Here is a 1,034,238-nt window from a genome sequence, read left to right on the forward strand (position 1 = left end):
AGGGCTCGCAAAGTCCTCACCGCCCGCAAGAGGCTGGAAGGTGTGCGACGCGCGCGGCACGCTCGGCGCGTGTGAGGTGCTCGCCTGCTCTCGGGCCGAGCCCAGCTGAGGCGGCGTGGGCGGCGTGGGCGGCGAGGGCGCCCAGGGGCCGGGCCGCAGCGCCGCATCCCGCAGCCCGCGCCGGGCCGGGTCGGCCCTTCAGCTCCACCCCCTGCCTCCTCCTCCCGCCCGCTCTCTCGCCTCCTGAAAAGCTAGCCCGCCCGGGGCGGCGGCGCAGAGCCGGCCCGGCGCACGAGGCAGCCAGCGCGGCCATGACGACGGAGAAGGCGCTGCCTCTGGGTAACGGGAAGGCAGCTGAGGAGACGCGGGAGTCTGAGGCGCTGGGGGGCGGCGGGGGCGCGGTGACCGCGCGCGACCCGCGCGACAAGGCAGTCCACGAGCGCGGCCACTGGAACAACAAGGTGGAGTTCGTGCTGAGCGTGGCCGGGGAGATTATCGGGCTTGGTAACGTGTGGCGCTTCCCTTACCTGTGTTACAAGAACGGAGGAGGTGAGTCAGCCGGCCCGTGGCACTGGGGAGGACACAGGGAGGGGAAACCAGCCCGTTGGGGGCGGGGAAGCTAGAGGTGAGGGAGACACCCCTCCCGCGCCAGTGTGTAGCGGGACGCTCCAGAGAATTCCCGCTCCCGCCACCTGGCGCGCAAGCTTACCCGGGCAAGGCTCACTTTCCCATTGCGCATGCGCACGTGCTCTTCGCACCTAAACGTGCCGCCTGCTGGCACGTGAGGATTTGTCCAGCAGGTGCGTTGTGCTCTAGGTGGACCAGACCAGGACCCGTTTCAGTGTGACCTGCACTGCTTTCGGGGGGCAGGAGACAGCCCCCTTGAGCCTCAGCTTTCCTAACTGGAAACCTCCGTGAAGAAACGGGGCTCAATTTCGAGCACTTACTGAACTGCCAGGCTGCGTACAGCTTCCGGTTTCATTCCGAAGAGTCACCTCACCCATTGTGCAGAGGAGGAATCTAAGGGTCAGAGAAGCCACTCAATAGTGATAAGATGGCATTGTGACACCAAAGGCCTTGTTTTATATTGGGATTAGACCAACGACAGGGAGAACTTTTCATTTAGGCACTGCTGTTTGATTTTCTGCCCAGTCTTTCATTTGATCTTAAGGCCCTTTCCACGACCTCTTTTCTGGCCACTCTGGGGGAAGAATTGGCACCAAGCAGTTTCTTTTACTGATCTCAGTCACCCACGACAAATAGCAAGAACACTGATTAAACGTTTAGGAGACGCTTAGAGACTAAGGGTAGGGGCCATGGAAAGGAAGGTGATGAGATGATCCTTTGTAGTGACAAAATATCCAAATAAGTTTGGTGGAGGTGCAGCAGTGAATCCTCAAATTTTTTGGTTCAAGGAATGGGCTCCAGACCAAGGAATGGGCACCACCTGTCATCATGAGAACAAGCCAGCAGATCCAAGGCAGGGGACCTTGTAAAACCTTACTGGGTGGCATAGTTTCCCCAAGGAAAAGCCTGTATCTATGTATTCCTGTCTTGCCGTTTCTCTGCCCTTCCCCCACTCCCCAGCAGATCCCCAGACTTCAGTGAAGGTAGCTTAGAGTTGGCTGGCAGGGACCAGGCTGTGTGGAGCAGGACTTCCTGTGTGAGCAGCTGCAGGGAGAGCAAGAACGGTACTGCTTGGCCTGAACTTTCTTTGGAGACATTCATTCTGAAGGCACTGGCTGCTCCAAGCCTGCTTTACACTGGCAATGAAGTGGCCGCTGGTGGTGTTGGCTTGGCAACAGGCAGAGAGGGAGTGCACTCTGGGACCCTGAATGTACCCTGCACCCTCAGCTGTGAATCCCACCTCTCTTTGCAGATTTAGCTTTCATAAGCTGCCATGTCTGTTTAGACACCTGTGGAAACCCTTTCGGATAGTCTCAAACAAAAAGTGTTTTAGCATAGTTTTTTGTGCAGTAAATCTTTATGCCAAAACTAAAAGCATTCCTAAAAGCAGAAACAAGGTAAGTTGGGATCATTACAAAGTCTGCCACAGATTAAAAAATTTGTAGTGAGTAGTTTTGTTTTTTGGTTTTTTTTAAAGATTTTATTTTTTATTTCTTTAGAGGGGAAGGGAAGGAGAGAGGGAGAGAAACATCAATGTTTGGTTGCCTTTCGTGCGTCCCCTGCTGGGAACTGGCCTGCAGGGGACCGGCCTGCAACCCAGACATGTGCCCTGACTGGGAATCAAACCACGATCTTGTGGTTCGCAGGCCCGTACTCAATCCACTGAGCTACACCAGCCAGGGCCAGTAGTTAGTTTTAAAATGAGTTTTTTGGGGGTTTTTTGTTTGCTTTTTTACTTTAACTTGCCAAGAGTCTCCATTGGGTACACAGATATCCTGGTTTAATTGAACTAGTTACCTCAAGGAATTACTAGCTTTGTGGATACATAGACCAAAAGGCTTCCAAAAAGTGTCATTTGTTAGGTTCTAGCAGGGGTGTCCAACCTTTTGGTGTCTCTGGGCCACACTGAAAGAAGAAGAGCTGTCTTGGACCACAGACTAAATACATTGTGACACATAATCACAAAATAATCTCATAATGTTTTAAGTAAATTTACAATTTTGTGTTGGGCCACATTCATAGCTGGTTGGACACCCCCGTTAGAGGATTCACAAGTAAATTACAGCATATTAGGGAAGCTGCTGCAGCTTGTTTTAATCTCTTAGGTTAAATGCAAAAAACAGACCCTTTTATCCCCTTTCACATGCTTTTTGCCTTCTAATACAGTTGGGATATCTGCTTATCAACAGTTTACCTTTTAAAAAATATCCACACAGCTCTACTCATAGATCCCAATAGTAGTTTAAAGAATTTCTTTCCAAATGTGAAACTTTAAAAATAGTGTCTTGCCCAGAAAATCTAAGAGCCTTTCAAAACCTGGTAGATATGGGTCTACTATCAGGATTGATCAAAATTGTTGCTATTGATCCTGCAGTTAGAGACTTCATTTAGCAAAAAGCAATTTCAGTTAAAGCCTTCACTTGTGAAATCAGATCATGGGGAATGGCATGTGTTTTCATGCTGTGTTAGAGAGAGAGAATGAGGGATTTGGAAAAATTCCTTCTGGCTGTAATAGCACATGCTCACCTGAGTTATTTAATTTATCTCACCAAAAGGCATAGGCAGTGGGTATTGTGTTTCAGCTAGGAGTAATAAGGCTTATGGTGGTCTTTTCTTAGGTTGATCCAAAGCCAGCCTTTCTGAACAGATTCTCTCTGCAGACTCCTTATAACTCAACTTTATGCTTGGGCCTCAAGTATTGGGATCTGATATTGCTCATTGCATATCTCCTTAAGAATGCTTTTCTTTGTGGAAAAGATATTTTGCAGGTCACTCCAAAGTAAATAAGTAGGGGGCCCCTCACCTGGCCTATTGAAATTACTTTAGAATAAAAAAGAAGGATGCATCACTCAGGGAGGGAACGAACTTCACCTGTGCTGGAGGGTGAAATGTAGAAATAAAAGAATCAAGCAAGTGAAACATTTAATTTTATATTATCATCTTATCCACACAATCATTCTATGAGATAATCAGTGTAGATATTAGGTAAAGCCCCACACTACAGAGGAAGAAGTTGAGGCAGGGAGATGTGAGGTAGATCACTCATGGTAGTGGGTAGCAGAGGGCACAAACCCAGGGCCACATTTTCTGACTCTGGTCCTCATCCCGGCAACCTGATATAAAGCTTAGAGGATATTTTGTCTTGCTCGTAGTAAGTACTTAACAAAGATTTCTTGTGCTGAATATAAAATGGTGGGGGCAATTTTAACCTCATTTTCTTATTTTACATTCTTGCAGGGGCATTCCTGATTCCCTATGTGGTGTTTTTTATTTGTTGTGGAATTCCCGTCTTTTTCCTGGAAACAGCTCTGGGACAGTTCACAAGTGAAGGTGGCATTACATGTTGGAGAAAAGTTTGCCCTTTATTTGAAGGTAAGATTGAGTTAATAAGAAAATAAAATGATAACTGGGTGATGTCAGGGTGTGAAGAGCAGCTGAGGCTATTGATGTAAGGCGAGCAGAGAGTCCAGTCACTCACTTTGCTTGTTTTTTCAGGCATTGGCTATGCAACACAGGTGATCGAAGCCCATCTAAATGTGTACTACATCATCATCTTGGCATGGGCCATTTTCTACCTGAGCAACTGCTTCACCACTGAACTCCCCTGGGCCACCTGTGGGCATGAGTGGAATACAGGTATGGTCCCAAGGGAGGGTTTCTCTGGAATTGAGTGTGTGTCTTTGTCCTAGAGTCCAATCCTGGCCCCTGGCTTCTCTATGTGACCCAGATTTTACTGAAACTGGAGGTCAGTTTTGCACTAGGTCTGGGTCCATTCTGTGGATTGTAGCTGTGAAGACTAAGCTGAGCCCTGGTTGAGGAATTTACATGGGTAGGTGATGAGGATGCTTTTCCCTCGCTTTGCCAAATACAGAGACTGAGTCTTTTGGGGCAAGAGTTGAGGTATGAGGGGTTCAGGCTGTAATTTCAGCCTTGTCTCTAGGTATTGGATTTTCCTTCATAAACAAAGGTTAGATTGGCTCGAGGGATGCAAACAGGAGGCTAATTAGGCTTTAGGTCAGTGGCCAGCAAATATCAAAAATGTGTTTGGTTGGCCAAACTTCTGAAAAATCAGAAGTCTTCACATAAAATTCTAGATTTCCAGCTTTTCTTGGAAAACTGAAAAGATCTGTCAATACCAGACCCACATTCCCACATTCTTGCTTGGCAGCAATGGACGCAGCAGAGAAGCAGGTGTTGCCCTGGAATGAGGCCACGTAGTTCTCACCCAGTCTTTCTGCTCATTTACTTTATCTGTCTAGCCTAGGTAGATATTTGAATCCATCACTCCACTGTACCGCTTGAATGAATACATTTTTCGATTACTTTAGATACTAATATACTATTCAATTTTTAATTTGTCATCTTACCAGGACTAAGTTTAATCCAGAGAAGGCAAATATGTGCCAACTCCTATCTATAGTTGTGTTGTGCTTAGAGCAGACATCGCTAATTGATTATACAACTCTTTCATTTTGAATCTAGTCTTGGCCTCGGAGCCCTTCTCAGCAGTACTCCAGCACCCACTGCCTTTTGACTGAAACTGGCATACATGCTTTAAGCCACAGGTGGCAAACACAAGGTCCATGGGCTGAATCAGGCCCTCCACCTTGTTTTATCCAGCCCAGAACCAGACTCCTCTCAGGACTCTTGTGGGCCCCACAGATCACCTCCATTTAGAATATAATTAGCACTCACCAAGTGGAGTGGGAAGCAGGCAGACAACTGGGGGGACTTTTCCCCAGCGGACTGCAAACCTTTTCTTCCTCTGGTTTGCACTCTCCTTTTTCTAAAGGCACTCTCCTTGTTTCTACCCAGGTGCAGCGCCGAACTCTTGCTTAACTCTTTAGGAGTAGTTACGTTTATACAGTCCTAAAATTACATTTGGCTCTTTGAAGGCAACCCACAAGGCTGATGTGGCCCCCGGTAAAAATGAGTTTGACACCCCTGCTTTAAGCTATTCATCAACCATGTGGTTAGGTTGTCCCTAGAAATGGCCTGTCATCCTGAAGGCTGAAGTATCATAAGATTGGGTGGTATGTCAGTCATAAGAAGGAACAACAGGCATCAGGCTTAGAAAAGCCTATGAAGCAGTTTCTAGCCATGCATAGCTTTGCCCTGCTCTCTTGCCTGTTGCATTTTATGGAGGTTTCACTGTCTCTCTTTAGGGTACTGGTTCTTAACCTTTCTTTAGCCAGGAACCTCATACAGGTACTTATCAGACTAAAATTGAAGGACATATTCTTGGAGGCCCATGAGCCCTCCATGATAATTGTGTGCATTTATTCTGAGGATATTCTAAAAATATGCACATGTTCTGGAATTACCTTGTAACTGAGGACAGTCAGATTTTAGTGCCTGACTTTGTGTGTGTTTACTATTGAAGATGTATTCTTGGTAAATAGGATGATGGCAGCCAAGGGAAGAAGAACAGAGAGATTTAATTCATAAATTGTACATTAGACCTAAATGAAGTTCCAGTAGGAATAAAGGTTTTGCAAAAGTGTGAACAGAGAAAAATGGTGTTAGAGTTGCATCTCAAATAGCGCATTGAAGAATGGGCAAGTTGAACCCAATAGACTCTACCTCCTACCTGTCAGTCCATTTTTCTGTTGAAGTCCATTAATATTACAAAATGGCATTGTCTTACACCCCCACTTTATGCTATCAATTTGAATTGTATTGTGTAGTTTAGTTGGTATTTAATTGTACTCTGTAGTTTAGTTGGTATTGATAAATTTAATTCTCATTTATAGTTGTATGAATACTATAATTATGAAGACTTTGTAATATTTTTATCTGTACATGATTAATGAGCATCTTAATAAAAATACCTTGTCAAACTTGGGTGTCTGAGGAATTTTTTACTCCAGGAAAAAATACTTTGAGAAACATAATTTTAGAGAACCTAATAAAAGCCAAGGGCTTCTCTCTCCAGAAAAAGGCACAGGGCACATCTGTACCTTTTACCTATAATAGCAAGTTTCCAGACTCCTCTCAGGACTCTTGTGGGCCCCACAGATCACCTCCATTTAGAATATAATTAGCACTCACCAAGTGGAGTGGGAAGCAGGCAGACAACTGGGGGGACTTTTCCCCAGCGGACTGCAAACCTTTTCTTCCTCTGGTTTGCACTCTCCTTTTTCTAAAGGCATGTGAACACTGGAGTTGTAGGAAACAACACACATAGGCGGTGCTTTCTGCCCCTGGAGATTGCAGATATAGTTTGGAGGGTTCGTGTATGTGTAAGAGGTACCGTAGAGAAGCTGAATACTGGCTCCATGGTGGCCACTGTGCAGGGCACAGGGACTCTGGAGTGAGTGGATGAAGGAGGCCCTGTCGTTGGGGAGCTTAGTGTGCAGTGGCCAAGGTGGCTTTGTAAGCAGAGGGGGGTATTATAAAGAGGCACAGGTCTCATGGTGGCAGACAGAACTGGACAATGACCATGGAAAAGAAGATGGAACCTTGCCTGGGGATGATTCTGCTTTCTGCCTCTAACTGGCTGGTGACTTGTAGGGGAGGGAGAGGATGTGGGTGGAGTTCCCTTGAAAACTGTGATCTTTAGATTCCTCCTCTTCAGAATAAAGGGAATTGGAAAAAGTGGTACCTTGAAGGGCCTTTACATTCTTTCTTAGACTTCAGGTTAGGGAGATCAGGGAGGAGGAGTATACCAGTTAATTTGGGCCTTAAAGGATGAACACTTGGATATTTTCACTTAAGCTTCAAATCTCCCTCAAGTTTCCTGAAATGAGAAGAGACAGTCAGTAATTTCTTTCTTAGATTGATTGAGGGAGGGAATTATAGAAAAAAAACCAACTAGGGGTTCTTTGCACACACAGGCTGTCATTTCATCCAGCCATCACATATTTATGCCACCCACATTACTGCCAGGGCCACCAAGCAGGACAAGTAAATGTATGGGCAGGCTTTTGACAGGGAAGTGGAAAAAAGGAAAGAAGATTTGAGAACAAAGCAGGAAGAAAGAGTTTGATAGGGCACACTGAGTGAAAATGAGGTAGAAATGGTCCCCTGCCCCCAAAACTTTTTCTTCAGTTTGAATGAGACCAAGCCTCTCAAACTGTAAGTTATTGATTTTACTCCCATGTTCTTTGAGGCATGTTTACTTGGAACAGTGAAACAGTGAGGTGAAACTGCCTCGTTGCTCCATCAGCTTTAAATGTTGCCCAAGATCTAGGCAACAGAAGTTAATCTTGTATTTCTTGTCTTGTTTCCACTGTAGAGAAGTGTGTGGAGTTCCAGAAACTGAACGTGAGCAACCACAGCCATGTGTCTCTGCAGAACGCCACCTCTCCTGTCATGGAGTTCTGGGAGTAAGTGGAATATGGCTTATCTCCCTTGGCCTGTGGGGGCTCCATCCTGGTTCTGCTTAGTTAACATTGACCTTGCCCGTGGAAAAAGCATAACTCTTCTTCCAGTCTTGCATTTCCTGGCCTTTGTGGGCATTTGACAGCATTGGAAGCCAGAGGGGAGCTCTTTAGAGGTTTCCCAAAAGGACAGCTGAGAGAAATGCTTTCTTGTTCTTTGATGACGTGTCAGCATGCCTAACTGCTTATTAGGGCAAGAGGTGCATGGTAAAATGATGGACAGTTTTAAAAAATACACTTTTAACAAAAGAAAAGATGTTTGCAAAAAGCTAAGTCAAGAGCATATTTAGCCTGGAAAGCAGAAGTCTCTGGGGGGATGGGTTATTATTCTTTCAGTAGCTGACATAGATGAACTTTAATAGATAAGATGTTATTGAGAGGCAGGTTTTGGGTGTGGTAAAGTTAAGCATAGCCTCACAGCATTGTCTGTAAGTACTTCTGAAGGTTGTGAGCACTCATCTCCAGAAGTGTTGGCCAGTGTAAGGCTGCTGCTGATCATTGTTGGGGAGGTGTCTGAATCCATAGACATTAGAATCAGTAATTGTGTAGGTCACAGGTGGCAAACACAAAGCCCACAGGCTGAATCTGGCTTCCTACTTTGTTATATCTGGCCTGGCACCTTGTTTGAACCCAGCAGCAACACCAAGCTCCTTGCCCCTAATTTAGAAGTAGTTATATTTATACAGTCCTAAAATTACATTCGGCCCTTCAAAGGCAACCTGGAGGCTGATGTGGCCCCCAGTGAAAATGAGTTTGACACCCCTGGAGTTGGCTATTTTCCAGGAGATGGGCATTTTTCACCAGCATTGCAAAGGGGTGTATGACCTATGGATTACATGGCTGCTACATATTACTTGTTCACTGCACAACCCTAGTGGGATGTCATTAACACTGTGAAATGTGTGCTCTACAATTGTGCAGTGTCAATCTGCATAACTGTGCATGACCGACCTGACTTAAGAGTGTCTATAGTAGTGGTAGACAGATGCCTTTCCCAAGTACTAAAGAGGTTTTCTTTGTGAGTCCTAGGCTGGCTAAATGCCTTCTGAAGCTTTTTCATCTGAAAAAAGTCTGGTTTATTGAAGACCCTCCGTCCCCTAATGCTGATTAATGGTAGCATAGAGGGGCAGTGGTTTTATTAGTGATTTTTATTTTCCTTCACTTTCTAAACGTCATTATGATGAATTTATATTTATCATTCTCATGTGTATGCTATATGTGTAGATAAATCCCAAATAATACTGAGGTCTTTGTTGCATGTTTTCAAGTTTTATATTAATGGTACCCATTACTTACATTTTTTTACAATGTTGTTTCTTTGCTCAATATTGATTTGAAGTTGTATCTCTATCAATACATTTAGCTTTGGTTCCTTCATTTTTTCCTATTGTATAGTATTTTAGTGTATAAATAGACTACGTTGTATTCAGCCAGCTCCTCTGGATAAATATTTAGACTATGTCTCCTTTCCCACTATTACTAAGCACACTGAGTGAATGTCTCGTCTGTGCTTCTTTGTGTGCATGTGTAAATATTTCTAGGCCATATACCTAAGAGTGGAATATACCACCTGGGTGGTAGGGTGTATGCATTATCATTTTTTGCAGAAAATGTCAAATTGCTTTTCAAAAATACTACTCTTGATTTTTTTCTTTTCCAAACAAGAGTGTGTGAGAACTTCTGTTGCTCTGCATACTAGACAGCACTTGGTCTGGTCAGAGTTAAGTTTTGCAGTGTAATGGGTGTGAAATGATATCCCATTATTTATTAAATTTATTTATTTTAATTGTTTTTCAAATACAGTTTTGTCTTTTACTCCCATCCCAGCCCCCCCCCCCAGTGCTCCCTACCTTTCTCCCATTTCCACCCGCCTTAGTTTTTGTCCATGTGTCCTTTATACTTGTTCCTGTAAATCCTTCCCCTTTTCCCCTGAAATTCCCTCTTCTCTCCCCTCTTGGTCAGTGTCATCCTGTTCTCTATTTCAGTGTCTTTGGTTATATTTTGCTTGCTTGTTTGTTTGTTGTTTAGGTCCTGTTAAAGGTGAGATCATATGGTATTTGTCTTTCACCACCTGGCTTATTTCACTCAGCATAATGCTTTCCAGTTCCATCCATGCTGTTGCAAAGGGCAGGAGGTCCTTCCTTCTTTCTGCTGCATAGAATTCCATTGTGTAAATGTACCATAGTTTTTGGATCCATTCATTTACTGATGGGTACCTAGGTTGCATTATTTTAAATATGCATTCTTCTCTTTGCTTGGGAGGTCGAACATCTATTCACATTTTTTATTCTCGACTTGAGTGTCCTCATCTGTAAACTTCCTACTCATATACTTTTCTCTTTGGATAGCTTGTCTTTTCTTATAGCTACAAAATCTTGACTGGGTTGGCCAAAAAGTTCATTTGTTTTTTGTTTTTTTTTTTTGCATAAGATGGCTCTAGTACTGCTTAGTTGTCTTTCACTTCATTCAAAACAATTTTGTTAGGTTGCATTGTGATAGATGTCATATCAGCATGCATTTATTTTATTTTAATTGTTCTTATAATACAGTTTTCTGCCTTTTACCCCCATCCAAGCCCTCCCCACCTCCCTCCCATTTCCACCCCAGCTTGTTATTATCCATGTGTCCTTTATACTTGTTTCTGCAAACCCTTCCTCCTTTCTCCTGAAATTCCCTCTCCTCTCCCCCATTTAAAAAAATTATCAAAATTGGTGAATATTTATGTAGCCAGTTTAATATTGAAGATGGGAGAAAATATGTAACATTTTTGGCATATCATGCTTTATTATTTAAAAAATAAAAACTCAACAGAAACACAAAAAAATTGTGCAGTGTATGGAGAAAGTGCTGTGACTGATTGAACAGGTCAAAAATGGTTTGCAGAGTTTCCTGCTAGAGATTTCTTGCTGGACAGTACTCCATGGTCAGATGGATGAATTGAAGTTCATAACGCCAAATCAAGACATTAATTGAGAACAATCAATTTTATACCATGTGGGAGATAGCTGACATAGTCAAAATATCCAAATCAATAAAGTTTTATGGGTGAAAATAAAAAAATATGTTTTTTATTTTACAAAAAAAACCCCATATGGGCTTTTTGGTCAACACAGTACATTCTAGATATTGGTATCTATGCTGCAATTTCTTTTCATAGTGTATGGATTTTCTTATTTACTTATGGCATATAGGAGCTTCATTCTTATTGAAGTCAAATTTGTCAGTCTTTTTGGTTTGTAGAGTTGGTGTCATACTTAAGACCTGTGTCCTTACCCCAAAGTTGTAAAAAAAATTTCTGTATTTTCTTGTAACAGATTTATAGTTTTCTTTTTTTCACATTTGTGAATAATATGTACCTGGAATTTTATTTTTGCATATAACATGAGGTAGGAATCCAGTTTTTTAAATATAAACAACCAATTTCTCCAGCAGTATTTACTGAATTGTTCATCCTTTCTGTACTGATTGGTACTGCCATCTTTTATATATTGTTTTTCAGATCTGTGCTTCCCTAAGCACAGATCTGTTTTGGGGTTCTCTGTTCTGTTCCATTGATCTCTTTTGCTAATTGTGTGTTGGTATTATACCTATAGTTTTATTGTAAGCCTTGAGCTGGTAAGGCATGTCCCTCACTTTGTTCTTTTCCAAAATTGTTTTAATCTTCCAAATTTTAGAACCAGATTGTCAAGTTAAAAAAGAAAACAACAATAAAGAACAAAACAACTCTGGGAATTTCAGTTGGGAGTGTATTGAACTTACACGTTAATTTGAGGAAAACTGATATCTCTATGCTTGAGCTTCTGTGCATAGACATGGTATAGCTCTACACTTTTTTAGGTCTTTTAAAATGCCCAATGGAACAGTAATATTTAAATGTGGTCTGATAGTAGCAGCATTAGAATCACTTGGTTAGAAATGCAGATTCTCCACCCCTTCCCAGACTTAATGAGCAATAGTCTCAAATAGAGGATCCACACAATATTGTGATAGAGAAGAGACTGCTATGGGGAAGAGGGTGGGCCTGTGTGGCCTTTTTAAACCCCATCAGGCTATGGTTTCTCAGAAGACTATCACATAGACTTCTTTTGAACATGCATATTGAGGATCTATAAAACATGGTCCCTGTGTTCCCTTAGAAAACCCCTCCTGAAATCCCAAACTGGAAAGGGTATCTGTAATTTACTGCTGTTTTGCACCATTCATTTCCTTTGTAACATATATGAAAAATCTCAATCAAATCATTATTTATGCTTTGTGCTTGTTTATTGTCTGAGTTCCCCATAAGCAGTCATGAAGCAGCACCTTTTGTGGTTTCATTTACCACTGGTGGTCTATGGAAGACCCCCAGTGAATTGATTACAAAGTGGATAGATGCATGAGAGGATGGCATACAGGCAGGCAGGCAGGCACGCAGGCAATATTTTCTTGAAAATGCTATGTAAGAAGAGTCAAAGTGGGCTCTGGTAAGAACTCACCTTGTCACTCAGCTCTCCAGTGACAGCACAGATTAGTTCCAGGATTCCTTCACAATATCTATATTGTACCTTTTTGCCTGTGACTTTGATCATTCAAGATGAAAGTCCATGGGAGAATAAACCCATGGTTTGAGTTTTGTATTCATATTGTATCTATGTCATCTACCCAGTGTTGAATTCTACATCCAAAAAGTACTCCAATACTGGTTTGACACCCCTTCAAAAGATGCTTTCGTCTGACAGCTCTAATTCATCTTTTCCTCAGAGAAGAGTTTGGAATGTAGAGAATCTGGGAGATGTGCATAGCATCCCATGAAAAACTATTTGGGGCCACGTAAATTTGAGAAGGGTGAAAGCTATGCTTTTAGTAAGAACATCTGTTATCTTTGATTAATCCAAATTCCCATATGTATTTTCCAGTGAAATCATTTGGAATTTTTCCCCTCCTCTACCCTCACACCTGAATGCTGGCATTACACTAAACACGGTCTGACAAATACTTTGCTAGGAGGAAGTTCTTCCTTAAATTCAGGTGACAGTTGACTTCTGGAGCTTTGGGAAGGACAGGCCTTATTTCTTTCTTATGTGACAGCCCCTGAGGTATTGGATCAGGTTTCCTCAAAACATTTCTTCCGTTCTCTGTAGTGTTTCCCTGCATGGCTGGCTCACAGATACCCCACCTCTATTCACGTCTTTAGTGGGCTCCTTTTGTCTTTTCTTCACTTCCTCTAACTGTGGGACCTCGTTCAGGGCCACACTGCTTGGTCAGAGTAGACTGCATTGGCTGTCTGCATGTTCATTCATTTGGCAAATGTCTGGGCTCCTGGGGCACATAGGAGGGACATGGTACATTTTTGGAGGAGGCAGAAGTATAAGATGAGATTCTAGTCCTCTAGAAACAGAGGTAAAATAAGCCTGCACAGATTACCATAAAATCCTTTACAAGGTGCTGTTTTTCTGCCCATGGCCAGGCATGGCTTCACCTAGATCTTAAGCACCTGGCCCCTCCCATTCCCCATCTTAAAGGTCCATTTTCCTTTTCGGGGTATAATTAAAATTACTGGTTTAGCCAGTGAGTCAGTCCTGGATTGGGCAGGAGGCCTTTTGGAGTAGAGGTGGCCTGTCTTCCTAATTTCAGATTTCAAAATTAGGCCATCTTGATTTCCCTTATTATCTCATACATCTGGTATCCATACATTTATATAAATGTTTGCAGTTCTAAATTTTGAGCCTGTGTCCCCTGGTGGGATTGAGTATTATTATGTGTGTTACTAGCATTGTAACATCAGATGGGCTTTGTCTGTTTTCACTTCCCTTTCTCAGGCCCTTGAATCCCTTTAGTCAAGGGTTTTGTGAGTAAGTTTACATTCACTATGTATACAGTTGAAATCACTTTTGCATGGTGTTCATGCAACAAATTTTATTGAGCACATATTGTGTGCTTGGCCTGAATTAAGCTTGAAGGGGTATTCGGTTCCATATCTTTGTTCAAAATGTTTGTGCACACTTGAGGAGTTTCTGAAAATTTGTTTATTTCTAAATCACGTGGCCACTCGAATTAATTTTCTTTGGACATGAAACTGGGGAGGCAGAGGAGCAGGAGTGAGACCCTGCTGGTCCCTGTCTTTCTCTCAGACTCCCCTTCCCCCTGCCCACCTTCCTCTGCACTGGACTTCTTTCTGTCCTTTGTCCCTACTGGGCTTGTCCCAGCCTCAGTCTCAGGCTTTTGTTCCCTTTGTTTAGAAGATTCCTCACCAGCTCTTTGTGTGGCTGGCTCCTTATCATTGAACCTTAATTCATATGTCATTTGGGAATTCCTCCCTGATGTTCAGCTGAATCAGCACCCATCCCTTTGGACCCATATCACTGTGTTTTATTATCTTCATAGTATTTAGCTAAAATCCTCAGGTCTTCATTTACCTATTTTCTTTCTCCCCTGTTAGAGTATAAGCCTCAGGCCACCAAGGACTATTCTGTTTTATTCACTATGATCTTGCCAGCACATTCTAGGTGCTCAATAAATAGTAGCTGAAATGGATGAGTGGAAGAGTGAATAAATGAATGAATGTTTCTTAACCCTTTGGCATTTAAGTTTTTTCACTATAGATTGGAAATGGTGACAGCATCTACCTGTGAGGTTGAGATGAGGATTAAAGAAGTACTCGCTGGTACCAAGCCCAGCATAGCTTAAGCCTTTTGGGAAGGTTTAAAGGCAAAAAGAGAATGTTCATGATCGACCCTACCATTTGTGGGATGGGGATTAGCCTTGTTCCCTACCTTGCCAACCTCTTTGGATTGCTGTGAGGATGAAAGGAGAAAATGTGTATTAAGAATTTTAATGGGCTGTAAGTAGGGTACCCAAGTATGGAGGCTCAGTGCCTTGTTTAGCCCCTACGTCTGCCATGGCAGATTCATGGCTGAGTCTTATGCAGAGCTGGCCTGTGTGCTGACCACAGGGTCGGAAGTTGTCCCCCAGAACCTCTCCCTAAGCCAAGACCCAACACTGTGTGACACTGTCTACTTCTGCTAGTTTGGATTGCCCCACCCCCAATATGTGACCCCATTCATAACCACAGCATGACTTCAGCCAACAAGTTCCAGAGCTCAGTGTAAGTCATGCTTCCTCCACTCACCCAGTGCACAGCGGTGGGCAGCTTAGATAGCCTCCCTGAGCCTCTGTCTGGTCCTCTGAAAACGTGATGGTCATAGGACCTAACTCTCAGGGTTGCCAAGAGCATCAGATGAGGCCCATATGCCTTGCACGTGGTACATTTTTAGTATATGGTAATTTTACAAGGAAAACTTTATTCAGGTCTTTGAGAGTCTACATGAGTACTCAGCATTCTTAAGAAAGGCCCAGGCAGGTCTGTTTGCCTATGACGGTGAACCTAGAGAACTCTCTTAGTGTATTTTCTACCTTTGAATGTTCTTTCAACATTTTTTTGAGCACTTAGTGCATTCTGGGCCCCTTATCAGTAGCCAGAATGATGAGTGGTATGCTTTCTGTTCCTGAAGTAGCCCACAGCCTGGTGGGGAAAGCTGGATGTAAAAAAATGAAATAAATAAAATAGTTTTTGAAATATAAGGCAACTGTATTTGTATGATGCTTGCATGGAGTGAAGATGAGGAAGCCCAGATGTCTGGGTTGTGATGAAGGCTTCATGGAGTCGACAGTGTTTAGCTGGGATTTGCAGGATGAATAGAAGTTCGTGTGATCAATGATGGAGTGAATGAGAGGCATGCCAGGTAGAGAAAACAGCATAGGCCAGAGCTCAGAAGAACTAAAGTTGTTTGGAGAGGTTTACCTCCAGTGCTACTGCCTCTGGAGCCTGAGGAATGGTGGAGGACTGCTGAGGAGGGAGCTAGGAGCCAGAGTTTCTGGTCAGTCACAAATCTTTACTGAGCATCTACTATATGTCAAGCATCATTGTAGATTCTGAGATACAAGGTGAATAAAACATAGACTTGCCCTGGTGGCGCTGACAGCATAGACAAACCAAATAAGCAGAAAGCATTAGGTTGACTTGGGATTGGTCTCCTGAAGAAAAAGCAAAAATGGAGTAGAAAGTGTCAGAGGGTCAGGGAGGGTCTCTCTGAGGAGGTGGCATTTGAGGAAGGACCTGAGAGAAGTAAGAGATCCAGCCATGCAGATATCAGGGACAAGCTCTGAGGCTGAGCAAGCCTGAAGGGCAATGAACCTGAAGTGGGAGGATGTTTGGAGACTAGCAGGTGGCCAGTGAGCCCAGAGACAGGCATGAAGGACCTTGGTATTTTTTAAAGGGCTCGAAATGATCCTGTGGGATGCCTTCAGAGGTTGTAGCATCTGTGGAGTAATATAATTAGGTCTGGGCATAAGGCATCTCCAGGCTGTCAGAGGGGCAGGGGCAGGGTTAGTGGGGTACTTGCTTCATCCAGGTACCTGGAGCTGAGATGTCTGCTGGAAAGAAGGGAGGTTTTGTGGGGAGTAGTGCCCTTACCTATTGGAGAAGATGGGCAGAATCGATCTTGCAAGGACAATGGTAATTCTGCCTGGCCATGCTATGCACCGAAGTGAGAAAAGAACTGTCCCTCTGATCTCTTAATGCCTTTGCAGCTACCCATGTGCACTAAGATATCTCTATCTGCATACTTCCTCAGTGGGCTCTTCCTTAGAAGGGACGATGGGAGGCTCCCTCTGAACGTGCAGACTCTAGCTGCTTTTAGATAGCAGCAGACATCATCTTAGCAATAACCCCTAGTACTTGGGCTGCACATATGCTTCGTCCCCCAAAGTCCACTTCTGAAACTGTTCTGCAGGCATGACCACATTAGTTATGAACAGCTTGTTGGTGGTAGCACTGTTTGTGATCATTAAGAAAAAAAGACACGTGTAATATGTTCTTAAATATTCTGCTGATTAGATAAGTTATGGTATATTTCTTCAACAACTGCTAAAAAGGAATGAGGCAGAAAAGCTGTTGATATAGACAATATCTCTAAGATAAAATTGAGTAAAAAGGCAAGTATAGAATGTTGACTGTAATACCATGTATATAAAAATACATGTATATGCCTTATTCCCATAAAATGTTTCTGGAGGGATGCATAAGAAACTATTAACCTTGGTGATCACCTGAAAATGGGATGGGGAGAGTAGAAGGAGAGTTTTACTTTTAACTTTATACTTTTTTGTACTATTTGAATTTTAAAAAATTAAAAACCAGGAACATGATTATTTGATACTAACAAAAAATAGGAAGATGCTCAATATCATTAGCTATCAGAGAGATGCAAATTAAAACCACAATGATATACCACTTTACACCGGTCAGGATGGCTACCATAAACAAAGCAACAAACAACAAGTATTGGAGAGGGTGTGGAGAAAAGGGGTCCTTAGTTCACTATTGGTGGGATTGCAGACTGGTACAACCATTATGGAAAACAGTATGGAATTTTCTCAGAAAAATAAAAATCAATCTGCCTTTTGACTCAGCAATTCCACTGCTAGGATTATATCCTAAGAATCCTAAAACATCAATTTCAAAGAACCTATGCACCACAATGTTCATAGCAGCACAATTTACAATAGCCAGGACTTGGAAGCAACCTAGGTGCCTGACAGTAAATGAATGGATCAAAAAATTGTGGTATATATATACAATGGAATTCTATGCAGCAGAGAGAAAGAAGGAGCTACTACCCTTTGCAACAACGTGGATGGAACTGGAAAACATTATGCTGAGTGAAATAGGCCAGGTGCTGGAAGACAAATACCATATGATCTCACCTTTAACAGGAAGCTAAATAACAAAACAAACAAGCAAGCAGAAAAAAAAAAGAAAAACCAAAGACACTGAAATAGAGAACAAGGGGACAGTGACCAGAGGGGAGAGGGAAGGGAAGTTAAGGGGAAAAAGGGGGAGGGATTTGGAGGAACAAACAGGAAGGACACAGGGACGAGAACTAAGGGGGGTGGAAATGGGAGGGAGGTGGGGAGCAAGGGGTGGGGGAGGCTGGGATGGGAAAAATAGACAAAAAAACTATACTTGAAAAATAACTAAATAAAATTAATTTTAAAAAATAGGAACCATGGGGTCCCTGAATAAGTTGTCATTGATTATAATGACCCTCCTGTGTGAGTGACAAATACCATTTAGAGCTCTGGTTTCACCTTAGTAGTCATTTCTTATTTTACTAATTATTTTTGTTAATGTTAATTTATTTAGTTTTTTAATCAGCCTTTTGAGATAAAAGAGGAAAAAATTTCCAATTTCTCATTATGCGAATGTAATTTTGGAGAAGTGAGGGGTTGTACCCCATATGCTCAGAATGCAAAGCCAGCCTCCTTGGCTCCCACTGCACCTCAGGCAGCCACAGTTTCCCCAGAAGGCCCTGCTCTTTGGGGCTGCCTCTCCTTGCATGTGCTGCCCTGATGGACAGAGGAGCTTGAGAGAGAAGAAGCTTCTCTCTTGCTTACTCCTCCCCACCAAGGAAGCACCAGGCCCTGATTAAAAGAGAACAGAGAGGAGGTCCAGTTGAGGACAGAGATGGTTCTGCCACAACAGAGATTCATTGCGAGGGAATAGGCCTGGGCAGCCCTGTATAGTTCTTAGGACGTGCACCAGAGCAGACCCAAATGAGCACTTTGTTGCCCGAGCAGGGTGTTGTGTCATTTTTATTTTGTTTAGTATTTAACTGATTGCAAAAATTGTGAATGTTGTTGTAAGCAATGAAAATGCAACAGATATATAAATGTGATATGTTTGTGTTTCAGATTAGACAGTAGTCCCCCTTTATCTGCAGTTTTGCTTTCCATGGTTTCAGTTACCCCACAGTCAGTCATGGTCTGAAAATATTAAATGGAAAATTCCAGAAATGACAACTTATAAGTTTTAAATTGCATTCCATTCTGGGTAGCATAACGAAATCTTGAGTGATCCTGTTCTCTACTGCCCAGGAAATGAATCATCTCTTTGTCCAGTATATCCACATTGTAACACTCCCTGCCCACTAGTCACTTCATAGCTGTCTTGGTTGTCAGATTGATAGTCTCAGCATTGCAGTGCTTGTGTTCAAGTAACCCCTATAGTAGCCGAACAGTATGTCACGGTGCCTGCATCATTCACCTCATCTCATCATGTAGGCATTGCATCATCTCACATTGTCAAAATAAGGATGAGTATAGTACAATGAGATATTGAGAGAAATGTTTACGTAACTTCTTACAGTTACTGTTGTAATTATGTTTTATTATTAGTTATTGTTGTTAATCTCTTACCATGCCTGATTTATAAATTAATCTTTAACATAGATATGTATGTATAGCAAAAAACACAGTACAAATAGGATTTGGTACTATCCGTGATTTTAGGAAGCCATTGAGTGTCTTAGAATGAGAGTGTATTCTCTGTGAATAAGGAGGGGCTATTATATATCACTTATAAATGTGTCTTAATCCATTCAGGCTACTATAACAAAATACTATTGACAAGGTGCTTAAACAACAAACATTTATTTCTCATAATGTGTGGTTTGGGAAGTTCAAAATCAAGGTGCTGATAGGTTCAGTGTCTGATGAGGACTCATTTCCTGGTTCACAGAAGGCATTCTTCTCACTGTGTCCTCTGGTAACAGAAGGGACAAGGAAACTCTCTGGGGTTCTTTTTTTTAAAGGCACTAATCCCATTCGTGAGGGCTCCACCCTCATGACCTAAGCACCTCCCAAAGGCCTCATCTCCTAACACCATCACCTGAGGGTTAGGATTTCAACATATGAATTTTGGGAGGACATAAACATTCACTGTGTTGTAGTATGTTTCCCACTCCCTGCCCCACCTCCTAAGAGATGAACTCTATTAACAATTGATAGGACTTCTGGCCAAGATGGAGGCATAGGTGGAAACACAGTACCTCCTCCCACAACCAAGTTTATGAACAACAAATATTTAAAAACCAGAATGCAACCAAAACAGAGAGAAAATTAAACTGTACCAAAGTCCAACAACAGTGAACCATTCATCCAGACCAGTAAGAGGGGCGGAATCAGCACCTGCGCAGGAAAAAGCGGCCAGACCTGACCCAGGTGTACAAGCAGTGGTTGGCAGATCCCAGGTGCGAGGTGGCAACAGGCAGACTCAGTGAGGGCGCAAGGTGGCTGGAAATAAAGCCTAAAAGCACCAACTGGAAAAACTTTCGGGGGTCGAGGTACCGGGAGAGGCTTCCAGGCTCACAGAGAATTTGTTGGGGAGACCCACGGAGTTCTGGAGGGTGCACAAGCCCACACATCTGGGAGCTAGCACCAGAATGGCCCAATTTGCTGGTGGGAAGCAGCAGAGGAGACCAAAATTCGAGAGAGAGCAGAAAAAAACGCCATTGCCCCTCTCTGACCCTGCCCCCACATACAGCATCACAACCCAGTGACCTGGGTTGCCCCGCCCTGGTAAACACCTAAGGCTTCGCAACTCATATGTAACAAGCGCAAACAGACCAAAACATTATGGCTCAGGAAGAAGAACAGCTCAAAGCCCCAGAGCCAATACTTCTAAGCAACCAAGAGATAGCCGACCTATCAGATGCACAGTTCAAAGCACTGGTGATCAGGATGCTCACAGAACTGGTTGATTTTAGTCACAAATTAGATGAACAAATGAAGGCTTTACTAAGTGAAACGAAGCAAAATGCACAGAGAAACAATAGTGATGGGAAGGAAACTAGGATTCAAATCAGTGGAGAGGACGAGAAGGAAGAAAAAAAACGACTAAACAGAAAAATAAGAAACAAGAATTCAAAAAAATGAGGAGAGGCTTAGGAACCTCCAGGGCATCTTTAAATGTTCCAATATCTGAATTATAGGGGTACCAGAAGGGGAAGAGGGACAGCCACAAGTGGAAAACTTATTTGAACAAATAATAAAGGAGAATTTGCCCAATCTGGCAAAGGAAATAGACTTCCAGGAAGTCCAGGAAGCTCAGAGAGTCCCAAAGAAGTTGGACCCAAGGAAGAACACACCAAGGCACATCATAATTATATTAGCCAAGATTAAAATGGAGAGAATCCTAGAAGCAGCAAGAGATAAGGGGACAGTCATCTACAAAGGAGTTCCCATCAGACTGTCAGCTGATTTCTCAAAAGAGATCTTACAGGCAAGAAGTAGCTAGAAAGAAGCATGCCAAGTCATGAAAGGCAAGGACCTACATCCAAGATTGCTCTGTCCAGCAAAGCTTTCATTTAGAATTGAAGGACAGATAAAGTGCTTCTCAGATAAGGACAAGTTCAAGGAGTTCATCATCACCAAGCCCATATTATATGAAATGTTAAAGGGACTTATCTAAGAAAAAGAAGGTAAAAAATATGAACAGTGAAAGGACAGCAAACTCACAAGTTATTAACAGCCACACCTAAAACAAAAGCAAACTAAGCAGATAGCTAGATCAGGAGCAGGACCATAGAAATAGAGATCACATGGAGGGTTAGCAACAGGGGAGTGGGAGGAGGGGGGGAGAAGGTACAGAGACTAAGTATCATAGATGGTAGGTAGAAAATAGACAGGGGGCGGGCAAGAATAGTATGGGAAATATAGAATCTAAAGAACTTGAGACACATGGACATGAACTAAAGCGGGGGATGGGGCACTGGGTATGCAGGGTGGAGGGGAATGAAGGGAGGGAAATGGGACAATTGTAATGGCATAATCAATAAAACATATTTAAAAATTTAAAAAAATTGTTTTTTTCTGCCACTATTTTCCTGTATATTGAATATCATTCTTCTTTTTTTCCTATAGTGACATCATATCATTTATGCTCTGGGTGGGTGAATTAAATGAAGTAATGTTCTTACAGGACCATGCTCAGGGCCAGGGTATACAGTGGGTGCTTAGTAACAAAGTGTGACTTTGTTTTCATTACTACACCCGTCAGGACATAAAAAGAATCTCAAACAAAACTCTCTGGTTCAGTAAATCACTGCTTTGCACTGTTTAGTGTAAGACATCCATATTTGTTAGGGGGTAGTGATCAAAAATGAATAATAATAGATCATGGCTCTTCAGCACTTACTAATCCCAATTACTACTACTCCTGCTGTTCCCGTTTTGCAGACAAAGAAAGTGAGTCACAGAGAATTTTAAGTAACAAGCATGAGGCTAATCAGCGGAAGCAATGGATTCTGAGGCAGGGAGAGGTTAAGTGACTTGTTTGAAGTGCCTCTCTTGGTGAGTGAGAGCCAGACCTGGGCTGAGAACAGGCCTCTCTGATCCCTGCCTGCCTCCCTCTGCCCTTCCACACCCCTCCTGCTCTCTGAAATGCTCTCTCTCCACTGTCCAACACGCTGTCTCTGAAATGCTAACAGCTATCTGTCTCATCTTGGGCAGAATCTGACTGGCATGTCCCTCATCTCTGCATGGACCTAGGCTCTGGAAGGAAGAGTTTTTCAGCAGATGGGGAAGTATAATTGGTAGAGGGAGGGTGGGAAGGAAAATGGGGAATAACTGAAGGCAGGGTTCCAGTGCCTAACAAAAACAGAACAACTGTTGGGTTGTGTTTCCCCTGGGTTTCAAGGGGTTCCTTTAGGAAATGACTTGAACCATGCTTTTAAAAGAAGTCTGTGCCTTCCAGCTGAGCCAGGTGTTGAGTGTAAAACCTGCAGACTCTGATCTAGTGGGATGACAGATGTAAACTGAAGCTGGCCTCTGGAGTGTACAGCTGATGGCCCTGCAGCTGGTACCACAGGTGTTAATGAGTGAGGCTTTATTTCAGGCTTGGGCACAGAATAACTCAGAAGAGGCCATTACAAAATTCTAGTGCATTATCTCTATTTTAGATGATTTTTAACAAAACCATGAGAAAGTATGTAAAACTCCCCAGATTTTCTCTCTCTCACTTGTTCTCTTTCCCTTTCTCCTTCCCTCTCTCCTTCTCTCTCTCTCTCTCTCTCTCACACACACACACACACACACACTCACTCACACTCACACACATACACACTCACGTCTGCTTCATGCTTTCCCTGGAAGTCCAGGATGGGGAAGAAGTACCAGACCTGGGGCACAGACTGTCCCACTTACTAGTGGGGACCCTGCATATGATTCTGAGCTTTTTTATCCTTATGGATGAAATGTGTGTACCTCTCCCACCCTTCAAGTGCCATCAGTGTGAAGTGATGGTGACAGGTGGGAAGTAACTGGTCAACATTAGGTCCTTTCACTCCTACATCTTGCTCATCCTGAGCCCATCCACCCTCCCCACACCACAGCTGAGGTAGATATGGTAACATTCAGAGAGCAGAGGTCTCCTGGTGGGATGCATGGGAGCTGGCAGCAGAGCCCCGCTCCCCACTCTAGACTTCCTTTCCCTGGGCTTCTCCTGATGGCACATGTACCTTTCTTGCTCACTGTCCTTCTGTGGCAGGCAGTGGCTTTTTGCCAGCCTTAACACAGAACATCTCAGAGGGGCTGAGGGGAGTTTACAGTGGCACATGAGGCATGTCTACTGTACCATAGGAGCTTTTGAGGCTGGGAAGCCTTGGGCAGCACTTTTGGGCTGTGCTGATAGAGAGAAAGTGTCAGGCATCTGAGGGTCCTGGGACCCCAACCATAGGGCAGTAAGGCCCTATCCTCTGTAGGGACCTGTGTCCCACAAGTGCATATGGACTACCTGACAAACCCATGGTGGAGTCCCACAGGCTGTGGCAGCTTTTCTGTTTCTCAGCCTACCCCTCTCTCTGTACTTGCCTCCAGACCTACAGAACTTCTGTTCACATCTCCCTACAAGGCCCAAGTTTAGAGGCTTTCTTTCCCCCGTGTTCTGATGTTCTTACAGTCCCCACTTCTAGGCATACTCTCTTCTCACTGCCTCCTACTTTCCAGATCTCACCCTCCAGCCACAGGGGGCCAAAACAGACATTGAACTTAGGGTCAGGAGACTATGGTGCCAGGTCAGGCTCTGCAACTTACTAGTTTGTGATCTAAGGCAAAGTGCCTATTACTTGGAGCCTCAGTTTCCTCAGAACAATGGGAGTAAAACAAGATGACATACACAAGAGTGCCTGGTTCTCTCTTCCAAAGTGTGTGTTCTGTGCAATGTTAGAAAGTATTGCTTTGGAAAGGCAGATACTGGGTGAAGGGCACTTCCATCCTAACTAATTCTGAGGTGTAATTTACATACTATAAACTGCATCACTTTTTAGTGTACAGGTCAATGAGGCGGCCACTCATTCACTTCTCTGTAGATTTGCCTACTCTGGACATTGCGTATAATTGGAATCACGCAATGTGTGGTCCTTGTCACTGTCTTTTTTCACTTAGCGTAATGTTTTTAAGGTTCACCCATGTTATAGCATGTATCACTAATTCATTCTTTTATGTGACTAAGTAATATTCCTTTGTATCATGTACTACATTTTGTTTGTCTATTTATCCTTCATGTGATAGAAAGTTGACTAGTTTTCACTTTAGAGCTATTATGAATAAACTAGGAGTGAAATTGCTGTGTTTTATGAACAACTTTTAAGAAACTACCAAACTGTTTTCCCAACATGGCTAAACCATTTTATATTCCTACCCATAGTATATGAGAGTTCCATTCCTCCACATCCTTGAGGACATTTGTTATTGTCTGTCTTTTTTATTATAGTCATCTTAGTGGGTGTGAAGCAATATCTCATTGTAGTTTAATGGGGAATACTTCTAAGTAGATTTGGGAGATATTGGGTCACACAAAGCTTTAGAGGTGTTTTTATTTCAGGACTTTTCAGAGGCTTTAATATTCTAATGAGCATAGAGACTCTTTAAGGAGGGCCACAGTGCACAGCATTTTCTCAAATGAGGTCCCAGTGTGACCTGGGAACTCAGGGTGTCATGAAGGATTAGTGTTCTTTGGGAAGCATTTGACTAGAGCAGGGGTCAGGAGACAACCAGCCAAATCCCATCTGCTGCCTGTTTCTGTAAATAAAGATTTATTGGAAGACTGCCACATTCATTCATTCACTCATTCACAAATGGTCTATGAAGGCTTTCACAATGTAAGGATACAGTTGGATAGTTGGAACAGAGAGCACAGGCTTTGCAAAGGCTATGAAAAATATTTGTTTTCTTGCCCTTTACAGAAAAAAGTTTGCTGACCCCTGACCATGCTAGTGCCTGGTGCACAGCAGATGCTCACTTACCCTTTAGATGGGAGGAGGGACTTGTCCCAGGGGTATGAGTGGGGACTTAGGAAACATCTGTAAGGCTTTATATTATTTGAGCTGGTACTTGAAGGACAGATAGAGTTTTGAAAGCTTGGGGGAACTGAGAAGGACATTCCTGCCAGAGAGAGCAGTGGAAATGAATTCTGGAAAGTGAAGAAGTACAGGGTGTGTTTGGGGACTGATGGGAACTTTAATATGGGCAGTTGAAGAAACTGGAGCCTTAGCTGTATACCTCAGGCCAACTTAGGTCCTTAGTTATATCCCTTGAATGACGTGTTCCTGTTTCATCTTCCCTAAGCCAGGGCAGTGGGCCCAGGCTATGCCTGAGAAGTCGAACAGAAGTGGCTTCAGGTTCTGCCTCTGCATTTCTGAGTATATTACTTCCCTAAGGCACAGTTTTTCCATCTATAAAATGGAATAATAGTTGCACTCACACCAGGAGTAAGCATGAAGAAAATGTAAACTGTTACCATCCATGTTGTTGTTATCTTTATTCTCTCGGGTAGTAAACTCACTGAGGGTAGAACACACCTGCTTTACTCATCACTGTGGCTCTAGTCCTTAGCATGGAGTTAGCACCCTGGAATTATCTACTGAACGAATACATGTTGCAGGGGGCTCAATTTCTTGCCTAGGAGGGTCCTTGGCCTGAGTTCTGCACTGGTTTAGGGCCTCAGCTGTGGGCTTTGCAGGAGCTAGCCCCACACATGAGGATAGATGGGGGCCTGTACTTTCTTCCCAGGCAAGTGAGCAGAACTCTGAAGGCGGAAGGATTGTGGGGGGCAGAGGGGGTGTTTCGGGGGAGCGGTGCCGAGAAGGCACATTTGTTTCGGAGATGGGCCTTTTTTTGTTGTTTGTTTGTTTGTTGCTTTGGGAGACCAGAAAGGAAGACAGAGCAAGGCTATTTATAGCCCAGCTCCTCAGTGCCAGCTTTTAGGGCGGTCGGTCTCTGCGTCCCTGGCAGTACTTTCTCTGTGGCAGGTTAAAGAAAGGTGATGTGTTTGCCGGCTCCGTGCTGGACATTAAGATGAGGGCTCCCTCAGGACCAGCTGGAAGCTGTTCCCACAGGGCCTCTCCCAGGCTCTCTGCGATGGCAGCCGGTGGTGACAGCTTGGTAGGGGGAGGGTGCTGTACCATCTCTGCTTCTTCTGGGCAGACCACCCCTGGCTCTGGAAGCTGAAGTGTCTGGAAGTGAAGCTCCAAGTGTGAGGCTATTTCCTTCCCTCCAAATTCAGCCCCTTTGTGTGTGGGAGAGACAGGGAAGGGAAGGTGATACTCAAGGAATAAGAGAGGGCTTGAGCCCCTTGCATTCTATCACTGGGATCCAGTTCTGGTGAGGCAGTGGGTATTTGGGCATCAGAGGAACCTGGTTTCAAGCCCCAGTTGGACAAGTTGCTTCACCTATCTGGGCCTTAGTTTCCCCACCTATAAATGAGTATAATAATGCCTCATAATGAGAACTGAATGCCATGAGAAGTAAGGGCTCTCAGGTGGCACCTGCCACTGTTCCTTCCACTTCCAGCAACTTGTTTCTTCCTCTGAGTCTCTCGATATAGACATAGCTTGCTTTTAAACTCACTTCTTGGTTTCCCCAGCTCTTTGCCTCCAATTCCTATAGAAATGACATCTCTACCTGTGGATTCTTTTCCTTCTTTCATCTCTGGAACTTCTACCCCTTCTTCCTCTCTGATCCCCCATTCCCTCCTGTGATCAAAACATATCCCTTCCTCTCCTCTCTTTTCCATTTATTATTCCAGTCTCACCAACCTGAAAACAAAACAAATATAAGTAAGACAGCTCTTGTTGCCTGTGGCCCCTTTAGGTACCAAATCATCTCTGGCCCCTTAGAGCTCAACTTCCCAAGAGAACTGCCTTATCAGGCGCTCACCTCCCATCTTCTCTTCACGACATAAAAGTCTTTCCCCACCAGGGGAGCAGCTGTCCTTGCCTCACCCACTCCTCCTGCTCCCAAATCTCACAGCTATGCTCCCTCTCACCAGGCTGCTCCACAGCACTTGGCAGATGGGCTACTTCCCCGTCGGAATGCCCCCCCCCCTTCTCCCTCTGTGTTGGGGAATGCCACCATATCTGGTTGCTCCCTGCCTTTCTGCTCACCCTTTTCCACGTCCTTCAAGGCCTCCTTCCTTCCTCTCTCTGCTCTGTAGATGTCAGGGTTCCTGAGTCTCTGTGGTAGACCCTTCCCCTCCCCTTCTCCAGCACTCCCCAGGCAGCCTCCTGCTTTCCCAGGACACTGATCTCCTCCCTGCATTGCTTTTCTGAGTTTTGCATCTGGAGGCCCATTTGCCTTGGAGCATTGCAGCTCACCGGGTGTCCCACAAGCACTTCAAAATTATCTTATCTGAAAGATTGATTCTTCGCTTCTTCTTCAACCCCAGTGGACAGTTCACTTCTGCTCAGCTAATGACCTGCCATTCACTAAGTACAAACCTTGGTGTTAGCCTATACCTCTCTCTTCCTTGCTGTCTGCCAGCTTGTACCTCTGCTGCTCTCAAACCCATCAGTTCCCCTCCAGGGCCATTCCCCTACCTTAGTTCAGACCCTGCCTATTTCTTGTCCAAATTCAGGCAGAATTCTCTGTACTAGGCACTCTGCTTCATTCCACCCTAATCATACATTCTTGCCACTGCAACTAGATAGTGTTCTGAAACATACACCTGATGAGGTCTCACCCCTGTTAAAGATTCTTCCATCACCCTTAAGATGAAGCCCCACCTCCTCAGTTAGACTCATAGTTCAGCCCTTGCTTACCACTCCAGTCCTGTCCTCACCTCCATCACTTACCCTGGCTTCTGCACAGACCTGACACGGCCTGTCCTGCCCTGGCCTCACTGAGCTTTCATTTCAGCCTGCTTGTTGTTGCTCTCAGTGGCCTTTCTGCCCCCAAATGTCCTCTTTCTTCTTCAATAACTCTCCTTTGCTAACTACCCTTCAGGCAGGACCCTGATGTTGGCCAGATCCCCAGTAAGGGTCCCCTGCTTTTCTCTCATAACCCTCTTCACACCCTGCTCTGTTAATTCATCTGCCTTCCTCATTAAACCACAAGCTGTCAAAGGACCCTGGGCATAACACAGTAGCTGGGCAAAGCACTGGGCATAGCACTGAAGACACTTTAATAAGTATTTCTTGTATAAATTAATAAATGCTTAAAGGACACATACAGTAGACTTTTACCTAACACACAAGGACATGAAAGGTAGCTTAGGGGCATACATTTACCTTAGCTCTAATTTATGAAGAAGAGAGGAAGGTGGGGATTTTAGTGTTATAGGAGAATTTAGAAGTTCACATTGTGACTGAAAGTGTAGACTCTAGAGTCAGGATCCCCGGGTTCAATTTATGGCCTTACCTTGCTCCTGGCATGACGTTGGGCAAGTTATTAACCTCTCTGTACCTCAGTTTTTCCATCTTTGAAATGATGATGATAATGGTACTTCAAGGATTGTTGAGAAGGTTAGATGAGTTCATGCTTGGAAACCTGTAGAAGGGAGGTATCATCACTCCTATTCTACAGATGAGGAAGCTGAGGCTCAGAGATGTGATGTCCCCTACACAAAGTCACACAGCTGGGAAGTAGCAGCACTGGAATTTGAGCCCATCCCATGTCTGTATGTGCCAAGGGCTAGAGAAGTAGAGGTGTTATATCTCCAGCCTCTGAGATTTCCGCCTTTGGGCAGAAATCTTTAGAAATATTGTACTCTTATGGCCTGAAAAAGAATACTTTCGGAAGAATCTGCCTTTGTGCCTGGCTCACAGTACGTGCACAATATTACTTGAGTAAATGAATCCCTTCAAAGGGCCCCATCTAGTCTTCAACATTTCCCGCTCCCTGATCAGTATTGGGAGGTCTGGTCCTGTGTCTCTTTTTTTGCCAGGGTGTTGGCAACAAACTCTTCCTTATTCAGATCTTTCTTCTGTCCCAGCACTTTATGGGGGTGGGTCATTAAGAAAGCTCTTTCCCAGGAAGAGCTGTACCTTCTCCAAGTCCCCAGAGCTGAGTGCCCAGCCCCCATGCTCTCAAAGGCTGCCCTTGTGGGTTTGAAAACAACCCCAGAGCCCTGCAGGCTGAGAACCTGGCCCTCAAGCCCCCTTTCTTTAGAAACCCAAGGTCTGTGGCTGGTTAGAGTCAGCGCTGGTAAAACCTGAAGCAAATAGTTTGAGGATGTTTTCAAATAGTGTCTAGTGAAACAAAAGAGCAATTCATTCTGCATAGCTTTTAGTAATCTGCTTCCCATTCTGGGAATTAGATTGTTCAATTAAGCGAGAGGGAGCTGAAGCAGCCTGTGTGACTCAAAAGTTTGCAGCATCCAGAATGTGGAATAGAGGGGACCTGAGCCAGCCTACTCCTGGCTAGTCTGCCCCTTCCTTCTCCCTGTCTCTGTGTCTTTTCCAGCTTTCAGTTTTCCCACTTCAGAAAGCAACTACATCAACAAGAAGGCATGTGTATGCATGCATCCCTGCTAGCTGAGGACCTTGTGTAAATATTTCTTTAAGAAAAAATTCAGAGGCTGGAGTGGAGTAGGACAGAACACATCCAGGTCCTTTCCATCTGCAGTGGCACACTTTCCTGCTCTGGATTGTCCCTTCTCATAATGGGCTTTCAGGGCACTTTGGGGGGCAGTTTGTAGATGGTGGGTATGTGTTGTCTACAAGGCTCTTAATCTGGAGGCAAGGTGGTCAGTGAGCCCTCTGAAGTTCCTGCAGAATGTTGGGAGTGGGGAGGTGCATCAGGGTATTTCTCTGGGGAGAAAATAGCTTCTCAAGGTATTCCTGACTCCCTCTCCTAGCTCTCTCCCTACCCTACCTCTCCTAAAACGTAAAAGGTTGAAAACTATTTTGGTGGAGTTCCTAAGTTATTCCTTTCTTGCCAGGAATCTCCTCTTCTTGGTGCCCAAGCCTTACTGCGCTTGAGTAATTCTTGGGAAACGTGGCAAAATGCAGCTTCCCAGGGGCCATTCCGTCAAGATTAAGACTTCGTTGGTTCTGGGATGGGGCACAGGAATTTTTGTCTTTTGGCAAGCATCCCATGAGGATCATACTTGGGAGCCTGCTGCTCTTTTGTAATAATAGATACTCTTTGGGTTTAATTTAATAAGACCTGTAGTTTTTAAATGAAATAAAGTCAGAGGCTGCTAAGACATAAGAAGCAAATAAAATGATCATTGTTATAACGATGTGGCTATCTCCTTTCTTAAATAACTTGTACCTCTTTTGTTTCTAACTTATCTTAGTCAAGTGCAAGAGCCACACCATGCATATCTTCTTATCCTCAGTACCTCAGTATTAATGTAATGCCCAGCACAAATAGTTGCTCAATAAATGCATATTTATGTGGATGTTCCTACTTCTGGCTATAGGTCTGGGAGCTGGTTTCCCTTTGAGTAAATCCGTGGCTGCACAGAGCCCAATTTTGTTTGGGGACCTGCCTGATTTCTCCTGTGGCGGTTGGGGCTGGAAGGAGCTTGCAGACCAGTACTAATTGGTGTCATTGAGTAATTAATGCAGAATCAGGCCCCAGGCGGATTCCCAGGGAGACAGACACTGAGGGAGGCTTTCATGCTTGGTGGGATGGGAGCTGCTTTCTCAAAGGACGTTCCCAGAGTACTGAGGCAACTGGCGTGGTCTGGTAGGGGTGGTTTGGCAGCTGGGATGGAGTTTATGGAGCAAGTTTGGAAGGGGTTTGTGTTGGTGCCATGGTTCTGCACAATATGGAGCGTGGCGAGTTTGACTTTAAAGGAACACAAACTCCAGAAGTGGGCTCTGGGAGCCAGATCTGTGTCAACTCTGAAGAATGGGTGGATTCTGAGGGATGGCTATGGCTAGAGGCATTGCTTTAGTGCACCTAGGGGTCTTCTCTCTTCTGTAGCCTGGGGCTTCTGGGATACCCCCTACCCCTTGGCATGCTACTGAAGGCTCCTGATGATCTCTCTGTTTACTTTTTCTGCTTTTCCCTCTGATCCCTGTACTCCAGCATTCCCCAGGTGTTCCACGCTCATTTTTTGGCCTTTGCTCATGCTATTTTCTTGACCTAAAATAATCTTGCACCTCTCTCTCCTGGCAAAATTCCATCATCTTTCACAGTAGCCTCAAATATTACTTCTTCCAGGAAGCTTTCCCTGGCCCCCTGTAGCAGTCAAGATAGGTTGGTTTATGCTACAGTAACAAACACCCCCAAAGATCTCAGTAGCCTAAAGCAACAGAGTTCATTTCTTGTTCACCCAGCACTCTGGCACAAGGTGGCAAGAAGGTTCTAGTAATCACTCAGGAACTCAGGCTTCTAGAGGCTCATCTTAACATGTGCTTCTACTATGACAGCAACAGTAGTGAAAAGAAGACATGGTGAACCGCACCACCTGGCTCTGAAAGCCTCTGTCTGAAGTGACATAGGTGCCATTGGCCAGAGGAAGTCCAGTGGCCTCCCTCGAGTTCACCAGGCCAGGGTGTGTGATCTCTGCTGATGGAGGGACCTAAGTGTTTATGGACAGTCCTGTGGTCTCCTTGTACCATGAGGTAGGCTAGGGGTATCTTCGTTAAACCAAAGGCCCTGTGCTTTGCCCATCATATTCTTACTATGTTGCACCATAAACCACCTGCTAACTGGACTTCCATGAAGTCAGGGGTCTGGGTCTTGCTCCTCTATGAGGCTCCCACACACATCCCTGGATTTGGCTCAGAAGATGCTAGGTTAATGGTGGGTGGTGAGTAAAGGAACGAGCCAGCTGTCCCTGCCTCTCTGCAGCACTAGTTTTGCTCAGGGTTTGGTTGAAGTGGGCCAAATCCAGTCCCTGTGACTCATGGCCCTTTCTTCCACAGACGCCGGGTCCTGGCTATCTCAGATGGGATTGAGCACATTGGGAATCTACGCTGGGAACTGGCCTTGTGTCTTCTGGCAGCCTGGACCATCTGCTACTTCTGTATCTGGAAGGGGACCAAGTCCACAGGAAAGGTAAGAGGTGCATCTTCAAGCAACTAGTGTAGGCAGGGGAGAGCACGAGTTGTCTTATGCCAGCTCACAGGTGACCCAGAGAGTGCCAGGGAGTTCCCATTGCAAAGTTGGGAGGTAGGAGGAGCACTGAACCAGGTAGTCCACTCAGGAGTTCAGAGCTAGAATCCCACTTATTTGTCACACAGCTCAGGGCTATTCACTTCTACCTTCTGAGCCTAAGTTTGCTAATCTGTGAGATAACAAAGCCTTATCCTGTCTTCTTACTGAGTTGAGAGCCACACATAGAAGGGGGGGGGGGTGAAAGTGCTCTGAAAACTAGGAAGTGCTCAACTACTACCACACAGTTTTGTTTTTTTTTTTTGTAATCAAGATGTGTGCTATAGGTGTGTGCTAATACAGGTAATGCTGGTTGCTTTCATTGAAAGACCCCAAGTTGTCACCTGTCTGGGGTCTGTGGAGGGAAGAGCAGACACTCTCACCTTGTTATTTTGCTGTGCCATTTGCACCACATGGCCTCCAGGGTTGGTGGCTCTTCAGTGAAGAGAAGTGGGAGGAGGCAGTGGCTTTTAACTGCCCTGTCCTGAAAGTTACTGTGGCTCCTCCAGTTATTGCTTCTGGCCAGAACCTGAAGCATAAGCCTAACCTAAGGCAAGGAAGGCTGCGAAATGTAGTGGAAGGCAGGGACGTCCAGTGAGCACAGCCATCTGTGCTACAAGGATCAGTAGAGATTATAATGTGTGGCTCATAGCCATGTCCAGCCCACACATGTGCTTTATTTTTAATTTTAAAGGAAAAAAATTAGTTTCCAACATTCAGAAATTAGGAAAATTCATGTTGAAAAAAATCATAGGATTCTGACATTCCCATGGAAAATTGAAACATTTGGCAACACTGAGCTTACATACGTACATGGCAGAATGTGGCTGAGCTAGCAGCAGCTACCTCCTTCCAAGAGGAATCTCCACCATTCCCTACCTTTCCCTACCATTCCCTATTGCCCCGATCCTGTGGCTGAGCATCAATGCCATTAGTTTTCTCCTTTGTGCTACTTATTTTTTTCTTGAGGAAAATGAAATTTTTCCTATACTTGCATCACCCTGACCAACTGCATCACTCCTTATCTGCTTGCTTCTGGTAGGCAGTTGCTCATAAATTTGGATTGTAAGGTACTGTCTAGGTCACAGGCTGGAAACAAAACCTCTGAGAAGACAGGAACTTGTCAACTCTGGGCCCTTTTACAAAAGATGGTCCCTTGAGTTCCCCCAGTGGTAGGAGGAATCAAGATGAAAGTGCTAGAATTTTGGAGGTGCATGGCCTATGGGAAGGGAGTTAGGAGAACAGAGAAGAGATATCAACAAGCCCCATGCTATGGGCTATAAGGAAGCTGAGGCCTGAGTAGAACAGAGACTCATGTCTCCTCAGCCAAGATGATTTTGCTGATCTTGGCTTTCTCTGGTGTGTATCAGGAAGACAATAGGATTTTTCTGGTTTTTCAAATATAAAAATCATTGTATTCTTGATCTGTTTCTTCAGACTACTTATATGTTGCTCCTGTCCCCCTCCTTGCTGCCTCTTCTGGCTAAAGAGGAGGAGAATGATAGGAGGGATTAAAAACCAGGGTCTGGTATCAGGATGCACATCTCAGGCCCGTCACCCACTAGCTGTGACCTTGGGCACATCACTTAATGTCTTTTCTGCATAATAGGGATTGACAGTGGTGCGCTGTATGGGTGGTTGCCAGGAGTAAATGCAAGAATGCACATTCAGTGCATAGCGGAGTGTGTAACTAATAGTAAGTGCCAAGTAATGGTGATTTTTGAAAATTTTGTTATAAAGGTAAAATTTATTCATTCAAGAAATAGTTTCCAAGTATCTACTGTGTACCTAGCATTATTCAGTGGGTATCTAAAGATGAATAAAACACAGTCTCTGCCCTACTCAGCTAATAGTGAAGGTACACTGCAAACCATAAGGAGAAGAGAGAAGGTGTCATGGTTGGTATTATTATCGCTTCCTCTATGATTACAACATCCTTGGGAGTTAGTGCTGAGGCCAGCGGGGCTTGGCTAGGTGGCAGCATGCATGGTTGTGGGCAGGGAGTGGAAGGGAGGGTGTGAGGCTGCTTGGACAAGGTTTTGCATGTGCATTGAGTGTGTTGTCCATGTGCATTGTGGACTTGGGTCCTCAGGCCCAGGACATGGGTCATGGATCAATCAGGTTTCACTTGGACCTCAGGAAAAATCTCAGTCCCACAGTGGGGCCAGTTGGCTGGGTCATTAAGTCTATATATTAAGGATTTTTTTTCTCAGACAATTCTAGTGCAGGAACAGAGTTTCAAGGAAGGAACTTGAAGGCTACATTCTTGGAGATTTCAGAAGAAGCATCTGGGGAGGGAGGGACCATTTCTTCATGACCTTCTGTTTCGCTCCACACTCTGCCAGGGGCTTTTCGTGTACATTAGCAGATGAAATGCCATGAACTCAGGAGATAGTGCCTCTATTGTATAGGTGGGGACTCTGAGACTGAAAGGTTGAGTAGCCTGGCCAGAGTTACATGGCAACTTGGTACCTCAATACTGACCCACTTTGCCTGTCCATGGACTCAAAATTTAGAACATTGTGGTGTGTTGAATGATGTGCTTTCACCCACCCTCTCTGAGTCTACTTTTTCTCATCTCTAGTCTAAATGGTAATGATAGTAGTAGTAATAATATAATACTTACAAGTAACAATAGGTAGTAGTTATTGAGCACTTCACATGCCCATTGCATTCAAATCTTGAAACAACCTCAAGAGACAAGGGCTATCATCATCTCCATTTTACACATGAGAAAACTAAGGCTTGAAGGCTTTAAGCAACTTGCTCAGGGACCCTCAGGTAGGAATCTAAGGGCTGAGATTGACCCCAGGCCTTGATGATCACATAGCTCGTGCTCTGGATGCGTGTGGTAGGGCAGACACAGACAGATAGGCAGTTGCTATTTAGTGAATTTATATCAGTATGAAACAATAGAACAGTTAGAGAATGAGATCCTAGGAAGGTGAGGGTGCTAATGGTTGAAAACTAGCTCTGAAATTTTAGACTTACAGCATGCAGAGCTGGATGGCACTTTAGTTTTTAAGTCCAACTCCTGTTTTACAAATAAGGAAGTGGAAGTCCAGAGAGATTGCAAAGTTTGCCCAAGGCCACCCTGCCTGGAAGGAACAGAGCTGGGATTCAAACCTGGGTCTCTACGTTCCCTGAGGCTGGTCCTCATCTGTACTAACCTCCAGCAGGAGTTCCTGTACAGGTTCAATGTGAGCATGTTGATCGTAGTTCTCAGCACATAGTAGGTGGCTCAGAAAGCCACTTATAACCCTGCCCCAGTGCAGTGGCTTCATTTGTAGTTTGACACAATTCTTCTTCCTCTCCTTAGACACTGTTAGAAATTTCAGACATCTGGATTTTTAAAAAATGCATAAAAACTTTTCTTGATTGTATATTAAGTCATGAATAAATGGAAGATTCTGAAATACTTGCTTTCTTAAGAGGAAACATCCAAGCTATTTGTAACTTGTCATCTTCTGGATGATAAACAGTTTCATTCTGGATAATTGAAAAACTTACTAATTGAAATCAAGTAACTAGAGAGAGCATGAAGACATCTGTGATTTTTCTGTGTCCTTGAGTTACTTGTTTTTAAAGATTTTTAGAGCATATTTAGGTTTACAGCAAAATTGAACAGAAAGCACAGAGACTTCCCCTATGACTCCTTCCCTATTAGTTTGCACTATTATCAACATCCCTCACCAGAGTGGTACTTTCATTATAACTGATGGACCTACATTGACACATCATAAATACCCAGAGGCCATAGTTTACATTGGAGTTCACTCTTAGTGTAGTACAGTCTATGCGTTTGGACTAATGTATAATGGCATGTATCCATCACTGTAGTACCATACAGAATAGTTTCACTGCATAGAAATCCACTATGCTTTGCTTGTTCTTCTCCCCCTTAGCTGTCCTCTGGTAAATACTCATCTTTTTACTGTCTTTTATAGTTTTGCCTTTTCCAGAATGTTACATAGTTAGAATCATCCAGTATGTGGCCTTTTCAGATTAGTTTCCTTTACTTAGTAAAATGCACTTAAGGTTCTTCTATGTCTTTTCTTGTCTTCATAGCTTATTTCTTTTTGTCGTTGAATACTATTCCATTGTCTGGATATACCAGTTTATCCATTCACCTATTGATGGACGTCTTAAATACTTCCAAGTTTTAACAAACATTTGCACACAGGTTTTTATGTGGACATAAGTTTTCAAATTCTTTGAATAAATACCAAGGACCATGATTGTAAGAGTATGTTTTGTTTTGTCAGAAACTACCAAACTGTCTTCTGGAGTGTCTGTTCCATTTTTGCATTCACCCCAGCAGTGAATGAGAGTTTCTGTTGGTCTACATCCTTGCCAGTGTTTGGTGTTGTCAGTGTTTTTGAACTTTGGCCTTCCTAATAGGTGCCTTGTGGTATCGCACTGTTTCAATTTTCATTTCCCTGATGACATATGTTGTGGAGCATCTAGTACCTTTGGTGAGGTGTCTGTTAGCCCATTTTATAATTGGATTGTTTGTTTTCTTATTGTTGAGTTTTAAGAGTTCTTTGAGTATTTTAGAAAATAATCCTTTATCAGATATGTCCTTTGCAAATATTTCCTTCCAGTCTGTGGCTTGTCTTTTCACTCACTTGACATTGTCTTTTGCAGAGCAGAAGTTTTTAATTTTAATGAATCCATCCTATCAACTATTTCTTTCATGGGTTATGCCTTTGGTGTTATATCTAAAAAATCATCACCATACATAAAGTCACCTAGATTTTCTCCTATGTTATCTTCTAGGAGTTTTATAGTTATATGTTTTACTCTGCCCCATTTTTTAGTTAATTTTATGAAGGATTTAAGGTCTGTGGCTAGATTAATTTTTTTTTTATGTGTCTGAGCATTTGTTGAAAAGACTTCCTTGGCTCTGTCCTTGTTTTTTAATTCATCAAACAAATTAATCTTGCCCATTTCTGCCATCAGCTCCTCCCTGGTCTCATAAGCCTAAAGCCAAGTCATTATCAACAGCTTCCTCCTTCACAACTCATTCAATTATTGACCAAGTAAACCTACTTTTGTAATCATCTTGAAAAACATTCTGCCCTCTCCATTTATTTGTCTATCTAGCCACTCATCCATCCATCCACACATTTAACAAATATTGAGCCCTCAGTACCTCCAGAGTGAAAATTGCTCTTAGAATTTCCCATTTGTACAGATACATTCCTGACATGCAGAATGACACAAATGAAATGTTTTGTATTCTAACAAAATTACAAGTAAATTCAAGGTGTGTCCTTGTCTTTATTCTATTTTAGCACGTGACAGTGTGTAAAGCAGTGTTTCCATTTTGTGAAATTCCTAAAACTTGCCATGCCTATTTGTTGAAGACCAAAAAACCCAATCATTACTGTGTCCTTCTCTTTTAACTTTGCCAGGCCTTAGTCTAATCCAGGGACTGGCACACTTTGACCTGAGGGCCAAATACAGCCTCTGGCTTGTTTTGTAAGTAAAGTTCTATTGGACCAGAGCCACATCCATTCCCTTACACATCTTCTGTGACTGCCTTTGTGCTACTACAGCAGCAGAGTTGAGCAGCTGGGGCAGAGACTATGTGACTCACAATACCTAAAGTACTCACTGTCCGATAGTCACAGAAGTTTGCGGATCTTTCTCTACATTATCCTATCAAGAATTTATCTAGACTATTTGCCATTTAACAAGAAACTAACATATAAACTGCCATCAAAGTATAGACTGTTTGAAACACTGAAAAGCTATAGGTATGGTTTGCAATGCAGAGCTTTTTTGAAGGATACTTGAGATTTCACCCCAGCCTTTCAGCCTCCAAATGTGCTATTTTTTATACCCATAAGTTCACTTGCTATTTATGTTTCTTATGTAGTCATTTATTCTTTCACTTATCCAGTAAATGTTTATTGTATACCTACTATGTGCCAGTCTGGGGGCTCTTTTCAGTGGTAAGTGAGCCAGACCATACAGCTATGGACTGGTAGAGGAGATGGAGAATGAACAAGTCACAGAAATGCTGTGGATGGGAGAAGGGGTTCGATGAAAGAGAAAGAGGGCAGGGGAGCTCCTCAGAGGGGTCAGAGACGGCTTCCTTCAGATGGGTGCTCCATCTGTGATGGGAAGGATAGGAAAGGATCGGCCAGGTAAGCAGCATGCTTGAAGTTCTCAGATGGGAAAGACTTGGTAGATTTGAGAGGTGAAGCATGTTGGGACCCAGATGGACCTGATAGTGGCATGCAATGAGGCAGAGAAATCAGTAAGGGTCAGACTGTGGATTTTATTCCAAGTGCAATGGAGAGCCACTGAAAGTTTTTAAGCAGGGATAGCATGATCTGATTTTCATTCTTAAAAGCTGGCTCTCATTGCCTGTTGTGAATGAATGGGTAGGGATGGAGGGGCTATGGGAGCCCTCTTAGTGGGTGACTGGGGAGGAGGTGGAAGTGGAATGGAGAGAAGTGATCAGATCGGAGACACTTTCTGGTGTGGCATTGTTGTTGTGCAGGACCTGCTCCTATCCTTTGACTTCTGAAGGGGGATGGCTCATTGAGCCTCTGGCCTGGGTGCCGTACCCTCTGAAGACATCCATCCTTGTCCACCAGATAGTCAAAGTGTCCCCTCATGCTTCCCTCCCTTCCTGCCCAGCTGGGTCCTGTGCTTTGCTCTCTCTCTGCCTGGTTCCTTCTTCTGTCCTCCTCCTTGTGGTTGATTTATGGATTTTTCCCCCTAGTTTCCTGGTCTCTAGGAGCAGTGGTTGGGAGGGGAGGGTGCTGCAAAAACAATTCTGGTCCCTTCCCCGCCTCCTCCTATTGCCACTAAAGGAAGCTGCAGGATTAGCTGGGATTTTAAGAAGAATCATGCCTTTTCACTGCTTTATGGCTCTGTTTTTATTCCTTTCAGAACTCTAGGACACCAAGGCAGGAAAAAAGAAAACACACACACGGACACACTCATACAGAAATAGCTGCAAATAGCCTTGAATTGCTCTTTTTTCTTTCTCTTCCTTCATTCACCAATAAGTAGAGGGATTGGAGGGGGCACAAGGGCTCCTAAACAGCCATGTTGTCTTGCATGATGATAATAGTAAAAACAAATGTTGAGTGGCACTTACTTTGACCCAGGTCCTGTTCTAAAGCCCTTCTTACTCCATTAACCCACTATGTCTTCACAACAACCCTGTGAGAAGGGTATGATTATTATTCCCATTTCACAGGTGAAATGATTATTATCCCCTTCTTACAGGTGAGAAGATAAAGGTTTACAGGGCCTAAACTGCTTGACCTAAGATCGTGGGAGATCAGAGCCCGTTGGGGTCAGGGAGGGCCAGGGTGGAGCCCCTTGGCAGGTGAGGCCGTCTGCTGAGCCAGCCAGCCCTACTGCTACCAGATGGAGATGCAGCCTTGTAGGGGCCATGGAGGTTCCTCCCTCTAGAGTTTGTCTTTTTCTCCCTCCTCTCGCCACCACCAAGGCAGTTGGAGCCGCCAGCAGGGAAACCATCAGAAGCCCCACACAGAAAATTTATTCTTCAGGAGCACCCTGTAAAGTGGCTAATGGATTCAATGAGGCATAAAGCAGGAGTGAAGGGGGCAGGGAGAATAAAAGGGAAAGATATGTGAAAGGGAAGAGAACAGGCTCAGGAAAGGAACTGGGCAGTGCTGTCTTTCGGCCCTCAAGTAGTCTTTGTTGCAGCCCGAAGCAAGCAGGGAACGGCGTTGGTGGCGGAGGCTCCCCCCAGCCGGCTGATGTCTGCATTCAGAGAGGAAACTAGAGCGTTCATGAGATGCATGCAGAGAGCCCAGGAGGCCACAGAGAGATCTCTAGAACCCTAGGACACCCAAAACCACAGCCACCCAGAGGTCTTTGTGCTGAGTTGAGTGTGCTTCTCACACAACTGTAGTTCAAGGAGAGCTGTAGGTTGTCACATTAAGTCAGAAGAGTTTAGCATCTTGATTCAACTCTTTCTTTGGCCTTGAATGACAGCGCTTCACCTTTAGTGAGAACCCTGGCAGCGAGGAAGGTTGGAAAGGAGGGAAGCTTTGCTACTCAGTAATACTGTCTTTATTAAAGGACAAAGGCCCCCCAAAGTCTGAGTGGTTGCTGGATGGGAGGGGTACTGCAGGGCTGGCCACCTTCTGAGAAAGCCTGTAGGGGCACTGAGAGGGACCCTGGGGGGGAGGCCCTGTTAACTCTTAGGGAATACCTCAGGCACCTGGCACTGTGTGGAGCCCACCCACGTGCCTGGGTCTCCCTGGGACATGGGAACCCACCATCCTGTGTGGCAGGGATAGAAGAGTCAAAGTGGCTTTGCACTCAGTGCCAGACCTAGTACAGAGCTATTGGAAAACTAAGCCAGAAACCAGTGAGGCATTTATTCTGTGCCTACTGAGTAAGCACTATGCTGGACACTAGGGGACAAGGTTAGAAGACTTGTTAGCTGTGTATCCTGCCCTCAAGAACTGTGCCAAGAAGATGAAGACAGAGATAGCAATGAGGTAGAGTGGCATGAGCCAGTATTTGGCACGGAGTCCCGCCCCACCACTTTCTGGCTATGTGTGGTAAAGTGCCAGCCACCCTGACCTTCTTTCACTGTTCTCATATCACTTCATCTCTCTGGGCCTCAGCTTCCACTTCCGTCAAGGTTAGCGTGACGAGTGACAGGTTTGGGGAGCTGTGCTGGTGTCACTAGTAAGAGGATGATTCAGCCCGGGGTGGGTGCTAGTAGCAAGAGCACACTGGAGGGGGAGGAGGGCATGGGGTTAGCATATCCAGGACACTCTGGGCAGGGACTGATGTGACATATGGACCAGCTCTGACATATGTGATGGGAACTGTGAGGAGCAAAATCCTGAAGAGGCATTTGGAGAAGCAGTGAGGGATGACAGGGGCCTAGGCAGAATGTGGCCCAGACGGCCATACAGGGGGCTGGTATGTTAGGGAGGCACCTATTTGATGTCAGTGTGGAGGCAGTTGGCCAGCTCATGCCAATGTAGTAGGAATTGATGAGGAACCACTGTCTTCCTCCAGTGTGCCTGTTAGGTCCCCCCTTCCTCCCTACCCTGTTGCCACCTGTGTCACTTGGCATTCAGCGAGAGCAGCAGAACCAGCAGGTGATATATTGTATTTTGCCATGTATAATGCACACTTTTTTGCTCAAATTTTTGAGGGAAAAATAAGGGTGCACATTCTACATGGGCACAATGATTACATAACATGGGTATAATAATCCTATGTGTAATGTGCACAAAAATATGGGTGCGCATTATACACAGCAAAATATGGTATATTGAGAAACTCATTATGAGGAACTGGTGATTGTCTGGGCTGGCTGGACAAGTCTGAAGTCCATAGGACAGGATGGAACTCTGTGGCAGAAGCCAGCAGAGCTACCCAGAGGCATAAGTTCTTCACTGGGGAAACTTAGTTCAGCTCACAAGGCCTCACAAGTCCTTTCAATTGATTGAATAAGGCCCACTGAGATCATCTATGATGACCTCCCTTACTTAATTAAAGTCAGTTGATTGTGGACTTTAATCACATCTATAAAACTTCTTCATAGCAACACCTAGATTTGTGTTTGAATGACTGGGGACTGTAGCCTAGCTACTTTGCACATTACCGAGCCTTCCCATCACCTTCACCCAGGTGTGTCCCACCTCACACCTGGATGATGGCACAGTCGTTTACCTTGTCACGCTCCCTGCCCAGTCCTGCTGCTTGTCTTCTGCTGCTAGACTTGGTTTCCTTAATTGTGGCTTTCACTGCATGACTTCATCTCAGAACTCTCTTGTAGTTCCCTATCTCCTATAGCACCTACACCAATTTTTAAAAATTGCCCAACAATATTATAACAAGAGCTGTTTCAAAATAAAAGAATAGCCTCCCAAGTTATTCACATTTTGTTCTCTGATTCTTATACACATATAATTATAGTTTGTACCTCATTTGATCATCACATAATATAATTCAGTATTTTGCCTTTTTCATTTTATAGTCCCTCACACAGCATTTCAACCCATTTTGCCAAAAGATGATCTTTAAATTTCACCGAGTAAATATTCCGTGACATCATAAATTATTCTGTGATTTTTGGGCTCTTAGGATATTTAGTCTTTTCACATCATTGAGAATGTTAAAGGGAATATTTTATGTAAAGTGTTTTTCTGCTCCATAGAAGATTATTTTATTAGGAAGCTTACAAGGTATGAAACCTCTGCCAGAATTGCCTCCTTGTCTCCCAGAAAATCTTTGTGCATTACCTGCCTCCTCCAGCAAGACTGGGCCCCGACCGTCTCTCTTCTCCTGCCTGGATGCCTTCTCCCCTCTAACCTCCTGACATTCTGCTTATGGTTGAAGGCTCATCTCAAATCCTGTCTTGGCATTTAGGAAATGTTAGGATTGGATGGAGGAGATTTATGTCTCCCTCACTTATTCCAAACAATGGTTCCCTCAGACCAGCCCTTCTGCCTATCTCCCCCTCACCACCAGTTTTCCCTATGTTCACTGGCAGGTTCTGGCAACACATGGCCTTATTCCAGCTCTTGCTTACTCATCCACTGGGGTTTTTTTTTTTTCTTCATTCTGCTATCTTACTCTTTGAGGAAGCCTTCACTGGCCCCTCCCATCCTCATCCTCCTTGGCCTTCTCTTAACTACCCATGCCTCTTACAGTCAGCAGCATCCAGCAGACCTAAGTTTGTCTCTACTTATCTCATGACTGCTATGCTTGTGGATCCTGGGGAGATTTCTTACCCCGAGAGGCAAATATTTATTGAGCACATCCTGTATACCATGTCCAGTGCCCAGGACTGCAGATATCCACTCTAAACAAGTCTAGAGGCTAGAGTGTAGGCAGACAAGTAAACGGGCAGTTATAAAACATCCCTGTGCCTGAGAGAAACTTGGTCCAGAGAGGCAATGACATCAAGCTGGCCATGAGGTATAGATGGTTATTAATTACCCAAGTGCAGAGGAGAAAGGGGATTCCAGTGGAAAGGAACCATGTACACTGGCCAAAAGCTGTATCTTGTCTCCTCCCACATCTCTTCATTTTTCCTTCCCTTTTTCTTCCTCTTTATATGTGTTGAGTGAGCATCAGTTACATGTCAGAGGCCATTACACATTTCTTTGCTGCTAGGGTGAGCCACGTGGTTCTGGGATCAGGTCCTTTGTTGGTTAATTCAGTCAGTCAACAAGTGTGTGGTACCTATCACCTGCAAGGACCTGTTTGATTGATTGGGGTAAAAGTATCAAAGTACTTCCTAGCAGTTATACAACCAAGCCCTTCCCCCCCCCCCATGGCCAACATAATAGCAGACGAAAAACCTGTCTTATGGGAAAGAAGTGAAAAATGAGGCAGTCAGTAGGAATTATCTGTGACCTCATGTGCAGTTGTAGGTACAAGTTCCTTTTCAGGGGGATGCAGGGAGATGGAAAGGAGGCCAGCAAAGTTATGGAGTCACATTGACCCAGGCTCTCTTTCCCTATGAGCTAAGGAAACATTTACAGAGTGCCTACATTGTGCCCAACATTGGGCTCAGCATTCTACATTCATTATTTAATTCAGCCTTCACAGGAGACTATCAGGTGAGTGTTAGCAAATTCCTTTATAAATGAAGATACTGAGGCCCAGAGAGGTAAGCTCTGTGTACAGGGCCACACAGCTAGTGGATTTTGAATCTATATCTGCAAAGATGGATTCCCCAAACCAGTGTTTCTCCCACCTGAATGATGCTTGTTGTACAGTAAACATGCTAATCACCGTTGCTTTCATTTTATTGTTTGTCATTTATATAAACCCATTCTTCCACTTAAAAAATTTCTTGGGCCAGTGGATTCACTCACTTGAAAATAATTAACACAATTTGGTGGTATAGATTAACTGTCAAATAATAGCATAGTCCTTGCTGGTATGGAGTTTGGATAAGGAAGTTACTGTGTCCAAGAGTGGTCTGTAAAGGCCTCCTGGAGGATGTGGGATGTGAACTTCACTTTGAAGGACAGCTAAGAGGAGGGGCTGAGCTGAGCCTCCAGGGGAGGAGGGGTAAGAAAGGGGAATTGAAGGGTGGCTGTGGTGGAAGGGTAGCGATGGGCCACATTTCAAGTTAGGGGGAGCAGAAGTGCTAGACTGAGATCCTAGGCCCATTGAGGTGGGGAGCCATGGAGGGTTCTTGAGCAGGGATGTGTTTGGGGAAAGTAGAGGGGACATGGACAGACCTCACACTGTGTTCCATGCTGCGACAGCAGCTGTCTTCCTTCCTGTTTGGCAACTATCCATGTATAAAGGAGTAGAATCCCCAGTGAGAACACTAGAGCAAGATGATAAATCACTCTGCAGAGGCCAGGCACAATCTTTATCCTGAATCACAAGTATGTTGTGTCACAGTTAGGATAGACCCAGAATGCTCACCATAACAGCATCAACACCGAGAACCAAGTGCTCTCTCCATGTCAGTCCCAACACTGAATCCTTCACAAGCCCCCAGGGCTGCTTAAGCCCCTCATAGACCCAACAGCCCTGTTGATGATGAGGATTTGAACACTGCATTTACCACCCTGAAATGCAATTCAAAAATAATCTACTTGCACAGGTAAGTTTAAGAAAATTGATATAATACCCACCTATATTTTAAAGGAAAAGCAAAAAGGAAGCTCCTTATAATAAAACATGTGTTTTTCACTGTGTAAAAATGCTCAGGCATACCACAAATGCCATGGGGTAGCCAGGTGTTGGCCCATACCTGGAATGAATCACTTGGAAGTAAGAGAAGAAAGCCAAGGTTCCACTGAATTTTGTCAATACTTTTTCTCTATGTTTTATATCGAGAGAGAGAGCTAACCACGTACATTATCAAAGAATCACCACAAGTGCAAAGGCTGCAAGTGTGGACTGATAGAAGGCTGTTGCTTTGGCCACTCAGATTCCACTCAGTTTCCGTTGCTGTTAGTGACACAATTTTCTGAAATAATGAACACAGTTTGGTAAAGTACTGAATAAAAGAGAGTACAGCCTTTCCTCAATTTATGTGGTAATTCAATTTCTGGAAACTCAGTTTACATTAAGATGTGCTTTGAGGTTATACTCATATAGAAAACAGTTAGATTCTAGGCTTTGGATAATCAGCTCCCCGCCACATACACACATGAATATCTGGTGGATCTTTGGAAATCATGAAAAATAGGGCAGTTTTTGTTGTGTGGAAACTGTCCAGTGCTTTCATTGCAGGATCACCAGCTTTCCTAGCCCTTGGCCATTAATGCTGTACCTGTCTTTGTAATGAGCTGAAATGACCCCACATGTCTCCAGGTTGCCCTTTAGAAGACAGGACTATTTTTGTGGCATCCTCTAATTCACATTATATCTAACCTTCACAATAACTCTCTCAAATAGATACTTTCATTCTCACCTTATGGTCATATATATGAGGCTTAGAAAGGTGCCATGACCTGCCTGAGGTCTCAGAGCTAGGACTGGAACCCACTCTGCTTTTCTGCTTCACTGTAACATTTAATACTGCATTAGTGTTTTATGGAACCATGTGCTATAAGATTAATTTACCATGCATTTATTAAACATATCCTGGGTTCCAGGTACCCTAATAGGTTCTTGAGACACAGAGACAAATATCCAAGATGTGGTCCCTGTGCAGCACGTGGGGTGGTCCAGAAAGAGTGTGAGAGAGAGCATGTGGCTCAGAAAAGGCACAGAAAAAAATGTGGTGTGGCAAGCACAGGCAGTTCTTGAGAGGGAACAGAGAAACAGGCTAGATTGGTGGTCAGGGACTAACCTACAAAGGGTTTGTAGATCATCCTACTTATAAGTTGAGAGCAATGGAGAGTCACTAAAGGGCTTAAAGCAGAGAGGTGATAGGAGCAAGCTTTTCTTAGAGAAACGTCACTATGATTGTGGCATGGTAAATGGGTAGCTGGGAGCTAAGGCTGGATTCCATGTAGCTGTAGTTCAGTAGGCAGCTTTGAGATCAGGGAGAAGAGGACAGGCTTGAAAAAATAAGCAAGTGTGAATCAGCCCTCATGACTGAATGTAGATGGTGAAAGAGAGAAGTCCTAAATGAAAACCACATTCCTAGCTTGAGGGCTTGGTAGAGCTGCTGGACAGTGTTATGAGGTAGGAGGAGGAGATTTGGCTGGAGTTGAGGGAGATATGAGTCTCTCTGGGGACTCATTACATTTATGATGCTTGTAAGACTGCAAGTGGAGATATTTGAGTGACAGATGGGGATGTTTAGAGCTCAGGAAAAGGGAATATAGAGTGTAGTCTTGAGCATGTATGTTAGGATTTCTTTACCTGGGGCTCACAAATGCTTCAAGGGGCCTCTGAACCCCTTAGAATCATAAAAATTGTGTATCATGTGGATATGTACACTTTTCTATGGTGAGGGTTCATATTTGTCACCTGCTTTTTATAGGGGCCTGTGTCCCCCAAAAGATGAGAATCCTCTGATGTTCCATACTTCATCTAAGTTACACTGTTATCTTATATACCAGAAGGTACATAATGCTTCCATTAAGAAGGATCTTTACCAGGAGCAAAAATATTCTACCTAATCTGCTCTGCTTTTCTTAACCTTATTCTTATGTGACACATGAAGGAACCACACCAGAGTTTTGTTGCTTTGAATTTCTTTATCTCTTCCCAAGGCCTTTGCAGGTTCTTCTGTTTGCTAGTATATCATTTAAATTATAATAGCAGTACTGCAGTATTGCAGTAACAATAAAATACAGCTTCATCTACTCATGTGTATCTTCCTTTCTTAAATCCAAAAAGTACTTGGTTGTTTCTTTGCAAGAAAATGTGGAATCAAACTTCCAGTCAACATTGAGATGTAGTAAGACATGTTTTGCTGCCTCACACAACCACAGAAAGAATTACAACTAAACCTCAAAACAAATAATATTCAGACCTGTCAGAAAATCAGACTGTATGGAAGTCCAACAACCAAGGGTTTAAAGAAGCCACATTCATCCAGACTGGTAGGAGGGGCAGAGATGGAAATGGGCAGAGAAGCAAGGAGGTCCAGTGTGGCACAGAGAGATGGCGGCAGCACAAGCAGTCCCACATTCATGTGTGGTGGATAAAAATTGGGAAGGATACCTTGGGAGTGAGCAATCCCAGCCTCAGACTGCACAGCCCAGGGTTCCAGTTCCAGGCGGGTAAGTTCCCATAACTTCTGGCTGTAAAAACCAATGGGGGTTTGGGCAGCTGAAAAAATGGCCAGATTTTCAGGAAATTCCACTTAAAGGGCCCACATGGTTTTAGAACATACACAAACCCACCCACTCTGGGATTCAGCAGTAGGGCAACAGCTGGAAGGAAGGGTGCCAGTCGCATACAGGGAGTGGGTGAAGTGACTAGAAATGGGGCAATCGCTGGACAAACCTCCAGAAGCCAGGCAGCAGCACTGTCTCATCTCCAAGTGCTCCTTTCACACAGAGCCACAAAGTGGTGAAGTGGGTTGCTCTGCCCTAGCAATTACCTAAGACACCACCCAACACTATTTACAGGTGCCTTTTCTACAATAGGCCATGCTACTAAGACAGGGAATCAAAGCAGCTCTACCTAATACACAGAAAGAAACACAGTGGGACTGCCAAATTGATGGGACTAAGAAATATGGCCCAAATGAAAGAATAGAACAAAACCCCAGAAAAAGAACGAAATGAAATAGAGGTAACTAGCTTATCAGATGCAGAGTTCAAAACACTGGTGATCAGGATGCTGAAAGAATTCATTGAGTACGGCAACAACATAAAGGTTGAAGAAATGGTTACACTAAGTGAAATACAGAAAAATCTACAGGGGACCAACAGTGAAGGGGAGGAAGCCAGGATTTAAATATATGATCTGGAGCATAAGGAAAAATTAAGCATTCAGCTGGAACAGCAAGAAGAAACAAGAATTTAGAAAAAAACAAGGATAGTATAAGAAGCCTCTGGGACATCTTCAAACATACCAAAATCTGAATTGTAAGGATGCCAGAAGGAGAAGAGGAAGAACAAGAAATTGAAAACTTAATTGAAAAAATGATGAAAGAAAATCTTCCTAATTTGGTGAAGGAAATAGACATACAAGACCAGGAAACACAGAGAGTCTCAAACAAGTTGGACCCAGAGAGGGCAACACCAAGACACATCATAATTAAAATTCTAAAGGTTAAAGATAAAGAGAGAATCATGAAAGTTAGAGAGTTACCTACAAAGGAGTTCCCATAAGACTATCAGCTGATTTCTCAAAAGAAACTTTGCAGGCTAGAAGGGACTGGCAAAAAGTATTCAAAGTGATGAAAAGCAAGGACCTACAATCTAGATTACTCTATCCAGCAAAGCTATCATTTAGAATAGAAGGGCAGATAAAGTGCTTCCCAGACAAGGTAAAGCTAAAGGAGTCCATTATCACCAAGCCATTATTACATGAAATATTAAAGGGACTTATTTAAGAAAAAGATAAAAACTATGAACATTAAAATGGCAACAAATTCATAACTATCAACAACTGAACCTGAAAAAAACTAAAAAAAACTCAGCAAACAGCCAGAACAGGAAGAGCAAGAGGCAAGCATAGATAATTTTTCTTTCTAGAAGTAAAGCTTTTTTGGAAGCAGCATGTTGCAGCTAGCATGCGTGGCCTGAAGAGGGTCCATATTGCTCAGAATGCCTGAGGAAGGGCAAGAAGAGGTCTGAGTCTTTGGCCTGTGGAATGGAAGAAAGGCAGTCTGTCTTAGAGATTAGGCAATGTTTGCAGGATCCAGGCAGCTCCTGGCCCTTTCTGGTTGTAGACGCAGGCCCTGAGCATCAGCTGGCACTCTCCTTTTTACATCTCTGTTGCTACACCCAGTATGTTGAAGAATACAGGAGAGGACATGGAGTGGTACTTCTCACCTGACAGCCTCCCTGCACTGGTAAATCCCTGCCTGGGATTTAATGGTGTGTTCTAATGGTGCCCTTGGTCACCATAGCAACACCAGCCTTCTAGTCCAAGAGATGGATGGGAGTTAAGTCATTATTAGCCAAGGTACTGAGTGTGTTTTCCAGGCACTAAATAATAGCTTCTAAAGCTGGTGTATGCTTGGCTGGGCACTGTATGGAATATTTATGTTGCTTGTATTTCTTTGAGGATTTGTTTTCATTTTTGTAATCTTTGTGGTGGAGCTATGTAAAAATCAATAGCATTGATTCACCATGAAACAGGCTTAAATAGTAGACTCCCCTATCCAGTGATATTTAGATCTCCCATAGACAAGGATTTGAATTGGGCTCAACCATCTTAATGATCATGGTTGCTATTTATGTACCTTGTCACTTTGGGCCCAACTTCCCTGCCACCATGCAGCTTGCTTCTTTCATTGGAGGTTACCGTCCCAGGCTGAAGTGCCCTGCATGCTCCATGTCCTGACCCTTCTTGCTCTAAGGAATTTATTTGCACAATACATTATAGATCAGGACTCTTTGGAGCAAGATGGACAGCCTGTTCCCCTTCAAAGCTCAGCTCCAGGAGGACCTGTCTAGCCATACCTCATCACTTTGTGTCCTTGAGCTCCCACTGCTGCTGTCCACTATGGTCCATCACTTAGCTGTCTGTGTCTAGGGCTGGCTTGTACACCCAGCCTATTCATTAGCATGCTCTCCAAAACCAGCACAGGGCCTGGCCCACAGAGGGCTCAGTAAATAGCTGGTGAATGAGTTAAATAGAAAGTTCTTTAGTCTTAGATGGAGAGGCTCAAGTGAGAACAGGGGTAATTTACAGCAAAGGCCCATTGAAGACACATGAGATTATATCCTGTTTTGTTCCATTTGTTCTCACTGGATTACTGAGGTCTGAATGTGTTCATTTATCAACTATTTACAGTCTATGTAGGACTTTGGGAAATGCATTCAGAGCCTGCATAGATGAGTAAGGCCCTTACACTCCAATAGATCTCAACTGGGAGGAAGAGACAGGTATATGAAAAGGTGGAATAAAAGGAGGAAGGGGAGCTGGTTACTAAGGGCTGATGTGTCAAGTCATTAGACCTAGTGCTGTGTAAACATTGGCTCATTTAATTCTCACATTTACCATGAGAGGTGAGAACTGTTATCCACAGTTTATACATGTAAGAACCCAAGGCTCACAGGGATTGAGTTAATCTGCTATATTATTTCTATTATACAGAAGAAAATATCAAGATCTAAAAATATAACTTATCAAAAGTTAGTCACATACTATAGAAAATGCCAGGAGCTGGATTTGAAGTTGTTTTTTCTTAAGTCAAGGCCATTCTCTATATCCATATGCCATATTACTCAATGAGTTGTAGATTATAGAAGCAGTGTTTTATCTGGCCTGGATGACCTAGTGCTGAGTCCTGGAAGACGTGGTATTTGAACTGGTCTTGAAGGTTGGCAAGATTTGGTAAGTAGACAAAGGGCAAAGAACCTTGCAGGTGAAGGAAATGATAAAAGCAAAGGCTTGCATGCAGAGAAGTGCTAGATTTGTTTAGGAATCACAGGGAGATGTGTTATGAGATTAAGCCTGAATTCCCGATGGGGCTGTGTAGTGATTGAGTGCTGGTTTTGGAGTTGAATGGATCTGAGCTTGAATCCTGCCCTTCTTTGAGCTGTGCAACCATGGGCCAAATATGCAACTTCTGGGTGCCTCAGTTTCAGTTCTGTGAAATAGAAATGATAACAGTCTCCATCCTGTAGAACTGAATAACGTGGGAATAAAGCATCTAGACCCAACAATAAATATTAGTCCCATTCTTATCAGGTACATCTTGATCTTCCATTTCTGCTGAACTGAGCACTTTTCCTTCTTTGCCCTCTGCTTCCAACCAGGATATCCTTGATTACTAAATAATAAAGTTGTGGAATCTCAAGATTGGAACAAGCCATGGGTGTAAAATGATCTTTATGGCCCAACCATTTGCAGAAAGAAAGACTAATACCATTCGCCGGGCTCCCAAGATGTTTAGTTTCTTGCCCACAATGCCCCAGGTCCTAAAGATGCCTCATTAACCTAATCCTTCCCTTGTGGCCTACCATGGCTAGGAGTGGCATTTTGGGATAGGTATCTGATAATTCTCAGCAATTTTTCCGCTGTGGGCTGCATTCGAGCTCCCAGCAACTGCATACCCCTCAACAGTGATCCCCAAAACTCCTCCTTTGCTGGGTTCCTAGAGCTTCACAAAGGTTGGTGATGCTCACTGTCCTTGGCTTCTCCCAAAAGTCACCTCCCCTCTTACAGAGCAGGCTTTATTTCTGTCAAGTATGTGTCTATGATTCCCTCCATCCTTCCCTCCAACTCAAGTTTTGAAAATCCCTTTTACCTTTTTAGATTGGAATTTATTCTTGCCTGGTTTCATTCCACTATAATTTCTCCCACTTCATCTAAGTACTATCTGTACCCTGCCCCTTAGCTGCCACAGCTGTTGGATGGAGTTGGGAGTCTTGTTTGTAATTGCCACGTAGACTTACTCCTTTTGTTCTCTGGCCTTCATTCCAGAGCCTGGCTGCTGTAGCTCCTCTGGATGGCTGTGTACATGTCCCCTCTGTCCTGATGTTTTTCTTATCTTTGTGCTGTATTTACCCAGATTTTTCCCAGCCAATGAATTACAACCTCTTTATACCAGCCTTTGATTGCTGCCACATGGCCATCCACTCCCACTGTCAGTGAGAGGATCCCATAAGGAGTTTCAGGAGTCAGTCTTCTGCCCACCCTCACAGCTGAAGCAGTGCTTACTCCAGCCTCTCTGTTTGCATTCTTGAATCCCCAGATACGTTGTTCTCTGCTGACCATCTCACTCACCAGACTGAAGGAATACTGCTTACTGACCCAATGATGGGCAACAAAGGCAATCACAGTCCTTTCAATTATTGAGCAGTGTCTGTGTCAGGTGCTTTGCATGGTGATCTCTAATACTCACATCCACCTTTCAGATAGGCATTGTCCTCATTTCACATGGGAGGAATATGGAGACTCTGAAAGGTCTCAGAGGCCTTCTAACTCATGTACTTGATGATGGGATCCACAACAAATTGGCTGCCACCCTGTCAGGCTCATTTGCCACAGTATGACAGAGAAGTTTAACGCTATGGCTCACCAAGAAATGGAGATCTCTTTGGCTGGTCTGTTCTAACTGCTCTTTTAATTTTACTGGTTAGACCTTTCTGGAGATTTCATGACTCTGTTGCCATTCCTGGTTGACTTCAGGCGTAGAGGATGGTCATTCCCAAAGTCTTTGGATCACTTATAGCTCTGTGACCTGGAGCAAGCTACTTCAATCTGTAGCCCTCATTTCTTGTTTTGTCTGCAAAATGGTCACAGAATCTGCTCAATGATACAAAGGTCAGTTAGAGGAACTATATGACACATGTACTCATTAGGTGCTCAGTTAATAGCAGCATCTTCCAAGACTCTGGGTAGCTGGATTACTGAAGGCTCAGACTAAATCATGGTCAGCACCTCGGATAGCTCCGTGGAGGCCTGGGGGGGTTTTTTTTAAACAGCTTTATTGAGGTATAATTGACATACAAAAAAATGTACATATTTAGTGTATGCAGTGTGATGGGTTTGAACTTATGCATACACCCCTGAAACTATCACCACAATCAAGATAATAAATATCCATCACCTCTAGAAAGTTCCCTCATGTGCCTTCCAACAACTGTTTTTACAACAACACTTAACATTTATGTGATGTGCCTCTTAACAATTTTTTAAAATGTATTTTTTAAATTATAGTGGACATACATTATAGTGTTGGTTTCAGGTATACAACATAATGATTAGACACATATATACCTTACAAAGTGATCAGCACTATAGGTCTATTATCCATCTGATGCCATATATAGTTATTACGATATTATTGGCTGTATTCTCTGTGCTATACTTTACATCCTCATGACTTATCTTGTAACTGGCCATCAGCTATGGCAGCAACCTAGGTGTCTATCAGCAGATGAATAGATAAAGAAGATGTGAGGCACACACACTAGAATATTATTCAGACATAGAAAAGGTTGAAATCTTGCCGTTTACAACAACATGATGGCCCTAGAAAGTGTTACACTAAATGAAACAAGTCTGACAGAGAAACACAAATGCTACATGATTTCACTTACATGTGTAATCCAAAAAAAAACAAAACAAATGAACAGAAACAAAATTATAGAGACAGAGAACAAACTGATAGAAGGGGTTGGGTGGATGGTGAAAAAGATATGAAAAGGGTTAAGTAGTCCTGGTGTTTTGAAGAGGGTTGTGGTTGCCAATGGGGGTCCTTCTAGAAAACACGGTGGATGCTGGGAGGACCTCAGGGACCCATGTAGTCCCTCCCACAAATATGGGGAATGTTCTTTTTACTAATGTCCACAGGATTTTAGTGTACCCAAATTTAAAAACATTGAATCACATAATGAAACAATATTCCCTTTTTAATGTCTCTTAAGTGAAAATGTACACTGATGCTGGCTTACCATTTAATGCCTCTCTGACCCTTGCTACTTGTCCACGTAAGAAGCATTCAAACCTGTAGAGCATTTTTGTGAGTTTCCCTGAGTCAAACTGATGACAGTTGCCAATGAGTTGAGATAATGCTCCAGAGAAGGGCAGTTTTGCACCTTATTTTATACATTACAATCAAAAGAAGGTAGGCAACCTCTGGGACTGGATAAAAAGTAAAGTGATAGACACATCTCTTACACAGATGGGTACAGGATAGTAACAGTCAACAGTTAACATGATAACAATAACAACGAGGGGATTTGTGGTCTCCCCTTGGTGTGGTGCTCGTGCCTTGAAAGGCCTATCCAGAAAAAGGAAATTTGACATTCCAACAGTATATTATCATAGATGCCAAAAAACAATAGACAGGCTTAGTTAAGGTAAAGATTGACCTTTGTTAGCAAAGAATACTGACCTAGGACATGACTACCCACCATGACCTGCTTTTAGTTAGGAAGTTTTTCATTTCAGACTATCCTGTGTAGTTACTTTTTAGGTCTCTGAGTTTGTAAAGCCACTGCACAGGCCTCCCCTGAACTTGTCAGGTTTAGTATGTGGCTCCTTTTCTTCCACATAATCTTGCTGTTGAACAAAGAGCAAAGAGAGAGCAGACTCAGAGCCTTTGGTAAAATTTAATCATTTTATTTTTATTGCATTTATTTTTGTATTTTTCTTCTATTTAAGCTAAGAGAAAATGCTTTTCTGTTTATGGTGTTCACAGTTTTATTACATATGTTTATTTAATATAAAAGAGTATGTTAATTTACTTAGTAAATAATATAAAAGTGATTCCTGCAAGTCCCCTCCTCATCCCCCACCCGAAAAAAAAAAACAGTTGGGAAAATGGTGCAAGAGGGACTGGAGTTGGGATTAGCTTTTTCCTGCCTCTTTGTAGATGGTAAAGTGCCAGCCTAGAGAGGGTGTGGAACTTGCCAAACTGCAGCAAGTTGGAGCCTCTAACCCTGTGGCCCTGGTTCCTGCCCCCACACCACCCTGCTTTCCCGATGCCTTCTGAATAACACTGGGCTTTCCAGTTGACCCCATTGTTCTGGAAAACTGAGGGAGGGACAACCCTCCAGCAAATTTTGTGGCATTCCCAAGGACCAAACCCCCTGCTATGAAACAAACAGCTGTGTCCTGGAAGTAGGGGGAAAACACCCCACAATTCCAGTATTGGTATGCAAATGAGCAATTAGAGTCAATTAAAACAGGATACAGTGTAATTACCACCAATTGTGTTAACCTTTATATTCAGAAGGACTTGACCTGCTAAGAGGAAATTAAACAATAGTAAAAAACTCTCCTAACCAAGGGGTGTGCTTGGGACCGGAGTCTCATTTAAGGGGCCTGAGAGTTCTGACAGATTAAACCCTCCTTTCCCCACGCCCACCTGGGTGTGAGCCACCACTAGCAGCAGCCAGGAACAGCCAGACTTCAGGGTACCTTGTTAGTGACCTTATTGTGCCCATCACCAAACACTGCATAATTTAGCATAATGCTGAGCCCTGCTTGGCTCTTCCAGACAAATCTGGGGGCTCAGACATCTTGAAAGCAACGCTGAACTTTGCTGGGAAGCACCTTGTACCTGAACTTCTTGCCCTCTGTATCTGAACTGGTCTTTCAATTTAAACCAGATCTCTTTGTGATTTCCTTATAAACACATCACTTCAAATCTGATTCAGTTTTCCAAATCTTATTTTATGTGGATCCAGCATTTCATGTGGACAGAATTCAAAGTGGTATTCTGAAGGCCTGCCTTCTAAGAAACCTCAGAGTTCCAGGTCTTAGATTGCTTATTTCTTTATCCTTTTTTCAATTTTATTTTTTGTTGTTGTTCTATTACATTTGTCCCAATTTTCCCCTGTTGCTCTCCCCTGCCCCACCACATCCACCCACCCAGCTCCCACAGTCAATCCTCACCCTATTGTCCATGTCCATGGATCATTTATACCAGTACCTTGACTAGATCCTTTCCCTTCTTTCCCCTTTCCCCTCTCCTTTGCCCCTCTGGTCACTATCAGTGTGTTCCTTGTTTACAAAGACTTATGAAGCACATTTTATGTACCACTTACTGTCCTTATAGCTGCAAAGTAAAAGACAAAACCTCCCATTCCCTGTAGAACTTATATGTTAGAAATCTCAATCTTACCCAGCAATAAAACAGCTGACAGAAAACAGCTGTAGTGCCGGGAGGATGCTGAAATGACTGGGGGTAAATGCAGGATACTGGTCATGGAGGACGTGGCACTTTAGTCTCTCAACATCTGGGTACATGGCATGGTTTATATTGGCAGACTAAGATGATCAGACCGAGATACTGCAGACCGACTGCTCTGAGCCTCGGCTGCCTGACATGTAACATAGATAGGTCAGTGATATGACAAGTGGAAGACACAGTCCCTGGCTTTAAGGAATCCTCAGACTTGTGAGGATTGGGACACACCAGGACTAATGTCATGGGTGGGCCAGGAGCTTGTGAACATTCTGGACAAAGGTAGATATGAAAAGGCAAGGAAGCCTGAAGGAACCTAACATGCTCCCCAACTTAAGGAACCTGGCACAGTGGAGAACAGAGTGGGTGGGGAATGGTGGCAACTGTGAAGCCATACAGAGGGTTATGGCAGCATGCATGTGATTTATGTGCAGAGCCAGGATTGGAACGCAGGGTCATCTGACCCAAAGGCCAGTCTTTTGCACTCTATCTCACAACCTTGAGTGTGGGGCGGAGGGTGAGGGGAGGACTCAGAGGAGCAGGAATATGTGTGCCAGATTCATGTGTTTGAAACCTGAGACACATTATAGATAGTGTAGGGCTGTTGCATGATGGAGAAAAAAGGTGATGGAGGTCCCTGATGATAGGGATGAAGAGGGGGTGTAATTTCAGAATATAATTGGAGATCAGTTCGGCAGCACTTGGTACCACTGGTTGAATGTGGAAGAACCTGAGGAAGGAAAGGAGGCTGTCTCCAGCTTGAGCACCTAGAGGACAACCTGGAGGTTCTTAGACATCCCAGGGGGCAAGATTCTGTGCCCTTTTCCACATCCTTGGCTATTTCCACATCTTCCCTGCCTGACTTGGCCTCTCCCATTCTACTTAGTCTTAGAGACTCAGCTTCAACCTGCTGTTAGAAGGCTGAAACCTTCTTCAACATCGACCCTTCCAACCTGTCTATCTGGTCTCCTTTTCTGTTTTCATCATACATTTGTAGGTGTCATGCATCTCACACTCAGCAGTTCTTAGAGCACACACCTTGGTCTTACCATTATGAGGACAAGGACAAAGGACTTGGAGGAGACTGAATGCATATGTGAAAAATGGATGAGCTCAAGGGTAGCCAAAAGTGGGCTTCTTTTCAACTGATTATGGGGGCTGTGTGGAGTCCTGTGTGGAGGGTCTGAAGCTGCATCCAGGCTTAGCTGCAAAGTGTGTTGTGATCAATTAGTGATGTCTGCAACGAACCCAGGAGGGTTATGGCAGCATGCATGTGATTTATGTGCAATCTCTTGATGACAAGATCTATATTGTTTGGATAGCCTGTAACTGTTCTCAGGAAAAATCAAAGATGACACCCAAGTGTCTGGTGTGGCTGGGGGTAGAAACACATTAGAGGGTCTTTTAGGAGAGCTGAGACCAATAACAGATACAGACTGTCGTCAGCACTGCATTTTTAACTTTCATACCCCTCTCCACTTGTGTGCATTACATAATGATGCCCCTAAACCACCTTTTGTACCCTGACTTGAGACTCTCAAACCTCAGCTTACAAAGGAATTTTTCTAGCTAATGCCTGCCAGCCAGTGGTTTCATTTGGCAGGCTAACTTGTTGCCTGCACCGTGGTCTTTGGGAAATTCATCTGCATATTTTATTTCCCTTATGATTTTATAAAAGCCATATAAAAATTAAGGTATAGATACCAGTGGAGGAAGTTTAGCCCTCCAGATGTAACATAGAAGCAGAGAACCCAGTTAGAAGTCTAAGCAACAGAACTGCTTCAACATCGCCAGCAGTGATTTAATAAAACCATGCCAGTGTGGTTACAGAGGAACAATCTGCCATATATGTTACTGGTCAGGTTATAAGTGACCCTTTAATGACACCGCAGTGGCCCAGTCCACTCAAAATAGACTGGTCAGCCCTGACTAGTGTGGCTTAGTGACTTGGGCATCATCCCACAAATGGAAAGGCTGCCCCTTAGATTTTCAGGTCAGGGCACATGCCTGAATTGCGGGCCAGGTCACCAGTTGGGGGGGTGTGGCAGGCAACTGATCAATGTTCTTCTAGCACATCAGTGTTTCTCTCTATCTCTTTCTCCCTCCCTTCCCCTCTCTCTAAAAATTGAATAAACGAAATCTTTTAACAGACAGACTTGTCAGATAATAGTCAGCAAGTTTAGTCACATGAAGGTAATCCCATAGATCACAGGTGGCAAACACAAGGTCCCATTCCACCTTATTTTATCTGGCGTGGTACCTTGTTTCTACACAGTGTAGCACCAAGCTCCTTGCCCTTAGTTATGGAGTAGTTACATTTCTACAGTCCTAAGATTACATTTGGCTCTTTGAAGGCAACTGCAAGGCTGATGTGGCCCCCGGTGAAAATGAGTTTGACACCCCTGCCATAGACAAAAACCAAATTTCTATGATTTTCAGTTTTTCTTACATTCTACATGGTAACTAACATTCTTTTACTTAGGTTTATGAGCATTAGGGTTTCAGATAGCCAAGCTCCAGAAATGTCATTAATCAGGTCCTGGGCGGTCCAGATAATTAATCTTTTGCCATATAACAGACATGGAAGTGGAAATTATTCAGCAAAAGCAATATATTTTTAGTGTGACTTTTCATAGATGTAAGCTAGTTAACTGAGGGGATTCATTTTGAAGGAAGAGAATTAAGGATTTACATGAAATTCTGTAGATCTATGATAGACTGTGCCTATGACGGTAAAGGAAATGGAGATTTTATAGTATGTTAGTCCTCTGGGTAGAAACCAACAATCCTATTAACTGCTGGCCTCTAATTTTGATTGTTATTAATATCAACCATTGGTCTGTTATTATATATTTGACTTACAATCACCTTTTCTGGATTCCATTGTGTAGGACACCAGGAGATTGTTTGCACTGATTACATGACATGTCAGTTGATCTGATGATTTGGAAATGGGTGCTGCAGTCGGTGGGGTGGAGCCCTGGGCGGGCTGAGGATGGTGCCCTCCTTGTGGGTTAGGGACAGTGTCTGGATGAAATAATCTAGCCTACAACCCGTATCAGCTGGATCCAATGATACCACACCCTGATGGCTCTAATTTCCTATTTTGAGGCCTGGCTTCATGTCACTGTCTTGTCGCTTAGCAACCAAATGACCTATGTTTGTATTTTTATCAAGTATAGTATCTTACATTTCAGTTTGTAATTTAAGTGCAAAGATATAGGAGTAGGTTGTTTCATAGTCTTTTTGTCCCTTCAATCCCTTCAGTGTTATGTACAATACTATATTTAGTGTTTCTATTTCAATTTTTGTAGGATGTTAATTTACATAAAAATAAAATGAATGCTAAAAGAAACACATCCAAGAAGAAATACTGTATAAATGTAGCCATTTCTCCTGGCTGATGTAGCTCAGTGGATTGAGCACAGACAGGCCCGCGAACCAGAGGATCGCAGTTCGATTCCCAGTCAGGGCACATGCCTGGGTTGCAGCCAGTTCCCAGCAGGGGATGCACAAGAGGCAACTATATACGGATGTTTCTCTCCCCTTCTCCTTCCCCTCTAAAGATAAGTAAATAAAATTTATTTTAAAAATGCAGCCATTTCTATTGTTATACATTAAGCACTTGGAATGTAATAGGATTTTGTTCTCTTCCTCCTTCTGTCCCCATTGCCCATGTCCTGAACTCCTACTCAGCCTTTATGGGCCAACACTGAGGTCATCTCCTTGGAGAAGCCCTCCCTGACTGCCCCTATAGTTAGCTACTCCTTTCTCTGTGCTCCATCATCCTTTACACTCTCATGATTACATAATGCATTAATTATCTGCCTACCCGAATGTCTACCTATTCTTTCTATTGGTGGAGAAGCCTATTCTTTCTATTGAAGCAGAAACTTCCATCCTGTGACTCATTCTTATTTGTACATGCTAGGGTCTAGCTCAGTCTTTGGTACGTAAGAGTATTATTGCTGTGTGAATGAGTAGGTGGACGAGTGAGTAAATTAAAAAATGAATGAATGGCATGAAGAGCTGAACCACTGGTAAAAGAAAGCCTGGCTTGGAAAGGGGTGCGAGGTCGCACTATCACTGGAGGAATTAAGATGGCAGGCCTCAGAGCACAAGTTTTTTAACAGAATCAGAGTCTCTGCATTGTCCAAAAGCTTGTACACATATATGTGTCTGTGCACATTTGGTAGAAATGGGGAGAGGCTTCATAGCGGTCATCAGAGTCTCAGAAGTGTCTGTGGCTTCCAAATGAAGACAAATTGTTAATCTAAACAGATGAACAGGCAGGTCCCACCGAGAGGAAGGAATCAAGTGATTAGAGGAAAGAATGCAAAAAAGAGGGAAAAAAATCAGAACTGGAGGGAACACTGAGTCCTGTAGGGATATCAGGTAGGGGCCATGGCCCCAAGGACAGGAACTTTAATAGTTTGTGAAGGTACTGACCCATCCTTCTAAGCATCTCTTTGTGAGGAAGCTCAGGGAAGATTTTGTTTCTTTCACTGTCTTGATTCTTACACTGAATCCATGGACTGAGGGAGCCTGTCAGGTTCATTGATTGGCCTTAGTTACATGCCTCCAAGCAGACCAGGCTGAAATGATTCCAGGCAAACACGGAGAAGCAAACACTGCATCTCTCCTGCCCCAAACAGCTTCCCTCTCCCCGTTCTCTTTCCTGTCCTATCCCATCCCATCCTTGGCTATGAACACTTGCGTCTCATTAAGAACAGTGCTTTTTAGGAATGTGGACCTTGGCCTCTTGGTGAACTATAATGTGAATTTAGAGGGTCATAACCAGACTTTCTTTAAAAAATGAAATAGTGTGTAATAGCAAATACTGAGTGTATCACATGTTAGAGTGAGTATAGTTTTGTGGAACTTCCCTTTTCAGCTCAATGTGTACAGAGTTATCAGACGTGTATTTCTTTCTGTGGGTTGTGATAAAAAATGTTCGAAAAACAGTGATATCAAGCTTTACTGTAAGACCCAACCCTTAGGGGATGGTGGTAAGGAAGGAGGCAGGAGACCAGGTTGTGTTAGGGGTTCACTTCTTGTTGCTACGCAGGGAAGCCCTTTGCCCCACCAGAAGTTAGAGGCCTACCACATCCCCTCCTGCCGTCACCCCTTCTTGATTTTAGTCTCTCCTCTCTTGGGCAGGTTGTATATGTCACCGCGACCTTCCCCTATATTATGCTTCTGATCCTCCTGATCCGAGGGGTCACATTGCCTGGGGCCTCTGAAGGCATCAAGTTCTACCTGTACCCTGACCTTTCCCGGCTCTCCGACCCACAGGTAAGAGTCATTTGCTCAATGCACTGCTGCCCACTACCACTGGGAAGCTTTCTGCAGGCCTCTGATGCCAACCACAGAAGCGTAACAGCTGGCTGAACAGTTAGAAGCCTGTAGACCGGTTCCCAGAATTACAAATTTCAATGCATAGATTATGTATATAGGAAATTAAGTATAGTGAAATACAACCACCAAAGCATCAAAAAAGACAAATTTGTGGCATGGTGATAACATATGTGCTTCTTTATCAGTACATTAAATAGCGAGACCCAGCAAGAGGTCCAATCATTTTCATGATTTCAAGAGTAAATGATATTCAGAGGTATCTATATCATTAGAGGAAAACATCTAGGATTTCTAGTGCTAACAGCACTACAGTTTGTTGCCTGCAGTCACAATTGAGGGAGATGTTAAATTTCAGTTAGAGGTTAGTGAAAATAAAAACATACTTTCCCCCTATCAAGAGCACAGGTCTCAGAAGTTATGCATCTTAGTGAGAGAAACTGGGCCTTTGTTGGCAGTTGATTTGCTTTGTGGGGATGGCTGACAGAAAGAAATAATTGGTGAGAACTGGCTGGCCTGTCAGTTACCCTTAGGTAAGGTATTTATTGCCTATTCTGAAAAGTGAGTAGTAAATGTGTATGCCTAAGTTTCTGTAAGTGGGTGGGTACATGGTGCTGTGCCCATGGTATGTTAGACAAGAGATGAAAGCAGAGCATGGTATGGCCCTGGGGTTCTCAACCTCTGCTACTTGTTAGAGTCTCCTGGGAAGGAAAATCTTATTTTTTCAGAGCCCAACCCAGTCCAATTAAACTCTCTGGGGCCGAGTCTTAGGTGTCAGTATCTTTTAAAGGTCCCTAGGTAATTTCAGTGTGTGAACATACTCAAAGATATTTGAGTAGGTGAGCAGGCACCCACTTTTCTATTAAAACAAACACAGATCATGGCGTAAAATGCGGAATCTGCATTCACTAGAACATGAGGTTTGCAAAATATTTCAAGTCTATAATCTGTGGCTTCAGGACACCCCCTGTTAGGAGGACTTGGGTGGGAATGTTCGTGGGGTGCTAGTTAGTACAGCTCAGATGTACCTCATTACTGTGTGTTAAGGCCCACCATGGAGTGGTCCTGTGTGTTCACTTCTGTCTCAGTTTGCTGTGCTGTGAGGGGGCTACAGGTCCAGGGCAGCACCAGGCCCCTGATGGCAGTATCCTGAATTGCAGGCAGAATCCCTAGGAAGAAGGAAATTAGCTCCTGACTGTTGTTGACCTTGCCCATTTCAACTTCTGATGGCATGGGCTTAGTTGGAAAAGAGGTTTTGGAAAACATATTTCCAAAATCACTGGTCTATGTATTTTTGTTAGATCTACAAATTCTGCCTTTACCCATGACAGATTTTTCATTCTTTCCTCTCCATATAGGCTTCCTTATCCTAGTCCTCAAGGTCAGTCAAGATCCTGAGTATCACCCAGTTTCCACACCTCGTTGATCACTGGCATACCAGAAAATGTTAGAATGCAGATTCCAGTTCCCATCCCTGGAGATTCATTTTCAGGGCCCTGAGATGGTACCTGGGCTTCATTAATGATTACAAAGCTTCAGAGGAGATTCTAGTGATCAGAAAAGTTTGGGGAAACCCCATCAACACCTTTGACCTTAGAGCCCTATCAATATATACATGTGCACACACAAATGCATACCACCCACACTCAGAACAAAGGTGAGGCCAGGAGTTCACCATTCAGAATGTCTGCCTCAATCATCCCAGTTTCCTACCATCTCCTTTCTTCTGGATCTTAGCTCCCAGCCCAGCCCTTATCTGCAGGGCCCCTCTCCACACAGATACGGTCACTTGGTAACTCACTAGAAGAGCTCATAGGACTCAGAATTAGTTACAGTCTCAGCCATGGTTTATTTACTTTTACATCAGGCAGAGTCTGGAAGAATTCACACACAGGGTTCCCATGTTCTTCTGCAGGGAGGGGCTGCACAGAACTTGCTTACACTTCCAGCAGCAAAATGCAGCAGCATGTGGGCAGTGTTTCTGCCCAGAGGAGCCTGCTTCAGACTTGGAGTCCAGGTTTTTAATGGGGGTGTTTTATTAACTGCACAGGTACTTTCTGCCTGCACAATCCATCACAGTCCTTAGAAATTCAGACTCTCAGAAGGAAAGCAGCTGTTTGCTATAAATCACTTTGTTGTACCACCAGCCCAGGCAAGATGGTACATCAGAGTTCAGTGCCCCACACAGACAAAACCAAATCACTTAGTACCATAGGGAACATCTTAGCAAGTTCCCAGACACTAGTCGAGAGTAATCCTGAAAGGAGGCTCTGCTGGTGAGCAACATCAGGCGTGCTATGGTAATGCTCTCCTGCACACCTGCAGATCTAAAATATTTGTTGTTTGGCCTTTTCTAGAAATAGTTTGCTGAGGGTATAACTAATGGGCTCCGACCCCAACCTGACCCTCCACTCTGTCATTGTTGCTCTCCACCTCTGCTGCCACTAGCCTGGTCCAGGCCACCACCATCTCCCACTTGGCAAGTACAATAGCCTCTTAATTGGTTTTCCAGAAATGGCTCTTGACCACTCTAGGCCACTCCCCAACAAGCCTCAGACTGATTTTTTTGAAATATAAATCTGCCAAGCACCTCTTTGCTTAAGTGCCTTCTGGGATTCTCTGCGGTTTTTGGAATAAGATCCAAATGGGAGGCCTTCAAGGTCCCTCATGAGCTGCCTTCTTCTTATATCTCCTGTTACTATCTCCATCTTTCAGTTTATTCCAGATATTGACCTCCTTTCTGCCTCAGGACCTTTGCACCCATTATTTCTCTGCTGGGAACACTCCTTTCTTCCTCAGACTTTCCCTTTCCACCTTGTCTAACACCCATTTATATTTTAGGACTCAGTTTAAACATCACTTTTTCAAGCAAATCTTTCTGAATTGCCAGCCATGGATCCTCAGTATTCTGTACTTATTGTCCAAAGTACTTATGTTTGCAATGAAATATTTATATAATTTTGCATATATACATATTACATGTATGGCTTATTTGTTTAACGTCAATTTATTTATTATACAAATATTTCCCAAATATCTACCCTGTGTTAAAGATTAGTCTAGGTATTGGGCATGTAGCAATAGACAGTGATCCCTGCCCGATGGAGTTTTTATTCTAGTTGGGGAAGGGGGTAAACAAAATTAAACAGTAAAGCATGCAGTCCATTAGATGGTAACTGGGGCCATGGAGACAAAGTATAGCAGTGAAGAGAGAGTTCCGGGGGAAAGGACTACAATTTCCAACAGGACGGCCAAAGAGGCCTCTCTGAGAAGGCAACTTAGAAGCAGAGTCTGTATCTGCTTTGCCCACCACCGTGTCCCCAGTCCCTTGCTAGCTTAGTGCCTGGTAAACAGTAAGTGCTCAGTAAATGATTGCTGAATGAGTATAAGAACCAGAGCTATTTTGATTTTTGAAGAAAGGTTCTGTTGCTTTAGCAAAATGTCTAAAAACCTCCCAATTCCCTATATCTGTGAGCTGTACTAATTTTTGATTCTGTATCAGTGATGGCCAGGAAATGTGTATGTGTGTTTGTGTGTATGTGTGTCTCCAAAAGCAGCAGTAATAGCTGATTGTCTGGGACAGAGATAAGGATAGTGACCCCAAAGGCAAAGCAAAACAAGACTCCATGTAGCTGGTGTTTTATGGAAGCTGCAGTGTGTCTCAGGAAGGGCCCAGCATGGCTGGAAAGGAAGGTGCAAGGAGCCCTGAACCTGCTCACCATCTACTCGGGGGGCTGAAAGGCTGGGAGCAGGGTATTCAGTGAATACCTGAGAAGAACTGAATCTGAGAAGAGCTCTTGATGGCTCCTCCAACTCTGGAAGCTGGTGTGCCATGCAAGGTTTGTCTCAGTGTGCTGAGGGAAGGCAGCCTGTGAACAGGTCAATAGAATATCAGTACCCCACCTAGAATGTCTAGTTGACAGAAGGAGAGATCCAGGTCAGAGAGGCTGACCTACTTGCTTGTGGTCACACAGTAATTTAGTAACCCTATTACAACTTAGGGTTGCTGAATTCTGGGTGGGAGAATTCCTAAATAAAGGGAGATGAAGTCTTAAGGGGAAAGAAAAACAGATCCACACTGCCCAATTCCAATGCTGCATACCCCAGACCATGAGAAGCAGGAGGGCACAGGTTTCAATTCCTGCTCTCCCACCACTGGTGGTGTGGCCTCAAGCAAGGCACCTCACCTCTCTGGGGCCAAGTCCCCACTTCTGTAGAATGAAGGTCACAGGTTGTATTTGCTTGCCACATCAGATGGCTATGAAAGTCAAGTCTGATGACCCAGGTGGTGGAGGAACTTTTCTTTCAGTTTATAATTATATATTTATTTTAATGTGCATTAGGAAAAAATTATATCAAAACCATGACCTTGTAGCTCTTACTGTGTGCAATGCAGCCAGAGCTGAAAAAACATCCTGGGATAGTGTGAGGACTTCAGGTAGCCCCGTGGTCCCCCTGAGACACCTGAGGCAGAGTTCTCAAAGTTAGGGAAAGTCGACCTGTGGAGAGCTGTGGGCTGGAAATATTTTATCAGGGGGTCAGTAAAAGGCTTGATTTTGCGTATCTTGGTATTGTTCTTTTATCAAGTCTAGTTTTGTTTTGTTTTTTAATTTTCTGAGTGATCGTGTTGACTTAGTTTCCCATTTGCTCTTCAGATAGCACCAGGGAGGAAAGTTCCCAGAAAGTGTCACTAGGCCTGTGGTTTGGCTGGTCTGGAAGTGTGAAAACCCTAATGTCTTGGTTGGGTATGATCTGGAAGTTGCAGTGTTGAAGCCTCCCATGACTAGGAGGGACTAAAGGGTTAATTCTGGAGCCACGTTGGATGGAGAGATGGGAAGGAGATATCTGGGAAAGGTGAGCCCCCAGGAGGTCAGAGGGCTGGTCAGAGGATGCCTCCAGGACACATTCAGATCTCCTGCCTCTGAGCCCTGTCGGTCCCCTGGGCTGTTCCATCCAGTCTCTGAGGGTAGGGAGGTAGTCTCAGGTGGTGGGATGAGCACACGGTATATAGAATGAATAAGGCCTCCTTCTTCCCTAGGAGCCCACAGCTGGGTGAGATCAGTTTCTCACCCTTCCTTTTGGACTTTTGAGGGCAGATAGCTGATGTTGCAGGCATGAAACAGAACCTCCAAGTGGCCTGGTTTCGCCTGCAGCCTGAAGAACCAGCCCTGTCCCAGGGCTGCAGTAATATCTGTGCAGGTTAGCATCAGAGCATTACTTCTCTACAAAGGTGATTGGGTTTTATGAAGTCTGGGGTCTGGGGTAGGAGGACTGGTACCTTTGCCAATCAGCAAGGGGAGGAAAGGCAATGATCCACAGGAAGAAGACATCCCCCAGCGTGCCTTCTTGCCCCATAGGACCTTTTTCCCAAATCCCAGCCAGAGTGATAAGGAGCTCAATGCAGCTCTGTGGCCCCTCCCTGATCCAGGATCTCCATTCCAGTCCTGGCCCAGCTCCCCTTCCCTACAACTTATCAGGGGCTCAGACACACATGTTCGTCAGTCATTTATATTTCTAAAGGGACACTGGGTGTCTGACTGATGCAAAGCTCCTGGGGGCTTCAACAAGGGAAGATTCACTTTGAGGGTCCCTCCTGGCCTCTCTGGGTTTGTGTGGCAGGGATTCCACATGAAAGCTGATTAAATATTGGGCTAGAGGGTAGGTGAATTCCTAGTGATCCCTTCCTTCTGTCTCTGCAGCCAGTGAGGCCAGAGAACTCCAAAAAGCACGCAAAGAATGTGCTGCTGTGGGGGTCCTGGAAGTGAGGAGACTACCTTCCTCACAGTGTAACTGTGAGGTCAAGAGAGATAGCCATCAAAGTTGTGTTAAGGTGTAAAGGGTTGTGTGCAGTGAGGGCTTCCTGAGCAGTGTGTTTAAAGTTGCACCATCTTAATCCCAGCCATACATCCTGTCTACCTCATCCACTTTGGTTTTCTTGGAGACACTTGCTAACATCTCAGACACTTTTGTATCAGCACCTTTACTGGCTAGAATGTAAGCTTCATGAGGTCAGAGAATTGAACTGTTACATTCGCTGTTAGGTCTCCAGCCCCTGGAACTGTGCCTGCCAACAGTAAGAGCTCAGAAAATATTTTTTGAATGAATGAATGAATGAATGAATGAATGAACAACAATTTCTGGCAGAGTCTGTGTGACTTTACAGTGATGTAGCATATATTACGGTTGTCAGTTGGCCACCCAGAGAGAAGGGTTTTCGGTGCAGTGGAATCTGGTATTGAGGGAAGGAAATTCGAGTCACTCTGTTGTCATTGACCAGCTGGGTGGCTGTCAGCTTGTCCCTTTATCACTCTGGGTCTTGGGGCTCTCACCTGACCATTGGGGTAAGAGTGTCTACCACATGGGGTAGCCGTGAAGCAAGTGTACACATGAAAGCCAAAGCCCTCCTAGTCCTCATTTTTGGAGCCCAGCCCTGGGCCTGGCACACAGTAGGACTCCAGGAACACTGGCAATGGTCCTCGTTTTGCCTCCATGTCGCTGGTGTTGGGCAAGACAAGTCATAGCCCAGCAGTCCAAGGGTAAGGCTTTGAACTCGGAACCAAGTGCCTTTATTGTAGCTCTAAGTTTCTCGTCAAGAACTTGAAGCGACACAGCAGCTGGCCTTCTTTGTCCCCTGGAAATTTGCATTCTGTGGTCTGCTAAAAGTTTCTAAACATCTATTTGTCTTCACCGTCAGCCCTGTGTTCTCTCTGAAGTATGAAGTGCTTCCACTCAATTTTTTTCCCTGAAATTTTTATTTTCTGTCTTTTCAGTCTTTGGGGGAATGGAGGGGCTCTTGCAGGAAATCACATTTTCTCTGCCCTAGATTCCAGCCACCCTCACTCATCATTGTGTTTCAAGTGTGTGTTTTCAGAGCAAGAATAGAAAGGCCTGTCAGGGATCCAAATTGTGGGGTCTTCTTTCCCAGGGAATGCACACATTCCCCAAGTTGGCCTTCTCTGTGGGGACTGGAGCCTGTAACTAAGATGTCCAAATCCTGTGGGTGGGGTAAATGGTGCCCCAACAGTGAGAGTAGTATCTCAGAACAGCACATATCCCTGACCTCCCCATCCCACAGAACAACAAATCAGGAAAAACAGGACCTGGGTTTAAAACTCTACCTGTTGAACCTGGCAGATGTGGCTGAGGAATTGCTGCCACCTGGTGGCAGTGTACTGTGACTCCAGGCAAGGATCCAAAGAAAAATGGGCCTCTTGGCTATTGGACTGTCAAATTAAAATGTGCAAAATTGCCGTCTACTTAGAGACATTGGATGTGTCTTCGAAAAGACTGCAAACCTCACTGACATAGGGACCACACCCTGGAACCAAAAATCCTCCAAGGTTTTGTTTAGGCACATTCGATTCTGGGTTAGGGTCACTGCTCCACTCAATACTGGGCACGGGTGGTGCAGGATCAGATTACATGTGGTTCTTGTCTTCAAGGAGATGACCTTCTCTTGGGAGAGACATATTTAAGTCAGTGACAACAGTGGTGAAAGGTTGGAATTCATCTGACACAGGTGTGCTCCTTTAAGTTACCAGGTAAATTCCTCATAAGTTAGAGAGATGCATTCCTGATCTAACATCCTGTGCACTTAAAGAAGGGTAGTAAATGCTTCTTTTTTTCTTGACTGCTTGAAATTCCTTGTGAGTTGCCTGTCTGTGAAATCAGAATTCCTGTACATGCTACTGAGATTCTGCGCATCACTGGGGCACCTCATTAAATTCTTTCATCCACGGGTTTAGTCAAGGCGAAGTTTTGTGATTTTTATTCTCAGCAGATTTTTATTCTCCCTCTTAATCTTCAGTCTTAGTGGTTGAAGAGTGTTTGATTAAGTAGAGATACTAGTTATCGTTTCCTGATAGCTGACTCTATGTCAGGTCTTTTGCTTAATAAACTCATCACTTAATATATGACTTAATCAGCAAGTAATTGTCAATTGAAAACCACTATATTCTAGATCAAGGGGCTAAAGTGCTATAAAATTAAATTCTCGTGACCAATAAGATAAGTCTGTAAGGTCCTATCTCAGAGGTGCTAAGAGTTTTAAAACCTACGTCCTAAATGTTTTACAAATGGAGACTGAAGCTCCAAGAGGTTAAAGCACTTGCCTCATGATTGCTCAGGTAGCAGTTGAACCAGGTGAGTCTGACTTGGCCATGTAAAGGATGCATGCAGTACTGAGACTCTGTTGTCTCGCATGTTTCTGGGTTTTCTCTGGCTCTTCCCAGCCCTGGGTTGGCAATCTTGGCTGTGGAGTCTTTGAGCATTCCAGACCTTCATAAATGCTTTGGAAGAATCCCCATCCAGTGCAGGCATTGCCTCTGCAGTAACCTGATCAGCCGCTGATGGGCTCTCCTATGACAGGGGTTCCCTTCACCTCCACTTTGGGACAGTTCTTTACTCTCCTGGTTCCCAGTGTTGAGACATTCATTCATATTTTTCATCTGCTTATTTTTTTCCTTAATTTGTCTTCTGTAATTTGTCAGTTTCCCAGTTTGGGAATATCCACCAAGGGTGGACATACTAATTCAAATGGAGCCTAAACAGCTGAGGCACTGGGCAGCCTCCTCTGGGTTACTAGAATAGCCTCCAAGTTGGGCTCCATTCTCCAGGGTGTGCCTCTGACTCACCACTACTCCCTTTCTCACACAGAAGACTTAGGGAGGTTGGAAAAAGGAACCCCTGGTTGTGCAAATTCCTGCTGCTGCTCTTTGAATATATTTTCCTTTAATGCTTTGAATATATTTATAATAGCCACTTTAAAGACTTAGCTAAATCTAACATTTTCTTTACAGTATGGATTATATTTTCCTGGGTTTTTTTTTTGTTCATGTCTGGAGATTTTTGGTTGTATATTGTGGATTGTGACTGAATGTTGTAGATACTGTTTTGTAGATCTTCTGGATTCTGTTATCTTCCTCTGAAGAGTGTTGGATTTTATTTTAATAAGTAATTCAATTACTGGACGCCTTAAACTTATATGTATTCAACTGTGTGTTATTTAGTGCAAATCTGTGGAGATCCCAATCTGTTTTCCAAGCTTCTCTAACTTGGTAAGACACAATAGGACTTAATAGGATTCTAAGCTGTGTGGCCCTTGTAAATCTTGACAGAGCAAGCCTTTGGGCTTTATTATGGCAGTTCTTCTTTTTTTAATTTTTATTATTTTGTTTTCTCTTTCTTTTTTTATTGTTGTTCAAGGACAGTTTTCTGCCTTTCCCCCATCCCAGCCCAGCCCACAATCCCTCCCCAACTCCCTCCCATTTCCACCCTCCCTTCCCTGTTATTGTCCATGTGTCCTTTATAATTGTTTCCACAAACCCTTCACCCTTTTCCCCTGAAATTCCCTCCCCTCTTGCCTCTGGTCACTGCCAGCCTGTTCTCAATTTCAGTGTGTTTGGTTATATTTTGCTTGTTTGGTTTGTTGATTAGGTTCCTGTTAAAGGTGAGATCATACGGTATTTGTCTTTCACCACCTGGCTTATTTCACTTAGTATCATGCTTTCCAGTTTCATCCATGCTGTTGCAAAAGGTAGGAGCTCCTTTCTTTCTGCTGTGTAGAATTCCATTGTGTAAATGTGCCATAGTTTTGGTTTTTAAAAATAATTTATTTAATTGTTGTTCAGGTACAGTTTTCTGTCTTTTACTCCCTTCCCAGCCCACCCCCGCAGTGCTCCCCACCTCCCTCCCATTTCCACCCCCTTAGTTGTTGTCCATGTGTCCTTTATACTAGTAAAGGATTCCTGTAAATTTTTCCCCTTTTCCCCTGAAATTCCCTCCCCTCTCCCCTCTGGTCACTGTCAGCCTGTTCTCTATTTCAGTGTCTTTGGTTATATTTTGCTTGCTTGTTTGTTTTGTTGATTAGGTTCCTGTTAAAGGTGAGATCATAAGGTATTTGTCTTTCACCACCTGGCTTATTTCACTCAGCATAATGCTTTCCAGTTCCATCCATGCTGTTGCAAAGGGTAGTAGCTCCTTCTTTCTTTCTGCTGCATAGAATTCCATTGTGTAAATGTACCATAGTTTTTGAATTCATTCATTTACTGTTGGGCACTTGGGTTGCTTCCAACACTTGACTATTGTAAATTGTGCTGCTACGAACATTGGGGTGCATAGATTATTTTGGATTGGTGTTTCAGGGTTCTTAGGATATAATCCTAGCAGTGGAATTGCCAGGTCAAAAGGCAGATCCATTTTTAGTTTTCTGAGGAAATTCCATACTCTTTTCCATAGTGGTTGCCCCAGTCTGCAATCCTACCAACAGTGCACTAGGGTTCCCTTTTCTCCACAGCCTACCCAACACTTGTTGGTTGCTTTGTTCTAGAGTGATGGTTCTCAACCAGGAAAATATTGCCTCCCAGGAGACATTAGGTATTGTCTGGAAATAGTTTTGATTGTCACAACTTGGGGTAGAGGGCTACTGAGTAGAGGCTAGGAATGCTGCTAGATATTCTACAGTGCACAGGACAGCCCCCACAGCAAAGAATCATTCAGCCCAAAGTATGCATAATGCCATGGTAGAAAAACCCTACCCTAGCGCATGGTTCCTGCTCCTGAGGAGAGGTCCTTCTGTGTCTTAGCTGGGTGCCAAGGGTGAATATTTGGAGTTGACCAGATCTGTCTACTCTAGAGCAGGCTGGGAGCCCCAGCTCCCTGGTAGTGCTCTGTACTTGGTAGTGTCCAGCCTCTAGTGTTTCTGTTGTACACTCAGCCCCATGACAGCACTATCTGGAAAGCCTTGGCTGGTTTCACTCTGCATAGTTATAAACATAGCCATCAGCCAAATACGTATCTAGGGTCCCTGCTCTGCATAGCTCCCCGCTTCTGGTGCCCCACACTATAGATTTCAGCTGCCCTATAGCCTGGTCCTGCTTCCTCAGTTTGGTGAGACTGTGTTTTCTGCTGGGACTCCATCTCTAGTCCCTAGGAGAAGGGCTGGGCAAACCCCACTGAGGGGGCCCCATGTCTCAGGGATAGCAGTCTTGCCCTGAATGTTATCCACTGCCTGAAAACATTTGCCTCCTTCAACTGTTTTCAAAGTGTTTTAAGTGAACACTTTGTCTCCTTTGTTGGTTGCATATGGCAGGAAAGTCATTCCTTTACCAGCCACTCAGTCAGTCATAACCAGCATCAGAAGTCTGGCTCTGTTGCTTACAACAAACCCACCCCCCACCCAACCCCCCAATCCCTGGTAGCTTCCACTTGCACTAAGATTAAAATTCAGACTGTTCACCATGGCCAAGGTGAAGGAATCCTGCATGGCCTGGTCCCATCTCCCTCAGCCTTGGACAAGCCAGGCTCTTTCCTGCCAGAGGTCCTGTCTGCCTGGATCATTGTTCCCTTAGATATTCTCACAGCCAGCTCCCTCTCATCCTGCAGGGCTTGGCTCCAAAGTCAGGTCATCTCTGACCAGCTGAGCTTAAATATCCCCAATAAACCCCATGACTTTTACCAAGTTCCTATTTTATTTTATTTTATTCGTAGGGATGATGGCTGTCTGAAGAAATCTTGTGTTCATTTGTTGACATGCTCACTGTTAGTATCCCCTAGATAGAATGTCAGCTCCATATAAGCAAATAACTTGTTTGTCTTGTTCACTGTGGACTCCCTGGTACCTGGCGCAGAGCATGGCACATGTTAGGCTCCCAGTCAATATTAGATGTGTATCTGGGTAGATGGGCAGAAGGGTGGGTGGGTGGATGCCATATGCTATATAAAGGACTACAGTAAGAGGAGAACAAAATTATTTCCAATTGCCCATCCCAGAGAACACATTATGAAACAGGTAGCCTTTTATTTGGTCCTTGAAGGATGGGGAAGGGAAGGCTATTTGGAGATAAGTGAAGACCAGAGACTATATACATAAATGGTGTGGCTATAGGACAGGGATTTTGTGAGAGAGAATCATACATAAGATGGGTTGAGACAGCAGACTAGGGCCCCTTCACTGAGAAACTTGGGTGCCAAGCCCAAAGAGTTTAAGACTTCATTCAGTGGTCAGTAGGGGACTGTTGAATCTTCCTGGGCATGAGGTTGACTGGTATGAATAAAGCTGTGACTTCAGAAGATTATTCAGACAAGAAAGGTCCCACAGGGCTTGGCAACAGAGAGTTTTACAATCAGAGATGCATTTAATGCCTGCCTCTCCCTCACCCGCTGTGTGACTGTGAACAGGTGACCTGCCCTCTTTGAGCCTCAGTTTCTTCTCACAAACTTTTATTCATTTCCTGTTCTTTCTAGATGTGATAAGGTTAGATAAAATAGCATGTGTAAACTTCAGATGCATAAAGAACAAAAAAATAGAGTGAGTTTGGAAGAAATTGAGGAGGCTTACAATGTCATAGGGGATAGAGCAGCCCATAGGGTCATAGAGCATCCCTTGAGCTGCGATGACACAGGTTTACAGGCAAATATGATTGAGTTAGTGCCATTGTATGAGCTTGTCTAATGACTCCCAGAAGCCCAACTGGCACTACAGAGAAGAGACAAAGAGATGCCAGCAAACATTCAAGATGCACCTACTGTGTGCCAGGCCTGACTGTAAGGTGGGAGTATAAGGGATGAATCTGGTTGTATTTTTCCCTTGAGAAGTTTGCAGTCTTGTAGGGGAGAGAGATGTCACAGGGGTGGCCACAGCAGGGGCTGGTGAGAGCTACAGAGAGTGGTGACCCGGCTGCCCCAGCACAGAAGAGGAACAGTTGCAAGCCTGTCTTCAGGGATTCTTAGGTTCTTGTGTGTTGTTGTTGGGTGTGTGTGTGTGTGTGTGTGTGTGTGTGTTTGCATATTTCTATTTTGTTTTATTTTAAAATCTAACCTGATATTCATTCATCCAGGAAGTGCTATTGAGCATCTGCTGTATGCCAGGTGTTGTGTTAGGTCTTTGCCTTTTAAATAAATCAATAAAATGTACAAAGTATCCACTCTTACCAGATATTTTCTGGGCTCTGCAGGAGTGGCATACAGGGGGTGGATGAGTGATGTGTTCTAGGGCAAGTTCTTAATTGAGGGAGAGTCTTTGGCTCCCCATTTCTGAAGTTATATAGAAAATGTATGCATTAAGCATAAATATATTATAGTTTATGGTATTACAGTGGTCCCAATCATTCACCCTTTGCCTCCCTCTGCAAGGTACCCCCTATTCCCTTCAGCAATGCCCCCTTTTAGTTCATGTCCATGGGTCATGCATGTAAGTTCTTTGGCTTCTCCATTTCCCATACTATTCTTAACATCCCCTTCTCTATTTTGTACCCACCAATTATGTGTCCTAATCCCTGCACCTTTTCCTCCATTCTCCCCCTTTCCCCTCCCAGCTGATAATCCTCCAAATGATCTCCATATCTGTAATTATGCTTTTGCTTTGCTTGCTTGCTTTGTTTTTTAAAAATTCAGTTGTTGATAGTTGTGAATTTATTGCCATTTTAATGTTCATAGTTTTGGTCTTCTTTTTCTTAAATAAGTCCCTTTAATATTTCATGTAATAATGACTTGGTGATGATGGACTCCTTTAGTTTGACCTTGTCTGGGAAGCACTTTATCTGCCCTTCCATTCTAACTGATATCTTTGCTAGATAGAGTAATTTAGGTTGTACATCCTTGCTTTTCATCACTTTGAATATTTCTTGCCAGTCCCTTCTAGCCTGCAGTTTCTTTTGAGAAATCAGCTGACAGTCTGATGGGAACTCCTTTGTAGGTAACTCCCTGCTTTTCTCTTGCTGCTTTTAAGATTCTGTCTTTATCTTTAACCTTTGGCATTTTAATTGTGATGTGTCTTGATGTGGTCCTCTTTGACTCCATCTTGTTTGGGACTCTGTGCTTCCTGGACTTGTATGTCTTATTTGCTTCACCAAGTTAGGGAAGTTTTCTTTCATTATTTTTTCAAGTAAGTTTCAATTTCTTGGTCTTTCTATTCTCCTTCTAGCACTTACGATTTGAATATCGGTACGTTTGGAGCTGTCCCAGAGGCTCTTTAGCCTATCCTTGTTATTTTTTAATTCTTTTGTCTTGCTGTTCTGGTTGAATGTTTTCTTCTTCCTTATGTTCCAAATCATTTCCGAATTCTTGGCTTCATCCACTCCACTGTTGATTCCCTGTAATTTTTTCTTTATTTCACTTAGTGCAATCTTCATTTCTGCTTGGGTGCTTTTTATGCTATTGAAGTACCCAATGAGTTTCTTGAGAATCCTAATATCCAGTGTTTTGAACTCTGTATCTGATAGATTGTTTATCCCCATTTTGTTTAGTTCTTTGTCTGGAGTTTTGTTCTGTTCTTTCATTAGGACCATATTTCGTTGTCTCCTTATTTTTGCAGCCTCCTTGTATTTGTTGCTATGCATTAGGTAGAGCTGCTTTGACCCCCTATCTTAGTAGTGTGACCTGTTATAGAAAAGTACACCCATAAATTGGATGGGGCCTTAGGTAATCACCATAGCAGGGCAACCTTTGTGAACCAGATTGATGGAGTCTCAGATATAATGTCTCTGGTCTGTGGGGGAGGGCTCAGGAAAGAGACAGTGGCCACTCCCTGGCCTCTGGGGTTTTTTTTTCCAGGAGGAAGCTATCCCCTAGTACTTGCCCTAATGCCAGACACCTTGGTTTCTCCCCCATGTGCCACTGGTACCCTTGCTGCTGCCCCTGCGCTGAAACCCAGAGAGAGTATGTGTCTGTATAAGTCCTAAGTCCATTCTAGACCCTTTAAGAGGAGATGCCTGAGAATCCCAGTTTCTTCCTGCACCCCAGCTCCCTCTGGTTTTACAGCCAGAGGTTATAGGGGCTTATCTTCCTGGCACTGGAACCCTGAGCTGGATGGCCTGGTGTGGGGCTGGGATCCCTTACTCCCGAGGTATCCCTCCCAATTTTTATCCACCTAGTGTCTAGTGCATAGAAAATGCTCAATAAATGTTAGCTATTTTTTATTTAGGAGATGAATATTCCTTCTATATTACTTTCTTGGTACTCTGTGAGAACAGGATGGGTTAGATTAGTAAATGCTATATAGTGCTACAAAAATGTCTGAAATTTGAACCAAGAAAGTAATATAAAAGGAACATTCATCTCCTAAATAAAAAATAGGTAACATTTATTGAGCATTTTCTATGCATTAGACACAAGGAATGCACGCCATTTATGAGCACTATTTTATTTAATACTCACTACAACCCTTTTTACAGATAAGGACATCATGGCACAGAAAAGCTAAGTAATTTGTTTGAGGTTACACAGTAAGTGAGTGAGCCATGACTCAAGTCCAAGTGGTGGGGCCAAGTGGCCCCACATGGTATCTAAAGCTCTGGGTGAAAGCGCAACAGGTATCTCAATTTAGGTGGGTGAATGAACACTTTTTAAGAAAATCGTGCCAATAAAATACCTTCACACAGTTGTTTATAGCAGTTTTATTTACAATTGCCAAACATAGAAGTACCCAAGATGTCTATGAAGAGGTGAATGGGTAAACAAACTGTGGTACATCCAGACAATAAAAACAACAACACTGAAATAGAGAACAGGGGGACAGTGACCAGAGGGGAGAGGGGAGGGAATTTCAGGGGGAAAAGGGGAAGGATTTACAGGAACTAGTATAAAGGACACATGGACAACAACTAAGGGGGGTGGAAATGGGAGGGAGGTGGGGGGCATGGGGGGTGGGCTAGAATGGGAGTAAAATACAGAATACTGTAGTTGAAAAATAATTAAATTTAAAAAAAGAAAAAGTATTTTTAAAATAAAAATTTTTTTAAAAAGCCTAAAGAGAACAGATAGGGCAAAATAGAAGATACAGATTTGAATGTAAGCTATTATTCTAGCTGTCATTGTGCATATAGGCAAAGCTAACTGGCATTTCAAGAAAACTGTCAAAACTATACGACTCCAAGTGTGATCCCCAGACCAGGAGCAGCATCAGCTTTATTTAGGAGCTTGATAGAAATGTGGACTCCACAGCCCCATCCCAAACCTGCTCCATTAGAGTCTGCATTGTGGCAACATCCCCCTCTGGCTTATATAATATAGAAGTTGAGGACCACTGGTCTGAGAGCATACAGGGCTTGCTGAGACCTGTCAGACACACCAATAAGGGATGTGGTCAGAGGAGGCAGAGGTGCTGGGCTGAGTAATGTGAACAAGAAGGATTTGCTGACTGGTGGGGCCACCTACCTGTCTGCAGTCACACTCCAGGCCAGAGGGAAGGAGGGCTCACTCCAGGAATTTCTGCAAAGGAAATAACCTCTTACTCATGGGATTATTTGGGAGTGGGGTTGATTCTTTCAAGGATTCAAGGATACCTTCTAGAACTATAATGTCCAATGTGGAGTCCACAAGCCACATCTAACTCTTTAAATTTAAAGTAATTGAAACCAAATAGAAGTTAAAGCTCAGTTCCTCTTTCACTGGTTAGATTTCAGGTGCTCAGTAGCTGCAAGTGGCTAGGGGCTACCATACTGGCCAGAGCCAATATAGAACTTTTCCATCATTGCAAAAAATTCTATCAGACAGTAATGCTGTAAAAGGAGAAAAGCTCAAGGAGCAGGAGAGCCTGTGGAAACTGAAACGCAAATTGTACCTGATACTTGGAAATGGAGCAGTGACCCCTGGCTTTCTGAAGGCATGCTACTGTGTGTTTCCCTTCCTCTACCCCTCATGGGCCTCGTTATTTCCAGAAAAGTTCAAAAAATGCCTATTGAAGAGTCAGGACCAGAACCATGGCCACATATATCTTGGGCAGAAAGGGCTGCAACTGTAGGTCCCTCTGTGAAGTGCTGATAAGTGTGTGATAGCTGCACATGCAATGGACTCAGGCTGCCAAGAAAGAGTCTCCCTCCAAGGGCAGAGGACAGATGGATGTGGATGCTAAGTTAGATTGGCTGTTAACTGGCTTTGTTTTTCTGAACAAGAAAATAAGACATAAATTTTCTTCCAAATACTCCCTTATCATTATTATTATTGCCACTTTTTAATATTTATTTATTTAATATATTTTATTGATTATGCCATTTTACAGTTGTTCTATTTCCCCTCTTCATTCCCCTCCACCCTGCACTTTTTTCATACTGCCTTAATACTTTTTAGAGTGGATACTTACTTGGACTTAGAAAGTGTTTACCAATTTCTTTGCTCTCTATTTTCACTACTTTTTACTGGATTAAATTTCCTTTCTGTTGAAGTAAACCTTTTAGTAGTTCTTTCAGCAAGGCCTGTGGGAACTAAAGTCTCTTAGTCTTTATGTGTTGAAAGTATTTATTTCACTATCACTTTTTTTTTGTAATTTTTTTTATTTTTAGAAAGAGAGGAAGGTGAAAGAAAGAGAGGGAGATAAATAACAATGTGGGAAACGTCAATCAGTTGCCTCTCATATGCACCCTGACTGGGGAGCAAGGCTGCAACTGAAGCACATACTATGATAGGAATCAAACTGCCAACCTTTCCATTTGTGGGATGACACCCAGCCAACTGAGCCACACCCATCAGGACTCACTATCACCTTGAATGGTAGTTTAGCTGGGTATGGAATTCTAGGATAGTAATTTTAAAGTTACAGTTTAAACTCAGATGCCCATGTTGCAGGAGTAGTGTGATCACATTCCTACCTGGCACTTCCTTGAGTCCTGGGCTGAGGGGCAATTTTCTAACATCTCATTCACTATAGGACAATACTTTTCTGGCTCCTAGCTTTTTAAAAATATATATTTTATTGATTATTCCATTACAGTTCTATTTCCCCCTTCATTCCCCTCCCCCTACACACCCCCTCCCCCACCACCCCCCTTTTAGTTTATGACTACATGTCTCAAGTTCTTTAGATTCTATATTTCCCATACTAATCTTGCCCTCCCTTCTATCTATTTTCTACCTACTATCTATGCTACTTATTTTCTGTACCTTCTCCCCACTTCTCCTCCTCCCACTCCCCTGTTGCTAACCCTCCATGTGATCTTCATTTCTATGGTTCTGCTCCTGATCTAGCTGTCCTCTTAGTTTGTTTTTGTTTTAGGTGTGGTTCTTAATTGTGAGTTTGCTGTCCTTTCACTGTTCATCTTTTTTATCTTCTTTTTCTTAGGTAAGTCCCTTTAACATTTCATGTAATAAGGGCTTGGTGATGATGAACTCCTTGAATTTGATCTTATCTGAGAAGCACTTTATCTGCCCTTCCATTCTAAATGAAAGCTTTGCTGGATAGATCAATCTTGGATGTAGGTCTTTGGATTTCATGACTTGGAATACTTCTCTCCAGCCCCTTCTTGATTGTAAGGTCTCTTTTGAGAAATCCGCTGACAGTCTGATGGGCACTCCTTTGTAGGTGACTGTCCCCTTATCTCTTGCTGCTTCTAGGATTCTCTCCTTCATTTTAATCTTGGCTAATATAATGATGATGTGCCTTGGTGTGTTCTTTCTTGGGTCCAACTTCTTTGGGACTCTCTGAGCTTCCTGGACTTCCTGGAAGTCTATTTCCTTTGCCAGATTGGGGAAGTTCTCCTTTATTATTTGTTCAAATAAGTTTTCCACTCGTGGCTGTTCCTCTTCCCCTTCTGGTACCCCTATAATTCGGATGTTGGAACGTTTAAAGATGTCCTGGAGGTTCCTAAGTCTCTCCTCATTTTTTTGAATTCTTGTTTCTTCATCCTTTTCTGTTTGGTCATTTTTCTCCTCTTTCTGGTCCACTCCTTTGATCTGAGTCCCAGTTTCCTTTCCATCACTATTGGTTTCCTAGGCAATTCCCTTCATTTCAATTAGTTTAGCCTTCATATGTTCCTCTAATTTGTGACTAAAATCAACCAGTTCTGTGAGCATTCTGATAACCAGTGTTTTGAACTGTGCATCTGAAAGTTTGGCTATTTCTTCATTGCTTAGATTTATCAGCTCTGGGGCTCTGACTTGTTCTTGAGCCATGTTTTGATCTGTTCATACCTGTTATGTATGAGGAGCGGAGCCTTAGTTGTTCACCAGGGCAGGGGCCCTCCATGTCGCTGGTTTGTGAAGCTGTAGGTGGGGGTGTGGTCAGAGAGAGGCCACCCAGGTCGCTGGTTTGTGACGCTGTATGTGGGGACGGGGTCAGAGAGGGACAATGGAGGTCCCCTCTGCCACCTCCTGCCACTGGGGCCTGCACAGTTAGTCTTACTGCTTGCTCCTTCACTGGTTTATATGCACACAAATGTGTGACCATGGTCAGCCCTCAGTGGGTCCGCCTGCTTCTCCACACCTGGGATCTGCCCACAGCTGCCTGCGCACCTGGGTTGCACACCCCGGTGGGTCTGGTGGATCTTTCCTGCCCGACCCCGCTCTGTTGCTGGCTCTGCCCCTCTTACCGGTTTGGCTGAAGGGTTGATTGTTGTCAGACTTCTGTATAGTTCAATTTTCTGTGGTTTGGCTGCGTTTTTGTTGCTAAAACTTTGTTGTTTTTAAGCTTGGTTGTGGGAGGAGGTGCAGTGCTTCCACCTACGCCTCCGTCTTGGCGGAAGTCCGGCTCCTAGCTTTTTACAGTAAACCCACGCAGCTTTTTGTCGTGCCCAGAGGCTATAATCTTAGCTCTGTACTCTGGAAGGGGTTTAAATCTCAGCCTGTCAGGCTTCTGTCTGTGTGTAGATTACCATCGGTTGCTGAGACTATTCCTCCTCCTGATCGCTCAGATTTTACTTCTCTTATTTCTGGCATCTGGGGCAACTTTCTATCTTCCTTTCAAAGACTATGAATTTTAAATTATTATTATGTTTCACAATTATATTTTCTGTTAAAATGTTTAAACCTTGATATTTGCTTCTCTTCCTCTACTAGTCTTGAATATGACATACTGAATGTTCAAGCAGTACATTACTATTAAGGGAGATTGCCCTCAGTCATTCATGCTTAATTTAATGGCTCAATTTTATTCATAAAGTCATGTTTGTGGTGATCACTTCGTATTTCATACTATCTATAAATACATTTTCTGACAGTAAATTTGCTTTTAACACATTGAGTAAAATCATATGCATCAAAGTATTTGACAAAAAGCTCTATAGATCCCATTTATATTTGTTATTTTTAACAAGTTTGAGAGTCAATGTCTAGACCCATTTTCTTCTTTTGTGGATAATAAGCTGAGTCTTAGAAAGAGGACATGACTTACTCACAGCCACAGCTGGTGGAGAACTGGACTAAAATGCAGAACTTCCAGTTAAAACCTTTCCCACCTCTTTGAGCCTGTTCTCACATCTGGGAAGTCAAGAGTTTAAGTTAGACATGAAATCAGGTCCTGATGCACTAGCATGTGACCTTGGGCACATCACTTAACCTCTCTGGGCTTCCATGTTAATAAGCCCTATTCTCTAGACTTCAGGTGACTTTCAGGAATATCAAACAGGCTGACATGTACACTAGCACTCTAAGAAACACAAGGGCTGCAGAGAGGTGCATACAGTTCTGAATTTAGATACTGTGACTCTCTCCTGCTAGTGGCAGCTCCTCCTTGGTTAGGGAGAAGTGTGCTTTGCAAACACAGTGTGTTCTGATGATTTCTGACCAGCACACATTGGAGCAAGTATTTCTTCTGTCTGTGAGTAGCGAGATGATGGGGTTTGATGCATCTTAGTTTTCAGGGATTGTAACATTTGATGTTCTACTCTTTGAAAACTCACTGGTGTGTGAAGCTCATGTTCCATTTCCCTCACTTTTCATATGCCGGCCAAATGCTGGAAAGCCCTACAGGGCAAGCGCTGAGTTCTGCATAATGTTCACGAAGAGGTCAAACATAATTCTGTCTCCTTGATTAGAACCTTGGCGACATCCCAAATGTTAGAGGCAAGTGGACACAACTCAGCCCCCAATGAATAAATGCCCAGTCCTTGCACTTCCCACCCTCCCCTGCTCCCAGGAGGCAGTTTGCATAGTGGGAAACTCTCAGGTTCAGAATCAGGGGACCCATATTAAACAGAGATTGTGTCTCCTTATGCCAGTGTTCCTGCAGCCATAAAATTAGGGCCTCAAATATAGTCTCTAATTTTCAATCTTTTCACTATTAATAGTTACTTACTTTTCTTTCCTCCATTTTGATCCATGCCCATGCGCTAGTTCATGCTACCAGGAAGTTCCTATTAGCAGTTGTATAATTAATACATGATTAGTAATTAGCAGTGTGTCTGATTAATAAAAGGTGGCAGATCCCAGGAATCAATTCTTTAAAATGTCCTTTGTGGAAAATGAGGCCCAGAAAGAGGTGAGATGATTTATCTGTGGAAATATAAATGTTTTTATATTATAAATCATCTGAAAGGGAGGAAGTCACATATTTACAGGGTTATAAATGATAAACTATTAAGATTTCTCAAGGCCATGAGAGTAAGTAGAAGAAGGGGTCAGATGAATGTCATTCTAAGTAAATTTATGGCTAACATCATTAGGGGGATAATCTAAACTACACTTGATCATCACCCAAGACACAGATAACATCCTCTTCCAGCATACCACCCCCCTTGGTGTCTTGCATTGCCCAGCACATAGTAAGTGCTCACTAAATGCTTGTTTTAGAATGTGGTCCTCACAGCACTATGCTCCTGGCCAGGACAGTGGGTGCCATAGTGACTGTTTATACTTCCAAATAGGTGGCAGAGTGGAGAAGACACAAAGAGTGAAAGAAAGGGTTCTCTAAGAAAGACGGGTGAGGAAAATAACAGATATGGGCTTCTTAGTGAACACCCCAGAGATGGAATATAAAATATGTAATGTACGAGTCCATAAAATGGTACAAAGCATAACTGGGGAATGTGTACTTATACATTCTTGTACCTGGATCCTTCTACCTTGAACCCTAGATAGTTGTTCCACCTCATCTGGAAGGGAATTGTGACAGAATAAGGTTTAAGAACTGCTCAGACAAATCCGTGAATTGCACATGGATGATCTAAGGAATTCAGACCTGTTTTTAATCGTCAAGATGGTATCAAGGAGGGGACACCTGAGTCCCAGAAAACTCCCAGGTTTTATATTGAGGGATGAACACTGGTTTTGGCTGCTGTCACCTGCAGAGGGCAGGAACTTCCTTAGATTACCCCCACTGATGTGGCCACAAAACACACATCTTCTCACTGAGTGTCCTGGGAAGCATTTCCCTCCCCTCTCTGTGGTGTGACTCTCCTTCTCCTCCGTGAGCCCACCAGTTCCCAATGCGGGAATGGGAGCTTCCCCTCTGTGATGTCGGTGGTTCCGCCTGCACAGGGACACCTGTGGAGCACCACCCAGATTCCGCCATTGACAGTTCATTGTGTCTGCTTCATCACAGACGATTTCAAGCCTTCTATCCATCCATCCATTATTTTCTTAATGTTTTAAAGTAAGTAGTAGGCAGCAACACACGTCACTCCCTAAACACTTCAACATTCATGCCTTGATTTATTTTTAAAATTATCATTCTTAGTTTTGTTGCTCAATTCCATGCCCAGGGAAATGACTGAGGGAGGTATGAAGAATGAGGACAGCTTCCTTTTCCTGGTAGCTTTGCCCAGAGCTGCTGCCACAGTCCTGGAATGTCACTTGGGAGGGAGTGTTGTGGCAGCCTGTCACATGTCCTGTTAGTCCACCTGCGGGGTTAGCCATCCCTCCTGTCTCCTCCCCCTCCAAGACCTTGCTGTGGTCAGGAAGATGACTTCAGATGCTGCAGTGGGATGCCTGCCATGCTGTTAATGCTCAGCCACTCACCCAGTCTCCGAGACACACCCTGCCTGCTGCCCTGTGCCCTGGGTGCTCTGGGCTTGCTGCTTCATTAGTCAGAATCTCAAGGATCAGGTGTCATTTAAAGCTGTCATCTCTCTGTTCAGATGAGCAGAGGAGAGGTGATGTGGGTCAGGTGGCCATGTGAATGTGAGAGTTGACAAGGATGCCCACAGGTGGAAGGAGAACAGTATGTGAGAGGACTCAGGCAGGTCACCGAACATCAGGTGACAAATCCATTTGGACATTGGGCCTGTGAGGAGCAGATACACGTGGGCCAGTCTGGTCACCCTGGACATTCTCCTCTTGGCTGACATGGTGGCAGTCTCCTGGGAATATTGAAGGGAGGGCTGTAGGATTAGATCTGGGTTTGAGTCTTCCACTTGCTGGCTGGCTGATTGAAAGCCACTTCTATAGCCTCTTGGGCCTCAGCATCCTCATCTGTAAAGTGGAGATAATAGTACCTCACTCCAGGTGTTGTTGTGAGGATGAAATGAGATAAACAGTCAACCTCGTAAGCCCCTGGCAAAGAGAGTAAGGTCTGTCAGGATTGGAGGTCCAGGTTTTCTGCCACTGAGATGATACAAGAGAATCCACTGCTTTCTTTGTTTAAGGGCATCTTTGCACCTCGAGGTGGAGCTCACGTGGGCAGCTTGCACAGCTCCTCTAAGGCCCATGCAGAGGCAGTAGGTTTCCCCTCAATCTTCACACTTAATGCTACCCAGGGATGATGGTCCCAGGGAGACAGAGGCCCCAAATAAGACCTGCAGAGCTCACCTCTCTGGGGTTCATCTGCTGGGCCTCAGAGAGGAGGTGTGAGCTCAGGAGTGGGCCAGGCCTCCTGCCCCTCTTTGGAGCACTTATACACAGGTGGGGAAGAGTCTGGGGCTCTGGAACCAGTTTCAAATACTGACTTTTCTTATGCTTACTCTCCTGACACATGCCTACTCAGCCCCCAGACCCTTCAAAGGCGCTTACTCAAGCCCAAAATAATGACCCCTCTCTGGCTTCTCATCCCACTGGCTGCAGCACCTACTGTGCCAGGTGCCAGAGTGTTCTCTACATGCATCCTCTTACGATCTCCAGAACAATGCCAGCAGCTTGGAGGCTGCTGTTATCCCCACTGCACCCAGGAAGAAACTGAAGCTCAAAGAAGTGGCCTCCCCTAGGTTGCCAAGCACCAGCCAGATCTGTCTGATTTTGTGGTCTGGGAAGGTGCTTGTCTGACTTTGTTTTCCCTCCTCTATTTGCTACATTGCAAGCCTCAGAGCAGGGGACTGGGTCATGATTATCTTTATATTCTCCATGCCTGACAGACATAAGATGCTGAGAAAATGTTGCTGAGGGGAATTGACTCACTAACTGTTAAGTTTCTAGCAGCAGAAAAACCTTACAGTGCCCTAACTGTAACTGCAGTGCCCTAACTTCCAGTGCAATGCAGGAGTTTCCTCACTCCATCCCTGACTGCTTAATTACCTCTAGCAATAGGGAGCTCATCCCAGTGTCAGAGCTCTCAGCCAAAAAGGAAACTCTTCTACTGCTGACTGTGACTGTCCTTACTTCCTAGCCACTATGGATCCCCTCTGGGAGGCTCCCGAGGCTGGAATTTGAGTGCTTTTCCTTTCACTGTCAGAATTCTATTTCACATGGAGTTGAATAGCTTTTTCTTACATTCCCCCCTTTGGCTGTCACAGGCATTTCGCCATTCAAACTCTGAGCAACTTCAAGCTGAACATAAAGTGATGAACAAAATACCAGCTCTGTGAATCCATGGGTCCAGTAAGGTGTGTCCTAACCCCTCTCTCAGTTCTTTGCTTAGAAGCATTCCTTCCAGGCAACTTCACATAGACCTTTCTTTCCCCTACCTCTAGGCATATGTCGATACCATTTGCTCCACTAAAATATTCTTCTACTACTTCCTTCCAGCGCCAAAAATCCATTGAAAACATCCATCTCCATGAGGGTAGTGTTGTTCTCCTCTTCCTTTTATAAAGACACTGCCCCTTGCATTTGACTTGAAGTTTGTCCCTAGTGTGGGGCAGGAGTATGAGCTCCATGGTGTCATAGCCCCCCCCCCATGGGTTTTGAAGACTATAAAGGTGAAACTCACTAGGGAAAATGAGCCCCATCTGATCCTAAAACACATTCTTGCTGTAAAAACCTAGGATGCCAAGGCTAGAAGACCATTTCCCTCAGGTTTCAGTTCACTTACCAACTTTGACTGATGATAGACTTCTTCCACCATAAGTGGACTGAGGGCAAAAGAGTGCTGTGATTAATTAGTAAGTTTGGCCATCAGAAGAATGGGATTGATTAGCAATGTCTGCCACGAGCAGGAATAGGGGTAGGATGTGTGTGCCATATACTGTGTTTTGCTGTGTGTAATACGCTGCCATGTATAATGTGCACCCATGTTTTTGGCCTAAACTTTCAGGAAAAAAATCTTTCATTTAAATTATTTATTTATTTATATTTAGATACTTTTTTGTATTATAAAGGAATTTCAGCATTTATTTTCAAACCTACAGATATTATTAATTGCTTTCTAGAGCTACACTTTTAACACATAAGCATAAACAATTAAAAAACCTGTATATAGATGAGGAATTAGTACTACCCATGTATAATACACATCCTTATTTTTTCCCTCAAAAACTTAGGCAAAAATGTATGGATTGTACATGGTGAAATATGGTATTTGCCACCTCCATTGCAGCCCAGTTTCCTTACTTTACAGATTAGAAAACTGAGGTCAGGAGGAAAGAAAAAAACTGTGGGGAGAACACACAGAAACTTCCAGGGCAACCTGGTCTTGGAACCTGGTGTCTAAGACCCTCTCAGCCTAGCACATTATGTACTTAACCTGGTAGCTAGGACTCTGCATGAGTGTCAGTGCTCTGTGCCTATGTCCTGGCGACCATAAGTACCTGTGGGCCTTCAACAAATATTTCCGAGTGTTTGCCGTGTACCAGGCAGTGTGTGAAGTGCCAGGTGCATGCAGCAATGGAAAAACATGAAACTCCCTGCTCTCATGGAGTTTCTGTTCTACTTGAAGGAGCTAGACAATAAACAATGAATATAATAATGTGATTAAATGTATTTACTTCTCTATGGGCAGATGTAGAGGTGGCTGCCTTAACCGGTCATGGCTGTTTTCTTCCCAAGGAGTCATTCCTTCTGACTAGAGTGTTTGTGATAGCTTGGTGTGTCCTGGTGTGTCCTGTCTTTCCCTGGCTCTCTGCCTCAAACTAGTTCCCTGATTATTAAAAGACAGAAATGGTTATGGTGGGAGATGATGAGACTTCAAATTGGCAGCTTGCTCAGCTGACACAGGAGAACATGCCAGCTTGGGGCTTGGTTGGGAGCTAATGTCTGGATTGGCCCAGGAAGACCCTGGTCTTATGCTCCCCGGTTATGGGTTTTTGGTTCTGTAACCCCACTACTGATAACCCTTCCCCTGCCTCAGTTGTTCTCTACCAGGACTAAGTAGGACCACTGCCCAGAGGTCCCTTAGAAATATGTGGGGATTTCATTCTGGCTTCCACAATGACTGGATCTCTTCTAGCATCTAGAGTAGAAGCCAGGGATGCTAAACCTCCTACAATGAATAGGACATTCCTGCCCAATGAACTGTCCTGTCCAAATGCCAGTAGTGTTCCCCTAGAGGAACACTGTCAGGGGAAGACCTTGTCCCAACGTGTAGCCCCCTGAGGCTACATAGAGAGCCCTAAGAAAAGCTCAGAGCTAAGTGTGTGCCATTTTCAGGCCTCACCCATGCTTTCCATCACTCTGAATCTCCTCTAGTTAGTTCTTTGGTAAAAATGGGTTGCAGTTATTTCATGCAATGGATTAAGGGGTAGGTATGCATAGCTCCCAGGATTCTACCACATAAGTCATGGACGTCATTACCATTGGTGCAGTGAGAGCGACAGCACTGGCAGTGGGCAGTGTTCACTCCCTCTGTGCTCTGTGACAGGGACATGGCTATCTAGCCTCTGGGCAAAGGCCCAGCCACAGTGACCCTGCTCCCTGCTGCACACAGAGGCCACCAGGGTCAGCCTACATACCCAGACTCCCCCTGCAGAACAGAACAGCTCCTCACCACCTGCAGTGCAGCCCTGCAGCCCAATGACAATTTACTGGCAGGGCCTCTGGCAGGACCCAAGTCAGCCCCCAGGGCTGCCGGCCCAGGGAAGTGCTTGGCACTGGAACCAGAGGCTGCAGAACATATTTCCAGTGGGGCTTCCAGGCCAAGAGCTTCTGCCCCTTCCCACCACTGTTCCTGCTGGCCCTGTGGCCTGCCCAGCATATTAGCATTTAAATATATCCAGAGTCCTCTCCCCGCAAGCCTGCTCCCTGCATTGAGTCCACCAGGGAGGGAGCACTTGAATCCTCCTCCCTGCAACTCTCTTCCTTCATAATGGCCATACTGTATTCATCAGCTTCTGTATGTGGCATTAGCCAAAGAAGGAGTGAGGGCGCCTAGCAACCCAGAGGGGGCTGAGAAAGAGGTGGGAAGGAAGTGATTTTCATGTAATTATTCACTTCTACAAAAGCCGTTGTCAGGTACACACTGGAAACACAGCTGTTGTATTATTCTCCTAACCTACTTTTAATCTTTTAAGAATCTTTACAAATATAAAAGGCTAAAAGAAAGAGCTTAGTTCAGCCATTTTCTGCCAGGCCATATAAGTTATGTTTTTGCCTCAATCAAAGGCTCTGCTAACAAAAGTTGTGTTATGTGTGTTTTTGTGTATATGTGTGTAGCTATTTGTTTGAAAAGAAAATGTTAAAGGAAAAGGCTGTGGGGCATGAGCTCAAGGAGGGCCACTGAGCTGTGTCCTGGTTACTTGGATCCAGCTGCATGCATGTTGGGTCTGTAAGTTTTTACACATCTTAGCTGGGCACTGGGATGGCAAGGAGCCTGGGAGCAGTGAGATGTTGGTTCCCTCTGCCCCTCGCTGTTTACTGCCCTAAGGAAAGGCGAATCTACTCTAGTGATGGGCACTGCCATGTTAGATGCTGTTCATAAAAATGATAAGTTCGTTTGTGGAGAGGAGGCTGAGATGATGGAAAAGATGTAGGAGCTTGTTTCTGTAGTAGAGTTGAAAAGCATTAGCCACCCAAAGAAACAGATTAAGGGACTTGCACCAGGTACCTTATATTCACTGTATCTTACTTTCACGGACAAGGAATTGAGGCTCAAAGAGGTGAAGTAACTTGCCCAGGGTTACAGAGCAGGTAAGTGGAAAAGCCCTATCCATTAAGACCCAGCAGGGCTCCCAACCAGGCACCGGATAAAAAAGCCATCTCATTCCATTTAGTCCCCTCTGCATGGTGCTTCAGTGCCTTTCCCGAGGGTAGGCCAGGTTCTGGAGGGCAGTTCTGGAAGTTCAATTTGTCCCTTAGTCAAAGGGGCCTCCTAACACAGTGGCCAGCATGTACATCTTTCCAAAGCTAAATGGACAAGTAACTTCACCTCTCTGGGTATTGTTAGTTTTTTTCATCTATAAAAAGGGAAGAATAATAACACCCTTTGAATCAAATCCCTGTAAAGTGCTTAGAACAGCCCTGGTATGTCATAGGTGCTGACAGAGGTGAGCTAGTGCCACCATTATTAGCATCATCATCATCACACACCTCCTTTGCTGGTGCCTCTGTGGCAGGATGAGTTAACGCTGCACGTGTCAGAGACCTCAGAGTGTCAGTGCAGCAAACACCACCAACACCAGGGTGGAGTGGAACTCCCAGGTCCTCCTGCTGGGGACGGCTTTGATGACAAGCAGAGACACTGCTCTTCTGCTCTGACAGCTCTGCTTGTAGACCTCACGTCCAGGGAAGCTTCTTTTTGTAGCCCATGCTGCCTTAAACACTGTAGAAAATCACTCTTTAACCTTAATTCTCTTTCAGCTCCCCAGGTAGCACCTTCATGGGTTAAGTGAATCCTGGCCCCTACTGCCCTGTACCCTCATCTCTTACAGCCCCCTGCTCATTCTTCTCTACCAGATGTGCTACAGCTTAGCTGCCTTGTGCATGGTCTGTCTCTCCTGCTAGAATGGACGTTCCCTAAGAGCAGGAGCTCCTGGAACTATACCTGGCACATAGTGGATGCTCGGTGTATGTTTATTGTGGGGGGTGGCAAGGAAGAGTCTTTTTTTTTCCTTTTAGATGTTCGAAGACCAGCATATCCTGGGGAGGAATCTAGTGCTGTTCACTAGAGCGCATGGCTGGGTTTCTGAGCACTTCTTCAACACTCTCCAAGAGCTAGGCACTGGACTGAATCTTGGTTTCAAACACATAATCTTATTTAATCTTTTTGTGTATGAGAGAAAGCAAGGGAGGTGCTAATCACCAATGTACAATGACCTCACCTTGACTTCCCCAGTCAGATAAGTCACTTCTGTTGAGGTAAGAAAAAGACATGAAGGCTTCTCCCTCAAACTTCTAAGAGATTAGATGCTCTCCTTAATGGTCAAGGTTAAAATGTGGGGAGAAGGTGAGAGTGTTTCCTCCCATACACACAGAGGTCTCTAACCTGAGGATAATGATGCCCACTGCAGGGCAGTGTATGCTGAGTATCTATCATCACAAATACGTGTAAGTAGGGAAACAATTGTCCTTGCCCATCATTCTTCCTTACCTCTCCCAGTTAATACCATTGAGGACATACTCCATGTGGCTCTGTCCTGGGCCCTGAGAGTCTACTTATAAAGGTGGGTTGTATCCCTATGCATTGCTTTCTGCTCCTACTGTGCACCAGGGTTCATTGGAACCAGTTGTCCTGAAAGCGGTAAGGTTGCCTCAGAGCTGGAGGGCAGGACCACCCTTCTTCTGAAGGGGCTCCGCTCCCCTGTTCCCATGCAAATCTGTCCTCCAACCCTCTGAATGTGGACTGCCCACAGCCACACTGCCAGAACGCCCCCCATTCATTGCTGAAGAACATAGGGAGTGATCCGTTTCTCAGCTACTGACCCAGCTTCCTTAGGGTTTATTCTGTGGAGACTATTTTCCCTTCAAATTGTGTTGAGAAATAGGAAGCCCTTTCTCCGCTGAGCTGCGCCCTTTGTAACATCCTGGGACATGCTGGTCAATGGGGCTCAGTTGCCTGGTCTTCCTTTCATTGAGGTGGGGTTGCCTTTGTGCTGTTTGACTTGACAGCCACAGAGCTGTTTAGATCCCAGCTGAGACTCCAGGCCTGCTCGGCATACCAGGAGGCCTCAGTGCTTCTCTGTAAAACCTGGAGCCAGAATGCGTTGGATTCAAACCTCACTCTTTCCTTATTAGCTGTTTGACCTTTTTTGTGTCCATTTCTCTTGTATAAAAATAAAGGTGATAATACTTAATGACATGGTTCTATAAATTATGAGATTGTGTACATCTCATAAAGCCTCAGGTACACAGTAGGTTTTCAACAAGTATGTCTTAAGTTTTCTAGTCTTGAGGCACCAGCAAAGTGGTAGATGGGTTCATGAATGTTCTGTTAGCCTGTTTTAATTACCTTCTCATTTCTACTGTTGTCAAGACATTGCAATGGCTACCATGATCTTGCCTGATTTCTGGGTGTTTGTGGAATACCTAGTTGAAGGAGTAGCCTTAAATAAAATAGACTTAAAATAATGCCTGTAGCAGAGGTAATGCTATGTTTTCGCCACCCATCTATTGTTTCTCTTCCTAGTTAAATGGGAAGACTACATATCCCAAACTCCCTTCCATTCCATTTAGGTTGGGATCACATGACTTAGTTGTGGTCAGTGCTACGTGAGCAGAAATGATGTAAGAAACTCCCAGGCCTAAGCCTTAAAAACTCCCAAAGCAAACCTCCAACTCTCTGGTCCTCTGCCTCGAGGGCGTATTGACACGGATGTACCAGAAGATAGGAAGGTTGTGTCACTAAGTCACTGGGTAGAAGAGAACCCCTTCACAATCTGCATCTGGCTTTGTGTGGGCAAGAAATAAACTTCTGTTATGCTAAGCCATTGAGGTTTGGAGGGTTATTGTTTAATCCAGCATAATTTATCAGTAATTATCTTAACAAATACAGGAGCTTCCTGATGAATTAATTAATTCTTACCCAGACTGAGTGGGGAGGCTGACAATGGGGGCCCTGCTGCATTTTCTCAAGCACAGGCATATGTTTACGAACATAGATACACATTGGTCATGTCAGTCTTTTAAGGAGTCTAATAACACAGACTCCCTGTGAGGACATGTCATTCTTCTTTGTGAAACTTTTTCAGGGAAAATTAATCCTGAAAAGTTTTGGGCTCTGCATGCCCAGCGAGCTGAGCATACACCTCAGCAGAAAAGTTGCTATTGACATGGGTTTTCCAAACATGAAATATAAAAATCACCAGTGAAGAAAGTTTGGGATCTGGAGTCAGGGAGATGTTAAGTTATAATTAAAGTTCTGATGACTTCCAAACCTGTGTCTCTAGCCCAGACCTAGACATTCAGCCCTGGACTTTCCACCTGTCTCCCACACATCTTCCTGTATCTCAAACTTGCCCTGCCCAGAGCTACACTTGCCCACTTCCCCATTTTATGCCTCCCACCTCCATTTAAAAAACTGGCTCATCCTCTAGTTTTGTGCCCCCATCCACCCAATTGCTCAACTCTGGTTAATCTTCCACCTTCATCCAAGACCAATCTTATTTAAACTACCCTCTTAAGATTTCTTGAGAACCATGGAAACAAGAGGGCAGCAGGAAGAAAAAAGTTTTTAAAAATATTTCTCAGAATCTCTTCGCCCAGAGAAAGTAGGATAGTAAAACAAGCAAACAAAAACAATGGGCAGCATAACTAGGTGACTCCAGGGACTACAAAATGTGAAGAGATGGGGCCAAACACCAACAGCAATAATAGCTGCATGAAATCAACTCTGTGGGATAAGATGAAGACCAAGATGAAGGCAAAGGGAATTCAGACGAATGAGATCCAGGAGACCTCGAAATCTCTAATGTGCACTCACCCCTAGGAGGAGAGGACTCTGGGAGTAGAAGCTTGGTGGAGCTATCTGAGGATGCCAGCCAAAACTAGGAGGGATATATTCAGGCTCCAAGTCATAGGTGAGTGCTGGAGGACTGTGGGAAGTTTGGGCCAGGGTCTGGGCCCTGGGCCTCTAGGGACCGACCACCTAAGGCTCCATGGCCAGAGACACCCATACACTGCAGAGCAGGAGACACTAGAGGAAACAGAGAAATTTTGAGGAAGGGAAAGGAGAACAATAATTTCAGGAAGTACTGTCTACACCATCATATTTTTAAAGACTTTTTGGTAATAGCGAAGAGGTAACCCTGAATCTGTGAGGTTAAAAAAAAATCTACCCCGGATTACCCCTATTCCTTTATATAAAACACTTCTCTAAGAATACAGAAAAATACATCTCATTTACAGTTGAGCAACAGAAAAAGATTGTACGCAAATCTCTTAGAAAGCTATAAGAAGAATTATGAACACAATAGTGTCCCTTCAGATAATAAATGAATTTCACAAAGACAGACCCATAAAATATCTAAACTTATTTCTAAACACTGAACACTGAACCTTGTTTCAAAAACAGCTAAAAGAAATTAAACCAACAGATGCTTTGAAACAATAGCATAAGTGGAATTTTTAGACAAAAAGAAGATTTGAAAAGATGGCTTATGAAAGGAAAAGATATTTCAGGAGAAATAATTAAATAGAAGGAATAAAGCAGTGAACAGACATCATGGGTAATACAATATAAGATAAATAGATGATGGAAAGGAGAAACATAAAGTCAGAAATGAGGAAATATTTTTAATGCAAGAAAAAGTGATAGGTATAGAAGATAGACAAAGAAGATCCAACCTACAAACAAGTCCCTAATTAAGAAATCCAAAGCAATGGAAGAAAACAAATACTAAAAACAGATTTTTCCCCCTTGAAATATGAGAACAGATTTGAATTTGCACCTTGAATAAGTATATTACATGCCTGGGAAAATCAACCCAGAATAGTCAGCATTAAGACATGCTATAATAAAATTATTGGACTTTAAAGAAAAAAGAAAAATCCTACTGCTCACTCAGACAAAAAGAGTAACGGCTTCATAAGGGGAAACAAATTAGAGTGCCATGAGACTTCTCTACAACAGCACTCTGTGCCAGGAGACAACCAAGCAACATATTCAATATTCTCAAAAAAAAAAAAAAAAAAGAAAGAAAGAAAGAACCAAGAGTTTTATATACAGTCAAGTATGAAAGCCACAGATCAACTATTAAGAATGTGCAAGAACTATGGAAATGTTATTTCCCATGAGCCTTTCCAGAGGAGTTTACTGGAAAGCAAACTACAGGCAACCATATTGACTAGACAAGTATGAACATAAAGGCTAGGGGTGAGCATTAAATTTGTAGTCATCTGTAGAACTCACACTAATTAATGGCTATGAGGGAGATAATTTTAATAGATTTTATTTATTTTTAGAGGGGAAGGGAAGGAGACAGAAACATTGTTCTGTTAGAGAGAAAACTATTTGCCTCGTACATACCCTCAACTAGGCACCTGGCCTGCAACACAGGCACGTGCCCCGACTGGGAATCAAACCAGCTACCTTTCCGTTCGCAGGTTGGCACTCAATCCACTGAGCCACACCAGCCAGGACAGGAGATAATATTTAATGGTTGTATGTTCTGTTAATGCAGACACAGTACAAGTGTTAAAAATTAGGAGAGAATGGAGTGTGTATATGAAAAGTAAAATACATCTACGGCCATACCACCCTGAATGCGCCCGATCTCGTCTGAAAAGTAAAATACATTTACAGATTGCTTTTAAGTGTTAACTGGAAACAAATGGACTTTTTTTTTTAATTAGTTGTCAGAGGAAAGGGAAGGAAGAGAAATAGAGGCTACTGGCTAATTTCAATTTTCCTCATGGTAGGAAACCAACAGACATTGCCAAAAAGGGGGAAGACTAAGCATATTATATAAAGGCGTTGACTTAATGAAAACCATCAGAATAAAAATAACAGGCTTTTTCCTACAGAGGTAGGGGAGCAAGAGGGAAAAAATCATTTGAGAACACATTCCCCTCTCACATGGGCCTTAGGCCCAACATGTCTCCTCTCATTGCTTCTCCAGTCTTTAAAGGTATGTGTCCTCCACACAGCCTTTTCTGATTGTCATAGCACATGCTAATCTTTCCTTTCAACTGCCACTCCTAGGTAGCAGGCACCTTGTTCTCTGAATGTTTTATCTCACCTGCAGGCAGAGATGGAGTGCCATGTATAATGGTGCAGTGCCTTTTTCAGAGTCTGGCACAGGGTTCTGGACACAGAAGGCACTCACTAAATGGTTCATCAATAATTTAGGGTTGGTTGTAGGCTTTAGGCTGACAGCCTCTAGGCTTTTCTAAGAGTTTAATGTTATTATTTGTCAGAATTCTTTCAATTTGAAGTAACAGCAATACCATTGAAATTGACTTAAAAATAAGAGGCCTCTGAACTCCCAATGTTCTAGGGTAGGTCTTATTTCAGTTATGGCTGGACACAGTGATTCCAGGTGTATCAGTATTATCAGTCTTTCTTTGCTCTAGACTCTGCTTCTAGACTCTGTGTTGGCTTCATTCTCAGTCAGGCTCTTCTCTTCCCTCATGGTCAAGAATGTGTCCTATTTGCAGTGGTTCCACTAAAAGTCCCGGGGTTGAGTTCCATTGTCTTGGTTTGTGTTACATGCTCATTTCTGACCCAGTCATTGTGGCCAAGAGAAATGCTTTGACTGACCAGCCATGGTCAGGTGACCACTCCCCCAGTCTATCTCTGAGTGAGGAAGAGGTGATTTCCCACAGGAAAATTGGGGTGCTGTTACCTGAAAAGAGGAGATAGATGATGGTTGGGCAAAAACAGCAAACATCTGCTTTAGTGTTGACATGCTCGGTGAGTAAACCGCAAGAAAAATTCCTTGCCACAAGTGACAAATCATGGTTTGGGAGACTCATCCTTGAGACATATGGATGGAAAGTTCTCTTTGCTGTTTTCAAACGCAGAGAGTTTATTTACCACGTTGGTGGGCGACCACTCACCATGGGGCCAAGTTCTGATGGAGAAACCAGCTTTCCCACACGGCTGAGGGGTTCTCTTGCTGGCCTGGGAAGAAGACACTCATTTTTCAGAGGTATTAAAAACAAGCATGAGACTATGAGAGCACTGAGCATCCCTGCAGGCATTTCCTGTGATCTGGTTTTGTTTCCTGAGTCACCAGCTGTACTGTGTTTTTCTTCTCTGTGTGTTTTACTGGCCTCTGAGACTTGAAGAAAGCACCAGTGCCCTCTGCACCTTGGAACTCTCCCCTTTCCAGGCAAAATACATGTATTTTCTCTCTCTTTGGGATTTTACTATCCAACTCAGATAATTTGGGTAAAGGGAATCCACTGAGATAGAAAATGGGGAAACAGAACAGGAGAACTTAAAAACAGAATCCATTTCTCTCCTAAATCATCAACACATTTTCTTTTTCTGCACAGGACCCTTCCTGTCAACATTTAAGCATCTGCAAGTTTCTACCATTTAAAATAAATCCTCTTTCCCTGGCCAGTGTGGCTCAGTTAATCAGAGCATCATCCTGTATGTCAAAAAATTGAGGGTTTGATTCCCAGTCAGGTTACATACCTAGGTTGTGGGTTTGATCCCCGGTTGGGATGTGTACAGGAAGCAACCAATTGATGCTTCTCTCTCCCACTGGTGTCTCTCTCTCTCTCCGCCCTCTGCCCTCCACCTCACTCTCCTTCTCTTCCTTTCTCCTTCTTTCGCTCTGTAAAGCAAAAACAAAAAAAGTCCTCAGGTGAAGATTTAAAAAATAAATAAAATAGAATTTTCCTAAATTTTACTAACCTTTTCACTACCACCTTATCTTTTAAGTCCCCTTTCAGGCAGAATTTCTTGAAGTGTTTTCATATTCCCATTTTCTTTTTCCCTTCATATTTCAACCCACTCATGTGCTGGCACTCCCCCATCCCTCCAATGCGCACACTTTATGAAAGAGTTCTCCCTAAGCTCTTCATTTAGCTCCAAGACACTAAACTCAATGACCCTATGTTAAAGGGGGAAAAAGTATCATTTCTTAGGTTGACAGGCCACCTTCAATTTTAATAGCTATTTGTTGAATGATTTAAAAAACTCAAGCAAACCCCAGGAAGAATGACCTGTCTATGTAATCAAATCTCCAAAAAAAAAAGAGGAAATAGAAATAATTTGCCTGGAAAAGACAGAGTTTTAGGATCCAGGAGGCACTGGTGCTTTCTTCACATCTTTAAAGTTCTGCTACATGGAAGAGATGGATGTGGTCTGGGTGGCCCCAGGGCTAGGGAAACAGAAATGGCAATTTCCTCTCATTTTAAGAAGTGTCGTAATGGTCAGAATTCTTTAATGAAGAAAGGGGCTACATCATGAGATAGTGAGCTCCCTGTCAGTGGCAGTAATCAGGTAGAAACTGTTCCATCAGAAATACTCAGAAGAAAGTCCTGTGTTGGGTGGGGGGTTACACCTGAAGACCTCTGAAATTCCAGGATTGGTTAAGCATGCCTCTCCAGAGGTGAATCTCCATGAACCACATCTGTCACTGCCAGCTTGTGTGGTCTTGAGCAAGTTACTCAACCTCTGTTCTTCAGTTTTCTCCGTTGTAAAAGAGCGCTAATGAAAGCACCCACCACATAGGGTTGCTGTGAATATTCAAGTGGCTCAGCAGTAATGCATACAGGACTCAGCACCTGTGCCTGGCTCGCTGTGTTTAATAAGTATTTGCTAGTGTTTGTGTTTAGTGCAAAGCCCTGTTCTCTAGATGGCACTCAGTTCAGAGGCATCAGTCTCATCAGTTGTATTTGGCTTTTATTTGTGGGTTTTCCTTCATAACTCCTAGCTCAAAAAGAGCCTAGGAGAAAGTGTTAGGGGAAGCCACTGTAATTTCTGCTATGCACGTTATGCTGTCTACAGCAGTTTTTGTCAGAGGGGATCTTAGGCAATAAGAAAGTAGTTTCCATATGTACCACATAAGAAGCCTAAAATGCGTGTATTTTGAAGGGTGATAAACATTTGGTTGGCTTTCCATGCTACCTCTTATGTTCAGGTCAGCTACAACAGTGCTTCCCTGAACAGAATCCTATGACAGTTTTTTTAAATGTATTTTATTGATTATGCTATTACAGTTGTCCCATTTTCCCCTCTTCACTCCCCTCCACTCTGCACACCCCCTCCCACCCATATTTCCCCCCTTTAGTTCATGTCCATGTGTCATACATAAAAGTTCTTTGACTTCTACATTTCTCACACTATCCTTACCCTCCCCCTGTCTATTTTCTACGTACCATATTTGCTACTTCTCTCTGTACCTTTTCCTCCTCTCTCCCCCTCCTACTCCCATGTTGATAACCCTCCATGTGATCTCCATTTCTGTTGTTCTGTCCCTGTTCTAGTTGTTTGCTTAGTTTGTTTTTGTTTTAGGTGTGGTTGTTAATAATTGTGAGTTTGTTGTCATTTTACTGTACATGTTTTCTATTTTCTTAGATAAAGCCCTTTAACATTTCATATAATAAGGGCTTGGTGTTGATGAACTCCTTTAACTTGACCTTATCTGGGAAGCACTTTATCTGCCCTTCCATTCTAAATGAAAGCTTTGCTGGATAGAGCAATCTTGGATGTAGGTCCTTGCCTTTCATGACTTGGAATACTTCTTTCCAGCCCCTTCTTGATTGTAAGGTCTCTTCTGAGAAATCTGCTGACAGTCTGGTGGGAACTCTTTAGGTAACTGTCTCCTTTTCTCTTGCTGCTTCTAGGATTCTCTCCTTAATTTTAATCTTGGCTAATGTAATTATGATGTGCCTTGGTGTGTTCCTTCTTGGGTCCAACTTGTTTGGGACTGTCTGAGCTTCCTGGACTTCCTGGAATTCTATTTCCTTTGCCAGATTGGGGAAATTCTCCTTTATTATTAGTTTAGATAAGTTTACCACTTGTTGCTCTTCCTCTTCCCCTCCTGGTACCCCTATAATTCAGATGTTGCAATGTTTAAAGATGTCCTGGAGGTTCCTCAGCCTCTCCTCATTTTTTTGCATTCTTGTTTCTTCATTCTTTTCTGATTGGATGTTTCTTTCTTCCTTCTGGTCCACACCATTGATTTGAGTCCCAGTTTCCTCCCCATCACTATTGATTCCCTATACATTTTCCTTTATTTCACTTAGCATAGCCTTCATTTTTTTCATCTAATTTACAACCAAATTCAACCAATTTTGTGAGCATCCTGATTACCAGTGCTTCACTGTGCCTGTGATAGGTTGGCTATCTCTTCATCGCTTAGTTGTATTTTTTCTGGAGCTTTGATCTGTTCTTTCCTTCAGGCCATTTTTTTTTGTCTTGACCCACCTGATATGTAGTGAAGGGCAGAGTCTTAGGTGTTCACCAGAGCAGGGCAACCCATGTCGCTGCTTTGTGACACTGTATGTGGGGAAGAGGTCCGAGAGGGAACAATGACGCTTGCTCCGCTCTCTGCTGGATTTCAGTCACTTCCCCCGCTTCCCACAAGCAAATTGGGCCCTTCCGGTGCTGATTCCCATCTGGGTGGGTTTGTGTACATTCTAGGACCCTGTGAGTCTCCCCACAGGTGTTTTCAATCAGTGGTTTGAGGCTTTATTTCCCTGTGCTGGTACCCTAGGTTGTGTGGTTGATCCTGCTCCCCCTTTGTTTTGCCTGGTTTATCCGTGTGCAAATGTGAGACCGCCCAGTCCACCAGCTACAGCCTTGCGTGCCCCATTCCACAACATGCCATCTCACTGGGTCTGCCAGCCATCGCCTTGCTACAAGTCTTCTACACCCCAGCTGCCCTACTCCGCTCCTCCTACTGATCTGGATGAGTGTGTATTCTTTAACTCTGTGGTTGTCAGACTTCCATACAGTTTGATTTTCTGTCAGTTCTGGTTGTTTTTTGTTTTTAAATTGTTGTTGTCCTTCTTCTGGTTGTGTGAGGAGGCACAGTGTGTCTATCTACGCCACCGTCTTGGCCAGAATTCCTATGACAGTTTTTTCATGGTAGTCTTAGTCACAAAGAAGAAAAATGACTCATTTTGCTTCAAACATGACAATGAGCATGCTCCACATCTCAGGGGCCTACCTTCCGTATTACATAAATCCTCTCACCACTCCCGAAAGGGAAGTTCATTCCCACTTTGCAGATGAGGAGACAAAGCCTCAGAGAGGTTAAGTAACTTTTCCATGGTTACACAGCTGAGGCTGGCTCCTATACATCCTAGTTCTTAATAAGTGAACTGCTATCCATAACCTCTGAAAAATTCTGGAATTAATTAAGGAAACTAATATTTAATCAAATGGTTCCCAAGAATAGAACTCCTAAAAATCACATTTCTAAGAAGGTTAGGAAGTTTGGTTATCCCTTTGTCTAGCCTTATCAGAGGATGAATATGGATGGGGGATTTTAGGGGACAGGGCCATTGCACATCTGACTTCTCTCTGTGCCAACTTCTTTGTGCCTTTCTGCAGGTCTGGGTAGATGCTGGAACGCAGATCTTTTTCTCCTATGCCATCTGCCTAGGTTGTCTGACTGCTCTGGGAAGTTATAACAATTATAACAACAACTGCTACAGGTAAGCATTTTCCTGGGCCCTGCCAGCTTTCTATCAAGCCCTGAGAGCTCTTCACTCTGCCTAGCTAGCTTGTGTTTGTCTTCCAACCTTATAGGGCCAGACAGATGGCTGTTTCTCAGCCTCTCCCTGCCCCAGTGTCAAAGATAGGCCATGGAGGAGCTAGGAAAAAACCAAACGTGGTCAGAGTGCATTCCAGGCTGCAAGCGAATCCACTTTGGAATCTTACCCAGGTCTCCATCTCACCCTTTTTTCCAGGATAGATGAGTGGCTTGTCCAAGGTCATGCAGCTAATAAGTGGCAAAGTTGGGACTGGAACCTAGCTCTTCTGACACCAAGGGCCTTGTTTTTTCTGCCTTGTGTTCATAAACATGCTTCCTGCCCCTTCTCATTTGACAGTAGGGTCCTTTCTTGACCCACCTGGAATGGCCAGTGCTCTGCATGCCCTTCAGCCTGACAGGCCTCCGTCCCTGGTTTTCTGAAGCTGGCTACACCCAGCACCCAGTTGGGGCTCATGGGGAGGTGAGCCCAAGGCCGTCTGACCTTGGCTGCCTGACCCTCCAGGCCAGCAGTCTGAGTTCTGCCACAAGGCTGAGATTCACAGGGGTCCAGGGGCTTGCCCAGGGTCACCCAGCAGTGCATGGTACAGCAGAATTTAGCATCCTAATCTCTAAGTTAGGCTCATGGTCTGTTTACTGATGTCTCTGTACCCCTGAATTAGTGCCTGGTCACAGCAGGTGAATGTTCAGGGGTGACTGGACAGCATCTCCCTTCCTTAGAGTCCAAGAGCTCCTTATTCAGGTATAAACTAATGGAATGATGACAATGAAGCCGGCTCTGATCACAGATTAATTGATAAAGGGAGGGTTTTCAGCACATATTTGTGAGACAGGATAAGTATTTGGAGGAAAATAATCAAGGTAGATAATCATACTTATCCTCACATATGCACCATACTAAGTATCAGACTGATTAAAGACTTAAATATTTTTAAAAGGAAACCATTCTAAAACAAGGAATAAAATTCTAGTATGCGTGATTTTTTCCCCTCATACCAAGCAATTCTCAGACACCAGCTGGGTGTCTTCCAATTAAACTCAATTCTGATACTATCTACCCAGAGATAACACCAAATCCCACAAGTTAAGGGCTGTCCTACAAGACTGCCCCTCCCCACTTCACACATAATTTGCAAGTCCAAGTTGTCATCTGTGGGTCTGACAGGGTTTGATTAATTTGCTAGAACAGCTCACAGAATTAAAAAAAAAAAAACATTGTACTCACTAGATTACTGGTTTATGGTGAAAAGATATAACCCAGAAACAGCCAGATGGAAGATATGCATAGGGCAAGGTATGGGGAGAGGGGATGGGGCTGCCATGCACTGAGTGTACCACTATCCTCGAATCTCTGCATCTTCACCAACCTGGGAGCTCTCTGAATCCCTTCCTTTGGGGTTGTGTGTGTGTGCGAGGCTTCATTACATAGGCATGATTGGTTAAATCACTGGCCACTGGTGATAGAACTCAATGTCTAGCCTTCCTCCCCTCACTGGTGGTCAGGGGGTGGCATCCTCTCTGAAAGCTAGCTTCATGATCACTTTATTAACCCATTTGTTAAGTCAGCCATATGCACTGTGTCTTCCTGTGAGACGCTGGAATTGGTACCTTGGGAGATACAGCAGTGGCACAGCAGAAGTCTACAGTTCTTAAATTGGGGCAACCAAGGCACTGAAGAAGTGAAAGTGAAAGGTCCAACATGCTGAAAAGAAAAGCTGTTGTGGAATCCAATACACAGTCAGGCAGCAAGTTGTGTTGTTCCTGTGGGCCTTTGGGCAGAGGCGATTAGGCATGGCTGTGCAGAGGCATCCTGCAGAGGCCAAATGTCAGACCAGGTTGTCCAAAAGGTCCTTTCTACCTTCACAGTCTCCATGGGGCCGGGGGGGGGGGGGGGGGAGTCCAGGGAATGAGAGGTGAAGCACTCGGTCAGCCACAATACAAAATGGAAACCATGGACAGGAAGAGAAAGGCCATGGGACAGGGAGAGCAGCACAGCAGACCTCAAGTCCAGGTTGAGTGTGCCCCCCTTGGGACGTTGGAGAGGGATGCTGTCTGCATAGAGCTACAGCACACCAGCAGCCAGCGTTCAGTGTGGGCCCTCTGTGCTGGGCACTGCAGAAATCACTCAGTCACTGTCATTCGCCTCCAGCTAGGCTGTCAGCTCATGAGGACACAGGCTGGGTGTTCTTGTTTGCCACCGTCCCTTGAGTCTAGCATGGTGCTGGCTGACATGTAAGGAAGCGTGGAAGGGCCACACCATTATACAGATAAGGAAATAGGGTCCCAAGGGTAAATCACTTGCTCACGTTCACATTGCCAGTGATGGAATGTGGCTTGGAACCTGGGCCTTTCTGGTTCTTGCTCCCCTATTCCTCGTTCCCAGGGATGATCAGTTCTTTCCTCACTACAGCAGTTGGTGTGGATTCAGCCAAGACTGCCTTGCTGTCAGGCTGTGTCTCGTGGCGGTGGCAACTTTCTTCCCCACTGAGCATGTGGGTGAACATGCTGGTCACTGATGATCCCTTCCACTTTCCCATCCAACAAGCAGGTTCCTCCTCCCATCAGCAGAAGAAACTCCATCCCCTAGGTGACATTGGCAAATCCAAAGGCTCATTTTATTTCCTTTACCAAATGGTTCTGTGAGCAGTTCTTCCTAGGTCAGAGAGAGTAAATTAGTACCCTCTCATCTGACAGCATAATAGCTTCTGGAGGTCTTCAAAGCTGGCTCAGCTGCTGCCAACTTCACAGTGCTTGTTACATAAGCTTTTCACCTAGAAGGTGGTCTGTGGAGGAGGAATTAGAGGGATGTGGATAGAGGAAATCAGGCAGGGAAAATCCTCACTTCAGAACACAGGCAGCTGAGCTCCATGCCCTGAAGGTGTGGGTGCTCTGGGGTGGGGGTATGGGACACAGGGCTGGGAGCAACCTCAGGTCCTACAGGGCTTCCTGATGGTGTGAGGACATTTCTCAGGAGGCCTCTGGGCAAGATGGAGAGTATGCAGTAAGGGACATTTGTTTTTTCAGCAACAAAATGATGCCCAGAGATAATTGTCCACAAGTCAGGATTTGGAAGTCTTGATTCTAATGGAGCATCCTTTGTGTGTAAATGCTAGAGAAAGTGTGGGCTTTCATGTGTGAGATAAATGGATGCACATCTCAACTTTACCACCAGACAGCTGTGAGACCTGAGTATGTGCCACTCCTCCCTGAGCCTCCAGATTCTGTGACACAGTACTCAAAAAACCCTAGCACAAGGACTGGACACATTGCAGATCCAAATGATATGGAATTCCTGAATGCAGAGGACATGAAGAAAATGCTTTCCTCACCAGCACCACCTTGTTTCCCACTGTTGGGTGAGTCAGTGTCAGGAAACAGGCATGAGGAGCAATCCCAGGAATAAGTCTGCCCTTACCCTGGCCTGAGCTGAATTTCCTTCTGAGAGGAGGTACATCAGGCTTGCAGATAAAGTCCTCAGGTCTGCCAGCCCATCCTGCATCCACACTGCCAGAAGAGTTCTTTAAAGGAACCTGGATCAGTCACTCCCTGCCACAATAATGCTGTGTCATAAACAACCCCAGAACTCAGTGGCCTACCCCAACAAGGCTTTGGTTTTTATTTCTTCCAAGTCTGCCGGTCAGCTGGGGAAGCTCTTCTTTGGGAGGTGGATTGAGTGGAGTTGGCTCCAGGATGCAGGCCAGGTTCAAGTCTGGTCTGTGTGGGTACATTCTGGATTCAGGCTGCAGGGACAACAGTTCCCCGGCAGAGCCTTTTCTCGTGGCAAATCACAGAAGGGACAAAGGACAAATCAAATCACACAAGCATAGCTGAAGCCTCTGTTTGTGTCACATCTGCTAACATCCATTAGCCAAAGCAAGTCACATGACTAAGTCCAAAATCTGAGGGGCAGAGAGATGTGCTCCGCCCCAAGAAAGAAGTAGAGGCAACTACTTGCTGGAAAAGCATTTAATCTATCACAAGGCCCAGGAGTCAAGAGATTCAGTCTACCCAAGCATCTTGTCTTAGGGCTGCTTGGAGAGCAGGACCAGAGAAAAGATATTGCAGGGAGAATTGGAACCTGAGCCCCAGTCTAATGCTCTCTCCACTGTGCCCCTGACTCTCAGAGTCATAGTAAGACAGCAGGGTGTTACAGTCACTGACATTAGTGTTCCCTTTGGTTGTATTACAAAAAGTATGGTGTCAAGAGAAGAGGAGGTGAGAGTCTACTCTGTTCTTCAGTCTAGTGCTGCTATACGATAGGAAGAGAGGCTGAACAAACTGCAGTGTATTAGAAATCATGAGCAGGATGTGGAAATGGTAAGGGAACTGGGGCATTTAACCAAGAAAACAAAAATTCAAGGGGTTACAGAGCTACTACCTTTAGAAATTCCAAGCCTGAAGGAACTCCAGGTTATTTGGGAAGGTAGAACTAAAACTTATTAAAGAAGGCTGCTTTTGGTCAAACATGGCATGAAAAGTTACCCTGGAAGCAGCAGGAGCTTTCAAGCAAGGGTAAAGCACTCTGAGGAGGTGATGAGCTCCTGACAGGGGGAAGCAGAGGCAGCTGGCCACCCAAAATGACACTCCAGGCTAGTTGCACCTCCAGCAGGGGTCTGAACAGGCCGCTTGGGAGCTGCTCCCTTTAAAGTGGAGCATCACACATGTAAGACTAACTCCTGAGTACACAATCTGCAGTGGCTCAGCTCCTAAGAGGCTTATTATCTGTCTTGGCCTCATGAGGTTGGGGAACCTGGGGTATGAGGATCTGGGACTAGAGGAATCCATCTTCTTCATCTTGGTAAAGTCATTTGTAGTGTGATTTCTCCTAGGTCATGGCTTTTTGCTGGCACTTCTTTGCTCTTGAGCCTCATCCAAAGTCAGGTGACAGTCATTGCTCTGATAAATCTCTCTATGAGGGGCCCAGCCTGGAAGGGCTGCCTTCCAGCCACAACAGAGCAGGGACTGAGCAGTGAGGTCTGTGGGGTGCTGCTCTGGTGAAAAGCTTGGCCAGGAGGGACATCTTCTCCTGAGGCTATGGGGAGCTCGCCAGTGCTCCCTTGGCTGAGAAGCAGCTGTTTCTCAAAGGCTTCTTCTGCCCTCCTTTTTTTTTTTTTTTTCCATTATTTTTTTGCTCCTCTCCTACCAGGGATTTGGAAGAGCATTGATTTGTCTCCAAGTGTTTTCTTTCTAGTTTTGCACTTTCCCACTTGCCAGCCTTCCTCCCTTCCCACACCCTCTCTGTGCTTCTGGTCTGCGACCTGCCTCTCTTCTAGAGGTGCAGCAGAAGCCGTGTGACCATGGGCCAGCCACCTAACCTCTCTGAAGCACAAGGGCTTCACCAGGCAGATGGCTCTGTTCGTGCCCTCACTGCCTTGCTTGCCACACAAGACAGCTGTGATGCTCAGACAGAATGTTCCAGCCTGTGCAGCTCACCCTGACCTGAGCCCTTCTAACTGCTTCCCCTCAGGGACTGCATCATGCTCTGTTGCCTAAACAGTGGCACCAGCTTTGTGGCCGGCTTTGCTATCTTCTCGGTCCTGGGCTTCATGGCATATGAGCAGGGGGTGCCTATTGCCGAAGTGGCAGAGTCAGGTAAGTGCCAAAGGTGGGGAAGGCTTTGGGTGATGGTTACAATGAAAGCACTATTTTTTCTCCTCAGCTCATTCTCCTGGGTCAGGTCTCTGGCAGTGGCCTTCAAACCAGGATGCTGGGAATTACCTGGGAGGGAAACCTTGACACCTCCTCACCCCAGAATCTATAGCATCTCCAAGTTGTGTAACTTCTGCCTCCTGAGTGCTGCTTCATGTCATCCACTTTTCCCCAGCTCCACCGTCTCCCCACCAGCCCAGACCACTATCACCACTCACCTGAATGACCACAGGAATTTACTGTCAGAGAAATGCAAATGAAATCCGCAATAAGATGTCACCTCCCACCTGCCAGAATGACTATCATCAATACATCCACAAATGACAAATGGTGAGGATGTGGAGAAAAGGGAACCCTGGTGCACAGTTGGTGGGAATGCAGACTGGTGCAGCTACTGTGGAAAACAGTATGGAATTTCCTCACAAAATTGAAAGTGGATCTGCCTTATGACCCAGCAATTCCACTTCTGAGGATTTATTTGAATAAACCCAAAATACTAATTCAAAAGGACACATGTACCCTGTGTTCACTGCAGTGTTACTTACAATAGCCAAGATGAAAAGATGAAGCAGCCCAAGTGCCCATCAATAGACCAATGGATAAAAAAGGCTGTGGAATGAAAAAATATACACACACACATATACATATATGCATACATACACATGTATACATATTATATATATATATATATATATATACATGTATATATGATGGACTATTACTCAGCCATAAAAATGAATGAAATCTTCCCATTTGCGACGGCATGGACGGACCTCAAGAGTATTATGCTCAGTGAAATAAGTCAGAGGAAGACAAATACCATCTAATTTCACTTATATGTAGAATCTAAAGAGCAAAATTGAAACAGACTCATAGACACAGAGCAAGAACTTGTGGTTGCGAGTTGAAGGACTAGGTGAAAGAGCTGAAGGGATTAAGAAGTACAGATAAGTAGTTACAAAATAGTCACGGGGTGTAAGTACAGCATAAGGAATACAACCAATGATACTGTAATTGTGTGCGGCACCAGTTGGAGAACTGGAAATACTGAGGGAAACACTGTGTAAAGGATATGATGGGCTAACCGCTAAGCTGTACACCTGAAGCCAATACAAAATAAAATAAAGAAATAATATTCATATTATCAGCATCCCTAAAGAAGAAAAAAACAATAGAACAGGTAATATTTAAAATTATAATTCAAGAAAACTTTTCAGAAATAGAAAAAAGGTTAATGTATACATTGAAAGAACTCTGGTTACTAGGGAAGATTAACCCCGAATGGTCAACTCTTCCTTTTACATCCTTGTGAAGATATTACCTTTCAAAGATAAAGATAAAGATAAAATCCTCAAGGCTTCCAGGCAAAAAAAGATTAAATATCTTATAAAGGCAAAAGAATTAGTCTGCCATCATACTTTCTAAGACCAATATACAAAGCAAGGCAACTATGGAGCAGCATTTTAAAAAGCATATATATTTACAGAAAGAAGTGTGAATCAAGGATTTAATATCCAGCCATTTCTTCAAATGTGGAGGCTATAGAAAAAAAACATGTTTAGCATATAAGAACTTAGAGACTTCTACACTCATTAGTCTTTTGGAGGAATCTGCTTGCGGGTGAGTTTCATCCAACCCAACAATGACTGGGAAAACTTCAGAAAAAAAAAAACTGATAGTGAGCACCTGAAAATAAGTAAGTACATCTAAGACTAAGACCAAGGTGGGGAAGAGGATAGAGGACTAATATAGAAATGCTAGGTACTGTTATGAAGTAGAAATCATTCAAATAAAAAGTAGAAAGAAAAGGCAAGAGGAAAATAGAAAAAGCTCATTGTTGTGGGGGTGGGCAGTAGGCAGTGTTAAAGAATGGGGGTGGACATTGGGTGGGGACCAGGAGGGCCAGAGAGTAAAGGTTCAAGTAAGAAAACAAGGGCAAAAGGACATTTAAAAAGGTGTAAGTGTAAACACTAGAACAAAAACATAAACCTTCCTAAATACCAAAAATCACTTATAAATAAGAGTACACAAAATATAACAAATATAAAAATATACATAATTATAAAATGTTTTGTCACAGTCGAGACCAAACATATCAGTCATATTAATAAATGTGAATGTGTTTAACTCTTCTATTTAAAAATGTTCGACTTGGCTCACTAAATAAGACCTACATGCTGTATGTAAGAGACACACCTAAAACAATGATCACAAAAGGTAAAAATCAAGGGATAAACAATAGCAGTGCTGATATCAGACAAAGTAGAATTCAAGCCTAAAAGCATTAAGCATGACAAAGTATTTTTTAATGTTAAAAGCCACAATTCACAATGGCGATAGAGCACATTTGAAAATATATGCACCAATAACACGGCAATGATCTTTATGAAGCAAAAACTGTAGGAGACTCAAAGACTCAATGATAGAAATAGCAATAAGAGAAAACCATAATAAGCACTTTTATCAATTCAAATAAAAGAATGATAAAATTGAATTCACCATCCAAACAAACCCACAAGAATAACGACAGCAACTCAAAAGAAAGCACAAGGAAGGAAATAATAAAGATAAAAGCAGAATGAAGTAGGAAATAGAGAAAGAGTAGATCTAATTAATGAAATCCTGAGTTTTTAAAAATTAAAATTACCAGATGATCAAGAAAAAAGAGAACATACAAATAACAAGAACTGACAAATAGGAAATATTTGTTGAAGCAGAAAACATTTATAGAAATCATAATATTACTTCGCAATTGTCTGTGCACATAAATTTGAAACCCTAGATGAAATGGATATTTTCCCCAGGAAACACAGATTGCCAAAATTGACCCCATTTCATTTGGAAAGCTTAAACAGGCCACTTTCCATAGAAGGAATAGACAAAGTTATTGAGGAGCTACCCCACAGAAAACACCAGGCCCAGGTGGTTTCACAGAGGAATTCTACCAAACCTTCAAGATCCAGATGCTCCCGACACTCTAAAAGTTACTCCGGAACATTGAAAAGGAAGAAAAACTCCCCACCTCCTATTGAAGCATGTATAATATTAATACCTAAACCAGCTAAAGACAATACAAAGAAAGAAAACTACTGACCAGTGTCGCTCATCCATATTGATATAAAAACATGAAATAAAATATTAGCAAACAGAATGCAAACTCACATTAAGAAAGTAGTGCACCATGACCAAGTAAAGTTTAGTCCAGGAATAATAATGCAAGGTCGGTTTAATGCTAGGAAATTTATTAATGTCATATACCACATTAGTAGATCAATTAAAAAGTGAGAAGATTCCATAGATGATGAAAAGGCCTTTGAAAAAATTAATACCCATTCACAGTTTTTTAAATCAACAAAACAGAAATGTAGGGATGTCATTTTATTTTTCAGCTCTTTTGAGGTGTAATTAACAAATAACATTGTAAGATTTTTAAACTCTACATCACCTCACTGATTTGTCTCTGTGGGGAGGTGAGAACATTTTAAGTCTACTCTCTTAACAATTTTAATTATGAATGTAGTTTTACCAACTATACTTACCATGTTACACATTAAATACTCAGACCTTGCTCATAGGTGAGAATGTGTACCCTTTTACCATCCTCTGTCTATTTCCCCCACCCCTCCAGCCATTGGCAACCACTCTCCTACTCTCTCTTATGAATTGGACTTTTTCTTTAGATTCCACCTGTGAGTGATGGTACTATGAAATATGTCTCTGTCTGGCTTATCTCACTTAGCACAATGCCCATCTTTGTTGTAAATGGCAGGATTTCTGTCTTTCTCAGAGCTGAATAACATTCTATTACATATATATATATACTACATCTTCTTTATCCACTCATCTGTTCATGAACACTAACATTGTTTCCATATCTTGGCTATTATGAATATTTACTTTTTACTAACTACTGTGAATAGTTATTTAAGTTACAACTGTGTGTATATATAAAAGTTTAAAAAGCAAGTATGTATAGTATCCTGCCTATCATGTAATAAAGAAGGGGATATAAGAAACATATCTGCTCATTTATGCAAAATAAGTATAGAAAGATAAATTGGACTCTAAAGAGAATGGTTATCTATGGGCAGTGGATGGTTCAGGGGTGGGAAGAAGGTGGCAACTAGAAATGGAGTCGTGAGAGTAGAATGAGAGGGAAGCAGCAGTTCTGAGTGTATATTTTTTTCTCATTAGCTCCGACTCTTAGAACCACAGCACGTAACACCCAAAATAAATAAACAGTTACCTTTCGTGGTAGAACCCAAAGGGAATATAGACAGTAACAGATGAGTCTGACTGTATTACAAATGAATAATGTAATCACACCAAAAGGAATGGGGAAGAAAAGAACTAACCTAAGTAAATTTCAGGGAAACAGTATTTTGGCTAGATATTATAAGGCTAAAAACAAAAACAAGTGCACTGTATTCTTGTTATTAGTAAATTGGTATGGGTTAGCAATTCTGTACCTATTGTTTGTATATGTTAGGATTGAACAATCCAATCAATATTGATAATAGAGACAAATTTGTCACTGTTTGAGAAAGAACTTACATATAAGGAAAGTGGAGAAGCTAGAATGAACTGTATTAGAACTGGAGGTATCAGTATGGACTCATGGTTTTAATATACAGAAAGATGTAGAAATATACCTGTATATGTATGTGCAGGTAAATACAGATACATATATTTCCTGGTTTGTGTACTGAGAGGACCTATGAACAGTGATACACAGTAACAGCGGGCATACCTAGTGGCCAGAATTGGTTTCTAAACACCATTCTCCAATAAAAGGGACCAGAGCTCCTTGGAGAGACACTTAAATTTAAACACTGGGGCAGGACAAGATGAAGCTAGAATATTTTGTGGTGCCAGAACAGAAAGACATGTTTAGAAAAAGGATGGAGGCATGTCAAAAGGACACAGCAATCAACCTTAAGAAGCTCCCAATGGCCAAACCTAAAACAATCTGAAAAGCAAAATAAATGATAGTATTGGATTAAAGTGCACAGCACAAACTAAATACCCATGAGTTTATACTCAAATAAAGAAAAATTGAATAACTAACTAAGTAAGTGGGTGTGAAAGGACAACTCCTTCTTACAGAAAAAAATCTACTTAATAAATACAGAAGGGATGAAGAAAATGCAAACCCATTAGGCAAATACAACCAGAATAATCGATGCAGGCAAGATCTACTAATGGGTGCTAAAAATCAATGGGTAAAAGTTTGACTTGATATGGGATATTTTCATAATCTCAAAATATCCTCCTCAAGATAGTTATCAATTACAAAGGAAAAGGCAGTAAATTTACAATGGAGAAAACTGGCAGTCACCAACTTAACCAGGTGGTAAATGTCATCAGTACTAAGGTTCACTGACTTACTGAACCTCCTAATGTCATATACACCAAGAAGGACACAGCATCACTTTAATGGTATTCTTGTCCTTCAAAATTGCATAACCTCAGTTTAATCATGAGAAAACATCAGACAAACCCACACTGAGGAACATTCTGCAAGGTAATGGCCAGTAATTATAAAAAATGTCAAGACGACAAAAGACTGAGGACCCGTTGTGGACTGGAGGGTACTGAGGAGAGCTAACCGTGAAGTGCAACGTGGAGCACAGAATCGGATTCTGGAACAGAAAAAAGGATGTAAGGAGAAAAACTGGTAAAATATGAATAAGGTTTATAGCTTAATTCATAGTATTGTACCACTTTAATTTCCTGGCTATTAAATATTGAATGCTTTCCCCTAAAATCAGCTACGAAACAAGCATGTATGCTGTTTCCTCTTCTATTCCATATAGTACTGGAGATCCCAGAGAGTGCAATAAAAGTGGAAAAATAAATAAAAACATTAAAATTAGAAAGGAAGAATAAAAACTATCTCTACTGACAAACATAATTAGCCAAATAGAAAATTCCAAGATTAATGAAGCTTACCTGAAGACATGCAAGCCAAGCCTTCTGTTTGAAATAAAAAGAAGTGAATGTGGACCTAGGAAATGAAGGGAAGAACAACATTTGTCCAAGCCTGGACTCCTAACTATCTACAGGGAAATCATTGGGTGTCCAATACCTGCTTCTTGATACACTGACAAAATCAGAATCTCTGGGTTGGGCCTGAGAACCTGCATTTTAACAAGAACCCCTTTTGCCCAGGTGATAATAGTAGAGATGGGTTGCACAGAGGCAGGTGTGTGTGTCAGACCAACCTGGGTTTGAATCCTGACCCTTCCAGACAGACCCTGGCTTACCTCTCTGTGCCTCTGGTAGTTCACCTGCAAAATGAGCATCATAGTAGCACCAACCACACAGGATGCTGGAGAGACAAGATATTTGAGTGAGAATCAGGTACAACACCTGGCTCAGAGGAAGCACTCAATACATGATGGGTTAAAATAATAATTGAATGAGGACCCGAACTCCGCCCACCACCTTTCTCTCTCTCCTCCCTCTGCAGGCCCCGGCCTGGCCTTTATCGCCTACCCCAAGGCTGTCACCATGATGCCTCTCTCCCCACTGTGGGCCACCTTGTTCTTCATGATGCTCATCTTCCTGGGCCTGGACAGCCAGGTAAGGCAGTGAAGGAAGGGCGCAGTCGAGGGCAGGGAGGCTCTGGGGGCTAGCCAGCACCTCCTGGTCCTGGTCATCAGGGATCTGCCTGCAGCCCCCACCCTGCGTTCTGCCGGCGCACCTTCCCATCCCCTCGGTGGTCTCCACCATCACCCGCAACACAGCTGCTCAGGTCCCTCGAAGTTCCCAAACGCTGCTTTCCTTACTGAAATTCCCAACTCCCAACTCAGGTTTTTAAAACATTTATATCTGGGAAATACTTTTGCCCAACAGCACCACCTAGCAAAGCAGAAGAATTTCTCAGAAAATGGGCTATGGTTAGTGATATCTGAGGGCCTAACTAGCCTGTGTCCCTGTCCCAGCCAAGTCATGCATGACAGGGACATAGAAAAGCACCTTCTTCCTTCTTCCATGTCCATATTGGGGCCACCATGACATCACCCACAGAGCCACATGGGTCTTCAGTACCACCGCCAGCTCCCGATCCCCCCACATCTCACCTGCTTGCCTATGTTCCCAGTTCCCACAGGGCTCTCTCAGACCCACCTTCCACTTGGCAGCCTGCCCTCCTCAGTGAAGTGTGTATAGTTAGAACTAGCAATTACCCTTTATCTCACACAAATGCATGCACGTATATCCTCTCACTCTGTAAAACTCACCGGAGCCTGCCCTCCCAATCCTCTCCCTGGTTTTTCAGCCAGAATCCTGTCGCCTTTAGTCGCTCTTAACTCCCAGAAATCTGCCCTTCACCCTGCTGCTTCCTCACAGCTGATTTCCCTAAGAGACCCAGAGAATGTCCTCTGGCCAAAGCTGTGGCTCTGCTATTGGACTGGGGTCCAGTGGCAAGGTGCTTCCCATTACTTATGACCTTGTGCAAGTCACTTAGCATCCAAACCTTGTGTCTGGCTTGTCTGTCAACCCAGCCAAGTCCAATTTCTTCCCCTGGATGGTTTCTCAGAAACTGCTAAGCTAAACTGCTAAAGTGCCAGGTGTTTCTGCTGATAATCTTCACTTCATTGTCATTCATAATCTTCCCTTCCATTGTGTCTGATAATCTTCCCTTTCATTGTTGTAGTGAAGCCCTCAGGAGGGGTCACAGCTAGTGTGTGAGGTTGACAGGCCTGCCTGGACAGAGGGATTTGGGGGTTGGGGCCTGGGCTCTGTGAGTCCCTGGGCTGAGCTGGGCCAGCAATTGGGCTGAGGTACTGTGTTCTCCAGGGCGGTCAGTGGGTGTGGCATGGAGGGCAGGTGGCCGCTCTGCTCACCCCTGCGTATGCTGTGCTTGCTTTGTGCCTGGGCTGTGTCCTCAGCTCTTTGTCATAATAACCACTCAGGCTGGGGGCTCCTTTTGTTATCCTCGTTTTGCAGATGAAGAAACTGAGGCTCAGAGATGCCAAGTAACGTACAGGGACATGCACCCAGGTCTGTGTGCCTTTTAGTCCACGTGCTCTGATGTCTCTCTGGGTTTGATCCTTGGTGAGCACAGCCTGCCTTGCCACAGAGGCAGGGCAGCTGGGAGGGTAGGAGCCTGGGCTTTGGAGTCAGGGCTGGGTTTGAGTCCCAGCCCCACTACTCTTGCCAGCTGTGTAATTCTGGGCTAGTCACTTCCCTCTGTGCTGCAGTCCTTTTGCACAATGAGGATGCAAATACCTTTTCTGAGGAGGTAGAATGAATCATAAAGGATTTGGGACCAAGAAATGGCTCCAGGGATAAAGAGCACCCCACATGGTGACCAGCAAAAGAATCCTTTATAGCTCCTTCCCTCCCTCCGTCTCAGTAGTGCAGCACAGTGGTTAAAGCCCAGCCTCTGGAACAGTATTGCCTGGTTCAAATTCAGGCTCTATCATGTAATACCTCTGTGCCCTCGACAGGTTGCTTATACCCCTATGCTTCTGTGCTTTCACTTACAAAACAGGGATAATAGGAGTACTTACCACATACAGATTAATTAACTCAGTATCTGTTTACTGCTTCAAGCAGAGCCCAGCACACAGCACACACCATGTGCATGCCATTATTATTTTATTATTATTTATCAAACACTTTCTGAGGATCTTCTTTGTGCCACTCGAAATGAGTGTAAGGAGACAGATATAAGCAAGCATGGGCCCCCAAGAGGCATGGGGTGTGGCCTGGGCATAGAGGGCAAGGAGGATCAGGAAAGGGCACATGCAAGAGATCTGCCCACAGTGCTGGGAGAGCCTGGGGAGGGGTGATTGGTGTGTCGGGGTATTTGTTGGTGTGTTGGCGGGTGTGCCTGGCCCTGCCTCACCATGGTGGGACCCAGATGCTCAGTGGCTCGAGCTCTACTGTCTGAGCCTGCCCAGTCTGCCCGGGCCCAGAGACTCATGCAGTGGCAACACTGGGGCTGGGTGCTGGCTCAGCACTAGGTGCCTCCACCCAGCAGAGCACAGGGCACCAGAAGCAAAGGGTGGGGGACTATCAGTCCTGAAGAATGAGCAAATCAAGTCCTGCCCACTGAGACTGACCAGAGACTGGGCCTCATTTAAGTCATTGACCCCAGATCAGGGCCCTGTACAGAGGCCCTTGACAGGCAGCATGGGGGAGAAGGAGTACCAGCTTTAGAGTCAAGAGAGCCCAGTTCAGGTCCTGACCCAGCCTGCTTCCTTGCTGAGTGCTCTTGGGCAGGTTACTTCCCTTCTCTGAACCTCAGTGTCCTCATCTGTTACATGGGCGTGCTGGGGCCCTGTACGTGCTGGGACTGTGGCTGTTATTCCCAGGCTCTCCTTCCGTGTGAATGAGTATGGGAATGAAGGTAAGCCTGGAGCGGGGAAGCCCAGGGTTTAGGCCCCCTGTCCTCGCCACAGCCAGGGGCACTAAAATGCCCTTATTCTTAGGCCTCACACTGTTCTATCCACCTGTCCAGTTTGTGTGTGTAGAAAGCCTTGTGACCGCCGTGGTGGACATGTACCCCAAAGTCTTCCGGAGGGGCTATCGGCGGGAGCTGCTTATCCTGGCCCTGTCGGTCGTCTCCTATTTTCTGGGCCTCGTGATGTTAACAGAGGTGAGTGATATGGACAGAGTAAGCACAGGGGGATGTAGTGCCCGGGCTTTGAGTTAGGCAGGTCTGATATCAGACCCCAGTTTAAAAAGGACTGGCTCTGTGACCCTAGCCAGGTCTAGTACCTTCTGTGTTGACTCTTTCTTTTATCTGCTTAATGCGGTGTTGTCAGAATTGCCTGCAAGCTTTCATTAAGCCTCAGCAGGACATCTTTCATGTGTAAATGCTCAGCTAAAGGTCACTGCTGTCATTACCAGAGGGGCATAAAGCTCATGGAGGGAACTGCTGGGATTCTCTGGGATTCTGGATGCACGGGCCGACAATAACGTGGGGCGAAGGGAACAGTGTCAGCTGCAGACACCTCAGCTAGTTGCCATTATTGGACCAAAGATCAAGCAGGCTTTCCTGGAGCATCACAGACAACAAACACACTTTTGATGGTCTTTGGCACCTTCAGGCACTGTGCATTCTAGCTTCTGCCCTCCTGTGCACCGTCTTCTTCATGGGCCTGTGGGTGAGGAGGGGTTTATCATGACACCAGAATTAAGAGTGCTTCATAAAATCGTGTTTCTGTCGCCCTCCTGCAGCCATTCTAAGAGATACTTTCTCAAGTACCTTGGGAAGGTGACATTAAATATTTTCCTCCGCACACTCAAATTAATTTAAAAATCAAAATAAACAAAAACCTGTTGCCTAGAGACAAGAAGTTTATAAGAAACAGGGAAAGAAATGAGAGAACTCAGAATCAGTCACAGCAGCTGCCATGGTACTGAGGTCAGCTTGTTGAACCTCCTCATCATCTACTTCTCAACCAAATTCCACCACCTCCTGGAAGCCTCCTCTGCTTTCCTTCCCCACCGCATTTTGTTCCAAGCTCAGCCCAGCCTCCCTCCCACTGTTACAAAGATGCATCCGTTCACCTGTCTCCTCTCCCAGACCCTCAGGTCCACAGATAGACCTTGACTGGCTCTGTGCCCTCAGGGTAGGCACTTGCTGTGAGTAGCTGGCATTATTACTGTTCCTAGTCATTGTCACATTAATGGGAGCGATAATCAGCATTTAAGCAAATGAATGGTGTGGCACTTCTCATTTCCATCTAGCTTCTCCCCAGGCAGGAAAACTGGGGCTGCTGTGAGAGCAGGGGCCTCATTAAATGCTGATTAATTACGCAAAGTAGAGTCTTTTGTCACACACAAATTGGGGAGGGTAAAACTGATGTGTTAAAGAGGCTGATGAGGACAGGACTGCAAGAGTAGGCATTGACATGGAGCAGGCAGGTGGAAGGTCTTAGTCGTCCTCTGGCCCTGGGTACCACCGGCTTGCAGAGCCTTCATGCCCACCCTCCACCTGAGGCTCTGGGTCTGCCCAAGGGTGCCTTGCCACCCCCAGGACCCAGCAGGAAGCTGAGACTTGGCTGCCTGAGACCATGACTTCACATGCCAACCTTCTGTCTCCATGGAGGAATATCTGTGCACAATCACACAGGGGAAGTTCAAATTGCCAAATGGGCCATGCCAGTCTTGGCCTTCACAGTAATTGCTGGCAGGATCTTCTCCCTCATTTATAGACGTTTAAAGCTCAGCTCTAGGGGAAAAAATAGGTCACAAATTTCTTATGTTCTGCTGAGGCAGTAGTGAGTGGTTAGGGGCATAGCCACCTGGGTTCAATCCTCAGCCCCGTGACTGGCTAGCTTCAGCAAGTGTACTTACTGCTCTTTGCCTCAGTTTCCTCATATGAATATTGGGGATAACAATAGTGCCTGCCTTGTAATAGGCCAGCTGAGTGTGCACCTCCTGGGTCTCCCACTGAACTTAATCATCACAGATTTGTGTATTACAGAGCTGCCCACATCACTCCTGTGTCCTATACAGATTGATCGCACACCTGCTGTGTGCCAAGCCCTGGGCAAGAATGAGGACACTGCAGTAGACAAGCCTTTCAGGGTCCCTCCTTCATGGTCTCTCACTCTACACAATTCATTTTGCATTCGTAGGGAACCTACTGTGAGTCAGACTCTGTACAAGGGCCATAGAGAGGGCCCTCATATGTGGGCCTTCCCAGCTGGAGCTCAGCACCAACTGAGCAGCTGAACAGGGAATACTTTTTTTAAATTCTGAGTTCGTAAAAACATGCTGTGGAGGCCCAAGGGAATAATGAGGCTGTCAGGGAGGGCTTCTTGGATAGGTAGCATTTGAGCAGAGCTTTGAAGGAACTTACAAGTGAAAGGGAACAGCATGTGCAAAGGCACAGAGGTGAGACTGTCCCTCATTCAGTCCAGGAGAGAGCATGTTGCAGGTGGCTGGTGATAATGGGTAATGAGGCCATGTGAGGAGGGCAGTCCTGACTGGCAGGCTTAAGGAAGCCCAAAGGTAATGTTAAACTGCAGAGTGACGTGGTTGGGTTGGCATATTAGAAAGGTCCCTGTGAAAGCTGGTGTGCAGGTTTGGAGAGAGCAAGGCGGGGGGAGGCTGGGAGGCCAGTGGGAGGGGCTGTTAGGGCCATCAGGGAGAGGTGCTGAGGCTACCCACCCTTCAGGCTTTGTTTTTCTGTGTTGTTTCTGGCATTGGGGAGCAAAGATCATTATAATCCCAGCAATTCCCAGAGGATGGTGTCTTAGGGATGCTCGGGTGCAGAGGGTACAATGTTCTAGGGATTGGGGAGAAGCATTCTGCCTAGGAGGAAGTGACTCCTGGCTGACAGTAGGCATAGGGCAGAACAAGGCGTCCTTTCCAAGGCCAGCTGGCTGACCCTGCTCCCCCGTGTGTCTGTCCATCCCTCTGTCAATGTGTCTGTCTTCCCGCCCCACAGGGAGGCATGTACATCTTCCAGCTCTTTGACTCCTATGCCGCCAGTGGGATGTGCCTTCTCTTTGTGGCCATCTTTGAGTGTGTCTGCATCGGCTGGGTGTACGGTGAGTAGAGGCCAAACCCATCCACACTGCAGTGGCCCACATCGGTGCCCAGGACACAGACGCCAAGGGCAGGGGTGAACTCAGGTTCTCTGTGGCCTATCTCTGTCAATATCAACCTCATTGCTTCCCCTCAGGGACTCCTTGGCTCTTCCCACTTGAAATACCTTTCTGCTTTTATACTCCCACAGAACAGGGAGGAGTTTCAGGCTTAGGGACTGAGACCTTGGGCTAATCCTTTTGCCCCTGAGACTTAGTTTTTCCATCTGCAAAAAGGGGTCATCAGCACCATGTCTCCAATTGGAGATAGTGTAGGCAAAGCAGGCAGCACAGTGCCTGGCTCTCAGTCAGCACCTGCCTCCTGGTCCTCCTGGTCCTGGAGTAAATTGGGTTTGATGGTGCTGGACACTCCCACTGTGAACTTGGTTTAGAAATAGATGCCCCTGCAAGCCACTTTGCTCATTAGCAGCCCAGCCAGGCCCTGGCCTTCAGAGCTCTGACCCCCCACCTCCAGGCAAGTCAGCCACCTCCTCACCCTGCTTCTCCAGGGACCACTTTCCACCATTCTCCCACAGACTCCTCACTGTCTCCTGGGCCTCACTGCCCAAGGTCAGGAGGGGTCCTCCCAATATCAGACTAGAATCCCTCCTTCTGTAGTTCATCCAAAAACCTCACATAGGTATAACATCTCAGTTGTTTTAAGAAGTAATAAATAAGGTTCCTGCCACAATTTTTCTGTGTCTAGCTAGGGAAAGCAAACACTCCTAGCCTTCCCACTGAGTCTTGTACAGAATTCTCAGGTGTGTGCGCCTTCTGTTTTATTCTGGACAGGAAGCAACCGCTTCTATGATAACATCGAAGACATGATTGGCTACCGGCCATTGTCACTCATTAAATGGTGCTGGAAGGTCGTGACCCCCGGGATCTGTGCGGTAAGTGTCTACCCCTCACCGCCCCCCCTTTTCGACTCCAGAGTCCCAGACCTGGCAGAGCTGTAAACGAGGAGGTGACATTGCCAGGGCGACCCTCTGTGCACTCAGAAAGTCTGAGGCACCCTACACCTTCCTCAAGTGGAGTCAAGGCAGTCTCTGGGCTCAGCAAGGGAGGGGCCCCCCGGGATCCCAGCCGTGCTCTCTGTGACCATAAGCAAGTCACCTCCCTTCTCAGAGTCTCAGATTCTATACTTGCAAAATGGGCGGCTGTGACCCCCCTCCATGGGGGCCAAGGGTCACTTGAGAGATGTTTGGCTATGTTGTTAACTGAGGAAGCAGCATGACTGAGGGGCAAGTGGGGCTTACACTCTTCCCTCCAACCAGACCATGGGGTCAGAGGCCTTTGTGAGCTGACGTTTAATAAAAAAACAACCCATTGCTCTTCACCCATGTCTTGGCACTGGAAGTAGTATCTCAAAGTATCTTCACAAACCATTGTAGTTCTGAAAGGCAGCTTTGAAACCAATCCTCAGAAATAGCTAGGAAAAATGAAATTTTCTTACTGGGCTCTTGGGGGTTGGAGGGTAGAAGAGTCTTTGGGGGTCCATTTCCTCTGTGTCTGGTGGGATGGCCTCAGACTCGCTGTGAACCAGGGCAGATCCTTGCTTCTCCGAGGCTGTCACGTGGGGTAGTTCCTCTCTACTCCTGGCCTCCTGCACGCTGGCCCCAGGGACCTCTCCCCATCCGTCCACAGGGCATCTTCATCTTCTTTCTGGTCAAGTACAAGCCTCTCAAGTATAACAACGTCTACACCTACCCTGCCTGGGGCTATGGAATAGGCTGGCTCATGGCCCTGTCCTCCATGCTCTGCATCCCCCTCTGGATCTTCATCAAGGTGTGGAAGACAGAGGGGACACTGCCTGAGGTGAGATGGCGGAGGGGAGGGGTCAGCAAGGGCAGCCCCAAGAGGGGCAAGGTGCAGGGCAGGAATTGGCTCTGCCTCAGAACAGGCTGGTGAGCAGGGTTGAGTCCATGGGCATCTTTCTGGGTTTCAGTTTCCTCATCTGGACAATGGGTGTGGTGATAACACGCCCTGTGTGTGTCTCAGCAAAGCTCCTTGACGGGTGTTCATCATGACCACTGTTGCAGAGACGTCTCTGTGAGGCCTGAGGGTCCAGCCTGCTTCTCTGAGCTAAGCTTCAGTTTCCTCATCTGTAAAATGAGGGCAGCAGCAATCCCTAACTTACAGAGCTTTTCATGAGGACTCTCAGTGAGTTCATGTAAGGAAAGCACTTAGAGCAGCACCTGGAATAGGGAGTGACCAAGTGATAGCGCTTACTGTTGTGTTAATGCGTTAAGGACCCCACTCCCAGGGCAAAGGAAGATCTGACATTTGGGGACTGACATCCATCCCATGCCCTCACCCTACTAGGTTCTGTACAGGTTGTATATTCTTTAGTCCTCAGAGCAAACCAGGGTGCTGGCATCATTTTCTGCATTTAATAGGTGGAGAAAAAAGCTCAAAGAAGTTGCTATTCAAGCAAAAATTAGTGTCACAGGGCCCAAGATTAGCAAACCAAGTTTTTTTGTTGAACTGTAACTGCAATACATTGTGTTGGTTTCGGGGGCACAACATGGTGTCCCAGTGTCCGTGCACACTGTGAAATGGTCACCACAGTCTGTCTGGTTAACACCCATCACCTCACACAGTCACAGTTTTTCTTATGGTGAGACTTTTAAGATCTACTTTCTTATCAACTTTCAAATGTGCAGTACAATATTATTAACTGTAGTCAACATGCTGCACATTACATTTCTGCGACTTATTTATTTTATAAGTGAAAGTGCGTATCTCTTGACCCCATTCCCCAATTGCCCACCTGCTAATTTGCTCTCTATATTTGTGAATGCGGTTGTATTGTTTTCTTAGATGCCACTTGTAAGTGAAATCAGGTGGTATTTGTCTTTCCTGGTCTGCCTTACCTCGCTCCACACAATGCCCTCAGGGTCCACCCACGTTGTCCCAAATAGCCGAACTTCCTTTTTTCTGGCTGAATGATAATCTGGTGTGTGGGGCGGGGGTGTCACGTTTTCTTTGCCTGTTCATTCAGCTGTCAATGCACACCGAGGCTGCCAGCTCTTGTAAACAGTGCTCTGGTAAACATGGGGTGCATATATCTTTCCAAGCCAGTGTCTTCCTTGTCTTCAGATAAATATCCAGAAGTGGAATGGCTGCATCATACAGTAGTTCTAGTTTCAGTTTTTTGAGGAAACTTGATACTGTTTTCCATAGTGGAAACCAAAAAATTTAAAACAAATTGTATTGAAGTATGTTTAAATATGATAAAATTCACCCACTTGGGGTGTACAGTTCAATGCTTTTTAAGTAACTTTCAGCATAGGGCATTTATCACCATTATTAGTTTTACAACATTCTTACCACCCTAATAAGATCCCTCACATCCATTCAGTTAACCCTGTTTCCACCCCCAGACAGCCACCAGTCTCCCTTCATCTCCATGGATTCACCTGGTCTGGACACTTCCCCTCAGTGGAATGGCTCAGCGTGTGGTCTCTCAGTGGCAGATGAATTATACCCAGAGTGCTCGCTCTCTTATTTACTCTCCTTTCCCACCTGCTAGCAGATCAGATGGTTTGAGTCAGTTTCTTCCTCATTTAGCAAACTGTTTGCATTGTGCCAGACACTATTCTAAGTCGTTTACAAACACTGAGCCATTTAATCCTCACAGCAGTCCTGTGAGGTGGAGGCTCTCATTTGTCCCCATTTCACAGATGAGGAAGCTGAAGCACAGAGAAGTGGAGCAACTTGCCCAGAGGCGCACAGCCTCTGAGCAGTGAAGCGGTTACTCTGAAGTCTGTGCCCTCATCCTGTGAGCTTTATGGCCTCGTTCCTGTGCTGGACTGGCTGCACTCCATTGTGGAGCCCTGTCTCTGCCCCAGCACCACACCCCAGGGATATCAGGGGTTGACTTTGGTCTCCAAGACAAGGTCAGAGGGAGATGGGAGTGGGTGTGTGTGTGCAGGCACCCAAATGTGACTGCCTACTCAGAATTGGCTTCACTTTCGCCAGCCTGCTTACCAGGAGGCCTGGGCTCTGGAAAAAACTATGCATCCAGCCAGCAGGAGCAAGCCTGCTTGTGCTCCTAGAGCAAATCAGGCTCCTTGGCCCCTGCAGGAAATGTAGGTCAAGGGCAGTTGGTTAATCCTGATTTGGGACCAAACATGTCCAGAGGACAGTGGTCCTGCTCCCCTAACACTTCAACCACTCCAGCCCCTGCCCAAACTTCCAAGGGGCTTTTTGGTACTTAGAGATGCCAGTATCTCCTGGAGAGTCCTCCAGAGATTCTCTCAGGCCTGTGTGGACTGGAGGGAAGAAGGGAGGGCTGTCGACTTTGCTGAGTTCCCTCCATCTCCCTGAGCTCACATACCTGCCTGCACAGAGAGCAGGGTTTATCAAAGACAGCGAAGTCTTTGGAAGCAGTCAGACCTGGGAGAACTTGTGCTACTTAGTCCACCTCCCTCCATTTCCAGAAGTTCTGCCAACTGACATTGACAGGAAGGATCTGGAAGGAAAAATGGCATCAATGGTCCTTACCTCAGAGAATTGCTATGAGGATTGATATTCTGTGCTAATCTGTGGCTAAATCAACTAATCTGAGCCTCCAGACAATCTTAGATGGCAGGTACTATTGTTATCCCCCTATGACACATGAGAAAACTGAGCCACAGAGAGGTTAAGTTTCTTGCCCCAGTTAAGTGGTAGATCTGGGGTTCAAACCCAGGCACCTGGCTCCCAAGCTCATGCTCCTAACCCCTGTCCCATATCAAGAGCCTGGTGCCATGCCTGGCACACAGGAGGTGTTCAGCACAGATGAGTCTGCCTGTCAATCCCACTAGGACAATCTAGATTCAGCCTCCTGGGCATGGCAGGATCTGGAAGAGAAAACATACCCTTGATCATGAGAAATCAGTCACCCAAAAGTCTTCCCAGCCTTCTGGGGGAAAGAGTTTATGCCCAGAAAAGACATCTTAAACCCTGGCCCCATGTCTTCTCCTGAGAGAACCGGGGTGAGGAAGGAGACATATAGGAAGATGAGGGTGAGACCCCTGGTCAGGGCTGTGGCGGCAGAAGTGAGCGTCAGGAATGTACCCATGGCCACCACTTCATTAGTATAGTGAAGACGAAAGCCATTCCATCCCCTGGCCTGGTGCTGGCCACTTTACAGGGTGGTGCAAGGCTGTGAATCCTGGCGTTAGTGATAGTGTTTGCATCTTCGAGTTGCATCCCAAGGAGCACATGGCACATACCACTTGTTCCCCTGGGTGGTGGCAGCATGATGACATCCCCTCTGTGGGAAATGCTTCCATTTTTTCCAGCAAGCATTATATGAACAGCCCTGGAGGTGCCTTATTAGCTCACCCTCACAACAGCTCTGCCATCAGGTACCGTTATCCCATTTCGCAGATGAGAAGAAAACAACTCACAGAGGTTAAGTGACTTGCTCACCACAGCTAGAGGGTGGCCTCTCAGCAGTTCAGACCCCAGCTGCTCTGTTTCTACCAGAGGGAAGGGAAGGGGCAGTCGGCCCTGATTGCCGCACTCATCCTAGTCACCTGCAGTAGGCCAAGGACAGGCAGAGCTCTTCAACACCCCCTACTACTCACTAGAAGCTAGGAATGGGTGTTTCCATGGTACCCATTTTCCAGAAGTAGAAACTGAGACCCAGGAGCTCGATTCATCATCCAGGACAGATCCCTAAGCGGCAGAGCTGGGGCCTAGACCTCAGTCCGATGACTCCATGCTCCGCTGGCCCTCCTGCCTCATGTTCACCGTGAGGTCAGGAGAGGTGGGGGCAGGCCCCAGGACCCTGGCAGCCGCTCTCTGACAGCTCTTCTGCTCCTCTCCAACTACTAGAAACTCCGGAAGTTGACGATCCCTAGTGCTGATCTGAAAATGAGGGGCAAGCTTGGCACAGGCCCACGGACGGTGATGGTTAATGACTGTGACGCCAAACTCAAGGGCGATGGGACCATTGCAGCCATCACAGAGAAGGAGACGCACTTCTGAGTGTCCACCTGCCACCTCGACACCTCTGCTTCCTTTTCCTTCCCCATGTGTACAAATGAATACCTGAGAAACGTACTTCACCTAATGATAGAGGCTTGCTCGTTTTGCACAGGACTTATTAACAAGTTAATTTTAAGGTGGTTGTGTATACTTTGGTTTAAAGTCACATTCCCCTCCTCACCCCCAGTTATCATGTAAGTAACATTATGAAGAGTTAATACTGTACAGGGACTAGCAGAATCTTCTTGTGCTAGGACAGTTTTAACCAGTGTTTTTTAGGAGTTAAGAAGAAATGTATCATATGGTCAAACTTTTATACTTGGGCTGTGGGCAGGTGGGGTGGGAGTGATGCCTGACCTCCTGTCAGCCTTTTCCGTCAATCAGTCCACATCCATGTTTTCTCCTGACCATCGCTGCTGCCCCTCCTTCACACACCCAGGGAGGCTGGGGGCTTTTGCATTAAACCCTCCCTTCCCCATCCCCAACCTTTTTGCAGTGGGTTAGCAGACAGCAAGGCTATGTCAGAGAAGGAAAAGTCCCACCAGACTCAGGACTCCTGGGTTGCAGGCACCCATCTACCCTGACCCTACTAAGTGACCTTGGGCACACCTTTCCACTCGCTGGGCTCAGTTTTCGTGTCTCCTAAGTAGGAGGGTTGGATCAGGTGATCTTGAGGTCCTTCCGGCCTGGCAGCTTCTCTTGGGGATTTTCATTGCATGCCTCACTGGCTTGCAGATCTGCCCTTCATCTTGGATTTGTCTGAAGACTCTCGGGCAGTCATCCTTGTACCCACCTTCCACCAGCTCATTTTAAATCAAGTTCATCATGGAAACAACATAGTGGTGATGTGTGTTTTCCCAAAACTCTAGTTTGATTTCATCCATGAACACTTTCTTCTCTGGAGACCAGCCAGGTCCTGGCCCCCATCCAGGCTCCTCCTGCGCTGTCTGCTCTAACCCTCAGCTCTGCTTCTCCATCCTCGGTGGAGCTGGCTGTAGTTGGCTGGGCGCTGGCTTTCAGGCTTGGGAAGCAGCCTCTATTCTGTTTGTGGCCATTTGTCCTGCCCCCATCCCGGCCAGGATCTGCACTGTAGAACCTCCCACCAGCCTCCCAGGAGAAGGAGCTACAGGTAGGCCTAGCGCCTGGTGTCATCCTCTGGGCCCTCCTTCGTGCCCCTGCCACACCTTCTCCCTCCGGCTGTCACAGGCCCTCCTCTCTCCCCTGCCATCCTGCTACCTCTCCCTCTGCATCCTTTCTGTCGCCAGCAGAACCTTGGAACCTTCACAGAAGCTTCTTCATTACCCTTTTTTCAGAGCCATCCCACCTGCTTCTCTCCCAGCAAGTGCTGAGAAGCCCCAGCACTTACTGGAGTGGAGACTGCACTCCCTGCCCCTCCTCCCTGCAGGCCTGGGCTCTGTGAGGAGTCTGGCCAGCTCAGACCGCTCTGGCTGATCTCCGTCTTTTTTTCTTTAATTGGATTTGACATGAAGCCTCTGCCTTAGATTTTGAGTTATTTGGGGACAGGGAAGGTACATTCTTTATCCTTTTCCTTTATGTTCCCAATTTTATTTGGTGGAAATGCAAGCTTTGTTCAAACTGAGGCTTTACTTTCCTGTAATAAACCTGTGTTTGATTCACCCAAAGTCCCAAACTCACAGCTTGCCTGCTCTGGGCAGCCCCCCTCTGGCTCTGACTTTGCTGGAAGGGAAGCCCAGTGCTGTCCGGGCAGGCGGGACACTGGGTTCTGGTCCCCCTTTTGCACACGTGGCCCAGGCCTGGCCGGCCTCTCCCTGAGCTTGTTGATCTGGTGGACTCAGGAAATGGACTTCGGAAGCTCAGTGCTCAGCTGGGCCCCCTGTTCGTATCCATTGTTGTCTGCTGTTCCCCCAACAGGTCCTGGGGAGGCACCTCCCCGCTGCTGCTGCTGCTACTGGTTCTCTCCCGGCCCCCACAACAGCTCTCACAGATGCACAGCCCCGCGGCCTGCCTGGCACACACTGCACTGTACATACCTGCGGCACTTAACATTCCACTCACTGAACACTACTAATGGGGCAGGGCGGAGGGAGGGCCTGTGTTCTTTGTTTTTTGTAATTTCCTACTAGTATTTGGGTAACTTTGAGGGGTGGGGATGAAAATGTGGGGCCGGGCAAACATCATCGTGAAGACTTTTTTGATATTCATTAGAAATGATACATCCTTTCGCACATATTTACAGTATTATTAAAAATGAAAAAGGTTGTACTGTTTTGTATAATGAACGTTTTTATTGGGTATTCAAAGGGCACATGGTTGTCTGCTTACTCATTTTTAAAAATTAAAGGAATGAACAAACTATATGTCGCTGTTCCCAGCAAAGTGGTATTCATTGAGCTTTTCTTTCTGTTTTTTTTTTTATTACCTTCGTGATATTCCTGCAAAGGCATTTTGGTTCCATATCTGCAGGTTGCAGTCTCAATTCAGGATTACTAATTAGAAAAACTCAGGGGTGTTTCAGGAGCCCACACTTTCTTTCGTGTATTTACTATGCTTTGAATGTCTGCTGTGTGCTAAATGCTTTACACGTTACCTATTCAACCCTCACCACAACCCCATAAAGTAGGCACTTCCCCTACTTTATTCATGTATTACTTCCTCCACATTACAGCTATGGGAACTTGAGGCACAGAGAGGTCAAGCCACTTGCCCAGAGTCACACAGCTAGTAAACAGCATGACCGGAAAGAGAAAGTCAGGTCTGTCTGACCTCAAAACTCAGTCTCTCAGTCGCTGTGCCTGACTGTGTGTTGTGCTGCAAAGCCCCAAAGTAAGTGAAAGCCACTTCACAGGAGCAGCAACAGTAGCTGCCACAAAGCTCATGCCCCTGTCCTTTCAGGCAGCGCTGCATGTCTGAGGCGGGTGGCGGGCGGGGGATGAAGGAGATGAGGATTTGGAGCATGCAGCCCAGGCTTGGCTGTAGGATCTGCCCTGCCAGCCTGAGTTTTTCCATTTCTGAAGATCCTGTGAGCTCCAAGTATGAGTGATAAAACTGCTTTCACACTGGTTATTATCCTGAAGAAATTGTGCCTGAGCTCTGAAGGGTTGGTATTCTCAGATGGGACAAAATCTCTAGATTTGTGTCTGAGGTTTTCAGAGTGGCTAGAGAGCACAGTGTGCCTCGTCCTGTGCATTCACAGTACAGTGAGATCACCTACGACAGTGGCAGCTCATTCTCGTCTACTCGTCTCTCTTCAAATCCCTGATCTCAGGGTCCATCTGAACCTGCCTTGGCTTCTTACCCTCTCTGAGGTGGTAACAACTGCTCACAGGGGAAGCATTCCCACAAATTTCAGAATTCGGAAAATCTCTGTGGTTCTCAGAGCGTCCCCGAGTATTTCGTAACTCCACAGAGCCCCAGAGACGGGAGCAGTCGCCTGTTTCCTGACTCCAGTTCCCTCCTTGTGTGCGAAAGTGCACTGCGTTAAGCAGCTGTCAACAGCACTTGAAGAGGCTGGGTCATGGAAGTGTTGGTCTCTGTCGTTCCCACAATATCTGATCTGCAGACTCTGAAGCTTACAAAATTGGTGACACGAGGCATTAATTTACTCAGTAAACCATGCAGGCTGTGGTGTGTGCTAGCAACCCTGCTGGCCAAGCCTGACTCTGCAGCCTAGCTCTATTAGGCACTGCAAATAACCAGAGGATTCACCCAGCACAGCTCTAGAAGTGAAGTCACTTTCAGGCCTAAAAGATTTTTCTCTGTGATGGGAAGAGGATCATGCACCAAAGAGCTGGCACTTTCTTCTGAGGGCTGCAAATTTTGAAAATAGGGTTGTGTATTCAGTAGGTTTTTACTGAGCATCTACCAAGTTTCATGCCCGGACCTAGGATTGGGCATATCGAGACAAGTGGAAGAGTTCCTTTCCTGGAATGTTCCTGCTCTCCTTAGTCAAAAGGACAAATGTTCACACTCCTCTGGATGGGGGAAGAAGCTGCATGGGAAGAAGCTGTTCTGTGATCCTGTTCACAGTTTTCCAGTGTGAGCTCTGCAGTATGGCACTGTGCAAGTCTCCCCACTTCTCTGGGACTCAATTTAGCCAAAGGTAGAATGGTAAGAAAATGAGACCCAGTGAGGGAACATAGCTGGGTCCAGATTCCCCAGGAAGTCCTCTGCATCATCCCAGGCTGTTAAAACTCAAATAAGCCCTTGGTCTGAGCACCTCATTATCCACACAAGGAAGCAAAGGCAATCTTTGTTGCCAACTCCTGGCTATCTTTGCCTCTCTTGAAAAGGTCCACTTTGTGGGGCATACTTGGACAAGAAATGCATGCACTGATCTCAGAGCTTCCAGGCTAACTGAAGTGTAGAACAACCACCACAAGAAATTACAGGGCAAGATGTACCAGGAACCAAGAGCTCAGGGGATGCCAGGCATTCTTGAGCACCTGCTGTGTTCTAGGTATCATGCCTGAATCACCTCACAGAGCCTCACAACAAATCTAAGAGGTTTTTTAAATCTCATTTGTAATATGAAGGAACTAAGGTTTAGAGCCTAAATAAGTTTCCCAATGAGATATCAGATATACCTCCTGGAAGGTGAAGGAGCTGGGTAGAACCTGGTTTGCCAGGTCTGAATAGAGCTGGAGTACCCAACCGCCTAACCAAGGATGTGGGACACGAGCTGCACCTTGAGGGGTGGGGAGAGTCTGCCGGGCCGGGAAGGGCACTGGAGATGAGGGAGCAGCCTGAGCAAAGGTAGAGGCAGAAAAATATCTTTGGGGGAAAGAGGATAGAAATCAAAGTCCTCCTCATCCCTGGTCTACCTGTATATCCCTTGTGCAACTTTACCTGCTGAGGCTGGGGTGGTCCCTGCCCAATTTCTTGGATAGAGCAAGGGGGTCAGGTAACACCATGCTCATCAGGGTTGGCATCTGGTGCAAGTCTTAGCACACAGTAAGTGCCCCAGGGGGCTGCAGCTTCAATGAACAAGTGCCCAGTTTGCCCCAGAGTGGAGAGTCATGGGAAAGGGAGTAAGCATTGAAGACAATATTGGAAATCATACTGGGCCCTTACAGGTGTTACCTTGCCCTCCATCACCCTGTGGATTTACATGGTGTTCACATTCTATCAGTGAGGAAATGGGCTCAAAGAAGCAGAGTCTGCTGCCCAGGGTCCACAGCTGGATATCAGCTGAGCTGTGGTATCAGAGCCAGGGGTCTCTGTCTCCAAGGCCCATGCATTTTCTATAGATCACTTTTGGGAGCCACTGAGTGCCACACGGCCATCACCACTGCTGGATTGCTCGAAGCCATGGAGTAATAGGTGGTATTGGAGGCCATGTAAGGAAGATCTCAGGAGCCTTAAAATACCTTTGTTGACACTAGGGACCTCTGGAAGCCTCCACAGTTCCCTAGAAATGATATACACCACTGGGGTTTGCTGAGATGGACAAGGGGATGTTCGGGGCCAGTGAGCAGCACTGAGGCTGGAAGGGACCATTAAGACACCTAGAGTTTGGAGAGGAGGGGAGGTCCTAGGGATCTAGTAGAATCTGTGGAGCCTCAGTGGGTGATGGGGCCTTTACGAGTTGTGAGGGGATGAACTCACTGGAGGGTGGCATGAAGGTTATAGGGGACCAGTGGGAAAAATGAAAGGTCATTGGTGACCACTTCACAGTCAGAGGGCCACCAAGAGTTATACAAAGTATTAGGGCCCTTGGGCATTATTGGGGGCATTGGAGACATCCATCCAGAGTTCTAAGGGGCCCTTGAGGCCACCTTGTGGGAAGCATGTCTCTGAAAGGCACCCTGTAGAATGCAGCCTTGAGGAAAGAGAAGGAGCTGAGGAGGATGCTTGGCAATGCTTTTGGAGGTGGGGGTTTAGACCGTGGAGAGGACGTGAATGTGAATGAAGGGGGCAGTGCCCAGCCAGAATTGCAAACCACAATGCCTTGCCTTGCAGGCAGGCAAGTTGGCCCTGGGCCAAGTATTTCATGACCTTGACCTGTTGAAAGTGGAGCTGGCTTGGCTCTTCTGGAGAACCCCACCTGTGTGTGTCAGACAAATTCGAGCCAACACTTGGCTTTTCTTATTCCCACAGGAATTTCCTCTGCCTTTCTTTTGAGTCTCTTTCCAAATGTAGTGATTTCTGGAGTGAAAAGCCTCTTGCATCCTGATCTCAGCAGGATCTTGGGCCCCATTAGAGAAGAATGACTTAGGAGAAGCCCAGCAGAGAGTCTGGGCCTGATCTCTGGGCCTGGTCAGTTGGTGGACAGAGGAGCCAAAGGAAACAGTAGAACAAGAGCAAGTATCATATATTGATCAACTAACGTATCATTTGTTGAGTACCGACTATGCACCTGGAATAGGGTCTACCATTAGTCTCTGCAACTGTAATTTATTCCCATTTTACAGATGTGGAAACTGATCTGGAGAGATAGGTGCAGGAATTTGCCCGGCACACAGACTGAGCTGGAATTGAAAGCCAGGTCTATCGAACCCAGAGTCCTCGGGGTTTTTTTGTTTTCTTTTCTTTTTCCTCTCTACCTGGCCGATTCGCACCGGTCTCTAGCAGGGAAGAATGAATCCCAAGCCTCCCTTCCCTCAATCACTGTCCTCCTACCCAGAGTCAGACTTTGGTGGCAGCAAATCAGCCGCCAGGTGGCGCTGTTGCGAAACCCAAGCCCCCGCCCTTTGGTCCAGGCTCTGATCAGGGAGTAAGGTCAGAACTGGAGCTAAGATGGAAAGTAGAAACTGGAGGGTCCAGAGGCCTTGCTCTAGGCGCCCAGATGAGGGACAAAGAGGCTGCACTTAACAAAAGACACAGTTCACCCTTCTCACCCAGCCCTGTCCCTAGCTCCTGTTTGCAGCAATACCCCAATAGCCAGACACACCTACATTCAGTTCTCAACTCCCCCACTTTGGAGTTTTATATTCCAAAAAATAAAATCCATAAAGCTTTAAAAAAAATCCTCTCCTATCACTGAGAGGTTGGTTACTAGCTGTGTGGCCTCAGGCAAGTGACTCTACCTCTCTGACTTCAGTTTCTTCATCTGTGCAGACAGACAGAATAAGCCCCTTCTGGCAGGGACTTGAGAAGATTAAATGAGACAATGCTGTGCCCAGAGTGTCTGGTTCCTAGAATGTGGTTCTTGTTGCATGTCACTCTTCTCAGGACAAGCGGCATAAAGGCCCCAGCCACTGTCATGAGACCTGCATCCTAGTTGTGAACTGCTGTATGCCATGGCAAAATCACTTTGCCTAAAATGGGGCTAATCACAGGAACCCCCTCTTTAAGTTATCCTGAGGATTAAATGATATAATGGCTAGACAGCATTCATTTTATAGAGCTCCAAGTAAATATGAAAGTTAATTATTGAAAACATTCTTACTAAAGATTCCAGGTGGTGGAGGTGGATGAATGCGCAGATGGGAATAAGCTAAGAGAAGCACCAGCAGCCCCTCAGGCACTGACCAGGCGCATGGGATGGGCGTGGGTTTTGCTCTGACCCTGGACCAGCAATAACACCAGCCCCATCAGCCCGACCCTGCCTCGGTGCCTGTCCTGCCTCCCCCCAGTCCCTACCTTCCTCCATCTGCCTTGGCGTCCTGCCCCCAACCCATTTAGACACAAAAAATCTAGAAAAAAAGATGAGAAGGCCAAATGCTGCAATGTAGATGACGATTATCTCTGAGTGGTAGGGTTTGGGCTGATTTCTATTTTTTCCCTTTTTTCTATACTATCTAATTTTTCTTTCACAAAGAACATCTATTGCTTTTATATTCCAAAAATAAAAATAAAATCAATAAAGCTATTTTTAAAATCCTCTCTGTACCACTGAGGGATTGGTTACAAATGAAGGCTTGCAAGGAATGAAAAATGGTTCTCTCACGGTTGGAAGAAGTGGTGGGAGAAGGAAAGGAGGCATTGCCACTGCACACGTCCCTTCAGCACCCTGGCTCCAGCCTTCCCTGGGGACCTGGGCACCTCAAGAGCTAAGATCAGGATAAGGGAGAAGTAAATGGAGCAGGACCCCTCTTCTGGGCCCTGTAGTTCCCTACGGCATTTATAGGAGTTCCAGCAGCTTTGAGCTTGTCACAGAGAGCCTGTGGCAGGAGTTTGAGGAGAGAAGGAAGCAAACGTGCAAGGCAGGCCACCTTGTTGAGGGGTGGTTTTCTGCTGACCCCCTTTATCTCATCAAGCCCCCTCCCCACACACGCCCATTGGGGGAGGCAGGATTATTAGTAAAATTTACAGATGAGGAAAGTGTGTAGTTGCCTTCTAGATATCTTTTTTAGGGGTCTGTTGGGACATCTCAAACTCAATTTTGCCAACTCATCTCTACCTCCCACTCCCACCAGCCTGTTCCTCCTTATTTCAATAAATAATACCACTTCTTCATTCAGCAAATATTGATTGAGCACTCACTATGACCCTATCCTCATGGAGTTAGTATTCTGGTGGTGGACAAGACAATGAATATTTTAAAGTAAAAATATGTAGTATTACAGAAGATAATAAATAATCTAGCTAAAAGTAAAGTGGGGCAGAAGTATAGAGAAGGCCAGGGAGTATGAGGTAGGGTTGAAATTTTAAATGGGATGGTCAAGGGAGGCCTCACTGAGAAGACAAGGGAAGGAGCCTGTGACTGTCTGGGGAAGAGCATTCCAGGCAAAGAAAACAGCATGTGCAAAGGCCCTGGGGTGAAAGCTTATCTGCAGTGATTCAGAACAGCTAGGTGTCCGAGGGCACTGAAGCAAAGTGAGCAAGGGGAGAGTGTAGAAGATGAGGTGAAAGATGTGGTGGGCAGATCGTGAGGGGCCAGGGAGCCTGGTGTAAATGTGAGATGAGGAACCATAGAAGGGTTTGAGCAGAAGAGGAACATAACCCAATTTCTGTTTTAATTACACCCCTCTGTCCACTGTGGGAAGCTTGGGTGGAAGCAGGGAGACTGATGAGAAAGCTGCTATCATCCAGGCAAAAGATGATGGTGGCTGGAAGAGAAAGAAGGGGAGACAGGATCAGATCCTGGACATATTTGGAAAGTAGACCGACAGGATTTCCTGTCAGAGGAGAAGACGCAGAGGTGGGGTGTTAGGAGTGCCGAGGATGACTGAGGGGTGGGGCCAGCTGATCATGTGAGAAATTCTCCTCACTCCCCACATCCTATCAATCAGTGAGTCTCCTTGGTCCTTCCTCTAGCAAACTTCTCAAATCCACTCACTTTTCGTCCCAGCCACTGGCCTGGACCATCCACTGTCACCTGGACATCTACTGTGGTTCTGCCTGGGCTGTCTGTCCCCCTCTCCTCCAATGAGTTTCCCTCTCGTGATAAGGCATTTCACACTTGTTAGTGCTCCTAGATGGGTGGACCCAAACCAGAGAATGTCCCACCTCACTCACCCACTACTCTAAAGGAGCTTGGCTTCTGCCTGAGAGTTTCCACTCCAAAAGGAAATCAAGGGGCCATTAGTACCAACGGAAGAGGAAATGCTTCTGGGTCACTGAAAAACTCACAAAGGCGTACCGTCCTGCCATACCTGCCTGCTAGGTCCAGCTCCATGATCGCCAACCATCATTCATAGGGGAAGATGGCAGCCCCAGAGTTGTCAGGGAAGGCTTCCTGGAGGGAGTGGCAGAATGGCCTTGGAAGAAGCTCAGAGCTTAGTGATTTCAAGTGGGGGCTCTGGCATCTTATGGATGTGGATTTGAATGCTGCTCCACTACTTACACCATCTGGTGACCTTGAGCAAGTCCCTTCACCTCTCTGAGCCTCAATTTTCGTCATCTGCAGATTGAGACCAATAATCTTCAGCTCTGAGATGTTTGCAAGACCCAAGAGTTCAATTAATCTCGGATAATGTATTCTAAGTCCCAATAAAAGGAACAGGCACAAGCTTAGGAGTCAGACTACATTCCCATCAGAGTTCAGCCACTTACCAGGACAGTGACCTACATCAAAACACCCACTTCTCTGAGCCTCCATCCCCTCCCCTGTAAAGTGGAGCCTACCCCTCACAAAAGAAGCAGCTGGTAGTAGGTGTCCAGCCAAGGTGCTAAAGAATGTGGACTTCACCTGAAGGCACTGGGCCCACTGCCTGAATGGCCCCCTTCCTGGGCTGGGGCAGCTGCAGTCCCAATGGCGTGCTTTTATCTCTGAGCTGCAGTGGGCTCTGTGGAGCTTGCAGAGTCCCTGGCGAGGACAAAGAGCTGTTGTTCCCGTGGATCTAAAATTGCCTCCCTCTGATTGCCGCTATACAAACCCAGGCGGCTGCTCGCTTCCCCCATCCAGTGGGGTCTATTTCAAGAACAGGCTGATTAGCGCTGATTGCGCCTTGATTATGGCGAGCGCAGCACCCAGCCTCTTCCCCAGTCTCCACGGGAGTACATGTTCCCACTCCATCCACACCCACCCCTGGTACCCAGGGGCTACCAGATCCCACACCGGGGCTGGGGTCCTCATGCTGCCTCTACCACCAGTGGGATCTGGGCAGGCCACTTCCCATCTCTTCAGCCTCTATTTCCTCCAAAGTAAAATTCTTCCATGCTCAAGAAGGCACCCAGCAAAATAGCGCCCAGGGAAATGTGGCTCTAATGGTGGGCTTTAGACACTTGTGACAGGCCATGATAAGGAGGGACGTGGTTTGGGTCAGGGAAAGCAACCCTTCAAAACACCCCATCACACTACATGTCCATGTGCACATATGTACACACACACGTGTGTACACAGATACACACAAACTCATAGAGGTGGCTCCTGCCTCTGCCTGTACTTGAGGCTGACCTTGGTAGAGTAGAATTACACTTTATAATGAGAGCTTCCTAGTTGTCTTAGGCACATTATCGAGTGTGAACACCACAGCCATCTTTTAAGGCACAAATGTTGTGCCATGTGCAGGTGAGGAAATGATGTGACTTGCCCAGCACCAACCAACAGTCAACATCAACAGGTAGGTATCAGTCTGAGGAGGGGAATGGTTGCTTGGCAACTGCTGGGGTCCATGTGAGTGTCTGGCTGGCTGTGTGAGGTTTGGAGCCAGCAACCTTCTCTCCCCTCGACTTCCTTCTCTCCTATTCCCCGGACTCAGGCTCCACCCCCTAGCTCTGCTATGTGATGGCTGCCGGGAATGGTGAAATCGGGATTTGAACCTAGGTCACTTCAAGGGCAAAGCCTGTGCTTCCCACCATCCCACACCTCGCTCAGGGTTCTCCACCAGGTTGCGGGAAAATCACGAATGGGAACAGTGTGTCAGCCATCTAATGCTAGTTATTTCCACTATGCTCATCTGTTGATGCTGGGAGAGGTTTGTCCCACCCATGGCCCGTTTCGTCCTCTGTAAAACAGGGATTTGACTCAGGGCGCCTCCACAACTAGGCCGTTGCTCATGGTGGGTGGGCTGATTCTGGGAATAACCTGAAAGCATATTTTAAAAATAAAGGTCTGGGTTGCAACCTTAGAGATCTGAAATCAATGGGCCTGGACTAGGCCTAGGAATTAGTGTTTTGAGGTACTCTCCAGGTGAGGGTTTTGTCTGACATCAGTCAGTGCTGCCCCCAGACTCCCTCACAGCCCCCCCCCCCACAGGGCCCATCCATTCACAAGGCCTATTCATTCTCTCAAATGGGCCTCCAGTCCAGGCCATTCTCCGCACCCCCCCACCCCTGCCTCCAGCCCCTCCTCCCATCACTGTGTGCCCGGCCAGTGCTGACTTGCCTCCCTGGACCCTGCTGCCACTCTGGCCCCATTTGGTCTGTTTTGTTTTCTTTTCTTTTCTTTCTTTCCTGAGGATGGATGCATTTAATCAAGTTGTATCCAGCACTAATTCTTCACCTGTATGACTTTTTCACTCATCTCTCATTTTTTTCTTCCCAAAGACCCCCACCTTCAAATACCATCAAAGGGTCTACTTCTGTTTTGTTTATTCATTTATTTGGGGATTTTTTTTTAGAGGTCATACAGTATTTCTTTCTCTGACTTACTTCACTTAGCATAATACCTTTTAGGTCCATCAATATAGTCTCAAATGGCCAGATGTTATTCTTTTCTATGACTGAGTAATATTTCATTGTATATATGTACCACATCTTCTTCATACATTCATCTATCCATGAACATGTAGGTTGCTTCCATATCTTGGTTGTTGCTACTAATGCTGCAATGAACATAGGGTCCATATATCTTTTTGGATTAGTGTTCTTTATTTATTCAGATAAATACTCAGAAGTGGAATTGCTGAACTGTATGACAATTCATACAATTTTTCGAGGAACCTCTATACTGTTTTCCGGAGTAGCTGCACCAATTTACAATCTTACCAACTGCACGAGGGTTTCCTTTTTTCTATATTCTTCGTTGATTTATTGATGATAGCCATTCTGACAGGTGTGGAGTGGTATTTCATCCTAGTTTTGAGCCTTTCCCTGATGATTAGTGATGTTGAGCATCTTTTGGCCATCTATATATGTCCACTTGGAAAAAAAATACCTATTCTGGTCCTCTGCCCATTTTTAAATTAGATTGCTTGTGGGTTTTTTGTTGTTGTTGTTTGTTTCCTGTGTTAAGTTATATGGGTTCTTGATATATTTTGGGTATTTACCCCTTACTGGATGTATCATTTGCAAATATCTTCTCCCACTTGGTAGGATGTATTTTTATTTTGTTGCCTTTTTTCCTTTTTTTGCTGGTCCATTTTCTGCACAGCAGTTGAAGGATCTTAAAATGCAAATGTGATACCAGTGCTCCTCCCCCGCCAAACATCCTCCAGTTTAGACCACCAGCGGCCATCCATTGCTCCAGGGATAAAGACTAAACACTCTGTGGCCCATAAGACTCTCCAGGGACTGGCTCCTGCCTCATTTTCTATCACCAATCTCCCTTCCTGAAGCCCCCTGGTTGTCTGCCAGATATCGAATTTTGATCCACTCTGTGCCTGTCCACCAGAGGGCCTTTGCATTGATGTTCTGTTTTCTTAGACACCTTTCCCTTTTTCTTCCATTTAACTCCCGCCCATTCACTACATAGAGCTCAAACCTCACTTCCTGGAACTATCCTGGGAAGAATTGAGTTGTCCTGAGGGCAGTAAGTTCCCCATGCAAGGGGGATTGCACGAGGATTTTACATATCCACTTGAAAAGAGGTCAGGAAGATTCTTCTTCCTACTGAGGAGAGCGTGAAGCCTCTAGGACAGGGGTATCAAACTCATTTTTACTGGGGGCTACGTCAGCCTACTGGTTGCCTTCAAAGGGTGGAGTATAACTTTAGGACTGTATAAATGTAACTACTGCCTAACAGTTAAGCGAGGGCTTGGTGCTGCCACTACGGAGAAACAAGGTGCTGGGCCAGATAAAACAAGGTGGAGGGCCAGATTCAGCCCGCAGGCCTTGTGTTTGCCACCTGTGCTCTAGGACAAGGGAACCCTGCCATCCAGGGCTTGTGGGGGGGCAAAGGATCAGTGGAGACCAGGCCCTGGTCCCCAGAATCCCTGGCAGCCTAAGCAAAGCCCTGTTGGCAGCAGCAGGGGCTCCGGAGCTCTGGCAAAGAGAGCGGAATTCTCTTTGGATTTTCCACTTGGCCCCTGGGTCCTGGGCAGCAGTAGGGGGTGGAACAATCCACCTGGGCTCCTGGTTGGTGGGCAGTTGCAACCCTGAGGGATTTTGGAGGAGTGTGCCAATCAGTTCTCTCCTCTCCTGTGCTGCTCTGAAGCCCCTTCTCTCTCCAGCATCCCCCATCCTTTTCCCTGCCCCCTTCTTCTTCTCTTCAATGTCTTCACTCCTTCTTCCCTCCTCCCATCCCCATCTTCTTCTTTCTTCCTTTCTACCCTCACTCCATAGACTCTGTCTCCCCTGCACACTCCTCTTGCCTCCTCTTCCCTTCCTATCTTTTCACACCCCCTCCTGTCTGAATTCTGGTTCCTGTTTTATGTCTCTCTCTGCAGCACCAACCCCCTCCCCACTCCCATCTGCTTTCCAAACAGAACCTCTGTTCATCCAGTCCAAGGTCCCAGGAAGGGCTGCAGGGGCCAGGCCAGACCAGGATGTTTTGTCAAATGTCTGAGGTAATGACCTCCCTGTGGACAGGACAGGCAGGAAATTAGCCTGCAGCCCTGTGCTGTTCCCCACAGATTTCAAAGCCCCCTAGGGCACTCTTAGGGGCTGGGCTCCAATGTCACCATCCTGAGGAAGAGGAGGGAGCCATAAGCCCCCAGAAGTCCTCCCCAGAGGCTGAGTGGCCTCAGAGGCAGGGAGGGTACCTGGCTGTACAAGGAAGACGCAGAACAAATGGGGATCTGGAGGAGGCCTTATGAGATCAAAGTTCAAGGGCACAGGCTCTGGAGTCACACAAGCCCCAGGTTCAAATCCTGACTCTGCCCTTTCTGTTTGTGTGACCTTGGGTTAGTCACCTGACTGCTCTAGGCCTCAGTTTCCCATCTGTGAAGTGGAGATAAAGCTATTTCCTGCCTCCCAGGACCATTGTGAGGATTCCATGGGCTAATAACGTATGTAGAGTGCTAAGCACCATATTGGGTTCTCAGTATCTTTAATGGGTGGCTAGGGGCTGACCTTGGCCCCAAGCTTGACATCTGCACTGGGGTAAAGGGGGGTGAACATCTGAGCCAGTCTCTGAGTTTGTAGATGAGCCCTCAGAGGGAGGAGGGTCTCCAAGGTTAAGACCCCCCTTCAGACCCATCATCTTCATAATCCTTGCAATGTCTCAGGCAGGTAGGGATGATTTATCCCTGTTATACACAGAGAAAGGGATCTCAGGCAGGTGAGGCATGTGCCCCAAGTCTACAGAATGTCCATCAAGGCCTGGGCTTTCTCAGCTGTGTGGCTCGTCAACACCTTTCTCACCCTCCATTACCTGGTGCTGGGCCTCAGCTCTGGGGACCGTCATGGGGCTGGCTCTCCCACATCCCAGCCCATGCCTGGGATGTGGGAGAGAGGCAGAGGTATTGCCAGATTCTGGGATTTTGCATACCCCACCAGCAACCCCCACTGTTGCTAGGCAACATCTGCTCCTGGCTGAGGGTACAGGCAGAGGTTGAGCAGAGAGGTTGAGCAGCTGGCTCCGTCCTTCACAGAGTCTGGTGGAAGCTGTTCCCAGGCCAGACCCAGTGAGAATCTGAGCTTCAGAGATTTGTCCAAGGCCATTAGAGACAAGAGTTAACACAGCCTAGCACCAAAATGTCGGAGTTTTCATAACCCTTAGATATCAGCTCATAAAGAGCATATGGACCATAATTCTCAATTTCCGAGCCAGGGCAGACATTGCTAATCAATGACCGTACTCCTTCCCACAGAGCCCAGCCTTAGCCTTAGGGTTCTCAGCACAGGGGTCAAGCAGTTCCAACAACGGATCAGAGCTGACGTGAAACAGAAGCCTTCATTATCTCTTATCTGCTGCAATCCTCTTATTTTACGGGTAGGGAAACCGAGGCAGAATGAGAGGCAATGGAGCCTAGGAGCCAGGTCTTAGCTCTCTGCCATCTCACTGCGACTGTGGACAAGCCCTTTCCCCTCTCCAAACCTCAGATTCTATGTGTGTAGAGAGGGTTTGGTAACAGCAAGCCCTCCCTGTGGAAATTAAATGGGGCAAATGGAGGAGTGGGTGCAAGCACTCCCCAGGGTGCCAGGCACAAAGGTGGCACTCGAGGCACTTTTGATGCTTCCTTCCTTTCTTGTTTGTCTCCTCCAGAGTTTGGCAGTAGCCAGGCTGAAACCCAGACATCCCTGACCCCCAGGGCACACCTTCCTCAGTTCTGATTCTGCCAGCCACTCCATTGCTGGGGCAGATATTTGCACAATAATGGGTTTAAATGTGAGGGGAGGATGGGGGCAGAATTGGAGCCCACCAGGTCCTTGGTGTGGCTGGAAGACAAAGGAAAAGATGGTCACCATGGGCAGAAATTAAGCCCACAAGAGGGAAGGGTTGTGTGACAATAGCTGGGGTCCACCTGAGTGTGAGGTTTGGAGTCAGCAAACCTCTCTCCCTTCAACTTGCTTTTTATCTTTCCCCAACTTCTTTTTCTCCCATTCCCCAGACTAAGACCCGGCATCCTCACTCTGCCTCCTGATGTCTGCTGGAAAAGGATCTTCCAAGGGCTTCTTCTCTATACACCATACACACGTACACACAAACCACACACAGGTACTGATTTCCCCTACAGAACTATTTGTTTTCTCCCCTTGAAATGTTTCCATTGTCTTCTTGATCTTCTCAACTCAAACATGACCGTTCCTGACTGAGCCAAGGAACATAGCAGGCAGGTCCTGGTGTTGGCAGCAGCAGAAGGGCCCCCAAGAGTGGGCTGAGGCCTGGAGTTCTGTGTGTGCCAGGTGGTTGGGAGGAGGTAATCAGCCAGGGGACCAAGCATCAGGGGCCCCACTGATCAGCTCTGCTCAGGCCCAGGGCTTGATGGGCCTGTCCCACCTGCAGGGAGGAGCCCAAATCTTCACAGGGGGAGGAAGGGGCTCCTGACCCTGGCATAGTGGCCTTCTCTGCCCAGCCTGTCTGCCTGCACTGGTTCTCATTGCTCCTAATTTGGATGAAGGACTTTGTCTCAGCCCTTGTGTGTCTGTTTTGATGGGCTTGGGCACTCTTATCAGAACCACTCTTCCCAGGCTTTTTTTTTTTTTTTTTTTTTACATTTTGTTAAAGTTCTCTATTCACTCAGATTCAGTTCTCTATTCACTCAGATTCTATCAGTCCCTTTTGTCTTCCATTTGCAAAAAATCTAGAAGTGACAGTCAGCCAGAACCAAGAGTAAAGGCATCCAGTTGAAGCACAGGTTTGAGATTGTTTATTAATCATTCATTACCTCACGATCAAAATTTCATTGAGTATGTACTATGAACCAGCTACAAGTGCCATGCTGGATGCATGCTTCTTGCCACACAGAGTATGTATACTAATAAATTCATCCATAAAAAATTAAAATTATTAAAAAATAATAAAAAAATAAAAAATTAAAATTATAGTAATAATACGTGCTCAGAAGGAGTCAAGGACATGATGCTAAATCTTAAGGCTAAGGAGGGCTGCTCCTGACAGGTTGGTCAAGAAAGGCCCCTCTGAAAGGGACATTCAGGGGGAGAAAGAGCTAGTCAGGCACAGTGGAGAGAACATCATTGCAGGAAAAAGGAAATAGCCCATTGTAAACCCCAGGTGTGTGTGTGAAGGACAGGGAGGAGGCTGAGCCACTGCAGGATGATGAGTGAGGAGAGACAGCAGGACAGAGGTTAGACAAGTGTCAGGACCTGGTGATAGGTCTTGTGTGGCCTGCAGGGAGCAGGCTTGTGGGGGAGAAACAGAACCATGGATCAGTCGATTTCTGCCTTAGGCAAAGGGAAGCCACTGCTGTGATTTGTTGAGGGCCTACTATGTGGCAGACCCAGATGCCTCATCAAGCTGGTGTGGAGAGCCCATGGCTAACCCCCAACCTCAGCCCTGAGACCGAGTCTTCCAGCCAGATGGGGCTTCAGAAAGCATCTCAGGGCATCAATTACAAAAAAATCCCCTCCTTGCTGCTTTCACCTAACCTGCAGCCACCCTTGGTACATGGGCCCCAGGCAGAGATGTTAGTCTGAGGCCTGCCTGCTAGGTTCAAACCTGAAGAGCTTTCGGGAGGTCTGGCACTCAGAGAGCAAATTCCCTCATGGTCCATGGAATTATGCCGTTTTGTTCCCTGGTCTCCCATTCTGGGAGATTCGACCCAGGCAAGGACAGATAGACGCTGATTTCTGGTTATTAAGACCCTCAGCCAGCACTTACCTTCCACATTCAGATTGGGTCCCTCCTTAAAATGGGGCTGCCAACCCCATCAGAAACTTATACAAAATCCAGCTTCCCAGAACCCATTCCTGGCTTGCCAGTTCAGTCTCTCCAAGGAAGCTCTGGATTTTTAATAAGTTTCTTTGAGAACGGGACCCACTGCTCTGGAACAGTGACCTGGTGAGCCTCGGTGTAAGACACAAGGGGACACTAGGGCCCTGGAAGCAGAAAGCACAGGGTTAAATCCTAGTAGACTTACTGTGTCCCCTGGGCAAGTCGCTGAACCTCTCTGAACTTCCCTTTCCCTGTCCAGAATGGTGAGATCAAATATAACTCTAGTCCCTCCATCCACTGCAAGAATTATCTACAAGGAATGTCAGATTCCTGGCACGTAGTGGGTGCTTAACCATTGGCAGTTTTCACAATGTCTTTCAGTTATGTCCTTCTTTATGAATGTTTAGATAGAAACTGCCCCAGACTTTTAGTCAAGATGGCAGCATAGGTAAACATGGCTTACATCCTTGCACAACCACATCAATATTACAACTAAAATAAGGGACCATCACTCAAAACCATCAAAAATCAGGTTGAATGAAATCTGACAACTACAGAATTAAAGAAACCATATCCATCCAGACTGGTAGGAAGGGTGGAGACATGGAACAGGCTTATCCCACATCCACATGTGGTGGATAAGAATTCCGGAAGTATATCTTGGGAACAAGGAATCCCAGCCCCACACCAGGACCCATAACCCAGGGTTTCAGTGCCAGAAAGATAAGTCCCCATAACTTCTGGCCACAAAAACCAACAGGACTGAGTTGGTATAAGAGATTCTGGAGTCCCAAGAAGTTCACCTTAAAGAACCCACACATGGACTTACTCAGACTCCAGCACCAGGGAAGCAGCTTGAAAGGCACCAGTGGCACACAGGGAGGGTCTGAAGTGTCTGACATCAAGGCAGGAGCTGGTGGACAGCTTTCTCTCAGACAGAAAGGTGGGCAGAGGGCACTGTCCCTTTTCTGGACCCTCCCTGCACAGGGCCACAGAACTGGCAGGCAGATACCATACTGAGACTCCATCAACCTGGCTAATACTGTTAGCCCTACCATAGAGATTCCTTCAGGCTCTGTCCCACCCAAATTATGGGCTCACACAAGATATGAATAGAAGGCCTTGGCTCATGCTTCACAGCTTCCTAAATCCTCTCAAACAAGCAACAGCCAGCTTCAGTAAGCCCCCAACTTTTGGACCAAAGCCACCGTACCTCTCATTAAGTGGCTCCATGCATAGCACTAGCAGCAGCCAGTCTAGATTCACAGCTTAGCTTCACCTGGGTATCTCCAAGCCCAGCACAAGTAGAAGCCTTCTCAGATTGCTTTAAAGTTTATGCAGGGTGGCTCCAGGCAGAACACAGGTTGGGCCGACCTTGATCTGAACCACCTGGGAACCCCTAGAGCCTGCACACTCAGTAGACAGCTACAGACCACATCAGAGCACCAACACCCTGCCCCTGCACAGCTGATCCTCCATGGAGGGTGGGGGTTGGTGGTCAGTGGTCATAGCCAGTCCTTGCAGATAACTGGCCTGGGTAAATCCCTCTCATTAATTTGTCAACAGCAACCAAGGCTCAACTACAAGAGGAAGGTGTACTCAGCCCACACAAAGGGCACACCTTGAGTACCCAGCTTGGGTGATAGGGGAGGCTGTGCCACTGGACACCACAAGACGCTTACTACATTAGGCCATACTACCAAGACAGGGAGTCACAGCAGCTCAACATAATACACAGAAACAAACACAGGGAGGCAGTCAAAATGAGGAGACAAAGAAACATGGCTCAAATCATAGAAAAGATCAAACTTCCAGAAAAAGAACTAAACGAGATAAAGATAAGCAATCTATAGATGCAGAATTCAAATCATTGGTTATAAAAGGATGTTCAAGGAACTTAGTGGGGATCTCAACAGCATAAAAAAGACCCAGTCATAAATGAAGGATACACTAATTGAAATAAAAAACAATTTGTATGGAAACGAGTGTAGAGTAGATGAAGCCAAGAACCAAATCAATGATTAGGAACATAAGGAAGCAAAAAATAGCCAACCAGAACAACAAGAAGAAAAAAGAATACAGGGAAATGAGGATAGTGTAAGCAGCTTATGGGACAACTTCATGTGTTCCAATATTTTTATCATAGGGGTGCCAGAAGGAGAAGAGAAAGGGCAAGAAATTGAAAATCTATTTGAAAAAATAATGAAAGGAAACTTCCCTAATTTGGTGAAGGAAATAGACATGCAAGTCCAGGAAGCACAGAGAGTCCCAAACAAGACAGATGCAAAGAAGCCCTCTCCAAGATACATCATTTATAAAATGCCAAAGATTAAAGATAAAGAGAGAATCTCAAAAGTAGCAAGAGAAAAGAAGTTAGTTACCTACAGGGGAGTTTCCATAAGACTGCCAGATGATTTCTCAACAGAAACTTTGCAGGCTAGAAGGTTTGACAAAAGCAAGGACCTACAACCAAGATTGCTCTAAGCAGCAAATATATCATTTAGAATCAAAGGGAAAATAAAGAGTTTCCCAGACCAGAAAACACCTAAGAAGTTCATCATCACCAAACCACTATTATATCAAATGTTAAAGGGACTCTTTTAAAGATCAAAAAATAAAAAAAAATAAAATGGCAATACATACATATCTATCAACAATTTAACCTAAAGAGCAAACTAAGTAAACAAGAAGAACAGAGACAGAATTGTGGATATGGAGAGCATTTTGATGAATGCCAGATGGGAAGGGGCTGTGGGGAAATAAGGAACTCGGTGAGGGAATTAAGAAGTACAAATATGTAGTTACAGAATAGCCATGGGGATGTAAATTACAGTGGAGGAAATGGAGAAGCCACAGAACTTATGCATGACCCATAGACATGAACAAGTTGTGGAGATTTCCTGAGGAAGTGGGGGCATGCTGCATGGGGAGGGGGCAAAGAAGAAAAATTAGGACTACTGTAATAGCACAATCAATAAAATATAATTAAAAAATAAAAACGAAAAAAACTCCCCCACATGATTTCCCAGGGTCCACTGAGTTATCCCCTTGCTCCTGCTCAGGCGGACATGCTGAAATCTCTCAGGCAGGTCTCCGCGGTGCTAAGGCACCAAACACGTGCTTTCCTCAGCAGAAGCAAAGAGGGAAAGACTGTCCCAGGTTCCCTGAATCTCCTTTAGGAGGAGGAAAACCTACTTACCCAGTCCTGCTGGGCAGGAGAGGAGGGGCCTGAGGAAGGTTTAGAGAGAGGAAATGAACCCCAAAGTGGGTCAACACTGCCCTGGACACTAACCCATTTCCACTCCCTCCTGCTTACAGACCCGCCGGCCCTGGGACTGTCAGCTTGCATTTACTCTTCTCCTGCTGGCGACGTTGACCCCATTTTTTATCTCTTGCCAGCATAGGGAGAGGGAGGTTTGAACGACTTGAGCACAGAGCATGGATGGGGCTGCAGGGAAGGCCTTGTTTCATGCAAGGTGTTCTAACAGGGTTTGTCACCCATGTGTCAACTTTATTTGGAGTGGAGGTTCTGGGGTTTTGGGTGGGATGCTATCATAGTCAAAGTAACACCAGCTTTAGGGCAGCCAGATGTGGGTGCTAAAACCAGCTTCCCCACTTCTGGGTTGTGTGGTCTTTTGCAATTAGCTTCATTTATTCTGAGCCTGTTTCTTCACCCATAAAATGGGCTGTTGCAAAGGTTTATTGAGATGACACCTATAAAAATCCTTCCTTGGGGCTTGCGGAGAGGAATGCTCCACAAATGGTAACTGTGATTCTAGTGTGACAGAGACTATAAGGTCAGGCTTGGAGATTAGTCAGACCTAGGCTAGAAAGCTGGCTCTTCCCCTGGGAGTTGGGTGATTTAGGACAGTGGCCTAACCATTTTCGGCCTCTGTTTCTTCACCTGTAAAATGGAGACACTCACCTTCTGGGTCTGTGAGGATTAAATGCAATGATGTTTGTAACAGAGCCTCGCACAGAGTAAACTCAGCCAGTGATAGCTATTACTGATGATAATCAGGAATTATGTGTGAAGCTATTCACTACAGGTTTTCTGAGCACTTCCCTGCACACACAGCACTGGGGTCTAGTAGGGATGAAGACTCTGGGCCTCAGAGGTAGAGCTTGATGACAAGTATATGGACAGTCCCAGTGCAGGTTGTCTCCTCTCCATTCTCTATGATGTGGTGTGAGGAAACCTGGCTTAGCCCAATCCCTTTGCTCTCCAGAGGGGTCCAAGGGAGGGTGGTGGGCCCTAAGTCGCCCAGTTAGGGAGGGAAGCCAGGTGCCCCAGAATGCCACACGGCCTCCCTGATGGCATCTACCTCTCTCAGTGATCCTTGACTCCTACCCACCAGGCATGGGCTTTGGGTCTCCAGGGAACAGTGCATTCAGAAGCAAGGAGCAGACACTTGTGCTTGGCCAGCTTCCTGGCTATCAATGATCTAGCAACTCTCTTACCACAGCTACTAGAAATGAAGCTGCAGAGGTCACTTGATCTTGGCAGCTATTTCTTGGCAGCTCTTGTGCCCATACTTTGAGGATGTGAGATGAAGCTGTGCTGAGACCAGGCTCGCGTGAGCCAAAGGCAGAGTAAAGAACCTGGAGGGGCCTGCAGAGAGCACTCCCAGGGCAGGCCTGAGGGGGTGAAAAGAGACATCCCATGCTGTGAGGACCAGGATGGCCCCTTTTTTCCTGCACTCCAGTGCTGGTGATATGCTCTGCCCAAAAGCCCTTCTCAGAAAGTGACCTCAGCCAGTTGTTGGCCACATGCTGCTGAGGTAGAAATATTCCAGAATTCCTCCAGGAGGGTCAGGATTTGAGGTATCCAAGGAGAGTAATTAGAGACTTAGACTTGGGACCCGGGTATGTATCCATCCTTCACCACTTACTACTTGTGTCTCAGTTTTCTCTTCTGTACAATGGAAAAAACAGTAATAGTACTGACCTCACAGGGTGGTTGGAAAGCTTAAATGAGTTCATAATGTAAAGTGATAAGATCCAGGCTGGCACAAAGCAAAGGCTCAGTGTTATCTGGTGTTATTATCAGAGTGAGCAATCCTGTCAGGGGCAGGGAGCACAGGCATGTGAATCATCAAGGAATTACCTAAAGGAAACCTATGCAAATGGCAAGTGCATTTTGGTGCCTGAAATTCACTTGATGACTCTAACTCACATGCTCTTGACCACTATTATCTCATCATGGCTGTCTGTGCAGGCTCCTTCTCACTTTGCTCAAGCACATGCCAGAGCCTTTGCCTAAATGTGGGAGTACCCATGGAGTTTATTCAGACCTCATGCACATGCAGCTCAGAAGTACAGGGGAGTCAGAACCTTGTCCCAGGAAACCCTTGACAAACAAAGGACTAGAACTGATGGGCAATTGGGGGTGGTATTCTGCATACTTCTTGGAAGTTGCTGGCTTCTCCTCCTTCTGGATCTCACTCTGCTTGCTCCAAATTCTATACCTTGAATCTTCTTTCACATAAACAACCTCAAGCAAATCCTTGCCTCGGATTCAGGGCTCAAGGGAAGCTGATCCTGGCTCAGGTGCCTGAGTTCTTCCCTGACTCTGCCATCTGCTTATAATATGACCTTGTGCAGAGTGACGCCCTCTCTGCGTCTTGGTTTCTTTGTCTGATCCATGAGTGGGTTGTGCCTTTATGATAGTGAACTGTCCCAGTGAATGGTGCAGGTATTGGAGGGAATTCTGGGTGTTCTCTGGGTGACCACCCCCTTCACTGTTCCTCCGCTCCCTGCAAGCCTCTCCTCCTGACCCCCATCTATCTCCCTCTCTCACCCTCTATAGTCTTCTCCCGCCATTTGCTTTTGTCTCACCCCACATGGTGTGTGATGGCTCAGGCAGCCCAGGGGCAGGTGTCTGTCCACACATAGAACCACAGATGCATGTTCACACCTTGTGTACATGTGTTCAAGTCCTGAACCCACACAAACACCACCTGTGTAAGTGTACATGCAGGGATGTGCAAGCCTCTGGACTTGACCTAGGAATTCTCACACCATCCAGCCTTACCTATAATTAGGCAGAGGCATTCAAGGTACCCATAGCCTGAGAGGAAGGCCCACAGGTTACCTCTCTGTGCTGCAGACCTGGCCAGCCAGCCCCAGAGGGAGCAGTGGAGGGCACAAGGAGGCAGATATGTGCTGGCAGGGGTGGTGTGTAGAGGGTTAAGAAGGAGGAAGGAAGAAAGGAACTGTTACTGGTACCAAGGGTTTCACAGATGTCATCTCCTCTTGCCACAATAACCATGCAGTACAGAATATGAGCCCACTTTACAGATGGGGTGGTGGAGTGTGGCAGTAGAGGGGGACTAATATAGACTCTGAAGTTCAAATTCTGCACCCACTACTCACAAACTTTGGCAAAGGGCCTTGATGTCTCTGACTGTTGGTATGTTTTTCTGTAAAATGAAGCTAATGCTTCCTATTTCTCAAGATTCTAGTGAGTTTTGGGAGTGGGGGATGCATCCAAAGTGGTTTCAGCCTGGTACCTAGCAGAGGGGAAGGGATTGTAAATGACAGGGTGATTAAAACTAGGATGACACACATGGCAGACTATGGGTTCAGGCTCCACCCCTTTCTCCCTCTTTCCTGCACCTTGGGTGGAACTCATCAGTGCCTTGGCCTTGGCAACCTAAGGTGGAAGGCAGCACTTCTCGAGGCCTTCTCCTCCCCCTCCCCCAAGTGTGCTCACTGCTCAAAAGCAGAACTTTGGGGAAGGCAGCTAAGGTCACACAAGCCCCCTTCTGAGCCTCTCAGAGACAAAAATAAAATGTGTAGCTGTCAGAAGCATTATGGAACTGTCATAGGTATATGAAATCTCTCCCGTGAATTATTAATAAGTCACGGGCCTAACTATTCAGTGACAGTATAAAAATGACAAAAATGTTTATCAAGATATAAAGAATTTTTTAAAGAAAAAAATATGAGCTGCAGGAATAGTTGTGTGTGAGTTTCCAGAACCAAAAGCCAAAGTACATAGTGTTTCAGGACCATGGAAAGCGGTGTGGATAGAAGAAAAGGGGCTTCCTGTCACCAGGGTCCTCTGGTCTGGGGAACAGCAGCCTAGCTGTTTGGATCTCCACTTCAGTGACTCCACTCTTGCTCCAACTGCAATTGCCTTTGCCTAAACCATGGTCAGAGCTGACAAGCCCACCAGCTGCAGCCTCGTCTCCCTAGACTCCAGCTCACTGCGGAAATCACTGAGCACCGTGACCCTGTTACTACAGGTGAAGCTGGGGGTGCAACCTGCTGATAATTTTCTTTCTCTGACAAATTCAAAATAACTAGTCATCACTATGATTCTGGCAGCTGTGACTGCTAATGGAATTAGAAACTGTCAATCTGAAGGCACAATCAGGGCATAAATGGGCCAATACTCTGAACCCAGTGTGGAGGTGAATATGAATTGTGGTGGCTTCAGGATCTCTGGCAGAGATATCAACAGCAGCCAGGAGGTGGGGTCACCAGCTCAGGAGGAAATAAATAAATGAGCAGGAAATGTGTGTGTATTCAGGGTTATTACTGCGTGGGTATCCCCAAGAGATAGTACTTTATGCAAATTGCACCCCTGTTTTCAAGGCCACAGTGCTCATCCTGGCATTTTTCCCAATTCATCTTTTGATGGATATTTACTGAGCACCTGCTGGGAATGCAGCCAGAATTCATTCTCAGCCATAAATACATACATACATACATACATACATACATACATAAATTGAAGTTCACACAGTGTGCTTCCCACCCCTCATTCCTCAAACCCTCAACCTCTTCCCATTCTCAAAGAAGTTTCATCTTTGTGTTTCAGGGTAAGGTGAGGGCTCATTCTAAGTTAAATGTCTGGTAAGATTCCCTATGGGACTCTGAGAATTTAAAATAATCATCTCTCTCATTTCTCAAAGCCATCAATCAAACCACAGCAGGTGGTGGTTGCCTGAGCTGTGCGCCATGTGCGGGGTGTATACGGGGAAAGTGGGGATGTGCCTGAGATGATCCCAGGAACACAAAGAAATTCTTATATATCATTCCCCAAGTGCTTGGTGTTTACCAAGACTGTACATACATGCATTTAATCCTCCCCACAACACCCTGGGATAGTTACCGCTATCACCCCCACTTGTTAGAAAAAGAAACTGAGGCAAAAAAAAATGGTTAAATAATTCCCCAAAGCCACCCTGCTAGTGAGTTCCAGAGCCAAAATTTGAATGCAGATGGCCTAAATCCAGAGTTTATGTTCTTAAATCTCAGTTGAATAGAGGAGAGTTATTCTTGATGAAGTCAAACATTCATAACACAGGTAAGTCAGGGAACAGAAGGGAAGCAAATCTTACTCAGCACCTGATATGTGGAAGGCACTAAAAAGGGTACCAGGGCCATGAAGGGAACAAAGACTCAGTCCCTACCAGGAAGAAACTTTCAGGCTGAAGCCAAGAGGGATTAATACATGTAGCACTGGGCTCGAGAGCAGTCACTTCCTGTGCTCTGAGTTTTAATCCTTGTTCCTCCAATTACCAGATAGGTTCCCTTGGGTAAAGGTGTGAGTTTGAGTTCCCCCAGAAGCTGAACATGGAACAAAAATTTAGGTTTAACTAGTTTATTTGGGAGGTGAACCCAGGAAACGTTGATAGCAAAGTGAGAAAGTGTATTGATTATCTACTGCCACAACAAATTACCCCCAAATTTGGCAGTATACAATAACAAAGGTCTGTTACTTAATCGTTTCTGAGAGTCGGAAATCAGGAAGTCATTTAGCTGGTGGTTCTAGCTCAGGGTCTCTCATGAAGTTTCAGTCAAGCTGTCAGCCAAGGCTACAGTCATTTGGATTGGTTGAGGCTGAAGGATTCACACCAAAGACCATGGTTTTTGCTCTCATGGTTGTTGGCAGTCCTTGCTTTCTCACTGGCTGCTGGCTGGGCCCTTCAGCTCCTCACCACATGGGTCTCTCCACAGGGCTGTCCACAACATGGAAGCAGGCTCACCCAAAGAGAGTGATCAGAGAGAGAGAACAAGGAATATCAAGACAGAAGTCACAGTCTTTTATAATCTAATCTCATAAATACCAACATACCATTACTTTTGTCATATTTATTCCACACAGACAAATTCTGATACAGTGTGGGAGGGACTGCAGGGATATGATTACCAGAAAGTGGGGATCATGAAGTATCTTAGAGACTGGCTGTGACAGAAAGTAAGATAGGGAAGGCAAAGGAAGCCAATCAATGATCTGTTTCAAGGCAGACCTCAGTGTAGGCATTTAGCCACACTGGGGAACTCGGAGAGAATCTAGAACATGCCTCAGAGGTATCTCAACATACAGGTGAGGGTGATAGGGCATCTTTCCACTCAAAACTCACCCACTGTTGATGGGCAGGTGTTTCCATGGGCTTTAACTCCAGCACTTTCAGCTTGACCTGTGCACTAGGCAAGTTTTGTCAGGTGATACCCTGACAAAAATCTCCTGCAGGACTGTCTCTTGCTTTAAGATTCCTGGTTTGTAAGCACTTCCACAATAAAATAATTGTGCAGTGGCACACAAGTGTTTGACAAAGCATGTGATTTGGCTAAGGTAGTCATTCTGATGGATGATTGTGAGGATGAAATGAGATGCTATCAACCTCTCCCTCGTAAAATCTATTTTTCCTGGCTCCCATTCCTGTACTCTTTGCAGCTCAGCACACCATTTTCCACCTTCATGCAATAACATTCCAGGACTCACCGCTCTAATGCTTAGAGGATCCCAGAGACAGACCAGGAGTAATAATGGTTTATTTCAAACGTTGCTGCAAAACTCAACATCCAAGAGACTTGCAGGGCCCAGGGTGTCCAATGCAGCATCAGAACCTTGGACAGCTCCCAAATGTATGATCCTGGCATAAACCTGCTTGCCTGGTTTTATTCCGTCCTTGTCAGCAACGCCTACACATTAGTTAGCTGTCTTTTTAAATTTTTTATTTGTTTGTTTGTTTGTTTGCTTGATTATTTTAGAGAGAGGGGAAGGGAGGGAGAAAGAGAGGGAAAGAAATATCAATGTGGTTGCCTCTTACCTGGCCCCCACTGGGGACCTAGCCTGGAACCCAGGCATGCACCCTGACTGGGAATAAACTGGCAACCCTTTGGTTGGCAGCCCACATTAATCCACTGAGCTACACCAGCCAGGGCACATTAGCTAGATGTCTTAAGGCCCTTCTGTATGTCAGTAACATGGTTTGTCTGACACTTCATGGCTAGAAAGGGGCAGTCCAGGACTCAAAACCCAGGTATAACTGTCTTAGAGAGGTGGCTTAGCTCCCTGTGCCTCAGTTTATTCATTTGTAACAAGGGAGCAAGGCTGGCTTCACGGGTAAGTGATGTGGCTTAAATCACTTCTGTCACTTAAGGGGATGAGCATTTTTGTTTTGCCCTGAACCCTGAAATCTCATAACCAGTCCTGTGTGGGAATGATAATCACAGTACCTCCCTCCACAGGCCCTGTTCTGTTCCTTGTTCCAGATCCACTCTCCAGCCTTCTTCATCCTGCTCTGTGGCCCAGAGGTCTGGATTACACATTCTCAGGCTCCCTTGTTCTCTGGTGAAGAGTTGGGTTCAGTTAATGGGAGGACGTAGCAGGAGATGGGAGGGTTGGAGGAGGGTGGATGCTTAGGTCTAAGAGCATGCTACTCATCCCCCAGTGAGGAGCTTTTCCCCTGGTTCTCTCCCTGTTGAGTCACAGCATGTTGGCCACATTCCTCTGTGAAGTTACAGTTCCTGCCTGGCAGCCCTCTCCTGGAACTACGGCCCCTTTTACCATGTTCCAGTAATGTCTCCTTTTGGTCTGTGGGTTTGTATCACTAGCATCTGTGCAGAATTTTGCTACTTCTATGTCTTTATTGCAGTCTTCACCTGGCCCTGTGTGGCTGTGGAAACTGTCATCTGCATTTTATAGATGAGAAAACTGAGGCATTGAGATTACATACTTTCTCAAGATCTCACAGCTAGTCAGTGAACCAAATAAACAAAAATTCCTGCCCCAACATAGAGCTTTAAAAGACAATGAGTGCTATTGAGAAAAATAAAGGAGGGCAGGAAATTGAGAATACAAAATAGGGTGATCAGAGAAAAGTTCCCTGAGATAACATTTGAGCTAAGACTTGCAGAAGGTGAGGGCAGGTGGGATCCATGTGAGGAAACCAAGTTCTAGGTAGAGTGAATGGCACATACAAACCCCTGGGGCAAGAGTCTGCCAAAGCACAGAGAACAGAAACAGCCAAGAGGCCAGTGTGGCTGAGATGAGGGGGTAGACTCCCCAGCAGATGGGGATACAGGGCCAGATCATTCAAGGCCTTATAGGCCTTTGCAGGGACTTTGATTTCCACTCTGAGGGATATTACTTCTGGTTTACATTTAATAAAATCCTTCTGGCTACCAGGTTGAAAAGAGAGTGAAGTAATGTGTGAATGGGTGAGTGAGTGGATGAATGAATGAATAAATGAATGTACATCCTTGTACCTTTTAACAGATTCATCTCAACCACTTACTTTGTGGAGAGACAGAAAACAAGAGAGAGTAAGAAGTGGTGGAAACCCACACTGCATGCAGAGTCTGGAATTCAGGCCCAGCAGACAGCAGCTGGGCCTGGTGGGAAGCTGATGGTCTTCGCTGTGTTCCCAGCCATCCCTGCCTTTCTTGAGTTCCTGCTGCCAGCACAACCTTGGGGAGCTGGTGTGATCACACACATGAAAGTGAGCCCCATGCAGAGAAGATCATCACAAGACTTGTGACAACTGTTTTCCTTCAGAGTGTGCTTTCATGAGGCCCCAGGCCACCCCTTTTCATCCTTCTCCAACCCCTGGGCTGTCACCCCCAGGCAGCAGGCTGAGGCTGCAACACTCTTACCCACCCTACCCAATAGGAGAAATAGCACAACTGCTGAAATAATAACACTCCAATGCAGGCACCCCTGTTCTGAAGGGAGGAGGCCCACAGCTGCCTGTGAAGAATTCTTCAGGGGTGCTGGACGAAAATGTGGCTGACAGATGCCTGATCCCTCCAACAGAGCATTAGCTCCTTTGAATCAAACACTGTTCTCCCTCTCTCTCTCTCTCTCTCTACCCGCCCCCCCCCACTCTCAATTATAAATTAGGAAGTTTGAGAGAAAAAAAAGAAGAAATGAAGCTCAAAGACAAAGGAGAGCCCTGGCCAGTGTGGCTCATTTGGTTGGAACTTTGTGCCATAAATCTACATCTGCAGGTTTAATTCCTCGTCAGGGCACATGCCTTGGTTATGAGTTTGCATACAGTCCCTGGTTGGGGTGCATAAAAGAGGCAACCAGTCACTGTTTATCTCCCTCTCTCTTTCCTGTCTGCTCCCTCTAAAGCATGTCCTCAGGTAAGGATTTAAAAAAAGAAAGAGAAGGGAGGAACAGAAAAGAAGACAGCCCTATAAAGTATCATACCCCCTTTTTGCAGATGTGGAAAATGAGGCTCATAGAGGTTAAGTCACCTGCCCAAAGACACAGAGTGCAGAAGTGACAGAGCAGGGGCTTGTGTTCTAATGCTGATGCTGCCTACATACAGTGGTCTGATGTGGGGTACATTCTATGCCAGTTCCACCGCAGGGTCAAGATTCTGAGATCCCTGGAGCCTGGGCTCCAGGCCCAGTGATTAATGAAGCCTGATGGTGGCCAGGGGGAGGGGAGGATGCCAGGGGAAGGAGCTAGGGCTGTTCCTGTCTTTAGCCCACAGAGATTCCCTCTGATTCAGCCAGCAGGCCTCACTCAGCTCCAAGTGCCCTGCTTTCTCAGCTATCACCCATGGTCTGGGCCAGGATGGGGACCCTGAGAGCACTCAGACATCAGCCCTGCACTCATGGGGCTACCAGTCTAGGGAGCATACACCACCCAAACCCAGAGTAGAAGTTTTCAACTCCAGAGGACCTTATTCAATCTTCAATGGGATTTGACGAATTCTACCCATTCCCTACTGTTCCCTCAGTACCTCTCTATGACAGTATCTGTTCCTGACCCTGAGGCTACAGTGACAAATAAGACAAGGTCCCCACCATCAGGAGTTCTTGGACAGGCTACCAGAGAGGTAAATGTGTAAACAAATAGAACCAGGGCAGGATTATTAATGCCTCTGAGGTCATATTTTTAGAGTTAAGTAGAAATTCAGAAAGAACTGATTGGAAAAGTAGAGCAGGCTTTGGAGCATGATTGGGAGTTTTCTTAAAATAAAAGGCCTAGGTATTCCAGATACAAGGAACAGCTTGAGCAAAGGCCCAGGGATAGCAAAAGTCATGGTGTGGCCCAGGAATTTCCAGAAAGCCAAGAGCAGCCAGAGTGTGCCCTACATCTCTTCCTTTCTCTTTTCCCCACAGTCTCTAAAAAAATTCCCTCTGCTGATAGAGTAATTCTGCTCTGCCCTCAGTTTGCATTCCTCAAGTGATAATTAGTCTCACATTCCCATTGGAGATCTCACCCCCAATCTTCCAAAAACTATATGAGTATTTACCCAAATAAAATACCTTGCTTCCTAGGAAGAAAATAGAATTCTTAAAGCATATGATTTTCTTCATATTTTTACCAAACAGCTGGGAAGACACTGTTCATTCAGTTGAAGTATAAGAGTAGGGAAAGAGGCTACCACTCTACGTGGGGAGGCAAAATGATTAGGCTTGGATTAGGAAGTAGGGGACAGTAATTCATGAAAAGGATAGAGAGGCTGGATACAGATTAAGGAGGCCAGAAATCCAGGCTGAACTGCTGACACGAAGCTCAGGGCAGCTCCTTCAGCCTGGGCCCTGGGTGGCCACCCCAGACTTGCTTGAGGTGAGCAATGTTGGCATTCAGAGCTGTCAGTGATTAACTCAACAACATAGTACACTGGAAAATTAGCTCTGACTTAGTGGCTCATTAATACCCACAGTGATCAGCCCACAGATGTAGAAGTCCTTTAGCCCCTCTGAATAAATGGTAGCCTCCTGACAGCTCTGACATTAACCTTTCCATGACTCCTGCAGGGCATACTTGGTCTGGAGGAAGTGAGCATGGGGGCTGGGCTCTGGGCCACTGGCAGTCTTTCAGTGTGAAGACAGGCTCATACTCAGCAACTATCAAGGGCCAGAGCCCTGTGGCACTTCAGTTGATTAGGCCCAACCCCTGCCATTTTGCAGGTAGAAAAACTAAGGCTTAGGGAGATGGAGGAGCTTGTCCAAGGTCATTCAACAAGAAAGAGCCTGAACTTGACTCAGGCTTGAGCCCTTCCCACTCTGCTCCTCTGCCTTCTAGCTCCTGATCTACACCTATGTGCCCATCACCACCCCAGCCAGCTTGGAAGAGCAGAGTATGGTCACAACCCTTAGCCTTACTACAGGTAAATAGCAGTGACATTTCTAAGAATGCAACAATCTTGTGTTACCTAACTCAGCACCCCAGTCCAAGGTTGGGTACAGAGAAGTTGCTTAATAACCTTCAAAACAAATCCACATATGAGTAAACTCTAATTCATGCCAGAATGTGGACATGTCTTTTAAAATCAAGTACAAATTGTGAGTTTGAAAGAGGAAGACATCAGGAAGGTTTCCTGGAGAAAGGAGCATCAGAAATGGACCTTCAAGTAAAGAGGCCCAGACTGGCCCTGCCTGGGGCTTCCCTGAGTATCTTCTCACTTCAGCTTCACAACAACAATGGTTATAATAAAAGCAATGACTATATCCACTTTACAGATGAGGGAACTGAGGTCTGGTCAGGAGAAGTCCTTTACCCAAGGTTTCACAGCCAGCAAGAAAAGGAGTTGGATTGTTAAGCCAGGTCCCCATTCCCAAATCACACTTGCACCCTCCTGCTATGGGTTCCAGTCAGATGTGTCCATGGGGAAGAGTTATCATGACATCACCCCCGCCACACACACACACCCAGAATAGGGCTCTGCAGACTGGGAGCCTCTACAGATGTCTGCCAATGAGAATTTAACCCCATGAAACCTGGGATCTCAATACCACCCACCACAGAGGGCTGCTGTGAGGACTCTATGAGCAGACACACTCCAGAACATGCTCAGTGCTAGGCACACAGTAAGCCTTATAACAGGAGAAGGTTGCTGATGGGCTATTGATTGTTATTTGGACTTGACCAGCATTCCTTGCTGGATTCAAAGTAATTTGGATTCCCAGAGAAGGGCACAGCAGGGGTAGTCACATGGTCACATGAGTTTCAAAGCCATGTCCCAACTCCTGACTCCCCAGAAAGTTCTCCTTGACCCTCAGAAACCTGACCACTCAGCTTCCATTGAATTTTGCATCCTTTGACAACATAAAAGCTCCTTCTAACAGATAATTCAAATGGAACTCCATCACAGAATCATCCATATATCCCTATCTCATCCTTTCCCTGCCCAGCTTCCTGTTCCTAATCACAGGTTGGCTGCATCACACGCCAACTAGCCTGGAGTATGCTGGGGAAAGTGGTTGATCCCAGGGATGTGTGTGTGTGTGTGTGTGTGTGTGTGTGTGTGTGTGTGTGTGAGAGAGAGAGAGAGAGAAAGATAGAGGGAGGGAGAGTGTCTAGGGGAGTGTGTGTGTTTGTGATCCCCATAGGAGTGTGTGTGTGTGTGTATGTGTGTAGGTGTTGCTTCAGTCAGCCAAAGCTGCAATGCTGCAGTAACAAATGGCCCCCAGATATCAGTAACGCATGGCAGCATAGATTTATTTCTCAACATCTACCAGTTAATTCACAGGTCACCTGTGGCTCTGTATCCTGTCAACTGCACCCTAGGGCCCAGAGTGAATGGGCAGCCCCTACCTGTAACACTGCTGGTCACCATGGCAGAAGAACAAGAAAACAGGAATGTCTAGCTGCTCTTAAAAGTTCCTGCTCAGAAGTGACACACAGTAACTCCACTCCTATTTCATGGGATGGAACTGATCACACGAACTGGCCTGTCTTCAACAGGGTGGGAAGTAGACCCCTATCTCTGGGAGGCCAGGAAAACCTGTGAACAAAAAAGACACAAATGTGATTCAGGTGCGTGAGAAGCCAATTTAAAGGAGCTTTTGCATCTCAGTGTGTCATAAGTAAGAAAGTACAAGGTGCACAAATCTACCTGCTGGGGTGCCTTCCACCCTGGATGTGGACAGGTGTAAGCTGGTGTTTCTTGGTGTTAAAAAGTATGTAAGGAGTGTGTAAGAGGGCCTGTGGATGAATGGACAAATGCAAGTGTGCGTGTGATGGGAATAATGTCGGTCAAGGGGGTATAAGCACATAGGTGTGCATGTGTGTAAGAGTGTGTGAGCATGTGTGTGTATGTGTACATGCCCTAGCAGAGCACTGAGTCCATCTGAACTGGCACCAAATGCACCCCACACACACCGAAGCATATGCTCCCTTCCAGAGGGAAGTGGATCTTTCAGATGGGAGGTGAGATGCTCAATTTCCCAGCTGATGATTTAGCAGTTTTATTCACCCCTCATTTGTGGCCATCTGTCACATTCTGCACAGCGGCTGCCTCCACCTGGCCTGTGTGCAGTGGCTGTGAAGGAATGGTGGCAGGACTGAAAGGCAGGAATTCTGTCCTGAGCTACCAGCGTGAGTCTAGAGTCCACCTCCCAGTACTGGGACAGACCCTTTCAGAGGTTCTCTGGGAGACAGAAGCCCCATGGGGGACAGACCCAGCCCTGAGCTGTGCCCCAAAACAGAAGGGATTTGAAAGTCTCTAAAATGCCTTAGACTCCCTGAAACCTCCAGTAAACTTCCTCTTCTCCCATCTTGCCCCCTCATTCCCTATAGGCACCTCCAGCCAGAACAAGGCAGACCCTCATGCTTGCTGAGAGTCGCCGCTCCTCTGAGTGCTGGTCCTGAATCAGGCTCTGTGCTATGTGCTGTCTCTTATAATTCTCACAAAACCCAAAAAACAGGTGCTATTGTTCTCCCCATTAAACAGATGACAAACTGAGGCATGAAGAACTGCCCAAGCTCACATAGCCTAGCTGTAGCAAAATCAGGCATTGTGCTAGTCTCCCTGGTCAGCCTTTTAAAATAAGTGCAGGGCTGCATTAGATCACTTCTTCCAGGAAGTCGTCAGGACTAACAATGGAGCTGTGGTGGGACAGCAGCTCTGGGTGTGGAGGCTGGGGGTGAGGAGGAGGAGCATAAAGTGCAGGTAACCCCACGTTCTTCTCTGACAGACACCCCACCCCTTTCTGGGAAGAGAACCTCCCCTCAGACAGACCCCTTACCTGGCCCTGTCCTCTGAGTCTAGCACATTTTTGAAATGAGCCTTCCAAGCCCATAGCTGATGTTTCCATGTCCCTGCTCAACAGTTACCCTGATGCCCCATCACCCTTTGGATGAAGTTCAGCCTCCCTAACATGCTGTAGCAGGTCCTGACCTTGGGCCTTGCCCCCTGTCCAACCTCATCACTCTGCTCCCCTCCCCCCTTGTTCCGTCACCCACACTGCTTCACCTCTGATGCTCTGTACACACTGCTCCCTCTCCAGGAACACTTCCCTTCTCCTTCACACTTTCCAGGCTAACTCCTGACCACCCTGACTTCCTCAGGGAAGCCTTCTCAGTGTCCCAAGTCCTTGTCAGGACTCTGTCCAGGAGTCACCTTCTAGAATTCCCAACGGAATTCTAAGTTCCCGTGAGTCAGGTGCTGCAGTACTGTTACCTGCAGTATCTCGAATCAGTCACTTAAATTATCAATATCCCTCTACCTGAGGCCAGAGACTATTCTAGAGGCTAGTGATACAGGAAAACAAAAAAGATGGATTAGATGTAGCACGATTAGTGTTTGGGTGCAGCTTTCAGAAGGGTGATCAGAAAAGACTTCCCAGAGGTGGTGATGAGTATGCTGAGGATGAGAAGAAACCAGCCACACAAAACCCTGAAAGCAGGGGACTCCTGGCTGAGGAAGCAGCAAGCGCAAAGGCCCTGAGGTAGGAGTGGGTTTGGCATTTTTAGGTTATGACCCTGTAGGTGGGGTGTATAGAGCTGGGGAAGGGGGTGGTTCAGAGCAGTAGCAACCTGTTTCCTGAACATTTCTTCATTTTGGCTTTGCATGCTCCAGACCACCTCTTCTGGGGAGCCTTCTCTGGCTGCACATTCCTCCTGCCTCTAAGCTTTCCCTACCCTGATGACCCCAATCACCTTTCAGTTCCCTTAAGACACAGGAGTGTCCAAACCCCAGTCTTGTCCTATTCAGAGGATATAAAAAGCATTTTACAACTGGGCCTTCCTCTAGTCCCAGGACCTATGGCCAGGAGATTATCTGTCAGATTTGGAGAGGGTCCCAAACAGGACAGTTGTTCTCTTTGTCAGCTCCAGCTCCAGTTATCAGGTCCCTTGGCAAGGCAGGCTGGGCTGGCTGGGATGAGAGGCTGGGTTATTTATGGAATTCAATTTCCCTGGCTCCCTGCAACTCCCAGGAGCATCACAGGGCAGATGCAGAAAGAATTTTTTTCTGGGCCTAGGAGAGGGATTCAACTGTCAAATGAATCAAATGCCCCTGGAAGGGCCCATGACATTTCAGCGCAGTGGCCGAGGTACCAAGAGAGACAGAACAAAGAACTCAAGGTTGAGAGTCAGAAGACCTGAGTTTGAGTCCTGACTGTGCCCCAATTTTAAGCAAGCCATTCCCTTGGCTCCAGTTTCCATTTTAATAAGAGGTGAAAAAGATTGATCTAAGTCAGGGGTTGATGATTGTGTGTCTGTGTATGTGTGAAAGTCCACATAGTAAACGTTTTAGGCTTTGTGGGCCATAGGGTCTCTGTCACAATTATTTATTTAAAAAAAAACAGATGGCAAGCTTAACTTGACCTATGAATTATAGTTTGCTTATGCATTATCTAAGTGACCTTTCTAGTGTATCAGTCAGGAAACTTAAGGTTGCAAGCAACAGCATCCAATGGAAACTGGCTTAGTAAACATTGTCTAAGAGAGGAAGCCTCTTTGGGTCACATAAAAGAAAGGCCCCAGGGAAACTTCAGGTATGGCTGGATCCAGACTCAGATGATATCATTAGGATACATTGTGACTGAGTTTAACTCTACTATTCCTTGACTACATTTGCCTCTATTTTTGGCTTTGGTATTAGACAAGCACTCTTCTTGTGGGGACAACATAGCTATCAGCACCAAAAGTTCCAGGATTCAGGCCTGAAAGGTGTGGCTCAGTTGGTTGGGAGGCAAATGGTCACCAATTCAATTCCCTTCAACTCATTTGCTTGAGTTGCAGGTTTGGCTCCTGGTTTGGGTGCATGTGAGAGGCAACTGATCAACATTTCTCTCTCACATTGATATTCCTCATTCTCTTTTTCTCCTTCCCTTGCCCTCTCTCTCTAAAAATAAATAAATAACATCTTTTAAAAAACAGTGCCAGTCCCAATCATTCCAGTTGAGCCAGCATTGGTCCTGTGCACTTCCCTGAGCCAATCACTGTGGTGGGGTGATAAAATTACCCATTTTAGCCAGGCTTGGGTCATGTACCCATCTCTAGAGCTGGAGGTGAGTTTAGCCCCACCTAAACCACATGGCCTGGGAGGGGTGGAGAGATAGTTCAGAAGGAACTTAGGTCAATGGACAAGGATGCACTTGCCTAGAGGGAGTGGTCATGTGAACTAGAACAGTGCCCTCCTCTGGGTAAGCATAGCCATATACTTTGGCTTGGCAAGTAGGGCACAGATTGGATTTTAGACCTACTTGCCCCTTGGTCAAGCAGGGGCACTGGACACCATGAGACTTCCATGTGGCCCTCACAACGAACAGTTAAGTGTTCTTCACATAAGGCGTAGACTCAGATTTTCTCATCATAGTGTCATCATTTCTCCCTGGATAACTACAGCCACCTCCTGAATGCTTCTCAGCCCCCCACTCACTCTTTCTCCATCCAACCCACACCACACATGCCATCACTAGATTTATCTTCCCATAGCTTCCAAGTCACTTCCCTGCTCAAGAACCTTCATTGGCTCCCACATGCCATCAGAACAAGATCTTCATGCCTCAGTCTAATGCTTAATGCCTCCCAAAGTGTCAGCCTAGTTTTTTTTCAGCCTCATGTCTTCTACTCCTCTATGCTGGGCTAACAGTCCAAGACTTCAGTTGGCATCAATGTTCACTAGCTGTGTCCTTGAACAAATTATTTTCCCTCTAGGTCTTTAGCCTCCTCATCTGTAAATTGGGGATAACAATTACCATGTCTTGAGAAGCCTGAGTCATTTTTAACTATAAAATATTATACAGACACAAAGTGTTATTATTACATCCTGAGTAGTCCCAGGCCTCCTCAGCTTATAGGTTCAGATGGGGCCCTGGTAATAGTTATCATTTACATTTCATTGGCTTTACCACCAACATCATTTAATTAGCAGCTCTCCAAAGAAATACTTGGGTAAAAATGTAACAAAATATGTATAAAGTCTACATGAGGAATACTAGAAAACTCTGATGAATGAAATTAAAAAATTAAACAAATGGGACTTCCGCCAGGATGGAGGTAGGCAGAAACACTTTGCCTTCTTGCACAACCAAATCTAAAAACAACAAAGTTTTAGCAACAATAAACACAGCCAAACCACAGAAAATTGAACAATACGGAGTCCGACAACAACGAACCACTCAGCCATGCTGGTAAGAGGGGCAGAGCCAGCAGCAGAGTGGGGTCAGGCAGGAAAGATCCCCCAACCCAAGCAGCCAAGGGCGAATCCCAGGTGTCGGGTAGCGACAGGCCGACCCAGTGAAGGCGCAAGGCGGCTGGCTGACCACAGTCACACATTTGCACGCAGATAAACCAGCGAAGGAGCGAGCATTGAGACAGACCGGGCAGGCCCCAGTGTCGGGAAGAAGCAGAGGGGACTGCTATTGCTCCCTCTCTGACCCCACCCCCACATACAGCATCACAAACCAGTGACCTGGGTGGCCCCGCCCTGGTGAACAACTAAGGCACCTCCCCTCATACATAACAAGCGCAAACAGATCAAAACATGGCTCAAGAAGAACTAAGAGCCCCAGAGCCAATAAATCTAAGCAAACAAGAAATTGCCAACCTATCAGAGGCACAGTTCAAAACACTGGTGATCAGGATGCTCACAGAACTGGTTGATTTTAGCCACAAATTAGAGGAACATATGAAGGCTAAACTAATTGAAATGAAGGGAAATGCACAGGAAAGCAATAGTAATGGAAAGGAGATTGGGACTCAAATCAAGGGAGTGGACCAGAAGGAAGAAAAAAATGACCAAACAGAAAAATATGAAGAAACAAGAATTCAAAAAAATGAGGAGAGGCTAAGGAACCTCCAGGACATCTTTAAATGCTCCAACATCCAAATTATAGGGGTACCAGAAGGGGAAGAGGAACAGCCACAAGTGGAAAACTTATTTGAACAAATAATAAAGGAGAACTTCCCCAATCTGGCAAAGGAAATAGACTTCCAGGAAATCCAGGAAGCTCAGAGAGTCCCAAAGAAGTTGGACCCAAGAAGGAACACACCAAGGCACATCATAATTACATTAGCCAAGATTCAAATGAAGGAGAGAATCCTGGAAGCAGCAAGAGCTAAGGGGACAGTCACCTACAAAGGAGTTCCCATCAGACTGTCAGCTGATTTCTCAAAAGAGACCTTACAGGCAAGAAGGGGCTGGAAAGAAGCATTCCAAGTCATGAAAGGCGAGGACCTACATCCAAGATTGCTCTACCCAGCAAAGCTTTCATTTAGAATTGAAGGACAGATAAAGTGCTTCTCAGAAAAGGTCAAGTTCAAGGAGTCACCAAGCCATTATTATATGAAATGTTAAAGAGACTTATCTAAGAAAAAGAAGATAAAAAAGATGAACAGTGAAAGGACAGCAAACTCACAGTTACTAAGAACCACACCTAAAACAAAAGCAAACTAAGAGGACAGCTAGATCAGGAGCAGAACCATAGAAATGAAGATCACATGGAGGGTTAGCAACAGGGGAGTGGGAGAAGGAGAAAGGGGGAGGAGGTACAGAAAATAAGTAGCATAGATGGTAGATAGAAAATAGATAGGGGGAGGGTAAGAATAGTAGGGGAAATATAGAATCTAAAGAACTTGAGACACGTGGTCATAAACTAAAGGGGGGGAATGGTGCGGGAGGGGTGTGCAGGGTGGAGGGGAATGAAGGGGGGGAATAGAACGAGTGTAATGGCATAATCAGTAAAATATATTTAAAAAAACTAAACAAATGAAGAGATATTCCATGTTCATGGACAGGAAGACTCAATGTGGTCATGATATCACTTCTTCTTAACTTGCTCAGTCCACTCAGTGCGATCCCAATCAAAAGCCCAACAATTATTTTGTGGACATTGACTAACTGATTCTAAAGTGTGTAAGGAGAGGCAGAAGACCCCTAGCAGCCAACACAATATTGAAGGGGAAGAACAAAGCTGGAGGACTGACACTACGTGACTTCAAGATGTATTATAAAGCCACAGTAATCAAGACAGTGCCATGTTAGAATAAGAACAGACAAGGTAGGGGGGGACAGAATAGAGAGCCCAGGAAGAGACCCATATGGATTCAGGTAGCCAATCTCTGCCAAACAAGCAAAGGCAATGCAATGGAGGGAAGATAATCTTTTCAAAAAGTGGTCCCGGAACAACTGGACATCCATCCAACCAGACAAAGACCTTACACCCTTGACAAAAATTTACATAAAATGGGTCATAGACCTAAATGCATAACTCAAAATGGTAAAACTCCTAGAAGATAACATAGGAGAAAAATCTATGTGATTTTGGGTATGGTTTTTAGACAAAACCCTAAAGGCATGATCCAAAATGTCTTTTAGTAGAAATAAACTGTGTACATTCAGATGAAGGCATGTTATTCAGCACTAGAAAGAAACAAAGTACTAAACCATGAAAAGATACGGAGGAATCTTAAAGGAATATTACTCAGTGAAAGAAGCCAATGTAAAGATGGTGTATCCTGGATGATTCTGACTGTACAACATTCTGGAAAAGGCAAAATTACGGAGACGGTATAAAGATCAGTGGTTGCCAGGGACTTGGGGAGAAGGAAGGATGGACAGGTGATGAGTAGAGCATTTCCAGGGCAATGAAGCTATACTCTATAACATCGTAATGATGGATACATGCCATTATACATTTGTCCAAGCCCACAGAATGTACAGCCCCAAGAGTGAACAATAATGTAAACTGTGGACTTTGGGGGATGATGATGTGTCAATGCAGGTCCATCAGTTGTAACAAATGTCTCGCCCTGGTGGCAGGGTTGATGACTGGGGAGGTTGTGCCTGTGTGCGGGCAGGAGATAAACAGAAATCTCTGCTGCTTCCTCTTTTGCTCTGAACCAAAAACTTCTCTTAAATGGAAAGTCTTATAAAGATGTGGAACAATGATAACAAGAGTACGATACTATTTTTATAATACAAACACCACACACAAAAGCCAAAAACACAATTTAAGTTTTTTCTAGGTGTATATATGCAAATGGAAAAAGGTCTAGAAGGACATGGGACAGACTGTTCCTATTATGTCTGGGAGGCAAGGAGGAGTGAAGGGAGGATTCAGTGGGATGACCAAAAAGAACTTCTATCTTAAATAGCATAGTGGGTTTACAAGGAGTAAATACCAGAAATGCTTGTGCAATTAATAATGTTTTTAAAGAGGAAAATGAAAGAGCACAAAATAGGGAAAGAAAGGAGAGAGGATGGAGAAAAGAAAAGTAAGAGAAAGGGTCATAGGGAAAGTGAGGTGGGGAGAAGGGCAGGGGAAGCAGACTGTGCAGAAACCCCTTGTGGCCTCCTCTTCCCTCACCTGCCGGGATCTCCAGCCCACAGCACCCTGTGGCAGACAAGCTGAAATCCCTGGGCTCAGCAACGTTCCCTTCCACTGAGATGACAAGTCCGCTCGGGGTCCTGCCTGCTCCAGCCCTGGCCTCCGGCAGAGCACTTCATTCTCCTTATCAGTGAGAACCAGCAAGGACCACATTGCTGGCCCCACTGATTGCAAATTGTTTCTGAAGGAACATTTTGCAATGGGTTTTCCCTCTTCTGAGTCTATTCTAGGAATGTCAATAGCTTCCGTTTGGCACAAAAATGCTGAATCCATTTTTCTCATAAATAATTATATTGTGATCAGCTGCCATTCTGATAGCGGATAAAGAAAGTGGAGCACACATTTGCTGCTTCTGAATTTCCTAAGATAGAGATGCATGGGTGCCATGAATCCTGGTGGAGCATCCAGTCTGTGCCAAGCTTTGAGTCCATAAACTCCTTCTGCCTCTCAACACCCCTCCTGGAGAGCCATGGCTGTGTCTTTTTAACTGAGAGAGTAACAGTGACACAGTAATGTCACCCAGCTATGGACTCCTAGAATGAAACAAGGACTTCTGAATCCAAGATCAGGATTTGTGCCCCTGCACCCCAGCTGCCCCTAATTCTTGGAAGGCAAAAATTCAAGAAAATGAATAAGCCCCATCAGGCATCACCTGCCTTTGTAGTGCCCACCCCTGTCCTCCTGGAAGACACACAGTGTGTCACCCATAACCTTGGATCTAATGTTTCCCAGGGGCTCCGACTGACCTCTCACTCCAAACCCTGCATCTCTGTTCCTGCTCTGTCAAGTGCTCACTGGTCCAGAAGTTCCTGGAAATTAGCACCCTCAGAGCAGTCCTCAAGCAGTGGCTGGCATCGACTAGTGTATAAATACCCCAGCTCCCTCTCTCCAGGGGTGGAATAATTCTGAGGTCTGTGTGCTACACTGGTTCCTAGTTTCCCCACTGAAATTAAGCTTCAGTTGCCCACCTGGTAGCTGGCTGGCAGTGCGCCCTAAATGGGCCACCTTCCCTTCCCAATCTCACATCCCACTTCCCTACCAGGTCTGTTCCCAGGGAAATCAAAACAAAGAACCCCTCTGAAGCCAAGATCTAGGCATTCTAACAGAAGCTTTGGACACCAGTAGCAAATCTTCTAAAAAGAACTTCCAAGATCAGAGTTGGTTGCATCTTTCTCCAGAACCCCCTAGGTTAAATGCAAACCCCTTAAGGTGGTATTTGAACATTTAGAAGTTTTGCCTGTTCAGAAATCATTTTCTCTGACCTGTTACAGCCCTTTGGGGTGGAGGGATGATTAGTGCTCCCAATCTCAGTCCAAACAGGACATAGGATAGTATCCTGGTCAAGACTGTGGTTGAGTGTGTGGATTTGAGTCATGCCTGGGTGATGTGGGCAAGTACGTCACTTCACTGAGCCTCTGTTCTTTAAGTGAATTGAGACAAGGATAAGACATCCCACACAGGTCTTGTGAGGATTAGCTAAGTTCATGCATACAAAAGGCTGAGTACAGTGCCTGGCATGTGGTTTGGGTGGGGCGATTCCACCCCAGGGTCCATGGAGATGGGGTGCATGTGACTCGAGCTTGGCCCAAGAGAACATCAAATACTCCTGACCACAGAGACTAGCTCAGGAATAGATCTGTGGTTCAAGTTAATTCAATGAGAATTAACTGCGGGAGTTTCCTGGTTATCCTGGGAATAAGAGCATCTTTCCTGATGAGAGAATAGGATGTTTGTCTGGAGCTGCTGGTAGCCATATCATCAACACACGGGAGAGAGGCTGCCATTCTGAGGAAGGTAGAACTGAGAAACGCACACACACACACACACACACACACACACACATACACAGAAGACATGTGGATATACTGAACAGTTATACCCTTGGAATTTTGGTTGTTCAAGTCAATAAATTCCATTATTCCATTTGGTGTTTTGAGCTCAGATTCCATATCCTGCAACCAAAGGAATTTGGAATGAAGACTCACTCAGTAACTAAACTGAATGAGTTGAACATCCCTATGAGACCTTAATGTTAGTGACTTCTTCCTCTTATCTTTAGCCACCCCCAAATCATTTCAAATAAAATTGTAAGAAACACAGCTTATCAAAGTGGAACTGTCCTGGTTGAATCAGAGACTGGGATCCCTGAGCCCTTCCGCCACCACCACACGCACATCGCTGCCTCCCAGAGGCATCACTACAGGGAGATCCAGGGAGTGGTGGGGCCTCAAACCAGTGTCCTGCCTCAGCCCGTGACTGTCAGTGGAGGACACAGAGGGCCAGACAGGGGAAGTGACTTGCCCAAGGTCCCACATTCACACTGACAACTGAAATACAGGTGAGCCTCTACTCTACCTCCTGCCCCTGTTTCCTAAGTTTCAGCCATTCACAGGCTACGTTCGTCTTTTTTGTTTGTTTTCAATATTCATTCCCCACTTTAGGAATGTTGTCAGCCCTGTATAGTATTCAGATCTTTCTCTAAATCAACCCCTCTTTAAACTGCAATATATTTACTTAAAAAAGAAACATTTCAGCACTGCAAATGGAAAGCCAGTATCCCTTGCCAAAATAGAAACCAACTTCAAATAATTACAATGACAATAACCAACAAAGAACAATGTTATTACATTCCAGGTTGCAGGAGGGATGCTGAAGCCAGATCTTTTTTTGTTAAAGAGGAAGATTAACAAGTATCTGAGGGGCATAGAGGCAAGGCAGCAGCAAGCCAAGACTTTTGTTTTGATGTGAATAGAGGATTGGAGGTGAGTTGAAGAGGAAGTAACTTTCCAAGTTTGTGAGTCAATGTTGTTTCATGCCACGTCTGGGTACCACTTGGAATCCCCTCCGGGTCCCCCAGTGGTAGACATCTGACCCAAGGGAAACTCTGCCACAGTCCAGTGCTCATTAAACGTAATATGCACATGAGTTTCCTGGAGATTTTTGTTAAATACAGATTCTAATTAAGCATGTTGGGGGAAGATGGCTGAGATTCTGCATTAATAACAAATAAACTCCCAGGGAAGGCCAATGCTGCTGCTAGTCCCTGGAGGGCAGTCTAGACCAGGAGTCAAGAAATAGGAACCATTGGCCCAATCTGCCCCCTGCCTGTTTTTGTAAATAAAGTTTTATTAGAGCACTGCCATGCTCATTTGCATATATAATATCTTTACCACTAAAACAGCAGAGTTGAGCGTTTGCAACAGAGACCACATGCCCTGCAAAGACTAAAACATTTACTATCTGGCTCTTTATGGAGAAAGCTGGTAAGTTACTGGTCTAGAACATGACACTCTTGTGCTTGGCAGATGGTCCAGACCCTCCCAAATTCCTGACTGTCTGAGGTCTCAGAGTAAGGGCCCTGATGGCAGTCAAGCTAATGGAAGCCAAACAGATAAGCCCACCTGCCATCTTTGTCAATCCCTCCCCAGCTAGGCCTGGAAACGAAAACCTTGTGATTTAAAACAAACACACAAACAAATGAAGGCGATTGTACAGACTGCAGCCTCAACCAGAGTCACATGAAGTGGTTAACCATTTTGATGGGGCAAGGAGCAGGGCCGTCAGGTCAGGGAACTGAGCAGCCCTTGAATGCTCCCTTTTGTGCTTGTGAATTGTGGACCCAGAGCCCCGCACATATCATCTTCAGCCTCCCCTAGGCTGGCTGGGGAACTTAAATGAGAGCCCACTCCAAGGGCTCTTTTCCTATCAAAAGAGGATGGCATGGGTTCTTACTAACAAGGACCCAGAGCTCTTAGATGGGCTGTTGGCATGTCTACCAAAGAACAACATACTCCCAAGACCAGTAATCTCACTGGAGGGATCGGAAAAACAATTCTGTTAGTGAGACTTGGCTTAAAAATGCGTGGCATTTTACTAGCAAGTCTGTGTGAAAGAAATGTGTTCACATGTATACCAAAAGTCATGTACAAAAAACATTCTCAGAAGAGCTGTTTATAATAGCTTCAAATGGGAAAAACACAAATGTTCATTAACTGCCAAGTACATAAATTATAGCGTATCTATAGAGCATTGATATATGGTTAAGCTCTGGTTAAATAAGAAAGAGCTAAAAAGCACATCACCTCCATAGTAGCCTGGTGGACTACTGTGCAACCCTGAAAAAGAAGAACCATTGTTACACCCAACAGCATGGGTGAATCTCAAGACATGATGAAAGAAGCCAGACACACAAGAGTATGGCCCTATTTATGTGAAGTTCAAGAATAGGCAAAACCAGTTGGATACTTGAAACACCTTGGGGATCATTCTGTAAAGTACACAATTGTCTACCTCTATGCTATGTACCTGAAACTAATAAAGAATAACATTGAATGTGAACTTTAATTGAAAATAAAATTTAACAATACTCATGTATAGATACAAAAAAGAATAGGCAAAACCAATATACGAGGCTAGAAGTCAGAAGAGTAATTACCTCTTGGATGATGTACTGACTGGGAATCTCTAGAGAGCTAAAAATGCTCCCCATCTCGATCTGGGGGGTGGGTGCCTGGGTGTGTGTCCGTGCACAATTCAGTGAGCTATACACACAGGACCAGTGCTCTCTCTGCATTTTAACCTGTGTGTGTTAAACCTGGCTTTGAAAAATTGTATGCAGGCTGCTGGCTGGGCCAAAAGGTAAGGTGTGTGGGCTTCTATGGGTCACTACAGCACCAGGGACAGGCAGGGAAATGAGGCTTATAAAATCTGGCTGCTGGTAGCTTTGGTCACCAACTTGTGGGCAAAGGTGGGGTCAGAGAGGCACCTAAAGGTTTGGCAGCTAAGAACCTGTTTCCCCATTTCCTCCTTAGAAGGAGCCTGTCCCTCACACATGCTTATCTCAAAAGTAGCACTCAAGGCACCATCATTTTTAAAGCCACCAAAAGCCCTCTTCTAGGGTTGCTATTGCATGAACTGCCACCTTGGATGGGCACAGGGCACAGGGCACTTGGAACTCATCACCTTACAGGAAACAACCAAGCCAGCTCAAGAAGCAGACACAGCAATCGGAGCAGCTTGCCTGGGGTCACAGAGCTGATAAGGGGTGATGTGCTTTATAGCTCTTTCTTATTTAACCAGAGCTTAACCATATATCAATGCTCTATAGATAAGGCCCCCAAAATCCTTAGGAAGGTGTGACAGTTTATGAATATTAAGAAAATGGTTACAAGCCCCAGCTCAACTGCCTGGTTTCAAATCTCAGCTCCAGCATATCTAGGTGGGCTCTTGGACAAGCTACCTAACCTTTCTGTGCCTTAGTGTCTTCACCTGTAAAATGGGAATATTAATAGACTTCCCTCCCAGGCTTGTCAGAGGATTATTGTCAATAAAGCAACTAAACAGTCTCAAGCGAGTATGCTCTTGACCATGTTAGCTGTGTGTATGTTATTCAATAGCATTTACTGAGCCCTTTCCAAGGCTGCACACCCTTCCAGCCTATCTCACTCAGATGTCAACATGCCACTGGAAGCTTCTATCTCATTCCCATTTCACAGACCATGAAACTGAGGTTTAGAGAGATGAATGAATTTTATAAACTGAGGGCCCCCAGACAGTAAGTGGCACAGTCAGATTTTGAACCAGGTCTTACTAGTGTTCAAATTTTGCATGACTTTGGATAAGTTCTTTCATCCTCTGAGTCAGTTTAATCTGCAAAATGGAAATAATGACACCCATCTTATGGGATCTCTGGGAGGGTGTTGCACTGATTCATATAAAGAGTTCCAGCACCAAGTAGAAGCTCAGTAAATACTTAGGTAGTTACTTAGCATTTTAAAGGCATGACTTGCTAAAGTTGTGTAGCTCCTGGGTAACTCCCCGGGTGTAAGTCAGTATTTCCATCTTGAAACCCACGTTCTTTCCATGGCACCAACTGCCTCTTTCTGCCTTTCTTCCAGGCCTCTGGTTTCTTTCCAGTCTGGTCAGCTGGCTCCTCTCATGTCCTCCTGGGATTCTGGAGAAACCTCAGCGTCCTCAGTGACCTACGTGGGAATTAACCTCAGTTGGTTATTCATAGGTGACCAGTGAAATTCGGATCCATCCAGAGAGCAACTGTGATCCTCGCCAGCTGGGCAAGGCTTTCATTCCCAGGAGCCTGGAAGTACCCACAGGGGAAAAAGATAAGGGTTTTCAGAACTCAAAGCCTTTCTCTCACACTGTCTGTCTGGGGGCAGATGTGCAGACCCCTGACCCTGACACTTGAGAGGGGCATGAATACAAGGTTTTTTCACTTGTGCATTCCTCTGTTGAACAGATATTTAGTGGATGCTGCCTGTGTGCCAGGCACTGGGCTATTTACCCAATCTTGACCTCACACAGTCGAGGAGGAGAGACAGAGGATGAAGCCAAGGGTTAGCCCAGTGTGTACATTTCTGTGCAGAGTGAATGCAGCCAGGGAACTGAGCCAAGCCAGGAGAGCAAAAGGAGTCCTGCTGCCATGCAAGCTGAAACCTGCAGAGTAAAGAATAATTCACTAGAAGAGGATAAGGGAACAGTGTTTCTGGCAGAGGGAACAGCATATATGAAGATGCACAGGTGGGCACATTTTGAGGGGCAGTGAAGGTAACCTCACGTTGCTGAATGCAGACAGCACATGTGGAAGGAATCCAAGACTCCCAGGCTCTCTGCACTGGGAAGGAGTGAGAGGGTGAACAAGTATCGAGCACCCATTGTGTGCAGGGCTTTAAGGGACAACAGTCCCTGCCCCACCAAATGGAGAGCAGTAAATATTGAAAGGGAGGCAGGAACAAGATCTGTGTGGGAATATGAAGGAAGAAGGAATCATATACAATTGGGAGAAAACTGGGCAAGATTTTTGGAGGTGGTAACAACTGAGATTCCCTTCAGCTCTCACTTGACAACTGGAGACAGAGGGCAGGGCACCTCCTTGTGAAAAGCAGCAGGACAATAAAAGTATTGAGCATTTACCATGCACCAGAGTGAAATCTGACTTCGTCTAGCAACCTTGGCAGGTAGACGCTATTATTACTCTCATTTTCTAGATAAGGAAACTGAGGCCAAGGAAAGTGAGGTCACTTGTTCAAGATTTGTCTGGTTCCAAAGCCAGCACATTACCCACAAGGCCACATGCTGTGAAGAAATGTTTATTGGGACAGCTACTCAGGGACAGACTAATTCTCCACAGCTGCTCCTCACACATTTGGGGGGGGGGTGCATTTTTGGAAGCAGCAGACTGACCAAGTGATAAAGTATTGAACCCTGCATAGCATGACACACACAAATATTTGAACACTCAGCAATGAGGCCACTGCCAGGGACCTCCCCAGCATGACCTGGACAGGATAACAAAGTGATCTTATGTCCTATTATCTCCTGCCAGGTTTACTGTGGTTTTTCAAGTGGTTACAAACATTAATGCAGTGGTGCTTCTGCTAATGGGGAAGTTTCTGGCATGAAGGGAATGCGGTTAAAGTAATAATCCCCCTTCAGCAAACAAACATGAAGTCCTGTTTCCCCACAGGAGATGTTTTCTTAGGTGGAAGGGAGGCCTCTCAGTTTCACTATAGTTTCGGGGAAGCTGGAAGCTGGAGTTCTGTTTTCTGTGGAGACTGAGTCAGCTCCAAGCAGCTGAGGTGGGGAACAGATACAGGCTTGGCCTCCCCTGAGCCCTCACCCAACAGCCTGGTGACCTGGGATGGCAGCTAGGAAGTGCAATCTCTTTAATTTGCAGGGAGAAGTCTGGGGCTCTGAGAGAGGAAGAGACTTGCCTGAGGTCACACAAGAGGGTCAGTGACAGATCTTGGCATCCTGATCTCCCAGAGTCACCTGTGGCCTGATAGGAGGCTGTATGGGGTGGCAGGAAAGTCCCAGGGGCACTGGCTTTGGAGATGGCTGGGCCTGCGCTGGACCTCAGCTCTGCTTCTCTCTAACTGTGTGACTCCGGGCCAGCCACTCTCTGGGCCTCTGTTTCCCCACATATCAATAATGAGCACACAGCAAGTGTTCCAAAATGTAGCTAGTAGTCACCACCATCTGGGCTCCGTCACCAGTTAGCTAAGTTCCCTCAGGCAAGTCATTGTCTCTCTCTGGGCCTCAGTTTACCCATTTCTAAAGTCAAATAATTCAATTAGGTAATATCTAAGGGCCATGTCCAGTCTGACACCTTGTAAATCTATGACTCAATGAATTAGCCCAAGTCAAGAAAGACAGAGGACTATAACAATAATATTAACAATATTTTTTCAATTATTTCCTGAATTCCTACTGTGTGCTAGGAACTCTGCTTGTTGCCAGACTTCCTCATGTCACCCCTGCAATACAACAGTCCCTGCAGGTCTCCTGACTTCCAATGTTCTCCCCTTCAATCCACCTTGCATACCTGGCCAACCTCAGTTTTCTTAAACCTTACCCTTCACTCTTCTGCTCCAGCACATTCAGTGTCTTTCCAGTGCCCCCCAAGGTCAAGTCTAATTCTTTCATGTAGAGGTTAAGCCTTCCATGCTCAGGCCCTATTGTCTCTAATGGACTCTCCTATCAACTGTGTTATCTCTTTGTCTAGATTTCCCTGTGCCTCATGCTCAGAGGTGCTCAGTAAACATTTGCTGAGTGAATAAACACATGGGTGAAATGCTTCTGTAAATTAGGCTACTCAAACTTCAGTCATTTGCAAACCAGCCACAGGAGTTTTGCAAAAATCTGTGTAATGTGTCTATTTTTACTTACTTAAATATTTTCCTTTTTTAGATTAAATACATGTATCTCAAAAAGAAACTGTACATCATGCTATAACTAGAAGATCAGTATTACTTGCCAGAAATAGGTCTCCATTAAAATAAACACAAGGACAAATGAGCAATGCATTCAATTCTAACTAGAAATTATTGTCTACCAAGGCTGGAGTCCTGAGGCTCATCTCTCTTATTTAAAATGGGATTAGTACATGCTCTTAAGAGGTGTTGAAGACAAAGTAGCACTAACCTGAGACTTGCTCATGGACAGAAATCACAAGGATGTTATAGGCAGATGAGTACGAAAGAGCTTCTGCACGCCACGTTATTCTACTGCACTGAAAATTATCCTGGCTGCCACCAGTGGCTGTTGGCCCACATTTTGGGAATCCTGCTTAACAGAACCCACCACTCTAGCCCACGAGGAACATGTGAGTTCTCTGAAAGGCTTTAGCTTGGCTTTTGGGAAGGACACAGAGGCCCTGCATGCAGCTACCACAATTTCACAGCGTAGTGTCTCTTCTCTGAAGCCCCACTGCAGTTCTTAAAACTCAACTAATATGAGTTCGTTGTTTGAAACTATTTCCCTGGTAGAATAATGAGGTCCCCATCCCTGGAGATGTGAAGACAGATACTGGACAGTCATGGAGGCGTGGGGAGGTGGGCAGGGAGCCGGGAATGTTGAGGAGACAATCCAGCATCAGATGGTCACCCTACGAAACCGCCCTGACAGCCAGGCTTTGCTTCCATATGTAGGCAAAATACATTTAGAGCAATGAAAATGGAGGGAAATTAACTTCTGAGCAGAAATAAGAAAAACAAAAGAGATAAATTCTCTGTGAGGCTATCTGGGAGACCTAAAGAAAGGAAGGAGGATGGAAATGGATATTATTATTCCTTTATATAAGTAATGCTTTATATATCTTAACCCAGTACTAGATTCAGCAGGACTATTTTGGTTGTAAGCAACATAAAAAGAATTCAGACTTGCTTTAGTGGCAAAAGAAACTTAAGGAAATTTAAATAACTAAACAGCCTTCAGGCATGGCTGAACCCAGGGACTCAAATAATATTCACTGGGCATTAAGCTTCTGTTTGACAATAATTTTAGCAAAATTCCCAGGGAGAGTTCTTATTGACCCAGCATATGTCACATGTTCCCCCCATTACGGTCATGGTAATTAATGAGTTCCAGGTCACAGGCCCACCTCTGGAAGCAGGGAACCCCATCCAGCCACATGAATGTGAGTGGAAGAGGGGAAGTTCCCCATATTAAAACTGAGGTTCTATCCCTTAAAGAAGTTGAAATGAATATCAAGCAAGTGAAAAATAGCTTCCATCTTTGCTAACTTCATACCTTTGCTCAAAGCTGTGCCCACATCTCCATTCAGATGGCTCCTACTCATCCTTTGGACCACAAATGGTTCAAATGGTACTTCCTTGAAGAAACCTTTCCTGACCATCCCAAATTGGACTGGGAGCCCCTGAAATGTGTGGCCCTGGCAGATCTTGTCACCCGGGGCTTGTGTGGTTATTTGACAAAAGCCTGTCTCTCGCGCTGGTGCAGGACCACCCTGAGGTCTGCGGCCTTTCTGTCTTGCCCACTGCTGTGTCTCCAGAGCCTAGGGCAGTGCCTGGGAACTAGAAGGCGCTCAGTAAATATTCATGTGAAGTACGGGTAGAGGTCACAAAGACCTGGTGACCAGTGAGGGGGGAGGAATGGATGGGTCAAAAAAGAAATAAAGATTCCATGCTGTGGCCGAGAGTGTGGGGAAAGACACCAGAGAATACTGGGTGACCTTGGGGAGCACTGTGTGTTGTGGGACCCCAGGAATGATGATCAGAGTGTGGAGCTAGGTGGGGGGCGTGGGAAGTCAATTGGCAAATGCCACCCGTGGGGACAAAGAGAGGAGGTGAAGAGTAGGTCCAGACTGGAGAGAAGAAATCTTTTCTGTGAGTCCTTAGGGGATACAAAGAGAAAAGCAGTCATGGCCCCATTCCCAGGAGCATTTGTGAAAGGAAGATGTGGCCAGGACTTAGCAAGGGGAAGGGAGGGAGCCCTCAGACACTAGGCTGGGACTGGCTGGGAGAAGGGCTTCTTTGGGACAATTGTCAAACCTTAAGAACTGGAACAGAAGAGGGTGTCTCTGGTTCTGCTGTCATCCCTGGGTGTTTTTTCCAGGCTGTGTTTCCCTTTTCTGTTTATCCATCTGTCCATCCAAAACACACATAGCCATTTGTGTCTCTATGATCAACCCCTGGCAGCAGATGGGGAGTCCCTTCCAACTCACCCCTCCCTGCCACAGCACACACTCAGCCTGGTCCCAAGAGGCTGTTAGCTCCAGGCCGAAAGCTGTGTTCCCCTTGCAATTGACAGGGGAGGTTGCTGGGGAGGAGAAGGGGGGCAGAGAGGAGGCAGGAACCCACCCCACACCCACACTGAGGACCCTGTAACATACAGAGATGAGGGGGACAGAGAAAAAAAGAACAAAAAGACCAACAGAAGCAGACTTACGAGGTGGAAAGAGAAAAACCAAGAGAGAAATCCATGTTGAAAGGGAGTGGGAGACTGAGACCAAGACAGCCTGAGGACCCCAAAGCCAAGGTAAGGACGAGGGCAGACTGGAGGGTCAGGGAAGAGTGAGAGAGAGAAGGAAGGGAGCGTGGAGCCAGCCAGACAGAAGAGAGAGTTAAGAGAGGCAGTGGGGAAAGAAGAGAGAGAAGAAAGGAGAAAGGGGAGAAGCAAGGGAGACGTATTGGGGGACATGGGAGAAAGAGGGAAGATGGATAAGAGAAGGACGGCAGTAGGGATGAGGGAAAGGACGGAGGCTCCAGGCGTAGACGCTGCGAGGGAGCAGCTGGGAGCGCGGCCCCTGTGCCGGCGGCCGGGGGGCGGTGGGAGGTGGGCCCGCGCCGGGGCGCGAGGCGCGGGCAAGCGCCTCCCCAGGTGGGCGGGCTCCTGCGCGGCGGCCACGCCCCCGCCCGCGCCGCCCGCCCCTCCGTCCCGCGCTCCCCCGCCGCCCCCCTTCCCCGCGTCCCTCCGCCCGCCCTCGAAAGACCGAGCGAGCGGCGAGGTTGCGGGCAAGCTGCGCGGAGCGGAGGAACCGAGAAGCTGGGAGCGCAGCGCGGACCGTGCGGAGAGCGGCCCCGCGCCCGGAGCTCCGGGAGTGGCCGAGCTGCCCGCGCAGCGCCCGCCGTGCCGCGCAGCCCGGGCCGCAGGTAGGAACGGACGGCCGGCGTCGGGGCGCGGGGCGCAAAGCCCGGGACAGTCGGCGCGGGACAGCCAGGCGCCCCGAGCCGCCGCGGTGGGCCTGGCGGGGTGGTGGGCGGACACCCGGAGATTCTAACCCCGCACTTCGCCTCGCCTGGGGCCACGTGAAGGATCCAGAGCGCCGCTCCGCCCGTCGACCATGGTCCCGACCATTCCCTAGGGAGGCTCGGAGGGCAGGGGACTCGAGGGAGAGTCACCAGAATCGCATGTCCTTTCCTCGTCGCGGGGCGGCTTGGACCCCCGGGTTGGCCCCGGACTCTGCTGGAGCCGTCGAAGCGTCGCGTCCATTCCCCAGGGGGTAGTAGGGGACCCAGGAGTGAATGTTTGAGGGACCATGCGCCACTTTTCTCTCTCAGAGTCAGCTGCGTCGAGATAGAGCAGTGCCCATCATTTATTCTCCAAAGGCTGAGGAGGCCAGCGACTTGGGGGACGGGACCCCTCCTCCCTATCCCAGGGCAGCTCCAGCTCTCAAGAAATGTTGGCTGAGAAGCGCACCATGGCTTGGGCTGAGCGCACACAAGCTCTGGCTGCTCTCCCCTCTCCTTTCCCCTAAGGGATGTGAGGTGAAGGGGCTCCACCGGAGGTTTTAAGGACTGTGTCCCTTTGCCTCCAGGGCACCGCTCTCACCTTGTCTTGTGTTCTGGCATTTACTCCCCGGGGGATGGCGACTGTGCCTGCTATGGCTGCCCGGAGGCAAAGACCATCAGGTCGCCACATACCCCCACATCCCCACGGCTGGCAACCACAGATGCCCTGTCCTCGCTTGGCTTAGTCTTCAGACAAGGAGCTCAGACCTGGCAGCTCTCCCCCGTCCCCCAACTGAGTCTCTGAGCTAGTATCCTCCCAAAATAAACGTGACCCTAAGGAGAAAATTGGATTTTAAAAAGCCAAATGATAACACCCCATTTCTTCCTAATGTGAGGCTGGAGCTTTACCTTCCTGTCTCTGGAAAGCTCAGCCTCATCCACATGAACAACTGGCAGGGGGAGGGGGTGCTGAATAAAATGGCTCCTGAGCTTTGGTGACACCCCCAAATCAGAGACTGTCAGGCTATGCAAGTGGACTTTGGAACTGACCTTCATTTTTCTGTGACACCAGGTGGGTATTTGGTGAGAGAGCGGGTTGTCGGGTGCTAGGTATTGCCTAGCTTCTCTCTTTGGGAACTTTGGGGAAAATGTATTCATAATGGAGCCTGAAAAGGCTACCTCAATTCCCAAATTTTAGAACAAAGGAGGTCAGTGGGACTACAGGCTTCTCGCACCCTCTGTCTCTCTCTGGAGCAAGGAGTGGGAGGGACCTTTTCCCAGAGCAACCAGGGCAAAATGGCTGAGTCTCTCCTGAGCCTCAGATATAAATTGTGAGGCAGGCAGCAAACAAAGAAAGCACTCTCTCTCTCCAGCAAAGCACTGGCTCAGAGGGCCAGTCCTTGAAGGACAAACAGTGAGTTCAGCGGGACACACTGCCTGGCTTGTCTGGCATAGCATCTGCAGAGTGGGGCGATCCCTAAGAGCCACACAGGAGAGAGGCAGCTGCCTGGGAGAGAAAGCGGGAACCGTCTTTCCTAATGTGTGACTGTGCCAGCACTGGAAGCGTGGTAAGAAGTAGGTCCCCTAGGATCTCAAGGTGGGGCTGGGAGGTGCTTCTGAGGGCCAAGGAGTTAGGCAACTCAGAGGGTAATAACAAAGAAAAAGACCAAGTCCATCAAAGCTGAAAGAAGCACAACAGCTGTTGCCCCCCGAATTTTACATGCCTGGCAACCAGGAGCTCCAAAGCCATGAATTTGTTTACACATGGCCCAGCACACAGTGGGCACTCAGGAAGTGTCTTAGAATAAAGCCAGCATGGATGGAAGGTGGACCTACCTACAATATATACCGGTGCAATTGAGCCATCTGAGACCATGACCAGGAATGAGCCCTGGATGGGTTGGACTTGAGCTAGGGTACTGACATTTTCTGGCCAGGTGACCTTGGGGAGGTTCTTGTCCCCGCTGGAAGGAAGGAATGGAGTACTGAAAGCTTCCAATGTGCCCAGCTTCCTCAATAACCTTGTGCAGCAGGTACAATTCTAATCCTCCACTGCAGAGGTAAGGAAACTGAGGTTCAGAGAGGGGAAGTGACTTTCCCAAGGTCACACAGCAAGACGAGGTAGAGCAGGGATTTGAACCCGAACTTCTAATTTCCCAGCCAACACTTGCATCATTGCTGCTGAGTCTCTAGACGTAGGTCTTCACCTCCACAGAGTGATGTGGTGGGGTGATGGGACTTGATGACTGACAGTGAGGCCCCTCGGGTCTGCCAGCAGGCTGCTCCTCTACCTTGCTGGCACGTGGTAAGAGCAACGTGAAATAAAGAATGAAAGCCAAGCAGCTTCTCGCCGTCACAAAGAGACACTTCCTGTCAGTGGAGATAGAGGTGTCCCAAACCACTTGGAACTTGGGCACACCTTTTTCCTCTCTCTTGCTTGTGTGTGCATCACAGTCTGAGTGCCAGCCCCTATCTGTTAAGCCTTGCCTGCCGCCTCAGGTCCCCTTCTTCCCAAAATAAATCCCCTTTGTCCTTGGGAGCGGGTGGGATGCCCAAGCTCGTCCCTGTCACCTGGCCCGAGGTGTACTCAGCTTCAGGCCTGTCTTTGCCCATGTCAGAACTGCCCCTTCAGTTCAACCATGCAGTCACCCCAGCCTCTCTGTGCCCAGGGGATGGTGGGCAGAGCACAGCCCTTGGTGTGATGAAAACAGCCTTGAGTTGACTCCAGTGGCGAAGAGCAGCAAGGCCCCCTCTCAGGAAGGATTTCATCAGACACTTGTCCACTGCCCTGTGGCATTTCTCGGCTCCAGCTCCGCAAATGGGCCCAGCGTCAGGAGTCCCTTTTATCACCTTTCTCCCATTCTCTGAAGGTCACTAGGAGGTAGAGGGAAAGAAAGGCGCTAGAATGGGCGAAAGGGTAGGAGGCTAGATGTGGACTCCAAAATAGGGCTTTCCAGGAAATGTGCCCCAGTGAGCTTTATGAACTTCCAGCATGTTCTGTTGGAGCTCACCTGAAGCCTTCAGGAGCCAGGAGAAGGGGATGAGGGAGTAAGTGGGGAGCCAGCTAACAGCAGAGACAAGGGTTGCCTGGCACAGGCTGTAGGTGTGAACACAAGCTGTGATATTTCAGTGCAGGCTTGGATTCAGTCATGAACAGGGAAAAAAAGCCCACTCAGTATTTTTCCAATGATAATATCAACAATAATAATAACTAACCATTATCGGAAGTTGATGATTTGCTAGGGAATGTGGTGTGTGCTTTACTTAATGTTATTGCATTTAATTTTCACAAAACCCTACGAGGTATGTAGTGGAATTGCCCCTGTGCAGATGAAGAAACAGATAAGGCAAGAGGTTTGGGCGCTGGCTGCATGCAGGGTTGCTGGGCTTCTCGATGGCCCTGGAGCCCCAACTCAGTCACAATGGAAAAGTCCCTGGTGTTGTCACTTAGCAAGGACTGTGGCCCCCCCATTTAAGGAGCTGCACAGTTAGAGAGCACGTCCCATCCTTTTCTGTCCCTGGAGCTTTTCCAAAGCTCTGAAAGGCCCATAGCAGGACAGCCATTGTTTAATAACCGGGGAAGCTGAGGCCCAAAGAGATGAATTGTACCTAGTGTCCCTCAGCTGCTAAGTTGCAGAACTGGAGTTCGCACCCAGTTGCCCAGCCGGTTGCCATATATCTGTGACTTAGACTTTAAATTCATTTAAAACCTGTGTTGACGTTGTACACCCAGGTATCTTTCCCTCGTTCTTAGGCATCCCCACTTTGTCATCACCCTTTGGCTGTTCTGGAAGCCACTGAGAGTGGCCGACAAAGCCATCAGCTTCATTTATCGTGATCTGACATGACATGGAAGTGGCTTCCGATTTGATGCAAGCGGCCTGCAGCGAAAGGCCTTCTATTTTTACATTTCTCACAAATTGGAAATTACAAGGAGTCCAGGTCTTGCAAAGCAATTGGCTGTGGTGCTCTGAAAGTAGGGGGTGTGCAGCTAGGTGGAACTGGCCACATTAGGGGTTCAGGGGCCCTCTTGGGTCTGACTCTTGGCAAAAGGGGCCCCCAGCTTCCTGGGCCGGATGGGATCCTGGCACACAGGCCAGGTTGGAGGATGCTGCCTCGGACAGTGGCCTGCAGCTCTGCCCACCTGTCAGCTGCATAGTGTCTGCAAGATCAGTGTCACATGCCAGCTCTTGAGATAACTGAGCCCTGGCCAGAGAGACATTCAAGGTCAAAGATGCCCTGAAAGACATTGACAGCAGGTTGCTCTCATGGCCTTATTGTTTGGTGAGGAGGTTCTGTACAGGGGGAGGGCAGAAGCCACAAGGAAGTAAGCAATGACATTTGGTATCAGTGTTGCTGTTTGCTGGGATATAGGGCTTATAACAATATTCCTGGACATCAAAACGGTACTTTACAGTTTGCAGGAAAAAATATGCTCTTGCAGCTCTTCTTTGTTTTGATCCTGTATGAAGAATTCCAGGGAAAGAAAATACAGTCTTTTATATGCTGAAGAAGAATCTTTTTTCAAACAAAAAATAGACATTTTTAAAGCTAGTTTTCTCATAAAGCTAAGATCAGAATGACCTTGACTCAAATAAGCCTCTTTACACACACGTGAGTACATGCACACTTAACATTTATGTAGAATTTCATTAAGTGCTTTCTCAATTGAAGTGTGCAATAGCCCTGGTAGCTCCAAGTGAAATATGTTATTACCATTATCTCCATCTTTTGGATGGAGAAACTGAAGCTCAGGGAGCCCTGAATGCCCTTATCCCTGACCTCTGGTTTCCCAGCTGATAGGAATCACCTTTACTAGGTCCAAATATAAGTTTGCCAGGTAGCCCCTTGAGAAGGTGCCTGGACTAGCTGGGATCTGTAGGGAGCAGAGAGCCGAGTGCACAGGGATGGAGTCTGCAGGGGAGTGTGGGGAGGCACAGCCTGAGGTTTAGGAGAAAAGGGCCATGGCATCTTACCTGAGCTCTGGCCGGCGGCAAAGGTGTCTTTGCCGTGGTGGTGGTGTGTGGGTAGAAAGGAAGGGATGATTCTCTCAGACACACATGCAGGTTCACAAATGTGCTTATCTAGATGGATTTGGGTGAAAATGAACACTAAGGACCCTGCAAGATTGTCTAGAAGGATCTGAGGGCCTTGATAACCAGGAAGGTATAGGAAAGTGTTCAGACATGATCCTTAGAACACTGGGCCCCCTGGAGGAGGGGGCAGTGTGGTGCCGAGCTGTGTCCAGACAAGAGGGTGGAAGGGGAGGGGAGTGGAATGGAAACCACTCACCCCGACAATGACCTCACCTTCCCCCTGCCCTTGAACTGCTATCTGTGCTGAAGACTGAAATATCGCAAGTTTTAGGAACTGACTTCTGGGGTGCTGGGGGAAGCAGGGATACCTGAGGGTTTGATGTGTCCCTTGTCTGTGTGGCCAGCCTGGCCCTGACCACCAAGTATGGAGAGCCTGCTGGGCACCAGGCCTGGGCTTCCCGAGGCTTGTGAGAACAGTGCCAGGGGATGGGTGCCACTGTCCCCACGGGCAGGAGGACCACCCTGAGGCCAGGGGAGGTGGAGCTGCCAGCTCTGGGTTGCCCAGCACACTGAACAACTGGATCCCCATGCTGAGCTCCATCCTGCAATCCAGCCTCACTGCTGCCTGAACCTCTTTGCTCCCACATCAGATGTTTCCAGAGCTTGAGGTCAAGAACTCACCTATGATTAAAAAACAGAAGTGGGCTTGGGGGTAGGGAAGAAGTCTTACTGGAGAGTATCCTGTGACAATAGAATTTGAATGCATACATGTATTACATGTACACGTTTAATAAGTTGGTTTGGCAGGGTAACCCAAATAATCAGATGTGTACAAGCCCCAGTTTTGAGCTTGACTGTGACCCAGACACTGAGTGGGGCACTTTCCAAGCAGTGTCCCAGGATCCTCAATAAGGAAACTGAACTCGTGCAGTTGTCCACGGTGGCCCCTGGCTCTGCGGCAGAGCTGCAACTCAGACCCGGGTCTGCAGGGCCCCAAGGCCTGGGCTTGCAGACCCAAGAAAGAAGTGGGACAGCAGCCTCCAGTCCAAAAGCCTGAGCCTGCTGGGGGTGGTGGTCAGGGTCCTTCCCTTCTCTGAGCTTTGTGTTCTCAGTCCATAAAGCCAAGGGGTTTGGGCTGGACAGGACAATCAGCAGTTCCTGGCATGCAAACAGGGAAAGGGAGGCTGCATGCCCCACTTCCTCCTCCATTTCCCCCTTAATAGCCTCCTGAGACTAATGACTAGGGAAGATAAGAGCCCTTTCTCAAATGGCAGTGAATGCCACTAATGACAGTGCAGATGTGGCACTGTTAATTATGCCACGAGTATTAAATGAGAATGCCAACCCCAGAGGAGTTAAATAGAACCACTGGGCCACAGTGGCTATGCCTAGAAGTGGTGCCATCATCGCAGGCCAGGGCAGACCAACCCCCTCCCTCGGAGCCAGACAAGTCACAGAGGCTCGTTCATACCAGTCTCACCCCCGGCACTGGGTCTGCAGCAGTTTCTTGGAGCTGGGGACACCAGTTGCTACTCTGGGGAGATTGTCCGTCAGGAGCAAACGTGGACAAACAACTCTACAAAATAAAAATTTGAGCACCTACTGTGTTCCAGGCCCTTCTGTGGCTCATGAAGACAAAGCAGGCATTGTTTCTGCTTTGAAGAGCTGCTCACAGTGAAAACCATAAATTTCCTAAGAGCAGAAATGCTGTGTCTTCTGGGTCTCCAGCGCCCAGCATCATGGAGGACACATAGTAGGTACTTACCTCTTGCTTTTGATTGTGTGACTCCTTAAGTGAGAGCCAGAGGCCACATAGGTGGGAGCTGGAGCAAGGTCATCTGTAGGCTGAGTGGGGCAGAGGGACAGGGCAGCGGACTGGCTCTCTTCTCTGGGCACCACCGACTTGGCCTTTCTGGATGTCTGGACTTTTTACTTGCTGGGTAACCACAGACAACCCCTTTGCCCTTTCTGAGCCTCAGTTTGCACATCTGCATATTGGGCAGAGTGAGGGCTGTGATGGGTGCAAGAAAATCTGTCTCCTACCCAACCCAGCCCTGAACATGGAGGGTCACAGAGATTGTGTTCATGTCTGAAAAGTGACATTTTGCAGGCAAGTCAGCGGAAGGAGAGAGTGCAGTCACCAAAGGCAGCTTCTGGTTCTTCTTGTGGACTTGAAATGTCACTCAAACCTCGAAGCCCTCTTCAGTAGCTCTGTGTTCCTTTCCTCTCACTTCCTGGACCTCAAAGGCTATTTCTCAGGTTTTTCTAGGCCAGAGAAAGCCACAAAACCCACCCATTTCGGACACCTCTGCATTACAGATGGGTAAACCAAGGCCAAGAGAGCAGTCCCAGGCCCATGGGTACAATGACCTAGAGCTTCTAACCCCTAACCCAGTGCTTTTCCTCCTGCCCCAAGTCAGCCCAGATCCACTGTTGAAAAATTATTAAATAGAGTTGGTGGAAGGACTCTGGTTGCCATGGCAACGGAGCCTGTGTCCTCCGGAGATAATGGCGTTGTACAAGGCGGAGTGATGTGTGTTGAATGCTGATTCAGGAGCTGCTGGAGCAAGGGAGAGAGCGGAGGGGACTGTGTCTAGGGTTTGAGATTCCCCATAAAGGATGCTTGGGGCTGGTGGGGCTGGGAGTAGGTGTGAGGAAATGGCTTTGTCCAGTTTCGTCCTTCCTATGACCTTGGCAGAAAGGGATAATCACCTTCACTTTCTTCATGGAGGCACAAAGTGAAATGAAGAGAGGTAAAGTGACTTTTTCCCCAGATCATGCAAGCACGCCAGAAGTGAAGGTGGGATTTAAACCACAAACTACTGCTGAGGATTGGGGGTGGTGGGGAAGACTGGAAAGGGACACTGTGAGGGGGAGGGCGGATGGCGGCATCAGGACCCAGAAGGGAGCCAGCTCTGAGCACTGTAACCTCTCTAAAGACTGTTAAGGAGAGTTCTTACCGAGATCTGATGGGCCAGGAGGGACCATTCCAGCACAGGAGGGATGGGGAAGCAGTACAGCAGGGTAGCTCCAAACCTCAGCTTTGGTGCAAAGTCAAAGCCACTTCCTAGCTGTGTGACTCTGGGGAAGTCATTTCACCTCTTTGAGCCTCAGTGTGTTTATATGCAAAATAGAGGTAATAGACTACCTCTTAGGACTTTTGTGAGGTAAGGTAGGTAGACCATCAAGCCCCAACCGTGCATTGCTTCTAATTTGCGGGGTTGGAAGAGTGGAACGGCTAAACCAAGACATGCTCTGGCCGAGTGGCTTAGTTGGTTGGAGCATTGTTGTTTACACCAGAAGGTTGTTGGTTCACTTCCTGATGCTGGCACATACAGTACCTAGGTAACAGATTCAGTCTCCAGCTGGGACACATACAGAAGGCAACTGATCAATGTTTCTCACATCAATGTCTGTCTGTCTGTCTCTCTCTCTTTTTCCTCCTACATCTCTGACTGCCCCCTCTAAATCCAGTAAACATGTCCTTGGGTGAGAATTAAAAGAATGACAAACAACAGGCTCTTTATTCCAGGCTGGTGAATATCAGAATGAACAGCCCTCATCACCAAAAATATGCATAAATATTTTTTGCATTCGAAAAACGTGATTGATGTACCTCCCTGCAAATGAACTGTCCCTAAAAGTGTATGTGCATACCACACTAAGGGAAATTGTTTTTCAATCTGTGGTTATCCAAATGACTCCACACTGCAAACGCTTTTGGAAAATACTCTCACCCACACACCTTCATTTCTCGCTCCTGCACAGCTGGCACAGTAGATTTACTTCCCTGCTCGGGAATTGGAGAGCATGGGGTTAACACCCTGAGAAACCCCGGAGTTCATCATTTGCATGCTGGCAGAGATGTGATGAGAGCTGGCAGACAACCCCATTCCATTCTGGAAGCAGAAAGAGGGTGCTGGACTCAGGCCTTTGGCTGTTTCAGAAGCAATGGCGAGAGCTGGGGTCCTGACCACTTGGAGGCAAGCAGCCATTTTGTTTGTTTCCGCAAACCTGTCTGTGCCAACCCACCCCTGGAGATAGCAACCTGTTTCTGGATTCCAGGAGGGGACGGCCATTTGTCCACTGCCCGTCCCGGGGCTGGATGACAGGGTGGGAGGCTGTGAGCCTGAGACCATGCCACGAAGCCGGGAGAAGCGTCGGGACGAATGAAGGCAGTTGAGGTTTACCCAGGGTTTGAGTGAATGTGCTGCTCACAGGATAGGCACGCCACACGTCCACTTTGGGAATGGTGTTTAATAAACACTTTGCTCCCAGAATTTGATTTGGTCAGCCTTTCCCATTGACTCCCATCATTCCCTTATACTGATTGCCTGTAGCTTAAGGTAATTTTGGCATTCTACCCTGGACTTTCCCCTACAGCTATAAAAAAACAAAAACAAAAACAAAAACAAATAATGATAGACCTAATCTGGTTACTATCGCCAGGTAGCAAGTATTTACTGTGTTCCAGGTGGTGTACATTATAACCACTTTACGTATTCTCCCATTTAATCCTCACAGCAGCCCTAAGAGTAGATACTATCACCTTTGTCTGAGAGAGATTGGTGACTAACCTTCAGTCACACAGCACCTGAACTGAGACTCAAAACCAGATTTACTTACCCTGGCCAGGTCGCTCAGTTGGTGAAGCGTCATCCCCATACACCAAGGTTGCCGATTTAATCCCCAGTCAGGGCACATATGAGAAGCACTCAGTGAATGCATAAATAAGTAGAACAACGAACTGATGCTTCTCTTTCTCTCTCTCAAAATCAATTAAAAGCAACAACAACAGGTTTCATTTCCTCTAGGCCAGTGCCTGTAGCTACTGCCTTGCTCTGTCTGCCCCTATAATGGCTCGTGACAAATAGTCTGTGAATACCCCTGGAATTTGTCGATTGTGCATGGAACTTGAGAAAACTGCTCAGTAAAAATTTCACTTTCCCCAAATGGGTAGGTTATTCTTGCTACGTGGAGTGTTTCGCTTTATAAAGAAGGGAGGGTGCCTACTGCAAAGGTTCTTTTTGAAAGCTAAGTGGATGAATCAAGAACAGATGCATCAGGCGCATTGGCTGAAGTGAGCATTCATTCAGTCTTTTAAAAAGGAAATGAGCTTTCTCTGGTGGGAAATATTTGAGAACCTGGAATCTGACCCTTAACTGACTCTAAAAATATACTCCCTCATTCTTGCAAAGTGTCCTAAAGTGGTTCTCTGGACATTTTTTTTTCAATATAACTGAGCTGATATTAAGATAACAGTAGGATTTGTTGTTTCCCAAATATAAAATTATAATACTGAGTGAGCTTTTATAAACATAACTCCCCCCAAGATTTTTGCATATCCTCCTAAGGAAGGGGCAGTACTAACCTGTTCCTTCTACACGGCTTAGAGAAAGAGCTCTCTGGGTTGCATCGCGTATGTTAGGATTGCAAACTCAAAGGCCATGGAGGGCCAGGCAGGTTGAAGAACCAAGTAAAGTGGTTGGGAACAAGATGGCAGTCATGGTAGGGCTTGCAGTAAGTTGGAAAACGTGTGCCCGCAAAGCATACGAACACATGTTTTAAAATTCTAAGCTGATGCCACTCAACCAAACACAGGTAGGACCCGTTTGGCCACTAGTTTGAGATCCCTGGTAGCTCTGCTTGCGGCTTTGTGTGACCTTGGTCCAGACAGTTTACCCTCAGGGTGTCAGCGCACTTGTCTCTTGAATGGGACTGACAGTCTCCAGAGCTGTGGAGAGGAGGAAATAGAGTCCAGGTGTGGACACTTGGTCAGGAACCGTGGACACGCCAGGGCCACTGTAACTGAAGTGCCATTCTGTGACACGGAGGCCGCTTTCCACTTGGGTTGCGTGTCTGCGTGTGATTTATTACAGGTTGTCATTTAGTTCAGCCAGTCCCTGCAGTGTTAAGTTGTTGTTTTTTTCCCCCAAACCTGAGATCTTAAAGGGCCTTTATCCTAATGACCTTCAGAGCCTTGCAATTGTATCTTGAACAGGAGAGAAGTTATTTAACTTCCTGGTTTTCTTTCAAGTGTGTCTTAAAAGGCAGAAAGTGATTTCAGAGAATGCTAGGTGGTCATCAGGTCACTTTTATTTTCTGCTCTGAATTGATCCTTTCTGGCCTGCTGAGCCAGGGGCCTTGGTAGAGGCCTCCCCTGGACCGGAAATGCTTCAGAATTCCCCGCACCAGCCAGGAGAAGGTGGGAAGGAAGAAGCAACCTGTACCAGGACTGAGAGGTCCGGAGGCTGGAGACCTCGTCCTGTCCCACTGTGGGTTTCCCGTGCTCCCGGCTCAGGTTGTATTCTCAGTTAGTGCCTTGGGCCCTCCTTGGAAGGCTGAGACTGATGGGCTTACCCACCTAAAATCCCAGTAGAATGAATGGAAGGAAGTCAGTGAGGAGGCCCTTCCACCTGGGTTTCAATCTCAGCTCTTCAGCCACTTGTGAACTTAGGCTCCTCCAACCACAGATTTCTTATTACTACAGCGTGGGCTCCCTTCCTCCCTGGGTTCTCCCAGAGCTTCAGTGAGATCACAGAATATCTGTGTTCCTTCTGTGTCCTTTTCCCTGCCAGTCAGCTGCTCTCCCTGTCTTCCACTCTCCTTCTCTCGCCATTTTCTTCACTCTCCTTTTTCCTTCCTCCTTCCCACTTTCCTCAGTTCCCCCCTCCCCACTCCCAAGCATCCATGAAGGGGCCCTAAACTCCTCCCTCCAGCTGCACCCACAGGAGCTGCAGTGTCTGCTCTGGTGCCGGCCCAGGAGTTGCTATCTGGAGCTTTCCCTGCAGGAAGCAGTCGAGAGCCCACTCGCGTAGTGTGCTCATCTCTTCACAATCCCGTGACCTCATGGTGGTAGCCAGAACCGGCTGTGGTGGGAGCGTTCACACCACAGAAATCAGCAGCTGCCCCAAATCTGGCTTCTTGTTTGCTCTGGTGAGAGCTCCTTGTGCCAGCACGGCACTGCTTTGGACACCGCCTTCTCCAAAAGAGACATGTCTCCAGGACTGGTAACAACAACGACCCCGTCACAGACATAGGAACTCAGGAGAGCACGTTTGCGTCTAGCACTGTTTGAGCTGCTACAGGGAAGCAGCGGCAGTTGAAGACCCAGGTCCTGTTCATACAGAGTTGACAGTGTAGGTGGGTATATAGGATGAATTAGCCATTAGGAGAAAAGCCAAGTTGTGTAGAGGGACCAGGCCTTCCCATGGCTCCCACCATGGTACCAGCTCAGGCCCTCCCACCCCCTCCCACTCACCCACACAGCTGCCAAATCACTATTCGAAGAAATCTCCCTACCTGAAAGGCGCCGGTGGCCCCAGACTCCCCTGTCCCGATGCCCACAGTGGACAAGGGCCTTTAGAAGCATGGGCTTTGGAATCAAGCTGCTGCCTCCTGGACTGGGACCTTGGGAAAATTGCATTATGTCTTGAGCCTTATTTTCTGCATGTGTGCAATGGAGTTTTGTGAGAGTTAAATATGATCATCCATGAATGCATCAAACATAATAATCAGTCAATAAACGACCTGTATGATTACTATTCTATTACAGAGTACAACACCCCTCTGCTTGCTTACATTCAAAGCCTTTTATTTGCTACCGATCATCTCCCTGTGAGTGCTAAATCACCCCAGATTCTAGCCAACCAACCTAAGCACCTCACCATCTCAAAATGCATTGCGCATTTTGCCCTGTTCACTCTGCCTGGAATGGACCAGAAGTCAAGAATTTTAGTCCTGCTTCAGTAGCTGTGATTATAAAAGGAATGTCTCTACTTCTGTCCCGTTCCCATCAGCCCAGTGCCCTCCTCTCCTGGTTGCTTGCTGAAACCCAGACCCCCTGGGCAGGGTGCCATTTCTCCTCTGGGCTTCAGGAGAACTTATCATGCGGATGTTGGTTTCATCTCCCAGCTGTCCTGAGAGCTCAGTGGCAGCAAAACTCAGACTCCAGCTACATCTTTATCCCCTGCACCCAGCGTGGGACCTGGCTCCCTGGAGGTGCACCGGCAATGTGGGTTAGATTGGATTGGATTGAGTTGAAAATTGCCGTGACAAAGCGAGGTGCTCAGTAAGGCACTGCAGACAATTAGGAGCGAGAACAGATGTTGGCAAACCACTGATCGTGTGAGCGAGACAACCAGGATGAGATGAGAACAAAGATAGAAGTTAGAAGATGCCCTAGAAGTCAGAGTCCAATTCTCCTTGCACAAGGAAGGAAAAGGCACAGAGAGGGAAAGAGACTGGTTCCAGATCACACAGCTAGCCTGTGGACTCTGGAGTCAAGCTACCTGCCCTTCCTGCTCTCCTGTCAGTCTCTGGAAAAGCCCTCTCCCTGCAGACAGGTCCTAAGGCTGAGCCTTCTGGCTGCTGCTGCACATAGGCAATGTTTGCAGTTGGAACAGAACTGGGGCCACCCCTTGGGGCTGGCTGCCTCCCGGGAGACTCTAATTAGAGTCCTGGGCCCAGGGGCCTGGTGAGAGCTGCTGGACCTAGATCCCATGTGACCTCTCACTGGCTCTCGGGATGCCTACAGGGCTTGCCCAATAGGACCATGCCTGTTCAGAGAGAGGGTCTAGTGCCAGCAGCCTTTCTTGGGCTTCTTAAAAAGAGCAGCAGACCTTATCCCTGTCAGGGTTTGTTTTGAAGGGAGTTGCCTGCTAGAAATGGGCCACTCATACACTCCCTGGAGGTGGGCTTGGGGGTGCCCCAGGCACCCCATAGAAATAGCACACTAGAGTGGTTAAGAGCATGGGCACAGGAGCCCGGCTGCCTGGGTTCAATTCTAACCCTGCTAGATCTTAGCTGGAAGACCTTTGGCAAGTCAGTTTATTTTCTGTGCCTCAGTTTATCCTTAAGTAAAACAGAGGTGGGTGATAATAGCAAGTTAATATAATAAGACATTTAGAGGCCCTGGCACATTAGTAAGTGCCCAGCTCACTTCCTTTCTACACGCTGAGCTCTCTTTTACTTTCCTTCTTTGTTAATGAAAAGTTGTAGATTTTTTTTAATGCAACCACAGAAGAAAGGGAACCAAGACTCCCTGATTTCTGGAGTTCATTTCCTCTTTGGATGGCTTTGTTGAGCTTTCAGCAATTATCAAGCTGATCTTTTTCACTCTGGTTGTTGGGGTGGGATATCCTTTAGCCTTCTCCTACATTCTGGTTTTGGAGGCACCCAGTGCACCAGACTTCAGGTTCTCAGAGGCTACAAGCAGAAGGAAAGGGTGGGAGCCTCTGTTTTGTTGGCCGTCGTACGACTGTGAGGCCAGGTGGACTGGTCTCTGTGCAGTCCGATTTCGCCCCACCCAGAACCCAGCAGGCAGGCCCAGACGGGTCGTAAAGCCACATTTAAGGCTTCAGAGACTTTCACAGAGGCCAGTATGGGGGAGGCACCTGCTGGGTGAGCAGACACCACCAGACTGTAATTCAGAGGGCCTGGGTTAAATCCCATGGGGCCCTGGGCAGCTCATTTGGCCTCTCTGAGCATCAGTACCATCATCGGCAAAATGGGACTAATAATCATTTTAGCTTTGCTGTATTTAGCACTTGCTGGGCCAGGCACAGTGCTAGAAAACTCAAATGTAGGTCTTGCAGTGTGTGAAGTGGTTACCGTTGGCCCTACTTCCTAATGAGGAAACAAACGCTAGAGAAAATAAGGAACTTACTTGAAAGTTACACTGGGGTGTTGTGAAGAGTAGGTATTCAATTAATGCTATTAAAAATGGGTCTGCATATTACCTCTCAGGCATGTAGAGGCAGCTGAGGGGTTTGCTCCAAGATGTGGAGCTGCTTTTCTTAATCTCTCAAGTAGGAGTGTGCAGTGGGCCAAGAGTTGGGGTGCTGAAGGTCTGTAAGGGTCATACCACTTGTGTGCCATGTGCCCTTGGGCCAGCCATCAGCTGTCTCTGTAGACTGCTAGTGTAGACCAGGCGTACTGGTGTGGCATGACCAGGAAGGAGGCTGCATAGCGCCTGGCCCCAAGCCCTACTGGCTGAGGGTCCCAGGATGAGAGCCTACCATCTCAACCTGCAGTTGTGCGTTTTGCTTGCAACTTGAACCCTGGCAAAGATCGACTCCTTGCCCCCAAATTGGGCTAAAGCCTCTGAGGCCTAAGTCCTGAGGCCTTGGAAACCCTGTCCAGCTGCCCCTTCTCCATTAGAGCACCTTCTCCAGGGAGTTTTCCCTGACCTCGGGGGCAATGCGTGACAAGGGCTGCCCACAGTACCTGCCCTCCACCTGTACAGTTCCAGCCTCCCTCTAACCTTCTGCACCTGATCATCAGCCATTAATTTGTCCTCAGATTCATATGATGTTTTCTCAATTACAAAGCTCTCCCATGGCCATTCATCTCATTCGGTGACACTCTAAGCTGCTATTTATTGAATACTTGCTGTGTGCCAGGCCTTCTGCATTCCCCGGCCTCTTTCCATGCATTATCTCGCTTCAGTTTCACAACAGTCCTATGAAGTGTTACAGGGTCGTATTTATAGATGAGGAAACTGAGACTCAAGCAAGCTCAATACCTAGCCCCTGAATCAAGATCCATGAAACAATCAAGGTCATCCCTGCCCAACAGCTTCTGCAGCTGCCACAAGCACCTGAATCACAGGACCTGGTTAACACGCAGACCATGATGCCATGGTCTGAAGGGGGCCCGAGGTTCCGTATTTCTAACAGGCTCCTTGGTGGTGCCAATACTGCCCCGCAGGGAACCACACTTTGAATAGCAAGCAAAGTCCTAAATCACTAAGCGATTTGAGACTCCTTTGCAATAGAATAGCCCCAGGCTGGCAAACCTCAGTTTCCTTATCTGTCAGATGGGTGCATTTGCGTTTAGCTTACAGAAATGGAACGAGGAGTGGATGTTACAGCACCTGTGAAATGCCTGGCACACAACACATATTCAGTAAATGCTGGCTCTTCTCCCTTGATAGGAGCTGGCATGGGTCTGGGTGCACAACAGATGCTCAATAAAGCTTTTTCCAATTGATTGGGCCCAGCATTTTTCCCTAAAGCAGAGAATAAACTGCATTTTATTTCCTCTTGGAATTAAGCCAAACCCAATATTAATTTTTTTCCTAAACTGCAGTTTCAGAAAGAAAGAAAAGCGAGTAGAGTAATTGCAGTCTGAAGCAACCCTCTGTAATTTCTGTAATTACAGAACAGAACAGGAGTAAAACAAAGCAGGAATGCGCACAGCATTATGGGAGGGAGTGGGGGCCCTGCTCTCAGGCCCACTGCTCTCTCCTGCCTCTCCAGCTCTTCATGACACCCCACTAGCTCCAAGCGGGTTCTGGGCCCAGTCCTGGTCCTGGACAATAGGGGTCCTGAGACTCTGGCCTTGGCCTTTTGGCCTCTGCCTAAGTCCCCACCCCACGCAGACTTCTGTCCCTCTCATGCAATGGGACAGAGGCGAATTGTCCAAGTGGCTGCTCCATGCTTCCCTCCCCCGAGACTACCATCTGGCCCAGGGCGGGGCTGCTGACAGCCAATCCACCAGCAAGGCTTTCTGGCCCCACTTCCAAAATAGATCCTCAGTGCCACTCCCCACCACCTCCACCCTAGCTGCCACTGTTCAAGCCACCACCACGTCTTGCCTGGACTCTCAGCCTCTTAATGAACTTCTCTGCTTCTATCTTGCACCTCTTCTCGGCAGCCAGAGTGAGACTCACAAGCAAAAGTCAGATCACCCCCACTGCTTAAACCCTCCAGTTTTTCCCATCCCATTTGGAATAAAACCTGAACCCCTGGCAGTGGTCTCTGAGACCTTGCGTGGTCTGGCTCCTGCCCACCTCTGACCAGCTCTGTTCCCTGCTGCACTGAACTGCGGCCACCTGGGCCTCCATGCTGCCTCTCAGACAAGCCAAGCTCATTCCTGCCTTGGGGCCTTTGCGCTTGCTGTCCCTCTGTTTGAAATGCTCTATCCCACAGAGTCAAATTTCTGGCCCCTAATTCAAACTGAAAAAAATTTTGTTTGTTCAGGCCAAATAAAACCAGTCCTAGGGCCAGTTTTGACCCATATTGCCACTTCTCATCCAGAGCTTTCCAACTCCATGTTTTCTTTTTCTTACAAGGCTTCGCCTCACTCAGGGATTGGCAGGAGTATTCTTTCTGCTTGGTTTGACCCATTTTTATCAGTGGCTTTAGGACTTGGTCATAGCACATCAGAAAAGGATGGGGCATCATGGGAACATTTTTACCACCTACCTTCCTTGAGTCTCTTTCTTTAAACTTCTTCCCAGAGTCCCCCTTCTGCTATAATGCTAATCTGATCACATGATCGCTCCTGTCCCATCCCTGCAATTGGTCTCTAAGTTCCTTGGTCTGGCTTTCAAGGCCCTTCACAAACTGGCCTTCCAAGCTGCAAACCTCCCTACTTTTGTTCACGTATTTCCCTCCATTAAGGATGCCCTTCCCTATTTTTGAGCCTGACGAACACATCTTCAGACTTTAAAACCCAGCTCAAATGTTCCCTCATCTCTGATACCTTCTCTGGTTGAGTTAACTCATTCCTTCTAGGCCTAAAGTGTCTTATCATACACTCTTTCAGTACTTATGGTTATGATTAACTGTAGGCAGAGATATTTTTCCTTCTAGGCTGTGACCTTGTCAAGGTCATGGACCTTATTAATCCTTGCAACCTGAGTGTCCAGTTCAGCTCCATGTACACATTAGGCCTTCAGTAAGTATTTACAAAATTGAATCTTTCTGTTGGCCCTGTTAGTTCATTGATTCAAATTCTGGTCACCAGAGTCTCCAGAATTTGCTGGTCACCAGAGTCTGCTGGTCTGCTCTCTGCATAGTTCAGAGTATAAAATGCTTGAAACAGTTGTTCCATCCTCATTCCAGCACATAGTATGTGCTCAGTAAATACTTGTTGAGTGAATGAAGGCGTGAGTGAGTAGGTGAGTGACTACAGGGGACTTATCACTTGTAGTCTCATATTAACAGTACCCTTTTGAAAGTTGCTTTGGTGGAATTCAGTTAATGATGGTATATTAAGGACCTGGAAGACCGTGGAACTAGGTTTTTGTCCACCTGATGAGGAAGAACTGAAAGACTCTGGAAGGCAGCCTTGGAAGAATGCCCTGCGCTCTACATCATGAGCTAGTGAGAGGCATTCCTTCTACCTGCTGTACCAGCAGGCTCAGACTGGCGCTCAGGAGCAGGGCGCTGTGTGGTCTTACTGCAGGAGACCCACAGAGCCATCCTCCCACCCAGAGCAGCCCCTTCTCTGCAACGCACAGGAGGCTGTTTCAGGAAAGGGGAGACAACAATGATAAAAGGTTAGTTCGGCCTCAGAGAACATCAATTCTAGAAAGACAGCACGTGCTTGTGCTTTCCGTGTGCTCTTTTTCATGAGGGGAGCGACAGGTTAACCTGCTGGTGTCGGGAGTTACAATTCCCATGTAGTGATTCCCCCAGGGTGCGGGAGCGAGGCAGCTTCTGGACCTGCTTTACATAAGCATTGGGTCCCTGGCTTTTTCACTAACAGGGGTCCCTTTATCCTTTTCTGCCCATCTACTCAATATTTGGGTTTTTTCCTTTTTCTTACCGGACTTTATTACAGAATGATTCCTTTTTATTATTTTAACCACACGCACAAATGTTCCACTCCCAGCTTCTGACTGGCCCAAAGTGATCAGCCAGACCACTTTGAATTGGTATAAAGAGAGCTATCACAGAGCACTTGACATTTTTATTAGCTAGTATTCCCCATGGCAACTAAAAGGATGATTTTCAACTGGCTTTTGAAAATGCTGAAAGATGCCGAAGGGCCTGAATAATAAACCCTCAGTAGATGTTAGCTGTTATCATCATCCTCATCCTCCTCCTCATTATTATAGCCTCTGGAAAGCGGAGAATACCAGATTAAGAAGCATGATCCATAACACAGATGGTAACAGTCACACAGAGGAAATAGTAGAGATTCCTAAGCCCTCGAGCTGAGCCAGACATTCTTTCACGTGCTCTATATACACGATCTCATTTAATCTTCCCCACAAACCTATGAGAGAAGTGTTGTTATTACCCCCACACACACACTTTACAGATGAGGACCGAAATGGGGACATGACTGACCCAGCTTTAGTAAGTGTTAGAGGGAGCTGAGGTCTGATGAGCACTGAGGTAGTAGCATCAATTATATAAACTTGTGGCTTTATGTCTTTGATCTTCATCTATTGTACATGTTCTAAAAGGAAAACTCCACAGATGCCTATGTGGCTCTGCATAGGGCAGCTATAGACATTTGGCTAAATCTGAATACACTTTTCCATATTCTGGAGATCACACATTTGACTTCCTCATGGTGAGTTCTTCAGAGCAGCCACCATCTCTGACCCCTCCAGGCTTGGCCCGAGGAGGGGCTCAATCTACTTGTAGAGAAGAGAACAGTATAAACTTCCTGATGAACTGAACTCTTCCCCCTGACCTTTCAACCTCCCTTTGTGTTGATGTTGAATGGTTTCTTCAAAGGAAATACACACTAAGTTTCACCCTACTGAGCAGGTCCTGCTGTCTTGTCTGCCAGCAGGAAGTGAACCAGAGCTGCATCTGGCTGTCTCTGGCTCTCTTGTGTACTCTCGCTCTCCCTGTCCTTCTCCCTTTCCCTGAATGGTGTTGGGTGATTCTGAAGCCCAGGGCACAGCATCAGTTTTAAAAAACCCAGTAGATTTTGGAGTTTAGTTTTAGTCTTCATGATAATCAACAAGTAAATCCAGAGTAGAGGCAAGAAGTTGTTCCCACAGGCCACAGGCATTCTTGAGAACTTGGTCGAGTGGTGAGAGGTAGTGCCCAAAGAGTTGAGATTACAGCAGAAATCCCCTGAGTCCAGTGTAAGCAAATGGGGGCTTTATTTTATCACTGTGGATTGCTTTATAAACTCCATGAGCAGGAGCGTTAATAACCAGTCCCTGGAAATCCTGGAACCACAAAGTAAAATGCCTTCAAGAGTCTCCATCTTTTGATCTCCATTTTCTTTCCTTCTCAGCAGACCAAGTCTCTGCTACTGAGTATGAAGTGGTCAGAAGATGGCTGCCTCAGTGGTACCAAGTCGCTGGACAGACTGGCCTTCTTTCTCCATCCTAGGCTAAATTTCCAGGGAAGGAACTTTGATTGGCTAGCCAGAGTCAGGTGACCAGCCCTGGTCTGAGGTGATTGGATCATTTTAAACAAGCTTGGCAGTTGGAGTACATAAGGGTAGATCATGGGGACAATTGAGGGAATCATTGTTTTCACAGCGAATGGCTGATCCCCCACAGGGGATCCGTTTCAAAACCCACCCCCACTTTTGTGAGGCTGCTCCCTCCCCTGAATATCCCAAGTCTCTATGGTAGACTGCAGAATCGCCTGCCTCCTGCTATTCCTGACATGTACAGCAGTAACCCTACCTGAGTCTGACGGTGTCATGCTCAGGCCAGGAGCTAAACAAGCCTGTGGCTCATCCTTGAGAACAAGAACTGGGGTTGTTCGAAGGTAGTCTGGTTCTCCGTGAACTCTAGGAAGAAAGAATGGTGCTTGGCAATGGGGACTGCATGTGAAGGGCCGGAAGGCAAATGCACAGCAAGCCTGGGTCCCCTTGCAGGTCAGAGCCAAGGGGAGGAAGCCTCTTGGGGCAGGGGCCACACATTGCTTTGGCTCCTGCATCTGAGAGTCCACAGCCCAGTGCTTCACATGTTACTGTCTGCTCTGAGGGTTCCATAAGTTTATTCTCTGTGATTTTATTAATTTAAATTTTTTATAGAAATTTAGAAATTTATTTTATTTATAAATTTTTGTAGAAATTTAAAAATAATTGTAGAAATCCAGAAAAGTGCAAAAAAAAAAAGAAAAAAGAAAGAAAGAAGAAAGCAAAAGTCACTTATAAACTAATCACTAGGAACATATTAGGTAAAATCATTGTGGTATTTTTTTCTTTTTTATTGAACAGATTTAGGGGGAGGGGTAAAATAGGAGCATACTAAATAAACTGTTTTGAAACCTGCTTTTCTCATTTCCCAAGCAAGGGGCTCTCTCATGGTCTTGCATGATTTTTTACAACATTACGGCAAGGTTGGACAGAGGATGTAGAAAGTTATCAGCTGCATTCATTGGCTCCCAATGGAGCCCTGAGAAGCGGCAGCCCCTCTGCGATTTATCTTTCCTTTCTGATAAAATTATGGGACGTCTTCCTCACAGTGCCCTCATGCCCACTCTCACAGCTGTCCCAAAGGCATCAGGCCCCACTCCTGCATGTTTCCGGGACCTCATGGACCAGCCATGCTGCATGGACTCGCTGAGGTCACCCTGGCTGGGTGGCTCCAAGGGACTCACACAGCACAGAGGCTGGCAGGCTTCCTGCACCCCTGCTGCTCTCTGCCCAGGGCTGCCCGTCAGTGCCGCCTGCCAGTTCACCACCCTCCTCTCTTCCGCTTTGCAGGCTCTCACCCAGGAGTTGCAGAGAGAGCTGCTCTGAAGCTGACCCACCGCAGAAAAGCATCAGGTAACAACAACCAAAATGAACCATTTCCCAACCAGTCAGGTGAAAAGCACTATTAAAAGCCATGAAAACTCATTTTTGCCACAACTCTACAAGACAGATAGCCTTAGTCCCTTTATATAGAGGGAGAAACTAAGCCAAGAGCAGTTAGGAGTAGTACCTGGGGCCATTCAGCTGGTAAAAGGCAGAGTGGAGATTTGAACCCAGGACTGGACTGAGTCCAGTCTCCTCTCCTCACTTTCTCTGGAACTAGAGGTCAGAAGTGTGCAGTAGGTAGAACATCTGGGGATGTTTGAGGGTCAGAGAGGTCATCTAGGTCAGTGGTCCCCTTGCCCAGGGGCTGGGTTTGGCTCTCCTGGTATAAGAACCTTCTTCAGGGCATTTGTTAGAGGTATAGATTTGGGGCTCATCTCCTAGGCATTCTGCTGTGGCACATCTTGGGCGGGAGCTGGGAATATGTCTTCATAAAGAGCTTCCCAATACGGCCCTATTTCCAGACTTGGAAATATGGCCCATCCTGGGAACTGCTGATGAAATAGCAAAAAGTTCTCATTATTTCCCAGGCACAGTATGTCTGAATAAATAAGTGATGAACAACAACCCAATGAGGGATGTACTATATTATCCTCAGTTTAAAAGACAGGGAGAGTGGGGCCCAGAGAGGTTAAGTTTACTCAAAGTCACACAGCTTGAAAGTGGTAGAGAACTTTGATCACCATCAGTGTTGGTGCTCGTATACCACCTTCCCCCACCACCTGCAGCCAGGACACCTCCGTGTTCGACTCTGCCATTGCTTACGCTGCTATGGCTGTTACAGCATCAAAATGAAAATCTGCACTCAGGGAGGCAAAGACGAGGAGCACTTAATTTTTCTCTCTGGAAGTGTGATCACCTTCGGCTTCTCTGAGTGTGACACACAACAGAGCCCCACATGACACGGACAGCTGGAGTTGAAGTAGTCCAGGACACAGCCGACCACACCCTCACATGTTGTCTTTGGAAACAAGAGGCACCCCCCTTCCTCTGGGAGCAGAGCCTGGTGGGAGGCAGAGGGCTTGTAAAAGAGCATTCTTGGACTCCTAGGTTTTTTGTGAGTTATTTTTTGTTGTCATTTTGGGGCAGCTCCATAATCTTGCCTCTCTTCATTGCCTGTCACCCCAGGCCTCTGTTCTAGGGTGACCTTGAGTCACAAAACTGCTGTCCACGTGGACTGGAGCTGACATTGCACGTCCATCTGCCAGGACCCCTGCGTCCAGACTCCGAGACATGGCGACTAATGGAAGCAAGGTGGCTGATGGGCAGATCTCCACAGAGGTTAGCGAGGTCCCTGTGGCCAATGACAAGCCCAAAACCCTGGTGGTCAAAGTGCAGAAGAAGGCAGCGGACCTTCCGGACCGGGACACATGGAAGGGGCGTTTCGATTTCCTCATGTCCTGCGTGGGCTATGCCATTGGCCTGGGCAACGTCTGGAGATTCCCCTATCTCTGCGGAAAAAACGGCGGCGGTAGGTGCTGGCCCGGCCACTTTCCAGCTGGGCCTGGACCCCACAGAAAGTGTCCCTCTTAGATGTCTTCTGGGGCACCCTTAGGGTATTGGGTCCCCTAAAGACTCCAAAAGGAGTGTCAGGCCCCACTTCCTGTTTGTTGTCCTTTCATTAAAAGATTCCCGAAGGGCCTTCGTCCTCTGTCAATATCAGAAACTTCTCTTCATTTGCAAAGTGTGGGGCATATGTTTGGAGCAGAGAATATCCTTAGGCCTAATTTTGGCTGTGGGTGCTGCTTTTGGGGCACAATGTAAGGAAATCATGGCAGGGACCCCAGAATGTTCTGCTGTGATGCTCTCTGACTGGGGCTTCTCCAAAACAATGGGGCCACGCATGTCTCTCTTCTTGACCCCACAGGGGCCTTCCTGATCCCCTACTTCCTGACGCTGATCTTTGCGGGGGTCCCACTCTTCCTGCTGGAGTGCTCCCTAGGCCAGTACACATCCATCGGGGGCCTGGGGGTATGGAAGCTGGCCCCCATGTTCAAGGGTAAGTCTGCAGAGTGGGGATGTCTGTGGGTTGCAGTGGTGATTCTGCTCACAGGATGGTGGCAAAGCCAGAGCCTTCTCAACATGCGTGACCCCTCTGGACAGGGGAGACTGCTCAGCCATGGCTGAGCAGAGTGGCACCGTTACAAGGGGCCAGGTGACAGATGACCATGCTGGTAGAGGGGAGGACCCAATCCAGAGGCCCCCACACACACATCAGCCTGCCCTGTTCTGTGAACTCATTCCCCTGAGTTTCCCTGGCATGTGCTGGGGGCAGCTTTCTTAGCTTCCTTGCTCAGTGCTGACGGGCACTCAGGTGAACATGGGAGAAGCATGCTTGCTGGCAAGCCCAGACCTAGCCCCACTTTCAAGCAACTTGTAGGGGGCCCCAGATGCCAGGCTTGGCTCCCTCCCTTGCCAGATGCATGTGACCTTAGCCAAGTTTCTGCCTCTTTCCAAGGTCAAGTGAGATTGTAAACATTGTGCAAAATGGTAACAGCAACACGCACTGGGGAAATTGTTGTTATTAAATGAATATCATTATGGTGTGTTCACTCCCAGGTGTGGGCCTTGCTGCTGCTGTGCTGTCCTTCTGGCTGAACATCTACTACATTGTCATCATCTCCTGGGCTATCTACTACCTGTACAATTCCTTCACCACGGTGAGCGGCCCCTCCAGCTGCTCCTCAAGAAGGAGCCAGACCCAAAGCCACCCGCCATCCCTGGGACCACCATTCTGTGGACAGGGCCATTCCTCCAGTGGTGAGGGGGGGGGATGGCCTTCAGCAGCCCTTGCTCCCCACAGTTATAGCCCCATGATTGAGTCCCCGCTCCTGGCTGGGCACTGAGCCAGACACTCTGTGGGCTAACGTCTAATCTTCTTGATACCCCTCTAAGGCGGGCATTGTTAGCTCACTTTATTTGTGCCCAGGTTCAAACCCTGACCCTACTGTGTACCAGCTCTGGAACTTTGGCAATGAGGTCGAACCTCTCTGGGCCTCAGTGCCCTCATTTGTAAAGTGAAAATAAAAGGGAAACCTACCTCCCAGAGTTATGAGAATCAAGGAGTAAATATGTATAAAGTGCTTAGGTTTGTGCCTGGCAAAGAACAAGCACTGTAACTATTCATTGTTAACAACAGTGTACACAGGCTCCAATAAATGAGGCCTCTTGCCCAAAGTCACATAGCTGGGAAGTGGCCCCAGGATGGACACACAAAACCAATGGTGAAGCTTGGAAAGGACATTTTCGGAGTGAAAAGTTGCACGTTCAATGCTCAGCAATGGCACTTAGGAGCTGTGTGATCTCAAGCAAGTTGCCACCCCTCTCTGATTTCTAAAAAGGGGCTCACAGCATGGCATGCATTTGGGAGCTGTTGGGAAGGGAAGGTCTGGTAATAGCTAAGGAGGCTCGGAGGACCGTAAAAGTGGACAGCATGCTAGGACCACTGTTTCCAGCCCCTGGGGGTGTAACAGGATTTTTCTGTGCCACTGTTTCTTTGCAGACGCTGCCATGGAAACAGTGTGACAACCCCTGGAACACAGACCACTGCTTCTCCAACTACAGCATTGTGAACACCACCAACATGACCAGCGCTGTGGTGGAGTTCTGGGAGTGAGTGCAGGGGTTTCGTGGTGGGTGGTGTCTCAGTCAGGGCCAGCGGGCGCAGAGACACCCTCCAAAGGCTGGTGGAAAAATTGGGTGAAGATTCATGGAGATGTGGGCAGGGCTAAGGGAGATACAAGAAAGGGTGGAGCCCCTTCCTCCCCCAGAGAGAGCTGAACCTCGGAAGGACCCCTAGACATGTGCTAGACCTTTGATAGAGAAACCCAGCTGTAGACAAAGCAACTGCAGGAGGATAATCCGTACATCTCTTTCTTCCCACCCTCCAAACTCCTGCTACTGGTCAATCCCAGAAGAAGCCAGAGGGCAATTGAGCTGGCGGCATTGGGAAGGGTGGACAGTGGCCAGCAGAGGGCAATAACCATCATAGGCTGAGAAGAATCAACAGGGGAAGCTAATAGTCCCGATCTATCCTGAAAACCAGTCCAGAGTTACCTGGAGTAGAGACCACGTGTGTGCATGCATGCACATGCACACTCTGTCTGTGGAGAAGGCCATGCTGACTGTTTCATTACAGAAGGTGCATGCTGGGAACATTAATTTAAAAAAAAAAAGGTCCTAAGACCCAAATCTGTCTGGCACAAAGGGAGTATCTGTGCTCGGCAGCTTGAAAGGATCTCCCAGGAGCGACCTGGTAGGTTTCTCTGCACCTGGGAAAAGCTGCCAGGAGGAACCATTCTTAGGAGGTGCTGGGACACATGTCGCCAGTCTCTGTGCTGAAACGTCCTTGACTGGGCTGTCTCCTTACAAATAAAAATTACATTCTTCTCTGGCTGGTTTTGCTTTCAGGCATCTCCCACATCTGTCTCACACATGTTTAGGCTTTTCATTCAACTCTTTGTTCAATAAACATTTCTTGAGCACCTATTATGTGCCAGTCTGGTTAGAGACAGGGATAAGTAAACAGGCAGTGGCAGCACCAGGTAACCAATGCTAAGAGGAAGGACACACAGCAGGCTGTGAGGGCCCCAGAAGGCTCCTGGACCAGCCCAGTAAGGAGTAGCATCTAAGGATGAAAAACAAGGTCAGGAAGACAGGTGTTGGCAGAAGGAGGAGTGTGCATGAAGGCTTGGAGGCAGGAGAGAGCAACCCTGGCTGGAGTGAGGGGTGACAAGTCGTCCAGTGTTATGAGAGTTTGAGGGGCTGTGGTGAGAGCCAAGACTAGAGAGAAACAGGGGCCAGCTCACTGAGGCCTTTCAGGGTCCACCTAGAGAGTGGGCTTCATTCTGAGAACAATAGTGAGCTATTCATTGCAGAATTTTAAGTGTAAGAGTGACATGACCAGCTTGCAATTAGAAGGATCCCCAGGGCCTGGGGTGGGGACAGAGAGAAAGTGAAGGTGGGGGGTCCTTCTACGAGGCTACTGCAGCCAACCAGATGAGTGACAGGGGTGGCTGAATTAAGGCATTGTCGGGTCAGCACTTAATACCGAATTAGTATAATGGGCCCCAGAGTCCCCACCCAGCTCTTAGATCTTAGCGATCGCAGATGTCAGCACAATTATTGTGGAGGACATTGCCCATGTCCACGCACTGGTCTGCACTCCCTGGGTCACTCCAGCCTCATGTGACTTCCTCCTCCCTCGTCTGTTCCATCAGGCGCAACATGCATCAAATGACAGATGGGCTGGATAAGCCAGGTCAGATCCGCTGGCCTCTGGCCATCACCCTGGCCATCGCCTGGATCCTTGTGTATTTCTGTATCTGGAAGGGTGTCGGCTGGACTGGAAAGGTGAGTGATGTGCACAGTGGGAACTAGACGGGGCTGCGTCTACAAAGGGATCTCCGCCCTGGGCAAGCAGTCCCGTATCTTACAGTCTTAATGTAAGCAGGTCCTTTCATCTGTCTGTGCCTCGGGTTCCCTTCCTGTAAACGGGGAATCACATGACCTCTGCTGGGGAGGTGTGAGGATTAAAGGAAATGATGAAAGTCAGGTACCGAATAGTGCCAGGCTCACGTTAAGTTTCTTGAGATTGCCCTGGACCCGGCAGAACCACGACAAAACAGATGGCACGTGTTTCTCATGGAGCATTAAACAAATTGACCTTGAGCATCTACTGTGTTCCAAGCCTTGTCCTATGTGTGAGCAGGTCTAGAAGTGAATACTCTACATCCCAGACTTAGAGGAGCAACAGAGATGGATTGATTAGTAGTTGAATACTCAGGCCTTGTATTCAAATAGTAATGAATGCAGATCCCGACTGGGCTATTGACTTGGTTGTGTGACCTTGGGCCAGTCACTTCATCTCTCCGAAACTTAGTTTCAATGAGGAGAGAATTTGAACCTCATTTTGTAAGAAAATATCATATGTGCAAAGGGAAATCTCAAAAGAGGAATGGTAAAATGTTCACATCCATGCATTTATGTATTTGTCTGGTATTTATTGAGTGTCTACTATATACCATGGACTATTCTCTAAAAATAGGGTTAATACCTCTGCTTATCCGTTGGTTTGTTATGCAAATCACATGAGCCCACGTTTTATAAGGCACTCAGGAGCTAGCAAGGGGAGTTACTGTTTTTGTTTTTATTACTGGCAAGGGCAGAGCCAGGCCAAGTTGGGGTGTCCATCCTGGAGACATTGGGGGAGCTTGCCAATTAAACTACGGGGAGGAAGACTGGACCTCTACTTCTTTCCTCCTTTAAGCCCCACCCCATGAGTCCAGGGACAGAAGGTGGCCATGTCTCTCACTGGTCTTGGCCTGAAGGACTCAGGACAAGTGGTCTTAGAGCAAGTGAGGAAGAGAAAGGATTTGAACTGACTGAGGCTGGAGACAGGGAGGTTGAGACTACCTGAGAAGCTAAATGAGCAGAACAGAACCTTAAGGAATTCCATACTTGGGCATGGGCACAGCTGATGACAAACTGCCCTATTTCAGTCCACTGGGAACTTTGGACCCAACAGGTTCTCAGATTCAAGGCTGGTGTCAAAGCAGTTCCACTCTGTCCTTAGGCTACACAGGGAGGAGGAGGCACAGTTGTCTCCAGGCCCAGCTTTTGGAAGCAGAAGAATGGAGGGCCTAAGGAAGAGACAGCTGAGTTTGAATCTCAGCCCCTGGTTCCTAGCTGTGTGCTCTTGGGCAAGTCAGTTCACTTCTCTGAGCCTTAGTCTCTTCATCTGTGAAGTGGTCACAATAATAGTACCTTACAGTAGGGTCGTCACAAAGACTGAGGGGGATAATCTATGCAGAGTGGATAGCAGATGCCTAGCACATAGTAGGCACTTGATACATGACATCAATTATAATCATTTTGGGGTGTTATCTAGAGTTCCTGCCACATTACAAGACTGGCTAGTTCTTGAGGACAGAAAGTAGGGCCTCTCTCACTGCATCTTTTGAATGTCAACCTATCTATCAGTAAGCATTCACTGAGCACCTACTGTGTACCTAGCTCCATGCTGAACATGAAAGACATATTGAAGTGCAAGACTGAACAACAAATATTAAGTATGTTTTATGTCCTCAGGCAACCAACCTTTCTGAGTAGCGAGTTTGATTGTACCCATTTTCCAGGAAAAAAAAAAGGCTCAGGGAGGATAAGAAATTGACTCAACGTCGCGGAGCTTGTGGGTGACAGAGATGGTGCTGAATCCCCTGTTCCTAATTCTAAGTACAGTGGCTTTGCAATGGGATTGTGGCCACGTTTCCTAACCTTGCAGAATCTCAGTGTCAAGGCAGGGAGATGAAGCGAACCCAGAGAGCAATTCATGCTGAGCATGCCTCTGAGATACAAAGGCCATTGAACTTGAAAATTGCTCTTTCACACTAGGAGCAAAGCAATGTAATTTCCGACAATGATCTCAGTCTCCTGATAATCAATTTGGCAAAAAAAATTTTTTTTGAAGATGATTATGCCTGGTGCTGGCATCTTTGCAGGAAAGGTCTGTCTGTGGCGCTGGGCAAGGCTGGATTTCTAGGTGGGTGGATAGAGAGCCTCCGAGAGGCTTATTCCTTTTTCACAGTAATTCCACTTCTAGATATTTTTCCAAAGGCTAGTAAATTGTTTTAGTATAAGTTGTAGTAAATTTTTAGTATAATTTGTCTACTTATGTAGAAAAAGTTTTATGTAGTATTATTGAGATTCACATAAAATTGGAGGCAATCTCAGTGGATGGTGAAACCTATTAAGGGGCTACTTGGTGTAATTAAAACTCACATTGTTATGAGACAATAAAACAATGTTTAGTAAATAAAACAAGAAACAAAGCTGTGTGTACTGTGTTTTTTAATTTTAACACATTAAAGGAAAAGGTAAGTACATAATTTGAGCCTCATTTTATAAGAGAATGTGATCATATATGCAAAGGGAAATCTCAAAAGAGAAACAGTAAAATGTTCACATCCATACATTTATGTATTTATTGATCATCTACTATATACCATGGACTAGTCTAAGCACTGGAAAAACAGAGAAGTGCCCAAGACAAGCCCTGTCCTTCATGTAACTTATATTCTATAGGCTGCTGAGAAGAACTTTAATTGTGTGTTCACATGTGATTTTTAAATTGTTCCTGTCACCACATGTATTACTTTAATTTAAACAGAAATCAAAAAGTAGGATGGGTAGGGGAAGAAAAAATTTGATGCTGAGCTGGTTGGTTCAGACTCCAAGGAGGGGCTGCAGAAAAGTGGCAAGCAGAACAGGTTAGGAATCCAGGAAGGCTTCCTGGAGGAGGAGAACTGGAACCAAGCCCAGAGCCACAACAGGTACAGATGTAGGTGAAGTGGGGAAGGGGGAGGCATAGGTGTGCTGGAGGGGGCGTGACCATCACCCGCTTTTCTCCCAGGTGGTCTACTTCTCAGCTACATATCCTTACATCATGCTGATCATCCTGTTCTTCCGTGGAGTGACGCTGCCAGGGGCCAAGGAGGGCATCCTCTTTTACATCACACCTAACTTCCGGAAGCTGTCAGACTCTGAGGTGAGTGGTCCTCCTGGCCCTGGGTACCAGAGGGCACTGGCCAGATTAAATGCACCCCTGAGTTCTGCGCACAGTTTACCATCTTTAGCATAAGTTATTGTAGCTCTCTGACCCTCCTAGGTAAACTGGGATTGTTGCCAGGTAGAGCTGGCTAGCATGTGTAAGAGGCCCTGGGGCACCGGGCTTTATGATTACAGTTTTGACTGTTTTTTAATCATTCTGCCTGTAGGTGTGGCTGGATGCTGCTACTCAGATTTTCTTCTCCTATGGGCTGGGCCTAGGATCCTTGATTGCTCTTGGGAGCTACAATTCTTTCCACAACAATGTCTACAGGTGCACAGGAGCCCCTTCCTCGGGAGCCATGCTGCAGGCCTTTCTCCACTGTCAAGTCCATCTTTCTCAGAGCCAATCCCCTCAGCCACTTTCTGATTCTGCTCCTTCTCTGTGGGTGGAGGATGGACCCCCCTTGCCCTATAGCCCCACTCCTGGGCACCCTCCCTGGCCCTGCCTTTTGCTAACCAGTTGCTCACCTTGCCACCAGCCCCCCACTCCCTGACTATGTCCGACCCTCTCTGCAGGGACTCCATCATTGTCTGCTGCATCAATTCATGCACCAGCATGTTTGCAGGATTCGTCATCTTCTCCATCGTGGGCTTCATGGCCCACGTCACCAAGAGGTCCATTGCTGATGTGGCGGCCTCAGGTCAGCACCACACAGACCAGGGATCCTGGAGAGGGAGGGGCTAACCGCCACCTGGGCTCGTGGCACTGAGGTCACTGTGTGCCAGGCGGCCCACTGAGTGTTTATGTGGACTGTATCCCTGGATCTTTCTAACAGTAGCTCTTGTTATCCCCATTTCACAGACAAGGAATCGGAGATTCACTGAGGTCAGCTGCCTCAGGGAGCTAGAAAGGTGATAGAGCTTTGGCATTGAGCACAGACCTGGCTAATTGCAAAGCCTGGCCATGCTGGCTCTTCCAACACAATCCTGGACATCTGGGGGGAGAACAGACACTCTTGCCCCCAGGGATGTAAACAATTGGTCCACCTCAGACGTGTTCATCACCAGGACACAAAGAACCTAAGTCCGTGTGCTTTTCCAAGCTCCAGAAATACTCCCACCCCATGGGAATAGTTCCCACTCTGTTTTCCCCAGTCTGCCACAGGGTCCAAAGAAAACCCCAGGCCACGCCTCTCTTTCCTGCTCAGCCAGGAAAGCAGCACACACGAGCCGTGTGCACAGCAGAGGCCCAGAGCCTCCGGAAGGAAGCATGACTAGCCACTTCCCCACTGCGAAGAACCGGGCTGGCCATGCGGGAAGGACCGCTGTCCACTGAGGTCCTAATCGGCCCTGCTGGGGTAGCCACCTCATTTCTCTGCAACTTGCAGCCCCCAGCCCTCTTTCCAGAACCAGACCCCAGGGAGATTAGAGTGTCTTTCCTTTTCCTCCCAAGATTTTCCCTGATTGCTTGAATATCACCCCACCCAGATACTCAAATGCAACATGTCCCAAACTGACCTCCTCAAGCCTCCTCCTCTCCTGTGCTCCCCACTGCAGTGAAAGGTTCTGCCATCCAGTGTCCAGGCCGGAGCCTCAGCATCGCCCTGGACCCTTCTGTCACTTTCCCTTGCAGACCCCAACCAATGCCAGGACCTGCCCGTTCCACCTCCGACTATCTCTCCATCCGGTCACCTCTCTGCCCCTGCACTGTCCCCACTGCTGGCCAGCCTCTGCAGTTCCTCCTTTCACTGTGCTTGTCCCCTCATCTCTGGACCCAACCCTGCAGCCTCCCCTGCTGCACACACTTTTTTTTCTCATGTAGAAAGAGGGTCTGATGACACCCAAAAGCTTTCCCAGAAGATGAAATGAAGCTGAGAAAGTGGGTGGGCACTGAGTATGCTGTAGGTATTTGGTACATTTTATTATTTATTTTTTACCCTTTCCCCCGCAGGCCCTGGGCTGGCATTCCTGGCGTACCCGGAGGCAGTGACCCAGCTGCCCATCTCTCCCCTCTGGGCCATTCTCTTCTTCTCGATGCTACTGATGCTGGGCATTGACAGCCAGGTGAGGATGCTCTCCCTGGTACCTGGAGTAGCCCCTCCCCCAGCCTTTCCCATCTGGGAGAAAGCAGGGAGAGGAGGCCACTGCCCTAGGCCCCCTGAGAAGATGGCCAGGAATTTCAGACCTCTAGAATGTTCCACTGCACAAAACATCAGAGAACAGTTCAACCACATTCCCCATTTTTGAGATGGAGAAACTTGCCCAGAGGAAAGGAACTCTCCTGAGTTCACAAAGCCAGGCAGAGGCAGATCAGGACTGGATACCAGGGCTCAGCCAGCCCTGTTGTCCTGATGCTGCTGGGCTCTCCAGTCTTCCGCGCGAGTCAGGCTTTGGCTGGGTTGGGGTTGGGGCCTGCCGCACAGGTGGCTGACCTCCATTACCCCTAAAGTTCTGCACTGTGGAAGGCTTCATCACGGCCCTGGTGGATGAGTACCCCAGACTCCTCCGCAACCGCAGGGAGCTCTTCATTGCTGCTGTCTGCATCGTCTCCTACCTGATCGGCCTCTCTAACATCACCCAGGTAAGCTCGGTCAGCACTGGAACACCTCTGGTGCTGCCTGCCCCAGGGCCACTCCCAGCCTTGTCTTAGTCCACTTTCCACTTGCTCATTGAGCACATTTCCGTGCCAAGCACGCACTGCAAGGAGCAGGATGAGGTCCCTGCCCACAAGGAGACCCTGGGCTGGTGGGGGACACAGACACTGAGTCAGAAATGATGCACAGAGCTAGAGAATTCAGCCCCTAACCCTGCCTGGGGCACCAGGGACTGCTTCCTGGAGGAGGGAGTGCAGGGGCTGAGTTTCAAAGGACTCACAAAAATTGACTGGAGAGTCGAGGTGGAGTCAGTTGGGCCTTTGAAATTGACACTTCCCTTTCCTCTCATTCCTACTTTTCTTTTTCTGTGGATAGTAATGAACAAGGCTATCTGCCTTCAAGGCCCCCCAGTCTACTGAGAAGACAGAAGCATGACTGATGAACTGTGCAGTAAATATAAATGACCCTAAAGCCATGAGCTCAACTCTGCAGGTCTCATTTATGATCCACACAGCCACCCTTGAATCCAAATACAGTTCAGACCTAGAATTATTATCCATTCATTCCATCATAGTTAATGAACACCTACTATAGGTCTGGCATGATGCTGGAGATTCAGCAGTTAACGTGACAGACAGTATCTGCTCTCTTGGAGCTTCACTTTGGTGGACAAGACTGACATACACATTAGGTTATTAAATGCCGTGAAGAAAAGAAGATAGTGGAACAGGGAAGGAGCAGTGAGGACGAGAGGAGTGCTGCCTTGCCGGAGTGGTCAGGGGCGGTCCCTCTGAGGAAGTGGTAGTGGACCTGAGACTCAAATTCGAGGGAGAGCCAGTGAGTGGAAGATATAGTTAGGAGAAGAAAGCACAGCAGGTGCAAAGGCCCTGAGGTGGGAATAGGCTTAGTGAACTTGAGCAACAGAAAGAAGGCCAGTGTAGTGGGGGCAGAGGGAGTTGAGGATGAAGTGGGGGATGGAGAACTACAAATCATGCAGGACCTTCCAGGCCAATGTGTTTGGATTTTATTTTATATCTTTCTACTTATTTATGTATTATGTTATTGTCTTATTTAAGCCATGGAGGGTTTTAAGCAGGGGAGGGACCTGACTGATTAAACTGTGGACAGATGACTCCTCTTTCCACCACCCTCCAGTCTCATTACCAGAAATGGGACATTTCCCTTCACTCCCCACACTTCTTCCCAGTCCCCAGAGAATCAACACTCACATCCTGTCAGGGTCACCAGTGCTTCCTCAAATCTACCTGCAAGCCAGCTTGCTGCAGTTTAGCCTGACCCCAACCTCATCAGACTATCAAGTCTAAGTTGACTGTGAACTGAACATGCTGGTCCCTAGTAAAAGCGGCATTGCTCTCACCACTTTTCCTCCTGCAGGGGGGCATTTATGTCTTCAAGCTTTTTGATTACTACTCTGCCAGCGGCATGAGCCTGCTGTTCCTCGTGTTCTTTGAATGTGTCTCCATCTCCTGGTTTTACGGTGAGTATCAGTCCCCTACCCTCCTCCACTCGTTCATTCAGTTTTTTCCCTTCTTCAGTTATCATTCAGTCAGTACAACATGAGCACCAGGCCCTTTCCATACACTCACGTGTTAGTTCTCTCGCAGCAATTCAGTGATGTTAGCACTGGAGGTTCCATGTTTAGGAGACACCGTAAGGACAGTTAAATAAACTCAGGTAAGATAGAAACCAAAATTTCTTCACAAATTTTGGCATCAAATGGTTTGTTCGAAATTTTATCTAGAAAAGGGAAGCCAAAACTACAAAAAAAAATTCTGAAGTTAAAAGTATGCACTATGTTAGAACAAAGGGTGAAGGAAATAATGATTTAATTTATTTTGTGGCCTGTTTCCAGACCCAACTGCATGCTAGTCAAAGGATGTCCTTCCCCGCACTTTATCACAGCAAGGCGATGTTTGAGAAAAATGTTCTCTGAGGTCCCTCTCAGAACTTGGTAATCACTCTGTCTCCTTTGCCACTTCAACCTCATCATTTTTCTTTCCTCAGCTCTAACTGGTCTGGGGCTATCAGATCCTCCTGGTCAGTGCACTTGCTTGTAATTGGAGCAGTGCTCAACATGCTCTGTGAACCTCACTGCACCTGTGGATCTTTGCAGGATCCTCGGTTCTTCTGTGCAATCCATCACCAATTGCTGGCAGCACCAGATCACCAGGAAAACCTGTTCCTGCCCAGCAAAGTTTTGCAGGAATGGCTGGGAGAGATGTTGCCTGTGAGGGGCATTAACAGTGATGGGGACATGTTTTGTTAGTATATTTAGTTTTTGGTGGATACTTTCACATTAAGTCGATTTGCTTTGCCACACAACCCACTTGCTGTGGGGATTTATTTGGTTATTGAATACTTAGGTAACAAGAACCCTCAGAGCATTCGCTTCATGTTACAGATGAGGAAACTGAGACTCAGAGAGGTTAGGTGACCTACTTGTGGTCATACTGTGAGGAAGTGACAAATTGAGTTTAACCTTTTGTTCCTACAACTTATCCATCTTTCCTGTTTTCACTCCAAATGTCACAGGTGTCAACCGATTCTATGACAACATCCAGGAGATGGTTGGCTCCAGGCCCTGCATCTGGTGGAAGCTCTGCTGGTCCTTCTTCACCCCAATCATTGTGGCGGTAAGAACAAGGTGTGACCAGCTCTGTTAGGATGAGGACAGACCGGGTCCTGGGGCAGCTCGGATCCAGAGAGAAACTTCTGGAGACAGAGGTGGATGGAAGAGACCCCAGGCCCCTGTTCCCTAATAATACTTCTCCCTTCCAATTGCTGAGCATCTGCTCTGTGCTCTGCATGAAACCAGACATATTACTTCATTGTCACAAAGCGCAGAAAAATAGACAACAATGCATCACTTTACTGCTGAGGGAGCGCTTTACCAGCACTCCCCAGACAGCATCACCCAGTGTGTCAGTGCTGCATTCAAACTAAGTCGGCCCAGTTCTGAAGTCCAAACTGTCCACGCGGGGAGGTCTCTCATTTTCAGCATCTCTCATTTCCTGCTGCAAGGGGAAGCCGAGGCATGAGTAGGCCTGGGAGGGGGCTGCCCCAAATCCTGGGTGTGACTGCTGGGCCACTGCATGTGTGTCCTGCACGAGGACACCCAGCCAGTGGGGATGGGGACTGACATTCATCCTTGTCTTGTTTGCCAACCTGGTTAACTTGGAAGAGGGGATGCTTTTTTCTATTGGTCCTCTCAGAGGAACTACCTTTTTCTAGTGGTCCTCACAGAGAGGGTACCTTTTTCTATTGGTCCTTCCAGAGAGGATGTGTTTTTCATATTGGTTCTTCTAAGAAGGGTGCCCTTTCCTATTGGTTATCATAGAGAAGGCTTCTTTTGCTATTGTTCCTCCCAAGTGGGGTACCTTCTTCTATTATGTACAAAGGCGCCTTATGTACTGAAAGTGGCCTTGAGTGTAGGATTCCCAAGATGCTGGGTCCTTGTGAGGGCCAGCCCAGGGATGGGGGTGGAAGGCAGTGGACCTATCAGCTGTAGGATCTAAGGAGGGGGCTTGATTGTCCAGTAAGTGTGACTGACTGCCCCTCGCCCCCTCTCCTCCACCCATGCAGGGGGTGTTCATTTTCAGTGCTGTGCAGATGACTCCTCTCACCATGGGAAGCTATGTTTTCCCCAAGTGGGGCCAGGGCGTTGGCTGGCTCATGGCTCTGTCTTCTATGGTCCTCATCCCTGGGTACATGGCCTACATGTTCCTCACCTTAAAGGGCTCGCTGAAGCAGGTAAGCCCCTTCTCCACCCTCTGCATTGTTGGTCCCCTTCCCCCACTGTGTTGGGCCAGCCCCTACCCTTATGGAGCTCACAGTCTACCTGGGGAGGCAAACAGATCAACAGCCAATGACAATGGAGTGTTAGAGGTGCCATGACTGGGGTAAACCAGAGAGGTGGGTAAGCCCTGCCTGGGTTGGGGAGGGTTAGGAAAGGCTTCCTGAGGGTGGGGATAGCTACGTGTGAGCCAGAGTTTAAAAACAGAAGCAGAAAGAACGTTCCTCGAAGAGGGCGGGAAGCATGTGCCAGGGCCCGCAGGCATAAACTGATCAATGTGGCCGGAGGGTAGAGGGAAGAGGGGTGGGTGCAGGGGGCAATAAGAGATGAGGACGGGAATTTACTGAGGCCTGGCCAAATCAAGGTCTGCTTTGAAAGCAGAACAAGAAGTTTGGACTTTGTTCTGAGGATAGTGGGAAGAGTTTGAAGCAGATGAAGGGTAGAATCAGATGGGTTGAGGGCTTACTGAAGACCTCATTTGTAAGCTCGATAAAGAGAAAAGATGGTCTTACCCTCAATGAAAGACAAAGTGTGTGAGGCACGCTGCCCCCTGCAGGGCCCCACTAGCACCTACTAGGTCCATGCCAGCTCATTGTTAAATTATATCAAATTGTTGAGTGAAACAAGGCAGTGCCGGAGGTACCCAGGTGCTAGAGACGTTAATGGAGCAAGTGGAGGTGGAGAAGGTTTCACTGAGGAAGGGTGGAGAGTCAGGTTACGGAGGGCTGCAGCTGGGAACACCCCGATCAGTGACCCTCAACGTTATTTCCCACCAAGACTTACTTGCTAGACCCACCCAGAGCCAGGAGGGGCTCCCAGGTCTGCAGCAAAGGGAAGGCGTGTGCAGCCCCTGGAGTTGCTGGGCAGCTTCCTTTTATCCCTGAGAAACTGAGGCCAAGCAAGGACACCACTTACCCCTTCCTTACAGTAGGCTATCAGCTCAGCCCAGGCTTGCAGCCCTTTTTTTCCAGCTCCAGATTAAATGTTTTTATTTTCCACTACCCTCTGCTGAGCCTCAAAAGGCAGTCAGGTCTGCATTGTGCAAGAGAACACAGCCTGTGCAAAGGCACAGTGGTGGAAAGGGCACGGCATGTCTGAAGATGGCACATCATGTGATGAGGCAGGATTGCAGGGGGTGTGCGTGGAGAAGGTGGTGGGAGAGTTGTCCACCCAGCGAATATGTATCGAACACCTACTATATGCCAGACACTATGTTGGTACGGGAGACATAGCATTGAACAAAACAGGCAAAACCCCACTCTCTCGGAGCTTATATTCTAGCAGAGGAAGATCAACAAATAACAAAATAAAAGCTCCTTAGATGGGAAGGACTATGGAGAAACATAAAGTAGGAAAGGGTTTAGGGAGTGCTGAGCAAGGCCTCACAGAGGAGAAACACTGAGCCAAGACCTGAGGAAGTAATGATGGAGCTGTGAAACTATCTGAAAGAAAGGATATACCAGACAGAGAGTACAGCAAGTGCAAAGGCCCTGAGGCAGATGCATGCTTGGTGTGTGTGAGGAGCAGTAAGGAGGCCAGTGTGCCTGGAGTGAGGTAAGTGAGGGGGTGAGCGGAGGACAGGGAGGTCTGAGATGACAAGGGCCAGATCATATGGGGCCTTATAGGACTTTGGTGAAGTGGGAGCCATTGTTACACAACAAGAAGGGACACGATCCCTAGGATAAGCCTCCAACTGCTGTGTTGAGACTAGAATGAAGGGGATGATGGTCAAGAATGGATGTGGAGGGCCAGTAGGGATTTGCTATAACCCAAGTGACAGGAGGTGTGCATGAGGGCATCAGAGGGTTTAGAGACACTCTCTAAAGAGACATGGCCACGTCTGGGCACAGTTTGAAGTCAGAGCAGACAGAATAGACTTGAAAAGATGGTAGGGGAGCAGAGAGGCCAGTCTGCTTCCACCTCAGCCTGAATTCTCCCCGGTGCCTGCAGCGCATTCAGGTCATGATCCAGCCCAGCGAAGACATCGTTCGCCCAGAGAATGGTCCAGAGCAACCCCAGGCCAGCAGCTCAGCTAGCAAAGAGGCCTACATCTAAGGGTGCAGGGCGGCTCGCCAACCCAACACTCACCAACCCCTAACCCCGCCCCCAGCCTGGCTGAGCAGGACCACCACTTGATGTCTGAAGATACCATCTGTCTCAAGCTACCTCGAGTGGCGAGTCCAGACACCATCACCACGCAGAGAGGGGAGGTAGAGGACAGTCTCACCCCTGGTGGGTCCTGCCTTGGGCAAAGATACTTGATAGCTCCAGCACCCAAGGACCGGTGACCTTTTTAATCCAGGCCCGTGAGCATCAAGCAGTCTGCATTTGTGACTGCCGTGGTAGGTCGTTTTTTACCCTGCCAGTGAGTGTGACGCGGTGAGGCTGCACCCTCCTGGTTTTTAGTAGTTTTCTTGACTGTTCACTTACCACTGAAACCCATGACTGTTATCTCGGACTTTGCAGGAGTTCATCTCCCTCGGGACACTGCTCTGTACACATGAAAAGGGCATTTTGTATAACAGAGGTCTCTAGGGAGAGCTCACTCTTAAGTACCAGGGAGCCAGAGGGGCTCTTTCGTTTTTCGGCTTTCTCCTTCCCGAGGCAGCTTGACTTTAAAACAAGCCCTAAGGACCTCAGTCAGCGTTCCCAGACGCGCTTCCCAAGCAATCTGTGCTGTGTCCTTTTACCCTGCCACTGGCTGAGTGAGCACCTCTGCGGCTAAGCTTTCCTGCCCCCTCCTCAGCAAGCCATTCTGATTGCACCTGGCCCTGCTCCTTGGAAAACTGCCACAAGCACAATTAATTTTTTTATCGCCATTCTGGGGGAACTAAGATCCTGCTGGGGAAGTTCCTTAATCAAAGCCCCAGTTGCTCTTAGGATGCCTGGCTTTACGGAGCACAGAACAATTGCAAAGGAAATCAAGGTCAAGTCCTGTTCCTGAGTTAAAACGGATCCAGTTATCTTTTTTAAACTATCTCCCTCACTGCCACCCCATTCAAAGCTGCTGCCTTCTCACCTTTTCTGAAATTCCTCAGTGGGAATCCCCTCACTGCCACTAAAATCTACCCAGCCACTAACTGAGGGGCTAGTGTTGACCCAGGCCCCCACTCCTACCCCCAAAGTGCTTCCAAGAATAAAACTTGCTTCCCTGGGAAGTAGTTTTTGTTCTTTTCCAGAATGGGCCCTGCAGTGGCGGCAAATCGGGTGATGACAGTTCCTTGCAAGCCCCAGGAACTCAGTGTTTCGCACGTGCCAGGAAGATGGGTTCCCATGTAGCAAATCGTCTGTTGTGCCCTGTAGCTCCTTAGCTAGTTAGCTCACAAACTGTGTTTTACAAATAATCCTTAATAACTACGGTAAATAGCTGCAACTGTGGGTTTTTTAATCTTTTGTCGTTCTCATCCGAAAGTGACCCGTGACCAGCATACCAGTTCTTGCAATAAGGTATTACCCTCAGATTATTAAGCACATTATTGTAGAGAAAACAGAAAGCACTTGCACACATATAAATGCACACACAAGTACACTCATCCTCATGCGTGGTTTATAGGGTCTTGTTCGACATTGTGTAGGAAATCTAAAACCTTTTCCTGCAGTCATCTGTAACATAGTCTCATTCTAAGGCACCCTGGATGCCTGCTGGTGAGTTCAACTGCATACGCATTGCTAATGTATAGGGCTTAGACCGAACGGAACCCTTCACTGTGTCTCACCACCGCACCCCATCCTGTGTGAATTCCTTTAGAATAAGGGCAGAAGACTTCAGACTTTCTCTTTGTCCTTCAATGTGAAACTAAGACCAAGTCTCTTTAAGACAAATGCAGTGTATTTCATGTTTGTAAGCACATCTAAGTGCAGTGTTTGGCAAGAAATCCCCTAACTGATTTCCATCCAAACCTACTCACATAGCACAATAATGTGTGTCGTACAATTACTGTGAGAACTGTGAATATGTGCAACTTTTTTTAGTATTTGCCCTGGGGAGAAAAGATACTGTATTATCATATATGCTTTTTTTTTTTTTTGCAATAAGGATTTATTCTCTGAACACCAAGTAAATCTATCTCTATATAAAAATATATGTAATATAAACATATTCGAACTATATACAGAGCCTGTTTTAAAAAAATTACAGTATTATTTAGTAAAAGTATCTGTTCTATGGACCAAATGTAAAATATTTATAAATGAAGATGCATTTTAAATGTCTATAAATGGTGTCATAACTAGAGCACGGACATTATGTACATTCCTGAGAATTTAGAGGAAAAATAATAAAGGTTCTATGATACACGGCATGAGGTACTCAGTTCTTTGTGGTGGGGGCATGACAGCCTGTTTGTTCAGACTAATGCACACACACGATACTATCTTTCCCCCCAAATGAGAGAGAGGTGTGGGCTCAAAATTCAATGATACAGAGCTGGACTGCCAAAAGGTTTTGGAATATGTGGACAAGAAAGTGACTCTCTGCTACTGGAGGGAGGTATTTTTACTAGTCTAGAAAACTTGAGTGTGGTCAACTAAATAAAGGTCTAAAAGCAGAATAGTAGGAGCACATGTAGTTAACAAGGACACTCATTCATTTGCTCATTAATTCATTACTCAAAATGTTATTATTTTTCAATTGTTTTGATTTTATTTTGAAAATCGTATTCAGGAAAATTTGAATTCCACAGAGAAGTTGTAAGGATGGGTCAGTGGACACCTGGATTCACCAGTTATTGCTATGGTGACACTTTAACTCTCTCTGTCGGTCAAAATTCAATGTGGAAAGCAGAAGCACTGTGAGATTTAGGAATAAGGGATTTATTATGGGATCAAGAACTTATACAACTGAGGTCGAAGTTAGGAAGTAAGGGTCAGGAAGAGAGAGCTGGGGATCAGAGCTAAGGCACTAACCAGCTTGAGCAAGAGGTACGGGCCATACGCGTGTCCCCTAGGTCCTGCTGCTCCTTTCCTGTGTTGTATTCTCCATGCCCGGTGAGCCTAGACTTGCAGTGACCCACAGTGCATGGGAGTTGAGTGAGACTCAAAGCCAGTACAAGGTACGTGTCTGCGTCTACAACTAAGTAAGCGGGGCCTCTTAGAGCCCTGAGAGGTTACTCTCTATTGAAGTAGAACTTAGTTCTGAAGCAGAAAGAAGGCAATGGTATTCTAAGAAACACCCATCACCCTGAGGAACCCTCATCATACGCTTTCTTACTCAAGTTCCTTCCCTGTATTAGCCAAACACACTGAAAATGATGGCATAGAAGGAAAGGGAAAGATACAGTAACTCATACGATCTTTTCCTTATCAGTATGCTGGAGGTAGTGTTGGCAGAATGTGAGAAAATCAAAGAAATGGTATAAAAACAACACAATCTGTGCAGGTTTCTACTGTTCTGCTAATACCGACACGCATATGCATGTATAAGCTTCAAAATACGTACTGTGTAATTCACCTACGAATTAAATGCTCTTGCATATTCACACTATAAAGATGAACCATGAAATTTATGATAGTGAGATTTCAAGTTTTCCTTTGCTTAGAATGATATTAAATAGCAAATTAAAAAACACCATGACCAGTTAAGAGAAAGACCATGGAAGGAAGGAAAAGCTTATTTTAGTATCTTTAATAGCACTTCTTTCCTGTTTTTGAACAAGAGGTTCTATATTTGCCTTTTGAACTGTAACCTGCAAATAAAGTAGTCGCCATGGGGAAAGTCTGAGGAAGGCTGTAGCCTGTGCATAGCTCTCCGCCCTGGATGCCTGGCAGACACCTCGGGGCCACCAGTCAGCAGGGCACTGGGCAGGAGAAAGCAAGGACAAGCCAGACCCCTCCTGCACCTCTGGGAGACCTTGAAGACCTTCAGAGCGTAATGGCTCCTGCTTTATTTCTGCCTTCCAAATCTTGGGCAATGTTGCTTTTGGCCAATTCTAATACAGAGCCACCCAGACAGGGGGATTCTGGGAAATGTAGTTTTAGCTTAACCAAGTGGTTAGAACAATACAGGCCACTCCACACACATATACAGACACAATAATAATGAGTTTGCTAATCCATTTGAAAGTAAGTTGCTGATATTTGGACTCTGTTTCTCTTTAAAACATAAGCTTATTGCTGTAAGAAAAAGAACATTCTCCTACATAACCGTATTACATTTTTCAAATTCAGGAAATCTCACACTGTTACAGTACAATTATCTAATCTACACTCCATATCCAATTTCTCTAACTGGCCCAACAATGCCCTTTATGGCAATTTTTGTCTGATCCTGGATGAGACAGTGCATTGAGTTTTCATGTTTCCTGGCACACATTTCTGAGCACCTCTACTTGCCAAATAGAGATGACACAGTGAGACTCCCAAACTCACTGGAGTTTGATTTGGGGGTGGGAAAGCCCTCTCTGGTCTGTGCCGGGGGGGCCAGGGACAGGTGCTGCCTCTGGCTCTTCCTCTAGGGGGCCTGAAGCCTGGCTCCATCCCTTCGTTCAGGTTTCTGCTTGAATGGCATCTCCAGGCCTTCCCTGGGCACCCTACTTAAAATAACACCCTTCCCTCTCTCTGTCCCCTTACTCTGCTTTATTTTCCTTATTATCAGTACTCATATTTTTATCAATTTGTCTACCTCCCTCCAATGTAATGGAAGCTCTGAGAGGATAGAGACTTTTCTCTGGTTCGAGGCTGTCTCCTAAATCCCCAGAGTAGTGCCTAACACACAGGAGGAGCCCAATAAATGAATGAATGAATGAATGAATGAATGAATGAGTGAATGAATACAAGGAATGTCAGTGTAGCAGTCATCGAGGTCTCTGGCTTTGGGGTCAGACAGCCTGCATGTGAGTTTTGTCTCTGCCACGCACTCTCCTTGGTCAGACAGCCTGCATGTGAGTTTTGTCTCTGCCACGCACTCTCCATGCGTATCTGAACATGTTAGTTAAATCTCTTTATGTCTCAGTTTCCTCACAAAATTGTAGTTAAAGTGAAATGAGTCAAAACAAGGAGAGCACAAAGCACACTGCCTGGCCCAAAATGAGCACAAAAAAAAAATAGCAAGTGTGATTACAGCAATAGTGCCTGAGATCTTCCCTTAGAAGGAACTTTTTAATCAGGGCTCATCCCCCACCCAGAGCCTTGTGTTTTGAAGGATTTTGTCTACCAAACTGTCACTTAATAATTTCCCCCATTTTTATTAACCAGATATGGCTGCTAATTAGAGCTCCTGAGGTAACCTGGGTGACAGCGCTGAGCTGTTGTCATTTCAGACAAAAACAAAGCAGTGTGGCATTTTGGGAGCCCAGCTCGCCCTGCTGGTGGGTAATTCTGTGATTTCCTCTGGGCTCTGTGCATGTGAAAGATGAGGTTCCATTTGCCCTGTTGGTCTCTCCAGGGACCCTCACGGGTCTCAGGCCTCAGGTGGGGTCCGTATATGCTTCGGCTCAGGAAGTGCTTGGTAGCAGACTTTGCGTTTCTCCTCTTCAGAATCAAAGCCGTGCAGACTCCTCTGAGGAGCAAACTTCCTGCCAGGGTGGCCAGACCCTGCATCGAGTTCATAGAAAAGATAACAAAAATGCCTCACAGTGCTGAGGCTTAAACTGTGCACCCAAAGCTCTTTTCTTCAGATAAACTCACAGCGCTGGAACTGCTGAGGCAGTTTTGAGGCCTGTGCATTTTTAAGGGCACTCACACTGAGAGCTAAGTCGCCTTCCATTTTTATTCCCCGCAAAAGTACCAGTGGTGATAACTCCCCCACACTCTTTCCCAAACCAGGGCTTGTTATTTCCAAAACCATTTCTTTTTTTTTTTAAATTTTTTTTATTGATTATGCTGTTACAGTTGTTCTATTCCCCCCTTCATTCCCCTCCACCCTACCCCCATCCCCACCATTACCCCCCCTTTAGTTTATGACCATGTATCTCAATTCCTTTAGATTCTATATTTCCCATGCTATTCTTGCCCCCCCCATCTATTTTCTATCTACTGTCTATGCTACTTATTTTCTGTACCTTCTCCCCCCCTTCTCCTCCTCCCACTCCCCTGTTGCTAACCCTCCTTGAGATCTTCATTTCTATGTTTCCACTCCTGATCTAGCTATCCTTTTAGTTTGCTTTTGTTTTAGGTGTGGTTGTTAATAACTGTGAGTTTGTTGTCCTTTCACTGTTCATGCTTCTTTAACTTCTTTTTCTTAGATAAGTCCCTTTAACATTTCATATAATAAGGGCTTGGTGATGATGAACTCCTTGAATTTGATCTTATCTGAGAAGCACCTTATCTGTCCTTCCATTCTAAATGAAAGTTTTGCTGGATAGAGCAATCTTGGTTGTAGGTCTTTGGATTTCATGACTTGGAATACCTCTTTCCAGCCCCTTCTTGCCTGTAAGGTCTCTTTTGAGAAATCTGCTGACAGTCTGATGGGGACTCCTTTGTAGGTGACTGTCCCCTTAGCTCTTGCTGCTTCTAGGATTCTCTCCTTCATTTTAATTTTGGCTAATGTAATTATGATGTGCCTTGGTGTGTTCCTTCTTGGGTCCAACTTCTTTGGGACTCTCTGAGCTTCCTGGATTTCTTGGAAGTCTATTTCCTTTGCCAGATTGGGGAAATTCTCCTTTATTATTTGTTCAAATAAGTTTTCCACTGGTGGCTGTGCCTTTCCCCCTTCAGGTACCCCTATAATTCGGATGTTGGAGCGTTTAAAGATGTCCTGGAGGTTCCTAAGACTCTCCTCATTTCTTTGAATTCTTGCTTCTTGACTCTTTTCTGTTTGGGCATTATTTGCTTTCTTCTGGTCCACTCCATTGATTTGAGTCCCAGTTTCCTTTTCATTGCTATTGGTGTCCTGTGCAATTCCATTCATTTCAATTAGTTTCGCCTTCATATATTTGTCTAATTTGTCGGTATAATCAACCAGTTCTGTGAGGATCCTGATGACCAGTGTTTTAAACTGTGCGTCTGAGAGTTTTGCTATTTCTTCGTCGCTTAGATTTATCTCTGGGGCTTTGAGGTCTTCTTGCGACATTTTTGGTCTGTTCTGGCCCTTTAAGTGAGAGAAGCGGCGCCTTGGATTCCCAGGTCGCTGGGTTGTGATGCTGTATGTGGGGGCGTGGCCAGAGCAGGGAAATGGCGACCCCCTCTGCCGCTTCTCACAGCTGGGTGCGGAGGAGCAGTGCCTTAGGTGGTTCACCTGGGCCGGGCCACTCAGAGTCGCTGGGTTATGACGCTGTATGTGGAGGTGGGGTCAGAGCAGGTAAATGGCGGCGCCCTCCACTGCCGCTTGCCGTGGGGACCTGCCGGCCCGGTCCAACCGCCCACTCCCTCGCCTGTCCACCCTCGCACAAATGCGCGACCTCAGTCAACACGCAGCCCCAGGCCCGGCTGTCTCCCCCGCGGTCACTCGCCTGGTTGCTCGCTCAGTCGCTCACTAGGTCCAACCCTGCGCCTGGATTGCGCGCGTCTGGATTCCGCGCCGGAGTCTGGCTGACCGAGACCTCCTGTGCAGCCCCGCTTCACCAGCCGCTGGTTTCGCCCCTTACAGGTCAGGCTGAAGAATTTGTTATTAACGGACTTCCGAAAAGTTCAATTTTCCGTGTTCTGGCTGTGTTTTCTGTTGCTAATATTTAATTGTCTCTAAACTTGGTTGTGTGAGAAGGTACGGCACATCCACCTATGTCTCCATCTTGGCGGAAGTCTCCAAAACCATTTCTATTTTCACAGCCAAACATATCTTAATAACTGAGCTGATATGTCTTTGAATTTCACTGATGCTGGTCTCCCCCCCACCCCGTGCCCTTTCTGGCTGTTTGCATTCATTTTGTCCCTCCCCTCTCTGTCCTCACAAACCATCCCTTTCATGATCCTCTTGGAAACTTCTCTGGGTCACACCCCAGGCTCTCCATGCTGCTGTGGGGCCGTTAGAGCCACTGCCCGGCCGCGTGGGCAGTGGCGGCAGTGACAACGTTGACAATGGAATGAGCGTGTACTGAGGCTCCACTAGGTAGGAAGAAGGTGCCAGCCACCTCCCAGGTGTTTTCTCATGACTTCTCCTGGCAGCCCACAGCGTGTAGATGATCCTCAGGTTGGTGGCTCAGCCTCACCTCCTCCAGCCTTTCCGTTTTTGTTTTTTCGCACACTGGGCAGTGATGTGTCTTCCCTCTTGACATCTAGCACCACTCACCTGTGCCACAGACACAGAATTGTTTTTATAATGGAAAATACGTAGTGAACTATATACATTTTTTAAGCACAAAGCCACATGGGTTTGCCAATGTGGAGAAGGACAATTTACTGGCAGGATCTTCTCATTACGATGCTCACACAGTTGAGGACTGTCCATGTCTTGCTTTGGGAGGAAAGCCTCCTTGCACTGAAACGTGCTCATGAGGGTGTGTGGGGAGCCCACCAGGAAGGAAAACTCTAGCAGCTTCATCCAAGGAGAAGGCAGGGCTCCAGCACTGTGTGCACTGGGGGTTTTACCTAATGTTCTTAAGGGGATTTGTTGCTGTTTTCTTTGAGGTTCGGGTCAGTTCAGGTCTGAAAAGAAGCAGACACCAAAAGAGTATTAAAAGTGGGATAGATTTGCTTGGGTGAAAGCCTTTAAATGACACAGGAGATAAAGGGCAGGAGCAGGCAGAGAGATGCTCTGGCCCCTGTTACACCAGGCACCGGTGTGAGGAGAGGGGGGAGGGGGGAGGCTGGGGGGGAGAGCCTCAGGCCGCAGGCGGTGCTGGGACCCTGTCCGCCAGACCAGTGGGAGAGTTCAGTTTGTCCAAACACCGAGGTGGATCCCGAAGCGCTGCAGTGGGCCTTTCACTCCCACAGCGCCCTCCAAATCACAGGAATATGGCAACGAGAAAGGGACACCCTATGTCCTGCATGCCTTCTTCCCGCCCAGCACTTTCTTGTGGAATGTTGTTTACTCCCAGCACCAGTCTGCCCCTGGGTGGGGGTTAATATTGCCTTTTATAGATGAGTATCTTGAGCTCAGAGAGGGGATGCAACTCCCCCAAACCCACGCAGCTGTCAGTCACAGGAGTGGACACCATGGTGGCCTCCGTGGGCAGACACACACACACACACACACACACACACACACACACACACGGCACCAGGCGGAGTTCAGGCCAGAAGGAGACCAGGAAAATCCCAGGGTGTGGATGACGGGGGCTTCTGCCTCTTTTCTGGGGAGCATCAGGCATTGCCCCCACCTTTTCTGGGGACAATGTGGATGTAAGGGCCTACACTAACCCAGTGAGTCTGTGGGGAGAGTAGAAATGAAAGACAAGTTTACAAGGACCGTGCCAGGTAGCCCCAGCCCAGAGGCCCAGAGCACCTTCACTGCCTCTTCAGAAGACAGCTTTGACCCAGCGGTGTCCACAAGGGTCCGAGAGGGGGCCCAATAAAGAGCTGATCCCCGGGCTCCACCTTCGCCATTCCAGTACAGGAAGTCTGGGCTGGGGCCCAGGGTTTGCCTTCTAAAAAGCAGCCCAACCAAGAAACATTAAAACAGGAGCCAAACATAAATCCAGGAGCCAAAATATGAGGAACGTTTTACAAAACCACTGGCCTATGCTCTTGAAAAATGTCAAGGTCCTAAAAGGCAAAGACTGAAGAACGTTCAGATTAAGGTGATGTGACAACTGAATGCGCTAGATAATCAGAAATTAGATTCTGGGCCAGAAAAAATTCATTTTCTTTTGTTGTAAAGGGCATTAGTGGGACAACAGGTGAAATTTGAATAAGATGTATAGATTAGATAATAATTTTGTATCAGTGTTAATCTGCTGATTTTGGTCCCTGCACTGTGGTTGTGTAAGAGAATGTCTTTTCTTTAAGGAAATGCATGCTGAAGTATCCCGGGGTAAAGAGACATTATGTCTACAATTATTCTGAAATAATTGAGGAAAATAATAACACACACACGTGTGTGTGTGGGCAGAGTGAGAAAGATGAAGCACGTAAATGTGAAGAAGTAACACTTGAGAAATCCAGGTGGATGGTGTACAGACTATTTATATTAATTCTGCAATGTCTAAGTCTGAAATGATTTAAACACACAATCTGGGAAGAGCCTGGGTGTCACTGTCTGATGTCAGCCCTGTGGAGTGGTGGGCAGGGGTTCCTGCAGGGGCAAGGGAGGCGAGGGAGGCGGGGGGAACTGGGGCTTGGGTCTGGATCAGGACTGCACCTCACTCAGCCACTCCTGTCTCTGTGGTGGCCCCTCTACTGGAAAACTCCTTCAGGTCTCAGCTGAGAAGGTACCTCCGTGAAGCCTTTCAAAATTACCACGGTCCAGGCTGTGCCGGGTGTCCCCTGGGCTCCCAGGGCTCCCTGTCACAGAATTTGTCTCCCCCTCGGCGCTAGTGGGGGTTGTGGAAGGTATATAATTCGTCTTTGTGGCCCCAGTTCTGGCACGATGTTAGCCACATGCCAATATTCAAATGACATCTACTTTTGGTTTTCTGTTGCTGAGACCCAGCATTTTACAATATACACTAGTCAACCAAGCCCTGCCGAACCTCTGTTTCATTAGTTCCCATCAAACCCTGTGGTAGGTCTGACTACTCTCATCTTACAGATGAAAATAGGATACTTAGAGAGAAATGAATGACTGGCTTTAAAAAATCATTTACCGGATGAGTGCATGAATAAATGAATGCATAAGGCAAAAGATGCAGATTGTTCTTGAGCAAGGGGCCGAAGGTGTGTGTTTTGGGGGTGGGAGCAGGACTCCAGAAGCCAGGTCCCAGCTGAACCAAAGGAAACACATGCTCATAGTCATGATTGTCCAACAACAGAACAAACTGCCTTGGAAGTGTAGGAAGTGAGCTCCCCATCCCTAGAGGTGTGCAAGCAGAAGGCCCCACCTTGACAGAGATGAAAGGAAGATGAGAGGTGGCTGCACTCCTGGGAGGGACCGCTAGCCAACGTTTTCTGAGCTGGTCCAGTAGGAGAAGGGACTTGGCTGTCTGAAGTTAAGAATTTGCTCTCTTTTCCTCACTCTTGCCAACCCCCACCCCAAGAATAACACTTTTCTAATGACTGAGTCCTGGACCATTAAATCATTAATTTAAAAAAATGGACCTTGCACTTAGAGTACTTTTAAGCTGAAGCTTCGCAACAAAGCAATGGCCTCATCAGGCTTTATTTAAAGACAGGAAGCAACCTCCAGTGGTCACGTGGGGCCTGCAGCTGGTCCCATCTGGGCTTGAGAGCCAACTGGGATGTTCAAATCACATCTTCTCAGCCTCAGCCAGAACCTGGCTGCCAGCCTCCACCTCAGACCCCCCTTGATGTGGGGCCCTCACCTGAGGAGTTGCCCCTCCAAATATCATTCAACTCTGGCCTCTCCTTTCCCTCTCCCCAACCCAGGTCACCTCCGTGGTTTACCCAGTGGCTGCAGTGGCCTCTTAGCTGGTTGCTGGCTTTCACTCTTGACCTTCTAACCCATTCTCCACACGCAGCCGGAGAGCTCTTTCTAAAGCTGAAGTCAGGTCCTGAGACTCGCCTGCTGAAAACTCTCCCACAGACTCCTGCTGCGCTGAGAATCCAGCTCAGACTCCTCACTGTGCCCAGCAGAGTCCTGTCTGGCCTGGTCTCAGACCTTCAGCCACATCCAGCTGCCCCTTCTTCTCTGCTTATTCTCATCTCTGGCTTTGTCTGTGCCTGCCCTCTGCCAAGTGCTCCCTGTCCTCCCATCATCCCTGCTTTGTGAACTCCTGCTCATACTTCTTCAAGACCCCCCCGGAGTGTTCCCTCCCACCAGAACCATTTCCTGAGCCAGACCCCTCTCATGCTCAGGAGGCCTCTGAACCTGCTTGGCTGAGCACAGAACAACTGTATTATCAACTCTTCCTACTTTTGTTCCCCAGCCAGACTGTCAGTCCCAGGAGGACAGGGCTGTTCTGCTCAGCACCTTTTCCCCAGCATCAAACACACGTGTCAAGTTGTCAAGCCCTGATAACCAAGTGCGGATTGAAATGGGCGATGTATGAAACAGTAAGGACACCAAAAGACATATGAAACAGTTTTCCTGGCAGGAAGAAAGCAATAAACACAAACGAATAAATATAAACACAAATGATTAAATGGATGACTATACAAATGTAAATGAGTGACAGAACATTTCCTCCAAAACATTTAAAGCAATGGTTCTCAATCCTGGCTACATGTTGGAACTACCTGAGGAGCTTTTAAAATGTCCCTGCAGGCCCCATCTCCGACGACTAACTCAGAATCTTTAGTGGGGAGGCTGAGGCTTCAGACTTTTTAAAGCCCTGGTGATTCCAACATGCAGCTAGTTCTCAGCATGTGGTCCCTGGCCCAGAATCAGCAGCTTCGCCTGGAAGCATCAGTGTTTCTCAGACTGGGGCATGGTCACCACCTGACTCGGGAGTCAGGACTGGGTCCCAGTCATCTGGGTGTCTAACAGCCTCCCAGATGCTGCTGGGGCTGCTGGGTGCAGTGACCTTTGCAGGCCCAGGGCTCTTGAAGCGCTCTTTCCCTCTAGCCCTTCGCTGAGAGAAGAGAAGGATGGGAGGGTGACAGGTAACACTTGCTGGTCTGGGGCAGGAGTCTCCGCAAGGATAGAACAGAGATTGCTCTACCAATTTTTCTCCTTTTTCTTTACTTTCCCACTTCTATAGACAAGGAACCCGAGGCCCGAAGAGGATTAGTAATTTGCCCGAAGTCCAGAATCAAATCTTTTTGCCAGAAAAAGATAATTTTATTTACTTTTTCATAGCTAAACTTATATATCTCAAGCCCCCCCCCTTTTTCCCTGGAAGGTAGAACCTTACTCTTGTGAATAAATTCCAGGGTTTTTTTTTTTTTTCAGGCATTTTCAAGTTCATTTAATTCAGGATTTTCCCCACCTCATGCCTTACTCCTGTGAGGCATCTGTCTCCTTGAAGACGCACCCGGCGCCACAGCATTACTGATGAGGGAGCAACTAGCACTGCCTTGTCAGAGTGGGCTGCACTGTAACTCTTTCCATCTGATTCTCCTGCGCCTCAATGCAGGTCGCTCATCCGTTAGTGCGGGATCCACAAGACCTCCAGGCCTCATGGGACGCCTGTCCTCCTGTGCCTGGCCATCAGATCACCAGCAGGTCTTCCAGCCCTCTCCTAACCAACTTCTGTCTCCTGGAAACACAGATGCCCCCAGTGCTAAGGGAGAATCTTGAAGCTGTCTTAGGCTTACTCAGAGGAATTAACTCCCAAAGCAGCCATTTGTAATTCTACCACATGTGAACAGCCAACCCATTTGGTTTGTAGCCATCCCAGTGTCAGATGAAAACTAGACATGAATCAAACCTTTTTAAAAACTTATGTAATGGAATATTTGTTGAGCACTTGCTGTGCCAGGCACTGCTGTGAACTAGAGGGCAGGTGCCTTAACTCAGCTCGACTCTCTTCCAAGTCAACACCAGCTCCCCAAGGTTGGAACCTTAGGGATGGAAGGTCCCTGGTTGGGGCTCAGCTCCCACTCATCGGGTATTGGGGGAAGTCGAGGGCTGGGCCAGGCTTCCTGTTTCCCTCACATCTGGTTGGAAGAAGCAGATCTATCCTGCTTCCTGAGCTCCCAGGGCCTGCCAAGACCCAAGGGGAACATAACCAAGAGCAAATGAGACAAGGCAGCCAAGTGGAGACTCCTGGCTGGCAGCCCTCCAGGACGCTCCGTTCCTTGGTGGATGCTCAGGTTCTGCAAAGCCCATTTTCTGTCTGTCTAGGTGTTCTTTGGAGATGCTATGAAAGGCAAGTTGGCTCTTGAACCCATTTTTCTCTTCTTCTTCAGTATGAAGCCCTGATATTGTTAGATGTCAGGCAGCCTTGGGCTATACCCAGCTGGCTAACTCCCAACTTCTCCTTCAAGTCTTGGCTTTGGTGCCCGTGACCAGGAAAACTTCCTGGACTGCCAGCACCACAATTCGAGACCCATGAAGCAAGTAGAGAGGCAGTAAACCGGCACCCATGCCCGGCTCTCTGAGATGCAAGTCCTTGTTCAGTCCTCTCAGCAGTCTGAAGGCAGGTTGGACAGGCCTTCTCAACCCCACTTGACAGGTTAAGAAACTGAGGACCAGAGAGGACATGAGGTTCCACAAAGTCACACAGTGTTCTTTCTGTCTGATAACATGCCCCAGGTTATACTTGAGGAATTTGGCAGCAAGAGCAACAAAGATAATATTTGCTGAATTTTACTTGGCACTTATAAAAAAGGGCTCTAAAAGTTTTCTATATGTATTAACTCATATAATCTTCCCAACAACCCTATGAAATAAGTATTGTTATTATTCCCAATTTATAAGTAAGAGAACAGATGTGCAAAGAGATGATAAACCTGCTCTTTAAATGACTAAGTACGCACCACCAAATACCCAAATACGCATCTTTTCACCTAGTATCTAAAGCAACTAGAGAGATCTCCCTCATCCATTAAATACACAAGACTTTTAAAAATCATATATGGTATTATCAGCAAGGATGCAGTGAAATTAACACTTTCATAGAGGTAGGACACATGCCCAAATTGAAAATGGGATTCAAAATTACAAATACATAGTATCATTAATATTGTATTGCATAGTGTTGTATTGTATTGTGTTGTATTTTAGTGTGTTGTGTCTTTTCTATTGTATTATATTGTGTTCTGTTGTATTATATAGTTATATACCTGGAAGGAAATTACATATCTGGAAGGAAGTCTTCCCGAGAATTACTCTGTGTGCAGCAGTATTGGCTGCATTTGCTGATTGGGGCTAGGCCAGGCATCCACTGATCTCCCTCCTCCCCAGTGCAGCCCCTGGGATAGCCACCATTGAGTCATTCCCACTCAGATGGGATCACTGAGGCACAGGCAGTTAAGTTCCTAACCAAGGCTGGGACCATTCTACTCCACAGCCCATACCTAAGCCCACACCTTCTACACCCTGCTTCTCTATACAGTCTCTTGGTATAACATTATGGGTAGACAGTAAAAGTTTTTATGCTTTTAAAACTATTGTCCAAGCTTTTACCAATCAACATCTATCACCTACATAATTATGGGAGAAAGGCAATAAAATCAGTTGTTTATGCAAATTGTTCAGAAAGTTCCAAAAGGCTGTACACACCCAAGTGTTAGCAATGATTATCTCCAGCTGGCAGAAGCACTGGAGCATTCTGGATTCTTCATTTTACTCTATTTTGTCATTTTTCTCCATGGGACGCCAGCACATGAATGATTTAAAAATCGGGGAAGTTTGGCACCTGAGGTTTCCATGGGGTCCGCAGTGGCTGGAGGGTGGGGGTGGCACCTCCAGACCCCTGCCCACCTTCTGCCCACCAGTCTGGGGCATGGCTGCTCCCTCCCTCAGGAAAGCGCGAAGCCAACACCAGATTGTGTCTCTCCTGTCCCCTCCCAAGAAAGCCGTGTCCTTGCTCATCTGGAACTTTCAATTAATCAGGCACCAGGCTCCAGTTCAGAGGCTGAGCAAATGTTCCGAGAAGGAAAAAGAAAAACCAGCCTAACAACTCCGGGAGGACAATTCCTGTTAATTAAAGGGAGAATCAGGGCGGCTCTAAAACCCTCTCTGATGAAACGAAAGGCTGGCCAGGGAATCGTCCTTGAGACAGAAGAGCCAGGTAGGGCAAGGCAGGCAGGGGTAATGCCATAGGGGGCTGAGTAGGGGTGAGGAGGAGCCTCCTACTTGCCCTGGGGAAGGGCACTGACCTCAAATGACTCCAGTTATGAGACCCAGGGCCCCCTTAGAGGGCCCACCCCCAGAGGTGGGGTTATCCCTGGCACTATTAAGAACGTAGGAAAGGCAGGGAGAGTGTATGTGTAAACCTTGTTGAGAGCAAGGGCTCTGAGCTTAGCCCAGGGAGAGCTCTGAGTCTCTAGGTGTCCTTATTTCTCGCATTCCCTCCGGCTCCACTCAAGGATCCAGCCTGGCTTCTCTGGTTTTCTGCTCACCATTGTCACTTCTCTTGGGTAAACTTCTCAGAGACCTGGCTCCAGAGATGGATGAGGGTAGAAGACAGTGGGGCCAGGAATGTAGACTGCTACAATCATTGTCGCGATCACTTTCTGAATATAATTCTGACCCTGGGGTGCATAATATGAGCACAGAGTTTGGAACGTAGCCTCTCTGGGCCTCAGTTTCCTCATCTGTAAAACAGGGATAATACTGAGGCCTATCTCACAAGACAGTAGTGAGAATTATGTTAGTAAATATGTGTAAAGTGTAAGAACAGTTCCTGGTACACAGCCTACAGTCAATAAATGTTAGCCATTATTAAGACACTTTGCACTTATTTGCACAGGCAAACTCATTGATCCATGCCAGTGTCCCACGGGGTAGTCACTTTCATGATCCCTCCTGATGACCGATGCAGACGCAGAGGCACAGGTCACACTGCTCACCTAATAAGGAGAAGAGCAGGCACTATGGCTCCGCAGCCCATGTGCTTGGCCATCATTTTATTCTGTTTCTCAGTGTGGATGTGTAGATGTGAAAATGTAGGCTTGGATAGTATTTTGTAGCAACTTTAAAAAAAACCATATTTTATTAATTATGCTATTACAGTTGTCCCATTTCCCCCCTCATTCCCCTCCACCCTGCACACCCCCTCTCACCCACATTCCCCCCCTTTAGTTCATGTCCATGTGTCACAAGTTCTTTAGCTTCTACATTTCCCATACTACTCTTGCCCTCCCCCTGTCTATTTTCTCCCCACCGTCTATGGTACTTATTCTCTGTACCTTCTCCTCCTCTCTCCTCCTTCCACTCCCTTGTTGCTAACCCTCTATGTGATCTCCATTTCTGTGGTTCTGTTCCTATTCTAGTTGTTTGCTTGGTTTGCTTTTGTTTTAGGTGTGGTTGTTAATAACTGTGAGTTTGCTGTCTTTTTACTGTTCATATTGTTCATATTTTTATCTTCTTTTTCTTAGATAAGTCCCTTTAACATTTCATATAATGAGGGCTTGGTGATGATGAACTCCTTTAACTTGACCTTATCTGAGAAGCTCTTTAGCTGCCCTTCCATTCTAAATGAAAGCTTTGCTGGATAGCGCAATCTTGGATGTAGGTCCTTGCCTTTCATGACTTGGAATGCTTCTTTCCAGCCCCTTCTTGCCTGTAAGGTCTCTTTTGAGAAATCCGCTGACAGTCTGATGGGAACTCCTTTGTAGGTGACTGTCCCCTTATCTCTTGCTGCTTCTAGAATTCTCTCCTTCATTTTAATCTTGGCTAATGTAATTATGATGTGCCTTGGTGTGTTCCTTCTTGGGTCCAACTTCTTTGGGACTCTCTGAGCTTCCTGGATTTCCTGGAAGTCTATTGCCTTTGCCAGATTGGGGAAGTTCTCCCTTATTATTTGTTCAAATAAGTGTTCCACTTGTTGCTGTTCCTCTCCCCCTTCAGGTACACCTATAATTCGGATGTTGGAACATTCGAAGATGTCCTGGAGGTTTTTGTAAGCCTCTCCTCATTTTTTTTGAATTCTTGTTTTTTTATTCTTTTCTGTTTTGTTATTTCTTTCTTCTTTCTGGTCCACTCTATTGATTTGAGTCCCAGTTTTCTTTCCATCACTATTGGCTCCCTGTGCATTTTTCTTCATTTCACTCAGTGTAGCCTTCATTTGTTCATCTAATTTGTGACCAAAATCAACCAATTCTTAAGCATCCTGATCACCAGTGCTTTGAACTGTGCATCAGATAGGTTGGCTATTCCTTGGTCGCTTAAAAGTATTGGCTCTGGGGCTTTGATTTATTCTTGCATTTGAGCCTTTTTTGGGGGGGTCTGGTCGAGCCCATTATGTAGTGAGGGGTGGAGCCTTAGGTGTTCACCAGGGTGGGGCAACCCAGTCTCTGGGTTGTGATATTGTATGTTGGGGTGGGGTCAGAGAGGGAGCAATGGCCCTTGCTCTGCTCTCTCTTGGATTTCAGTCCCTTCTGCCACTTCCCACAAGCAAACTGGGCCCTTCTGGTGCTGCTTCCTGGGGTGATTGGTTTGTGTACATTCTAGGACCCTGAGGGTCTCTCCAATGAACTCTCCTGTGAGGCTGGGAGTCTCTTCCGGCACCTCAACCCCCACAAGTGTTTTCAATCAGTGCTTTTAGGCTTTATTTCCCTGTGCTGGGGCCCTGGGTTGTGCGATCTGTCTCACTGCCTGTTTTCATCCGGTTTATCTGCGTGTGAATGCGTGACTATGGTCAGCCAGCCGCCTTGTGGGCCTCACTGGGTCTGCTCATTGCCTCCCTACGTCCAGGGTCTGCCAACCACTGCTTTTTCCTGCCTCGACCCCTCTCCACTGGCCATGGACTCTGCCCCTCTTACTGGTCTGGATGAATGGTCGTCGGACTTCCGTACAGGTCAATTTTCTGTCTGTTGGTTGTTTCTTTGTTTCTAAATTTTTGTTGTCTTTAATTTTGGTTGTGTGAGGAGGCACAGTGTGTCCACCTACACCTCCATCTTGGCTGGAAGTCCCCTGTAGCAACTTTTTAAAAGATGATGTGTAGTAAAAAGTGCTTGTCAGAGTTGAAAGGACAGGGGGCTGTGGGGTCAGGCAGACTTTTGGTCAAGCCTCCGTGTGGCTGCTTCTAGGAGCATGCCTTTGGGCAAGCCATCTGGCTCCTCTGTGCCTTCACTACCTGCTCTGAAATGGGATCCCCACGCCTTCCCAGGTCTGCAATGGAATAAGAGGGCATTCATGACCATCCCTGCTAGGGGTTGTGAGATGGGGGCAGGGAGGGGAGGGGCACTGGGAGGAGGACCTGTTGACACCCTGTGGGTCCTGGACCCATGTCTCTGGAGGAGGCTTCTTCTCCCTCCTCCATCCCCTGCCCCTTACAGCAGCTCAGAGCCAACGGAGCAGCCAGAGGCAGACCCTCCGAACCACACAGCCACTGTTTAATAGGGAGTGATGAAGCATGAAGCCCTCATGGCATCAGACCCCAGCAGGGGCATAGCAGGTAAAGGAGCAGGAAGGGGGCCTTGCTGAGGCAGCTAGGGATGGGAAGGGGTGAGTGGGAACACCTATCACGTGGGGCCATCTCAGTTCTGTCACTTACTGGAGCCTGGACAACCACAATGGCTCCTGCCTGGTCCCCTCCTTCAGTCCTGCCACCTCCAATCCACCCTCCACCCTGCAGCAGAGGGATCCTGCTAAAATGCACACCTGATCGGATCTGTCATCATACACTAAAACCCTCCATGGCTCCAGTTGCTCTCTGCACAACATCTAAACTCTGTTGTGACCCTGAAGCCCCTATCCATCTGGTCCAGGACTGGGTCCCTCCCCCATCCTTTCTGGACACTGCCCTCCCCATCTTCAGTCCCTCAGCTCTGACCATGCTAAACATTTCTTCATGCCCTGTGCTTTCACCTCTGCATTTGACCACGCAGTTCCCGCTGCAAGGAGCCCCCTTCCTGCTCCCCTGCCCCCACCGAAACTGCTCCCCTGCCTACACCTCATCCATGGCTTCCTTGAAGAAAAGCTTCCCCAACCCTCCTCAGTCTCCAAACTGAGTTAGCTGTCCCTGCTGAGGGTTTCCACAACCTCCTAAGCTTTCTTTCTTTTTTTTTTGGCATTTATCATACTCTGACATAATTACTTAAAGGTGTGTCTCTTCTTTTGAATTTAGGGAATTCCTTGAGGATAGGAACCAAGTTAGAGTTGTTTCTTATTGAAATTCTGGTGCCTGGGACAGAGCAGATGCTAAATAGTCAGATAGACAGATGGATGGATGAAGGAAGGGATGGATGGATGGATGAAGACACAAGCAGGTGAGTGGAGAGAGGAAATAATGTATTGGTGAGCAAATAATAGGAAAATAGATGGAATAATGGCTAACTAGTCAGTGAATGGGTGAATAAATGGGTGAATACATGAATGGAAGGTTAGTGGACACACAGACAGACAGATGGAAGGATGCTGGTCCTTCCTCTAGCATTAGAGGGAGAAAAGCTCCAGTCTTGGGCTTCAAGGTTTGAAAGGCCCCTGTGCTTGCTCCCAGCCCTTGTCTCTAACAGTCACAACAACGGTAACATATTCTTAAATCAAAATTTTTTAAAAATTGAGATGAAATTCACATAACATAAAAGTAACAATTTTAAAGTAAATAATTTGGTGGCATTTAGTCCATTCACGATGTTACACAACTATCACCAATGTCTAATTCCAAAATAGTTCATCACCCCAAAACAAAACCCTGTTAAGCAGTTTTTCTCCATCTGCCCCTTCCCTAGCCACTGGCAATCACTAACCTACTTTCCATGCCCGAAATGTACCTTTTCAGGACATTTAATATAAATGAAATCATATAGTATGTGACTTTTCGTGTCTGGCTTCTTAAACTGGGCTTCTTGTGGGCAACAATAACTATTTCCTGAGGTCGGAGAGGAACCTGTGATGTGGGAACATAGCAGGTCCGCTTGGCAGCTCCTTGGAAGGCAGAAGAGCTCCTGGGAGCAGCTGGGACTGAGTAGCAGCCAGAGAAGGACGTGGAGATGCGCTAAGCCCTTGGGGTTTGCTAAGCTTGTGGCGCAGAGTCTGGCAGTAGTGAGAACTTAGTAAGCAGTAGTGAGAACATATTAAATAAGAACTGAATTGACCTTTACTGAATGGAGTGAGGAGGAATAAAGGTTCCCCTCACCACCTGGCTCTGTACCTCTCGCTTCTGTTAGTAATAAACACAGTAAATGCCAACAAACATGGAGTACTTGCTGTGTGCCAGAAGTTCCAGCACTCTTTTTACTTACTCTTCCCCACAGCCCTGCCAAGGGTTTACAAGAAGACCCATTTTATGGATGCTGAAGTAGAGGCTCAGAGAGGTGAAGAGACTCACCCAACGACACACAGCAGAAAAATGGCTGGGCTGAGCTTGAGCCCATGTGTGGCCCAGCGCCCTGAAGGACTGAGGCCCTGTATTCCTCCCACAGGAACTTTCTTCTTGATCACTTCCTGCTGCCCTTGGAACCTCAAACAGGCTCCGTCTTCCGGAGCATCTCTCTGCTCCCATGGGCAGGGGCTGGCCCTGGACTGCTGTCTCCGGCAAAGGCCACTCAATAGCACAAGGCTGCCACCTGGTATCTGCTAGGGGTATAGCAATTACCGAGGGAAATAGAAGTTTGAGAACTCCTGCTCAGGGTGGGAACAGCTCCTCACCTCACAGCTCTGCGAGGACTGTGCAGGGTACTGGGCCCATTTCATCTGGGCTCTTCCTCTGTGTGCAGCCCTGTGTTAGGTCCCTTACCTGCATTGATCTCATTCGATTCTCACTTTAGTGCTACAAAAACTACTCTCTATGCATGTAGTGGATGCTCAGGAAATACATGTGGCAAAAAGATAAATACTGTATGATTCCAATTATATGAGGTCCCTAAAGTAGTCACATCAAAGAGACAGAAAGTAGGGTGGTGGCCAGGGCCCAGACAAAGGGGGTGGATGGGAAATTACTGTTCAGTGGGTACAGAGTTTTATTTGGGAAGATGAAGGGTCTTGGAGCTGGATGGTGTGATGGTTGTACAACAACGTGGATACACTTAAAAATGGTAAAAATTGTAAATGTATGTTATGTATATTTTATCACAGTAAAAGAAGAAATACATGTGAGTGAATCAACTAAGAAATGAGCAAATGAATAAATGCATAAGTGAATAAATACATAATTATGATAATGGTCTTTGCATGCTCAGTATGTATCATCATTGTGCAAAGTGTGTTTGAACTCGAATGTTTACTAAGCCCTGTGATGTGCCCAGCACAGCAGAGGTTCTTGGGCATATAGAAAGAGCAAAGTCCCTGCAGCAATGGAGCTGACATTTTGTGGGAAAGACAGTAAAGAAAAGATGTTAAAGTGTCAGATGGTGACATATGCTATAAAGAAAAATTAAACAAACAAATAGAGTGGAGCATGGCTTGGAGGGAGGTGGGCAAGCTCTTTCAGACGGGCATCACTGGGGAAGGCCTCTCTGAGCAGGTGGTGTTTGCGTGGTCCTGGCTGGATCCTCACCATAGGCAGGTTCTAAGAGCATCTCCGTTTTACAGATGAAGCATCTGAGGCTCAGGGATGTTGCTCGGGATTGCACAGCTAGAAAGTAGTCCAGCCAGTAATGAAATCCAGGTCCGTTGGATCCAACCCCTGGAGCTCTTACTCGGCTTGTGAATAAGTGGAGGAACGATGGAGTCTCTTGGCTCATGCCCTGTAGGCACACACTTCAACTCTTGGAGGGCCTCAAGGCTCAGTCCCAGAGGGTGAGCCTTACAGGCAACGCCAAGAAACGCACAAGGATTTGTGTGTCCGGTAGGTGGCGCTGCTGCCCGCCCTACCTGCCCTGGCAGGGAAAGTCAGAGCCCTAGCTCCTACAGATCAGTCTATGCCAGGCTTCCAAGAGGGCCCTGAGCAGTAAGTAGGACCCGCCCGAAGTGCAACCAGCCCACCGGGCACTTCAGAAAAAGATGAAAAACCTCCACACTATTGCTATCGCTTTGCCTATGAGAAGGGCCAGCTTTAGGACACAAGCCCTGTGAGCCACTTACTACTATGTCACCTCAGGCCAGATGCCAAGTCTCAACTTTCTCCTCCGCTGATGGAGTTAACAGTCCTTTCTTCACTCTTCCCACTGTTGTAGGAAGATACGAGGAGTTCATGTATTTACTCATTCAGATGAATTTTCCAGGACCCTCCTATGTTCAGAATCCCTGGCCTGGGGACTCAGCACAAATCAAAACCTGCAAAAATCTGCCCTTGGAGAGACCCCATTCCCATGGGGAAATAGAAAGTAAACAAAATAAATTAGATATGTATTCAATCAGGCAAAGATAATAAGCAAAAAATAATAATACAGCAGAGAAAGCAGTTGGGGAGTCTGTCATCAGGGGGTTAAACATTTAGATAAACTTAGATGTCAAGGAACACCTTGCTGATAAACTTAGATGTCAAGAAACACCTTGCTGCAAAGGAGGTGAGATGGCAAACCGCAAGGAACAGTATTCTAGGTGGAAGGAATAGCAAGTGCAAAGGCCCTGCAGTGGGAGTGTGCTTGGTGTACTTAAGGAATAGCGGGAAGGCTGACGGGATGGCTGGGAGGAGAGTGGTAGGAGAGGAGGTCAGAGCAAGGGCCCCAGCCCATGCAGGGTTTTCCAGGTCACAGTGGAGGGGTGAGGTTTTTACTCTCAATGAGATGGGAAGCTAAGAAAGTTGTCAACAATGAGGTGCCATGATTCTTATATAGTAACATGGTCCTTCCAGCTATTCTTATAAGGAAGGATACTGGCACATAGTTGATGCTTAATAACTGGTGGCTTTTTATACCAGCTAGGATAGCCTAGGTTATGCTGGGTAACAAGAAACTCCACATCCCAGTGGCTTACAGCAACTAAGAATCATTTCTGGCTCATATTACATGTCCAACAAAGGACTGTGGTTCAGGTAAGGGAGGTGGGCTCTCCGCTTAGAGATCCAGCTAATTAAGGTACCACCAATTTATTTATTTTCTTGTTTAAAATATATTTTATCGATTATGCTGTTACAGTTGTCCCATTTCAATTTATTTTTTAAAAGATTTTGAGACAAGATAGTATGAAGGTAGGAAAATTCCGTGGCAAATGTCATAGGGAAAAATGAGATAGTCAAACACAATGGCCAAGCAATTTACAGCAGATACAAGAGGTTACCACCCTAGAGATAACATCCAGGCCTCAGTTATGTTTCAGCTCCAGGCCCAGAAAAGCAGCAAAACCAGATGGGCAAGGACAGAATAAACTGCAGTGACTAAAGACCCCCCCCCCCACCGCCCGCCCTGGTGCTGACCTATCAGAGGAGACCACGACCCTGAGAGGGCTCACCTGGAGCACCCTCCCCTGAGACCTCCCCTAAGATTCCTGCCTGCGAGAGAGAGAAAGGCCACAAGACGAAAGACCCAGTGGGCGCTCTCTTTCTCTCTGGGAGCAGCCAGCACCATTTGCCTTTTCCTCCTTCTTCCCCCACAGGCACGAGTCTCCTAAATTCTAAGGCAATGGGCAGCTGGCAGCTTGTCCCAGGCCAGTCACCTGAACCTGTCCCAAAGGCCCCTCTTCTCTGACTTCCCAGTGAGCCAAGGCAGCCCACAGGCTCTCCTGTTGCTTCTTCTATGGTAAGCCTTTCTTGGGATTCTCTGCAGGCCCGCTCTCTCCCTTGAAGACATATTAATAAAACTCTTACTCATCCACTTTCATCTCACTGATCTGTAATTATTTACTGTATCAGTGAGGAGAACCAAGCTTCCAGTAACAATTTTATTTATTTGTTTTTAGAGACAAGGGAAGGAAGGGAGAGAAACATCAACATGAGAAACATTGATCAGTTGCTTCTCACATGCACCCTGACTGAGAATCAAACCCACAACCCAGGCCTGTGCCCTAACTGGGAATCAACCAGTCCCCTTTTGCTTTGCGGGTGACTCCCAGCCAACTGAGCCACACCAGCCAGGACAAGTACCACCAATTTATGATGCTGATGCTTTAACATAGAGTTCAGGGTTCATCAAGCCTGGGGAAGAGAAGGGTGAAAAGTTGAGCAGCAGCAGGAGCCACTAGATGCTTCTGATTAGGAATGACGCAAGTCACTGCCTCTCACAGAATTAGTCACAGACTTATGCCCAGCTTCAAGGGCATATTTTTGAGTTGAGATTCTCCAGAGAAACAGAGCCAATAGGAGCTATATAGATAATTATATCTGTCTATCTAAACCTATACCTGTGTCTATGTCCCTCTATATAAAGAGACTTATTATAGAAATTGGCTCCTGCTATTATGGAGGCTGAGAAGTCCTACTACCTGCCGTCTGTAAGCTGGAGACTCGGGAGACCGGGTAGTGCAGCTGTGGTCTGGGTCTGAAGACCTGAGAACCAGGGGCTGGTGTGAGTTCCAGTCAAGCAGCAGAAAGAGAGAATTCTCTCTTCCTCTGTCTTTTTGTTCCATTCGAACCCCTAACAGATTAGATGATGCCCACCTGTACTGGGAAGGGCAATCTTCATCATTCAGTTCACAAATTCGAATGCTAATGTCTTCCAGAAACATCCTCACAGACACACCCAGAAATAATGTTTAGTCATGCCCTGGCTGGTGGAGCATAGTCCTGCAAAGCAAAAGGTCCCAGTTTGATTCCTGGCCCAGGCACAGGCCTGGGTTGCGGCTGGGTCCCCATCTGGGGTGTGGAAAAGGCAACCAATAGATGATTCCCTAACACACTGATGTTTCTCTCCTTCTTTCTTTCTCCCCTCCCCTCCCTCTAAAAAATAAATTAAATCTTTTAAAAAATAAAAATAAAATAGTGTTTAGTCAGACATTCAGGCACCCTGTGGTCTTGTCAAGTTTATGCATAAATTAGCCATCACAGAGGGGGCAGGGAAGTATGAGCCTCCAGATGCCCAGAATTGGGGAAATCGAATTAGCAATGGTACCACGTGGCTATTACTACGATTTCCACAATGAGCCTCTATTACTGGCTTAATTTTTATTTAATTGTTAAATTATAAAAACTGCCCCTTCCTTTTGGAGAACTAGGTAACTACCTCCACACCCAGAGCAAGAGGCAGTGCTGAAATCAGGTTGGGACCCTTACAAAGAGGCAAATCAAGAGTCCCTATTTTAGTACATAGCTTCTCCATCCACCCAGCTTCCCACATCAGGCTTAACAGTGAACTCTTCCCAATGTCCTCTCCCATGTCCATTCATTACTTCCTATTTCTTTTACCTCCTAAAACATTTCTCAAGTGTACCTTTCTCTCTCAACCCCAACCACAGACTACTACCTGGTTCCAATTACCACTATCACTCACCGCACAGTAGCCACAGTCTCCCGTTGGTCTCTTCCTCCCCTAGTTTTGCTGGTATGGTCTCTCTAAATGTTCACTCTAATCAGGTCACTTCCTGCTTTCTCTCCATTGACTCCAGACAGTGTCATAGTAAAATCCAAGCCCTTTCTCTGGCCTTCACGGTTCTCTGGGATCCAGCCTTCCCCTCCTCTGTGTTAGGGTGGTCGGTGGTGTGGGCTAAGAAAGAATTCACAAAGAGAAGAAAGTGCAGAGAGTAAAGGGTTTTTATTTTTACTTTCCCATGGAAAGGAAAGGGCTAGGTAAGGAGATATGTACCAGCACCGGCACCAGCACAGAGGGGTCAGGGCTTTGACTTTTTACTGGGTGATGGGGTGGTTGTAGAGCATGATGTTTCAGTTGGCCTGCAGCTTGTTTCAGTGTTATCTTTGGGTGCAGGGTCTGGTGGTCACTGTGGTCTGGTATGTCCTGTTCCGTATCCCAGAGCCTCTGAGCCTTCAGGGCGCTTTCAGTAATTTTCTAGTCCTGAGGATAAAGGCTCATGAAACAATTAGGGTCAGTCATGCTTCATAGGATCCAGCCAGCTCTGGGAAAGAGGGCCTGAGAGAGTGGCTTTTGTCCTGTTACTCTCCGATCTCCCCTCCCGCCTTTTCTAGCTGCACAGGCTCACTGGTCATCTGGCTCTTCTCTCTGCTTTTTCATGCCTGTATGATTTTGCACATGCGGTTCCCTCTCCCTGCGGTCCTTTATTCTTCAGTGGAGAAACTCCTGTTCTTGGTTCAAGACCTGGCTCCAATGTCACCTTCTGTGTAAAACTTCCCCAATGTCACCCAGGCAGAAGGATTGAGCTCTGTGGGCACCTCCAGCACATACCCAATCTAGCACAAGCACACAGCATTTACATTTTCTATGCCCCCCCCCAAAAAAAACCACTTTACATTGAAATCCAGTGTCCACACTCAAACACACACTAGATGCCCAAACACTGTTAGTTTCCCAAACACTGATTTACCCTGCTACCTGCTGTGCTATGCACACTAATATTTCCTACTATAGTCTGTTCTGTTTCATTTTCTGAAACATGCTAGTCAACACATTAAATCATTTTGCTGTTGTCTGAAATACACTGCCCTGGAACCTGCTGCAGGGCTGCAGGGATGGGTTCTTAATTATCTTGCCTCTCCCTGCACTTAAGACATTAATAAATGTATGTTTAAATAAATAAGCAAATAAATGAGGAAATGGTTGTTTAAGTATGAGTGAGTGAATGAATAATTGAATGAGCGAGCAACTGAACTGATAAGTGGTAAGTGAGTGAAGGAATGAGTAGATGAACAAGTTAAATGATGGGTATGTTGTGGGGACCAGCAGCATACAGCAGTGGGCTGCCCCAGGGCACAGGGTTCCTCCAGGTATGGTCTCTGGGGAACAAATTAAAAATGCAGGTGCCAGGGACCCACCTCAGACCTACTTGCTGGGGTGAAACACAGGAGTCTGCATTTCTGAAAGCTGCCAGGGTAATTTCGAGGTTGGCTAAGTCTGAAGATGCTGCTCCAGCACCCGGCTGAGCGGCTGCTGAAAGGGGGGGACACGACAAAAGGAGGAGAGCAAAGGCTATGAAGATAGAGAACAGCCTCCCTGGATCCTTCCCTGATGCACTTAGGAAGGGAAGGGACTTCCAGTGAGCCTGCTTCTCCACCCCACCCCCTTCTCCAGGCCTATCAGTGAGGGGGTGACAGAACCCCATTCAGCAGTGCTGACATTTGAGCAGGAGGCAGTGGTTGTTGCCATGGCAGCACATTAAGAGATGCAGAGCCACCTCCAATTTCAGCATCTGGAGAGGGTCAAGCCTTTGGAACATGGAGTGGGAAGGAAAATCACTCCCCTAGCATCTCTGGAACTAACAACACCCTTTCATGAGGATAACCTGCAAGAGAACCAGGAAGTGGTGTCCCCATTTTACAGATCAGAAAAGGACTGGAGTTATTTGCCAAGCCAGTCAGTGGCAGAGCTGGTGTCTGAATCAGCCTTCCTGATTTCAAAGCCTGTGCTCATGTTCTTCTAATAGTGGCATGTGTTGGGGACGTGACAGGCAAAGACACAGGCTCTAGAATCCAGCTGGCATTGGGGTTTGGTGGGTGGCACGTGTATTGATTTACACTATCCTCAGCCCACTACACTTGGCACCCATTTAGGAAAGCTCACATCACACAGACACACTAGCGGAGAATCTTCCAGAATGTACACATGTGTTCATAAATATAGCTCGTGTGAACACACTCAGAGAAAGTGTACACACACAGCAGTCTCACATGAACACACACCTATGCCTGAACACACTTACGTTACATGCAGATACACATACACCAGCAGACACATAAGCAGGCACACATCTGCATAGACATAGAAACAGACATAGAATTGACTGCCTTAGTGGTCCTGAGCCGTCCTCTCTCCATGTATCCGCTTCTTCTGAAATGAGACTTTGCAGTTCCTCTCTAGCGGGGCAGGGCTATTTTCCTACCCACTGAATCTGGGCTCAGCTGTGGCCTTGCTCTGGCCAGTGGAATGTTTAGCAGATGAGACAGAAGTAGAGTCTTGAAGAAGTGCCTGTGTGGTTCTCTGCTCTCTCCTGATCGTTGCCTTGCCTGTGAAAACATGCCTGCAATGTAAGGGGTTGCCTGCAATGTAAGTGGTGTAGGGCCAGGTCACCCCGTTGGTCCCAGCTGAAGCCACCCTAGATCAGACAACCCCTGGCGAACCATCCCAATGGGAGCCTTGCTAAAACCAGAAGAACTGTCACATTTCACCTATGAGCCAAATAAATATTTTTGGTTGTGTTCCACTGAAGTTTTTGGTTGTTTTTTACGTGGCATTACTGTGCCAATAGACAACTGGTACACATATACACCAGAGGGAATCTATCGTGGTATGCATTGGACTTTTAAAGGCACTGCGAGGAGATCCTGGCACTGTGTTCACCTGATCATAGGGTCTTATAAAATTTTTAAAAATAATATTCTTTTTAAAATAAGAGTTTGAGAAATAACTCGCATGGCACAAAACTCACTCAAAGTATATAATTCTGTGGATTTTTTTAGCATATTCACAGAGTTGTACAACCATTATGACTATATTATCCCAGAAAAAGAAACCCCGTAGCCATTAGCTGTCACTCCCATTCCACTCCCTCCATCCTCTGGCAAACACTAACCTACTTTCTCTGTGGATCTGCCTATTCTGGACATTTTGTATAAATGGAATCCTGTAATATGGGGCCTTTTGTGTGTCTGGCTCATTTCACTCAGCATAATGTGTTCAAGGTTCATCCGTGTTGTAGTATGTGTCAGTACTTCATTCTTTTTGTGACCTAATAACATCCTATTGCATGGACTTGCCACATTTTCTTTAACCATTCATCAGTTAATGGACATTAGTGGGAAAGTAATACATTATAACTACAATTGGTTAAGACTGTTAGCTCTGACTTCCCCTTCTTCACCCTTACCCTCACGACAGGTAGCATTTGGGGGGAGTTGAGTTGGGGCACACTTAGTTTGGGACTATTGAGGTTCATGCATGTGGTTCATTGTCTCTTCCATCGACAGTTTATTATTTGCCATGTTGGCATAGCAATGGCTTTCGGTCTAGTGCTGCTGCCTGGTGACAATGCTCCCTGCGTTACGACATGAACAAGGGAGACATGAGGTTGTGCTGACACGCCTCAGTGTGTGCTCTGGTGCCAGCATGCAAGAAATGTGTGGGTAATAGAAGAGAACAAGAAAAGAAATGCACAGAGCCAGAAATTAGTTTTGGATATGGAAAAGGTAAATTCTTCTAATCATCAGAGAGGTGGTACTAAAATTGGATTCATTTCTCCTGGCCATCTCGTCAGAACTGTTTTCCTATCCAGGCACACACTGCATCGAGCAGCATACACCACTGCAAATACAGGTACATGTAGTTTTCTTCTTTTGTGTTAGGAAACTTACAAAACAGAGTTGATCAGAGTTCCCGCGTCTACAGGGCCCGAACCCAAAGCTGTGTTCCGCAGCAGATATGTGCTTGAAGTCACATGTTTTATGTATCCTAACTCTTAATAAAAACAAATTTCAATCAGCCATTCCAAATAAAAGGCTAGCTTAGCTTATTTTTCTCTCTGTAGAAGTGTTATAAAAATCATGTGTGTATGAAGACACTATCAAAAAATATATAGCAAAAAAAGTAGGAAATGCATTTCAGTTGCTATCAGAGAGTTAATAAATATATATGTGATTTTTCTGGATTTTGTGAAGTTTTGGGTGTTTGTCAGTTTTTTTTTTATTTGTAATACTGTGATCTTTTTAAATTCTAAGTACATAGACACATGTGTACCTGAATTTGTACTGATCATTTTAAATTTTTTGTCTTAAAGAGGGTTTCCCCAAATTGTGCAAATTTAACCCCCCTCAAAAAAGTGATCCATTCTTGATACACGCCAGTGCACAGGACCCTGTGTATGTATGCACATGTGTGCACTCTGCATATCAACACGTCTGTATGCACCCAGAGGGGGAAGTGGGATCACAGTTCTGTCCTTGGGAGGCATGACCCCTTAGTCACAAATTTGATACCACACTTCGGAAACCCCAGGACCACTCAGAGACACTTCTCGGCACTGGCTCACCTTTGACAAACAGCACAATTACTTCTGCTGACAGTGTGGCTCTGCCTGCTCTGGCAATCAGCTAATTGGTGCAGTTCTAGCAAAGCACTCAGGCAGCTTCACACTTAATTCAACCTCTTTCTCAAATACCTCCAACCCGAGAGAAGCATTAAGATGGATGAGGACTGGGAAAACTCAGGGAGGGGCAGGGCGGGCATCCCTGGAGACAAGCTGAAGCCTGCAGGCACTCCTCTGCTCCACTCCTCCAAAGCCCCAGTGCCTTTCCTGTTTCCTGTGCTTGGTTCATGCCCTCATTCTATGTTTCCTGAGTGCCAACAGCATGCTAGGCACAGAGGGTACAGCTTATATTCTGGAGGGGGAGACAGAACTAACATAAGCACAGTTGTGGGCACATGGAAAACAGCCCCCCAAATTGTTAATAAACAAATGAATGATCAGTTGAATAAAAACAGTGTTTGAAGACAAAGCCTGGTTCCACCAGCAGCAAAAACGACATTTTTCTAAAGGCGAGCATGCTGGGAAAGAGGTCTCCAGACTGAGCAGCTACAGCCTCTCGGCAGAGGAAGGTCGAATTGGGGGGCAGGATTGCCTTTGCCAAAACAAAAGGCATTAACATCATTTAATTTAAAAGTGGGCAGAGGTGCTGAGCAGACATTTTTCCAAAGAAGACATATAGATGGCCAACAGGTACATGGAAATGTGCTCAGCGTCACTAATCATCAGGGAAATGAAAATCAAAACCATGATGAGATACCACCTCACACCTCTTAGAGTGGCTGTGATCAAAAAGACAGTAAGTTAAAAGTGTTGGCAAGGATGTAGAGAAAAAGGAGCCCTTGCGTATTGTTGGTGGGAATGTGAATTGGTGCCGCCACTGTGGAAAACTGCGGAGGTGCTTCAAACATTAAACATGGAATATCTTATGATCCAGCAATTTTGCTTCTGGGTACTTATCCTGAAAAAGAAAAACACTAGCTCGGAAAGATATCTGCACACCCATGTTCATATGGCATCATTTGTAATAGCCAAGATGTGGAGCTGCCTAAGTGTCCATTGGTGGATGAATGGATAAGAAAAAGTGATTTGCACACATATATAAGTATATTTACATATATATCTTAATGGGGTATTATTCAGCTGTAAAAATGAAGAAAATCTTGCCATTTGCAACAATATAGATGGACATCAATAGTATCATGCTAAGTGAAATAAGTAAGATGGGAAAAGACAAATACTGTATGATCTCACTTATATGTGGAATCTAAAAACAATGACAACAACAAAAATGACCTCACAGATACAGAGAACAACAGAATGTTGGTTGCCAGAGGTGGTGGGTGGAGGGTGGGAGAAATGAGTGAAGGGCATCAAAAGGTATAAGCTTCCAGTTATGAAACAAGTCCTGGGGATATAATGTACAGCATGGTGACTGTAATTCTTAATATTGTGTTGCATACTTGAAAGTTGCTGAGAAAATGTATCTTGAAAGCAAGCCCTCATTACAAGAAAAAAAATGTGTAGCTGTGTGAGGTGATGGATGTGAACTAAACTTGTGGTGATCATTTCATGATGCACACAACTATTGAAGCATTAGGTTGTACAACTGAAACTAACATAATGTTATATTAGGCTTGTCCAGAAAGTATCCAGCCATGCACTATGAAAAATAGAGACATTTATTAAAGACACAAGATACAAGAAACATTGTATGTAGGACAATGACAACTCAGTCTCCTTCAAAGTAGGCACCTTGGGACCTCACACAGTTCTCCCAGTGTTTCTTCCACTGTTCAATCCACTCTGCAAAATCCTTTGTTGAAATCACCATCAGCTGCCCCATGTGTTTTCATGAATCTCATCAACAATCTGAAATCTCTTCCCTTTCGAAGGTGATTTTACTTTTGAGAAAAGCCAGATGTCACAGGGTACCAAATCTGGTTCATTAGTAGTGGTTTGAATCAAGCTGTTAGCAACTGCAGAATAATGTTACTTCTGCTCTGGTAGCAGAAGCTGTGGAATGAATTCCGCCACGACATGTTTCATGCCAAGATCCTGTGTCAAAGTCTCGGACACAGTAGTTTCCGGAGTCCCCAGATTAGCTCCTGGTTCTCACACTGTCAGTAGCTCGTCTTTGTTGATTGCAGCCTGAACACATTTAACATTCTCAGGTGTTCTGCTTCTTGCAGGCCTTCCAGAATGTGGATCACTTTCAACAGATTATTGACCACCTTTGAAGTGTTTGTGTCACATTTTTATTTATGCTGCACTCATTGCCTCATCCCAGAAAGCCTTCTGAATCAAACGAATAGTTTTCATGGGGGACTGTTCATGCTTAACACAAAATCTGATGCAGATTCATTGCTCTACCTGGTCATTTTGAATGCGATGGCCACACAGTGCACATGCTCATTCAACGGTGTCTACCACCCCCCACTGACTAGTACAGTGAAGTTGTCATTGTTCACACATGTGCATTCCAGTCCACTGTCCTTGGTGCCAGGTTACATCAATGTCACACAAACTGTTCTCATTATATTAACAATGGCGGGATTTTTTCCAGACAAACCTCAAAAAAGGGTGGGGGGCATTGGCAAATATCAGCCTTGTCCACAGAGAGCCTGAAACAGCCTCGCCGAAAACGTTGCCTCCAGAGCAGGAACACATGCCAAGGACCTGAGGTACCAGTAGCTTTAGAGATGGGGACAGTGAGGCCGGGGGTGGGGGGGATGGGTGACTGTCAGAAGGTCACCACTGCTATGTCTGGAGTCAAGCCTGAAATACTTCAGGGGAGATAATGTGATGTGAATATACATTCTTGTTCAAGCTGCAGCTCCAGAGGAGTTATCAGTTACTTAATCTGGAATTCAGTCCGGAAGTGGCCAGCTGACACGCTCTCCAGGAAGGCTCCCGGGCTCCAGAAGCCACCAGGACCAGAGTTTCACTTATCCTTTGTGTTGTCAACACTAGAGGCTTTGCTGATTAGCATAATGACTTTTAAAAACAAACGGGTGTTCAGAGGTGAAATCAGTGGCTTGTTAGCCAGCTCAGTGATGCTCGAAACACGCACTTACTGACAAACTCGACGGCCTTCAGAATATATAGCTCGGCTAAGGCATTTTATAGACACTTCCTCCCTGGCATGAACGAGAGGAAAGAATCCAGTGAGCGCCCAGCATGGCCTTCAGGTTGGCCCAATGGACCTGCATCCAGCCATCCGTGTGGGTGATTCCGTTTGCCTGACATGGATTCTAATGGTCGCAGAATGTGGCGCTAGAACATTCTTATACCTGCCTCAGATTTCCTGAATTTAATAACATGTTGCGTTAACTGTTTGGGCCTTACTTGCTCATAATAATTGCTTTAAAAATGCATTGTGAGGGCAGATTTCTGCCCACAACTTGCTTTCATTATGATGTGATAGCAAGACTGTGGGAAAACAGCAAATCCTCGCTTGATCCTAATTGTTGGCTCCTGCCATCATTCACCAAAAATAACCTCAATTGTGCATTTTATATTGGCTTAGGTCTTTTTACAATGTCCCAAGGAGTCAGTGAGGCTGGAACTAGACGTTGTAACTCCCAGGCCATTGCTCTGCCCCTGCCAGTTGGGAGGGACCAGGATGCAGCTCTGCCACCTCCCCAAAGGCATTTTCCCTCCAGCCCCACATGGGCCCCTGGCCAGAAGCTATTTGCCTAATAAATGGAAGGGCTGAGGGAGAGCAGGTTAAGGGTGGAAAGTGCCTTGGGCTTCCTGAGCCTATTAGAGATAGCTGTGCAGAGATTCACCTCCTTCGGGTTCTGTGGATACCCAAGAGTTATCCATCCATGACCCAAATTCCAGGCACAGGCCACCCTCTGTCCTCCATCGCTTGTCTTGGAATTTCCTACTTTCCAAAGCTTTTGAGAGTTTGGGAGGCAGTAAGTCCAGAGAGGAAGAGAAGGAAACAAATGTACTTCTCACAACACACCCCATTCCCACCTGAGTCGAGAGCAGAAGCACTTAGTGGGGAAAGTGCTCTGGCTGGACACTCTGGTCTGAGAAATGCAGCTTTGGGTGGGACTCTGGAAGGCCCCAGGGCTTTGGAAAGACGTACTGCTTCAGAAAATACTTCTACTCCAGGACTCAGAGGGGCCAGCAGAAATGCTGGGGACCTGGGTCATGACAGATGAGCCACCCCTCTGACATGCTGGTGAATTTGGAGCTCTCCTGCTACCTGACATACTCTCCAAAGCCCCTTCAAACTGCATGGAAAATACTCCCTCCTCCCTTTGTGGGGGCACTGCCAGTTCCTCTGTCCTCTTCTTAGGTGGTCTCAGGTGGCCAAGCTGTCCACAGTAATGACCTTGAGAACACACCTTCACACTGGCTTTCCTCCCGCCACATCTCATCTCCCTTCTCCTGCCTTGCTGCTCCCCAGGGTCCCCTCTCAAACAAACTCCTCAGACTCTGCTCTTGGGGGACTCAAGCTGAGACCCTCCTCAGGCCTTCCCTCCCTGGGTCATCCCTATACACTCTGCCACCCCCTGCATGTCCCATTTACAGCATTTATCACCCTTGTGATTAAGAAACTGAAACTCTAGTATAGTTACCTACTCATGTCCCTCTCCCAGCTAGACTGACTATAAACTCTACAGGCCAATAGAAGTCTGTCCTGTTAACCACTTTATGCCCAGAGCACTAAGTAGGTGTTCAATAAATCTTCGTTGAAAGAATGATGATAGACAGGAAGTAGATGGAGTTGCCATCACATAACCAGTTCTGCCACTTGATAAACCTACCCAGAGTCTCCCTGCTGAGTTTCCTCCCCTACATGAGAATAAGGCCCCAGGGGGCTGTCCTGAGGGCTGAAGGAGACCTTGAGCCCTTTGAACATTGTAATGAACTGAGCAGAAGGAAATGATGGCTGTGATGTCCAAAGAAGTTCCAGGGCCTTCTAGTACCTGCCTGTGGGAGTTTGGAGGATCAGGAATTTACTGAGCATCTACTACATACCAAGCACTTGGTTGACATTGTCAAATGTACATGCATTAACCTGTGTCCTGCAGAGAGATGGGAAGGGGAAGGCCTGGCTCTGCTCACACTGGAGATTTCACTATTTGGACAGTAAACTACAGGCCAGGCCCATCTTTATCTTTAACAATAGTGGAAGATACTGCTAACTACAAGCCATACCACTGACTTTGTAAAAGCAAGGTCAGGACCATTGTTATCCCTGTTTCACAGATGGAGAAACCTGGGATCAGACCAATGATGTCACTTGCCCAAGGGGATGCAATTTAAATTGAATAAGACAGATTCAAGCCCAGACGCCTTGCCCTTCCCTGGAGCAGGCCTCTTTAGCCTTGTTTTGGATGGCCAGAGAAAGGTGAAGGAGCCAAGAATCCTGATTGTTTCCTGGAAGGTAGGGCTGTGCCTTCACTCGTGTCTGCTTGCAGAATGCACATGTAGATGCGGAAGAACAATAAACAATACCAGCATTCCATTAATGGCAGGTAGTCATCTTAATGTCCTTGAGCCAAAATTTTGTTTACCACTATGGTGACTCAGACATGAAGACAAGCCAGGAAACCCTGTTTGCAGGGTGCTGACCCTGGGCCAAAAGGTGGGCCAAGTGTTGGACCCAGAAGTGTCATCTCACCTTCAGGGGAACCTGGCAAGGTCGGTGTAATGGACCCCATTTCCAGAGGAGGAAAGTGAGGTTCAGAGAGGAGTGAGACTGCCTAGTTTCACACAGTGGTCTCAGGACTCGACACTCAGTCTCAACCCAGAGTATCCATTCTTTCCAATTACCACAGTGCCCCCTTCTAGAAAGAGAATAATTTTTAAAATAAAAGAGGCAGCATAGCAGTATAGAATTCAATTATATTGCTATAATTGATTAAAGCTCAATTATATTGCTGTGATTGTTAGGGAGGTTAAGGAATAGTGAACATTTACCCACTGTCATCTCACTCCAATGATGGCTGTGTCCTACCATTCAAGAGCCTTTGGTCAGCTTCAAAGAGTTTTTTTTCACAGTTGTACCTCACTGGTGCTAGTCAACCACCCTGTGAGGTGAGTTTTAGTCGTATCTCCATTTTACAAGTTTCCCAAGGTTACCCAGAAAGAAGATGTACAGAGATTCGAAGCCAGCCTGAATCCTGGGTTCTTTTACCCACTGCACTTAACTGGGCTCTGTGTTAAGAGCTTTACAATCATTACTTCACTTAATCCTCATGATAACCTCATAATATATGGGAAATTACTCAATCCCATTTTATTATTTTTTTAAAGATTTTTATTTGTTTGTTTATTTATTTATTTATTTATTTTCAGAGAGAGGGGAAGGGAGGGAGAAGGAAAGGAAAATGTCAATGTGTGGTTGCCTCTCACACACCCCCCACTGGGGACCTGGCCCACAACCCAGGCATGTGCCCCAACTGGGAATCGAACCAGTGACCCTTTGGTTTGCAGGCCAGCACTCAATCCACTGAGCCACACCAGCCAGGACTCAATCCTGTTTTACAGTTAAAGCAGAAGAAATTTGGAGCGAGGAAGATACTTGCTCAAGTCTCACTGCAAGCAGCACCTGAACCCAGCAAAGTCCCAGAGTCATCCCCTTGCTCCCTGTGAATAACAACAGCCATGTTCTTCCACCATAGGTGCTGGGCTGTCTTCTTGTCCCGAAGCTGGATGGATGTGATTTGTGCAGATGCCCATGGAAGCCTCCTGGCTGGTCCTGGATCTAGGAAGGGGGATGGGGAAAGTGGTCAGTAACTGAGCAGCATAATTATTTGGTGTGCCCTGGAGACTTTTCATCTGTCAACTAGAGAAAGAGCAAAGAAATTCAACTTGACCCACCCCCACACTTTTCTCCCGTTGTCATTCTCATTGGATCCTCATGACCTTCCCAATAGAAGTGACTTTCCCCACTTTACAGATGAAGGAAGTGAGGTCCAGAGAGGGAAAATGACTCACACAAGGCCACACAGCTAGATGAGCAGGGGTCCCAACCCAGGGTGTCCAGCAAACTGGGCTCCTCCCTCTGCTCCAGACATCCCAAATCTTGAGGTCTCATTCGTAAGGGGCCTGAAAAGTTAAAGAAACATCCGAGTTACCTACTTGGGACCTTTCTGCTTCATATTTCTTCCTGCCTGGCCCTCCCCAGGCTCAGCGCCAGGCTGAGACTCTACACCAAGGCTCTCTCTGCCCAGCCCTGTGCCCTCCAGACCACACAAGCCTTGCCCTTTTCTGGCCTCCTCTTCTAAGATAGCACCATAGAGGGGAGCAAAGCAAATAGACAAGGCCATGTGCCAGACTCTTGAAAGACTTACAGCTCTTGCCAAGGAAAATATCAAACTGTCCAGGGAGAAAATGGCCTTCTACATTCCAGACTATATTACCACTTCCCAGCCACTTACATGCCTAAAAGAATATATCCTTAGGAAGTAAAGAATTAATTTTCCACATTTGTTAAAGAGTTTATGATGAGATATGAAGAGGAATAAAAAAGAGCTTCAGCTGGCCAGAGAAGCAGAAGACCTGGTTTTGATCTCAGTTCCGCCATGACAAAGCTGTGGGACCTTAGGCTTATCACTTTACTTCTCTGGGCCTCATGCAAAAGAAGAAAGTTGAGACAGCTGATCTTGCAGATTCCCTCCATTCAGCACCGACATTCTGTTCATTTAAATAAATAAATACATAGTCATATAGTGGAATACTATCAGCAGTAAAGAATGGCTACAGATAAGTACAACATGGTTGTATCTCAAAAACATATCGAGTGAAAGAAACTGGACACGAAAGACTACAGGCTACATGAGTACGTTATATAGAATTCAAAAATAGGCAAAACTTCACTATGGGGATAAAAGTTAGATTGTGGCTGCTCTGGGGGTGGTTACTGACTACAGAGAAGCACAGGGTCTTTTTGGGGAAATACTTCTGGGTGGCGGTCATATCAATCTAAACAGAGGTAAGAGGCATCAAGTTGTACATCTTAAATTTATGCATTTTATTATACTTTAATTATAACTTAAGAAAATATTATTAATATATAATTATATAAATCCTAATACAAAAACATTTATATACCCCAAAAATCATGTGTGTGTTTTGCTTCTACAACTATACACAATAAAAACCACTAGAAGTGTTCAAATGCCAAGTTTCCACAAAACAATTGATGAAGTATGCCCCTGGGTGTGATTAAGTTCTAAAAGGAAGACATATGACCTGATCCTTCTTAACAAAAACAGTTTTTGGTGTGACCAAGTTTTGGAAAATGCCGCTTTGTCCAAGAGTTGAGAGAAAGCTTTGAGTTCAAGGAAGTCTGTTTAGGGCTCAGGGAGCCAAACCAGAGGCACGGGGTATAAAAACATGAGGGACTGTGGCTGGGGAGCTATTCTCCAGACACGGAAAGATCGCCACCAAGCCCTGCCCTTCTGGGCACAGCCAAAGCCATTAAGGTAAGCTGACAAGTCTGGTGTCAGGCCCTACCCAGCTCCAGGCCTTTGAGCACCTCCGGGGGCCATCTGCCTGTCAGCCCTAGACCAAGCCCCTTCCTGGGATCACTGTCAGTTCTCAACTGAGAAACCACAGCAGTATCTTAGCTGTCCCGTCTGTAAGTCTGCTCAGGTCACCACGTGAAGTGCCATGGACTGCTGAGCTGAAACAACAGGATATACTTTCCTTGCAGCTCTACAGATTAGAAGTCCAAGATCAAGTTGTCAGTGGGGTTAATTTCTTTTGAGGCTTTCCCCCTTGGCTTGTAGAGGGCCACCTTCTCCCTTTGTTTCTTCCTGTTACAGTTCCTCTGTTGTGTGTCTGTGTCCAATTTCCTCTTCTTATAAGGACACTACACATCTTGGATAAGGGCCCACTCACATGACCTTATTTTAACTTCATTACCTTAATTTTATTTTATTTTTCATTGCTTTTACAGAGAGAGGAAGGGAGAAAGAGAAACATCAATTGTTGGAAACATCCCACATGTGTCTAGATGAGGGATTGTATGCACCTAATGGAGGATTGAACCTGCAACTTAGATATGTGTCCTCATAGGAATCAAACCAACAACCATTCAGTTACAGGGCAATGCTCCAACAAACTGAGCTACAGCTGCCAGGGCAAACTTCCTTAACTTTTTAAAGGCTCTCTCATCAAATGCAGTCACATTCTGAGGTGCTGAGATTGACTTCAACATATAAATTTTGGGAAGATGTTATTTAGCCCATAACAGCTGTCAAGGATACTTTCTGCCCAGTTGCCAAAAGGAGCATTCCAAAACACAAGTATGATTGCATTGCTTCCTGTTCAAAAATATTCATGTCTCCCTATCACCCCACCCAAACATCCTCAGGTTGCGTTTCAAATTTCTTGCTCTGACTCAAGGTCCCACTCTGGTCTGGTCCCTGTCTACTGCCCCGAACTCATCTCACCACTGTCTCCTCATTCTCTATGCCCATCACTGCCTCTTTGCTGCTCATCTCCTGCCCCAGGGTCTTTGCACAAGTGGTCCCTCTATGTGCCTATGGCCTATATGCCTATGGCAAAGTGACTTACGGAGGAACTCATTTCTGACTCTCACTCCTGCAGATGACTAAGAAAAATGACAAGCATTTATCAATTCCTCCTCTTGCCCCCAAATCCCTTTATGAATCTAAATGGGCTTCTGATACCTCCAAGAGCTTTTGTATTTTGGAGCCCCAAACAGAACACTCCAGACCCATGGAAGACTTCAGATAGGGAAAAGGTTGCAAGAAGAGAGCCTGAGGTGGAGGCAGAGATCTGACTGGGGAGGAAGTGTGTGGTGGGTTTCTCAGGTTGTTATTTTTTCAAAGACAAGAAGAGAGGCAGAGTCCCTGTAGTTGCAAAGTTGTTGAGGACAGGGGAGAGACAGCCCTGAGACCTTCCGTGAAGCCATGAGGGTTCCCAGTGCCAGGCATGTGGCTGGCGGTGAGAAGAAACTTTTGGAGTCAGCGGGTCAGTGGAGCACAGAGAAGCAGGCCAAACAGCTGCCCTGGGGAGCAGAGGGAGAACTGGCCACCAGAGCTTCTGTGTGAGGTTATGGTGAGTGGACTGGTGAACAGGACCCACCCATTTTCCCAATTGTCCCAATTTCAGGAAAGCCCCCAACCCTTGATTCTTGTTTGTGCCTAAACAGGAGTAGCCCACAAAAACATGCCTGGGACTGAAACACCTGCCAGTCCGGTGAGAGTGGATAAACCGGACCTCCTTAAGTGACTGCCACAAATAAGACAATGTGACTTTTTGTATGCCCATATGTTATGGAGCAAATTGGTGGATTTTTTATGTCAACTTGGCTGGACTGCAGTTCCCAGATATTTGGTCAAACACTATTCTGGATGTTTCTGTGAAAGTGGGCTTTTTTTTTTTTTGGATGAGATCAACATTAAAGTGATGGACTTTGAGTACAGCTGATTGCTGTCTGTAATGGGGATGGGCCTGATGCATCCGATCAGTTGAAGACTTTAATAGAATAAAGACTGACTGCCCTGAGTAAGAAGAAATTCTCCCACAGACAGCCTTTGGACTCAAAGTAGGACTCTTCCTTGGGCCTCCAGCCTGCTTAACTACTGTGCAGATTTAAAATTTATCAATCCTCCATGATCATACGAGCCCATTCCTATATACATTGTCAGTTCCCTTTCCCTGGAGAACTCTGATTAATATATCATCATCCAATTTTTAGCTTGTCCCAGGCCACACTGCTCATATTCTAGTTAATTCTGTTCATCCTTTCAGGTTTCTGCTTAGATGGCACTTCTTACAGAAAGTCTTCCCTGACCACTATCACTCCTACCCCTAGCTGGATTAGGTGCCTCCTTTATGTTCTCATAGCGACCTTTAGGGCCTGCATTGTAATGCTCATCAAACTGAGCTCTAATTTCCCTATTACAGAGCTTTTCAAACTGAGTATTAATTACCTGCATCCTGGAGTAGATTTTGAGCAGAAACTAAGTATGTTTTACTAACAGGACCCAATACATAGTTGCTGAATGATGAAAGAATAGAATAGAACAGGTAAATTCTTGTATGAGTCTCTGTTAACTGCATTAACAAATTACCACAATTTCAGTGGCTAAAAACAACAGAAATTAATTGTCTTATATTCCTAGAGGTTAGGAGTCTGACACAGGTCTCCTTGGGCTAAAATCATGGTGTTGACAGGGCTGTGTTTCTCTCTGGAGGATCTAGGAGAATCCACTTCCTTATATGCTTTAGCTTCTAGAGACTGCCCACACCTGTAGTATTAGGCACCCTTCTTCAATCTTTGAAGCCAGCAACATTGTGACTCAGGTTCTTTTGAAAACTCCTGTGATTAGGTTGGACCCATCCAGGTAATCTAGGAGAATCTCTTCATTTCAAAATTCTTAATTCAGTTACACCTGCAAAAGTTCTTTTGCCATGTAATAGAACTTATTCATGACTTCCAGAATTTAGAATGTGGACATTTGGTGGGGGAGCAGAGGCAGGGATTGCTGGTCTTCTTACGACGACACTTTGCTGCTACTTTAACAGCACTGTCCAGCCTACCCTCCAGGGTCCTCCCCTCTACTGAGGTGACAGGACACAGGTTAATGCCCCCCGTCTAGCAGATGAGAAAACCGAGGCTCTGGGACACAGGGGCATTTATTGAGTGACTACTGTGTGCCAGGCCCTGTGCTAAGATCCTCATATGGTTTATCTCACTTGATTCTCCAAACAACCAGAAGGAGATGTTTTATTACGGTACATATAATTGAAGGGTTCTTCAACTGCAAGGGACAACAAGCCAACACAAACTGGCTTTAGCAAAAAACAGTGATTAAAAACCCTGAGGTAGCCCTGGCGGGGCAGTTCAGCTGACTGGAACATCGTCCTCTATACCCAAGAGTTACGGGTTCAATCCCCATTCAGGGCACATACAGGAGGCATCTGTTGTACGTTTTTCTCAATCTCCCTTCTTCTCTCTAAAAATCAATAAAAATTAGGTGAGGACTATAAAAATTTTTTTAACCCTGAGGTAGATTTTTAGGCCCGGCTGGTCCAGATGCTCAGAGGATGTTATCAGAAACCTTTCTCCCTGCACCTCACAGCTTTGTGCTGGCTTCTTTCTCAATCAAGTTCTCTCATCATGGAGGCAAAATGGCCATAAACAGCTCTGAAAACAAACTCTAATCTCTCTGAGACCCCATGGAAAAAGAGTTTGTTTCTCAACATTTCCAGCAGAAGTCTTGGAATCAAGTCTTATTGAGCCTTTAGGGGTCTCACATCCATACCAGATGGGAGGCCCTGAGGATGAAATATGCTTACAGGCCAGGGAGAAATACTCACCCAACTTGAAGGTCAACTTTTTCCAAACACAGGACCTGAATGTGCAGGGGCCATTTCTCAGGAAAAGCAGGTGTTGTTACTGGAAGTGATGGTTGTGAAGGAGAAAAAGAATATACTATTTGAAAAAAAATGGTCATTGTCATTATCATATTCATTTTACAGGAGTGGAAACTGAGGCACAAAATGGTCTATATGGTTTATATGGTTTGGATCACATGGTAGGTAAGGTGGCCATACCAAGACTCAAACCCAGTTCCCTTTCCCTTACACACCGCAGCCCTAGAATTCAGGGCAGGGCCCCTCCACGCTTGGATCTCTCTCTCTCTCTCTCTCTCACTTTCTCCGAGCCCCCAGACTCTATCTATGTTTTGTTAGCTCCTTCCTGGACCTCTAGGTCAGTCTGGGATCCTACCCTGACATTTATGACCAAGCAATCCCCCTTTGCCTGTAGAGAACTGCTAAAAAAAAAGGAGGAAACAGTTGCACAGGCACTGACCACCAGCCCATTTGAAGTCTTCGTCTATGGTGGCAGATTCCACATGGGACTCCTTACCATCTTACCAGGATTCCAAACAAAGACATAGTTTACTGGAAAGGGTCCACTTCAGCCAAACTGTCTTTCCAAGGAAAGGGCAGTAGCCGGATGAAGGGACAAAGGGTACTCCTAAAATGGATAAGCATTCTGCAAAAAGAAAAGAGGAGAGGAAATATTTGAGTCCTTGTCAGGCAGTTACTGGAATTGGGGCTAGACACTGACAGAACGACAGTCCCTTCCCAGAGGGTCAATTAGGGTAAATGAGCAGGATGAGCTGGGCCCTGCAGTGTGGGTGTTGATTCTAAAAACTGCTCCTCCAGGGAAGACAAGCAGAAATACATCGTTTCAGAAGAGAAAACAAAGAACAAACATTTCACAAGGGCCTACTATGTGCTGATCACATTATGTGATGATGCTCTTAATCCCAATCATCATTCTGAGCAGGCACATTAATTTATCCTTTTTTTTTTTTACAGAGGGGCACCTGAGGCTCAGAGGGGTAAGGCAATTTTCTCAAGAGCACACAGCCAACCAATGGCAAAAGCTGGATTCAAACCCAGGTCTGCCTGACTCCAAAGTTAGTGTTCTTTCTTCCCATGATGTACAGTAGGAGGACACGTGGACATCCCAGTACATTTCCAACTCACTCTTTCTGCAAAGTCCCATCAGAAGCAGAGCCCTGGGTTCAATGGACCTGGTGATGCCAAATGATCAATTGTCAAGTTGTCAGAAGCACATATAGTAGAGAAACATCAAGGGAAGGAATGTGCACAGGTGACTAGAGGCTCACCTGTCTCAGGTAGTTAGTTGTATATGAACATCTCCCGGGTTCATGGAAGGAATGGAAGGATGTGGCAAGTTGGTAAGACCAGGTGTTAGGTACACCCAAGTCCCTAAAGGGCCCCCTAACCACCGCCCCAGCCAGTTTCCTCAGTAAGCCAAAACTTTCCAACCATCCAGGGAGTCTCCAGGCTCCAGCTGCCCTGTCAGCTACTGTCTGGTAAGTATTTTTGATTCTGCTCTGGCTTAGATGCATAGACTTTAGATTCTCACCCTGCTTCAGTCTCTAAAAACGTTGAATCTGCAATAGGCAGGGCTCACATGTTCATGGTTGTAGGTATCCTTTCTTGTGCAGCTAAGAAACAGATTATTTTTTCACTGCCTATTGAGTGATGGGTATTGTACCCCCATCGCGGTGACTGTTGGGGTCCCAAGCAGGTCTCCATAACGAGGCCAGTGTGCTCACCCTCTAGGCGTGTGTTGTTTGCTAAGAGTTCTCAACATCCCCCTTCCACAGAGAATTGCCCTCTGGCACCTCACCCATTTGTTACCTCCCACCAAGAGCAGTGCACAGTCAATGCAAACGTGGGGTACAAAGGGCTGCCCCCCATCTCATCTGGGGCAGGTGCAGCTTTGTGGTGTGATCACTCCCTCAGAACCCCATGGATGAGGCCAAGGCTGGACCTTACCTGTAGTCTTTTCCATCCTTGGCTCCTCCCCCTCCCCCTTCCTAATCCCCTCACCCCTTACAGGTTCTTCCTAAGTGCACTCCCTCAATAAATCAATGTTCCCCAAACCCTAAGGCACCCCACCTCATTTTACAGCACAAAAACTGAGGCATAAGTGGGATGCCCCCCAGCTTGGTCTGTCCCCAGATTTCAAGCTCTTTCCATTTTTTCATTCTACCTGGACAGGATGGAAAGAAGACAGGTCAGGAACGGAAACCCCAGGTCCCCACAGGGGTGGGTAGCTTTTCCTTCCCCCGCTGCAGCCCTGGCCTCCTTGGGCAGAGTGAGGCTCCTGTCACTTCCTCCCCCGCACTGAGTCATCATCCATGCAGAGCAGTGAAAATCCTGGAGTGGAGCTGGGCTGGCAGCTGACACTTGAAATGAGATTTCTCAGAAGCCTCAGTACTGCTCTACTCAGGAAAGCAGTGGGGGTGGGGGAAGGCTCTTTCCTACTCCTGGACCCCCCAGGAGTAAAGATGGGGAGGTCCGGGGACTGCTGTGCCTCCAGCTAAGCCTCCCCTAGATAACAAACTCACCAAGGTGTTTCAGGAAGGGTGAGGCAGGTGCTAGGAACTAAGCTGACTCAGCCAATGAAGAAGCACAGCAGGTTAATGGAGACAGACACCTTCCGTGTCTCCAGGGCCCCAAGATATCAGAATTCAGCTCTTTAGCTTAAAATTCCTGCCTCCTAGGACTTGGCTGCAGACACCTTCCTTCCAGTCACCTCTTCTGCCTCTTATCTTTTTCATTTCTTTTAATTGAAGTAAAATTTACATACACAGAAACATACAGGTCTTGGAGGTACCAACAAAGGTATTTTGACTAATGTATACCTGTGTAATCAGCACAATTCTCGGCATATAGAACATTTCCAGCACCCCAGAAGGTTTTCTCATGTTTCCTTCCGATTAACCCCCGCAGGCCCTCCGCGTCCTGATTTCTATCACTGGGAATTAGATGTACCAGTTCTTCAACATCATACAAATGGAATCATACAGTATGTACTTTTGGGGGTCTGGCTTTTTTCACTCAACACCTCGTCTGTGAAACTTGTCCAGGTTGGGCAGGTAGCAATTGAGCATTCTCTTCTGTTACTGAGTGGTATTCCATTGTATAAATGTGCCACAATTTCTTTATCCATTCTCCTGTGGATGAATGTTTGAATGGTTTCCACTTTTTGGCTATTATAAAAATTCTATGAATATTCTTGAATATGTGTTTATGTGGACAAACGTTTTCATTTCTTGTGAGTTCATAATTACTAGGAGTGGAAACAGTGGGTCACTGGGTAAGTTATAAAAACTAACAAACTATTCTCGAAAATGGGCTGGGCGTACCTTTTTACACTCCCATTGGCAACGTTTGACATTTTGTGCTGCTTTGTATCTTCATAAGCATTTGGCTTTTCAGTCCTTTTTACTTCAGAAATGCCATTTCCCTGATGACTTCTAAAGCCTAGTACTTATTCATGTGTTCATTGGCCATTGATATATATTATTCTGTAACTGGAGTCTTTTGCTCATTTAAAAAATGTGTTTATTATTTATTTTTATTTTCATTAACTGTTTTTACATTTATAATTAGGAGAGAAATATTACACAAATCATCCTTTCTTAGAGAGAGTTTTCTTTCTTTCCAATCTGTAGGCTTTTTATTTCTTTTTCTTGACCAATTTGCCTGTTCAGAACCTACAGCCAGAACCTCTGTTCAGCTAGTACTGAATAGAAGAAATAAAAGTAGGCACCCTTGTCTTGCTCGTGGTCTTAGGGGGGAAGCATTCAGTTTTTCACCAGTAAACATGCTATTAGCTGTGCTTTTGTTACCAAACAAGAGGTCCGAGGGAGGGGCAATACAATATTCGGCCCACCTAGAGATGCCCAAAACTGCTATACAACAGCAGCCCCTCCCCAAAACAAAATACTAATATCTACTGGGATCTTCTGTCCGCCACCAATTGGAAAGACATCTCTCAATGCCAGAGATTTGTGAAAAGGAAACAAAATGTTTATTTAATGCTATTTAGGCTTAATGCCACTACTAAAATATTAAAATCCTTTAGGGTATACACCTACACCCACACAGCGCTCCCTTCTCCCACTGTCCCAACTCCGGGTACCGTAAATCAGGAAAAGAGCGCACGTCTGTGTTTCAGGCCGCTGGCACCGTCAGCTGTGTCACTGTGCAGGATCTCAAGTTAATCCAAAGTACTGTGGTACCCTCTCATGGTCCACTGGCAAGAGTCCTTTGTACCCAGTTCCAGTCAAAGTCTCTCTTGCTTTCCCAGGCCATGCGGCCAAAGGGGGCATCCCAAAGCCGCGTGGGCCTCTTCTACCAAAGCTGCAGGGGGTCGCACTCCACCAAAAGCATGTGGCTTTCTTCTTCACCTGGCTGCAGGGATCTCCATTCTGGAAAAGCTGCCTGGTTTTCCCTTTCACCTGGGCAGTTATTCCCTCATGTCCTGGAGCCCATCTTTTCCAAGCTCCCACACAGGATCTCTCACTCAGGAGCACAGCCTCTCGTTACATTCTGAGCCCAAGCCCTTCTCACTCAGGAGTGCAGCCCCTAGTTTCATCCTGGGTCCCAGCTACTCCCTTCTCCCTACCTCCAAACTTGGCCACTGCTATTTAACATATCTATGAAACCAGTTAAAGGTTATAGATATGTTAAATAATCATTCCAGAGGTTAGCTGCAAAACTATTGCTATGCAAAACAGCTCTCAATGGCCCTGCTCCATTCGTCCCTGGAGGGAGGGTGAGGGCATCTTACATGTCTCTCCAATATTCCTATACACTCTGAATTCTGGACACCATTCCAAATCCCTTTCTTGGGGGCCCCCCCTGGCTGCACCCTGTATCACTTTTCCATGAATGCCCTTTATCAGGGTGAAGGTGTTCATTTCTGTTTGCAGTATGTTGAGTATTTTTATCATGTAAAGATTTTTGGGATTTTGTCCAATGCCCTTTCTGCATCTCTTGAGATGATGATTTAATTGTTTTTTGTTCTATTGATAGGATTAATTGATTTTTAGATGTCAAATTAATTTTGAATTCCTAGGATAAATGGCAGTTTGTTGTTGTGTATAATCCTTTCTCTAGATCGCTGAGTTTGGTTTACTATATTGTTGAGAATTTGCACCCATACTCACAAGGGATATTGGTGTGTAGTTTTCTTTTCTTAAGATGCCATTTTCTGATTTTAGGTGTTGAGTAACACTTGTACTTTATAATAATTCTTACTTCTATCAGATCAGCAGTATGTCTCCTCTTTTGTTCCTGATTTTAGTAATCTGATTTCTTTCTTTTCTCCTGGTATCTAGCCAAAGGTCTGTCAATTTTGTTGATCTTTTCAAAGAAACAACTTTTGGTTGTATTAATTTTCTCTATTTTTTCTTGTTTTACCTTTTTATTTTTAAATTACAGTTGACATACAATATTATATTAGTTTCAGGTATATAACCACATCATTAGACATTTATATAACTTACAAAGTGATCACCCTGATAAATCTAGTACCCATCTGACATCATGTATAGTATTACAATATTATTGACTATATTCCCTATGCTGTAGTTTACACCCCTGTTACTATTCTCCAACTGCCAATCTGTACTTCTCAATTTCTTCATCTTTCTCACCCAGCCCACCACTCCTTCTCCCATCTGGCAACTGTCAAAATGTTCTCTGTATCTATGAGTCTTTCTGCTCTGCTTGTTTATTTATTTTGATTATTAGTTTCAAATACTTTTATGTATTTCATTGTAATTTATTTATTGTCTTCTTTGTATACTTCTTTGTATTAGTCTTTAGTGGGATTATAATATGCATCCTTAATTTATCATGGTCTACTTTACTTAGAATTAATATTTTATCATTTGTTTCTTTCTGGAGATTTGAGTTTTCATCTAGTATCATTTCCATTCAACCTAAAGAATTCCCTTTAGAAATTCTGATGGCAAATATCTGTTTGCAAAAAATTCAGTTTTTGTTTATCTGAAAATGTCTTTTGAGAAATATTTTTACTGCATGTATAAAAGGTTGACAAGGTTTTTTTTTCAGCACTTACAAATGTCATTTCTTTGTCTTCTCCATTGTTTTCAACAAAAATTGAGCCATAGTTTGTCTTATGGTATCAATGCCTTTATTTCCCTGGCTGCCTTTAAGACTTCCTCCTAATCTCTGGTTTTGGGCAGTCTGACTGTGATGAGCCTGGTCAGGGTGTTCTGTGTATTATCCTCTTTAGGGTTCACTGAGCTTCTTAAATTTATAAGTCAAATTTTTTCTAAATTATGTTAATTTTGGCTATTATTTCTTCAACTGTTTTTTCTGGCACATTCTTTCTTTTCCTGAATTTCAGTGACATGTATATTAAACTGGTCACTAAGCCTCTGTTCATTTTTTTCCCAATCTTTTCCTCCCTCCTTCAGATTGGATCATTTCTATTGATCTGTCTTCAAGTTTATTGAACCTTTCTTTTTGTTTTTTTCTTCCAAGGTGCATTTTCTTTTTTTTTAATTTATTTTTTATTGATTATGCTGTTACAGTTGTTTTATTCCCCCCTTTATTCCCTTCTACCCTACCCCCCCATCCCCACCATTACCCCCCTTTAGTTTATGACCATGTGTCTCAAGTTCTTTAGATTCTATATTTCCCATGCTATTCTTGCCCCCCCATCTATTTTCTATCTACTGTCTATGCTACTTATTTTCTGTACCTTCTCCCCCCTTCTCCTCCTCCCACTCCCGTTGCTAACCCTCCTTGAGATCTTCATTTCTATGTTTCCACTCCTGATCTAGCTGTCCTTTTAGTTTGCTTTTATTTTAGGTGTGGTTCTTAATAACTGTGAGTTTGTTGTCCTTTCACTGTTCATGTTTCTTTAACTTCTTTTTCTTCAATAAGTCCCTTTAACATTTCATATAATAAGGGCTTGGTGATGATGAACTCCTTGAATTTGATCTTATCTGAGAAGCACTTTATCTGCTCTTCCATTCTAAATGAAAGTTTTGCTGGATAGAGCAATCTTGGTTGTAGGTTTTTGGATTTCATGACTTGGAATACTTCTTTCCAGCCCCTTCTTGCCTGTAAGGTCTTTTTTGAGAAATCCACTGACAGTCTGATGGGGACTCCTCTGTAGGTGACTGTCCCCTTAGCTCTTGCTGCTTCTGGGATTCTCTCCTTCATTTTAATCTTGGCTAATGTAATTATGATGTGCCTTGGTGTGTTCCTTCTTGGGTCCAACTTCTTTGGGACTCTCTGAGCTTCCTGAATTTCCTGGAAGTCTATTTCCTTTGCCAGATTGGGGAAGTTCTCCTTTATTATTTGTTCAAATAAGTGTTCCACTGGTGGCTGTGCCTTTCCCTCTTCTGGGGGAAAGGAGATAATTCGGATGTTGGAGCGTTTAAAGATGTCCTGGAGGTTCCTAAGACTCTCCTCATTTTTTTAAATTCTTGCTTCTTCACTCTTTTCTGTTTGGCCATTATTTGCTTTCTTCTGGTCCACTCCATTGATTTGAGTTCCAGTTTCCTTTTCATTGCTATTGGTGTCCTGTGCAATTCCATTCATTTCAATTAGTTTCGCCTTCATGTTTGTCTAATTTGTGGCTATAATCAACCAGTTCTGTGAGGATCCTGATCACCAGTGTTTTAAACTGTGCACCTGAGAGTTTTGCTATTTCTTCATCGCTTAGATTTATAGGCTCTGGGGCTTTGAGATCTTCTTGAGCCATTTTTGGTCTGTTCGTGCCCTTTAAGTGTGAGGAGCGGGGGCCTTGGACTCCCAGGTCGCTGGGTTGTGACGCTATATGTGGGGGCGTGGTCAGAGCGGGGAAATGTCGACCCCCTCTGCTGTTTCTTGCCCGCCCCTGGGTGAGGAGCAGGGCTTTAGGTGGTTCACCAAGGCCGGGCCACACAGAGCCGCTGGGTTATGACGCTGTATATGGAGGCAGGGTCAGAGCAGGGAAATGGCGGCGCTCTCCCTGCCGCCTGCTGTGCGGACCCGCGGTGTTCTGGTCCAATCGCCCACTCCCTCGCTTGTCTATCCGCACACAAATGCGCGACCACAGTCAACCCGCAGCCCTGCTCCCTCGCTGTTTCCCCCGCAGTCGCTCGCTCGGTAGCCCGCTCGGTCGCTCACTAGGTCCAACCCAGTGCCTGGATTCCGCGCGCCTGAGTCTGTCTGACCGAGTTTTCCTGTGCAACCTCGCTTCACCAGCTACTGGTTTCACCCCTTACCGGTCAGGTTGAAGAATTTGTTGTTAACAGACTTCCAAAAAGCTCAATTTTCTGTGTTCTGGCTGTGTTTTCTATTGCTAATATTCAGTTGTCTCTAAACTTGGTTGTGTGAGAAGGCACAGCATATCCACCTATGCCTCCATCTTGGCGGAAGTCCTGGGTTTGGATTAAGTAATTTGTTTAAGTGAAATTTGTTGCTGAAGTTCTATGCTTCAGTTATGGTTCTTAGGATACAAGCAACAAAAATAAACTCAGACTCATGTATAAGTTAAAAGAAATTTTAGGGGATATATATCAAGGGCTCGGAACCTAGGAAGGCTAGAGTGTCTGTCTGGGACTGAGGCAGGAACTCAAGCAATGTCAGAGGGCTGGGATGACAGGACCTCCAGAGTGGGACTCTAGCAAAGGCAGTTTGGTGAGTATGCCACCATCCAATGAGGAAAATCCAACCATTTTCTTTTTGTCCCTCTGTTTGATTCTAAATCAAAAAGCTGTGATCAGTGGGCTAGTTGAGGGGTCAAGGGTCAATCCTTCCACTAAAAGGAGGGTCCCTGACTTGACTCCCATTTACTGTAGCCAAAGGCTGGTACTGCATCCTCAAAGGGAAAATGTCAGGGACTTAAGTTAAGCTCCTCTGTGCCTTGCTTTGTAGATTTGACTTGAAACATTAAAATATTTTATATGATTATGAAACAAAATTAAAGTTTTTTAAAATCACAAAAATAAAAGACAAAATTAAACAAATAAACCTCAGAAAAAGTTAGTAGTGTAACCACACAGTAAAGAATTATTTCTTAAAAACAGAGTACTTTGACAGTACATCCCTGATGGAATATAACCTAAGAACCCTAAAAACAAAAATAACTTACAAAATAAGGGAAAAATGATACTAAGGGCCTACCTAGTGTCTTATCTGTGTGAGATGTTACAAACACTGATGAAGCAGACAGACACTTCTGACTCATGGAATCTGTTGTTTTGTAGCCTCTACTACAATTTATTTCCTTTCCCTTTCCAATATTATCCCAATTTAATTAAAAAAAAGTTTTACTATAAAAATTTCAAATATATACAAAACTAGACAAAATGGTTTAAAACCCACATATGCATCACCCAGCATCACCCATTACCAAACTTGTTCCATTTTACCTCCACCCCCCAAGATTCTGCCGCTTCTGTGTTCCTCTGAGGAACACAGACTTTGTATTATTTCAATATGCCTTCATGAATATTTTAGTATGTCTCTCTAAAAGGTAATGACTCTTTAGAATTAAGTAAATAAGCATAATACCATTATCACACCTAGAACAAATAACTCTTTTTTACAGTTCCTTCTTTTTAAAAAAAAATTTATTTGATTTTATTGATTATGCCATTATCGTTGTTCTATTCCCCCCTTCATTCCCCTCCACCCTCTATCTCCCCACGCTGACCATTCCCCCCTTTAGTTTATGACCACGTGTCTCAAGTTCTTTAGATTCTATATTTCCCATACTATTCTTGCCCTCTCCCCTATGTATTTTCTACCTACCATCTATGCTACTTATTCTCTGTACCTTCTTCCCCCTTCTCCTCCCACTCCCCTGTTGCTAACCCTCCATGTGATCTTCATTTCTGTGGTTCTGCTCCTGATCTAGCTGTCCTCTTAATTTGCTTTTGTTTTAGGTGTGGTTCTTAGTAACTGTGAGTTTGCTGTCCTTTCACTGCTTGTCTTTTTTATCTTCTTTTTCTTAGGTAAGTCCCTTTAGCATTTCATATAATAAGGGCTTGGTGATGTTGAACTCCTTGAATTTGATCTTATCTGAGAAGCACTTTATCTGCCCTTCCATTCTAACTGAAAGCTTTGCTGGGTAGAGCAATCTTGGATATAGGTCTTTGAATTTCATGACTTGGAATACTTCTTTCCAGCCCCTTCTTGCCTGTAAGGTCTCTTTTGAGAAATCTGCTGACAGTCTGATGGGAACTCCTTTGTAGGTGACTGTCCCCTTATCTCTTGCTGCTTCTGGGATTCTCTCCTTCATTTTAATCTTGGCTAATGTAATGATGATGTGCCTTGGTGTGTTTCTTCTTGGGTCCAACTTCTTTGGGACTCTCTGAGCTTCCTGGATTTCCTGGAAGTCTATTTCCTTTGCCAGATTGGGGAAATTCTCCTTTATTATTTGTTCAAATAAGGTTTCCACTTGTGGCTATTCCTCTTTCCCTTCTGGTACCCCTATAATTCGGATGTTGGAGCATTTAAAGATGTCCTGGAGGTTCCTAAGTCTCTCCTTATTTTTTGAATTCTTGTTTCTTCATATTTTTCTGTTTGGTCATTTTTTTCTTCCTTCTGGTTCACTCCCTTGATCTGAGTCCCAGTTTCCTTTCCATCACTATTGGTTTCCTATGTAATTTCCTTCATTTCAATTAGTTTAGCCTTCATATGTTCCTCTAATTTGTGACTAAAATCAAGAAGTTTTGTGAGCATCCTGATCACCAGTGTTTTGAACTGTACATCTGAAAGTTTTGCTATTTCTTTGTCACTTAGAGTTATGGGCTCTGGGGCTTTGAGATCTTCTTGAGCCATTTTTGGTCTGTTCGCACCTGTTAAGTATGAGGAGCAAAGCCTTAGGTGTTCACCAGGGCAGGGCCACCTGGGTCACTGAGTGTGATGCTGTATTTGGGGGTGGGGTCAGAGTGGGGCAATGGCGGCCCCCTCTGCTGTTTCCTGCAGCTGGGGCCTGCTCAGTCAGTCTCACTGCTCACTCCTTCGAGGGTCTATCTGTGCACAAATGTGTGACTTCAGTCAGCCTGCTGCCCTGCGCCCTCGCTGGGTCCACCCGTCACTCACTGGGTCCACCCATTGCAACCCCACACCTCGGATCCTCATGCCTGAGTCCGTCTGACCGAGTTTTTCTGTGCAACCCCGCTCCCCCAGCTGCTAGCTTTGCCCCTCTTACCAGTCCAGCTGAAGAATTCGTTATCAGACTTCCGAAAAGTTCAATTTTCTGTGTTTTGGCTGGGTTTTCTGTTGCTAAAATTTTGTTGTCTCTAAACTTGGTTGTGTGAGAAGGTACAGCGTCTCCACCTATGCCTCCATCTTGGTAGAAGTCCTCACAAATAACTCTTTAATAGCCTCAAATACCTGGTGTTCAGATTTCTAACTTTCCCATTATTTCATAAACACTGTAAAATGTTTTATGGATGTTTGAACTGGAATCAAACACATTGTTACTGGATGTCTCTGAAAACTATTAATTTATGGGTTTCCTTTCCATTATTTCCCCCCTTACAATGTATTTCTTTCTTTTAAATTTATTTATTTATTTATTGAGAGAGCGAGGAGAAGGAAGGGAAAGAGAGAAACATCGATGTGAAAAAGAAATATTGGTTAGTGGCCTCCGGTCCACAGCCCAACCAGGGACTGAACCCACAGCAACCCAGCCATGTGTCCTGACCAAGAATCAAACTGGTGACCTTCCACTTTGTGGGATGATGTCTAGTCAACTGGTGTAGCTCTGAGCCACACCAGTCAGAGCTACACTATATTTCTGTCTTTCTTTCTTTTTTTTTAAAGCTGGGTTACTTTTTTTACAGAGTTTTCCAGAAAAATCAGTGTCTGGATTTTGCTGATGACATTCATGCAGTGTTGTTTCACAGGTTTTTTTCTGAATTTCCTGGAAACTGGCTGCTGATCTTGAGCTGTGCTGCCAGAGACAGTCGCCCCAGCCACACGGGGCTACTGAGCACTTGAAATGCGGCTCATCCCAAATGAGATGTACTGTACGTGTCAAATATACACCAGAGTTTAAAGACTAAGTGGAAAATATTTTATTGATCATTTTTATATTGATTACATATTGAAGTGATAATATTTTAGGTATACTGGGTTAAATAAAATACATCATTAAATTAATTTCACCTGGTTCTTTTAACTTTTTCCAACAAGCTTTGCAGAAAATTTAAAATTATGTATGTAACATGTGTGGTTTGCGTGTGTGTGCATTTATTGGAAAGTGCTGGGCAAGGGGTCTGATTGGATTTAAGCACCGTTTCTGGCCCTGTCAGGGTCATGTCACATTCTTCCATCAGGAGACTGGCCTGCCTTGTGGCGATGTTTGTAGCCACTGATACTCAAAGCCCGGGTTCACCAGCCTACTGGAGGTTGTAACATTATATGCTCATGCCATTTCTCCATTTTTATTTATTAGCTGCCATGCTATAAAGAAAAACTTCTTGTCATAGGGAAATTAAGTCATCTCCTCAGGGAGGTCTTCCCTGATGTGACTGAATAAGTTGACTCATGGTAGTCCCATTCATACTTGTCTCCGTTCTGGCCCTTTTCACCATTTGCCATTATCGATTTATTTGCTTGCTTGAGTATAGATTGGTGGTGGCCTTCTCTGCAGTATAAGCATCAGGAGGGGAGAAACTAGCTCCAGTAAATCACCCATGAATTCCCAGTGTCCCAGCCTGAGGAGGTGCTAGGGAAATATTTGTTGAATGAAGGAGGAATTCTGAAATGGACAAGGCCCCAAACCATAACACAGGAAACTTGAGTTCTAATCCTGGCTCTCCTGGATGCTGAGGGTCCAACCTCTGGGGGCCTCAGTGTCCTCAAATAGGGTGAGCAGGTGGGCAGCCTGGTCGCTGAAGCATGGTTGCAGCTGTGAGGGGCTCTACCTCTCCAGACCGGCCTCTCATCAGCTCATGCTTCCAGAGACCTCTCTCCCAACGAGGCTGAGCTGGGGCCAGGTGGTAGATGATTAAACAGACGCCCCACAGCTAAGAAATCTAAAAGCTAATTAACCCTGGCCCAGCAGACTCAAAAGAAGCCAATCTGGCCTCTATCCTGATGGTGGGTGGCATTAATACCTAATGACTCATTCTAATCATTGTCTTCTCCCAAGTCTTTCCTATTTCTCAAAACCCTCTCAATCAAGCAGAGTATCAATGGAGAGCCTCTGAGCCCTGTTCCCTGGGGGGAGAGGCCGTGAAACAGAAAGCCACTTACCAGGAGCTAACAAGTGAACTCGCCAGACAAGCTTTAATGTTCAGAGAGGACTGAATGGGGGGAGCAGGGCAGGGTGAGGGAGTACCCTGCATCTGCCTCTTAAAGTTGCCAAAAAAATTCAGGGCAGTAAGGGATGTGACAGTTCCTCACACTTTGCCTGAAGGGTTCTAAAGGATCCCAATGAGTGAACAAGATTAACTTGGTTGCCCTGGCCAGATGGCTCAGTTAGTTGATGTGCTGTCCCTTGCATCAAAAGTTTAGGGTTAGGGCACATACTTAGATGGCGGGTTTGATTCCCGATTGGGTGGCATATGGGAGATAACTAGTCAATGTTTCTCATGTTGATGTTTCTCTCTCAAATCAGTAAAAATATATCCTCATTGTGTAAATGAGGATTTTAAAAAAAGATGAACTCTGAACAGGATTACCCCCACCTGGCCTTTTGGGAAACTGAGGTTCTGGATCATGACTGACTTGGCCAACATTATACAACTAGTCAGGGCCAGAGCCAGAAAGCCACCCCATACTGCTTTATTCACTTACTAAAAAATATCTACAAGGCACCAGCTGTGTGTTGTATAGTATACATGATGTGGAGGGCACGCAGGTGTCTCAGGACAGGGTCCCAGGAAAAGGAGCTGGAGTTGGGATGCTCATGCACCTGATTCTCGTGGATTGGGAACTCAGTGAGGATGTGATCGCCAGGGGAGGCTGACTTCAGCCTGGCTCTGCAGGGGTGCACTGCTGAGTTGCTCCCGTCTTGAGGATGGGAGGATTCTTTTCCTCCAGGGGAGGAATCCTGCACAGGATTCTTTTCCCACGTCAGTTATTGTCCACAGGCTGCCCCAGGTGTGGAAGGCAGGAGCCCCCAAGCAAGGGGGCTCCCATTTGGCCAAGAGCAATTCTCAGTTAAACTGGGGGGAGGGGGCACAAAGAACACATACTACACTAGGTATTACTGTAGGTAAAGAGCATAAGATAGGCTTGGTTCCTACTTTCAGAGCCTTAGAGTCGCAGACTGCAGTATCAAGAGAAACTCTCAAAACTCACCAAAACCTCCTGACATCACCACAGGACAGTTTTACTTCTCATGGGAAGTAAAAGCGAGTAATAGTCACTACAGACAATCATGTGAGAATTATTATGTGCCAAGTCCGAGCAGAAGAAAGAAAAATGTCAGAGCGTATACTGCAATGGGAGGCAGGGCCACCCGGTCACACAACTCCAGGAGGTGACATTGCCCTGTCACATTGTACTGTTTGTAAATTGCAACTTCTGTAACAGCGAAGTGCACAGCTTGGGCAACAAGACATAACTGTCCCAGTGTGGGGGACAGATAGGAAACAACATAAGTACAGTGTGTACCATGTTAGATGTAAGGAATGCTGAGGAAGGTAAAGTGGAGACTACGGAAAGGGGGAGGGTGCAACTGTAGATTGGGAAGCCAAGAACAAGCTCACCAAGACCGCTTCTATCGGTCAACATTCCAGCAGGAAACTGCAGGCACGTCAAAGTGGGTCATTGGAGGAGAATAAGCAGAGGAAGATTAGGGGCAGGATGGAGGGAAGCTACAGGCATAGTGCAGGGGGGCTGCTATCACCCCAAAAACAGAAGGAGCAGATGTGACAGAGGACAATGTCACCTGGGGAGGGAACTGGGGAATAATTACCAGACCTCCCTTCTCTGTTACCTCAAGCAAGGTGCCCTCCACAGCCAAACTCAGTGGAAGCAGTCTGTTGATTTAGTCCCTACAGTAAGCACCTGGGGGTCAGAGTGGACACAGGTGTTGAGTGGATCCAGCACACAAATAGAAGATATACACTTGACATTTAAGCAGAGGCCTGAAGGAGAAAGGTCAGTCAACACCTGGAGAAGAGTGTTCTGGGCAGAGGGAAGAGCATGCGCAAAGACGCCATGCTGGGAGTGAGCCGGAAACGTTTATGCCACAGCTGCTGGTCTCCGTGGTGGCAGCAGGGTGAACCCATGTGGGTGAAATCAGAAGGTAACAGGAGTGCCTGGCTGATTGTCTAGGCTTTTGAATGAGATAAGAATCCCTGGGCAGGGGCTGACAGAGGAGGGGTGTGCTCCGGTTGTTTTGACAGGACCAATCTGGTTCAGTGCAGACACCAGGCCATGGAGGGCTGAGATGGAGATTGGGAGGGAAGGGAGATAGCCATGCAACACCCAGGTAAGAGATGTTACAGGCTGAGACAAGAGTGAGAGGAGCAAGGTGGTGACTAATGGTTGGATACCGATGCTATTTTGAAAGTAGGGAAATGGTTTTCTGATGGATTGGCTGTGGGATGTGGGAGCAAAAGAACTTGTGACTCTTGTCTATTATTTCCCAGCCACTCATTTAGGGCAAATACAGGTCCTTTCTAAGCAGTAACTTGCTTGTTGTTGGTGGGGAGGGGGGGCCTATGATATATACAAATTCCCTGTGCAGCCTCTTTGGAATTACCTTTGGCTGGGGGCAGGGGCTAGAGTGTAATGATAGTCTTACAGTTCTGCCAAAATGCAAGTTTATATACTTGCAGATGAAGTGGTAAGGCAGAGATTTACTGCATAATAATATGGGAGTTGCTGAGGCTATAGAGGAAATAAAATTAGCCATAAATTGCGAGTTGTTGAAGTTGGATAATGATACACAGGAGTTTATTCACTGTGCTCTCTATTTTTGTGTTACCTTAGTTTTTCCAAAATAAAGGTTTAAAAAATTCCCTATTGTGGATCCTTTTGATGGAACTGTTTTGTACAATATCTCAGCTGTGGTAGTGGTCCCATGAATCTACCCGTGGGATAAATTTGTAAAAAGACACACATGCACAAACGAGAACATGTAAAACTGGTGACATCTGAATAAGGTCCATGGATTGTGGTGATGTTAATATCCTGGTGGTGATATTGTGCTGCAGTTATGAAAGGTGTTAATGCTGATGAAAAGTGGGTGAAGAATATACGAGACCTCTCCTCAGTGTTTCTTGCAACTGCATGTGAATCCATAATGATCTCAAAATAAAAAATTTAAAGTCCCTATAAAAGATTAGAGGAAAAAAAATGTTGGCAAGGACATGGAGAAACTGGATCTCCTGTGCTTTGTTGGTGGGAATGTGAAGTGGCGCAGATACTTTGTTGAATGGTATGACCATTCCTCAAAAAATTAAACATAGAATTACTTGACCCAGAAGGTGGAAACAACCCCAATGTTTATTGGCAGATGAATGGATAAAAAGAATTTGCTAAATGCATACAATGGAATATTATTTAGCTGTAAAAAGGAAATTCTGATATATGCTATAACATGAACAAACCTTGAAGACATTATGCTTAGTGGAGTAAGCCAGTCACAAAAAGACAAGAACTGCATGAGTCCATTTACGTGAGGTCCCTAGAGCAGTCAGATTTATAGAGACTTCGAGTAGGACAGTGGTTGCTGGGGTGGGGTGGGGTGGGATGGGGAATGGGGTGTTAATATTTAATGGGCACAGAGTTTCAGTTTCAGAAGGCGAAAGGTTCTGGAGATGGGTGGTGGTGATGGTTGCACAAGTGAATGTGCTCAATGCCACTGAGCTGTGCATTTAAAAATGGTTAAAATATTCAATTTTGTGTTACATATATTTACAAAAATTGAAAAAAGATTTGGGGAAAGCAAGTCCATTGATGTCTCAAAAAAGGTTTTAAAAAAAAAGTAAGTTGTAAGCAGATGTCACCAGATTTCCTTGTTTTGTGTCCAGAATGACATAATAAAAGGCAGAAGGAAAGCGGTTGACAGACTCCGTCCAGGTTCCCTGGCTTTCCCTTTCAGTGCCATCGGGGAATCCCAGGCAGGGCTCTTTCAGACAACGGTGATATCTGCAACATGAGGGAACCTAAGACAGTGAGAAATCAACCACCAAATGACCAGCCAACACCTGTGGTGACAGCCTCTAGGAGGGGCTAATAACACATAACAGGGGCCAGAGCAACTGGTCAACTCCTACACGCTTCAGATCCTAGCTGCAACAGCCCTTTCTCAGGGACTTTCTTGATTACTTGGACTAGATCATGTTTTTCTATTTCAGGATAACTGTAAATCCTGGTTTATCCTGGACAGTCCCAGTTAATGCCACTTGTCCAGGCATTAATATTAATAGCAAACTTTCACACTCAAAAGAATCCAGGTTTAGAGATATGTGTCTATCTTGTTCAAGTACATTCACAATATCTAAAACTGTTAAATCCACAGCTTTATGTTTAATATGAGCTCAATAAACACTGGTTGAATGGATGGATATTTCCATTATTTGGTAAGTGTCTCTGGTGGCCATGGAGCTGTCCCTCTCAGATTCCCCCCTGGGTAGAGTGTAGTTGGCTGACAGCCTCAAGCTGCTGTCCCAGGCTGCTCTGAGACAAAGAGTGGGGAGCAGGGGGCAGAGCTGGGCCTTCCCTGACAATGTGGACTCCTCCAAAAGCCATTCTTGGCTCTGGGGTTCCCCATCAGCCTGGCCAAGGCTTTCCCAACACTGCACCACAGTCTGAGGCTCCTTCCACCCAAGCCTCTTCCTCCCCCTCTCCTTTCACAGATGTCAGACCTGCACTGAGATCTGAGGCTCTCCTGTCTACTTCTGCTTGCTCTCCCCTTCATTCCTCACAAGGTGCTCCCTAATAAACCCTTTGCACATCTATTGAACTGGTTCTCCTTCTCAGAGGACCTGAATAGCACTGTCATAATAAGACCGTGAGGTGAGAATCTGAGTCTGACTCTCTTATTCCTACCAAGACACCCCCTATCCCATAGAAGGCGGCGAGCCCCTGCCCAGCCTGTTCTTCCATTACTCAGTTGGCAGTTGGGGAATACAATCTCTGGCCAGTTCTCTTGTTCTTTCATAGATGAATCTTGCCCATTTAGCTCAGGAAACTATCTTTCAGTCCCTTTTCTTCCTCCCATGTATCTTTCCCTCTGGGTCTCACCCTTGAGATTTTCTTTCCAACTCTTACTTCCTTTAATGCCTTCCCCTCCAAAACTTAGCCTTATGGACATGAGTTTTGCTTGCAAAATAAAATAAATAAATAAAAACAAATAAGAGTCAGTAACAAGAAACATATAACTTGTGAAGCCTTTGAAAGTGTCCAGACATTGTCATCCACATCTTCACAAATGCCTCAATCATCTAATTAAATTTGCTTTTCTCTGGCTGAAATATTCAAGATCAATTAAAAAGATAAGGAGCATTGATTAAACTGCTATAGCCCCAGTGGTACACAAGCCTGGCTGCATATTAGAATCCCAGGGAAGCTTCTTTTTTTTTAATTTTTAATTTTAATTTTTCATTGTTGTTCACTTACAGTTGTCCCAATTCCCCCATCCCTTGCTCCATTTCTCTCCCCTGCACCATCCAACCTCACTTCCCCCAAAAATGCCCACCCCATTGTCCTTGTTCATGGGTCCTTTGTACATGTTCCTTGACTTGACTCTTCCCCTTCTTTCTCCAGTTATTCCCCTTCCACCTCCTCTCTGATCACTGTCAGTTTGTTCTTTATTTCCATGTCTCTGGGGTTTTTTGGTGCATTGGTTTGTCTTGTTGATTAGGTTCCACTTATAGCTGAGATCATGTGGTATTTGCCTTTCACTGCCTGGCTTCTTTCACTTAGCATAATGCTCTCCAGATCCAACCATGCTGTCGTAAAGGGTAGGAATTCCTTCTTTCTTGTTGCATAGTATTCCATTGTGTAAATGTTCCAGTTTTTTGATTCACTAATCTACTGATGGTCACTTAGGCTGTTTCCAGCACTTGGCTATTGTAAATAATGCTGCTATGAACATTGGGGTACATAGGTTTTTTTGAAGTGGTATCTCAGGAGAATCCCAGGGAAGCTTCTTAAAAACAACAATGCCTAGGCCCCACTACTGAACATTAAAATGCTGAGGCCCAGGCCATATAACAATAGATCCAGACTTAATTGTTTGGAGGGGAAGCCTAGGTGTCAGCTTCCCAGGGGATTAGAGTATGCAGCCAGAGTTAAGAACCACTGATACAACACATTTCCCACATGCTTTAGATAATTCTGTCAGGCGAATGCTACTGTCTAATTTTACAGATGAGGAAATGGAGGCTCAGGGGCCTGGAGGGAGGTAGAACCCGGAAGTCCACATTCTGGACCTGGTTCTGGGTAGTAGCAGCCTGAAGCCAGAGGAGGAAAGTGCTGAAAATAATTTCCCTCTATCCCTCCCCCAGCCCACCTCTGCTTCACCAACTCACCAGCTTTCACTTACAATTCTGTTCTCCACATTAAGACTCAAGGCCCTGTTTTGTGGGGGTTTTTTTTGGGGGGGGGTTTCTCCCTTATGCAAACATCCTGAAACCGTTATTCAATTATGACCACTTCAGGGGTCAGAGTCTTACTGGATGGATTTGACTATAGAGCCTAGCACAGTGTTTGTAGACACTTCAAAAGTGTTCATTGAAAAATTGTTCTGATATATTTGGATGGGAGGAAGGGATAGTTGAACAGACATGAATAGATGGCAATAAGCAGATAAATGGATATGGATGAATGGAAGGGCAGGTGATTGGATGAGTGGGTAGATGGATAGATGGATGGATGGATGGATGGATGGATGGATGGATGGATGGATGTTTGGGTGAATTAATGGGTGAACACAGAATAAATTTGTTTAGACATTGTCTTTTGCACAAAGGATTTGAGATACTTATAGTAAAATTAAAAAATAAAAATTTATTACCCTTTCTATACCTGGCTGTGCTCTAAACATTAGAATATATCCATGAACAAGAGACAAAGATTCTTCCCCCTTATGAACCTTTCATTTTAGCAGCATGACAGACAATAATCAATAAACATAATAAATGAGTAAATTACAGTGTATGTTAGAAGGTTAAGAACTATTGATAAGAGAGAAGAGCAGGGAAAGGGAGATTAGAAAAGTCAGAGAAGCAGGGGTGCAATTCTAAAGGGGGGGGAATCAGGGAAGGCCTTATGGAGAAGGTGTGCTCTGATTAAAGACTTGAAGGAGGTGAAGGAGGGAACCCTGCAGAGATTTAGGGGGAAAACATCCTAGGTGGGGGAAGGGGTCTGTGCAAAGACTTTGGGTGGGCATGTACCTGCTTTGTTTGAGGGATAATGTCAGAGGCCATGCAGCTGGAGCAGAGTGAGTAGAGGGGAGAGTAGGGGATGGTCAGAGGTCACAGGGTGGCCAGGTCACACAGGGCCTTGCAGATGATGGAGAAAACTATGGTTTCTATGCTGAGCGAAATGGGAGCCACGGGAGGGTTACAAGCAGAGAAGGGACATAATAAGGCTTAGATTTTAAAATGATCCCTCTGGCCTCTCTGTTGTAAATCAGTCTACCATAGGAGGTTAGGACAGAAGTAGGAATAGAAATGAGAAGTCATCCAGCTAAGAAGAGATGGCGGCTCAGACCAGGGTTGTGGCAATTGAAGCAATGAGAGGTGCTTGGGTCCGCACATATTCTGAAGGTAGATGGAATAGGACTTCATGGCAGTTTGCGTGTGGGCTATGAGAGAAAGAAAGGAAACAAGTTTGATGATGGGGTTTTGGGCCTGAGTAACTGCAAGGAGTTATGATCAACCTAAATAAGGAAAGCTAAGGTTATGTCAAGGTTTTGGGAGGGGAGAAATCAGAAATTTAGTTTTGGACACAGGAGGTTTGGATGTGTGTTGGATACCCAGGTGATAAATATCGAGTAGGTAGCCAATATTCGTCAAAATTCAGGAGAGGTCTAGGCTAGAGCTGTTAATGTGGAGTCACTTACATATAAATGATATTTAAATTGGTAAGAGTGCCCTGGCTGGTGTAGCTCAGTGGATTGAGCATAGGCCTGTGAACCAAATCATCGATGGTTTGATTCCTAGTTAGAGCACATGCTTGGGTTGCAAGCCATATCCCCAGTATGGGGTGTGCTAGAGGCAACCATACATTGCTGTTTCACTCCCTCTCTTTTTCCTCTCTTCCCCCTCTCTTCCCCATCTCTCTAAAAATAAATAAAATATTTTTAAAAATTAAAAAAGTAATAAATTGGTAAGAGTGGGTGAGACAGGTGAGGAAGAGAAGAGGATCAGGGACTGAGCCCCAGGTCACCTAACATTCAGAGATTAGAGAGAAAAAAAAGGACCAGTGAAGGGGAATGAGAAGGAGAGACTATGGGGTAGGGGAAAGACTAGGAAAACACCTGGGGTGTCCCAAAATCAAGTAAAGAAGGGAGCCATCAACTCTGTCAAGCCACATAAGAGACAGGGCCTGATAAGTGACCATGGATTTTGCCCCAGGGTTTTTGGCTTTGTTAAGCCATTTGGTGACCTTGACAAAGGGGCATCTATGGAGAAGTGGGAGTGAATGTCCACTTGGAATGGGTGGTGAACTCACAATAAAATATACAGATATGTATTATAGGATTGTACACCTGAAACCTATACAACTCATTAACCTATGTCACCCTAATAAATTCAATAAAAATGTTTTTTGAAAAAGGAGAAAGAAAGAAAATTGACAGGGGGAGTTGAAAAGATTGAAGATGGACAGTTTTTAGGAGTTTCACTATAAACAGAAGTATGAAAGTTCCTTGTTTGGTGGCCCCTAATGACCTTGTCTCTTAGTATCTAAGTCATCATGTAGTCCCTTCCCTTGGATCTAAGCTATTCCTGGAAACACCTTTAACTGAGAACGTGGCAGAAGCCACACTGTGCTAATTCCAGGCCTAAGCCATAAGAAGGCTCAGCCAGCTTTTGTACTTTGGAAACCCAGTTACCAGGCTGTAAGAAGCCCAGGCCACAAAGACAGGTTGCATGGAAGAAAGAATGGAGGCCCTCTGCTCAACAGCCCAACCAAGCTCCAGCCAACAGCCAGCACCAGCCACCGAGCCTGGGACATCCTAACCCAGTGGAATTCCCAGAAGGCTACAGCCCCAGCTGATACTGGGTGAAAGAGAAAAACTACCCTGCGGAGCCCTGTCAACCCACTAAATTGGAGAGATAATAAAATGATTGTATTCAAATGCCGGTAGGATTGGGAGTGGATTTTTACACAGCAACAACCATCCAAACCTAGGAGACATGAAGTAGAATCTATAGGGGGAGAGAGGTCAAGAAAATTATTGTTGTTGTTTAAAGATGGGGGAAGTCATAGCATGTTTGTATGCTGGTGAGAATGATCCAGAAAAGGTTAAAAATGATGTTTAAAAAAAGAGGGAGGATGGCTGGAGAGATGTCCTTGAGCAACTGAAGGAGGTGAAAGTCCAGTGCAACAATACAAATACACACAAGTGCATGTCAGCTCACCTGGCAACATGTAGGAATATGTGGGAGGAGATGTATGTGGAAGGGTCAGGGTGTGGTGGAAGAGAGAGTGAGGACCAGGGAAGGGGGAGTTAAGGGTTTAGGAGAGGAGGAATGAAATAACTGTTTAGTAGAGGTGGAGCATGAATAAATAGAAAGGTAGAACCTAATTGCCAAGTAGCACAGAGGGTTTCTTTACAATTCAAGATCATGAATTTTAAAGTTGAGCGGAGTTGGGCTGGTTATCAGCTTTTCTGCAGCCGCGTTCATCTGCAGCTGTGTGGGGGCGGAGGCAGAGTTGGCTGAGAGTAGTACGTGACCAAGATGTGGCTGTGCCAAGTGAGTATAGAAAACACAAAAACTGAGTGAAGAAATAAAGATTTGAGGAATGTGACTCAGATTAAAAGCTCAAAACCATGGGCAACATTGGAAAACAGACCATGGAAGGGGAGAGAGAGAAAGGAAAGAAAAAGAGGAAAGAGACAGAGAGACAGAGAAAAAAGAAAAGTAAAAAGAAAATATGATCATGTTTGAGATTGGTGTCATTAGGCAATCACAGTTAAGTGTAGATGAGTTTCAGATCCTGTACCAAGAACAAGTTTTGATGTGAAGGATGGGCAGAGAGCCAGGAGCCTGGGACAAATATGGAGGTGACAGGTGAAGCCCTTGCTGCCCCTTCTCTCATTTCCAAACCCACCTTGTATCACGACAAACTTGGGTCCTTTTTAATTTGGTTTCAGTTCACCCTAGGGTGGAGCTTCCTGTCCCTCCCTCCATCCTCCCTCACTTCCCTATGATTCAGACACCGGCCCTCAGTGTCCATGTCATTATGGATGAAATGAGACATTCACACGGACTACCGAGTCCAGAGGAGAAAAAGGGTCGGCATGGCTTTTCTCTCAAGGGAAGCAAAAGCCTAGGCCTTTGCTGTGACCTGCTTTTATTGGGTTTCTTGGCACATTACATGATGATCCTCATTTACTATGCACAGGTTGCTTAGGTGGTTACCTTTTACAGAAAACAAAGGAGCCAATGCTGCTAATCACATCACAGAAGAGGGATATTTGCAAGCGAAAAGGGCAAAAGTGCTTGAACTAGTTACACTGGTCCTAGGAAGGTTTAGCATGGTTTTTAGGAAGTTACTTTACAGTAAATGTTTGCCACAAATCCAGGTGAGGGAGTTTTTAGCAAAAAGCAAGACTCAAAGTGGCCTAGGTACATAGCAGGCCTGATCCCCCATGGGAGAACCTATCCATGGGTGTGGGTCCTGTGCATCTCCCAAGCTGGGCCCATGCCACTCAGTATGGTCTCCTACACCCCTAAACCTCTCCTTCCCAGGTTGTTAGAAAGCTCCTCAGAGGAACGTCGCTCTAGGAAATTTCTCTCCCAGAACATCCTTAACACCTAACTCCAGAGGTGAAAAGTATTCCAGCAGCTTGGTAGCAGGAAAGCCAGCTTCTGGCTTCTAGGCTGGGAAAGCAAGCAGGTGGTCACACACAGTGAGCTCTTGTCAGAGGCACACCTAAGGCTTCTGGGAAGAGAACCAGACCCTGTCCAGAGATGGGATCCCTTGGCTTTCCCTCACCTTTCTGGGTGTCAGCTGCTCTCCTGCTTTCCAAGAGAATCATCTATTAAAAAGTACAGATGAAAAGGCTCCTCCTACCCCAAGCTGGCAGTAGGACCTACAAGTCCTTGTTTTTAATTAATTCCTCTGGTGATCTTAAGACACAGTGAAGGTTAGAAACTACCAATTCATCTCTTTGGGCCTTGGTTTCCCCATCCATTAGAAAAGTTAACACAGGAGTCTACATGTGCTCCCCAAGCACGGATTTTCTTTGAGCCCACAACAGGCTAGCAGTGTTATTATTCCCATTTTTGAGGTGGGAAGAAGGAGGTATATAGAGGCAACGGGATGAAGTGGTGGGCCACAGGATCTCTAATGGTGTTTGCAGTGCTTGGATTTGAGAAATCTGAGAGGACTGCAGCGGGCCAGCAGAATCTGTCTCCCAGTGCTTGGGGCTGACTTAGGCTCTAATATGCCCAGGAGACTCTCAGGGGACTCGGATGAGTAATAGGCCAGCATGTGTGTCCAAACATGTCACTGCACATGTGTGAGTGAGGTTTCCTCCCCTCACCAGCATCCTTCCCCCTTCCCCACATAAGCCCCTAGTTCCTCCCTGATCAGTTGCTGTCCAACCTATAATCTATATGGAAATTTCTGCTGCCATTTCTGAGTAAATGATTTAAGCATAGTTTCAAGCGGGTGAGTTGGGAAATTGGGAGAAAGTTCCATTTGGCTGAGTCACTTCAAGAGGGAGGTGGTAGAGAGCAATCTGTAGTTAGGGGAGCCCCACGGGAAGGATCTGTTACTTAATAAAAGTTACTCTGCTTGTGTGCAGATGAAGGGGAGACTGCATTAGAAGTAAGCCATAGTTATGAAGCTATGGATAACCACAGCCTAGACTGGGGTGTAGGGAGGAGAGAATGGAGACATGATGGCTGTGGTGGCTGATTAGATGGTTGCATGAGGGGAGAAGGGCCAAGGCAGTGCCTGAGGTTTTCGCTTGAGAGTCTGGGTGATTGCAGATATTGTGCATGGACATGGGACAAGGGAGGAAAGGGACTGTGTTATCTTCAGATTTATGCTCCAAGTACCTGGTGCATAGTGGACCCACTGTGAAGGGACTGAGGTGCTATCATGTCTTCTTGGGTGAGACTTCTGAGAGATTTTTTGTTTCATGGTGGAAAATTATCCAGTGCCCTGGCATCAGAGTTGAAGTCCCTACTAATCTCAAAGGTGCCCTGGTATGGATTAGAAAAAGGCAACCCCCAGAGAATGGGAGGAACAATTTACAAATCACATATCTGATGTGGATCTGATATATCAAGTATATATTTTAAAAGTCTTACAAATCAACACTGAGAAGTAAACGACCCAACTAAAACTTTGGCAAAGGATCTGAATAGACATTTCTCCAAAGAAGTTAAACAAATGGCCAATGAGCATATTGAAAGATACTCAACATCATTCATCATTAGGCAAATGCAAATCAAAACCACAGTGAGATATCATTTTATACCTATGAAGATGACTGTATAAAAGAAAAAAGTAGAAGATGCATGTAGGCGAGGATGTGAAGACTTTGGAACACTCAAACATTGCTAATGAGAATGTAAAAAGGTGCAGCTGCCCTAGAAAGCAGTTTGATAGCTCCTCAAGAAGTCAAACGTAGAATTACCATGTGGTCCACAATTCCCAGGTGAGAATTCCCATGAGAATAAAAAGCACATGTTAACATGAAAACTTGTTCAAGAATGCTCAAAGCAGCATTATTCATAACAGCCCAAAAGAGCTAACAACCCAAGTGTTCACCATGAGTAACAACTCATGAATGAAGACACAAATGTGGAATATCCATATAATGAAATATTATACACAATAAAAAGGAAGGAAGTACTGATATAAATGCTACAACATAGATAAGTCTTGAAAACAGGCTAAGTGAAAGAAGACAGCCTTGTTGGACAACACATTATAGTGTTGGTTCCATTTACATGAAAGTGAAGAATAGGGACATCTATGGAGACAGAAAGATTGGTGGTTGCTGAACAATGGAGAAGGAGGAGAATTGGGAGATTCAGAACTGGTTTGGGGGTGATGGAAATGTTCTAGAAATGGATGGTGGTGAAGGCTGCACAAAATTTTGAATACACTAAAACCACCCAAGAAGGCAAATAAGCCCTTCTTCCAGCTTTAAACGTGATGGTTGACTTTGGCCCAGCTCCGAGATCTTTCAGTTAGCACACCCTCCAGCTGAGTATTCCATGGAATACTCAGATTCCTTAAGCCAAGCCTCTTCTACACACCCAAACATTCTCATTCTTTCCACTCCAGCCACACAACTTTTATATTCCACATATCTGCAGGAGCCTGCTGGGGACTCACCCTGCCTTCTCATGACCCAGCCTCTGCACCAAGAAACCTCCCCATTTCAAAACCCTGCTCTCTGCTTACCTCTTCCCAGAACCTCCTTTAGAGAAACTCCACTGACTTCCCACCAACCCTTGGCACTTGTAAAAACACCCAATTGCCTGGTTTTAACCTGGGCTTTGCCTCTTAAAGCCTGTGTGACTCTGTGAGAATCTTATAACTTCTCTGGGCCCAGTATCCCCATCTGTAACATGTACATTGCCACATGTCTCAGTCACTCAGGCTGCCACAAAATACCACAGGCTGGGTGGCTTAAACAATAGACATTTATGTTCTCACAGTTCTGGAGGCAGGAATCTGAGATCAGGGTGCTAACACAGTTGGGTTCTACTGAGAACTCTTCCTGGTTGGCAGACAGCAGCCTCTTCTCTCATCCCATCGTGATCCCCACCCTCATGACGTCATTTGATCCTAGTTAACTCCCAAAACCCCACTTCCAAATAGCATCATATTGAATTTGGGGCAGAGGGGAGGAAACAAACATTCAGTCCATAACACCATGCTTACTGCCAGATGCGATTCCACAAAATGATGGATGTATACATCTATGAAGGGGTATTATTTCTCATCATTACTGTATAGAATGATGAGAAATCATCATGTATAGACATGTTTCTCTGCAGGGAAATATGTCTATACATGTTCACAAGCATCTGACTATTCATAAGCATCTGACCTCCCCATGGCAGGTGATCAAGGGCAGGAGATGTGTCTGCTGCTTTTGAAGAGTTTTCTCAACCAATGGGGCCCAACTACCAGAAGCCAGAATCCAAAATCCAAAATCCAAAATCCAAAATGCCTCTCTCCCTTCTAAGATTCTAAAGCCATATTTTGTCCTGAGTCATGGATATTTGAGTGTCTGACTCTCAGTCTCGACCATAAAGTCTCTAAGTTTTGGGGCTCTGCAAGGAGAGACTTCACTGCTCTAAACCTTAGTTTTCTTGTATGTAAAATGGGGATAATAAGAGTACCTATCTCACAGCCTTATTGGGAGGATTAAATGCAAAAACCATATAGGAAGCTCTCAATAAATGCCAGTGATGAAGATGAAGCATTAGTTATCTATTGCTGCATAACAAATCACCCTGACGCTTCATGATTTAAACATCAATTATCATTTTTTCTTTCTCACAATGTTTGTAGGTAAAGAATTCAGTCAAATTCTTCTGGGACTCATGCAGTGCCTTTGCATGCTGTTCCCTGTGCCTGGAATGGCCTTAGCCTTCTTCTTTGCTTGATCTTCAGCTCATGTCCTTCAAAAAGCAGTTGAACTACCACTTTCCCCTGGAAGCCGTCCTTGGGGGCCCCTCCATCCCCACCCCCACCCCCACCCCATACACAAATGGGATTTTTTAAATTGAGCTATAATTTACATATAGAAAAATGCAAAAACATGAAAAGTTTAACCTATCTATACTCCCAAATTATTGTCCCAAAGACCAAAGCACAGAACATTTCCAGCACCCCTTCCAAAGTCCCTTCACAGTCCATAACAGTCCCCCTTTCTCTGCCCCAGAGATTAGTTCTGCTAGTTATTGAACTTCATATCAGTTGAATTATGCAGTATTTAATTTTTTATGTTTGGTTTCTTTTATTCAAAATAATGATTTTAACTTTCTTCTGTGTTGTTATGGGCAGCAATAGTAATAGTTCATCTACTTTTTTTACATCCTCATTCAAGGATATGTTCATTGATTTTAGAAAGGAAGGAGGGAGGGAGAGAGAGGGAGAGAAACACTGATGTGAGAAAGGAACATCGATCAGTTGCTTTCTGTATGTACCCCAACCAGGGATCAAACCCCATAACCAGGTATGTGCTCTGACCAGGAATCAAGCCCTCAACCTTCTGGTGTATGAGATGACTCTAACCAACTGAGCCACCCAGCCAGGGCTGGTTCATTTACTTCTATTGTTGCATAATATTCCATACTGGGAACTTACCACAATTTGTTTATTCAAACTCCTGTTAGTGGATATTCGATTTGCTTTCAGTTTGGACTATTATGAATAAAACTGTTGCAATTTATGTATAGTTTTTGTGTGTGTGTGTGTGGAAATGTGTTTTTACTTCTCTTAGAGCTAGCTATACCTAGGAATGGAATTTCTGGATCATAGGGTAGATCTATAACAAAGTTGCCGATCAATGCTCCAAAGAGCCTATACCATGCTGCGTTCCCACCAGGTGTGTATGAGAGTTCCAGTGGCTCCACATCCTGGCCAACACTTGATGCTATCAGTCTTCTTAACTTCAGCCATTCTGGTGCAGGCATGGAGGAAGCTCATTGGGTCATTTTTTATTCTTGCTATTTTCTGTCATTCAGAAGCCCCCCTCTTAAGCTATTGTCTCAAGCCTACTTTTGTGTATGTGTGTGTGTGTGTGTGGCCTTTCAGAAAAAGAGAAGCTAGAATCTTTTCCTAGCTTTTACATTTTTAAAGTCTAGAATCTCAGGGGCAACAAGAAACGATTCTCATGTATTGATGAGATGATTGATAAGGGAAAATGCAGGGGATTTAGAAAGAAGGCTCTACCACCCTGAAATTAGGCAAGAGTTTCCAGACAAGAGTGAGGGAGAGAGTTGGAGCAGCAGCAAGCAGGGAGAAGGACAGTACAAGTCCCTGAGCAAAGGAACACTTGAACACAACCCTTCTCTGGGCATGGCTCTGAGCTTGAATACAGACTCTAGAATCCCCAGATGAATTCAAGAAAATAATACTCAGAAAAGACCTGTGCTCCTCTCCTAGGTGGACTCCTAGGCAGACTCCTCCAGGCATTTCTCTCTGGAGGAGAAATGGCTATGTGTGTCTGGGCGGAAGAACCTCAAATGTCTAACACAGTTTTCTGTGTCCCAAGGGCCACTGGAGCTGAGCAATTGTGTGCTTGAGGGTGGGAGTCCTGGGAGCAGCTGAGAGACAGGATGAAATTTAGGAAGAAGGCACAATTTAGAATGTTATCTGTGTGGTTTGGTCACCCCTCCTCAGAGAGAAACAAAAATATCTTAGCAGATGCCAATGTGGATAAGTGATGTTGTGCCCCAGGTGCTCCCCATAAGATCCCTAGAACTAAGATACCACCCTCAGAGAAATAGGACAAACAAATTACTGAGATTAAAGTATCCCACCAGAAATGGAACTTCATAGCAGAGGCTGAGCTCATTTAACAATAAATCAAGTTACCTTTCTTGCTTTCCTGAGTTCATGGACTGAAACTGGACCACTGTTTCACTTTTCACACTGTATCTTGCTGGTCTCTTTATTTTCCTTTCCTCTCCTTGAGACTATAGGTGACTGGATGTCAGGAATAAGCTCTGATTTGTCTTGAAATCAGTGATCTCCAGGCCCAGAGCTCAGGGCTTGGCAGTGAAGAGGGGCTTGATGAGAGTCCACCATATAAAATTAGAAAGATATAGCTAAGTATTTAAAAACTGAAAATTTAACCACAGTTAGGTACTTTGTGTAGCTTTCCATCTTTTTCTGTTTCTTCTGCATAAATACACATACATGTTTTGCATGTAACTAAAACCCCACTGAACACACATTTTGTAGCCAATCATTTTTATTTAATGACATATGATGGGACTTCTGCTTCTGTCTATGACAAGCTAGCTTTTAGAGCTCAAACCCCTAAAAAAAAGAAACACAGGAAAACCTGGATAAAGTCATTAGAAAGAAAATAAAAATTTGTTAGAAGACATCAAAGAACTATCCAGGAAGCCAGGACTTGAAGGATCAAGATCCCAGAGTGAAAAGAAACACATAGAGGTGGACCCAGCATTCTGTGTGCTTTCCCCACAAATTCTTGGCTAGATGGAGCTAGATGGGGAGACTGAGAGGCTAAAAAGAAAGCACATACTAAGAGACATAGAAGCTAAGCAGGACTTTCAGCAGCCTGACAAAACTGGAGAGAGAAAAATACAGTACTTTGTGCTGAACACATTGCTGGGCCATTGCATGTTCTCCTGGAGCATGTATGTAAATACTGACTGAAGCTCAGGAACCTTTTCCATACATGGAGTTTTGGCCTTAGAAAGAACTCTAGAGACAATATAACCAGACAGTTCATTTTATGGATGTGGTAACTGATGCCCAGAGCTGCTGAGTGACTTGGGTAGGACCACACAGCAAATGCAGACAGCCTTCTGCTGCAACCCACCTGCACTACCCTGCTCTGCTGCTGTTGCTGCTGGTCCTAGCCTTAACCTCCCCATTCCTCTCCACACCTTCTAGCCAGAAAGAGGGAGTGAGAAGGAGAGAGAGAGAGAGATCAAATTCATCTCACTTCTTGTTGTGATCTTTTAATAAATAAAAGTGCTTTTCTGAAAGGAATCCAAACACGAATCCTTTTATAACAAGTATTGGACATCTTTCCTAATTATTAAAGTAATACAACTTTACTAAGGAAATGTTAGAAAATACAGATAAGTGAAAACCAAAAGCACCCATAAAGTTTCCTCTCCTTCCCACCTACCACTGATACAACTACTTTAGGCTTTTTTATACACAAATATACATACAAGTTCTGTCCAGAAAGTATCCAGCCACGTGCTGTGAATAATAAGACATTTTTGAAGAAGATACAAGATACAAGAAAGAGTGTACATAGGACAATGACACCTCAGTATCCTTCAAGGTAGGCATCTTGGGACCTCACACAGTTCTCCCAGTCACCATCAGCTGCCCTGTTGTATTTTCCTGAATCTCATCAGCAGTCTGAAATCTCTTCCCTTTCAAAGGTGATTTTAATTGTGGGAAAAGGCAGAAGTCCCAGGGTGCCAAATCTGGGTGGTACGGAGGCTGAATCACCTGGGCAATTTGATATTTCACCAAAAAACTCTGCACAAGATGCGATGCATGCATGGGCACATTGCTGTGATGATGTTGCCAATCACCAGTTGCCCATGGCTTCTGCTTTCTGATTCATCCCAACATTCTCTGCAGAGGAATGTTCAAGCTTAACACAAAATTTGATTCAGATTTGTTGCTCTACTTGTCCAGTCATTTTGAACATGAGGAACATATAGTAGACATGTTCACTCAACAGTGTCTTTACCCCCACTGACTAGTGCAGTGAAGTTGTCATTCTTCACACACTCACATTCCAATCCACTTTCCTTGGCTGCCAAGTTACATCAATGTTGCACAGACCATTCTCATTATATTAACAATAGCTGGACTTTTTCCAGACTGACTTTATATATTTTCATAAAATGAGTTTATGAAAACCTTGTATTTTGTGACTTGCCCTTTTAACTTATTCATATCATAACTAGTTTTCACATAATTCCATATTCTTTAGTATGGTCTTAACAGCTGCTATATCCATTCTATTGATGTACCACAATTTATTTAACTATTCCCCCATAGTTAGACATTTGGACCATTTTCAATCTTTTATTACTATACACAATCCTGTAATGAACATCTTTATGCATATCTTATTGGTGTGATTATTTTACCAAAAAAACTCTTAGAGTATGGAATAATACACTAAGTATTTTTTAAATTCTCAACATCTAGTTCCAAAATTGCTTTCCAGGAAGGCTGTATTGGTTTATGCCTCCCCCAGCAGTGTGCATACCAACCCTGTGTGCTTTACTTAAGGAAGGATGGAAGAAGTAGTTCTTGTCATTCCAGCTAGCTTTCCAGCATGCCAGATTAACTAAATTTAGAGTAGTCAGACTAGCTGCCCAAGGCCAGAAACTTTGGAACTGACTCAAAGCCAAGTTCAATTTCAATAACTGTAAATAACATGCTTGTTACTTGGCCAGCTTTGGCCCTGAAAGATATGTATCTGCTCTCACAAACTAAGCAGGAAATAAAACAAGGGAAGGGCCATCTTGCCTACTTTGGGCAACTATATGAAAAATGGCCGCAGGATCTTAGCACCCAGAAGGCACAGTCCCCAGAGGAAGTCGCTGAATTCATAATGTGATGGATGGGGAACTGGACTGGGCACTCCACCCTGATCTAGAAGTCCAGAGCTTGTTGTCAGTTTGGGAGTGCAACGTAAGTGCCATTTACTTCCTCTGGGTCTTAAGTGCTTTGTGATTTTCCAATTACCCCTGTGGAAATGCAAATAAAACTCCCATGGTCAGTGGAAAATCTAAAAAATTTCTCAGGTGAGATTGTAACTGGGATTTGTTTCAGGTCAGTTTCCATGGCTGATTAGCTGGATTCTGTGGCTGGTTAGCTGAATTGCTGTAGGCAAGTCCCTTCCCCTCTCTGAATCTTCTTAGTTTCCCCATGTGATCAAGGAAGGAGCTGGTCTGGATTTGGTAAGTCATGAATTTTGTTTCCCATGGGAAGGGGTCCCAGAGCTGAGCAGCTTACACATACAAGCGTATAGAATCCTAACAACTGCTACACAAGGAAGTGGTTATCTGTGCCTGTCCAGAACCAATGTTCCACTGTTCTGCTAACAGCACTCTGATGTTCTTCTAGGGAACCATCCCTCACCCACTCCTAGTCCCTGTGACTTAGGAGAGGCCAACTTTAAGCATAGGCATGTGACTCAGGCTTGGCCATTCAGAGCAACTGTGATACTTTCAGAGCTGAACATGTGACCCAAGCTAGGCCAATGGGAGTCAATCCTGAGATTTTTGCTGGAAGTATTGGGAAGCAAGTTATCTCTTTGTCTTGAGGTTGCTTAATTGACCATTTCCACCTTCCTGTAGAAAGACCCATCCTCCTAATAAAACTAACTCAAAGGAAAAGAGAGTCGAGAGACAAAAGGAGACAGATTCATGACAACTTCCTTTGAGCTTCTGTCATGGACTAAATCTGAATGCAAAACAACTTCCTAAAATGTTCAGTTCAGAACCTTTTTGGGCTAAAGCTGGTTACAACTTGGTTTATGTTACCTGCAACCAAAAGAATCATCACCAAAATCCTGCATATGACATAGGCATTATTGTTCTCATTTTACAGATAAAGAAATTGAGGCTCAGAGAAGCAGAGTAAGCATAGAGCTAACAAGTGGCAGAACAGATTTTTTAAAAATCTAATCTTTATTACATTTTTTCCATTACCATTTAGTACTCATACCTTCCTCCCCCTGGCAATCACCACACTGTTGTCCACGTCCATGAGTCCTTTTTCCTTTTTCCTCAATTCCTCCCACTACCTGTCATCCTGCTCTCTATCTATGAGTCTGTCCCCATTTTTATTGTTAGTTCAGTTTGTTCATTAGATTCCACATATAAGTGAAATCATATATTTGTCTTTCTCTGACTGCCTTATTTCATTTAGCATAATTTTCTCCAGGTTCATCCATACTGTTGCAAAGGTAAAACTTTCTTCTTTTTTACAGACAACTAGTATTCCACTCTGTAAATGTTCCATTGTTGTTTTATCCACACGTCTACTGATGGATGCTGGGACTGCTTTCATATCGTAAGGATTGTAAATAACATTGCTTGGACATAGGGGTGGTTAGGTTCTTTTTGAATTAGTATTTTGGGTTCCTTTGGATATATTCATAGAAGTGGGATAACTAGGTCAAAAGGCAGATGTATTTTTAATTCTTTGAGGAATCTCCATACTGTTTTCCACAGAAGCTGCACCAATCTGCATTCCCACCAATAGTGCAAAAATGTTCTTCTTTCTCCACAGCCTGGCCAACACTTTGTTTTTGATTTATTGATCATACCCATTCTGACAGGTGTGAGATGGTATCTCATTGTGGTTTTCATTTACATTTCTCTGATAATAAGTGACATTAAGCATCTTTCCATATGTGTATTGACCATCTGTATGTCCTCCTGGGAGAAATGTTTATTTAGGTTCTTTGCCTATTTTGTAATTGGGTTGTTTGTGGGGTTTTTTTTATGTTAAGTTTTGTAAGTTTTTTATAAATTTTGGAGGTTTACCCCTTATCAGAAGTATGTGTTCTTTCATTCTGTGCATTGTCATTTTATTTTAGTGCCATTTTATTGTTAGACTATAAGAACTTAAACATTTGTTGCAGTACTGGTTTGGTGTTAATAAACTTCTTTAGCTTTTTTCTTGTCTGGGAAGCTCCTTTTCCCCCCTCAATTTTAAATGACAGCCTTGCTGGGCAAAGTAGTCTTAGTTGTAGGTTCTTGCTTTTCATCACCTTGAGTATTTCATGCCACTCCCTTCTGGACTGAAATGTTTCTGGTGAGAAATCAGATGATAGTCTAATTGGTGCTTCCTTGTAGGTAACTACCTGCTTTTGTATTGTGGCTTTTAGAATTCTCTCCTTGTCTTTAAGTCTTATCATTTTAATTATGACGTGTCTCAGTGTAGGCCTGTTTGGATCCAAGTTGTTTGGGACTCTCTTTGCTTCCTGAACTTGTGTGCCTTTTTCCTTTAACAGGTTAGGGAAGTTTTCAGTCATTATTTCTTTAAATAAGTTCTCAATCCCTTGCTTGCTCTCTTCTCCTTCTGCTATTCCCATGATGTGTATGTTGTTATGCTCCACATTGTCCAAAATGTTTCTTAAGCTCTCCTCATTTTTTAAAATTCATTTTTCTTTCTGCTGCTCTGCCTGGGTATTTTTTTCTATCTTGTTTTCCAAATCACTTATTCAAACCTCTGCTTCATCTAACCTACCATTTATTCCTTCCAGTGTATTATTTATTTCAGATATTGCATTCTTTATTTCTGACTGGCCCTTTTTTAATCATTTCTATGTTTTTTCATGTTGTTGAGTATCCTTATAATCATTACTCTAAACACTCTAATAAATTGCTTGCCTCCATTTCATCTAGTTCTTCTCTGGAGAATTATCTTGTTCTTTCATTTGGGGTGTGTTTCTTTGTCTTTCCATTTTGGCTGTTTGTTTGTATTTTCTGCCTTAGCTGTTAAACTGATAAATGATATAACCTCAACCTTTAATCAGCAGCCTGGCTTAAGCACCTTGTGGGGCAGAGTAATTCCTGTGGATGGGGCTATTGCCTCCCCTTGGGCTGATGCCACTTGGAGAGAAGAGCTCTGCTGGAGAAAGATGGCTTCTGGAGTATGGGAAAGAACTCAGCACAAGGATCCTGGTGGCTGTTTATTCAGTTCTATCCCCAGAGCCACCAGCCCCAGACTCTCCTCAAATGTCTCTAGTCCACCCTGTCCTCCCTCTGCAGGGACCCAGGATAAGTAGCAGTCTTGTTGTGTTGAAGTGGTTTCTTCTGTCTGTTCTTGGTTATAAGGCTTCTCTCCAGATAGTGTTCAGTTGGTTATTCAGAGTGATTTCTCTACAATTTAGTTGTAATTCCAGATTTTGTAATCCCAGATTGGTCCTGGGAGTAGGTTAGTGTAGCTTCCACTTACTCCTCCACCATCTTGGATTCAGATTCTTTATATCTACCTGTTTTTAATCTGTATCTCTAATTTCTGCACAGGAGCTCAGGTGGTTCCCTTTTCTGGCGTTCTTCCACAAAGCACAGAAGAAAGAATAGGCTTGTGGAGCTAGACTGATTCAGGTTCCAGACCAGATTCAGCTGCTTCCTAACTGATTCTAGAATGACCTAACTATATACTCTGAACAAGTCTCTTCACCAACTTATGCCTCAGTTTTCTTATCTGAAAAATGGATGATAATACTATCTACTTCATGGAATTGTTGTGAGTGGGTATACTCCTTTATGTAACATTCTTAGGACAGAGCTGGGCACATGGTAAGTATAACATAAGCACTAGCTGTCATTTTTCATCTGCTGCCTGTATATTGTCAGTAAATTGGCTATCCCCTCTCCACCCCGGCAGAGCTCTCCTCTCCAAGTGGCATCAGCCTGAGGGGAGGCAATAGCCCCATCCACAGGATATGGCCTGAGTTATTTCATGTTACATCAGTTCCAAATGCCAAAACAAAACATACATACCCTCATCACCAGGGGCTTCAATAATGTCTAACATGCTGTTTCTAAAATGCTGACATTTCTAAAAATGCGGGTCACTGTGGGCTTAGAAGCCTAAAAACAGCCTAGGAAGTGAAACTTTTGAGAGAAATTCCAAATAATCAAGAATTTGCTGACTCACAGAAAGGAGGAGAGGAAATGGAAGTATACATGGCCATTTCCTAGCCTTTTAGACCCCCTTGATTCTGTCAGCCCCATAGCTTAGAAAGCAGAAATGCATCTCTCTTTGAGTTTACAACAGCTGCTACCCCAGAGTTAACTCAGTTCCAAAAACTGTATTAGTCTAGTAAAGTATAAAATACGGAGGTCCTGGAAAATCACCAGGGAATGGGAGGAGTCTTACTGTGGATTCAGAGTGAGTCCTAGTTTGGGGCTTATGCTAATATGAGCTGGTCATAAGAACAAATTGGTATGCCTTTATCACTCTGATTCATAAAGGTCAGAGTTGGTACCCATGACAGTGATATAGACTGTCAGCCATTTTGAATCCAAAGTCTCCTATCTCTGGGCATCACCATTAGCCCTATAATCCCCACCCTGCAGATAGGCTCAGTGGTCAGTGAGCTACCATTAACGGAGCCCTTGCTAAGTCCCTTACATAAATGATCTCATGGAACTTTCTAGGAGCCCCATTGCCATGAAGACCAGAGCACAATAATGATGACCCTGGACCTTGTAGCCAGACTGCACAGTGTGGATTCCCAGTTATCCTATGTTCTACTAGCTGTGTGTCCATATGCAAGTTACTTGACCTCTCTATACCTTATTTTCCTCCTCAGTCAAATGAGGATACTAATAGTTCCTTCTTATTCTGGCTGTAGTGAAGATTAAATGAGTAAGCATCTGTAGCACTGAGAAGAATGCATGACACAATGACAGCTGTTTTTATTAACCCTCATCTTATAGATGTGGACCCTGAGGCCAGAAAGAGGGATCACCCATGTGCCATACACAGTTTATGAAGCTGGGCCTTAAACTAGCTCTATGTGATCCACTGAGTGGAATTGCCCTCTGCTCAGAGGAGGCTAAAATACCCACAAGAAGCCCCAAACCCACACCCTAGCACACCCCCACCCCAGTTGTCTCCTTCTTAAACATCATCTTCTCCCTCTGAACCTGGGTGTGTCTTTTGAAGTGTTGAGACAAAATCTGAACAACTATTGGTGTCCAACTTTTGGTGTCTTTGGGCCACACTAGAAAAAGAAGAGTTGTTTTGGGCTACACATTAAATACATTGTGACATGTAATCACAAAAAAAAATCTCATAATGTTTTAAGTAAATTTTCAATTTTGTGTTGGGCTGCATTCATAGCCATCCTGGGACACATGTGACCTGTGGGCTGCAGGTTGGACACCCCTGGAACTTAAGAGATTCAAATGGAGTTTTCTTGGCACTGAGGAGAAAAAGAAAATTCTGCCTCTCTCCCCAGCTTGGGAAGTGGAGGCAGTGGGTATGAAACTCCCAAGCTCTTAGAGTCAGAGGGCAGAGACTGTGGGCTACAGAAGAACTACATCCCCTGATTCAGTGTAACTTCCAGATTCAACAAGGCTCAGCCAGTCTGGCTCCCTCTTGTTTCGTTAACTACTAGCTGCCATGCTAACATTCATGCCTAGGTTACTTTGTAACTTTAAGGAACCTAATACTGAAGTCAGATGCGGAATGACTGAAGATGTCTGAAGGAGGACTTCTGGCCAAGATGGAGGCATAGGTAGATACATTGTGCCTCCTCACACAACCAAAAGAAGGACAACAACAAATTTAAAAACAAAAAACAACCAGAACTGACAAAAATTGAACTGTATGGAAGTCCAACAACAAAGGATAAAGAAGAAACATTCATCCAGACTGGTAGGAGGGATGGAGATGGACAGCTGGGCAGAGAGGACTTGAGGCAAGGTGGCAGATTGTGGACTGGGCAGCCCCACATTTGCATGCAGATAAACCAGGAGGAACAACTGAGGAGTGACACAGACCTCGAAACCCAGAGCTCCAGTGCAGGGAAATAAAACCTCAAACCTCTGAAAACACCTGTGGAGGTTGAGGCAGTGGGAGAGAACTCCCAGCTTCACAGAAGTTTCATTGGAGAGACCCACAGGGTCCTGGAATGTACACAAACCCACCCACCTGGGAATAAGCACCAGAAGGGCCCAATTTGATTGTGGGTAACAGGGGAAGTGACTGAAAACTGGCAGAGAGTAGAGCAAGTGGCATTGCTCCCTCTTGGACCCCTCCCCCACATACAGCATCACAACACAGTGACAAGGGTTGCCCTGCCCTGGTGAACATTTAAGGCTCCTTCCCTTACTAAATAACAGGTGTGCTGAGAAAAAAAAATGGCCCAAATGAAAGAACAGATCAAAGCTCCAGAAAAAATACAACTAAGCAACTAAGAGATAGCCAGCCTATCAGAGGCACAGTTCAAAACACTGGTAATCAGGACGTTCACAGAATTCTTTAAATTTGGTTGTAAATTAGATGAAAAAATGAAGGCTATGCTAAGTGAAATAAAGGAAAATGTTCGGGGAACCAATAGCGACAGGAAGGAAACTGGGACTCAAATCAATGGTATGGACCAGAAAGCAGAAAGAAACATTCAATCAGAACAGAATGAAGAAACAAGAATTCAAAAAAATGAGGAGAGGCTTAGGAACCTCCAGGACATCTTTAAATATTCCAACATCCAAATCAAGGGGTACCAGAAGGAGAAGAGGAAGAGCAACAAATTGAAAATGTATTTGAACAAATAATGGAGAACTTGCCTAATCTGCCAAAGAAAATAGTCTTCCAGGAAATCCAGGAAGCTCAGAGAGTCCCAAAGAAGTTGGACCCAAGGGAAAATACACCAAGGCACATCATCATTACATTAACCAAGATTAAAGATGAGAGAATCTTAAAAGCAGCAAGAGAAGAGGAGACAGTTACCCACAAAAGAGTGCCCATAAGACTGTCAGCTGATTTCTCAAAAAAAAAAAAAAACCAAAAAACTTTTAGGCAAGAAGGTGCTAGAAGGAAGTATTCAAAGTCATGAAAGGCAAGGACCTCCATCCAAGATTACCCTATCCAGCACAGCTATCATTTAGAATGGAAGGGCAGGTAAAGTGCTTCCCAGATAAGGTCAAGTTAAAGGAATTCATCATCACCAAGCCCTTTTTTAAATATGAAATGTTAAAGGAACTTATCTAAGAAAAAGAAGATAAAAATATAAACAGTAAAATAGCAACAAACTTATAGTTAGTAACAACCAAACCTAAACCAAATCACAGAAATGGAGATCACCTAGAGGGTTATCAGTGTGTTTGTGCGTGTGTGTGTGTGGGGGGGGGGGTGGAGAGGGGAAAAAGGTACAGAGAATAAGTAGCATAAATGGTAGGTAGAAGATAGACAGGAGGGAGGTTAGGAATAATATAAGAAATGTAGAAGTCAAAGAACTTATATGTACGACCCACGAACATGAACTAAAGGCGGGGAATGCAGGTGGGAGGGGGTGCGCAGGGTGGAGGGGAACAAAGGGGGGTAGGACAACTGTAATAGCATAATCAATAAGATGTACTTTTTTAAAAAAGAACTACATCCCACCCTGACCTGTGCAACCCCCACCACCCCACTTTCTGCTGAGTCTGGCACAGGATGTTAAATGAAACTTGTCGTTTTAAAACTTCAGTTCATCTAGAGGGGCTAGGCAGAAACACATGAGGGGAGTGGCTTTCTAGACCCTGGGCTGGGGGTGGGGAGTATCAAGTTCCTCATGAAACCTCTAGGTAGGTCCTTATCTGCCAGTCTTATTTTCTCTATCTGCCTGGCTTTGGCTGTCCGCCTTTTTCTATTTTAGGCTTTCTGGTAGGGATAAAGGGAGATGGAGTGCTACTATATGTGTTTGTCTACCAGTCGGTCTGTGGTTGACTTTGCCCAACATCATCTCATTTCTGTCTCTGCTTCCTCATCTTGATTTACCTATTTCCATCTGCCTGACTGCCCTCAGTTCTCGCCAAGATGATAACCCTTCTGTCACCTCTCTGCAAACCCAAGGAGACGCCCCACTACTCAGAGGCCGAGGCCGGGGTACTCAGTAGAAGGAGCTCTGATCCTGGGGCGGGAGGTGCAATAAGGTGTCCGAGTCCGAGGTGCCCCCCCTGGCGCCCCCTGCCGGCATGGGGCGGCCCTAGGAGCACGGAGCAGCGGGCGGAGGCGTTGCAAGCCCGTCGGGCTCGGGTCTCCGCCTCGTTGCCTTCCTCCTTCACTAGGAGGCTGGCGCCCTCCTGCGCGGCTCCTCCCCCGGCTCTCCGCCTCTCCAGTCAGCTCCCTCAGCGCCCCTGCCGCTGTCCCCGGCACCGCCTAAGAGCACCAAGCTTTCAGGCCGCCGCTGCTGCTGCACTACTAAACTTTCCCTGGAGCCGTGACGGGTGAGTCGGAGTGGGGCACAGACAGGGCGCGGGCAGGGGCTGTAGCGGGGCGCCGAGGCGGGGCCAGGCTGTGTGCTGGCCAGGCTTGGGTCTAGGAGTCCCCGGGAGAGCCTGGCGGAGACCCCCGGAGCTGGCTGGCGTGGGGCGGGTGTACCTGGGGGACCTCCGTGCGTGGGAGGCTTTGGTGGAGTCCCATAGCTCGGCTCGCTCCATGGCACTCTCCTGGAGACTCAGTGTTGGCTCCAGTGCCCCAACGCGCAGGCACCTGTGGCTTCTCCTGAATTGGCCTGTGTGAGCGCCCAGCGCGGCTGCCTGCAGGCTGTGATGCAGACAAGGAGTCCAGCTCTCCCGAGCTGCCCTGGACTCTGCCGGGAGTTTGATGCTAACCATAGTCCCTGCCCATGGGCGCTGGGCATCCATGATCTCTTTCGGTTCTTCCTGTCATTTGATACCCATTTTACAGAGGAGGAAACTGAGGTTCAGTGAGGGAAAGTTGTACCCAGGAGCAGCAGCGAATAAAGGAGAGAGCAAGGGTTTTAAGCCCGAGCTGTCTGACCCAAACTACTTCACACGCAGGCGAGCCCCAGGCTCAGTGTCACCAGAAGTCAGTTGTGAGAAGCGTCAAGAACACCACCCATGGTCTCCTGCAGCCCAGCTGCATGCCCGGGCGCAGCAGAAGTACTGTGCAGAGGGCCCTTTGGTAAAATGGGAGGCCATCACTACTGCCTGGGAGGTGGAAGCGCATGGGGCTGCTCGTCCTTCAGCGCAAGGGTGGGAGGGCACTGAATTCTGGAGCCAGATGTAAGGACACAGCGCAGAGAGTTCGCTCTACATTTTTCTGAAAGGAGCCAAAGAAGTCGGGAATAGGAGCTGGAGTGCAGTGCTTCACGGGAGCCACTCTCCCTCTCTAGGTGATTAGTCTCTTTGTCCCACCACCCTGTCCCAAGAAGACAACCCCACCCGAATCCCTGAGACTCTGAGGTGTCCCCAGGGAGTTGATAGTGCGGAGATGTTCCAGGCAGGGCTGCTCTCTACTGGCAGGGGTCTTCCACCTCAGACCTGGAGTCGGACAAAAGGAGACAGTGCAGGGAGTACTGGGGAGCAATGTCCCCTGGAGGGAATGTGCTTGGGGAGCTCAGTCCGTGGTTGGGAATAAGCCCCTGTGACTGGAGCACAGATGAAGTGCATCTCCAGAGCATGAAGGAGGTCAGGGTCTCAGAGGGAGAGGCTGGAGGGTGAGTGGAATGTTCAGAGTATCATTAAATCCCATTTAGTTCCCACAGCAGCCTTGCAAGGTAGGCACTATTATTACTAGCCTCACTAGTCTATGGTAGTCTCCCAGGCTCAGAGAAGTTAAGTACTTGCATGAGGTTACCCAGTTGGTCCATGGCAGAGTCAGGATTTGAACACAGGTCTCACTTTACTCCTTTCAGATTATTAGTGACACTCAGGCTGCAGATGAGACCTTGGTCTCTCCTGCCTGTGGCTGTCAGAAGCAAAGGAGGAGACTGGAGAGATGCCGGGCAACAGGATCCCTGATGCCCCTACGTGGGCTCATCTTTCTCTCTGATAGGTCCTGCAGGAGGCCTACTGCTGAGTGGGTGATCACTCACAGGAATCCTTAACAACTCCACATAAATACCCTAATATCTCCAGGGCTTGCTGGACCTTCATACACAAGCTCAAGGCAGCCTGTCACTGCTGGCTGTCTCAGGACATATTTTCTTGGTGGAGGAAGAGTCCGTAGGGAAGCCTATGTCATTTTCAAGTGTGAAAGAGAATCCTTCCAAGGTGGGAGCGGCTCAGCACTGCTTGCTCAAGATTTCAGAGCTGGGTGGAGACTGGAGCTGCCTGCCAAGGTCCCAGTAGCCCAGAGGAGTCTGGGCAGTCCTGGGCCAGGAAAGGTTCCTCTTGGCCCTCAGCTTAATGTCTGAGGTAGAAAGAACTTCCTCTCCTTGGACTCTCTCAGAATTGTGTGTTTGTGTTTTCCTTTTTACAATCAAGGAATGCTTGATGGAAAATGGTGTGGCTTTCCATAACAAAGAGGAGACATAGCAAAGAGATCAAATTGTGGATTCTGGAGCTGGCTCGAATCCCAGTGCTGTCACTGAGGAGCTCTGCAGCACCGGGCAGGTTGCAATATTCTAGATTCTTCAGTTCTCCGTGAGCAGAATAGGAGTGTTCATAGCACCTTCCCCACTGGTTTGGTGAGAGAACTGTGTACATGTGCATAAAGCGCCTAAATGGTGCCCTGTCAATCAAAGAAGTGCTATTTAATTGTTAGTTCTCATTAGTGTTACTATGAAGGTCAAATGGGCTAGCTTTAATCCTGGCTCTGACACCTGCACACTGCCCTGCCTCTGCAAGCCTTGCTTTCTCACCCATAAAGTGGGAATAGGTCTAGATACAAATGCCGGTCCCAGAAGGTTTAGTGCAGTCTCAAGCTTTAAACAGCCTAAACCCAAAGTCTCAGTGCAGACTTTTTTAAACTTCTGGCACTCTACTAGGTACTCAGCAAATGCTGGGCATTGCCGCAATTATTATTATGGCCAACATCCCTCCTTTATGCTGTAGGTTGAACTTCATGCTCTGGCTTGGTTCTGAGCAGTATGGATTTGGGACAGTTTTCTGGCTTGTGTGGGCAGGAAAAATACTCTTCCTATCTTTCAGCCCCAATTCACTCTCAATGTTTATTTCTCAGGTCCCCAAGGGACAAACATGGGCCTCTTGGTGGTTGTGAGATGTCAGAGGGTAGGTTTGAAGTTCATTTCACAAGGTCTATCTACAGATGCCATGTATTCACCAAGGCAAAGTTTTCAGCAGAACACACCATCCCAGCTGCCTTTCAGATTATCCTAGTAACTTGGGATATTTTGTTTACCTTCCAGGTAAAGTAGATATATCCAGAGTTCTGAATTTTTATTTTCCCTTAAAGACAGAATGGTGGGGTAAAAAAAATCAGCTTAGGGTTAGATCCCCAGCCTTGGCCCTATAAGCTGAATGAACTTGAGTATCAGTTTCCTTATCTGCAAAATGGCTCTTAATCATATTTTCCAATGTTTGTTTCTCAGGATGGGAAAGCATAAAAAAGAAGGGAAAATGCAGGTAGTTTAAAAGGCAAAGAATTACATGCAATTGTAAGTAATTCTCATTAGCATTCAAGCTGGGCATTAGCAGTAATTGCTGCTGATCCAAGACATTTTATCTGAAAGATGTACCTGCAGAGGATCATTGGAGCCCTGGTCACTTGCTGCCCTCCCTTTCACAGTGATGCTGAACATTTCTGAATTGTGGAATATAATTATAATGAAGCTCCTGTATCTTCTTTGTAAGTGACTCACTTCTGCCGTTAATGGTAGCAGAGGACTCAGGAGCACACTCATTGGGAACAATGCCACTGATGCTGAGGGAAGAGAGGCCAGAATGTCTCTCCTCTTTTCTGCATTCATTTTCCTTGCTGTAATTCTCCAGTGATAATGCACGAGAATCACATGGACCAGGGTCGAAGCTGACAGCTCTCCATTTGTGCAGCAGCTGGGATAGCAAGGCCCATTGAAACTTGAGGCTGCCAGTAGAATGGATGTTAGAAATCACTACATCACATCAGAGAGGATGGAGCAGAGGAGCCTGAGGAAGGCCCCTGCGGGGAGTCATTAAAAGCATAAACTCTGGTGTCCAACAGACCTGAGCTTGAGTCTTGGCCCTGCCAGCTTGTTAGTTGTGGTATGATTTCTGACTACCTTCTTAACTAGACCCACTGCAGCCCTAATAGAGCAGGGACGATGTCCATCTTATTCACCAGGGTATTCACAGCTCCTAGCACCTAGAAAGAGCTCATGAATGCTGAACAAATGAATTAATATATTGATAACAAGCTCCTTGATTGAGCCTGAGCTTTGTCATGTTTAAAACAGAGCTAATATAGCACCTTCCTTGTAGGTTGTTATGAGGACTGAAGGAGGAAATGTGCACAGAATAAGCACTCAACGCTGCCCTTGGTGACAAATTGATGAGAGGAAACAAGGACACAAAGGGACTAATCTGGGAGAGAAAACTTTTTCCCCACCCTCAGACCAACAAGGGGCAATAATGTGAGTCATAGGAATCTCCTGCATTTATACAGCACTCTGCAAAGGGTGTTCATATCCTGACAACTCCTGACAACTAGAGAGAATGGTTATTCCTGTTTTATAGGTGAGGAAACTGAGGCTCAGGGGGGTTGGTGGAACTCTGGGAGTCACACATTTTAGAAGTAACAGGAGGTGGGATGTAAGCCCAGGTTGCTCTGCTCTGCTAGCTGTTATTGCTGAGTTCTCTGTTGTTCACAGAGGGTGCATGGTGTAGTGCTCAGTCTTCAGTGAACATGGTATCTCTCTTACTACTTAAGACATCTTTAACTCCTCATGGTACAGTTTCCTAATTTTCCCTTGGTGGTCTTGAACATTTCTTTTAGTTACGTTGCTATTTATTTGATATTTTGCATCCTATTATAAATAATATATCTATTTTTAAACTCAATGCTCTATTGATTACTTTTTGGAAAAATATGTCTTCATTTAGCACATCAATTTTCTATCCAGAAATCTTGCTAATCTCTCTTACTAATAAAAATGTATTTATAGATTCTTTTGGAAACACTATGTATATTATTATAGGAGGTGAAAATAACAGTTTCTTTTTTTTCTTTCCAATCTTTTTGTTCCTTTTGCTTCCCTTTATTTGTTTTCCCTTGCCTACTGTTCTGGCTATAAGACCTTAGTACAAGAATGAACAACAACCTGGGCATGCACCCTGACCAGGACTTGAACCAGCGATATTTTGGTCTGTGGGAGGATGCTCTACACACTGAGCCATGCCAGTCAGGGCTGCTGACCTTTTTGTTTAGAATTTTAACATCATGAGTTCATGAGTGAGTTCCATTGGCAATTTTCCTTTGTGGTGCTTACTTATCAGTCTTTGGTACCTAGGTTATGCTGGCCTCGGGAAATAAAATGGGCAGTATTTCTACTTCTTTGGTTCTCTGGAAAAGATTGTGCAATCTTGGTGTTATTCTTGCTGAGTGCATAGTGAAACTGACCAGTGTGGTCCCCAGTGAGTGGAAGCTGAAGTAGGGGGAGTGGGAAGGGCAGCCGGTTCAGCTGACTCTAAGGAGGAACTTTCCAACAGAGGGAAGCTAGGCTGCCTCAGGCAGGAGTGAATGGGGACTGGGACCCCCGCTGTCCTGAGTGCTGCAGGAGAAGCCGATCCTTGGGCACTGGGTAAGGTTCTTCCAACCAAGGACCACGGATGAAGGAAGCTCAGCCCAGGGTGAAAGTCTAATGCCTGTGAGTCCCATCTGAGTCTCCTTCTGCTTCTAAAATTGCTGCAGCTGCAGACAGTATTCTTGCCATGAATTATTATTCCCTGGTGCCTACATCGAGGGACCTGACTCCATGGACCATTCTTCTTCCAAGTAGGAGAGACTTTCCCTCTCCATCAGTTTGTCTGAATCGCCAGATTATAACCTGGGGCTACACTTTCCCTGCTGACTCCCCTTATCCACCCAGGGTTGCTAGATTTGGGGAAGAGTCCTCTTTTATTTAAAAGTACCAGGCACTGTGCTGATTTGTATCATCTCTCTTAATCCCCGTAACAATGCTATGAGGTAGTTACTCTTACCCCCATTATTTTGATTAGCAAAACAAGGTTTCTAATTGTCGTTGTTTTAATGGTTGCATATTTCACACTAAGTTATAACTCTCTAAACTGTTTGGGTATAAGATAAAGGTCTAAGTTAATTTTTTGTTCATATAATTAACCTATTGTCCCCATCCTGTTTACTGACTCATTCTTCCTTTTCTCATCTATGCCACCTGTATCAGACACTAACTTACTCCGTATTATCTGAGGCAGAGCTGTGGCATTGCACAGCTCCAGGGGGCACCATTCCTAGGCCTCAAGGTATGTGACCTAGAAACCCCGTCATTAGTAGCAGGTCTCTTTCCAGGCCATCTCTTCTGGTGTTGAACTTTATGCTGGTTCTAGTGGATGACCATTAGATAGGGTAATGGCAGGAAACAGAGGGCAAAGGCCAATGAGGCACAGCACAGGTGGAGGGGGAGGAGTGGGGATCTGTGCCATGCTGCTTTGATGATTGTCTGCCTAGAGTATGTTTCATAGCTAGTAAAGGCATCTGCTTTCCTCTTCTCTCAAACTTTCTAGACAATTTTCACTTGGTTTATTCTGTCAGGAGAGCTTCAGTTATTTACTAGCTGCTTTCCCTCTGTTCCTGGAAAGAATCATCATTTAATAAATCTACTTGCTGTCCCTCTGCCTGAGCCCATGTGAAACACCGTTCCATCTCCAGCCCACCATGATCTGGTGCGTCTGTTCAAGTGACTGTTGATCCTGAGCCCATAGTCAAAGCTCACTTTTTTCTCCTCTGCCCACCACCTCTAACTGGCTGTATGGCTGGGCCAGCCTGATGAGCCCATCATGGGCCTCTGATAGATCCCAGTTTCAGTCTCCTTGGAAAATGACCCTCTACCTCTTCAAAGCACCTCCCAAGGGCTCCCCAGAACAAATTCGAGGGAAACCATGAATTCTGCATTTAAATCAGACCAGCACAATCTCCTGAAAACAATCTCCTTGTACACAGCAGAAAGAGATAGAGACAAAATGTAATTATAGGTGTAAATTCAATTACATAAAGGATACCCACATATTCAGTTTGCAGTTATGGGCAAAGGTTCCAGACCCAGATGACGTAGATGCCAATCTGTTTCCCACACCTTCCAGACTGTGTCACAGGGAGTCATCCAGCCTACATTTGCTTTGATTGCTTTGACTGTAAAATGGGATCAGTGACTGCATCAACAGAAAGGCTTGTTTTGAGTGTTAAATGAGTCATGAAGTTCCAAAGAATTAATATTTGAGAAGCTCTTACGAGCAGAAACTGGCAACTTGTAACGGTTTATTAAATAAACCACCCATTTTCAACCAGTGTGCCGTGGCACTGGTGTGCCACAAGATTCTTTAAAACATACAATACTTGACTATTTAGTCAGTGGTACTCACATCTTTTCTCTTAAATTGTCTAATAAAAAATGACAACAGCCAACATAATGATAGCTGTCTGGTGTGAATAAATCAAAATTATCCCTATTTTTTGTCAGATTGGCAAAAATATTTTTGGTGGGTTGCGGAATTTTAGTAATTAGTTTATGTGTGCCATGAGATGAAAAAGGTTGAAAATTTCCGAAATAAACCAATTAAGAAACAAAGTCATTTTGTTATGTTCCAAAACAAACTCTATTGGCTTTTCAGAATTTGAAATTGCATCAGTTCTGCATATCAGTTTTTGACCTGCCTTGTGTAATTAGTGTTTTCTGTGTAAAGATGTTTTCTCTCAAATTAGACTGGAAGCTCCTTCAGGGCAGCTACATAGCACTTTCCTGGAGCTCTCCCAGGTAAAGTTCTTTTTTAAAAGTGCTAGAACCAAGAAGCAAGTGGGTTTGGTGGCATTAGTTGGGCTTTCAGAGGCTGAACCTGGACTCACATTTGATGCCATCAGTAGTTACCATTCTGACCTCAGAGGAAGCTTTTTAACCTCCCTGACCTCGGTTTACTCATCTGTTAAAGGGAAAGAATAATAATAACGATGATACTCATCTTACAGCATTACTGAGAGCCTCTTCCCACAGATCTTGCAATAATTAACACCTTCTCATGGCTGAGAACACAGATGGCCCTTCCTCTCCTGGCCATCCCATTTTTACCCACACACCAATGCAGTCACTCCCCATTGATTTTCCTTAGACACCCTCCCACCTCAGACTGTCAGGTCGAGGAGTATATGGACATTATCTGTCTAGTTTGCTGCTAAACCTGCAGTGCCTTCATCGGTTAGCACGTGGTACCTAGTGAGTTTGCAACAAAAATTAATTGAATGCAGGAAGTGAGATCCTTAAAGAGCATGACCAGATTGTGCAAATGGTGGTGAAGACCACCAAGATGGTGAATGTCCCAGGCACATTGTAGCATTCACACACCTGAAACTGCTATTAGGCATTTTGAAAATAGTAAGAAACACTGAGCAAAGATGAGCTCTTCTCACGATGGTATCAGGAGCTCAATACATTTTTGTCAGCCATTTAGCAATTGATTCTTACAGCATCCAGCACTGGGCTTGACTGAGGCCCTGAGAAGGTCCATGAATGAGTCGGGAACACAAGACAGGGTTTTCTCCCACTGCTCAGTCCTGTTGGGTGACAGGATGGGATAGAACTCCTTTGCCTAGTTTGAGTTCTGGATCACCTGAGAATTAAGACAAAAAGCAGGGCAACTGGAGAACAAATGTCATGGTGACTATACTGACATTGGGGCATGTGGCTGGCTAATGCTGAAAGCCAGAATCACCAGGTGTTTCTGCCTGGTGCAGTGCAGGCAGTGTTGGAGCTCTGCAGAGGGGCCCTTCTCCTTCCTGGTAGGTGGGGAATAGACCCAGATGTATGCTCCCTGCGAGCAGTCTGGCTCTGACAAGGAGCAGAGAAGAGCCTGAGTTTACTTACCTATTTCATCTCTCAGACTCACTCATAAATATGTGGCTCCAGGCATAGACCCAGGGGAGGGGCAAATGAGGAGGGGGAGAGAGGCAGTGGTGTGGAGGCAGTAAAACTCCCAGTACTTGAAAAGAAACATGAGGAAGAAAACAGGGTAAGAAGTCCTGTTGGGGTGAGCTCAAGAGAGGCAGGGAGATCTAGAGGCCTCTACTGCCTGATTATTATTTATACCAGTAGAGTATGAAAGAGAGTCCCTGACCTTCCTCATCCTTCCCATCCACCTGACAGAGTAAAGGAACTGTCACTTATTAAGAAAGCAGTCCTGGCCAAGGTTTCCATTCATTATGTTGTCTCGTCTTTTCTACATCCCTGTGAAATAAGTATTAGTGTGCCCATTTTATAGTTAAGAAAACTGAGGCTAGGAATGTTGACCAACTTATGCTAGACTGAAACTGGGGAGATCCAGAAGGAGGCTATTATAGTTGTCCGGATGAGAGAGGATAGTCGCTTGGACCAAGGGGTGGTGGCAATGGAGAGAAATGGACAGATTGAGATGGTTTTGGAGTAGACACATTAGGATTGACAGGTGGTTGAGTGAGGTGAGGTTGCGTGGGGCATTGCTGGAGGACTGTTAAAGCAGTGCTGTTGGGTAAGTGAGAGGTTTTTGTTTTGGTTTTTTTTGCTCTTTGGGTAGAATAGAGGTAGCCCTCCTAGGCAACAATTATTCAAAGAATTAAGAATTCCACAGGCATCACATCTGCACATCTCAGGGGAATTGAAACTGATGATCACTCTTTTTTTCCAAAAGACTATTTATTTTTAGAAAGAGGGGAAGGGAGGGAGAAAAAGAGAGAAACATCAATGTGTGAGAAAAACATTGGATCAGTAGCCTCTCGCACACCTCCAACCAGGGACCTGGTCTGCAACCAAGGCATGGGCCCTGACTGAGAATTGAACTAGTGACCTTTTGGTCTGTGGGACAACACCCAACCCACTGAGCCACACCAGTCGGGGCAAGAATTCCACAGGCACCACATCTGCACATCTCGGGGGGAACCGAAACTGATGATCACTCACTCTTAATTGGAAGTGCTAGCTGGAGCATACTTAGAATTTAAACATGCAGGGCTAAGGTAGGGGGGATGCTAAAGGGAAAAGATGCTTTAGATCTATAAGACTTGCAAGAAAGGGAATCTGGAGACACCCCTCCCTCATTTCCTTCTGCCCTCAGAGGTAGCAGTTGCTGCACCCCACTGTCCTGTCATGTTCCTGGTGCCCAGCCCTCTCTGCATCCCCCTATCCCGCTTGAGCTTAGGCTTTGCCCCCACTCCCTAGAATCCCTAACATAGCTTCCAGCCCCCAGGCAGCCACCTGCCATCCCCAGAGGGCTTTTTCCCAGGGATGAATCTGATCATGTCACTTCCCTCCTCAAAATCCAGTGACATCCTCTGTAGCCACTAAATTGAATGAAACCTGAGCAGCACCACCTGGAAAGATGTCCATGATAAATGTATTGTAAAGTGGAAAGAGGCAGTAGCAGACACGGACAGCATAAAGCAGCCAAGTGTCATGGTCAAAAGCATGAACTCTGGACTCACCCTGAATTTGAACTTCAGTTCTGCCACTTAGTAGTTGCATGACCAGGAGCAAGTTATTAACCTTTAATTTGGATAAGGACATCTGAACAACAGGAATGATAACAGTACTCACTCCCACAGGGTTGAGAGGGCTAAAAAGACATTAATACATCTGGAGTAGTTAGCCCAGTGAGTGGCTCCTAGAAGTACTCAATAAATGTCATCTATTTTTTAAAGATTTTATTTATTTATTTTTAGAGAGAGGGGAAGGGAAGGAGAAAGAGAGGGAGAGAAACATCTAAGTGTGGTTGCCTCTCATGTGCCCCCTACTGAGGACCTGGGTTGCAACCCAGACATGTGCCCTGAGTGGGAACCAAACTGGTGACCCTGTGGTTCACAGGCCCACACTCACTCCACTGAGCTACACTAGCCAGGGTAATGTCAGCTATTATTATGGCCATATCATATCATATATAATTATGTTCACATACATTTATATGCACCATTCTCCCTTTCACCTTATTCTTCAGGAATCAGATCGGAAGTCTCTTCCAGGAAGACTTCTCTGAACATACCTGACCAAGGATGGGTTAGGACATTTCTCTGGACTAACAGCACCCTCTGTACTTACATCTACCACACATGTGTTATGCCTTATTCTAACTATCTGTCTCCCCATGGCTATAAGCAGCTTGAGGACACGGGCTGTGACTCCCCCATTACATTCCTGGTGCCCATCACAGTGCTGGGCATATAGTAAACCTCAGGAAATACTTGGTGAATGAATGAATAGATGGATGAGTGTGAGCAGGGGTTTGAAACACAAGATTTCAATGGGTAGAGGTGTGGAGGAAGGATTTCAGGAGGGGGAACAGCATGGGCAAAGGCACAGAGATAAGAAGGCACATGCTCCAGGAAGAGCAAATGGCCTGGTCAGGTATCGTTTTGTGAAAAGTCAGAGTGTGGCAGATGACATGATAGTATATATAGAAAACCCTAAAGGCTTCACCAAAAAGCTATCAGAACTAACTAATTAATTCAGTAAAGTTACAGGATATAAAATTAATATACAAAAGCTGTTGTATTTCTATATACTAATAACAAACTATCGGAAGGAGAAATTAAGAAAACAATTCCATTTACAATTGCTTCAAAAAGAATAAAATACCTTGGAATAAAGTTAACCAAGGAGGTGAAAGACCTGTATTCTGAAAACTAAAAGACATTGAAGAAAGGAATTGAAAGGGAATAGTTTAACAATTAAATGGATGGATATATCTTGCTCATAGATTGGAAGGATTAATATTGTTAAAATATTCTTAATATCCAGGCCAGTCTGCAGAGTCAATGAAATCCCTGTTGAAATATCAATGGCATTCTTCTCAGGACTAGAACAACTAACCCTAAAATTTGTATGGAACCACAAAAGACTTTGAATAGCTAAGGCAATTTTGAGAAAGAAGAACAAAGAAGGAGGTATCATGCCTCTTGATTTCAAACTATAGTACAAAGGTATAATAATCAAAACAGTATGGTGCAAAAAACAGCTATGTAGATCAATGGAGCAGAATAGAGAGCCCAGAAATAAGCCCACACACACCTACATGGTCAAATAATCTATGTCAAGGGAGGCAAGAACATACAATTGGGTAAAGATAGTCTCTTCAGTAAGTGGTGTTGGGAAAACTGGACAGATGCAAAAAAAATGAAATTGGACTGCTTTCTTACACCATACACAAAAATAAATTTGAAACAGATTAAAGGCTTAAATATAAGACCTGAAACTTTAAAATTCCTAGGAGAAAACATAGGCAGTAAACTCTTTGACATCACTCTTATCAATATCTTTAGGATATATCTTCTGGAACAAAGACAACAAAAATAAACAAATGGTACTATATTAAATTAAAAAGCTTCTGCACTGTGAAGGAAAGCACAACAAGATTTAAAAAAAGCAACTTACCAAATGGGAGAAGATATTTACAAATTATATGTATATCCAATAAAGGGTTAATAGCCAAAATATAAATCCATACAACTCAACATCAAAAAAAAAACCTGATTAAAAATAGAGCCCCTGAATAAACATTTCTCCAAAGAAGACACATGAAAGGCCAAAAGGTACATTACTAATCATTAGTGAAATGCAAATTCAAATTACAATGAGATATCACCTGTTAGAATGGCCATCACCAAAAAGATATGTGATAACAAACCATAGCAAGGATGTGGAACCCTTGTACACTGTTCATGGGAGTGTAAATTAGTGTAACCACTATGGAGTACAGTATGGAGGTTCCTCAAAAAATTAAAAATACAACTATCATTTGATCCAGCAATCCTACTTCTGGGTATTTATGCAAAGAAAATCAGAGCACTAATTCAAAAAGATATATGCACCCCTATGTTCATTACAGCATTATGTATAATAGTCAAGATGTGGAAACAACCCAGGTATCCATTGATAGATAACTAAAGAAGATATACACACACACATATATATACATAATACTATATATAAGTACATAATATATAATATAATATTATATAAATATATAATGTGATATTACTCAGAAATAGAAAGGGATGAAATCTTGCCATTGGTGACAACATGGTTGGACCTAGAAGCCATGATGCTAAGTGAAAGAAGTCAGAGAAAGACAAATACCATATGATCTCACTTATATGTGGAATCTAAAAAGCAAAACAGATGAGCAAACAAAACAGAAACAGACTCATAGACACAAAGAAAGAACTGATGGTTACCAGAGAAGAGGGATGTAAGGGGATAGGTAGAAAAGGTGAAGGGAAATAGAGGTGGAAACTTCCAGTTATAAAATAAGTGAATAATAGGAGTGTTTTATATAGCAGAGGGAATCTAATCAATAATATTATAATATTGCATGGTGACAGATGATTACAGATGTAACATAGTGATTACATTGTAGGGATCAAATCACCACATTGTACACCTAAAACTAATATAATATTGTATGCCAACTACTCTTTTAAAAATTCACTGAGTGTGATCAGGGAGGGTAACAGTAATAAGGGCAGGCATGTTGGATAGGGGACACAAGCAATGTTCTGTGTGAAGGAAGTAGATGTAATTGGGGTGGGCATGGAGAGGCAGGTGATATACTGGGAGGCATCATCCCCTTCTTTCATTTGTAATGTGATCCCCAGACTGGCTTAGATGCTTCTGTGATTAGGTGCATAGTGTACCAATCATAATGTAAAATAAAAACCTGCTTTACCAGGTATTCTACCACCAGACTAAACTCCTTGAGAGATGGAAATTTATGTTGTTGTTTTTATATTTTTTCTAAGACTCTTCTTGCCCACAGAGATAAGCTATGCCCTCCCCCCAACACCTGCTTTCCTCCATCATGTATGGCTACAGATGCAGATTGGGTTGTGCATTTTGATGTCTTAGTAGATCTTAGTAGAAGTCACTCCAATTTTTGTAGGAGTCCAGGATTTCTAGCTTCTCCACTGAATTGAACCCATTCACTTGACTCTACTTCCTTTATGGAGTTCTGGAATCAAGCCAAAAACAGAAACAGCCTTGCAGTGCATTCCTGGCTCAGATGCTGACATCGGCCTTCTGACCTATGATCAGCAGGAAACAAAGTTCTCACTTAAATTCTTGGGGTTGAATGGAATTCTTGCTAAACCCAAATAGGCAGTGCCCAGGCTAGCAGCAGAGGCACAAGAAGGAAAAGCTGCAGTTGGAGTCTGTTTATGTTCAAGTTCATTCTGGGAGCAGAATGACAGGAGACAGACAGATACAGTCATGTGTTTATAGGGTGGTGGAGGAGTAGATGCTGGACAAGTAACAACTAAGCAGAATGTGATGTTCTCAGGTGGGAACCACAGTGCTAAGGGAGGCTCAGAGAGGCGAAGTGACTAGACCAAGGTCACACAACTAATTTAACCACGTTGGAGTTTGAACTGAGATACTCTGATCCTTTTCCTCTTGGCTGTGAAGCCCCAGAAGATATGATGCTAATTGCCTGAAACAATTGGAAATTGCTCAGCATCAGGTAAGTCTTTCAGTTCTTCTCTTGGTGCCTTAGATTTCATTTGTCCATTCATTCCCCTCTTCTCTAAATATAAAAAGCAGATGTATCTAGCTGCTGGATGCTGTGCCCTTTCTCCTGAGTTCCAGGCTAGGTAGTAGGTAAATCACAAAAGTAAGCATTGAGTTTTTGATGTTGAGTACTCACTGGTACGCAGAGATTGTGTTGTTTTCTCTCTGTTAGAAGCAGAAAAAACACACAGGCAAGGAATGAAGAAGACTCAGGTGAGCATTTGGCCCTGCAGATTGAAGAAAAAAGCTTGAGTGAGTTACAGGGATGTGGACACTCCAGGCTTGGAGCTGACATGGGGCGGCAGTGGAATCAATGAGGAATGAAACATACTTGTGTCTGAGGGAAAAGCATTCTGAGCTGAGGGAACAGTTAAGACCTTGGGCTGGAGGTGGTTTGGAATATTCTAGAAAGAGAGACAAGGCCTGAGTGACTGGAGTGGAGTTTAGGAGATGGGGTCATGGGGGTCATAGAAGTGTAGGGCCTCGTTGACCATTGTGAGAACCCGGCTTTTGTTCAGGAGACATTGAAGCCATTGAGGGTTTCAAGCTTCCAAATGACACAATCAAACATATGATGGAAAGCATGGCCTGGCTGCCAGGTGGACAATACACCAAACGAAGGAGAGGGTAGTGGCAGATCAATGCCATGAAGGGCTGATGCTGTCATTCAAACTGGGGGGTGGAGTGGGGTGGTGACCAGGTATGACATGGAGGTGATGAAAGTGATCAGTTTTCAGATTTATTTTGAAGGTAGAGCTGAGCATCATGGAGGTCTCTCTAACACTCTGTCTCTCAGATAGATATAAGCTTTGCCTTCCCTCTGCTTCAGAGGTGCCACGCTGGGTGCTACTGGTGGGTTTCCTGATCTATAACAAGAGAATAATAACCATGTCTCCCTCCCAATGTCATTGTGAGCATGCAGGACCTAGGAGGACTGCTGGCACAAAGTGGATGCCCATCAAATAAGAGCTATTATTAGGAACACTGGGCAGGGAGTGGGGGGACAGCATGCAAGAAATGGCACTGGTCAGACTTCTCCCAGGGGATTTGGGAAGCATTGGCTCTGCTTTATCCAGGGACCCTGGGATTGAAGTCTTTCCAGTGGGAAATAGAAGAGCAGACACCTTTACTGAACTCCAACTAGGAGCCTGGGGCTTTGCCAGGCTTATTGCAGTCCTCACAGCCCTCAGAGTGAAGGGACACACCAATCCCATTCTGCAGACTCAGAAGTGAAGGGATTCACCCAAAGGCCCATGGCAAGTGGCAGAACTTGGGTCTGAGCAGCTGAACCCTGGCCAAGAGGTAAAGTGGTATAGTGATTAAAGGCCTAGTCTCAGAAAACAAGTTTGCAGAAAACAAGTTTGAATGCTGGCTCTGCCACCGACTGGCTGTGTGACCTTGGGCATGTCCCTTCCCCTCTCTGTGCTGCAGTCTCCTGATCTCTAAAGTGGGTTCCTTGCCTGGTGGGGTGAGGAGTAAGGGAGATGATGGATGTGAAGTATCAGATAGGACCCACACAGAGCAAGCACGCAAAGATGGAAGAGCTCCCTTTCCTCACCCCCAGGCCTGAGTCTGTGTGGCTCCTGCCTGGCACCTCTGCCAGCATTTTGAAGTAGATGCCTCATTGCCAGGTGCTGTCATGGCAACCAAGAGATGGGGAACTAGGAGAGGCCCAGAGGAGGAATGGGGGAGGGGACATCATTCCCTTGCTCACCCTGTGGCCCACCTCAGCCAGCTCATAGCAGTGATGGCTCAGAGGAACAGAGTGCAGTGGTAAGCCAGGTGATGGTGGAGACAGGCTAGCTGGGCTCAGCTGGAGGCTTTGTTCCTGCTGGGAGTGTGGGACACAGGGCACTGCATGCAGGGCCGTTGACAGCTACCTCCCAAATCCTCCTTGAAGCCTGGGGAGGCTGGAGCCAGGATGTGACTCATTCTGGAATCCCTTGTCAATCTGCCATTTTTTCTGCACTCTTCAAGAAGCAATACATTGTCTTTCAACTTGAAACAACCTTCCATCCCTGAGTAGTCAAAGCTGATGACCCTTCTGGCTGTTTCTCTGAATCAATTTCAAAATGAGTTGCTCACCGTCTTGCAGGCAAGAACAGCTCCATTTGGGGACCTGGTCCCCTACCCAGGTATTCTTCAATAATTAGATCCCTTTGACTACTTGTTCCTAGAAAAGGGTCCCTTCCCCTTTCTGCACACCCAGCCCCTAGGACTCCACCCTACGACTCTTACTGCCTCCTTTTCCCCCAGTATGTCAACATTACTAGGCCTCCCCCTCCCCTACTTAGAATGTAGACTTCAAGCTTTGTAGCTTTTGGAAGGAACTCAGGAGAAGGACCCCTGGGCTTGGAGTCATACAAAGCTCTATTAGAGTTGGCTCTTGCTCAGCCACTTATACGTTGTGTCAGTGGTCAGTGGCTCTGTTAGTCTCTGTTTTCTTATCTGTTGAGGGCAGAGTGGCCTCACAGGATTCAATGAGTTAACCCAGGTAAAGCACCTGCAAACTGCATTACTGTTATCACTTCCCACCTTTCTTAAAATTCAGGAACAAAGGAGAGATGGAAAGAATCTGCTAAACTCTTTGTTTGGAGAAGGTGTTTCCAGCTTTGGATCAGTTTGCCAAACATTTACTATGCAAATACTATGTGCCAGGCTGTGTGCTAGGCACTGGGGAGACAGAGGAAGACAATGCATGATCCATGGGTTTGAACTTATAGCCTAGTGGGGAAGGCAGACCTAGACTTAGGAAGTCTCAACACAATAAAATACATGTTATGGTCTAGATGTTCACAGGGTCAAGTGTGCTCAAAAGCTGGGGTTAGGGCTGGGGTTAGGAAGGGGACAATTATCTCAGCCTGAGAGTGTGCCACCAAAGTTTTGAAAGATGAGTAAGACTTAATTCAGCAAAATAAGGCGAGACAGGCTTTCCAAACAAAATGTTGCAACCCGAGCAGAGCAAAGTAGCAGCCAAAATAGAGTGGTGTATGCAGAAAACCATAAGGGTTACGTTTTGCCAGAGCATAAAGTAGAGCTTAAGGGAAGGGGGTGGTGGGAGATGGACACACCTAATATAAGCAGCCTCCCCATCTTGGTCTAATCTGGAATCTTTTCATCACAATGAGTGAGTTTCAGGGTTAGCAGGAGACCGAGGGGCATGGAAGGATTTTAACTGCCCAATTATTGTCTAGAAACTTGTTCTTCATGGGGTAGTTCTAGGACCAGCAGCACAGACATCACATAGGAGCTTGTTGGAAATGCTGGATCTCAGGCTCCCCCCACCCTAGACCCACAAACTCAGAATCTATTTTGACAAGGTCACATGTATGCACAATACAGATTGAGATATACCCAGTGCCAAAAAGTGTTCAGACATCACCCCCTCTGCTTCCAGCCTCCTGCCAAAGGTGGGCTTTTTGCTACTCAAGCAGCCCAGGACCCCTACAGGGGCACGTACCATTAGTCTTAGAGGAGGACTAGATGGGGGTTGCCCCAACTCCCGGATGGCTCTGAAACAGGACATGCCTAAGCCCCTTTTATTACCTCCCTGGGGCTTCTTGCTTCATCTGAAGCAGGATCATGTGGGATATCTAAACCCAAGTTTTACTTACTGGGTAAGGAGAAAGCTTTTCTTTGTGCCTTGTTATAAATAGTAATAAATAGTCTTCAAATAAAAGACGTTTGGGCAAGAGACTTAACAGGTGGTACTACTGACTCCTTCTTTGAGACAGTTTATCTTTGAGGACAGAGCACCCAAAGCTTGTCTGTGTCACTCGCTAAATAGCCCCCATTTCTCATCAGCATGTCCTTTCAAGAAAGGGAATGTGACTGCAGAGTCTGCAGAAACTTCCAGAAACTGTGAGTATCAGGCCAAGTGATTGGGACTTCTGCCAGGAGCACTCGGGAGCCACTGAAGAGTTCTAAGGAAGGGAGCAACCAGTTAAATATTGCTTGCTGAAGGGTCAGTCTGCCAGCCATTAGGAAGTGGCAGGAGAGTCTGGATACATCAGCACAGAGGCTGATGAAGCTTGGGTCTAACCAGCGGCCCTGTTTTGGTCACACTGCATATGCCCTCAGAGGGCCCATATTTCTTCCTGCTGCTTGGGCAGTAGCTTCAGGACTCTGAGTTCATAATCTATCTAGTCTGCTGGAGACTCAAGCAGCAGCTAAATTTGAAGCAGCAACTTACAACTTGGCTGAGAATAAACTTTGGAACCTGCTGTAGTCATATGCAGCCAATGAGATTATCTGTTTAGATACGAGCAGGTTAGGGGCTGCTGGCTGGAATCTTGGCCTCTTCTGGGAATCCCTCCTAATTCTCACACCAGCCCCTGGACTGAACACAGAAAGGCCTTTGGATGAACCCAGGGCCACCAGGCCCAGCTGAGAAAGGGGAGGAAGAAAGAGAAGCGGAGGCCCTTTTGTTGCTTTTGGTTAATCCATGAGGAACAAATGAGAACAGTGTTTCCCAAAGTCACTGTATGGATTCCTAGGGGAAAGAAAGTTCCATAGCCAAATAAATACATAGCATTTGGAAGTGCTATGTATCATATTTACAATGCCCAGTAAAGTGGAGAGACTTTGGGTGGGACACATCCTGGTTTTGAATCTCAGCTTCATTATTTACTGTGTGACCTTGGGCAATAAACTTCACTTCTTGGTTTCCTTCAGTCTCTGTCTGCAAAATGGGAATAATGGCAGCACTGATGACACAGAGTTATTATGAGGATTCACATGGTGATGCATTGCACATGTCTTGCACATTAGGAACACTGAATAAAGGGTAGCCATTAAATTATTATTATATTTTTAATATTATGAAGTTATTGGTTATAAAAATTTATTATATATAGAAATTATTTTACCTTTAAAGCCTCTGAGAATTCCTGCAGTAAAATCTGCTTTACTTTATTAATCCAGTGATTCTGAAATTTATTTGATCTTGGAGTCTCCTTTTTCATATAACATACAGATCTTTCCTAAGGAATTCATGCTGTGTGGGACTCTGGGAAATACTGATTTTTGTGTTTTGGGAATAGTCTGGGGAAGCCAGTGTCTCTGAGCCAGTATCTGGTTCAAACATGGATTCTTCTGGGTCTAAAGAGTTATGTTTTATCCTGTTCCTCCTCTATTTCTTCTTCCCCCAAAATTATCACATACCAGAATTGTAGCACTTGAGACTTGGGAGAGCCTAGGCACTTGAGAGCCTAGCCCAAGCCATGGAAAACTCCTACTCATCCTTCAGTACCCCATTCCAATGTTCACTTTGCTTGAAAGACTTCCCACCTTGCCCAGCTAGAATAAGTTGGCCATTTCTGCATGAGAAGGCCCAGTGTAAACCTGGCACTCAATACATACCACATTGAACCTCATGTTGAATCATAGTTATCTGTTACATGACTGTCTCCTCCTAGCTAGACTGTGAACTTATTCAGGGTTGGCATCATGCATGGGTCATCTCAGTATTCTAAGAAAGCATCTGATTAAGACCAGGTTTTATTCATCACCTTATAGGGATTCCTAATGACTCAGACAAAGAGAGGAAGATTGAAGAGATAGCTCTGGGCCTTCTCAGCCTGGGAGTGGCCCTGTCAGCTCTGACATCTCTGCTGGTTCCCATTACCCTCTGGGAAACAGTCAGTTCTCTCTGACTGCCAAATGCATCATTCAAGGCCTTTCTAGGGTCTCTGTGTGCAGAAGCCCAGGAAGCAGGACATGATAACTGGGATTTCTACTGCAAAAGGGTAGAGAGAACCAGAAAGGGATGATGGTAAGAAAAGCCAGCTCCCGGAGCCCACTCCAGATTTCATATACCATGAACTCTAGGATTGGCAGCTTACTGAGAGCTAACCGGGGGCCCTGTGGATGCTTTACCTTGGAAGGAGGACAGCTGTCCCCAATGCTCCAAGCACAGAGGGGCCTGACTGATTCTGGATGGCTCAGAGGCCAGAGCTAGAACCTGAGAAGAGGCTCCTGGCTCATCCCCACAGCTTAGGGATTGAGCCCAAGCATGCCAGCACCCCAGCAATAGTGGGAAGAGTGGGGAAGGTGAGTTCAACACCAGGAGGAGGCTGGAAGAGCTGTTGGGCCCTGGGCTGTCCAGGGCAATGTTCAGTAGAGAATGAGGACTAGATCCAACATGGTCCCCACGGTGGGGGAGTCTTAGTTTCATGGTTCATGTGGATCAGGACCCTTCTCCCCATCAGTGTCTGGAGATACAGGATGCTGAGTCAAACTGGAGGAGGGGGCCGGGGTTGAGATGCTCATACCTCATCATATGTCAGGGAACCAGCTGGGGAGGCTTCCTTGGAGAAGTAATAATAATGATGATAATAGCAGCCTCTGTTATCACTGGACACTTAATTTGTGCCTTTTATGGTCACCCATATGATAACCCTCACTACAACCCTTTAAGGTGGGTATTTCATTTTTGTTTTGCAGATAAGAAAGCTAAGGATCAGTAAGATGATACAAATTCCCCTAGGTCATATAGCTAGTTAGCAAGAAAGCTGGGGTTCAAGCGTAAGTCTTTCTGGATCCCAAACCCTGGCTCCTGTCCTTAGGTTGTGCTGTCTGTCATCCCAAGGGGAATGGGTTAGATGCCAGTTGTGTGGACTAGGGCAGTGGTCTGAATCCTTTGGAATCCAATACCACTCTTTATAAGAAATAGCTGGTGACACTCTTCTTACCACTCTGAAATGTGGTTCATACATAGACCATATAATCTACCTACAGATGCTAAAAATAGTAATAATCATTCTAGACATTAATCATATGGCAAACAAGAAATAAAAGGAAAGCTATTTCTAATAAAATACATATTTCACTGCACAACTGCTCCAGTGTGCCCACACTCACAGAGTTTCTAGAGCAGATACATGCGAACAGCCACATGGAGAATCGGGCATAAACACAGCTACAGAACAGAGGGATACAGGTGTGCCATATCGGCAACTCAAACCCCTCCAAGTGATTCAACCATGGTAAAGTGCCAAACGAAACAAGGTATAGGTATATCTAATTTCATTGTGTTTTGCTTTATTGCACTTTACAGATATTGTTTTTTACAAATTGAAAGCAAGACCCCCCGTTAGCAAAATATGACTCTCTTTATTGCGATGGTCTAGAACTGCACCTACATATAGTCCAGGGAGCATTTGAAAGGCAGGCCGGACAAAGGACAGTGCTTGCTCTGAGGAACTTCACTGGCCACTGCCCCCCGAATGACAGTTGCATCCTCCAGATCACTGTGATGACTTCAAATGCCCCGTCCATTTCCAGATCCCCACCCCCACTACCCCTGTTGAAACCCACTCTTTTAGGCTATATAGTGGGGTGGCGTCTGAGGTTTTGAGAAGCACAGGGACACTCCTCCAACACACAATAAATTCCAGGCCTCTGGCTACAGTTCCAGGAGCCACCCTCTAGTAAGACTAAAGGTTGGCTCAAGGACTGGCCAGGCTAATAAGCCTGTAGCCAAGTAGGAAAGGTGGGAAAGAAATGAACAAATATTGAGTGTTTACTCTCAGTTGGACCCATCGAACTGTTAATGAGTGGTTAAGTAAGATTCAAACAGGACTGACTACAAAGAGGATGATTTCTACAATATTTTACAGTCTCAATATAGACAGTGTTATAGAGTATCCAGAACACAACTTAGATTCAAGTACAGCCCCAGTCCTGCTACTCATCAGCCAAGTAACTTTGAAATGGCACTTTCCTCCTTTTTAGGTGACTTTCTACCCATCTCACAACAACCCAACTCAAACTTCACCCCATTCATGAGTTATCCTCAGCTCCTCCAGACAAGGGAGTGAGTATTCCCTCCTCTGGGCTCTATGTTCCCACTCATAACTCTCACTATGACACTTACTACCCCTGTGTTGTGCTTCCTATATCTGTCTCCTGTGCCGGATGATGAGTTTCTTGAAGACAGAGACCTTGTCTGATTCATTTTAAGATTCCCCAGCCCCTTCCCTCCAGCCCTGATGTCCAACATAGTGCATCATAGGCACGAATAAGTGCAGGAGGAATGATTGAATTGATTGAATCGATTCACATTGCTTGCTGAGTTGCTCACAGAGCAGCCCTTCATGTTGGGTGATGATGTGGAGTAGGTCACAATCACCTGGGATTTACCAGCTGTATATGGCTTCTCTTTAAGCACAGCAGCTTCGCAGTTGGCCAGAGACAGGAGTCAGCATGTTCCTGCCACAATCCAGCCTCCCTTTGAAGAGATTTATTCAAAAAAGCTCCCTCTGTGGGGTTTCTTTCAAATACATTTTCATGCTGCAGTCATCTCAGTCTCTGCATTCTATTACCTGGGTCTGTCCACCCCCAAATGAGCTTTCAGTAGCAGGTTGGTTACATTTAGATCCAGTCCATGGTGGGAGGGGCGCTGTTCACTGACCCCTTCATCATCCTTTAGTACTCAGTCCTTTACATCATGCATAGTTGTTATGTCTCTCTTGGATTCCAGGTTCATGTCTCTCTCCAGCCCCTGGCTGCTGGGCACTGTTCTTGTTTTCTTCTGGTTCCAGCTTGTCACTCACCCCTGTGGTCCATATGCTAGCCCAGTTTATGGCAAAATCCCTCTTGAAGAACATAAGGAGGCCATGGGCTTTGGAAACACACCTGGTTTCAAATCCCAGGTCCCTTATTTCCTAGATAGGTGCCTAGAGCAGACAGTGTTGGTTTTCTGCCCTGATCTCCTTTACAGTTTCCATGCAGCCCTCCTCCAACCTTGCTGTACTTTTGCCTCCAAAGGCATGCCCTGAGACCCTTCTCTGGGAGGCTGCTGCTGGCCTATGAGCCATTTTGTTCACACATGCAGAGATCCAGAAATGCCTGAGAAGTGACACCTTCCACCCCCACCTCCGTGGTCCTTGTTGGGTGAAAGCCCATCATGGCCCTTGTCTTGGCTGGCTAACTTGTACTTCAGAGCTGCCCTGCAGGGTCAGGCAGGGTTCTGCCTGAGATTGAGTGCTTGCTCAGCTCCTTCCCCATCCACCCCTTTCTGCTTTCTCCTCTGACCACTTTTTGAATACATCTCTTTCTCAAGAATTCTTGTCTCTGGGTAAGCTTCTGGGGAACCTCAGTTAAGAACAGCAACTTGGGCAGATCACTTCACATTTCTAAGCCTCAGTATTCTCATCTGTAACTTAGGGTTAGTTGCACACTCCCTAGGGCTGTTGGCAGGATTAAGTAAAATAGTGCATGCAAAGTGCCTGGTGTGTGGCCTGTAGTAGATCCACAGTTCCTTCTAATGATCCCTCTGTTCAGAAAGTCAGCAGAAGGGCATTGGCTTGGGAAGTGGGAGTCCTGACTTCGGTTCTAATCTTGCTGATTGTCCTTCTGTCAGTCTTTGTCTCTTCAGGCCTTGGCTTCTTTCTTTCTTTCTTTCTTTCTTTCTTTCTTTCTTTCTTTCTTTCTTTCTTTCTTTCTTTCTTTCTTTCTTTCTTTCTTCCTTCCTTCCTTCCTTCCTTCCTTCCTTCCTTCCTTCCTTCCTTCCTTCCTTCCTTCCTTCCTTCCTTTCCTTCTCTGTCTCTGACAGCTTTATTAAGATTTAATTTACATACTATAAAATCCACCCACTTAAAGTACATGATTCAGTGATTTTTAGTATGTTCACAGAGATGTACAACCATCACCACAATCTAATTTTAGAACATTTTTGTCACCCTAAAAAGAAAGCCCCTACTCATTACAGTCACTCTCCCTTTTCCTCCCCACCCCAGCCCATGGCAATCATTAATGTATTTTCTGTCTCTTTGGGTTTGCCTATTCAGGACATTTCATATAAGTGGATGCATACAATATGTAGTCTCTGATGGTGTCTGGCTTCTTTCATTTAGCACAGTGTTTTCAAGGTTGATCCATGTCATAACACGAATCAATACTTCACTACTTTTTATGGGTGAATAATATTCCATGGTATGGATAGGCTACTTTTTTTCCCCATTTATCAATGGATGGGTATTTGGGTTGTTTTTACTTTTTGGCAATTATGAATAATGCTGTTATGAACAAGTTTTTGTATAGATGTACCTGTTTATTTTTCTTGGATACACACACACACACACACACACACACACACACACTTAGTAGTGGAATTTCTGTGTCATATAACTGCATGTTTAAATTCTTGAGAAATTTTCTGCTTTCCAAATAGGCTGTCCCATTTTATAGTCTCATCAGTATGTATGGAGCGTTCCAATTTCTCCACATTCTTGTCAACACTTGTTATTGTCTATTTTACTTTAGCCTTGTTAGTAGGTGTAAAATGGTATCTCATTGTGGTTATGATTTGCATTCCTGCTGGCTAATGATGTTGAGCATCTTTTCATATGCAACTGGCCATATATCTTTTTTTTTAAAGATTTTATTTATTCATCTTTAGAGGGGAAGGGAAGGAGAGAGGGAGAGAAATATCAATGAATGGTTGCCTCTCATGTGTACCCTGCTGGGAACTGGCCTGCAACCCAGGTATGTGCCCTGACTGGGAATCGAACCACAATACTCTGGTTCATAGGCCCGCGCTCAATCCACTGAGCTATACCAGCCAGGTACTGGATATATATCTTATTCATAGAAATGTCCATTCAGAGTCTTTGCTCATCTTTAATTGGGCTATTTGTTTTTTTATTATTGATTTGTAAGAATTCTTTTTATTTTCTGGATATTAGTCCCTTATCAGACAGAGGAGGCCTCAGTTCCCTCATCTGTAACTTGCTGTATGCTTTAGATTAGACATAAAGTATGCCAGATGTCTGTCATTTACTGGGTAGCTGTTAGTTATTAGCAATAACAAGTCCAGATAATCCTCCAGATATTACCCAGTCTGTCCCTCTATCTATTCATTTCATAGATGAAGCAACTCAGCCCAGAGAGGGAAAGTTACTTCCTGCTCTGAGCTTCAGAAATAGTTTGAAGCAGATCTGGAATGGAGCCCAGCTGTGTGACCTTGGACAGGTCACTTTCTTTCTTTGCACCTCAGTATTTTCATCTATGAAATAGAGGTGAGGGAGGGATTACAGCTAACCTGCACTAACGTCTCATATGTGGCAAGCATTGTCTTAAATGCTTTCATTGAACATAAGGTTGTTCAATCCTCCCAAGTCATAAATGTTCCTACCTGCCCATTTCACAGAGATGGATACTGATACTCAAAGAAGTGAAGTCCTTTGCCCAAGGACTCCTATGTAGGAAGGGACAGCATCAGGATTCAGTCCCAGGATTTTCCAACTCAAATACCCCTCCTCTTTTTCACTGCCATACTTTGCCTCCTGACACACTCCATTTCCTGAGTCACCCCAGAAAAGCACTTTTCCCTTTTTCTTTTCTGATTTTTTATTGTAATTATATCAGAAACTTTCTGATAACACAGAGAAAATCTGAGGAAAAGGGAAAATGCAGCCCCGCCCTTCATATACAAGGTCTGTCCAGAAGGTATCCGAACGTGTATTATGAAAAATAGAGACATTTATTGAAGAAGATACAAGATACAAGAAACATTGTACACAGAACAATGATGCCTCAGTCCCCTTCAAAGTAGGCACCTTGGGACCACACAAATTCTCCCAGTTGCCATCAGCCACGCATCATATTTTCCTGAACCTTGCCAATAGTCTGAAATCTCTTCTCTTTCAAGGGTGATTCTAGTTTTGGGAAAGAACAGAAGTCGAAAGGTCCAAATCTGGGCTGTAGTGGGGCTGAGTCACCTGAGTGATTTGATGTTTCACCAAAAAGTTCTGCATGGGATGTGGTATGTAAGCAGATGCATTGTCATGAAGAAGCTGCCAATTGCCACTTGCCCATAGCTGCAGCCTTTGGAATCATTTGAATAGTTTCCATGGAGGAATGTTCAAGCTTAACACAAAATTTGATGCAGATTCGTTGCTCTGCTTGCCCAGTCATTTGGAATGTGACGGCCACACAGCACACACGCTCACTCAGTGGTGTCCATGGCCCCCAGTGACTAGTGCAGTGACGTTGCCATTGTTCACATGTGCTCATTCTAGTCTACTTTCCTTGGCTGGAAACTGTTCTCTTTATATTATCAATGGCTGGTCTTTTTCCAGACAGACCTTGTATGATGCTTTCATCACCTTTTAGATTACAGAATTTTGAATGCAATCCAGGCCCACCCCAGTGACCTGGGGAGGCTGGAAGTTTACCCATCTCCAAGGCCAACCCCAGCCTAAACTTTACTGGATTTGGGGGCAAAGATCCCTTGGCCCTCTCCTTCTAGACACCAGACAAATCTGCCTTCTCACTGGGCAGGAGTTGGGGATGGGATTGGGGTTGTCTCTTAGGCAGAGCCATTCGAATTCTAAAGCACTGGTTCTCAGCCCAGGGTGGTTTGCCCCTGGGAGGCCATTTGTCAATGTCTGGAGGCATTTTTGGTTATCACAACCTAGAGGACAGGGGAGGGTTGCTACTAGCATCTAGAGGCTCAGAGATACTACTAAACATCGCACAGGGTACAGGACAGCACCCACCCTCCACCCCCATGCCAAACACAGTCTTCTCCTGCCCACATAATGTTTCCAAGCACAAGGGAGAAAATCAGTCTAATTGTGACAGGCTAAATGGGCATGGGGTTTATCCCTTGGGCTTCTGGCTTTATTTTTTCCACTGCATTTAGAGTTTCTCTAAAACTGAACAATGCTCATTAAAAAAAAAAAAAGACCTGCCAATAGCTGCCCATTGGATGGTGGGTGCCTAATACACATCCTCAGATAAAAACCTGGAAATTATTTTTAAAATTCAAGTGCCTGGGTATTAGCACTACAAATTCAGCTTCAGAAGGTCTTGGATGAAACCAAAGAATAGGTATTTCTAACAGGCTTCCCCAGAAATTCTAAACTACAGCCTGGAATCTGGACCATAGCACTGGGGAATAAAACTCCTGCTCATCGCTGATGATGAAAGCATCCTTTAAGTTAGGTCTCACAAGCTGCCTCCTCTGGAAGCCTTCCCTGATTCAGAGTAGCCAGTTGCTCCTTCCCTGATCTCTCAGAGCACTTTGTGCACCCATTACACTTGACGTCACAGAGTAGTTAGTCATTTATTTGGTCCTTTAGAGGAAGAAAAGTATCTTACCTCTGTACATCCATCACTCTGTACATCCAATGCTGTGTATGAAGTCGGTAATTGATGCATGTTTATTAAACAAACAGATGACTAAGTGAACAGTCCACTTCAGCCCCCATCCTGAGCTCCTCAGTGTATGTCCTTCAGACTGAAAAGACTTGAGGCCTAAATTTTTCCACTTTCTTACCTTTTTAATTTAATTTTATTGATTATGGTATTACAGTTGTCCTGACATTTTCCCCTTTTCTCCCCTCTACCCAGTGCGCCCTACACCCTTAGGCAATCCCCTCACAATTGTTCGTGTCCGTGGGTCATGTGTATAAATTCTTTGGCTACTCCATTCCTATGCTGTACTTTACATCCCCATGGCTATTCTGTAACTACCTATTTGTACTTCTTAATCACTTCCCCCTCCCATCTGGCAACCTTCCGGTAACTAACTTTTTTCTCTTGCTTTTAAGAATCTCTCTTTATCCTTTAATCTCTCTTTAACCTTGGCCTTTTAATAATGATCTGTTTTGGAGTGGGCCCCTTTGCATCCATCTTGTTTGAAACTCTGCACTTCCTGGACTTGCATGTCTATTTCTTTTAACAAATTAGGGAAGTTTTCTTTTACTATTTTTTCAGATAGATTTCCAATTTCTTGCTCTTTCTCTTCTTTTGGCACCCCTATGAGGTGACTGTTGGACCTCTTAAAGTTTTCCCAGAGGCTGTATATACTATCCTCAATTTTTTGGATTCTTTTTTCTTCTTCTTGGTCAGTGTGGTTGTTTTTTTCTTCGTTATGTTCCAAATCATTGATCTGATTCTTGGCTTCTTCCATTCTACTGTTGTTTCCCCATAAATTGTTCTTTATTTTAATTAGTGTATCCTTCATTTCTCTTTTTTTAGGCTGCTGAGGTCCTCACTAAGTTCCTTGAGCATCCTTATAACCAATGTTTTGAACTCTGCATCTGATAGATTGCTTATCTTAATTTCATTTAGTTCTTTTTCTGGAGTTTTGCTCTGTTCTTTCATTTGGGCCATGTTTCTTTGTCTCCTCATTTTGGCAGCCTCTCTGTGTTTGTTTCTATGTATTAGGTTGAACTACTTTGACTCCATGTCTTGGTAGCGTGGCCTAATGTAGTAGGTATCCTCTAAAGTCCAGTGTCACAGCCTCCTCTATCACCCAAGCTAGGTCTCAAGATGCATCCCTCGTGTGGGCTGAGTACACCTTCCTCTTGTAGTTGAGCCTTGGTTGCTGTAGGCAGATCAATGGGAGGGATTCACCAAGGCCAGTCAGCTGTAAGGACTGGCTGTGACCACTGACCACTAACCTCTGTTCTCTATGGGAGATCACCTGTGCAGGGCCAAGGTGGTGCTCTGATGTGGTCTGTAGCTGTCCACTGGGGTTTCCCAGATGGTACAGGCCAAGGTAAGCCCCAATCTGTGTTTTGTCCAGCTCAGGCACCCTGCCTGAGCTGTAAAGCAATCTGAGATGGCTGCTACTTGTGCTGGGCTTGGAGATTCCCAGGTGAAGCCAATCTGTTACTGTAATAAGGCTGCCACTAGGGCTCACTGAAGCCAGCTGTTGCTTGTTTGATAAGATTTAGGAGGCAAGATGAGCCATTCTGTTGAAAAAGCAGCTTGGGTACGCCCGTCAATTGGGTGAGGTAGAGCCTCCATGGACCTCCAAGGTGGGTCACAACATATTAGCTAGGTTGATGGAGTCTCAGGTATGATACCAGCCTACTGGTTCTGTGGGGGTAGGGCTTAGCAAAGGGACAATGGCCTCTGCTTGCCCTAATGCCAGACACTTCAGTTTCTCCCTGTGTGCCACTGGTGCCCTTCAAGCTGCCATGCTGGTGCTAGAGCTCGGAGGAGTGAGTCTGAGTAGGTGAGTCCATGTGTGGGTTTCCCAAGAGGAACTGCTTAGGGCTCCAGCAGCCTCTTCCACAGACTCAATTCCTGCTGGTTTTTGCAGCCAGAAGATGTGGGGTCTTATCTTCCTGGCACTGGAATCCTGGGCTGTGGTGCCCTGGTGTGGGGCTGGGACTCTTTGCTCCTGAGATATCCCCCCAAATTTTTAGCCACATCTGTGTGGGGCCAGTCCATTCTGTGTCCATGCCCCTCCTGGCAGTCTGGATGAATGTGGTTTCTTCAACTCCACAGTTTGTCAGACTTCCATTCAACTTGATACCTGACAGTTCTGAGTGTTGGTTGTTCTATATTTTAGTTGTAATTTTGATGTGGCTGTGCGAGGAGGTGAGCCACATCTGCCTACATCACCATTTTGACCAGAAGCCTCTAAATTTTCCATTTTCTATCATCTTGACTTTGGGCCGCACATGTGCTCTGAGTCTTGGTTGCCTCATCTAGAAAATGGGGTAATATTAATCCTTCCCTCTTAAGGGAGCTCAGGTGACATAGGCAAACAGTGTGGTAGTGTTCTATAAACTTGGGGTGCCATATTGGTGTGGGGTTTGGGTGTTGCCTTGTTCTGGAATGTGGGCACTCTGAGAGAGGTTGTTTGCATTGACTCTAGGCTCTCAGCCTGACTTTCCCTGGGCTCATAGCACTTGGTGAGGGCAGATGGAAGCTCCAAATATGAGCATGTGACACCTCCAGGGGACACCATCACCAGGCCTTTTGGTGTTTTGTGGAAGCCTCAATTTCTAATCACTTTTGCAGTTTTCCTGCTCCACCCAGGCTTCCCTGTTCTCCTGCTCACCTTGAAGAGCCCTTAATGAGTTCTCAGTCCCTCCTAAGCAAGACAGGGCCCTATTCTAACCTCTTTTCAGCACTGTGGTTCCACCCTTTTCTATTCTAAGGAACTTGACCTTGGCAGTTCTGTACCCTTGGGATATGAGCTGTCAGAAAGCTGCACAACTTGGTCTCTGCTAAATTTTCATAGCCAAAGTGATGGGCACTATTTGCCTCAGAACAAGGGAGAGCAGTTCTTTTACAATGGCATTGCCCTCAGTCATTGTTAACTGCTTTTACTATGGCACCTTTGTCCAATATCAGATGATTAAATCCTGGAAACGTGACATAGGTATTATAATTATTTCCATTTTTCAGATGTAAAAACTGAGGCTCCAAGAGGTGAGCTAACTTACTCAAGAGCAAACCACTTCACTCTTGAGAAAGCTGGAGTCCTGCTAAGAGCTGGCTGATGCTACTCACTGCCTCTGAGTGAATGAAGGGGATGAAAAGCTTTATGCCCAGGTTGTCTCCCTGCCTGTCTCTGGTCCTCTCTGATTCCCCTTCAGAGTCAGGAGACCATCACCAGCCAGTTATGGGAGATAAAGTAACACAGGCTGGGAGACCTGGTTCTAGCCTTTCCTGAGCCACAATGTGCATTAGCATCCCATGCATGAAAGTACCTGGCTCCAGAATGGATAGGCAGACAGACACACAGAATAGAAGAGAGGCCAAAAAGAGATACAAATACATATGGAAATTTGGCATGTATTAAAGGTGGCATTGCAGATTGCTGGAGAAAAGAGAGATTGCTCAATATATGGGGTGGAGTAACTGGAGAGCCACCTGGAAAATATTAAGTTGGACTGCAACTCACTCCTTTCACCAGAATTAATTCCACATAAATAAAAAATGTAAGTAAAGAAGATAAAATTCGATCTACTTGAAAATAAAAATCTACTTGAAGATGATTTTTAAAAAATAATCTCAAAGAGTAGAGACGGCCCTTCTAAATGTAATATATAATTAAAAATACACCAAAATTTTTAATAAACTTTAATACCTAGAAATTTTAAATTGCTTTATCATAATACTATAAATAAAGTCAAAAGACAAATCAGTTGCCTGGAAAAAATAATCACAAATATTCCAGACATGAGCTAGTTTTCTTCACATTGAAGGGTCCCTACCAATCAATAAGGAAAAGATCAACCTCATATGGAGAAAAAAAGTCAAAACAATGAACAGAAAAGGAAATACAAATGGCATTTAAACATGTGAAGTGATGCTCAACCTCCCTTACTGTAAGAAGTGTAAGTTAAACTACAGAGGGATATCATTGTAACCTACCAGATTAGAAAGTTTAAAAGACAAGACATCCTGTTGTCAAGGCTGTACAGAAACAAGTAACCTCGTAAATAGTCAATGCTACATAAAAGTACGGCCTCTGTGGAGAGCAGTATGAATCTTATAACATGTTAAATGCACAAACCTTTGACCCAGCAATTCCACTTCTAGAACTCCATCCTACAGACAGACTTGCACATATGTAAAGCAATAATTATAAGAGGAGGGTCCAAAGTGGCAAAAGCTTGGAAACAACTATAAGTACCCACCTACTGGGTACTGGTTAAATAAATGATCGGATATCCACATATAACTTACTATGCAACTGTGAAAAAGAATGAAGCCAAGTCATATGAACTGATATAGAATGTTTTTCACGGACCATTTGTTCAAAAGAAAGAGAGGAAGGGGGAAAAAGGAAGGGAGGGAAAGAGAAAGAAAGAGAGGGAGGAGGTAATAAAGAAAGGAGGAAAGAAGACAGGGAGGAAGGGAGAAAGAGACACAGGAAGGGAGGGAAGGAGAAGCAAAGAGTTTGCAGGGACAGTATGCTGGTATGTGCATAGGCTGGCCCTGGAAAGATACACAGGATACTAGTAACAGGTGCTTCTGGGAATAAGATCTGAGTGGATGGAGAATAGAACTTGTTTTTTTACTCTACTTTCTTTGGTGCCATTTTTTTCTAATCCTGTGCATAAATGTGTTTATGATATATTCAGATTAATAAAAGAACAAAACAGCACGAAAATTTCTGGCACACAGGAGGTGCCTTTTTAAAAAATTGTTTTATTGTTGTTCAAGTACAGTTGTCTGCAATTACCCTTCCCATCACTCCCCACCCCACCCCAGCCATCCCCACCTCCTTCCCCTGATTCCACTCTCCTCCCTGCCTGGTTTTGTCCATGCATCCTTTATAGTTGTTCCTGAAAACTTTTCCCTTCTTTCCCCCATTATCCCCTCCCACCTCCACTCTGGTTACTGTCGGATTGTTCTTAATTTTAATGTCTCTGGTTATATTTTGCTTGCTAGTTTGTTTTGTTGACTAGGTTCCACTTAAAGGTGACATCATATGGTATTTGTAATATATCAGTTCCTTTCCCCCTCACTGAACCACTGTTTCCCATCTGCTGAACTGGAATGCTAAGTTCCAGGACTGCCATCCTCTCTGGGCCCTTGTGAGAATCAAATGCAACAGTCAAAAGAGAACATGCTTTGAAAGGTGTCTGATGCTCTACTAAAGTAGTAAAAATACTAATGTCATTGTTATTTAAGAGTTTTATGGGCACCCCACAGGCCTAGCTTGCTTGTCCAAGTGACTAAAATTCTCTAGCTCTGGGCCTCAGTTTTGTCATCTCTATAATGGGCCCATTCCCATCTAATGTTGGGCGATTTCTGACCCTGCAGGTTTGGAAATCTTCCTGCTTGTTCTAAGAGGAGCTGCCCCATCTGGTTTTGGGGGTTAATTTGTCTCTACAGCAAAATGTAGCCTATGCTGACAAATACAGTCCTTAACCTCAGAAAAAACAGCTGCCATATATTGAATGCCTACTGTGCATACATACTTTATTTGCTTTATCCCATTTAATCCTAAGAGGCAACCCTATGAGAGAACTATTAGTATGTCCATTTTCCAGACAAGAAGCAGAAGTTCAGAGAGTTTTGCTTCATTTCACACAGCTGATAAGTTGAAGAATCCAGATTCATCCTTAGCTCTATCTGACTTCATGTATTCTGCAAGGTGAAGGTTGAAGGCTAGGGAGACCAAATGAAGGTGAGGTCCTCAGTTTAGCATGAGAAGGAACATCCAGTCCCAAGATCCCAAATTAGAATGCTGGTATTGCGGAGAGACAAAAAAAGCCACTTTAAATTTGATTTTGCATGTGTAGACTCATCACTGCTTTTGCTCCCACCACCAAGACGACTCCCTAAAGTAACCTGTTTGCTGTTTCACAAATATTTCAGCCCAGAAATAAGGTCAAAGTCATAAAACATTAGGATGAAAAGAGACCTCCTCTGAGATACCCTCATTTTAGGGTTGAGGAGGGTGAAGCCCAGAGGCAGGAAGTCCTCAATTTCAGATCCCAGTATGTTCCTGGCAGCCCTCTCAGCAGTGCCTCTGATATTTTACCCAGGTATTTGCAGAAGTCTGCAAAGAAAATGTGCGTCTGATTTACCTTTCTTCTATAAGATACTATAATGCTTCCTGAAGGCAGGAGTAGCATCCTTTCATCCTGCGTTTTCATGTAAATGTTTGCCAAACACTAAGTGTTTTACATCAGTTATCTCCTCTGACTTTCACAGAAATCATCTGGGTGAGCAGAACAGGTCTTTTCCCCATTGTATGATGACAGAAAGTTCTCAGTGAGGCAGAGTAGTTTGTCCAAGGTTGCACAGCTCATGTGTAGCTGCAACCCAGATTTCTGTGCTCTTGGATGAATGTGTCACCCTTATGTATCCAGGAGACACCCTCAAGCTTACATCATAGACCAACCCAGTGATTCTGGGCATGGCTGTATGTTCACAGTCTAGCTATTTCATTGTTCTGTGACTCAGTTTCTTCATCTGTAAAATTGGGAGGATAATAGTACCCCGCTAAAGAAGAACTAAGTGAACTAATACATAGAAAGCTCTTAGAACAGTTCTTGGGACACAGTTAGTGCTTAGTCGATATCAGCCAGTCCTCTAATAAGACACCTGGTGTCAGTGGACATAATAGTTTGGCAGTTCTCAAGGGACCCCACTGGTCTATGATGGTAACAATTTGTTGTTTTGCTGAGACAGAGTTAACTGTAGAATGATACTATGATGATAATTTTAAAACACACATGAATATTTCTTTGTGAAAAATGCCCACTAAGAGAGTGAAAAGAGGTAAAATTCAGGTACTTGGAAGTGAGATGGATGGGAAACACATGCTTCTAGAATGACTGTGTGATAGGGAGAAATCCAGGAGCCTTTCTGGTGTGGTGTGGTAGCCTTCAGGACACCATGATGGATGTTAGCAGAAGGGTGTCATCCAGATGGCATTTAGCCAGGGGCCCAGGAACACCCAGTCTTGACCTGCAGGTCCCAGGAGGGAATGTAAGTGCCCAGAGGATGCTGAGCACTTACATTCCTGGACCCCAAGTGAGCACGACCAAACCAGACCTAAAGGTCCCTTTTCCCTGGTCCACACCTGGGCCTCAACTCTTACTATTCCAATAATGAGATGAGTACTGGCTGTCACATGCTGCCCCAAGGCCATGCCACCCAGGCTGCTCACCTTAGGTGTCCTGTGGTCAGGGCAGTGAGCTAGCCATGTGGAAGGAAGAGCTGGTCTTGAAGTTTGTTGGTTTGGTTCTGGATTTCTAAGCACAGATGCAAATAGATGTGTGGCATACATGTGTGCATTGGGATAACATGGACCATACCTCAATCTTGGGTTTTTATGAGGCATTTATATGAAGGACACTTGTTTTTTCTAGAGGTGAGAGAGAGTGGTTTATTGTTAAGGCTGTTACAGTGCTTAGAGAATCTGAGAATGAAGGCAAACAGGCCTGTGTTCAAGCCCCAACTTTGTCACTCCCTAGTTGTATGCATTTGGACAAGTGTCTTCATTTTTCCTGGACTGTTTTTCTCCAACTCCTAGGAAAACCTGCTTATTGTAAGGATTAGGGATGACATAGGCTCTTGCTAAATGGTGGTTGTCACACTGGGCTCCCACTCAGTGCCAGACTCTAAGCTGTAAGCCTACCCACCTTTCATCTTAATGGTTCTGCAAATTCCGCAACGTTTGCCTTGCTTGTAACCAACTGTATTTACTTAATGATTTTCTAAGTCAACTTACTTTTTAATTTAAGCCTCAACCTGAGCAATACTAGCCATGTAATTATGGGTTTGATGTGCTTTTTTTCCCCTGATAGACCTTAAATATACGCATAACCATTAAAACAACAAATTTTCTTGTTGAGACACACAAAAAAAAAGAATCACTCTGCTTACCAACACTTCTAAGCACACCATACTTTGGGATGCCCTGCCCCTAAAACTGTCAAGATATCCTGCCAGAGGAGAACCATCCCTCTTTAACAGACAAAGGAATAGGTTTCCTGAGCAACAACACGCCTGCAGCCAGCACCTTTGAGAGGTCAGTTTGACATTCCTTCAAGATGTTTTCTTTTTAAGAGAAATCTTTCAGACCCTGAATCCTGTTCGTGCCTGTAACCAAAAACAGCAAAACACTGTAGCTTTCTGCAAGGTTGTTTTGCTTTTGGAAAGATTCATATTCTTCTCAGTCCCTTGTAAATCAAACCCAAATTTCCATCATGAGAAGAAACATAAACACCTTTGAATGGGGCTGCCTGGATGGTGCTGATCTTCAAAACCATTTTGTCTTTCCAGCTGGGATGATATTTAGACATTTCTGTCATGGGGTCCCCTTGATAATACTCCCATACTAATCCCCACCCCACTCTGAAATTTTCCCACTCCTGGGTTGGCTAGAAATTTCCTCCACCTCAGTGTAGTGGGTGGAAGTGACCTAGCATGACCCTGCCAGAGCTCAGGAATCTATGTGCATTTGTTGGAAACAAGCAACTTTTTGATGTTGATGTCATTGGGTTAAGTTATGGGGGATCTGGAGACCCTTATCTTGGGGCGCTGCTGTTTGCCTTTGCAGTACCCTGGCACTTTTGAAAGCCAGAATTCAGCTGTGCTGCTGGATTCTCTAGGATCCTCTGGGCTGCCAGGGACAGAAACCACCTCAACCAAGGAATGTCTAGAAGGAGACAGAGCCATCCCAAGGAAATCAAGGCAGGATAGCAGAGGAGCCTCAAATAGTGCTGGAACCAGAGGCTGAAATGCAGCAGAGCACCCCCACTTCCACCCCACCCCCACAGCTGTCTCCCTCCTCCGCCTCCACCCCTGCAAGTCCTCTGTCACCCAGTTACTTCCCCTGTGTCTGATTCATTCTCTGTTCTTAGCAGACGGTCTGTCCCTGCTTCCAGCATCCTTGGAACAGAAAGTGGCCATCCACAGCTTCAGAGATTTATACCACCTAGAGAGAGACTGAAGTGCCATCTATATTACTCTGGTCCCACACTCCCAGTGAAGGGACTGTATGCTCTGGCCCCTCCAGTCTATTCTCTGCCCTACAGCCAGAGAGATCTTTTTAAAATGCAAATCTTATGATGTTCTTTCTCTACCTTAAAACTCTTCAGCGGCTCATTGCACTCTTAGAACTGGGCAAAGCACTTCACAAGGTCCTGCATGGGTTGGCTGCTCTTGGAGCATCTTCTCCTACCCCTGAATCACTAGGTTACAGCTTCCTATCAGACCCTCAAAACATTTGTCACAGAGGCAAGTTTATGTTGGTCTGTATTATGATTTTTAAATTTTTACTCACTGCTAACCTAAAAGCAAAAGGCCTTTTGAAGTGAGAAACAGCAATCATTTATTTGAGACCAGTAGGAATAGCTATTCAGGAAGCATGGATTCAGGCAGAAGCCCAAATGGTGTTCTGATTAGGGAACAAAGGCAAGGGGTATGTATGAAATGGGAGGGAAGCAGTTACCTCAATAGGGAGAAAACATTTCTACTGGTAGAAATAACTTAACATAGGGATATTAATTCTAAACAAAGTTTTTAATTTTTAGTCTGGTTTTCATCAGTCCAGTAGTCTTCACATCTGCTTTCTTATTATCTTTGCAGACTTCTTTGGGGTACACCCAAGGAAATCAAGTCCAAGCATTATTTTGCCCTGTTTTTAATATTCCAAGGGTTTGAGGCATAAGGTGCTCCCCTGGCATGGCAGCTCCAGCTGCATTTTAAAGTGGCATCATTTATTTTATTTATTTGACATTGTCTGCACCCATTCAGTGACTCACTCCATCAGGATGGGGAAATGTCTGTTTAATTTGCTAGTACATAGTAGGTACTCCTCAGTAACTGCAACATTAATACTTGAGCCTTTTATTAAGTTACCTCTCAGAGCTGTCCTGAGCACCTGTGCTTTAAACACATGTCATACATGTGAGAGGCTGCCCTTCTGGAAGCTGCATATGATGCTCTCATAGGGAATTACATTCCAAATCATAAGTAGCCATTCGGCTTCAGACTGTGGTCCATGGACCTGCAAAACTGGCATCCCCTGGGGGCTTGTTAAAAATTCGGAATCTCAGATCTGACCCCAGCCCTACCCATTTGGAGCCTGTGTATTTTTTTAAGATTTTATTTATTTATCTTTAGAGGGGAAGGGAAGGAGAGAAGGAGAGAAATATCAATGTATGGTTGCCTCTCGTGGGTCCCCTGCTGGGAACTGTCCTGCAACCCAGGCATGTGCCCTGACTGGGAACCAAACCGTGATCCTTTGGTTCACAGGCCCGCGCTCAAGCCACTGAGCTACAACATCCAGGGCTGGAGCCTGTCTCTTAACAAGAGATTCTTGTGTATGTTAAAGGTGGAGAAGCACTGGGTTAGCACACCCATTTATGTGCCTGTAATATCTCTTGATTTCTCTCCATTTATAACCATTTCTTTAGTGTTGGACATCTCTTCTAGACTGTGAGTTTCCTGAAGGCTGGGACCTGGCTACTTTGCTAACTCATTAACCTTGGTGCCTGGTATGTGGCCTGGCATTGACAGGCAAAGGTTTTCTTTCTCCTGTAGAAGTATTCCCCAGAAAAGGGGAATACAAAATTTTTCACATTATAGGAAGCACTATAAATTACTTTGTTTTGAGCAAAGAATGTTATCTGCAAAAGGCACATTAGTCTGAAAATAACTTCAGTGCTAGTTTGGATGTTTATAGTAGTCACTCAATGGATTCAATTTTAAAAATAGGTGAAGAAATGCAATCCAACTTAGTCATCTTTCTGGACAGTATGAGTTCACAGTTGTAATTGGCGGACATCACTGTGCCTTTTGAAGATCATCTTAAAAGTATTACAGTATGTGTTTATGTTGGGTGATCACGACATATATCCACAGAATTAATTTAGAGAAACAAAACAGCTCATTGAGGACTTCCCTCCCATCTGCACACTGTTTCTGACACTGCAGTGTTAGCTCTCAGGAAGTGAGGAGGAAAGACCACATTTGCCAGGTCAGGACAGAAACATCCCCTCTCTGCCTTTCATTAACTGGTGGATACAGGAGAGGTTTTCAGCTCCATTTCTTCACCTGGAATTGGAGGTGTGGCTCTTGACTCTGCTTTTGTTTTGGATTCATTTGTTCCACTGTCTAGCTGAAGGCTTGGTTATCCAGCTCTCCACTGAGCTCTCATCCACACCCCTTCACTACCTATAGCTTCTGCCATCTGTAGCACAGGAGAATGTGGAGACCCTGGGCCCTGCCTTCTGCAAGGCTGTGAGGTCCTAAGAGCTGCAGTTGGTTCTCTATGTCCTCACACTTTTTGTTCTTACACACCCTTCCACCTCGCATGCCCACCATGCTTGCTTGTTGCCCCTTCCCATAAGGTCCCACCCAAACAAACTTCCCTTCCCTACCCTCATTTTCCAAACTCCACATGCTCCAAACATTCTCTCCCTCTGATCTAAGTCTCATTTTGTCAGGGCTGTGCTGCCAGGATTTTATTTAATGAAGGCACCAGATGCTTACAGCATACAAATGATGGGGAGACCCATCACATTATTATAATAATTGCTGCCGTGTATCAGACATTTGGTTTAGCCTGGATCCTGGGTTGCACATAAGGTGGATGGTGGTGCCATTCTCCAAAGTGGAGGAGAGTAGGGACTTCCTAGTAAAATGGTTGACTGGCCTGATGAGGGAGACCTCCATCCCTGGGTCCACCCCTAACAGTTGTAGGGCCCAAGGCAAGAAAGAGTACAAATGATCTGGGGGGCCTATAGCATGGGTGTTGGGGGAAAGGTGGGAGTTAAGGTTGTTTGAATTTTAAGAGGTCTTTAATGTCAATGATGGAATCATTCTTAGGACATTGGGAGCCAGTGAAGAGTTAAATAGAATGGCATCATGATGTGATTGGAAACATAGGAAAATCCTTGTAATAACAACATAGAGGAAGGATCAAAGAGGGCAAGACTTGAGGCAGGCAGACCAGTTAGGAGAGAGTCTTCATATTCCTGCCAAGAGACATTGGCTGCCTGAATGAAGGCAGTGATGTGAGAATGAAAGGAGAGGGTTGATGTGCAAGAAATTTCCAAGGCAGAAATGGTGGTGAGGAAAGAGTATTACTGAGATGCCTTTTGCGCTTTACAGGTATAGGTCCTACAGGTGGAGAACCCAGTCATGGACATAGGTACCCCAGAAGGAGGCGTGGAAATGCCAAGTTTGAGGTGTACCACTAAGAGGTGTTGTCCAGGAGGCATTTGGATATATGGGCATGGGCTTGGCAGATCCAGGCAGATTTTGCAATCACCAGATCAGAAGTTGGGTCGGAAACAGGAGGCCAAAGTTGCTGTCCAAACCAGAGATAACGGTGGCCTGGCCCAGAAGTGGCGGCAGAATGACTTAGAAAAGTGGAATTGAGACGCACTTAGGAGGTAGAATGGACAACATTTAAAGGTGGTTGGAATGTGGGAGGTGAGATAGAAGTAAAAATCAAAGTTGACTCCTAGTTTTCCAGCTTCCGCAACATCTAAGAAAAGGACAATGCAGTCCCCAAGACAAAGAGTCATCTGGGGGAAAGATGATGACTTTGTTTGTATTCTCCCCAAAGCAGACTGAGCCAAAGTCTGAAGAGTTTATTAAGGAGGTGATCCCAAGTGGGAATGGGAAAGGAACCAGAGAAAAGAGTAAAACCCTTTTACTCTTACAGCCCTCCCAGGGACTCACTGAGACACTGTGGGCCTCGTCTGAGAATGGTCTCATGAGGCTGGTTGAGCCTTGCTCCTGGGGGTTAACCCTCCAGCACTTCCAACCTGTCCTGCATGGCAGGTAGAGAGAGAACATTCTTGTGTGAAAAGACCCCATCGCAGCATCCAACTGTCTGGGAGTAGACCGAGCTGTTATGGGCCAGACACCAAAGGTCTATGCTGTAGGTGGTGAGACAGCTCTGATAAGCCGATCCCAGTCATCTGAAACTTCCATCTGGAGATGTCCCCAAATAGAAGGTGATGACACTGTAGTAGCCTGAAGGAGTCCTGTACTCTGTGCCCTGGAAGAGTGGGTCCCTTCATGTTTGTTTAGGGCCCTCAAGTGTCCATGGTCTGATTGGACCTGGCAGGTGGAGCCATCCCCAAACCCTGGGGGTGGCTGCAGAGCCAATACTATAGGGCTCGGTTCTATAGCCATCGACTATTTCTACACCTCTGCCCTCCCTTCTTTTATATCGAGAGCATCACTTGTCAAGTGTTCCAAGAAATGGGACTCATTAAGCAAAGGAGAAGTGGGGACCTGGGAGAAAACAGGCCCATCTAAGAACAAACCACAGACTGGAAAACAAAAGAGAGTGGTGAGTGGCTGTGGGGAGCACCACTTTCATCACATTAGCAATGTTAAGTGAGTTCCCAGCATTCTGAGGACTGTGCAGAGAGGAGCTTGAGTGGAATGAGCGGTGGTGGGTGTGTCCCTGGTCCCTGTTGCAGGCACCCAGTGGGTTTGCGTTTCTATCTCTTTGTGTTTACAAGGGGATAATATGCCAACCCAGCACTCTCCAATGGAAATATATGCAAGCCACAAATGTCATTGTAAATATCCTAGTAGCCACATTTTAAAAAGTAAAAAGAAACAAGTGTAGTTAATTTCATAATACATTTTATCTTACTAGATATTTCTAATTTATTATCATTTTAACAGGTAGTCAAAATAAAAAAATGATGAATAAAATATTTTACCTTGGTGGGAGGGAACTAAGTCTTCAAATTCCAGTGTGTGTTTTACCCTAGAGCATATCTTAGTTCTGACCCACCACACGTAAGAGCTCATGAGTCACATGCGGTCGGTGGCCACATATTGGGTGGTGTGAGCCCAGCCTGTCTACTGGTAGTGAACTATGGGGGGAAGCCTAGTCAACCCCCATCCATCTCTCCTGGTGCATCTCTATTATAGGGCCCAGTCCTCATAAGATAACTGCAATGACTGAACATTTACACTGTGGTAGGAGCTTTATAGACAGGATCTTATTTGAGCCTCACACCCACCCTATGAGATATGTATTACTATCCCTATTTTATAGGTGAAACAGTACAGGCACTAGAAGCTTAAGCAACTGGTCTATAGTCATGTTCCCTATTTGTGATGACGCCAGGATTCAAACACAAATCTCTGACTCAGATATCTTGAGTGTACCCATGAAGCATATTGCCAGTCCTAAGAGATACTTGCTCTCATTCAACTCAGGTCCTTTGCACACGCTGTTCCCTCTGCTTGAATTTTTTCCTTGCCTGGATAACCCCCCACTCCTCCAGGTAATGGTTTGGACTGTAGTACCTCTAGGAAGACTTCTTGAACATATCCTCCCTGTCTTGGGCAGGGCGAGCAGAGTGAGCCATCTCCCCAGCATCCCTGCTCCCCTGCCGGAGCACTCATCACACCATGTTGTAATTGCCTGTTTAACTCTCCTCCTACATAGAGAACTGTGTCTGTCTATCTCAACATGTAGCACAGAACCTGGCACAGGACAGGGACCCAGGCTTATTTGTAACATGCTGTTATCGACCTAAGACAGTGTGTGGCCGAAGAGATGCACAGTTGACCACCACCGTTAGTCCCATTTCAGATGTTCCCCAGGTAAGGAGCCTGAGAAATAGTCACTTTGGTTAATATGTATAACAGTCACAATCGGCAGCCATTCCCTGGCCAACAGAAACCTCATTTTGTTTGGGTAAGCACCCCTCGGGGAAGGGGACCTGTTCTTCGGTCAGCCAGTCCCCGGAAATTTAATCCCATTGCTGGTGATTCATTCAGTAGTGAGCACAAGGCATGAGGGAGGTTGGTGGGGCTGGGATCCAGTGTTTCTAGAAAAGGTCTCCTGGATCTTAAGAAATGCATGTTGTGTTCAGGTGTGACCTCCGCGCTCTGTGGCAGCCATCTCTTAAACAGGAGGTAATCTGGTTTGAGGACATTTCTGATGGACATTGAGGATAGCAGAACCAAAAGGTGGAAAGTACTGGAGTCCTTGATGACATCCTTGAGGTGCCTGAACTTGAGACTTATTGTTAAAAGAAGAATAAATTTTTTAGTACTTAAAACAAGTGAATCGGGACCCTGGCTGGTGTTGCTCAGTGGATGAGCGTGGGCCTGTGCACCAAAGGGTCACCAGTTCAATTCCCAGTCAGGGCACGTGCCTGAGTTGTGAGCCAGGTCAGGTCCCCAGTAGGGGGTGTGTGAGAGGCAACCACACATTGATGTTTCTTTCCCCCTCTTCCTCCTTTTCCCTCTATCTAAAATAAGTAAATAAAATCTTTTTAAAAAGTGAATTGGGTTTTCTGTGACTTTTAGCCTAAATCATCCCAGCAATTACACTGTGCCTTGGGGAGATGGTATAGTCTGAGGCCAAGTGGCGAATAGAGTAGGGATGTGGGCTCCGGCTCCAGCATTGATGGGCCTGGGATGTCCTTTGTGCACAGCATGGGTACCACTTCTCCACAAAGCCTTCCTAGAAGCCCCACCAGGAAGCCATCCCTCCCTCCTCTGGATTCCTCCGTGTGTGTGTGTGTGTGTGTGTGTGTGTGTGTGTCTCCGTGGCTATGCGTGCATCTTCTCTTTCTGCTGCTTCTGAGATCTCCAAGAGTAGGGCCTGGGTGTTGGTCACTTCTATACCCACGTGGCTGTGCCTGGCACACAGTAGGTGTAGGTGCTTGAAAAATGATTGGAGAATGAGTCAAAGGGTGAGTAATTTAATATTTAAAATATATATAAATATCACTACTTCTTACTCATAATAGAGAAGGTATTGCATTTCCCTTAAGCATTCTACCTGGCTGACAGGTGAGTAAATCCTTTCCCTGAGGCTCAACTTCTTCATTTGTGAAACGGGAAGACTGGACTAGATCTCCAGGTCCGAAAAACTCCGTGACTTAGTAACATTTTACACCAAGGGCTGCTATGTGCAGGGTTGTGCAATACTACAGGAAAGAAAGTCCTCCCAAGAAAGATGCTCCTGCCCTCGAATGCTGTGGCCAGTTTTAGGGGGTGCATCAGTGGATTCAGCTGGACAAAGGCATGCAGAGGCCCCCTTCCTGCCTTCTAGCCCTGTCTGAACTGGAGCTAGGGGAAGCGGAAGGAGATGCCATCTTTCTCAGAAAAGCCTTCCATGCAGAAGGTGTGCACATAAAAACCAGTCACCTCCAGGTTGAGAGGTGCGGACAGAGGCGAGCCCTGGCAACGGCTGGAAAGGGACTTGTGTTGCCTGGGAATGCAAGGGAAGGCCCTACTGCCTGTGTGTAAGGAGTTCACTGGGTGCTGAGAGGAAGGTCTCATGTAGGCAAAGAGAGCACCCTGAGGTCTGGCAAGGCACTAATTATTACAGAACAGGGAGTAAGTGTGCAGTTAGAACACAGAAAGAGCCGAGACTGGGGCAGTGAGCTGGGAGAAGGAAGGGGCAGAGAAAGGTCTGTGGAGGGGAGCCAAGAGGAGGTAGCCAAGTATAAGGTACTGTGGGGTCTGCTGCAAAAGTGGGGATCAGGGCTGGAGATCACTACAGAAGTCCATATGGACCTAAGGGCACACGTGGGCTTCCCCGTCCATTTTCCTAGCTGAAAAACCGGCACAACCTCAGACTCTGAGGAAAGGGCCACTTGCAAATTTAAGATGTCACCAGGGCTGTCACTGACCCCCAGAGGGGGAACTGCCAGGCGGAAGGCTCCTGCTTCCCCTCTCCTGGCTTTGTCAAGTGGCTGCAGATCTGCCCACAGAAAGCATGTCTAGCTTGGAAAAAAATACCCCCCAAAATACAGAGACCTTTCCCCTTTGTGTGGTCCCACAGTGGCTTTTAACTCAGCCTCGTACCCGGCCCTCAGAGGCTGTTGCTAATATTTCAGGAAGTTAAAGGAAATGGCGTGCCTGCTGCCCAGGCCTGTGGAGGCCTTGGTTTTTGCTGGAATCGCCTTGGTACAGTGTCTCCACGTGGCTCCCCTCACCCTGGGCAGGCACTGGCTGATAGCACAGGATGTCTTTGAGTAATTCAAGGCTGGGAAAGTGGATTCTTCTCTGATAAATGTAGTTTTGTGGTGGATGAAATTATTTAGTGGCAGGAAAAATTAAAAGGAGATTTTGGGAACCAATTAACAAGGTAATTTCTAAAGTTCCTTCCAGCTTTTAGCATCCTGACCCTTTGTGGTGTCGGCCTCTGGGCTCCTTCCCCCAACCCCAACCCCCCATCCCCTAGCCAGGCTGCTCTTCCAGCTAGCCATTCTGATTTTGACTCCTCCTTAATCGAAAGGAGTGGGGGAGATGGAAGGGTGGTCCATCAAGGACCTGCTGTGTGCCAGAAATTGTTTAATCATTTCACAAAACCACCGGGTGGGATTATGATTCCTGTTTGACAGATCTGCGGCTCAGCCAGATGTGCAGATCCATCCATTAAACAGACATGAATTGAAGAGCTACTTTGTGATAAAACCTGACCCTGGAGCTGGAGCTACAACAGAGGACAAAATGGAAATGTTGCCTACACTCATGGAACTGACTACCTAGTAGGAGAGAGAAGAAACATAATTAAACAATCCCACAGATAAATGATGCTAGGAGACTTTAGTCTGGGCATGCTGACTTCCCATCCTAGGGAAGGCTTCCTGGAGGAGGTGATATTTGAGCTGAGATTGGAAGCATGAGTAGGTATTAACCAGGGGCCAGGTGTGCCAAACAGAAGAGACAGCACGTGCAAAGCCCTTGAGACAGGAAGGAGCTTAGAACTTTCCAAGCACTCAGAGGTATGTGTCACTAGAGCACAGAGTGTGAGGCGATAGGAGAGACGCTCGCTGAATCACTGAAGGGGTCGGCAAGATCAGCTCCATACCACCTCCTGGGCCTCGAGATCATAGAGAAAGAGAACAAACTGCATACCAGGCTCTGTGGCAGACACTGTCGTGCCCGTGATCTCATTTGATCCCTGAAGTCACCCAACGGTAAATGTTTTCACCATCCCATTTTACACATGAAAAAACTGAGGCTCCAAGAGGGCAGTAACTGCAGGTCACACCACTGGTCAGAGGCAGAGCGAGGCTTCCCACCCACGCCTGACCCCGAAGCCCAGCCCCCCTCATCTCTTATCTCAGAAGCCTGGATCCCTGATGCGCCGGCCGCCATCCTGCTGCCTGGTGCCTTGACCCTCCTTTCCAGGCACATGATTCCCTGCGGGGACAGCCCTGCCAAGCTCTCCTCAGTCCCACATGTTTGGCTTCTGGCCTGTCTCTGTAGCATTCTTCTTGGAATTCGAAAGAGAAACTTGGGGTCTGGTAATTGTATTCCATTAAGCCTAATTAAGATGCAACCTTGTACAGTCAATGAAGAAAGCAATTTGGAGGCAGTTTCCCCTTTATCATGGGACTCTTGTCAGTATCTCTCTTCTCACTAGGTAGGTCTGGGGATGTGGGAAATGTATGCACTGACCACCCCCCCCCCACCCAGCTGCATTCTTCCCACCCCAGGTAGAACAAATTGTGCAGAAACTACTCAGATCACATGATCCCTAATATGGGGATCACCCAGTCCTGGGTCCCTGCCACTTTCCTCTCCTCCAGGTCTCTTGACCTTCACCTTCAGGCTGCACCACTCTGGCCTCTGATGAGGGACAGAGGGCCTGAAGCATTTCTCTGGAACCAGTCTGCCTGGGTTCAACCCCTGGCTCCACCACTCACCAACTGTGTATCTTTGGGCAATTTTCTTAACTTCTCTGGGTCTCAGTTTCTTCCTCTGTGAAATGGGATCCTAGCATCACCTGATAATGTTGCTATGAGGATGAAATGATAAAATGCATGTAAAACACTTCGTAAGCACTTGGCACATGAAAGTTGGATGTTTTCTTTAGCTCTGCCAGTCTCCCTCGTGCCGCATGGGTAAGAATTCTGCCCCACAAACTCCAGGTTCATAGATTTCTTTTTGCTGCTGTCAGAAGCTTGCTGCCTTAGAGTTGGACTTTCCCCGGGTCATAGATGCCCTGACCTTGTGGTTGATCTGACTGGGAAGCTGGCCTATACCTAATAGCTGACCTTCTGCATGATGGCCACCTGTTAGTCGGCTGTTTTCCCATCTTTGGGTTCCAAAATTGGCCTGCTGGCCTGGTCTTCCTTCCAGCACCTGCCCCGTCTTCCTCTCACTCCCTCACTCTTCCTCCACTTTGACCATATTTACTGATGAATAAATTACTCAACCAACATCATTATTACTATAGCTAATATTGGTGTATTCACTATGTCAAGCTCTTCACCTATAATTGTTATTTCATTCTTATAACTATTTACAACAAGGTGCAGAAACTGAGACTCAGAGAGGTAGAACAACTTGCCCAGGGTCACACAGCTGGTACAGGATTGACCTGGTTGTACGAGGAAGCAAAGTCTATCTACCTATGCCTCCATGTTGGCCAGAACTCCATATTACAATATTATTGACTATATTCCCTAAACATCCCTGTGACTATTTTGTAACTTCTTTTTCTTAAAAGATTTTTATTTACTTACTTATTTATTTTAGAGAGAGGGGAAGGTAGGGAGAAGGAGAGGAGAGAAACTTGCACGTGTGGAAGAAACATTGATCGGTTGCCTCTTGCATGTGCCTCAACCAGGGACCAGGCTGCAACCCACATCTTGTAACTTCTTAATCCTTTCACCTTTGTCACCTGTCCCCCTGCTCCTCACTTTCTCTCTGGCAACCTTCTGTTTGTTCTCTGTGTCTGGAAGTCTGTTTCTATTTTGTTTGTTCTTTAGATATAACTGAAACCATATGGTATTTGTCTTTGTCTTTGACTTATTTCACTTAGCATCATACCTTCTAGGGCCATTTATGTGGTCACAAATGATAAGATTTCATTCTTCTTATGGCCGAGTGTTTCACTGTATACACTTGTCCCACATCTTCTGTATCCAATTATCTATCGATGGGCACCTAGGTTGCTTCCATGTCTTGGCAATTTTAAATAATAATGCAGTGAATAAAGGGGGTGCGTAATCTTGTTAAATTAGTGGTTTGTGTTTTTTTGGATATATTTCCAGAAGTGGAACTTCTGGTTCATAAGGTGGTTCTATTTTTAATTCTTTGAGGAACTTCGAGAGTGGCTGCACCAATTTGCAATGACTCACGTATTGTTGTTGTTAGCTTTATCTTAATGCAATACTTCTATTAAATCAAAAGCTTAAAAAAAACACTTGAAATCTTTTTACTAAGTTAAAACCAACTCTGAACATTTCAGGGAATTTTCCTCTAAGCAAATATACATACTTTGTTACATACCATTTAGTTATCTTCTTAATTTAACAATCATGTACATCTTCCTATGTCAATAGAGAAAGCCACACATTACTAGCTGCATATTCTTCAGTGTTCTTACATGCCAATATTTAACCAATTTTATAATGACTGGTGTTTATATTGTTTCTAGTTTTCTAAATAATGTAAAGAACACTATGGTGAACATCTTCTCGTACTCTGTGGGATGAAGGATTCTCAGAAGTAGAATATGCTGAGCCAAAGGATATGTACATTTCAAAGACTTTGAACAAAAATCACTAAACTGCACTCCTGGAATAGAGCCCCAATTTATATCACCCCACTTATAAGATGTCAGTTTCTCTTATCCTCATTTGTCTTATGTTGTTCTTGTAGATACTAAAATTAAAAAAGACTCAATTAGGAAATACTTATTAACAGAGAAGTTTGCAAAGAATTGGTTTGTAATGATAATTTTTAATTGCTTAGAGACTCTTAACTCTGGGCACATCTGATCTGATAATAAAATTGTTTCTGGTTCATGTGATGGAAGTAAATGTATCAGTAGTTCCCAGTATTTGGCTAATAGTCCTATGATTTACAGAATCTTTACTGTCTTATCTCAGCATGCTACAACCAAACACCATAAACTGGGTGGCCTAAACAGCAGACATTATTTCTCACCATTCTGGAGGCTGAAAAGTCCAAGCTCTGGGTGTTGGTGTGGTTAGATTCCTCGTGAGGGCTCTCTTCCTGACTTGTCGACAGCTTCCTTCTCACTGAATCTTTTCATGGTGGATAGAGGAAGCTCTGGTGTCTCTTCCTCTTCTTAAAAGTGTACCAGTTCCATCACAGGGACTCCCACCTCATGACCTCATCTAAACCTAATTACCTCCCAAAGCCCCATCTCTAAATACCATCACATTGTGGGTTAGGGCTTCCACAAGTGAATTGGGGGAGCACAAACATTCAGTCCCTAACATATACCATGAGGACAAGTCTGGGGACCAGGGGGCTGGATCATTGCTCTGGATGTGGGTCTTGTCTCTCCAGTGGTAACCAATACACACAATTGAATGTTTACTATGTACCAGGCTCTGTGTTAGGTAAACCCTCCTTATGAACTGTATCACTGAATCATTAAAACACCCCTCCAAGGCAAGAATTATTAGATCCACTTTACAGAGGTGGAACCTGAGGCTCAGCTAATAAGGGATGGAAGAAAACTACAATTCTCTGCTCACCATCACTCTGCTACATAACCAGGGAGACTATGAAATTATGGAGGGTATGGCCTGGTCTTGCTTACATCTGGATCCTATTCCAGTGTCAACACTGAGCAAATAGCACCAGGTCCAGCTGCTAAGGGTTAGAGTGAAGACTTTAGCATTAGATGACTTGGGTTTGAATGCCACCTCTGCCCTTTGCTGACTGTGTGGCATTGGCTTTGTTTTTCCCATCTCTTAAATGGGGTTAATAATCCCTACCTTGTATAACTGCCTTGAGCATAAGATGAAATAACTTATGCACTGGTATGTTGTAATCACTAAATTAATACACTGGTATATAGTAATTACTAAATAAAAGGAGGTGTCATTTTTTTGTACACTCATTTAGTCTCCAAAGACTTGTGGAACTGACGAGTAGAGTTCCATAGAGTTAGAGATGGCTCCAGAGACCCTAGAGCATAGCATCATTCATTCACTCAGCAAATTATGATTGAATACCTATTCTGTGCCCAGCATCAAAATTCAACAATGAATAAGACAGGATGCCAGCTCCCAAAGAACCTATTTAAGAGGCAGTTAAGATAAAAGATAAGAGTAGGAGGCAAAAAAAAAAATCTGTTCCATTATTCAAATAGTGCTGGGTGCTATGAAGAAAAATACAGTAAAGCAGACTTAGAGAAAAAGATTATGCAGGCTAAGGGCTAGCAAAAACAAAAGAAAGGGCTCAGGGAGAATTATTTAGACTGAATGGACAAGAAGATGGCTTCTGAGCACAGATCCGAACAAAGTGGACTGAACCACGAGAAGACTGTCATTAAGAATTTTGGTGCCCATATCAGCTAACAGGGCCCTAAAAGCCAATGTTGTAAATCACAAGGTAGGAGGTACAGTTCCTGATTCCAGTAAATTGTAATCATAGATGCTGAGCTCTTTCTTTTGTTTCCAGTGGCTGTGAGGGTACCTAGTATCAATATGTAACTTGGACAAATTGAGAAATGAAACAGAATTTCATCATTACAACTAGGCCTGTTTGTTACCTTTCACTCCCAGAGCCTTAGACAAGGCCTGGCACCCCCTCCAGTTATGGCTGCACCAGGGACAGCTACCATCCCAGGGCAGCTGCAAACCACAGGGTGAGGGCCCTCCTGGGTATGACCCAGAGAGCAAGCCCAGGGCAGTGCTCGTAGCTCCAATCAGGATGATAAATGTAGAGGACTCAGTTGGCTGTTGGGATTTCAAGATTCTCCTCTGCTCTGATTTGCCCAGGAGAGGTCTTGGCCCTTCCAGGAGCCAAGACACACTTCTCCTGGGCTGGGAAAGGATTTGGGGCACTTCCTCCTGTAAGCCTTGATGCAGAAAGATTGGACTTGAAGGGCTATCCCTACGGTTTGGGGCAGTGTTTCTCAGACCACCAACATCAGAATCATCTGGGATTCTATGGAAAATGCAGCTTCCATTCTTGAAATCTGCATTTTAGCAAGCTTCTCTATAATTCATGTAAACTCCAAAACCAGGGAATGGCTGGTTGGTGGAGCACCGACCAGAAAAATATTTGCAGGCAAGATTGGCGGGGGATGGCAGGGCATGTGCTCATATCCTGCCGTGAGACAGCACTTCCAACCAGGTTGGTGGGAGCTGGGCACATCCCCAGGTTTGTACTTTTGCCTCTGAGAGAACTGTGCCAGGAGTAAAGGCAGGAATTTCAGAAGATGGTGTGGTTGGGCTGTGAGGCAGTGTGTGTGAGAAAGCTCTGCCATACTTCAAATGAAATGGAAGGAGAAGCTTTTATATCTATATTCTGGAGGCAGATGTGCCATTTTCAAATGGATTCTTTCTTAGCCTGGACACAATTTCCATTTCTCTCTTGTGAATCATTGCAGTAGCTGCTGTTTGCTCGCTGCCTCTTGTGAGTAAGGGATACATTTCAGGGAGGGACTGAGACCTCTCCAGGGACAGAACTGGGGAATTTCTTCTTTGTCAAGTTCAGTAAGAGGACCCACTGACGCTGTCCTTGGTCCTGTGCTGTGGGGACCCAGGCATTCCTGATAGCCAAGGGGATGGTCATGATCCTCACCACTTAATAATTAGCCTTCTTGTTAGCTCAGATCTTGCCCTCTCTTGGGTTGTTTTCAGATTTTCTGGGTGCCATCTTGCTGGTTTTAATGAGAAATGTCCCCAAGCATTTTTTTTGTTTTTTTGTTTTTGTCATTTGCCTGTGTATCCATGAGTAGTACAGCACAGGAATTAAGAACATGGGTTATGGAGGCTGTCCTCCAGTGGCTCCCCATGCCACTCAAAGTTAAAGTCACAGTCCCTGAAGATCTGCAAGGCCCTATGTTGTCCAATCCTGTCACCTCACTAACTTCATCTCCCTCTTACTCAGCTGTGGCCATACTAACCTCCTTGCTGTTTGTCAAACATGTCAAGGATATGTGTACCCCAGGGCCTTTGCACAGGCTGTTCCATCCTCCTGAGGTGCTCTTTCCCCCAAATCTCGACTCGTTCCCTCACTTCCTCTAGGTCTCTGCTCAAATATCACCAGTTCACCTTTATAAAATAGCACACCTATCCCAGTCATAACTAAATCACTTTTTTTTCTCTCAGAGCATTTATCACCACCTGATATAGTATTTATTCATTTGTATCTTTTTATTATTCCTTTATCTTCATTAGAATGATAGCTCTTTGTGAATGGGAACCTTGTCTAACTTGGTCACTGCTGATTTCCCAACATCTAGAACATTTCTGGTACATTGCAGGCCCTTAATGAACAATGACTGACTGACTGAATGATTGAATGAATGAATGCCTGTCTCTGTGTGACCTTGAGTTCCTTGGCATGTCTAAGCCTCAGCTTCCAAGTTTATAAAATGGACATAGTTTGCATGTTAAATGAGACAATACATGTAAGTCCTTTGCATGGTGACCAACACTCAGAATTCTTCATAAATGGTGACTGGCCCTAGTCTATTATTACTTAGAACAAAAAATAAGACAGAATATGGTAGAGAAAATGAAAGAGGTTTATAAAGGGCACTCATGTTGAGAGATGTCAGAGGTGCCACCCAGGTGGTTGAAATCAGGAAAGGCTTCTCAGCAGGGGTGGCATTTGAGCTGGAGCTCTGGATTGGGCTGGATCTCGGCAGGTCAGTCCTGGGTTTGTAGAATGGTGGTACAGGAAGAAGGAACAGGGTGAACAAAGATGCAGAAGGGAGAAAGATCAGGAGCTGGTCGGGTGTGCTTCTCAAATTCTGGGGACTTCAAAAATGGGGAAGGAAAAGCAGAATAGGGAGATGGAAGCTGTTTTTTTTTTTTCCTTCCTGGAAGCAGAGAAACCAGTTGGTGCTTTTCAGTAAGTTGTGCAACAATAGGACAGAAAGGAAGTCTGATTTATACCACCCCTCCTTCCTTCTTGGGGCCAAGTGCTTCACAGTTAGTAAAGTGATCCCTGAGCATCATTTTGTTGCCTTGTCCTGACCCTTCCTGAGGTGGGCAAAATTCATTAGGTGTTTGTTATTCCAGTCTGGCAGCAGCTGCAAAGAACTCTGAATGGGGTATCAAGTCCAAAAGAAACCCATTGGTAGTGGTGGGATTTCTGGGAGCTATGGCACCCTACTGGGTTGAAGACTGGGAAGAAATTCACATCACAGGTGCAAGGGGAAACCAAGAAGGATGGCGTGAGGAAAAAGCACTGGACGGCTAACTCTGGAAAGCAGGACATGCATTTGTTCATTTGTTAATTCATTCATTCTGTGAACTCTAAGCACTTATTATATATAAGACAGAATATTCTGGCCAAGAGCCTATTGGCCAGGACTTTAGCCACTTTATATATGTTTAATTTTCTGCCTGATTAAAAAAAAGCTCTGCCCTGGCCAGGTGGCTCAGCTGGTTGAAGCATCACCTCATACACCAGAAGGTTGTGGGTTCTGTCCCTGGGTCAGGGCACATACCTAGGTTGTGAGTTCGATCTCCAGTTGGGGTGCTGTAGGAGGCAAGTGACCTATGTTTCTGTCTGTCTGTCTGTCTCTCTCTCCCACCCCCAGCCCCTCTTTCTAAAATCAGTGAATATATCATCAGGTGAGGATTTTTAAAAAGTTCTGTCACTGAAGGGAGGTGAGGGAGGTGGCCTCTTTCCTCTCAAATGTCCACTTCAATTGACTTATTGTGGCTGCCCAGAGAAGGCTTCTGAGAGAACTGCTTCGCGATATGTGCCATGGTTTTAGGAGGGGAGAATAGTGGGTCAAATGCCACTGGCCACTATAGGAGTGAGTCTGTGTATATCTGTAATATACCTGAGGGTTTGCAACAGAATAAAATAGTTTCTTGACTCTGTGCAGTTAGTGCACATGATGTTGCTGATAACTCACCACAGAGAGCTACGAACATTCAGGACAGTGAAGGGGGCAGGAACTGATGTCCTGTGGCAAGAACTCACAGAGGTAGTTCCCCTGAGAGCAGTGGCATCTCCAGACCTTTACAAACATCTCATGCACTTCTCATCTGACACTCGTTCAGTGCCCCTACCCCAAGCATTCAACTCTGTTCTTCTAGGAATATTCTTTTTGCACTCATATTTCACAGTGTTGTGACATACGTAATTCACTCACTGATATATAATAAACACAACTGGAACACACAAGTTTGGAACTCTATGGTTGGGAAGGAAGGTGTAAACACAAGAGGTGCTGGGTCACTGTGGTTTACAAGGTAGCAGGGGGTGATTTCAGTTACTCTAACAAATCACTTAAGTGGAGGTTAGTTAAGAGAGCTTCTCCTACAAATATATAGTTATATTTGGGGGGGAGAAGGATTTACACTCTATATTCCATGTTGTAGCCCGTGTCTCTTGACTTGAGGAAATATTAGAGGTATCTTTTCATATCAAACACTCTCTTATAACAATACTATGGATAGATACATGGGAGTCAATAATGTGGATCTACCATGTCACTGATCCCTTGTTGCTGGACTTCAATGCAATTCCCAGTTTGGGTCTGTTATAAAGAATGTTGCCTTTCAGCTTCCGGTATGAGCAGTGGAGGTCTTGGAACACCCCAGGCTGGTGAGGATTGGAGATGGACATCGAAAGGGAATGGAGGGTGGGAACCTAAAGTGGAATAGTCACCGTGGGAAACAGAATAGTGGTTCCTCAGAAAAATCAAACATAGAGTCACCATATGATCCAGAAATACCACTTCTGGAGATAGCTATGTATCTGTCTGTCTCCAGAAGTGGCCCATATATATACAAGAATTGAAAGCAGGGCGTTTTGAAGACATACTGGTATACTCCTTCACAGTAGCATTATTTGCAATAGTCAAAGGGTGGAAACAACCCAGGTGTCCATCAACAGATGCAGAGGTAAACAAAATGTGGTCTATAAATGCAGTGGCACATCATTCATTCTGACACATGCTTGCCTCAGCATGGATGAATCTGGAAGACATTATGTAAAGCAAAATAAGCCAGTCACAAAGGGACAAATATTGCATGATTCCACTTATATTAGGGGCCTAGAGTAGTCAAATCCATAGAAACAGAAAGTAGAATGGGGGTTGCCAGGGGGTGGGGAGAGGGAATAGGAGTTGTTTAATGGATATAGAGTTTCGGTTTTGCAAAATGAAGAGTTCTGGAGATTGGTTGTGCAACAATATAAATGTACTGAACACTTCTGAACTGTACACTTAAAAAGGGTTAAGGTGGTAAGTTCTATGTTATACGTGTTTTACCACAATTTAAAAAATATTTTAAAGGGAACATAGGAGGAGATATAGGCATTAAATATCAATAGCTGCTAGATTATCGAAAAATTTAACAACCGGACAGTATGTACCTCCTAAAGAAGCCAAACCTCACCTGTAGTCTTACCGAGGAACCAAACCTGAATCCGAGCAGTCTCTGGAGCCAGCTGTAGTTTGCAGGATGGACAGAGGACAGAGTTGCGGAGTAAACTGAGCCCTGAATGCAGAGTCAGCAACATGCGGCTGTGGAAGACAAAACTCCGAGGCTCTTCCAGTGAACCTGTGTAGGGATACGAAAGGGGTGGAGGAGAGTATAAATTACAAGAGACTTCAAAGGCATGTCAAGTTTTTCTAATGTGCCAGCCCACAGTGTCTAGGGGTGCACACCTGGGCAATAAAACAACTCTGAAAGACACAGAAGGTGGTTCCTAAAGGTCAGGATAGCGATCACTTGTGGGGCACGTGAGGGGGATGGGGCACATGCAGGGGGCTTCTGGGCTGTGCGGCAAAGTTCTCTTGCTTCACCTGGGTGGTGTTTGCATTATAATAATCCATATGTTAGATTTGCATGGTTTTCCGTGTTTGTGCTTTACTGAACAAGAACAAAAAATCCACTTTAAAAAACACAGGGGGGAGGTGTGGGTACAGAGAGAGGAGTCAGATGGACCTGGGTAAAAATCCAACTTCGCCTACTGTTAGCACAGCAACCTTGGGCCAGTCACGGAACCTCCCCAGGCCCCAGTGTCCTCAACTGGAAAAGAAATTACGATAGTGCTTAGCTCATAGCACTAAGGGGGCGTTTTCATAAGACAATGCACCTACTCGCCTAGCACCGCACCTGGTCCCAAGTAAGTGCTATGAAACGTTAGTTGCTGACCCTGGAAGGAAGTGGGCCCAGATATGAGAAGCCCTGAGTGCCATTGTCACCTCTAACCCTGACTCTCTGTGTGACCTCGGTAAAGTCTCTTCTCTGTGGACTCATCCCTCCCGATAATCCCTGCACCTTGTAAGAATGACAACTGAGGTGAGTAGGCTACCACCCAGGACTCACCGTGCTCCTCCAACAACATACAGAGCCTCCAGTCGCCCCAGGAAGCAGCAGGGGAATCGCCCAGCTTCCCGTGTGTGCCGGCATGTAAAAATGTGCCCCGGACAGACAGTGGAGACGGTAATTGTGCTCCATCGTCCCGTGCAGGGAAGATAATGCTGTTTTTACCTGTCTAGTCATGGGTTGTGTCTCTTGTTTGCCCTCTACTACCTTTAGCAGGCTGTGTGAACTTAACAGGTGAGTGGAGGGTAGTCACAGCAATGTCAGAGAAGGAAGGATTACCTGCCTGTCAAAGTTTTATATTTTATGAAAAGTGGGGTTTCATTCAGAATCCTGCTTCCCTGGAAGTATGAAGAGACAGCTGACCAATCCCTGATTTTTTAACAGAGCAGATCAGGAGAAATTAAGTCAGACAGAATGCCTGAAGCCCCTGCTCACTGAAATACCCAAACGTGGGAGTATGGGTACATAAGAAAACCTAACTTCATGTATAGCAATTGGTCAGCGCACTGGCACCTGCTAGAAGACACTTTCATTTACTCTGCCCTGAATTCCCAGGAAGGACCCCTCTAAGGATCTCTTTTAATTGACAAATCCTGTCATGTGAGACCCCCACAAACTGCTCTGAGGAGCTGCTCAGTTCTGACTTGTTTGTTTATAATTGTGGTAAAATATGCATAACAAAAATTTACTATTTTCGCCACTTTTAAATGTTCAGTTCAGTGGCATTGAGCACATTCACAGTGTTGGCAACTGCCACCACCATCCATCCACAGAACCTCTTGTCTTCCGAAACAGAGACTCTGTGCCCATTACACACTAACTCCCAATTCCCCTCCCCCAGCCCCTGGGAACCAGCTGGTCCAGGGGCCTCATGTAAGTGGAATTATGTGGTATTTGCCCTTTTGTGATTGACTTACTTCCCTTGCATAATGTCCTCAAGGCTCATCAGTGTCGAAGCCTGCGACAGGGGTTTCTTCCTTTTTGTTGCTGAGTAATATTCCATTGTATGAGCACTGCACTTGGTTTACACGTTCGTGCACTGATGGGCACCTGGGTTCCTCCCACTTATTGACTATTGTGACCATTGCTGCTATGAACATGGGTATATCGCTTTCTCCCTAGGATTGTGCAGTCATCCTTTATTCCAATTACCATGAAGTTGTTCTGATTACACAGGGTACTAATACACACTAGCAGTCAGCTAATACTTCTCTGTAATACCTGCATCCTGGGCTCAGGGGCTGGGGAAATTGGAAAGCATCAGGGGACAGAGCGAGGGTTAGGGGCGGCCAGGGCTGGGCCAGGACGGGGAACTCCAACATGCTGTATATTTACAGCTATAATTTTCACGGATTGGGAAAGTTCTCTTGGCAACTTTTATGAACATTATTACAATATAATTATTTTCCATTCCTAGCTTCTGAGCTTGTTTTCGTAAGAAGCTAAGTAGTTCCTATGTGATTATAAATCAGAGGTGTTGTGTGAGATTTTAATTAAAATCCTGAGATCTAAGGCAATTAGCCCTTATCACCCATCTATTTGTTCAACTTCCCCTGAGTTCACTCCAAGATTTAAATATTTATCATGAGTGCAGGTTTCAGTATGTTCTGGAAAACAAGAATAGGAAAAAAATGGTGGAGAAAAGTTGGATTGAAGCAGATACCCATTTAGGAAAAAAGATGGCAGGCTGACAGGAAGGTACAGTGGCCCCAGCTGCTCACCGTGGACATATGTGTCCAGGCACAGCAAGCAGTCCTTATGTCCAGTGTGCTTTCAGGGCCCCAGGGAGCATCCAACCTGCATCCTGAGACTATCTTCCCCCCCTTCCAGTGAAGGCCCCTCACATTCCATATTCAGGGACATTAGACACTCGATAACAGTTGTCCAAATGTGTCAGGAAGAATTTTCCCTTTTCCAAGCCATTCTCTTAAAATGCAGATGTTCCTTAAAGAACAATCTGAATTTTCAAGTTTTGAGAACTCCTGGGGTTCATCAACTTAATTGTTATGAAACTCTGCTCTGAGGAGCTTTTGGGGAGTCTGAGGCAAAGATTGCTCTGAGGCAGAGCAATCTGCTTTTACTTGTTTGATATGCATTTGTACAGGAACCAGTAGTTGCTCTACCAAGAAAGGTGTGGGGGGCATTTGAAAGCCTCTGAACTACTGCTTTCTTGTTTGATCAAAAAGACCCAGAGAGGTTTGAGACTTTCAAAGTCACACAGCAAATTCATTCAACAGATATAAGCTGAGCACCTACTATGGGCCAGACTCACAGTGAACAAAGATGAGTGCTCTAAGCCTCTGCCATGGCTCTTCTCTCTAGGATGGACCCTCTGCAGCTTTGGGAGGACACATGGGGCGATGTCAGTGGGGAACTGGACAGCCTTCCCCTGACCAACAGTATGTCCCAGCCAAATGATCCTCACACCCCCGCCCTGTGGACGATGCCATCTCTCTGGTGCATGCAAAGGGGAACAGACATATGGTCTTGTATATTAGTATATTATCCCCTCATCATTTCATTCCATCCTTGATGAAGCCCTGTGATGTGTGTACTATTAAAGAAAAAAATATTCACCCTAGTTGGTATGGCTCAGTTAGTTGGAGTGTTGGCCTGCAAACCAAAAGGTCATGGGTTCAATTCCTGGTTGGAGCACATGCCTAGGTTGTGGGTTCAGTGCCCAATTAGGGTACATTTGGGAGGCAATTGATTGATGGTTCTCTCACATTAATATTTTTTTCTCTCTCTTTCTCCTTCCCTTCCTTCCACTCACCCTCCCCACCTCCCTCCCCCTTCCTTTAACTCTGGAATCACTCTTGGGTGAAGAATAAAGGAAGGAAGGAAGGAAGGAAGGAAGGAAGGAAGGAAGGAAGGAAGGAAAATATTCAATGACTTTTGTTAAATATGATAAGGCAGACTTTATTCGGGACCATTGTGATAGGTATTGGGACCACTGCAATGGAATCGTGCAGTGGGGGGAGAGATGGGGCTCAACTGTGAATACAGCATGGGCCAGTGGAATTTATAGCCAAAGAACAAGGTGGAGATCCACAGATGGAAAAGTACTAGGGGGAACCTCATGGGTAAGGGGGATTCTGACTTAACAGACCTAACACGGTTCTTGCTGAAGACCAGCCCGGGTGATCAGATATCACCTGGGGTATGGTGGAGGATGAGAAACCTGGTTAGATATCAAGAGTGATCATATATCAAGGTGAGGGATTCTGATTAGACAGACTTAGCAAGGGTTTTTGCTAAAAGCTATATTTTACAAGGGAGCACACAGATGGGCCTAGGAGAAGATTCGGGAGCCTGACCAAAGTTTGCTCAAGCAAAGAATCTTTGTCAGTACCTACTGCGTGCCGAGCAGGGCTAACATATGAGGCTACACAAATGATTAAGACATGGCTCTGTCCCCAAGGAAAGTCCAGCCTAACAGGGAAGAAAAAAGCTCTACACAAATAACCACAATGCAGAGACGATTCTAAGTGCCATAATGAGATACTGTTAACTGTGCTAGCCTTGGAGTTGGGACTGGGGAGAGAACAGACACATCTAGCCAGGAGAAGTGATGTCAGAACTGGGTCTCTCTTATCTTCCCAACTTTTAGGTTAGGAATTTGGGAGTTGGAGTCAGGGAACCCTTGTTTCAAAGCCCAGCTGGGCAATGGATGGGGACAGTCTCATCTAAAAAATGTAGGTGATAGTAGTTTCTACCTTGGTGGATTGCTGTGAGGATTAAATGAGATGACACCTGTTCCACTGTTAGCCTCATTAAATGTAGCTCTTATTCCTAGACTTTAGAGACAAGTCAGTGCAGAAAGTGGAGAGCAAACACCACTGAACAGGATGTTTGATCTTCAGGTGCAAAGAGCAATGGAAAGGAAGGCATGCTGGGAAATGCCATGGGAAAGCTTGGTGCAGGTGACAGAGTGGCCCCTCAGATGCCAAACTGAAGATCTGGGGCCCCTGAACTCCTTTCTTGGCTGTAATAATTCCCTGTAGGTTCCCTTAGGATTTTCTATATACAAGATCATGATATCTGCAAATACAGTTTTGTTTCTGCTTTCAAGTCTGAATGCCTTTATTTCACTTTTGCACATAATTGCTGAACTGCTTTTAGCTCCTTTTAATTTTGGCTAGGTGAGAGCCGACCCTGGCAAAAGTCAGAGAGAGACAGGGCTGGTCAAGTAAGGGCATAGTCAGGTTAGTGCCAGGCAGATCTGTTGAGCTCTGATAGGACAGGTGCTCCCAGGCACACTCACCTGATGAGCAGAGAGGCAAAGCACGGGTAAATGCTTTCTGGAGCATCCAGCAACTTTTCATTGAGCCCTTCCCTGGTTCTTGGGGCTGAGGACACAGATATGATTCAGACTTAAATTTGGTACTTACAGACTGATTAAATGGTCTGGTCAGTAATTAAGGAATTGTAACACAGCTTGAAAAGAGTTATAACTGTGACCTGTGCAAAGTTCAGAGAAGTGCTGGGGAAGGAAGCAAATTAATCCTGTGTGGCAGAACTGAGAAAAGCCTTAAAGGAAGTGACATCAGAGCTGGAGTGTAAATAATTAATTAAAAGCTTGCCAGGCTGAAAGGAAGGGACCAGGCATCCTGGCAGAGAGAAAACCATCTGTAAAGGTATGGGGTGAGAAAGAGCAGGTCTGTTTAGGAAAAGTAGTTTATCACAAGATGAGGTAACAGGGTAAGTTGGGATGAGATGGAAACATCTCCTGTGTGATAGGGTTAGTTTCCAGAGTAGAACCTGTTTTTGATTAGTTTCCAGAGTAGAACTGGCTTTTGAATGGTGCTTCTTGGGCTGTTATTGTGCTAACTGGAGTAACAAATAAAGAACAAGTCACTGAGAAAGCTAAGTGGGTTTATATTAGAAGTACATGGTGCTCTCCAATAGATCGTGAAGATTGCAAAGTGAGTGAAAGAAAGAGGGAATAAAGCAGGAGCTGATGCAAACCAAAGTTTAGGAAAGGGGGAAGGGAGATTTGAGAGGGAGCAGCTGACACAGGAAATGGCACTGTGGGGTGATAGATGGGACAGAGGTTCTTTAGGACATTTCTTGCCTTTTGAAGAGTCTTCATTAAATGTTTATTTTCCATCATTTTTCTTCCTGGGTGTTGGACTTGCATTCCCATTGACCATAATTTTATGGGTAGACTAGACACAAGGCTACACTTGTATTGTACATTGTATCCATAGGGCTTGTCTTATGTATCCTGTTATCCTGATAGCTGTGGCAAGATATTAAAGAATTCTGAATAGGGGACGGGTGATGGGATTTGTGATTTTAGGAGGGTCGTCTAGCATTTGTGTATAGGATGGCTTGAAGGGACCAAGACCAGGATGAGGATGACCAACTAAGAAGCTGTTGCGACAGTTGAGAGGAGTTGTCATCAAAGGCTAAACCAGAGTAGTGGTAGCACAAAAGGTCATTGTGTCTGCTCTTCAGTAAGCTGCGATGCAAAGTCTCAAATCAGGTCTGAGTGTGAGGTGGCAGCAGCTGAGAAGAAAACTCCCTTTACCCATGGGGTGATTAAGATCCTAATCATACCTGAAGGCCTTCAGTTCTCTTTGTGTAAGTCACACCCACAAGGAAGCTCATGAAAGCAGCCAGGACTTTGGTCTGGCACCTGCCAGACTCACCGTGCACTTCTGCAGCAGAGATCTTGAAGAGATCTTGACAACACCACTTTCCTTTTGGTCTCATAGACTCATGCATAACCTTCAGGAACATTCTTTCTTTGAGAGTGAATAGAGTCTGTCCTTACATTTGCCAAAGGAAGCAGCCCAAAGTCAGTTTTGTGGTCAGTTGCTAAGGAGATGGTTGCTGTTGGGGCTGGCCAATTAACCAGCCAGACAGAAAGCTCTTGAATGAAAAGGGACACAGCCCCAGCTCTACGTCATATGCATGGTACCAGGTGGAAAAGTGGGGGTCTTACTCATGTTTTCATCTCCACCAGCTTGGCCCAGCCTGACACCTAGTACCATACTGCATTATTGCTTCATTAATAGTTCCTGAATATATTAATGAATTAGCATAACATGAAACCCTGAAAATGGTCTTGCTGGTTCAGGACTGTGAGGTGTGAAAGGCAAGATTCATCCATTCACTCATTCATTGTTTAGTGAGCCCCTCCTATGACTCAGCTTTTTTTCACAGTCTTGGCTACACCCAGAAAGTTTGTTAAAATCAGTCCACACTCCAGACCAACTGCTGTAAATCGGAATACTGTCTCTTTAGCAAATGTGGTTTATCAGAAGATGAGGTTACAGAATAAGTTGGAATTAGTATTTTTTAAAGCTCCCCATGTGATTCCAAAGGACAGCCAAGATTGAGACCACTGTTAGAATTACAGGTAAATATACCACCCTTGCCTACATCAGGATCAAGGTCTAAGGGAAGGATGCTCAAATTTACTCATTCAGTCAGTAGAATATAGACCGCTAAATGATTTCATAGAGATATGGAGGCAATATGGTGCAAACTCAGAGGAAAGAATGCTTAGATGTGGCTAAAGGATGCAGGAAAGCTTCAAAGAGGAAGGAACTTTTAAGATGAGTTTTTGTAGGATGAATAGAAGTTTACCAATATCTCCCTTCTTTCCTTTCCTTCCTTCCTTCTCTCCCTCTTTCCTTCCTGTCTTTCTCTCTCTTTTCTTCCTATCTTCTTTATCAATCTTTCCATACCCCCTTTCTTTTTTAATCCTCCTCACCTACTCTATTCTAGGCAGGCTCTGAAGTTGGCCCAGAAGGAGACAATAGCAAACAAAAACGAGGTCCCAACCCTTGAGGCACGTACTCTGGAGGAGGGAATAACATGTGCAGACCCACAAAGGCTGAAAGAACCTGGGGTATTTGGGGACAGTAACTTCATTTTTACTGGAGTAAAGGAATCAAACATGAAGGAAACATCATGCCAGCAACCTGAGAAGTTTGAGCTTTTCCTTAAAGGCATTTGGGAGCAAAATGATTGTGTGATGAAATTTAAAAGTATTTATCACAGTTCAGGTGGTACCTAAAATGTTCTAAATCAGTGTGTTGCTTATGTCCAGTCTACTCCATAATCTCATTTTGGTGGCTGTCACTGCAGAAAACCCTGCTTCACAAAGATTAGACATTGGAAATGGAAGCAGGCTTTTCAGTGCTTTTGTGGCGATCCCAGGGTATTACTTTGACTTTAATCCAGAATGTATACAGATCTGAAATGGTCACAAACATACTTTGAAGGCGACTGTCATTTGCGATCTCAAGCAGTGGATCCTCTTCTAGCACGGACGAAGTCAATTCACCTGCTAATGGCAATCTGTATTTGCAGCCTCTCCCAGCACTAGTAGCATCACAGCCTCAGCTCCATCTCAGATCATCAGGCATTAGATTCTCATACGGAGCCGTGCAACCTCGTCGCTTGCACAGTTCACAGCAGGGTTCACGCTCCCATGAGAATCTAATGCTGTCGCTGATCTGACAGGAAGCGAAGCTCAGGTGGCAATGGTAGAGATGGGGAGTGGCTGTAAACACATATGAAGCTTCCCTTGCTCCCCCACTGCTCACCTCATGCTGTGTGGTTTGTTCCTAACAGGCCACAGGCTGGTAAAGGTCTCTGGCCCAGGGCGTTGGGGACCCCTAGTCTAAATGGTGCATAGATGTGGCGTTAATTAATACTGACTCCCACTGGCTTTCAGTCCTTCAGATCACCCCAGGAGAGTCGCAGTTTGGTGCTGGTAGGTCTTTAGCACCCACCTCACACTTGCCTATCTTTCTTTTTAACAAAGCAGAGCCTTCTTCAAAATGTCTGCATAGAACTTATTCACATTGTTTTATTGCTATCCCATTTATTTTCACGGAAACCTTATATATGTGACAAAAAAGTAGACAGCTGGTTGTTCATGTCACGGTGAAGTAAACTTAAGCTAAAAATAAGTGGGTCCATTTAAAAAATAAATAAAGCATATGATGGTATAAAAGATGTGTAGATCCTAGTGAAGGTTATAATGGGGATAGGTAAATAACTGAAGGATAGATCCAATTCATCAATATTTCTTTTTATGGGTCAAGTGTCTGGTGTCAAGTGTAACGACTCTGCCTAGCCTTCGACCCCAAAGATTTCTCTAATGTATTTTCTAAAACTTTTGTGGTTTTATATTCAAGTCTGTATTACTCATTTTTTTGTTACTCTTTAAATGAGTTATGAGGTTTTGGTTGAGGTTGAGTTTTTTTTTCCTGTGGATGTCCAGCTGCTCCAGAACCATTTGTTGAAAAGGCACTCTCCTTAATTAAATTGCTGTTTTGTCTTGGTCATAAATTGCTTGGGCATATTTGTGTGGGTCTGTTTCTTGGTTTTCTGTTCTGTTCCACTGGTAGCTACCTCTCCACCCACACAAAAGCCTTGATTCCTGTAGCTATGTAGGTCTTAAAATTAGGTAGACTTATTCCTCTCATTTTACTCTTCTTTTTCAAAACAAGTTTAGCTATTCCAGTTTTTTTGCCTTTTCATATAAATTTTAGAATAGTCTCGTCCATATCCACAAGAGATCTTGTTGAGATTTGGACAGGGATTGCATTAAATCTGCACATCCATGTAGGGAGAATTGACATTTTTCAATACTGAGTCTCCTAATCCACGAACACTGCATGCTCTTCACTTATTTACATCTTTTTATTTCTTTCATCAGCATTTTGTAGTTTTCAGCATGCCAAGCCTGTACAATTTACTTGCCTGGATACTGATGTCCCCTCATTCCTTAAGGGTATTTCCACTGAGTCTAAGACTCTGGGCTGACGGTTCTTTTCTTTCAGTATAGGGAAAATCTTGTGTCCCTTCCTTCTCATCTCCAGGTTTTCTCATGAAAAATCTGTTGTCATTATCATCATGGGAAGGTATTTTTTCTCTGGCTGGTGTCAAGATTTTTTCTTTGTCTTTAGTTTTTAGAAGTTTAATTATTATGTGTCTTGATTCTGTGGACCAATGTCTCATCCATTTGTCTCTTCCAAATTTAGAAAGTTTTCAGCCCTTATTTCAAGTACATTTTCTCCCTCATGCTTTTTCTCATCTCCTTGCAAGGTGATTACATGAATGGTAGATGTTTTGTTATAGTCCCACAGGTCCCTGGGACTCTGTTCCTTTTTTTCCAATCTATTTTCCCTCTGATGTTCAGACTGGGTAATTTCTATGGTTCTGTCTTTCAGTTCACTGGCTCTTTTCTCTATTCTCTCCATCCTGCTGTTGTGCCCAACCCTTGAGTTTTGATTTCTTGTAAGATTTTTCAGTTCTAAAATTTCTATTTGGTTCATCATTTATTTTCTGTTTATCTGCTGAGGCTTTCTAGTTTTTCATTTTTAGGATGATTATTTAAAAATATTTGTCAGATAATCCTGACTTGTCTGTCATCTTGGCATTGGTATCTGTTGGTTGTTTTTATAAAAAATTCCATGTGAAATCTTTCCATTATTGATATAGCAGTTAATTTTTTATTGAAATGCTGACACTTTAGGTATTATGTTACAAGAGACTGGATCATATTTAAGTCTCATTTGTCAGGCTTTATGTATATGACACTGCTGTGGCAGAAGGCAGTGGAGAGAGGGTGCACTGCCTCATCACTCCGAGGTGGGAGCAGAAGTCCAGGGTCCCCATTCTGTTCTGTGACACCCGAAGGGGCAGGGGTCTTCATTACTCATGTGAGGGCTATTTTTGCTCCTCACCAGGCTTCTTCACGGGGATAAATTCCTGGCTGTGAGCTATGCCTCCTATTGTTCCCCATGTGGCCCCCTCTGACACTGGAGGGGATGGGTGTTTATCTCCACCTGGTGGGAATGAAAGTCCCAGCTCCTGTGAGGGACAAGGGACAGTAAGGACACTATCCCAGCAGGGGTGTCAGGCCACCTTGTTGCAGCTCCCTACTTGGCCTTTGCTGGCTAGGAGGCAAACAGGGCTTCAGTGTTTTCTGTGGTGTTCGGCCGCAGTAGAGAAGTTATTGCCAAAAGTTTTCTCTCTGCTAGGCTGTTTCTTTCCTGGTCCTTTGGTTAGATGCAACAGGCTTTGGGGGGAGGACAGCTTTCAGTTTTGTCTGTGCCCATGGGCACCAACTTTCTGAGTGGCCAATTTCTTTAGCTGAGGGTCTCAGATATATGTGAACACACAAAACCCCAGAGAACTAATTATCGTTTCATTCTTTGGACCCCTTCTCATTCTGGAGATCCTAGCTGGGCTGCCTTTGCCTCTCCACCTTTCAGAGTCATATTTGTTTTAAATATAATGTTCAGGTTTTTATTTGTACCCAGCAAAAGAATAGGAAAAGGCACCATTGCTTCCTCTTTTCTGAAGAAGATGTGTCAGTGTGTTTTAAAAGCTTCCCAGGAAGCCCAGGTGGAGAACCACCAGTATAGGCTGTAAGCTCCACAAGGGCAAGGATCGTGTCTATCGTTTACTTATAAAACACCTATACCCGATCTTTTAACAAAGACCTTTTGGATGAATGGTTGGAAGAATGGATAGATGGTGGATGGGTGGGTGGGTAGGTAAATGGATGGATGAATGAATGAATATCAAAATGGAGCTGACAGCCAAACTGATTCACACTAACCTGTACCCCTGTACATACAATACATACTCCTGTCTAGATACAGTCTGGCTCCAGAACCAGCAAGAGAGCTTGACCAGCAGGTGGCGCAGAGGAGCCCGCAGGTGTGAGGCTTGGGCTGCTGCTGCATTCAGACACCAAATCACTTTTCACGGAGAGGGAGAGACAGACCTTAAAGAAACTCCTAATTACCTAGGAACGCTCTCTTGAAAACATCACATTTGCCTTTTCTTTCTCTTCTGACAGCTCTTTTATTTACTTCAATATCACGATTTTTTTCTGAAGAAGAGAATAGCCTGGACAATTTTGGTCTTTGAAAGTGCCTTCCTCAAGGCTTAATCTCCAGAGATTTGGGACAAAAAGAAAACATTATTCATCATATCCTAAAATAATATGTGTGTGTGGTGGGCTTGGCGTGTGTTCACCGTGTTCTTATCTTAGTGTGGATATTTATACTTCCAGTACCATGAAATCTTTTTAAAAGGTGTTTATTGCCTTCTCTTCTCTTCCAACCGTAGTGAAAAGTGGGTGGGGAACTGAAGCTCATTCAAATGACTTAGGAGGTAGGTGTCACTTGGGCCTTTATTTTATTTATTAATTTATTTATTTATTTACTTACTTACTTTTGTTTTTCACCTGGGACTTTACATGAAGCTTGGTCTTCAATCAGTCTTGGATCTCAGTGCAGGCCACCAATGCCTACAAACTCTAGAAGCCTGTTTCCACATCTTTAAAATGGGGGCAAAAGCGATTCCTTTATTGTGAGGTCAGTGGCACTGTGAGGACTGAATAAGTCAATAAGGAAAACCTCCCAGCCCAATGCTGATATGCACAAAGACTTTGAAATACTACTCTTCTTTTTATTCATTGCTTTATACGGCCAGATGGTAGGAGATAACAGAGCTGGGCTTCACAGGCTTGTTTTGTTTGCCATTCAGTGGTGATTATCCTTCAGCTTCTTTTTCCTGTGACTAATTTTAAAAATCCCAGCCTGTCACACCACAGATAGAGGATGGGAAGAGCAGAGAAACAATCAAACAAATTCAACCTCCTACACACTTGAGCCAAATTATAAAATGAGAGATCATAGAGGCACAGGAGAAAAAGAGTTGATGCAGCTAAGCCATTTCGATCCTTCCACTCCTGACGATTAAGTCAGACGTTGTTGGGTCCCCTTTACAAGAAAACCACAAGATACATCCAATCAAAAACTTAGGACCAGATAAAATTGTTCTGCTAAGCCATTGGTTTGCTTTCATTTAAATGAGACTAAAATCTCTTATTTAATCCTCTTTCCCTCTTTGCTCTGCCTTTTGGGAAACTCAGATTTGTGGCTGGCTCACCCGGAGAGGTTCTTTAGGACCCACACTTTGTTTAATCTATATTTGCCTAATACTGCTTCATTTCCTTAAAAAAAAAAACACTACTGCATGGTAGGTATTTTGAGGAGCAACTGATTTACATAAATAGATTTTAAAAACAGAGATATGGGAATCCAGGCAGCCTCTTTCTTGTTTCACTGAATTTTTTTTCAAAACAACTTTATTAAGGCATAATCTACACCATGAAATTCACCCATTGTAAGTGAATGATACAATTCAGTTATTGTTAAAATTTACAGAGTTGTACAATGATCATCAGAATCCAATTTTAGACCATTTGCTGTCAGTCACAAGGGACCCCTTCCCATTTCCATCCCTTATCCTAGGCAACCACTAATCTACTTTCTGTCTCAAAGGGTTTGCTTATCCTGGACTTTTCTTATAAACAGAACCATACAACATGTTGCATTTTGTGTCTGGCTTCTTTCACTTTGCATGATGTTTTTTGAGTTCACCCATGCTATGGTATGAATCACTATTTCGTTCCTTTTTATTGACAAATAATCTTTCATTGCATAGTACACCATATTTTGATGATCCACTTACTACCTGATGAACATTTGTAGTGTTTCTACTTTTTAACTTGGTATAAATAATGCTATATGAATATTTACATACAAACTTTTGTGTGAACAGATGTTTTCTGTTCTCTTTGGTATATATGTAGGTATGCAATCGCTGGGTCATATGCTAACCATGTTTAACTGCTTGAGGAACTGCCAGACTCCTCCACAGTGGCTGTACCATTTCACATTCCCACCAGCAGTATATAAAGGTTCTAATTCTTCCACATGCTGTTTAACACTTACTGTCTGTCTTTTAAATTGCAGCCATCCTAGTGGGTATGAAGTGGTATCTCATTGTGGTTTTGATTTGTACTTACCTGTTAAGTAATGATGTTGAACATCTTTTCATGAGCTTACAAACCATTTCTGTATCTTCTTTGGTAAAATATTTATTCATATTTGGTGTCCATTTTTTTTACTTGGGTTGTCTTCTTATTATTGAGTTGGAAGAGTTCTTTATATGTTCTGGATATCTCAGATATATGTCAGATATATGATAAGTATTTTCATCCATTCTATAACTTTCTCCTTTTTTAGTGGTGCCTTTTGAAGCACAAACACTTTAATTTTGATGAAGTCCAATTTAGCAATTTTTTTCTTCATTTATTATGCCTTGGTGTTGTATTTAAGAAATCTTTGCCTAACTCAAGGTCACAAAGCTTTTCTCCTATGATGTCTTCTAAGAGTTTAAGTAACTCTTACATTTAGGTCTGTTGTCAATTTTGAGTTAATTTCTTTGTATTGTGTGAGGTAAAGGTCTAAATCCATCTTTTGCATGTAGATAGTTATTTCAGCACACTATCATTGCATTTGTCTGCTGCCTCCTTCCATCCCTCCCTCCACTTCAGCATGCCTGGAGATGAGCCACGCCTTGCCTCTGCGGCAGCCTCAGCTCCCAGTTCACCACACTTCAGTTCACGAGACCAACAGACTGTCTTGAGAGCACACAATCCCAATTCCAGTTTTCCAAAAGACAGAATTGGACTGATTGGCCTATTTTAGGTCAGATGACAATCTCTGGTCCAATCACACGTGCCCAGGGGTTGGGGGTTATGTGGTATAACTATGGCTGCCAGGGCTCACACCTGGGTAGATGACGGTTCTTAGAGAAGAAAGCTTGTTGTACACTGAGCAGGTACCCCAAAAGGTGTCTACTCAAGAGTCATTGTACCATATTCAGCGTTCTGGATCTCATAAAGTAGTTGACATTTCCAGCTTGGGGCTCACAGGTCATGTTCCCAAAATTTGTTCTTTCTTGACCTATGTTCAAATGTTCATGAAAACAAAGGAAACAGTTGAATAATTGACATTTAAAAACTAAAAGATTTCATGTGAAAATGCAGATTTATTCTTCATTTTGAAAACAGGCAGATCTGGGCTTGTAGCAGTTGGTGGCGTGACAGCTGTACCCTTCAGACAGAGACCGTCCTCTCCAGGTTACCCCAGTCCCCACCACTCCCTCTTGATCCATATGCAGTCGCCTGGAGCAACTTTCCCTCCCTGATGCTGTAGACATTGAATGTGTGTCACCACCCCCTAGAAAGCCTATTGGGACCACCACATGCCCACAAGATCATATGCCTCTTGCATCTTATCCAGAGGATAACTCTTACCCCAGCAGTGCCCTAGATGCTAAATCCAAATACTGCAGCACTGAGCTCATAATAGAATTGTGCTATTTGCAGCCAGTGGCATCGATAAGCCTGGGTGTTTTATGAAAATTATGCTCTGGCCATACTCAATGAGAATATGCAGTATTTGCGGCACCCTCATGCATGATACCCTTTTCTCAGAATTAGAGCAAAGAAGTTAATACTCTGACTTACTTGACCAGAATAACCAACCAATGCAAATGTGGTAAAGGGTAGAGCAGTTTGGACTGAGAAAAGAAAGAGTACATTCTTACATTTTACTAAAGAAGATAAAAGATGTGCTAAGAATGTGAAAGGTATTTCCTTTTTAAAGATTTTTTCCAGTAGAGTAAACCTATTTTTTTGTTGTTGTTTTTAAAAATGAGTGCAGTTAGTTCTTGTTCTCCCTATTATAAAAGCAAGACATTCTCATTGTTGAAATCTTGGGAAATACCAAAAAATAATACACATCAATCACTACCCAGAGGAAACCAGTGTTAACATAATATAACAGGGATTCACCCTTGCTCTAACCCTCTTAGTTAACAGAATTGGCACCGTCCTGTACAAACAATGTCTGTTGCAAATTTAATCTCATCATAAGCATTTCCCGTATCATTACTGGGGCTCCACAAATGTGACTGTCAATGACTGCATGATATTCTATTCTTTAGCTATCCCATAATATATTTAGTTCCCAAATGTTAGATCACTTCCTATCATAAATAATTTTGCAGTGAGCATTTTTCTGCATAAATTCTTATTCATGTTTTGAATTACCATGAAAGAAATTCCTAACAATCAAGTTTTCAGGAAAAAAATGGGAAAGTTAGTTGAAAGGCATCAATATTCGCCAGTAGGACAAATCTTATCTCACATTTTTTGTTGGTTTAAACATCCTTGTGAAAAAGTGCCCACCCTGTCCACACTTAGGTCCTTCCCCCTGTGCCTCTCTTATCCATTTGTGTCTCATTTCCTCAGAGCCCATCCAGGAAACCTCTCTTGAGTATCTGTCAGGTGTCAGCCTGGCGCCAGCACAGGAGAAGGGCAGGGAGTGAAAAGGTGTGGTCCCTGCCGTCAAGGAGGGGGCATCCCCTTGGTGGTCACGGGTATCACACTTCGGAAGCAGAAGTAGTGGACAAACTCCCTTAGAGAGGCTCCCTATTTTCTTAGGGAGAATCAGCTAAAGATAGTATGATAAGATAGGTGGTATAAAGAGCAGTGTTAGAGGTGCCGCCGGTACACAGACAAAGGAGCAATTAAGTGCTTCAAAGCAAAAGGGTGCTCCAGGCATTGGAGACGGCACAGGCAAAGGCACAGAGGTACAAAAGAGCTTCCTTACACCGTGGCCCCCACACGTCTTTCCAGACTCATCATTCCACATCCTAGTCACTTACAAGGATTTCCTCCTAATTCATTGAACTCGGCCGTGTACTTTTTTAAAATCCTCATCCAAGTATATGTTTATTGATTTGAGAGAGAGAGGAAGGGAGAGCAAGAGAGAGACATATTGATGTGAGAGAGAAACATCAACTGGTTGCCTCCAATATGTGACCCAATGGGGATTGATCTCATAACCTAGGTATGTGCCCTGACTGGGAATTGAACCCACAACGTTTTGCTGTACAGGACGTGCTTCAATCAGCTGAGCCACATGGCCAAGGCTCAGCTGTGCATTTTTATTCTTTCTTTTTCTCATCCTTAAATTCCTCTTCCTTCCACCTGGTGAATTTCTACTCATCCTTTTCTGATGTTTTTCTTGACATCAGCAGTCTATCTTGGGAGAGGCAGTTGCTTCCTCCTCTGTCCTGTCACCTGCTTTGATCTTACCTCAGTCATCACACTTCTCCCAGTTGAATTCTAGAATTTTTAATTCAATTTTTGATGCTGTTCATCTTTTATCTTTCTTTTTATGCTAATTGACAAAGTTCTTAAAGTCAGAGGCAGAGTAACTGTTAGGATTCCATTTGGCTGTGTGTGATGGAAAACCCAAGCTGACCCCAGAAGTGGAGAGTCCTGGCGGGTAGGGGAGCCCCATTCTCATCAGAGACCTCAACTTTTTCCAAATTATAACTTTACCTTTTTCATTTTGTGGCTCTTCCTCATGGTTCCAAGATAACTGCTTAAGCTCTGTTTATACTGTCAACATTCCAGCCAGATGGAAGAAAGAAAGGCCACAGAAAAGATCACATTCTCCCTTTTAGGTTGCTTTCAGAAAGTTGCAAACAACATTTTATTTCCATTTCTCTGTGACTTAGTCATATGGCAACTCCCAGCTACAAAAGAGCCTGGGAAATGTAGTCTTTGTTGCAGGCAGCCATGTACTCAGCTAAAAGTAGAAGTCTATTCCTAAGCAGAGGAGAACTGATATTAGATGCCTATTAGCAGTTTCTAACATAGTGAAAAACAGGGAAAGATCAAGGATGAGCCCACTGAGCCAGACTGGGCTGGCTGGGGCATCCCTGGGTCTCTCACGAAGAAATGGAAGAAAACACAGTAGCGACTATTAACTGAGCACTTACTGTATGTCAGGTGCTATACTAAGTGCTTGCTTTATCCCCTTTATAAAGGTGAGGAAAATTGAGTCTTTGTGAATTGAAATATCTCGACCTGCTAACTGGAGCAGGAAGAGGATTAGAGCAAAGGTTTACTAGTTCATAAAGCACCTGGGTTCTTAACTGCTGCCCGATTCTATCACCCCAATGACCCAAGCCACGTGTGGACCAGCAGTGATAAAATGGGAGGGGGAAAGCCACTGGGAAATCTCTCCAAGCCCTCGAATTCCTCTCGCCTCCTCTTTTTGGTTATTAGCAAAGATCCTTGCCTATAAGTCTCTTTTATCTAAAACCAATGTCTGCAAGTTTTCTTAGGAAAATAATTACCACTGAGAAAGTAGGAGTATTTTGGAATCAGATCCAGGCCTTGTATATCTCTCATCATAGGGAGTTTACTATCCCTCAATCATTGCATTGTTAGATAACATTTGTTTTTAGGAAGTCTTTCCTTACCTTGAGCTGAAAGCTGTATTCTTTGGCATGTTCTTCAGTTAGTTCAGTGGTTCTCAGTGAAGGATCATTTTGCCCCCTAGTGGATATCTGGCAATGTCGAGAGATATTTTTGGTTGTCATGACTAGAAGTGGGAGAGAGGTGTTACTGGCATCTAGTGAATAAAGGCCAGGGATGCTGCTAAATATCCAACCAGTGCACATGACAGCTCTTCACAACAAAGAATTATCCAGTTCAAAATGTCAATAGACTGAAGGCTGAAAAACTCTGAGTTAGAGTGAACTAGGTTCGAGTCTTGGCTTTACCAACTGCTTTCTAGCTGTATGACCCCTGAGAGCCTGAGCTAACTGTTTACTCCTCTCTGCCTTGAAGATTATCAGAGTACCTCCCTATGGGCTTGTGGTGGGCATTTAATAACCAATATATGAAAAGCCCAGGGCTTGGCTTCTTACTGCCCCAGTCAGTGTTCCCAGGATGTGAAAGGAATGCTGACCACTTTTGTTTATCTGCTTGCCACTTGGACCTGATTGGATCAGGTCTGGATCCAATTGGCCTGATCAGGACCTGGATCAGGACCTGATTGGATCAGACTGCTTGTTGTTTGTAATCACTCTAGTAAAAGTCCCACTGTAGCAAATGGTTTCAGAATAGACTAGCTGCCTTGTTTGTACACAGAAGTCTCTGGGAGAAAAAGGGTCAATTTCTGCTTGTAACTGAGTAGAAGTTACCTAGAGGTTAGCAGAGCACTGTTACCAGTGATCCTCAACAGCCCAGGGAGGGAGGTCACAATATTTTTCCTACATGATGGCTGAGGAAACTGCAGACCTGGCTGTTTACTCATGCTCCACACAGCCTCTCAAGTGGCAGAGCCTGGATGAGAGGAGAGGGCTCTCCTTCCATCACCTGCTTTGCTACAGACACAGTGCTATAGAGAACCCACAGGTTCCCACCTTTTCAAAATGCCCTGTCCAAAGTGCCTCTTATAGTTTCCATTCTCTCTCCTCAGAAGCATATCCTCTGGCCAACCAATACTCTCTCTGAAGGCCTGGCCTGGACCTCAAAGAGGGCAGCTCAGAATCTGATGGGGTCCTGACAGCTTGTGGGGAGTGTGGCAGGAGGTACAGTGAGGACTCAGACACCTCCCTCACTCTGTCAGTTATCACACTGAGTAGAGCCTGTTCAGGTACTGGGTGAGAGGAAGAGAGACTAGGAATGACTTAATGGGCCTGTGACCTGGGTAGGCACACGGGCCCTGAGCTCAGGATTCCCAAGCTTGGCTTAATGTTCTGCCATCTCCATCTTGAAATTCTTAACAATATTTTATTTTCAATTTGTACTGGGCCCTGCAAATTATTCAGCTGGTTCTGATGTGGCCAATCCTGCTGTCCCCTTGGCTGCCTGCCCTGTGGGGCCTGCTTTTTTTCAGGCTTAGTGCTGGGGTCACATGTTCCTTTCCTCAGTATTCCTCTTCCTCCTCTGACACCCCCCTCCCCTCAGCATTCACCAGGAGAAGTAAGCCTCCAAGTGCCATTTGTATGCAGTGTGGGTGCTGCAATTGCCTTTCCTGGAGTCCTCTTTCAGAATGCTGTGCTTTAGAACAAAAGTGAATTTGCTTGCTTCTGAAATAGAGTGCTGAGCTGAAAGGAAGCTTTCACCAGTAAGTATCTGTTGAATTAGTAAGTTCTGAGCCGAGATATTTCATACCATCCTGCCTCTATTTATTCACTTGACAAATATTTATTGATCTTTTGCTTTTATGTTTATGCAAAATAACATGTCTGAACTATGAGGGAGAAAACATGATAAAGCATTGAGCTTGCAGTGATAGATGAGGAAGATAACCTTATGCTGTATTAATTTTCTTCAACATTTTATTATGAAAATTGTCAATGAAATAGAAAAGTTAGAAGCATTATACAATAAACATCCATATACTCACTGCCCAGGTTGTAAATTGACATTTTGCTCTTTTTCCTTAACATATCTGTTTTGTTCATCCATTCTTTTAACCAGTCATCCATCCAACATATTTTTGATTCATTTCAAAGTTACAAACATCAGTAGATTCTACCCCTAACTAAACACTTGATATACAACACTAATTTTTAGTTCAGTGATCTCAATTCAATCACAACAGTCTTTCTTTTCTAATAAAAAGGAAAATATATAGATTTTCATATATAAACAAATCATTTTCTCTCAAATATAATTATGGAATAATAGTTTATGCACAATGGAAAAAAATACTGATTCCCCTCTGTGTACAATGAGCCAAAGGGAGAAATAAGAGAGAAAGAAATTTCCTCAAGGCAGTGAGGAAGGGAGGAATGAGTCACTTCTGTGGGAGGGGAAGGCCAAGCTATGGCAGTGTTTGAGGGAACCACTTCCTGCTTCTTTCCGATCAAAACAAAAATAAATAAAATAAAACCCCAGAGATGATACTGCTTTCAGCTTCTTTCCCCTTCCTGAGGTGACCGTGGACAATTCTAAGGGGTTTCAGCTTGGTCAGGGCTGAAGGTATATTGACTGGGTTTTGGACATAGCAGTGGAGAAAAAGGACAGGCTGAAGCTGTAATTTTGGGAGGTGTCTTTGCAGAGGTTGTGTTGGGGTGGCGGGAGTGATTGGATAAGGCCTCTGGGACTGACAGCTTAAAGTAACAGGAGCCAAGGGCAGGATTGGGACATAGGAGGAGAAGGTGATGCTGCTGAAGATGTCAGGGGAGGCACACTCAGAGAAGTCAGAGTGTTTCTCTGACTGCCCGTTCAGAGCTGGAGAAGAACATGGGAAAATACCTAAAACAAGACTCTAAAAAGGAGACCTGGAAAAACCTTTAAGGATCACCTACTCTACCCTTCACATCTGACCAATAAGAAAATGCAGGCTGAGACATAACTCAGAAAATTACTGTTAGAGCTGGGCAAAATCAAGGCCACCCAAGTGGTGTTTTTCCAACAAAGTAAATCATTGGGTTTCTTCCACAAGGACCTATTGCCTTGGTTTTAATGTTTATCTTTAAAAATATGAATTTGGACAGGATTTTATCTGGCTCTGCCTTACTGTAAAACTAGTATTTTTCTAAATTACTGAGAGAGATTTATAATCACTGTTAGTATTTCTCAGTCTTCTTTAAACTTACCAGTTTAAAGAATATAAATATAGACTTCTGGCCAAGATGGAGGCATAGGTGGAAACACTGTGCTTCCTTGCACAACCAAAATTAAGGACAATGAAGATTTAAAAACAAAAACACAACCAGAACAGAAAGAAAATTGAACTGTATGGAAGTCCAACAACCATTCAACCAGACTGGTAAGAGGGGCAGAGTTGGCAGCTGGTGGAGAAGGGTTGTACTAGGAAAAGTTGGTAGCTGGCAGACCCCAGGTGAGGGGAGGAAATGAGCAGACACAGTGAGGCGTGCAAAGTGGTTGGCTGACCACAGTCACACATTCGCGCACAGATAAACCAGGCAAAACAGGCAGTGAGACAGACTGAGCAACCCAGGGCCCCAGCAATGGGAAATAAAGCCTAAAAGCACTGATTGAAAACACCTGTGGAGGATGAGGTACTGGGAGAGATTCCCAGCCTCACAGGAGAATTCATTGGAGAGACCCACAGGGTCCTAGAACATACAGAAACCCACCCACCTGGGAACCAGCATCAGAATTTGCTTGTGGGAAGCTGCAGAGGGGACTGAAATACAAAAACAGAGCAAGTGCTATTGTTCTCTCTCTGACCCTGCCCCCATATACAGTGTCACAACCCAGCAACTGGGTTGCCCTGCCTTGGTGAACACCTAAGGCTCTGCCCCTCATAGGTAACAGGTGTGACCTAGCCAAAAAAAATTATGGCTCAAACAGAAGAACAAATCAAAGCCCCAAAGCCAATAAATCTAAGTGACCAAGAGATAGCTAACCTATCAGATACACAGTTCAAAACACTGGTGATCAGGATGCTCACAGAAATGGTTGATTTTGGTTGCAAATTAGATGAAAAAATGAAGGATACACTAAGTGAAATAAAGGAAAATGTACATGGAACCAATAGTGATGGAAAGAAAACAGGAACTCAAATTAATGGAGTGGACCAGAAGGAAGAAAGAAACAACCAAACAGAAAAGAATGAAAAAAACAAGAATTCAAAAAAATGAGGACAAGCTTAGGAACATCCAGGACATCTTTAAATGTTCCAACATCTGAATTATAGGGATACCAGAAGGGAAAGAGGAACAGTAACCAGTGAAAAACTTATTTGAACAAATAATAAAGGAGAACTTCCCCAATTTGGCAAAGGAAATAGACTTCCAGGAAGCCCAGGAAGCTCAGAGAGTCCCAAAGAAGGTGGGCCCAAGGAGGAAGATACCAAGGCACATCATAATTACATTAGCCAAGATGAAAAGGAAGAAGAGAATTCTAGAAGCAGCAAGAGATAAGGGGACACTCACCTACAAAGGAGTTCCCATCAGACTGTCAGCTGATTTTTCAAAAGAGACCTTACAGGCAAGAAGGGGTTGGAAAGAAGTATTCCAAGTCATGAAAGGCAAGGACCTACATCCAAGATTGTTCTAACCAGCAAAGCTATCAGTTAGAATGGAAGGGCAGTTATCTGCTTCTCAGATAAGGTCAAGTTAAAGAAGTTCATCATCACCAAGCCCTTATTATATGAAATGTTAAAGGGACTTATCTAAGAAAAAGAAGATAAAAAAGATGAACAGTGAAAGGACAGCAAACTCACAGTTATTAATAATCACACCTAAAGTAAAAGCAAACTATGTGGACAGCTAAAACAGGAGTGGAGCCACAGATATGGAGCTCACATGGAGGGTTAGCAACAGGGGAGTAAGAGGAGGGGAAGGGGGGAGAGGGTACAGAGATAAGTAGCATAGGTGGGGAGAAAATAGACAGGGGGGAGGGCAAGAGTAGTATGGGAAATGTAGAAGCTAAAGAACTTATGATACATGGACATGAACTAAAGTGGGGGAATGTGGGTGGGAGGGGGTGTGTAGGCTGGAGGGAATGAAGGGGGGAAATAGGACAACTGTAATGGCATAATCAATAAAATATAAAAAAGAATATAAATATAAAATATAAAATGTAAATATATAAAAATATAAATATAAAAAAGTTAACAACCCCTTCTAGCAGCTTTCATACCTACTTCTACTTCCCACCCCAACTGAGGAGTACCAATAACAGGATACAATATGTTTTCAGTGTAGACTCACTAGCAAAGAAAGTGTTATATGTGACTTTGCATAGTTTTATGCAATAAAATTTTTTCAAATATAAAAAATAAGAAGAAATATGCTTTCTCAAATAATAACCCTCTTTCCATTTGAGAACCATTTGTCTAAGGAGATGGGTTCATTTTATTGACACTTTGTGTACCCTTGTAACCTCCTCCATATCAGTTTAGGGGTGCTTTTAGTTGCAAGTAAAAACTCCCACAATAGTTACTTAAGCAAAGAAGATATTTAGTTATTTCCCATAGTAACCACCGTGGAGAAAGAGGATTCCAGATTCTGTTCAGCAACTCAGTGATAACAGGACTCTCTGGTTTAGCATCTCAGTGGTTTTCTTGGTGTTTCCCTTATGGCCCCAAGATGGCCCCCCAGCCCCAAGCATCACTTCCTGTAAGGAAGAAGGCCAGCAAGTAAGAAATAATGCTTCTCCTTATTTTGTGCATTTGTTAGAAAGGAAGCACTTTCCAGAATCCCATGCCAAGAGACTATCTCATCTACTTCCTTGGCCACAGTTGTATCTCCTAGCCCAATCCTAGACCAGCCACTGACAATGAGGAACTAGAGCACTATATTCAGCTTAGACCAGTCACGACACAGCTCACTTTCTCAGAACATGTGCAACATGGGACTTATACACACTTGACTTTGTTTTTGCCCAACTCCCTAACTAGAATGTAAGCACCTTGAGGGCAGAGATTTTAGTTTTGTTCACTGCTAGATTTCTAACACCTGGAACAATGCCAAGAATTCAATAACTAGTCACTAAATGAAAGAAGGAATAAGCTGTAGGTAACCAGTGTGTCCACTGCCCCTGAGAATACACAACCCTAGTGTGTGTGTTCAATGTGATGGGACTAAGTGACTACTGATCACCAAGACTCTAACCTTAATCCTTGTGTCTTTCCTCCCAGGGAGTGAGTCATAGCTGGAGGTTGCTCTTGTGCCAATGACCCTTCCCAATTCCTCCAATGTCACAGAAGACAAGATGTGTGAAGGTAACAAGACCACCAATATCAGCCCCCAACTGATGCCCCTGGTGGTGGTCCTGAGCATCATCTCCTTGGTCACAGTGGGGCTCAACCTGCTGGTCCTTTATGCTGTGCGGAAGGAGCGGAAGTTACACACTGTGGGGAACCTGTACATCATTAGTCTCTCAGTGGCAGACCTGATTGTGGGAGCTGTTGTCATGCCCATTAACATCCTCTACCTCTCCATGCCCAAGTTGTCCCTTGACTTGCCACTCTGCCACTTTTGGCTTTCCATGGACTATGTGGCCAGCACAGCATCCATTTTCAGTGTCTTCATCTTGTGCATTGATCGCTACCGCTCTGTCCAGCAGCCCCTCAAATATCTGAGGTATCGCACCAAGACCCGAGCACTGGCCACCATCTTGGGGGCCTGGTTTCTCTCCTTCCTCTGGGTCATTCCCATTCTGGGCTGGCATCACTTCATGCCACAGATGCCAAGGCGCCAGAAGGGCAAGTGTGAGACAGACTTCTATGATGTCACCTGGTTCAAGATCATGACTGCCATCATCAACTTCTATCTGCCCACCTTGCTCATGCTCTGGTTCTATGCCAAAATCTACAAAGCTGTACAGAAGCATTGTCAGCACCGGGAACTCATCAATGGGTCCCTGCCTTCCTTCTCTGAAATTAAGTCGAAGCCAGAGAACCCCAACGTGGCAGTCAAGAAATCAGGGAAGAAGTCTCCCTGGGAGGTTCTGAAAAGGAAACCAAAAGTTGCTGGTGGTGGACCTGTTTTGAAGCCACCATCTGAAGACTTAAAGGAGATGAAATCCCCAGGAGTCTGTAGCCAAAAAGAGGATGAGGAAGTGGACCAACTCCACTCTGTCCCACTTAATCTTTTGCAAACACAGACTGAGACTGAGGAGAGTGGCAACAGCTATGTAGCCATCAACCAGAGCCAGAGCCAGCTTGAGACGAATGAGCAGGGCCTGACCATGCATGTGGCCAGCGAGATGTCAGAGGATCAGATCCTAGATGATAGCCAGTCCTTCTCTCCGACAGACTCAGACACCCCCACAGAGTCAGCATCAGGGAAAGACAAAACAAAAAGTGGGCCTAGCACAGGCCTCAATTACATCAAGTGCACATGGAAGAAGCTCCGCTCACATTCAAGACAATATATGTCTGGGTTGCATGTGAACCGAGAACGGAAGGCTGCCAGGCAACTGGGTTGTATCATGGCAGCCTTTATCCTTTGCTGGATTCCTTACTTCATTTTCTTCATGGTCATTGCCTTCTGCAAGAACTGTTGCAATGAACATGTGCACATGTTCACGATCTGGCTAGGCTACATCAATTCCACACTGGACCCTCTCATCTACCCTTTGTGCAATGAGAACTTCAAGAAGGCATTCAAGAAAATTCTGCACATTCGCTCCTAAGGGAGGCTACAGTGGGATGCAACTACGTGTTGCTTAGGATGTCCCTGAAGAAAATGGAGGGTGAAGGCCTGTGAGTTGCCAGGTACCTGGGCTTTCTGGAGTCAGAATAGTCTTAGGGGATGGGTCATCTGGAAAGTTCTTAGGCACTACTGGAAGAACCACAGATGGCAGTGGTCAGCAGAGAAGATACTCTGAGTACAAAGCAGAGCATTTCTAAGAGAATTGAATCTGAATGAGTGACCCTGCTCCTTGGGAAATGTGGGAGCCTCAGACTCTCATTTTAATTCAAGTTTCCAGAATTGAATTAACTGGCAATTGAAGGGACATGTGGATAGAGTTCCTCTGGATAATTAGACAGAACTCTAGAGCCTTCCTGGAATGGAGCTATATGACTGTGCAGACCTCACACGTGCAGATAGATGCTGACCCCTTCCAGGGGCCACCTTGAGAGGCATAACAGCTATTCCACTGTGACAGCCACCTCTCAGAACACCTCTCTTCTGAGCCTTTCCCCAGAACTGATGTCTGAACCACCCTGGAATTCTGCCTTATTCTTACTCACATATGTCTCAGAGTTAATAGAAAATTATGCAGTTTGCACACTCATTGTTTTCAACCCCAAATTCCTTTTAGCTATTAAAAAAAAGATGATAAAAGCTGCCCTCAAAAGAAAGGGAAAAGAAATTTTAATGGTTTCACATTAAAATATTTTAAAAATGGAATGGGAGAAGAAAGCCATATAGCCTAAGTGCTGTGCCAGATTTATCTCATTTAAGCCCCATGACACCCTACAGCAGAGGGGTGGTATAAAGAGAGAAGCAAACAGAGATGCAGCAAGGTGAAGTAAAGTGCCCAAGATCACATAGCTAGTTATGTGAGAGAACTAGAAGGGAAACCCTGTGGGGTTCCAGCTCCAGCTCCAGCACACATTTTCTCCAAAAAGCAAAAATTTGTCCTATTAAGTACACACACACACACACACTCACACAGTATTCCTGACAATTCTCAAAAAAGTATGTTGTGAGCAGGAACAGCTGACAGAATATGTCTGCAGCCATTGAAGGCAATACTTTGGAGGGGTGGTGTGTTACTTATGTGTGAGTTCTGCTGTGTTTGTCCAAAAGTGGTCATGTTCTTTTATAGTCACATCTCTCAAGTAAAAACTAGCAAAGGCATGTAAACATACAGTTTTACTCTGGTGCTTATGTTGCAGTCTGGTGATGATTTATATTAAAAAATTTGATGCTAAACTGTAATATATGTAGCAAATGGAGTATCCACACAAGCTGGTATTCTATGCCTTGTATTCTTGTTTGCATGATCTATTAAAATTACAGATTCTTTTTACCTACCTAAAATATGATATTTAAAACTATACTGTTTTACTTATTTAATATCACCATTCTGAGTCTCTTGGACAGAGATGTATTGAAAGTATTATCAAATGTTACAAGAACTGATGTACGGTTTCTCTTTGGTTTTTGATCATGTTTGTAAATGTCTTTAGAAAAGGACTTACTTTTTATAACTAGCTTCATCTCACTCTGCTTTGCATCCCAAAAAGCTTGTCTTGTTCAAAACTGTGGGAGCTAAGGAAACTTTTATCCTGGTTTTAGAAGCTGCAGCTGTCTTTTTCCAGGTCAGGAGCTGTTTCTCAGAAGGCCTGTGAAAATGTTCCTCCCTGGGACCCCCTCAGGATCAAGGAATACCCAAGAAGGATCACTCTACACAGACAAATGGCCAAGTGCTCATCATTTATGTTGATGAACAGTTAAGGAAGCAGTGAAGAGAAGTGGTCATGAGCTCCAACTTTGGTTCAATGACACCTGGATTTGAGTTTGACAAGAACAAAAACAATCAATATGAATTGTCTGAGCATAAAGAACCAGGTCCATGCATTACTGTATACAGTGTCTACAATACTTGTACAGTGACTGGTACACAGAAAGGACTCATATGTGGTTTTCAAACAAGTGAGTGTATACTATGCGCCAGACTTTGTACTTTAGCATTGTTACCTGATTTAATCTTGATACCAATCTCATGAGGGAAATTTCCATGTTCTCACAGATAGGCAAACTGAAGCACAGAGACGTTAAGGACCAGCTGTAAGATCTGACTCTGGAATATGCTTCCCTGCCACACTATAAACCTTCTATTCCAACTCCTATCTGAATGATTGGATGTCTTTTTAAAAATTTACATCCTTCCCAAAAGATGTAAATTTTTCATGTATGAAAGAACTACATTTATAAGAGATAACTCAGTCCCAGTCCATTCAGCAAATAATCAGTGGCTGATGGCCTGCACAAAATCCAGTTGAAACCAGGCTTTCTGTCCTAAATATTAAAGTAAATATCTTCTAGGAGAAGGCTGTTATGGAGACCTTGACTGTAGATAAGAACTTGCAGATTTAGAAGCTCTTTTGGGTTTATTTTTATAGGCTTAAAGCTGATCAGCTTAATGCCAATTTCTCATTTGGCCAGTGTGCCAAATTTAACCAAAGGTTGGCTTTTAAACTATTTACAAGGTTTACAACAATGCATATAGGATGAGGCTTTTAAGAACACTTTTCTACAACTGTTGGGAAGGTATAGTAACTGATTCTCATTTTCTTTCACAGCCACATATTGAGGAAGGTTTAATATGCATTGTCCCCAGTACACTGCTACTGCAGGGGTAGACTGAATTGTAGAGAGGGGAGAAATAGAGGTGACGAGACTAAGGGTAAGAGAAGGGGACAATCAGGGGTAGAAATTCGAAGAAACTAGAGCAGACCAGGGAAACAGAGGGTCACAGAGGACAGATGAAGGGGAAGAGATGATGGACACCAAGGCACAGAAGAAAAAAAGAGGTAGAGATGGACGTGCAGAAGGACAGAGAAGGGAAGAGATTCAGGGGCAGACAGGGAATATTAAAAGAGATGGAGATAGTTAGGGGGAGTCAAAGGGAGAAACTGAGGAATGGGAAGGGAGACACAAAAGGAAAGGTGGAGTGGGGGACAGAAAGAGTGTAAACCAGGTAGCATAGTATACACTCAAGAAAAGAATCTACAGGTGTGTGAAAGGCAGCCGCACATTGATGTTTCCCTTTCTCCCTTCCTTTCCCTTTATCTAAAAATAAATAAGTAAAATATTTAGAAAAAAAGGAAAATCTACATTCAAGAACATGTTCTTCATGAATGTATTCATAAGTTAAATTTATTCAAAGGAAGACTAAACTATTTTTAGCTTTTGATAAACAGAAAATTCCTTTAAATTCTTCTCTGAAGACACATGAAAACCAGTCAACTACAATACCACATAAATCTTTAGAAGCTTGGGAAGCCAATCCATCCAATAGAAATTGCTATAAACCTTAGAAATTGGTAGCATTAGCAAAATGTGTGTTCAGAAAATCCATGAGTCTGCAATTTGGCTACTTGGCTTGCAGAAAATTGCTGGTCTCTCTTTTGAAGGAGATAGATTTAATAGTCGTAATAAAGGGTGAAAAGATTCTGGGGCTCTCCTGGCTATAATATACTCTAAGTTCTATAAAGAAAAATACTGTTAAGATCTAACTCATCAACAAGTCATTCCACAATGTCTCTGGATTTCAAAACCTAGGTTGTATGGCATATGGTTCCTATCTGTGGGGAGTATGTACTCTCCTCAACTGAACTAGAATACAAGAATGAAAGCAGATTAACCTGAATTACTTGAATAAGCATTGCCATCTTGTTGTCCTGCTGTGTCTGAGAACATCCTCTACATTTTTATGGCTTCTGGTCTTGCACTTTTCTTGATGCTCCACCATCTTGGTGCCTCAAAGGTCTGTCTCCCCCATCCTGGGCAGCAGGGCAGGTCTTCTGCCCTGCTAAAAAGAAAGCCACATTTGTGACTTGAGCAACCATTTATTTGGGATGCCCAAACATCATCTGTTAATTCAACAAATACTTCTTAAACACTTCCTGGGCTGGTCCTTTGTCCAGTCACTATAAAAAATGGAGAATAAGAGATACTTTAGGGTTGCAAGAGATAGAAGCCAGCTTTGTGAATGGCTACTGAGGTGTTCTGTGGAATCCAGTAATGTTTCAGATGACCTTGCCTGGGGAAGGGCTTGAGCCACATCAGCCACGGGAACCTTAACAGGAGCAGTTCCCTCAAGAATACTGCTATTGACCTACGTGACTTATTCCTACTCTTTATGAGCATCAGTTCGAACATCCAAAGCTCAAAGTAAAGAATTGCCCTGTGTTCACCTCAGCTGCAGTCAACTGTGAGTGGGCGGTGGGTTAGGGGGAGCAGGTGGCACATGCACTACAAACATGGCTGCAGGACAGCGGTTCCCAGAGAAGTGGGAAATATTGTGAGCTGGGCAGAAACCCCAAAAGATGTTAATTATAAAGCTCTCAAAGTCCAGCAAGGGAAACAAGCTTATAAAAAACTAATTGCAACCTGTCCTCATACATGCTTAATAGAGTGAAGCCTAGAGGTGGTGGTTGTCAGGCATGCCTTCACATAGCAGGTGACATCCCCACTGGTTTTTTAAAAATCAAATATATTGCATTAAATGTATACAGTAAAATGAAACCATTTAAGATGTCCATCTCGGTCAAGATATATAGAATAGTACTATCATCCCTAAAGGTTGCTCATGCTCCTTTGCAGACAGTACCTCCCTTTAGGCCCCAGGCAAACACTTGATCTCACTTCTACCACTATAGATTAGTTTTTCTGATTATAGAACTTAACGTAAGTGAAATCATGCTATATGTTCTCTTTTCTCATCAACATTTTGTTGAAGATTCACTCACATTTCAACTGGATTTTGAAGATGAAGAAAGGGTTAGACAAGCAGAGAAAGTGTGAGGATATTGCAGATGAAAAAATAAATGAGCAGAATGTGCTTAAAACATCAGAGTAAGTTTAGTGTGACCCAAACATGCAGTCTGAGGGGGCAGTGGCAGAAGAGGAACCTGATAGAGTAAAAAGAGTTGACAATAGCGAATTTTACTTGAGCCCCATGCTCTTAAAAAACACCAACAGTTAAAAAATCCCTCCCCTACCACACACACACACGTTTGTGCTTCAGAAATGGTTCACTGCAGAGAAACATCAGTTCTCATTACTTACATATGACTCATGGATGCTTCCTTGTTTACCTGTGGCAAAGGTCAGAAAGCCTTGAATTTTTATTCTTTGCCTTATAATGATTATCTGAACTACTTGTCTCCACTGATCAAGTAAAAAAATGCCTATTAACCAACTTTAGTTAAGTTTCTGTTATTCCCCAGGCTCCTTAACTTGGACCTTACCACAGGCTGAGGGATGAGCCACTTACAACCCCTGTTGAGAACAGGCCGGACATTGACAACATTGTGGTGACCACCATGGGGTGGTAGGGAAGTGGGGACATAGGGTTCTGGGTGGAGGTGGAAGAGGGTATAGGGGGGATAAATGGTGGTGAGAAAAATAAATTAAAAGAAAGAGCATTTGGAGGAAAAATAGTTTCTGATTGACCGTTTTTAGGTCAAGCCACCCCCTTTCTTGCCACTTCCTTCTAGTCTTCTTCACTCTTCCCTACGGAAGGAACTCTTTTTGCCTAACCTTTGAGACCTCAGCAGATCTTTGGTCACAGGGCTCTCCCTATTGCAACATTTCCCTACATTTCGCAGTAGTCTCTCCCCTCTCCTACCTGATCGTGTACACAAATCCTTTCAAATAAAGTATCTCCTTAATAAGTAAAACAGGCTTCGATTAGAATCCTGGCCCAAAAGTTCTTTAATTTTTCTTCAGCAAACCCCTTAACTTTTCCTTGCCTCCATTCTTTCATATGCGAAATGGGGATAATATAACACCTACAATACTTTTCTGGACCTTTAAGTGACAATTAGTGATGTGAAAACCTGCAAACATGGTAGATAATAAATAGCAGTCATTACGCTTCTTATGAGTCTATAGAGTTACATAAGAGTCGTTTTGCAAATGGCCTAATATATCAGATTAGGTTTATACTCACTATTGTATTTTCGACACCTGTCCACTGCTTGGCACCTAGTATACGCTCAATAAATAATTCAGATGAATAACTTTATCCCACTGACAACGGAGAGCTATGAGAATAATGCCTAGTTTAGAAAGAGCAGGTTGGTCACTGTCGACTTTCATTGCCTTTTACCTATTAAAATTCTCATCTTCTGTCTACCTACACCTGTCTCCTAATGGTCCCTGGAATACATTTGGTGCTGCCTCTTCTGGAGCACTTTTTTAAAAAGCCTAAAGGGCATATACTCGTACAAAATCCCAGGTCTAATAAGGAAAAGTCTCTCGAGATCAGCTCTCACCAAGGCGCCTCTCCCACCTTCACATGCCCCGCCTTCCCCACGAATCAAGTTCCTCCCACTCAGCCCGGTGCTAGGGTCTCATTTACTTGGCGGGCCCGCAGCAACTAGTGCGCCTGCGCACTACTACCCCCCCCCCCAAAAAAAAAAAAAACCCAGGCGCGGGCGGGGACGCGTTGCGTCATCGGGGTGCGCTCAGTGGACGACGCAGAGGTTGCCGGAAGTTGAGCGGCGGTAAGTGTGCCGCGCTGGTTAGGGGGAGCTGGGTTCTGCGGGTTTGGTCTTGGAGGCCTGGCGGGAAGGGGCAAACTCGGCGTTGAGGGCGGAGGTCAGAGAGGGTCTCAGGGTTCTCCGTCCGTCAGGGAGTAACTGACTCGCTCTCAACTTCCTTCTCCAGCTACATCTTCGCCTGGTTTAGACCGGAGTTTTTTTTGACTAAGAAGCTCCTTCTAATTTCCTAAGTCAGTCCCTTCTGTCCTCCAAGAGTGCTCGGAATGTCCGGTGTTGGAACACAGGAGCTGGAACGCCAGATGCTCGTCCTGGCTTTGCTCCGATTTGCTGTGTGACTGGCACCTCACCCCCTCTTTCTGAGCCTTCTTCCCTCATCTGTAAAATGGGAGTACTAATAACGTTTTTTTGTGAAGCGACGTTACATTAGGCTTTTTTAAGCTACGATTTTTTGATTCCTCGGTTTGGTCCAGGGGTTGCAAACTTTAATGGTCAGTCAGGTAAGGTGAATGTAGGTGTGAGAAAATTTCTATGTCATGCATAAATAGAGTGAGTCAAATTTTTGTTTGTATTGAATTGAGTTTTCTGGGCACCATACTAACATAGACGATGTTGGAAGAATGAAACTAAAGCTGCAGTGTGGATGTGTTTGCGCTTGTGCGCAGGCAGTCTCTTGATTTTTTTTAAACCGTGGCGACTAATTAATTTTAAAAAAAAACAGTGCAACAGAAACCAGGCATATTTGTGGCTGCCGTTGTGGGACCCTCGGGTCCCATATTCCCTTTCCCATTGAATACTTGGATTTCTTCTCTGACACCCCCACTGGTTAAATTTCCCGTGGTTAAATATTTGGTCTTCTCCCAACTCTGACTCTTAAAAAGTCGTAAGTTGAACTGAAATCGGTTACCCAGTAATTTCAGCTCGTCCCTCCTTCAGGCTCTTAAGGATTTCACTTCCACTTTATTGCCCACACATGTTTTAGTGCTGCTAGTTCGTCTTCCTCTTCCCACCTCTTCTCCAGGCTAAGCACATTTGTTCTGTGTGAGGCACTATTGTAAGCCTTGGTGATGTAGCAGTAAAATAAATCTGTTTCATGGGGCCTTCTCGATCATTGTGGCTGCAGTTGTAGCGGTAGTCAGCTATACAATATTTTTAAGGAGTGGTAGGTGTACCAGCTCCTGATAGATGCTATTAAAAAAACAACAACAGAGTAATGGGGGGAAGAAAAGGAGCTTTTCTCTGAGGAGGTGATATGTTAACACCTGATTGAAGAAAAAGCCGTACTTGCGAAGTCCATTTTGTCTAATTGTGTTCCCATGTCCCAACTCCGTGCTCAGGTCTTATTAAACTGCTCACATGCTGTGTCTCACCTGTAGCCTTTCACTCCTGCTGCCTCTGCTTCCTAGAACATCTCATTCCACCTCCATTTTTCTTGGACAACTCTTCCCTGCCCCTCATGTGACATAATTTTGAAACCCTTTAAGAACTTGAATATAGGGCTCTCATTCAGCCACAAGGTCCTTCTGTTCCCAGCCAGCCTCTCATAATAGAGAATAAGCAGGAGTATTTATTGAGCTTCCACTATGTGCTTGACACTGCTCTGAAAGCTGGAAATACCAAAATGAGTAAGATACACATCCTTGTCCTTAAGGAATTAAAAAAAATTTTTAATTCAAGGAGATAGACAGCAGCACTGTTGTATGAAGCTATTGTAGGGGTATGCTGGAGAATTTAGGGTATTCATAAGTTAGGCTCAGGCATCGGAGAAGCCATCTCTGACGATCTGTTGCTTTATCCAAGTCCTAAAGGATGAGCAGGATTAGACAGGTGAAAAGGCTAAGTGGTGGGAAGATACTGCAGACGTTGGGAGTGATGTGAGCAATATGAGTGACAGTGTAAGACCTACAGGTAGTAGGAGTTCACCTGAATTGGAGTGTAGAGTTGTTGGATAAGAGGTGACTGAGAAGGTAAGCAGGAGGCAAATCATAAGGGGCCTTGTGAGCAGTAGCATGTTAAGAACACACTTTGGAATATAAAATACTTATGTACCAATACTAGCTTTGCCACTGAACTAGTTTTGTGACCTTGGGCAAGTCACTCTAAGCTTAAGTTTCCTTATCTGTGAAAAGGAGGAATACAATATAAACTTTTCCAAGTTACTGTGGGAATTAAAGGTTTTTCAAGGTTACTGTGAGAATTAAATACAATGATATTTGTTATTCACTTGGCACTGGTTGATTGTAAACAATATCTGTAGCAGTTAATACTGCTCTGCTGAGAAGTTTGGACTTTATTTTGCAAGTGTTATGGTGGAGAGTGAGGCACTGAAGGGTTTTAAATAGTGTGCCATGCTCTCACCTGTTTTAAATTACCCTGGCAGCACTGTGGTGATTACATTGAACAGGGTGGGACCAGCAGGGACACCACTCAGGGCATTGTTGCCATGGTCTAGGTGACAGAAGGAGGCTGGAATCAAGGCAGTGGCTGTGGAGAGGGAGAAGGGTGGGTGGATTTGAAAGATGAAGGAAGTGGGATTTGCTGAACTGGTAACTAACTGACCCTACACAGGGGAGAGGAGGGAGATAATCAGAATATTGGGGTGGGGGAGAATGAATCCTCTGCATGGTAATAATAACAGGATTCTTTGATTAGCATTCCCTGATTGATTATTCCTGCCTTCTCACAGATTGCCTCTGCTCTCCAACTTTACCCATAGATGAGTGAAGTTCACAAATACCCTCCTCTTCTCTACCTCCCAATTCTTACACTTTTCTCAATGGAAGTAAGGCCCAGTTGTGACTCAAGAGAGAATAAGTAGGTGCTGCTTTGTTACAAGTAGATAATATGCATCTCCATGGTCTTGGCAGACTGGATAACAATCTATTCACTTGGTCTTGGTCCATCCAGTTCCTTCATTCTGATTACCCTCTTTTGAACTTGCTCCTGTTTACCAGTCTCTCGTATGGTGTAGAAAGAAAATCCTCTTTCCTCTAGGAGTCTGATCATGCAGAGCAGGACTTTTCTTGAGGTGACCTAAGGTCCTGCCTGGCTTCATTGTAGACAAACACATCATGCCCTTGACACTGTCAGGCTGTCAGCACTGTGCATTGTTCAGTGCTTCTCGTGTGTTCACGGGCAGCTCTCTTGCCCACCTCCTTGTCTTTCGCAGCTTCCTTCCTCCCTTAGCCTCCTAACCTTGCCTTTGATGCTCCTCACTCATCGGATGTCAGTATTGCCATAACTCCTGAAAACTTTTCCTCCCTTATCTTTTGAAGTCTCAGCACATCTGATATTGCTGATATTCATTCACATATGAAAGCCACTCCTGCTTTGGAGTATCTCTGTGGTCATTTCCCCCTCACATTCTATTGCAGGTTCTTTTCCTCTTTTTTGTCCCTTAAATGCTAGCTTGCTCTGAGGCTCTGCCTACTCTTTTTACCCACAGCTTCAACTTCAGCTTATGTGCCAGTGATCCCCTCCCTGCTCTGTATCTTGAGCCTCCTCAGATCTCTTCTGAGTGCCAGCTCTGAATCTCAAAAAGTTCAAAATTAACCCCAGCATCTTCCCACCAAACCTGTGATTCCTTCTCAATTGTTTAGTCTCATTCATTCTCCTTTTTCCATTTAGTCATTCAAAACAGAACCCAGGGAGTCATCACATCACAGACTTTTTCCTCTCATACTATTACTCCCTCTCCCCTTTCCAGCCCAGGCAGTCATCACAATTCTACAGATTCTACTTCCTTGATATCTCTTGACACATCTCCATTTCCTTTCCCATTGCTCATCTCACTTTCTGCCTATATTCCTGCCTTGCCTGAGCAGTGTGGCCTTCACTGGTGTTTGTGCCCTTTCTGAAATACAGATGTTTGTTAGAATACAGATCCCTGTTTCTTCTAGTCTAATCTAGGTATCCCTCCTTTCTTCTCCCATAACACTGTGTACAAACATCACACTGTACTGTACTGGTTTTACCCACAAATTTCTATACTGTCACTCCTGGTCTGTCTAACCCTCAAAACTATTAGATCCTTAAAGGCAGGGACCATAGCTTTTTTTGTCATTGAATCCTGAAATATAGCACAGGGACTAACACATAATATGAATGTTATTTAAAGGAATAACTAAATGAAACCCCAATGACTTTGGCACACTTATTGTTGATAATAATAGTTTTACTTTTTTAAAAGTATACCTTATTGATTATGCTATTAGGGTTGTCCCAGTTTTCCCCCTTTGCCCCACTCTGCCCAGTACCCTGCTTCCCTCTAGCAGTCCCCACCTTAGTTCATGTCCATGGGTCATGCATATCAGTCCTTTGGCTTCTTCATTTTCTATACTATTCTTAACATCCCCCTGTCTATTTTGAACCTACCATTTATTCTTATTCTCTGTATGTTTTCCCCCATTCTCCCTCTTCCTCTTGCCCATCCCCACTGATAACCCTCCAAAGGATCTCCATATTTATGACTCTCTTCCTGTTCTGGTTGTTTGCTTAGTTTGTTTTTGTCTTTGTTTTGTTTACATTTAGTAGTTGATAGTTGTGAGTTTGTTGTCACTTTAATGTTCTTAATTTTGATTTTTTTATTTTTTTAAAAAAAGTTATTTATTTTTAGAGAGAGGGGAAGGGAGGGAGAAAGAAAGGGAGAGAAATGTCAATGTGCGGTTGCTGCTCGAGCACCCCTTACTGTGGACCTGGCCTGTAACCCAGGCATGTGCCCTGTGACCCTTTGGTTCTCGGGCTGGCACTCTGTCCACTAAGCCACACTAGCCAGGGCTGATTTTCTTTTTCTTAAATAAGTCTCTTTAATGTTTCATATATTAAGGACTTGGTGATGATGAACTCCTTTAGCTTTACCTTCTCTGGGAAGCACTTTTTCTGCCGTTCCATTCTAAATGATACCTTTGCTGGATAGAATAATCTAGGTTGTAGGTCCTTGTTTTTTATCTCTTTGAATATTTCTTGCCTGTCCCTTTTAGCCTGCAAAGTTTCTTTTGAGAAATCAGCTGATAATCTTATGGGAACTTCTTTGTAGGTAACTCTCAGCTTTTATTTTGCTGCTTTTAAGGTTCACTCTTTAATCTTTGGCATTTTAATTATGATGTGTCTTGGTGTGGTCCTCTTTGGGTCCAACTTATTTGGGATTCTCTGTGCTTCCTAGACTTGTATGTCTATTTCCTTTGCCAAATTAGGGAAGTTTTCTTCCATTATTTTTTTCAAATAAGTTTTCAATTTCTTGCTTTCCTCTTCTCTTTCTGGCATCCCTATGATTCGGATGTTGGCACTTTTGGAGGTGTCCTAAAGCCTTCTTATTCTCTCCCCCCCTTTTTAAAAAAAAATTCATGTTTCTTCATTTGTTCTGGTCGACTGGTTATTTCTTCCTTATGTTTCAAATAGTTGATTGGAATCCCTGCTTCCTTCTCTTCCCTGTTGGTTCCGTGTGGATTTTTCTTAATTTCACATAGGGTAGCCTTCATATCTTCCCTTATGCTTTTGCCATACTCAGTGAATTCTCTGAGCATCCTTATCACCAGTGTTTTGAACTCCATCTGACAGGTTGGCTATCTCTATTTTGTTTTGTTCTTTTTCCGGGGGGGGGTGTCGTTCTGTTCTTTCATTTGAGCCATAATTCTTTGTCTCCTCAATTAGGCAGCCTCTCTGTGTTTGTTTCTGTGTATTAGATACAGCTGCTTTGACTCCTTGTCTTAGTGCACGTGTTAATCACCAGAGTGGGGCAACCTGCTTCACCACTTTGTGGCAGTGTGTGTGGGGGAGGGGTTGGTGAGGGGAGAGTGCAGCAACTTGGCTGCTGGAGACTTGCTCTGTGCTCACCCTGTTTCCATCACTTCACCCACTTTCTGTATGGGACTGGCATCCTTCTAGCTGTTTCCCTGGTGGTAGTTCCCAGAGCGGGTGGGTTTGGATATTTTAGAATTGTGCAGGCCCGTTAAATGGGCTCTCCTGAGGGACCAGCTGTTTCTTTTGCCACCTCATCCCCCACTGGTTTTTACAGCCAGAAATTATGAAGCTTTATTCTCCTGGTGCTGGAACCCTGGGCTACGCTCTGGCCTGGGGCTGGGATTGCTTGTTCTTCAGGTGTCCCTCCCAGTTTTTATCCACCACATGTGAGTGTTGGACTGCCCTTCCCTCCAACTGCTGCCATCACCTTGCTGCACCCATAGTGCATCCTCTCCACTTGGGCTCCCTGTCTTCGCCCCTCCTAATCATCTGGACAAATATGACTTCTTTAAATTCATGCAGTTTGATTTTCTGGCAGTTCTGGGTGTTTTTTGTTTTGAGGTTAGTTGTGATCCTTCTTATGGTTGTGCAAGGAGGCAAAACATGTCTACCTATACCTCCATCTTGACTGGAAGTCAGTAGCTTTACTTTTGAGCACCTTGTGTCAGATGCATGCATTTTCTAATTGAATCATCACAATAATTCTGTATTACATGTGGTGTCCTGTCTTACAGGTGGGGAAACGAGCTCAGAGAAGTTAAGTGACTTGTGCAAGGTTGTGTGGCTAGCAGTACCACAGGTGGGATTTGAACTTGGGTCTCTGTGGCTTATGAAGCAATGCCTTTCTGTCTGTTGTACTGCCTCCAGTGTGTCAGGTTGCACTGTTGTCCGATTGTGGGATTTTTGGGGGCTGACGTTTATGACTATATTTATTTACCTTTATGAAAATTTTAATCTTGTTAAAAATAGGCATGTCATTCCAGGTAGTAACAATCTTTTTTTATTCTGAATTTTTGTTACCCTTCATATTGCCTATTCCTTCCTACTTCATATTATAGGATAGCTTTGTCCAGCAGAGCCCCCTGGCTGTTGCAGATGAGAATAAGTCTACTAAGACATGATCTGCTTGGGGAGGAGAGGTGGCCAATCTCTCAGAGGAGAAGGGCCATGAGCCTGTTCCTCAATGGGCTTTTATTGGCTTCAGTTTGCACAAGAATACAGGTAAAGCTCATTAGTCATGTCAGGCAGTAATCAAACAATAGATAACATTCAAAGAACTATGAGGGCTTATTCTGAGTCAAAGTCAGGTAGCTAAATGGCCACAAAACTTTGGGAAACAAACTCATTTCATGCTTGGACCCTTATCTTAAAATTGAGGGCATTCTTAGCAAAGCAGGTTTTACAGGATTTTATGCATTCTTTCTTAGGCCTGATTGCCTGTTCCTGTCCAGGGCTGCACCACCCTCTGGCATTGATTCAGGCTTAAGTCAGGCAGGGGAAGGCAGCCAAGAGATTAGGAGACTTCTTGCAAACAGAATGAGGACTCAGTCTGTGTCAAAGCCGAGGGGCGAGGGTTCATCACCCTCTTTTTCTGTAGCCCCCTAAGTCCTTCCCTGAGCACCCTTATCGTTAGTCCTTCCCTGTAAGCTCCTGACACAGGTTCAGCACACGTGAAATACTTAGTAAATACTGATGAATAATAATACAGGTAAATAAAATACAGTAGTCCCTCCTTAATTATGGGGCATACATTATGAGAACCCCAGTGGATGCCTGCAACAGTGGATAATACCAAACCCTATATATATAGTTTTTTTGTATTCATACATACTCGTGATAAAGTTTAATTTATAAATGAGGCACAGTAGGAAATTAACAATAACTAATAAAATAGAATAATTATAACAATGTACTATAATTTAAGTTATGTGAATGTGGTCTTCCTCTCTGTCAAAATATCTTGTTTACTCACTCTTCTTGAGATAATGTGAGATGATAAAATGCTTATGTGGTGAGCTGAATGATGCAAGCTACCATTAGGATACTATTGATCTGATTTTATTCACATCAGAAGGAGGATCACCTGCTTTGGGTAATCCGTGATCATTGAGCTATGATGACGGTGGTGGTTGGATGTCAAGAGCAGGTGATATCAATAGTTGGGAATCCTTGATCATTGAAGGTTTTTTTTTTTCTTTAACTAACAGGCGGGTGGCATATACATTGTGGATATGCTGGACAAAGGGATGATTAACAACCATGGTGGGATGGAGCTGGACAGTGCAAGATTTCATCACCATACTCAGCAAAATGTAATTTAAAATTTTGAATTGTTCTGGAATTTTTAAATTAATATTTTTGGATTGTGGTTGATCATTGGTAACTGAAACTGAAAAACAGAACAGTGGATAGGGGGCACTACTATAAAAATAAATTGGACAAGACCAAAGACTGAGCCAAAGACTTAGCCCTTTTCTTATTAACATTAGTTCATTCCTTAACCAGCATTTTTAGAATAAGATTATTTTGCCAGTTCTTAATTCCTCTAGTTATGTTAGTATTTAGTTCCTACATCTTCATCTAGGATATCTGGGGCAGTCTTGTAGGAGACCTTGCTGAGGTGCAGATAGCCTGTATCCCATGTTTATGGTTCTTCTGTGGTCAAGGCAGAAATGCAGTTACTCTGTAATGCCTTGTTCCTAAAGAAACCATAGTGGCCTTTTGCTCCTACTCAGGACTGCTGCATACATCTGAGGGGGTTCTGTTTAGCTCATAGCCATCATGGATGTAATTTTGTAATGACAGTATTTTGGCAGACAAGGGTAAAATGCCTAGAGCTAACTTAATCAATAGATTAAGATTGATTAATCAATCTTAATCATTAGATTATAATGATTTTCTAAGAAAAGGAAGTAAAATATCTTGAAGGAATACAGTATTCTGATTGTACAAAAGTGCCCTGTGGCTCATATAACACCTTTTCTGAGATCTCTGTTTAGTGGATTACAGAATCCATCCTTATTCTCATCTTCGGAAACCAAGTATTTGAAAATCTGAAAAAAGTTGGCTTGTCCCAACTTTTTAGCACTTCTCCTGTTTTCTAGGACTCCTTAAAAGTCCCCAGAAATGAAAACCATAGAGACTGTTATTCTGAAGCAAGCCTTCATTTTTCAGCCAGCTTTTAGGAAACTATCACAGATTTTATTTGTTAGTTGACACAAGGGCTCCCCAGTAATTCAGATGACTCCAGGTGGCAGTCCCTCACATACAGAATGGGACCAACATGTCCGTTGATTGATGGAGGTAACATAAAAGACTCAAAAGTAGACAAACTATTCTCTATCATCCTTCTCTTGTCCCTTCCCCCTCTTCCAGATTTTTTTCAGCTTTCAGTCCCTCATAGGCACATCATACCCCACAAGGCTAGTATCTAGTGTGTACATTCTTAAAAAAACAAACCTAATCAACAAAACAAACACGCAGGATATAACCAGAGACATTGAAATAAAGAACAAACTGACAGTAACCGGAGGGGCAGAGGAAGGGGATAATGGGGGGGAAAGGAGAAGAGTCATCAAGAAACATGTTTAAAGGACCCATGAACAAGCCAAAGCGGGGTAGGATTGATGGTGGGAAATGGGGATGGGTGGGGCTGGGGGGAAAATGGAGACAACTGTACTTGAACAACAGTATTAAAAAAAACAGGCTGGATGAGTACAAATTATTTGTGAAGGTTTGGGTTATTACAACAGAAGGAAAAGAAAATACAAGAAAAACAACTCCCAGAAGTAACAAGTGAGAATGCAGGTTATAGCTTGAACACTATGGAGGTGACTGATTGACCTGAAAAAACAAATGTCGATGCTATAGGGGTAGGTGGCTCACATGGACGTGAGAGGACAACTCGTCCGTAATAGCAATTATCCTGCCTGCTTATATGACATCTGTTTACCACCTAACAGCACAGTCACAAAAAAAGCCATTTCAGATGACTTGGTGTTCTTGTGGAGACATCAGTTTGGCTCAGGGGCATCTTGACTTTAATGCAATTTTTAAAAGGAATTGAGGCTTCTGTACCCAGCTGATTTCCCCATAGGAGTCCTGAGTTTTTATTTTCCTGTAAAGCCTAATCTAAGTTTGGAACATCCCCCTCTTCTTTCAGAAGGGAAGGCTTTTTAAATCCCTTTCTTTAACAGCCTTGCAAATTATTTCCAAAACTCATGAAGTTGCACGAGCATCATTAGCCAGCAGAACATGCATTGGCTCCATATGCCAGATGGGGCCTCTCCCCACTTCTGGCTATCTCCACCTCCTTTTTACCCAGCAGCAGCTAAGAACATGCACTCTTTGTCAGTGGGAGTTGGTCATGTGGTTTGGTGCTTATTTTAATGACTGCCAGAGCTCGCAGCCCCATAGCTGGGAAAATGAGAACAGAAGCCTGTTTCATGTGCTCCATTTTGGCCCAGAGAACCCATTTCCAGTCCAAATTGTGGTTATTCTGGCTCTTCTGCTAAGTGAATGGCTCCACGTGGCCTCAGAGAAATTGAACACAGAGTACTCCTAACCCCTTAGAGTAGGGGTGTCCAACCTTTTGGCATCTCTGGGCCACACTAGAAGAAGAAGAGTCATCTTGGGCTATACATTAAATACACAAACGCTAACAAAAACTGATGAGCCAAAAAAAAATGTCCATGCATAATTTTTGTGGTATCCACCACCGCAGATATGCAAAAAAGTCCTCTCATAATAACCCTAATTATACAGCAGCCCTTTTGATAATCTTTTAAAATTGTCAAGCAGGTCCCAAATTTGGGATCACTAGTATAGAAAATGTACATATCTAAGTAATGAAACTTAGTAATAAAACCAAGTAATGTTTTAAGTAAATTTATGATTTTGTATTGGGCTGCATTCATAGCCATCCTGGGCCACATGTGGCCGAGGTTGGATACTCCACCTAAGAACTTGTCCCCTGGACTTCTCCTTGATCCATAGCAAGAGACCATCCATTTATTTCATTTTAATTAAACCTCTGCTGTGACTATAGTGAAGGGAGGTGAGGCTCCTGTGAGGTGTGCTGTGAAGCAGAATTTCTCTAGTGAGCATGGGGAAGGTCAGACACATTAGACACTGTTGTGCGTGGGGTTGGTGCGGCATGACAAAAAAAACATAGCAGCTGCTGTTATTGACTGCTGGCTGTATGCTAGGCACCATGACATACATCACACACATTCTTATTTAGCCCTTTGAACAACCTCCTGGGTTGTGTGTAATTATTCTTATTTTGCAGATGGGGAAATCTAAGCACAGGAGATGACATTACCTGCCCAAGGCTACTCAGCCAGTGAAAGGTGGAGCTGGAACTCAAAATTGGGTTCGTCTGACTGAAAACCAGGCTCCCAACTACCTTAGCTTTTAGCATTTTCCTCTGAACCATTCAAAACTCCCCTGCCTTCCCCGAGCAAACAAAAACTCGACAACACACATGGAAAAATTATAGCGAGAATTTTTTTTTTTAATATAGTCAGGCTTTTCTGGTTTTCTGCCCTCTCTCTAAGGGTCTAGTTTTCCTAAAGACATATTTTGTTTGTTGTTTTTTTAAAAAAAATCTCTCATTGCTATTTATTTATTAATTTTTCCAATTCCTCCTTTCAGAAATCCTACACTGGCTTAATATTTACTGTGTCTAATTCTATTGGTCCCCCATGGAGGGAGAATAGATGGGCAGACTCCAGGAAGCACTTCTATTCCAATTTTACAAGCATCAAAGCCAAGATACTTCCATCTTCTAGCATCTTTAATATCAAAAAGGTAGAAAAATGTGTGGAAGTGATATTTCATTTAGAATTGCTCCTTGTTTAGAGCAATGAATTTCTCTTCACCAAAGCTAGGTTTAAATGGATCATCTGTTGACTGTTGGATGAATACATGGAGGTTCTTTGAGGATTGGTATAGCTTGAATATCGGGTTTTCTGTTCTACTTTTTTGTTTAGGTATAACGTACATATGGTAAAGTGCACTCATGTAAATAAACAGCTCATGAATTTTTACATATGTATGTGCCTTGTAAATCATTTATAGCTCCCCAGGAGGTTTCCTCATGGCTCTTTCTAGTCAATAGCCCTACTCCATCCACCCTATAGTTACTATTCTAACTTCTATCGTGTTGTTTTTCCTGAACATATCATAGGCTGGGTGTGTGTAGGCACTCTTAATATTTTACTTTGGAACAGTTATGGGAACCTTACAATCATAAGACAAAGACCTTCCATATACCCCTCTCCCAGACTCTGTTCCGATTTCATCTCAGTAACATTATTTGTAGGGTCCCGTGGTCAGTCCAGGATTCAGGTGTTGCCTCCAGTCGTCATGTCTTTTCTAATCTTTCACGCTGGAACGGTTCTTTAGACTTCCTTTGACTTTTAAGACTTTGACAGTTTTAAAGATTATAGGCCAGCCAATCCTAGCCATTTTGTAGAATATTTTTTAGTTTGGATTTATCTAATATTTCCTTCCGATTAGACTCAGGTCATATATTTTCAGCTGAATACCATCGATATGTTCTCAGTGCGTTCTGTTGGGTAGCGCACAGTATCTGTTTGTTCCATTACTGTTGGTATTAACCTTGATCCCTTCATCAGGATGCTGTCTGTAAAATTATGTCACTGAAGGGTTACTTTGTCTTTCCTTTGTAATTAAACTTTTTTTTGGTGGAGAGATACTTGGAGACTGTGAATGTAAGCTTTTAACTTACATACCTACTGTCAGGAAGAAGTATTTATTCTTTATTAATTTTGTATTTGGTTGAGGAAGTTTTCATTTGAATTGCTTTGTACATGCCTATTTCCTGTCTTCTAAGATGTTAGTCCTTAAAAAAAATAAATAAGTAATAGGTTTAGAGACCTTTCAGGCTATAGGGCTTATCTCCATCTATTCTTGACTTCTTATTCCAACCTCCATATTCCATGGTAATGACTCTGGAGTTTGTCTTCTCAATCACAGAAGCCTGGGTTATTTTTTCCTCTTGTTTCTCTTGGGGTTCTAGAATACATTTTAAAAGGCTCCCAGAATTCATCTTAGTAACATTTAAGAGCCATTCTGCAAGGGACTAAGGTATATTGAAAGGAATATGAGTCAGAATCTGTATTTGTAGACATTACAATTAGGTGGATAAGCAGATGGATAAGCAAAGAGTTGAACCATACTACTAAACGTAGAGGTAGCTTAGAGACAGAAGTGATGAACTATAGCTGATGGGAGGAGCATGAGAGGAATAAAGAGAGTGAGAGGCCACTCCAGGAAAGTTTTCTATAACAGATAACTTCTGATCTGGATTTTGAAAAATCCCAGGCAGTCACGGGTGCTGGAGTACCTTTTAAGACAGAGAGGGCTCTTTTTTTTAGGGTTGTGGAAGCAAGACAGCAAGTGTATTAGAGGAGTACCAAGCAGCTCAGTGTTTCTTCAGCATCAAATCAAAGGTGAGGAGTGGCAGGACCACCGGGGTGGCACTAGAGAAGCTGGGAGGCAGCCACCGAGGTCGAAAAGAAGGTAATGAAGGAAGCCATGAGCAGTGTGGTCACATGCCTATTTAGGATGAGAGATGCTGCTGATGTAGGCTTCCCCACCTGGTACAAGCTTCAATAAATATCAAGTGAGCTTCACCTAGGCTTAATGATGCTGACGTATGTGTGAGAGTATTTTGTGTAGACTGCATTTACTAGTTCACAAAGGTGTATTTGCAGCATGACAAGGTGCATCTTGTAGATCAGCAAATGTGGCCTTGGAATCTGGCCTTGCAATCTGCCTCCCCCTCAGGAATCCTTGCAGATCTCTACTGCCCTCTAAAAAGAATTTTCCCCAAATGTCATTCTCCTTAAAAACAAAATACATTATTGTCACCTTCAAATAATAAAGAATAGTGGGTTTGAGAGGCCATTTAGTCCTGGGGTCAGCAAACTACAGCTTGCAAGTAAGATCCTTCCCAGGGTCCCCCCTTTTTTCTTTTGGTGCCATGTATGAGCTAAGAATGTTTTTCACATTTTTCAAGAATTGTAAAAAAAGAAGGAAGAAAATGTGAAAAAACTGTTTTGGCCTGCAGTGCCTAAAATATTTACTATCTGGCCCTTTTCAGGAAAAGCCTGCCAACCCCTGGTCTCGCCTGACTGCCTGATACAGTAATCCTTTGTGCAGTATTACTTGGCAAATAATCATCTAGTATATGCTTGAACACTTCCACTGATGGAAAGTTTATTATCTCTCTAGTCAATCTATTGCCTATTTGAACAATTCAGACTATTAGTAATTTTTAAACTGTGCTGAAATTTATCTCACTATAGCATCCATCCTTTGGCCTTTTGGTGGCAGGGTGGGGGAAAGCTATTACTTCAAGTCAACATTTACTGAGGTAATGTGTTCTAGATGCTGTGCTAATTGCTGAATAAAGATGAATAAGACATGTTTTAAAAAATCAAGGATCTCCCAGGTGTTATTTCCTGGCACTAAAGCAGTTGAGCTGGCAGTCTTCTCTCTCTCATTCAGTCTTCGTGCTATTGGGTTAGGTGTTTCTTCTTTGATGATTTTACTTCCTTCTGAATTATTATCCCACATACACAAAATTCAAAGGACAAAAGGGTACTACATTGAGACTAAGCCTGTCCATACTCCTATCTTTTAACCCCATAGCGTGTTTCTTAGGAAGCAACCACTAATATACATTTCCTGTGGGGATTTGACATTAAAGAACAGCACAAGCACAAGGTTTAGGCCCATTTGGACTGAAACTTTTAAATCCAATGACACTTTTTAAAAAATCTTCTATATAAGTTGCTTAGCATGATTTAGTTTTATTTTCATAAAAACCTGAAATTTGCATCATGTTGGGTGGTAGACACAACCCCAGGGGGTCCATATTGCTTAATCACCCAGCTGCTTTTTCAGTTTAATCTTGACTAGATGTTTTGGTTACTGCTGTCTGTCTTACACAGCTGGGATTCTTGCTCATGACAGCATTGAATCCTCATCAAAGCCTTTCCTCTTTCAGTGGATGTTACACGGTCCCATTTTGTGTAACTCTTGGGTTTCACATCCTGAATATGATAGAAATAGTTTGAAATAAAATTGAGCCATACTTATAATGATGCCTCTGTCAGTTTCTTTACTTGCTATGTCTGTATGTAATGTTGAAAGTTGATAGAACTAAACTTTTAGCCTTCTAAGCTGAGCAGAGGCCAGAAGTCTCACCTGCACTGTCTAGGGCTATGTAGACAAGCCTTAATTTTTAGGAAGCAGGTAATGTTTGGAATAAGTTAGTCACACATAGATTACTTTGCACCAAGTACTCACTTCCCACTCCCTCCTTAATTCCCTCTGATCATTACTTCTTTAAATTTCCTTTCTAGTTTAGGGAAGATGGCAATGCGACATAGATGTATAGGAGTCTTGAGTGTTACATTTATACTTGAGTATCCTATTTAGATGTTTCCGGTAGATTCACATGTTGCTGCTATTGCTTAAGACCTTCTTCTTTTCTTAGCTTGTTGAGCAAAAGTCCAGCAGCTGAACAGCAACCATATCCTTTTGTGAAATAGGCTGTTGGGTTCTGTTTGGAATTTCTCAAAGACCAAATATGTCAGAAAATATTTGAAGGATGTGCTTCATACAAATTACTTTCTTAGTATGCCTGTCCTTTATCTTCCAAGTGAGCATCCTGAGTCACTTTTCCTCAGCTGCTGACAAGCTGTATGGTGTAGAGTTTTCTCTTTTACCTCTGGCACCAGTAAAATTCCATCTTGATGGCCTCAGTAGGTCATCAAAATGATGATGAAAACTGGTTGCTATACAACTTTAACAATAAATTGTGGATGACTAAAGTGTGTAGGGGCCTGATTTCAGATGAAATCCATTCGTACCACCGTCTGCTACAGTGTTGAGTTCCTTCCATATTGCGTGATTTCTCTGGCCACTGTCTTTTCCTTTTGACTGGGTCGTAGAGGAACTTAGTATGTAAAGGTTTTTTCAAAATAATTGGTTACTTTTTAGTATATGTGGGGCCAATGAGCAATATAAATGTTGCGAAAAAGGGAGGTGCTTCTTCCTTAAAAAATGTATAGTGATGAAAGTCAGGGCTTTGTAGGCATTAGACCTGGGTTATAAACTTACCTCTTCCACTTCCTGTGTAACTTCCTTACACAGGAAGAGCAAGTTACTTAACCTTTCACTTCTTCCATTTTCTTTTCTGTAAAGTAGGCTTAATACAATAACTTTGGGGATGTCATAAATAACGTAAAGTGTTTTGTGTAGTGTCTGGCACTGAGTAAGAATTCAGTTAGAATAGTTATTATTACTGCTACTATTACAGTGGTTCTCCCTTATCCATGGTTTCATAGTTTCATCTACCTGTGTTTAACCTCATTCTGAAAATAATTCATAAGTTTTAAATTGCATGCCATTCTGAATAATGTGATGAAATCTTGTGCCATCCCACCTGGGACATGAATCATCCTTTTTTGAGTGTGTCCATGCTGTATGTGCTACCTGCCCATTAGTCACTTAGTAGCCATCTTGGTCATCAGATCTACTGTCTTTGTATCACAGTGCTTGTGTTTAAGTAACCCTTATTTGTACTTAACAATGGTCCCAAAGTACAAGAGTAGTTAGTAATGCTGGCAATTCAGATATATGCCAAAGAGAAGCCATTGTGAAAGGGTATGAATGTATAGGAAAAAACGTGTGTGTATGTGTATATACACACATGATAGTATGATAGTATGATATAATAGTATGATATGATACTATCTGAAGTACTTTACAGAAGTATTAAGTAAAATAGGACATATGGGGGAAAGGGAGCAGGGTTTTGGAAAAGGTATGTTTGTGTTTAGTTTCAGATTTGTTGAGCTTGAGATGTCTGTGAGAAGGCAAAATTCCAGCTTCCCAACATACTTAAATATATGTTTGGAGGTTAGCACTAGCGTACAGTCCTGAAATTCATTGGCATGCAGATGAATATTGATATAAAAAATGAGTTTGCTTTGGGGAAAGTTCATAGACTAAGGACAGGCTAAGCATGGAAACTTAAAAAAACTGACAATAGAAGGAAATGTGGAGATTTCTGGTCAAGATGGCTGCATAAGTAAACACATCTCACCTCCTTGCACATAGAAATACAACTAAAATATAGAACAACCATCACTCAGGACTGTCAGAAATCAAGTTGAATAGAAGTCTGACAACTATGGAATTAAAGAAACCACGTCCACCCAGACTGGTAGGAAGGGCAGAGATGCAGCACGGGCTGGTCCCACATCTACATGTGGTGGATATAAATTCAGGAGGGATATCTCAGGAGCAAGGAGACCCAGCCCCACACCAGGCCCCCCAGCCCAGGGTTCCAGTGCCAGGAAGTTAAGTCCCCATAATTCCTGGCTACAAAAAAACAGTGGGGGTTGAGTCACTGGAAGGAACTCCTGGAGTCCCAAGCAGTCCCTCTTAAAGAATGCACACACCTACTTACTCATATTCACTTCCTCTGAGTTCCAGCACTGAGGTAGCAGGTTGAAAGGCACCAGTGGCAAAAAGGGAGAAACTGTAGTGTCTGGCATCAAGGTAGGAGCTGGAGGACTATTCTAGCCTAAACAGAAAGGCAGGCAGATGCCATTGTTTCTTTTCTGAGCCTTCCCACCAAGGAGCTACAGAGCTGGCAGGTGGGCGCCATATCTGAGACTCCATCAACCAGGCTAACACTTTGCCCTGCTCTGGAGATCCCCTGAGGCTCTTCCATTCCACCCAACTTATGGGCCCACTCAAGCTGTCAACAGAGACTTTTCCATATGAATGCCTGGTCTTGGCTCATGCTTACTATCAAACAAGCAACAACCAACCTCAGTAAGCTCCCACCCCCTGTATCTCTTGCTAAGTGGCCTCAGACCCAGCATTAGCAGCAGCCAGCCTAGATTCACAGCTTGGCTTCACCTGTGAATCTCCAAGACCAGTACAATTAGCAGCCATCTCAGATTGCTTTATAGCTCATGTAGGGTGGCCTCAGGCAGAACACAGATGAGGACTGAACTTGGCCTGCACCATCCAGGATACCTCCAAGCCCGCACACCCAGTGGACAGCCACAAACCACACCAAAACCCCTGTCCTTTCACAGCTGATCCTCCATGGAGGGTGAAGGTTAGTGGTCAGTGGTCACAGCCAGTCCTTGCAGCTGACTGGCCTGGGTAAATCCTCCCACTGACCTGCCAACAGCAACCAAGGCTTAACTACAAGAGGAGGGTGTACTCAGCCCACACAGAGGGCAAACTTTGAGTACCCAGCTTGGGGTATCAGGGAGGCTATGCCACTGGACCCTACAGAATACCTACTACATTAGGTCATAGTACCAAGACAGGGGGTCATAGCACCCCCTGTGTATTTACCTAAAACATAGAAACAAAAATAAGGAGACAAAGAAATATGCCCCAAACAAAAAACAGACCAAAATTCCAGAAAAAATAACTAAAGAGAATGGAGATAAACAATCTCTCAGATGCAGAATTCAAAACACTGGTTATAAGAATGCTCAAGGAACTTAGTGAGGGAGGACCTTAACAGCATAAAAAAGATCCAGTCAGAAAAGAAAGATACATTAATTGAAACAAAGAACAATTTACATAGAAACAGCAGTAGATAGCTTTGCACAGTGGCAGTATCATAGCCAATGAGGTTTATCCAAGGTGCGATTGTTGCTAATTGAAAACTTTTCCCAGAAACAGCAGTAGAGTGGATGAAGCCAAAAATCAAATCAATGATTTAGAGCATAAGGAAACAAAAAACAACCAATCAGAACAAGAAGAAGAAAAAAGAATTAAGAAACCTCACCAAGGATAGTGTCAGCAGCCTCTGGAACAACTTTAAGAGGGCCAACATTTTCATCATAGGGATGCCAGAGAGGGAAGAGAAAGAACAAGAAATTGGAAATCTATTTGAAAAAAGAAAGAAAACTTCCCTAACTTGGTGAAGGAAATAGACATGCAAGTCCAGGAAGCACAGAGAGTCTTAAACAAGATGGATGCAAAGAGGCCCACTCCAAGACACATCATTATTAAAATGCCAAAGGTTAAAGATAAAGAGAGACTTTTAAAAGCAGCAAGAGAAAAGCAGTTAGCTACCTACAGGGGAATTCCAATGAGACTATCAGCTGATCTCTCAAAAGGAATTTTGCAGGCTAGAAGAGATTGGCAAGAAATATTCAAGGTCATGAGAAACAGGGACTTAAGGCCAAGATTGCTCTATCCAGCAAAGATGTCATTTAGAATTGAAGGGCAGATAAAGGTCTTCTCTGACAAGAAAAAAGCTAAAGGAAAACTAAACTAAATTCATCACCAAATCATTGTTATATGAAATGTTAAAGGGACTTATTTAAGGAAAAGATCAAAAAGAAGAAGAAAAAAGGCAATAAAAACATATCTATCAACAATTGAATCTAAAAAACCAAACTAAGCAAACAAGAAGAACAAATACAGAATCAGGGATACAGAGAGTGTTTCGATAATTGCCAGAGGAGAAGGGGGTATGGGAGAATGGGTGAAGAGGTGAGGGGATTAAGAAGTACAAATAGGCCCTGGCTGGTGTAGCTCTGTGGATTGAGCGTGGGCCTGCACACTGAGGGATCATGGTTCGATTCCCAGTCAGGGCACATGCCTGGGTTGCAGGCCAGTTCCCAGCGGGGGACACACGAGAGTCAATCATATGTTGATATTTTTCTTCCTCTTCTCCTTCCCTTCCCCTCTAAAGATAAATGAATAAAATATTAAAAAAAAAAAAGAAGTACAAATAGGTAGTTACAGAATAGCCATGGAGATATAAAGTACAGAGTAGGAAATGGAGAACCCAAAGAACTTACACACATGGCCCACGCACATGAACAATGGTGGGGGGATTGCCTGAGGGAGTTAGGGGTGCTGAGTGGAGCAGGACAAAGGGAGAAAAATTGGGACAACTGTAATAGTGTAGTCAATAAAATATAATTTAAAATAAAAATATAAAAACCTCAAAAATAAAATAAAATACCCTTCTTCCCCTCAAAAAAGAAATTGCTAGTTGCATTGTGGAGGAGAGAGGAGAAAGGAGCAAACAGAGGCCCAGGAAACCAGTCAGGAGGCCGTTAGGGTATTTTAGGCAGCATTTTAGAAGTGTGGGCACCAGATTACCTGCATGAGGGTCTGCTTCTCCACTGGGCACAGAAGCCTTAGTGCCTAGGATCCACAGTTTTTCAGGGGCTTATGAAGATAGTAGGAAAGACCTGAAAAAGAATGTTGGTTTTGAAAGTGCAGTATTATAAAAATACTTTCAAACAATTAAAAGCCAGAAAATAGTTAATATGAGATGAAGGTGTATTTAAATATGTTTGATATGATTTAGAGGTTGGGTCTCCAAAACTTAAGAGTGTCAGTGGCTTAAAGGCATCAAGATAGCATCAAACTTGAATCTGAATCACCAGGGGGCACTTGTCATTTCTCAGAGTCCTGGCTACTCTTTTTTCTCCCCTCCAGCATGTTTCCTAATTTTTTAATAAGCCTTCAGGGTGGTAAAAGTTTGAAATTTATTTGGTCAGGCATTGTAGGGTTCACCATTCTGCAAATCCATGATGAGGCAGCAGAGTTTTGAGGGCAGTGTTGCACTGTCCTTTGTGATCAACTAAGCTTTGTGATTATACAGAAAAGTATTTAACTATTACAGTTCCCACTTCTTGTTTTCTATTTGTCTGTCTGAGTTTGTTAAGTCCCATTGTGAAGTTTTATTAATTCTTAATTGGATTTCTGTTGCCAAAGCATATTTTTAAATGTGACAAGCACATTAAGCCTGTTGAAAAACATCCATCTATTAGGAGTCCAGTAGCAAACTAAACCGCCCTCCTTGGAGCTTGGAGGGACACAGTCGGTTACTTCCCCACACTGATCTTACCCTTACAGCATGTTCTGTTTTTAACAGTCTACCCTCAAATTCTACTTTAGAAAGCTACCACTGAACTCCTTTTAAAAATGAAAATCCAATGGCATTGACAGGCCTCACTTTCTTTTTTACTTGAAGTGTTCTTTGCCACCTTTTATTATTACTCTTTTCAAACTTTTTTATTGCTTTGGGTCAGTGGATTAAAATACCATCCTGGTGTTCCAGGTAGTGCTCTGCACTGTCCTTTGTGTGTCCTTTGCTTGTGTTGCGGCTTTACCTGCTGACTGTGGGCATTCTCTCTAGGACAGTGATTTTTAATCTGCTGCTGTAAAAAATTTTAAAACAAGCAATACCTGACTAGTCAGGAACACCAACCTCTTTTCTGTCAGATTGTCAAATTAAAAAAAAATGACAACAGCCAACACAACAAGAGCCATCTAATAATTAATCAAAATTACACTTATTTTTTGCCACATTAGCAAAAAGTATAAAATATTTTTTGGTGTGCCACAGAATTTTAGTAATTAGTTTATGTGTGCCATGAAATGGAAAAGGTTAAAAATCACTGCTCAAGGACTCTGTTGGGCTGTGACTTTTCTTTTAACTTGTAAGAACCGCTCATTCTCACCTGTGTTTGCTGTTGTATCAGTGTAAATGCCTCTGGAATTTCTATGAGTCTACCTTCCCAGGCCAATGTATAACTGAATGCAAGTCTGGCTACCTGCCGCTTTGAAAACCAATATTGAGAGGCAGGTGCTGATGTAAAGAAAAGTGGTTTTACGCAGATGCCAGAAACCTGGAAGATGGAAGGCTTTCATCTCAAAGCTCATCTTGACATCTCAAGCAACCTGGAGAGTTTATATAGGGGAGTTTGGGAAGAGGAGAAAGAACTAAGGCATTTCTGGTGACATGCAGTTTCTCAGCTCTGCTCTTGAGTGGTTTCAGGGTTATCTCCTCAATGTGTTATCGTTGAATTTCATTGCTCCTTTCACAGTTTCACTGCTGATATCTGGGAACAGGACATGGAGACAGTGTTTCTGCTGCTTCTAATATGAGTCACTGATGCTTGCTCAATTTCTTGTGGTCATGGTCATTCCTTAGTTAAGCAGGAGCTGGAACTACTGATGTCTATCAAATACTTATAAGGGAACTTTTAATACATGAATCATCTATGAGTTTTTTTAGTACAGCTTATACTATAATTACCACCTGATGAGTATATTGTGTTTACTTCAGTTACTGTTATAATTCCCCACTGTCAATTTTCCTTCATGTCTATGGAGCTATTGATGTCCTCTGAATCTTCTGGGGGAATGAAAAACTTTAGTCTTTTGGAAAGCAAAATTGTGTGAGTTAAAAGCAGTTATATATGTTTTACAGGCATCTGTTGAGCAGATATAATTTTTCTGGTGTGGAAAAAACAAGTCACGAGGAGGTTTAAAACAATAAAGACAAGCATTATAAAGAAAAGAATGGTTAAACCTAAATTTGAATTCCTTCTAATATATGGACTCGAGTCCTTGTGGTAGCCATGAAAATAGACTAGCAAACCAATCTTCACTTCATTCAGAGAGGGGTGTGATGGTCCAATGTTTGCTGAAGCCAGCTAGCCTGTTGCCTGATTTTGGTGGTGTTTGTTTCCTCCTGAGGTGTCAATGTAAGTATAGCAAGAGGAGATGAGGGTCGTGCAATCTCATCTTTGTTCTGCTAGTATGTAGTCTAAGGCAGTTTGATTCTCTAAGGCAGCTTTAGCTAGAGAGTCCAGAGATTTATGAATATTAACAAGTAAGGTTGGCAGTTTCATTGACTATGGTGATTAAATTCTTAGAGAGATTTCAAAGTATATGCCGATGTGCAGCTACTCCTCACCAGGGCAACAGAGTACATCTAAAGAAATATTCATCACCATCTGGGATTTCTCTGGGGAGATCTCAGGACATTTGGGTGAATGTTGATTGCTTGCTCTGGAGTCCCATCTGCCCAAACTGATTTACTTACTTGCTTGTAGATCTAAGGAGGGAAGTTCTCCTCTGGATCCCCATAAGCAGATTAAAAGCATCTGGAGTTGAAGTGCATGCTTTGAAGGGGACTGACTATAGGCGAAGCTGTTGTCTTTAAGGAGAGAAGGTTACATGGGGAGACAATTTACAGAATGAATCCCATTCCTGCAGAGAGATAGGACATTGAGGAAAATACAGGAACCTGAGAAAACTGTGTGATATATTACGATCTCTGAGTTAGCATTCTAAAGGCTGGAGGGAGGCTTGTTGCTGCCTTCATCTCATTATCCTTATGACAGAGACTGTTGTGGGGTTTTTTTTATTCCCAGTTTGGTGTATGATACAGGGTATATGGCTCACATGTCTACTAAAAGTCGATCAACTTGTTCCCCACTGCCAATTGTATCTGGGGCTCCTGTGGGGAAGTAATGATGGGTTGGGAGGTGTCTAGAGGAGCTTGGGGCTTCCTCATTCACCATTCCAGTTCACCATCTGCCCATGTGTCTCTTCTTATTTATTTTTCTTTTTCCATGCCTGTTGCCAACTATCTGAGCTTTTTGCCTTGGTGACTTTCTGCACCTGGTGTATCACCCTAGCTTCGATCTTATCTGTGCATAAGTAAAAAAATAAAGCTTTGAAGACAATTAACTAGAGTTTAATATTCATAAATGTGTATTATAGAGTCTGTTGAAACACAACTCTCCCCCTAAAATCACCTTCATTTTTATCAAAGAGCAAATCAAGACCAATTCATTTACTGCATTAAGTCCAGATTCCATTCAGCCTGATTATTTGCATAAACACAGCAGGACGTGCAGGCAGTGTTTCTGCTGGTTCTGATACGAGTCACTGATGTTTGTCCCAATTTCTTGTGGTTGGGTCATTCCTTAATTAAACAGGAGCTGCAACTGCTGATGTCTCTAAAATACTTGTAAGGGAATTTTTAATATTGGGTTGGCCAAAAAGTCCATTTAGTTTTTCCTGTAAAATAAGACACATTTTTTATTTTCACCAATAACTTTACTGATTTGTCTATTTGGAGTATGTTGGCTATGTCTTGCTATTGGCTTCCAGTGGGTAGAGGCCAGGGGTGCTGCTAAACATCTTCTTTTTTTTTTTTTTTTTTTAAAGATTTTATTTATTTATCTTTAGAGGGGAAGGGAAGGAGAGAGGGAGAGAAATATCAATGTATGGTTGCCTCTCATGTGTCCCCTGCTGGGAACTGGCCTGCAACCCAGGCATGTGCCCTGACTGGGAATCAAACCGTGGTTTCTTGGTTCACAGGCCCACACTCAATCCACTGAGCTACACCAGCCAGGGCTTAAACATCTTCTACTGCATAAAGCAGCCCCACAGCAAAGAATCATTTGGCCAGAACATCAATTTACTTTGTTAAGAAACTTTGCAAACCTTTTTTGACAAGTTCAATTAGTCACAGCACCTTCTCCATACACTGCACAAATCTGTTTATGTATTGCAGTTATATTTTTACCTTTCTTGAAATAAAGCATACTACTCTGAAAATGTTGCATATTTTCTTCCATCTTTAATATCAAAATGGCTGAACAAAAATTCACCAATTTTAGGGTTTTTTAATGCACACTGATATGACAGCTGTCATAGTACAATCTAACAAAAATATTTTGAATGAAGTTAAAGACAGCTAAGCACTACTAGAGCCATTGTATGGAAAAAAACTCAATAAATTCTTTGGCCAACCCATATATAAACCTGTGAGCTTGTTAATACAGCCTATTCTATAATTACCACCTAATGAGTATATTATGTTTACTTCAATCACTGTTGCAAGCCCATTTTCTTGGACCAGCTTCACTTCACCTTGCTCTTGTCCTTGTTGAACATGTCTTTAATTTATTATCACCTGTCTGCCTCTCAAGCATCCTTTGTGGAGCTGCCATTGTCCTAGCCAGGGGCTTTTGCCTCTTGTCCAAGATACCAAGTGTGGTCACCTTTTCTCTGAAGATATCCCCAGCAAGAGTCTCATTTTCATTCTGGCTTCCTCTGCTCTAATCTAGATCTTCATAAATTCTTAAGCTCTTAACTACTTTTCCCTATCTGCCCCCTTCAAAGCCATTTTGTCACTGCAGAATTCTGTCTGCCACTGGCTTCCTACTCTAGAATTCCTCAACCTCACTTCTGAAGCTAGAACCATATGGTGTTGCAAAGTACCAACCCTCTACTAAGAAGAGCTAGGCTCATTCTTCCCTGTTTTTACCACAGTGGTTCCTTCATTGTTCTTGCTCTTTCATCCCTCTGTCCATCTTCCCTGCTCATGCCCATCTTTTTTTAACATAATTCAGCGCCCAACTCCTTCACAGAAGCTTTCTCTCTGTGCTTCCCCACACTCCATGATTTTTTAGCACTTTTATGTAATACTGACTTTGCGTTTTTCCATATAGATACTATCAGTCCAAAGCTCCTTATCTCTAATTTTAAAATCCAACAACTGTGGAAAACTGAAAGCTATTTAATAATCTTCGCATAAAACTCGGAAAAAACCTCTTGGAGTGGATGTGAACTGTCTTTATTTATTTATCTTATCTAGTGTGACTATTTATACATTCTGCTCCAGAAATATAAATCTGGTTACGGTGCAATTGGACAGGATAGAAAGTGAAGGGAACTTATCTACCCACACTTTTTGGAACTGCCAAGTTTCTCTAGTATTGTGCTTCTTGGACTGGGGTACCTGTACCCATGAAAGTGTGCAGGGAACATAGGGAGTTCCAGTGTACACCTGCTTGGTTGCCAGGAGGGTCAAATTTATTTGATGATTTGAGGAAAAATATGAAATATTAAAGAAAGTGTAGTAAGGTGCAAAGGATAAAAAGTGAAATTTTTAGAAAAGCAAGGGTACTGATGTTAAGTGGGAAAAAATGTTTTCATCCTCTTTGGCTTGGGTGCTCAAGCACTGTTCTTATTCATAACTCAAACAATTTGCATTTTTGTGTTTCTAACTAGCTGGACTCTGGGTTTTGTACTTGTAGACTTCTCTAGGACCACACAGGATGGCAAAAACTGCTGAGACTATGACTGTGGGGAAGAAAGAATAACACTCGTGCACCAGTCAGACTGACTTGAACAAGCAAGGATGATACACAAAGGTGAAGGCCAGGGTTACTTACAAAAATCATTTGTGTTCTAAGGAGGCTAAACTTGACAACACTGGCAAATTACTCAGGTTGGTTTCCAAAGTTGTGTCTTAGGTAGCCCAAATACCTCTCATACTTTTTGTTTGTTTGGTTATTTTTTCTCTCCATTTTATTGATAAATAATTGGTATACATTCCTGTATAAGTTTAAGGCACATAGCACAGTGAATGATTACCACAGTAGGTTCCACTAACTTCCAGCTTCACATAAAGATACAATAAAAAGAAAAGGAAGAAAAAGGAAAAAACTTTTCCTTGTGATGAAAAATGTTAGGATTGAACTCTGTTAACAACTCTATGTCATGTCATATAGCATTGTTAGCTATAACCATCATGTTAAACATCATATCCCTAGTACTTTGTATCTGATAACTGTCGTTTGTACCCTTTGACCACCTTCCTCCAGTTGCCCCTATCCCCACCCTCCTCCTCTGATAGCAAGTCTGATCTTATTTTCTGTCTGCTTGGTTATTTTTCTTTTTTATTTAGAATCCACATATAAGTGAGATCACACAATATTTGTTTTTCTCTGACTTATTTCACTTAGCATAATGCCTACAGGATCCATCCATGTTATTTGAATGATAGCATTTTCTTATTTTTTAAAAGTATATTTTACTGATTATGCTATTACAGTTGTCCCATTTTCCTCTCTGATTTATTCCCCACCTGCCAGCACCCGCCTCACACCAGATTTCCCTCCCCACCCTCAGTTCATGTCTATAAGTCATATGTATAAGTTCTTTGACTTCTCCATTTCCTATACAATTCTTAACCCTCCCCCCTGTCTATTTTGTACCTACCATTTAGGCTTTTTATTCCATGTATATTTTTCTCCATTCACCCCCTCAACATCCCCTGTGATAACCTTCCATATGACCTCCATTTCTGTGATTCTGTTACTGTTCTAGTTGTTTGCTTAGTTTTTGTTTTGTTTTTTTGTTGTTGATAATTGTGAGTTGTCATTTTATTCATATTTTTGATCATCTTCTTTTTCTTAGATAGTCCCCTTAACATTTCATATAATAAGGGCTTGGTGATGATGAACTCCTTTAACTTTACCTTATCTGGGAAGCACTTTATCTGTCCTTCCATTCTACATGATAACTTTGCTGGATAGAGTCATCTTGGATGTAGGTCCTTGCCTCTCATGACTTTGAATACTATTCTCTAGACCCTTATTGCCTGCAAGGTTTCTTTTGAGAAATCAGCTGATAATCTTATGGGAACTTCTTTGTAGGTAACTGTCTCCTTTTCTCTTGATGCTTTTAAGATTCTCTCCTTATCTTTCATCTTGGGTAATTTTAATTATGAGGTGCCTTGGTGTGTGCTTCCTTAGGTCCAACTTCTCTGGGACTCTCTGAGCTTCCTGGGCTTCCTGGAAGTCTATTTCCTTTGCCAGATTGGGGAATTTTTCTTTCATTATATTTTCAAATAAGTTTTCCATTTATTGTTCTTTCTCTTATCCTTCTGATAACACTATGATTCAGATGTTGGAATGTTTAAAGTTGTCCCAGGAGTTCCTCAGCTGCTCCTCATCTTTTTGAATTCTTGTTTCTTCATTCTGTTCTGGTTGGATGTTTATTTCTTCCTTTTGTCCCTAATTGTTGATTTGAGTTCCAGTTTCCTTCCCTTCACTGTTAGTTCCCTGTATATTTTCTTTTGTTTCACTTTGCATAGCCTTCACTTTTTTCCTCTATTTTGCGACCATTCTGATTACCAGTGTTTTGAACTCTGCATCTTATAGGGTGGCTATCTCGTCATTGCTTAGTTCTGTTTTTGGAGTCTTGATCTGTTCTTTCATTTGGGCCATATTTGTTTTGGTGCACCTGTTAACATTGTAAGAGGTGGAACAGCCTACCTCACTGCATTGTGGTGCTGTATGTGGGGGGAGGGTCAGAAAGGGAACAATGCTGCTTGCTCAGCTCTCAGCTAGCTTTCAGTCACTTCCCTTGCTATCTCCAGGCAAATTGGGCCCTTCTGGTGCTGATTCCCAGGTGGGTAGGTTTGTGTGAGTTCTAGGACACCGTGGGTCTCACAAATGACTTCTTCTCTGAGGCTGGGAGTTTCTCCCACCACCACAAACACCAAAGGTTTTTACAACCAGAGGTTTTGAGGCTTTCTTTTTCCATATTGGAACCTTGGGTTTGGCAGTCTATCTTGCTTCCCAGTTGTTCCTCCCAGTTTATCTGCATGCAAATGTGGGACTACCTGGTCTTCCATCCAGTGCCTTGTGTGTGTCCTCTCCACCCTGGCTGTTTGTCTCCACCCCTCCTACCGGTCTGAATGAAAGCTTCTTCTTTAACTCCTTGATTGTCAGATTTACATACAGTTTGATTTTCTGGAAGTTCTGGTTAGTTTTTGTTTTCAAAATTGTCGTTGTCCTTCTTTTGGTTGTGCAAGGAGGCACACTGTGCACAGTGTGTCTATCTGTGCCTCCATCTTAACTGAAAATACCTCTACTTGTTTTTTAATGTCTGAATATGAGACATTAAATACAAGACATTAAATACGAGACACTGTATGGGAGGTCTGTCCAGAACATATCCAGCCATGTAATATGAAACATAGATACATTTATTGAAGAAGATAGAAAATACAAGAAATATTGTAAATAGGACAGTGATACCTCAGTCCCCTTCAAAGTAGGTACCTTGATACCTCACGCAATTCTCCCAGTAACCATCAGCTGCTCTGCCTTATTTTCCTAAACCTCATCAAGTGTCTGAAATCTCTTCCTTTTCAAAGGTGATTTTAGTTCTGGAAAAGCCAGAAGTCATAGGGCATCAAATCTGGCCTGTATGGGGGCTGAGTCACCTGGGTGATTTGGTGTTTTGCCAGAAAACTTTGCACAAGATGCGATGCATGAGTGCATGCTTTGTCATGATGAAGGCCCATAGCTGTGGCCTTCTGAATCATCCAAATAGTTTCTGTGGAAGAATGTTCAAGCTTAATGCAAAATTTGATGCAGATTCATTGCTCTACTTGCTCAGTCATTTTGAATGTGATGGCCATACAGTATATATGCTCACCTAACAGCATCTACTGATCCCACCAACTAGTACAGTGAAGTCATCATTGTTCATGCATGCACATTCCAGTTCATTCTCCTTGGCTGCCATGATACATCAATTTTACACATGCTATTCTCATTGTATTAAAAATGGTTGGACTTTTTTTGGACAGACCTTATATATATGTGTGTACATATATATATATCACAGATTCTTTATCCACCTGTAAATGGACATTTAGGTTGTTTCATGTCTTGGGTATTGCAAATAATGTTGCAAATAATGGGGGTGCTTCTATCTGGTTATTTTTATCCTTACCCAAGGGTATGCTTATTGATTTTAGAGAGAGTGAAATGGAGGGAGAGAGAGAGGGTGAGAAACATCAATGTGAGAGAGAAACATCCTTAGGTTGTCTCTCATATGTGCCCCCAATGGGGACAGAACCCACCATCTAGGCATGTGCCCTGACTGGGAATTGAACCTGTGAACTTTCGCTTTACTGGACAATGCTCCAACCAACTGAGTTACACCGGCCAGGGCAGCAGCTGTCTTTCAGAGTTATTTTCATTTCCTTTGGATATATTCCCAAAATGGAATTGCTGGATCATGTGGTAATTTTATTTTTAATTTTTTGAATATCCTTTTACCCTAGTGGCTATACCAATATACAGTCCCACAAACAATGTACAAGGGTTCCCTTTTCTCCATATTCACTCTAGCATTTGTTATCTCTTGTATTTGATGATGATCATTTTAATAGGCTTGAGGTGGTACCTCATTGCAGTTTTAATTTGCATTTCCCTAATGACTAGTGATGTTGAACATTTTTTCATGTACCTTTTGGCCTTTCATTTATCTTCTTTGGAGAAATGTCTATTCAGGGTCATTGTTGATTTGTTCTTTTGCTCTTGAGTTATATGAATTCTTTATATATTTTGGATATTAACCCCTTATCAGGTATGGTTTGAAAATATTCTTTCTCATTCTATAGGTTATTTTTTACTTTGATGATGGTTTCTTTTGCTGTGCAGAAGTTTCATATAGTTCCACTCATTTATTTATTTCTTTGCTTGTGCTTTAGGTCTCATAGCCAAAATATCATTGCAAAGACCTGTGTCAAGGATCTTTATTATTAAGTTTTCTTATAGGAGTTTTATGGTTTCAATCTTACATTTAAGTATTTAATCCATTTTGAGTTCATTTTTGTGATTGGTATAAGATATGTGTCCAGTTTTATTCTTTTTTTTTTTAGATTTTAAAAAATTTAAAGATTTTATTTATTTTTATTATTTTTTAATATATTTTATTGATTATGTCATTACAGCTCTATTTCCCCCTTCATTCCCCTCCACCCTGCACACCCCTCCCCCACCATTCCCCCCTTTAGTTTATGACCACGTGTCTCAAGTTCTTTAGATTCTATATTTCCCCTACTATTCTTGCCCTCCCCCCTATCTATTTTCTACCTACCATCTATGCTACTTATTCTCTGTACCTTCTCCCTCCCCTTCTCCTTCTCCCACTCCCCTGTTGCTAACCCTCCATGTGATCTTCATTTCTATGGTTTTGCTCCTGATCTACCTGTCCTCTTAGTTTGCTTTTGTTTTAGGTGTGGTTCTTAGTAACTGTGAGTTTGCTGTCCTTCCACTGTTCATCTTTTTTATCTTCTTTTTCTTAGGTAAGTCCCTTTAACATTTCATATGATAAGGGCTTGGTGATGATGAACTCCTTGAATTTGATCCTATCTGAGAAGCACTTTACTTGTCCTCCATTCTAAATGAAAGCTTTGCTGGATAGATCAATCTTGGATGTAGGTCTTTGGATTTCATGACTTGGAATACCTCTTTCCAGCCCCTTCTTGCCTGTAAGGTCTCTTTTGAGAAATCCCTGACAGTCTGATGGGGACTCCTTTGTAGGTGACTGTCCCCTTATCTCTTGCTGCTTCTAGAATTCTCTCCTTCATTTGAATCTTGGCTAATGTAATTATGATGTGCCTTGGTGTGTTCCTTCTTGGGTCCAACTTCTTTGGGACTCTCTGAGCTTCCTGGATTTCCTGGAATTCTATTTTCTTTTCCAGATTGGGGAAATTCTCCTTTATTATTTGTTCAAATAAGTGTTCCACTGGTGGCTGTTCCTCTTCCCCTTCTGGTACCCCTATAATTCGGATGTTGGAGTGTTTAAAGATGTCCTGGAGTTTCCTAAGCCTCTCCTCATTTTTTTGAATTCTCGTTTCTTCATCCTTTTCTGTTTGGTCATTTTTTTTTCTTTCTGGTCCACTCCTTTGATTTGAGTCCCAGTTTCCTTTCCATTGCTCTTGGTTTCCTGTGCATTTCCTTTCATTTCAATTAGTTTAGCCTTCTGTGTTCCTCTAATTTGTGTCTAAAATCAACCAGTTCTGTGAGCATCCTGATCACCAGTGTTTTGAACTGTGCATCTGAAAGTTTTGCTATTTCTTCATCACTTAGATTTATGGGCTCTGGGTCTCTGAGTTGTTCTTGAGCCATGTTTTGATCTGTTTGTGCCCGTTACATATGAGGGGTGGAGCCTTATGTATTCACCAGGGCGGGGCCACCCAGGTCGCTGGTTTGTGACGCTTATGTGGGGGCGGGGTCAGAGAGGGACAATGGCGGTCCCCTCTGCCGCTTCCTGCCACTGGAGCCTGCACGGTTTGTCTCACTGCTTCGCTCCTTCACCAGTTTATCTGCGCTCAACTGTGTGACTTTGATCAGCCCTCAGTGAGTCCACCGCCTTCCTCCCTCAGTGGGTCCGCCCGCTTCTCCACACCGGGGATCTGCCTACAGCTGCTGGTGTGCCTGGGTTTCATGTCCCCGTAGGATAGGTGGTTCTTTCCTGCTCGACCCTGCTCTGCTGCTGGCTCTGCCCCTCTTACTGGTTTGGCTGAAGGGTTTGTTGTTGTCAGACTTCCATGTAGTTCAATTTTCTGTGGTTTGGCTGTGTTTCTGTTGCTAAAACTTTGTTGTTTTTAAACTTGGTTGTGTGAGAAGGCACAGTGCTTCTACCTACGCCTCCATCTTGGCGGAAGTCCACTAGATTTTTTATTTATTCATTTCTGGCGGTCCGCTCGGAGGTGGCAGCGGGCTAAGGTCCCTTTCCCAACCCAGCTCTGGGAATCAGTCGGGGGCTCCCCGGGGTCAGCCCTGCCCAAGGAGCCCTGGGACAGCGGCAAGGGCCATCCTCGGTCCTTTCCTGAGGTTGGTCGCTCCAGTTTTATTCTTTTACACGTGATTATCTCATTATCTCATCACCATTTATTGAAAAAAATGTCTTTTCTCCATTGAGTGTTCTTGGCTCCCTTGTCAAATAGTAATTGACTGTATATGCTGGGATTTATTTCCGGGCTCTCAGTTCTGTTCCATTGGTTTATTTTTTTCTTTTCATGCCAGTACCATACTGTTTTGATGACTGGCTTTCTAGTATAGATTGAAATCAGGAAGTGTGGTGCCTTCTGCTTTGTTCTCTGTCTTAGGATATTTAATTTTTTTATTTTTTGCCTATTTGCAGTCTTCTGTGCATCCATACAAATTTTAGGAGAGTTTTTTTTCCATCTCTGTAAAAAAATGCCAGTGGAATTTGATAGGGATTGTATTTAAATATATAGACCTGTTTTGGTACTATTGGTATTTTAACAGTATTAATTATTCTAATCCATGAACATAGGATAACTTTCTATTTGTGTCTTCTTCAATTTCTTTCAGTAGTTTTCAGTGGAGATCTTTCACCTCCTTAAATTCATGCTAAACGTATTTTATTATTTTTGATGCTAATGTAAATGGATCAATTTCTTCATCTCTTTTTCAGAAAATTCATTGTTAGTGTATAAAAACATACTTTTGCATGTTAATTTTGTATTATGCAACTTTGCTAAATTCATTGATTAGATCTAACCATTTTGGGGTTGAGTCTTTAGGATTTTCTATGTATAAAACCATGTTTTGTGCAAATAGAGACAGTTTTACTTCCTTTTTTGTTTTAATTAAGCATTATTATAATTGTTTATTTTTAACATGTGTGCTATTTTGTGGTGTTCTGTTTTGTTTTTTAGTCAGTAATAAATAATGGCGGTAGCTACAGGAGATTCTGGACTCTACAAATTGCAGTTTGCCCCCTTTAGCAGTGCCTTGGATGTTGGATTTTGGCATGAGTTGACCCAGAAGAAGCTGAATGAGTATCGGCTGGATGAAGCTCCCAAGGACATTAAGGGTTATTACTACAATGGTAGGTGATACTAAACTCCATCTTCAATCATCTTCTGTGCCCTCCAGTATAGAGTCAGCTTTGCTTTAACAAGAGACACCCTTGTCTTTTATAATAAATGGTCTTCACTAATTTCTATTTTACTTCCTAACTTTTGACCCAAGTTTATTTTCACTTCTTTTTCCCTGTTGTGGAGAAAAGAAGGGGCAAAATAAAACCCTAGTTATTAATCCAAAGAATTAATGCTGATTTACTTAGTATTTCTGGGGGAGAATATTGGAAATTTATTTTTTCCAATGAATTTTTTTATATATTCTTGGCAAATTTCTTAAATTCACAAAAGCTCTGTCACTTCATGCTAAGTCCCTGTTTAGTTTGGATAATCAGAAATTGGGCGGGGCACTTTGGGCTCAACAAAGAGAACAAAAGTACTCACAAGTGTTTTCATTGTGAATGCTGCTATTAATGACTTATGATTGAAAATATGGTAATGCTTCTGTGCAGGTGATTCTGCTGGGCTGCCAGCTCGCTTAACATTGGAGTTCAGTGCTTTTGACATGTGAGTATTTTTTTACCAAAATCTATAGTGAAGAATACTGCTTTTTTCAAGGAATGAGCATTCTTAACCTCCCTCACAGGTGCATCACAAGGAAACTAGGGATGCTCTTGGTGAGCAGGGTCAGCTCCTCATGATTATTTTTACCTCTCATAACAAAGAGACAAGTGCTAGATGCTTAAGACTCTCTAATTTACTTTTTCAGCTGGTAATATCAGAGCCTATTTGGTGTTAAGTACCATGTAGATTGATTGAGGCTTAGATAATCTCTCTCCTGATTTTGATTATAGTTAATATTTTGTGATTCTTAATTAGTACCTCTTGACTTATTCCTTTAGTTACTTATCTGTAGGCATCAGTGAATGTTTATTAGGCTACTTCTGCATAGAAGCTACTGCTACAAGGCATTATAGGGATATGCACAGAAATACGGCATATTCCCTCTATGAGTTTTTTATCTAGTTGAAGGTGATGGGGAATTGCTGGAGAGAAGAGAGGCATTTATTGACTTAATTAGCTAGGCATTTTCACATACATAATCTTTTCAGACCTGCCAGGTGTAATTTCTCTCTCTTTCAGATGAGGGAACCATATGTCAAAAGGTAAAATGCCTTGCTCAAGGTCACATGTAGCCTAATTCAGGAAGCACGCGTGGAAGTTAAAATGTATTTCTGAGGTTGCAGTCTGAGTAGCTAGGGGCATTTGGTTATCATCTACAGAAATAGAAAAACCAAGAAAGGGGCTAAAATTTAAGGTAGAGGTAAGTTTGGTTTAGAACATGTTGAGCTTGAGTTGACAGCATCCAGTAGAAGTGTCCAGAGGCATTGGAGTCAAGCAGGGTGGGTCAGACCAGATTTGGGAGTCTCCATGAAGAAAAGATCATGAGGCTGTAAGGGAGGAAGAGACACTAGCATAAAAGAGCAAAGGGCCAGCGTGGTGTATGTACTTGACTTAAGGAAGGCAAGAAGATGCAGATCTAGCAAAGGAGATGGGAGTTGTCAGAGAGGAGGAAGAACCAGAAAAGAGTTACAGAAGTCAAAGAAGGAAATGTTTTCAGGATGCAAAGAGATGGTCTACAGTGTCAGAAGCAGAAAGGTCAGAGTTGAATGCAAGGGTCATTGAATTTGCCAATTAGGTCTTCTGTGGTCCTTGAAAACTCAGTTTTTCAAACTGAATTCTATGTAGCAAGACCCTTGTTGGGGGGCCTATAAAACAATTGAGAGTTGAAGACTCGGAAGCTTCAGTGAGGGCAACATTTTCTGCTTTCTTGTGCCTTACTTAGTGCTGCCAGGTTGAGGGATTTGGGGAAGACATAGAGGTTTTTCTTTGCAAGTCTGCTTGGTTTTTGAAAATGACAGTAATCAAGGTTGGACGATTTCAAATAAAGTATCCCTAGAATTTTTTTTTAAATTTCTCCAGAAGTCAACACATTTTATTCCTTTATATGAGTCAAATTGCAAAATTAAATTCCTTAACATAGATGTTAGTCTCTATGTCTTTAAAAGGTTAAGTGTTAGGTCGTAATAAATTCCTGTGATTATTTGTCAAAACAAATTAAGTCCTAGTAATTCCTCCCTTGTTTTGGTAAAGGCTAACTTAATTTTGGAGCAATTGCAAGATAATGAGGGAAATACAGACAGTGTACAAGCAATAAATTATCTGAAGATGATAAAGTGGGGAAAATCAGCAGTGTAGTTTTCATGTAATCTGGAGAGTCTAACATTCATTATAACCTCATTGCTCTCTTTATTCTGATCCTTGACTGGAGGTTATTTTTAAAAGATATTAATAGTTTTGTTCTTTAGCCAGTAACAATAACAGAAAGTAGTACAGCTAGTTAAGATCTTACCGGTGCGGGGGCTGTGCTGGGGAGCATTTTGTAAGCATCATTATATTTGATTCTCATCATGTTCTGATGAACTAAGTGTCATTATCTATTTCACAGTGTTGAATCTGAGACACAGAGAGATAAAATAATCCATGCAAAGGTGAACTGTGTGAAACCAGGATTTGAGCTCAGGTTTGCCTGGCTCTAAAACAAGAGCCAATCTGTGATGATCTTAGAGTTTAATTCTCAGACGGTGATCTGGATTCCCTCACTAAAAATAATAATAATAAATAATAGTTTTATTCTTTGGAACAAAGGACAAAATCAGTTCACAGAGGTTAGGCTTGATCTTATTACAAAATCCAAGTATCTTAAACTTTAGTGATCTAGAAATTTTAGTTGAAGGAGGTAAGAAAATTTGTGATCCTACAGCTATGACTTTCGCACAGATTGCTTGGTTTTTCTGGTCATATTTTTTAATAAAGATTTTGTATATTTATTTTTAGAGAGAGGAGAAGGAAGGAAAAAAAAAAAAGGAAGGGAGAAACACCGATGTATGGTTGCCTCTTGCACACCCCCTACTAGGGACCTGGCCTGCAATCCAGTCTTGTGCCACGACTGGGAATGAAACTGGTGACCTTTTGGTTCGCAGGCCAGCACTCCATCCACTGAGCCACACCAGCCAGGGCTCTGGTCATATTTTTTCATTTGGCTACTGCATACTCATAATATGTGAGGCTCCCTGGTAGGCACTGGGGGAGATGAGCAAGAATAATATGTGGTCCCTAGTGTTATGAAAGTGGCCCTGGATTTGAAGTTCGAAGATGTAGTATCTATAGCTGTTAACCAAGTTACCCAGAATAAGTCCTTTTAGCTTTTTTTTTAAGATTTTATTTATTTATCTTTAGAGGGGAAGGGAAGGAAAGAAATATCAATGTATGGTTGCCTCTCATGAGTCCCCTGTGGGAACTGGCCTGCAACCCAGGCATGTGCCCTGGCTGGGAATCGAACCGTGATCGTGTGGTTCGCAGGCCCGCGCTCAATCCACTGAGCCATACCAGCCAGGGCTCCTTTTAGCTTTTTAACTTCAGTTTCCTCATCTCTAACTCTCAGCTTTTAATATTCCTTCTAGTTTTAAGTTTGTGATTTTCTGAGTTCCTCTTTTTTAGGATGATTGGTACTATAATCTGAATGTTTGTGTGTCCTAAAATTCATATGTTGAAAAACTCAATGCCCAAGGTTATAGCTTTAGTTGGTAGGGCTGTTGGGAGGTGATTAGATCATGAGGGCAGAACTCTCACAAATGGGATTAGTGCCCTTATAAAAGAGGCCCCAGAGGGCTAGCTCCCTCCTTCTGCCATGTGAAGACTTAGTAAGAGGTGGGCAGTCTTTGACTGGAAGAGGGCCTTCACCAGAACCCAGCCATGCTGGCATCTTGACCTTGGACTTTCAGCTTTTAGAACCATGAGAAATTAACTCTGTTTCTTATAAGCCACCCATTCTGAGGTATTATGCTATAGCAGCCAGAAAAAAACTAAGTTCAGAAGTTTATTATTGTTATACCTTCTCTATTTTTATTACTGTTCCTCTGCACAAGTTTGTAGGAAAAATCTTTATTAATTTACTCATGAAACCCTGACTGCTTCTTATGTGAAGGATGTGGAGGTGTTAGGAATACAAAGACTTATGAAACATGGAGCTCTGGAGGGGCCCTGGATAGAGTAGAAGACAAATATTTGCATTATAATGCATTCTGTGCTGTAATAAATATGGAGGAGTGGTAGTTTTTCAGAAATATTTATTAATGGTTTCCTCTGTATCTTGGCAGTACAACAGAATGTACCAGGCACTAGGCATACAGAGAGGAATAAGGTAGAGGTGAATAGCTACCAGTTTTAGTTCTCACTTATAGATGCCATGAATATCTCAGCTTTGCATGGCACCGGATAAATTCCTTTTACTCTGAGTCCCTGGAAGCCTTGTGGATCTCTGCCAGAAGGTAGCAAAACAGGATCCTGTTCTCCATGTTATACTAGGTGAATGGTAAGTCAAGTACTAGTTTAGCAGGCACCAACTATCTTAGGGTAAGGTGTACTGCTGAACTAGACCTCAAAATATAATGGCTCAGAGAGAAAGAAGTTCATTTCTTGTCCACTTCATAGTCCAGGGCAGTGGTCCAGTCTTCTATCCTCTTACGGCTCAGTCATACTGAGGGGGTGCTTGTCTTTATGTGCTGCTTAAGACTGATTTGTCACTTCCAGGTAGAAACAGACAGAAAGGGAAAGAGAGCAGGGTGAAAAGAGGTGGAGGAAACATACCCAGTCTCTTGAAGGCTTTAGCTGGGCAGGGACATGCATCACTCTACTCAGATTCTGCTGGGGAGAGCACAGTGTCTCAACTACCATATTTTGCTATGTATAATGCATACCCATGGCTTTGTACACATTATACATGGGATTATTATATCCATGGCATGTAATCATTAGACACATGTATAATGTGCATCCCTATTTTTCCCTCAGAAATTTGGGCAAAAAAGTGTGCATTATACATGACAAAATACGGTACCTTGCAAGGAAGCCTGGGAAACGTGGTGCCCAGCTACCAGTATCTTGTATGTATTCTGTTACTCTGTGCAAAGAGAATAGATTTTTTTATTTTTTAAATATGTTTTATTGATTATGCCATTACAGTTCTGTTCCCCCCTTCATTCCCCTCCACCCTGCACCCCCCCACCATTCCCCCCTTTTGTTTATGTCCATGTGTCATAGGTTCTTTAGATTCTATATTTCCCACACTACTCTTGCCCTCCTCCTGTCTATTTTCTACCTACCATCTATGCTACTTATTTTCTGTACCTTCTCCCCCCTTCTCCTCCTCCCACTCCCCTGTTGCTAACCCTCCATGTGATCTCCATTTCTGTGGTTCTGCTCCTGATCTAGCTGTCCTCTTAGTTTGCTTTTGTTTTAGGTGTGGTTCTTAGTAACTGTGAGTTTGCTGTCCTTTCACTGTTCATCTTTTTTATCTTCTTTTTCTTAGGTAAGTCCCTTTAACATTTCATATGATAAGGGCTTGGTGATGATGAACTCCTTGAATTTGATCCTATCTGAGAAGCACTTTACTTGTCCTTCCATTCTAAATGAAAGCTTTGCTGGATAGAGCAATCTTGGATGTAGGTATTTGGATTTCATGACTTGGAATACCTCTTTCCAGCCCCTTCTTGCCTGTAAGGTCTCTTTTGAGAAATCCGCTGACAGTCTGATGGGAACTCCTTTGTAGGTGACTGTCCCCTTATCTCTTGCTGCTTCTAGAATTCTCTCCTTCATTTGAATCTTGGCTAATGTAATTATGATGTGCCTTGGTGTGTTCCTTCTTGGGTCCAACTTCTTTGGGACTCTCTGAGCTTCCTGGATTTCCTGGAAGTCTATTTCCTTTTCCAGATTGGGGAAATTCTCCTTTATTATTTGTTCAAATAAGTGTTCCACTGGTGGCTGTTCCTCTTCCCCTTCTGGTACCCCTATAATTCGGATGTTGGAGTGTTTAAAGATGTCCTGGAGTTTCCTAAGCCTCTCCTCATTTTTTTGAATTCTCGTTTCTTCATCCTTTTCTGTTTGGTCATTTTTTTTTTCTTTCTGGTCCACTCCTTTGATTTGAGTCCCAGTTTCCTTTCCATTGCTCTTGGTTTCCTGTGCATTACCATTCATTTCAATTAGTTTAGCCTTCTATGTTCCTCTAATTTGTGACTAAAATCAACCAGTTCTGTGAGCATCCTGAGCACCAGTGTTTTGAACTGTGCATCTGAAAGTTTTGCTATTTCTTCATCACTTAGATTTATGGGCTCTGGGTCTCTGAGTTGTTCTTGAGCCATGTTTTGATCTGTTCGTGCCTGTTACATACGAGGGGGTGTTCACCAGGGCGGGGCCACCCAGGTCGCTGGTTTGTGACGCTTATGTGGGGGCGGGGTCAGAGAGGGACAATGGTGGTCCCCTCTGCCGCTTCCAGCCACTGGGGCCTGCATGGTCTGTCTCACTGCCCGCTCCTTCACCAGTTTATCTGCGCGTGAATGTGTGACTGTGGTCAGCCCTCAGTGAGTCTACCGCCTCGTGCCCACAGTGGGTCCACCCGCGACTCCACACCACACCTGGGATCCGCCCACAGCTGCCGGCGTGCCTGGGTCGCACGCCCAGGTTGGTGGGGTGGATGTTTCCTGCCCGACCCTACTCTGCTGCTGGCTCTGCCCCTCTTACCGGTTTGGCTGAAGGGTTTGTTGTTGTCATACTTCTGTATAGTTCAATTTTATGTTGTTTGGCTGTGTTTCTGTTGCTAAAACTTTGTTGTTTTTAAACTTGGTTGTGCAAGAAGGTGAAGTGCTTCCACCTAGCCTCCATCTTGGCAGAAGTCCCCCGGAGAGAATAGATTTTGGTGGCCAGTTTCTGTATAAACATGAAGCTGGTTTTTAAAAAAAGTTATTCTTTCCCTGAGCCTCTTTCCCTTGAGGAACATTAATTTTTTTAGTCATAAGTAATATTTTTATTTTCTAAGCCTCATGTTGGATTTAGTTAGAGAAAAAGAAGACCTAACACTTGCCCTCAAGTAACTTAAAAAGTAGCCAAGGAAATAAGACTCATATGCAAATTATCTGTGTAGGGCACAGGCTGTCTCTTTTCCTCTGCTATCTCACTATATCTAGCACAGATCTGACATGTACTAGTTACACAAATAATTGTTTCATTTAATTACAAGCAATGTAAGTGTACGGCTGTCAGATGGGATATGGTGTGGTTGGTAGATACTAATGGGCTCTGTTAGAAGATGTTATAATGAGGAACTCAGATTATTATGAAAAGCAGCAGATAATGCAGCATGCTCCCAGACTGTGTATGACGTCCCAGGTTCCCAGAGTTCCCTGTGGCCATGCAAAGCTGTGGAGTAAGATTCCTGCAGGTGTGGAAAGTAACTTCTGCCCTTCTGGGGTATTTATTCTGTCCTGGCCACCTTCACTGCCTGTCTGTTCCAGAGGCTCTGACCATATGGCTGCCTTTGGCCAAGTGCAAATAACAGGTGCAAAACAGTCTTACTAGTGTCCTGAGTAATCACTGGGAGACCAATTGGCCAATCACTAGGAGTGAAGGCAAATTTTCAGAGATAACAGGCCTGGGCTCAGGCCTTTATAACATCCATTCTTTACCAGGTTAATACATACATCATTGTGCGGTCACTGTTGGCTTTGGAAAGATTTCCAATTCTGACTTTTTAAACAGCTTTATTGAGATACAATTTGTATACCACAAAATTCACCCCTTAAAAATTTACAACTCAGTGGTTTTTAGTATATTCATAAGGTTGTACAATCACCACCACTATTTAATTCCAGAACATTTTTGTCACCCTCCAAAAGAAACCCTGTACCCTTTAGCAGTCACTCTTCATTCCTCCCTTATCTCTCCCCTGAACCCTAGAAAACCACAAGTCTACTTTCTCTGTAGATTTGCCTATTCTGGACATTTCATGTAAATGGGATTGTAGGAAACTGAACTAGTATGTGTTCAGGACTAGAATTTGGACTAAATGCTCTTGTTTCCAAGTCAAGAGCTTTTTTCTGTTTTCACCTGAGCCATCTCTTTGGGTATGTGGAACTTGGAACTTGAGAAACTGGTAGAATGGCTTTCCCTCCCATTTTCACTCTCCCCCCTTTTTTCTTCCTTTTTTATTGATTATACTGTTACCATTGTCACAATTTTCCCCCCTCTGCCTCCCCTCCAGCAAGTATCCCCAGCTCCCTCTGGCCATCACCCTCTCCTTTGTTCATGTCCATGGGTCATGAATATAATTCTTTGGCAATTCTTTCTCTTATGCTGTTTTTAACATCCTTCTGCTTATTCTGTAACTGCCAGTTGTACTTCTAAATCCCTTAAGCTTTTCCCTCATTCCCCCAGACCTCCCTCCCTACTTACTACTATCCCAAGTTCTCCATATCGGTGATTCTGTTTCTGTTATGCTTGTTTGCTTAGTTTTTTTATATTCAATTATTGACAGTTAACATATTTATTGCCATTTTACTGGTCATCGTTTTGATATTCTTTTTATTAAATAAGTCCTTTTAACATTTTATATAATAAATGTTTGGTGATCATGAACTCCTTAAGCTTTACCTTGTCTGGGAAGCACTTTATTTGCCCTTCAATTTGAATGATAGCTTTGCCGGATGATGAAAAGCTCCTGCTTTTCATCACTTTGAATTCTTCTTGTCAGTCTCTTCTAGCCTGCAAAGTTTCTTTTGAGAAATTAGCTGACGGTCTTATGAAAATGCCTTTGTAAGTAATTATCTGCTTTTGTCTTGCTGCTTTTAAGATTCTCTCTTTATCTTTAACCTTTGGCTTTTGATTATGGTGTGTCTTTTTTTTTAAAATTTATTTATCTTTAGAGGGGAAGGGAAGGAGAGAGGGAGAGAAATATCAATGTATGGTTGCCCCTTGTGAGTCCCCTGATGGGAACTGTCCTGCAACCCAGGCATGTGCCCTGACTGGGAATCGAACCATGGTTGCTTGGTTCCCAGGCCCGCGCTCAATCCACTGAGCTGCACCAGCCAGGGCCTGATTATGGTGTGTCTTGGTGTGGCCCTCTTTGCATCTATCTTGTTTGGGACTCTGTGCTTCCTGGACTTGTATGTCTATTTCTTCACCAAATTAGGGAAGTTTTCATTATTTTCTTCAAGTAGATTTCTAATTTCTTGCTCTTCCTCTCCTCCTTCTGGCACCACTATGATGCAAATATTGGAATGTTTGAAATTGTTCCAGAGGCTGCTGACACTATCCTCATTTTTTGGATTCTTTTTTCTTCTTCTTGTTCTGATTGGTTGACTTTTTTCTTCTTTATGTTCTAAATCATTGATTTGATTCTTGGCTTCATCCACTCCACTGTTGAATCTCTATAAATTTTTTTAATTTCAATTGTCTTTCAACACCTCGCCTATTTCACTCAGCATAATGCTTTCCAGTTCCATCCATGCTGTTGCAAATGGTAGTAGCTCCTTCTTCCTCTCTGCTGCATAGAATTCCATTGTGTATATGTACCACAATTTTTTGATCCATTCATTTACCGATGGGCACCTAGGTTGCTTCCAGCTCTTGGCTATTGTAAATCGTGCTACTATGAACATTGTGGTGTGTAGGTTCTTTGAAATTGATGTTTTAGGATTCTTGGGATATAATCCTAGCAGTGGAATTGCTGAGTCAAAAGGCAGGTCGATTTTTATTTTTCTGAGAAAATTCCATACTGTTTTCCATAATGGTTGCACCAGCCTGCAATCCCACCAACAGTGAACTAGACCCCTCTTGTACACTCCACCGTCTCGTATTGTATCTCATTATAGTTTTGAGTATAATGTTCATTGAAGATGAATCAAAATACAATAGTAAAAAATAAAAATAAGACCTCAAAAAAAATGTCTTCTTCATTTCTGATTGTATCATCTTTATGCTGTTGAAGTACCCACTGAGTTCCTTGAGCGTCTTTACAACCAGTGTTTTGAACTCTGCATCTGATAGATTATCTCCATTTTCTTTAGTTCTTTTTCTGGAATTTTGGTCTCTTTTTTCATTTGGGCCATGTTTCTTTGTCTCCTCATTTTGGCAGCCTCCCTGTGTTTGTTTCTATGTACTAGGTAGAGCTGCTATGACTTTCTGTCTTGGTAACATGGCCTAATATAGTAGTTGTCCTGTAGTGTCCAGCGGCACAGCCTCCCATATCTCCCAAGCTGGGTACTCAAGGTGTGCCCTTTGTGTGAGCTGAGTACACCCTCCTCTTGTAGTTGAGCCTTGATTGCTGTTGTCAGGTCAGTGGGAGGATTTACCCAGGTCACTCAGCTACAAGGACTGGCTGTGACCCCTGGCCAGAAACCATCTCTCTCCATGGCTTGTAGAGGTGTTTGGATGATGCTCCAACATGGTCTGTAGCTGTCCACTGGGTTTCCTGGGTGGTGCAGGAGATCCACTGTATTCTGTCTGAGGCCCCTTGGTATAAGCTTTAAAACAATCTGCAGATGGCTGCTGCTAGTGTGGGGCTTGGGGTTACTCAGTGAGAGCTACAGGGCTGGGCTCAGCTGTTGCTTATTTGAACTGATTTAGGAAGGTCTGAGGCCTGTGCCTAGCCCAGACCTTCATAAGGAAAAGCCACTGTTACCAGCTTGGGTAGGCCTGTAAGTTGGATGGAGCGGACCCTTAGGTAATCGTCAGGGAGGGGCTTACTGTGTGACCCAGGTTGATCGAGATTCTGATATGGTGCCACAGGACTGTGACTCTGTGTGGAGGAGGGCTCGAAAAGGTACAATGTCTGCTGTTCTTTTTGGGAGGAAGGTATCCCCCATCTCTCATCCTGATGCCGGATATTTTAGACCCTCCCCATATGCAACTGGTGCCCTTCTAGGTGCTGCCCCAGTGTTGGAGCCCAGAGGAAGTGAATCCAATCCTTGTTCAGTGTGAGGCCCTTTAAGTGAAGAGGCCTAGAAATTGCACAGTGTCTTCCGTTGACCCAACTCCCACTGTTTTTTACTGCTAGAAGTTATGGGGACTTATCTTTCTGACACCGGAACCCTGGGCTGCTTGGTCTGGTGTGGGGCTGGGGTCACTTGCTCCTGAGATATCCCTCCTTTTTCTATCCACCACACTTGGGCTTGGGACCAGCTTGTTGTTCAGCATCTCAGCGTCTCTGCATTTCTACCCTTCCATCCCCCCACCTGTCTAGATGAATGTGCTGTCTTAATTTTTTAGTTGTCACCATGCAGCTCAATTTTCTGCCAGTTCTGAGTGATATGTGTTCTGTAGTGTAACTGTAATCTTGCTGTGGGTGTGAGTGGAGGCGAGCCGCGTTTACCTATACCTCCATCTTGACTAGAACTCCCCCCATTACAACTTTTTAAATTTGTTTCCCTGGTCACCTGTCCCAGTGGTTCTTTAATCATGAAAATTTCTTCTCCTTTGAAACTGCCTCTTGTCCTCATGAGTGCTGATGTGTCAGTTGCTTGAATTTTCATGATTGGTTTCTTCCATTCCCAGAGCAGGGCTTTGGCATGGCGTTCACACATCTAGGATCTCTGGAGATTGAGGAATGGGGGTGCTCTTCTCCTTTTGTGCTTGTGTCTAAGTTAGATCTTAGCCTCTTTCCTTTTGTTTCGGCATCCTGTTCCAGCAGTAAGTTCATAAAGCTGTCTGAATGTGGAAAGCCTAGTCTACCAACTGTTTTACTTCCTTCTTCTGCCCTCTAGACTTAATTGTGCCTTTTTGTAATAACATTTTCTCTTTGAGACTATCTTTGATGACCTTGTTTCGCTTAGATGAAAATATTCCTATGTTGGAGTAGTGTGGTGACAAACAACCTAGGCTTGCTGCTGAATCACCAGCTCCCAAAGGAAGGCTCTGGCCATTGAAAGTTACTTCTCTCCTGAGACTTGGCATTTGAGCCTTACAGTCAGCATTTGGCAGAATTTTGTCATTCACTGCACCCCTTAATGCCTATTCTAGGCTTATATCTGTTCTTGAAGCTCCCCACACCCAATTTTATGCAGACTTTCAATGGAGAGACACTGTCTTTTAAACACAGCTACCATCAGTGCAATAAATAAAAATTCATTCTTTACATGGTAGTTAAGTGATAACAATATTTGGCTGCTAATGAAATGACTATTTTAATTTAACACCTGTAACCACTGAAACATATTTACTTGTTTAGAGAAAAGACCAGATTTCTCCACATCTGAGTTTGTTTTCAGAATCAAGTTGTCTTTTCCTCACCTGACTTGGATTACTCTGAAGCCTCTGGGGCATTGCACAGTGCACGTGCGACGTGATGGGTTGGCAGGTAGCACAGGTGTAACACATTTGGTCTCTGTGACTCAGACACCCCCCGGGGTTTGCTGAGCAGCTCTGTGCAGAGCCTGTTTAGGCTGGGCATGGTTGTAGGACAGGTTCGCTGCCCTCGAGGAGCTTACTGTTCTCTGGCTGGGTGGATGTGAGTGTCTGTCCTGAAAACACTCTGAAATGTTATGTTCAGTTTTATGTACAAACCATTATCAGAGATAATGGGAGATGGCTTCCTGAAAGAGAAAGGTTTGGAATAGGGCCCTGAAGCCTGGTGAGGAGCGGGTAGCACACCACTTTGGAGTTAACCGACTCTGACTTTAGATTCCAGCTCTGCTTATTCTTATATGACCTTAGGCAAGTTACTTAAACCTTTAAATGGGAGAACAAGCTGTTAAGAGAACCAAACGTTGTACAGTTCTTCGTACAGTAGAAGCTTAATAAATAATGTTTCCCTTTAGGTTAAAAATGAGAAAGAAAAAAAAATAGAGAAAGAACTTATATTGGGGAGGCAGTGGAAGAGCAGCATGCTGAGAGGTTAGGGTAAAGGACGCTAAAGGCTTTTGGGAGATGTAGTGTCTGTTTTTATTTTTTAAGCAATGTTATTTATCTTTTTCCAAAGAAATGTGCACTGGATCTTTTATTTATCCCTAAAGAGCACTGTCCTCTGTCACTGTTGAGCTGGTTTGTCTGTCATTCCTCGGCTGTCTGGGTCCCAGCTGTGTCTGCTTAACCATGTTTCTCTCGTACCAGGAGTGCTCCCACCCCAGCCCACTGCTGTCCTGCTGTCGGAACATTACACAACACCAACACACTCGAGGCTTTCAAGGCTGCAGATAAGAAGCTACTTTTGGAACAAGCAGCAAACGAGGTTAGCTGGGAAAGTATAATGTATTCATTGTATTTTCCATGATCCCGAAGGCATGGTGTTCTTGATCAGGTACAGACATCTGCCTGTCATAGAAACTAGTATATAGTTGGTACTCACGTTGGCTTCTGGTTGGTGGGCAGGTCAGGGAGAAGACAGACTCTCACCTGGGTTTAGGCCAGAATATGGGGCAGTGTGGGAAAAGCTTTGTTGCTGATCTCTAGTTATAACGTTTTGAAACTGCTTGACCTCTGCCTAAGAGTTCTGTTTCTGTCTGAATGTGTTTGAGTTCTCTGTTCTTTGTGCCCTTGCAAGAGGCTTTCCAATCCTAAGGACCGTAGTCTTGTCAGAGATGATTGTGTAGTCTCTCCGGTATCTTCAGGGCTAGATCTAAACTCCTCTGTCGGATGTGCAAGGCCCCTCATAGCCTGGCCTCTGTGGCCTTTATGCCCTGTCACTCTTGCCCTCTCCTTCTCTGACTGGGTCACCGTAAATCACTTCTCATTCCTTTCTTCACTCATGTTTTTTTCCTCCTGTTTCCTCAGGACATGTTGTTCTCTCTGTGTGGAACGTCTTTCCCTTTTCACATCTGAGTTAGTGTGAGTACTTGAAATGGGGGAGAAATTTATTCCAATCCCCTCTAACCCACTTAATCAAGTGGACTTCACACTTGTCTTAAAAAGCAGAAGACTCTAATTTATGTGGGTGCCATGGTCAGAGAAGGAAGTTTCCCACCTTTGGTCTTGAAGAAGGTGTCCCTTATATCCCTCATGATGAATAGAGCACATGACTCTAGTGATGATGGTTGTTTTTCTTGGCCTGCAGCTTAACTGCTTCCAGGCTCCTGCCTTGGCTGCACATTTAAAAGGCCATCTCCAGAGTTGGGTCAGGTCTTAATCCATCATGGAAAAAGCAGTTTGTTCCCCACAGGAATCCTCACTCCTTGCCTGGGGCTCAGCTTATCAGAATTGAGGGCCTGCCTTCTCCTTAAGTGGTCTAGCTACTCCACAGTTATTATTTCAATAGCAGGAACTTCTATTTGCTTATTTTCTTCTTCCACCTGTGTGTGAGGATTGGTTCTTATTGGCACTGTAAGGACCATTTGTTTGTCTTGTTTAGCCACTAATTTTAGCTACTGAAACATCTTATGACCAGCAGCTGCTGACCAGCACCAGCTTCTGCTTCTAGTCACAGTACTTGCTCAGTATTCATAAATTTAAAGTTCATTCTCTTTCCTTCATATCTCAGTGCGAGATAATCCCAAATAAGACTTTAAGAAATCCCTGCTATATAGTTTCAGTCACCGCCTCCCAGAAGCCCTCCCTAGCTCTTTTCCTTCCCACCTCCCAGCCCAGTTTGATGTTCTTCCCAGGACTTTTACATCCTTTTGTGATAGCACATCCTACCCGGTGTGTGCTTGGCCATTTACTCCTGTGTCTCTCACTAGGGTAGGGAGTGTGTGTGTGTGTCTGTGTAACCTTCATGTGCCTGGTATGTACTAGGAAACAAGTAAATATTTGTTGAAGAAAAAAAATGAAGGCATGAAAATGGCCTAATTGCTTCCTCTGATGCTGAGTCCCACTGAGAGAGGCATCTGGGTTCTCTTCCTTTCCTCAGCCCAATAGGAGAGTGTGGCTGGTGGAGAGGAGTGGGAAGTGGGCAGAGTGAGATAATGACCCACTTCATTGCCTGGGATAAGTAGTGGCGGGCCTATAGGAAAGAGAGCTTTGGTGCTGTATAGTTTCAGGCCTCGCTCAGAGAAGCGAGAGAGATGCCTGATAACCTACCTTGACATTTTCTTTTCTTCTGGCAGATATGGGAATCCATAAAATCAGGCGCTGCTCTTGAAAACCCCATTCTCCTCAACAAATTCCTCCTTTTGACATTTGCAGTAAGTAAATAGACTCTGTATCACACTTAGATTGCTCAAATGCCCCAGCCAAGCCCAGTGTGCCAGTAGAACAGTCTGCTCTCTCCTCCTTGAAGCTTTTACCTTGTGTCATTCAAGTCATGGCTGTTAAATAAACGTTCATTTCCTTAGTAGCCCAATAGTGCTGGCCCTTATTACCAATGCAAAATTAATTTATTCCAACTGATCATACTGGTATAGTCATAGTACTGTTCATAATTGCATGGTTTATATATATATAATATATATAGCACACTCATCAAACTCCTGTCATTCAGGACACAATAGAGTCTCCTTCAGGGAGTAGGGGTTTGGTGTTGCTAATGACTTTGTTAAATACAGTCCCGTTGACATAAGGAAAAGGTGGTATCTCAGGGACCCTGGCCATTCCCAAGCAGCTCTGCACTAGAGGAGATGGCACTACATTGCTCGTCCACAATATTGCGTTGTTGTTGCTTTGAAGAACAAAAATGTTTAATATAAGTGAGATCTAATTATAATGAACATTGAGGTTAGGTTTGAAGAGGAAAAGAAATCACAACAAGGTAACATCTGCTACTTAGGGAAGTGAAGGAAAGAAACTGGTCTCAGTGAGGGTAAGGATGGGGTAAGTGCTAAAGGTTGATTGTAGAGATACCAGCTACACGTACACACACACACATATATTATATACATATATGCATAGATATACCTTGGAAATACTGCAGGTTTGCTTCTACAATAAACGAGTCATAATCTTTTTGCTGGTAGAGGGTCTTGCCTTCAATTTGTAAAAACGCAACATCTATGAAGCACAATGAAGCAAAGTTCAATAAAATGCTGTATGTTTTATATGTATGCATATTTGTATATATCTACATATAAAACTAATTCTTCCTCTATAATAAAGCATGACTATATATATTCTGTCAAGTGTAGATTCTATAGACTCCTGTATGACTAGATTGTTTCTAATACTATTGAAAAAATTGCTGCAGTGAATAACATTGGCCATACTGATTTTTTCCCCTGTTCATTTTATTCCTTTAGAATAAGTTCTTTGGAGGGGACACATAAACATATTGATATTGGTATATTCTTATTGCGTGTTGTTTCACTACAGCTTCATTAGCTTTGGGTGTTAATTCTCTTTCTCACATTCTTCTTTCGTATTTATTTATTTATTTATTTTTGACATGTTATAGGTCTTGCTTTTCTCCCTCCCCCACAAATGAATCTTCCATTTCTTTTGAATGCAGCCTCTCTGATTTACTGAGGGAATGATAAGAATCAAACCACGGGGTGGCTATCTAAAAGGAGCACATTTCTAACAGGATAGAAAACAGATACAGAGGTAGATATATACACATACTGCTTGTTGTGTATACATCAATACCGGAGGGATAGAAAAAGTTTAAATTCTTCATGGGATTACTAGGTATAATTTGGCATTGATAATTTTCCTGTAAACTGAGTAATTTTGTAGGTTTGCTACTAGAATAGATATAAATAGTGCTGGTTAAAGATTTCTGGTTTTGTTACTCTAACATCAATACATTTTCTATACCAAGAATTCTGGTTAGTGGAGTCTAATTGACAATTTGAGCCTGAAGAGAAAAAAATAATATTCACTCTTAAGGTTTAAGGCATTTCCCCAGAGTCAGTGTGTGTGTTGGCCTGTTGCCCTTTTACTGAACATTCTTCACCTGCCTTTGGAAGTCTTTCTTTTAAAATCTTCAGGCACAAAAGACTTTATGTTTAATATAATCGAGGCCTTTTGTATCCTGAAAAGAATCCTAAGAAATTCAAATTTTTAGACTTTTGAGAATCACCTGATAAAGCTTCTTAGAAATTGTGAAGTCCTTCATCTTGAATTGTTTAACCTTTTGCTAAAGATCAGTTATGACAAATCATTTGAGTACAAAAAAGAGAATAATCTCCAGAGGTGTTTTTGCTTTTCTTCTGCTGTTTTTAAGACTCTTCAAAGGAATAGACCCTTCATTCATTTCAGTTTCACAGTTTGTTTTGCTATTGTCAAGAGAATTTATCCCTAGTTGGTCAATTTCTGCCAAAATTGAAGAGTGCAGAAAGTGTAGTTACTAGATTTTCTCATCTGGCTACGTGTTTATACATAAGTTTATATTTTAAAAAGTCATCTATTATGATTTCATTTATATGAAAAGTCCAGAAAAGCAAATCCAGAGAGACAAAATAGATTAGTGCTTTCAGGGGATGGGGGAGGGGAAAATGTTTTTTTTCTGTCAATGCAGTGGTTTTCAGCCTTTTTCATCTCATGGTACACATAAAGTAATTACTAAAATTCTACAGCACACCAAAAACATGTATTTTTTGCCTATCTGACAGAAAAATAGGTATGATTTTTATTCATTTACGCCAGACAACTAGTGTTGGCTATTGTCATTTTTTATTAGACAATCTGAGAAAAAAAGAGGTCAGTGCCCCTGACTTAATAGTCAGGTTTTGCGTGTTTTAAAAATTCTTGAGGCACACCAGTTGAAAATCACTGCGCTCATGATTTTTATTTATTTATTCATTTTTGTGGGAGGGTGTGAAAATGTTCTAGAATTGGTGGTAATGGTAGTACAACCTTGTCAATATCCTAAATAAACCACTCAATTATATACTTTATCATTGTAAATTTTATGGTGTGTGAATTATATCTCAATAAAAAAAGCTATGGAGCAACCATCCACTCTGAATTTGTAGCAAGATTCAAGAAGAAATATTAATTAGCCAAATAAACTGCATTGTGGTCAGTGGTAACAGACTGTCAGGTAAGCTGTCAAATAGCTGGACAACTGGGATCCTACATGAGGGACTTAGGCCACAAACACTGCAAGAGTTCAGGGGCAAGAGCATTCAGCCTGAGTAGAAACAGTGTCTCGGACAGCTTTGCAGTCCTTTCTCCTGCCTCGTGTGCCTTAGTGGGGGAACAGTTGTGCTCTGGAAGCTATAATCTCTTCTATTATCAAAGTTCCTTAGTTCTTAGAACCTCTTCTGTGACACATGTAGTACTCACTGTATCTCTGCTTCCTCCAGAAAGTAATTTGCCCAAGGGCTGGGACTGGGTTTTATTCATCTTATTGTCAGTATCTAATGTTTTGCCTTGTATACAGCAAGTACTTCATAGCTGTTGACTTGAATTTCAATAAGATATTTCTTTTCTATTTTTTTGTTTTTATTTTGATTTTTTTTTACTCATTTTAAAAATTGTTCAAGTACAGTTGTCTCCATTTTCCTGCTACCACTTTCCCCCACCCTACCCACCCCCACCTCCCACCCTCAGTCCTTCCCCACTTTGGCTTTGTCCATGGGCCCTTTATACATGTCCCTTGACAACCCTTCCTCTTTTTCCAGTTACCCACTTTCGCCTTCCCCTTGGTTACTACTGTCAGTTTGTTCTTTATTTAAGTGTCTCTGGTTATATTTTGCTTGCTTGCTTGTTTTGTTAATAAGGCATTTCTGAAAGCAACGTTATCTCAGCACATATAGATTGTGAATAGGACAGCTTCTTTAATAACATGCTTAAATAATTTGATATAATGAGAATGGTAACTATTTGCAGGTCGTGTCTCCACAGATGGAACAATGAGTATGTTTGGTATCATGAACAAAAGATTAAGTTTTGGAAGCAGAGTTCTGGTCTCTTCTCTGTCACTTACTATCTTTGTTTTGTTCAAGTTCTTCAACCCTCTGTAAACTTTAGTTTTCTGCCTATAAAATGGAATGATAATAGTTAACCTCCCATAATGGTTTTGTGAATTAAACAGTGATGATGACGATGTCAGTTACTTACTGAACACTTTCTGTTAATGTGAGGCCAAAAATATGTGTATCATCATATAGTGTGGGATGTGAGAGTGTTTTGGGATAATGACAGAAATTCAATATCCATCATTAGTTCTGCTGGAGATAAGAATTTCTGACAAGTTGGCCATATCTTGTGTGCATCAGTTTTTCTGTCTTACATGGCTGTGGGAAATTACATTAATAGGTGCATTTCAGTTTAGCCATTAATACTATGTTGATATCCTATATTACATTCTTTCTTTTAGGATCTGAAGAAGTACCACTTCTACTATTGGTTTTGCTCCCCTGCTCTCTGCCTTCCAGAGAGTACACCCCTCATTCAAGGGCCAGTGGGCTTGGATCAAAGGTTTTCACCAAAACAGGTATCAACAAATAAAGCAAAAGGCAGGTACAGTTGGGTTTAATGTGCAAGCTTAGTTTATCTAGTATATTCTAAAGATAAGCAGGCGTTTGTCTGAATGAAGAGGCGGCCACTGTGGAATCTTCTAAAAATTGTGCTAGGAGCAGATTTATTTACAAACTGTTTGTAAAATCATTTTCAAGATGTAGTGAGCAATACTTTTCCAAGGTTTCAGTGACATTTGGTAAAATCCTGAACCAGTAGGGACATTTTTAAAAGACTAAGAATTTGCTAAAATGTGGTGTTCACTTTCAGTGAGGGGATCTCAAGGCAATATACTTTGGGATGAGAATCTCTGAAACATTCTCTTTCCCTCAAGCCAAGTTGCAGAACTTATGCATCAAGAATGGTACATGTAGAGCTAGTCCTGCAATTTAAAAAAGATAAGGTTATTAGAGATGGTCCCGAGAAGAGCAATGAAAATAATCAGGCTTGTAGAAGACAAACCCTAAACCAAAGAGTTCTGACTGTTGTTGGGAAAAATTGAGTGGCAAGATCATTTGAATTCATGAAGCTCATCAGTCACTAAAATTCCGAAATCTGAAGCTAGGAAGCAGCCCTTACTGATTAAAAAACAAATGTTTTTACTAAGAAAAATTAAAGGTTGTGGTTTTGTGGAACAAAATTCCCAAGAAGAAATATAAGTTGGGGAATAGGCTTATGCATGTGGATTGACTGCTGATGGTGTGAGGTTTCTTTTCAAGGGAGCAAAAGTGTTCTTGAATCACTGTGGTTATAGTTTTCCTGTGAACATGCAAAAACCAGCATTGACTTGTGTACTGTAACTGGGTCAGTTGTTGGTAAGTGAGTGTCTCAATAAAGCTGTTAAAGGTTATGGAAAGGCTCAGGGTAAAATTCATCCATGGTAGATTCATGCCTGGTTATCCCAGAAGAGAAATAAGGTTTAGTTACCTCTCAACCTTTGTGGTTCACATCTTAGAGAACTGTGCTGTACCATAAAATGTCCCTTTGTGCCCCTAGGACACACTACCATACATGTGAAAAATATTATGTAAAAGTGAAGTGGTATTGTTTGGGGCACTTTTTTGCTGCAAAAGAGTGACAGAGGTCTGATCAATCATTTCCAGTCCTCTGGCTTGAATTTACCTTTTATTTTATGTTAATTTTTAGCTCAGAACCAGATATGTAATTTTCTGGAGAATAACTCAGTGTTTCCTACTTTCAGATTCAAGCCCTTGAGTGTGCATATGATGATCTCTGTCAAGCTGAGGGAGTCCCAGCGCTACCTTACTTCCTAATCAAATACGATGAGAACATGGTGCTGGTTTCCTTGCTTAAACACTGCAGCGATTTCTTCCAAGATCAAAGGATGAAGGTCAGAGAAACTTTGAGTATCATTTTTTTATCCAGTTAAAAAAAAAATTGATGTTCATGTTATGGTAGACCACAGCAAAATTCAAACTCATGTAGATTTTCTAGCCTTCCAAAGATTGTTTCAGAACATTTCATTATCTTCACCCTCTCCCACCCTGCAGTTCCCAGATCGGCTCCTGCCTTAGATTTCTCTAGCTCTGTTGTACCTCAGAGTAATTTTGGATTCCTTGCTTCCCATTAGTGATGAAATTATTTCAGTTTTCCTTCCCGATACATTTTGTATCTATGTTTAATTTATTCCCAGAGCTACAACTGTAGTTCAGGCCCTGTTTATCTCACTCTTGGGCAGGTGGAGTCTCCTTGCTTTCATCTTGCACACCACTACTACAGAACAACCTCAGACTGCCCATGTCTGCTCCATCATTTATTGATCAAGAGCTAATGTTGTCTTCCTTCTGGCTCCAAGCTACCTTTCCTGCCTCGTCTTCCACCTTTTCCCTCTTAAACCATTTTTCCAACTGAGCTTGTCTGTTTTTCACCAGACAGTGCCGTGCCCCTAATAAAACATGCCTAGAACTTTGTCTGTATATCTTTCTGTCTTTACATTGTATCCTCTTCCCGAAACTTAGTCTACCTATGAAAATCCCAAGAAACTCTCTTTATTGAAATTCTACCTCAACTGTGAAGCCTTCTCATGGTGGGGCCATGTGGAACCTATCCCTTTATGATCTCATGGCACTTATTACCTGATCCTCATTTTCTATGCAATTCTCTTGTGCAAATTATTTTTGGTGTCATATTCATCTGTAAGCTCCTAGAGGGAGGAACTGTGTCTACGTAGTGTCTAGCTATGTGTCTAGTATCTTAGGCATTCAATAAAATTTTTGAATGAATAAAAGAGAACTGTAAGAATCCTTCAGAAGTAATGAAATATATAATAAGCTATCTTAGCATACACAAAATTGCATATGAAAAATGAAAAATTGATTAGTATCATGAATTTGAAACCAACTGGATAATTTCAATAGCCATATCGATCTATCCGAACTGAGAGAAGAGAGACCTCTGATGGCCTGATTATTCCTTAGCCTGAACTTAAGACCCCTTTTTTCCTTCCTTCCTTCCTTCCTTCCTTCCTTCCTTCCTTCCTTCCTTCCTTCCTTCCTTCCTTCCTTCCTTCCTTCCTTCCTTCCTTCCTTCCTTCCTCTTCCTTCTTTCTCTCTCTCTCTTTCTTTCTTTCTTTCTTTCTTTCTTTCTTTCTTTCTTTCTTTCTTTCTTTCTTTCTTTCTTTCTTTCTCTCTCTCTCTCTCTCTCTCTCTCTCTCTCTCTTTCTCTCTTTCTTTCTTTCTCTCTCTCCTTCCTTCCTTCCTTCCTTCCTTCCTTCCTTCCTTCCTTCCTTCCTTCCTTCCTTCCTTCCTTCTTTCTTTCTTTCTTTCTTTCTTTCTTTCTTTCTTTCAATTATTGTTCAAGTACAGTTTTCTGCCTTTTACCCCCCATTCCAGCCCACCCCCTGAGCCCTCCTCACCTCCCTACCATTTCCACTCTCCCCTTGTTATTGTTCATATGTCCTTTATACTTGTTCCTGCAAACCCCTCCCCTTTTCCCCTGAAATTCCCTCCCCTCTGATCACTGTCAGACTGTTCTCAATTTCAGTGTCTTTGGTTATATTTTGCTTGTTTGTTTGTTTTGTTGATTAGGTTCCAGTGAAAGGTGAGATCATATGGTATTTGACTTTCATCACCTGGCTTATTTCGTTTAGCATAATTCATTTTAAGTACACTCTTTTTCAGAGGAAACCCTTTTTAAATTGATGGCTGAGGACTGAAGTTTTATTAAAATTCTTTTATTTCCCCCCAGGCAATTTCACAGAATTTAGGTAAATTAGTAGCAACAAGACCAACCATTAATAATTTAATAAGTCCAAACTAAACTAAGGTCCTATTGTGATAACAGGAAGGATTAAGTGGCCTGTGTTTGAAAGCAAGCAAGCAACCGTAGTTCAGACTGTGTGTGGTAAATAAGAGGTCCTTCCTCAAAGTGCACCTCTACCAAAATAATAACAACTTGCAGAGCACTTTACAGTTTAATGGGGGCTTTAACACATTTGATCTTGTAATAACTTTGTGAAATAGGTGTTATTAGTATCTGCACGTTCTATTTAATGAAAATGAGACTGATAGTCACAGGGCCCAATAGTCTGATTCCAAAGCTTGTATACTTTCTTCCATTTGACCTTTGGAATCAAATAGGTGGGAATTTGACACCCAGCTTTGCCATTTGGTAGCTCAGATGACTCTGGGGAAGTTTCATGATCTTTCTTTGCTTTAGTCTGTCGGTCAGATAGTGGTAATACTTCCTCCTACAGGCTTTGCGAAGATTAGACATGATAATGTGATTAAAATGCCCAGCGCATAGCAGGTGCTTAATATGCGTCCACTTCCTTTCTTCTTTAGAGCAGCATCATTTTAAGGACTGAACAAATCTCTGGAGTCTCCTTCGAAGTGCTCTGGGCGAGTTTACCAGTGACCCTAGGACCAATCGCTTGCCAAATTCTGTTACCCTGAGACCAATCACTTGCCAAGTTTTGGCACAGAGCCCTTCACTGGGTTAGGGTTGCATCTCAGGAAAGCTTGGATTAGCATATATGTTATCTCAGAACCTGAGATCTTCTAGGGAGATGAGACATTTACTTGTGGAAAGTTAACTAGAAATGCAGGGAGCAGAAGAAAAGTGCCAATGAAATTATATGGATGATCCTTTGGATAGGATCTATGTCCTGTCTTGTTCTAGAAAGGTCCATCAGAAACTGCAGATGGGTAGCCTCATGGGAGTTTCATGGCCTCCTGGCCAATCTCCCCCCACCCGTGGTTCTGAATATCTCATCCATCCCCCACAGTGCTGCCCAGTTGCATTTTCTACATGTTAATTTGATCATGTCACTCTTCTACTTAAAGCCCTTCTATGGTTCCTGTTGGCTTCAGGATAAAGTTACAACAAATAAGCTTGGCATTTCAGGCCTTTTCAAACCAGTTCTTGCCCATCACTCTAGCTTCATCTCCCAATATTCCCTCAAGTTGCATTTGCATCTGCATCCTATGTTCTGGCTACAACTATGCCCTCCAAATGCACCATGCTTCTCCTAAGCTTGTGCCTTTAGACATGCCTTTCTCTCTGTCTCTCTTCCTTCACCTGGCTAGGACCTTGCCCCCCTTTCTGGTTCATCATTCCTGGGAAGCACCAGCTGATTCCTTGTGCTATTTGATCGTCCTCTTCTGGGTTGGGATAGCAGCCTCTCTCCTTAGCACTGACTGAGCGTCAGTATCACTGTTGGTTTGCTTATCTGCCTACTCCCTTTCCCCAACCAATCTGTGAACAACGTTAGTACAGAAAGCATGTTTGACCCCACACTGTGTTCTCAACATTTAGTGGAACGACAGACATTTAATGGACATCTGGTGTGTGAATGTTGAGAGGAAGGAGAAACCATTGTGGACTAGTCAAAACACAAAAGGCTTCAGGGAAGGTAGAGTACTGTGAAATCTAAACATTACTTCACTTGAAGTCTTTCCTGCTTTTATGATATTAATTTAGTTGAGTCTTTCACATAATTCCAGTTTCTCTTCAGTGTTCCTAATTTTTGTAATGTTTCTGAAGCCTTTAGCACTATTCTTAAAAAAACAGGCCCTTTTTTTTTTTTTTTTTCAGAGTGATCTCCTGCAGTTGTGCTTTGGCTTTCTGTTTTACTCTTTCCTCTGCTTCCTGCTCTTATGGGTACTTTGAAGCCACTGGGGAAGCCACTGTTCCTCTGTGAGCCTTATGTCTTCACATGTAGGGTGGGGAGATGTTGGCATCCCTCCAGGTTTCTCTCTCTTCAGTCTGTTTTCTTTGCTGGGGGATCTTGCTGTGTCCATGATGCCCGTGACCACTTCCTCTGCTATGAATCTCCCTCTGGACCCCAGACATTATCCAACCACCTGCTTTCTTCAGCCCCTCAAATTCAGTATCTTCAAGTTGAACTCATGATCTTCATCTCAAATCTGGTCCTCTTCCAGGCATCACTGTCTTGCAGCGAAACCGTTTACTCCCTAGTCATGAGAGCCTTCTGGCTCAGCCTGCCAGGCTCCTCTGTCCTTTACCATACCCATATCGTATGGATTTCCTGTCCTAAACCTCTCTCAGTCCATCGCTTTTGTATTTCTTCTGCTACCACCCCAATCTGAGTTGCTGTGATCTTTCATCTGCTTTACTGCAGTAGTTTCCTAACCATCTCTTTGTGACTGCTCTGACCTCCCTTTAATCCTTCCCCATGTTATCAGAAACAATCCTTAGGAAAGCAAATCTGATAGTGTCACTCTCAAAATAAAACATAGCAATGTCTTCTTCCTTGAGCTCTACGAATAATAACCTAATTCCTTAATGGGGCACACTAGACTTTCCATGGCCTGCCCCCTGTGCAGCTCCAGCCCCAAGTCAGTCCATATTCTCTCTTGCTTTGCACCTCTACCCACCTCAGAGTTGTTGCTAAGTGCTGTCCTGCCACAGGGTTTTTGCAAGTGCCTTTTGCCTGGAAAGCCCTCTCTCTCCTTTCTCTTCTGCCTATTCTACCCCGCTCCACTCCTCCCCTTTGCCCAGTGAAGTGTTTACTCTTTCTTCAGATTGAAACTTAATCATGGTTCCTCAAGGAAACCCTCCCTGACCTTTGTAAAAAGGGTTATTCCACCTGTATTGGGCTCTCTTAGCTCTATGTAGCTTTTTCTTGCCATATTTAGTACAATTGTAATTGTACATTTTCTTGGGTGATCTTTGATTAATATCTTTTCCCCTCATTAAGTGTAAGCTTTTTGAGGACAAGTTCCCTATCTTCGTTTTTTCACTATTGCATCTGCATCTTGTCATAACTTCCCTGGCCTGTAAAATACAGTGGAAGTATGGATGCATGCGTGAGGGTTGTTGTGAGGGTTGGAGCTCATTATGTGAAACCTCTGGGTCAATGCCTGGCTCACAGTAAGCCTTTAGTAAGTACATTAGTAGGTTGCTATTAATATGGCTCATTTTAATATTCTCTTTAATGTTAATGTTCTGTTGTCTGCCTAAGGCCACGTGGCTTATAAAGTCTTACAAATTGTGCACCTATAATTTGTCTAGTTTGACATAAACTATATGTCTAGTATGTCTAGTGTTAATGACAGACATGCTTAGTGTTATGAAAAGACAGAATATGAGGGAGCTGTGTCTTTGCAATGGGTAATTTGGAGCAGTAGTTCTTAATATGGAGCAAGGGTGCCGGTGCATAACATCTTTGACAATTTGGTGGAAGCAATGGATCCTCATCCCAGAAAAATACTTACATCTATACATGGTTTTATTATCTAATGTCAGAGCATCCACAGAACACTGAAATCCATTCATGGATCCTATTTGGGTCCCTGGCTCAGAGGAAATTAAAGGGAAGGACAGGGACTAGCTTGCCTGGGGGCACCTGGGGATTTCTGAGAATAGGAAGAGGCTGACCCATCTCTGTTCCAAGCCAGAGTGGGACCTTTGCCTCCAGAGACACTGCTTACTCCTGTCTGGAGCCTCAGTTGACTGGGAGGGAGAGTTGGTACCTGCCCCTGAAGAGGGCACACTGCCCACTGAGCCAGTAGCAGCTGCAGCCACCATGTTCTGACTGTATGCCCAGCACAGAGATGGTTCTCACACATGCTGTCTATAATCTTTCCAACATTCTGCAAAGTGAGCAGTATTTTTTCCCATTTTATAGATGAAGAGAAGGGAAACGAGGGTAGGGAATGGCAGCCTCTTCACAGGTGAATGACATTACCTCCTATAATAGTGAGAATGCTTCCCATAATGGAAAAAGAAGCATTCACCATTTTTCTCTCTAGCTCACAGCATGTTGTGATAGGGTAGGAAGGCCAGATTTTCAGTCTTTGACTGTTAGTGATAGTTAAAAATATTTATGACTCAATAATCATATTTAGTGTGTCTTTAGATATATACACACACATATATAATGGAAACAAAACTTTAACAAAATAATACTTTACTTGGTGCGTATTTTCTATCCTATTCTGTTATCTTTTTGAAAAATGCTAGCTATGACCCACTAAGTGATTTAGGACTCACAGATAGCCCATCACCTGTATTTTGGACAATTCTGGGTACCCATTTTGAGAATCCTGACAGATAAATGAACTGTACTAGGCATGGCTCCATTCATTATTTTTATTTCTACCTGCATCTTTCTGCTTTTGAAGTATTACAAAGCTCTTCAACTATTTAAGTACATTTGCACTTTTTTTAAAGTAAGCATTTGTATATTTTCTCCTCATTTTTCTATTTCTTAAAGACAAAGATTTTACTATGTTCTGTTTTCTTGTAGCATTTTAGCACAACAGTATTATACTCTATATCAACATGCTTTTAAATAGATATGTCTGATAAGGTATTTTATCAATTTTTCTATATTTAAATTTCTCATAATTATTTACTATTACGAGCTTCTTTGTGCATAACATTCCTCCCCTCCTTCCTATTTTGAATTCTTTCCTTATAAAGATTTCTAGAATTACAGGGTTGAAGCATTTGAACATTTTAAGGCTTATAATAAATGATGTGCCAATAAATGCTTGATAATTGGCTCTTGGGGCTGGGGGACTCTGATTTTCTAGTGTTTACTTTTATTCAGGGTGTCAGTACTCTCATCACAGCCAATGTCAAGCCACCATTGTGAAGTCACATCACGCAGATGTGAGAAAGTAGATGGGAAGAGAAAGTAGCAATTGGCTCTCTCCAGCCTGTTGGAGCCATCTCTAGCAGGTCACTGCATGTAGTAACTATTGCCCCAAACTGCCAATTTTCTATCTTGCCAATGGTGTACTTTTACCAGCATTAAATGTTATATACATTTTACACATTTGGTCAGTTGAAATGTTTAAGCTCTTATTTCCCTCAATAAAATGTTGATTCCATGTACCAGTCATGTTGGCACTATATTGCTACAAGTAGTTCTTGTGATTGCATTAAAACAGCCCAAATCACCATCCCATTGCCAGTCTTTTTGGAAAGCTTGTTTGAGTCTTCTGCTTTCTTCAGAGCAGTTATTGAAGATTTAATGTTTGGGAAATGTTTTGTAATTTCAAAAACATTAGCCTTTAATTCTAGGCTTCAAAATCTTTAGACGAGCACTAGCTTTGGTATGCTTTTAGCAGGTTCTTAGTGATCTTTGCATTTTGACAGCCATCTGTGACATCATCAGGCATTAGCAATGTGAATTTTTTTCTTATACTTTTAAAACATATAATCTCTTTTGTGCATTTTCTGTTATATCAAATGTTTGAGTAATAGGCATTTATCAGATAAACATGTTTCATGGGATCAGTGTGGAAATTTTTCAAGACCCTCAGATTGACAATCTCTCCCCTTACTCAGGTTGCACTTTTCCAGGAAACTGTTGGGTGGACCATAGCAAGGTCATGACTTGACCACTTCAGTGGGTTGTATGCTCTCAGCCAAGTAGAAAGGAATATTTATTTCATAAACCTTTTAAACAAAGTTTCTTTTTTCCAATTACATTTTGCTCCTTTCTACTGATTTGTCCTATAAAAGAAAGTGATTTGTCCAAGTTCACACAGGAATTTTCAGCAAAGCCAATTCTAGAACCCAGAACTCCTAGTTAATGTTTATTTCTGATTGCCATTTAAAATTTTTTTTTTTACTGATTATCCACATAGTTAAGCTGGCTTACCTAGTATTGTGCCAACTAATTTCTACAATGACTGAAGCTTCCTGATGATTTAGTTCTTATAGCACTTAAGGATTTTTGGAGTCACTTTTGGATAATCAAAGGGATATTGAAAGATGTTCAGCTTAGTGTCAGATGGATTCTGTCATTTTTCTGTCCAAATGCTTGCTTTTGTACTTATGCCTGTCTCATGTGAGTGGGAGAGTTACTTACTTCAAAGCATTTTCATGCTGACCTCCATTTATGACTAAGTGATAGATTTCTCTTTAGCAGTCATTCCTGCTCTGTAGCTCATCTTGGGTCATGTTGCTTTAAGAACTTATTCCTTGTCTCTTCTGCTCAGAAAAGGATTTTTTTTCTTATTACCTTCTTACCCCATTGCTTTTGTATATAGTGTTGGAAATATGCTTATTCTTTGAAGTTAGGCATCCACTTATAGCATATAATTTGGCATTCTGACTTACACACTTTAACTACCACTTATTCCCAGCTCTACATTTGCAGTTGGTAAAACCTAGGCCTAGAGAATATTGGATTACTAGAATTTATCCACTTCTTCTCTCTACCAGTTAAGAAAAGATAACTTTGCAACTGAAAAGAGATAATTCTGTAATGGTGATAGATTAAACTGAACAGGTCAATGAAGTTCCACAATAGAGTTTATTTATATTGTGTTATAGTCACTATTTATTGAGTGCTTGCCTTGTGTCTGTGGTAATATGGGTGAGAGTTATCCTATGGATGAGAAAACTAAGGAATAGAGAGGTTAACTAAATTGCCAGGTGAGGCATTAGAGTAAGGAACTCACGTTTGACAAGAGCCCAGGTTTATGGAGTCACATTTTAAAATTGAAATTCAGAATCCCTATATGAATGGCATTTTCTGGATTAAGGCTATCTATGTTCTTCCTAAATAAAAATTGAATAGCCTTTAGATACCCTGTAAAATTGAACCTTAATATAATGAATGTGTTGGTTTGTAATCTATGTAGGATATTTTTCTCTTTAATGTTATATGAAGTTCTATAATTCTGGAGCTGGAAGGACTCCTTTGCTATAAAATGATTCAACTCCTTCATTTTACATGTGAGCAAAGAACTTCCCTGAGGTCTTAAAATCAGTTAGCTTCAGGATTAGAAAACAGTCCTCCAGCCAGTGCTTTTTTCGTTTCACTTTAATTTCTTTTCTAATCTGTTTCAAATGTTAGAGAAGTAGATTGCTAATTTTTCCCTTCTCTCTCCTTTTCTTGCTGTGTAACAGAGTTGTAAATGCCTTTGATGAATTTTTTTAAATTGTAGTTCAAATGATGATTACTTAACAAGTGTAGTTCATTTAGCAGATACCTACCTACCATCTATTACAACTGACAAAGGGAAACAAAATAAAGAGATGTTTCAGATGATGGTGGTGATGGTGGTCTACCGGACCAAAACAACCTAAGGAAAACAATTTCTTCATTTGGAGGGAGCTGTAGGCTGGAGAGCTCGCTCTCAGAGTTCTCTTCCTTCTCACAGGAAATCCTCTCTTAGACCATACTGTCATATTCTCACCAAGGAAAATTTCAGTGTTAAAATGTCATTGCATGGAAGACCTGCAATTGGGAAAGGAAAAGGAACTAGCCAAGATTCTGCATCATGGTTTTATACGTAAACTTCAGGCCTCTTGGTCAGACATCACCTTTCCCTCTCTAGCTGCGTCCGAGGATCCCTGACCAATGTCAGGGAATGGGCAGAGAGCTTCTCACATATTGAGGCCTGGAGTAACTGATCAGTGCTGTCATTTCTTTAAAATATATTTGCTGAGCTCCAGGTACTGTGCCAGGTACCAGGGATGGAAAGATGGATATGATAGATATTGTTTCTGCCACACAGAGCTTGTAGACCAGCAAGAGAAACAGATGTAATATGTACCCTGTATTTTCTCCATTCTCAAGTGCTTTTTCCTGATAATTTTTCTGAAGTTGGCAATTTCTTACAATTAACTGTGAATATTTAATGTGGTAATGTTTCTCATTCTGTCCTATTTAAAAGTACATTTTATAATCTGTGGTGGTTTTGAATCATAAAATCACAGCGCTTCAACAAATAATCACAGTTACCATAAGGAAAAATACAGGGTTCAATGAACACTATTTTAAGGAAGCACTTTTTAAAAATGTTTTATTGCTTATGCTAATATAGTTGTCCTATGTTTTCCCCCTTTATTCCCCTCCGCCCTGCATCACCCTTCCACCAGCATTCCCCACATTGTCTATGGGTTGTACATGTAAGTTCTTTGGCTTCTACATTTTGTACACTATTCTTAACCTCCTCCTGTCTATTTTGTACCTACCATTTATGCTTCTTATTCCCTGTGCCTTTTCCTCCATTCTCCCCCTCACTCTCTCCACTGATAACCCTGTGATTCTGTTCCTGTTCTAGTTGTTTGGTTAGTTTTTGTGTGTGTGTGGTTTGGTTGTTGATAGTTGTGAGTTTATTGTCATTTTACTGTTCATATTTTGATTATCTTTTTTTTAGATAAGTCCCCTTAACATTTCATATAATAAGGCCTTGGTGATGATGAACTTTTTTAACTTAACCTTATCTGTGAAGCACTTTATCTGTCCTTCCATTCTAAAATGAAAGCTTTGCTGGATAGAGTAATCTTGGATGTAAGTCCTTGCTTTTCGTGATTTCAAATACTTCTTTCCAGCTGCTGCTTGCTTGAAAGGTTTCTTTTGAGAAATCAGCTGCTAGTCTTAGGGGAACTTTTTTGTGGGTAACTGTCTCCTTTTCTCCTGCTGCTTTTAAGATTCTCTCCTTATCTTTCATCTTGGATAATGTTAATTATGATGTGCCTTGGTGTGTGCTCCTTAGGTCCAACTTCTTTGGAACTCTCTGAGCTTCCTGGGCTTCCTGGAAGTCTAGTTCCTTTGCCAGATTGGAGAAGTTCTCCCTCATTATGTTTTGAAATAAGTTTTCAATTTCTTACTCTTCCTTTTCTCCTGGCACCCCTATGATTCAGATGTTGGAAAGTTGAAAGTTGTCCCAGAGGTTCCTGAGCCTCTCCTTATTATTTTGAATTCTTTTTTCTTCATTCTGGTTGAATGTTTATTTCTTTCTTTTGTTCCAAATTGTTGATTTGAGTCCCAGTTTCCTTCCCATCACTCTTGGTTCCCTATACATTTTCTTTTATTTCACTTTGCATAGCCTTCACTTTTTCCTCTATTTTGTGACCATACTCAACCATTTCTGTGAGCATCCTGATTACCAGTGTTTTGAACTGTCCATCTGATAGGTTGGCTATCTCTTTGTTGCTTAGTTGCATTTTTTCTGGAGTTTTGAACTGTTCTTTCATTTGGGACTTTTTTTTTGTCTTGGAGCACCTGTTATGTAGTAGGAGGGGAGCCTTAGGTATTTTTCAGGGTGGGGCAATGCATTTTGCTATGTTGTGATACTGTATGTGGGGGAGGGGTCAGAGAAGGAACAATGCTGCTTGCTATACTCTCGTCTGACTTTCAGTCAATTCCTCCGCTGCCCACAAGCAAATTGGGCCCTAATGATTCTGATTTCCTATGGTGGTTTTGTGTACGTTCTAGGACCCTGTGGGTCTGTCCAACAGATTCCTGTGAGGCTGGGTGTTTCTCCTGCCGCCGCCTTAACCCCTACAGGATTTTTCAGTGAGGTTTTTGAGGCTTTATTTTCCTGCACTGGAACCCTGGGCTGCATGGCCTGTCTTGCTCCCCAGTTGTTTCTCCCAGTTTATCTGCATGCAAATATTGGACCACCTGCTCCACCAGCCACTGCCTTGCCATGAGTCCTCTCTACCCTGGCTGCCTGTCTCTGCCCTTCCTATTGGTCTGGATGAATGTTTCTTCCTTGGTTGTTGGACTTCCATACAGCTCAATTTTCTGGCAGTTCTGGTTAGTTTTTGGCTTTTAAATTTGTTGTTCTGTCAGTTGTGCAAGGAGGCACAGTGTCTCTACTTACACTTCCATCTTGGCCAGAAATTTGTGTATGAATCTGTTTTCTTCTTCAGACTGTAGGTGGATAGTGTACCTAAGAATCACATGGGGAGGTCACTGAACATGTACTTAGGAATGTCTGGGATTGTGTCAGCATGGTGCAAGTTCAAAGAGTTCCCCGGGCAATTCTGATACAGGTGGTCTGTGGTGGACTCTCAAGCTGTGATTTGCAACCTGGCTGCACACTAGAATCACCTGGGGAGCTTTTAAAATGACCAGTGCTCAAGCTGTGCCCCAGATGAAATCAGAACCTCTGAAAGTGGAAATCCTGCCAGGCAGCAGGATTTTTGAAAGCTCCATAGGTGGTTCCCACTCACATTCAAATGTAAGAACCAGGGCTAGAGAGAGCTGAGGAGTGGAGTGGTGGTGGTTCAACTGCACTGCACCTGGGAATGATCTGGTGCAGATTTTGATTCAGCAGTGCTGGGGACAGGGACCTAAGATTCTGCATTGTGGTCAAGCCTCCAGGCGATACCAGTGCTACTGCATTTTGAGGAGCCTGGGAAGACACAGAGCCAATCCAGAAGTTTTGAAAATTTTTTCTCTTGTCTATAAGACCACCTTTTTTCTAATAGTTCACAAATTCAAGTTTGAGAACTGGACCAACTGAAACAGAATTACTCAGGCGTTCTATACAGATACAGGTGGTTAGTCTCACCACTAGAGATTCAGAATGACTAACAATGATGTTAGTAGCAATACACATGTGCAGGGCTTTTCATGTTCAGTACCATCTCATTTAATCCTCACTAGAATTCTATGAAGTAGGTACTATTACTGTCCCCATGATCCAGATAAAGTGAGCCCTGGGGGAGTTGACTAATCTTCCCTAGGCCACACATTAAGTTAGGGTCAGTACTCAGAACACCCTCTGCAAACTCTATTTTTAAAGTTCCCTAGATGCTAATGTTTTATCTCCCCATGAAAAGGGAAATCTCAAATAAAGGTACCCTATATTTTCTGAAAAGGTGTCCCTAAATACGAATTTGTTTATATTGAATTAAATAAGAATCTCTTTGCATTTAATACATGAAAATGCATCCAGACAAAAAGCGTATCTTTGAAATAATGTGGTAATTATCTGATAAGACAGTAGTAAGAGTTTTCAGAGATTTATTGAGCATAGATGAAGGCCACTCAACTGTCTTCCAATAGAAAATGGAAAAAGTTGAGGTACATCAATATAAGGGAATGCCATTCAGCCACTACTGATTGTGGTTGTAGAATGACATTTATTAGCACGGAAGAGAATTCAAAATAGAACAAGAGATATAAACAGTATTTATACATGATTTCATTTTTGTTTAAAAGTTGTAATTATAGAAAAATATATTTATGTAAAGAATAAAGTTAAGGGAAGTTATACACCAAGGTGTTAATAGTGTTTCTGTCTGGATGGTGGTGGAGTGTGTCTGCCTCCCCTCCCCTCCCCCCCCTCCCCTCCCCTCCCCCCCCCCTCCCTCCCCTCCCCCCCCTCCCCTCCCCTCCCCCCCCCCCCCTCCCCCCCCCCCCCCCCCCCCCCCCCCCCCCCCCCCCCCCCCCTTCCTTCCTTCCTTCCTTCCTTCCTTCCTTCCTGTTTTGTCTCATCTGATTATTGGTTTAGCATCTTCTTTGTGGCCAACACTGTATTCAGCACTGTGGTAAATAGATGGAAGTGTTTGGGTTGATCCCACACTTACAGAACTAATTGGATCTAGAGTAACCAGAAGTTTATCTGCCATGTTTCTATTGAGTATACCTATAAAGGACACCTGTCAGTGAACTTGTGGTTCACTGCCAGCCATCTCTCCTGTCTCCTTCCTTTAATCCTTCCATCTATCATTCATCCATCATTTAGCCATCCGGCCTGTCAGCCAACCATCCAACTTTTTTCATCATTCAACAAATGTTCACCAAGGATCTGCTTCTATTTATGAACCAATTGTGGAGAGATGAAAAAGATACTCCTCTTCTCTAGATGTTCATTGTCTTGTTTTTCCTAAATAAACTTTTTATTTTGGAATAATTTTAGATTTACAGAAAAGTTGCAAAGGTGGTACAGAGAGTTCCCATATACCTTCACATTGTTTTCAGTTTTCTTCTGCTATCACCTTAAATTACCATGGTACATTTACCGAAACTGAGGATCCAATATTACTATTAACTAAACTCTAGACTTACTCAGATTTCACCAGTTTTTCCAATAACATCCTCCTTGTTTTCCAGGATCTACTCCAGAATACTGCACTGCATTTTCTTGTCAGATCTCCTTAGTCCCCTCTGGTCTGTAGTAGTTTCTCAGACTGTCCTTGTATTTGATCACATTGACAGTTTTGAGGAGTACTGGTCAGTTGTTTTGGTGGAATACTTCTTAATTTGGGTTTATCTTATGATTAGACTGGGGTTATAGGTTTTTGGAAAGAATATCACTGAGGTAAGATGCCCTTTTCACCACATTATGTCATGGGTTATCTGGTATCCACATAGCATCCCAGGTGATGGTAAACTTGATTACTTGGTCAAAGTAGTATATGCCAGATTTCTCCACCAAAAAGTGGCTTTTTTTTGGGATGTGATTCACTAACTCCAGCCACTGTCAATGAGGAGAAGGATTAAGCTCTACTCCTGGAGAGGGTAGTATCTACATATATAGTTTCAAAATCTTCTGTAAGGGAGACTTGTTCCTTTATCTTTATATATTTATTTATTCCATCATTTATTTATATCAGAATGGACTCATAGATACTTATTTTATACTATGGGTTATAACTCGATACTATATAATTTTATTTTGTTGCCCATATTGGTCCAATCTTGGCCATCGAGAGCTCTTCAATTGGCTCCAGTGTCACCTTGACAACCCCCATCCTTCTGTTTGTTGAGCACTTCCTTACTTTCTAATATATAAGATGCTCCATGTTCATCTTGTTATTTTCCCTCCCTCAGCCCTAGAATTCGCTATGTGTCCAAGGAGCCCTGATTCCTTTTATCAAAGAATGGTATTCTGAAATTAAGAGCTAAGTGCTCAATAGTCATTGTCTTTTGAGAGAAAGGGGACCCAATAAGGGAATATGTTATGTATAATGTACAAAATGCTGTGGAGGCAGAGAGAACAGAGTGACTACTTCAGTCAAAGGGAGTCATCACTGAAGAAATGGTACTTGTGTAAAGTTTTCCAGACAGAGGTCAGAGTTGTGGGTTTTGGAATGGTAAGAAGTGGGTGGAAACATGTCAGCAATCAAGGGCATCTGGCTTTTTAATTTGGTCTGACCATAGATGTACAATGGCGGTGGCACTTTGATTTTTCTCATTATATAAAAATTAGTAATTTTCACATCTCTTTAAGAGAGGATTTCTTCTATGCGAGCCCTGACAGTTGACAGTCCTTCCTGCCCTCCTCCTCTCTCTCCCTATCTTCCTTTCAATCTTTCTTTCTTTTAAATTTATTTAGTTTCTACTCTCTGCCAAGCCCAGTGCAAGGTACAGAGAAGAATTTGACATCTCTGCTATCAGGAAGTTCTGTCATCTGTACCTACATCATTTTGCTTCCTTTTCTTCCCTTTTGTCCTTCACCAAGTATCTAATTGTACAGCTTTTACAGAACAGCATAAAAAGGGAAGAGTAATTATTAGCATTATCTATATTGTGAATCTGACATGACACTTGACCCACTCAGAAAGTATTTTCTGTTCACAGATAACAATTGGTGTATATGATCCCTGTAACTTAGCCCAATACCCTGGATGGCCTTTGAGGAATTTTTTGGTGCTAGCAGCTCACAGATGGTATGGTATTTATTGTGTGTGTGTGTCTGTGTGTTTGTCTGTATGTTTTGGACAATGTGTCTGCCTATATCTGCATTTTTTCATTTCTGACCCGGAAACCAGACGATGTCAGTTAAATCAGTCATGATCTAATTTCCATCAATGGTGAGCCCCTAAATGGGTCTGTTGCAGGGTTGCAAACTATGACCATAATGTACTAAAGATATTTTAGAAAACGACAAGGCAAGTAGCCAGAGGTCCTGACCATGAAAATCTTTTTAAAAAATATTATTTTATCATTGTTCAATTACAGTTGTCTGCATTTTCTCCCCACCACTCCCCCTGACCGCAGCCAAACCCACTTTCCTCTCTTGCTTCGACCCTCTCCCTTGGTGTTGTCCATGTATTGTTTATAGTAGTTCCTGAAAACCCTATTCCCCATCATCCCCTCCCACCTCTCCTCTGGTTACAGCCAGATTGTTCTTAATTTCAATGTCTCTGGTTATATTTTGCTTGCTTTTTTCTTTTGTTGATTATGTTCCAGTTAAAGGTGAGATTATATGGTATTTGTCCCTCACTGCCTGCCTTATTTCACTTAGCATAATGCTCTCCAGATCCATCCATACTGTCGCAAAGGGTATAAGCTCCTTCTTTCTCTCTGCTGCATAGAATTCCAGAATTACAGAATTCCATTGTGTAAATGTACCACCATTTTTTGATCCACTTGTTTACTGATGAGTACTTAGGTTGCTTGCAACACTTGGCTATTGTAAATTGTGCTGCTATGAACATTGGGGTGCATAGGTTCTTTAGGATTGGTATTTCAAGGTTCTTAGGATATAATCCCTGCAGTGAAATTGTTGGGTCAAAAGTCAGTTCCATTTTTAGTTTTCTGAGGAAATTCCCTACTGTTTTCCACATTGGCTGCACCAGTCAGTCTACGCTCCCACTAACAGTGTACTAAGGTTCCCTTTTCTCCATATCCTCTCCAACACTTGTTTATTGATTTGTTTATGATGGCTATTCTGACCAGTGTGAAGTGCTGACTCTGAAATTCTTATCTTCTCCCTTCAGCTATCTGGCTTGCTTTCAGACAGGATTATCCTATTGCTTCCAGCCTCTTTTTTCTAAACCTAAAATAATTTAAACACTAAAAGGGTATCTAAAAGGCCAATATACATTTGAAAAGATGCTCAACATCATTGGTCATCAAGGAAATAAAATGAATCACTACTCATTAATAGAGAAAATAAGATACCAAAATGAGATACTGCTACAGCCTCACCAGCATGACTTCATAAATGAAAATACCAAATGCTGTAGAAGATGGGGAGCAACTGAACCTCTCAAACTACTGGAAAACTGGCAGTATCTGTCAAAGTTAATATCTAGCTCAGCAATTCCACTTTAAGGTATATATTATACATAAATATTCACTCAGATATAAGCAAAACACATATACAGGAATGTTTATAGCAGCATTATTCTGAGCAACTTCAAACTGGAGATTTCCCATCAAGATGGAGGTGCAGTAGATAGACATGCTTCGCCTCCTCGTGCAACCAGAGAAAGAATTATAACTATATCTCAAAACAAATAAAACTGAGAACCATCAGAAAATTGAGCCGTATGGAAGTCCAACAACCAAGGATTTAAAGAAACCACATTCATCTAGACTGGTAGGAGTTGTGGAGTCACAGAGACAGGTGGAGAGGCAGTGGTAGCAGCAGAACAGACAGTCCCATATTTATGTATGGTGGATAAAAATCAGGAGGATACCTTGGGAGCAAGTGATCCCAGCCCCAAGCTAGACTGCACAGCCCAGGGTTCAAGTGCCAGGAGGATAAATCCCTATAACTTATGGCTGTAAAAACCAGTGGGAGTTAGGGTAGCAAAAGAAACTGCCAGATTTTCAGGAAACTCTGTTTAAAGGGCCTGCACAGACTTAGAACATACACAACCCCCCCCACATACACACACACTGGGATTCACCACCAGAGCAACAGCTGGAATGGCATCAGTCACATATGGGAAGTAGGTGAAGTGGCTGGAAACAGGGTGAGTGCCAGGCAAACTTCTAGAAGCTAGGCTGTGGCATTATTCCCTCTCTGAGCCTTCTCCCCATGCAGAGCCACAAGGTGGTAAGGTGGGTTGCCTTGCCCTGGCAATTATATAAGGCTCTGCCCCACACAATTTACAGGTGCCTTTTCTACAACAGGCCATGCTACTAAGACAGGGAGTCAAAGCAGCTCTACCTAATACCCAGAAACAAACACTGGGAGGCTGCCAAATTGAGAGACAAAGAAATATGACCCAGATGAAAGAACAAAACAATACCCCAGAAAAAGAAATAGTGAAACAGGTAACCAACCTATCAGATACAAATAGTGGGGATCAGGTTGCTCAAAGAACTCATTGAGTATAGCAACAGCATAGTGGAAGAAATGAAGGTTAAGTGAAATAAAAATGTACAGGGAACCATCAGAGGAGGAGATAAAGCGGGGATTCAAGTCAATGATTTGGAACATAAGGAAAAAATAAACATTCAACCAGAAGAGCAAGAAGAAAACAGAATTAAAAAAAAAAAACAATGATAGTATAAAGAACCCCTGGGACATCTCCAAAGATACCAACATCCGAATCACAGGGCTGCCAGAAGAAGAGGAAGAGCAAGAAACTAAAAACTTATTTGAAAAAAATAATGAAAGAAAACTTCTATAATTTGGCAAAGAAAATAGACATGCAAGTCCAGGAAGCACAGAGAATCCCAAACAAGTTGGAGCCAAAAAGGACCACACCAAGACATATCATAATTAAAATGTCAAAGATTAAAGAGTGAACCTTCAAAGCAGCAAGATAAAAGCAGAGAATTACCTACAAAGGAGTTCCCATAGGACTATGAGCTGATTTCTCAAAAGAAACTTTGGAGGCTAGAAGGGACTGGCAAGAAGTATCCAAAGTGATGAAAAGCAAGGATCTACAACCTAGATTACTCAATCCAGCAAAGGTATCATTTGGAATGGAAGTGCAGAAAAAGTGCTTCCCAGAGAAGGTAAAGCTAAAGGAGTTCATTGTCACCAAGTCTTTATTATAGGAAATGTTAAAAGGACTTATTTAAGAAAAAGATCGAGATTATGAACATTAAAATGTCAACAAATTCACAACTATGAACAACTGAATCTAAAAAACTAAGTAAACAATCAGAACAGGAACAGAATTATAGCTGTGGAGATCATTTGGAGAGTTATCAGTTGGGGAAGGGGGAGAATAAGGGGAAAGGTGCAGGGATTAACAAGCACAAACTGGTAGGTACAGAATAGGCAGGGGTATGTTAAGAACAGTATAGAAAATGGAGAAGCCGAATAACTTATATGCATGATCCATGGACATGAACTAAGGGGGATTGCTGGTAGAAAGAGAGGTACTATGGGGAAGGGGGCAAAGGGGAAAAATTGGGACAACTATAATAGCATAATCAATGAAACATATTTTAAAAAGAATAGGAATAAATTTAAAAATTTTTTGCAAATCCAGATGACACTCAACAATGAAATGAATTGTGGTATATTCATTGCGGTGGAATACTATGTTGTGAATCTGAGTGAACTACCAATACATGTATCAATATAGATGAGTTTAAAAATCATAATGTTTGGTGAAATCATGGATATAGGAATAAATATTCTATGGGTCCATCTCTATGAAGGTCAAAACAGGCACATGCCATGTATGGGCTTAGAAATTAGAGTAGTAGTTACTTTTGTAGAGGTGGTTAATAATTGGGAGAAGCCATAAGACAAGCTCCTTTATATGTAAAATTTATGTACTTGGCTTTGTGGCTGCTTTACTTAAGTAAAAATATTTACTTAAAAAAATGAAGATAGCTAAGTTATAGATTGTTCCCAGAAGGAGAATACTTACTTATCCAGGTGGTCAGTCTATATAGTACAAATGGGCTTCCTAACTACTGTCTAAGGCAGTGGCCCCCAACCTTTTGGCACTATGGACCAGTTTTGTGGAAGACTGAAGGGGTCAGGGCGGAACACAGGAGGTCAAGCTCAGGCGAGCTCTGCTTGTGGCCCAGTTCCTAACAGGCTGCGGGACAGGTACCCATCCATGGTCCAGGGGTTGGGGACTTCTGGCCTAAGGTGTTGGCTTCATAAAATGTAAGTTCAGATGTAGAATGGGGCGACCAGAAGAACCTGCATGTTCTGGCCGTTCTTTTAATGTCTTGTGAGCTTTTCTCCTACATTTAAGATTTATTTGTCAGAATTATTTTTGTGCAATGTGGTTATTATATAAAATTCACCTAGAAAGAAATCACAGCCTATTTAGCCTTCAGCCTCTAAACACTGAGACAAAGGAAGCATATATGGATGTGTTCAGAATCTCCCAAGGTTAAGGCCATCCCCCGAGGGTGTCAAGGAGGCATCATTACAATGAATTGCATTCTCTCCAGCTGGGTTTGCTGAAGTTCTTATGTGATGTCTTTCTTTTCCTTCCTTTAAAAAAATGGGGCCTGACACCAGGAGTAGTAGTTTCCAGTCTGTTGAAGTCCTCTGCTTCCGGGACCGCACCATGCAGGGAGTTAGAGACATCACCCACAGCATCATCTTCGAAGTGAAGCTTCCAGAAATGGCATTTAGCCCAGGTAATTTGCTGATCTCTGAGAATGCGTATAATTATTATTTATCAGAAAACGAATCAGGTATAACTTTCCTTTCATCCTTTTACAATGGCAGCAGAAGAGCTAGAAAAGTACACTTTCCACCTCTTTGCCAATGTGATCACCTCCCTTGAACAGAGGGCAGTTCTGATAGGCTTATAGGAACAGAGGCAAATATTGTCCCCAGGAAATTTCTTCCAGGCTCGTTTTGCAATCTTAAGCATGTTCCCCCCACCCCCAGTTTTGTTTTTGTTTTTGTTTTTGCTTGGGACAGTCTTAATTCCTGAGCCTTCTTAAATGAAGAATGAAATATTAATGCGGTGGCACATTTATTTGTTATAAACTTAAAGTTGTGTGTGATTCCATTTTCCATACAGTAAACCAGTAAGCAAAAGTGCTATGTCTCTTTCCACATTTCGTATTCTTCATTTGGTCCTGTGTGGTGGACATCAGCTATTATCCCCCCTTTCATAAATTAGGAAACTTAGGTATATGTGCATGTGTATGTACACATATTTGTGTTTATATACATGTCACAGAGATAGAACACCTACTGAAGTTTGAGTAAAATAAAGATGATGTTAGTACCCACCACATGGAGTATTCCTTATGAGGAATCTGTCCTGTGTAGAAGACAGAACACAATGTCTGGCATGTTATAGGTGCTTAATAAATGGTGATTTACATTAATTTCCTATCACACTAAGCCCAGCCTTCTCCAAAACGATCTCTCAGATTTTTGCAACTTACTTTCCAGTATGCTTTCCAGCGTACTTCCCAGAGGACTTGCATGTACATTGTTTCATTTGCTCTTCACCATGTCCCACGTAGTTTCAAGGCACATTGCTTTCTTTAATCCACAAGTCATGTCCCTTAAAGTGTGTAAGTATTGGGGGCAAGGGGGATGTTAAAATTTCTTCTGAGATGGTATTTCTAGAGTGCAGAAGTCAAAGGATCCAGGATTGTTTCTGATGACATTTTATCAGTCATTCTTTGCTGTGGCATGATAAATGTCTTAAATAGACTTCTCAGAAAGATTGAAAGAGAAATGCTTGGTTGGGCAATTGGGGAAGCTGTTTACCTGGTACTTCAGAGCCATAAGAAACCCATTGCCTCTGCTATCTTCAGATATTTGCATTTGACATAGCACCCTCTTCTGGCACATTCTAAAATAGCTTCCATGTGATGTTATACCTTTGTTATATTAAGCCACAACTTGAGGATAGTTTTAGGGGGATGAGGTTAACTAACAAGTAACACAGGCCTGGTCTACTACACCTGGCCGGCCACCATGCACCTTTCATCCTTCACTCACTCAGTCCTGCCAACCACCCTTGGGGGAGACACTTTTCTTTCCATTTTTAAGGTGAAATCATTGAATTACTCCTTGCTACTGCCAATAGTGCTAATGCTTGATGAAGCTGGCAAACTCAGGAAACACTGTACTTTTCCACTTGAAAAAGAGGTTTTCTGTAGTCTGATAATGCTTAATTTTTTATGCTTAATTTTTGATGCTATAGTCCACCTTAATTTTTGATGCTTGATATTGAATGTAGGTTATTTAGTTTAGGAAAGGCACATTTTCTTAATTTTTTTCCATGAGAAAAGATTATCCCCTTAACTGTAAATTAAACTTGATAATAAAAAACAATTCTAAAGAGTTATTCTGTAGTGTGAACTGAAGGTATTAATTACAATGGCAGTACTTTTTAGTATTTCTAAGATATCCCATAGTTGCAGTGGCAGTGGTATTACAGGTATCCCATATCTTTTTATGCTGCTCATGGTTCAGCCAAGCCCACCACCCTCCATTGCCCATCTGGTATAAAGAGTATCCTGGCAACTGGCTGAGGGAGGCAGCAGACCCTGCTGAGAGTGGTGGAGCCCTCATTTTAATGCCTGTCCTGAGTGTGCTCCTCCTGGTCATCCAACTGTGGGAAAACAGGTCCCAAGTTTTTCCTAAGAAGTATCTTCTCATTAATTTGGGGTATGACTTATAAATGCAGTGTATATGGAGGCAGATATGATAGATTAAATATTGCCAAAATAGTATATCTAATTTTCTCAGAAATGGCTATAGTATTTTGAGTACTGAGATGTTTTAATTTGAAATATTTTGTTTTTGCCTTATGATTACTTATTGGGTTGGTCAAAAAGTCTGTTTAGTTTTCTTTGTAAAATAAAAGACACTTTTCATTTTCACCCATAATTTGATTGGTTTGGATATATTGAGTCAGTTGGCTATCTACCACAATTGGCTTCTAGTGGGTAGAGGCCAGGGTTGCTGCTTAACATCTTCCAAAGCATAAGACAGCCCCACAGCAAAGAATTCTTTGGCCAAAATGTACCAAGAAACTTCGTAAACTACTTTTATTTGGCCAAATAGTAACATGAAGCTTTGCAATCACTTTTCACATGTTCAATCAGTCACTGCACCTTCTCCATACACTGAACAAATCTTTTTTTGCATTTCAGTCACGTTTTTACCTTTCTTGAAATAATAAAGCATAGTACATTGAAAATGTTGCATATATTTTTTCATCTTCAATATTAAAATGGCTACACAAAAATTCACCAATTTTGATCATTTAAAAATATATATATATACTGATATAACAGCTGTCACAATGCAGTTTAACAAAATTGTTTCAAATTAAGTTAAAGACAACTAAGCACTACTAGAGCCATCATACAGAAAAAACTAAATAAACTTTTGGCCAACCCAATATAATAAGAAAAAGCTTAGACTGGAGTTATGAATTATAATATTACACTGTTTTTGTGCTATGTGTTAGGGAAACATTTTTTTTATTTAAAGAAAGAATAGTAAGGAAATATGGTTTAGTAATAAGTCTGAGCTTTTTCCCCAAAAAAGAATTTTGAAGTTTTAACCTCTTTATGTACTCATACTTATGACATCAGTTTTAATCTTTCATGACATTAAACATAGGCTCACACCTGAGACCTGAGTTAAAATAAGGGACATTTGTTTGAAGGGACATTTGTTTTCTGGCTTCTTTCTGTGAATGATGCTCCAGCCAAATTGGCGCCCAAGTAGCTTTCGAGGATAATTGGTCCCAAGGTTTTCCATTGGTCATCCTACCCCATCTTTTCTTGTCACAATGAAAAGATTGTGTAAATGAAATCAACACCTTCTAGGTTTCATCATTATATTAAGCAATACTATTTTTAAAAGAAACAAAGGTCAAAAGCTTAAAAGTTCCCAAGGAAAGAAAAAAACAGAGGGATTGATAGAAATCTAAAAGTTGGAGAATGGCTAAAGAACACCTGGGTTCAACTAAAAACAAACAAAATTTCTCCCATTAGTCCTGTGCATCTTAACTCTTAAGTCAAGGAGTTTCGGTTCTTTCAGGGACTTATGTAAGGCAGACATTGGAGTGGATGCTGGAAGTGTGGGTTGTGACTGGGTGAATTCTGTGTGAAGGAATTGAGACTTCATTGTGAATTTTGGGGATTCAGTGAGAAAGGGATTGAGATCCTGAGGTGCAAGGAGTATGAGTGTGGCTGCACCCCATTGTCAGGTTTCCTCCAAGAAAGCCAGGTTTCCATTAAGGTGGAGGGATAGCCAGCAAGAGTGTTATACAAAGCAACTGAGGTTTTTAAGAGGATTTGCAGCAGTAGAATAGAGCTGAATTTCCCTGAATGTGTTATCAGTGAGGGAAGGAAATACTGGGGGTCAGGTAAGTGTGGGGAACACAACACCAAATCAGATGAAGTGGTTCCTTTACTGTAGGCTTCTCAGGGGTTTAGATGGTGGTAAGGAGTGGATAGGGAACATAGAAATGGGCCTGCAGATTTTGCTGTGTCTGTTAGCCACAGGATCATTACCTACTCAGAGCATCATGCGGGACACACATTGAGAATTGTTAAAATTGGAGTCATAGAGGCACTCAGAGCAGAGGTTAAAAGAGATAAGTCAGGGAAGGGGAAAGTCTGAATGGATAAGGATGAGCTTAAAGGGGAGGGCAGCTTAACAGAGGGACAGTCCTCTTGGATTGTGACCTGCCCACAGGTAGGTGTATACAATGATGGAGTTGAGTGGCTGAGCAGAGGGACATGATGAAGATGAACAGAAGGGACCTACTGTTCATATCCCAATGGGAGCATTATCAGAAATTGTACTGCCATCACAGTAGTCTGTTTCCTGGAGTAGAGAATCTTCCACAGGGTTATATCAATCCCAAACATGACTGTCTTTATTTGAGCAACTTCCAGTAACTGCAGAAATCAAAGCAACTTGGGCTAGACTTAAAGGCTATTTCAGAAGCCCCTCTACAGGAAAGCTGTACTTGGGTCTGCTGGCCTCTGAATGAGATTCCTAGTAGCTATGGAAGATGGGGAGGCAGCTGAGGCAAGTAGATGTAAATTCAGGCCCAAGAATCTCTTTGAGAAGGAGGTGAGCCAAAAGCTTATCAGTGTATGAACCATCTTGCTGCTTGACTTACTTGTATTATTCTCTCCTTCATTAAACTTACTGTTTTATTTGCTTTAAGATTGTCCCAAAGCAGTTGGATGGGAAAAGAACCAGAAAGGAGGCATGGGACCAAGGATGGTGAACCTCAGTGAATGCATGGACCCTAAAAGGTATATTTGGGAAGACATTTTCTCCAATGGAGTTTTTGCACAGTTTAGTCCAGGGGTTGCTATGCACACAAATAATGAGTACTATTGCATTCTTTGCCGCATAACTCTTTTTTTTAATTTTAAATTTATTTAGTTATTTTTCAAATACAGTTTTTTTTTGTCAATTTCTCCCATCCCAGCCCCCCCCTCCGCCCCGTCTCCCCACCTCCCTCTCATCCCCCCCCACAGTCCTCATCCCTGTGTCTTTCATACTTGTTCTTCAAAATCCCTCCCCGTTTTTCCCCTTAAATTCCCTTCCCTCTCCCCTCTGGTCACTGCCCACTTGTTCTCTATTTTAGTGTCTTTGTTTTTATTCTATTTGCTTGTTTATTTTGTTATTTAGCTTCCTGTTAAAGGTGAGATCATATGGTATTTGTCCTTCAATGCCTGGCCTATTTCACTCAGCAGCACAATTTACAATAGCCAAGAGTTGGAAGCAACCTAGGTGCCCGTCAGTAAATGAATGGATCAAAAAATTGTGGTACATATACACAATGGAATTCTATGCAGCAGAGAGAAAGAAGGAGCTATTACCCTTTGCAACAACATGGATGGAACTAGAAAGCCGCATAACTCTTAATTTAAGTTTGGTTGTGGGAACTGGTATTTATGATGGATATCCTGAAGGGCACATAGTTTATCAGTCCATCTAGAGTCTAGACATTCTAAATTTTGTTCTTGCTTCAAGCTCAGACTCTCAGACCTGTATCATGTTTTAGTCCTTTATTTATTACCCTTTAATTTTGTCCTAGTAGCCTGTATCAAAGGACATTATAAGAAATATTTCATGGAAACCAATAATGTATTTAAGGGAGAGTGTAAGTACACCCTTTATTGAGGGACATGGAAGAAATTTGTCTTCACTATTAGGAAAAACTTTTCTCTAAAGCAGGTAGCTGGTGTGCTTTTATCTATGGACACAGTGCTTCCTAGTACCAGTCGTACTTCTCTTTTCAGCTGGGCCCTGGGAGCTCAGTATCAAATATGTGGCCTGTCACTAACAATTGCAGAGGGGTTCAATGGCATTATTCTGTACAGTAACCTTCTTCCTCTCCATTTACCCTGAAGCTTCACCTTATTTTTCCTTTGATCCTAATTTCCTGAGTATTTTTTCTTTTCTCATACAGCTACTTTCTATCCAAAAAAGGACAAGATTGGGGCATAAATGAGTGATTGACTGAATAAGTAAATAATTCTCTCATTTTCTAGGTTAGCTGAGTCATCAGTGGATCTAAATCTCAAATTGATGTGTTGGAGATTGGTGCCTACTTTGGACTTAGACAAAGTTGTGTCTGCCAAATGTCTGCTGCTTGGAGCTGGCACCTTGGGCTGTAATGTGGCTAGGACACTGATGGTGAGTTCATGGGGGCCCAGTGTTATCTTGGAAGCTATGGCTTCTGTTCCCATTTTACTGTATCTGATTGCCTTCCATCTCCCAGATGCCCCCTCTCTGCTCTCTTGCCCGCTTTTTTCTCTCCCTCTCTCCTTTCCTTTTTTCTTTTTTCAATATATTTATAATCACAAAAGGAGTACATGCTTTTATGATAAGGTAGAAACACAAAGTCTCCCTCCATTCCTATTCCAAGTTACATTTCCCAGAGTTAAGCAGACTTTGTAGATTACTATGCAGTATATCTTCCCCTTAAGTTTTCATAGGCATTTACAAATAGACATTTGTCATCTTTGCTGTTATGTATTTATAGTTGTGAAATTGGATTGTAGTATACTGTCTGTAACGTTTTTATTTTTAACTTAATGTAAAGATAATATTGTGTCTCACTATGTATTCCATATTATGTATATGGAATATTTTGTTGCAAAAGTGTGTCCTCAGTTTATTTTATCAGTGTCACATATTTTTCTTTTAGAGGTGCTGATGACATGAACATTTTACACTTTTATCTCTATATATTCATAGGGTTATTTCTTTGGGGGCAAAGTCCTAGGAGTAGAATTGCTTGGTAGTAGAACTGCTATGACATATATTTTTTTCTTCCCAAACTAAATTATCTTCCAAAAACATTATACTAGACTGTGCTCCTAGAAACATGAGGAAAAGAATGTTTTGTTTGCATTTCTTTAGTTAGCGAGGGTGAGTTTTAAATTTTATTTCTTTCGTAAAGTTTATATCTTGTATTCATGTCTTTTGGGTTGTGCTGAGTTTTCTTTTATATTGATTTAGAGTTCTTGTTATTATTAATGTTAATCTTTTTTCTCTTATACGAACCAAATAAGTTTTCTCAACTTATTTAAAGTATATTTAGTGGTATCAAAGTTTTAAAATCTTTTGTGATTAATTGTGTTAGTCTTTTTCTTTATGATTTATAGCACTTTTGTGTAAAAGTTATAAAACAGGAAAAGTATTAATTTTCTTACCACTTTTCCAATTACTTCCTTTCAGTGTTGTGTTTAATAGATATTTTATTTTTGATTTGATCTTTATTGTGTGTTTCCCATTACCATTTAGTTCCTTTACATGCCCATTCCCCCAGCAATCACCACACTGTTGTCTGTGCCCGTGAGTCCTTTTACCTTTTTGCTCATCTCCTGCACTTCTTTACCTCCCCCCACTCCCACTAGCTGTCATCCTGCTCTCCATCTATGAATTTGCCCCCATTTTCCTTGTTAGCTCAATTTGCTCATTGGATTCTACATTATGAGTGAAATGATATGGTATTTGTCTTTCTCTGTCTGGCTTATTTCACTTAGTGTAATGTTCTCCGGGCCCATCCATACTGTCACAAAGGGTAAAACTTTCTTCTTTCTTACAGCTAAGATGGACACACATCTTAAAAATGGATACACATTTTATGTGCTTGCTTCCTATGTAGAATATTAATTGACTATATAGGTGTTTGTTTATTTCTGAGCTCTCTATTCTGTTCCATTGATCTGTGTGTCTGTTGTTATGCCAGTACAAGGCTGTTTTAATTACTAAGGCCTTGTAATATAGTTTAATAGTAGCTAGCATGATTCCTCTAACTTCGTTCTTCTTTGTCAGGATCACCTTTGCTACTTGGCGCCTTTTGTGGTTCCATATAAGTTTTTGAAATATTTGTTCTAGTTCTATGAAATATGTCATTGGAATCTTGATAGAAATTGCATTGAATCTATAGATTGCTTTGGGTAATATGGCTGTTTTAATGAAGTTAATTCATCCTATTCATGAACATGTGACGTGCTACCACTTACTTGTATCTTCTTCCATTTCTTTCTTTAGTGTCTTATAATTTTCCAAGTACAGGTTTTTTACATCTTTGGTTAGGTTTATTCCTAAGTATTTTATTCTTTTTTTAGTAATTGTGAATGGGATTGTTTTCTTAATTTCCCTTTGTGTTAGCTTGTTATGGGCATATAAAAATGCAACTGATTTCTGTATATTAGGGTATAATTAATATATACCCCTTCTACTTACCGGAATACCCCTGCTACTTAGCTGAATTCATTTATCAGTTCTAGTAGTTTCTTGGTGGAATCTTTGGGGTTCTCTATGTACAGTATCATGTCATCTGCAAATACAGTTTTAATACTTCCTTTCCCATTTGGGTGCCTTTTAGTTCTTACCTAATTGCTGTGGCTAGGACTTCCAGTACTTTGTTGAATGAGAGAGGTGAAAGCAGACATCCCTGTCTTTTTCCCAAACTTAAGGGGAATGTTTGTAACTTTGCCCATTGAGTATGATACTGGCAGTGAGTTTTTCATGTATGTCTTTAATTATGTTTAGGTATGTTCCCTCTATCCCCACTTTGCTGAGAGTTTTGATAATAAATGGGTGCTGGATTTTATCAAATGTATTTTCTATATCTATTGATATGATCAAGTGGTTTTTATCCTTCATTTTGTTTATGTGATGAATCACATTTATTAATTTGCTAATGTTGTATCAACCTTGCATCCCTGGAATGAATCCCACTTGATCATGGTATATTATCTTTTTGTTCATTGTTGTATTCAGTTTGCTAATATTTTATCAATGATTTTAACATCTATGTTTATCAGGGATAGCGGCCTATAATTTTCTTTCTTTGTAGTGTTTTTATCTGGTTTTGGAATTAGGACAATGCTGGCCTGGTAAAATGAGTTTCAGAGCCTTCCCTCCTCTTGAATTTTATGAAATACTTTAAGAAGGAGAGGCGTTCTTATAAAGTTTGGTAAAATTCACCTGTGCAGCCATCCAGCCCAGGGCTGTTGTTTTTTGGGAGTTTTAATTACTGCTTCAATTTCACTAGGTGTAATCTGTCTATTCAGATTCTCTGATTCTTCCTGCTTTAGATTTGGAAGATTATATTATTCCAGGAATTTATCCATTTTGTTTGGGTTGTCAGTTTGGTATATAGTTGTTCATAATATTTTCTTACACTCCTTTGTATTTCTTTGGTGTCAGTTATTTTCTTTTCACTTCTGGTTTTATTTATTTGGGTCCTTTCTCTTTTTTCCTTGATGGGTCTGGTTAAAAGTTTGTCAATCTTGTTTATCTTTTCAAAGAACAAGTTCTTGTGTTCATTGACCTTTTGCATCATTTTTTTAGACTCCATTTCATTTATTTCTGCTCTGATCTTTATTATTTCCTTCCCTCTACTTACTTTGGACTTTGTTGTTTCTCAAGTTCCTTTAAGTGTACAGTTAGACTGTTTATTTGAGCTTTTTCTTTCTTTTTTTTTTTTTTTAGAAAGGCCTGTAATGCTATGAATTTCCCTCTTAAGATTGCTTTCCCAGTGTCCTACAGGTTTGGGGTTGTTGAGTCTTCATTTTCAGTGTTTTATGGTATCTTTTGATTTCTTCCATGATCTTGTTATTGACCCATTTATTGTTTAATAACATGTTATTAGGCTTCTATGTCTTTGCATGTTTTTCAGTGTTCTTCTTGTGTTTTTTTCTAGTTTCATAGCATTATGGTCAGAGAATATATGTAATATATGATTTCAACCTTCCTAAATTTTTTGAGACTTGTTTCGTGTCCTAACATGTGGTCTCTCCCAGAAAACATTCCATGAGCACTTGAAAAATATGTATATTCTTCTACTTTGGGATGAAATGCTCAGAAGGTATCAATTAATTCCATCTGATCTAGTGTATCATTTAAGGAGGCTGTCTCCTTGTAGATTTTCTGCCTGGAACATCTATCCGTTGAAGTCAGTGGGTGTTAAAACTTCTTCTTTCTTATATTTTAATATATTTTATTGATTATGCCATTCAAGTTGTCCCATTTCCCCCTTCATTCCCTTCCACCCTGCACACCCCTCTCCCACCATTCCCCCCCTTTAGTTCATGAACACGTGTCTCAAGTTCTTTAGATTCTATATTTCCCATACTATTGTTGCCCTCCCCCCATCTATTTTCTACCTACCATCTATGCTGCTTATTCTCTGTACCTTCTCCCCCCTTCTCCTTCTCCCACTTCCCTGTTGTTAACCCTCCATGTGATCTCCATTTCTATGGTTCCATTCCTGATCTAGCTGTCCTCTTAGTTTGCTTTTGTTTTAGGTGTGGTTCTTAATAACTGTGAGTTTGCTGTCCTTTCACTGTTCGTATTTTTTATCTTCTTTTTCTTAGATAAGTCCCTTTAACATTTCATATAATAAGGGCTTGGTGATGATGAACTCCTTGCATTTGACCTTATCTGAGAAGCACTTTACTTGTCCTTCCATTCTAAATGAAAGCTTTGCTAGATAGATCAATCTTGGATGTAGGTCTTTGGATTTCATGATTTGGAATACTTCTTTCCAGCCCCTTCTTGCCTATAAGGTCTCTTTTGAGAAATCTGCTAACAGTCTTATGGGAACTTCTTTGTAGGTGACTGTCCCCTTATCTCTTGCTGCTTCTAGGATTCTCTCCTTCATTTTAATCTTGGCTAATGTACTTATGATGTGCTTGGTGTGTTCCTTCTTGGGTCCAAGTTCTTTGGGACTCTCTGAGTTTCCTGGATTTCCCGGAATTCTGTTTCCTTTGCCAGATTAGGGAAGTTCTCCTTTATTATTTGTTCAAATAAGTTTTCCACTCGTGGCTGTTCCTCTTCCCCTTCTGGTACCCCTACAATTCGGATGTTGGAGCATTTAAAGATGTCCTGGAGGTTCCTAAGCCTCTTCTCATTTTTTTTTGAATTCTTGTTTCTTCATTCTTTTCTGTTTGGTCATTTTTTTTCCTTCTGGTATACTCCCTTGATCTGAGTCCCAGTTTCCTTTCCATCACTATTGGTTTCCTGTGCATTTCTCTTCATTTCAATTAGTTTAGCCTTCGTATGTTCCTCTAATTTGTGGCTATAATCAACCAGTTCTGTGAGGATCCTGATCACCAGTGTTTTGAACTGTGCAGCTAAAAGGTTGGCTATCTCTTGGTCACTTAGAATTATTGGCTCTGGGGGTTTGAGCTGTTCTTCTTGAGCCATAATGTTTTGGTCTGTTTGTGCCTGTTACGTATGAGGGGTGGAACTTTAGGTGTTCACAAGGGTGGGGAGGCCCAAGTCACTGGGTTGTGACGCTGTATGTGGGGGCAAGGTCAGAGAGGGGCAGTAGCGTTTGTTCCTCTCTCTTTCAGATTTTGTTCCCCTCTGCTGCTTCCTGCAAGTAAATCTGGCTCTCCTGGTGCTGGCTCCTGGGGGTGTGGGCCTGTGCACCCTCCAGGACCCTGTGGGTCCCTCCAACAAACTTTCTGTGAGCCTGGGAGGCTCTCCTGGCACCTCAACCCCGAAAGTCTTTCCAACTGGTGCTTTCAGGCTCTAATTCCCGTCACTTGGGCCCTAGCCTGAGCAGTCTGTCTCACTGCTCCCTCCTTGTCTTGGTTTATCTGCATGCGAATGTGTGACTGTGGTCAGGCAGCCGCCTTGCGCCCTGAGCGGGTCTGCCCATTGCCGCCCCATGCCTGGGATCCACCAACCCTGGACTGTGCTCCCGGGTCGGTCGGGCGGATCTTTCCTGCCCAACCCGCTTCGCCAGCCGCTGACTTTGCCCCTCTTACTGGTCTGGATGAATGGTTTGTTGTTGTTGGACTTCTGTACAGTTCAATTTTCTGTGTTTTGGCTGCGTTTTTGTTACTAAAACTTTGTTGTCTTTAAACTTGGTTGTGCAAGGAGGCACAGTGTTTTCACCTATGCCTCCATCTTGGCCAGCGGGTGTTAAAACTTCTTTTTTTTTTTTTATTGATTATGCTGTTACAGTTGTTCTATTCCCCCTTTCATTCCCCTCCATCCTACCCCCCATCCCCACCATCACCCCCCCTTTAGTTTATGACCATGTGTCTCAAGTCCTTTAGATTCTATATTTCCCATGCTATTCTTGCCCCCCCATCTATTTTCTATCTACTGTCTATGCTACTTATTTTCTGTACCTTCTCCCCCCTTCTCCTCCTCCCACTCCCCTGTTGCTAATCCTCCTTGAGATCTTCATTTCTATGTTTCCACTCCTGATCTAGCTGTCCTTTTAGTTTGCTTTCATTTTAAGTGTGGTTGTTAATAACTGTGAGTTTGTCGTCCTTTCACTGTTAATGTTTCTTTAACTTCTTTTTCTTAGATAAGTCCCTTTAACATTTTATATAATAAGGGCTTGGTGATGATGAACTCCTTGAATTTGATCTTATTTGAGAAGCGCGAACAGACCAAAAATGGCGCAAGAAGATCTCAAAGCCCCAGAGCCTATAAAACTTCTGACTGTTTCTGTCCATCTCTCCCTTTATGTCCATCAAGATTTGCTTCACAAATGTAGGTGCTCCTGTGTTGAGTACATAAATGTTTATGAGGGTTATATCCTCCTGTTGAATTGATTTGTCTATCACTATGCAGTGTCCTTCTTTGTCTCTTATAGCCTTGGTTTAAAAGTCTATTTTGTTGGATATAAGTACTGCTACTTTTCCATTTGCATGAAATTTTTTCCATTGCTTTACTTTAAACTAATCAGGCTTTAAAGTGATTGGTTTTAATGTAATCAAGCTGTGCTCAGCAGCCTGGCTTAAGCCCCACAGGATGGGGCTGTTGCTGCCCCTCAGGCTGATGCCACTCAGAGGGGAGTCCTCTGCCTGAGAAAAATTTGTTCTGCAGTATGGGGAATGACTCAGCACAGGGATTCTGGCTGGCTGTTCCATCAGTTCTTTCCCCAGAGCCACCAGTCCCAGACTCTCTTCAAGCATCTCTAGTTCACTCTGTCTTCCCTCTGCAAAAGCCCAGTGTAAGTGGTTGCAAACGAAATTTTGTGTGTTGGTCCTTTAAGAGGCACTATGTGTCTCCAGCCATCTCCCTGGCAGACAGAAACCCTGCTGCTTTTCACAGCTGGTTATAATCTGGGTTTCTTTCTGGCTCTGGTGCTGTATGATGGGGAGCCCAGCTTGGGTTTTAGATCCCGCACTTCTTGGGGATAACCCTCCAACCAATGAAATATCCCTTCAGAGCTTCAGCTGCCACCCATGTGAGCCCAGGTGTCTCCTCTGCACTCCATACCAGTTTCATCATAGTGAAGTGGTTTCTTCCATCTGTCCTTGGTTGTAAGGCTTCTCTCCATTTAGTGTTCAGTTGGTTATTCAGGATGCTTTCTCTACAGTTTAGTTGTAATTCCAGATTGGTCTGGGGAAGAGGTTAGTTTAGCTTCTACCTACTTCTCCACCATCTTGAATCTCTCATTTAATGTATATTTTAAAATCTCATGTGATACATAATAATGTCCTTTACTTTTATTAATTAACATTGTAAAACTTTCCCATGTCATTAAAAAGGATGCCTATTAGGACTGCTGAATGGCTTTAGAATATGCCCTCCTGTATGATGAAACATAATTCACTGAGACAATATTAGATATTAACATTGATTCCAATATTTTTAAAGAAGTGTACATTTTTACAAATTTTTATGTAACTATAAATTATCTTGCAAAGAACACCTTTGTAATATCATCTCTGTCAATATTTCAGATTATTTCTTGGGATAGATTGCTGGAAGTAGGTCAGAAGATGTGAACATTTTAAATACTCTAGAAACATTGCCGAATTGCTTTCCAGAAAAATTACACTGATTTACATTCTCAACCAGTAAAGCAGGTTTTTCACTACCACATCCTTACCAGCATTGAGTATTGTAATTTTCTTTAATCTTTGCAGATTAACCATTTAAACTGTGTAGCATTCCAGGAAGCCAAAAGTTAAGTGTAAAAGTTTACCTGCATGTGACTAACCTGTGTTGTGTTTGTAATTTATTTAGCTTTCTTCCCACTGCCCAGCATGTTCCCAGACTGCCTTCCTTGCTCTCCACTCAGCTTGCTTTGAAGAATGCAAAAATACTTCAGAAATAAATATTTCTAGACTAAGCACAAGTGACTTCTGGGTTTTTCATACCTTTCTTCCCTGTCCATGGTAGATCACTTAGCTGGGTGAATAGGCCAGAGAGTTACCCGTGGACATCAAAACAAACAGCTGATCTGAACTATGCTTTTGAAAGAATGGATTCTGGTCTGTCTTTCTCAACCCCCAAAACAAATCTAGGGTCTTCATTGATTGTCCCCCTAGAATCATTAGTCTAATTGAGTTTCAAGGCCCCTAATAGAAGGATATTGAAATGAGAGAGAGAAGCATCTTGGCTTCATAGCTAATCATGGCAGAGCTTCTCTTAGATAGTTATGCTTATTTATGACCTGCTGAATCCTCATTCTCCAAAAAGTAGGCATCTTCATTTGCTTGCAACTCTGTGGATCTCATTTCTTCTCAGTTGTTAACTAGAGACCTTAGTGAGTTGCATATCTTTTCTGGGCTTTAATTTCCGTATCTGTAAAACCAAGTAATTGGACTACATATTTTAGAGACCCCATTTAACTTTAAAGTTGTGTGGTTCTATAAGACTTTGCAGGAGATATAACTGAAGTGTATGAAATCATGAAAGCTATTTCTGAGAATACAGAATCATCCCCTACATTCCAGATAATTAGGCTTTTGCCTTTTGGAGAAATAATATAAACTCTTTTACAGTGTTAGTGGGAAATAACTAGTACATCATTTTCCCCAGGAGTTAATTTAGGCTTTAAATTAGTCTAAAGATGAGCTGTTATTTATACTTAACTTTTCCTTAAGGAAAAGCAAGGGCCTTGAGGGCTATTGCTAATTCTTCAAGATAGCAACACAGACAGTTGTTATAAGGCTCACCTCCAAATCTTTCTCCGGTGCTATTGTCAAAAGTTATGAATTATTTGTTAGAGCCATTCTGACATTTCTTAATTTCATTAGTACAGGAAACCAGGCATTGGGCATACAATTATTTTGTCTTTCAAAGGAAGTTGATATTCTCTTTATTTATCAAAAACTGAATTTGCACAACTTAATTTCTGAAGTTCCCAATATTTTGAGGTTCCCAAGCTGCTCCAAAGAAAACTCCTTGTAGGGGGTTCAGGAAATACACTGTGAATGTTCACCAGAAACACACAATGATGTCTTGTTTCCATGCAGGGGTGGGGCGTCAGACACATTACATTTGTGGACAATGCCAAGATCTCCTACTCCAATCCTGTGAGGCAGCCTCTCTATGAATTTGAAGATTGCCTAACAGGTGGCAAGTCCAAGGCCCTGGCTGCAGCAGACCGGCTCCAGAGGATATTTCCCGGAGTGGTATGTTGATGCTGTTCGGTAATGTCAGAGGTTGTCTCCTACGTCTTTAACATTTAAGTCTTAGGAATGAGGCCTACGGTAGTGGTGAAAGACAGTCAGACAACTGTCACTTACCACCAGGCTCTCATCATGTGGCTGAGCTTCCATTTCCTCATCTTAGAAATGGGGATTAAAACACAAAACAAAACCTCATGTGTTATTGTAAAAATGAAATGAAGAGCGTATGAAAAATATTTTGTAGGTTTTAAAAAGCATTATATGACATTAAGTTGAGGAATTCTTGGGGGGGGTGTATATTTTTATATCCTGCCTTGTTCCAAAGGAATTTATGGTGCCAGATGTAGGATACAATTTTTCCTTCATCATCAGAATACAGAGATATTTACTTAGAACAGGTTTATGAAATTAAATTGAATACAAGACTATGCAGAACAAAGATTAGGCTAAATATTTAGTTTTTTACTCTAGCTGCTTATTTTTGAGTTGGATCATTTAAACACCATATTATAAGAGACAAGTTATTCAGCTCACTTGATCCAAAATCTTGTCAGCTTTTTTTTTTTAGGTCACTCTTTGAAAGAGATTCTGCATCTTGCATGCTTAATCCATTTATCTGACAAGGGTCAGATTAGGTGTTTCCAAAGTATCTACCTATACTTAAAGTGCCACAAGAGGCTCTCAGCCCTAGCTTAAGAAAGCACATTTTCTCATAGTTTCTTTAATCACTCATTATTCTTTCATTTTAGAAATCTTTGCTTTAGAAGTAACTTGAACGGTTTTGTTCATTTGACCAGTGTAATCTGAGGAATGTCCTTTATTTGGTTTAATTCCACAGTATTGATTGAGCACTCACTATGTACCCAGCTAGGTCACTGGATGCTAAAAGAAATAAGAATAATACAACCCTGTCACTAAGGAGTCATGTAAGTTAGGTTTCTGCTGTGACAGTATTGCATATCACACACCTCAACATTTCAGTAGCTTACAATTAAAAATATATTTCATGCTCACAGGTTGGCAGGTTGGCTGTGGTTTAGCTCCTGGGCTAGGCCAGACTCCAAGCTTCAAGTCAGGTTCCAGTCTGCTCCATATGACATTATTCAAAATCTAGGCTCAAATAGTGATAGCTATCTGATCCTGCTCTTCTTACGATAGAAGGTGGAAGTGTAAAAGTGTTGGTGAAAACTTTCCATCACTATATCTCTTCAAGTCTCAGCTTAATAGTGGTACTGTGCAATGTTCTCCATCTCCATCATCAAATTTAAATCATAGGACCACATTCAGAGTCAATGGGGGTGGTCAGAACACTTTGCCTTCTTTGTAAGAGGTCCTGCAAAGTCATGGCAAAGGGCATGGACATGTAATTCTGTTAGAGGGAGGCAGTACACAGTCTAGAAGAATAATCCAGTCTGTCACTGAAGTGTTATGAACTCCTCTTGGGGTCCAGACAGACCTGACTTTGAATCTGAGCTCTACCACTTATTTGTTGCCTGAAATATTGGCTTGCCCAAATCCTAACCATTGCCTATGAGGCAATTCAGTCCTCTCTATTTATCACTTGTTATTCTGTTACTCATTTTTCAAAATATTAAGGACTACTATCTACTCAGGACTGGGGGACAAGACAAAGTGTCCTCTTCCTTATTTGGAGCTTATAGTCTAGCGGGGGAGATGGTCATTAACAACTAATTTCACAAAATATTATCATTGTAATAAGTACATGGAGCAAGAGCTCAGTTGCCATGAGAATGTTTAACAGGAAGGCCTAACCAAAAATAGACTTCCTTGATGAAAGTAAGTCTTACAGGATGAGTGGAGTTAGCTAGACTGAGGGTGGCAGAGCTGTCTGCCAAGGGCAGCATGGTGCTTCTGTGGAACTGAAGGAAAATTAGGGTGGCTAAAGTACAAAGGTCAAGGGAGACACTCAAGAGGCTGGGGTGAAATCAAGGGCCAGATAATGGGCCTTAGAGGTCAAGTTCAGCTTTTCTTGAAAACATCAGCCCACCAGGATCAAGCCTCTTCCCCAGCACTTACATCATGTTATTCTGTTTTCCCTATTGGATAACTAGTACCTGTAGTCAGGTCTTATATAATTTTTATCCTTCATACCTATTAAGTAATAATAAATAACATATAGAACATACCAAAGTAGTGTACTTTTTTCATTCAGCAAATACTTATTCATTATCTTCCTTATACCAGGCCATGGCCAAAAGGCTGGTCCTAAGTGAACAAGACATGAAAAGAACTGCTCCACTAATATCATGCCTAATTTGGGGTTGAACTAATTGAACAAGAAAGCACCTAACCTTTAGTAAGTAACATAACTATTTGAAGTCACCACTTTTTTTAAAGATAAGGCAATGAAATGTAGCATTATGAAGCCATATAAAAAACTTTAAAACCCGACCCTGAACATCTGCTTCCAACCCTGATGAGTAATTGATATTGGACTAGCTCTTCTAATGTAAAAACTTGTGCACCTGGAATATATAAAATGACTTTCAGACAATGAACAATAGGCAGTGGAAGACTGTGATCCTAGACAGAAGGGACAGAATGAATGTTTGTCCCAGTTTATTGCATGAAGGCATTTTCTGGCCCATGCCAGAGCCCATGGGATATTCTTGGTCTTGAGGAGCTGGGGAAATTGAGATCAGAGTTCAGAGCAGCTGAGGTGGCTGGAATTTGCAGAGCAGAGTATTAAGACATGGGAGAGCTTTGCAGAGAAGGAGGTCCAGAAAAATGTCTAGGCAGCATCTTGAGTCTTTAAATAACAAGTCGTGTGTGCTCAAGTCATGACTCTGTGAGGCATGGCAAAAAGCACCAGCATTCTGCCATGAGAACAGAGATTCCTGAGCTCCAACAAGGCTGGGAAACTTTGGAGTCCCACCTTTCTAGAAGGAAGAGACCTCATTAAATACGCTGAGCCCTTAGGTGACAACCCCAGTAAGGCCATGGAATTAAACATAAAAGCTAAAACTGCAAAGCCTCTAGGAGTAAGCAGCTTAGTGATCTTATGATAGGCAAAGATTTCTTGGGACCCAGTAAATACCATAAGTGGGAAAATGTATAACTTGGACTTTATCAAAATTGAAAACTTCTGCTTCTCAAAAAACACCATTAAGAGAATGAAAAAGCTGGCCAGAACAGAAAATACTCATAGTATGTATATTTGGCAGATATCTGTATCCAGAACACATAAACAACTCTTACCACTCAATGCCTAGAAGATAGACAAACTGTTAAGGGGCAAAAGAGTTGGACAGGCACTTATTTCATAATGAAGATCTATAAATGGTCAGTGAACACCTGAAAATGCTCAACATTAATAGTCATTAGAAAAATATGAATTGAAACCACAAAGGTATATCACTGCTCACCCACTAAAATGGGTAAAATTATAAAGACAAACAATGCTAAATGTTATCAGGCTGTGGAGGAACCAGAGGTCTCATAGTTTGCTGGTAAAACATGACTTTTAGAAATTAGTCTGACAGTTTCTCATGAAACTAAACATACACCTACCTAATGACTCCAAAATTTCACTTTTAGATATTTAAGAGAAATGAAAATATATGTATATTTGTGGGCAAAGGTATATGTACAATTGTGGGTTGTATTATTATTTATTAATTATTATATTTATATTATTTATTTGTATTGTTTGTCCTTTTCCATATGAACAACTGTAAACCCACTTTTGCCTATCCCTGTATGCTAAATGACTTACACAAGCATGTCTACAGTAGCTTTATTCATTATAGCCAAAATTTAGAAGTAACCCAAATAGCTATCAATAAGAAAGTAAAGAAACAAGTTAAAGTATATTCATATAACAAAAAGGAATGTACTATTGATACATAACAATGAAGATGAACCTCAGAAATGTTAGTCTTAGTGACAGAAGCCAAACGTAAACAAGATACACTGCGGGATACGATTTATATGAGGGTCTAGGTTAGGCAAGCCCAATCCAGGGTTCAGAAAGTCAGAATAATGCATGACTATGTTTATTACAGCATCATTTACAGTGTCCACTGATAGATGAATGGTTAAAGAAGATGTGGTACATATATGCCACAGAGTATTACCCAGCCTTTGAAAGGGATTAGATCTCGCCATTTGTGACAACCTGGATGGACCTAGAGCACAGATGGCAAACACAAGGCCCACGGGCTGAATCCAGCCCTCCACCTTGTTTTATCTGTTCCAGCACCTTGTTTCTGCCCAGCAGCAGCATGGAGCTTCTTGCTCCTAGTTAAGTAGTTACATTTATACAGTCCTAAAATTACATTCGACCCTTTGAAGGCAACCAGGAAGCTGATGTAGCCCCCAGTGAAAATGAGTTTGACACCCCTGACCTCTGAGGGTGTTATGCTAAATGAAGTAAGTCAGGCAGAGAAAGACATGTACCACGTGATTTCACTTATATGTGGAATCTAAAAAACAAGATAAATGAACAAATTAAACAAACTCATAAATACAGAGAACAAACTAATGGTGGCCAGATAGGAGATGGTTTGGGGGAAGGGGTGAAAAAGGTGAAAGGATTAAGAAATACCAGTGAGCAGTATAAATAGTCACAGATACATAGAGCACAGCATGAGAATATCGTCAGTAATATTATAATAATGATGTTGGTGCCAGATGGGTACTGGGCTTACCAGATTGATCACTTTGTAAGGTATATAAATGTCTAATCATTATGTTGTATACCTGAAATTAATTTAATATTTTATGTTATCTGTAATTGAGAAATGAATTTTAAAACATGTCAGGACAGTGGTTGTTGCAGCGGGGATGGGGAATAGTGAGGACTGACTGGGAGGGGACACAAGGGCACATTCTGGGGTGATGGAAATGGGCTGTGTCTTGGCAGGTGTGGTGCAGCGGTTAATCTGCAGTTTGCCAAAACACATTGAACCTTATACTTGAGATCTATGCATTTCACCCCCTTGGTATAAATTATACCTCACCCCTGCTACACAAATGAATCGTCTGGGGAGTTTTAGAAATACTGTTAGCTGGCCCAGTCTCAAAGATTCCAATTTAAATGGTCTATGGATTAGGATTTATAAATCCTAATCTTTCATTAGGATTTTATAAAACTTTCTGAGTGGTTCTAGTGTGCAACCAAGGTTGAAACCAACTATGTTGAAACTTGCTGAATTCTAGTCTCAGCTGCGTAATGTAAATGGTGGGCCAAGGACTAGTCCTACAGAGGCCTTTGGCTGAAATTTTAGCAAGCAGAGAATTATTCAGGTTAGCAAAGTGGATGTGGGTGAGGATCTGTATTATTCAATAGGTCAGAATTGGTACTGAGTAATTATGCTTTAATCGTGATGTCATTAAAATACCTAAATAATAACTGGATCAAGTTACTACCATTTAAAATACTTTGCCAGTTGTAATAGGGTAGTAAGTTGTTATTATTATATATTTTTATTATTACGGTGGCTGTTGCTTTTCTTTTTGTTTCTTATAGCACTCACTTGCTACATGGTAGATGCACCATACTCAATTGATGAATGAATGAAGTCCCGAGAGTTGTCTTTGTGGTGTTCTCATTGTTAAAATGGGCTTGTTTTGAACCTTTATTCTTTCTGAAGTCCTTTCTGTCTGGCATCCTTTCCTGCTTTGCTTGCAATTTTTGTTTTCATTCTTTTAAAAATTGTTGCTGTTATCGCTATTATCCCTTTCTTGAATTCAGAATTTAAGATTAGGAGAAAATAGCTACACTGTACAAAATAAACTTTCCTTTGTAACAAGACTTACTTGCCCTGCCCCTGAGCTATTTTTACAGTAGGTGAGGGGTTTTGGCAAAGGAATGAAAAAAACTGATGTTTTCACATATTTCCCTGTGGCCAGCTCTATGCAGAGGGTCAAGGGTGCAGTTTGTGATTCTAAAACACTTTTTTCCTGTGGAAAGTTAATGTCCCCAGCTTCATTGGCACCTATATGTGATTCCCTATTAATCTGCCAAGACACTCTGGGGCCAGAAGGAGCAAATGGTAAATTACAGAGCTGTCCTAAATCCCCTGTGAAAAATACTGAATCCCTGCATTTGGAAAACCCAGGTTACCAGGGAACCTCTACTTTTGAGCCAGTAATGAGGTTTCATTTCAGTACCACACTCTGCTATCCCCACCTCACCCTCACTGCCCACCTCCCCAACAAATATCTACATACTCCTAAGTAGGTTTTCTGGCTGAAAGTTAGAAGTAGGGTCTTTGTTTTGAGGAGTTTATTTTTTTAATGTTTATAACCCTAAGAAGATTAAGGCAAGACTAGTGCTTATTCTAATAGTAAGTGAATTTATTAAATCAAATTATTTTTGTTGTAACACCCCATTTGAAGATGTTATACACTAAGGAAATGGAGGTCAGGGCAAGTTGGGAACAATAAGGAAAGAGAGCTTGGCTGGACAGAGGGGATTTGTGTAGGCAGAGGGCATTTTGATGAAGTTTCTTGGCCTCAGATTGTAGGAAAGAGCGAAAGATAAACAGTTTTCTCCAGGGTTCTTGCTTCAGATGGGAAGTGCCCCCCACCCACTTTGAAACTTGTATCTATATTTCTCTGTTTGCATCTTTATCCAGACTTAAGGACCCTGGGGTGACAGGCCAAAGAGGTCTAGGAAACAGTTAAAGAAGGTGGAGGGCACAGATAGCAAAAGGAGAAAGCAGCGTAATGCTGCATGGAGAAATTTCTGGTGTAAGTGACCATGTAGACAGGCTTGTAGTTATGGGGAGACATGGGCCCTAAAATACCACCTGTACCTCTGCTTTGGACATCCATATATCTTGGTATTTCCCTAGAATGCCAGAGGGTTCAACATGAGCATCCCCATGCCCGGCCACCCAGTGAACTTCTCCAGCGTCACCCTGGAGCAAGCCCGCAAGGATGTGGAGCAACTGGAACAGCTCATTGACAGCCATGATGTTGTCTTTCTGCTGATGGACACCAGGGAGAGCAGGTGGCTTCCCGCTGTCATCGCTGCGAGCAAGAGAAAGGTAGAGTGTGTTGATCCTGGGGCTTCTGGCTCTGGTCGTGACTTAATGTACCATCACCATGTAGGGAGAAGTGTCCCCGGTCCACCTTCCTTCCAGCAAAGACGTGTGCTTTGTGTGTCGCAGTGCAAAAGGGCATCCACTCCAGATTATCTGCCTCACAGCCATCATCCAACATAATAGTTATCCTTTACTGTTTAATTTTTATACCTTTTGAGGCACTCAATACTAGAAGGAATATTCACACTAAAATGTAAGCTCCAAGAGGGCAAAGATTTTGTCTTATTTACTATTATTTGGTCAGTAACAACTTCAAAGACCAACAGTACTGATGTTTAAATAAATCATGGTACATACGAGATCTGTCCAGAAAAATCCAGCCATTAATATAATGAGAACAGTTTGCACAACATCAATGTAACCTGGCAGCCAAGGAGAGTAGACTGGAATGCGCCTGTGTGAACAATGATGACTTCACTGTACTAGTCTGGGGGATGGTAGACACCACTGAGTGAGCATGTGCACTGTGTGGCCATCACCTTCAAAGTGACTGAGTAGAGCGAAAAATCTTCATCAAATTTTGAATTGAGCTTGAACATTCCCCCACGGAAACTAATTGGATGATTCAGAAGGCTGCAGCTGTGGGCAGCTGGTGATTGGGAGCTTCATCAAGACAACGTGCCCATTCATGCATCACATCTAGTGTAGTTTTTTTTGGCGAATCATCACATCACCCAGGTGATTCAGTAACCCCTACTGCCCAGATTTGGTGCTCTGTGACTTCTGGCTTTTCTCAAAACTAAAATTACCTTTGAAAGGAAAGAGATTTCAGACCTTTGATGAGATTCAGGAAAACACAATAAGTCAGGTGATGGCAATTGGAAGGACTGTGTGAGGTCCCAAGGTGCCTACTTTGAAGGGGCTGAGGTGTCATTGTTCTGTGTACAATATTTCTTGTATCTTGTATCTTCTTCAGTAAATGTCTCTTTTTCATATTGCATGGGTGGATACTCTCTGGATAGACCTTATACATGTGATGGAGTAATATGCAGCCATTCATGGTAATATTTTCCATGAATTTTAATAACTTGGAAAAATGCCACATTATATTAAATATAAGCAAGGTAAAATTACATTATATAAGCAAGGAATATTATATAAGCAAGGTAAAATATATCGTATATATGTTATAAACATAAAAATATACAAATGTATATAAATATACATACATTTGTGTATATATGTATGCATTGGTATATAAATATATATACCACAAAAATTAAATTTTATATATTTATAAATATTTATATTTATAAATATGTATGTAAACATTCATATCTATGTCTGTCAAAGGGGGAAAAAACAAAAAAAGGAGAAAGAGTTGGGGAGAAATAGCAGATAAAAGGAAAAAATAATAGAAAGATATACCCCAAATTATTAATAGTAACTGTTCGAGCCGTAAGATTGTGAGTGACTTTTGTTTTCTGGTATGGTTTTTCTTCGTTTTTCTAACTTTCTATATAACCAAAAATTTGGGAGAATAAGCTAAATTACAACTAAGAGAAGTTTTTATACTATAAATTTTTTAAAAACTGTTCTTAAAAATATGTATGAGAAGGGTGAATTTTATAGTATGTGAATTACATCTCAATAAAGCTGTTACCAGAAGAGTCTGTGTAGAGATGACAAACAATAGCATAATGGTGGAAAGAATGGGCTTGAGAAATATCAAAATGTGGTTTTATACCCTTACCTCTTACCAGCTAAGTGACCTTGAACAAGTTATAGAAGTAACCTCTCTGGCTTTCAATATCCTTATCTTTCAATAGGAAATGTTTTTTAGGAGTTTTAAATTAAACTAAAAGAGATAAGTTATTTTAATCACTTGTCAAGTTTTTTGCACTTAATAAGCTCCCAGTATTGTGTAGCTTTCACCAACATTATCATCTAGTATCTGATTACATTTATATTCAAATACTTATAAAATAAAATTTCAGAGTTTACCAAATATGATCGATTGCTTAAAATATGTTGAGTGTCTCTTAATTCTGTTCTTTTATTTCTTGAAACCCATAGCTGGTCATCAATGCTGCCTTGGGCTTTGACACATTTGTTGTCATGAGACATGGCCTAAAGAAACCTAAGCATCATGGGGCTGGGGACTTGTGTCCCAGCCACCCTGTGGCACCTGCTGACCTGGGCTCGTCGCTTTTTGCCAATATCCCTGGCTACAAACTTGGCTGCTATTTCTGCAATGATGTGGTGGCCCCAGGAGATGTAAGTGAATTTCTTTGTGGTTCCAAATATTTCCTACAGCTTTCTTGCCCACAAGGACAGAGAGAGTTGGCTTCTCCTTGATGACTATTTAATTATTGTTTTTTAATGAAGAGAAGAATTCTTCAGTTTGCAGGGTGGCATTATACCATTGTGAGCCTTGATTGGTACCGTCAAACATGTGTAGCTGTTCTGTGCAACAACAAACCATTTTTGTGCAAAGCTCAGCAAGGAAACTGCAGGGTGGACTGTTTGGTCCCTGGCAGTGCTCAGCACTGTCTCCTGCGTGTCTCAGTGAAGAGAGCACTAAATGGGGAATAAGACCCAGATTCCAGTCTAAGCTTGGACCCTGCCTCATCAGTCATTTCAAATAAGTCTCTTAGACCATCTGTGCTTCTGCAGAATGGGGCTGGGGCCTATAAGCTGATCAGATTTACCAGGTAAAAATAGAGGATTTCCTGTTAACATTTTAGTATAAGTATGTCCCATGTAATATTCAAGATCTGCTCATACTAAAAAGATATTCATTGTTTATTTAAAATTCAAATTTAACTGGGCATCCTGTATTTTATCTGCTAACCCCATAGGGGAAGGAAGACTGCTTTCCCTGACTACTCCCAGTGCACGGTGGGTCAAACATGAAAGTGCTCTGAACAGCAAGCACTACACTGTTCAAATGTAAGACACTGTAGTGTTAATGCCACCACACCAGGCAGAGTCTGTAGGAGTGAATGCTCTATTATCAGAACAGATAATCACTTGCAGTGGAAAAAAGCAGAGGTGCTTTCTGTACCCTCCCTTCCATTTTCCACTTCTTTTAAAACATGTTTCTTAATAACTCATACCTGTGTTGGATGACTGGCTTTTATGTCCTCCCAGTGTAAAGAAAAAAAGATAAACATCCAAAGAAGGATGGCTTATAACACCAAGGATCTCCCTCATGGTGCTATAATACACAGCTGGTCCTGTTATTTTTTTTATTAACAACTAGAATTAAGGGTCTATTGCAGTAAAGTCACTTATGTTCATAAGGTAAAAATTTCAGTCAAAAATTTCCCCTATAACTTTGTTTAATTTGCCCAGAGTTAGATTATGAGAATTTCTTTGGTCAAACTGTGTTTGGAACCATGTTGTAACAAAAATACTTACTCGTATTTAAGCCCGGGGCCACACTCAGGGTGACAAGATGCCCACACTGTGGGAGGCACATAGGAACTGAGGGCTGCTCCCGTCTCAGTGGCACTCTGCCCCATTAGTGCAATTAAAATGGCAGGACAGAATCATTTGTGCTAATTAAACAATTACTGTTCTCTGTGTCTCTGTCTCTCAACAACCAAGCACAGAAGAGTTGAATTGAGTCAATTAAAAGGGCACACAATGCAATTCCATATATGAAAGAGCTAAGCTTTGAATCTTAGCTCTTTATAATTGCTAATTATAATTGCTAATGCTTTTATAATTGCATTAGTTTATAATTGCTAATGCTTTTTAGCAGAATACCTAATTTAGTTACCTAAATTATATATTTTATTTTTCTTGGAACTTGCAAGAAATAGTATTATTTGAGGCTGAATGTTCTTTGCCATTAGTGAGCATCTGGTTATGTTGTATAGCTTTATCATAGAGGTATTTCATGCTTCATACAGCTAGAGTTGAGTGGGATAGACCTTTGAGCACATGTCAATGATTTTCTCTCTCTAGTCAACCAAAGACCGGACCCTGGACCAGCAGTGCACTGTGAGTCGTCCAGGACTGGCCATGATTGCCGGAGCCCTGGCAGTGGAATTGATGGTTTCCGTTTTGCAGCATCCCAAAGGGTGAGTTTGCTGTTTAGAGATGGGTGTTTAAACAAAGAAAGCTTTTTTGCCTCCTTTCACCTTTTCTCAGCCTCACTTTTCTTAGAATTGTGTTACTCTTTCCGTCCTAAAAAAAATAAGACTAAAAAAAATCTGGTCTGATTCTTTGGCCTAGAAAAACTTGTCAGGTAATCTTTGAGGCTACATCTCTGCATTCTTTTGGAATTGAAGTCTCCTAGTTCAACTTGGTGATACAGAAGATGATATAGAAGAGTAAAAAATTTGATAGGGGCCTTAGGACCTTCATGCTCTTATTCTTTTAGTAAGTTTTATCTCCTTCACCCTGAACATGTATAAGGCAACACCTGAGTCACATATGATAGAAATTGCATATGGCTGCATGTTACAGAAATCCATCTTCAGTGACTAAGCCAAGCAGGGCTTTATTTTTCTTATGCAGCAAGAAGCTCAGAGGCAGGCAGTCCAGGGCTGGTACCAAGGCTCCATTATTGCCATGAGGGACTCAAGTTCCTCCTTGTCATTCACTCAGCCACTCTTAGCTTTCTTCCTTATGCTTGTTACCTTATGATCAAAAGATGACTGCTCTACTTCCAGCATTACTTCTGTGTTACAGTTAAGAAGAAAGGAATAAATAAAAGATATAAGCCTGTCTTTTAAAGAGCTTTGCTGGAAGACTTACCCATTGACTTGAACTTCTGTATCACATTATGTTTCACTCTTAGCTTTAAGGAAAACTGACAAGTGTAGTTACTTGGACTGGGTATATTGCCTCTCTGAATAAAACTGTGATAAGGTAGAAGTGAAGAATGTCTGCCTAATCATTTTTTTAAATTATATATATTTTAAGCCTCTGGAAATATTGTTATTGTTATATAGTTGGTATTCCTTTAGTTTTACTAACATTTTCCTTTGTTACTTTTTATATCTCTATCTTCAAGCTTCCAGCGTCTTGTATTTTCCTTATGCCTGAAGCATACCTGTTATCATTTCCTTTAGAAATGCTAGTGACAAATGTATTAGTTTTTGTTTGTCTGAAAATGTCTGTTTTATCTTTGACATATATTTTTGCTGTGTATAGAATTCTAGACTGGAGGTAATTTCCTTTCTACATGTTTAGACTATGGCCCTATTGTCTCTGACTGCATTTATCTTCCCTGGGAAATCAGGTGTTTGTTTCATTGCTGCTCCTTTGATACACTTTGTTTTTCTTCCTTCTCCTCTCCCCCAGTTGCTTTTAAGATTTTCTCACCATTATTGAATTTCAGAAGTTGGACTATGATATGCCTACTGTATTTATTCTGATTGTGTTCTCTATTGCTTCTTATATCCATGTTTTGATGTTTTTCATCTGTTTGCTAATTATCAGCCATTATCTGTTAAAATATTTTCTGCTCTTTTCCTTTTGAGTCTCTAATTACTTATCAATTATAATCAACCAATTCTCTTCTATATTTTCCATCACTTCATCTTTCTTTGCTTTGATATGACTTATCTTCCAATTTATTAATTCTCCCCTTTTCTGTTTTTAATATGTGTTAAAACCATCCATTGGGTTTTTAATTTCATTATTAAATGTTTTAGTTCTAGACTTTCCATTTTATCTTATATCACATATGTCCTGTTCTTTGCTGAAATTGTGAGTTTGGTCTTTTTATTCCTTGATAACATTTAACTATGTTCTTATCAGATAGCTCTCTTATCTGGACCTGCTATGGGCCCCTTTCTACTGTCTGTTGTTGTTGTTGGATTTTTTTGTGTATTGTCTCCTCCTAAACTGGGTGTTTTAATTTTTTACCAAATTAAAACATAACCAATTACAACCAAGAGAAGGATAACAACCAATTTAAAAATAAAAAACTGCCAGAGTTTCTCAAATAGCATGGAAATATAACAACCAAGGAGTTAAAGAAACATTTATCCAGATTGACAGAGCCACAACACAGCAAAGAGGATTGCCCCCCCCCCCCGTGAATACTTAAAGCTCCATCCCTTACAATGTAACAGGTGCACTGAGGCAAAAAAATATGGCCCAAATGAAAGAACAGATCAAAACTCCAGAAAAAGAACTAAGCTATGAGGAGATCAACAACCTTTCAGATGCAGAGTTTAAAACTCTGGTAATCAGAATGCTCACAGAAATGGTTGAGCTTGTTCACAAAATGAAGGACAAAAGGAAGGCTATACAAAGTGAAATAAAGAAAAATATACAAGGAACCAACAGTGGAGGGAAGGAAACTGGGACTCAAACCAATGATTTGAAACAAAAGGAAGAAGTAAACATCGAACCAGAACAGAATGAATAAAAAAGAATTCAAAACAATGAGAGGCTTAGGAACCTCCAGGACAACTCTAAATGTTCCAACATCCAAATCATAGGGGTAGAAGAAAGAGAAGACCAAGAGCAAGAAATTGAAAACTTATTTGAACAAATAATGAAAGAGAACTTGCCCAATCTGGCAAAGGAAATAGACTTCCAGGAAATCCAGAAAGCCCAAAGAGTCCCAAAGAAATTGGACCCAAGGAGGAATGCACCGAGGCACATCATAATTAAGTTACCCAAGATTAAAGATGAAGGAGAGAATCTTAAAAGCAGCAAGAGGAAAGGCATGAGTTACCTACACAGAGTTCCCATAAGGCTATCAGCTGATTTCTCAGAAGAAACCTTTTAAGCAAGAAGGGGCTGGAAGGAAGTATTTGAAATCATGAAAGGCAAGGACCTACATCCAAGATTACTCTATCCAGCAAAGCTATCATTTAGAATGGAAAGGTAGATAAAGTGCTTCTCAGATAAGATCAAGTTAAGGGAGTTCATCATCACCAAGCTCTTATTATATGAAATGTTAAAGGGACTTTTTTAAGAAATAGAAGAAGTTCAAAAACTATGAACAGTAAAATGACTACAAACTCAGAACTATCAACAACTGAACCTAAAAAACAAAAACAAAAACTAAGTAAACAAATAGAACAAGAAGAGAATCACAGAAATGGAGATCACATGGAGGGTTATCAGTAGTGGAGGAGGGGGAGATTGGGGGGGTACAGGGAATAAGAAGCACAATATGTGGGCACAAAATAGATGGGGGGAGGTTAACAATAGTATAGGATATGGAGAAGCCAAAGAACTTGTATGTACGACACATGGACATGAACTAAGGGTTGGAGGAATGCTGGTGGAAGGGGGATGCATGTTGGAGGAGGATAAAGGGGATAAAATATTGGGACAACTGTAATAGCAAAATCAATGAACTGTACTTAAAAAAACAAAACATAATTATGGAAAATCAAACACATAAAAGAAGATATGTACATAAAGTAGTAAACCTCATTGTATATATCACCCAGCTTCAAAAATACATGGGCAGTCATTATTTATCTGTACTGCTATCCACATTTTTTCGTCCCCTCACTGGCTAATTTTAAAGCAAATCTAAGGCATAGCATCTCATGCTGAAAAATGTGTCTTTTCAGTTTGTGTGTCTATTATTTTTACATAAAATTAAAGGCAATTTCTTCATATTATCACACATCCAATTAGCATTTAAATTTCTTTTTAAAATTTATTTATTTTTAGAGAGAGGGGAAGGGAGGGAGAAAGAGAGGGAGAGAAACATCAATGTGTGGTTTTTGTCTCACGTGGCTCTCACTGGGGACCTGGCCTGAAATCTGGGCATGTGCCCTGACTGGGAATCAAACTGGTGACCCTTTGATTTGCAGCCCGCGCTTAATTCACTGAACTACACCGTCCAGGAGCACTTAAATTTCTTCAATTCCTTGAATCTGCTTGGTTATTTTTGATTGAGTACTAGATGTTATATATGAAAAATTTTAGATATTATGTGATTTACATCTCTTTCTGGCAAACTGCCAGGGCAAGTGGCCTATCAGTCCTAGAACATGTAATACAGTTGGGATTTGTCTATTTCTGATTCACCTTTGCTCTGAGGTTGTAGCTCCAGCTCAATGCCTGGGATATTTTCCATACTGTTTCCTTCTTGGCAGACCTCAGACTAGTTTTTCCCTGCAGCCCCGTGAGTCTGTCAGAATCACTGTTCAGCTTCTGAGCCTATGTCTACTGCTTTTGGAAGCTGGCAGTCACTTTATAGGAGAAAGTTTCTTTTGCAAATACCTCATTTACCTTGTTAGGCTTTGCTCTTTTCACAGATCTTGGCTCTGTAATTCTTCCTTACCTTGGAAGCTCTGTGATGCTTTCAGTAAAGGGTTTTATACTTTGTCTATTTTTTCTGTTTGTTCTCAGTGGGAGGGTTGGTCCTGACTATCTAGTCCACAATGCCACTTTTAAAAATACCAATTAAAAATGTCTCTTTTATTGTATGGAGCACTTACGGTGTACTAGGTTTGCACGTGAGAGGAAAGAAGTGTTAGACTGCTATTCTTTGTTTCAGCTTGACCTTGGGCCTGTAGTCTGTATGTTTTATACATTGTATATACATTATATTAAAGATACAAAAGTTAGCACAATTGTGATCTTGACTCCTACCTTCTCCAAGCAAGGAGATCTTACTTTATGACTTACAACAGAATTAATTCATCTTATAATAAATAGGAGAGACAAAAATTAAAATAATTTTAAAAATAGAATGAGTAATTTAAAAAAGAAAGAAGGAAGAAAGAGAAAAATAAAGGAAATGCAACAAAAAAAAGAGAAAAGAAAAGAAAAAAGATTCTCTCACTGTCTGCCTGGGACTATGCTATCAAATGTCACGTGGAGAAGACAGAATGAGGTCAAACAAATTTTTCCAACTAACCATATGACAAATACACTGTAATTTATTTTATTTTTCAAGCACATAATGCTTACTTTGTGCTAGGCATTGTTCTAAGTACTTTACAAATATTAGCTTATTTAATTCTCATAACAAACCTGTTCGGGAACATCTATTATTAGTCTCATTTTTATGGAGAAATTGAAGCACAGACAGGATACGTTGCTGAAATTCATGTAACTGATAAGTGGTAAAGCTGGGCCATAGCTCAGTCAACTTGACTCCAAACTTTTTTTTTCAAGGCAACAGTTTTTTTGATGTTTATTGATATTAGAGAAGAAGGGAGAGAAAGACAAATATCAATGTGAGAGAGAAACAGAGATAGGTTACCTCCCATATGCATCCCAAGTAGGGATTGAACCCTCAACCTAGTATGTGCCTCGACTGGGAATTGAACCCCCAACCTTTTGTTGTATAAGACTATGCTCCATCCAACTGAGCCACACCAGCCAGGGCCAAACTTTGTTTTTAATCACTGCCATGATGTTTTTAATACAGGCCAGGGAGGATGGGATTTTAGAAAGATTTATTTTTCAATTCATAGAAATTAACGTGACTATTCTACTTACCATATGACTTAGTTTTTCTGCATAAAGATGTAGAAAAGATGGCCTCCGTACTATGTTGGTATCATATGTAACTAGTAAATATACTCCAGAATTAAATGAAAATAAGCAGCACTTTTTTTTTGTCTTTTACTCATCTCTCTCATTTTTCTTAGTTATTTGTTCCATCTAAGTTAAGTGTGGCCTCCTAACAGGAAGTACCAGCTTGAAGAGCTAATTTTTAATTTCCTGACACTGATTCCTCTGTCTGCCGTGTTTTTCCCAGTTGTAGGCTGAAACCATGTCCTATGTCTCGTGTCTTCTGTGCCTTATGCAGCTACCACACCATTGTTCAGAAAGGAATGTATTCATTACTTCCTCCCTCTCCTTCCTCCATTTTTGTAGCATTTACATCACCTTGAGAAGTTATGGTAGGAAAGTTTTCCATTTCAAATTGCAATGTGAAAATGTGCTATAGTGTTTTACAAGACTGTGTCAAGATAAGCAAGTTATCAGTACTCAATGTTCCACTTGGCAATTTATCTAACTTATCCCTCGTTTATTTCTCATAGCCATGTTATTCCTATTTTGTAGATGGTGGACCTGAAACACAGAAAAACTAAGCAACCTGCCCTTGGTGGAAAGCTCTGGTCTTTCTGACTCCAAAACTCCAGCATTTTGGGGGGTATTCTTCTGCCTTCCCTACAAGGGAAATCAGTTATATGCTGCCCAGCAAGGGGGGTTCTGGTTATCCTTGTAAATCTTACAGGGACTGCCTCCAGATCACTCTCACATATGCTAAACATAAACTTTTATTAAATGAGCTTCTCTAATTATTTCCTTTTCTCAGGGGCTACGCCATTGCCAGCAGCAGTGATGACCGCATGAATGAGCCTCCAACCTCTCTTGGGCTTGTGCCTCACCAGGTTAGTGATTTGTACATGAAATCACAATTCTGGACCTGATCCCAGTGGTGCAGGGGGAAAGCATTTGGGATCACTGTAGACGCCATCAGCTCGGCCCATCTCTTTTCCACCCTATTTACCCTCCAGCCTCCGTGGAATTTCAGTGGGAGTGTTTATGACCACAAGGAAGGTATCCTGTTCTGCAGGATGGCAACAAATAGAAATCATGAACAAGAAGCATTACCCAGAGTCTTAGATGCATTTTGCATGTTGACTAGAGATCTCATAATGGAGGAGAAAAAGAAAGAACAGGCTGAGGAGTCAGCCAGACAGTTTAAATCCCAGCCCTGCAGTTATTAAATGGCATTCCTCCGTCAAGTCACTAAACTCCTGTAAGCCTTAGTTTTCTTATCTATAAAATGGAGACAAGAATACTGACCAAATTGTGGAGATAAGGGATGGTACAGAAAGGGCTCACTGACAGTGAGTGCCTGTCACAGCCCCTCAATAACTATGCCTGCTATGTTGGTTGCTGTAGTTTGTTATTCCTGACTCCCTAGCCAAATGCAAAGCCTTTATAGGCATGTCTGGGAAAACCATTAGAAATATGCAGCATCACCAAAAAGTGGGTTCTCTTTTCAGGAAAAGAATCTGAAACATCCTAAGGAAGGTCAATTCCATTGAAAGGGAAAAAGAAAAAAAGTAGTGGAATGAAAATTCAGAGTTCATCTTACCTCTATGTAATTCTTTTATTCTATTTTTTTTTTTTGAGGAATAAAGATGTTTTCTAGTCTTATGTTTTAGAAATCATTTCTATGGATTTCATACATACCTGTCAGTCTGTAACAGGCAGGCTGTCTTCGTGCATGAAACAGTGATAGTGCCCAAGAGTCCTGTCTGGGAATTTGAGACGACAGACTCACAGATGAGTGCAGGGAGCAGGGTGACTCACTCAGTTCACATCTGTCTGTCTTTGCCTCTCCTCAGCCCACCTCCTGTCATCTGTGACAGTCCTATCATTTAACAGTTAGGGATGAGAGTCTGAAGAGGGGGAATGACTTGTCCATGGTCACAGCGTGAGATTGTGGACAAGCTGCCATCTAGACCTAGACTTGGCAGTCTGACCAGTGCTCTTTCTGAGATTCTGCGAGTGGAAAGAGCCCTGGCCTGCACATTGGAAGAGTTAGCTTCGAATCACTGCTGCAGCCTTCTGTCACTGTGTTACCCTCCGTAGACCTGTGTTAGGTCCCCTACGATCCCAGAGCCTCAGTTCCCTATCAGTAAAAGCCGGTGCTTTACCTTGTGTCCAGGCTTATGTCTGTAAGGAGGCTTTGTAAACCATGAAACACTGTGCAATATGACCTTTCAGCCTGCCTCACAAAGGTGACATTTACTTGACATGAATGTGTTAATTTTTTCTACAGAGACATTTTGAGTAGAACCCAACAGACACTGTAACAGCCCTCTGTCCTAAGGAAGTGGTCCTCCAACACCAGCTCTGCTGGTCACACTGTTCTGTCTCATTCTGCCTCCCACCCTCTTCTCTTTTTCACATCTCCTCCCCTTTCCTCTGACCTTGGGATGTGCCCTCATCTCTGTTACAGATTTCACACAGAGAAGGGCCTTAATTAAATTTTCAGTCATGCCCCTGCACTGGTTTCCTTTTTTATGTCCTTTATGTCAGAGTACTGCAGTTGTAGTCTTCTCAGTGCTGAGACCAGAGGGCAAAATAGCCTCTGAATGGAAGGGGTCCAGTGTTAGAATGCATGTGCATGTTTTTAAAGTGCTATGGCAACTAATCCCTCTCAGTGTTATTTACCCCCATTGAGCCTTGCAATTTTTTTTCATCAGCTCTTCTAGTTCTTTCTCCTGGTTTTCAAATGTCTGAAGGATTGTTTTGGTTGCCGGCCATCTCTTCATCTAGTCTTTTCAAAGTCTGAAGAATAACGCAGCCATATATGGGGAAAGCCCAGTGCGTGTGTGGGATTACTTGCTTACATTATTTCAAGCTTCAAGCCTTTATTTTTAGCTATGTTCAAAAAAAGAAAGTGGAGAAAGAACTTTACAGTTATTAATCAGGGTTGTGTGGTCTCTATTTATAGGCTTTAAATTTCTTTTTTTTTTTTAAGTGGAGTGAGTTCATTTATGCAACTGTGTTTTGATTAGGAGAACATCATTTCTATAAAAACACTGAGCTGTATTGCAGTGCCCATCTGCAGACTCAGCACTTCCCTCCTCCTCTTCCTGGCTCTGTGAGACTAATGGTTTCCTGTTGGAGAGGAACTCAGTCAATCCCTTTGTGTGCTTTGTGTACAAAGAATGACCAGTGACGTTCTCTGGGCTCGTTTTCCTCAGTTCCCCAAAGGAGAGTGTTTATTAATCGGTCCTTTTGGAATGAGTTGTAGCAGGAAAGTGATAGTCCTTGGGTGGAGAATCGGAGGGTCCCCCACCAGCAACTCATGGTGTAATCTGGGTGAAGCTGCTGCAGGCCTGCGCTCCCCACGCCTCTGCTGTCCTCCGCCTCTGACCTGGGAGGATTAAGTTTGCTTTCTTGATCTCTCTGTGGGACCACAGCCAATGTTTGGCCCAACCAGAGGTTGGCCAAGTGCAGAAAAAGACTCGATTAGGCCTTGAAATTCAGTGATATTCAGCCTGGGGGGGAAAAAAAACACCTCTTAATTGAATTAGAAAACCATGAAAAACCCATTTGAAAGTCAGAAAATAGGCTTATGGGTTTGTTCTTTTTAAAAATTATCTGGCACATGGGTGGGATTCTGTAAGCAGGCAGCAGGAAGTTTTAGCCACTTTCTGTCTATAAGAGAATGATTTGTTATCACATGTATAAAAGACGTGTAGAGAATCACACAAATCCTTAAGCACGCAACTGTAATGATCACAAATTGAACACACTCACGTACCCAGCAAACAGATCAAAATAAAATGTTTCCAGGCATCCCCAAAGCCCTTCTTGTGCTGCTTCCAATTATTATTGCCTCCTTCCTACACAGAGGCAAGCATCTCTTGACTCATAACACCATGGAAACTTTTGTCTAATTATGGACTTTCTGTAAATGAAATTATATAGTATATGATCTTGAGAATCTGCATTCTTTTGTAGAGAGAACTTTTTAGTTGTAGATTGTTTCATTGGCTATTTCATTGTAGACTGTAACATAATGTTGTTCCCTCTGTTCCCCATTAAGTGGGTTTTTTTTTTTTTTAAAGCTGTCTTTTCCTGGCTCCTGGGGTGGTGGCTGAGTACTATAAGACCAGACCTTTTTCCTTGTTCTTTGGTGGGAAGCATAGTTCAGTAGTTATGAAATGTACAAATCACTCCAGATATCTCCAGGAAGTTGATTTGAGAAATGCTGAATGTGACAGAATTTAGTCACCTGTGAAGCTGCTATCATTTCACTGGACATCCCTTAAAGAAAGAAGAAAGGTGGCAACACAAGAGTCATTCAAACACCACGGTCATTAATATAGCAGTCCTGCTTTTATCCCTCTTGTGGACCAGGCAGTTCACCTCTTTGTCTCTGGGTGAATGTACTGTTGGTTCTTAAGTACTGAGGAATAAAGACCCTGAATATGTATGCTCTTCCTGGGTGTTTGGACTTGCCAACCCCATGGTTCTCTCAGGCTCTTGAATTCTTGCTTTTAATTACTTTCAGAAAAGTAGAACAAAGCCCAAAGTAGGACAGGACCCTGGGAGGGGCTTGGCCTGGGAAATCTCTCAGAGGGAAATGCTGAGGTAGAGCTGCGTCTCTCTAGCTGGGCCTTGGACTGCTCTCTGCACAGGCTATGCCCTGCAAATCCTCAGACCTTTATCTTTTACTGAGGTCTCTTTTCTGTGCTCAGAAATTCTTATCTCAGTGTGTGTCTAGGGATATAGACAGACTGACTGCTGAGAAAGGGGGTTAGGAAGATAAATGATAAGAGCATATTTCCTGAGATGTAGCCCAAGAAACCGAATCTCCTTCCTCCTCTAGTTCTTTCTATTCCGCTCAGATTGATGACTGTGGAAATGACAGGAAAAACACATGGTCCAAATGTCTGCTCTTTCACATATCAGCTGTTGGTGGTTAGTAACCTACTCGCTCTCCCTCTCTCCATTCACTCATCCCTTCTACAAATGATTCCCAAACACTGACTCGGTGCCAAGCACCATTCAATTCAGAGAAGTTAAGTAACTGGCACAAGATCGCCCAATGTTTAGTTTCATTGGCTTTTGGAGTCATCTAAGGTGTTAGATGTATGCATTTGGGTGAAATCTGTTCAAGTGGGGTGGTGCCTGGCTAAAGGGAGGATCCGGTGCAAGACCTGACAATGTCTGGCTTTCCTGTTTGTGAGGTCCTGGAAGAAGAGGGGCATTCCCTTTTCTTGGTCCACAAAGGACAGGATAAAATACAGATAGTGTCAGAGTTTAAAAGCACCTTAGATAGCATTCCTTGTCCCAAGAGGACTTGTGAGTAACTTTGTCAGTTGAAGGATATACCTGTGCCTATGAGTTCTGCTCACGTGATGAGGCTGTCTTGTTTGAGAGGTCCCATATCTGAGGTAGCCTGAAGGCTGTGTATGTGAATGTACGAATCTGGTTAGAATCCCAGCTATGCCTCTTAATTCCATTCTCATACATTCATTCATTAGCTTAGTTAACAAAAGGATTTGAAACAGCTCTTGCCACTTGTCTCTGTGTGACTTCTTTGAACTTCATATTTTATATCAGGAAAGTGGGGATAATATAATAAACTCCTAGAATTGATGTACAGAATAAATTGTATGATGTTTACTAAGCATTAGCCCAACTCTAAGCACATAGAGGCACTAGTAAATGTTGGTTTTATCTTTCACTTTTAATTAAAATTTTAGGAGCTTATCTACTAAAAAATAAACTACAAAGAATTTCATAAAAGCAGTGGATGCTTTTGGAAGCAGTGGATGAATAATAGGAAAGGGTTGGAAGGATCAGCACCATTCTGCAGAATTTCCCTGATGAGGACGATGCCGGCTTGCTTCTGTGTCGTGCTGGCAGCAGGCAGTGCGGTAATGAGAGGCGAGTCAGTGGTGGTCGCTGAAGCTGTTGTCTGAGGCAAAGACGCTGTGGTATGTGCAGGCTTCTGCAATTGCCAAATCTCCATTTTGGCATTGATTTTGATTAGGAATCTTTTCAACACCCAAGAGTGATCTGGAGTTTGGAGTCAGTTTTTATTTATACAGACTCCAACCTCTAGAAATATTGCCAGGCCTACTGGAAACTAGTGTGAATTAAAGCAGTAAGTTCAGTTGTGGTTGCAACTGTGCCTTCTCAGAATGTTTTTTTGTTTCTGGGCGTTGGATCTTTACTTTCCATCAAGGTGAGGCAGGCGTGGAGCTCAAGTAGTTTTACCCAGCTGAGGTGTAAATTCCATAATGGAAGGGACCCCTTCCATTCCTGATCTGTTTATTTTGTAGCAATCTGGGCATAACTGACTGAAGATGATTTAATTCCTCCAGGCCCTGATAGAAGCCTTTGAGAATGCTGAGTTTTAGGTTTTCAGGGGTGTTTTTTGAAATCCTCTGGCCTTCTCTGTCTTTTCTCCTTTCTTTTTGCCCACTTGCCTTTACCCCCTAGACTTTGGAGCCAGAAAGATCAGAACTGAGTTTCCTGGCTTTGCTACTTGACAGTTATGGAAACTTGGACAAGCCATGCCACCTCCCTGAGCCTTGGTTTGTTTACCTGGAATGTGGGGGCAGGTCACAGGATGGTAGTGAGGCCAAAATGAGATGGGTGTAAGAAAACATCCAAGAGCACTAGGCACAAGGATGACATGATGAATGTCAGTGCCCTCTTCCCTCCCCCAGACCAACATTTTCCACATTCTTTCAGGGCTCACTTTCCTGCCAGGATTAGGAGGGAGCAGTTGCTTACACGGAAGAGGAGAGGGGGAGGAGTGAGCACTTCCCGGGAGGCACAGGAAAGGTGAAGATGAGTGAGAAGGGTGCTCAATGAGTCTAAAACTCCGAAACAGGGCCACTGTGTCTGTAAGGGAGAGTTGGGGATCACAGTGGAGGAGGAGGCAGGATCTCATTAGGACATTTTAAAGATTGGAACCTTCCACCCAGAGGCAGCAGGAAGCCATTGAGAAATCATAAGCTAAGTCATGATAAGGTTTGGGTGCTGCGTGGAGAATAGACTGGAGGCAACATGAATAGAGCTGGGTATAGAATTAAAATCTTTAGGCACTAAGTGGAAGACAACCTGATCCAGGGTCCCCCACATCTGGCTATGTATTAGAAACACCTTGGGACCTGGCTGGTGTAGCTCAGTGGATTGAGCAAGGGCCTGTGAACCAAAGGATCACGGTTTGATTCCCAGTCAGGGCACATACCTGGGTTGTGGGCCAGGTCCCGGCAGGGGATGCATGAGAGGCAACCATGCATTGATATTTCTCTCCCTCTCCTTCCCTTCCCCTCTAAAGATAAATAAAATCTTTAAAAAAAAGAATCACTTTGGAAACCATTTCAGAATATACATTTCCTAGGCCAGATCCATAAACTGACAACCTACAGGGACATTAGGCATTTGAGAACCACAGCTTCAGTCTATAAAAATGGCTTCTTGGTGGCATCTGTGGGACAAAGTACGTAACTCATCGAGGTAATACAGACCAAAATCTGCTCTTTGCACCTGTCTTTGAGTTGTACGCTCCGACAAATACTAGCTCTCTTTCCAAAAGGACCCTTGACACCTTGTTCCCAGCACACACACCCCTGTCCCAAGCAGACGTTTCTGCCCTGGAGCCTTTGGATGCTAATCAGATGCACACTGGTGCTTGTATTGAATTCAGGCTGCACTTGCCCCCTTTCCTGCTTGGAACTGCCGGAGAGTGAGGCCAAACCAGCATTTAAAGGTCCTTCTGTTGCTTTTTCTTTTATGCTATGTTTTCACTCACGGTGAGGAAAGCATCTTATAAGGCCCTGTTAGCCAAACCCAGATATCACTGAGTGCCTTATGGGTGTCTGACAAGGGGATTTCAACTCAAGCTGCTTTTGCCTTTCATGGGCCGTGGGAGATGAGAGGTAGGGAAGCCAGGAAACCATAGCTAATTGTATTTCTTCCAAGTTGTCATTTCCAGGGGAATTATTAAATATTCAGATGGTAGTAAAGATTCACAGACATAAAGTATTTTTCTTCCTAGAAGGCTATACAGGAAAACTGATGTTGCTGATTATTTGGGGGAAGAAAGACTGCAGACATTTGGGACTTATACTTTAATATTGTACCTTTCTGTACCATTTGGAAAATGTTAATCAAGATTATAAATTATGCACTGGCTGGTGTGGGTCAGTGGATTGAGTGCAGGCCTGTGAACCAAAAGGTTGCTGGTTCAATTCCCAGTCAGGGTGCATGCCTGGGTTGCAGGCCAGGCCCCCAGTATGGGGTACACAAGAAGCAACCACACATTGATGTTTCCCTCACTCACTGCTTTCCCCTCTCTAAAAAATAAAGCCCTAAAAATTATAAATTACTTTTTTACATCACCTATTTTTGAGGTATAATTTATATATAATAAAATTCACCCATTGTAATGTGTATTTTAATGAGTTATTTTTAAAGGTTTTATTTATTTATCTTTAGAGGGGAAGGGAAGGAGAGAGGGAGAGAAATATCAATGTATGGTTGCCTCTCATGCATCCCCTGCTGGGAACTGGCTTGCAACCCAGGCATGTGCCCTGACTGGGAATCGAACCAAGATCCTTTGGTTTGAAGGCCCTTGCTCAATCCACTGAGCTACACCAGCCAGGGCTTTTAATGAGTTTTGACAAGTGTATACACTCATATGTAATCACCACCACCACAAACAAGATCTAGAACATTCCCAGTCACCCCTGAAATTTTCTTTGGGCCTCTTCCTAGGTAAAGTTCCCACCCTCAGTCCCAGGCAACTGCTCCTCAGGTTTTCATATGGGCTGTTGTAATTGTTTCTGTATTCTTTTCTGTATTAAGAGAAAAACCCTTAATCCTTAATCTAAACTTTAAAAAATGAAAATGTGCAGTTAGGCAGGCAAGGTTTGACACCCCTCAACTGTCCACTCTAACTGTCCACAAAGCCAGGTAGAGGGACATGTGCATGTATGTTTCTGAAATTAGCAGCTTTTCTCCAGTAGGGAGTGGGGAGATTGAGAAGCCAGTATTCAGAAGAGACTGTTTAAAAGGAAGCTAAATATTTTATTTAAAAAAAGAGAGAGAGAAATGGTAGTAAATATGCTATAGGAGGATTGGTTATTTTTTGTTTGCTCTTTTGTTTTCTATCATGTGGTTATTGTTTTTATTATATGTAGAGTTATTAATATTTATTTTTTAATATATTTTATTGATTATGCCACTACAGTTGTCCCATTCCCCCCTTCATTCCCTTTCACCCTGAATACTCCCTCCCCCCACCACTCCTCCCCTTTAGTTTATGTCCATGTGTCACAAGTTCTTTAGATTCTATATTTCCCATACTATTCTTGCCCTCCCTGCTGTCTATTTTCTACCTACCATCTATGCTACTTATTCTCTGTACCTTCTTCCCCCTTCTCCTCCCAGTCCCCTGTTGCTAACTCTCCACATGATCTCCATTTCTATGGTTCTGCTCCTGATCTAGCTGTCCTCTTAGTTTGCTTTTGTTTTAGGTGTGGTTGTTAATAACTGTGAGTTTGCTGTCCTTTCACTGTTCATATTTTTTATCTTCTTTTTCTTAGATAAGTTCCTTTAGTATTTCATATAATAAGCTTCCTTTAGCTTGGTGATGATGAACTCCTTGAATTTGACCTTATCTGAGAAGTACTTTATCTGCCCTTCCATTCTAAATGAAAGCTTTGCTGGATAGATCAATCTTGGATGTAGGTCTTTGGATTTCTTGACTTGGAATACTTCTTTCCAGCCCCTTCTTGCCTGTAAGGTCTCTTTTGAGAAATCCGCTGACAGTCCGATGGGCACTCCTTTGTAGGTGACTGTCCCCTTATCTCTTGCTGCTTCTAGGATTCTCTCCTTCATTTGAATCTTGGCTAATGTCATTATGATGTGCCTTGGTGTGTTCCTTCTTGGGTCCAACTTCTTTGGGACTCTCTGAGCTTCCTGGATTTCCTGGAAGTCTATTTCCTTTGCCAGAACGGGGAAGTTCTCCTTTATTATTTGTTCAAATAAGTTTTCCACTCGTGGCTGTTCTCTCCCCATTCTGGTACCCCTATAATTCGGATGTTGGAACATTTAAAGACCTATAATTCGGATGTTGGAACATTTAAAGATGTCCTGGAGGTTCCTAAGCCTCTCCTCATTTTTTTTTGAATTCTTGTTTCTTCATCCTTTTCTGTTTGGTCATTTTTTTTCTTCCTTCTGGTTCACTCCTTTGATTTGAGTCCCAGTTTCCTTTCCATCACTATTGGTTTCCTGTGCAATTCCCTTCATTTCAATTAGTTTAGCCTTCATATGTTCCTCTAATTTGTGACTAAAATCAACCATTTCTGTGAGCATCCTGATCACCAGTGTTTCGAACTGTGCATCTGATAGGTTGGCTATCTCTTGGTTGCTTAGAAGTATTGGCTATGGGGCTTTGAAGTATTCTTCTTGAGCCATAACGTTTTCGTCTGGTTGCATCCATTTCATAGTGAGGGGCAGAGCCTTAGTTGTTCATGAGGATGGGGCAACCCAGTCGCTGGGTTGCTGTGCCGTATGTGGGGGTGGGGTCAGAGAGGGGCAGTGCTGTTTTCCTGCTCTCTCTCATATTTTGTTTCCCTTTATTGCTTCCCACAAGCTAATCGGTGCTAGCTCCTGAGTGCGTGGACCTGTGCACCCTCCAGGACCCTGTAGGTCTCTCCAACAAACTCTCTGTGAGCCCGGGAGCTTCTCTTGGCACCTCGACCCCCAAAGTTTTTCCAATTGGTGCTTTTAGGCTTTAATTCCTGTCTCTGTGGCCCTAGCCTACATGGTCTGTCTCACTGCTCACTCCTTTGTCTGGTTTATCTGCAAGCGAATGTGTGACCGCTGTTAGCCAGCTGCCTTGAGCCCTCACTGGGTCCGCCCATTGCCACCCCACACCTGGGACCTGCCAACCGCTGCCTGCGCTCCTGGGTGGGTCAGGTTGATCTTTCCTGCCCAACCCGCTTCGCCAGCCGCTGACTCTACCCCTCTTACAGTCTGGCTGACAAGTTCGTTGTTGTCGGACTTACATTTTAATTTACTGTACAGTTCAATTTACTGTGTTTTGGTTGTGTTTTTGTTACTAAAACTTTGTTGTCTTTAAACTTGGTTGTGTGAGGAGGCACAGTGTTTCTACCTACTCCTCCATCTTGGCCAGATATCCAAAGTTAACCTTTTAAAAAAGCTGATTAATACCTACTTTCCTATAAGGAAAGATTGACAGCAAATATTAGTAATGAAATAAGAGTTTACAGTAAGCTGTGTGCAATACCAAAAGTTAGAGCGCTTATCTTGAGCATTGACAGGAGGCCTTGGTTCTTATGTGAATGGAGAAATTACTTTATTTTGTAAAGCATTTTCATTTAAATGTTAATTTAGATGTCAGCTAAATTAGATGGGTGTGGCAGTACTGTTCTTATGAAAGGTGAAAAGAATGAGAGGCTTGCTAACTGCTTCCATCTGTTCCCTGACATCCAACAGGTGATGTTAAGTTGGTATAGACAAGCCACTGGAAGGTGTAAATAAGGTTGGTAACTGAAAGCATCTTGTTTCGCATGCTTGTCTGATGAGAATCACCTGGGGCTCCTGTTAAACATACAGATTCTCAGGTTTTACCCCAGACCTTTTGAATCATGCTCCAGGCAATTCTTCTGATTAGGAAGCTTAGAAAAATACTGCTTTACACGCTTTGCACACTTCTGAGTAGGAAGTGGTTTTCTCCACCCAAGCACGGGACAAATGCTTATAACTTCTGTGATTGTAAATTGGGGCCTGGTCTCTCTAGATTGGTGTGAATATATTTATTAGGATTTTATCTATGAAGCCTGGGTTTTACATTTCTCTAGGATTTCAATGGATGTCTGAGGAGGGTACTAAAATTTTAAGTAGCAACCTCTGCCCTTTAACTTTTATGCATTCCTTATAAGATTGAGGGAATGTAAATCATGTTGTGGAAGCTCAGTACGTTTACTTCTAGTGTACTACTACTAATGTACTATTCAGTACATTTACATTCACACATAATACTGGAGATTTAAAGCATTATTGTTGGGGAAGGGCTTCACATTGCCCGCATGGTGGTAAGTTGAAGTTTTTCTTGTGGTTCATTTGGGATGTGTTTTCTCTGTATAGTTTAGATTTGAATAATGTAGTAGGCTTTGGGATGTTTGTGGCTTTATCATTCATTAATTTTATATTGAATAATACTGAGTATCTTTTATGAGCAAATTGCTGTGCTTTGAACAAAAGCAAATAGTTCAACTTGTGGCTGTCTTGTAAAAAAAAAAAGAGGTAAATAATTAAAATAACTATAGCATACAAATTGATCCTAAAACTTTTATGCAAAAGCGAAGGACCCAGAATAGCCAAAATAATCTTGAAAAGGAAGAACAAAGTTGGAAGATTCACACTTCCCAGTTTCAGAACTTACTGTAAAGCTACAGTAATCAAGACAGCATAGTGCTCTCTTAGGATGGATGGATGGATGGATGGATGGATGGATGGATGGATGGATGGATAGATGGATGGATAGATAGATAGATAGATAGATAGATAGATAGATAGATAGATAGATAGAAGGAATAGAACTGAGAGTCCAGAAATGAGCCCTCACCTTGATGGTCGTTTGATGGCGGTTCAGGGGGTGAGGGAGGAGAGCAGTCTTTCCAGCAGGGGGTTGGCACAGCTGGATTTCCACAAGCAAAACAGTGCATTTATACCTTTACTCTGCACCATACACAAAAATCAACTCAAAATGGAAGACAGACCTGAATGTATGGGCTAAAACTATAAGACTTGAAGAAAGCATAATAGAGCTTCATGACCTTGGGTTAGATGCTGATTTCTTATATATGGCACCAAAAGACCAAGCAACCAAAAAATAAATAAAACTTCATGAAAATAAAAGTTTTTTTTGAAGATTTTGTTTATTCATCTTTTTTTAGAGGGAAGGGAAGGAGAGAAATATCAATGTATGGTTGCCTCTCATAAGTCCCCTCCTGGGAACTCACCTGTAACCCAGGCATGTGCCCTGACTGGGAATCGAACCTCGATCGTGTGGTTCGCAGGCCCACACTCAATCCACTGAGCTACACCAGCCAGGGCTGAAAATAAAAGTTTTGTGCTTCAAAGAACACCATCAAGAAAGTGAAAAGATAACCTACAGAAGAAGAAAATATTTGTGAATGATATATCTGATTAGAAACTGTATCCAAAACATATAAAGAACTCTTCAATTTAACAATAAAAAGAAAACCCAGTGTAAAACTTGGCAAGGAATTTGAATAGACATTTTTCAAAAGAAGATATGCAAATGGTCAAGGAGCCCTTTGGAAAACACTCAAAGTTATTAATTAAAAAAAATACAAATCAAACCCACAGTGAGATGTCCCTTCACACTCACTAGAATGGCTATAATAAAAAAAAAGGCAATAACAAGTACCCACAAGAAGGGGAGAAAGTGGAAACCTCCTACCTTGCTGGCATGAATGGGATACGGCACAGTCACTTTGGGAAGCAGTATGGCAGTGCCTCAGTGTATGGAGCATGTAGTTACTATCTGACTCATTAATTCCATTCTGTGGAAAGAAATGTCCATCAATTGGTGGATGGATGGATGGATGGATAAATAAAATGCAGCATTTTTATATAATGGAATATTATTTGGTAATAAAAGGAATGAAATACAGATTATATGATACACTGTGGGTAAAAACATGCTGAGTGAAGATAGTCTTGTATGATTCCACTGACAGGAAATAAAATAGGCAAACCAATAGCTATAGAAAGTAGATTAGTGGTTGTGAAGGACTGGAGAAAGTGGAGAATGGGGATTAATATGAGTTCTCGGATTCTTTTTGCAGTGATGAGAATATTCTTAAACGAGATATCGGTGATGGTTACACAACTATGTGTGTGCTTTCAAAAGATGAATTTTATGTGATATGAATACCTCAATAAACCTGTTTTTTTAAATAATAATTATACAAGGTATTTTGATAATAAATGCCAAAAAGAAGAATTTCAGATAGTGGAGACATTGTTTCTAAGTTGGGTGGTAGGTAGGTTGTAGATTTATGACATAATGTGTTTGAGTTGAGTGGCTTTTAAGGAAGATGAAGATTTGGATGTAGCTGTTCCCAGAAGGAAGAGTTCTGAGTCCCAGAAATCAGCTTAAGACAAAGTGAGAAACACAGGAATGTCTTTGGAAGGGAAGTTGTAGTTCAGTTTAGCATTTGTAGGAGGCCGGTGAAAAGATTTAATCTAAGACATAATCGGAAAGGTAGGTTGGGCCCACATTAGGGGGAACCCTAAAAGCCAGCATAAGGAGTTCTCTGCTGTATTTGGTCAGCTCCAGGAAGTTGATTAAAAATGACACACCTCCAGAGCTATATATTTGAAAGGTTAACCAACAGCAGAGTGTTGCATTAAATGGAAGTGACAGAGCTCACTTGTGAAGCTCCAGATACCCATTAGGAGTCTGTTTTTTGTTTTTTTTTAACATTTTTTTTTATTGATTATGCCATTACATTTGTTCTATCCCCCCCCCCATTCCCCTTGACCCTGCACACCCCTCCCCCACCATTCCCCCCCTTTAGTTCATGAACACGTGTCTCAAGTTCTTTAGAGTCTGTATTTCCCCTACTATTCTTACCCTCACCCTTATCTATTTTCTATCTACTTTCTATGCTACTTATTTTCTGTACCTTCTCCCCCCTTATTTCTTCTCCCCCCCTTCTCCTTCTCCCACTCCCCTGTTGCTAATCCTCCACATGATCTTCATTTCTGTGGTTCACTCCTGATCTAGCTGTCCTCTTAATTTGCTTTTGTTTTAGGTGTGGTTGTTAATAACTGTGAGTTTGCTGTCCTTTCACTGTTCATCTTTTTTATCTTCTTTTTCTTAGGTAAGTCCCTTTAACATTTCATATAATTAGGGCTTGGTGATGATGAACTCCTTGAACTTGATCTTATCTGAGAAGCACTTTATCTGTCCTTCCATTCTAAATGAAAACTTTGCTGGATAGAGCAATCTTGGTTGTAGGTCTTTGGTTTTCATGACTTGGAATACTTCTTTCCAGCCCCTTAAGGTCGTAAGGTCTCTTTTGAGAAATCCGCTGACAGTCTGATAGGAACTCCTTTGTAGGTGACTGTCCCTTTATCTCTTGCTGCTTGTGGATTCTCTCCTTCATTTTAATCTTGGCTAATATAATTATGATGTGCCTTGGTATGTTCCTTCTTGGATCCAAATTCTTTGGGACTGTCTGAGCTTCCTGGATTTCCTGGAAGTCTATTTCCTTTGCCAGAACGGGGAAGTTCTCTTTTATTATTTGTTCAGATAAGGTTTCCACTCATGACTGTTCCTCTTCCCCTTCTGGTACCCCTATAATTCAGATGTTGGAGCGTTTAAAGATGTCCTGGAGGTTCTTGAGCCTCTCCTCATTTTTTTGAGTTCTTGTTTGTTCATTCTTTTCTGTTTGGTCATTTTTTCCTTCCTTCTGATCTACTCCCTTGATTTGAGTCCCAGTCTCCTTTCCATTATTATTGGTTTCCTGTGCATTACCATTCATTTCAATTAGTTTAGCTTTCATATGTTTCTCTAATTTGTGACTAAAATCAACCAGTTCTGTAAGCATCCTGATCAGCAGTGTTTTGAACTGTGCATCTGAAAGTTTGGCTATTTCTTTGTCGCTTAGATTTATCGGATATGGGGCTCTGAGTTGTTCTTGAGCCATGTTTTGATCTGTTAGTGCCTGTTATGTACGAGGAGGTGTTCACCAGGGCGGGGCCACCCAGGTCCATGGTTCGTGACACTGTATGTGGGGGCGGGGTCAGAGAGGGAGCAATGGCGGTCCTCTATACTCGCCCAGTCCGTCCCACCACTCACCCAGGCCTGTTTATCTGAGCAGAAATGTGCGAGCCCACCTCCCTGCTCTGTGCGTTCTCAACGCTCGCCTCTTCACTGGTTTATCTGCACGCAAATGCTCGACCAACCGCAGACAGCCAGCCTCTTCCCTGTGTCCGCCTGTAGCTAGCCTGCACCTGGGATCCACGCCTTCGGCTGCTCGCGCACCACCCGGGTCGGGGATCTTTTTGGCCAACCCGCTCTGCTGCTGGCTTCGCCCCTCTTACCAGTTTAGCTGAGCATTTCGTTGTTTTCGGACTCCGTATTGTCGATTTTCTGTGTTGTTTGGTTGCATTTATTGTTGTTAAAACTTTGTTGTTTTTAGATTTGGTTGTGCGGGGATGCAGGATGTTTCTACCTACGCCTCCATCTTGGCAGAAGTCCAGGAGTCTGTTGCCATTAGTTTGAGAAAGATTGTTTCCTCTTTTAAATTATCTGGAAGTGGAATTACTTTGATTAAGTTCTGGGCCTTCTGATACCAAGTTGGTGAATTTGAAAGGCCTCAAACAGACACATTCTACTTAACTCACCAGGAAAATGAATCACCATTTCCTAGTAAAGAGCTGTCTGGGCTGCTAAACAATAGTGTGCAGGCCCTCGCTTGGCCAGCCAAGCTTTGGCTCCTTTTTCTTCTACTGCTCACCACCTGTGTTTCTGTTTTTATTTTCTCTTCCCTTCCTTCCTCTTCCTTTTCTCTCTTCCTTTTGTCTCTTGCTGGGTCTGTTGTCCCCCTTCCCTTCTGCTTTCCCTCCCCACCTCCAATCATGAGACAGTTTAGCAAAGAAAATTACCAGTACTTCTTTGTACAGTATAAAGAAAGGTGTTAGCTATGATGTTAGCTATATGAAGAAAATAAAGATCTCGTTAGGCATTAATATATAGGTGGTGTCAGCGAACATTTTAATGGAAAGTATGCTACTAATGGTAAACGTTTTTGTAGGTAAATTTTATTTTAAATGAAAATTCTTTCAAGCCTGTAACTTCCAGCTCTCATGAGGATCTCAGCATTCCCATTTATGTCTTTCCATTAAAGTCTTTTCTTTCAGTTTGTTGTCTTCTGTTTTGATGTCCTGAACAGCAAACTTAAGACCCAGAAGGTGCCTCAAGTACTGCATTGTAAAGTGGCTGTTGCATTGCTGAGACATCCTAGGAAGCTAAAAGATTGTCACATTTCAGAGGTTCAGAACGAGGTTATCTAAATTATCCCAACTATCTAATTTATGGTTTCTAGCAAACACTTTTGATCTTGAATTACAATGATAAGGACATTTTTTTATTGTTTGTGCTATTGATAAGGACATTTAAGAGATGGCTGTAGGCATTTTTGTCAAGGTTAGATTTTTTTCCAGTATGCACAAGCAGTTAGACTTTAGCTGCATTGTGGGTATACAAGTGGAGTTATCCAAACTCAGAAGGAAGTCTGTTTCTTTAGAGAATTAGTCAGGCTTTTTTTTTTGTGGGGGGGTGTTTGTTTTTGTTTTTGGTTTGCAGGGAGTGTTGGTAGGGTTGCTAAAGGCAACACTAAGTGGGTTGGTTCTTTTGCTGTATTCAAGTGAGAATGTTGAATTTGTGTTGAGACCTAATATCGGAGATAAATGCTGTGATATTGTGAGATAAAGGGAAGCAAGCAATCAGGGACAGAAACAAGGAGGGAGGTGTGGAGCCAGGTTTGGAGTCAGGAGGGCTACTTTTGAATATTAGCTTTGTCACTTTGTTCTCCTGACCTAAGTTGTTTCATCTTTCTGAGCTTGAGTTTTATCAACATAAGACGAGGTAATTGGGAAGATCAGATAAATTAACTCATAAGAAGATGTGGTGTCTGACTTACTCTAAATGTTGAGTCCTGTGGAGACTTTAAAGAGTTTGCCATTCATATTTTATTCATAATATTTTAATGATATATACAACAGTTAAAAACTCCCCTTTTGGGTAAGTATATTTTCAGAGGTATAATTTTCTGAACAAATTATTTAAACCATAGTTTGTGAAACATGATTATAGCTGATACTTAGTAAATGGAAATTGGATGTAGTCCACAAGTTAATGCTCAAGGTGGCGCTGTTTCCCCATAAATGTGGTGACATTTTGCATTTTTATCCATATCTATTCTAAGTCAAGCAAATAATTGCACATTTAGGACCGTGTTTGCCTTCTGTAGTCCCAGGCCTTCTTACCTTGTGGGACCTTACCCGATATTGCATCTTAGAAATACACACATCTCATGTATTTACTATAATTTACATATGAGAGTTGTCATAATAAACTAGTTGACCTGATATATTTTTAAGACATTTATTAAAACAATATTTAAGATTTTATAGCTTTATTTTTTTATTGTGGAGTCATTTATGCTTTTAGACCTCAAATATATGAGGAGCTTGAAGGCCCTGGCTCCTAATGGGATAAATGACCTAATATAGTTAGTTCTTCCTCACACAAAATGTTCATGCCGAACTTCATTTTTGCTAGTAATCTGTGTCAAGACCATTATATTAATTGTTTCCAGCCTGTTGTCAAAACTGCACAATTATTTTACAGGTGTTGTCATTCTGAGCTTGATGTGAATTATTTTGTTTTGTTTGTTTTTAGATCCGGGGATTTCTGTCACGGTTTGATAATGTCCTTCCTGTCAGCCTGGCATTTGACAAATGTACAGCTTGTTCTTCCAAAGTAAGTCATTCTGAGTTTTAGGGACTTGTCTTTTAAAATAAGCCCATCAGCCTTACTAGTCAGAGACATTAGAACCAACCGAGGGCTTTTGCGGGGAGGGGTGGAGTCTAAAATACCAGAGAGGGCTTTGTTTTCATTTATGTCTATTCATCTCGTAGAGTAACCAGCCTGAGACAGTTTGATTTATGGTGTACAGAGAGACTGAATTAGATGTTTTAGTTCTCTATCAGTACTTGCATCTGGTAATTTTGGCTTGAGTTTTACTGGCCTTTGTTCTTTCCCAGACAGTTCCTCCCTCTCATAGACCATCATAGAGCAACTTTTAAGTGTTACTCAGAGGATGGGGAATACCAGGCAATCTTGGTGGTGTGTCTTTTGGAGAGCTATATAATGACAGAGAGAAGTAAATGGAGGTCGGGAGCCTGCGGGGGGGTGGGGGGGGGGCTGGGAGGCAATAAAAGCTCCTGTTCAGCTTTGATCTTTCCAGAGGCTCTAAAAATAGATCTGGTATGTCCTCCATTGTAATGGGGTACAACTGATATATCTCAAAACTACAGTAATGGCATCTCATTCTTTGATAGGCTTTGAGATAGTTTGAGTTATTTTTACATGTTTGCTGCATGTTATAGTTCATTTCCTTTTTGATGACTCTTTAAGCCTCTAACACCCAGTGGTTTAACCTGAGCTTTTAAAACTCATGATTCCTGATAAAACTTTGATGTTCAAGTATTATGCAAAATAGTGTTATGGTCATTAATCTGAAACTCTGGCTTCTCATTTATAATTTGAGACCTCTTCGCTGGGTAGCCTTCAGCTGACAGTATGGAAGGGATTAAATTCTAGGGAAATTTGTTCTGCTCTGGCTTGACAAGCTTTCTTTGAAAACTTCACTTGGGTCATTTCTTATGAGAAGTATAATCCTGACCAGTTTCTCTAAAAGTTAACTCAGATTGACAACAATGTTGGTAAATTTGGTTAATTTTATGTGCTCAACAATTTAGAGTAATTTTTTAACTTCAAAAGTAAACTAAGCTCCTGCTTTATCAAGTGTCTATGTTGAGATTTGAAACTTACCATTTGTCAGTAGTTTTTCATGAGCACATTTTTTTCCGTAGTTTCTTTGAGGTATCTTAGATCTGCTCAAGTCAGGGTTTCAAGGATATGTCTGTGTACACTTCTGTGTTCAGAAATGAAAGTTTTAGGATTATATGCTTTTTAGTGGAGCACATTTTTTCTTTGAATGGCTGAGCTAATTGATCTCAAAGTAACTTGGCAGTAGTATTAATTCTCATATTGAAATCATTTGGTGCAGGTGCCAGTTTTTCTATGACTTTATGTAGATCTGGCTAGTCGATGAAATACGAGTAGTTGGGCTCTAAATGAAACGCAAACACTCATTCTTTCTTGTTCTCGCTCTAATTAAATTAGCCCTTGAGATACTGTTTATGAAAGAATCACAAGTGTACCCATTAACTGAGGTCCCTTATATTGTATTTTTTGAAAGAGAATAGCTTTGCATTTTGTTTTCATTTATTGTAAGCATTACATTAAATATATGTATCACTTTTTTGTTAGCGAAATTATTTCCTCTTGGTGGTCATTCTGCAAGTCCTGCTTTACATAAACAAGCTGGCTGATTTAATACAAATTGACTTGAATTTTAACAGCTGTGCTCTTCCCATAGTGATCACTTTTCATGTGGTCAGGGTATTAAATTTCTTTTGTGCTGGAAAGGTTGCTTCATTGGTACACGTATTTCCTTACAGTAGAAACACAGCATTTACTTACTTGGCTAACTTCTTTATTCACTTAAGAGAATGTCATTCTCTATTATCTGCAAACCCAACATTAATACTTTGAAATGACAAATCCAATTACATTTTCGTCTCTGTGCATGTGAATTTTTCTTAATGCATACTTAGCATAATATTTTTTATATTGAGTCATATCATAGTTGTTACTGTTTTAAAAGGATTTTTTGGGCTAAAAATGACTTTTGAAAAATTCTCCTTTGCCATCTATGAAGTAATTTTTTCCCTTGGTAGTTTTCACTATTTAAAAAAAATAGAACTAGGCCATGCTTGTCGTGATTGAACCACAGATGCAGACAGAAACATTGGGGAGGTAGAATAAGTTCAACTGACTAATAATGTTCTTGTTCACATGTATAAAAATAATGTTTAGACTTTTTATAAGGCCTGAGGTAGGGAGGAATACTGTTCTCTGCTTCTGTGGCAGAGAAGGCCGAATCATCTACATATAAATCATTCTTACCCCGTTCGACTGTAGCTTGGCAGGTAGCCAGGTGAACTATTCTTACAGAAAAGCTGTTGAAGAATCCGGAGGGAGGGGAATGGTGAGCAGTAACTTTCATTTCAATTTCTGTTGATTGCCTTGCAAGACTTTCTAAAATGATAGTATCTGCCACTGGGATTTTAATAAACTCTATTGGAAGGTGCATGAGTTTTGGGGGGGTTTTAATTGCTAAAAAGGGATTTAGAGCCAACTAGAGTTTTGTGGAATTACTTTATTATCAGAGGGAAAAGTACCATTTTGAAACCAATATTCTTGAAAAAAAGTTTCTCATAATACATTGTGTTAGGTTGTTGTTGTTAGTCTGTCACCTAAATATTTTTGGAGGAAGTTAGGGTATTTTTTTTTGGTAATTTTTTATTTTGATGTAATTTTAAGTTTCAGGAGTAGTACAAGGAATTCCTGTACACCCTTCACCCAGATTCATCAGTTATTTACATTTTGTCCCATTTGTGCCTAGAGGCTACTTTCCCTCCTGCTCTTCCACTTTCCTTTCTCTTTCTTTTAAAACTTTGAGATTGAGTTGGAGACATTGTAGTCTTTTATAACTAAATTCTTCAATGTGTTTTCTGAGAACAAGAACAAGGATGTTCTCTTAACCTAGACACAATACAGTTATCAAATTCAGGCAATTTAATGTTTATACAATACTGTTATCCACAGTTTATATTTCAAATGTTGTTATTTGTACCAGTAGTGTGCTTTATAGGTTTTTTTTTTTCCTTCCCAGACCAGGATCCAATTCAACATCAAACAATTGCATTTAATTGTCATGTCTCTTTAGCTTCCCTCAATCTAGAAATGTTTCTTAGCCTCTGTTTGTCTTTATTAACTTAACATTCTGATATTTTGCCAGTTATTTTTTGTAGAATTTGCCTTGATTTGGATTTGCCTACTGTTTCCTTATGATTGGGTTCAAGTTCTGAATTTTTGTCAGGAATACCAGAGAAGTGATGGCGCCTCCTTCCGTCAGGAGGCACGTGGTGTGCATTGCCCCCTTTAGTGATGTTGATACCCTCCTTTCTGTATTTGTAACTGACTTCCCCAACAGGGCAAAACCCGGATCCCATTACCCTGGATATATTTATTCACTTGCTCAAGTCTAGATTATACAGAAAGTAGTTTCAAAATTGCTAGCCCATACTACTGCAGAAAGTAAACCTACTAACTAGAGTTTAATTGTGCATGGTTCTTTTTTTCTCCAGGTAAAATTTATACACAGTGAAACAGATGACTCTTAAGAGAATTCTGTAGGTTTTGACAAATGTATCAACACCCATGTAATATACATTTCAACCAAGACATAGAACATTTTCATTACTCCAGAAGGTCCCCTTGTTCCCCTTCCGGCCAGTCCTGGGGGAGAGAAGCAGTGTGTTGATTATTGTGACCATTCTCTTTCCCCATAAGGAGAAAGCCAGGCATCTTCTGGTGTTTTATGTTACAATAGCCTTGTTTCTGGAACCCAGAAGTTGACTAGCAATTTCTGTCAGATCTACAGTCAGGAGCAGGGCTCTGCATGAAGAGACTGCATGCAGAGTATTCTTGCCCCTGTTGCACAGTTCTGTCACACACTTTTGTGATGTTGCAGGAGCGGCCCGTTATAAAGAAGCATGCCCCAGGCTTGGTTTTCATACCATCAGGGACCTGTCTGCTTCACAGATGTAGTAGGATGTGCCCAGAAACCTGATCTTGAGATTTTGATTAGTGATTGGCAACTCTAATGAGAGACTCACTGTGGTATTTACCATGCAGTAGGCTCTTCTGTTTGTCAGTGTCTTATGATTAAACTTCTCAAAGTGTCTTATCAACATTTTATATGCATCTGTGTTTGTGTCTCAAGGGCTGATAGAGAGGGTGGTGTAGGAATCATATATGTTAGCTGGTATCTTCATTTGGTAAATGATACTTTCTTTTTGCCTTTGTAATAGCCAGCCTATCCATTTATCTTTTGATATTATTTAATCCTGCCTCTTTTCTGTCATAATTTCTTTGTAAGTTAAAAAACATGAAATATCAATATTAAACTTGGCTATTTAAACTTTAAGAAAAAACTGTCCCAAAGCAACCTATTGCCTAAAAGTTCTGCAAATGGACTATTTTGAAGCTAGAAAGGCAAATCATAGATTTGCAAGGAAAAGCCAAAGCCTTCCTGTTTGTCTATTAGCAGGCATTCATTTATTCTACTGACATTTGAGTCCCTGCTGGGTGCCTAAGATACAAAGATGGTTAAAATAGTCACTGTCCTTAAGGAACACTATCCAGCGGGTGAGACAGGCCACATGCTCCACAATCAAGGTACATCCCCTTGTTTCGGTGTCCTAGTACCAATTCATAAGTTGAAAAGACCGGGGAAGGCCTTGTAGAAAGTAACTTCTGAGCTGATATTAAAGAGTGAGTAGGAATTTCTGGAAACACATGGAAGAGAGGACAAGAGGAAGGCATTCTAGGCAGGGGGAATTGCATGAATAATAAGCAGAGGCAAGAAAACATGGCACACTTATGAAGTTATTCAGTATAGCAGTTGTGACAGCCTGAGACACCTAATTCCCTGTAAATTGTCCTTCTGTCTTTGTGAATGCTACTTCAACTTCAGCTATTCTTGATTTGGAAATTGGTGTACTCTGTCTAACACTTAAGACTGCTGTTTTGAATTTTATAATTCCACATAAAACTCTTTCTTACCTTAGGGGGTTTCCTAGCCTTAGGAACCCAGCAGCTGCAACAGGGTGGTTTGGAGGCCAGGAAGTTGGTCAGGGGATTTCCAGGGTCCTGGCTCTCCTCCCTTGCTGGCCGGCTGAATGGCCACGAGCAAGGTGCTCCCCCCTCTTTCCTCCTCCATTTCTTCTTTTATTAAATGAGTCAGTTGGATGAGATAAGTTCACAGCAGTCCATTTTAATGATTAAAATAGTAGAAAATATATTTAAGGGTAAAAAAAGATAATCACATTCCAACCAGTCAGATCACCATTGGCTGTTAATCTCTATCCTTTTTGACTTAGGGAAAAAGTCTATGTGGATATAGGTACATGTAGATTATTTTTTTCTCTCTGAACATTCCTATTATAAGTTTGAAATTAGCTTTAGAGAGAGGGATTTATGGTGCTGCATCAAGGATACTCCCTGCTCTGCTGATACGATAGGGTTTTAAATCTTAGTCATTCACAAGGACTGGCCAGAGCCCAATCGGAAGAGCTCTCCAAAGTTTGTGCCAGGAATTTTTGCATAAAACTTCTCAGTGGCAAATATTACTCAAAACTAGACTGCAGACAGGTTTTCCTCGTCCTTTCCAAAAGGGACGTAAATCTCTGATTTGGAAAATGATGAGTAACCTCCAGGTTCCCTTTCCCTATCTCCTTTACCCACTGAGGCCTCAAGTCTTCTGTTTTAATGTGTGATGGATTCCATATGTAAGGTTGTGTGGTGTAAACTGAATCCCACATCTTATCCTTAGCAACTAGTGTTTCTCCAATCTCCAGAACTGCTTGTTTCCCAAAAGGAGATGGAATATCTAGCCAGAGCCAGTGTGGAGTATTTAGTTACAAGCTCTAACCTCAGAGCTCTTGGCTCTTCACCTCCTTGAAAAACCTTGGACATTTCTCCCTTTGCTTCAATTTCCTCATCCATAGAGTGGGGAAAATATTTTCTGTTTCCCAGGGAAATTGCAATGGCTGACGTGTCTCCTGTTCCCTGTGACCAAGTACCAAGGCCTTTGCCCACTCTTGGGACTGATGTTGACATCAGAAATTAGAAGAAAACAAAGACCCCTGTGATCACATTTCGCCTCCTGGGGTCTTTGGAACCCTTTTTGGGCTCACTGTTTGTTCACAAACAGGTACAATGAGAGTCCTAACTGAAGGTCAAGGCGCCCTGGCTTTGAGAGGCTGTAGAAACCTTGCATCAAAACTCATGACAACTACTGCCAAAACCTTTTCTGTGATTCCAGAGAATTCAGCCTTGCTTATTACTTCTGACCTATGGTCTTCTGAAACCACCCAGTCTGTAGTTAAAGCTTGTGCTGCTTACACTGTTCCCTATCACCTGTGGTCACAAAGACACACCAGCTTGCCTAAACATTTTTTTCTTACCGGATCCTTTTTACCATCCAGACCAGAAAGATTAGGACTATGTGCTCTTCCATGGTTCCACTGGCTGCCTGGCCCAAGCATATTCTTCAGATTGTTGAAAATATGGGTTCTTTTTAGTTTAGAATTAATCTCATTCACTTGAAACCTTCCCCCAACACCCATCCCTTGACATAGGGATTTCTAAAATTTTTGAGTCACTGGCCTTATTTGACTGATAAAAGCAGTAGACTCTGTTCTCCTGAAATATGCAAAGCCAGACAGTTTTGCAGACAACTTCAATAGCATGAAGTCCCTGAAACATGCCTGTGGATCCTAGTGGAGCACCCTTGCTCTGTGAATTTCTCTTTGGTACCATTTCCATGCTCTCCTGGGTGAGACACGGGAGAAGTGTTGCAGCTAGCCTCACTGCCACCATGACCTCTCTGTATGGCTTTGGTATGTCACCACCTCTCTAGGAGGACTCGTTTTTCTCAATTATAGTAAAGGGAGGTTCAGGAGCTGACCTACCACTAGATTTTGTTTTATGGTTCTGAGATTGTAGAATTTCTTGAGTCAGCTATTTCACTTTTTAAAGACCAACTGCATCCCATGGGGGAACAGGGAAAGAGACTGACTTTGCTCAGAGTTCTACTTCTTCCTCCTCTGGCGGTACATTGATTTGACTCCTGATGGGCAAAGAGCCCCAGCTATCATCCGTTTGTGTTCCTTTTTTTCCTTTTTATTTACATTATACATTCATCTTCTTCCCTTCTCCCTCTATTCTTAATAACTTTTGGAAAGTAGGGGGTAAGGAACATGGTAGTAACTGCTATGTTTTTGAAATAAGGGAGCCATCAGTTTGAATTGGGAAACTTTTCATGGATGTCCATGCTTATGCATACATGGGTTGTATACAGTATGTGACTATTTAGGTTGAATGCTTAAAACACCAAAATACATGTTTATAACAGTTTATTTTAATCACTATTGTCATAGCAGCCCAATTCAACATTGGAGCTCCTATTTGATGACGTATTTTTGGATGATACAAAGGTGAACAGGGCAGCCTCTGATGTTTTTGATGATAACCTTCTGCACAAGATAATAAAGTTATATCGCATGATTATACAATTCAAACATATCAGATTATTTAAACATCTTCACTCAAGAAAAGTTCCTGGTTTAGAAGAGGTATCTAATTCCTAGCAAGTGGTAGGAACTGATTAAATATGTTTGAATGGTGAGAAAAAAGAATGAATGATTTGGGAGATAAATAAATGAATGACACAACAGGAGGGGAAAAACAGAAGAGAACTTGCACCCTCTGGGAACTCAGTCTGGTAGGCAGCTAAGACTCAGTGAGCAGAACACCTTTTGCCTAATAGTGTGGAGGTGCGATTTATCATTAAGCTATAAATGGTAGCCATTATTGAATGCTAAATTTCAGTGTTCTGAGTATTTATTCAGCTGAGCTTTTTTCCAGCTTTTACTGTCTCAGTTGCTTTAGTTGATGTTTTTGATGATTGTTACTGTGTTGGAAGATCATTTCCAGAGTATATTAAAACAGGGAGCCTTTGGGATTCAACAAGGATGATTTAGCATTTTACGAAAGGACACGACGTTCTGGCAATGAGTTCTTTGAAAGGTTTTGCTTGCTCTCCTGCAGGACTTTTAAGTGTCTCACCATGTTATTTTTTTTCAAAAGGGCCTTTCTGTGTCATGTCCAGGTATGTCTAAAAGTACTCATAATAGTCTCTTTTTTTGCTGGAGAAAATGTGAAAGAACTGTTTGAGAACATCCTAATCCTAAAGTTACTGTCCTTATAACTTGTTTACATAACATTTTATGTGATGATAGTGATCAATTCTACAATGCCTGGCCTTCCCTAGTTTTAAGAAAGTCTTTTGTCATAAAAGTTTTGTTCAAGTTTTTTTTCTTAATGGGAAGAAAAGACTACATGTTTCGTTTTTAACGTCTTGAATTTATAGCCATCTGAGTAAAATTGGAAAATACCTCTTCTGTAGTCCTGTAAAATGGCTGGAAGTGTGCTAAATATAAACAGTCATAGGGGAACAGATATAGCAAGTTTTGCAACTTAGAGGAACCATCTTGACACTATGTGAGCGTGTATTTAACAGGGCTTTGAGGACTGGCAGCATCATTGGGATAACTACCCATTCTTCCACAGGGACGGCTTTGAAGGGTATGTTGAGCAGGCACAAGGCCTGTAGTTGGAACTTACCTGTCATCATCATTCTAGATGGCTTAGGTGGCTTGTAGTTGACTCTGTATTCACTGGGCCATTTTGACATTTTAAAGATCTTTATCAGCACTCCATCTTGGGAAAGAAATCCACGCAAAAATATCTTCCTGTGTTATTTGTAAAGGCAGGAGAGCGAATTTGGGTTTCTCCCACTTCTCAGTTGTACTTCATATTTCTCTTTCCTTTTACGTTGTCAACTCTTTCGTGAAGGACCTTGAAGGGGGATGGTAACAAAAGTGAGGATCGAGGCAAGTAGCAGTTATGAATTGTTGCATTAATACCTCTCTCATATCTCAGATGTGTGAACATGAGCACAGTGCTGCTCTTTCTTAAAGAAGAAAGCCTGGCTAAAAACCACCCATAAGATTGCCACTACGCGCATATCCAGATCTTCTGTTGGCTCCATTTGACCTGACACACTTGTCTCCAATCACAATGCAAGCAGATTCTAAAAAATAAATGAATGCAAAATGACTTACCAGTAGAATAGCGTACATAAGTAAGAAAACAGAAACACACCATGTCACTCGGCACTTATACCTGAAAAATGAGACTTGCCCCGCCCTCTTACACCCCCTGCGTGGGGACCACAAGTCCCAAGAAATGGGCCCTTTCGCAGTATTCCCTGGGGGAGGCACTGTGTGTGTTTCAGTTCTCCTGTGCTGGAAACAGTTGACAAGTTCTTCTTGGGAAATTGCTTCAGATCTCACAATATTTTCCTCCTAATAACCTCAGCAGTGGTCAATTCTTGACCTTTGAGGGTAGGTTCGAGTTTTTAGAAAAAGCCTAGAGTAATTTGAAGTTATGTGTTGTGAATAAAGGGAAAGAACAAGAAAAAAATAAAAAATTTAAAAAGAACTGCAAGAGCTTCAAATCGCTTGTGGGTCTGAATAAGTGAGAGCACCAGTTCTAGGGAACTCAGAGTACACTAACCTTCTGACTCAGAGCCGGCAGAGAGAGAATGCCATTTGGATTTGGTCCCTGCCATGGAAATGAGCACTGGCTTCAAGAGAATGGCATCTGCTAACTGTGTTACCCATGACATGTATCTCAGGCTTTCTTTGATTAATTTTTCTTTGGTGGAAAATAGGTAACACACCATATTAGTGGCGATGAAGATTAAATGAGAGCTTCTGTGCTGAGTGTCATGTAGTAGGCACTCTGTAAATCTTTCTGATTGCTCCTTCGTATGAGCAGAGATTGGATGCCATTGCCATTTTCTTTCATAAATGCTCTCACTTTGTAATTTACAGTCATAAAGCCCTTAAATCTTTAGAAACTGACAAAAAGGGGAACAAAAAATGATGAGCAATTCTTTTAAAAGGGCATGGTCTCAATAGGTGAGCAAATATTAATTTGCAGGTTATTAGATTCTTTGTCTTTTTCTTTACTTTTCCCTTTTCTTTTCAAGTAAGCTCTGCACATAGGGGTTTTCTCTTCAAGTAGGGGTTTCATTATTATCCAAGGTGAAGTTGAAGTTTAATGTTCCCAGTAGTGTGCACTGGAGAAGGGGTTGAATCCTCTTATTTCCTGAAGTATCTGTGACTAAAATCAGGCCCACAACTTGAGAGATGAGCTGACATAAACTTTGGGAATGATTTCTTGGCTGTGTTCCCTCTGAATTCTGAATTCCTCTGTGCTCTTAGAGGCAGGGACATAAGAGGCCAAGGATGGCAGTTCTGTGACAGCACCAGGCCTGCTGCCTGTCACTGCAGTGGCTCTTGTCCCTGACCCACCCTGCTTCTCAGAAGCCATTCCAGCCTTGCTTTTTCTTGCTGTTGCTATAAATGGGTTGGAGGCCAGTGGAACACGAGCAGGAAGCACCAGCTGCCTTGGCTTAATCTGTCCAAGCACTGCAGCATGTCTCTCTTCCTTTAGCATCATGTTATGGATGTTTTTGTTGTCCCACTCAAACCTCCGGAAAAGTAGCTGACAAAAGGGCTTCCCATTCTGTCAGGTGGAGAGATCAATAGGCTCAGAGAAATGACCTGAAGGGCCAGGATTTTGAACTCCCAGTTCACTTACCTACCCTATCAAACGTCTCTCAGACAGTGATACAAAAGGATGAGGTCACACTTCAGGATTCCAATGTACTCTTTGGCAGGGAGATGGGGGGGGTGGTGGTGGCAGAGATTCCACTTTAGATTTTTAGCAGTTTTGAAAACTGGTTAGTTAAGCTTCTTGGTGAACCAGTTGGTTAACTTTCTTTGTGTTTTTAGAAAAAGCCTAAAGTAATTCGAAGACTTGTTTTTTGTTTTTGTTTTTATTTTTTTAAGGATAATCCTGATACTTAGAAGAATATATATATATTTTGATATTTTATTTATTTTTAGAGAGAGAGAGGAAGGGAGGGAGAAAAAGAAGCAGAGAAACATCAATGTGTGGTTGCCTCTCACATGCTCCCTAACTGGGAACCTGGCCTACAACCCGGGCATGTGCTCTGACTGGGAATCAAACCAATAACCCTTTGGTTTGAGAATGTGTTTCTTATAGTAACGTCTTTAGACTGCATCATCAGGAAAATCACATGGGCTAGAGCAACTTCTTGGTGCCTTCCAGTACATAGGGTGGGAGATAAGAGTTTCATAGTTTTTCTTTAAGATATTGTTTATGACAAACAGCTCACTTTCCCATTTTGGTTAATTTTCAGCTCAGGTATATTTTTTAAAACATTTGGAGGATAGGTACATGCAGCTGCTAAGAATCCAAGAAACTACTGTTTTGAAAATGCAAATATTTCTGTTTTGCATTTACTTGAGGCAATAGGATATTGTCAGTAGGATAGTTTGCCTCCCATCTATCTATTCCTTCGAATACAGATACTGTTTAAGTGGCATTATTTTGACTTAAGCACAAAGTCCAGCTGGTTTTGGGGAAATCACTGGGTCAAAATAATTGAGTATCATTGCATTCCAGGGGCCAAGAAACAGAATGATGGTATTTTTGGCAGGCTCCCAGATGTAGCAAAACCCACACCCCAAGGCTGTCTCCATAGTTTCCTGTGGTTTTCTCACTAAAGAGAAATAACTTTTCTGTTGCAGGGTCCAGGATGACTAGTTTATACCTCATCAGCATGATATTGCTGGTTTGAGGTTATGTCCCAACAGGCTTTGTTTGGGAAATTTGATGCACGACAATTGTTGCAAACTGAATTGAGCCAGCTTCATTGCTTCCAGTCGTGCAGATCTTTTTGGTAGAAATTGGTAGCTTCTGATGATTACAGGCTATTGTGGGACCAAGTAGTCTGTAACAATAAAGTCAAGTCTCAGACGAAATTTTGCCACACAGGTGAACATTTATTAGCAAACAGGCAAGTTAGTCATTCAGCCTGTGCTTATAGACTGAGGAAAGCTCCAGCCCTCGTCCTTCCCACGTGTATCTCACATCAAAGGTTCAGCAGAGACAGATGCAGACATGTTCTTGTTACATGATATATCATCTAACCTTTCAGTTGGATCAGGTGATGGAATCCTCTGTTAAGTCTCCATGCCCAGGACCAGAACCTTAGGCCTAGAGTGCCTAAGTCTTCCTGGTTTCCCAGATTCTTATAACCCACATGTATATACAAGGTTGGAGGTCCCTGTACAAAAGTTCCAGCCAACCCATACATCTTGAACTATATTACTTTCATCAGAAAAATTATCTCTCTGCTTCTTTGTATTCATTGGGGAATCCCCTAGTATAAATTTAGATATCTGTGGTTGATACACTCTGATTATAGAGGCTGGACCTCTAATTAGTCTTTCAAATGTGAATCAGTTACACCTGGGGTTTGCATTCCTGAGTAGGGTACTTCAAATACCAGTTAGCTGTTCCTAGGAGGTAAAGGGAGCATGTGTGGTACATATCATATGTCTGCACACTATCATGCTGAAGTATTTTAAAATAAGTTATGGATGCTATAACAACAGGTATCCCTTTGTTTGAAGGAATATTGCATCTTCTGTAATGTTGCCAGCCACTGCTGAATGACCTGAAGTGTCATTTGCCCACTGGCTTGTCATGATGAGTTAGCTACAGTCGTGGATGAATGGTTCACCTATAAGGCAGAGAAAGGAGGGAAGAGAATTATAATTATTGTTAATTTGTACACTTTGTAAAGCTCTTTGTGTTCTTTAACCTGAACTTCTGATATGTATGGAAGTAGTATCTCTCCCACCAAATTTTCCAGGTTAATCTTTGTCCAGAATCATAGAGTGAGTAAATTATAGGAACTGTAACTTGAACCCTTGCCCTTTATAGTTCCTCTGCACTATAAGGATAAGTTGCCACCAAGCAGAGTGATCATGATTCTTTAAAGAATACCATAGTGCTTTTTCACCTAGTAGCAGGTGTTGGCACAGTAAAGCTGAGTGAGTACTAATGATATAATACATAAGAGAATGTGAGGAGATTGGTACTTTAACTCATGGCGAGCCACATGACTCAACCTGATGTCAACCAAAGGAACTAGATAAATTATTTTTCAACAGTCTTCTTAAACATAAAAGAACTAATAAATTATGGGGAGTTATTGAGTTGAGATTTGGGAGAGAGTGTGCGCACAGAGGAATGAGCATAGTAGCACTAGCGCCAGTTTCATCTTATGGGTGTTTGCTGATCAGGACAAGAAGGTTAAGAGCCCAAGATCACCTTTGCCGTCCTTTCAAGGTTAAAAATTGTATGACACCCAGATGGGTGTCATAAAGCCTGGGAAGCCAGGGGAACCATTTCCCACTTTGAGTTGGGAATTCCCTGAAGAGATGCTCCTAGAAGTAAGGGTAACTGGAAGTAAATCAACTGGCACATTGACTGCAGCTCAGTTTCCCAGGATGTGAGTGACCCAGAAACCTTGAATTAAGATGATACTATTTCGATAATGCCTATAGGTGCTGCTTAAAAGCAGTGAAATCTTCTTAGAGGAAGATGTCATGATTCTAGTCCTCACATCACTTCTATAAATAATTTTTCAATTACAGTATCATAAAAAAGATAAAAAGCAAAGAAAGCAGTAAATATGTGGGTAACTCTAAGTGAACATTGACTGTGTAAGACAGTACAACATTGGTTTTATAAAAATATAAAAAGATTTAAAATATGGGACAAAAATAACATAAGTTGGGAGGTGTTAAGTGGACGTAGTCTCTTCTAAGGTTCAGGTTGTCTTGGAAGAGGGTAAAGGTGTTAATTAACATTTAATTATGATAGTCAAGAGTGTATGTTGTGAATAGACTTAAGTAGACTTAAGACTAAACAAATAGAAAAACGTGTAACTTCTAACTAATGATGGGGAAAATCTAATGAGAAAACAATTTTAAGGAAGAAGAAAGGAACATGGAATGAGTAAAACAGATACAGAACACGAGTGGTGGTAGACCTAAACCCACAAGCATCTGTAATTACACTAAACGTAAGTTGACTAAAGGTTGTAGCTGAAAGACAAAGATTATCAGACTAGATATTTTTAATTGGATGCATTATGCAAACAATATATCTTAAGTATATGGATACAGAATAATTGAAAATAAAAACATGTGGAGCTTCTGGGTATGCAAGCACATGGAGATGCTGGGAGGGTGGCGTCCCTGGAGGCCCGGAAGCTCTGCGCCCCTCCCCCCATACCTTGCCTCATGCATCTCTTCCATCTGCCTGTTTCTGGGCTGTAGCCTATTGTAATAAACTGGTGATTTAGATTAGCAAATTGGGATCCAGTAATGATTTTTAGGTGTTCTTCCAAAAACTTAGAATTGTTTTAGACAGAACACATATACTAAAAATTGAGCAACAAGCAAATTCAGCAGTTATCCACTGTATCACAGTGTCTATGAAACACGTGAATTAGTCGGAAAGTTTTATGATTCAGCTTTTAAGTACCAAGCCACTGTGGCCCAGGTTTGAGGACCGAAGGTATTCAAATGAATCAATTTCATAGTTCCCATTTCGACTGTCAGGTTTACACTGTAGTTTTAAGAAAGTATGCTGATAAAATCTATAATATTTCAATGAAACATTCACAAGAAATGAAAACACACAGTATATCATTTGATTTGCTTTTTTCTTCAGTGAAGAATTTTCAGAAAGTGCTTCTAAGTTCAGGGAGAGATATCAAGACTTAGACAAAAACAATCCAATATTATTGAAATTGTGAATGATCAACTGATGTCTCTGAATGAGCATTTATTGACCACTTAGGATTATCACACAGGCATTTCTATAGGCATGTCATGTATGCTCCAAGCATCCACAACAACATTCCAAGGAATCTCTAATGCTCTGTTTGGTATCAGAAGCAAGGTGCAACCTTCCAAGGCTTGGGGAGAAGTGAACGGCAGATTTTTTCTTGCAGCCTTCACAGTGCAAGCTGCAGCAGGATTCTGAGAGAAGTAGCAGCGTAAAAGCGTTCTTTAGAGAGCCCATATTGAACTGTTATATCATTCAGAAAGAATCGTGATGTGTGAACTGATAAAAATAAAGTCATGTGTATATATTTTAAAAAAGAAAAGAAAAAGATGTAAAAATGTATATAGTGTAAAATGTGTAGAGTGCGATACTAATCACAAGACAGCTGGTGTAGCTATGTTAATATCAGACAAAATAGACTTTAAGACAAAAAGCACTACTGTGTATTACTGTTAACTTTTTTTCTCAGATGAGGATTTATTTTGTTTTTCAAGTGAACTCTTTCTTAAAGTATTTTTTATTGATTATGCTATTACAGTTTTCCCAACTTTTACCCCTTTATCCTCCCCCACTCTGCCCCCCCAACCCTCCAGTATTGCCCCCCCTTAGTTCATGTCCATGGGTTGTACACATAAGTTCTTTGAGTCCTCTGAGGCACTGCCTGTGGGGAAGGGGCCAGAGAGGGAACAATGCAGCTCGCCTGCTCATCTCTAGTGCATTTCCCAAGGTACTCTCATGTGAGACTGGGAGTTTCTCCCACTGTGGCAACTGCCAGAGTTCACAGTCAAGTCTGAGTCTCAGTTTCCCCTTAAGTCAGCCCTGCCTGCTGTGTCCACCGCCTGGCCCCGGTTTTTCTGAGCCAGCCTGAGTGGTCTGCTGCCTTACCAGTCTGGTTATTCTGGTTGATTTTTCTTTAAATCCTTGGTTGTCGGAGTTCTGTGCAGTGATTTTCTGGCACTTCTGGTTGTTTATTGATTTCAGATTGTGATCCTCCTTTTGGTTGTATGAGGAGGAAGCAAAGGGTTTCTACCTGCACCGCCATCTTGGCCAGCACTCTTACTATTATGTTTTTAATGATAGGGTTTAATTTACCAGGAAGATAGAATTCTAAATTTGTATATACCAGATAACATGATTAAAATATATATATAAAGCAAAGTGTTATAGAACTATTATTAGTAGAAATAGACAATCCATAACCACAGTGGAAAATTTTAATCTTTCTCAGTAATTGATGAAAGAAGCTGTAATGGGGGAAAAAACAACAGGTTTTTTTCCTTCCTCTGTAGGGAAAAACCCAGTTCTTTCCTATGTTTCACCTGTGTATCTCCTTTACTACTCACGCAGAACATTTTACTTCTGGTCACCAATAGTGTTTTTCTCTACCCCAGCAATTCTCTGTGACACCAGCTGGCTGTCCTACAATTTAACTCAATTTTGTCACTATTTACCCAGACATATCATCAAATCCCATAGGTTAAGGCACAGGTGGCAAACACAAGGCCCGAGGGCCGAGTCCCACCCTCCACCTTGTTTTATCCGGCGGGCACCTTGTTTCTACACGGCAGCAGCTGAGCACTCACTTAACTGTTAAGGAGTAGTTATATTTACACAGCCGTAAAATTACTTTTGGCCCTTTGAAGGCAACCTCGAGGCTGATGTGGCCCCTGGTGAAAATGAGTTTGACACCCCTGGAAGGGCTCAGTCCTATAATACTGCCCTGCTACCCAGGTGCCAGTCACAACCCAGGTTATCACGTGTGCTTCTGACCAGCTGGCTAGAAACCAGAGGTTCCCATGACCCCCTCCTTCCTTAGGTTTGATTAATTTGCAAGAGTGGGTCAGAGAACTGGAGGAACATTATGCTCATTAGATCACCAGTTTATTATAAAATAATACAACGCAGGAGCCGCCAAATGGAAGAGACCCATAGAGCGTGGCGTGGGGTAGGGTGTGGAATCTCCATGCCCTCCCCAACCTGTGCCACTCTTTGAATCTCCATGTGTTTACCAACCAAGAATCTCTTTAAATCTAGTACTTTTGGAATTTTTATGGAGGCGTGTTATGTAGGTATGAGTGATCATTTGCTTCATTTTCAGCCCTTCTCAAGAGAATGGCTTCTAATCATGACTTGGTCTTTCTGGTGACCAGCCTGTATCTAGGAGCCACCCCGAGTTGCTTCACAGAACAGACGACACTCCTATTACTTAGAAATTCCAAAGTTTTCAGAAGCCCTGTGTCAGGAACTGGGATCAAGGACCAAATGTTAGAATAAGAGATGCTCCTAGTGTTCTTAGGAGATTACAAGGGGTTTTTTAGGATCTCTCTGCCAGGTATGGGGCAGAGACCAATATACTATTATCTCTCAAAACCATACAAAAAGTTAGTAAGGTAAGGGTTATTGAAAACTTGACTAATGTAGTTAATAAACATATTGTAGTGGACACACTGCACCAACTGTGAAATATACATTCTTTTCATTAATATATGTGATTTTTACAAGAATTTACCATATACTGATCATTAAACAAGTCTCAACAAATTTCAAAGAATGAAACTGTACAGAATGCAGCACTGGCTGGTGGGGCTCAGTGGATTGAGTGCCAACCTGTGAAGCAAAGGGTCAGCAATTCAATTCCCAGTCAGAGCACATGCCTGGGTTGCAAGCCAGGTCCCCACTGTGGATTCGTACAAAAGGCAACCATACACTGATGTTTCTCTTTCTCTCTCTCTCTCTCTCCCTTCCATTCTGCCTAAAAATAAATAATGAAATCTTTAAAAAAAAAAAAAGAACCCTATACAGAGTAAACCCCAGCTGGTATGGCTCAGTGGATTGAGTGCCAGCTTGCTGGTTTGATTCCCAGTCAGGGCACCTACCTGGGCTGTGGGATGTGTGAGGGGCAACCACATATTGATGTTTCTCTCCTTCTCTTTCTCCCTTCCTTTCCCTCTCTCTAATAATAAATAAAATCTTTTAAAAATTAAAAAGGAGAACAAATATACAGAACATGTGCTCTGATTCCAGTGTAATTATGCTAGAAACCAGTAATGAATAGATAACTAGAAAACTAGAAAATCATCCACATGTTTGGCAATTCAAATATATATATAGATATAGATATAGATAGATAGATATAGATATAATAAAAATATTTTACATGAATAATAATAATTGTTTGATATAAAAATTTAGAGATATTGCAGGTTTGGTTCCAGACCATAGCCAATAAAGAGAGTCTCTCAATAAAGTGAGTCACATGAATTTTTTGGTTTTCCAGTATATATAAAAGTTATGATTACACTATACTGTGGTCTATTAAGTGTACAATAGCATTATGTCCAAAAGTCCATACCTTAGTTAAAAATACTTTATTGCTCTCTTGGCTGGGTGGGTCAGTTGGTTGGAGTATTGTCCCATATACCAAAAGGTGGTTGGTTCGATTCCCAGACAAAGCCCATATCTAGGTTGTAGTTTGATCCCCAGTTTGGGGTGCATATGAGAAGCAACTGATCAGTGTTTCTCTCTCTCTCCCCCTTTCTTCTCTCTCTAAAATTCAATGAAAACATATCCTCAGGTAAGGATTAAAATTTTTTTAGTTAAAAAATATTTTAGGCCCTGGCTGGTGTAGCTCAGTGCATTGAGTGTGGACCCGTGAACCAAAGGATCTTGGTTCGATTCCCAGTCAGGGCACATGCCTGGATTTCAGGCCAGTTCCCAGCAGGGGACACACGAGAGGCAACCATACATTGATATTTCTCTCCCTCTCTCCTTCCCTTCCCCTCTAAAAATAAATAAATAAAATCTTTAAAAAATATATTTTAAATACTTTATTGCTAAAAAATGCCAGCCATCACCTGAGCAGGGTTGCCACAAACCTTCATGGTATAAGAAAATGCAGTATCTGCAAAGTCCAGTAGAGTGGAGTACAATAAAACTAGGTATGCCTGCATGAGGTACAGATAAAGCAGTACTGAATAGGAAAATGGGTAGCCTTAAAAGAGAAAAGGTCCAAAATTAATGAGCAAATTTGTATCTCAAAAGTCAGGAAAAGCAACACAGTAAATACAAGTAAAGGCAGAAATTACTAAAAAAAGCAGAAAGAAGATCAACAAAGCCAAAGGTTCGCACTTGAAAAGCCTTATAAAATTGATAAACCTCTGGTAATGCTGATCAAGAGGAAAAAGAAGACACAATCAACATGTATCTTAATATTATCAGATTTTTACAAGTCAGATAGGAAAGAACAAATGTTTATATTTGGCATTCAGAAATGGACAGAACTAAGGGAAGCAGATTCAGGTGGGAAAATTATAGAGTAGAGTATGGAGGTGATTATCACACAAGTGAGAATCTCAGAGAAGCAAGTAGGGCATTGTGACTGACTTTGTAGGGTCTTTAATATGCTGATATTCTTGATTAGGTGAGAGTTATACAGAGGTTCATTCATGCTACAATATTTTAAGCTATATATTATATTTGCTTGTCTGTTATGTCACAACAAAAAAAGGTTAAAATGACAAATAGGCATGATGCATGCAGGTTTTTGCAGGCATGCTCATCATTTACACTGTTCTTTTTGCAGAGAGGGAGGGCTTCAACCTGACACATCTCTACTTGACTCACAGCTTTTCAGGGCATGCTCGTCCCAGCCTGAAGTTTTCCAACATGAGAATTTCCAAAGAGGACAGGTGGTCCACTTAACCACCTCAGGCCATGAGAGACTGAATCCAGAGAAACTTACCTATGCCACACCTGATTTAAGCCAGTGTTTATGTTCTCTTTGAAATTCAGACTCTAGTATCTGTTCCCCCTTATACTGGGCACCCAAATACACAAGATGCTAGGCTGGTAAATAAATGATTTGAGAGGACTAGGTTGAAGACAAGGGGAAATGAATGGGAGCTGCGGCCAGCTAGCACTCAAATTCTCTCTGAAGGGCAGCCGCAGCCCAACTCTGACTAACTGTTGTTGACTTGCAGAAATTTGGGAATAATATTGCCAGATCTTCTGATTTTTTAAAATAGATTTTATTGATTATGCCATTACAGTCCTATTTTCCCCATTCATTCCCCTCCACCCTGCACACCCCTCCCCCACCATTCCCCTCCTTTAGATTATGTCCACGTGTCTCAAGTTCTTTAGATTCTGTATTTCCCATACTATTCTTGCCCTCCCCCTGTCTATTTTCTACCTACCATCTATGCTACTTATTCTCTGTACCTTCTTCCCCCTTCTCCTTCTCCCACTCCCCTGTTGCTAACCCTTTACGTGATCTTCATTTCTATGGTTCTGCTCCTGATCTAGCTGTCCTCTTAGTTTTTGTTTTAGGTGTGGTTGTTGATAACTGTGAGTTTGCTGTCCTTTCACTGTTCATCTTTTTTATCTTCTTTTTCTTAGATAAGTCCTTTTAACATTTCATATAATTAGGGCTTGGTGATGATGAACTCCTTGAATTTGACCTTATCTGAGAAGCACTGTATCTGCCCTTCCATTCTAAATGAAAGCTTTGCTGGATGGAGCAATCTTGGTTGTAGGTCTTTGGATTTCATGACTTGGAATACTTCTTTCCAGCCCCTTCTTGCCTGTAAGGTCTCTTTTGAGAAATCCGCTGACAGTCTGATGGGCACTCCTTTGTAGGTGACTGTCCCCATATCTCTTGCTGCTTCTAGGATTCTCTCCTTCATTTTAATCTTGCCTGATGTAATTATGATGTGCCTTGGTGTGTTCCTTCTTGGGTCCAAGTTCTTTGGGACTCTCTGAGCTTCCTGGATTTCCTGGAAGTCTATTTCTTTTGCCAGAATGGGGAAGTTCTCCTTTATTATTTGTTCAACTAAGTTTTCCACATGTTGCTGTTCCTCTTCCCCTTCTGGTACTCTTATAATTTGGATGTTGGAGCATTTAAAGATGTCCTGGAGGTTTCTGAGCCTCTCCACATTTTTTTGAATTCTTGTTTGTTCATCCTTTTCTGTTTGGTCATTTTTTTCATCCTTCTGGTCCACTCCTTTGATTTGAGTCCTAGTTTCCTTTCCATTACTATTGGTTTCCTGTGCATTTCCCTTCATTTCAATTAGTTTAGCCTTCATATGTTCCTCTAATTTGTGACTAAAATCAACCAATTCTGTGGGCATTCTGATCACCAGTGTTTTAAACTGTGCATCTGAAAGGTTGGCTATTTCTTGGGTGCTTAGAGTTATTGGCTCTGGGGTTTTGAGTTCTTGAGCCATCATGTTTTGGTCTGTTCGCACCTGTTACATATGAGGGGCAGAGCCCTAAGTGTTCACCAGGGCGGGGCAACTCAGTCACTGGGTTGTGATGCTGTATGTGGGGGTGGGGTCAGAGATGGGCAATGACAGTTTCCTCTGCTGCTTTCTGCCACTGGGGCCTGTGCAGTCCGTCTCACTGCTTGCTCCTTCGCCTGGTTTATCTGTGAGGAAATGTGTGACCGAGGTCAGCCTGTTGCCTTGCGCCCACACTGGGTCTGCCCGTCTCAACCCCACGCCTGGGATCTGCCAACTGCCACCCGAGTGCCTGGGTCAGTCTGGCTGATCTTTCTTGAGCGACCCTGCTCTGCCAGTTGCTGGCTCCGCCCCTCTTACCAGTCTGGCTGAATGGTTCGTTGTTGTCGGACTTCCATATAGTTCAATTTTCTGTATTTTGGTTGCATTTTTGTTAGTAAAACTTTGTTGTCTTTAAACTTGGTTGTGCGAGGAGGCACAGTGTTTCTACCTATGCCTCCATCTTAGCCAGAAGTCTGAGGGTTTGTTTTTTTTTTTTTAAGAATAGGTGGAAATCTGAATTTTAATGTGAAAGTATCTGAGTTTAAATGTTGATTCAAGCATATTCCCCCCTCCCCAAATACCACGCGAATCCAATCAGACCTGTGTCCAGGCTATTTCCAGCCAGCGGCTGCTAGTTTATGGCAGTGACCTGAAGAGCTGTGAAGATGGAGGTAGAGAATAGTGTATGAAATAATTTAACATAGTCAACTTCCTGATTTTTCTCAATGAAGCTTGCCTGCAAAATATGTGCTTGTATAATTCTTAGTTCCAAAATTCAAAGAAATTTGCTGAACCAAAATTTATGTATTATAAAAGTCACTCAGAATAATAATTTTTTTGAGACCTGGTTGTCTTGCCAGAGAACTAAAAACTTTATTCCAGAAAGGATTTATTAGACAGATTGACCAAAAACTGCTAAATAAACAATAATATCATCCACAGTAATTTCTTTTAGAAAGAACAACTAAAGATGAGTTTTTAATTTAAAGGGAGCACACAGGCTTCTGCATGGGTTGAGTCTTAACAAGAAAGTGCTCCTGTTTGGATGTAACAGGCATTTGGAAGTGCAGTCCTAGGGTGGACAGCAGCAGTGTCATCTGGGAACTTGCTAGAAATTTAAATTCTTAGACTCTGTCCTATACCTAATAATCAGAAACCATGGGGGTTGTGCCAAGGTCTCTGAGTTTTCACTAGCCCTCCATGGGTTCTGATGCGTACTCCAGTCTGAGATCACTGCTCTGTAGTTGTTGTGCTTTGTGACTTATTTTGAGTAATTATTTTAGGAAACTGTTCTTTGTCATGTTAAGACTTCAAGTGTATAATTTTAAAGTCCTGGAATCTTCCAAATGATCCTTCATAGTATATCTTCAGTTTGTTATACTCAGTAAAAAAAAAAATATATATATATATATATATATATATATATATATATATGATTTGATTTAAAAAGATGACTGAGAAAGAAATTTTTTAGTTGAATTTCTAAAAATTCCATTTTAAAATGAGATTTATATACAATAGATGCAATTATATCCTCTTTTTCCCCTTTCTCATTTACTCATGGTGAAATAGATGTGTTTTTCAAGGATATTGAAAGGTATTAGTGGGAAGGTAGTAAGAGGGGTGATCAAGAGATTATTATTTTTAAGATGGTGGGCATTTCAGCATATGTTCAGATGAGAATATGGGCAAGAAGGGATAGTTCTTATCTGGTTCCTTCTGTTTAGATAATGAAAGATGAAAAGAGGTCATTTAAGAAATACAACTCGTACCTAATGTAAACTTTAGGTATGGGGAAATAAAAACTTCATTTTGGCAGATTTTTTTCTTAAGTTACTTGCATTTAATTTGGGTGGGGAGTCTACTTTCACATGTTATTGTTAATTGATACTTAAGTATATAAGGTAGTCTGACTTTTCTTCAACTTGGTTTTAGAAATTAATGAGAATGTTAATGAAATGAGAACAAATAAAAAACAAACCAACAAACAGTGCGTTTAGCAAACCTGAGACCAAAGAATGAGTATCACAAGTACAAAACTAGCATTGTGCATTACAGTGGTTATTTGGTTATTTCCTCGACAAAAGATGGCACCCCTGTACACCACTGTTCATTGCAGCATTATTCACGGTAGCTAAAACATGGAAGCAACCCAAGTGTCTGTTGACAGATGATTGGTCTACGCATGCACTAGACTATTATTCAGTCTTCCAAAAGAGGGCAATTCTGACATATGTTACAATGTGGATGAACCTGGAGGACGTTATGCTAAGTGAAATAAACCAACCACAATAAGACAAATACTGTATGACTATTTAAATGAGGTACTTAGGGTAGTCAGACTCACAGAGACAGAAAGTAGAAGGGTGGTTGCCAGGGGCTCTGGGGAGGGAGAAATGGAGGTTATTGTTAAATAAGTATAGAGTTTCATTTGGGAAGATAAAAAAGTTCCAGAGTGGTGATGGTTGCACAGCAACGTGAATGTATTTAATGCCACTGAACCATACACTTAAAAATGATTAAGATAGTAAATTTTATGTTATGGGTATTTTACCACAATAAAAATTGGGGTGGAAAAAAAATGGTTTCCCTTATGCAGAAACACACTGAATTTCCTGAAGAAGCTTGTAACCTAGAGCAGGCTCTCTATAAATATGTGAATGAATGTAGTGAATGTATTGAATGTAATAATTCTTGGAGAAGCTTTTTTTTTTTGCATTTTTCCAATTTACCTCTTTGTTGATGTCTACTAATATTAAAATAAGTCCCCTTGAATTTATGGCCTACAATAGCATAAGCCTTAAAAGATTAGATTAATTGGTCAGAGCATCCATTTGTAAATATTTTTTATCATTATAATATCTTGTTCATTGACCAGCTCAACTTTTTTTAACAAGCTCAATTGTGTAAAGCCAAATTACTTGAGAAAAATCTTATTTTGCTTTATGATAGAAATAAAAAGAGGTGTTTTATAGATTTAGATAAAATTGCTTGTGGTAGATTAGCTATTTTTTATTATTTTGGGAGGTCACTGGGAGAGGGGTTAGCTTTAAAAAAAAATCTTGAAAAGAGCTGTGATCCCTTCCACCAAGAACGTACTTTCTTCTAAGGAGCCGCAGTTGTGTGGATGTGGGTAGACTTTTTACACTGGGATGAGTTATTCCAGCATTTTTACCTGTACGTTCCAATTCAGTCAGGCACATCAGTCCTCTCAGTAGAACCTGCCTTAGGCACTTAACCTTCCATGGCTCAGGTGTGCCAAGACAAAAAAAAAAAAAGGCCCAAATGAAAGAATAGATCGAAGCTCAAAAAAAAATACAACTAAGTGATGAAGAGATAGCCAGCCTATCAGATGCACAATTCAAAACACTGGTAATCAGGATGCTTATAGAATTGGTTGAATATGGTCACAAATTAGATGAAAAAATGAAGGCTATGCTGAGTTAAATAAAGGAAAATGTACAGGGAACCAGAAGTGACGGGAAGGAAACTGGGACTCAGATCAATGATTTGGACCAGAAGGAAGAAAGAAACATTCAGCCAGAACAGAATGAAGAAACAAGAATTCAAAAAACTGAGGAGAGGCTTTGGAACCTCTAGGACGTCTTTAAACATTCCAACATCTGAATCATAGGGGTGCCAGATGGAGAAGAGGAAGAACAAGAAATGGAAAACTTGTTTGAACAAATAATGAATAAAAACTTCCCTAATCTGGCAAAAGAAATAGACTTCCAGGAAGTCCAGGAAGCTCAGAGAGTCTCAAACGAGTTGGACTCAAGGAAGCAGACACCGAGGCACATCATAATTACAATTACCCAAGATTAAAGAGAAGGAGAGAATCTTAAAAGCAGCAAGAGAAAAGGAGACAGTTATTTACAAAAGAGTTCACATGAGACTATCAGCTGATTTCTCCAAAGAAACTTTGCAGGCAAGAAGGGGCTGGAAAGAAGTATTCCAGGTCATTAAAGGCAAGGACTTACATCCAAGATTACTCAGTCCAGCAAACTTTTCATTTAGAATGAAAGGTCAGATAAAGTGCTTCCCAGATAAGGTCAAGTTAAAGGAGTTCATCATCACCAAGCCTTTATTATATGGAATGTTAAAGGGACTTATCTAAGAAAAAGAAGATAAAAAAGATGAACCATAAAATGACAACAAACTCACAATTATTAACAACCATACCTAAAACAAAAACAAAAACTAACTAAGCAAACAACTAGAACAGGAACAGAATTACAGAAATGGAGATCACATGGATGGTTATCAATGGGGGAGTGGCTGGGGAGAGAGGGGGAAAAGGTACAGGAAATAAGTAGCATAAATGGTAGGTAGAAAATAGACAGGAGGAGGTTAAAAATAGTATAGAAAATGTGGAAGCCAAAGAACTTATATGTATGACCCATGGACATGAACTAAAGGATGGGAAGAAAGTGGGTGGGAGGGAGTGTGCAGGGCAGAGAGGAATAAAGGGGGGAACTGGGACAACTGTAATAGAATAATCAATAAAATATATTATAAAAATCTTATTATTACTCTATTACAGTTTCCCAATTTTTCCCTATTTACCCTCCTTCACCCAGCTGACCCTCTGCTCCCACAGTCAATCCCCACTCTGTTGTCCATGTCCATGGGTCGTTCATACAGGTTTCTTGATTAGTCCCTTCTCTTTCTTTCCACCCTTAACCCCTTCCTCCTACCCCTGTTGTCACTGTCAGCCTGTTCCTTGTTTCCTTCCTTCTGGTTCTATTTTGCTTGTTAGTTTATTTTGTTCATTAGGTTCCTCCTATAGGTGAGATCATATGGTATTTGTTTTTCCCTGACTGGCTTATTTCTCTTAACATAATGCTCTCCAGTTCCATGTGCTGTTGCAAAAGGTAGGAGTTCCTTTTTTTTTCTACTGCATCATATTCTATTGTGTAAATGGACCACAGTTTTTTGATCCATTCATTTACTGATGGGCACTTAGGCTGTTTCCAGCGCATTTCACTAAAATGGATGTTTTGGGATTCTTAGGGTATATTCCCAGCAGTGGAATTGCTGGGTCAAAAGACAGTCCCATTTTTAGTTTTTTGAGGAAATCCCATACTATTTTTTATAGTAGCTGCACCAGTCTGCCGTCCCACCAACAATGTACTGGGTTCCCTTTTCTCCACAACCTCACCAGCACTTGTTTATTGATTTATTAAAGATAACCATTCTGACCAGTGAGAGGGGATATCTCATTGTGGTTTTAATTTGCATCTCTCTGATGGTTAGTGATGTTGAGCATCCTTTCATATGACTATGGGCAATTTGTGTCTCCTCCTTGAAGAAGTATCTATTCAGCCCCTTTGCCCATTTTTAAAAAATTATCTTATTTATTTTTAGAGAGAGGAAGGGAGGGAGAAAGAGAAGGAGAGAAACATCAATGTGTGGTTGCCTCTCATGAGCCTCCTGCTGGGAACCTGACCACCAACCCAGGCATGTGTTCTGACTGAGAATCAAACTGGTAAACCTTTGGTTTGGAGGCTGGCACTTGGTCCACTGAGCCAGACCAGCCAGGGCTCATTTTTTAATTGGATCGTTTGACTTCCTAGTGTTGAATCATATGAGTTCTTTATGTATTTTGGAGATCAAACCCTTGTACAAGGTATCATTGGCAAGTATGTTCTCCCACATGGTTGGTTCCCTTTTCATTTTGGTGATGGTTTCTTTTGCTGTGCAGAAGCTTTTTAATTTGATACAGTCCTGTTTGCTTATTTTTTCCTTTATATCTCCTTTCATAGGGGATATATCAGCAAAAATATTGCTGCATAGGATATCTGAAATTTTCATACCTGTGTTTTCTTCTAGAACTTTTATGGTGTCATGGCTTATATTTAAGTCTTTTATACATTTTTTTAGTTTATTCTGGTGTATGGTGTAAGTTGCTGGTTTAGGGTTTTTTTTTTTTTTTTTGCATGTACCAGTCCAGTTTTCCAAACACCAGTTATTGAAGAGGCTATTTTTACTCCATTGTATGCTCCTTCTCCCTTTGTCATATATTAATTGACCATAAAACATGGGTTTATTTCTGGGCTTTCTGTTCCATTTATCTATGTATCTGTTCTTATGCCAGTAGCAGACTGTTTTGATTACAGTGGCCTTGTAGTATAGTTTGAGATCACGTATTGTGATTCTTCCTACTTTGTTCTTCTTTTTCAAGACTACTGACGCTATTCAGGGTCTTTTTGATTCTATATAACTTTCTGAAATAAGCCATTGGTATTTTAATAGGAATTATGTTGAATCTATAGATTGCTTTGGATAGTGTGGACATTTTAATAACATTAATTCTTCTAATTCATGAACATCGTATCTGCTTCCATTTATTTGTATCTTCCTTAATTTCTTTTTTCAGTGTTCTGTAGATTTCTGAGTACAGATCTTTTACCTCTCTGGTTAAGTTTATTACTAGGTATTTCATACTTCTTGCTACTATAGTAAATGAGATTTTTTTCCTACTTTCTCTGTTTCTGATATTTCATTGTTGATGTACAGAAATGCCCTTGATTTCTGTAAAGGGTCTAAACTAGTTCTTCGGTCCTCAACCACTCCCCCAAACTTGAAGGTTGTAGAATAACCTAGAGAGAATTTTTTTCTTCTCTCCCTTTCTCTTCACTATACATATTTCGTTCTTTTCAAGGATATTCAGAATTATTGGTGATTTTTTAAACAAGATTTTATTTATTTATTTTAGACAGATGGGAAGGAAGGGAGAAACAGAGAGAGAGAAACATCAATGTGTGGTTGCTTCTCGCATGCCCTCTACTGGCAGCCGGACCTGGCCCACAACCCAGGCATGTACTCTGACTGGGAATCAAAAACCCTTTACCCTTTGCTTCTCAGGCTGGTTGGTGCTCAACCTACTGAGCTACACCAGCCAGGGCATTGATTTTTTAAGATGATAAACTAGATGTGGTATTTATTTAGCTCCTAACAACTCTAACTGGAAATTATATCATTAAAGAAGCATCCCTTAGCAGTCCACAGATTGATGGGACAGAGTTAAATTGTCCACCTGTCCTTTCATCCATCCAAATACTGTTTTTAATTACACGGGCTGCTTCACAGGCATTCTACATTGGATTCCCCTACTAGTAGCTCATTGTGTGTCTCTTTTAAAAACAAGATATAATTCACATACCATAAAAGTCACCATTTTAAAGTACACAATTCATTGCTTAGTTTATTTACAAGTTTGTGAACCATCACACCCATACCAAGAATATTTTGAGCACCCTCAAAACAAACTCTGTACTCATTAGTGGTCACTCCCCAGCCCCTGGCAACCACTAATCTACATTATCTATATGGATTTCCTTTTTCTGGAGTTGTCATATAAATAGAATCATAGGTGGCCTTTCACGAATGGCTTCTTTTACCTTACAGAATGCTTTCAAGTTTCATCCACACTGTAGCATGTATTAGCACTTTATTGCTTTTTTTAAAATTTATTGATTTGTGAGTGAGATAGAGGAAGGGTGGTGAATCGCTTTGCTGTTCCCCTTATATGTGCATTTATTGGTTAATACTTGTATGTACCCTGACCAGGGATTAAACTCACAACCTTGGTGTATTGGGATGATGCTCTAACCAGCTGAGCTACCTGGCCAGGGCAGCTCTTCATCGCTTTTTGTGGCTGAATAGTATTCCATTGTACCACATTTTTTTAGCCATTAATCAGTTGATGGATATTTGAGTTGTTTCCATTTTTGGCTATTATGAATACTGTTGCTACGAACATTTGTATACGAGTTTTTGTGTAAGACTATGTTCTCACCTCTGGGTATATACTTGGGAGCACAGTTACCGGGTAAACTTGGTAACTCTATGTTTAACATTTTGTGAACCTGCTGAACTGTTTTCCATAAGAACTGCACCATTTAAAATTCCCATCATCAGTGTTTTGATTCTCCATCTTCTCCTCAACGTTTGTTATTGTCTCTCTTTTTTTTTAATTATAGCCCTATTACTGGGTGTGAAGTGGTATTATCTCACTGCGTTTTTCATTTGCATTTCCCTAAAGACCAGTGATGTTGAGCATCTTTTTGTGTATTAGTTGGTCGTTTGTATATTTGTTTTAGAAATATCTATTTAATTCCTTTGTTAAATTGTATTTTTATTGATTAGTAGTAAGACTTCTTTATATAGTCTGGATACCAAACTTTTATCAGTTATATAATTTGCAAATATTTTTATCTACTCTGTGGCTAGTATTTTCACTTTCTTAATGTATCCTTTGAAGCACAATAGTTTTTAATTTTTTTTTTACCCTCACCTGAGGACATTTTTTCATTGCTTTTAGAGAGAGGGGAAAGGAGAGAGAAACATCGATGCAAGAGAGAAGCATTGATTGGTTGCCTCCTCTATGGGGCCAGACTAGGCATCATTTGCATCTGGACCAGGGATCAGACCCACAACCTAGATATGTGCCTGAGAGAACTGAATCCACAACCTTCCAGTTAGGGACAATGCTCCAACCAACTGAGCCACACCAGCCAGGGCATAGTTTTTAATTTTGATGAAGTCCTAACGTATTTTTTTCTTTCATTGCCTATGCTTTTATTGTCACATCTAAGAAACTGGTGTCCAACTCTAAGTCATAAAGATTTACTATGATTTCTTTTAAGAATGTAGTTGTTTTAGCTTTTATATTTAGATATATAATTGATTTTCAGTTAATTTTTGTGTGTGGTATGTGGTAAGGGTCCAGCTTTATTCTTTTACTTGTAGATATTCAGTTGTTCCAGCACTATTTATTGAAAAGACTATTCTTTCTCTCATTGTATTATCATGTCGCTCTCATCAGAAAGGAAAGTGTTTATTTTTGGACTCTCAATTTTATTCCATTGATCTGTACACTTTTAGCATTTTGTATTGATGACTGTATCTTTGTAGTAAGGTTTGAAATCTTGAAGTGTGAGTCTTCAACTTATTCTTCTTCAAGATTATTTTGGCTTTCTAGGTCCCTTACATTTCCACATGAATTTCAGGATCAGCTTGTCAATGTCTGCCCCCCTCCAATAAAAGCCATCTGGGCCCTGGCTGTTGTGGAGCTTAGTCCTTTAGCTGAAGGGTTATGGGTTTGAATCCTGGTTGGGGTGCATGGCTGGGTTGTGGATTTGATTCCCAGTCTGAGTGCATATGGGAGGCAATCAGTGTTCCTCTCTCAATCGATGTTTCTCTCTCTCCCTTCCTCTCTCTCTGAAAGAAATGTCTTCAGATGAGGATTGAAAAAAATTACAAGCCAGCTGGGGTTGCATTGAATATTATATCAATTTGGGGAGTATTGCCATCTTACCAATATTGTCTTGCAATCCATGAACTTGTCTTTGTAGTATTTATTTTGTTCATTTTTTTTCAGTGAAGTTTTGTGATTTTCAGTGTACATGTATTGCACTTATTTTGTTAAATTTATTCATAGACATTTTATTCTTTTACTGCTGTTATAAGCGGAGTTGTTTTCTTGATTTCTTTTTGGAGTTGTTTATTCAGTATAGCTAGTGTATAAAAACAAGTGATTTTTGTATGTAGCTCTTGTATTCTGCTGATATTTTTATTCTAAGAGTGTTTTTGTGGACTGCTTAGGCTTTTCTATATACAAGAGCATGTCATCTGCAATATAGTTTTACTTTTTCCTTTTAATCTAGATTCAACCTAAATAGATGCCTTTTTATTTTTTTTCTTATCTGTCTGATAAGATCCTCCAATACAATGTTTAATAGAAGTGGCAAATAGAAGTAGCCGTCCTTGTCTTGTTCCTGATTTGAGTGGGAAGCTGTTCCCAATAAGTATAATATTTCTTATAAATATGCTTATTGATGCCCTTTATCACATTGAGGAAATTATCTTTATTTCAGCTTGTTGAGTCTTTATTACCATGAAAGGGTGTTAGGTTTCGTTAAGTGCTTTTTCTGTGTCTATTGAGACAATCATGTAGTTTTTGTACCCTAGTCTACTAACATAGTGTATTGATTTATTTTCGTATGTTGAACCAACCTTGCTTTCCAGGGATAATCCCACTTAGTCATGGTGTGTAATCCTTATATTTTAGTGGGTCAGTTTGCTAGTATTTTATTGAAGATTTTTGCATATATATTTATAAGGGGCATTGGTCCGTAGTTTTCTTTATTTAAGATCTTTTCTTGTTCTAGTAGCAGGATAATACTGACCATAGAATGAATTGAAACTTGTTTTCTCCCTTTCAGTGTTTTTGGGAGAGTTTGTGAAAAATCAGTTAATTCTTTAAATGTGTGGTAGAATTTATTAGCAAGGCCATCTGATGGTCCTGGGCTTCACTTTGTGGGAAATTTTTTAATTACCAATTCAATCTCTTTACTCTTCATAAGTCTTCAGAATTTTTGTTTCTTTTTGAGTCAGTGTCAGTACATTGTCCATTTCTAGGTTATCTAATTTATTATCATTCTATTGCTTATAGTTTTGTAGTCATTTTTATTTTTGTAAGGTTGATAGTAATATCTCCTCTATCATTCATTTATTACTAATTTGAGTCTTCTGTCTTTTATTTCTTTTAAGTGTAGATAAAGTATTTTTTTATTTTGTTGATCTTTTCAAAGGATCAAAATTTTATTCTTGCTTACTTTTTTATATTCCCTTCCTTCTGCTTGCTTTGTATTTAGTTTGCTTCTTGTTTTTCCTTAGGATGAAAACTTAGGTTATTGACTTGAAATCATTCTTTTTTATTATAGGCATTATAGCTATAAATTTTCCTCTAAGCACTGCATTCATTACATCTCGTAAGTTTTGGTATGTTGTGTTTTTTTATTCATCTCAAAGTATTTTCTAATTTCCCTTGTGATTTCTTTTTTGATTCACTGCTTTTAGGAGTGTGTGGTTTAATATCCACATATTTGTGAGTTTCCCAAATTTCTTTCTGTTATTGATATCTAATTTCATTCCATTGTGGTCAGAGAACATATAGTATATGATTTCACTTCTTTATGGTCTAACACATGGTGTGCTGCAGAACGTTGCATGGGCATTTGAGAAGAATGTATCTATTACTGAATGTAGATGCTTTGTAGATGTCGATTAGATTTAGTTGTTATTTGTGTTCAGGCCTTCTGTTTCCTTGATGATTTTTTGTCTAGTTATTATATTTATTATTGAATATTCAGTGTTGAATTCTCCAACTATTTTTGTTTTATTATATTTTTGCCTTCAATCCTGTCATTTTGCTTCATATTCCTTGGGACTATGTTAGTAGGTACATGTATATACCTATAATAATAATTATTATATTTTGATTGACTTTCATCATTATATAATGTCCTTTTTTGTCTCTGGTAACAGTTTTGAAGTCTATTTTGTCTGATATTTATACAGCCTCTATAACTCCATTTTGGTTAGTGTTTGCATAGAATCTCTCCTTTAAAAAATAGCTTGATTGCTTTGTTGAGATAGTGACATATAAATTATATATATTTAAGATATATAACTCGATGTTTTGATATACATATAATACTCTAAAATGATCACTGCAGTCAAGCTAATTAACAAATCCATCACCTCTACCAGTTATCACTTTGTGTGTGTGTGTGTCTGGTGAAAAGTTTAAGATCTATTTGCACTGTTTCAGTATACAGTATTGTATTGTTAATTATCATCACCATGCTGTCCAATAGATCTCCAGAATTTATCTTCCATAATTGAAATTGCATGGAATATCTTTTTCTATTTTACTTACAATTTATTTGTGTCTCATGTTGTATGTGGCTATGTTCATTGTTCTTCATTTTTTTTCTTTCTGTTTCTCAGACAGGATAATCTTAATTGACCTCTTTTAAAGTTCACTGATACTTTCTGAAATCTTCCCAAACCTGCTATTGGGTCTTCTAAGTGATTTTTTTCAGCATTAATTTTCAAAGCCAGAAATTCTCTTTGGTTGTTTTTTTAAAACATGTTTTATTGATTATGCTATTACAGTTGTCCCATTTTTTCTCTCCTTTATACTCTCTGCCCTGCACCCCCTCTTCTGTCATTATCCACCCCCCCCCCCGCCTTAGTTCATGTCTGTGGCTCATACAATAGAAGTTCTTTGGCTTTTCCATTTTCTGTACTTTCTTATTCTCCCTCCATCTATTTTGTACCTACCATTTCTGCTTCTTATTCCCTGTACCTTTTACTCCATTTTCCCCCCTTTCCCTCCCCACTGATACAACTCCCTGTGATCTCTATTTCTGTGAATCTTTTCCTGTTCTAGTAGTTTACTTAATTCATTTTTGGTTTTGTACTTTCAGGTTGAGTCGTTAATAGTTGTGAATTTGTTGTCATTTTACTGTTTGTATTTTTTATTTTCTTTTTCTTAGATAAGTCCCTTTAACATTTCATATAATAAGGGCTTGGTGATGATGAACTCCTTGCATTTGATCTTATCTGAGAAGCACTTTATCTGTCCTCCCATTCTAAATGAAAGCTTTGCTGAATAGAGCAATCTTGGTTGTAGGTCTTTGGTTTTCATGATTTGGAATACTTCTTTCCAGCCCCTTCTTGCCTGTAAAGTCTCTTTTAAGAAATCTGCTGACAGTCTGATGGGCAGTCCTTTGTAGGTGACTGTCCCCATATCTCTTGCTGCTTCTAGGATTCTCATTTTAATCTTGGCTGATGTAATTATGATGTGCCTTGGTGTGTTCCTTCTTGGGTCCAAGTTCTTTGGGACTCTCTGAGCTTCCTTTGTCTATTTCCTTTGCCAGAAGGAAGTTTATTTCCTTTGCCAGAATGGGGAAGTTCTCTTTTATTATTTGTTCAAATAAGTTTTCCACTCGTGACTGTTCCTCTTCCCCTTCTCGTACCCCTATAATTTGGATGTTGGAGCATTTAAAGATGTTCTGGAGGTTCCTAAGCCTCTCCTCATTTTTTTTGAATTCTGGTATCTTCATATTTTTCTGTTTGGTCGTTTTTTTCTTCCTTCTGGTCCACTCCCTTGATTTGAGTCCCAGTTTCCTTTCCATCACTATTGGTTGCCTGTGCATTTCCCTTCATTTCTATTAGTCTAGCCTTCATTTATTCCTCTAATTTGTGACTAAAATCAACCAGTTCTGTGAGCATCCCGATCACCAGTGTTTTGAACTGTGCATCTGAAAGTTTGGCTATTTCTTCATCTCTTAGATTTATTGGCTCTGGGTCTCTGAGTTGTTCTTGAGCCATGTTTTGATCTATTTGTGCCTGTTACATATGAGGAGAGGCGCCTTATGTGTTCACCAGGGCGGGGCCACCCAGGTCCATGGTTTGTGATGCTGTATGTGGGGGCGGGGTCACAGAGGGACCACCCAGGTCTCTGGTTTGTGATGCTTATGTGGGGGCGGGGTCAGAGAGGGACACTAGCAGTCTCCTCTGCTGCTTCCCACCACTGGGGCCTGTGCGATCCATCTCACTGCTCGCTCCTTCGCCTGTTTATCTGCGTGCAAATATGTGACCACGGTCAGCCCTCAGTGGGTTCACTGCCTTGTACCCTCAGTGGGTCCATCCGCTGTTACTCCACACCTGGGATCTGCCCACAGCTGCCTGCGTGCCTGTGTTGCATGCCCAGCCCAGTCTAATGGATCTTTCCTGCCTGACCCTGCTCTTCTGCTGGTTCTGCCCCTTTTACCGGTTTGGCTGAATGGTTCGTTGTTGTCAGACTTAGGTATAGTTCAATTTTCTGTGTTTGGCTGCATTTTTGTTGCTAAAACTTGGTTGTGCGGGAAGGCACAGTGTTTCCACCTACACCTCCATCTTGGCAGAAGTGCCCTGTTTCAAAGTATCTTTTGATTTCTTCCTTGATCTTGTTATTGACTCATTCATTGTTTAATACTTGTTATTTAGCTTCCATGTTTTTGTGTGTTTTTCATTGTTCATCTTGTGATTGATTTGTAGTTTTATAACATTGAGTTCAGAGCAGTGCTTGATATGATTTCAGTTTTCTTAAACTTATTGAGACTTGTTTTGTGTCCAAAAATGTGGTCTGTCCTAGAAAAAATGTTCCACATGCACCAGGAAACTATGTATATTCTGCTGCGTTGGGCTGTAATACTCTGAAGATATCAATTAAATCCATTTGATCTAGTGTGTCCACTGTTGATTTTCTGTCTGGAAGATCTATCCACTGAAGTCAACAGGGTGTTAAAATCCCCATCTGTGACTGTATTTCTGTCGATGCCTTTCTTTGTGTCCATCAAGATTTGCTTTACATATTTAGGTGCTCTTATGTTGGATGAGTAAATGTTAACTAGGGTTATATCTTCTTGTTGGATTGTTCCCTTTGTTATTATGTACTATCCTTCTCTGTTTCTTACAAAAAGCTTGGTTTTAGGATCTATTTTGTTGGACATAAGTATTGCTACCCCAGCTTTATTTGTTTTTGTTATTTTGTTTTTGCTTTCCATTTGTGTGAAATATCTTTTTCCATCTCTTTGTATCTTTTGACCTGAGGTGGATCTCTTGGAAACATCATATATTTGGGTCTTATTTCTTATCCATTCAGCCACCCTATGTCTTTTAGTTGGAGCATTTAACCCATTTATATTTAGGGTAATTATTGATAGATATATATTTATCACCCTTTTATTATTAGATTATTTTCCTCTTAAAACATCAATTTAATGTGCATCTACACTCTTCATGAAAAACTTCTATTTACTAACTCTAAGGCATCTACCATAAAGGTGAAAAACTGTGGGAACTCTGTGGGATTTGAAGAAACTCTCCAGAATCATAGGTGCCAGTGACCCCTATTGCTTACTTTCTCCCCCATTTAGATAGCATGGTCAGGAGCTTGGTTTAAGCACTCTAGTTGGCCTGCAAGGCCACCAAAGTGTCTCTGGGCCACGTTGACCATGCTACTGTAGACCACTGTAGCCACTGTAGACCATGCTAGCTGGCCATCCAGGTTGCTCTTGGAGCCATGTGCCCAAGCCATCTCAGTGCTTGTTGCACATCTAGCCAGTCAGGTGCCCAGGGTGCCCCTGGCACCACGTTCACCCATTTAAGCTCCAGCCAGCCTGCCAAAACCACCTGACATATATATTCTTACCAGAGATTGCTCCTATACCAAACTTCTTCAAAATTGAGAGAGATAGCTGTTTCATCTATCAATAGAAACAAATACAGAAAGTCAAACAAAAAGAAGAAAGCAGAGAAGTATGTTCCAAAGGAAGGAATAAAAAAAAAACATTAAAAAAACCCAATGAAAGGGAGATAAGTAATTTCTCTGTTAAAGAACTCAAAGTAGTAGTCATAAAAAGTCTCACCAAACTTGAGAGAAGAATGGAAGAACTCAGTGAGAACTTCGAGAATTAGAAAGTACAATAAAGAACCAATAAAAGGTGACATAAGTGAAATGAAAAATACACTAGAGGGAATCAACAACAGATCCAAATTTACAGAACAGGTTAACAACATGGAGGTCAGAATAGTGGAAATATCACTCAAATCAAAACAATGAAAAGAAATAAAAGTTTATTTTTAAAATGGGGATAGTTTGGGGGGACCTCTGCAAAATCAACCTTTGCATTATAGGTATTCCATAAGAAGAAGAGAGAGAAAGAAGCAGAATGCTTATTTGAAAAAATAATGGCTGAAAACTCCTAACCTCAAGAAGGAAACATACATCCATATCCAGGAAGAGCAGAGATTTCCAAACAAGATGAACCCAAAGAAATGCACAGCAAAACATAGTGTGATTAAAATGACAAAAGTTAAAAATAAACAGCTAATCTTGAAGGCAACAGGAAGAAAACAACTAGTCACATATAAGTGGACACCTCCTTGCCCCCATAAATCTATCAGGTCACTTCTCAATGGAAACATTTTGGGCCAGAAGGAAGTTCAGAAAGGAGTGAAAGTATATATTTAAAGTGCTAAAAAAAAAAAGAAGGCATCTACAACCCAGAATACTCTATCGTACCCAGCAAGGTTATCATTAAGAATTGAAGGCAATATAAAGATTTTTCCAGACAAGCAAAAACTAAAAGAGTTCATCATCACTATACCAGCTTTATAAGAAATTTTAAACAGTTTTCTCTAAGGAAGAAAAAGGGCCATTACAGGAAACAAAAAATATATATGAAAGAAAAGATTTCATGGGTAAAGGCAAAAGTGTAGCAAAGGCAGTGGATCAGCAGCCATTTAAAAACCCAGTATGAAGGTCAAAAGACAAAAGTAACAAAACCAGGAATAACTACAATAAATAGAACACAAAAACCAAAGAGATCTAAAATATGATGCAAAAACATAAAGCATAAAGGGGGTACTAAAAATGTACTGCTTGTAGAATGCATTTGAACTTGCCAGTTTAAAATAGACTTTCATACGTACAGATTGATATGTGTGTATGTATGTTTAAATGTAATTCTCTCTATTATATAATATATATATATATATCATGATAACCACAAGCTAAAATTCTACAAAAAATACATTAAAAATAAAGAGAAAGGGACTCACACAAAACACTAAAGAAATCCAGAAAATCACAGGGAAGAGAATAAAGGAACAGAGAAGAACTACAAAAACAATGCCACAAAATAACAAAATTATAATAAGGACTTATCTATTAATAATTACTTTAAATATAAATGGACTAAATGCAACAAACAAAAGAAATATAGGGAGGCCAAATGGGTGAAAAGGAAAAGATAAAAAACCAAGGCTCACATATGTTCTGCCTACAAGAGAATCATCTCAGATACACACACAGACTGAGAGTGAAGAATAGAAAAAGATATTTCATGCAAATAGAAATTAAAAGAAAGTTGGGATATCAATACTTATATCAGACAAAATAGACTTTAAAACAAGGACTCTATGAAGAGACAAGGAAGAGCACCTAAGCATATAAAGCAAATATTAGCAAACATAAAGGGAGAAATTAAAAGTAATACAATAATAGTAGGGATCTTTAATACCTAACTTACATCAGTAGATAGATCATTCCATCAGAAAATCAATAAGGAAACAATGGTGTTATAGAGTACCTTAGAGCTAATGAACTTAATCGATATTTACAAATATTTCATTCAAAAACTACAAAATACACTTTCTTTTCTAGCACACATGGAATATCTTCCATGATGGATCACATGTTAGGCCACAAAATATGTTAATTTAAGAGGAAATATCAAGTATGTATGTTTTCTGACCACATGATATAAAACTAGAAATCAGTTACAAAAAGCAAACTGGAAAGCATGCAAACACATGTAGGCTAAACAACATGCCATTAGAAAATCAGTGGGTCAAATAAGAAAGTAAAAAGGAAATCTGAAAATATCTTGAGACAAATGAAAATGGAAACACAACTCCAAAATCTTTAGGACACAGCAAAAGCAGTCTGAGGGAGAAGTTCATAGTGATACAGGTGTACCTCAAGAAACAAGAATTCCCTTCCCTCAAAATCTAACTTATACCTAAAGAAACGGAAGAACAAACAACACTTAAAGTGAGTATAAGAAAGGAAATAATACAAATCAGGGCAGAAACAAATGAAATACAAAGTAAAATTAAAATGTAAAACATTAGTGAAACTAAGAGGTTGTTCTTTATTTGTTTTTTGTTTGTTTTTATTGAAGAGGTGGTTCTTTAAACATGTAAACAAAATGGATAAATCTTTAGCCAGACTCAAAGAAAGAGAGAAGGTCCAAATAAGTAAAATCAGGAATGAAAGAGAAGTTACAGCTGACACCACAAAAATACAAAGGATCATAAATGTATGCTTATGAACAGTAGATAAAGAAGATGATTCATATATGTACAATGGAATATTACTCAGTTATAAAAAAGTAATGTAATCTTACCATTCCCAACAGCATGGATGGACCTAGAGGCTAATGTGCTAAATAAAATAAGTCAGGGAAAAACTAATACAGTATGATTTCACTTACATGTGTTATCCAAAGACAGTATAAATGAGCAAACAAAACAGACTCATCGAAACAGAGAACAAACTGATGGCTGCCAGGAGGAGGGAGGTTGGATGACTGGGCAAAAAAGGTAAAGGGATTGAGAAGTACAGATTGGTGACAGAGACGTAAAGTACAGCATAGGAAATATAGTCAATAATATTGTAGTAACTATGTATGGTGCCAGGTAGGTACTGAAAATATTGGTGGGAACACTTTGTAAAGTATATTATTGTCAATAAATCCTCATCCAATAAAAGTTAAATTAGATATAACTTGTCACCAAGGAGCTTATGGACTTGTATGAGAGATAGCATATATATAAGCAAAACAATATGGCAGATCCCTGATCTATTAGATTCTGTAGAAACAGAGAGAAGCCAAAGTTTCAGGGAAAGAGTGAAGGTAAAAGGTGACGTTTAATAGAAATGCTACTTAATAATATTAGAAATAAAAGTAAAATATTCTATTGATAATTTCACTACCAAAAAAAGAATACTATGAACTATTACATGTCAACAAATTGAATAACCTAGAAGAAATGGATCAATTTATAGAGACATACAAACTTCCAAAACAATCAAAATGAAAACCAAAATCTGAACAGACTAATTACTAGCAATGAAATTGAATTAGTAATCAGAAAACTCGCAGCAAAAGAAGTCTAGGACCTGACAGTTTCACAGATGAATTCTACCATACATTTAAAGAACAATTAATAATAATCCTTCTCAAAGGATTATTCCCAGAAACTTGAAGAGGAAGGAATACTTCTGAACTCACTCTACAAAGCCAGCATTACCCTGTTGTCAAAAACACTACAAAAAAAGAAAAGGATAGGCCAATATTTCTGATGGACCTAGATACAAAATTCCTATCAAAATAACAGCAAACTGAATCTAACAGTACATGAAAAGAATCATATACCAGGATCGAGTGGGGTTTATACTAGGGATGCAGGAGTGGTCCAACACCCACAAATTAATCAACATTGATAAAACCAAGGATAAAAATCATGTGATTTGTATCAATAGATGCAGAAAAGGCATTTGACAAAATTTAACATCTATTTGTGATAAATATTCTCAACAAACTGAGTCTGGGGAACATACCTCTGCATAATAAACACCGTAGATGACAAACCCTTAGCTAACATCAAACTCAGTGGTGAAGAGCTGAAATCTTTTACTCTGAGATCAGGAACAAAATGAGATGCTCATTCTCACCACACCAATTGGAATAAACTGAAAGTATTAATATTAGAAGTCCTGACCACAGCAATCAGACAAGAAAAGGAAATAAAAGGCATCCAAGTTGAAAAGGAAAGAGTTAAAAATGACACTATTTGCAGAAAGCATGTTACTGTATATAGAAAACCTTAAAAACTGCCAAAAATTATTAGAATTAATAAATTCAGTAAAGTTGCAAGTTACAAAATTAATATTCAGAATTTTTTTGCATTTGTATATACTAATAATGAGCAAGCAAAAGAAAGAAAGAAAGAAAGAAAGAAAGAAAGAAAGAAAGAAATTCTATTTACAATTCCCTCAAAAAGTATAAAATACCTAGGGATAGATTTAACCAAGAAGGTGAAATACCTATACTCTGGAGACTTTCATCTGTCTTTCATCAAAAGACATTGATGAAAAAAAAATGAAGATGATGCAAATAAATGGAAGGTTATACTATGCTTATGAGTTGGAAGGATTAATATAGTTAAAATGTCCATACCACCCAAAGCAATCTACAGATTTAAAGCAAACTCTTGTCAAAATACTAATGACATTTTTTATAGAGCTAAAACAAATAATCCTAAAATTATATGAAGCCACAAAAGATCTTTAATAGTCAGAGGAATCTTGCAGGAAACAAATTAAGTTGGAGATATCACATATTCTGATTTCAGACTATACTAGAAAGCTAATTGTGCCCAAGTATGATTTGGGCACAAAACCAGACATGTAGATCAATGGAACAGAAAAGAGAGCCCAGAAATAAGCCCTTGCTTATATGGTCAATTAATCTACAACAAGGGAGGCAAGAACAGACAACAGGGGACAGTCTCTTTAATAAATGGTGTTGGGAAAACTGGACAGATAACATGCAAAAAATTGAAATGGGACCACTTTATACATCATACACAAAAATAAACTCAAAATGAATTATAGACTTAAATGTAAGTCTTGAAACCATAAAACTCCAGAAGAAAAAAAGGCCGGAAATTCTAGATATGAATCTTAGCAATATTTTTTTTGGATATACCTCCCTAGGCAAGGGCAACACAATAAAAAATAAAGGGGACTACGTCAAACTAGAAAAAAGCTTTTGCACAGCAAAGGAAACCATCAACAAGTAAGACATCCAACTGAGTAGAAGATATTTTTAAATTATATATAAAAAATATAGAAAGAACATACAACTCAATATCAAAAAAACAAACAATTCCATTACAAAATGGCCAGATGACCTGAATTAACATTTCTGCAGAGAAGACATACAGATGGCCAACAGGCATATGAAAAGATGCTCAAAATCACTAATCATTAGAGAATTACAAATGAAAAAAACCCACAGTGATATGTCATCACACACATTGTCAGAATGGCTATTATCAAAAAAAGTCAACAAGTGTTGGTGAGGATGTGGAGAAAGGGGAACCCTCATGTTCCATTGGTAGGAATGTAAAATGGTGGGCCTATATTGGAAAACACTATGGAGGTTTCTCAAAAAATTAAAAGTAGAACTGTCATAGGACACAGTAATTTGGAGGGGACATTTATCCAAAAAAACACTAATTTGAAAATATGTATGCATCCTTATGTTTAGAACAGCATGATTTACAATAGCCAAGATATAGAGGCAACCTAGGTATTAATGGATAGATGAGTGGATAAAGATGTGAGATATATATACACACACATACATACATACATATATGTATAGGTATATATGTATGTGTGCATGCTCATATGTATATGTAATGGTTTATTATCCAGCAATAAAAAAAGAATGAAATCTTGCCATTTATGACAACATGGATGGACCTAGTGAATATTATGATATGTGAAATAGGGCAGACAGAAAAAGACACATACTGTATGATTTCATTTATATGTAGAACTTAAAAAGAAAAAAACAAACAGGATCATGGTCATAGGTACAGAGAGATGCCAGAGGGGAGAATGTGGCAGGGATGGGTGAAGGAGGGAATAAGAGGTACAAACTTCCAGGTATAAAATAAGTCACAGGGATATGACTAGGAAATCTAGTCAATAACATTGTACTGGAAATAACTCTTCATAGTGACAGATGGTTTGTAGACTTAATAGTAGTGATCACATTATAAGGTATATAAATGTCAAATTGCTATGTTGTACACTAAAAACCAATATGATGTTGTATGTCAACTGTAGTTCAACTTTGTAAAAAGTCACCAAAGAATCTTAGCAAGAAAAGTGATATTCCTAAACTCCTGTTTTAAGGAGATATATACCACCTTTGTCCAAAGGTATGCACTCATATTACAAAAAAAGATAACCTAGTCTTATAAAACAGTTGAGTAAGGAAAATTATGTCCATCAGGAAAGGATCTATATTATTATACTAAAGGGTCAGTATTCTCTACTTAGCAAACTATTCCAGAACCTTTGAAGTATTTATACCCTCCCAGAATGCAGTATTTACATGTTGCAGGACCTTGTGTTATGTGATTCACTTAAGAGGTGTGGTACATTTTATGTAGGTTGATAGATTGTTACAATGATCAAATTCATTGTGATAGTATATTAGTTTTTCTTTTTGGCTTATGTAAAACACACATTTTTCCCCTTTAAGACAGTTAAGCTGTTTGTAGGGAGGGAAAAGTCCTGGTACCTTTTATAAGCTTCTTATACTTGTAACTCAGATTAATTTCCCAGCACGTAAAGGGAATACTGAAAAATCCCTTGCATGATTAAGTATTCCCCTAGAGGATTAAGTTTTTCCACATATTTTTCAAGCCAGGGCTATTAATAATGTTTCAGTATTAAACTTTCTGTACATCCTGATTCTGGGGAAGGCCTTTACTCATTCTGTCCTTGCTGTTAGTTTTTCCACTGTACAGATTTGTGACACCACAGAATTATCCGTGGAAACATAGACTCGAAAACTGAATGAAGTCTAATAAAGTATCATCTCTGGAATTATTTCAATTTTTTAAAACTTTTTGTCCATTTTTCAAACTCATCTTTTACCTTACTGAAAACCTATTGTAAAGTAGCTATTTCATGAGCTTAGTGGTTCACTCAGAAATAAGTGGTCGCTAAACATAGCATTTATCATTTTGGAAAAGATCATTTAGTTTCCATGCACATTTCTCCTGAGATAACAGTCCGGCTTGTAAGAAATCTTATTACTGAGGGATTAGGTTTTAAGTGCCTTTTTATCCAAGCAGTGGGTTGTCAAATTAATTTACTGTGGTTAATCAGCCAAAGACTATTTTGTACATGCCTTGAGACATGACAGTCACCCCTGTTCTTTAAGCCCTTCTGGATCCCAGTCCATTTGTTCCCTCCATCCTGGAGGTCGTTTCTTACCAGCCTTGGATCCCATCTTGGTATTTACCAGCCTTTCAATTTCTTTGACCTCTGCCTTTTTCAGCCTCATCCTGCCAGTCTCCAAGTTTAGATGGGTCCTTAACCACCTTTCTCTGAAAGCTTACAGTATCTGTCCTGAGCAGGGGCCTCAGTTTTTCAGCACTTTTTCTATGATTCTGATCTGCTTCCTTTCTCACATTCTCCAAGAAGCCATCCCAGACCATTACCACCCACCATAGCCCACCCCACGCCCCTCTCTAGCAGCAGATGACTCTGTGGCCTGCTATTCCTAATCTAGATCCTAGAGCTCAGCCCAGTTTCCTAATCTCCGAAATTATCACTACAGCTGCTCTGTGCTTCCTGTAGCTGAGAGAGGGCTACTACCCCTCCTTTCTAGCTCCAACTTCTTCATGGGGATTTTAGAACTCTTCCTTCTCTTCTGAGACTTTTCTCTAGCACTGGAAAAAACAAAACACCTAAACTAAGATTTTAATATTATTTAAATAAGTAATATATGTACATGGTTTTAAAAATTTAAGTAATATAAAAGAATATACAGAGACAACTACTTGATGCCAGTCGTGTATATATGTATATTCTTCCAAAGATGATATATGCATAAACAAACATGTACATTTCCCCTTCTTCCTCTCTCCTCCTCCACGTTTATTTTTAAAACAATACTAGACACATGATTTGGGCATTGTTTTTTAGCATATATCTATGTCTTAGAAATCAGTTTATGTTAGTACTATGGAACTGCATAATTCTTTTTTTCGAAGTGAGGGATGATGATCTTTTTTTAAATTTATTTTTCAATTACAGTTTACATTCAGTGTATAGAACTATCTCATTTTTTTTAATGGATCCAGATTGTAATGACCTTGGTTGTAAATACACCATAATTTAGTTAACCCGTCCCCTATTAAAAGGTAATTGTTTCTAATCTTTTGCTGCTTCAAATTGTGTTGCAGTGAGCATTCCCAAATATCAGTCTGTGTGCATACAAGCAAGAATGGTGTGGGCATGCTGCTTTTGAGTCATCATTCTTATCATAAGATTTCTTTAAAGTGTTCACTTTGTAAAGTGAAAGATAAGTACTAAAGAAAATTGAAAAAAAAATAACTCACAGGACTCTACTCTGAGAAGACAAGCAACCCAATTTAAAAAATGGGCAAAGGACTTGAACAGACACTTCTCCCATGAAGACATACACAGGATCCAGAGATACATGAAAAGATGCTCAATATTGCTAGCTATCAGAGAGATGCAAATTAAAACCACAATGAGATACCACCTCACACCAGTCAGAATGACCATGATAAACAAAGCAACAAACAACAAGTGTTGGAGAGGTTGTGGAGAAAAGGGAACCCTAGTACACTGTTGGTGGGATTGCAGACTGGTACAACCACTATGGAAAACAGTTTAGAATTTTCTCAGAAAACTAAAAATGGATTTTCCCTTTCACCCAGCAATCCCACTGCTAGGATTGTACCCTAGAACCCTGAAACACCAATCCAAAAGAACCTATGCACCCCCAATGTTCATAGCAGCACAATTTACAATAGCCAAGTGCTGGAAGCAACCTAGGTGCCCATCTGTAAATGAATGGATCCAAAAACTATAGTACAGTTATACAATGGAATACTATGCAGCAGAAAGAATGGAGCTCCTACCCTTCACAAAAGCATGGATGAAACTGGAGAGCATTATGCTAAGTGAAATAAGCCAGGTGGTAAAAGACAAATACCATATGATTTCACCTTTAACAAGAACCTAATCAACAAAACAAACAAGTAAAATATAACCAAAGACACTGAAATTGAGAACAGGCTGACAGGGACGAGAGGGGACAGGGGAGGGAATTTCATAGGAAAAGGAGAAGGGTTTGCAGGAACAAGTATAAGGGACACATGGACAATAACAAGGGGGGGTGGAAACAGTTGGGAGATGGGGAAGTCTGAGGGGGTGGGCTGAGGGCTGAGATGGGGGTAAAAGGCAGAAAACTGTATTTAAACAACAATTGAAATAAATTTTTTTCAAAGAATATTGAAAAAAATCATAATTCCCCATCTCTCAAAAAAAGTTTTTGAAGAAAAAGTCTAAACAGTCTGAACTGGGTTGAAACTATCATTCTTCCCTTTTTTTTTTTGCTATTGCTTCTGCAACCTTTCTATGTGTAATTGATTTCTTGAACTTGTCTTTAATGTCTAATATCTTTTCAGAACATTCATCTCTTTATTTCTTAACTCTGAAAGAAATTCTGAGGCATTCTGTTCACTGTTTGCTTTCTGTAATTCACAGTTCCTGTGATTATTGAATTTTTAAATGTGTGGTAATTATATTTTTTATTGTTTTGAAGTACTCATATGTTCTTATATTGTTGTGTCAGGACTACTGGCCTTTTATCTTTTGATCCTTTTATTGAAGTACAACATGTATACAGAAAAGTGCTTGATGGTTTTCCACAAAGTACACCTTTGTTACCAGCACCCCTGACCCTCCCTTGTGCCCTCTTTCAATTACAGTCCCTCCCTGGTTAACTACTCTCCTGTTTCTAACACCATAGATTTCATCTGGCTTGTTTTCTAAATATTATATAAATGTAATCATATAGTATTGGGCTGGCCGAAAAGTCCGTTTAGTTTTTTCATAAAATAAAAGACACATTTTTCATTTTCACCAATAATTTGATTGATTGATTGATTGAATAATTAATAACTTGATTATTTTGAGTAAGTTGGCTATCCCACTGTTGGCTTCTAGTGGGTAGATACCAGGGGTGCTGCTGTACATCTTCCAATGTGTAAGACAGCCCCACAGCAAAGAGTTATTTGGCTAAAATACCAGTATTACCAAAAAACTTTGCAAACTACTTTTGACATGTTCTAATCATCACAGCACCTTCTGCACAAATCTTTTTTTTTTTGCATTTCAGTTGTGTTTTTACTTTTCTTGAAATAATAGAGTATAATACTCCAAAATGTTGCATATCTTCTTTCATCTTCAGTATTAAAATGGCTGAACAAAAGTCCACCAATTTTGAGTAGTTTTTTTAATTCATGCTGATTTGACAGCTGTCACAATACAATCTAACAAGATTGTTCTGAATGAAGTTAAAGACAACTAAGCACTACTAGAGCCATCATATGTAAGAAACTAAACAAACTTTTTTGGCCAACCCAACACATACTGCTTCTCCCTTTTGTTAACATTATGTTTATGAGAATTATTCATGTTGTAGCATATGATTATATTTATTTTCATTGCTATACAGTGTTCCACTAAATGAATAAACCACAGTCTCTACTTGGGGTTATCATGAGTAGCACTACTGTGGGCACTTTTGTTTGGGTCTTCCGGTGCACACATGTATACACTTTTTGTTGGAGATGTATGTGTGTATATATATCAAGTAATTATATAATTGCTTGATCATAGCATATACGTGTTAAACCTCTAGAGTTGTTGCCTCATTTTGTACTCGTATGAGAATGCTGCTTGTTACACATCTTTGCCAGTACTTGGTATTTTCTCTTTCCCATTTTAGCCATGCTGGTAGATATAAAGCAGTATTTCACTGTGGTTTTAGTTTTTATTTCCATGATCACTTGTTGACCATTTCGGTTTTCTCTTTTGTGATGTACCTGGTGAAATTTAGTTATACATTTGAAAAACAATTTTTTTAATACAATTGGCTAGCGAATAGGTCACATTTCTCATCATTCTGTCCCTTCCTTTCCCTTTATCCTTATAAAATGTTTTTCTTGGCTCTTCTCTTACTTGTTATTTTTTTCTAACAAATGAATTTTTTCTTGTGTAACTTTATTTTTTTTAATTTATTTTATTGATTATGCCATTACAGTTCTATTCCCCCCTTCATTTCCCTCCACCCTGCACACCCCTCCCCCACCATTCCTCCCCCTTTAGTTTATGACCTTTTGTCTCAAGTTCTTTAGATTCTATATTTCCCATACTATTCTTGCCCTCCCCCCTATTTTCTACCTACCATCTATGCTACTTATTTTCTGTACCTTCTCCCCCCTTCCCCTTCTCCCACTCCCCTGTTGCTAACCCTCCATGTGATCTTCATTTCTATGGTTCTACTCCTGATCTAGCTGTCCTCTTAGTTTGCTTCTGTTTTAGGCGTGGTTCTTAGTAACTGTGAGTCTGCTGTCCTTTCACTGTTCATATTTTTTATCTTCTTTTTCTTAGATAAGTCTCTTTAACGTTTCATATAATAAGGGCTTGGTGATGATGAACTCCTTGAATTTGATCTTATCTGAGAAGCACTTTATCTGCCCTTCCATTCTAAATGAAAGCTTTGCTGAATAGAGCAATCTTGGATGTAAGTCTTTGGATTTCATGACTTGGAATACTTTTTCCAGCCCCTTCTTGCCTGTAAGGTCTCTTTTGAGAAATCTGCTGACAGTCTGATGGGAACTCCTCTGTAGGTGACTGTCCCCTTATCTCTTGCTGCTTGTAGGATTCTCTCCTTCCTTTTCATCTTGGCTAATGTAATTATGATGTGCCTTGGTGTGTTCCTTCTTGGGTCCAACTTCTTTGGGACTCTCTGAGCTTCCTGAATTTCCTGGAAGTCTATTTCCTTTGCCAGATTGGGGAAGTTCTCCTTTATTATTTGTTCAAATAAGTGTTCCACTGGTGGCTGTTCCTCTTCCCCTTCTGGTACCCCTATAATTCAGATGTTAAAGTGTTTAAAGATGTCCTGAAGGTTCCTAAGCCTCTCCTCATTTTTTTGAATTCTTGTTTCTTCATCCTTTTCTGTTTGGTCATTTTTTTTCCTTCTGGTCCACTGCCTTGATTTGAGTCCCAGTTTTCTTTCCATCATTATTGGTTTCCTGTGCATTTCCCTTCATTTCAATTAGTTTAGCCTTCATATGTTCCTCTAATTTGTGACTAAAATCAACCAATTCTGTGAGCATCCAGATCACCAGTGTTTTGAACTGTGCATTTGAAAGTTTGGGTATTTCTTCATCTCTTAGATTTATTGGCTCTGGGGCTCTGAGTTGTTCTTGAGCCATGTTTTGATCTGTTTGTGCCTGTTAAGTATGAGGAGAGGCACCTTATATGTTCACCAGGGCGGGGCCACCCAGGTCCATGGTTTGTGATGCTGTATGTGGGGGCGGGGTCAGAGAGGGACAATGGCAGTTCCCTCTGCCACTTTCTGCCACTGGGGCCTGCACGGTCTGTCTCACCGCTTCGCTCCTTCACCAGTTTATCTGCGCGTGAATGTGTGACCATGGTCAGCCCTCAGCAGGTCCTCCCACTACTCCACACCTGGGATCTGCCTACGGCTGCCAGCGCACCTGCGAGCCTGGGTTGCGCACCTGGGTTGCACGCCTTGGTTGGTCTGGTGGATCTTTCCTGCCCCACCCACTCTGCTTCTGTCTCTGCCCCTCTTACCGGTTTGGCTGAAGGGTTTGTTGTTGTCAGACTTCCGTGTAGTTCAATTTTCTGTGGTTTGGCTGCATTTTTGTTGCTAAAACTTTGTTCTTTTTAAACTCGGTTGTGTGAGAAGGTGCAGTGCTTCCACCTATGCCTCCATCTTGGCAGAAGTCTAACAAATGAATTTTAAAATCAGTATCCCCAACTTTTCTAGAATTTTTAGTGAATTTGCATATTTTATGAGAAAAAATTGTCATTCAAATTAGAAGATAGCCCTGACCAATGTAGCTCAAATGTCTTGAGCATTGGCCTGCAAATTGAAAGGTCACTGGTTCCATTTCCAATCAGGGCACATGCCTGGGTTGCAGGCCAGGTCCCCAGGACGGGGTGTGAGAGAGGCAACTGATCTCTTCCACACTAATGTTTCTCTTTCTTTCTTTTATTCTCTCTTCCCCTGTCTCTAAAAGTAAATAAATAAAAAAATTTTTTAATTGGAAGATAATATTGTCATTCGAAGAAAGAAGAAAGTGATAAATACTAAGCTCCCATAGTTTTTTGCCCATCAGATTGATTATCCCCTATTTAACACTAGTTTTTATTTTTGACAGGTGCTTATTAAAAGTGAAAATCTTTTAATATGCATTTGAAATCTATGGGCCCCTTTTTAAAAATGTAAATGTTTTACAGGTTCTTGATCAATATGAACGGGAAGGATTTCATTTCCTGGCGAAGGTGTTTAATTCTTCACATTCCTTCTTAGAAGACTTGACTGGTCTTACATTGCTGCACCAAGAGACCCAAGCTGCTGAGGTGAGAGTAAAACAAGCTTTATGTATTGAGAACTGGTCCGTTTGAAACCTATTTGATACTCAAATTTACAGAAAAAGAAGGAAGCAGTTAATTACAATTTTTCCCTTGGAACAAACCTTCTCCAATTGCTAGATGCTGATGTGTGCAGGTTGTTGTATAATAGATGTCAAATGCAAAATATTGCTAATTGAGGAAGTACAGGTTGTTGATTCCCAGGCACCTCTGTAGCCATTGCAGAGTTGACTGTAATGTCCATGAGCCATAATACAATTCAGGCAAGCCATTGGACTCAGGCACTGTTCTTCAAAGAGAGCACACCTGGCTTTTATTTCATAGCTCGATCAGTCTTCTTAGGCCATTGAACCCCACCATGAAATAGCTTCCTCAGTTACAACCCAAGAGTTATATTTACCTTATCAATTTGAATATTTTGCAGATCTTAATTTTCTGGGTCACTATAATCATGTTTTTTTTTTTTTTTAAGACTGGGAATTTTTAAAAAGTTATTTTATTTTTCCAAATGCTCACTGTTCTTAGTAAAGGGTATGCTGTGTGTGTTGTGGATCTATTCATGTCATTTGGCAAAATGGATAGTACCTCATTATGATTGAATGGGATTAAATCAACATCCTTCCACCCTGGGTGAAAAGGCTCTAAGGAAAAATGTGCCCTATCACAGCATTTCCATAAGCTACATAGGAAAACTTTAAATGCCTGTGTCCAGCAAATTGCCAGTAGTCCTATTATCTGATTTATTGATTATCTCCCACCTCACCCCTTCCTAGGGGTATATAATTCTCACCATTGTGGGAGGTCCCAGGGGTCAGTGAGTAGATGGTCAGGCCCAATACTGGACCAGCTGGTGGTGAAAAGGTTGCTGTTTGGGAGATTGAAGCTAGCACTGAGTGTAAGAAAACCATGTGGAAATACCAGAGTCACATCCTTTGAAGCTTTCAGCAGACTGGAGTGAGAATTTTAAGCATACCAGAGCAGCAAGATAGTGCACCTCTAGTGCTGGACTTACAACTGAAACTGGTTCTTCTTTAACTTTCTTTGACTTTGATGTCCTGGGCATTCAACCAATGCAGTCTTTCACTGATGACCAGTAGTTAGACCCACATGGAGTCTTCGTTTCCGAAGATGAATGGCATCTCTGCAGGATTTTAAGAGACTTTCCGGTTTTCCCTAGAACTTTGACTGGGTTCCCAGAGAGGATTCAGAACTTGAGGTTGATCATAGCCACCGTTTTGTCTTTTGAGCAGCAGTGTACTGTCTGATGACAAGGGAAAAATAACATAGGTCTTTTCAGCCATGCAATCATTTGGCTAGTTGGTTGGGGGAATTTTTCCACCCACCTAGAAATAATTCACATACTTTTTTTTGATTGGCTAGAAGAAATGAAACTTGAAATTGACCCCATATTTCACTCTTTAAAACAGAGCAGATGTTAAAATAATGGGCACATTTCTTGATTAAACCTGGCTTGTTTTGCATTTCAGTTTGTCAAACATTAACAGCCTTTTAAAAGACCCTGGAAGTATGAGAGCCACAATGAGTAAAGCAATGTGGGGCAGTATGGGGCATGGTTTCATCCACAAGTCTGAGGTTTTTTTAGGTTTTCCTCAATTAAATTATATTTATAGTTTTGGAATCATAAGCCACATATCAAATTTTTGATTAGAGATGGTAAACTTGTTGGCATATGAGCCAGATATGGCTTGCAGGTGTATTTTGTTTGGCCTGCCCTGTGTATTAAATTCTGAATAAAGCCAACATTTTAAAATTATGAGTTTTATATAAAAATCAGAATTTTCCCATTTATAACTTCTTTGAAATATCAGATCTGGCAATGCCAGGCCTGCATTCCTAAATAGTGATGATTATCTGGAGCCAAGAATCAAACTATATCAATAAATAATATATTTACTTGATATGAAATTTAAAGGTATAAAAAATATTCTGTATGGAAAGGAAATCTTCTAAAGCTTTTTCTTACCACCCAGTTTTAGTGGAGACAAAGACTGTTTTTAGTTTCTTGCCTAAAGGTGTTCTTTTTTAACATATTTATTATATATTTTTTCAGTTATAGTTGACGTCCAATATTACTTTATATTAGTTTCAGGTGTACAGCATAATTATATAATTTATGAACTGATCCCCCTGGCACCATATGCAGTTATTAGAATGTTATTGACTATATTCCCTATACTGTACTTTACATCCCCATGACTGTTCTGTAACTAACAATTTGTACTTCTTAATCCCTTCACCATTTTTGCCCAGCCCCCCAATCTCCTCTCCCATCTGGCAACTTTTAGTTTTTTCTATGAGTCAATGAGTCTGTGTCTGTTTTACTTGTTTATTTTTTTTTCGATTCTACATATAAGTGAAGTCATATGGTATTTAACTTTCTCCATCTGACTTTTCACTTAGCATTATACCCTCTAGGTTCATCCATGTTGTCACAAATGGTAAGACTTCATTCTTTTTTATGACTGAGTAATATTTCATTGTATATATGCACCACTTCTCCTTTATTCACTCATCTATGGATTGCTTCCATATCTTGGCTATTGTGAATAATGCTACAGTGAACATAGGGGTACATATATCTTTTAAATTAGTGTTTTGAGTTTCATTGGCTGTATTTCCAGGAGTAGAATTGCTGAGTTATAATGTAGTTCTCATTTTCATTTTTTGAGGAAATTCCATACTGTTTTCCACAGTGGCTGCACCAGTCTGCATTTCTACCAACAGTGCATGAGTGTTCCCTTTTCTCTACATCCTTGCCAGCATTTGTTTGTTGATTTATTGGTGATGTCCATTCTTACAGATATGAAGTGATATCTCATTGTGGTTTAAGTTTGCATTTCTCTGATGATTAGTGGTGTTGAACATCTTTTCATGTGTCTATTGGCCATCTGTTTGTCCTTTTTGGAGAAGTGTCTATTTAGGGCCTCTCCCCATTTTTTAATTGGATTGTTTGGGGTTTGGGGTTTTATTTTTGTGTGTGGGTTTTTTTATTTTGGTGATGAGTTGTATGAGGTCTTTATAAATTTTGGATATTAACCCCTTATCAGATGTCTCATTAGTGAATATCTCCTCCCACTTAGTAGGTTGTCTTTTCTAATTTTATCTAGTCTATTTTTTAAATTTTTTTCTTTTGTTTTCCTTACCCAAAGAGATATATGAGAAAAAAATATTGCTATGAAAAATTTCAGATATTTTACTGCATATGTTTTATGTTTTTGAATTTTACATTTAAGTCTTTAATCCATTTTTAGTTTATTTTTGTATGTGGTATAAGAAAGTGGTCTAGTTTCTTTTTCTTTTTTTGCATATATTTGTCCAATTTTCTCAACATCATTTATTGGATAGACTGTCTTTACCCCATCATATGTACTTGCTTTGATTGTCAGAGATTAATTGACCATATAGGTGTGGGTTTATTTCTGGGCTCTCTGTCTTGTTCCAAAAGGTACTCTTTAAGTGATGTTCTCTATTTAGATGATGCTTTTCAGTTGATGATGCTTATAGGTATTGGTATTTATAGACCCTGTCTTAGAAAAGGATCATTACTTTTCTTAAAAAGCTATTAAGGACTGTATTTGAAGATAATACTCACCAGAGGACCTCATAACAACGAAAATCATTATCCTATCCACGTTAATTTGCAGTACTGTGAAAAATATGTGTGTGCATATAAATGTTTGTCAAAAAATATACATGTATCTGTTTAGTTGTTTGATTTCCATATTTGATTCCAAGTGCATTTGTAAATGTTCAATAATAAAAATACAAAATTCTGCATCCCATATAGAAAGGTCCCAACTTATTTATTTTAGCAACACAGTGAAGAATGCCCAATGAATTCTCATCTTAGGCTGTTTTCAGGCATCAACATGGGATTCAATGAGATAATTATATGTGATAGAATTATTTTACACATTATTTATAACATATATATTTGTAGAGATACTGTTTTTTAAAAAGAATTACTGAACATCTTTTGAAAATTTGATAGGGTACTGTACTGGTGAATACAGAAGTTAATGAGGCAAGCTCATGGTCTAGTGTGAGAAACAGACACATAAATAGGGCACTCTAATATCATTACAAATATTTTAGTAATTTATATATTAATTGCCGAGAGAGCAGTTACTCCTGTCTGGGGGAGTAAGGATGTCAAGGAAAGCTTCACAGAGGAAGGAAAAAACATTCCAGTTAGGTTTATTAAATTAATTAATTATTTTAATTGAGGTGTAATTGACATGTAACATTATATTACTTTCAGGTGCTCAGTATAATGACTTACTATTTGTACATACTGCAAAATGATCACCACAATAAGTGTAGTTAACATCCATCACCAGTTAGTTTTAAAGGATAAGTAAGCTATCATTAAAAATAAAAGTTGGATTTGGGCAGGAAAAGAGTAGGGAAGTCAGGGAGGGCATTCTAGGCTGAATAAAAGAAGTCTCAGAGGCCAAGTCTTTAGTGTGTTACTCATAATCATGAGCATGTAGCTGGAGCCAGAGTTTCCTGAAATAAGATAAGGGTTTTTTTAATAACACTTTTATTGAATTATAATTCATATACTCTGAAGTTCACCCTTTAAAAATATACAGTTTGGTGGGCTTTTTTAGTATATTCAGAGTTGTGCTACTTATTGCTACCACTAAGTTTAGAACATTTTCGTCACACCCAAAAGAAACTCTGTAACCATGAAGCAGTCACTCCTCATTCCCCCTCCTTCTGGGCCTGGCAACCACTACTCTACTTTTTTGTCGCTATAGACTTACCTTTTCTGGACATGTCATGTAAATGGAACCTCACAATTTGTGGCCTTTTCTATCTGGCACCTTTAACTTAGCATGATGTTTTCAAGGTTCATCCATGTTACAGCAAGATAATTCTCTTTTAGTTAAAAGAGGAGAACTTGTGATGCTATTAAATTTTCTTATATTGTTTAGTACTGCTGGTCTGTCTCCCAAATTATAGTCCCTTTTATAGAGGAATGCCTAACTGATCTGACTAGAGACTGCAGATCTACTATTTTCATAGAAAGGGGCACAGAGATAATGAATTGGAAGATATTATATTTGTTTGTTTATTTTTGAGAGAGAAACATCAATTTATTATTCCATTTCTTTCTGTATTCATTGGTTAATTCTTATATGTGCCGTGACCGGAGATTGAACCTGCAACGTTGGTATATCAGAACAGCACTCCAACCAACTAAGCTACCCAGTCAGGGCTTGGAAGATATATTTAAGACAGAATCATCTAGATCTGTGCAACCCAATTTTTTTGCACTCATCCCTCTTCCACGATTCAAAAACAATTATTATTTCAGTCTAGGTTACTAGTATAACAACACCACTGTTGAGATTAGCAGACAAGTCACCAGGTCAGTTTGTGTTGCAGGAGGGCTTGAAGTGCATGATGCAGAGCAAGGACTCAGCATGTGGTGGAAGGAGTTGCCAGACTTACAAAGATGAGTTTGTTTTGGGTAATGATGATTTTGAGGTAAATGAGCAAAAATGGATGATATTAGAGATAGAATGGAGATAGAGCTTAGAAAATAAAAACAGAACTGGTAGATTGATTTTGCAGACAAAGGAAGATTATCCTGTTTCATTTAGTGAAATGAGGAGAAGCTGCTGAGCTAAGGTCTAATAAAAATATTGGACCTTATTGAAATATTTCTTGTAGTTAAACATTGAATATCAAATATTGAAATATTTCTCGTATTTAAATGAGAAATATGTGTTGTAGATATTTACCTCGAACTATAGATTAAAATTTTTTAAATGCCTCATAAATGCTTTCTCTAATGTTACATTTCATAAAGCACAGGCATTGGACAGAGAACTCTTTGTAGTCCATGTAGCTGCCAAATTATAGTTTACATTCCACCCATGAAGTGTATTAGAAAGTCTCATAGAGGAAAAGGCCCACTCACCTTTTTACTCTCTTAAATGTTGCCATCTGAATAGGGAATTTTGTGTGAAGGTCTGACCATTACTTTCAAGACCCTTAGGGAGAATGGTTTTGGATATTTGGAGACTGAGCCCAGTTCCCTGTTGCTCCTAGACATCTGTTTATCCCAGTTGGAACCAAAGAAATGGTCTTTAAGTTGATTGGACAAGATGTCCAAGTTGGGGAGCTGGTGAAGTACTTACCAAATGCTCTTTAAATTGCTGAATTTGTTAAAGAAGGACTCAGTCTAAATCAAACATGGGAATGACTTAACCATGTTTTCACAAAATGGTTTACTGTGACTTGTCTCTTTTAGGGTTATTTACCAACTAACTACCAGTTCTCATGTACTGATTCCATTCCAGCTGTGGGTTCAACTTCAACATTGTGCTGTGGAAAATGCCAAATAATTTTCAAGCTCTGTCTAACTAGAGAGAAAAGACTGATTCATAAGAGAATTAATAAAGCTGTATTGATATATTCTTGAGAAATTCAAATTTCAAAATCCCATAATCCAGCTTCCCTGAACTACTTCCTTCTCATTCTTGACAGTTTGCAAGTTCCATGATTTCAGCATTAATTTTAGGCTATGTTTCCTTCTCTTGCCTTGACTTCTCTTGCCCATGAAATATTATCAATATTTCATGTTGTGTCATATAGTTGTTTTCAGGATTGTAGTTATAGCACTCTATTAATATAATTGTAGAATTAGGGATTAATAAAAGATCATTTTAAAAGAAAATTTAGCGCCAACTTTAACATAGGATGTAAAATCATGAACAGGCTGGCAGAAATGAACAAGGCTGAGCCCATGGCTTGATTCTGATTTAAAACTCATATTCTGACTCATCTACTACAGAATTCAGGATTGTAGAAAATAAAGTGCCAGTTTTTCTCATAGCAGGAAAGTCATAAGAAAAACATTATAGTCATGTGATATGACTTCATTGGCATGACAATTTACTATTCGGCAAAGTAAATAGCTCAATTAACAAATGTTTCTGCTGGGCCTTTTGCACTTACACTGAGTTTTTGGCCTCTCCCTCTCACAGCTGGTTTTGATTTGGTTCCTGTGGACTATTTGTTTTGTTTTGTTTTGTATTTAACAACAGTCAGATATTTATGCACAGCTTCATCAAGAGCCTCTGATGACAAATAGCCTTTGGAGGCCAGTAGAAGCTGTGGGAAACCCCGTGTCAGCACTTAGACCTGTTTCCAATGGAGAGGAATTGCTCTGGGGACTGACCTGGCCTGCTTGTGAGTCCAGTTGTCTTTTCCCAGAGCCTTCTGCTAGCCATGGTCCAGCCTGCACTGGCCCATCCTCAGACTGTACCTTCCCTTTGATTTTTCCTTATGAAGCAATCCGTCAAGACACAGCCTTGGCCTTCTCTCCTAAGTGAGGAGGGAAAGGCAGAAACAACAGGCAGAAAGCCATTTAGTTCTTAGATTGGGAACTACAGACTAGTTTTTGAAATAAGGTTTGGCTATACCCCTGCAGAACTCACATTATAGAATGAGTCCCTTTTATTTGCTGTCAGAGCTATCTATGTGGATTTGACATGTTTTGGTAAGTTGGTATTAGGGAAGGATTCCAGTTGGAGGACAGGCATTGAAGTCTGGGCAGAGTTCCCCACCCTTAAGGAGTCTTGGATGGTATAATCCATTTGGAGGTCTGTGGGAGAGAGAAGGGGAGAATCATAAATGCTAAAAGCACTATTAAGACAGGAATATTAAGAAATAGAACATGAGAACTGTATCCTCCGTAAATTTTAGTTCTTGTTCTGCTGGTGTTCTCATGAGTACTTGGGTGGATAATTTAAACATTTTGTGTATCAGTTTCCCCACTTACAATAAGAGGATTGAACCATATGCGAAATCTTTTTTAGCTCTAATAATTCAGTGATTTTGACTCAAATATACCCAGTATGACCAAAAAATTTAAAAGGTGGCTAATTCTTACATTAAAAAAATGTTTTTAAATGGCTCTGACTGGTGTGGTTCAGTGGCTTGGACATTGTCTCACAAAGGGGAAGGTCACCAGTTCGATTTCTGGTCAGGGCATATGCCTGAGGCCAGGACCCCAGGTGTGGGTGTATGAGAGGCAACTGATTGATGTTTCTCTAGCACATCCAAGTTTCCCTATTTTTCTCCCTCCCTTCTCTTCTCTTTAAAAAGAAAGAAATAAACCTATTTTTAAAAGTTTTAAAATGTATCAGAGTGATTACTTTTTGTGCATTTTATAAATATTCTCTGGTATCTATCATATCTGGCTGCCATTACTAGAAGCATTTTTGGTCACATTCTTTTGAGATTTAGAACTACTTTGAGCCTTAAAAAGAACATTGCTCATACTGTGTATTGGTTGGTGTGTGTAGCAGTGTATATAAATCCAAAATGGTGTAATCCAGCCAACTGACCTCATTCTCCAGACTTGGCACCCAAGACTTTTGGCTTCTTCATAAACTCAAGTCTCACTTCACCATAATCGAGTACGTTCATAAAGATGAAAGCCAAATCTGCCTTTAAGTAATGGCAGTATCCTTAGAATGTTGAATGTGTAGTAGGTGGAGTTTCTTTAAAAAGCAGCCATATTACAGTGTAACACACAGAATGAATGAGTAGCCTGAACTCTGGCCTGATCAGAAGGCCTGAATTCATATCCTCATTCCAACATATGGCTGAGACTGCTGTGTTCAAACGTGTGGGTTGTGCAGGACCAGACCATGTGCAGTGGCCCTATGTGAGACCTTGGGTCATTTCCTTAATTTCATTGACCTTTGCTTTCTTCATTTGTAGAGTGGAGTAAATAATTCCTGCTTCTGTGAACATTAAATAAATCATCTTTCAAAAGAAATGGTAGATAAACTACATCAAAACTTTGTGCTTCAAATAGTTTTTTGCAAGTTACATATTTGATAAGGAACTGATATTCACAATATATTGGGAACTCTTGCAACTCAACAGTAAAAAGAAACAACCCAATTTAAAAATGGCCTATGGCCCTAGCTGGTGTGGCTCAGTGGATTGAGTGCCGGTCTGTGAACCAAAGAGTTGCTAGTTTGATTCCCAGTCAGGGCACATGCCTGGATTGCAGGCCAGGTCCCCAGTAGTGGGTGCATGAGAGGCAACCACACATTGATGTTTCTCTCCCTCTCTTTGTCCCTCCCTTCGCTTCTCTCTAAAAATAAATAAAAAAATATTGTTAATGGGCAGTGGTTTTAAATAAACATCTCTAAAAGTTATACAGATGCCCAGTAAGTACAAGAAAAGATGCTCAACATCATTAGCCATTAGGGAAATCAAATCAAAACTACTGTGAGGTACCACTTCATACCCACTAACATGACTACAATCAAGGAAACAGACATTAAGTGTTGAAAAGGATGTGGAGAAACTGGAACCCTCTTACACTGTTGGTGAGAATGTAAAATGGCAAAGCCACTTTGGATAACGGTCCAGCAGTTTCTTAAAAAATTGAACACAGAATTATCATATGGCTCAGAAATTTTACTCCTAAATATATAACCAAGCAAAATGCAAACACATATTCATTTAAAAAATTTGTATACCAATGTTCTTAACAGCATTGTTTATTCATAATAGCCAAAAAATAGAAACAACCCAGAGGTCCATCAAACTGATAAACGAATCAACTATTATAAAATAAAGGGATATTATTTGGCATTAAAAAAGGAAGAATTACTGTTATGCACTTCAATGTGAATGAACCTTGCTAAGTGAAAAAAGCCAGTCACAAAAGGCCACATTTTATAGGATTTCATATATAAGAAATTTCCAGAATTTTAAAATCCATAGAGTCAAAAAACAGATCAGTGGTTGCCAGGGAGTGGGGGTGGGAGATTGGAGGGAAGTAAGGAGTCACTACTTGTGGATAAGGGCCTCTTTTTGAGATGATGACATGTTCAAATCTTGGCTTGTAGTAATGGTTGTACAACTCAAACATGCTAAAATGTTGAATTATATACACTTTAAATGGGTGAGTTGCAAGATATGTGAATTATATCCCAATAAATTTTTTTTAAGGAAGAAAAGAAAGCATGTAGCCCTGATGTACATATTGGGACTCTCTGTGCTTCCTCCTCCTTTCCTTGTCTCTCTCCGGCTCTCTGAGGGCAGTGATGATTTTTTGTCTGTGACAGGCTATCGGAGCATGCTAACCTATTGTTTGTAGAGGTGACAGTAATTTCTACCATCTTTATTGTGCCTCAGTGTTCAAAGCCGTAGCCTCTGCTCACCATTTCAACTCTTCCTTACACTGTGGGTAGCCAGTAAGTACTGAGAGTGCTAAGGAAAGAGGAAGAATATGGAAGCGGGGCCCACTGGCCAAATGCCCCCCTGGCAGGCTTTATAGAAGGAGAGAGAAAGTCAAAATGTCAGTTCTGGCCACAGAGACCCTCATGGAGTTGTTAGGAGAATTTGAGAGTGCTTTTGTATCTATTATTTTAAGTTGAAGTACGTGTTTCAAAGATCCATATCCCAACCTAGATCTGAATTTTTTAAATTTCCCTCCATAACAGGATTTAGTTTTTTCCCAAGACCCTTTATTTTGAGATTCTTGAACATACAAAAAGTTTTTTAAAAGGCACAATAAATTCCTCATGTACCTTCTACCTGGATTCAGTGATTAACATTTTGTCACACCTAGTTTCTCTCTCGCACACACAGACACACACACACAATATGTGAGCACACACACATCACATACACACTCACATGTTTTCTCTTCCTGAACCATTTGAAAGCAAATTTCATATATATTGACACTCTAACCTAATTTTTTAGCATAAAACTGTCCAGAATACAGACATTTTTCTATGTAAACAATACCATTGGTGTCACAGAACAATAAACAGTAATTCCATATCACCTGAAGTTGAATACGCATTCAAATTTTCCCAATAGTACACAGGATTTTACTTTTATTATTATTTTTAATATATTTTATTGATTATGCCATTACAGTTGTCCTATTCCCCCCCTCATTCCCCTCCATCCTGCATACCCCATCCCCCTCCGTTCCCCCCCTTTAGTTTATGTCCATGTGTCACAAGTTTTTTAGATTCTATATTTCCCATACTATTCTTGCCCTCCCCCTGTTTTCTCCCCACCATTTATGCAACTTATTCTCTGTACCTTCTCCCCCATCTCCTCCTCCCACTCCCCTGTTGCTAACCCTTCATGTGATCTCCATTTCTATGGTTCCGCTCCTGATCTAGCTGAATGGTTTGTTGTTGTCAGACTTCCGTACAGTTCAATTTTCCGAGTTTTGGTTGCATTCTTCTTCCTAAAACTTTGTTGTCTTTAAACTTGGTTGTGCAAAGAGGCACAGTGTTTCCACCTATACCTCCATCCTGGCCGGAAGTCTCATGCACGGGATTTTAAAGACACATTTTTTAAATTTCTTTTTTAAAAATATATTTTATTGATTATGTCATTACAGTTTATTCCCCCTTCATTCCCCTCCACCCTGCACACCCCTCCCCCACCATTCCCCTCCCTTTAGTTTATGACCACGTGTCTAAAGTTCTTTAGATTCTATATTTCTCATACTATTCTTGCCCTCCCCCCTATCTATTTTCTACCTACCATCTATGCTACTTATTTTCTGTACCTTCTCCCCCCTTCCCCTTCTCCCTCTCGCCTGTTGCTAACCCTCCATATGATCTTCATTTCTGTGGTTTTGCTCCTGATCTAGCTGTCCTCTTAGATTGCCTTTGTTTTAGGTGTGGTTCTTAATAACTGTGAGTTTGCTGTCCTTCCACTGTTCATCTTTTTTATCTTCTTTTTCTTAGGTAAGTCCCTTTAACATTTCATATAATAAGGGCTTGGTGATGATGAACTCCTTAATTTGATCTTATCTGAGAAGCACTTTATCTGCCCTTCCATTCTAAATGAAAGCTTTGCTGGATAGAGCAATCTTGGATGTAAGTCTTTGGATTTCATGACTTGGAATACTTCTTTCCAGCCCCTTCTTGCCTGTAAGGTCTCTTTTGAGAAATCTGCTGACAGTCTGATGGGAACTCCTTTGTAGGTGACAGTCCCCTTAGCTCTTGCTGCTTCTAGGATTCTCTCTTTCATTTTAATCTTGGCTAACATAATGATGATGTGCCTTGGTGTGTTCCTTCTTGGGTCCAAGTTCTTTGGGACTCTCTGAGCTTCCTGAATTTCCTGGAAGTCTATTTCCTTTGCCAGAATGGGGAAGTTATCCTTTATTATTTGTTTAAATAAGTTTTCCACTGGTGGCTGTTCCTCTTCCCCTTCTGGTACCCCTATAATTCGGATGTTGGAACATTTAAAGATGTCCTGAAGGTTCCTAAGCCTCTCCTCATTTTTTTGAGTTCTTGTTTTTTCATCCTTTCCTGTTTGTTCATTTTTTTTCTCTTCCTGGTCCACTCCATTGATTTGAGTCCCAGTTTCCTTTCCATTACTATTGGTTTCCTGTGCATTTCCCTTCATTTCAATTAGTTTATCCTTCATATGTTCCTCTAATTTGTGACTAAAATCAACCAGTTCTGTGAGCATCCTGATCACCAGTGTTTTGAACTGTGCATCTGAAAGTTTGGCTATTTCTTCATTGCTTAGATTTATTGGCTCTGGGGCTCTGAGTTGTTCTTGAGCCATGTTTTGATCTGTTTGTGCCTGTTAAGTATGAGGAGAGGCACCTTATATGTTCACCAGGGCGGGGCCACCCAGGTCCATGGTTTGTGACGCTGTAGGTGGGGGTGGGTCAGAGAGAGGCCACCCAGGTCGCTGGGTTGTGACGCTGTATGTGGGGGCGGGGTCAGAGAGGGACAATGGCGGTCACCTCTGCCACTTTCTGCCACTGGGGCCTGCAAGGTCTGTCTCACCGCTTCGCTCCTTCACCAGTTTATCTGCGCTCGAATGTGTGACTGTGGTCAGCCCTCAGTGAGTCCACCGCCTTGCGCCCTCAGTGGGTCTGCCCACTACTCCACACCTGGGATCTGCCCTCAGCTGTCTGCGTGCCTGGGTCATGCCCGGGTCAGTCTGGTGGCTCTTTTCTGCCTGACCAGGCTCTGCTGCTGGCTCTGCTTCTCTTACTGGTTTGGCTGAAGGGTTCGTTGTTGTCAGACTTCTGTGTATTTCAATTTTCTGTGGTTTGGCTGCGTTTTTGTTGCTAAAACTTTGTTGGTTTTAAACTTGGTTGTGTGAGAAGGTGCAGTGCTTCCACCTACGCCTCCATCTTGGCGGAAGTCCGAAAGGCACATTTTAAACTATTTCCTTTATCCTCAACTTTACAATTTATACCTATAAAGTTTTTTTAAGTAATAATTGTCAGTCACTTGCATATAAATCTGGGCATATCTATTAAGTTCTTGACACCCTCCTCTCTACATAGGGAGGCTTGGTTATCCTTTCTGGTAGTGTACCCCAGAGGTTTTGCTGTACCAGGCAGGTCTCCTCCAGCCCTGAGCAGTGGTTCCTGCCTACACTCCCCCAGGAGTCCCCATGTCTGAGGCTTTTGAGGAGGTAGGGATGGAACTGGGAAGGCTATTTTTTATATTTTTAAAAGGCTAACAGAAATGAAACATTTATGACGTTGAGGTTCCATTGACCAACTAAACTATCAAGTTGTTTTTTTGTTTTGTTTATTTGTCAGAAGCTCTGATTGGCAGTTATGTATGCCTTTGAATTAGAAAAACAGTCAGATAAAGTAGTGCATTTTTTTTTGTAGGAGAGGTGTTTCTGACATCTAGTCCTATAAGAAAGATAGTGGGGATTAGGAAGTGGGAGCCACCGGCCCTGATTTCCTGACTGCATCAGCAGCGGAGGGTTCTAGGAAGGTGTTGTTGAAGCTTGTCCTGTGGCCATTATTCTAGGGGCTAAATTTTTACAGCTGACCCTTCTCACTTGCAAACAGAACAGCTGCCATGTGTTGAATTTTGGGGTTGTCCATGTTTTGATACTGTAAAATTAAGTTGATTTTTTGGTTCTGAAACTTTAGTGTTGCTTCATCTTGTTTCTCAGTCAGCTGTGGGAGAGCAGGGAGGAAAGGGGATATGAAATATTCTAAGATACATATATGTACTTATTTATTTTGATCCCCACCCAAGGATATATTTATTGATTTTAGAGAGAAGAAGGGAGGGAAGGAGAGAGAGAGAAAGAGACATATTTCAGTTACCTCCCATATGTACCCTGACTGGGGATCAAACCTGCAACCTAGGTATGTGTCCTGACCAGTCCCCGCTCTGACCCGCTCTGACCACGCCCCCACATACAGCCTCACAACCCAGCGACCTGGGAGTCCACGGCGCCGCTTCTCACACTTAAAGGGCCAGAACAGACCAAAAATGTCGCAAGAAGATCTCAAAGCCCCACAGCCCATAGATCCAAGCGATGAAGAAATAGCAAAACTCTCAGATGCACAGTTTAAAACACTGGTCATCAGGATCCTCACAGAACTGGTTGATTATACCCACAAATTAGACAAATATATGAAGGCAAAACTAATTGAAATGAATGGAATTGCACAGGACACCAATAGCAATGAAAAGGAAACTGGGACTCAAATCAATGGAGTGGACCAGGAAGAGAAAAAAAATGAACAAACAGGAAAGGATGAAAAAACAAGAACTCAAAAAAATGAGGAGAGGCTTAGGAACCTTCAGGACATCTTTAAACGTTCCAACATCCGAATTATAGGGGTACCAGAAGGGGAAGAGGAACAGCCACCAGTGGAAAACTTATTTAAACAAATAATAAAGGAGAATTTCCCCAGTCTGGCAAAGGAAATAGACTTCCAGGAAATTCAGGAAGCTCAGAGAGTCCCAAAGAACTTGGACCCAAGAAGGAACACACCAAGGCACATCATCATTATGTTAGCCAAGATTAAAATGAAAGAGAGAATCCTAGAAGCAGCAAGAGATAAGGGGACAGTCACCTACAGAGGAGTTCCCATCAGACTGTCAGCAGATTTCTCAAAAGAGACCTTACAGGCAAGAAGGGGCTGGAAAGAGGTATTCCAAGTCATGAAATCCAAAGACCTACAACCAAGATTGCTCTATCCAGCAAAACTTTCATTTAGAATGGAAGGACAGATAAAGTGCTTCTCAGATAAGATCAAATTCAAGGAGTTCATCATCACCAAGCCCTTATTATATGAAATGTTAAAGGGACTTACCTAAGAAAAAGAAGTTAAAGAAACATGAACAGTGAAAGGACAACAAACTCACAGTTATTAATGACCACACCTAAAACGAAAGCAAACTAAAAGGACAGCTAGATCAGGAGTGGAAACATAGAAATGAAGATCTCAAGGAGGGATAGCAACAGGGGAGTGGGAGGAGGAGAAGGGGGGAGAAGGTACAGAAAATAAGTAGCATAGACAGTAGATAGAAAATAGATGGGGGGGCAAGAATAGCATGGGAAATATAGAATCTAAAGGACTTGAGACACATGATCATAAACTAAAGGGGGGGGAATGGTGGGGATGGGGGGTAGGGTGGAGGGGAATGAAAGGGGGAATAGAACAACTGTAACAGCATAATCAATAAAAATAAATTAAAAAAAAAAGATATTGGCTGGGTTGGAGCAGTGGTTCTCAATCTGGCTGCCCATTAGAATTTTACCTGGAGTGCTTTCTAAAAATACTGATGCTTAGACCACACTTCCACCAGAAATTTGATTCTATTGGATTAGAGCTTTTTATAGCTTTTCTAACCTAATATTCCATAATAGTGATAGAGTATTTTTAATACTTGGGTTTCATGATCTTGATCGCCCCACTTGTGTGCACCCTAAATTAAATATGGCAGAGGGTTATTTTCTATCTTTGGAAGTGAGTTATAAAAAGGAGGAAAATCTTCAATTTAGTCCACAGAGGAAACATGATATCAACAATAGAAATATTTTTGTTGCTGATTTACTTTCCGCATTAGCAGGATTTTCTTTCATTGACAGCTGTCATGACAAAATGCACATCCAATGACAATATTAAGAACTCATAAATGAGCCTTAGAAGGAATGAGGCACATGTCAGGTGAGGGCCCAGCACAAGTCTGAGAAGGCTGAATTCATAAATTCCTGACAGTGAACCTCCCACTGTAAGATTCTGTCCCATGGCCAAAAGCCTTAACCTTCAATTACAGTTGGAGAAAGGGCTTCCCAGGCCTGGGATCATGGTACAGGTTGTGCCCCAGGAAGAGTTGACCAAAACCACTGCTCTCCTGGACTGGACCATGGGTGAGGCCATCACTGGGGCTGGGGAAAGGCACCGTGAGAAAGCATATACCATTCCATCTGCCTATTTGTATTTCCAAAAGTCTCCATAATGAACAGTTGTTTTTTTCTCCTGACATTGGGTCAGCAGTGCTTTTTAGTACCCACCTGCCACTCAGCATGTAATCTGTATCTGACAGTTCTGTGGTACTTGTATTTTTCAGAGTGGGTTTACTTGCATTTACTCCATTGATCATCATAGCAATCATTTGATAAAAAGCCTTTGTATAGCCTTTTAGACCCTGGCTATGATAGCAAAAAACCAAAAGTTCAAATTGGGTTTAACATAAATGAGGAATTTGTAACTGAGCCATGGAATCCTGGCCCCAAGGATTCTAGGTTTGGGTTGGGGAGTGTTTAATGTCATGTCTGTCTTTTTCTTCATTGCTCATCTCTGTTTTCTTTTTGTTGATGTCATTCTCTCTCATTGTGAACAGTTTCTCTGGCCCCCGCCCCATGTAGCAAAACACATGGCCTCAGTTAGTTCCACAATCTCTTCCTTTAAGAGCATGTTCCCCAGTGTCTCCAAAAGGAAAACTCAGGGCACAGACTGTGATTGACTAGGTCTGAGTCACATGTCTTCTCTAGGCGACTTGTAGTAGACAGGGATGGGCTGTCATGATCGGCCAGCTTGGACTACAGGCAGGGTGTGGTGATTGGCAGCCTCCCTTAGAACCATGTGCTTGTGAGATGGGCACAGTCCAGCCCAAAGGAGAAGGGATTGATATGGGTGAATGGGTGCTGGGCATAAGTATAGAAGTCCATTCTAAGTCCAGTCTACTCTCAATTCTACTGTGTCTGTCCTTGGGCCTCCTATACAGTTCTTGTCTATGAGCAATTTCAAATTAAGGACTTTAGTACAAATTTCAAAATTCTCATCCCCAGATTTACCTCCAGCTTGACTTACTCTCTGAATTTACCCCATCTTCTCACCTAACCACTGGTACCATAAAAGAACTCTTCACATTGAGTTCTTTAGTGAACTAGCTGCTCAGTCTACCTCACCCCCACTACCAAAGGAAGAGTTTTCTCCAAGACTGAAACATATGGCTTCTCCACCAACACAAGTGTCTTATTCTTGGTAAGAATCAGCCTTTCCTCCTTCCAAACACCCACATAGCATTGTGAGGCCACACCTTTTACGGTGGGGAAGGGGAGTGCCCTGATTTCCTCTGCTGCCCAAGTATGGGCTGGGGAGCTAGGGACAGGAGGCCAGTGTGAGGCTTCATCTTTCAGCCCAGATGGTGATGGTCAGTAACAGTGTCACTGCCTTAGGACATGTGCCTTCAGTCTCCTCTGCAGTCTAAAAAATTACTTGCTATGCTGAAACTTGTTGATAAACTAAGATCTGTAATTAGGAACATAAGCTACACAAAACAGGCCTCAAACAAATGAACAGTTGTGGGGTATTACGGGCCCCTGTGGATTATTTGACTGAAGAAAAGGAGAGGGGGAAAGCTGGTTGCTGTTGAACAAATTGCTACCAGATGTAGATTTCAATAAACACCACACTGTTGTTCCCTTGCCCGAAGGTGCTATGAATTTCTTGAGGCAACACAGCAATCAGTAAACTGGCGACTAGTCCAACATGAATGGGGCCTCCTGGTGTTCCCTGGTCTGGATGTTTGTCCACAAAATGCAAAGCAGACCCTGGGTGTAGGGGGCTATCTCCCCTACCTGACATTTTACAGGCAAGTAATGTACTTTCAAATGCAGCAACCAGATCCCATGGAACTGTGGTTAGAATATTGCAGAAAGAAAGCATCACTGAGAGGCTGCTTTAAGAGAAAAGGGATCAGTGGTTTTTCTTACAGAAGCTAATTCTAACAGCCATAGGACAAACCTGCTTTAGTCAACAAATACTTGAAAGTCTGCCCATGCCACATGAGGAAGAAAGCCCACTTTCCTTCCCCACCTTCATGAAACTCACAGTGAGAGGAAGAAGGACACTGACGTGGCAGTTACAAGTAAGTAATGGACGACTTTCTGTGTCCTGCCCTGTGTGAACTTGCAAAATGGCAGCTGCTTGTCTGCCTCTCCTAATGCTGCCATGGGCTGGCCAAAATATGAGCCTGAGAATTTGAGACTGAAGGTCCCAGAGCCATCTCAGTACTTTGCTGTACCTTGAAGGAAATGGAAAGGAGAGAGATCAAAATTGAGAGAGGGAAGGAGGGAGAGTACAATCAATTTTAGTTCAGTACAAGCTTCTCTTGTTGCTTAGAACAGGATGATTCTAGATACAGTGATTTCCCTGGCCTTTCTTTTGATTATGACTCTAATAAAAAGTCAAGTACCAAATGGATTGTTGGCCTAAATCCAACACATGAATTCACCACTATGTGGTCCTCTAATCCCTTCTTCTCAATTAGATGTTCAGCTTTGTGAGGGCAAGGATACCTTTCCCCCTTTGTATTCTCATTGACTAAGAGGTGCTTTGTTCATAAGTACTCAGAAAAGTATACATTTGTTGTATGGGAAAAAGAAGTTTTACAAGAAAAAAAACATGAGTTACTGAGAAAACACTTTTGTTTTGAAGTGTATGTAAAAGTTTAAGGGGCATGGGAGCTAATTGGAAGTCTGGAGTGGAAGTAAATTCAGCAGCATCAGGGTCGTATTTGGCCTCAGCTGATGATTCTCTGCCTTGACTTGAGTTCTGGGCCATCTTATGGGGTAGTTTGTTTTTCTTTGGACAAAGATGGTGTGATGGCTAACTTCTGACAGCTCGCTATGTTCCAGGCGCCATACTAAACATTTATTTGGATTATCTCATTTAGTCTTCACAGACACTTTATTTCACAGATGAGGAAGTTGGGGGACATGGAAGCTAAGTTGTGTTCTTTTTTTTAAAGATTTTATTTATTATTAGAGAAGAGAGGCAGAGAAGCATCAATGTGTGGTTGCCTCTTGGGGGACTGGCCTGCAACCCAGATAATGCATGTGCCCTGACTGGGAATTGAGCCAGTGGCCCTTTGGTTCACAGGCCGGTGCTCAATCCACTGAGCCACACCAGCTAGGGCTAGAGGCAGTGTTCTTAACTACTGCTTTGTAATGCCTCCCTTACACATTAGTTGTGCCTGCTTATAGCTAGTTGAATTCCTCTTCTGAATGATGTTCCAAAGGTTGTGGGTTTTATAGTTCCCCAAGCCTCTGTTCTCCAGACTTTTGCTTTAGTAGATCATCATGATCCATGGGTCCTACCTCTTCAGGTTAGAAATTCAGTTAGCATGAAGGTTCTCAGGAACTAATTCTGAATAGCCAAAATCATAAGAGATTGATACTCTAGACTAGGCTATTTAATTTGTTGTGTCTGTCACACCTACTGTGTACATGGGGAGAGAGTTGGTAATCAGAAGATTTCATGATCACCTCTTAGAGCTAGGATACCTCAAGTACTGAAGGAATCTCTTTTCTAGTGACATCATCTTGCTAACTCCTAGAGTGGCAAAGATATCAACAAATTCCAGGCTTCCTCTATCTAAACTCCACATGGGCCCTGCTACCATCTATGAACAATCTTCTAGAGTTTTGTAGGTTTTTAGCTTTTTAAATTAAAATATATCTCTTGAGATCACTCCTTTGTCACTTTGATTAAAGGTAGAAATCCCCAATCTCCTCAACTACTTTTCTACAGCCTTTCAGATGACTAACTTTCACACATGGATGATATCCTCCAAGGGCATGTCAGTTCTTACTATTCCATTATCTAAGGCTAATCTTATTTTCAAGATAAGTGGAACCCTCAGTATATTCCCCCTCCCTACCATCTATGTGGTAAGTACAGTCATTATCACACCAGAAAATCTCAAATAAGTTATTGGAAACCTGGGGAAAATATTCCTTTGACCTTAATAGAAAGAAAAAAAAAACAAATTGGGTACATTTAAAAACAAACCAAAACTTCTGAGTCTTTATCAAGGAGGTTGTCTTTTGAAAAGGAGAGATCAGGCACAGGGACTTGATCAAATAGGAGTAAAGTATACATTTGTAGGACATCTGAGTAGACAACTCCCAATAGAGTTGAGCCCACAGGGAGATGATGGGCCTCTCGGCCTGAGTATTCCACTGGTACAAAGGGCCTCTGCCAGCAAATATGAATGTGGCTGCTGTGCCCTGGGTATTCTGTACTTGGCCAATGTTTATTGTTGGACTATAAGTAACTGGGAAGCAGGCAGTAGATTTTACTTAAGTCTGATTTTAGCACCTGGCAAGAAAACTAACATACACAGAAAATACAATAAATAATTGTTTTTTTTTTAAATGAATGAGATTCTGTTTATATGAAACATCCAAAATAGGCAAATCTTTAGAGACATAAAGTAGATTAGTGGTTGCTGAGGGCTGGAGGGGTGAGTGTATGGGTCAGGAGAGTTGGTGGGGAAGGGGATGACTGCTGATGGTACTGGGTTTCTTTGGGACATGATGAAATGTTCTGGAATTAGATAGTGGTGATGGTTGTACAACTCAGAATATACTCCGAACCACTGAAATGTACCCTAGTAGATGAATTATATGGTATGTGATTTATATCTCAATAGATTAAAACTGTATGAGAGGTAAAACTCATAAAAAGGCCCACTAGATATCATGCAAACTATATGGTAAGGAATAGATTAGGGGCACCCTGAAAAACCATTCATTCATGATGATACGATCTACTAGAATCTTTTGGAGTTAGCCCTCGAAGAATGGAGAACCAGTTAACTAGCTTGTTCACACAGGCTTGAGATCTGTAATAAGGACCATTTCAAAAATTGAGTTACCCTAGGGTTGAGAATTTGTTAGGATTGGGGCAATGAGGTTTACAGAATAAAGTGGAAGAGATGAACACTTTTCTGGAACACAACTATTGCAGGTGTTAGTGTTCAGACCCATTCTCTGTAGTATTTTTTATGCACAGTAATATCTCCAAGTTATGACAGGATTCCACAGCTCATCCACATTCACTAAGTGCCTACTGTGTGCCAATTACCAATCCAAGGGAGAACCAATTCTTGTCTGCTGGAAGTGCACCATCTCCTGGGCTCCAGCAAATGCAGTGCCAGTCCAGTGGGGGACAGGCCTGCTAGCTGCTAAGCTGAGTGATCTGTTAAAACCCAGGAAGGATAGTGGAAGCAAATAACCCTCACTTTCTTACCAAGCATGGAGTAACTACAGATCTCTCTGCCATGCCACAGTGAAACTGGAAGATCCCTTGTACAGTAAAAGGAGAAGTGGTCATTTTGATGTTGACAGGGGCGAGAGTTCTCTGGATTTCCAGGGGAGGAGAACAGACAGAGTCATGGGCCTTCTCGCCATGTGGCCTGAGCACTGAATGTCCTGGAAGTGTGGAAAGCCCTGTCCACAAGCTTTACCAACTTTTTTCCTACGTAGAAACAAGCCAAGAAGTTTCAGAGTAATCCAGAATCATCTTCACAAAAGATAATACCAGAAAACTCAGAGGGATAAAAAGATAAGCTTGTTAGGAAGAATATTTCCCAGCCGTGGCTGGGCCTTTGAGCCAACAAAAGCAAAGCCTCAGTCATTATTTAATGAACAAGAGAGAATAGCTAGGAAAGGGTGGAGAAGTAGGCAGAAGGAGGCTATTTAAAAGATCTTAAAGTGCTGCAGCTGTTTTGGCTAATTTTTCTCTGTTTCAGTGATGTTCCAAGGTCTTTGTCTTCTATGTGGGGGGAATTCATTTGGCTCTCTCATGAGTCATCCTGCCCACAAACAACCATAGAGTAGCCCTTGTGAAAATAGACAATTCACATTGCATTGTGTGAATTGGCACGTGTGTGTCCCTTCCTTGGGTGGGCTGTGCTGTGTCTGCTCTGCCTGCCTCCACACATGTCAGGACTTCTAAGGTCTAACTAAGCACACCCCAGTTTGTTCAGTGGGGTGCGGGGTGGTGCACAGAAGGAGACATCTGGAGTACAAAACAGGCAGGCAAGGAAAGCTGCCCCATCCTAAGTGTTTCTAGATTTGATAGATATAACCTTCCTCACAAGGGTTTTGTGAGAATTACCTATGGAAAAGTGGACAACATCAGAGGAAATTCTGTGTAAATAAATGTTACTATCATTTCCACTTGATCTTGCCAAATGAGCATTTCCTGTTAGACAGTATTTTCTTTACTGTGAGGCCAGCAGATCTGATCAGCATTTTTATGTAAGATTTCCCTAGAGACACTGAGATCTTAAAGCTTAGACTACAATGGATATCTTTGTTTTTGCTGCCTAGCAAAATTTTCTTCACTAAAGAGTATCATGATTTTACTCTTAAGAAACCATCCGGGACCTCACTCTCATCCCATGTACTTCTCTGGTGCAGTTGACTCTACTTTTTTGGCTCAGGGTTGGAGTGTGTAACTGAGGCCCAAGACAGTCAGCAAGCACATCATATTTCTCTGGCCATAATGATTGGTTCAGAAATGGGCATATGACCCCACCATAACCAATGAGATTCAATTAGACTTTGGCTAAGAGGCCTGGAACAGGGCTTGGAGCTTTGCCAGCCTGAGCTGTGGGCTGAGGCACCCTTCAGTGATATGAATGGAGAGACAGTTTGAGCATGTACACTATACATGGAAGAGAACTGTGTCTAGCTGAGCTGAGAGAAGACAAGGACACTCATGGTGTTAGCCTCTAAGCCTTGAAGGCACCATTGTTCTGGTGTTTCTAGGTATGTGAGCCAGTAAGCTCCCTTTTGGCTTGAGTAAATCAGGGTTGTGTTTTCTGTCCCTTGTGCCAGGAGCTCTAACTCATTCAGGGCAGCATTTCATTCATACCCAGCATATTGCAGAGTACCTGGTGTGTAGAGGAAGCTCAGTATATATTTATTACATAAATTCTCATTCAGTTGAACAGATGTTTATTGAATACTTATGAGGAACAAGGTATAAGCATACCTTACTTGATGGTGTTTTACAGTTGTTCCTCTTTTTTTTTTTTTAAACAAATTGAAGGTAACAGCCTCCGCCAGCAAAAAGATTGCAACTTACTTTATTGTAATACTCACTTTATTGCGGTGGTCTGGAACCAGGTCCACAGTGTCTTTAAGGTATGTCTATATTGTCTGGATCCTATAGGGCTGCACTATTTAATACAGCAGCCACAGCCACATATGGCTCTTCCCATATAAATTTAAATTAGTGAAAATTCAATAAAATAAAAACTTCAGTGCCTAAGTCACACCACCCACATTTCAAGTGCTAATAGTCACAGATGGCAAGTGGCTACCATACTGGACAGTGCAGATATAGAACATTTCCATCACTGCAGAAAGTTCTACAGGACAGCAGTACTGTAGAGAATACAAATATTCATAAGACTCAGACCATGCCTCCAAGAAGCTGCATTTCCTTAGTTGTTTGTTTTGAAATTATCAAAACAATAAAGAGAGCATAACATGCAGAATTATAGTCTGACTTTCTGAAAAGACTGATTTATGAGAAGTCAGCTTTATTTCTTTCATGTGTAATTATTTTCCTATAAATTCTAATTAAGTAGTTTAATGAAAAAAATTACTACGCAAAGCCATACATCATACAAAGTTAAAAATGCCTAAATGTTCTCTAACACAAGAGGAACTAGAATTTACTGGACCTAGAAACTGAACGTACTCAGAATACCTTGTTGACTTTTGGAGACTTTGTAGGAAATAAGTCATTTTAAGTGAAACTTCACTTGACTAGTAAGGCCCTAAAATTTCTTATAAAATTTGTTTCTTCTCATTACCCAGTAAGACTCACATGTGCTAAACCATATGATGACAGTTCTGAAGCAGTGTGGTCCAGAGTGGTCCATTCTGCAGATGGCCCCTGGATGTCCAGGCGCTCCTCTTTTGCTGTTTTGTGTCCCACATCTGACTCTTCACCATCCCCTCCTTCAGAGTGGGGTGCCCGAAGCATTTTTGACCTCCAGCATAGTCATTTGCAGAGGTATGAACATTTCCCCGCAGATCCTTCCTCTATTTTTCCTCCAGTTGTGAAGGAGGCTGACCGAGAGTCTGTCAACTTGTTCCTTATTAGCCCAGAAACCATCAGCACTCGGAAGGCTGAGTGGATTCTACCCTCACCAGGAGCCATCTTTAGCCTTGTCTCCTTAGGTGTCCACTGAAAGGCTCCCACCTTAACCAGTCTGATTTGCTCACACTGCCAGAGCATCTCTGTCCTTTGGCTCGCACTGTCTCCCTGTCCATCTCCTCTATCTCCAGTTACGGAAATCTCCTCAAAACTTAATTCAAATATCTAACCTGTCCTTATCATGGTCTTTCAAACCATCCAAGCCAGAAATTCTTTATCTCTTCATTAATCCTCTAAGACAGCACTGGGTTGTTTTTTGTTTTTTGTTTGTATGTTTGTTTGCTTTTTGCTAACAGTGAATTTGCCCTTTTTAAATGTACAATTTAATGTTTTTAAATACAGCAACCATCACCATGATCTGCTTAGAATATTTTATCCACCCAAGAAGAAATTGTACTCTTTAGCAGTCAGCTCTTATTTCCCCAAACTCCATCCCCGCACTCCCAGACCTAGGCAGTAACCAATCTACATTCTGTCTCTATAGATTTGCCTGTTCTGGATTTACATAAATGGAATTCTACAATATGTGGTGTTTTTTGACTGGCTTCTTCTACTTAGCATAGTGTTTTCAAGGCCCATACATGTTGTAGAATGTATCAGAGCTTCATTCCTTTTGAAGGCCAAGTAATATTCCATTTTGTGGCTCTCCCACATTTTTTTGATCCAGTCATCAGTTGATGGTCATTTGGGTTGTTTCCATACTTTAGCTATTATGAACAATGCTGCTATAAACATCTGTGTACAAATTGTGTGTACATATGTTTTCAGTTCTTTGGAATATATGCCTAGGAGTGGAACTGTTGGGTCATACTGTGTTTTGTACCATTCTTTTGGCAGTATTATATATTCTGTATTTAAATCCCATGATTATTTAGCTTAGTACTACAACATCTCACCTTTCCTAGGCAATCTAAACCCTTTAGGGCAGGAAAAAAGAGCCTTATTTTTCTTTCTGCTTCACCCAGTAATCATCGCCATGTCTGCCTAGCAAAAAAACACAATCATTGTTTGGACATGAAAATGGAATGGAAAGTAGAGACTTGTGAAGTTCTTTTCCTAAGTTATGTCACCCTTTTCTGTTTGTGCTGCATCTGCACTCATTTCTAAATGTGTTTGGCGTTTCTGAGGCCAGGGATTGGAGGTGACCTGATCTGCAAATGCATGTAAGTAGTGTGTCTGAACCTTCCATGGGAGATGTGCTTTGGAGCACAAAAAAGGGGCAGCTTCCAGCATGTCTCCTTCTGGACAACACTCACTATTCCATATGGCTGAGCAAGGTCAGCTGTTGGGAATAAGGAACCTACAAAGAGGGGCTTCACGGGTTTTTATCCATTTATCACCAATAATTAAAATGTTTAAAGACACAGTAAAAGTCATTAAGAGGAAAAGACATCCTCCTGCGTTTTCTCCCTTGATCAAACCCTGAGAAAGCAGCTTAAACAAATGAGAGGGAAGATACCAGGCTTATAAAATGGAGGCCCTGCAGCTGTCTTTGGGTCTACCTTGAAGTGAGGTCAGACGTATTTTTCTCCAAACTCTCGCTGGCAGGAAAAGCTATACTGGGTGGCATTGTCGGTAACTGGCTCTTTTCTCAGTTGGTAAATCACTGGGTATGATAAGCAGCTGCTTTGAAGTAAGGGCAGCGCAGCAACTCTGAGTCTCTGGCAGCAGATGGCAACTGTGTGTGATGACAGACGTAAGATAGAGGGCTGTGCTGCCCAACCTGGAATTGAAATTTCAAGTGAGAGAGAACTGAGATCTCCTATTGGTGCACAATTAATCTTTCATGAGCCATTATCAAGGATTATCTCAGTACCTAGAAGAAATGTTCTTAGCCAAGAGTTTAACCAATGCTGAAGGAATGAAAAAATTTATGTTCTTTTCTGAGTGAGGAAAATCAGGGTTCTAGTACCTACAATAAGAATGAAATGTCATAGCATTTAATAGGCATGTAGTAACTCTACTAGTCCAGGGGTGGCAGTTTATATGTCCCTTCTGTCAGTTGTTCATGGCTGCTTGGAAGGTTGTTTTGGTAAGGATTTTTGAGGCCAGTTTCAGGCTGAGCAGGAAAGATAGTTATATAATGAATTTGTGGTGTCTGTCATGAACTCCTAAGAGAATAAGGGTAGCACATATGTCAAATATTTTTGTCTTAGACCTTGAGCTCAGTGGTGACAAGGTCATTGTCTTAGATTAGCATATCCTCAGGACCTGGACACTGTCTGGCACATAGTAATTAACCAGTAAGTATACATAGGTCCTGAACAAGTGATTTGATTTCCTAGTTTCAAGACTGGCCTCTGATTCTAAGCGAATGGCACACATTAAATGTCTTAACAAATAAAATTTGCAACAGAAATATTTCCCAGAGGGCTTTGATTTTTGTGGAGCTATTGCCTTGATGTTTTCAAAACATCAAGGGTTTTGAGTATAGCCCTCCATTTTGCTACAACAAATAATGCATTTCAAGAGTTTCAATTTAAATTGGTGGCTCAAAGCAAACCTCATCTTCTATTTCAGTGGTCTGGAACCATCTCAGCATTTTAGAAGGAATATGGATCTGAAAGTCAGATTTAGGTTTTACTTACAGCGCAGCTGTGTGCAAACGATATGACGTTCAGCCAGTCACTTCTCTACTCTCCATCTCAGTGCCCTGTGTACAGTTAGAGAGTTGAAGTCAATGAGCTCTTTGAGTCTATGAATCAGGATAGAGGATGAAAAAAGAGAATGAGTTTCAACAAGATTATCCATCTGTCTTCAGCCTTCTCTGATTTCAGCGTCACTTTCTGTCCTAGGAGCAATGATCCTAGGGTAAGGAGGTGGGAATGACATTTTTAACAATGATCACTACAGTGAAATGTCAACATAATGAAAGCCTTTTCTGATATCTCAGGAGAATGTTACATGATATTTGGCCTGTATTCCAAGATGATTATGGTACGTGTGATTCATAAAAATATAATGTATCATCTCTGACATAAGTCTTAGCTGACATTCAGCACCAAGAATCTAACAAATACAAGTTTTTATATTTATGCACATTCTTTTCAATTTCCATAAAAAAGATTTAAGATCATTTTACTCAAAACCACAGAAATAATTAAGCCTAAAAAGCCTTTAGAATGAGAATAAAAGGATAAGAGCCAAGTATTTTTTAAGTCAATATTTTAGGAAACTTCAACTGAAGAAAGCTTCCAAAGCTGAACATGAAATGTTAATTCCAGACAAAGAGGAAAATAATGGGTGGTTACCTGGTTCTCCTTGTCTGATAACAGCTAGAGTAATTGGCTTTGGGAAAAAGTAAATGCAGGCACAATTTGTCACCCTGCCAGGCCTGTTCTAATGGCCTCTTATCAAAGCAATAGCCATCAGTTAATAATGAAACCACTGAATTGCAGAAGGAGAGTGCCAGCACAGACCAAACCTTATTTAATGGGTAATGGCTATTTTACTAGTTGTTTGGTAGACCTCAGCCAGGCCACATACAATAATAGTAGCTGATACTTACTTTTTACAGTGTTTTTGTGCCAGACACTGTTCTAAACACCTTACATATATCCTTAAAACAGTCCTATGAGTTAGGAATAATGCTCTGAGGTCTGTGATCTTAACCATGGCACCACACTGAACTCATGCAGAGATGTAACTTAACCACCACTTCCACAGCTAATCTCTGGGCCATCTCAAGACAGAATGTCTCATTTAAAGCAGTAATAACCAGTTAAAAAGTAGGCAATCGCAGTGCCTCACAACTGCATGGATCAGTTTTTGCTCACTGAGTTAGCTGGTTCTTTACACATTGCTTTAATGTGGCATCCTACATTTTAAAGGTATAGGGTAAGCTTTATCTGAGCATGCTTTTCTACATTTTGGTGTCAACATGAAGAGTATCATACATCATGCACAAGTGTGTGTCTTTGTCAGCCATGGTCTAGTTCAAGATCAGGGTTGCCCTCTAAACTCCATGACTTCTGAGATGATTTTGTTTTCAAGAGAAGAATAGAATGTAGTGATTCACAAATTCATTCATTCATTCTACAAATTTATTGAATCTCTGTTTTATATACAAGACACACAATTGAAAAATGAACAAGTCAAAGTCCCTGTCTCTAAAATGTATTCCAGCCAGAGACATATAAATATGAACAAGTGATTTCTGTATGGTGAGGTCATTATTCTCGTAAAGTTCTCTGGGAGAGCACAAAGGAAAAAGCCATTGTCTGTGCCTGGGAAGGGCAGACAGGCTTCACAGAGAAGGTGCCAGTTGGTCCAATCCCTAATTCGAGCCGTGTGTGGAGCCTATTGGGAGTATATTTTTACAGCCACCTGGCATGACCAGTGTTCCCAATTTCTTCTTAGCTGTCGTATTCAGAAGACATACAGTGCCACCAGTAGTAATTCACTCTTTTGGGTTTCAATGCAGTTACACTCCTCTGCTCAAACTAATCTACCATGATGGGGAAGATGAAGCCTGGGATATGGTGAGTCCGTACTGGGCAGGTGGAACAGGATGCTAAATGAGAAAACTGGAACTGTCAGAGCCAGCACTGGCATTTCCTGCAAGGCCAGTTCTGTGTCCACTTGGAAACATTTTCTTTACAGATACATGGAAATCTCAGGGAGCAGTGAGTGGGGTCAGAAATGGCATCACTGGAACTGAAAAATAACATTTTGGAGCTAACCTTTGTATTTACAGAGATCCTATTTAGGATTTCCACAGCATCTTTTCTTCTCTTAAGAGAGGTCAAAAGACTTCCACTTTTCACTTCTCATTGCCTTATGAAGACAGATATTCAAACTCTTCACTTGCAGTGAAAAAACTGAATTTGTGGTCTCAGGTGCTTAATCTCTCTCACCCCCACATTTACTCTTTTTTTTAAATTTATTTTTTATTGATTATGCCATTACAGTTGTTCTATTCCCCCCTTCATTCCCCTCTACCCTACCCCCCCATCCCCACCATTATCCCCCTTTAGTTTATGACCATGTGTCTAAAGTTCTTTAGATTCTATATTTCCCATACTATTCTTGCCCCCCCCCATCTATTTTCTATCTACTGTCTATGCTACTTATTTTCTGTACCTTCTCCCCCCTTCTCCTCCTCCCACTCCCCTGTTGCTAACCCTCCTTGAGATCTTCATTTCTATGTTTCCACTCCTGATCTAGCTGTCCTCTTAGTTTGCTTTTGTTTTAGGTGTGGTTGTTAATAACTGTGAGTTTGCTGTCCTTTCACTGTTCATGTTTTTTTAACTTCTTTTTCTTAGGTAAGTCCCTTTAACATTTCATATAATAAGGGCTTGGTGATGATGAACTCCTTGAATTTGATCTTATCTGAGAAGCACTTTATCTGTCCTTCCATTCTAAATGAAAGTTTTGCTGGATAGAGCAATCTTGGTTGTAGGTCTTTGGATTTCATGACTTGGAATACCTCTTTCCAGCTCCTTCTTGCCTGTAAGGTCTCTTTTGAGAAATCTGCTGACAGTCTGATGGGAACTCCTCTGTAGGTGACTGTCCCCTTATCTCTTGCTGCTTCTAGGATTCTCTCCTTCCTTTTCATCTTGGCTAATGTAATTATGATGTGCCTTGGTGTGTTCCTTCTTGGGTCCAAGTTCTTTGGGACTCTGTGAGCTTCCTGGATTTCCTGGAAGTCTATTTCCTTTGCCAGATTGGGGAAATTCTCCTTTATTATTTGTTCAAATAAGTTTTCCACTGGTGGCTGTTCCTCTTCCCCTTCTGGTACCCCTATAATTTGGATGTTGGAACATTTAAAGATGTTCTGGAGGTTCTCCTTAGCCTCTTCATTTTTTAAAATTCTTGTTTCTTCATTCTTTTCTGTTTGGTCATTTTTTTTTCTTCCTTCTTGTTCACTCCCTTGATTTGAGTCAGTTTCCTTTTCATCACTATTGTTTCCCTGTGCATTTCCCTTCATTTCAATTAGTTTAGCCTTCATTGGTTCCTCTAATTTGTGACTAAAATCAACCAGTTCTGTGAGCATCCTGATCACCATTGTTTTGAACTGTGCATCTGATAGGTTGGCTATCTCCTGGTTGCTTAGATTTATTGGCTCTGGGTCTCTGAGTTGTTCTTGAGCCATGTTTTGATCTGTTTGTGCCTGTTAAGTATGAGGAGCGGAGCCTTGGACTCCCAGGTCGCTGGGTTGTGGTGCTACATGTGGGGGCGTGGTCTGAGCGGGGAAATGGCGAGCCCCTCTGCTGTTTCACGCCACTGGGTGAGGAGCGGAGCCTTAGGTGGTTCCCCAGGGCAGGGCCACTCAGGTCGCTGGGGTATGACGCTGTATGTGGAGGCGGGGTCAGAGCGGGGGAAATGGCGGCACCCTCTGCTGGCACTCACCACTTGGACCTGCTGGGCCCCGTCCAATCGCCCACTCCTTCGCTTGTCTATCTGCACAGGAATGCGTGACCACAGTCAACCCACAGCCCTGCTCCCTCACTGTTTCCCTGAGTTCACTCACTGGGTCTCTCACTAAGTCCAACTCTGCGCCTGGGTTCCGCGCGCCCATGTCTGTCTGACCGAGTTTTCTTGTGCAACCCCACTCTGCCAGCTGCTGGTTTCACCCCTCTTACTGGTCAGGCTGAAGAATTTGTTGTTATCAGACTTCCGAAAAGTTTTCTGTGTTCTGGCTGTGTTTTCTGTTGCTAATATTTAGTTGTCTCTAAACTTGGTTGTGTGAGAAAGCACGGCGTCCCCACCTATGCCTCCATCTTGGCGGAAGTCCTCCCACATTTACTCTTAAATTTAATGGTTAGAATAAGGAGAGTTTTTCTTCTTAGTGGTTTTAAGAAATTGATAAGGCTTTATACTATATTTAATCACTCAGAAAAAAAAACATTAAAGCTAAGAAGACACTTTAGAGATCATCTTATCTGTCCTCTGATTCTAAAGATGTGGAATCTGAAACCAAGAGACAGCCGTTAAAAACCTACTCAGCTCTCAAGGTTTCTGTTCCCTGGAAGTCAGTGCCTCTCATATGTTTAAAGGCCTCTGCTTCTCCTTCTGGCACTCAACTTACAAGCTTTCGCGGGGACCCTAGAAAATTCCCCTGCCCTCAGTCTGCATGTGAGTTCTGGGCCTTCCCTTCACCATTGTTAATGGCCTTGGCTCATCTCATATGTTTCTGTCCATTGTTTATCAGACTCCTGCCATTTCCCTAACAACCACTGATTTCAGCATGCAATAGAAAATTCAGTCTTTGCAATTTAAGAGACTCAGATTGCTGACCAAAAGCAGAAGAGGCCTCCCTTTAAGGCATTATGTACCAGTTCTGCAGTTCCTTATCTGCTTCCAGGTGGGCCAGTTTGCCCTGAAGCATCTCTTTCTTGTCCCTTAGAGAATGTTGCAATAAGTAGACAGTGCTGTCTAAAAATCTGATACTTTTCTAGGTCTCCTAAACCTTCAGACTTGTTAAACCAGTTGTTTTACTACCTTGTAAGAGCAGTTGGGAATTTTTCCATCTTGGATGGGGTATTTCTTATGGCCTCCCCTTCTACCCTATTTCATCATTTTTTGCATTTAGACTTGGTCACTTGAAACTCTCCATTTTTGGTCCCATTTCTAAATTTTTCAGGATTGTTGGTTTCAAGAGACATATACCAAATTTGAATTATTGTAAGCAAATGGAAACAGTGAAGTATTGAGAACAATTGAAAGAAGGGTCAATCAAGAAAAGCTTAGGAAAAGCTGCAGTTCAGGAGTAATAGGAACAGGTCTTCTCCCAGCAGGCAGGCTTCTTCCCTATGGTAAGAAGTATGGCTGCCAGCAGCTCTAAAGCCTACTAATTCAGAGTTTCTATCTCTTGTGTGGCCCACATCCTCAGGTCCCAGTTTCAAAACTCAGCCCAGCTTGGTTCTGTTGCTCATTTTGGGGGCCAGTCAGGCTGGGCCAGAGAGGCAGGGTTTGTAAAGGAACATGATCGGCATGGGGGTGAAGAAGAGTTCCCATCAAAAGCTGTTTGCCATAACCAGAAGACAGGAGGGCATTGGGCAGAGAAAACCAAAGGTGTCTTGTTACAAACCTCGGAGTCCATCAGGAGAGGAATGGTTAAGTAATTTAAGTGACAAGAGCAAGTGGAAAAACAACAGGCATAATATGCTTTTAAAAATATTTATATGCAATAAATTTTTCTTAACCAACTTTCCCCTAATTGACTCTCCCATTAATTAACCCTGTACTCCCTTGTTAATGCTTGATCTGGTGTCCACAGCAGGCAGATGCCCCCAGCTGGCAGGCTGGTTTCTAGGACGCCTGCATATTTCTGCTCCCACCAGTCCAGGCAAACACTCTCCAAGAGTCTTCTGTGTTTCTTGCCAGACCTGGGAATGCCAGATGGACTTGTTGTTGTAATTATACCATTTAATTAAATAGACTTCAAATGAAAAACCAAAGCAAAAAGAAAGTTATTTCTATGAAATCAAGTTTAATTCAGAAGGATTTGATGACAGCAAATTGCTGGAAGCAATGGCTCTCTATAGTGGGACACGGGCTTGCACCATTTATTCCAGAATGGGTTCTGGACTCCAGTCCCCTATTTTCAAATTCTAGCTGCTTGCTAGCTATGTAGCCTTGGGTAAGTTACCCCTTTACTGAAAATGGAAATAATAACAGCCTTGTTGATGAAATGTTAGGATTAAATAAGATAATGTATTTAAAGTCTCAGGTTAGCCAAAACTTTGTTTAGTTTTTTCCATAAGATGGCTCTCATAGTGCTCAGTTGTCTTTAACTTCATTCAAGACAATTTTGTTAGATTGTATTGTGACAGCTGTCATATCAGCATGCATTAAAAAAAACTTACTAAATTGGTGAATACTTTGTTCACCCACTCTAATATTGAAGATGGAAGAAGATGCTCAACATTTTCAGCGTAATATGCTTTATTATTTTAAGAAAGGTTAAAACAACTGAAATGCAATAAAAAGACTTGTGCAGTGTATGGAGAAGGGGCTGTGACTGATCAAACATGTCAAAAGTAGTTTGCAAAGTTTCTTGGTACTATTGATATTTTGGCCAAGTAATTCTTTGCTATGGGGCTGTCTTGCATTGGAAGATGTTTAGCAGCACCCCTGGCCCCTACCCACTAAAAGCCAAGAGTAGGAGGTAGCTGACACACTCAAAACATCCAAATCAATCAAGTTTTTGGTGAAAGTGAAAAATGTGTCTTTTATGGAAAAAACTAGAGACTTTTTGGCCAACCCAATATTAACACAGTTCCTGGCACATAGTAAGCATCCAATAAATTGAATGTCTGCCATCATTGTCATCATTATAATTATTATTAACAGTTGCAACTTGAAGTGCGACATATATTTATACTGTATGTATACTGTTTCAAACTAGTCTTATGTTACATGGTATAAAATGAGGATGTTTCCATTCAAGAATTTAATAAATTGTGGGCCATGTCCCCAGTGGGGGTCATACAAGAGGCAACCACACATTGATATTTCTCTCCCTCTCTTTCTCCTTCCCTTCCCCTCTCTCTAAAAATAAATAAGTAAAGTATTTTTAATGTAATAAATTTATTTTTAATAACAATTAGAGAGAAGTAGTTGTCTGACCATAGAGAAAAATCATGTATCTATCAAATTAATCCTTGAAAACCTAAATAATTTTTTTGTAAAAAGACACCTCCAGAAAGTTCTAGAACTACATCAAACCCAGGTTTATTAGGATGAACCTTTAGTACACCCTCCTTCCCTGGTATTATGTTTGGCTTTCGTAAGAATAAAAATGCCAGGGATATGAAGCAGGGGAGATAATTGGAAGGTCTCCGGGTAGCTTTAAGATCTCTCAGTGAAATAGAACCCGTGTTGGCTCTATTTATAACTTTGCCCTCTGGACCAGTATTCTAGAAGTTGGTACATTCTTTTCATTTGTGTCTTTCACAGAGGGCAGTAAAATTGAGTTCTAATTATATTTAGGGCATCTGGATTCTAGTCAGTGTTTCTGGCTCCGTTTTAGAACCTAACGTCTGTGGCTTATTCCTAATGTGGAAAATGGAATAATCCCCCAGGCACGAGAAGAAGAGCCCGAGCTCTCAGGCTGCCGTTACTATAGCAAGACACTGCCGCAGACATCACAAGACTTGTTATACAAGGAAACATGATTACAGTGAATTAGAGAAGCTTGCCAGGCCCTTGAAGGATTTATTACTTTTTAAATTCTGAATGAGACATAAATATGTTTTTTCCCTCTTAATTTCAGACCCCATTCGGAGAAGGTGAGAAAATTCTTCGGCAAATTCTAAAAGGTTTAAACTGCTGAGGATCAGTTGGGTATTGTTTCCAAGTCATATTGCAAAGGGCATGAATACTTGCTTGGCAGAGATGCAAAACACTCACTCCTTTCTGTCTGCACTGCCAAGTTAGTTACTGCCTTGTCTCCCAGTGGGAGAAAAATGGAGCTCCTTGGGGAGTCTTTTGGAAGGCAGCACGGTGTAATGGAAAAGGCAGTGTGCTTGGAGGCTGGAGGCCTGGGTTACACCTTCCGCATTTATAAGCTCTGTGATTTTTCAACAAGTTACTGAAACTCTCTGAGCCTTAGTGTTCTTTTATGAAATATAGGGACAGTAATTCCCATCTCAGAGGGTGGCATTCAGGATTAAAGTGCGTTAAATATCATGTACAGAATTTCAAATGTTAGTTGCATTAGCATCACAATAGCAGCCTATACCACACTCATTTGAGTTTATAGATCTCAGAATTTTGCTGATGTCCTAAAGGAGAAAGAATGATGGTCTCTCACCTTATTGTTCTCCAATTTCACTGATTTCTCTGGAAACTCAATAGATAGCATGGGATAGTGGTTAGGAACAACTATGGACGCATACAGACTTGAGTTTAAACCCACTGCTTACTAGCTGGGTCACCTGGAACAACTCACTTGACCTCCTTTTTGTCTAATGTAAAATGGATATAAAAATAGTACTTCAACCATTCTTTCTTTCTTTTATTTTCTTTGTGGCACTTGTCACTTCTGAAGTTATTTATTTGTGTATATTTTTGTCTCCTACTGCAGCCCTCACTCAAATATAATCCTCATAATGCCCTGGCCCGGTGGGTGGCTCAGTTGACCGAAACACCATCCCACATACCAAAAGGTTGTGGGTTCGATCTTTGACAGGGGTATGTAGGGAGGTGACTGATCAATGTGTCCTTCTCACATCAACATTTCTCTCTCTCTCCCTTCTCTCTAAAATCAATAAACAGGATTTAATATATATTCCCCATAAGGGAAAAGACCGTTTTGTTCACCACTTTATGTGTCTTGCCTAAGACAGTGACTCATACACTGTTGTTATTTATTCTTTTCGCCTTTGACTTCTATTTTTAAAAATTCCTCTCCCAGTGTCATGGCTAAATTTATATACAGTAGCTGAGTTGGAAACTGGGCAGCGATGTTTTGCCTTTGGAAATACCTGTCATTTTTACAGTCGAGTTTCTATTTCCTAAAGATGCTTACTCAGTCTTTCATGGCACAGTTTGACTTGTGACATCAGAAGATTGACAGCAAAAGTCTGACTCAGGGATTCAGCTAGGAAAGTGCGTGACTTTCAGCCTGGCTCACCCTTTGAGAGCCTTGGCTGGACAAGACTCAAAAAGACCTAGGATTTCAATTTATCTAGGAAGGTATTTAGCAAATTATTTTTAACCATTTGGATTTGGTACAGATCGTGGAAAGAATCTGCGGTCTCTGCATAAGTGAAAAACGGCAATGGAAGAACTCAGTGGAGCTGAGCAGGAGAGAACAGCCTTCCCTTCCCCTTCCCAGGGAGGGCGGGGCACTTGGTGGCTGTCTCCAGGGCCTGGACTGTGCCTCTCCCCCTCTTCACCCCGTCCTCACAGAGCAACTTCTAGGACTTTTACTTACCTAGCACCTTGGAAATCACTAGGATTCCAGGGTTTTCCATAGCCACTCAGAAGTAGGCACTGTAGACAGATAAGTGTTTGGGCTCCTAGTTTCACATCAGTCATTAGCCCTTTGCCTGCAAACAGATGGCACTCAAGGCAATGAACTGCTATAGAGAAAATTGAGCCCTGAGAGGAGGAACTCTAGACAAACCTCTTCTCTCAAGCCCTGTAAACTGTTCCTTTGAATTCCTATAGGACCAAGATGGACTTGGAGGGGGGTGAGGGTGGGGGAATGATTCCCAAACACCCAGGAGTTGTGTACAAAATGTTGTATATATGTGTATTGGGAGAGGCTTAGTGTCATTAAATTCTCAAAAGATATCATCTTTGGTCTAAAATAGGTTTGGAACTACTGCCCTAAATGGACTTAATATATTTTTCTGTGTTTGCAAACTGCAGATTTGCCCCTCTAGCTCTCAGAGTGCTGGGTGGGTGGGTTAAGTATGGAAATGCTGAAGCAATGTGCAGCTGCTCAATCTTGTTGGGTTTTTGCATTATGTCTTTCTCATCTCTTACAGAGTTTGCTGTTTTGCACAAACAGTTAAGCCAGGCCCATTGGTAACCAGGTCCTGACTTGTCAGCAAAGTGCTTGGTTAAAGAGGGTAATAGGAATTTCTATAAATAAGATACCTTCATAGATTTGACTTTAAGAATCAAAAAAAGCCACATCACCAACTAGCCTACCTATTTGTCAGCTGAGTTCTTCAGTCACAAAACATTCTCCAGCAATTCCCATCCTCTTAGAGAAAGAGTGACGATACAATTGACCTTGTCACTTGACAGGTAAAGTATGAAAGTTGTATTTCTGCATCTGGGCGCATTAACATACCTCTCCTTGTCCAGCACCATTCACAGTAGCCTGACCAATTTTCTTATGGGCCTTCAGAAAGAGTGCAATTGTATTAGTCCATGTGCTGTAATGACTCAGTAAAGAGCTCCTCTGCCTCACTCTTATAACAAAATTCAATTAACTGTAAGATCTGGAAAACCCTGGCAAGTGAAGAAGGGGCTCTTATGTTAGTGTGTCTTTGTCTCTTAGAAGTGCTGTCCTCTTCATCTTCAGCAGGAGTATGGCAACTTCTTTTGATTGAGTGTTCGTCATGTGCCAGGCTCTCTGCAGAGTGCTCTATGAAATTTGTCTCATTTAATTCTTATCCTGGGGTAAATGTTAGTATTCCCATTTTATAGGCGAGCAAGTTGAGGTTCAGATAAATGTAGTAAGTGATCAGGTGTAAAAACAAGTATAGGATGCCAAAAGAGTGTAGAGGAACTAAAGGGCCACCAGCCAATACGGAACAGAGGCCATCCCTAAAATCAAGCCATGAGGGTGAATGGAATTTAGACTGGGGAGAGAATTTAGGATGGAGAGCTGAGTCCCAGAGTCTGACGAAGCATAGGCATTTATTTCCCTCTCCCTATGTTACTTTTATTTGGTCTTTGTCCCTTGGGACGCAGGTAATTTTTTTTTCACAGTAATTCTTCCTAAGTCATCTGCATGGGGTTAGTTTTCAGTGCTTTTTAGGTTAGAACTGCAGATGCTTGCCACCTACTCTGGACTGGTTTTTCTCCATCAAAATCCCTATAGCTCCCCATTGATGATCACAAGACCCAGTGAGTCCTGCCTTCAGTATCTGCCCCCTCCAGGCCACCCCTCATCCTGTCTAACACACAAGTCTGAGCATATTGCTCAGGAACTCCCAAAACCTGTGTTGTTTCAGGGTAGCATCAACACCTCAGCGTGGCACTCAAAGACAGCTCTTTTAGCTGCTCCAGCCTACCTCTCAAGCTTATCTGCCCTAACCACCCTAGACTTTTCACACATCCTGTCTATTCCTTTGCATTTGTTCTCTCAGCCTGGCAGAAACCTCGTCCTTCAAGGCTTCATCCTTTCTGAGTCTCTCATGGATCCCTTCTCATGCTTGCCATGCTGAATCATAATTATTTGTTAGCTCCTTGAGAACAAGAACTATGTCTTACTCATCTTTTGTCCTCAGTACCTAGCATAATACCTGACATTTATTTGCCACTTACTGAGAATATTTTTGAATGAATGAATGGATGTTGAACTCTGATGGACAAATGAAAATAAAAGATCAGGCAGGGACATAATAAATAGATCTCCTTCTGTCTACTGTAACTTCATAGTGTAGTAGCACAATTGTCTCATTTATACTCAACAGAATGTGTGTGTGTGTGTGTGTATAAAATTTTGGTCAAATGGTATTGCTGGTGTGAGAAATGCAGGTGATTCCCTAGTATCTCACATATTCTAACTCCAACTCTTCCCTTTTTTGAGAGAAAGAACTCAGAAAAATACTTCATGAACTGCCTTTTTAGATAACACCTTTAGAATTAAACTCCATAAGATTACTTACTCTATCAGTCAAACTCTTTTAGTTGGAAATTAGACACTAACTCAAAGAGATTTAAGCAAACATGGAGATTTATTTGTTTAAGTAACAGAATTTGTAGATAGTTTTAGCGTTAGGCATCAAAGATCCAAGTGTTCAAAAAAAATGTCAGTAGTGACTTTTCTGTCACTTTTTTGTACCTGGCTTTTCTCTACACTGTTTCATTCTTAGGTAGTCTCTGGCCTTGTGATAGCAACATGGTACCAGTAACTCTAGGCTCACACCCCAGATTTAGCGACTCCCGTGGAAAGAGCGCCTCGTTCCCCATGGTGTTAACTAATGTCCTACTTTACTGGTTACTAGTGACCCAATCATGGTGGGGGCAGGAGGGTAATTCAAGTTGTTCAGATCTGGGATATATACCCACCTCCAGGACAATGAGGTGAACAGACCACTTAAATCCCATGTTCTGAAAGTCAGAGGTAAATGAATGAAAAATTAGAAAACCGGCATGGTTGTCGTAAGGACAATGATACTACAGGCTGAGCAAACAGTGTGACAGATTTCCACTATGGTAACCTTTCCTTTTTTAAAAATATATTTTATTGATTATGCTATTACAGTTGTTCCATTCTTTTCTCCCCTTTATCCTCCTCCACCCTGCACCCCCCTTCCCACCAGCATTACCCCTCCTTCACCCATGTCCAGAGGATGTACATATAAGATCTTTGGTTTCTACATTTCCCATACCATTCTTAACCTTCCTCTGTCTATTTTGTGTCTTCCATTTATGCTTCTTATTCCCTGTACCTTTGCCCCATTCACCCCCCTCCACCTCCCAGCTGATAGTCCTCCATGTGATCTCCATTTCTGTGATTCGGTTTCAGTTCCAGTTGTTTGCTTAGTTTGTTTTTGTTTTTCTTAGGTTCAGTTGTTGATAGTTGTGCATTTGTTGTCATTTTATCGTTCATATATTTGATCACCTTCTTTTTCTTAGGTAAGTCCCTTTAACATTTCATATAATAAAGTCTTGATGATGATGAACCCCTTTAACTTGGCCTTACCTGGAAAGCACTTTATCTGCCCTTCCATTCTAAATGATAGCTTTGCTGGATAAGTAGTCTTACATGTATGTCCTTGCCTTTCATGACTTTTAATACTATTTTTTAGCTCCTTCTTGCCTGCAAGGTTTCTTTTGAGAAATCAGCACATAGTCTTATGGGAACTCCTTTGTAGGTAACTGTCTCCTTTTCTCTTGCTGCTTTTAAAATGCTCTCCTTCTCCTTAATCTTAGCTAATGTAATTATGATGTGCCTTGGCATGTGCTTCCTCAGCTTCAACTTCTTTGGGACTCTCTGAGCTTCCTGGACGTCCTGGAAGTCTGTTTCCTTTGCCAGATTGAGGAAGTTCTCCTTCATTGTGTTTGCAAATAAGTTTTCAATTTCTTGCTCTTCCTAGTCTCCTCCTGTCACCCCTATGATTTGGATGTTGGAATGCTTTAAGTTGTACCAGAGGTTCTTAAGCCTCTCCTTATTTTTTTTTGAATTCTTGTTTCTTCATTCTGTTCTGGTTGAATGTTTATTTCTTGCTTCTGCTCTAAATCATCAATCTGAGTCCCAGTTTTCTTCTATTCACTGTTGGTTCCCTGTATATTTTTCTTTATTTCACTTTTCATAGCCTTCACTTTTTCTCTTTGTAACTATACTCAACTATTTCTGTAAGCATCCTGATTACCAGTGTTTTGAACTCTGCATCTGTTAGGTTGGCTATCTTTTCATCCATTCATTCTGTTTTTGGAATTTTGATCTGTTATTTCATTAGGGCCATATTTCTTTGTCTCAGCACACCTGTTACCTAGTAAGGGGCAGAGCCTTAGGTATTCACCTGGACAGGGCAACCCAGTTCGCTATATTGTGGTGTTGTATGTAGGAGAGGGGTGAGAGAGGGAACAATGCTGCTTGCTCATCTCTCAGCTGGCTTTCAGTCTCTTCCCCCATGACCCACAAGCAAATTGGGCCCTTTTGATGCTGATTCTCGGATGGGTTAGTTTGTGTACATTCTAGGACCCTGTGGGTCTCTCCAGTGACCTCTACTGTGAGGCTGGGAGTTTCTCCCACTGCCTCAACCCCCACAGGTTTTTACAGTTAGAGGTTTTGAGACTTTATTTTCTCACTCCGGAACCCTGGGTTGCATGGTCTGTCTTGCTCCCCAGTTATTCCACCCAATTTATCTGCATGCAAATGTGGTGCCCCCTGGTCCTCTGGATGCTGTCTGTCATGCCCCTGTCCTCCAGCCATTGCTCCTTGCCGCAAGTCCTCTCTGACCCAGCTGCCCATCTCCACCCCTCCTATCAGTCTGAATGAATGTTTCTTCTTTAACTCCTTGGTTGTTGGACTTCCATACAGTTCAATTTCCTGGAAGTTCTGGTTATTTTTTGTTTTTAGATTCATTGTTTTCCATCTTTTGGCTGTGTGAGGAGACAAAGTGTATCTACCTATACCTCCGTATTGGCCAGAAGTCCCTTTTTTTGTTGTTGTTGCCACTACTTCTTTTATTTCCTAGGGCTTAATGTTAGTAGACCCCCCCAAAAATGACTTGTCTTGTCCTTTTTTTGTAAATATTTGCCCCCAGGATTGTTGAAAATAGTCGGTTCACTGCTTTTTTAAATTTACTTTGCACCCAGACCTTTGTGATTACTCCAGTAGCTACAAGTGTTTGTGTTGGAGCCATGGAATGTTAAACGGAGTGATTTAAACACAGGAATTTTTCATGGTAATATAAAGGAATACTTAAATTCCCATTGGTTTTTTTCTTTCTCAAAACCCTGCCATTAATTTTCTGATACTATGGAGATTTAAGGCAAATATGTCCTCAGGAACATACTTTCCCTTTCCTTTCCTTTTGTAGTTGACCAGTGATTTCTAATACTCACTGACTTTCTGATATTCAGCCCTCACTGCCACTTGTCACTGTGGTCAAGCCATAAAATGTCAATGTTTGCAGATCTTGTATGGAGAGTAATAAGAAATGTTATAGCACTTTGGGCCTTGTTTTATTTTTTCCAGTTGATACTTGGGGTTTTTCCTGCCACTCTTTATGATTGTTTCCTGGCATGCTTTCTACCTCAATTTGGCTGTCTCCTAGTGGATACTTTTTTAACACCTACCATCTATCCAGGGAGGCAATGGTAATTTGTTGAGTACCTATGTTCTATTAAATATATTAAAAGGCCTTTTATGTAAATCATCCCATTTATTTCTCATATCATTCCTCTGTGGAACAAGTGCCATTATTCACTTAAAAGGTGTGGAAATTTAGGCTAAGAGAGGATAAATAATTCACCAAATGTCTTAGAACTGATGGATGACCTAGGGTTCAGTTCTGAGTCTGCTGAACTTCAAAGTCATAGAAAAGCATGAGATCCAATTACTGACCTGAGGTCGAAGGGATAAGACTAAGATATTTGAAACAATGAGAGTGAATTGGAGATAGGGTTGTTTTTTCTTTTTCCTCACTAAACTATGTTTTAATGAGTCTCAAAATTCTGTGACAAATTTTTCATCAAGTTGTTTCTATTACAGAGTACTGATTTTAAAAACTAATAATTTAAAAACTGCGCCCCCCACACGCATGCACACACACAAGAGCAAATGGTCCACATAACATTTTCCTTTCCTTCTGAAACCTTTGCAGTGCATTATAATCACTAACCAGTCTTTTACTATTAAAGTTTATTGGCCAGTTGAGACAAACAGTTGTTTCTGAGACCCTTCTTCTTCTACTGATTAAGACTCGGGTGGCAGCTATCAGGGATAATACTCATTTAACCTTTTGAACTTTCTGGGCAGACTTGGTGACTTTGCCAGCTCCTTCTTTTCCACTGCTTTGATGATACCCACAGCCACTGTCTCGTGTCATGAACAGCAAAATGGCCCAGAGGAGGATAGTCAGAGAAGCTCTCAACACACATGGACTTGCCAGGAACCATACAACAATTGCAGCATCACCAGAATTCAGAAACTTTGGGCCACCTTCTAGACTTTCCCCAGAACAATGATGATCAATCTTCTCCTTCAGTTCAGCAAATTTGCAAGCAACATGAGCTGTGTGACAATCCAGCACGGGTGCATAGCTAGCACTGATTTGACCTGGGTGGTTGAGGACAGTCACCTGAGCTGTGAAGCCAACTGCTTCCATCGGTGGGTCATTTTTGCTGTCACCAGCCACATTACCACAGTGAACATCTTTGACAGACACATTCTTGATATTGAAGCCCACATTGTGCCCAGGAAAAACTTCACTCAAAGCTTCATGGTGCATTTCAAAAGACTTTACTTCTGTTGTAACACTGACTGGAGCAAAGATGACCACCATGCAGGGTTTGAGAACACCAGTCAAACCACAGGCACAGTACCAATACCACCAATTTTGTAGACATCATAGAGGGGCAGATGCAGGGGCTTGTCAGTTGGACAAGTTGGTGATAGAACGCAGTCCAGAGCTTCAAGCAGTGTGGTTCCACTGGCATTGCCATCTTTATGGGTGACTTTCCATTCTTTGAACCAAGGCATGTTAGTGCTTGGCTCCAGCATGTTGTCACCATTCCAACCAGAAACTGGCACAAATGCTACTATGTCAGGATTGTAGCCAATTTTCTTGATGTAGGAGATGACTTTAACAATTTCCTCGTATCTCTTCTGGCCATAGGGCAGCCCAGTGGAATCCCTTTAGTTAACACTAACAATCATTTGTTTCACACCCAGTGTATAAGCCAGAAAGGGCATGCTCACAGGTCTTCCCATTCTTGGAGATACCTGCTTCCAATTCACCAACACTAGCAGCAACAATCGGGACAGCAATCAGCCTGAGATGTGCCTGTACTTCTATTTTTGATATAGTCTCTGTGTTCCGGGGTGCCAATGATGGTCACATAATACTTGCTCATCTCAAATTTCCACAGGGAGGTATCAGGGGTGGCATCACGCTCACATTTAGCTTATCTAAGACCCAGGCATAATTGAAGGAACCCTTTCCCATCTCAGCAGCCTCTTTATCAAATTTTTCACCAATTCTCTTGTTGATCCCACCACATTTATAGATCAGGTGGCCAGTGGTGGTAGATTTGCTCGAATCTACATGTCCAGTGACAGTGATGTTAATATGAGTCTTTTGCTTTCCCAGTTTGGCTTTGATTTAGTGGTGATTTTTATAACACTAGTATTTTGGCAGCAAACCTGTTGCAAAAAAGCAAGATAGAGTCATTTCTAAGTGCTATGCAAAATAGTATAATTTATGCTGCTATTCAAGTTCAGAACAGAGTGAATTCTGCCCTTGCTGGGTGGCTAAGTTGGCTGGAGCATTGTCCCATACACCAAAAGGTCACAGATTCCATTCTCAGTCAGAGCACATACCTAGACTGCAGGTTTGATCCTGCAATACAGGAGGCAATCGATCAATGTCTCTCTCTCTCTCTCTCCCTCCCTCCCTCCCTCCCTCTCCCCCTCTCCCCCTGTTCCACCCTCCTCCCCTCTCCCTCTCCCTCTCCCTGCATCTTTCTATAAAATCAAAATTTTTTTTAATCCTTGAGTGAAGAATTTTTTTTTAATTTTTTTAAAGGAAAAGAAAACTGATTTCTGCTCCAAATCCCACTCTGCTTCTATCTGAACCTGACTGGAAATTTGTATAAATATTAAAAGAAAAGTTTGTTTTAAATATAACCCTGACCCCAGTTTCACTTTATGCTAATGTACCGTTTTGCTTACTGTGTGCTGTGAATTTAGACATTTGTGTCTCCTCACCCGTTTGTTGAACTCAGAAACATTGATGAGCCCTAAATATATTTACATACATTCACCCTCATGCCCACTGTCTTTTAGGCCCCACATACTCCTTGATAACCACAGGTCACAGTTATGAGCTCTTCATTGTTGCATATTATCTGACAGTATAGTGCCAAGGGAAATTTCTTATCTGTCCCCTGTATATCAGCCACTGGGTTGAATTCAGTGCAGTTCAATTCAGTTAAGGCTTACTGGGTGCTCAGTAAGTGACTACCAGTGTACAAGGCTCTGTGGGGGATAAAGTATATGACGAGATCTGTTTGGAAAATGTCCAGCCACTGTTAATATAATGAGAATGGTTGGCACAACATCAATGTAAGCTGGCAACCAAGGAGAGTGGACTGGAATGCACATGCATGAACCATGATGACTTCACTCTACTAGTCAGTGGGGGGTGGTAGACACTGTTGAGTGAGCTTGTGTACTGTGTAGCTATGACATTCAAAATGACCAAGTACAGCAATGAATCTGTGTCAAATTTTGCGTTAAACTTGAACATTCCTATGTGGAAATTACTTGGATGATTCAGAAGACTGCAGCTATGGGTGACTGGGGACTGGCAGCTTCATCACAACAACGTGCCCACTCATGCATCATGTGTCTCATGTAGAGTTTTTGGCAAAACATCAAATCACCCAGATGACTCAGCTTCCCTACATCCCAGATTTGGCACCCTGTGACTTCTGGCATTTCCAAAAACTAAAATCACCTTTGAAAGGGAAGAGATTTCAGACTGTCAGTGAGGTTCAGGAAAATACAATGGAGCGGTTGATGGTGATTGGGAGAACTGTATGAGGTCCCAAGGTAGCCTACTTTGAGGGGGACTGGAGTGTCATTGTCCATGTACAGTTTCTTTATTTTTAGAGATTTTATTTATTTATTTTTAGAGAGGGAAAGGGAGGGAGAAAGAGAGAGAAACATCAACGTGTGGTGGCCCCCACTGGGGACCTGGCTCACAACCCAGGTGTGTGCCCTGACTGCGAATTGAACCTGTGACCCTTTGGTACGCAGCTGAGCTATGCTAGCCAGGCCATGTACTGTGTTTCTTGTATCATATATTCATTCAATGTCTGCTGTGTGCTTGGCCCCTTCTAAGCACTGGAGATACAGTGGTCGTCAAGAGAAGGCAAGGTCTCTGTTTGCATGAAGCTTATTACATTTTAGTTCCATAAACAAGTTAAAAAAATACCTGTTCTGCTAGTGATAAGCACAATGATGAAAACAGAGCAGGATGCTGGGATAGAACAAATTGGTGTCGGGCATGGAAGATCAGAGAACAGAGGTCAGTACTTAGACAATTTAGACTGGCAGGTGGGTGAAGGTGGCTTCCGAGCTGAGACCTGAGTACAGAGAAGGGAGTCAGACATGTGAAGATTCGGAGCAAGAGCCAGTAGTAAGAGGGAACATCCTTGTGCAAAGACCTAAATTGGAAATAAGATTGTTTAGTTTAAGAAATGGGGAAAATGTAGCCAGCATGGTGAAAGCACAGTGAGTTAGGGGGAAAGGGTAAGTGATATGGCCTCTTGTAGCCATGAGAATGGCCTGTTCTGTGTTTCAAGCAGGAGATTGACAGGTAATGTGATTCACATTTTTAAAAAATTCTTGGCTGCTGTGTGGGGAATGGATTGGGGTGCATAAAGGTAGAAACAAGAATGTTTAGAGTGAGTGGCTGAGCAAGGTAAGTTATATTGTTATAATTATTGACTCTATCACATACCTGGCCTACAAGTTTGAATTTAAATTTTCTCCTAAAGGCAGTGATGTGTGTTAATAATAGCTCCCACTTATTGAACACTTACCATTGCCAGGCTTATGGCTTTATATGCATTCCTCATCGAGCCCTCACTCACACACTCAAACCCTCACATATTATAAGCTGGGCTTATTATTGATATCAGCTTTTGCAGAAGAGAAAACTGATAGATACTGACCATTGGTTAGTGAGGAAAGGGAACAGAAACAGCATAATTCCAGATGCCCAGCTCCTAGAAGGGGAGACTCGTCAGGAAGCACAGAGAAGGCCACTGGATTTGGCAGTGACTTTGAGATGCAAAGAAGAGCTGCTCCTGCTGACTGGTGAAGGGTCTATGTGAGAAACACATATCAAAGGGCAGCCTGCACTGTGCACAAACCACTGGGGTAGATGCTACAGACAGGCTTTGATAAGACAGACACTGATGCTGCTCCCCCCAGTAATTTACAGACCAGGAGGTAATTAGGTATACCTGTAACATGGACTAAAAGCAGGAACTTCCTGAATGAGAATTTGTCAATTCCCTTAACTTAGAATGTCAGAAAAAGCTCTGGTGTCATAATTGATTTTCTATACCTTCCCCTAGGTTAGTTTTAAGATAAATTGTCTTAGAATATCTGTCCTGGCCCGTCCTGTCTGTATCCTGTACCCCAGGTAAGCAGATCCTGGGGTTTTTTCCCTCCAGTTAATCTGTCTCTTTGTTTCTATTACACACAAGCACACAGTTAAGTATGTATGTGTCCACACACTAATGTCCCAGGGCCTGGACATTCTGTGGCATCTCAAGAATCCTAGAGCAGTTTGTTGTGCTATGAATATTCACATTAGTAGGACAAAGATGATCCCCAGTTGTGATTTTGTTTGTTTGTTTTTTATTCTCTCCCAAGGGCATGCTCATTGGTATTAGAGAGCTAGACCTTACCATTCTCATACACATCCTGACCAGGGACTGAACCCTCAACTTGACATGTGCCCTGACTGGAAATCCAATCTGTGACTATAAAGGGACGATGCTCCAGCTAACTGATCCACACCAGCCAGAGTCCCCATGTGTGATTTTGTTTCCCTCAGATACTCAGGGTTTTTTTGCCTCCCTGAGACATCATGACTTCCCAAAGACTGGGTGTTTTTGTGCGCACAGAAACCACACTGCACACTTCCCTCAGCCCTCACCAGTGTCAGGTCCTGCTCCTTGGTACCCAGAAGTACTAGAAAAGTTGTTGGGGCGTAAATCTGCTCTCATGTATAGGAACCATTGTGGGTTTCGTTTTTGCTTTTCCTTTTTATTCTTCCTTGAGAGGACTGATATGTTGTTTTTAGTTTTCTATCAGCATTCACTCTAGCAAGCCCAGAGGTGCTGGTGTTTATAGTTGGCCAGGCTGCATATCAGTTCGTAGAAAATGGCTGCAGTTCTAGGAACTGCAGCCTTGCTTTGTTAGCAGATGCTCCATGCAGCAGCGGTGGGGTGGCTGCCAGCTGATCTGAGTTTATGTGGTGAGATTGTAGTTGGGGTGTTTCTTTTCCCTCAGATGAGAACTACTGTTTGCTGAAACTGAGATAATCAAAATCATTTCAAGACTTTGCGTGAGAATATAATTATACCTCCCAAAGATATAAGCCTGACTTTGTGAAGTGAGAGCTAAAATAAATAGGGTCAATACAAAAGAAATATTACTGGTGCTAGGTAAATTGAATGGAAACTCACTCACTTTCAATGATATTATACAAATTAAGTAAAATTCTATTCCCTTTTATTATTTTAGCTGAGTATTCTTGGCCAAAATGAAAATCAGATGTTTTTCTTCTTTTTCATTTTTTTCCAAAGCAAATGGTTACAAACACTTACTTAATATAATTTACTGGAGCTCTTTTCTAAAAGAACATTTACATTACTTTGTTTTATGCATGCAGTAACTTTTGATCAAAACATCACTCCACTCCCTCGTTTAATGTTGAGCATCTGGATTAAAGGCTTATTTTAATCTTAAACACAGATTATGGCTCTCTTTCCCTTTAAGCAAACCGCCATAAAACTTTGGCCCTTTTCCAGTTTTCCTCATTAAAGTTCTCTTTATTATAGTGTTTTCCAATGGCAGTCATTAAATGATTGTTATGCACAATGGGCACTTGATTATAATTATTTAACTGGCAATCAGTTATTGCAGCAATTTGGTGCTGTAATTAAAAGGGAGCATGTTTGTACCTGCCAGCATGTCTGAGATGTTCAGCTCTGGTTTAGGGCAAGAGGCAGAAAACCTAAACATATGGACAGGAAGAATTGGCACTTCTATGAATGAAGTTTTTCTTTTATTCTTCTCCAATCTGGTTCTTGTCCTCTTTTGTTCCATAAGGTTATGAACAATGGTGACAAAATAAGATGTGGTTAAGAATTTGGGGGTGGGGGAGAGGGGTGGGGAGGAAATACAGACACCTATAAGTGAACAACAATAAAATAATTTAAATTAAAAAAAAAAGAATTTTGTGCTACAAACTCCTAATACCTTCAGCAGATACCTTCAGTAACTAATGCTAACTTTCTCTATGTGCTAAGAAATGTGAAATGGGTAGAACTATATTTACATAATTCCATTTGTTTTAACACAACCATAGGAGTGTTTTTGCCACTCTGATTTATCAATTTCAGCATTTTTTTCTTGACATATAAGTTGATAAGAGATGCTACTAACAAAAAGTTGCTATAAAAGGTACGTGACATTAACACACACCTGGAAAGCCAGTAATCACTAAAAAGTTAGTAACAATGTGATTCCCAGGTGAAGATGAGCTCCTACATTATTCCCAACTCTTTCAGTTGTAAGTGACAAAGACCTGATTCTTACCAACCTTAGTAAAAAGGAAATTTCTTGGTTATGTAGCTGGGATGTTACTGGAACTGCTTATAGGATAAGGAAGAGCTGCAGGAACTAGGGTTCAGGATTAGGACCTGGGATTCAGCCCCTCCAAGACTCACTCTCCGTCTCTCAGCTGAATCTCCCCATATTTGGCTTCATTCTGAGAGATTATAGTCTTCTCTGTGGCAGGAAATGAGGCCGTTAGTAGCTCTAGATTCACACCTTCCCAGCTGAGCACTGCCAGTGAAAAGCAACAGGTATCTTCTGTCTTTCATGAGTCATCCTCAGGGAAGGACTCTGATTGGCCCTACTTGAGTCGTAGACCCACCCCCTGGACTAATTACTATTGGCAAGAAAAATGGCAGCATATTATTGGGTAAGCCTGGATCACATGTTATCCCTGAAGCTAGGTAGAGAAAATGGAATGCTATGATTGACAGACCTGTCAGAGACATTGATATGTCCCCATGGGTGGTACCCCAATGACTAAGAAAAATACAGCAATTATTTTAGAAAATGAATATGAAAATCTGAAATATCCAAATTTAAAAAATGTTTTCTAGCCCTGGCTGGTGTAGCTCAGTGGATTGAGCACGGGCCTGTGAACCAAACAATCATGGTTTGATTCCCAGTCAGGGCACATGCCTGGGTTGCAGGCCAGTCCCCAGCAGGGGACAACCATACATTGATATTCTCTCCTTCCCTTCCCCTCTACAGATAAATAAATTTTAAAAAAGAAAGTTTAAAAAAATGTTTTCTATGTGTTTCTCAAAGTGGATCTCTCTCTTTCTCTTAGAAATATTCTACCTTTGTAAGTAAGACTGAATTATAAAAGTGACTGCATTAAAAAATGACTGCCAAACCTCACCTGTAGTCATTCTTGATTTCAAAAGACCCCTTACTAGTTTGATCTAAGGACAGGGTCCTGAAGAGATGGGACAGCCACAGATTACAGATGCCTGCTATGACGGCACAGCTGCCACTGCTGCATTGTTACCAGGGACTCAGGATCCAGGGTTCAGAGAGCACAGTCTTCAACTACTACCTCAGAGTATTATCCAGTCATCACAGTTCTGGCTAATAAAATTCTCCATTGCTCTCTTGATTTAGTTACATATTTGAATCTGAGTACAAAGGCAAAACAACCTACAAAATAGCAGACTTAAGTAGAAAAAAGCCTTCAAAGTAAAGGAAAACATTAATTGAAATATTGAAAATTTAAAAGAAAACCTCACCCTAGTCAATGTGGCTCAGTTGTTTGGAACATTGCCCATATAAGAGATTGTGGTTCAGTTCCTGGTCGGGGTACATACCTGCCTAGGCTGCAGGTTTGGTTCCCAGTCCAGGTGCTTATGGGAGGCAACCAATTGATGCTTCTCTCTCACATCAGTGTTTCTCTCTCTCCCTCCTTCTCTTTTCCTCTCTCTCTCGAAAAAAGTCAGTGAAAAAAAGTCCTCAGGCAAGGATTAAAAATATAAAAGAAAACCTCTCCTCCCGCTGCCCCCAACACACACACACATACACACACACACAATGATCTAATCAGTTTTACTTATGAGGAAAGTATGAATCATCCTATTTATTAAGCAAATAAAGAAGTCAGTTGAAATGTACAAGCTCAAACTTGAATAAGAGTAAAGTGATTCTCAATTTCCTATTTCTCTTATTAATCAGTGCACATTTATTTTGTGTTATGTATTTGTACAGCTGAGATATTTAAGATCAGGTTAACTTAAATGACTAATTGAATACTACCTGAACTCAGGGGCAGGGAATCAGCTTCTTCAAATCAAACATGTGCGTATATATTTACATATACACACTTTTTCAGTTTATAAATATTGGACGCTGCTAGAGGAGTTTCTTGGGAATCTAATCTTCTCAATGGCAAGCTCCTGCTTTGCCTTTGCCAGTAGTTTAGTTCATATGGACTCAATGCCAATTTTCTTTTCACATATGTGAAATAACAGTTTGGCACATAACAAACAGAACAGTGACACCATAGAGAAGACCAGTGCTTTTTAAAGAAGTGAAATAAGCAGATTCAGAACTAATTTTTTTCTTTAGGTGAACCGAGTTTAAATTAAATTAAATGTTGTAAGAGATTACAGTATTTGTGTGACTCTCAAAAAGTCAAAGGCTGTAGCAATAAAGTATTTTCATTTTATAGAGTTTTTCTTGGAAAGGGTGTACACCATCTGACAGCAGAGTGCTCAAAACCCAGCGCTTGGTTCCAGCACAAAATCCAAACATCATAAAGTTACTTCCAAAGCCCAGATACTCATTGGTTCCCTCTCTTGCAGTAGAGCATCTGTCAACTAGTCCAAGTCCACCAGCTCAGAATCACCTTCCCAGCCTTGGGTTTTGAGTATGATGCACCAAGTAAAGCATGTTCTCCAGGAAGGAAGGAAAAGCTATTTAACAATTGTCAGATGAGTCAAAACCACAGACAGCAACATTGTCCCAGTGGAGAACTTTTTTCTTTAGCAAAAATTTTTTCTTTAACCAAACAAAGTCAAGGGGGGCCAACTAGTAGCCTAGTGGCCATTGCTGTGTGCGTTCCTGGTCCCTTAGTCAGTTCTTTTAAAAAACCCAGTGAACTTCCCTCTAACAAATAGGCTACCTCTTAACCCTGTCCCCTTAGGGCTGCATGCCATTACCAGATTAGAAAATTCTAAACTGAAGGAGCTATTTATTCAGGCTTTCCATGCTTCTGCAATGCCCTGGCAGCAGTGAAAGCCTTGTAATCCTTGTTTATCTGCTTCCCCAATTTCACCCAAAGGGTACCCTTTGCCTCCTCTCTAGGCTGCTTCTGTGCACAGAGACTTGAAAGCCTTGCTCATCAGGACTTAAAATTCAGGCTCCTCAGTGAATTTCCATCACAAGGTCACTGCCAAATCACACAGATCTGCCAAGGACAGCTTCCTAGGAGAGCACAGAGTCCCTCTCCACTGGGTGACAGCTCAACAACTAGCCCCCGGCCCTGGCTGGTTGGGCATCTCTTCTTTCCTGCTCCCAGCTTTAGACTTCACCACAACCTGCTAGTGTATCTAAAGAGAGCAAGAGGTCTTGGTCAAAACAGATTATTAGAGCTGATGCCAGAAGGGTAAACAAGTCATAAATTACTCTTAATTCTCCTTGGCTATGGATGCTATTAGTCTTTAGTTATGGAAAAATAGATTCCCTTTAATCTTGTTTTATTCATGTTATAGTTGGTCTCTTTTATGACTATAAAGCTCACTTTTCCTCAAGAAGCATTTTGTAAGTATATGCCCTATGCAAAGTACTGTGTAAAACACTACTCTTGAGAACAGATAGGGGAGTCAGTGTTTACTGGTACCAGGTTTCAGTTTGGGGGTGAGAAAGTTCTGGAGGTCGATGGTGGCCATGGCTGCACAACACTTGAATGTACTTGATGCTACTGGACCATACACTTACAGATGATTTAAATGGTGGATTTTGTTATGTATATTTTACCACAGTAAAAAAATTGGTTGCTTACACTCTTTTTAAGTCAAGGTTAATTATTTATTTGCTATAAGTTATATGTTTCATGTATAGCAGAATGTAAGTGACTAACCACAAAAACCTAGAATTCTACACTTCTTCTGTTTCACATAGCAGGTACTGAGGTCATTATTTCACTGATTTCTCCTGTTATCAGAATACTATACGAAGTCTTATTTAAGTTGATGAATGATTACCCTCTGTAGCAGAAGTGAAAACAGAATCTCAACTAATGAATGCATAGTGAATTCCTGGTTAGGCCTTAGATTTAAGGTCCATACCACAGTGCCCCAAAATGGCGAGAGCTTAGTTGAGTGTGGAGAACAGAGATTCAGGTCTTGTCTTTAGCTTCGGTGAAGGGGAGAAAGTTCTGGCCTTTGACCAGCGATGTGACTGTAGGCCAATCATGTCATCTCTGTGAGCTGCAGTGTCTGTATCTAAAATGAAAGTGAAGACGCCTGCCTCTGAGGGGTCCTCAGGACCAAAAGTACAAACAGTTGGAGAACACTTAGTGCTGTTCCAGGGACAGTGTAGGTGAATCCGTGCCACCTCCCTTCTCCCAACGCAGCTGTGACAGTCAAAGGGCTGTAATGCAGGGGCATCTGAGACAGGCTCTCCCTTCATTAAAATGTGTGGGAGCATGTGAGCTGCCTCCTGAGAATCCTCTTCTCCCTCTCCTGATACCAGGGCCCCTCTCCTGTCACTCTCTAGACTCTCTTCTCCTGCTCTGCCTGCCTTTGAACCAGGGAGTTTGTGACAGAAATGCATTGTTGTTGTGTGAGGGGGAAATGGCCCACCCCTGAGCCTCTGGCCCAGGGCCAGCAGCAGCTGTGGAAACACGGTGGTGCGTAGTGTCTGATGGAGTTTGGGGCCCTGGTTCATCCAAGGCCCCAGGACTTCACCTCACTCCTCAGACCCACCACCTTTTTGGGGGTTAGCATCTCTTCCCCTAGGCTCCCTTTGACCTCCCATGCCTTAACCTAAAGCCAGCAGACCCGTGTCTTTTCGGTGGGTAGCTTGGTCCCAGGTCAGAGACGCTGGCCGGCACCTGTCACCCTCCTTATGAATCCATGCTGTTCCTCCTGGCCCCAGCGGACAAGCTGGCCCCATGTCAGGCCTCACCAGTTTGTTGAAAGATAAGAGAACTTTGATTGGTGGTATAGTTTATCAGCCTCCTCAAGTTAATAACATCCTTTTGTATCTCGTAAACATCTCAGTGATAAAGTGCCACCCCTCCACACCAGCACCGTGAGTTTCGGGGGAGCAGCTAGTCCCAGGCTAGTAAGCCAGTGGTGCTCATTTTTTATTATTTTTAACCTTTTAATTGAGGGTTATATATTTTATATACAATTAAATGCACAAATCTTAAGTGTACATCTCAGTGATTTTTTTATTGCCTATACACCTGTGCAAAACCACCCAGATCAAAATTTAGAACATTTTTTAAAGCCTCCTTTGACCCTTCTTCCACCCAGTATCCCTAAAGACAGATAACCACTATTCTGACCTTTATCACCCTAGATTAGTTTGGGTTCTCAACTTTTTTTTATTTATACTCACCCCTAAACTCCCCTCTCCTACTTAATAAAATTTAAGAATTCAAAATTAATTATTTCCATTGTGACAAAAAACCCCAAAGTAATGGTAATTTTAGAAATGCTTTTTCTACCCTTCCCTCCCATACACATTCTAATAAACTCTCTGTTTCCCTGCCTGTTCCCCCAAACAGGTGGTGGGGCAGGAAGGTGACATCCCCATCCTTTCTGGGCAATCATGCCCAGTCCTAAAATCTGGCAGAGAAGAGAAACACACTCCCCAGGACCTTAGTGCTATTTTCCTGGTGCCCAAACCTCACATTAGAGTGTTTTCTAATCTGAACAAGTGTGTGATTCTTAGAATCTTCAGATAGCCACCGGGCCGCCAGTGTGCACAGGTACTTGCTTGCCATTTCCTGTCAAAGTAGGATTTTTCCTTCCCCTGGAGTTATCTTGGGAATGGGGATCACGTTTAAAGAGGAGCATTACCATTGCATTCCCCTTTCAACATGTTGCTGTTGACCATCTTGTTGCTCACAAGCAACATTATGGGAAGATTATTTTACAGGAGATACACAGAAGCCCTCATTTTGGCATGTACTGACATACTCAAATCCTTGTATTTAAAAGTGGGGCTTAGTGTGTTTATCCTACAGTAAAAATATCTACAAGAAGCTATTATTATATTGACATTAGAGCCAAACAGGAAATCAAAGGATTCACAGATGTTATCTCCCTTAATGCAGTGGGTTTTCTACAAACTGACCTTGCAGCCAATCAGGAAGACGCTACAAAAGGAATTAAAGAACATGTTATTGACATAGTGTTTATTCCTTGGGCTTTGCAGGCCACATTGTGTTCTCAGAGTTCTGAGGGCCAAAGAGAAAGGGAGACTTAGAGAGAGATGAATTCAGCAAGAAAGGATTTAGATAGAGTTCATAATTTCCATGAAAATATAATATTTTTTGATATTAGGTAGAATTTGGTTTTTTTTGAATTTTTTAATTTTTTTATTGATTATGCTGTTACAGTTGTTCTATTCCCCCTTTCATTCCCCTCCACCCTACCCCCATCCCCACCATTACCCCCCCCTTTAGTTTATGACCATGTGTCTCAAGTCCTTTAGATTCTATATTTCCCATGCTATTCTTGCCCCCCCATCTATTTTCTATCTACTATCTATGCTACTTATTTTCTGTACCTTCTCCCCTCTTCTCCTCCTCCCACTCCCCTGTTGCTAACCCTCCTTGAGAAATTTGGTATAATTCAATAATTATGTATAAGCATTTATTATATGTACAGTATGGCACAACACACATTTGGGACCTAAAGGGGAAGGTGATATGCCAAAAAGGTTAAGTCCTCAAAACTGGCTTTTTCAGCATTTTTATCCATGATTTGGATTAGGACAAAGCTGGCACATCTAGCAAACCCATGGATGATGCTAAGCCAGAAAATAACTAAAATTGGGATCTAAAGAGATCACGACAGGCATAGGCTGAGCCTAAAATGGTGAAATACAACAGACACAAGTCTAAGTCCTTAGGTCTTTTTTTTTTTTTAAAGGTTCCATGAGTACAGGATGGGAGAGATGTAATAAATAGCACCTTTGAAAAGAAGTTTTCGATGCTCACAAGTAATATGAATGAAACAGTGGTGTGGAGGGGCATACTAACATTGCTTATGGCACTGTTGAAGGTACATTTCTAGAAACTGAATGGCCAGCCCCACCCCTGGAGTATTTGACTTCAAATTACTGCACTTAAAGATGCCAAAGGATGTTGACAACCAGGATCAGAAACCATGATACGAGGAACATTCTCAAATGAAAAATGAGTAGTTATACCTGGGCTGGTGTGGCTTAGTGGACTGAGTGCCAGCCTGAGAACCAAAGGATTACCAGTTCAATTCCCAGTCAGGGCACATGCCTGGGCTGCAGGCCAGGTCCCCAGTAGGGGGCAGGTGAGAGGCATCCATAGATGGACGTTTTTTTCCCTCTCTGCCTCCCTCCCTTCCCCTCTCTCTAAAAATAAATTTAAAAAAATCCTTTTTAAAAAAGAGGGAAAAAAAGAATGAGTGGTTAGGTGAAAGAAGAGAAAACCAAAGAGATGCCCATGCCCCATCCTCAAATACCTATAGGGCTGGCCTGTGTGTGAGGCATGTGAAGGCCAAGCTATGACTAGGGGGAGGTTACAGAGAAGGGTCTCTAGTTCAGTTTGACAAAGACCTTTTCCCACACTCGAAGGTGTTGATCCAGAATGGAACAGGTGACCTCATGACTGGGCACGGATATGGAGGACTGCTATTTATGGAGGATGTACCTCATGCCAGCCCTCATGCCAATTGTAGGAGCCCAGAGGTGCTGTGGATGGGATTTGTGCACCCTAGATGTTTGGGACAGGTGCTCTGTAAGGCCTTATCCAAACCTGACATTCTCTGGTTCCTCATTCTCAGGGCACATGGTCAGAGAACAGTGCAGGATCTGGTGAGTTCTAGTAAGATGGCCATGGGCTAGAATGCCTGGGGAAGGAGGCAGGGATTGGCCTGGACCTTGTAGTGTAGACAGAATTAAAGAGCACAAGATGATTGAAGGCAAGCATGCATGGGAGTGAGATGTGAGGTTGGGAAATAATGAGAGACATTTGGACAGATAAGGTGGGACAACAAAGTAGAAAATGCCGAGCAGGCAATGGAGATTTGAGCTTACTGCTACAGGTAATCATGCTCTGCTGATGGATTTTATTGGGAGAGGAATAAGGTGCATGCATAATCCTAAGGAGGGGTGGGGCACTGAAGTCCTTAGACACCCTGGTTTTCACATGGTTTTATATAAGGAGCCAGGATGATGAAGACCCTGCCCCTACAACCTTGGTAGCTCCCTGTTCTAATGGTTGATGAAGAGTGGGAATACACAGACCAAGTATCTCAATAGATATTTCTGCTTCAGAAGAGCTGCAGACAATTCCGCAAGACTGTGGGGGAAAGGCACTGTGTTAGGACATGAGGAATGAGGCAATGAGGCTCTTTTATTTGTCTGCAGCGACATTTGAGACTTTGTGTTTGCACCAGTGCTAACTCTCTAAGCTCTCTGAATTCAAGTCATCATTCCTGGTACCCATCAGTCTAACAGCCATGGATACCAAGTTTCTGTTTTGCCAGTGTTCATAAATGTGTCTCCAGAGGGCTCTTCCTTAGTTCTGCTCACCAGCACACTTTATCTGGTTTTATTTAATGACCCTTATTCACCCTTTATTTTCTCTTAACTGAATGGCTTGTAGATGCAAAGTATATACACTGGCGTTAACTTGGTTTATTTGCACTGTGAGGACTTACACTATATTGCATTATATATACCTTTTGCAAGTGCGTCACACTTTTACTTCCAGGCATTTTCCCACACAACGGTCCTACTACCTACTATGTAAATAAATTTGGGCTTACTCCCTGTCCCTCAGAGGAGGAGGTTAATAATGCAGGAGAGGGTAAGTGATGCAGTGAGTATATCTCATTTCACAAGAGGCAAGGCCATTGGAAGGAGGATGTTATCACTCTTTAACTAAAGAAACATTCACAGAGAAAGGGTTTGGCATTGGCAAGGCCAAATTAAACAGGATACTGCATTCTCTCCAAGTGTTTCCACTGCCGCACCCCTCTCTTCACACTGACGCTTGTGGGTCACTTCCTAATCCATGAATGGGTTCACTGACCTATAAACAGGGGTGGGAGATGGAGATTTTATTTGCACAAACTCATAGAGGGAAGTCATTTTGCAGGTTTCCCAGAGATGAGGATTTTCTCTTCCCCATTTCTAACTGCCTCCTCCCTTCCCCCCACTATAAAACACCCTCAACCTCCCCACCCTAGCAAAAACTGTGACACAGACCTGCATATAGATGCCAGCTATGGCCAAGTTTATCCTGGTCTTCTCTGAGAGCTGCTGAGACTGAGGCTTCCTGTGCCTCCTAGACCAGTGCTTCTAAAAAGACATTTCAGGGCTAGCAAAGAGACTGCACTATGTAGGGACCATTGAAAAAGCCAAAGACCATTCTGTGACTCATTGTTAAGCCCATCACTTTAGAAGGCCCCAGATACTGTCTCTTCTGATCTTATACCCAGTTTGAGTAAAGAATCAAGAGTGCTTTATGGGCTAACTCTGTAGGACACATCGTCATTTCTTCTGAAGCTAGAAAGCTGTTATTAACATAAAGCTGTTATTGCTTAAATTCCAATAAAATAAACAAAAATCTGTAAGACTTTCATGTTCTTTCTGATGCAGCCTTTATTGGGTATTTCTTGTGTTCATAATTATTTCAAGTTCTAAGTTTGTTATTCTGTTCCTGATTTCCCCTGATTTTCCATAGTCTTCACCCCATCGAATTTGTCTGCTCCTGCTCTGTCTTAATGCAGATTGTACAGAGCTCATTTGTTCCCTGGAGATACAAAGCAGATCAGTGGCTTAATTTTTATATTAAATGTTGTCTGTGAGCCATCATCATGGGCAGCTTTGGTAAATAAGTTTGATTTCTGTTCTCTAGAAGTCTCTGCCAATATTCTGGTCTGTTGTGTACATTCACTGCTATTATAGTAATAATTGTTTATAGGAGCCCAGATTATGATATTTTAATAATATAAAGCCCTTTGTTGACATAAATGCTTAATGCAAATTAGAATGAACTATTAAAACCACAATTTTGGCTTTACTTACCAGTACACAAAAAGATTGGACCTGACACATCAGATAGACGTGAGCCTTCCTTGGTATTTCTTCTCATCTCACATACAGAGTTCTCATTTTCAGAGTGGTGAAACCGAGGCCTAGGACCACTCTTTGGTGAGTTTGTGGTCAAACTGAGATTCAACTCCAAGTCTCCTGACTCCTAATTCATACTTTTTTCCTCCTATCCCATGCTTAACCATTCTTTTATATACTTTCCAAGGAGCAAGGCTCTTGTTTCCAAGCAGAATTTCTAAAAACTTTATTCCAGTGTGCCCCAGTTATAGAGAATCCAAAAATGGCAGTTTTCCAAGCAGATCATTGGGATTATAGTTTGGAGAATTTTGCAGCATGGACCCTGTGTGGTGAGGCTGCTGCTGGACAAGACTGACACCTGCTCTCTGTTATATCTGGCTTGTACCATGTAGGTGCATTGCTTTTTCAGGTGATATCACTTCCTACCTTCTCACCCCTCCAGTCCATCCATTACCCCTACTAAGATTAATCTTCCTTAAACACAGGTTTTTACAGGATCACACCTGTGACCTTCCCCACTTTGCCCAGATCAAAGCTCCAAACTTCAGCTGTTCCTCCAAGGCGCCCAGCCAGACCAGTGTCCTCATTCCCAATTGTCTTTGCTCTTGTAAAGGCATTTTCTCCTGTCTGTGGTTCAGCCCTTCCTACCCTGCAATGGCCAGGCCAGTCCTACTTGTTTGACTCTATCCCAGACTGTGCCCCCTATATTCTGAATCCCTGAAATGTCTGCTGGTTCAATGAGAGTGTGTGAGTTCGACTGTTCACATCCCAATTGCATCACTGTCACGAATCTGGTCTCTGAAACTCAGCTGTAAGCTTCTAGAGACATTCTGAAGCTTTCTCAGTTCACAGTGCTCTTGGAGTCTCAGGAATTGTTCCAGAGAGCCCCTTAAGCCGAAAGATATACAGAACAGTTCCATTTATTATAAGTTGTTAGGACCAAGCAACTTAATATGTAATGTCAATGAGTAGCTATTTGAAAAAAAATGTACAGCCCATAAATTGAAAGAAAATTTATTTATTCTGAAATCATCACAGTATACTTCTGTTGGGCTGTGCACAGTTTCCTAAACCTTAGAATCAGATATGAACCTGCCATACTCCTTTCCAGTTCTATGTTGATTTTCACATAAAACTTGTTTTTATGACTGCCACAAACCCAGTTTTGCAAAGATAGATCATCAAAAGGAATATAGCACAAACTAATGTTGAAGGTATGAAAACTACCTTGATCTGATAGTTTGTGAAGTGCCTGACAGTTTGCGTGTCATATTGTTTCCCTCAAAACTTTAAAATATCCCATGGAGCAAATTCACTGCAGGGTCGTGAAGCACTGAGGCATACAGTTCTAGAGCTCGAGTATAATATCATACTTTTATTGCCTGTTCCCGAAAGTTCATTGGGCAAGGCAGTCCTTAAAGAGTAGGTAGCCAATAAATGCTTTATGAGGATCTTAATCCTTGACCTCCTCATAGAGGCCACACATGCCACAATCTGAGCAGCAGGCTGAGTTCCCTGGCTCAGCAATGATTTGAGTTAAATTCTTTTGAACATCTTTTAGGGATGCTGTAAAGGAAGTTCCTGTACTGAGTGGAGGTTGGCTTAGATGCCCTATAAATTCCCTTCCTTGACAGCGGTGAGGATGAAATGTCTCCAATCCCCATGCCAAAAATATAAAAATATTTGAACTCTAACATACTGAATTTGGTTTGGAGGAAAGGAATAGAGACATAGAACTGCTATTTCCTTAATAACTTAGATTAATTGATAAACCACCTTCTTTTCAATTGCCACACAGATTGAATATATGGTAGGACATTGAGAAAACTGCCATACCAAAAATGTTGAAATACCACAAAAAACATATCTGATCCCTATATAATACAACTGATAAAATTTTTTGAAAATTAAACCTAGAAATAAACACCACTGGGGAATGTGAAAATTTTCTTGGATCACCCTGGCTGGTGTAGCTCAGTGGATTGAGTGCCAGCCTGCAAACCAAAGGGTCACTGGTTCAATTCCCAGTCAGGACACATGCCTGGGTTGCGGGCCAGGTCCCCATTAGGGGGCGAGTGAGAGGCAACCACACACTGATGTTTCTCTTCCTGTCTTTCTACCTCGCTTCCCTTCACATTAAAAAATATATAAATAAAATCTTCTTTAAAAAAGTCTTCTCGGGTCACTGAATAAATCAAAATCAAAATTATAGACTATCTAAAAAGTTATGTGAAAATTCTATACAATTTTTTATACAGCTAATATAGTGCTTAGGAAAATTCACCAAACTATGTTCTTTTGTGAATAACAAAAAATGAGTAAAATAAAAGAAATACATCAAACTTACAAAGTTATAAAAAGAATAGGAAAGCTAACCAAAGATGGCAGAAGGAAAAGCTGAGAAAAGTTACTATATAGTAAACACTTAATAGATATTGGCTGTTACCATCTGCAGTTGTCAAATAGATTGAGAAATTTCTATTTAAATGGTACAGAAAAATCTCCAGGATATAGTGCTAAGTTTAAAAATTAAGGTTTGTATATAGTCAAACTACCCTGAATGTACCCGATATTGTCTAAAAAGCAATGTTCATTTTTGAGACAGCTGGGTAAATTTAAATATGGGCTCTGTAGTAGGTGATATTATTGAATTAATGTTAATTTTCGTAGGTGTGATAATATTACTGTGGGTGTATAGAAGAATTTCCTTATTCTTAAGGGATGCATGCTAATGGATTCAGAGGGTGTGTCATTGATATCTGCAGTATCCTTTTCAGTGGTTCATGGGGTAAAAAAGAGAGAGAAATGTGAGAAAATATTAATAGTATATTTATATGAGTCATATAGAAGTGCTTATTCACGTTTTCTCTAAGTTTGAAACTTTTCAAAAGAACAATAACAAATGACATGACAAAAAAGGTGCAGCACGTTTATATGATGTTTTTCTAAATCATGTTTGTGTGTGTGTTTATATGCTTGTCCATGCATTGACTGTCTCTGAAGGATGTCTGTACCCAGTGGTTGCTACTGGAGAGGGGAACTGGTTGGCTGAAAACAGGACAAGAGACTTAGCTTTTGAATCTTGTACTATGTGTTTACATATTCTGTTTTTAAAACATGCTATTGGATTATGCTTTTAAATTTTAAACCCTTTGTCCTCTGCTCAGTCTTATTGTTGGGCCATCAGTGGATAAACTAAACAAGATGGCCAGGAGGCGATTTAGGAAGCGCCTTCTCTCAGAGCAGATTTCTTCGATGGTTTCTGCCTCACACAGTCCCCACTCCTCTGTTGATCTTCCTGCGGGTGAGCAGCCTGTGTGCTTCCTGCCCCGGCATCCCGCCCCACCCTCGTGGAGCAGCCCTTTGGCCTTGGCCCTGTGGGGATTTCATGAAGGCGTTTTTACAGCTGGTGGAAGGTGGTGGGCACATGGGATGGCCCTCAGAAGAAATAGGTGTGGGCTTCCTGTTTTCACTGTGACTCAGGCATGTGAGAGAACACTTCTGTAGAACACTCTTAGTAAATAACGTGTTTACCCCGGTGCCAGTGCGGCTTCCAGCGTCATGGCTGGAACTTAGAGCTTACCTCGTGGTGGGCACCAGAGCTGATAGTCTTGGGTATGGCTTGTGGTGCCAGTGATTGAAGAGGACTTACCTGAGGGATCCAAACCTCTCACTTTACAGAGAAAACACTGAGGCCAGGGGAGGTCTGCTGACAGCCGAATGGCACAGCTGGTCCCCGTATGTCCCCTGGGCTGTCTCCTGGGCTTCTTTCCATGGCAGTGCGGGCTCCAGACTGTCATCAAGGTCTCACCTTGTTTTCCATGTTTTAAGACTTTATATAGATAGTGTCAGGTTGTACATATCCTTCCACAACCTTTTTTTTTCACTCAAGGATGTATTTTTAAAATTTATCTGTGTTGCTGCGTGTAGCTCCATCCAGTTCAGCCATTTTCACCACAGCATGGTATTTTATTGCTTACATATTTAAAAATCCATCTATTTAGACTTCTGCTAAAAGACATTGAGGTTGTCCTTCCAAGCTTTTGATACAAATAATGCTCCCCAAAACATCCCTGTGCTTGCTTTTTGTGCCCACAATACACATCCTTGAGGGTTCTCAAGGATTTAAGCCTTTTCCCTTCCCACTGTCTCTGTATCCTTCAGTGAGCAACACACCAAACAAATGGTTGGGGCTCTTTCTGTTTTGGAAATGTATGATTCATAAAAGGAGGCATTTATCTGAAAGACAGTACATTGGTTTACCTTAGGCTTTTTCATTTGGAGAGTGGTGTGTTAATGTCACCTGAAAAATTTTTTTCCTTCAAAATAAACTCAGGACTTGACCTCCAACCCACTGAAGTTGAAATTTCTTAGGGAAATTTCTATTCTATTTTCTCTCTCTCTCTCTCTCTCTCTCTCTCTCTCTCCCCCTCCCTCTCCCCCTCTCTCTCTCCCCCTCTGCCCACCCTTCCTCCCTCTCTCCCCCTTCTCCCTCTGTAAAAATCAATAACTTCTTTTAAAATTAAAAAAGCTAGTAGGACTTTACCAGAGAACATGCACAATGACAAGAGTAGATCCAAAGGCACAGTTTTTGCCTTCTTCGGGTACCCGGAGGGTAGGGTGCATGTAAGGATTATGCAGAGAGACAGAGCCTGAAAGGTAGGAGGGTAGGTGGGTTGGGGCAGAGCTAGGGAGCATTTTGAATGGACTTTATCCTAAAGGTGTGAGGAAACCCAAGATTGTGTTGATCAGAGGAGAAACATGGTAAGGGATGCTACAAAAATGCCTTTGGCAGCAGGAAAGGCATGAATTGGAAAACTAGAGCTGAGGCCTGATCAGGAAACAGGAGGAGGCAGTAGCAATAGAAAAAAGGAGGGAAAGGATGATTCTGAAGGTAGCTACTCTCCCATAAGTGAGCAAAATAGATTGGTAGACAGAAGGCAGCTTTGCCTACTTACTCTTTTTCTGTTTCTTCTCATTTTGTCAAACTGTCAGACCACAGGTAAATAGCAGCAGCATTTTTATCAATACCTAGGGCTATGAAAACAAAGTAGAGTGTATAATGTGGATATAGTGACATAAAGATCTAAGTAGGGACAAGAATTTGAGGCATATGAAAGAAATGAGTGTCGATTAAAAATGTTAGAGTCATCCTGTATGTCCTAACTTTTCGTGTGTTCATTTCTACACATGCTGAACCCAGGAAATGAGGAAAGTTCTTTGCATTGGGAATCAGGGAACCAGCATTTAGTGTCCCTGCTCTGCCTTTTACTATCTGCAGGGCTATGTGTTAGCCACATGACCTTTCCAGACTTTGGTCCCACCCATGTTAAAAAAGGAGTCGTCTATTGCCCCAGGATCCCTTTCAGACCTACCATCATCCAGACTCTGCTTACATAGCACGTTAGGCCTTTTCCCTGTGCTATGTCTGTGTAGTTACCACCCACCATTTTCTTTGCCAAGAAGAGGAACTGCTTACTAAGTTTCTGTAAACCACTTCTATAGGTTATATGAATTATTTCTAAATCTGACTCACTGATAATATATGTGCCTATGTTGGGTTAGGATCAAGGAAGCTTATAAAAGATTCATGAAGCAAGTATTCAATTCAATACTTCCCCTTATCTTTCAGCTAAAGAGTTAATACAGAGCTAGTGAACCCTGAGAAGCGGTTCTGCCTTAATTGGCATTCAACTGCAGTACAGGGTCAGAAAGAACTTGGCAAGGCACATTCAGGTGTGTGCCTACTTAAGACTACCGCCTTGCCTTTGAAGAGTACCTTTGCATTACAGACGTGATAAGATACACCTTATTTTTGGCGACCATAAGATGCACCTAGGTTTTAGAGGAGGAAAATAGGAAAAAAATTTTTGAAGCAAAAAAATTTGGTAAAAGATTTAATAACATAATATTTCACTAATATAAATGTAAACAGAATTCAACAGCAGCATTAACAACCATTATTCCTCCAAAATTTGGGGGAAGGGGTGTGTCTTATAGTCTGAAAAATACGGTTGTATTTCCAGGGTGGATTTTTTGTATACGTTTGAATTCTAAAGTCAAGTATTCTATCTTTCCATCTAGTTTGTCTATTTTTTCTCTTTTTAATATATTATTCATAGCTATTTTGAAGTACTTGTCTGTTAAATCAAATACCTGGGTCACCTCTGATCTGCTTCTATTCACTGTTTTATCTCTCAATAATTGGTCACTTTTTACTGTTTTTGGGGGGAGGGAGGCATATTGAGTAATTTTCTACTGTATGCCAAACATTGTAAATGGTATATGTGCTCTGTATTTTGTTATACAGTGTCATAAAGAGTGTTTCATTATCTTCTTTCAGTCAGCTAAATTACTAGGAGAGCATTTTGATTCTGTTCAGACCTGGTTTAAGCTCGTTAGGGCAGATCTAATTCAGTGTACCCCTTACTCCTAGAGTACGGTGGATAGTCTTATTGGTGGCCTTTCTGGAGTTCTAATAAATGTTTGATATGTTCACCTGTGTCTTCCATTTCACTTGATCCAGAATTTACCACCTCTCCAGTACTGTTCAATATCTGGCATTTCCTCTCATCTTCATCTCTCAGCTTCCCAACACACACTTTCTCCTCCAGACTTCTGGGTGTCTCACCCTTCACTCTGAAGTGCAATAACTAGCCAAGTTTCCAATTTCCACACATATTTCTGGGGTTTTTTTCCCTGAGGTTCACCCATCTCTGCAACCCTACTCCCCAAATCCCAGCATCCTTAGCGGCATTGAATTTGGATTTCTGCCTTGTCCCTCTACCAAGACCATTGTTCCCTGCTTGAGGTTCTGTGTTGGTTGCTCTCTGAGCCTGATAACAATTATTTCACATATTTTGTGAAGTTATTATTGTGTATGGCGAGAGTAAGTCTGATACAATCTACATTATCATGGTCTGAACTGGGAGTCGTCATTTTGCTATCTTGATTTCAGTTACATTTCTTTAGATACTCATCTTAAAAAACTACTTTATGGCTTATTTTGATTGTAAATTTGAGTTTACTTCAGGGTAGTTTTATTATTCAGTAATGTTTCCCAACTATGGAATGTGGGCCCTGGGTACCTTTATTATTTAAATAGAAAATGGTTATTTTTAGAAGTATCTTTATTAATGTATGAGTGTTTCAATTGGTCTATTCAGTTTTGGTGCTCACTGTATTAAAAGATAGCTTCTTTGGCATTTGCTTGGCTTGAATTTTGTAAAGTGTTGAGGATCCATTTTGGTTTGACCCTATGTTCCTGGTAAGCATGGTCTCAGTAACAGCACATCTTGGCAAAACTGATGTGTTGGATAATTTCCAAAGTGGCAACCACTAGAGTTTAATAAAACTTGGCCCCAAGTTTTATCTCCTGTGACAGTTCAGCCACTTCAGGGAAAGGATGACAGAGTAGGGTACATTAGTAACTCACACCACTGGGAGAACAAATTATGGAGTTCTCCCGTAGAACTCCATGAGTTCCCATCTCCATCAGATCCCATCTTATGGAGTTAGTGCAGTATTGAGTGGAAAGTTTTTATGGTTATGCTTTGGTGTCTGAGGCAGTGAACAGGGCCAAACATGACAGGAAAGTATACATACTTTGGAAGGGACATTAAAGATAAACTTTATCATTGTTTTAATCTTCTCCAAGGAGCTGGGATCCTTCAGTTTTACGTCTACTTCCTCCTCAAGAAGTTCTTACTGCAGTGTGACAGGTACTATAGTAATAAAGCAGAGTCAAAAATTATGCAAATAGACTGACAGTTTAGAGTAAGAATTAAAATAATGAAGGTAGGCTGGAGGGACACCAGGAATCAGTAACCCTGGTGTCTTCCTCGTAGGGCTCTTGGGTAGCTGGTGGTTCAGGATGGCCATGAGGGAGACTTCGTTATGTGCTCTTTTCCTTCTGAAGCTTGAACCATGTGAATATATTAACTCCAAAAATGGCAATGAAGAATATTCATTTATTTTGGTCCCTCTTGTAATATCCTAAAATAACAGTAAAGGGATATTTTTAAAAATCCTCAGAGATAATGAGAATAAGAGAGCAAACAAAATAATGGATTCTGGAAAGATGGTGCTGTAGACTGAACGTTTGTGCCCACCCCAAATTCGTATGTTGAAACGGAATCTGCAGTGTGATGGTATCCAGAGGTGGGGCCTTAGGGAGCTGATCAGGTCATGAATGAGTGCCCTTATAAATGAGACCCCGGAGAGCTCCCTTGGCCCTCTGCTATGTAAGGGCACCAGAAGATGGCCATCTGTGGACTAGAAAGCAGGCTGTCACCAGACACCAAATCTAATGGCACCTTAATCATGGAATTCCCAGTATCCAGAAGTGTGTGAAATAAATTTTTACTGTTTATAATACCAAAAATGGTACTTTTGTTATAGCAGCCTGAATGGACTGAAACAGATGGATGATAAGAAAATTCAATTCTAAGCCAGCCAATGGAGAAATCCTATATTTTCTACCTAAAGGCTTGGGAATTGGAGATAGCAGATTGATTACTCTGAAAGTGAGAGGTAAATATGAAGCTTAAAGTAGGAAAGTTCATGGAAAGTCTATCTTAAGCAATTAGATCCCCAGCTCCCCACTCTAGCTTTGCACAATGGGACAACTGCCTCCCCTATTTCAGTTAAGAAACTGAAAGTTTACTTTCTGGTAAGAGTACACAGAGTTTCTGGACCTCGACACATCAGCCAGAGTTGAAAGTCATCTGTATAGCACTGAAAACATGGGATTAAAAGAATGTTTCCATATCAAATACAGAGAGATCAAACCTTCTCTCCACACTGGGCTCCCATAACATAGATCATCCAACTTAAATACTGTCCAGACAGGAGAATAGATGATCCTTCTCCAGAGAATCTGACTAATACACACAAAAAAAGATGTCAGAGACTCCATGACGTGGTAGCTCAGCCAGCTGACCCAAAGTCAAGTCCATGATAGACTTCAAACAGTTCAGAGTACCTCCTTAAATAGGAGCAGAAACCAAGTGTTATCAGGCATCTAACTTGAAGACAGAGACTAAAGTAAATTTGAAGGAAACAGACTATGCCAAGAGATGAAAATTTGAGATAATCCAAAAAATTCATTATCATTTATGTTCTCAGGGAGATAAAAGAGGTATTATGTAGAGAGCAGGCTGACCACCCCAGGGGTGGGAAGTGGGGGATGGAGGGATCAAGCAAAAAAGAAAAAAAAAGCAAGAACACTCATGGACATGGACCACACTGTAGTGATTGTGGGAGTGAGGGGGTGAGTGGAGTTAGAAGTGGGTATAGGGAGGATAAATGGCAATGAAAAAAATATAATAAAAATAAAATAAAAAATATAAAGGTAAATTATTTCTTTGCAAGAATATGTAAAACAAATGAGAAAAAGAAGTATGTATTAGAATTTCATAGGTTTAGAGCAGAACCATGTGAAATATATGCTATTCTACAATGCTTCTCTGAAAACAAGTCAAAACATTTTTATAGTTAAATCAGGCATTTTTAATAAATATTTTGAAATAAAAATGTTATATTCATGAAACAAGAACAAAGGCTGTAAAAAAGGGATACTCAGGTAATTTTTAAAAAGCTCTCAGAAATTAAAATATTTTAATTTAATAGAAGGATTAGATGATGACGTTCAGAATATCTTCCAGAAATTAAAGCAAAAGGCCAAAGAAATGGAAAATAGGGGAGAAAAGATAAGCAAATTAGTGGACCAGGCAAGAACTGCCAAGATTCAAATAACAGAGGTTGCAAGAAGAAAAGCAGACCATAAAAATAAGTAGGTAACAAAGACAATTTCTCAAAATTGACAGACACAAGTTTCTGGATTGCCCAGAACAGTGAATGACAATAGGATAATACCAAGGACCATCACAGTGAAATTTCAGAACAGTAGGATCAAAAAAGACCTACAGCTTAAAGAGAGGAAAAAATAGGTCATATGCAAAGAATCAAAAGTCAGAATGGTTTTTGACTTCTCAGTAACTGTCCTGGAAACCAGAAGTCAATGGTAGAATGTTTTCAAACCATAAAGGAATATTATTTCTAATCTACAATTCTATATTCACCCAAACTCTTAATTGAGTTTGTAGGTAGAATAAAGATATTTTGAGGTATACAACAATCTCAAAAAAATTTACCTTCCATTCACCCTTTTTGAGAACTCACTGAAGGATGAACTCCAGAAGAGCAAAAGAGTAAACTGAGAAAAAAGACTTACTTTATAGGTAGTGGGGGATGGCTTACAGGAAGGCATCGAAGGAATCCTTAATAATGATGAAGGGAGATCTTTGGATGACAGTTGTGCCTGAAGGACTGCGAGAAACTAGAACAGATCAAAGCAGATCAGAAGGCCCCAGCATGGATTTCATTAAGAAAACGAAATTGCTTTAATATGTGTTTGAGCATATATTTAGGAAATTTAGACAGTTGGCAGATCGGTTGGGATTAAATTATTCATAAGTACTTAGGAACAAAATAAAACAAACAAAAAAGGACAATTGTTAACCTCAGGGAAAACAATGCTGTAGAAGAGAGAAAAAGTAGCCTAGTATATTACAGTGCTCACCTAGACATAGCAATGAGATAGTCATAGTAATGCCAACACTGGATATTGATCCAATTAAACATATAGTGTAATTATGTTGAAAGGATGGGAGGACAAGAAGGTTAGAGTTTGTGATCATGGGGGTGAGGGTGTACTTAGCAGTGAAAGAGCTAAATCTTCATTTACTAAAATAGGAAATATATAATGCTTAAACTTTAAAAAATCAAGAAACCAAGAGGTAACAATATAGACATATTATTGTAACATTAGTGATAACTTCAATAGTATCAGGTAACTCACTATGGGGAATGGAAGATGGAAACATGTTTTTCATAACAAGCGTTGGAATTAATTTTTTTAACTATGTCCATATATAGTTTAGAATCAGATGAAAAATTAAAAAGAACAAAAAAAGTGGAAGAAGTGAGCATGACTATTGGACACTGAGATTTGGGAGGATGAGTAGGAGTTCTGTAAGCTAAGGGAATGAAGGTGTGTGCTTAGTAAGTAGAGAGAACCAGGACTGGGAACGAGTAGGATAGGTGTAGTCTGGCCTTTGAAGGAAGCTTGATTGAGATGTGGAGTATCTTTACCTGTGTATTAGTTTTTCTCTCTTTGGTGTCTATAGTGTTTAGAATTTAAGACATGATCCTTTTGTTACTGATAAATGATAACCTGTTACTATGTTTGATTACTGTTAATAAAGTAACAGTATTATTTGTACTAATTTCAAAGGGAAGAAACCGAACTTGTCATTGAAATGATCTTCACAGTAAGGTTTACTGAAAAGGCAGTGTCATTTACAAGTCCTTACCTGGACATCAGAAGAGTCTTTTAACTACCACTCCCAGCCCTCAGCAGTCCTTGCAAGACAATAGACTCCAAAGGAAATGGGCATTTTGCCAAAAACCTGGGAAATTCTGATGCCTACACCATCTGAAAGCACTGAGAGCCAGAAGAAGGACTTGGCATACCTTTGTGCCATAAAGACAAATGGACATCTGGGCTAGTGGTCAGGTGGTTAAGTGCTAGTTGTAGGTCTTTTATAGCCTGGTCACTTCCTACTGCTTACTGCCACGAGAGGCATTCAAAGTGCTAGAAAGCACGTGGTGTGGTGGTAAGATCTGAAGTTGCCTCATAGCTGTACTGTCTTTGTGACTTCAACAAAATCACCTAACCTCTTTCAGAGTAAATAGGAGTAATAATCACAGGATGATGGTAGGTACCAGGTAAAATAATGTATATGGGAATGCTTTGTATATAGAAAACTCCTATTACAAATCTTGGTTTCAATTAGTAAATTTCTTTACCTGTTGAGCTTGTTTCTACAAATGTGCCTTCTTTCTCTGGTATATATATTATTGACTCCAGTGAGCTCGTGTATTGGTTAAAGTATTTTAACAGAGACCCAAAAATATGACAGGTGAAACAAGATAGACACTTGTTTCTCTCTCATGTAACAATCTAGAACTGTGCTATCCAGTATGGTAGCCACTAGGTACATGTGGCTATTTACATTTAAATCAATTAAATTTAAATAAAATTTAAAATTCTGTTTCTCAGTTGCACTGACCACATTCCAAGTGGCCACTTGACTGGATGCTATTGTATTGAACAGCACATTTGGAACATTTCCATCACACAGAAAGTTCTGTTGGGCAGCCCTGATCTAGAAGAGTGGTCCAGAACTTGAAGGGTGGTCCTGCCTTACAAGATTATCCATGGACCCGAGTTCCTTAAATGTTACTGCTCTATCATTCCTTTGGTAAGGCTTCCTAATGTCTCTTTGTGTCATGAACCCCTTTGGCAATGTGACAAAGTGACAAAGCCTACATATTACTTCACAGAGTAAGATTGTTAAATATGTAAGATAAAATGTATAAAATTACAAAGTAAATTAAGTTGAAATGCAGTTGCCAAAGTACTAAAAAATAAAACAAATTCATGATATAGTAATATATGTTTTATTAATACATCAAATAATGATCCAGTGGCAAGTCTAATGGCTATTGTAATTTCAAAATAGTGGAGTATATATGATATTTCAAGATAATCCATAACAACTATGTTGCAACATGAAAATGTCTTTTTAAAGTATATTTTATTCGATTATGCTATTACAGGTGTCCCATTTTTTCTTCCTTTTACCTCCCTCCAGTATTCCCCATACTTAGTTCATGCCCATGGGTTGTGCATATAAATTCTTTGGCTTCTCCATTTCCCATACTATTCTTAACCTCCCCCTGTCTATTTTGTACCTACCATTTATGCTTCTTATTCCCTGTACCTTTTCCTCCATTCTTCCCCTCAACTCCCACCCGCCACTGGTACCAGATCTATGTGATCTCCATTTCTGTGATTCTGTTCCTGTTCTAGTTGGTTGCTCAATTTGTTTTTGTTTTTGTTCCACAGGTTCAGTTGTTGATAGTTATAAGTTATCATTTTTAATGTTCATAGTTTTGATCTTCTTGTTTTTCATAGATAAATCCCTTTAACATTTCATATAATAAGGGCTTGGTGATGGTGAACTCCTTGAACTTGACTTTATCTGAGAAGCACTTTCTCTGCCCTTCCATTCTAAATGATAGCTTTCCTGGATAGAGTGATCTTGGATGTAGGTCCTTGCCTTTCATACCTTTGAATACTTTCCAGCCCTTTCATGCCTGTAAGATTTCTTTGGAGAAATCAGCTGATAGTCTTATGGAAACTCCTTTGTAGGTGACCGTCTCCTTTTCTCACGCTGCTTTTAAGATTCTCTCCTGACAAATACCATATAATCTCACCTTTTAACAGGAACCTAAATAACAAAACAAACAAACAAGCAAAATATCACCAAAGACACTGAAATAGAGAACAGGCTGACAGTGACCAGAGGGGAGCGGGGAGGGAATTTCAGGGGAAAAGGGGAAGGGTTTACAGGAACAAATACAAAAGACACATGTACAAAAAGTGGGGGGGGATGGATATGGGAGGGAGGTGGGGAAAGATGGGTGGGTGGGCTGGGATAAAAGTAAAAGAAATGTGTACTTAAACAATAATTAAAATAAATTTTAAAATATTTTTTAAATTTTTTTAAATTTAATTATTTTTCAAGTACAGTTTTCTGTCTTTTACTCCCATCCCAGCCCACCCCCCCCAAACTCCCCACTTCCCTCCCATTTCCACCCCCCTTAGTTGTTGTCCATGTGTCCTTTATACTAGTTCCTATAAATCCTTCCTCTTTTCCCCCTGAAATTCCCACCCCTCTCCCTTCTGGTCCCTGTCCCCCTGTTCTCTATTTCAGTGTCATTGTTTTTATTTTGCTTGCTTGTTTGTTTTGTTGTTTAGCTTCCTGTTAAAGGTGAGATCATATGGTATTTGTCTTTCACTGCCTGGCTTATTTCACTCAGCATAATGCTTTCCAGTTCCATCCAGGCCGTTGCAAAGAATTCCATTGTGTATATGTACCATAATTTTTTGATCCATTCATTTACTGATGGGCACCTAGGTTGCTTCCAGCACTTGGCTATTGTAAATTGTGCTGCTGTGAACATTGGGGTGCATAGGTTCTTTTGGATTGGTGTTTTAGGGTTCTTAGGATATAATCCCAGCAGTGGGATTGCTGGGTGAAAGGGCAAATCCATTTTTAGTTTTCTGAGAAAATTCCAAACTGTTTTCCATAGCGGTTGTACCAGTCTGCAATCCCACCAACAGTGTACTAGGGTTCCCTTTTCTCCACAACCTCTCCAACACTTGTTGTTTGTTGCTTTGTTTATGATGGCCATTATGACTGGTGTAAGGTGGTATCTCATTGTGATTTTAATTTGCATCTCTCTGATAGCTAGCGATATTGAGTATCTTTTCATGTGTCTCTGGGTCCTCTGTATGTGCTTCTTGGAGAAGTGTCTGTTCAAGTCCTTTTCCCATTTTTTAATTGGGTTATTTGTCTTCTTAGAGTGCAATTGTATAAGTTCTTTGTATATTTTGGAGTATAACCCTTGTCTGAGGTATCATTGGCAATTATGTTTTCCCACATAGTGGGTTGTCTTTTTATTTTAATACTATTTTCTTTAGCCATGCAGAAGCTTTTTATTTTGATGAGATCTGATTTGTTTATTCTTTCCTTTATGTCCCTTGCTCTAGGGGACATATCAGTAAAAAAGGTGCTGTGTGAAATATCTGAGATTTTCCTGCCAGTGTTCTCCCCTAGGACTTTAATGGTTTCAGGGCTTATATTTAAGTCTTTTATCCACCTTGAATTTATTTTGGTGTATGGCGTAAGTCAGTGCTCAAGTTTCATTTTTTTGCACATAGCTGCCCAGTTCTCCCAACACCATTTGTTGAAGAGGCTATTTTTACTCCATTTTATGTTACTGTCCCCTTTGTCGAATATTAATTGACTGTAGAGAGTTGGGTTTATTTCTGGGCTCTCTGTTCTGTTCCATTGGTCTATGTGCCTGTTTTATGCCAGTACCATGCTGTTTTGATTACAGTGGCCTTGTAATATAATTTGATATCAGATATTGTGATCCCTTCTACTTTGTTCTTCTTTCTCAAAATTGCCGCTGCTATTCAGGGTCATTTATGGTTCCATATAAATTTTTGAAGTGTTTGTTCTATGTCTGTAAAATATGCCATTGGTACTTTAATAGGTATTGCATTGAATCTGTAAATTGCTTTAGGTAGTATGGACATTTTGATGATGTTAATTCTTCCAGTCCATGAACACGGTATATGTTTCCATTTGTTTGTGTCTTCCTTGATTTCTTTCTTCAGTGCTGTATAGTTTTCTGTATATAGGTCTTTCACCTCCTTAGTTAGGTTTATTCCCAGATACTTTATTTTTGTTTTTGCTATATCAAATGGTATTTTTTTCTTGATTTCTGCTTCTGCTGATTTATTGTTAGTATATAAAAATGCCTTTGATTTCTGGATATTGACTTTGTAGCCCGCTGTTTTACCAAATTCATTTATCAGTTCGAGCAGTTTTTGAGTAGCATCTATAGGATTTTCCATGTACACTATCATGTCATCTGCAAACAATGACAGTTTTGTTTCCTCCTTTTAGATTTGGATGCCTTTTATTTCCTTTTCTTGTCTGATAGCTGTGGCTAAAACTTCTAATACTATATTGAATAGAAGTGGTAAAAGTGGACAACCTTGTCTTGTTCCTGATCTTAGTGGAAAAGATTTAGTTTTCCCCGTTGAATATGATGTTGGCTATAGGTCTCATATATGGTCTTTATTATATTGAGGAATGCTCCCTCTATTCCCACTTTGCTGAGTATTTTTATCATAAATGGGTATTGTACCTTATCAAAAGCTTTTTCCAAGTCTATTGATTGATCATGTGGTTTTTGTCTTTGCTTTTGTTTATGTGATATATTACATTTACTGATTTGTGAATGTTGAACCATCCTTGCATCCCTGGGATGAATCCCACTTGGTCATGGTGTATAATCTTTTGGATATATTGTTGGATGCGATCTGCCAATATTTTGTTGAGGATTTTAGCATCTATGTTCATCAGTGATATTGGCCTGAAGTTTTCTTTCTTTGTTGTGTCTCTATCTGGTTTTGGAATTAGGATGATGCTGGCTTCATAAAAAGAGTTTGGGAGTTTTCCATCCTTTTGGATTTTTTGGAATAGTCTGTGAAGAATGGGGGTTAGCTCTTCCTTAAATGCTTTGTAGAATTCTCCTGTGAAACCATCTGGTCCAGGGCTTTTGTGTGTTGGGAGTTTTTTGATTACTGCTTCAATTTCATCTGCTGTTTTGGGTCTGTTCAGGTTTTCTACTTCTTCTTCATTGAGTTTTGGAAGGTTATATTTTTCTAGAAATCTGCCCATTTCCCCTAGGTTTTCAAATTTCTTGGCATACAGTTCTTCATTGTAATTTCTTACAATCCTTTCTATTTCTGTGGTATCAGTTGTAATCTCTCCTCTTTCATTTCTGATTGTGTTTATTTGTGTTCACTCTCTTCTTTTCTTGATGAGCCTACTTAAAGTCTTGTCTGTTTTGTTTATCTTTTCAAAGAACCAACTCCTGGACTCATTGATCCTAAGAATTGTGCTTTTAGTCTCTACGTCTTTTAATTCTGCTCTGATCTTGGTTATTTCCTGCCTTCTGCTTGCCCTGGACTGTCTTTGTTGTTGTTCTTTGAGTTCTTGCAGGCATAGGGTTAGGTTGTTTGTTTGAAATGTTTCTATCTTCTTTAGGTAGGCCTGTATTGCTATAAACTTCCCTCTCAGGACTGCCTTTGCTGTGTCCCATAAGTTTTGGGTTGTTGTGAGTTCATTTTCATTTGTTCCCAGAAACATTTTGATTTCTTCCCTAATTTCATTCTTGACCCATTCATTGTTTAATAGCATGCCATTCGATCTCCATGATTTTGGGTGTTTTGGGTTTTCTCCTTTGGGGTTGGTTTCCAATTTCAGTCCCTTGTGGTCAGAGAAAATGCTTGGTATGATTTTAATTTTCTTGAATTTGTTGAGGCTCATTTTGTGTCCTATCATGTGAATGTTCCATGTGCATTTGAAAAGAATGTGTATTTAGCTTCTGTTGGATGAAGGTCTCTATATATATCAGTTAAGTTCATTTCATCTAGGGCATTGTTCAGTACCACAATATCTTTTTTGATATTTTGTTTGGAATATGTGTCCATAAAATAATTTTTTTAAAAAAAAGATTCTCTCCTTATCTTTAATCTTTGGCAATTTCATTATGATATACCTTGGTGTGTTGTTTCTTGGGTCCAACTTCTTGGGGACTCTCTGAGATTCCTGGACTTGTATGCCTATTTTCTTCACTAGTTTGGGGAAGTTTTCTTTCATTATTTTTTTTTAAATAGGTTTTTAATTTCTTGCTCTTTCTTCTGTCCATCTGGCACCCCTATGATTCAGATGCTGGAACGTTTAAAGTTATCCCGGAGGTTCCTAAGCCTTTCCTCAATTTTCTGAGTTGTTGTCTCTTCATTCTGTTCTGATCGAATGTTTATTTCTTCCTTCTGTTCCAACTTGTTGATTTGAGTCCCAGTTTTCTTCCCTTTATTGTTGCTTCCCTGTATATTTTTCCTTATTTCACTTTGTATAGCCTTCATTTCTTCCTTTATTTTACGGCCATACTGAATCATTTCTGTGAGCATCCTGATTACCAGTGTTTTGAACTCTGCATCTAATAGCTTGGCTATCTCCTTGTTATGTAGTTCTTTTTCTGGGTTTTCATCTATTCTTTCATTTGGGACATATTTCTTTGTCTCCTCAATTTGGCAGCCTCCTTGTGTTGGGTTCCATGTATTTGGTAGAGCTGCTTTGACTCATCTTTGGCACACCTGTTACATTATAAGGAGCGGAGCCTTAATATTTGCAAGGGCAGAGCAACCTACTTCGGCTGCATCATGTCTCTGTATGTGGGGGAGGGGTGAAAGAGGAAACAATGCTGCTTGTTCTGCTCTCACCCCAATTTCCATCACTTTCTCTAATTCCCACAAGCAAATTATGCTCTGCTAGGTGCTGCCCTGGTGCTGACTCCTGGGTTTGTGGGTGTGTGTACATTCTAGGACACCATGGTCCCTCTAACAGACTCTCCCATGAGACTAGTAGTTTCTCCAGCTGCTGCAATTCCCACAGATTTTTACGGCCAGAGATTTTGAGGCTTTATATGCCCATCACTGGAACCCCTGGAACCCTGGGTTTCATGGTCTGTCTCTCTCCCCAGTTGTTCCTCCTGGTTCTCCCTTCCAGTTTATCTGCACACGATTATGGAACCACCAGGTCTACCAGCAGCCACTTTGTTGCACATCCTCTCCGCCCTAGCTGCCTGTCTCTGCCCCTCTTACCAGTCTGGACAAATGTTTCTCCTTTAGCTCCTTGGTTGTCAGACTTCCATACAGTTTGATTTTCTGACAGTTCTGGTTGTTTTTGTTTTTAAATTGGTTGTTGTACTTCTTTTGGTTTGTGAGGAAGTAAAGCATATCTTCCTATGCCTCTGTCTTGGCCAGAGCCCAGAACATGAAAATATCTTCAATATTAGTTGGTAACAGAGTCATGTATACTGCTAATAATTCTGTGGGGGGTTTTCCTACCAAACTGAAGGAAATCGTAGGTTTCAGATAGATAGAGGATAGGGAAAATAAAATTTTATAATTTTTTTCACACTCAAGTTTATAGGGTAATGATTTTATTTCTGGGCCCCAGGGGGCCTATGGACTCCAGGTAAAGAAGCCTTGCTGGATGTTGTAAAAGCTGGGTGGGCAATGCCAAGTCCACACTCCAGAATGTAGAAAGGAGAAAAGAGAGAAAGCAGAGGGCAAATAATTTTGCTTTTAAAGGACATAACCTAGGACTTGCTCACATCCCATTGGCCAGTAGTTGGTCAGTTGACCACCTGGGAAATGGAGTCAGCAGGGCAGCTCTGCAGCTTACTGGTAAAACACTGGGAGGAGTTCTACAGTGAAAGGAAGAAGTGAGGACTGGATATAAGGGTAAGTAGTCTCTGCCACAGCTTGGTTCATCACTCTGGAATTAAAACAAAAAGTATTTATTTAAAAATGTGCTTTTTATTCTAACATTTTGTTCAGTGACATTTGTACATTTAGACTTGAAGTAACAAGTCTAAGAAATGCCAGGAAGAGTTTCACTCTAGCTATGGATAGGCTGCCATAGTGTAACCAGCTCTTAAGGCACCGTCCAGTGTCTAAGGGATATATTCAATAAAATATCTTGAGTTAGCCCTGGCTGGTGTAGCTCAGTGGATTGCGTGTGGGCCTGTGAAGCAAAGGATCACAGTTTGATTCCCAGTAAGGGCACATGCCTAGGTTGCAGGCCAGTTCCCAGTGGGGGACATGTGAGAAGCAACCACACATTGATGTTTCTCTCCCTCTCTTTCTCCTTCCCTTCCCCTCTCTCTGAAAATAAATATTTAAAAATATTTTTTAAAAAGTATTTTGAGTTAATATTCTCCAATTCATTAGATATACCTGCAGCCACTGGCAACATTGTTAGTAGCATATAGAAGACATTTTCCTCAGTGTCAGAAGTGTGTTCCTTATTTAAAGCAAACTCAGTGTGCTAGGATCTATACTTCCAAACTAATAACAAATGAGGTGTCTGCTCCTGTCACCGATGGCCAGTATTCTATATGCGAGAGCATAAAGTAGCAGGAAACAGGCCTTTTCCAAACAAACAGATCCCTCGAGCAAATGCCCTTTAAAGTTTAAAATAACAACCCCTTGGGTTGCACAGGCCTTTAACTTTTCAGAGAGCTATAAGTACCTTAACTCTTCTTATTAAAGCTCCCCAATCATGGGATTATTTTTTGTTTTTTTCCAAGTTAGTTAAATAAATAGCAATTATGACACAGCACCACATAGCCAGCAGCTTTTAGCCTTTAAACAGAGGGTTTGAAAAGGTGCACTTAAAGGCAAACTTGGTTGGCTTCTGCGGGACGGAGGGAGGCAGAGCCGTTCCAAGCCCAAATAGCTCTTCCAGGGCTGGGAATGCTTCATAGCCGCCCCACTTGTCTCCATCCAGGAGGATGTTTTTCTGATACGATGTTCAGTGTCCTGGATTGTGAGCTCCCAAGAGGCTGTCACTGGGGTCTTCGCACCTCCACAAAGCCTGGTACAATTTCTTGTACATCACAGGTGCTAGACATATGTTTGCTGACAAATCATTTCTATTTTATAAGCATTTACAATAGCCTTTTAAGTACATGCCATTTTATTCATTTTATTTATTTAATTGTTGTTCAAGTATAGTTTTCTGTCTTTTACTCCCATCCCAGTTCACCCCGCCAGTGCTCCCCACCTCCCTCCCATATCCACCCCCCTTAGTTTTTGTCCATGTGTCCTTTATACTTGTTACTGTAAATCCTTCCCCTTCTCCCCTGAAATTCCCTCCCCTTTCCCCTCTGGTCACTGTCAGCCTGTAAAGTACATGCCATTTTAAAGTTTGCTGAATGAAGGCTTAGTTTTTATTTAGTCTTAGGGTCATCATCGTTTTGTTATGTTTGTATTTTTTTTAGCCATCCCTTCCCTAGTCCATCTCTAGTTCTAAAATGTGATTCACTAGGAAAATATGACTCTGTTAATTCAATTCATTTTCGGGCCAACTTTTCAGGAACCTATCTATTTCTGTAAACTGAAATTCCACTTGCAAGTGTCACCTTTGGTGCCAGCACTCAGATTTTCCCTGACTCAGTTGTTCCAGTGGTATTTGAAATATCTCCCCGTAAATCAGACAGCCAGTACCCCATACATGTAAGGAATATTTACTGGGTCTTGCAACTCAGCTCAGGATCCTGATAGTGATCTTAGACAAGTGATATAAATAGGCTAGGGTTTGCCAATGGCTATTTTTATAAGGGAAGTTTTCAAAGTTGATTTCTTTGAACCCAGGATGACTTCCTCCCTCTGGCTTCCCCTGTTTTCCTCCACCACTGGGGAGATCCCCTTTTCATTCTTCCTGCCTGTCTTCCCCCCTCCCCCAGCCAGCTGGTGTCCGCAGAAGTCAGAGGGAAGGTACGTGCCTGACACAGAGTTGCTTGAAATCATGTATCTTCAGCACCTTTCAGGATCATCTTTCTTTCATCCGGCCCAAGATTGGCACCTACCCCGCCCATCAGGTCACGGGATCTCTGAGACTGGCTGCCTTGTCTGACATAGATACCCACCAGCTCTCAAGCAGAACAATCCCCACATTCATACTCGAATGTATATTTTAGAATATTACCTCTTGTTTGTCTTTGTGGGTTTTTCCTTGCCCCAAGATTTTTTTAGAAAATCCTAAGTAGAGTTATGACTAATGAACCATCACAATAGAGTTATTGCCTCATTTGAGTTCCCCTACTCTTTTTCCCTAACCCTAACCCCACTTGTGCCCAGCCTTCAGTTAATTAACAGTCAGAAGAAGGGAAGAGAGAAAATAGACCTAACGTAACTACCTTAAGTGGTACAGATACTGGGCTGCCTGGTCAGGCAAGAGCTTCCTTCTCTCCTTGTGGGATTCCCCACCCCCCATAATCTTTCTACCTCCCATCCATATCCATCACAGTAAGTATACATCAGCCAGGAAAAGCTTGTCTTGGAGCACAGCCCTTTCTTTGCATCTTTTCCCCAGGTTTTCATGCTGAAAACATCACATTCTCAACATGAAACAAAAATTGATTCTGCTCTTTTTACCTTATGTTTTTGACCATGCTGTTCTTGGCAGTCAAACTTCCAGGCTTGGGAGTAGAATTGATAGCTTAAAGTGTAAATGTTAAATTAGTTGGCAACATGCCATTTGGAGTCTTAGTTGCCCTGGATAATTTACCAGCATCTGTGGCTTCAACCCACCCAGGCCCGGAGTATCTCCTCAACTTTACAACTGGCTTCCCTCTTGGATCTTCCCCCACCCCTCCACTCCCCCACTGGACCTGAGCACTAGAGCCCTTTCTCATTTCCTGGGCCAAGTGCTAGAAGTATGATACTGTTTTCAGTCTCTGAGTTCTACCCAGGATTAAGGACCTCAGAGCCTGACACTGAGGTCTGGCTAGAGGGATGGCAAAACCAGGTCACCAGTGATGTCTCTCCAAGCTCTGAGTTTTGGTTCTGCCTTTGCATGGGATGAACATTCCATCTTTGACTAACTTGAAAATCAAATAAATACTTGGAATGCTTTATAGAAGGTGAAGAACATAATAATAGCAAGAATAAAAATAGTGGTCACTATTTTCTAAAAATCTACATGCCCCAGGTACTGTGTTTACTGACTCACAGAAACCATCCACATTAAACCTGACTACCCTTTAAAAGTATTATAAGCCCATTTTATAGAAAGGAAACGGAGACTCAAAAAGATAATTACTGGTCAACATCGCACATCTAAGGAATAAAAGTCAAATCTGAGTCTGCCCAGTGTGTCGTTAGGGCCCATGTTCTCATCTATTAAGAACAATAGTTTTCTTCCAATTTCCAGATTTGTAAGAGGAGCAGCATTACCTTTGAAGGTGTGCGTTAGTTGCTCTTTTCCTTGTGATGTCTTTTATTTTCAGATCAACAAGCAGTTTCCTGTGCTCAGCATTTGTTCCCTTCAGCAAAAGGAACTCAGTGATTTCCTCGCTGGGAGGAGACGAGATGTGGCTGCCTCTTGCAGAAAATGTGCCTACAGTTGTCACCCATGCTGAGCCCCCCTGACACACTGGCTATACGTTAGCCAGCTCAGTGTGACTCTGTTGTGTAAGCCACTAGCTGTTAGGGTGACTAAGGCTCAGCAAGTGCTCACTACATTTCTGTGTCTGTGGTTGACAGTGGATTAGTAGGACATTTAAAACTGCTCTGCTCTTAAGAGACTTTGGGCACATATAAGTTCATGCAGCCCCTGGAATACCACATAAATAGCCACAAGGAGAATTGAGGATAGAAGGCTTGATTCCTGTGTAGAGTCATGATCCTGTGGCATAGACAGAACAGGCATTGTGACTGATTATTGTGTGTATATTTGGCAGTATAGGATTAAGTGCATCAGTGAAGAGAATTCAGAGAAGTCTGGGGTAATGGGGGCTTTGGAGAAGCCTTCATGAAAGAGAAATGATCTGGGCACAGGTGTATATGGGTAGATGAGTGAGAAAAAAGAATAATGTTACCAGTAAGAGAAACAGCCAAGTGTATCTGGTCAAGGTTTTTGTTTGGTTTTTTTTTTTTACTTTTTTTTATTTAATTAGTTTTCAACTACAGTATTCTTTTACTCCCACCCCCCCATGCCTCCCACCCACCCCTCCCATTTCCACCCCCCTTAGTTGTTATCCATGTGTCCTTTATACTAGTTCCTGTAAATCCTTCCTCTTCTCCCCTGAAACTCCCACCCCTCTCCCCTCTGGTCCCTGTCCCCCTGTTCTCTAGTTCAGTGTCATTGTTTTTATTTTGCTTGCTTGTTTGTTTTGTTGTTTAGCTTCCTGTTAAAGGTGAGATCATATGGTATTTGTCTTTCACTGCCTGGCTTATTTCACTCAGCATAATGCTTGCCAGTTCCATCCAAGCCGTTGCAAAGGGTAGGAGTTCATTCTTTCTTTCTGCTGCATAGAATTACATTGTGTATATGTACCATAATTTTTTGATCCATTCATTTACTGATGGACACCTAGGTTGCTTCCAGCACTTGGCTATTGTAAATTGTGCTGCTGTGAACATTGGGGTGCATAGGTTCTTTTGGATTGGTGTTTTAGGGTTCTTAGGATATAGTCCCAGCAATGGAATTGCTGGGTCATAAGGCAGGTCCATTTTAATTTTTCTGAGACAATTCCATACTGTTTTCCATAATGGTGTGCCAATCTGCATTCCCACCAACAGTAAACTAGGAACCCCTTTTCCCCGCAACCTCTCCAACACTTGTTGTTTGTTGCTTCATTTATGATAGCCATCCTGACTGGTGTAAGGTGGTATCTCATTGTGGTTTTAATTTGCATCTCTCTGATAGCTAGCGATATTGAGCATCTTTTCATGTGTCTCTGGGTCCTCTGTATGTGCTTCTTGGAGAAGTGTCTGTTCAAGTCCTTTTCCCATTTTTTAATTGGGTTATTTGTCTTCTTAGAGTGCAATTGTATAAGTTCTTTGTATATTTTGGAGTATAACCCTTGTCTGAGGTATCATTGGCAATTATGTTTTCCCATACAGTTGGTTGTCTTTTTATTTTAATACTGTTTTCTTTAGCCACGCAGAAGCTTTTTATTTTGATAAGATCTTATTTGTTTATTCTTTCCTTTATGTCCCTTGCTCTAGGGGACATATCAGTAAAAAAGTTGCTGCGTGAAATATCTGAGATTTTCCTGCCAGTGTTCTCCCCTAGGACTTTAATGGTTTCAGGGCTTATATTTAAGTCTTTTACCCACCTTGAATTTATTTTGGTGTATGGCGTAAGTCGGTGCTCAAGTTTCATTTTTTTGCACATAGCTGCCCAGTTCTCCCAACACCATTTGTTGAAGAAGCTATTTTTACTCCATTTTATGTTACTGTCCCCTTTGTCGAATATTAATTGACTGTAGAGAGTTGAGTTTATTTCTGGGCTCTCTGTTCTGTTCCATTGGTCTATGTGCCTGTTTTATGCCAGTACCATGCTGTTTTGATTACAGTGGCCTTGTAATATAATTTGATATCAGGTATTGTGATCCCTCCTACTTTGTTCTTCTTTCTCAAAATTGCCGCTGCTATTCAGGGTCATTTATGGTTCCATATAAATTTTTGAAGTGTTTGTTCTATGTCTGTGAAATATGCCATTGGTACTTTAATAGGTATTGCATTGAATCTGTAAATTGCTTTAGGTAGTATGGACATTTTGATGATGTTAATTCTTCCAGTCCATGAACACGGTATATGTTTCCATTTGTTTGTGTCTTCCTTGATTTCTTTCTTCAGTGTTGTGTAGTTTTCTACATACAGGTCTTTTACCTCCTTGGTTAGGTTTATTCCCAGATATTTTATTTTTGTTTTTGCTATATCAAATGGTATTTTTTTTCTTGATTTCTGCTTCTGCTGATTTATTGTTAGTATATAAAAATGCCTTTGATTTCTGGATATTGACTTTGTAGCCCGCTGTTTTACCAAATTCATTTATCAGTTCGAGCAGTTTTTGAGTAGCATCTATAGGATTTTCCATGTACACTATCATGTCATCTGCAAACAATGACAGTTTTGTTTCCTCCTTTCAGATTTGGATGCCTTTTATTTCCTTTTCTTGTCTGATAGAAGTGGTAAAAGTGGACATCCTTGTCTTGTCCCTGATCTTCATGGAAAAGATTTTAGTTTTTGCCCATTGAGTATGATGTTGGCTGTAGGTTTCTCATATGTGACCTTTATTATATTGAGGAATACTCCCTCTCTTCACACTTTGCTGAGTGTTTTAATAATAAATGGGTATTGTACCTTATCAAAAGCTATTTCTGCATCTGTTGATTGATCATGTGGTTTTTGTCTTTGCTTTTGTTTATGTGATGTATTACATTTACTGATTTGCGAATGTTGAACCATCCTTGCATCCCTGGGATGAATCCCACTTGGTCATGGTGTATGATCTTTTTGATGTATTGTTGGATGTGGTTTGCCAATATTATGTTGAGGATTTTAGCGTCTGTGTTCATCAGTGATATCGCCTGAAGTTTTCTTTCTTTGTTGTGTCTCTATCTGGTTTTGGAATTAGGATGATGCTGGCTTCATAAAAAGAGTTTGGGAGTTTTCCATCCTTTTGGATTTTTTGGAATAGTCTGTGAAGAATAGGGGTTAGCTCTTCCTTAAATGCTTTGTAGAATTCTCCTGTGAAACCATCTGGTCTAGGGCTTTTGTGTGTTGGGAGTTTTTTGATTACTGCTTCAATTTCATCTGCTGTTTTGGGTCTGTTCAGGTTTTCTACTTCTTCTTCATTGAGTTTTGGAAGATTATATTTTTCTAGAAATCTGTCCATTTCCCCTAGGTTTTCAAATTTCTTGGCATACAGTTCTTCATTGTAATTTCTTACAATCCTTTCTATTTCTGTGGTATCAGTTGTAATCTCTCCTCTTTCATTTCTGATTGTGTTTATTTGTGTTCACTCTCTTCTTTTCTTGATGAGCCTACTTAAAGTCTTGTCTGTTTTGTTTATCTTTTCAAAGAACCAACTCCTGGACTCATTGATCCTAAGAATTGTGCTTTTAGTCTCTATGTCTTTTAATTCTGCTCTGATCTTGGTTATTTCCTGCCTTCTGCTTGCCCTGGGCTGTCTTTGTTGTTGTTCTTTGAGTTCTTGCAGGCATAGGGTTAGGTTGTTTGTTTGAAATGTTTCTATCTTCTTTAGGTAGGCCTGTATTGCTATAAACTTCCCTCTCAGGACTGCCTTTGCTGTGTCCCATAAGTTTTGGGTTGTTGTGAGTTCATTTTCATTTGTTCCCAGAAACGTTTTGATTTCTTCCCTAATTTTATTCTTGACCCATTCATTGTTTAATAGCACACCATTCGATCTCCATGATTTTGGGTGTTTTGGGTTTTCTCCTTTGGGGTTGGTTTCCAATTTTAGTCCCTTGTGGTCAGAGAAAATGCTTGGTATGATTTTAATTTTCTTGAATTTGTTGAGGCTCATTTTGTGTCCTATCATGTGGTCTATCTTTGAAAATGTTCCATGTGCATTTGAAAAGAATGTGTATTTAGCTTCTTTGGGATGAAGGGCTCTATATATATCAGTTAAGTCCATTTTCTCTAGGGTGTTGTTTAATGCCACAATATCTTTTTTGACATTTTGTTTGGAAGATCTGTCCATTTTTGATAGTGGAGTGTTAAACTCCCCTATTGTAATTGTATCGCTGTCAATGTCTTTCTTGAAATCTTCTAAGATTTTCTTTATACATTTGGGTCCTCCTATGTTGGGTGCATATATATTTATGATGTTAATATCTTCTTGGTGGATTCTTCCCTTGAGTATTATGAAGTGACCTCTGGGTCTCTCTTTATGGCCCTTTTTTTGAAGTCTATTTTGTCTGATATGAAAATTGCTACCCCAGCTTTTATTTTTTTCCATGTTCGTTTTCTTGGAAAATTTGTTTCCAGCCTTTCACTTTTAGTCTGTGATGGTCTTTTGTCCTGAGGTGGGTCTCTTGTAGGCAGCATATGTGTGGGTCATGCTTTCTTATCCATTCAACTATTCTGTGTCTTTTGATTGCAGCATTTACTCCATTTACATTTAAGGTTATTATTGATAGGTACTTATTCATTGTCATTTTTTGTACCTGTGTTCCTCTCTGTCTCTCTCTCTTTTCCTTCCTTTCCTTAAAGCAGTTTTTTTAGTATTTCTTGTAGGGCTGGTTTGGTGGAAGCATATTTTTTTAGACTTCTTTTGTCTTGGAAGCTATTTATTTGGCCTTCTATCTTGATTGAGAGCCTTGCCGGTTAAAGTAGCCTTGGTTGTAGGCCTCTGGTTCTCATTACTTGAAATATTTCTTGCCATTCTCTTCTGGCTTGGAGTTTTTCTATTGAGAAGTCAGTAGCTAACCTTATTGGGGCTCCCGTGTATGTTACTTCTTTTTTCTCCCTTGCTGCCTTTAAGATTCTCTCTTTGTCTTGGAATTTTGCCATTTTAATGATGATGTGTCTTAAAGAAAAATATATGGAACACTTCACAAATTTGCGTGTCATCCTTGCACAGGGCCCATGCTAATCTTTTCTGTATCATTCCAATTTTAGTATTTGTGCTGCTGAAGCGAGCACTCTGGTCAGAGTTTTGAAATGCTTCATTATTGAGAGGATTTGATATAAACTGAATTTTAGTCTTAATTCAAGAAAGGAACACATGATGAAACTTGCCACTTTTCAGGGTGTTCGTGTCTTAACTGAGAAATGATGCAGTTCTACCCAGTGTGTTAACTGTGTCGTGACAAGACATGGTCCCAGAGGCAGTGAGGGAATTGAAAGCGAGTGAGGTTGTGGTGATGGTGTCACACAGACATGGCTGTGTGTTAAAACTCATAAAATTATTCACCAAAAAGTTTTTCAGCAGATGTAAATTTATAAAATAGTAATTTGTAAAGTGTATAAAATGAGTTCCTTCCCCTCCAAAGAGCTTACGGCTAACGAGAGTTAGGATGGTAAACGCTTGCATGGCTGGTCTGTGCCACAAGAGAACAAAAGAATGTCAGGGTTACTAACAATCACACCTAAAACAAAAGCAAACTCAGAGGACAGCTAGATCAGGAAGGGAACCATAGAAATGGAGATCACATGGAGGGTTAGCAACAGGGGAGTGCGAGGAGGAGAAGGGGGGAGAAGGTACAGAGAATAAGTAGCATAGACAGTAGGTAGAAAATAGACGGGGGGAGGGCAAGAATAGTATGGGAAATATAGAATCTAAAGAATTTGTGACACATGGACATGAACTAAAGGAGGGGGAAGGGGGTGTGCAGGGTGGAGGGGAATGAAGGGTGGAATAGGACAACTATAATGGCATAATCAATAAAATATATTTTAAAAAAAAAGAATCTTGTGGGGGCTGAAAGCCACTGCTGATTGCCAGGAAACCTGTACCATCCTGACAGTTGGGTGGCACATGCAGGGAGAGAGTGGAATGGCCAGAATAAAGGCATGGGAGCAGGAGGTACATTTTGGGAACAGCTCACATTCCCTTTTGCTGTTTTAACATAGGACATACTTCCTAAGCTTATGTTTGATGAGCACCAACTCTGCACCAACTACTGTGTTAGGTGCTAAGGACACTGAGCAGTCCTCATCTACATCCCCATCTCACTAGAAAAGCTATACAGGTGGCAAATATGCATATGAAAAGATGCTCTAGATCATCTGTCATCAAGGAATTGCAAATTAAAGCAGCAATGAGATACCAGTAGACACCTATTAGGAAGGCCCAAATCCAAAACACTGACAGCACCAAATGCCAGCAAGGATGTGAACAGCAGGAACTCTTATTCACTGCTGGTGGGAACGCAAAACGCTAATATACACTTTGGAAGACAGCTTAGCAGTTTCTTATAAAACTAAACATACTCTTATAATCCACCCAGTCATCATGCTCCTTGGTGTTTAGCCAAATGAATTGAAAACTTATGTCCACACAAGAACCTGCACACATATTTGTAATGATGCTTTTCATAGTTGACAAAACTTGGAAGCACCAAGTTGTCCTGCAGTGAGTGAATGATAAACAAACTGTGATACATCCAGACAATAGAATATTATTCAGTGCTAAAAAGAAATGAGTTATCAAATCATGAAAAGACAGAGGCAATATAAAAGCATATTACTAAGTGAAAGAAGCCAGTCTACAAAGGTCACTTACTGTATGATTCCAACTGTGTGACCTTCTGGAAAATATGAAACAGTGGAGGCAGTGGAAGAGAAGTATTCGCCAGGGGCTGGGGGAAGGGAGGGACAAGTAGGTAGAGCAGAAAGGTTTCTAGGGAAAAGAAGACTTTGTTTTCTGATCCTTGTCCTTAAGGATATCTGGGCCTTACAGCTAGGGAGACAGACACACAGCTCAGCAGAAGGTGGAGGAAGTATAGACTCTTCCCCTATACCCAGAGGAAACCAGAGAAGGGAACTAACCAGCTCTCAGCAACTTCACTAGTGGCTTTCTAGAGGAAGATAAGTCTCCAAGGTATACCTGGAAAGAGCTGCAAATAGAAAGTGAGAAGAATATTCCAGGTCACTGAAATTACACATGAAAATGCCTAGAGATAAGAGAGAAAAATAGAAACCATCTGTGACTTGAGATCAGCCCAGCAGAACTGGGTCGCAGGGAGGGTGTTGGACAGAAAGGCTGAGGCACAGACAGTCTGGATCAGGCAAGGCATGGTCAGCCAAAGGAGGACTTGGAAATTTTGGGAGCTGTAGGGAGAACCAGGGTTGTTTTTGTTTTTCTTTTTGTTTTGTTTTGTTTTGTTAAATATATTTTATTGATTATGCTATTATAGTTGTCTCATTTTTTTCTCCCCTTTATTCTCCTCTGCCCTGTAACCCCCCTCCCACCAGAACTCCCTCAGCTTAGTTCATGTCCATGGGTCATACATATAAATAGGTAGGGTGGGGCAACCCACGTCACTACCTTGTGGCACTGTATGTGGGGGAGGGGTCTGAGAGGGAGCAATGCCGCTTGCTCAGCTCTCGGTTGGCTTTCAGTCACTTCCTCCTCTACCCACAAGCAAATTGGGCCCTTCTGGTTCTGATTCCTGGGTAGGTAGTTTTGTGTACATTCTAGGACCCTGTGGGTCTCTCCTCAGAGGCTGGGATTTTTCTCCTGCTGCCACAACCCTCACAGGTTCTTTCAGTCAGAGGTTTTGAGGCTTTATTTCCCCATGCTGGAACTCTGGATTTCACTGTCTGTCTTGCTCCCCAGTTGTTCCTCCCGGTTTACCTGCATGCAAATGTGAGACTGCCCTGACCACAGGCCCTACGGCCTCACTTGCCCTAGTCCTCCAGCCACTGCCTTGCCCCGAGTCCTCTCCACCCTGGTTGCTCATCTCCACCCCTTCTATCAGTCCGGATGAATGTTTCTTCTTTAACTTCTTGGTCGCCAGACTTCCAAACAGTTCTGTTTTCTGGCAGTTCTCGTTATATTTTGTTTTTAAATTTGCTGTTATCCTTCTTTTCGTTGTATGAGGAGGTAAAGTATCTACCTATACCTCCATCTTGACCGAAAGTCAGGATCAGGGGTTTTGAGCAGGGTCACATAATCAGATTCCTATTTCAGAAAGATGACCACAGGGTAGAGGACACATTAGAGATTACAGTTTGGGTCAAGAAGAACAATGGCCTGCTAAGAGCAGGCTAGAAAGAAGTAGATGAATTAAGAAGGTAGAATCTACAGGCCCCTATAATGAGTTGGATGGTGGGTGAGGGAGAGGAAGGAGACTATGAGGCTCTTTGGGTTCTGGTTCAGATAACTGGTGGACATGGGGGCTTTCACAGAGAAGATGAGGAACCGGTAGAGGAGAACAGGAAGTAAAGCTAGAAAGGTTAATTAAACCATGCTGTGAGAGTACTGAATGCCAAGGTAAAGACTTCATATTGAAAACCCAGGGCAGGAATAATCTTCTCGCAAATCACTGTTGCTGCTCTTTTCTTTGATAGATCGACTTTGACCAGACCTGGGATATAGATAGACATCTGGGAATTTTTAGGCTTTATTTTTTTAATATATTTTATTGATTATACCATTACAGTTGTACTATTCCCCCCTTCCTTCCCCTCCACCCTGCACACCCCCTCCCCCACCATTCCCCCCTTTAGTTTATGTCCATGTGTCACAAGTTCTTTAGATTCTATATTTCCCATACTATTCTTGCCCTCCCCCCTGCCTATTTTCTACCTACTATCTATGCTACTTATTCTCTGTACCTTCTCCTCCTCGCACTCCCCTGTTGCTAACCCTCCATGTGATCTCCATTTCTTTGGTTCCCTTCCTGATCTAGCTGTCCTCTTAGATTGCTTTTGTTTTAGGTGTAGTTCTTAATAACTGTGAGTTTGCTGTCCTTTCACTGTTCATATTTTTTATCTGCTTTTTCTTAGATAAGTCCCTTTAATATTTCATATAATTAGGGCTTGGTGATGATGAAGTCCTTGAACTTGATCTTATCTAAGAAGCACTTTATCTGTCCTTCCATTCTAAATGAAAGCTTTGCTGGATGGAGCAATCTTAGATGTAGGTCTTTGGATTTCATGACTTGGAATACTTCTTTCCAGCCCCTTCTTGCCTGTAAGGTCTCTTTTGAGAAATCCGCTGACAGTCTGTTGGGAACTCCTTTATAGGTGACTGTCCCCTTATCTCTTGCTGCTTCTAGGATTCTCTCCTTCATTTTAATCTTGGCTAATGTAATGATCATGTGCCTTGGTGTGTTTCTTCTTGGGTCCAACTTCTTTGGGACTCTCTGAGCTTCCTGGACTTCCTGGAAGTCTATTTCTTTTGCCAGATTGGGGAAGTTCTCCTTTGTTATTTGTTCAAATAAGTTTTCTACTCATGGCTGTTCTTCTTCCCCTTCTGGTACCCCTATAATTTGGATGTTGGAACATTTCAAGATGTCCTGGAGGTTCTCCTTAGACTCTCCTCATCTTTTAAAATTCTTGTTTCTTCATTCTTTTCTGTTTGGTCATTTTTTTTTTCTTCCTTCTGGTTCACTCCCTTGATTTCAGTCAGTTTCCTTTTCATCACTATTGTTTCCCTGTGCATTTCCCTTCATTTCAATTAGTTTAGCCTTCATTGGTTCCTCTAATTTGTAACTAAAATCAACCAATTCTGTGAGCATCCTGATCACCAGTGTTTTGAACTGTGCATCTGAAAGGTTAGCTATCTCTTGGTTGCTTAGATTTATTGGCTCTGGGGCTTTGAGCTCTTTTTCTGCTTGAGCCATAATGTTTTGATCTGTTTGTGCCTGTTACATATGAGGGGCAGAGCCTTAGGTGTTCACCAGGGTCAGGGGACTCAATGGCTGGGTTGTGATGCTGTATGTGGGGGTGGAGCCAGGGAGGGGCAGTGGCGTTTGTTCTCTCTCTCAGATTTCTGTCCCCTCTGCAGTTTCCCACAAGCAAATTGGGCCCTTCTGGTGCTGGTTCCCAGGTGTGTGGGCGTGTGCACCCTCTAGGACCTTGTTGGTCTCTCCAACGAACTCTCTGTGAGCCTGGGAGCTTCTCCTGGCATCTTGATCCCGAAAGTCTTTCCAATTGGTGCTTTCAGGCTCTAATTCCCGTCGCTGGGGTCCTGGCCTGAGCCGTCTGTCTCACTGCTTGCTCCTTGGCTTGGTTTATCTGCGTGCAAATGTGTGACCACGGTAAGCCAGCTGCCTTGTGCCCTCACTGTGTCCGCCCGTTGCCACCCCACACCTGCGATCCGCCAACCTCTGCCTGTGCTCCTTCACTCCTGAGCTCCTGGGTCGGTCCTGCTGATCTTTCCTGCCCGACCCCGCTCCGAGAGCTGCTGATTCCACTCCTCTTACCGGTCTGGGTGAACAGTTCGTTGTTGTCAGACTTCTGTACAGTTCAATTTTCTGTGTTTTGGCTGAGTCTTTGTTACTAAAACTTTGTTGTCTTTAAACTTGGTTGTGGGAGAAGGCACAGTGTTTCCACCTACGCCTCCATCTTGGCCAGAAGTTCCCGGAATTTTTAGATTTTAGAATAAACATTGGACAGCCTCTGCATTCCCAAAGTGACCCATCCCCAAACTGACAATCGGGGGCTTGCCAAGCATGGGGAAAAGCTTGATATGAGCCTCAAAGCCAGTGTAGTTAATGAAAAGAGGATAGTGTGTATTGAGTTTTAACAGTTATTTCTTAAAATTGATTAATTTTAAATGATAATGGAAACAATAGAAACAACCTATCTCTCAGTTTTCTTATCTGGTACACATGAAAGAAAAAGATCTGTTGATCTCAAAGTTTGTTTCCAGCACTGAAATACTAGCTTAATAAAATTTTTCATTAAGATTTAAAAAAACTCTACTTATATGAATAAACATAGTATAGCATCATCCTTTATTGAGCCTCAAGTATTTTTTTCCAAATTTTTAATTTTTAAACTCCAACTTGCCAGATTTCCCAGAATATAAATCCCTTGACCAGTGAGCTGAGTGGTACTGTTTGAAAATACCTAGTCACTGAAACTTGGACTTTATCTTGGGAGGGAGTTAGTTCCACTTTACCAGCAGTGACTTTTCTGATGCTAATACTACAAAAAGCTCATTGTTGTCCTGTGTCATATAAAGGAATGTGGGTACAGTAATAATCCCCATTTTAATGGTAAGGAAATATGTAGATGGAGGTAATTATTTCAGCCCCTGTGCTTCCTCGGTGGAATATTTGTGGATAGTGAATCTCACTCAGCTTTTGTGCTGGTGCTGGTCTTAGAACAGACCTGAGAAGCAATCGTGGCCCACTCGCTTTCTCTGTGTAGATGGACACAGTGGGCAAAAGCTGTGTTGTGTTCATGCTCACGTTGTATAGTGCTTGTGTCATCATTGAAATCACTTGGTGAGAGGAGTTTTTATACCACCTTAAATATTTTTTTGTTTCAGCCCAATTATCTTCACTTTTTCCTTCCCCTCTCCACTTACAGATGACATAATCTTTGTTGCATTTTTAAATGAAAAAAGCTATGGTACTACATCATATCGCTTAGGGCTATGCTGGTCTTGCAGTGAATGAGGGAAGGAGGGAGCCTCTCAGATACCCAAATGGCAGCTGTGTGCTTTTTTTTTTTTTTTGCCCAAAAACTCATTTAATTTGCATAAAAATTTTGTGAGATAATGGAACTGAGTCTCAGTGAATTCAATAAATTACCCATAGTCACACAGCTTTGGGGAAGAGCTAGAATTTGAACTCACTTCAGGCAGACCCCACCTCATGCTCCTCCACTCAGCATGCGGCTCTGTTATGATTGGGGGAGCCCAGGGTGAAATCCCTGTTCCAGCAATATTAGCAAACTAGCATGTCTGAAATGCCACTGTCCTCCTTTTCTAATTCATTCAATAAACAAGTGGAGATGATGTCTCTACCTGCCTCATCAGGATATTTTAAGGATTAAAGAGGTATGATACCTACAGAAGTTTTGGTATAGTTCTTAGCAATAAGTGCCTGTTCAACGGTCGCCCTTATGGCTTCCGGCAATGGCTGCCATACCAGGCACCGTAACAAACTGGGGATGTAGGCATGTAGGCATGTAGGCACTGGGGATGTCCCTGCCCTGGAGGAGCTCTCAGACAGGAGGATTTGGCCCCCAAACAAATAACAAATATATAGTGAAAGCAGAACCCCAGCCTCTGAGGTGCGCTCTTACTTGTAGCAGGAGTTGCAATGACCCCACACACTTGGTTATGGAAATCACTCTGGATATCAGGATCTCACCTTGTTGGGACCAACAATGTGTTTGGGATGTGGGGTTTTTTTTCCCCTTCTTTAAAAAGTCAGCACTTAGTAGGAGCCCTCACCCTCCTCTACCCCACATCTTCCTTTGACTCACCCCTGAGAACTAGGCACAGTTCCTTGAGTTCTCTTTAGGCCTTTACATTCTGCAAGCAAGTGAGCATTTTCTAGCACTTAAGGCTGCCCTGTTAACCTAAGCAGGGAGGGGGCTATGGTTCCTGTGGGGATTGGAGAGGGAGAAGAAGAGTGGGCAGCTACAGACTGTTGGGTTCATAGTTGCCTTCTCTGTAGCACAGGATGATGGTAATACATCAGCCTAGCAGAGGTCTTGGGGGATAGTCCCAGCAGATTGCAGATCACAAGGTAATAGGTATAACACATTTAAGGTCTGTGAAGCTCTAAGCAGAAGTTATTAGCCATTGGTAATAAAAGCTGGGAAGGCCAGAGCACATGAAAGAACTAGATATATGAGAATGCTGGCCGTGCTCGTTAGACACTGACGAAGTACTAAGGGAAATCAGAGTTTGGCTAGGACTGACCTGGAAAAGGGTGGCTAAGAAGAGTGTCCCAGAGGTAGTGACTCATACACTCAGAGACTGGAAATGTGGTGGAGAAGGATCAGAGGAAATTCTGGATCAGGGGAAAGGCACACAGAATGGCAGGGTAGCAAGAAGTAGCAAGCTGAACAAAGGACACTGAAGACCCTCTGATGCAAAACTCTGCAACCAAATGGTCTCTCTTTCTAATCTGCTGCTACATCCTGCCATGGGAGCACCTTTGTGTGGTCATCCCAGGAAGCTCTGTGGGGAATGTTCCATGCATTTAGTAACTCTAAATTGCTGCTACTGACAACATTAACAAAGCAGATAAATGTTCGAGTGCCTACTGGTAGTGTATAACTCTTTATGTCATTGGTCTTTACTACTGCCCCATGAGGTACCTACCACTATTATCCTCATTTAATAAAAGGGGACAAAGCGCTTACGTGACTCATCCCTACATCATTAGCTAATAAGTGTGTGAGCCAAGGTTCCATTTCAGATCTGTCTATCCCCAGAACCCAAGCCCTTTAACCCAGGAGTGTAAGGCTATGCTTGGGAGGGGGAGGTGTGCCTCCCAAGCCCATTCATTTCCTTTCATCTAGTTATCATCTATTGAAAATGTTCCTGTTGAAGGATTAAGCCATACCAGAGACGGGCAGATCTCTCTGGTGGTGTGTCAGGGAATCCTGACATCCTAAAGCTAAGAGTTGTGTGTCTTTGGAACTTCCCCCCCTTTAGTGTCTTCACTCCCTTTTCCTAACTAAAGGTGAGTTTATAGTAATTACAAGATGATTCTGTGCTAGAAGATACTGGGGAGTTCCTCAATAAGCTCAAGACTTACTAACCAATCAGGCAAGTGGATGAGCCTCATGGAGTTCACAGCTCTGCAGGTTGGCTGAGTGAATCACAGGGGATGGGCAAGGCCACCAAGAAGCTCCTGTCCGGAGCTGCACAGGGCCTGGGGGGGTTGAAACGGAAGTCAAGCCTCAAGGCAACAGACATGACTATTAATGGAATTTAGACCAAATTCTGTCAAAATGGTGTGTCTGATTTTACAAGTGTTTACTGGGCAATTCCATGTGATTATGACTAATGCAAACAAACCACAACCTTCAACCAGCCTATCAAATTCTTACTGTGTGTCCTCTACTCCGAGTTTGGAGTTCCTGCATTTAGCGTGGTGGGTCAGTGGCAGGGCTGTCAGGAGATGTACACAGACTGTGAGCACCCACACTGTTTAGATTCAGTGTTTGAAGGCTCCTTTTCACAAAGTAATAGACAGCTCTGCATCTAGAATCAGACAACGGGAGGTCAAGTGCCAACATGCCGCCTACCAGGTGTGGCTTCAAGCCACTCACTGTTCCTCCCGCAGTGTTTCCTCACCTCTGCAGTGCACATAATGATACCTTGTAGGGCTTTTCAGAGGGGCTAATGAATGAATGCGATCGCACTTTATAAAGTACCTTGTAAATGCTGGCATAATTTTGTGTCATATAGGAAATGCTTCCTCGGATGCTTATCACACCCAATTTGAGTCATTCCTGAGAGCATCCCCAAGTTGTAAGAATCAATCACAAGTCATGGTTGATAGTTTTATAAATGTTTGGCTTATAAACTCAAATTAGTACCTTTCCTCTCTCATTCCTGGGATGGGGGAGTAAGGGATATTCAACCCTGTTAAAATGAGTTTCATAAAATTCTTAGGCAAAGACTGTTTTGCTCTTTTTCCATCACATTTGAGGCACAGTCACCTATCCCATCTCCAGGCTTAGAGGAAGGGAAGGGGTGCGTTTAATGTTGACCATATGCGTGAGTGTTCCCAGTCTACCTTAGGCAGAGGTGAAGTACTCCCAGTGTTTGATTCAGAGTAAAAGGGGAATCTTCCCTGCCATTCCTCAGGGAGCCCTAAATGTTGACTTGCCTTTGGGAGGGTGGGGTTCAAGTGGAACCTGACTTACAGCATCACCCTGGTGCTGACTTCCTTTCACATACTCTAAAGGAAGTGCTCTGGAGGTACTGCCACTGAACAAGTAACAAAGGTTTTAAAATATCAGCTCTGGAAACAGAACTGCGCCATGTGATGTTAGGAAAATTATACCACACTTGCTCTCTGATTACAGCCAAAACAACAATGGCTAAATCCAGCTAACATGGAAAAACTGGAAAAGAAGACAGGAAATCAACCGAACCCTTGACAAGGGACAGAGAAAGGGGCCTCAGGTGGACACAAATCCTTCTGTTTCCACTTGTCGGGAACCAGCTGCAACACCTTGTGGCCCAGCCCCCACCCCTTCCTTTCCCGCAGCCCGAGTGCTCTGTGCTCTGCGTGTTGACACTAGCTGTGGGAACTCTATGATTTAAAGTTGAGTTGAAAGAACTGCTTTTATCATTTTAAGTATGCAGCTCCAGGCCAAAACAGACAGAACAATTTTTAAAAGTCTCAGTTCAAAAACAGTTCGAAACATTTTCTGTATTTCTCATGTGAGTCTCTCCATCCAAGGGAACCCCGAAGCTCTCCACCGTGCTGGGTGCCCCTCCTGTGACTGTCTACTGGGAAGGCTCCCCGGGTTAACTGGTTCCCCTGGGTTAACCGTGGTTTAGTTAAGCTGAATGAAGGAAGGTGTTTCTGTGCAACTCCCAACAGAGCAGGCCGTCCCGCTGCTGTCACCACTGGGAAACCTGTGTGGGAGGGCTGAAAAACAGGGTTTGGGCCTTCCCTCCAGCTATGGCGTCTTATAGGAATAGGAAAGTGTCGTGTAAAAATGATGGCAGCTGCTACATGGTTCTAAAAAAAGCAGAAGAATTCTACTAAAGAATGTACAGCCTCTTTGTAACGCTACTAATAAATGCCATGCATTCCGAGTCCGTAGCAGAAGCCCCACTGTCCTGTCACCTTCCAGGTGACGTCCCATTTTTTACAGATCATGAAGAACATGACTTTTAAAACAAAACTCAGAAACAAACCCCGTGCTGCTTCCTAGTGTCCCTAGCTGCTTCAAGATTTGGGATGGAATTTAGGGGCATTTATTTCCTGCTGCTCAAATCTTACATTGACATGTTTTTTGAGGGCCAGAAACAAAATATTACTCCTCTTTACCCAGAGTGCTTGACTTTACTCACAGAAAGTTCACGGTCAATCATTTTTTTTACTCTCTGCTCCTCCTATTTGATCAATACCCACTTCTTTATTGTTGGATTGAGCATTTTTTATGCAGCCGTTATAATAGCTAGTTATAGCCATTTTTGAATCAAAAGACTGGTTACTGAGAAATTTTGTAACCTTTATTTCCTCACATATAAAATAGAGATTCTGCCCCTCTCACAAGATTATTTTGAGGATCGAAAATACTGTTGTGATCGTTGACTACTAGACTCAGTGAAAGGAAGTAGTTTCTCCCTACTCAAAGAATATTCCAAATGTGTAGGTATTTTGCCCACACCAAGCAGTTCTCCAATTATCTGGAGACACCAACCAGGAGTTCTACACTTCACCTTCATTCTGACACTGTCCACCTGCAAATAGCATCAGATCCACTAGCCTGTTGCTTAAAGATCACACATGTAGTCATTTCTACTTCATCTGTGGGCTTTCTGTTGCCTTCTCATTTGGAGAACCTTGGGAGTATGCATAGCAAAGAAAAAGAATATATTAATGAAGTAAGGTTGTGCTTACTTTTCTAATCTGATAGGTAATCATTTCACAAGGCAGTGTTCTCTGTACAGAAACTTGTTTTCAGCCCACAAGATTGTTGACTTCATTCCACAAATATTTATTGAGCTGCTGTTATTAAATCAGCAAGTATCAGACTCTGCTACTGTGTTCAGGTATATCAAAGTTATAATGGCACATACCTCACAAAAATATAAGTCATCTATCCTGCCTTCAGAGAGCTTACAGTCAGTCATTTATCTGAGTCAGGTGGTCATGTACCTCTTGTGTTCCAGCCAATGACATAGACCTGAGAAACTATAGTAAACATTCCTGGTCCCTAACATCACAGTCCCATGTTCAGCCCAGTAGGGAAGGCAATACAAAGTGCATGGAGAAAGTTAAAAGCATTATGAGATTAAAATCCCAATTCAAGGACACAACATAAGAGAAGTCATAAATAGCCAGCCAGTGGGGATGGAAGAGATAAGGGAAGGCTTTCTGAAAAAGATACAGGAAATACAAAGGTGGGCTTGGGGGACATTTCAGGTAAGCAAAATACTGCATTGAAAGCAGGGAATGGTATATCCATGTGACAGTGGGAATGATCCAGTGTAGCTGGACAAGAGGGCATATGTATAGGGAGGAAGACAGGACTGGAAATTAAGACCCCAAAGGTCACATTTTCGGACACCTCAAAAGCCAGCCTGGGTAGGGAGTTTGGATTTTCACAGTAGGATGCTGGGGCCAAGATGTCTCCGTGACATTCAGTCAACCTCAGGTACCTGGCTTGCCTGTTCTTAGCTCCCACAATGACTGAGCTTCACTGTCCTCTCCTGATGAGAAAGGAAGAGTCCATAGACCTCTCTTGTGCGCTCTCCTCTTTAATTTGAAAATGGTGGGACAGGTGTGTCGTTGGCTTTTGTGGTGATGCCTCTCACTCTGGCTGGAGGGTGTTGACTCAGAGGCAGGCCTGAGGACTGGTTGCCCTGTGTAGAAGGAGCCAGCACAGATGTGTTGAAATACCCTTCCCACCTCAGCAGACATGACTAAACAAACTCTGTCTGCTTTGAACAATTAATTCATTTGTCAGAGCAGTTCACCGGGCAAGTGAGGCCTTGCAAGCAGCAGCATGTTCTCAGCAGAAAAAGTACCGGGTGTGTGTCTGCAGACTTCCTTCTGTGGAACGTGTTGCTGGTCGATGTGTTGAACACTCTAAGATAAACTTTTTAGGAAGCCTTTTGAATTTAAAGATGCATAATGACCTGAGCTGTGTCTTGTCCTAGAAGTTGCTTCCAGACCTCCTTTCATCAGTTTTCTGAGAAACTTGGAAGCTAAATTATGAAGTAATGGTTTGCTTTAGTTGAAAACAGAAATGTAAGAAAAATTCAAATTCTTTCAAGCAGCACCCAACCCAGGCTTCGTCATGAAATGTGCACTTCCTGTGAGATCACCACTGTGCTCTCTGCCCCATCTCCCTCAGTGACCCTCATTTAGCTACAATCTTTGTCTTTCCAGTTCTTCCTAATAACAAATAATACGTCTTTTTTTAAAAGTATATTTTATTGATTATGCTACTACAGTTGTCCCATTATTTTCTCCCCTTTATTTCCCTCTACCCTGCACTCCTTACTCCCACCAGCATTCCCCCACCCCACTAGTTCATGTCCATGGGTCCTACATATAAGTTCTTTGGCTTCTCCATTTCCCATACTATTCTTAACTTCTCCTATTTGTGCTTCTTATTCCCTGTACCTTTGCCCCCATTCTATCCCCTCCCCTTCCCTACTGGTAACCCTCCATGTGATCTCCATTTCTGTGATTCTGTTCTTGTTCTAGTTGTTTGCTTAGTTAGTTTTTGTTTTGTTTTGTTTTGTTTTTATCTTAGGTTCAGTTGTTGATAGTTGTGAGTTGTCATTTTACTGTCTGTATTTTTGATCATCTTCTTTTTCTTAGATAAATCCTTCTAACATTTCATATAATCAGGTCTTGGTGATGATGAACTCCTTTAACTTCACCTTATCTGGGAAGCACTTTATCTGCTCTCCCATTCTTAAATGATAGCTTTGCAGAACGGAGTAATCTTGGATGTAGGTCCTTGCCTTTCATGACTTTGAATAATACTTTCCAGCCCCTTCTTGCCCGCAAGGTTTCTTTTGAGAAATCAGCTGACAGTCTCATGGGAACTCCTTTGTAGGTAACTGTCTCCTTTTCTCTTGCTGCTTTTAAGATTCTCTTTTCTTTAATCTTGGCTAATGAGCCTTTGCGTATACTTCCTCAGGTCCAACTTCTTTGGGACTCTCTGATCGTTTTGGACTTCCCAGAAGTCTATTTCCTTTGCCAGATTGGGGAAGTTCTCCTTCATTATTTTTTCAAATAAGTTTTTTTTTATTGCTCTTCCTTTTCTCCTTCTGGCACCCCTATGACTCAGATGTTGAAACGTTTAAAGTTGTCCTAGAGGTTCCTAAGCCTTTCCTCATTTTTTTGAATTCTTGTTTCTCCATTCTGTTCCAGTTGAATGTTTATTTCTTGCTTCTGCTCCAAGTCATTAACTTGAGACCCTGTTTCCTTCCCTTTGCTGTTGATTCCCTATATATTTTTTTATTTCACTTTTCATAGCCTTCACTTTTTCCTCTATTTTGTGACCATATTCAACCATTTCTATGAGTGTCCTGATTACCAGTATTTTGAACTTTATATCTGATAGGTTGGTTATCTCTTCTTCACCATTTGGTTCTATTTTTGGAGCTTTGATCTGTTCTTTCATTTGGGCCATATTTCTTTGTCTCAGCACACCTGTTACATCATAAGGGTTGGAGCCTTAAGTATTCACTAGGATGGGACCACCCACATCACTCTGTTGTGGCACTGTATATGGGGGAGGGGTCAGAAAGGGAACAATGCTGCTTGCTCAGCTCTTTCAGTCACTTCCTTCACTATCCACAAGCAAATAGGCCCTTCTGGTGCTGATTCCCAGGTGGGTGGGTTTGTGTTTGGTCTAGGACTCTGTGGGTCTCTCCAGTGAACTCTCCCACAAGTCTGAGAGTTTCTTCTGCTACCTCAACCCTCACAGGTTTTTTCAGTCAGAGGTTTTGAGGCTTTATTTCCCCATGCTGGAACCCTGGGTTGTGCAGTCTGTCTCACTCCCCAGTTGTTCCTCCCGGTTTATCCGCACAGAAATGTGGGACCACCTGGTCCTCCGTCTGCTTCCTTGCCCCACATCCTTTCCACCCCAGCCGCCCATCTCCTCCCCTCCTGGCAGTCTGAATGAATGTTTCTTCTTCAACTCTTTGGTTGTCAGACTCCCATACAGCTCTATTTCCTGGCAGTTCTAGTTATTTTTTTTATTTAAATTTCTTGTTGTCCTTCTTTTGGTTGTGTGAGGAGGCAAAGTGTATCAATCTATGCCTCCATCTTGAACAGAAGTCCAAATAAGAACTCTTTACATTTATTTTACTCTTTAAAATGAGGACTGCCTTCCTCACCGCAATCCCTCTGACCGTCCCCTCGCCACAGGACTGTGGAGTTAGACAGAGAGGCTTCATCTTCCTCTGCCAGATGTCCTCAGCTAACAGATCACACAGTCTAGACTAAAACCTGGTTGTCCTGACCTGGCGAAGCACTCAGGGGCAGATGTTGCTGTGCAAAGTACACAGCCAATGCAGGAGTTGGGGTGGGGAGACAAGGAAGAATGTGAGCACATGGATCTGGGACTCCTGTCCTTTAGCCTGAGAGGTGGGGGACCTAAGAACAGGAAGGGACCTCACTCTTGGTTCATGCTTGGTAACTCTAAGCCTGTCTGTGAATGGGCTGGGATGCAACCTGCCTAGGGAAGCCAGCCACCTTCGTTGCTGCACAGCCCACCTCTGCACCCAACCTTTGCTGGGTGGCACTAACAGCCCTCACCCACTTGTAAACGTCCTTAAGCCCAAGGAATAATCAAATGGTCCATGGGTCCACATGTTGGCTCTCACTGAACTCCACCCTGACAACATAGCATTTCAAAGTTTTTCCAATAGCTAAAAATGGTCTGACAATAATAACAGCAGCAGCCAATGTTTAAGTGCCTACTGTGTGTTGAACACTTGTTCAGAACACTTGTTCTGAACACTTCGTTGGTTTCAAATTTAATCTTCCCCAGAATCATCACTTAGAAAGTGATCACTTGTTAAGACTTAGTGACCTGAAAGATTATATTATACACCCGCAGACACACCAGTCCATCACTAAGCTCCCCATGCTAGGTGCTGTGAGGGTCTGCGGGCACTGTGGGAAGGAGGGTCTTTCCTCAGGAGGCTTGACCTCCAAAATTCAAGAAGAAAATTTATATAATGTAGATTGTGGCTGAGAATGGACTTGTTTTTTTATTCCCTCATCCAGCAAGCATTCTTGGAGTGTGATTTATTGAGCATTTTTATTGGTATAAAGCACTGTGTGAAGTGCTGCAGACACTGGGGGCCCAGGGAGAGGAGGAGCACGCAGAGGGAGCTGGAGTCGATGGGTAAGAACATAGGCTTTTTCTCAGACTTAATGAGACTGCCTGTCTCCCTGTGGGGTGAGGATGGATCTAGATAACACAAGTTGTGCTTACACAGTGCCTGACAGGCAGAAAAATGAGCTATTTTGTTAACAGAGTAAAAGGGCTTTGGTGTAGACTCTGACTTTTATTTGTTTGTCGATATACCTACCACCCCCTAGTTCTCAGTGTTATCATTGAATCACACTCACTAGGTACCAGGATCTAACCAGGATGGTTTCCCAAAGGGTTGGGGAGTAGAGCAGGCCCCAGTTTGAAAGGGAAGGACTGGAGAAAGGGCCCAGATGGGGACAGCCTGGAGGGGTGCCTCCAGGCAGAGCAGAACACAGCGCTCTTTACTCTGGAGTCCCTGACCTAGAATTGCTGCCTCCTGTGGGTCAGAGGGCAGACAGGACCCCGCCCCCCACGCCCCAACTGTGCTGCCTGTCAGGCCCTGGAGGCGTATTGGGTTGGGAGTGGCTCAATCACTGGTGGCCAGCTAGAACTGTTTATCCCCCCAGCCCTCCTCTCCGGCTCCTTTCATCATTGCTGTGCGTGTTCATTTAAACTCAGCAAGACCCGTGCCAACGTAAACAAATAGAATGATCTCTTAGCGGTTATTTATATTGTAAACCTCCTCTGGAGTGATTTTTTCCCAGTCCAGCTTGCAGTAATTTATTAAGAAAGATTAAGTGATTTTTAAGTGTGATTTTAAAGAGTTAGGCCCATACGTAAACTTGCTTTCTGTTATTCTTCTGCTTGGGTTTGATGTCGTTCCCAACGTGGACGTTCATCGCCCTCCTCCTCAGGGCAGTGTGGGGCCACTGAGAAAAGTCCCCGTTCTGTGAAAGCAGCCATTGCGTAAAGACACTGAGGCAGAAACTCTTCTGCTTCATTTCTTTTGAAATGACCAAAAACTGTCATTAAAACTGCTCTCTGAGATAGAAGAGATCGGAGGGAATGCAGAGAGCTGACTCTTTGAAGATGTTATTTTTTTGAAGCCACATTTGCTCTTTTTTCTCTGTTAATCAAAATGAACTTGGCGCCTGCTGTTCATCAATGAACTGAGGCAGAGAAAAGAGAAAAATGAAGGGGGAAAAAAACCTAGAAGCAGAAAACTCTAAATTGTTTATAAAGTGAGTTTTTAAAAAATATTTATCAAGAGAACAAACTACCCTTTCTTTTCTGTTCTTAAAATTCTAAGCTCTTTCAAGTGATAGCCAATTAAAAAACCCTGGAGCACATCTGGAGGCCCAGGTTTCCCACCATCAGAAACATGCAGCCATGAAGGAGAAGTCAGGACGCAGGGTTGTCTGGGCTGGAAAAGTACTGACCCGAAGAAGGCCTCCGGTTGGGGCCGGTGAAAAGCTGCACATCTGTCCAGTTACAGGGCTGTGCCCTTCTGCCAGGCCGGCCGTCTGTCATCTTCACCTGCAGCAGGATGTTCATTCAATCTGGACAAGAAAGGAACTTGAGATTCCAGCAACACGTAGTGAAAAGCTCCTAGAGTCTTAACACTGTGCCCTTCTACTGTGAGTTGGACTGTGCGGTTCTGTGGCAGCAGGCAAATGCCCGTTCTGCTCAGGCATCTATATTTAGGTGTGGGCCGAGATTGCCAAGGTAAAGAAAGGCATGGTCGGTGTTGCCTCAGCACCCTGTTTGTTTTGGAATTGAAGCCCTTACTGTCTGTCCTCCCGTCTCTGCCACAGGCAGGCCCTATGTCGCCCCATGGGTTAGGCTCTGTCACGGAGGAGAAGGCATCTCCCCAAAGCCCAGGCAGTTGGAAGGCAGCGGAGCCCGTTCTGAATGACTGCCCTTCATGCCGGGGTGGCTACGTGCTCCTGGGCAGGGACCAGACACTGTTGTTTCCTATTTGCTGCTGTGCAGGCAGCTGCCGCAGGCTCTTTCTCAGCAGGCGTGCAGTCGACCCTGAGAGGCTCAGCCATGTTCAGTGGCTCATCATCTTCAAAAGCAGATGTCCCTTAACACACAGTGGGGAGCTACGCTCTCCTGGCTTGGTCTCCTGGGCCTGCTGCCCACCTCGGGACAGAGCCCTAGTTGTTATATACCTGGCCTCCTTGGGACCCCTCTGTGTCCCTCCCACCCTGGGGAAAGGCAGCTCCACTCGGCAGCCTTGCCCTGGGCTCAGCAGGCCTTACCTTGACCAGCAGCCCAGGTGCTGCTTCTCCCAGCCTCAGGGCCCCACCCAGAAGCCTTCCCTGCCTTTGTTGTTCTGACTTCCTGACCAGAGCCTCCACACCAGCTGGCCTTCACCCTCATCCTATACCTCCTAGCCCCAATGCCTTTGCTCTTTCCCAAATCCCCCAGCCATGCTGCCTTGTTCATTCATGGATCAGCTCCTCCAGGAAGCCTTTTCTGTAAAAGGCTGACTGATTTCTTTCTGGGATTCTTTAGTTGGGGTCCTCCCTCAAGGCCATGCTGGCATTCCTTCTAGAATGTTATGTCCTTGGGGCCTAGACCCAGACCATCCTTAGCCCAGGCCACTCTCCTGGGCCCATCTCTCTGAGAAGGGCATGGCCCACTGTTTTCAATTTGTAGGTCTAGGTTCATGGGCACAGATGCAGGGCCCCCAGGGAGGAGGCACCCTGTGTTCCAGCTCCTGGGAGAGATGTTGAACTGCTCCCTGTCCTGCCTTCCCAGGAGCCTTTAGGGGCACTTCAGAACTCCCCTGGACCAGGACTTCTGGTAGCCTCCCACCCTCATTCTCATGGTGAGACATATCAGTCCTTTATTAAGAATTTGTGCTGATCCCACAAAAAAATATGAACCCTGAAGCTTACCATCCTCAGCAGAGAGAAAGCAGTTCTATATGGGAGGGACAGAGCCCCCTGCCAAGCCACCATCAGGCCTGGCAGAGGCTCGAGAGGAAGTGTCCTCAGGACTCCCACACTGAGTGGAGCTGGGCCACCAGGTCAGTCCCTGACTTCCCTGCGTCTCTCCTTTCCCAGTTGGCGCCTGGGTAGAGGGAGTTCGGAGGCATTGCCCCCTGGAGCCAGGGGAGCAGGGCTGAAGGGGAACTGATTCTTGTGGGTTCAAAGTAGCTCACTAGGGATGAATTTAGGTAGCCAAAGAAATGTCTGTAAGGACTGCTGTTAGCGAGGATAGCCATCTCCTTGTAAGCACTGCTGCTGGTCCTCTCAACCTCCCTACCAAAGTGAGCTCAGTGGGGCAGGCTACCCCTTGCCAGCGCCTTGTTCCTTCCCGAGCAACCATCATCCCTGACTCTGCCTTTTGTTTGGCCCTGACCACATAGCCTGGATTTCAGGATGGGTCTGTGCCTTCCCAGGGCCTTCTCTGGGACTGCAGAGGAAGAAAGCCAAAACTTCCATTTCCCAAGAAAAGTGCCGTTTCACGCACACCTAGGGCAGATGTTTATGTTCGGTGGAGGTCACTGCCCTTGTTTTCAGAGTAAATGTTTGTGTGAGCAAAGTCAGTGGGGAGCGGACCCTCTCACCTCTGTTTTCCCAGGCATAGACTGAGCAGCAGCTGAGGACCACCCTGGTAGTCTGGTGGTGTAGTCCCAGCTCTGCCGTCGACCTTGCGTAGGTCACGTCCCCTTTCTGGGCCTCAGTTTCCCCTTCTGTAACAGTGGGAGGTGAACTTTATGCTGTAGGATCATTTCCAGCTCTGGCACTTATGACCAGCCTGCTGATTTGGAGTATACTTTGGAAGCACACTCCAAAGTACACTTCCAATGTGTATGCACACTCCTCTCTGTTTCTCCCAGCCTAGTCCATGACCAAGTCGCTTCCTGAACTTAAGTTCAGTGGCTTAGAATAAACCCAGACTCCTTAATATGGACTCTGTGATCTCATACATCCCGTCCCTCTGCCTTGGGCTTTTCCCACCCCAACCACATGTTCTGTTCTCATGGTGAAACACATCAGTCCTTTCTAAAGAACGTGTGCTGATCCACAGCCCCTGGAGCACACCGCACCCTTTCCTGCCTTCAGATCTTTGCACCTGCCATTCCCTCCGCTGAGAACCACCCTCCCTCTGCGCTTTGATGGGCTGGCTCCTTCCCATCTTTTGGATCTCAGCTTAAATGTCACCTCCGAGAGGCCTTACTCCAAACCCCTGTGGAAATGAAGTGCTCCTCTCTTATGCCACCTCTCACTCCATGTGTATTTTCCCTCATGGTATATAGATGTCTTGGAGCTATTTTCTTAGATCTGGTTATGTGTTGCCTTCACTAGAAAGTGACACAGTGGGGACCTCCCAAGAGTGGGGACCTCATCTGTCCTGATCCCTGCTGAACACCCAGAGTCTAGCATAGAGTCTGGTACACAGTAGGTACTCCATAAATGCTTGTTCAAAGGCCAAGTGACTGAATGGATGGATACTTCCCCCATAAAGAGCTTCATTTTCCTTCCCGATCTCTCGGTCTCAGGCCCCGTGTTCCCTCAGGGATCTGCATGTAGCAGTGATGGATACAAAACAGACCAAATCCAGCATGACGTCGCAGGATGTCCTTAGTCAACAGCCAGGAGGGTTTTTCATTCCCCACCGCAGCACTTGCCCCCGTGGCTGCAGCACAGCTGTACTCAGGTTTGTTTGACATTTCCTAAGGGCAGGCTTGCTGCCAGGCTGTGGATCCATGCTTGCCAATCATAATTTTATTTACACTTGATGACCTTTGTGAGGTTGATGGTGGAAACTGAGTCTCAGACAGATGAAGTGACTTTCCCTAGGATCACAGAGCCCAGTGCTGGCTCCTTCATCCCCAGTGCCACTGCGCCGGCGGGGCCGTGAGCATAGCAGGGGCCAGGAAGGGGGAGAGGGGCCGGTGTGTGATTTCAGATGGCTTTTCCTGTCCACCAAGCTAGGAGATGCACGGAGCCCAGGGCCACCTGCTGTCCCAGAGTGTCACGGGAATCTGACATCGGTCTGTGGAATTTCTAGAGAGCTGCCGTCATACTGAGCATGGGGTTGTGCTCGGGTTCGCGGTAACTGAGAGCCCGGAGACCGGCGGGTGGTGCTGCCCTCTCAGAGGCCCGCACAGACAGTTTCTCTTCAGGAGGTAGTTCTCTTGGCCAGACCCCCACTTTAAGCCTCACAATGGACCTACGTGCCAGAGCTGCAGTGGAGACGAGAACGTGGGGGCACGTTCAGACCTGGACTTGAACCCAGGCTCTGCTGCGGGCCAGCTGTGTGACCCTGAGTCGTCTGCACTCTCAGAGGCGTAAGCTCTTTATCTGTAAAGATCCCACAGTGCGGTAGAGAATAGAGAGTCATATTTGAATGTGACACAGAATCTGCACTTAGTAATTCTTGTGACTGAGCGAGAAGAGGGGTCACGCTAAGACGTCCTCTTGTAGGGGGAGCGAGAGGAGGAAGCAGCTTCATGCTATTTGCAGCATGAAAATGAAAAGCTTTAATTGGGCAATTATATGAAATTGACACCTTCCAAGAGCTTACCAAAAAATGTTAATGGTGTAAACAGGGATTTTATTTTTCAGGTGGTGAAGTCGTGTTCTCCATAATTTTAAACAAGTAACAGCACATGCTCCCGTGTTCCCTGTGTCAGGCACTTTTCTGAGCACTTTATACCCCTTAACTCATCTAATTATTGCATAACCCCATGAGGGAGATACCATTTTTGTCTTTGTTTTCCAGATGAGAAAAGGCAGGCACAGGGAGATTATTAAGTTGCCCCTGGTGACACAGCTAGTAAGGGGCGAAGGCCGGGAAGTCTGACTTCAGAGACGGAGCCCTCGACTCCTGGGCTAAGCCACACAGTGCTGATTGGTGACGCAGGGGAGGGGCGGAGGGGGGGATCCTGTCCAGAAGGCGTGCTGTCTAGCTGAGGAAGCAGGAGGATGCTGGACTGTAATGATTCTGTTCTGCTTAAAGAGGTCAAGAAATGAGACTTCTGGATAAAATGGTTGGGCAACAATCTGGGTGCTGAAAGCGGAGGGTAGGGGCCCTAGTTCAGCATTGCTCACCTTCTGCTTTCTTGCCCATTTTGGAAAGGATACAATATCCCTTTTATGTATTTTGGTAAGTGTTATAAATACATGTTTATATTCTGTGAACTCCCCCATTTTAGCTAGATTTCTTTCTTTTTTTTTTTTGCTGAATTCTTAGAAAACAAGTTCTTGAGGTACAATTTACATACAAAAATGTATGTAAAAGTGTACTTTTTAAATGAGTTTTAACAAAATCACTCACTGTATAACCACCACCACAGTCAAGTAGGATCGGCCCTGGCTGGCATGACTCAGCTGGAGTGTCGTCTGGTGAACCAAAGGGTCACAGTTCCATTCCCAGTCAGGGCACATACTTGCATTGCATCAATGTTTCTCTCCCTCCCTCCCCCTCCCTCCCTCCCTCCCCCCCCCTCTTTCTAAACAAATTAATGAGCATTAAAAAAGAGGGGATGATTTCCATCACCCCAAATGTAAAGATTTTCTTGGAACCCTTTGCATTGAAATCCCCCACCAACCAGCTCCAGGCAGCCAAGGGTCTGCTTTCTGTCATTGTAGGTTATGTTTGTATCTTCTAGGGCGCCGTATAAATGAAATCATATTTTTTGTTTAAATTTTATTTAAATTTATTGAGATATAATTGGCATATAACCTTGTGTAAGTTTAAGGTGTACAACATATCGATTTGGTACTTGTGTATTGCAATATAATTACCACCATAGCTTTAGCTGATACCCCCATCACCCACCACGTCACCATTATCATGCCTTTTTTGTGGTGAGGACAGTTAAGATCTAGTGTCTTAGCTTCAAAGTTTGTAACACAATCTTGTTGTCTGTGATCACTGTGCTGTGCATTAGATCCCTGGGACTTATTTATCTACTGGTTAGAAGTTTGTACCCTTAATCAACATCCCCCCAGTTCCCCCACCCCCGGACCCTAGTAACCACCATTCTACTCTGTTTTTACAAGTTCAGTTTTTTAAGACTCCACATACAAGTGAGATCATACAGCATCTGTCCTCCTCCGACTCATCTCACTCAGCACCGTACCCTCAAGGTCCCTTCATGTCTCGAATGGTAGGATTGCTTTCCTAACAGGATTTCTTTCTTTCTTACAGCTTACATATCTATTTTACACACACACACACACACACACACATATATATAAAATCACATCTTTTAACCCATTGACACTTAGGTTGTTTCCACACCTGGGCCAGTACGAGCGCTGCTGCAGTGAACATTGGCGTGTGTATAGGTCTTCAATGTCCTGTTTTTATTTCCTTTGGCTATAGACTCAGGAGCGGAATTACTGGATCACGTGGTAGTTCTATTTTTAACTTTTTGAGGAATCTCCACTGTTTTCCATAGTGGTCACACCAGTTTATATTCCCAACAGTGCACAGGGGTTCCCTTTCCTCCGTATCCTCCCTAATACTATTTCTTATTGTTTTGATAATAGCCATTCTCACAGGTGTGAGGTGTCCCATTCCTGTTTTGATTTGCATTTTCCTTATGATTAGTAATGTTAAGTTCCCTTTCATGTACCGGTTGACTACTTGAATGTTCTCTTTGGAAAAAGGTCTATCCTGATCCTCTGTTCATTTTTTAATGAGATTGATTATACTTTTGTTATTGGGTCATGAGTTATTTATCTACAAGGTCTGTCCAGAAGGCATCCAGTCATGTAATATGAAAAGTAGAGACATTTATTGAAGAAGGGACAAGATACAAGAATCATAGGACATAGATACAAGATACATAGAAACCTGAAGTGTCATATACTTCAGTCTCATTCAAAATAGGCACCTTGGGATCTCACACAGTTCTCCCAATTGCCATCAGCTGCACCATTGTATTTTCTTGAACCTCATCAACAATCTGAAGTCTGTTCCCTTTCGAAGGTGATTTTAGTTTTGGGAAAAGGAATAAGTTACAGGGCACCAAACCTGAGCTGTAGGGTAGCTGAGTCACCTGAGTGATTTGATGTTTCACAAAAAAAACTCTGCATGAGACATGATACATGAGCAGGCATGTTGTTGTGATGAAGCTGCCAATCACTGGTTGCCTGTAGCTGCAGCCTTCTGATCCATCTGAATAACTTCCGCAGAGGAATGTTCAGGCTAAATACAAAGTTTGATGCAGATTCGTTGCTGTGCTTGCTCAGTCATTTGGGATTTCACAGCCACACAGTACACGTGCTCACTCAACAGTGTCTACCACCCCCACTGACTAGTACAGTGAAGTCGTCATTGTTCACACATGCACATTCCAGTCCACTCTCCTGTGGCTGCCAGGTTACATCAGTGTTGCACAAAATGTTCTCATTACTTTAACACATTTGGACTTTTTCCGGACAGACCTTATATTTTCAATATTAACCCGAATACATGGTTTGCAAATATTTTCTCCCATTCTGTAGGCTGCCTTTCATTTTGTTGATTTTTTTTTTTTTTTTTTTTTTTTGCTGTGCAGTTTTGTTTCATTGTTTTTTTTTTAATCCTCACCCAAGGACATGCTGACTGATTTTAGAGAGAAGGCAAGGAAGGGAGAGAGACAGGAAGAGAAACATCAGTCGGCCTCCTCTTGCACACACCCCAGCCTGGGACCAAACCCACAGCCCAGACATGTGCCCCAACAGGGAACTGGGAATCGAACCCAAAACCCTTTGGTTTATGGCACAAAACTCCAACAACTGAGCCACGCCAGCCAGAGCTATGCAGAAGTTTTTCAGTTTGATACCATCTCATTTGTTGATTTTTGCTTTGTTGTTTGTGCTTGTAAATTAATGTCATGTCTGAAACCCATTGCCAATATTGTATGTTAAGGAGCTTCTTTCCTGTGTTTTCTTGTAGGAGTCTTACAGTATCAGGTCTTAGGCTTACCTTTTTAATCCCTTTTGAGTTAACTTTTGTGAATGGTGTAAGGGAGGGTTCAACTTCTTTTTTCTGCACGTGGTTATCCAGTTTTCCCAACACCATTTGTTGAAGACACCACCTTTTCCCCATTGAATGTTCTTGGCTCCCTTGTCAAATATTAGTTGACCATAAATGTGTGGGGTTGATTTCTGGGATGTTCTGTTCCATTGGTCTATGTGTCTACTTTTATGCCAGTACAGTGCCATTTGCATTACTATAGCTTTATGTAATTTGAAATCAGGAAATGTGATGCCTTTACCTCTGTTCTTCTCTCTCATGATTGCTATGGTTATTTGGGGTCTTTTGTGATTTCATACAAATTTTAGAATTGTCTTTTGGAATCATATATTAAGTACTCTTTTGTCTGGCTTCTTTTGCTGAGCATAATATTTTTGAGATTCATCAAATTGCATGTGTCAGTAGTGTGTCCCTTTCTACTGCTGAACAGTATCCCATTTTATGAATATACCATTTTTGTTTATTTACTCATCTATCAATGAGTATTTGAGTTGTTTCCATTTTGAAACTGTTTTTATAAAGCTCCAGTGTGTTTGTGTACATATCTTTGTGTGAATATTTGTTTTTATTTTTTTAGATATATTTTATTGATTATGCTATTACAGTTGTCCTATTTTTTTCTCCCCTTCATTCCCCTCTGCCCTGTACCTGGCCTCCCACCATCATTCCCCCACCTTAGTTCATGTCAGTGGGTAATACATATATCTAAGTTCTTTGGCTTCTAAATTTCCCATACTATTCTTAATCTCCCCCTGTCTATTTTTTGCCTACCATTTATGCTTCTTACTCCCTGTACCTTCCCCCATTGTTCCCTTGCCCTTCCCCACTGATAACCCTCCACATGGTCTTCATTTCTGTGATTCTGTTCCTGTTCTAGTTGTTTGCTTAGTTCATTTTTGTTTTAGTTTTTGTGTTTTTAGGTTCAGTTGTTGATAGTTGTGAGTTTGCTGTCATTTTACTTTTCATAGTTTTTTATCTTCTTTTTCTTAGATAAGTCCCTTTAACATTTCATAGAATAAGGGCTTGGCGATGATGAACTTCTTTAACTGGACCTTATCTGGGAAGCACTTTATCTGCCCTCCCATTCTAAATGATAGCTTTGCTGGATAATCTTGGACGTAAGTCCTTGCCTTTCATGATTCGGAATACTTCTTTCCAGTCCCTTCATGCCTGCAACATTTCTTTTGAGAAACCAGCCGATAGTCTTATGGGAGCTTTGTAGGTAATTGTCTCCTTTTCTTTTGCTGCTTCTAGGATTCTCTCCTTCATTTTAATCTTGGCTAATGTAATTATGATGTGCCTTGGTGTGTTCCTTCTTGGGTCCACCTGCTTTGGGACTCTGAGCTTCTGGGACTTCCTGGAACTCTTATTTCCTTTGCCAGATTGGGGAAGTTCTCCATTATTTGTTCAAATAAGTTTTCAATTTTTTGCTCTTCCTCTTTTCCTTCTGGTACCCCTATGATTTGGAAGTTGGAACATTTAAAGATGTCCTGGAGATTCCTAAGCTTCTCCTAATTTATTCAAATTCTTGTTTCTTTATTCTGTTCTGGTTGAATGTATCTTTCTTTCTTCTGGTCCAAACCATTGATCTGAGTCCCAGTTTCCTTCCCATCACTACATTTTCCTTTATTTCACTTTGCATAGCCTTCACTTTTTCCAGTACTTTGCAACCATAGTCAACCATTTCTGTGAACACCCTGATTACCAGTGTTTTGAACTGTGCATCTCATAGGTTGGCTATCTCTTCATTGCTTTGTTGTATTTTTTCTGGAGCTTTGATCTGTTCTTTCATTTGGGCAATATTTTTTTTTGTCTTGTCACACCTGTTATGTACTAAAGGGCAGAGCCTTAGGTATTCGCCAGGGTGAGACAACCCACATGCTGAGTTGTGCACTGTGGGGGGGGAGGGGTCAGAAAGAGAACAATGCCCTTGCTCAGCTGTGGGGTGGCTTTCAGTCACTGCCTCCACCCACAAACAAATGGGACCCTTTTGTTTGCTGATTCCCAGGTGGGTGGGTTTGTGTACGTTCTAGGACCCTGTGGGTCTCTCCAACAAACTCTACTGTGAGTCTGGGAGATTCTCCCGCTGCTGCAACCCCCACAGGTTTTTTCAGTCAGAGGTTTTGAGGTTTTATTTTTCCCTTACTGGAACCCTGGGTTGTATAGTCTTGCTCTCCAGTTATTCCTCCCAGTTTATCCACACATAATTGTGGGACCACCTGGTCCTCTAGCCGCTGCCTTGCTGCATGTCCTCTTCACTTCTGCTACCAATCTTTGCCCCTCCTACCGGTCTAGATGAGCATTTATCTTTAACTCTCTGGTTGTTAGACTTCCATACAGTTCAATTTTCTGGTCGTTCTCATTGCTTTTTGTTTTGAGATTTGTTGTCCTTCTTTTGGTTGTGGGAGGAGGCAAAGTGTATCTACCTACCTATGCCTCCATTTTGGCCAGAAGTCAAATGACTGGTGTTTTCATTTCTCTTAAGTGATTAGCTAGGACCATAATTATATGAAATATATTATTATATGAATGCATTATTATATGAAATAAATGTTTAATTTTTAAAGAAACTGTTTTTCAAAGTGGCTGTACCTTGCTCTTCCCACCAGCAATATAGGAGAGTTCTGCTTGCTCCACACCCTGGCCAACACTTGGGGCTGCAGTCTCTAATTTTAGCCATACAGGGAGTTGTGTGGTGGTATCTTGTGGTTTTAATGACAGGTCTCTGATGACAGTGGATGCTGAACGTTTTTTCATGTACTTATTTGCCATCTGTACATCTTCCTGTGTGACATTTCTTTCAGATCTTTAGCCCATATTTTCCATGGGTTATTTATCTTCTTATTGTTGAGTTACAAGAGTTCTTTGTATTTTCTGGACATAGGTCTCTTCTCAGATGTATGTATTGTATATGTTTCCTCCATGTCATTGGCTTGCCTTTTCATTTGGTTAGTGTTGTCTTTAGAAGAGATAAAATTTTGAATTTGTTCGTGTACAGTTCATTAAATTTTTTATTTTATGGTCCATGCTATCCTAAGAATTTTTCTTGTCCCAAAATCTCATTACAATTTTTATGTTTTCTAGAAGTTTTATACTTTTAGCCTTTACATGTATGTTTATGATTCATTTCAAGTTAATCTCTGTATATGGTTAAAGTAAGGGTGAGGTTCATTTTCTCCCTATTGTTACCTGATTGTTCCGGCACCATTTGTCGAAAAAAGCCTCCACACTGAATTAGGTTGGCACCTTTGTTGACAGTTGACCCAGTCGTGTGGGTCTATTTCTGCCACTCTACCCTTTTCTGTCCTTATCTCACTGCCACACTGGCTGGTTCCTGTAGCTTTACGCAAGGTCCCAGGTCAGCATCTGTCTCATCCCAGGGTCCCTGCCAATCAGGCCCAGAGGCAGGGCCCTTGGGAGAGTGCCTGCCGGAGATTGAAGCCTGGCCTTCACCTGATATCCCAGGTCACCTGCATTTGCATTATTTAAAGTTTCAAAATTATCTCCTTACCAAGTAAAGTCTGTGTACATTTATATTCTACATTCACCTCACTTTAGAGATCTCTCAGGCTTTTTTCTCCTTCTCTTCCTCTCTCCAGTGCTGACCCCAAAAACCCTTGGAGTTAGAAACAAAAATGCAAGTGTCCGCCTTTTTAAAGGGGCACCTTTCAGAAACTTTTCTAAAGAACTGAAAAGAACTACATAATGGAAACCATTTTTGCAGCCTCCAGCGTGGCCATTTATCTCAATAACCATTTCATTTAAAATGTGGGCCAAACATATAAATCATATCTTGAAAGAAAATATGTTGGTGCCACAGAAATTGCCCTGTATTCTTACCACCTAATTTGAAAAATGTGTTTTGAAGCTTGGAAGAAAGCAAACAAGCCTGGGGCCCAGCCGTCCTTCTCTCTCGCATCCCTTCCCTCCATTTCTTCATTCCATCCCCAGAATAAATCCTTGCTACTCCCCAAACTAAGTGGGGAAGCTGAAGCACATAGGACACACCCTGTGAAGTTACTTGCTGCTGCTGCTGCTGCTGCTGGTGATGCTATTTTGAGCGCTCCCACCTTTGAATGTCATTAGGTCATGAGTTGAGAGCCAGACAGGCTGCTCCTCATCGGTCCTTGGAGTGACCCCTCTCAGAGCACAGCCACCCTTGTCTTAGGCCATTAACTCGAATTGAAGTTATTGGGTATTGGTGCTCACTTAAGATTTGGCCAGAGGCAGGGTGCTAAATATAGCAGAGCCCTGAGGCCCATTTTCCAGACTAACCCAACAGGGAGGCACCGAGCAGCCTGTACTGTGGGTTGGGAATTCCAGGGTCTCTGGTTTAAACTTCACCGAGGAGTCTGTGGTTAAAATGGCAGCACTTCCCCTGCAGCAGGTTTCTTTGCAGAACTTCCTGGGAGGGAAAAACAAAGGAGATCGACAGGTGCTGAGTCCCCTGCACCGTGGCCAGCCAAGCGCTTCCTGCAGCCAGTGCTCTCGCCCAGAGTCCCCGGGGCCTTCAGCAGGCCCTCTCTTTACACTGCATTTTCTTCTGATTGTGAAAGTCCTATGGGAGCATCTAAGATAGAGAATAAAATTAATACCCATAATTCTACCACTTGCAGGTTCAAGCCAGAACCTGCTTCTTACTTACATAGACTTTTTTTGTTTAACCATGCATGCATGCATGTGGCTGTGGTCAGACTGATCATAGTTTTATTTCCTCTTTTCATTTCATAATTCCTGGTCATGTTCTCACATCATTAAAACTTGCTTGAAAACATGCCTAACGCCTGCGTAACACTGATCCTATGCATGGACCAATCTCTCCCATCACCTCACCTCATAGTGGGGGGATTCCAGCCCTGACAGCAATTTCTCTTTTCTGGCCCAGAGGATTGCCTGGTCCTCTTGTACCCCACGGGACTGACGTTCTCCCCTGTTCCTACGTCCCTCCTCCCCAGCCTTAGTGGCCCATTCAGCCTTCGATGGGAAGAAACCAGGAGCCCTTCTTCATCTGGGGAGTCAGGGAGCCTCCCTGCTGCCGGGTGACATGCCTGAGATCTGTACCTCCCCAGACCTGCCTTGCTTTCCATTCTTCCTCCTCCCAGCCTGGTGCCTGCAGCCTGTTCTCTACCACTTCCCTCCTGCACCTCCTTTAAGGCGAGACTGCCCAGACACCCTCTTCCAGGGCATCCTGCCCCTGTCTCTTCGTGTTTCAAGTGTGAGCTGAGTTCTTGGTGCTGGAGCAGAGAGTTCAGGAACTGCTGAGCACCACCCCGCACCTCTCAGAGTGGGTGGGCCGGCCCTTTTCCCTGGATCTAGGTTCTGAAGCATGGGGCCATTTTTTTCAGACCTCCCTTTTTATCAATGTAATCCAGAGCATCATTGTAGGGGGACCAGAGAAAATTGGGGGCAGTGTGCATAGGCCCAGGCCCTGCCTCCTCCATGAGCCTTTGATCAGCAGCGGCCCAGGCTGTGGGCAGACAGAGGCATCCCCCGACCCCACCTCAGCGGCAGAGGCCCCATCCTGCTGCCAACATGAAGCATTTCCTTTCTCCCTTTTCTCCCCTCACCACTGGCAGCCCGTGTGCTTTGTATAAGTCTTTGTTTGCACCTTCCATCTGCCTTGGCCATGACTGTTTCCTTCTAGTAAACATTAACCTTGTTCATGGAATTCCCTAGAGCAGTGGGGTCGTGAGGAAGTACGTGCAGGGCCCCTGAATTGGCACCTTTGGGGGCAGGGGTGGGGATAGGAAAGGCTGGTGGTAAGTTCTGTACCAGAAGGCTCTAGAGCTGGAAGGTGCCCCAGAAGTTCTCGCTAACCCCCATCTTCCTTCCATCCCCCAGCCCAAAGCTGCCTGGTGTCTGAAGGCAAGTTTGAGACTGGGGTTCCCTAAGAAGAAGGGTTAGATCTTAATTCCTCTCCCGAATCTGGTGTCCAGCAGAGGCCAGGCTAGAGGAGATAGAGGAGTGGGTGTAAGGGCGGATGGCAGGTGGGCATCTTTCAAAGGAGAGGTGCCAAAGTAGGCACAAAAGAAGGGGGGTGTGGACCCGAGCATGGTATCGGGGAAGAGGAATCATCTCCACTGGGGAAGTGAGTAGCCTGGAGATAAAATGGCAGCCATGCCAGGCTCAGAGACCAAGGACACTCAGATATCCCCTGTGAGGTGTGGCTGGTCAGTCCCCAGGGGAGCCCTCCCCATCCCTTCTAGCCTTCCTTGTGCAGACTCTCTCCTCTCTTCTTCCCTCTCATCCATCCCCTGTGGACGTCATCTGCTCACGCCAGCAGGTATTGGCAGTTCACACCAGCCACCCATGGTCACTAGGGGACTATCATCCTTCCCCCCTGGAATCTGGACCTACAGTGAGAGAGGGCAGGGCTGCTCCCGAGTCGGTTCAGCTGTCCACGGTGCGGCAGGGGCTCCTGGAGGGCGTCTGGGGACCGAGGAGTCAGAACCCGGGTCTTTACCCAGCAGCACCTCCTGGTCCCCCCACCACCCCAGGCACATACTGCATGGGTGGGTCACAGGTTGGCCTGCAAGGCCACTATCTAGAGAAGTCCCACAGCTGCTAAGTATAGAGCATCCTCTCTGACCAGCACCAGTCCTGCCTTGGGGCTTCTTGGAGTCCAGAAGCCAAAATTTTCCCTAACTCTGCATCCTGTGGCTTCATTTGAGACCCCATGGTGGCGTCCAGGAAGGAGAGTAAGGTACCATGGTCTGGAGCTAAGGCCTTCCTCGGAAAGTGGCCCTGCTGCCCCCTTATCCCAGGGGCTCCCACCAGGACATGACCGCAGCCCTGCTGCAGTGTCCTTTGGGGCTTGGAGGCCAAGGGCATGACTTGCCAGAAACCAGCTGTATTGAGGGACCCTTTCTTTACTGTTTGATTCTTGGGTATTATATTTAACCCCCAAAGTCCCCTTTTCTCCACTGTGGGATCATGTCCAGAGCGATGTCCATGGTTCTGAATCACTGCTCATTCTAAAGCTGTGTGTTGGGTAAGGCTCAGCACCAGGGATGTGCACACAGGGGTGAACCAGTGGACTGGGCCCTGCCCTCCCATGGCTCATGGTCCTCCTCTACGGGGAGTCAGGCAGATGCACTAACAGAAATGTGGTGGCAGATTACAGTAGGTTCTCTGGAGGAATCGAATGGGTCATCTGAGCCAGAAAATGACGGGGAGGCTCTTTGACATGGGTGATTGGGGAGACACCAAGAGCTGCGCACAGCCAGCTTGTGGTACAGAGTCCTGGGTGCGGTCTCCCAGGTGAGAGGAAAGTGTGTGTGGGCCCCAAGGAAGGAGAGCTTGGGGAGGTCAGCAGGGCCAGGGCATAGGGACCAGTGGCCCAGAAAAGAGTATGGATTGTACTCTCCCTTTGTGCCCGTGGGGGGGGGGGGTCCTCAAAGGCTGAAGGCTGTGAACCGGGGCACGACGCTATCGGATTGTTTTCTAAGAACACTAGTCTGATGCGGTGTGGAGTGTGGGTGGGAGCACCAGCACAGGGCTGTGGAGCAGCCGGGGGCCAGCGGTGTCTGAGGAGGTGGTGTCCTGCTCCCTCGCGGGCACCTGGTGCCTGCACAGTGGCCCCGGGGACAGCCCTGCCCTCTTCCTGGGGGTCCCAGCAGTGTCTGCACCCAGCATAGAATCATGCCTGTGAGGACCCAGCAAGGAAGTGTCAGGAGCAGGCAAGGTCTAAATATTTCCATTTTTTATTAAAAAATAGAGAAATGCCAAAACCAGGTTTCAAGAACTGTGGTAATTTGAAATGTTTACATTTAACAAGTGAACACTTTTAACACACACACAAATATAATTGTGCCATTCACAAGATAATTACAGTGTTTATAAAAGAAAAACCTTGGTCCATGGTGCGCTCCAGGCAGTGCAGTCCAGAAATAGGACACAGGTTTGAAACTGGATGACAGACGGCTCTGCTCCAACGTACTGTCTCCTTTGCAGAGCGGAAAGTGGAACCTCGAGGCCCTCTGGGGGTGTGCGGTCCAGCCACACACTCTCACTGGTCCTCGTGATGAGCTCCGATGGTTAGGAAGTCCTCCTGGTGTAGAGCTGTGGGCCCACACGCTGCTGCAAAGCGGGTTGGCTCCGGCCCTGACCGTGGGGACTGGCCCCCCAGCTGGCCCAGAGCGGGGCAGCCTGCTGCCAGTCTGAGCCCACAGTCCAGGCCTCAGGGCAGGGGCTTAGGATCCGCCGCCTGAAAGGGGGCGGAAGACAGAGGTGGGGACCCAGGAGGCAGTACAGGCAGAGGCTGCTCTTGCCTTTCAGCCCCTGGGTTTGCCCATGGGCCCTGGGCCCGCCCGTGGGTCAGCATCAGTGTGGGTCCAGGAAGCAGACTTCAGACTGCCCTTTGCTGGGTTTTAGAAGGAAGTATTAACAAGATGGAAGTGGCGAGATAAAGTGGGAAAAGCCTTTCTCCTACCCCTACCCAGCTCTTCAAGGTCCCCTTGGCAGTTACGTTGTTTCCTCTCAGCTCGAGTGGCCTATGTTGTAAAATGGGGGCCTCAGCAATGTCCTCCAGGCTCCTAAGAGACCGCGTGCAGGCAGCGTTCGGCTGTGCGACAGACCGCGTTTTCCATTGACCCGCCGGGGGACATTTGGGTTGCTCCCACATTCTGACTATTACGGATAATGCCATGCACATTCATGTAGAAGTTCTTTTGTGGACATAGGTTTTCATTTCTCTTGGGGGTACCCCCGCCAGTGGAATTGCTGGGCCACACGGTAGCTCTCAGTCTCACTTTTCGATGAACTGCCATCTGTTTTCAAAGAGGCCACACCACTCGACATCTCCTGCTGTGGAACATAGAGAAGGGCCCCACTTTCTCCAGGTCACAGCCAGCACTTGCTGGTGTGACTTCTTGGTTAAAACCGTTGTCGTGGGTGCAAAGCGGTGTCTCCTTGTGGTTTTGCTTTGCATTTTCCTGGTGCCTAACAATGCGCAAGTGTCCGTGTCAGTGTCTTCGTGCTTCTCAGCCACTCACATGTCTTTCCTGGAGAAATGTCCGACTCCTCTGTTCACTTTCAATTGGGTTACTTGCCTTTTATCAATGACTTGTCAATGGTCTGGATGCAAGTTCCTTATCAAGATGTATGATTTGCAAGTGTTTTCCTTCAGAGCTGTCGTTTGACTTTAATAATGTTCTTAAATATATATTTTTTAAAAGTTTTAATTTTGATAAAATCCAATTAATTATTTTGCTGCTGTGCTTTGGATTATTTCTTTTGATATAATTTTTAAATTTGTAAAACACTTCCTTCATGCTAAACTTAAAAGGTGTGCCCAGAGCAATCTCCTGGCACCCAGTTTAAATGAGCAGGTACTCGTTTAAATCAGTTTGTGTTTATTTCTGCAAAAGAGAAAAAGAATTCCAGCCCTAGCCACTGGCTCAGTTAGGTGGAGTGCCATCCTCTACTGCAAAAGGCTGCGGGTGTCATTCCTGGTCAGGGCACACACCCAGGCTGTGGGTTCAGTCCCTCGTACAGGAGGCAACTGATCGATGTTTCCCTCTCTCTCCCACCCTCCCCTCCCTTTCTCCTTAAAAAAAAAAAATCAGTGAACAAATCCTTGGGTGAAGATTAAAAAATTTTAAAAATATTATATTGTCTGGCTTTACCCAACAGGTGGAATGCCATAGATACTCTGCATTTTTTTCACTGAATTTGGAAACCGCCTCCTGTCAGTGCACTGCGCTTTAGGGCCCCAGTGGTCCATGGTGCGGAAGCCCAGTGAGTGGTTTAATTAGCTCATTCCCCACTGTGTTGTTCAGTCTTTCCTGTAACTAATCATTCAGTGGTGAATGCTGTCCTTTTGTGTTGTAGGAGTGTAACTTCAGATAGACTCCTGAAAGTGAGCTTGCTAAGTCAACAGTTAAGACAGAAGGAATTCTGCTGGCTGTAGCCAGGTTTCCTCTCTGGAGGGTTGTACTGTTCGCGTCCCACCAGCAGCACAGGCTGCAGGCTCGCCAACAGAGTGTGCTGGCAAGTGCTGGGATTTTTGCCAATCTGATAGATAAGGCAATGTTTCCTCTGTCACTTTTCTAAAAAATCAATTAAGGTATAATTTTCATACAGTAAAGTGCACCCATTTAAAATGTAGGGTTTAGTGAGTTATGACAAATGATGTACTTTCTGTCACCATGGATTAGTCTGCCCCTGCTAGAATTCCATATACGCGGAGTCACACAGTACACTGTCTTTCCTGGTGGGCTTCTCTGACTCAGCAGAAGGAGTCCAAGGTGAGTGTATGCTGCTGTGCCTGCCAGTGGTTCGCTCCTTTGATGGTCGGTGGAGTCCACTGTGTGGCCATCCCACAGTGACTCTGCCTGCTGACAGCCGTCTGGGTCAACTCCAGTTTGCACCTGTTATGGATGAGGCTGCTGCGACCACGCTCGCACAGGCGTCTTGCAAGCACGTCTTTTCCTTTCTTTGGGGAAACAGGAGTGGACTGCCGGGTCACGCAGCGAGTGTTTCACTTTCTCATCAGACCTTTCTCCCGAGCGGTCGCGCCGGTCAGCGTGCCCACGAGCGGCAGTGTCTGAGTTCCCAGCCTCAGCCTCTTTCATTGCGGCCTTTCTAGAAGGTGGGGTGTGCTGACTCTTTGTGGTTTCGATTTGCATTTCCCTGAAGACAAAGGATGCTGAACATTTTTTTAGGTTCTTATTGGCCATTGTTGTTCCTTGTTTGGGAAGTGTCTCTTCAGATCTTTAGCTCATTTTTTAAAAATCAGGTTGTCTGTCTCTGTTATTGAACTGTAAGAGTTTTCTGCATATCCTGGACACCAGTCCTCTGACGCCCAGTATGAATGTTCGCTCCTAGGCTGGGGTTTGCTTTTTCACTCTCATAGTGTTGCTTTTCAGAGACTGGGATTTTGTGAGGTCGCAGCCAGTTTTTCTGGTTGGTATTTTTTGTGTCCTAAGAAATTTTAACATTTCTATTACTTTTTAACATTTCTATTACTATTTCTATAACATTTCTATTACTTTGATTATCAGCCTGCTTTATAAAAAAATCAGTTTATTGGTCCTTCTCTTGATTTTTAAGAACTGTGTGTGTGTGTGTGTGTGTGAGGAGAGCAGCCCTCTGTGGTACGTTACAGTGTTTTCTGCCAGTGTGTCTGTTTCTTCAGCTTTGCTCATAGCGTTTTTTCCGTGCACAACTTCACACGCTTTTACACATTCCAGTGTATCTGCCGTTACTCTTACAGATTTTAGGTCAGGCTCCCCACTCCCGGGTTATAAAGGAATTCACCTGTTTGCATCTAGTTAGCATATGTATGCTTTCAGTTCGACATTTACGTATCTGTTCCATTTGGAGTTTATTTTAATGTTCAGTGAAAGGTATGGAATCCATTTTATCATTTTGAAAATGACGAGCCAGTTGTCACCCTATACCATCTATTAAAAAGTTGATTTTTTTTTTTTAGTGATTTGAGGTCACATTACCCAGACCTTTATCCTCAAAATACTAAAGTTCCATATGTACTTGGACATTCTGTTCTGTTGCTCCTGGACTCACTTTGTCCCACTAGCCCATCTGTCTGTGCTCCCGCTGACAGAGCCCTCCTACTTAGACATTATGACATGTTTAAACATACAGCTGGGGAACCTCCTCATTGCTCTTCTTTCCAAAGGTTTTCCTAGATAATCTTTTTTTCCACATAAACTTTAGAGTCAGCTTGTCCAGCTCCAGAAAAGCTACCTGTTGATTTTTAAGGATTGAGCCTGTGTTAAATTTATATGAGCTGGGGAAAAGTTGACACCCTGATTGATGTTAAATCTTGCCGCGCATCAACGGGGGTGGCCGTTCCCCCACTTTTTGTGAGACTCCGTGAGGCTGTCACAGGGCTGTTTTGAAGAGATTTGGTTTTTCCCCCCCATATAGATGTTGTACATTTCATGTCAGGTCTATTCTCTGGGAGTTTATCTTTTTCACTACTCTCATAGTGAATGGGTTCTTCCCTTTCATTACATTTCTAATAATTGTTTCTATAATTTGTTAATATTTTATCGTATCTCACTGAATGCTCTTTATTGTCTGTATTCATCTTACTATTTTCTTGGGCTTTCTGCGTATACTTGCATATAACCTGCAAAAAAAGATTCTCCCTTCCTTACAGTATGGACATTTTTAAAGCTTTGTATTACATATTCCCAAATATTTTTTAAAGAATTTATCATCAATGCATATTCCTTCTGGGTGAAGTGTTTCACCACATCCTTCTCAGCACAGAGTATTAACATGTATTAACATTTTTTAGAAACTTTGCCAATTTAATAGAACCTTCACTTATTAAGAGACATTCCCTGGGCCTCTTCTCTGCCAGGAGCTGTGAGGACCCCGTAGGCAGCAGACAGGTCTCAGTGCCCTCTGGGGGCCCAGTCTGAGAGGAGACGGAGCTTACGTGCCCCACCCCAACTGTACTGAGTAATAACCGACAAATAGAAACTGAGTTTGTAGGTTGCACAACGTGTCGATTTAACGTGATTGTGACTAGATTACCAGTCAAGTTAATACGTTCCTCACCTCAGACTTTTTAAACATTTTTTGTTTATAGTCGGTATACAATATGATTTGACATCTTCTACACGTGATCATCCCACTAATTCTAGTGACTATCTGTCCCCATGCAGACTTACCACATTATTGACTATAATCCCCTTCACCTTTGTCCCCCAGCCCCTCCGACACCCTTTCCTTTGGTCTCCGTGTCTGTAAGTCTGTATTTGTTTTGTTATGTTTTCTAGATTCCGCATATAAGTGAAACCATATGGTATTTGTCCTTCTCTGACTTATTCCACTTTGTATAAATAACCTCTTGGTCCCTCCAAGTTGTGGCAAATAGCAAGAGTTCATATAACATCCCATCACATGTATAATCACATCACATATTTATCCATTCATCTAGGAAACACCTCGCTGCTCCCATAGCTTGGCTGTTGTAATTCTGCAGTGAACATATGGATGCACATATATTTTCAAATCAGTGTTGTTTTCTTTGGATAAATACCCACAAGTGGAATTACTGGGTCATACAGTTCATCTATTTTTTAGTTTTTTGAGCACCAGCCATACTGTAGCTGTGTCAAGTTTTAGTCCCACCAATAGTGGACAAGGGTTCTCTTCCTCCACATCCACGTCGTCGTGTTATTTGTTGACTTTTTGGTACGTGCCGTTCTGACAGGTGTGAGGCGGTATTGACTTCTATTTCCCCGATTAGTGATGTTGAGCATTTCTTCATGTGTGTTAGCCATCTATGTGTCTTCTTTGGAGAAACCTTTTCTCGTGTCCTCTGAATAGAATATTTGTTTTTGCTATTGAGTTGTATCAGTTTCTTACATATTCTGGATATTAACCCCCTATCAGCTATATCACTGGGGAATATATGTTCGCATTCAGTAGGGTCGCCTACCTAGTTACTTGTGTGTGTGTGTGGTAACACCTAAGATCTTTTAGCAAATCTGAAGTATCTAATACAGTATTAACTAGAGTCCCCATGTTGTACATTAGATCCCCACAGCTGCTGAATCTGTGACTGAAAATGTGTGCCCTTCAACCAAAATCTCCACACTTCCCCTGGCCACCCCACCCACCTACTCTCTGGTTCTGAGTTAAGTTTTTTTAGATTCTACATGTAAGTGAGATCACACTGTATTTGTCAAGGCTGAAGTTCCTGGAAATTTAAAATTAAGACTGCTGCTGCCTTCCTGAGCCCAGCTGACAGGAAAAGGACTGGCTGCCCCAGTGGAGGAACCCATCTCAGGCCCAGGGAGCTCACTCTAGAAAATCCCCGAGCAGTTATAAAAACTCGATCCCCTGCCCCTTCTGTCAAGTCCCATCATAATAAGCCCTTCGGTACCTTACTCGATCCCCTTCCTGCACAGCTGGGACCTCCCATACTCAGACCAGTTCTCTCTCCCCCTGCTGTGTGCCAAGGACCCTTCCTCACAGCTCAGATCCGGTAAAATGAACGGCTGCTCCTGCTCTCCATACCAACCTTCCCTGGGCCACCCCGGGCCGCCCCCACCCCCCAGTCCTGCAGACAACTTCATCACCCATTTGCAGGTGGCATAGCTCATTATTACGGACTGTGCCCAGCCCTGGAGAGTGGCTTCCCAGGAGGCTGGGCAGGAGGTCGTGGAGGGTCAAGGCCTCCTCTTGCATGCAGCCTACCCACCCCAACCCTACAAGTAGTCCAGGCAGCCCTTTTTGTTCACATAACCTTTCCCCATACACCTGGGCTCCCAGCTCTGCACCTTGCTTGCTGTGTGACCCCAGGCAAGCTGCCTGACTCCTGAGCTTGTTTCCATCTGCACCTCATAGGCTGTTGTGAGGAGTAGAGGAAGGACCATTGCATCAGGTCTGCACAGCTCGTAGCACAAGGACAGGCTCCGTGAGTGGGTGTTTACTGAACAACATAGTGAAAGAATGAATTCCGCTAGCAAACCCTCCAGTGGCTCATTTGCTGGCTCAGATAGTCAGAACCAGAGGATCACCAGGTCCAGGGGCTCCTCAGTGCAGCCTTCATTCCAAATGCAGCCACCTCTCCCCATCACTGAGACCCACTCCAGGAGGCAGGCCCAAAACTTGTCAAGCCCTGTTGAGCACGAGCTGGGCCACACTCAGGCCACTGAACCCGACTGGGCTTCTCCACATTCCGACCCCACTCCTACAGGCAGCCGGGTGTTGGCCTTGCAGTCTCACCCCAGTGTCCTCAGACAGTGAGACGTATATAAAAATGGGGGCGGAGTATGAGAGGCACACCCATCAGCCCTCGGGCCTGGGCTGTTGGGTCCTCGGAGAGAGGAAATTTCCTTCTCTTATTTATTTTCCACATCCTTGACTTTGAAAGCCAAGCTGGTGATATTTACCTTGGCTGGGCCTCCCTGTCTCTCTGGGCCAGCCTCATGTAAACATGATGTTCCTTCTCTCAGCTCAGCTAGCATTGAGGTGGCCTTTTGCAACCAGTTCTAGGAATTCTGAAAGTCTGGAGGCGTAAGTTCAGGGACCAGCCCCCTAGGGAGCCTAGGGTACGAGGTGCCTGAGGGCCTCTGTGCTGGCCAGAAAGAAAGTTAGCCTAAGAGGCCAGCGGGCTGTGCCTCCCTCCACTTTTCCCGTTTCTGTGGGGAGATTTTATTTTCCCCATGTTCACATTTCCCCCCACCTCAGGTCAGACTCAGAAGCCCCAACTCCCCAGCTATACACACTGAGACAGGCAAGCTATGGCTGTCTGCTCTGTCCTGCCCAGGCACCCACTGGGGCTGGTGGGGAGAAGGCTTACTGTGGAGGGGCAGCCAGTTCTTTAGCATCTGGGGCATGTGGCTTTTCGTCTGGTTGGCACCTGGACCACAGTTCACATGGATGATGGAGCAGACCACCTGGGGTGGGAGCCTGTGGAGACGGGATGTGTGCACAGGCTGGCTGGGCCCCACTCACCAAGCACAAATCCTTGTCCTCGGGGAGCTTGCCTTCCACAGAGCAGGTGGACAGTAAGGAAATCATTAAAAAGAAGGCCATCTGGGGTCATGGTCAGGGCCACAGAAACAAGTGAGCAGGCACTGACTGGGTCAGGGGTGGTAGCTCTGCAGAGGGTGCTGGAGAGCTGAGGAGGAGGTCGCACTCCCCGGGGGTCACATCCCAACTCTCCCCCTGGCTCACTTACCAGAGATCTCTTGGGCAAGTGACTTCATTTCTTTGAGACTTGCTTTCATTACGCAAGAAATGAAGTTGTCACTCTCTGAGTGACAAGGGAGTGTGTCACCTGCAAGTAGAAGCCATTTTTCCTTTGGCTTGTTGACTTGAGCATCAGTGGGTGGCATCGAGCCACTGAACACTCTGCTGAATGTCTCCCTTCTCCATACAGATCTGGGACATGAGTGACGACGAGACCGTCTGACACAGCCCACCCTCACACGGCCACCTTCTCCCTGGTGCCTGCTGGGGGCTTTCAGTGGCCGGAGCAGGACTGCCGCCCTTAGACTGGTGACTCTGGGCCCTGCACCCCCCTGACCTTGCTGGCCCCTTCCTCTCCGTACCTTGAGGACCCGGGCCTTCCCTCTGCTGCCAGAGCTTCCAGTGCTCTCCATTTCTCATGCTTCATGAGCCCACCAGTTCTGAGCTAAATAATAACCTTGGCTTTGGCATTGGCATCAACCTGGGACTTGGTTCCCTCCATGAGCAGTTCTTTTTTCTTGTTGTCACAGTGTTTGATAGTTAAGATCCCCAGGACCCTTTCCACCTTGGCCCCCATGGGGTGACAGGGAGGAGTCAGCCCAACAAAGACCAAATGGGGACTGACAAGCCAGCTTCTCCTAGAGACCACCTGGGGCTGCACTGCAAACCCCATCTGCGGCCCGGCCCTCCCGGAGGCCCTGACTCCAGTGTGGGGTGGCGGCTGTGTGCCTGCCTCTGTCTGTGGCCAGGTATCCAGCAGACAGTGAATTTCAGATGGGCTCTGCCGCGTGTCACTCAGGCCTGGACTGATTTTTTATCCTCAGTCCGCACACCTGTGACACCCACAGAGGTGGGTGTGGAAGCCTGAGCGAGAGGAGGGGCCTTTCCCATGCTTTTTGCCCTTGTGGTATTGCCCATAGTCTCTGGCTTGGAACCAGAGTCGAAACTAGACCAGCATTTCTGTAGGTTAGGTTTTAAAGGATGCTTCTCACCGAGTTAAAATTCGTTTTCCAGTCATCCAGGGTGTAGACAGGCACAGGGCTGCTAAGTCCTTTTCTCTGCCCCGTTGCTCTTCCCAGCAAAAGCCCTGGTGCTGTCACTCCGGGACCCAAGGCCACACGCACAGCTCATGGTTTAAGAGCACTTTATTATTGTTCTTAAGGCTACTTTTAAGTACAAAAAAAAAAGATGGCCTGCCAAACCTTTTTTTTCTTCTTCTTCTTCCAGGAAAAACAGGCCACAGAGAATGGTATATTACAGATTTACAAACATGGAGAGAACTGTCTGAACACACTGCAGACGGCGTGGCTCTGTGAAGAACGCACTTGTGCTACTCCCGAGGCCGGGGAGTGTGTCCTGGCCCAGTGAAATGTTTGGTTCCTGCTCCCCGTCTGCCCGAGGCCCCCTGCAGGGTACTGCCTATCCCAGATAGGCCAGTGCACCGGGGACCTGGGCGTCAGCACCACTGTCCCCTCCCGAAGCCGTGCCCACGTCACTGACAGAGCCATCTGAGGAGCCGTTCTTCACAGAGCCCGCCGGCAGTGGGGTGGTTTCCTGTGGCAACGCTCAGTAGCCTGTAGCAATAACAAACTAGTGGCTATTAAGGCAGATGCAGTGTTCTCATAGAATAACTGTGTTCCTGCACTTTTACAGACAAATCTACGACAAAAAAAAGATCAACTTTTTTTTCCAAACAAAAAAAAATATGAATGATTACAATAGGAACGGGAAAAATTAAATAGCTACATATCATTAACAAATTAATTGTTCTTCAAAAAATACCTACAAATTTCTCTGTACATTCTTTACGCACAGCGTAATGATGGTCTTAAAGTTACCTATATAAAAAAAGTGTTCTCAACGATTTTTCCTACAGAAAATACAGGGGCCTGAACGCGAAAGCCTGGAAGCCCAGTTAAGTGGGAGTGAAATGTGTGCAGGGGCGAGAGGACAGGGCTGTTCCTTCCCGTTTGCAAAGACCCGCGGCCACCCTGTGACCACAGCCAAGAGCCAATCCTCCGACCGTTTCACCAGGTGCCAATTTTCAAAATGAACCAACTAACCTGTATTTTTCTCATACGGAAAACCAGCCTTGAGGGCTCCCATGGGTCCCCAATTCCTTGTGGGTGAAGGGGTCACAGCAGCGTCACCTGGCCAGGCGACGACAGGCCCTGTGGTGAGCGAGGCTGGAACACAGCCCGGTGGAGGGGCAGGGGGAAGACACGTGCGTTTACCGAAAAGAGCAACAGCTGCTGAACATCCACAGCTGTGTCTGTCGTGCTTTCTTCTTCACCTAAGTTCTAGTTAGTAGCTATTACTATGGCAAACGATAATAAATGCAGTAATAACCATATAAAGTCAGAGGAATGTATACCGCCTTGGCCCCAGCGTACAAGGAAGCACACAAAATAGCACATCACAGATTGTCAGTAACCTGCTGTTTAGCCAAGAGAGTTAGAGGGAGAGTTTCTGCGTGGAGGGCAGTGGGTGAACACAAATCCCAACTCCCCTGGGACCTAGTAACAAGCAGACAGGGGTGCAAAGAATAAATGATGCGGTCAGCCTGCAGCAAAAATTCCAGCATCCTACACCACGGCTGACCGACGAACGACTTGACACCCTTCGTCAGGGCCTGCCCGGCCCCCACACTACTTGGGAGCAACATGAATATCAAATACAAATCTTAGAGTACAACTGTACCAGCAGTAAGTATATCTAGGACCGTAACTGACAAAAATAGACTAATTCTGAACAGAAGCTAGTAAGTATTAAGGTTTGTGTTTACTGTCTATACAATTAATAGAAACCAGCTATTTTTCTCCCTTAAAACATGCATCACGTTTACAGCACTACGGAACCTCCAACCTCAGCTCTAGTCTAACAAACTGCAGTGTTCAGAAAAGTAAAATGCCCGTGATTGGTGGAGTCTGCAGTCCAGTTGCAAGCACCTGAAATCTAGAGAGAAAGACCTATAACCTGTATGAGACTTCCCCTTCCAAAGCTGTTTTGTCTAAATTTAAAATACAACAAAAACACACAAATGGCCAGAAATGTCATCCTTAAACCCTTTGCTTTTCAGCAGTTTGCCCTCAGAGTATTAGCATCTCTCATAAAGTTGTCAAGCAGGCAACTCTAGTCCTCCTCCAATAGTGCAAATCAGACACAACAGTCCTCTGTTCTCTTCAAGTAGACGCACACACGAGCACACATGCGGGCTGGACTGAACAAGCCACAGGAGCTAAGCCACATACGCCCCAGTCTCAAGAAGCAAATGAAAAAGCACAAAGCAGCTGGGTCACCTATGTCATGGCTTGTGACTGAGAAAGTGCGCGCCATGGAGTCCCAGCCCTGTGGGGCAGCAGGCCCTGCGTCAGAGGTTTCTTTGGTAACTGAGGCAGGAAGTCAGGGTGCCACGCGAGACAGGTGTTCCACATGCTGTGGTGTTCGAGGGCCCTGGCGTACGCATACCAAGCAAGCACAAAAACAGAACAAAAACCCCACTGACACGGTTTTTGCAAACAAACCACCCCTTCCCATCCCCCCACCCCCGCTCCCATGAAATTTTTTTTGTTTTTTTTTTTAAGCACTGACTGTTCAAAGCTCAGGCAAACCATGCAGATTGACATCTTGCTCGGGAACAGTAGTCCCTTCAGGAGACCACAGACGGGGAGTGACTGTGGCTGACCATGTGGGCAGAGGGGCTAGCGGACTGGCCCCTGCGTGAAGCCGACTCTGGGCTGCTGGCCGCGCCGTCCTTGGCTGCCTTGATCTGCAGCCACGTGTCTCCCAGGGCTTTGGCGAAGTGGTCGTCCACGGAGCCCGTGATGGACACCGAGTTGGGTGCCGGCTCAGGCTCCTTGTAGTTCTTGCCCAAGCTCCTGCGGAAATGCTCCTCTACCACAGGGTCACAGGTGGTGGTGGCTGTGGGGGAGCAGGACAGTGGTCAAGGCTGGGTCTGAGGATAGAGGGCCCATCTCCACCAGCTTCGCTGGGCACGTCTCTGAACCTGTGACCTGGCGACATGCCTGCCCTCCTGGGCTAGCTACGAGCTCAGGGAGCACGTGGTGTTCAGTATGGCAGAGCCTATTTTTACCCCAACTAAAGAAAGACCCCGAAGGTCAGGGCCAGTGTGTGCCTTCTCCCTTTCCCGCCCAAGCCAGGCACAATGCTAAGGGCACATGCACTCCAAAACTCCCACTTTTTCAGTCTCAATTAGAAATAGGATCCGGGGAGCTAGAGGTTCCCATCGACAGCCTATGATGGAAAGAAGCAAACTCCACTAGAAGTTGTGTGGACTGAGGAAGCCCGGGCCCACCTGGCCACCCCCACCCCCAGGACACTTACAGCTTGGGGCCCTCCGGTAGCTGGCCGGGCCTGCCACGCAGCCACTGTGCGCGATGGGGCAGTGGGAGAGGTTGCAGTTGCGGGCGCTGGCAGAGGCGCAGGTGATCACTGAAGGCCGGTTCTAGGGAGACGAGAGACTGGGGTCAGGCTTGGGCTCGGGAAGACAGCATTTGGCTTCCCCAGCCAGGGACCCTGGTCCTCAGACACCTGCCACACTGAGGCAGGGGCACCCCTCCCACACCACAGCTGCACACTCGTCCTGCCTGGAGAGCCAGGTGTCACCCACCATCTTGGCACCCGAATCCCCTGTTGTTGGAGCCTGGCTCCTGCACGCAGGGCCCTCTCCCCAGCACCCCCCTCACTCTGCTGTGAGCTCGTCCTAAAGCCCCTCTGGACTGAAAGCAAGTTGAAGTCCAATCCACCTGCAGCTGCCTAAAACTGGAGTCCAAGGCGAGGGAGCCTCCACCACGGAGCAGCAGTCCTGTGTCCTCAGTCTGTACCCCAGAGGCACTCTCACTGGTTTCTGCTCAGCCCAGAGCCAGCTTACGTTGGTTTTTATTATGACCACACAAACGATGGAGAGAATGCACGACACACTCGTACATCTGAGTCTGTGAATCGCACGCATGCCGCCCCTTGCCCAGGCTGCTCTGCCGATGCTCCCCTTCCCCATCACCACCACGCTGTTTGCCTGGCAAACTCCACTCTCCTTCAAAGCCCTGTTTGAACACCATCTCTGTGACCCCCCCCGCCCCACCCCAATTCAGCAAGGAAAGCAGCCTTTCCAGGGGTGCCCATAAGGCACCAGCTCCTGCCTCCTCCTCTAGACCCCGCACACTTCAGCACAGGGACCAGGGCAAGTTTCTGGATCGCCACACCTTGGCACAGCGCCCGGGGCAGAAAAGATGTGAATCAAACTGAGTGTCCTCAGGGTCCAGACAGGAAAGGCATCTTCTGCTAGCCCTGAGGACAAGGATGTTTGCTGAGTTCCTAGACAAGTGAGGAACTGGTTAAAGGGCCCAATGCCCAGAGCAGTGTCAACAGAGGGGAATCAGGCTTGCCCCACCAGGCTTTCCTTTAAAGCACAAGCGGCAAACACAAAGCACCTGGTTTCTACCGGCAGCAGCACTGAGCTCCTTGCCCCTAGTTAAGGAGCAGTTACATTTGTACATCGTAAAATGACATTCGGCACTTTGAAGGCAACCTTGAGGCTGACGTGCCTCCCCCACCCACTGTGAAAATGAGTTCAATACCCCTGCTTTTAAAGAGTCCATCAATGGCCAGTACAGACGTGCAAAAGGCTTCACATCAGACCTTCCTGTGATGGGAAGTGAACGATAAGATTGGGAAGGAGGCACAAAGGACCCAGAATCAGACTTAGACCAGCAGGGGTCTTCCAGGAACAAAGGGATTTAGAAGTTCCAGGCTTTTTCCTGGGACCCCTTTCCTTTTCTGTGCCTAGCTATCTACAGCCCCCGACTCCCCAAGTCTTCAACTCACCCATCTGCCCTTCCCTTGACGTATGACACCTAAAGTTTTTGTTCTCAAGATGCATGTGAGAATTCTCCCAATCTTCTGAAGCTAGGCCTTTTCAATCAACAAACCTTCCTTGCAAAAAAAAGACAAAAACATGTTCTGTGATAAAGATATGACTCTAGTCGGAACTGGGATTAAATTTAAGGGCCTGGCCCTCACTGGTGTGGCTCAGCAGACTGAGCACCAGCCTGCAAACCGAATGCTGGTTCAGTTCCTGGTAAGGGGTGTGTACAAGAGACAACTGAACAATGTTTCTTTCCTCCTCTTGTTCCCTTCCCCTTCTCTCTGAAAATAAGTAAAACCTTAAAAAATTTTTTAAACCTTAAGGGCCTGGGCTTGGGTCTAAAAAGAAATCACACACACCCAAGACAGGGCAAAATGTGGCTTAGGAGCAGCATATGAAAGAAAGAAGAAAGCTATTAACAGCGCAACTCACCAGCAACGGAGATGGGCCACCACAGACAAAAGTGGACGGAAACGGCTGAGGTGAGAATGTGGCTTCGAGGCCAGGCAGACCTGCAAGGACCTGCGGCATGCCAAGCGTCCTTTGTGTTTGAAACAGGAACACTGGTACCTGACCGCGGGCAGGAGGACCCATCTCCTGGGACAAGGGTGTGGCAGCTTGGCCCCTGGTCACACACAGGAGCCTTGCGCATCAGGTGCTGTCAGACTGCACCTGCAGGACAGCCTACAGCTTGGAACCCACCTCTCGAAGGGTCCCTGAGCCCATGATAGCCTCCCCTCCCCTTTCTTGGGAACATGCCCTGCACCCACAAGGTGGGGCTAAGGCCGCCATGTTCACCAGCGACCCTGACCCTTGTGCAGGCTGGAAATCTGACCCAGGCTGGGTGCCTGACTCATAAGAGATTCAAGTTGATCTCAGCAGCTGTGGGGCAGCAGCACAGTGGGACAGCCACACTGGGCTGGCCACGTGCATCTCAAAGCAGAGAGCTGCACAGGCACAAGCCCGGCGAGGAGAGTCCCGTGTCCTCTGCTGCTCTCCCAGGCGAGGGCCGGCCCTTCCTTCCTCCCTCAGCCCTGCTGTACCCATGACCCTCCCAATAAAACTCCCTTCCTTTTGCCCTTAATGCAACTCAGACTGGTTGCTGTTCCTTGCAACCAGAGTCCTGACCAACTCAAATATCGGAAAGTGGGGATGTGTTTGGGGGAAGGGTTTTGGAAGATGAAGAAAGGCAAAGTGTCACAGACTGGGTTCATGGGAACTCAGACTGAAGAATAAAGTTGACATCCAGCCTGTATGTCAGTGCTGTCCAAAGGCGGGAAAGGCCACTCCAGGAGAGAGTGTGGCTCGTCCTACCTGGGGGCCTGGCAGGGCAGAACGACCCGTCAACGTGGGGATGCAGTGAGAGATTCCAACAGCACCCCTGGTACCTCAGCACCTGTGGGACGCCAAAGCACACTCCCGCAGACGCGCAGACGGCTGCTGCCTGGGCACCCGCTCCTCCCCACCCCCAAGCCCAGGCTGCAGAGCAGCCGGCTGAGCTCTTCGGGGACACACCGAACACCCTCCTCTTCCGAGCACCTCACCCGAACTCTGGCTGAGGGCACGCTGGGCCTTGGTGCCATGTACCCACCTGAAGCGGGCCTTGTGCTCCAGATGGCGGTGCTTGTGAGCCCACATGGCCCAACGCCCTTCTCCCAAATGAGGGAAAAGAAGGCCAGAATCAGGTCAGCTGCTGGAGGTCACGCAGGAAATGAGCAGCAGGGCCAGGGCGAGAATCTGTCACTTAGCTCCCTTCACACCTGGCCCCACCTGCTCTGGCTGCCCTTGGGGAAGAGCGTCACTATGAGAACAGTCCAATGTTCACTGCACCTTGGGTTTTACTATTTAATCTTATCCCATCTCTCCTTGTTTGCTGCTGCCCTTGAGGCCACCCTCCTGGTATCTTTTGTGCCTTCCTTTGGAACACTCCATGTCCTCAGAGCTGCCATTGCTAAAACATAAAGTGGGGTGGCACTTTCTGCAGCCTCCCCAGACGTGCCTCTGGGAACTTTCCAGTCCCAGTTCCCAGCGTTGAGTCACATTTTCCAGCACACGAAGGAAGGCTTCCCTGCACCACCGGCCCCGCCCACCGGCCGCACGGCGCTCTGCTGCTGCGCCAGGAAGCCCCCTCCCCACCGTTTCCCTTGCTCCCAGCTGCAGGTGGCAGGCACACTTCCCCCAACAGCCATCCTGCCCGCTCACAAATGAAACAGAACTCCCGGAAGTGAGTGGCTGTCTCTGAGCCACTGCTGAATAGGCACTGTACTGTGTCACTCATCTGTGTCCTCGGCACGGCACCCGGCACAGAACGCAGTAAATGTCCATGTAACGCTCAGGCTGTAGTGGGCTGTCCAGGCCACGCCACGCTGACACGGAGCTCAATGAACAGTTAGTTACTATGTAAATGAAACCCGTGTTGACCAGCAGTCAAGGTGAAAGTGAGACAGGTTAGTAAGAAGCTAGGAAAATTCCTTGGCAAGTGGAACAGACTAGCTGCGCAATTTACAGCCAGGTGCAGGGGGTCACCAGGGCAGAAAGTCCCAGTTCATGGAGCGGCAGAGGGAAAAACCAGGAAAAAACAAGGACCTCCCTCCCAGGGTAACCTTTCCTCCCTGGAAATGACACCCAGGCCTCAGTTATATTTCAGCTCCAGGCCCAGGAAAGCGGCAAAACCAGGTAGGTGGGTGACACCAGGACCAGCCGCTGTGACTGACAACACCCCGCCCTGGTGCTGACCAATCAGGAGACCACGACCCTGAGAGGGCTCACCTGGAGCACCCTCTGGAGACCTCCCCTAAGATTCCTGCCTGCGAGAGAGAGAAAGGCTGCAAGACGAAAGACCCAGTGGGCGCTCTCTTTCTCTCTGGGAGCAGCCAGCACCATTTTCCTTTTCCTTCTTCTTCCCCCACTGCTTTCCCCACAGGCACGAGTCTCCTAAATTCTAAGGCAGTGGGCAGCTGGCAGCTTGTCCCAGGCCAATCCCCTGAACCTGTCCCTAAGGCCCCTCTTCTCTGACTTCCCAGTGAGCCAAGGCAGCCCACAGGCTCTCCTGTTGCTTCTTCTATGGTAAATCCTTCCTTGTTTCCCTGCCCCCAGCTTTGTAACGAATGCATCCCCACAGTCACCTGGACTCGTGCTGTGCAATCTTTCCTGCACGAGGTCAAGAACCCACATGCTACAGTGGGCCCTAGGCAGACCCACTCAGGACCAGGCCCTGGTCCAGTAACAAGAGAACAGGCCAATAATCTCTTTACCACTAACCCCAACCTTAAATTAAAGCTTAGGTCAGTAGCCACCATAATGGGGAAGCCAGAGCCACTGTGCCCATCCCAGGAAAGCTGTTGGTTTGTTCAGCAGCCACTTGCCAGGAATCCCATAAGGACACAGGTGAGAGTTCAAGGTTTCCTCACTCTTAGAAAACCCCAGCCCACTGCACATCCTGTGGAGGGAGAAGGGCACCTCTGCTGGAGTAGGCGCATGTTAGGGCAGGGTTGGCGAGACCAGGGTAAAGGGAGCCAGGTCACTATCTAGGAGTACACCTTCCACAAAGCAACTGACTGAAAACGAACCGCAATAGCCCCAAATGCCGCCTCAGAAGCCGAAGAGCAAGCAGGGCCCACCAAGGGCCACCCTGTTCTCCAGGAGGCACGGGAGCTTCCTCCCCTGGCCACCGTGGGCTCCCACCGCCCTCCTCCCCAGGGAGCTCTCGCCAGCAGTGGCAGTAGCCAGAGGGCAACATTCCCTGGATCCTAGAAACAAATTCCTTTTATGCTTAAATCACCTCTACTGTGGCGCCTGTCACCCTAGAGAGCAGTCCTCTCCTCACACACTTTTCCCTTATTGGGCCGTGAGCTCCTTCTGGGCAAGAAGGTGTCCCGCACACATCTTTCCGCACCCCCAGAGCTTTGCAGAGAGCCCAGGGCATGGTCCTAGTAATGTTCAATAAGTGAAGGGCAGGGATACCTCGGCCCCCTGTTCTTATCAGAGTAAGTGGCTGTTAATGGCTACACTAATAGTTAAAATACCATGGTTAATTATTTGATTACCTCTCTCCTACAGACAGTGAGTGCCATGTCTTGCTTCATTGGCTTCTGGCATATTCCCTTCAACATACAGGGAGGGGTCTATGACTTTTGTTGAATGAATGAATGAAACACACAGGACCACGATGTTGGGCTCCAAGATGTGAGGTGCAACTGCCTGTCAGCCATACTAAGAATCACAGACATCTGTACAACCTCTGCCAACGCCCGGGTCTGCCCACCAGCAGTCATTACTAAGCAGACTAGAAACATGCCAGGCAGTACTGGCAGGCTGGGGTGCGGCTGGCCCAGGCAGAGAAGCCGCCAGAAGCCCAGCCCTGGGCAGTGAGGTGGCCTCACTGGTGGGCACTTGGTGGGATGCATCAGCAAGCCTGGAAGCCGAGGCCAGGCCTCCGGCTGCGCACAGCACATCCTCTGCTCGCTGTCCGTCAGCCTTAAGCAAACGCTGACTGAGGACCTGTGAGGTCACAGACTGCACAAGTTCAGAGAGAAGAGCCATGGGCTCATGCAGTGATTCCGAACCTCAATGCTAATGTCTCCTCTTTGTATATTTCCTCAGGAACCCCATTTCCAAGACTTTTCTCCTACCCAACTGTATTTTTAAAATAATTTTCTTATTTTCCTTGAATGAAAAACATCCCTATCTGCCAATCACAGGTTTCTGACCAGCACGAGCTAATAACCATTGTGACCACTGACTGACTTCAGGGGATTTCATCCCCAAAGCAAAGCAACCTGATGTTTAACTTCGCCTGTGGGACATCACAGCAGGCAAGTGTATGGCTGCCATTAGGGTCGTTACACTGATCCTAATAAAACCATAAACAAGCGAGGAAAACAGCTGAAAGCACGCAATCTAGACCAACCCTTTAGCAAAGAAACTAATCCCCAAAGATGGTAAATACCTTGTCCATGGCAGTGAGTTCGAGGAGAAGAGACCTGGCGGATTAGGCATTAGGATGTGAGGTCACATTCAGCACAAGGACCCTTGCTGCTGTCACTGCTGCGGCTCCCTCGCCCTGAGCCCAGAGCCCAGGCTGAGGATGGACTTACCCGCCATCTCTTACCAGCTACGCTCATGGCCGCTGCTCGGTGCCCCACACCCACTACTGGCCAGCAGCCCAAGCCCTACCGGACAGACGTACCTGCTGCCGCTCCACCGGGGTCAGTGTGGGCGAGATGCCTGTCGGCCTGCCGGCGTCCATGCTGTTCTTGGTCAGTGCGAGGGGCTGCTCCATGCTGAGGCTGGGGAGGGACGTGTACAGGTGGTTCCCATGCAGGCTCATGGTGGGGGCCACAGCCCGCTCAATGGGGCTGCGGCTCCGCTCCCGGGGGTCTTTCCGGCAGTCTCCGTTGGCAGTCTTGTTCCTGAAAAAGCGGAGTCACTCAGATGGGAATGTCTGTATCTTGCGAAAAGCGTAGAGGACGTGGCCATATCCCAAGCACTTCACACAGATTATTTCATCTAATTCTTCACCTTGCTGTGGATAAATATCATCATCGTCATCATCCCTGTTTTATGAGGTCTGGGCCAAATAGCTCACTGACCGGTAAGTTGAGCCAGGATATTAACCTGGGCAGGGGTGGCTGCAAAGCCCTGCTGTGCCGGGAGGAAGTGCCTTCCTCGGGCTCTGCTCAGCGGCCTGCCTGTGCAGGGCACCTGCCTATCTGAGCACTTCTACAACCAACTCCACTTGCTCGGAGCTGAAAGAACTAAACTAGGTGCTCGAGGCCAGCTTGGTTTGACAAGGATCTGCCCTCCATAAGGATGGAGATGATGATGATGACCCAAAGTGACCACAATGATTCTAAGTGCTGGGTCCTGCCCCACGGGCATTATTAGCTCATTTGACCTTACGGGCAGCACTAAGAAGGAGGTGCCATTCTGCCCCCCCTTCCCAGATGATGAAACCGAGACTCAGAGCAGCGGTGCTTGCTCTGGCCATGGAGTGCGCACACACAGGCCTGTCTGGAGGGCAGAGAGCCTCCACACAGCTCGTGAAGCCAGAGAACACCAGCAAGTCGTCTGTTAGCAAAGTCCAGAAGCTGGCGCCACAGAGGCCTCAGCTGTATGCCAAGCACACAGCCAGTGACCAGTGGGACACGGATGGGATGGCACCGCCCCTGCTAGAGGATGACACAGCCCCAGTAACGCACGGCGGGGCTGACAGAGGGCCACAGCGCCACTCCAGGATGGGCCCAGCTCCGTCCCTCTTCTCATTTATTCCAGGGTTCTTTCTGCCTCGCGTCTCAGCCCCTTAAACCCACCATGTTCTCCGGATGCCAGAGCAACTATTAATGAGTGAGCAAGTCTTTGAACTAAAAATGTGGTAGATAATGATATTTCAGTGACTTTAAGAAATGCAAATTATTCTCTGACTTCTCAAGTTGTCATCCTCTTGCCCGAGCAGACAACCTATTTTATGGCAGAAAAGCCTGAGAAACCCAGAGAAAGCAGCAGGAGATCCTGCTGCCACCTCAACTGGCTGAATGAGATGATTTAACAATTTTATACACGTGTGAGAGAGAGCAAGCGCGCACACAAGCAAGAAGCCCACCTTTTTAAACTGTACACTCACATGTACCCTTTTCACACAGTTGCCCCTATAGTTTACAAGATGTTGTAAAACAGGCTATCGAGACAATCCACCAAACCTTATTCAGATATCCTGCTTTACCTGTGTTCATTTCAACACAATCTTTTTATAAAGCAGATCCAAACTCATCAAGCCCTTAGTAGCAATTTTCAGCAACTCCGCACTGTCTTCATGGCATCCTTGGCCCTTCCCACTCTGGTCCTGACCACCTTTCCCATCTTTGTCTGGGTTTCGTGCCCTCAGGCATCACGCTCGGCAGTTACAACGACAGTCTGCTTGCCGTTCCTCAAACAAGACTCCATGCCTCTGACTGTCCGTGCATCAGCTCCCCCCCCACCACACAGCTGCACAGCCAGCCACACCTGCAGCTTCTGTGCCCTGCTCTGGACCCCAAAGTGCCCCCCACGCCAACCTTTAAACAGACAGCCCACCACACCATCATCAATGATTTCTTTATCTAGGTGCACACTTCCTAAATTAAATACCTGTCTAACCACTAGAGCACAGGTGGCTCCACCCTGTTTCATCCCGGCCCAGCACCTTGTTTCTACCCAGCGGCAGTGCCGGGCTCCCAGCCCCTGGTTAGGGAGCAGTTACATTCCACAGTCCTAAATTACACTCGGCCCTTTGAAGGCAACCGTGAGGCTGATGTGTGCCCCCGGTCAAATGTGACACTCCCGCACCAGGCTGTGCAGCTGAAACTGATACAAACTAATACTGAATGTCAACTGTAACTGAAAAATGAAATTTTAACAAATTTCTTCTAAGTTTGGATAAAGTAAAATTTTAATGTTTGATGAGATACGTGAATTGCCTCCCTAATATTCTCCCCTGCTCCCTACGAAAACTGAGGTTTCTGAAGGCCATTTAATGAATGAGGCAAACCCAGGGAACAGATCACTGGCTTCCCCGTCAGAATTCCCTCTGTCCGATTCAGACTCCAGTGTATTCAACCAGGGTTAACTGAGTCCCTATTTTGTGATCGTCACAGAAAGTAAGACACAGCCCTGCCTTCTCCTGGAGTACAGGCGAGGTGGAATATGCCAGAGAAGCTGGCGGGAAAGCGTCAAAGGATGAAGACCCCCACACATACCACTTCCCACCCTGCCCCGGCCAGCAAGGAGGAGCAGCCTAAAGCTCATGCAGCATCCGTCCCCATCCAACACCAAAGTCACCACCAGGACAGACACACAGCCCACCAGTCCCTCACGCTGACACCCACGTGGCACCCAAACACCAGCAAACCGAGGCACCTGCACTCACTCGTCTGAGCCCCTGGAGGCCAACCAGAGCCCCTTGGATCAGAGACCCCGGTCCAGGGGACTGCTCAAAGACGGCAGTGGGCTGCCAAGGGCACAGAGCTGGAGGGGCAGTGCCCGCCTGCCACCAGTGCTCCGAGGACCTGCTCTGCGCCCTCACTGTGCAGGGGAGGAGGAGAAGGGACTTGGGGGCGAACGAGAAAAGCAGTCAGTGAAAAACATGACGACGCAGGGCACCACAGGGCAGGCGAAGACGCCGAAAAACACAGAGAAAACGTCTGAAGAAGTCACTGGTTAATTTTAGTAAAATTATACATTACTCACATTTCCAGCTCATTTTCCTAGTTCCTGGAGCTTAAAGACAGACATTGTTTTCCACACCACCCTGAGTGAATCATACCCCCGGGTTCCGCGGCTTCCCCAAGCGCCGAGCGCCCCCACGGTGGGCAGGCCAGACCCACGCTTCCTGCCCGGACACCGAGGGCCGTCCCCACACCCATCCTGGGAAGGGCCTTGCCACTGCCGACCGTCTTCGGAGAGGAAGTGGCAGCAGGGTAGTGAGAAAGAAGACACCTGCTACTGCCCCCCGTGACGAGGCGTTCCCGGGAACGGACGCCCGCTCCACCCTCCTGGAGAAATGCCTGCGGTGTCTGGAGACGCATCACCCAGATTCTGAGCAGTGCAACTGAAAGAATCCATCACACGAAAAAACGGGTACGGCACCCACGGGGCCCTCGTTAAGATGAGATGCCCCACCCACCAGAAGCTCTGAGTGGAAAGCAAACCCTCGGGGAAGGTATTTCAGCACCGACCTGCTCAAGCCTTAACTGAACTCCATTAACTAGGGACGGCTATTAACCGAACTGACGTGAGTCTGAATTTGTATGACGGGAGGGCACGTGGGTGTGAGGCATTTCAGTTTGTGCTTTCAAGGAAATACTCTGGGACCCTGAGGGACCCAGCACTGCAGGCGCCTGGCACAGTCTCAGAGCAGGTCCCTCGGCTCAGGTGAGTGAAACGAGGACCGGTCCAGCTCTGCATCTCCCCTGCCCCAGCTCCCGAAGGCACAGAACATCCCCGAGGTGACAGTGGCCCTGCCAGATGCCAGACCACGCCTGGCAGGAGTGTGCTGAAGGCCCGGAAGCAGTGGCGAGGCCGGCAGGGCGCAGGGGCCTGCGATGGCCGAGACAGTCCCCGCTGCACTCAGCTCCCCCTCCCCTGGTGCCACTACTACACAAGTCTGCCCTCTGGGAACCTTCACAGCCTGACAACGATGACGACAAAGTTGTTAAAGTGCCTTTAATTTTTAAAAGCTTCCTCAGAGAATATACTTAATGCCACCGTACTGTGGCTAAAAGGGACTAAAATGCCATGCATACTCTACCACGAATAAAAATAACAATTTTTTAAACTAAAAGTAAAAAGCACCCCCAGGACCATTACTGACAGAGTCCTCAGGTTTACGATGTGGGCTGGTTAGGTGGCACGACCCCGAGTTTACAGAAGAGGACGAGGTAGAGAAGATAAACGCCTGCGATCGGGATGGGAGAGGAGGTCACCCGACAAGCCCTGCCCTCGGCTCTGCTCACCTCGGGCCCCTACAACAACCCTCTGCCTCACCTCTAAAGCTTCCAGGAGGCACTCCCTGACCCCCCCAAACTGCAGGGACAGACGTAACAGTGGGAACCTGAACGAAAGTGCCAGTCCCCCAAGGCACCCCCCCCAGTTAGCCGTGTCTGCCTTGCTCTCTTAATCAGAGGTACAGCTTCACGTACCTGTCCCCTGGGCTCCGGCCAGCCTCCCCAGGGACAGAACACTCGGAGGGCCCAGCCTGCAAGCTCTGCCTCCTCCCCAGTGCTGGGCACAGGACTGAGCACACAGCAGTCGCATTAACAACTGTTTGTTGAATAAGTGAATTGTTAAAGTACATAATACTATACGTGAGTCCAATTAACAGCCTCTGTGGTGAACGAAAGGGTATTCAAGGCGTTTCAGAGGATGTTCCCAGCAGGAAACACTTTTCCTGAAAAAGCAGAGTTTAGGGACCATTTAAACACTGGGCATCAGAGGCAGTGAGATGTTTTCTCCCTTTAACTACCTTCTCCAGGTCTGTTTTCCTCCCCCCACTTCTAAATGTCCCCTCACTTGTTCAAACCCCACGCACTGACAGGGATGCATGCACCACCCCCTTCTTCCTCCTTGTGAGCAGGACAGTCTTCCCAGTCGAGCGAGAAGGGGCGCGGTTCTGTCTGCAAAGACACCCTGGTCCAGCCTCATCGCTCCTGGGTACCAGTTTCAGACAGGACGCATGGGGTTGTGGGCACCACCACCAGGTCGCTATGACTCAGAGGGAAGGCCCAAGTACAGATGACTTTTGTAGGTGGAGGTGCTGGGAGGTGACACAGAGACACCCCCAGGGCAACATATGGCAGGTTGTGTGCCATGGGCAGGAGAAAGTTGGGAAACACCAGTGCCCAGGGCGTCCCAGGGACTTGGAGCAACCGAGGGGCTCTTCAATAGCAAGCTCTTGCTGGTCAGCAGTGAAAAGGAACGGAGACGGCCTTTCCCTTAAATATAGGGAAATACTGTGTTGCACGCGACAACTGTCATCACTTAACATCACAAATAATCAGGAACAGTCACAGCCCCGCACAGGCTCCAGGGAGTGTGAAGGACGCTGCAATGGGCTGATTTCACTGCTGGCACAGCTGCCCCCCACCTAACACCCTCCCCGTGAACTCCAACGAAGGGGGCCATCCCCTTTCCGCTAGCTCAGGTTTCAAAAATCAACTCCACGGAACGGAGCGACACCGCATTTGCTCAATCGTGTAACTTGTGACTTGTCCCAGGGAGAAAAGCATGTACCATCGCAATGTCGCCCTTAGAAAATGGTATCCAAAACCAGAATGCACCGAAAGTCGGGGATGCCTGGGCGCGAACCACGCACCTTGATCATCTTCACTGCCCTGCACACCAGGCCATAGTCCTCATCACCTTGTTAAGTCCAACACGATGCTGCAAAACACACATCCCCATCCCCATTCTATAGATGAATAAACTGGAGCTCCAAGACGCTGAATAATTTATCTGAAGTACAAAGAATCTCATTTATATTTGACTGGTTCCAAAGCCTTTCTCTTCCATTTTCCCTGAGAGAGGCTGAGAAAACTACAAAGACCTGTATACCTACCACCCAGAGCCGACAAATGAAACCGCACTATGGCTCCTGCATTGACCTTTGCCCCCCAAATGCTGGCGGGGGGGGGGGGGGACCAGGTGCGGGCGGACACAGGTGCAGCCCCTCTTCCCACCCTCCCCAGGCCATGCCCCTGCCTCACCCAGCGGCAGCTGCTGGCTGGTATTTGGGGTTTTTCTTCCTATATATGAATATATTGTTAAATAATACATAGCACATTTTACACTCACATCGCGGTGCCACACTGGATGTGCCATTTTACAACCACACTTCTGTCTCTCACCTGGTCTTGGGACTGTACCCATGGCCTGACCCAGAAGCTAATTCATCCGCCTTCTCCTCCCGCTGCGCCCCACCCCTTTGTACAAACGCGCCGGAATATACTTGCCCGCCCCAGCGCGGGCGTTGTCGGGACAATCTCCGGCTCCTCCTCCCTGCGACCAGCCGCATGGCATTCACATCCTTGCTCGCGCGCCTGTGCCGGAGCCCTCTCTCTGAGGGTCACTCGGAGAGCCATCTAGAGGTACCAGTGTGACTAAGGATCTGTTCACAGGTTTATTAGCCCTTCCGATTTCTTCTTTGAATTATGTCCCCCCAAAGATGCTGAAGTCCCAACCCGAAACCCCCTTCCCACAAATGATCTCGTTTGGAAACACAGTCCCCACAGTCATTAGGGTGGGCCCTCATCCAGTCTGACTGGTGTCCTTAGGAAAAGCAGAAATTTGGACACAGTGACAGGCATGTACAGAGGAGAAAGGACTTGAAGACACAGAGAGAAAGCTCTCTTTTAAGCCAAGGAACGCCTGAGGCCATGGGAGCAGAGAGGCCAGGGATGGACTTGCCCCCCCCACAGCCCTCAGAGGAAACCGGCTCTGCCGCCCCCGGAACTGTGCGACTTCTGTCGCCTAAGCCACCCCCACCGTGGCACTTAGTCAGGACAGCCTCAGCAAACTAAGACAATTTCTGTGCCTTTCTTTTTTTACCCCATTGCTTTATACATGCTCAGATAGTTTCCATACCCATGTTTTTCCTTCTTTATTTGTGGTAATCCTGCCCTCCAAGTATAAAAACATTTTAGAGCTTCCTCTGGACATTTTCGAAGAGGTCCCCAAGATCCACTGGCCCTCAGGTACCTCTGTCACGCATGCCTGGATTCATGGGGCACATTTAATAAGCACTGAGCAATGGCACCAGGAGTTGGAAGCCAGTGTGTGCTTGGGGCCAGGCCTGCCAGGGAGGAGCGGGAGGGCCAGCTGCCCCCTGGATTCTCCTCCAAGTGCAGCTCAGAAGCCAGGAAAGGACACCCCCAAACTCCCCTACACATGAGAGGGAAGCCACTTGTCGGCCAAGTTATCATCCAAAACCTCTTGGCTCAGGAGCATTTGGGATGGGTGGATGAAGGGATGAGCCGGCAGCTCTTTTCATCATTCCTGCATCAATGGGCCTGTTGATGACAAACTCCCCGAGACCATGGACCGACTGTGAGTAGTGCCCACCCCTCTCGTTCAGTGCTGGGCCAACGTCCCCACGGTACACAGAGGAAGCAGAGCTGAGAATCAGCCCGGAGCCCCTGGGCTGGCAGGCGGTGGGGCGGGAACTCCAATGGGGCCAGCCCATCCTCTTCTGCAGAAAGTGCCTGTGAGGGAGGGTATCAGAAATAACACATTTCTGCAGTGCCACAGGGCAGGTCAACAATACTGGACAATGTAAGAGGAAATGTAACTGACTTGGACTCTGTCATTAAGTCAAGGATTTCCGGTCAAACCGTCTTCAGTGAGCGACACTGGATCAGCACCACCCAGGTGCCCGTGTTGCTACAGCCGTCAAGTCCCCTCCGACCTCCCTCGGGCCCCCGCAGCAGTCGGCCCTGAGGAGCATTCTGTCCCATGTGCTCTCCCCACTCCGGCCCCCTGTCTCCACGAGGTTGGAAGGAGCTCCAGGGAAAGAGGACGTCCCTTCCCCTCGGGGACAGTGACTACGCAGATATGCATGAGGAACCCAGGGGCACCCGGGACACCTGACACAGCAGAGAGCCACGGGGTGGCCACTTAGGTAAAACTGCCTAAATGTGGGCCTCAGAGCTAAAACACTTTAAAACTATTTTAGTTAGCAACCTGTCTGAAACATCCTACAATTTATTCTTTCCCGTCTTGGTGACTCAGAGTCTTTATCATAAACATTATTTTCAGACGTGAAGCAGGAGGCCTCCAAGACAGGCCCGTCTGCTCCGCGCTGAGTCCCCTCGGGTCACTCAGCTGCTTGTGTCCTTGGGTCGGCTCCTCACGTGACCCAGTTTCCTCTCCTGGCTGACGTGGGGCCACTCCCTGAGTAAGTGTGCCTGCCACTGCGAGCACCCTCATCTTTCCCTTCTCCTCACAGCCGGCCAAAAAGCCAGGCAACGAGGTGTGCTGGAATGATGCGTGAAGGGGGTACACAGGCTCTGAGAGGACAGGGCCTCCCACACCAGCTTCTCCCACCTGCGATCCCAGCATCCAGAGGAAAGTGAGGGCCTCCTGGGCCTGCTGCCTATGGAGACGCGGACTCGCCCAGAAGGTCAGCCGGCCGAGCAGAGCCCTGATACACTGCTGGGAGACTCGCATTTCTGAACTGCTCCACTCTGTGTAAATAAGTCCCGGTTTTCTCTGACGACAACTGTCTGCACATGTGTTCTATCATTAGCTGAGACAAGAGGAAAAACTAAAGTTTGAGAAAAGAGGTCGTCCCCAAGAACATGATTGGTAAAGCACTCCGCCCGCCCCCCGTGTTAGCGGCTGTGGCCACAAAGCAGTGGGTGGGTCTCCACCTGGGCTGGGCCCCCAGGACGTGCTACAGACCAAACGGACCACACGTCCCACATGCGTCCGCTCAGAGTTTTCACATGAATGGAGATGTTGCTGAGACTCACAGAAGTTAATTTAAAATTCCCACCGCTACTAAATTTGTAGTCATTTTTGTCATTATGTATTCTCTCAGTGAATGACATAAAAAATTCTCGCAGTGAATGATGTGAAAAAATGCAAGCACCATATTTTTTGGCATTTCACAGAGTCCTTGCACCAGAGAAGGGATTGAAAACATTATGCAACACAACTTTGGGGCCTAAGGCGGCAACAGTCCAGCAGAGTTGACCTGCTTCCCTGCACTGCAGCAGACAGAGCAACATGGTGACACTGCCCGGCTACCCTGTGAGTCCCACTGCGGAAAGGCGGTGAGGGCTAGAGAAAGGAGGGAAGGAAAGGGATGTGCCCAATGAGTCTGTCCAGAGGGGCTTTACAGGGACGGCTTTGCTGGGGGTTACCAGAAGCTCAGTTCTTCCTGCTGCACCCCCCTCCCCCACACTCCCAAACCCTCAGTCTGAGTCTAAGGTCCACTGGCAAAGGCTTCCTTGTGCTAGGAAAGTGGAGTGTGGGACAAGATGCTCAGGAAGGCACCAAATGGAATCACTCTCTTTCTTAATCATCCACCAACCTGAGACTCAGAGAGAAGACCAGCTCCTTCCAGACAGGCCTGGAGGGAAGCAAACCAGGGAAAGAAACTCTGCACACAGGGCGTTGCCCAGGGGCTTCCATAAGTCCGGGTCCACCACAGTGCCTGGCACGCAAGAACTAATTTGCGCACGAACCAACCAACAGCAAACCAGCGCCAGTGGTTTTGGTAAGACGGAGGAACTCACGAGGCTCCGGGCAGCAGCACGCGGCTCAGGGGTGACCTGAGGAACGACTCCGGCACCGCAAACCCTCCAGAAAGTAATGGTCTGGAAAGTCCTCCAATCGCCATTCCTGCTCTCATTCTTCTGCTTTGGCTCTGAGCCAGCTTTCATAACTCCATTCAAATTCTTTTGAAGGCTCATTGTTAGCTTTTACTCCACATTTTGCAGCAAACTGCTGGAAAATTATTATAAATACGTCAAGGTTGGATGCTTTGTCCTACTTGCAAGAAAAGAGCTTCCTGGGGAGGTGGCTGTGAGTAAGGAGGGATGCGGGCCTGCCTCTCTAGGCACCCGCTCAACCACTGAAAAGCCTCCACAGAAGGTTCTTCCTCCTAATGAATGAAATCTGTTTTCCAGTAGGATCCTGGGGGTAAAGGTCAGCCCTCTGGAAAAGTTCGATGGAATCTATTTCTTTTCCCAATTACTAGACAGCTGCTTCTATGTCAGTCCTGCCATGCCCAGAACTCTCTTCAACCAACAAGAATCCCTCCAAATGACCCTAATTCCGACCCCCGTCCTACTTCCAACCTCCACATGGTCTCCAAATTAGCATTCACCTTTCAGTGTGGGGCCCAGAACTGGACGCAATGCTCCAGATGTAATCTAAAGAACAGAGCGCACAAGAAGAGGTAATTCCATTCAACTTATGGAAGCTTATTTCTGAACCGAGAAGCAGGGCATAAGGTCTACTTAGTAAGCACTGAAGTGAACAGAACATTTGAAATCAGGATCGTTCCAGGACCTGTACTCAACCAGACCCCACTTTCCGAATGCCAACAGTTACTTCGCACTCTTGCCACACAGTAAGCATGCCACCTAAAACCCACCTACTTGGGGTTTTTTTTCCTTTTAATTCAGTATATTTGTGACCCCATGTTGGCTAGAGATATGAATAAGTTACTATGTAGTCTGCATCACACGTGCATGCATATCGGAGACAAACTATCGAATGTCCTTCCTGCGCCAACAACGGTTTGTTGCAATCCCCTCCTCCCCTGCAGGCTCCCTCCCAGACACACCCTCCAGGATGGCAATCTGAGGCCTGACGGTGAGCAGCCTGCCCAGCTGTCCAGCCCTGACGGTGTGGGTAACCAGCTCCAAATCATTTTGTGGACTTGTTGATATTAGGGGAACACCTCAAATTCAGCACATTTTTTTCAACATTGAACAAAAATTAGAAAGCCAGTTTTCCTTCAATAACTACCCACCTACCCTGACTGGAATAAGAAAATTGGTGGACAAAATTAAATTACTGAATTAAATCATCGCTATACTGAAAAGTTTGTGAGTCTAAGCATTGAGTATATACAGTGATTAGTCACCAAAAAAAAGGTATCCACACATTCTTGAAAAGTCACCACTGCTAATATTAAATTACTAATTACTATAATTATTCATTGTAAAATTATTATTTTATAATAATTAATAAAGTCTCTCTTCAAACCCTGCTTTTAATTCTTTGGGGTTTATACCTACACATGGACTTGCTGGATCATATGGTAGTTCTGCATTTAATTTTCTGTCCTTATGAGTTTTGACAAGTCACTGGTAGTAAAGCAGGTTGGAACTAAGGGATGCATTTTCACTACATGTCTGTCCCTCTATACTAAGGAAAAATAAAAGGTTTCCAAAAGGCTGGGCCTCACCCACAACAAGTCTCAGTAAACACAGTCCAAGTGGTTCATGAGAGAAATGCTTGTGAATAATGTAAACATTTGACATGCAAGTTAATAAAGAACATCCGTCACCCAGCTCACTGAATCCAGCAAACACAGGCACATGGTCGATGGTGCTGCAATCGGGAGCGAGCACTGTGGGGACTCACAAGCTACATATTTGCGGTTCTCATTTCTCACCACGGGCCTTTAAAAATTACTTCAAGTCATCCGAGGATGGCTAATGTTAATAATACGCAGTAATAACTACCATTTGTATGACATTAGTGTACAGTTTTACAAAGTGCTTTGCACATACATTATTGTTAACAGATCTTCAATGTGCAACTCCTCCGTACTGCCCAGGAAATGCGTTTCTCAAACGATGAAGCACACGCCCGTCACACCTATCTGTTTGTGCAGGCAGGTGAGGGCACCGAGACACGGCCTCTCTCCATCTGAACCTCAGCTTCATTTCAGAGCCAGGAGGGGCGAGAAGGGTGGGAGGGGGGACTGCTCTGTGGAGCCACTTCACAAGGTACCAAGAGATCAAACAAAAGCGTTCAATTCGTATTAAACGTGAAGGATCTCTTGATGTCTAGTGGCCTGTGCACTAAAACAACTCACAGACGAGGGACTCAAGTAAGATTTCCACGGAGGGAAGTGGTCACATAGCTGAGGTCAAAACCTCCAGACTTCAATTGTGGCCAAGAGCTTTTATTTCCCTTGTAATTTTCTTTAAGAATAAATGTTAAACCTAAAACATACCCTCTTTTGGAGGCAGTCCTGGCAGCTGAGCTCAGTGGGAAGAAGCAGCACCCTGTCCTCCCCAAATCCGCAGCCCCTCACACTATGCACCATTGTCCAGAGGGGGGTCACGTGATAGCCCAGCCTGGCAATAACATGTCAGCCACCACCTGAAACCTGGTTACTTCCAACCCATTAAGGAAACAATTACCCGTGTGCGTGAGCCCTCCCAGCTCCCATGTGTGATCTGTGGCCAGCGCTGCAGCCCCACCAGCAGCCCTCGCTCTCCTTGCAGTCCCCTCTCAGAAGAAACTGTACATGGCATGGATGTGATTGGGACAAGGTGCCGTTCAGTGAGGGGTGAGGGATGAGAGGGGAAAATCACTGCTGTCCCTTCTGAGAAAAATCAACTCTACCTCTCCCAGCACTTGCTGCCTCACGGTTTAAATTAATTACAGCTGAAAATACAGGGTTGCCATCTGGTTTGAAAAAGCAAGGATAAGGGGATAAAATGAAAGGGTTTTTGGTACTAACCTCACTTTAATCATTGCCAAAGAGCATGAAGACAGCCCAGCGTCCTCCCACAAGAAAGCCTTGGGCCTCACAAACTTGGCAAGCAGTCCCAGCACAAAACTGGATAGGCGGAATGCCTGTCAGAATAAAAGTCCCCGACCGAAAGGAGACTTGCAAGGTAAGGGACCTGCCGGCCCCCACGCTGCAGGAAAAGTTTCCTATGGGTCCTGGGATAGGTTAGCAACTCCTGGGAGGGTTTATTTTCAGAGGGTGTCTTGCCAAAATGTTACATGCATCATTACAGTTCCATTTTGTGAGAAAAGAGGTCTGCTGTCAGAATTACAGTACGTGATTTCCTCTTTCTTTGTTTCTCTATATTCCATAACATAAGCCTTTTATAAAACTCTAAAATAAGGCTAAACAAAATATAGGAGAGGAAGGTGGCTGGAGACGGGAGCTGGCTCTGGCAGCACCCTGCATGCAACTCCACAGCACCCTTGCAGCTGGCCCCTCGCAGAAGGAATGTCAAAAATCCCCATTTTTCCTCGGCTGCAGCCACAACTAGTCTCGCTAGTGTTTTGTAGGAAGCGACTTCCTTCTGCTTTCCTCCCACAGGCAGAACCCTGGATGAGAGGCTCTTTTCTGTTTGGACTCTTGGGCTGCAGAAAAATGCTGACTGAGGGCATGGGGAAGGCGAGGTACCACAGCAGCCCATGGTTTGTTTCGGGGGCTGTAGGTGGGTGCAAAAAATGCCGAGTCGGCAGCTCTCTTAACCGGTCCCGGCGTCAAGGAGCCCCCAGCAGCAGGCCATCAGTTAGATTTTCGGTCCAGTTTAAAGTTCCACCTGCCTGCTACCTGAGTTCTTTTTGTCCCACATGAGTTTTTCCAACAAAACCTGCATGTACTTAAGTTCAGCTGCTTTTGGAAAGTAAATGTCCACCAAGGCACAGTGGTGTTTACTGAAGTAAACTGCGACCAACCAGTCACAGTCTTCATAAACCAGAGATTTGAACTGTAACAGAGAAGATAAAAGCAGACTATCTTCTGCTTTTAGAAAGAGACAGCCTTTCTGTCCTGGGGAAAAACACATTTTCAACCCAAAAATGATGCAAAAGTTGTCATCCAAATTCTGCCCTGACAGAATCCTGGTCAATAGCAACAGTGTCCATAACACTCAAAATCTCAGGAGTGTAACTTTCGAGTAAGTGGTACATCTGTCAAACCACAGGAAACATCTGGTAAAATGGTAAAATAAAAACAGAATTTAAACTTGATTTCAGAGCCTGCTTATGGTACCCATCGAGAGACTACTAAAACGAATACCCAAATCCCTCTGACCACTCCCGCACAGTGTTCCTCGGGGCAATGGGGGACGATGGCTCTGAGTGGGACAAGGGGAGGGGGCAGGGTAGAAGCTGCAATCCGGGTTTTTTTTTTTTTTTTTTTTTTTCCGGTTTTTTCATGGAGATGGCAACGACAGTGCCTCTGTTCTCATGGGACTGTGGCCACAGCCTTCTGAGAGCCACCTGCGCTCCGCCTGCAGGTGGTGGCCCCCGACACCTCCTCAAGCCCAGACAGCTGTCCCCTCCCCCAACCAGGGTGGGCTCCTTCGCACACACCCACATCCCCCAGTGCCACAGCCAAGCAGGCACGTGGCAAACGTTGATAAGTGAACCAGTGACGACACAAACAATGCCTTCTTTTCATTCTACAGCCAACCTGAATTAAGCCCTAATGGGGTGATCGTACAATCACCCTATTATCAACGCGCACCGTAGACACAAGTAACTAGGTACCGGTCAAAGCATTTCAGTCCCTTCTAGAACACTTACGCCTTTACCACAAAGATTTAATGATTTAACCACTTATAAATTTTTTAAAATCCCTATTTCAAAAACACAGTAAAAAAAAAAAAAACACACAGTAAAGCTGAAAAGCAAATAGCCAAATCAGGAAACTGGCTATGTCCCTAACACATCTGACAAAGGGGCCTTAATATGAAGAGTGCCAACATTAATAGAAAGAAGATGAACACCCTGACTTTCTTTTAAAAAAAGATATTAACAGTCACAAAAGAAATCCAAATGGCCAATAAGCACGTGAAAAGATCATTCAAGTTCCCTACTAGCAGGGAAAAAAGGTAAGTCATGACACAGTGACACCCTACAAACCCTGCAAAGATCAAATGCCCAGTGAGGCAGGCACAGGCTGACAGCTGCTGGTGGGAATGTAAGCAGTGAACCTACTAGATACCCAGTTGGCAGCATGCGCCAGGGAAAGCAGAAATGCATGCCCTGGCCCAGAAATTCCACTTCATAAGAAAGTGGGGAAATGAGATATGAACAAGGATGGAAACACATGACAGCTCTAGAAGTTCTACAAATGACAGTGAAACACTGTAAACAACCTAAATATATGTATTAACAAGTTCTTTTGGTTACAAGCAACATAAAACAAGGCTGGCTAGCTTATGCGGAAAAGGGGAAAATTTATCAGAAGGATACTGTGCTACGTTTCTTGAAAATGAAGAGTTGAACCAACTCTTGAAAAGGAACAAAAGGAGGCCGTCAGCAGCAGGAGGCTGGAGGAGTGCCGAGCTCCTGTGAAGCACAGGGGGCCTTGCTCCTGCTGCTGCTCCAGAACCCTGACTGAGCCGGAGGCCCAGACGGGATGCTCACACCACCGCCGACTGTTACCACTCAGTGACCACCAGAACCAACATCACCTTTCTAGGTCCTACATATACAGCTGACCCTTGAATAGCATGGGGTTAGGTTCACTGACCACCCCCTACCAGAGTAGAAAATCCTATAAAACTTATGACTCCCACAAAAACTTTACTAATAGCCTACTGTTGACTGGAAGCCTTACTGATAACATCAATACTAATAACACATTCTGTATGTTACATGCATTATATACTATATACTGTATTCTTATAACATAGTGAGCTAAAGAAAATACTAAGAAAATCATAAGGAGAAAATATGTACAATATAGTTTATACATTCGTGGCATACTTAACTTTTTCAATATTTCTAGCCTGTGTATTGTGTCTGTTTTTCCAAACTGTCACAAATCTCCATAAAATGTCCCAATATATTTATTGGGAAAAAAATCTGTGTATAAGTGGGCCCATAAGAGGGTCCAAACCCATGCATGTCATTTCAGGGTCAACTGCAGACCTATCTCCAATCACTGAGCCCTTAAGAAGTTACTAACATCATGTCTTAAAATTTTTAGGATTGTTTTTATCAGATATACTATGTGCTGCTAAAAATTAAAAACCACCCCCCATACACACAAATGCCACCAGTTTTCACAGTGAGACTTCACCCGACCCTCAAATAAACTCTTTCTAAGTAAAAAAACTAGGGATTTTACAAGAGTACAATCTACTAGGGTTTTATTGATTTAGGGAGAAAAGGAACAGTTCCACTCTGCCATGAGTAAATGAAGGCACTGCATTTTTTTAAAAGTAAAACTTAGAACTGTGGGCTAGGAACAGAAATGAACCTTCAGGGAAGTAATAAAAATGTATGGAATGGTGACTCAGGTTACCGCAGAGCAGGAATGAAGGTCAGAATTGGTTCCCCAGACCCCAGCCATCCTGGTCTCCCAAGCCCTTTGCCTCCCTTGTCACCAGGCCTCCAACCCCTCTCCCGTGTTCCTGTTTCTGAGCTCACTTCCTACCACGCAAGAACCATACACATATCCTGAACAGTTCACTCATCTGTTATACACAATGGCATCCCTCCTGGGGTTGACAGACACTCTCCCACCACTGGTCCCATGGGCTTTCCGGAGGGAGACCTCACCAGGGGCTGACACTCCAGAGCAACACCAACACCACCACCACCACCACCACCACCACCACCACCACCACCACCCACCCCGGCAAAACAGGAATAACTATTCTAGATTGAAGATCTCTATAAAAACAACCCAATGCAATGTGGGATTTGTAACTGAATCCTGAGTTTAAAAGAAAGCACCTATAAAGGGCATTATGAATATGAATACACAGCACATTAGATCATATCACTGTCTAAAGAACACATGAAAGAGAGAGAGCAGAACTATGGCGGAACATTAACAACAGGCGAGTCCAGTACAGAACATGTGGTTACTCATGTACCAATTCAATGTTTCTGTAGATCTGACCATGTTCCCAAAATAAAAAGTAGGGAGGGCAGAGGAGGGAGAGAAGGAAGTAGGGTCAGATCATCACCGAATCTGGACAGAATGTTTAGAATTACCTACTTCAAGTCCGGGCGATGTGGGAGGCTGGAAGCCCTTGAAGAGTCTTCAAAAGCACAAGTGCAGACCCGGGATGTGCGGAGGAACCTTTGTGCCGGAGGGGGCAAGCCACACCTGTAAGATGCCACCAGAGGCAATGCTGCGTTTCAAATGTCAGCCTCAAATCGGAAGTCAAGGGGCAGGTTGGAAAATCCTACTTGAATTGTGAGAGTTGCTTCTCACACTCTGTGAAGCTTGCCAAAAAGCATGTACTAGCAGAAATTTAAAAAATTCTGTTTAAATTTAACCATAGGTAAGAAGTCTTCAGATGATCAGTAGTCTAAGAAGACCATCTACTGAGAAATAATACTGGGGAAGGGAGTTTGTGACAGATCACCAAAGTCCTTGACGTTCACCCTTAAAGAAGTTGAATTTTAGATTGTGATCCAGAAGGAGCCAGAGCCACGGCCAACAAGATCTGCCATGTCCTCCAAACAGGCTCACAAGACACACCTGCTGACCGAGGTCTCACGGCCGTCAGACCCTCTTCCCCAAGGTGTCCATTCCCAAGGTGCACGGCCCCTAGAGGATGTCTGTGTTCTAATCACACTTTAATGTTTACCTTGCTCTAAAGCTAACAGCCTAACACAAAATGATGCAGTATCATTACTAACACACGGGGATGAGGGCTGTCAGCGATGCAAGCCCGAAGCTATCCCACGCAAATGAAATAAATGCAATGGCTCCATTGGAAAATAGTTGAAAAACACTTTGGCTTTGAGAAACACTTTGGTTTTGAGAAACTTGTTAGGGAGATGTGAAAAACACCACAAGTAGTTAACACTTGGGCAGAGATCCGTTTGCTTTTCTAGTATGAAGAGATCTACTCTGTAGGTGGATTTCCACCCAGAAGCAATGTGTAGCCATTGCTCTGACCTGTGATGAACACCCAACTGGACTGAGTTTCTGATTTTCATAAACCTTACCTGTGTTCACACTGAGATCAGAGCAATATGCATAAGAAGAAATATAAACAGAGAAGTGGAAAAAAACTATTTCATTCATACACAAAAAAAAAACCCCCTGAAGGCTTATTACTCAGAGTCAACACTGGGACAGATCATGTGATCCAAAATAAGCATCGCAGCTGGGCTAGTGACTCACTGTAAACAGTGCACTTGCCCAGGTACCAGGGATCTGCACCGTTCTGTCTACAGGGAGCCGGGGTGGGGAAGGCAGTGGAGGTCATGGCGGTTCTACCATGTCACCTGAACTAAACATCGAGGCTCCAAGGAAAAATTTGGAAGTATAAGAAGTGGTGCCACTCAGGGTTTATTACATATTTATTTGAAAGGAATTCTTATAATCTTTCCCAAAGGTTAGAGTGCTTCATCAGTGCTCTCAGAGTGACTCATTTTCATTCAAGCATTTATTTAGAACTTAGAAGGCGTCAACCACTGGTCTGGGTGTTAGTGGGACAGACATGAGTAAGACTCAGTCCATGACCAGGAGGAACAATGCGAATGCAGCCTGGGAAGGTGTCAGACAGACGGGCACATGATTACACCGAAGTGCCATCATTTTATACAAAGAAGTGTTCATCTCAAAGCAGAAAGAATCACCATTTGCCAAGAGAAGGAGGCAAGGAACATGTGGGAGGACAGAAGGGCATGAGGACGGGCTTCCATCAGCAAGGCGGAGCTCACTGAGGGGCAGAAGCTCCTGGAAGAATTCCGGCAGAGAGTAAGACTTCAGAAAACTCTTCCCGACACTAAAGTATCAAGACCAGTATGGGGGGGTGATGCTGTAGAAATGGGAGTCCAGACTATGGCCTAGGCCAGGCCCTGTGTGGAAAACACTTAGCAGACAGATTTCAGAAGGTGTGGCAATGGATCAGACGTGGGAGATGAAATAGAAGAAGGAACGAGGCAACTTCTAGGCAAGTGAAAAGATAGCCGTCCCATTATAAAGATGGGGGTCAGACTTTGGAAAGTGCTAGAAGAAGGAAGGAGGGACTAAAATCAATTCCAGTGAAGCAGCACTGAACTTGAGGTCCACTGCTTCACTGGACCTCAAGGCAGACAGCTCTACAGGTGTGAAGGTTAGGTGCCAGCTGGACATCAAGACTGGGGATCATCCATCTACTGTGGTCATTCAAGCCATGAGTTGGCAATATCAACTTCATTGGGAGGATCTGCACAGCGAGGACAGAGCTCTGGAGAACGGTGATAATGATGTGCCCTTGGACGATTCTGAGTAGAGTGGCCACACTCTACTCAAGTGTGGAGGGGATCCAAAGAAAACCAGGCAGGGTCCATGGAACCCAAGAGAGAAGAGAGTTACAAGGAAGAAGAGGTCAAGCAGGATAAGGAATTGCAGGTTTCCTCTGGATCAAGCGATTAGCAGGTCACAGCAAGTGAATGACAGAGAGAAGTTTCATTGAAACTACTGGTAAGGATCACAGCACTGGACTGGAGAGTAGAGATGGAAGTGGGGATAATCTGTTCCCTAGAAACAACTAGGAAGGAAGGAGAGACGTAGAAATGGATGACGAGGACCCGAGGTCAAGGGGAGACAAAGATCTCCAGCTTCCTCAGTTTCTCCAGCCTTGGTGAATTTCCCTGAAAGCCCTGGCACGAAAGATGGCACCCAGCAATCCCAAACCAAGAAATTTTACAATAATTTCATTACAACAGTTAAGCTGTACAGCACCAAGCTTTGTCAGTCTGAATGTTTATAACAGGATTTTGAAACCAAATAAAATGTTCATTCTGGCAGGGAAGTACGCTTCCTGGAATAGTCCTAATTGGTCTCATGAAAAAGGAATAAAGGATTCCACAACCAGTTACATTTGAGAGACATTAGACGGACCAATGTTTCTGTACATCAGACTTCCCAAAGTCTGAAATGTGCTAATGCACATCAGCAAACCCAGAAGATCGGGTTAAGTCCTTTCCAAGCTTTGGCCAGAGAACATTCTTTCTCCTTCAAACATCTTGAGGCAAGAGTGTTCTGACACAAGCTATAAGCAGTGGTACTTTGAATCCCCCCCAGGCAGGGGGGATCACTTCAGTGGCCATGTGTAACCAAGGAAACCACTCCTAATGCATTAGAAAACGCCACTGTCATTCTTTGATGGGCTCCAGGACAGGAGCAAATTTAGGGAAGCAAAGAGGTTTCCAGCCTACTTGTAAAGTGACCTCAACTAACTTGGCCTTGACTCATTTTCTGGAGCTGATTTCTATGTGGATCCATTAGCTGTACTTCTCAGGTCTCTTCAAGAAAGGGAAGGCAGTAGGTAAGATAAGTTAGGGGAGAGCATGGTAGCAAACTTTGTTTTCTTCTGTTCAGCACATTTTGCCGCTGTTGGGGGTATGAAAGCTTGGATCCAGAATTTGGATCTTGTTTGGCAAGGTTTCTAGCTACTGCCAGACCCAGAACATTATTACTGCAACATTAATTTCTCTAATTATGCTGTAGAGTCAATCTGTAAAGCAATTTCAAAATGGAGAGAATGAATGTGTGAGTGTGAGTGTGTGTGTGTGTGTGTGTGTGTGTGTGTGAGAGAGAGAGAGAGAGAGAGAGAGAGAGAGAGAGAGAGAGAGAGAGATTCACCCAAGAAGATGGAGATCAAGTCCTAGCATTTATTAAGTAAAAACAACACTAGACACAGGACATGGGGCTTGTAAACCACCTCGCTCTGCTCCAACTGCATGTAGCACAGGCAAATGACTGATTTACAAGCAACATCCTAGAGGAAAATAAAAGAACCACCAACACTCACACACAAGCACATTTCTTAGCATCTCCCTTTCTGGTCCTCAATCAAACCTACTGGAGTGACAGCACGCTGCAGCCCTTCAGGACAGACTGGCTTTGTACTGCAGTAAGAAGAGGCCTGTGTGGTCATAAAACAACACCAAGATTAATCCTCTAGCTGTGTACAAAAATAGCGGCTGCTGGTGTTCCCTGCGCAGAAGCATCCTCATGAAAGCAGCGCTCTGAAAAGGGCTAAATGGCTCAGAGGAGCAGGGCGGGAGGGGACACAGGGAAACCCTGTGCTGTTCCCTTCCCTCAACTTTTGAACAAATGCCTTTGACTTAATCCACAAATCTAAAAACACTCCTTTTTCCAATTTTAGTGTCATTTTAAAAAGTGACTTTCACACGCTAATGAAAGCTCTGATAGATCCCAAATGCTCTCCAATTCCTCTCTAGGAAAAAAGTCCTCCTTATCCAAGGTTCTCATCCCAGTTTTATAACCTTCGTAATACAGAATGAGCACCACTGAGGTCCCCAATGGGGACAAGAACAGACACACGATCAGTCCCTTTTGTTCATCTCCTTTGACTCGGCTCTCTCGGCATTTCTTCACTCTGTTATGTGGCCAGAAAAATACCAGGAGCAGGATGGCTATCTGCCCTGCCAGCTCTCCGCAAAGACTCTTAAGGCAGAAGTGATGCCTGCTGGGAAAAGGCTGATGTCAGCTCGCAAGAGCACACAGCTCCCTGCTCGGATAAGGAGGTCTTTGTTTTTGGCTGAACTGTGAAAATGAGAAAAAGGCTCCAGCCTGACAAACAAGAAACGCACACGACACAGGTAAGGCCTGTGACCTTTATTTAAAGGTGCCGCACACCATTAGCAAAACGCTTGCATGTCACACACAGATGCGCCCCTTTCAAGTCACGTGGGAGCAGCCATGAAAAGCTTCCTTTCCACCCCAGTCAGCCTGACCCACAGCGAAGACTGAGGCATCGGGGCAGAGTCGATCTCACAGGGGGCAGCTCTTAGATTACACCTTCCCGGCAGGGAACATTTATTAAAGACCCAGGCTCCCTTCTAACTTATTTTTTTAAGTAAACACACATACTCGTTTTATACAATGGGGGGATTTTTAAAAAAACCCTATTTAATAATATCTCAGTTTATGAATTACGTAGTTATTTATGAGAACTAAAATTAAGGCTCTAAAATATCCTCTTAAAATATCCCAAAAGGTTTGTGGGAGTACTTATAACTGTGTGTGAAAGTACAGAAGAATAGAGAACTTGAGGGCTACAACTTCCCAAGTTTGAACGACGCCAGGAAGGATGTGGGAGCAAAGGAGAAGGCGCATAGTCTGAGGGATTCTATTTCAAGAGTATTTGATTTATGAAATCTGGAAAAGGAAAAAAAAAGATACTCTGAAAGCAAATTTTAAAACACTCCAGTTTGAATCTTTTAGACTAACGTTACTACTGTTACCACTAACTTATAATTAGATCAGATGTTTTCAGACCCTTCCCTAAGTCTGAGGAACCCTTGTTTGTTCTCACAGGGCTCTTGCCTGTGCAGACACCACAGCATGGTGGTGAAGCATCTTCAGGAGAAGATGAGTAGCTGCTCCTTCCACGGTCTCTGAGGGGAACCACCACTGACTGGCTGACAGTACTTTTAATTACTGACAACCTTCATCACTTCATCCCCCCCACCACCATCCTCGTTCTGAGTGCTAAAATGGATGGTCTCCAGCCCTCATCTCCAAAGCATCCAGTGACTGTGTTTTTAGAGTGCTTAGAGCTCCTAAAACTCTACGGTGTTAAGGATCTGTTATCGACTGGTCCACAGTATCCGGACACACACGCTATTGATAAAAGGTAACAGGGCTGTTGAGAGCACAGACTCCACAGCCAGCCAGCCTGGGTTTTGATTCTGAGCTCCGTTACCTACTGGCCAGTTGTGCAACCTTGAACAAGTTACAGAACCACTCTGGGACTCAGTTTTACCACCTGTGAAAGAGGGTACAACAGCGTCACATCACAGGCTTGTGAGAAAGCAATGGGATCATGCTCAGGAAGCATCTGTGCAGGGCCTGACGCACACTGAAGCTCAATAAATAGCCGCTGTTACTGAGTTTTGACAGGACGGCTGTTGGGATTCCCCAGATGCCTGAATCCTGACCCTCACCCTCCTCGGTGATGGAAAGCTCACCTGCCCTGAGGCTCGCACAGACGTGAGCACAACAGTGGCACAGCCCCGTCTACAGAGATGTATCACTGTTTACCTCACAGAGCCCCAGGTGGGTCAAGGGACTAAAATGACGCCGACTTTTCAATTTCCTCTAGGTCTAGTTTCAATTTAAAATGAGGAATCGCTTCCTGCACTTTCATGGAGTTTGTAGAGTATGTGGTCTCTTGGAAAGCATGTCCACGTACGTCCAAACCAAAGGTGCTGAAGAGATACGGGAAACACAGACTCACCAAAGGGGAGGGGGGTGACAGATGGCGCTGCCAAGGGTTATCATCAAACATTACTGCCAGGGACACCACAAACCACAGACACTGTCGAACATCATCACATAATCGACTTCACTGCAAAAAATAAACAAAACCTAGAGGAAAGTCCCCAGACCCCTTCTAGCTGACCAACAATCATTTTTTAAATCGTGTTTCTATTACATGCCCTGCGCACTTGACTTCAAAGGCTTCCCCCAACCTCTTGTCAAGATGAAAGAATTACTGTTTTTGAGTTTGCCTGTTTTCCCTCTCCTTCTATTCACCCTTAAAGAGGGAAGAGGGAAGTGACTAGGGCCACGGGGGTAAAAACAGTTAAGATTAGGAAGTGGAGGAAAAAAGAAAAGAAGGCGAAAGAGAAAGGAGGAAGTGTAGGAGGAGGAGCAGAGGAAGTGTGAGTCCTGAGACTGGATCATGCACTCAAGGATAAACCAGAGTCGGCTACAAGGAATTGGAGAGAAAACTTCAAAGGAATGGCCGCAGAAGCAAAGACAACAATGGACACATTTCGCACCAGGACAGTTTTTCAAAAGAGCCACCAGTGAGAGGAGGGAATGTTTTCCTTCACTAGGCCCTTCCTCATTCAGCAGCTGGTTACGGCACAAGGCTGGTGTCCACAGCTTTGATCCCAGTGTGAGCTTCTGGGTTTCACCCTGTTCCGAGGCCAGGGGCAGCGACTCTGCAAACGCACACCACTGATCAAAAAGGGGGCGCCTCCTCCAGCTGGAACATGAGCTCGGAGAGCACATTCTCTGGATAGTGGATGCAATTCAATTCAACACAAACTGTTTAGCACCTGCCATGTGGGACATTCGACCGGCCAAGTGGCATGCTAAATATATGATGCCCATCTTTAAGTGCATGGAATCACGTCTAAGGTAAGACAGAGCTATGGCATAATCCAATGATCGCTGATTCTGGTGCTACACACAGCAGGGCTAATCCCAGCTCTACCACTTTGGTCACATTATCCTCTCAATTTCTACTTCTATAAGTGAAGCTTACACACACACACACACACACACACACACACATACACAGCAAGACACCATCTTGAAGGGGCACCTTTGGTGTGAGAGTTAAATGAGATAACACATTTGAAGTGTCTAGCACAGGGCCAGGATAAAGTTAAGCACTCAGTGTACATCCTCATCCTTTCACAGGTGACTGAGTAAACAAACAGCTCAGCTGCCCAGCCCTACTGCAAACCTGCACACATGCAAAGCTGAAAACTACTTCATTTCCAAAAGTCATCTTAGACTGTTTTCAGCACAGAACTCTCACTAGGTTCTAACAGCCAAGCAACCTCAAAAGTCTCAAAACCAATATTTATATCAATTGTTAACCTTCAAGAGTTTGTACTGAAGCCCTGGCTGGTGTAGCTCAGTGGATTGAGCACGGGCCTGTGAACCAGACAATCGCGGTTCGATTCCCAGTCAGGGCACATGCCAGGGTTGCAGGCTGGTTCCCTGCAGGCCAGTTCCTAGCAGGGGATGCACGAAAGGCAACCATACATTGATGTTTCTCTCCCTCTCTCCTTCCCTTTCCCTCTAAAGATAAATAAATAAAATATTTAAAAAAAAAAAAAGAGTTTGTACTGTATTACAAAAACATAAGATATAACAAACGCACATTATCTGCTGCAGTGCCAGTATTATAAAATATTGGAAATTACCTAAATGTCCAAACAAAGGGGGCTTGGCTGAATGAACTTTGGCACGTGCCCACAGTGGACTGCTATGCAGCTGTGAACAAGGATGAGGAAGTGGCAGGAAAAGATTTCCACAATACACTGGTGAATGAAAACACCAAAGCTCAAAAACAGAACCAGAGGCACAGAAATAAAAAACAAACTGACAGTGACCAGAGGGGCGGGGGAGGGGATAACAGGAGAAAGAACAGGAAGGGTCAAACCAAGAAACATGTAAGAAGGACCCATGGACAAAAACAATGGGGGGTGGAGGAGGGGGGCCACACTGAATGTGGGAGGTGAGTAGGGCAGGGCAGAGTAATGGGGAGGCGGGGGAGAATAGGGACAACTGTAACTGAACAACTAGAAAAGAAAAAGAAAACAAAAACACTGAAGCTCAAACCCTGATCAGGTGGCTCAGTTGACCAGAGCAACGCCCTGTGCACCAAAAGGTTGTGGGCTGACCCCCCCAGTTACAGCATATACAGAGACAGCCAATGGGTGTCTGTATCTGTCTGTCTGTCTATCTCTCCAATTAGCATATCCTCAAGTGAGGATTTTTTTAAAAAAAGAAAACACCAAAGCTCAAATAATTATATAAAGTTAGTGCTAACTTATGTGTAAGAAAGAACGGGAAATGAGAAACCACACATGTATCTGCTTACTTTAACAGAGAAACACAAGAAGGATAATCACCTATAGGGACAGGGAACAAAAGAAGTGGAAAAGACAGGGAAGGAAAAAACACTACTCTAAGTACTGTGTTTGTTTTTAAGATTTTATTTATTTATTATTAGAGAGAGGGGAAGAGAGGGAGAAAGAGAGAGAAAAATCAATGTGTGGGTACCTCTTGTGAGCCCCCTACTGGGGACCGGGCCTGCAACCCAGGCATGTGCCCTGACTGGGAATCAAACTAGCGACTCTTCGCTTTGCAATCTGGTGCTCAATCCACTGAGCTACACCAGCCAGGGGTCTAAGTACTTTTTAATACTGCTTTGACTTCTTTTTTCTTTCAGGTTTATGGAGATATAATTGACAGACAGTACTGTATTAAGTTCAAGAGTATAGAGCATTAATGACTCACATATACTGTGAAACAGTTTTGACTTTTGGAAGAATGTTAATGTTCTACATATTCAAAAAAATGAAGTGAAGTCAACAATAAGGATGGAAAATCTGCAACTGAATTGAAACAAATTAATAACCCCCACACACACACACACACTAATGAACATAACACTGAAAGGTGGGGAGAAGTAAGTTTTACAGCTGGTACTTTGACTATTTTCCCTCATCACAGGGAAGAACAGAACTGCCAACAAATCCTGAACTCTTTTTAATGGGTTTGTTTTTCAAACTGGCATGACCGTAGCAATTCTGAAACTGTTTTATGTGCACTGTAGGGCCGAACAACAAGGAAACGTGCTGATGTGGCTGGGAACCGGGAAGACAAACACACAGAGAGGGGAGGGTGAGGAAGGACACAGCGGTGTTGGTACGGACGCATCACTTCCTAGCTCTTCCCACTGAAAGGGTCCGGTGACACTGCTGTTCAAGGGCGTTTTCTGAGAGCAGGAACGCCCTGTACACGCAGTGCCCAGCACAGCGGCAACCAGCCACATGCGGCTGCTGAGCTGGTAATGTGGCCTGTGCCACTGATGAACTGAATCTCTTATTTTATTAAATTTTAGATGTAAAATGCCTCATGTAGCTAAGTCTCCCATTATCAGACAACTCAAATCCAGAGGCAATGACACCACAACACATGGCACCCAGACCTTGGCCTCTACATGCGATTCCGCCCTGAGAGGAGCCGGGGTACTCTGGAGAAACAGCTGGTGCCATGGCTGAGGCAGGGGGGTTGGAAGATGAGTGTTTTGTTGGCTAGAAAATAAGAAAGTGCTCAATTAAAAAAAAAAAAAGGAGACATGTAACAAGCACACAAGAGGCAGTCAAAGGCAACCCTTATTTGCCAAATCAGGGGCAGCTACAACTCTCTGAATACAATAGGAATCCATAAGTCCAAATGGTAACAGACAGGCAGGAGAATGGGGAGAGCGCTTCCCCACCAAACCACACTTGGATACCAAGGTCACGGGAAAATCACTTACTGACATTTCCACGAGAGGATCCCCAACTCTACCCACCCCTGCCTCATACCTTCATTCACTTTCTCTTTAAGTAGCAGACAGTACTTTTCGACTTCCAAAAAAGACATTCATGTTAACAGTTTTCTTAGGAAATACACACACATACACACATATATATTTATATACATATATAAAAATATATATAATATTTCTCAGGGTCGCCATATCAACAAGAAAACTAACAGAGTTCAAATGATCCAGGTTTATAAACGGCTAGACCCAAGTGCCCAGAAATTCTCAATATCTGAGTTCTGGAGAATCACAAAAGGAAACCTCTCGTCTCTCCCCACACCACACCCCTGCCACCACCAACCCAATCAGATGACTCTAGTCCTGCCCTGTAGCTTCCTATTCTGGCTCAGAGCCACTCCATCTCTCCTTCTCTCTACCAGAAAATATTTTAATGTGACGGTTGTAATGAAATGCAGCCAAAGCGTACATCTTAAACACCCTCTTAGCTAGCTGTCAAAACTGTTTTTCAGCAACACTTCTTCCTCCACCATTAGTGATTTCTTTACTGATAGAATAACAAAATACATTTTCACTGCATGATACTGACATGTTCAAAGAAGATAAAGGGCAAAAGTCATTTTATAAGCTCTTCAAACAAATACACTAGCCCATTCTTTTCCAAATACACATGAATCTGTAATTTATTATTGAAAAGGTCCTAGATATAGTAAATAAAAAACAGGGAATATGCAATCCCTCAAACAGTAAACACTTCATCAAATCAAACAACAGCACTTCCTAAGCACCACACAACATGCGGGGTCAGAGGTGAGTACCTTTCCAGTCTGTCTGTGAAACCTGTCACCCAGCCCATAGCAAACACAGGTAGAAGTACTGGTAATGCTACCGAAGTAACTATCACATGGCGAACAAGTGACACCAGAACCAACCGACCACACACCGATCCTGTTTCCTTAGGTCCCGGGTGTCTGCCCCTGGGGGGGGCTGCCGTCTTCTATCTTCCTAAGACTTAGCATGGTAATGCCACTTGTAAGTTACACAGGAAATCTAGCAATTCTATTTTTATTATTTATACCTCATTTATGGTGTCATCATAGACCTGTACTTCAAGGTCGTATCTGTAGCGACCCAAGGAATTACAAAATCGTTTTCAAAATGCTTTGACATTCTAATAATACTATTAATAATGACTAAAACTGGGCGCTTCTAAAACACAATCATCCCATGAGAAAGGAACTATGATTACTCCCACTGAAAACTAAAGCTAGGATTTGAACCCAGAGCTTCTTACTGAAATGCAGCACTCTGAAACATTAAACTCACCACAATAGTATTCTTATTTTCTACCATCAGTACCAGTATCTGAATAATGGATTTAATCAAAGTAATAATTTAATCACCTACATCAGCTGAATATTAATCATACTGTGTCAAACTCCTTGCAAATTTTAACTCTGTTGCTCACAGTAGGTCTATACATGAACTATAATCACTGTCATTTTACAAAGCTGGATATTGGGACCAAATATATTAAGTAATTGTCCAAGTCTGCACAGCTGGTGTCAGATTAGGATTTCAACTGAGGCATGTGCGATCCCAAAACATACTAACTACCTCAGGGCTGTCTGTCTCTCTCCTTCTCTCTCCTTCCTTCCTTCCTTCCTTCCTTCCTTCCAAACCCCCCCCCCCAACCAAATATCTTTTATTTGGGTTTGGGGAGGAGGGGATGTGAAGAAAAAGAAATTCCTAGTAACAAAACAATAAACTCCAAATAGCTGAGCGCCCGAGATCTAAATTATGAGCCAACAGCGTTTGCAAGAGCTCATTGTTTTGCAGTGCCTTGTTGCTAGATTCCTTCCTGAGTGTAGCAAATTCCAGGGCTCCAGACTGCAGGCTCAGCCTCCAACACTGCGGTGATTTACTGGAGGATAAATACCTCTGTCACTGGGTCTTATGACTGCACACAACAGTCCAAGCGGCTGGAATGCGTGGAATGCCAAGGACTGCTGCCGCTGAGGCAGCAGAGGGCTGCTGGCGCTACCCGCCACCTAACCTAACCGCGTAAGGTCCCCTCCTCCAATGAGGAGATGGGAACTCTGGGAGCCTCACAGTCTTGCCAGAAACAGGAGCATCCTCAGTAATCAGAACCAGCGAAACTGAGTGTCTGGAATAATTACAAAACATTAACTCGTGGGGCCTTTAGAACCTTTCTACCTGGACAGAGAGAGAGCTCCCTCCCTGCCTCTGCCAAGACCCCAGACTCTGACTGCACGAACCAGCTACAGCCTCTGCCAGAGCAAACTCTCCTGGCACCTGGCGGGGGTGTCTCCAAGTCCTGAAAATATGTGAAAAAGCATTCTGCTTCCTTTTCAAAGCATGTGAGTGTTAGAGGAGAGTGCAAATGGAAAGCCGGGACACAGTGCACAGAAACACAAGCTGTTTTCCAAATATAAACGTGGTAAAGGTTGCACAGATCCAGAGAGCTTTCGTCTCAACCCTTTCATTACATAAATAAGGAAACTGAGCCCCAGAGAGATGTAGCAACACACGTCATGAGTGTAGAGTGTCGTTGGTGGCACATCGAGGACTGGTCCCAAGACGAGAATGGCTGCAACAAGCTCACACAGCAGATGTAATGAACAGGCCCTTACCACAAACACAAAGAGCCATCTCTCCTACTTTGGGAGGATCTCAAGTTCATACCACGAATACATAAGGTGATAATTAATACTTCTTAATGTGTTCAATTCTAGATCCCTAAGTAAAGCATTTTACAGAAGTCTGCTCAGGTGCCAACCATCCCATCCATGTCCCTGGCAGTAAAGACATTCACCAAAGAGCTGACTACCAGTAGTACAGCAAGAAAAGACCTTTTTAGACAACCACCCCAAGAAACAATAAGTTCCTTAACATCCGTGAGGAAAACACGCTAATGGTCAGACGCATAAGCAGGAAGGAAATAAGGTTTCTCTCGGTGAGTTATTAAAATCTCTAATACCCTATCCTGGCAGATGAGCACTATTCGCTCTTTCACTTCACCGTCGACACAAAGTTGCAAGAGAAACATGGCCCCGGCACTGCACACACAAGCAGAAGTCAGAATGCCCACACCTCAGAACAGGGAACTTACAGATGGGGGTTGAAGATGCGACTTATCTTGGAAGCATGGTCATTTTCACAGTCCAGGTCATCGTCCCCTTGCTCCATGCCAAACTTCCTCTTGCTGGGACTGATGGGTGGGGGACCTGTGCGGTGACTGGTGAGGGCAGACACCACAGGGATGGTCTGCATCCTGGGTTCTCCCCTGAGAGCAGCTTCACCTACGCAAGAGAAATGATGCAGTCACCAAGCAGGAGAAACATCGCTACCTCCGTCCCCGGCTCCCTGCCCGCCCGGCCCCTTGCGAACTATTCCCAGTGGAAAGTTTCTGGCACCGTGACACGTGGCCCGCCATTCTCCGAACGTGGTCCGAGCACGGTGTTGGCTGCCAAGCATGAGACGTTTTACATAAATGTGGTTTTCTAGCACAATAACTCTCCCCCCCAGCTTTAGTGAGATATGACTGACACACAACATTATGTAAGGTGTACGACGTGTTGATTTGATACTTTACATTTGCAAAAGCATTTGCCACCCTAGCGTTAGCCGACACCTCCATCACTTCAGGTAATTACCATTTCTTCAATGACTCTTTAGGGTAGAGTTTAAACTGAAAAGTTGCAATAAAGTAATGGGAAAAAAGCACTGACCATAAACCATCTCAAAAGTTAATTGAAAACATGAAACAACTTCTGATTTATGGGTATTCAACGCAATACCTCTAAGAGAATGACCTAACACAGGGTTCATTAGAACACTACACCAAACTCACTTTTCTTACTCATTACATTTTTATTATAGTTTTCGTATGTTATTTTTCTAAAAAGAAGGAAAATTTACGGGTTAATGATTCACATATTTGCCCCCCAAATTAAAAGAAATAAAAATGCATTGTTTAATGAAAATAAACGTTTTGTCCTTAGAGAACACTAAAACTTGCATGATTCAAATACATTATTGTCCGAGTTGCTTGCATATAATTTAGAACATGCTGAATCTACGGGTGCAGTTCTTAAAACATTTTCCAAAGTCAGACACTCAAATTAGAGTTCACATGTCCATCTGATTTGACATCTTGCTGTTTTTCACTGTTTTAAAAAGGCTTTGTGGCTCACGAATTAAAAGGAGTGTGCTCTGTATGCTTATAATAAAGGTTGTACACCTTCTAAGTTTATACACAAGAATTATATAATTACTTTAAGAGAAAACTTTAAGCTTTCTGAGTTATATGGGGGCAGGGAGATCTAAATTTTCCACGGTAATAACCCTCTTGTTGCGCTGTCCATGCTGGTCTCTAAGGCCTGACCAGGTCAGCGTCCACTGGGTCACAATTCGAAGGTAATATTAGGGTAAAGCCAACTTCATCTGAGGCCTTGCGGGACCTAAGAACTAGTTTTCATATCATCACAGACGTGTGGGCAGTTTCAACAGCGGTTTGCTTCATACACGCACGACAAATGTGATGTTGTGAGGAAAAGGACTGAGGAAAAAAACCTTCTGAATGTTTACCAGGAAAAACACAAATTTTGCCAATTTAGTCACCAAGATATAAATGAGCAAATATACAGTGACCCATAATACACCTCCAGTAAGGATTTCTTTTTGGGATTTTTGGCCCCAATGCAAACTGGAACTTTCCATTTTACACGAAATACCTAAAAACGGGACCTATGCTGGGCTGCCGCACTCAGAAATTCAGTAGGGTTCTGGCTGACCTCTACTTCTAATTTAGTAATTTTTGGTTTAAACAAACAAACAAACAAGCAAACAAAGCAGTGCTAATATTTATGCCCTGATAAATTAGAAATATTTTTTCCAAATATGTCCCTCTTTCTTATACTCGCCTGCTCCACAGGGAGGGTAGGAGTTTCCAGGGTGAAGCACCCACAGCCTCAGCTAACTTCTGGAGGGGCCCTGACGACGCACCCCCAGGAACTGGGCCACTGCAAACCAAACCTCGTCAGCACGGCAGGGCCGCCACGCCAGGGCCGCCACGCCCTCCGCCCAGTGTTTCTCCACATCCCTGGCAGGACGAGGAGATGTGGAGTACTCGGGCTCTGTGCGGACCCCTGGGACTTAGGAGCCATTTCATCAGACGCCAGATGTGTGGCAACAGCAGTTACCATGGAAAACCACCACCACAGCAACAAATTCAAAGCACTCCAAAAAAGGAAGAGTCACTCATCACACAGCAGACACTGTTACACAAAAAGCAAAACTCTTGGGGTAAGAACAACATTCCATTCCACTCTCCAGTTTTCATCCACTGTAAGTTCCAGTGCTTGTTGGCATTATAAGTCCGTCGGATTCATGCACTGCCTATCACTAAGCCCAAAGCACTGGTCTCTGACAGAGAAGACTGTCCACAGGAACACTTTGAAAACACTGGAGACGTCTAAGCTGGGGGCCAACAGACCCACAGAGGAACCGCAGGTGGCCCTGCTCCCAGAGCGGCTGCGACACGACTCTGCCAGACCCCAGAGACGACAGGGCACACGTGCGGCTGGCACCGCAAGGGCCTTGTGCACACAGATACCCTCACACATACTTTCGGTTTTGCTGCCCTAATTCGATATTATACGAGTAATAGTTTCTTATAAATGCTGGCTGCTTGCTTGGTGAATTACAGGACTGCGGATCACAGAACTGGATCACTAATTCCAAAGGCTGAAGGAATGAGAAAACTGTGTCCCAAACAGGGAGAGACCTTCTCAGGGCCACACAGTTAACAGGTTCACTGCAGGCACGAACCCCAACGCCCTGCCCATTAGTACGACACTGCACCTCCCCCGCACACACACGCAAGGCTTAGATCGGGAAAACCACGGGTGGAAGGAAAAGAGAAGGGCGGACGAAGGCCTGGTCTCTCAGGCGCCTTCACTCACCTTTAGGCCTCCTCCTTTGAGGTCCCTGCCCAACAGTTTGTATTGCAGAACAGAAGCTGTTGTTATTATTGCTATGTAGCAAAAGAAGGTTAAAATTATTTTGGTAAAATTGAGAACATTTGGTCTGGTAGTCAGGACACCCTCTCTTTATTTAGGACCAGGTGGATATGGGCACGCACTCCCCCTCTAAGGCCTCCACCAAGCAAGGAGGGGATGGACTAGCTAATGTCTAACATGCCTTCAGCTTTTAGAATCAGTGATCCAATTCTGTGATCCACAATCCTATAACCAACCAAGTGACCAACCAACTTTTACTAAAAAAAAAAGCATTATTTGTATAATATTTAACTATAATAGCAACAAAACCCAAAGTCGTACCTAAAAGAAATTTCAAAATCCTGAAATTAAACAATTTCACAGGTGTTTCTTACCTACAGACCTTCTTGTCTTCTAACGCACGTCAGTTTTCGAGACCAAAACACAGCAGTGCTGCTGTCAATCACCTCCCAACCCCAACCAGCGTACACACTTCTGCACGGTCTCCCCAGGTCCCATTCTGAGCACCTCGACCCATCCAACCCCCAAATATCCAGGGGCTCATCAGTGGTTGATAAAATGCTATTCGGGCTGCTTCTGCATTCATAATCAACACATGGTCCCAACTACCTTTCTGGTCTTTGTTCCTAGTATTCCTCTTTTTAAACTCTGAAATTTCAGCTCTAGAAGTAAAACTAGACTACTCACCATTCCACAGAGAACACACTGTCTAATCCCAACTCAAATTCTTTACTCAGACCCTTCCCCAATCTTCTGGCATTTAAATCCTATGCATCCTGGTAAGGGCACTCAAACCACCTCCTTCAGGTTGTCTTCCCTGATTCCTCAATCTGAAAGTCATCTCTTCTTTTTTCTGAACACACACAGAAATTTATCACTGTAGTACTTCAGTTCTTGCTTTGTTTTGTGTTCCTTGAAGCAGGGGACATTTTATTCATTTTATATACCTGAAAGCAGAAGCACAATACCTTCCACACACAGACGGTCAGTAAATACTGACTGAATAAATAAACTAGGCAGGGTGATGAGGTGCCCAAGTTATATAGAGTTTTATGCCATGTTAAAGATCAAAGATGCCACAGAATATGGAATCTTAAAAGATCTATTTAAGAATATGTTTATACAAAAACTCAATTCAACAATAAAATGATAACCCAATATAAATATAGAAAAGAGCCCTGGCTGGTGTGGCTCAGTGGATTGAGCGTGGGCCTGCAAAGCCAACAACCATGGTTCGATTCCCAGTCAGGGCACATGCCTGGGTTGCGGGCCAGTTCCCGGCGGGGGATGCATGAGAGGCAACCATACATTGATGTTTCTCTCCCTCTCTCCCTCCCTTTCCCTCTAAAGATAAATAAAATCTTAACAAAAAATATATAAAAATAAAAATAGAAAATAATATGAATAGACACTTCTCCAAAGAAGATATGCAAATGGCCAGTAAGCACATGGAAAGATGCCCAACATCCTTAGCCATCGGGAAACAAAAATCAAAATCACAGTTGAGTTTCCACTTCACACCCACTAGGAGAAAGGCAAATAACATCCAACGTTGATGAGGAGTGGAGAAGACGGGACCCTTGTGCACTGCTGGCACAAATCGACACGATGCAGCTGCTGTGGAAACCAGTTCAGCAGTTCCTCCAAGGGAAAACATAGTTACCATATGACCCAGCAATTCCACTCCTGGGTATATACCTTAGAGAAATGAAAATAAAATTTCACCAAAGAACTTATACATGAGAGTTCACAGCAGCATTATTCGTAATAGCCCAAAACCCCAATGTCTATCAGATGAAGATTGCATACCAAAGTTGTGGTATATCCATACAAGAGAATATTTAGCCGTAAAAAGGAAAGAAGCTAGACACAAAAGGCCGTATATTTCTGATTCCATTTAGATGACACACCCCAAATAGGCAAATCCAAATAGACAAACAGTGGACTAGTGACTGCTACGGGCCTGGAAGAAGGGGGACTGAATGTAAAGGGACTGCTAGTGAGCACAGGTTTCTTTTGGGGATGACGAAAATGCTCTCAAACTGCTTGTGGCGAAGGTTGCGCAACTCTGTGAACACACTAAAAACCACTGACTGCATCCGTTAAATGGGTCAACTGTTTGGTATGTGAATTACATCTCAACAAAGCTGCTGTCTCTCCACAGTAAGAATGTATGTATAAGTAGATGACAGAAGACCTCAGTATCGCACACTTAACTGTTAAATAAGGACAAGCATCCATTAATTTCCCTGAAGTAAAAGAAAACCTTTTTGTTACTATACCTGTATCTCTCTACTGAGTTACAGTCAGATAGGCTCCAGTTCAGCTTCCAACCAGACTGAGTCTGAGAGCCTGGCACGGGGGGTGGGGGGCGTGCGAGGTGCTGTCAGAAAGCAAGTAATGACATTACCCAGCACAGGGGAGGAGGAAAAAACACACGCAAAGGAACTTATCTTGGGAGTATAAAGGGCTTTTTTCATTTGTTCTAATGTGTATTCTAAGTTTCACAATGGTTTGGCACTTGAAAAAGGAGAAAAGATTATCTTTCTTTTTCAAGAATAAGCAAGAGAAAGGAGATTTGAGCAGACTGAGTAACCCAGTATTTTAAGTCTCTGAAGGTGGCTCAACCACAGCTGTCGATTTAACTTTTTGAAAAATTTAGTTACAACAAAAGAAGTTTAATTTCTAAAATGTTGCTGGCCTTTGAATCTAGGTGTGTTACTAAAGTAACAGATACAAAAATCACCTACCTGCTGTGTTGGTTACAGTGGCAGTTCTAATACACAAACCACAAACACTGCTGTAAGTACTTCTCCCAAATGAAGGTGACCAAAGATTTTGGTCCGAGATTTCAGAAGAATCAGCATATGTTAATTTCAATTTTAAAAATCTTACCACACAGAAACAAAAAAGAAAATAACTGACCCTAGCTGTGTGGCTCAGTTGGCAAGAGCACTATCCAGATACACCAAGGTCGCCAGTTCGATCCCCAGTCACAGTGCACACACGAATCAACCACCAAAGAATTCATAAATGCATGAAACAACAAATGGATGTTTCCTTCTCTCTTTCTCCCCCCCTTTCTCTCTCTCTCAAATCAGTAAATTAAAAATAAAATATAATAAATAATTTTTTAAAAGAAAATCACCAAGTTGTAGTATGTGCTATATAATAATTTTGGTGAAATATTAGAAGAAAATTCCTCCAAAGTCAGAATGGAGAAGATGGAAGAGACCCAGGAATACAGAGCCTGGTTTCAGAACTCTATTGTTACCACATTTAGTGACTGTGTACGTCTTTATTTCCTATATTTTAAGATAGCTAGGACTAAAATTTGTATTATATTTAATTGGTATATTTTAATAGGTAGGACTGCTTATCTTAGTGGGACATAAAATAATGGTTCATCTTGAACCAGATGCAAAATGGACTCTAACTGGCAGGTCTTCAAAACATCACTCATTTCATGTGCCTCAGTTTCCTCGTTTGTAAAATTAAGTGGTTCACTCTGATCATCATGAAAACCTAACTTCAGCTCTAAGACTGTACATTCTACATAATGTATGAGGGGGGGGACCCAAAAACCCAGGATTTATTTATAAAATATTGTATATTTATTCTTACATGTTTAAACCAGTCAGTCACCTTCAAAGTGCTTGCTCTCCATTCGATGCAATTCACCTAAGCCAGACGTTTTCCCCCCACTGCTCAAAACAGTTTCTGAACTTGTCGATTTTATGTCTTTTACTGCTTCTGCCATTTTTTGTTTCAACTCTTCCACATCAACAAAACATTTCCCTTTGAGGACTTTTTTCATTGGGGGAAACCAAAAAAATGCCACTCAGGGTGAGATAGGGTGAATAGAGGGTGGGGCACAGGGGTTGTGTCATTTTGGGGTCAAAAGCTACTGAACACTCAGCACAGTGTGGGCAGGTGTGCTTCTAAATCACCCATGCAATGGGCAAACGCGCTGAGTCTTCCAAAAAAAACTCACTGAAGCTGAACACAGCCTCTCACAACAATGCCGGCTGGTCCACCGACACAGATGGGTTCCTAGAACACTCACCTAGCAGGGGAAACCTGTACTACAAAGGGTCCCACTCTCCAGAAGATAATTCTGGGGGTTTTTTGGATCCCCCCTTGTATATCTTCCGAAGTTCAATCTTGCTTTAATTGCTAACTAAGAAACACGAAACTTTTACAGGACACACTTTACATGGTAGGGGAAAAATTATTCAATTAAGTATTCTTAATAATTTATCTCACCATTAAAGAAGACAATTCAAAATCAAGCACTTTCTAATTCTCAGTGTTCCAACTTCATTCATTTATTCACACACTGTAAGAAAGTTGTAGTTAGTCCACCGAAACCAGAGATGAATACAACCTAGTCCACGAAACTCAGATTCAACTTTCACGCAACCAAATGACTGAGGCCAGGACCTTCCACATGGAGATGAGGGGACTGATTTGGTTTCGGAGAGATTAATGGAGTTGAGGGTAAGGCAGAAGCAGCGTGTGTCTCTTGGCTCTGTCTCTCAGCATCTCTGCTGGGTGACCGCCAGACAGAGCCTGGTGACTGCATTTAAGACTGCGGCATGACTCAAGGGAAACTTGCCAAGTGTAATGCCATTTATTGTCATTTTATGAAGGTTAGTCAAACAGCAGAAGGGTGAAATGCCAACTTCTCTGTGTTCATGGAAAAGGGGAAGGCCCAACTACACTAAAAAGTGCCCTGCTAAAACTTTTAAAGGTAGGTTTTTCACGAAAATTTCTATGCCTTAACCAATGGAGTTTCCTGCCACAATTTAAAGCTTTGTTGTGTCCAATATGTTCTGCTCCCCTCCGCACCCCTTTGAGCGTGTCTGAACCTAAATCAAAGAAGTGAAACCACAGCTCAGTCCCCCAAGCCAGCCGCGCAGCTACACGGATGTCTCCTGTCTGACCACAGCCCACGGCGAGCAGGCTGACGTCACCCTCCTGGCAAGAGAGCGCCCCGATAAAACAACTCTAACGTTTCACGACCCAGCTCACATCTCACAGACTCATGACCGTGCAGGGCAGGAGCCCCGGCAGCCAGAGCTTATTCATTTTCTTTCGAATAATACTTCTTTGTCTCACGGACTAGCAGCTGGGGAGAAGACAGTGAAGTCAACCTCTTTCAAACAGTCTGACTTGTGGCTATCCCCATTCTCATTAACTTTTTTTTTTTTCCTAACAAGGAGGGCTGTTGGGCAACGCGATGAAACCCAGGCGAGCCAGCGGAGATAAAAGATGTGACGTAGTGTCTGCCAGCGCTGCAAAGGCTGCACACGACTCTACAACCCAGGGACCCAGGGACACCCGCCCTTTCCCATCACCCCTGGGGTCCCACACAAGTGCCATTCCCACTGTCCCTCCCAGGCAGATCCGATGCACAGCAGCAAACCTGCAGAGCCTGGTCTTACAGGTAGCGGCCTGACCTCGGCGGAAGGTCACTCGTACCCAGTCGGCCAGGCAGGGGAGGCTGTGCCAAGCCCAGCCCCCTCACTGAGTTTGGTCTGAACAGATCAGATCTTGGGTTTTCTTTAGAGCAACAATGAAGTTGTTTAGAAAACCCCCACAACCTTGTACTGCTGACTGGTAATAATATAATTAAGGGCAACAACAACATAGTACAACTTGTGGAGTTGAAACATGTGCCATTTTAATTAGAATTTCAAGTCATCCAAATAATCCATAATCATTACATTTTTTCAGCGCTCTCTATCTTATAATAGAATATTTTATGTTAAAAGCATTTAAAAATATGAGCTACTGTCCCAGTTTTCCTTACTACAGTCCCATCTGACAGCTAAGGAATGAGCATACTGAGAGTTAACGAATTGTTCAATATCAAAAAGCTGGTTAACAGAACCAGAAACGTTTAGATTTTCCCATTCTATATTCTTTCTAGTGGTATAGGATGCTTTCACAGGTTAAGGAAAGAAGTGAGGGGAAGACAGTTGAAGATAAGGAGGAGGAGGAGATAAATGGGAAGGGAGATGGGAGGGAGGGGGAAGGAGAGACGGGAAGAGGAGGGAGGGGAAAGGTGTGGAAAGGGCTGTTGTGAGCGGAACTGTGTACCCGCAAAATTCACATGTCGTTCTAGCCCCAGAACCTCAGAATGTGGCTGAGTTTGGAGACAGGGTCTCCAAAGAGGTGATGAAGGCTAAAAGGTGTCATTAGGAAGGACCCAAGTGTAATATGACTGATGTCCTAATACGGAACGGAGACCAGGACAGAGACAGACAAGGAGACAGTCATCTACAAGCCAGAGAGGTGCCTCAGAGAAACCAACCGTGCGGATACCCAGAGGTCCAGCCTCCAGAACTGGGAGAATAGATTTTGTTTAGGCTGTCTAGCTGTTATGTGACCTTGGGGTGGCAGGCAGTAGGTGACAGCAAATGGGGGGGCGGGGGGAAGAGAGGTGAGGACAGGACTGAAGCCTAGTCTGACTGGAGGATAAAGCGCTCTATTCTGGCCCACCACTGGGTCCACCCTGACTGACCCAGCACAGCCACAGCGGGCCTAGTCAAGGAGGAAGCAACCTCATGCTCGGAGGCACTTCTGGGCTAGAACCCACCAAGGAGGGGAAGAGACCAACGGGTTAGCACCCTAAAGCAAGCAGACTTCTTGGATTCCTGGCTCCGGGGAGTCATGCTCTGACCGAGGGAAAAAGAAAGCACAGGAGAGACCAGGGTTCATTCTGAAAAGCATGGGGAGGGGGGTTCCCCTAGGAACCAGGCTGAGGTCTCACTCAGATTGGGGTTCCACACATCTAGGTGGCGCCTACTTCCAGACAAGCCTGAGGGTAGATGATGTCCACAGGCCCTAGTGATTTTAACTACCTGTGATTATACAGGGGCAACAGAGGAAAGGGTGAAAAGAAAAAAAAATAAACCCGAAGTGGTAGAAAGATATCTATAATCCTCCATGTCCATTCCAAATATACACTAAAATGTTTTAATTAAATAGAAAAGTCCATCTCAATATCACAAAGCACTAAAAACATTTTAAAGTAAATTTAAAATTGTTCTAGCCACACCCACACATTGCTATTCATTTAATTAGCGGGGTCTACATTCTCTAAAAGAATTTTGTTATACTCAGGGTTTTAAAAAGTCCCTAAAGCCCCTCTTACCCCACTGAATTCACTTTATAACTGAACTGTCTCCTCGCAGATTATGTGACACTGACCCGGGTGAAATTATCACAAAGAGGGAACTCAAGTCCTGTCTTACTGGACACTCCATCACAGCTCACAGAAACGTTCAGGTCCCTGACAGAGGCACACTCTGAAGATCAGCAGATCTCAGTGTCCGGCTGGGTGTCGGCTTCAACTGGGTTTCGAACACCCGTCTGTGTCCTTGGTTTCCTGAGCCGGATCTAAAGGCCACACCGACCCCTCTTCCTGGTCCTCCAGCTCCAGACTGCGACTGCAACGGGGGCTGCAGAGGGCTCCAAGCCACTCGGGGGGCTGTGGAGTCTCAGAGAACAGCCCTGCTCTCACTGTACTGGGGAAAGTGGAAAAATTATCTGCCTGACACAGGTCCCTGTCTGAGGACCCAGCCCTGACACAGGACCTGTGAACCCCAAGAAGGTAACAGCAGTTCAAAAACCTTTAAAGTCAAGTGCACAGTGCCCTGCTTAACGGAAAAGACACTTTAAGCCTATCAGAAATGGTTCACTATGGTTACTTGCAATTCTACTTTTGGTAACATGTTACAATGAGAAGGAAGAGAACTATGAAAGCAGAGTGTGTGCCGATGGAATTGGAATCAAGCACTTTGCTAGGGGCCCAATTTCCTCTCTGGTGAGGACTTACTGTAAGTGTTTAGGAGTCACTACATGATGCTTCATCTTACCCATCTTACCGCTTCACCGCCGGAGCCACTTCCCGCGGTATTCCAGTTGCCACAAAGCAGAGAAATTAACCTTAGGGGAAATGGTCTCACCTCTTCAAAATGTAACTAAAAATACCCAAAGAAATTCTCTTCAAGCTTTTTGGCATGCAACAAGCTAAACATCCAAGGTAACACGCTAGCACCTGTATCTTCAAAACATTCTTTAATTAAAGGGAATTCTCAGGGCGGGGTATGACTGGACCAGGGACCCTGGGATGGTTGAATCTTAGAATCCGTCACTAGCCAAAGGAGATGGGGAAAAAAGAGACAATTTTGATCTCCCATAACACTCTGAACCCCAGTGACTTACCACAGCCTACATATTCAGAGCAGTAAAGGGATTCCCTGTGACACCTTGAGTGTGGTCAGAGTGCTGCCCTGTGGGGGTGTGAGTGGGGGTCGTTTCTGAGTCACTGCCCACACTGGCCCAATGCAGAGAAATGGGGTACAAAGTAGGCTTTGCAACCAGGAAAAAAGTGTGATCTTGGCTAAGTCTCCCCATCTGTCTTGAGCCTCTATTTCTTCATGGGCCTTGAAGGGTTTTTAGGAGAATTGATGAAAACTTACACAAAGTTCCTAGAACAGTTTGTTGTTTTTTTTTTTTGGGGGGGGGGGGTAAAGATTTTATTTCTTTATCTTTAGAGGGGAAGGGAAGGAAAAAAATATCAATGTATGGTTGCTTCTCGTGCATACCCTGCTAGGAACTGGCCTGCAACCCAGGCATGTGCCCTGACTGGGAATCAAACCTCGATCCTTTGGTTTGCAGGCCTGCTCTCAATCCACTGAGCTACACCATCCACAGGGCAGGTTTTGGTTTTTGTTTTTAAATACTAGTTGTTGAATTGAATTCCGTCAGATAATTTGACTCCCATTTAGAGGATAAAATGATAGGAGCAAAGGGAACTTCTTCAAACATCGCTCCGCTATTCAGAGGAGTCTCCTCTAATAAACAGCATGTACGCAGTTTCCACCAACTAATCTAAAAGGTCAGGAGATACACTGCCAGGGAGCGTGGGTCAGCGAGCATTCCAAATCTGCTCCACCAAGAGCCAGCAGGTGATCCTGGGGCTGCTACCTGACTTCTGTGACTGTTTCCACATGTGTGACTATTCATTCACACAGAGACCCTCAGAGTTCAGGGATTAAACAAGAAACCTGGCACAGTGCCCAGTGCTCAGTAAACCAGTGTCCCCTCCTCCCCAGGGACATACTCTCTACTCATTTGCTTGTTTCCATTCACCTTACTCCCATCTAGAATGTGTTCTGAAATTCTCTTGGCCAATTCATATCCATTTCAATTTTCAAAACCCAACTGAAAGGCACTGATACTTTCTAGCTGGGCTGAGCTGCTTGGCAGAGCCATAGCAACAGTCTAACACTGACCTCCTCCAACTCAAACACTACAGATTCCTGAGCAATACTAACATGTCTGCTATCAGCTCTCAAAAGAATAAATAGGCAATCTTGTTCTCTGCAATATATTCTAGCCCAGATCCTAAGGAAAAAGGCAAGGTTTCTGGGAATCAATTCAAAATACTTACACAAGCCGGCACGTGGACTGCTGAAAGCCATGGCCCGGCCTACATATTCCAAATATGCAACACCAGTATCAGCTCCAAACCCCAGACAGCAGGAGTGGGCTGGCAGCAAGGACGTGATCAATATTCTAAGTCGACAATCTCAGAAAGCCATTCTACTGCCCCTTGGAGATAGATGAAGGCACCGAGTTACTGAACATTGCTCAACATGCTGGTTCCAAAAGCCCCAGGGTGAATTTTTCAAGGATTAAAATAGGGCACAAATTTCAAAGACTCCACAATTCTGAGAGTGAAAGCAGCAGTAAGGTCGCAGGCATGCACATAATTCAAGGGCCCAGTACCATGAGGACTGGTAAATGAGTGATGTAAAGATTTTGTAGACTTTACCACCGAAAGGGATTAAGTACCTAAGTAAATAATTCTATTTCACCCAACTTTTATTCCCAAACAAATTAAGCTACTGAAAATTTGAATGAACAGACAATGAACATCCCATTCCCTTCACTTTGATTCAGTTTGTCAGTTTCTCTACACACATAAACTTTTTGGCTATAATCACTATAATTTTTTTAAGTAACCTGTAGAACATCAGACTTCCCTCCTACTTTAACAAAAGTCTTCTGAGAGCAAGCCATTCTCTTTCATAGCCACAATACTATTATCACACCCAAGAAAATGAAAGTTGATACATTGTCACTAATATCCAAGCCATATTCAAATCTCTCCTACTAAACTATTTCTTTTTTGGGGGAGTGGGGGATGCAGGGGACATGGCATCAAGGGAATCTAGGATCCAATCAAGAACCACACAGTGCTTGACAGAGTTGTCCTGTCTCTTTAATTAGATGTGAGTTGAACGCTTCTGGCGAGAACACTACAGAGTGATACTCAGGGCATCACATCAGAAGCCACCATATCCTACTGCTAGTGAAACTAAGCTTGATTACTGGCTAAGGTGGTGCCCAAAGAGTTTGCCAGTATAAGAAAGTAACATTTCTCCTTTCGCAGTAATAACATGGGGTTGGGCACCCTGTCATTTTCACTCATCTCTTGCTCATTTGTTAACCATCTTTTATTTGCTATGCAAGAGATGAGTGCTCAGCTGGATAAAAACAGTGCAGTACCCCTGATGACAAATCTGCACATACATGTCTGATTTGGAACAGAACATTTTTTATAAAAGACAGTAAGAGAAAAACATAAGAAAACACCCAATGTGATCAGGGCCTAGTGTATACTCTTGCTGAAATGTAGCAGGTCCTCAATAAATATTCATTGAAGACATGACCTGTATGGATCAGGCAAATAAAAACTAGTGACACGAATTGGCCATTGTTTCAATTCCTCCTTCAGTCTTCGACGTGGTGACCCAGCCTCCTACCATGAGAGATTAAAGTCCCAGATGGACTGGACTGCTGGAGCAAATCTACAACTTTTCAACCTGGTAGTCTAGACCTTCACTGCCCATCCCTTCAGCCCTATGCCTGTCTTTCTGGGCTTCACACTCCTCCCAGATTCCACTGCTCGAGCTGCTCACTCATGCGGACAACGCTCTCCCGACTTTCCCTCCCACCTACCCAAAACCGCCCCTCGCTTTCAAGTTTGGGCTAGAGGGCAAGTCCTACCTTCTTCACCAAATTCTTCCTTGGCAAGTCAGCATTCCTTGGTCTTCACTACCTTAAAGTATTCGTAAGCCTTATTGTCTGCATCATGCACTGTGGCTCTTAATCATGTCACCTGGCTGTAGCACCATTTACAAACATTCTGACAAAGCTGGTATGCCAAGGTTCATGAACCCAGGTTCCAGAGGAAAGCCTTGTTTTTCTTTGTTCTGAAAACTGTCACCCAAGCTCTTTTCTCTCACCCCAAAGGGGGGTTCTTAACTATCCTTAAGGAGAACTTGTAACCCTGCCAAAGCATCCCAGAAATGACACACAGAGCCTTTATTTTAAAGGCTAATTGCTAATTCTTAAATATAGCCCCATCTGCAGAAGATATATGAGATTTAAAACTAGAAGAAAAAAATGAGGGAATGTGACTCAGTCAAAAACGTTTCAGTGCCTGGCATGTTTGTCGGACGATGCCAGGAACTAAGAAAATCAAAAAGACATTTGAGATCTGGTCTCTGCCCCAAAGAACTTCAGTTCTAGCAGTAGTGATAAGTCAGGGAGATAAATAACTATAAAGAAAAACAATAAATTTGAAAATAAAAGAGATACTTCTCAAGTGGGTAAATTGTATGACACTGAATCACACCTCATTAAAGCTGTTAAACAACAACAAAAATTATTGAGGACCACAAATAACTTTTGTTTACATACATTATATCTATCAATAATTACCACATTAGGAATTTAAATGGAAACAAGTGTTTAAATAGTAATTAATTTGAAGATAAAAACAGACACATTACATTAAAAAAAAGAAGCTGTGGCATTTTGTATAAGGAAGACATTAATTCTAGCTCTAATAGAAAAATTGGTAGGATTTGGACACTTGGAAATGGTGGGTGTGAGCATTCCAGGTGGGGACAACTGTATGAATAACTGGAGAGCAAGAATGACATCATGTGTGTGGTTGGTCTAACTGGAACAAAGGGCTCATTTCTTCAGCAGTAAACAGTAGAAATAGGTAGATGGGTCAGATAATAAAAGGCTTTGAACTCAGGCAGAACCATCTAGACTTGCAGCCGTTGTAAATGTTGACACAACTGAGGCAAAGCTTCAGAGAAAGGTGGTGTACGTACACAGTGCTGGAGGGCTTCTCGGGCGGATGCACCTGAGGCATGAGGTTCAACAATGCTCCCCCCATGATGGTAGAGAAGAGGCAAGTCCAAGAGACATTTTTTTTCTTTTTTTTTTTTTTATTTTATTTAGTTACTTTTCAAGTACATTTTTTTTCTCTTCCCCCCCCCCCCCGCCCGGTCTCCCCCCCAAGAGACATTTTGAGGAAAGATCAGAGAACTGGAAACGTTTCGGCTAGTACGGTCACCTGACCTTTTCAAAATAGGCCACCCTCATCTTCCTATTAATTTCCTCCACACTTAGCAGGTCTGTTCCTCTTTATAAATTGAGAAACTATACAGATTAAAACAGCCAGACACCTACACTTTGTTTCTGGCCTAACAATATATAAGAGACATAAAGATCAACAGATTTAAGATCTACAGGTTGATCTAACAAAGTCTCATCAACCTTCTACATCCAATTTATTACTATTCACATTTTTAATATTTTAATGATTATTTCTTTCAATTTTATTTACTTTTAGAGAGCGGGAAAGGGAGGGAGGAAGACAAGGAAGGAACCACCAATCGGCTGCTTCTCACACACACCCCAACTGGGGACGGCTGGCCACCCAGCCACGCGTCCTCACTGCGCGTCAAACCCGAGGCCACTGGCTTTACAGGACAATGCTCAAGCAACTAAGCTGCACTGGTCAGGACCAAAATTCACTTTCTTTAAATAAAATAATATAGGTTTCTATTATTTTAGTGACGTGGGTTATCAACGTTGATCCACTCAACGGATATTTCCTGGATAACATCTGAGTTGTAAAAAATATCAAATGCCTCAAATAAGAATGCATACTTACAGAAAACTTCTAAACAGTGATTTAAAACAGATACCAATAAAATCTACACTCTATTAAAGTAAACCAGTTCTAAAAAATTATGACATGACTTTCTTGACACTTTGCCTCCTCGTACAACCAAAAGAAAGACAACAAATTTAAAAACAAAAAATAACCGGAACTGCCAGAAAATCTAACTGTATATTAGTCCAACAACCAAGGAGTTAAAGAAGAAACATTCATCCAGACCCATAGGAGGGGTGGAGACAGGCAGCTGGGGTGGAGAGGACTCAGGCAAGGATGCGTCTGGAGGACCAGGTGGTCCCACATTGGCATGTAGATAAACCAGGAAGAACTAGGAAGTGAGACAGACCACATAACACAGGGTTCCAGCCCAGGGAAATAAAGTCTCAAAACCTCTGACTGAAAAAAACCTGTGGGAGTTACAGCAGCTGGTGAAACTACCAGCCTCACAGGAGAGTTTGCTGGAGAGACCCACAGGGTCCTAGAATGTACACAAACCCACCCACATAGGAATCAGCACCAGAAGGGCCCAATTTGCTTGTGGGTAGCGGGGGAAATGACTGAAAGCCAGCCAAGAGCTGAGCAAGTGGCATTGTTCTGCCCCTGCCCCACATACAGAGCTACAATGCAGCAAAGTGGGTTGGCCTGCCCTGGCAAATACCTAAGGCTCCACCCGTACTACGTAACAGACAGCCAAGACAAAAAAAATATGGCCTGAATAGAAGAACAAAGCAAAGCTCCAAAAATAGAACTAAGTGATGAAGAGATAGCCAACCTATCAGATGCAGAGTTCAAATTACTGGTAATAAGGATGCTCACAGAAATGGTTGACTATAGTCACAAATTAGAGAAAAAAGTGAAGGCTATGCAAAGTGAAACAAAGAGAAATGCACAGGGAAGCAACAATGAAGGAACGGAAACTGGGACTCAAATCAACAATTTGGAGAAGGAAGAAAATAACATTCAACCAGAACAGAATGAAGAAACAAGAATTCAAAGAAATGAGGAGGCTTAGGAACCTCCAGGACAACTTTAAACACTCCACCTGAATCATAGGGGTGCCACAAGGAGAAGAGGAAGAGCAAGAAATTGAAAACTTATTTGAAAAAATAATGAAGAACTTCCCCAATCTGGCAAAGAAAATACTTTCCCAGGAAGTCCAGGAAGCTCAGAGAGTCCCAAAGAAGTTGGACCCAAGGAAGTACACACCAAGGCACATCATCATTACATTACCCAAGATTAAAATGAAGGAGGGACTCCTAGAAGCAGCAAGTGAAAAGGAGACAGTTACCTACAAAGGAGTTCCCATGAGAATGTCAGCTGATTTCTCAAAAAAAACCTTGCAGGCAAGAAGGGGCTGGAAAGAAGTATTGCAAGTCATGAAAGGCAAGGACCTACATCCAAGATTGCTCTATCCAGCAAAGCTTTCATTTAGAATGGAAGGGCAGATAAAGTGCTTCTCAGATAAGGTCAAGTTAAAGGAGATCATCATCACTGAGCCCTTATCTCATGAAATTTTAAAGGGACTTATCTAAGAAAAAGATGATGATGAAAAATATGATCAACAAACTTACAACTATCAACAACTAAACCAAAAACAAAAACAAACTAAGCAAACAACTAGAAAAGGAACAGAATCACAAAAATGAAGATCACATGGAGAGTTATCAGTGGGGAAGGGGAGGGGAAGAGTGGGGTAAAGGTACAGGGAATAAGAAGCATAACTGGTAGGTATAAAATAGACAGAGGGAAGTTAAGAACAGTATAGGAAATGGAGAAGCCAAAGAACTTATACATCTCATGGACATCAACTAAAATGAGGAAATGCTGGTGGGAGGGGTGGTGCAGGGCAAAGGGGAATAAAAGGGAGAGGGGAAAAAAAACAGGACAATGGTAATAGCACAATCAAAATATATTAAAAAATAAAGTGATGATAATCAAATCTGGGGGAAAAAAACCCATGACATTCGTCATTAAATTGGTGCCAAGCTAATATACAGTTTTGTCAGGTTTTTCCCACAGTATGCAGTATACTTTGGAGTCCTTTTAAGGACACGTTTTATTTAATAATTGCAGTTTACATAAGCTATTAGTAAAAAGATGTTTGTAATCCGCAACCCATAACTAAGAGACTACTGGAATGAAAGTCAAAAAAAACATACTATCTTAAAAGAATATTAAAACGTGTACTGGGGATTTAGTGGAGAAGCAAGAGCTAATCTGATACATGGACAAGGATGTTTAATATCAAAATATATTTTTACTTCATATTAGTAACAATGTGCAGCAAACCAAACAATCTCTGAGTTTCTTTTTTAAGGAGCTACTACAGATTTGTTCCCCAGATTTTAATAATAATTGGAAAATTTAAGATTCTTATACAAAGATTATACCTAGTCAGGGAAAACTTTTTGTATCCTTACCAAGTCCCAAGAAAAGACTGTAAAATAATAAACTAAAAAGTCACACAATTTAATCTGAAAACCAATACTCCACACTAGCCTGTTGAATTTGGTCTCTACACGCTAGTGTGGAATATACGATTTGGGTTGTGCCCCAAATCATATTTAAACAATTCAAGACATTGGGGGAGGGATGTGTTGCTTCCGTTTTATTTCTACTTCTCTCAATCCTGTCCACCCCCACCTTTCTTTCCAAGTTTACATTATCCAGTGAGCAAATTTTATCAATGAGCGACCAGGAAGGGCTGACTCCCTCTGGTGTATTTACTTAAGATATGAAGGTCAAACAACCATTGTGCTCATAAAAGTTGTGGCTGCTTGGGGGCCCACTTCAGGTTTTTCCTTACCTCCAAGTGACTCATTATGAAACAAAAAAAAAGAGGAAAACTGAGCTGATCAAAGGCCAGGCTGTCATTAAGTGAAAATGATGGAAGATGAAAGGCCTGCCTCCACTTCAAAGGTACACTGAGCTCTGGGGAGCTCCCAGCAAGGCCGGGGCTCTGAGGTGCAGACGGCAGAGGGATGGACGAGATGGCGCTCCTGGAGCGAGTTACACGTATGCTCAGTATGCAGAACAGAAACGTGAGGATGAGCATGAACTCAAATGTTTCCTCCTTACTGTACAGAAGTGAGCAACCCCAACTTATAAACCAGCAGACATCATTTCCACACTTGCAAAAATGAAAACAAAAAGAATCTAATAAGGTTCAAGGACTGCTAAAGACGTTGCCATCACTGAAACAGTGGACAATTCTATTTCAACAGAGTTCTTCCTTATGCCTTTAGGTGTATAATAAATTCATCTTAATTTTTTTTCATCTTAACTTGGAGAAAGTCTGGATGTGGCCCAAAGTCTCATTCCCCAGCAGTTTAATGAGGATACCCAGTGTGCTGAGGCAGAAAGACCCCTGGATTTGCTTGAGGCTTTACGGCGAGTAGAGCTGGGAGACAGCTGGGATGCAGCCGGGGAGAAGAGCAGGAAACCAAGTCCTTTATTATTCCACAGTAGTCCCCTCACCCCACCCTGCCTGTCCCTGTACCCCACACTCATACCCATACACCGTACAAGCAAAAGCTCCTTCAGGCAGTAAAGATTTTACATTATAAGGGGCCCTTAAGTCATATAGTCTAATCTCCTCCCTCAAATAGACTCCCAGGAATGACTATAAAAAGGGGTAAATACATGTGCACTCCCCATCCCACCCCCTTTAGCACATGGAACAACCTTACATACATAGTTTTGACCAAACTGGAGGCTTTTCGGGGAATTTGCAGGGCTCCTACCCCGTGCACCACCCCCAGTAATTCACTGTTAGTAATGGAAGCACGGAGGAAGCAATGAGGTGGGGCCACCCTCTCTGCCTGAAATCCACAACAAGGATGAGAGAACGCTTAGCAGCACTGAGTTGGTGCCGGGACATGTTCCAAAAGTCCTATATACATGCATTTGTTTCGTTCTCTTAATTACCTATGAAGTCTCACTTTACGGAGGAGGAAACAGAGGCCAGAAGTGACTTAGCACTTTTTTCCCAAGGTCACAGGCCATTCAGAGAGGCTTAATGGAGCAGATCGTGTTCCAGCTGAGTCTTAAGGATGAACAGGAGTTTGCCAGTGAACAAAGCCTGCGGGCCAAAGGAGCCGCGGGGGTGGAGAGGTAGGAACCAGCCTGGCAGCAGAGTCACTTCAGCAGTTTTCAGGCCAAAGGAGGAAAAGCACAAGAGATAAGGGCAGAGGAAAGAAGACCCCTTTAACATTGGTACTGGGGGACAGGTTAGGCTTTGGCAACCCAAAGGCTATGTAGCTCCTCCAAGACCCCCTTCAAATCAATGCTCACACTCATTACAAGGTAAACTTAACCTGCTACACAGACTCCTGAAGACAAGTCCATGAACATTCTCTCTTCCAGTCAGACTGCCAATCAGCATGGAAATTCTGGACAGCCCCTTATACTTGGCCACGCTAAACAGCAAGCTCTGACTTTCTTTCGCAGGTTCTGGGAAGCCAATGACAACATTCAAGCAGGAAAACCAAATACTCAGGTATACTTGGCCATCTTTAAGCATTTGCCCCTGTTGACTGCCTGCCTTTGCCTAGAATTCCATGTTCTCTTTCTCCTCATCCCCAGTTTCCAAGCACCCCCCACCCTCACCACCCCACACAATTTATTCTCTATAAACATCTTAATTTACAACATGCATAATGCCAATTTGATTCTTAGAGGATACCTAGTACTAACTATAAAGAAAACACAATACCAGTCAGTCAGCTTCTTGAGAAAAGTTGTATTGTGTTCGGCAGTGAATGCTCCCTAGCACTGGACACAAAGCCAGCACTCAGACAGTTAATGAACGCCCTATGGCCCAGGTGGCAAACACAAGGCCCACGGGCCGAATCCGGCCCCCCACCTTGTTTCTACCTAGTGGCAGCACAGAGCTCTCACTTAACTGTTAAGGAGTAGTTACATTTATACAGTCCTAAAATTATATTCAGCCCTTTCAAGACAACTGCGAGGCTGATGTGGCCCCTGACGACAATGGATTTATTTGACACCCCTGCCCTACGGGTACCAACAGTAAGGTTCATAATCAAGCTAGTAATACTTTGCAAAATATTTTCATGTAAACAAATGGATACACATACAACTTTGCAAAGAATCAAATGAAGTTATAGTAGTAAACAATATTCCCCACTTCAAATCTCCAAATTTTAAAATAGCTTGAGATCCATAAAGAAATACAATGCACTAGTAATAACCTGCAGAATCTATGTGTTTTGCCAATCTATTCTGTTTAAAACTATGCTGACAAACAACTGTTACAACTGCATCCATGCCACAATGCTCCAAAATTGTTTTAGCCTTGACACAAGGTCAATGGGAATTAGACTAATGAAGAGATAAAGCAAAACTGAAACATTTTAATTTGGGGTCTACTACATTAACTTCTAGCAAGTTAAATGGATGAGTGGTTTGCAACCACTGACATTTATATTTCACAATTCTCCAGGCTCCTTATTCTCTCTGTGCCATTAACTGTTAGGGCCTAGCTCTCTGTCAACCTCACATCAACCATGCTTTCTAGGGATTACAGATCAGTAATTCAACAGCGCAAGATGGCACAAGCCCAGTCAAATCAGAGAGACAGATGTGAGCTGCTGTAATTGAGAGGTTTCCATCTGTTGCACTGACTGAAAGCTGAGGCCTGAAAGACTCTTGTATTTTTTTTCTTATACTCATTTAAAGCTGTTCAGGTTTGGGAAGATGCATTTATTTAAGCACTTGATGTTTCAACAAATCTTTTTTTTTTTTTTTTAATCCTCACCTGAGGACTTTTTTCCCATTGCTTTTGAAGAGAGGAAAGGAGAGAAACATTAATTGGCTGCTTCCTGTGCATGCCTGGACATGGTCTCCTATGTGCCAGGACCACTGAGGACTGGCCCTGTACCCTACCTATGTGCCCTGACTGGGGATCAAACCTGTAACCTTTGGTCATGGAACGACACTCCAACCAACTGAGCTACACTGGCTGGGGCTTAACAAATATCTTAAATGGCTAACATTTCAACCTTTCTTGCCAAAGACAGAGTGATGTCCATTGAAGATTCTCACATTAGACTTATTATGAACTACACAAGTGGCTAAAATCAAAGCACAGAGGTGGTAATCCCAGATGGAGAATCCAAACCCCAGCTTTCCACACAGAATCAGGTTATCACACTAAAACAGCAGACCGTCTACTGGGCTAATGTCCAGGCATTTCTTCCAAATGTATTGGAAGAAACAGAAGCAGCAAAGGATCTTATTTCAGCACAGAGTTTAAAAAAAAACAAAACAAAACAGAAGTTGTATACCAGTGGTCCCCAGCCTTTTTGACACCAGAGACCAGTTTCGTAGAAGACAGGGTGGGGGGGCAGGGCTGGGGGTGCTGAGCAGGGGGCGCAGCTCAGCGAGCTTCCCTTATTCCCGACACACCCATTCCTAACAGGCAGAGAGCAGGCTGGTACCAGTCTGCAGCCGGGGGATTTGGAACCCTCGCAGTGATACAGGGTGCAGCCAGGGGGGGCCCCCCCAAAAAAAAAAAGATTTAGAAAGGTGTCCAGAATTCAAAGTGTATAGAAATATTGGAGAGACATATAAGATGTCCTCACCCCCCCCCCCAGGGGGAAGAAAGAATGGAGCCAGGCCATTGAGAGCTATTTTGCATAGCAACAGTTTTAGAGCTAACCTCTGGAGGAATGGTTATTTAACATATCTATAACCTTTAACTGGTTTCATAGATATGTTAAATAGCTGTGGCCAAGTTTGGGGCCAGGAAGAAGGAGGCAGAGGGGAGAAGGTAGGAGCTGGGACTCAAGATGGGATCTATGAGCTGCTCTCCTGAGTGAGGAGGGCTTGGACTCAGGATGTAACTGGGCTGCGCCCCTGAGTGGAAGGGCCGCTGTGTGGGAGCTTGGAAAAGACTGGCTCCAGGACATGAAGGGTCCCTGCTTGGGCAGATGAGAGAGAGCCACGCGGTTTCAGCAGAGTGAGGACCCCCTGTTGGTGGGGTGAAAGAGGGAGCCACGTGGTTTTGGCGGAGTGTGGACCCCCTCTTTCCCAGGTGAAAGGGGAAAAACCACGCAGCTTTGCCAGAATGGGGATCCCTGCAGCCAGGTGAAGAAGACAGCCACATGCTTTTGGTGGAGTGCGGACTCCTGCAGCTTTGGTAGAAGAGGCCCACGCGGCTTTGGGGTGCCCCCTTTGGCCGCGGGGCCTGAAAAGCAACAGAGACTTTGACTGGAACTGGGTACAAAGGACTCTTGCCAGTGGACCATGAGAGGGTACCACAGTACTTTGGATTAACTCGAGATCCTGCACAGTGACACAGCTGACGGTGCCAGCGGCCTGCAACACGACACAAGTGTGCTCTTTTCCTGATTTAGGGTACCCGGAGTTGGGACAGTGGGAGAAGGGAGCGCTGTGTGGGTGTAGGTGTATAACCTAAAGGACTTTGATATTTTAGTGGTGGCATTAGGCCTGAATAGCATTAAATAAACATTTTGTTTCCTTTTCACAAATCTCTGGCATTAAGAGATGTGTTTCCAATTGGCGGCGGACAGAAGGGCCCAGTAGATTTTAGTATTTTGTTTTCGGGAGGGGCCCCTGTTGTACAGCAGTTTTGGGCATCCCTAGGTGGGCCAAATATTGTATTGCCCCTCCCTCGGTCCTCCTCTTGTTCGGTAACAGCAGTACACTAAAGAGAAATGATATTCTTCATCTCAGGATTCTGTATAAGCTGCTGATCTAAATTCTATGACTTTGCACATCAAACTGACTTCATGTGAAAATTTGGGAATAAACTAACTTTTGGTTAAATCTGATCATGAACTACTGAGCTCCTATTTAAACGAAATTGGGTTACTTTCATCAATCTGTGGAAACTGTCCTTATTGTTTCTCATTTGCTCCTACTTACCACTTAGTGAAGTGCTTTTCAAAGTGTGGTCCCTGAGCCACCTGTATCAGAGTCACTAGAGATACATATTTAAAATGCATATTCCTAGGCTTGACTCCAGACCTAATGAAAAAGTTGCCTAGGACCCTAAAAATTTGAGACTCTGGCAAGCTCCCCAGGAGGTTCCACACACACTAGGATCGATACTATGATCAACCAGTCACACGTATCCAGCTGGCCACAGGGGGTTCTGGCAGTGACGCAGGGGAAGGGAGAACTGACGACTGTGGCACCTCCATGCTCAAGTCAGGAAGTACCTGAAGAACCAGGGTCAGAGGGCAAGACTCAGGGCGTCCGGTCACCTCCAGCCAACAGTAGCCTGCCGAACAGCTACAGATCGCCTCTAGGAGGGATCACTTCCGTTTCAAACAACGAGATATTTCTCTGCAGGGTACACTGTTTTTAGGAATGATACATTTGTCTGGTTTTTTAAAAAAATATTCACCTCTTTAGAGGTCAGAACCTTAGATAAGTGACCCCCCCAATAGGTGCTTCAGTTTCCTCATAGAGAAAATACTACACTATAGGCACACTGCTGCCTTACTATCTTCTGCCTTATATTCCCTACAATGCGTATTCTACCATAAGCTTCCTACATGTCTTCCAGAAACAAAAGGTCATCCCCCCAAAAGCTTTGAGTCAGGTCCCCAATAAAAGTCTTACAGACACAGTCCATAACCACCAACGTGTAGATTTCTCAGTCTAGAAAAATGAGAGGGGCAGGGAAGGAAGCAAAGAGAAACCTTTTAACTGTAAAAACTAGTCTCAACGTGCTCAGCAGGGAACTGCCAGCATTCTCCTGGCTGGCTCCTCGGGATTCAGTGGAGGCCAGCCAAGAAGCCCCTGTGAGATGCCACGGAGGTAAACTGAGGATGGAGTTAAACTGGTGTCAGAGATTAAAACACTCTTTAGGGGACCCACCTGTTAAAACATCTCAGTTCCTTCTGTAAATATTTTTTAAACAAGAAATAAAATAATTTAGAAAGAATCATATGCTAACTTGTACCGGTTTCTAAAAATTCCAAAGTGCCAGGGTTTTGGTTTTTTTTTAGAGAATATTATTTTTCAAATGCTACTTCAAGACAGAAGGGGAAGCTCATGAGGGCAAGACACTGCCATCTGGGTCAGCTAATTCATCTATGGCAGCACATGGCTTTAACATCCTGAGAGGAGACATCCTAGCACTTGACAGTCTAACTTACTTGACCAAAGACCATAAGCACTTAGTAGTTTATAATCCATCGTGATTTAGGTTGAATGATGTTTGGTTCTGAAGTCTCCAAAAGTAAAGGTTTGAAAATGCCAAAGACTTTTTGTTAATATGTATCTATATAACTAGACAGCTTTTAAAAACATATATATAATTTATATGTAACATAAATTTTCTAACTACAAGTACAGATCTATAGATAGACACATCTATGTGAAGTCAGATCTAAAATGAAAAATCCAATTTCACTGCCATATACATACATATGTATACATAATTTATATATATATAAATATATATAAAATATCACCATATCTAAAGTGTAGATTTCTTGAAAGAAAGGAGCCTGTCAATTTCACAATTAGGCATTGCTTGTGCAACATATAAATGCGTGAGCAAAACTGAACAGAATAAACACAAAGCCAGAGACTGCCAATCTACTGTGAGCAGAAATTACCACTCAGATATTAACACTAAACCATGCTGTTGCTCCAGAGGGGTAATATCAAAGGGCTGGGACCATGACATTCTGCTGGGAATCAAGTGCAGATAAGCAAACATGATGGCATGTGTTTCTCCTGCTTTTTCACAGCTAAAGAAAAGTGAAGAAAGAATTATAATCTGTATCACTACTCAGTGCCACATTTACCCAAGAGCTATTACTGCTTAATTTTAAAAAATACACTATCTTTTGGGTTAAATAAAATGTGGTACATCCAGACATGAGACTATTAAGTTATTCAGCCCTGAAATGGGATGAAATACTGACAGCATGCTGCAACATATGTGAGCCTTTCGTGATGCTAAGTGAAAAAAGTCAGGCACATAAGACCACATATTGTACGGTTCCATGTGTGTGAAGTATCCAGAATAAGCAGATCTGCAGAGACAAAGTAGATCAGGTTACTGGTGGCCTGTGGGAAAAGGGTAATGGAAAGTGACTGCTAATGGGTCCAAGATTTCTTTTGAGGGTGATGAAAACGTTCTAAACTTGGATCGTGGCAATGGGTGCAAACTGTGAATATGCTAAAACTACTGAACTGTACACTTTAAGAGAGTGGATTTTATGGTACCAATTACATCTCAGTCAAGTTGTTTGAAAAATACAATTTTTAAAAAAACTATCATCTTTAGAAACCTACCACAGAAAGAGTCAACACTGGAGAGAGCGAACATGGCAGCTCTTTGCCTTCCCAAGACCCTCAGGAGGCCCAAGGCCTTACAGGAGTTAGACGAGCAACTGTCACAGCTACTGTGCTAGCCAGGGCACAGTGAATCCAACAGGGAAGGGACACTCACTCTTCAGAGCCCAAAGACATAAACTGTGCTACACACACACGGCACAAAATCAGAACGGTGTGAGTTCCAGGACGGGTGCACCCAGGTCTAAGCACCGTCACATCACCAGAGGGTCTCCAACTCCCCCCCATCTTTAAAAGATCCGCTCTGGGAAGGGTAGGAAAACTTGAAGGGTTAATGTGTGCTTTTCTTTTCTCATGACATATGAGATCTAGCACAGCTGGAGACTTCATAACCTTTAAAGGCAGTAATAAATACTTTAAGATGCCATGAATATTCCCTGAACTATACCCTAAACACCACTGTGGTAGTTATGAGCTGTGACTACCTCCTCCCCATTTGTTTCAATAGGAATAAGGGGATTCATTCTAAAAAAAAAAAGAAAGAAAGAAATCACAGACAAAATGTGAGATAGCATTCACAACTTCCATAAAGTGAGGTGAAGAACAGGCTGCTAGAACTTCACCAACAAACGCTCTGTGCAATGCATAAATGAGTGAGCAAAGCTGATCCAAAAAAAGGCAAAGCCAAAGACTGTCAGTCTACCTAGTGTAACAACCAAATTATTGCAGCCCTCTAAAATGAGGGCTCTGTGATCTCAAATTACACATTTACTTAGTGTCTACCATGGTCACAAGCAATGAATGACATGTGCCACTGGCAGAGGGAGACCATTAAAATATGGTAGACTCCTTGCTGTCACAAAACATACATTTTTATTTATTTATTCTTAAATAAATAAAAGATTTTTAAGATTTTAAGTTTTTAAGATTTTATTTATTTATTCTTGGGGGGGGAGGGAGAGAGGGGAGGGATTGAAACATGGATCAGTTGCCTCTCTCACACGCCCCGACTGGGGACCAGGCCCGCAACCCAGGCACGCGCCCTGACTGGGAATTGAAACAGCAAGCTTTTGCTTTGTGGGCTAGCACCAGACCAACTGAGCTGTACCCATCAGGGCACGAAGCATACACTTTAGATGTGGTGATTTCACATACATATGCATAATACGATATATATCTATATCTGTGTACAAGTATACATACAGTATATATACATTTATGTGTATAAATGTAGCAGTGAAATTAAAATTTATTTTTCAGTAAGCATGCAAATGACCATTGTCATTTTCCAAGTAGTCATTCTAGCATGACTTGAACTTACTTAACTAAAAAAAAAAAAAAAAAAAAGTCACTGATTAAAAGATATTTCCAACTCCACTTGTAGAACTGGCTTTAGACTGACATAGGAAAAGACGAGCTCATCATTTTATAGGCCTACTTACATGAAACTGTGCCTAGCAAAAATAGGTGTTCTCTGTACATGTCCAGTGTGTGTGTGAGTGTGTAATTACTGGCCACCCTTTAAAAAAGAAAAGTACCTCAGACCTTGAAAGCAACTTCTAAAAAAACCAACACTGTTCTGAGAATGAGATCATCACAGCATCGTTAAATGTGTAATTCTCCAAAGTAACGATTTTAAAGACAAACCTGAATACCACCTCACTTATTGTACTTAGAAGATGTGTAAGTTGTAACATTTTTGTTTTCAATGTCACTTTATTTACATTAAAGATTATAAAATAAGAAGATATAACTGCCAAATAATATCTATATACTACAAACTCCAGGAGATATAAATATCGTAAGGCACTGAAAGACAAGCCATCTTGAGAATTTAAAAGGTTACAGTACAACTCCTGCCTATAAAAAGTTGCAAGTTAACTTTTATAAAGGGAGACTGAGCTACACCCTGAAGAATACATAGAATTCATGTCACTAGAACACAGCAAGAAGGGCATTTCCAAATGGGAGGGAAATCAAAAGAATAGGAGAGAGAGAGCGGCAGACAGACCAGAAAAACGAAATTGGGTCTAAGAGCTTAGTCCCTGAGCTTTATTTTAACAGGCTGGTGGTTGGATGAATCATTACCAAATAAGAAATAAAGCAAAGCAACGCTCTCCTAAAGGAAAGTGTTTCCAAAAGAGTCCTCTGTGCCACGTTGGTGTTTGTTCACAGCCTCCAATCTGGCTGCCTGCTGGTTTCCATGGCTGGATTTACCCATCTGGAGAAACCGCCCCTTCTTTGACAATACCAAAATGACTACCTCCGCCCTGAAATGAAACAAGAAACATACATATTCCAAACTCTAACTTAGATGATAACCTCATCAAACGTGGAGGATGTCTTTTTTCACACAGTGCCAATAAGCAATGTGCTCCAGTAAGTAATGAATTAATAAGTTAACAATGAAAAACACCTTAGGATTGTCCATAAAACCCCAGGAGGGTTAAAATTTAAGACTGGCATTATCAAGTACTGATGAGGATGGCAAGAGTTCCCTTACACACTGTCAGTGGGAAAGTTCAACAGTACAGCCACTTTGGAAAACAGGCAGTTTCTGAAAAAGTTAAATGTAGGCAGTGACCCGGCAAATTCCGTGAACATCTATCTAAGAGAAGTAAATGCACAAGTCCACCAACCAAAAGGCTTGTATGAGAATGTTCAGGTCACATCACAAAGTGAATGTAGTCAATATCACTGAACTGTACACCGAAAAAATGGTTCAAATAATAAATTTTATGTTATGTATGTTTTGCCACAATAAAAAAAAATGTTTAAAGCAACTTTATTCATAATAGTTAAAAACTGGAAGCAATGCAAACTTTCATCAACCTGAGAACGGTACAGACAGGAAACTACCTCACAGCAGGACCACAGCCTGACTACCTGCAGACCCCTGAGCTCCGTCCCGGCCCAAACGGGACTGCTTCCCCAAATCCCCTCAGAGGCTGTGTGAAGGACCCCACTCTGTGCATCCCATTGAGTGCTGGTTTGTGCTGGTTCTAGACACAGGCTGTGGCCCACCCAGGGCAAGTAAGCATTCCTTTGATCCAGGGCATATGAAGCCCCAGGACCCCATCCATCCCGCCCTGTCTCTGCAGCCCCTCAGCACCTGCCATGCACTGTAGTGTGCAGGATACCCCTGCTGTCTCGCCACCAAGGCCCAAGACGAGCACTGTATACATTCCCATAATAAACTCCTGACACAATGACTGAGTTGTCAGCCTTTTCCCAGTCTTCTAGCACAGGGGAATTTTACATAACAAATAGGTCAGCAAACTGTGATGTAGTTACTACACAGCACAGCAATAAAATACTACCTGTTCCTGAAAAATCATAGGTGAATCTCAAAAATATGTTGAGAACAAAAAGTTGGAGTCAAATTATATGAAGCTCAAGAGCAGCAAAATAAATTTGTGACTATATACGTCAAAACAGTGGTCATTGCCCTGGCCAATGTGGCTCAGTTGGTTGGAGCGCCATCCCAGGGACCGAAAGGACACAGGTTTGATTCCTGATCGGGGCATGTAACCAGGTTCCAGGTTTGATCCCAGGTCAGGGAGCTTTCAAGAAGGCAACCAGTCAATCCTCACATCAATATTTCTCTCCGCCCTCCCTCACAAAAAGCAATGGGAAAAAAAATCCTCAGGTAAGGATTCGGGGAAAAAACCTGGTTATCTTGGGGAGGATGTGTACTGATTAGCAAGGGAGCATGAAGGAACTTTTGTGGGTGATGGAAATGGTCTATTATGTTGACCTGGGTGGTGGTTACAATCGGTGCAGATATAAGAAAAATTTCATGAAGCCACACCCTTAAGGCTTCACCATAATTAACAATGTCTCAATACAAATAAAGGAAGAAAAAAGAAAATCCAACTTGTGGAACACCCCAGCAGTGAACGCTTTCACATTAAGCCCAAGGTTTACATTGTCACCCTCACCAAACATGCTATTGTCACAAAGTAAGGCTTCACAATAAAAAGTGTCCCTAGAGTATTATAGGGTCTGTCCTATTTGGGGCACTATCTTTTTAAGGTATAACCAGAGTAATTTAAGAAGAACATGTAACATATCTATTGATTTCTTGAGGCTTTTTAAGTTCATCTAATTTTTTAATTCTAAATATATTTTATTCCTATTAGGACCCAAATGACCATTTGACCTTACATTTTTCAAGTTCATAATACCATAACAAATGCTAGTTCCCAATATAACAAAAAGGCATAAAGCCATGAGGCATTTGGACTCTTTGACCACAGTTAATGAACCAAGTACAAAATTCCACACTTGTACTCATTTATTTTGAAAAATACATTATGTATTTATTTGTAGAGAGGAAGAGAGGGAGAGAAACATCTACATGTAAGAGAGACATCAACTGGCTGCCTCTTGCACATGCCCCAACCAGGGACCGAGCCCACAACTCAGGCACATGTCCCGCCCAGGAATCAATTGGCAAGCTTTTTACTTTGTGGACAATGCTCAACTGAGCCACACCTGTCAGGACAGATTCCACACTTTTACTGGGTTGGCAAAAAGTTCATTCCGTTTTTTCCATACAATGGCTCTAGTAGTGCTTAGTTGTATCTAACTTCATTAGAAACAATGTTGTTAGAGTGTATTGTGACAGCTATCATATCAGCATGCATGTAAAACAAAAAATTATCAAAATTGGTGTTTGTGTAGCCATTTTAATATTGAAGATGGAAGAAAATACACAACATTTTTGGTATATTATGCTTCACTATTCCAAGAAACATAAAAATGCAACTGAAATGCAAAAAAACATTTGTGCAATGTATGAAAAGGTGCTGTTACTGATGGAATGCGTCAAGAGTGGTTTGCAAAGTTTCTTGGTACTACTGACATTTTGCTACAGGCCTATCTTATGCATTGGAAGATGTTTAGCAACACCCCAGGCCTCTACCCACTACAAGTCAACAGTGGGAGAGAGCCTTCAGTCTCCGTAACATACAAAGTCTGTCCAGAAAAAGTCCAGCCATTGCTAACAGAACAAGAACCATTTGTGCAACAACGATATAACCTGGCAGACAAGGAGAGTGGACTGGAATGTGCATGTGTGAACATGCATGGAACATGAGTGGACTGGAATGTGCATGTGACTTCACTGTACTAGTCAGTGGAGACAGTCGACACCACTAAGTGAGCATGTGTACTGCGTGGACATCTTATTTGAAATGACTAAGTAGAGCAACAAATCTAAATCAAATTTTGCATTAGGCTTGAACATTCCTCCACAGAAACTATTCAGATGATTCAGAAGGCCTCAATTTGATAACGTCTCATGCAGAGTTTTTTGGCAAAACATCGAATCACCCAAATGACTCAGCTCCCCTGCAGCCCAGATTTGGCACCTGTGACTTCTGCCTTTTCCCAAAACTAAAATCACCTTTGACAGGGAAGAGACTTCAGACCATTGATGAGATTCAGGAAAATACAACAGGGCAGCTGATAGCAACTGAGAGAACTGTGTGAGGTCCCAAGGTCCCTACTTTGAAGGGGACTAAGGTGTCATTGTCCTATGTACAATGTTTCTTGTATTTTGTCCCTTCTTCAATTAATGTCTTTTTTTTTCATATTACATGGCTGGATAACTTCTGGACAGATCTAGTACTTTTAAACTCTTCACAGGTCCACAAAAAAAAAATGAACTATCCACTGAAATCTATATTCTGAAGTTTGAAAATAATATCAGTTATTTTTAAGTATGGATTCAACTATTCTGAACAGTAAACCAACTAATGCACATTTGCCTAAAATAGTAAGTTTTCATAATCTGTTATTATCTTCTTTACTTCCCTGATAGAATATAAGCTCCAAAAAGTCGAGGATCTTGCTATGTATTTTGTTAAGTTATACCCCCAGCCCATAAAATAGTGCCTGGCACATAGTAGGTATTAAGTATTTTCCCATAAATGATCAGTTCACTTAACAGACTATCCAAAGTAAAGTAACTACAAAACAAGATGAGCAGGAGCAGTTATTCCAAACCAACCAGACCACTTTAAATGTTTCTCTGCGGAAACTGAGCCTCTTAAAGGGTTTTCTCCTCTCCCTCTCCTCTCCCCTCCTCTCCCCTCCTCTCCCTCTCCTCTCCCCTCCTCTCCCCTCCTCTCCTCTTCTCTTTTCTTTTCTCTTTCTTCCCTTCTTGTTTATACCACTTCTGTCCCAACTATCTGCTCCTTTCTTTAAGAATAACATTCTAAGAGTTAACATTCACTTGTGTTACCAACTGAGTATCCCTGGATTAATCACACAATTCCAATGTTTCTTTACCTTTCAAGAAAAGACACTGGAGTGGATTCATACGTTAGAAGACACAATGGAGCTTGACACTAAGAATAAAGAGAAGAATGACCAAGTCCTAGCCCTGCCGGAGCTGGGCAGACAGATGAGTATGTAACGCAGGGAGATTCATTCCCTGACCGAGCATGCATGGCACACCACAATACTGCCAACACAGCATCTAATCATGCCAAGAAGATTCGGACAGGAGGGTCACTTCCCCCAAAGATGTCTCTGCCCTTTAGGATGAAGAGAAGCCAAAAGGGCTGGCTGTGGGATTTCAGAGAGAGGTAACGGCTCACTCAGAGGAAGCAGTTTCATACATCGGACTAGAGGCTGTGGGCTCGGGAACAGTGGGAGAAAAGGATGTGGGTGAGAGCGCGGCGGGAGATAAGGCTGGAGAGGTAAACAGAGAGCAGTGCTTGATAATATTGCGGATGAATGTCTAAAGGGAACAAGATTAGAGGCAGGGGTCAGTTATGGGGTTATTATACTAACAAAGAAGAAAATTAATGAAGAGCTGAGTTCCTATGACCTCTTCGACTTCTCATTCCACAGCACTGCTTGTTCCTAGGTGATCATTCTTGCCCAAAGCCTCATTTTCCCCCTTCTCAAACCACTGTCTCCAGCAGCAGCCTCTGCTAAGATCTAGACCCATATACCCCAACTTTCCAAAATTCATCTCCTCTCTGAAACCTCAAAGATCCTTAGAATTCAACATATCCAAAACTGAACGCATGATCTCACCCCAGAATCCAATCTTCTTCCTGTGTCTCCTCTCTCTGTCAATGGGAGCACCCTCCATCCACTGGGATAAGCTGGAAACGTGGGAGGTCCTCTCAACGCCTTCTAAGCATCCTCCATCATCTCCTGCTTCAACCTAGCACCACATCCAGCCAGCCTTCTCTCCAAATACCATACAGATCTGTCCATTTCTGTCCTACTACACAACCACCACAATCTGGGGAGCTACCATCTCTTGCCTAAACCATAGCAACAGGCTCACATTCTCTCCTATTTCTACATCATCTCCTCACCTCCTTCCAATCTATTCTCAAGCTGCAACCATAGTTTGTTTGTAATGTCCATTGGCCTGCCTCACTTTTTTACGCCCCCACACCCACCACTGGGTGCTCCAGCGAGGTCCAGTCAGTGTTGCTCACCAGTACCTCGCTTCCCCATGGAGTGGGTATTTGTTAAGTATTTCAGCCAAAAGATGTAAGAATTTTAGGAATTTGGAAGGAGCCAGCACCAAATGGCACAGAGATAACTAAGGTGAGGACTAAGAAGTGTCCCCTGAACTGGTTCTATGATGTCATTTAGTAACCTTGTCCAGAACAATTTCAGTGAAGTAGGAGAAGTCAGATGACAGTGGATCAAGAAAAGAATGGGCAGAAGGGAAATAGAAACACATTGTTCTTCATCTTCTGATAATGTGGATGGCAAGGAAGCAAGTCTAATAGCTGGAGGTGAACACAATGTTTAGGTATGGGTTTGGTTCTGTCTTAAAGTAGGAAGAGACTGTGCATGAGCACATGACAAAGAGAAAGACCAGGGGGGCAAGAAGAGGAAACTAGGAAATAAACAGATCCCTGATAAGTCCCTGAGGCTAGAAGGGTTGGGACTTGTGAGAACCAACAGAAGAATTAACCTCTAACTGAGCCTAAGGGAAAGGAAAGGATACAGTTGGAGTCAGAAGAGTTTGCAGGTGGGAAAGCCAAGAAGAGGTGGTAGTTCCTCTGTTTCCTCCTTAAATGATGTGTAAGTGATGAAGAAATAGCAAAACTCTCAGACGCACAGTTTAAAACACTGGTGATCAGGATCCTCACAGAACTGGTTGATTATAGCCACAAATTAGACAAACATATGGAGGTGAAACTAGTTGAAATGAATGGAATTGCACAGGACACCAATAGCAATGAAAAGGAAACTGGGACTCAAATCAAGGGAGTGGACCAGAAGAAAGCAAATAATGGCCAAACAGAAAAGAGTGAAGAAGCAAGAATTTTAAAAAATGAGGAGAGTCTTAGGAACCTCCAGGATATCTTTAAACGTTCCAACATCCGAATTATAGGGGTACCAGAAGGGGAAGAGGAAGAGCAATAGGTGGAAAGCTTATTTGAACAAATAATAAAGGAGAATTTCCCCAATCTGGCAAAGGAAATAGACTTCCAGGAAATCCAGGAAGCTCAGAGAGTCCCAAAGAACTGGACCCAAGAAGGAACACACCAAGGCACATTATCATTACATTAGCCAAGATTAAAATGAAGGAGAGAATCCTAGAAGCAGCAAGAGCTAAGGGGACAGTCACCTACAAAGGAGTCCCCATCAGACTGTCAGCAGATTTCTCAAAAGAGACCTTACAAGCAAGAAGGGGCTGGAAAGAGGTATTCCAAGTCATGAAATCCAAAGACCTACAACCAAGATTGCTCTATCCAGCAAAACTTTCATTTAGAATGGAAGGACAGATAAAGTGCTTCTCAGATAAGGTCAAATTCAAGGAGTTCATCATCACCAAGCCCTTATTATATGAAATGTTAAAGGGACTTACCTAAGAAAAAGAAGTTAAAGAAACACGAACAGCGAAAGGACAACAAACTCACAGTTATTAACCACACCTAAAACAAAAGCAAACTAAAAGGACAGCTAGATCAGGAGTGGAAACATAGAAATGAAGATCTCAAGGAGGGTTAGCAACAGGGGAGTGGGAGGAGGAGAAGGGGGGAGAAGGTACAGAAAATAAGTAGCATAGACAGTAGATAGAAAATAGATGGGGGGGGCAAGAATAGTATGGGAAATATAGAATCTAAAGAACTTGAGACACATGGTCATAAACTAAAGGGGGGTAATGGTGGGGACGGGGGGTAGAGTGGAGGGGAATGAAGGGGGTAATAGAACAACTGTAATGGCATAATCAATAAAAAATAAATTAAAAAAAAAGAATTCTTCCAGCTCTGTAAGAAGCCACTCTCTCTGTCGTTGTCAGACAAACACAGTATGAGTATGTGTGTGTGTCCTAGTTTTATTTTGTGTTGTACTTATTACTGGACACCAAGAGCAATGTCTGATGTCCACTGTTCATTCTGGCACTCACTTCACTCCACCTCTTCCCCAACAATATTAGCCACCTCTTTCTGGTACAAAGCCTCTATCTAACAGTAAAAGGGCTCCCATCACGGTCTCGAGACACTGGTGGGGACTGTTCCCAATTGTGAATTCAGCAGATGGGTGCTAGGAAACTTTACATAGGTTGTATACGGAGAATGACTACTATTTTCCATCCCTTTTACCCTCTACTCAATAGAACTTAAAACCTGATACAGCTGCTATTTCATATTCCTTTTAAAAAGCTACCAAATCACTCTCATGGGTGATTTTAAGCATTGGCAAAGAGGTCACAGCTTTTCAGCAGGGAAATAAAACCAGGGTTCTCTGTAGGGTCAGCCAATCATTTATCAGTTACTCATCAGAAAAACAATAGTTTAAAAGGACACACATAGTAAGAATGAGAGAAAATGGGTACAGAAAAAAACTGCTGACATCAAAATAAAATTTAAAATTAATCCCTTGTCACTTTAATGGTACTGCCACATAATGGAAGATGTGTTTGTTTTCGAAGGGGAAAAACATCCAGAAATCTGCACTCGTCACTCCCTCAACTGCTATCGGGAAGCAGCACAGACTCCGTCCAGCTGGATTTGGGGTAGTGTAAACAACTTTGCTAAATTGCTTGGCAGAGTGCATCTGCATCAAACCATTAAATTCTGGAATTCACTCTATTAAAATCAAATCATTAGCCAAAGAAGAATTAGCAGGCAACTATTTTCAAGCAAAACAGATATAAAATAAAAACCAAGGGCAATACATATGGATGACTCATTTTCATTCAGAATTTTAGGTGGTGTATAAGGCAGACTATTATTTTAGATCTTTGCTGCTCTTTAACAGCCATCTCTATACAATGTAGAGTATTGTTTCAATACTGGAACAATTTAAGCATTTTCTCTGTATCTAAAAGTCCCTGGATTAACATCCAAAGAAACCTGGCACAGCAACAAAGCTGATTTGTAACAAGTCTCAGCCTTTAAGCAAATTGCTTATTAATGCAGAACTGAAGTCGCTGTTCAGACCCTAAGTAGTAAGCCATGTATACCCAGAAGTATCCCCCCACTTTACACTTTCCAAAACTGTGCAGAATTTTCTAACACATAATTTTCCATTACAGCATGGATGGTGGAGGCTTTAACAGGTGGTGAAAACCTGAACAGAACACTGATGGGAAAACAAAAGTTCAGACCAAAGCGTACCAGGTAATAAACAATGCAGCGGCAGCAACAGCAGGTAAGGAGGCCTGGGGCATCTACATGCACCCCACAGCCAAGATTCCCCCGACTCTGAGATAAACTGGCATCACATGGAAAAGACAGACTCTTAGAACCTGCCCACTGCTTTAAAAGACCTCAAAAGCAAAGTGACAACAGCAGATTTACAGGATAATCCCAAATACAGGGCTGAGTGGATAAAACAGCTGTGGTACCTTTACACAACGGAATACTACTCAGCAGTAAAAAAAAAAAAAGAAAATTTTAACCTTTGCAGCAGTACAGATGGGCCTGGAGAAACTTATTCTAAGTAAAATAAGCCAGTCAAAGAAAGACAAGTACCATACAACTTCATTCATATGTGGAATCTAATGAACGAACTGAACTCAGAAGCGAAACAGAGACAGACTCATAGAGAGCAGACTGACATGGCAGGGTTGGGGGTGGGGGACAGCTGGGGGTGGAGGGAATTGCACAAAAAAGAAAAATAACTCGTGAACACAGAAAACAGTGGGGTGACTGCTGGGAAGAGGGGTGGGTAGAGGTAGAAGAGGGTATGGAGGAATAGAAAGAAAAAAGATACAACTAAGCTAATTTGTTTAGAATTGTACAATAAGTAGTAAATGTATTTTTAAAAGCAAATTATAATTGTGATGACCTCTTGGGGTTCGGAGAAATTGCGACTGGGAAAGCATACTTGAAAGAGGCAATTTACTATTTCTTGACCTGATGATAATTACAAGGTTTATCTTTTAACTATAAACTCACAGGTTCTGTGCACATTCGTGTGTATATAGTACAGTATTTCATAATAGAAACTGTTGAGAAAGACAGAGAGTCAGACAGTGACAAGAACCCACCCCAAGGCCTGGTGCATTCCTCAGCAGAGTGCGGGCATTCCATGAAGGCCGAAGAGAATGAATGCTGGGCGACAAAAGGACAGCAGGGAGTTTCCTCTGCACTCTTACTAAATATACTCCAGTGCGCTGTTTCCAGACTTCTTTGCAAACAAATGGGTGAAATGTTAAGAGTTTGGGAAGATCGTATAAATAGCAACAAACGAAGGAGAACGTTAAGACTGGACTTCCTATTTTATAGGGTAAATAAACATTTCTTTCAATGAGTAGGGATTCACATCATTAGAATTAAAACATGCCCTGTATACAATACTCTGAAGTTAAAAGAATCTAAATAACTATTTTTAATGCAGAAATGGCAAGATAAAGCAAACTGATGGAAACAATTCTTTAGAACTTAGCAGAACATGCAATATTCGGGAAGGCAGAGATGAGAGAGGGAGAGAGAACAAACAAATGGAGAACGTAAAATCATTTCCAGACTCTGCTTTTTAAATTAAGTGCCCATGGGTGAAGTGTTTCGGGCAGTGGGGGTCTGATACATTAGTTCAGTGAAAAATAAGAGAGGGAGGCTGTTTTGTAGGAAAACTGACGTTGCTGAGCAAGACTAGAAAATAGTTCCGACGAACTCAATATGCACCAATACACGGACACCGCTAAATATAAACAGTCACTGAATAAATGTTAACATACACAGAGATAAAACAGACAAAGCCAGAAAACAATCCCTGGTAAGACTGGTTTTATATTATTTGTGTACATGCAGAAGTGCTAAATCTGGATCCAATTTCTTCATGACAAAACCCAGTTTTCTGCAACATCCTCACAATCCCAGAGGGAATTTCTTTTCATCTTATGGCATGTTTAAAAAATAATAATAAACTTCACAGCAATAAGTTTAAGCTCCCTAGGAGAGGAAGGCCATGCAGACAATAGGGAAGGGAAGGAAGAAGGAAGGAAGGAAGGAAGAGAAATCTGCCTTCCCAAACAAAGCCATGTGCAGGCTCCAGAGGTAAACAGCCAAGTAAAATAATCCTTCCAAAAGAAGACAGAGAACAAGAGTGGGGAGCTGGAAGAGAGGAGGGTATAATCACACCTTCCCTTCACAAACTGTAATTAGAAGAAACACTAACTGGCCAGATCTGCCTCAGGAGATCTCCTGGGCTCACCTGGGCCTGTTTTATTAATTAGGCTCCTCCCCAGTATCTATCTCTCCCTCTGTGCCCCCGCCTCCTCTTCTCCCTCCCGTTCCCCTCCCTCTCTCCTACAAACAAAAAGCTCAAATAAAATGAATTTCCACAGCAAAATAGTTGCAGATGTTCTACCTTGGAATACACCCCTGGATCAAGAGCTGGTCATGTGATACGCAGGCCTGGGGACCAGAGGCTGGTACAAAATGGCTCTGCTCGGTGCCCTTTTCACCTTCATAGTACCCAATGCTCCTAGGTTTCCTGATGCCTCTAAGCTCCTGAGACAAAGAACAATGAAACAAGGACTCCACTAAACTGCTGGTGGCTGGACTGGCACAAAACAAAACCGTCACCCAGTCTTGCTCACACCCCTAAACAGAGTCACTCAACAACTCTTTTCCTGTGTGTTTTCCTTTCAGTTCCAGAAAATTAACTTAAATGTAGCCTGTGACCAAGTAAGTGGCAATTATGTTCTAAAACAATGCGCAGCTCCAAAGTGTGAAGAACTTAGAATACTCTTTTCTTAAGCTTTCAGATGATCATAATATGTGATTTTTTTACTTTCTCCCAATATAAATCACACTAGTAAATTAAAAAGGGAGAATTCTTCTACCAAATTACACACTAATGGCGCCTAACCCATAATTAAAGTATCACTAACAGCAGCTTAAAGCCACAGCCAACCATGAGCACATTTATTAGGGCCTAAGTTTTCAGCACCAAGTAATTATGCAAATATAACCGTCAGCCATCTTGGGAAAAGTCCACGGTCTAACCAGCTCCCTGCTCCCTTGGGGAAATATTCTTTGTGAACTGGCATTACACAGGGCCTCCTCCTCTGCACAATCAGGAAAAAAGTAAAGCAAACAGAAGTGCCAGTGCAGCAAAGAGAGCAAATGCCAGTGAGACTGGTCACCTAGAGTTCTCACTACCGCCTTTCCTGAACATCACACAACAGCCTGGAAACCTAGACCAGAAACTAACTGGCTTCAGAGCAATTCAGGGTCCAAGACAGGCTCAACTGTGCCCTGTAATCCAAAACATCCCTGTGCTAGGACTGTGAGGGTCCCAGGGTCTCTAACATCAAGGAGCTAATAATTAAGAAGACAAGCCACTAAATAATTCTGGAGAGGCAGCATGCTATGGAAGAATCACAGAGCAGTCAAAACCACTGACTGGGGTCTCACCACAATTCAATTCTGTTACAAACTTCCTTAACACACTGGACAGACAATTTACCTCCCTGGGCCTCAGTTTCCTTGGCAAAAACAAAGCAAATATATCAGGTGATGCCAAGGCTCTGCAAATAATTAGATAATTAGAGAATGCACGATAGTATATAACCAAGGCTGAATTATACAGTAGCGACTACAGCTGCTACTGAAAAGATTTTGATTGATTTTTTTTTTTTGAGTCAGCCACTTGCTGAGAATTGTATGAGGCACCATGCATGCCAGCCCTGAGAGATCCAGTGGTGACCAAGACAATGCTGTGCCTTCAGAAGGCTTTCAATCTCCTAGAGGAGTATTCTGAGGAGAGTTCGGGGCGGGAAGGGGGGGGGAGGAAGGCTGGGGTTTGACTAGAACCCTTCAAGGAGATGGAGGCAAAACTGGGATTCAAGTGGGTATAATTTGAACATTCAGTGATGGGATGAATAATAAACTGGTTAACTATTGAGAATTGGAGCAATAAACCATGAAGTTTTCGTGGCACATTAACACAAGCAGAGAGTTCTGGCAATTTGCTCATCACCAATGAAGGTAATTAGTTCCCAGGAATTAGCCAGGCTTACATTCTTTCTGCCCTTTGTTAATCTTCTCCTACGCCAAGGGGCCCCCGCCCCAAACCTACTATTTGCAGTTAATTTTTTTAATTCTCTTTTCAGTTACTTCTGGAGTAACTTTTTATTCTCTTTTCAAGTCCTTCTGAAGGACTATGGTGAAAGTCGGGTGCCAGAGAGGAGTCACCAAGCAGAGTCCATAGCTAAGCCATGCAGAGTCCACTTTCACAGTGGGATTTTAGGAAGACATTGTATGCCACAAGAAAACTGGCTTAAAAAGATCCATTTTTGCATAAGTTGCTAGAGAGAATGAAGAAAGATGGTGCAGACACCGTTTATTTTGTGGAGTAGAGAGGTGTGTAACACAACTAATGAATGTGGTACAACTAACCTAGAGAAGAATAACCATCAACATCTTAATTTTTTAAACTAAAAATTCAGAAAATTTGTACCGTATTCTTCTGTTTTAAATCCTCACCTGAAGATACGTTTTATTGATTTTAGAGAGAGAGGAAAGGAGAAAGAGAAAAAGAGAGACAAAGCTGTGAGATAGAAACATCGATCAGCTGCCTCCCATATTCGCCCTGATCAGGGACAGAACGCACAGCCTAGATGTCCCCTAACTGGGGGTCGAACCCCAACTTTCTAGTGTATGGGACCATGCTCCAACCAACTGAGCCACCTGGCCAGCGCTGTCTCTTATTCCTGAGAGACGTGAAACCCACCTGTGCCCTAAGTGAAACCAAACGCTGTCTACCAACCTTACATTCCACTTTCCAAATAACTTCCCTGGAATGCTGGAGAGCTGATGTGTTTAATACAAACATTCTTAAAGTGCTGAGTTTAAAGGAACAATAACTGTTTCAAGTTTTTAAAAATTTCCATCTAAGATTGATGCCCATCCCAAAAACACCCTCTGAGTTCAGAGCAGACGTGTGCAGTGTTTGCAATGAGAAAACCACTAGGACGTAAACAGTCCACCATAAACACCACTCAGATTTTGCTGTGCTTTTTCTTCATACCCTGTGTATTTATTTTGGTGTTAAAATAATGTTAACTTTCATAATAAGGAAAATAGCAGCAGATGTTTAAACCAAACAGACTATATAGCCTATCATCCCACATATCTACTTGACTTTCAAAATCAAAGTGTCCTCCTCACACATAAGGAGGGGAGGCTAGAAGACGACTCGTGTATTTTCACACACTAGAGAACAACAAATCAACCTGGAGCAGCTTTCCATAAACTTTTCCTCACCACCACCAACCGGAGACACAGAAAACTAAATGGCATCAATTTCCGAACAATCTTTATATCCCTTTCTTAAGCTGATCATTATATTGTTTGGCAAATATCATATTACTCGATGACAAAGATAAAGAGAAACTGCCTGAAAAGTTTTTAATTTCTTGTTCACTAAAAAATTTAAAATAAAAAACACTAACTGCACTAACAATTTCATAGGAAACAAGTCCAGTCACTTGCTATTTAGACCATTATGAAAAAAATCTGCCTTTCAAATGAGTTAATTCAGAAGCAAGACGATACTTACTGCTGCAGATCCAAAGAAAGCCAATTTACTAAAATTCTCATTAGTGGGACAAGTGGGGGTGGGGGTCCTTTTAAAAAAAACAACTTAATTATAAAACCCTTATCCACAGAGTTAAAAAAAAAAAAAAAGCATGAATAAGATTCTTTTTTCTTCCCCTTGAAGGGGAAAGGATAAGTTTTCAACTGATTAGGCAACAGGCCTGAGATTTTTTACTTGTAAAGTACAAGTAGATTGGCTCACTCTCACAAGTTTCTTCAATGTTTTCTTCTTCAAGAGAAATGTTCAGTTCATTATAAGAGAAAACATGGAAACTGCCCCTGCTGAATTAGAAAAGAGATGCCTCCTCGATTTGTATGTCATTACAACAAAAAACACTCTCGCTGCCAAGCTGAATTCCCCCAGAGATGCCTCTCCGGCCACTCAAATCCAGGCCATTACCACTTTTTCATATCGCACGTAGATAATGTTCCAACAGATTAAGAAATCACTTTTTCTCTTCTTACTACCTTCAGAGACAGCTTGAAATACTACAACGCACTGGGGAAACACCTTATGGTTTAGTAAGTGGTAATAAACAGTAAGAATTCAGAGCTTTTTTTTTTTTTTTCCGGCTTTCTCGTTACTGTGTTGTGCAATCACAAAGGGCCAGAGTGTGGAGGGGAACATCCTTCAATGTCAGAGCTCTCTTGGAGCTGTACAGGAAATGGGAAATGAGACAAAGAGCCAGTCTGTACTCTATGACACGAGTGCCCTTCCAGTCCCCCAAAATGAATAGGAAAATTCTTCATTGTTTGGGACAATCGGTCTCAAAAACAAAAACTCACTGTAACTTTCTGTTCCCCTCTACATGAAAACCCAAAGCGCTGTTGTAATACAACACAAATACTGTAGATGGTGTATGTTTAAAATAAGTATCAATGTGAAACAACAACAACAAAAAATCCCTACACATTTAACTTTTACCTAGGTCCTAAAAATTCATCCCCTAAAGAAAACACCAAAAGAAACTAAAAAAAAATACATTTTAAGGAGTTAAAACCCTGAAGAGTTAGTACATTACTAGCATAAAGCAAACTTTTAACAGTTTATATTTCACCTCCCCACCCCCAACCCTTCCCACTGTACCCCTGAAGACTAAGATACAAAAGAACAAACTTTAAAAGTGAAAAAAGTACAGAATAACAACTCGCTTTCAAAGTGCCCTAAACTCCCAGAAACAAAACAGAAAGCACAGCAGACATGCAGAACCCTAAAGGATTGGTCTTGATAAAAGCAACAGGATAGCGATTTCTAGAACAGAACCTCTACCTTCATAGCACAGAATGCCGATATTGTTGTTCATCTTGTCCAAGTACTGGTAGTTCAACAGGTCCATCTTCATAAATAGCATTTATTGGGCTAGCACAGAAAACCAGCTCTTTGCTTTTGCCCCCAAAAGAGTACGTTTCAAAAATCAATTATTGCTGAGTAGCTCCTGGCTCTTCTCTTAAACTTCACCAAGACGGAGGCCCGGCCTCAAAAGAGCAAAACAAAGTACGTAAAAGTTAAAAAAAAAAAAAGACGCAAGCAAAAAATTGAACACACAAAACCCTTCAAGGGTTTAGTTGTAGACAGTATACGTTTTGTATCCTCAGTGGAGCATTTAGAAATCGTTTCAGAAGTCTTTACAAGTCTTTCTTGGAAATAAAAAAGGAGTGAGAAAGAAAAGCTAGAAGCACATTTCCTAGGACAAAGCCCCGCTGGCGTCCCTCGCAGCCCGCTGCAAGTTCACTGCGCTGACATGCTGGCTATGCGTGGTATGACTCGTATGTAAACGAACTTCCTCTTCCCAGCGGGAGCGCGCGCGAGCATGCGCACTGAATCCCCGGGGCTCTGCAAATGTCAGAGATATTTTCTGCACAAGATCAGCCTCTAAATGTATTAAGTGTTTGAAAGAAAGAGAAAGAGGAGGTGGAGAGTCTGTACGGAGGGGCCTCAGCGGAGCTGCTCTTGACAGGAAGCAGCCCTGCCACTGCAAAACCGTAGGAGGAACAAGAAAACCCAGGAAGTTTCTTTTTCAGAAGCTGAGTAAAAAGTAAAAAATCCATCATGGAAGCAAACTTCCATGGAATTTAACTCTGCCGTAACCTTTGGGGTTTTGGAAACCCAATGTGTTTGGCTATGGTACATATACCACATAGATTTTGTAAGGTTTTCTTTCTTTTTAAAATGGTTTTATAATGTCTACTTATATTTCATTTGCATATTTAAATTTCTGGTGTTAATGTTACATAAATTTCATAAGCCTCAGAACTTACGTGGACAGGGCTGGGACAGTATCACCTTTTCACAGTACAGGAAACTTAAGATCAGTGGGATTAAATGACTGGCCCATGGCCCCCCAAATAGTTGGGAGAACTACCTTTAGTGTGATTTGTTCCCCTAGCATTATAACTTTCTAGAAAACTGGGAAGGGAGAAATGAAAGCTGTTCCAACTGTGTATTACAAGCATGGTAGTGTGCTACCACATTGTTCCTTATTGGAAGGACTGGACTTGGGGCTTTAAATTTGCATCCCCAATACTTAGCACAGCAAGCAGGTACCCAAAAGCAGCTGTTCACTGAATGAATCACTGAATGTTCAGAGTCTCCAGCACATGAAGAACACACTAGCAAAAAGGGGGGAGTAATTTTTATCTTTGTAGACTTTAAACAAAGTCTACATAAACGGACTAATATAATTCACTATAGGAAGTGTTTCCATATTTATATTATTACATGCTATTTGGAGATTTAGAAAATATCAAGGGGTATCCTATTTTGTACACTGAGACCTAATTTTAATGCCCTAAAATAAGATTTAAATATATAATGTAAAGGGAGTCATATGTTAAAAATTCAGCAATAGTTGCATTTGGGATAATAAGCCAATTCATGGCAAGTTGTTCTAACCAAATCTTATCTGGAGATTAATATGGCACCTAAATATTGTGGCCATCCTGTTGCAATAATAGTAGTAGTCACAGGGATAGCAGCTGGTAAAATAGGCAACAGGAAAAAAAATCAAGATTTTACAAGTTTTAATTTATAAGGGTATTTAATGCTAGATAGTAAATAAGCTATATTGACAGACACATATACCATCAATTACAATTAAAATACCTAATAGTATTAGGAGGGAGGGTAGGAAGAAAACTTATAGCATCTAGTGCATATAAGAGTATTGCACTTACATAACAGTCTTACCATCTTTAAGTGTCAGATTCTAATTCAACTAACAGCTTTGGAGTACAATCATTATACTATGTTCTCTGACCTAAGCTCTTAATCAGAAAACATTAGGCACCATTAGCATATCCTGCATGGATGACAATTGGCAGCACGCTGTAATCAACACAGAGCTGTTAAAAATTCTGATGCTGAGCTTGTACCCCAAACTGATCTGAGTGGGTGGGACCCAGCACCAGGATCTTTTTAAAAAATTTAAAGTCCCAGGTGATTCTATTATAATATGCAGCCAAGGTTAAGAACCATTGCTTTCATCTGGGAGGGAAACATTTACCTGCCTTAAAATACTTCGTTATACACTTATGTTGAGAAAGTTTTCTTTTTAAGATACTGTGATTTAACCAGATTCAAATAATACCATTGTAAAGATATGTGTAAAATATTTAGTAACCCTCCCTTTCACGACTCAGTATCTCTACCAATGTGGTTCAGCCTCTAAGTGGGAATCATCTGTGTAGACACAGTCCCACGGGTATCCCTTGACTTGCTGGAATGATACGTGGCAAAATTCCCAGCCCCGGGTCATGACCTTCCCACTGATCTGGGATGCAAGTGTGGTACTCCTGGAGTATAGTCCACCAAAAGTTCAGAACTGGTTGTCACTATCCACAATAGACTGAACATTTCAAAACCTTCACAGCAATGTGACAGAGTAATTTTGTCTCCCAAACATTAACTTTAAAAAATTAATGGTTGTATTTTTTCATAGTTCTACTTAGTAAGTTTTGTTGCATTTTACAAGTACCAATCCGCAATGAAGTAGGTGAGGGGGAACCTGGTCGTCCACCCCTGACTTCTTAAACAGTCTAAGAAGCCCTGTGCTGGAGGGCAGGTAGCTACCAGGGCTGGACTTCAAAGTACAGTCACCACCCTCAGCAACCCGCAGCTGGTCCATCCTCGCTCCTCACATCTTACACCTAATGCTTCAAAAGCACGCTTAATTACAATACTTAAAGTTACTCTTAAAAATCACATTACTTCACTTTTTCATGCTAGTTCTCTCTTTTGTGAAAGACTTTTCCATCCTATCTACCCAGCAAACCACCCATTCTTCCTCAAGACTTGGCATACACCTGTCTTGTCCTGTGGGGACCCCCATTCCTCCACCTCATCACTCCTGCTCTGCGCAATCAGTTTCACACACATGCTTCTAACCAAGTCTAGGCTTTCAGAGCAGGGGCTATGCCTTCTTTCCCTTTGCAAGGTCACTTAGGCATAAGCCTGGCTTGTGGTAGGCCATTAATAAATTCTTGTTAAATGAAATCAGTAAGATTAAAACTTCTGAGGCAGATTCTCTCCTGTACACTTCCCTAATCCAGATAAAACACTGGATTATCTAACATGATGCTTCTCAAGCTGAATTGTTCACATCTTTTGGGGCACAAGTTCTCACATTTGAAAAATACTCATCTAGATTCTGATCATTCTTTAGTTTACAATCCACTCAATTAAAAAATCCTAATACTGGAAAGTGCCAATGCTTCAAAGTTCATTCATAAGCTAATATATTCATAATTAAAGTACAAATAGAATTGCTTTTAAGTAAATTGGAAGGATGGTACTAAATTTTATCTATGAAAACTTAGGTCAAAAATGTATTCTTTTAAGAATGAAGAAATTTGAGTTACCAGATATTTAAAACATAAAGCTTTAAGGAACGTTTGGGTACAGAATAAGAAGCACTACACAGATACTGTCATGAAATGAAGTTTTTCTGTAAAAACTGAAAGAGTATGTTCAGACTAATTTGGAATAGGGAAACATTTTTCTAAGCCTGAAAAAAACAAAAAACTTAAAGAAAGGAAGTCAGAAGAATTTGGGTGAATATACAAATTCATGTTTTTGTACATCTGAAAACACCAAAACCAAGTAGAGAGGCAAACCTCCAAAAAGAATGCATTTGTAACATATATTATGATGGATGAAGGATAAATATTCTTAGTATATTAAGAGCACTTAAAAGTAGGAAGAAAAAAGAATCTAAAAATTTTTTAATTTCATGTATTTTTTTTATTTCATGAAATTTTTTTAATTTCATGCTATCTGCAATGTTGAAAATGCTCACAACCTTTTCCTTACACTGGACTGTACCTCTAAAACGCTGCTTTATGAAAATAATTAGATTTGGCCAAAGAGTTACATAAAGATGCTCTGCATCCTTCTTTGCATAATAATGAAGACTTGAAAACCTAACAGCCCAAAAATAAGGGAATGGAGTGACCCTGAGGCATGTCAATGACACAATATTATGCCCTTCCTTCAAAAATATATAATGACATAAGGAAATGCTATGTTATATACTCTATATAATAAATACTACACACAGGTTAACCAAAAACAATAAAAGTAGGATATAAAAGATATATACACTCTATATCAATTTCGCTTTCACACTTGAGTATATATACCTATATAGAAAAAAGTATACACATGTATTTTAAAAAATGGAAAGAATACCCAAATGTTAACACTGTCTTTAGGTCATGAGGCTTTATTACATTTGTCTGCATCTCTCATTTACCTGTAAAGAGTATATTCCTTACATGATTAAGGTGAGGGTGAATGAAGTTCACCCACTTTTTAAAAAACAGGCACATAATGAGAAAATATGCCCTGATAAGGCATAAGCAATGGATCACATATCTTATTTTTTAATCTTATTTATTTACTTATTTATTTCCTTACCCAAGAACATTTTTTCATTGCTTTTAGGGAGAGAGGAAGGGAAAGAGAAATATTTTCATGAGAGAGAATCATCAATTGGTTGCCACTTGTACGCACCCACACCCAGGACTGAACCTGCAACCTAGGTATGTGCCCTGACCAATCTTTCGGTTATGGGACAACACTCCAACCAACTGAGTCACACTGGCCAGGGCTTGTATACCTTATTTTTAACACCATGATATGTGCTTCTGACTTAGACTTAACAACTAAGATAATAAAATTCCAAACACTTATTTAGACCTTTATAAAATTAAAGGATATTTACACTGAGGTATCTGTCCTAAAGAACAGTCTACAGGAAGAAACTACTTTTTAAAAAAGATTTTATTTATTCCTTAAAGATAGTGGAAAGGAGGAAGAAAGAGGGGGAGAGAAACATCAATGTGCAAGAGAAACATTGCTTGGTTGCCTCTCACATGTCCCCAACTGGGGACTTGGCCCACATCCCAGGCATGTGCCCTGCCTGGGAATCGAACCAGAGACCTTTTGGTTCACAGGCTGTCATCCAATTCACTGAGCCACACCAGGCACAGCAAAACTCTCTGTACTTTAAACTTTCAGAGTACATAGACATGTACGCACATGATTTTTGTCTTCAATTATTTACTAATTATTTCATGTATTAGTATCAGTTCCCCAAACTAGACCATAAGCCTCTAGAGGAAAGAAAAACTAAGCTTCAGTTCTCAGTACGAAGCTCCCCACAGCAAGTACTCCATAGACGTTCATTGTGGCAGCATCTCAGGACCTTGGCGGAACAATGATGGCACAATAATGATAAGAGAGCCCAGACTAATTAACAGGTCAAATTGTTCTATGTGTTGACTACCAGTTTGGAATAGAACCACTCAAACTGTAAGGTGCTTAATAAAAACCAAATGATCAAAATCACTCTCCAGACACTTTTTAAAAGATAAAATGTACCCTGGCCAATGTGGCTCAGTCACTTGGGCTTCATTTGCAAACTGAAAGGTCACAGGTTTGATTCCCAGACAGGACACATGCCTGGATTGTGGGTGCGGTCCCCAGTCTATATGCATGTAAGAGGCAATCAATCGATATTGCTTTTCTCTCTCACAACGATGTTTCTCTCCTTCTCTTTCTCCCTCCCTTTCCCTCTCTCTAGAACCCACTAAAGAAAAAAATTAATAATAAAATAAAATGCCTGCATTATGGCACTTGCAAAGCATGGAATGTTTTAATGTTAAGTCTAACAATGATCTCCTCAAAGACCCTGGAAGATATAAATAATCCGACCAGGCTACTTGGTTCGTTTAACAGATTCAATTGCTCTCTTCTTCCCAGTATTCTAAGTAGGCTAGATATTTAGCTAATGCTTTCATTTTAATTTTTTCTCTTACAACATATTTATTTTTTTAAATCACTTTAAACCAATATGTAAATAATGATGAAAACAAACCTTACCAAAGGAAGAAAATAAGTTTGACTATAACTTGACCTAAACTTTAAGCTAAACAAGAAATTGGATGTGTAAAAACGTGTAAAAGCATCCCTAGAACCCACTGCCATTTACAGGTGCTCCTCAGCACAACACAAACCACAGCAGTCATAACGACGATGGTGACAGTGCTTGTAAATACTTCACTGGTCAAGTCACTTGCACTTTTTATCTAATACCTTAATTATCAAGACACAGTTTTGAGAAGGAAAGCACAGAAATGGTTGCTTTAAATGAACACCAACCATTCAATAGAAAGAAGGAAGACTCAAGAAACCCAACCTTTTCTTTTAAGTACAGGGTGGGGCAAACGTAGGTTTACAGTTGTGCGTACACAAAACGTTTATTCTCATATTATTATTACTGTATTGTTTTCCATACAAACAACTGTAAGCCTACTTTTGTGCCACCCTGTATTGGTTAGAATGCAGAGTTCTGTGGCTTCTACAGAAAGGCCCAGCTAAAACCCTACCTACTCCAAGAGCCCCTTTAGCTGGAATTAATCTCTTTATTCCAGTGTATATGGCCCTTCTTTCCAAAGAAAGGCAGACTATAAGGTAATTTATGTACCTCTCCCCACCAGATTTTAAAGACTACTTTGCACACAGTAGGTCTTCAACAACACAGCTGTTGAATCACAGAAGACACCAAAACAGTTTTCAAATGCCTCGTGTACCAATGATGTGAATCTGAATATCTAAGTTACCTATGATACTACATTTTCAGTTAAAGAAAGGATTCCTAAATATATCATAAAACACTGCTTATTTCTAACTTGGAATTTTCACACTGAAATGACGATGAAAAATATATAGTATTTTGTCAAATTTTCAAAAAAAGCAAATACTATTATGCTTATATCCTGACTTTTACTGTTTATGAAATGGTACCAGTTCCAAGTTATAACATTCTCAACTTCTACTAAGTGGTTACTAGGTCATTTTCTTTAAGGTAGTGGAATTTTAGTATAAATATACATATTTTTAATAAAAACCTAAAAATGGTTCTTCATATCAGATTTAAACTTTCAATACAACAGTACCCCCTAGGGGTGAATTTTAAATTGCAAATAAAATTTTGAGAAAGCAAACTGCATTATTTCAGCCATTCTCACCTGCTGTATATTTCTAACACAATAGCCTTATTTTATTTAATAAAAGTAACAGCAAGTATCTTTAAAAAAACAACTGAACCCTCACTAAACTGTGCAAAAATTAAAATAAAATACTAACAATACCAATTCAAGTGATATTTCATGGTTGAATAGGAAATCTGCTTTATTAACATCAGCTTGATATAACTAGTATTTTGGTTTTTTAATATATTTTATTGATTATGCCATTACAGTTGTCCTATTCCCCCCTTCATTCCCCTCCACCCTGCACACCCCTCCCCCACCATCCCTTTAGTTTATGTCCATGTGTCACAAGTTCTTTAGATTCTATATTTCCCATACTATTCTTGCCCTCCCCCGTCTATTTTCTACCTACCATCTATGCTACTTATTCTCTGTACCTTCTCCCCCCTTCTCCTTCTCCCACTCCCCTGTTGCTAATCCTCCATGTGATCTACATTTCTATGGTTCTGCTCCTAATCTAGCTGTCCTCTTAGTTTGCTTTTGTTTTAGGTGTGGTTCTTAATTAACTGCGAGTTTGCTGTCCTTTCACTGTTCATAATTTTTATCTGCTTTTTCTTCGATAAGTCCCTTTAACATTTCATATAATAAGGGCTTGGTGATGATGAACTCCTTGAATTTGATCTTATCTGAGAAGCACTTTATCTGCCCTTCCATTCTAAATGAAAGCTTTGCTGGATGGAGCAATCTTGGATGTAGGTCCTTGCCTTTCATGACTTGGAATAATTCTTTCCAGCCCCTTCTTGCCTGTAAGGTCTCTTTTGAGAAATCAGCTGACAGTCTGATGGGCACTCCTTTGTAGGTAACTGTCCCCTTATCTCTTGCTGCTTCTAGGATTCTCTCCTTCATTTTAATCTTGGCTAATGTAATTATAATGTGCCTTGGTGTGTTCCTTCTTGGGTCCAACTTCTTTGGGACTCTCAGAGCTTCCTGGACTTCCTGGAAGTCTATTTCCTTTGCCAGATTGGGGAAGTTCTCCTTTATTATTTGTTCAAATAAGTTTTCCACTTGTCACTCTTCCTCTTCTGGTACCCCTACAATTTGGATGTTGGAACATTTAAAGATGTCCTGGAGGTTCCTGAGCCTCTCCTCAATTTTTTGAACTCTTGTTTCTTCATCCTTTTCTGTTTGGTCATTTTTTTCTTCCTTCTGGTCTACTTCCTTGATTTGAGCCCCAGTTTCCTTTCCATTACTATTGGTTTCCTGTGCATTTCCATTCATTTCAATTAGTTTAGCCTTCATTTGTTCCTCTAATTTGTGACTAAAATCAACCAGTTCTGTGGGCATCCTGATCATCAGTGTTTTGAACTGTGCATCTGATAGGTTGGCTATCTCTTGGTCACTTAGGATTATTGGCTCTGGGGCTTTGAACTGTTCTTGAGACATAATGTTTTGGTCTCTTTGCCCCCGTTAAGTATGAGGAGCGGAGCCTTGCACTCCCAGGTCGCTGGTTTGTGACGCTGTATGTGGGGGCGGGGTCAGAGAGGGACAACGGTGCTTGTTCCACTCTCTCTTGGATTTCAGTCCCCTCTGCTGCTTCCCACAAGCAAACCGGGCCCCCCTGGTGCCAGCTCCCGGGTGTATGGGCCTGTGCTTCCTCCAGGACCCTGTGGGTCTCTCCAACAAACTCTGTGAGCCTGGCAGCTTGTCCCAGCACCTCAACCCCCAAAGTTTTTCCAATTGGTGCTTTTAGGCTTTAATTCCTGTCGCTGGGGCCCTAGCCTGCGTAGTCTGTTTCACTGTTCACTCCTTCGTCTGGTTTATCTGCACACAAATGTGTGACCACGGTCAGCCAGCCACCTTGCACCCTCACTGGGTCTGCCTGTTGCCACCCCACGCCTGGGATCTGCCACCTGCCGCCTGCACTCCTGGGTTAGTCTGGCCAATTTTTCCTGCCCTTGATATAACTAGTATTTTAAAGCACCTACTAGGACCCATGTGTTTTGTTTTTTTTTAAGAGAGAGGGGAAGGGAAGAAGAAAGAGTGGGAGAGAAACATAAATGTGTGGTTGCCTCTCATGTGTCCCCCACTGGGGACCTGGCCTGTAACCCAGGCATGTGCCCTGACTGGGAATTGAACCAGCGACCCTTTGCTTCACAGGCCCCTGCTCAATCTACTGAGCCATACCAGCCAGGTCTCCATGTTTTAAATAAACCAGAATAAATCAGTACTGGGGAATGGAATTTAATTAACTGGCATTCCCAAGAAAGAAAATTTTTGCAAAACAGTGTAATCTGTTAGTTTTAGTAGTACCTTAAAATGCTTGGTAACACAATTGTTTCCTTGCAAACAAAAATTATTTTAAGCCCTGGCCTGGTACCTCTGTTGGTTAGAGCATCATCCCGAAATACCAGCTGCAGGTTTGATCTCTGGTCAGGACACATACAAGACGCAACCAAAGAATGCATAAATAAGTGAAACAACAAATAAATGTTTCTCTCTCTCTCTCCCCCTCCATTCCTCTCTTTCTGAAATCAATAAATTAAAAAAAATATATATTATTCTAGTGGTTTTCATTACTAAAAACAATAGGTTCAGTAACCCTCACAAATATTATTCTGATATTCACATTATCAGAAATTATAATTATCCAGATGTATTCCTGCAAGGTTGGCTAGAACTTCCATAATAAAATTAGAAGAACCCCAATGGAGGAAAAGTCCTAAATATTTAACATTTGAAGGGTAAAGATCACTGATATTCCCAATCTTCAAGTAACAGCTCAGTCTGCCTTCAAAGTACTTAATGTGCCACATCTTTCTACCTCTAGAATCACCCTTTCAACCAGTTAAGATCCAGTCTAGAAAAGAGACAACATACCTGTTATTTTGACAGAATATTAGTGCCTCTCCTGCCTTGTGCCACCCTTTCAATAACTACCCCAGAAGGTAACTACTATCCTAACCGTTAAGAGTACAGATTGGTTTAACCACTTTACATAAAAGAAAAATATGCCATTCATTCTTCTGTAACTGGATTCAAATGTTATCCTTATTTTTCTTGTACCATAAATAGATCACACATTTTCATTGCTGCATAGTAATCCATTGCTCTAATAAAGCAACTGGATTGCATTCGACTGTTGATGAGCATTTAGGTAGTCTCTATTTGGGGGTTATTATAAATTCTGCTGCAACAAATATTTTAGTACATGTCTTTCATGATCATATGACCACATTTCTGATATACACATACTTAGGAGTAAATATGTTTCATCATAGAGTAAGCACATGTTCAGCTTAAGTGGACACTGCCAAATAGTTTTCCAAAGCAACCGTACCAATTTATATTTCTGCTGGTAGTGTGGGATCTCGGGTTGCTCCACATTCTGACCAATTCTTTTCTATCTTTGCCATTCCCACTACTCCGGTAAAATATGGAACAGCCACACTGTGTTAGTACTTTGCACTTCTCTGACCAGTAGTGAAAAATTTTAAATGCTTGTTAAGAGGTCAGAGGGATAGATTCACCATACAGAACAGAGAGAGAATGGTCTAGGCCAGGGCCTCTCAACCAGGCCAACTTCGCTTCCCCACACCAGGGGACATTTGGCAATGCCTGGTTGTTACAGCTTGAGGCTACTGCTGGCATCCAGCAGATGAAGGCCAGGGATGATGCCAAAAATGCTACAATACACAGGACTGCCCCCCACAACAAAGACTTACCTGGACCAACTAGCGATAATGCACTGTCAAGAAACCCTGATCAAAGCAAACCATTATTAGAATTTTTCTCCTTATCCATATAATCAGTTGAAGGTATAGCTCAAAGGGCCAATTTCCTATTTTCTCAAAATGTTATTTTTCTCCCTAAAGGGACAGAAAGACATTTACTACATGTTGGGCATAGGACATGGGATGGAGCTATGTTGTTTCACATACCTGATTTCTTGTTTAATCCTCACAACAATGCTGTCAGGTGCTATAACCACTTTATAGGTGAGGAAGCAGATCATCAGGCTAAGTAGCTTGTCCACACACACAAAGAGTGCAGGTCTGTGATCTGAAGCTGAGATTTTCCTGCTATACCCAGGGCATTACTTTTAACTAAAAATAAAGAGTTTTTTAAGTCCACAATGATTATTAACTTGTAAGGGGCAAGTTTTACATTAGATTTGTAAAAAACAACTGAATAAAAACTGGGTATGAAAAACATCATTTGTGCCCTGACTGGTATGGTTCAGGGGACTGAGCATGGGGCTGCAAACCAAAAGGCCACCACAGTTCCATTCCCAGTCAGGACACATGCCTGGGTTGCAGGCCTGTTCTCCAGTAGGGGGTGCACAAGAGGCAACCACACACTGATGTTTCTCTCCCTCCTTTTCTCCCTCCCTTCCCCTCTCTCTAAAAATAAATAAAATCTTAAAAAAAAAAAAAGAAAAACATTTTCAATGTGAAGATTAACATGCATCTGTAAGAAGTATACCTTACATTTTTTAAACAAATCTGTCTTCCCCACTATCCTGGGATCTCTATGAAGTTACAGCCATGTCTTATTTTAATTTGCATATGTCCCGATGCCTGCAGGAGTGGGCATTTACAGTTTTCTAGATTAATTAACTGACCTAAAACTCCAATGAGAGAAGACAAGCTTCATTAAGCAAGCAGATGGTCCGGATTTTATTTTTCGCCAAGCCAACTATATTTAGTAGCATAAAGTATAATAAAACGGGTTTTGTTGCAAATATACAATTAAATCAAATAATGGTCAGTGCCATCCAATTTTTCACAATGACTCCATTTTTCCAAGGATGGATTGCCAATACAGCCATGTCAGTCATCCTTCAGATGTTTTCACTGACGCCTGTTTGTAAAAAAATAATAGTCAAAGGACCATCAGAAATCTATCCACTATAAGAGCAGTTTTCAACCCTGGCCATGAATTAGAATCACCCACGGGGCTTTGCAAGTCATGACTACCCAGGCTTCATATTTGGGGGTTAATTTAGTAAATCTGGGGTGGGGCCCAGGAAGATGCATTTAAGATTTACACCCAGGGAAAAGCTACATTCAGAAGTACAGTTTGAAAATAGCTCCCCATATAATTTTCACACATGCTCCTCCCTGGTGGTTCAGAACCACTGTGGGGAGGGGCAGCAAGGTGATTCAGAACTGAATTTAGTAGGGCACCTGCCTTCCACACCTCCCAGAGTTCAAGAGCATCCCACAGAGTTACTCCTAGGCAGGACTAGGGGGCGATGTGAGCCAACCTAAGAAATAGCTCAACTTCCCAATGGGAAGTGACACTTGGAATTGGATAGTTTGAATTTACACAATTCGGTCTTGCTTTACAGGGAAGGGGCAAATGAACTCCCCATTCTCAGCCTCTCTTCTTAAACTACCTTAAGTGCAATGCTTGACTGTATTAACACCAGAAAAATACAAACCAGGCTTTCTTGTTTATCCTCATGTGGGTAGGAGTATGAGGGGTCCTGGACGTGGACACGGTGTTTACTGGAGGGCAAAGCAGGATTTCCATGGTGCATGTGTCCAGTTAAGTCTGGTGGTGATGAATTTTTAGACATACATGGCACCAGGGCGTCCTCCCTTCAGAGGACTTAGGCAGTTGTAATGTCACAAGAGTGCACTCCTCCGATTAACATCCATCTCCCAGTTTTCCTACTCATTTCCCCAGCACTTGACACAATGCCTGGCACCTGGTAGGTCAAAGGTTTGTGGACAGAACAAATGAGAAGGAAGAACTCTAGAATCTCAGGTGAGAATGGGGGGGAAGCCACAAGCAGTCGAACATCCTCAGCTCTGGGTCGAGTCTAGGGCAGTTTGAAGGGGACACTGGCTTGACAGCTCGGTGCACTCTGCAGAAGAGCTAGGTTTCTAGCCCGGCTTAGAGGATGAGTGACACTTCAGCCTCCCAGAGAAGACCTGACTGCTAGGGAGCCATCATGAGAGAACCGAGCCTAAAGAAAGAGAAAAGAGGGTCTGGGCACTGAGGACCAACAAAAAAGGGCTACAGGGAAACATGGCATCTACCCATAGAGCAGCAAAGGAGGAGAGAGAAGGTAGACCCAGAAGCTAAAAAAATGACTTGCCTGCTTTTTGAGCTCTCTACAATCTCTGACTGGCTTTCTAGTAAAAAAGAGCACTAGATATGGAGTCAGAAAAGTCAGGTCCTGTCCAGCTCTGACCCACACTTAGCCATGTGATCCTGATCAAGAAGGCTGCCTGTTCCAGCCTTGATTTCCTTATCTGCACCAGGGGTATGATTAAAAAATTCACTTGCCCATCACAGAGGACCACCAAGGGCCCAGTGAAATAACAGCTATTATTACAGTGTTCCATAAACTATAAAGTACATACAAATGTTGGAAATTATTTTTTAAAGATTCTATTTACTTATTTTTAGAGAGGTAAGGGAAGGAGAAAGAGAAGGAAAGAAACATCAATGTGTGGTTGCCTCTCATGCACCCCCTACTGGGGACCTGGCCTGCAATGCAGGAATGTGCCCTGACTAGGAATCCAACCTGCAACAACCTTTTGGTTTGGTTTGCAGTCCAGCGCTCAATCCACTGAGCCACACCAGCCAGGATTGGTAGTTTTTCTTTTTGAAGGAATGTGGAGAGTTAGAGCTGTACCTCCCAGGACAAAAAGAAAAAGAGAGAGATGTTTTTCTCATAACCATAGACATGAAGAATATTGTTTTGCTCTTTTTCCTGATGGTTTCAATTAACAACAGTAACAATAGCAGTGAGAGGCCTTAACATAACTGAAAAGACTAAGTTTCTTTGGGGAGAACACTGAGGCAAGCCATCTGCTACCTACAGGGATCTGGCTTTTCTCTTCAGTAAGAGTAGAAAACAAATCCCTAAAATTCCTGGTTGCCTTAAGTTCTAGATGAGGCTGGTAACTCAAGTGTTAAAGAGTCTAACCACTCCCCTCATAAAAGTTTCAGTTATAATCCCATTATTTTTGAATGGCTATCAGTGTACTTTGAAATTCTGATTACTCAAGGATTACTGCTACAGGATATCTGTGCTAACAGCCCTGTGATACAGTCTGCCAAAAGAAAATTATGATCCTGGTTGCAGTAATGCCAGTTTACACCCTATCTAAATAAATGAGCCTTGCTGCTCTCTCTTCCACATTTTCCCAGTAAAAAGAAGTTTGAAAAAGAGAAAGAGAAACATGAGAAAATACAGCATTGCACCTGCACACTTACTGGTGTCTACTCCCCTCTGAAATAACCAAATGGCTATATTTTATTTACAGATGCTCTTCGGGTACAACTGCTCAAGCCACAGGCTGAAACACTTCTAGTTTGGCCTGGTACCACCATGGAAAGGTACAATAATGTATTTCTCTTAGGAAGGCTGACACAAAGCAGACATTGACTCCCTCTTATTTAAGAAAACCTTCAAATCAGCTTCTGACAGAGCACTGCCATGTGTTTGCTGTTTTGATAGCGTGGTTATTTAAAGATCCAGCTGCCAATTTTAATGAAATGGGAAAGCCACAGAGAAAAAGAATACATGGACTCTTTCTAGACCTTTCCTCTTATTTGTCTGGCATGTGGCCCACTACTCTTCATAAAAGAGGAAAATCACCCCCTCAGTTTTCACTCGTAAATGCACACTTGGTTAACACTGGACGAAGAGTCCAATTAACTCGGTCCAACATGCACTCATAAAATGTTTAGATGCCTTCTATGTGCATCTGGTAGGTGAATGTGAACATATTTTGAAAAACTGAAAAGTGCTATTTGGCTACTGAGAGAAGACACAATACAAAGCGTAGCACCTAAATTTGGGGGAGGGGGGCTGGGGATGAAAGAAGAATGCTGTAGAAGCCCAGAAACAGAGACATCAACAACACTCCCCATACACATCGGCCCCTCTCTACAAGCTTCAGATACAAACTCATCCAGCCCACGGTCACCACAGAGGTAAAAACCTGGAAGTAAACCCAACACAGATACACTTTTCATGTCTCCAAGTACCACTTATTTGTCTTCGGGACCCTAAACATATGCCGAGCAAAGCATCCAATAAACAGACAGACAGAGTGCCATGTTAACACAAGTACCACTTCCCTGGCCTAAAAGTAAAAGGTCCAAAGATGAGTAAGATATGGTCCCTGTCCTTAAAGAGCTTATAACTGAGGACAGACTACAAAAACTATAAACAATGCAGTAGTCACCCCTTATCTGTGTTTCCACTTTCTGTGGTTTCAGTTACCCACCATCAACTGCAACCCAACATTAAATGGAAAAATCCAGAATTAAACAATTCATAAGTTTTAAGTTGTGTGCCACTCTGAGAGGTGTGATGAAATCTCAAACCATCCTGTTCTGTCCCACCCAGAACATGAATCATCCCTTTGTCCAGGCTTCTTCACCCATCAGTCGTTCAGTTAGTCACGTAGTTGCCATCTTACTTATCAGATCACTTATCAGACAGAGAGAGAGAGACACCACATTCACATAACTTTCAATACGGTATATTGTTATAACTTCTTTTATTAATAGTTATATTGTTATGTCTAATTTACATTTTAAACTTTATCATAGATAAACTTTGTCATATGTATGTATAGGAAAAAACACAGTATGTATAGGGTGCAGTACTACCCACAGTTTCAGGCATTCAAGGGGGGGTCTTGGACTGTATCCCCAGGGGGTAAGGGGAGGACCACTATAAAAGGTAGAAGAGGGAGATATCCTGTTTTCTGAAGGGACTTAGATATGAGCTTCATAAAGAAAAGTGGCATTTGTCTGGGCCCTTAAATGAACAGCATTGCAAAGCAGGGTTAAGGACATTGAAGGCATTCCAAGTAGAGTATTTCATTAGATACAAAACATTTGATATCCCTCATTAATATTTTCATAGGTATATGAAGGGAACTTTAAGTGATCGCACAGGACAAAAGTAAGTTAAAATATAAAAATATTTAAAATACCCAATCCTGGGGTCAGAAGTTAGCCAGAGGCAGGTTCCAATCTTGGTTCTCTCACGTATTAGCTATGAGAGTTTAGGCATATCATTTAATCCCTCTGATCTAGTTCTCTGTCTTTGAAAAATGGGAATAATGACACCACCCACAGAAGACTGGTAACTACCTGGATGCCACCACTCTTACCACAGCACTTGAATGAAGCCTTTATCTCCCCTATAGGCCAAGACCAAGTGTTCCTTGAGGTCCAAAGCCTTTACCTACTATGAAATGCCTAGCACACCCAATGACAACCAAGTTCCCTTCCTTTCCACTGGATTTCTACGTACTGTAAAAAAAAAACATTTTCTTTTATACTGTAAAGTATGCTATTCTTCAAATTGTGAAACATCCCAATTTCAAAATTTGAGGACTTCCTGTCAAGACGGCAGCATAAATAAACACAGCTCACCTCCTCACGCAACCAGATCAAAATTACAACTAAAATATAGAACAACCATCACTCAGAACCATCAGAAATCAAGTTGAATGTAAGTCTGACAACTATGGAATTAGAGAAACCACATCCAACCAGACTGGTAGGGGGCAGAGATGCAGCATGGGAGGATCCCACATCCAAATGTGATGAGTGGGCTGGTTAAAAATTCAGGAGGGATGTCTCAGCGGCAAGGAGTGGCAGCTCCACACCAGGCCCTCCAGCCCAGGGCTCCAGTGCCAGGAAGATAAGCCCCCATAACTTCTGGCTGCAAAAACCAATGGGGATTTAGTCAGGGGAATAAACTTCTAGAGTCCTAAGCAGCTCCTCTTAAAGAACCCACACACGGACTTAAGCAGACTCATTCCCTCTGAGTCCAGCACTGAGATGGCAGCCTGAAAGGCACCAGTGACATACAGACAGAAAGTGAAGGATGTAGCATCAAAGCGAGAGCTGGGGAACAGCTTTCTCCCAGACAGAAAGGCAGGACATTGTGGTTTTTCTGAACCCTCCCCCCACAGAGCTACAGAGCTAGAGAGCTGGCAGGCTGGTGCCATATCTGAGACTCCATCAACCTGGCTAATACTGTTTGTCCCACCCTGGAATTCCCAGAGACTCCCTCCGACCCAATTTACAGGCTCACCCAAGCTGCTTTCCCATATGAGGATGGGTGAAGAGGTGAAGGGCTTAAGAAGTACAAATAAGGAGTTACAGAATAGCCACAGGGTATAAAATACAGTGTAAGAAATGGAGTAACCAAAGAACCTATGCATGAGTCAAGGACATGATCAGCGGTGTGGGGATTGGCTGAGTGAGTTGAGGTGTTGCATGGAGAATACGGGGATGGGAGGCATTGAGACATCTGTAATAGCACAATCAATAAAACAATGTTTAAAAAGTTGAGTTTTACCTTGCATATTTCAGCGTATCTCTATTCCAGCAGGGTTTTGTTTTGTATAATTAATGTTATATGTTTTACACACACTCTCTCTCTCTCTCTCTCTCTCTCACACACACACATACACACACACACACACCTATCTCTCTGGGGACTTGAGTATATGAAACACTATCGGGAAATCATTTAAATTTAATTCTAACAATTCAAAATTAAATAATGTTGGCATCCCAGAGAAGACTCTTAAGCTTTATGTTAGCTAAACTTTCATTCCAGCTGCCTTTCCAACAGGACAAGACAAACACAGAACATGGAACAGCAACCAATACGGCCAGTGGCACACTTCAGTTCCATCAGGGCAGCAGTGGGACTGGACAACAGGGGACCATGCACAAAAGCTCTCTTTATAAAATGCACACATATACCCTGACTTTTTAGCTACTCAAAAACTACATGAGAAGAGCCTGGGTATACTGGCTTCGTCAACAGTCAAAATTCTTGCTATACTGGAAAGGAGAAAACCCTCAGGATTGAGTCCTTGTAAGAAAGTTTTCTGAGGCAACAGACTGAGAGCCGAGCTGCCTTTAACTCCAGCACTCTGCCCAAATACTCCCCAGTCACAACTATTCAGCAAATGGCTACCCTGAAAAGAACAATCCCCATTTAAACATGAATAATAATGAGGCAGGAGCTATCATCAACTGATGTAAATAACATACATGATAAAAGAAAGGAACATTATAAAGAGCAAGCAGTTGAAGAAAACACACCAGGGAAATTATGCTACAAAGAATTTGAAATGTATGAATCAACATTTTTCTGAGATTCTTTTTAAAAAGAGGGCATAACCTTTCTGAAATAAGGGGTTAAAGAAGAAATAGTAACCCCTGGCTGGTGTAGCTCAGTGGACTGAGCGCGGGCCTGCGAACCAGACGATTGCGGTTCGGTTCCCAGTCAGGGCACATTCGTGGGTTGCAGGCCAGTTCCCAGCAGGGGCCAGTTCCCAGCAGGGGATGCACCAGAAGCAACCATACATTGATATTTCTCTCCCTCTCTCCTTCCCTTCCACTCTTAAGATAAATAAATGAAATCTTAAAAAAAAAAAGAAGAAGAAGAAATAGTAAAACAACAGCAGAGATTAAAAGAGGAGACCATCTTCAGGAAAGAATAAAAAATAAAAATCAACCTATGACAGAAGTGGATGTCATATTAAAAGTGGTAAAAGAAAGAGACATTGACTGAAACCCAATCAAGTTCCTGAAGGGCAGTCCTGAAGAAACCACAGTTCAAGAATGAACACTCACCTTACAGACCTTTGCTGTGGACTTTTCTGGAAAGAGGCCCAAGACAGTGTCAGAAGAGACATTCTTCTCTAGCTCATAGGGTAGAGCCACTCTGCTACCACCAATGAGGTCAGCCCAGGTTCAAAGCCACAACCCAAGAAAACCACAGAGAAATGCAGAGCCTGAAAAGACCAGGATCCTTTTAATCAAACTGCACCTGAAGCCCATGCTGCCTTTCATACTGTTCAGCTATGTGAATTAATACATTCCTTTTATTTTAAGAATTATTTTGAGTTTCCCATTACTTGCCATTGAAAAAAGGCAAATTTTTCGTAATTTTAAAATAACACACTAGGAAGACAAGAGATGTAACTGAAAAAGTATTCAAAACAATGAGAATGTAGTGAAGTTGCTTGTTATAAAATTAACTTGTCAAAATCCAGTATGATAAAGGGAAGAGTTTATGTGTGGTTGATACAAACTCAAAATATACCCCAAGCTCCCTTCCCCCTTACTCCCTCCACAAAGGGACTGAGAAAATTAAATACTCTCTGTGCTCCGGAGTTTCTTATAATTAGGAGTACCCCTGTAACACAGACCTGGCCAATGAGACATAAACCGAAATCTGCTTCGGTCTTCTGGGAAAGCTTTTACCTTTCTTAATAAAATGATCCGATAGAGCTCATGACACCTTTTTTTCTCCCTTGCCTCCGCTGACTTACAGTCTTGAATGCAAATGTGATACCTGGAGATAAGGCAGCCACTTTGTGACCATGCCTTGAAAAGCTGAAGAAGGCTACAAAAGAAACTTAACAAAGTTACCTCACAAAAGCTAGGAACTTGAGATGAAAAGGTTTTACTTCACTGACTGAATTTTCCTTTTCTTTTTTTTTAACACCTTTTATAACAAAAAACTGGTAAAGAATGATAATTATCTTAGAAATACAAAAGAAAAGATTATTAGGGAGTATTCCAAGTAATTAGGAGGTTATAAAAAGGCAAGAAGTATAAGTTGAATAAGGAAAATAGCAGGGAAAAAGGTGTTCAGGCTATCAAAATGATAGGAGCCAGGAGCTTACTGAGGCAAAGGGTTTTGCGGGTGGAGAGTACAAAATATAACTGAAAAGATAGAGTGGGCCAGAGGATGAGGACCAGGAACAAACCAGACGGAAATGAGACTTCACTCTGTATAGTAACATACAGTAGTGAACAGTTTTCATAGTTTGTTTTGAGGAAATGGAGAGAGTGATATAGTAAAATAACACTTAAAGACCCATCCAGGATACAGAATAAGTTCTATAACTCAGGAAAGAAGAAAAAAAAGTGAGAATCACAATTTCAAAATTACAGTAGCAATACTCGATAGAAAATTCTGTTGTAAATGCTGAAGAATTTGGGCAGCTCTGTTATTACACACACTTTCTTTACATATCATTATTTCTGAGATTAGCAAACTGAGGGAGTTAATTTTTCATTGCTGAACAGTAATATAAGAGAATACATTAGCCATTTCTTTCTCTATTTCATTCTAGGTATAAATTTCATCTAAACAGCTCCACAAAGGACAGTAGCTAGACGCAGACCAATCCCTAAAAGGAAAGCAGCCCGGATCCAATGTACTACTTTTGCACAGTGATGCACTATGAGAAGCACACAATTGGAGTCTGAAGACATGGGTTCTAGGTTCGAGTCTACCTCTAACTTACTGTAGGGTCCTGGGCAGGCACCTCCTCTTTCTGAAGCTCAGCACTCTCATCTATAAAGGAGATAGCCCCAAACTATGCTATAGTCCTTTTCAATTCAGAACAGAATTGGCCAATAGAATGAGATTATTGTTTCTTATGATCTGATACTTAAAAAAAATTTTTTTTTATTAATTTTTAGAGAGGGAGAGAGAGGAGTATCAAAAACCCACAGCCTTGGCATATCTGGATGAGGCTCTAACCAACTAAGCTACTCGGCCTGGGCTGATCTGATACTTCTATACTATTGATTCTTTCCTCTCCTCTACTTCCTTTTTAGCTTATGCCTCACTAATTCTCTGCTTTAGATTCCTTAGTCCTTGCTCCTAAGAGCACATGACATAAACCAAAACAAAGCAAAAACAAAACCACCACAATTTAAATACACATACACACACACAGCCCTGGATATTATTATTTACCAGGGAAGTGTCTAAATGTATCTGAGAAAAATTAGAACTGGTAGGACCTGTCTGAACAGAGAAATCTTATGCATCAGAACCCAGAGAGTAAATTACCTGATAATTGCTATTCTATTTGCTTTTGAAATTCTGCCAAGTAAAACTATGGTAGAATCATGCTTAGAAATAGACTCCTTAAAAATCAGTAGTCTTGCCCCTTCCCCCAGCTGCCACAAAGGTGCTCAGTCCTCTGGAGGAAGCTAAGGCCAGTGCTTGCCCAGCACTAGGCCACACTGTGGCCTCCATCTCAGGGCTTGCCTGCCCTTTTACTGCAGGGGAGGATGGGGGGAATAAGATCAATGACCTCATTAAAGCGGCTGGTGCAAATGTTGAACCTTTCTGGCCAGGCTTGTTTGCAAAGGTTCTGGGTAATGTCAACATTGGGAGCCTCAAGTGCTACCTAGGGCCCCGCTCCACCACAGCTGCCCCAGCTGAGAAGAATGTGCAAGCAAAGAAAGGAGAGAGAAGAAAGGAGAGAAGCAGACGAATCTGCTGATGACACGGGCTTTGATCTTTCTGACTAAACCTCTTTTGTGACATATTCAATAAAAAGCTGAAATCTTGAAATAAAAGATTAGTTATTTCATCAAGATAAACATTTTAACTTCTTGTCAATTTAAATCACCTAAATATCTAAACTCAATGACACAGGCTTCCAGGGTGGTTTTAATATAAGAAAAGTTTGGAAGAAACAGAGAATTAATTAAACGTTCTGATTAACTGAAAGTTAGCATGTATAAATAATTAATTTTCAATTACTTGGAAGACAATCACAGAACAAATGTTTTAGTAAACACCTGGAGCAAAGCACACAGTAGAACCATAACCACACAAGATAAGCCCGGCTTCCTCTGATGTCTCTCACTCAGGAGTCATGGTTTAATGTATTAAAATCTCTGTATGTGAATACGGATACACAACCACACACACACACATATGCAATGTCATTTGTAAAATCCCTCCTAGGATTTCTGATGTGCCCCAGAAGTAAAACGCTCTCCACATAAAAGAAACACTAGTCTAGACTTTGAAGATAGAGACAGACTTGTCAAGGGTTGTTACTGGAAACATCCTCAAAGAGAACAGCGTCCTGGCACTAAGCATCTCACCAAAAATAAGTGGTAAAGAAGAGATGTTAATCCTTGAGGCTGGTACAAAATGCACGTTTTCTCCGTTGAAATTCTACCAGCCCCAGATTGTCTCAGAAAACAAAACCAACCTCAGATACAACCAAACAGTTACACCACTCACAGCCAAAGTGTGTTCCCATTTGTTTTCCTCTAAACAAGGCAGCCTCTTCCTCCATCTCTTTCAGGACAGATGAGTATGTAGCAACTTTTGGAGATTTTGTAGTGACTACTGGAGATCATCTTTAATGTCTCCAGTTAATTTTTAAGTAAGTTTGATTAATTCCAAAATAAAGTTCCACACACTGCTTATCAAAATGAAAGAGACTCGAATATCTTCATTTACGTGAGAAATTCCACCATATTCAAATCCCAACATGCCTTCATGAATCTATTAACTTTGCCAAGGCCAATTTACACCCTGCTGCCGGCCCACGAACTGGAGGATGAGTAACTACTTCTGAGTGGGCAGAAAGAGCTGGCTGAGCGGCTGTGGAGGGAGGAGGAACCGAGGACTGCTCTTCCACAGAGAGAGCCAGGTCCTGCCCGTGCACGCAGGTGCCTAACAAAGTCTACAACAGAACACCATCGTCATCCAGGGGAGGCATGAGATGGCATTCCTTCATTCAGCACACATGGACTCATCACCTACCACAGACCAGGCGCTGTTCTAGGCAGTGGGGATTCTACAGTGAACAAACAAGAGAAAAATCCCTGCTCTCATGGATTGTACATTCTAGTGTTTATGAGATAAATGAGATAAAAATAAAGCTGAAGAGTGCAGTCAGGTCACAGATGGACAGGGACAGGAGCAAAGAAGGCTGCTCTGAGAAAGTGCATTTGAGAGAAGACATGAAGAAAGCAAGGGAACCACCCACAATGGTGTCTGAAGGAAGATCATCCTATGCTGAGGGAGCGGCAAGTGCAGAGGCCCTGAGGCAGGAACAATAATTAGGCCACGTTGCCTTGGAGGTTATATAAGAATATCGGCTCTTGTCTCTTCCTGAGATGGAAGGCCACTGGAAGGTTTTTTAATAGAACAGTGGCATAACCTGATTTATACTTCTAAAGGATCACTCTAGCACCCAGAGTTGACAACAGACTACAAGGAGACAGAGAAGTAGTGAAAGCAACTGGAAAACTTCAGCAATAGCCCAAGGGATAGATGACAGCCTGTGGACTAGGGTGACAGCAATGGTGATGGTGAAAGGTGATGAGAGTTAGGAAATGTATGAAGGCAGATTTAACAAAACTTGCTGGTGGACAGGTTTGAGATATGAGAGAAGTGGTCAAGAATGACCCTAAGCTTTTTGGCCTCCATTCAGACTTTTCAGATGTATATTTGGGCATGACTGCTATCCACACTGCAAACAGGCTTGAAATCCACAGCAAAATAGACCTCACAAGCTATAAAAGGCATGCATGCATCTGCAGGGACCTATAAAACTACAGACTTCTAAGGCTCCATTAAACACTACACTTAGAAAATTCACTGCAATAGCTTGTCACAAGATATTATTAATGCTACTGTAGTTTTACTTATTTACACTCCTATTCTTTGTAGAGATTCTTATAAATTTATAAGCAATTTATTCATTTCATAAACCACTAATAACACATTCTTTACTTCTCACTCTTCTTAACCGACCTATAGCTGACTGCTAACTGGCCCTTCCTGAGGAAATTGCTCCCAGCCCCCGCGGTGCTCTCCTGGCACTTGCCTTCCTGAATCCTTCCCTGATCCCGCTTTCTCATTCAACACACCTCGATGACCACGCTTCCCAAAGATCTGTCCTGTCTTTTCTTCTTTCTCCACAGTCTTTCACTTCAAGCCAACAGTCCCTTCAATGTAAACAGCACACAGATTTACGTCACTAGCCTAACTCTCACTGGACCCAAGTTTGCTATTTCAAATGGCATCCCTGAAACTTTTACTTAACATTCTACAGCCTCTCAAATTCACTAAGTCCTAAACTGAATTTGAGTGACATTGAGTGACAGACTACACAGCTTAGACTTCGCTTGATAGCTAATATGAAGCAAAGTAAGACTGGTGAATTTCGTGATACTCTTTTCTCATCTTTCCCTCTGAATTTACATGTTATCTGTCTTATTTTTATGGTATATGTCACTTTCTACATGCTATAAAGGTATAAAGTGAGACTCTATTTACAGAATGAGGTCAAAGGAGGTTTACAGTTGAGCATACAAAACACAATTTATTCTTGTATTATTTATTATTGTATTATTTTTCCATACAAAATGTAAACCTACTTTTTGCCCCACTCTATAGATCTATATACATTACACATGCCCTAATTATCTACTGTATTTATATATAACTATATACATACATATACTATGACATAGCCTATTTACCATTAATATGACTGCTTTACTATAACATATGACCTTTACTATCACATATACGATCACTTAGAGCCTATTTGACTCACTCTGTACAACCTCCGTGGAGCACCACTGTATGGTCTTTGCAGAGAAAAGCCATAATATTTGTTGTATCACAAAGAAATGTAAAAGACAATGGAAACTGGCCCAACAGTAAAACTAACTAAAAATTTCTTCAAAAGGTGCTTCCTTTTAAACTCTTTAAATATTATTACCAACTGGGCTGCATTTTGTTTATTATGCAATTAACAAAAGTTCCTCACAGAGAGGGAACGTCTATGACGTATTTCATGAGTCTCAAATTCCTCTCTCTAAGCCACAGGAAGCAACCTATTTCCTCAAGATATATTTAAAAAAGAAGAAGAAAAAGAAAAGGGGGGGAAACAATGGAGACAATTTTAAACATCAAAACAGCTTTACTCTTATCTTCTAAATCCCAAACACAGCCTTTAGAATAAGCACCATTTCTAAAAGCACCCGCTTATTACTACTGTTTCAGGAAACTTCCTTATTGAAATGATCCAACCCATTCTCACTTTACTACTAAAAGTAAGGCTACGCACAGCATCAGCAACATGTGGGAGCTTGTCAGAAACGCAAATTAATGGGCCCTTTCCCAAAACTACAGAATCAGACAAACTCTCCAGGCAAACACTAGAGAAAGACAGCTCTTTCCTAAACAGCTATTTTGAAAACACACCTTGTCATGTCATCTCTCTCATGAAAAACCCTCGATGGCCACAAATACCTTAGCAAAAGGTGAAAAGATCATCATTTAATTGCAACAAACATGTGTTGGCCACCTGCCTTATGCCAGGTAATTTTGCACACAGGATGCAGCTGAAGTCCCTGCTCTCACGAGTGCTGAAACTGCTCTTAGAACTCAACTCCTTCCAACTACTCCATCACCTGCTTTCTACTCACATGACCTTACTCACCCTTCTCCAAATATGTCCATGCATTCTACTGACTTCATGACACCCTGTTTCCTTTGCCTAAGAATTTCTTCCACACCTGGAAAAACTCCTTTCAACTCAAATGCCATTAATAAAGCCACTTCCACCAATCCCAGGCCCTGTCCCTGATTCAATACCAACCAGACTGAAAAAATCTCTTTCTCTGGGCTTCCTCTTATGCTCCAGCATAGTTAGGGTCGTATCCCTATAATGTGGTTTGTATTTAAACACCTGTTTCCCCTTCACAGGGTGGTATGTACCTCAAGGGCAAGACTATATATTTATTATTCACTGCTGTAGCCTTGGCACATGGCTTGGAATAAATAGGCATTTAATTAAATACTTTTCAAAATGTAAATACTGTCTTTGTTCAAAACTCTTCTTTGGAAATCTTTACAGTTTGCTCTAACTTCTACATCACTCTATTACATTTTTTTAAAACACGTTATTTATTTATTCTTAGAGAGAGCGTAAGGGACGGAGAGAAACATGAATGTGTGAGAAAAACATGGATCAGCTATTTCTCACACGCACCCCAACCACGGCCAGGGGCCCACAACCCCAGCATGTGCCCTGCGCGGGGAAAACCCAATGGCTTTGCCGGACAACACCCCAGCGACTGAGCCACACTGGTCAGGGCTACAACATACTTTTTTAATGACATTCTTCTAAATGATGACATGTGTCCTTAAAATGAAATACAGTCCCTCTTCCAGCAGGTAAGTATTCTCTTAAGAAAATCACATGTTTTCAGAAATGAATCATGAATAAAAGTGGGAACTTCTTTGTTTCTAAAACAGATAAAAGCAAAATATTCAGACTGGAGACAGGCTACCAGAACCCCTTCCCATCCTTCTTCCTTCCACCCCATACCTTTGGCATCTGAAGCACCCCACAGAAACCCCAGGTTCCCTGGAAGACATTCAAAAGCCAAAGAAATAGTGGAAAGAAGTTGAAAAACCTCTGTCCTCATCCCAAGTATCAGGACCCTTAGGCAGGTCAGTTTCTTTACATATAAAGTAAGGAAAACTAAGGTTTCTTCCCATTGAAAATAATATCATACTGAAACATCGTCCACTCTGGACACAGAGCACCAGCTAATTTACATGAGTCTTGTGGGTTCTTTCAGGATGTGTACACACGGTTACTACTTGAATTTGATTTCATAAAGTAACCCGTCATTTAGAATTTTCATACCCCAAATAGATTCGTTTGAAATTGTATATAAGTAATATCATTAATGTCTATTAGTAAAGCTCAGTTTCTTTTTTAGAAAAAAAAATACAATAAAACTTCTATGTTGACTTCCCCCATAGTCTTTGGAGCCCACTGGCTGAGGAGGGCAAAAGCTACCCCCCACCCCCACCCTATGTTAACAGCTGGGAGTGAAGGATGCTGAGCTGAGGGGGTGGAGTCAAGAGGAGACAACAGTAGTCTGGGTACTTAAACATTATAAACTGGTCTCAAGCACAAATGGTTTCTATCAAGTAACAAGGCATTTATTTAGATAAACAAGAAAAGCACTGCAATACCATTTTGCAATGTCAATTTTTAAAATGTGACATTTTTCCAATGTGCATGATGGATGTGTTAACTTGTGTTAATCACTTCATAATGTATATGAAGTGATCTGATATGTATATCAGATCTTCGCAATGTACACTTTAAATATGCATACAATTTTATTTGTCAATTATACCTCGGGCTGGAAAAAAACAGTTTTTCTCTTCCCTCTCACCCCACATCCCCCAAACAAGAAGGCAGTGAAAATAATTAGAACAGTTTTACCATGGTGTAAAGCTGTGCTTCTCAAATTTTAAAGTGCATCAGGCTCCTGGCGGGTCAGCAGGGAGTTGGTCACCTTGCATCTTCTCAGCCAGTAGTTCTGCTGTGAGGACCATAATGGCACTTCTAACAAGCTCCAGGGGATAATGCCAGGGACCACACTGGAGTAGTAGAGGTACAGAATATATTCTATGCAGCAATATGTGTCCTCAAGGGTCTCATTCTGAAAATATATCATCTAAAGTTTCACTTTTTTTACTTCAACTGAGAAAATTCCATGAAGCCAGATTCTGGCTCAAAGCCCAGGATCCCAGGCCCATGCCTCCTCTTAAAAATAGGTTTTCAAAAACGCTTAGCATTTTTGAAAAAAAGAATAGGATATTTGCCTAAAATTCTAGCAAAGGTTTTGATACTCACCAATCTAGTTATTATATTTATTAGCCTAACCTTTGTTTCGATTTCCACCTTCTGCTCTACCCTGTCATTAAACTGTATCACAAAACTGCTAAATCTCTACTTGCTTTCCAGGAGACAAATCCCTTTTGTCATTTGCTTATCTTCCACATATCAGAGAAAGATTTTTTTCCTGGCAAGTTTTTTAGTCTTTTAAAAACATTTTTTGAATTTCAGTTTTACTGAGGTATAATGACATGAAATTGTAACATATTTAAAGTTCACAACGTGAGACTTGGTATTACAGACATTGTGAAAGCATGCCCCCATCCACCTGTTTAACCAATGAACACATCTACCACTTCACACATTCGCCTTCTGGGGATGGAGGGGGGGGGTGAGAATACTTAATTTCCACTCTCTTACCAAATTTCAATTACACAATATAGCATTACCGACTGTAGTCACCATATTATACATGGAATCCTTACCCCTTACTTATCTATAACTAAAAGTTTGTACCCCAATTCTCTAAATTCTTTAAGATTCACAAAGGTACACAGTATTTACCACACAGCAGAGTTATGGAATTAGAAAACCAAAGAGAACTTTTGGACTATCTGAAAGTTTGTGGGTACTTCAAATCATCATCTCATAGAGAGGTCAATTATGGGTCCTCTTTGCAAAGCAAAAACATAGGCTATTTAATACTGAAGGCCAACTTCAAACAAATTCACGATACAAAGATCTTTCACTAAGGCAATAACTTGATTTTCTGAGACTGTACTCCCAGTATTAAAATAGTTCAAGAAGAAAGCACATGCTTCTATTTAGCATTTTTTTCTTCCTGTTGTAAATTCTACTAACCTATTATTTTCTTATGTTTAAAAACATCTTCATTCTCATTCACTATCCCTGGAGCAATGTCCCTGGCAAATTCTTCACAATTTCCCCAGAATCTTCCAACACAGACGCAGGCTTCCAAATTGAAACTTGTGTAAACTTCACCTGTCAAAAGTCTGTAAGGTAATGACACATGCACCCTGAGCTCCATCATCATCCCCTTACCAAGACTCTGTTACATTCTTAGCACAGCAAGAGACTTTCAAACAGCTTTCTCCCGCCCCTTTCTTTCACAGGTTAAGCGACTAACTCAAAGCTGCAATGCTATTGAAACTAGTCTCCTGGCCTCTTCGGCGCATTTCCTAATAATCTACAGATAGGCAGAGGCAGCCAATTTTCAGAAATAAAAGCCCTCCATTTATAAACATTTACCAAAGAAGTTACCAATAAAAACATCTATAAAAGGAAAAAAGAGAAAGCTGAACCCTTTATCTTAATTGAAAAAGAAAGGGCAGACATCACACTGAATTCTTAGGCCAGTTACTCATACAACTGAATTTAAAACAGCAAATTCTTCCTCATCTATTCTACAGGCCAGGTTTCACTGCAAATCTCTACTATTAAGTAAAGGAAACAAATCCTTTTTTATTAAGTACCATTGACCCAATCAGGGCAAAAGAAAAATCAATGAAGGATCACTGATAAGTAAAAGAATTAAATTTTAATTTCTCAGGAAAACTTAACAGGGTATGTAACTTTAAAATAGGAACAAAGACCCCTGAACTTTAGTCAAGATATTCATGGGTTTTATCATATACTTTTACTTTACATTGGAGGCAACTAAATGAGGCATCTCAGATTGAAGAGCTAAAAGTTCCCTGTAACTCCAGGAGGGCAGGGTTTCCGGACCATGCCCTGCTGCATCCCAGGGCCTAGAAAAGTGCCAGCACAGAGCAGGTGCTCAACACATATGGGTTCAACAAACAACTCGAAAGAGGAAGGGAGAAAAGGAAACAACTGCAGCACACAGATGTATACATGACACACACTGGGACGGCTGCGCATGGGGACGGGATGGAAATGGAGCTCAATAAATAAATCAGAGCTGGGCTTTGCATGAGTCAATGACAGATAATATGCCAGGACTTGAGGTTCGACCAAGGGAAAAAGAAAAATACTTGGGGGAGATGAGGAAAGGCTGGGATGGCCAAGAATGAGTAAGCTGTAGTCATCAGCAACTAACTCCTCTATCTTCAGAGGCCTGCAAGACAAGCTGAGGGCTAACTCCTGCCCTTTGGTTCTCAATTCCCCACTCCTGACAAATATTTATTAGTAAGTGCAACTAAAAAGGAAGTTCAATTCCAATAATTGTGACTTTGGAGAGAAGAAACCTTGGAATCCTATATATCTGTATCCCATTTTTTCAACTGTGCATTTTCAAATCCAGCGGAACTAACCTAAGGATGAAAACAAATAATATCGCAGCTGATTGTCAAAATCGACATGGTGCAGTTTCCTTAGCTAGTTCTCACTAGTCGGCTACATGAATCTGGACACTTGAGAATTTTTTTCGAACATCCAAATCATGAACAAGTTTTTCCTACAAATACTGTATTATCACTTTCCTAAACTACCATATTCCCTCTGTCACCAGCCCTAATCCCCAAAAATAGCACCACTGAAGAGACTCTGTTACTCATGAATTCAGTGCATACTTGACTTATTCTAAATGCCTTCAAGGCTGGTTCTATCAGCATTAGAAATGCCAACTTTCAAAAGCTAAGGGCTTGAAAATAAGCTAACAAATTTGGTCCTAATTTTTAAATACCCAGAGTTCCAACAGCGTTGTATACTTTTTAAAATACTTTCACAAGATCACCTCACAGGAAGCTCATTTGAAGCAGACAAAGCAGGTATTAGTCCCATGAAGAAAAAATATTAATATGAAAAGGTTAAATAAATAAGTTATTGCCAGAGCAAGGGCTAAGCAACAGGTGTCTGAAACATTATATATTTAGTCCAAACTCCATCAGTAGCTCAATGTTTTTTTACTTCAACAACCAGCCTTGCAATCACAAACAAAAGGTGACAGTAAAAGAGGGGTTTGAAAAGGGGAGAAAGCCCAAATAAGCATTCTGGAGCAACTCCATCTGTTAACAAACACTGGTCGGAAGCCTATCATAGACCAGGCATGCTGTAGCTTCAGCAGTGAACTAGACAAGTTCCTAACCCACACAGAGCTTACATTCCAGTGAGGGAGAGAGACGATGTACAAATACACAATATAGTATTCGGAAGCAACAACTGCTGTCAAAAGAAACGTAGGTTTCACCTATATATGGAACCTTAAAAAGCCAAACTCACAAAAACAGAGGAAAATGGTGGCTTCCCCGAACTGGGGGTTGCTGGAATAACAGAGATGTTGTTTAAAGGTACAAATTTCCAACTGAGAATTCTATAACCAGTTAAATTATCAATCAAATGGGAATATAAAATAAAGGTGTCGGACTTCTGCCAAGATGGAAGAGTAGGTGGAGGCACTGCACCTTATCACACAACCAAGTTTAAAAACAACAAAGTTTTAGCAACAAAAACGCAGCCAAACCACAGAAAATTGAACTATACGGAAGTCTGACAACAATGAACCCTTCAGCCAAACCAGTAAGAGGGGCAGAGCCAGCAGCAGAGGCTGGTCAGGCAGGAAAGATCCACCAGACCGACCCGGGCACGAAACCCAAGCACACGGGCAGCCATGGGTGGATCCCAGGTGTGGAGTAGTGGGCAGACCCACTGAGGGAGCAAGCCGGTGGACTCACTGAGGGCTGACCACAGTCACACATTCGAGCGCAGATAAACCGGTGAAGGAGCGAGCGCTGAGACAGACTGTGCAGGCTCCAGTGGCGGAAAGTAACAGAGGGGACTGCCATTGTCCCTCTCTGACTCCGCCCCCACATCCAGCACCACAAACCAGCAACCTGAGCGGCCCCGCCCTGGTGAACACCTCCTCCTACATAACAGGCACAAACAGATCAAAACATGGCTCAAGAACAACTCAGAGCCCCAGAGCCAAGAAATCTAAGCAACCAAGAGATAGCCAACCTATCAGATGCACAGTTCAAAACAATGACGATCAGGATGCTCACAGAACTAGTTGATTTTAGTCACAGATTAGAGGAACATATGAAGGCTAACCTAATTGAAATCCATGGAAATACACAGGAAACCAATAGTAACTGAAAGGAAACTGGGACTCGAATCAAAGGAGTGGACCAGAAGGAGGAAAAAAATGACCAAACAGAAAAGGATGAAGAAACAAGAATTCAAAAAAATGAGGAGAGGCTTAGGAACCTCCAGAACATCTTTAGACGTTCCAACATCCAAATTATAGGGGTACCAGAAGGGGGAAAGGAACAGCCACCAGTGGAAAACTTATTTGAACAAATAATAAAGGAGAACGTCCCCAATCTGGCAAAGGCAATAGACTTCCAGGAAATCCAGGAAGCTCAGAGAGTCCCAAAGAAGTTGGACCCAAGAAGGAACACAACAAGGCACAGCATCGTTACATTAGCCAAGATTCAAATGAAGGAGAGAATCCTCCAAGCTGCAAGAGATAAGGGGACAGTCACCTACAAAAGAGTTCCCATCAGACTGTCAACTGATTTCTCAAAAGAGACCTTACAGGCAAGAAGGGGCTGGAAAGAAGTATTCCAAGTCATGAAATCCAAAGACCTACATCCAAGATTGATCTATCCAGCAAAGCTTTCATTTAGAATGGAAGGGCAGATAAAGTGCTTCTCAGATAAGATCAAATTCAAGGAGTTCATCATCACCAAGCCCTTATTATATGAAATATTAAAGGGACTTATCTAAGAAAAAGAAGATAAAAAAGATGAACAGTGAAAGGACAGCAAACTCACAGTTACTAAGAACCACACCTAAAACGAAAGCAAACTAAGAGGACAGCTAGATCAGGAGCAGAACTATAGAAATGAAGATCACATGAAGGGTTAACAATAGGGGAGTGGGAGGAGGAGAAGGAACAGAGAATAAGTAACATAGACTGTAGGTAGAAAATAGATAGGGGGGAGGGCAGGAATAGTATAGGAAATGTAGAATCTAAAGAACTTGAGACACGTGGTCATAAACTAAAGGGGGGAATGGTGGGGGAGGGGTGTGCAGGGTGGAGGGGAATGAAGGGGGAAATAGAAGTGTAATGGCATAATCAATAAAATACATTTAAAAATAAAATAAAATAAAGGTGCCTCCTGTAACACCTCAAAACACTTATCTTCCACAAGCTCTTTCTCAGAATAAACTCTGAAAAAATAAGAGGGTAAATCTGAAAAAGAAACACAGGAGACACAGAACACAGGAGAAAGGTGAAGGAATGCACAAAACCAAGTTCAGAGGGTCCCGGGAGGACTCTCACGTGTGTCCTAGACCCAATGGACAACCACGGGTGTCAAACTCATTTTCATCGGGGGCCACATCAGCCTAGAGGTTGCCTTCAAAGGGCCAAATGTAATTTTAGGACTGTATAAATGTAACTACTTAACTAGAGGGAAGGAGTTCGGTGCTGCTGCTGGGTAGAAACAAGGTGCCAGGCCGGATAAAACAAGGTAGGGGGTAGGATTTGTCCCTAGGGCCTTTTGTTTGCCACCTGTAACTACTGGTTCTAGACAGACCACAGACTGTGAGCAATTCAAAATTCCCAGTAATTTAAACACACCTTTCAGTTAATAATCAAAGTACAAAAGAATGCAAAACTGAAGTATAGTTTGTCAACTGAATCAGGAAAAAGAAAACAGAAAAAGAAAAAGGCCAATATACAATACTGGTGTAAGTGAAACTGATATAAATGTAACTATTTTGTTTAACAACAAATTGGTACAAACCTTTTAGAAAGCTATATAAAAAACACTGAATAAATTATATTGTTTTACCCAAGAATTTGCTTCCTGGAAATAGGAAATAACTAAAGAGAGGAAAAACGCTATAAGGCAAGAAAATAGTCACTATCCACAATAACCAGGTAAGCAACCCATTTAATAAAAAGCGGAATGATTAATAAGTAAATTGTATTATATCAATTCCATAAGAGCCCTGTGAAATTAGTTAAAACATTTGATAATTTTATATATAACTAATTAAATTTTTTAAACAAACAAAAATATCAAGTAAAAACCACTCACCTTCCTGACACTAAGAGCAAAACCACAGCTAAACCCCATACATGTTTTCTCCTACAGGACAACACACTTTTTTAGCAGAATTACTGTCATATCATAGATATAGCTTTATTGTTAAATATTTAGGATGTTTTCAATATTTTATGATGCCACAATAAGCAAATCGCTGTGCAAATCTCAGATTATATTCTTAGGAGAACTAATAAATTAGTAAATATGAACAGTCTGCTAATCTGTATTCCCATCATCAAGTATAAGTACTGACTTGTTAAATTTTTTTACAAGCAGACTGCAAATTTAAAAAAATGCTATAATGAACAGAACATATGTGAACAAAAAGAGAATACACAAGTAATCACTTAAAATTTCATTTAATGTTGTAGCCATATTGTTTTACAATTCAAATTACTAATCCCACAGTTTGGCTTCATGGAAACCATTGTGTTCAGATCTCAGTTCTCAGAACAGAACCCCTGAAGAGCCACACCAAATAAAACATCTCTGACCCATAACTAAAATGCTTAATATTTTTCACTCCAGAGATAGCACAGTACCAATTCTGACCTACATACTAATTATCTTTCAGCAGGAATGTTGTTCCCAATCACCATATTCCTTTCCTTTTAAACTTGCTTTTGGTTTAGCTGAGACCCTCAACACATCACCTTAATCCAGTGGAATGGTATAAGAGAGCCCATTATAATGATCCCCCTCTCTGTTGATGCTGAAAATTTTTCATAAAACAGATTTTTTATTATATTCATTTTTTTTTAAAGCATAGCAAAGAGATGTTGCTAAGAAAAGCCATCTTAGCCCTGGCTGGTGTGGCTCAGTGGACTGAGCACGGGCCTGCAAACAGAAGGGCCGCAGGTCTGATTCCCAGTCAGGGCATATGCGTGGGTTGCACGTCAGGTTCCCAGCAAGGGGCGCATGAGAGGCAACCACACATTGCTGTTTCTCTTCCCTCTCTTTCTCCCTCCCTTCCCCTCTCTCTAAAAATAAATAAAATATTTTTAAAAGCCATCTTATTTTTAAGTATCCCTATTACTACAACCATGTGTTATTTTCCTCAGCAGTATGATAATGAGTATCTCAAAACACTATCAGATTCATACCTACTAAGAGGAATAACAACATTCAATTTAAAATTCAAAAATTACTTTGCTTCAAAGTAATCAAAAAATTGTGCCCAGAAAGTAATTCGAAAATACATGCGGACACTCTGGGAGATCACAATGTGCGGGGGAACATGACAGACTGATACAGGGATACCAAGTCAGATGCAAGGCAGACTATACTATAACATGGGGTCCCTTGATACACCAAGAATAATTCCAGCAAGGCAGTGGGGGGTGGGGGGGAAGACCCTACAGGCTTAGTGGATTCCATTTCGCCACTTTTTTCTCATCTACAATACTTATGCCAAGTTCCTTAACAAAATTCTAAATGAAACGTGCATGACTGACTCCAAATAGTCAGTGTTTTGTTCGCCTACACTTGAGGTAGCACAATGGAAAGGATACACACAAGGAAATCAATTTCAACAACAGGCAAGTCTGGTTTCCTGTCCCATCTCTGCCACCAAACAGCAATGGGATGATAGGCAAAGTCCTGGTCTCTGCCAAATGGAGATGACAGTCTCTACCTGTTACTTAGCATGGCATTTAATGTCATAAGCACTCAGTAAGTGTTTGTAGAATGAATGGATGGATGGATGGTGGTATTGCTATGGGGATTAAATATGGAAAAGTTCACATCATTATAATAGGACTCAGTAAATGGCAGCAGCCCTCCCTTCCCTTTCCCAGGGCTCAGTACCAGCCTTGTTCTCAACTGCTGGGGCTTTGCTCCCCCTCCCCCTCAGAGATAAACCATGAAAATGGTTTCATGGAATCGATGTTGTTATTGTTTTTTATAGGGGCTTTTTGGATTTTAGTTAGTCTTTAATATAACTCCAACTCTTTAAGAGTAAACAATGATGTAAGTACAATACACTCAAATATGTTACCTGCCTGTCAGTAGTTCTGAAAGGTTAGTGACCACACTGTCAGAACAGAGGTCACTCACACTTCAAGGAAACAGGATCTACACTATTTCAGTGAATTCATGCCCTGGCCATTGAAAGGAAGGGGTGAGGTTTTTTATTTTGTGCGAGGTGTATTCACTTCACCAAAAGCAGCTTTCTTCTCTCTCCTTTACTTGACATTTTAAAAATACTGTTCATTTTCCTTTTATGTTAAAGGTTCTGTAGGAACTGAAGGGGCCTTTCCTTTCCGAAATAAAATTAACTCTATGAGTCATACATTTCTGGCTTAACTTTGCTAGTTAAGTTCCCTCAGAATTAGCAATTTATAGAAAATTAAATGTTAAGAAAAGTTAGAACACTTGCATACCAAAAAGTACCATTTTGAGTTCACGATTCAGGGCGCTGCACTAGGAAGTGCCTATGAGCAGCTTCCTATCACACACTGAGACCACGGAACTTCCCTGGAGCACAGATCTGTTGTCAGCATAAACCAGAGTCAACAGCTATGTCTACTGCATGGTATCATTCACCATGCAACAGCTATGGTATCATTCACGCTTGGAGAAAGTTCATGTTCCACTGTGTCTTGATGCAAAAAAGAATTATCTTCTTCACATTTAAAATTCCCATTGTATTCTTGAATTCTAGTTGGTTTCCACCAAGAGGTAAACTGCTGTCATCTATGAAAGTGCTGATACCATGTGGATTAAAAAAGCCAAATTAAACCCCCAGCTGATTCTTAATTTCAATGTCCTCAGGTTTTTTCTTCTTTTAGATCTGTCACTAGTATTCCTCCAGGCATATCTGATACAAAACTGTGGAGTCCTGGACATTGCAGACCCACAGTACAGAAAGCCAGACCATTGCAAAGTATGTCACTATCCTCAGTGCCAGCTTCATTGCAGTTTAGAAGGTCCGCAGATCCTACTTCACTGGAGGCTTTAAGTAGATTTCTGAGTGCCAGGAGCCTCTCGACCAGCAGCACCAGCACTATCCCCAGCAGGCTCAGACCCACCAGCCACTCCATGGCACAAGAACGGCGCCCTTCGCTCCGGCCTGGCAGGGTTGCACTGTGGGCGATGCCCAAGTTCAGCTTGGGGCCACAGGAAGCTGTGCTCTGCCCCACCTCCAGCTTCTATAAGTGGTCTTTAAGGAATAAATTCCAAATTCCTATTTCTAGAGTGACAATCTAATCTGATATCAATAAAGTTTTATCATATTCTCCCCAGAATTAGCTTCCCTTCTAAAATTCTTTTTTCTCAACTAATCAACCAAAACTAAGCACAGGGTAGGAATTCTATACTGTGCTAGGTACTATGAATTAAGAACACAGAATCTGGCCTCAAGAACTTTCACCTACTTGAAATAATAAACTGACATGTGAAGCAATAGAAAATAGTAAGCTATTAATTCCACTTATCAAACAGTCATTTAACTGAAAGTTCAACTTTATGTGATAAAGATAAGAGCCAGAGAACAGTTTAAAAAAAAAGACAGCCACAATAGATGTAGTAACAATAGCACAGACACATCATTGGGGCTAATGCTTCACCTCTACGAACCCAACATACAGAAATAACCCTAAAAGAGGAAGGAGACAGAAAAGCTGACTGAATAAAAGATGCTCACTGCAGCATTAGGTAAAAAAGGGAAAAATCAGAAATAACATTAAAATTTAACAATAAAGGAGCATCCAGCATCTGTTTTGACCAATGCAATGGATGACATATTATACAACCATAAAAGTATTTGGGAACATTTCCTAACATTAAAAAATATGGACATTATGTGACATGGAAAAATAGATTAAAAAATATATCCAGCATCTACCAGTGATGGCATTAAACTAGAAGGTACGCACAGAGAAACAGTGAGGAACAAAGCAAAACAGTTACTATGGATGGTGGGATTATGATTTTTTTCCTTCATACTTTCCTGAACTTAATCAGACTACCCTCAATGAGTAGGTATTATTTATATTTTAAAAATTTAATAAAGGTTTAAAACATTTTTTTAATTTATTTTTTAAAATTGATTATGCTGTTACAGTTGTTCTATTCCCCCCTTCATTCCCCTCCACCCTGCCCCCATCCCCACCATTACCCCCCTTTAGTTTATGTCCATGTGTCCCAAGTCCTTTAGGTTCTATATTTCCCATGCTATTCTTGCCCCCCCCATCTATTTTCTATCTACTGTCTATGCTACTTATTTTCTGTACCTCCTCCCCCCATCTCCTCCTCCCACTCCCCTGTTGCTAACCCTCCTTGAGATCTTCATTTCTATGTTTCCACTCCTGATCTAGCTGTTCTTTTAGTTTGCTTTCGTTTTAGGTGTGGTTGTTAATAACTGTGAGCTTGTTGTTCTTTCACTGTTCATGTTTCTTTAACTTCTTTTTCTTAGATAAGTCCCTTTAACATTTCATATAATAAGGGCTTGGTGATGATGAACTCCTTGAATTTGATCTTATCTGAGAAGCACCTTATCTGTCCTTCCATTCTAAATGAAAGTTTTGCTGGATAGAGCAATCTTGGTTGTAGGTCTTTAGATTTCATGACTTGGAATATTTCTTTCCAGCCCCTTCTTGCCTGTAAGGTCTCTTTTGAGAAATCTGCTGACAGTCTGATGGGGACTCCTTTGTAGGTGATTGTCCCCTTAGCTCTTGCTGCTTCTAGGATTCTCTCCTTCATTTTAATTTTGGCTAATGTAATTATGATATGCCTTGGTGTGTTTCTTCTTGAGTCCAACTTTTTTGGTACTCTCTGAGCTTCTTGGATTTCTTGGAAGTCTATTTCCTTTGCCAGATTGGGGAAATTTTCTTTTATTATTTGTTCAAATAATTTTTCCACTGGTGGGTGTGTGTCTTTCCCCCTTCTGGTACCCCTATAATTCGGATATTGGAACGTTTAAAGATGTCCTGGAGGTTCCTAAGACTCTCCTCATTTCTTTGAATTCTTGCTCCTTGACTCTTTTCTGTTTGGCCATTATTTGGTTTCTTCTGGTCCACTTCATTGAATTGAGTCCCAGTTTCCTTTTCATCTCTATGGGTTTTCTGTGGAATTCCATTCATTTCCCTTAGTTTAGCCTTCATATGTTTCTCTAATTTGTGGCTATAATCAACCAGATCTGTTAGGAACCTGATGACCAGTGTTTTAAACTGTGCGTCTGAGATTTTTGCTATTTCTTCGTCGCTTAGATTTATCTCTGGGGCTCTGAGGTCTTTCTGCGACATTTTTGGTCTGTTCTGGCCCTTTAAGCGGGAGAAGCGGCGCCTTGGACTCCCAGGTCGCTGGGTTGTGACGCTGTATGTGGGGGGCGTGGTCAGAGCGGGGATATGGCGGCGCCCTCTACTGCCGCAAGCCACGGGGACCGCCGGGCCCGGTCCAAGCGCCCACTCCCTCGCCTGTCCGCTCGCCCACAGATAGGCAACCGCAGTCAACACGCAGCCCTGCCTCCCCACTGTCTCCTCAGCAGTCGCTCACCCGGTGGGTTGCTAGGTCCAATCCTGGGTCCAATCCTGGGTTTGGAACCCCTGCGTCTGGATTCGCGCGTCTGGATTCCGCGCCTGGGTCCGTCCAACCGGAGTCCTGTGCAACCCCTCACGAGACGCCGGTTTCGCCCCTTACCAGTCGGGCTGAAGAATTTGTTGTTACCGGACTTCCAAAAAGTTCAATTTTCCGTGTTCTGGTTGTGTTTTCTGATGCTCTTATTTAGTTGTCCCTAAACTTGGTTGTGTGAGAAGGTACGGCACATCCATCTATACCTCCATCTTGGCGGAACGGTTTAAAACATTTTAAGAATATACAATTCTTGTGTATTTTTAATTTTTTTAAAAATCTTTACCCAAGGATATGTCTGTTGATTGCGTTTTTAGACAGGGATAAACACTGAGGTGAGACAGAAACATCGATCGGCTGCCTCCTGTAGTGCCCTGGCCAGGGATCGGACCTGGAACCATGCTGGTGTTCGGGACAATGCTCCAACCAACTGCACAACCCAGCCAGGGCCAAGTCTCATCTGACCAGAGCAGAATTCTTCACGTGGAGCCCAGTGGCTCTTCCTTTCTTCACTTATGCATGAGCCTGACTCTTCTCTAGACACTAGGATTACAGCAGTAAATAGAGTATGTTTCATAATATCATGTGACAGAGGAGGGAGTGGCCACTCAGGCTGACAGGCAGGCACAGTGCCTACAGCCCTCAGCATTTCGAGGGGTCACATGAAAGTGGTTTAATTGTTTTCAAAATCAGAAGTAAAATAAACTGTTCGACTGAAAAGAATGTTTTAATACATAATATTAGTATATCTTTATATCAATAGTCATAAAATATAATTCTTAATAATTTTTATGAAGGAAGGCATGTACAAAGGCAAAAGTGCCACGGGCTCATGAAAGCCATACTGTGGTCCCGTCACTCAAGCTGAGGACCAAAAATAAAGAAAGAGCCAGCAATTCATATCTGGGAGAGTATTTCAGGTAGAGAGAGAAGCTGGTGCAAAGGTCCTAAAATGAGATAAAAACTAATAGCATGTATGGGAAATGTAGTAATATCACAAAGGACTGGTCTGAACCACATTTAAGAAGAGTAAAGAAAACTTCCTATAAAAGATGTAGGGAATATAACGAGTGTTGCACCGATCTTAGTATATAATAGAGACAATATATTCTAATTATTTCCCCCCTTTTTATTTTTATTTTTTTATCCCCACCTGAGGACATGCTCACCGATTTTAGAGGGAAGCGAAGGGAGGAAGAGAGAGGAGACAACCATCAATGTGAGAGAGAAACATCGACCAATTCTCTCATACAAATCCAACCAGCACCAAGCCTGCAACTTAGGTATGTGCCTTGACCAGTAATCAAAACTGCGACCTTTCAGTGTATAGGACAATGTTCAACCAACTGAGCCACACCAGCCAGGGCATTTCCCCTTTTCTCTGATCTAAGCATAAGCATTCCCAAATAAACAACTTTTCAAATATCTAAAAAAAATTTCTTTAAGAGACAACTTGAAACACAATTAAGAATTTAAATGGGTTTAGAAATTTAACCAAAGAGGAAAAAGATCTCTACACTGAAAACTGTAAGACAGTGATAAAAGAAATTAAAAATATAAATAATAGACACAAATAAGTGAAAAGATTTCTTATGTTTATGGACTGGAAGAATTAACGTAATTAAAATGTCCATACTATCCAAATCAATCTACAGAGTCGTTACAATCCTTCTCAAAATTTTGATGGCAGTTTTCACCAATATAAAAAAAAATTCCAAAATTCATATGGAATCACAAAAGAGGCTAAATAGTCAAACCAATATTGAGAAAGAAGAACAAAGCTGGAGTCCTCATACTCCTTGATTTCAAGTTATATTACAAAGCCAAACTAATCAAAACAGTATGGTATTAGCATAAAAAGACACAATGGAACAGAATCAAGAGCCCAGAAACAAACCCACACATATACTGTCAACTAATCTATGACAAGTGTAACAAATGTACAGAATGGGGAAAGGCTAGTTTCTTTAATAAACGGTGCTGGGAAAACACACAAAATAATGAAATTTAATACTTGTTTTATGCCATAGGCAAAAATCAACTTAAAATCAATTAAAGACTTAAACATAAAATCTAAAACGGTAAAACTTCTAAAAGAAAACATACGGGGTAAGCTCTTTGATTTTGGTCTTGGCAATGACATTTTGGATATGACACCAAAAGTATAGAAACAAAAGCAAAAGTAAACAAGTGGGACTACATCAAATTTTTGCACAGTAAAAGAAAAATAAAATAAAAAGTTTTCCCCTGAAATAGAAAAAAAACTGCAAACTACATATTTGATAAAGGCTTAATACCCAAAATATGTAAATTTCAACAGAAAAAAAACCGCAAGTTACACTCTAAAAAATGTCACCAATTCCAATCAAAATAGAATAGTTATTGTCAAAGACAAAATAATAAGTATTGGTGAGGATGTGTTGAAAAGAGAACCCTTGTGCACTGTTGGTAGGAATATAAATTGGTGCAACCACTATGGAAAACAGTATGGAGCTTCCTCAAAAAATTATGAATAGAACTGCCATATATGATCCAGCAACTCCACTTCTGGGTATATATAAATAGAAAATGAAAACAGCATCTCAAAGCGGTATTTGCAATTCCATGTTCATTGAAGCATTATTCACAATAACCAAGATATGGAAATAATCTGTGTCTGTCAACAGATGAGTATGTAAAAAGAAATAGAGTATATATGTGTACAATGAAATATTATTGTACACATAAAAGAAATCCTGCCACTTGAGACAATATAGATGAATCTAGAGGGCATTTTGCTAAGTGAAATAACCCAGACAGAAACACATACAGTACAATCTCGCATATATATGTGAAATCAAAAAAGGCAAACTCATAAAAACAGAAAGTAGAAAAGTGGTTGCCAGGGACTTGGGAGAGAAACAGAGATGCTGGTCCATGGGCAGAAACTTTCAGTTAACAGATGAGTAAGTTCTGGGGATCTAATGTAGAGCAGGGTGACTACAGTTAATAACAATGTACTGGATACGTGAAATTTGCTGACAGTAGTTCATAATTGTTCTCTCAGCAAAAAACAACAAACAAAAATATATGAGGTAGGTAATGGGTGTTAATTAATTTGATTGTGGTTATTATTTAATAATGTACATATATATCAAGCCATCACAGCATATGCCTTAGGTATATACAATTATCTGTCAATTATACCTCAATAAAGCTGGTTAAAAAAACACATCATATAATAAGTAGGTGAGAAAAAGAGGCATTACAATAGGATCAGAGAAAATTTAGGGGAAATAAAACTTCCTTCAAATATCCCAAGAATGGAAACTGGAACAGTTCCAAGGACTGGAAGAGATGTTCTAAGTGACTGGGAACAGAGGTGTGTCCAAGAAGAGAAAGTTACATGGACACACATTTCCATATAATAATAAAACTGTTCTGACTCCTCAACAGGTTTAATGATTGACAGTGTAATGAAATAGGGACACCTTAGCATTAGCAAGAAGATTGAAATAAGTGGATAATCAAGGTCCTAGCCATCCCAGTAATCCTAAATTGCACAGAAGTGCTCCAATGAACGTAGAGGTCTTCTGCAAGTTAGGTTTCCTAGAAAGAAGACTGAGATGGAGACAGCACAGAGGGAAGTGTGTAGGGGAGTGCTCTCCTGATCATCCCTGTAGGAGCAGGGAAGGAGGCGGGAGCAGACAGAGAAGTTAGGCTGTGATGACATCATAACAGGGCCTCAGCCTCCCCTTCAGAGTAAGGGCAAGAGGGTTGGCTGGACCTTTATTCCACTTCATCCACCAGTCCCTGAATGCAGACTGCACCTTGGAAGGGGTGTAAACCTGGAAAACCAGACCCCCTTCAGCTGAGAGCTAACAGCTGAGAACCACAGGCTGGCACATGACCAGCAGCAGGTGGGACCTGGGACGTGCAGCATCCACTATAAAACCTTAGATAAAATTTTTGTGTACCAATTGTTTCAGTAGGATAACACACATCAAATTCTAAAAACAGCCTTTGGCACTTCACAATATTCTGCTGTAAAATATTCAGCGGCTCACTGGCCTCACTAGGAAATAGCACAGCACATAAATATTACACTTACAAATAAAACTTTTAAAAACTACTTTCATTCTTACTACAGGAAGATCCTATCCCACTCTCCACAGCCAAAGTTTAGATTCTAAACTTATGAATCTTCACCCCACAGCATTATGGTTGTGTAAATTTTGAAGTTCAATAGCCAAGATTAACCATTAATATTCAAATTAAATGGAAAACCAAATATTTTTTAAATCTCTGCCACCCCTCCACAATGTAAACAATTAATGTATTCACCCATAGAAAACATGTTAAGTGTTTCATGCATTCAATCTCAACTGATTATCTTCTAACTGATAAATAAGCACTTCAACTGTGCTTATTCCCTCATACTATTAACATCAGGGCAACTTATTTATAAAATTATTTGTACCTCACATATGACATGTAAATATCAAATCAGGAGACTGCCATAAGTCTAAACTAAAATTCAAATTCAATATAATGAAATATAATCAAATTCATACATGAAAATAAAATTCAACATACTCTCTAAATATGCACATACTTGAGCAATTATCAATTCCTTTAAACTTTAATTACATACTCTTCAAAAACAGGTAATCAATATCTAGTCCTCTACAATCAGAACATCTGTATTTTCAACAAATATCAAGAGTAATTGACTGTGTTTGGATAAAATGCTGCTAATGGAATATACTCAGGTATGATAAATATTATTAAGTCTTTCCTTTTGCTTATAAAATTTATATTTACACTACAGAAAAAAAATTAGGTTATGGATATAGGCAAGCAGAGCCTGACCTCAAACTGAATTATCTACATCCCTGGTGACCAGACTAATCCATTTTTAGGGGGAAAAAAAGCTCTGACAGAAGGGAAATAATGTGGAAAAGTAGACCTACCCTGCCAATCAAAAGAAAATCACTAAGTTCAGAAACATTTAGAGAAGCCAAATTAAGATCAATGGAACAATAAAATAAATGGCTGTGTTGTTTTGAGCCAGTAAAGTTTGTGGTAACTGTCACAGCAGCAATTGAAAACTAATACAACTGCCTATATTGAAGGCTATCTCTTACTAGACATTAAAACTTATGCCTTATATATTTTAATGTGTTCTGTTCAAAGCTGAAGCAAGGCTCTGTACACATGTGACTCTCAATAATACCTGTTGAATGAATAAAATCTTGTAAATCCCCTCACTGCCTTCACTAGTGGAAGAATTATATTAGAACCAGTCTAGACCGAATTTCTTTAGTAGAGCTCTTTGTCACACACCCAGGAGCTACAGACCTTTGTCACATTTTTATTACATTGTTCACTGACCTTAATTTGGCTTCTCTAAATGTTCCTAAAATACAAAAACCTCTATACAGTTGTTTCTTAAAGAAAAGACTGATTTTCTAATAACAACAAATAAATTGAAGTATTTCTAATTACACTAAATTTTTCAATGCCTACTAACTTAACGTTGAAGACTCAGGTACCATTTTTGGTTCCCAATGTTTGATGGGCATCTCGGAACTCACCGGCATCCTCTGTGGATAACGGAGAGGTTCGATTGCACAGGTGGCAAACACAAGGCCCAAGGGCCAATTCCGGCCCTCCACTTTGTTCAGTCGGACCCGGCACCTTCTTTCTACCCACAGCAGGACTGAGCTCCTTGCACCTAGTTAAAGAGTAGCTACATTTATACAGTCTAAAATTATATTCGGCCCTTTGAAGGCAACCTCGAGGTTGATGTGGTCCCTGGTGAAAATGAGCTTGACAGCCCTGGTCTACCGTATAAGGGTAAAAGCAGAGATCATTTTTTTTCTTTACTTACTGTTATTATTATTTTGGCTGTTCGTTTGACTCATACATTTCCTATTTTTCCAATAAATGAATCTTCTCAATACTTTTTTGCCCCCATCCCACAGGAACCTCCATCTGTGATGACGTTTAAGATCCTGGAGTTGATCTGTATTACCTCCTAATTTCCCAGTGTATGCAAATTTTGTTGCCTTTCTTCCAGATCATTCAATTTGTCTTTAATCACATCCATTTGATTCTTTTTTTTTCTTTTTTTTAATTTATTTTTTAATATTAAATTTTATTTAGTTACTTTTCAAGTACATTTTTTTAATCTATTTCTCCCATCCCACCCCACCCCCCCACTAATCACATCCATTTGATTCTTGAACCAACCTATTTAATATTGTAAGTTCAATGATCATATTTTAAACTTCCATGCAATTCATTGTTTAAGTGATCTTTTTTTCATAGCAGGCTACTTTTATTTGATATATTCACTATCTCAAATTTCTCAGAAGAGACCAACTAACATATTTTTTTAACTTTCATATTCCCCAATGTCTGCTTACTACTCTGGGTCATTTCTTTCATCCTGTTTTCCTCAATGGTCTGATGACCCTTTAATATTCATTCGTACTTAAGAATAAAAGACCAGCCCTGGCTGGTGTGGCTCAGTGGATTGAGCGCAGGCCTGCAGATAAAAGGGTGACTGGTTAGATGCCCAGTCAGGGCACATGCCTGGGTTGCAGGCCAGGTCCCCAGTGGGGGAACCAGGAAAGGCAACCACACATTGATGTTTCTCTCCCTCTCTTTCTCCCCACTTCCCTTCACTCTAAAAATAAAATCTTTTAAAAAAAAGAATAAAAGACTGGGTCAATCAACAAGGGCAACTAATGCAGGCTTCCTCTCTAGTACTGGGACTCTCCGTGGGAAGGGTCAAATACAGGTTGTACGTAAGAGTATTGACGGTATGCAGTGATGGGGTTTGCTGAGTTTAGGGTATGTAAGTGGGAAGCAAGCAGAAAGGCGGGTTGGAAGAAAAACACACAAACCTGCCAAAATAAAGTCCTCCCTCTAATGGCAAAGGACTTCAGTAGATACTGCCCACTGCTTTACCCAGTACCTTTTTTGTTGGGGGTGTCCATGGTGACCTTGAACTCTACTCTGCTGCTCTCTCAGATCCCTAAACTCTCATGAGGAATGCTTTCAAGACAGATGTTCACTTTCTTGACAGCACAGATCTCAGTTCTTAGCCAGGGGCTCATTGTTGTAAGTGGAATACTTCCATTTCCTGACTTTCGCTCCAGGGCTCCTTCCTGTTGGTAGTTGTTAGTCACTGTAAACTCTGCTTTTACTTCTGTTTTCTTTTGCACCTGGGTTTTGGGTTATGCTTTTTTCTTTTTGTTTTCATTTTGTAAGTCTAATCCCATCTGTTTTTAATTTTCTAGAAATCCTTCCTAACTTTTGGTCTACTAAAGATAGGTACAGCCCTGGTTGGTGTAGCTCAGTGGACTGAGCACGGGCTTGCTCGCAGTTCGATTCCCAGTCAGGGCACATGCCTGGGTTGCAGGCCAGTTCCCAGCAGGGGACTCATGAGAGGCAACCACACATTGGTATTTCTCCCCTTCTCTCCTTCCCTTCTTCTCTAAAGATAAATAAATAAAATATTGAAAAAAAAAAAGATAGGTACCTTCTCCAGTTTTCCAGGAGTATTACAAATTCTTTTAATGCCTATATTTTGTTATTTTGAAGAATTTTTGGTAAGAGGGCAGCTAGAAGCATTTGTTCAAACTTGCCATTTTAGTCCAAAAATAGTTTGTCCTCCTGAATTCTAAATGATATGTTCCTTTGTAATTTAAACTGTTTTATTTAAAGTACCATCAACTAGCACTTTGCTAAGAAAATGAAAATTCATTCTTCTCAACTCCTTTGTTCACCTATTGGTGAACAAAACAGTAAGCAAGGGGTGAGAAGAATGAAGTTTCATCCCTTGTCTAATTCATTTAAAAAAATGACTAAAGCCCAATTGAACTGGGTCAAGTCCCATAAAAAAAGTGACATGTAATCAATATTTTTCAGAGGAAGAAAAAGCACATATACATAAAGTCTGACGAGAAAGGCAGTTCTAGAGATATAAACGGTAATTTCTCCAGATTTCAAATAGGAAGATATATTCTTTTCATCTACAAGGAATCAGGAGTGCAATTACAAAAAAGGCAGTTACAATAAATCTAAAACCACAAGGATGTGACAAGTTTGATTTTTCAAACTAGATTCAATATCCACAACAAATGACAAGTCAACAAGTATCTCATGAGTATATAACACAAATCTTTAAGAAAGCAAAAAAGAAAAAAAGAAAGATGTACCTTTTGTGTTTAAAAAAAAAACCTGAATGGGAAGAAAAACACACATCCAAAATAATTTCCACATTCAGATAACAACAGGTACTAGGAGATGCACCTTTTTCAGCTCTTAAAGACTTGCTGTAGAAATTCGCAGCTACGATGCGGGAAAGGAGGGTAGCCAACACAGGTTGTGTTAAAAAAAAAAAACTACCATTATTTTAGGTTGTTTTAATAGAAGTATTGAGACTGTACCAGAAAGCATGTAGTAGATAATACTTACAGCTCCAATCTTGGCAAGGGAACTACTACTACTGTTTGGCTCACATGAAAATTCAAAATATTTGACAAATCCGGCCCAATATTCCCATGTAAAAGCCGTGAGCTGGAACCAGTGACATGACACAGGCATGCCTCAGAGATACTGCAGGTACAATAAAACGACTTATCTTTTTGCTAGTGGAGGAGCTTGCCCTCAATTTGTAAAAGATGCAATACCTGTGAAGTACGACAAAGCAAAGGAAGAAAGGAAGGTACGCCTGCAAATGATAGCTAAGGGCTCTATCAGGAGGAAAAACAAAAAAAGCTCCGATCTGATCTGTAGCTTCTGCCATGTTATAAATTACCCCCACAATTAATGATTTTAAACCCCCATGTGAAGTTCAGAGTAGGGAACAGATGCACAGAGTCAGCTCTCATGAGTCAGCTCTCATGAGCCAGCTCTGACATAACACTGGCCGGAGCCCAGTGTGGCTGCCCCTTTTAAAGGAGTAGAGGCCTTCTGTTCTCCAGGGTTCCCACTGCTCCCTACAGTTTTACACTTGGCCACTTCATGCACTTGTCACCAGTCTGCCCCTAGCCCCTTCAGACCCAAGAACTTTTGGACAAAAATCACAGTTGGTGGTAGTCCTAGGTACACTATACTAAATTTGACCACATGCAAAAGTCAATAGGTCTGAATGTACCACCTTACAGGACGGACACTAAGGAGCCAGGTGGGTGGAGAAGACAGCGACTTTCACATGAGTGGAGAAGACACACCCAACAAAGAATGGTTGCTTGTACTGGACAAAATACTGGCTAGGGCAGTGATTCTTCAGATGCAAAAAGGGGAAGAGAGAATGAAGAGAGCATGCTGAGGAAAGCAGACATCCACAAAGATATGCATCATCAAATGAAAAAAAGCAAATACCACATCCAAAGTTTCTTGACTGGTATTTTAAACTAAATTGTAAAGGACATTAAAATAGCTCATAGCACTTTTATGTGTATTAAAGGAGAGCATGGATTTCTAAAGGTAGAGTAACATTAGTTTAAAGGAAACATAATAAACCATCCTCAAGTGCTAAGAGCTATTTGGTGGGAGAATCTATTTTCAGCATCTATTATGCTAATTAACAAGCCATTATTTTCACCAGTGGAGATACATTTCTAACATTTATTATGTTAATTTGATCTGATATAAAAATAGCGCAGACATTTGTGATAGCCTTTTTATTAAATGCCAGGTATCTACCCTGGGAGGCAAACTTTAATTAAAGCAGCTGACCATTCCTACAGTGTCTTAGAGATGCATACAATACTATCCCCCTTATGTTTCATGAAACTTTTTTTTTAAAGGAAAATAGACTGAGATATTTTCAACATCATTGTTTGTGGAAAATAACTGAAGACACAAAACATATTATTAGTGACTTCAACCTTTAGAAAGGGCAGTAAATCCTCGGTCCTTATTTAAAAATGAAAAGAAGGCTTGGGAACCTGGAGTCAGAGAAAGCAACTCCCCAAGACCTTCTGACTTCTTACCCTGGAGGGCTCTGCATTACCCAGCAACAGCTGACTGACTTACTCATTGCTATTCTGATGATTGTAGCCTATGACTGCACGCAGGGGCATGGGTTTGTGGGGGCGACACCTCAAGCTTCTTCTTCTTTTTTTGGTAAACATTTTAACCCTGAGTTAGGTATTCAACTTCTTCAAGCTTCTTTTTTTTCTGTTACCCACCCCCACTCAGCCCACGGCAAATATTCTTGTTATAGCCACCAAATAAAGTGTTTTGCAAACTATGAAGAATTATCAAGTGGAATACAGTACTCTGTTGAATTTGTACATTATTAGGAATAATGATAATCATACTGAGTCAGTTTTGCTAGTGCTAAACAAATTTCTTAAGAGATGAGCCTTTCACTCCAGTGGTTTATTTCATTACCAACAGATATTTCAATATAAAATGCTGATCATATGCACCAAATGGTACATGCTTGAAATACAAAGCAATATGGAACAGGATCCTTGCCTTGAACACATCTCAAGTCTAATGTAGACTCACAGAGTCAAAGGTCAAGTCCAACCACCCACCCAACTCTTCTTAACTAAGGTACTTACTAGAAACAAAAGTTCAATATAAACAGAAGGTCTGTAGCAGTGAGTGTGTGTGTGTGTGTGTGAGAGAGAGAGAGAGAGAGAGAATGAGCCACCTACATGGGAGGCAGGATCATGGCAGTTCTGAGTATGTGCTTCCGCCCACCTTGAACCTTTGACTGATGATAGACAGCTAGCTACTTAATGCTTTGAAAATGCTATTTCACTGCCTGGAAAATCTTTTCCAAGTGAAAACCCCTATGCTGACTTATTAGTGGAGGTAGTATATATAATTTTATTTTCTTTTGTTTGCATTTAATATCAGCAGTCAAGCCTTCAATGCCCTCTATCTGAGAAGGTAGAGAAATGATGAGTGTAGACTTTGAGAGACAGAATATCCTTAAGTAAATTACTTAAGCTATGTAAACATTCATTTCCGTATCTATAAAAGGGAACTAATAATAGTATCTACTAAATAGGGCCATTGTGAGAACTAAATGAGATAATAGTAATCCTTAAACTGAGGCCCACAGACAAATATTCAGTGATCTGTGAGGAATTTTTACTTGTATTGTTATTTCAATGAAAGCTTCTCTAAAAATGACATAATCATATTCTGAATCATACACCTAGTGTTTAATCAAGGATTGGCACAGAATTTCAGTGAATGCGTTTGCATTTTTCTCTCATGAGAAAAGGACAGAAACAAACCCAATATGAAACTGAGGCATTTGCACTAAGAGTTATGTCACCATAATCCGTACAATAAAATATTTTATACGCGTTCACAAGATAAAAATGGTGCAGAAGCCCTGGCCAGGTGGGTCAGTTGGCTGGAGCATCGTCCCAAACACTGAAAGGTCACAAGTTCAATGGCCGGTTCGGGTGCGTAAGGGTTTCTCTCTCATATTGATGTCTCTCTCTCTTCTCTCTTCTCTCTCTCTCCCCTGCCTCTCCAAACTCAATAAACATATGCTTGGGTGAGGATTTTTAAAAAATAATAAAGGCCATAAATTGTGTGGAAGGACACAGGGCAGTACAGGCACAATGACACTAAAGAATCTCGCCCTGGCTGGTGCGGATCAGTGGATTCAGCACCTGTCTGCAAACCAAAGGGTCGCTGGTCGATCCCAGTCAGGGCACATGCCTCTGCTGCAGGCCAGTCCCCAGTGAGGGGGGAGTGAGAGGCAACCACACACTGATATTTCTCTCCCTCTCTTCTTCCCTCCCTTCCCCTCTCTAAAAAATAAAATCTTAAAAAGAATCAAACGTGGCCCAGTAGCAGTGAGTGCTTATACATTAGTGAAGAAAGAGGGTGTAGTTGCAGCAGATCATCACCTATTGTATTGCGGCTTTATGGGCTACAGTACATTATAAATTCATATTCTGGTCATGAAGTTGTAAAAGAACTGTAAGCATAAAGATGTTATGCCCAGTTTTATCCTTCTATATAATTAACATTTTAATGATGATAACCATATTGTGGTTATGAAAGAATATTCTCATTTGTAGGAAATGCACATTTAAGTACTTAAGAGTAAAGAGGCATAGCTCCCATTTACTCTCAAATGTTTCAGGAAAAATAACACACACATCCCTCTGTGTGTGTGTTTGTGTGTGTACATACTTTAAGTCCTCACTTAACATTATCAACAAGTTCTGCCACTTTAAGTGAAACAATGTATAACAAATTTTACACCGGCTAACTGATATAAATTAAAAAAGAGTTAAGTTCCTAGGCATCCCATAAACATTATAACAAAATGTTAGACAAAACAAAATTATTCAAAATCATGTGTGTGTGGGTGGGTGTGTGTGTGGAGAGAGAGAGAATATGACAAAGGAAATGAGATATAATATAAACAACTGGTGAATCTGGTTAAAGGATACATCACAGCCAAAGAATTAATGTACCTCATACCTAGAAGGATCCAGACCCTCCTTAAAGATGCAGATCCAGAACGCCTCTAGGAATCCTATTAAACCAGTGGCTCTCATCTGGGGGAAGAGACCAGCATCAGAATCACCTGGGAAGGCGTTTTCAGAATGCTTACAAATACCTTCCTCCTTTCTTTGAGAATTGATATTACTGAGAGCAGCTGGTACCCCTTTCAGCCATTTAGGATATAAAGGACAAAAATCACAAATGCAGCATCCGAAGCCATTAAATTAGTCTACAAAGAAGCAGATAGGTGCCCTCTCAACCACCTTCTTACTAGGCAGTCTCAACGGAGCCATGGCGGCAGCTAGGAGCACTCTTCAGGGAACAAGAGGGAGCTAAATAGGTTCAACCAAAGGGGACTGACCACCTTCTGGAGTACTGACTCTAGAAACCAGGAACAATACAGGCTTTGAGTGGAGGGGAACTGCCTCTAATGGAGCAGTTATGTATGCTTACAATTGCTGTGCCAAGTCCACTAGTGCTCCTGAAAGAGAATATAATGACGTCATTCCTGTCCAGTCACCGATAATCCCAGCACGTCTAATACCCTGGGCTCAATGGCCCACGTGTTAGTCAACTTTTTCCAGTAAATAAAGGGAGGAGCCAGAAATAAGTTTACCCAACAAAGGAGATATAAACAAATCATGTTTTTCAACTGCAGGTCTAAAATCATCAGTGGATCTTAAAATCAATTTAATGAGTCATGACTCAGCTTTTCCTCAAATAAAGTAAATGTGAGAATAAAACAGGTAAACTACATTGTGCAAAGTCAGTGTAAGTATTGTTTCCTGAAGCTTGTGTATCATCTATGTCACTATATGAAAAATACAAGGGTCACAGGTCAATTTTTTTTTACTGTGCCCTAGTCAAAAATGTTTGAAAGCCACTGTATCAGACACCAAAAGGAAAAGGAAGAGAATAAAGGGAAGAAGTGAGGAAAAAAGGGAGGATGGGGAGTCAGATGCGGGTCAAAGAAAAGCGCTGGCTAAATGGCCATAACCTGGGCACACAGCAACTACTGGTTTCCTTGACTGACACAGAGGCTAACAAAGTCATGATCCTGAAGGGAAGAAATCAATCTGAGAAAACTGTGTGAGTGCAACTGATCCACATGTTACAATTAACTGGATAGGACAAGAAAATATTCCACACATGTGGGCATCAGTCCCCATGATCATAAAAGCTTACACTCCTAGGAATGCTTGACTCGGAAGGAATATGGTAATCTGTGCTTCATCAATTAGTCAGCTTTCAGCCACCTTCACCGAACAAGGTGTTAAGGTGTTAGGGAATTTCTCGGAGCAATAGCACCACCTGGGAAAGCTGCCTTCTCTTCCTGTTCCCCCTAAGCCACTCATACCCAGTTTATTCAACTTTTTCTCAGCATATACATACTCATCAGACCAGATCAAAAGTACTATCCCCCTGGCTGGTGTAGCTCAGTGGATTGAGCACGGGCCTGGGAACCAAGCCACCACAGTTCGATTCCCAGTCAGGGCACATGCCTGGGTTGCAGGCCAGTTCCCAGCAGGGGACACACAAGAGGCAACCACACATTGATATTTCTCTTCCTCTCTCCTTCCCTTCCCCTCTAAAAATAAATAAAATCTTTAAAAAAAAAAAAAAAAGTACTATCCCCTCCACCCAAATCTTCAAAAACAAGAGGAAGTAAGTCCCGAGTTGCCTATAATCATTATATTAACATATTGGCAACATTTTAAAGAGACTTTTCTTACTGTGGTGCTCTCTTAAATTCATTCTAAAGTGAGGAAGTCAGCAGTTACAAGAGGCTCTTATAATCAGAAGATTCAAGAATAAAATCGGCACGAAAAAAATAAAACATTTTGTAAACATCACATTAAAATGAAGGATCGTGGTAAAGATGCACAGGTACTGTTTGAAACATCAATGTAAGTGTCCTGTCCTCAGGTTTGGTCCTGTTTTGACTCCCAAGACACAGAGTTGGAAACAAGGCTGGGGTCTTCCCAGCACCAGTGTTCCTGGTCACGGAAAGGAGAGATGCCTCAAGCCCAAGGAAAACGGGCAACCTCAGGCCGTGTTTTCATTAAGTACCTTCCAGGATTACCCTGGACGCTGATTAAATCAGTGTCTCATGAGCAGTGGAATGATTATTTTAAGTAAATTTATTCCTTCTAGGCCATCCAGATAAGTGCTATTGTGTTACTACAAAACCACCATTTCACTATTGACTTTAGCTCTACAGTGTACTATTGAGATATGTCCTTTATTCTCCACTGGTAGATATAATGAAGCCTTAAGGCTATCAGGTATTATATACTCAAGTCCTATTAGGTACTGTTCTCTTCGAAATGCTAAAACAATAACATCTTCAAAAATGCCGAAGTTTTCAGTTCTCCATGGGCAAAAGAAAGGAGAATCATTTAGGTCACCTACATGAGTTGGGAAACTGATCTCAACTACCAAAACATTTTTCTGTTTGGAATCAGACACCCAAATCAGATTACATATACAAGACTTTTTTAAAGCATTGAGGAGAATGTTAAGTGTGAGAGCAATTTATAACAAAAGCTAAAATAGACTTAATCTATGGCAAAGAAAGCTGAATCAAGCTAAACAAACCCAAATAGGTCTAAAGAAATGTACTTGAAAGACTGAACTTAATGCTCAACTTTGCCTATGAAATACATGAGTTTCACATACTGACATTACTAGGTAATAGAAAATACAATGAATGCCTAGTTTTTAAGCTCTGTGCTCTTATGAGTGGTGCACACAGCCAGCCCCACAGTTCAAGTTTAAAAAGCTTTTCAAAAATGTTGCCTGCATGTTAATAATAATGAGCATAGACATCTTGGTACTTTTTTTTCTCTCTAGAAGTAAAAAAATCATCCCAAGAAGCTGAAATCAGTACAAAGGGGTTTCAGGATTATGACAGCCCACTCCTAAACCAACTGAAATCACCAGAGTCCAAAGAAGAATATTCCAGAATAGACGGAATATTTATTACCTTATGGTCACTCTACCCTGTATGTATACAGTTGTCCCTCTGTACGCACAGGGGATTGGTTCCAGGACCCCTGTGGATACCAAAATTTGAGGATGCTTCAGTCCCTTATGTAAAATGGAACAGTGTTTGCATATGACCTCCACACAACCTCAATCTGTAGATTATTTAATGCTATCTAAATAGTTGATATTGCTGCATTGTTTAGAAAATGACAAGGAAAAAAATCCTGTATATGTTTAGTAGAGACCCAACCATCATAGGCCTAACTACAATGTAAAATTTTTTCCAAATATTTTCCATCCGTGGTTGCTTGTATCTGCAGATGGGGAACAGGAAGATAGAGAGAGCCAAATGTATATTCTTACTCTACCAAACACTAATGGCTATGTTCAACACAGGAGGAAAGTAAGAATTCCTCCCTCCCTTGGAAGTATCAGTTTTTAGGAGAACCGTTCTACCAGACTGTGAGCGCCAAGGAGGCCCTGCGTCTACGTCACCAGTACACCCAGACTCCCCTTCTATGCATTTTATAGCCAGAAGTGTCTATACATTGTAAGTTCATAAGCTCCATGAAGACAGGGACTACCCCTACCCATCTATACATGCCCCTGACACATAAGCACTCAATTGTTGTTGCTCTGTGAAATGGAAACTACACAGGCCTCCAACCTGAACAGAGTAATCCTGAAGCTGGGCTCCAGGAGAGAACCTGAGAAGGTAGCAAAAAAGACAAGAAACTTACTCTCTACACTCAGGGCACAAAGAGCTGCCCTGAGGTCACTCCTTCCATTTTTCATTTGTATAACAGTGTTGTCTTTAATAATCTTAACTAAATATGAGCATTGTAAAACAGAAATTCAAAATAGTCTTATATAAAAACTTATAAATTAACTATATTAACGTTTAACAAAGTTTGAAATAACTATTCAAGTCATTGCAACTTACTGCAACCTTAGAGGCACAAAGGAGTTTTCTGATGTTAATGTTAAATAAAAGCCTACAACCCGAGCTGCTCCTCCCTAGCTCATTGTGCTTGGGAATGACATTAACATCCCTGCACTTCAATTTCCTTAGGAAGGAATAATCGTACCTCATGGTTTGGTTAGTTATATCCTCCCAACAATCAAAAGCTAAAAAAAAACAACCTTAATGTTATCTCATCCAATCACTAAAGGTAATCTTGAATGGTGGTAGGGGAGGGTGGGAAGGTAAAACACACAGATAACACAGCGAAGACACTGGTAATAAAGAGTAAATCCTGTCTGAGAGCTGACCAGGCACCAAGAGAAAAGAGGGCCCGGCAGTCCCCTCTCCTACTTAGGAGCTGAAAGCTAAGGTAGGCGCTATCTACACAACAGCCCATTTAATCCTCCCAAATACTTTGCCAGTATTATTTCATGTCAATAATGAGGAAATTCAGGCTTAAGAGAAAAGAAACATCTTAACAGCTAGTAAAAAGGCAGACCTTACATTTTTTTAAGAACATGTATTTCCAGCTGTCAATTCATTAACAACTAAACTGGAAAGGAGCCCATCATCCAGAACTTACAATCTATAAATGCTCAACCTTATATATATTTTTGTTATTAGTACTTTAATGCTTGGGAAAAAAACATGCAGCCTTGTTCCCACACAAAACAGTTATTCTTGCAAATATTGCTTCAGTAAGCAATTTTAACTTTGAACAGAACATTTAAAAATAAAAATAGCTCTGGCTGGTGTGGCTCAGTGGATTGAGTGCTGGCCTGCTAACCAAAGGGTCACCAGGTCGATTCCCAGTCAGGGCAGATGCCTGGGTTACACCCCCAGTTGGGGGCAAGCAAGAGGCAAGCCATCAATGTATCTCTTGCTCATCAGTTTTCTCTCACTCTCTTTCTCTCTCCCTTCCCCACTCTAAAAATAAATAAAATCTTTTAAAAATAAAAATATCTTAGGATGAACAGGAACATCAGTAACACATTATAGAACACTCTTCCAATGTCAATGTTCAGTCTCCTTTTGCCCCTCCCCCACCACATTAATGAATGTTTTCCCCCAAATATGTGCTCTCTCTCAGCTATGTGAAAGGAATTTTCACAACTGTTTTTCATTATGGTATGTACTGCACACTTTCAATGACAGGAATGATCTTGGAGGATTTTTTTCCACCTCTAGTTCTCTGATGGTCAATTAGTCTATCAACCAACACATATTTATCTAGACTTCCAGACACACCTCCTCCATTCCAGCCCCTACTGAAAGGATCTGGAAAGGAAAGGACTTCCTGGAGTTAACTGCTTAAGCCCCAGCATCCAAAGATAACATTTAAAAGATTTACATGTTCTGGCACTTAAAAATAAAATAAAATGAAAGATGTCAAGCTGTTATCTCTAAGAAAACAACCAAAATTAACAGCATACAGACACAATGCCATGTAGAGAAACACATAATTTTGCGGCCATGCAGGAGACTAGGGAACATAGTAAAAATCACGTAAAACAGATGCCTCACTTACGTTTTTCATCATCAGCGTGCACCAGAGATGCTGCCCTTGACAAGACATCCAATGGCGTCTCCATTCCTGGAAGGAGCCTAAGAGGAAAACCAAAGAAAGGAATAACAGAATTTAAACAAAATTCGAATGACACTTTAAGAATTTTGGTCACTAACAACTGAAATGATTCCCCCACAAAATGCATATCACTCTCCTGAAGAGGAAATTCTTCCCATTCTGGGGAGAAACAGAATGAACCAGGCTCAGGAGCACGCAGAGACAAGGGTTAAATTCCATTCCGTCTACCATGCTAAACCTTGCTGTTCCAGGAAGCAGCTCCTGTCAGAACTAAAAGAAGGGATACTGTGCATATTCACGCTCATGTTATTTGTGCTCATGTTTACGTGTGTGCATAATAATGTGCCTCTACAGACACACCGGCTACAAAATAGTTTTCAGAACAAAGGCAGTTCTATGAACATAGCATTACTACCAGTCTGAGATTTTTATTGTGGTAGTAGTGGTAGTTGGTTTATTAGTTTTAACAAAAATTACCAAGATTGAACCGCCCTGTTATTCCACCTCTTTTAGCTGAGACTCTGCATGACCTCTGCAGCTTAATGTATGCAGTTTACTCATGAAAAGTTGTATGTGGATTCCATTGGTGAGTCAAATGATATTTTAAATCCCACAGGAAACTTTATCTTAAAATGTCACATTTTGTAGTGTATGTACTACCACCACCACCTATTACCAATTTATCTAGCGCCATGCTTTTATGTTTTTACTTTTTTAGGTTTTATTTATTTTTAGGGAGAGGGGAAGGAAAGGAGAAAGAGAGGGAGAAAAACATCATCAATGTGTGGGTGCCTCTTGAACGCCCCCTACTGGGGACCAGGCAAGTGCCCTGACTGGGAATCAAACCTGCCATCCTTTGGTTTGCAGGCCCAAGCTCAATCCTCTGAGCTACACCAGCCATGGCTGTAGCACCCCATCTTTAAAAACAAGCCTGTGTTTTAATTTTTTTTAATGTTATTTATTTTTTAGAGAGGGGGAAGAGAGGAAGAAAGAGAAAGGAGAGAAACAACAATGGACAAGTGAAACATCTATCAGCTGCCTCTTGCCCACCCCAAACTGGGGACCTGGCCTGCAACCCAGTCACATGCCCTGACTGGGAATCGAACCAGTGATCTTTTAGTTTACAGGCAAGCAAGTGGTCAATCCACTGAAGCTCACCAGCAATGGCTGTATGTTTACTTTTAATTGTTTTCTTAAATTACAGCACATCTATAAAAGCAAAAACAGCAAAAATTTAAAGATGGCAGAAAATCTAGAAAACTAGGCTACCTTTGTCCAGTTTTCCTTCTCTGGATTTAAACACAGGCATGGGCATGCTCACATGCAAACAATGTGAAAAGAGACACAACTTAGTTCAACCTAAAAAAAAAAAAAAACCTTAACTGTATCCCTTTAAAGATGCTCAGCATTTGGTCAGCATTCTTCAACATTTACCAATTACCTACTGTATATGTACAGTTACAAGATGCAGCAAAGCAGCTTTTCTTCACAATATTCATACATCAAGCATCCACAGAAACATCAATTCTTAATCTCACACATGATTTCGTTCAGTAAACATTAACTACCTGCTAGGTACTGAGGCAGGAAAAATAAACACAGCCCAGTGAGTGCCTTCAAAGAGCTTTCAATCTGTACAGCAGACATGCCTAAAAGAAATCCAGTGTAAGGCAGTATTTTCCCAAAGTGTTTTGCATCAGATGTTCATATGCCATAAGAAAAAAGTTTTCTATGATAAACAAGTTTCAGAAACACTGGAATAACCCAAATTAAGCCACGTATTTTCCTTCCTGAGCTTTCAATACACTGCCTACTATACCTCACAGCAGGGGCAAAGGCAGTGGGGAGGGCAGCTCAATGTCCTCAAAATCCTTCAAACCTCACTGGCCATTCTTTTCACCTGAAACATCTCTTAGGCAATAATTAAGGAAATAAAATGTGCTTGGTATCAAACAGTGCTATAAACTAAGTCCCACAGAAATACACTTGAACTCCAAAGGGCTCTGTGGAGAAACAGAGCTTGAGCTGAGCCTCTGAGGAACAAACATAGAAGCACTCCACACAGAAGGGAAGAACATAAGCAGAATCCATTTAAGGGCAAGGTGCCTAAATCAACTAGAAGAGTAAAATGGGGATATAAAGTAAGAGACAAGAATGGAACTCTATCTTAGAAGGACTGAGGGCTCTGATAGGATTCGGGCTTGATTTTGTATGTATTAAGGGACTACTAAAATCTCAGAAAAATAACTTGGTTGTCTGTGTGTTCTGTGCAAATTATTCTTGTAGCACTGTGAAGAATGCAGTGGAACCATTCTACAGAATGGGAAGCCAAAGGCAGAGTGAGTAACCTGAAAGACACAGCCAGCAGCACACAGAAGGTCATGGCATGTTATCATGGGAGCAGGTCCTGGGAGCATGGGGATAGCTCAACAGAACTGACATCTTGGAAAGTCTCGAGCTGTGAGAGGAGAACCACTGAAGATGCAGTGACTGGAAGGAGAACGAATGTAACCAAACCAAACTGAGTCAATTTCTTCTTTTTCAGAGACGAGGAAGGATGAGTAAAATCAGAGGTATATGAGAAAAACGAATGACTCTCAACAGTCCTAATCTTCTGTTTAAGATAGGAAAAATCATCTCCTGTGAGGAGAATTTGAAATTCTGAGAACTCAGTTAACATTCTCTTCACCTACACCAGTTTCCTATTCAGGCAAGATTTGAGTTTAAAGTCTTTTATCTTGATTAAGTAAATACTGATAAGCATTCTTCTCCTTAATTCAGTATTTAGACTCCGATTCCTTAATCTGCCCAAATTGATTGAAGGATGCTTTCAAAATTCTAAACCCAAACAGATACTTATCAACATACACATTAAGTATGCACAGAAGTGTTATGCACAGAAAAAAATATCAAAGTATAAACATCAAATGACATAAAGTAGATCCAGAATTATTGCATCATAGATTAGATATTTAAGTTTATTCAGATACTATGAAATATAAATGCCCAAGCAACTTATGTTCAAAGTAGATAGATAAGAAATGAGGTGTTTAAATTTCTACTACAAGGCACCTGCCATCTGCTGCAACCTTACTAATAAAACCAACCAATCATTATTGCACAATTATTCTGAGTTTAGCAAAGTACACAGAAGAGGTTGAAGAAAAGAGACGATCTCTGTTTTTAAGGAGTTATGATCTTGTTTGTAAACCAAAAGTATGTGGAATAGGATAAGAGACAAATTTAAAATAATAAGAGCATAATAAGAGACTAAATATAGCCCAGGTTTGTGTGGCTCAGTGGGCTGGGGGCTGCCTGTGAACTGAAAGGTCACCAGTTCAATTCCCAGTCAGAGCACATGCCTAGGTTTTGTGCCAATGGAGATGCAACTGATTTTTTTTTCTTTCACACATTGGTGTTTCTCTTCCTCTTTCTCCCTCCCCTCTCTAAAAAATAAAATATTTTTTTAAAAAAGAGACTAAACAGAATTTACAACTAAAACGTGTACTGTGTGGTAAAAGAGAGATCAGTGTGAAGTGGTTACCTTGTGAACGTCTATTCTGTGGGTGGGTATATATGAGTGTGTGCAGGTATGTGTTATAAAATGCCATATCAAAACTTTCCTTCCCCAATTCCTTTCCCCTGGGCAGTCACTCTCCTCTCTGACCTCTCTTACTCACCTGTAGATCACCCTGATTATTTCCTGGTGCAACAAAGTCTTGCACCCAGTATCAACAGCCTGAGGGAAGGCACAGAGGCAGGAATGAGTAGCTGGGACAGGGAGACAGACCAGCCAGTTAAAACTGAGGATCCTTGTTAGGAAGTAGAAGCAGCAGTTAAGTTTGGGTAAGCATAATGTGGATTTAAGCACTTGGCAGTCACCATCAGTCCCTGACAGTTCTGGGGAGGATGGTTTGACTTGAGGGAATGAAGTGAGGAGTCACGGGAGGCAGATCAGTTAGGCGGCTTCTATAGGAACCAGATGTAAGATAAGAACAGGGGCAGTAATAACACAGTAAAACAGATGGGAGATGAAGACAAGGGACTAGGCATTATCTAACCACAGAAGACCTAAGCAAATAAAGGTGAAAGAGAACTAATTTTTTTAATCTTCTGAATTTTATGTACAATATCACAGCCCAAAAAACCCAGTAAGACATATTAGTCATATGGCAAAAAAAAAAACTATGGGTACGGTATTTGATGGAGGGTCACACTACATTGAGAGGCAAATTAGCATCATGGCTGTTTAAGAGGATGATCTTTAGATGTCAATCTAAATCAGCTCAGCCTCTTTCTGTCTGTGCAACCCTGGGAAGTGACTTTACCTCTGTGTGTATTTCCTCATCTACTCATTATTAATATTACCTCCCTCACTGGGTGTTATGAGAAGCAAATGGACTTTATATATGCTAAAATAATTATTTGTCAAAATACAAGGTCTGTCTGGAAAAAGTCCAGCCATTGTTAATATAACAAGAACAGTTTGCATGACACTGATGTAAGCAGGCAGCCAATGAGGGTGGACTAGAATGTGTGAACAATGATGATTCCATTGTACTAGTCAGTGGGGGCAGTAGACACCACTGAGTGAGCATGTGTACCGTGTGGCCATCACATTCAAAATGACTGAGCAAGTAGAACAACAAATCTGCATTAAAGTTTGCATTAAGCTTGAACATTCCTCCAAGGAAACTATTTGGATGACTCAGAAGGCTGCAACTATGGGCAACTGGTGACTGGCAGGTTCATCACGACAATGTGCCCACTCACGCACTGTCACATCTCTCTCCTACAGAGTTTTCTGGTGAAACATTGTATCACCCAGGTGACTCAGCCCCCCTACAGCCCAGATATGGCACCCTACACCTTCTGCCTTTTCCCACAACTAAAATCACCATTGAAATGGAATAGATTTCAGACCATCGATGAGATTCAGGAAAATACAAGGAGCAGCTGATGGCAATTGGGAGAACTGTGTAAGGTCCCAGGGGACTATGAAGGGGACTGAGGTGTCACTGTCCTATGTATAATGTTTCTTGTACCTTGTCCCTTCAATAAGTGTCTCTATTTTTTATATTACATGGCTGGATACCTTCTGAACCGACCTCATACATGCAAACATATTAAATAAATTGCAAATGACAGTAAATGTATTTAAGAAAAGACCGACACTGGCCACTACTTTAGAGTAATCTGGGAAGACTTCTCTGAGGAGATGAATGACAGACAGCTGATAGCTAAAGAAAGAACAGAATCAACACCATGAAGGGGGTGGGTGGAGAACAAAATAGCATTAAAAAAAAAAAAAAAACAAGACAGACCAAAGCTGGACGTTCGGATGTGGACAGTGCTGTGACCTGACCACAGCTCAGGGAGCCAGGGGACAAGACAGGAAGTGAGGTGGGGAAGTGGGCAATGGCCAGATCATGCATGCCCTGAACAGCTTGATAAAGTTCAGATTTTATTCTAAGCCAGTGAAAAGCCCTTGAATGGTTTGAATGGTTTTTTAAGCAGTGGAGTAACATGTCTGGTTTACTTTAATGACCTTTATGAACCATCTATCATCTACTTACCTTTTACACAAGATTACGCAACATCCGGAAAACAAATCTAAGTACATCCCAACAGTCTTTTCACCTCCGTGATAATTTTTATATTATGAGATCATGACAACCAAAAATACAGTCATTCGAAATGCTAACACCTGGGACTTAACAACATTAAAGTGAGAGAGATGTGCTTCTGGAAAAAGACAAAGTGCATTTGTAAAGGTGCTCTGCCGTGCTGAAAGCCATTTCGCTCCATCCATTCACCTTCTTCCATGGTTGTTGTCAACACAAACATCAGTTGTGATGAATAGAACACACATTATTCTGTTACTTCTTTTTCAAGCAACAGTCATGTATTTTGACTGCCACCCCACATTTTCTTCCTCAGACTCCCTAATCTTTAACAATATGCTCTTCCAAATAGCTTAAGGTTGAGAATTAGAAAACAATGTTTCAATTCTAAAGCTACTAAAATTTAGGGGCATTCAGTGCTAATAACAAGCTCAGCTATATGTTTGAACACCACTACTTCAGCCTTCCGAAAGGAACAGCCCCATTTTGATCAACAAAAAGGACAAGAGCACAGAGAGGGCAGAATTATGGGGTGTATCAGGTTATATTTTTTCAGGCAAGGGAACAGAATTTCAAGATATGTTATGGAAGTGTTCCAAGATTTCCAAAGCAAAAGCTACAGCACCAGTCTTGCCTCCCGGAAGGGCTCTTCCAGAAATAGTGGCTAGTAGTACTAAACAGTTAGGAGAATATGTAACAGGGAGCAGGAGGTGCAGACCAGTGGGGACAGGGAGAAGCACATTCAAACCTCTGGATGTCCCTGCCACTCTGTCACGTGGCCAAAACCCAGAAACTGGAAGGCATCACACTCCTAGAAAACTGGTGGCATCTGCATCTCCAGATGCACACTCTTTGGTGTCCCTAATTCCTGTTGGCCCTATTCATTCCTCTGTCCACCCACCAGGACCCCCTCTGGGCTAATACAATGAGGTTTCACCAATAAAGTACCACCACAGAACAAGCCTACAAATATGGGCCAGCAAACCATGGCACAGGGTATACAGATTTTTCGACTGTCAATAATTCAGAGGCTTCCATTGGGTATTTCCTCTCTCTATTGAGTATCATATATAGGCAACACGGGAAAGGAAAAGGATACTTGCTGCCCTGGAGCGATTTACACTGAGTGTGACCACACTGCAGTCCCTGTAGCAGTCCGTCTCAGACACAGCAATAAGTGAAGTACAATTTCAGACCAACACCACCAAGTGCTAGTGGCCACGCAGGGATAGCTTCACCAGATCAGGTAGATGTGAATCAACACCCTCCTAGCTGTTTCTTCCCTTCGGTGTGTCCTAATTGTTGCCCCACTAATTTCTTGCAACATACATTCTTCCTGTTAACATCAAATTCTCAGACTATCCTCTCTGTTCTTCCTGCTAAAAATATCTCTCATCTGTGTGAGATTTTTTTCTTCTTCTCACACTTCACCATCTGTTAAGTCAGTTGAGCCAGGACTTGACCAAAGTTTGAGCCCTAGGTTAACATTTTCACCATTCAATCAATAACGAATCACTGAAAGCCTGTTTTGTTCCAGGCTTTGCTCTAAATGTCTAAACACAAAATGTATGGGCCAGTCACTTAACCTCCCCAAGCCCAAGTTTCCTCAATTAAAGAAAATCATAATACTGCCTGCTTCATAGTTAACAAGCTCGGCATGTGGATTAAATGATAAAATGTGATTAAAAGTCAAAATGCCTTGTAAACTCAAGAAAGATACGTTCTCCTTCTACCACTACCACCATCTCACGGCTGCAGAGCACATACTGTTTCAAAGACACATTGACGTAAATTACCTCCCTGGATCCTCACTGTGTGTTGACAAAACACACTTATTAATATTATCCTACAGATGAAAAACCACGGTGCCAAGAATATAAGTGACTTCTTGAAGGTAAGACTGGCATCCAAGTCTCCTGACTATTGAATGCTATTTTTACTATTCTTAAGCTGATTTTCATAGAGTCCTTTTGTAGGAGAAAGAGCACAGACTTTTTGTATCACAACAACAACAAAACAACCTTCCCTCAGCAACCAAGGCAAGACTGCTAGTCTGTGCTCTTTCTCCTGCACCTTGAGTCACACAGATCAGGCAATAACCTGGTAGTTTCCAAAGTAAGCGAAAAGGGAAGCAAGCCCTCTCCTCTTGGGCATATAAAAACCATGCCTTACATTACTTTCTTTGCACACGACAGGCATGGAGTCACATGAATAGTAACTATGACAGGTTAGAAAATGTTCGCACCGAGTCAGGTGATAGGGAGAGTAAGGCAAACAACACAGACTGCAAAGCCGTTGGATCCTGGGGCAGCGACCACAAAGTAATTAAACACGGGCCCCAGTGACTTCCAGCTCCAAAAACTGGCTCAGTGCTAGGAAGGCCTGCTTTCAATACTTAGCCCTGCTCAATAAAACCCATTAACTTGCAGAGGATGACTGTTAAGGTTATCCAGCAGGGTATCCAAGAATTCTACTTAACTCTGACACTATCTGCCTGGAGATAGAATCAGATCCCACAGGTTCAGAACTCTGTCCCACAAGACTGCCCTCCACTTGAGATACCAGTGATAAGCCCAGGTAGTCACCTGTGCTTCTGATAAACTGGCTATAAGTAATCTGTTCTCACAACACCCAACTGGGTTATTGTAAAAGGAACAGCCAGATGACAGAGATACATAAATCAAGGTCATGGGAAAGAGTATTAAATCACTGGCCACCACCTATGGAGTCGACCTCCAGCTCCTCTCCTTTCCTCTCCCCAGAGGCAGGGGCAGGAATCCAAGTCCCAACCTTCTAATCTCCTGGGTGTGTCTTCCCTGACCCGGCCCCCATCCTCAGGTGCTTCCACAAATCACCTCATTTACATAACAAAAGACACCTTTATCGCTCTCTACACTCAGGAAATTCCAAGAGTTTGGGAACTGTGAGTCATGACAGCAGATAAGACTAAATATTATATATAAATATATATGAAAAATATATTTTGGTCATGAGTATCATTCAAAATACTCTTTCCATAGTCATAATACCAAAGATAGAACATGATGAGATGGATCCTTTGCTAAATCCAGTTTTCCTTATGTAGGCATGTCCCAGGCACGAATAATTGACCCATATTCGCCATATTTGGCAATTTACCAGAAAGCACTATACCAGTTATGACGTCAAAGGACCTGGCCAGATTCGGCTGACATCCAAGTCCTCACTTTCACACACAATCATTCCTGAAAATTCATTTCAGGGCCAAATGTCTAAAATCTGAACAATAAATTCACATGTTTTATGCTTATTTTCACTGAATTAAAAATGTATGTGTAAAATCCCTTGTTAGGCTTCCTTCAGGTGCCTGTCGACCTCAAGCATAAGCCCCGAATGAGAGCCAGCTTTGTTGGCGGTGCTTGCACTCTCTCACAAAACTCATCAACTTGGTAAATTGATACAGGTTCGCACCCTTCCCAGAAGGGTTTAACGCCCCTCCAGCGCAACCTCTGCAGGAGGCGGGGTTATGGGTTGAGCGGCCAACAATTTCTCTACCTTTCAAAGTGGGACACACTAGAAATCAGGAACAAGGTAACCTCAGGTGCCTGCCATCAACTCGGCTCTGCCTTTGCTCATCTCCACCTCCCATCACGTCACAGGACTGAAGTGCCTGTTGGCTTGGGCGGAATAAGGGTACCACTGGGAGGGGGAACCCCTGAATGAATGCTAAACGGGAAGACTTGACTCTACAGACCTCCTCAGCCCCAGGGTTGGGGAAAGGGGACAGGGATGTGATATTTAGTCACCCTGACCCTGGCAACAGGAGCTGTCAAATGCCTCTATGCAATAACTACAATCCTCAGTTATTATAAAATACAGTTTGATATTGGCATAAACTGTGAAAGTGCCCCAGCCATATGAAATGAAAGCTGGCCACAGGTCAGTTGAGGGCCATCCACATAGGCTTAAAGCTGTGAAACCAAACTTAGATTAAGCATATGTAATGACTTTAATGTGAGGCTGCCCAGGGCTGGTGCTAAAATTCTTACTGCTGGCTGAGGTTCCCATACCTGCCCGTACAGTGTCCCCTGGAAAACAACGCAGGGTGACACCACCACAGTGACACCACTGTGTCCAAGGAGGAAAAATAAAATTCACCTCTGGACTTTCTGAGCAGACTATGAATTCCCACCATTTTTGCAACATTGTCGTCAAAAAAAAGAAAATATCCTTTTCTATCTCATATTTAGGCTATTGTGAATCTTTCTCATTTTCCAGGCTTTAGCCTTGTACAGCACCACATAAGAAATAAGAGAAAATTTGGCATTTTCAGTTTACTCTGGATATGCTTGCTCTTGCCATTGACTTTATTTGTATACTTAAGACTTTCCTACTCACAAGTACCGAGGTGCCTCATCCTCTCAGAGATTTCTTGCCCCCAAGAATGAGATACATAAATCTGCATTATACTCCAAATTGGCAAACTTCCCCTAACACCTCAGGTCTAACTCTCCACTGTTCCAAAATCTCAACTCTTGGGCTATTAAGAGCCTAGACAAGGTTTTCTAACCCCTTACACATTGTATCATTAGGAAGCATTCTAGTTAACAACATCAGTAAATACAGCCAATGCTCATTATTTCCAGTAGTTATGTTCTATAATGCCTCTGAGAACATCGAATTAGCACATACGGAACCACTACTCCTAGAGGAAAGACAGGGCTAGGTTCCTGCAAGCCTCTGGTTACATTTTTGTCACCTGATCAATAAACACATAACCTTGTTTTATGAGTGTTTCTATTTAAAGACAGCTCATTTGATATCTCCTATTGATGCATTAACACTGAACTCCCAGCCAACAGCACTATAACTCATGCCTGGACAAAGCTTATCTAATGCACTTATTTTTTATGTAAGGCACATCGCAGCCTTCTTGTTCCTAGGAACACAGCAACACTTCAGCACTATGCTTGGGGGCCATTTTAAGAAGCAAAACCACCAACTTCTGCCCTTGAATGGGAAAAACGTGGCACTCAATAAACAGCAAAAGCATACTTGTTTACAGTATGAGAGCTGAAACAAGGAGGCAGAATATGATTGCCTTGTTCAACCTTGGCTACAAACATGCATTTCAGAGATTTAAATTTAACACTCTGAGCACGTGCAGGAATGACTGCAAAAGTGCTACAAATGCTGGTTTAGGAACCACAAAAAAACTTTTAGTAAGTCCACAAATTCTCAGATACAGAATCCACAAAAAAATCAGAATAATGAGGATCTGTTTGTTTATCGCGCCCAAGACACGAGACAGCTACAAGGTTTTTCTCCTTTGCAGAAGAGGTAGAAAGAATTTTTCTGTTGTCAGCACCTCATACAACCCCTTCCTTCCCTACCTTGGCAGTTTATACTATCAAGATTTGGCAGTCCAATTTCTAAACTGTTGCTTTACTGTGGACAGATCCTAAATGGTGACAGACTGATAGGCACACTCATTTGTCTCTCCCATTAAATTCCCACAAATAGATTCATTTATTAACTTTAGAAATGCCCCTACAAGAATCACAAATGGCCTTCGATTCACGTATCTTGCAGAAACATCTTAACACACTCAAGAAAAAAACCCTTTGTGTCACCAGGTTCTAACTCCAACAGCTTATCTAACACAGGTAAAAAAAACAGACAACTTAATATGTTAAAATCGCCAGTGTCAGCAACATTAGAATTCTGCCAGAAGTGGACAGAGTATGTTAACAATAATAAATAATAATACAAGAATAATACAAAATAATACTATGTGGCGTGTACTCAGAACTGTAAACCTACTTATACTCATCCCTGCATTTGACTTTTACCTCCTAAACTTAAACTCTTTTTATTGTCATACTCAAAATTGCAAAACAACTTTTATTATGGTTATTTTACCTATTATTTGATTAAGACAAACCAAAAGTTGCACAGCAAAGCTATCCAGGAGAGAAACCTGAAAAGACAAAAATATAAAATCTTCCTTTGGATTTGTTTTGGCAACCACCAGACTCCATAAGGAGATAGAAGGAATTTCCCATTACAGAACTCTTATTAAACAGAACATTTAAAAGTGAAAGTTTTAGACTTCCGGCAAGATGGAGGCATAGGTGGAAGCACTGCACCTTCTCGCACAACTAAGTTTAACAACAACAAAGTTTTAGCAACAAAAAACGCAGCCAAACCACAGAAAATTGAACTACACGGAAGTCTGACAACGAAACCTTCAGCCAAACCAGTAAGAGGGGCAGAGCCAGCAGCAGAGCCTGGTCGGGCAGGAAAGACCCACTTGACCGACCCAGGCGCACAACCCAGGTGCGCCAGCAGCCGTGAGCGGATCCCAGGTGTGGAGAAGCGGGTGGACCCACTGAGGGTGTTAGGCAGTGGACTCACTGAGGAATGATCACGGTCACACATTCGCACGCAGATAAACTGGTGAAGGAACGAGCAGTGAGACAGACCACAGACCACGCAGGCCCCAGCGGCCGGAAGCGGAAGAGGGTACCACCATTGTCCCTCTCTGACCCCACCCCCATATACAGCATCACAAATCAGCGACCTGGGTGGCCCCACCCTGGTGAACAACTAAGGCTCCGCTCCTCATACTTAACAGGCACGAACAGATCAAAACATGGCTCAAGAACAACTCAGAGCCCCAGAGCCAAGAAATCTAAGCAACCAAGAGATAGCCAACCTATCAGATGCACAGTTCAAAACAATGGCGATCAGGATGCTCACAGAACTAGTTGATTTTAGTCACAGATTAGAGGAACATATGAAGGCTAACCTAATTGAAATCAATGGAAATACACAGGAAACCAATAGTAACTGAAAGGAAACTGGGACTCGAATCAAAGGAGTGGACCAGAAAGAGGAAAAAAATGACCAAACAGAAAAGGATGAAGAAACAAGAATTCAAAAAAATGAGGAGAGGCTTAGGAACCTTTAGGACATCTTTAAACATTCCAACATCCAAATTATAGGGGTACCAGAAGGGGAAGAGGAACAGCCACAAGTGGAAAACTTATTTGAATAAATAATAAAGGAGAACTTCCCCAATCTGGCAAGGGAAATAGACTTCCAGGAAATCCAGGAAGCTCAGAGAGTCCCAAAGAAGTTGGACCCAAGAAGGAACACACCAAGGCACATCATCATTATATTAACCAAGATTCAAATGAAGGAGAGAATCCTAGAAGCAGCAAGAGATAAGGGGACAGTCACCTACAAAGGAGTTCCCATCAGACTGTCAGCTGATTTCTCAAAAGAGACCTTACAGGCAAGAAGGGGCTGGAAAGAAGTATTCCAACTCATGAAATCCAAAGACCTACATCCAAGATTGCTCTATCCAGCAAAGCTTTCATTTAGAATGGAAGGGCAGATAAAGTGCTTCTCAGATAAGATCAAATTCAAGAAGTTCATCATCACCAAGCCCTTATTATATGAAATGTTAAAGGGACTTACCTAAGAAAAAGAAGATAAAAAAGATGAACAGTAAAAGGACAGCAAACTCACAGTTATTAAGAACCACACCTAAAACAAAAGCAAACTAAGAGGGCAGCTAGATCAGGAGTGGAAACATAGAAATGAAGATCACATGGAGGGTTAGCAACAGGGGAGTGGGAGGAGGAGAAGGGGGGAGAAGGTACAGAAAATAAGTAGCATAGATGGTAGGTAGAAAATAGACAGAGGAGAGGGCAAGAATAGTATGGGAAATATAGAATCTAAAGAACTTGAGACACGTGGTCATAAACTAAAAGGGAGGAATGGTGGGGGAGGGGGTGTGCAGGGTGGAGGGGAATGAAGGGGGAAATAGAACAACCGTAATGGCATAACTAATAAAATATATATTTTTTTAAAGTGAAAGTTTTAGTTTCATAACTATAATGTCTGTAAGAAGTGCTTAAATCTTGAGGTAAAGTCCTAGTCCTAAGTCAGTTGGGACTGTGTTTATGTAGCCCTCTCAAATTTTCAAAGACTTTTATAAATAACACAAATGCTTTTCAAAGCACATTATTCCCTGTAAGTCCTGAAACTCTGTAATGTATTGAAACAGATGTTATCAGCCCTTTACAGAGGAAAATAAAGCACAAAGGTTAAATAGAAGTAACTTTTTCTGGTCACAAACTTACTAGGTAACAAAGACAAGACTTGAACTCAAGTCTCCAGAAATAAGCCACAGCTGTTTTTACAACAATACACACAGTTTTGGAATGCAGTCCCTGGTTATTTATAGCAGAATTATTTTCTTAATTGTATTGTGTTTTGATCAACATAAAAATTAGTCTGCATTCCCTTCCAAATGGAAAGCAAAGGCAAGTTGCCCAGAAGTGTAGGGGTAAAAAGAGAAAAAAAAAAAACAGTAATGGGGGAAATCAGCCAGGGATTAAAATTTTGCTCAAGTTAAACAAAAAATTGAGGGGTTTACACCATTTCTTCAAGGAAGGAGATGACTTTCCAGCCAGACGTAACAGGAAACACACACACACACACACACACACACACAGAGTCTTAAGCATGAGACAACAAACTTCCTAGTGAAGTATTTCTAAAACCATTATTTAAAATTAGAGCACTGAAATTTAGAGATGATAAATAGAGCAATAAGGCTGCTGACCCCAAAGCTCTCTTTAAAATACCCGAACTAAACCCCTGACAATCATGAGCAGACTTCATTAGTTGCAAGCAGGAAACAATGAACATTACAAGGACTCAGGGACTAAAGAGTTAAACTTCGGTATGCTAAAATGTATGCAAAACTGACCTTTAAATACTAATAGAAAAAATTACATGTAAGGTTTTTGTCTTTGAATGTTCAGAGGAAACAAATGCAAGCCTTCATTTTCGTCAAGGTAGCCTTAGGTTTAGAAAAAGCTTATTCAAAACCTCTACAAACCGGGCGGTAGTACATTCCAAATAAAGGGGGCAAGCAGCTGCTGATAAAAATGAGAAGAGCAGCCTCCACCCCCATCTCGCGAGCTGCTGGTTCTTATTAACCAGAGAAGGAAATACAACTAGCAAACATACAGCACCAATGATCAAAGTGAAACCCATGTTTTAATCATCTAGCTTAAATAGACTAACGCATGCCAGTAAAGCGCATAAAACTTAACAGAAGTACTGTCAACCTAACCTAAGACACTTAAATGTCTCGGTGTAATGAATCAAAGAAGACTTTAAGCAACACAAAAAACAGAGACCTCTGCTTTTCAGCGAGGCCTGCACTCGGTGCAGAGGAGTGTGAGGTTTGGTTTTGAGGAGGGGGCAGGAAGTGTACCGACAGGAAAGGGACAGGTCCCAGCAGCCCATCCTCAGCCCTTTCCCGTAGTCCCGCACCACAACCCTCCTTTGCCGCTGGCCAAGACCAAATGGGATGAAGGGCGCGCCGGGCCGCTTTCCTGGCCCCACGCCTTCCACTCCCTGGACGCCTTCCGCACGGGACCTCTGCAGAAGCCAGACCTCTCCCTCAGAGATCCCAGACGCTCCGGTTCCCACCGGCACTCTCAACTTTCCCGCCTCCTCCTTGCAGAAGGACGCCCTCTGTCCCTCTCCGAGTCAGCCCAGCCCTGAGTTCCCCCGAAAGCCATCCCTCGCCGGTCCTGGGTCCCACCAGCCCGACTCTCCTAAACTCACCGCCCGGCCGCCCTGGGCGCGCCCGCCTCCGGCCAGCAGGGCCTGGTAGGGGCAGGGGCGGTACCGCCGAGCGCGCGGGGCGCACTTCGAGCGCGCGCCGACGCACCGGCGCGCTCGCGCCCGCGCTCCCGCACCGACTCCCCCTCCGAACTCCCACACGCACACGCGGGTGGCGCGCGCCGGGCCGGCTATGCGGCTTACGCGAGCTCCGGAGCCCGAGGAATCCTAGGAATGAGGTGCCGCCCGCTCTCTCCGAGGCTCTGCCGGGATCCGCAGCGCCAGCCTGGCCCGCAGGCCACGCCCCCAGCCACGCCCCTCCTACGGAGCAGGTGGGGCAGAGCCCAGGTGAGCCTGCGGCTAGGCGGGAGTCGGGCCGGGCGCGCCGGGAGAGGCTCGTTTCCCCTCCCCCCTCCTGCAGCGCGCCCGGCGGCTGTTCGCACCTACCCGGCGGGTGCGGACGCGCTTGGGGAGCAAACGGCCGCGAAGGGCCTGGTGCAGCACTGGGCCCCTCAGAAAAGGTTCCAGTCCCAGAGAGTGCGTTGAGCCTTCGACTCCCGTACCTCTCATAACCCCAAGGCCGCGCCAGTGGGAGCACACCCTGAGAGTACAAGTTCAAAGACAAACGAACCTTTCTAGCACTCCCAGGTGTCTGCTGCTGAGGGCCAGGCACCCTCCTCACACGCACACAGTTGATTCTACCACCCGTGAACACAGCACACGTGACACCGACGTCCTCGGGCGAGCCATGCTCGGTACCCTTGCACTGGCCACCTCTTAACCGCCACAGCAGCCAAGTGCCAGCGCGTTCGAGCCAGACCTACAGCACCTTTTGGAGCCGCACTGTCCCGGCCTTCCGTACAGACCTGCCTGGGAAGCAGCCCCAGGAAGAGCTTACGAGCCTCCGGGCACCCAGGGCTCGGCGTTCACACCGGCTCACCCTCCAGACAGCGGCTCGCGCGGGGCCTTCCGCCTCCCGGGTCTCCTAGCTCCACCGGGCCCCGACCTGGGGCACTACAGCACCCTCTCGTTACCCACATACACCCCTGCCACACTGCCCAGACAGGCCGAAGACCACACATACCTGAGGGTACAGGTCGCACTTGCTTGTGTAGGTAGGTGTGTGCTCAGGTGCCCCTGAGATTAGAACGGACGATGCAGTCCAGGACACTCCGAAGCGGCTCGGTTTCTTCCCATTACAGCATTTTACACTCCACCACTCGACTTTTCACACACACAACACACACACACCAAGCGCTCCGCAGCCTCTTTCCTCCCCCGCCCTCGCCCAGAGGAGGAAGTCCTAGAAAATCAAAACAGTGTGGAAGGGAGGGAGCAGAGGAGGAAGGGACGGAGATCGCAGGGGCAGGAGTCCCCTCCAGCCGCTCACACACTAGCGTTGGCTGTGCTTGGCAAACTCCTGGAGTCCGCATCTCAGTCTGCTCTGAAATGGGCTGGGGGAGGAGTCGAGGGGGAGGAGGTGAAACATTTCTAATTGGTGCAGGTTCTTATTACAGCAGCCATGTAGACATGTGACCACGAAAAGAAAAGGCCTGTCTTTAATTTTTTCCTGTCATTCTCTGGAGATTTAGGGCTGGGGGTGGGGTGGAAGCCTGATACTCCCCCTTCCCCGGCAGCCCTTGCCCCATTGTTTTCTCATACTGCCACAATTAAGAAAACATTTGCTTAACATATCCAGCCGCGAACTTCATAAATAGAGACTGGACTTCCTCTGGTTCGCTTTAGGTGGCTTCATGTTGCTTGCCGTCTAGCTGTTCTCAAACCTCAGTCATTATTAGGGTCTCTTACTTAGGTCTTTCTCTGGGAAAGCGCTCTCCAGAGAGGAAATGATAACCAAAAAACCCCACAAATACCAGCTTACATTGATGCTGGGGGAAAATGCTTTGCAGTTTTTAAACTGTTTTCCGATCTACTACATCATCTCAACATACAAAGTCACAACACATTAACTTTGATCTTAGGCCCTGTTGGGCATTCATAGTTCCATTTTACATCAAGATTAGATGGTTTACATAAAACAGGTAGAGGCATCACCTGAACCAGAGCCTGGATCTGCTGGCCCCTTGTGAAATTTGCTCTCCTCTACTTCACACAGGGCCACTGTAGATGAGGCAACCCAAGTGACAAGTCTACTCAAGCATAGCTGTCCCTGATTGCCTGGTTTCCAGATTAAAATTCGAGGGTTAAAGCCAGGAGGCTCCCAGTCTCCCCAGAGATATTTTTACTTAAACTCTGTTTTAGTTCATCAGTAGTCTCAGACTAGGGAAAACACCCTGAGAAGGATCATAAAGAGGAGGTTTCCATCCTGCCATAATAGGACTGTGTATGAGGAAAGACTGAGGATTGGCTCAGCAAATTTCGGGAAGTGTGGCAAGGTGAAAAAAAGGCTTTAGATTCAGACAGACCTGGATTTGAATCCAAACTCCATCCCCAGTAGTTACAGGACTTTGGGTACGTTAATAAGCCCAGTTTACTCATCTGTAAAGCATAGATAATAATTCTTACTTTAAAGAGGCATTGCAGGAAGTAAGGACTAGGCCAAACATTCGATGAATATTCACATCTCCCTCTTTCTCTCTCCCTGCCTTAAATCCAGTCCTACTGGGACACCTTCCTAAGCAGGCACCCACCTTAATCATGGAGAGATAGGAAAATGATTTGCCCAGACAGTGCAAATGAATAATGATAGCAACAACACTACAACGGCACATTTATAAAAAGGCTCAGGGGCTTACAAAGTGTTCCCACATATCATTATCTCATTTGATCTTCATGACAACTCTGCCATCTGTATGCTGCTAAGTGATTTCCATTTTGGGGTCAGTGTAGAGGTCCTAAAGCTTCCTCTTTAGTTTCCATCACAGCTTAGAGCAAACCGTACTCTGCAGATAAATCATGGGGACACAGGCCCTTTTCTCATGGATGTGACCAGTCTTCGACCTCTCCAAGGATTAATCTCACTGCTTCCCTTACATCAGCATCAGTGTGACTTCGATCTGGCAACATCTAAGCGTGGTTGTTTTGGTCTAGACGTTTTAGTTGTGCCCCCTTTCTCTTACCTTAACACACTCAGGGTAAGGTAAGAAAAAGGGGGCATGCTGTCAAGATGTGGACTAGAACTGGAACATGCCCAACATATAGACTATTCACACAATGGAATATTAGATAGCAGCCTAAACAAATGATTTACAGTGATCTGCAACAATAGGGGTGAGTCTTGACAATATTAAGTGGGGAAAAAATCAGTTCCAAAAGACTGCATACAGCATAATATACTATTGGTAATGTTTAAAAATGAAAAATAATTGTAGAAGTACATACACCTGCAACAAAACTATATTAAAGGGGCACTGGTGGGGTAACTCAGTTAGAGCATCGTCCCAAAATGCCAAGGTTGCAGGTTCAAGTGCTGGTCAGGGCACATACAAGAATCAACCAATGTATGCATAAAAAAATATGAAACAGCAAATTGATGTTTCTCTTTATTTATCTCTATCTCTCTATCTCTCAAATCAATAAATTAAAGAACTATATACAAAGGGAATGATGATGGGAAGATGTCAGAATGAGTGTCCTCTAGGGAAAGGGACTGCCTGGGATGGATGGGACAGAAACATGTGGTCAGATGTAGATTATTGTCAAGCTCTGCATTTTGGGTGATGGCTTCACAAGTTCACTCTTTAAAATAACCACTTTGGTGATATTTGCACAACAATATGAATGCCACTGATCTAGACACTTAAAATGGTTAAATTACTAAATTTTGTTTTGTATATTTTACCATAATAAAAAAAAATACAAGAAATTGAAGTGGGGAAATGGGCAAATTTCTAGAACTACTTAAGTCGCTAACTATGAAAATAAAAGCAGGCAGTACATTGACCACTGATAAGAATGTGTTTCACACCAAGGATTCTGTACATGGACCAGAAGTTTATTTTAAAAAGTAAAAATAATCCAGGAGGAGAAATTAGACTGGCCCTGAGCTGCTCATGATTGAAGCTGAGTGATGTGCACAGGTGGTGTTTTTATACTGTCTACTCTTACATATGTTTGAAATTTTTCATATTAAAACATTTAAAAATTAACAGGAAAAGAAAATGCAGAAGGACGTTCTATGGATCATTATTCTGCCTTTTCTATGGGCCGCAAAGCCATTGGCCAGCCTCCCTCTCCGTGTCTCTGAGCCTTCTCCCCATTTCATTCTTTCTCATCTTTCTACCAAGGAGTTTCCTCATTGCTTTGGCTCCATTATCACTGTCCCTACTTTTGACTTTACCCCTGCTGGCTACTGATTCCTCTCCTACTTCATAGTTTGAATTGCTCAAAAAGAAAATCTGATTATCCTATTTGACTAATCCATAGAAAGGGCTACAATCTGATCTACCTGGAAGTCATGTGTCCATGAGACTCTGTGAAGTCAGCCATGGTTCAGCGATGAGAAATAGGAGGAAGAAGGGAGAGGCAGAATTACTGGGTGTGTGACATGGCAGCCAGCAGGCAGGTGTGGGACAGCAGCAAGACTGATGTGACCAATGCAACCTGCAGGAAGGCTCCAAGGAGTTCAGTCAGGTAAGAATAAGGTCTTTGCCTTTCCAGTGACTCCTTATGAATTTTAAACTTTCCCCAGTTAGTGAGCAGTGCCAAAAAAAATTCTATAACAACTTCACAATAAGTAGTTTATTTTTCTCAATTAAAAAAATATTTATTGATTGATTTTAGGGAGAGAGAAAGAGAGAAACATTGATTTGCTCTTCCACTTATTTCCTCACTCATTGCTTGATTCTTGTATGTGCCCTGACTGTGGCTCGAACCCACAACCTTGGCACATGGGGACAATGCTCCAATAACTGAGCTATCCAGCCAGGGCAGTAGTTTATTTTTCAATTTGTCTTCCCATGTCACACTTTTAAGGTGGAAATATGCAAAACACCAACAGCTAGCTGCTAATGTAAAATGTGCATAGTGCACGTAGACTCTTATTGTGGTCAATGCACTAACACTACTTTTCTCAGAGAGTGAGAACAGGTGAATTTCTACTTTTCTGGGGAACAAAGTAACCAGTGCAAAAACTCAAATGATCTTATTATAATAGAAGAATACAGAATAAGAAATTATCTAAAATATCTAACACTTCATGAGTGTTCTTACTTTGATCCTAGCACTGTTCTAAGTGCTTTAAGACAATTACCGAATTTAAGCCTTACAAGAGCCCTATGAGGTAGGGACTATAAATACCTCCATTTTGCAAATAAATAGAAAGCATAGAGATGTTATATAAGACCTTGTCCAAGGTCTTATAGATAATAAGGGTGCAACTACAATTGCACTCTGGCAGTGTGATTCTGGAGGTCATGTGCTTAGCCTATCACTTCACATCAGGCATCCACTGGGCGCTTGCTAGTAATGCAGACTCTCGGGCCACACCCAGACCTACTCCATCAGAATCTGCATTTCAGCAAGCTCCCCAGGTGATTTATATTCACATTACACTTTGAGAAGCACTGATCTATAACATATTACTTCCTGAAAGAATATTAACTACCATTATTAAATATTTACAATATGCATGTATTGTGCTAAACATTATGACTATATAATTGCATTTAATCCACATAAAAATCCTAGAAAGGAAGTCCTGCAAGATCAATGCCAATATCCTGGTTGTGTTATTGTACTTAGTTTTGTAAGATGTTACTTCTGGAGGAAAGGCTACATTGGACCTCTCTGCATTATTTCTTACAATTGCATGTGAATCTACGATTCTCTCGAAGTAAAAAATATATAATTTTAAAACCCTATGATGTAGGTTTTATTTTCCTACTTATATTGTTAAAGAAATAGAAGTTTTAAAGAGGCTAAGTAAGAAGAGCAGTAGTACTGAGGACCTACCGTATGCAAGGCACTATACTAGGGACTGGGGATACAGTAGTGAACAAACACTGCCCTCGCTGACCTATCACTATAGTATGGGTGGTCAGAGTTCAAACTCAAATCTGGCTTGCCAAGTCCTCTACTGTTCGATTTCAGAGATATGGGCATAAGACTGGAGCATGGTAAATAACAGAGCTATGAATGGTTAAAACTTTTTCAAAATTTCTAGGCAGATGTATATGAAAAAATCTAACAGTGCCAGGCACTCAATCAGTTCCCTTCATTCCTTTCCTTGCAACTGTCTCAGAGCCCAAAATTGAGCCTCACCTCCACCGTGACCTAACATGGATTTTACCCTTCACCCAGCTGGACAGAGTCCAGTGACGGGGCCATGGTGGGTGGTAGTAACCAGCCACTTGTGGAATCTGAGGAAGAGCTGTACTTGAGGGTGATGTTCCAAGATTCGGGGAGGTACCGCTTGAAACCTGTCAAGGAGTCAGTGGTGAACATTTTTCTGAACATCACCTCTTTTCACAGCATAGCTCTGGATGAATCCCCTTACACAACACCAGATTTATGGCCAGAACGATTACTCACACCTCGAATCCTGAGAGCTATGTAACACTGACACAAAAATTGGATTTGTCCTCACACAAGAAATTTTCCTTTAAATACTATAAGAACAATTCAGCATGGCAATATATTCTTTCTCAGAGACAAATTTTATTGGAATGGGGCAGAAGATAATAGGAGCAATTTTCCAGAGAAAAGAATGTTGTAGATGCTGGATTCAAGGACAGCCAGAATTTGGCCACAGTTCACTAGCTACCTCTCAGACAGAATGGTTTGAGTTGATGAATTTAAAAAAAAATGAGCATGTGTTTTTCTCCTGAATGTGGATTCACTCAAAAAACAGCACCACCTCGAAGAAAAATTCTTCAAACTGAGATTGCCACGTCTCTCTTGGCTCCAATTTCTTCTTTTGCATTCAGCTCTTACAAGTTCGTGCTATATATAGGCAGGAAGAAAGTAAACAAGGAAGAAAGGAGATCAACATCACTGGGTGCCAGCTGTGGGCAAGGCCCTGTGCTCGGCATTGCCATTCAACACCTGAAGACATTTCCAACTCCATTGCACAGACGAGGAAGTGGGGGCTCACATTGGGTAGAACGTTTTCTTCAGTGCAACTGCCTGAGTAGTGCAAACCCAGGGTTCAAACCAGGTGGCCTGACTTCTCATTCAATGATCTTTTTGAAATACCAGTAAGTTCACCCAGAAAGACCCCTTTGATAATCTCAATAAATCACCGAATCTGCTCTCATAGACCAACACTTCGATTCTGAAGGAAAATAGCTTCTCTCAGTTTCCCATGCCCTGGGGGCTACCATATGGAATTGAAATTTGGCAGGGTTCTAACATCAATTTTTACATTGTTTGTCAAAGGCTGGAGAAGCCCTTGGCACATGAGAATTGCTGAGACTTGAGCAGCAGACAGACCAGAGTTCCAACGTTGGTCCCACCACTTTCTGGCTATAGGACACTGGACCAAGCTTGGAGAGTGCTCAAACTTCCATCTCTCACTGACACAACGGGGGTGATTACTCCAGAGAAACATGTTTTTAAAACACACACATACATGGAAAGACAAACATTGTATAATCTCACTTACATGTGGAATCTAAAATAGAAAAAAAAGGGACTTCCGCTAATATGGAGGCATAGGTGGATGTGCCGTGCCTTCTCACACAACCAAGTTTAGAGACAACTAAATATCAGCAACAGAAAACACAGCCAGAACACAGAAAATTGAACTTTTCGCAAGTCTCATAACAACAAATTCTTCAGCCTGACCGGTAAGAGGGGCGAAACCAGCAGCTGGCGGAGTGGGGTTGCACAGGAAAACTCGGTCAGACGGATTCGGCGCGCAGAACCCAGGCGCAGGGAAACAGCCAGGGAGCAGGGCTAAGATTTGACTGTGGTCGCGCATTCAGGCGCAGATAGACAAGCGAGGGAGTGGGTGATTGGACGGGTCCCAGCAGGCCCCAGTGGCGAGCTGCAGCGAAGGTGCCACCATTTCCCCCACTCTGACCCCGCCTCCACGTCATAACCCAGCGACCAGAGTGGCCCGGCCCAGGGGAACCACCTAAGGCGCTGCTCCTCACCCAGCTTGGAGAAACAGCAGAGGGCGTCGCCACGTCCTGTTCTGACCACGCCCCCACATACAGAGTCACAACCCAGTGACCTGGGAGTCCAAGGCTCCGCTCCTCATACTTAATGGGCGCAAACAGACCAAAAATGGCTCAAGAAAATCTCAAAGCCCCAGAGCCTATAAATCTAAGCAATGAAGAAATAGCAAAACTCTCAGGCGCACAGTTTAAAACACTGGTGATCAGGATCCTCACAGATCTGGTTGATTATAGCCACAAATTAGAGAAACATATGAAGGCGAAACTAATTGAAATGAATGGAATTGCACAGGAAACCAATAGCGATGAAAAGGAAACTGGGACTCAAATCAATGGAGTGGACCAGAAGAAAGCAAATCATGGCCAAACAGAAAAGAGTGAAGGAGCAAGAATTCAAAAAAATGAGAAGAGTCTTAGGAACCTCCAGGACATCTTTAAACGTTCCAACATCTGAATTATAGGGATACCAGAAGGGGGAAAGGAACAGCCACCAGTGGAAAACTTATTTGAACAAATAATAAAGGAGAATTTCCCCAATCTGGCAAAGGAAATAGACTTCCAGGAAATCCAGGAAGCTCAGAGAGTCCCAAAGAACTTGGACCCAAGAAGGAACACACCAAGGCACACCATCATTATATTAGCCAAGATTAAAATGAAGGAGAGAATCCTAGAAGCAGCAGGAGATAAGGGGACAGTCACCTACAAAGGAGTTCCCATCAGACTGTCAGCGGATTTCTCAAAAGAGACCTTACAGGCAAGAAGGGGCTGGAAAGAAGTATTCCAAGGCATGAAATCCAAAGACCTACAACCAAGATTGCTCTATCCAGCAAAACTTTCATTTAGAATGGAAGGACAGATAAAGTGCTTCTCAGATAAGATCAAATTCAAGGAGTTCATCATCACCAAGCCCTTATTATATGAAATGTTAAAGGGACTTATCTAAGGAAAAGAAGTTAAAAAAACATGAACAGTAAAAGGACAGCAAACTCACAGTTATTAGCAACAACACCTAAAACAAAAGCAAACTAAAAGGACAGCTAGATCAGGAGTGGAAACATAGAAATGAAGATCACATGGAGGGTTAGCAACAGGGGAGTGGGAGGAGGAGAAGGTACAAAAAATAAGTAGCATAGAATATAGGTAGAAAATAAATAGGGGGGAGGGCAAGAGTAGTAGGGGAAATATAGAATCTAAAGAACTTGAGACACGTGGTCATAAACTAAAGGGGGGGTAATGGTGGGGATGGGGGGTAGGGTGGAGGGGAATGAAGGGGGGAATAGAACAACTGTAATGGCATAATCAATAAAAAATAAATTAATTAAAATAAGTAAAATAAAATAAAATAGAAAAAAAAGCTAAACTTATAGAAAAATAGATCAGATTTGGCCTGCTGGAGGTGGAGGGTGAGAGGAGGGGGAGCTGGGTGAAGATGGCCAAAGGGTATACATGCCCAGTTATAAGATGCATGAGTACTAGGGATATGATGTAGGGCTGTAGTTAATGCTGCTGCTAATGCAGTATACAAGAGGAAATCCTAAGAGTTTCATAACAAGGAAAAATTGTTTTTCTTTTCCTTTTGTATCTGTGAGATAATGACTATTAACTAAACTTATCGTGGTCATTGTTTCATAATATATGTAAGTACAGCCATTATGCCATACACCTTAAACTTATGCTGTGCTGCTTATCAATTATATCTCAATAAAACTGAAAGGAAAAAAAAAACCCTAATTGAATTTTTCAAAAAGATTCAGGGTTTTTTAAAGTATTAAATACTTTAAAAAGTATATTTGCATCTGGTGAAGACTGGCTTCTTTGTTCTTAGACTCTCACATGGTTGAAGAGGTAAGAGAGCTCTCAGGGGCCCCTTACTAGAGTACTATCCCATTTATAAGAGGTCCACTCTCATGACCTAGTCACCTCCCAAAGGCCCCACCTCCAAATACCATCACATTGGGTATTAGGTTTCAGTGCAGGAGTTTGCAGGAGACACAGACATTCAGTCTATAGCAGCAGGGAGATAAGTTAGGAGACTTTCACAATCTTTTAGATGAGAGAAGATGGTGGTTCAAAACAGACTAAGATTAATAAAGACAAGTGGACAGATTTGAAATATATTTTGGGAGACAGATATACAAGTTAAGGTATTGCCAGCTACAATAACAGATAACCCCAAAAACTTGGTGGTTTTTCACGTAAAGTCCAAACAGGTTTTCCAAAAGAGCAAGTGGTTCTCCTCCAAGTGGTGACTCAGAGACACAGGATCCTTCCATCTGGCAACTTGGTCAACCCCAGAATCCTTTGCAGGATCCTCTTCACTCAGCAAACAGATGGAGAAAGAGAGTATGGAGAAGGCACACGATTCTTAAGCACTTGGTTGTGGCATTTCCATTTATGTGCCATTGATGAGAACTGGTCACGTGGTTTCACCTAAATGATAGGGAGCTATGAAACCTGGTTCCTATGTGGGCAGCCTCTCTCTATCAACACAGATCTTTGTGTTCAACTGGCCAATTTCTGTCATGGTAGAGCTGGTGAGCTTTCTGGTAGATTACACACAGGGGGTTGAAGGAAACTGAAGCACCCAGCATAACTCCTTGGCTTTTGACCTGAGACAAGGCGGAAGGGGGCCATTACCTGACATGGAAGTTGGAGAAGAGCAGGTTTATACTGGGAATAGGGGTACTCGAAAGTTCCGTTTTGGACACATACAGGATGAGCTGCCTGAGATATCTGAAAGGAAATGTTAAAAAGGCAATTGAGTGTTTGAGCTGGGACTACAGAGGAGGAGTCAAGACTGAAGATTTAAATGTTGCATTTCCCCTTTACCCAGTGGCTTCTGACACTAACATCTTCTCATAGGGTGGTATAGGCCCCTCATTGCCCTTGACCTTCAATGCATTAACTGTATCAACACAGCTTTATTCCTCTATTAAAGATAATGTTTGTAATCCTGTTACTCATGGAATGATATATGTTACTAGTACATGCATCCATTCAACACATGTTTATTAAGTGTCTACTACATGTTGGCCAAGTATGATTAGCAAGGAAGAAGACTCAGTCTCTATCTCATGGAGATTGCATTCAAGTAGGTAAAGGCAGATAATAAACAAATAAAAAAGTATACAGTGTGTCAGGTTTCCTGGAGAACAACAAAGCATGATGAATGAGAAAGTGCCTGGGAAGTTGGGGGCTAGAATTACTACAAGCAGAAAGATTTCTATAATAAGAAATATTTGAGCAGAAAGTACAAGGAAGTTGAGTAAGCAAATCAAGTGTCTATGTGGGAGAAGAATGTTCCAGGCCAGTGCAAAGGCCCAGAGGCATGAGAGAGTCCGGCATGTTCAGAAACTAGCCAGGAGGCCAGTGTGTGTGAGGTGGGGTGGGAATGGAGATGAGTGACAGGGGATGAGGTCAGAGAGGTGAGAGGCAGGCAAATCATGCAGCAGCTGAAGCAGGCTTTCCGCCACCAACTCCTTCATGTAACTGGAAAAGGGGGAAGAAAAACGAACCTACTTCCGGGTACAGAAATCTTTGCAAAGAGAGCAGTGGACAGTCAAGAACTTCCCGTGCAGTTCCCAAAGCCAAGCATCTTTAAAGTGGAGGACCTGCAACCAAAATAAGAAAGGGTAACAGTTTTATAATATGGAGCATAGAATGTACAATTTTCCCTTGTGCAGCAGGTTTTCTTCACAGTTAATTGCAGCCATATGTGAAGCACTGCAGGGAAGCATTTTTAGCAAGCACCATCAGAGACCTGGACAAACGCTTCCCATCCCTCATGCTCCGAGCAAAACCAGTTGTGCGATTAGCCCAGAAGGATGAGAATGTAAAAATCCTGCTATGATAGAAACTATGGTTTCTGAATTTCAACTCCAAAAACTGAGCCAGAGGCCTTTCATTAGCTTGTTTTAAAAATATCCGAAGAACCTGTTATAAATGAGAAAAAAATCTTTTTTCAAGGAAGACAGGGTTTCTCTATTAAATTTCCTTTCATGGTTCCCTCCCGGTCTGCCCACTGACATGTGGATCATGAAACAAAAGCACCAGTGATGGAAGCTGGACCTTTTACCACTGATCTCGATCACAGTGGGACCTCATTAAATGCAGCTCATCAGTAACTGTAAACATGTGGACAGGGCTTTATGGTTGGTGTTCACGAGGTTGTTTTACTTAATGCTGACATCTCTGGAATTGTTCTGTTTTCTCTGTTTTATAGGGGAGTGTGTATAGTGGACATTGTCTGGGTTTTGGCTCCCCAGCATCTAGAGTTCCTTCCTATCTGGGGGAAACTCTCCATTGGCTCGGTCTACAGGAGTCAAAAGAAGCCACTCCCTGGCAGCCAGAAGGTAGGCAAGTGACCAGGGCTCAGCCAACTGGATGTTCCTGCCTGCAATCCTCACTCTTCTTTTTTGTTGCTGTTTATTTATTTTTAGACAGAAGGGAAGGGAAGGGAAGATCAAAAAGAGGGAGAGAAACACCAGCGTGTGGTTGTCTCTCACACACCCCTTATTGGGGGCTAGGCCTGCAGCCCAGGCACGTGCCCTAACTGGGAATCAAACCCACAACCTTTGGTTCGCAGGCCAGCAATCAATCCACTGAGCCGCCAGCCAGGGCCAACTTTTACTCTTCAGAGAGTGATTTGAAGCCTTGGTGGTGTGAGGAGCAAGACTCCTGGGTTGGCAGAGCCTGGACCTAAGCAGTGAATCCAGTGTAGGAGAGTCAGAGCTTCTTCCACCAGACGGCTCTGGGGGCAGCCCTGGCCACCCTCTCTAGCTCCTGACCACTTCCTGAGTCTGGTTCTCTAGCTTCCCCTCTGTTCTTCAGCCACTCAATACCCATCCAATAAATTCCATTCTGCTTATATTAACCAGAGACCATTTCTGTTGACTATAACCCAGAAGCCTGGCTTAATCTTAAGTAATTTACAGACCCTCATTGATGAATAATAATTTCCCTAGACTTCCAGAGTTGACTTACATTATTTTTGTTCTGATGTAACTCAGATAAGTACACCATAAAAGAAGGCATAAATTCTTTACAGGCTTGTAGCTTTTGAGTGACTATAAAACACATTTGCAAGCTAAATACAAGCAATGCCACAAAATCAGCAATGTTGCATTAACAGCATTAACTTAATATGGCAGATGGTCATGAACCTAAATAGTTATTAGTAATGTGAATATGGAATGATTGATATGAGTTCATTGTTTGTTTGTTTTTTAACTTACATGGGCCCCTCACTGACTTAACTTTTCTATCTCTTTTCTTCATTTAAACCATAGTGGACAATCCATTCATATAGCTTATCTTGAGGTCATGTGCTCTTTACTTTGGATGGGCACATCATGCACAAATGAAGACTACTGGTGTTCTTTTGTCATTGGGTTAGAATGATTGAAATTCTTCCATCTGGGCCCTGACCTGATAGCTCAGTTGGTTGGTGCATTGTCCCTGTGGGTGTGCTGAGGTTGCTTGTTGATGTGTGGGAAGCAACCAATGAATGCATGGGTGGGTGGAGCAGTGGTGGACAATTTTCAGTTTCTTTCTCTCTCCCTCTCTCTGTCCCTCTCCAAAATCAGATAGGCTCCAATATTGTCATTGTAAACACGAATACAAATGCAGAGTCTGAAATCAGCTACAAATATTGTTCAGGGTATCCAATATTTGCTTGAATTAATTTTTAAAAGATTAATATTAATAATACTAAATTTTAAACATTCTCGTAGAAACCTTACAAATTCCTAAAAATATATTTGTAAACCCCAGTTTCAGAAATCATGACAAAGTAGTTAGAGGCATAAGCTTTGGAGTTAAAGAATTCTGGTTTTGAATCCTAACCCGATCCTTTAATAGTCTTGGGATCTTGAACAAGTTATTTAATCTCCCTGAGTCTCAAATTTCTTACCTATAAATTGGAACAATAATACCTGTCTTTAGGACAGTTGTATTGAACAAGATGACTATGAAGCTAATTAATAAATGGTACTAAATATCATTACTGATGTCCTAACTGACATTCAGATGTGTCCCAATTCATACAACCACTTGGTGGCAGAGAGAAAGTGGGAACCCAGGCCCTCCCAACACCTAGCCTTTGCCTTTGGATGCTATCTGTGCTGAGCAGTGTGACACCCCCCAGCAGCTGCCTGCATTTTAGGGCTGTGCTGATAGGGAGCTGCTGTTTCTGAGGGATTTACACTCTTCAAAAGATCACTGAGTCCGAAGGTTGATTGATTTCATTGGCAATCCTTTAAAAAAAAAATCACATTATTTCCCTACATGAAAACTCCTGTCTAGCTCCTCTATTCCTTTTACTTGTGGTTCTCCACATGGTGCCCCCTGATTAGCAGGGACTTGTTAGAAAGGCACAAGCATGATCTCACCTTTAACTGGAACCTAATCAACAAGAGAAAAAAGCAAGCAAAATATAACCAGAGACGTTGAAAGTAAGAACAATCTGACAGTAACCAGAGGGGAGGGGGGAGGGGGAAGGGGATAATGGGAGGAAGGGTTTTCAGGAACAACTATAAAGGACACATTGACAAAACCAAGGGGGAGCGTGGAAACAAGGGAGGGAGGAGCGTTTGGCTGGGATGGGCAGAGTGGTGGTGGTGGTGGTGGGGGGAATGCGCATGACTGTAATTGAATAACAATAAAATAAAATTTAAAAAAATAAGAAAGTCACAAGCAAATTCTCAGGCCCCATCCCAGACATCCCCTCAATCAGAGGGGAAAAGCAGACAAAATCTGCATTTTAACAAGCCCCACAGATGACCCTGATGCATGTGAAAGTTTGAGAACCACTGGTTTATAGGACCAAGTCCAAACTTCTTAGCACAGCATTCAAAGCTCTTCCTGATCTGGTCCAAGCCTCCTTTTCTAGGCTCTTCTCCTGACACTCCTGAAAACCCCTTGGACTCTAAATAACACCATTTAGACTTTACTCTCTACCTCAAACATGCCTACTAGTAGGTCCTTTTACACTTTGGTACGGGTAGTGCAGTTCCCTCAGCTGGGCATTTCTTCAGAAGTTCTCTATCTCTGTGAGGCCTTCCCCATTGTGTCAAGGCTGCATTTGCGGCTCTGCAGCTTTTTTGTCACACTGCCATTACACACACAGGTAGATACCATGCTGCATTGTCCCTAACTAGTTACTTGCTTACCTCCCCATCTAGATTACAAGATCTGTGTATTTGAGACTGTGGGTTAGCAATCATTGTCCATTCCCTCCTTGTCCCAACAAGAGAATCCCAATTTCCTAGCTCCCTTGCAGACTGGAGTGGTCAAAGAGACTCAAACAGAAGCTGATGAATGAACCTCCCTGGAGAGTTCCCTAATGGGGTTTGGGGAGCTTAATGATTCAGCTGGAAGCTCCCCTGCTGCTCTTCCTTCCTTCCTTCTCATTCCAACTGAGCTGCAATGCCCACCTTGCAACCATGAGGTAAGCTTGAGGGTGGGAGTCAAGTGGTAAGGATGATGGAGCAAAAAAATAGTAAGAGCCTGGGACATTGGTGATATTGTAAGGCTATCACACCAACTCTGGACCTTTGTCCCCAGTCTTCAGGTTACGTGATACTCACATAGATCCCATTCTTATTAGGACCATTGCTGTTTTCCTCCCCAGGATCTAACAATGCAGTTTCTCAAAGGCAGGACTGTCTCATTAATTGCCGAATCTATAGTGCCTGGCATGCTTGCTTGACCCATAGCAGATGCTTAATAAATACATGTGAAAGGAAGGGAAAAAAAACAATCATTTCTGCTGCAGAAGGAATCAGAGCTCAGGTATTGGTCCTAATATTGCCTTCCTGGAAACTCTGGGAAACCACACCAGGTTTTTAAAACGAACCAGATATTTAAAATTCTATTTTAAATTAAAATGTCACAGTTATAACTTAGGCCAGGATAATATTATCTTACCATTGGACAGAAAATAGGTGCTAAATGAAGACACGTGCTGCTCCTGCTAAAAATCCCTCTATTGTTCCCCACAGCCCTTAAAGTCCCAAATCTCTAAGTGTTTTCTGACTTTCCACTCATTTTTAAACTTTTATAGTGATAATTGTAGATTCACACAGCATTGTAATAAATAATAAAGAGAGGCCCTGACTGGTGTGGCTGAGATGGTTGGGCATTGTCCCGCCGAGTGAAGACTTGCCAGTTCGATTCCTGGTAAGGGCACCTGGCTGGGTTACGGGGCAGCCCCAGGTTGGTGTGTGCAAGAGTCAACCGATTGATGTTTCTCTGTTCCATAGATCTTTCTCTCCCTCTTTTTCTCCCTCCCTTCCCCTCTCTCTAAAATAAATAAATAAAATCTTTAATAATAATACTAATGATAAAGAGAGATCCCCTGTACCCTTAACTCAGTTTCCTCCAACATTAACATATTACAAAACAATTGTACAACAGCAAAATCAGGATATTGACATTGATACAACCCACCAATCTTATTCACAGTTCCTAGTTTTATTTGTACTCATATGTGTGCATGTGTGTGTTTAGTTCTTTAACATCGTCTTGTGTATGTGGGTCCACATGTCCACCTCTACGGTCAAGATATAGAACATTATGTCTTCAGAACCATACTCACCTCCTTCCCACTATGTCCTCTCCACAGCCCTGACCCTTGGCAACCACCGACTTGTTCTCTATTTCTAAAATTTTGTCTTTTCAAAATGTTATATAAATGGAATGACATAGTGTGCACTCTTTGGGGACTGGCTTATTTCACTCAGCCTAATTGCCTGGAGATACATCCAAGTTGTGTGTATCAATAATCTGTTCCTTTTATTGCTGAATAATACTCTTTGGTATGGATGGACCATTTGCCTGTTGAAGGACATGTGGACTATTTCCAATGTGGGGTTATTATAAATAATAAAGCTGTAATGAAGCCCTGGCTGGGTGACTCAGTTGGTTAGAGCATTGTCCTGTACACGAAAAGTTTTTTGGTTCAATCCCTGGTGGGGGCACCTGCAGGAGGCAACCAGCTGATGTTTCATTCACATCAATGTTTCTCTTTTTCTCTCTTTGTCCCTCCCTTTCTCTCTAAAATCAGTGAATGCATTCTCAAATGAGAGAGAGAGAGAGGAAGGAAAAGAAGAAGGAAGGAAAGAAAGGAAAAAAAAAGAAAAGAAAATCTGCTATGGACATTCTCATACAAGTTTTTGTGTAAACATTCCCGGTGCTTTTTGAATCCTTTCTATCCTGGGGAGTTCCCTCCTTCATGAATCCTGCTCAGTCAGATGTAACCATGCAAGAGCTTGTTCAGGAGTGAGCTGTATGAGGAAGCAGGCTCTGCAGAGAATCCATCTGAAGACAAGGATAAAAGCAGAAAAAACAGCTTTGGTGGAAAGCAGCGGTAATAGAGGTTTGGGTGTCTGTCACCACAGCCAGTGAGTTCCAGTGACCACGTCAGTAGAGGGTGGCAATGAGGTCTTTGCTGGAAGTCTGATGGGATGGTTTGGGCATTGCTCCTAGTCCCGTGGCCTCCAAACCTCACTCTCTGGCCCTCTGGAAGATATGAACTACCTAATATTCTTTTACAAATTTATTTTCTATTTAAATAAGCTCAAGTGCATTCTGTTGTTTGCAATTTAGGATTCTAATCAATCTCCCTCTCCAGCCTCATATCTAGCCATTCCTTCCACTCAACATTCCAGCTACCCAAAACTACTCAGTTTCCCAAATAACACAGACTAGCATCGTGTGCCTTTCTTTTATGGCACTTGTCATAAAGGGAACATTGCCTGTTAACTTATCTGTCTCTCTAGGAACTATAAACCTGATATCCCCAGTCACACTGCTACTGTCCTTAATACATGCTAAAGTAATATTCAAATAATTGCTTGTGTTTATCTTTGATGAGATAAGAACAACACTTGTAACCAGTACCACTACGGTTACTTCGGGACTCTGAACTAGTTTCCTTATCTATAAAATGGAACAACACTACTAAAAGAAGGACAGTTTAAAAATTAGTGATATCCACAACAAACAAACAAACAAGAAAAACCCAATTAAGATATGGGCAAAGGACTTACACAGATATTCTCCGAAGAAGATATACAAATTGCCAATAACCACAAGAAAAAATGTTCAACATCACTAACCATTAAGTAAATGCAAATAAAAACCACAGTGAGCTACTACCTCACACCCGTTAGGATGGCTGCTAACAAGAAACCAGAAAACAAAAAGTGCTGGTGAGGATGTGGAGAAATCCTCATCCTTGTGCCTGGGAACCCTTGCACACTGTCCGTGGGAATGTAAAATGGTGCACTGCTATAAAAACAGTATGGTGATGCCTCAAAAAATTAAAAACAGAACTACCACATGATGAAGCAATCTTATTTCTGGGTATATACCAGCCTGTGAAACAAAAGGTTGCTGGTTCAATTCCCAGTCAGGGCACATACCTCGGTTGTGGGCCAGGTCCCCATTTGGGGGTGTGTGAGAGGCAGCCACGCAGTGATGTTTCTCTCCCTGTCTTTTTCCCTCCCTTCCCCTCTCTCTAAAAATAAATAAATAAAATCTTCAAAAATTAAAAAAAAAAGAATTGAAGCAGGGACTCAAAAATATATTTGTATACTCACATTCATAGTAGTATTATTTGCATTAGTCAAAAGGTGGAACCAACCCAAGTGTCTATTAATGAGTGAATGGATAAGCAAAATATGGTATATACATACAACAGAATATTATTCAGCCTTAAAAAAGGAGAAAGTTCTCACATGTGCTACAACATGAATGAATTCTGAGGACATTATGCTAAGTAAAATGAGCCAGTCACAAAAAGACAATATTGCATTATTCTACTTATATGAGGTACAAAGAGTGGTCAGATTTATAGACAGAAAGTAGAATGGTGGTTGCTAGGGAATGAAGAGAGAGGGGAATAGAGAGTTAGTGTTTAACAGGCACATTTTATTTTGCAAGATGAAAAAAGTTCTGTGGGTGAACAGTGGTGGCGGTAACATGACAGTGTGACTGTATTTAATGATACTGGACTTTAGACTTAAAAAGGGTTGAGATGGTAAATTTTATGTTATGTATATTTTACTATAGATTTTTTTAAAGGGGAAGGAGAGAGGGAGAGAAATGTCAATGTATGGTTGCCTCTTGTGTGTCCCCTGCTGGAAACTGGCCTGCAACCTAGGCATGTGCCCTGACTGGGTTATTATAGATTTTTAAATTAATTGGGATATAAGTCTCTTTTACATCATTATTTAATTTTTAATTTTTAAAATTCTCACCTGAAGATATTTTTCATTGCCTTTAGAGAGAGAGGAAGGGAGATGGAGTGAGAAAGAGAGAGAGAAAGGTTTATGTGAGAGAAATATCAACTGGTTGTCTTCTCATATGTGCCCTGACCTGGGATCATACCTATAACCTGGGCATGTGCCCTAAACGGGAGCTGAACCTGTGACTTTTTGGTATACAGGATGATGCTCCAACCAAATGTGCCATAGCAGCCAGGGCTATTTTACTGCAAATTTTTAAAAATTAGTAATAAACCACAATGAGTTGTCACTTCATATCTGCTGAGATGGCTAAAACAATATCAAGTGTTGGCAAAGATGTGAAGCAATTGGAACTTTCATAACAGCAACTGTTAGGCACTTTTTATAATTATTTAAAAATTTAAACATATGTGTATACTTATGATGTGACTGCAATTCTACAGCTAGATATAGTCCCCACAGGAATGAAATGTTCTAAAAAGATGTGTAAACATATGTCAGAGCAGCTTTATTTATAATAATCAAAAATTATAAACAAGCTAGATAAACAAATTGTGGGATAGTCATACAATGCAATCCTACAGAGCAGTGAATGCAATGACTACTGATACATGCGGTGACATAGATGAATCTCAAAAACATTACACTGAGAAAAAAGCAGATGCAAAAAACTAAATACTCTCTGAAAAGACAAATCCAATCCTTGGTGCTAGAAATGAGTTCAGTGGTTCCCTGGAATGGCACTTAGGACAGACTGACAGCAAAGAGGCATGAGGGAACTTTCTTGAGTGGTGAAAATAGTTTATATCTTGATAGGAGGTTACATGAGTGTGTACACTTGTCAAAAGTCCTTGAGCTGCCGTGGATTGAACTGCTGGCTCAGTGGATTGAATGCCAGCTTGTGAACCAAAGGGTCACTCCTTTGACTCCTAGTCAGGGCACCCTTGTCAGGGTTGGGAGCCAGGTCCTCAGATGAGGGCATGTGAGAGGCAAACACACATCCATGTTTCTCTCCCTCTCTTTCTCTCTCCCTTCCCCATTCAAAAAAAGAAAAAAAGGTCCTTGAGCTGTACACTTAAAAAATAGATCTAAATTATACTCCAATAAAGCTGAAAAATGTTAATAGGACATAGATAAGAAACAACTCAGTGTTTACATTTCAAACACTAGAATCTCACTCTTTGGCATCAAAGAAATTAGAATGTCTTATGTTAATGTTATTTATGTTTTTGTACTTTTACATACGGCAGTAAAATGATAGAGAAAAATAAACATAAAATGACATTTTTGAGAGCTTTCTGTTCTTTGGGTCATCTGGATGGTATGGTGGAGAGTGTGAGATTTGAACCTGTGGCAAGCATTTTGCAACTACAAGGAAAGCCCAGAGGGTATACTGCTTGGCCTTTTCACATAGGTATTATAATTTGCCCCTCAACACCTTGAAAGATTTATTGCATTCATGTTTACAGTTGGGCAAGGAGGCTCAGATCTGTTAAATAACTTTCTTGTCACACAGTCAATAAGTGGTGGAGCTAGGATTTAAACTTAAAACTATCTCCCAAGTCTTTTGAGTACAAACCTGGAAACTGGAATCCTATATTTATAGGTCTGGAGTCCCAGACACCAAAACCTGTTTCCTTTGTTTCAAAGTGATTAGGGTCTCCCAAGGAGAGTCCCTGAATTCTGTGCAACTTTGACCTATGCAGGTAAGACATAGGAAAGCCAGCCCATTGTTTCTATATTTAATTAGGATCTACTGGAAGATTTTCTTCTCTTTCAGCAATTTCTTTCTTTTTATTTACAGTTGTGTTCGATGCAAATCATTTCCATAACAGATAAGTTACCGTGAATCGAAGCCTAAATACACACACAATGTACAATCCAAAACAGATGTACACCAATCAAATATGAAGCAAAACATATCCATAGTAGCTTGAGAGCTATTGGATCTGCTGTTCCCACGTTGCTTTCTAAAGATGGCCAGAATTGACTTTGGTTATTAAGACTACTATGACCACGCCAGATACTGGAACATCTTAGCATGGTGTGTGCCCAGATGAACAGAGACTTCTTGGAGTGTCTATTTCTAAAAGTTTCTCAGTATTGAGGCAGTATAGAACATCTATAGTTGACCCTTGAACAGCACAGGTTTGAACTGCACTAGTCCACTTGCACACAGATTTTTCTCAATAAATACCAGTACTGTTTCTGATCCGTAGATGGGATTAAAAACAGATGCAGAAGGCCAACTGTATGCATTCACCTACTTCATTTTCTATAAGGGACTTGAGCATCTGCAGATTTTGGTATCTGTGGAGGGTCCTGAAACCAATTCCCTGCAGTTACTGAGAGACAATTGCTATAAGTGTTGGTGGCGTCAAAAGTTACACACAAATTTTTGACAGTTGGGTTAGCATCTCAATCCCAGTGTTGTTTAAGGGTCAAATTTACTTCACAGAATCAAGTTCCCTTAGGCTTCAGCCCCTTTTAGACCCACATTTAATCCTCCAAAAATATTGACTGATTGTGACATGTTCTGATTGCTTACCTTGATCTGGTGACAGAAGACTCATGGCTTAGATTCACATCCTAGTTTGATCAAATCTGTTGAAGTTCTGGTCTGCTTTAAAAAAAAAAAAAAAGCCCCATTCTCTCTCAACTCACCAGGGGCACTACTTCTATTGGTCAGGCCTCTTTTTCATTCATAACAGGAACTGATTTACTCATGGAACTGAAGTGAACAGAGGGAAGTTGCTCAGACAGGGCTTGTTCCCAAGGATCCTCCAGTCACTGAGGCCTCACTTACTTTCTCTCTTAACGCTCCCTCCCACGGGACATGGTTTATCTGTAAGGCTCCATACCCTGCTTTTGTGGCAGCAGTGTAGCAGCCACAGGTCCAGATCACATAGTCTTATACCATCTAGAGGGAAAGAAAGTGTCTTTTCCAGGAATTTCCAGACGACATTTTACTCAGGAGCCTGAGCAAACATCTTGGATGTCCTTGGCTGTGTACAATCCTGAGCCAAATGCTGTGAGTGGCAAACATATCACTGAGACCAGTAATCTCCTTCTCTTTTGGGTCAGTCCCCTCAAACTACACAGTTGAGAATGAGGGAGAATGAATCCCCACAAGACCATCAGGGCAGTGTTGGTAGAAGACGCTGGACAGCAGCTAGCACATTTCCTCCCAAGCAGCTTCTTCCATGCTCTGAACTGACCAGCTCAATCCCAAACAGCGTCTAGGTTGAATGTTTAGTCCTTAGACTGCTGAAACTCCCTGCTGCATTTGCCACTTTTGATCCTTGTTGAAATTCCCCATCCTAAAGGTTCTCGAGCCTAGCTGTCATCTGAATATATCAAAGTGGAGAATTTTTTTCAGATTTTATGTATTCATTTTATAGAGAGGGGAAGGGAGGGAGAAAGAGAGGGGAAGAAACATCAGTGTGTTTCTCATGCGCCCCCTACTGGGGACTTGGCTGGCAACCCAGACTTATGCTCTGACTGCGAATCAAACCAGCGACCCTTTGATTTGCAGGCCTATGCTCAATCCACTGTGCCACACCAGCCAGGACTCAAAGTGGAGAATTTTATACTTAACAGGAAATTCAGATTTGATGGGTATGAGATGAGGGCAGGCGGCAGGCATCTGTACATTTACAAAGCTTCCTGAGTTGACTTGGATACAAGCAGCCTCAGTTGGGAACTACTGCCCTAGGCTGATCTGACATCACCACCTTCTGGCCCACTCATTCCGTGCCACAGGTATTTACTGAGTGTGCACCAGGTGCCTGACACTCAGGTAGGTGCTGAGCATACAGAGATGAATGAGGCAGTTAAGTTTATTGTCCTTATGGAGTTTATATTTTAGTGGGGGGTGTGAAGAAAGGCAAATAAACAAACAAACAAAAAAAAAACGTTCCAAAGATTTCAGATAATGCTATGAGCTATAATGGAAATAAATCAGTAAGAGGAGGAATAGAGAGTTACCTTAGAGAGGATGGTCAACAATGGCCACCCTGCATTATTCAGAGCTGCCAAGATATGGAAACAACCTAAAGGTCCATCAGTGGATGAATGGATAAAGAAAATTTGGTATTTGGACACCATCTGATGTTACTCAGCCTTTAAAAAGGACATCCTGACATTTGTGATAACATGTGTGGACCTGGAGGACATTATGCGAAATAAAATAAGCCAAACACAGAAAGACAAGTAATGCATGATTCCATCATAGAAATCATCTCAAATAGTCAAATTCATAGAAGGAAACAGTAGAGTGGTGGTTGCCAGGGGTTGGGAAGTGGGGGATTGGAGAGGTGATAGTCAAGGGTCTAAAGTTTCACTTATTCAAGATGAATAATTTCTGGAGATCTACACAGCAAGTATGATGCTATAACTAACAATATTGTATTACATACTTAAAATTTGATATGAGGGTAGATCTTTTGTTAAGTATTACCACACAAAATGATAATAATAATAATATAGTAATAATAATAATAATAATAAGTGAGACAGAGAAAGCTTTAGGAGGTGATGGATACATTTACAACCTTGATGGTGGTGATGGTTTCACAGGTGTATACTTAAACCCCAAGCTCATTGATGTGTATCTATTAAATTCATACAGCTTTTTACATGTCAATCATACCTCAATAAAGTGGTTAAAAAAACTTTTTGCCTCGTTTCAGCAGAGAGAGCAAGATGGGTCACCAGCAGCTGTACCGGAGCTGTCCTAGAAAATTCGTCCAGGCTTCTCATTCTTGCTGCGTCTGCTCAAACCAGTATGGCCTGATTCAGAAGTGTGTGTCCCCAGGGTCCCCGTCAGTACGCAAAGGATATAGGCTCCATTAAGTGGGACTAAGTGAACTTCTCTGAATGGGTCATTCAAGACATCTACCTTATTGTAGAATGTCTATCTCTTTGCACATAAAATTAAAAAAAAAAGTAGCTGCCCTGGAAAGTAGTGAACATCAGAAGGAGCAGACCTAAAACAGGAATGTACTTGGTGCACCTGAGGAAAGAGGAAGGTCATGTGTCTGATCTGAGTAAGGAAGGTTGAGACACAAGAAAATAAAGTAGGCAGGGCCAGATCACACTGGGCCCTGTGGGCAGCATGAGTTCAGATTTTTTCTCAATGCAATGGGAAGCCCCACATTTTTCTCATATCTTGTTTGTCTCTGGGTTCTTTTTTTGTTTGTTTTTTTGGTGGGAAGGATTTTTCCCTGCACCTGCCCCCTAAGTGTTGCTGTTCTCTCAGCCTCTCTCCCTGGCCTCTTATTCTACTTGGGGGAATCTTGATTGCTCTTGGTTGGCAAAGGAGACCTTTCTCCTGGGCCTTGTGTGTCCTATTCAGTGTGTACCTTCCACCTGTCCATCCCATAGGCTCTTCAAATTTGTGCAAAGTCCCGCCCTCCATCTCTCTAGTTCAGTTAATAACACTACCTGCTGCCCAGACATCCACCGAGAAACCTGAGCATCGTTGTGAGTCCCTTCCTTTCTCTTACCTCCTACAGCCCATCGATGACCAGTTTTTTAAACCTCCTAAATCTCTTTTTACTCACTCTCCTGCCTAATCCAGAAGGTAGCCCTAAACCAGATGACCACTCCTCCATGGATAGCTGCAACAGCCCCCGCATGTGCCCCCCACCCCAGTCCCATTTCCCTTCTTAGTGATGCTCTCACTAAACTTGCTAAAATGTAAATCTGCCAATGATTAACCTGAAAAAGTCTGAACTCATGCCTTCCCCACCCCGTCCTCCTTCTAGGCTTTGGGAGATGCCCAAATAACAAGAGGAAGCCTCGGAAATGGGATTCAGATAGAGAAGGAAATAAGACTCAGCATAATAACATCTAGGAGATATGCCACTCCTTTCTCTTCTTTTTAAACATATTTTAAATTTTTTGAAAGAGGAAGAAAGAAACACTGATTTGTTGTTTTACATATTTATGCATTCACTGGTTGCTTTTTGTACATGCCCCAACTAGAGATTGAATTTGCAACCCAATGTGTTCTTGATGGCCAGCACAAAGGCACATGATGATGTGCCCCTCCTCTCACTATTAAGGTGTCACTGTGCTGCAATAGGCCCTCCGCCCATACACCTCTCCCACCTTTTCTCTCACCTTGCTCGGAATGAATTCTCGTCTTCCTCTAAGCATCTCCTAGCTCATGTTTCTCCAATATTTCTTGCAATGATTTTACCCCATATGACATACTCCCCTGCCTGTCTTCTGGCTATTTATTGTCTAATCACCTTTATGACAAACATTAGATGTTTAAGTATTACGTGATAGGGAGAAAAGCCATGTTTGGGCATCACTCAGTCCAGGATTAAAACTCCAGCTTTACTGTTTACTCACTGTGACACCTTAGCAACTATTTTGTCTCTCTTCTTATCAGTAAAATAGTGATGATCGCTTCTTGCAGTGATCCTCTTTCTGAGGATTAAATGAGCTTATTTAAAGTGCCTGGCACATAGTAGGTACTCAGTAAATATTAGCTGTCTTTCTTGCCCTTGAGATACTCAGTAAGTGTTCTAGTCATTGAATAGCTACTGTTTGGGGGATGTTACTAGCAGTGCCTGTTAGCATTACCTTTCCCTTCCTTCTTGACCTCTCTTTAGTAGTTAACTTGAGTGCAGTTCTAATTTATTATGCATTGGAAGTGATGCATTTTCCATGCAGAGTAACATGCAGGAGCTACCATTTACTGGGTGTCTCCTCTGTGCCTGGCCTTCATTAGGTCCTTTCCAGGTCGTCTCTTGGTTAATATTCACAATGACTCTTGGGGGTCAGCAGTATCAATCACTATTCTATGCATGTCCAAATCAAAGTTTTGAAAAGTTAAATAACTTCCTGAAATCACACAGCCAGTAACTGATAGAGTTAAGATAGAAATTTAGTTTTTCAGATTTCAAAGCCCATGTTTTCTCAAATAGACCACACTTCTGGGGGGCAACAACAGTAACACACCTCCAAGTGCCTAGCTTGGGTGACTGGGGAGGCTGTGCCACTGGATTTTATAGAACACACACTACATTACACCACTCTACCAAGCCAGGGAGATGTAGCAGCTATACTTAATACATAGAAACAAAAAAACAAAAAACAAAGGGAGGCTGCCAAAATGAGGAGACAAAGAAACAAAATGGAACATGCAATCTATCAGATACAGAGTTTAAAACACTGGCTATAAGAATATTCAATGAATTTATTAAGAACACAAATAGCATAAAAAAGTCATAAATGAAGGATGCACTAACTGAAATAAATACTTCACAGGAAATCAACAGTAGAATGGATAAAGCAAAGAATCAAATCAGCAATTTGGGATGTAAGTAAGCAAAGAAACACTTAATCAGAACGACGAAAAGAAAAAAAAAATCCCAAAACATAAGGATAGTGTAAGGAGCCTCTGGGACAACTTCAAACATACTAATATTCATATCATGTGGGTGCCTGAAGGAAAAGAAAGAGAGCAAAAAATTGAAAGTTTATTTGAAAAAATGAAGAGTCCTGGCTGGTATGGATCAGTTGGTTGGAGCATTGTTTCATGAACCAAAAGGTTGTGGGTTTGATTCCCAGTCACAGCACATATCTAGGTTGCAAATTTTGTCCCTGGTTTGGGCAAGTATGAGAGGCAATGAATTGATTTTTTTCCTCTCTCATTGGTGTTACTTTCCCTCTCTCTCTCTCTTACCCTTTCCCTCTCTCTAAAAATCAGTGAGCATGTCCTTCAGTGAGGATTAAAAAATGTAATAATAATAATAAAGGAAACTCTCCTAACTTGGTGAGAGTAATAGACATACAAGTCCCAAACAAGATGAACCCAAAAAGGTCCACGTGAAGACACATCATAATTAAAAGATTAAAGAAGACAAAGAGAGAATCTTAAAAATAGCAAGGGAAAAGCAGTGAGTTACCTACAAAGGAGCTCCCATAAGATTATCAAATGATTTCTCAACAGAAACTGCAGGCCAGAAGGGATTGACAAAAAATATTCAAAGTGATGAAAAGCAAGGACCTACAACCAAGATTACTCTACCCAGTAAAGCTGTCACTTAGAATTGAAGGACAGATAAAGATCTTTCCAGACAAAAAATAGCTAAAGGAGTTCATCACCACCAACCCAGTATTTTATGAAATGTTAAAGGGTCTTCTTTAAAAAGAAGAAAAAATGATTAAAAATCAAGAAAATAGCAATAAATACATATTTATCAACCACTGAATCTAAACAAAATAAAATAAAATAAATGAACAAGCAGAACAGAAACAGACACATGGATACAGAGAACATTTTGACTGGTGCCAGATGGCTGGGGGGTTTGGGGGATGCATGAAAAAGGTAAAGGGATTGAGAAATACGAACTTATTGTTACAGATAGTCATGGGGATGTAAAGTACAGCATTGGGAATATAGTCAATAATATTCTAATAACTATGTGTGGTGTCAGAGGGGTGTGACACTTATCAGGATGATCACTTAGTAAGTTATGTAATGTGCAATCACTAACGTGTACACCTGAAACCATAACAGTGTCAACTGTCATTGAAAAATAAGTTACTTGAAAATGGAAGAAAAGAAAAAATACAATATAACAATAATAGTTATAGTTAATAATTAGTATAGTTAATAGAGATAGTTAACAGTGATCAACTATTTGCTGGGGACTATTATAACTCTGTGCATGTATTAATTAATCTCTACAAATATCCTATGAAGTAATTACTAGTATTAGCCTCTTTAAAGAGAAGAACTGGAATATAAAGAGGCTAAATAACTTGCCCAAATCACTAAAAGCTGAATTTGTTTGTATATATTATATGTTATAAAACATTATAATCATCAATCTATCTTCTGTCTTCAATGAGCATAAGATCCATGATCAAAAGAGAAAAAAGAGAACAAGTAGAAAACTTTTAGAAATCTTGATGTGCTAGAGGGATGCTTGCTATTATGTTGAAATTAAAGTGAGGGGAAATTCTGAGTGTATTCAGGGTTTGAAAAACCGTGAGCAAAAGACTGCTCTGGAACTCTGCAAGTGCAGTGGAGGCCATCACCTCACAGGGGCAGGCTGGATCCTGAGGGTCATATGGAGGGCCAAAGAATTGGGACACTGAAGTCTGTCACCCATCCCCGGAGACCTATAGAATCATCAGCCTTACAAAGATGATTAGCAGCCCAAGAGAGCAAGGACAGACTCTTCCAACCAGCAAGCAGAGCCAACAACTTGCACAATCTCCTAGGGCGTGTGTGACCATGATGTCACCTTGTTTATTCCCCGCATGGGAAATCAGGCCCCACTGGGGCTTGATTAACTGCCAGCCACAGACAGCAAAATGACAATGCATTTTAACTTATTCTTCAGACCATCAGGAGCTCCTCATCTAAAAGTCACTCTGAAGTAAATCACAGGGTTGTTTAATCTTTGCTCTGATTCTGCGATTTAAAAGCAATTCTGTGTCACTTCCCTTCAATCACTGGACATGTCACCCCTTAAGCGCAGTGTGAAAATTGTTCATGCAGACAACATGTGTTCATTGAGAGTCTCTTACATGTCTTCACCAAGTAGGTGCTCAATATATGTGGGTGAATAAAAATGATAGGATCCCAGTGGATTAGGAACTGAATCTAGTTGGGAAGGGGGACATTAAGAAACAATTAGAGTTCTATTAGGAGTTTCTAAAGGAGGTGTACAGAGAGCCATGGGAGCACACAGCAGGGGTCCCAACTCAGTCTCAGGAGAGCAGAGGATTCTTTGCTGCAGAATTGATGTCTTCCTGGGGCACAGAGGTAGAGTAGGAGTGAGGCACACAAAAGAAGGGAAGAATAGCATTATGAAGGTAGGTGACAGCAAAGTTGGAGACATTTCCAATTGTGTAAAGAATAGAGAGCAGACTTCTAGCTAAGATGGAGGAGTAGGTGGAAACCCTGTGCCTCCTCACACAACCAAGTTTAAAGACAACAAAGTTTTAGTAATAAAAACGCAACCAAAACACAGAAAATTGAACTATACGGAAGTCCTAAAACAATGAACCATTCAGCCAGACCGTTAAGAGCGGCGGAGCCAGCGACTGGCAGAGCTGGGTTACGCAGGAAAACTCGGCCAGACTGACCCAGGCTCGCGGGCAGCTGTTGGCAGATCCCAGGCCTGGGGTTGCGATGGGCGGACCCTGTGAGGGCCCAAGGCGGCAGGCTGACCGTGGTCACACATTCACGTGCAGATAAACCAGGCGAAGGAGCAAGCAGTGAGACAAATCGCACAGGCCCTGTGGCAGGAAGCAGCGGAAGGGACCGCCATTGCCCCTTTTTGACCCCGCCCCCACATACAGCTTCACAATCCAGAGACCTGGGTGGCCACACCCTGGTTAACACCTAGGACTCTGCCCCTCATACATACGTAACCTGTGCGAACAGACCAAAACATTATGGCTCAAGGAGAACTCAAAGCCCCAGAGCCAATATCTCTAAGCAACTAAGAGATAGCCAACCTATCAGATGCACAGTTCAAAATACTGGTGATCAGGATGCTCACAGAACTGGTTGATTTTAGTCACAAATTAGAGGAACAAATGAAGGCTAAACTCATTAAAATGAAGGGAAATACACAGGAAACCAATAGTGATGGAAAGGAAACTGGGACTCAAATCAAAGGAGTGGACCAGAAGGAAGAAAAAAATGACTAAACAGAAAAGGATGAAGAAACAAGAATTCAAGAAAATGAGGAAAGGCTTAGGAATATTCAGGATATCTTTAAACGTTCCAACATCCGAATTATAGGGATACCAGAAGGGGAAGAGGAACAGCCATGAGTGGAAAACTTATTTGAACAAATAATATAGGAGAATTTCCCCAATCTGGCAAAGGCAATAGACTTCCAGGAAATCCAGGAAGCTCAGACAATCCCAAAGAAATTGAACCCAAGAAGGAACACACCAAAGCACATCATCATTATATTAGCCAAGATTAAAATGAAGGAGAGAATCCTAGAAGCAGCAAGAGATCAGGGGACAGTCACCTACAAAGGACTTCCCATCAGACTGTCAGCAGATTTCTCAAAAGAGACCTTACAGGCAAGAAGGGGCTGGAAAGAAGTATTCCAAGTCATGAAATCCAAAGACCTACATCCAAGATTGCTCTATCCAGCAAAGCTTTCATTTAGAATGGAAGGGCAGATAAAGTGCTTCTCAGATAAGATCAAATTCAAGGAGTTCATCATCACCAAGCCCTTATTATATGAAATGTTAAAGGGACTTATCTAAGAAAAAGAAGATAAAAAAGATGAACAGTGAAAGGACAGCAAACTCACATTTATTAACAACCACACCTAAAACAAAAGCAAACTAAAAGGACAGCTAGATCAGGAGCGGAACCACAGAAATGAAGATCACATGAAGGGTTAACAACAGGGGAGTGGGAAGAGGAGAAGGAACAGAGAATAAGTAACATAGACGGTAGGTAGAAAATTGATAGGGGGGAGGGGAAGAATAGTATGGGAAATGTAGAATCTAAAGAACTTGAGACACGTGGTCATAAACTAAAGGGGGGCAATGGTGGGAGAGGGGGTGTTCAGGGTGGAAGGGAATGAAGGGGGGAATAGAACAACTGTAATGGCATAATCAATAAAATATATTTTAAAAAAAGAATAGAGATCAATAGGGAGATCAATATAAGGAGAGGCATGACAGCGTGGTCAGGCAGATCACATAGGACTCTGTAGGTCAAGGTAGGATGTGAGGAATTTCAGGGCTTTTTGTTTTTTGAGGACAGTGTAAACATTCAAGGATTTTAAGCAGGGAGTGACATGATTGTATCTGCAGTGTGGGCAATGAATGGACCATCTTGGCTGTCCTGTGGGGAATAAGTGGATTATGTTGGCAGTAGTGTGGGGCATGGATGAAAGGGAGGTAAAAGAAGAAATGGGCAGACCAGGTGAGAGGCTACCATAGCTGTAGAGGTAAGAAATAAAGGTGTCTTGGACTAGGATTGAGGTGGTGGAGATGAAGACAATAAACGAGTTTGAGAGATATTTAAGATCAAGAATTAACAAGATTTGGTAAGATTGCAGGGTGTACTGATGGAAAGCAATTATATTTCACCTTTCTCATAAAAATATTCATCAAGGGATTCACCTGCCTATGCTCAATATTACTTTGCTCCCTTCTAGAGTAGGTGAAACAAGTGATCACCTGTTTAGGAGCTTATAGGTTGATCAATGGGGCTTCCATTCTTTTGGGAAACACTTATTAGGCATCTTTCATGTGCCAAACACTGTTCAAGGCACTGGTAATACAAACATAAATGTGACACCATCTCTGTTTTGAAGTGCTATAGAGGAAAGAGTATCAGAACAGGAAGACATGGGTTCAAATTCCTGTATCATTACCTCTGGGGAAAATTTGATTGAACTACTTTAAACTTTGCAGCCTCAATTTCCTTATTGTAACATGGGGATAAAAATACCTGACTGCCAGAGTTGGTATGTAGATTAATGAGAAAATGTATGGGAAAAAATACAGAGCATTGCTCAATAAATATTCATTCCTCCCACCCCACCCCAGCTCCTCCACCATCCAGGTCTAAGTGTCTAGACAAAAACTATATTCTATAATCAGCTTTAAGAAAGCATTCCTTTGTAGAAGAACCACAAAGAGGTGAGAGCTCTAATAATTATATCTCCAGGAGACATAATTGTAGTCATTCTGGATGGGCAAGCTGCTGCTCTCTCTGGAAGATTTCCAATTAAGGAAATATTACGTTTTCATTCTCAAACACACAAGTTGTTTTCTGTCCTATAATGAAAGCAATTGCCTACTCCTCACCCCAAAGCTGGGACACCTGACTACTGCCATTTCTGACATTACCCCAGCAGCTAGTGAGTATGCATTCCAAGTCAGGGAAAGAGTTCCTGCTGGCACTCCTCTAATGCTAAAGGCAACTCGACTTTTCCTCTTGAGTTCAAACACTACATGAATTAGCTTTCTTTTATTTCCTTCTTTAACTGTTTCCAATGATTTTACTTGTTCACTTTCAATACTTACTTTTTTATTATCTCCACTTTTCATTTCTTCCCATTTTAAAAAATTTTCTTAATTTATCTTTAGAGGGGAAGGGAAGGAGAGAGGGAGAGAAATATCAATGTGTGGTTGCCTCTCCTGTGTTCCCCGCTGGGAACTGGCCTGCAACCCAGGCATGTGCCCTGACTGGGAATTAAACCATGATCCATTAGTTCTCAGGCCTGCGCTCAATCCACTGAGCTACACCAGCCAGGGCATTTTCTCCCCATTTTTATTTTGTTACTTTTTCAGTTCACTGAGAAATTATTGATATATCACTTTAATTTTGAAATCTCTTCTCCTTTTATAAAAAAAAATAGATGCTATTTCTTCCTCTAATCCTAAGAGAACTGTAAACATAATCATTTTAAGGTCAGCTTCTGGTTGCTTCATTATTTTCACTACATTAGAAGTGAATTCATCCCTCAATTGTTGATTTTATTTGGCTCTGTGTTTTAGCATTGATTTTCCTTGTAGCCTTGGGGATTCTGACTTGCACATTCATTTTGAGGGCACATTTCCGCTCCTGACCACCTTAGTCTCTCTGCTGCATTCCTCCTTCTTTGTCCAACAGTTTCTACTTGCTTCTTCCATCAAGTACATCAGGCTCCTAGTCCAGAATTAAGTATTATGTTGGAGAGCCTTAGGCTCTCCACCCATATGGGGGAAATGCAAATCTAGGCACCAACTCACTGAAAAATCTTACTCAGGTCCTGGTTTCACCATCTCACAGGTAACCTACCTTTTTAAGCCATCAGTCTAAATAGCTAACAGTTGCAGATTTCTTACCCTCCTTTAATAGGTGGAAGGTATATGTTTGTGTGTACAAGTATGTGCGTGCGTGTGCATGTGTGTGAACAAAAAGAACACACACTGATTTCAAGCACAGAGCCTGATTCTGGCCTTTCACCATGCTTTGTGCCCTTGCCATTGCTGTCACTACACAAAAGACCAATTCCTGGTCACCTCTGCCTGCTTTCCCATCCAGAGCCCACTAGTCCATTTATCACTTGTGTATGTATTTATGTATTTCATATTTTCTCCACAGAGATATTATACATATATATGTGTATGCATACACACACACACACACACACACACATATATATATATATATATATACACATATATACACACTATGGCTATGTTTTTTCTCTCTTAATATTTTATCTATAATTTTATATATTTGGAGTGGGAGAAAGCCTCAAAGCATGACCTTATGACACTGTCTTCACCAGAAGCCACCTAGATGCTTGGCACATATCTCTGTGAGCCCACATGTTACATGGTATTATACGTGTTTACAGTGCTGACTCCACTGCTTGCCCAAAGTCATAGGTCTAGTTGCAGAGACAGGATTTGAACCTCAGTCTATGGACTCTATTTAGAACACTGAGGAATACAGCCCCATTCATTGCTCCATCATCAGTGCCTTGCACAAGGTCTGACACAAAGAAATGTGTGCTTAGTTAATGTTCTTTAAGTGTCTTAACCTTAGACTCCCATTGCTGTCTTCTAGATTTATCATAATCCTCCTCTGGGCCCCCTAAGCTAACACAGTGTCACTCTCTTAAGAAATGCAAGATCAGTGAACACCTAATTCTTAACTATCCTCTCGTTCTTGTGCCCATGACAAGCATCACAATCAGTCACAGAACTCTCTCTTAATGCCTGAACCTTGCTCCATGATCTGCCATACCTAGTGCTTCAAGCACTTTCTATTAATTGATGAGCATTTGCCTTCTCAGTATAGAAACAAATTTCTCTTTTACCAATTGAAGGCCCTAAAGCTCTCAGAAGCTAAAACATGGAAGCATTAATAAATTATTGGTCTCCTTCTATTGTTCTGGAATTTTTTTACTTCCTACACTAATTTTGTCCTACAATATGAAAACAAACACATTTAGAACTTCCGGTCAGGATAGAGGCATAGATAAACATGGCTTGCCTCCTTGCACAACCACAGCAAAAATTACATCTAGGCTACAAAACAAATATCACCCAGAATCATCAGAAAATTGAGCTTTATGGAAGTCTGACAACCAAGGAATTAAAGAAGCCACATTCATCTAGACAATTAGGAGGCGCAGAGAAGTGGAGGGGTGGAGACATGGAGACTCCCATGGAGAGGCACGGAGACAAGGAGATGAAGAACAGGTGGTTCCATACCCATGTGTGATGGGTAAAAATCAGGAGGGATACCTTAGTAGCAAGGGATCCCAGCCACACACTAGACCATCCAGCCCAGGGTTCCAGTACCAAGAAAATAAGTCTTCATAACTTCTGGCTACAAAACCAGGGTGGTAGAAAAAATGGCAGGATTCTCAGGAGTCTCCTATTAAAGGGCTCACAGTGGACTTAGGATTTACACAGACTCGCTCACTCTGGGCTTTGGCACTAGGGCAACAGCTGGAAGGACATCAATGGCATATGGGGAGAAGCTGAAATGTCTGGCATTGGGGTGAGTGCCAGGGGACAGCTTCCTCCCAGACAAAACTCCAGAGGTTAGGCAGTGGCATTGTATCCTTTCTGAGCACACACACACACACAACCACACAACAACTAAGCAGCAACACCATATTAAAGACTCCGTCAACCTGGTTCACACAGGTTGCCATGCCCTGGAGATTACCTAAGGCTCTCCCCTATCCAATTTGCCAATGTACTTTTCTATAATAGGCCACACTATGGAGACAGGCAATCAAAGCCGTTCTACCTAATACATAAAAACAAACACAGGGAGTCTGCCAAAATGAGGAGACAAAGAAATATGTCCCAAAATGAAAGAACAGAATAAAACTCCAGAAACAGAACTAAACAAAATGGAGATAAGCAATCTATCAGATGCAGAGTTCAAAATACGTTTTTTAGGATGCTCAAGGAACTCACTGGGTACTTCAACAGCATAAAAAAGACTGAGGCAGAGTTCTGCCAAGATGGAGGCATAGGTGGAGACTCCGAGCTTTCTCACACAACCAAGTTTAGACACAACAAAATATTAGCAACAGAAAACACAGCCAGAACACAGAAAATTGAACTTTTTGGAAGTCTGATAACAACAAATTCTTCAGCCTGATCGGTAAGAGGGGCGAAGCCAGCATCTGGCAGAGCGGGGTTGCACAGGAAAACTAGGTCAGACGGACTCAGGCCTGTGGATCCCAGACGTAGGGTTGCAACAGGCGGACCCAGTGAGTGACCGGGGGACCCAGGCAGGGTGCAGGGCTGCGGGTTGACTGTGGTCGCGCATTCGTGCGTGGATAGACCAGTGAGGGAGTGGGCAGTGAGACAGGATCAAGCAGGCCCCAGCAGCGAGAGGCAGCAGAGGAGGCTGCCATTTCCCCGCTCTGACCCTGCCACCACATACAGTGTCACAAACCAGCGACCTGAGTGGCCCTACCCTGGTGAATACCCAAGGTTCCGCTCCTCATACTTAACAGGCACAAACAGACCAAAAATGGCTCAGGAAGATCTCAAAGCCCTAGAGCCCATAAATCTAAGCGACGAAGAAATAGCAAAACTTTCAGATGCACAGTTCAAAACACTGGTGATCAGCATGCTCACAGAACTGGTTGATTTTAATCACAAATTAGAGGAACATATGAAGGCTAAACTAATTGAAATGAAGGGAATGCACAGGAAACCAATAGTGATGGAAAGGAAACTGGGACTCAAATCAAGGGAGTGGACCAGAAGGAAGGAAAAAATGACCAAACAGGAAAATATGAAGAAACAAGAATTCAAAAAAATGAGGAGAGACTTCGGAACCTCCAGGACATCTTTAAACACTCCAACATCCGAATTATAGGGGTACCAGAAGGGGGAAAGGTACAGCCACCAGTGGAAAACTTATTTGAACAAATAATTAAGGAGAACATCCCCAATCTGGCAAAGGAAATAGACTTCCAGGAAATCCAGGAAGCTCAGAGAGTCCCAAAGAAGTTGGACCCAAGAAGGAACACACCAAGGCACATCATAATTACATTAGCCAAGATTCAAATGAAGGAGAGAATTCTAGAAGCAGCAAGAGATAAGGGGACAGTCACCTACAAAGGAGTTCCCATCAGACTGTCAGCGGATTTCTCAAAAGAGACCTTACAGGCAAGAAGGGGCTGGAAAGAAGTATTCCAACTCATGAAATCCAAAGACCCACAACCAAGATTGCTCTATCCAGCAAAGCTTTCATTTAGAATGGAAGGGCAGAGAAAGTGCTTCTCAGATAAGATCAAATTCAAGGAGTTCATCATCACCAAGCCCTTATTTTATGAAATGTTAAAGGGACTTATCTAAGAAAAAGAAGATAAAAAAGATGAACAGGAAAGGACAGCAAACTCACAGTTATTAACAACCACACCTAAAACAAAAGCAAACTAAAAGGACAGCTAGATCAGGAGCAGAACCATAGAAATGAAGATCTCATGGAGGGTTAGCAACAGGGGAGTGGGAAGAGGAGAAGGGGGGAGAAGGTACAGAGAATAAGTAACATAGATGGTAGGTAGAAAATAGATAGGGGGCAAGAATAGTATGGGAAATACAGAATCTAAAGAACTTGAGACACATGGTCATAAACTAAAGGGGGGAATGGTGGAGGTAGGAGGGTGCAGGGTGGAGGGGAATGAAGGGGGGGAATAGAACAACTGTAATGGTTTAATCAATAAAAAAAAGACTGAAGCAGAAATAAAGGTTACACTAAGTGAAATAAAGAAAAATCTACAGGGAACCAACAGTGGATGAAGTGGATGAAGCCAAGAAGCAAGTTGATGATTTGGAACATAAGGAAGAAAAAAAAACCCATTTAGTCAGAACAACAAGAAGAAAAAGAAACAAAAAAAAGCAAGGATAGGATAAGAAGCCCTTTGGACAACTTCAAAGGTACCAACATTCCAATCACAGGGGTGCTGGAAGGAGAGGAGAAAGAGCAAGAAATCGCAAATTTATTTGAAAAAAATAATGAAAGAAAACTTCCCTAATTTGGCGAAGGAAATAGACATATAAGTTTAGGAAGCACAGAGTCCCAAACAAAATGGACACAAAGAGGACCACACCAAGGCACATCATAATTAAAATGCCAAAGGTTTAAGATAAAGAGAGAATATTAAAAGAAGCAAGAGAAAATCCGATTGTTACCTACAAAAGAGTTCCCATAAGACTGTCAGCTGATTTTTCAAAAATAAATTTGTAGGCTAGAAGGGACTGGCAAGAAGTATTCAAAGTGATGAAAAACAAGGACCTAGAGTACTCTATCCAGCAAAACTATCATTTAGGATTGAAGGGCAAATAAAATGCTTCCCAGTAAAAGCAAAGCTAAATGAGTTCATTATCATCAAGCCATTATTACATGAAATGTTAAAGGGACTCATGTAAGAAAAAGAAGATAAAAAAGGCAACAAATTCACAACTATCAACAACTGAATCTAAAAAATAAACTAAGCAAACAACCAGAACAAAAACAGAATTATAGACATGGAGATCATTTGTACAGTTACCTGTTGGCAGGAGAAAGGGGGAGAATTGAGGAAAAGGTGCAGGGATTAAGAAGTACAAATTGGTAGGTACAGAATAGGCAGGGGGATGTTAAGAGCAGTATAGGAGATGGGGTAGCCAAAGAACTTATATGCATGTCCCATAGACATGAGCTAAGGTAGAGGGAGGAATGCCAGAGGGAAATGCAGGATATTCGGTGGAAGGGGGCAAAGAGGGATAAATCAGGACAAATGCAATAGCATAATCAATAAAATATATCTTAGACACACACACGTACACAAAATATATATATATATATATATATATCTTTAAAAGGAGCCCTGGCTGGTGTAGCTCAGTGGATTGAGCAGGGACCTGTGAAGCAAGGGGTCACTGGTTTGATTCCCAGTCAGGGCACATGCCTGGGTTGCAGGCCAGGTCCCCAGTAGGGGACACATGAGAGGCAACCACACACTGATGTTTCTCTCCCTGTCTTTCTCCTTCCCTTCCCCTCTCTCTAAAAATAAATAAATAAAATATTGTTTAAAAAATTTTTTTAAAAGGAGGAAAAACCAACACATCTACAAATAATACAATTCTGTGATCCTGTGTTATCTGCAAATAGCCCACAACTGAGAACATTATCTGTAATTTTCTATAATGTTACCTTGTATTTGAATAACATTCACTTTCTCTTATATAATTTCATACTAAACCAAAGTAGGTTTTATTGTTTATTTTTTACAGATGAGGAAACTGAAGCACAGAAAGGTTAAGTGGCTTGGCTGACCTCACACAACAGGTAACCTGCAGAGCCTGTACCAAAGCCCAGATCTTTTCATTTCTAATCTTTGTATTCCCTATTATATCACCACTATTTCTATTGTTCAACTGTTTTTCTGAAACTATTCCCCCCTTTGTTCCCCTCCAACCTGCACACCCCCTCCCCCACCATTTCCCCCTTTAGTTCATGAACACGTGTCTCAAGTTCTTTAGATTCTATATTTCCCCTACTATTCTTACCCTCCCCCCTATCTATTTTCTACTTACTGTCTATGCTACTTATTTTCTGTACCTTCTCCCCCCTTCTCCATCTCCCACTCCCCTGTTGCTAACCCTCCACGTGATCTTCATTTCTATGGTTCACTCCTGATCTAGCTGTCCTTGAAACAATATTTTTCAAGTGCTGGACACATAAAGATGACCTTCAGAATTATTTTTTCTTTCAGTATTATATTTGACTAATATGATAAAACATTCACAAAGTCACTGTTTTTTTATTTATTATGGATCCTTATTTTTTGTTGTTATTGCCCTTTTGTTTTCTACATTTGATAGGTTCAGTACTGTGCATGCCTGAGGACTGGGACTGTTCTGCGTCCTCAGCGAGGGGCCAGGCCCCGACACATGTTTGCACAACTGTTTCAAACAGTTATCCCCAAGGTTATATAACCTTAATGCTCAGGTGTGTGCTCAGCTTCCAAAGTCACATCATCTTACTTTTTAAAAAATAAAGATGACTGAGAAAATATATAACCAAATTTAAGTTGTATATAAGCCTTTTCATACATGACACCATAAATCACACATGTTTTAAAAAATACCTTTTTAAAGAACAGGTATCCTGAGTTTTAGCAAGGAAAATATAGTCACTGTGGGATCACAATTTGTGTAAAATGCTTTGTGACTCACCCAACCTCTAGCTGACGTCAGAATGCAAACCTTAGCTGGTCTCATCCTTCCTGTGGCTTTTCCACATTGTTGGTAGCTTTCATTTAAAATAATATTAGCTTGAGCTTCCAGTGAAACCAGGCCTTTGTTCTCCTGTGATTGTTCCTCTAGCAAAACTGACAATAGAAGCCTTTTCTCTGGCTCTGGTTAAGTACAAACCCATTACCAAGTGGATTCAAGGACCTACTGGGCTCAAAGCTTTTACCACCTACCTCAGTCACCTACAAATATGTCAGGCACAGCAGTGTATAAACCACCATCCTGGTATTATCGTTGTTATAATATCTACCACTTACTGAGTCCTTACTATATGGCAGATATTCTACTGAACCTTTTCCATGAATTAGCTATTCATGTAATTTTAACCTTCACAACAACTCTATGGAATAGATTCTATAATTTTCTTTCTACAGATAGCTAACTTGAAACTTAATGAAGTTAAGAAACTTATCCAATGCCACAGAGCTACAAGAAGTAAAGACAGGATTCAAACACAGGTCACTTCTGTTTTTGAATCTTCATGATACTCACATTAAATATTAAGTATATGTAATACACACACAGAGAGAAATATAGAAATTGGCCCTTTCTGTCTCTGCAGCCACATGGTTCCTGTGAAAAAGCTCGTGGCAGAGAGGGGCAAAAGAAAGAAACAAGTTTTGAAGTTCACCCTTAACTTCACTCACCCTGTAAAAGGTGGAACTGTGGATGCCACCAATTTTGAGCAGTATCTTCAGGAGAGAATCAAAGTGAACAGAAAAGCTGGGAACCTTTGTAGAGGGGCTGTAACCATTGAAAGAAGCAAGAGTAAGATCACAGTAACTTCTGAGATGTCTTTTTCCAAAAGGTATCTGAAATATCTCACAAAAAAATTTTGAAGAATAATCTACATGACTGGTTGTGTGTCAACAAAGAGAGTTACAAATTGGGTTACTTCCAGATAAACTAGGATGAAAAAGAAGAGGAGGAGAAGGATTAAAACTCATCTATCTGACACACACAAGCTCTTAAATAAAACCTAAAAACCAAAAGGAAGGAGGAGGAGGAAGTTGACTTGTATGATGATATAAAATCATATTTTGCATATTTATTTAAACATAAGTTATGATTTTATGGCTTTCTTTTTTTAAATATTTTATTTACTTTTAGAGAGAGAGGAAGATGAGAGAGAGGGGGAGAGAAACATCAATGTGTGGTTGCCTCTCATGCACCCCTCACTGGGGACCCAGCCTGCCACCCAGGCATATGACCTGACTGGGAATCCAACCAGTAACCCCTTGGTTCACAGGCTGGCACTCAATCTGCTGAGCCACACCATCCAGGGCAATTTTATGGTTTTCTTTTCACATTTTGGAGTCAATAAATATTTCTGGTGCATCCAACACTTCAGTCAGCCCTGGAAAGATTCATAGGATCTGTGAGCTAGACCTATGGTTTCTAAAAGGTGAAAGATGCCATCAAATAACTACAGCATTTAAAGAACATGTTGCTCTGGGAAATTCTTATTTCAGAGGGCAAGGAACAGGAAAGAGACAGAGTATGTTTTTAAATTTTTAGATCAATGTAGATATACCTGCAGTTGTAATAAATAATAGAGAGAGATCTCATGTACCTTTTACCCAGTTTCTCCCAAGGGTAATATCTTGTAAAACTGTACAATTTCCCAATTAGGATACTTACTTGATAGAATTCACAGATTGTAGCTCTCATTCAGTGTGGCATATTTTCTTTTAAAACACTTATAACCTACATACCATAAAATTAACTCATTTAAAGTACACAGTTCAATGATTTTAGCATATTCAGCGTTGTACAACCATTGTCACTACCTAATTCCAGAATGGTTTCATCACTCCCAAAAAGAAACTCCCTATCCATTAGCAGTTAATGCTCATTTCTTTCCCCACCCCTAGCCTCACTGAAAACAGACCATCACTGTTCTGCTTTCTGTCTCCATGATTGGCCTATTCTGGATGTTTCATATAAAAGTAATCATACATATGTTGCCTTTTGTGCCTGGCTTCTTTCACTGAGCATAATAATTTCAAAGTTCATCCATCTTATAGCATGAATCAGAATTACATTACTTTCTCAGGCTGAAAAATATTTCATTGTGTGGAATTACCACACTTTATTTGTCCACTTACCAGCCAATGGATGTTTATGTTGTTTCTGCTGTTTTGCGATTATGAATAAAGTTGCTATGAATATTGCTGTACAAGTTTTTTGTGTGGACATACGTTTTCATTTCTGTTGGTTATATACGCAGGAGTGGAAGTGTTGGGTCATAGGGTAACTCTATGGGACTACCAAACTACTTTTTATAGCATCAGTATCACGTTGCAGTCCCACCAGCAATGTAAGAGGGTTCCAATTACTCCACATGCTCACCGCCACGTTATGTCTTTTTGATTATAGTTCTCCTAGTGGGTGTGAAGTGGTAACTCATCATGGTTTTGATTTGCTTTGCCCTAATGGCGAATGATGTTGAGTAGTTTTTCATGGGCTTATTGTCCATTCGTACATCTTCTTTGGATGGAGGTGGGATATGTTTTAAAGCTCTGAATGTACTTGATGGTAAAGTAAATGTGACAATGTGTTTACTGCATCTTGATGTTAGAAAAAATGTATTTCATACATTTACATATTCACTCATTAGAAATCTTCCAAGCACATATGATATTCCAGCTACCAGAAGTACAGAGAGAAGAAGAAATTAGACAGTCAGTCATGAGAAGGGGCATAAATAAGGTTCTGGGCACTTTTATAAAAATCTCTTTCTGACTTTTCATCCCAATGATTCATCTACATTCCTGGCAGGAGCAGGAAGGCAGCGAGATAAGGTCCTTGATCTCTAATAGCTTACTCTAGTGGGGAATACAAACACATGAACACATCACTGCAATCCCATATGGTCAATACAATGGCAGTTGTTTATCTAAAGAGCTATGAGAGCATAGGGGAGGAAGGAATTAATTATGCTAGGCATCTAGGAAGGATGCATAGAAGAGGTGATATTTGAATTTGGTGTTACAGGATGTTTAGACATTTGACAGAGGGAGAAAGCAGAAGCGCATTCTAGGCATCAGGCAGAACATGAAGTGAGGTGGAAGGCGCAAAGTACGAGTGAATGGGAGTGTGGGCCAGGCTGTGTAGAGCCACATAAAGGAGCTTCTATGTACAATGTGGATTTAGATTTTTTAAAAAAGATTATTTATTTTTAGAAAGAGGGGAAGGGAGGGAGAAAGAGAGGGAGAGAAACATTGATGTGTGGTTGCCTCTCATGTGGCCACCACTGGGGACCTGGCCCACAACCCAGGCAATGTGCCCTGACTGGGAATCGAACTGGCAGCCCTTTGGTTTGTAGCCCATGCTCAATCCACTAAGCCACACCAGCCAGGGTTAGATTTTTTTTTTTTAAGCAGAATGGTGTGATTGGATCTGAAGTTTAAGAGATTACTCTGGGGACAGCCTGTAGATGAATTAAGAGGTGGGCAAACTCTGTAAAGGCCCAACTAGTAAATATTTTTGGCCTTGCCAAAATATGATCTTCACAACTTCTCAACTCTGCTGTTAGAGTGTGAAAGCAGCATACACAATTCTTAAACGTATATGCCTGGCTGTGCTGTAATACAGCTTTATTCACAAAACCAGGTGGGGTGAATTTGTCTGGAAGGCCATGGTTTACTGACTCCTAGATTAGGCCAAAGGGAGAATGAAAGTAAAAAGACCTGACTATCCATAAGTTCTTTCATTCGTGGTAAAAATCAAATTGGAGCAAGAGAAGTGTGACTTTTAGCAGAGGCAGAGGGTATGTTTTTAGATTTCAAGAAGAGTCAGGTCCTCACTGTGGTTTGGGCTGAAAAGTGGAACTGTGCTCCCCACCCCCAGGCAGGTGTTTCCTACAAGGTGCGGCAGAACTCCCTATCGAGCCCAAGGCACACCACTCGTTCAGACCACATCAGTTCCTGTGTCAGCAACATGGAGGTGTGGGGCCTAACCAGTGCCGGTCTTGTCAAGGACACTCAGCCAAGGAAAGAAGAAGTCTAGATAACAAGGCGTGAAGTCTTGGCAAAAAGACCATTTGGCCTGAGGCAGGGAGGCTTGATTCCAGTTAATTTATGTGAAGAATTTGTTCAGGGCACTTCCTAGAACCAAGCAGTGGGATGTGCAGGTGGTCCTGGACTAGAGCCAGGCCTAGAAAGTTAGGAGCAGGTGCCTTTCTTGGCCTCTCTTGGGCTATATCGAGTCCTGTTCCGGTGTCTCCTGCAGGCCTTCTACCTCTGTGTGCAGCCGGCTCATCAGTCAGTGTGGGATGGAGACACGGAAAAGGTTTATGAATGGCCCTATAAAAATGAGAGGGCTTTCAAAAAGCCCTTTAAAAGTCTCTGCCTGCTGATGAAAACTGCCAAACTTCTTTGCTCTTGGCTAGGGTTATGTCAACTCACAGTAGTAATACTGGTTATCCCAGATCAATCAGCTGCTCTGATTGGCTGCTGGTGACATAATATAAATTCCCCAAATGTGATTGGCGGGCCAGCCTCTGCAGCTGAGCGACTGGAAAGTAGAGTGTGAACAGCGCATGCCCAGAATGAAAATAGCCCCATAGGGAAAAAACTAACCAACATCCTGTAAAGCAGTGGGCCGTGTTTCAAACGAAAAAGAGGTCATCAAGCTTGTGAAATCTATGTACGTCCCTAAAATGCACCTAGGTTCCTTTGTGTTGCTTCTGCCTCCCCTTTTCACAGGTATGTGTCTCTCTCTACCCCTAGAAACTGGCAGACGGGTGCTGACACGTCTGCCTCGTCTCCCATCCCCTCTCTCTGCCCAAACATGCTCTCTGGAGTCCTTAGGTGGGCAGACAGCTTCCCCCGCCCCTGCAGCCCAGGCTAGGTCGAGCACTCGGGTCCTTCCCTGCTCCAAGTGGCTATGATATCAACATCTCAAACTGTGGCCTTGTGCTGCTGCAGGCACCTTCCCCTACAAATTCCCCAAACAGAGCAAAGCCACAGCGAGAGGAAGAAACCTAACAGGAAACACTAACGTACTGGCACAGTTGGGAGGAGAGTGTTTTCTTTAACAGGAACAGTAACTAGGGCTTAGGGACGGGCTCACCTGGTGAATCATGGCACATTCTCTCCTCTTGGCCTGCTACCAAGAGAGAAGAGAACACGTGTGGTAGCTGGTGGCCTCAAGGGACAACGTGGGGCATTTTAGAAAGGCCCTGGGTTTGCAGAAGAGAACAGCACAGCCCAAGATGGTAGGAAAGCTGCTGTGGACTGGGATTCTGCTCTTGGCTTTCAGGAAATTTGCAATGTAGTTTGGGGCTTCCTCGTTGAGTCTCGGTTACCTAATCTGCTGAATAGGGGAATACAACCCGACTGTATCTAGGCCTTTTCCAGCTCAGTTTTCCCCTCCTCATGGAACACTGGAGTTGAAAGAACAGGGCGAAGTGTTCTGATGCCAATATATCACCCACATCTGTCCTTTAGTAGGCCTCCTACTATGCCAGGCACTGTGCCAGGGGCCTTACATACATTGATGCTGATCTTGAGAATAATCCTGCACAGTAAGAAGAGAAAGCAGGTTTCAAGAGTTTTAGTTATTTGCCCAATGTCACACAGCTAATACTCTTGATTTAAACTCAGGTCTTCCTGACCCCAATTTCCCCAAATATGTTATTTTTCTTCTTGATTTGCTTTTAAAAAATGCTAAGGCCCTGGCCAAATAGTTCAGTTACTTGGAGTGCTAGGATTGTGGATTTGACCCCCAGTCAGGGCAGGTACAAGAGTCAACTGGTGAATGCATAGAAGGGTGGAACAACAAATCAATGTTTCTCTCACTCTCTCTCTAAAAATAAACAAAAAAATGTAAAGAAAAGCTAATTTTAAGTTTTTCTACCAACATTTTTACTTGATGACTACTATCAAGTGTTAGCAGAATATTAAAAACTATTGGCAGAGGATATTGGAAACAATGTCATGGAGACACTTGGAAGCTGGAACCTGAGAAGCTCAACAGCTTGTTTTCTCCATGAGCCAGTGTGCTTATGGCTGTGATTTTGTCATTTATAACAGTTTGTACAGTTAATTAAGCAGGCATTGCTAGCCCAACCCAGATGCTAAATCCATCAATACATTCTGAGCTGAATCATGGTTCATATAATGAGCCAGAGAAATGGCAGTGTTTCATCATCTTCTGCAAAGGAAGCTGACTTTCAGGTGCTCTGTCACCTAAAACAGGTTTGAGCAGCCTTGTTCCCCTGCTCTATGAATGCACACTTTATGCACGGGAAAACTTCCTGGGCAAAACACAGCAAGGGAGAATGTTCTCATCAGCTTAGAAGCCATAACCCTGGGGGTTGTTTTCTTTTTTCCCTGGAATCAGATGTTCTTCCCTTAATATATGCACCTGGAAAGTTTTCCATCAAACACCCTGCTATGGACATGGGCAGGCCCTCCACCCTGCCAACAAAACCAGTAATTGAGCTCAGTGTGACTATGAACTAGATGACCAGGCTAGCACAAGCTCAACTAGTTGTGCCTTGGGCAGAAGAGGGAGCACTTTCCGTGAAGCAACCACATGCTGCAGGCCCAGGGGTATAGCCTGCAATCTCCTGACTCCCAAGACTGCCCCTGTCGGACTGTCTACTCTCCCTCTGAGGTTGAGGCTATGAGCTGGAATACTTTTCTTATTACTGTCTCCAAATGACCTCCAGACGTTCCCTGTGAGCTTTGGAGACCTGCTCGCCATCTTTCTTTCTTTCTGTCACATTCCCTGCCACTCTCTTGGAGATTGTCTATATTCATCAGAACAATTCACCTTTCAATTATGCTTTCAGGACAACATTACAATTTCATCAAGGTGCCTAGGACCTGGCTATTCTTTAGTCACTCTTTACATATAAACTGTTAGAAATCACTCGAGATGTATGTGCTGAGAAATTTTAAAATAAAGCCATGCCAGTGTGCTGGTGGAATTCAGATCTGGATGTCATATTTACTGAGCTAGTGTGAGCCGGATCCTAAAGGTCACATTTCAGCTTTTACTTTTTTATTTAGAGCTAATCTAATCTAAAAAGGGTTTGGGAATCTTCAAAAAGGAGTGGTGTCAGGATTAATACCACTGCAGTTTTACAAATAAGAAAACTGTGTGTTAGAATGAATATTGTCCCCAAGATCAGGTAGTAATTTGTATAATGAACACTTCATCTTAAATCTAAGAGACATAGTAATGAAAGCAGAGTGCAAAGTAGGAGAATTAATACCTGACAGGATTATTGTAAGGATGCAAGGAAAATGATACTACTTATGTAAAGTGCAGAGGTGGGGCTGGTGGTAGGGGGGTAGGGGGCGGGGAAGGGTGGGGTGGGGCAGTTAAGCAGTGTTAACTTTCTACTCAGTCTTCAAATTCAGAGCTCTTTCCATTACACCACACTGTCTCTTCATCACTGGAATCCATCAGAGAGGTTTTTATACGTAAGTTTTACAATGGATAAAATACTAAAATAGTCATTTAATTTGAGCATCATGCCAACCCTTGCAAGGTATGTATTATCCCCATTGTCCAGGAAAGGAAACCAAACTTCTCAGAGGATAAATGATCTGCCAAGGCCACTCAGCTGAAAAGCGGTGGGGCTGGGATTTGAACCCAGGTCTGACTAGCCCAGAGGCCACATCTTTTCCATTAAACCACACAGACACTTTCTGAGTTGATAATTAAGCTTCTGATAGCAATAAGCATAGAAAGACTATGTATATGTACTTCCTTCAGATAAGTTAACACCCTGTGGAAATATCACTGAGGAACTGGAAAGTGGAAATGCTACATAATCATGTGTACATATGTAATCATATTTAAAATAACCACAGAGTTTGAATATCAACCTGAGGGAAATGACTCACTTAGTACATGTTTTTAAAATAAATGTATTTTATATGTATAAATGAGTTAAACATTTATAAAACTATCATTCTTTTATTAGAAAAAATATCTGTACTTTTATTAAAATGTATGTTTTTGTTCTAGTTAAATAAAATCATCACAATAGTACTATCATGAAAATAGACACATAGATCAAAGGAACAAAATAGAGAGCCCCTAATAAACCCAGGCATATATGGTCAATTAATTTATGACAAAGGGGCCAAGAATACGCAACGGAAAAAGGACAGTCTCTTCGATAAATGGTGCTGGGCAAACAGCAACTCTCAAAAGAATAAAACTGGACCCCTATCTTGCAACACACACACACACACACACACACACACACACACTCAAAATTGATTAAAGGCTTGAATGTAAGGCCTGAAACCATAAAACTCCTAGAAGAAAACACAGGCGATAAGCTTCTGACAGTAGTCTTGGCAATGATATTTTGGATTTGACACCAAAAGCAAAAGCAGCAAGTGCAAAATTAAACAAGTGGGACTACATCAACCAAAAAAACTTTACACAGCAGTGGAAACCATGAACAAAATAAAAGGACAACCTACTGAATAGGAGAAAACACTTGCAAACCATGTATCTGATAGGGGGAAATATTCAAAATATATAAAGAAGAACTTGTGCAACTCAATAGCAAAATAACAAACCCCAAAACTAACCAACCATCCAAACAAACAAAAACCTAAAGGAGTCAGATTAAAGAATGAACATGGGATCTGAATAGACATTTTTCCAAAGAAGAAATGCAGATGGCCAACAGGTACATGAAAAGATGCTCAACATCACTAATTATCAGGGAATGCAAATCAAAACCACAAGGAATATCACTTCACATCTTTTAGAATAGCTATTATCAAAAAGACAAGAAATAACAAGTGTTGGTGAGGATGTGGAGAAAAGGGAACCCTCATGTACTGTTGGTAGGAATGTAGATTGATACAGTCATTATGGAAAACAGCATGGACATTCCTCAAAAATTAAAGAAAATAGAACTACCAGAAGACCCAGCAATTCCACTCCCAGGTATTTACCTGAAAGAAAATACACTAACTCAAAAACAATATCTGCACCTCCTTGTTCAATGCAATAGCCAAGATGTGAAAGCAGCCTACGTGTTCATTGACAAATGAATGGGAGAAGAAAATGTTTATATACATGTAGTGGAATATTGTTCAGCCCTAAAAAAGAATGAAATCTTGTCATTCACAACAACATGGATGGACCTGATGGCATTATGCTAAGTGAAATAAATCAGACAGAAAGACAAATCCCATATGATCTCACTTATATGTGGAATCAAAAACAAAGACAAAGCCAAATTCATAGATACAGAGAACAGATTGGCAGGTGCCAGAGGTAGGAGCTTGGGGTGGGTAAAGGCACAAAGGGGGTCAAAAGGTACAAACTTCTAGTTACAAAATCAGTAAGTCATGGGGATGTAACGTATAGTATGGTAGCTATGGTTAATAACAATGTGTTTCATAGTTGAAAGTTGCTGAGAGAGTAAATCTTAAAGCTCTCTTCTCAAGAAAAAAAAGGTCCTATGTAAGGTGAGTAACGTTAACTAGACTTACCGTGGTGATCATTTTGCAATATATACAAATATTGAATTGCATTTTATACCTGAAATTAAAATAATGTTGTATGTCAATTTTACCTCAATTTACAAAAAATCAAACCATCGACATCTCTTAATTTGTGCTAGCTGTGACTATAATCCTATTAAAATAGTGAGAATATTTCCCCAAGCCCTTCCCTGACTCGCTGAATTGGAAATGGTTCACCTCCCAGTGAATTCACATTATCTGCTTCCATTAGCTTCACATTCTGGAATAACTCCAGAATTTGAAAAACAAATCACTTGCTACATCGGGTCCTCCCAAAAAGAAAACCTTAAAACTATTTTGAGTTAAGAAAAATGCATAATAAAGTTATGTTAAGTAACTAAAGTGTACTTACAAAGGAAAAACTTAATATAGAATCTCCTGTGCTAGGGATCAAATGGGGTCTAAATAAGTTTTAAATCACAATGTAAATACATTAGATTAAAAAGTTCAATCAGGGTCTTTGAGCTGAGATATAGGTTGGAAACCTACTCATTTAGGTTTCGATTAGTTTTTCAATATATTAAATATTTAATTGGCCAAGTAACAGGGGTGAAAACCTCAAATTGCATAGGGCTGGGCAGGTAACGTAAACCAGAGTTTGGAGAGACAAGAGTTTCCTCACTTATAAAATGAGGATAATAAAAATATGCATCTTACAATACTGTCACGAGAATTAAACTAGAGGATGCCTGTTCAAAAGTATTCAGAGACATGTTTACAGCTGTGAAGAATGCACAAATAGTAGCCATTGTTACTGTGTAATCTTTGCCAACTGCCTTTCTGAATGACATTACATCCTAATAAGCTACCCTTTCTTAAACCACCCATAATCTTTCTCTTTGCCCATTTGTGATGAAGATAAGAATCTGATAAACAAAATAGCATAGCAGCATCTAAAAAAGGGAAATATGCCCTGGCTGGTGTAGCTCAGTGGATTGAGCGCGGGCCTGTGAACCAGAGTGATCCACTGGGTGTCAGAATTCCTTCTGATAGCCTAATGGAATGGATCAAATGAGGATAACCTCAAAGAATTTGTAAGTGGAATCTTCACCAACTCAGTAAGAATTCAAGGTTCTCAGAGCCCCACAGTGGCATCCAGCTCACTCCTTGGCAACAGAGTAGGTTGCACCCTTAGGGACAGGACAGGGCATTCATGGCCACCACTGGGCACATGAATTTGATATCCGTCATCAAATGTATCTCAGTGCTTTGGCCAGGTGGGATGGGCTGGGTTTAAGGGGGGCCTATGGAGTGCAGAGAGCTGGCAGTAATGCCAGCAGAGCACCCTGAGAAGCAAGTACATCACATCAGACTGCTTCTTCCTGCATAGCTCCTGGATGTACTCGTAAGTGCCCATCTTGGCTTATCTGATGGCTGCAGCCAGATGGAAAGGAAGAGACTTTCTCCTACCTCTATCAGGAATGGGTTTTTAATTTTGTGAAATGCTTAGCTCTATTAGTATGATAACTTATAGATACAGACAACAGTGTGGAGATGGCCAGAAGGAAGATTTCATGGGGAATGACGGGTGAAAGAAGGCCAAGTGGGGGAATGAGGGACATCTGTAATTGTGTCAACAACAAAATAAAAAAAATAAGACTAAAAAAATAACTTCCTTATTTGACTTACTTATGATGACTTGTAATTCCTAACAATGAAGTATTCTTGCATTCTGGAATGGGTCTTGATCATGACATTTGTTTACTATGCTGTTGAGTTCTACGTCCAAATATTCTAGTTAAGATTTTTGCATCAGCCTTGGCTGGTGTAGCTCAATGGATTGAGTGCAGGCCTGTGAAGCAAAGGATCATGGTTTGATTCCCAGTCAGGGCACATGCCTGGGTTGCAGGCCAGTTCCCAGTGGGGGATGCACAAGAGGCAACCATACGTTGATACATCTCTCCCTCTCTCCTTCCCTTCCCCTCTAAAGATAAATAAATAAAAAGTATTTAAAAATAAAAAAGTAAAAACAATAAAAATAAAAGAGGAAAGTAGCCCTGGCTCAGTGGACAGAGTGTCGGCCTGTGAACCCCAAGGTCACCTGTTTGATTCCCAGTCAGGGCACTGCCTGGGTTGTGCGCCAGCTCCCCAACTGGGGCTGTGTGAGAGGCAACCCATTGATGTATCTCTTGCACATTGATGTTTCTCTCTCTTTCTGTCTCACTTCCCCTCTCTCTAAAAATAAATAAATAAAATCTTTAAAAATATATAAAAGAGAGAAGTAAACAAAATTGGGATGCATTTGCATCATAATTTTTCTCAAAAAACTTTTGTGAGAGCTTATTGTGAGCAAGGCATGGTTGACTAGAAGAAATAAATATAGTTCTTACCAGTTATCAAATGAAGAGAGAACCACATTCTTCCCACTTAGAAAGAATCCAGAGTATAGACTCTCCGAAAATGTCCATGACAGCACTGCTCAGTGGAGTCTAAATTGTTTAGTAGCACATTTAAAAAAAGGAAAAAGGAACAGGTGAAATTGGTATTAATATTAGCTTTAATATATTTATGTAGTCACTATATCTAAAATATTATTTTAATATGCAATCAGTATTAAAAATTTTGAGACAGTCTACATTTGTTTTCTTAATACTAAATCTTCAAAATTTGGTGTGTATTCTATACTTACATCACATCTCAGTTTAGCCCAGTCAGTGGCTCTGTGGCCACATGTGTCTAGTGGCCACCTAATTGGGCAGCACAGATCATTGAGACCTTTCGAGAGAATTGCTAAAGAAAAGTATTAACATATAAATGTTTACTATTTGAACGTGTGCCCTATATAACAGGGGCTCTAACGACAAAGGTCTGGAAGGCCCTTTTGACATCAGCACCATCCAGATTTCCCTCCAGAAATGGAGCAAACACTCCTCGGGGCCAGGGCTGTTGACAGCTGATGGCTCACAGCTGAGTCTGTCTGTGGGCATTGCCACTGGCAAAAGGAAGTCACCTGGCCAACGGTAGGCCCCACCTCCAATAACCAGTTGTTGCCTTGGTATAAAGGCCAGCTTCCTTGCCTCGATGGGGACCACCCTGCAAGGCCATCCAGCTCCAGAGCTTCCCTGGAGGAACAGCTGAGGTCTCTACTGCAGCTGCATCCCAGCCCAAATTCTCCCTGCTGCTCAGCTTTCTTACAGGTATTGTTACTGAGAGTATGCTCTTGATAGACCTCCTGCAGGCAGATCCACTTCTCAGAGTGTGTTTCCCAGGGAAGCCACCTAAGACTTATGTACCCAGCGTTATGCAGTCCTCAAGGGAAGTGGCTGTGTCAACAGACTCAGACTTAATGTCTGTCATACGGGAACACAGATACCAAAGTCTGTGCGATGATTGCCAGATGATTGGCAGCAAAGTGGCAGCAAAGGAGGAAAATATGTAATCACTGCAAATTCCCTCCTAAAAGTCCTTCCAGTTTTAGGAATCATATTTGCTTCTCCAATTTCTATAACAGGATGGTAAGAAACTTGTCACTCAATGTACAAATGAAGTAAGACTGTTTGTCACTATGAGTCCATCATTTCGGCCCTGCTTCCTCACCTGGGGAGGCTGCAGATATTCAGCTTGAAGGTTCCAGCAACCTCTCTGAGAGTCTGAGTTATCCTGTTTTCCAGTGGAGGGCTGCAAGCAATGCAGTTAATATCCAGGTATCTTTTGGCAGAGCAGCTGAGAGGAACAATGGGACTATGACACCCTATGATGTGTCTCTGTGATTTAAAATCTAGCTTGGTTTACAGATGACAGGCAGCTTTGGTTTAAGACCCTAAAACAAAACTCTAATTTCTCAGGCAAAAAATTTTTTAAAAGTCATACTCCTTGTTCCCTGTCACTCCTTACTTTTCCACCTTTATGTCCTTTTTCACTTGTTCTTTCTCCACTTTCTCAACTCCTGCCATTTCTTTGAGCTATTTCATGGAGCTGCTTTCACCTCCATGAAAACGTTTTTATTTTTAACAGCATTATTTGAGAAATAATACACATGCCACAAATTTACCATTTAACATACTTCAACCATTTAAGTCAATGGTTTTGAATAAACTCACAGTGGTGCAATTATAATCATAATCAATTTTAGATCTTTTTTAAATTTTTAAAAGATTTTAATTAATTATTTATTTTTTAGAGAGAGGGGAAGGAAGGGAGAAAGAGAGGGAAACATCAATGTGTGGTTGCCTCTCGCGTACCCCCTACTGGGGACCTAGCTTGCAACACAGGCATGTGCCCTGACTGGGAATTGAACTGGTGACTCTTTGGTTTGCAGGCCAGCATTCAATTCACTAAGCCACACAAGCCAGGGTTTAGAATACCTCCAATAACCAGTATTTCTGATATCCTAAAAAGAAATCCTGAGTCCTTAGCTGTCACTTCCAAGCCCCATAGCCCACCTTTGATCCTAGGTAACCAACCTCTACTCTCTGTCTCTTACCTTTGTCTATTCTTGACATTTAATGTAAATTGAATTATACAAGATGCGGTCTCTTATGTGTGGCTTCTTTCACTTATTGTAATGTTTTCAAGGTTCAGCCATGTCGTAGCATGCATCAGAACTTCATTCTTTTTTTATGGCTGGATAATATTCCACTGTTGGGATAAACCGCATTTGTTTATCCATTCACCTGTGATGGATACTGGGTTATTTCTATTTCTTGGCTCTTGTGAATAAAGGTGCTATGAATATTCATGTACAAATCTCTGTGTGGACATGTTTTCATTTCTCTTGGCTATATAGCTAGAAGTAGAATTGTTGTATCATATGGTAACTCTATGTTTAACCATTTGGGGACCTGCCAGACTGATTTTCACAACTGCTGCAGTATATTACATTTCACAACGAGGGATGGTTTCACATCTTCACTAATCCTTGCTATTTTCTGGGTTTTTTTTTTTATTCTAGCTACACAGTGGAGGTAAAGAGGTATCTTATGATTTAATTTGTATTTTCCCAATGACTAATGTTGTTGAGCATCTTTTCATGTGTTTACTGGCCATTTGTATATCTTCTTTGGAGAAATGTGTCTTCAAAACTTTTACCCATTTTACAATATGGTCATTTGGACTTGACTGGTGTTGCTCAGTGGATTGGGCATTGTCCTGCAAACTGAAAGGTCTCTGGTTTGATTCCCAGTCAGGGCACATGCTTGGGTTGCAGGCCAGGTCCCCAGTTGAGAACATGGGGGAGGCAACCAATCGTTGTTTCTCTTGCACATCAATGTTTCTCTCCCTCCCTTCCCTTCTCTCTAAAAATAAATAAAGTCTTAAAAAATATATGGTAATTTATCTGTTATTAAATTTTAAGTCATTTATTTTTCTTAAAAGTTATACATTCTAGGTACAAAGAGGCTTAATTAGATATATGATTTGCAAATATTTTCTCCCATTCGATGGGTTGTCATTTGAGTTTCTTGATGATGTCCTTTTAAATACAAAAGTTTTCATTTTTTATGATGTCCAGTTTTTTTCTTTTGTTGCTTGTGCTTTTAGGTCTATGAAGCCATTGACTAATCCAAGGTTGTAAAGATTTAATCATGTTTTCTTCTAATCATGTTTTATAGTTTTAGCTGTTATATTTAGGCTCTGATCCATTTGTATTCATTTTTATATATGATATGAGGTGAGGCTCCAGCTTCATTCTTTTCATGTGGTTACCCAATTGTACCAGCACCATTTGTTGAAGAAATAACTCTTTCCCCAATTTATGCCTTGGTACCCTATCAAAAATCAACTGACTGCATGAAATCTTTTTTGATCCTCCCAGCTGAATCTGACCTTTCCCACTTTATCAGGCCAGGTTATGCTGCAGTAACAAGTATTTCCAATAATCTCAGCAGCTACAACCATAAATGTTTGCTTCTCATTCATGATAACTGTGCATCATGATTCTGCTCCATATGATCTTCATTCTGGACTCAGACTGATATAGTAGCCTCCATCTGGAACATTATCAGTCCTATGGCAGAGGGAAATGAGACATGTTAAACTCTGGGTTCATTCTCACATTTTCTGCTCAGAGCTGACACATGTCACTCCCACTCTCACCACACTGGCTAAACCATAAGGCCCAGACTTGAGGTTTGGAAGGGATACTGCAGGGATGAAAAATCAATTATTCAACTTTCGGCCAAGATGGAGGCATAGGTGGAAACATTGTGCCTCCTCGCATGACCAAGTTTAAAGACAACAAAGTTTTAGTAACAAAAACACAACCAAAATACAGAAAATTGAACTGTATGGAAGTCGAACAACAACAAACCATTCAACCAGACCAGTCAGTGGGGCGGAGTCAGCAGCTGGCGGAGTGGGGTCTTGCAGAAAAAAGCAGCCAGACCGACCCAGGTATGCAGGCGGCAGTTGGCAGACCCCAGGTGTGGGGAGGCAACAGGTGAACCCAGTGAGGGCACAAGGTGGCTGACTGACCAAGGTCACACATTCATGTGCAGATAAGCCAGGCCAAGGAGTGAGCAGTGAGACAGACTGCGTAAACCAGGGCCCCAGCGATGGGAATTAAAGCCTAAAAGCACCAAGTGGAAAAACTTTCAGGGTCAAGGTACTGGGAGAAGCTCCCAGGCTCACAGAGAGTTTGTTGGAGAGACCCACAGGGACCTGGAGGGAGCACAAGCCCACACACCTGGGAGCTGGCACCAGGCAGGCCTAGTTTGCTTGCAAGAAGCAGCAGAGGGGACCAAAATCTGAGAGAGAGCAGAACAAATGCCATTGCCCCTCTCTGACCCCACCCCCACATACAGCATCACAACCCAGTGACCTGGGTCACCCCGCCCTGATGTACACCTAAGGCTCTGCCCCTCATACATAACAGGCGCAAACAGACCAAAACATTATGGCTCAAGAGGAAAAACAGCTCAAAGCCCCAGAGCCAATACTTCTAAGTGACCAAGAGATAGCCAATCTATCAGATGCACAGTTCAAAGCACTGGTGATCAGGATGCCCACAGAACTGGTTGATTTTAGTCACAAGTCAGATGAAAAACTGAAGGCTACACTAATTGAAATGAAGGGAAATGCATAGGAAACCAATGGGGATGGAAAGGAAACTGGGACTCAAATCAAGGGAGTGGACCAGAAGGAAGAAAAAAAATGACCAAAGAGAAAAATATGAAGAAAAAAAGGATTTAAAAAAATGAGGAGAGGCTTAGGAACCTCCAGAACACCTTTAAACATTCCAACATCTGAATTATAGGGGTACCAGAAGGGGAAGAGGAAGAGCGACAAGTGGAAAACTTATTTGAACAAATAATGAAGGAGAACTTCCCTAATCTGGCAAGGGAAATAGACTTCCAGACAATCTAGGATGCTCAGAGAGTCCCAAAGAAGTTGGACCCAAGAAGAAACACACCAAGGCACATCATCATTACATTAGCTAAGGTTAAAATGAAGGAGAGAATCCTAGAAGCAGCAAGAGATAAGGGGACAGTCACCTACAAAGGAGTTCCCATCAGACTGTCAGCGGATTTCTCATAAGAGACCTTACAGGCAAGAAGGGGCTGGAAAGAAGTATTGCAAGTCATGAAAGGCAAGGACCTACATCCAAGATTGCTCTATCCAGCAAAGCTTTTATTTAGAATGGAAGGGTAGATAAAGTGCTTCTCAGATAAGTTCAAATTCAAGGAGTTCATCATCACCAAGCCCTTATTATATGAAATGTTAAAGGGACTTATCTAAGAAAAAGAAGATAAAAAAGATGAACAGTGAAAGGACAGCAAACTCACAGTTATTAAGAACCACACCTAAAACAAAAGCAAACTAAGAGGACAGCTAGATCAGGAGTAGAATCATAGAAATGGAGATCACATGGAGGGTTAGCAACAGGGGAGTGAGAGGAGGAGAAGGGGGGAGAAGGTACAGAGAATAAGTAGCATAAACGGTACATAGAAAATAAACAGGGAGGAGGGCAAGAATAGTATGGGAAATATAGAATCTAAAGGACTTATGACACATGGACATAAACTAAAGGGGGGGAATGGTGGGGGAGGAGATGAGCAGGGTGGGGGGAAATGGGACAACTGTAATGGCATAATCAATAAAATATATTAAAAGAAAAAAATCAATTATTCAGGGGAATAGTAATACAACTCAATGTTTCCTCACCATCCCCTGTGTGACTTGACACATAATTCTCCTGGTTTTCCTCTGACCTCTCCACCACCTCTCAAATTTCTTTGCCTGTTCCTGTCATGTTGGTGTTCCCCAGTGCTGTGTGCCCTTGGCTCTCTTTCCTTCATACCTATAAGGTAAGTGGAGGGAGTCTGGCTTCCTCACCAGGTGTCTGGGTAACTAAGGGGAGCAGTGTTCCCACAGCCTTGGAGAGGCCTGATAACCAGTGTTCCCCATAGCCCTGAGACTAAGTCCGATAAACTGTTCCTATAACATGAAGTGGGCTCACGTGAGCAAAATTATGTTATGTTATATAGTGTTCTGTCAGTTTTCTGGCTTTATTTCCCTCTAGTGCTTAAACAGGTAGGGACTTCCTGCTGGGGGTGATGATGAGAGACACTCAAGGGACAGGTGCCATGATGAGTGCCATGCTGGGGAGCAAGGGCCATGACGTGTGCCACACAGAGTCATGCAGATAGACATGCAGCTTGCAACATGTGTGGCTCACCCGCCCATGAATAAAGGCATGCCAGACATCCCAATGGCTCTATAGATATAGACACAAATACCGTGAACCTACCCGGCCTTGAGGGGTTGCAACACAATACCTACAGACTTCCTGGGGACAGCTCATCCACTCCTATGGCGTCTTTAACCACCATCTGTTAGCTGCCAACTCTCCCAGTTACATTTCCAGCCCCAGACCTGTGTAGCTACCTGTCTACTGAACATCTCCACCTCCCACAGCCATTTCAAACTCAGCAGACCCAGACCTGAATTTATCACCATCCTCATGCTATCCTCAAATCTGCTCCTCCTCCTGAATTCCTATCTTGAGAAATAACACACCATTCTCTCAATTGCCCTAGTCAGACCCCTGTCACTACCTTTTTCACATTCAACTGTCAAGTACTGGCAGGGGCTTCAACATTCTGGCCTCTCCGGGCCACACTGGAAGAAGAGCTGCCTCGGCCCACACATTAAATGCATCGCAACACATAATCACACACACACACACACACACACACACACACACACACACGATCTAATAATGTTTTAAGAAAATTTTCAGTTTTGCAGCCATCCTGGGCTGCATGCAGGACACCCCTCATACTGAATCTATCTCCCGAACATCACTTGAATCTGTCCCTTTTAGTCCCTTTTCAACGATTCTGCCCCAGACCACCATTATCTGTGAGTTGGATGATCTCAGTCTTGCCCTTTCTAATTCATTCTCCATGTTGCAACCATAATGATTCTTAGAAAATGCAAATTGAATTTTGCCACGCTCCAACCCCATTGCTCTGGGATAATGATTTAAAGTAACAAATCATATAAAACCTTCATTACCTGGCCTCAGTCATTTCTCCAGCATCACTTGTGCCTGGCATATTTTTCATCTTGAGATAACTTTAGTTCCCTAAACATACTGTGATCTCTTCATTTAGGACTTTTGATTTTAATTAATTAATTTATTTAATTGATTTTTAGAGAGAGAAAAAGGGAGCAAGAGAGAGGCAGGGTAGAGTGATGGGTAGGAGAGAGGAAGAGAGGGAGAGAGAAACATCGATTTGTTCCACTTATTGATGCATTCATTAGTTGATTCTTGTATGTGCCCTGACCAGGGATTGAACCTGCAACCTTGGTGTATCAGGATGATGCTCTCTGAGCTATCCAGCCAGAGCCATTCAGGGCTTTTGAACAAATACTTCCCTATGTCTGGGACACTCTTTCTTCTCCTCTGGGTAACTTACTTGTTCTTAAAGTAACAGGCTGACATCACTCACTCCATCCATTCATATGCTTCATGGGGTGAATGCTAAGTGATTGAAAGATGATTTAGCTAAGAGGTTAAGTGGAAAGGCTCTGGAAACTGACAGCCCAGTTTTGAATTCTGGCTGTCATACTTGTGAAACTGTATACAAGATACTATTTCTCTGTGCTTCCATTTCTTAGGCATAAAATAGGAAATAATAAGAATTCTTATTATATAAAGCTGTGGTGAGGATTAAATGCATAAATGTATAGAAAGTGCTAAAAACAGTGGCTAACATACTGTAAGGGCTCAACTAATAGTTGCCATTACTTCTATGTATCTCCATGTCTCCGACAGGCATGTATATGTTTTACCCCCCTTCATTTTCCACATGGAAATATAACAGGTGGTGGTTAACTTTTCAGGTTAGTTTCTAGGTTATATGACAGCCAGATGAGATTGTGATTACAAGAGGAATTAGCATCACCCAGAGATGGATATAATGCTCAGAAAATGAGCATTATATCCTGGCAGAAAATGAGCACTATACAAATTTGTATAGAAGAGCGTTTTCTTGAGTACAAAGGATAGTTGCATCATGTTAGGTGGAAGCTGGAGCCTGCCATTGTTGTAGGAAGCTTATGTATGAATTGGAGGGTATACATGGATACTGAGTCACTGAAGAAGTGGACATGGCAGTTATTTAACTGGTGGGCCTCAGCCATACATCCATTCTACCCTTTTACACTCTGCTCTACCTTTCTGGGGGTAGGTATCTGCAAATTCTATTTCCCCAGCTTTCTTACCTGGTAATCTGCTAATGAGCTTTTCCAGTTGGAGTGAGTGGTATGAGATCAAGGGTGGAGCAAATGAGAAGTTCCTGGGTTAAACTCCAACATCAGCAGTAGTTATTCATGGTCCCCAAGTGGCATCTGGGTAGTGGTGGCACCTCTTTGGCAGCTCCCATAGTGGCAGGGGCATTGGGCCAATTATCTAATGCTGCATAAAAAGTCTCCCCCAAACTTCAAGACTTTTGACAATAATAATTTTCTTATTCCCCCTCAGAGGTCTGGGAGCTGACTGGACGCAGCTAGGCAGTTATGGTTTGGAGTATCATGCTGGGCGGCAGTGAGGCGGTGACTAGAGCTGGAGTTACCACAAAGGCTTGCTCACCCATCTGGCAGTTGATGCTCACTGCCAGCTAGAACACTTACACTTGTCCTCTCCATGTGGCCTGAACTTCCTCACAACATGGTGTCTGGATTCCAAGAGGGAGTGTTCTAAGATACAGCCTGTGTCATCTTTTAGAACCTCACCTTAGAGGTCATAGAGTACTTTGTCTGATGTATTCTGTTAGAATCAAGTCACTAAGGCCTTTCCATATTCAAGGAAAGAGAATTAGACTGCACCTACTGATGTGAGTGGAGCCAAAGAATCTGGGAATGTATTTTGAAATCAGTACAGGCAGCAACTCCAGCAATGCAGCAAGTAGATCCACTTGGAGATGCCAGCCCAGGGATGTCAGCTGCTTCCTAACCTCTGGGAGTCATCCTTTCTTCCTCCTCCAGCATATCCCTTCTTTTGTTTGCCAGTCCTTTCAATATCTTTGTAGTAAATTTCCTACATTAAATCCCCTCTATTTGACATACCTAGGATGGTTTCTGTTTTCCTCACTGGATTCTGACTTATGCACATGGCATTATTTCTAGCTATCCAAACTCACCATATGAACTGCATAGCAAAGAGATTTGTAGAAACATTTAACTATTATCATGTGCCAAGGATTAAACTTATGCTTTAACACATTATCTTATTTAATTTTAACACCAGTCTTGCCAGATGGGTAGGAGCATACCTATCTTATGACATAAAAACTGAGGCTCAGAATGGTTAAATCACTTCCCCAAGAACATAGCTGAAAAGAGGTCTGATGCTGAAATACATTTATTTTGGGAGCCTTCTAGAATTTGAGAAGGACTACTTTCTGCTAAAGAATTCCATCTTCCTCAGAGGAAGTCTCACCTCTCACCCCGTGTACCTTTTTGATGAATCCCAACTTAGTTATCTATACTTCAAAACGAATCGAGAAAAAAAATACATCTAGGGGAAGTGGAACACAAAAGCTCAAGTAATCAAGTGGAAAAAGGCACTAGACAGGAGCTTGCAGGCCTAGGTTCAAGTCTCAGCTATGTTACTTCCAAATATGTTGACACTAGGCAGTCACTTCTCCTGGGGCCTCAGGTAGTCCCAGCTGGAAAATGACACTAATGGTCTGTGCTTTAGTGAGTTTCTATTTTGGAAAGTACTTGAGGACATAAAAAGCTCTATCAGACACTGGATGCAGAAGATTAGAGTAAAATAAAGCCAATTAGTTAATAGATCTTGACTAGGCTTGTTATGAGTTGAATGTGTATGTCCCCACCAAACTGATACCTTGAAAATCCAACCCTCTAATGTGATAGTATTCAGGTATGGGCCTTCGGAAGGCCCCATCACTTCATAAAGGTGGAACCTTGTGAATGGAATTAGTGCCTTTATTAGAAGAGACACGAGGGCTTGCTTGGGCTCTGCCCTCCCCACCAAGTGAGAATATGAGGAGCCCTGTGCAAACCAGAAGGCTTGCACCAGAACCCAACCAGGCTAGCTCCCTAGTCACAGACTTCCAGGCTCCAGGACTGACGGAAATAAATTTCTGTTGTTTATAAGCCCAGTAGGTGACCTTCTGTTACTGCCATCTGAACTGACTGTGGGGAATGAGACATTCTTATTTTATCCTGTAAGTAGTGGGGAATTACTTCAGCTTCTTGAAGAAGAGCCTGATGCAGAAACATAGGGGCTTATAGAAAAAAGTAACAACAAAGACAACAGTTCAAAATGATGATAACAGTAATAACCATTTACTGAATGCTGCTAGGCAGCATTCTAGTACATGGGTCCCTTAGTTCACGGGATCTTCCCAAAAGCTGAAGAGATCCATAATGCTATTCCCATTTCAGTGAAATGACTCAGAGGCTAAATAACTGGCCCTAAGTCACACGGCTGGTCAGCAGTGGAGCAGATTCAACAAGGTTTGGTCACAGCCTCAGCCTGTGCTCCTTTCACCAAACCATGAGGCTTCTAATTTGGGTTTGAATGAGCTGAACTCAAAGATAAAAAAATACAAAAAAATTGTTCAAATTTACAAAAAGAACCTAAGGGTCTGCACTAGGGCACTGCGCGATGGAAACGGTGAGAGGTGAAGAGACAATATGAACAACAGGAAGATAAAACCTGAGGCTGGACCGAAGACACTGAGGTGATGATCGAGGTGGACAAGACGGTTGCCTTCCAACAGCTTTCCCCTCAGTTTCCACCCAGGCATCCCCTCCTTCCCCCTGGGCTTGAGGAGAGGCTGACTCTTGGGTGGGACAAGTGCCTTAGGCCTAAACTCATCAACCTGGTTTCATCTTTTGGCCAGGTGCTGGCTTGGGGATGGGCAGGTAACCCAATGAGGGCCTATGAAACCAGATGGAGGCTTGCTGGGGGCTGCTGTAAAGCTTTCCTGGTTTTCTAAGAGGGTTTCTGAAAGGAACCCTCTGTTTCCCTAAATGCAGATGGGAAAGTTTATAGCCCTTGAAGTTCTTGCCAGCAGTCTCAGAACTAAGAGGGGAGGCAGCCTTGGTATGATGCTACCATGGCAAAGGGCAGAGAGAGGAGAGATGGAGAAACGGAGTCCTGGAGGATTCTATTAACCTGCCGAATCAAACCAACTCTGAAGCCCACCACACCTCTAACTTTTCAGTTCTTTGAGCTAAACAGTCTTTCGTTGTTCAAGGCACTTTGCAGTGGGTTTCCCATTGCCCAGACATTCTTCACTGTTACAACAGGGGAGGCTTGCAAGGGCTCTGCCATAGGCTGCTCCTCCAAACGTCCCTGCCACACACCTTATGGAGAACTAAGAGAAACAGAAGCCTAAAAACAGGAAAATACTGATGTGACACTTGTGAGTTCTCACTGGAGAAAAACCAAGTGAACTCGGATGGAGAGCAGGTAGATAACCAAACTTCCTCAACCTGTAGCCCCCAGGGCTTGTGTCCATAAGCACACACACCGTGTCTCAGGTCTTTGACATTCATGTACCAAAGAGGCTTCTCCTCTTCTCATGCTAAGTCCTCAAAGGTATTTGGCTCCCCCTGCATAAACATCTAAAACTTACATTTAAAAAATCAAGTACAGTAAGTCCTCACTTAACACTGTCAAAAGGTTCTTGGAAAATGCAACTCTTGAAGCAAACAATGTGCAACAAAGCCAATTTTATCCAAAGCTAATTGATAAAACAAGAGTTAAGTTCCTACAGCATATTTATGGTCATAAAAAGATCACCAAACTTCTAAATAAAGACCGAGAACTCTTCTAATATTAAGCACTGAAATAAGTGTGACTATACATACATTTAAGAAAGATGAATAAAAACAAGTAAAAGAATTATTTTTCAACCCGCTCATTCCAGTTCAGGGTGGCAAGTGGCAAGAACCTATCCTGGCAGCTCTCGGTACAAGGCTAGAACCTGCCCGGGACAGGAAGCCCTTCCAATGCAGCGCGCGCGCGCACACACACACACACACACACACACACACACACACACTCTCTCTCTCTCTCTCTCTCTCTCTCTCTCTCTCTCTCTCTCAGACTGGGAAAATTTAGAGTCGCTGACGAACCTCATGTCCTCATCTTTGGAATATGGGAGGAAGCCAGAGTACCCAGAAGAAAGCCATACAGACATGAGGAGAATGTGCAAACTCCACACAGACAGAGGCTCTGGCCAGGAATCAATTTTTTCCCCTCATCAACATCATAACGAAATGACATTGAAAGACACAATGTTATTCGAGGACCTGCTATGTTACACAAACCAAGGTATTTTCAAATTCAAGCAATGGGTCAAAGTAACAAATACTGTTTTGTCAAACGGGAACACTTTATTCATCTATACATGTATAAAAGCAAGCAAAATCAGGATGTTTTCCTCAGCCATCCTTTCCACATTTTATGCAGTTTCAGTGCACTATAATGCAATGATTTCTTCATACCTAAAAGAGAAAAGAGACAGTGAGAAAATTGAGGCTTACTGAGCGGATACTCAGCTAGAGGTTCCGTGATATTCAGACCAGAGACTTGTCTTTGGAGTGGACAGTGATGGGCTGACTGAGGTGCCTAGGAGACGCTGGGAGCCAAAGGTTATTAAAAGTCACCATGATGATGAGGGAAAAAGATTCTGATTTAGGCATTTATTAAAACAGTGATATGGATGTCAAAGGTACCTGAGTTTCTGGGGCAAGTGAATCTTTTGAGATACAAGTATATTGGCAGCCTTTGAATTTAGTAGTTCTTTTTTTTTTTTTTTAGATTTTATTTATTTATTTTTTAGAGAGTAGGGAAGGGAGGGAGAAAAGGGAGAGAAATATCAGTGTGTGGTTGCCTCTTGCGATCTCTGGGAATTGCCCTGACTGGGAATCGAACCAGCAATCTTTTAGTTTGCAGGCTGGCACTGAATCCACTGAGCCATACCAGCCAGGGCATGAATTTAGTACTTCTTTAAAAGGAGGAGAAAGGAAGAACAAAGGCAAGATCTGTATGTAAGTGGGCATCCTTGGCCCCTTTCTGACTCCCACCGCCTGCATTCCAACCAACCCCAGCTCACTGCTTCTGTGTCACTGCACGTGCTGCTGATCTGCCCAGAGTGAATGTTGATTCCATCACTTTCTGCTGGGTAGACATCGAACCCCCTTTCAGATTTCTTCTCCGAAAGTGTCTTACTTTACTCCCCAGGCCAATTCAGACACTGCTCCTCCTCGGCTGACACCACCTGTGCTGACACACAGCACAGTACTCACCCACTGTTTATTAACCTGTCCCCTCGCCTAGCCTGAGAGTTCCTTGAGGTTAAAGACCTTGTCCTGTTCATCCCTGTTTTCCCATCACCCAGTATAGTACCCAGCACATAGGAGGTACTTGGTAAATGCTTTTGAAATGACAGAACAGATGCACCTCATTCAGATATCTGACCTTCCAGCACCCTCTGTCTACTTAATCACAAGTACCAGATGAAAATGGAAAAGCTGACTGGGGGACTTACAGGAAAGAAGAAAAATGGGAGGGATAGAATAAATGGGATGTTATTTGTCTGTCAGATCTAATAGGATCCTATTTGCAGACAGTATTACGGGCTCAACTTTTTTTGTGTGTTGAGAATGAGATCATTCAGTCTGTGTTTCAGGGTGGGGCCCAAAGATCCAAAGAGTCTTTTTCACCATGAGGTACAAACCGTGGTCCGTGCTGTGAGTATGAAATGCACGCCCTGAAGTGCACTTGGTAAGCACCGCTGAAGAGGAGTCCCTGGACAGGATTTGTTCCAGGACTCTGAGCACTGGGGGTTGAGCGATCTCTTGAAAATACCTGGCCACGTTTACCTGTAAGCTGCCTAGTCCACTTAGAACCTTTTAAGAGGCTACTGCAGGCAGTGGCAGGTTAAAGGCAAGGTATCAGTAAAATAATTAGCGAATACTTGTAGAAACTCTGGCCTGGCTTGTTTACCGACTGGCTGGCTACTTGCGAACTGACATAGCCTAGTTAAGAAACTCAGGGCTTCTTTCCTTGCCTCCACCCCTTTTAATTTTCTCCCTGGAGCAACCACTCTGGTAAACCTCACCCACTTGAGCATTGAGACTGGAAAGTTATTACGTAAGGTGCTTTTTAAAATTCCAGCCAGAACCAATCAAGACACTGTGCAGAATGCAGGTAGCTGTATACGGTGAGGTTCAACACAGCAACCCCAGGGCACTGAGTCACAGCTAGAGGAAGATACACTGACTATGGTAAGTCCCAGTTCAGCTTCAAAAAATTACTCACAAACTCCTTGGAGCTTAACTCTTAAGTTACATACATAAAGTACATCAGAGACACCATGTAGCCTTTCTTTTCTTTTCTTTTTCTTTTTTTTTTTTTTTTGCTGCTAGTCCATAAAAACCTCCCTTAATTGAAAACAGTCTCTCCCTTTGATGGCTCTGTCAGAGAGATAGTCTCAGGAAGACTGCAGCAGGGACCTGTGTTACAAAGAGCACTGGGATAGCAGTCAAGAGACTCAAATACTAGGCCCACCTGGGCCACAAACTTACAGTGTAGTTCCCCCACTCTAGCCTTGATTTCCTCATCTGCACGGTGACTGGCTTGGACCAGGCTGGGTTCTCTAACAAGGGGCCCATGGACAGGCTTCGCTGCCACTCTATCAATTCCCTGAAACTGTACGTAGCCGCCTGCTGTGCAAACGCACAAGTACACTTCTGTGCAGAGGGTCCAATGTTTTAGCCAGATTTTCATACGGAACTAGAATTTGCGAGAGCGTAAGAACCAACAGATTAAAGGGTCCTTTCTGCCTCAATATTCTAATTGCAATGAAGTTTAAACTTCATAAACCTGGAATAGGCCAAATTTTGTAAATAGGACACAAAAAGCTGCTAACCATAAAGAATAAACTGGATAAATTGGGTTAAGTAAGAACTTCTTTTCACCAAGAGACATCATTAAGAGACTGAAACAACAAGCTCTAGAGAGGGAGATTTTTGCATTACGTATATTCCACAAAGGACCTATGTCCAGATTACACAGACAAGTCAGTATGAAAAGGCACACAACTCAAAAGAAAAAGAACAAAAGAATAGGCACTTCACAAAAGAGATAGAAATAAGTACATGAACAAATGCCTAACTTTATTAGTCATCAGAAAATGTAAATTAAAACTCCAGTATAATACCACTACTTACCTACCAGAGTGCCTAAAATGAAACAGACACATATTATTATTAAATTTGGGCCAAGGAAGTGCTGCAATAGGAACTCTGCTAGTGGGAGTGTAATTTGGACAAATGTTTGGTAGAGAGCAAACAGTTAAAACATTCACACACTTTATGATCCAGTAATTCTACCCTTAAGTTTATACATGGACATGCTTAGTAAAAGATAGGTACAAAACCAGCGGCACTACTTGTAGTAATTATCTCCCAAGAAATACTACTAAGATCCTTGTAGTATCTTATCTCCCAAACTGGAAACAACTGAAGATGGCATCAACAGCAGAGCAGATGAATTGTGTGCATTCACGCCATGGACTGGACACATTGGAACAAATGAACTACTGCTACTCTGCACACCGCGCTGGATCACACTGATGTTACGAGAAGTGGAAGACACGAGAGAGTGCATATTTATGTAAAGTTCAAAAATAGGTAAAACAAAAGCATGGCATTAGGAGTCAAGATAGTAGTTAGTTACTCTTGGAGGGGTAGTGGCTGTGACTAGGGATTTCTGGGGGACTGGTTGGTACTGTTCTTTTTTCTTCCAGGAACTAGGTACAAAAGTGTGTTCACTTTGTGAAAATTCACCAATTTATGACCTGTGCACTTTTCTGTATACATGGAGATGTTCCATAATTCCGTAAGACCTAGAATCTTTCATTTATTCAGTCACTGAAATACACTGAATGAGTATTTATTGAGCACCTGTATGTAAGATGCTGAGTGAGTTGCTGGGGATGGGGGATGAACAACAGTTCTGGTCTCTGCCCTCAGAGTTTACAGTACATAGAATTCTACTTGGTCTACATTAAGCTTACTTTTGGGTTGTGCTTCCTTTCTTTAAAAAAGAGTGGTGATTTAGGAAGTCTGCATTTAGAAAGTATCTTGAGGGAAGACGGCCTCTCTCCAAGAGAGAAATTTCACTCTAAGTCCCATCATTGTCTTTGTTCCTTCCCCAATGTTTAAAAATGCGACATTTAAAAGCAATATATCTTCTTTAGACAGGTGCTTATTTACCTAAAGCTAGTCATTATGAATTCTGACTAGTATCTAAAGTCAGGATTTTGTTTTGAAAGGACACAGAAATCAACTTCAATATGTATCTTCTGTTGATTTCCAGCTTGTTTTACGTGACCTACAGCAAAGTTACTACAAATGTAATACTATGAGTTGCTTATGTGACCTCAAACTGATGGATCTAATGACAGACAAAATTCTCTAGGAAACCATGTGAGGCAGAGATACAAGTCAGTTATGGGGGGGGGGGGCTCTACTTTCCCATAATTCTATATTTCAGATCTTTTAGAGGGAAAATTAGTAGCCCTTGCCATTCTTCTAATTAATTTCCAAACAGAGTTGATATATCTATAAAAATATCTCTTCTGAGGCAGAAGTACAACTTATTTTAAAAACTTTCAAGTTCAAATGACCTTGAAAGTGTTTAGCAGAAAAAAACTTAAATGTTACGTGTTCTTCTTATTTAATTATGCAGGTACCAAAAAACAGAAGAAATGTTTTAGTTATAGGAAATCAGAAGCAGAGAGCAATGAATGATCCATTCTATTATGTTCCAGGAAAGGGCTGGCAAGAATCAACTGAGGTATGCCAGAATCTTTTTAGGGACAAGACTAAACCTGTTTTGTTAATTCAGCTGAATTTTCTGAAGCTGGAGAAGTAAATAGGTATCTGTCCCCAGAGTTAATTCCGATTGGCCATAAAGTCAGGTGGGGAAAAATTAAAGTAAGATTTCAAAAATTACACTCATTATCCCCTCCCAATCTTCCTCACCTCCTGAAATGGATGTACTTCCCAAGCCAAAACCTGAGAGTTATTTGTGACTCCCCTCTCTCCCTCACTTCCCCCTATTCCTCCAATCACTAAGACCACCAGGCAATCTGCCTGGCATCTCGTCTCTCTGCTTCTGCTGCAGTGACCTGAGTTCAGGCTGTCATGATTCCTTACCTGGCTGACTGCAACCACATCCAACCAGTTTCCCAAGCAATAGCTTTATCCCTTTTCACTGTTCTCAGTTCTCTAGGGATAGTGGTTTTTCTATAATCCTTCAGGGGCTTCCCTCTGTCCTCAAAAGAAACTCTGAATTCCCTTTCATGGCTTTTAAGGACTTCCCTTGTCTGGCTCCTGCTTACTTTTCAGTTTAATCACTAAATGCCCCCCCCCTGCCCCCCCCCAGCCCCCACACCAACCCTGCCATTTCTCTTCTAATTCCCACACTAGAATACTCAAACAGTTCTACTTCTCTCCAAGCAGATTAAAAACATAAAAGACTGCTGGTTCTCAGAATATGACAGTCTGCTTTAGCTGGTCTTTTGTTATCAGTTTGAGGTGTGATACCATCTGCTGCTACTAGGGGAGGAGGAGCAGACCAGCATTAGGAGGCTGAACAGTCTTTTGCTACTGCTGAGCTGGCTGGCTCCAGCAGCTGATCTGCTACTCTGACAAGAACTATGCTATCCTACCAAACAGCACAGTGTAAGAGACGTCAGCATTATTTTTTAAATGATCAAAACTCAGATTAGGCAGTCTGGACTTCCGCCAAGATGGAGGCGTAGGTGGAAACACTGTGCCTTACCGCAAAACCAAGTTTAAAAACAACAAAGTTTTAGCAACAAAAACGCAGCCAAACCACAGAAAATTGAACTATATGGAAGTCTGACAACAACGAACTTTTCAGCCACACTGGTAAGAGGGGCGAAGCCTGCAGCAGAGCAGGGTCGGGCAGGAAAGGTCCACTGGACTGACCCAGGCACACGACCCAGGCATGCAGGCAGCAGTGGGCGGATCCCAAGTGTGGAGTAGCAGTGGGTGGACCCACTGAGGGTGCAAGGCAGCAGGCTGACCACGGTCACACATTCATGCGCAGATAAACCAGCGAAGGAGCGAGCAGTGAGACAGACTGAGCAGTGAGACAGGCCCCAGCAGCGGGAAGCAGCAGAGAGGACCGCTATTGTCCCTCTCTGACCCCACCCCCACATACAGCATCACAACCCAGCCATCTGGGTGGCCACACCCTGGTGAACACCTAAGGCTCCTCTCCTCTTACATAACAGGCGCGAACAGACCAAAACATGGCTCAAGGAGATCTCAAAGCCCCAGAGCTGATAACTCTAAGCGACCAAGAAATAGCCAAACTTTCAGATGCACAGTTCAAAACACCGGTGATCAGGATGCTCACAGAACTGGTTGATTTTAGTCACAAATTAGAGGAACAAATGAAGGCTAAACTAATAGAAATGAAGGGAAATGCACAGGAAACCAATAGTGATGTAAAGGAAACTGGGACTCAAATCAAGGGAGTGGACCAGAAGGAAGAAAAAAATGACCAAACAGAAAAATATGAAGAAACAAGAATTCAAAAAAATGAGGAGAGGCTTAGGAACCTCCAGGACATCTTTAAACATTCCAACATCTGAATTATAGGGGTACAAGAAGGGGAAGAGGAACAGCCAGGAGTGGAAAACTTATTTGAACAAATAATAAAGGAGAACTTCCCCAATCTGGCAAAGGCAATAGACTTCCAGGAAGTCCAGGAAGCTCAGAGAGTCCCAAAGAAGGTGGACCCAAAGAGACACACACCAAGGCACATCATAATTACATTAGCCAAGATTATAATGCTGCTGAATGAAATAAGCCAGGCAGTGAAAGACAAATACCATATGATCTCACCTTTAACAGGAAGCTAAACAACAAAACAAACAAGTAAGCAAAATAAAAACAATGATACTGAAATAGAGAGCAGGGGGACAGTGACCAGAGGGGAGAGGGGAGGGAATTTCAGGGGAAAAAGGGGAAGGATTTACAGGAACTAGTATAAAGGACACATGGACAACAACTAAGGGGGGTGGAAATGGGAGGGAGGTGGAGGGCACGGGGGGGGGTAGGCTGGGATGGGAGTAAAAGACAGAATACTGTAGTTGAAAAAGAATTAAATAAAAAAATTAAAAAAAAAGATGATAGAAGCAAAAAAAAAAGCCCCTCGGACTAAAGGGGAAAAATAGTGTTTGTTTTTAGAAGCATTTCTGTACTCACTTCTCTGGGTATATCTGATGGTCAGGGAATTTCAAGGGAACTCACAGAGTGTGAAAAGACTGCATGAGAATACACTGCCCTGTTATCTGACACAGTGTAGAAGAAAAGGCAATCCTCTGAGCTGCTTATGGATTCCCAGATTCCATCTTTTCTAGGTGAGATTTAGATCTAGACTCACCCAAGTTTATAAAACACCTACTAGGTACTAGGTAACACACTGGACACTCTCAAACACCTTGTGAATTGAGTAGCCCCACAGTTTCAATGAAGAGGGCTAATTAACATACCAAAATTAATTAGCGCCAAGAAATGAACAACCACAACTTCAAGCCAATGGCTTCTGACCCCAATCTAGCTCCTCAGTTAGCTACCTGTCTGAATTGAATATAAAAGATATTTGCATTTTAACCTTCCTTTTTATCCCTATATGAGTAGGAGGTTGAAAAGAAGCAGAGTGATGATGGCTACAAAGGAATAACACGGGGTTTTCTCACCCTGCAGGTGATTCATCAGCTGTCTGAAACAGAGGTAGAACTCTGGGGATTGAGCAGAGACAGCTCTAGCAAAAGCAAGGCAGAAGAGCAGCAGCTACAACCGCAATGAGGGGACTTTGTTCTAAAGAACAAAGTGCAGGGGATGGAGGTCCTGAAGCTTGCTGTGAAGTTAGAGGGAAAAGAAACAAACTGGCCACTCAGTTCATTTCACTGCTAGTGTACTCCAGCTGGAGACCAGGCTAAGGGACTAATGTTATCTGAATATGACAGTGCTGAGAGCCATGTTCTAAAGGGATGTCAGGAAACCTTTAGGTAATGATTAAAAAAAAAAAAACTAGGCACAGTACTAGATACTTTTATATATTTAAGAAATAACTTTTAATTATCCCCATTAAATTAAATCTGAGAAAAATTAAGTACTTGCCTAAGTCAAAGTAGTTAAGTTGGAATTTGAATCCTTGTCTCTGGGGCTCACAAACCCCTGCCCGTGGCCTGGGCCACCTTCACCAGGCCACAACCATCATGAACCAGGTAAGACAGAGCATGAGGTAAGTAAACCTATAGAATCTGAAGGGATGCTCAACCACTTTCTACAATTTCTGCAACCTCAGTGCAGGTTATAGACATTCTAATACTCTGGACTTTCTCAACCCAATGAGGTATCTTTCTTTAGAAGGAAGAGGAAAACAGGCATTGAGCACCCAGGGGCTCCTGCAATGGGCACTCACTCCATGGCCACAGTGAAATCCGGCTGTGTTCTGTGAGGTGTTACCCACTGCCCTCTGCTGGGCACTGGAAAGGAGGAGTGCAGTGAGGACCAAAGGTTCATTTCAGCTTAAGTGTCAAGAGAAGATGATGATTTTTAAAAACCTTTTATTAGAGAAGTTAAAGTTGTAAAAGAACAGTATGTTTCCACGCATCTTTATCCAGCTTCAACAATTTATCAAGTCGTGACCAATCTTGTGCCATCTACTCTTTACCTTCCCTCCACCAAGTTTTATTTTGAAGCAAATATCAGACATCCTGTCATTTTATCTGTAAATATTTTAACACTTATTTCTACAAAAAAGGAATTTCTAAAAACTCCATCCTACTACCATTCTCACAACAAAAAAAAAATCACCACTAAATGCAGTAATTCCTTATGTAAGCACATGAAGCCAAAAAAAAAAAAGGAAAGAAAGAAAAAGAAAATAAACAAAACCACCCAAAGCATTCAGCCTCACCCAAGGAGGTACATTACAAAAAGGGAGTTGCAATCATGCAAAACACAGAGTAACAGCCCAAACCATCCCAGCACATAAAAGCACCTCATTTTCAACCTTGCCAGGATAAACCAGCAGAAACACAGATTAAGTACTATCTTAACTGGATAGTACTTAATTGGAATGCAAAGCTATCTACCCTTAGGTGGTAGAAATATCTTCAGATTTGGCACCTGTGTTATTAAATTTTTCTTGACTCTTTGGCTGAATCTTCCCAAAGACTCAGGAGGGACCACGGAGTGTCCCCGGGGCCAAACACACAGCAGTGTATCCAGGCAGCTGGGGTGAGCCGTGAAGAGGTGTGGCCATGCCAGCCCCCTGGCAATCTCAACCCAGGGATCGGAGTCAGGATGCAAGATCACTCCCATCTTTGAATTACTACTGCTGAGTCATGTATGCCCCAGTGTGACTGCAAATCTCTATTGACGTGCCTGTCTCCCTTTCTAGACTATGAACTTCTTGAAGGTAGAATGGTGTTTTGAGTTCACTTTGTAGAGTGTGTGGCTGGCACATGAGAGATGTTCAGTAGAGAGTTACATAAGAAATATGGAAATAGAAAAGCCCATCATTTGACAATACCAAGCATCGGAAAGAATGGAGAGAAACAAGAACTCTCATTTATTACTAGTGGCATTAATATAACTACTTGGGAGGGTAATTTGGCAATACTCAAAGATATGTTCAAAATGTTTAAGCCCATAAATCAAGAACAGAATGTTTTAAATTAAAAAAATATATATTCAGAGAACATAAATAAATAAATAAATAAATAAAGCAAATTAAAGAGCTCCTAGAAATTAAAAATATAATAGAAATTTTAAAACTCAATAAAAGGTTTAGAAGCTAAAGTTTAGAAAATCTCCCAGAAAGCAAGACAAAAAAACCAAAGAGATCAAAAATAGGATAGAAAAGAAAACCAAAGGACTAATCTGAGAAGTCCAACATTTGAATAAAAGGAGTTCCAGAAAAAAAAAAAGAGAAAAAATAGGGAGAAAGTAAAAAAGAATAAATGAAAACTTTCTTATATTCTGAGTGTCTAAAATGAAAGAACAATGGGTAACATAACAGATAAAAAGAGACTGTCATCAAAGCACATCAGAGCTCTGTCGGAAAACGAAGACCTAACAGGCCTTCGGAAAGAACATACACGAAGAATTAATAATCAGAATGTCTTTGGATTTCAACAGGAATCCTGGAAATGAGAAGATAGTTGGAGCAATGATATCAAAATTCTAAAGGAAAGTTATTTCCAATTTATCTCTAGCCTAAGTCTCAATTATGTGGGAGGGTAGAATAAAGATTTCTTTAGACATACACAGTCTCCAAATTTGCCTCTCATGCACCTTTTCTCAGAAAATTACTACATGGTGTGCCTCACCAAAACAAGAGTATGCACCATGAAGATAAAAGAATGAGATACAGGAAAGAGGGTATTCCTCACTTGAGACAGGTAAAGACAATCTCTGTGGGCAAAGAAAGCTCTACAGAGAAGGCCCTGGCTGGTGTGGCTCAGTGGATTGAGTGCTGAATTGCGAAGCAAAGGCTCGCAGGTTCAATTCCCAGTCAGGGCACATGCCTGGGTTGTGAGCCAGGTCCCCAGTGCGGGGCACGTAAGAGGCAAAGAAGCAACCACACATTGATGTTTCCCTTCCCTTCTCTCTAAAAATAAATAAATAAAATCTTAAAAAGAAAAAAGAAAGCTCTACAGAGAAGGAAAAGTGTACTATGTGGCTCACCTATGACTCTCATGAATATAGTCATACAGTGTGAACTCCGAAGACTGACTTTACTGGAGCTACAATCTAACTGTATTAGGAGGACAGAGGGATGAGTGTGTGTGGGGAGGTAGGGTAGAAGAGTTGAATCCTAATCTACCATAGTGAGAAGTCAACAAATAATGCTTAAAATGGAAAAGCAAAGAAGCAGAAATATAAGCTCATTATTTAGTGAACTGGCAGTGAAAAAAATAACCCAGAAAGAGAGTTGAAAGAGGTTGTCTTCGGAGCAGGGCAGTGGGGAGGAGGGCAAGTACTGCTGCTTCTGCGGTGATGTGCATGTGTAACTTTCATAAAAGAAAAGAAAACAAAACAAAACAAAAAAACCATGAGGGGAAACCAGCCCACAAGGAGTTATTTGGAAAAATTAGAGGGGCAGGAAAGCCTTCCTACAGTACCTCATATGGTTTTACTTTTTCAGATGACCAGATGACAGTGGTGTCTGTCTGTCTGTACATTACTGCAATATCCTCGCTTACGACCAGCGAAAGTCAGCATTTCAGAAGTACTTGCAGGATACAGACAAAGCTCTACATTTTAACCAGGGGCCCCCAGGCTACTCAGTCCAGCAGCATCATTAAATATGGATTTTCTAAAGTTCTTACCAGCAGTGAAAATGCCTTTAGTGCTCTGTCTCAGACTAGAAGGTCTCACGATTGCTGAAAGCCCTGTGAGAAAAAAACCAACAAGGATGCCAAAAAACCCAGATGTTAGTCATCTCACACTTTAAAACCTGGAACTAAATATTCTTTCAGTTATCCAATAAAACCAGCAAATCTATCTCCGTCCTCCTGTCACAGAAGGGTATGACAGTGGGAGGGGATCAGGACTGAGGGCTGGAGTGGCCAGCTCGTGTCAGCTACATGAGCACAGGCAAATGACTGACCCCTCTGGGCCTGGGCCTCCTCACCGTAAAACAGGGGGGAGTTAGGTGACCTCCAAAGGTCATTTTATGACTTTAATTATACTTAAGGCTCCTGGTTCTCAATTCCAAGATGTAAAAGGATTTTAAAAAAAAAAGAAACGAAAATTAAAAAACCAAGTATTTCTGCACAGTAATAAAGCTCTCATTCCAAAAACACAGAGACAAGACTCCTCAGTGAGGATCAACAGTATGGTCCCTCATGCCCTGTGGAAGGCAGAGATCGTACCATGCCCAGAATGATGTTAAAAAGTAAAGAACAACAAACAGAGAATATGCTTATCTTCAAAATAGCTATCTGGTGATCTACACCTGTGCTCCAACAGCCTGAGGCAGGTCCCTGAGAGTGTGCATGGAGCCTGCCTTGTGCAACTAACGTTCAATGTTGTCACTGTGAATATTAAGCACAGTAGCTTGCACCTTGGAGGGTTAAGCTCAGTTAAGTACTTAGTGAGAATAGGAAAATGCACACATCTGAGGGAGGGAGTCATTTTCAATTTCAGAAGTATTTCTGTACTGAATGACCCCATAAATTACCTTTAACACCTCAAAGGGGAGTGGGTCTTTGAAGATAAGGTTCAGATTTTTTTGTAAATGTTACGGAGCTTCCAGGAATAATGTGGAGAACATAGACCATGTCAAAGGGAACCTGCTGAACACACTATGAGATACGCTGAATGGGAGCTGGCTGATGAAAGCTGTGTTTTCAATGTTATCTGATGCAAGCTGTGTTCCTGGTATTAGAAATGCATTAAAAATGCCACCAGTCTCCTTCCTTCTCAGACCACCAAAGTTATGCTCTTTGGTCCCAAGAAACATTGTTTTCCCCCTTTGACAGTGATTTAGGGCCCAGGAATTTGAAAAGAGAAATACTTTAATACCAACCTACTTCAAATGAATGAAAGTTTAAATCTGGAAACCCTCAGATTATTAGTGCTTTCTTCTTCCTAGAAGCAATCTATTTCTTGATCTCACCAGGTAAGAAAGAATAAAGGATACATCACATCACCAAGTTTTCTTTCAACCAAGGCCAGCACTTCCTCAAGTTAAATTCAAAACATACCTAGTCGCACCACCTCTCCACAGTCAGGATCGTGAGCAAGTTGTAATAAAGTTTCTTCCACATCTCTGTTTTTTCCAGGGGGGTCCATAATATGATTTATTTGTTGCTGTAAGGTTTTGGGCAATGTCATTAGCTGAGTGAATTGTCCTTCTGGGCTTTTATCTATCTAAAGAAAAAAAGATGATGTTTATGGAAAGCACTTTGGATTCCATAAATATTGAAGAACCCATGGCTTCTTTTCAAAGTCACACAAACATATACGAACCCATATGCTAGACTAGACAGCAAGCTAAGGAGACAGTCTCCTTTCTGAAACTAAATGCATAAGTGTTCAGAATTCTAAGTTCCTACAAAAAAGCCAATTCTTTACTTAAAATATTTCATTTTTACATGAAAAAAGTAATGACTCTTTCAAGGACTGATTTCTGATTCTCAGTTTTAAAATTTCTATTTGTCTTAAATCCAACAATTAAAGGAAGTAAGGCTGCAGCTAACAGTCACTGCGGCCCCAGCAAATCCAGGCTCTCAAATTACTTCTTCCACTGTAAACACAAAGACACTAAGTGACACAGCCAGGACCACAGAGTCAATAGGAGGCAGTGGTGCCTAAATGTATGTCTCTTGCTTTACATGCCATGATGTATTTCATAAACTGTAGGAATAAACTGATGATAAAACTAATCATACTCCTTTTAATCCCCTGGCACATAGTAGGTACTCAAAAAACCTCGTATTAGTTGAATAAAAGAATGAGTAACTGCATCAATAAACATTAGTTGTCATTACTTCTTAAATGGGAGTAAGTTGTGTTGGTGGTTTCTGTTTCCAGCATATTCTAAAATACATCAAACTGAAAAATGAAGACAGAAATAAAACATATAAAACTATGCATAAAACTTGACTTTGAAATCTTTAAATCAAAATTTAGTCACAGAGCTGAGGCCACACCCAGCTTCTCTAAGTCCCAGTCTAATATACTTCATGGAACTAAATTTCTACAAAATCCTGTAAACAATGACTGCCTGCCAAGTTGAGAACCAGCAACAGTGCCCTCAACAGCTCATCTCATTATTTTTCAAGAAAGAATCTTTCTTGTATTCCTTTAAACAAATGTTTAGGTTTTAACTTTAAGAGAACAGTAAGAAAACAATTCAACAGATGAATGTATTAAATTTTACATTCATATTTTCCAGGCAAGACAAACTTTCTTAATTAGAATTCACTCATTCTACCACTTTTTTCATTCAACAAATATTTATTGAATACACACCAGTGTCTTGATTTTCTAGGTTTTTTTAAAAATTTATTTTTAGAGAGAGGGGAAGGGAAGGAGAAAAAGAGGGAGAGAAACATCAGTGTGTGGTCACCTCTCACGCACCCCCTACTGGGAACCTGGCCACAACCCAGGCATGTGCCCTGACTGGTTATAGAACCCGTGACCCTTTGCTTCGCAGCCCAGCAGTCAATCCAACTAAGCCAAACCAGCCAGAGCTGCTTTTCTAGTTTTAACTACAAAATCTATGCAAAGAAGAAAATGTTAATATTTAGTGGCTCCAATAAAGGTGAAAGTTTTTTTAACCTAAATATTTAATATTTATCATTAAGATGGTTCTAAATTGATAGAATTCAACCTCTACTTAGCTTTGGCTAGAGAATGACAAAAAAGTGGATATTTCTGAAAATATGCTATAAGTGATATTTATGGACTCATATTTTGGAGCTGAGTATTATTAGTAAAAGAACCATATATTTCTGTAAAGCTTTACCTATAAAACTTCTAGGAATTGTAGACAAGCCAAAATGATTTGAGCACTATGAGGAACTAGAAAATAGCACTTGCCACTGCTTTCTCTTGCAGAAAAGAATGATCTGGAATTTTTGCTTGGAAACATGTTTAAAGACAAAATATTAGGTGACACATTCGAATAAATTGTTAAATTCTAATTACCCTTACTATTTAATTCTTTGAGTTTTAACGACATGAAAGTGAAAGTATTGCGGTAAATGATGAGTCAAACTGAATTTTTAAAGCAGTTATAGGAAAAGTCCACATACTGAATTTACATGAAGTATCTAGAACAGGCAAATCAGCAGAGGCAGAAAGTGGATTAGTGGTTACCTGGCGGGGAGGGAAACCTAGGGACTGCTAATGGGTACAAGATTTGTTTTTTGAGTGATGAATTCTAAAATTAGATTGCAGTGAGGGCTGCACAACTCTGAATATACTAAAAACCACTGAATGTTATGGTATGTGTATCTCAATAAAGCTGATATTTTTTAAAAGCAGGTAGTGGATGCTGTGGTGCATCACCCAGATCCTGGCTGGCTTCTGGGCCAAAGTACTTGTTTCAGTGGCAGCTGGCATCTTCTGAGTCCCTCCCAGAACTGTCCTCTGCTAAAGTGAGCTACCCATGTCCAATGACTGGGAAATGTACAGGCACAAAGTCCTGGTATCTCTGCCTGGGGCTGGGACAACCAGGAGCCCCACCTAGCTCCACAATGCCACCACAGGATCAGATGAGGTCTTTGTTTCAAATCTGCCCAGTCCTGATCTTACACAACTGGTGCCAGGAATGGTCCTAGAATGCACACTCTAAGGTGCATTCTGGAGCTGTGATAGTGTGGAAAGCGAAGTGGGGCCATTCTTATCACCTAGCCAGAAATTACAAAATAAAAACATCCTGAAAGACATGACAGAGATTAGTGTCACCTGCAGACCTAAAAGTGGGGGTGTGATGTTTAATTTAACGTGTCAACTTGGCTAGGCTATGGTGTCCAGTAACTTCGTTACATACTAGTCTAGATATTACTGTAAAGATGTTTTTTAGATGTAATTAACATTTAAGTCCGTGGAAAGGCAGATTACCCTCTATAATGTGGATGGGCATTATCTAATCAACTGAAGGCCCTAATAAAAAAGACAAATTTCTTGCTGCTTCTAGGATTCTCTCCTTCATTTTAATTTTGGCTAATGTAATTATGATGTGCCTTGGTGTGTTCCTTCTTGGGTCCAACTTCTTTGGTACTCTAAGGGGACAGTCACCTACAAAGGAGTCCCCATCAGACTGTCAGCAGATTTCTCAAAAGAGACCTTACAGGCAAGAAGGGGCTGGAAAGAAGTATTCTGAGTCATGAAATCCAAAGACCTACATCCAAGATTGCTCTATCCAGCAAAGCTTTCATTTAGAATGGAAGGACAGATAAAGTGCTTCTCAGATAAGATCAAATTCAAGGAGTTCATCATCACCAAGCCCTTATTATATGAAATGTTAAAGGGACTTATCTAAGAAAAAGAAGTTAAAGAAACATGAACAGTGAAAGGACAACAAACTCACAGTTATTAACAACCACACCTAAAACAAAAGCAAACTAAAAGGACAGCTAGATCAGGAGTGGAAACATAGAAATGAAGATCTCAAGGAGGGTTAGCAACAGGGGAGTGGGAGGAGGAGAAGGGGGGAGAAGGTACAGAAAATAAGTAGCATAGACAGTAGATAGAAAATAGATGGGGGGGCAAGAATAGCATGGGAAATATAGAATCTAAAGGACTTGAGACACATGGTCATAAACTAAACGGGGGGTAATGGTGGGGACGGGGGGGGGTAGGGTGGAGGGGAATGAAAGGGGGAATAGAACAACTGTAACAGCATAATCAATAAAAAAATTTAAAAAAAAAAAGACAAATTTCCTCTCCTGAGGAAGAAGAAATTCTGTCTCTACAAGACTCAAACTCAAACTCAAGACTGCCCCATACTCTTCCCTGGGTCTCCTGCTTGCCAGTTGGCCCTGCAAATTTCAAACCTGTCAGCTCCTCACAATCATGTGAGCCAATCCCTTAAAATATCTTTCTCTCTATTGAGATATATAGATATCTCTCTCTCTCTCTCTCTCTCTCTATATATATATATATATATATATCTAGAGAGAGAGAGAGAGAGAGAGAGAGAGACATTCCCATGGCTATTTGTAACTATCTGTACTTCTTAATCCCCTCTTCTCTTCACCCATTCCCCATAACCCCCTCCCATCTGGCAACCATAAAAACACTCTGTATCCACAATTCTCTGTTCCACTTGTTTGCTTAGTTTGTTTTTTAGATTCAATTGTTGACAGTTGTGAACTTATTGCCATTTTTTGTTCATAGTTTTGACCTTCTTCTTTTTCTTAAATAACTCCCTTTAACATTTCATATAATACTGGTTTGGTGAGGATGGACTCAAGTTGTTTTTTCTTGTCTGGGAAGCTCTTTATCTTCCCTTCCATTCTAAATAATAGCTTTGCTGGGTAGAGCAACCTTGGCTATGGGTTCCTGCTTTTCATGACTTTGAATATTTCTTGCCAGTTTCTTCTAGCCTGAAAAGTTTCTCTTGAGAAATTAGCTGACAGTCTTATACAGGAAACTACTTTGTAGGTAACTGACTACTTTTCTCTTGCTGCTTTTAAGATTCTCTCCTTAACTTTGGGCATTTAATTATGTTGTGTCTTACAGTGGGCCTCTTTGCACTTATCTTGTTTGTGATTCTTTGTGCTTCCTGAATTTACATGTCTATTTCCTTCCTCAAGTTAGGGAAGTTTTCTTTCATTACTTTTTCAAGTAGATTTCTAATTTTTTGCTCTTTCTCTTCTCCTTCTGGCACCTCTATGAGGTGAATGTTGGATCATTTGAAGTTCTCCCAGAGGCTCCTTACACTATCCTGATTTTGGGGGGGTTCTTTTTTTTCTAGTTCTGATTGGTTGTTTTTTGCTTCCTTATATTCCAAATCACTGATTTGATTCTCAGCTTAATCCACTCCACTGTTGGTTCCCTATAAATCGTTCTTTAATTAGTGCATCCTTCATTTCTGACTGAATATTTTTTATGCTGTTGAGGTCCTCACTAAGTTCCTGGAGCACCCTAATAACTAGTGTTTTGAACTCTGCATTTGATGGATTGTTGATCTCCATTTTGTTTAGTTCTCATTCTGCAGTTTTGATCTGTTCTTTCATTTGGGTCATGTTTCTTTGCTTCTCATTTTGTCAGTCTCCCTGTGTTTGTTTCTATGTATTATGTCAGGAGTGTCTAACCTGTGGCCCATAGGCTACATGGAGCCCAGAATTGCTATGAATAAGGCCCAACACAAAATCGTAAATTTGCTTAAAATATTACGAGGGGTTTTTTTGTGATTATGTGCTGTAATGCATTTAATATATGGCCCAGGACAACTCTTCTGTGTCCAGTATGGCCCAGAGAGGCCAAATGGTTGGACATCCCTGTATTAGGTAGAGCTGTTCTGACTCCCTGTCTTGGGAGTGTGGTATAATGTAGCAGGTGTCCTGTAGGGTCTAGTGAAACAGCCTTCCCAATCACCCGAGTTGGGTACTTGAGGTGCGCCCTCTTTGTGGGTTAAGTACACCTTCCTCCTGTAGTTGAGCCTTGGCTGCTGTTGGCAGGTGAATGGGAGGGATTTACCCAGGACAGTCAGCTGCAAGGACCAGCTGTGACCACTGACTACCAACCTCTGCTCTCCATAGAGGATTAGGTGTGCAGGGGCAGGGTGGTGGTTGTCTGATGTGGTCTGTAGGTGTCTACTGGGTGCTCAGGCTCTGGGGTTTCCCAGGTGGTGCTGGCCGGGATCAGCCACAATGTACGTTTTGCCCAGGGCCACCCTGCCTGAGCTATAAGGCAATCTGAAATGTCTGCTACTTGTACTGGGCTTGGAGGTTCCCAGGCAAAATCAAGCTGTGAAGGTAGGCTGGCTGCTGCTAGTGATGAGCCTGCAGTCACTAAGCAAAATGTATGTGAGCTGAGGGCTCACTGAGGCCAGCTGCTGCTTGTTTGAGAGAAGTTAGGAAGTTGTGAAGCGTCAGCCAAGACTAGCCATTCATATGGAAAAGCCACTGTTACCAGCTTGGGTAAGCTCATAAGTTGGATCAAGTGGGGCCTCAGGCAACCTCAAGGATGGGGCAAACAGTGTTAGCCATGTTGATGGAGTCTCAGACATTGCCCCTGCCACCAGTCCTGTGGCCTGTGGGTGAGGGTTCAGAAAAGGAAAATGGCTTCTGCCTGCCTTTCTGTCTGGGAGATGCTGTCTCCCAGCTCCCACTTTGATGCCCAACACTTCAGTTCTTCTGTGTATACCACTGGTATACCCCAGTGGTGGAGCTCAGAGGGAGTGAGTCTGAGTAAGTTCATGTGCAGGTTTTTTAAGAGGAACTGCTTGGGATCCAGAAGTTTCTTCTAGTAACTCAATGCCCACTGGTTTTTGTAGACAGAAGTTGTGGGAACTTACCTTCCTAGAACTGGAACCCTGGCCTGGGGGGGGCTTGGTGTGGGGCTGGGACCCCTTGCTCCTGAGATACCCCTCCCGAATTTTTGTCCACCATATGTGGATGTGGGACCAGCCCATTCTACATCTCCATCTCTCCTGCCAGTCTGGATGGATGTGGTTTCTTTAATTCCATAATTGTTGGACTTTTATTCAACTCAGTTTCTGACAATTCTGAGTGATAGTTGTTCTATAGTTTAGTTGTAATTTTGATGTGGTTGTATGTGGAGGTGAGGCACATTTACCTATACTGCATCTTGACCAGAAGTTGTAAAAGAAATCAGAAGTGTATTGTTCTTTAAAAACAGGACATGAAAGACATCCAAACATATGAGGAAAGCCAATTCACTAACAGATATGAATCAACAGAAAAAGGAACAAAGAGAAATAGAGACAATGTAGAGAAGAAAAATCTTCCAAATGATAATAAAGATCATTAAACAAATAAGGAAAGATAATAGTCATAAGACAGAAAAGAATATAATATAAAAAGAAAATTCAGAGGAAATTAAAATATCAATAGAAGTATCAGATGATCAATTTGAGAAAATCTTCTGGAAAGCAGAAAAAAAGAACCCAAGGAAACAAGAGGAAAGAAAAAAAAGAGATCAAACTAGGAGGTCCAACCACCTACTCACAGGAGTTTCAGAAAGGATAAACTGAAAAAAGTGAATTGAAGAATTATAACAGAAATAATAAAATCTTCTAGAATTGAAGGTCATGAATTCCAGACTGCAAAGGCTCATGAAGTACCAGAATAATAAGTGAAAAATAGACATACAAGGACAAAGGCAAATCATCATGAAACGTATGGATACAAGGAAAAGAAAAAACAATGTCAGAGAGAAAATGGCCACATCCAAAGGATAGGGAATCTGAACATCACTAGGCTTTTTAATGCAATACTAGAAACCAGAAGAATTGAAGATATGATTTTAAAATTCTAAGGAAAAATTATTTCCAACCTAACTTAAGTCCAAACCGTCAATCACTGCAAGGGTATATTTTTGAAATGTACATGGTCTTAAAAAACTTACTTTTCTTACAACCTATGTTAGAAAAGTATACTTCATTAAATTAAAGTGGAACCATGAAAGAAGAAGATAAAAGATTCAGAAAGTCAAAAACTAGCAAAGGAGAGAGACAGAAAAATTCTCAGGGTGTTAATGAGAAGTTCCAGGAGAAGAGTTGGTTGTACAGCAAGGCCTCAGAAAGAAAGGGAGATTGCAGGGCTCCAAGAAAATGTCCCCGAGAAAAACAAGAAACAGAGAAAATGCCTGATGAGTTTGTCTATAATGGGAGAAGTTTTAAAGGATTGTCAAAGAGTAGGATTTTGGACTACTCACAGGTATGAAGATAACCCAGCAAGTGAAAAAAAAAAAAGTTGTACAGGAAATTTAATAGTAGTGTATGTCAGCAATAAAGAAAAAGTAAGTTGTCATAATAAAGTAAATATTGAATATTAACTTAACCAAAGATCATGAAATAACTATCGTATTTTGCCATATTATCATGGCCAGGTTTTGGCCCTGGCCCTTGTGGCTCAGTTGGTTGGAGCACTGTCCCACAACTGAGGGGTTGGGGGTTTAATTCCAAGTCAGGGCACGTACCTAGGCTATGTGTTGGATCTCTGGCGTTGGTATATATCACTTGCTGTCTGGGTGCTTACGATTCCCAGTCCAGGAGTACATAGGAAGCAACTGATTGATACTTCTCTCTTGCCCTTCCTCTCTCTCAAAAAGCAATTAAAAAATGTCTTTGGGAGAGAATAAAAAATAAAAATAAAATGAATAAATAAACCCTGAGGTTTATATGGTTAAAATAAATATTAAACCAAAATTATTTTTCTCAAAGGAAAAAAATCTTTAATATTTATTTTCAGATAGTTAAATTATCTTAAAATACTTTGAAAGTTTCATTTAATGTATCAAAAAGAGAGTCCCAAGACATAATAAATAAAACAGATGGAGGATAAAAACAAGCTTCGGAATAATACATTTGAGTCTATTCATGTAAAACAAAACTAACAAAAAAAGACCAAACCATTTTACACATGTATATAGGCAAAAAAAACCCCATACAAACATGCATACCAAAAAATGTGGAAGTTTAAATGACAAACTGTCAGAAAGGTTATCTCAGGAAAGGCAAATGGGATTGGGGACAGAAAGTTTATTTTCACTTGTTTTTGACAGGTAATTAATATGAAAAGTAAGAATTTCAAATGGCAAAAGAGATACATACAAGGAAGACAAGCTGTGCCCATATCAGCCCTTGGATCCCATCTCCAAAGATGACCTATTATCACCAGTCTCTTTTGTTACCTTTTTCAGTATTATTCCAAAAATACATTTGAACAGGTTTATATATAAAACTTACTTTTAAAAATATGTTATTGGACTTCTGGCCAAGATGGAGGCATAGGTATATATACTTTACCTCCTCGCACAACTAAAACAAGGACAACAAGCAATTTAAAACAAAAAATAGCCAGAACTTCCAGAAAATTGAACTGTATGGAAGTCTAACAACCAAAGAGTTAAAGAAGAAATGTTAAAAAAAAAAAAAAAAAAGAAGAAGAAGAAATGTTCATTCAAACCAATTGGAGACACAGAGATGGGCAGCTGGAGTAGGAGAGAATCGATGGTGAGGGGGCGGCTGGAGGACCGGGTGGTTCCCCCATTTGCTGCAGAACAACTGGGGAGTGAGACAGACTGTGCAATCCAGGGTTCAAAGGTGGGGCAATAAAGCTTCAAAAGCTCTGACTGAAAAAAATCTGTGGGTGTTGCGGCAGTGGGAGAAACTCCCCTCACAGAATAGTTCACTGGAGAGACCAATGGGGTCCTAGAACATACACAAACCCACCCACCTAGGAATCATCACCAAAAAGGCCTAATTTGCTTGTGGGTAGCAGGGGAAGTGACTGAAAGCTGGCAGAGAGCTGAGTAAGCAACATTGTTCCCTTTCTGACCTCTCCCCCATATACAGCACCACAAGGAAGTGAAGTGGGTTGTCCCACACTGGCAAATACCTAAGGCTTCGCCCCTTACAACATAACGAGGCATGCTGAGACAAAGAAATATGGCCCAAATGAAAGAACAGATCAAAGCTCCAAAAACAGAACTAAGTGATAAAGAGATAGCCAACCTACAAGATGCAGCGTTCAAAACACTGGTAATCAGAATACTCACAGAAATGGTTGAGTATGGTTGCAAAGTAGAGGAAGAAGTGAAGACTATGAAAAGTGAAATAAAGAAAAATATACAGGGATCCAACAGGGAAGGGAAGAAAATCAAGACTCAAATCAATGATTTGGAGCAAAAGGAAAAAAGAAACATTCAACCAGAAAAAAATGAAGAAACAAGAATTTTGAAAAAATGAGGAGAGGCTTAGGAACCTCTGGAATAACTTTAAACATTCCAACATTCGAATCATAGGGGTGCCAGTAGGAGAAGAGGAAGAGCAAGAAATGGAAAACTTATCTGAAAAAATAATAAAGGAGAACTTCTCCAATCTGGCAAAGGAAACAGACTTCTAGGAAGTCCAGGAAGCTCAGAGTCCTAAAGAAGTTGGACCCAAGGAAGCACACACCAAGGCACATCATCATTACATTACCCAAGATTAAAGATAAAGAAAGACTCTTAAAAGCAGCAAAAGAAGAGTTACCTACAAAGGAATTCCCATTAGACTTATCAGCTGATTTCTCAAATGAAACCTTACAGGCAAGAAGGGGCTGGAAAAAAGTATTTAAAGTCATAAAAGGCAAGGACCTACATCTAAGATTACTCTATCCAACAAAGCTGCCATTTAGAATGGAAGGGCAGATAAAGTGCTTCCCAGATAAGGTCAAGTTAAAGGGGTTCATCATCACCAATCCCTTATATGAAATGTTAAAGGGACTTATCTAAGAAAAAGAAGATGATCAAAACTATGAACAGTAAAATGACAACAAACTCGCAACAATCAACAACTGAACCTAAAACAAAAACTAAAACAAACTAAGCAAACAACTAGAACAGGAACAAAATCACAGAAACGGAGATTACGTGGAGGGTTACAGCAGGGAGGATAGGGGGAAAAATGGGGGAAAAGTTAGAGGGAATAAGAAGCATAATTGGTAGATACAAAGTAGACAGGGGGAGGTTAAGAATAGTATGGAAAATGGAGATGCCAAAGAACTTATATTACAACCCATGACATGGGCTAAGGTGGGGGAATGACGGTGGGAGGGGTGGTAGAGGGCGGAGAGGAATAAAGGGGAGAAAAAAGTTAGACAACTCTAATAGCATAATCAATAAAATATATTTTGAAAAATAAAATTAAATAAAATCTTAAATAAATAAATAAATAAATAATATATTATCAGTCTGTGATGGCAAAAAGTTTGCCTAGCCCAAGAGACAGAAGGGAAACTGCAAAGAAAGCACTTACGGCTATAAGCAATTTTTCTTCAGTCCTCATCTGGGTCCTCAGGCCTTTGATCTGGACCCAGTTTTTCATTTGTGATTGCTTGTTTTAGGTAATAAAACTGTTTTTTTAAACAATGGAGACTATTGACAAAATGTTATATTAGTCGTACTGCTCTATTCCTTACTTTCCCTCTTAAAATAGACCTTGCCTTAAAATGGTAGAGGCTGTTTACCACAGTTACCTCCAGTCTGCCTTGCTGGATTTTATATACCACTTGTGGATTCTCCTGTAGAATGTTGCCATAGAGCTCACGAAAGTGGGCTATGTTGGGCTTTACAATATTCAATACTTTTGTCTTATCCTCTCCGACCACCATCCGAAAGTCACCTGGTTAAAATGAACAAAAAAACAAAATTTTCATTGATAATCCATACTCTGACCTATGGACTACAGCTCCACTTTGATCCCGCACTAGTTCAAGATGGCAGCATCCCTCATCCAGAATATTTCCTTTTCCTCCTTAAAACCATGAACACATCCCCAAAGAATGCAGGCACTTGTCTGGGGGAAAAAGAAAGCCTCTCAAATCATAATGCCTTTTACCACAGTTAAAACATAGTTACCTAAGTACAAAAGGTAATCATCATTGACAAGGTAATTTGTTTCTGTTTTTCCAATGCAGACGCTTCTGTATTTACAAACTTTCATCTTGTAAACAGAACATTGCTTGTGACCCAGCAAGGAAATCACCTTCAACGTGACCTTGTTCTTACTTACTCAGCATGAACCTGTTTGCCCTGTTTGCCTGAGGGCTTTTGAGGTGCTTTATGAATATAAACACCTTATTATATTTGATAAAGGCAAGAGCAGCAAGTGTTAAAAGTCCTACTACCTTCTTTACATTTAAGATGAACTTGAAAGCAGATATAATTTTTAAAATTTTAAGTGAAGTAAAATGAGAAACAGAACATTTGCCTGTGGAATGAATTAAGCTGTAAAATATATCATTCTGAAGGACAAAGAGCAACTTCTGAAACAAATGTAAAGTGTCCTGTCCTGCCTATGCCATTGACAATTACCAGCAAGATATAGAGGGGAAAGGTAATAAAATGGGAAAACTGGAGTGAATGTCAATTAGGATAACGTTAATTTAAGGCTGGGCACATGCGAGCATCTCCCACCCAGGTGAAGCTTGGAGAAAGCAATGCGGCTGAAACCTTTGCTTGGCAGGTAGAAGCTGTGTAGGTAGGTAATGAGGTAGCAAGTCACTCAGATACCCTAGCTGCTGAGGAACCCCCTGGGATAATATGGCAATTTAGTTTACCATCCAAACTAGTTCACTTTTGAGGATGAAGGAAGCACTATAAATAATTCCACAGGGACAAGTACAAACTAGGCAAATCAGGACAAATGATTACCCTGGCTGATGTCTTTTGGGGGTTGGAGATGATGGGGGACAGGGAGGAGTCATCAAAATCATTCCATGCCACAGAACATTTTCCTAGAGCAAGCTGTTGGTTGTCTTAGAAAAAAATTAGAAGATATACAAAGATATACAGCTACACACACACACACACACACACACACACATATACTGTAGTAAGGAATAAAATATCCCTGGTTTTTAAGGCCAACTTATGCTATAATGTGGTGGAAAACAGCTGGGGACTGAAAGCTCAAGAGAGCACACTCAGGAAGGCTGGGGCCTCTGGAACCAGACCTTCATGACACAAGGTCTGACTCTTCAATGCAACGAGAGAAGTGAGTTCTGTTCATAACAAGCTGCCCAAATATGGATGACCTTGTTTTTTCACTATTATTTTTTAAAGGGAGAGACTTAAATGTTTAAAACCTGGAATGACTGCTGTTGTCATCATAAATTGCTAAAACTCATCTCTGGAGAGCATGTCTAAAGAAATAAACCCAAACAGAGGTTATGAGCTAAAGTTTATTGAGCATCTGGTAAGCATCATGTACCGTTCCAAGTGCTTTGCTGTATTACCTCCTTTAACCCACATATCCGTCCTGTCAGGTAGATACTATTCTAACCCCATTTAGTATCAAGGCAACGAAGACATAGAGCTGAAGGAAACTGCCTAATACACTACATACATACAACTATTCACTGAAACACTATTTATTGAAATACTAGAAGCAACCCAAATGACCAACAACAGGGGAATAGATAAGCTATGATGGTACACCTGTACCCAACCATGGAACAGTGTACAACCATTAAAAATTACATTAATCAGCCCTGTCTGGGTAGCTCAGGTGGTTAGAGGGTTGACCCAATATGCCAAGATTGTGAGTTCCTTCCTGGTCAGAACACATAAAGGAATCAATCAATGAATGCAAAAATAAGTGGAACAACAAATCAATGTTTCTCTTTCAAATCAATGAAAAAAATTACAGTAACCACACAGGACAAGAGGAAAATGGTCATATAAGAAAACAGGATACAAGCCCTGGGTGGGTTGCTCAGTGGTTGGCGCATCATCCCATACTCCAAAGGCTGCAGGTTTGATCCCCAGTATGGGGAGGGGGGTGCATATGGTGGTGGGAGCAGGGGTTGGAGGGGCAGCTGATCGATGTTTCTTTCTCTCTCTCTCCCCCTTCTCTTTCTGGAATCAATAAAAAACAAACAAACATATCCTGAAGTGAGGATTAAAAAAAAAAAAGAAAACAGGATACAAAAGTATAAGAAAACAACTTGGTAAAAAAAACAAAAACAGCAAAAACAAGACAAACTACATAAAAATGGTTGTTCGCTCTAATAAGACGTTTATTGTGGGCTTTTGTGTGTACTTTACAGTTCCTATCTTATTTAAGTCTCCTTATTCCCAATTGTACAGGTGAGGAGAGACTGAGGCACAAGATCCAGCTGCCTTTCAGTATCAGCGAAGCGACATTTGAGGTGACTGGTTTTACTCTGTAATTTTCCTCCACCGCCCTCACTGCTGTAATGCTGGCATATCGCTTCTAGCGTTTTAAAATAAATTCACAGGATGCTGAGAAGTGATGACCTGGCAACTGTGAAGGGAAAGGAAGCTGGATTTCGATCGTGTGAATCCTTATGCTTTTGCTTAGAGTCTAGAAATGGGTTCTGCTGATCTGTGAGGGGATGAAATGTCAGCAAACTCTGAGTCTAACTGGGCTGGCTCTGACGTGAAAGACCAGTTTGGATCACTGATGAGTCCTCAACATTTGTGTCATTTCTTCTTTTTCTGTACATTCAACCAACAAAAAATTCTTATGCTTTAGATAGCAACTTTCTGAGGGAGGGACTGCATTATACCAAAACGTGAACACAAACTAATCCAAATCCTTCCTGAAGAACAATCGCATGCCATGATTAAAGGGCTTGGAAAAAACTAAGGACTCCCTGAGAATGAGGACTGGGGCTTACTTGTCTCTGTCCCCGCAGCTCCTTGGTGTACTGCCTGGCACTCGGAAGGCATATCAATAAATAACTGCTGAACTGAATTTCTCCAACTGCTGTGCAACAGAACTAGCTCAGCCACAGGGAACAGCAAGCAGATGGGCTTATTACCCATTTCTTCAGAACAAAATAAATAAAATCGTGGGCACAGCATGAACCAGCATCTGATCATAAGAATCAATTCTTCTTACTGTCAGAGATGTTTGCAACAGAACACAGAAATTGAGAAAACTGCTGACTTTTATTTTATGCCTCTACTGATGGGTTTAACTCTTGACTGCTCAAGTCAATTTAATAAAATAGGTAACCAAAAGGATAATTTCTCTTTGACTCTAGAATGAGACAAACTCAGAGGCTTGTAAACCATGTGTACTTGGCTTGACTGCTCTGTGCTGCTGGCATGCCACAGTGGGCAGGGACCTTCTTATGAATGTAGGGATGTGAGAGGCTGTGCAGTACAGTGGAAGGGGCCTGGCTTTCAGGTCTGGAAATGTCCCCTGGTGACTGGAGATTAACTTATCTAAGTTAGTTTTCTTCTCTGTAAAATGGCTGTAACAATTATACTAAGCTGACAAGGTTGCTTTTAGATTTAAAAGAGTTAAAGTATTTGAGAATGCTTTGTAAATAGTAAGACAGATATTGTTACAATATACACATATACATAAACACATACATACACAATAGGCAAAGGATGGGGGTAGAGGAAGCCAAGTCTTTAAAGAAAATGACTAGCTAACTTTCTCCCTTCTTAAATGAACTGCAATATGGCTGTCATTTCAGTTCAATAAATATTTGGGTGGCTACTAAGTACAACGAGCTGCACTAGACATTGGAGATATAAAGATATCCAATCTACCTAGGGCAGCAAGTGCTATAAAAATAGTTCTTCAGTGCAGGTTCCAGCAGTGGGGTACTTCTTAGGCGGTAGTGTTTAAAAACAGGAGCCCACACTGGAGGTTAATCGGGCAAAATAATATTCATTTTAACAGCTTTTTTTGAGATATAATTTATATACCACATAATTCACCCATGTGAAGTATACAAGTCAACGTTTTTTAGTATATTTACAGAGTGGTGTAGCCATCTTATTTCAGAAAGTTTTGGCCTCCCTGAAAGAAATTGTATCCATTAGTCCATTCTGTGTCCATGCCCCATCTCCCCTACCCTCTCACCGCCAGCCCGAAGCAAAGAAAGCCTGTTTTCTGTCTCTACAGATTTGCTGATTCTGGACATTTTATTTTTTTATTTAATTATTTTATTGTTGTTCAGTTACAGTTGTCTGCATTTCCCCACCACCACTCCATCCAACCAGCCAAACCCACCTTCCCCCCCTGCTTCCACCCTCCCCCTTGGTTTTGTCCATGTGTCCTTTATAGTAGTTCCTGAAAACCCTTCCCCCGCATTGCCCCCTCCCCTGGCCCCTCTGGTTATTGTTAGGTTGTTCTTAATTTCAATGTCTCTGGTTACATTTTGTTTATTTTTTTTCTTTTGTTGATTATGTTCCAGTTAAAGGAGAGATCATATGGTATTCTGGACTTTTTAGATAAATGAAATTGTACAACATATGGTCTTTTATGACTTAACATAAGTTTTCAAAGTTCATCATGTTGTAGCAGTCATCGGTACTTATTCCTATTTATGGCTAAAACATACTCCACTGGGTAGATGTGTCACATTTTATTTATCCATTCCTCAGTTGGACATTTGGGTTGTTCCCACTTTTAGGCTATTCATTATAAATAATGCTGCTATGAACATTTGTGTACATGTTTTTGTGTGGATGTATGTTCTCATTTCTTTTCTTTTTTTTTTTTTTGTTCTCATTTCTATTGGTTAGATAACCAGGAGTAGAATTCTGGGTCACATGGTAATGCTTGTTTAATATTTTGAGGAACTGACAAACTGTTTTTCCAAAACAGCTGTATTATTTCATGATCCTACCAGCAATATATGAGGGTTTCAATTTCTTTGCATCCTCACCAATACTTATTCATGTCTGTCTTTTTGATTATAGCCATTGCAGTGGGCATGAAGTGGTGTCTCTGTGGTTTTGATTGACATTTTCCTAATGACTAATGGTGCTAAGCATTTTTCATGTGCTTATTTGCTATTTGTATACTCTTTTTAAAAATGTCTATTAAATCCTTTGCCTATTTCCATACTGAGTTATTTGTCTTTTTATTACATTATAAGAATTCTTTATATATTCTGGATACTAGTCCCTCATGATCAGATATGTAACTTGTAAGTCTTTCATCACATTTTGTTCGTTGCCTTTTCATTTTCTTGATGGTATCATTTGCAGCACAAAATTTTAATTTTTATTCAGTCCCATGTATCTACATTTTCTTTTGTTGCTTGTATTTTTAGTATATATCTAAGAAACTACTATCTAACCCAAAGTCACTCATTTAAGAGTTTTATAGTTTTAGCTCTTAAATCTATAATTTATTTTGAGCTAATGTTTTTATGGTATAAGTTATGGGTTCAACCTCATTCTTTTACATGTGGGCGAAATAATACTTATTTATTCAAAGATGACTGAGGCAATATTTCTAGAAGGCAGTCTAACACACAATTTGAAATGCATCCTCTCAATATCTCCATTGCTGCAGAAGACTAATTCACACGTAAAAGAGAATGAGATAAGAATAGCTGATGTGCCCTGGCTGGTGTGCCTCAGTGGACTGAGTGCAGACTGGGAACTGAGTGTCACCAATTCAATTGTTGGTCAGGACACATGCCTGGGCTGTGGGCCAGGTCCCCAGTGAGGGGCTGTGTGAGAGGTGGTCACACATTGGTATTTTTCTTCCTGTCTTTCTCCTTTCCTTCCTCTCTCTCTAAAAATAAGTAAATAAAATCTTTAAAAGAAAAGAATAGCTGATGTACTTAGTGATATAAATTTGAATTACTTTTTCTTTTACATACTTTACAGGACACAAAATGGATGCATGTGGGAAAGAATGGGGAGAAATCAGGTTTATGACGCTGGTTCAGGAGGGAACCAATATCACAACTATTCATCCATCCATTCATTATTTACTGAGCACCTAGTAAGCCCTGAAATAGAGTGAGCAAAACCAGACCAAAATTTCTGCCCTCTCTATCTGTATGGTAGAACACAGACCAAAGACAAGCAAACCTACAAATAAATAAAATAAAGAGCATTTCAGGTGGTGAAAAGTGCCATGAAAAAAATACAAGCAGAAAATGATGACTGGAAGTGGATGACAAGGGTCCCCAAGGAAAAAGTGTCCTGGATGTGAAGCAGGAATGACACTCACCATAACGAACCTTTTCTACAACAGTGAAATGTTAAGAGTGAGGGTTCCAGAACCTGACCGACTGCCTGTGTTCAGATCCTGGCTCTAGCCTTACAAGCTACGTGACCCAGAATAAGCTACTTAACTTCTCTGGGCTTCAGTATCCTCAAATATGAAATGAAAGCAACAGTCTATACATTTCAAGGATTAAATGAGTTAATTAATACGTGTAAAACACTTAGAACAATACCTCACAGGTGAGCACTAGAATTATTGGGAGGATCACTTCATAAATTATGTAACTGTTGTCTAACACTATGCTGTACACCTGAAACTCATATTAAATAATATCAAGTGTTATCTGTAATTGAAAAATAAAATAAGTTAAAAAACAACAATATCTAACAAGCAGTAAATAATCCATAAATGTTAGACACTACTGACAATTAACATTACTTCAGGAGTGTTGCATTCTCAGAAAGTAAGTAAGTAACAAGTAACAAGTGCAGAGTCCCAAATGAGGCTTCAGCAAAAGCTTGAGCTTGCCAAGCATTGAGAAATACGCTTCCAAATTTCTGAAATGCGTAATCCATAGTATGCAAGTCATCAGATGACACTGCTTGCAAGTTTCAGAGAGTGTGACTATCATGGAACAAATCCTAATAGCTCTCACTCCAGAAGAAATTTACTGACTTTTACCAGGACCCAGAAATGGGATGTTTATTCACACTTTAGAGTGCTGGCACCCATTTCTAATTATTTCTCCAAGAATCACTCAGCTGGCAGCTAAACTTCTTCACTGCTTTGTTTTATTCCTAGAAGTAACTGGGCCTGTTCAAATGATGTAGCCATTTTTCTCTTACACAAGTGTTGGAAGGTGTTTTCATTCCTCAGGACTGCAAAGGGTCAAATAAATCCACCTGATGTCAGTATTCTGCTAATTTTGACAAACATTATTTATCAACACGTAACAACTTTTGTAAAAATTTTTAAAGATTTTATTTATCTCTCTCTCTCTCTCTGTATTTTTTAGAGAGAGGGGAAGGGAGGGAGAAATAGGGAGAAAGAAACATCAATGTGTGAGAGAAACATCCATCGGTTGCCTCTCGCATGCCCCTCCCTGAGGATCTAGCCCACAACCAGGCATGTGCCCTGACTGGGAATCGAACTGGCAATCCTTTTGGTTAGCAGGCCAGCACTCAATCCACTGAGCTACACCAGGCAGAGCAAGTTTTGTAATTCTTACAGTTACATAATTCCACTTTGGAGAACATATCTGAGAACATCAGTGCACCCTGTACCCCTTTCCCTAACAAAGTAATTTGTCCAAAGTGATTCACAGCAGTGTCACTAATAAAACAATGACCAATGGAGCCAACCTGAGTGTCTGTCAATTACAGAATGAGCAAAACATTGTGTCTCAACCTGGGAAAACCTATGTGGCCAGCAATTATACATGATAATAGTACCAAATAATAATAGCAATCATTTTCTGAGCACCAACTATCAATGAGGTATGATGCTGGGGGCTTTTATATATATTATTTCACTGAAATTTTTTTATGAGATAGTTTCTAGCTTACAAGTAAGAAAATGGGCTTAGAAAGGTTCAAGCACCTCTACAAAACTAGTATTCTCACTCAGGTCTGAATGCAGTATTTACCTTTCTGTTGTCTATTATATCAAGCAGCTGTGTTAATAAAAGCAAACACATATCTAAAATAATGGCTAACATTTATTGAGCATTTACCATATGCCAGGTACTGTGCTAAGCACTTTATATAATTTGATTTGTATAAAAGCCTTTTTTAGAGATAAAGAAACTGAGTCATAACAAAAAAAGAAACTCACCCCAAAAAGTTAATTAAGGGTACAGCTAAAATTTAAAGCCAGGCATCTGACTCCAGAGCCCCCCAGTTTTAAACATTTCACTAAGGCTGCCTTCCATTAATTAATATTAAGTTTTTAAAATCAAGGTCCAAAATAGGATGCTTAATTTAAGTAGTTAAGGGTTTAATGTTGACTGTTTTCATGTGAAGTTGCTCACTGCACTGAGGCACTGCTCTGGTTCAAGTCCTTGCCATCATTCACAATCATTGGTCTCCCTGTCCATCCACCCAGCAAATACGCACAGAGTGCCTACGATGTGTCACACAGTATTTCAGAGACTGAGGACACAAGGGCAACTGGACACAGACACTGTCCTAACTATACTCCCAGCAGGCTCCTCTCTGCCTGGAAAGCTGTTATCTGGGCTCTCCTCATGGGTCCTCATGTGTTGGTGCTCTCAGTTCAAGTGTCACCTCTTAGAGAGGTCTTCCCAGAGGCCATGTCCACCTTCTTCCCCTAGTCCAGTGCTGCCACTGTTTGCTGTCTGACTTTTCAACTAGAATGAAAGACTCATGAGGGCAGGGGCAATGATTGCCTTATCTACTTCCTTTAGCTACAGAGTTTAGAAGAGTGATTGACATAGGAGACCTTGTAATTATTTGCTCTCTCCTGCACGGTGGTGGCAAAATGATCTTTTCACAGCAATGCCTGAAGACTTCTATAGCTCCTACTTGTATACAGCTTGTCAAATTCTACTTTTTTTTCACCTTGTATTCAATGCCCCTCCCAACCTGACACGGTTCTAACCTCTTCTCCAAAGTATCAGAGAAGCAATGAAATTAAATGGTTAGGAGTGTGGGCTAAAGTTTCAGCTCCAACACCTACTAACTCACCAGACAACTGGATCAAAAGTATTGAGAATCATTCCTGGCACAAAATAATAAATGCTATTTACTGATATCATAAGCCTTGGACTTCAAGTCACATCAATCTACTCCTCTCCTAAACAATCCATGTTCTTTCACACACTTCCTTTCCTTTTCTTACATGTGTCATTTTGTAAGTCGACCACTGACTCACTATGACTGAATGTTAACTAATGTGAAGTTCTCTAAAGCAAAAATTATATCTACAATTCTTTATAAGGTATGAAATGCTGATTTGCTTGATAAATGTGAAACCCAGATCATTACCTAAATTTAGTACTTTTAATAGTTTGTACTTACATAAGAAAGTTCGAGGTGAACTTTAAAGTTTATTTGGTTTTCCTTTTCTATTCACTTAAATGCTGACTTCTAAGAATAACTGAAGGATTAGAGAGCTTTCTCCTCTGCCATCTTCCACCTACTCCTTTCTCACCATCATGTACAACAATAATGCCACAAATACTGCCCTGGGGCAGCCAAAGTGATCCTTAAATACTATGTTAAATGTAGGGACTATTATTACCACCAGTAATACTGATAGATCTTACCTCTGCCAGTAATTACTGGCAGGAACTTGCCCAATAACTGGAGAAACACTGTTTTTTTCTGGTCCTCCTCTGCCTGTCCCTTCCAGGGAGAATGTGGAACTTCACAAGTTAGGGACAACATATTATCTCTCAACTGGAAACAGATGAAAAATAAATGTCAAAGTTGTATATAAAACAAGATTGGTAGGTATTTTAAAGTTTGGAATATTCTGAGGGCTTGGGAGGTTTGGGTGGTTTGCCAAAGGGACAGAATTGAATCCATTCAAGGATGCTGGGTTCTCAGAAACCCAGGAAAGGCAGGAGGAGGAACATGCCTTTCAACACATCGCCTTGGGCAGATTTCGTGCCTATGAAAGACCCCTGCAGGGCCAGGATCCTTCCCTATCCTCACTGTTCTAGCCCAATTCCAGCATATTATAGAGTAGGTAATTATGAATTATACTGTGTCCTGGCTTAGGAACCACCATCATCTGTATTATGTTGAAGACTTTTTTGGAAAGTGTCTCATTCATAAGCTAGTGCCTGCAGAGAGTTGTAAGCAGTTCCCTCTGGAGAGGATCTGCCAAGAAGCATGTCCTGAGTTTTGCAGTAAGAAGCCAACCTCACTGAAATGAGTATTGTGGAATACTTGCCCAAATTCTCAGATCCAAATCTGGGTTAAGCAATAAATAATATAATAGCAAGAAAATAAGCTGAAACTACTTAGAAATGGGGGGCCTGGAGACTGAGAGAGCTGGAGTCAGACACAAAAAGATTGGAAACCAGACTCCTGACGCCCCTCCTCTGAGTGCCTTTCTCCCAACACTCTGGGGCTGCCTCTGTCACCAACTAGGTCTCAGCTTAGCTCTCACCACTGCCTATCCGTTGTAAAGATGGCCCCACTCTCAACCTGATTCATTTTCTTCTCTTCATAGCTTTTAACCGCTATCTGAAATTACCTTATTGATTCTTTATTGCCTCTCTCTATCTTAAAAGAACATAAACTCCATGAAATATTTCACTCATATCATGCTCACTAGAGTATACCTAGGGCCTACCATGAAATGTGTGGCACATGGTAAGATAAATATTTATTAAACAAATAGGGCTATTGTGTGAGGATTCAGTGTGAAATAAATTAACTATCTACATGCCCACCTACCTACCTCTTTGTGTCTGGTACAGAGCTGCTATACAGCGACATTAATAAATATTATAAAAGATACTGTTATGAGTCAGAAAACAGTCACTGAACAACTTAGATATGTCTCATAGCACAGGAGAAACCAGGAGTATAAAAATATGATTCTTCCAGGAGGCAAAAGAAAAATCAGCTAAAGACTGATAGTGGACTTCTGGCCAAAATGGAGGTATAGGTAGACACACTGTGCCTCCTCACACAATCAAAATACAGACAACAATTTAGAAACAAAATAACAACAGAAAATTGAACTGTATGGAAGTCTGACAACCAAGGAATTAAAATAGACATATTCATCGAGACCGGTAGGAAAGGCAGAGTCAAGCGGCTGGGCAGAGAGGGGTCACGGCAAAAAAAGTGGTGGCACTGGGCACACAAGGCTGCAGCAGGTGTACCCTGGGCACGCAGGCATTAGCTGACAGACCCCAGGAGCAGAGTAGCAACAGGCAGACCCAGCGAGGTGGCGACTGTGAAGCTGTGCATAGGGTACAAAGTGGCTGGCTGACTGGGAAGTCCCACATTTGCATGCAGATAAACCAGACAAAACTGGGGAGTGAGACAGACCGCACAACCCAGGGTCCCAGTGCGGGGTAATAAAGCCTCAAAACACTGATTGAAAACACCTGAAGGGGTTGAGGTGGCAGGAGAGACTCCCAGCCTCACAGGAGAGTTCATTGGAGAGACCCATAGGGTCTTAAAATGTATGGAAACCCACCCACCCAGGAACCAGCACAAGAAGGGCCCAATTTGCTTGTGGGAAGCAGCAGAAGGGACCAAAATCCAAGAGAGAGGGGAACAAATGCCATTGCCCCTCCCTGACCCCGCCACCACATACAGTGTCACAACCCAGCGATCTGGGTCGGTCCTCCCTGGTGAACACCGAAGGTTCCGCCCCTCACTATGTAACAGGCACAACAAGACAAAAAAAAAAAAAAAAAAAAAAAGGCCCAAACAGAAGAACAGATCAAAGCTTCAGGACAAATACAACTAACTGAAGAGATAGCCAACCTATCGGATGCATAGTTCAAAGCACTGGTGATCAGGATGCTCACAGAACTGGTTGAATTTGGTTGCAAATTAGATTAAAAAAAGAAGGCTACACTAAGTGAAATGAAGGAAAATGCATGGGAACCAATGGGGATGGGAAGAAAACTGGGACTCAAATCAAGGGAGTGGATCAGAAGGAAGAAAGAAACAATCAAACAGAAAAGACGGAAGAAACAAGAATTCAAAAAAATGAGGAGAGGCTTGGGAACCATCTTTAAACGTTCCAACATCTGAATTATAGGGGTACCAGATGGGAAAAAGAAAGAGTGACAAGTGGAAAACTTACTTGAACAAATAATAAAGAAGAACTTCCCCAATCTGGCAAAGGAAACAGACTTCCAGGAAGTCCAGGAAGCTCAGACAATCCCAAAGAAGTTGGACCCAAGGAGAAACAAACCAAGGCACATCATAATTATATTACCCAAGATTAAAATGAAGGAGAGAATCCTAGAAGCAGCAAGAGATAAGGAGACAGTTACCTACAAAGGAGTTCCCATCAGACTGTCAGTGGATTTCTCAAAAGAGACCTTGCAGGCAAGAAGGGGCTGGAAAGAAGTATTCCAAGTCATAAAATCCAAAGACCTACATCCAAGATTGTTCTATCCAGCAAAGCTTTCATTTAGAATGAAAGGGCAGATAAAGTGCTTCTCAGATAAGGTCAAGTTCAAGGAGTTCATCATCATCAAGCCCTTATTATATAAAATGTTAAAGGGACTTACCTAAGAAAAAGAAGATAAAAAACACATATAGTAAAATGACAGCAAACTCACAATCATTAACAATCATACCTAAAACAAACTAAGCAAACAACTAGAACAGGAAGAGAACCGCAGAAATGGAGATCTCATGTAGGGTTAGCAAGAGGGGAGTGGGAGGAGGAGAGAGGGGGAAAAGGTACAGAGAATAAGTAGCATAGATGGTAGGTAGAAAATAGACGAGGCTAGGGGTAAAAATACTATGGGAAATGTAGAAGCTAAAGAACTTATGACACATGGACATGAACTAACGGGGGGGAATGTGGGTGAGAGGGGGGTGCAGGGTAGAGGGGAATGAAGAGGAAATGGGACAACTGTAATAGCATAATCAACAAAATATATTTTAATAAAAGACTAACTTGAAGTCCGCTAATAGGGAAAAGCAGTTATGTTATCGGTAAACTTCTTTAGTCAATGTTCAGAATTTATAGAAAACTCCTAGAAGCTGCCTAATCCTGTGCTGATGTTGATGACATGGGAAAACATGGAAGAGTTCTTGTGGTATAGGCAAAGCAGAGAATGGCTCTGCATTTTCTTCCACAAAGTCAATGAAAGGCTTCTGGTCCATCTTTCTCACAGGGAGCAAGGTGGGGGAATTCCCTAACAAAGTGACCCCATTCTCCACATGTTGCATGTAAACCTGCACTCCTGCCACTCCTGCCCCTCCCCCACATTTTGTGGAACAGCAAGGGTGCTGCCACATGGAACTGGAAGCAACCAAGACTTCTTTCTCCACAGTGTTGCAGTTACAGCTGTGGTCATGCTAGACACATTTTGGGAAAAACACTGAAGAGTAAGACTTTTAAGGTCTCTTTCAGCATTACATTTCCATGAAATCTTATCTGTACAGAGATTCAAAAAATTACCAAACTGCTTCTGCAATATTTTGAGCATAGTTTTTTGGCTCAAAAGTTGGAAAAGAGGATATTTACTTTAGATAGTGGTTTTCAAACTATTTTTTAAAGTAGAAGACTACTTTTTTGTAAATGAAATTTTATATACTCTTTAATATAATAAAGAGATAAGTGTGGTATTCTTCTGGTTACAGCTGGGTCAAGGGGCCAGGGCTCTATCCTCTCTCAGCTTTCCCCTTGGCCTCTGAAGGGGCCCCCAACATATCTGAGAAACACAGCTGGTTAAGTGAAAGGGAAAGGAAACTAATATTTAGATAAACAAACAAACAAATAAATAAATAGGGAAGATTTCCCTTAATGTAGAGGAAGAGGTAGAGTTGGAAAGTCATCACTTTGTAACCATCATAGTAAAAAGTTGGGTTTGAACAAGAATCATCAATGGATACTTGACCTAGGAGGAACAGTTTGATGAGAAGCAAGATATTTAGCCCTGTCTGGTGTGGCTCAGTGGATTGAGTGCTGGCCTGAAAACTCAAGGGTTGCAGGTTTGATTCCCAGTCAGAGCAAATGCCTGGGTTGTGGGTTGGGTCCCTGGTTGGGGGCATGAGAGAAGCAAACACATATTGATGTTTCTCTTCCTCTCTTTCCCCTTCCCTTCCCCTCTCTCAAAAAATAAATAAATAAAATCCTTTAAAAAAAAGAAGCAAATACCTCAAATGTCTCTCTAAATTGCTTAAAAGTGAGAAAAAACTGCTTATTAGGACATAAACATCACTGGTAGACTTCAAAAATATGAATGTCATATAAGATAAAGAAAGGCTGAGGAAGTATTCCTGGTTAAAAGATAAAAGAGACATGATATCTCAATATAATATATGATCCTTGAATGAATTATATACTGGAGGGGAAAAAATACCATGGAGGACATTATTGGGACAACTGGAATATGGATTATCAATTTGATAAAAGTACTGAATCAGTGTTAAATTTCCTGAATTTGAAAACTGCACGGTGGTTATATAAGAGAATGTCCTTGTTCTTTGGACACACATACTGGAAATATTTGGCCTAAAGGGAACATGATATGTGGCCTGCTCTTAAATGATTCATAAAAAATACATAACACAGTATACTTAGATATAGAGAGAGCAGCGGCTCTCAAAGTGGGATCCCTGAAGAAACATTAGCATTACCCAGGAACTTGCTAGAAATATAAAATCTTGGGCCCCATCCCAGAACTACTAAAAAGCAGCTACCTGGAGTGGGCCCAGTAGTCTATTTTAACAAGCTCTCCAGGGGATTCCACACTAAAGTTTGAAAACCACTGGTACAGAGAAACAAATGTAGTAAAATGTTAAAATTACTAAATCTGGGCAGAGGATACATAGGTCTTCTGTACTACTGAAATTTTTCCATAAGTTTGAAATTGTTTCAAAATAAAACTTAACAACAACAAAAGGATTACCCTGCAGTACTGCATGTACAGATGTGGAGAGGATGAGACTTTGGAGGCAAATCACTGGACTTTTGCAGTAAGCTTCACAGGAAGTGATGGGTTTTGGAACTAAGGTGGATACAGCTCCTTTGTAGAGTGAGGAGTGGGATGTTTGTACAGTCTTCAAACAACAAATCTTCTTGCAGAAAATTTGGGAACCGAACGTACTAACCTGAATAGGAGAGTCCGGCAATCTCTATAAAGAGGTCTTCTTCAGAAAAGCTTTCAGGGAGCATGAGGAAAGCAGCAGTCACAGCACTCCTCAGATTTTTATCTAGGGCTGACCTGAGAATGACATTCTCATTCATTGCTACGATTTTCACCTGAAAAAAGGAGAACATTCAGAAGAAAAATTACAGAAGAGTATCGCTCAGCCTAAGGGGTTTATAATGGAACGTGCAACAAAACTGTCCCAAACTTAGCCCTGAAGATATTGGAATATTAGGCCAGTTGACACAAAATAGTAATTATTCTAATAAGCAATTCCAGAACCTCCTGTTTTGTGCCAAATCAGAGAAATCATGACACAGGAAAAAAAATTTTTTTAAATCTCTTAAATGAGGTTTTAAAAAGAAGTCGGTGGAAATGGAATAAACATCATTTTGAAAATTTAATTTTTATTTTATAATTTCATTGTTCATTTAATTTTATGATGGACAAAAGCAAAATTTTAATTCTTTATTTAGAACTCAACTGTTCTATTACTCACATAACCTGAGTAGTTCACACTCTATTTTGTACTGATTTTGAACTTGACTACGGAAAAAGGAAAGAAAATTAGCTACAGTAGAAAGAGCATGGGTTTGGGCTATAAGTATGGGCTCAAGTCCAGGTGTTTACTAGCTGTGTGAATTTGGGCAAATTACTAAACTTGTCATCTATAACAGGGATAACAGACATGCATCAAAGAATTGTTACAAAGATTGAATGAGATAATAAATGTCAAGTGCCTAATGTACTAATGAATGCCTTGATCAATAAAATAAATCTTTCTCCTGAATATACAGCAGAGGCTGCTGTCCTTGACTTTCCCCAAATTCATGAAAATATACATTGCTGTAGTCTGTTCGGAGATTCTAGGTTTTAAAGACTGCACTGTAGTTCAGAGAATGTGTTCAAGTCCCAGCTCTATCTCTTACTAGTTCTGTGCCTATGGGCATAATGTGTTATTAGTAAAATGGGGTTAATAACAGAACCATGCTTATAGGTTGCTGGGAAGATTAAATGAGATATTACACATGAACCCTTAGCTGAAGTAAGATTCTGTATGTGTTTCTTGGTACATACTGAGAGAGTTTCTCTAGGACAGAGGTTCTCACTTTTAGCAAGCACCAGAATCCCTGAAAGGGCTTGCTTGTTAAGACACATATTATGAGGCCATTCTCCAGAGTTTCTGATTCAGAAGGTATGGATATGACTTGAGAATGTACCTTTCTAACAAGTTCCGAGTTAATGTCTGTGCTGCTGGTCCATGGCCCCATTATGAGAACCACAGCTCTAACGTATATACTTAGAAGCAGAACTGCCAAAAACTGCTCTTTGAAACAGTTGTGTCAATTTACACTCTTGCCATATTTTTTTCAAAAACCATCATGCTCCTTCTACTGATTTTCTAGAAGTCCCTGATAAGAACTCCAGAAATCTCAAATGTATCCACCATCTCCAAACCATTTAGTGCCACCACCAAATATTGCTCCTGTCCTAGAAAACCAGGCTTACATTGCCTTTTATTTGACAAATAGAGATAATTTGTTTTTTTACACTATATTTCATTGATTATGCTATTACATTTGTCCCATTTTTTCTCCCCTTTATCACCCTCAATCCTGCAACCCCCCACTCTGTAAGTTTATATCCATGGGTCATACATTTAAGTTATTTGGCTTCTCCATTTTCTGTACTATTCTTAACCTCCCCGTCTATTTTGTACCTACCAATTATGCTTCTTATTCCCTGTACTTTCCTCCCCATTCTCCCCCTTCCCACTGAAAACCCTCCATGTGATCTCCATTTCTGTGTTTCTGTTCTTGTTCAGTTGTTTGCTTAGTTTGGAGGGTGTATGTATGTTAGAGGTTCAGTTGTTGACAGTTGTGTGCTATAATTTTACTGTTCATAGTTTTTTAAAGTATATTTTATTGATTATACTAATACAGTTTTCCCAAGTTCCCCCCTCTTCCCAGCACTCCCCAAACCCTCCAGCTTCGCCTCCCACCCTTAGTTCATGTCCATGGGTCATACATATAAGTTCTTTGACTTGTCTGTTTCCTATACCATTCTTAACCTCTCCCTATCTATTTTATGCCTACCAACTATGCTTCTTATTCCCTGTACCTTACCCCACCAACTCTTTCCCTTCCTCTTCCCCCCCTCAAAACCCTCCATGTGATCGCCATTTCTCTGATTCTGTTCCTGTTCTAGTTTGCTTAGTTTTTGTTTTGTTTTTAGGTTCATTTGTTGATAGTTCTGAGTTTGTTGTCATTTTACTGTTCATAATTTTTTATCTTCTTCTATTTCTTAGATAAGTCCCTTTAATATTTCATATAATAAGGGCTTGGTAGTGATGAACTCCTGTAACTTTACCTTATCTGGGAAGCACTTCATCTGCCCTTCCATTCTAAATGATAGCTTTGCTGGATAGAGCAATCTTGGATATAGGTCCTCACCTTTCATGACTTCAAATACTTCTTTCCAGCCCCTTCTTGCCTGTAAGGTCTCTTTTGAGAAATCAGTTGACAGTCTGTTGGGAGCTCCTTTGTAGGTAACTGTCTCCTTTCCTTCTGCTGCTTTTAACATTCTCTCTTTATATTTAATCTTGGGTAACTTGATGATGAGCCTTGGTGTGTTCCTCTTCAGGTCCAATTTCTTTGGGAGTCTCTGAGCCTTGTGGACTTCCTGGAAGTCTATTTCCTTCACCAGATTGTGGAAGTTTTCCTTCATTATTTGTTCAAATAAGTTTTCAACTTATTTTGCTTGTTCCTTTCCTTCTGGAACCCCTACAATTTGGATGTTGGAATGTTTAAAGTTGTTGTAGAGGTTCCTCAGTCTTTCTTCATTTTTTTGAATTCTTGTTTCTTCATTCTATTCCAGTTGGATGCTTATTTCTTCCTTTTGTTCCAGATCATTGATTTGAGTCCCAGTTTCCTTTCCCGCGCTATTGGTTCCCTGTATAGTTTGCTTTATTTCACTTTGGGTAGCCTTCATTTGTTCCTTCATTTTGCAACCAAGCTCAATCAGTTTGGTGAGCATCCTGATTACCACTGTTTACTGTGCATCTGATAGGCTGTCTATCTCCTCATCACTTTGCTCTTCTTTTGGAGTTTTGATTTGTTCTTTCATTTGGGCCGTATTTCTTCGTCTCCGCACACCTGTTATGATGTAGGGGGGCGGGGCCTTAGGTATTCACCAGGACGGGGCAACTCTCTTTGTGGTGCTATCTGTCGGGGAGGGACCCAAGAGGGAACATTGCCACTTGCTCAGCTCTCATGCCACTTTCAGTCACTTCCCCCAGTACCCACAAGCAAATTGGGCCCTTCTGGTGCTGATTCTCAGGTGATTGGGTTTGTGTGTATTCTAGGACCCTGTGGTTCTCTCCAACAAACTGATTCGCAGGAGGCTGGCAGTTCCTCCCACTGCCACAACCCCCCCAGGTTTTTACAGCCAGAACTTTGGAGGCTTTATTTCCCAAATATGAAACTCGGGGTTGTGCTGTCTCACTCCCAGTTGTTCCTCCTGGTTTACCTGCACGTGAATGTGGGACTGCCCCACCTGCCAGCCACTGCCTTGCCAGGCATCCTCTCTGTCCCTCCTACCAGTCTGAAAGATGCTTCTTTTTTAATTCCTTATTTGTCAGACTTCCATACAGTTGGATTTTCTGGGAGTTCTGGTTATTTTTGGTTTTTAAATTTGTTGTTCTCATATGACATGCATTATTTGACAATAAATTAAGCCTTATAATAAAAATAAATAAATAAATTTGTTGTTCTTTTGGTTGTGCAAGGAAGCTACGCATATTTACCTATGCCTCCATCTTGTCCGTAAGTCTGCCAGGTCCGAATAGAGATAATTTCTGATAAAATTACAATAGTACATAAAAGGCACATACATATAAGAAACTCCAAGTTAAAATTTTATTAAACAGGAAACTGATGTATGTCTCAAAGTATAGTTTCTTTTTAAAAAATTAATTGTAAAAAGCAATGTCATAAAAAATAAGTATTTTATAAATCAGGCTTAAGAATCTAATTCTATTTTTTTACCTTTTGTCTCTACTTTTATTGTTGAGGGAATATTTATAACATAGAAACTCCTCATATGTTAGGTAAGTTACTTTATTTAATACTCCTACCTCCTCCCTTGTAATTACAAGGACTTAACAACCCTTAATTAAGCCTTATAGCACTTGGGGGAATTTAGCATTATTGCAATCATCTGCAGAAAGTAAAACCAAGAAGCAGCCCAGCAGCAAGACTTGCCTGAGGTTGCATAATGAGTTGATGGCAAAATCAGAGTAACACCCTTATACTTGGCAAACCCAACTCTAAATAATTTGGATTATTCTCATGCATTTGTTAGGGATCTGCTCTGGTAAGGTCCTAATAATAACTCCTATGTTTATTTCTTGAATAACTTTCCCAAACTTTGTATTCCATATAGAATCACAGATGTAGGAAGGTAACCTCCTAATCTTACTCATGGGGAACATGAGGCCCAGAGGATTAAAAGATTTCTCCATGAGAAATACTGACACAACAAATGAAGATCCCAGTCCCGGACTCATTTAGGGCTCTTTCCAAAAGTCTGTAAAGCCTCACTTCCACATTCTTACTCTTCCTCCTCGTTCACCAGGTCCTGTTCAATAATTCTTGTCCTTTTTTGGGGGGTAGCTTTTACAGAAACTCCATGAAAACAAAAGCTATTTTGAGATGCTAACAAATCAAAGTTACAAAGAAAAGAGTAAGTTTGAGGAAACTTTCCTAGTTAACATGATACCACTTATTCTCTAAGAAAATTGTTCTACTTAGTTTATTTTTAAAAAAGCAGGCCATTGGCTATTTAAGGGTAAGAGAGTATAAATAAAAGCAGTCTTACTCAAAGGAAAAATGTCAATTCAGAAGGATCTGCTACTGTGCTGATCTGGTTCTCCAGTGTAAGGTGAACTAGGAACTTGTCTCAGCAGCACTGTTATTTGTTGTTCAGAGTGAAAAGCCAGTGAACTCCTGGGACACTGCCAGAGAGGCCTGGGAAAAAAGAAAGTCCTCAGATGTGTGAATAGCTGTTTGTATCTTACTGGAAATGGCCCCATCTGAACCGCACAGATAGCACTGGCACTACTGCCAAGGAGAAAATCTTTGCTGGGGAGAGGAAGGGGCAGCACTTGAAGGGACTTTCAAAAGCCCAACTCAAGAGATTTGTGAGTACCTTTCAGGATAGAAAAAAGAGAAAATCACATGTGGTCTCAGTTCTTGAATAGCAAACAGTGAAGTTATGGTCACAAAGAACACAGCCCAGTCTAGTGTTTAAGCACCCAACCACGAAGAAAATGACCCTTCCTATGGAAGTTTTTCACTCCAAATGGTCAAAAAGGCTGTTTTCTAAATGGCCATTGCCTGCAGACCAAGGAGAAACAATGAGCTAGGTGAAACCTTATTAATCACCTGCTGGACCACGGCCTCTCCCAACATACCAGTGTGGTGTGTTCCTTTTTTTCTTTTTTAATCCCTTTAGCATACACAGAGAAGAAACTTAGTGGTCTTTTAAGTAAGTAAATGAAAGGCTCAATCTTTGCATCTCAAAGACTAGAGGCCCAAAGATTTGTTCCCAGCTGGGCAGTACCACAACTGGTGAGCCAGGTTTTCCACCTCCAGTCAGGGATCTATTCTACTACTGGGATTTTTCTTTTCTATCTACAAAAAGTAAATCAATAGCTACAATGTGATGATGGTTGCAAAACTGTGACTATGCTAAAAACAATTGATTGTACACTTTAAATAGTTGAGTTGTATGGTATGTGAATAATATCTCAATGAAGCTGTTATACACTAAATATGAAATGCAAAAATCCAAACTTACGTGAAATAAATTAGGGAAATGACTATTAATATTACTTTGGAGTTCTTTTGACTTAAAAAAGGATTAGCCATAAGGTTCTATTAATTATTTTACATTTTATTGTTCTTTACTTGGAGAATGACTTGGTAAATGACTCAGAAACTCAAGGCTGCACTAAAAATAAAAATGGGTTATCTCCTCAACTATGAAGTAAGTTAAAAGTAAAGAATTGGGTTGGCCAAAAAGTCCATTTAGTTTTTTTCCATAAAATAAAAGATACATTTTTCATTTTCACTAACTTTATTGATTTGGATATTTTGCATATATCAGCTACCTCCATCATGGTATATAACATTGATTGTTTTCAATTAATGTCTCGATCCAATTGCTATCAACTTCAACTGGTCTACCTGACTGTGGAGCATCATCTAGCAAGAAATCTCCAGCATGAAAATTTGCAAACCACTTTTGACATGTTCAATCAATCACAGCACCTTTTCTGTACACTGCACAAATCTTTTTTTTGCATCTCAGCTATATTTTTACCTTTGTTTTTTTTTAAAGGTTTTATTTATTTATTTAGAGAGAGGGGAAGGGAAGAAGAAAGAGAGGGAGAGAAACATCAATGTGTGGCTGCCCCTCACATGTCCACAAATGGGGACCAGGCCCACAACCCAGGCATGTGCCCTGACTGGGACTAGAACCAGCGACCCTTTGGTTTGCAGGCCCACACTCGATCTATACCAGCCAGCGTATTTTTACCTTTCTTGAAATGATAAAGCATAAGATGCTGAAAATGTTGCATATTTCTTCCATCTTCAATATTAAAATGACTATAAAAAAATTCACCAATTTTGACTTTTTAAAAAATGCACACTGATATGACAGCTGCCACAATACAATCTAACAAAATTGTTTTGAATGAAATTAAAGACAACTAAGTGCTACTAGAGCCATATTATGGAGAAAAACAGGAGCTTTTTGGCCAACCCAATATGATAGAAATTTAATTTACATTTAACATGTTCTAGAAATGTCCATCTTTTAAAGCAAGGCACTCATTTAGTATCCTCTATTTTTTATTAATAAACTTTATTTTGTAGAGCAGTTTTAGATTCACAGCAAAACTGAATGGAAACTAGTTTCCATACTCTCTGTATATTTTAAACAAATTGCTAGTGATTAAGAAACTCTATTCTAATTGTAATCTGAGAGATAATTTTAGAGCTTTAGACAATATCATTTAATGTAACTCCTTTTAAAACATAAAAACAAAGAATTCACGTTCATATTCTCATAATTCCTTCCTAGGACAGGTACCCGTTCTTGTTTGATTAGTATTTGCTGCCACCTAGAGGTAAAAATAGTTTGTTTAAAGAGAGTTATCTTTAGCCCTGACCAGCATGGCTTAGGGTGGGCAAAAGCAAAAGGTTCCTAGTCAGAGCACATGCCTGAGTTGCTGGCAGAGCTTTGTCCCTGGTTGAGGCATGTGCAAGAGGCAAATGGTCAAAGTTTCTCTTACACATTGATGTTTCTCTCCCTCTCTCCCTCCCTTCCCCTCTCTCTAAAAATAAATTTAAAAATCTTTATTAAAAAAAGAATTATCTTGAGAATGGTTAAGAGTAATTTCTAGTAGTGCGGGAAACTAAGAGCAGGAATGCATGGAGTTAATTAACCCATTTAAGCTCTCTTTCCTATCATGTTTATGGTCAACACTTTGAATGATTTTTTTGTTGTTGTTAATCCTCACCAGAGGACATTTTTTTCATTGCTTTTAGAGAGGGGAAGGGAAAGAGAGAAAAATCTATTGGTTGCCTTGAATCTGTGCCTGGACCAGGGATTGTAAACACCCAGACCAGGGGTCAAGCCCACAATCTAAGTATTTGCCCTGACCAGGAATCAAGCCTGCAATCTTTGAGTTATGGGATAATGTTCCAACCAACTGAGCCACACCAGCCAGGGTTCAAATAACTTTTTTAAGCTATCCTAATTTTCTTTTCTTTTCTTTTTTTCCTAAAGATTTTGTTTATTTATCTTTAGAGGGGAAGGGAAGGAGACAGGGAGAGAAATATCAATGTATGGTTGCCTCTCGTGAGTCCCCTGCTGGGAACTGGCCTGCAACCCAGGCATGTGCCCTGACTGGGAATCGAACTGCGATTGTGTGGTTCGCAGGCTCGTGCTCAATCCACTGAGCTACACCAGCCAGGGGCTAAGCTATCCTGATTTTCTTGTGCTAGAAGCTTAATAAGCCTGAGAGATAGTCATTGTTATCAATAACATTTTCTTCTCCAAGTTAGCTGAGAAATGCCATTTTGCATGATATAAATGTAGCTGCTATTACTTGTCTTGAATTGCTGTTTTTATTTTATCAGGATATAAAACGACCTCAGGTTTACCAGGATATAAAATGACCTCAGATTTAGATGGAATCTGAGGTCATTTCCTATGCTTATATTCTAAGATTTCATGGTATTTTCAGTTTTCTAAAGTCTTAAAAAATGAAACATTCCAAGCACAAAACACAGCACAGAGATAACAACATTTCCACATTGAGTACCTCATTTTATCTCAAAGTAACTCTAAGATGGGCAAGGACAAAGGGGAGTGAATGATCATTTCCTGAGTGTCTACTAAGTACCAGGCATTTTAGATCTAGGTTTTTCTTTGATGTCAGTGTGATCGGCCTTAACAATGGATGATGATGTTCCAAGGCTCAGGGAGAGTAAGTCACTGGTACAGGGTCACAGAGCTGGGAGTGTCAGAGCTGGGACCCAAACCATGGATCTGTCTAATTGTAAAACACTGTTTCCTTCCCAACATCACCATTCTGCTTCTACTATTCAACACCTTTTGAAGCAGGCAGGGTGAATGCTGTAGTCCCCATTCTACAGATAAATTACCGGAGGTTCAGAAAGATAAAACAAGTTGCCCAAATTCACATAAATAGCTAACAAGTGGCAGGAACAAATAAGAATCAAAGATTCTCATTCCACATTCATTATTCTTCCCATGAAGTGACATATTTTGTAAAGTAAAAGAAAAACTTGGAAAGAAAATTAATATTTGTAAATTTTCAACTACATTTATTTGCTTAATTATGAGCTTTAGTAGTTATCCAAACTAGAAATGAGAAATTCATCTAGATAGATAGGAAACTATTTTGGTAAACCTATTGTTTCTGAACTTTAAAAACATTTTTACTGAAGTAAAAATTACACACAGAGAAGTATACAAATCTAACAGGTACAGCTTGACAAATTTTTATAAATGGATATTTCCATGTAACTAAGCCCTTATCAAGTGTTTCTGAACATTTTAATGAGCTACACCATTATTATTTTCTATGTGGAATTTTATTTATATTTTCATTTTTATTTAATATATTGGGGCGACACTGGTTAACTAAATTATATAGGGTTTCAGTTGCCTAATTTGACATACACCAATAAATTTTAAACCCAGATGTAAGGCAAGAGAATCCTGACCACCCATATATATGGACAGAGATTTTTATGATACAACCAAGTAAGCTAAGATTGTATAAACCTCTCTCTAATTTTTTTGCTATAACTGACAAAAGGAGGAGCAGCAGAGTCACTCTTTTGGGAGACATTTGAGAACCATCCGTATATTCTCTTTCGGGGCCTGAGACCCTCTGACAACACAAAGAAATTTTTCTCTTGCTGTGAAGTTAGCAACTATGACTATGTCACATAGTTCTATGAAAAGACCCCTTCTCAGAAAATAGGCTATATATTTGCAAAAAAGAAGAAACATGACATTTGCAAATACAAGTCCAAAGTTCAAGTCCTCTCCACCTTTTTTCCTGTTTTGTTTGTTTTCTGTTTCTATTAAAGCCCAGGAGACACCTCCCCCACTACAGCCTCCTATAGCAGTATCCCAAATGAAGGAAGGATGCTATGGCAGGATCTCACCATTGGCCTGAGGAGGATAATAGCAGGGATTAGAATCCACCCCCGCCTCCACCCCCTGCATGACTACCTGGTTCATTCATTTATTCAACAAACATTTGTTGAATGCTAACTATGTGCCAGGCATTGTCCCAGGACACATGAGTGGACAAACAGTGCCCTATGGCACTTACATTCTACAGGAGAAGGTGATCTGGGTCAAGCTGAGAGAGGCTGCCCTGAGGCACTGGGCATTTCCTCTGCCATCCTCTCCAGCCCAAAGGACTAACTCTGAGCCTTATCTGCCCAGACAACTGAAGAATCTTTGGAGAGAGGGCAGGAGTAGTGTGGGTAATATCTAGATATTGTTTAGCAATGAATTTTTAGGCAGGGAAAGGAGTCTAAAACTCATTTATATTTCCTGGAGTTCCATCTCATTGCAATCAAATATCAAAGTAAGGCCAGGTTCAGAGAGGAGAGCTATCTCTAATTGTGGCAGCCAAAGGAAATACTCGCCGGTTTTTGGAGCCGTCCAGCAATGTATAAGTTATTCCAGTTAAGGAGATCTTCGATCAAAATACCAGTGCTGATAACCCCATATTTTATAAGCTGGAAAAGAAAAGAAATGGGCATAAAAAGGAGCAAAATACCATATTGTTGCTTATGCAGATACAAAATATAAGGTAATACATTTCTGCCAGAGTAGTACCTTGATTTCCAAAGCCACTCAAAATGCCTACTTTGTAAAAAAACACACATCTCTACCAAAATTGTCCACAAAGGAAACATTTCCAAAACTGATTTGTTCCTTCAGGTATATGAGGTGAAGTGACCACTATTTTAACTTAGACTCATGTGACGTTAAAGGCAGAATGGCTCTTACAGGCAATCTAGTATGGGTACTCAAGGAGTTAAAAATAAAAAACGGGTCCATCAGCACAGACTGTTTGAGAAGCAATAATAAATGCTATGCTTCTCATTTGAGAAATAAGAAACCCGAGGCTCAGAGTGAATAAATGATACACCTAAAATGGAACCATTAGTAGCAGAGACAAAACTAGGTTCCTCAATTTTAGTCTGGTTTTCCAATGTTCATTTTATCACAAAGTACAAGAAATGTTGTTCAGGTCTTTACTGACATCCTTTACAGCAGGGGCCCCTACCTCTAGGCCATGGACCGATACTGGTCTGGGCCTGTTAGGACAGGCCGCACGGCAGGAGGCGAGCTGCAATGTGGTGTGCTTGAATCATCCAAAACCAACCCCCACCCTGGTAGAAAAATTGCCTTCCACAAACCGGTCCCTGGTGCCAAAAAAGTTGGGGACTGCTGCTTTACATGGTGAATTTCTCTTTCACTACTGACTATTTCAAACACTCTTATAGTTACAAAGCAACATCCAAAAAGAAAACCTCTCTATCAGTTCTGAACACATGGAATTATGGTTAAGCTCATGCAACAGTAATTTGTACAAACCCTGACTGTAACTGTTCCAGGTTACAAAATCCCATTTGCTTCAACAAATATCTCTGGCCTTACTCTGCTGAACTTCAGTATCCCAAAGGCCTTCGCAGGCTGCAAATATCTGAAAAGTAGCTAAAAAACTTTAATTAAAAAGTACAGGCCATTTGGCATATAAACATGTCCAAATATTTGGTTACTAGAGCTTTTAACATTGTTTGAAACTACTAATTAGAGATAGGCTCAGCACAGTATTAATTATGAAGAAGTAACAAAGCTGTGCATTTGGCATGACTAAGTGGACATTGGAGGCTGTTCTGAATAACCTTCCCTCCACTCTAGCCACCATACTGCAGAAAGCCTTCTTATTGCAGGCACGTAAAAGCTGGGAGCTAATAGAAACACCACTGGCCTGGAAGTCATTTTTTCTCTCTGAAACTTGTTTTTTTCCATCTGCAAAGTGCAGGTGGAGCAGGATTGGACCTCAACCAAAAAAGTAAATATATGACCCAAAGGTTATGCACATACCACCAATCAATCACAGCACTCATTCCTGCCAAGTTAGACAGATCTTCAAAATCCTTCTCAGTACTCAATGTCTCGGCCTTCAAAGTGTGGTCCACTGACCAATAACATCAGCATCGCCTGGGAGGCTGAAAAAAATTACAGAATCACAGGCTCCATTCCAGACCTACTAAATCAGAATCTGCTCTTCAAGTGATTGTCTGCACATCAAAGTAGGACTGCACTAAGCAATCAGCATCATTGAGCAAAGTTAACATGGCTGGTGGAACCTGTATGTCATTCTTAGCCAGGGGTGTCAAACTCATTTTCAACGGGGGCCACGTCAGCCTAGCGGTTGCCTTCAAAGGGCCGAATGTAATTATAGGACTGTGTAAATGTAACTACTCCTAAACTAGGGGCAAGGAGCTCGGTGCTGCTGCTGGGTAGAAACAAGGTACCCAGACGGATAAAACAAGGTGGAGGGCTGGATTCAGCCCTTGGGCCTTGTGCTTGCTACCTGTGTTCTTAGCTCCGCTCATCTCTAGGAGGCATTTGATTTAGTCCCCGTTGGTCATCTTAGGCTTGGATCCTGCCAAGTTCTTGGCAACCCTCTTAGAAATTGGTCCCCTTCATCTAAAAGACAGTTCAAGGGTTCCGTGGTCAGAAAAACCTCTGCCAGGATCTGTACATCTTACACACTCTTTAACCATTACCAGTACCAGTAATCATCAAATTCCACCCACCTGCTGGCACCACACACTCTGAACTACCTATGATAGCCTCTTCACTTCCACATTCTTCCTGGGAGTGTCAGCCCCTTGTATAGATAAGATTAATTTCCACTCTGATTCTTAATGGGCCTGCCTATTCTTCCCACTGACCAAACCACTGGTTCTCAAAGTGTGTTTTCCAGACCAGCAGCAGCATTATTTGGAAGTTTTTTAGAAATGCAAACCCTGCCATGGCTGGTATAGCTCAGTGGTCTGATTGTGGGCTGAGGACCAAAGGGCAGTTGGTTCAATTTCCAATCTAGGGCACATGCCTGGGTTGTGCCGGGCCAGGTCCCCAGTAAAGGGTGCTCAAGAGGCAACCACACATTTGATGTTTCTCTCCCTCTCTTCCTCCTTCCCTTCCCCTCTCTAAAAATAAACAAAATCTTTTTTAAAAAAAAAGAAATGCAAATCCTCCTTGCTAAGATAATACATCTTTAAATTCTCATCACAAGAAAAAAAATTGAAACTATGTGTGGTGATGGATACTAACTAAACTTATGATGGTGATCGTGTCATAATACATACATATTATCAGTGTCGTACACCTAAAATTAATACAATGTTAAATGGCAATTATATCTCAATTTACAAAAAAGCAAAGCCTCAAACCCTACCCCAGACCTCCTGAATCAGAGGCCCTGGGGTGGGGCCCAGCAATCTGTGTCCAACAGGCACTCTGGGGGATTCTGATGCACACTAACATTCGAGAACCACTTGGCCAAAGGCAAAAAAAAAATACAATTACATTAGATCATCTTCATCCAGCAGGAACTTGAACATTTCCTGATTGCAAAAATGTACATATTTGGTATTCTAATAACAAAGGTTAATAACAACCCAAGTCAAGGAAAACGCCCAAAGTCACTTACCCTACCATCACACATGATCAATGTATTGTAGTAAACTCCAGCGCCATAATTATCCTGGATACTGGTGATAAACTTGGGCCCCAAAACCTTTAGGAAAGAGTAATGGTTCCAATTTTTCTTCAGGTTCTTTGAATGCCATGCAACAGGGTCATCTACTGTGAACACAAAGTCCAGCATAGCATTCTGAAAGGTGAAGAAAAGAGAGTGATTTTAGTTTTAATTCCTGGAAAGTCACCCAGATAGAGTAAAACACTCTAAAATTCAATGCTGTTATGATTAATAAAAACCAAGGATTGTCATCAGAAATTTAAGCAAGTCTCTGGAACCAATTTGAGCTTTGTTTTCATCGATACACATAATAAAAACAATGCTTATATAATGTATACTGTCATGCCAACACTCCTCTAGACACTTTATATATTATATATACAGGAACTCATTTTATCCCTGAGATAATTCTACAAGGGAGGCACCATCACTACTCCAATTTATAGGAAAGGAAACCAAAGCACAGAGCAAATTCCTTTCTGAAGGACAACTAGTGAGTGGCAAACATAGTCTGGTTCCAAATTCTGTGTGTTGGACCACTCTTCTACACTGCCTCTCATATAAGTGTTGCTGAATATACTCCACTTCTCTTCCAGATGAAATAACCCTATATGGATGAAGTCTATTCAGGTCTGCATAAAGGGGGGGGGTATCTTAACTTCCAGTCATTCACCAAATACTCACTGAAGACCTATAATGAATTCTGATAGATCCTGAAGTAGTGGTAAAGAGCTCAAAGACTACTGGGGAAAACAAATTATCAGTAGATGGACTTGATAGGAGAATGCAAAATGTACTAACTTCATGCATAAGTGGGTCAGAACAGGAAGCCTAAATTTTCCTATAAAATTACATTTTATAGGAAAGAAAATTTCTGCAAAGAAATTTTCCTGCAGAACTCACTGGAGGGAAGAGAAAATAAAGGCCAGGACCATGCGGCAGGCTAACTGCAAGATTCCAGGTGAGAAAAGAAAAGATAGTAAGGCACTAAAGGGTATAGAAACTGATCTAACAGATGTTGGAAGCTACAAGACTTGTTAACCTGAAGGAAATGAAGGTGAGGGAAAGCAAAAGAAGAATCTTTTCTTGTGAGGAAATTCCACCTTTGCTCAAAGGAAAATTTCATGAAAAAATTAAGAGGTGGGTATAGAATCAGGAGGCTAAGGGCTGTTCTGAGTTTCCCAAATGTGATCCACAAACCACTGGTGATACTTAAGATTTTGGAGAGGACACGTTTTTTAAAAAATTAAAATTGTTAATGTATTTAGAAGAATGACTAGCCTATAATAACCTATAATTTACACACCTATAATCTATAAATTCTCATATGCTGTCAGTTTAGTGTTACTTAAAAACTAGTGTAGGTAGGAAACAGCAAATCCAAATGGTATACATGGCAGACAGATTACAGCCAGGTATTCCAATCCAGAAGGCCCTTTTGCAATCTGCACACTTCCATTTCCCTAATTTATTAAAGATGACAATGAACTATTAGGCTGTGCATTAACTACAGTAAGTAGAAATCCAGTTCAGAACATAAGTTACACACTCAGAGAACAACTAAATCTATTTAGACTTTTGCCCCTTTTATATTAATTCAGCAAAAGCGCTACAGCCCTGGTAGAAAATAGCTTCGTTTAAATGGAAAATATTTGCCTTTCACTCTTCTGCTGTCTTCAATCTTGTCTTCACCTTGGGAACACACTTTATTTTCAGAAAAAAAATTTCCATCACTAGGAAAACTGTACCTTCACCGCGGTTGTGCTCAGCCAACTCTGAAGAGTAACAGTGCCTAATCCTAAACAGTCTTGTTCAATGTCCTGAGCATGGGTAAATATACTGGTCACCCACTAATTTTTACTCTTAGTTAAGTTCACTGCACCTGCCTTAGCCCTACAACCAGTCCCTCAGCTCCCTTAACTCAGGAAGATCATTTTGAATTTTCTCCTACAGGTAGAGACACTCCCTCAAGCTCGGCTGTGCATTAGAATCGCCTGAGGTTTCGAAATTCTTGAAGCCCAGGCCGTCCCCCAGACCAATTCAATGAGAATCTCCATTGGTGGAACGCTGGCATCAGTTATTTTTAAAGCTTCTCAGAGAATTCCATGCTCACTCAAGGCTCAGAACCTTAACTAGCACCTAGCAAATATTTCTTCTTTCTACCACCTTGCCTGTGCACCAGCTCTCCCCTCCGCATAACTGCATTTCCTGCTCTGGAAGTGGACTCCTACTTATCTTAAAAGCCCAGCTCACGTTGTTATACTAGGAACACTTTCATACAGTTTGTACTTTGCTAGTTAAGACGTGGAGAGCGCAGAGCAGACACGCGTCTATAGGGTTCTGAAGGGATGGAAGGCAAAATGAAAACTCGGGCGAACAGGGCGATTCTCGGCGTGGGGCTGGCCTCGGGTCGGGCTCACCTTCTGATCTGAACTGGGCCCCGCCTGGCGGTACACCCCGGAGCCATAGGCGAAAGCCAGGCTCAGCTCCTCGGGGAAATGAGACAGGATCTTGCGGAAGGCCACCCCCGAGCTCTGCAGCGCCTGCAGCGCCATGGCGCCGAGGCCCAGAGACATGGACCCTTGGCAAAGGTAGGGCAGGAGAGACGACAGCGGGGCGGGGAACGAATACAGCGAACGCGGTTAAGGGCGGGGAGATGAAAGACCGGGGCCGACACCAAAAGGAGAATGCTGGAGACAAAAAAATAAGAACGGGTGAAAACCGCAAAAACTAGAGTGACAGTCGAGCGGGCGAGCGGCCAAGCCCAGGCACACCTCTCACGCACAGGCGTTTCAAAGCTGCAAGGGAAGGCCCTCGCCACTGTGTGAGGGCTTTGTAGCGACGCCTGGTGGTCGGAGGAGCGCAGTGCAGCCAGGGACTGTGATGAACATATTGGTGGGGGAAGAGTGTTGGCTAATTGAATTGCTTTTGAGAATCCTTTTTTGTTCTCACTTTAAACCACATTTTCATAAATGACTAAAAAAATCTTGCGTGTTTATTGCAGGATATTTAGGTGAAATTCACATAACAAAATTGTACACTTTATGCACATTTCAGTGGCATTTAGAACATTCATCATGTTGTGCAACTATTATGTGTATCCAGGTCCAAAATTAGATTTTCAAGGTTTAGGAAAACACAAAATTGAAATCATGCCCAATTCCACTATCTAGAGACTATCACTCTTAAGATTTGGCTGTGATTTCTTCCTATTAAAGTTCTTTTCAAGTCTGAGTATGAAAGTGGTCCATGAATGGTAAAGGTCTGCACCAATTTCTCTGATGTTAGTATTTCGTTTTAAGGGTGGAGAGGAGTTTCTGCTCCTTTACTTTGGGGATTGATCTCAGAAAATTGCACATTAATGTTTCCTGGGAATAAACAAGACCCCAGGTGAGAGCTCACCTCTCCATGTGTAACTAGAGAAACTTGCTCAGGATCACAGGGCCATTCAGGATGTAGTTTAACATCCAGGAAAGAGATTTTGCAGATACTCTCTTTCTTCCTTATACACTGTCTCTCAAAAATAAAAGAAGTTTTAGCTACATTTGAGTAATGATGATGAATTTTTCATTGAGTCCCCTCTGCTGTCTTGTTAGAGAAAGTTATTGCCTCCATTTTAGGGATGAAGAAGCCAAGTCAGAGAGAAAAAGCAATGGGCTTAGGATCACATCAGCTTGTGGCAAAACTGGAGCTAAAACCTAGATCTGGCTCCACATCCTACAATTCTACTCTGTCCTTGAAGTGTTTTCAGCAGGGATCTGTTCCCTGGATTGGAGCAGGGAAAGAAAAGGCCACAGGAGGCTGTTACCATAGTTTCACCATAAATGAAGACACCTAGCCTGGGGTAATAAAGGCAGGGATGGGATTAATTCAATATGGAAAATGATTATTTGAATTCTAACCCTGAACCTGGCACTAAGGTAAGTGCTGAGGACTTGAGATGACTAGAACAGGGCTGCTGCCTTACAGAAGCTCAGGGTTTATGGAGGAGACAGACAAGCAAACTCAGAATATAAGGGCAATATGAATTTGGGTACCCAGCAACCTGTATGATCTGTGTTGATGGAGTGTTAATCAGTTCTGTGTGTGCAAGGAAAAGACCAGGGGAGGTTTCACAGTGATGGCATCTGAGCTGGGCTTTGAGGATGAGTAGGAGTTTATCAGACAGAAGGTGGTTGGGAGAGATTTTACCCGAGAAGAATTGATAGGATGCATTGACAGTAGTAAGTGACATTTGTTTATTTACTATTCCCACGCTCTTATAATACTTATCTTTTTCATCATTCCAGAGACTCCATGAGGCAGGTTCTCTAAGAGTATCATTTTTCACATGAAGAAAGAGTGGGTATAAAAGGAGAAGATAATTTCCTGGATTCACAATTAGGAAATTTGAACCCAGGGCTCCCAAACACCAAAGGCCAAGCTATTTGCCACCTTGTTCTGGTGACTTCTAAAAGAGGTGGTTGTGCGGCAAGAGAAAGCAATGGAAAATCAGCTGGTTCTGTTGGCAGCAAGAACGGCACCAGGTGTTAGACTAGTGGAGTCAGACCAGACCTCAGTTTAGCAACCTTGGTACTTGAGTTCTGCCTTAGAAAGAATTCAGAGTCAAGACTCAAACTACAAAATAAAGTTTATTTTCTGTCACACAGGTAGAAGAAATGGGCTCAGGAAACAAGTTACAGAGGCAGAAGAAGGGCCCCTGGAGCTCAGGAAAAAGAAAGACAAGGAACACGCACCTGGGGAAAGGGGATGGGGGAAAGCTGCACTGGGTCCTCCTCTAGCAGGGCTGTCAAACTCTCTCCAGGGGCTGCATCAGCTTCATGGTCGCCTTCAAAGGGCCAAATGTGATTTTAGGGCAGAATAAATGTAACTGCTTTTTAACTAGGGGCAAGGAGCTCAGTGCTGCCACCAGGTAGAAACAAGGTGCCTAGCTGGATAAAACAAGATGGAGGGCTGGATTCCGCCCGCAGGCCTTGTGTTGCCACCTGTGCTCTAGAGGATATTTATCTGGAGGTCTTGGGGGAGGATTCCAATAGATGTTCTTTAGCTTCCCAAGTGTGTCCTTTCAAGGTCATGGTCTTTACTGACTAGTTGGTGCCCAGACAGGGGTCATTAGTCAATGCGGCTTGTCCTGATGTCAGCAATGATATCACTTGTCTGGTTATGCTGCTTTTCTAGGCTTGGAGCTGAAACATAACTGAGACCAGATATATCTGATACAGGTCAGAACCTCGTTGTCCTGGGGACTTAATGCTTAAGGGATATTCTCTGGCTCCATTGTTTTTACCGCCTCTGTGGGGGTCTAACTTGCATGACTAGCAGCAACAGGCCAAAGAAGCAAAGGTCAGGGGAAGGTCCTGACTGCATAACCAGTAAAATATAAAAAGTCAAGGAGTCTAAACTACAAGCCCAGAGACATTCTAGGAGAGGGTAGGTTACCATGGGTGTGAGGTCCTTGTTTCCCTAGTTTTTTTTTTTTTAATATTTTATTTTATTTATCTTTAGAGGGGAAGGGAAGGAGAGAAGGAGAGAAACATCAATGTATGGTTGCCTCTCATGAGTCCCCTGCTGGGAACTGGCCTGCAACCCAGTCATGTGCCCTGACTGGGAATCAAACCGCGATCATGTGGTTCGCAGGCCCGTGCTCGATCCACTGAGCTATACCAGCCAGGGCCTTGTTTCCCTAGTTTTGCTCATTGCTGGGCACCCAAGGCTTTCTGCTCTGTGACATTCTGTACCTGGCCCATAGTGCCTGCTCTGCTTACGTCTGCCTAACTACCTATCCAGTTCTATACATCAGCCCACGTCAAAGAGCAGTAGCAGTAGTTAAAGAGACAACTGAGACCAGAATAAGGATGGCAGGAAGGGATACACAGTATGTTTCAGCCCCTTTGTGTGAGCACAGTTGTTCTGGTTCATTCTGACTGAATATCACCCTTTCCCGATTGCCAGAATCTGAAGAGTGTTTACTGCAGACTTACACTGAAACTTTTTACCCAAAATAGTGAATAACTCTCTACCAGTCATGTTATATTTTTACTTTCCTTCTTTGTAGTAACCTTTAACTTGGTTCTGTTTTTTTGTCCCATTTCACAAAAGTAATCCATGCTCATAAAAATGTAAATATTTAAAAAATATGTACACAATCTCCCAGAGATAGCCACTAATAACCTTTGGTACATATTCCTCTAGATATTTTTCTATAAATGTATTAACATTAAAAACATTTAAAAATGGAATTGTAGGATGGATGCTACTTTGCAATTTGCTTTTTTTCCACGTAACATATCAGGAACATCTTGCCATGTCAGAATATACAGTTCTATCTCATTCTACTTACTAGCAGCAAATTTTCTAAACTATGGATATGCTACCATTTGTTGAAACATTTTTATATTGACAGGTATAGAGTATTCCCATTTTTCATACATGCAAACGATGGCACAGTGAACATCCATGCATGCAGACCTTTGTATACATGTGCAAGTTGCTGTGAAGTAGATTCCTAGAAGTGGAATTGCTGGGTCTAAGTGTCAGCACCTTGCTGAAATCCCCTCCAGAAGATTGTACAAAGTTCAGCCCTTGACATAAATAAAGATTCCATAGTGTTCTTTACTTTTCAGTCTTACAGGCTTTCACACCTAATTATCAGTCATTTTCACAAACACTCTCCTTCCTGATAATGCAAAATCACCAGCTGGAAAATTCCATCACATTCCCGTGTGCATTTGCCTCTCCCCTGAAAGAGACAGAAGCAATGTAGCAGAGAATACATTTTTATTCTTCAGCAGAAATCTCCCTGCTCCTAGCAGTTCATCCGCTCCCTTTTAAATTACTGTGGCTTGTGAAGTTAGAAGCTATTAAAAAGCCCTAGTGTTCTATATAATTGCTTTAGGGTTCTGTTGGAACTCTCATACCAATGAAATAAAAACATTACAGAGCCATTTTCAAATACAGATAAATGCCACTTGATTTGAGTGAATGTAGGGCCTCATTTTTCTGATTTATCCAGCTGTTGGCTTTGTATTTCTTAACAATGACCTTATCAAGGCTAGGTTTCACTAGGAGAATGTTCACCTATTCCATTTTTTAAAAAGCCCTGTAAAATCTCTATAACTTTTATGTCTGGGTTTTTCTTCTAATCAGTTTTTAAGTAAAGATGTAAAATGGGGGGAAAAATCCAAGCCCTGTGGTTCCTACAGTTAATTACATGCTCATTTTGTCCACTGATGCGAGAGGGGACTAGATCAGAGGAGGGTCACCCTGTCACATCAGTCCACGTGTCATATCTTGGCCAGACTGAGAGCATCTTTAATACATCTTTAGTGTCTGAGGTACCACCCGGATTTGAATCTGGGCCCCAGGAGTTAACACAGTAGCTGTTTGACCTTGAGCAGCACAACTGCAGCTCTTTGTGCCCTTCCCCCCTCATCTGTAGGATGATCATAGTAATAATGCCTGTCTTACAGGGCTGCTGGGACGGTAAGTGAAACAGTATCCAGAAAGCACATGGAACAGTGCCTGCCCCAGAGTGAGCTCTCAGTAAATGTTCTCCATCTTATTTAATTTTTAAGAGGCAGTGTACAAAGAGAAATTCAGAAGCATTATGGCATTTAGCATTTTACACGAAACATTTTCCAGACATGATTTTATTTAATACTTATGACAAATCCTGGGAAATGAGTGGATATTATTCTAAAATTACAGAGAGATAAACTAAAACATAGGGAAAAAATGAAGTGATTTACCTGAAGCCACAGGGCTAATGGCAGTCCTGATAATAGTCTCCAAGTCTGACCCTTTTCCTCTTACACCATAAAAATAGCACAAATTGTTCATTGCCCAAGGGACTCATTCATTCTCCCATTGAAATCTTCCTCCTCCTTTAGTCCCAGCTCAAATATCACTCCTTCTATTTAGAAGTAAATTTTCTATCCTTCGTGCACGCATAACCCTTTGTGTATAACTCTCCAGCCTTTGTCTTAAATATCAGATATGTCCTTCAAAATAAGATTGGGGCCCTGGCTGGTGTGGTTTAGTGCAGTGGATTGAGTGCTGGCCTGTGAACCAAGGGGTTGCAGGTTCAATTCCAATGCTGGGGCACATGCCTGGGTCGCAGGCCAGGTCTCCAGTGGAGGGTGCACAAGAGGCAACCACACATTGATGTTTCCCTCTCATTCTCCCTCCCTTCCCTTCTCTAAAAAATAAAATAAATAAAATCTTAAAAAACAAAGAATGGGTTTGGGGACTCACTGAAGTCAGGGGTCATCTTTCATTCATTTGTCCACCATTTAGGGCCAAGCACAATGCCCAAAACAGAGTCTCTGTAATTGAGAACATCATAGGCTGGTGACAAAATATAAGCATATATACAAAACAATTGTAGTAAAATACAGAGAACATCTGCACCACAGCTCTTCAAGATTTCCTGAGAAAGCTTCTTGGGTAGGGGTGGGGAATTGATATTTGGGCTAGATCTTGAAAGACGCCCAGAAGTTCACTAGACAGGAAAGAGTAGTGATAACATTCAAGCAGGGGTGTCCAACACATGTCCACTGGGCTGCATGTGGCCCAGGATGGCTATGAATGTGGCCCAACATAAAATCATAAATTTACTTAAAACCTTTTTTTTTTGCTCATCAATTTTCATTAGTGATTGTGTATTTAATATGTGGCCCAAGACAACTCTTCTTCCAGTGTGACTCACAGACACCAAAAGGTTGGACACCTCTGTAGAAGAAAGAACAATTTCTGTACTGAGTCCTGGAATACTCACCCTGGGAGGACACTGTGTTTTCCAATGGAGTTCTGAGAGACCACAGACTCTTGAACACTAAGGAAATGAGTGGATAATGGTAGAATTTCAGGGAGCAGAGTGGATAACTTATCTAAAGGGCAGTATAATATGGTGGTCAAGAGTGTTAACTCTGGCTCCAGACTGTGTGTGACCTTGGGAAAGTAGCTATATGCCTCAGTTTCCACATGGATAAAATGGGGATACTAATACTGCTCACTCACAGCGTTATTGGAATAACTAATCTGCTTAACATACATAAAGTGTTTGGAAAAATACCTGACATGTACTGAGTACTATGTATGCATTTGCTGCTATTATTATTATTATTGTTGTTATCATCTACTGTCCTTAAAATTCAAGCAAGTCAGCAACTGTCTACTTTCTCTTTGTAAAACTGGTCCTGAATTTGGGATAAACTCAGCAAAGAACCCAGGTAGAAGAGAAAGAATTAACTACTGAATACCAAGCCTGTCTCTAGCCACCAAAGTCTGGAATCTGGGTTTGGTGTATAGTAATATGTCCCCAAAGTGGGTTTTACTGAATTATTATTTGGAGTTATTTGAAAATAAAAATTCCATTGTCATCCAGGTTTGGGAAATTGGATTAATTTAAAAGAGACAAATCGATTTCTTTGCTGTGGGATTCCTCAGAGCATTAATATATTAATAAGCATTGTGCATCTCCAAGAGAAAATTGAACATGTAGCATTTTCCAATTTCCTAAACTATGTTTTCTTCTTCTCTTTCTCTCCTCCCTCCCCTCTCAACACTTTTGGAATTAATGTTCTGTGGCATCCATTTGGGAAACATTGGTGCCAAGCACTCCTTTGCTATCAGAGAATCAGCTCGGTGTCCCAGACTAATCAAGACTAATTACATAAATTTCTTTTGCCTGAAGGCACCAAAGAATCTCATAACATATGAGAAACTGAGGAGCTTCCTGACACATGAAGTACTGTTATAATTTGTAGTTGTAAAACCCCAAGAATATCTGTCTATGCTTTCGATTTTAAGGATGTCTGTTCAAACGCAAAACTGACAAAACTCTAGGAACAACCTTGTTTACAGTGAGACTCTCCACATACCATTTGACCCTTTCACCAGGCATCTCACTGCTTTGGGCATCATCTGGCCTCCTTCAGAGATGGAAGTGACTGAGGAAGGAATACTACAGCTGGTGCACAAACACCTCTTTGTTAGTACTTCCCTGTATGAAATACCAAGCCCTATGGGAACAGTACTCTTATTATGATATTATTTTTCTTTTAATTTTATTTTTTGTAATTATCATGGAGTTTTTTGGCCTCTTTGTTGAGGTTCTATGAGTTTTAATACATGTATAGGTTCATGTAAGTGCCATTACAACCAGGGTATAGAATAGGTACTTTATCCCAAAACATCTTTTTGTGTGCTTATTCCTCACTTGTATATTCACTTTGTTGAAGTGTCCAAATCTTTGTTGTTGTTGTTGTTGTTAAATTGTTTTCTTGCTACTGAGTTTTGAGAGTTCCTTATATTATGGATACAAAAAGTTTTTTTGTCAGATATGTGATTTGCATATACCTTCTCCTACTCTGGAGCTAATCTTTTCATACTTTTGAAAATGTCTGTCACAAAGTAGAAGTTTTCTTTTTCATTGAATCCAATTATCAACAGAGGATAACCTTTTCTTTTAAGGATCATGATTTTAGCACCAAGTCTCATAATTCTTCACCTTACCCTAAAGCACAAAGATTGTTCTCCCCTACTTCCTTCATAGAGATTTATAATTTTAGGTTTTATAATTAGATCTGTGATCCATTTTGAATTAATTTCTATATAAATTGTGCAGTTTAAGTTAAGGTTCATTTTCTCACATATGTATGTATAATTTTCCCATCACTGTTTGTTGACAAGATTGTAATTTCTCCATTGAATTGTCTTTGCACTTTTGTGAAAAATCAATTGGTTCTATTTTATTTGGGTGTGTTTCTGAGTCTCTGTTCTGTTCCATTGCTCCGTGTGTCTGTTCCTCCCCTGGTACCACGTTGCCTTGATTAATGGATATTTACAATGTCTTACAATTGAGTAGCATGTTCCCTCAATTTTATTATTTTTTCAAAATTGTTTTGTATTCTAGATCCTCTGCCTTCCCCTATATTTTAGAATCAGTTTGTCTATATTCACAAAAGTCCCACTGAGATTTTTTTACTGGAATTATGTAAAATCTACAGATCAGTGTGGGAAGAATTTACTTTTTTATTACGTTGGGTCTCTCATTCATGAACATCATATGTCAGTTTCTCCATTTATTTAGATTTCTCTTCTAGTTTCTTTATATTTTAATGCTTTACATATTTCCTAGTCCTTGGCCAGAAAGCTGGGGATTTATGTATGTTGCTGTGCTACTCACTTCCAATGAACATATCTACAACTGGGATAAAGAAAGAAAAATAAACAGATTTCCCTCATATCTTAGGGATAACAACTCCTCTTATCAGAGAGGAAGTTTTCCACTGTAATCAATACATAGAATATTTCCATCTCTCCAAAAACCTCAATCATATTTCTTTCTAGTTAATTTCTTAATTGTATTTCTAGCTCCTGGAAGCCACTAATATAATTTCTGCCTCTATAGTTTTGCCTTTTTAAGAATGTTATATAATGCTATGTAATAGAATCATATAAAATGTAGGCTTTTGTCTCTGGCTTCTTTCACTTAGTATTAATGTTTTGAGACTTGTTCACATTCTGTGTGTGTGTATGAGTATTTTGTTCCTTTTTATTGCTAAGTAGTATTATGTTGTATGTTTATACCACAGTTTCTTTATTCATTCACTTGTTGATGGAATTTGATTTGGATTATTTCTAGTTTAAGAAAGTTATAAATAAAGTCTACATAGTTTTTTAGATTGAGGTAACACTGGTTAATAACATATGTTATTATCAGGTATACAACATTATGATTTTTTTCTTTTTTAATTTTTATTAATTTTTATTTTAAAATATATTTTATTGATTATGCTATTACAATTGTCTAATTTACCCCCTTCACTCCCCTCTGCCCTGCACATCCCCTCCTACCCATATTCCCCTCCTTTAGTTCATGTCCATGGGTCCCACATATGAGTTCTTTGGCTTCTACATCCCCTGTACTATTCTTAACCTTCTCCTGTCTATTCTCTACCAACCCTTTATGCTACTTATTCTCTGTACCTTTTCCCCCTTTTCCCTCTCTCACTCCCCTGCTGATAACCCTCCATGTGATCTCCATTTCTGTGATTCTGTTCCTGTTCTAGTTGTTTGCTTAGTTTGTTTTTGTTTTCATTTTAGGTGTGATTGTTAATAACTGAGAGTTTGTTGTCATTTTACTGTTCACATTTTTATCTTCTTTTTCTTTTTAATATATTTTATTGATTATGTCGTCCCATTCCCCCTTCATTCCCCTCCCCCCTGCACACCCCTCCCCCACCATTCCCCCCCTTAGTTTATGTCCAAGTGTATCAAGTTCTTTAGATTCTCTATTTTCCATACTATTCTTGCCCTTCCTGCTGTCTATTTTCTACCTACCATATATGCTACTTATTTTCTGTACCTTCTCCCCCTTCTCCTTTTCCCACTCCCCTGTTGCTAACCCTCCATGAGATCTTATTTCTATGATTCTGCTCCTGATCTAGCTGTCCTCTTAATTTGCTTTTGTTCTAGGTGTGGTTCTTAACTGTGAGTTTGCTGTCCTTTCACTGTTCATCTTTTTTATCTTCTTTTTCTTAGGTAAGTCCCTTTAATATTTTATATAATAAGGGCTTGGTGATGATGAACTCCTTGAATTTGACCTTGTATGAGAAGCACTTTATCTGCCCTTCCATTCTAAATGAAAACTTTGCTGGATAGAGCAATCTTAGATGTAGGTCCTTGCCTTTCATGACTTGGAATACTTCTTTCCAGCCCCTTTTTGCCTGTAAGGTCTCTTTTGAGAAATCCGCTGACAGTCTGATGGGAACTCCTTTGTAGGTGACTGTCCCCTTATCTCTTGCTGCTTCTAGGATTCTCTCCTTCATTTTAATCTTGGCTAATATAATGATGATGTGCCTTGGTGTGTTCCTTCTTGGGTTCCCAACATTTTTGGGACTCTCTGAGCTTCCTGGATTTCCTGAAATTCTATTTCCTTTGCCAGATTGGGGAAATTCTCTTTTATTATTTGTTCAAATAAGTTTTCCACTTGTGGCTGTTCCTCTTCCCCTTCTGGTACCCCTATAATTAGAATGTTGGAGCATTTAACGATGTCCTGGAGGTTCCTAAGCCTCTCCTCATTTTTTTGAATTTTTGTTTCTTCATTCTTTTCTGGTTGAATGTTCCCTTCTTCCTTCTGGTCCACACCATTGATTTGAGTCCCAGTTTTCTTCCCATCACTATTGGTTCCCTGTACATTTTTCTTTATTTCACTTAGCACAGCCTTCACTTTTTCATCTAATTTGTGACCAAATTCAACCAATTCTGTGAGCATCCTGATCACCAGTGCTTTGAACTGTGTATCTGATAGGTTGGCTATTTCTTTGTCTCTTAGTTATATTTTTCTGGAGCTTTGATCTATTTTTTCATTTGGGCCATTTATTTTTTGTCTCTGCACACCTGTTACATGGTAAGGGGCAGAGCCTTAGGTGTTCACAAGAGCAGGGCAACCCACATTGCTGCCTTGTGCCACTGTATGTTGGGGAGGAGTCTGAGAGGGAACAGTGGCACTGGCTTCACTCTCTGCTAGATTTCAGTCACTTCTCCCACTACCCACAATTAAATTGGGCCCTTCTGGTGCTGATTCCCAAGTGAGTAGGTTTGTGTACATTCTAGGACCCTGTGGGTCTCTCCAATGAACTCTCCTGTGAGGCTGGGAGTTTCTCCTGCTGCCGCCTCAACCCCTACAGGTGTTTTCAATTAGAGGTTTGAGGCTTTATTTCTCTCGCACTGAAACCCTGGGTTGCCGGGTCTGTATTGCTCCCCCATTGTTCCTGCTGGTTTATCTGCATGTGAATGTGGGACCATGCGGTCCACAATCCGCTGCCTCACTGGGTCTGCCAGCCACCACTTTGACGACCAGCCTTGTTTTGCCTTGCCTTGCGTTGAGTTCTCTCAGCCCACCTCTGCCTCTCTGCCCCTTCTACATTCCAGACCCCTCCAGGTCTGGAGGAATGTTTCTTTCTTCTTTTCCCCAAAAATATTTTATATATTTATTTATTTACAGGAGAAGGGAAGAAGAGAGGGAAAGAGACATCAGCATGTGGTTGCCTCTGATGTGTCCCCCATTCCAGATCTGGCCTGCAACCCAGGCATGTGCCCTGACTAGGAATCAAACCAGCAATCCTTTAGTTCACAGCCTGTGCTTAATGCACTGAGCTACACCAAACAGGTGAATGTTTCTTCTTTAACTCCTTGGTTGTCAGACTTCTATACAATTTGATTTTCTGGCATTTCTGGTTGTTTTTCATTTTTAACTTCATTGTTGTCCTTTTGGTTGTGCAAGGAGCACAGTGTGTCTACCTACGCCTCCACCTTAGCCAAAGTCTCTCTCTACATTCCTTTTTTTAAAAAACGTTTTAAAAATTGTTGTGCAAGTAGTTTTCTGCCTTTTTCCCACACCTCTTCCCTCCCCCCTAGCTCTTCCCTCTCTCTACATTCTTGATCACTATACTGTGTGTCCTTGAATAACAGCATAATTATATTTGAAAGGAGTCATTTAGATGTCCTGGCTTAGTTGGTACCAATAATCTTAATGATGATTTCCATTTATTTACTAGGTGCCAGACCTTGTGCTAAGCATTTTGTATGCACTAACTACCTTATTCAAACTAATTCTTGCAATGTTTCTGTGTTTGTTTTACAATGCTTAGATAACTTCCCAACTTTCTTACCACTATGGACTCATTTTTGTGATTTTGTGATGTATTCATTTAACAAATGTTTTTTAAGTGTATGTACATCAAGCTGGACCCTGTAGCTATAGCAAAGAAAAGAAAAGACATAATCTCTGCTTTGTTTTTAAAATTTTTATTTTAAAATTATAGTTGACGCACGCCCTGGCTGATGTGGCTCAGTGGATGGAGCTCTGGGCTACAAACCAAAGAGTCACTGGTTTGATTCCCAGTCAGGGCACATGCCTGGGTTGTGGACCAGGACCCCAGTGGAAGGTGTGCAAGAGACAACCACACATTGATGTTTCTCTCCCTCTCTTTCTCCCCTTCCCCTCTGGCTAAAAATAAAATAAATTAAATTAAAAAAATAAAATTAGTAAAAATATCCTTGGGGGAAGATTTAAAAAACAATAATAAAATTTATAGTTGACATACAATATCATATTAATTTCAGGTGCGCAAATACTGATTGGACATTTATATATCTTACAAAGTGATCACCAGAATCAGTCTAATAACCATGACAGTTATGACAATATTATTGACTATATTCCTTATGCTCTACATTACATCCCTGTGACTTATTTTATAACTGTCAGTTTGTACCTCTTAGTCCTCTTCACTTTTTTCACCAACCCCCATTTGGCAACCATCATTTTGTTCTCTGTAGGTATGTTTGTTTCTGTTTTGTTTGTTCATTTGTCTTGTTTTTCAGATTCCATATATAAGTGAAATCATATGGTATTTGTCTTTGTGTCTTACTTATTTTACTTAGCATAACACCATCCTTTAGGTACATCCATGTTATCACAAATGGCAAGGCTTCATTATTTTTTATGGCTGAGTAATATTCTACGGTGTATGTGTGTGTGTGTGTGTGTGTGTGTGTGTGTGTGTGTGTGTGAACCATATCTTTCTTTATTCATCTGTTGATAGACACCAGGTTGTTTTCATATGTTGGCTATTTCTGCCTTCTTTTTTTTTAGGAGGAAGATTTTAATTTTTTTTAATTTTTAAAAAGATTTTTATTTTTTATCTTTAGAGGGGAAGGGAAGGAGAGAGGGAGAGAAATATCAATGTATGGTTGCCTCTCATGTGTCCCCTGCTGGGAACTGGCCTGCAATCCAGGCATGTGCCTTGACCGGGAATCGAACCGCGATCCTTTGGTTCACAGGCCTGTGCTCAATCCGCTGAGCTATGCCAGCCAGGGCTATATTTCTGCCTTCTTAATGACTACAGTCTCCTGTAGCTCAAGCCCTGTGAACTCTATGTTTTGAAATAATTTCTACCTCACAAACTGCATTTGTTAAGTATAACCCCATTTCTTCATCTGTAGAACCCTTAGAATATGAGTAAATTCATAGGATTAGCCTACAAAGTCTTTGTGTTCCCACCCTTATATTTTGAGAGGTATATCCATTCGGCTACTTTCTACTTCACATAAATTCAAAGGTAAAGTAGGCTTCAGGTGTAGAAGAGGGCTCCAACTCTATTTCTATTCTTCTCCAGGTTGTAGCTTCCTTTAGCTTGCCTTTCTGGTTTCAAGAAAGTCTCCAGTGTCAACTGAAGCAGCATGCTTCTTCATTCCATGACCAGTAGGATATATCAAAACTCTGTCTTCCTTTTTCTATTCAGCTGGATTGGTTCACATGCCCACCCTTGGATAAGTAACAGTTCACAAGAGGATCACATGCACTGATTGACTTGAGCTGGGATATCTGAACCAATCACTAGCAAGGAGGATTGTCTCAGTCTAACAGTCCCCTAAAGCTGATGGTGGTATCAGTTCTCCAACTGCTGGAAGAGTGAATCCCTCCGACAGAAACAACATCTGCCAGGAAGCATCCAGCAATGCCAATTCTGGGTATAAACCCAAAGGAAATGAAAACAGGATATCAAAGATATATTTGCACTCCCATGTTTATTGCAGCATTATTCATAATAGCCAAGATATGGAAACAACCTGAGTGCCTGTCAATAGGTGAATGGATAAATAAGACATGGTACACACAGCCATGCATCACTTAACACTGGGGATATAGCCTGAGGAATATGCTATCAGGTGATTTTGTCATTGTGCAAACATTGTAGAGTACACTTACATAAAGCTAGATGGTATGGCCTACTAACACATAGGCTGTATGGAATAGCCTCTTGTTCCTAGGCTACAAACCTGTACAGCATGTCACTGTACTGAATACTGTAGGCATTTGTAACACAATGGTATTTGTGTTACAGATACCACTATCTAAACATATCTAAACATAGGAAAGGTCCAGTGCAAGTACAATGTAGAAGATTAAAAATGGCATACTGGTATGGGGCACTTAACCATGAATGGAGCTTGTAGGATAGGAAGTTGCTCCAGGTGAGTTAGTGAGTGAGTGGTGAGGGAGTATGAAGGTCTAGCACATTACTGCACACTACTGTGGATGTCATAAACACTGTACACTTAGGCTATACTAAATTTACTCAAAATATTTTCTATCTTTAATAACAAATTTACCTTAGTTTACTGTAACTTTTTTATTTTATGAACTTAAACAGTTTTTTATCTTTTCAACTCTTTTGTAACAAACTTAGTGTAAAACACAAACACATTGTATAGCTGAACTAAAATATTTTTCTTTTTATTCTTATTCTATATTAAAAGCTGTGGATAAGGCATTGACATTATGATGGCTATGACATTATGATGACCATGACATCATTAAGTGATAGTAATATTTTAGCTCCATTATAATCTTTTGGGACCACTGTTGTATTTGCAGTTCATTGTTGACTGAAATATTGTTATGCGGCACATGGCTATATATACAACAGAATGTTATTCACTCATGAGAAAAAAGGAAACCCTGCCATGTGCAACAATATAGGCAGACTACAAGGACATCATGCTAAGTAAGATAAGTCAGACAGAGAAGGCAAAACACTGTATGATATTACTTATATGTGGAATTCAAAAAAGCCTCATAAAAACAGAGAATTGTGCTTGCCAGTAACTGGTATTGCAGAAAATGAGAGAGATGTTGATTAAGGGAAACCAGTAGTAAATAAGTCCTAGAGATCTAATGCACAGCATAGTGAATACAGACAATAGTGCATTATAATTATCAAACTTGCTAAGAGACTAGATCTTAATTATTCCAATCACAAAAAATAAATTATAACTATGTAATGTGATAGAGGTGGCAACTAGTGCTACAATGGCTATCATATTAAAATGCTATATAAATTTATCAAACCAGCATGTTGCACACCTTAGTTTTTTTCATTTTTAAAAATTTTATATTTTATTAATTATGCTATTACAGTGGTCCTGATTTTTCCCCTTTTGCCCTCCTCCACCTGGTACCCTTCACTTTCTCAGGTAATCCTCCCACCATTGTTCAGTAATGGGTCATGTGTTAAGTTCTTAGCTATTCCATTTTCTATACTGTATTTTATATCACCATGGCTATCCTGTAACTACCTATTTGTACTTCTTAATCCCCTCACCTCCCCACCCATTTGCTGACAAACCCCTCCCATCTGGCAACCATCAAAATGCTCTCCATATCCATGATTCTGTTTGTGTTCTTTTTGTTTGCTTGGTTTGTTTTTTATATTCAACTGTTGATAGATATATATTTTGCCATTTTATTGTTCATAGTCTTTTACTTCTTGTTTTTCTTAAATAAGTCCCTTTAATATTTCATATAATACTGGTTGATGAACTCCTTGAGTTTTTTCTTGTCTGGGAAGCTCTTTATCTGCCCTTTGATTCTAAATGATTGCTTTGTTGGATAGAGCAATCTTTGCTGCAGGTCCCTGCTTTTCTGACTTTAAATATGTCCTACCGATCCCTTCTAGCCCTCAAAGTTTCTTTTGAGAAATCAGCTGACAGTCTTATGGGAACTCTCCTGTAGGTAACTAACTGCTTTCCTCTTGCTGCTCTTAAAATTCACTCTTTATCTTTAACCTTTGGCATTTTAATTATGATGTGTCTTGGAGTGGGCCTTTTTGCATCCATCTTATTTGTGACTCTCTGTGTTTCCTGGGCTGGCATGCCTATTTCCTTCACCAAGTTAGGGAAGTGTTCTTTCATTATTTTTTCAAATAGATTCTCAAGTTCTTGCTCATGCTCTTTTTCTTCTGGTATCCCTATTATGTGAATGTTGGACCACTTGAAATTGTCCCAGAGGTTACTTATACTATTTTCATTTTTAAAAATTATTTTTTCTTGTTATTGTTCTGATTGGTTGTTTTTGCTTCCTTATGTTCTAAATCACTGATTTGATTCTAGGTTTCATCCACTCTACTGTTGATTCCCTGTAAATTGTTATTTATTTCAATTAATGTATCATTCAGTTTTGACTGGATAGTTTTTATGCTGCTGAGGTCTTCACTAAGCTCCTTCAGCATCCTTACAACCAGTGTTTTGAACTCTGCATCTGATATATTGCTGATCTTCATTTTGTTTAATTCTTTTCTGGAGTTTTGATTTATTATTTCATTTGGGCCATGTTTCTTTGTCTCCTCCATTTGGCAGCTTCCCTGTGTTTGTTTCTATGTATTAGGTAGAGCTGCTTTCACTGTGTCTTGGTAATGTAGTCTAATGTAGTAGGTGTCCTATAGTGTTCAGTGGCACAGCCTCTCCTATCACCCAAGCTAGGTACTTGAGGTGCACCCTTCATGTGGGCTGAATACACTCTCCTCTTCTAGTTGAGCTTTGGTTGCTGTTGGCAGATCAATGGGAGGGATTTACCCAAGCTAGTCAGCTGCAAGGATTGGCTGTGACCATTTACTACCAACCCCTGCTCTCTGTGGAGGATAAGCTGTGATGGGCAGGATGGTGGTGCTCCAACATAATCTGTAGTTGTCCAATGGTTTTCCTGGCCCTGAGTTTCCTGGGTGGTGCTGGCCAAGGTCAGCCCCTACCTGTGTTTTGCCTGGAGCCACCTTGCCTCAGCTATAAAGCAATCTGAGATGACTGCTACTTGTTCTAGGCTTAGAGGTTCCCGGGCAAAGCCAAGCTATGAATCTAAGCTGGCTGCTGCTAGTTGTCAGGTCAGGGCCTCACTGAGGCTAGCTGTTGCTTGTTTGAGAGTATTTAAGAAGTTGTGCAGTATGAGCCAAGACCAGCCAAGACCAAGCTGCTGCAAAAGCAGCTTGGGTGAGTCTATATGTTGGGTGGGGTAAAGTCTCTGAGGATTTCCAAGGCCAGGTTGATGGAGTCTCAGATATGGAACTAGCTTGCCAGCTCAGTGGCTCTGTTAGGGGAGGGCTCAGAAAAGGCACCATAGCCTCTGCTCACCTTGATGCCAGACACCCCAGTTTCTCCTAGTATGCCACTGGTGCCCTTCAATCTACCCCTTGGTGCTGGAGCTCATGTGTAGGTTCTTTAAGAGGAACTGCTTGGGGCTCCAGAAGTTTTTTCCACTGTCCCAATCCCCAATGTTTTTTTGCAGCCAGATGTTGTGGGGACCTATCTTCCTGGCAGTGGAACCCTGGGCTGGGGTGCCTGGTGTGGTGCTCAGACTCTTCACTCCTGAAACATCCCTCCCAAATTTTTATCCACCCCAGGTGGATAAGGGACCAGCCCATTCTGTCTCTGCACCTCTCCTCCAGTCTGGTTTGATGTGGTTTCTTTAATTCCATAGTTGTCCCACTTCCATTTAACTCAATTTCTGACATTTCTGAGTGAAGGTTGTTCTATGTTTTAGTGGTAATTTTGATGAGGTTGTGTGAAGAGGTGTGCCATGTCAGCCAATGCCACCATCTTGACTGGAAGTCTCCATTTGGTCTATGCTGTACACCTTAAATTCACACAATATTATATGTCAAATATATCTTAATTTAAAAAGTAAAAAAAAAATCTGCTGGTAAGAAGGAAGAGAGAGATATTGGGAATCAATAGTGGGTTGATGGCAAGGATAACGTTGGGTATTTCCTTCTTTCTGGACAACCTGGAAGACTATATTTCCCAGTTAGAAATGTGGACAGTGGGAGGCTGAAAGGGTGTTTGAGATGTGAGCAATAAGAGGTAGCAAAAGTAATGTAAACCTCTTCCAGGTATCACTCTTAAAACCTATTCATGCAGTTTCCCAGGATTTTCTTGCTCTTCCACAGAAAATTTGGCATAGGCGCAGTATAGGAGAGGGCTATCCAAACTGCACTGGAATGAGATGTGAGCAAGAAATCATTTTTTATGGTGTTAAGATACTGCTATCTGGGAGTTTATTTATTACTGTAGAATAGCATAGCCTATCTTTATCATCAGTACAGTAAGGCAGTGGTTTTCGAAGGTGGTCCTCAAATCAGCAGTTTTGGCATTGTCTGCAACCTTGTTAGATGGAAATTCTATGGTCCCCACCCCAGGCCTATTGAAGCAAAAGCTCTCCAGGTGACTCTGACGCACGCTACAGTTTAGAATCACTAACTTAGGGAATTGATAGTGTTAGGAATGGCTCTCTGCTCTTCTTAGCTGCCATGCTCCTCATCTGTTCCTCCAGCTGCTGAGCTCAGCTCCAGTTGTCCTAGAATCTGAAGGAACTGCTACTTCAGCTGTGATAATGTTTTTGCCTACCACGGGTACCTGTGCCCATTCAAGTGTGATAGCCTTTCATTCTTCTCTAGTTGTAGGTTGTGTGGCCTAAGTTCAAACTGCTGTGCCCTTTGTGGATTCTGAAGTACTTTTCCAGTTAACTTCCATGGAGAAATTGCCCTCCCCTACACTAGTAGCAGCTGTTACACAAGCAGCTTGAGCCCATCCCTCCCTCCTTTATAAAAATAATAACTAATAACCTGCAAGTCTATACTGAAGTCCTATAATTCCAGTCTGCAAGAAAGAGTGAGGTCTGATTTTTTTATTACTCTGGGAAGGCTTTTAGAATGTAAAAGAATAATTTTATTAAATTTTATTCAGAAATACTGAAAGTAAACACAGGACTTTATTATTATTATTATTATTATTAATTATTATTATTACATTTGGAGACCACAGGAGTCCATAGACACTAAGGTGGAAGTAGGACTGGTCTCGTCCTACTCAGGTTGTTTTTAGGATGAAGCCACAAGGTCCATGAAGGTACATGGGCCTCTCATTGCCTCCAAATTTAGTATCAATGACTTTAGTAGTGTATTGACCTGCAATGATTCACATGTTATGCTTTTTCTAAAAAACAAAATTCTAAGCCTAGTCAAAAGTAAACATTATTTTTTATTATGTGGTAAATATAAATAACAAAATTTACTATTCAAATAATTTTTTAGTGTACAGGTCAGTGGCATTGAGTAGATTCACATTGTCAAACACCCATCACTACCATCCATCTCCAGATTATTTTCATCATCTTAAACTGAAAGCCTGTATCCATTAAAAATAACACTCCCTTACCCCTAGTCCCTGGAAATCACTATTGTACTTTCAGTCTCTATGAATTTAACTCCTCTAAGTGCCTATATAAGTGGAATCAATATTTGTCTTTTTTTTATTGGCTTTTTTTACTTCACATAATGTCCTCAAGTTCCATCCATGTTGAAGCATGTGTCAGAATTTCCTTCTTTTTTATGGCTGAATAATATTCCATTGTATGTGTAGATCACATTGTGTTTATCCATCCACATCCATTCACCGTTGGACATTTGGATTTCTTCCTTTCACCTTTGGCCCTTGTGAATAATATTTCTATAAACATGGGTATACAAAAATATCTGTTTGAGTTCCTGATTTCAATTATTTTAGGTATATATACACAGAAAATGAGTTGCTGAATCATATGTTAATACTATGTGTAATTTTTTGAGGAGCTGTCATACTTATCTGTCTTTTTGGTCATAAGCATCTTAGTGGGTACAAAGTGGTATCTCACTGTAGTTTTGATTTACATTCCCCTAGTGGGAAAGCATTTTAAATTTTATCCAAGATTTTCTACTAAGAGTTTTATAGTTTTTGCTTTTATATTTACATTTACATTTTAATCTATTTTGAGTTAATCTTTGTGTGTGGTAATGTAGCGTTCCAACTTCATTCTCTTACATATGGATATCTATTTGCCCAAGTACCATTTGTTGAAAAAATTGTTCATTCTTCATTGAGTTATCTTGGCATTCTTGTCAAAAATCAATTGACCATAGATGTAAGGGTTTATTTCTGGGATCAATTCTATTTCATTGATCTATATATTCATCCTTATGCCAGTACCACAGTCTTGATTACTGTAGCTTTGTCTCTTATGGATCCCTTGAATTTTCACATAAATTTTAGGATCAGCTTTTCAGCTTCTGCAAAGAAGCCAGCTTGGATTCTTATAGGGACTACATTGAATCTATAGATTAATTTGAGGAGTCCTGATTATTTCACTGAGTCTAGTTTATGTTGTGATTGAGGCAAGAACAGAGAGAATTAAGTCTTCCCTGAGTCTCAGGTATGATTCCTGAAATGTGTTTGAAGCACAAACAGAAGTTAGCTAGGAGACTGGTGTGTGTGTGTGTGTGTGTGTGTGTGTGTGTGTGTGTGTGTGTGAGAGAGAGAGAGAGAGAGAGAGATGCAGAGTGAGATTGAGAGATGAGGGACATAGAAAGAGATGAAAAACAGAGAAGCCAGGAGAGACAGGACAGAGAGCAGAGCCAAGAGGGAGAAATTTAAGGAAGTAGTGGGAGAGAGAAAGAGAGGGAGAGATCAGAGAAAGATAAAAGAGAGATAGGAAAGAAAGAAACAGATTGAAAGAGATATTGAGATTGAGAGAGAGAATAGGGGTGGGAGATAAAGCACGAAGAAAAGGAAGCATGAAGGAAGTAGTTCAGTTCTGTGAGGAAAGTAGAATAAGCAGTGAGAGATGAGTCTGGAGAGATAGCAGAAACTGGAATATGAAGAACGTCTTAAAGCCGACAAAGTCTTTTTCCTGATTTCTGAAGACAGGATTCTGTTTATTACTTTGTCCCCATATGCCCAACTCTAACAGAGGGAGAATGATGCTTCAGTTCTCCAGTCAACAATGTCAGTTTAGACTCTGTGTTAAATAGTCCTCAAAATATATGTGTATTCACCTTTCCCGAGAGAAGATGGCTGCTTGTTCCTTTAGGAAAGAACTTGGGGATTTTTACTGTGTGTCCTAGCCATGGTGTTGCAAGGGTCCTTCCTCCAGGGAAGCTCATCTCCTAGTCAGTCAGTGAATTGTAGGTTAAAAACAAAAACAAAAAAAAAAACAAAACTGGCTCGGGTCTGGAAATGGACAAGCGATCAGTCTATTTCTTAAGCCCACTGTCCTAAAGCTCCAGATTATTCTTCCTTGGTTTCTTCTGAAGGTACAAGCTGCCTATTTTGTCCTAGGACGTTGTGCACTATTAACCAGCTCTGTGGGTCAGGCCCCTTGGCTGCCACTCTGGCCCTGCTGTTCATTGTGATAATTACATCACCTGGCTTTTGGTGACTAAGTGCCACCACCTGGCCTCTATTCTGGGGTTCTATCATCTCTACTGCTATCAATGAGCCTAGTTCTTACCAATCTTTTCTACTGTCAGTCCTGACTTATGGAGAACAGCCACCCAACACTGAACTTTTAGTAATGCTAGGGTCCCTCTCATCAACCCATCCTTTATCATGTTGGTAGATAATATAGCCTCTGGGCCTTCCTATGGAACAAAATCTTCTAGTGAGTCTTTTAGTCTGTCATAATCTTATCCACTTCCTTAAGCATTTTATACCTTCTTCCATGGTCAGCCATGGCAATTGCAACTGCACTTAGCGTGGCCCATATCCCATGCTTTTAGGAACCACCCTAAGAGAGAATTTGCCTCATTGCCTGGAGTTCTAAGCTAGTGCATTAATTCCTGTATCTTAGGAGTGTATTTCAAAATCAATCTTCAGAATCCAATCTTATGTTCTTGATCATAGGTTCCCTTAATCAAACATTCTCAGAATCCAGCCCTATATATACCACATCCAATCTCCTGTAGACACGTGCTTGCTAGGTCTTACAGCTCTTTGGGAGTATAGCCTTTCCTTCTCTACCAGGCCCAGAATGTCCCTTAGCTTAAGACCTGGTGTCCAGGAGAGGAAGTGGTGGCAGATCCTAAGTGGAGATACTATTGTCTTGTTGGGGAGTGGCAGCCATGAGGATAGAAGCATGGACCAGATTCTCCCTCAAAGCCCACAGAAGGAACCAACCTGCTGGCACTTTTATTTTGGACATCTGGCCTCCAGAACTGTGACAGATTATATTTCTAATGTTTTTAGCTGCCACGTATGTGGTACTTTGTTACAGCAGCCCTAGGAAACTAATACTTTGTCCAATTTCATTGTCCTCATAGGTACTTCTTACTGGTACTTCTCGAACACCTGATAATCACACCAGCTTGTGTTTCCCTTTCACCAGCACATGCAATCCCAGTCCACCACAGATGAATGTTTTAACACCTGGACCATCATCACCTTGTGCTGCCTGTACTTCACCTACCATGTGTGAGGATGTCTTTGTTGGTCAGTGATCTAGCTCCAAACCCTCATTCATTGCCTGCTTTCTCAGACTCTGTGATACCAGATGTCACAGATTGGGCTCTCTGGAAGCAGTTGCTGAGGTAGGACTTGGCATACAGGTTATTTATATATTAGGGATCATTAGCTGTGGAAGGGATGGAGGAAGATGAATTGGGCAGAGGGAGAAGTTGAACTGTGATGTAGACATGACCAAGCCTTGGCCAGCCCCATTAGAGCTATGCTGTCCTGGGATAAAATGAATAGGCCCTTAGGTTCCCATTGCAATAGTTCTCAGGTGAGGACAGGCCCTGAAGACCACCCTGCAGCAGCTGATAGCTGGGGCTTCCTTGAGGAGGTATCTGAGCAGCTAATCTTTGTGTTCATGACTTTAGTGTGAAGGTGAAGAGGTTTTATTATCCTCATTAACAGGTGAAGAAACAGGTTGGAAAAGGCTAGTTATATAGTCTACTGTTAGTAACTAGCAGAATCAAACTATGGCTCTTCAAGAAAAAAGGAAATTATGATTCAAAGTAGCTATATGCCAGGAAGTTTAGGAAATTTTACATATATCTTCTCATTGATTCCTTACAGCAACCTCAAGAGGCATTCATTACTTTCTCTAATTTTAAAAAGAAGGAAACTAAAGCTTAGAGGAGTTAAGTGTTTTGCCCAAGGTCAAGAAGAGTTGGTAAGAAATGGAAATAAACAGAATCTGAACCAAAGCCTATGTGACTCTACAATCCTTTAAGAAGCCAGGAAGGAACATTGTCTCACTTGTATTTATAGTCAGAAGCCCAGAGAGGAGCATACCATAATTAGCTAGAACTCAACTATTATCTAGTGAAAGGCAGAGTGTGTTTCTAGTCTGTATTTAGAACAACAAGATTGCAGGCAAAATCTGAATCAGAGATATCATCTGGCAGCTTTGCAGGAGGCTCTTCCCTAGAAGGTTTAGTTCTTTCTTGGATGATATGAAATGGGATGATGGTTCAGTCATAACACGTGACAGGAAAACATGACTGGCTTACTGGAAAAAAGCTAGGGGGAGAAAAAGGATTGAAAAAAGCACTGACAGTTTGCTATGAGAGAATCCCGGTGTTTGGAGTTACAAAGCCTTGGATTCTTAATTTTTTTCTGATTACAAAAGTAATTTGTGTTTTTAAAATACATTTTATTGATTATGCCATTACAGTTGTCCCAATTTTTCCCCCTTTGCCCCCCTCAGTCCAGCACAACCCATTTCCTTTGGCAGTTTCCACCCCACTTAGTTCATGTCCATAGGTCATGCATATAAGTTCTTTGGCTACTCCATTTCATACACTATTCTTTTTTTTTTTTAAGATTTTATTTATTTATCTTTAGAGGGGAAGGGAAGGAGAGAGGGAGAGAAACATCAATGTGTGGTTGCCTTTCGTGCGTCCCCTGCTGGGAACTGGCCTGCAGGGAACCTGCCTGCAACCCTGGCATGTGCCCTGACTGGGACATACACTATTCTTAACATACACCTGTTTATTCTGTACCTACCAATTTGTACTTCTTAATCCCTGTATATTTCCCCTCATTCTTCCCCTTCCCCCTCCCAGCTGATAACTCTCCAAACAATCTCCATATCTGTGATTCTATTCCTGCTTTGGTTGTTTGCTTAGTTTGTTATTTGGATTCAATTATTCATAGTTGTGAATTTATTGCCATTTTAATGTTCATTGTTTTAATCTCCCTTTTCTTATATAATTCCCTCTAGTATTTCATACAATAATGGCTTGGTGATAATGAACTCCTTTAGCTTTACCTTGTCTGGGAAGCACTTTATCCACCCTTCAATTCTAAATGATAGCTTTGCTGGATGGAGTAATCTAGGCTGTAGGTCCTTGCTTTTCATCACTTTGAATACTTCGTGCCAGTCTCTTCTAGTCTGAAAAGTTTCCTTTGAGAAATTGACTGATAGTCTTACGGAAACTCCTTTGTACGTAACTGTCTCCTTTTCTCTTGCTGCTTTTCAGATGCTCTCTTTATCTTTAATCTTTGGTATTTAAATTATGATGTGTCTTGGTGTGGTTCTCTTTGGATCCATCTTGTTTGGGACTCTCTGTGGTTCCTCAACTTGCACATCTATTTCCTTCACCAAATTAGAGAAGTTTTCTTTCATTATCATTTAAAATAAGTTTTCAATTTCTTACTCTTTCTCTTCTCCTTCTGGCACCCCTATGATTGGGATGTTGGTAGGTTTAAAGATGTCCCAGAGATTCCTAAGTCTATCCTCATTTTTTGGAATTCTGTTTTCTTCCTGCTGTTTGTATTGAATGTTTTTTTCTTCCTTATGTTCCAAATCATTGATTTGATTCTTGACTTCATCCACACTACTGTTGATTCTCTGTAAATTGTTCTTTATTTCACTTAGTCTAATCTTCATTTCTGTCTGGGTCTTTTTTTATGCTGTTGAAGTACCCGGTGTGTTCCTTGAGCATCCTAATTATCAGTGTTTTGATCTCTGCATCTGATAAATTGCTTATCTTCATTTTGTTTAGTTCTTTTTCTGGAGTTTTATTCTGTCTTCTCATTTGGGCCATCTTTCTTTGTCTTCTCATTTTGGCAGTCATCCTGTGTTTGTTTCTATGTATTAGGTAGAGCTGCTTTGACTCCCTGTCTTAGGAGCATGGTCTATTTTAGAAAAGTGAACTGGTAAATTGGATGGGGTAGAGCCTTTGGTAATTACCAGATGGGACAACCTGTGTATACCAGATTGATAGAGTCGCAGAACAGTGCTCCTTCTCTATGGCTCTCTGTTGGGGAGGGCTCAGAAAAGGAGCAATGGCCACTACCTGGCCTCTGGAGTTATGTCTGGGAGGAAACTGTCCCCCCCCACACACCCTGATGCCAAACACTTTGGTTTCTCCCCATATGCCACTGGCTCACTTCAAGCTGCTGCCCTGGTGCTAGAGCCCGGAGGGAGTGAGTTTGAGTAACTCTTTTGAGTTCCCAAAATCTAGACTTTCAACGTGTTTGTGTTTTAAACTAAGTTTGTTACAAAAGAGTTGAAAAGATAAAAAACTGTTTAAGTTCATAAAATAAAAAAGTTACAGTAAACTAAGGTAAATTTGTTATTAAAGATAGAAAATATTTTGAGTAAATTTAGTATAGCCTAAGTGTACAGTGTTTATGACATCCACAGTAGTGTGCAGTAATGTGCTAGACCTTCATACTCCCTCACCACTCACTCACTAACTCACCTGGAGCAACTTCCTATCCTACAAGCTCCATTCATGGTTAAGTGCCCCATACCAGTATGCCATTTTTAATCTTCTACATTGTACTTGCACTGGACCTTTCCTATGTTTAGATATGTTTAGATAGTGGTATCTGTAACACAAATACCATTGTGTTACAAATGCCTACAGTATTCAGTACAGTGACATGCTGTACAGGTTTGTAGCCTAGGAACAAGAGGCTATTCCATACAGCCTATGTGTTAGTAGGCCATACCATCTAGCTTTATGTAAGTGTACTCTACAATGTTTGCACAATGACAAAATCACCTGATAGCATATTCCTCAGGCTATATCCCCAGTGTTAAGTGATGCATGGCTGTGTGTACCATGTCTTATTTATCCATTCACCTATTGACAGGCACTCAGGTTGTTTCCATATCTTGGCTATTATGAATAATGCTGCAATAAACATGGGAGTGCAAATATATCTTTGATATCCTGTTTTCATTTCCTTTGGGTTTATACCCAGAAGTGGCATTGCTGGATGCTTCCTGGCAGATGTTGTTTCTGTCGGAGGGATTCACTCTTCCAGCAGTTGGAGAACTGATACCACCATCAGCTTTAGGGGACTGTTAGACTGAGACAATCCTCCTTGCTAGTGATTGGTTCAAATAGCCCTACTAGTGATTAGTTCAGATAGCCCAGCTAAAATCAATCAGTGCATGTCATTCTCTTCAAACAGGGAGGAAAAAGAGGGATATATTGGGTTGGGAGGAGCATGAAGGAAGATTTCAGTTGTTTTCCCTTCAAATTTTGTATGCCCTAGGAAACACAGCAGAGTCTGGTTAACTTTTCATAATGTTAGTAATGAAATCCCACATAATCTTAAATCATCTGTCATTGTGATTAAACCTTCAGGGTACTCCTAGAATTAGGGCAGCAAGAAAAGAGAAATAAATCTTGATTTTATCCAATATAAAGACTAACCCCTATAAATAAGGTACTTGCTTGGAAGCCAGAGGATGTGGTGAATTGGTTACAGGTGAGCAGGACTGATGGGCAATGAGAAGGGTAATGAAAGGTGTAGACATTTAACGACCAGCAGATATGGAGACCACAGAGCTAATTTTGTATCTGTCTATCCAATCATCAAACCATTTATCATGCATCTATCCAAGAATTTATTCAACAGTTATTTTCTGAGCACATGCGTTACATGATAATGAACAAGATAAGTCTCCCTGCTCCTCAAGAGGGGCTTCCAGATACAGTTGTGGAAGGTGTACACGGCAAAACTTCAGGGGCCACTCTTTACATCATTGCCTCTTGTGAGTTGTGCAATGTATAAACAAACCATGCAGCTATGCCACAGTCTAAAAAGGAAGCAGACAAGTCATCAGACAATTGCAGTACTAAGGGAGACTGTGGGAGCAGAGGGGAGGAACAATTAATGAAATCATTGGCCAGGGTGTTGGGTTTCAAATAAGGTTTCCTAGAAGGAATGATATTTCAACTGAGCTCTGTGGATAAATGGGAGTGAGCCAGGTGGATATGTGGGTGGATAGAGTTCCATTCGGCTTTTGAAAAACAGCTTTTTTGTTTTTGTTTTTGGCCCAATGCATGTAGCCTTTTATTTTTGTTTTAGGGATTTATGTGCAAACTATCCCCATTTTTTCTTCTTATTCAATAAATAATTTTCAGGCATAGAGCCCTTACAGTATTCTCTACTTACAAAAATTAAGGTATGAGTTTGCAAAGTGGAGATGATGCTGTTTTTTCTAGCAGGAAACAACAGATGTAACTCCATTTTTAACTGAATTTATTGGGGTGACACTGGTTTACAAAACCAGTAGGTTTCAAAAGTACAACTCAATAAAACATCATCTGCACACTGCATTGTAAACCCATCGCCCCAAGCAAAGTCTTTTTCCATTCTCATTTCCACCCCCCCTTGGCCCACCTCCATATACCTCTACCTGCTCTTTCCCTCTGGCTATCACCACACAGTTGTATCTGATTTTTTTTTTTGCTTGAATGAAGGTGAAAAACAGCTTTTGAAAAGCCCTGGAGGCACTAGAAAGCTTGGTAGATTCAGGAATTTGCCAGTAGTTTATGTGGTTGGAATGATGAGGAGGAAGGGATAGGTCAGGAGTATGATGGATGAATTTAGAGATGTTGCAGAGGATACATCACAGACAGTCTTAGGCCAAGCTAAAGAGCACAGAGTTTTTTCTGAACCTGGTGAGAACCAACTGAAGGAGAAACATGATGTGGTCAGAGTTGCTCTTTAGAATGATCACTCTGGCTACTGTGTAGCAGGTAGATTGGAAGAGGGCTAGCTGGGAACAGTGGAATTTAGTTGGGAGGCTGGAGCCATGATCCAGGTGCAAATTGAGAGGGCCTAGAATAAAGCTGTAGTAGTGGGTTTGGAAAGAAGAGATCGAGCTAGAATATTTTAGGATGCATAATATAAGAATTTGATGATTGGTTAGATGCCAGAGGCAATAGAGAGGCTAGGAATGAAGATGATCCCTAGGTTGCTGGCTTGACCCTTGGCTAGATAGTGGGGCCACTGACTGAGCTGAACAAGGGAAGAGAGGTTTGTGAATATAGTGACGAGCTCTGTTTGAGATATCTGAGTTTGAGGTTCCTGTGGGATCCACACGTGGAGATGAAGGTAGCATATATAGCTCTGATGATCAGGAGGGTGATATGGGGGTCCTCATATTCCCACAGTCACTGGAGGTGATTGCCCAGGGCCCTGTGAAAAGTGAGAGGAAAAGAAGTCCTAGACAATAATTCCAGAAAGTGCCAATGTGTATGAGATGGGCTGCGGTCAAGGAGAGGAGACTGAGGCGAGTGACACCATTTTTTTTTTCCTCCTGTTGCTTTCTGGGTTGCCAAGTTGGCTTTGACCAAAGTAGAGTGGAGTCAGGGTGATCTCTGAGCTCTTAAAATATTCATCATTGCTCTCCTAGCAATTGGCAGGGAGCCTGGCAAATAGAGGAACTCATTGGCTGTTGGTTGAAAAAAATGATCGATTACTAAATTAAAAAGTGTGACTATAAAGCTGTTTCTAAACTGGGACTTTAGAAACAATATACATAACCAGTGTTTATTCATCCAAAAACATGTTGTTTTCTGCAAAGCAGTTGTCTTTGTGAATATTTATCTCCATGTAGGAAAGTCTTTTTAAAATATACAAGAGAAGACAAATACCATATGGAAAAAGATCTATATATCTGACTACATAAAAGTAAAAAATGTAATTTAAAAATCATTAAAGATTGAAAGTAAATAACAAACTAAGAAAAGCAAAGTACATCACATATAAAAGGTTGGCTTCTTTAGCATATGAGCATTCTTTTAAAAATCAAGATAAATACAAAGTCATGAATTGGCAGCCCACAAAAGAATAAATGCAAATAAGAAATTTATCAAAAGTTGCATCTTATTAACAATCAAAACAATCACCTTAAAATAAGATATCATTTCTTTTGTGTACCAACTTGGCAATGAATTTTGAATGTTAAAAAAAATACACATTGTGGGGGCAACTTTGCCCACAAAGTGCCCCCTGGTCCGCCACAGATGAAAGTGAAACTATCAAGACATGATCTGCTTGGGGAGGAGAGGTGGTCAATCTCTCAGAGGAGAAAGACTAAGAGCCCCTTCTTCAACAGCTTTTATTGGGTTGTAATACACAGGAATACAGGTAACGCTCATCAATCAAGGGTCAAACAGTAGATAACATTTCAAAGAAATCTGAGGGCTTAGTCTGAGTCAGTGCCTGTCAGGTAAGGGGGTTGCAAAAACTTTGGGAGACATACTCATTTCCTGCTCGGACCCTTATCATATGAATGAAAACACTCTTAGCAAAGCAGGCTTCACAGGACTTTAGGAATTCTTTCTTATGCTTGATCACCCTGGATCCCGCTCTAGCCGGCAAGGGGCTGCACTGACCTCCCCATCATAGGTTTTTAGGCATAAGTAGATTAGAGCCAAGAAGTGCTTCTCCCCGATGGAAATGGGGACTCAGGCTAAGTCAGAACAGCTGGGAGGTAGGGGTCCATCACTCTCTCTTTGTTGCAGCCCCCCCCCCCAGTCCTTCCTTGAGGGCCTCCCAAGTGATCGTGTCTGGCTTAGGTTGCCCACCCTCTGAGGGGTCTTACCTGTCATAGACTAACGGACCAAGTGTTGGGGGCAGAGGATGAGGCAGAAGTAGTGTTGCTGCCAGAGACAAGCTTTGTCTCCTTAGTGGCTCACATTTCGGAGGTCACTCACTCAGCCTTAGCCACGAGGGGCAGTTACAACTCCTGAAACCAGGCAGAGCGGTTCCCAACAACATGCATTTTTGGTCCAGAAATTTTTTTTCTGGAAACTTATGTTAAAGAAATAATCATAGATGTGCAAAATATATATAAATACAAAAATACTCATTGCATTGTAATTTTAATGGCAACAAAATTGTACATAACAGAAACAATAACAGAAAATTACAAATAATTTACATTTTTGTTTTTGATCTTTTCTATTTTCTACTTTCTACAGTAAATATATTGGGCTGGCCAAAAAGTCCATATGGGTTTTTTTATTAATAAAGACACATTTTCATTTTCACCAATAATTTGATTGAGTTAGATATTTTGAGTGTGTCAGCTGTCTCCTGTAATTGGCATCTAGTGGGTAGAGGCCAGTGGTGCTGCTAAACATCTTCCAATGCATAAGACAGCCCCACAGCAAATAATTATTTGTCCAAAATGTCAGTAGTACCAAGAAACTTTGCAAACCACTTTTGACATTTTTAATCAATCACAGCATCTTCTCCAAACACTACACAAATCTTTTTTTGCACTTCAGTTGTGTTTTTACCTTTCTTGAAATAATAAAACATAATATGTGGAAAATGTTGCAGATCTTCTTCCATCTTCAATATTAAAATGGCTGCACAAAAATCCACCAATTTTGATGTTTTTTTAAAAAATGCACACTGAGCCCTGGCTGGTGTAGCTCAGTGGATTGAGCACAGGCCTGTGAACCAGAGTATCACGGTTCGATTCCCACTCAGGGCACATGCCTGGGTTGCAGGCTAGTCCCCAGCAGGGGATGCACGAGAGGCAACCATACATTGATATTCTCTCCCTCTCTCCTTCCCTTCCCCTCTAAAGATAAATAAATAAAATCTTTTAAAAAATGCACACTGAAATGACAGCTGTCATAGTACAATCTAACAAAATTGTTATGAGTGAAGTTAAAGACAACTGAGCACTACTAGAGCCACCATATGGAAAAAAATGTAATGGACTTTTTTGCCAATCCAATCAATGGCCTTTGCAAAATCAGAAAACAAGTAACTGCTGCTTTTTTTTTCTGCAAAAGGAAAATATTTAGGAGGACTACCACTATTTGAAATCTTCCAGGGTCTCTCTTTGGCAGTGTTAAGAGCTAATTTCTGAAACAAAAGAAATTGATCTCATTACCTATAGCCATTATTTCATTTGGATCAAATACAGCTATGATTCAGTTAGATTGCCCACCTTACTCATCTGCCTCTACACCAAATGACTTCAAGTCTTGCAAAAAATTACTCTCATATAGTATGAAAATTTCCCCTTCACTGAAGAAATGCAAAGGATTGTTGTTTGGATTTTAGGACACACACACATTTATATGCTTATCTTCGTGCTCAGCATATGGAGCTCAATAAATAGTAGAATCGTTATTCTCATTTTCTTATTTGGTTTTATTTATTTCTGCAGTTGTCTAGGAGGCCAGATTGCTGAGGCCAGATGGGTGAATTTTCCAGCCAACACTTTTGATAAAATACTGACTCATTCCATCAGTATTTTTGGGCATACATTCTGTAGCCTCCCACCTTAAAATGTCAAGATTCTAGGACCCAGAGAAGCAAATAAATAATGTCTAATTAACTGCCCTAGCAACATCCATGGACTATGGGAGTGGACGCTGTAATTCCTTAACACACATCAATAAAGATCTTTAAAATGAAAGGCGGAGTTTGGGGCTGAGCCTTGGTCTGCCCTCCACTGCCATCTGGGGGTGGGGAGGGGAAAATGCTGCCTCTCCTGCCTTGGTAATACTGGTTGGAGAGGACCATGGATTACATAATGTCACCTTTAGAGGGCGCTCAAGTTTGTCTTCTGAAACTTCACAACTGGGTCTGGATGGAGATGAGAGATAAATTGAATTTAACTCTGTCACTTAGAGTGGCATGATCTGGAGCAGTCACTTTCTCTGAGTTTCATCCTCTGTTAAAATGGGCATATAGTTAGTGATGGCTCTTTCATAGGGTGTTATATGATGAATTAACACAGCAAAAATAATCACCTAAAATAAGGTCTGATATACTGCAGGTGCTACACAAATGGTAACTTAAGTAAAAGTTTCAAAGCACATGATTAGGCCATACTGGGAAGGGGCGGAGAGGTGTAAAGAGATCATAAATAGAATTGATTGGGGTGGGAAACTATCTTGGTCTTTTTTTTTTCCTTGACATTTTATGACGGCACTTCTCTCTCTTCGCTCCAATGAATCCAATGCTGCAGCTGCTTCCCCACCAGGTGAACTCTGGCCCCCAGGAAGACCTATCCATGTTGGAGAGAGTGCAAGGAAGAGGGGACTGGAAGGCTCAGGAGAGCAGCTCTACCCAAAGTCAGAAAAGCCAAGATCAGAGTGTGGGGTTGGAAAAAGGAAACCCGGAACAGCAAATAGCTTTGTTTTGCATACTCAGTCTGATGTGAGAGCGGGCGAATGTGCTGAAAAGGAATCTGGGGATGGATTCAAGAACAAGTGATGTCAGTGGAGTATACAGATGCTGTATTATAAAGTTGTACACCTGAAATTTATATAATGTTATTAACCAATATTGCACCAATAAATTTAATAAAATAAAATAAATCTTAAAATTTTTAATGAGTGTTGTGATCAATTAGCAATGTCTGCTGTAGTTATGGGATAGGGAATTGGTGATGCATATGGCACATGGCAAATTCTTTGTGGTCCATGGACCAGTGCTGACCTGTAAGTTGTCTGAACTGGTCTGCAACAAAGTAAGACTTGACATTGACATTGAGAATGCTTAGAAACTTGTGTAATAATTTGACAGAGTGATTTTATTGAATCTATTAAATCTATTGAATTCATTGAACCTAATAATAAAACATCCAAGCTTTTATTTTTATCTTTTCTCTTATTTTCTCTAGTAATTCACTTTTATTTTATAAAATTATCAGTCCATGACAGACTGAAAAAATAAACAGTACTTCACCAAGAGACTTCAGAAGCACTGGCTGAGAGAGAGCTTCAGGCAAAAGGGAAAAAGGAGTCCTTTCTGCTCCTCAGTGGACCACCAAGCTTATTAGGAGATGATAAAGTAATAAGGAATGGATATTGCTTAGATTTCTGCAAATTGCTCACATGAACAGGCAATAGCGACTGGTGGAAAGTTCAGAAATTTGGGATCCCGGCTGCCTTTGCCTCAGAGACTGGTTAATGAACTGAACACTCCCATTTGGTTGCTTATGCCTTATGTCTTCCCAAGAGTTGGTTGCTTTTGAGGAAACTGAGGCAGCTCAACAAACACAACAACATAATTTCTGGGGTGGAATTGTTGGCATGTATATAATCTCCCGTGGATATGATGGGAAGAGAATGCACAAACCTGGGTGTGTTTACAGGCCTCCACAGGCCTCCTGTGTGGCAGGACCGATGCACCAATAAGTGAATGACAGAGGTGGCAGGTATAAGTTAACCACCTGCTATCTCAGTTCTGGACCCTTAGTGACGAGGGTACATTTACTTCCCCCATTCAACTTAGCTGTAGATTTGGGCAATCTGATTTCTACAGCAGGCTGAACAGTCTTGGGAATGACAATTTCCAGTAAATCATTTCTATTGAAAGAACAAAGTAAGTCTATGTAGGTGAAAGCAGAGAAAAGCTGAAGGCTTAGCAGAAAATTGTAATTATGGGGTTCCCTCACCTGAGAGCTGGTTTCACTCCACCAAGAAGCAAGAACATCTTCTTTGAAGATGACATTTTGCACAGTGGCTCCAGAGGCTCCATTCTCAGAAAGTGCAGGACCAGTACTGGTAGAAGCACATGGTATAGTGGTCCAGAGCCTGGGATGGAGTGAGGCAGACTTATGTTCAAATACCAATCCACTTCTGTGCCATGCTGGGCAAGGTGACTCACAGTTTCCTCATTTTTAATATGTGGATAATATTAGGACCTCCTCCTAAAGTATTCAGAAATTGACAAATACTGAGGGACAAACACTGAAGGCCCACTGGAGCATTTCCTTGGCACATTTCTAAAAAGAGTTGGGCCAGGTTGAACATGAGAAGCCATCTGGTCAAACTCTTATGGTTTCAGTTGGGGAAACCAAAGTTCAGAGAGGGGAGTGAAATTACCTAAGATTAATTTGCCAATCTGTCTCAGGTTTCTTTACTTGCCAGTTAGCTTTAAAAAATGCAATACTGCTTTGTCATCCAAGTTCAAAAGTGCTCTGAAGCCGAAATGATTACCTAGTTTTTAGCTGCTCTCACTTGGCTCTGGGCTCAGCCCCAAACACTAATCCAAAGGAGTGGATTATAAGAGATATGTCTTACTAAATATTCTAGAATGTTTTGAGGGTGAGCAGCACAGCTGTGTGACAATTCTAGTAGAGCTAGGTAGCACAAAATGATGTGAGAAGCATTCACTTCACTTGGTTGCTACATCACAGGACAGATTGACCACCTGGAGGCTTCAGCTGTGGCTGAAGATGTTGCCCAGAGGAGACATAGGAACACCCAGTGGGTGTAAGAGAGAGCAGACAGAAGTCTTTCACGGTGGAGATAAGTCTTGAGATATAGTAGACCCTGCTAGTTGCCTACCCAAATACCATCACCTCTTCTTTGCTACCCGAACTACCACGTTGTTCAGAGACAATGTGTCCGGCCCAGTTTATGGATGTGGTCTAAGTCAATTAAAACAATTTCATACCCTTCTTTCCTAGGTTCTCTTGAAGTTGGTTAGGAATGACCATGTGATCTAGTTCTGGTCAATGCACTGTAAGGGACATATGCTCTGGGGACCTCTGGGAAAGTATGTAGGGTATAAAGGTAAGGACCCTGGCTTGAGTGTGGATCTGCAACCAGAGTTGCAGCAGCCACTTGTTTGGAATCTGTTAGGTGACTCAGGTAAAATAAAACAAAACAACCTTTTATTTGTTTATGCCACAAATGTCAGGTTTTTGTTCTTTGGGGCAGAAAGCCTAACTCAATAAATGAACACAAAATTATGTACTGGGAGATTCCGGGAATGGCAGACTTTGGAGGAAAGTGGATGTTTATGGATAGGTCTGGTGTTCTGGATAGCAATTTGGATTATAGCATAGTACTTTAGAAGAGAGCTTTAAAGCAAGAAAGATTAATAAAAGGCATAGTTATTGGAAAGGAAGAAACAAATAAGTCACCATTTGTAGATAGTAAACTTGTGTATGTAAAAAAAATCTAAACAAATCTATTTTTAAATGATTAAATTAAGTGAATTTACCAAGGTCACTGGATGTAAGGTCAGTGTACAAGAATCATTTTATATCTAAATACCAGCAACAAACAAAAGTGAAATTAAAAAATCTATTTATAATGGCAAAGAAGACAGCAAATATCTAGAGGTAACTTGAATGAACAATGTATAAGACCCAAGAGAAACCCTATAAAACATTATTGAGAGAAATTAAAGACAATCCACAAAATAGAAGCCTGTTTTGGGAGGCTCAATATTGTAAAAATGACAATTCTCACTAAATTTGCTCATAATTTTAATGCAACCCTAATTTTTTAAAAATCCCAACAGGCACTTTGGTGGAGATTGACAAGCTTTGGAAAGAGTTAAGAAGAGCCAAAGCAATCCTAAAGAACAAGTCTGTGTTAATTACTATGGTTTTGTTACCACTGTCACAGGTGGGCACAGGTAACCAGGTTCTTGGTGATCTCAGACAAAGAACTGAACCGAACACACAGAGTTTATAGCATAAAGAGAGAAAGCAGATTTATTAAGTGATAGAACACTCTGCAATATGGGAGCAGGCCAACTTCAAGCAGAGATTGACCTCAGGGGCTGGAGAGATTCTGTTCTTACAGGGAGGACCCTTCCTGGCTAGTTCTGGCAGGCTTTTATTGTGCATGTACAAGTAGTTGTATCACTTTAAAGCTACTGTGCATGTGGTCTCCCATGATTTTCCTTGATTGGCCACTGGATAAAGGGGTCACACAATGTCAACTTATTATAATGAAGCAGGGGTCGTGTAGCATCTTCTGTGCAGGTGCATTCATGAGTCACCATGATTCAGTGCTTTCCCAGAAATCAGGAACAACTGGTCTTAGAATAGGGTCTCTGACTGTATGAATGTCCTTTATCTTAGCCCTGGGGCACCTCTGGAGTTTCCTCCTTCCTGATTCTCTCCTGCCTCACTACCAGATGTGAAGGTGTAATAAAAGCTGTAATAATTAAGACAGTGTGGTATTGGTTCAAAGATAGACCAACAGAATGGGATAGAGAGGCAACTGCCTGGATGAATCACAAACATTATGAGTAATAAAAGAACTAGACACAAAAGGTTACATATTGTATGATGAAATTTGTATAAAGTTCAAAAATGGACAAAGATAGATCTTAGCAGGAAATCAGGCTACCAGTTACACTGGGCCGAGAGGGTAAGGACTGAAACTAAGCAGAAGGGCATTCTGGGGTCTGATCATATTCTTTTTCTTTGTCTGAGTATCAGTACTGGGTTATGTTCGCTTGGTGAAAATTCTTTGAGCTGTACACTCACGGCTTGTGCACTTCCCTATATATCTGTTCTCCTATAAAATGTCAACAATAAAATTTTAAGAACATGGGTTCTGGAATCAGACTGGTTAGTTCAAATTCTGACTTCACCTAGCTACCTAATGTCTGTGTCTGTTTCTTTTTTCTTTTTTAAAGATTTTATTTATTTACTTTTAGAGAGAGGGGAAGGGAGGAGAGAAACATCAATGTGTTGTTGCCTCTCATGAACCCCCTACCAAAACACATGCTCGCAACCCAAGCATGTGTTCTGACTGGGAATCAAATCCACGACTCTGGTTTTCAGACCAGCACCCAATCCAATGAGCCACACCAGCCAGGGCTGTGTCTTGGCTTCTCATATGTAAACTGGATATGAAAATAATACCTGCTTCACAGAACTGTTGCAAGGAGTTCATATACATGAAGGAGTTCATACATATAAAACTCTTAAAGCTGTGTCTGGAAATTAATAAACACTCTATCAAGATTAGCTGTTATTCCTATCATGTGACCAATTTGCAACCGAAGCCTGGTGAGAAAAAAAAGGTTACAATGGGTAGCTAGGGAAAGAACTGGGAAGAGATTAATATCTTGGTTTTGTAGCCAGATGATTAAAAAATCAAGATGGTCTCCTAAACTATTTCTTTGTATGCTTGCTAGCTAAAGAATTTCCAAACCAAAATGGATCTAAGCCAACAAGAGCTTGAAATTCACCATGGAGTTCATTTATTCACTGGCTTGTTAGCTAGCTCTGCACTTGAGGGAAGAGGTTTCCTCATTAGCTTGCAAAGTTTTTTTTTTTTTTTAATAAGGCAGTTCAAATTCTCTGCTTGCTAATTAGCTAGCTAAAAGCCTAAAATTGAGGACTACTCCCAGCTTTTTGCTTACAGTTGTCCTTGCCAAGATATTCCTAGTTATTAGTTGCTAAAGGGCAGACTTAGAATTTGTCATTGCTGGCTGGAAAGACCTCACCTTGCCATTCTCCCGGCTATCTGCCTTTAATCCTTGTCCCTAATTATGGGAGGAACGCTTTTGTCCTCCTGTGAAAGGGTTTTTAGGCTTCAGAGATCAGCTGGGGAAGGTAGAGAATGTTGTATCCTGAGAATCACCTTGGTGGAGGACATAGAACTATGGATGCCCTGCGGTGGAGGGACAAAATAAGAACTAGTAACAATCCTGCTCTTTAGAACAAAAGTCTGCCTGCTGGTTCAAATGTTACTTGCTTTTCTTTTTTAAGATTGGAAATTAAATGGCCACACCTGTTGTTGTTTCCGCATGAAGCCTTTGGAACCCCAGGGCGTGTCTTTCCAGATCCCTGGGGCAAATTAAAACAGCAGAAAGCTCTGATGGAAAAACCAAAGACACACCTTTCACTGGTGCTGGTACCCTTCAAAGCTGAGTACCTTCAATTCGTTTCTCTCTTTGGGGCCCTGCACCCATCTCAAAGTCAGTCCTCTTCCTCACTAGAGAGCAAGCACTTGGAGACATGAATGTGGGAACGGAACAGCTGAGCTCAGCGGGGATAATTATTATACTGCACAGTTGAAGGAAGAATATTTATTTCTTTGTTTAAAGGCCAGAGTAGGCAGTTATCTATGAGGCTCAGCTACAGAGTTAGAAAGAAAATAAAAAGTGGTTAAGAGCAAGGGTGAGGTTTAAACCTAGCGCTGTCACTTAATAGCTGTGTGACCTTGGGGCTTGGGAACTTGAATCCCCTCACCTATTCAGAGGACCCAAGAGTACTTACTTCAGAGGGTGGTGGTGAGGATTAAATGAGATAATGTGTAAAAAGTACTTAGCACAAAATCTGACACACTGCAAGCCCTCCCTGAACAGTAGCTTTTATTTTTATTATGTATATTAAGTGTTGTCTCTTCTTTGACATCTCTTCTCTGCTTTGAGTCTTCCAAATGAATTTTGTGGTTGGAATGTCTGTCTGTCTCCGGTGGCCTGGCTTTGTAGTTAATCAGGCCATGAATGTTTATCCCTTTGGAGACATTCTCCCAGGACAATTGGTGAGAAATTGAGTTAGGGGCTGTTACAATTTCCTCTGGGTTGTCCAAGTGGGCCTCTCTCACATCGGGCTGGCAGCCTGGCTTTTGTCTGCATCTTCAAAAAGCTGTAAGCGTGGGCGTGAGGTGAGTTTAGGCCTCAGCAGCTGCTCATGCCATTTGGAGGGGTGCCAGTGAGAGGAGGAAGTGGCACATACGCAGGTTTATCTGCTGTTGTCTGTCCACAGCTGGGAGAATGAGAGGAGGGAGCCTTCTCTCAGACCAAACCCTGCTCAGACTGCTGGCCTGGGTTATTTCATGTGTGTGAGTTCCAGATTTTGATCCCAGTCTATTTTGTGCCTTATTTCTGAGGTCTCCCTCAAATAATGATAATATTAGTAATAATATTAGTTAGCATTTGTATACTCTTCTCACAAGATATTTGTCTATGGGATAATATCCTGACTTGGCTGTTTATTACCTCTATGAATCCCAACTATAGTTGACCCATAAACAAGGTGGGGCAGAGTCAGGGTCACCAACCACCACATAGCTGAAAATCCACATATCACTTTTGACTCCCTAAAAACCTAACTACAATCAGTCCTTTGGTATCTGTAGGGAATTGGTTCCAGGACCTTCAGGGGAAAACAAAATCCATGGATGCTCAAGCTCCTTATATAAGTTGGCAAAGAACAATTAATACAGTTAACCCTCCACATCCACAGATTCCCAACCACAGATGGAAAATACTGTTTTTGATCCATGGTTGACTGAGTTCACAGATGGAAACTTCAGGATACAAAGGACCAACTATATATTTATGGGGTAGGGGGAACCCCAAACAAGTATGAGTAGATCCACACAGTTCAAACCTGTGTTGTTCAAGGGTCAGCTGTGTATAACTTAGCATTTTTAGCTGACATCCATGTGCAGCTATCTGAGGAGGACCAGCAAGCTAACCTTGGGCCAGCCCCTTGTGTTCAGGGTTGTCCTCAAACCAGTTGCATTGATATCACCTGGGAGCTTGCTACACACAACTCCTGGACCTTGGGCCCCATGCCAGTCGCACTGAATCAGAATGTCCGAATGAGAGTTTGGGAACCTATATTTATATCACATTCCCCCAGGTGATGCATATAACCAGGAAAATTTGGGACCCCGAGTTATAACCCTCAAAGAATTATTGTCAGGATTAAGTGAGAAAATGAAACTCTTTTTTCATTATTATTATTATTATTGTCATTTACTATTGTGTGACATAATGCTAGTTGCTTTGGGTTCGCTTTAATTGAATGAGGTAAATATTATTGGCTCCATTCTACAGAGAGAGAAATTGAATTTCAGAGAAAAAAAGTGACTTGCTCTAGGTCACACAGCTGCAGCACAGCTAAGCTAGGCTACCAAAGCCTGGTGTCATCACTGAACTCACCACGTCCTGCAATCATGGAAGTTCAGTTCAAACTTTTCTTTCCTTTCAGAAGAAATTTCATCTTCAAGTCAGCTATGGAATTTCAGATTCATCTACCAATTCACATACTCACCCAGCTGGTCTACTCACCAAATATTTATTGAGCACCTACTGTGGGCAAGGCACCATGCTAGGCAGTGAGAATGCAGCTGTGAACAAGACCAGCATGGCTCATTGGTACACAGAGGTCAGTGAGGGAGACAGGTGATATAGAAGTCACAAGTAGGTAATTAATTGTACTTGAGACAAGTGCTGGAAGGACAAGATGCTCTAAAAGCACAAAATAAGGGACCCTAACCTAGTCTGTAAAGCCAGGGCAGGCTTCCTGGAGGAAGTCACTTTGGTATTGCAACTCGAAGCATGAAAGGAATTACTGGGTGAAGAGGAAAGGGAAGAGTGTAGCAGGCAGAGGGACCAGCATGTGAAAAGGCCTGACGTGATTGTAGGACCAACAGAGTGAGGTTCCCAGCTTCTGACCCAGGTTTTACTCACATGAATGCAGTCTCTGCCCTGGTGCCAGAGTGATGTAAAATACAGGTATTCCCACTCTAGCCCACTGTTAAAAACAACAGCAACAACAAAACCCTTAAATCCAACTGGCCAGTGTGGCTCAGTTGGTTGGAGTATCATCAAGTAGCCAAAAGGTTGCAGGTTCAATTCCCAGTCAGAGCACATACTTAGATTGTGGGTTTGATCCACAGCCAGAGTGCATGTGATTCCCAGTCTGAGCACGTACAATCCACAATCTGGGTGTGTAGGAGAGACAACAAATATGCTTCTCACTCACAGTGATTTTTCTCTCTCTCCCTTTCTCTCTCTCTAAAAATGCAATGAAAAAGATGTCCCCTATTAATGATGAAAAAAAAAAAAGAAACACCTCAAAGGTCTCTTACTAGATTAAATCTTAACACCTTGGCCAGTAATTTAAGGACCTTAGTTGTCTTTCCACTGCCATCTTAATGATATATATCTTATACTCTGGTCCTATTAAACTAAGTACAGTTTCCTTAGTATCTTTTTTCAATGAGTTCATCTTATCATAAGTGAATCATGATCTATCTACACCTCTATATTTCCTTCCTTCCTTCCTTCCTTCCTTCCTTCCTTCCTTCCTTCCTTCCTTCCTTCCTTCCTTCCTTCCTTCCTTCCTTCCTTCCTTCCTTCCTTCCATCTATCCATCTATCCATTGTGGGAGAGAAGGGGACTATTATACTTATTATTTAATATAGATCTCAAACATTGTTCCTTTTTTCACCACTTTCTGGGTAAAGTTATTTGATCCATGCTCTAGGCTCCCATGGTAGTTCATTCATACTTTACTATGGCCAAGGCTGACTATAGACACACAGGTACCTCAGGCAGTGTTTCATCTAGGATAGACCAGATTATGCTTTAGTAGTAACAAATTGGCCCTGAAACCTCAGTGGTTGAACTTAACAAAAATGTATTTCTTATTTTTTAACAGTTATATTGAGATGAGACTTATATGCCATAAAATTTACTTATTTAAATTCAATGTACAATTCAATGCTGTTTGGTTTTTTGTTTTTTTTTTTTTACTTCTGGGGAGATTCACTTTGGCTTGTGTTGTATCTAGAAGCAAGGGCACCTTGTATTGGTTAATATGGGTATTAACATGCATTTATGTTAGGTTACTAGATACTGCAAATGGCTTTTAATGTATTCACAGAGTTGTACAACCATCACCACCATTCAATTTTAGACCATTTTTATCACCTCAAAAAGAAACTATCCTATTCCTTCTTCGAATCCAGCCCTGGGCAACCATTAATTTACAATTCTGTGTCTGTGAATTTGCCTAATCTGGACATTTTATATATGTGGAATTATACAATATTGGGCTTTCTGTGTCTGATTCCTTTCACTTAGCATAACATTTTCAAGGTTTGTCCATGCTATATGATGTGTCAGTAGCTCTTTCCTTTTTATTGCTAAGTAGTATTCCATTGTGTTATGTATCACATTTTATATATTCACTTATCATTTGATGGATACTTGGGTTGTTTTACTTTTCAGCTACTATGGGCAAACTTATTTCTTGGTTAAGGTTCTCCGAGACCCCATCCAGCTCCCAGGTCAGGGTCCTCTGTGTGCTGACACCCAGGGATCCAGGTGCTGTCAGTTCTGTGGCTCCACCATCTCAACGCAAGACCTCTACATTCACCATGGCAAGGGGAAGAGAGGAGGAACAAGAACTCATATCTGCTCTTGGGTGCTTAGGCCTGGAAGTGACACATGTAGCATCTACTTACAGCCTGCTGAGCAGATATAGGCACATAGCCCTGTATGGTTGTAAGGGGTCTGGGTAGTACACTCTTCCTGTGCACTCAGAAAGAGGAACAGGAGAACCAGATACTGGTGAGCGTAAGTAATGTCTATTCCAGGCAGGCTAATAATTTGGCATCTCTTTATAAATCATTATTCTTCAAATATTTGTCAAAAGGGTATTTAGAGAAGAGGCTGAATATTGTTGGGTGTTAAGAATGAAAACAAATAGGACTCCTCTTGGCAGTATTTAGTCTTTCCCTTGTCCAGTAAAAGCAGCTCTGGAATCAAACGTGCATCTCCATTTAGCAGAACAAAAGGCCTACTATTAATCTGAACCCTCCTTCCTACAAGATGAGTTAGGGACTCATTATTATTAGACCATGCTTCTTGAGTGTCTTATCATCTGCCTAAGTGATTCATCAAACAATCCTTCCCAACCATGCACTGTACTCTCCTCAGAAGGAATGCAAATGATGGAGTACTAGCGACAGCTAACTGCCTACACAGTATCCATTCTCCTTTTCTCTTTTCTGTGGATAGCAAGAGCTAGCCGCCTACCCCATTACCATTTTCCTTAATCATAGGACTCCTTTGGGAATGACAATGTGCACACCTGAAACTTTATTTCTCAGTCTCCTCTGAAGATAAGAGTGGTCAAAAAAAAAAAAAGAGTGGCCAAATGATGGTATCTGGGTACATCAAATACCAATCAAGAAGCCTTTACTTATGCTGTTTCATAATATTACCAAATTAGTCCTATTAGTCCTACTTTCATTTAACAGATGTAGAATTTAGGGCCCAGAGAGTTGAAGCAACTTGCTCAAGGTTTCATGGGTAGTAGGAGGTAGAATCAGATCTTGCTCTTTCCAGTGAGTGACACTTTGCTGAGGATGACAGCTGAGAAAAGCTAGGCAGAGTGTGAGGAGGGAGGGCAGAGGAAAGAGGGGGCAAGAGGAAAGTAGGGAGGCATGGACAGTCAATATAGTCTTCGTGGGAACCCAAATCAATGTTGCTTAAAACATAGGAATTAGGGCTATTGTGCCTGTGCTTAATTAACCTTCACTAGCCTCTCTGTCAGTATAACTGTGAAGTGGTTTTTTTTTTTTAACATTTTAAATTTATTTATTTTAGACAGATGGGAAGGGAGAGAGAGAGGGAGAAAAACATCAATGCGTGGTTGCTTCTTGCATGCCTCCCACTGGGGACCTGGCCTGTAACCCAGACATGTGCCCTGGCTGGGAATCAAACCGGTGACTTTTTGGTTTGCAGGTCAGCACTCAATCCACTGAGCCACACCAGCCAGGGCTGAAGTTTAATTTGTAAGCTTCCTGATGTCAAAAACAAGTTCACAGAGTAGAAAAATCAGAGAATTTGGATACCTGCATTCTTAGTTCAGTACTGTTGGTAATTTGCCATGTGTTCTTGTTAGTCATCTTACTTCTGAACTCTACTTTCTCTTAAAACAAGGTTAAGGTTATTTGGGACAAGGCATTGGGAGCATCAAATGAGGTGGTGTAATTGATTTCTAAGCACAGTTTATTTGTATTTAATGAAATATAGCACCTGTTATAAATTCAATATTTGTCAATAGTGGAAACAATTAAAAGCTAAAGAGAAGCAAGAAAAAAAGAATGTAAATATCCTTTGTGATTGGCACCATTGGTTGTCTAACCCAATATGAAGCCTCCCCCACCCTAACTTCTCCCTCCTCCCCTCCCTCCCTTCCTCCTTCTTCCCCATTACCTCCCCTGCTTAGGTTTTCAGCCTTCTTTGTAGTTGGAGTGGTCATGCGACCCAATTCTTACAAATGATATGAAAGGCTTTTGCTTTTCTTGTTCCAGTGAGCAGATGGGGCTCGTGCCATCTCTTGTCCCTTGAATGTGGGATGTAATGTTTGGAATTGCAACCATCTTGAGACTACAAGGAAAGGCCAAGGGAACTGCACAGATGGCTGGCCCTGACAATGTTGTCTTGCTGAGCCATCCCAGGAGCCACCTACCTCCAGACTTCTTATTTTGTGAGGAAAATAAACCCTTGTTATTTTAAGCCACTGTTAGTTGGGCTTTCTGTAATTACAAACATAACTATTACATTAACACACCCCTGATCACCCAGAGATCATAACTGATAACACCTCAGCATTCATCCTTTCAGATCTTTTTCAAGGCATACATAGGAAAATATTTTGAATTATTAAGAGATGGCTACCTTGTACCTTTTGTGTTCTACACCCACTATTTGGGCATTTTCCAGAGGGACAATTGTCATGAGGGGCAATAAATACTATAAAAAACCAAAAAGCCAAGGCTACTCCTAAGGTGACTTGAGAATCTGCAGCAGGGTTAAAAATTTGGAAGCTTAAGTACTTTTAAGAGCCAGGATTTTTTTTTTTTTGACAGAGAAAAATGTTTATCTACAGATTTGCAGTAGCCTGATTTTATGTATCAAAGAGAAAGCTCAGAAGCCTCAGAACACAGAAGAATGCAGGTACAAAAGATACGAGTTGGAATATCTGGAGACATAAGCGAGCATTGAATGTATGAGACCAGAGCTGACGTATTACCTAGATTGAGAAGGGGTTTGGAACTCTGCCCCACACTTGACTGTGTGGTGGATATTAGGAGTCGATATTAGGTTTAGTATGAATGAAAACAGAAGGCACTGGAGGGTCTCTTTCCAGGATGTAACTTCATTCAGGTTGCTCCATGTCAAACTTGTTACTTTGAGGGGCAAAGTAGCCATTGCACAGGTCGGGGACAGGGTCGGAGAGCATTCTTTTGGATATGGGAAAGCATCTAAGAATTTCCCCATGGATCCCTGTGATGGGTACCAAATGCACTAATAATATACATTGAGACAAGGTAGAACAGGAGTCATAGACTTCTCAAATGATAGCTAAGACTGGACCACAGACATTAGCAGAAGATGCCAGAGTTAATGATGGGGACCAGGTAAACTGCTGAGCTCAGGGAAGACCAGAGGGTAGCACAGGACTAGATGCCACTCCGTTGGATTCCAGAACTATACATCTGTTCGTGAAAGTACTAGAGAAGCAGAGATGGAGCAAGAAATGGGGAAGAACTTGAACTAACTGCCTTAAATTAGGAAGTATCTGGGTTACTTTGAATTGCAAGATTAAGTTTTCTAAAGTCAGCAGGAATGTGGGATAATAGCCAAAGATAAGTTCAGTTTAAAGAAGTAGATAAAGCTTACCTTTTTTTGATACTCAAGTATGTATTCTGAACACTTTAGCTCACTACCAAACCCACATGTATTTATAATCTACAGGATCTGGCAGAAGTAATGCCCATCAAGTGTGGTTGGTAGGGTAATACTATGGATGTAATAATTTATAGTTACAATTTAAACATTTGATCTAATGTCATATGGTATGCTTGAGTATGATATTGTTGTGTTACAGAATTGCATTTTTATTATTTTGTAATAAAAGATTTTATAATAAAAAAAGTGTTGTTGTTTGTGCTGGACCCTGTATACGTAAATTTTCCAATATGGAAGAATACTGTACACATCATTTTATCAATTTCTGTCCTCCCAATATATTGTGAACATCTTTCTATGTCTACAAATATTAATTTGTAAAAGTGATTCTTAAACTTTTTAGGAAAACTTCGAGGATCTGGTAAGCTTTATATAACTGGAAAAATTTATTATGCAACCCCACAAAATTATCTGTGTAGAATTTAAAGGTACCTTTAAACACAGGTTAAGAATTTCTGGGGACTTCTGCCAAGATGGAGGTGTAGGTAAAAACACTTTGCCCTCTTGCACAACCAAATCTAAAAACAACAAAGTTTTTTTTGTTTGTTTGTTACTGTTTTTTTATTTGTTATCTTTGTCTTTTCCCCTAATTTTGTCTTTCAATTTTTTTCTCATTTTATTTTATTTTTTTTGACATCTTATACTCATTTACACCTTTATTTATTTGCCAAATATCTCTTAGCTCCTATTTTTAAATTTTATTTAGTTATTTTTCAAGTGTAGTTTTCTGTCTGTTTCTCCCATCCCAGCCCACCCTGCCCCGTGCTCCCCACCTCCCTCCTATTTCCAGCCCCCTTAGTTATTGTCCCTGTGTCCTTTATACTTGTTCCTCGAAATCCCTCCCATTTTTCCCCTTAAATTCCCTCCCCTCTCCTCTCTGGTCACTGTCCCCTTGTTCTCTATTTCAGTGTCTTTGTTTTTATTTTGCTTGATTATTTGTTTTGTTGTTTAGCTTCCTGTTAAAGGTGAGATCATATGGTATTTGTCTTTCAACACTTGGCTTATTTCACTCAGCATAGTGCTTTCCAGTTCCATCCATGAAAACAATAAAGTCTTAACAACAATAAATGCAGCCAAGCCACAGAAAATCGAACAATACGGAGTCCAACAACAACAAACCACTCAGCTAAACCGGTGAGAGGGACGGAGCCAGCAGCAGAGTGGGTCAGGCAAAAAAGATCCCTGACCTGGGTGTGCAGGAGGCCAAGGGCCCGGATCCCAGGTGCAGGGTAGCAAAGGGCAGACCCAGGGAAGGTGCAGGGCAGCTGGCTGACTGTGGTCACACATTTGCACGCAGATAAACCAACGAAGAGATGAGCATTGAGACAGACCGCACAGGCCCCAGAGCAAGGCGCAAGGCGGCAGGTTGACTGCAGTCACACATTTGCGTGCAGATAAACGGGGAGGGGGGGGGAGTGAAGAGGACTGCCATTGCTCCCTCGCTGACCCCGCCCCCACATACAGTGTCACAAACAGCAACCTGGGTGGCCCTGCCCTGGTGAACATCTAAGGCTCCTCTTCTCAAACGTAACAGGTGCGAACAGATCAAAACATGGCTCAAGAATAACTCAGAGCCCCCAAGTTGATAAATCTAAGAGAACAAGAAATTGCCAACCTATCAGAGGCACAGTTGAAAACACTGCTGATCAGGATGCTCACAGAACTGGTTGATTTTAGCCACAAATTAGAGGAACATATGAAGGCTAAACTAATTGAAATGAAGGGAAATGCACAAGAAAGCAATAATGATGGAAAGGAAACTAGGACTCAAATCAAGGGAGTGGACCAGAAGGAAGGAAAAAAATGACCAAACAGAAAAATATGAAGAAACAAGGATTCAAAAAAATGAGGAGAGGCTCAGGAACCTCCAGGACATCTATAAACACTCCAACATCTGAATTATAGGGGTACCGGAAGGGGAAGAGGAACAGTCACAAGTGGAAACCTTATTTGAACAAATAATAAAGGAGAACTTCCCCAATCTGACAAAGAAAATAGACTTCCAGGAAATCCAGGAAGCTCAGAAAGTCCCAAAGAACTTGGACCCAAGAAGGAACACACCAAGGCACATCATAATTACATTAGACAAGATTAAAATGAAGGAGAGAATCCTAGAAGCAGCAAGAGATAAGGGGACATCACCTACAAAGGAGTTCACATTAGACTGTTAGTTGATTTCTCATAAGAGACCTTGCAGGCAAGAAGGGGCTGGAAAGAAGTATTCCAAGTCATGAAATCCAAGGACCTACAACCAAGATTAGTCTATCCAGCAAAGCTTTCATTTAGAATGGAAGGGCAGATAAAGTGCTTCTCAGAAAAGATCAAGTTCAAGGAGTTCATCATCACCAAGCCCTTATTATATGAAATATTAAACGGACTTATCTAAGAAAAAGAAGATAAAAAAGATGAACAGTGAAAGGACAGCAAACTCACAGTTATTAGCAACCACACCTAAAACAAAAGCAAACTAAAAGGATAGCTAGATCAGGAGCAGAACCATAGAAATGAAGATCACATGAAGGGTTAGCAACAGGGGAGTGGGAGAAGGAGAAGGGGGAGAAGGTACAGAAAATAAGTAGCATAGACAGTAGATAGAAAATAGATAGGGGGAGGGTAAGAATAGTAGGGGGAATATAGAATCTAAAGAACTTGAGATACGTGATCATGAACTAAAGGGGGGGATGGTAGGGGGTGGTGTGCAGGGTGGAGGGGAATGAAGGGGGGAAATAGAACAAATGTAATGGCATAATCAATAAAATAAAAAATATTAAAAAAAAGAATTTCTTATCTGTGATATGACTTTATTATATTGTTTTTCCCATTACCATTTATCCCTCCATAACCTCTTTTACCTCCACCTACTCCCCTCCCCCCACAATCAGCACACTGTTGTCTGCATCCATGAGTGCAATATAATTTTTAATAACTGAATAGTATACATTATATGCTCAACCCACAATCTACTCATCAATCTCCTATTGTTGGATATTTAGATTTCATTTTTTCTTTATTATACATGATCTTTATGATAAATTCCTAGAAGTGGAATTTCTAGTTTTATTATGGATGTTTCCACTGCAGGTAACAAAATACCCAAATAACAATAGTACATTTTTCTTACATAACAAAGGATTCAAAGGAAGCAGCCTAGACTCAATAATGCCACCAAGGACCCATACTTTTTGCTCTATTTTTGCTCTGCTCTGCTTAGCTTTTTGTCTTGTCACCTCATGGTTACAAAATGAGTGCTACACAGGTCCAGATAGCATGTCTTTGTTTAAGGCAGGATAAAGAGAAAAAAAGGTAATACTTAAAAAAATATTTTATTTATTTATTTTTAGAGCATGGGGAAGGGAGGTGGAGATGGAGAGAAACATCAGTGTGTGGTTGCCTCTCATGTGCCCCCTACTGGGTACCTAGCCTGAAACCCAGGCATGTGCCCTGACTGGGAACTGAACCAGTGACCCTTTGGTTCTCAGGCTGACACTCAGTCCACTGAGTCACACCAGCAGGGGTGGCAATGTATTCTTTATCATGAAAGCAGACTTCTGACTTTCCTAGTGGGGGAAGTTAAGGAAGAAGAGTGTTGGTGGGGGGTTTGGGTTAATCAGTCTGCTACACAGGGGCAAGTTTCTGAGCATTTTAAAAGAGTTTATCTACAGAGGTAACATATTTGAAAGGGCATATTATTTTTGTTAATAAACAAAAAATTCTGTAGAAATTTGAGGTATATAATTTATTAGAAGCGATACTGTGTTTCTCAGCGAATCAAATATGTAGTTTTATTGCTAATCCCTGGGTAATTGCTTTGCTAATTGATCTCCTCTTAGAAAGACATTGTTAAAAAGCTTTTTTTCTAGAAATAGCTTTTCCATACCCAGTGACCAAATTACTTGTTTATCCCCCGTTTTGATATTTTAGTCACCTACTACTGGGATGTCAGAGAAACAGCATTAGGCATGGGGTCCAAAGACCTGTATTTATTTCTTATCTTTGCCATCTGACTGCACAGAATATAGTTCTCCAGGCCTTGGGTTCCTTACCTCTAGGATGTGAAAAATAATTTCTAGTTCATAGCATTGCAAGAGGGGCAAGATGAGACTATGTACGAGAAAGTGCTATGAAGAATAGAGACACTTGTTGTTTAGCAGTCATTCTTACTGGCCATTTTGAAAGCTGTCAAATCAAAGCTAGAGCCTGTGGTTTGCTGGTCAACTGACCCATCAAAGGGAAAAAAACCCCAAAACTTGATTCGTAGAGATTGGCGATATCCATGGAATAAATTATCTCGCCATGGCCTATTTCAAGCTACCAACAGTTTAAAAAAATAAACAGCTGCAAAATTTCCATATGTTTAATAAATCTTGTTAGTTGTTACAAGCCAATTCCAGCAGTCCACTGGTCCAGAGCACAGCATCAGCCACCTGTAGTGAAGCTTCCTGGCTGGGCCAGAATCAACATTTGGGTATACCTAGCAAGTGTAGTTATTAGTCATCTCTCGTTTTATCCTCCCCTTCTGCAATATCTATTTTCTCACACACACTCCCAGATGTGTGAAAGGGTCTGTAAACTCCAAAAGGCCATACTCATGCAAGTTGTTTGATGAGTTGATTTTTAGCAGTGAATAGGTCTAGGCCTACAAAAAAAGGATTAGAATTACAAATAGAGAGAATTCATTGAGAACTAATCCTATATGTGCTCTTCATTTGGTAGATAAGTGACAGAAACCCAACTTAAACTGATGTAAGAAATAAGGAAAGCCTTGGCTCCTATAACCAAGATGTTCTGGGCTCGCTTCAGGCAAGCCTGAATACAGGTGCTCAAACAATGTAAGCAGCATCTCAGGTGGGCTCTCCCCTTACAATGGCAAAATGGCTGCTGGCCATTTTAGTTTATCAACTGTGAACAGAGAGCACTTCTTTTCTGATAGCCCTAGTAAAAGGGAGATGACCATCTGTAAGCCAAGCAGAGAGGCTTCAGAAGACACAAACCCTGCAGACAATTTGATGTTGGACTTCAAGACTCCAGAAGCGTCAGAAAAAAAAATTTCTGTTGTTTAAAGCACCCAGTCTGTGGTACTTTGTTATGGCAGTCCTAGTAAACTAATACAGCCAGGAATATCTTAGAAAGAGAAGAGCCGGAATTAAATGATGTTGAGGTGGAAATATAATGCCTTTTGTGGATTAAAAAATTTGCCTAGATCATAATCCATGCACATTCAAAAGGCATATAATCTCCCTCTTGCCCTGGCTGGTGTGGGTCAGGGGTTTGAGCTCTGACCTGTGAACTGAAAGGTCGCTGGTTTGATCCCCTCTCAAGGCACATGCCTGAGTTGCCAGCCAGGTCCCCAGCTGCCAGCATGAGAGAAGCAAACGAATGATGTATCTCTCGAATATTGCTATTCTCTCCCTCTCTTTTACCCTCCCTCCCCCTCTCTCTGAAAGTAAATAAATAAAATCTTTTAAAAAATCTCCCTCCTACCTCTGCCCCACTCCCATCCCACTCCCACCTGGTTTCCCTCCAGGGAGGCAAATGATTCTTTCTGTTACTACTTCTTTTACCTTTCACAAGCAACACTAATGTATATTTAAATTATTTCTCTCACCCTATACACATAGTTTTGTTCCTTGCTTTTCTGTTTAATAAATCATCCTGAAGATCCCACAAGAATGACTTTAACAAAGCATGTTTGGGAAGTCAGAGTGAATCACCAACATGATTAAAAACTAAAAGCAATGCATTAAAACAGCACCACCACCCCATCAGATATTTCGAGCCTGCTGCCTTCTGTGAGCAGAGCCAGGAGGAGCGGTGTCACAAGTAGGCAAGCTGGGCATTGTCTGAATCATTAGCATGCTGGAGAACAGCCTGCCTGCCCCTTTCAGGAGGGCACACCTTTGGTTATTCATTTGCTCCCCTCTCTGTCCTTCTAGCTCTCTCCACACAAAGTAGGTCAGCTGGAGAGACACTGCCTTGAGCAAGCAGGAGGGAGAATGGTCCATGCTGAGTGGGAGGACACGACTCTGGGCCCATATTGGGATGCCATCTGTAATTGTAGACTCTCAGAGCTGCAAGAGATCTTAAAGATCATCTTGTCTAGTTTCTTCATTTTACAAATGGGGAAGCTGAGCCCAGAGGGGGAAAAGAAGAACTTACCTTAGGTCACATACTAGGAGGAGACAGAGCAGGGACTAGCACGTGATGTCTCGCCTCTCAGGCTAGTGCTCTTTTCATGTTGCTATAATGCCTCTGTTGCTTTTATAGTCTTTTTGTAGGTGTCCTGATTTTGCTTTGTTTTCTTTTCCATACCCTTGATGTCTCCCCTCTACAATTAAAAATAAGTGAACAGATCCTGAAGTCAGACTGCCTGGGTTTCAATACTGGCTCTACTCACCAGCTGGGTGGTATGGGGACAAGTTAATTAGCTTTTTTGTACCTTAATTTCCTCTTCTATAAAATGAAGATTATATACTTCTTAGGGTTGTTGACAGGGTGGCCATGTTGCATGGTCCCAAGCAGCACCATTCATCGCACAGTCCGTCAAGTGGATGATACATGAGTGGTAACATTCAGAATCGTGCAGTGCAGTGCACAGCCTGGGAGGCCATCCATGGTGGTCTTGGCTATGAAGAATGAAATGAGAGCATATTAAGACTTCACTAAATGTTGACTATCATCATCATCATCATCATCATCATTTTTCTTGCCATCAGGAAGAATTGATTATTTTATCCTTAGAAAAAACAAAGAATGGGAGAACTGAGGAGAAAAGTCATTTTTAATAAGTTTTATTTCTATCACAATCATAATAAGCATTCAGTACAGAAAACCTGAAAAACACGTATTAGAAAAAACCAAACAACTAAAATCATATAATCACATCAACCAGAAATAACTTCTTTCGATTTATGGTGTAAGCTTTTTCAGACTTATTTTCCCTCTATATGCTTTTTCACTTGCCACTACATTTGGGAATGTTTTCCAATGTCAGTAAATGTTCGTCCACAGCATCAGTTTCAATGAGAGGACCATTGCACAGTGGTTAAGAACATAGGCTCTTGATCCAGATGTCCTGGGTTCAAATGTTAGTTCTAACAACTTGCTAGTTGCATGACCTTGGGCAAGATAATTAACCTTAAACTCTTTGTGCTTTAGTTTCCTCACTGGTAAAGTGGGGCTAATAATAATAAATTTTACTTCATAAGTTTGTTGCAAGGATTAAATCAGTTAACTTATCTAAAGTTGTTAGAAAAGTATGTGAGACAATATGCCACATTATTGTATTTTAAATATACTATAAATATACTTTGCCGAGATGACCTCCTATGGTTGGCCTTTTTGATAGTTTTCATTGTTTTTCCTATCATAAATAATGTGGCCACAATTATTCTCAACCATATATCTTTGAGCACATCTATAGTTATTTTATGAAATTCCTAAAAATGGAATTGCTGATTTATAGAGGATATGCTTGCTAAATTATTCAAGATTTATATCAATTTACATTCTGGCAGCATTTAAAAGGAGAGGAGAGAGCAACATGAGTCCCTGTGGTCCTGAAAAACAGAGCAGGGGACAGAATTTAGGACTAGGAAATGTATTTTAGTAGTTAGTAGATCCCCGTAGTCCCCTGGAGATGTTATCCATGTCTGCTCTTTGCAAACTAATACAATGTTTCCCAGATTTCAGTTGTTTAAGTACCATCTCCATGATTTTTTCCATCTCCAAAACCATCTATACCATAATATATTTAATATTTTAAAATAGATGTACTTTAGCCCTGGCTAGTGGGCTCAGTGAATTGAGCACCAGCCTGCAAATCAAAGGATCGTGAGTTAGATTCCCAGTCAGGGCACATGTCTGGGTTGCAGTCCAGGCCTCCAGTAGGGGGCGCATGAAGAGGCAACCACACACTGATGTTTTTCTCTTTCTCTTTCTCCCTCCATTCACCTGTAAAAACAAATGAATAAATAAAATCTTAAATACATTTGCTTTAAAAGAAAACTTTAAATCACTGCTATAAATGCAAAACAGAATTACTCCACAAAAAGAAAGTAAAAATAAATATAACAAAAGCAAGTGTTATTAAATTGTATTTAGGCACTGTTGGCTGGGAATGGTCTGAGCTCCAGGCCCTGAACTTTGTCGTGTTTATGAGGGGGACTGGGGAATTGGCTTGTGATAGAGAGGTGTCAGAGACTTACTAGCACCAAGCTGACACTTTCTCCTTAGTATAGTCAGAAAGATTGAAAAGTATAGTAAGAAAGGAAAATCATGCTGAAAGTGATTTTTTTCCCCAGAAGGAGGACATGTGAGTTTAAATTGAAGGACCTGTGAATCTACCTCCTAAAATTTTCTCTTATAGTCATCATTTTCCTCACTTTGGGAAACACCAGCCAGAACTGCCTAAGGGACAGCTTCCTAGATGTGAAAAAACTCTTACTGCACACACTCATGTAATCTTCCCAATAACCCTATCAAGAGAGTGATGTATCACTTCCATTTTGCAGGGGAGGAAACTGAAACATAGAAGGGTTAACTAATATGCCCAAGATCGCTATTGCTGCTAATCTGTGTGAGAGCTAGGATTTATAATGTGGGTGTTCTGGCTCCAGAGTCTAAGTTTCTAAATAATACATTATACTGGCCCTGGATGTTCCCATTACTGGTTATGAGCTGCATGTCTGGTCTCATAACTATAAAGGTATATTTAGACAATGGGACTCATTTTGTATCCCTTTACCTTGTCAGATAACTGGCTTCTCACCTTGCTAGTTTGCCCCTGCTTTAACTTTGACCTTTCCTTATTATCTGGACTGGCGACTTGGAGACTCTGAAACCTTCTGCTGGCACTGATGGCTGAAGACCTTCTTGCACTAGGTATTCTTGGGTCTAGAGGAGAGTATTCTATTTGTGTGAGCTTTGTAGGGGCTATAATGGGGAGGGGAGAGCCAAGGGTTGCAGAGTGAGTTACTAACAAAATCTGGACTAGAACCCAGATACGATGAATTCTACTTGGATCCACCACATCCTGCAACTTTCTTAAGTTATGTGAAAAATTTACCTTCATAACAGTTGTCTTACTTGCTTTTCCCAGCAATCTTCAGAGATAGGTAGGTATTATGATGAGTGTTTTATAAATGAAGAAACTGAGGCTGTGCTCAAGGTCACTTAGCTAATAAGTGGCAGAGCCTACTGTATACATTAGAGGATGTTCTTTCAGAAAGCAGTGTGCTTAGGACTAGAACCCAGTACTATCTGGCTTTAATTTCAGATCTCCTACAAAATGCCCATTTCCGTTTCAGCCTCTTCAATTCTCTACATTCATTACAGCTACCATTTCCTAAGTTTTTAAATCTGATCTCTTTTCTAAGGGATGGGGAGTGGTGCCAAGTATGAGTGATTCACACTACAGTGTAAATAACTATATTTAATTTCATATGTTTCTCCATCTGGGTGTGTTTGCATTTAGAGAGGATGCTCTTTAGCACAACTAAGGGATTCACTCCTGTATTTGTAATCTATTGCTATATAACAAATAAGCCTAAAACTTGGTGGCTTGATGCAACTATAATCATTTATTATCCCTCATAATTTCTGTGACTTAGGAACTCAGGGTAAAGAGGAGAAGTCTTGAGTGTGTTTCATGATGGTCCTTAACTACAAGACAAAAAAGGCTGGGAGCAGGAATCATCTGAAGACTCATTTCACTCACACATCTGTTGGTTGGTGCTGGCTGTCAGCTGTAACACCCACTTGTGGCCTCTCCATCTGGCCAGAACTTCCTCTTAATATGGTAACTGGGTTTCATGGGCAAGTATCTCAAGAGAGAGCCTGACAGAACTCATATTGCCTTGTGTGATCTAGTCTTGGAGTTCATGCAGTATTGTTTCTGCCGCATCTCATTGGCTGAGGCAGCACCTGTTGACATAAGAAATACCCAAACCTGTAGAGAATTTTTATAAGGCTTTATTTGAGCCAGTCTGATAATATAGGGAGCAAAATCTCAAATGCTCCATAGAATAACAGTTTTGCAGCTTCTTTTATGCACTGCAAATTAAAGAAAGAACCTAAGCAAGATTACAATGAGGTGGGAGAAAGCAAGGTAGGGATTGTATTACAAGATAGTTAAGATTATATGCTCTTTTGAGGGTTAATATCCCCTTTAAGGGGTATTACTCCTGGCATTTCAAAGGTGTGTTAACCTAGATGCACAAAAACAACAGACAGGACTGGCATAAAACCTTTCACTAAAGAAGTTAAAGGCTTGAGGCATGATTACCTACTATAACCCGCCCAATTACAAATTTATAATCAGATCACCCTGTGAGATTTCTTTCCATTGAACCCTGCTTTTTTTCATCCACATACCAAAGGTCTACCAGTTTCAAGAGAAGGTAACATGGACCTTACTTTTCAATGAAAGAATGTTAACATCATATTATAAAAAGAACATGCGGGATGAATACGTATTGGTGTAGCTGTCTTTGGAAAAAACACTGTGACATAACTCTCTGAAGGTGGTATTTCGTGCACATGTCTGGTCTGTGGAACAGATATTTGGGCAATGGGAATCCTCTTGGTGTGGCTCCAGTCAGATCCCATTGTTCCTGGGGTTGCTTTGCTCCAGCTTCCTGCATTCATAATGGTGCTTTTCTTTGCTCTGCATTTACTCTGCAGTTAGTGATCCATTTTTCTCAGATGGTTCAGACAGAGCTCACCTCTGATAGACAGGAGCATGATCCTGCCTGCCAAGAGGACCTGACATTGATAATAAACAGAAATAAAAAGTGTGATCTGCTTGTGTGCAATCAGATAGAGCCCAGCCAATAATGATTATAAAGTGTCCTGCCTTGAATAGGCCTTCCCTGGTCCCAAGGAAAGCTTTAAGACTGAAGGTGGACTAAGCTCTGGTTAAGGGAGTTTGTGTGGGTTATTGGGGTTGTGTGGGTTATTAAGATCTGTTCAGCAAAATGGTAGCAGTTCCAGAATTTCCATATGGTGGGCATTATGGGCAGCAGTTTGGTGGGAAGAAGGAATAGGAAGTTTTGTTTGCATAACACTTCACATATGAGAGAGCATTATTATCTATTTCAAAGATTTAGGATGGGGGCTAGCCGAAGATTTGACCAAAACAGATCCTGAGATATAGATTCAAAATTGAGGAAATGAGAAGGCAAACAAAGGTTATTCAGTCAGCTATCATTTTGGGTGAATGGAGCTTGTCTTACTGGAGAAAGCAATGGCAGCCAGTGTAAAACCCTCATCTTCAGAGTTATCCCACCTGGGAGACAACAGAGCTGAGGTATTGGTATTCCAGTTGCCATCAGCGCTGTTCCCATAGGGCAGGATTTAATTTATCCTTCTATTTTAAGCAAAGCAGACTTCCAAGACTTTGGAGAAAGTTTTTAGACAAAGAGATGCAGGAACTGGCAGTGGAAAGGCAGCTGGTACACTCCTGAGTGGTAAGGAATATGGGCAGGGCATTGATGGTGTTTCCTTCATCATCACTGATGATGAACAACTGCTCCAGTTTTCCCAGAACTAAGAATATTTTGAGATGTGGGATTCTCAGTTTTAAAACCAGGAATGTCCTAGGCAAACCTGAATGAGGTGGTCACAGTAGCTACAGGGGCAAAACAAAATGGGGAACTAAAGTTCATCCATCACCCAAAGCTACTGTCTGGGACGAAAGGGTCAAAAAAGCACTTACAAGTGATAAAAGTGTTCTGAAATGAGATAGTGGTGATAGTTGCATCCTCTTGTGAATATACTAAAAACCACTGTACTGTACACTTTAAAAGAGTGTTGGAATTGCTCCTGTTTCTTTTAATCAACAACTCCAGATTTAAAATCCTTGAGAGACAGCATTAGCTTGGCCTAATCTAGGTCATGGACACAGTTCTCTGGTTGCCAGAAATTCTGAGACAGAAACTGTATCTGGGGTTTTCAGCTTCTGCAATGGGGAGGCCACCTTTGACTCCCATTAAGAGTTAGAGAGTGGGGGATTTTCCAGACTAGGAAGGGAGTCAACCAAACTGCCCCCCTAAAGCAACAAAACCCCAAATCAACAGGAACAACAATTATTAGTACTATTATAATTACTGCTACTAGTAAAGTAAATGTCCACTCCAGGGACCCTTAAAGGGTTTTGAGCAGGGAAGTGACATTATCAAATATACTCTAGAAAGATTGTTTTGCTGGCTAAATGTGGATTAGATTGGAAGAGACCAGGCTTGGGGCACGGAAACAAATGAGAAGCCACTCAGAGTATGTCTGTGGAAGTGCCACACCTAGCGCCATGTGGGAGTTGTTCAAGATGCAGAATTTGGGACCTCGCTCCTGACGTGGCCCAGTGTAGTGCTCTTCAAACTTTAAGGTATCTCTGAGTTACCCAGGGATCTTATTAAAATGTAGATCTAGATCCAATAGATCTGGGGTGGGACCTGCAATTCTGCATTTCTAATAAGTTCTCAAGTGATGCCAATGCTGCTGGTCTATGGATCCCATTTAGAGTAGAACAAATGTATGTCATACAGGACGAGGGGTTGGCATAGGTTAGGGGCAGTGTGTTGGAGAAATGCCAGATTCCACAGCTATTAAGGAGGTGGAATTGACAAGATCAGATGATTGTTCTGGTGTGTGGAGAAATCGAGGATGAGTTCTAAGTTTCTGGTTTGAGTAAAATTTGGGGGATTTATTCTTCTTTTTGCTGATCTATATTTCTTACAAAGAAACTGTATTTACTTGTGCATTAAAAAGAGGGAATGAAACATGGCTGGTGGCTCATTTGGTTGGAGTGTCATCTCATAAACCAAAAGATTGCGAGTTCAATTCCTGGTCAGAGCACATGCCTAGGTTATGGGTTCAGTCCCCGGTTGAGGTGTGTGTATCGGAGGTAACTGATTGATGTTTCTCTCACATCTATATTTCTTTCTCTCCCTTTCCCTCCCCTTCACTCTAAAAAATTAAGAAAAATATCCTTGGATAAGGAAAAAAGAATTAAAAAATAAACAAGGGATGGAAAGAAATTAATGATACTGTAAAAAATAGGGTAATAAAGAGGTATTTTAATATATGACAAACATTTTAACTTTGATGAATAAAATATACACTTTCCTGTTGAATAGTTTTTTGGGGGGTATGATTCATGTTGAATTGTTACAAACTATTGAGCTGCCAGAATCCAACTTTATTCCCAAGAATTTAATAATATGTAATATTTTTCTTTCTTATTAACTTAAAAACTAATCATGTTATAATGCTCATCAGGTGTGACTTACTGCTTTTTCTTTAAAAATACTTTCCAGGGAGCTGACTATAAAAACATAAGGTTAATAATGTGCTTCTTTCAATACCAAACCCAATTAATTTCAGTGACTCATAAATGCTAGGTGAAACATTAGAAAATTAAACCTCCATTTGTTTAACAAAGAAATCTTTTTTATTCTTTTCAGTAGACTTCAGTTGTTTCAGGTATAAATTTCTCCTTGAAGTTAGGTTAGAGAATTCAGAGGAACTAAAGGAAGTTTCAGCCTTGACCTTTGTTGGAAGACTATCCAACTATCAGGTGACAGGTTGCTGACAGAATAAATTAATCACACTTTAACAGGAGGCAATGATTATAATAACCAATATTTATTGAGCTCTTTCATGCACCACATGATTTATTGGATTTCTCATAATACTTTGAGGTAGGTGCTTTTAATTCCCATTTTATAGATGGGGAAAGTAAGGCTTTGTGAGGTTCAGTGACTTGTCAATTTCCTCCAACTGGTAGTGACAGAGATGACACTCTAATCCAGGTCTGGCTGCTTGTGGAGCTGTGACCCTTAAAAATCCACCCTGAATTCTAGAACGTAAGTGAGAGATTAAAAAACACAATCCCAGTTTCTTACATATGAGGAAAACAGTGTTCAGATGCTTCCTAGTCCACTGTGGTTTCTGCACCACACTGCCTTTTACAGAAACGGGCCCAAATCCATACAGTTGGTGAAATACATCTGATTTACAAAGCATATAGGTGATCCACTATTGATATGTCTTTGAGGGCCTTGGGAAGACTTTGTTTTCCCCAAGACACATTTTCCTCCATTAGATTGTCTCTACCATGAGATATTTACCTCTAATTTAGGCCATTCTTATATCCTTGTTAAAATGCAGTTGCTTAAGCATTTCAATGTGATATGTGCACTCTTTCCTGAGAGCAGGTTTTAATTGAAGGGAGAGAACCAGGAGAGAGAATAGGAGCAGACTGAGATGAGTAAGATGAAGAAGGAAAAGCTAAAAATGGGGGTGGGGGTGGGGTCTGAGGACCTGAACGACAAATCTCCGCTCTAACTACTTTGATGAAGAACTGCTTTAGACTGGAGGAAAACACTTAGTGTCAATGATAAATTTTTGTTTTGAGTTAGCATAAAGACAGCATTAAGCAGACCTGACTTCTCTAACATCCCTACAATTACAGCCTAGATGTGGAGCACAGGTACAAAGAGCTTAGAGAAAAAAGCCCTGAATCTGAGGCTTCCTTGTTGTGACCTTGAGCAAGTTGCTCCACCCTTTTACCCAGCTTTAGCATTTAACCAAGGTTGCTGTCAGGTGAGGCCAGATAGGAAGGGTTAGAACTGAGGCTTTGGCTGCTGGGTAGATGATATTTTTGAAACATTCTGAGTCTCTTCTAGCATTAAATCTTTCTAGAGCTTATCCAAGCTAGACATGCTTTGAACAAGGTTGAAACTAAATGTCCTTCCAGAGATGTCTTAATTCCCACTGGCTTCTCTGTTTCATATCCCTCTCCTGCTAGCGATCATTAGTGGAGCAGCCTCAGTTGTCCTAGCATTCTTGTTCAGTTGGAGAAGTTTCAGCCCTGCTCCTTTCTCTAGAGGGGTCCTCTCTCACCTTTGGGTGAAGCAGAAGGAAAAAGAAACAGTTTACGTAATGGTGTGATCACACTGATGCTCAAACCCTTTTTTCTCCAATTACTACATTTTCTCACAGCTAGTTTAGACATTGTCACCAATTTTTTTTTCAGCCGGAGAGCTTTCAGTTATAGATCCAAGTTTATCAGAGATAACTTTTAAAAACATATTTAAATAGAACTTTGGGTTTTAAAATAGAGATAATGAGTGCTTTTTCACCAGTAATACAGATTGGGGGAAGGGGATTCCTCCTCTGAGGAACCTTGTAAAAAGATGTTAAAGTTTGGGAATTTTCTCAATTAATTTTATGGGTAAAATTCTTCTTAGATCAGCTTACCTTAGACTGTGTCTCAGCTTGGCACATACCTATCTGTGTGATAGACCCATCTACACAGCTGATGAAAGAGAAAAGCCTGACAAAACAGGCAGGGCCCTGACTACTAGTGGGCATTTGAGTAGTTGGTGAAACCGAGTGTTTGACATAAACCTTGTAGATAGCTGCCCCCTGTTGTTACATGGCCATGATGTGAAAGAAGAATGAGTTGATTAAAATTAAAACTGTAGGAAAGCATTCTGCTGTGAAAAGAACATGGGTTTAAGAGTCAGAAATACCTGTGTTATACAAAAATATTTGAGGCCAAAAGCTGTCCTAAAAGACAGGGTTTATTGAGCAATATGCTAGCCAGAAAAAGGGCCAGGTCCTGAAGCAGGCAGTCTAAGCCACCAGCAGCAGGGCTAGATGGAGAAGACATACATGTCCTGCGTGCTGCGGCTGAGTGGGCTCTTTTACACACTGAGTCTGGAGAAGACAGATGTAAATTGCTTTGAAAGAATTTATGTTAGCTTTATAAATAAGGAAAGTGGGGAAAGGTAAAGTGGAGAAAATTCTAGGGTATGTGAATAGTCTGTAAGGACTATTGTTAAGTATTTGATGCTTCTGGATTAGTTGTGGGCAACCAGCTTAGTGACCTTAAGCAAGACCCTACACTTCACTGAGCTTCAGAATCCTCATGCCCATGGAGGGCTTGTGCACAGGACTGGGCAAGACGATGCAACAGAAGTGCTCACCATAGGGCCTGGCATACAGTAGTCTTTATTACTTGAGTTGAGAATACTTTTAAGATTGTTTCATGTCATCTACCCCCAAAGTCATTCCTGATTTTGTGTTGGTCTCTCCCATCCAATGTTGTCATGTTACTCTGGCAATACCTTAGACTTCTACATACCAGAGAAGCAGAGAAAAGGGCCATTGATGCATTGTAGCTTGAGGGCATCACACAGATATTAGGTGGTTCCAGTGGCTCCCCATTGTCTCAGAGTCAAGTTAATACTCTTTAGCAAGAGGGGCAGTATTGTGGTGAAGCACCCTGTCTCTGGGACTAGCCAAACCCACAGATCCCTAGCTAAACTAGAGATGAGGTTTGAATCTCATCTCTGTCTCATTCTTCCTGTTTGACCTTGGTGAAGCCATTCCACTTCCTGAGTATCAGTAGTTTCCGTTTGTAAAAAAAAGGAATTATAATAGTGCCTATTTCATAAGGTTGTTGAAAAGATTATATGCATGTGAAGTTTTTAGCAAAAGCCCAACATGCATCAAGCACATAATTAATGTTTGGTATTGTTGCTATATTATTATTATTTTATTTATTTATTTTTCACTACCACCTGGTTCCAACTTGTTTGTCTAGGCTTATCACCCTCTACCCATCTTCACATAACACTATTCTTCAGTCACCTTGAAATTCTATAAAAAAATGCATTGTTCAGCATAGTGATTTTAGTTGATTATGCTGTATTATATACTTGAAAGTCACTAAGAAAGTAGATCTTAATGTTCTCACTACAAAAAAGAAATGGTAATTATGTGTTGTGGATGTGGGTGTTAGTTAACTATGGTACAATTAGTTTGCAATATGTAAGTGTATCAATCAACATGTTGTACATATTAAACTTACTCAATGCTGAATGTCAATTATATATAAATAATGCTGAAAAAACCTAAAAAGAAAAAAATGCATCAGGTACCTACTACATTCCAGGATACTGCTAAGTGTACTTATAAGACACCAGAGCTCATGGTCTAATTAAACTAAATTTTCTGTTTCTGAAGCTTCCTCATAGTTGTATGTCATCATAGCTTCATAGGTATTCTTCCCGTTGCTTGGAAACATTTTTCTTCCTTCTCTTGTTGGTGTGGTCTCATTTACCGCTTAAAGTCCAGGTCAGTTGTGAAATATCTCTTGATCTCTTGAGACAGACTGAATGCTTCTTCCTCTGTGATATCATAGCACATTGCATATAATTTATAGCACTCGTTGTGTTGTGCTGTTTATGTCTGTTTCTGCTACTAGGCTTGGAGCTTACTGACAGGAACTGTCTCATGTATCCAACAACTATTTACTAAGCCTCATATGCTAGATGCCACTGCACATGCTAGAGATATCAAAGATATAATACACGGTTCCTGCTCTGAAAGAATTTATAATTTTATAGAGCAGACATTTATCCACAAAATTTCATTCAAATTGACAATTTTTACAGGGAACACCCATAACAGTCTCATTTGTCTGTTCATTCCCTATACCTAGGCCCTGTGAGTTGGCTTGATTTGAATTCCCTGATCAAAGTATTCTTACTGCCTGCCAACTTTCTCTTGTATGGTGGTATTCAAGGCTATGTAAATGCATCATTCAGATCTCCTTGAGGTAGCCAATGAGAATGCACCTGAGACACCTGCAGCTACAAGGATCTTCATTGACCAAGGGTCCCAGATGCTGAAATTCATTACCTATGTTTGCCCTGAGGCTATGCTTTTTATGCTGCTCCCAGGTAGGGTCTGAGTGTGTCAAGAATACTAAGAGAAGCCTTTTTGGAAGAACGGAATGCACGGATGACTGATTTTTGACTTGGGGATGCCCCAACAGCTTATCAAACCTTCCCTGGACTGCATAGTGGTCTAGGATGCTACCTTCCTCTCTCTCTCTTGACCTGGAGTCAAGCTTGTATTGTCAGCCGATAGTTCTCCCAGCCTTCCCTGACTCCCTTCTCATTTCCTCTCACCGGTGATTTGCCTAATAGAATCCTTGCTCATTTAGTACTGTTTCAGTGTCTGCTTTTTAGAGTACTGGACTTACAGACTCCTTCAAGAGAGCCTACTATGGAGAGAGGCATTGACTGACAGGCCTAGCTATACCTCTGGACCCACAATAGCATTTTGCTGAGACCACACTTTCTCCAGACTGTTTCCAGCCAACATGAGCTGGTGGGGATCTGATGTTCGTCCATTCCTCTAATAGGCTTGGTAACTCTGCGTAGGCCTTGCCCAAACTTTCTTAGAATTATGCTGCAGTCAGAGACTGTTCCTAACCAAGCCTCTTACCTTTCACAGGTGTCAGATCTTCATTGCAGTTTGAGGCTCCTGTGCCCTACTCCTGCTCCTGCTCCTTATCTTTCACAGGTGTTTCCCTAAGAACTCTCTTCCATGTCTAATCCCACTTGGTATGTCCTTTTCAGAAGACTTGAACAGGTGGTAAAAGGGCTTTGAATAAGCCTTGCATTTTGCTTTAGAGTTTCTACTACCATAAAGATTAGTTATTATTCTTTAATCTAGTTTTAAAATGAAAGAACTCCAGCAGAAAGATTCTGAATAGCATGGTCTGAGTCAAGAGAGTGAGCCATGTGGATGGAGTATGGGAGAAAGTGTCCAAGAAAAGGTTGGGGAAGAGGTTGTTAGGCAGATAATACAATAACTTTTTCCCCCACAGGGACTTGGAGGCATTGCAGGTCTTCAAAACTCCTTAGAAAATTCATGGCTAAAGGAGGCAGGGGCAATCATTCTTAAACCATATCAGCTGATGTCTTGAGAGTACTGATGACACAGTTAACACAGAGTAAAACATTGAGGATGGTGCCCAGGGGAGAAGAACAGTATCAAGACTGGGCTAGGGGCCCTGAGGTGGGAGTGGAAATGTAGTAAAGACAAACTGCTATGTTCTTCCCAGTTCTGTTGGGGGTCAGCCTAATCTGAGTTCCCTTTAATGGGGGGACAAAGGTACAGTCCCTAATTACTATAATGGTTATACAAGTCAAAAATTATGCAGGAGCCATGAGGTCAAAAGGCCAGAGGAGAGACAAGATACAAAAATCTGGAAGAGGCCAGAAGTAAGGATCAAGGTCTGGGAATGGAGCCAGGAGTTCAGACCTGGGAGACAGATTGGTTGGAGTGTGTTGGGATCAGATAGCTGTGGGGATCTACTGGCCTTGTAGAATTGTCTAGAGTATCAGCTATCAATTATAGGTTGCTTTTAAGATATGGCAAGAATATGATGAGTGAGTGGGGTGGTCTTATTAAAAGGTCCTGGGGTGGAACAGCCATGGCACTATGCAAAATGGACATATTGAACTCTTACTGTGAGCAGAATTAAGCCACAATTATAGATTAGTGTATTTGGAACCTTATTAGAATTTTTCCAGGAGAATTCAGGGCCGAAGAGCCCTGAGCAAGTCAACAGATATCTGTAATTCTTGAGTATCAGAGACTTTGGGAAATAAAGAGAGTAACTACAAAAGAGGGTTTGGGTTATTTGTTTCTCGTGGATCTTCTGAGATAACAGGAGGTGACTTTATGACTGGCAGCAGGGAGTATAGTCACAGTTGAATAGATGTCATGTTGGGGAAGTCAGAGGTCTAGGACTCTATATCTATCCTGCACAGCCACTAAGCTGTCACGTCCACTCTCTTCAGAACACAGGCAAGATGTCTTTCATGCATTTACCATATGCCAGACATTGTTCTAAGCATTTTTTGTGCATAAACTTTTTGAACCTCAGAAACACCCCAAAGAAATGACAATTGTTCTCATTTCACAGATGAGAAAATTGAGTCATAAAATGACATCACTTGTGAAAGTCACACAGCTAGCACAGAATAAATCTAGAACTTGAACACCAAAACTCATGTGACAGATACCCCACTATCCTTCCCCACACTAACTTTAACTCTCTGTTACCAGCTTTATGACTTGTTTTCCCATGTATGACTTTGATGCCCACGGTTGTCCTTTCAGCTAGTACCCAGGGTCTTATTGATTATTATTAATAATAACTTTTGGTTCTTTTTTGAGCTTGGGTTTTTTAAACCAGGTATAACAGGCAGATATTACAAAATTTAGAGATACAAAGGAGAAAGTGAACATTTCCCCATCACTCAGTTCTCTTAACAATGCATGAGGTTTAAAAGTCATTTGTATTTTTGTTCTTTCATGTCTATTCTTTGTTTTGCTATTAAATTATTGTTTTTCCCTATTGATATATAGAAGCTTTTAATATATTAAGAGAATTAGAAAAAAATGGGGCTTCCAGTCAAGATGGAGGCGTAGGTAGGCACACTGTGCCTCCTCACACAACCAAAATAAGAACAAAAATTTAGAAACAAAAAAAGAAGTACTGACAGAAAATTGAATGGTGTAGAAGTCTGAAAAACAAGGAGTTAAAATAGACACATTCATTCAAACTTGTAGGAGGGGCAGAGTTGGGCGGCTGGGTGGAGAGGACTCACGGCAAAGCAGCGGCTGGTGGACCTTGGGTGCACAGGAGACAGTGGGCAGACCCAGCGAGGCAGAGGATTGTGGAGGGGTGTGGTGCACAAGGTGGCTGGTGGACCAATTGGTCTCACACTCCCAAGCAAATAAACCAGGCGAAACTTGGGAGTGAGACAGACCACACAGCACAACCCAGGGTTCCAGTGCTGGGAAATAAAACCTCAAAATACTGATTGAAAACACCTGTGGAGGTTGAGCTGCTGGAAGAGACTCCCAGCCTCACAGGGGAGTTTGTTGTAGAGACCCACAGGGTCCCAGGACATACATAAGCCCACCCACATGGGAATCAGCACCAGAAAGGCCCAGTTTGCTTGGAGGAAGTGGGAGAAGTGACTGAAATCATCAGAGAGCAGGGAAAGTGCCGAATTTCCCTCTTGGATCCCTCCCCCACAAAGTGAGTTACAACCCTGAAACTGGGTTGCCCCACCCGGGTGAACACCTAAGGCTCCACCCCTTATACGTAACATGTGCATCAAGACAAAATAAAATGGCCCAAATGGAAGAACAAATCAAAGCTCCAGAAATAATACAATTAAGCAACAAAGAGATAGCCAACCTATCAAATGCACAGTTCAAAGCACTGGTGATCAGGATGCTCACAGAATTGGTTGAATTTGGTCACAAATTAGATGAACAGATGAAGGCTATGCCAAGTGAAATAAAGAAAAATGTATAGGGAACCAACAGTGATGGGAAGGAAACTGGGACTCAAATCAATGGAGTGGAGCAGAAGGAAGGAATAAACAACCAAACAGAAAAGAATGAAGAAACAAGAATTCAGAAAAATGAGGAGAGGCTTAAGAACCTCCAGGACATCTTTAAATGTTCCAACATCTAAATTATAGGGGTACCAGAAGGGGAAGAGGAAGAGCAACAAGTGGAAGAGTTATCTGAACAAATATTTAAGGAGAACTTCCCCATTCAGGCAAAGAAAATAGACTTCCATGAAATCCAGTAAGCTCAGAGAGTCCCAAAGAAGTTGGACCCAAGGTGGAGCACACCAAGGCCCATCATAATTACATTAGACAAGATTAAAATGGAGAGAATCTTAGAAGAAGCAAGAGATAAGGAGACAGTTACTTACAAAGGAGTACCCATAAGACTGTCAGCTGATTTCTGAAAAGGGACCTTGCAGGCAAGAAGGGGCTAGAAAGAAGTATTCCAAGTCATGAAAACCAAAGACCTACATTCAAGATTGCTCTACCCAGCAAAGCTTTCATTTAGAATGGAAGGGCAGATAAAGTGCTTCTCAGATAAGGTCAATTTAAAGGAGTTCATCATCTCCAAGCCCTTATTATATGAAATGTTAAAGGAACTTATCTAAGAAAAGGAAAGTAAAAAACAAGAAAAGCAAAATGACAGCAGACTCACAATTATTAACAACCATACCTAAAACAAAAACAAAAACAAACTAAGGAAACAACTAGAACAGGAACAGAACCACAGAAATGGAGATGACATGGAGGGTTAGCAACAGAGGAGTGGGAGGAGGAGAGAGGGGGAAAAGGTACAGAGAATAAGTAGCGTAGGTGGTAGGTAGAAAATAGATGGGGGAGTCTAAGAATAGTATGGGAAATGTAGAAGCTAAAGAACTTGTAAGTATGACACATGGACATAAACTAAAGGGGGGCAATGGGGGTGGGAGAGGGGGTGCAGGGTGGAGGAGAATGAAGGAGGGATATGGGACAACTGTAATAGCATAATCAATAAACTATATTTAAAAAAAGAGAATTAGTCCTATGCCTGTGGTATAAATTGCCAGTAATTTTCCCAGTTTGTCTCTTGCCTTTTGAATAAGTAAAGGTTTTTTTTCCCATGGAGAAACATTATGGTAAATTTATCTATTATAAATTTTATGGCTGAGATATGTCATTCATAGACAGCTAGTTCCCACTCCAAGATTATTAAACAAAATTCCTTACATTTTCTTTTATTATTGTTTTGGCTTTGATTCAGCTGAAAATTTTTTTGCTATAATGTGAGAAATATGAATCCCATTTAAATTTTTTCCAGTGATAACTACTTAATTATTTCAACAATAACTGAATAATTTATTGAATAATCTTGTCTCTCACAGATTTGAAGTGCCACACTTATTCTATATTAGATTCCTGAATATATTTAGGTTTATTTCTGAGCTTTCTATTTGTTGATTTGACTCTTGATGCATAAGTACCACATTGTTTAAATTATTGTAGATTAATATCATATTCTGATGTCTGGTAGAGCCACTCTTTCCATTTCTATTCTTTCTCTTCAGAGTTCTCCCAGCTATTCCTGATTTCTTCTTTTTCCCTGTGAAGTTCAAAGTCAATTTGTCTAGTCCCCCTGGCAATTTCTTGGTATTTTTTTTTACTAGAATTGCATTAAATTTACAGATTAATTTAGGGATAGATGACATCTTTATGATACTGTCTTCCTATCTGAGAAAATGATATATCTTTCTTTTTGTAAAGTATTATTTAGTATACCTTAATAATGTTACTTTTTTTCACATAGAATTTGCATACATCTTGTTAAGTTTACTGGTAGATACTCTACATTTTTTAAAAAAATTTTATATAGATTTTATTTATTTATCTTTAGAGGGGAAGGGAAGGAGAGAGGGAGAGAAACATCAATGTATGGTTGCCTTTCATGCATCCCCTGCTGGGAACTGGCCTGCAGGGAACCGGCCTGCAACTCTGGTATGTGCGTGCCCTGACTGGGAATCGAACCGCGATTGTCTGGTTCGCAGGCCCGAGCTCAATCCACTGAGCTACACCAGCCAGGGCAATACTCTACATTTTTATCTCTATTGAAAAGGTTTTCTCTTTTCCCTCGAGTTTTAAATCTTCGAACTGGCAGAATTGCCTCAGGCTATCTCAGAAAACATCACATCTGATTTGACTTGGGTCCTAGTTCCTGCCACCAGCTTGCAGGCAAGAACCAGAGCCCTTGAGACAAAGACAGTATCTGAGGGTTCTGGCAGAGGGAATCTGCAGTTCAACCTATCCATACAACTAAGCTCCTCTAGGATGAGTGCCAGGAATACTGAGATAGGTTGATGATGTTGTGTATGTTATAAACAACTACAACTGTGTATGAATGAAATGATTTTTCATCCACTGTGAGATGTCTGTCCACACCAGGGCAGAGGATGGCAAAGTAGGCCTTATGAAGCTTTAATCTGAGATCTTTGGACAGGCTGATTTTGGGTGTCCTGACAATTGATGACCCAGAGGAAACTGAGGCAGCATTTAGTATTACACTTCCTAAAGCCATGACACTATTTTCTCCTCAAATCACAAAATGCAATAGGGCATCAAGGATCCTCCCAGACAACAGAGTCTTGGGCTGGTACTGGGAATCATCAATGTCCATTAGCATTCTTAACTGTTACTAATATTTAATGAGCAATGGCTATCTATGTGCCATCTTGTGTCATGACTTCTGTCCTGGAGAGGCCCATGGTCCAGTAGAGAAGATAAGTAGAAAGTCACTATAATAAATAAGGATAAATATTTAATAGGGTTGTGTTCAACATGCCCTAGGAATGAAGAAGAGGGGGCCATGAAATTTATTTGGGATTAGGGGTACTGGCTTTTAAGCGCGGCCTTGAAAGATGAGGAGTAGTTAAGTTAGTTTGACAAGGGTAGCAGATGGTATTTTACCCTGTAACTCTACTTGGGAGCTAGCTCTGGTAGGCTGATGGGCCTGGCTCTTGCACAAGCTGCTGTGGGAAGCTAAGGCTCCCAGAAGCTGTACTCAAAAATCTTGAATGAGAATTGTTGAAAAAAA

At 42.7% G+C, this 1,034,238-nt stretch overlaps 6 protein-coding genes, 1 non-coding gene and 4 pseudogenes across 21 annotated transcripts; 8 read left to right on the forward strand and 3 right to left on the reverse strand.

Annotated features, from left to right (window-relative positions):
- The first annotated feature begins 225 nt into the window (after window positions 1-225).
- SLC6A11 (solute carrier family 6 member 11) lies at window positions 226-127,149 on the forward strand. Of its 2 annotated transcripts, XM_053669060.1 has the most exons (14): window positions 226-549; window positions 3,865-3,999; window positions 4,123-4,263; window positions 7,865-7,955; window positions 31,985-32,117; window positions 61,093-61,227; window positions 100,466-100,569; window positions 106,093-106,217; window positions 112,747-112,859; window positions 115,747-115,884; window positions 118,690-118,792; window positions 119,621-119,721; window positions 120,476-120,646; window positions 124,658-127,149. In XM_053669060.1, the coding sequence occupies exons 1-14, from the start codon at window positions 312-314 to the stop codon at window positions 124,808-124,810; spliced, it is 1,881 nt and encodes a 626-aa protein (XP_053525035.1). In that variant the 5' UTR covers window positions 226-311; the 3' UTR covers window positions 124,811-127,149. The 2 variants fall into 2 exon arrangements, with proteins under 2 accessions (XP_053525035.1, XP_053525036.1); XM_053669061.1 differs by lacking the exon at window positions 61,093-61,227.
- A 50,484-nt stretch (window positions 127,150-177,633) lies between these two features.
- On the forward strand, window positions 177,634-219,225 carry SLC6A1 (solute carrier family 6 member 1). 3 transcript variants are annotated; one of them, XM_053668945.1, is made up of 16 exons: window positions 177,634-177,728; window positions 199,879-199,941; window positions 201,100-201,442; window positions 201,839-201,970; window positions 202,531-202,631; window positions 203,474-203,583; window positions 205,191-205,323; window positions 208,382-208,516; window positions 208,746-208,849; window positions 209,095-209,219; window positions 210,470-210,582; window positions 210,968-211,099; window positions 212,508-212,610; window positions 213,666-213,766; window positions 214,716-214,883; window positions 216,877-219,225. In XM_053668945.1, the coding sequence occupies exons 3-16, from the start codon at window positions 201,205-201,207 to the stop codon at window positions 216,979-216,981; spliced, it is 1,800 nt and encodes a 599-aa protein (XP_053524920.1). In that variant the 5' UTR covers window positions 177,634-177,728; window positions 199,879-199,941; window positions 201,100-201,204; the 3' UTR covers window positions 216,982-219,225. The 3 variants fall into 3 exon arrangements, with proteins under 3 accessions (XP_053524920.1, XP_053524919.1, XP_053524921.1); XM_053668944.1 differs by lacking the exon at window positions 177,634-177,728 and adding an exon at window positions 178,168-178,342; XM_053668946.1 differs by lacking the exons at window positions 177,634-177,728; window positions 199,879-199,941 and having other exon boundaries at window positions 201,191-201,252.
- An 81,133-nt stretch (window positions 219,226-300,358) lies between these two features.
- Window positions 300,359-386,396, forward strand: HRH1 (histamine receptor H1). Of its 2 annotated transcripts, none has more exons than XM_053669372.1 (2): window positions 300,359-300,504; window positions 379,516-386,396. In XM_053669372.1, the coding sequence occupies exon 2, from the start codon at window positions 379,551-379,553 to the stop codon at window positions 381,012-381,014; it is 1,464 nt and encodes a 487-aa protein (XP_053525347.1). In that variant the 5' UTR covers window positions 300,359-300,504; window positions 379,516-379,550; the 3' UTR covers window positions 381,015-386,396. The 2 variants fall into 2 exon arrangements, with proteins under 2 accessions (XP_053525347.1, XP_053525348.1); XM_053669373.1 differs by lacking the exon at window positions 300,359-300,504 and adding an exon at window positions 304,458-304,595.
- Window positions 386,397-394,037: 7,641 nt separating this feature from the next.
- On the forward strand, window positions 394,038-688,902 carry ATG7 (autophagy related 7). 3 transcript variants are annotated; one of them, XM_053669368.1, is made up of 21 exons: window positions 394,038-394,102; window positions 395,511-395,615; window positions 413,247-413,363; window positions 420,488-420,660; window positions 421,144-421,198; window positions 433,631-433,748; window positions 435,559-435,636; window positions 439,710-439,826; window positions 441,051-441,200; window positions 456,621-456,709; window positions 461,218-461,339; window positions 465,869-465,959; window positions 467,208-467,352; window positions 476,412-476,570; window positions 483,389-483,583; window positions 485,657-485,857; window positions 487,556-487,671; window positions 493,851-493,926; window positions 511,560-511,640; window positions 561,309-561,431; window positions 688,606-688,902. In XM_053669368.1, the coding sequence occupies exons 4-21, from the start codon at window positions 420,501-420,503 to the stop codon at window positions 688,636-688,638; spliced, it is 2,109 nt and encodes a 702-aa protein (XP_053525343.1). In that variant the 5' UTR covers window positions 394,038-394,102; window positions 395,511-395,615; window positions 413,247-413,363; window positions 420,488-420,500; the 3' UTR covers window positions 688,639-688,902. The 3 variants fall into 3 exon arrangements, with proteins under 3 accessions (XP_053525343.1, XP_053525344.1, XP_053525345.1); XM_053669369.1 differs by lacking the exon at window positions 688,606-688,902 and adding an exon at window positions 590,159-590,206; XM_053669370.1 differs by lacking the exon at window positions 561,309-561,431.
- Window positions 405,976-406,058, forward strand: LOC119044881 (uncharacterized; annotated as a pseudogene).
- LOC119044878 (putative N-acetylated-alpha-linked acidic dipeptidase) lies at window positions 518,341-526,640 on the forward strand (annotated as a pseudogene).
- On the reverse strand, window positions 647,884-647,990 carry LOC119044882 (U6 spliceosomal RNA). The gene has a single exon (XR_005081694.2). It is a non-coding gene; the product is annotated as a U6 spliceosomal RNA (small nuclear RNA).
- A 640-nt stretch (window positions 688,903-689,542) lies between the features above and the next one.
- On the reverse strand, window positions 689,543-847,080 carry VGLL4 (vestigial like family member 4). Of its 5 annotated transcripts, none has more exons than XM_037139307.2 (6): window positions 846,758-847,080; window positions 830,363-830,439; window positions 729,472-729,661; window positions 699,488-699,710; window positions 692,760-692,880; window positions 689,543-692,336 (listed from the first exon to the last, which is right to left on the reverse strand). In XM_037139307.2, the coding sequence occupies exons 2-6, from the start codon at window positions 830,424-830,426 to the stop codon at window positions 692,065-692,067; spliced, it is 870 nt and encodes a 289-aa protein (XP_036995202.2). In that variant the 5' UTR covers window positions 830,427-830,439; window positions 846,758-847,080; the 3' UTR covers window positions 689,543-692,064. The 5 variants fall into 5 exon arrangements, with proteins under 5 accessions (XP_036995202.2, XP_036995205.2, XP_036995204.2 ...); XM_037139310.2 differs by lacking the exon at window positions 846,758-847,080 and adding an exon at window positions 845,878-845,938; XM_037139309.2 differs by lacking the exon at window positions 846,758-847,080 and adding an exon at window positions 845,677-845,741.
- Window positions 847,081-869,698: 22,618 nt separating this feature from the next.
- On the forward strand, window positions 869,699-869,867 carry LOC119044779 (40S ribosomal protein S29-like; annotated as a pseudogene).
- Window positions 869,868-885,858: 15,991 nt separating this feature from the next.
- Window positions 885,859-886,232, forward strand: LOC119044762 (60S ribosomal protein L22-like; annotated as a pseudogene).
- Window positions 886,233-909,616: 23,384 nt separating this feature from the next.
- TAMM41 (TAM41 mitochondrial translocator assembly and maintenance homolog) lies at window positions 909,617-964,504 on the reverse strand. Of its 5 annotated transcripts, none has more exons than XM_037139312.2 (8): window positions 964,152-964,504; window positions 961,684-961,866; window positions 958,595-958,687; window positions 948,292-948,442; window positions 933,021-933,166; window positions 922,065-922,230; window positions 920,685-920,747; window positions 909,617-909,738 (listed from the first exon to the last, which is right to left on the reverse strand). In XM_037139312.2, exons 1-8 carry the CDS (start codon window positions 964,305-964,307, stop codon window positions 909,662-909,664), a joined length of 1,035 nt encoding a protein of 344 aa, XP_036995207.1. In that variant the 5' UTR covers window positions 964,308-964,504; the 3' UTR covers window positions 909,617-909,661. The 5 variants fall into 5 exon arrangements, with proteins under 5 accessions (XP_036995207.1, XP_036995211.1, XP_036995208.1 ...); XM_037139316.2 differs by lacking the exon at window positions 964,152-964,504 and adding an exon at window positions 960,066-960,190 and having other exon boundaries at window positions 961,684-961,759; XM_037139313.2 differs by lacking the exon at window positions 958,595-958,687.
- Window positions 964,505-1,034,238: the final 69,734 nt, after the last annotated feature.

The sequence above is a fragment of the Artibeus jamaicensis genome, unplaced genomic scaffold (genome assembly GCF_021234435.1).
Source record: "Artibeus jamaicensis isolate MK-2021 breed Jamaican fruit bat unplaced genomic scaffold, CSHL_Jam_final contig_519, whole genome shotgun sequence".
NCBI lineage: Eukaryota > Metazoa > Chordata > Mammalia > Chiroptera > Phyllostomidae > Artibeus > Artibeus jamaicensis.

Coding starts and splice junctions, on each gene's coding strand:
- SLC6A11 (XM_053669060.1), top strand. CDS start 312: ATGACGACGGAGAAGGCGCTGCCTCTGGGTAACGGGAAGGCAGCTGAG. Junction 4,000..4,122: donor AGTTTGCCCTTTATTTGAAG/GTAAGATTGAGT, acceptor TTGTTTTTTCAG/GCATTGGCTATGCAACACAG. Junction 7,956..31,984: donor CCTGTCATGGAGTTCTGGGA/GTAAGTGGAATA, acceptor TTTCTTCCACAG/ACGCCGGGTCCTGGCTATCT.
- SLC6A1 (XM_053668945.1), top strand. CDS start 201,205: ATGGCGACTAATGGAAGCAAGGTGGCTGATGGGCAGATCTCCACAGAG. Junction 201,971..202,530: donor GCTGGCCCCCATGTTCAAGG/GTAAGTCTGCAG, acceptor GTTCACTCCCAG/GTGTGGGCCTTGCTGCTGCT. Junction 208,517..208,745: donor GGAAGCTGTCAGACTCTGAG/GTGAGTGGTCCT, acceptor TTCTGCCTGTAG/GTGTGGCTGGATGCTGCTAC.
- HRH1 (XM_053669372.1), top strand. CDS start 379,551: ATGACCCTTCCCAATTCCTCCAATGTCACAGAAGACAAGATGTGTGAA.
- ATG7 (XM_053669368.1), top strand. CDS start 420,501: ATGGCGGTAGCTACAGGAGATTCTGGACTCTACAAATTGCAGTTTGCC. Junction 420,661..421,143: donor TAAGGGTTATTACTACAATG/GTAGGTGATACT, acceptor GCTTCTGTGCAG/GTGATTCTGCTGGGCTGCCA. Junction 493,927..511,559: donor TTGGGCTTGTGCCTCACCAG/GTTAGTGATTTG, acceptor GTTTGTTTTTAG/ATCCGGGGATTTCTGTCACG.
- VGLL4 (XM_037139306.2), bottom strand. CDS start 773,145: ATGCTATTTATGAAGATGGACCTGTTGAACTACCAGTACTTGGACAAG. Junction 729,662..773,063: donor CGGCATTCTGTGCTATGAAG/GTAGAGGTTCTG, acceptor TCTCTTGCGTAG/GTGAAGCTGCTCTCAGGGGA. Junction 699,711..729,471: donor CGCATCTTCAACCCCCATCT/GTAAGTTCCCTG, acceptor CCGCTTTTTCAG/GAACAAGACTGCCAACGGAG.
- TAMM41 (XM_037139312.2), bottom strand. CDS start 964,307: ATGTCTCTGGGCCTCGGCGCCATGGCGCTGCAGGCGCTGCAGAGCTCG. Junction 961,867..964,151: donor GGCCCAGTTCAGATCAGAAG/GTGAGCCCGACC, acceptor TTCACCTTTCAG/AATGCTATGCTGGACTTTGT. Junction 922,231..933,020: donor TCCAGCAAGGCAGACTGGAG/GTAACTGTGGTA, acceptor TTTTTTCTTTAG/ATAGATAAAAGCCCAGAAGG.